The 1,047,737-nt window shown below is 38.8% G+C and overlaps 8 protein-coding genes, 4 long non-coding RNA genes, 1 other non-coding gene and 1 pseudogene across 37 annotated transcripts in view; 5 read left to right on the plus strand and 9 right to left on the minus strand.

Moving 5' to 3' along the window:
* ints6 (integrator complex subunit 6) overlaps positions 1-8,277 on the plus strand; it is an 18,259-nt gene extending 9,982 nt beyond the window's left edge. For 2 of the 4 annotated variants that reach the window (XR_015941391.1, XR_015941392.1), the window contains exons 11-17: positions 717-827; positions 1,160-1,375; positions 2,180-2,306; positions 3,272-3,414; positions 4,366-4,612; positions 5,049-6,017; positions 7,212-7,267. Coding sequence is in view for 1 of the 4 variants with exons in the window: in XM_088646593.1 (XP_088502719.1) it covers positions 717-827; positions 1,160-1,375; positions 2,180-2,306; positions 3,272-3,414; positions 4,366-4,612; positions 5,049-5,387; positions 5,924-6,017; positions 7,212-7,305 (1,371 nt within the window). In the remaining 3 variants the exon portion in view is untranslated. Of the gene's footprint in view, positions 1-716; positions 828-1,159; positions 1,376-2,179; positions 2,307-3,271; positions 3,415-4,365; positions 4,613-5,048; positions 6,018-7,211 lie in introns of all 4 variants that reach the window. The other 2 variants (XR_015941393.1, XM_088646593.1) reach the window with 2 other exon arrangements.
* Positions 8,278-8,926: 649 nt separating this feature from the next.
* Positions 8,927-16,516, minus strand: serpine3 (serpin peptidase inhibitor, clade E (nexin, plasminogen activator inhibitor type 1), member 3). Its single transcript, XM_088646642.1, has 9 exons — positions 16,196-16,516; positions 15,439-15,704; positions 13,408-13,641; positions 11,980-12,177; positions 11,299-11,497; positions 10,926-11,026; positions 10,745-10,831; positions 9,680-9,763; positions 8,927-9,126 (listed from the first exon to the last, which is right to left on the minus strand). Exons 1-9 carry the CDS (start codon positions 16,234-16,236, stop codon positions 9,074-9,076), a joined length of 1,263 nt encoding a protein of 420 aa, XP_088502768.1. The 5' UTR covers positions 16,237-16,516; the 3' UTR covers positions 8,927-9,073.
* Positions 16,517-23,469: 6,953 nt separating this feature from the next.
* Positions 23,470-49,651, minus strand: fam124a (family with sequence similarity 124 member A). Of its 3 annotated transcripts, XM_088646667.1 has the most exons (5): positions 49,223-49,650; positions 48,717-48,766; positions 42,544-42,575; positions 32,784-33,526; positions 23,470-24,723 (listed from the first exon to the last, which is right to left on the minus strand). In XM_088646667.1, the coding sequence occupies exons 3-5, from the start codon at positions 42,557-42,559 to the stop codon at positions 23,989-23,991; spliced, it is 1,494 nt and encodes a 497-aa protein (XP_088502793.1). In that variant the 5' UTR covers positions 42,560-42,575; positions 48,717-48,766; positions 49,223-49,650; the 3' UTR covers positions 23,470-23,988. The 3 variants fall into 3 exon arrangements, with proteins under 3 accessions (XP_088502793.1, XP_088502776.1, XP_088502784.1); XM_088646650.1 differs by lacking the exon at positions 48,717-48,766 and having other exon boundaries at positions 49,223-49,649; XM_088646658.1 differs by lacking the exons at positions 42,544-42,575; positions 48,717-48,766 and having other exon boundaries at positions 49,223-49,651.
* A 10,442-nt stretch (positions 49,652-60,093) lies between these two features.
* LOC148675748 (uncharacterized) lies at positions 60,094-60,996 on the minus strand. Its single transcript, XR_015940846.1, has 2 exons — positions 60,646-60,996; positions 60,094-60,367 (listed from the first exon to the last, which is right to left on the minus strand). It is a non-coding gene; the product is annotated as an uncharacterized LOC148675748 (long non-coding RNA).
* Positions 60,997-61,486: 490 nt separating this feature from the next.
* On the plus strand, positions 61,487-89,772 carry LOC148675749 (glycerol kinase). 3 transcript variants are annotated; one of them, XM_088646745.1, is made up of 21 exons: positions 61,487-61,729; positions 68,244-68,317; positions 68,747-68,853; positions 69,302-69,379; positions 70,449-70,528; positions 71,134-71,271; positions 71,969-72,078; positions 72,339-72,405; positions 74,204-74,221; positions 77,612-77,647; positions 77,981-78,048; positions 78,841-78,883; positions 79,198-79,278; positions 79,770-79,848; positions 80,341-80,437; positions 81,472-81,556; positions 83,216-83,336; positions 83,515-83,658; positions 84,242-84,328; positions 86,283-86,369; positions 88,085-89,772. In XM_088646745.1, the coding sequence occupies exons 1-21, from the start codon at positions 61,535-61,537 to the stop codon at positions 88,096-88,098; spliced, it is 1,809 nt and encodes a 602-aa protein (XP_088502871.1). In that variant the 5' UTR covers positions 61,487-61,534; the 3' UTR covers positions 88,099-89,772. The 3 variants fall into 3 exon arrangements, with proteins under 3 accessions (XP_088502871.1, XP_088502881.1, XP_088502875.1); XM_088646755.1 differs by lacking the exon at positions 86,283-86,369; XM_088646749.1 differs by lacking the exon at positions 74,204-74,221 and having other exon boundaries at positions 61,488-61,729.
* A 672-nt stretch (positions 89,773-90,444) lies between these two features.
* On the plus strand, positions 90,445-106,133 carry LOC148675750 (uncharacterized). 4 transcript variants are annotated; one of them, XM_088646691.1, is made up of 14 exons: positions 90,445-90,938; positions 91,894-91,918; positions 92,044-92,850; positions 96,117-96,227; positions 96,671-96,794; positions 97,115-97,284; positions 97,918-98,167; positions 98,483-98,588; positions 99,436-99,500; positions 101,184-101,306; positions 101,849-102,022; positions 102,608-102,782; positions 104,310-104,546; positions 105,102-106,133. In XM_088646691.1, exons 3-14 carry the CDS (start codon positions 92,092-92,094, stop codon positions 105,157-105,159), a joined length of 2,352 nt encoding a protein of 783 aa, XP_088502817.1. In that variant the 5' UTR covers positions 90,445-90,938; positions 91,894-91,918; positions 92,044-92,091; the 3' UTR covers positions 105,160-106,133. The 4 variants fall into 4 exon arrangements, with proteins under 4 accessions (XP_088502817.1, XP_088502824.1, XP_088502807.1 ...); XM_088646698.1 differs by lacking the exon at positions 91,894-91,918 and having other exon boundaries at positions 92,051-92,850; XM_088646681.1 differs by lacking the exon at positions 91,894-91,918 and having other exon boundaries at positions 90,446-90,938.
* An 849-nt stretch (positions 106,134-106,982) lies between these two features.
* tab3 (TGF-beta activated kinase 1 (MAP3K7) binding protein 3) lies at positions 106,983-136,067 on the minus strand. 3 transcript variants are annotated; one of them, XM_088646723.1, is made up of 7 exons: positions 135,917-136,067; positions 124,165-124,348; positions 118,358-119,819; positions 114,788-114,948; positions 113,179-113,272; positions 112,323-112,406; positions 106,983-112,017 (listed from the first exon to the last, which is right to left on the minus strand). In XM_088646723.1, exons 2-7 carry the CDS (start codon positions 124,264-124,266, stop codon positions 111,869-111,871), a joined length of 2,052 nt encoding a protein of 683 aa, XP_088502849.1. In that variant the 5' UTR covers positions 124,267-124,348; positions 135,917-136,067; the 3' UTR covers positions 106,983-111,868. The 3 variants fall into 3 exon arrangements, with proteins under 3 accessions (XP_088502849.1, XP_088502843.1, XP_088502858.1); XM_088646717.1 differs by having other exon boundaries at positions 135,788-136,021; XM_088646732.1 differs by having other exon boundaries at positions 135,753-136,021.
* An 18,990-nt stretch (positions 136,068-155,057) lies between these two features.
* On the minus strand, positions 155,058-883,739 carry dmd (dystrophin). 13 transcript variants are annotated; one of them, XM_088646852.1, is made up of 81 exons: positions 828,134-828,245; positions 732,924-732,985; positions 678,144-678,236; positions 677,425-677,502; positions 675,879-675,971; positions 674,522-674,694; positions 671,368-671,486; positions 640,681-640,868; positions 636,947-637,081; positions 634,321-634,509; positions 631,350-631,531; positions 624,535-624,685; positions 623,883-624,002; positions 621,783-621,884; positions 619,831-619,938; positions 615,666-615,845; positions 607,115-607,290; positions 604,017-604,140; positions 601,965-602,052; positions 598,862-599,103; positions 597,702-597,882; positions 585,870-586,015; positions 583,125-583,337; positions 580,503-580,616; positions 577,384-577,539; positions 576,372-576,542; positions 574,925-575,107; positions 571,579-571,713; positions 570,851-571,000; positions 565,811-565,972; positions 561,775-561,885; positions 557,710-557,883; positions 554,359-554,514; positions 550,320-550,490; positions 546,817-546,996; positions 545,363-545,485; positions 544,491-544,661; positions 542,583-542,705; positions 539,703-539,840; positions 535,891-536,043; positions 534,749-534,931; positions 528,107-528,301; positions 519,052-519,224; positions 509,201-509,351; positions 420,317-420,492; positions 410,725-410,872; positions 408,690-408,839; positions 396,790-396,954; positions 391,833-391,934; positions 384,184-384,271; positions 379,952-380,178; positions 359,692-359,809; positions 351,786-351,997; positions 347,505-347,659; positions 332,922-333,111; positions 308,784-308,956; positions 303,636-303,792; positions 300,985-301,105; positions 300,032-300,300; positions 282,685-282,831; positions 264,963-265,022; positions 260,811-260,889; positions 257,243-257,303; positions 247,957-248,010; positions 222,348-222,409; positions 209,375-209,449; positions 207,401-207,602; positions 204,500-204,585; positions 201,285-201,442; positions 190,049-190,215; positions 188,787-188,898; positions 186,716-186,852; positions 183,994-184,032; positions 177,673-177,738; positions 173,821-173,886; positions 171,920-172,078; positions 169,935-170,178; positions 167,736-167,859; positions 163,184-163,276; positions 159,777-159,804; positions 155,058-156,960 (listed from the first exon to the last, which is right to left on the minus strand). In XM_088646852.1, the coding sequence occupies exons 1-80, from the start codon at positions 828,228-828,230 to the stop codon at positions 159,782-159,784; spliced, it is 11,178 nt and encodes a 3,725-aa protein (XP_088502978.1). In that variant the 5' UTR covers positions 828,231-828,245; the 3' UTR covers positions 155,058-156,960; positions 159,777-159,781. The 13 variants fall into 13 exon arrangements, with proteins under 13 accessions (XP_088502978.1, XP_088502939.1, XP_088502921.1 ...); XM_088646813.1 differs by having other exon boundaries at positions 159,777-159,808; XM_088646795.1 differs by lacking the exons at positions 159,777-159,804; positions 828,134-828,245 and adding an exon at positions 883,361-883,739.
* LOC148675753 (5S ribosomal RNA) lies at positions 269,202-269,320 on the minus strand (annotated as a pseudogene).
* Positions 370,346-370,458, plus strand: trnal-caa (transfer RNA leucine (anticodon CAA)). The gene is made up of 2 exons: positions 370,346-370,383; positions 370,413-370,458. It is a non-coding gene; the product is annotated as a tRNA-Leu (tRNA).
* On the plus strand, positions 450,900-502,709 carry LOC148675755 (uncharacterized). Its single transcript, XR_015941492.1, has 3 exons — positions 450,900-451,017; positions 497,334-497,395; positions 500,888-502,709. It is a non-coding gene; the product is annotated as an uncharacterized LOC148675755 (long non-coding RNA).
* LOC148675756 (uncharacterized) lies at positions 815,192-821,222 on the minus strand. The gene is made up of 2 exons (XR_015941494.1): positions 821,116-821,222; positions 815,192-819,986 (listed from the first exon to the last, which is right to left on the minus strand). It is a non-coding gene; the product is annotated as an uncharacterized LOC148675756 (long non-coding RNA).
* An 11,237-nt stretch (positions 883,740-894,976) lies between the features above and the next one.
* On the minus strand, positions 894,977-895,981 carry LOC148675757 (uncharacterized). Its single transcript, XR_015940847.1, has 2 exons — positions 895,894-895,981; positions 894,977-895,793 (listed from the first exon to the last, which is right to left on the minus strand). It is a non-coding gene; the product is annotated as an uncharacterized LOC148675757 (long non-coding RNA).
* A 49,185-nt stretch (positions 895,982-945,166) lies between these two features.
* tmem47 (transmembrane protein 47) lies at positions 945,167-989,402 on the minus strand. Its single transcript, XM_088646770.1, has 3 exons — positions 989,016-989,402; positions 968,521-968,661; positions 945,167-948,464 (listed from the first exon to the last, which is right to left on the minus strand). The coding sequence occupies exons 1-3, from the start codon at positions 989,239-989,241 to the stop codon at positions 948,286-948,288; spliced, it is 546 nt and encodes a 181-aa protein (XP_088502896.1). The 5' UTR covers positions 989,242-989,402; the 3' UTR covers positions 945,167-948,285.
* Positions 989,403-1,047,737: the final 58,335 nt, after the last annotated feature.

Genomic DNA, 1,047,737 nt, shown 5'->3' on the forward strand with positions numbered 1-1,047,737 from the left:
AGACACACAGACAGGGAGAGAAGCTGGGGGTCAGAGCGCAGGGTCAGCCATTTATACGGCTCCTCTGGAGCAGCTGGGGTGAAGGGCCTTGCTCAGGGGCCCAACAGAGTAGGATTCCTCTGCCGGCTGCGAGATTTGAACCGGCAATCTTCCAGCCACAGGCACGGATCCTGAGCCACAGAGCCACTGCTCCAAAAAATCTTCCTTTTAGTAATCTTAAACAAAGATTACTTTGTTTCCAATGTTAAGGAGGTACTTTTTCTTTTCATTTGGGATGCAGAGGTTGGAAATAATGTTAATGGCCATTTTGACTCCATAATAACAGAGGCAGCTCTAGCAGGAACTGACGTAAATGGTAAACACGACGCACACGTAGCGCAGACCCGCAAACCACTGTGGCGAGCGCCGAACTGAAAGCAGAGCGGTGCGTTTGGGTGGGCTTTGGCGGGAAGAGGAGCGTCTATGGTTTGTGTGGAGCTTCTGGACGTTTCGCAGGAATTTACTCGGCTGCCACAGATCGCAGAAAAACAGTTTTTATTTCGCATAAAGAGGATACTTGGAAGAAAAGGGTCAGTCGAAGGGGTCAGTAAAAGCGGATTGGCACAGACTGAAGCCGCATAAAGCGGGGGACGCCACTGTTTGTATCGCATAGCTCCACTAACCCTCTAACTCCTTCACCTCTGACCTCGTATTTAACTGCTGCTGTGCCCCCACAGCCTCTGAAGAAAGCCCTCCGGATGATGGGGGCACCTAACCTGATAGCTGAAAACATGGAGTACGGTCTGAGTTACAGTGTTGTTTCATACCTCAAAAAGCTGAGTCACCAGGTAAACGCTATCTTCATTTCTCCTTTCAGCTCTTTTAATATTTATGCATTTAGCTCTAAATTAAAGCATTCAGATCAGAAATGTTAGGTTTCGGTGTGGTGATGCGGTTTTCCTTGAACACCTTCATCTCTTGTAAGAATTTGCTGGAGTGGGCCTGTATATGATCTGATCTGATCGTATATTTTACGCGGGCAGGACGTCGTGTTAAGGGTATATAGCTTGTTGTCCGAGTGAAAGCGATACTTGCCGTTCTGTCTGTGCACTTGGCCTGCTCGCTGTTTATCCTTCAGCCGTCCGTTAGTGCTGCAGTTTCTGCCTCTCTCTGACCTCAGGCCAAGGTAGAGTCAGACCGCGTAATTGCATCCGTGGGCAAGAAGGTGGTGCCGGACATTGGGGTGAAGGTGAGGGTCCGCCCCACCCCTCTCTCCCTGGCACAGCGCAAGGATTTCCAGCAGATCCTGCAGGGCGTCACCGGAGACGCCCCTTTCTGCCCCCTGGCGCTCAACCCCAAGGAATTTGCCGGCTTCCACATTGGCGTCCTCCACAAGGTGAGTACTGATTAGTTCTGACTACAGATTATGCACTTTGCCTTGCGCTGTGCATGATGAAGGCTGAACTGCCTTGGAGGTCCCAACGCAGAATGAGCAAGAAATACCTGGTGCGTGTTGGTGCATGTTGAGGTTCCTCACTGCTTATTTTTGGTTACTTGCCATTTTTACAGTTCGTTTTTTTACAGTACATCCTTTCAGTGGGATTTTTTCTTATAAATGATTAAATGACAAGTGATGAGCTGACAGCTGTTGAACCTTATAGCTGCCGGTTCGGCCATCGTTAGTTGTTAGTTTCATGTGTAGAAAAAATGGCTCAGAAATCGGAGCTGTAAGAGAGAGAGACTAAAGAATGCAGGTGGTAAAGCTTTTTATAGGAATCTGCAGAGAAGACTTTCTCTCCAGTATGCACACCTCTTGCACACTAATAAGAGGCGTGCATGCTGGAGAGACATCATTGGCATTAGTAAAACAATATCTTGCATACACTCTTTGGTATTTGGTAAAAGCTTGCCTTTGCAAATGAGTATTTTTCTGCCAAGCTGTATTCTAATGCACATAAAATAACAAAAAGACTTTATAACAACACAAGCTCGTACCTTTTAAGTTTCTTTTAAAACATTTTACAGGCATATGCAAAAAGGGTGATGCAGTGTGAATCTGGTATTGTGCTGAGATTATACAAGACTTTACATTTTGGAATTTAATGCAAGGATACCAAGTTACCTCTGGTTACTGATTATTCACTTGCATACCCTTATGCACATTGCTTTAGAAACGGCACTTTTCTTTTTATCTTGACAGGATGTTAAGCCCCAGAGCTTCCGGAACCCCTATGACATACCCAGAAGACACCTTCTTGACCAGCTGAGCAGAATGAGGAAAAACCTGTTGAAAGCGACACACTGCTGCTTAAGGGGACAAGACGAAGGTAACGGTGAATGGCTGTAAGGCCTGCACCTGAAGGTAGAGAGAAGTTGTAGAGCAGTTTGTGCCATATGTACATGTGCATTGGCGTTCTTCTTCGCCTCCGTCTCTCAGGACATGCACAGTACACAAGACGACACAATGGAGACAGTACATTACAAAATGGTACATAATGAGGTGTCCAAATCACTGATAGTTTTGATGTGAAACAGGGTGCTGTCTGGATTGTGGTGTAATAACGCTGATTTAAAAAATGTAACGTGAAATCCATGGACGAGTGATGCCTGTTGCCTCTTAAGAAGATTGTTCAGATTGTATCTGTATATCTGGCATTCGAGCACAGCAGTAACCAGTTCAGTCTTTGCAGCTCAGGGTTTGGCAGCTCAGTAAAGTTATATTTGAATCCGGAGAAAACAACCGTGGAGGCCTAGAGAAATTTCTGAATGCAGTTTAAAGCAGCATTCAGAGGCTGCAAGGCTGTTTGACTCCCTCTGGTGTTTAATGAATAAACCGCCTGCTCTCGTCACATCCTCGGGAGTGCAAGTTTCAATGCACACATGCTGGTGGTCATTTTGTTGCACTGACACACGTGCAGCAGGTTCCAACGTGCTTCACGACATAATTAATCTTTTTAAAACAGTCAACTACTGGTTTGAACATGACTCTTTCAGTCTGAGTTTGCTGTTAAAATAATTAGTACTGACTGGATTTTGTTGGAAACCTGTAAAAAGCGTAGTCTTTTCTTTAATATGACATAAACAATCCTTTCAATCTTATGCAGTGGATATGTGCATTCAGTCAGGAATGAAGAGTCAGATTATTAGCAGCCTTCAGTGTACGTGTTCAAAGGGAATGCTCTGGGGGAGAAAGGAGTTGTGTGGCTTCTTTTAGAAATGAAGCAGTAGTGCTGGCGCCCGAGCCTGTGTGTTCCCTGGCAGAGACTGACACTTACACCTTCACTCCTTTCAGATCAATTGCACAGCATTGCCATTGCACAGATGGGCAACTACCAGGACTTCCTGAAGAACTTGCCTTCTCCCCTGCGTGAGGTCGACCCCGACCAGCCCAGACGCCTGCACACGTTTGGCAACCCTTTCAAGTTGGACAAGAAGGTACGACCGAAACACTCTCCCTTCATGGTGACCGCTACACATGCTCTGTGACTCCATCCTGTAGCCAGAGCCTTCTTTGCTCTGGATCAATTTCTTTGTAAAGTATTAGAAAAAATATTTTTTTAATATTTAGCTGCCATCAACATTTGGCTGGGTTTAGCATTTAAATATCCATTTTCTTCTAGTGTTGAAAAAGTGGGCTTATAGTGCACACTGACAAAATATAGTCCATTAAAATGAATCTTAATAACTTAGTTTTCTTAAATACTTTCTGTCATATCATAGGGATGCAGGAAACCACAGCATTTATTGGTGTAGTTCTGAAGTTTTATTGAAATTTTATTTTATTGAAAGTTTATTGTGGACAGCCACCCGTAGAGCTGAGCAGAGAGGCTGTTCTCTGTTCTCTGGCTCTAAAACAGAAACTCTTCTATCTGCATTTATAAACCAGGAACAATAATTAGCCTCTTGTGTTATCATAAATGTTGCATCTAGGACATACATTTAAACACAGCTTGTAAAATAGGAAAACACAGTAAAAGAATATTTGAAATGCCAGCATAGAATGTAAATTCTGATGCATATTTTTAGACTGTTAAATAAAGATTTTATAGACAGGTGATCTTTGCTTTTTCTTTAACACAAAGTAAGCTGAGGTCAAATCAAACCCTAAACAGGCACACAGATCATATTCTCAACCTCAAAATGAAACACAAAACAAAAAGATGATTTTTTTCTCATGGCATTACGCTTAGAGCATGATCTCTTAAAAACTTCAGAGCATGTCAGGTTGTATTTACATTTTCTCAAGCTTTTTAAGCTAAACAGCTCCAGTAAAATAATCATAACTGGGGCTCTGCGAGAATCATGGTCTGAGGATTAAACAGCCTGACGACAGGAGGATTTTCTGTGGGGTCTTATGGGATGCATGTCCGTTATTCTCTGCCGCAGGCCATGATGATTGACGAGACGGACGAGTTCATCACGGGGACCCAGAATAAGAGCAAGCGCCCAGGGGACCCCAGCTTGCAGGGCACTCCCAAGAGGAGGAGGTGCATGTCCCCGCTCCTGAGGTCTGGGCACCTCCAGGGACCCCTAAATACCAGCAACCACACTGTGGAAAAGGACCCCTCTGCACCCCTCAGCCCTGTACCCTCTTCACCTGCCAACCTCACCAGGCCCACACCAGTGCCCAGAGGTAAGACTGCAGGCACGTACCACTGGGCCTTGGGCCTTATAATGGGACAGTTGTCCCACTGTCAGTTGGGAATTTGTGGCCGTTCTCGGCTGGCACCTGTGGCAATAATCTGAACCCGGTTTCTTGGAATTCCTCAGCCACAGTCCTTAAAGCCTTAATTTCAGATAGATTCAGGTTTCAGTTCTAGAGCAATTGTAGGTTACCACAATGCTTTTATCAGAATGGCTTGTATTAGGAAAGGCATTTGAATTGAAAGCCTTCAGATTAAGGTTTAAGCGTCGCCTGAAGTCTTACATATTGAGGAAGCCCTCACAGATATGGTAAAACAAACCCCAATCAGCTCTGTTGTGTCCATCAGTTAAAAGCTGTTATAACCAACTCGTTAGTTTGTTTGTTTGTTTGTTTGTTTGTTTAAAATCTTTATCTTTCTCCTTAGCTCCTGAAAAAAGCTACCAGGTGCCTGTAGAGAATGATATTTTTGGAAACCACATGGGTGACCATTACAACGTGGAGAGGGAACCCGTCTCGGACTCGGATGGATCCTGTTTTCAGTACAGTCAAGGCCCGGTCAATCAGAGGAACCATGTGGGAGAGGATGACCATTCGAGTCTGAGCAAGCTGTCTGAGGACAGCACGGAGGAGGAGCCCAGCCCTGAGGATACAGTGTGCAGCTCCTCCCCTGGCCCCCTGAAGAGATTAAGGCACACCCAGGGACAGGAGGTCAATGCAGAGCTCAAAGCACTCATTACCAGGGAGATCAGGAAGCCAGGCAGGCGTATGTGTGCTCAGTGTGTTTCTGTAGGAGCTCTGTCTCTAAAGCTGGGGTGTCAGGCTGGGGTGTCAGCCAAGCCCATTTGTTTGTCTGGGTGGCCGATGCGATCAGTGCCATTGGCAGATTCTCCTTTTAAAAAGTCTCCTTTTAGCCTGACAGTGTCCCAATGTCCAACACAGTTTTATCCGATCGCAGCGCCCTGATTGTTGTCACAGATCTAGTTTCTCAGGGGGGGGCGTCTTTGCAGGAAACAACTGTGGGAAGGAAATATACACAGCAAGACCTGCACACTCACCCCCTCAAACATTTGGAGCTACTTCAGCAACTGAACCACCATTAGTCTTACTAAAACTAGATCATTGCTATTATCAGCCTACCTTCAGAAGCTCCCATCCTTATTTTTGGTGTATAGTTTTAAGAAACATTTTAGCATCTTTTATTATTCCAATATACCAGCCCAGTGTTCCTAGTGTCTTTCTAATCTTAATCATGCTTCTGTGTTCCTTTTGATTTTTTTAATGTTTCCCTTTTTATCTTAGGTTATGATAGAATCTTCTATTTCCTGAAGCAAGTCCAAGGAACTTTAAATACAAGGCTGGTATTCCTACAGAATATTATCAAAGAAGCAGCAAGGTATGAAGTTTTTTTTTCAATCTTTTTCAGCAATTGAGCTAGGTACATCTCGGCTATTGTCTAAGACTAGGCAGGCAAGCCTCAGAAACCAGTACATTACTATACATTTGAAAATAAGACTAATATATGAAGAGTTCTCCTTGGCTGCCCACGGAGTCCATTATTAATTCACATCACGTAATAAAAGGGAAACACAAACCAGGGCAAAGAAACAGCCAGTGATTTTACAGTGGTATGCATACCTACCACTTGCGCAGCTTGAGGGATCTTGGAAACTTGGGGAAGTTAATTAATGAGAGTTTGGGAGGGGTGAGGACAGCCAGACTAATTAAGCTCAGTTACCACAACCTTTGACTAATCCTGACCAAATTCTTCAGATTCCCATATATTTCACTCATCACCCTCTCCTCTTCCTCGCTCACTTTGCATCATATCACCCTGCAACTCGCCACTGGCAGCCCACTGAAGCTCAGCAAGTGTGAGCCTGGTCAGTACCTGGATGTGAGACCTCCTGGGAAAAACTAAGGTTGCTGCTGGAAGAGGTGTTAGTTGGGCCAGTAGGGGGCGCTCACCCTGCGGTCTGCGTGGGTCCTAATGCCCCAGTATAGTGACGGGGACACTATACTGTGAAAAGGCATCATCCTTTGGATGGGACGTAAAACCAAGGACCTGACTCTCTGATGTCATCAAAAATCCCAGGGTGTTTCTCGAAAAGAGTAGGGGTGTAACCCCGGCGTCCTGGCCAAATTTCCCATTGGGCCTTACCAATCATGGCCTCCTAATAACCCCCATCTCTGAACTGGCTTCATCACTCTGTTCTCCTCCCCACATGAGAGCTGGGGTGTGGGGAGTGTGCATCATCCAGGTGGGGCTGCACACTGGGAGGGGAGTCCCCATTACCTGTAAAGCTCTTTGAGTGGAGTGTCCAGTGAAGCGCTATATAAGTGTGAGGATTATTATTATCATCCCTCCTCCCCCTGTTCCATGTCAACCTTTGCAGCTGCCCTTTGGTCATCCTTTCACCAGGCATGGGGTTCCTCACCTTGTCCCATGGCCCGCAGGTTAGCTGAGCCAAGTTTCCACCATCCCAGTAAACGATTCTCCTTTCACACAGTCTTCGGTTCCCCTCAGTCCTAATGAATTCCGCTCGAACAGTAAGAGTTTTAAGGATGCATGATGCTCTCGTCCTTGCAGGTTTAAGAAGCGGGTGCTAATCGAGCAGCTGGAACGGTTTTTAGAAGAGATCCACGTCCGCTACAGCCAGATAAACCACCTGGATGGCTTGTGAGAAGCTCCTTGGTTCATTTTCCTAACCGAATTCAGCTGGGGGATCCCGGAGGACCAGTAGCTGCTGTAAAAACACCTTTGAGGCGATATTTTTTTTCACAGAAATATGCACACCTACAATGTGAGGCTGACCAGCAGTAAATGGGAGAAGAGGAAGAAATGTGAGAAAAACACAAAGAACAAGTCTTTTTTCCAGACTGTGCTTTGTGTTTTGCTTATTTAGAATGGCTAGTGGCACATGAAAACCTAGGTGACTTTGTGTCGGTCCATTTTTAATCCTGTTTGGTTTTTGAACTGTGAAGAACGTGCTGGTCTCAGTGATAAATGATACCCCTTTCCATTCTGATATTGCTCTTATAGAGCTTTTAAACTAAAACTGCCAAACAAAGCAACTTGAATGCCCTTTAATTTATAGGAACGTAATTGTCTTTACAACATATTTAATTTGGTTCAAAAACTGTAAAGACATCTGGAAAAGTGACTTGACACTGAAGCGGTCTAGACGAGCTCTGAGCTGTTCCATAAATGGAAGAGGAGTTGTCCTCAGTTCATGTCTTTGAATCCCTCTAACGCAATCTAGTCAAAGCAACAGGGTGTGCAGTTCTTGCAAGGCCGCACTGTTACAGAATGATTATGGTCCCCTCCTGAATCCCCAGGGCATGAGATGTGGCGATAATTGACTGTCCCTCAGGATTTAATTACATTAGCCACACAGCCACTTTGTGGGTACCAGTCTTTGCCATAATGATATACTTTATAATTTAAAGGTAATAAACATGTTGTAAGATTAAAGTATTTTGAATACAATGTATAGATGTAAATAGTCAAAGTTTGAGAACTATTTAAAGAAAAAGCTGTGAAGAAGGGGGCCTTTGTAAACATCAACTTCAATAAAGTTTGTTTTATACTATGGATGGCTGCTGTGAAAGCCAAAATAAAATGAGCAGTTTGCTCTAAAATGCCATTTCCTGAAGTATGTGTGCAAAACTTCCAGTGTAGTCATTTTCCTTTTTTAAACAGGTCACAATAATACATAGAGGATTTTAATAAGTGATCTGTTTCATTTGGTCAGTGTGTAAGACTTAAGGTTTCTAAGTAGACTCATTGGTTTAAGTACCTTTCAGCTGTTGTAGCCCTGGTGTAACAAACACGTAGGAGATTCTTCAGTGACCTAAACTTTCCAACACAGTTTCACATTGTTGTCTGTGACAGCTGGAGTGACATGTTAAGGTTCATGGGGGGGCTCAGCCCTGAGAAAGGGTTCCCACAGTTACAGATCTGGGAGAGGTTGCCTGAAAGTTTACTTCCTTTCCACAGTCCAGCTTCTTTTTCCTCTGTGTGTTTGTGAGAAATACTTCCCTCCTCAGCCACTTGTCAGGTTTCTACAATTACAAAGTCGGGTTCGGCGATATAGGCACAAATCTGTTAAAGACAGATTTTATAAGCGGTGCTTTGCAAACCAACAGAAAGCAAGACTATATGGAATTAAACAAGTAAGGGTAGAGACTACTTAAGGATTGTGGATCAGAATCATCCTTGTAAACTGAAAGATCCGCAGGTGCTGAAAAAATGTCTGATATACAGTACTGGAGCTGCAAAACAACAGTAAAAAAAGCTGAAGGTGGAAAAAAAAGGTATTCAAATTTTATTTACAATTATGTACACAATATTGTTCCTCTTCTTGCTGTGCTGACACGGTTAACCTCCGGTGGGTCTGCAGTAAATACCAGCTGCAGGCACGCTGAGGTCTGCTGAGCTGGGTGGGGATCTCAGGGCGCCAGCTCAAGTGGGTTGAGGACTCGGCCCATGAAAAGTATGGATCCTGCAGAGGTAACAAGCAGTTAAAATGAATCCCTGACATTAGATATTCCAGCATGTAGATTAAAACAGTTTGAATCTGATGATGACAAAACGCTGTTTTCCATAATGTCACACTGTTTTCCTGAAGTATTTATTTGCACAGCACTTATATATTTTATATATATATACTTTGTGGCATCCATACTTAACAAAGAGGCAAATGGATTTTGACGCCCTGTCTCTGTTTCTCGATGCCAACAGGATCATGTGAAGATCATGTACTGTATATGGTGCAAATGTACCTCAACTCATTCCGTCTCGCATGAATGCATTGGGTTGGGAGCAGTTGTGAAGCCTTCCCCTTTCAGTCCCCTTCCAGCTCTTTCATGCAAACATACCAAGCATGTCAGCTATTGCTGAGAAGCTTCACAAAAAGCCTGAACGGCCAATACTGCTAAACTCCAGTGATCACGATGCTTTACATGCTCAACAAGGATTCCCTTTCTGCGTTTGTAACACCAAACTGTTATTCTCTCCAGATTGGCTATTTATCCCATGGGATAACATTCTCTTACCCGTACTGGACTGTCGCAGGAAGAAGAGGAACGGGCGGTCTGCTTTGAATACAGGAGCACGCGATCGCTTTAGTAGCACCATAGCTGCAATGACAGGAAAAAAGCAGGCAAATCGTAACTACCTACGTCAAAGCTGAAGACCTACAGTAACTCCTTACTAACTTACTGTTTAAACTGAATTACTCGACTCAAAAGGGTAAAATGTCTAGATAGTTCTAGGGCCCTGGGTTGAATTCTGGACCTGGGGCACTGTCTGTGTGGAGTTCATATGTGTGGGTTTCCTCTGGGTGCTCCCGTTTTCCTCTCACAGTCCAAAGACATACTGGTAGGTTAATTGGTCCTGGTGTCTGTGTTCCCTGTGAGGGACTGGCGTCCTCTCCGGGGTGGATCCTGCCCTGTGCCCATTGCTTGCTGGGATTTGCTCTGGATTCCCTGAGACCCTGAACTGGATGAAGAGGCTAGAAAATGGATGGATGAGGAAGAGAGCAGTTCCACCTCCAATGTTAATGTCTAGATAGTCTGGGATACACGCAAACCTTTGACTCATTTTTCAAGTTTTCTGAACACATTTCTTAGACTCCGCAGTAATGATGTGCAATCTCTTCTCTCATGTGGCTGATTGCAAAGTATTTACCTGGTGACTGACTCCAACAACGGGAAACAGAAAGGCCAGCAGGTTACTGAGAAAGTCAGGGTTAAAAACGGTTGTGCAAGTTAGGGTCGGTCTGGACCCGGCTCCTTAACTCCCATATTAAAAAGGGTTTTTCTGTGTGCAGGCCCTCTATGCCACGGCATTGGGCTAAGCTGGCCGAGTTCAGAAGGGGACCTGCCACACAGGTGTAAGCTTGCTGCAGCCCACAGAAGTACCTGAGTGCCTTAGTAAGTCAAGCTGACACCTTGCCAGCTGATCCCAGACTGTCAAGCAGCGAAAGTCAAAAGCACATCCTGTGTACAGCCTCAGTGGGCAACCACTGAGAGGACTGGGCTGCACTGTTACCAGTGGGATGATTCTGGACTCTTATCCTGCTAGACCAAAGAGCCCTCTTCACCCAATGTGCTGCATACCTGTAGCTGCTGCTGCTTTGGTTCCCACTTCAGTGACTTCAATTTTTGCTTCATGAGTGGCTTCGGACACGTACAGGCTGTCTCTACCTGGAAGGCAGGAGATGCACTATTAGAAATGGGGCAGATCACTTTTTACCTCCGAATTGCTGTGTCGGGCGACATTTAAATTGATCATTCTTACCTGAAATCCCTTTGAAATTGGCCACGGTTGGATCGAAGACATCAGAAACGCCGAACGCTGGTAAGACTGACTTTAAGTTCAAATTATTCTGAATTTTAAATCTGTAAAAAAAAAAGTATTTAGAATTTTAAAAAAATTTACATCACGTTTCATATTTCACACATATATATGCCAGCGATTAAAGTAATTTACTAGGAACTATTATTGTAAATTGCAATTATTGTATAATAACTCCTAGTGAAAAAAATGATTTAACTTCCTAGTTAAGTGCCTGAACAAACATTGTGCGTCTTTGAGTTTTGTTTGTACCTTAACAAATAGCGCTATTTCAAACTTATTGTGAGGTGCTGTCTTGCTGTTTGTGAGCTCTCACCTTGGCAGGAAGATGTCTATCTTGGTCCTCCTGAGACTCGCTGTCCACAGCATGACCGTATGCGCGCTGACATGTGGCTCTATCAGGGAGAGAGGCGTTTTTCTCTCGGTGGGCAGGACCACAAACAGGCTGACTGCATCCCCCAGGTAAAACAGCTCGACCACTGCATACCTGTACTCTGTTGGAGTGTGGAACTGCCCTGCATGATGGACAGCAGAACACAACACGGCGTCTTAATGAAAGAGTACCGCCAAATTAACCTTAAAAAATAATAAACACTGAATTCACTGTTTTCTTACACAGCATAGCATACCATAGCTATGGTAGCCAGCAGTCCTACTCCATGAACATCAGTTTTTTAAGAAATTATTATTTTATAATGTGGACATTCAAGTTTATTCAAAATATACTAACAGCAGCTTGACATTTCTACAGGCAATTCACCGTGTTGCAGGATCAATAATGGATACCCCTGCACTAAATAGCTTGCATGAAAAATGACAATATTAAATGCCTGAACTCTTCAAAATGTCATGTTCTTTTCATAGTAGCCCATTCAAATCTTTCTGTTGTAGATTAATTAAATTGTCTCATGACTTTGTGTAGCTGGAAACATATTGCCAACTAGCTTCTCTGTTGCTGCTATATTTTGCGTTCGGAGCTGTTTTTTTGTTTACTTGCCAAAGTTAACGTCGGTCATCTGGTGCATCATGGGTACTTTCACCGTGGAGCCATCGGCGAGGGAGAAGGGCAGGCTCTGAGTCTCGCTGAGCAGGAACTGTCTCTGCCAGGTGCCCCTGAAGAACATGGCAGTGACCAGAGCCATCTGCCTCACGCCCCACCCTGTCAGGTCACATGACAGCAGGTTCCGAATTTCCCCTGTGTGAGGGGCAGGGGAAACAGAGGACAAACTGTCTGGACCTGCTCCTAGAACCAACAGCTGTAAATGTCCCCACCAGCTCATCCCACCTGAGCTCATCCTGTTCATGGTTTCAATCGAAACTGTAGTAGCAGAATTATTCTTGCTGTACATTGTGTGCAAATGTGAAAGGGGCTCATATGACTCAAAAAGAGGTAAGTGACAGTTATGACGTAAACTGTTCTTACATGGTGCAATAAGATAAGATCAGATCACTTTATCGGCCGTATACAATTTCTTGTATTAAGAATTTGTTTGTTTTTACATACCCCAGCTTGCTCTCCATGAGACACACAGACAGGGAGAGAGAAGCTGGGGGTCAGAGCGCAGGGTCAGCCATTTATACAGCACCCCTGGAGCAGTTGGGGTTAAGGGCCTCGCTCAGGGGCCCAACAGAGTAGGATTCCTCTGCTGGCCATGGGATTTGAACCAGCAACAGGCACAGATCCTTAGCCACAGTGCCACTGCTCCGCCCAATCTGTTTCCCTAGGTCGCTACAGCCTACAGGTATAGCTTCATGATGTGAGTAGATGGTATCATTAAAGTGGCAGGCTGGGTGACAGCAACGATCTGTATCCAATCTAAGTCACTAAGTCACCTTGTACAGCATCATTAGTGTCATAGATTCTGTTCCCACTTGAAAGTGACACATCCTTCTCTCTGTTAAATCAGACATTTCTCTCCACTGCCATCAGTGTGAAATTAACTGAAAAAATGCACTCACTACTCTAAATCAGATGTGATCTAGCGTTCTAGCTTAATTATATAGCACATCTTCACATCAAATGAGAAAATTGCACAGCAATGTGTAATGCAGTGTAGTAATTTGATGTTCAGAGCAAAAAAAAGAATCTAATAATAAAATGGTACAATATGCAATTGACATATACCCATCTGTACTACAGGGAAAAGTACAGTATACACCTCTGAGCTCAAAACAACAAGCTGGGTTTAATATCTGAGGTGACATACAGTAACCTACTGTTTAATCTTACAAAGTAAGATCCTAAAACTTGATAATATTGTTCCGCAATCTGTTATTCAAACCATGTGTCAAAAAAAGAAAAAACAATGTGCAAGTGTTAGTAGCTGCTTCGGGGACTTTGGTAAAACTGGAGCCTTCATAAAAGAGTGTCCAGCTACTTTTCCTGCATTGGAGAAGTGCCTCTCTCACAGCCAGAGATGCTCACCTGCAGTGTGGGCGCTGACCCACAGGTTGATCTGCTCTCGGCTCTGGTTGGGCCGGGTGAAGTTGGCCTGTTGCACGGTGCTGTTGGCCCAGGCCGAGCCGTGCCGGGCGAAGGCAGGAGAGAGCTGCACGTCCCTGTGCACAAAGAGCGCACATGCCAGCAGTACCTGGGTGCCGTGGCTGGAGTTAGTCATGTCCTCCTGCATCCGGAGCAAAAAGCCTCGTACCCCGAGATCTGTGTTGGCAGTGAGAGAACATTGCTTACAGTATAATACGCTACAGTCCTGCTCGCCTTGCAACATGCAGTATAAAACAACAGCACCGGAGAATAAAGTGTCCTGAAAGGATTATGGAGTTTCAGTGAAAATCTGGCTTAATTGGCTTGGCTGAGGGCTGAGCTCCTGGCCAGAGGACGAGGAGGCTGGGACCCCCCAGCAGAGTGAGGAGTGACCGAGGGGCAGCTGCAGAGGAGGAGATGGGCTGGAGGAGGGATACAGGAGACGTGTGTGAGAGGGGGATCTCGTACAGGGTCTATGGTGTTTTAGGAGAGGAGATGACATCAGGAATAATTTGCTAATTACTGACAGCCAAGTCTGATTGAACTTGGTTGTCGTCATCCCTCCCGAACTCTTGTTACAAACTCCAATTCATCCATCCATCCATGTTCTAACTGCACAGGATCACAGAGGAGCTGGAGCCTATCCCAGCAGGCAAGGGGTGCAAGGCAGGATACACCCTGGGCTGGACATCAGTCCGTTCCAGGGCACGCAGACACAGACACACGCACACCAATTTTGCTAAAAGCCAATTAACCTCCCAGTAGGTCTTTGGACTGTGGGAGGAAACCAGAGCACCCAGAGGAAACCCACACAAACACAGGGAGAACATGCAGACTCCACACAGACAGCTCCCCAGTTCCGGAATTGAACCCCAGCACTGCGAGGTAGCAGTGCTGACCACTGCGCCACTCCACATTACCAACTCCGTTTTAATAAAAAAAATATAACAAGTGTCCCAAACTCCTTACATACATTACAATGTACAATCCGTTCATTGAGGTGAAAATACATTAAGCAAATTAAAGAATTGTACTGTAATTTGCATCACATTTTTATTTTAATTCCGCACCTCACTTCTGTGTAACATTTTGTTTTTAAAAAGCTGTTTCTGAATGTTGAGAATTGTCTAAGTAAGTTTATTCATACAGTAACTGAACCCTTAAAAAAAAATGTGTACTATTTAAACAGGTACTGTCAGAAACCCTCAGAAGAACAAATGAGCTGTGAATCTTCCATAGGAAAAACCTTTTTTGCACAGCGTGTATCAAAAATGCACAACACTCTTTGATTACAGGGTTACTTGGTATGACCCCATAACATAATGAGATTACATTAGGAAGGCATTAAGGCTCCAGACACCATAGTGCACCCAACGTAAGAAATCTGGCACTGAAATGCCTGACCTTTGCAAGGTTTCAATCCATCCGTGAACAAGCAGGTGGAGGTCTCCACGTTGGTGATGAGGAGGCCGTGGTGAACGGTGTTGACTGACGGACAGGACAGCTCCGTCACTGCCGGCGCAATCCGGGCAGCCCGGGGCGTGACCCTCCCTTAAACTCTCCTGCCCGTTAGCCCGGACACTGGCTTTACTTTTTGTCGAGGGGGCAAGTTACAAGTTTGTAACTTGGGAGTGCGATTCGGCATGACCCCGTCATTTCGTTTCATTTGAATATGCGCTGAGAAACTCGTTTTCATTGTGGTCTTGTCAGACGAGAGCCAGGTCTTTACGGAGCTAAATAACCCAGCTGTAGCTCCAGAGGAGAATGAATTTCGAGGCAGGTATGACCAGAACAGAGTAAATTTGACTTTGCTGCCTTCATTTATATTTCTCAATTTACTCTGATATAATCACTTTTTATTACTAACAAAACAGAACAACATTGCATAATCACAGTTGTCAATCTAAATATTGGCAAATCAACGCTGAAACACCTGGAACTGGTTATACGGCGCGGCAGTAACTGCAAACTCACCATTAACATTGTAGCCCAACGCAGTTTCCAGCTGGGCCAAGGTGTTTCCGCGGGATCCGAGCTGTAACAGTCCCAGAGACACGGCAACACTTGCTGGGGACACGATTAAGTTGGAGTTGTTCTCGGTCTCCGCTAACTGTCTGTAGAGCCGCACGGCAAACTCAGTGTGGAGCTGCCCCAGTATATCCTGGAGGTCGCCTTGTCCCTTCTCGGCAAGCCAGAGGCAGACGAGGAGCGAAGTCAACATCAGCCGACGCATCGCGGGGCTGGAGAGAGGGAGGAGAAGCGTCCGATCGATCAGCAGTCGCAGGCGGGTCGCCCAGCCAAGCGCGCAGAGATCGCGGCGGCTGACAGCTGGTACTGTATGCATCGCGCAATTGGGATGGCCAAAAATTATATTTCCCACAATTACCATTTCAGCGCCGGTCCTCACTGCCAGTTTCCATTAAATATGCCTTTTTTTTTTTACATTTAATTGTGAAAGCTTCATTAGCTTTTATAGCTTTGGGAAAAAGGCGGTCATGATTTTCAAGTGAATGACCTGATCTCGACAGCAACAGGTTGATGAGGCAATACAATAGAAATGGAGATGAGGTGAAATAGGAAATATAGGAATGGGAAAGACAGGAAATGCAGAAGCTAAAGTATGTTTTCAATAACATAATAAATCGTTTTCTACAGGAGAGCTGGAAATGAAACTACAGAACGGTAAAAGATTTTTCGGATGTAATACATAACATTATCTTAATCTTTTTACCCATATATTTGAATATTATCAGTTGACCTCCAGAGGAACATTTCCAGTGTGTACGCTTCGTATCTAGCTTTGTATCTATACAAATTCTATACTGTATACAAATGCCATTTCTGTCTCATGAATACACTCTCTCATAACCGTGGTAAAACGTCAGTGCGCAAAAAAAAAACATTCACAAAGTGTCAAAGGCATTACATAACGATTTCAAACAGTCACGCATATATAAATACATGACTTCATTCCGAGATCAAATATTGATTTTTAAAATTATTTTAGATATTAGATTAGATATTATATAATGTAGATGTAATTCCCTGTCAAGACATGCGATGAGACTGGTAGCCTTTGAGCTGATATGCGCACGTTGCTGCTGCAGCTGCAGAATGGATTTTCACGGAAACGAAAAAGCCGCAACTTACCGGTCTGAATTCCTGATCAGCAGTGTGTAGTACTCCCAAGTTTTCCCGACTCTTCCCTGCTCCCTCTCCGTTTCCCCTTTCACTCCGTATGGCCGTCTCTACCTCTTGGGTCGCCGATTAAGGTCTTTTAAGTCATAAGACTGTGTTTCAAGGGCATGGTCAGTGTTTGCGTCTCTGTCGTCTCTGTCGGCGATGTCCGTACCACTCCGTCGGAATCCCCTGCCGGCCGGGGTTGTACAGAGCCGCTGACCCGCACATCCAGACCCAGGGAAAAACCCCACACACACGCACTCGCACACGCGTCCGGTGGGCGAAACCGGCGGCACAGTTTTTTTTTAAAAAAAGTGAGACGGACAGCGAGCGTCGTTCTCGTCAGGAATTGGGCACAAACTCGAAAGAGACGACACAGGGCGGCGCGTCCCGCCACAGCGTTTTAAAAACGTTGACCTTCATTCCCATGCGCATTCACGCACAAAATTATTTTACACGAATATGTAGAGTATGGAAAGCCACGATATCAAATAGTGCGTGATATGAACAGTGTCCAATTTTTTATCTCCTTTTTGGTGTGTGCCGCTTTACTGTCCTACTGTATTCCAAACCCGTTAGAATAACTCGTGTAATTCTGCTCTCTCTTCCCAATGGGTCTTTTTTTCCCTGTAAAGCACTTTGCGAAGACACCTTTAAAGACACTATATAAAATAAAGTTGATTATAATCCTTTCTTAGTTACAGTACGTACTTGGAATATATAGGAACCGATACTAGGTTTATTCCCTGCTGAAAAGAGAAAAAAGAAAACAGCGTTTCGGCTGCGGAGCCTTCTTCGGGTGTTTGGGATATATAGCCAACCAGTACTTAACTCTGAAATTTTCAAACGTTCATGATACAGTTATGGTATGCAAAGTTGTGATACCAAAATATCCTCTGTGTGGAGTTTTTATGATCTCTCATCCCACACGGTATTTCTCTGAGAGTTCTGGTTTTCTCCCACAGTGCTAAAGCATGCTGGTATCTCTTAATCGTCCCTGTGCTTGCATTAAAGAGCGCCGCGACCCTCAGCAGTCTAGGGGTGAGTCGGTCAAGGAGGGGACGGCGGGGGTTTCTCCCAGGCCACTGCGCGCTCCGGTCGGAGCCGTCTCACGCCCCGCTCCGGCCTCCTGGTACAGAGGCAGCTCAGCGCCGCAGTCAGCTTTCCCCCCTCCGGTGCCTGTCCCCTATCACGCCCTCGCCTCCATGGGGATTTTCTCCCGCTACACTAGGATTGGCCCTTGCCTTCGGCCTGCTTCCCACACACTGTCCTCTTCACGTCCTATTCTGCGCTCCCCCAGTCGGGCGCGCCAGCACCGATATTAGCCGCCGCAAGCTGAGCCTAATGCTGTAGCGTGCTTCACCCGGGCTTTGATTGTAAACCCAACAAACTGAGTAGCACAGAAGCCCGAGAGACACCCTGGGATTTTTTAATGGCCACAGAGAGTCAGGGCCTTGGTTTTACATCCCCTCCAAAGGACAGCAGTACAGTCTTTACAGTGTAGTGTCCTCGTCACTTCTAAGAATGAGTTGAGTTTCTCTAGATGACAGGAAAATCTAATGATAAAAAACTGAAATATGTGGAAAAATCATGGGTAATAATTACAGATGTATTTTTGGGGGGATTCTCTATCACCTTCGAATATTGGCTTGATGCAATTTTTGCTCATGTTAATGTTAAACAGTTAATACAAATAAATGGCAAGAGTAAATGCAATTGTGTCAGTAAAAACAGCTTATGCTGTAACATGCTATGCAGTATATGTGCATTACTGTATGTCATGACTTTTTTTGTAATGAGTCATGCATGTGCAATAGATATGATGTGTTATGTTTTTTGTGAGGTATTCGGATGTACATGTACTGGTGCCAAGGCTTGGTCTTGGACTTTAGCTGCTCAGTTTGCAGGGACAACTTCATCTATGTGCCGTCTGGGTGGTACTGTACAGTGCCCTTTCATTGCTTAGTAGAAAACTGCAGACTGTGCACAAGTGCTATACTGATACAGTACTGTACATAAGTGTTTTCTGTACCCTTCTCATGATCTGTTCTTTTCGATGACTTTCTCCCTGACTTGCTTTATAAGCTCCTAAGTCTTAATGGCTGAGTATTCTCTTGAAATTCAAGTAAGAATTTTTCTTGATATTAATTACAGTATCTATTTGCAATAGTTCTTTCTGTTTTGTTTCATTTTGTCTTATGTGGAGTAAGTTGTGTGTGTGTAGATACCACATATTAACTGCTACTTCAAGGTGTCCTTACTGCAAGCTTTAAAACAACAACATGTGAAAACTGTGCAAGAGTCTGAATCCTATTGCAAGGCACTGTATGTAAGATCAGGAGACTTATACCTGTACACAGACCTGCGTATGTTCTTTCCCTGAAATCCCAGTACACACGGATGTGACACACGGGTGTGTTATTGCACAGCAAGTTTCAGAAACCTTTCAGAATGCCTGCGACAGATATTACATTGGGAATGGAGGATACTCTGGGCTTTGAAAAATTACGCAATAAATAATTTAAGTTATTTATCCTTTCGAACCTCTCGTGCCCCATTTACACAGAAAAATGCAGTCAGCATGGATTACTCTGATCCTAATTACCAGAGCATGGCTGTGATGTTTGCTGGTTGCACAGCAGTGTGCTGCCAGGTACCTGGAGGTAGAGCGATCTGGATTAGAGGCCAGGGTCTGTGCTGTGTGTGCGAGACTTGAACACTGCTGCGGGTCGCGCCAACCAGGAAATGAGCCGCAGCCGCAGGGGAAACAGCTGTCTTTGTTCTGGGCCTGCACAGTAGGTTAGGCAGAAAGCCTTTTTGAAGGAAATTGAATCCACAATCTTGTGCATTTGTTTTTTGAAGTTGTGACCAAGCCCTTCAATAATCTCAGTTACAGTATTGCAGGACTTTGAAAACTGCACCACATTCTAAAACGGTTTATTATAAAAATAGAAGAACTCTGACGTTGTACAAATTATCTATTGGGTAGCAGTCTTATGGCCTATTTGCTGCTCATAGTATTTAGCCAGCAGCCATCTCTCCCCACAGCTCACAACTGGCAGCCCACTGAAGCTCAGCAGGGTTGATGGGAGACCTCCAGGGAAGCTATGGTTGCTGCTGGAAGTGGTGTTAGTGGGACCAGTGGGGGGTGCTCACCCTGTGGTCTCTGAGTGTCCTGTATAGTGATGGGGACACTATACTGTAGGGGGCGCCGTCTTTCGGATGAGATGTTAAACTGACTCTTATCAGTTCTTGATAAAAGTAGGGAGTTATCCCGGTGTCCAGGCCAAATTTCCCCCCTCGGCCTTTACCGTGGCCTCCAAATTGTCCCCATGTATGCTTGGGTTGCACCTGCCCTGTGATGGACTGTGTACTCTGCCTTGTGCTCATTGCTTGCTGGGTAGGCTCCGGCTTCCCCCTACACCGTATGGTATAAAGTGGTTTGGTAAATGACTGAGTGTTTATTGGTACCCAGTGTTAATGCAGTGCTCTAAGGGTTATGCAGTAAATGTGTGCAGTATCTTGTTCGCCACTCCTACATTGGTTTTCTGCTATTTTGTGAGATTATTTCATTGGAGTGCAAATGAAGTTGAACATGGATTTACACTTCTCTTGCATGCAGCTGCTGTAACAGAGGGTTAGGGTTAATACTGGGTTAGGCCACTGGAGGGCGACATAGGGACACTCTAGAGACAGTGTGGAAAATAAGATTTTGCTTTGCCAAGGTTATTAGAGAAATCGGCTTCTAGTGCCTACAGGCTGATTTCTCTCTATACAGTATACTTGGTGTTGTGTACTCTGAGTTTGAAATAGACCGAGACTGAGGGGTTTGAAATAGGTGAGACAACGCGCCAGCTGAAAAGTACAGTTTTGAGGGGAGGGACTGAAACAGGACGAGGTGTGGAATGAAACAATTCACGGACTGCTGCTGTGTCTGGGGCAGTAACACCGCGGGTTTGATATACAGTATGTCCTTGGACTGGGAGGGTCAGCTGGTTAGGACAGGGCTTCAGTAAAACAAGGGGAAACAGAGGGGGAGTGGGGTTGGGAAGGTTAACACATCAGGGATGGCCTGTCCTTCCCCCTCTTCCGTATAGTTTATGTACTGTACATAGATCCTCGATACGGAGCATCAGCTACATCTGCATAACACACTATTGTAATCCTTAGCCCTGTGCTCAAGCTGTATCATTCATTGTCTGCTTTCTGTTTCATGTTTTCCACAAGACTGAATTCTATGCCTTTTGCTATACCCTGTCATATAACTTTGCCATATGTTCTGCCAAGTCAAAGCTAGCTAATTCCTAACGTATGGTGCCATGGATGAATAAAAGTACTAGGTGTCCTACATAAGTGAATAAAGAAGGCCTTTGAGAACAGTTTCTCTGAAACCCACAAACCAAGCCCGCACCACACAGTATATACTGAAATGGATATAAGAGGTGGTTAATAGACCTGTTACTGGAATCCTCCTCAGAGCAGATGTGTACGGACTAGAGGACGTCTGGTAGGAGAACCTCCTGTGGTGAATAACTCTAGAAATCACTGTATTTACGGTGCTGTTTCTTTCGCAGAAGTGTCATTTGTTTACCTCTGGTCTTGCACGGGCTCTCCTCTTCAGCGTGTCACTACATTGCCCTTATCTGAGCTGGGCCCTTGATACAGTACCTCTTCAGGCAGCACTGGCCACTGCAGAACGCCCTCAGGCTCTGATCTTTCCATCTATTCTACGTCAAATCCAAACAACGTGTATGATGCCTGAGATTGCCAACTGAATGTTATTTTCATCTAATGTAAGCTCACCTTTTATTTTGGGTTCTGAAACACTTTAAGCAATTTAATAAGCGGAATGACTGCAGTTTTCTTCTTAATTCTGAAATGCACTCAAAAAGGGCCACTTAAACAAATAAAAAAAATTGATTTTAGTTCTAAAAAATTGAAGCATCCCTTCCACTTTATTGCACCTGATCTACACAAACCTTTGCTACACCAGTTTGATCAACTGTTTACGTTTCTCATACATCAAGAAAAAGACACAAGCATTTGTCTCAAGGCATATCCTACATTACTATGTATCGCTGCCAAAATCCTCTTGTAATCAAAATGTCAAAGTGACAAAATGAATAAGTTTCATTTTCTGTGGTTAAACTCTGAGTAAGGATATAATTAGATGGACGGATAAAACTGAGGATATCGCACATCACAGGTTGTGGGTGAATGTTAGATTCTACGCAATGAGAGAGATTTTGTCTCATCTGTGTATAAGAGATCTCTAATTACTCTCTTTTAAGATTTCTATCTGGCAGCTTGTGCTTTATTGCATGCTACATGCTAAATAACGGCCTTAGTAGTTAAGTCACTGTCACAGAATTAGTTATTAATCTCACTTCCTTTTTACAAATACATTTTACACCTGTTTAGTGTCAAAATGCTGGATTTCAAAAAACGAAATCTTATTTTTATGTAAGGTAATGCGGGTGAGGTATTTGCATGTGCAAAACCGAATTCTGAAGGACACTCGTTTCTCACTGTTTCTTATCAGTTTAATAGATCTGCATGCTTCTTTATGGCTTTAGTTTACTTGCACTGAGCCCTGAGTATCAGGAAAAAAAAACGTGTTTCGGAAACTCCGGGATGCCTAATCTTGCTTCCCCTTGTTTCTGTGCAAATAGTTTCTAATAGCTCACGATGACTCTCCCACTGTGAGTTTCTTCTGCAAAGATCCACTCGGTTACAGTTCAGGCAACGCCCCTGAACGAGGTTAGTTCCAAAACTCAGAAACTGGTACAGGGTTGACAACAATCCACCCCAGACATAAAAAAGAGCTCAACGGGCCTGTGATTGAGGACTCAGGGCTGGGAGTCCACTTGTGTGTGGCTCTTGGGAGTTGGAAAATGGTAACGCACCTAGAGAAAATCCACGTGAGCACAGGGGGAACATTTCAAGCTCCGCACACAAAGCATCCAGGTGGAGAGTCAAAGCCAGGACCCCAGTGCTGGGAGGACGCAGTGTTCATTGCCATGCTACAGTGCTGCCCGTTTTATCTCCTCATCTTAAGACACAAACTGTCCTCTGTGAAACAATACCATACATACTCTTCCAGAACTTAAAAACTTGAGCACACTCAGTCTGACACTTTTACTGGTGTCCTCAAGGGGGAGCCAGCATCTCATGAACCACAGCGTCACATGCTGTGAGCTGCCTGAGCACCATCTGGAATTTACTGACAAAGAGACCACACACTTGTAATGCAGAACTAAGGGATATGGACTCTGTCATGGACCGTATTTTAAATAACTACATCAACTTGTACATTATGTGCACTGCAAAGCAAAAGACAGTTTTATATTTATAGTTAAAAAGTTAAACTTACAGAAGGGTTAAAATGGACACTGGAGACATGAGGACTTGAGCGAGCCTCCTTTGATTTTGTTCGTTATACAGAACTGACCAGCAACTGTGGAATCTGAGTGTTTGTACTGTATGCTTCAGCATTTCTCAGCTTTCAGGCAGGTTTAAGAGCCATCTAGCTTCCTAAACACAGCTTCATGCCCTGCGTAAGAAGCTAGACAGAGGTCCAACAGGAAGAAACGAACTTGGCTGTTTTGGTGAAACGGCTTTAAACAAAGTTCTGTGCGGCTCTTTTAGCTAACAATACAAAGCTCTCTCCCAGCACATCAGTTTTCTAATTCTGATGTATTCCCATTTGCTGTGGATCAAAAGCGCTCGCATATTGTTACCGATTTTCATTTCTGCTTTCAGAATTTCACATGGCATTCCTCGCAAAATCTTCTGTTATTTTCCCGCTTTATATCAGAGGCTGGATTTCACTTGTCTGAGTCTTGTTTATTGTCGTTGTTTTGTTTTGCCATTGCTCTTTTCACGACTCACGGAGTAGATGAGATTACAGGAAGGAGAGATCAGTAACATTTGTTTTAGTAACATGTTTTTCATAGCAAAACTACACACAAACAATAACAAACGTGGCTTTGAAAGCATCTTAGTCAGTGGTTTCTCAGTATACTTAGTGCATTTTTATTTAGAGCTTTCCAAGAGCTGCCTAATACTGCATTTCACTTAACAGTGTCACAGTGCGACTAGTGAAGAGCGCGTCACCCTCGCTCCTCTCTCAGAACAGGAGGGCAGGCCTGGGTAGTTATGTGCTTGAGACGAGCTCAAAAAGATGTCATCAGCAAGAGTGTAAATCAATTTTTCAGCTCCTGGCAGCAACAGGCCCTCCTCTCTTCTGAGTGGTCCAGGGTAGAGCTTCCTCCTGCTCCCCCGGTGCTGTGCAGCGATGATTGAGCCCCCTCCTCTCCTCGCCGTGAGCCAGGCCGCTCAGGTCTAGATGAAGAACTCCTGCTCCTCTTCTTCGGCCGGTCCCCCTCCGGGGGCGCAGTCCTGCGTCTCTGGCCCCTGGCCGCTGTCTGCCGCGGGGGGCGGGCGCCAGCAGGGCGGGAGGGAGGCGCTGTGGGGCCGCGGGGGCCGGGGAGAGAAGGGCCGCGGCGAGGAGGCCCGGTCCCGGAGGGGGGAGCAGGCCGGGGGGGGCCGCGGTCCGCACCAGAGTCCCCCGAAGGAGGGGAGGGGGTTGCCCGACGCCGAGAGGGGCCTGGGCCGGGGGGGCGGCCTCTGGGGGGGCCGGGCGTAGGCCGATACGACAGACATGTCCCCACCGGCGACCCTGCGGCCCGTGTCCACGTCCGTCTCCTCGGCCCCCACCAGGGCGTCGATGTCGAAGCGGGAGCCGGGGTCGGGGAGGCCGTCGCGGGCGGTCGGGAGGCACAGGAGGGAGCGGGTCCGGTGGCCGGTCCAGAAGGAGCCCGCGGGCTCCGCGCTGAGCCCCCGGCTCCCCTCCCGCTCCCGCTCCCCGCCGCTCAGGCCCGGCAGGTCCTGCTGGGAGAGCCGGTGCTGCTGCCGGGCCCGCGAGGCGGTCCTGTGGTACCGGCGGCTCCTGTAGGAGACCGGGCCCCGGCCCTGGTGGAGGCAGCCGGCCGGCGGGGCGGGGGGCGGCCCGGCAGCCGGGGGGGCGAACTGGGCGACCGTGTGTCTCCGCCGGGACAGTCTGGTGGAGCCTCGCACCTGGAGGGGCCACAGAAACAGGAGCCAGATTACCGCGGGCGCACGGAGATCGCTGTTCCTCACGCCCACGCCCGAGAGACAGTCTTCGGATCAAAGCAACGGCCCACGGCTTCATGCCGTTCGCTAGCGTTCGCACAGCATGAAATAGTTCATTCTGGGGAAGGACTCGGAAAGGTGGGATAGAGAGGGCAGCAGACTGGAACAGCTGCAGCTCGGTCTCCCACAGCTCCGGGCAGATCTAGTCAGGGCCAGATCACAGCAGCCATCGGGGAACCATGTCACGTAGATGATTTTTCTTTTCCACTGCAGATTCTACCGCTGGTACGGCAAACAACCACCTGGTAAACGTTCTGGGAAAAGAGGAATCTGTATTGAACCCAGCAGGGACACGGGTCCCTTTTCAGGCATCGTTTTATTTCTAGTGCTATTTGTACCTTCCAGGAGTGTATTTAAATGTATTTGCCTTCACTCTGAATTCCCAGCTCTGGTTCTGAACACAGTCTCTCACCTCACATTATTAATAAAATTAACTATATTTCATCACTGAGCAGGCAGGGTTTATTCTGGAGTATGAAACATTGATGTTTGGCATGAAATATGTGCATCACTCTAAATGGTAACTCATTTACTACATACATTTTATAAAGACATTTTATACATACCAGAAATTACAGTCCACATTGCAATTTAAAATATATATTTCTATGTGAACGATGTGGTCTAACATTTAAATATTGACCGTGTTCATCTACTTACTGATTCCTGATGAAACTGAGATTACAGCACGAGCGAGATTTTATTTTTGCCATTGCTACAACATTTCTCTTGTTTTCCTACTCGCATCCTCCAGCGCAGTTAGGAACTGGTTTCCGATTCACCTTGAAATTGGAAGTAACCTTGGTGAGTAATTACTGTACATGTAGCTCTGTGCTTGGCAAAACATTCTTCTCTCTTTTTCTGTGCAGCAATGTGACCGGCGTTAGAATTTTCTAAAAAAAAAAAAACAACCTGAAGAATGACATATCGGCACTGCTAGGAGGACGGTTTCATTCCTTCAGCCTTCTGATAAAGCAAGCGATAAATTGTTGGTGAATGCTGTTGTCGTTCTTAAGATTCCAGAACCCTCTTCTGGGTACAGTGATTCTAATATTAATTTGACACCTGTTTTTACTGTTTCTTGTTTTTACTGCCCCTTTCATCAAACCCGGTAGCTCACAAATCACACGACATATGGAACTCGTTATATCAGAGTGCAGTTCTCACACCAGCTGCGAGAAGCTTGCCGAGACCTTTCACCGGGGTTGTCTCCCTTGACGTGGGCTGTGGCTGAGCCCTGAGAAGCAGCAGGTTATACAGCTGTAAAGACGTTGCTGCTGCCCGGTGTCCTCAAGCCCTGCTCTGCAATCGACAGTGTTTCACGACAAAACCCGGTGTCTTCCCTTTAAATCCCCAGATCCCAAGCCCCCCCAAAATGAAACAATCATATGACATCAGCAGGGATTTAATCATGTCACGGCATGTGGCCCTCAGAGATTGCTGAGCACTTGATAGGATAGCTTTGTAAAATGTAAATAATAGGATGATTGGAGTTTCAATGACAGAAATGCTTATAGGACAGCCTATTACACCACACTGGCCACACTGGTAACGACTATCAGACCGCTAATAAACAAAGGACCTATTTATGGGCATGTTTCTTCAAATAATGTTTTATTCAGATTGCATTGTTTTTAGTCAGAGGAGTGTTTTGAATGGACCTGCTTGTAATTCTCATTGGAATGTGACCTTCTGTGCAATCACATCACTAGGCTCAGTGCACCGCTGGAATAACAGAGAATAAATATCCGACCTACTGTTTCTCTCCTGTTTCCAGTTAAGAACATCTCAACTTTCTACTTCAGCACTAATTGGGCCCTGGAAACAGTTTCCAACTCAAAACGGCTGGATTGTATTTGTTGTACCTCGGAGATAGAACTCGATTGCTCAAGCACAGCAGATTAACCAACGCTTGTCCAGAGTGGCCAGCTAGTTTCGGTATGAGTAAGCACTAAACGTATTTTTAATTAACCAAGTACCGTAATCACAATATTAAGAAAAGTTTTGATTGCAGAATCAGTCCATCCTGACGGCCTGTTTCTGAGCATCGTCACTCACTACTGGCAAAGATCGGAAACTCCAACTGTTCTCTCAAGATTTTATGAAGTTTGAGTAGGAAGCGCAGTTTAACATGGCTCCTCTCCTTTCCTCTCCCTCTTCTTCATCAATAAAGAGGTTCGATCTGTGATGTAGAGACCTGCTGCTTCCAGAAGAGGGAGGGCAGGCCCTTAAAACGTCCAGAGGCCCTTGGTTGGGGAGGCCTGCTGCTTGTGGCACACAGTAGCACACTCTCAGTGGAAACACTGACACACGAGACAAACGAGACCGAGCACCAGGGTACCATCGTGTATTCAGAGAGTTTTCGAGTTTTTGGCGTCCGACTCCTGGGCGTGAGCCAAGCCTTCCCTCTGGTCCTCAGTCAGAAACCTTGAGGTCGTCCTTTGCTTTGTGCCTTTTACAGTACCACCTGTTGACAGGGTAGCTAAGACTCCACCCCTGAGAGGGGGCCATTCATCTAGCCTGTCGGATAGTTAGTAGTGAACTGGGCTGAGGATGCAGTGCTCTTGGGTAGACAGTGGACACTCTCACACCCCGGTTCCTAATGACTCTCTGGCAGGTTTACAGCAGGAAGCATTATAATTAGACAGACAGTTGGGAAATGTAACGGACACAGATCAATGTAAACCACCTCCTGTTACCCCCAATATAACAGGAGCCTCCACCGACAGACGGCCCCGGATTTCAAGTAGTTTCCCAGTTTATTATCAACTGACCTCACTGTCAAATTAATGGTTGTTATTGTGCAGCGAAACGCAATGTGCAGTGCGTTGATTTAATTCGTATTAGTACTGTATATCAAAATACATCCCCATACCTACAGTTAACATTATCCTTCAAACATTTGCTCACTGATACCTGACAGTTCAAACGTAAATAAATGCTTGCCCTTGCAGATCTTTGCCTGAAAGCCCAGTTAAGCTGAGATACAGTGTTATCCATTTCTGGTTTGGTTGCGGTTAAACTCACAAGGCGCATCCCCTGTTAAGAATGGTAACTCATGGAGACACGCATCTAAGTGCAGGGATGGTTTCTGCCTCTCTGTCACCTTTTCCCATGGAGTTCTTCCCACGAGTGCTCGGCTAGCACTAACTAACATGCTACGGTTAGCTGTGCACTCAGACGAGTGAAGTTGGGTGACACAGTGAAGGCAGCGATGCCCTGTGCCTTCTTCTCAGCCACTACTGAGGCCAAAGCTTGGAAACCACCACTGCCGGCAAGCAGAGCAACTCAAATTCTGGGTCAGATCAGGAAGCGCAGAGCTCTCGTCTTTTCATTGCGCTCTGAGGAGTGAGTGACTGAATTTCGTATTAATATCGCCAAAAACGGTTTACACTGTGTGCTATTTTGACCAGACAGGCTAGACCACAATCATATACCATTTTATTTTTTTAAGGTGGGCACACTGTGAGGATCACATCCGGCCATTTCTGGAAGAAGCCAGGGCATCGTCTTCGGCAACATGGTAGAGCAGCTTGTTCCCGAACTCCCACAACCCTTTGCATTAAGAATATTGCACTTGTGCCTTGTGGTTTGCGCTCAGTGTTCACTCCTCTGGGTTGGCTTTGTCAATGCCATTGGAGGTTTTTATCACGATCGTAATCCCTCCTCTTAAGGGCGCTCCGGCTCTTTCCCTTTGTAGATTATGTGCACCTGCCTCCTGTCCAGCCCCTCTTTATTTAAGCCTGGTGCTCTCACTCTTCTGGGCTCAGCACTGGGAGATGGCCGCCCGGAAGTCCTGGAGTGACCCGACCATCTGGGGGCCCGGAGCGCCTGGCCTCGTTAACCCGTTTTTATTCCCCGTCCCTGCACCGGATCCCACTCACCGGTTTTTAAGTCTCGCCTCATTTCGTCTTGGATGGGTCACCCGGCTCTGGACTTTTGGACTTCGCCCTGGATGACCCCCTGGACCCCTCTGGACTTGTTCGCCACGGCCACGCCCCCCCCCCCGAGCACCAGCGCACGGCCGTCACGCCCCCGTTTGTCAACCTGCCCAGCTCCTCGTCGTCTCCTCCCCGTGTCCATTTCCACTTACTTCCGGATTGTACCGTCTGCATACTTGTGCAATGTCCCCTCATACTCTTCTCTGTTCAAGACTACACCTGCTCAGTTCTTTCAGCCTGTCCAGCGTGGGGCGCTCCTTCAGTCCCTGGAATTCATCTGTCTGCCCTTGTCTTTTCCTAACTAATTACAGAGCAACAATATCTTTCCTTTTAAGAGCTGTTTAATTCCCTTTTTTTTACATGTTCTGAGCAATACTTGTACCTCCCTGCTTCTTTCACTCTGGCAAGAAAACACACGTCTGACTTCTACTGTGTTTTCTTTAAAAATAAAACGGAGGGAAATGAGCTATATAATAATTCCCAGGGAGACATAACTGTTCTTATTCTCCGAGCTTCCTCTGTGCTTTACTTTCCTCTCAGGGCATTAATACACTCTTAAATCTTAAATATACAGGACCATGTGGGCTGTGGTCTCAGACAATCCTCTACACTCTGTGCTTGCCAGTGCTTGAGGAAAGGTAACCCATTCACTGATTAATAAAAATGAACATTTTTTAAAAGTACTTAATCATTACTACTTGTCATGTAGAACCCTCAAAGGAAGGTTTTGGAAATAAAAAAAATAAACCTAAACTAAACTAACTGGGAATATTCCAGTTATTAGTAACATTTTTATCAAGAGTGAAATTACTCTTTTCTTTCCCAATCTTATAGACCGCCTGGAGTGTACTGCTGTTCTGCATGTTAGGAAGTGCTGCACTCAGCTGGTGGCTGTGGCTGAAACATTCGTGCCTTTATCTTACCTTGCTCTGCCTTCGCCGGGCTCAGCCTGGCATTTCAAACAGTTTGTGCTAAGCACGTCTGAGCGCAGAGATCCCTTGTCCCTGTGCTGACAATGGTCCAGTGTTCTGGCAGTTAGTTATTCATGCAACATTAAGCAATGCAGAACAGCACATCTCTTTCAGCAGATTCAGAATCGGCAGAGCAAATGCCTGACCTCACATCAAAATGGTTTCAATTTAGCTGTCTAAAATACTGGTATGCAAAAACATTTATTTAGCAAACAATATAAAAGGAAAAGCAATAAATTGTGTAAATGTCAACATGTGAAGCATTGTGTGACTGACGAGTACAGTTTTTTCCCACTTATTCTTAGGAATTATTGCTGATCTTGTTGTTTGCATGAAGAATATTTAATACTACAACATTCCTTTCATACTTTAAACCTGGTAAAAAAATTCTCATGCACAATGGATTTAAGAATTGTAATTAATTGTAGGAAATATATTGAGAGGCATTAGAAACACAACAAATGAGAATAGGAGCCACCATTTGTTGCATTTTAATGCCTCATAGTATACATTTATATTGAAACACACCTATGAACATTGATAAATCTCTTTTCCTGTCACCTGAGATCAGCTGTTCCAGTAACCTTTTGAAGTCTTAGTTCATTTCTGACCCTTTTCAGAAGGTGGCTTGCGCTTATCTTATTAGTGCATGTCACAGCAGAACTACAAAGTGAAACACCAGCTGTTTGTCTCTACGAAAAGCCTAGCATATAAATGAGCTTATCATACATGTAGCAGATGCAGTGTGTGTAAACGAAGATTCACTGAGTCTAGGGATATTCTGTCTGTCAGCAGGTGGCACATAAAGATGAGCCTGATGCCCTGACAATGATCTAAAAAGAGGTTCAGCAGAGTCTTTGTGGGAATGGCACATACTGTACATACACAAAAAATATGAAATGGTGTTGATAACCAGTGTTCAGGAGAGATGACAGCTGCCGTTCATTCTCCTAACTCATAATAATTATCTAATGTCATTTCCTAAATTCCCCTTTTCCTTTTTCACACTTGTCTCCTGCGTCCCTCTTCCAGCTCCTCCTGTCCAGCTGCCCCTTGGTCACCCCACTCTCTGTAGGGGGGTCCCGGCCTCCTGGTCCCACAGCTCTCAGACAAGCAGGTCGAGCCAGACTGTGACTTAGTTCTCGATGAACATTTTCAGTCCATTTGAGTATTGGCTGGAGCACTAGAAATATCTGCTTTAAACTAGCATAAGAACAATGGCTCAAATGTCATCCTCTCTTTTATATGAGCCACTTAAACATTTATTTGAAGTCGTGACATCTACATTTTGATTTTTACTGGCCCCTCAAACCATTTTGACAATTCATCTGAAAGTATACTGCATGCACTTGACATACTAGAATGTCTCTCCTAAAATTTGGCTACTCAATTTAAAATATATTCTACACATATCAATGTCACTGCTGCTATGTGAGCTCAGTGTATGGGTTGACCATGCACTTGAGGCACACACCGAATCTCTTTTGGAATCCCTTACATTCCCACTTTGCAACTTAACGAAAGGCTCTTGAGTCCATGTGGAAGTAGACAAAGCAAAGCATCCCAAGACGCCAGGGCGAGAGCCCGAATCAGCAACCCAGATGGGATCAGAACAGCAGAGGCACACAGTTTCCAATCTCCATAATGGAACAGTTCCCACCTAAGACTAATCCACATTTATTTCAGAAGCTGTTATCTAATTCCATGCTGATATAAATCCCCACTGTAAGTGATAGCCAGTCCAGAAGTCCAGACAGACAGAGCTCTGTTGTGAGATTCCCTGTGGGCTGATAAACTTGCCTCTGAAGCCGCCAGTGCAGGTATTGTTACACAACCTCTCTGTGCTCAAAGAGAGATGAGGGAGTCTCTATTCATCACACCACATTTAGGTCTGATGGAAAGGAATGCAGCGCTAGCCAAAGCAAACCACATCACTGAGCTAATATCTCTAAAGCTTCAGGAGGTCTCCTTGCTTTCATGCATCCTCACAGTGTCGGCTTATGGAAAACACATTTTGAAATGATCGTGTTTCAGCAGGTGATGCGGTGGAGTTCAGCAGCTTCCTGGTCCTGCGCACTAATTTGGCCCATGAGCCTGAAAGCTGTGTATGTTGGAAGGAATGCAAGGCTATCATAATCTGTACGCTTGCACAAAGGATGCAAAGTATAGCTACCTGGAGGGAGAGGAAAGATAAAAAAAGGCCTTTTGTTATTTTACTGAGAGGCTGGTTTGTTTTGCGTGATTTAGCTCTTCCAAAGATTTATTTCCAGTCTAGCATCCAAGCTTTTAATTTGTTTTCCATGCTCAGTACTGCATGTTTCCTGTCACAGAGCATGGTGCTTTATTAGCACTATATATGGTATTTGCCTGCTTTTTAAACAATCTAGACAAGACCAGCTACGTGATGCATTTTAAGACGTCCATGGTGATCTGCAGCACACTGAACCCCCCCCTTATCATTACAAATAGCAAATATGAACACACTTAACAATAGAAACACTAAACATGAAAAGGAGCTGTAACACAGTCGTTCATGCACCGAATCATGAGGTTCAAGCACTTTTACTGTATTTGCGAGTCTTTCCTTCAGGACACTGATATCAGATGACCATAAGTGTTCTATATCTCTGACGCAATGACAGAGGGAGTTTAATACTCTTTGTCTTTGTCAGAGGGCTATTTTCTTTGTGAAACTAGAAACAATGATTTGACCAAGAGATTACTCCCAGTCTCATACCATTATTGCACCCATACGCAGGTGGCTGAAATTTACACTGGTGACACTGGGCTTACTGCAGAACACCTCTGAAGTGTTATCTAGCAGTGATGCTTAAACGCTTCTGAAATGTCATCCGATAGGCCAATGTGGGAATTGAATATTCGCCCAGATGTATGGAAATGCGAGATTGCGTATAACCAGAGATATGATACGCAGCTGCCATGTGTCGTAACTGAGCCAGCGGGCGGGGCAGCAGCCCTTCCAGGTGTGAAAACTGCGACTGGAGCTCAGGCTAAAGGCAAGCAGGTGTGAAGCCGTGGGCTTCCCACTTACCTGCAGGAGGATCTTATTGCCGTCGTAGTCCTCGGTCTGCCAGCGCACCTCGCTGATGGGGGTGCAGGGGTGGGGCAGCAGGGGCACCAGCCGCCCGATGTCCTGCACGCGGAACTCCACGACGGCCGACTCCGTGGGGGCGGGGCTCTGGCCCCTGGGGAGCCTCTTCAGGGAGAGCTGCACCTCCGTGTCCAGGCTGGCATAGACCACGAAGAAGCAGAAGTCCTCCCGCCGCTGGGCGAGCTCCCTCTGCAGCACCAGCTGGTACATCCTGACCATGTCGGCGAAGTTCTCGTGGCGGCAGTAGACGGTGAAGCGCACGATCTCCTTGCCGTAGTGCACCGGCCGCACCGCCCAGAGCGGCGTGCCCGCGGCCAGGGTGAAGAAGTCCTGGCTGCAGGGCATGTAGGGCAGCAGGCGCCCGTTGACCTTCTCGGTGTGGTGGAACTGCCAGGGCGGGGCCCGCAGGGCGCTGTGCAGCTGCAGGACCTGCTCCTCGCCGTACTCCTCCTGCAGGAAGAGGATGACGGCCAGAGAGGGCTGGCCCGCCCCCCCCCCCGGCCGGGGCCTCTTCGGCCTCCTCCAGGCCCCGCGCTCCGACACCCGGAAGAGCTGCAGCTCCGGGTGGATCCAGGCGAGCACGCTGTCTGCCGCCTTCTGCAGGGCCTTGGCGTTTCCCGGGTCAGTGATGATGTGCACGCTCACCAGGAAGGGGTCCTGCAGGTCGCCCGAGGACAGCTCACCTCAAGAGCAAAGGGCAAGGGCAGAAGCTTACTATGACTGGCATCCTTCAGTGCTCTGCGTGTGAAGTGTGAAGTGTAGTAGTGTGCAGTTGTATCACCCTGCAGCTCACAGCTGGCAGCCCCACTGAAGCTCAGCAGGTGTGAGCCTGGTCAGTGCTCACTGGAGACCACCTGGGAAAGCTAAGGTTGCTACTGGGTCCAATAGGGGGTGCTCACCCTGCCCCAGTATAGTGACGGGGACACTATCCTGTAAAAAGTCATCTTTTTTCGGATGACACATAAAACCGAGGTCCTGATTCTCTGTGGTCATTAAAAATCCCAATCTGAATAGATTATTTTAATTCCAGAGAAATGTGTTGTGTGTTTCAGGAATCACGAAAGCGTGCCTTTTCTGCATTATTAATTGGACTGTCTGATAAGGGCTCCGAGCTCTGGAAGAGCAGAGGCAGTCATCTGCTCTACAGAGCATTCGTTTTCTTTATTCTAAGTCCCTCCCCATGATAACCACCAGAGCTCGGGGAAAGCCACTACAAGGACCACCAGAGTGCTGATCCAAACCCGTTGTTAGGATCTTAGGTGACAAACACAGCAGAGAAAATCCTCTTTTGTTGTGTGGGGAGAAATCGGTGGCTGTGACCGTTCATCTCTCAGACAGAGACCAACGACTGGCACAACTCTCCCCGACCTTTGTGCACAGTCAGTGGGGCTCACTGTAACCTCCTGAGACTGTCCCTCTCCTCACAGCACAGGCACAATGCAGCAGGACGGAAGGTGCTCTCAGTCATTCGTTCTCTCACTGCGGGCTCCGCAGCCTCGTGCAGAAGAGCAAGCACTGGCTGGATGAGCAGCGCTGACCTGGCTTCCTCACGGCAAGCGCAGAAGACCTGTGGCAGGTCATAGACTGCTGCTGCACAGGAAGCTGGAGTCCCTGGCTCACTGAAGCCTGCTGGGAGAATCCTGCTCTGTCAGCAAGCGAAAGGGCCTAAATCTGACACAGCACCTTTACTGGTTGAGTCACTTGAGCCCGGGGATGTCTGTGTTTTAAAAAACGGATTGATAGTACAACACAGTCCTCTTCTGTGGAAATTCATTCTGCCTTGTTAAGCCATGACCTCTAACATGAGGGATGTTTTTTTGCCTCACTTTCAGAAGACTTGGTGAAACTATACTTCAGGCTTTAAGAGCCACTCAATGCCTTGCAAAGGCAAAAAAAAAGGCATATGTGGGTAATCATTAAAATTAAACCAGACACAATAAGGAGACAATGAACGGTTTATTTACACTAATCATGGCAGGAAAAAGTGAGTATATCCACATTGATCGTATTACCCTGCCTGTTTCCTCTCTTACAACATAGAGGGTCTCGTCAGGGCCCACAGCAGCCTAGACGCTCAGCAGCAGAGAGCCATCAAAATGGCAGACTCAATACAAGATGACATAAGAATCTGTCAGTGAGCAGAAATGTGGGCAGTGAAGTATTAAACAGAACTGCTGATTTGTTAAACAACCTGTTTTTAATCTGGAAAGGAAAGGGCTTGCCTGAAGAGATCTCAAAAGCAAGAATAACAAAATACAAAGGCCAAACTGCAAAAAAAAGAAAACGATAAATGATCATCTGTATTTGCAAAATCTCAGTGTCCTGCTGAGTTGCAATGATTAACTTTTTCAGTGCTAGGTAACAATATCTTACTGGCATAGTGCCCCACAAAGAAACAATGTAAGATAATTGAAGAGGGTTCATGTTTCAACATTTAGTTGTTTATGATTGGTCCCATAAGCTTAATTAAGGCTGTGGTACTGTATGTCAGGCAAGCCTTTATTATACATGTCTGTAAAAGTAATTAAAAACAACTGGCAGCTGAAATTTAAGAAGAGACCCTCAGCCTTTGAATGGCTACAATGTTCTTATACTGTTTTCAAGCATGTTGTATAGAAGGAAAGGTTGCTCTTTTGCAACAACAAAACAGACATAAACCAGTTATATTTGTACACCATGAATAAAAAGCAAAAGGAAACATCTAACTTAAAACACTTATATTTGTACACGTTGAATAAAAACACAAGGAAAAAGTATACCATTTTTAAAAGGCTGTACTGGCCAGGCTAAAAGCAAATCACAGGCAGCAATACCATTGTTTCAATTTGTGCAGCCGTGTTTCTCGATCTTAGAATTGTAAGGTAGGGATCTCAGTCTCACAGGTCATTACAATCTTGCTGGCATGCCATTTGGAAAGAAAAGATGTCCAAATTAACCAGGCAGACAGTCACAGATTGCAGTGCTAATCCCTGCCCAAAAGCCCGGCTTCTTTAAGTGGCTCCTTCTGAAGTTTCTTCCAGAGCAACTGTAATGCATTTAGGGTTCATTTAACATTTTGTTTTATTTCAAATCTTGATGAAAAAATAAAACCACTAAGTTTAGCGACATATCAATAAAAATGTTCCATAAAGCTCACAGAGCAGGAAAGAAAGCTGGGATTTTGAATGTAAGATTCTAACTGATGCATTGTGCGATGAAAGACCTACACGATGTTGCATTTAAAGCTACTAAATGGCTAATTGTAGGCATGAACAACAGAACACCGCAAACAATCTGTTTCAGATTTCTAAAAATCCTCAACAACTGAACGACTCAGACTGCATTTATCAAGTAGGATTTCAAATATAGGCTTCCTGACTGGCGCAACTACTGAAAGTCTTTGCCCAGCCACAGGCTGAGCTTTTTGATTGTGGGTTCTAACTGTGATCCGAGACGTGAGAAACACAACAGGCCATTCCAAAACAGCCAGCTACAGTGACTCTACACTTAGGAAGAATGGTTAAGGGTTTCTACAACACCACACATCTCACCTTCCAATACAGTTTGTTTGTGTGGAGGGGAACGACGGCCGTGTGTTAATTCTTTGACAATAAAACATTAGAAATCAGCAGAACGTTTGTCATATGACACTTGAAGAAGCAGAACGTTTGTCACATGACACTTGAAGAAGGCTCCACAGCCTTTCAGCATGGAAAACCCTTTACCTGTTCCTTTGCAGTCTACACGTGCTGACACAGCTTCCAACTCAAACTCCGGAAGATTATCTTTACCAGTCCTCAAGATGTATTCCCGGTCATTTGTGCTGCATCCAGACTGGGTATGGTCAGATAACGGAGCTGCAGCTTCATGTCAACAGCTACAGAAGAACTCTCCCCCAAGGTTACAACAGGTTGCTGCTGTTCTCTGACATATTGTGTTTTGCTGCTGTTCTCTGACCCCAGTGTTTTGTACCTAACTGCAGTATGACATCAATGGCACAACATTAAAATCAGAGCAAAATGGTTTTCGCATTCTCCAGTTTTTATAATGCAAGTCTCTTATCTGGGGAGGGTGTCCTCCCGTCTTTTCACAATTCTCAAATAAGGGAATTAATAACGTTTCAGACACTGTTAGGGACGTACAGCACCTTCCATGAACTCCACTCATGCCATAGCAAAATCATTTCTTTTTTGCAAACGTCTTTGTTCTGCAAACGTGGAGCTCCCTGGGACCGAAGTCCCTATCCACCCTTTGTGTTAGAGGCAGGGGAGAGGATTTTGGGATGAGTGTCCTAGTTTTATTCTTTGCATAAAGCACTGAGGATCAACGGTAGTTGGAAAAGAGACTTATCTCTGGTAGAAGGGAGCATCTCTCAGGATACTAGTTGGAGTCATCTGAATTATGCATTTAAAAATCCCTTTCACAAGTTGCTGTATTCCAACTTCATCACACAGAACCTACTTAACCCCTCAGGAACATTTTCTTATGCATATTACTGACACACGAAAGAGTATTCTGTTTTCCCAGGGAGCTACAGGCACAATTTTTCCATATGGTCAGGGAATGCACAGATGTTCCAGTGTCTGGGAGAAGGATATATATGACACTGTCCACAGTTTCCCATTGGCCCTTACCAATCACGGCCTCCTAATAATCCCCATCTCTGAACTGGCTTCATCACTCTGCTCTCCTCCCCACTGAGAGCTGGTGTGTGTGGGGAGCGTCCTGGTGCATCATCCAGGTGGGGCTGCACACTGGTGGTGGTGGAGGGGATCCCAATCACCTGTAGAGCGCTTTGAGTGGAGTGTCCAGAAAAGTGCTATATAAGTGTAAGCAATTATTATGAATTATTATTATTATAGTGCTAAAGTGGAGTGTTCCTTCATCTCCTCACGTCTTACTGCTGAATGCCAGAACCAACCAGTAAATTCACCCTGCAACTCACAACTGGCAACCCACTGAAGCTAAGCAGGTGTGAGCCTGGTCAGTACCTGGATGGGAGACCTCTTGGGAAAAACTAAGGTTGCTGCTGGAAGAGGTGTTAGTGGGGCCAGCAGGGGGCGGTCACCCTGCGGTCCATGTGGGTCCTAATGCCCCAGTATAGTGACGGGGACACTATACTGTAAACAGGCGCCGTCCTTCGGATGAGACGTAAAACCAAGGTCCTGACTCTCTGTGGTCATTAAAAATCCCAGGGCGCTTCTCGAAAAGAGTAGGGGTGTAACCCCGGTGTCCTGGCCAAATTTCCCATTGGCCCTTACTAATCATGGCCTCTTAATAATCCCCCTCTATGAATTGGCTACATCACTCTGCTCTCCTCCCCACTGATCGCTGATGTGTGGTGAGCGTTCTGGCGCACTATGGCTGCCGTCGCATCATCCAGGTGGGGCTGCACATTGGTGGTGGTGGAGGGGAGTCCCCATTACCTGTAAAGCACTTTGAGTGGAGTGTCCAGAAAAAGCGCTATATAAGTGTAAGCAATTATTATTATTATTATTATTATAAATTGACCTACTGTAGTACACCGACAGAAAAGGGCGTGACTGGCCAGAGAACGATTACACTTCGATGGCAGTGGCCGCTCTCCTTTGCCTGGTGCCAGCTGGCCCTCACCCTCGCCTTGTCTAATGATGTTCAAAGGGAGCTGCCTACCGCTCTGGTCCTGGTGTCCTACAATGGCTTGGTGAAGGAATCCTACGATACAGAACAGCACTGCTGGTCCTGCTGCTATCTCCTGGTTACTGAGCTGGTTTTGGTTTTGCAGAATTTCGGGGTGTGGCTATCTGAGATGGGATGGGTTCAGTGAGGGGGGGGGGGGGGTCAGAGGGGTCAAGGGGGAATTACGGAAGTGGGAAAAGGGTGCTGCTCCTTTGGGGGTGTTGTCATTGTGTGAATGATCAGTGTTTCCTGATCATTCAATTCCTAAAGAGGAGAGTCTTTCGAAAAGGAGTGTTTGAAAGAAATTTCAAAAAGTTGAGAGCATGAAACTGACACAAGCATGTGACTTTAGTGAGAAAATAGATTAAAATAGAAAGAAGAAAAGTCTGAAATAAAGATCTTTAATATTTTATGTGAAACACCAATTAAATGTCTCAACATATTCTAATGCAGCTAACCTAACACACAGGGCGTGGCACGGTCTCCAAACACTACCCAGAATGAGCTGAAGTGTTTGCATGTGAAAGAGCTGTATAACCTCTCATATTTGTTATACTGACAGCTTGCAAATGTCTCTGCTGCCAAACATGTGCAACAAAGTTTACAGAAGCTTTGTTAATCTTTTTAGAAATTAGGGAAAAAGCGTAATACTGTAAATCAAAAGGTTAAAGCTTTAATTTTATGTGAAAATCTGACATTTGTCCCCTGCCCAATGTTTGATGAACGTCAAATAAACCAGTTAAAACGTAAGATTTTAAAATGCAACAGTTAAATTTAACTGTTCTCTTGATTTATGTGTGATTTGTCATTTAACAGCACCTCAACTGTTTTCAGTGAGTTGGGGACAGATTCTTGGATTTTTTAAGCATTTACAAATATACTAAGTAACTTGCTTTCTTATGCAGGGTTGTTACTGTACAGTATATACAGAACATAAGCTTGAAATAACTCCTGTTCATTGTCAAACTGGATTATGATGCGAACTTCCTCTCCTAGCGGAACTGTGTTAGAGCACACTGCCAAACGGAAACTGGCACTTTAAGTGCACCCCTCTCTCTGACAGGCCTGAAAACAAACTCAGACACAGCAGCTGCAGATGATGCACATACCGTAGTTTGCTTTGGTGCTGTACGGGAAACAATGGGTTACTCAGCTCATTCTCTCCCAGGATTCACAGAGCTTTTACTGTATATGCAAATCATACTCCAGACTTCATCCTTGCAGCAATAAAAGCTCTTTCTGCAGAAGAAAATAAAGCTCAGCCTGTGCTGAGAACATCTCGCAGTAATTAAAATAAACAGCTACATATGTTTCTCATAAACTCAAGCGAGGAGCGTAATGATACAAGCTGATTTCACAGCTTTTTGACTTTACTGAAAAGCGAAATATAGGATAAAAGGGCAGTGTACAGCACAGCGTTGGTTTCACTAAGAATGATCGTTCTGTTCTCAGACAGAGGATAAAGTACAGTACATGTTCATAAGGTCCCAAAAATCTGAGGACGAGAGCAATGTTTAATCACGATAAAATGAAAATCTCTTGTAATTTTACTCCCCATCCCAACCCCCAGAACCTGGCAACCTTTGCTCAATATTTCAGCCTTACCCAGCAGTAAGTACAAAAGCACATGTGCATGAGAATCTAGGTCAGTGTTTGTTATAAGGCACAAAACACAATATGAAGCAGAGCATTAACGATATTATATAAGTGAGCAGAAAGACTGTTAAAGCAGAAGTCAAATGTTCTTTTGTAAATTCAAACAGTATTGAGAGAGTGCGTGTCATGGCCAGCTTATCAGCGAACCGTGTTCACTGCTGTGTGTACAGTACAGCAGGCCCATTGATTTAGTCTCTGCGGACCTGAATAAACAGAGCCCGAGGAAGGTCTTCTGCTAACTCCTGCAACATTGAAGCAAATTGCACAAAATTTGGTATAATCAGAGGACCAGCAATCCCCCCCCCCCCCCCCCCATACCCCTTAAACCCCAAGTTTTGTTTTGTTTTCTCTGTGGCGGCAGCTCAATGAAAGCAACATTCCTCAGATGGATCTCAAGTTACGGATATCAAATTACCCACTATTCCCCAAAAGCAAATTGCCTGTTCTAAACCTTAGATGTAATCTACCGCAGGGATAATAAACCCAATACTGAGGTTTTTCTCATAAATAACTTTAAGTGTAGTCAATTAGCATTTTTAACAAGAGCTGCAAATTGCCTGTGCTAATTCACTGAAGTTCTCATTTTGGCCATCTTGTTAAAAAACGCACAAAGTGGAAAATTCCTTTTCTAGTGTTACAATACACACAGAGACGATACATTTAACTTGCAGAAAACTAGGCTTCAATGTACGGTCTTTGAAAACAAGTCTGTTTCCTGTCACTTCGGATGCTTGATGCTTTCTTGGAGAAAGGAAAGGACCGCAGTGATCGGCCTGTGAAGAGCAGACAGGATTTGTGTGCCTGGGAAAAGCCCCTCTTGGTTTTCTCCTCCCTTACAGATAAACACGTTACTGTGATTAATTGTGTTCTGCAGACAGGATGGACATCCCTGCCTATATGTCTGACTGTCAGCACATTTCCAGAAGCCCGCTGTGAAAACAGGCCCAGCGAATTTAAAGAAGGCAGGCACGGCACAGAGCAGGGGCTGTCTCTGTTTATATAGGTTAACCCCCGATCTGCAAGTAGGCCAGCAGATGTAAAAAAAGTGACAGCTCAGTTGCCCCAGTAGGCAAAGGTCGGCAATTGTAGGCCAAAGGGTCCTGCGCTTGAAAGAAAAGCACAGCTGCCCCACTCGAGAGAAACAAAGTGTTAGAGGATCCGGCATTCCAGCGTCTGCCCTGATGCATGGATCTGTGCTTCCAATGTGGCAGAAAACAAACTATAGAAAGAGTGGGGTGATGCTTATGGTAAGTTCAGTGATGCAACTGGAGTCCACCTACAATTCTTCACACCTGAAGATGGCACCACAGCCGAAACACTGTGTGTCTTTTCCTCGCTTTCCGGCAGGGAATAAACCTTTACTTGTTCCTCTGCAACCTACGCGTGCTGACACAGCTGCCCACTTGAACTGCTCCACACAGCACTGCCTTCAGTGGAGAAAAACATACAGTAGCACCAGAATTTTGGAAAGAACAATTACTTCAGCAGACTGAAATAACAGTTATATGTCACCAACAGTTCCAGTTAATTTTGAAGTACAGAAATGAAAGAAGGCCCTTCAGTGCTTGTGGCAGAGGGAGGGGAGAAAGTTATTGGAATTTGCAGAGCTTTTGAGCTGAGAGAGAGCTACAGGGTGGAGACCCTCATCCGGGCCAAACCCAAAACACAAGAAAGCATGATATATTGCCTTCAGTGCAAACTGTATTTAATAAGCTGAACACCACCTTTCCTTGTCCTTTTTTTCAAAACAATAGAACTACTTTCAGCAAAGTTTTCACTTAAGCATTTGAGTGGTTCATCTTCAGGAAACAAAGAGGAATGACACATCATTGTTCTGCAGGGTCCCAGCAGAGTTTGGAAGAGCAGTGTGCTGGAAGCCACAGTTTTCATCTGCTACTGAGTAATGCCCAAAGACAATACAGAGTAGACACAGCCAGGATTTAACAGGAAAAACACAAAAATCGGGTTTGTGCTTTTGTCAGTGGCCTGGGTTTCCTGTTCTTCATTTAGGTTAATTCCATTTCCTAGAGCAGAGATTAATGGTCTAATATTGGACATAATCCCTGTATTGTGATCCACACTAGCTGTGGCAGCAGCAGTAAGGTCACAATACACATGTGGAACACGCCGGGCTTTTACAAAATGAAACCAAGGCTGTGATTGTTAAGAGCTACCGTCGCCCATTCTGCACGCCTCAGGGCAGACGGGTACAGATCGGCTGCACAGTTTGAAGGTAGTTTTGCAGAACTCATGGATGCATAGAGAAACCAAATCTGCTCTCTGTTATTGGAGACAAAGAAATGCAGAGTCCCCTTGAATGGTGTAACTTCACATTTTAGGTGCAGCTGATTTAAACATTGACGATGTCAGATGCAGAAACCAAGCATGAACAAGAAAGTTTACTTACTGCTAGCAGAAGACATTGGGCTGTAGTCAGACCTGCAACAGAAAGAACAGTTCGGCCCCTGAGTACATCCATCTATCAATCCATTTTCAATAACAGTTTGGTTCAACACAAGGTCACAGAGAGCTGGAGCCCAGACAGGCAGACAATAGCACAAGTTGGGATAGACCCAGGTCTGGACCCCCGAGTACAGTTGACACAAGTGATTTATTCCCAAATGCCAGTGAGAGTAAAAGAAATAGCTGCTTCTGTGGGGAACTCTTTACATCAAGGATTGGCAATCCTGGTCCTGAAGGCCTGGTGTGTCTGGAGGTTTTTATTCCACCTCAAGTCTTAATACCCAAATCAGATCACTAATGGTTTCATGATTTAAAAATATACATTAAAATGATCAAACTATGATCACGCTATCTCACTTGTTCTATCACATCTACTGCCCTATGGGTGTTAGAAAAAGCCAATAACAGCTTCCTAGTAGTTTTCTTTCCAAATGGGGCCAAGAAGCAATCATTATCCACTCCAGCCATATCCATTTCGGCTTCTGTTATGCTCATTAGAGCGTCCTAAATTATACATGGACCATTAAAATCTCCCATTAACATACAGTAACATTGCCTTTGCTACATTCCTTCCTGACCTCATCATTTGGTAGCTTACTTGCCCCTGTGTCTACATTATGTACCTAGTGTTAACTCTGATTGAACCCTAATAGCCATTTACACTGCCTATACCATCTTGCTTGTGGTACCTAGCTTGCAGGGATTTCTGGATTTATAAGCCCACCCCACCAGTACCTTCTTCCCTGCCTGTCACCCAATAAAAGTATATCCATTCATTTTAGACTCATCCATATCATCTTCCCCCAGTCAGCTATTCCCACAGGACTGTTTATCTGTTACTGCAGTGGCCTACAGTGACTGCCTTTTACCCATGAGGCTTCTACCACTGAGCTGTTTAAGAATGGGAGCTGTTATTCGGTTTAAGTTTGTTCTCAGTGTGGCCCCAATCTTTCTTGATCCCCCTAGAATTATCCTGCGGGTTACTGGTCTAAATACTCTTCAGCTGCTCAGTACTGTCCCCAGTGCAGCGGTCCTCCTCTGGTTCAGGTAGAACCTGTCAGCTCACAGAAGTCCCATTTGTTCCAGATGATCTCATAATGCCTCATAAACGTTTTCTCTGCACCACACGTTTCGTTCTTCATATTTCCTCTTGTATCCCTGCATGTATTAAAAAGACACACCTTTTTTCGCTCTTTGCAGCATTAAAACGTCACCTTAAGAAGACGAACACGGGAGAGAAAAAAACGTTCTTAAAATCCTTCCTAAAAAGTTTTCAGGCTAGATTTCAGAACACTCGATATCAAGTTGAAAAACTGGGGCTTGTGAGTTAGGACATGTTGAGGTTGCATACTCAAAATGTTTACTCTTTGCTTATTCTTAACTAACATTTTAGCCAGGCGACTCCACAAAAAGAAAGCCCAACACCAAGACTTCGGTGAAACACCTTTTTCCCTGCTACTGACCTAAAAAGCCATAGATAACTAAGGAAATATTTGGAGAACACTGCTGCTGGTGCTTGGAGTCTGTCTGTTTTTGTAGAAGTGTGGGACCCTGTAGCATTTTCACTTTTTGCAGCTGGTTTTTCGATGATGTTTGGGCGGATGGTCGCATTCACTTGCACATGAACACTCATTTAAAAACAGACGATGTGGAGGAAACCTTGGTTCTGTCTGGCATGGTGTTGGGGAGCTTTGGGCGCTGTAACAAAAATCTTCAACTCAAAATGTAAATTAACGGTGAGCACGCTTAATAACGCAGCGTTCAATCAATTCACCTCTGCTAACTCGGGATTTGGATAAAAAGGGACGTCTGTATAAACCTAGTAAAGTATCTGTACTATAATATGTATATGACCTATACATGGCCTTTCTGACCATTTTGGAATATTCCTTGATTGAAACTTAGTTAACAGAATTCTTTTCGCAGGGCATTCAGACATTTTTTGACATTATCTGCAGTACTACACAGGAGCGATTGGGTCCTATTGGGTCCCAAAAAAGAGGGTTTGAATTCCAGTTTGGAGGCACTCAATGGAGCGCACCCTCCTTCATAAGAGTCAAATGTTCAATGTCCTAGTGTTTGTTTTAGATGTGTTCCAAAAATATACCAGGACTTTTAGAAGAGGTTTGACACCAGTTTACAGAACAATGAACAAAACACAGGTCCACATGCATCAATTTTTCTTTTCCGCCCCAACAGAGCAATTCCTGTTTCCACTGTCATGGGGAATTTGAAGTAGCACCAGGCAGCATACTCAGTTTCCTGCTCTCTTTGAGGCGGGGAGTGAGTTGTATATTTTTTGTCTGGCGTGTTTAAAGAGCTCTTCCCCCAAGCAGACTGAAAGTGATAATACTTCGTAGACTGAAGCTCTCTGTCCAGCTCTGCTAACTCCTCAGGGTCTGGAAGTGTGGAGCTCACATTCTCGGAGAAGTGAGGCTGTGATTTAGTGTTGGGGCTACACCTTCTCCTCTGCTTTATATTTATATTTACATTTTGCATTCCAGTCTGTTGCACGCACCAAAAAGAAGGACGTTGATGATTCGTAGAACAGTAGCAAAAAGGACTCATTTTCGTGGTCAACCTTACTCTTCTTGGTGACCAGATCACCTTAACAACATTATAGAGATCTGAAGAAAATCTCTTATACTGGAACCTATCCAAATCTTTTGAAGTTCGAAATTTCCTGAAATATTTGTGTCATTAAAGAAACTGACAAATTATGATTCACTATGATTTCTGAGTGACACTATTGTGGGTTTAAAGATAATACAAGGACAAATATCTTTTATTTAAATAGACAAACATGTTTTTTCAGGCTCTTGCTCAAGGAAAAAAATTGGTGTTAACTTGGTGTTAATACCTTATAGTAGCTGGTTTAACATTTTGAGAATTTTTCAATAGTTCTCCTGTCTTCTCACACAGAGTTCTTAACAAAGGATTGGTCTGTGAACAATAATGATTCCTTTTAATTAAGGGGAAAACTTCTGGAAAAAGATTACAAGTTTGGAATGGCATGTAACACTGTCTCAACTGATAATGAAGAGGACAGGAAAGAGAGATTTAGAACAAAGGATTAACACCTCTTGTGTGCTGCTTTCATTCTGCATAATCCCAAACACAAATACCTTAGAAAGAAAACTCCATAATCAATTGTGCAAACATAACAGATCCCCCCCTTGTTAGTCCATGTCTTACAGTGTACAAAATCTACTTCCACACGGCTTTTACACATTTATAAGGACATGCTGAAATTTCGCAATCGATTTTTCTGCTGAAGTAACCCTGTTAAAAGATTTAAATTCTTAATCCTAAACATATATTCAGTTACAGTATGTGTTCCATGGTAAAATTATACATTTTTTGTTCTGCATGTAGAGAATTGAAAGGTTAAATGAACGCAAAACTTGAAACAAATGAAACTGAAGGTTGTGATATTGGTTATGAGTTCATAGTCGCTGCTCACAGGTCAGGTACAGAAACCTTCAAGTTCTTTGTTGTCATCAGGATTCTGATCTGGTGTCTGCATGAATGCAGGCTTACTTTAAAGCTCTTCCATAACTGTGTTTCAACTTTCAAGGGTAATCTGAAGAATTTTTGATCAGAAAACGTTTGTTGAAAAACTTTTGAGGGAATCTGTCCTACCCACTCTGTCTGAAAACTGTTATGTGCCTGAACATGTGGTTACTGCTATCTGAATATTCTCTTGAAAAACATCCTGCATATTTTAAATGATGCCAATATTGATATGATTTCCTTTTTCATTAGACATGAAGATAAACAGCAGTATCAGATTCCTGTATGTCCCAAAGCATGCCACTGCCATTTTTCAAACACACCTAGCTACAGGGATGGGTAACTAAGCCCTTTATTGGATTTTCATTTAACTTATTTGTTCTTTTCAACTTTACTCTTTTTTCCCATCATACCACAAACTGATGCCTTCTGCTGAATACAACTGTTCTGGCAGTTTAAGTTAAACATTGCATTTACTTAATTATTTTTGGAAACCTGCTGGTCAAGTGGATTGAGTGTGTGCCCATGAATAAGCTGGCTAACATCCTATTATCCTGCATTACAAAATGTTCTAAGTCCTCATCAAACCCATTTGGGAAAGGCAGAGAGGAGTCTGTCCAGAGACTCTCTTCTGATTGGATTAGCAAAACAATGTTTGTCCTAAGCTTCCAATTTACACTGAGTGCCTGTCCAGCTCACAAGGTGCAATGCGCAGCGCAGTCAGCTGGCACATCTCATTAATGTTCTGCCTTTGAACTTCAGGCCCAAATGTTTAGAAGATTCCAGTGTTGTGCCAAATCATACTCATGCACTCCAGAATGCTGCAGAATCTCGGGGAACACAAGGTGTTCCAGGTGGATGTAAAATACTCAGACACATTTAATTTTTAGATCATCAACAGGTGCCCCAACACACAGTTCTTCTATCTTAACTATTATATCTTTCCCTTATTGGAATGGACAACTAAAAACATTGTTATGAGTCACCCACGGCAGTAACCTACGCAATTTGGTCTTGAATTTTTATGATCCCACTAATAAAATGCACATAAAGAGGTACATCACCTGAACCCAGATTAAAAACAGCCTCTGTTTTCCCTTCATTGTATTTTATGTTCTATCAACTCTCTACATAAGAAAAACGCAATAATGCCAAAATTTGTCATGTGCTTTTAATGACTACAAACCTAACAAAAAAAGGCCTGAAAAACTAATACTATGGATACTTAATAACTGTTGGGCTAATTCATGACACTTACAGGTTAAGGTTTTGATTAAATAAACCTTAGAATCTTTAGAAAACTGTTTACTATACAGAATTTCTCTATCATCCATTTATCTCAGGGAAAAGGAACATTTTAGATGACCTTATACATGCTAGAATACACAGCTAAACATCAGCAAATATTTCAAGCAGTAAATTTTGCACAGATGAGAGAAAGCCAATAAACAACCTGATATCGTGTGAAAGTAAAAAACTAAGCATTCTATTGGCAGAATAGAACAGAAAAACAAACATGCTCCTTCTGACACTAATGAGAAAAACCATTGTTTCTCAAAGGATTATCCAGCAAATCTGCATAATGACGTTGGCACAGCGGGTACCAAAATGATCGGGGTGTGTGTTTTATTTTTTTTAAAGAGGATGTGTGCTGTCACTGGCCATCTGGAGAGGCATCTCTGTCAACCAGTCACAGACTTTGACAATGAGCTTTTCACTTGCCATATCAGCTTTATTATTGCTTAAGCCATGAACAAAACAGGATAAAATAATAGAAAGCAAAATAACCTCACTATGAGACTGAAAATAAAGAGAAACATAAAAAGGGAAGAATGTTTACCAATAACAGGATGCCTTTCAGCTCACTCTCCTCATTGGGTTGATAGTAGGTATCTTCAACAGTTTAACACAGGCAGTGACACAGGAATGAGTAAAGTGCTCTTAAAAGAATATCCATGCTGAAGACATAGTTATTATGAAGTGTTATTATGATTTTAAGAATCAATCTTAACCTAACCCTGTGTCTTTCCAACCTATGGTAACATATGCATCTATGATGGAAAATAAATATTTGAGAAGAGTTGTACTGAAAAAAAATGTTTTCACTAGCTTTGTAAAGTTTATAGAGTTGAGATTTCCACTTGAAGTACACTTCAAGTGTACATCAATAATGTGTGCTTGACAGGTGGTCACATGAAACTACAGGGCTGTGAATCACACCGAACTGCATGGTACCAGGAGTGCATGCCTAAAATTAACACAGCTGTCATTTCCCTCTTCATTACACTCACGAAGAATCAAGGACGTAATCACAGCACATCAACATCCTACAGACTGCTAGTCTCTAAAACAGAGGGTGGTCTACCTTGGCTCTTCAATTCCACTGCATTGCGAGTCTATCCTAAAGACAATCCCACTGTATTATCTGAGTGGTCTTCAGCATCAGGATTAATTAAGCAATTAAGAATCAATTCAGTAATGAATTCATTGGGAGGCTCAAAATGAAACCAAGAGCCAAGGCTGGCCACCCCTGCTCTACACTTACTAACACACACAGAACCACCTTCGCCAGCACATTCAGAAACTGCTGTAACAGCCACATACCTAGCAGTACACCAGGAACAGACCCAATCATCTTTGCTTAGTAACCAAAGCTGCAAACGGACAGTAAATACATGTCAGAACGTTAAATCCTTCTGCGTCGTATGTATTTCCACAAAACCGCGCATCTATGCGAATACATCATAACGTTATCATCCGACATGGAGCATGGATTTAGCCAGATGTTTGTTGCTTTGTGACTGCGCACAGCAGGTGGATGAGGTTATCCTTCAGCTAATGAAGTGCGGCTTTTAAAAAAGTTATTAAAGTTCTCTGGTGCTCATAAACAATTTCGAGATGGAACTTTACGTCAGCCTGTGCGCTGTCAAAATACCTTAACGTGGTTTCGGAGACAGAAGGATCTGTACACTAAACTCGGCTGCTCTGTTCCAGTATCGGTCCAAGTGATTGCGACAGAGAGAGAAGAGAAAAAAGGCTGCAGCCAGCGCGCAGAACATTTTCGCCCTTGTAGTCCGCTAGTCGGCTGTACCCCGCTAGTCTCGACTCACCCTCCGGTCTCAGCTCCCGAGTCCACACAATCATCCTCGGTGGAGTTCTTCTCTATCTCGGAGCACCAAGACATGATTTCACTCGCGCTCTTCCCTTCAGCCTGACGCGTGCCGAGATGTCCTTTTGGAGTTTAAAAAAAAAAGGAGAAGAAGAAGAAGAAGTTTTCCGTCCCGAAGCTGACAGGAGCAGGATCTCGGAGCTTAGCCCTCTCCCGGCAGCTCAACAGGCTGCGCTTCGGCTGGGGTGCGCTGCGTCACTGCCGAGAGGCGACGCCTCTGTCACGCACAGCCGGCTGCTGCCTTCAGAAGCAGCGCTGACCTTGAACAAGCGAGGCTGCTCGGTCGCCTCGTCTGAACAAATTGCACATATCGCCTCCGCCTTCTTGAAAGCTCTCTTTTGGTCTTTACGCATCGTATCGTGTATCCGTGGAGCGGGAGGGTTCATGCCCTGCCTAAGCTATCAACAGATTTGAGCTAGGGGATGCACTGATATTAGGAGAAACGGTGGAAAAAAATCATTGTGATTGTTTTTGATTACGATGGTCCCTGGGAGCTATACTGTAGAGTTTGTTGGTATTTTATTTTCAAAAAAACTTCTAAACTACTTAATAGTGCAAATAATTAGTATCCAAGTATCACAGTATCACAGTCTGCGTAAAGTACATTTTCCAAGTGCCAATAAAATGCCTTCCTGTAGCTGAACATGTTGTTTTTGTAAACCTTTATTAATTAGTAAAAAGAAAAAACTTTCAAATAAATGCTGTTCCCGCATTCATGAACCATCATCTTTATTTACAAAGGTATTCACTCCACGTATTTAGCATGGAATTGCCTTACAGATGTAAAGCTGTAATCCACTGTCCCAGCAGTGTGAGACAGTTGATAACAGGATTCGTCCTGTTGTGCGTGAGAATGTAAAAGTCTGTAAATGAGAGAGAGTCTTTTGGACCAACTGGAACAGTTGACCTTCAGATGTTAATTGATCAGAGGATCTCAGCACGCCTATTCTTGAAAGAAGTAAGAGTATCAGATCCAACAACAGGACTCAGTAGCTAGATCCTGAGCTGGAAAAGTTTCCGTTCTTTAATCTTGCCGGTGTAGGACAGTCCTTTGAGCTCATGGACCATGTACTGTACCTGGTTACTCTCCTGTGATCTGATTGTAATGCACCAGTAACTTTCTCTGTATCCTGGAGACCAGAGCTGATCAAAATATTCTAAATGCGGTCAGTGTACTAAAACAATGTCATACAATACTTGATAAATTTGGGATAGAGTGTTATGTTACAAGTAAAAATGACTTAAAAACATACAGTAGTTACATATTGCTTTGCCAGATTCTTTGTTATGCTGTCGTTCATATAATTAGTTTGAAATGGAAATGTCTTTAATGTTGTCTCTTACTTTAGAAGGAATGTAAATTGGTGACTGTTAATCTCCATTCATTCTGACAGTGTTTTCTGAATATCATATCTTTTTTTAACATTTAAATTTTTTTAATCCTCTGTTTGGCATGAACTCTTCCCAAATCTGGTATGACTCCTGAAGTAATCGGTTTCATATTGTTTATCCTCTTTAATCCTGTCCTTATTTCTTAATCTTAGTTATCATCTCCTCTACTTGTTCAAAACCCACACAAAAAATACTTCGCAGTCCAGGAACATGAATGTTTGTGGATTCATAACGATTTTTGAAGTTAACAACATTTATAATTCTAACGTAGAATTATATATTTAACTGTCTTGTTTATTATTCTTAAGGAAATTAAAGGGAGATAAAAATAACAATAATCAAGAATATTACATAGCTCACATTGGAAACCCACCAGTGATGACTGTCCATCATTCAGAAAAGTAATAAAAAAAAATAGACTTCAGTCCCCATATTAATACGCACGAACGCCTCTTTTGTTGAGACGTTTGATTGCTGAACCCATCCAGACATTTCAGATTTGAAAAGTGCGCGCTTACACAGTTTGCCATGTTTTTTAAGTGTTTGTGGTGCAGAAATGTGAACTCACCTGAACATGTACAGTACAGTAGCTACTGTCTGACTCCTATGAGGCTAATGAGTCTTTTCTTTGGGGGATTTTTCACTGGTGTTACTAGGCAGGAGTCTGATTGGTAAAAACCATGCACTTACTTGTGATTCGGCTGCCATCTTCTGGTTATCCTAGGTACTTGTGCTAATCCTAATGCATTTAAGATTCCCGTTCTATTTGTTAATTTAAAATCTATTAACATCACGTTGCTCACTGAGCGCAGGCAAGGGCGATGATTTGGAAGTAACTGTTTGTTTTTCCAAGTCAACAGTTAGAGCAGGACGTTTATGGTAAATTCGTCCCTCTGCGCATGAACGTCAATGTGAATTTTCCCGTATCGTGGCGGACACGTGTAAAGCCAGTTTCTGCCTCCTTGCTCTGCTGTCCAGAATCCGCAGTTTCAAGGCCATCGAGCATCAGGGATGGTATAATACTAAGGCCTGGATTAAATTTTAAACTTAAACCCACCCGTTAATCACCAATTTAAATAATTAAAATCCCCGTTCAGGATGCAGAAGCAAGAGGCTTCTGGAAAATCATATTTCCCCCCTTTAGTTAGTGCGTAATTTACAAATAGTGGGGGGTTAACTGAAGCGTGGGTGTGAAGTGGAGCTCAGCCCCATTGCCTCTCGAAGTTCTGCGTACGTTTCTCCTAGAGATGAACGAGTCTCCTCACACAAACGCAACTCATATTTCTCGCTGATTCCACAGTGTCTGGAGTCCCGGACAGAGAAGACAGTGAGGGGACCAGATGCGAGTTTTCCAACTCCTCCAAAGGCAATGTCAGAGCCAAATGAACAATGAAATATCAAACCAGAGGACACAGGTGGGAACTGCGTGGGAGTGCATTTCATTTAAACCCGAGAACGGGAGGCATTTCTTTAGCCAAAGGGTTGTGGGAATGTGGAACAAGCTACCCCGCCACGCTGTTGAAACCAACACCCTGGTGTCTTTCAAGAGACGGCTGGGTGAGTTCCTTGGATTAAAGGTCTGTATCCTTTGTGTCGTTCTGGTATTTCATTTAGGGCTAAAGCAGTCTTGTGCAACCCTGCTCTGGGAAACACTCCTTTGTCACCACAAATACAGACAAATACACCTTTGTCACTACAAACACAGACAGCCACCACTGCCCTAACCCCAGCGTGTGATGAGGACCCTCTGTATTTGTACATTACTTTCATACATTCATTATTTTTTTGCCATTTGTATTTTATATAGAAGAGTTATTCTAGCAGGCCAATCCAAAACTATAGTTCGTGTGTTGCATTCTGTCATAAGGCTCTGGTGAACTGATTGCTTTTTACTACTTTAGAACATAAAACAAGTTACTGTATTTGTGATAGAAAATGTCTAATTCAAGATCATACTGCACAATTAAGTGCTATAATCAGAAGCCATGATTAGACGCGTCTTAAATCACCAGACAAGCATCAGCAGCTGGCCTATTTAAATGATTTGGTTTATTTAAAAAAAAGTCCAGACAGACAACCATAGGCTGAACAAGCTCATCAGGAGAGCGAGCTCTGTCATTGGGTCTGACCTGGACCCCTTGGAGGTAGTGGCTGAGAGGAGAATGATGTCCAAACTAGAGGCCATCATGGACAACTTCTCCCATCCCCTCTATGACAGGCTTGCAGGAATGAAGAGCACGTTCAGCAATAGACTGATTCATCCACGGTGCGACAGGGAGCGCTACAGGAGGTCATTCTTGCCGTCTGCCATAAGACTGTACAACGCATCCACCTTGCGTCTGGGCAGAGGCAACATCGACAGTGACCTGTTTCTGGACTAAACGCATATACACATCTACTGCTACATCTGTTCTCTTTCTTTTTCTTTTTCCCGTTTACAACCATTTTTTGTGCAATATATGCCAGGGACCTGTGCAATACATTTCTATTTATATCTATATTTACATCTATATTTATATTCATACGTGTGATACGATTTTCTGTGTACTGTTCTGTTCTAGTTTGTTCTTGTGTGTCCGGACTGTGAGTAACTCTTGTATTGTATTGTACGTATTGTACTATTATTAAATAATTCGTTACACTGTGGCTGTGTTGTGTGTGTTAAGCTGCTGTTGCACTGGAATTTCCCTCACGGGATCAATAAAGTATCTATCTATCATGCCAAAAATTTAAAGGGCATGGCAAACATTAATTGACAACCTCTCTTCTTGACTGAACATAAATATAATACTGGCGCTGTGTTCTGAAGCTTTCATTGTCAGGTTTCCTTTCTTATTTTAAGATTGAAGTCAAGCTCAGGCTATTTTGACATTTCTGTACACTGTCGAATTAGATTTTTTAAGCAACCTAATCTCACCACTGGTCTTCCGACGTCCGTGTCATTCTGCAAACCAACGTGTTTCCTTTTTATCGCGTGCATACAGTAAGTGTATTTAACAAACTCGAAATTGGAGGAGGGTTTTAGATCGTAAAGTCAGTGGTTTTTGTATTCTACAAAAATATTGCCTCATATAGCTCCTCCTAATTTCCCACACGTCCTGACTTAATGCGATGTTGTAGTCAGTGAACCCTACACCTTTATACGGCGGCAAACATTTCCTAAGGAAGACATACAGTACTTTATCTTGAGGTAACATATCATAAAGTACGCCCTATCACGAGATGAGAGCTGTGCTGATTAGGGACACGCACCTTTTTTTTTTTGACGTATTTTACTATACTAGTGGTATGCAAATCATTTCCATAGTACAGTACGTGTTTTTAGAAAGGTATTCACCTTAGAGTACAATGCTTAACTTGAGATGTCTGTATGGGACGTTCTTAACAAGCCTCTGATACGTGTAGTTGTAAAGTCCTTTGGTAGATACCATTGTATCTTTATTGATAATTCTGTTTTTCCTTTGTTCCTTTAAATTAAACATAAGATACATGTTGCATTTAGTGAGGCGCCTGTTCTCTCATTCTTTATGGCAGTTATGTTGTTAATTCCCGGACTTGCCATGTAATTTATGTAAATTGCACTTATTCACCGTAAACCTGGAAAGTATACTCTACCCATTGAGTTCACCTGAATGCTTGGTATTCTCATCCGTAGACTGCTTTAACTGTTAAAATGTTATCCAATTTGTGCTGGTTTTATTGTCATTTGGTTATTTTGTTAGGTTATTCTACCAGCCCCCTCTAGTTTGAAACTCTTCTAGTGAAGAATCTTCCTTGTACTAACACTTCAATTTTGTTTTATTGCTTATTATTACATTTGTTCAAATAATGATAATAATGCACCATGATTGAAAACAGCTCATCTCTAAGGATTTGCAAACATAGTATTGTCTTGGGTCAATTCCATGTCTCAGTTCTGGAGGGTAGTCACAACAGAGCCAGTGCTTATGACTCACAATGTCAAGACACTTAAATGAGCTGGACTCTTTCCTTGAGGTTCAGATATGGTTAACTTTGATGTAAATAAAGATATTACATAAAAACAACAAACATGGGCACTTCTGAGTCTCTAAAGTAAACGTGTTAGCGATTATGTACAGATTTCAGCTGCTGTGAAATGCGTTTCAGACCCATGTTTTGGAGTAGTTTGTGCATGGCCTTTTTCTGTTAGCGTGTATGTGTGTCTTGCAAAATTGATCAACAGGGGTGTGTTAACTTGGTCCAAAATCAAAATTGCTTCAGCAGAAGAACAGCCGCATCTGTTTTGCTATTTGGATATTACTGAAATGGCGGTCATTGTTATCTTGTGGTCAAACGATTACTGCAAGTAATAGAGGATGTTTCATAGTTTGCTGATTCTCCCGAACAAAGGAGGAACTGCAAATAAGTGGAGATTAATGCAAGAAAGCTGGGAAAATTTAATATGTCACAATGTTTTTTTTTTATTCTCAGAAATGTCCTATGACCCAGTCCCAGTTCAAAGAATCATTCAGGCTGCTATCAGTGTTCCACACTATTAGAATGTCTGGAGATGTTTAAGGAATAGAATACATCCGCCCCTGACTGATCATTCAAGGCTGTTCACATCATTTGGCAACCAAGGACAAGGATATGCATCTGAAAATAGTGGGGATTTTCTTTGGCATGTACTCTTCTCTGGTTAAAACATGATCAGGTCGATGTTTACACACACACAAAAAAAAGTGAGTTTGGAAAAAAGCCCTGTGGAAAATAAGGTTAAAGTTCCAAATGTGGATCAGATGACCTATTTAAAACTTCTTTGATTTTAACTAGAAGTGGGTCTTAGAATTCGATACAGGAGAAGTATTTAAGTACAGACGGAGTTAACATCAGCTTTGTTACAAAGAATTATGAGAAAATGACTAATCTGCAGGGTCAAGGGGTTTTGAAGGTTCCAGATGAGACATTGAACCCAGATTCTAATTACTCAGGTTAAATATCTCATGACACTGGTTGAAAGAGTAGGGGTGTTTACCTTAGTGTCAGGGCTAAATTCCACTCTCTGATTGCAGCAGTACAGATGTCATAAAGTCCCCCCCTTAATTCAATTGGTGAAGCAGTTTTCACATTCTCAGCCTGATCTGCTGATCTGCTATGTGGCAGAGCAGGTCCATTATGTTAAATTGATGTGGGGGTGTTAAAAGAATATTCAGAGGTTATATCTTAGAAATGTTGGTGTCCTAATGTTTTTTTTTTTCTGAAGTGGAATTTAATAATAAAAGAATTTAGAGAATAAAAGAATTTAGAGCTATCATATGTTTAGATATCTTGGTATTCTCTTTATTTGATGCTATTTTATTTACCTTTAAAATCAAAATCATTATTAAGAAGCTGATATCTCCAATATTTAATATTATAAGTGTTTTAAAAATTGAAAGGAGATATTTCCATTCATTTTCATTCATTTTCTAACCAGTTCTTCCAGTTCAGTCACAGCCAGTTAACCTACTACTATATGTTTTGGACTGCAGGAGAAAAACCCATGTGTACAGGGGAGAACATGCACACTCCACACAGACAGAACCCCAGGTCTGGAACTAAACCCAGGACCCCAGCACTGACCACTGCGCCACCATACTGCCCCAGGAGACATTCAATTACTTTTCTATATAAACTGGGTGGACAAAATAATGGAGCTACCCAACAAATAAGACTTGTATTTCAAAGTTAATTCTCATTTAAAAAGGATTCTATGGATGTTTCAGATTAATTTCAGTACTAATTACCAATGTCTTTCCATCATAAAAGACGTCCTGAAATCAGCACTTTAACCCGTAGGTTTCTCAAGCAATACGCGAGATCTAACAGATATTAAAAGACTTCAATTTTTTATGTATTAAACGGAATAATAATAATAATTGCTTAAACTTATATAGTGCTTTTCTGGACACTCCACTCAAAGCGCTTTACAGGTAATGGGGACTCCCCTCCACCTCCACCAATGTGCAGCCCCACCTGGATGATGCGACAGCAGCCATAGTGCGCCAGAACGCTCACCACACATCAGCTCTCAGTGAGGAGAAGAGCAGAGTAATGAAGCCAGTTCATAGAGGGGGATTATTAGGAGGCCATGATTGATAAGGCCCGATGGGAAATTTGGCCTGGACACCGGGGTTACACCCCTACTCTTTTCAAGAAACGCCCTGGGATTTTTAATGACCATAGAGTGTCAGGACCTCTGTTTTACATCTCATCCGAAGGATGGCGCCTGTTTATATATATACCGGGGCATTAGGACCCACATGGACCGCAGGGTGAGCGCCCCCTGCTGGCTCCACTAACACATCTTCCGTCTTCCGGAATAGGGATTATGACAGCAGATGCCAAACAAGCGAAAACGGCCTCAGGAGAGAAAGTCAGTGGTTGCAAGTCAAAGCTCAGCGACAGACATTTAACAGGATCATTGCAAAAAACCCACAAAACAACAGTTTGAAAAATTAACACAGAACTGAACCTACACCTACTGTATGTGCTCCAGTCTCACTACAGTATGTCATGGGTTTCCCAAAGCTGGTGTTTATGGCAGGGCTGCCTTTCAGAAACTGCTTGGACCCAACACCAATGCACAGCAACACGTAATCTGGACTCGTGAGCAGTGGAAGAAAGCAATGCAGTCTGATGAGTCTCCTTCTGCTCTTCTTCCTACATCTGGATGGATTTGTGTTTGGAGAAAGCCAAAGGAAGCCTTCAACCCAGACTACCTGTTCCCCACTGTTAAACGTGGTGGAGGGTCTGTTATGGTCTGGGCAGCCATCTCATGGGAGTCACTGGGTCTGATGATTACTCTGCTGGTAGAAATATGGCCAAGGAGTACGAAGCCATTTTAGATGACCTGGTGCGCCCTATGGTGCAAACATTGTTTCCCCAAGATGTTCCCCCATGCCCCCATACACACTGTTAAACTCCTTCACGAGTGGTTTCATGATGAAGTCAGACACGTCCCATCGTCTCCCCAGTCTCCAGATCTCAACATCACTGAAGCTTGATGAGAAGCTCCGGAGTGTAGACTGCAGAGTAGACTTCCACCTCCTCTCCAAGACCTGGAGGCTTTCCCGTGGAAGAGTGGCCCAGTATTTTTTCAATTCAAGGTGCTTTATTAGCATGACCGATGGGTACAATCAGTGTTGCCAAAGCAAATAAAAATAATAAAATTAACATAGAACAAAACAAAAAATAGAAGTAAAATAAAATCTACAGACATGTTACAGACATTTACAACAAAGACATATTATATAATATTGACATCTACTGTAGGCGGCTGGAGCATTATTGGGAGACGGACTCACTGTTCCTCAGGCTGTGACAGGAGATCACATACTGGGCTGCCAGATCAACTGAGTTCCCTCCTCCCTCTCCCAGTAGGATTGGGACCTGTTGTGGTTTTGGCAGGTGTGGGAACTCTGGGATTAGATTTCTGAATCAGTATCCCACTACTACAACTAGTTTAACAGTATAAGAAGGACTGGACCTGTTCTGAGGGCAAAGGGTGGCACAACTCCTTATTAGTTAATAAATATTAATGATATATTGCTTGGTGTTAACATTACTCCAACCACCATCCTGTATGTATGGAAAAGTTTTTGAGTTTTAAACTGAAGAAAATAATTTAGTGTAGAAAAACATACAGTATGCAACTGTTGAACAATGTTTGAATTGGCTGTGCTGAATCTTTACTAACGAAAGCACACTCGGGCAGCTACAAGCGGTTGGTGTCTCCTCCATTTTAATAAGGAGAACCATGCTGTCTTGAAACCTGTAAAAGGACAGATGTACAAACAAGAAACAAGAAAGGGAAAGATCCTAAACAAATGTATGTGTTTGTATAAACACACTGCAAGTACACAGGGGTGATTAACAATGAGAAAAACAACAACCCTCTTGGAATAATAGGATAGTTTTTTTTTCTTTACTTGCTTTCTGTAAGAAAATCAAAGGACAAGAAGTGTCTCATAAAACAAACATTTCTGTGGTGTCCCAATCTCAAAGGCACATGTCTCTTCTGTCAACAGAAAAAGGCAAAAATCCTATTGAAAACATCATACATCAGTCACAATCTTAACCAGCAGGATGTACAATTTAACTTGTACCTCATACCCCCCAACGCCCTGGGATTTTTAATGACCACAGAGAGTCAGGACCTGTTAGCTGGTCCTGCTAGCAGTAAGCTAGCAGCAGTTAGCTGTTTTGCTAGCAGTAAGTCAATATATGTTACTCAGTGAAGACAGGGGTAAAGACATGATCCAAAGCTGTCAAGGATAGTCCCACCCAAAGCATTGAAACATCGGAGACCTTACTGTAACAGACTTTGGCATCTTTTCTGTGAAGTGTTGAGATCATATGCAGGTGAAAACCGTTCTCAAATTGCACTTGGTTTTGAAAGTTGGTTGAACTTGAGCAGAGTGGTGTTCTGGGAAAGATCTCAGTTACACACAGCAGACAACCTCAAAAAACATATTTTGAAAACTCAGAAGTGGGTTCATTCTGTGGAGGGCTTCTTACTATATTTCCTTTATATGATTTCCTTGAACAAAATTCTGTGAGCTTTGCATTATGAGGTTGAGTCAGATGATTCAGTTGTATACCTGGTTTCTGTGGAGAAGATTAAGACAGGAATCTGTAAATTGTGTTGTCTTGTCATGTGTAAGGAGGGCAGATAATCTCACCAAGATCTTAATTCTTTGTCCATTCAGTGCCTGTGTTTACTTTCATTGTTTGTGTTTCCGTGTCATTCAGCCTCAAACAAAAACAACATGTTTACTGAGATTCCATTCCATTTCTGAGGGTCACAGACAACAATATTATCATCCTAAAACTGAAAAATGTTATTCATTCGTTTAGTTTAAATATGTTGTGTGTTAAACTAGGCCTACAGCCCTTGTTGTATATGTTTATTTTTTTAGAAATACTGAGAGGTGACAGGGAAGCACAGTGCTCAGCACTGGGGCCCTAGATTCAATTGCTGGGGTACTATCTGGGTGGAGTTTGTATGTTCTCCCTGTGTTCACTGGGGTTTGCTCTTGGCGCTCTGGTTTCCTCTCACAGTCCAAAGACATATAGTGGTTCATTGGCTTCTGGTAAAATTGGCCCCAGTGTGAGTGTGCCTGTGTGTCTGCCCTGTGATGGACCGGCTCTCTGCCTCGCACCAGGATAAGCTCTGGGTCGCCTGTGACCCTGTATTGGATAAAGCAGTTAGAAAATGAATGGATGGGATACTGATAAAGTATAGGGAGTAGCTCCAGGAGTGAATAAACGCACTATAGGTGGAGGAATGATAATAAAACACATGCCCAAGTGTATATACAGTATAGTCTATGTGTAAGATGTGAAGAACATTCAACAGATGTCATACCCATTAGTATAAATGATGTGACACCAGTTGTGCTCATTAAATCAGACAAATACTGTTCCAGAGCTTTACTGTTCTACAACAGAATACAAACACAGGTTATCTATCTACAAGAGATTCTGAGCTATATATGAATTCTGAGTTACAGTTAAAGAAAAATCATGTTCTTGTTAACACTGTGGACAGGACACCCCAAACCATCTCGCAGAAGTATGTTTTGGTGTTTTCTGACACAGGGTAGCAGGGTTGTTATCAGCTTGTGGCTCATGGATCCGGTTATGATCCACCTCTCCAGTTCTTTCCCTCAGACTCCGGTTTTTGCTAGTTCTATGGAGATAACATTAGAAACGTAAGGAAATGTTTACGAACGTTGTCGAAGAGAAGCGTAGTAGTAACGGGGGAACCCGAAGTTAAAAAGTTGCAAGAACACTAAAAACGGCCTTTTAAGTGGTGAAAGGCATCAAATATGTCAAATATATAAAAACAAATATTTGAAAATAATTTGCAATATTCGAGAGAGAGGATTATAAACCTTATTGTGACCTCATCCTCATGAGCCCGTTAAAAAGCGAGATTAATCAAGTTATGATACTGCTGTGCCTTACTTGGCTTATTATTCATCCTGGTTGACAGCTACCTAAATATCTTCCAACGGGTAGTAGTTCATCTGTAGGCATTGATCGCGACAGTTTACTCTTAGGACTCAGAAGACCGCTCGTCTGTCCAGTATGTCCTGAGACGGTCTTGAAGAGGACGGGTGAAGAGTTGAGATGCAATGAGTCGACATCACTGACAATGAGCTACTGCAGCTCTCACAGATCTCGCATGACCCGCGATTTGGACAGGTTTAGTTTGCTTCCTGTCTTTCCGGCGTAATTTCCCTACGCTTGAACTACTTCGTACTGTAAATTGCTTGTGTCACATTAGCGCTTGCTTCGTCTTTTAATCGTCTTAGACCTAAGCGTTTCCTGTTTGACGGGGTAGTTTAAAAAGTTGCACAGAAATGAGCTTTGAAAATTCATTAACACGCGTGCTGAAATCTTAGCATGCAATCGGCAAAATTAGTAGATGTGAATAATAACCCATAAGAGCAACCCATTTTATTTTAAATAACACTTTAAACCCAAGAAAGCACATTGACTGTCAAAAACCACCAGTATTGATGAACTTTCTTTATTTCTAACCCTTTAAACCTAAGGTTGCCAGGTTTTCCTTAGCAGGCTCGTAAGGCTGTACATGTCAACCAATGCAGTTCCTCATAGGCGAGTACAGAACATCTGGAGACCAGCCTGATGATCTGAGCGGCTCAGGGAGAACCGAGTGTAACATGACAAAAGCTTACTTCCGGACGAGCCCCCAGCTCCTGCCCCCTTCGTCATGACGTCGCGCGTTCTGATTGGTCTAAACCTCGTGACGACGGCCCCCCCTCGACGCTGCGGAGCGGCCACTCCCCCCCGCCGGCTTTGTCTCTGACGTCACTGGAAGTCGCTGCGCATGGTGAAGGGCGAAGCAGGACTTTGTCCCGAAGGGGCAGGTAGCGGGCGTATAAAAACTGCCGGCTGCCCAGCGCAGGTCACCACGACCCCGGACAAGGCTTTGGTGCACAGCAGAATGGCAGCATCGGACAGGATAATGCTGGGTCCCCTGGTGGGAGCCATCGACCAAGGAACAAGCTCCACTAGGTTCTTGGTGAGTCAATGGGAAGTCTCCCCGCCTTCCGCTGCTTTGCCAGTTTGATACTGATGGGTATGGATGTTGACAGGTCTGTCCTTTGTATGACCGAGGGCTAAGAACAAAAACCAACCGAAATGTGCGGTGGATTCGTTTGGAAATAACTGACCCGTTCTGATAACGAGTCTTTTTCCCCCAGGCGTGATTCGTAGGCGCCGTGACGGTTTACAGTCGGTGCTGTTCTTGTACTGTGCAAGAAGCAGACCTGTGTCCAAGAGCAGCGACTCTCTCAAGAACATATATATATATAATAAGAGGATTATTATTGTTTTTATTATACAAACGTGGACGTTTTCATTCTGTTGAACCATGATTTTTGTTTTGTGATGTACAGTACCTTATGTCTTTTATGACATACATGTACATAAGCCGTCTCCACATGCCGCATCTTAAAAAGTGATGTCAAAATGTGAATAAATTCAAGAGAAAGCATATCATGTACAGTAAATAGTGAGGTTAGGCAGTATCTTGATAAAATGCAGAAGTAACCAAAGGATGTTTTGGATTTAAGTAACAGTGTGCTGTGTAGTCTGGGTCATCATTATGTGAACATGAGTTTATAACGGACTGTAATTCCTAATCTGCCTGTTCTGTACTAGAAACACTGGTGAGTCTCCTTGCCTCTCCAGTGAAAGGGCTTGAGGTTAATTTCTGTGAGCAGAGAGTTTTCCCCCCAGTAATTGTCTAACTTATAGTTTGTTACTTATGTTTTTTGTTGGGGGTAATTGTAACAAACAGATACTCAATAACACCCGCTGTCCTGCCAGTTTTCCAGCAGACTTCACGTGTTCTGGTGTGCACTGTAACAGACCTGCAGATCCATGCCTGGGACTGTAAATACGAACTATAAACCTTTAGGTCTTTAAAATGCAACATGGAGCAAAACATGTGTAGAAAAGGTTGGAGGCTGGGACAAGAAAACATTGTTTGGGTGGAAATAATTGTGACAATTTAGCACTAGTTAATGGGCTGCTCTATTAGGTCCCAGTCTAAGACGAAGAGAGACAAGACAATTATATCTAAGAACTCATTTCATCCACTGTTCCATTGGGCATAGCACTTTAGCTGTATTAGCAGAGAATGCTGCTAAAAAGCCAGTAACTCAATAATTATTAAAAATATAATCTTTCAAGATTTTAACTATATATTTACTTTTCATCGTTGGAGTATGAGTGATTGAGTCTCAATCAGAAATTGACTAGAATCCTCCCATTCGTGTCTTAGGTATCAAATGACATGCAAGAATGCAATTCTTTAAAAATAAAGTTCTTGTCTTATGAGTCATGTGATAATTTTATATTGAAGGTGAAATGGAACGGAACCACACCTACAGTTTTCTGTTAGGCTGGAAATACTCTCTGGAAAAATAAAGTGATGCACTATTGCCTGCTTTGGCCATGGAGCCATTCATTTTTTGTATTTAGAAATGCTTTGGTCAACAGTTTGGCACTATGTGAAAACCTTCATAAGCCTTCTGGAGAAAAGGGGTGATCGTGAGTAAAAACTGAAAACGGACCGAAGAAAAAACGTGCATAAGGAATTCTCCTGCCCTTTAAATACGTGTTTTTACTGCCCTGTCCCCTTAACAGTATGATTGGTAATTTGCTAAGCAGTCAGATTCTAGAGGCAATTGCATTTAAACAAAGCAACTTACACCTACCGCAAGACAGTCAGTGAAATTCCATTCCTGGCATGCCACAGTGAAAGGGACCAAGCCAAATAAGAAGAGCTACAGGTGTGACCTGTCTGACCAAACAGCTGATTGGGCACCATGTGAATATTGATATTTATAGCTCCACCTCACCCACATTGACTTCCTGCTCCCTCCACTGAGGAGCATGTAAATAACAAACTGTCTGGCCATAGAAGGAGCAGTCTCCTGGAAAGCAGGAAAATAATACAGGTTGAGATTACTACAGAATCAAAGAAATAAATATGGGTACACAGGTTTCAAGACGGTTAAAAAAAAGCCCACGATGTAAATCGACTTGTGCTGTCCTGTGATCCAAGAGAAACAAAATTAGGAGACAGTACGTACCTTTCAACTACTATAATCCAACACACGATGACAAAAAGTCTGTGCCTCTTACAACAATTCTCTTAGCTTGGGGATATTTATTGATTATTCTAAGTTGGTCTCCAGCTGCTCATGTTCAAAGACTAGACAACTGCGGAACTAGATAGTAAAGAGCAGGTTAGATTGATGTTTTTTATAAAGCCATAATGCACACATTACCAATCAGGTAGCTAGGTTTATTCCATGCTGAAAAGAGCAGAGAGAAAACGCAACGTTTCGGCAGTGGAGCCTTCTTCAGGTGTGAGAAAGACAGGGCAGTAAGCAAAGGTAATGTAGTGGGAGAACAAAAGCTGGGAGAGAGGATGAGCGAGAGGCCCATCTGAATCAAAATCTGGAAAAATCTGGTCGTTGTGTTCACTGGAGCGTGACTAACAATCCTAGGTTTATAAAATTGTTGAAAGAAATGTTAAACCACTTCTAATTATTTGAACCTGCTCCCTTGATGTGTCACCAAATGTATGAAACATTCTTTACATTAAGATTTTTTTTAATGTAAATAGCAGAATCAAGGTTCTTAACTTAATTCCGTAGGTCACAAGTCATTTATGCATTTAGTATTAATGGTACTTGGTTAATGATAAATCAGGAGAGTAGCAGGGCATAGGATAGGCTAAGGGCTGTCATCCTAGTCAATTATCAAATCAATACATTTAAAATTAGTGTTATTCAGAGAGTATCATGCTTAAGTATCTGCTCAAAGTGAGTGAATTACATTTTACTTGGTTTGTCGGCTGACATCTACAGAAAGTGGTTTTATTGCTGTTTCACTGTTTAGACTGCTTGGAGGGCTGTCTCAAAATGGCCTAGAAAGGGTGTCTCAAAAGATTGTGAAAAGGCTGTTCACATTTACAAAAGAAATGATCACAAGGACGAGCTTATGTCTTGGTTGAGTATGTATATGTGGGAGAACAGGATTGAAGAGGACTGAAATTTACCTTAAAGATGTTCTCACGACTTGGAGGCCCAATGTGTTGAAATGCTGTAGCCATCAATTGTGCACAAAGGCTAAATTTATGTTTTAGGAAATGTTAGGTTTGCGTTTCTCCATGAACACTTCACAGGGGAATAAAATTGCCTCGTTAAGTTCCTGCAACTATGGATCCTTCAACACAAACATGTCAAAGTAGACAAGGCCAAAGAGTCCATGTGTTATTAAGGCATAGAAGCAAGTGTCTTTTTCAGTTGGATGTTGCCCACAGGCACTGCTCAGAATCACTGTTACTAAGAACATTAAAAAGCATGTCGTAAACATTAAAGAACAAACAGGGTATCCATCTTCTAAGTCAGACAGGGAGTTGTCTTGATTGACATCTTTGAACATCTAACACTAATATAAACAGCAACCACGCATTGATAAACAATTGGTACAAAATATCGGAAATAATCTATTGTTCATGCTATGAATAGTGTTCACCCGCATAACAATGCTCAGTCAAATATTGTTCAGCTATCAGAACACAAATATCAGAAATACGCTGTTTCTAGGGGTGATTATTATTGGTCCTTTAGCTGTTTAAAAAACCCGCACAAATTTAATCTCTCTACATCTCTAAAATAGTCGGCACACAGTGTTTCAATTCTAACGATATGGTGTGTCGAGTTACTTTCAGCCGATAAAGAAGTAGCAACTAGAAGTAGAAAGTCACCGGAGATTTCCTCCAATTTTTAACAGGGGTTCGCATTAAATGGTTAAAAATCTGCTTTACTAACCCCTCTACAATTTAACGCTGGGGATGGCAAAGATTAACTCGAGTGAGATAATGTGTACTTGAAAAATACAAAATGCTGTCGCAGTATGAGAGCTGCGTGAAATTCCAGAATACGGTATTAGAAGTTTTCGTTCAGGGTGATACTTTATATCCATTTGTCCACACCGAGCGTTGTTCTCTGAAGTTTGTGAATCCAGTAATATGTTCCATGAGACAAGAACCTCTTAAATTGGCTTGACGCAACTCCGCCAACAAATTGCTTGTGGAATACTGTGTGGAAATTGGTGTTGAGGGTTGGGAGGGGCTAGCTGCTGTTATGGCGAATTAGCTTGTAAAATCAGACCCCTCCCATCCCCTCCTCTCAGAACAGGACCCATTTGGTGAGATCATCTGATTAGGCAAACTTCCACAGGACCTTTGCAGGTCACATTACACTGACGCGTGCTTGTCACGGGGGAACAGGACAGCAGTGTAGGAATGGGAACATGCCTGGCGTATACTTATCCTTATTTCTGTAGATGATTTCTCTTCTGCGCCTCCTGTACGCCAGTGTTACAAGCTGTTGCCTGGCTGCTGGAGCTAAATCTGAAATCATTGTGACGCATTCCTGGTAGCTGTGGCTGAACCATAAAAAAGAAATTGCACGGACGGCTATTAAAAGGCTCGGTCATGCACTTTGTCTTGCGCTCCCTCCCGGACTGTGGGCCGCGGCCCAGCTTTGACAGCGCACTGGAGAAATCCATTCTCTCTTCGGACAGAGATCATGAGAACAGAGCTGGAGAAAACGATTGCCAGTCGTTTCACGTGCAAACAGACTTCTTTTTGGCCCTGAAAGGTGGGAGTGGCAGAGATCCATTGGCTACAATCAGACAGTGCTGTCATGAAAGCAGCCGGATGGACGAAACGGAAGTTTACAAAACTTAAAAGAAAATATCCCAGAACTGTGTAATAAGAGCAGAGACCATGATCATAATTTTCAAGAGCAATTTTTGTCTTTTGTTCCAGTCATCTTGTCCTTTGGATCCTATCTTACACTGGATATGCATAAGACTTGTTTCTCTGAAGTAACATTTGGTACTGAAGTCCAAGACTGGTGCTAATCTGTGAAACCAGTTGCCACTGGTTTAGAAACAGGTGAATGAATATACAGAGAGGACTTTGATGTGCTCATATAAGGCTATCCACTGAACTGATTAGTGTTCAGTTCACACAGCTGTACTTGTTCACACTTAACACTTTCCTGAACCAGCTGCCCCAGCTAGCACACACAAATAAATTAAAATCTGAAAATCATGCTTTAAATGATTTAGAATATGGTGTTTTATCATGCTCAGGACACAAGAATTACTACTGTAACTTTATTACATTGTGGTTGAAGCACTAGCTGCTAGCTAGTTTGCAGTTCAGTGCTGTTATTAACATGGATGTCTCTGCATGTTTTGTGTGAAAATCAACCTTCTGGAATGTCATGGAGTCAAAACTTTGTGGTGACTGGCTCATCGATCTCTAGTCATGTTTTCATTTGCACTGAGGAAGGTTTTTTTTTTTCCATCTATACAGAATCCCAGGTTCTAGGGTGTTGCTCAAAATAGGACCACACAAGTAGAATTTAATTAATACGAATGGTGTGTGATTTGGCTGGTAATCTTCTAAATGAACTTGTTTTCAGAGGCCTGTCAGCTTGCACCTCATTCCCTGAACCGATGAGTGTTCTACTGAATGAATTATGTAAGATAGCCTGATTGACGTTTGCCCACCAACATGGGTCAGGTTTCTTCATAATTCTTTAGCGCTTTTGTTTTGCAATACATTTTGAAATTATCTGCATCATTCCCCACTCAAAAAAACAAAATAACAGAACTGCTGTTCAGTGGTTTCAATGAAATTTAACATTTTGATTTTGACATCCTACTCTTAATGATGCTGACTGGCTTTCAAAGGATGTTCTGCCGTGAAATGGGTTAGTTGAGCCAAGTGGCCTTCTCTTGTTTGTATTCTTATGTTCTTTGTAATGCCTTCATATAATCTGAATTCTCAGTGTCATTCGTGGATAGAGTTAAGTTGATTTTTTACATTCTTTACAGGGACTTAGTTTCTGTTAATTTCATAATGGCTATGTGAATTGCAGATGTGTGCAGGGTTTGTCGAGCAACATCTTACAGTTTTGTAAACATAAACAAGGCAGGGGCAGGGGGAGAGGATAGAGGTATCGTTAGGGTCTCTGGACTCATTCTCAGAGGATCATGGGTTCATGTTTGGTGTCTGTATTTGGCCAAGGAGCTGACCACACCGCATTGCCATCTGTGGGATTCTGACTGAACGTCTCTTAAGAAGTTGTGTCCTTGAGAAAGATGCACTACTCCATTTGCTCCAGTCTACACAGGTGTAGACGTTCTTACCAGCATTCACTAGAGCGTTAAGTCAGCAATGGATTTGCGTCCCTTTCAGGTGGAGAATTGTTCTCTGTTCCTTATTGCTAATAGCAGAACCCCTGACAAGCTCAAGCCTCTTGAACCAGAAGGACAGAAAGATTTGAACCTGAACATTATTCTTCATATGCTAAAGCAATTTTCTTTTTCAGCAGCACTTCTGAGCTGCGTTTTCCTACATTTTTGTCCAGGACTTCATTCTGATTCTCTGTTTTGAGATGCACGAATTTACATGCGTGTCTGTTGCTCATTTTCAGGTTTTCAATGCCAAAACAGCCGAATTACTGAGCCACCACCAGGTTGAGATCAAACAGAATTTCCCTAAAGAAGGGTAAGTATACAGGAAACATACTTTTTTTTTTCTGCGTTGAGGGTGGTAACGTCTCAATCTACAGTAGCTGCTTCTTTACCAATCTCAGAAGTGCATTGTGTGGCTTAAACTGTGACTCGTGAGGGAGGCATAGTCGATGACCTGACATGCACAGCAAGATCGCACCCTGCATGTTAAATTGTCTTTCTCTAATTCCTCTCTAAGTTCTACATCACTGAATAGGATTTTGTTCTGTAGAATCGGAAAGCTGACATTGGAGGGGGGGGGGGGAACAGATGTTTGCCATAGGACGGAATCGAGTGGCACCTTGGATATTTAATTGGATGTTAATGGAAGAAGTTTGGCTTGAAAGGCAGTTCCCTCTAGAGAGGGATAAAATGCAAAACCGAATCAGTTTTTCTGAAGACCGATGTCATTTATTTTACTTAGATGGGTGGAGGCAGACCCCAAGGAGATCCTGCAGTCTGTGTATGAATGTATGGAAAGGACCTGTGAGAAGCTCTCCCAGCTAAATATCGACATTTCCAACATTAAAGGTATTCTTTCGGTGCTGGAATTCTTCTGGAACCATGGAGCTGTGTGGCAGACGTACTAGTTAGATCATGGATGACGCTTTGAGCGTGAGGGGCATTTGGATGTCCTGATCTGTCAGTCAGATGTGAGCTGGAGTCTGAAACCCAAAGGCAGCTTGCTGCACAGGAGAAACGGACAGCAGCACAGCAGAGCAAATTTGTGAAATCCCATTCAGCCCTGCCTCTTGTTAGAACTACCACTTTTTGATAGCAAAGTTTGTGCATGTTGAGACTTTCCAAACATGGTAATAAGTGATTTTAAAATGCAATTCTTTGTAAGTTTATAATAAGTAAACTTATTTACTTAGAGGTATTCTGTTTTGCTTTGAATGCCTAGAGTTTTTGAGGTGGCTTAAGTCCACAGTATTAATAGTAGTAATAAAAATGATAATCTTTGTTTTCTTTTTAAAAGCTATTGGAGTCACCAATCAGAGAGAAACCACCATTGTCTGGGATAAAGAAACTGGAGAACCGCTCTATAATGCTATTGGTATGTCTCATCACTGATACAAATTCAGTGTCTGATCTTGATGAGTTTCCCAGTCAAATGTGCCTGAACATAAACCACACATTAAATCTGTCGTGAAAGATGATTGTATTTTTACACGACATCAGAAAATGGAATTACACAGCACTTGAAGGGCCAGGCAGTGTTTTCTTCCAAAGACTTGCCCACATGCTGCCCTCCCAAGGTTCTTTAACCTCTTTGTGACCTTTGACATTTATACAGCAGGCCAACAGGTTCCAGCAGGGTCAGCCCAGTTTTGCTGACATGGCGCAACAGCTGTCCTTAAACTAGGTTGTGCGGTTTTCTTTGGAATAAGTTTTTGCGATCACTTATTTAAAAAAAAACTGATTACAGTGAGTCGGATTTAGTCTTAAGAATGATGAATTGTTCATTTTTTAGTTTTCTCATTCACTGTCCTTTACTCAATAAATGATGATCTACATTTCTTTTCTTACGCAATAGGAGTACTTTAAATAGAGATATACTTGTGCTCAAGTTATTTCCTACTTGATTTTTTTTCCGTGTAACTGTTTGAACATGATCGAATGTAACAGAGTTCTTGTGTGTGTGAAGAAATATTTTCATTGTACTGGCATTAATAATTACCTCTCAAGGCATGGAGAATTTGTATAATGTAGAGGTTAAATCCACAGTAAGTAGTAAAAAGAAAAGACAGTGTTTTAATCCTTGTATCCACAAGCCCGATCCTTTTCTTTCTACTTTTCAGTGTGGAATAAACCTGTGCTTCTTCTTTGGCCTCTCCTCCCTTTCGTTTAGTTGATTGCTGCCTTAGACTACCTGATAAGACGGGCTGTTTTTTCTCAGTTCTGTAGATTTGCTTTTAAGAGACAGGTCTTTATCATTTACAGTGCCAGCTAAAGTCTGCTTGAAGATGTATATTACATATTAAAAAAAAATCACTCTGCCATCATCCATGGGTTCAAACAGACCCTGGGAAATGGCACATCCCCTGTGCCAGTGTTGGCTTGGTACTGTGCCATGCTGCTCCCAGCTGAAATTAAAATGCAAAGGCTTGTCGGTTGACTTGCAGTTTGGCTGGACCTCCGCACGCAATCCACAGTAGAGCGACTGATCAACAAAACGCCAGGGAGGAACAAGAATCACCTCAAGGTGGGTTCGAGTGCCCTGGGACTGACTCCCTGCCCTCCCGCTCACCCCAGCCAGCCTGGGACCTTTCCTAATCCAGGCAGACCTTTCAGAACTGCGTCAGGGTGGCCTGCCTCGAGCCCACGCTTGCCTCCTTGTTCCTTATGGGAGACGTTCGTGACTCCCTTTGCTGCTTTTTCATGTCATGTGTTTGAAGGGCAGAAACGGCGCTTGGCTGTTTAAAGTCTTCTGTGGTTTTGAAGCTTTCGGCAGGTGGAAAATAAATTGTAAATCAAAAATCCAGGGAGCCCCAAGTGCTCAGACGTGCTGGGAATTTACAGGCTTTAGTTCAGTCTTCAGAGTAACACTTTACATTGAAAGGCTTTTGCGTTTCTGTCCGTGGAGAAAGGGGCAAGCCTGTTTGTAGATTTAACCCCAGCATCAGTTCCTGTTTGCTTAATTAAATAACAGATCTTCTAAAACAAGAAGTGACATGAACCATCGTACTCATCGTGTAAATCTTCTGCAAAGACATCTCCATATAGTGTTACAGATATTCATTCAAATGTTTTAGAGAATGGTTTGGGGAAAAAAAAAAACCCTGTCTTTATCTGCTTCCTCTGTACCAGAACAAGACAGGACTCCCAATCAGCACGTACTTCAGCGCGGTGAAGCTGCGCTGGTTGATGGACAATGTGGAGGAGGTCCACAGTGCAGTTCTGTCAGGACGAGCTATGTTCGGCACCGTCGACTCCTGGCTCATCTGGGTAAGAACCTTTAGACAGTAGTCACTGATCCAACCTCCTTAGGGGTAGAGAAATACAACCAGTTTGCGTCTTATGTGCGTAATTATTCTGAACCGAATGTGTGACAAACAAGGAGAATGTGTTTCTCCTCCAATTACTGTGGATCTGTGGATCAAAACACACAGTTTAGAGACTCGCGTTTCTTGTTGTGAAATCAATCGCGTCTCCTGACGAGACAATGAAGGGGTGGCCCCTTTTGGCAGCAACTTTTCTAGGCTCCTGATAAAGCAGTTGTTCCTTGAATCTGATAATCTGACCAAAACAGTCAACAAATCAACGGGATGACATGAATAGACAAAGCAACAGTTTGACAGATTGGCTTATCAGTTAGCAGTCTGCTTGTCCTCATAGACCAGCAGGCACCAGGAGCACAACAGCTGTGATCTCACGGCTTTTAAATAAAAACAGATCAAAAGAGTTAACCTTGTTTTTTGCAGTTTATTAGAGAACCTTGTATCTTAGTAGAGATCCGTGTATTTGCCCTGGACTGAAGACACATTCCCATTCTACTTTAATTACTGTATTGGATTGCATGCTCTTCCTTTTGAACCTTTAGCCTTAAACTATTTTCCTGTCTTGCTCACATACTGTAGCCACAGTTCCTAATGGAGGTCTGTTGTTCTCCTGCCCTTTTCCCTCACTGTCTGGATAATTGAAGTGTCTGACAGGAGGTAGGCAAGGTGGCGTTCACTGCACGGACGTGACCAATGCCAGCAGGACCATGCTGTTTAACATTCACACTTTGGAGTGGGACCCTGATCTGTGCAAGTAGGTGGTTCAGTTACTCTTTTCATTTGAGCACAGCATACAGTGGTGATGTCTGATCCCAGCCCTGAAGGGGGCACAGTTCACTGGGATTTTTAGGAAATGGCTAATCCTCATCATAAGGAAAGACCTGGAAACAGAGGAGAACAGAGCAGCTCATCGGCCATTTGACTCCACTCAGGTCTTCTCTTTTTCAGTGATATCCGTCTTGGTTATTTCCTGTTTTTAAATGCGTGTTGTTGTTTTTTTTCTGGGTGATTTAGGTATTTTGATGTTCCAATGGATATTCTGCCAAAAGTGAGAAGCTCCTCTGAAATATATGGCTTAATGGTAGGTTTTTAAAAGTTCCCTTTCCATTTTTGAAATAGCGGCTTACTGTTTACAGTAGAAATTATATATTGATATCGTCCTGTCTCAAGCAGAGCACATAATAACAGAGCTCTTTCTGATATCTACACATTCTCCAGTTTAAGATGTGGCTCTATTTCTGGTGCCTCATCTACTGACAAATGCCATGCAGGTGCAAAACATACGTTGAACCTTGACAATGTGCCTCGTTCCAATGAGACTTGAAATCGGTTCAAACTGTTTAAAAGATGGGGCTCAGTACAGACAGGGGAATGACCATTTGGTTCTGAGGATTTTCAAGTATTTAGAAAGAATAGTAAGTAGTATAGTAATAGACTTGAACTCAAATTTTTGCACACTAGTTTTTATTTATCTCTGTGCTGTATAGTGTTAAGTGTTTCAAGCCAGAAACTGTATTTCGTTTCTTCACTTTTCAGTGTCACTATTCAGTACTGCTTTGGTGAAAGCCATATCTACAGTATGTTTGAGCTTGTGATTCAGAATGTTTAGTTTAAAGACTAAATTAATCATGCAGAAGTAGGCAATAATACCGAGTGTAGACGTGTTGGTGGGAAACAGAGGCATTCAGAGGAAGACAGGAGTCTTGAAACAAACCTTTTATGTGCGTTTTATTTGATGACACCCCATTTGATGGTTTCTAATAAAAAATAATAAAATATAGGGATATTTTTTAGTTAAAAAAATATAACAGGCAAATGCATAACCTTCTCTTACGATTTTTTTTAATCAACATTTAGATTGTTTAGTTTATGTGCATTACCTGTGGGGGTTAGTCTGTGTAAACAATGAGATGATTGGGCAGACAGACTGTAAATACTTCAGACTTGAGCACCTAAAACCTCTCCCTCCATGGCCTGTCATCTGTCATCAATGGTTTCATTGTCCAGTTCAAGTGGCAGTTAAAGGCCTTGGAGACAAAGCCAAAGCAATGCAAGCTGGAATGAGAGACGTTTGTCTGAATTGTTGTAGCTTAGGATGCAGCAAGTTATTTTATTTTACATCTTTTCACCCAGGAGGAATTTAAACCTTGTGTTTGTGATGGGGAAGACCTAGAAAATACAGTTTGCAACAAATCAATTGTAAAAATAAATATCCTCTAATATATTGATGATGCGAAATCCAAAAAGCATGGTATTAGCTCTGCTTGTCATACAGTAGGTATTGGTTGAGTTTTAAATACTTAGTTCCTAATTCCTTAGTGACTTTGACCAATGAAAGTGCTCATATACAGTACAGAAGTCAATGAAGGTATGTCATTTGCTGATCTCCTATGAAGCCTTTTGCACAAAGAGACTGTTATTTGCATCGGTTGTGTACTGTTTTTGCCTGGCTGGTCTGTTTTACACTGAATGAAAGAAAGGTCCAGAACTGTGCATTAAACCTTTGCTCCACAGCACACAAAGTTATCCCTGTGAATAATGGCAGAAATAAGAAACAGCTTCCTTGCTATTTCCACACTGTAACTACATTTGCATTTAAAAAAATACTTTATGTTGTAATAACAACAAAACAAAAACTGAGCTCATGCATACTATTGGAAATAGTCGTTTCTTGATTCAGCCATTATTTCAGATTTGTATACAGTGATTACTTGGAAGTCCTCCTAAGCAGAAACACCAGTTCTTGAATTTCCCAGGTCTGGGAACACAGTTTTGCTGTGGAGAAAATCCTCTTCAGCTGTCATATCTACATGAGGGAAGAGATTTTCAGGTTCAGATCTTCATCTTTTTCTGTCATGTCTCTCTCTGCTGACTTGTAGAAAATAAGCTCTAGTCTGGTGAGTAGGAGTTTTTCTCGCATGTCCCACTTGTGGTTCTGTTTCCCTCCTCGTACAATTCAAACAATTAACGGTGCATTTCCAATTTCTTGCCAGTGACAACAAGCAGACAAAAAAATATATATATTTTTGAATTTGGATCAGGACTGACCACATTTCTTTTATCTTTGGTATGATCAGGCCAACGATATAAAGTTTACAATTAACTTATTGGCTTCATTGCATAACAGAACCTGAAGTTTTTTTGTGTGTGCAAGTGTTCAGAAATGATTTCCGGCTGACGGGGGATCCAAAAACAGACATGCACCTCAGCTGGAGGGATCCAATTGGGTTTGAGTTTTGAGGTTTATTTTATGTGAGGGGCTGTGGCTTACTGTACAGACTGCTTTAGAGGAAAATAGGCTTTCTGGAGTTGTAGGGCAGCTGGCACAGTTTCTGAATGAAGTCAGTCCTTGGGCGTCTGTCTGCCACGTTGGAGGGCAGCTATTGGAAATGTGCTGGATGCGTTTTCTCTCTGTTTGCATGTTTCCTGCCACGAGGCTCTGTTGTGACACCCTGCACCCTTTGCCCGGGCAGTGCGAGGGTCAGGGCTGCGACAGTCCCTGCTCGTGACGGGGCCCGGCACGGTGACTTGACAGCAATCGCTCGCTCCCCAAAGCTCTTCGCTCCAGCAGGACAGGTTCACATGTGAGCGGTCAGGCGTTAAACAAGAGCCCAGCAGAGCAGGAAACCGGCCAAGAGCAAATTGTGTCTCTCGGGGTAAACAAGTCTGCCACAGTCGCTGGGAAACTGTCCAGGGAGAGAAGGGATTATCGTAAAGGTACAGGGACAGCCCATTTTGTTAGTTGCCTTTGCTCTTACATGAGGAGAGGGCCTGTTTAGTGGTTAAACCCCTCTGCTGAGTTCACCTCCTGATGCAGATAATACTGCTACACCCTTGAGCAAAGTACTTGACTCTGGCTGATTCTGTCACCTCAGCATACTGTAATAAAGGCAAATTCAAAGACTTGAGTAAGCTTTACTGGTATGACCAACGGATTATAGTGTTGCCAAAACAATATAACAATATTATATAATTGGACGTGGACAGGTATCACATAAAACATTATTTGACAGGCTTCCTCTCTGTTCCTCAGGCTGTGACAGGAGATCGCATACTGAGCTGCCAGTGTTATATATACCCAATGCAGAACGCCAGCCAGGGGGCTCACAGCCCTGTGAGCTACTCCTAAAGGACTTCATGTGCTCATGTACAGTACACGAGCTCTGCATGGTTACAATGTGTCTTCCTCAGAGTTTCACAGTCTAGCGAGCATGTCTCGCAGTGCTCAGTGAAGGAGGGAGGTTCAGTTCGTTACATGACAAAGCAGGACTGTCAGAATAATAATAATAACATAAATAATAACAAAAATAACACCAATAACAACAACAGCAATAATAATTAATAACAATTAATTATTAATAATAATTAATAATTATAATAATGAGAGAGGTGACACACTGGCTCAGAGCTGCTGCACTCTCTAATGTAGCTGAATGTTACAGCAGCCAGATGGAGTGAAAAGGTTTGGTATATAGAGACCCTGTGCCTTGGCCCTTTCTGCATGTTGGCACCACCTCCTGTTTCCCTGTTCTGTGTGTTGGTTCAGTTTTCTTCTTGTTTCTGGCTGCCGTCTGTGTTTGCCATCGAGAGGTGTTGCCGGAAATGCATGCGTTGTTTCTAGGTTTCGGCTTTGTTAACAGTGCAGTGAAGCTAAGTGTGTGTTTTCTGCGTACTTCTGCTGGGTCTACTCAGTATGCCAGGGTTGACGTTTATCACTTTTGTAAACGACTGGTAAACGTCAATGAGCCCGACAAGCTGATAGAGTTGTAGCTAAGATTGTCCGCATTTTCAATTCATCCAGCTCTTTTTACATTTTTGCGTTCCAAATTATTGTGATAATTTGTATTACCTTATTGTGACAACGTAATCATTTTCGTATTTTCTAAGTAGAGTACTTCATATAAGCGCTTTGAGAAGCCACCTTTAAAAGTGCTATATAAAATAAAGTTTTTTTTTTATTAGTGTTACATCTAGTGCATATATATTTGCTGTATGATACACATTTCTCAAGCAAAATATCTGACTTGTTTTGGGAAGAAAAATTCTCAGCTGTGCCATTTTTTAAAAAGATGCGTTTTTTTCATAAACATTAAATTAAAGCCACTGGGCTAGAAAATGTGAGTGTCTGGCTCCCGAGCTGTTCGTAGGTTCTGTGTGGATTGCGATCACTGGCACACAGCCTGTCGCTGTAGCAGGCAGCTTCTAAAATGACTCCATAAACGAAAGCTGCAGTTGTGGCAGCAGCAAGGCAGGCCGAACCCTGCTGGCATGTCTAAGGGCCGATGGTGAGTGACAACAAAGCTGCTGTAAAAGTGCATATTATCAACCGTAAAAAAAATAAAATAAAAAAAGAGCTTTATAATACCTTGTAAGTATTGCAGGTTCCAGTGTTACAGTCTAATGTAAATAGGAGATTTCCAGTCTCGAGCGGCACTGTAGATGAACTGGGGGCAGGCATTCTCCTCCTAATTGGGAATGAAAGACCTCTTCTTTGCTGTCCACTTGCGCATGCTTGTGAACAGCTAGAAATAGGTCTGGGTGACACCGTAAAGAGGGGAATTGGAGCTTCTACAGAAGGAGCCAGCACATCCACATGTTCTTCGATGGGGGGGAAGGATGAGATCCGTCCTGGGGCTTGACTGTCCACAGCTGACCAGGGGCTTAAGGACAGTAAAGTTATAATGAGCAGGATCCTGAGTAAAAATCTAAAAGGAAAAGATGTTTAAATGTACAATATATTTTTCTAATTTGGTAAAACAAATATCATTTTAATCTTTTGTAAACATTTTACCAGCTTTTTAAAACCTTACTGAGGGATGAACAGTTCACAAGCCTGAAACCAGGGGCAAATCTCACTTCCTGGAGAGCCTGTTTTCTTCCAATCTGAGTAGCCAATTAAACAATTAACCTAATTATGTTTTTTAGTCGGATACATGAAAGGTATCAAGGACTTTTACTTTTAATTACTGAAATCTGACTGTGTTAAAGTTAGTTACACCTCAGAGCCAAGTTTGACCCATTGTGTAACTGAGAGCTAAGGTTGGAACAAAACCCAGGTGACAGATCCACCTGGAGCGGAGTCTGACACTGCTCACGGTGTCTCTTGTTAGTAATGTGCACCGTACTGTGTCACTACACTTCAACCATTAGAAATGTAAGTCTTTTCGTCACACTCTGAATTGCCTCTGTTAATGACATGGCATTAATAAATGGATCCATTGTGCTTTTTTTTCCCCACTGGACCTTGTTATACTGATTTTGCATGTGTTTCTTTTCTTTTTAAACAGAAATCAGGCTCACTTAGTGGAGTCCCTATTTCAGGGGTAAGTCTGGGCAAATGACTACTGATCAAGTAATAAAGCAAGCAGCAAAGACTCAACCTAACTTCTGAAATGCACAATAGTACATTTGATCTATCTTAAGAACCGTAATGTATTATTCAAACATTCAGTAGCATTCCTTTTCAAAATGTACAGCTCATATTTTCCATTGCTTTGAGATTTTTGTTTTCAGTGCTATGAATTTCTACACTTTTCATAGCTAATCTCTGAACTGTGGTGACATTCCTTTGTCATCTCTGGTGTAACTTCATTCTGTTCACCTTGTGCTTGTTCTTGCCGGAGTGGATCAAACAAATATGTACCCCACTATTGCAGTGTCTGGGTGACCAGTCAGCAGCTCTAGTTGGACAGATGTGCTTTCAAGATGGACAAGCCAAGAACACGTAAAGCTTTTCTCTTTTTATTATTTCTTAATGTCTGTAGCGGCTTCCTGCCTTTGGATTTCCTTGACGATGATCATCAAACATGATATAAAATAAGGACACAGCCTCTCCCAACCAATTGGAGCCACCATGTGCTGTGTTTTTTTTATTCTGATTGTTGGGAGTCCTAGGTGATTGTAAATCTAGTCTTCACTCACCGATAGCGCAGTTAGTCTGGAAAAGTGCAGAATCTCAGTATTATTCATGTTTGAGTAAAATAATCTAAAACGGGAATAGCAGCAAAACACTCAGTTGGAACCTGAAGTGGAGAATTAGATAACCCTGTTTCTGAGGGTCCACCGGAATGTATGTCCCCCAAAATTTGAAGGAATCTGTTGTCTCTATAATGATGATGGAGAGCTTTATGCTCTGGGCACGTCTCATGTCAATAATGATTTCCGTAGTTTTTGCTGATTTCAGTGAAAGGTCATTTTCAAAGCACCAGGCTGTTTCCTGGTCAATCTGTCGGAATGGAGCCTTATCATTACCTGGCAGAAGGCCGACCATAGTAGTATCAACTGTATATTTAGTAATCTCAACCCAAGATGTGACATTGTCTCTAAAAAGGGAGAAATTATGTTAAATCAGACTGTCTTCCTGTCCGTCTCAAGATATTCTTACACATGGCCAAATAATAGTCCACTTTAGTAATAATCTACAACAAGACTATAATAATAAAGCACATAAGTGTTCATTATTTGTCTTTATTTCATTGAAGTCACCCTTTACGCTGTTTGAATTGTTTTATTTCAGATATGGGACTGGTTGCTTTTTGCTGAATAACACTGGTCAAAAGGTATGGACATCACTTACAAAAGAGTGAAAAACGCATGAATGCCCTGCCCTTTGGAGCCGGTTGACTTGAACTTGCACAAACATGCACTTTTAGCAAGCTGTACTAAAGGGGAAAGCAATGCAGCATCAGGGAAAATAGAAAAATCAGGAAATGACTTCAACTGAAGCATTTTTACTCCTGACAGGAGTGAGTCGGTCACATTTCTTATTTCCTCAAATCTGGAAAAGGGATGATGGGGAAAATTGCTTTAGTTCGGTTGGGATGGCGTTAGTCTGTCAGTGGAGTCAGTCTCTCCCTGCGTCTCTTTTCTCTAGCCGGTGATGTCCGATCACGGTCTGCTGACAACTGTGGCCTACAAGCTTGGTCGAGACAAGCCTGCCTGTTATGCACTTGAGGTAGGTGCTACATTTTCTGTTGCCATCTCTCTTTTCACAGAACCCCAGACCAGATTTAAATTTAATGTAAAGTCTAGATATAAAAACATAAGTAGGGTTAGCAATGAGAGGAGGCCATGTTGCCCATCTAGTTTATCTAGTTAGTAGCTGATTGATCCGGAGATCTCACCCAGCTGTTTCTTGGGGGAAAAAAAACAGGGGATCAACTTCAACCATGTGGGTGGGTAGTCTCTTCCACACTCAGAAACAACCTATTGCCTCTTTGTTATAATAATATAATAAATAACAATAAATGTTAATAATAATTAATAATATATATATAATATAATTAATAAATGCATTTCCGCATAGTTTCCCAGGTAAAAAACCTAACTAAAAACTCGCACCAATAGCGTTCATTCCAAGATTTCTCCAACGGAAGTGTCGCAGAAATGTGTTCGCGAGTGTGCCCTGACAGAGGGGCTGAGCTTTCTCCTGGACCTGTGTTCTAGGGCTCGGTAGCCATCGCCGGAGCAGTGGTTCAGTGGCTGAGGGACAACCTGGGGATCATCCAGAGCTCAGGAGAGATAGGTGAGTGTTCTGGCCTTTTTACGCATGTAAAAGCACCGGATGTTATAGGTTGGTCATTGGTTATTTATTGTTTTTACCGCCTCTCAGTATATATGTGTCTCGTATATAGGACAAATAATGAAGTACAGTACATGAACGTTAAATAGTACATTATGGTGTTTACCTATTGCATAAAGCTGTAAGACAGTTTTTCCTTCTGAAATGCTGATATCTGCATCTCAGAGTTTCTTCTTATCACTGGCTGTGAAGCACATTAACACTGGTTTCTGCTCTGTATTAATGTGCATCTTTAAAGTAACATTATTTTTATAGATTTAGTCAAATGATCACAGGAACAATGACAAGAGAATGACGAGCGTAGCCTTTTGTATCTTCACACACACGGTATTGCCTCATCAGAAATGTGTGTCGCAAAGCTTCATGGTGATGAAGGAGGTGTCGGGCTGAGAAAGTGAAATTTCAGCCCGTGCTTCTGTTCTTCTGCTCTCACAGAGAAGTTGGCTGCCAAGGTTGGCACCTCCTATGGGTGCTACTTCGTCCCAGCGTTTTCAGGCTTGTACGCCCCATACTGGGAGCCCAGTGCCAGAGGGTGAGTAACACTATCATTCCAGCTATGATCTAGGTGAGGCAGACAGGTGAGGTCTGCGCTGATGTGGCACACTGAGAGAGCCCACGATTTAATTTGAAGGTTATTCCTTATTCTTAATCTGCCACACAGCAAAAGTTGGTGCAGTTTGCTTTCGGCGTGGCAGAAGAACACCTATAAAGCAGACATACACTGCATACGACATTAAATAATGACTACAGATTTGTAGTGGAGAAAGAAAAGAAGAACACGGTCACATGCACTCATACAGTAAACATTAACTGTACATGTAGCAAACAGAACAGTGAAGGTGAAGTTCACGGGAGGCTAAATAGGTGAAGGGGGAGAGTTCAAAGTTCATATGGCAGTAAGAAGCTAAGGTTGAACCGGGCGGACCCAGTAAGGATTGATGTAAAGCGTTTTCCCGAGGGGAGAAGCTGAAAAACATTATGATCTGAATGAGAGGGCTCTGAAATAGTCAAAATCTTAATTTCAAAATAATTTCAAAATCTGAAAACTAGATTTCTCTAGTTTTTGATACTTTCAGTGAAAAGTCATTATCAAAGCACCAGGCTGTTCCCTGGTCAGTCTCCTGTCATTATAGAGTCTCATTATCAGACATAAGGCCAGCAATAGTAGGATCAACTGTATATGTATGTAAGATTTGATAGTTTATAAAAAAGGAGAAATTAAGTCAAACTACCTTCCTGTCCATCCCGAGCTGTTCATCAATTAATAATCCAGATTTCAATCTTTTGATCAACTGAATGATCAAAGAACATCATTTTCTTTATGAGCTGTAGTTATGCAAGTGTTTTGTTTCCTTGTCAATGCTGAGTGCTATACTGTACTCTCCAGCACAGCGGGCACATTGTTCCTTCTTCTGTTTTGGTCTTTCAAGCCAATATGATACTTACCGTCATTCTGCCCTCCTTAAAAAGCTACCGATGTAGCTATGATTTTCATTTGATAAGTGCTTCTTGCCTTTTTTTTAACCTCATTGCTCTGTGACCCTAACAGCCGATTTCTCTCGGCAGCATCATCTGCGGCCTCACGCAGTTCACCAACAGGAATCACCTTGCTTTCGCGGCTCTGGAGGCTGTCTGCTTTCAGACTCGGGAGGTGAGGGGAGCCCCTTCTTTGTCTTTTGTGCTGTTTCCAAAAGGAGTTTACAGAAATACCATTTCCAAAAGCCTGTCAAGTTTGCTATGCAAAAAAAGTTGAACTTGCCTTTTGGATTTTTGTTTTCTCTTAAGCGTTAGGGGGGAAGAAACATCTTTACAGATGTGCTACGCATATGAAAGTAACAGTTCATGACAGAACTGTGGTGTTTAACTCTGTAATTTTGTCCTTATTCAGCATTACATCACTTCTGCTTAAGAAGGTTCCTCCGTAACAAGTGTTCATCCTCTATCTTGGAACAAGTAAAAGGTTTCATCCATGCTGAACAGAGAAGAAGGAAAACACAGCATTTTGGCTGTGGAGCCTTCTTCGGGTGAAGAAGGCTCTACAGCTGAAACATTGCGTTTTCTTTCTTCTCTTTTCAGCATGGAAGAAAACTATAACTTGTTCCTTTGCAGCCTACACATACTGACGCAGCTCCCCACCTGAACAACTTTAACATCCTCTATCTTGGCTTTCCTTATGCTCTATTTCTGTTAAGATGCAAAGGGTTATACCTTATATGTTATATAAATGTTATGTTATAGCATGCGTAAAGCTCTGATCCCTCTTCCAGGCAGAAGTCCTTACAGAATAACACCATTTCAGGGGGCTATTTCAGTGTGTTTTCCCAGATAGAGATAAACCTAATTCTATAAAATATACAGTCATTTTTATGGTGCTCTTAGGGTGCTTGCAAAATCTGGACCTGCCATGGTCTTTTCTAAATTAATATTGAACTTTTTAACCAACCTGATTGCAAAATAATATGGAGTACTAACGCATACATCAGATAAGAGGATACTGCCCAGTAACTATGAGGCAGATGAACAGGTGGGTTTAGCAGATTGTCTCTTCTGAATAGCAGGACGAATGTTCATTGACAGTTTAACTGTTCGTTGGGCTGGTGATAAAATAAAGAGTCTCATGGAATAGTAAAAACAGACCTGACATAACTGTCGTGGTTGTGGTGATTTATTGTTTTGATTTATACCTCTCTGTATCGCAAAAAGTCAGCTTAGATGCTGGACTGAGCACATTGGTGAGAGGATAAGACTAAATGTGTGAGCTACAGGGGAATAGCAGTAAAGAGTGGTGCAAAGCATAAGGGCATCACAGGGATCTATATTGGGCCCACTGCTGTTTCCAGTTCTTATCAAAGCTTCTGGTATAGTTACTGAATTTATCAAATGCTCAACACTATAGAAGCGGTAAAGGAAATTAAAAAATAATTTAGACAATATTCATTCTTGGGCAAACATTTGATGATGACAGTCAAGACAAGTATCACACACGTAAATGGTCATTTTCATGAAACACTAACATTTGAAGAAGCTTTATATGAAAAAGCAATAAGGTTTTATGCCTATAGAGCTTATATATCTAAAGACAAAATTATCTATCCAATGCATTAGACATATATTGTAAAGTATTCTTTACAGCTTTGGTCACGGTGTTGCAAAGCTGCTTTGGGATCAGTTCAGAGAGGAGGACAGATTCATTCCTGAGCTCAGAGGAAGGCTCAAGGCCTGAAGTGTTTAGACGATGTACTGGTGATGGGATGTGGGCGCGTTGCAGCAGAGGCTAGCTGTGCCGCTGACTCTCAGGCCTGTGTTGCAGATCCTGGATGTGATGAACCAGGACAGTGGGATGCCCCTCACTCAGCTCCAGGTGGATGGAGGAATGACGGCCAATAAGCTTCTGATGCAGCTCCAGGCAGATATTCTATGTATTCCCGTGGGTAAGAGGCACACAGGATTGTTCCAGACCATTGTCTGTGCTCCCTTATGAGCAATCGGCCTGGGTCTTATTTAGTGTAAGGTAGTACTCCTAATCGGAGACCACTAGTTCCTCCTGGTCGGCGTCACCCAGTGGTTCAGGTGATGAACTTCTGAAGCGGTCATTTCTGTGTGCTGTAGTGAAGCCCTCCATGCCCGAGACCACCGCCCTGGGGGCAGCCATGGCAGCAGGGTCTGCCGAGGGGGTCAGCGTGTGGAGCCTGGTGCCGGAGGACTTGACCGCTGTCACCTGCGAGAGATTCGAGCCTCAGATCAACCCTGAAGGTACAGTGACTGGACCTCCCTTCCTTCTATCCCAGCCACCTCGGCTGCTGGGTGAAGGTCCGTGAAGTTGAAAGTGGAGTTGGATATAAGCGGATTAACCATCTACAAGAATCAAATGTAGACAGAGTATGACAAAATGAGGCTTTTAAAAATGTTTTTGAAGATTTATATTTTAATTGGCCAGTCGGATATAAAATAATTTATCAGGGCAATTTTACTGAGCTTATCTACACAATGCTTTAAAAGAGATCCTCACTTGTTTGAGTTGGAGTAGGGCAAATTTGAAAATTATATCATGCAATTGATAAAAGCTGTCTTGTTTTTACAGTACACCCATGAATACTTAATTATGCACACATGTAATTCCAATCTAATCTGACAGAAAATTCTTTCATGATGGCGCATGGTCAAATGCGTTAAGAATGCAATAAATGATGTTTATGTTTATTCAGCTGAATTCTGCACCATTGGATTAAGTGCATTGGATTGAGTGCAGCAGTGAAACATCCTATGGGTTTTGTAATGAAACAAATGAAACAAAAGTGTTCTCCACGGAGCTTACAACATGCCTGGTGTGTTGCAGAAAGCGAATACCGGTACGCTCGTTGGAAGAAAGCTGTGCAGAAAGCCATGGACTGGGAGAGCACTGAGCCACTTTCAGATGGAAACGGTGAGCAGGTTTTGGATTGAGTTTATAAAGTGAAAAATATACAGAAATACAGAATGTTTACAGTTAATTTATTTCCATGACAGGAACAATCCAGCGTTTCCTGCATGTGTGGCAATGTTGTTCTCCACTAAAGCTGTAGCTTCTGGCGCTTCAGTGTTTTCTGGACTTTTCAGGACTGACAGAGGAAGTTTGGAGTTAAAGGACAGGTGCTTGTAGTTTTAATAAGTGTGAAACACAGTGGCAACAGGTTACAGTGCAATATCAGACATTGCAAGATATACTGTCATGAATGTATACTTTTTGTAAGGTCTTCAGAACACCTATTGTGATTTTTTTTGTTTCCTGATTAAGTCATTTAATTGATGTTTTAATTACTTAACATTTCAAATATGGTCTCTTTCCATACACTATCATTTCCAACCCTATTATTGCTATAAAGCAATCACAGGCTTCAAGTCCTGTATTCTAGTAATGGTTATACTATATACTATATGTGATTCTAATAAAAACAGCAGGTATCTGCTTCTTGTACACAGTCCAGAAGTTACCTGAAAAAGTCCTATTTTTCTATCTGTGCTAAAGTTTTTCATGCATTCTGGCTTTTTCCATCATATAACTCAAATTTTTCTCCCAGTATTTCATGAAATACTTTTTGGATTAATGTCTGGAAAGAGCAAATATTGTTCATAAAATTAATTCTTATTGTGGTAGAATGTGAACAGTCTCATATATGTGGAAGTGACAGGCTCAATTTTTTGTGAAATCCTCTGCTCTCACGAGGTAAATTTAGTTTGACTTCTATGAATTACTGTATGTGAATAGTTCTGGAAACCTGAGTAGACTTATATTAAATAAAACCTGTAGTATTACAGTCTCTGGGTTTGATATAATAGCATACTTAAAATTTCCTACATTATTTTATTTGATTATATGCACACTATGTAACACTGTAACTGAGGCACAGAGCACTAAATCCTACTACACCTGCTCTTACATTCTTTAAGAGTGTTGTGACAGATCATAGATCAGTTCTACTCCTAATGCAAAGTCTGAATTGTAAAGGATTTCATACAGTATTTACAGTTTTAGAGATGCATGGAATACAATTCAATGTATCAGGTGTGTATGTGCTTTTTTCCAGTGAAAGCCTGGTTGTTTTTATTTGGCATATTATCATGCAAATAGCAATAGTATATAACATAATCTAATAGCTTATTAAAAACTAAAAATGACCAAGTAAAACAAAAGAAGAAGCTTCTTAAATATTTTAGAAATATAAAATATAATAAAAGACAGTATTTTTGTTCAGCATATCAAACAGGTGTGTGTATTTTATTGGTCAAATATCTGAAATTGCCAAAAACTTTGTACTTTTTTTAGATTAAAATATTAAGTGGGTCTGTTGTATGGGATATTCTATTTTAACAGTAGTTTTATAGGTAAATATTATATATGTATATATTTTTATCAAATTAATATACTACTGCACTGTGGGTCCTGAAATATAATCAGACAACTAATTTTATTTTAAACTGATATGACTGATACTCTATCGATCACAACTAATTTTGTGATTTTTGGGGGGGACAACATGAATTATAAGCCCATCTAAATTGGTAATAAATCATTTCAATTTTGGTAACCTGTCAACAGTTTTCAAAGTTAAAAGCCTGTGAGTCTTTTTTTTGGGGGAACCATTCTGAAAACGTCACAGAGGGAGATGTAAATTAATACAGAATACCCCACATTCCTCTGACTCACTGTAAGGCTGGAACTCCTGTCTCTGATCCACATTATGACAGTGTTCTGCACATACAGTACAATCATGCATGAGTGAGCTTTGCTGATGATCTGTATGTAATGCTGTAAGAATCCTCTTTATTTATCTATTCCAATGTTTTTTTTCTCCTCTGTCTTGCTTGAATTGGACCCCCATGGTACTGGATGACTGCAGGTGAAACTAGTATCTTCAGTAGCCTGCCACTGGGGTTTTATATACTGGGTAGCATGTTAATGTTAATTGGAGCGAAGAGCATCGCAGGTTAGTTGTGTCATAGTAATAGTAATTTCTAGCCTTTCATTATATGCATATTTTCTCTTGTACATCTTGGTTGCGTGTGCTGTTTGTCAGTTGCTCTTTACGGCAATACAGGCCAGATTTATGAATGCACCGTGTTCATTTTGTTGCAAAATCTAAAATTACTGAATTAATAAGGAGCTGGTTCCCATCATCAAGGGCCTATTGGAATAAAATGATTACAGCAAAACTGTATTGAGTGATCAAGGCCAGGTGTCTTGGTTTGAGCATGACACTGTTTACCTCATTGCTGTTTCCGGTCTGGTAGATTTCCTTAAATTAAGGTAGATTTTCTTAAGTTGTGGTGGTAGATTTTTTTTTGCTGCAGGTGGGAAAAAAAATACATAACTATGCAAATCACAATTCGGTCCAAGCGCTTGATAAATCTGGCCACAATTTGGTTCTTCTCTGTGGCACCTCGTCCTGTAGAGGGTGTGTATATGTCTGTGGGAGAGGAGGGGCTATGGGTATATCTTAAAAAAGATCCATTATACACACTCACAAAGGAAACTCATTCGGACCAGTATTTGACCCCTTAGGGCTGAAGAATAAAAGCCGTCTTTTCAGGGTGACACAGTATTACTTTTTGTCATCTGAAAAACCATATCATTAAAAAGAGTATAAATCCTAAAGCATTGTAGCATAAATGTATTAGTTCTGCAAATTGGAAGTCTGATTTTTTAACTGTCCTTAATTATCTCATAATGCATGATGCCTATGACCTTGATACCATTTAGTATGTTTGCAATACACTGAGACAATGATATGATATAGTGAGAGAAAATCATTGTTTCAGTGTGAGGGAAATGTGAGTAAAGTCTGTTTAAAATAGGATTCATATTTGTAAACTCTCTTTGCAAGAGAATGGAATATTTGTAGCATCTACAAGCGTTGCTATTTTGTAGTTTTTTGTGTGCATTAAAACACACCTATATGTTTGTGTGTAAGGGAATGCTTAATGTTAATGACTAACCTTATTAAGCTTCCACAATGCATAAGTAAGATCTGTATGATACAAAAAAATATTTTTCTAATTGTAAGATGGATGTTTAGATGAGTAACTTTTCACCGATAGAATCATAACATTCTTTTTGCTATATTCTTCTATGTATAATCAGATTAGGTGGTTTTGAATGGGTGACATGAAACTACGTGAGCTTTGCAAGACAACATTTCTATATGAAGGACCTGAGCTTTCAATCAGTCCACATTTCAAAACTTTTGTCATGGAACAGGGCTTCATCATGGAGTAAAATGAGAAGCAGATTTTAGGGTGACTAAGTTAAAAACAATATCCAATTGCTTACAGTAATTGTTCAGTTTTGAGATACAGTCTCCTAATATATCTTTTACATTTCTTTCACTCATAATAATGCTAGGATACAGTTATGCTCACAAGAGGGATTGCTAAGTGTTTTAGTATTCATGCGTTTCCTTTGCTTCAGCTACAGCCTGTGAACATCATACAGTATCTTTCTGCGTTTTGAAGCTCAGCATTCTCTGTTACTCACAAGAATACACTTCCGGCTCCTTCTCCCCTAACCCTTGACTGGCATTGACTTTCATTTGTGGCTTTTTTGTGCTGTGTTCACAACTGCTCCTGACGTACTATACATTATTACTTCACTAACCCCTGATAAAGTCTAATCTTAACTTCCTTTTTCCCCCCTTTTATATAGGTTACCATAAGTAAGTTCTTGCACATCACTCTGATCCCATCTTGCCTGTGTTATGGAGCCTTGTGAAAAGCATTCCAGGTTTACAGACTGTAGCCAGTGGTCCTTAACAGCACCCAGTCAACTGGGGCCTTGTGTGGCTTGGTCCCCTGAAAGCTTCGAGGCTGGCAACCACTTGGAGAAAACCTCAGACACATTACACTGAAATGGAAAAGGGAATTTTCCACAAAACAGTCCCTGGTGGTTTCTGTTTGGATGCTGACAACCCTGTTCACTTAGAGTGTTTTGTCCCCACTATGTACTGTAACAGTTCACAAAACGCTAGTTATAAATGGAGTTAATCGTTTTTTCCCCATCATTCCTTTACCATACTCAGGTAAGCGGTAAAGGTGTGTGTGATCTAGTCTAACTTTAAAAAAGACCTTTTTATACCTTCAAGAGAACTGAATCTCATATACCTCAGATCAAATTGATAATTGTAGGCCTTGGTATCAATTTATAATTTATTGCACATATAATGTATGTGTATGTACATGTAGTTCTGGATTGGATGGAACAATTTTATTGTAATCCTTTTTTTAAAATGCATACTGTACTGCCAGGCCTGTTTTTAAGCTTCTTTGGGAGAGACAAGTTTAAAAAATTTAAAAAGTGAAACAGTGTTGCCGCTTCCAGTGACTGAAAAATGTTGATCTTTGTTAACAATTAACCAAACACTGTACTGTATGTTTAGAGTCTATGATACTGCCTGACTTTAGCCTGCTTGTAAGTATGAAATTTGAACAAATAGTGTAAAGCTGAATAGAGTTTACTGCCGAATGGACACTGCTCCTTTAAAGCTGTTCACTCTGAATGCTTGTTAAAAGCTGTATAAAACTGTTATCAAACAGTATATCTGTGTTTCGGAAGTTGGATGCTGTGTTGTAAAACATCACAAGTGCATATAACTCTGTGAAACACAACTTGGATTTCCTTATGCTGAATTGATGGCTCCCGAGATTCTGTTGTTGCTCTGGCAACGTATTCTTTCCGAGTGTAGAAGGAGTAAATGATTACGAAACAATTGAACAATCCCCTTGCTTTATATATTCTGCTTTTACAATGAATACCCCCCACACACAATAACCAGCTGCCACATTCTCAGCAGTTTGAATTATAAGACAGTCACAGCATGTGAAAAGGGAGCTGTTCTTATCATTTAAAAAAACACTGGGCGTTTTGAGTTCTCTTGGGATACAAGAAGAAGCTTGTGGCCCTTGCTATCCTCTTATAGTACACACCAGTCTCGTTCTCTCATTGCAAAGAAAAAAATGTTATTGTACACAAAATAGCAGTTGTTGTTAAAATTTTAATTTCATTTTAATTTGGGATTTTTTTTTCTCAGAAATGTCTTTCTGTAAGAAAATTGTCATTTCATTTGTGAAGCCTGGGATTTTTCCCATTCCATTTTTTTAACAAAGTATTGTATAGTTTTTATCATGCTTATTCTTCTGAATATCCTGACAATTCCACTCAAGACTGTGAACAAATGCTTCATGTTCTGTTTTCAAAATAGACACTGTAATGAAGTAAACATTTTGTGAAAGTATTTTTGGGGTAATACTTTTTTTTCTGTAAATGGTATACAATATGAATAAAAATGACTGTAAATGTTGGAAGACAGAAAATAAAGAAATTATGTATAAAATGTATGTAGCTGTTGATCATTCATTACTGCCATACAACAAATCTCTTTAGGTTGTGTGATTTTGAGCAGGATTCTGATTTTATGGAAGACTGCGTTTCAGATTCACATCAGAAATCTAAGATTAAAAAACATGACTATTATTTCTAAAAAACACGCTATTGTAGCAGTTGAATTGCAGGTTGTTAAGAAATTATTATTAATCACGATTTTAAGAAAACACACTATCATTAAATAAATCACCAGTGTGTTGTGACTGTTATTTTTTTCTGTTTGAGATGATGAATGAAGTGGAACCTTTGTCTTTTATTCTTTTACTTGACTGCTGCTGCATTTTAAGATTCAAATAAGATGACACAAGTTTTATGGTTTCTTTAGTTCTTTGCTCTTTCTTTTTTGGGGTTTGGGGTTGGGTGAATAACATTAAAATTTACAAATCATAATCCATTCCTTCAGTCATCTTTTCATTTGTTTTTTTTTTTAATGAAAACACTATCATAACATTGGTATGGCGTAAACCACACAGCACCGTATAGAAGAAACTAATTTCTAGCAACTATTTCCTAGCAGACAAAATATCGTATTAGTAGCGGGATTTCATTCTTTGGATGCATCTGCCGTTATCACCCACAAATTCAGGGATGTTTTGGGGGGTTGTTTGGTTACTCCACGGCTTTTTCAGTGAAAGCAGGAGACCGTCACCAGAATATCTTCGGACGTCGAGAGGAATTTCCGAGGTACTGTATTCAGGTGTGAAACAGGTGATGTATCCAGCTATCCAGTGCGTTCAGAGTGAAGTCGCTCTTGCTTCAGTGTGTGATCGTTTACTTAGCGGGTGAACAAAGTAACATTAGATCTGCCGAAAAGATCCCAAGGCTGCGTGGTTTTTTTTTTTGCAGCCCCTTTCACAGGGTCCAAGCGGGCAAGTCCCGGCGTGCTGAGGACTCAAGCCATCGCTCCTATTATCATTGGGAGTGAAACCTGGCTTTGCCAACGGGTCGAAGTCGGGCCAGAGGAGCGTTAACGACAGCAGGCACAAGCCGTTTCTTCCCGCGGGCAAAACCTGAAGCCCTGCATCAGGGTAACCAGGTAACCAGGTGTGTTGGTGGCTCACCTTGTAAACGGCAGGCTTGCCAAGAGAGACGCCGTGTGATCGCTGCTTGAGCCGTGACGGTGAGTATGATGAGGACGGTGACGACGAAGGAACTTATGCTAAACGATATCTCATTTATGTACGGGTACGGAATGTAATTAAAAACACCACAGTTCACGTTAAAAATGAAGAGAGCCGTGGTTAATAAAGTGATAAGAGTACTGAATTGGTATTGCCTGCCTCGCTGTATAAAATCTAAGTATACAGTAAGAGGTGGTTTCTGCTACGATAGCCCGTGTACTGCGAGGGCCAGTTTATTTGTAAACTTATTTGTAAGGCACGGCTTTAAAGTAGAAACGCCCTGCACCTGAAACGCTCCACTGGTAATATTTCAGATTTCACTGTATGTCGTGGTCCTCCATAGTTTTTCTCTGTCGTGTATCGTACAGTATGTCTCTTTACAGTATCGGCTATCTCGTATGTTAAGGGGGCAGTTTTAAAAATAATTATTTATTGTCCAGAAAGATTCACTTTTATGTTCCCAGTCGTGAGGCAGCAACACACTGAAAATCTCCCTAGTACTGGTGTGTTATTTTTCCAAATAAAGGTCTGCAAAGCTGGGATTCCTGTGTTTTGTTGATGCAGTTTACACTACGTTTTTTAAAGAGCCCAGCACTTGCAACTGAGATTTCTATCACTTTGTTGTTGCGTTATGCATAGTTAGAGGTAAGAAAATACGTTAACAACGAGGATCCATTGTAAAGTTTCTTGATTTTTTTTTTGGTTGCGGAAGATACTCTCTGTGTTAATATTTATAACAGTATATATCGAGGGTAACGTTTCTGCATGAGCGTCCCTCAATACACTTCGTTTAGGGAACCTTAGTTGGGATTCGTATGTTGTAATCTCAATAGCTTTATAATAACAGAATAGTAACACAGAAGTAACTGCTCTCATTGTGTACCCCTTCATTGGGGTACCCCTTCTAAATTGGGCTTCAATTGAGATTTTTGTTTTTTTTTGTTTGACAAACAGGCTCACGCCACTACTTAAAAACACGGTAAGATTAGAAAAAAATACCTTGTTTTAAAATAGCAGGTGACAGAATACGAAGTTTGGTGTCAACCCTTGGTCTTTAAAACGGCAAAATGTCTGCGTTTTTCCACTTGTTTTTTATCTGTTCAGTTAACAGGACCCTGAGGTCACGATCCTGACGAGCAGCCCCGAACACCCATGTCCTCCCCGGCAGAAACAGATACTCGGAGAGCGGACACAGACTCAGGTGCAGCTCCCCCCGCGCTTTCTGAAGATCCAGGTGTGTTTAAGAAAGCTCCCGGAGGCCGCAGGCAAGACCACCGCTGGGCTCCGGACCGCCTTGGAGAGTCCCCTTCCAGAGGAAACCGGAGCCCCGGCCCGTTGCTCCCTGGACCGTCGAGCCAGGTGTTCCCAGACTGGGAGGACACGCGGGCCGGAGAGGTGCCGTCTCGGCGCTCAATGCAGCGCACCCACTCGCTGAGTGAGAGGCTGGAAATGGCCGGGGTGGCCGGGAGCGTCCCGGAACGCTCTCGCAGCCTCGGCAACGTGGCGGGAGGAGGACGTCGCCCGGGAAATACGGACAAGTACTGTGGAGACGTGGTGGAAGACCTGATTGGCGATGAGCTCCTCTTCAAACCGCTGGGGAATCCGTCACCCCGCCGAGAACTGGCCGGGTCCCCACCCGGTGCCTCAGGTGTCGAAGCTTGCACGCCCCTGGAAGAAAGAGGTGGCAGCCCTCTGGTGGGTGACTCCAGCCCCAGCAACAGCCTGAAGCAGCTGCTGAGCTCCCAGATTGAGAACGCGGCCTCGTTCCTCCCCCGGGCTCCAGCGGACCAAGGGGCGCTGGGGTCCCAGCCCACAAACTGGGTCACCACAGTCTACACAGCTGGGTCCACACACAGCTGCTCCTCGGGCAGCGTGACAGAGTCCGAGACTCGCTTGCTGAGCCACAGCCAGGTACTGGGAATTGCCTTCGTCTCCAGCGCTCATTCAGTGTTTAAAGCCTGAACACAGTTCAGGAACAGTATGGTGTAGTAAATTCAGTAAGTTCACCACTCCTAACGGATCACAGAAAAAAGGGTATTTGATAGCAGAATGAACATATCAGTGCTGAACTGCATTCTGTCTGGGTTTGGGCAGGATTTATTAGGCACCCTCCCACACATTTTAAGAATAATTTTTATATGCAGAGTTATGAAATGGATGAGGACAGGTTGAGTCCGAGTGTCTGGAGAACTCTAATACAATATTGTTCTCACTGGCAGCTGTTTGATCGACTCTCTGTGCTGTAAGGGGTTTTACTGGAGTCCTTATAATTTATAAGTCACAGCAAACAAAGTTCATTCCTGTAGGAATTGTATCTGCTTGAAGCGCTCTGACCTCTCATCTTGTGAACTATTCGCTGGTAAAGGGGGCAGAGGGGAGAACATTTTTCAATGAGTTTATAGTCCTTTTTGGTGGTCTAGTACAGATGACATCACAGCTTTTTCTCAGGATGGGCTGAATGTGTCGAGCCTCTTTTTGGAGTCATTTGCCTGACTTTAATTAGAACCCTCTGTCCTGCAAGTTTGGATTGAAAAAGAGAAAGAGTGTTCTCTGTAATATAAAACGAGTCAAGGTTTCTTTGCAGATGACTGTAAGGGGAATGAAGAGCCTTGGTCTAGGAAGATGCATCCCATCACTGTATTGAGTTTAATGAAGTCACCACAAAGTTACAATATGGCATTAAAGTTATATATTCCGTATAATATTAAACATGGGAAATGTGGGCCAATCTTAGAACCTTAGCATTTTATTAAAAACATTAGAACATTTGTCCACTTGGAAAACTCTAATCTGTCTTTGAATGAGCTTTGCATGTGTATAGATTAGAACACAAATTTGTTTTAAATATTACATGAATGACTTGATGCTTAAATGTGAAAGCAAAGTTCTGAAAAACAAATGTCAGGTTGTGTGCATGGTCAGCTCGGGATGAAATGTGGACAGGCAGATAAAATGTTCTAAACCTGTCCCGCTTGGTGGTAGATTGTTACGGATTTTTCACACAAAGGAGCTGCAGGAAATCGTGTTAGAAGGAAACCAGATGAAACCGTTGCTGCCAGTCTCTCTTTTCTCCTGCGGCTTTTGTCATCGAAGAGGAATAACACTGGAGCCACCAGCTGGGGCTCAGACAGAGGAGCGCCGCAGGTCTTTGAGCTGTGGAGGCAGCGATAGGGAGAGTGAATTAGATGCATTGGTAAGGGCCATCACGTGGCAGGCTGCTTTGAGTGCCTGAGAGGGGCGAGTGAATTGCGAGTCACAAAGCATGTGGCGTAATCAAAGGAGAGGGCTGCGGCTACATCCCATAGCTGATCAGGGATCAAGGCATCCCAATTCTGTGGCTGCCTCCGTGACAACAACAACGAGCCGCCATCACACACACACGCACGGGCTGGACATCGGGCACGGAGGAGGTAAATGGATCCGGTCTTGTTGTTGCTGGATTGCCCTGTGATCTGTAGAGCTGTGCCTCGGGTGCGATGAGCTTTGTGTGAGCGGTCTAATACAGTGCAGGTGACATGTTTGTTTTGTAGCTGTGGGTTTTTACAAGCACACGGGATTTAAACAAAGGGGTGCTTTGATTATCCACTTCATCTGACAAAGACTAAGATGCTCCTTACTAAGAACCTCCTTATAGGAAGGGTAGGGGAGGAAAAAAAGTATTTTTATAAAGGATTCTGTCAGAAGATCACTGATATTTGCTATTGCTATTGTGTGCTATATAGCTAATTAAAATTTGATCATGTTTGCACTTCAGTGATTTGTAAAGAGTTTTGACATGACGGCTTTCATGAAGTGTTTTGTGCCTAGTTTTTATCATCAGGTTGTTCCGTCTGTGAAAAGCCTCTGTGATCAATTATATTTCACAGAAACCTAAAGGCTTTCCAAGGTAAAGATTTATGTTTTTGCTCTATTGTAAACAAAATTTATGAGGGTAATGTAGTTAAATGGATTTTTTATTTCCTATGCTTCTGGTAATACTAATGATAATATTTATCTCCTCTAGGTTATATGTTAAGAAATGGCTTTTTTTCTGTTTCCATCCGTCAGTATTATAAGTGAATTATTATACTTATAGCTCCAATTCCATTCCTGTCTTAACATCATCTTACAATGAACCTAACCATAGTGCAAACATACATATTGAATACAGGTTTGGCTGGATAATGAACTCAGTTTTTAATTTTACATTAATCTGTGAATGTGAACTATTTTTGCACAATCAATTCAGACTGGTCATAGCATAATCACAGTTTTCCAGGAATACAGTTCAGTGATGGTTTGTGAATACATACAATCCATCCCATGCTACCAAAAAAAAAATTGGATCACAAAAACTCCATTACATGCTTTATTTGAAATGATTAATGTTTCACTTTCATCAGTTCCTTTCAGTATTAGGCAGTTGTGCACTTTGAACCAAACTCCTGTAGGGCTGCAAACAGTCAAAGCTCAGTCCAGTGAAGGTCTGAGATGAATTTAATTGTCACGAAAATGGCCACTTCTGGAGAGCACTGAAGGAGACGCACACGAGGTGTATTACCAACAGTGCCCCGAATTGCAACGGCGTTACAGAGGGCTTTCTAGTGTGCGTCCAGCCACGTTATTACCATGAATGGGACTTTATGAGTGACCATTCCCCTTGCGGTCCAGTGGCTGTTCCTGTTGATGTTATCCTGCCTTTCAGCTATTTCTGAGGTGTCACTTACAACAGCGGGTGTCTGTAAGAAATTCCCTCAAGCCGGGCCAGGAGTAATGACCTAGACCAGAGGCAGATTTCATCACTCTGATTCAGCACAGAAATGAGTTGTATTTATAATATGAAGGATCATGTGCTGAGTCCAGTGTGCTGCTGACTCTGACAGCTATGGAAGGGATGGAAAGGGTAGGGGAGCACTGTTCTAAGCTACCACAGGGAGGCAACTGGATGTCTAGCCCTCCGCAGCTGGCAAAGACAGCTTTCACTAAAAAACTTTCAAGAGCTTGTCTTGGTTTCATGAAGTCAGCTTGCCGAGTCTTTTCCCCCCTCACTTGTTTCGCTTCTGTTGTGCCGTTGATGCGATGAGCTTGATGAAAAGGGGCTTCTAGGTGAAATCGCATCATTACGAGCGTCATCCTCACTGTCATCGGAGTGTGATAATACTGATGCGTGACAGTGACATTGTTTGCTTTCGTTAAAGAGGAGGGAGTCTGCAGAGGAGACCGGTTCTGGCCATGAACCTCAGGACACAGTCTGGCTGCTTCAGGACATGCTGGCCCAGCGGCAGAAGGAGATAACCCAGCTGAGAGAGGTGCAGTACAGTACCGCCGTCAGCCTCGTCATAACCCCATAGCTGTCCTGGAACCTTCCAGCAAACCCCAAATGTTCCATGTCAACGGGTCCCCTAATTAAACAGAGATCGTCTCTGCAGATTCAGGTTGTAAGCTGACAAATGAATTAAAAATACTCCTCAACAACACTGGAATATCAGTGGAACCGAATCATTCTTACCCCAGAACACCTAGTACTGTCTAGTTCAGGGATCCCCAGTCCTGGTCCTGGAGGGTCAGTGTGTCCTCTTAAAGCAGCACTGAAGAACTCTGGGAAGCCATTAAACTGTTGCAATTAAGAAATGAGATTTATTTTCCACATTTTTCTAACCATTGGAATTCTTCTTCACATTGCGTTCTGAAGCTACTGATAAAAACAAAACAACATTGCTAGACATTTACTCTTTCTGCTGCCCTTTTTCAGTTCAGACGGTCTGTGTTCCCCCAGGAGAAGAAGGCGCTTGAGGAGCAGGTCAGGGGCAGGGAGAGTGAGCGAGACCAGCTGGCCTTTAACCCCACAGCTCCACCCATATTGCAGCGACAGATCGGTATGGAACCTCAGTTTTGAAGTGAAGAGCATTTCTCTCCCTTTTACAAGTGATTCCGCTGCATTTTTATACTTTGAACATTAAGAAATAAATGCTTTCCAAAACACTTATTGTTTTAATGGGATAAATGTCTTTTTTTAAACATGCCTGTGTTACAACTAACAATATAAACATTTTTAAATTGAGCAGTTTACAGGGTTTATGTTTGTCGTTTCTCTCAAACAGAATTCTGTAGTGTTCAATATGAAAGCAAAAGCATTGTCTTTGTAGCTTGTCTTATGCAGAGGAGTGTTTTCATTGTCACTGTGTGTTGGACACAGCTGATCTGAAGAGCCATATCAATGACTTGCAAGAGGCCAACGAGAGTGCAGTCCATGAGCTGGCCAGAGCAGATGAGGAGATCTCCCAGATGAAGAGTGAGATGGCCAAGATGAAGTTCGAGTATGAAGACCGGCTTCAGAACGCCCTGCAAAAACTGGCCAGCACCAGGGTAAAGGCACTGAGCTTCTTTCATAGCAGGTCTGCGAAATGTACTGTTCCATCTCCCATTTAGATTCAAACCTTTCAGTGCAGACCGTGAATCAGCTAGGAAAATGTTTTATTCCACAAAACAAGGAAATTATTTTAGATTTTCTACGTCCACATTTTGGGGAACCACTTGATCCAATCCAGAGTCACCGCGGAGCCAGAGCCTGCCCCAGCACACAGTGGGTTCAAGGTAGGATAGACCCTGGACAGGATGCCAGATCATCGCAGGGCGCGCACACACACACTCATACACCAGGACCAATTCTCCCAGAAGCCAGTTTACCTACCAGTATGTTTTTGGACTGTGGGAGGAAACTGGAGCACTTGGATGAAACCCCAAGAATTGAACCCAGGATCCCAGGGCCTGCAATGCTAAACGCTGTGCCAGTTCATCATGTGCATATTCATTTCTTGGGTAGTATAAGGAAATAATGGTAGCCATGTTATTATTATTGTGCTTACCCTGAAATTTCATGCCCCACACCCTGGTGTTCTCAGAATCAAGCTCTTCCTTGCTTTTAACAGGAACAGTCTCTCACAGCGGGTCCTGATGGTTTGATTGTGGTTTTCAATGCCTCCTCTGTCCCGGTACTAGACCCACACCTCTGTTCAACACTGGAGGACAAGCGACAGGGAGCCCCGACAGCCCAGTTGCCATGGAGACAGCCTGGACCCCGGCGGAGAGGTCTTTCGGCTCCGCTGTGAGTCTCGGAAGCTGCGAGAGACCAATCACGGGCTGAGTGAGGAGAACCGCTGGCTGAAGGAGGAACTCTGGGATATGAGGAGGCAGCATGAGCAGCTCCTGAGAACCATTATGGGCGGCGAGAAGGACACCAGAGAGAGGGGTATGGGACCACATGAAGCAAAAGTGGGAAAAAAACTTAATTCCTGTAACTCGGTAACTGATTTATTTTGTATTTTCAAGTTCCTGGCAGGGAAACTTGATTTTTTTTTTTTTACTTTTTAGGGTCTACAGACAGAATATACACAAAATAACAAAGTAATTTCTGCTTCCGTATATCTCATTTTACCCTTATATTATGTGTTTTTTAATGTAGATAACTATTGCATTTACATTATGTCAGCATAGATGGGGGGTTACATATCAAATCTGATTTTCAAACAATAATTATAATCGGCTGTTCATTTTTTACTTGAAGGAGTGCAGCACAGGCTTGAACACAGTACGGGGCTCAAAGGTGGCCTGAGTACAGTGACAGGACAGCCGGCCCGGCCCACAGACCTGCCCTCTCCACCACAGCGCAGGTACCGTACCCCTGCCATTACCAGTCCTGCTCGGAGGGTCTCAGCCAGGGTCCTGAACAGTTTCCCTGCAGCACACCCATCCAGCACTCTCTGTGTGCAGTTGAATCTGTAATCCAATAACAGGCAAAGAAATAACTGGCAAAGAAGTCTTACCTTAGATTCTGCTATTTGATTTTGATCAGTGGAAGAGAAAAGCTGGAAATAGTACAGAAGTAAAAATGAAGATGAAGGCGCACTGCAGCGCCAGATTTCCCATTAGGCACTGTAAGAATGTTTAAGGCCTAAGAAGTAGGGAAACACCAGTGACTCACGAAAAACGAGCTGAAACAACATGCTTGCGGTCGACTCTAGGTGCTCCAGATCAATAATCATACGCTCTCTAGCGGCTGTTCTGGAAACTAGAAGGATGGAAGTGATGGTGGCTCGACTCGCTCCATCAATCGCCTGGTTCAGCATGAGAAGAGTTGAAAGTGCATCATGTCAACCAGTTGGCGTTCACCTCTCTGTTTGCACATTTCGGAGTGAAAGTGCCTAGGGCCTTCGAACACCAAAATCCGGCCCTGGAACACTGATGCCATAAGGTTGTTTAAAAGTTGCTGTTTTTTTCCCCAGTTGGCTTTGGGTGGCTAAAATGTATCTTAAGTGCTATGGTGGGGTTATCTGGAAGACAAACCCAGGCTGAACACCAAAAAGATTCTGGCTTTCAGCAGCCATCAAACTGATGATCTAGTATTAGCACACTAAATTGGCGTTGTAGAAGATGAGGACCTTCTGACCGATTGTGCTTTTGTGACTCAGAGGACACTGGTGCTTAACTGCTCTGTTTCTGCCCGATTGCCGAAATTAGGAAGGGAGGTGTGAAGTGGGAAAGCATGAACGGGCGCGGTGAGGGCCAGATCCTGTCCTGGGAAGGTAAGAAAGTCCGCAGATCCCATCGGGAATGTTCATTGCCGTGTAAAACAATCTGCTTACAAATGGAACCTCTCAGTGTTAAAGAACACTTACAGATCTGGACTTGGCTTTTGGATACTTATTTGTATCCCATGTATTGATGTGTGAGCTCAAACCCAATGGAGATTCAAACAGGAGGAGATGAAAACCTAATCTCATCTGTTAGCACCTGCCTACGTATAAATGTCCCTCTTCCTGGTTGAGTGAATAGTTTGCACATCTCTCCCCCCACCCACCTTCACCCAGGAAGCAGCTCCCTGGCTAATTCTTCTTTAAAGAGGGGGTTTGGGGGTACAGTCATCCCCCTCTTCAGCTAGATGAGTTACCCTAATAAAACTCACTGTTCAAATCATGCTTCTCATCTCCTCTATTAGGGTTTACCGCACTACTGAAAAGTAGAATAATAAATTATAAGAATCAAATTGGATTTATGTGCAGTCTGCTATTTTTCAAAACAACGAAACAGTGTGAAATTATATATTTTTTTCTTCCTGGTCTCCTCTTCTTTTATGTGTGTAGGAATATTCGGAGGAATATACCAATACGCCAAGGAATACAGTGAAGAGAGAAAAATGAGTTAGTTGTACAGTAATTACCCTAGCTGTTAGTGGAATGAGTGGCTGTCAGTGACAGTGGAGATAGAAGTACTGTACATGAGTAAAAAAGACTTGATTATGACAAATCATTTTCTTCACTTCCCAGTTCACACCAGGAGAGGGCACAGTATAGCAGACACTACATTACTTAAATACTCAAATATTTAAAAGCCTACTGAGCAATGTAGAACAAATGTTCAACACAAGCCACAACTCCGTTATCTTAATTGCATACACATCTCATGCCCTTTTCTTGCTTTATCATATTCTGGTGCTCAATATCAAGGAGTGTGTTTATTGTGTGTGCAGGGTGAATACTGCTTTTTCCACGATTAAGCGTTTTTAGAACTCTTTATTACAAATTGAGCTTGAAAACATATGAAAGCCAACAAAAGCCCCCCAGAAAAGCACAGGATATTAATACCCTTAGGGAAAGCAGAATCTTGTTTGGTGTCAGCATTGGGCATGACAAACCTTGGTCCTGGAGAGGCTCTGATCCAGGTTTTTTATTAGGTCACCATGATCTCACTCAAGATTTTTAAACTCTTGGAACTGCTTCATTTTGGCTACTAAAGCCAGTTTTTCAATTAAGTAGCTTGGAAATCATTTGAATGAAAATATAAACATCTTTTAGCTCTCTAGGACTGCAGTCGGCCACTCCTGACATAACTCGCTAAATAGATCAAAACCTGCGTTAATAGTAATGGCTTGATGGGGGCCCCTCTATTACACAACCACGTTTTGTGCTGAGGTGCCCTTTGAGGTTTGCCATGAAATACGCTACACGTTTGAAATACTTATAGGTCTGACATGGTGTAAGTAGAACATTTAGGAAGAGAGAAATATTTTTGGGTTGTAAGAAATAAAGTACATCTACTTCAAAGTCAGAATATGTATTGTTCTTAAGTGGGGACTCGTGGGTTGCCATCCTGTGCTTCAGCTCCTCTCGGTAATGCCTGTGACATGTCTGTGCATCTGCTGCACGCAGTTTGGTGGTGGGCGTGTGACCTGTGTGTCTAACGCTTGTGCTGCTTGGTGTCGCCTCCAGCCCGCGAGAGGCGGCAGCCCAGGGACAGCAGTTCTCCCGCCTCCCTGGACAGCGACAGCACCGACTTCCTCCTGGCTGGCTTCAACAGGAACTCCTCCTCCTCCAGACAGGTAGCCTTTAAAGGTACAGTGACTTCTTTAAACCTGACAGGGCTCTGTGACACACAGGCTGGGTCTCACTGGGAAGAAGGATGCCCCTTTAAAAACATCACTTATATTGCACCAAATAACACTGACCTCTAGAATTTCACATTAAAGAAACATTAATCTTTTTTGTGGGGTAGACATCACTTAGAATTATCAATTGCAAATTAACTATTTCTTTATTTTATTTAGGATTTTTTTGTTTTAAACAAACATTTACTAACAATGTAATACGCACAGCGAGCAACACAAGAGGAACATACAACATACAAGTCACAATATTTACAAACAAGGTATGCATCTTGACTAAACAGAGAACCCCAGACCCCTGCCAAGTATTCAATTCCTATTTATTTGTTTGTTAAAGAAACAAGATAACAGGCATAAAACAGGTTTATGGTTCTCATAAAACTGCAGTTCCAGGGAAAGTTCTTACCATGCAAAGCCTTTGTGCTGCAGTCCTTACCTACACTGATCCTATTTTGATCTGTGAGTGGTTTTATTCTTTCTTCCCCGATGCAGAGGTCCTACAGAGGCAGATTGCAGATCGATCGGACGGCGCCCTGCAGCCCCCCGTTTCCCGGCATGGCCCTGCAGTGCCAGGACTGCAGCCTGCCGGAGACTGGCACACAGGCAGCTCTTACCCGCCACAGCGCAGAGCCCGGGCAGACACGGACGCAGAGCACAGCAGACCAGGTACCATCTGCCCGGGATTTGCCTTGTATGTGGAATGTGATACCCAGCCACACCAAAACTGCTGACTCTTCTGCAGCGGAAATCCAGCTTCTGAATTACTGGAAAGACTCGATTTATCTGCACTGCCTATTTGCCACAGATGATTTTTTTTACCGTTAGTAACGATTTACATGAAGAGGGGTTTGGGCCTGCTACTTACTGTAAGCCTGGCAATTCCTCAATGCGTTGAAAAACCTCCTGCAATCCTCAAATAGAATCAGGTTCGTAAATCTATTTTTAAACTATACACAGTCAAGCAAGCAATGACAAAAAAGTCATTGAGCAGCATAAGCAGAACATGTCTGAAACAGCCATCGTATATCTCCACAGCATTAAAGGGACTGCAGGGTGAGGACTGGCACAAAGCACTGCAAGCAAACTGGGGTTTGATCAAGACTTTGAGCTGTCACCCAGAGTCACTTGGTTTCAAAGATGTAAAGATAGAGGAAATACAGCTCACACTGAATGAAGGGCCGAACACTGAAGAGGGAACATTGCGCAGCTCCGATCTTTGATTGCTTTCTTTTTCATTCCGTTTGTTGTCAGGAGCCACATCGGATGACTCTGATGCGCAGAGTGATGACGACATGTGCTCCATCAGTCAGACAAATACCCACCTCCAGTCTTCTCTGGCCTGCAAAGCTGTGGCGAGTTCACTGGCCAATGGGCACTCCACAGCTGACTGGGACAGACCGGCCCTCGGCAGTCAGGGCAGGAGCAGGTAACTGCAGAGCGACAGGAATTCAAGACAGATCAAACTAAAACTTCAGATCTTTTCTTGCTTTGAAGCTGCAAATGTTGACACTACAGTAGCTAGATATTGACCCCTGTCTCTAGATCCCGAGACACCTCAATAGCCACTCCTGATGGCCACAGTGAGGCAACCAGAAAGGCTCTTTACTCAGAGCAGAGGCTGAACCTTGTTCACACACAGACATTGTTGGTGTGATTCTGGATTGTGACTGGAGATTGTAAGTAGTAGAGTTCAAGTGGACAAGCTTCTGGACTTGAACTACCCAGGGTTTTCCTCAACTTGTGCAAGAGCACCATCTGTCAGATGGCATCAAACTTCTATTGGATTATAACACTCATAGGTGTCGTGGGGCTTTCCTTTAGAAAGGCTGGATAGCTCTGACATTGCACTTTTCAGAGACATGTGCTCTAACGTCTATTCTGTAGTAGTAAGTTTACACTGCATTTACACTGGCCAAATTCTTTAACAGTTGGCGTTTTCAAAATGGAAGTATTTGGCTTGAAAATAATTGTTCAATCTAAAGAAAAAGGTAACACCTTTAAAAATAACCTTTGAAAACACATAGCACAGTTTAAATGTGGGTCATACTGGAAGTTTCAGGAATAACTTTTTAAAGTCTTAGGCACACAGAAACAAAGCACAAAACGTATTCATTTGTTCCCATGGAGAAGATGCTGTTTGGTTTCCTTGGTTCATTTTACACAGGAATGAGGAAGAAAAAGCCACATGTAAGACTACTGAAGACAGTGCAATTGTCACAGAATTATGTTCTGCTTTTCTGTATTGTATAGGCTTACAGATAAAAGACAAGTCATGACACAAACTTCACAGCTGTTTTACCTTTTATATTGCTGTTTGAACAAGTGCTTTAAGTACTAAGTATTTGTCACAGTCGATTAAATACCCATACATTCGTACAGCGCTTCATTTCTAGAGTAAACAGAATGTGTTCGGAAACATTATGAGGATAATTTTTAATGAGTCAGCGTTACCAAAGTCAAATGCAGAATCCCGTTGCTTTGTCACAAACAAGAATATCAAAGAGTTTCAAGGGTGAACTAGGAATTGGAATTGGAATGGATCTGCACTGAAACAACTACAAGAAAAACCATATACTGTATTCTGTAATGCATTTTGTATTCTAATGTCTCATTCACGTTCATGTACAGACATTCTAATATTCCTTTAACGTTTAAAAGGAATAATGCAGTAGAGGAAGGTCATCTGTGATTCCTGGTGAAGTTTAACACTCTATAAGGGGTGTTTCACAGTAATAGCCACCAGACTGCTGTTGCAGGGATGCATGGCGCAGTGGCAGTCAACTTTTTTTGTCTCGGCCTAGACTCAAGGAAGAACCCAGCTCATTTCTGTACACTTAGAGCTCCGGCCCCTCTCTCACGAGGCTCGATCATCTGCAGGCCGGGGGCACGCAGCCGTCGATGAGCTGAGCGCTGCTGAAATAGTCACGGTGAACTGTGTTGTCGTGTGCTGCAGAGCCCAGCAGGGGGCGCCGGTCCTGCCCCGGCGGCCCTTCGCCCCGCGCGGGGCGGCGGACCTGAAGGTGGGGCACCTGGTGAAGTTCTCCCGGCCCGGAGGGAGAATCAGCCAGGGCACCGTGAGGTACGTCGGAAACCTGCCCGGCCGGCAGGACGTCTACCTGGGAGTGGAGCTGGAGGGCGGCGAGGTGGGCAGACACAACGGCACTTTCGAGGGAGTTCGCTATTACCTGTGGTGAGGCTCTCGCGCATGCTGTTACCCTGGGGGGAGCGGGGGGGGGGACCTGCGCTAGTCATCCATGATGAAATCGGCGGACAGTACGCGGTTTTGAATTCGTTGTTTTTCGGTACCTTACTTCCAATAACCACGCTGCGCCCCAAGTGCTCACACCGGCTCTAACAATGGCAAGACAAGTGAAACATCTGTGACGCACTGCACGATTTTTATTTCTATGTAAACAAATCATGGCAGATAAGCTGGTTTAGGAGAAACCATCTTCAAAAGCAGACTTCTGCAATTGGTAAGCTATGAGTAGGTAAAGTAATGACTTCATTTAGGCAGCACTGCACCGTGTTAAAGGCTCTGGACCCAGGAACTGTGGTTTCAAATCCTCAGCTGAGGTACTGCTGTTGTGCTCCGGGGTAAATACACAGCATTTTAGAAAAGCATGTCGAATAAAGATAGCCGCAGTTCAGAATGGACCTAGCACCCCTGACCTCTGATTGAACGCCCAGGGCTAGGCCTGCTGAGCTCTTGTGAGAGACGTCTAACTGTTTCTCTCCGTTGCAGCAAACCCGACAAGGGCGTGTTTGTGAGTTTCAGCAAAGTGATCATGGCTTGGGAGTGAAGAGAAGACCTCCGCGCCAGCCTCCGCCCATGGCTGGCCTTTCACGTGGACCTGCAGAAGGGTCTGACCCATTTTAAGCCAAGTTGTCTCCAACAGGACCCCGATAAAGCCTTTTCTGCCTTGTCTCCTGCCCCCTCGTATTTGTAATTATCCTACTTGGATTTACTGTAAAACTACTCTTAAGTGTTTATATTTTACTTTCAAATGTGCTATTAACTTTTAAATATCTGAGATATCAGTTCCCCAGCGATACACCTTACAGTCTGGCACAATACCAAAATAGTGTCAGAATAATCTAGGCTTCTGTAAAGTGCAGTTATTTAAAGTCACCTTAGTTACATACTTAAGAGGATTTTATACATGGCATGTCAAGACTGCAGTCTGTTACATGTAAACATGGCGAATACAAATCTCTCAAGTGCAATTCATTAACTTTTGAGAATGCACCGCAAAACCTTTGAGATGTATGATGTTATTGAATTATTTTAACCGACCCCAGAACAGTGTAAAGGGCTCCCCTAATCCCCTAAATACTGGAGGTTGTGAACAAACGTCAGCTTGACCTACTTGACTGGACTGTTGCATTAAATTTAAATTCAACAACACATACACATTGAAATTCCTAGTTTAGACAGTTAAGTTAGAAAAATCAGTCTTTTGGAGAAATGGAATATTTATGACCACAAAAAAGATTGTGGCAGTTTGAAATAGAACTACTAAAGCTAAACTGAAAAAACAAACAAAACTGTAGGTCCGTTATTTCCCTCTGAAACCATTTGCTTGGCTATCTTAAATACATTTATTATGGTGAGGGTAGCTTGATTATTGAAATCGTTTTTATTTTCCAAGAAAGACAGGAATACATTTTAAACTGGCAAGGAAATAGGTTTGTGATCATGTTTTTTTATATTTAGGTGATGGACCATTTTGTAAACGGTATTTTATACATTACAAAATAAATATTGTGGGATAAATATCTGGCTCCGTTGTTGACCCTGCTTACTACAGAGGACTTGATCACCTTTAAACCAGTTACAGTAATCTCAGGGAAGAACATTATTAGAACTGTCTTTGCCACTTCTTTTAAAACAAATATTAAATAAATCAGGTGGGGCGCTGCATCAGCATGCATAGGCTGCAAAGGAACAATAGGTTTATTCCCTGCTGAAAAGAGGAGCCTGGAGCCTTCTCACACCTGAAGGAGGCTCCACGGCTGAAACGTTGTGTTTTCTTTACTTGTTCCTTACTTGTTTACTTGTGACTTCGCCCTATCACTCTGTACAAAAAAAGGCTAGAACTTCTCAATACTTAAAAGAGGGACATGAAAAGCAGGGCACTGATGCTCTCGACTAAAAAAAGATTCAAAATTCCTGATAACGCAACATAACAAGCCACAGCTTGGTCATCACTGAATTTGCAGGGAAAGTGAGCTTCACCTGAGACACCTTACTGGAACCTGGGCTACTTTGCTGTGTTTGACACATGGGATCATAGCAGATCCTGTTTGTTCAAAAACAAATAAAGTCAACTAAGAGGAAATTTGGACAAATAATTCCAAGTAAATTGATCTCAATATAATGGTCACATGAGGCCTTGCATTCCAAATGTTCAGCTCGTATTTTTTTCTCATGCTAGTATTTAGAAAACTTATTCAGTAAAATAATTCAGCAAGGTTAGATTAACTGATTGCTTAAAAGGGTAATACACTGGTAGTCATTAAGAATATGTTCATACATAATACCAATTTCCTTTTTCTAAAAAAAGGCAGAAAAAACAACAAAAAAATCATTTTGGAACAATCACGCTAAAAACAAGACTGGAGCCTTTGTTATACAGTTTATTTTTTGGAATATATTACATTATTTACAAGTGTAACCAGGTTGCAAACCAGAGCATGTGGTGGAGCAGTGGGTGGACGAGCGCAACGTCCCCCACGGAGACATCTTCCCAGTGCAGTCACATGCTTGAAGGGTGGAGGGAGTCAGTTCAAGCATCATCTGTGCAGCCGAATAAGGCAGCCAAGGTTTGAACTTCACATCAGACAGTTCTCCAGTGCCGCTTGTTATACCAGTTTCTAACGATTTATTCAGTAATTCTCAGCAATTGTACAATTCCCTCACTTGAGCTTCTAAATGGAAAAGAATACAACCACCACGGCTGTATCTGCTGAGTGACAGTAGTACACATGCATTTGCCCAGCTGCCTTTGTACAATTCATTGCATTACTACAGCTGGAACTTAAAGGATCCAGGAAGGCAATCAGGAAGAACAAACACAGCAGCTTAAGTAAACAGCAAACATTTACACAGCTACAGTATGGTGAAGTCTCCACAGGTCAGGCTAAACCAGACTGAAGATCTTACAATTGGTTAAAGTCCTAATAGCAGGCGCACACACTTACAAACTAGACAAATCTGTAAACCTGTTTCGGAGTTTCTCTCATTGTAGTTTTCTACACAAAGAAAACTCTTGATCTGCAAGTGAATTAGCTCATAGGTTCAAGAACACCATGTTTGAAGTGTTTCTCTATATTTTATCTTTCAGTTGCAAATGGCTTAGCATTCGTTGTACAGCCGTCACTGATTTAAGGGTCAGCGATAAATACTTATATTGTGACATCACTGCTTTAGCGAATTACCTGTTGTCTTCCTAAGCTAAGGGGAATTCACTGTCAACCTGGAGCAGACGATCACTTTCAGCCTATGAAATACTTTTTTTATTCACTTACAAGTTAGAATGATTTTCCCCCGGCTAATGGGTAATCAACTTTAAAAATTTCAACATTTAGATATTTTATTATTTGTGTTTTACGAGTAAATACTTCTATTCAGTCTTACAGAAATAAGGGAGATTTTCTGCTGCAGGAAGAGGATATTTTTTCAAGTAATGGAGGAAAATTGCCTATATCCTAAAAACAGTAACTTTAAGTGTCAGTAGCTAATGCATAATTCTCATTAGAGAGAATGTGTGCAATAAATACAGAGAAACATACTAATCAAAATATTAGAAAATCCCAAGATGTGATTTTTCAAGGTACAAAAAGATAAGGCTACCTCACAGGAACAGACAATACGAAGTTGAGGAGCACGAGGCAGACTTTCACCACCTCCCTGGCCAGAAAAATGATACTACTGCTGAAAACTGTACAGGTGTAACAGAGCTTAATTCAACACTCCTCAAATGAAGTACAATCCCAGGGGAACATGATGGAACTACTGTGCAGGCTGCAATGACTGCAACTGAACACCAGATGGTGGGGTGTTCCTAATATTTCGGACAGTGAGTGATAATCTCACTCCACCTTTCACAGGCCTATAAAGAGAAATACTGCTTTTGGTGCCAAGACAGAAGCGATTTCTAACTTCCAACAGTTTCTCTCACTTTTAAAACCTAACTGTAGGTAAAACATTACAACACAGAGCCATCGTCCTGCTAGGAAGTAATGAGCTGTTTGCTCCATGTTGTGCACCCCTCTCATATCCATATCCATATCCCTGAGGAGAGGAAAATAAAGCTGAGGCACTGAGACCTTAAAGCCATAAACATGACATGTACACAAATAATACACAGCAGCATTTCAGGTACAGTAAATACCGCTGCACAGTGTCAGTGTTAACACAGATAAATGACACCTTCATGACATTTCAAAGAGCATCTGCAACTGAGAAGACTCCAGCGTGCTGCACGCTCACATGATCAAACTGGCTTCAGGGGCACATCTTGTTGAAATTTAATTTTTATACATGGGTGAAAAAGCCAAACAGGTTGCAGCAATGCTCAGAAATAGCACTGATACACATTTGCATGAAAATTAAATGCACATTTTGAACATTGCTTTGAGTTTTGCTTTCAGTTGACAGACTTCATAATTTGGATATGTTAAGTTGAACACCCTAAAGCTCGAGGAAAAAAAAATCTCCTGTTAGATGAGAACTATAATGTTTAGTTATATACTTTGTTGATATTGGGTTTGGATAAATCATTCTCTTTGCAGATAATTATAATTGCTTACACTTATATAGCGCTTTTCTGGACACTCCACTCAAAGCACTTTACAGGTAATGGGGACTCCCCTCCACCCCCAACAATGTGCAGCATCCACCTTATCAACAGATGTGATGCAATATTCGGAAAGTGCATACTCAAATATCTGATCAGAGTTTGTCGTTAGGACAGCAGAGGCTGGTGTGGACATGCTCTTCTGCTGTGACAACATGGTTCACTGGACTCACTGTAATGACTCGATCATTTGTAAGAATCCACTGCCACAAAAAGGCAATGAAAGGCTTTGATTTGTACAATATCAAGGGGAACAAGCGCTGGTGCTTCTGCAGTGCTCTAAATTGACAAGACCAGATCACTTAAAAAAAATCCCTATTTCACAGTGGCTCAACCACTATTTGCACACTGAGGTACCCACTTGTAGAGCATGAGGTGAGGCCGCTGGCTTGAGGCCTTGGTCATATCGAGGACTGACTGACCCAGGAACTGCCTGAGCTCCTCCAGGTTTTCACCTGCAGTGATGCCAACAGTTGACATTAATTTAGTCTATGGTGTGGTGGAATTCATAGGACATCAAAAGACAAATCACACTGTCAGAAGGATGTCCTCCTCACAAATACACACAGGTCCTCAATATGGCAGTACTGGGGTACACCTGTAAAACAGAGCCAATAAATAACTAGAGATTCCAGGTAGGGTGACCATAAAACTATTTAAAAAAAAAACTTTCATAAAATAAGTTTTGGTGGCTATGCATTTGTTTCAGTGAAAGGCTAAAGATGTTTTAAAAAGTGTCAGAAAATGATTATTCCTTGATCTGGAGCAGAGAAGAAAAACGCTAGCTCCAACAGCCAGTCTACTATAGTTGCAAATAACTAAAAAGCAGTTCTTCTGATAAAGCATTCAGAACTTGAGTGAATAAAATGACTGTGATCTTCATGAGCCTCCAATGCTGCACTTAATTGTTTATTAAAATGTAAGACAGCATCTTATTTCAAGCAGATGTTTTACAGTAGTAGCACTTTCCTCAGACATTTCCTGCCTCTTCGATTATGTACCAAATCTGAGAGAGACGGATGTGGAAGAGAAATTTCACACACACAAGCCGTTCAAAGTCTATTCTTACATTCAGTTTTGGTTAAAGATACCCATCTGATAAAGCACAGAATAACCTCGGACAACCAAAACAGGGATTTAAAAATATATATACTGAGGCATACTGTTGTTTTAAAAAGTTACTGAATGCACAAAATATTAGATACCCCAAAAAACTGCTTTTGAATTCTACAAAGGCAGGAGGGAGAAGGGCACATATCTTCATAATGAGGTCACAACACAGTCATACAGACCTAATCACACGCACATTATTCACACTTTGTGTCCCTCAGACCCCACAGTTACTTAACACAGAACGAGTGCTTTATTAATATTACAGCAACCTGAAGCATCCGCACGATAAAACATCACCTTTAGAATACAGTATAGCATAATATGCATAAAAGTACCAGTAATATATTTATTTTGCAAGTCCTTTAGTGTTCTTCATTCAACAGGTGAACACTGTTTATTAAAAATTTTCACACGCTGTGTACAATCTCTCATTTCATGTCAAGATCTGGATTATCATTTATGTGCAAATAAAGTGATATCAGACCAATACTATTGTACAGCCACTTAATCATCAATTATTTTCAGGTCTAGTAGTTTTGCGAGCGTTCACAAGGAACGGCATGTGCTGTAATTATTAGTTTGCTGTCTCCACTGAATGGAAGCTCTTATGCTAATGTAACAGAAAGCAAACTTCGATCACATGCCATTGCCCTCATCATGGCTGCACTATTCTTCCTGAGCGGGGTTTGGAGTTCACGGTTTTGTGTGAGTTCGCCGGACTGTTACAGAAGCAGGTATCCTTGTCCTTTTTTTTTCTTTTTCCTATGCATTTTTTTTTTTAAAAAAGGAAACCTCACGGTATAAAAACACACTACGCCTTATCGGATGAAAGGAGAAAGGCCGTCCTTAGGAGGGGAGAGCATGCAGCGCAGCCCAGGCTTCGGAATGGGAGCAGGCGATGTCCGAGTGATGCAAGCAGTCGTGATTGTTCTGGAGCCTTTACATTGGACGCACTGCACACACGAGGCCGTTCGCCTCGGCTCGTGCAATAACCCCTGCCCTGCCCTCCCCAGCCCCAGGTCGCTTTCGCAAAGACTGCTGTTGCCCTGAAGAAAGCAGCATATATAGACGACCATTAGTCATCTCTTTTTCATTGCACAGCAGCGGAGAATTGCTTGCCCTGTAGTCTGAAAAAAGAAAAAAAAGTGTCACAGGAAAAGCTTCCTATTTTCATTCCTTTAGCTTTACGTTTTTCCAACCTGTACGTTTTTGTTCCCCGCCCCCCCCTCCATCCCAACTCCACTGCCGACTGCCCGACCTCCTTGAGCCACAGTGAACGTAGAGGGATGTGAAAAAGATTCCCGGCGGGAAGCGTGCGCTGACTCCGGGTCCTTCTTCTTCAGCGGGTGGCTTTCACGGGTTGGGAGAGGTTCTGGAAGCATGCACCTCGCAGCTCTGCCCCCCTGCTGGGGGGGGGTGCCAGGTCAGTGCTGAGGCTGGCCTCTGCGGGCCCTTCCTGCACTCCTCCGAAATGACGGGATGGGGGTGGCGGATGGGGCGGTTTTTCCGGGGCTGGCCGACCTGCTGCTGCTGCTGCTCAGGTGTACCGCGGCATCTCGCACTGCTCGCAGCGGTTCAGCGCTGGGTGGTTGAGGAAAGTGCAGCTTTCGCAGTTCCACTGAGCTCCTTCAAAATCCTCGTCCCTAGGCGGCGCCCCGGAGGAAGTCTTGGCGCTTGACCCTCCCTCTGCAGAAGAGACACAAACTTGGCAAAAAGCCTCGACTCACAGTCCGGAGTGTCACAGCCTACACAACTGAGACGTCAAAACTGCAGCTCTGTCACAAGTGTTAAGAAGGAAACGTCAGAAAGTGTCTTGGTCGTTCACAGATTTCACAGAGGGACAGGCTGCAGGAAAGTTAACACTTGCACTCGGCAGGCCTTTTAATTGTTGGCTATAAGCTTTTTTTTCTTGCAGAGAATGCTTGTCTGTTTTAGTGTTTTCCCCCATCAATGTCTTTTAGAAAATCTAAAGATGTGAAAGGAGGCTTCACCTTTCTTTGTTGGCTTGGGGGGCACCACAGGGCCAGGCTGTATGTTGTCATAGAAGTTGCTCATGGCTTTGGGATCAAACTTCCCTGGAAAGTAAATGCAGGGTCAGACTTTCACACTCATCCGGGATAAAAGTGTTTGAAGATGCAGAGAGAAAGAAAACATTCAGTCCTCATCAATGCTGTACTGTAAAACTGAGAAAGAGATGTAATCATTCAGCTAACACATGACATAACATCAAACAAAGACTTAAAGACATATTTTAAAAGGTTTGTAATGGATATTGATTACATTTTATTAGTTTTATTTAGAGCATCAACATATATTATCAATACATTTCTTTATAATCTCTTATCTTTCAAAATAAACTATTGGATTCACTGGGGTGCTAAATTAACACCAGAATGACATGTAGAGAAAAAATACTGAACTATATATACACATTATTAAGCTAATCTTAATCACAAGCTCAGGATATATGCAGAGTACTACAGGGAACACATCACTGCTGTCCTGACATTCAGAAGTCAACAAAAATGTGAAAATATTCTCTGTACACTAATATTAACGGCAAATAAAAATGAAAATGTTTCCTATCCTAAAAAGAGACCGTTGTATTCACTAGATACTTGGAGAAATCCTGCCTCGTTTTGCAACAGATGTCACATCAAAGGTGATAGCAGTATTTTGAGATGTTCAGCATTAGCATTTTCATGGTTATCAAATGTCTAACAATGAAAGAGTGCATGTTCTTAATAGAAGACATCAAAATTTTTACCAGATTAACTGACAGACTTTTCAGGGGCCCAACACCAGAAAGTGTGCAACTGTTTGAAAGACATCACAATATACTGATACCTCTTGACTGAAGGAGATCTATTTCTTTTAAGGTACAGTCAATGTCAATCTGAAGTTGTCGGTTCAGGCTTCTTAGTCTTGTCATTTCCTCAGGCTAACAAAAAATAATAAAAAGCTCACGTCAAGTACTAAAATATGCATTTATGAGTGAAAGTTTTCTCATTTAAGAAGAAGTCCTTAAATTGCACAGAACACAGGAAAGCCTTCTTTTCAAGCATTCCGATCTCAATGTACAAGCCATTGAAACAGAAAACTACGTACTAACCTAGTGAAAGCAGTATGAACCTGTGCAAATATCAGTATATTATACAATCCAGATGGGGGTCATAAATTCTATAACATTTGCCATTCACATTTTGACAGTTCACAACTCGGAAAACAATGGGTTTCATTTGTGGCATGCATCTAGTTGCATTATAGGCAAGATCAAAGGGAACTTTCTGGAGATTTAATCCCGTTAACTTCCCCTTAGCCCTTTTAAGAATTACAGAATATTGTATAAAGCAGAAAGACAGAACAGGGAAAATACAGGAAGGAAACAGAATGAAGAGAGAAACGGAGAAGAAGGAAAAACACCATGTTGTGACATGTAAAAAGCATATTTTTCAGATCAGTCATCACAGAGACCAGATTTTTTGATAAATCACTTGAACCTGGTTAGAGAGAGTTTACCATCCTACTTATTTTAGGAAATTCTGTTTGCCTTTATTCTGGACTCCTTAGACTAAAAACATTCTCTCCTAGTTTGGTGATTCATCTTTCAAAGAGGATGACACATCCCACTCTGATTTGATTTTGCTGCATTCTTTTATTTAGGAAGCAAGATTCCCCCCCCCGCTTTTTGGTCTGTTTAGCCATTGCGTAATTGTTCAGGTTACAGGGTTAGCATTCTTTGTTTTGGGGGTGTGTGTATAATATAGGCCTCTGAAATGCCTATTTGTTTCAGGCAGGTTATTTATACACCAGTACATGCATTGAGTGTTACTGCTGTATGTCATGTAATTGTGGTTGTGCAGTTGTCTTAATGGTTGTTAATATCTATCTGTTTGTCCTAGTTTCACGATATCACATCTCTACTGCCAGAGCTGTTCCACACACCTGCACTCGTGTGCATCAAATTGTTGCCCATCAGTGAGGCACGTCTTTGTATTTTTTTACATTAATTAAATGCTCCACCTATCTTGTAAGAATATTCACTTGAAAAATTATCTATCTGAATAAAGCCCAAACCCTTACTCAAGGGTAGACTATAAGAGGTCTGCCTTCCAAGAAATACACTCTAACGATGTTGCTTTAGCCAACCATGCAGTTTAAGCCGATACCCTGGCTGTTCCCAAGAAACACCTGGACGTGATCCCCGGATCAATGAGCTACTAGCTATCATGCTGGCAGGCCGGTTGGATTCTTCTCCTTTGCAGCCTCTCTTATGTTCTTACGACAACTTGCTTTCTCATTAATGATGAGATCATCAAGGGGGAGGTAAAATGAAAGATGAATAACAGAGCCCTTGCACCGACGCCGCACACCACAGGCCTGAAACCATTCCTGGGCACTTGAGGATGACGGCCCCAGGCCCCAGGCCCGAGCAGGGCGATCCCCGAGGACTCACCCGCGGAATGAGGGCGGAGGCGTTGACCCGGCGGAAGCGCCGCCGGAGGGCATCGTACTCCATGTCGTTGACGTCGGCCTTGAGCTTCTCCAGCTTCTGCTTCTCCAGGTGCAGCTCCTTCGCCAGCCTCTCCATGCGCGCCCGCTGGTGGAGGAGCAGAGCTGTGGAGATGGGACGCGAGGGCCCGTCAGCTCGCGCCTCATCGCCCGTCCCGGGGGGCACACTGGACCCCATTCCGAAAAAGACTCATCCGTTCATTCGCCGTTTGGCTGCCATCAGAACCCCCTTGAGATCGCAGTGATCAAAGCAGGCTAAATCCTTCCATTTCACTGATGAACACCTGCTGCCACTACGCTTCCTCCTGTGCTTGATCAGCAACCCCACCTGGCCTGCTGGTGCAGAAGGGCTGCACTCTTCACCACAGATGTTACTATTGTTATACTCACTCAATAGCAATCTGGCTATTACAGTGACATCACTGATCACAATGCTTTATGCAATCACACACACACACCCCTTCCAATAAGCAAGAAAAACCCAACAGATGAAACAAAGGTCCACTCCAGAGACTTAAAACAATCTTGTACTACAGGCTAAAAAACTGATTGTTTTTAATCTTGAACAGAGAAGACTATGAAGGGACTTGATTCACCAAGAGTACTCTGCTTGCCAAAACTAACCATAAAGAAAAATGCTCATTCTGTCGTGTTGGTACAGTTGTTTCAAAACAATACGACAGCATATAAGCTTTGAAAGTGAACTACAAATTGCAGCCATGATAACGTGGTACAGCAAACTACTGTCACTTTTGCTGCAGTCAGCTTTCATTAATTCACAGAGAAAGATCCCATGTCTAGGCAGCCCCCTGCTGTAGTCCCAGACGTTGCCACAGCGTGGCAGTAGGCTGCCACAGATCTCTCAACAGGAAAGGTTTGCTTCTCGACCCTCCATAAGACAATGGAGATTGAAAGCTCATACATGAGCTAGCGGCACATTTCTAAACTCCTGAGATGGGTCCAAATCATTTTGCTTTGTGGAACGTACTTTTCCCGTAGAGAGACGGCAACGCCGTGATTTCTGGAAGCACATGTGGAAGCCCCAGAGGAAGGAGACGACAGAACCTCACAGAGGGGACCTCACAGTTTACGGAAAAGTCTTTATCTTATGCAGGGAGTTTCCTGCAGTCGGCACAGATTTCAAACATGGCTCACAGGAGAGCTGGCGCACCCCCTCAAGTTCTGAAAACAAACTCTCGCAAAAGGCTTCGCTACAGACCAGCACGTTTCAAAGTAAATTCCCTTTTTAAAGTTTTAAATTCAAGTCACTCAAAATGGTTATCCTAAGAGAATGACATTTTTAACAATATGTCATATTCTAAACTACTAAATCTTGAAAGTGGGTGCATCAGCGCCAGAAAACACTCAACTGGAGATGGAGATTATACTGTTTTGTTTTTTTAATATCAATCTAATCCAGTCTAATCCGGCACTGCCGGTCTGACACCCCTCCCTTCACCCAGAGGAAAATAAACCTTCTCAAGTTTCCAAGTACTCCGTGACTGTAAAGCAAGTCACGTCTTCCTAACGTTTTAGGAGGAAAAAAACAAACAAACTTGCGTGTGCACTCACCATGAAAGTAACTCTTCAAAATGTCCATCTTCGTACGTTAAACACAGCCCCACTGAGGAGTTTCACATTGCGGTAAAGCAGGCTGTACCCACGGGTACAAAGCCGAGCCGCTGTTTCAATAAGGGAGGTCTACCATGTGACGTGCAGACCTCTGCAAACAAGCGGCACTGATTTCGGGAGATAAACAGCAGCCTGCTGGAATGTGGGGGCAACGAAAAGTCTCACCGCCGCGAAGGCGGAACATAGCACTTAACACTAATTAGAAGGCTTTCTGATCTGAGCAGTGAAAAACAGCCGGGATAACTTCACCCTGCATTCTCACTTCCAGTCTGCTTCAGTCCACTGCCCCAGAGAGACAACTTTCACTTTTGTTTCTTCTCACAGGAAGCATTGCACCAGTGCCGGCAGCTGTGTCACGAGCTGCAACAAATTAGCGCGGCTGTCCAGAAAACAAACCGCTCTGCAGATATCCGTATCGCAGAGCCAAATGTATACTGGGCGATTTTACAGAGGGGATGATCATAAGATGAGCATACACGCATCACACCATGCGTCCTTGGGCCACGACAGAGCTGTCTGCTGGAACGCTTGCTCAAAATGTCTTCTTGGCGAGAGAAAATAGGTCAAAGATTTAAGCTCAACCAAAAGTCCAGTCCTGCCTGCCACTAAAATCAAAAACATTTAGTAACTGTGAACATATTTCATTCATCACACTGAAATATGGTAGAGGGTTCTGAACCACATATAGCACACAGGAGGGGTGAATGAATACCTTCCACACACTAGTCTCCTGATCTTAATGTTAGGAGCCTAAAGCCCCTGACACCCAGTACTGGAAGGAGTCAGGCTGTCAACAGCCTATTAATTAAAACACAGGTAAGACTGCTAGCTTGGTCACCTGCACCACATGGATACTGTACTTATACCAAAAGTCTACAATGAAAACTTGCTGATACAACCAAAGAGGAAAAATTAACAAAAGAAACGAAGTCCTTCAACATCAAAGCCTCAGGCTGAATAGTGTGGAGGAGCATACTGCATACGTCTCCGAGGAGGGCTGAAAGGAGCTGCCTGTGACCCTATTTCACCCGTTACCACCCTGCCCAGAAGAAATGCCAAATGCTCAACACACTCATGCTTCACCAGTGCAGTGGTTCGGAATAAAGAGGGGTTCTTTTCAAATACAGACATTTACTTACATCGACTATCTCTTTCTTCCTCTGTTGTGGAAAAACAGGATATTAGCACTGTTTAGGCGCACTCATTTAAATGTGGCAAGACTCCACAAATGGCCCAACATAAAAAAAGATGAAAGCATTTTTGCAAACACAAAAATCAGATAAAAGCACATGAAACAGCTTAATCTGTATAATTAGTATCTGCACAAGAAAGCAAACAACGGTTTCACCTGGGGGACATGTCAGATATCGCCAGCACAGCTCATATTTAGTTTTAATTGTTGTTTCTAAAAGCTAATATGCAACCGAATCCTACAGAAGCCTCTTAATTATAACAATTAACCTGTAGCCACATTAAGAAAGAAGACCTCCAATTTTCTGTTTAACATGCCTGAGTGGGGCTAGAAATGAAGACGTGTACCCCATAATCCCTCGCAGGTAACAGGATTCGGTTTGAATAGTACCTACAGGTATTGTAAATCCGTTGCTGCCAGCCGGTCAGGCTCATTTTATTCTTCTGCTAATTCCAGCAAGACAATTCCAAAGAAATGATTTCACTGTGTTTTAATATCCACGTCAATCAGTCCTGGAAAGCCGAGCTTCCCTTCAGAGCACGACTCCCGACTGAAACATGTCAATGACATCTAAGGTCATTTCTATGCACCGCACACATCCCACTGCGTTTCACAGAAACGTTCAGGTAAGAAGTGGTATCTTGGAGGATGGAGATCTGGGAATACGCAGAGCCACAGACTCTTCCCTACCTTGAGTGTAGGCGTAGTCGTCCGAGCCAGAGCTGGACTTCCTGGGGAAGCGGCTGGCGGCGTGGGCGCCGATGGCGCCGGGCAGGGCGGAGATGGGCTGGATCGGCTGCGGGGCGCCCGGGTGCTCCCCGTGCTCCACGAGGTTCAGGAGGCTCTCCGCCTCCACCGTGGGCGACTCGAGATGCCGCGGCTGGACCTGCCTGCCGGGCGACACCTTGATCTTGAAGGTGTAGGTGGAGTTCCCGGGCTGGGTGACCCGGACCCCACCCCCTCCTCCGGGCTGGGGGGACGAGGTGGGCCGCGGGCGGGGGGGGACCTGGTGAATGAACATGCCGGGGTGGTAGGACGCCACCTGGGACTGGCCGGACATGCTCATCTGGCCGCTGGCCAAGCCCCGCGAGGGAGAGCTCGGAGAAGCGTTGGTCGAGATGTACAACGTGTTCTGCCCTCGCTGCTGCTGCTGCTGCTGGCTGGTCACGGGAGAGGAGCTCCGATTGTGAGCTCTCTGGGGTGCCTCCAGGGTGATCTCGATCTGATTCTTGAGAGAGCCCTTGGCTGACAGGTAGGGGATGTAGGAGACGGGCTGGCCTTGCTGCTGCTGCTGGAAGCTCTGCTGCTGCTGGGGGTGGTACGGAATGGGTGACATTGTAGGAGGACTGATGGGCATGAAGACGTGGGAGGTCTGGTGCTGGGGGGAGCTGTAAGGCGAAGGGAACTGAGAGGGGGGAGGGGAGCGGTAAGCCGTCTGGGGCATCTGCTTGGAGGGGTACGGAGACTGGTAGGGAGGCGCCTGATAGACGGGCATAGCGTGGGGCGGCTGCTGGCTGTAGGGCTGCATGTGGCACTGCGCCGTGGGGGAGTGCCAGGGGGAGCCCTGTGGGCTCTGGGAGGAGGCGGGCCGGATGTAAACCGCATTGCCCGCGGCGGGGTAGGGGCAGCCGGGGATCTGCAAGGCGCGCGGAGCCGAGGGGATGCTCTGGGACAGGGTGACGGTGATCGGGTTCAGGGCGTACCGGGCGACCGGGGTCAGGGTGGGAGAGAGACCCTGCAGGGCCGGGGGCCCGGGGGGAGGCGTGCCAGCTGTGCGTGCCTGGTCGTTCACGAAGAAGGGGTTGTAACCGGGCGAGGGGGCCACGATGGCAGGGGCGGAGTGGGTCTCCTGGAGCAGGGACACCATCTGGTGCTGCGTGGCCCCCCCAGCGCCCCCTCCTCCCGCCGCGGCTCCAGCACGCTGCGGGTCGATGTGGCCATCGCTGGAGCTGTGCACCAGCGTCCGCCCCCCGCCGTTGGCCTTGCCCCCGTCCCCCGTGTGGTACCCCGTGGGGGAGTGGATGCCCAGGTTGATGTGCAGCATGTGGTTCCTGCTCAGCCTGCCCTCCTCCGGGCTGTGGTATTCCCCATAGAGGTACTTGCTGCTCTCCTGCGACAGGACCCGGCAGCAGGCCTCCAGATTGTTGTTGTTCTGGAAAGGGAAGAAACCGCAGAGCTCAGCAGAGGGGACCTGCACAGGTCATCATAAAGAAACGGTCCCAAGAGCCGTTCACAGTATCGGCGAGTTTATCGGTTTATCTTCACAACGGGCACAGGCCTTCCGGCTTGCATTTTACTAGCTTAGCATCACGGAGAAGATATTTCAGTTGAATCAGAGACACAAACGTTCATGTATTCCTGCTCTTCGGAGAAGTTTAAACACCGTGGATGATGCCAGTCTGCCTTTAGGGTACTGCTTACTTTCTACTTGTGTGGACAAACTCGATACGTTGAGTAACAAACACGTTGGATAGTATAAAGAGTTCTGTGGAATATAGAAAGACATTATCTTGCATTTTAAAGAATAGTGCAAAAGAAGCATGTTATCTGACTGGGAACTGCTGTGAGCAAATACAGCCCATCTTTGATACAGCTCTGACAGCGAATGTAGACACAATTAAGATTACATTCATCAAAATAATAGTCCATTTACATACATCTGAAGCAGAAAGCAGTATGCTGACCCCAGGCGAAAAGGATACAATTTACAAGCTGTGTTTGAAATATACAATTAAAATACAAAGAACAAGACATTAATGTGCAAAACTCGCATTGGCTTCAGTGGCATCTTGCCATCTCATTTCTTATCATTTTTCAATGCTCTGAGTTTAGACTAATTGCTGTTCAGCCAACTGTTGAAAAAAAAAATCAAACAAAAACCAGGTGAAGAGAAATAAATATGACCCTAGTACTACATCATAACAAACAGAATTACTAAGCAGAAGCAACAGCACCAAATGTAAGGGCAGAACTGTCAAATCTTTCTTAAGTAAAAACAACCCATTATAACCTAACAGGATGCAATCACACAATAATCCTCATGTCACCTCTCAGTTTTAACTGCAATTACAGTGCCAAATGAGGTGTTCATATTGTGTGCAGTCATTAACCTTAAACCTCAGCCAGTAACAAGTGCTATTAAATGCCCATCAGAACTAATGCATTGAATTGTAATTATTTGCATCTTTCTATTCTGTAACAACTTAATCCCTTTTATTGTTCTCTTTAGTAATGCGAATTATTAAATATCCAGAACAATTTTCTTTATTACAATAGCTTCCAATTACAATTAAACATATGAGGTCAAGTTCAGCCTTGTTTTAATTTTTCAAAGTTTTTCTACACCGGTAGAAATGAACTGTTTCGTAGTGGATGTTTTTTTTTCCAGAGCAGCAGAGTTTGATATTGATCCAAAGATTTGGATTTTTGGATCCTGTGCAATGGGTTACTCCCCAGAACATCCAGAAAAGTAATCTCCCCACAGACCTGTTATATGCCTGTGGTGATGTGTGAAAATTTCTCCATTTTCTGACAAAAGAGACTGATAGGACAAAAGGCTGTTTGATAACTACAAGACAAGGCTGTTTGGTAGCAGGCTCTGTGACACGTGTGGGATACCCTGGCAATATATTCTCATTAACGTGTTTCAGGGAAAACACTGGAAATGAATGCAAGACTTCTTTCATAAGCCAGGGTTACAGGACATTCCTACCACTAAACCTAAATGTCTGCAGACTGGATTAATGCCAATTACTTTTTTCCCCAAAACACTGCAACATTCTGTTGTTTTAACAGCTATTTTGTGTGGAATTTTGCTTCCACGTCATTAATAAAAATACTGTGACCATGAGCTTGTGATAAATGATACTTACCAGCACTTTATTTTGATGCTTGTATTAAAACATGTTTTAACACATTCATTAAACTTTGTAATCATGCAACAATAGACCTTTAATTGCTTTCTTTCCAATTTCAACACTTACCATCCAAAACTGTTTATGATGGTATGATTTTAATTGTTTTTCGATATTTAATTCTTCTCTTAAGTTGTCATTTTTCCCCCCCATTTAGAATGGGTTTTTCCTAGAATTGTTTTGCTTTGTACACAAGGGCATGCAAAATGTATTGTTTTACTACATCAATATAAAGGGGCCCCATTTAGCTCTGTTGGTAAAGCATGACTTGAATCTCGGGCGTCAGGTCCTCCGTGTTGGAGGTTGGGCACAAGGCTAACAGCCCTGACCCGTAAAAAACGAATGTTACGGAAACAGCAACAGGATGTTGCTGCCCCTACATGCTGGAAGGCATACCAGGCAAACAACCATCACATCAATATAAAGCACGTATCTTTCTTCATAGATGGATCCTATGTATTTGAAGAGGCTACAGATTAAACATGGTGATATTATAATTATATTTTACAGAAGGCAGGGCAATTAAAAAAACACAGCATTTAATTGTGATCTTTTTGTATATAAAGGCTGTGTGTGATAGTTTTGTTGGAACTCAATATTACTGATACTAAAAACAAAGTGTTTCCTGTCACTACTTACGACAAGTTCACTTTGTTTTCTTGTCGACTACAGCTTTGCACAATTCCGCTGGTGTTTTTATAACTCAAATGTTAACACATTTTAAAAATGTCAGGCTTTGGTTTAATCATTTTGTAGAATGTAAATTTTCCAAGCATACATCATGTTAATCTCTCTTAATTTCAAATAAGCCTATTGCTCTGACTGAAGTAGCTATATTTAGGATCTTGACAATATCAAGCATAAATATGAAGAAAACCAAAAATGAGGCAAACCATTTCCATTAAAGAATGTGCTACTCTTCAACTGTTTCTTATTTCAGTGCTTTGTGTCATTAAGAAGACATACATAACATGGGCTATGAAAAATTTCAAAGTGCACCCAGTTAGGAATTGCAATGAACAAGCTCAGTGTTTTTGTACCAAGCTCTGAAAAGGCTGTTTGCCTGAAACCGCAATAAAACTACAACAAAATTTTAAAAAATGTATGTCTTGTTATATAATAGTATGTCGTAACACAGTGGCCACTTTAATTGTATACATTCTAAAAGGCAAACTGACTGTTGTAGCAAATGTCTGGCACTTAAAGAATGAACAATGATTTTTTTTTTTCAGCTGACATAATAGGAGACTTCTTCAACAATCATTAGCTGTTATAAAGCACAGCTGCAGCTTTCAATTTGGACAGGAGGACTGAAATACACTGAAGACGAAGGCTGAAAGGCAGCTCTTCTGAAACAATCTAGTGCCAAAAGCTAAATCTTAACAAAGCGCGGATTTGGTTATTTCTTTTCTTAACTAAATGTAAGTGAAGCCACAGCTGTACAATTTTAGAGCATGCCTGTGATTATTCCATTGCTGATTCCATCGCAGTTTGAACACAAAGCACAAATGAGGGCAAAAGAGGTTGTTAATGGATACCAGCATGCAGAAAAGTTACTTTGATCTGTTCATTGCTAGGACAGGTGAGAGGAGATGTAGATTCCAGCCGTGTTTGTTGAAATGTACAAATTGGTCCATTTAAACCTTGCAAGCACTGTACCACATAGCACCTCCTTCAGGTAATCAATTTTTCTGTTTTGTGTCAGCCTGCTGAAATATCGCTTTGGATTACACAAACACCGGGCCTGTAAAATGTACATTGTTGATTTCAGGATATGCAATACTTACAAGAGCAGGAAAGACTGCAATCTAAACCATTTGCAGGGCAATGCACTGCATCACATGGTCTACCACTTCTTTCCAGTGCATTATGACTTATAATTGTAAACCAAAGCATCTGTACATTCAGGCTGCCTACAATCCAAAGATTTCATAAGCTTTCTTGTCATAAATTCTTTCCACTCACAGAACTTACCCTTTTTTTTTTTACACTGTCTATTGATATTCCTGTTGTTGGCTTCATTTTGAATAATTTAATTGTAATGTGCTGAAAAACACTTGAGTGACTGCTGCATCAGCACAAAATCACCTCAACAATGAGCTGACTGGGAAGAGGTGATTTCAGGTAAATGTCAAGCCAGTTGAAAATCAAGTAGGAAAAGAATCCATTTGTCCCGTTTATCAAGAGAATAAGTCTACACTGCTGTCAAGAGCCATCTAGGGTGCTCATTGCCAGTGATTTTTAACGTTGCATGACAAGACGTTACAGCAAAACATGGGCCATCAACAGCGGGCAAGGCTCTGAGTTCCTGACTCAAGTCACCTCAGCAAGATCGATCAGAGAACGAGACAGCAAATGCAAGCTGGATCACAGCACACTTTACATATTGCCTGCTTGTACTGCCAGGTTTACACAGCTTATAACCGTCACAATAGACACCCTGCTGATGACAAATATTAACACGTATGACAAATTTTACCGAAGCCAGATTTGTTCAATGAAATGCCGAGAGCTCGGGGGGTGTTGATGGGGGCTGGGTGCAGCGAAGATGCGCGAGTGTGGACATGCTGGTCAGTTCAGTACCTGCAGCATGCACTGAGAGACCACCCCCTCCGGGATCTCGGGGAAGCGCTGCTTGAGGTCGAGCAGGATCTGATAGTCCAGCTGCTGACTGCCCTGCGCCATCCCAGGACTGCCGGCGTTTCACCGGGAACGGGAGTCAATGGGCCTGCCAATGGCTACAGTCCTCCAGCTCTTCTTTCATCTTCTGAAAAAATAAACAGAGGGTAATTGTCAGCCTTTCACCTTTCGTACAGAACAAGCGTGTCTTCACAGTGCTATTAGGGCAGACTCTGTTCTGGCAGTTTTCCTAGCCAGTCAGCAAACACTGCTGCAATCTGAAATATGAATGCCAAGAACTAATCTACAGCACGCAGTATCAGTGAAGTTACGCTGATTCAGGAACAATACAAATCACATACAGAAGAAACAGCCCTCGTGAGTGAAGGATGTCACAATCTTTGCTGCCACAGAATCTTCTTCTATGGAAGGATTGGCAGGATATCACTTGAGCCAATTTTAAACACTAAAAAAAGAGAAGTCAGTCTGACTTGTTAAGGAAATTGAATGTATTAAACTGAAGAGGAGAAACTGCTGCAGTACAGTGCTGCACTGATTTTAGCAGCTGAAATATGAATATGTATCTTAACAGCAAGCACAAGCAGGTGAACGTTTTGGTAACGTCATAAGTCACTTCACAGGCAGCTCCAGGAGGTAATGCAAAGCAGAGTCTTTATTTGCACCAGCTTAAAAATTACCTCCACCTTATAAAAAAAATGCTACATGTCACAGAAGTCCAATTCCAGCCAAGCAGTGACCTAATAGACCTTGGATGCAACGCTATCTCATTCAATCTGTTCTAGTCTCACAGGCCTGGCAAATACAATCCCTACTCGCTACACAGAAAGGAACGGCTTAATTAAAGCGCAGGCGTTCATACACAGCACAGCCAACGTGGAACCCAGGCACCATCCCAGCATCTCAGGAACCCAAAGCAGCAATTAAAAAGCTCACAGATTTCACGAACAAGGGCTCTGAGCGAGCTGACAAAGAAAAACACTTTTGCTGATCAAAGCTACTGTACTGTTTTCTTTACAACAGGAAGGGGTTCCTGTAAACCTAAGGGTGTAAATCATAGCTCCCCATAGAGCTTGGTACACTCTAAATAAATGTAATACATGCTGCATGTGAGTGTAGTATATACAGGAGTCCTGTATGAGACAAAATGCTGAGTGTTAGCAGTGTAGAATGTATACAGAATGTACTATTTAATGCCTTTTCCAGTTTCTTAAAGTGAATTATCTGATGAACCTGGAATCCCAAGGTTATTGTGCTATACATGCACCTGGCTACTAACACACTCAATGTCTTACGTGAACAGTACATTTTGAGGGAAATAAGTAATATACAAGTTCACATTTTATGTAGCTGTTGTATTAGAGGTTATTAAAGCAACAGAATTATACAGCATACAATAAATAAGAGGGGGTTAACTGTGAAAAGCTGTCATTTCAGGAGCATTGCAGGGTTTCTCATTTTGCCTCACTACAAGAGATAGACCAGTGCTATACACCTGAGTGAGCAAGTACTGTCACAGAACAGACTTCACTTGGGAAACAACTCTGCTTTATTCCATTCAACAGCTGGCGTGCTCGTCCACACAAAAGCGCCAGACTGTGCACATGGGACATGGAACAAAACAACAAACTCACAACATTAAATTCATAACTGGTATTTATAGGCTCAGGAAAACATCTCTTAGAATGGGTTGCACACCCTTAGAATGTTTGAGCATTTGAATCGGCAGCACCCAGGGATACCCTACAAGAAAAGGTTGTAGCTTTCTTATTCAGAGTCAAGTGTGCACATCTTTACATGTTCATTATGGCAGTGTCCTTAAGGTGTGGGATTACACAGCAGCATAGTAATATGACAGGCTATTACTGGAGCTCAGTTGCTAAGGACTTTGATCCTTGCTATTTATATCGTACACAAAAGCTACCAGAAGTGAATGTGCTGGTACACAAAGTTGTTAGTTTCAGCTCTCTGAACAAGTATGTCAATCTGAATAATGCTTTCTCATATAATTACAGATTAACTGTGTGCCCCAGCCTGATTTGAATCCTTCAGGTGATAAGCATACTGTGGGAAGCAGCAGAGATCTCAAGAATGCTGGCTTGTAAAATGCACAAACGAGAAATTCTGGATGCCCACTCTACCTTTCAGCTCAGTCAAACATTCTGAAAGTTAATCTAAACAGATACCAAATACTGCAGGTCCTGCTGCACAGTAACGTGTGAAAGCCCATTCTGTTCTCCCTGAGCCAATGGCTTTGTTGCCAATTTAAAAATGCTGACCGCATGCATCAGTACATTTTCATGAGAAGACTCTACTGCAGTTCCAGAGCTATTTCTCCTGTTCTATGTTCTGGATTACTTTGGCTCATCTGCAACAAAAGCTACACTTGAATGTGCTCCTATAGCAGCTAAAATAAAATTAAGATTAACACTGTATTTGAATACTTAATGAATATTTAAAATTACTTTATTTTCCAATAAATGCACATTGCTTTGTGCATATACAGGCAAACTCCAGGACACAAAAGCAAATCCTTTGTTCTTAAATGGCACATGAAAGCATAAATCATACAACAAATGTTGTATCCTAACAGAGATGTTGAAGAATGTCTAAAAAAGTTCCCATTTTACGCTCCTTTGCAAAAAAAAAAAGTGGAGATGGATTCCTGCTTTACTGCTACTACTCGAAAGAAAAGTCACGCATGCAGGAAAAAAAAAGACCTTGTGTGTTAAAAGTACAATGCAGCCAGAAAACAGATTGTAGGCACCGATCATGGAAACTTTTATCACTCATTTTGAACACTAAGCGAAAACACTTTCACTGCAGTTAACGTGAAGTTAGCTGAACTGACGCAGTACTGCGGTGTCAGCAGGCGCTGCTGTTGTACCAACACAGGCCCACTGAAGAAGAGATACAGAGAAACAAAGAACAGCAGAGGCAGAAGACCCTCGTCTTCGGCACAGATAATCCCTCTGCCCCGAGGCGGGTGTCCGAGATGAAGCCGAAGCCCCGAGGCCAGGGGGGATGAGGTGGATGAACATGAAAGCGATCCTCAGCCACCACAGTCAGCCTGAAGGGAAAGACGCTCCTGCGCGGATTACAAAAGGCCGCTCTTACAAGCGCAGAGAAAGCTTTCATAGCCACCCTTCAGGAAGTTTGGGATCAACTCAACAGAGAAGAATAACTCAAGGTGAAAAAAAGTTGAGTTCTTCATCGATTTCGAAACTTCCAAGTGATCACATAAAAAAGAATTACAACCATGACATAAAAGACAGAGAAAACTGATTCTTTTTGTTGTTGCTCACTACCAGTTTGTGGCATCATTTGGAAAATATTCACTTCAGCAATAAGCAAACCCCAACCCCATTTTTTCCAAAAATTCAATAAATGGTCCATAAATCACCTAGAACAGAATGCAAAATAGGGTAAAGCAGACTAAAATCCTCTCTTTTCCGAAACGTGGAAGCACATGATAAATATTTTAATCCTGAATATTAAACTAAATACAAAACATTCTTGGGTCAGGCTGGGCAAGACTCCACTACTATGTAGCAAAGACTGCTGGATACAAACCTCAACCACAAAAATGATTTTACTTTAAGGACTTAAAACTGCTACAAACCTCTAGCCAGGCCACTGCTGTGTGCCCCAGTTCCTGGCAGACAGCATTAATGAATTTGTGGGTGAATCTACAGCACAGCTGTTAAGTGAAAGCTCAGGGTTATGGTTTTATCTGCTTCAGCCATCTCTAAACCCTTCCCATTATCCCCTGAACTCTTCCCTCACTGCTAAATTTAGAACACTGCTGAAGGAAAGAGTGCTCCTCTGAACAGTGCAATCAGGCAAACACAAACAAGACTAAAGTGGGCGGGTGAGACCCAGCCTAGTTTCCGATCTGATTCCAATCGTTTAGGTCTCTGAAGGGCGTTTACTGAACGTGTTCATTCTGTACAAAATATCATTTATCACAAAAACCAGGAAGCATTTCTACCCCATTAGCAAAACTGGTATGTACTGCAGACAGCAACGGCTCATCTGTAAACAAGCATTTTGTTCTGCAATACTGACCCAAAAGGGGTGAACTTTGGGGGCGTCTCACATCCTGGCCACTTGAAACGTACATTTTCACCATGAGGTCTTCATTGTTGCCAACGTCAGGCTAAAGCACGAGATTGAGAGTCTCCTGCTGATTATTTCTACGCACTGACTGATTCAGATTTCAGTTCTTCCTTTACCGCTCTGTAAACCACAGCTTGCCTGCACTTAACAACCTGGAATGAAAACAGCAAACACACAACCCGCATGAAACACTGCAAAAATAACTATGTATGAACAGCAAAATGAAAGTGTTCGAGACTCCAATTAAGACCACAAAATAAGTGAGAACAACATCAAACCTGTTGAGTAAAGAATCTTTGAGATTCATGAAGGAGAAGAGTTGCTGTCTGGTAAGCTATAGTATAATTCTGACAGACCTACTGTCCAGCTGACTCCCGGGCTTCTAATACGTTAGGAGAAATTTCACTAGCAGGTTCCCTATTCAATAAATCAAAGTGTTTGGCACAGACTCAAAAGTTAGAGGAAAATCCCCATGATCCAAGGGATTAGACAATAAAAGTAAGCCCCTAAAAGTAACAGCTTTACACAACACTATTGCAAAGGATCCTTACAAGTGGAGTATACCTACTGCAGCTTTGCAAAGGAAAAAAAAGGCATGTTTCTGTTGACATTCTTTACCCCCCAAGCTAGTGTTTTAGTCTCTGAATAAATAACTTAAGACGGAGGCCTTTATACCCAAAAATACCCGCTACTTAGCACATTTTATTTTGGCCTTCTCTTGATTTCCTTCACAATCCAAATGTCACCATAGTCCATAAACACGCTACATCAGTCTGATCGACAGACACTGGCGGCCTGCAGAATCAAGGCAATCAAACCCCCCTTTAAAAAGAGCATAAGGCTACAAATACCAGGAGACCCATCGGGTTCAGCTGGTTCCTAGCATCTGAACGTCTTGATCTAAAACACACCCTCTCTCCCCAAGGCCGTGTCCCAACACACACTCGTACGGTTTCATGCCCAGCACATGCGCGTTCCCGCTCGGTCTGCAAGGACTCGGGGCGTCCCATTTCTAAATCTGTTTCACAAGGGTGCTCAACAGCGCCCTGAATGTGCCCTTCTCTGAAGTCCGCATCGGAGGGGAGTCCGCTGAAGGGAACCACCCTCAGTCGTCACGGAGCGGTGATGTTTCATGGTACAGCCCAGCAAAGTGGAAAGAAGCTGCCCTCAAGAACACAATATTCAAACAATAGTCAAATTTAACTTTTTTACGGCATTAAAAATCATAGTATTTTATGGAAAAACAAAATTTAATTAGGCTACTTGAGACTCATACTGTATGTATTCTAGGTACAAAGGGCTGACATAAAGCTCTGATTTTGTCACCCCATTCAGACTGACCAATTGGTCCTGTTGACCAATGAATCCTAATCCCAGTCCTCGCTTTGCTGGTGCTTCGCTGCATGGGGAATCCTGTTCACAGCGGGCTAGTGACATGACCCAGGCCAAAACTGCGGAGATGGCCGGTATCATTTGAACAGGACTTCTGTTGAAAAAATTCTCTCTCAAATATATGCAATTTAACCTCACCTGTCTCCCAAGGGCACCCACCTCTACAGGACTCAATGACAGTGCCTGGAGATGTCTGGATAGGCTTTTTACTCATTGTCATGATCAGCGTCTGACTCACACAGAACACAAGCCAGTGTCTATCGTGGACCAGAACAGTAAACAACTAAACCAAGAACCAGATTTACTGACAAACGACTCAACTGCATTCATGTCCTTGATTCCTTACCTTATCTTTTGGTTGCCCTGTATTGCTCAGAGGGGTGCGATCAAATACTGATGACCTGCAGATACTCAGCATGCATTAAAGATGATTAAACTTTCATTAACACCCAACCATGCTCTCATTTCACCCCAGAGAGGCAATAATTACAATGGGTATCCAAGGTGAGAGAATTATGGACCCTTTAATTGTTCTTAAATCAGCTCCGATAATTACAGCCTGAACCGAAACATAACACTTAAAGCATTATCCGACTGAAAATGAAAGCCTTGGGAAGTCCAAGCGAAAGAATAGGTACAGCCTAGGCACTTCTCCAGATACAGTTGTTTATATGCGGCACTACAGGAAAGCAGGGAATTTTAAGTTGTGCCGTTTCACTGTGTCACTTATTTCCCTTCGACCTGGCAGAGGTCATGCCCCGCAGAAACAGACCCTGAATATGAATCAAACTGCCAAGGTGATGTCCTGCTGCAGAGCAGCTACAAGCTCAGAGTATTCTAAAGCAGTTCCACCGGCAGTGGTGTTTTAGAACTTGACTGTTCTCTGTGCAAAAACAAATGGTTCTGCTCTAAAAACTAAGTTCATTTCCAACATTTGTTTGTTCTTAAAATCAGGTATAAAGCTAATCTTACTGGCCTTTTTTATTTATTATTTATAAAACGTATATATTTTATTTATTTACTGCTCGTCTCCTTTTATTCCAGGCTAGATACATGAATGCATCCTGGCTCTATTGCCCCCAGGCCATCCTTTTCATTCCGAAATGTTTTACAGCCCAAGACTGTAGCCTTGTTGTCTGTTGTTCATGTATGTCAGCTAAAAGATGCAACAGGCAATGAGAGAAGTGAGCAGGATTGGTGTATTTGTTAAAATAAACACCAAAAACTAAAAGGAGCAGACACCATCTCATTGGTGAGAGCTAAAGCACAGTATTCTGGTACAAAATGGTTCTTAAAGAACTCCTTCAAGAAGAGAAACATCTGACTCCTGGTAAAGTAATGTCCTATTTTCTGCAACAAATTAAAAAGGAAAGCGAATACAAAATTCATCTCCCAAAGAGACCAGATTTACTAAATTCAGTTACAACTGGAAAATTAAAAATAAAGTCACCTAAAAATGACTCAAAATCCAGTCTATTTTACTTGTCATTCTTTCTTGAGTATAGACTGTTAACTGTAGCTCTTAAAATTACAGAACAGAAGTGTAATTTTATAGAGGGGAAGATATCCTTACATGGATTCTTACAATCAATAAAAGCCAATACTAACAGGGACAGATTTATAATATCTGCTGCAACTAGAGGCAGGTGCTCACTAATCAGCAGGTGGAGCAGGTTTTCCCCATTATTTTCACTAGTGTAATTTTAAAAACACGTTTGCCAGTTTAGTTTATACTCGCAAAGTTATCTAACAGCAGGACAGACAGAAAACGCATTTTATCCCGATCTTCCCAAGTTCCTGTTCTCAAGGGTTGACCACGCTTGTTTACTGTAAACACCAAGGATAACAATTATCTTAACCGCAGAGCACCAAATGAGACTCTCTGTGGATCTGAAGTAGTTGAAAGGTTTTACATTAAGGACACTTTTATAGGTCCTATAAAGTTTTACCAGGTATGAAAAACACACACAGAAATGCTGCTTCATTGCAGAGGCAGACTTGGTATATTATGTGCGTTACTTTGAGTGCCTTAAATCTGTGCTGCAAGTCAAGCTGACCATACTTTCTAGCACAAGACAACTGGATACAACAGAAGCACAGTGTTAGCTTTGCTCTTCTGAAGCTGCAGAGTCCAGGACTCCGCGTGCAGTTGTCTCACTCTTATCACCTTAAAGCATAAAACATGAAAGACGGATTCTAAAAACGCCAAACGTTTTGGCATCTTCTAGGATGAAAAGTACGTTAAATATTCAATATTATTATAATTATTTTCATGCTGAAAGGCAAAAACTTCAAACTTAACAGCTAAAACACATGCATCATACCTTCAAACAGCCACTGGGGCCTCTGTTTTGTTCATGCATACAAGAATGGCTTTCCTTCTTTAATGGTGGGGGCTACGACTAAAGCTCTTGGCCTGTAACCGGTCCTCCTAATTTGCGGAAGATACATTCCTCAAGTGTCTGCGGATAATGAAATACCCTCTGCTATACTGTATATATATACATACACGGTGGGTATACCTATCACACCTTTCAAACCAAAATAAATATGCCCTTTTACAAAAGAAATACACACAGAACTGCACTACTCTTCCATTATAAAAGGAAGACGATGAACCGAGCTTGTCTGACTGCAAGCACACAAAACTCCAGATGAGGAAGGAGTATATTGGGTTATCACTGGGGTACTGGAGAAGGGTTTGAAATTTTGATTTGAATAAAAGGTTCTTCCTTTTCTAAGTCAAGGTATGTTGTTTGTCTGCCGTCCTATAACCCTTAGCATCTCCCCAGCGAGGGCTACAACCCTCTGAGCCTGGCTAACTAAATCACACGCCTGCAGGACCACACTACAGTCGGCCTGTCGTTACCCTCTGCTTTACTCCTTTGACACATCTAGGCCCGACTACAAAATAACCAGTGACAAACACAAGGAGGCCATCCAGCCCACACAGTCTGTGTTTTAGTTAGTAGATAAGTGGTCTATGGATCTCACCCAGCTTCTTCTTGATTGAAGCCAGAGTATGGGAATCAACCTCACAGCTGGGTAGCTTGTTACATATTTCCATGATTATTTTGGGAGAGAAGTACCCCCTGTTCCCAGTTTTAAATACCCTTCCAGATAGTTTCCACTTGTAACCCCCGTTTTATGTTTATTCTGAGGACACCCACTTCATTGTCTTTGTCGTTGCCTGAAAGAAGAAGATTCTTTCAGATAGTCTTCTCCGTTCAAGACTTAAAAGAACTCCCTCCCTCTCATTTAAAAAACACAATCCAAACTCTCACACAGGTAAAAACACACAAGGCGACAGAGATTCTTCAGATGCTTTAAAACTGAGCACAACAGTCGTCTTCTAGTGCAGCGATTCTGCCACAGACTGGGAGAAACTGCTAGCTACAGCCAGGAAAAAGACTAAACTCGTCTTTTTGAGATGAAAGGCACTGGATCCTTACCACACGAACGGTTTTATAAGTCACTTGTGTGCTCAAGCTTATGATTACATTAAAGTTCAAAGGCAAGGAGGATATCTCCAGTGCTGTACTTTATTATTTAATGCAGCTCATAAAAAAGAGAACAGGAGGAGCACCTGTGTACAACTCCAGCTGAAGCAAGACCCCAAACAGCACCTGCAGAGCCTGCCCGGCCTAATCATTTCACAGGACCCCGCAGCTGAAAGAATCCTCTCGTTCGAGCCCACGGCCAGTTTGCAGCTCTGGAGCGTAACTGGTCTGAGCCACAAGATAAGCTCTCATTTTATTTAAAGTAAATAAATGCTTCAAACAACGCCTCTTTTGAATTGCTTCCACTGAAACTTGACGAGAAAAAAAAAAACTCAGGGTGGAAAGTGAACTTTTTTCCATGACAGTGGCAGAGCAGCCCAGAGTGTTTCACACCGCCTGTGGCCGACGGTTTTGTGCCCTGCCTTGGGCCATTAAGAGAAAAGCTCCCCCATGGGCATGACAGTCCCCAACTGCCACAGCAAACTCACCCTACAGCGTGCACAGGAAAACATTCGCTGGTTAAAGGGGAAGTTCTGTGTAGGTGCTGCAAGAGGAATCTGGACTGCAAAATTTGTAACCCCAGTTTTGCTACTGCTGGGCTTAAGTGAGAGTACTTGATCAGTCTCTTCCATACAGAAAAGAAGAACAGAAATGTTATCTGATCTACACAATAGCCAATGCACATTTTGTTTTGGAGTTTAAAATCAATCTTTCATTAAAGAGGCAGTCTCTCTAAACATCCGTTTGCTGGATCCAGAGTTACTCATTTTACACGAATAACCAGTCGCCCAGGTTGGAGCTCCAGCTTAATGCTCCCCTGATACTTACAGCTTCACCACACACCAGGATAACGCTACAAGTGGGGTAAAAAGAAAGGGCAATTGTTTTGATGATTTCTTCAGGTGATTTGGTTGCACCAGCATTTGCCTGGAATTGATAAAAAGTCCTAGTAGGTGCTGGTGGCCCTACGGGCTTGTGAAAAACGGTGACACAAGGCAACTGTTTAACACAGCAAAGGCTCTTCCAATATCCACTTCCACTATTGGCGGTATCAAATACGCAACATTGCCAAATTTTGCACGGCTCAGATGAGCACCCTAACAGTCCTGCAGGAGCACAGTGGCCGCTGTGGTAGGCTCCAGCTTTGACACTGGGCACCCCGGCCGCTGGTCTCCAACAGGAATGCACCGACATCAACTGCACCATCCGGGGCAGCGGCGCCGGAGACACCTCCTAAATAATGAAGTATCGCCTGCAGGGGGTGAGAGCCAGCCGCATGGCCACACAGCTGGTGCCAGGAAAAAGGGGCCCACGCCATTGGCCAATCACAAACCCCGACACAGCATGCGGGGGGCCGTGCTGCTGCAGAGCAGAGCCCCAGCGCCATGGAAACAAAGGCCGAGGAGCTACTGCACCTGACCCCGCTGACAGCCCCAGCGCCGAAACACCCCAGCAGACTACAACGGGACCAGGGCAAAAAAAACAAACAAACACAGAGCGGGATTCGCGTTGTTCTCCGTGCCGGGAAGCATCAGGGACAGCGGCTCGATGGGCCGCTGTCAGCTCAAACGATATGTGATGATGCCACCGCACCTCAGTGGCACAACTCCCCCCTTTCTGAGATAACGCAGCACGAAGCGATGATTAAAGGAAGTTCAGCCCGTGCATTGACAGCCAGCCTTTGTTACAGCGACCGTCTATGCCGTGAACAGGACGGCAGGCCTACAAGTTCTTGATGACACATAAGGGCAACGGAACCCTTCGTTTTTACACCCATTCGCGTTATTATTTCCAGCTACGTTAAAACTGGCATTGGCTCCAGACTCCGCCACACACGCACGATGAGCCTGCCCAGGCCGCACCGCACCGCACACACCTGCCAGGGCTGGCAGGGGCAGACGGGGCCAGGGCTGGACAGAAAGAGACACGTTTCGCCGTGCCGCCGTCTGCCGAGCTGCTCAGAGGGATGAATTCAAAGGAAAGAGAGGAGGAGGAGGGGGGGGTGGTGGAAACAAACCAGTGCGTGCAAAGTTACTGTCCGGACATCGCTTTTCCTCACGAACTGTGGCAAAGCAAACCCCGGACGGGCATTCAAGACACTTGTCCCCCCACCTGCAAGCCTGAAAGGTGAGCCTTTCGGGAGCTTGGCGGAGGCGAACACACACCGCGGCACCGACGGAGCGATACACAAGCTGCGGGTCCCTGGACATCACCAGGCGCCACAGCGGACCTCCGGCCGGCGTGCGATGCGGACGCACCGAGGAGTGCATCCGCAGTGCTGGGCAATCGCCCACACTCATTATCAGACCCCACAACAACAGAAACAACAACAACAAGAAAAAAAGAGCCCCCCCAAAAAAACGATTAAAAAACACCACACTGTGAAGCTGAGACTCAGATCCCCCTTCCTGGACCCGGTACACTTTTATGTTACATTGTAATGACGATGGCTGAAAGGCGGAGATACTCAGTATCCCCCCCTTCCCCTCCCCATTACTAGAAGTACTATTATATTATTATTACCAGCTGCAGGCTGCAGGTTTGAGTGCAGTTCTTACCGTCCTCTCACTCTCTCCCTCCTGCCATGACTCAATCTGGTTCACAGCCTTCATGCACCAGGGAAATATCGCGGCCCCCGGACCGAGCGGGGAGGGGGGAAGGGGGGGGGGGTCGGCTCGGCGTCTTACGCTGTCCGGTTCTACTCCACTCTGGATCCCGGCTGCTGGATCACGACGCAGGCCCTGAACCGACGTCAACCAAATTCACAACATGGCGGCGGGGAAGGGGGGTGCTGGGAGTATCGCGAGATTACGGCTCGGCCACCCGGAAGAGAGACATGCCCGCGGTTTGGACGGGAGATCATGACAGACGGAGGAGGGGGGGTGGTTTAAAAGTGACAGAGGGAAGCGGGAGTTTCTGTCGAACAAGTTCCGTAGACGCGTCGAGTATCACATGAATGCTTTACCATAAAGTAATGACCGGGTTAGCATGCACATGTCGTAACGGGTCAGGCGTACACCCGGCTTCGTCCGTTTCGTGTTGTAGAAACTGCAGGCTATTGTGCAAACTGCACCGACGAACCACGAAAGACGGCACATGCAAGCAAGCCCTAGGCAGATGCACTGTATCTGTGCAGTCTATACACAGGAACTCGTAATTGTTTACAAGTCCGAATTGTCTGCTGCCTAGGTGCTACAGCGGTTTAAACCTGCAGTATTTCAGACTGGTTCTCCTGCAGTATCCTACGGTCTATACATGAAACAGGCGATATTATGAAATACCTGCATGGGAAAATAAAATATATTTGTAATCGTAAATCACTGATTTTGTGTTGTGCAGGGTTGACGCTTGCGTTTGATTATTCTAAGATCCAAAGACTACACTGTGCGGTGTATAACTGATTGTCTTTGCAACATGTGTGTAGAGAGGCTTCAGAGCCGCTTTTCACAGAGCAGAGAAGCGACACGGTTACCCAGCTGAGATCTCAGGATCGAAAACCTGAGAGGGGCAAACCGCAGTAAACCACGTAAACCGTTGGAGGTGTGAGAATATGAGAATAACCAGTGCAAATCCATATGGACATGCAAACCTCACACCGAGACAGGTGCCCAAGGCCACCTGTCTCCAAGTTAAACCTTGGAGCCGGGCAACGGCAAAGCCGACCAGTGTGTCTCATATAAAGCAGTATTTTGTGCACGCATCATGTCACATTGCAGTGTAGCAGTTTTGAAAAGTATTAATACAATAATTGAAAAAAAAAAAAGAGCTCGAAACCTGAAAACCCGCTGTATCAGGAAGGAATGTCTTGCATGGTCAGTCAATTACAACTCTGTTCTGAACATGTCTAACGTGCTGTGCGGAGATGTGATGTATCCTAGCAACCCCCTCCTGAGACCGTTCCCACAAGCACGTATCAGCTCTTTGATTGGGAGCTGCATTGTCATTGTCTGGCTTGTACAGCTGGCTGGTTGACCACATGCCTCACTGAGGAGTGGTTCCAACCTTTGTTGGACCAGAATGACTCACTTATTTGTCTTCATGGTTTTATTTCTTATCATGTCTGTAATGTTTTTATTTAGGGCTCAGAGAAGAAGAAAAAAACAACATTTCCTGAATATTCCTTGATGAATTTCTGGGAGTTGGTACCTTTCCTTAATAAAATAATAATTGAACACTGTTCAGTAAAAAAAAACCAACAACAACAATTGATTTTGTGTTTTGGAAAAAATGTGATTAGATGTAACTTTCAGTTAACAGTTCTGTGTTTTATTTTATTTTCATCATCTGCGAAATAAAATAATGTGAATTACTTCCAAAAAAAAATAAACATAAGTAAAGAATAAATGAAAAAGTGATATTTTGACTTGACTGTTTTGAGTATATCAAGACTTTGATGCTTTCTTCTAAATGAAGATCATAGCTCAGATCATTTTTGCACGTGTTAGTTCTATGGGGCTTGTAGCGAACAGATCACTCTCCAAGGCTTAGTAGTAGCTGCAGTGAGCCAGTTTTTCAAGTCTGCACCTACCTGCACCACAGCACACAGTGTGCTGAAAAGCGACTTCAGTATGTGAGTAATGATTGGACAACAAATAAAGAATCAAAGGAAAAAGGAAAACAGCCATCTACACAGGAAACCGTTCTTGCCTTCGAAGTTGACCGTGATATTGTCAGCTAGCAACTGCAACTTCAATGTCCTGCAAAATAAAGCAGTTCCAGTTTTGTTTACTGAAAAATGTGCACAGGTTATGAATGGAATTGTGCCATCTGGTGGTGAGAAAGGAAACTAAGCAGTGGTTCTCACGCTTTAGGGGATGGATTTATATGCTCCACCTGCAAAAGAAGTTTGCATTATACTTTGAGCACACGGACGCATTTACATGGGCAAAGACTACTCACAGGGGCAGCTTAACAGTCAGACAATAAAGCTGTAAACTGCTCAACTTTGAATTATATTTAATTTTTTTATTATATAGAGATGATATAATAAAACATTTAAGTTTGTACTTTATATAAGTATTCATTACTTTCACGATGACGTGTTTAATATTTTCCTGTCATGAAATTAGGGCTCTGTATAGTAAATGCTTGGGGGAAAAATGCATTGAAATGTACGGATGATTTCTGTAACAGAACAAGGAACATGTAATATCTAATGAGATATGCTGATGACACACACTACGGAAAAAGAAAGGCTACTTCATTTGTGGAAATGTCTCCGTTTCTGTAAATTTTGTGTTTTCGGTTTGTTGACCAATTAAATATGCAACAGACCTACAACATTTTGGATTTCGTGGTTTATGAACTTTTCTATGTTTATGTGTTTAGATTCCTGTTTTAAATTTAGCGCTCTTCAAAGCTTGTTATGCTGCTTGAGAAGAACTTGAATTTTATTACACTTTGAAACGTTACCTATCAGAGAGGAGGGATGTGAGTCAGATTAAACCACTACTTCACACCTTTCGCAAGATGGGATGAATTGGAAAATCTTCCAGTAGAAGTGCTGGCTTCCACGTTTGCATCACACATAGGAGGGATTTACCGCCTCAGTCTTTTCACTGACAGGTGCCTGTTCAGGGATCGTTTATTTTTCTCGGCCTTGAAAAGCTGGAGCACGAAAATGAAGCGTGACTATTTTTGTTAATACCGTTTATGATTAAATACGGCTCGTCTCCTGTTCTTATTTTGATGTGATCACACAAGTAATTTCCTGCTTTTGCTGGGATCGAATTGTTATAAGGATTGCAAAACGATATCCTAAGATAAAAAATTGTAAATGTGTAGACCTTAATTCTAAACAACAACAACAACAACAACAACAACAACAACAACAAAAAACAAATTGAAAAAGTTAAATGACATTAATTGTGGTATTGTTTCAACATCATTAACTAGACGACTGCCACCTGGTGGTCAAATTGTATTTCAGCAGAATTCAGACGGTCAGAAAGAACCGAGGAAAGATTTGTCAGCATCTGTCTTCAGGAGAACGTCTTAACTTACCTTTAAAGCAAGGGCTTCTGTAGATATACAACCCACTTCCACCCAAATCTCCCAGAGGAAAAAAAAACAACCAAAATATTCATATCGGTTTTTTCAGACCTGCCAAAGCCCAGTGTTCATCTCAGGGAATTTTAATTAAGCTCCTATCTGTTTCAGAAACCGACTGGTTAACAGAGTCATTGATAGTGAATGACAGAGGAAGAGAAAGGTTTATAGTGGGCGAATGAATGTATTAACTGAGGTGACAATATAGCAGCCCTGTAATTGTGTGAGCAGTTTCTGGTCCTGCCAGATACAATAGCTTAGTTTTGAATCATTCCTTTATTTTAAATATAATTACTATGAGAAGCAGCCAATTAGACTGAAATGACATTAAATCAATTTAATAGTGCATTTTTGTTTTGTTTCTTTATTTATTCCCTGCCAGTTCGTTGTCTGCAGCTCTGCTTAATCAGCCATACAGTAATTGAAAACACTGGGCTGATAATTAACCCTGAAGACTGGGCTTCAGGAAGGTTCTTTGAGTATATCATAGAGACAGTAATAATGTCTTAATAAACTGGCAGCCTGCAAAGTTGTTTACCTATAATTTATTTCCATGTCAGATCATCAATCACAGTAAACTCAGCTAACATAAGAAAAATACATTAAGCGGGCACATTATACAGGTAAATTATGAGACTGATTTTTAAAGTGTGAACTCTTTATGAGGTTCAGGGCTGCAGCTGGAGAACCATAGATTTAGCTTTTAAAGCATTCACAATCCATATCTAGGCTTTAAACACTTCACATGGAATCAGCTATTACTTCTCAGCACTGCTTAGTGCCATGGTACTGTGAGAGAAATACAGTCTGCTAAATAAATTAGTACCCCAGAGGTACCATTACTGCCAGAAAGATGTGTGTAATGTATATCAGGTTCTGGAAGGCAACAAGGCAACATGAGCAATTGAAATAAAAATGTACTTTGTGTAAATGTGAATCTTTAATATTTATCTTTAATCTAATGCAGGCCCACATTCAGCAGAAATATGTTTTCTTTGAAGTGGTTGGTATAAGGGCAGGTGGCTGGTACTGCAATACGAGAATAACACAATCAGTGAGAGGCTGTCTGTTTTGTCTTATGGGTTTAATTTAAATGGTTTCATCTCACATAGCACCTCACATCCATTCATTTCCTCATAATCTTCGGTAAAGGAAAGTTAAAGAACTGTCAAATCATTAATTGCCTATTGATGGGCAACATTTTGTCAGCAGTTATAGTCCAAAATCACCCCAATGTTATCCTGTAAATTCTGCTTGCCGTAAAGTGATTCAAGCTGATAGAAACTAAGTATGCTCTGAATTTTGTTTAAATGCTCATAGTGTAAATCTTCCCGAGGCCTGCGTCTGATGGGATGCTCAGAGAGATCTAGAATACCGTCATACAGTTCTGTATGTACTTTAACCACGAGTGGCACCGGCCTGCTCAACAGGCATGGCACAACACGAGAAAAGCTCATGTGGTTTGGAGAGGATCATGCAGATTTGGCATGGAAGAGACAGTTTCACTCACTTTGGAGCAAGAACAGCATAATATACTATAAAATGATGAAATGGGCCCTTTAAGCTGAATTCTGCAAGTTTCAAAGAACCTGTGAAACTAGAAAAGGAACCGGAGTGTCATGTTGTTTATGTCAAGCACAGTTCTTTCCGGTCCCTATGCAGACGACACAATCTGGGTTAAAGTGAGAAAACACAAGGGAAAAAGTCATGCAGGAGACAGGACTGGAGACAGGGGGTGTGTCCTTGGTGCGCTGGTGTACAGAGAAGGTGTGGCTGATACAAACAATCCAAAGAATAAATCCAAAGGCGAATCCAAGAAACGGGCAAAAGTCCATAGCCAGGTGATCCATCCAAAACGCAGGATTAAAAACAGGAACTGGGTCGGAACCGGCGAGGGGAACAGGAACAGGCTTAGAAAATTAAAAACATAACGGAGCCAGGCACATCCAGGTCCCGGGCTCACACGATTAGGAAACCAGATGCAGAGCCTTGAGTGAAGTGAGCGCCTGGCTTTTAAAGGTGAACTGAACCGGGATAGGAACAAGGAACAGGTGTGGGAAATGAGGCAAACGAGGAAGGGCTGGAGCGCCCTTAAGAGGAGGGGTTTGCCATCGTGACAGTTTAATGTCCCTCACACCTCACACAGTGTTTCTTCTTTTCCTGTTAGCTACATAATCTTGAGACCATGCAAAACGTTAATATGCAGTGTTAAATATGATGAAGAAAGAGCAAAAGACCTGTCATTGCTTGCTCTTGGATAGATGTACTTAAATGTAGTGGTTTAAGGGCATCGGCCCCTCTCAAAAGACAATGCAAAGCTTTGTTTTGGTTTTCAGAAATACAGTAGCTTTATCCCAACTCTTTTGGTTTCTGGAGTGGTAAATAATGGCTAATCCCGGAGAGGGGATAAATCCAAAGCTGGCTGCAGGCAAGAGGTTGCCACTAGATCCGATTCAGGAGATACATCACACTAATAAACCGACACCTTCTGGGCCAAAGGGTGAGAACACAAAGGCTCCCAGGGAGATTAACAGCAGAGGTATAACAGTTGTATTTATCATTTAGAAATTAAACATTGATTTCATTTCATACGCTGTTAGCCTTTTGCCCAGTATATGAAGCCCAGTATTTTGATGGTGTTTAGCATCAAGAGGGGGCCCCAAGAGAAAAAAAACAAAAAAAAAACAGGCCAACAATTCTGGGAAATGACTCGTCCAATCGCCCCACACCATGGCAGGACCAGCAGGATTGCTGTGGGGGGAAGGGGTCCCCTTTTTCTTCGTGCAGTTTCCAAAAGCTAACAGTGTTGACAGAATATGAGTGAAAACACGGTTCCGGTTGGAACAGAAAACTTCCCCGTGCCGTGTGCCGGTCGGATCTTTGTCATTAAAGAAAAGAAAGGTTACTAGAGAGGGAGAGGAGGCCATTCGAGTCCATCCAGCCCATCTGCTGGTAGCTTATTGGTCCAAGGATCTCTTGAAAGAAACCAGGATGGCTGGGCAGCTTGGTCCAGACTCCCACAACCCTGGTTGCCACCATTTCCCACACAGGCTGTTGTTAGTCATCAGAAAGGCCCAGCATGGCATGGCGTTTCAGTTCATCCACTCGTGTTCCTCATGCCTTTTTACCGCCCCACATAGCACCTGCGCTGGCTGCGTACATTCAAATCATCGTCGTCTTATTAGAAATGACTTACCATACGAGTCAGTAAGAACAAACAAGAGAAGACCATTCCAACCAACTAGCACGTGTGATTTTTAGTAGCTAAATAATCCTAATGTCTCATCCAGCTGGTTTCTGTCAGAGACATTGCTATCAGCCTCGATGTGGTGATGGGTTAGCTTGTTCCAAAATTCCTTTCGTGTCAAGAAGTACTGTACCTATGTACCTTCTCCTCAGTTTTGAATTCGCTTGCCCCGAGTTTTCATTTGTGTCCACTAGTTGACGTTCCACTGCTGATTATAAAATTAACTCTCATCTTTGATCAAGACTAAAACGGTTTAGTTCTTTTAGCCTGTCGGAGAAGCACGTTCTCTTGAGACCAGGAATGAACCCGTTCAGTCTTCTCTAAATGATTTCAGAGCAGCAGAATCTGTTTTGTATTGTGGTGATCAAAACTGTACACAATAACAAGGTTCTACATCGACATAACATCCCTTGATTTAAATTCTGCACTCTTAATGATACGTCTTTTTATTGCTTCCTCACAGTTCTTCTCAAGCCTAAATTAAGCCTAAGCCTAAAGTCAAACTTAAGTTATCACTGTACTGCCTTCTTTAGTCTGTTTCACCCTGAATACCCCTTGACTCACCACACACAAAACATTTGCTGATGGGAATGGATGCACAAGAAGTGCAGTGACATATTAACACTGCTTACCTTAAGGTTCTGTGCTTAACCTGACCCTGACTTTTGCTGCAGAGTTTCATCACCATGAAGTACAGTACAATGAGTCTGCAGCTACAATAATTATATATTTCTCCAAAGTGAATCTCATCCCCTGTTTTGTTTACTTCTGTGTCATTGCAGGGAAATGACACTTCACCAAAAGTATGTTGATCCAAAGCATGTTTCCTCATGCCAAAGTATTCTTCCTGGACTCAGCACCCGAACTCTCAATGTGGAGCCAGTAACCTAATTTGCAAGGAACATTCTGAGGAACAGCTCCATCATTTTTTTCCCTGAGGCTGGCAGGAATGTAACTGGATGGATGGTTTCTGGTAAAAAGAAAGGTCTTGTGGACCCAGTCAATAGGGATGGATCTTTCCTCAGTGTCAGCCAAGTGTAATTCTGACTCAACTCAGTTAGGCCAAATGTCTTGAATTCAATTTTGTGTAATTCATGTTTTCTCAGTTTTCTTTGTGTGTCAAGCTGAGGGAAACAGTTAAAATTCCCCTCTCCAGAATCCACGTTTTCTGATCAAACCACTTAGCTCCACAGATTCAGAATGTTGGTGTCACAGCTTTTCAAGGACAGTCCGGGGTCATTCCGTTCCCTAATTCCATCACTGAGTTAAGCAGATCGTGTTAGCCATCCTATTTTCAAACACAAAGGCCACAGGAGACAAATGTTCTGAAAGATGTTCACTTCAGCTCACAATTCAAACTGCCTTTCCTTCTCTCTGGAGAGCCAGTACACCTCTGTGTGCAGCAGGAGCAGCTGGTGTTCAGCTCACACAGGTTGTGAAACAGAACATTCGGTTGCTTTGTCATGATGAAGGTGACTATTTTTACAAGGTCATTAAACACTTTGTGGACCTCACACCGGGAACAGAAGGTTTTTGTTTTGTTCCAGGCAATGAGGCTGTTCAATTTCCTATCCATTGCTGTTGCCTCAACAGAGCAAACATTGTTTAAATGAACCTCAACTCAAATTGGGTTCAAAGAAAGAAATCATTGATCAAATAAACAATTCAGAATCCAGGTCAGTGGTATAATATGATCTATCCATTCTATTCGGTAATCAGTTCTCAATCCAAATGCATACTATATTTGCCTTCCAGATGTATTTATAACAATATGAGCTGCTACTATTGTTGTTTTGTCAAAGAACTCTAACAAATTAGTTAAGTAAGACCTACGTTTTCTAATCCATACTGACAATCCCACAGGATCTTATTTGCATACAGGTAACTACTTTCTTTCTAATCACCTTCTATTTAATATATGTAAGACTTATTAGTCTATAAGTACTTGGTTGTAGTTTATCACCCTTTTATGGATAGGTGATATATTAACAATTTTCCACACTGTGGGTATTACCTCTGTCTTGAGTGACTCTTTGAAGAGGTCTGCTAACAGCCTATGAATAACATCTCATTTCTTTAAGTACAACTGTTAGAATACCATCTGGCCCTGGAGATCTGTTTATCTCAAGTGCTCTAGTCTCTGTAACACTTCTGCCTCTTCCAAACTCATACTATGTAATGCAGAACTTTGCCTTTCCTCAGCCTGAGGCACAGTTTTGATTTCTTCTTTTTTTGATCGCCTTAGTGAAATATCCAGCTTTTCCCCTTTCATTGTCTAACATTCTCATTTTTATGTAGGGGTCACATTGCTTAATCCCTTACAATTTTTAATGTTATAAAACTATTTTGTGATAACCTGTATTGCAATACATTATTATTCTCTCTCTCTCTGAGCACTATTATCCTATTTTACCTGTGCTTGCAGGTCATTATATGGCTTTTTACTGAATCCAGTTATTTTTTAATCGTTCAGTAAGATGTACTGTAGAAGAGGGAGCTGCTGTCGCAGAAATGCAATCTGAGAACAGTATATTACTGGTGGGCTTGTCAGCGCCAAAGAGAAAACAGGTAGACATACTTTAGACAATGGAGATCTGTCAATTACAAATCTACTGTGTTTACTCAAACACACTACAGTTTTAAATGATTAGGTTGAGGATTCAGCGTATAATTTAATTCCCTAATAAATATTATTTATTATTTATGTCAGCAGCCATATCACCCTGCAACTCACAACTGGCAACCCACTGAAGCTAAGCAGGTGTGAGCCTGGTCAGTACCTGGATGGGAGACCTCCTGGGAAAAACTAAGGTTGCTGCTGGAAGAGGTGTTAGTGGGGCCAGCAGGGGGCGCTCACCCTGCGGTCCATGTGGGTCCTAATGCCCCAGTATAGTGACGGGAACACTATGCTGTAAAACAGGCGCCGTCCTTCGGATGAGACGTAAAACCGAGGTCCTGACTCTCTGTGGTCATTAAAAATCCCAGGGCGCTTCTCGAAAAGAGTAGGGGTGTAACCCCGGTGTCCTGGCCAAATTTCCCCCCTGGCCTTTACCCCATCATGGCCTCCTAATAATCCCCCTCTATGAATTGGCTACATTACTCTGCTCTCCTCCCCACTGATAGCTGATGTGTGGTGAGCGTTCTGGCGCACTATGGCTGCCGTCGCATCATCCAGGTGGATGCTGCACATTGGTGGTGGTGGAGGGGAGTCCCCGTTACCTGTAAAGCGCTTTGAGTGGAGTGTCCAGAAAAGCGCTATATAAGTGTAAGCAATTATTATTATTATTATTATTATTAAACACATCAGGATATGGCCAGACATTGTCAAAAGTTGCTGGTTAGCAATTTGTCGCAGCAGAAAAGTTCAAATTCGGCAGAAATAACCGTTCTCTTTCTAAATGGAGAACAGTCCTTGGCGCTGGCCGCTAGCAGCAGGGGTAGTGGCTGTGAGTCGAAGGAGGAGGTTCCCACTGCGCCAGAGGAGTCAGGGAATGTAATCTCCGCATTAGGAAACACAAGGCCAGGACAATCTGAACAGACTGAATGACAGCAGGGAAGAATTCTTCCCTCTCGTGCGATATCTGCAGAATCCCATGGCAGCAACAGATGAAAGTGTGGTCAGCCAAGTGAAATTGTGATTATAAACGGTGTCAGCAGCCATATCACCCTGCAACTCACAACTGGCAACCCACTGAAGCTCAGCAGGCGTGAGCCTGGTCAGTACCTGGATGGGAGACCTCCTGGGAAAAACTAAGGTTGCTGCTGGAAGAGGTGTTAGTGGGGCCAGCAGGGGGCGCTCACCCTGCGGTCCATGTGGGTCCTAATGCCCCAGTAGAGTGACGGGGACACTATACTGTAAACAGGCGCCGTCCTTCGGATGAGACGTAAAACTGAGGTCCTGACTCTCTGTGGTCATAAAAAATCCCAGGGTGCTTCTCGAAAAGAGTAGGGGTGTAACCCCGGTGTCCTGGGCAAATTTCCAATTGGCCCTTACTAATCATGGCCTCCTAATAATCCCCCTCTATGAATTGGCTACATTACTCTGCTCTCCTCCCCACTGATAGCTGATGTGTGGTGAGCGTTCTGGCGCACTATGGCTGCCGTCGCATCATCCAGGTGGGGCTGCACATTGGTGGTGGTGGAGGGGAGACCCCATTACCTGTAAAGCGCTTTGAGTGGAGTGTCCAGAAAAGTGCTATATAAGTGTAAGCAATTATTATTATTATTATAAAGCATTCAAAGGGTAAGGTGGAGAATGACTTAAACTGTAGAAAACAATGACAAAAAAGTAAGTATTTTGTATTTAGGGTGGCACGGTGTCACAGTGGTTTGCATTACTGTCTGATTCCCTGGGTGCTACTGTATCGGTGTGCAGGTTGCATGTCTTTCCCAAGTTCCCATGGGTTCTGTCATGGATGTCGGAAGGGATGAACCGTGGAGAGGCAGGAGAGCAGAAAAAGACCCATATGCGTAGCGGCGGAACGGGGGATCAGCCCGGGCTCAGCAGTTCAGGAGTCGTATAGAAACCAGTGCCCTCAGGCAGCGGACGAGGGGCGACCTGGTGCTTGGTGGGTCTCAGCACATCCGAACGTCAATACTGAGCGCAGGAGAATAACTGACCCAGAAATATATAGCCCCAGAGAGAGAGACACAGGAAAGACAGCAAAACACAGGAAACTAGGGACAGGACAGAGTAGGATCGCCCTCTGGCTGCAGAGGGCGTGACAGTACCCCCCCCCCCTTCATGGGCGGCTCCTGACGCCCATACAAATAAGTGAGCTGCACAGCACTGGGGGGAGGAAAAACCTCATTTAACTTAATGGAAACCTCCGGGAGTCTGGCTGCAGAGGGCGTGACAGGTTCCTTCCGGGTGCTCCGGTTTCTTCCCATAGTTCTAAGATAAACTAGTAGGTATGCTCTGGGAACATTGGCCCTTGGGTGAGAGTGTGTGCATCTATGTTTGTGCCTGCCCAGCAATGGACTGGTGTCCCATCCTGGGTGTATCCTGCCTTGCGCCCATTGCTTTCTGAGCTGGGCTGCATCTCCTCTGAGGCCCTTTATTGGATAAAGTGGTTAGAAATTGAATGGATAGAAGGTGCATAACTATGATACCACTTTAACAAAAGGCAAAAACCACCCCATACACAAACCATCCAAACGCCTCCACTAAGAAAGTAGCTGATGATGCCTACAGTGAATGATGCCCTGCTGTTCACTGCCAGCTGCATAGCTGCATACTGTATTCATCACTGGGAAGTCAGCTCCTGTTCACCCTGGTTCGCTCTGACACGGCAGCACACCAAACATGTGGTAGACATAAAACACTAAAACAAGTTTCTTTGCCTTGCAAAATTATTCATTCCCTGCCAATAATATCACATTTTGATGAAGAACAAGTAATGTACATATAACGTATTGCAACTGAATTTCTTCTTTTCAGAATTGTATTGATCAGAGTGAACACTGTTATCTGTGAAGAAAGTTGAATTTCAGCATAAACGGCAAAGGTAAAGGAAATAAAATGAACATAAGTGAAATTTGCTGATTATATACAGTAAATTGGCTTAAGCCCCATAAGTTGGTACCTGATAAATGCACCCTAGGTAGCAATGACTGCTGTTAATATTTTTGGATAGGTCTGTACAAGATTTGCAGAGTGGGATATTGTAATTCTGTCTACTGTTCCTGGCACAACCGTTCCAGTTCGGACAAGTTCATTGGGGATAATTGATGGATGACAATTGTCAAGCTTCATCATAGTTTTTCTATTAGGTTCAAGTCAGAACTTTGACTGACCCATTCTGGTTTTGTGCCTTAAGCTACTGTCCTCCTTATTGAAATATTAATTTTTTACTCAGGATTTGTTTTGGTAAAAACCAGCCCTCTCTCGCCAGTCAGCCATACAGGCCAGTTTAGTGTGGGGACATGGTTATTGTCAACGCATTAACAGTGACTCCCATCTCAGACACAGACATTTACAAATCTTTCGAAGTCACTGTTGCCTTCACAGTGACATCCCTAACCAGGTTCCAGCTTGCCTGGCTGCTTAGTTTGGAAGAGTGGTCTGATATCTCAGAGGGTAAGGAAATGTCTCCCAATATCTATCACTTTAGCGCTGACTAGTTCTGAGAACTCCTCGGTCTTCACAGTTCATCTGCTGTATCCCTTTTGTGAGTCAGAGCTTGAATCTCAATGTCAGTTTGAGTGAACTTGGACAGACGGGTCCTTTTACTCTGAAATCCACATTAAATCACTTTAATTACACACTAACAGAGAACATTGCACTTACGTAAAATGGCATTGAATAACTTTGCAATTTAATATCTTCTCATTTTCTTCATAAATCCAATCTATTTACATAAGTACTATCACAGTTTTTTTGCCTTATGAATTTGAAGTAGATCGTTTGCTTTCTTAATAAAAAATCTACTTGAAACGTATCATGACTTTAACCAAAAAACATGAAACCTTTGCAGGAGATGACTTTTGCAAGCCACTGTATGTGCAGAAATACCTGTTTAATAAATACTCTCAATATTGTGTTGAAACTGAGTATTGTGTACATTTATATTACATTATAGCACTTGTTTAGGTTAAAACTACTCCAGCAGAAAGCAAAGGTTATGGGGGCCATTCTCACAACAAACATTTTGACACTGTAGTTCAAGTAGGGAGCTGCGTCAGCATGCGTAGGCTGCAAAGGAACAAGTAAAGGTTTATTCCACACTGAAACGAGAAGGAAAGAAACACAGCAATTCGGCTGTGGAGGCTTCTTCGGGTGTGAGTTCCTATAAATAAACTGTGTTCCACAGGAGGCAGAACAGCCCACAAAAAATTGGACCCACAGAAATTGTATAAGAAAATTGAGATTATTTAAAATTTTTAGGCAAGTTCAAGTACCTCTGTTCTCATTTCTTGACTTACTGCAATTAAAGGGTTTTAATCCCCTATTCTCTCCTAAGGGAAGATACCGCTGTGTTCCTCATAGTGGGGCTGTAATACTACTGCAACAAGCAGATAATTTTCCTTTGAGCAATGAAGATGCTCACCAATCTCTGTGAATCACAATGTAAAGGAGTGAATAATGCATAAATATGAACCAGACATGTCAAACACTCCACCTGTGTAATGAGATTTTAAGAAGGAGTTCCCTTTGTATCACAACATCATTTGGTCGGCTGCCTAATAAGAAACCGCAGCCCGATGTGTTCGAGAATCTAAAGAAAATATACTGCTTATGGCTCAAACAGCGCGAATATCCGACTCTGCCGGACTGTAATATTATTAATAGTCATTAAAGTATTTTTATATAAAATATTTGGGGCCAAGGGCCAGTTAGGTACACCCTACTCTTATTTTCTCACAGGTAAGATAAGAGATAAGATAAGATCACTTTATTAGCCACCTACAATTTCTTGCATTAGGAATTCGTCTTTTCGCAGACCCCAGCTTGCTCTCCATTCTGGTTCTTGGCACAATGCCCCTTTAAAGCCATTAAACGCTTGCTCACATCTCTCGTCCAGTGCACTCTATTACTGTTTTTTGGTTATGTCTGTGAGCACAGAGCCTTTGTCAACGAACCTTGGCAAAAACCTGAAGCACTAGGCCACGAGTCACAGGAAGGGGCAGGTTTGCTTATCGTGGTTGGCTGCAGTTTGTCGAGCAAGACCTTGATCTTGTTGACTTTCGGCTTCAGCTGTGGCCAGTGACCTGGTACCTCAGCTACCTAACTTCCCTCATATTAAACAGCTTTCAGCTACATTTACTGCCGGTCCCGCGTGGTGGAGCTGTTGTAAAATGTCCCTTCAGTGTTGCAGAAACTTAGTGCAGGAGCTGCTGTAGATCATGACATCATTAATATACACACCTGCTTATTCTTTGGCTTCCCCCAGCACCTCGTCCATTAATCACGGGAAAGTTGCTGTGGCCCTGTGTAATCCTAATGGCTTCACTTTAAATTGGAATAGTCCTCCGAGTGTCTTGAAAGCAGTCAAGGGCTTGGACCTGGGAGTAGGTGGCACCTTCCAGTCTCCTTTACAGAGGTCCAGTATGCCATAAAAGTGGTTTTCCCTGGCCTCTGCAGGATTTTAATCCACCGGGGGCATCTGGGTAAGTACTCATCTTGGATTTTCTATTTAGTGAAACAAAGTTCACACAAAATCTAAGACTTCTGTCTTTCTTCCGAACTAGATCTATGGGACTGCATCATTCACTCACAGATGGTTCTGTTAAGTCAAGTAGAATCATCACAATACAAAAATGAAATCCATGCAACCAAGAAACATCATAGTTATACAGAGCTATATAACGAGGCAGAAGTGGGTGAAATTAGGGTTGACCTTCTCCAGAGCTCCTGTTTGAAACTCCGTTTAGCACTGTACTTCCATTATCTTTCAGGTCAAAATGGATACTGCGGTATAAACGTAAGCATCATGTGAACGTCTTCATCTGAAACAGCTCTTTGGCATCAACAATCGAACAGAGGAATCCGCAGTTACTGTACAGTATGTCCCTTTTTCCCAGATCCTAGTCCCTCTCAATTCCATAGAGATATGATAATTAATAGGTAGGACAGATCACGACTTTTACAAATCCTGACTTAGCAGTATGAAAGTCTTTCAATTGCTCTTTGATGTTTGGTTGGTCAATCTGACATTTTTAGACCTAGTAGTAACCCTGGGTGGCAGACGAACTGGACATGCAGTAAATAACTACTTAATGTGAGGTTTTTGTACATGAGAGCAACCAGTTTCCACTGTCTTGTAGTACATAAAACATCAGCTGCCTTTTCACCTCCCATGTATACTTTTGAGATTGAAGAATAAAACAGCATATAATTTCCTTTTTATAAAACATAATCAACCTGCTCTTTCAGTGGAACGTGTTAATCTGAAGTTCAGCAGTTGTAACAAATGAGATGTTGATAGCAGTTTAAAGGCAAATAACTCCTGGACAGAGAACAGAGAAAGTTTTCATTTTTAATGTTTGAGGTATTCTTATTCTTGATGTACAAGATGTACTGTTCACCATGACATATGCTTTTTATTGTAACATTAGCTGCACATTTTAGAGCACATTGTCTTTCTTTGATGTTACAGAGGATATTCGTTTGAAAGCAAAGAACACGTTTGTTTTTTAAATTTGTTTAAAGTAAAAATTTGTTTTAAATTAAATTTGTTGTGACACTTCAAAAGCCTATGCTGATGCTTTTGAAGTGTTTCAAATATGTTAATTGCAATGAGAAATTAATCATTTATGCCTACAGTCTTTAAAATATTCCTCCACACCCAGGCAACAGAAACAGAATTCTGAAAAAAAGAGTCCTTTTCATGAAAGCTGTAAAACCACGTTTCACCTGTTGAAACTTTTTCGCATCATTGTAACCACAATCATGTTAAGAGACTAAAATTCCTAGTTGACAGTTTTCCCTCCAAACAATTGCAGTCCAATGAATTTTAATCCAACAGAAATTTCAATTGAAAATATGTAAGCAAATAGGACTTATTTTGTACACCTGGGACAGATTCTATTGTGGAAAAGTCTTCCAGAAATTAATGAAGTTGGATGCCCTTCCTCAAGGAATAGATTGTCAAAAGCTGCATGTTAACCTACCTGCTTGTCTTTGGAAGTTGGGGAAAGCATACTGTATCTAACAAGTGGAGGAGAATGCAAACGGCACACACAGAAACGCACACCAGCCATCAGAAACCACAGCACCGACCACTGCAGGACCATGGTACCTCATGACCATCGAGAAACCCAAAGAAAATCCCCAGCTCTGTCTTTTGCTTCATCTTGACCAAGACCGGTAACTTCTGATGTGACAGCAACTGTCCACTAGATGTGGCTATAGTGTCTGGCAATCACACCAAGTTGGGTTTTTATCACTGTTGTGTGTCTGGTCTGTGGGGAATAGAAGTTAAAGGCTGTCACGTTACCTTTCCACCTTTTCTTCTCTGTATTTCTAATTTGGTGAAGCCTAGTATCCATGCTGTTATTCAAACTGGCAAGAAAACACCAGACATTTCAACAGCGCATAGAGGCGTAAATCCTTTGTGATAGTGTTCACGAAATGCTGAAAGAAATATGATCTAGTAAATTTTAGAAATGCTAAAATTACTCTAATAGAGTAAAATGACTGCTTCTTAATTACATCCTCCTACTAACCAAATGTTAAAATAGTATAGTAACAAATCTAATTATTTCATTCTCCATGGTGGAGAATCTCCTACACCGATCCTGTTGTTTCACGATGAAGAATACTTAATAAAAACTCACCTCCAAATGATCGGTGTGATTAAGGGTCAGACAGGTAAGGAACAAGGCACCCAGCCAGGTTGATGAAAGCAACACTCTGGCTTCCTTCAAAATACAGCTCCATGGCATCCCAGGACCAATTAGCTATGACTGTACCTACTGTACAGTACCAAAGAGGCCATGTAGGCTGAATGGAACAAATTCACTGAAATAGTCAGTATTTACCATTGACTGGGGAATAGCTCAGTAGGGTTAACAATGACTAGCAGAGCCCCTGCATGTCCATGGTTTAAAAGGCCAGGGGCCAGGAATCTGAGCAGGGGGGACATTCTTTAATTACCTTTAATACTGCTGTCCTAGGGTCACCTTTGAGGTTATGCCGAAGAAGCCAAAAGAACTGCAGATCTTTTTTCCACATCTGTTTGCCTGCCTTAAGCCATACAGGATATTTTTCAAAGGAGAAAGATAATGCCAGTGTAGCAGGCTTTTTTCTTTTTTTGTTTTGAGCACATTACAGGACAAGACAGTGAGAAATTCGTGGACGGTGAAAAATATTTTTAAAAGTAGGTACTGTAGGTATTGGGTGTTCAAAAATAGAGATGACTAAAATGTTGTATAAGTACAATGTTCATCTTCCTGTTAATTACGGTCGAATTCACCAGTTTAATGCATGGAGCATGTACAAAGGTGTTATTATTACATGTTATTATGTTTTATATATATATTATTGCATATCCAATATTTATTACTGAAGGGGGTGTAAGGGTACTGAGGATAACTAACATGAATTTGCGTATTCTCTGGTGGCTAAAATAAAGATGATGAAGTTTTCAAAGCGGCTTTCTCCAACTTCTGCCAAGAGAAGGAGACTGTTGTTACTGAAAGTAAATCGAAACCAAACTTAAGAATGTTTATATATCCACAGCAAACCCATATATAAAGCAATGCCAGCTTTCTTTCAAATCAAATTGAGCAATACTTCCATCCATTTTTAAGACAAATAATGCTTTAAAAATGAAACAAAAGAACATGTAACAAACTGTGCAGTTATCCAGTAGATAAGGAGTGCCTTCAGTACTGCAAGAAATATCACCCCTGTGTTTGCTGTCTGTTGCAGTCACAAACAGACTCTCTTTCTGAGGAGCAGCATAGAGGACGTCACTCCTGTGGGTGAATCTGATTATTTTAGAGGCAGAGAGCAGAAAACAAAAATGAATGATCATAGAAAGATTTAAAACTACCTTTTAACCTCCCCACTGGAAGTGGTCCATTGGCAAGCAACCAAACATCTAGGAATAACAGAGCAGAAATCCCACATTTCCCACTGATTTTAGGGTGACAGTTTTAATAGAAGTGCTTAATTAACAACGTCACACATAAGCTAGAATAGTGTGGCAGGCCGTTTCTCAGTGAGTCACGATGCAGTAGGTTTTCAAGTAGGTTATACTTCATACCAGACCGACAGAGTAATGCATCCCATTGTTTTTATCCTGCAACAATATTTTCTTGTCTATTGACAGTAGTAATTGGGGGGCAAAATGTAAAACGTATGCAGAAATGCCAACATAGCTATATATTTATATACTGTATATATTTCTTATAATTATAGAGCTATTGTTTTCCTATAACTTATATGCTGCAGGGGTGGGAACAATAACATGATTCAGACACAACTTATTTACATTTGCATATCAAATTACTTCTGCACAAAGACGAAATGCCCCCTTTCTCACCTGCCATCTTGAATTACACGGAGTATGTCTAGATGCACTCCACACAAGTATTCTTTGAGTTCAGCAAAACCTACAAGTCACTCAAGTGAATTTCAGCATTTTTTTTAAGAGTGATAATAGTAATATACAAGGTCTCTAGCTGTGCATAATGTTTTAAATTTCACAAAAATGCCATTTCTCTTACTAAGTGGTCTACAATATTAACATTTATATTTTAACCTGTTCCCCCTGAATATTGATAATATCTAATTTAGGCTACATGGTACAGTGAAGCACACCAGTTAGGTAAGTGCTGTTCTGTTTCAGCAAAGTCAAGTCTTCTTCTTGCCTGGAAAGGGGCTTTATTGGATGGTGTGGAGCTAATTAGGCCCAGAGGACACAGGTCAGCCTCAGCAAGTACCCTTCTGGCCACAGTCATATCAGCTTCAAACATGACTTCCCTGAGTCCATTCAGAATGCACGGAGACTGTATAATTATGAACTATGTGCTCTGGCATCTGTCACTCTGGAAGACAAATTCAATCACGTTCACAAAAAGACAAATTAACATAACTGCGTGCTTTATTGATATACACAGTAAAGCAATTTATAATACAATAGTAAGGCATATATTTGGTGGAATTTGATATGTTGTGAAGGAAAAAAGTAAAATGTTTTTTTAATGAATAATGGCAAAATACTGGGGTTAAAAATAATGCAGTAGCTCACAAATTAAATGAAATAACATGCCGTGTGATACATAGTTCTACTGTTAATGGTTTGTATTAAATATTGTTGTGGTTACGTACATTAATGAAGTGTTTTAGAAACATACATAAAGCCTCAATAAAGCTTTCAAACTCTTGCTCAAAAGAACAAACTCAACCCACAAAAAAAAACCAAACAAGTAAATCCTAGCTATTAATAAAAACTCAAGGAACAGCCGTGCAATATCACCAACTTAATCTGCTATACAGTATGTAACTGAAAAGAAAAACGAATGAAATTAAACAAAACAAAATTAAGTAGTACCATACTTGTTTGAATAAAAAGACGGGGGTGGTTTATCAGGGCATTTCCCTTCTGTAGTGGCTTACCCTGGTGATTGTATAGTTTTTAATTTGATTATTTTTTCATGAAAAAAAAACTTCAAAAAATGAAAATGTTGATGCCAAAAAACAAAATACATTTCCAGATGTGGCCATATGCCATGTTAAGTGTACCATGAAATAAAACTGAGGTAGAAATTGCATGATTATAAAAATGACTGTTGTTTCTGTCAGAAAGTAACCAAAACTGCTCACAAGCATGCCCAACACATTCTAGTGGTTCACTTAAAAATAATTTTTATAAAATAATTACTTGGACGCAAAACTCCACTTAATAGTCTCTGCTAGGACTGGGACAAAGACAGGTCTGCTCACGATCACAATCTATGAAAAATTGTCTGTTATCTCACCTTGAAGTTAAAAGGGTACAATGATTTCATTGGCATGTCTGCAAGTTATACCAGAAATACAACAGTTTCCCTTTCTACCTTTTTAAAAAAATATTCTGTTGAATCCATGCTTGATAAAAAGCTATTCACAAATGGTTGTGGTTAAAAGACACTACTTTGTAAAGTACCAAAACACAATGGTTAAAATATGAATTTGCCTAGTTTTGATATAACTTTCCGGCATCTCAGCAAAAATGCAAAATCTTATATACTGTGTGCTTTGACAATGAACAAGAGTACTAAAAAATCTGATTGTAAAGGTTATTTCAGAAGGAGCACTGTTTTAGGGACCTGGTGAAATAAAACAGAAGAATGACATATGACCTGATGAATAATTTGGTAACAATAATAGGCATTTTCTTTTGTAAGCAAGAAAAATAACACTGATTATGATTACATTACACACACACATGTACTGAGCGGTAATGTTCGCAAAAACAAATGCATTGCCTCTGAATGTTTTTTTTTTGCCTTTTTTTTTTGGTTTTTATAAACAATAAAATTTGTCTTTTATAAAGCACCCTTTTAGTTTACAATCTTTCATTATAATTGTTACAAACGTTTTTAAACAATCTGAAACGCATACAAATTACCGGCAAGTTATTTAACTCACGAGATTTTTACATTTAGGTTTGATTTGTTTCTTTTTCTTTTTGTACAATTGCATAGAAGAGTAAAACCTGCCATTGTTAACAAAACAATATTAGACTTAGGAAACTACTGAAATCTACAATTTTATTACCACTACCCTTCACAAAAATATAGATTTTTTTTTCTTTGTAAACGTTTACAGTCCAACTCTATTCGGTGTATGAATTATTATAAAAACCATGCTTGATATTCAGAAGCCAGTGTAGTAGGAAAAATTCTGCTAGTCCAGTGTCTCATCGTCTGTCATCACAGTCACCAGTGACCGCATTGCTCTCCCCAGGTCATCTGCCATGTGGAAGAGACTCCCTACATTGTTACCTGTGTGAGGAGAGAAAGACAGAGATTGGTTCACCAACAGGTCTGCTTAGATAAGATAAGATGACATTATTGGACATATAACATTTCTTGCACTAGGAATTTGTCTTTTCGCATACCACAGCTTGCTCTCCATGAGACACACAGACAGGGAGAGAAGCTGGGCGTCAGGGCGCAGGGTCAGCCATTTATACGGCGCCCCTGGAGCAGCTGGAGTTAAGGGCCTTGCTCAGGGGCCCAACGGAGTAGGATTCCTTCCAGGACCGCTTCATTAATGTCTGTCCAGTCAAATGAGACACTGGACTTTGGCCGTCCAGCCTTCCTGAAAATGACCACCGCACTGTGGTGTCCATAGAGATGAAGCAGCTCTCCGACACAAATTCAGAGCTTTGCGAATTTCTTACTATGCATTGCACTGGGCTAACGCTGAATTCCGATAACTCATTTGACAAATAAAGAGGGAAAAAAAATAACAGCTCATTTCTTTCATAAAGTTTGTTTTGTTTTATATCCTTTGCTGGTGACAAGTCAAAAGCTGTGGTTTAAAAGAATGCATAAAAACAAAAAACAATTTACTTTCCCCACTTACTGAAGGCAGCATGGAAACAGGCACACTTTATTATAGAAGTACATTATTTATCCCATTAACTACAGCAGATAATGGATATTTAATAGTGGAAGAAGGGAGGTGATATGGAAACTTTCCAGAATAATGAGCATGGTACCGAAGAATGTTTTTATGGAAAAAGAAAATGCATCAAAACGAGATGTTCATTATTCGTACACCGATTTCATCTCCTCCTGCACAAAACTGGGCGCTCTTCAAAATGCGATACATTGCTGGAATTCAAGTGGAACCTAAGTAAACTAGCTGTACTTTCAAGCCTCCAGTTCTGCAGCTACAAAATCCTTGTTTTCTCTGCTTCCTTCATCAGGAAGCTTGACTTGGTCTTTTTACTTTTTGAAATGTGGAGGGTTAACATTATTCATGGGATTGTGATGGCTCATACACCACCATTCCCGCTTGTGTAGTTATCAGCAGGACTCACATTGTCTCTGCTGTTTAATTAAAAGCTGCTTATAGAGTCTTTGCTGAAGATCACATTGTGCTCCAGCTCTCTGCTCTTAACTGACACCCCCTGCTCTTGGGGCAAATGGGCCCCTTGCTGATCTTTCAATTGAAAGTCATAGCCCATTAGATTAAATGGCACTGGCAGGAATGTGGCCTTAACTTGCTGTGCTAGAAGCATGATCCAACATTATCAGACCTCGAATTTCACAATGAGATGCTTTTAAGCACAAAAAAGTAAATACCGTCTTAGCAAACTTTCTTCAAAACGTGCGTTTCCTGAATGCACTACACGAACACACGATTTTATGTGCTCACACCCTTATTAAATATCTTAATCTACGGTGTACACAACTACAGTCTGTTTATCTACGGAGAACTAAAGTTCCTTCAATTTCTCGTTTGAATTGTACGGAACTCACGAATCTTTTTTACTTCAGAGCTTTAACTGCAGCTCTTGTGAAACAAAAATAGAGTATTTTAATCTCCCAGCTGGTGACATAATTGAAATTAGGTGGCCATGCATTTAAATTTTTTTATGACCACAGCACTTTTCCAAGTAAATATTCAGATTCTTGCAGTGATATGATATACCCTGATTTGGACAGCGGCAGGACGTCGGGCCTGTGACATGAGCTGGAAGCTATCTTCCCTCTTTCGAGCTTTTGTTTAAAATATCCCCCAGAACTAGAACCAATGAAGGAACTGCACATTTTAAATAATAATAGTGGCAAACTAAAAGCGAATTTCACTGCTAATTCTACTTTTCCAATTGAAACCTTGTCAATCTTTATGTTAATGAAAGAAACATAGGGAAAACATTCCCCGATGACTTTTTTAGACAGCTTTCGTGCTTTCGTGAAGTCTTATCCCATTGATCTGCACCAAACACTCTACATATATTTCTCACATGCATTTTACCACAATTTGATTTCAAGCAGCCAGATCAGCAATGAACAGCTGCTGCTGCCAGAACCACAATGCACTGTACCATGCAGTGGGGACGATGGGAGCAATAGATGCCTACAGCAACTGTATTTATCATTTTGTTTGCTGGTAACACTCTTCAAAATGCAGAATTGCTGTAAAAGAGAGTATTTGGCAGAAATTAAAAGTGCATGGTTTAAGTCCTGCTTTAACTACATTTTAAAGTGACACCTGCCTTCTCCACTGTGCCTTTCACCTAATCATTTGAAAACAGTGTCTAGAGAGCATCTCTGTTAATGCCAGCAAGCTAAAATCGAAGCTATTGCAGCAAACACAGTTGTTAAACCCACTCAGAAGAATTGTGCTTATTTGCAGACAAACATTCTCTTCAGAGGTTTGTTCGAGAGATTCTCATAAAACAAATTTTCGTCGTGGTAAAAGTATTACTACTGTTCGATAGGTTTGCTTTAGCTTAATTCCAGGCTATATGGGTTCTAATGCTGAAATCAATATCACAATCAGAAAGCGAGGTAACACGGTACAAAAACTGTGACTGTCTTTTACTGATTACTTGTACTTTCTCAGCTTAAAACACGTAGCTTAGCCGTTTTAAGCATACGTGAACAGAATAATAATTTCACTTGAAGTAACTCTAGTGACAGTACAGAGACCCATTTAATTCTTAAAAGTGGGTTTTCTTGCACAAAAGGTGAGCTGACAGCAGCACAGCAGCATGCAGCCTAACTGGAGCAGAGGTGTGAAGGAGCACTGCACAGCAGGAAGACAGAACGAGAGACCGTGCTGAAGCTGCAGTCTCACTAACCTCTCTCACTGGTTTCCCAGGGCCACTCCTTCCTTTGAGTGACAGACGGAAGGGATGAGAGAGAAGAGGAGAAAGAAACCAAAAGAAATAACAGACAGTAAGAAATCTGTGAAGTAAAACAAGAAAGGCAGAGGCCACTTGGAAGTCACTGGTATTAAGTTTTCTGTTTACCAAAAGGGTTAAAAGTACTGTATAATGAAGAATATAGAGAGAGATACCAAACGAAGCTGTATGAACATTACCTGACAGAAGGGGTTGTAACAGAAACTTTGAAAAGCAGCCATAAAATACTAATTTAAAAAAATAAAAACTCACAAACTAATCTCTAAAAGCACTGGCATTTCCTCTGGCAGTTGTTGAGTTTTCTGTACTGTTCTGTGACTTCTATGTGATTATTTCCTGGATTTATTCCTGCTGTTGGTCAGATTGGTTCTGTGTTTTTTACACAAAAACACAACACAAATATCCCTAGAAGCTCTGACTGAGATGTAAATGGATGCGGAAGTACATCAATGATCCACATGCGAGATGGCCTAACGTTTTCTCGAAGGACATTATAGATGTTGTATGACGTGAAGTTCTTCATCGTGGCACATAACTGCGGCTGAAGCAAGGACTGGGAATCCATGTGGAGGCAGAAACCAAGATTTTCAGCAGGTAAGAGAAGAAACAACAAAGAACAACAGAAAAAATATAAAAGCATTCACAGCACAACACCCGTAATGCCACTTTCGTTTTCCTCTTGCAGAGTTCAAATTGAACAACTGGATTGAAAAAACAAAATGACACAAGCAATATCTGGAAATGTTTTATAGAACATTTAGGAAGGCAGTCAAAAAAAGAGACAAGGATTGAGAAATATGGACTTCAGAAGTGACAGCTTTCCACTGTTTTTCTAAATACCTGTTACCCTCAGCTGGAAAAGCCTACAAGTACTACTCAGCCAGCAGCTGTGTCACCCTGTTACTCACTGCTGGCAGCCCACTGGAGCTCCGCAGGTGTGAGCCTGGACAGTACTTGGACGGGAGACCTCCTGGGAAAGCTAAGGTTGCTGCTGGAAGGTGTGTTAGATGGATATGTGTGGGTTCTAATGTCCTAATATAGTGACGGGGGCACTATATTGTAAAACAAAGGTGCTGTCCCTTGGATGAGACGTCAAACTGAGGTCCTGACTCTCTGTGGACATTACACATCCCAGGGTGGCTCTTGAAAAAAATAGGGGTCTTAACCCTGGTGTCCTGGCCACATTTCCCCCTGGCCTTTACCAACCATGGCCTCCTAATAATCCCATCTCTGAACTGGCTTCATCACTCTGCTCTCCTCCCCACTGAGAGCTGGTGTGTGATGAGCCGACTGGTACATTCTGGCTGCCGTCGCATCATGCAGGTGGGGCTACATATCGGTGGTGATGGAGAGAAGTCCACATTACCTGTAAAGCTCTTTGAGTGGAGTGTCTTGCAGAATGCTATATAAGTGTGTCATTATTATAAAACTGCTATATGGTTTTAAAACCTGAAGTGCCTGACTGGGACAAAAAGCTCAAAACAACCCCTGTATGCATCTAAACAGTAATCAAGCAAAATGGGAGAACTTCACACTATAATGTACATTGTAAAGTATTGCTCTTTATTGCTAGATTAACAAATTAGTGCTACACACACAAAACAAAGTGCAGTTTTTAAGAGCCCCATTAAAATCTCTGTGCTGTACAACTCAATGAAGCTCTTCTGCAGATGCTAACAATTTTGTTTCTTTTCAGATATGAAATTTATTTTAGAAAATGCTTCATACAATGCAATGCAGATCAAAGACAAAACATTGGTGTCAACAGTACTTTCAAGAGGACATCAATTTAAATTTTGAAAAAAAACGACTGTGCCAATATCTAATAGTTAGAATATTGTAACATTTTATTGTTCCCTAATGAATATAGAAATCTTCAGAGCCTGTACTCGGTGTTTGCAATGTCAATCTACTGATAAGTGCAATCACAATCTCTGATTGAATTTCCCTGAAAAGGGAAGTAAGTCTCTGTTACTTAACTGGTTGTCAGCATAATGTCTGAACAGTAGAGGGGGTATGCATTTCATTTATTTCTACAAAGCAAAGACATTTATGGGGATGGCCACCTGGAGAAAAACAAAAAAAAGCTGCTTCTATTTTGGTCTGTTTCCAGTTTTCAGCAAAAAACCAGCCACAATTTATTAACCAGCCAGCACAAGGGAGCTGCTGGTTTTTACAGCTCAGCTGTATTGCTTGTTTATTCTTTTAAGGCTTATGAAACCACGGCCAATTACAAGTGTAAAGTAAACCCGCTGGTGGCTTTTTACATGAACATTGCCTTCAAGTGTCAGACCTTCTGACTTCCACATCTGCTCTGAATTAGCACAACAGCTGTGATATGGAGCTTATACTGCTGTGGATTGCACCCTGAACCAAAGCAAGGCTAAATCAAAGTTTAACACAGCTTCCTTCTTTACTCCAAAGCACAGAGAATCACGAGGGCTGAACACTTGTGAAGAGTCCAGCTCCTTATCAGACCCCCAGTCTTTGCAGAAAACGCTTGGCATCTGCTCTATGTGAAAGCAAAACAGGGATTTGAGATCTCCTCTGAGAGAAGAAGGCTGAAAATACAGTCTGCTGAAGAGTGATTTTACACAACAGGTGTTTCTGCAAGAATAAATGCTTTAAAGTTTCTTAAATACAGTGGAAAAACCAAACAGCTGTTCTTTCCTCGTATAACAGAAACATCTATTCCATGACTCCAAGCTTGTAACTGATTTGGCTAAAGGAAATTGTACTGTCTTTCCTTAAGGCATGTTTCAACCAAAGAATGAGTTACTTATCTGAAAGCCCACAATGCATTGACATCAATTGTCTCGATAATGAGAAACTATAAATAAACAACTGAGAAAGTGAAGTGTTGCAATATTAAGGTTAATCCTGGTAATGGAAGATAATTTCAGGTTTTTCTCATCGGAGATCCCCGAGTATTATGTCAAACCTATTTGACTTAAAACCACCGGTTTTGCAAAGTGTTGATATGGAATATAAACAACGTTGGAGGAACTCAGGTGATTTAGGCGACCAAGATCAACTAGATGGTGTATGTCTTATAAGCAAGATGATAATTGCTTTGTGGAAGTCGTCTTTCGGGAAAACAAGGCCATCTCAACATTACAGCTTTTGAAATTGTGAATGCTATACAGGTACTGTATCTTATAGAATTATAACTTGCAACTTGCGTGATCTTCACACTGCTTCAAGGCAAAGACTACAGAAAAGGCACTGTATGATTAACTGAGAGGGCAAGCGTTGTCTAGACAGGAAGTTTAAGAGGTTTAATTTTCCTTTAGGAAGGGTAGTGTAACACCTTAAAAAAACTGACTGTCTGGAGCGCATCTCACCTTGGTTGGTGGGGAAAGAGTTGTTGAGCTGTTCCATCACCTCCTCCAGACCTGTGCTTGGATCTTGAGATGGACTCAAAAGATCATCTTCGCCTTAAAATAGACATCAATTAAAAAAAATAAATCAATCAACAGCCTACAACTCATTACCTTTAGTGCAAATGCAGCATGCTTGCAGCTGTGAGAACTGCTTATGTGTGGGTCAGCAGCTGTTCAGGTGGTCGGCAAATCCATCTGCAGGCCATGATGATCCATCTGCAGGCCTGGACAGGAGCTGGGACACACCCAGTTGCCAGAGTGCCCACTGAAGTACCGGTGTGACAGATGAGTGAGGAAGGTGGAGCTGAGCCCCCCATGTGTAAATATATACAAAACAACTTAAAGACACGTCATGACCTCTTTAGTAGGTATTTTGATGTCTTTATTGAAACCGTAATGACAGGTTTCCAGCTGATAAACCTTAAAATGTAAAGGTAATCTTGGCCAGGTCAAACTTTTTACTACTGTACAGTGGCTTCATAATGAGAAAATTACGACCAGTTAACACAAAAGCCAACTGTTATTTCCTCACCTCTTCAAAAAAACAGTATCTAAAGCCTGTACATTAGGCAAGTCAATTCCTATTAAAATTCAACAGCATGAATCTACAACATAGAAGAATTCACTTAAATCTGCAGCCACAAGAGGGTATACATATCCATGACAAAACACTTTAAATCCTTCTTAAAAAATCACAAATCCTTTGGCTGCAATAGCATTTATCACACAATTAAGAGGAAAAATAAACACACATCACACAGATGCCTGGTTTCTCGATGTCTTAATGAAAAAAAATGCCGTTCTGAATCCAAGGGTACTTTGTTTTCTGCTGCATGCCCCACAGACATTGTGCTATGGATGAATGGATTTCCAAAATAAGAAAAGTCGAAAACCCTCAAGACTTCGTAAAAATGATCTAATTGAGTTAAATTACTCAATCCAATATGCAATTTGTTAAACAACAACAACAACAACAACAATAAAAAGGGGCTCGTCATTCTTTCAGTCTCTGTTAGCTTTGCATCACAAATTTTCCTGCAGCCCACAGTACAGCTCACGAGTGGTCACTCAGTGTCTCAAGGAATAACCCACTGGACTGCTTCCACGAATAAGTAATAATAATAATAATAATAATAATAATAATAATAATAATAATAATAATAATTGCTTACACGTATATAGCGCTTTTCTGGACACTCCACTCACAGCACTTAACAGGTAATGGGGACTCCCCTCCACCACCAATGTGCAGCCCTACCTGGATGATGCGACAACAGCCATAGTGCGCCAGAACACTCACCACACACCAGCTATTAGTGGGGAGGAGAACAGAGTGATGAAGCCAGTTCATAAATGGGGATTATTAGGAGGCCATGATTGGTAAGGGCCAATGGGAAATTTGGCCAGGACGCCAGGGTTACACCCCTACTCTTTTCGAGAGACGCCCTGGGATTTTTAATGACCACAGAGAGTCAGGACCTCGGTTTTACATCTCATCTGAAGGATATCGCCTGTTTATACTATAGCGTTTCCGTCACTATCCTGGGGCATTAGGACCCATGTGGACTGCAGGGTGAGCGCCCCCTGCTGGCCCCACTAACACCTCTTGCAGCAGCAACCTTAGTTTTTCCCAGGAGGTCTCACATCCAGGTACTGACCAGGCTCACGCCTGCTGAACTTCAGTGGGCTGCCAGCTGTGAGTTGCAGAGTGATATGGCTGCTGTCACCCTGCAGGGTTATAGCATAAGGAGAAGATCACTTTATTGGCCATATACAATTTCTTGTATTAGGAATTAGCCTTTTCACATACCCCAGCTTGCTCTTCATGAGACACACAGACAGGGAGAGAGGCTTGGGGTCAGAGTGCAGGGTCAGCCCCTGGAGCAGCTGGGGTTCAGGGCCTTGCTCAGGGGCCCAACAGAGTAGGATTCCTTTGCCGGCCGTGAGATTCGAACCAGCCACAGGCGCAGATCCTTAGCCGCACATTTTGAAAAAATATGGTGATGGTATGTATCTTGCCTTCTTGTTTTAGTTTCCTCCAAATGCAGCCAGCAATGAGCCAAGGGAAATTTGTCAATGAGAGAACCTACACGAGGGTCAGACAGCACTTCTGTTCCCTCAAGGGGACGACTTTCATTAATATAGACAACAAAAACTCATTTGATAAATGGAATAGACCATAAAGGCTCTGGCTCCCCTGCAACCCTGTATTGGAGAAAGCAGTTAGACGATGGATGGATGGCCCATATCTAGCTCAGTTCAGTTTATTTGTCATATGCACAGATTGACTACAATCCACTGGAGCTAAACAGGTGTGAGAGCCTGGTCAGTACCTGGATGGGGAAACTAAGGCACCTGCTGGAACAAGGTGTTAGTGGAGCCTGTAGGAAGTACTCACCCTGCTGTTTGTGACTCGCCATGGTCATTAAAAATCCCAGGGCATTTCTCGAAAAGAGTAGGAGTGCTACTCTACTTGGTGTCCTAAGCAAATTTCCCCCTGGCCTTTACCAATCATGGCCTCCTAATAATCCCCATTTCTGAACTGGCTTCATCACCCTGTTCTCCTCCTCACTGAGAGCAGGTGTGTGGGGAGAGTACTGGTGCACTCTGGCTGCCGTTGCATCATCCAGGTGGGGCTGGTGGTGGTGGAGGGGAGTCCTAAAGCACTTTGGAGTGGAGTGTCCAGAAAAGTGCTATTTAAATGCAAGGATTATTTATAATTTAAAAGTGCCAGAATTCTGGAGTGATGCTTGGTTTGTTCCCATCTAGGGGGAAGACAGGAGGAAAGCGATTGTCACCTAGTTATTCTCCGTACATTAACTCAGACTTTTAAATCATTTCAGTTCTGCAGGTATTAGATTGAAAACTGCTAGCATCAACCCTAGCACTGAGATGAGACGCTGCTTTGCTTTTGTATTTTTAAACTTCCCCTGTGCTGAAAAAGAGGGACATGTAAATAGTGCAGCAGATGAAAGCCAGTGCAGTGTGCCAGTAAACCATCAAACTGGTACAATCAAACAGATTTCATTTACTCTGCTAACTAAACTCAGCACTGAACCAGCAGTTCTGCAGCAGCTTGATATAAAAATCCGACTGTTGTCAATGATGACTACATGATATCATGCAACAAATTTTAAAGGACAGCTCTGGGATTTGAAAGTTAAAAAAATAAAAGGGGCTTGACTGAATATGTTAAGCAGATTATCACAGCTTTTGCCTGATTCTTAGCAAAGAAGCACAGGGTAAACCATATATCTATTTTATACAAGGAAACTGTAAATGTGATCTTTCATAAATCTTTTTTTACTTTGAACTTAGAAAAAGCTTCTGGAAATTTGATAAACCCTAAAAAGCTAAAAAAACTACAGATAGTAGTTAGTCTTAGTTCATTTATTCCCTGTAAGAAAATGCAGTCTTGAATTGCAATTTCTGAGAATAATTAAAACATGTTTTGAACATTAACAAAAGAACTGAAAGATTTTCATGAACTGCCTGTATTGTAAATTACAGCCCCTAAAAGAATATATCTGACTGAACATACCATAAATCAAAATTTAAATTTGAAAAAATTTGAAAATTTAAAATTTAATCTTAAACCGCAGATTAAGTGAGCTCTCCAGTCTCAGAAAACACCAGATCCTTTGGGGTTAATCAATGGCTATCACTGATTAAACTGAATTGTTTATCAGTATTTAAAGTAGTTAAATATTTAACGACTTTCATTAAAATGTTACATACAAATGTGTTCCTACATTACACGTCAGTCAGAATAAAAAGTAGTTTAATATTTGTAATGATATTCACAATTCTATTCTTGGAGTGTAATGAACTGTGTAGTGAAATAAAAAAACAGCCAAATGTAGAAGTTTAATTTTTTTTTTCTTCAGCTCAGCATGTGAAGTTCAGACTTTAGGGTTAAAAAACCTCAGGCACCAAGTAGTAATTAAAGAAAAATCATAAAATTAGCAGTCCCCCAAATTGCATTTCTTTAGATCACTGAACTAAATCATACTTAATTATAGTTTTGCCTGCTTTTCATTTTCTGTATTAGAGGGGTTACATAATTAGTTACCTTAATCAGAACAGACACAATATACCACCTGTCAACCTCCCTGTGCTCTCAGATAAAAAGACGAAAAGCACAGCGGTGTTCCTGGCTTAAGCACAAGTGTGCAGCACTGATGACAGGAATGCACTTTCCACAGGGATTGTTTTCCCAGTCTCTCTTTCAAGCTTCTTTTCATGCAATTAAACCAAATGTGCTCTGGCTTAAAAAAAAAATCAATCACCCTATCTCACGAAACATTATTTTAGACAAAAGGCGTAGGAGACCTCTCGTACGGACTGGCTTTCTGAAAGCTTCACTGGTGCACAGAGCCTCAGACTCAGCTCATTTGTGATGATGAAGAAATATCGTCGGCAGGCTTATTGTTTTTGAGGGGGCGTGTGGGTGCAGGTGTCAGAAAGTGTCGGGGGGAAGGCGCCAAACCCGCCGAGCCCGCTCTCGTCTTACCCATGGTGTCTGTGGTCTGGCTGCCGACGACGCGGACCAGCATGGGCTGGCTGCTGTCCGAGCGCTGCGAGGAGGTAGACGGCGACGAGACGGTGGTGCCGTTGACCTTGGCCTCTGCCTGGGGCTGGAACGAGACAAGCAGGACCCGTTGAAGCTGCGCTCTCCTTGCCCTTTTCCTTTTGGTACCGTAAAATGTAACAGAGAACTGTTATCATGTGCAGTAGGGAGCCGCTGACTGGGGCTCTGTGATACAAAGAGAAGAGCACTTTATTGGCCATGTACAATTTCTTGTATAAGGAATTTATCTTTTGCAGACCCCAGCTTGCTCTCCATGAGACACCACAGACAGGGAGAGAAGCTGGGGGTCAGAGATCAGGGTCAGCCATTTATACGGTGCCCCCAGAGCAGTTGGGGTTAAGAGGGGCCCAACGGAGTAGGATTCCTCCGCCGGCCATGGGATTCGAACTGGCAACCTTCTGGCCACAGGCGCAGATCTTTAGCAACAGAGCCACCGCTCCGCCCCATAAAGTGCACATTACTTCCCCAAATCACACACTGTTCTGCTATTGGGTTTGAAATCACATGGTCGCTTTGTTCTTCTGTTCGCTTCTCAGTACTGGGTCTGACATTTTTGCTGCGGGTTGGACATCAGGATGCTGCACAGATTTACTGGTCCTGGCCTAGAGGTGATATAGAACTCTAGAAAGCTCACCAATGGATCTGCAGTGGCACCGAGCCGAAAGAATGGCTGAATAAACCTCACAATGACTCCATTTGAGCAGCAGAATCCAAGACCGCAGTTTACACCCAGCTCGCAGAAAAAGCGAGACAGTTTGAGAGCTGGGGAGACATGCATGATCTGTGCACTATCCTCAGGGGACTGGTCGTCCACCAGATGATTCCTGAAGTACTAACTGCCCTTCTCAATATACTGCAGGAGATATAGTAGTAATGGTGTTAGTACTACTAGTTGAAAGAACATCAACAAAACAATTTTATGAAGTGACTTTAATAAAAATTATATCAAAAGTGTTGTACAATTATAAAAAGATCAGAAGAAAAACTAAAACACAAGATAAGGGAATAAGAGGTAATTCCTCAACGTACATATATTAATATACATAATAAAAACTTTAGAACACCAGTTCAAACAAATAAGTTTTAAGGCGAAATTTGGAAACTTAAAATTGATACTCAGAATTCCTGATTTCATAAGTAAGGATATTCTCAAAATGCACAGCAGAACCTACAGATAATCTAGTCTTCCATATCACACAGTCTGTAGGCATGTTCAAGAGCCGAGTAAGAGACCACTGTCACAGGACTGGAGGATGGACAGGACTGGTGCGAGGGATTTCAGTAGGTCAGACGTGTAAAGGGGAGCGACTCCCTTCATGGTCTTACAAGTCGAGAGCGATATACTGTGAATCTACATGAAAGTCAACAGGGTACGGGAGTCAACACAGGGGTTTCCAGAAAAAAGTGGTTATGTGTTCACCAGAAGAAGACCTTGTCAGACCTGTTCCTGCTGAGGTCTGATCATTCTGGGGTTTGTGCAAAATGTTCCTAAATAAATCAAGAGAAATTACTTTCACGTCAGGTGTGCTTTGTGAGTTAATCTTCGAATCATCGGTGCAAAGATGACAATTCACAGCGTGACATCAAAACATGTGGTGAAGTGCAAAACATAGACATCTTTAGCAGGAGGAGTCCTAGTTTGAAGCTAGTTTGAGAGCAACCGAACCAGGTACACTTTCCTGCCAAGCAACAATAGAGAGCCCCCAAGCCTGACGCTATCAATATATCATTATCATCCTTGATGAGGTCTGCTCAGTGTACCGAAGCAGCCTGAACACCGACTGAACAGGGTCTTAACAGCAGATAATTGCTGCTCTCCATGCTGAAAATGTTTGAACATGAATAGCAGGTTTAAATGAGACCAGCGATTACTTATGCATCTTGGGTTAGTTTTTCTCAGCATGGTGTCACAGCTGCAATTTGAAGTTCTGGGTAATAATCCACCAGAATTCAAGGACTAGTTGATGACTTGTACCGTACCTGGGTAAAGTCATGAATACTAGTAAACTCAAACATCAGCTGGATCACAGTATGAGTGTACGGGTTGATGCGTAAGCAGTGGAAACACGGGGACAGCTACCGTGTTGTTTAAGACAGCCTGGTGGTACAGGGTTACTGTACCTGTTCCAGCAGTTGTCTCAGTCTGTGGAGCTGGGACTCTAGCTGCTTGTTGTGATCTTCCAAAATCTGCATCCTAGCCTCCAGGCGTCCTTTGTGCTGCCGCAGGAGTTTGGCCTCGGCAATGAGCTCCGCATCTCTGGGACTCTGGGGCGATACGGGCAGCATCTCCGGGGGCGAGGGCAGAGGGGACAGCCCCTTGTGGTCATGAGCCTGCTTCAGCCGGTCGTACTCTGCCTGCAGACTCCTGGGAAAGAGAGAGAGAGAGAGTTGGGGAGAGCAGGAAACAGCAATGCATACATTGTACAGTATACACATTTCCACTATAGTGTAATAAAGGCGCTGTCCTTCGCATGAAATGTAAAACCGAGGACCTGAATCTCTGTGGTTATTAAAAATCCCAGGGCGTTTCTCGCAAAGAGTAGGGGCGTTACCCCGGCGTCCTGGCCAAACTTCCCACTGGCCTTTACCAATCATGGCCTCCTAATAATCCCCATCTCTGAACTGGCTTCATCACTGCTCTCCTCCCCACTGAGAGCTGGTGTGTGGGGAGAGTATTTAAGCACTCTGCCTGCCATCTAGTCATCCACAGGTGGGGCTGCACACTGGTGGTGGTGGAGGGGGTCCCCGTTACCTATAAAGGGCTTTGAGTGAAGTGTCCAGAAAAGCGCTATACAAGTGGAAGCAATTATTAATTATCATTGTCTATATGTACTGTCTGAGGCAAATGCTTTATTCAGATTGAAAAGGCATGCCCTTTCAGCCCACTTCGGTAAGTTGATTTATTTTTCTAAGTTCTGCTAATGTGGGATATTTGAGATATATTTGGACAAGAAATATTTAGCATAGGAAATTAATGCAGGAGTTTCATTTATTTATTTTTTGACTGCGAAAGCATATAGTTATTGTATTAAACAACTCCTAGAAAGTTATACAGGAGACGTTGTTTAAAAGTCACACTTAACGAACATACAACAAATATCCACTGGCTCAACACAGCATTTAAGGCTGACTTGCAGGTGGGCATTGTCCATATTAACAGTAGAATTCTAAAAAATTAAACAGACTAAAAAAGATAAATTAATGTCACAAAACTCACAAAAATAAAGTGTGAGGATACTTTAGCTTTTCAAAGAACTCCCCTTAAAAATAATAAAATCCCAGTTAATAGAGATCAGATCACTTTATTGGCCATTAACAATTTATTGTATTGGGAATTTGTTTTTTTGCATACCCCAACCTGCTCCCCACACAGTTGGGGTTAAGGGCCTTGCTCAGGGGCCCAGCGGAGTAGGATTCCTCTGCCGGCCACGGGATACAAACCAGCAACCTCCAGCCACAATTATTTCCTACATTACTTATTTGTGATCTGGACGGTATCTTGGAAGTCCTTAAAATCTTCTTTTTAATTCTAAGATTACAAATCAGATTTAAATACTCGTGAACAGCTGTATAGTAGTATTTCAGAATAATGCTCTTCCTGTTTCAGCCCCCAAATTCTCTTCTTAATGAGCTGTTAAAGATAGCTTTCTAATTGTGGCAAAGGCATTTACAAGATTACACTTTCAAAAATATAATACTAATTATGTATTGTCGGATACTTATCTCCATATTGTTTTAAAGGTCCAGAATCTTCATGGCGTACGTGAGTAATTATATTCTTCTTTGGGATTCAATTAAAAAAACTCCTGTAATATTCTTGTACTGTGCCGAAGAGATTTTTTTAACTACATCATGCTTTGCTTGGACGTACTCAAGCACCTTGAAGCACCACCACTAACAGATTTCAATTCGCACCGCGTGTGTGGAGATTGGTCCCCAATAAAATCGCAGAAGGAGACAGGGAGGAAGAGCATTCAAATGACTGAAGCGGAGATCCCCCCCTCAGCGCTCCGAGCTCCTCAGTGACCCTTCCTGGATGAGAAGGACCACACTCCGGCTCACTGAGCCGCTCAGCCCCCCTGGCGGCGGGAAAGCCGCTCACTGACTTGTTCTCCTCCTCCAGATCGCTGAGGACCCTCTCGAGTTCGCCCCTCTCCTCGCCCTCCAGGGAGATGAGGATCTGCGCCGGGCTGCGGGGCTGGCTCAGCGGGGACTCCTGGTTCAGGCTTTGGCAGTAATGCTGGATAAGCAAATGTTCATCATCGCTGCAATGAGAGGAAAGGGGTTGAGCACACCAATCGAGACTTTAATCACCTCGTTTCGTCCTCAGGGGGTAATTGGTGCTGATAACGAGACATTGATAAAGATATGGTCCTCTCCCCGCTCACCTCGAAAGCCAGCCCTTGCGCTAGACTGGCCTAGAATGTTTAAACAAACAGGATTATATGTGTGAACATACTTAAAGCAAAAGACTGATATTGTAGTGCTCCCCATTCCTTTAATATTGCTAGAGAAAGCACTTTGCTGTGCCAGGGGATGCATTCCATTGAGCCTCCAAAATTCCCTGTGAAGACACATTATATAGGAATCTTTTAGATTCTCACTGTCAGACAAGTTGAATTGCAGACACCATACAAGATTGAGCTGCAGGCAGAAGCTCCAGCTCTAATAGACAAACTACTTTGTATGCAACTACTTTTGATATATCAAGTCAATATTTTGTATTTAACTGTATGTAATATGTTAAAATGGGTTGTGCAGAAACAATAAAATGCATCTTTGATCCTGCTTTAAAATATTTTGTGAGATAATTAAAAGCAGGGGTCTTTTACTCCTCTGCATTTTTATGAGGGTAGACAGCGTTTCACTTTGCAGCGAAAATATTTCTGCTCCAGCCAATGAAACGAAGAATGAACTATAATTAAATGTAATAATTCAATTAAAATTGGGATTGTATTTTATGCATACATAGCTTTGAAAGCTGCTTGGTCACTTAGGTAGAGCTACACAGTATTTCACTTGACAGTCACCTCTGCGATACTCGTGCTCCTTCGCAATTAAAACTTTTTTTTTCCTGTTTGATTACAATAAAGACAAGCTTGACCTACTGGGCCAAACCTATTTCCTACATGCTTGCTCTTTATAATATGACAAAGTAAGCGAACTGTGCGTTTAATGAAAATAACAGATTCATGCCCGTACTTTGAACACTTTTATGAAATCATTATAAAAACAATTCTCTAATTATTTTTCATTAGTATAACTGAGATTTAAAAAAAATGAACAATCTTTGTTTTAATCTTTAATCAACATCACATTCTGACAAAAAATATTGTTTCCTATAAAATGCTTCCTATGCATTTTTATTTTTATCATTTATTGTAGAAAACAAATACTGTATCAGAACTATAATATAAAATAACACCACGGGACCTCCCAACACAAAGCTTTTCTGCAGCACTGGTTTTCTCCCAGTGCCGAGCAGGTGCTGTAAGATGTTAAAGTCTGGAAGATGCAGTCTGCTGTGCAGACTGGAGACAGGCAGGGGAGTACAGGTTGCCGGGGGGCTTGCTGTGCCACTTAGTGAACTACTGAATCTCTGGTGGTGACTGGTACATTTATTCTTAAGTCAAATGTCAGGCTCAGCTCTTGGCTGGGTATTCACTGCAGGCCGATTTGTCTGCTGCATTACTCCTAAGTTTCTTCAGAAAGAAACAAAGAGGGAACTGAAAATAAGTCTCATCTTATAAAGTTTTATTTCCTGTAAAATACATCTTGCTCTATTTGTCTGACTGTACACCAACAGCAGGTAATGAGGTCAAGTATGGACAACAGTCATTGCACAACAGTATCTTAAGATAAGTAGGTACAGTATTACTGTGCAAGTGTATATATGGAAAGTATATGTACACACATCAACGTATAGCCATATTTTGGGAAACCATGCATAGGCACACAAACACAATTCCAGCAGAAAAAAGAAGCAAACAGTGGCATCAGAACCTACATGCTTTCATTGGGTGAGATGCTGTCGTTGAGATAAGATCCATTTCGGTTCTCCATTTCTGCTAGCCTGTTGGTATTGGAAGCAAAACAAAAGACATGTTACAATGAGAAGTGAACAGCATGTTTAAACGGGCAAGAGAAACGTTCTAAAATAACATGGTGTGCGCACAGAGTATGTGAAGATTCAAAATTGAAGGATGTTTGTCAACAGAGAGAAAACCTTGGGAGTGAGCTCCCTCCACACACAAACAACTCTCCATCCGATCTGCATCCCTTCCTGTTGAACACCCAATTCAGTTTACACCACTGCAACCCACCCTGGGGAGAACTCAGGAATACAGTCTTGCCTGGTCCCAACTCTTGAAACTAAGCAAGGTTTTAAACACGTTTTAAGGAAGCAGGTGTCTGCTTCTCTTCTTTGGCACCATCAGGCGGATGCTCAGAAAGACAAGTCAGCTTCAGTCTTTTTTTTTTTACCTCTGTCCCGAAAGAAAAAAATGAACCTTCTGTGGCTGGAACTAAAGAAACAGCAACCTGCTGAGGGCATGCTTCAGCTCACAATGGGCTGTGTTTGTAAGGTAGGCCTGGGGTAGTCATCTAGTTTGAATTTCAAGGACAACTACTCTTCTTTCTCATACACTTTAAATGGTACAGAAAGCTTTTGAATTTGCATCTTTTTGCAATTCACTGCCCTAACCAATTTAGCCAAAATCGGCTCATTTAAATTCAGATCAGATTAACTTTGAAGGCGAAAGCTGCATGCTGCAATGGACAAGTTCCGGAAGCTGGAGGTTGGAGGACCAGCAGGAGAGCTCTTGGCTTCTAGGTCTGTGCTTTCCCCCAGACAGTCTTTGACTGAAGTATCTTATTCCAGCATGATGATCGAATGCCTTTTTAGATTAGATTACTATGCCGGAGTAAGGTGTCAAAAACAACAAGAAAAAAGGAACGAAGAACAAGTTTTAGTCTGTGTGCGTTTTTACAGGGCTACTTCCATGACAGTTCACAGCACATTTAACCACAATCTCTTGCTCTAACAGTGTTCTTGCTCTTGGCTGTTGATGTCTAGACAGTCTTGACAGGAACAAGCTTCCAGCTCCCAGGTATTTTTTCTGGTTTTGTGTTTTAAATAAATGAACAGAAAAACATAGAAATCAAGTATGCCAGCTAATGAGTAAGAGTTATGAATTTATAATGAACTATCCAAGCCATGCAAAATAAGAAAGACACGTTTCAAGCAGGCTTTGATCTTAGACTACAGACTGCTGACAAAGCATGATGATTTCATGTCTTTTAACTGAAACCCTGGGATAAACTGTCCTTGGTAAATACTTTTCTCCAATTTTGCTGGCTACAGCAAGTGTAAAATATTAAACACACATGAGATTCTGTTGTATGTTCATGGAGAAAAAGCTGCAGGGGATGATGTCATGGGACTGTGTCACCAGAACTACAATATTTCTTTAAATCGTGTGCAAATTTCCTATCTTTTTATACTCTACTTTAGAAATTTGATCTAATTTAATCTAGATTTTAATACAGAAACCTAAAAGTTATAAAAGTCTCTTTTTTGATCTTATAATTGCAATATTTGGCCCGGCAGGACAGCAGGGAAGCTTTCTTTATATTCTGTGAATAAATCACTTTAGGAAATGCAAGACACAAATCTTTCTTTCAAAGATACAGTGACTGAGAAAATGGATCATTTCTATGTGTAGAAGCCCTTTTATATGAAAACAGATGTTAAAATGCAGAGTGATCACATATTTCTGAAAAATCTGTGGAATTTTATTCAGTATAACCCTAATTTGTGCAGTCATAGTCTGAGATGAAGCTGTGATTTTCAAGCAAAATTCATCCTGCAAAGCTCAGTTCATTACAAAGTTGTAATGCAGTTAAGGACTACTTGACTGGCCTGGCTATGTTCAGTATGTGCCAATACCTCACAAAATCATAAGTATAAAGATATACTTCTAGTATTATCAATTCTAGCTATTATTTCTTACAAAAAATCAATACATAGTTTATATGTCCTTTATTTTAGGCCTTTATTTTTTATTTTTAAGGAATTACATTTTTGATTGGAGATACAAAAGTTATTATTTTTTTATTATTCAGCTAGCTTCAAGTGCACAATGGTAAATCTATATAATTAACACTTTTCTGCATATAAGAAAAAAACATGCTTGATGTTCAACTCTCTACACTTATTTCATTTTGAGAACTGCCTGGCTTTAAGACGGCAACAAAACTCTGTTGAGCACAACTCAGTCTGCTTGCCCATACAGATCCAGCTTTGGAGAGAGGGCAGTATTCCTTCCCTGCCCTTAGCATGTAAAGGATAATTGGATCCACTGAGAGAGTACAAAAATAATTTACCACATGCAGCACAGGAATTCACTGAAGTGATTTTTTAAGTAGTTTGATCAGATCCTAATAAACGAGACAGAGAGAGGAAATTGTATCACAGGTTTATTTGCCATAAATTGCCTCTCCAAGCCTAACCATAAGGGTGAGGACGACAGACTGCCCCACACACACCTCTCTGTAGGAAATGAGCACAGGTGCTGCTGTGAGGTTGAAGATAATGTGATGGAGGAGTGTGAGAGAGATGCACAAAGGGAAGTTAAGTGATATATTTACATGATGTAGGAGAGAGGAAGTGGGTGAGATTAGGATCTCACCTTCCCCTGAATTTCTGTTTCATAACACCATCACTAATTCTACACTTTTTCTCAGTCTTTGCATGAAAAAATGGCAATGCTGTACAAACTCCTCAAACAAGAAATAAAAAGGGATTAAGGCAGTACCTACTGGAATGTATTGACTAATGTGATTCACATATTTTTAAAATAAAGAGTACAGTGCTTCTTAAGCTTGGTAACTTGGGTACTTCAACATCAAAGATGAAACCAAGGGGTTTTTGTTGTTGCTCAGCATTAGATTAGCATTAGGTAATGCATTTACTAGATTAAACACAATGAGTTACAGAATCACTTCAAAAACTGTGCGAGTACTTGCACTATAGTTTCCCATTGTGAAATTGTGAGACTGCAGCTCAACAGCATGTGTTAATCACTATCTTTAAGGGGTTGTAATCTGTGTTCCCACCTCAGGATGAGACAGTTTAATGTTAAAAAAAACAGCAGCAGATCCTCCAGATAAAACTCACTGTAGCTCTCTACTTGTATACAGTGATAAGCACTGCAGCTTTGGTCACTAAAATTTTAATTGACAGAACATTAAAATTCTCTCTAGGGTACTGAAGTGTTATTTTGACAAAAAAGCTAAACATATTATCTTTTCATAACCACCAATTCTGCACTTTTTGATAATGCATCTTGGTAATCTATGAGAGAAAGCAATTTATAAACTGCTCAGCAGCACAATTAGCGTGGCGTTTGTAGGAGTGCAGCATGAATAAACATGATTTTAACTGCAGTCTTGTGGCTAGCCTGAATAACTCAATTTGCTCTGACAGTCTATAAGGCAAGTTATGGCAAAAGGAAACGCTTGAGAAAGAAACAATTAAGACTTTAATTTTCTAGTGTGTGAGTGGGGCAGCACGATGATGACATGGCAGTTAGCACTAATGCCTCACAGCTCACTGGTCCTGGTGTGATTTCAGACTGGGGTGCCTATAGTGTGGATGCTCTCAAGGGGCTCTGCTTTCCTCCCTGCGTTCAAAGTCATGGTGGCTTGGCGTCTCTAAATTGCCCCCATGTGGATGTGTACACACAGCCCCTGTACTGGAATGAATACGAGCCCCATGAATCTCAAACTTTAAACTGACCTTTTTTCTGGTTGTTTTTTAAAAGCATTTCTGAACTTTTACCGAATACATGCAGCTCACCTGCTAGCATAATGCTCGATTCTTGAATGCGTATCATCATGTGACAGCTGAGGGGACGATGTAGGTCTGTAAAAGGAAGACAGAAATCTTCTGTAATGACAAGCTTGGAGGCAGCAACATTCTACCTTATAGCATTATGAATAAATTTCAAGGTTATCATTACCCTTTTCTCTAAATAAACTGAATCCCTACTGGGCACCAAAAGCAACCACTTATTACTACAAATGTACAAACCTAATATCAGGGAAAATGACAATTACTTCTGTATGAGGTGCACATTTTAATGAACAGAGATAACGAAAATAAATTCATTATGCTGACTGTCATTTGTCATGACTAGGGTTGACCCACAAGGTCTACCGAAAAAGCCACAGCCTAGAAGCATGAGGCACATGGCCACCAGTGAGAGCAATAGATTTGAGGGCAACTGTGACAAGTTTCTCATCTCTCAAGAAGCCCAGTGTTGTACGATTTACATGAGGATGTACGCAATCCTGCTATTGTGTCAGAATGCCAGGTAGCTATCAATGCAGAGCTGTGCAGTCTAGTTGCTAACAAGTCACTAGACCTCTGGTACACTGAGACCAGTCACTCCTGCCCAGAATTATACACTTAAGACTATCTATGATACCAATGACTACCACGGTAATCTGCCATTCAGCATCATACTCCCAGACAGCCATCAGTGTGGTCTGCACAAAACCTCCAAAAGGAGACTCGGCTTCTCCCTTTGAAAGTCCACCTGAGGTGTTCTCACCTGACAACAGTGGTCCCCTGTTATGTGTTTGTTTTCTTTATTTTCACTAGACTTGGCATTTATCAGGTTAAAGCTCCTCATCACCTTTTCCCAATCAACCCTCTCACGCATTTAGTGCTTGAGCAACAGTGCTAGTCATGATTGATCGGTTAATCACAATGATACCAAAAACATTTAATCAACAGCAAAAAAACAAAGGTCCGTCTAAAGAGATGCACGCATATAGTGAATATAGTTTCTTTTGATGCTCAGTATAGCAACTTGCATCTTTGATTTTGCATGTGTTCATATACCATGTTGCTTGTACCTTAATAACCATTATTCTAATTATGTCTCTATACTTAATCAATATCAAAACATCTCTGTCAAGAGGCACACTCTAAATTAATTACAGATGAATTTTCAGTCTCACTTCCACTCCAGTATGGAGCTGGGGGGATATGTAAAACCTCAGATAATTTTATACTGCTAGGCTAATTCTAAATACTAAACTGAAGATTTATTTTCTTAAAAATGGGATTTAGAATCTTGTTCCAATTTAAAAAGGGGGGAAATAAAAGATTTCCTCCACGGAAATTCTATCGCACCAGTGACATACTAAACTGACCGACTTATGCTTGAAAGAGCTGATCCATTTCTGAACACAACAAAGTCCGCTCACGTTCGAGGCTGGAAATTCACTTGGAGTAACTTCAGTGGGTTGGCTATTCAGCGCTGTGTTCAGCACTCTGCTAACTCACATACTGACATCTGAGTGCTGCCAAAGTTCACTTGGGGCCCAGAGGAACATCGCACTGGCCTTTGGAATTCAAAAGGGAAGGATTTTTTTTTTCACACAGAGGTAAATGCTGGATTTTAAAGTACAGTGCAGTCCAGTTATCTGGTACCTCTTGTGAACATCTACTGTATATTGATTTTATATCAGTAGTTACTTCTCCCAAGTAATGTGTGTTTTATAAAAAAAAAACAGAAAAAAACAATAAACGTGTTAATTGCTTTATGGCACTATATCCTGCACCGGAAAGGTAAAAAAAGCTTGTCCGTGTTTTGTATTATTGTTACTTTCTCTATGGACCATACAGACTAGACCACCTTTCTGTTCTGTAATTGTGTAATTGCAATCAAATGCACGTTACTGCACACACTAATAGATTTTTATAGGAAAATAGTCAAATAGAGCATGAAAGGTCCTGGAGGAAATGTCCTCTAAAATGCTTTGTCCTAAAACAGCTAATGAATTTTAAAATGGGCTTAATTAATTGTTGTTTTTGGAGCCCTGCCCATTAATCAACTTGTAGTGGGGGCAATCTCTTAAAATAATTTCAAATTGCACCAGGTTTCATGCAACCAGAACAGATAATCCCCAGAAAAACATCAATATTTACATCACACAACATGGGAAGTAACCTGTAACTGTCACAGAGCGTTTGTGAATTTTCTAAGAGCTGAGCCACGGTTCGTCTATTTCTTTTGCTTATTTGGACTTGCAGTTGTACACCTCAATTACACACAGTGTGGTTATTAACTCCTGAAGTGTTCCAGGGCTCAAATCAATAATCCTGTTAAGGGAACGCAGGGTCTGTATAGATATTTAGGAGAAAAGTTGACATTGTTTGCTTGCAAGAAACTCACTTGTTAAAGATGTGGTGCATTTCCAAAATAACACCAAATGATTACATCCCCCACTGCACCAAGAAAACGAGGGAGAGTGATTATTCTTGTTAATGACTACTGAATGTAAAGGTCTGTTCTGTGAGAAGTACTTCAGAAGGGAGGTTTTATTATGCGCTAATGCAGCTGAATAATGTGTTAGTGAGTTCTGTCTGGCAGTTGTAAATGCGCCAAATGATTTTGATGCATGTTTTTGACTGGATAAAAAATCCAGTTTGCTGATTCTCCTGCTTGGCTATAATTTCTGAGTACTGCTGTTGTATAATTTGACTTTAAAACATATCAAAGGTTACAAACAACAGAAGGTCATTCGGCACATCTGACCAATTTGGGTTAAGGTTAAAATGCATTTAGTCACATCTCATTTTCAACCTCATATTCTTATTAAAATACTCAATTGGTGAATTACACCTATTTTCAGCATGGCACAGATTCTTCAGTAGAATGCACTTCTATTTCTAGTAATATCAAGAAATGTGTGTGCAGTAGAGAATATTTGTTTCAGATCATGCTCCTGTAGCATAGTTTCAATTTCTTAAAGATACTGAAAGGGCTAAATACTGGAGGTTTATTAATACTTTTTTTAAAGGGAAGTGTTTGTGCAGCAGCTAGAAGAGGGGTTAGAGGAATGTTTTATCAATTAACATGTCACCAGAGACACATTAATTGCCTAATCTAATCTTTGGAGCTGTCAAAATGTTTTACCATGTGCAATACAATTTCTTATGCCTCTAATCTGAACAAACCTATGCTGCAACAAATCAGAAATCTAGAGTAAAACATTTGATCCACTGAATCACAGCTGAGACAAAGATTCTGTAATACTTAGATGGAAAGACTGCATTCTCTGAAGGGTAAACATAAAAGCCTATCCATGACCAAAAGATGGATTTCTTCTACATAATGCTAAGCAATTTTATTACTGGTGTGCAAAACGTTTGAGCACACTTCTAGCTTTGCTCTTAAATAAGCAGAACAATTCACCTCTATGGATATGATGAAGGACTCAACAGAACGTCTGATTTCTCACCCAAAACAAGTGAACGATACAGTACAGCAGTTAGTTCTACACATCAGAAGCAAAGCAGATTGAACCATTAAAGATAATATTTTTTAGCTCCTTAGAATTATTGCATTTATCCCCTGGACAGGCTAATGAACTAGATGCACCTCTTACATTAGAGAAGCAGGTATAAATTCTGAAATCCTTGAAAGAAGAATGAACTTGAATGGATGCTTTGTCATCAGAATTTCTGATTGTAATATGGAGACAAATTTGACTCTTCTGATATAACAAAATAGATTGAATCATTTCATAGGGACCAGAACGTGGCATTGAAGTCTCTTCTTTTGAAAAAAGTTAAGGACCCTAAGGAGAGCTTCAGTTTTTGTCTATTCTCTCTTTTAAAATACAACACAAGGATCTGTGAGAAATGTTTGGCTCAGTGTCTAGATTCCTAATGCACCTTTTTTAGACAGGCTTCATGAAAGGAAGACATGCATCTGACAATCAGTGTTATCTACTTCACATGACAAACTTAGCTGACCCTTTACTCTCTGGTACGGGTGTGCTCTCATTGGTGTTTTGGCTGTGGTGTTCAATTTCTGAAGATGATTCACATGTTATACGAATTGCCCACTGCTTGTGATTAGCAGGCATGATGATGTTTCTCTAATTTTCTTTCACGAGGGACAAAAGGAAATGAGTTCTCTCTCAACCTCTGCTTGTTGGCCTTTTCCTAGGTCTGCTGTGAGGAAGACTATTCTGAAGAGTTGGATACTGCCAAGTTTCTTTTTCTTGCTTTGTTATTTACATGGTTTATGATGATTATTTACAGGGTATCTTACATCTCAAAAGGTCCACAGCTTGTCTGCTACACTCAGCCTCTATCAGAACTTCACAGGCTGGGACACATCTATCGATAAACTAACTCTGATGATCTCAGGTTTCGTTTTCTTTGTCTAAGTATGTCTTCCCTCCCTTTTTTTCTTGTTGTCTTTTGTTTTCCTTCAGTCTAATGTTTTTTGGATGGTCTCTGGGAGAAGAGTAAGGGAGTCCGTTTCGTTCTGCAATTGCTGCTATTTTTTTAATTAAAAAAACAATGGCTCAAAAAATATTTACGTCACAGGCACAAGCCATACTCTTTCATTGTTTTTTAATTCAACTTGAGTGGGAGATTTTCAAAAAACACTCAAGCATCACTAAACCAGAACAGTCAGTGGGACATCATCGGGTCCTTGATTTAATATCTCTGAATTTACCTATTTTTAAGTCTATGGGACACAAGCATAAATGCACCTCCGAAAATGTGTAGAAAGTTTAAAGTAAAAAAAATAAATACTGAGGCTTCTCTCCACATCTGGGTCTGCTTGACCCATTTGAGACTTTAAGACCAGGCCCTTCCATTGTTCTGATTTCAATGGGCTCATAATAACCAACTCCCGCAGCTCCTGTGTTGTCATGGCAATGAAATAATGTTAAAAGAGCTTGTGTCCACACAGTTACCGATGCCACGTTCACACAGGCCTGTTCGGATTCTGACGCCACTCCCACATCCTGTTGCTAGGTTGGTTTGCAGGCCCAGTTTAACACTTCAATTTCCCACAGAACCTAATTCAGTTATCATTCAATGTTAGATTAGAAAGTTCACCAAAATAAACATACACTATGAGTAGGTCAAAATGGTTTTTCAGTTTTCCTGTTTTTTTTTATTAGAATGTCTTAAATTAACAACTAATTATTGTGCCTAAAACTGTAAACAAGGCTTGTAAATGGCAAGAGCACTCCCCTTTCTCAGGTTCAAATCCCCTATTCTCAAGGTTTACATGCATGTTGTCAGCTATGACGTGACTGAGATTTGCTCTTTAATTACCAACTTCAACAGCCATTTAAGGTTGGGTAAACATTTTTAAATTCTGACCAACTATTTATTATGAAAATTGCTGCAAGCAGTACAGCACTTCTTATGTGTTATACAAAAATATTCTTCCTAGGTCAGAAGAATTTAAATTCTGACAGATCACCATAGCTACCACAGAGAGTCCACAAAAACAACAGTGAAAGTTATTTGATTTAATTCTAGTGGTCTCTAGTGATTATACACTTGTCTGAACCAATACTAAAGACTTGGTTGTCAAGAATAACAGAAAACAATTAGTTGTTTGCACTTGTGTGTGAACTATTACCCTTGGTGACAGAAGTCTGATTGCATTCTATTACAGTAAGCATAGCAATGGCATTAAAGTGTTCCTCTCTCTGGATGTAATTAATAATTACACTGCGCGATTTAACAGCTTCAATCCTCAATACTTTGACTATGAATAGGTAACAATTCTTAAACTGTGATTTCCATCACCATTAGGTTAGGTAACAAAATAACGCTGCAATCAGCAATATCTGCAAAGATGTACAGAATTTTGTCCAACGGAAATTGTAAAAAGACATTAATATTGTCAGGATTACCAACAAAATGTTTTGACGAAAGAAAAACAAATACAGCAAATTCCAACTGATACAAAAAAAAACAACTAGTTTTTTGCATTTACTTTGACCTCTAACCCTACAGAAGATTACAAAGAAATTAAATGTATATAAAAAATATTCCCGATTTAGTAAGCATAAGTTGCCTTACTTTTCCACAAAACTGCAAAGGAGTCGGTCATACTATACAGAAAAAAAAGCACAGAACCAAAAGTCAGTCTCTAACCCAATTTGCCAATTGCCGACTTGAGAGCATAAATGCCCAGTTTTCCTAGTAGGTTCCAAGTCAAAGCTGTGAAGCACAGAGAGGAAGCCGAGGTGAATTCAAGAAAGAAAAAAAAATCATGTTACATAAATAAAAAAAATGTGTAGGGCAAAGCAGCTGCACAGGTCAGCAGAAGGGAGTACTCACGCATAATCTACGGGCCAGAAGTTGATCAGTGTAACAGGACTGCAAGACAAAAAATGTGGAGATGAAGACAGAGGCAGCAGAGACCCAGCGGAAGAATACTTCAAGAAGGACCGAAATCAAAAGAGCAGAATGCAAATGGTCATGACCAGCAGCCAAAGGGAAGAGGGGAGGTAAAGATAGACAAGCTAAGGTTCAATTGCCTGCTTGGGAGGAAATTTCACCAATCTCCTTCTCCTTCTAGGGCAGTTTGCCAATATGAATTTTTCTTGATGCATGAATGTTGTCCTCTGTCATAAGAGTACCCTTCATAAGATCAGTCCTGCGGGACACGGGAGCTGCACCTTCAATGTGTTTTAATACCTCAGCCCAGCACAGATGGTATCACACTTCGACAGCCCACACACACTCACTCACGTCTTGCCAAATCAGAGATTTCAGAAAGAAATGGTGAGGTGGTTTGCTCTCTCGGGAGTCACTCTAAAGAGTAAACAATAGAGGCCCATCCTGTTCTCCTACCAGGAAAGCACTATGTGGGAGCAGGGGTTTGAATTTGAGCAGGAGTTCATACCTTGATCAGACACCCAATTCAAAACAAACAGCAATTTCATTTCTAGAAAAATGCTCATAGTGACCACTTTTCAGACTGTTTTCACTAATAGAAAAACACCGCATGAACACTGATGAGAGAATCCAATAGGAATGTATTAGAGTTATAAACAGGGGAACAGGTTGCATACTGTATGCTACATGTTAGAAGAAATTCTCAATACTAACACCTTCAAAATAAGCTACAGAATCACGGGACATAATCTTATTTAAAAAAAAACTAAATATTGACACTATTCTAATATACTGTAAATCTTATATCTATTTAATCACAAAACTACAACATGCACCCTTGATTGATGTATGCTATAGAAAATAACAACATTACAGTATTTCTGCAGCTCAATTGCAACCCATTTCTAGGGGGATGGAGCATGAAAACTGACCTTTTAAAGCTTTCTAAATTTTACAGGCCTTTGAAAATATACATTTATAGACTGCTGTGCACACTATTCTTTGCATTCTTCCTAAATTAACAATTCAAATTCTTTTTTGAATACAATTTCAAATCCAATTTAACTTGTATTAGCCAATGTTAAGTCTATTGAAAAATGTACAGGAATGGCAAAACTAATTTCCTGCTTGCAACATGTAATCAGCACTGAAAATGTTTACTGGAATGTGAAACATGCAAACTGAAAAGAAATTGAAAAGATAATCATTACATTCAGTCACAATGACTCCGGTTTCATGGTTTGGGACAGTTTTGATAGAGGTCAGGCTTTCAAAATGTGTCTAGTGTAGCAATTAGTCATGTGCAATTTATGCCCTGTTTTCAAAAGATGTATTATAGTGCACTGGAGAAGTTGTAAGGGAATGTTTTCTATTAAATTCTATTTTTTTAATGTGCACAAGTTTTTCATTAAGCTTAGTGAGAAAGGTTATGTACAGTATGTCTTGGGATGGCAGTGAGAAACTGGGAGTCAACTGAATTACCCATTCCATGCTGAGCAGGAAGCTTATGGGTTTCTGTAAAAGAAAAGCTGATCATCTTGTGAGCAACAATTGGTGATTTAATGAGTAAGTAGATGTATCTGCCAAAATACCCTGCTCTCCCATTTGCACGTCTTTCCCAGAAAAAGAACGAAGTGGTACTCCTCCGCTTGGGAGATGACTCTCATTAGAGTCTTCTGCTTAATCTCAAAGAGAGAACAGGGATCTGTTCAGGGATCTCAAGACACTCAGCAAAAAGTATCTGGATGATGAAAGAGAGCAATACAGATTTCACCCCCACCATTTTTACATGTGGGCTTTTGACTAAGCGAAGCTTAGAAACTGTACAAATGTTTCACCTTTTAAATAAGGCTTCGATATGCATCCATTTTAGAAGCATACAATGTGTATATACATACAGATTTTGAGACTAATTTCAGATTGGTTTATTTGGTAGATAAATATCATGTAAAAGAAGCACAGGTCAGAAGGTATAAGTCTGTTCAGGCTGGGGCAAAGATGGGACAATGTCTAGAGCCAGGAAAAATAATTAATTTCCCTCAATTTAAAAAAAAAAAGAATGGAATGACAGCAAACATAAAAAACAAGCAGTTAGTTTACTTTTTACTTCAGACAACTTCTTGTCAAATGGATGATATTTCAACATCCAGTACTCATTTCACCTGCATTTTCATGCTGTTTTAAAAGAGTTCTTATTCTAAAAGAAGTCCGGTTATGTGCTTTTCTACATAACACTTTGGACATTATTAAGCTACAAATTTTAAAATGCCTGGGATGTATTAGAATTTAAGGCGGAGACTTTTGTGTTTCCTGTTGATACAGAAAATCTCAAGTAATAAACTTATACAGGCTCTTGTGCTCAAACAGAGTAACAATGTGAAAAAAAGTCTTTGTGCCTCAATTTCAGGCTTGTGTGTGTTTTTGCTTGGTTTTCTGTTTCTAGCCATTGCTTTGACAAATATTCATAACGTTAAATTAAAACCTTTGCCGTAATTATGGTGACAATTGGATGTTAGCTTGCATCTTTTCTTGAGGGGAACCGAAACAGAAAAGACACATGAAAACTGAGCCCCTTTGGAAGTTCCAAAAAAACAAAGCCCACTAAGAATTTTATTTCGGTTGGAGGGACTGGAGAGGTCATCGTGTTGCGGTGTTAACTCACGTTTCCATGTTGTCTCCTTCCAAAACTGTCTGCACGGGTAGATATCCCATTCGGGGGTGCTTGGCAAAGTATCTCTTTGTTCTGAACTTGTTTTTCAACACCTTGGCAAAGTCGCGCACATCCTCCCCAGAAGTGGTCTGAAAAGCAAACTTAGAACAATCAGTCCCCTGTTTTATTAACAACTGCTAACACTGACTGGACAGGGTGGGCCTTAAGGTCAGCCTTCTAGACTCAAATCCCACGCTCTCTTAGTTTTCTTTCTGGCAAAACAGAAGACTCAAGTCTCTTCAAACAGCTCTGCCTTAATCTGCGTTTGTCAGCAAGGTGGAAGAGCTGAGCAGGACTCAGAATCTGAAGCCATCTATTTTGTGCTGATGCTGCGACTCACATCTTGGAGAATCCACAGAGTACAAAAGCAGGTGGGAAATGATGTCGTTTGGATTGATTAGCACTTCAGTAGCTGGTAATATGGAATGGATCTGTGGAACAGAATCTTCTAAAAGTACGAGCCAGAAAATTATTGCGATTTGAGTATGTTTTTTATTTTCATTAAAGAACAAAACCGAAGTCCTGGGGCTTAACCCAAGACCTACCAGCCTTGAACACAAGGATCAAGAGTATTTGCAGCTGCTCTTCTCAGACCCTTCTATTTCACATGCATAATAACGGAATGCTGGCATAAGGCATGGACGTTTTAATTTCTCAGTGTTAAAACAATGAATATTGCTGATTTATGATGTTATTTGTGTCCAATATAGGAAACCAGTGTTGCCTTCAAGCAAACCATGCCATTCTGAGCTGGAATTACATTTCTTATATGAATAGCAGGATAGATTTATTGGAAATGTTACAGTCCATTTTCAACGAATCTATCTTGCTATTCACATAAGAGACGTAATTCAGTTAAGGCAGAATTGCAGTTCCTTTTGTCTTTATAAAACATAGCCCTACAAATAATCAATTTTCCCTGTAAAGATCCTCAATGTATCTTCAAAATATTTCTGCAATATTCAAACAAATAGAATACATTAACATCGACACCTATTAATGCCTCATTCTGTTTTAATACACGACAGCAGAACTCAATTGTACAGATCCTTAACGTGGAATACAGGAACAGTTCCACACAAGAGAAGGGCACTGGACCCTACATATATAGTTGCATCTACAGATTAAAAGCTTATTGCAATTTTCTCTCTGGTATGAACCTGCTTTACAACTCTTAATGCTTCAGCACACTCTCCATAGTGGGCTCATAAAAACATGGTTATTCTACAGTAAATGCACTCATCAGTCTCCAAACCGCCTGTTCACCTGCTGTCAAATCATCTCTGAAACCTATAAACACTTGATTATTCCTGGGCACTGAGGCCTGCTTTATTGGACAGAACATTAATTTAGCACTTTTATTTACTAGAATCAGATTTACACTAGATTATGCCATTTACTCATGCTTACATGGCTCCAATTACTAAACTTTTGGGATTACTGCTCTGAGTGCCAATGACACGAAGTCTGCCAGAGACTAAAGCACATTTGTATACCTGCGTAAACACCACCAATGAATTCCTGGGAATTTAAAGATTATCCCATTTGATATGGGTTAAAAGGCTACTAGGAAATTAAACCTCCGCATTCCGACTGTAGCTCTGCAAAATAAGATAAGCGAATCTGAATGTTACATCTTCGGACCACGCATGGGCATGAGAAATCTGTGAAGAGGAGTGAAGCATATTCACCTGGGAGGAGTTTATCGCAACACAAACAAGGCTGTTTATTCATTTAAAAAAAAATGACATCTGTTATTTTTTTCCTTCAGCGTGGCTGCTTTTTTGCTGTGTTAACGTGCATATTTAATATCTTCTCAAGCACTCATTGCACAAAGTTGACAGCATATTTTGCTGACACAATATATTCCACCACTACCTTTCTTGTTCTGTGCTTAAGACTTCCTATTTATGCTTTTTATAACAGTATCTGAGACAGACATTAGATGTAAAAATGTAATTTAATGAGAGCAGAGTTATATATGGTGAATGACGGTATCATGCAGTTAAATTCGTCAGCTTACCGGTGTGCAGTATTCAACCATTGGGTACTGCATTTTATGACCTTTTGCAATCCGTCCAGAGAAGAAACAGCTTTGGCAGATGTCATAGTTAAAGTGCTTTAAACTTCTGTACCTAAAGGAGAAGAAAGATCAATTTGAACTTTTGACATGAGTGAGCATAGGGAGGGAGTTGTTAATTTCCTCACATTCAGAATATTAATTTTTCTTTTTTTTTCTTTTAGCAAACAGTGGCATTGAATTTTATGTGATTATATCATTTGAAAACAATCTGATTTGTGAAACCCAGGTTAAAATGCAGATAGAAAAAATCCTACCCTTTTTGACTGCCAGAATATAATGCAGTCTCCCCTAATGCAGTTTCTTCATTCAACTCGAATCAGAATTTAACCTGTCAGTGGTTAGCCCACGTTCAGCAAAGTGCCGTGTACACCAAGCCACTCAAGGAGGTTAAGAAACTCTAAACTAAACTTCTGTAGTGCATATTTCTTTGGAAACGTTCCAGTCCTACACAAGAACTGAACAGGATCTTACCCTAGCTTAGGCAGTGTTACAGAGAAGGAAAGAGAAAGACTTAATTTTGATTTAAGGTTTATACAGGTGCTCAAAGATAATGAGTGCTGCAGATTATCTGTGATTTACATCAGTCGCCCTTCAGAATCTGTGCTGGCAGCTTTTGGTCAATAAGCTCTGCACGGAATCTAGAGACACACTTACCAGCTCTATTAGGCTCCCAAAGAAACTATGGTGATTTGAAATTCATTTCTTAGCCAACATGATGAAGCCAAGAGCTTTCCTCCCTCACAAGTGAAGCCAAGGTTGTCTCTTTCACAAGCATACAAATACGCTATCCGGCAGAGATTTACCAGCCTTCAAGTCACTTCTGCAGCGTAAGGGACTCAGCCCTGCCACTTTCAATTCCAGAAAATATTACAGCTCTTCAAAACAGATCTGATGACAGGGGTGGTTGATGCAATAAGATAATTTCCCCAGACACATTTACGGCATTGAAATTCAACATTTTTACAGGACATGCAAACACCTGAAACCATTCTTCACAGTTACGCTTCTGGTTTATATTCAGCACTGATTTTGTTGCAAAAAAAAGTCATGATGTGCACTTGAGTTTTATATGCTGAATCAACTTTCAGTGGTGGTGCATTAAGCATCTGAATAATTGTAGAGGCTGCTGCTGGCAGGGTTTAGGAAAGGAGAGTCTAACGGTTGTGATCCTGGTCAGTCCTCAGTGTGGCGTCCTGGCATACCTGAACCCGATGATAGGACACTCCTTGCAGATGTTGCACTTGGCCTGGTGTTTGGCGGTCTCTGCCGCCGCGACCCTGTGCAGCACTGGCAGCCAGACCATGGACTGCGGCTCCAGACGCATCCAGTCCAGGAACACAGCTGCCTCCAGCTCAGGCTTGTTATTGGCCTGTTCGCACCATGAGAAGAAAGAAATAAACGCAGATGATATTGCGAAAAGAACTGTGATTTAATCAGGGGACTGCAATCAACATACTGTAGGGTAAAAAAGAGGTGCCGCCTTTATAAGGGGGACACTGGAAGGCACAGAGTTGGTGTAGTAGGATGAGATCATTTACAGCAACATCAGGGATATTTTGATGAGGTTATTATGTAAGGTGGGAGAGGGGAAAGACTAGAAACTGCTACCAATTGCCAGATGAATTATGCCACAATTATTAGAGAACATATGTGATTACTACATTCATCAAACCAGACAGCTAAAGTAAGTAAGACATGTATTGGAATTATTACACTATGTTCTCTTGATGTTAAAGTTTCTGAATTTTACAATATATGCAGTACACAGTGTATATATTACACTGGTGCTAAATCTTATATACAGAACCAACTCAAAACAACAGGACAGCCTTCTTGTCAACACATGGTACCCCTCATACGCTTGTGCAAGTGGCCAGGAGGAAGCTGAATAAAACCCAACTTTAAAAAACAGTATTAAGAAATTTGTAAAGACATTTTTATAGAAAAATAACAAAGGCTAAAAAGACATCGGAGCAGCAATTCAACTTCCATTCAAAAGGATGATTTACATTGCTCTCCAAAGTGTACTGGGACAAGACAGTCATTTCTGCTACATTGCCAAGCAATCTGGGCAGACTTTAGAATGCACTCTGCTGCTGCCATCATCAGAAAAGAAGTGTGAACCAGTTCCGAAGGCAGCTTTAGAAAAGCAACAATCAAGGCCAGTACATCAAATGGAAAAACAATACCTCAAGTTCTTTGACCATATACAGAATGGCAGATTTGATCATCTTAAATGAGATCCCCTTCACTTCATCTAATAAAATTGTGTGCAGGTAGTCTACCGGTGTCACGGACTTGGCAATGACATGGAATTTGTGACACTATCCTGCAGAACAATGTGCACACAAACCCACAGCTCAGGCTGAAGAAGAAATGCAGCGTGTCCACACCACATGGGGCCGGTGCTGCTGTAGGAGGGGATCTTTCCCTCCACAGCTCGCAGTCCCTACCAGATGTTGTTACACTTTCTAACCATGCAGAAGGACCGGTGTTTTAAACTTGCAATCATGTACTGTTACAAACTCAGCCTCCACTTTACCAACGCAGCACTTGCTCGCTCGCCATCTGCATTTTAATTAGTGGATCTCCTTACAGTACAATGTATCAAAGCTGACCCTCCCCAACACATGCACACAGAAGGCAGTGTGCTGCAGCCTTTAAAATCTCCTCCATCAGGGAGTCCTGACACGCGCGCTTGCTATTGATTCTGATTAGTAACTCACTCCCCAGCTGGCAGAAATTTAAAATTCTAATATGTAAAGTCATGACGGGAGGGAATACTGTTTGATTTCTGAACATACATCTTTACAAGTTTTAATAACAAAAAAACTAAGGCTGCTAGATAAGCAGGGCTAAATTCCCTGGAGCAACATTTTAATCCCTTTGAACAGAAATCTTGATGGAGCTTTGCCGAGGCAAAGCCATGTTGTCAGCCACAAGCCAGATGGAACTGTCAATAACACATCAGGAGGGCTCAGCTCTGCTGTCTTCTTCTCTGCTCTCCTTCTCCAAAAAGACACATTCACACAAGGTCACTCACACTTTTCTTCACATTCTCCACTGCTCCTCATACGAACACTTTTCACGAATGAAACCGATTCACAAAGCTGTCATTAGGGAAAACTACCATCTTTAATGGCAGCAGATGCACTGACATTTTATTGAAGGGAAATGACAAGAGGTCAAGTCATTATTCTGGTTATAATTTGTCATAACAGGAGGTCTGCTACTGTTAGGGTCACAGACTAGGAGTATCTACGGACACTGCCGTAGATAGGTGTACATTTGTGACAAGTGCTTTTGTGGCCAGTTGCTGGTCTTGATCTCCCAACTCTAGATGCCAAACTCCAGGGAACCTAGCTTATCCCGTAAATATTGGATGGTACTCAAGTCTGTTGAGCCATGAAAGCTCAGCTGGCTCATCTTGTAAGAAAGCCATTGTTACATGAGCAGTATGAGGACATGTGTGGTTGTCTGGCCTGCAAAGCAATGAGTACTTTGCCATCTTCTCACAGATGAACTGCTGGTGAAGTTGTGATCTGACAGATCAGCATGCAGGAACACAGCTGAACTGGCAATGGCGAAAGAGAGCAAACAGAGACTTGTTGGAGATTCAAAGGACACAAATGGAAAGTTTAGTGTAATTTCCAACCACAACATCCAACCCACTTTATATTAAAGAATTGTCTATGCACCTTTGTATTAAAATGGTTAAAATGAAATGATTTTGTTGAATGTGGCCTGCCACATAGACAAACAGCTCTTTGGTTGGTTAATGAAGCCACAGTGTTATTTAAAAAGAGTAAAGCACATTCTGTTCAGAATTAACAATGCAAAAGCTGGTAGGGGTGGTGGGGTGAAGTCACAGCCTTTGTCACACCAAGAAATAAACTGCAGGACAGTGAGGAAGAGGAGCGCATGTCAGAAAATGGAAGATTCAATAGTAAGATACAGCAGTGCCCCTTGGTGGTCTGACGACATTAGAAACGTTAGCAAGCATAAATCTAACATTTAATTCATATCTAGAATATAAAGTGTATGCCTACTTTAAGATCCGATGTTATATTAATCCTCTGCTTTTTAAAGTGAACAAAATGCTGTTTAGGGGACAGAAGGCTGATTCAGTTTTATAGCTTAAGGCATAAAATGACATTCAAATGAAGCAGTTTTTTATGTGTCTTTGCGTCACGCATCTCTGCACTTTCAGGAGCAAGTTGAGAGAGCCTCAGGGCTTTAGGTATTATTCAGGAAACCTTTAAGGGCAAAACTCTTAGGTAAGGTTATAAATCTGACTTACTTAAAATTTGCAATCCAAGACAGAAAACAGGCCCACACAATCAAGCAGACCACGCTTTTAAGAGCATTACACATGAGAGCAAACTAAAGGTCACAGTTTCCCTCACAAAGCTAATTATTATTTCAGCGCAGGAAAAAAAACTCAGTTCTACATTTCTTTTATTATAAAAAGGCCTATTTTCACAAACCTGTTCTTCTAAATTAACTTTCAAGTGTACATCTTGGGTAAGAACAAACCAGTACTGCCATCTCCCTTAAAAGTGTTTGTAACACCCAAGCCTGAAGCTTGTCAGTCTGTCAGGTAAAACTGTGGGTACTGAAATGGTGAAGAACTGATTTCTCACCACTTAGATTCAGTGCTCCATTGAGTAATCAGTCCCAGAAATCTGTCAGCGGTAGTCATTTTAAATATCTTCTTATATGGTTTTTGGAAATTTATATAGAAAGGGCAAGATGCCACATGATATTAGTTGAACTGAGAAGGAACCGGGGTATAGCAAAGTACAAATCGTAAAGTAAGAGCTGTGCATTTTTACTTTTCCGTTACAGGTACAATACGCAATGAGTATGCGAACTGTATACTATTGCCATTCCTTATATTGTTATACATTAATTATTATACTGTTATACTTTTGGGTGTTTTTTGTGTTCTACTTTCAGTTTCATCCAGCTATTTCCTAACTGCCTGATCTAACACCTGGTCAAAGGGAAGCTCGTCACTACGCTGGCAAGCAGAGGGCACAAGGCAGAAGATACCCAGGACGGGGCGCCAGTCCATCATAGTGCAAACACACACAATTACACAGACACTCACACACCAGGGCTAGATTTCCCAGAAGGCACTTAGCCTAGCAGTATGGCATTGCACTGTGGGAGGAAACCAGAGCACAGAGAGAACGGGAACACAGAAAGAACATACACACTCCACACAGACAGCACTGCAGCAATAAACCCAGCGAGTCAGACAGGCCAACTGCTGCGCCACCATGCCGCCTGCTTTTCACATTCAAGATACAAACAATTACAATATCAGAACTATAGCTCTAGCAGATTATTTTTTCAATTTAATCCTTGCATTTCAACAGATCAGAATTGGAAACAAATTCAAGTCTACAATGACAATACGGAGAGCATCCATTCAAGAAGCCTCCACAGCTGAAACGTTGTGTTTCTTTTCTTCTCTTTTCAGCATGGAATGGACTTTCACTTGTTCAGCTGAATATCCATTTATACAGCCGGAAGTTACCTAGTACCTCCTACCTGGTATCCTCCTAGCTACTCCACAACCAGTCCAGTGTCCAGTCGTACAGTGGGTACAACTAGTTTTTGTTTAACCTGTAGCAATGATGTTTCCACCTCTGGGGAATAAAAAACTTGCAACATTTGTAAACACAATGCAAACAATACAAGATTTCTGGGTATGAAAGCTGACTGATGCCTAGGATCCAAATCTGGCTTCCTCCCCAGAGCCTTTGGCAACACAAATAAATTGCCAGTTATAGATAATCATGTGCTGCATACTATTAACATATGAACGTTTATTCTGTAGTGAAATCTGTTGGCCTTAAATGCAAATGATTCTTTAACTTAAACAACTCCTCAGGTTATACTGCTGAATTTCCCGACTGCATTGCATCTAACTACAACAGAAAAGGCACAAGACACAGACAGCAGGCGCCGCATCAACAGCGAATGGACGTGACGCTTCGTAGACATACCTTTGATCCATCCCATCAACAAGCTGTGACATCACATAATTCCATCCAAGGTATGCACTATTGCATATTTTAGGAAATAAAAGTGATTTGTGTGATTTACTGTAGGTTTACAAGTGTTCTTTAAGAAGGTGCTATGTGTTTTTGAGGGTTATTAGCACAAACACAAAGAGCCCATTCTCTTGTTCAAGCAGGCTAAAACAAGGTATTATGGACACTAGAAAAACAGCTAAGTATCTGTAAATTACTCAGATTTTCTGGGAACCTTATTTATTTGTACTTTGAGATCACAACCAAATTTAATCTACACAAAAACAAAAGACATACATTTTTTGGATTTTCCACGTGGAGAAAAATTCATTGAATAGACTGTAAACATCTTTTCCTCCCTTTCATTAAACCTCGTGCAGTAACCATGTCTTAGATATTCCATTAGGTAACCAGAATTCCATGCGACGGTCCACAGAACATTACTGTGAAAGAAGAATATATTCATCTGAGATTTTGAAACTAGGCTCTCCCAGACAGTGCCTCACTGAAGATATTAATCATTTTGGGAGATTCTTTAAAGGAAAAGAAGTAAGTTGTGGCCTCATATTCAGGCTTCATAAACTTACTCTTGATGTAGCCTGGCAGTATCATGGCTATAGCTCAAATGAAGACAGATTGTAGGGCTGCATCACAGCTACTGAATGCAGCAGGGCTCAGAAACATTGACTACACACCAAGAATGGAGAAGACAGAATTCTGTCTTTCTTTTCCATGATTACTTAATCATTATGGTGATAATTCAAAGTTGCTTTTCTAGTAATCCTCCAACAAAGGATTAAAAAACATTGATGAGATGGGGGTTCACCCCCTTCTCTTCCACTTGAGTCTATCTTTCTCTAAACACCGTCCCCACCCACAGACACAAGACGTCCAGTGAAACACCACAAGACCCCACAGTCCTTCCAGCAAAGCTTATAAGATTGTACTGCCTCATCTGAGTGGCTGAGAGGAAAGTGCTTACTGGGAACCTCGAGGCCACAGGAGAGTCCAACACACGCTGCAGCAGTCAGCAACTGCAGGGCCCTCAGTATGAAAGGAGAAAACACCGACTCTAAACTGCCCGTGCCTCACCTGACGCGTGTCAGTTTAACAAAAATCCATGCACCATGAAGCCGATAGTTTGAGGCATTTTCCTCTAGGATTTACTCTTCCCCCTGCCGACTACTGCATGAAAACCCCCAGATTTGGGCGAGATCAAAGTGACAATCCAGCATCTGCTCACCCAGGAGATCCGTGAAAAATTCAACAGTGCCAGGCAAGGTAATTTTCTTTAAGGGCGTAATTCCATTCAACAATAAGTACCGACAGAAGCCTGATGTAATCTGCTGGGAGTTCCCCAGTGCGGAAAAATGCTGCGACACAGACTGGCAGTGTCTTACCCCAGCAGGACACCAACTGATCGAATCAACCCCTCATTCACAGTGCATTGTGCAAGAGCTACATGGAGCTGGGCCCAGACTGATCTCACTGCCCCCGCAAACTTTTCAAGTGAAAATACAACTGAGACTACCCCCAGTAAGGTCGACCATTTCACTTTTCTGTGACAGAAAAAAAGATATCTATGATAGGCTTAAACATTTTTTAATGGTGTACTCTAAAAATGCAGTAAATTTAGAAGTCTACCAAAGACGTGAAGAGTATTGATATTTGACGAAGTAGAATACAATGCCTTACAGTATGTATCCAGCAAAAACACTGTTGCTTGCGATTCAACTTTACATTTTCACAGACAAGAGCACCAAAATTAATCGAAAGATTAACTGACACAGGGAGTAAACCAACATTTTACCAATAATTGTATAACCTCTTAATAAGTCATAAACCGAGATTATGTTGAACAAAAAGACAATTGGGAAGACAAAGCTTTGTCCCTCCTTGCAAAATTTCAAGACAGCAGTTCCTCTTATTACAGCACTGTAAAATGATATTACAGCTCGTGCTGACTCCAGTATAATCAATGGTGGTCCTGATTATACGAGAATAAATCACACACACCATGGAAGGCAGATGACTGTCATCCATCTAAATAACTCATTACAGAAAACAAATTATTTTCCATGCTGTTGGCATTTCAGGATATGTTTTGAGGGGACAAAAAACCATTACAGTTGAGTCTTATGTCTCCACTCAACATTACCTAGAGATCTAGAGACATCTAGCCCTGGCGTTTTTGTTAAATTTAATGTATGGTCACATGATAGGCCTGCAGCTTTGATAATTAGAGCAGTCCTCCTTCAATGAGGGATTCAAGACTATGAAAAACAAGGATAATCAATAAAGAATTTGTACAGAAGCCTATTTGATTTTTTTCAAATTCACAAAGTTTACTGATTTTATCTTTTAGTCATTCAGGGGTTTCAGACCCATTTTACTTTTACAGGCCAGATTTGATTTCAATGTGTTTCACTGTGCTGTACCTATCATGGAAATACCACAATCTGCATAAATACAATTATTTAGATATATGGTGCATTTGTAGCATTTCATTTACAATGATAGGACTGCTTTAGGAATGAAATTAGCAGTCTTTGCAGTTTACTAGATGCTAATATAGTAATTACTCCTCATTACTCTTTTTTAAATGAATAACCACATTTACTTAAGATTCTGTGTATTTTTGATTATAGTACATTATGTATATCTGATCTGTAAAAAAGAATATTGTTCAACAACTGCTAAAAATAAATGCGCAACTATATACTGTACCACCACTCTTCACTACATTAACTAGACTACAACAAAGAGTCAATGGGGTTTTCATTGTATGAAGACATGTTCTCTACAGCAAAGGTACTTTGCTTCATCGCCACTTCCCAGATCTCACTTACTGGGTTTTATCGTTTAACATCCTCTGTATTTTTAACACCACATCAGCAAAACGTTTTGCAAGTGCTTCAGGTGTCACAAAAGCAACGAAAATAAAGCGAAGATAAGGAAAGCATTTTCCCTGGCTGTAAAACGTGAAAAAGTTCAGCAGTTGGGAGATATTTGCATGGCCATGAAATGTACTTGAACATCAGTACAGTACATTACTGAGCAAGGTCTGGTGATTTTATAGACCCCAGCAGTGAGTCAACCATTTACAGGTAAAGTAATGGAATTTCATTTTTATTTTAAGGAATCTCACACTAGATACAGTTTCTGAACAGCAAACTATACACCAATCACTCAGTTTACGAAGACATCATTGCCAATTAGTGAAGTGCACCTGTAAACTCTGGGGCTGACAGGACTATCACTCACTGCCTGTGATGATAGGTGAAATACAATATGCTCAGCAAGCAGCAGAGTGTTTGTGTTTTTAAGTGGGAAATTATTGGCAAAAGGCAAGGTTCACGGGAGGTCATGTCACATAAAATAAACACCAAAAATGGTAAACACATATTGGCAGTAAAAGTAATAGATTCTTCAGCTTGTTGTCACTACCTTTTGGCAGCAGCTAGCTGCTCTACAAACCAAACATGGTGTTATTCAGAAACCTACTGGACACCGTTTCAGTGACACCAAGTCATGATTCAGTGACTGACGCTGCTCCAGAATTTGGAGGAGGTGTTTAGAGGAAGTGTTTGGCCAGGTCCCCCATAGTCTGTGTATCCCCCACCCCTATCAAATCACAACTGCGACAATATCGAGCAGGGACACTGAGACTGGACGGAGGCAGAGAACCGCAGGGAGCACTGTGTGTGCGAGACCCATTCAGGGTGTCTGCAGTGTGTCAGCTGTGCCCATCCAGACAAGGTGTGAATGGATTCTCAGCCGAGGCTCTGACTGCATCTGCCACACAGGTTAAACAAATGAGCCTGGAGGGCCAGATCTGGCCCGCGAGCCATATGTTTGACACTCCTTTAGTAATTAGTACATAATTAACTCACATGCCAGGAGGGAAATACCAAGCCTACAGAACCAACCAAACAAATCACTGCCTATAAAATGCTATAAAACACTTAATTTTTTATTCTTTCTCCTGTACTGTACCGACTACTGGTGCACAATGAAAAGGGACCAGGTCAGATATGACGGGGAATGCGTGTCTCACTGGCAGCACATTATTTAGTAAGTGAGCAGTTTGATAATTGAGAAGGAGTCCCTTTTGAAAGCAAAATACAGAGCCTAAATCATGCAAGACTCATATCATAAAAATAGCAGGTGCTCTGTGTGAAATAACTACGAATCTGTACAAATCACCATTAAAAATACATTTTTAATGAACACAAGAATATCAGATTATCTAATCATGCCCCACTTCAGCCCTGAAGATGGACTTGATTGAGGGCAGCTTGTCTGGGAGAGAAGATAACTGGAGAATGAACTGTTTTGCTTCAACAATCAGCCAGTCCTCAAAAACCAGCTCTGTCTGGGAGACAGCCACATCTTGGGAAGCAGGAGTTCAGCCCAGGAACAATGCAATCAGTTGACCGTGGAAATGTGATGGTATGGGGAGGAATTTCTTTCAATACAAGAACGTCTTTCAAGAGCTACCTTATTGCTCACCAATACATTGACAAATGTCCTTGCCTTTGAGCCAACTGTTTTTCTCCAAGTCCATGCGGAGGTCTTGCTGTGGCCAGCTTTTTCTCTTGGCAGAAAAAGGTTTAGCTACAGTATCCATCCGGACACTGATTAGATCAGTGCGCCCGCCCTGTGCGACTGCTCATGGAGGTCATTCCCAATACTAACTCCGCAACGGTGTCACTCGCCCAATGTGTCAAGCTTCATACTGAAAACCTACTGTATGATGATTCTTTAATTTGCGAGTCTGGTTTGTACATCCTGCATGTGCACCCTTGTCTGGACTACATTCCCCAGAAACCTCAGGGGGGAATGAGCTGCTGCTCTTGGTCACCTGACTGGTTGCCGGAAGACAATTGGTCTTGTGACAGGTTAAAAACCAGGAAGAAGGAAGAAGGTTTTCTGTATTAGTCACTCTCTTGCATGGAAGTATTAGGCAGATCCTTTACAGTACACTCCTACCAAAGGGAGAAAGAGGTGATCAACCAAGGGAGAAAGGACGTTTTGGATGTTTTGAGAATTCTGGAAGTGCTCATTTTGTGAAGAGTCTCAGAGAGAGACCTAGTTGCCCTGGAAGCATTTTGAGACATCTCAGGGTGAAACTGGAACCAAGCTAGAACAATTAGGGACATCATGAAGGAGCATAGTCAGTAGCTTGGGTGGATCTTAGGTTTTTTCTGGTGTTTGTTTGTGGTGGCTGTTGATATTTCCCTTACCATAAATAAAGAGCACTGGTGTTTTCTTTATACTTACAACTGTGTTTGGTGTGTCTGTTGGCCTGGAAACGGGCATCTAAAAAGATCTTGTTACACCCAGAAGTGCAACGACCTACGTTTAAAACATTTGGCTAAATCAGTTAGACCAGAGTGTTGGGTGGGCATCCGAATATTTCCAGAAAAAATGCTCTGGGCTCCTTAATCTTAAAACAATAGGTTAATGGGAGTGCAATGAGGACTGGAGCACAGGTTTAACTAGACCTCTTTAAAAGTCAAGTCAAACTGCATCTTCATGCCAATTTTTTAATGGAACCAATATGAAGCAGAAGCAATCTTCATAAACAGATCACTGAACTCTGATTCAAGGGGAAAAGTAGTAAAAATGTCTCATTTGCCGCAGAATATTAAATGGACATGCGGGTCCAGGAGGTGTTTGGACTGAAGCATTACAAATGTTCTCAAAGGCAAAATGACTTTCCTCAGGCTTGTTTAAAAAGGATATTTGGAGTCTCATGCTTACATAACACAGGGCCCATTGAAAAAAACACTTTTACTCGATATCATAAGCAGATACGGACAATGACTACTAAATTTTTACCGCGATATGCACAGGCAATTGTGTACAGCTGCAATTAAAACCCATAGCAAATTATGGTATTCTTACCATCCCACCCTCCATCAATGGAATTGATTGAAGCACTTCTGGCTGTTAGCACAGCTCAGCTGGTTTTAGATTTCACAGTCAGTGAGATCACACCAGGAATTTAACTCTAATCTCCGGATTTTCACAAAAGTGAACACGCACATTAGGCAATATTATTTTGATAGTCGTTTTTTTATCTCCTACTGATAAAAGCTGCACGTCGCAGAGGGATGCGATGCGCAGAAGTGCCCTGCAGCAATAAAACTCCCCGTGCACTTTTGTTTTCCTTTCTCTCCTAACTGTTCCCGTTGCCCCTCTCCTCACCACAGCTGTTGCTAAGGGGGGGGGGGGGGTGGAAGTTCCCAGGATGCACTCTGCCAAGAAATGTGATCAACGGATTAATAAAAAATCCCAACCCGGCAGACCTCTCCCGGCCAGGACCAAGCGAGCAGGAGCCGGGGTCGCCGAGGGGTTCGGAAGAGTGGGCGGCCGGGGAAGCACTTACGAACTGGAAGCAGCTGCGCACGCTGGGCTCGATGTTGCTGCCGCCGAAGGAGGCCACCTCTCCCAGCTGCCGCGGGATCTGGATGGAGTCGTGCAGGAGGAGCCCCAGCCTGCGCTGGTCACAGAAGCCTGTGGGGCTGGCCACCTGCTTGAAGAGATCTGGAGAAACAAATCAGGGAGGACTTGCCTCTCTCTTCCTGTAGCAAGGTAAAAGCCCCCTCCCAAACTGTGCCAGACTGTACGGGGGTCTGCATCAAGTTTAATCTGCACGCCTGGACACATCAGCTCCTTTCTGTTTGTAATACGTCAGAGGCTATACGCACACACACCTAAAGATTTAAGACTTGCTTAATGTGCGAATTATGTGCGTCTGCCACACTGTACTTTCATAAGCCTGAATAAAAATGAAATCATGAAATAAAACTGGCACTTTGCTGAAAGGAAAATGGACAAACAAGACGTATAGTCAATTCCTGAAATAAGAGTTGAAACTAGCATACTTTTGAGGTTAGATCCGAATTCCGTCAGTACATATTAATCATTATACACTATTTCTTGGCCCTTATAACTGGCAGGTTCAAGATGGTATTTACTAATCCTTGAATATGGATGTTCTCCAGTTCTGTCAAAAAAATACAAAACCCAGCACTCAAGCATGATCTTTTTTTTTACAAAAAGAAACTTAAAGGGATAGCAACATTCAAGTATTTTACAATACCTGTTTTTTAGGGAAATTCACTGTTAACCACATTACATCATTTTCAACTCCTTCTCCAGTTTAATTAAAGTAATATTTCCTTTTGCTACAAGTGAACCATGATATAAAAAAGTAAGAAAATAACAATTAAGTCGAAAGCCAATAAGTTCATCTTCCTCCGATTACATACATTTATAATTCAACAATATTAAATGTCAAACCAGGTTTTTCACAAAATCCCTGAATACTTCAGTAAATCTGTGAAATCCCAAAGTTAGATATTTAAGGATTTTATCTTCTTACTGTAACATATATTCATACACATAACACATTATTATGCAACTGTCAAACTCTCTGAAATGGAAGGAGTTAAGGACAAGATGCTCCTGCGTCTAGTTGTTTATGAAGAACCTCCAGAGCCCAATGACAACTATTCCCTCAACAGAACAAGAAGTGTATGAACGTAGCATGCCATGCATTCTTAATGAAGGATCAGGGCATCTCAGCAGTTATTGATTTTCTTCGCAAAACAACTTCTCATTCCTCCTGGAGAGGAGGAGTGCCCATGTGACAGGCTTCAAAAATTCTGTGCACAACCATTCATCACTGTGTGCACCACTGGTTCAAGCTGTATATCAGATGTCTGACACCACTGACCCTGCGGACTGCCAGCTGAACCCTAAGGCAACCAGAGTACTTGTTGTACATTCCATTAGCTAACAACACAAAACAGAGCATGCTTCTAGCATTGCGATGAAAAGGACCCACCTCTATGTGAATCTAAATTGAATTCGATGTTACTTCTTCATCAGAGTAATACAAAAAAATCCCTAATATTGTCTGCAGTTCTGAAAAGTGCTGGACCGGCAGACATAGAGAATGAAGAGAATGAAGGAGAATGAATAGAGAATGAAGGACTCTAAGCAAGAAGATACAGCATATAGAACAGCCTCCATATTAGACTCAGGAGACCAAATGGTAAAATAGGATAAAGCATTCCCAATACCCATCTCCTGCCATCCTAAAAGTCCACCCCACTTCTCCAGTACATGGTTTTATGAATCATGCTGATTGAAGAGCTAAATCCTTCATCTTTGGAATGAGCCAAGGTGACTCTCCTGAGGTGAAAGGGCAAAAGTTCTACTGATTTATTGCAGTCTGTTGCCTACACTGTCAACGTAATTTTGTTAATAATGACCTATTTCATCTGGCTGTTAGATTTCATTTGGCCCTCAACAGTCTTGGGAATATTGCAAAGAAAGATACAGCACACTTGATGAATGCAGAAAAAAATAATGATATGTATTGTTTGAATCAGATTCAGTGACCGGATTTACCTATAAATAATTCATCTCGAGAGCTGCTTTTTTCATTTCAATAATACTAATAATACAGTATTTTTTCCTGCCCCTTAGTTCTTTACATTTTTCTTCTGCACATTAATTTGCCTCACAGAATCTGAACACCATAGGAAAATGAGGGCATGCAATTCTGAATATGTTTAATTAAAAACAGCACAAAGTCCAGAGCAGATAAGCAAGCATTAAAACTGCTTTATGCAACAGAAAAACTGCAAACTTTATATACTGAGGTTTTCCTCAAATATTATAATCATGTTTTTATGATGTGCAATTTAACAGTTTATAATAAGGTCATGTGCTGTTTTATGTTTTTGTATATTATTATGAAGGAACTAATTACACTTAATAGATAACTACTGTAATGTTTCATGTAATGAAAACGCTGAGTGTCTAACATGCTAAGTATTTCTTCTTTCTCACAACATTGCAGCGTCCACAAAAAGACTCTTCTTTAAAGTCTTTATATTTACCAGCCTGACCATAAGATAATACTGAAACGTATCCTTGCCCAAAACGAATGTTAAAACCCGCAAGGACAGCGGCCAGTGTCTGTTACCAACCAAACAGTTGGGAAAGGCTCTGAGAGTACAGTAGATCAATCCCTTAAATACACCAGAAATACATACAGCAGCACCAATAATATCAAGGCATGACAGGTTTGAGTAACCAATCAACACCCCCTTCGATCAAATAATGACTAGAAAATCATCTAGCTGGGGGAATAGCACTTGAAGTATCAATAATCTACACTTAACCCATTGAGCCCAGTGTTTCTCGTGGGTGGTCATATTCATACCTCATCCTTCACCTTATTAGCTACACAAGGGAGGTGTTGCAAAATGATAATCCCCCGTTACTGAACATTTCACAAATGGCCACAGGCTCGGACAGAACTGGTTTCCCTTATTAAATGAGAATGTTTCACGTGAAAACCTCTTGCCAGAAGTGGCACGTAGAGAGCATCTATTCAAGACAAGGCCCTAGATCTTCTTCAGTTAGTCCACAGGCTAATCTATACATAGAGGCTTAGAGCACTGGTTGTACTCCAGTTCCAATTTAATGGTTGAGTAAAAAAAATGAAAACAAAAAACCCCCAACAAAACAGTCACTACATTATTGCTTACCACACAAATGCACAAAATCCCAAAAGCGACTTACATCTGTACTTGTCCTCCAAATGTGCTTTGCAAAGTGAAACAATGCCGGTTTTGAAAGAGAGAACACGGATCTTTCCAGTTCTGCCCCTGTGAAAAAAAAATAAAGCCAAGTTTTACTTAGGCTCATTTCGGTGATGAGACACAAAGGCAAAAACTGAACACAGGTGACTGGATGCATCGTTAAAACGGTAAAAAAACAACGGTGGCGCCTTATAAAAATCAAGCTTCAATGTGGCCACTTTTCTACTGCATTGTACCATATTGCAAATCAATTTAAAAGCCACTCGACAATTCAGGAGGCATAATTAATTAATTCCGCCACCTCAGAAGAGTAATTCAACCTTTCAAGATGGAGTGCGAAGAGAACTAAATAAACACAATTGGTCGTTTTACGGTGAAATTGAATCGTGACAGTTCATCTTAATGGATGACTTACAACATCAGCTGAGGGAAGGTTAAGACATGCTTTCATGAAAGAAACGACTTTACACATTTGCCTGCAACACTGAATGGGGGACAGTGACACCATTCTAAACAAATGCTCATGTAGTCCATGTAGGCAAAGGATATTATCATTTTAAATCACGCATGTTTTCAAAAATGAAAGGATGAACTGTTTATTCCTACCACCATCAACTGCCTAAGAGGTAATTTTAAGGTGCAGGTGTTTAGTTTCAAAATGTACTGGGTATACATTGTAACACAGTCTACAGAAGAGACAGATATGTACATATGCTGATATGCTAAACTCTTTATAGTTATTACATAATTTTATTCAGTTACCTAGTGGAAATACACTACACAGTTCATGATATGCACAGTACACAAGGCTGGTAAAGATAAAAGTGAACAAAAACAGAAATAACAGATCATAATGGGCTGACCACCGAAAACAAATGGAGGAACACATTGCAAACCAAAGGTCTAATATTTTTCACTGAGGACAGATCCCCTAACTTAAATTGTGTTTCTCTGCTCCACAAATTGTTCTCTAAAGATTTCCTTAATGAAACCTAAGATTAAAGTGTAGTCTACCGAGTAGCCTGGAACAATTGAATGCTCCAGACCACCTACTGTACTGTATGGGCTTTAAAAATGCTCCCAGTGCATTCTAAAGACAAATAAACAGGAATCAGTTCAGCAGTGGACCCATGAGATCTGACAGATTAGAGATCAGATAGAACAACAAGAGGTCATAGGAGGCTACTAGTGAAAGGGGTTTTATTTTTAAGCATGTGGATCTGAGTGACTCCAAGCAAATCTGCATTAAGAAAGTCATTCTGCTCAAGCACTGCCATTATTCACACAGAATGGAGCTGTTGAAAGTCATTGAGGCTGCTGGGCATGACAGCACTTCCTGCAAAGCAGCCAGAGACATGCCTTTTCAAGATATAGTACTTCTTTCCACTTCTTCTACCATTACATTCATGGGAGACACATAAAATGGATGCAAACCACGGAGCCCACCAGCACTATTAATTCCCTGATGAAATAGAAACAAAATATATTATATAATAGGAAGCTTTATAAATTTGATTATGTGTTTAAGCTATAATATTACTAGAATTGCATAGAGAAAAGTATTTTAAAATAAATAATTTAAGCCCAGAAAACACAAAGGTTACACTTAACTGTTATTAGTACACCTGTACCTGTTTTTATATATGTAATTTGTTCCCAGGAGCTCTTTCATATAGCAAAAATCCATAAAAAGAAAAACCTATTTCCATTATCTCTTAGGGGCAAAATAACAATCCATTCTGGACCCCAGGAATGTCAGCACTACGTTTACTTTTATTTCACCAAAAATGACAAAAGAAACAACAATAATAACTAGTATTCATATGACGGCTCCTGTTTTCAGTAATTAAAAAACACTGCTTACCTAGTCTGACATCATTAATAATACCTAAGCAACAGCAGCCGCTTGTATCATTTGCTTTTTGTGGAATTATACGCACTCACAATTTTAATTTTCTTAACACTTTTAGGCTCCACGATAAAAGTCTAAACTACAAATATTCCGTAGTTATGAAAATAGTAGCTATGAAAAGTTAAGAGCGCACAAAGCAAGACGTGGTGAACTGTATCACACATCTCTCCCTCCACTCCGTAGGCTATGTGCTAGCTGTCACCCATACTAATCAGTAGAATGTGCTGCAGGTACTGCAGTATGAAACGACATGTACTGTATAACTCCTTCCTCTTCACTTTCATTTGGTGGAGGTTTGGACATTTTTCTTTGTATCGCTTCTTCATAGTTTCATAGTTGGCTTTCGTTATTCGAAACGCGGGTGACAACTCACATGCTTTTCGAGTATCAAATTTCTATAAATAGGGCGTTCTTTAAAAGAGGTCTGGGTGAATTTATGTAAATCCTCCACTGGCAGGCACTACACAGATGGTACACCTCCTGTAGAGTGCTATGAGACACTGGCACTTTTGACCAGTGCTCAAGGCAGAATTGCTTTGGTTTATTCAAATTCTTTGATTTCAGTTTGTGAACTGCCTTCCTCAATTCGAACTACAAATGTTCAATTGGATTGGGGTCTGGAGATTGTGAAGGGACAGTTCATAACATTTATTTTATGGGCAGTTAACTATTTCTTTGTATGCTTTGATGGAATGAAAATATTAAGCCATGCTTGAGCTCCTTGCTAGAGGAAACAACAACCGAAAACTTAAAAGGCCAAATAACTGGAAGATTCCATAAGCAAGAGGCAAGGGGGCATCCACCAGGGAAAACCTTCCTGATGTATACCAATACAATGAAAAGGAGGGGACTTAAGGATCATTTTCTTGCTGCTTTGAGATCAAACTTCCCATTTTCTTGTGCTGCACACCCTAGGCATAAGCCTGACTTCCGCCTCCCGTTGTTAGAGCAGGAGAAAGGTCAACGTACGTGTCGTAGACATTGAGCAGCCAGTTCAGACACATGTCCACGCAGACGGGCACATTGACCAGGGTGTTGTGCTCCTGCTCCAGGCGGTCATAGATGGTGGTCAGACAGTTGATGATCTGCATGATGTCCATGAGCTGCTCGTTCTGTTTCAGGTTGTGCTGTTCGAAGGCTTCGCATGCTGCCGACAGCCCCAGGAGATCCACTGCAGGGAAAAACTGCATTTCAGAGAAACGGCGAGCTGCTGAATAAGTAATGCACATCTGTTTAATTATAAAACGAAGCACCTTTGCCTTCCAACCCTGCGACAGAACTCTAAATGGACTCTGCTGTTTCCTTCTGAAGTACAGAGCAAATTCCTCATTAAAACGATCTTATAGTCTGCCACTAAAGAAAATGTTCTTTTACAACGTTAACATTTATACCAAGATGTTATATGGAGTATCCCTGCAAGCTGTTAAAGTACACATTACTAGAAATGACAGGAGTAATCTCCTATGGAGAAATATGGATATATGTCACCCAAATGCGCAGAATAACAGGCAAATAATTTGCTTTATAAACAAAATCTTCATCCATATGCAAGTTTTACTGCCAAGTGACATTTATAGAAAAATAAACTCCACTGCAGGACATCACAGTCCTGCACAACATGACAGCAAAAATTACACTATCTTCTAATATCCCTTCAGCAAATCTCCAGGTTTGTTTTATCATTGAAGCATGTAAGCAAAAACAAATGGTGCAGGGAGCAATCAAAGAAAACCTCTCGTTTTTTTCCCCAACACAGGAAAATTCGCTTTTTTGTGTGTCACCAGAAAAATTGAAGAGCACATCCTTATTTTTGCGATGTGTGCACCTCTGGAGGCCGAATTATCTGCAGCATGTAAATCAACTTAAGCACCTGACACTGCGCTGATGTGTCTTATCAAAAGCAATACTTCTCCTGGTATTTACACAGTCATTTACAAAAAATGCTTACCTCTGCCTTATAAACAGCCCTCCCCACACTTTTGAAATTCCCCCCTCCCATTTTTTGCAGATTCCAGTGCATTAATTTGCTGACAAATAAAAATGTAACCATGCTGAGATTGGTGTCTTGTCCGACATCAGCAAATCAACAGCTCATTTGTTACTACACTTCCCACAGGGACAGCTCAGAGATGGTTCTCCTAATACCAATTTATTAGCATAATTGGTAATGCAGTGGTGCTTCGAGAACACCTCTGTTCCTTGGGCAGTGGGGGCTGAGAGCTCGTTTTCCCAGATAGCAGTGATCAATAGTAATTAAGCAGGTTCCTGAAGCGTTAGGTGCTAGTTAAGTTCTACATGCAGCTTCGTAATGAAACTCCGTCACTCAGTTTCTGAGAAGGCATCCAGGCTAAGTGGATAACCTTAGCACTTGAATTATATAATCGAGAATCAGCACATTTCCCCATTAAAAGTGAGAGATGCCACAAAGCAGGCACAGGTGAAGTGTGCGAGGTATTATAAAAAGTCATGAAGTGCCCTTCTGTTCCAATAATCTTTCAAGCTACTCTTCTCTCAGGTTGGTCATACAGACAGTTCAAAGCAGTGTTTTTGTTTTCCTTCTGATTATATATTTTTAATTGTGAACCCTGTACACCATAGATTTAGAACAAAAAAGCACGTGTGATTGGCCGTGTCCACACACAGAAAACTCTTTTCTCCACACAGCAGAACACTTTCCCAAAAAGCATTTTGTCAAGGAATCTGCATTCTCAATCGGCTTTTCCTGCAGGAGCCTGAAGACAATGCCACGCACCCAGGGGGGAGCTGGGGAAAATTAGCAGCATGTGCTCATGGAGGGTAGGTTCCAGTTAACAGAACTCTGTTGATCATTTTGCATTTAAAATGCTGTCGTCCAGCAGGGAGGCCGGCAGTTTAAGGGAAGGCGGTGTGAGCAGATAATGAAGTGATCCCGGGCTCAGAGAGAAAGAGGGGAGGTATACTCACAGCAAAGGGCCTTCTGCAGTCTCCTCAGCTTCATGGCTGTTCTGTATGCAGAGAACCTGACGTTATTCAGGTCAGCTGCAATGGAAGGAGAAAGCCGTCATTATCCACTGCTTTTCCTTAGCTCTCCTCCCCTGTTGTACACAGCCCTTGCAGCAGAAGTTGGGGATAAAATCATTCCCACCTGCCAGTGCAGTTCCCAGCCACGACACTGGACATTGCATTCGTGCTCAGACGTATTTCACTGGTTGTCTCTTAAAATACGAGAAACAGAATATGCAGCCACTTCTAATACAACAATACGCACACATGGCCTAATTTCTTTTCTAAAAAGAAGACACACTGCATCACCAGGCCCTCCTAAAGTTTCCTATAATTCCAAATGCCCAAGACATGAGGGAAATAAAATATTTTTTAACAAGATTTGCAATTATCTGAAGGCATTACTGAGATACACCCACTTGTGCAAACTGGAACAGCTGGCTTGCCAATGGTGGCCTGTGATGTTTGCGTTGACTTACAATGAGCAGATCTGTACAGTACATGAAATTCTCACAAGTTACTGTCAGACTCATGGAGCAGCAGTTGAGGTTTAAAGAGACATTCTTCTTTGAAACAGATGCAGATTGCTGATATCAAGTTGTGTCTCAGGCTACGACAATAATTCCAGGGGGCTTTTCAAGTAGTGGATACCCCTGTTTTGGCATTTTAAAATCCACCCCATAAACACAGAAAGGAACTTTACCTAACCAATTTTCACCTGCAAATTTAGAGACAGGACAGTAATAAAATCTGTGCCAGTCCTTCTGTGGTAGCTCTTGGAAATAGTCTTCATAAAAGCAAAATTCCAATATTCCCAAACTCATAACTCATTATTCTTAAAAACTATTTTTTGCTGGATTGCCATAGAGTTGGTTACTTAGAATTTTCAGGATAGGTCATGATAACAGAAGGCCCTCTTTTACCTCTGTAGTTGTCATAAATAAGGCTTTTGTTTCCACAGCTGCCTGTGATAAGCAAGTTATATGCCTGTGATAAGCAATATCTACACCCTTAGTAAAAAACACCACCTGCAGAAAGAATCACAAAGAATCTGTGGGAACTATTACTCAGTTTCACTCTCCAATAGCATACCTTGGTAAATACATACAAAACTGAAATAAAACATAACAGATATGCCAAGTGGAGTCCAAAACAGAAGGATGTGAACCACAGCTGTTGTGTGAAGTAACGCACCTCTTCATGAAGGTCTGCTGAAATGCACACAAAGACCAGGAACCCATGGAAAACGAAAACAAGTTTGCCATCTGGCCCTTGAGGCTCATCATGATGAGTGGCGAAATAAAGTGAAGACTACCTGGACATAGTGGCAGAGGTGTAGCAGGAACTGAGGAAGCTGTGTCTGTGCCGTGGGTTTGCTGTACACCACACACTGGAAGAGAATGCTTGGGCTTGACAGGAGAGGATTACTGCTGTGGTTTATAATTATACACGCTGGGTCAGGTGTGCTGCATAATTTATGGTGCGACTGATTCTTTGTCAGGTCAAAGCGATTTTTTCTGTCTCCCCCCCAACCCCCTCTCCACATCTAAGAATGATTCGAAGCAAAATCTTCCTGCTGGCATCAGCTTTGTACTATCACAGGAAAAAAAAGCATATTTTACTAGAACCACAAACATAAATGGAATACCTAAGTAAGGCTAAAATGTTTGCCGTCTTCTCAGTAGAAACAATCTTCCTCATGGAAGGGGCTTTTACTTTCCCCCATAACTAAAGGTTATTTTTCACTGCATCCCCAAGCTACACACACGTCATTTTAATCCACCTCAACACCAGGGCTGGGTCGCACTGATTTCTGGACACTGCAGAGCTGAGAAGAACCCTGGACTCGTGTATTTCGGCTTTTACAGCCACCCAGCTTTATCACAATCTTATTTACTCTTCGACGCATTTTAAAAAGCCAAGGTTAAAGGAACAAACTTAAGAAAAGTCAAGCTCCTTTCCAAAATGCACTTAATTGTATTTTATGACTGAAAATGACTTGACACGCTTCCACGATAAACATAAACATCCACCTTTTCGGCTGTTATCAGGAAGCTGCACACTCCTGCTCCGGGTGGTGCCAACGTGAAACTTTCCCCAGAAGACAAGTCTGGACAGGAAGTCAGTCCCGCTGAAGGGCATGCCCACAGGAACAGTTTTAGAGGTGCCGATCAATTGCCTTTGGGAATGCTGGAGCAAAAAGGAGCTCCAGGAGAAAACATGCTTACATGCCACAGAGCGACCCCAGTTCAGGAAAAAAGCTAAAAGCAATTTTCAGAAATTAAATGTATCAGTTTATTATTTTACACGCTAGGTGAGGTGTGCTGGATAATTTCAGTTATTCCTCTTACCAACCCCCTGTCCCCATCTGGGAATGATACAAAGCAAACCTTGTGACTCCAGTATTTTGTATGAAATAATCTCACAATAGTCCTGAATAAAGCAGGTCTACATAGGTTCACCTGCTCTTATACAACGGCTTAGGAAAAAACTCCAAACCTGACTGAGACAAAACATAGCGCAGAATGCAGAGATTTGGTCTGACATTCAGTGTTAACAAATTCTAAAAGAAAAGCCTACCTTCTTAATAATATGTTGACATTCTTGCTCTGAGACCGCGAGGAATGCTGTTCTGATGAGTAAGAATTACCTACTGTTTTATAAAATACAAATCTGGGAAGTGGACTGTCCCTAAAGTTTAAAAGCTGGAAAGCCATAGAATAACTAACATATCTTTATGACTTCTGGCATCGCCAACTTGTCGATGTCTAAAACAGTATAAGAAACCAGGTGCACTGGGTTTTTTTTGTCATTGAATGTGTGAAGGTGATCTTTTACATAATGATGTTATGGAACAAAACTGCTTCCATATTTTCATCAGGCATTATTATAATAGATCATACCATGCTCTAAATGAGGTTATTTAGTAGACATTTCGGGAATTCTTAACTCGTACTTCGGCTTTTCTCTATTTCTGGCTGCCTACAACCCAGCATATATGTGTTCTCGCCCCCCGTCACTCCACCCCAACTTCACAATGCTGCTGCCTCCCTGGTTCATTCCTCTTAAGTGAGGGGCATTGTGGCAGTGTTGATCTCCAGCCAGAGCTGTCATTTTCACAGCCAGGCAAGATAATGCTTAACATTCAAGTATTAAGTATGCTGTGTTAATTTAATATACATTTGGACACAGCATCCTTTGGGCCCTATTATTACATTGTAAACAAGCAGGCTTGTGAATACATCTTTTTCAATCCAATAGAAATACTGCTCACGACTTTGAAGCATTTTGCTGACAACTACTACTTGTTAACTCTGCACACAGATCACGCCGGAACATTTCTGCGGTGAAATGTCTGCCGCACAACTTTATTCACTCCTACATTACAGTACATTAGTCAGTACAGTTACTAGTGAGCAGGAAGGGCTGCTTCACATCACAATTCTCGCAAACTCTTGCTCTTGCCAGTGCAACAACATGGTGACCATACAGTACTTTCACAGAGATTATGATTTTGTGCTTGAACTGGAATCTAAACTTTTGCGCTACTTTCAATGAAATTGTTTTTCTTACCAAGATGTAATAACCGGTCTGAGAAAATGCAGTAATAAAAGGCTGTAAAAGCCGAAGCTGTAAGACATTCCTTCACCATTCCCAACAGAGTGTGGGGTGAAGCCGAAGGCAGGACAGGTGCAGAAGCTGCAGGTGTGTTTGCGCCAAGAGACTTTTCTTTCAGGCTGTAATCAATGACTTTGAAAAACAACACGACATCCACAACGGGGGAAGTGAAGACCACAGAGGCAAGACCAAGAGTGAATGCTTAAACACTAACCTTCAAAATATGCGAACACCACACATTAGGCCCGAGTGCCAAATATTACAATGTATCCAAGCATCAAATACTAAAAATAAGCATGGAACATCGAACATGAGGATCAAACGTTAAATAGAAGCTCAACACAAACAAAAAATGTCATGTTTTCATCACATTGGGTGTGTCTCTTCAGTTTTCTCATTTCTATTTCCATTTCATACACAGTGGGAGGTCAGCACATTTTTTAAAAAAATACCAAATGTCACCTATTTTACAGAAAGCTGAATCAGGTTTCTATATACAGAACACCTACTGACAATCTTTTGCTTCAAAAGCTAAGCTTCCTATTATTACCTGAACAAGCTTTCACTGTTGCAAAAATGTGAGGCCAAGTATAATAACCAACACTTCGCATAACTGCGCACATTAAATACTAAATCAGACAGGCCTTGTTTATTAAATAGGAACATACAAGACCAAACTGTAAACTGATGCATCAAAGGTTGATTCCACAATGGTACACTAAGGAGTGTACCATTTAAGGTACTCCTCTAACTACCTGTGCTTGCGCTGTGTACTGGAGCATCTCAAGATTGCACATTTTAATAATGCCGGCATTTTTATAATCAGAGTTTCTATTTACAAATGTATTCTAACACTACATTTAGTGTGTGGACAAGTTGAGAATTTAATGCTTGCAGATGTATTTAATTTCTCATACTTTCACATTCCTTGCATGCAGCTATAAATTACAAGGCTTCGCCATGATTACTTTTTTGAAGAGCATGGTAACTGTTCTGTTGGAAGGTCTATTGTTATGTTTCCCTGTAGAACCTCAATATATCATCCTTATATTGAAAAGACCTTGAAAAAGGAACTTAATGGGAACATTTATCAAGGCTTAAATTAACATAACGATACTCTTCAGAAATGTCTTCCAGATACAATAACTTGTTACTGTACAGCATGTATCCGATGCACAATTAACTATCTCACAGTAAATATATTTCCGAAACTGTGTCTTATAAAAATAACCAGGCGGTATCACTGCAGAATAGCTGGGAGAATTACATTAGGCTAACATTTTAGCATTTTATCTTTCACTGGATCAGATCAGAATGCAATGCTGTTATTGTGGTTTTGTAAAGCTGAAAAGCATTGCTGTGACGTTTACTGCAATATTGTTAGCTAATCAATGTTTATAAATCTGGTTTAATATGGACTCATGTACATCTCAAAACAACAGCAATGTTAATTAATAATTAAACAAATGCAACCAGCTACTGAAAGATCCTTTTGCATGGTGGTGCTTTTGTAAACCAGTTGAAGTATCTTTTTGGGAAACCTCAGGATATCACTAAACCAAATCAACCACATCAAAATAAGTCATCGTTCTGCAGTTTTGTCCAATAACTGATAACAGTGAAAGAAGTCGCCAAAAATAAAGGGACAAGGTTCTTAATAGTTTGGCACTGAGGAAATGGCAGCACTGGCTGAAGACCTGCACTGTCACAACCCCCCTCACTTACAAGTAATGAGCCAGGGAGCTGCTACAATGGTGAATCCGCAGCCTCTTTCAACATTGCAACAAGAAGTCACTAAGAATGTTACAAAACAACACACCAGAAAACAATTAGGTCCTGTTTAGAGACCCAAAGCACATGACAGTATATTCCATTGATTTTTAGTAAATGTTATTATTGACTAATTCTTCTTAACATTTCAGGAGCTATCTATTGAGGGTTATGCTTCAGTAAAACAATCCACTTGAACTATTTACCTGAATTGCAATCAAAGATGGCTCTCTCTACACATGGATAAAAGGTGGCTATCAGATCTGATAGTATTTAAGGATTTTATTTGGTTATTAGTCAAAATGTATACATTTCACTATATGTGTTAGGGAACTCTTCAGCATTATCATTTCCAGGGAAAAGCAGGGATGGTTTCTACTACTGAAGAAGAGCTAGCAGGTAAAATAGACCAATTGTAGCTGTTGTCAACCATTGTTTATTATAGGCTTTTTCCTTCTTTGACCTTGAATCCAATTCAAAAGATCATTCAGATGTCATCAAAACAATATCAATTTAACAACATTTAAAGTTACAGTGATATAACTTTGCAGTTTATTTTTTTAAAAAGGAACCTCTGAATCGCAAACCAATATCAAATACATTGAATGCCCCAGGTGAAGACATATACATACATAAAACAGTTAATATAGTCAGGAAATATGCTTGATTTTAGTTAAAACATTGATTAAAGTCAGAAACCCATGTTACAGATTGTGTGTTTTGTGTCTGCATTTCCTTAAGAGAAACACATTCTTACCCCTGTTATTTTGATCTAAAATTCATCAATATTGGAATTTAGGTTTAAAGAAATTCAACTCTCTCAGATATTTTAATCATTTCTAGGCCTGCAAGACAGCTCAATACCCTCCGAGGATGATGTCCATTTGAATAAAGCATCCTAATCTCAGATGAGGGTAAATTAAAAATGCACTGCAACAAGACACTTGACTTCCAACATCAGTAGAAATTCTGATGTTTTATCAAAGCGCTGAAGAAAGGCACAGAGGAATTCTGGGACTACACATGCTAAGACTTAAGCAGACAGCAAACAGAAGGAAGAAAGCAAGATCAGAGGCACCCTGAAAATTCATTTATGTGCAGCGAGCATCAACAACTCTGTTTTGCATTGATAACTAAAAAATATTCCATTGCATCCTCTTCAATTGCTCTCCTCTGTTTGAACAACACTGTGTACCCTGACAAACTGGTCACCTCCCCCAAGGCATTGTTCATTGTCCTTACACCTTATTCCTCTTTTTGCATTTAAAATTCAAAGGCTTTTCAGTTCCACTTCTTCTGTGCTGCTCTACTGAGCAAATCCAAGCACTACTAGTACACTGGTTGCAATCATTTGTGACATGTGGGGGTGTGTGGTACTCACTTGTTTCATTAATATGCAATGTATATCCATAAAAGCCAAAAACCGGAGGTTAAAATATACACTTTTGGTTAAACTGAGCCTGCTTAACTGAATCATGTACTCATGAGTCACTTTGGATGACATTACACAAGCCACACTGTATATAACTCCTTTTACTCAAAGTTAAAGAAGTAATACTGTAAAATTAGATTTATTTTACTGTAAAAAGTAAAATTCTGAATTTTATTATTTTTATCCCCCCGGTGAGCTCCTAGAAAACACATTTCATTGCCAGCAACTACTGCTGCACACTGTATTGCTGTGCATTTAATAAATAAATTTATTAATTTATTAAATTAATTAATTGAATACATGTTTACTTTAACAGATTTTTTGCTACAATTCTTATCATGACACTTAATAATAATAATAATAATAATTGCTTACACTTATATAGCGCTTTTCTGGACACTCCACTCAAAGCGCTTTACAGGTAATGGGGACTCCCCTCCACCACCACCAATGTGTAGCATCCACCTGGATGATGCGACGGCAGCCATAGTGCGCCAGAACGCTCACCACACATCAGCTATCAGTGGGGAGGAGAGCAGAGTGATGTAGCCAATTCATAGAGGGGGATTATTAGGAGGCCATGATTGGTAAGGGCCAATTGGAAATTTGGCCAGGACACCGGGGTTACACCCCTACTCTTTTCGAGAAGCGCCCTGGGATTTTTAATGACCACAGAGAGTCAGGACCTCGGTTTTACGTCTCATCCGAAGGACGGCACCTGTTTACAGTATAGTGTCCCCATCACTATACTGGGGCATTAGGACCCACATGGACCACAGGGTGAGCGCCCCCTGCTGGCCCCACTAACACCTCTTCCAGCAGCAACCTTAGTTTTTCCCAGGAGGTCTCCCATCCAGGTACTGACCAGGCTCACACCTGCTTAGCTTCAGTGGGTTGCCAGTTGTGAGTTGCAGGGTGATATGGCTGCTGGCTATGTTGGAAGAGAATTGGTGGAAGTTTCTCTTCCACTTAATTGGAAGAGAAACTTTGTAGTTCAGCATAAAGAATAGCAATTAGAATGTAATTGCTAATGGGGAAAAGTAATGTTGACTACTCCCTTTGCAATAGTAGTTAAATTGAATGTCCACCTCTATGTTATCTGCATTCCTTAAAGCTGTGAATAAATACATCTTTAGACTAGAGAGAGAATAATAATCTACTATTAGAAGTAGAAGGAAATAATCTGTTGAACTACTGGTATTCATTATCATAATCTCAAACAAACTGTGAATATATATATAAGGGCTTTACTGTGCATTTAAATTGTTTTTGCAAATGAAAATACAACCTTCGTCAGATTACGCCTGCATTAAGGCACTGTCACATGCCTGGAACAACCTGCTATAACAATTCAGACACCCAAATGGTGCACTGTTTGAATTACTGTTTAAATATACTGATTAAAATAAACTCTAGGTCAGTTTGAAACTTCTATTCGACAAAAACAACATAAATGTTCCATTAAACCTCAAGGACAGATTCTCTCTTTCTCAAGCTGCTGCAATTATTAGAGAACTGCTACTTATTGTTTGTAATAGCAACAATAGAAATTACCAAAATTCCAAATCTCTGTAACTCGTGATGGCAAGTTTTTTGTTACTAAAGCACAGCCGTTCTCAAGCATTTTAGCACTTTGAACTCACTCAGTGGGAAACATTTTACTGCTGTGATTTAGCTCTTTCTTTGCATTTCAGGTGAACAGGGTGCATTGCACAAAAGAACCCGACTATTGCATTAGTCAGGCCCTTGCTGTGTCGAGCCACTCTGAAAGCGCACGTAACATATCTGCAACATTAATGCAGAAACCTGGAGAGGCAGAATATATCAATACAGTCAAACAAAAGAGCACTCCTCTACAGTGGCTGCTTCTGTAACCTACAGCACACTTGCCTGTGCCAGGTTCCCCGCAGATGGACAAGGCCTGTAACACCTGTTTCCAGTGGTCTTGCGAATACTTCAGATATGCAAGTCGCAGAATTCCCTCCCTTCTGAATTTGCTCATTGGGGCTTTACTGAATGTCACATAATCCAATATAAAAATAGGAAACATCCTGAGAAATTGTCACGCTCAGTACACCTAGAGGGCGCTCTACTTCTGTCCTGTTCCCAGTTCCCTGTGATTATTCATGTCTTTCTGGTGTGTCTTGTTGTGTAGCCTATTTACTTCCTGTGTCTGCTCTGCTACTTGCTCAGCCTTGACGTTCGGATGTCCTAAGACTCGCCTAGCACCAGGTCGCTCCTGCCCATGGCCTGAGGGCATAGGTTTCTCTACGGCATTCCCTGAACAGCTGAGCCCGGGCTAACCCCTGTCTCGCAGCTACGCATAGGGTCTTTATCGCTCTCCTGCCATTCCACAGTGTGTACTTTCTGACATCCGTGACAGAAATAGGGCGCTAATCAACTCACTACGGCATAGAGTGAGTTTTCCTTCACGACTCAATCTGCTGCATAGCCTGGTTGTTTTGCCTCTCTTCCATCCAAAGCTGGAGAAGAAAGGTTCACATCGGTATCTCCCATGCTTCTGATACATTTCTGGGCTAACTACCTTTTATCATCAAACAAAATCCAACCATAAATTCAATCCTCTGAAAACAACTGGAGGCAATTTAAGACTCATCCCGTTTTGTCTTTCCTGAAGTTAAACCACATAAAGCAATACATATGGACTTGAAAATGCCAAACAGGAAAGTGTAGATCAGTTTGATATCAAAAGTACAACACAAATTGACAGCTGTTTAATTTGCTGCACAAAAACAATTGAGAAACAAGTCCTGCTTTGAACCTGAGTGCAGGAACACTGCTGTGGAAACTGCACACTTGAGCTTTAAGGTATTATATTCTGAAAGAAATCCCACAGATAGATGCTTCGCTGCTAAAGGGAGACAAGGATTTTCGTTTCTACTCTAACAAATATAGAGCCCTGTACACATATGCATTGGCAGCAGCGTGTGCAGTTCGTCTCTGCCCTGTTTTGTTTTTCGGGATTTGTTGCATGTCTGTGTCAGCGGGTCATGAGCACAGAAGCTTTGGTCAGCAGCCGACAAAGTAGAGAGGGGCTTTCTTTTTTTTTTCTTGAATGAAGCCAGGGTACCGGCTTCAACACCATGACTGGAGCGCAAGTTCCATACTCCCAAAACCTCTTCTGAGGGAAAACTGCCTCTTGTTCTCAGTTTTAAACGCGCTTCCACATAGTTCCCACATGAGTCCCGTGGGCCATGTTTTTCAGCTTTGATTCCAAGTCCACTGGAATGACTTTGTGAAGGCCTTAAACCGAAAGCCTTCACAGACGTCTTTGTTGAGTTCTGTCAGTGTGGGACATTCCTTTAACAATGATAAGGAAGACGTGTAAAGGATAAAGTCCCATCTCGTGCCTCTCATTCCCCAGGGACTTCCCCCCTGGCAGGTGGGATAAGTAAGGACAGGTTCTGGTTGAGAAATATTTTAGCTTTGTACTTTTCTAGCACATTCTCTCTTAATGGAGCTGGGACACCACGTGCCTTTTGTTGCTCAGGTCTGTGTCCGGCCACCACCTGTCGACGCCAATTTACAGCACAAATCTAGAGTTATTTTAAAGCACTTATGGTCAGGGAGAATAATGCTACTATCTAAATATTCTGATATAATTTTAAAATATTCTAATTGAATTTGGCAAATTACTGCAATTAGTTAAAATAATTACCTTTGTACACACATTTTATTTTTTTACTTTGACTGTAAAGCCGCATTTTTTCCTCAACATTTTACTGTAAGTTAGGTGGGGCCTTCCCATTAAAAAAAGAAATGAGGCTACCTATACTGTCAGTGACTTGAAAGCCAACCCACATTAGTGATTTTAATAGATTTAAATGAAGTGATTAATCATGTCTGTGGATTTTATATCAATAAAAACTAATTAACTTTGCCTGCAGCAAAAAAAAAAATCTCTGAAAGGTGACAGGGAAGCCTTAAAAGATAATGGCAACTGGAGAAACAAGCTTTTAACTTCATGACAGTAGTACAAGTCATAATTTCACGTCAATGATCAAATTAAGTAATAACGCTACCAGTTAAAATGTTCATGTCTTTAATAAATTCAGTTTTTCTGTCAATACCAAATGTTAAACTCCTTCTGTAGTTAATGTTTACATGCTGCTGTGATAAGGTTTCTTTTATTTTGCTTGCTTTCTCATAACAACCTTTGAGGTCGGCTGTATGACATTGTACAGCTATTTTCTCACAGATCTGTACATTTTCTACACAGCTTTGGGAAAGCTTTGAAAAAGAAGTGCAGGAGCGGCTTATAATTCCTGCATTTTAGTTTACCATTATTTTTCTTTTGTAGTACTCACATCTACAGGCTCTCGATTGGCCTCCATAAAAAAAAATAAACTGCACTTTCATTCAGCATTGTCATTTTCTTTGGACTTCACAATAAAGTTTGGAAACAATCTATTTTGTCTGGAAGCTGCAGGTGACGTTAGAAATCCGCCAGCTGATGTTACAAGAATGTGACGATTATATGGATAATGGACGTGTGCATCTTCTAGCATTTCCTTTTCTCCTTCCTCGAGAGCTGGTAGCTCAACCCAAGAATCAGCAATAGGAGATGCAAGTGGAAAAAAACTCAATTATCAGAAATGTACAAGATTTAAAGCTTACTATTCTTGTAATTAGGAAAGACTGTAATGAATTAAGCAAAAGCTAATTTTATCTCCTTTTATCACCACGTAAGGTAGAACTCAATTGTTTTACACATAAAGTTGGCCAGAAGCCACCATTTAACAAAAAACAAATTTTAAAAACCGTATTAAGAGTCAGGACTAAACAGGTTGTGATTAAACTCCCATGTGATGAGACCAATTAAAAGAAAATGCCACATAAAATTCCTAACCTGTTTCTTTTCACTGTGTTCCCTGAAACAGAAGAGAAATCTGTGCTCTTGACATAAAAAAGAATTTCTACCCAAGGCCATTTGTCATTGGTGTTTCTGAGAGACACAGAGTAATGTCAAAGTCAGCGAAGCACACACTACTGCCGTCTTTCATGCTGAGCAATTGTCGGCAGTTGATGAAAATAAAAGGCTTGTTTTTATTTTCTTCCATAGACATCTATGCCTAAGCACTGTACTGTTGGCTTGACCAAGAAAGATATCCTTTGGCCATAACAGCATTCTTAAAAGGGGGCTTCAGTAATCTCCAGGACTACCCAATCTGCCAAAGGGCTGACAGGCCTGGGAGGGCAATCACTGCAGCTGGTGAAAACACCACGGACGAAAGCTTTGGCCGAAATGACAATTACATACGTTCTTATACTTTAAAAAAGCAGCTGTGCTTAAATTGCTGATGTGCGTTTTATTGTCAAATGTTACTCTGAACACCCACCCAGGTTGCGAGACTTAGTAATGCTAACCACTGGGATGCCATGCCACCCTACAAATCCTACCTTGACGCATTCTGGACACTAAGTCAAGGATATTTAAAAAAATAAACAAAAGCATTGTTAATCTAGCTTAATAATCAAAGCATTTTACAATAGGTTAAAGCAGGGCTTATGTTTCCCCTACTGTGCCATAGGTATCTTTGCCATGAATTAAGCAAAGGGCCACTTGGGAGTATCTTATTACGACTAACACCTCTGGGTCCCACGAGGCCCATCAGAAAATCTGGTTCGAGTTACATTCTTCCTGGACACATCTTCCTGGACACATGTTTCCTGAAGACTGAGATTGGAGGGCTTTCTCTCAGCTCCGATCCCAACTGCGTGAGCAAAACACGATTCTAATTTGGCACTCCTAACACAGAAGTAATAAAATTAGCAACACAACACAATTACACTAAGAGTTAAAGAATACACAGAAAGGAACGAAAGAAAAGGGAAGGAACCTGCAGGAGAGAACAGCTTGGTCAACACAATGTGTCAGCTCATTTGCTTGTAACTTTTTCATGACCATGTATAATGTTTCTCACGCTCAATTCAATACTCAGTAGTATGGTTCAGGATAAACCAATCTCTGCTGTAGAATGGACTGAATCACGTTTCTATCAACACTTTCTAATGATAATTATGTTATTGTATAAAGTGTTTATAAATATCATCTGCAGCCCCTAATCTACAGTGTTAACATGTGCTTCTTACCCAAGGACTGGTAGAGCTCTGTCATCTTAGGATGATCCCAGCATGTCGTCTGCGTCTGGTGACTACAGAGAACAGAGAGGAGAATCAGAGACTTGAAACTGAAACACAGCAAAACACAGACCATCCCAAGAGACGCCTCACCATCAGCAAAAGAAGTCCTCCGAATTCACTGTCAAAGAGAGGTTTAAGTTATTTTCAAGAACGCCCTAGGATTCACTTAAACTCATCTTCTACATTCCTCTCCCTTAACCCCAACTTCAGATACTTTGTGTTATCACACATGCATCCGACTGAAGAAATATAGAAATAGATAAATCTATAAAAATGTGTGGGCCTCAGGAGAAAGGTTACAGGTTAATGCTCATTTGATCACCGCTGGTATGAGGGTTGTATCCAGGTGAAATCAGATTTGCAAATCCCAGATTAAAGAGGAAATAAAATGAATCATCTACTCGATTAAAGAACTATACTTATACATTTATTTTCTTTTTTCTGTTGCCACATGCTTTCTATTCATGCAGAAATCAATCAATTCCTTTTGCCTTTTGGTTTTGCCGCAGAAATGAATCTTTGTCCTTAAGATACAGGTGCATTTTATGGCATATCAATACCAGATAACAAATACCTTCAAGGGTGACTTTTTATACTGCTACAAGACCACAACTCTGGACCACCACACATCAGATCCAGATACTACATAAAATCATACATATTTAATATTTCAAGTAAGTACACCTGAAAGCTTTTCTGAAAAAGTCAGACGCATTTTATGGCATGTTAATATCTGTGATTTATTAAAAATCTGGTAGTTCCCTGAGAGTGCAGCAGTTACAGACCAGATATCTCAGTTTGGGAGGAATCATACATCTGATCTCACCCCTCAGAAGATTGGGTGAAAAAACCCATCATGAGGTAAAGATGTAATGACTACAAGCCTGGATACACGAACAGAGTAAATAACCTTCACTATATAATATTGTGATATAAACTGTATATTCATCTTAAAGAGCTAAAAAAAATGAAACAAAGAACTTTACTCCTGCAGAGGAAGGAAAGTAACTGAAATACTGTCCTTTGCATTACTTTGTATGCACAAGGCATGACAGCTGCAGATATGTGCCTCTATGTGAGCAGATAAAGAAGACTCTTGCTTTTGTTTTTTTTTCTTCTCCAACATAAAAAGGTATGGCAAGTTAGCAATTCTATGCACACAAAAGAAGAAAAGAAAGGTTACTGCCCACTGAGATGCACCTCCAAAGTGCTCTGCACGTCAGTGCAGGAGGGAGGTGGTAAGTGAAGAAGGGGGAGGTTAACACACACCAGCTCAGCCCTTCGCAAGAAACACCCCAGACCGCTGCATAAACACACACAACCCACTGGCAATCAGGGCAGAGCATGCAGCAGGGACTGACAAAAATGTAAAGGTGTAGAACATGTAAACAAAGGTAATTAACCATATAATTGGCCTCACATCTGAAGAAATAGCAAATTATTGTAATTTGGATATTTTTACCTGCTTGCAGCTGTGCTGACATTACTCATATGGTACAATATGCAGACTTTGATTCACTTACAGAACCACACTGTGGATTGGCAAAGGTCTTTTCTATTGTTTCCAAACAACCCCAGAAACCTACGGGTGACATCACAAATAACCAACAGAGATTTTGTACAATGTCTCAACCAACGCCTTTATCACACATAAGTGGGGTATATTAAAACAACGCTGAAAGCATTTTGATTAAAATCGTGCATATTTTAAAACAACTGTAGGTCTTATCCTAAAAAAAAAAACATTGTACATAATACGTTTTGTAATGTCAAAGAGACCATAAGTGCTACAGTAGGTGATTATTTTTTTTTAAAGTTTCAGAATTAACTGCATTGAGCACTGGGAGTGGCAGATGATTTTAATACCAAATTATAAGGACCCACTAACAGCTGAACTTCAACATTCTTTAAAACAGCTGTAGCATACAAGGTCATTTTTAATAATGGTTTTACAAAAAGCATTAGCAAAACTCTTGATACAGGAGCATCCATACCCCGCAGTCAAGCTATTGAGAGAATGATTACTGTCATTGTGGCACTACAGGCCTATATTTAAAAAACATCTAACAGGGGCGTGGATTCAAGACTGTCTGCCACACATTATTCAGACACGGTTTATATCCACCATTTGTACCTCCTGGGTTGCCAACTGAAAGTTAGCTATAGACAATAATTTGACACTGGCATGTAATCTGCATTCCTAATTGACAAAATTGATTTAAATTAACAGTGTTTAAAGCTGTGATTAACTTTTTAAGACAACTTCTACTCCCAGCCACTAGTTTCCAATGGAAATAATTCAAACATTTTTATAATACTGCTTGGCGGCTAACTGATTTTTCGCCCACAACTGGATATTTTAATACCAGACTAGGTATTTATCGGGCTCTGGTGTTAACTGAATAAACCGATGGTGAAGAATGGTTAGCACCATGCAACTTTAAGGATGCCATTTCCTGTACAGCACTTTAAACATGGAACAAGAAATAGCGGTACATTTGTTACACTCCGATCCAAAGACCCTTCTTTCCAAGCATTATTAGCAAAAGGCTAAACCTAGCTGCAGAGTCATACTGATCTCAGAAAAAAACAAGTATTCAACTACAGAGGCTACTAAAGGCTCAGGCCTAAATACTACAGACTGAAAGCTTTCAGGAGCACTCAAGAATGAACTAAGTCACATCAAAAAGAATTCACAAGCTGACAGTTTGTTGGATGCTTCTGAAGAAGAGCTGGAGGGTGATGTTGCCTGGCATTGATGCTCAAGCTGCTTGGACTGAGGTTCTAACACACTACTGTACCCATTTCTTGGTCCGCTGGATTCAGCAAAACGACAGTCACTTGAATGCAAAGCTACTTTGCCAGATTCATTTTTATGCCAACAAATAAAACGTTCTTGTCACAGTAAAATACATACTGAGGCACTTCACAAGAAACTTACCACTCCAATCATGCGTGTGATAGAAACGTATGACGCTAATCCAAAGTGTTCAGCGACATTTTGACAAATGGATCATTCAGTTCTGAGAGCGACTCGTGTGACTCGATTGCTTAAGCACTGAAGTACCTCATCAGTGAAAGGACTGAATGGGAAATCGTGATTTAACTGGTTGAAGGTCAAGGCTGGTGAAAACCAAGACTGGGAAAACACAAAAAGGAACCAGCATGCCTGGCAAAGCCAGAGAAGAACATGGAAGCTGGTTAGATCAGTCTACTCTTGCCCACCACCTGGGGAGCTCACAATCAGGAATTTCCAACCTGGCAAGACATTACTGAAAATGCTAGGCCACTACCTGGGAGACTGCGAGTCATGACACTCTAACATGTCATCATCCACGCGTGATGGCCGGGGCAAGAGTGTCAAGTCACTAGGAACCCGACTGCATGGTGCTACAATGATCATGTCCTGCTCCTCCTGGGGGCTCATCCAGATGTGACAAGATTCCTGCAGGACAACACGTCCTCATACAGCTGGTCATCTCTGTTTGATAAAATGTCAGTGCGACAAAAAAAAAAAGATTGCCATGTTTCTAATAACTTTGTGAATTTGTTGCAATCATAAACATGCTGTGGTGCTCAGTATATATATATAAAATATATACATCCAGGTTTTAGCGACAGATGCTGCATTGATCCACATGTGAGTCTCTAAAGTATCCACTTTCCATGTAGAAGTGTGGATGACTTCCAAAATCATAAAGCCGCAGAAATCGGGAGCCAGTTCAGATTTGATTTTTCGCTGCAGGCAAGGTGGCAGGCAACAGCAGGTGACAATGGCATAGCAGGAGCAGTGAACGTGCCTTGATTATCGCACACAGAGATTCTCTTTGTAATCTGCAGTTGCACTTCAATTTCTGAGGCAAGTAGAAGGGACATCAGAGTCACAGAATCACAGATTAATGAAGATCCATTTGCAAATATCTTTTCATTAAAAGAGGACGTTTCTGTGGGGTCAAATAGAAAATGAGAAGAAATTTTAGGATCTCCTATTTCTGCTGGAGGCCAACGGCAATAAAAAAAGTAAGACAGGCCTTCTCTTCTCTTAAACAAAGATAATTAAACGACCAAGACACAGAATTCACGACATTAAGCTGGTGCTCATAACAAACTTTCTAAAGCATCTGAGTTTAAAAGGCCATCTTGCTGCCCCCAGCTGCTACAGGTAGAATTACCGTCAGAGAACAGAGATAAAGTGGAAGTCTTGGCAAACATATGAGTGCTCCAGTCAAAGAAAGCAGCCTGCTGAAACAAGCGGGTTGAACACGTGTGACACCGACAAACTGGAGTCTGAGACTTGGCTGAAAATCAAGGTGTGGATGTTTGCCTTGAAGTCACAGAAATCCAACCCCGAATCGTAACATACTTTTTTTTTTTTTTTTTTAATGGTGCGCAGACTCTTGCTGCAGCTTCACAAGAAGGAAGTCCCAGAGAGATTCTCTTTTGCTACCGGGACAATATCTTGAGAGGTGTTGAAGAAAGATTTGGGATTCGGGGGGTTCACTTTTTTTTTTTAAACCAGACAGGAAGAACTAGATGAAACTGTGGTCTCGTGCTGAAAAAAGCAAGGAAGCAAGGAAGATGACATACAGTGCCTTTTTAAAAAAAAACACTGCCTTCCTCAGTGGGAATCGAGTGGATGTCAAAATCCTGAGAGTGTGTCAGTGACACAGCCAATTTGCGGCGACTGCTTTAAGATGTTCTTGCAAGATACAGTGTACATCATTCTTTTGTTCCTTCTTCCATTGAGAAAGACTGCATACAATGGACTCTGAGTGACATGTTTTGGATTTCTGTCTGTGGTCTTTAATTGTATTGAAGTGTATTTACTGTTCTTTGACATGGGGCAGTATAGCGCAGTGGGAAGGCCTTTGGACTCATGACTGGCAGGCAGAAGGCAGTCAGTGCTGTTGTCGTGAGAGATACTCCATACTGTACTCCACTTTCCCCAGTCCACCCAGCTGGAAAAGCAAGGACCAGAATTGCTGGGAGGTAATCCCATTCAGGAGAAGGTTATGTGCTGTCCGCTTAAACTTTGTTTTAAGGCAAAGATGTATTAAACTGCATAAAGTCATTAATATTATAGTTACAGTAGCAACAATGGCAAAAAATATTAAAACATAATGCCATAACATTACTTTATTCATCTGTTCTAAAGGCTTTTTAACCTACAGAAAATTTAACAATGGGTGGTATTTTCAATCCTGTACCAAATGTGGACAGGTATTCCTAAAAACAACATTACAGTCCTTGAATTATTGAGGTGTGTAATCCAAATTCAAATCTTGCTATGAAGTGTACTTTAGTTTCATTAAAGATCTGTCTCAAAATCGCGTACTTATCTCCTACACTTCTAGTTGCTCCAATTGTCTATTTCTGTTGAACTTCTTTAATTCATAACTTTTCTCTAAATCTTGGGTCTTTCAGACAAAAACACATTACAAAATAAGAAACATAATTAAAAATACAAAGTACAGTGAAAGCAGTCAAATCTTAAGAAGAAATAAAATCTAAAATTATAGCTGTTTAGATTAATGATTAATATAATTAGCAGCAATTTTTAAAAAGAAACAAATAGTTTCTGTAGTAATTCTGAATTTTCTGAACATAAGAACTAGATGGTTAATCTATATAAGAGTATATTTATATTAAAAAGCCAGGTACATATGTTTATTTTGAACTATATAGAGCAGGGGGTAAAAGCTCCTCACATTTCTTCAAATTTGAAATACATTTTCACCCTAAAAATATAATGTCTTGTAATTAAGGAGGAAAAGCCATGCGTACATTTCCAGGAGGTTTTAAATTTTTATAGCTGTTTATATAAAGCTACTTTTCACCCTCCATATCAAATCATTTCTTCCCTATAATTCAAAATACTATCCCTGATATAAATGACGATTTTAATCCCAAATGGAATCTAAATGGGAATTATACAACACTGAGAAGGCAATTAATCAGATGCCAAAGGGTAGAGTCCCTGGAACTGTTAGAACTCCAGTCAAATTTCATTTGCCTTTCTGGTTTACATTTCTGGGGATCTTAAAAATAGTCCTAGATAACCTGAATTAGGAGAACTTCAGAAAACAATCAATGGTTTTAAATTATTCCGAGATCGTTATGAAGCATCCATTAATCTTACATTCATAATATAGTCACCATGTTACACATGCAAGTAAACTATTATTTCTTTAACTACAGGACCCTCTAGTGCTTCTAGACTCAATACTTTTCATGGTGTCCCATTCCCCCTGTAAACAATGTTATGCTTTAGTAACTCACCTTAGAAATTCCATGAACATGTTGTCTCCATCTCTGATAATCATTTATTTGCCAACCAGTGGATTGTTACAATAAACATGCAATGTTTTTTTTTTTCCCTCTAAAAACTAGAGATTAGATTCCATTGCCTTTTGAAATAATTTAATTGTATGATAAAATCGGGTCGAAATCTTAATTTAATACAGTGTGATTCATAATTAACCCTGTGCATAACATTCCCACGCATAACGGAGTTCGATATTTAGGCACTGAGATGTGTAAAAATGTAAATGGTGGCAGGGATACCAAGGATGATAAGATAACTCTCTTTGCTATACATACAGTGAATGAAAAAGTATTCACCCATTCCAATGACGTTCCATTTTGCTGAGTAACAAACGGCACACGTACAAATTCTTAAAACGAATATTTTCATTTCATCAAAATCCTAAAACTGACTGCTTTTATTAAGTGAAAGATCATATGACAAAACTGCAAAGAAAAATCAAAAACTAAAATATTTACCTCACCCCCCCTACCCCGCCCCAACTTAAAGACCAAACTCAATACTTGGTTAAAGCACTTTTTTAAACAATGACCACTGCAAGCCTCGATCATCTGTCCACACCAGGACGGCTCAAGCTCAGTCAGGTTGGTAGCGGATAACTGGTGAACAGTAATTTTCAAGTCACACCCCAGTTTTCCATTGGATTCAGTCAAAGTCAGAACTTTGACTGGGTCACTCAAGGACATGACATTCATTTTCTTATTCTTATCCACCCCCGTGTAGTTATGGCCATGTGCTGTGGACCACTGTCCTGCAGAAAGGCGACTTTTTGTCCAGTTCTAGGTCTGAAACAGACTGAAGCAGATTGACTTAGATTTGCCCTTTCCACATCCCTCTAGATCTTGACAAGCTTCCCAATTCCTGCAGAAGGGATTCTGGTGACTTGGCAATGTGCTGCAGTGTACGGTGGGTTCGTGAAATAAAGTACATTATAGAAACACAAACAAACAAAACACTTCAGAGAATGGAGGTGTGTGCGCTTTAAACTCTGCAGGAGATCTTCATTTCCTGCCGCATCTACAATACTGGACATATCATACTGACCCAGTTTCACAAGGATACATCTGTGCACTAGATAATAATCTTCTCCTACCATTTTACTCCTTGCGACGCAAGTATCTGCATAACTAAAAGTATTCTATAATGATATATCTATAAAGAAAACCAAGCACCCGATGAAGACCCAAACTCCACACAGAAAGCCCCTCTAAGCCACCCTGAAACCCAGGCTCCAAGTAAGGGTTTAAAGAAGCAACACCAACTGCTGAGCCACCATGTTGCCCCCCTCTTCCATTCATAAGAATATAACTTAGTATTGCGTGCTGTGAAATCCGTACTCCGCTCCTCTGAAGTGGGTAAGGCTAGATACCAGGACATTCCCTTGCAAATACAAATGTTAAAGCTATGTCTGAAGCCGGGGTATATTACAGCACATCACTTTCATGCTGTTCCACACATCCCCCAGCTTTCCAGACACGGTGGGATGGGAAATGACAGGCCACAATACCGTAAATAAACTGTCAAGTTTACTTTTATTATAAGGTTTGCTTTAAAATGTAATGAAATAACTGTCTTCATGCTTCTGAAGTAATCATAAGACATTATATGTACTTAACTTTCATAGGAAAATGAAAAAGAAACTCAGTGAGAAAAACCTTTGATGGGTAAATCATGTAACATCCTAAAGGCAGATTCCCGAGGATCTTTCTAAAACATACTATAGCTAACATGTTAGAGAATCAGTATTTGAACTGACACTCCAGAGTCTAGTCGTAGGCATGAAGATCAAAACGGGTTTTTGCTTCACGATGTGGCCAAATAAAGCACAAGGCAGCATAAATATGCCCAACAGCACTGCTGAGCTTTGTTCCACGCAGGCGAGTGTTCATTTCCACAGAACACAGCGGAAAAATGTAACTATGTAGTTTACAGTTTCTCCTGCTTTTATAAGGACTGAATGGAGGACTACAACTGCCACATGAGGCCAACTTAACGGATAGGTTCAAGATGGCCCATGCAGAAAATCTCTGTAATGTTAATGTCCCCCCTGCAGGGGTGGCCTTTGTGATTCTGAGTCTCAGTCAAAAATCAAGGATAGACCCCACACACCACACCACACACACACACACCTTATTCCTACCCAGCCCTCTCTGAACTAGACTAACATGCCCAGTTTTCACAAGGCATGTCCCTTCGTTAGTGCACTGCACTTTGCTTTATGACTGTCTGCTTTATGACTCTATTGTCCAATATTCACCAAAACAATATAAAAATATTAAAGTTGTTCAGGTGGGGAGCTGTGTCAGCATGCGTAGGCTGCAAAGGAACAAGTGATAGGTTTATTCCATGCCAAAAAGAGAAGAAAGAAAACACAACGTTTCGGCTGTGGAGCCTCACCCAAAGAAGGCTCCACAGATGAAACGTTGTGCTTTCTTTCTTCTCTTTTCAGCATAGAATAAACCTATAACTAGTTCCTAAAAATATTTAAAAACTACTTACGTTTGGGATGCAGTACCGTGACTGAAAAAAATCTGGCCATTTTCTCTGTATCAACAACTGCATTTTGAAACTTCCACTCCAGCAAGTACAATGATATCATTCTAGATATGTTGACAGAAATAGTTATCTTTAATGGTCTCCTTTTTGGCTGTCCTCACATGCTCACTCATGACTGGATCAAACTTTTATGGCTAGTATTTTAATTCGCCTGTCTTTAATTTAATCTGCAACTGGCGGGTGTTATATGCACTCTGGAATGATGGTGGTCATTTAACAGGCATTAGAGATGTTTTTCACTGTCAAGTCCTCAATGGACAAAACGTCCTCTCTATTCGCAAAAAGTCTATAGGAAATACAAGACACTGAAGTAGAAGGCTGAGAATAAACTATCTATTTCCAAGTGATTTTCTCACCAATTTTCAAAGGCATTTTGGAATTTTCTCTAGGAAAACCTAGAAACCCTAAGGGAAACCCATGTCCGTTATGTGGACAGGCCCCTGTCATGCCCCGGGGTGGTGCAGTGGCTCTGTGGCTAAGGACCTGCACCTGTGGCTGGAGGGTTGCTGGTTCGTATCCCGTGGCCGGCAGAGGAATCCTACTCCATTGGGCTCCTGACCAAGCCCCTTAACCCCAACTGCTCCAGGGGTGCCATATAAATGGCTGACCCTGCGCTCTGACCCCAAGCTTTTCTCCCTGTCTGAGTGTCTCATGGAGAGCAAGCTGGGGTACCTGAAAAGACAAATTCCTAATGCAAGAAATTGTATACAGCCAATAAAGTGATCTGATCTTACCTAACCACGTCACGGCTTTCTCTGTCGCTTGTGCCTTGAGGCCAAAGTGCCAAGTCGCCTGGGAACAGCCAACTTCCCATTACAGCACACTGGCGAGGATCTGGACAATCCCAACTGCGAGAAAGTCGCCCTCGTCGGGAGGAGCAAGAGCGTCGGTGGCGCTTGACTCTTGCCGATTGTCTCTGTGCTTCTGTGCTGAGTTTCTGCTACAGAACGGAAAAGCTGGGGTCTGTCGCCGGCGGTCCTTCTCCCTCCATGGCCGCACTAGGTGCAACTCTACGTCCGCACTGTAGCCCACATGGCTGCTTCCCTTCCGTTTCAGTGTCGTTCCTTCTCTGTGTTTTTTTTTGTTTCATTCTTCCACCCCGTGTGGATCATCTCTTTCCGTTCATTGCTTTTGGCCAGCAAATGTGCAGGTATGCTGCAACGTAACCTCGGACATTATCTAAACCAAAATATGGCCGACGGCAGCACCAGCTAGGCCAATCACGTGAGGGCGTCAGAAAAACATTCCACCCACGAAGCCACGTGGAAAAGAGCACCCATGATAGGCAAGCAGACAGCCAGAAGCCAGTTGCTATGGGGCTTTTTTTGTCATTTAAGAAAACTGAAACAGATGAAAACACTATCAGGTTTTTCTTTCTAGTCACCAGGTCACATAATTGATGGATTCTTCTGGAGGTCATCTAGTATTTCTCAGCCCCACTGGCTGACAGGACAGCCCCCCCCCATCCAAGAACAGAGCCCTGGGCAATCACCCAGGCTTCCTCATAGGTAAGATCGCTCCTGTCTCCATGGCTGCTTTTGATACTTAATGAAAGATGTCCCACAGCAACAAAGCAGGAGTGACACACAATGGAAAGGTGCACAAATCTATTCTACCCTGATTAATAGTCCTCTCTCAGGGCCACTCTAAACCAGCTTACGCGTGGAACAAGCAAAGTTAAATTCCACGTAAAAGAGCATGGAATTATCCTGGAGAAGGCTCACCAGCCGAAATATTGTTTTTTTTTTCCCTTTCTGCCCTACGCCAAGAAATTAACCCTTTTCTCGCTCCTTGGCAGGTGACACATACTGATGCAACTTACCACTTCAACATCTTAAAGAATGAACTACTTTCAGAGTTCGGTTACAGCTGCCCTAACTGCACTTTAAATCCAAAATATCTTCAGAACAGCTAACACTGGTGAGAGTGACAAAAAGCAGCACCACACAGACATAGGAACCCAAAAAATGTAAGGATAAAAAAAGAGAGATTCCTGCTCTATTCTGTACCGTGCTGTTTATTTCTGCTGTGTGTTAGAATTAATCTAAGTTCTGAATAAACCTAGTTTTTTAATGCTGATGAAAACAGTATAATATTTCTATAATCAGCTTTTACAATATCTTGCGATGCTTTAAGGAAGCCAATTGTTTATGATATTAAAGTATATGTGCAAGAAGCAACTAAAGTCATTGACCCTCAAGGTTTAAAATAAGAAAATACTTTTTGCCCGTTACGTTCAGTGCCTATATAAATATATCCACAGAATACGTTTAGCGATTCCCAAGTGTTGAAAAATAAACAAGTAGAAATTAAACATCTTATAAAACATACACATAAAATAATAGAGAGGTTTTAAAATATGACAGTGAAAGCAATTAATGGGTTCGTAATTAAGAAATCACAAGTGCTATAAGAAAATGCATTGGAAAAGAAATAAACGACAGATCTCATTTGAATGCATAAAGCAAGTGCTCAAACAGGACAAGTATATTACGTATACTGCATGGGAAACAAGGGCGAAAGCTAGTAACCAAAAACAAATAGATAAGTTCTGCTACATAAGCTTCTGACTGAAAAGACCGCAGTCATCCAACAGCCTTTTCAACTGATAATTTTCACTCCTCAGCATTCATCTTTTCACTAGGGAAGAACCTCTCACTCCAGGAGTATCAATCGCACTTTGATCAGCACATATTTTAATTGAGGGGAAGGTCCTAATACACGCGGGTCAGTCACAAACTGACTCATGGCCACCTTACCACAAATGCATGAATATTATGTGGATCTTTCCTATCAGCTGGCCCTAAGCCAACTTGTGTCCATGTCTGAAGCTAAGACGGGGTATTAACGCTGCACGGTTTTGTTTTTTTTGTTAACATTTTGATAAGCTCACATATTTAATGGCAGATTTGCATTTTGTTTCAATTATTTTTAGAAGCATCCGATATGATGCAGTACAAGGCCACGCGAAGAATGCACAAAAGATGCAGTCTAAAACCGAAATCAAATTGAAGGTTTCTCAAATTCAACAAAAGCAAGACATTGTTGTGTTTTTTACTGCAGTAAGGAAAGAATATATGCTTATGACAACAACTGCTCTCTACGGCAGCTCAAGGCTCAGCCTTTGCTTGTGTCGTTGAAATAATTGCACATATAAACAATACAAATACAGTAAAACCGACCTTTTTCTCTGCGCGGATCTGTGATGAAGTCTTAAGAAGCTGCGTGCCATGAAAAGCAATTAGGCCAGCTTGACCTCATAAGTCCACAATTCTCATTACTGCTGTTTTGTACTTTACCCGCTTGTGTTTGCACATCCCCGTAAAGACTTTTTTTTCAGAGATCTGTAGAATGCCAAATACAGGATTCTCTTATTGAAAAAATCCCTTCCCGACAACCTTGAAACCCCCAGTTTCTAGGAGAATCCAGGTGACACGTAACACTATGATCAGCCAGCGGTCACAGGCGATCTGTCTCCCTCTGCACTCCCTGCCTGTGGGACCAGCTCTGGCGTGCTGGTGAGGCTCACCAGGGTGAGCACTTTTCTCACAATGGATGGATGGTTTGACTGCTTGGATGGTTGCGTGTGGCACTGCAATAGCTTCCAAAATAACATTGGTTAAGATGTCAGATATGTTCCACTTTCGAACTGCTGTACTGTATAATGCTAAGGTTAGCACTGTATTTATAATCACATGTGTAATCAAAGAGGGCGAGAGCGCTGGTGGGCTGTTCACCTGCCAGACGTACAGTAGTACAGTACTTGATGACAGGTAATCAGCTGCCAAAGCCACTGTACATTCAGCACTTGGGCAGGATGAATGGCTCTTAAAATTGTTGCTCTCTGTATACAAACAACATAAAAAAACATACCTGCTTTGAGCTTTGAGCAGGCATACGTGGTTTTTTTTTGTAATTCCCAGACAATCATTTCTAATAATCATTATTAGATCGCCTCTTACAAACCGTAGAAACTCAGTAAGTTTGAATCTAGAAAACGCAGTACATTCCCGAAAGAATAACGACATCCAAGAACCGGGATGTTTCAGTATTTCAGTGTAACAGGTTTTGGCTTAACCGGCTTGGTGAAGAGGCAGCTTCCTGGCCAGAGGGCTGGGAGCCTCGACCACCCATTCAGACAGAGGAGTTAACCAAGGGGGCAGCTGTGATTTGGAGATGCCGCCTGTTATAGATTGGGTTTTTGTTTATATTACTCTTTAAAACAGTTGGGTGAGATTGGCTTGTCTGTCGTTATCCCCCCCCGAACTTAATTTAAGAACTTCCACTTCACGATGCCCAGTGTGCGTAACTGTTTCATTTTTCTGCAAGAGCTTAACAAATACCGGTCTTTTACGCATGTGTAACAACAGCCAATATTGCTTTTATATGCTACCGTTGCTTTTATCAATTTGAAATATATTCTTTATATCCACTAAATTCCTATGAATAACTATAAAATGCAGCGATTCCCATTACATGTAATGTCTGTAATATGATGTGTTTTGTGTTACCTCAAGTAAATAACGCAGAGTATTTTTTTTGGAACTTACATTTTTAATGTACACACCACCCCACTTAAAGAATAAACTACACGCACAGTAGACATACTTACAATAGAAATAAACAACGTTGTAATGTCATGATACTATTCGGTAAAGACAGTGCTGGTGGTGAGGTGACTAAAACAGTCTAACTGGAAAACACACACATTGATTTTCAGCTTTTTATTTGTTAACGGCAAATGCAGTACACGTTAGCTACAATTTATCGTAGAGTAAATGCATGTTGAATTTGAAGATGTGCGTTTAACTGTACAATGCTGTGCTCGGCTCAATTATCCAAAGCTCTGCAAAGCGATGGGGACAGTTTGTGAACGATCCAAACGATCAGTATACTGTAATCTCAGTTCATCAGTGGTGCATATATCATGCATCTTATTTGAAGCAAGGCAGATCAACTTCAAAGCATACAAGGAGATGTCTCTCCTATTGTTGATACATAGAGCTCTGTACAGTATATCCAATATCCTATCAATCGTGCTAACAGGCTGATCCATGGCCCAATTTTGTTTACTTATTCGTAGCCGATCGCCTGCACCCCGTGTCAGATCAATTACACTCCAGAGCAAGGCGCAATTCCACATCAAAGGACCGAACCGCCGCTAAATTCTCACCGAGATGAGATTACGACCCACTGAGTAAACTATTAATAACCAGTTAAAGGCTCGTGTCGTTATTTTGTAGCATCTTCACCGCTCACACACCAACTCTATCATAGAGAAAAACCTGTAGTTTCACGAAAGGGAACTTCGCATTGTAAAAGGTCTTATTTTTTCAAAAAACAAAACCTGCGAATGTACACTTAAATGCCTCGGTGTTTTAAAAAGATTGTCAACTCATCAATCGGTGCAGTAAGAGGCACAGTGCCCTCCCTGTGTGAAGTGAAACACTATACGAGCACGGTAAATGAATACATTCCGGACCACTAGTACAGACAGACACCTGCCGGGATTCTTCCCCCAACGAAAGCAGATTTTTTCTCAGTCTATTTTAAGGAATTTATGCACGTTTTGTTTGTTTTGTTTTTTTTTTAAAATCAGACGTTTTAACAGGCAGGAAGAAAAACGACTGCACTACTGTACACGGATAAAAACTTAGGTGATTTAAAATCAGCCAAGTTCCAAGGCACTTTCCTGCCGGTGCTGTTTCAGGCTACACGGAGACATGCACAATGGTCTATCTGAACCACTGTTTCCAAACCACGCTGAATAAAGCCACTCTGTCAATAGCACAAAAAACTGCTTTCTCGCCTGGTTAATTCGTGCCCCGATGTTGCAAATGCCTATGAAGCCCCTTGAAAAAGAAATGGATTACCGCATGATAAAAACGGAAAACCGAGAATGCTTCACGTACGCTCGCGGTGCCAGTAAATGCCAGGCTTTACCCGGCACTCAGCACACCCATCGACACATCCCGAATAACTGCAACCCCCTTTCCGAGTTTTGAAACCATCGGACACCTGCTGCGGATTCACAGAGACACATCTGCCGCCGCTGCCCGCGAGTCCGCCAGCTGCCGATGCCCGCCGCCCGCGGTCTCCTCGCTCCCGCTACAGTCTAACCACTGCGCACGGCGAGAAGTTACAAGATTATCCGCGTTTCTTTGCATTCTGGCCTGAGCAAAACAAACACACAAAACAAAAAAACGGGTGAGGAGAGGAGGGGGTACACAATAAAACTTACTTTCTGAGTTGCTCCCTCATGGTTGCAGTCGTTCGGAAAATCCTACAGCAACCTGTCCTTTTTTTCTGTGTGTCTGTGTGTTTGTTGGAAGGAACCTCAAGGCGAGACGCAAATCCACCAGCCACCACGGTAAGTGGTGAGCCCAGCTCCGAGATGAAACTTGCACTAGGGAGCTGGAGCCAAGCGTTCAAAGGCTCAGGGAAGCTGCCGGCCAGACGAGGCGGAGCCACCGACAGCAAGCACCCTTCCCCCCAACCTATTCAACCACATAACTTGGGTTTTACTCAAAAAATGAGAATATTCGGGGATTTATAACGAGGAGAGGCTCGATTTAAGGTGGAGCGCCTCTTGAGGGAAATGCGTTTTTTTTTGTCTTCCACAGCTTGTCAATGTGATGCCGGCAACGTATAATCGCAGATTCCAGCCATCACCTAAGAAATTGGGTCGATAATGATTATTTGTTTTCCCTAAACAGGAAAAAAAAAATACAAAAAAAGACGCATTGCTCAATCCACTTAGAAAAATAAAACTTGAAATCTTCGATTCTCAATATTACTATGCTATCGGAGATTGAGAGGAATTTCAGACGAATTTTCCGTTTCAAAACCCCATAGCGATAATTTTATATTTAACATTTTTTTAAACAAATTGGTTCACTTATAAGCGTGTTTTTGACCGTTTAAAAGCCACGCACGTTTTTATCTACCTGTCATCCTTACTGCCTCCCCCATCACACCATTTTATCTCGGCTCTATTAAATGAGGAGGGTTTTCTGTTTTACTGTTCACCCAAAGTGACAGATACAGCGCGGGTCTGGATTCACAAAACGATGAGCTTTTTGGTGCTTTAGCCTTTATATGCGTCATTTATATATTCCATGTTTAATATATAAACAAGTCACCAAGTCACCAGTTGTCATGGGGCTGGAAAAGAACTGCAAATACACAAGTACTACAGTATAAACAAGCCACTATATTAATATCCCCCCCTACACACACACACACACAAATCTAAGAAGCTCTTCAATGAAATAAGCTTTTCTCTTGTTATCTGGTGTCTGCAGCTAAATTCCTTTCTTTATTTCAGACTATTTAAATTAATATTGAGAGCATGGTGTCTTACGGTTCATGCTGTGTTTTGAACTGCCTGAGCCCCTCTGGGGCTGGGTTCGTTGAAACCCTTGGAGAGACCCTTGGCCCTAAAATGTGACACCTTCCACCGGCTGACCACTGGGCAGACTGCAGTACAAGTACAAGCTGCTTCTGTTCTCCTTAAGACCCACACTTGTTAGGTTTCTGACATGTAGCGTCAGAGGGGCTAAGTATACACCATCACGGAAAATGTAACAGTTGTAGGTATATATTTATAACATATTACTTAGTTATACGCCATAGATAGTGTATCATGGAAACCTACACGGGTCACACTAATCTTGATACAGTACCTGTCCGAGATTGATAAACTGAAAGCATAATAAAGTCCTAAAACTGAAATCTTACACAACTGTTTTTTTTTTTCCTCCTGTACGGATTGTTCGAAGGCTGGCATCTGAAAAACGTTTTTATCAACATCTTTACTCTTCCACTAACAAATTACAAACCCGGTGGGATGCAAATTTAGAGGAGGGAGTAGGTAGTCATGTAACTGCATTTTCAGCAGCCTTAGGGAAGAGCATATTTTATTCACCACAACAAAACTTGTGTGGCATCCTCTTCTGGAGCTCAGTGAATTATATAAATCCTTTGGTGTTTTTACGCCAACATTCTCATTTAAAAACTTGCAGATCTTAAGAAGATTGTGCAGGGGAGCTGCAGAAAGCAACAAATAATACATGTAAATTAACTGTACTAATTACCGTAGTGTAAGATTATTACTTCGCATTGACATTTGCTGTGATGCTTTATTTATACCAGTGACTAAACATTATGATCTAAAAAGGCATGTTGTTTGGTCAATTAATCAGATGAAACCTTTCTTTTTTAATATCTCACATTAGGTTTCTTAGCATGTTTTAACATCTACTAATTAGTACTTATAATCCTTACTTATTATATTAACCCTCGTACCATAACTGTTTCTAAATTCAATCTGCCATTAATAAGAACAGTAAGTATTATTAGTGTTGTTGTTGTTTGATCTATGACAATGCTATACCGCTTTTCAATTAAATGAAATCATGTTTTCAGTTACTGTATATCCATAAGGAAGATTGCAATAATGGGTTTCATAGAGGGTGCAGGGAATTTACTATGTTTATGAAAACTACTATGACCAATAACTTTGAAATAGTAAAAACATAAAACCAGCTGCTTATGAACACTGCCTCTACTGTAATTCATGGTATTACTGCCAGCACAGGAATCAGTATTGTGTACCCGGGTGTTTAAGACTAAGTGGGCAGTTATGGGTTTTAGAGTCAGGGTAAGGGCAGGGTAACAGATGGCACTGAGATTTGTGTTAGAATATATATTGGGTACATCATTTGGTGGCTTAAACAACCACAACAGAAGTGCCAAGATTTTTGTTATACAGTATGCAGCCTTTTGTTTTAAAGGACAGTGAGTTATTTCAAGTCTATCAACCTGATAAAGACTGGAAGTGAGCATACTACTGTCAAACTACTGTTAAACTTTATTTTAAAAAATCATTCTGTGGGGCTGGAGATCCGTGAATGAATTTAACAGCTAAGCAGTTAAAGCAAGATGCAGTCGCAATCCATGCTGCTTGTTCTAATATTTATTCCTGTTTTTATTACATTATGTTGCCCTGGGTAGAAAGTAAATTCCTTTCTGTTAATTCAAATTAGTTTAATGAAATGGAAAAATGAAATGTAACTCATATGAAAACTAAGCACAAAATTACGTTCGTCCCAGGCAAGCTGTAATAATTCAATTAGATTTCAAAACTGCATTTCAAAGTCAGGTATATTTTTATATTTGTAAAGAGCCCTTGAGAGGAAAGCAGATGCTGAACACCTAAATTAAATACCGAAAAGAAATGTATGCATTATTGATGCTTGGAGAAGCTGACAACTTCTGTAATTATTAGATCTGGCAATAACTGCATCTTCCTGAGAGCAGATGACACATTATGTTCTATGATTTTAGTACAGATGGAATCACCCACTGGACATTAAACACAAGTAGCATAGAGACCTGAGAAAAGTTTCCATTTTTAATCCACTTCTCAGCTCCTGCTTTGTTTCCATGTACTGTTGGGAAAGAAAATAGCAGTGGAATCCTAAAGCAGTAACATTTTTTTTTTGATCGGGTGAATGGACGCAGTTTTACTTTTTATTGAGATATTTCAAGATCAGATTAAAAACAGAAAGATAATACGGTGTTTCAGGTCCAGCACCACCATGGTAGAAAATGATGTAATGCAAATACGGTACATGTGGATCAGAGGAACCACAACTACCAAAGCTATACATTGTATGTTCACTGCTAGCAGACAGATACAGTACTAAATCACTACTAATGATGAAGAGGGGTTATTCTCAGGATATGTTTTATTATATATATATTGTCATATTATAATACAATATTATTATATATATAATTTTATCTTTTAATCTAATATCTATGGTTAGACATTATTGTCAATGTACAAAGGACAATGTCAGACATCTTTGAGAAAGGAATTAGTGCTGATCCACCTTAAAGCCCCTGCCAGGCAGTTTGTGTTGGCTTGTTTGTTTTTCTAAAAACTAAGTCCGTCTACTAAACAAAAGTCAGCTGCCTCTTGTAACTATCTACACAAAAAGTAGGTATTTGTTGGCCTTTTGTCTTTTTTCCCGATAGGGCAAAGTTGTGTTTTTCGGGATGACTCATAGCAGGTGAAAGCAGCAATTACTGCAATTTGTCTGCGACCCTCAAGCTCCCATAACCTTTGTCACTTCCCAGCCCCCAACAATTCTCGCCTTCGTTTCACTTTAACTCTGCGATGACCACAAAGTTTTATGCGCCTGTAGACCCTTCAGTTTACACTCATTCGGGTTTGCTCATTGAACTGTTACTTCCTGTACAGAGCAGTTTTTAATTTATCTCTCCCAACCCAGATTATTATTTTGTCTAGAGGGGAAACGGGCAAGGACAGATTGAAACAGAGAACATTTGCTGCCAGCATTGTGTTTCCTGTAGTGTTTCTTGCTAATGATTACTTGCACTCATTATACATTGTAGGCATCAATAATTAACTGTAGTGAATAGCATGCTCTGGGAATTTCAACTTTGACTCTGTGCCATTAAGAATGATTAGCTCCAATTCAGTGGTGCTCAAACTGAAGCCTAGGGACCACATCTGTCCTACTACCAGGCCCCAAATGTCTGTTAGGTATGCTAAATTAAGATGAATTTTTAGCAGACACCGTTACTGATAATCTATTTTAGTTTAGAAACAAGACACAAACTTACCAATAATTTGAGCAGGTTTTAGTGGGGGATGGAGAATAGAAGATTATCCAGTAAATTTAATTTGGTTTAGACATTTTAACATGCCTAACGTTTTTAATTTGTACATTTTTTGTTACTTGCAGCTAAACCTGGCAATCCAGGGTTAAATGATTTGTGGTGGGTCTGAAAATTGTGTCCCTGAGAACTATCTTGGCTTTTAACTCAACTCTCATAATTTCTGGACACCACTGATAACAGTTACAGTATCACTATTTTCAGTTCTGTGTTTGAGTATACAATACTTTGATGATACCAGAAAACATCTTGCTGTACAATTTGCTATTCCACTGGACTAAGGCTCTGAGCAGATTGCCTTGCCTAATATATAAGCACATGAACAATCCCAAGAGGAATAGGAGCCTAGTCCTTCATGTCACCGCAGAAGCACCATAGACTCCTTTACAATTCAGTTTGACCTCAGACTTAAATCCTGGAATGTCTGGTAAAACAATCCGGTACCCTGTTCTGTTTAAAAGGGCAAATGAATTCAAAGACTTGACCACTTCTACTGACAATCAGTTCCAGGACATTACCTTTAACCGTACCTTTGACGAAAACAAATAAATTATATTAAAATAAAATTGATAGAAAATGCTCTTATACTGTATGAATCAGAATTTTTTATTATATGAAATCAGCCTTTTCCTTAAAACTATATGGGTTCAGAGATGAATTCAAGTTTTTGTTTTATCCTGCACAATACTTTGTTACGCCAATTTACAGCAAATGTTTTGGAACATACATTACATGTACTAAGTTGATAATCTACCAAATATAAGTGGTACAGTAGATTATATTGAGACCTCTCTCCCAGTGCATGTTTTTGCTCCAGCTGATCCTTAATTTTCAAACCAATCTGAAACACCTGGGTTAATTAAGCATTCAAGGATCAGTTCAGTAATTAATTTATTGGATGGTTCAATGTCCTGCAATAGCACAGAATGAAAATGTCAAGGTTGACTACCTCTGCTCTATGCCGGTATCTCTTTGCTTTGTTCCAACAAATGATTCAAAGATAAAATTCGAACAGTGTTGCTAAACTGTCAGAGAAGCAGAGCTGTTTAGCACCACCCCTGTAACTAATAGGATAAAACATCTACTTGGAATTTCTCCTCATGAGAAACTTTTACTTTACGGCACCAGAAAGCAGTACTATACCTAGCACGTTATCAACAAACTCTCCACTAAATTATGCTGGCCTTTAGCTCTTAGAGAGTATTTTCCTTTCCTGAGCCTTAATATTGCTCCTGGACCACAGATGCGAATAACACAGGGGTCTGTTCAAATATAAGTGTGACGTTGATAGAAATTCACAGTAAATATTTAACATAATCATGAAATCTAAGACTTGGGAAAGTTTAACTTAAACAATTCCCCTGCAAAAGAAGAAGAAAATATCTAATAAAATCATGACCTTTAACTTTCTGGCGTAGACATACTGTAGCCACTTAAGCCATGCGATATATTGTGTACAGTATTGGCTATTAAAAGTCTGTTAGACAAGTAAGGTTGAAAAACGAATGGTTTATCCCCATTCACTCAGTATAGCATACATGTAATTAACTTAATACAATTTGAATACAAATGATAATATAATGTCATAGGAAAAACAATTTAACAATACATATCTCTAAAAGTCCCACCTAATCTGTGGATGCATTTTTGAAGTGTTTCAGTATGCCATTACACCCTGATAAAATATTAACCGCAGGGTTAATGTGATGAAGCCTTTCCTGCATATTTTTCAATTAAAACGGTTGTGTGTATTGTAGATGTTTCTCCAAAAACATTGCAATTACTACTGTATGTGTATAGCCTCGTGCTATACATAAGCTTTGGTTGTCAGAAAAGTGTTAAGAGCAATAAAAACAGCAATGAGAGCCAGCACTTAAAAAATGAAGTGTGCCTCCATAAAGTAAGGGCAATTTTTCAATTTTTATAAAGCTGCAGGACTCAGTAACTTTTGAATGAAGAATAATTAATGTCTTGATTCATGACATCCCAATTAAAGTTTACTGTGCACCCTTTCAAAATAACACTATTATGTCGCTAATTGTTTGGTGAACCACAAAAATGTCACTTTGACTGCCGTATTTATTTTTTTTACCATATCACGAAGTTAATTAAGTTGCCCAACTACAGCAAAGTCATGAGAGTTATGCAGCGTTTCTGAATAATATGTTACAAGTTTCTGCCTGCAAAAATCAATACTGATTTCTTAGGCTTTTTCATGTGATGGGTTTCTGTAATCCCCCTGGCTTTCAGACTGTTACTTTGTGGGGCCTGGGTTCACATTAGGGTTGTTGAGAATCCAAATAAAAACACAGAGAGGTGCAATCAAGCGTCTTCCTGTCATTTAGCTGTAAAACAGTCGCATGATTTGACGTAATTAGACAGGGACAGGGCGGCACAGGGGTTTGCTTCGGAGTCTTGCAGCGCTGGTTCAGTTCCAGACCTGGGATGCTATCTGTGCGGAGTCTGCATGTTGTTCCTGCCTTTCCTCTGCGTGCTCCTGTTTCCTCACACAATACAAAACCTACTGGTAGGTTAATTGGCTTCTGGGAGAACTGGCACGAGGTGCAAGTGTGTGCGTGTCTGTATGTCTGCCCGGTGACCTGTCCAGGGTGGACCCTGCCTTGCAGCTGTTGCTTGCCAGGATAGGCTCTGGCTCCCCCAGGACCCCGAGCTGGAAGAAGCCATTAGGAAACGGATGGATAGACAGGGACGTCAGTTCAAACAGAACTGTTTCTCTTCGGCAGGGCATATTAGGAACAATACCAGGTAAGAGGCTTGTGGATCCATTTTATTGTGCCTTTCCACCAGCTGTTTCGTTTTTGTGAACATTCCCAGACGGCGAGAAACAGCGTAATCCAGAGATCGCAGGCGAAAAGAAGGCGGGATTCCGAAACGCCAGGTGGCCGATACGGTAAAGCCCAGTGCAATAAGCCAGAAACGAAGTCCTTGAACCGCAGTCAAAAGGGAAGTAATTCTGAAAAATCAGGAAAGCGGAATCCGAGACGAAACACAAGGAGTGAGTAGAGCTCAACGGGAGAGCAAGCGCATTACTGCAGACAGCCCTACAGTATGCTGGGGTTTGGAGGTGCGGTGCTGGACAGGTAGGATGAGGGGTTATCTGATTGGATGAGGTCTACGCCTTCTTAAAGGGACTGCAGGCTGGTTGCACGAAGTCAGAGATGAGATCACAAGCCTTTATAAGCACTTCACAAGCAATAGTTTCTGGTGTAAATTATTCTTAATTAATGCCTAATATATGAAGTGGAATGATTATACATTGAGTTTGGATTTTGGTCTAGCAAAGTGACGTGCTACAAGAGATGACTTCCTAAATTGTTTCCATGAGGCGCGTGCAGCTCTGCGCTTCCAGGATGCAATCATGATCCCTCAGGAGCCCCCCGGTGCTGAGCACAGTGGAGAAATCGGCTTCTCACTAGCCTTTCATTCACCAAGCCAGTTCAATTCAAACCCCAACCAAGCTGCTGCTGCGAGTAGTATTGGGGGACCAGTGGGTGGTGCCCTTCCCCCTGGATAGGAGTGTGGTATTCTTAAAGGGTTTGACCTACCTAAGCTTCCCCTTGGTGGAATTGGTGATGCATTCACTCACTACCAGGACTGACTGTGGGGCAGCTGGCACATAATGGCTGCCTTGCACCACGCAGATGAATCCCACCTTTGTAGATAGCAATTCTTTCTATATTTTATTTTTAAAACATTTTTGGATCATTCGGGATTAAATGTACTAACGCACTTAATTTTCCGATTTTGTAGGAGTTAAGGTTAGGGCTTTACCACCTGTGTCACCTTGTAACAGGCTCAACGAGTGCTGTTATCTCTATATTAACATTTATTAAACATTAAGATTCACAGTCCTGGACTGAAGCTTAATTTACAAATGAATTGGAAACAGCGTATTTTCGTTTAAAAATAACATAATTCTCCTATGCAACTGTGATAGGTTATTATGAACAATCTTTGTCAGATGAATTTTTTGTATTTGAGTTAGACAATTAGTACAGTAACTCAAAAATTACATCAGACTTTTACTTGCAATGGAATTGCACGGCCTGGACACCCTGAAAAGTGAAGCTGAAAGAGACGAAGGCTGTGATTACAACCTTTTGAAACACCTGTCACACCTGTCTGACACCTGTGCAAAGCCTGGAATATGAAATCTAGCATAAAAATAAAAAGTTGTGCACTTCAAATACAATCAGTGTTATAATAATAACAATAATAATAATAATAATAATAATAATAATAATAATAATAATAATAATAATAATTGCTTACACTTATTTTGCGCTTTTCTGGACACTCCACTCAAAACGCTTTACAGGTAATGGGGATCCCCTCCACCACCACCAATGTGCAGCCCCCCCTGGATGATGCAACGGCAGCCATAGTGCGCCAGAACACTCCCCACACATCAGCTATCAGTGGGGAGGAGAGCAGAGTAATGAAGCCAATTGATAGATGGGGATTATTAGGAGGCCATGATTGATAAAGGCCGATGGGAAATTTGGCCAGGACGCCGGGGTGTTGAAAGTTTACTCTCCTTATGGGAATTGTAATTGGTGCTGTAATGGGTATTGCATCACAGCCAACATCACAGAAACCACAGCAGGTGTAAAACTGTACTTATTAGTTGAATTAAATATAATAGAAATATGAAAACCTTGCAGAAAACAATAGAGCTAAACTTAATAGTGTGCTGATTTCAATACGTAAGTGTTGAAACTGAATCTAATGAACTAATACCTAGAGACAAGTAAGCATACTCCAATAGCCTCATGTGGTCAGACTATTTCAACACATACGTCTGAGAATGCAGTCCAGCCTCTCTTCACAATCTCAACACACTGCTCCTGACCTGATAGAACCGTGAAATCTGTGCTGCTTTTCTCGGGATTTTATGAGCAAGATTTAAACAGGCATAGAACAATTTCACGCCTTGCATAAGCCGAGTTTAAAGTCTCCTTAGATGTTGCGTTTCTAATATTAAAATGGGTCATCAAAATTAAATTTGCATATACCCCATAATTCATCTATGAGTCGATCTCTCTCATGAGTGGCACCCTCCAGGGTTATGGCGTTTTTAAAGAGCTTGCAGTTGCTATGGATTGTGGGTATTCATAGCTCATTGCTTTTGCATATCACAGGCCTCTTCTGCCTTTTTGCACATAGAATGGAAGATGTAGCCTAATGGTTGTCTGTTGTCTGTCCTCTTTGTGTGTATGTTTGCTTTATACCTTCAATAAACTCGAAAAATCAAACAAATAAAAGCCAAATAAAACATTATTAGAAATACAGAAATATTTATGTGCCTCATGGCTAAATCAATTGCTGCCTCCTAAACAAATGACTTAAACAGAACAATCTGCTTCCAAACCATTTTTTATTCTCTGCAAACACTTTTTTTCACAGTCCAAAATCGGTATGGTGTCTGAATAAGCAAAATGACTGGAAAAATGCCAGGGCAGTAGTTTGATCCTACAATGTACTGCAGAAAACTGGAAATAAGACAAATTGAAATTATACCACATTGAAATCTCCCCATAAATATTAAATGTTGTCATCCAAAAGAGAAGCTGGCATGCTCTTGAATTGCTAAGAAAAAAACGACTTCAAGTGTATAATTAATTAGCTGGCAATGCGATCACAGTTGTTGTTGTGTTAACTGTTTCCTTTTATTTCACAGCTAGACTGAAGAAAATCCCAGATTTCTCTTAAAGATTTTTTTAGCTAGAAATACAGAGGCATTTGTGTATTTGCCTAATTATTTATACTGATTTCCAATTATACACTACAGAAATATTTCCCTTTGCTGTCCCAGGCTTAGGCTGTTTCCTATATGTATATCTTTGCATGCATACGTAGCATGTTTGTGAGGTCTGTGCAGCATCATTACTGTATGTGCTTTTACACGTCACTGATGTATGGAACTCCACTAGCTGTTTCTCCTACCTTTCCATTACTTCAGGTCCGCTTTCTGGTAGAAGCCTCATTCCCTTTTCTTTTCTGCACACAAAAATGAAAACTTTTTAATGTACTAAGGACACGTTTTCACGCTGTTTCCTCAGACATGCGGCCAGCCCTCCGTTTACCCATTCTTGCGATTAGCACGGCAACACAGACCAAGGGCAAGGTTATTTCTCTTTGCACACAAGGATGTTAAACCTTATCAGCACACTGGAGTTAGTTTACGCTCACATGCTTACAAGAACATGTCCTAGAAAATGTCCCAAAGCAAACAGTTTCTCTTGGAAGGCCTATGCCGTACTTCTGCAGAATAAGCATTTTCCTAATCTGCGTCCAGGAACTATGACATAAGCCTGTGCTGACAACCTACACATACTGTACAAAGCTCCAGGAAGGGTCTTGGGATTTAACTAGCCAGTAAATAAATGACTAAGCTACCACGGTACTAACGTATTATGCAATAGGAGATGAATCGGTACTGCAGTAATCATTTAAAATACTGCAATAATGGTAAGATGTTAATCAAAGCAATGACATGATTTGGTAGCCTAATAAAAGCTTAACATTTCTTTGACCTGGGGACAAATGTTATGGAGGCAAAGTATTGGGCCCCCTGACAAAAGCACATGAGTCAAAAAAACATGAACATGTACTGTATTTCGAAGCAGTATTTTATTGATTTGTGAGAAATTAATTAACATTGTATGCCTGCATATTTTCATTAATAAAGAATGCATAATGATCCGTAATGCTAAGTCTTTTAATGTTTTATACATAAATCCCTAATGTAATGAAAAAATATTTTTTTAAAACATTTGCTATTTTCATCAATAATCAATACTTAATGATCTGTGATTTTTGTTCTTTCTTATGTTTTCTTTACACATTCATGAAATGTGTTTTTGTCATCTTGCTTTTGTCAGGTGGTGGCCTATTCAACCAGCTCACAAAGTGCAATTAACTAAAGAGGTGTCAATAAAGGCTGCACAAAGAATGTAATTTGGATGATGGATACAAAAATGTTCCATATTCAATCCTCATGATACTTCATGATTTTTAAAAGGCTTATTGAAATCTTGAAACCTTGACTCATATCAAAGCTGGGATCTACTCAGTAGAGCTGAGAGTTCACATTATGTTAGAAGAAGTCAAACTGTATCATTTTAATTGAATCAGCAATACATGGAATGAACTGGCAGAATATCAATAGTCTTGATGCTTATTTAACTCATTTTTCTTATAAATTAAACATCACTATTCTCTCCTAACCAGCAGAGTGCTTATGAAAGATGACATTTTACATAAGAACGAACATAAGAAACTAAAAATGTACCGTCATAGTAGGAAAAAAATGTTTTAAAGCAAGCACTTTAGCATCTTCCCCTCATCAAAAAGAGAAAGGAGAGAACTTTGAAAACCAGTTTCTCTCCACCTTCTTTTATTACATCTGAAACAAATTTGAGCCAAATTTGAGCCATAATCATTTAAATTTAAAGCCATATAATCAAGTAGTTTTATTGGGAAAACGTTTTGCACGGGGAAATTGCCCTTTTTGTTATACTACTTGTACCCCTCAGATACTGCACCTTGTGCCCATGTGGGCTGTTGTAATATTTTGAGTTTATTTTTCAAGCCACAACTGGCTCTAGTGTTAGCACCAAACTTTCGCTACCTCAGCAAGAAAATGTCTTTTTTTAATGAATGCCTGAAGTTATGCAAATCACATCTGATTAAGTTGCCTAAGCCCCTACGGAAAGTCACTTCTTGGGTGTGCATTATAACCTTAATTGCTTTTATGTGCCATGGAGCATTGAAAGGCTCGGAATACGGCACTTGTCTCTGCCATGATTATATATAATACACTCCAAGAGGTTCCAGTTCCTCTCTGAAATTCATCCTGTTTTCTTTAGCCTGCTTGTGAACCCGATGATTGGGTGCCCACCTGTACTGGGGAGAAAATCTGGTATGTCTGAAAGGAACCTGAGCATGTGCACCAGGAAAGAGGTGTAGTTAAAATCAGTACCAGGCATAAGAAGGTGTGCAAATAAGCCTTCCCAGATCAAATAAGCAACTGAGGCCTGCTGATTAGGTGTGGACACAGAGAAAGTAAACAAAAAGCCCTTTGATAGAAAACTTAAGAGCTAAACGTGTGTGACTGAGGTGGCATAACACAGCGTTTTGCATATTTTATTTCATTCGTCCATTATCAGGGAGACACCTATTGCTGGTAAAGGTCCAGGCAACCTGAAGACCAATCTGGAGCAGAAGATGAGATGACACCCTGGATGGGACCACAGTCCATCGTAGGGCCCTGTAGACACGCCAATTTACCTCTCTAGCCTGCAGGTCTAACACTACTGTGTGTGTTCATGTGTGAGGTGTTGCACAAAACATCCTTATCTTTTACGATTGTCCCTTCTTATTGATGGGAAACAAAGAAAGTAACCGATCAGTTTTGTCAGTTTTCATTCCCAACTATGGGGGATGTGTTATCTGGTGTTTTAAAGTGACATCAGGAATATTTTTTACTTTTACACTGGCGTCCCCTCAGTTCTATGAAAATGTCATAAGCAGCATACTAAGTTTAAAATATGACATGCCACAGCATACAAATCCGATCTAGATAAAAGCAGTCAGAGACACGTGCCGCAGCCTGTTTTGCAGCGTGTGAAATGACTACTCGGCATGTTTTATTTAAATTTAGAATGGCCAGTCATGTTTCGCTACAGTATGTCCACCTGATTTTGGAACCACCGATTGTGTTTTTGTTTTCCCGACTTGATGAACAGTATGGCTATGCGCCCTACGACCCTGGCAGACTGCTCCGAACCAGCTGCTCTCGAGCCCTTCGTGTTTGTATGAGTCACGTCACTGTGGGACAGAGCCCTGGTCGCAGAATAAGCATGTCGCTCACTGACAGCTTCACGGGCCTGTGAGCACCAGGGTGGCTGCTGGGATTGCTGTGTTTGCTGGGAAGGGAGCCCTGAGCAACTAATCCCACCCTAAATTGCACGGCACTCATCTAATTGCACCAGTTACAAATGGACAAGGCCCACAGAAAAGTTTTAGCAGTAAAACTCCTAACACTTTATTCGGTTTTCTATTTTGAAAGTTTGACAGTTTCGAGTTTCTGTCTTCCTCAGCAGCACAGCCACAGCTCTCCTTAAAATCTTTTCTGTCCTGGGATCTGGAGGTCACAGGCAGCGCACAGCATCTGAGCCCTTTTCTGCATGGTTATCACACAAGCAACTCAAGCACGGGGAAGAAGAATTGGATCAGTGGAATTGGGTTGGTCCAGTTCCAGTTCATTGGAACTGGATGGCTCAACCGAGCTCAGGTCTGATCTTATTTCTTGACGCTGTTTACAACACCTGTACACATCAGGACTTTGTGCAGGCCAAGACACCTTCGTTACTGCCTGTTTACATTCCAAATAGTATTTCACCACATTGGTTGCACAACTGGGGTCATTGCCATGTTGAAAGATGAATCCCTGGCCTAGGAGACACATTCCTGAGGGAATGGCGTGGAGGGTCAGAATCTGCCTGTACCTGTCAGCAGCCAGTGTACCCTGAATTTTATCTCAGTTCCTGACTCCTTTGGCTGAGATGCAGCCCTGCAATTGTATTGATCCAAGCTTCACTGTGGCTGTTGTACACTGTTATAGTACTCCCCACTCCACCTTGAAAAAACCGCCATTGATTTTTGCCAAACTAAAAACAGATTTCTTCAGGTTTGGTCGCACTGTTTCATTTATGTCACTCATTTCAGCCTCTTTGTTTTGGTGCCTCCCCTTGGCGTTGCATTTTGAGTAGTTACAGGACCCCCAAGACCATTTTGGAGTAATATTTACGTGTTTAATCTTTCAAATCTGGGTTGATATCCTAGACGAGCTGCTGCTGGTGCAAGAATGAGAAAGGTAATTCACTTAAAATGTTTCAGTAAAAGACCTCCTGTATTAATGGAGTACAATAACGACTGTAGCATGCACCAGTCATGGCTGAAACAAAATGCAATGACTGCAACAGTGTGGTGTAAAGGGAGTGCAGACATGTACTGTAAATGTTCAGCGTCACTGGACAATTTGGTGTGGGACAGTCTAAAACGTCAAGTCTGTAAGCTACACTCAGATGAGGTCAACTCATGACCAACAGAGGCCAGGGTAGTGATATATCACCATCCCATTGCAAGACCTGTATATCTGACTGAGGACTCTCTGAGACAGACATTCCTGCATCCCAAACTGCCATGAAGACACCCAGATGTTTCCATGTGCAGCTCAGCTCTCGTCCAGTAAGACAGCGGCTCCAGGGTAAAAGCTTCAGAGCTGAACGTACTCCTGGCTTGTTGCTTAATAACTGGCACAGTATAGCATTGTTGAGTCTGGGCACATAAAGAAATTCTAACGAAAAGTGTCCAAAAGCAAATTGATGCAATAATGTGGTCAGTGATGTGTCATGTTTAAAATCTGGCATAAAGGTGGGCAGAGAGAGTGCAGGGGTGCACAAGTGGACTGCTTCAGAGGTGGAGGTGTGATGATATGGGCTGTAATACAGTACAGATGGAGAGCACGGTCCAGACAAAGTCTAAGCCCACAAATCAAACCGTACTTTGTGACAAACCTTACGTGCATGCCCAGTGTGTCGCCTCTCCCTGGGATAAACTGGATTGGCGTTTGTTGCTTGGATCCCCAGCCATGTATACTTGCTGAGCTGTGTGTAGCCCTTCACATTGACTGGGATATGATTTCCCAGAGGGAAACAAACGCTCTTGTAATGTCAACACCATGTGGGGTGTGAGCGTTGCCAGCAGCAAAAGGAGAACACATGAGACTGAACTCATTCGCCGAAAAAAATGCTCCCGTCTGGCATTTAACCTCTTTTAATTTAATAATGGCTTTGAACATTAATGCGTTGCAAGAGCACTGTTTGTAGTCCATTTTTTTCTGTCTCAGACAAATCAATACGTATTTTTTTCTTGTGTACTACAGTTTGATGGTGAACTTAATTTGTTGTGTTTTTAATGGCTCTCAATATAAATGGAATAATAACAAAACTTGTAATGGAAATTCAGAAGGAAGGTTAGATACTAATCTCTTCCGCTCGCCTACTCATAAATCTAGCACCGAGGACTTTCTTTCATGTGTCTCTCTCACATTCCCCTGCATCTCCCCATCTACACCCTTGCAGCAGCTCCCTGGCTCATTCCTTGCCATAGTTAGGGGGGATTTGGGCAGCTTATCAAGCCTCAGACAGGCTATTATTCCCTTACTTAGATGTGCTTTACCAAATACTTTATACATATCTGTCTTTGTCTTACTTTCATTAGGATCTAATCGAACTACTGAAACTACTGTATATAGTCAATGTATAGACTAGTTACCTGTCAAAACTGAATTCCGTGTGTTGAAATTAAAGTACTAGGCCATCTTTTTTTGTCTCCACCTGTCAGCAAACTTTGTCATGTACCCACCACATGAGGAATCTAACACAGAATTCATCATAAACTGAGCAACAGTTCAGGCAGATTCTTGAACACTGCTAGTGACCCACCAGCTTGACTCTAGTGAAGTGTCTACATGCTCTCTACTGCCTCCCATGTCTACGTGACATGGTACTTATTTTCACTTACACAGACTACAGTTCTTACTGGACTTAAAATAACTTTTCAGGATCTCAAGGTGTTGTGAAAACATTATCACCCACTATGTACTCCCTCTGAGAGCGTCAGTTGCTTGTATGACCTGATAGCAATCTTAGTATAAGATCTGAGTTTTATCAAATGTTACGTCTTGAGCTGAAATGCAGCATGCAAAGGATAGTTTGTGAGTCTGATTTAAATATTTAAGTTTTTAGAGATTGATTAGATGCAAAGTACAACTGTAATACAGTAGTAAATAATACCATTTATCTCAAAGTCACAGACGCTCAAAATTGTTATTTTTGGAACAAGTAAAGGTTTATTCCATGCCGAAAAGAGAAGAAAACAAAACAATGTTTCGGCTGTGACTTTTTTTCAGTTATTCATTTCAATACATTTTCCATCGTGCAGAATGTTGAAAAATGTAATAGAGATTTCTGGGAACTGCACAAATAATTTAAAACCCAGCAAAATAAATGAAATACATGCACCAACATGTATATGAGCATAGGACCAAGATGTGTGGATGTGTGGTAAAAAAATTACAATGAAAATGAGAAAATTGATTAATTGACGTCTGTCCATGCATATGCACCCAATAAGTCAACTCCTGTGATTTTTTTGTATTCATTAAGTTTCAAATTGGCAGTTTCAATTCAATAATTCAAAATTCCTACATAGTCCAAGGTTCTTGAGGGAACATTTTTTTAATGCTTATATAGTAATTTATGCTTAAATAGTATATAGGACTTTTTTCGTCTTCAATCTCTGCATTGGTAAGAAAACAAAAGATTAGATATACAGATATATGTCTGTATATGTCAAACTTTTTGTCCACACACTGCGCCTCTGTGTGATGTACAGGATGCACTCCAGAGCCCCTAACTGCTATACTAACATCTCCTCCCTAATTTATTTGTGCAACAATTTTGTTTTCTTCCTAGTGAGTAGAAAATGATTACTTGGTAAAATTGCATGGTAATAGCTTCCGAACAATAAGAACTATGGACCCTTAAAGGCTGTCTCTGTACAGTAGTAGATGTCATGCTGTAGTGATGTTGTGCTTGGAGGGTCACCATTTCAATCCTTGTTCTAACAATTTTTTCATCCCGGGGAAGGCGACACTGGCCAGTCTTAAAGAAGGAGAAAAGAGGACTGTATATCTAAATAAGATCATTTTATTGGCCATATACAATGTCTTGCATTAGAAATTCATCTTTTCGCATACCCCAGCTTGCTCTCCATGAGACACACAGACAGGGAGTGAAGCTTGGGGTCGGAGTGCAGGGTCAGCCATTGATACAGCATCCCTGAAGCAGTTGGGACTAAGGACCTTGCTCAGGGGCCCAATGGAGTAGGATTCCTCTGCCAGCCACAGGATTTGAACCAGTAACCTTCTAACCACAGGCACAGATCCTTAGCCACAGAGCCACCACTCTGCCCCATCTGTTTAGGTGTCCCATAGTTAGCACATAGCAAGCAGAGAGAACTGGACAAAGCTCTATTTAGCCCTTTGGTTTTAACATATTTCCACACCTTACTCATGTCATCTTGAGTCAAGGATTAAAATGAGCTAAAAAAAGACAATGTGTCACAATAATCAGACACCCATGAATGTTTTACTCTACAATGAAACTAGACTTCCTGACAGACTGCAGCATCCTGGGGAAACAGCAGTTGATATGGATACTCAGTAACCCATGAATTTGACATTTTGTGGTATCTCAATATACAGTATACATATAATATACAGTATATACTGTACACCAAATTTTCTAATGCTCCTTAATGCTTTGTTTTGTTTAATTTGCATGTGAGTGAATTAAACCTTTTCAAAATGCCAAGTTCTGCTTTTTTCTCAGGCCTGTGGATGATCTGGATCTGGGCTTGTCTGTATTGAGAGCAATGGTGCCAAACTGGACTTGGCACATCGAAAGCCTGTGCTCTCAGAGACGTTTCAAGTGGAAGAACTGCATGAACGTCCTCCTTCTAATGCAGATGTTTTACACCACTACGTTTTCAGACAAACCTGAATGATTAATATTCATCACAGTTCCTAACGAGGCAACCTACATAATTAACCATACCAGAGCTTCAGATGCATGCAGCGTGAGAGATGCTGTTTGTAAAACAAAACAAATAGAAAAACACCACAAGGAGGCTGAAGTTGGTGCTCTGTTCCCAAGCTCAGTGATGAGAAGAGGTATTATGTGAGGTACGCGCTGTGGCTGCACAGAAGACAGCAAACCTAATCTGCTGCCCCTGCCTAACCAAATGTAGCAAGAAATTGCTGTTTAAATAAATGCAGTCTTTCCTATACCACAGGGATCTTTGGAGACACATCAGTGATTCTGCACCGTGCACTGCACAAAACCTGTGCAGTGAAGAAACATCCCATCATTCCCCCAGTGCAGACAAGCCAGAGTGGGTATAATTTATAGAAATAGCGACATATACAGCACACTGTCATTTTTCTTTGTCTTTCAAAAGTGAACTTGTATAGATACTACATCATCTATATTTAAACAATAAGCTATGCGTACAGTATGTTTATCATTCATGTAATTGAAGATATTCAAACCTTTTAGATGCATGTTGCCTGCCTCTGTTGGAAAAAAAGCCATTCTAATTTGTTTCAATGAAAAGGATAAAAGATTATGAAGGAGATGAGAGGCATTTATAGCTTTGTGGGTTCACTGCCAACTTTTCACTCCTGTTACTAGCTACATTGCCGATTTACTTGGTGGACACCAATTATAGAATCCCGATTACATGGGAGGATCGATTAATCAGCTTCTGTGCCTGCACATGCACTCAAGAAATCCAGTACTGTAATGCACGCTCTGTAAGGATGTTGCAAAGATATTCAATAGCAAACTGGGCAAAGCATAAAGGTTTCACTGATTTCCCAAGGTGTTTGATAGTGTGCACCAGTTTGACAAGTTCATCCCTCAACATAGCTGCTGCAGTGATTACAGTATTAAACATTTCTGTTCATATGTCGGCAGCAACAGAGCAAAGCACCCACAGAAAGGAAACTGGAGAACTCCATATTAAACTCAGCAGACAAATAAATGTTTCATACCGGTTCTATATTGAAATGAGTCAAGCCCTGAATATTGGAGCTTTCACCTGGAGAATGCACTCAAAATATTAATCAAAGGCTGTAAACAGGACATTTTCAATTCTTTAAAGTGGTAAGTAAGCAAACTAAAAGCTTGATTTAACACATTAAGCAAATCATAGCAATTAGAAAAATAAACAAAAACCCTTCATTCAAATTGTTTTTTTCTTTGATAAGCCACGCCAGTACCTCCAGAAACAATGTGATATTTCACACACCAGCATAGAAGCACACAAACGATACAGCAGTTAGTTTAGAGCTAGAGTTACATTTCAGAAGCAATCAGAAATGACCAAAATCACAAATATGAATACTCATACATGCTCCTTGAACACATTTGACCACAGTAACAAAGTAAGAAGCTCTTAATGTCCATTCTCCAAAGCAACATCACAAATGCTGATGCTTAATGTATACATTAAAGTAAAGATTAATCTAATGGCCTAATACGCCCCCAATAAATAGTGTTTTTATTAATAATCAAATGTAGGTGCCTTGTGTACTCACTTGATGTAGTATGGCACTTTGTTTGGCGATATTGCCCTCTCCCAGGGACCCTGGACAGAAGCTGTAAACAAGAAAATCACAGACATAGAGGGTCAAGTTCAAAGCAAACAAGAAAGACAACATTAATCTTTCGAATTACATTTTTTCCCTTCACACCCAGGCTGTCCAAGAGGGGTCTGTTTGCTCAGCTGTCTGCGCAGCCAGGGAGGATTAACCTGCCGCTCAGGAAAATTCTGCCCTAATCTGAGAGAAATTAAACTCGCTCAAGCGAAAAGATAAATGCAAACCTCTTCTTCTACTTGCACTTTAAACACCAGATAAAGAGCCGAACAAGCAGGAAACCTGTCATTCCGGTCCCCCCCACCATCCACAAAGTAAGACAATCATGACAATTATCCCTCTTGTGCTATTTCTAGCCTTCAGTCTACTATTGCCCTCAAATGCTTTCCTATCAGGGGATAAAAGAACTCTAGGTATGTTCCCATTTTTAATTAAATGAATGTGTCTTTTTCACTATCCAGTGAAGAATGAAACATCAGACCAGTTGTTAACCATATTAAGATTTATCTCTGAAATGCATACATTGGCATTGTATTGTATTTATTGCACAAACATATGACCTAACACATTCTGCTCTACCATGCAATAATAAAAATAAGAAATGCTACATGGCCAAGCCCATACTCTGAGTAAGATCATTTATTTTCTTTTTCATTTGGATATGATAGCCATAAATTCTACCCGACTGGCACTCCAGCAATGTTCTAAGCCAGAATTACAGACATACAGTAGATGTGGAAAATAATCATGCATTCCGAAAACTCAACGAGACACCATCAAAGAACGAGCATTCTGACACTCCTTCCTTTAAAATTGTCCATGTCGCCATCCGTTCTCAAACAGAAGCACCCTTGTCAAGGGAGACAAACAGTCTCAAAAACACAGCTCCAAAACACGCCTTGGAGCACACTGCTGAAATCCCATAAAACCAGCGAAGATGAACATTAAGACATTCGATTGCAGGCTGCATTTCTTTAATACAGCTTTTATGAATGGCTTTTGGAAACTTAGCACTGCTCAATTTACGTGTTACACACCAGTTATGCTTCATGCTTATTTCTCTCCAGCAGTCAAGCCTGTTTAACTGTTTTTATTGTCAAGATATCAACACTGTTGACATTCAGGAGTACATGGGGACAACAAATTTGTTGGCATGTGGTAAACTCTCGTAAAATTAAGAGCTCTCTGTTTCAGTTAATTGCAATGCTTGGATTACATATTGAACAATTCATGTTGGTCCAGCAGCTGTATTGATTTCTCTTAATTGATGTCTTGTGTTTTATTTTTTAACACATCTCCTCTATCTATGATTTTTAAACAATTATCAGAGACATGTCATCTCCAACGTTAAAGCCTACTTATATGTTGTATTGAGAGCAAATATTTGAAGTACATGACTATTAACAAATGTTTAACCCCAGTTATGGAAGGATTTGATTGGGAAAAGCACTTAATATATGTATGGTATATCTCATTCTGCTTATGCATAAGAACACTTAGCTAAGAGTGAAAAGAGGATATAGGTAAAAAAAAATCTTTCTTCATCTGCTACTATAATCCCTTTACAGTTCATATTTACCACAGGTGGGAACAGAAAACAAGACTGAAGAAAACTTGACACAGGTCATTTGGCATGCCACAACTGTTCAAACCACCCCTGATTTTACGTTTCCGTTTACGAGGTTTAAAATAATGCGTTTTTGTAAAGACAGCTACAGTATATATAACAATATTTCCAGGGGTTTGGTATTTGATTTGTGTGAAAAAAGGTTTCTTGCCATTTTTCTACATTCAGAATAAATGGAATTTAGTAACTTCTGAGGGTCTCTTTTATTCTACCTCCTTCCTTCTGAGCCCATCAGAATTGTATTTGATCCCGGCTTGGCATATGTTAACGACGCAGTAAGTTATTATATTATATCAATATTGTATTTTTTAAATGAGTTTTGATTTTTTTTTTAAAAATGTATTTGAATTATTTTACCCTTTATGTTACTGACAGAATAACAGCAACAGAGTCTAGTTTGCCACCAAGGCAAATTCACTTCAACTTGAGAAGCCCTGGAATAACACCGGGGAGTGGGCAAATGTGGGAAAGAGGGCGAGGACACAGGGAAAGGTTTCTGACACAACCAGACTTCAAGATTCCGTATTTGGACTCCAATATTTTTCAAAGCAGGATTTTATTTCACCATGTTTCGTCTCTCCACGTGCCTCTTGAGCCCTTTTCCCTGGCTTTGCCGGTCTCACCCCCGGCTCTCCTGTAACCCCCCTCCTCTGAGTTATCTCCTTCTCTTCCCTGTGTCCTCAGTTGCCAGGCTTGACTTTTCACTCCATGATTAATCACCCTCTTTGTTCCATTCTTTCAGAGCTTCCTTTTAAAAGCAGTGAGGTTGTTTATCTTTTTATGCTATTGCGTTTTAATGAAATACTTAATACTGCTTTCACCTGCTTTTCTTTTACATTTTAAATTCCCAATTGGCATTTTTCTGGGTGGGGTTTCTGAATCACAATGGGGATATTAATTGGAGCAGATTTTATTTTGTTCTACAGGTAGAACAAATCCCATGTTTTGACCCAGGTAAGGTCAAGTCATTCAACCTGTAGGTATTACATCCAAATAAACTACTGAAAAGACTATGGAAGTGTCATTCTTTCTTTAACCCCATCATACTGTATAATTTCATTGATTGGCAGATCAATATGTCATCACAAAGCATTTTTCTGTTTTGAAGATACTTGTTTGACCCTTGAGGAAAAAAGAGTTTATGTTGACCTGTAAACCTATTTACTTCACATTAAACACAGCCCCTTCTACTTATGTACCCAGTTTGTACAAATAGTGTAGTCTTTGTAAAACACTCTGGATGAAGCCCTCTCTATTCTCATTTAACACTAACTATATGAAGCAGACAATGCAAAGTGCATTCCTGTTACATCACCCATTATCACCGATTTGCACAGCAGAACAGAGCTGAACAGAAATCCACATCACCACTTACAGGAAATGAAATGGAGGACATCTCTTACATTAGACAAAAAAAAAGGTGTTTTTTATTTCATGTAGGTTTTCATCAGGTCCCTTTGGAGTTTCCGGTATTGGATCCGAAGCCGTGTTATCCTGCTAGACAGATAGTTGCAAGTGATGCCGCACACGTTAACTGGCGAGCCAATAAGATCATGAGAAAGAGTACAGACTCTAAAACAGCCTGCGCCTCGTCCTGCAGTCGACTAACAATGCTGAATCGGGCATGCAGACCAACTTTTCCACTGCCAGATAAGATTCGCTCAGCCACCATTCACAAATCTTTCCTCTGAAGACAGCATTGTACAGTTTATCAGCTCATCCCATCTCAATCACCGTACTTATCCTCAGAGGAATTTCAAAGACAGAGAAAACAAAGGGGATCAGTGGCATCTTCTTGTCTCCTGCCTCTTGCCCAGACTGGTGACCACATTCCACTTGGTGGGAGGGGTTTAGCATAATGTCATTACTATGGCAACTTACTGGAGAGGAAGTGCTGTGATGTTGGGCCAAAGTCCCTGTGGGCTTCATGCAGCTGTTTGAGACGCTCTTCAATGGACACCTGGGGAGAGAGAGATGGGGAAACACAGGAGGGATGGTGCTGTTAAACTACAGAGTAGGTGTCATTTAAACTCATTTGTCTCAGAATCTGGCAGCTACGCTGGAAGCAGTCTGCCAGGAATGTCCTGAAGTGAAGCATGGAAATGCACGATGACTCTAAAAAACTACAATCACCAGCTCTCACATCAAAAGACCATAAAAGGACATGACACAGCTCAGAATGAAAGGAGAGTGACTTTAAGGTATTGTTTGGTAAAAAACATCAGTTGATACTCCTGGACCCAAATCCCAATTTCTATCTATGAAGGTTAGAGACCAAGTTTTAATATACTCTGAATATCAGAGTATATGGGCGAACTAAAAAAGTCAGATCTGAGTAAGATACTTTTTAAATATTTTGTACAGGGTGAGAACAAGGGAGTGCACAAAGTCATGACTGCGAAGAAGAGAGATAAACACAGGACATTGGTGGGACCCACAATTTAGCTTATTTGTTGCCATAAACAGCAGTAGATGATGGGACTGAATAGAACTCCATTCAACGTCACATACTCTGGCCTTTATGCTATTAATTAAGTGTATTTTAAAGCTACAAAATTCACATAAGGGTTATCCCTATCATGCTTGTTAATAATCCTGAATTCTAAATAATCTTTCCATTTTTTCTTTTGCTTCATAACTTGCTTTTATTTATTATTTATAAGATCAATCTCCTTCAGTTACAAGCAAATATATAGAATGGAGTCTTCAATGGCTGTATACAGTACTTGTACTTTTACAGTATGTCCAGAGGGACATCACATCAATCAATGCACAAACAACGCGTCCCCCAAAAAGGCAGACATCTTGGTATCAGAAAGAAAGGGTCCATGACTGTGTCTGAGTAAAGAGGAATTCATTCAGAATTATATATGATAGGTGCATCCATTTCAAAACCCCTTGTAGGTATTGAGTGATATACAATTTTCACAGCAAAGCAATAACATGATCAAGGAAACTGTAATTGGGGGCACAACAAATTAAATCTCTACCTGAGGGAATGATCATACATTAGAGATTGTAGTTCCAAGATTCCTCTTCTTTATAGCAATGCAAAGGTGTGTTCTATGTTCCTGCACTACTGTATGCCTTCAATTCATCCATAGGAAAGCCATCATTTCCTATTTCATTGCATTTCTACATTAAATTATACAGGGTCATTCAAATCTAGCAGGATACTGTTACATAGAATTGAATTCATGCAGATCAGTGCAGTTATAATATTAAGCAGTTCTGATGTTGTCCTCTGGCTATTTTTTTGGCCTGTAGGAAAGCTAGGTTCAAATTCCAGGGCATGACAAGCAAAGAAAGGTAAGAAAAACCCACGACAGTTTTCTGACGTCAGTACCCACCCAGTTTCCCTTTCTGCCAGGGTTAAACTATCCTGTATGAGTGATAAGGCTGCAGCTCTGGTGTTCGGCTCTGTTCTGCCTCTTACATAAGTCCCTGCTACAGTACGTACAGTATGATGCTGACAAACCAGATACTATCCTTCTCCCTAAGCTTGCCTCTGCAGACCTAAAGTTCAGTGCATACAGTAGGTCCTCTAGCCAGAACCTCTGACCATGTGTAAACGTAAGTTTTAATTCACTGCTGTGCTTGGTCCTGTTCTGTAAATTATTAAATGTACTCTACTATGCAGCAAGTTCTAACCTATAGTAAGAACTGATTGTGTTCTGTTCAATATTTTTCTCTTATAAAGTAAAAAAAAAACATTAAGACTTACAATGTTTAAATTCATTCCAATGAGATATCGACCTTCAGCATGCACAGACTGCCAAATGCAATGAGACTAACTAAAGGGGCTTGTAGGTTGTTCTCTCATATGCTGTCAGTATGTTGCAGTCTAGTGGTTTACAGCTGGAGAAAAGCCAGTCAGCTCCAGGCAAACCTCTCTTATTACAATGAGCTAAAACATTTGAGAATGCTCTCTTCCTCACCGATTGTATTATCTGCTTGTGTGTGAACAATACAAGAACATTTTATCGCAGTTTACTTTAAGAAGCAGCATGGAAAAAAAAATGACTATCTCAAATGCAGTTTATGCTTTAGCTACAGAATAAAAAGCAATTTACATTTGTCACGGCATTTGAAGGCAGTGCCATTTCCAATATGTCGCTGGAATTTAACTTTCTATGAAACTTCACCTCTGTGCAGAGCTTCTGGGACACTTCGATGTGAAAGTTCCAATCACGACAACAGAACCTGATACCTCAATACTGTTTTCAAATAAATACATACGAATAGTCAGCAACCATCTGCTGCAGGTTAGAATGGTTTAAGGAAAGAGTAACAGGCTGACAAAGAAAAAGCCAGGACAAAAGACCCATCATTTGATGTCCTCTGCTTTGCAGTCTTCCGGTTTTTATCATTCTATACAGCCTGTAATTGCCAAAGTTTCTAAGAGTTTGATTCCCACTTTTGTTTCCAGCTTCTGTTTGGTCCATATGGAAACCTTGGCAAGATACTGCTCAAGGCAACATGTGCAAAGTGACAGATGGAGTAAATGGTGCACCATCTAATTTGTAAATTATTACCAGCATCCTTGTGCGTAGCTGCAAACCCAACACCAGAAGGATGCTAAGACCTAAACTGTATACATCCGTTAACCAGAGTATCTGTTTACCAGCACTAACTTGCAAAGCTAACCTTGTCTTCCTAATTGTACAGATATCACTAGAATCTAGCCAGTAGAATATTCCAACTGATACATTTCTGGGATGTGAATTAACTTATTATTTTTGGGTCATTCTTTTCATGTGCATTGCAATTGGTGAATTGGATATATTACATTGGGATGTAGCATAAAAGGCTTAAACTTCACCAATTCATGTTAGATAAAAAAAACCTTTCTATGAGAACCTGAAAGTACCTAAAAAGCTAGTTAATTCGTTTATAAAATAAAATGAAATTAGCTACTATGTGTTTTATTCATATAAAATCATTGTCCATGCTATATTTTGCCTTATGCAATTTTCACCAGAAAGAAAACAGATACTGTACTTTCGATTCAGACTGTGTCCTTGACTGGATTCAAACAAGTGTTGGTGCAGAACTGTCACAGATTCATTGGAGTTGCATGTGATGAAACTGATTAAAAATCTTAGTGGAGCTGATTGAATATAGCTGTCAGGGGGTAGGGTGTGGGTCATATGTTGTTGATATTTTTTTAAAACAAATGGACCTGATTTTTCCACCATAAGACATTTTGGTATTATCATTGATGTGCTCTCCAAGTGGGCTTCTATTGTCTCCATGTTATCATGAATGAGGGATCAGCACTGCCTTAAGGGAGCAAACTTAAGACTGACAAAAAATCAACTCAGTTATTCTTAGGTCATCAGAATTGCAGCACTCAAAGTCCTGAAAATGACAATATATTCCTGTTGCTGTACAAGTCTTAACATTCTGACAAATTCAGCAGTTTTGGACATCTGCCATCTAGGCACTTTGAGATAAAATATCGCTTTATGATTGAATCTACAATTTGTTGAAGGGACCAAGAATGATTTCACTACCAAACAACCCCAAACAAAATATGATGTGATTTGTTCTTGTTTATGGGACCCTTCATGCAGGGGAATAATGCAAAAACCATATTAAAATAAGATGCTTTAGAGTAAGAGTCTTAAAAACAAAAGAGAATTTATGATCAGATGTAGATATTTGCAAGGATCAGGGAAGGAAGTCAGTGAGTGAGATGGAAAATGTTCCAATGGGAAGAAAGATGGATCAGTACTGCTGGGGGTGGATTCATACTGAAGAGATGCTGAGGTGAGCACAATGCAGAGGAATGGCAGGTTTTTTGGGATATTTGTATATCCACTGATGAAAGATGCTAACTCGCAGGATTACAAACCGATGTCATCCAAACCAAAAGGCACTTTTTTACATGACAACACTCAGGATAAAAGGTAAGGCGGGAATGACAAATGGTTTTTAAAGAGGATAAAAACCAAAAAGACCTTTTCTTTCAGCGAAAATGGAGCTTCACTTTAAGGATGGTTCCTGGTGAAACTGAAGAATATACATTACCTTGGAGATATCTCCCCCCTCCTTCATTTTCCCTGAGATTCTGGAGGTTTCCATGGAAACCTGATTAGAGTTATGGAAACAAGAGAACTCAGTTGTATCTTTTAGAGTTACATAATTGTTGGACTGTAATTATTTTCAATTAACATGTATCACAGTAGAGCGCACATTACAACTAAAAACCGACTGTTTGATACATCCTAGCAGACACAAATACTTAATAAAATATTTAAATTTTAAATAACCCATTCAAGAATGTGACAGTTGGGAATGTAAAAAAAGACATTTACTGAAAGTACCAATGGTTCTTATTAGATTAGTTGTCGATTCCCAAAATGCAACACAGTACAGAGCAGACCTAACAGAAGTTTAAGTTTACAATATTATATTTATATAAATTATTCCATTCTTTCATGTCACAGCTAAATGGCATTCAACAGGGGGCTACATCTGGGATACGGTCGCTCTCCTTAAACGGAGATAAGGTGTTGTATTTGTATCTGTATAACATTGTGCTTTTGCCTCGATTTCCTCGATCCACATCATCAATGACACACTCACCAACTTCTATGTACACCCCTACAACCATGCTTTGATTAATGCTACACTACTAGCACCCATAGAGCTTTGGTAGCTCAGATGGCAAGGGTGTCCAGCTCCTGACCGGAAGGTCCTGGGTCCAGGTAGGGGGCAAGTGATGTAGCTCTCATTCCTTCCAGAGGGCTCCCAGGTCCACTCAGCCTGCTTTCCACTAGAGTACTGGGGGTTAATCCTTCTGGGGGTAACAGGCCAGCTAGAGTGTGATGCTGACCTCATCACCTCTATTGTTGGATGGTCAAGAAAAATGTTGGCCCTTGCCCCCATTCCCCATGGGCATGGATGGTCTGGAAAGGGACTGACTGGCCTACCTACTAGTGCTCATATGCAAATGAGTATTTGGCATTATCATATGCATTTCTGTTAAAATTGGTATGGTATATTTTTATTAATACTTAATTTCTCACACTGTCTTTTCTAATTATCTAATAATAATAATAATAATAATAATAATAATAATAATAATAATAATAATAATAATAATAACAACAATAATAATAATAATATTCCAGACACCCCACTCAAAGTGCTTTACAGGTAAAGGGGATCCCCTCCATCACCACCAGTGTGCAGCCCCACCTGGATGATGATGATGCGGCAGAACACTCCCCACACACCAGCTCTCTCTCAGTGGGCAGGAGAGCAGAGTGATGAAGCCAGATCAGAGATGGGGATTATTAGAGGGTCATGATTGGTAAAGGCTGTGGGAAAAATGTGGTAAGGACACTGGGCCTTTTGTTCCCTGATGGTTTTTAGATTCACAATTCAGATCTGAACTTAGACCTCCAGATACACTTTCCATCTTTTCTCTGCCATTTGTTGAAACATGGCACTGGAGGTAAAATGCATTATATGATGCTCAGCTCCTGGCCACTGAAAACTGCTTTTGAAGCTTTCTTGGTCTCTGCGGTAAGGGCTGTATCAACTCAGGCATTCCTACAGAAAGTAGAGCTGATATTTTGCATTAGAGACTTGCCTTGGACTCGTGACCTCGGTTAATAACACTGGAATATGCCCCCTGTGTCAGTGAAACCAGGTTCTTTATAGTCCGCTGCAGCAGTCCTCTGGCTTTGAAAGGACCCATTCTTTCTGCACACACTCCAAGCAGCCAAAGCACTCCAAGGCTGTTTCTGTAAAATTACACTCTGCAAATTGATCTGTTTCCCATTCTTCTTTAGAAACCTGACTTCAAACACAGTGAGGTCTTCTTGGAGAACAAGATAACAGTAGAATTCAATTACTCCGTGAATACTATGGATCCGTTTAATGCCATACAAAAAGAAAAAAAAAAGGAAAAGGAAAAATATAACACTTGATGTGTAGGATTTTAGGAATACATTTTAAATATCATCCTTTTATAACAATTATATTGAAGCATCAGACTGTTGTAGTCTAATATGTTTCATAACCATTTTATTGATGCAATCTTAGGACACAATTAACCTGGGAGCAGTTCAGAAGCAGATCTGGGTATGATAACACCTTCAAAGTGTCAAGTCAATCTGCGTAGTGGTTCCCATGACATGGCAGTCCGAATTCTAGTTAGGCACCCATTGTGGTTCATGCTATGCTACTGTATGTTATGTTATATGTGAACTATGCTGTCACCAGAATGATACCTAACTGGTGCGCAGTTAACTGACCAAAAAGTCATTGAACAGGAGCAGTTTGTGTGAGAGGTTATGTTTTACTAAAAAAGGTAAGTGACCTGTTGTGGGTGAAAAAATGATCATCTCAAGTTTGAATTCAATTAAGGCAGCAGCTCCCGAGAAAGAGGGCGTCTCTTCCTCTACTTGGGAGTCTTCAGTAAGTCAATACTCTAGTTGTTACTTTCGCTCCTTGTTTCACAAGTGTAACCCTCTCTGCTCCTGCCGGGATTTGATCCCCATTCCACAGTGCAGCACTACTCCCTAGACAGTGGATGACTCCACCAGGACAGGAAACCAGGTCCGCTGCCTTGGCAGAGGGCAGTGATGTCACTTCTGTAACAAGCTCAGTGCATGAAAGCAGCGAACTGCAGAAGCTATATGGTATCTACAGACAGGGTACGTTTATAAGATTTTCTGGTGGATGACATTTTATTTCTTAGATAGTGGTGCAGGTCAGACTAAAGGTTATCAATTATATAAAAAATTATACACATTTGCCAGACACTGATCTCTATTTTCAGCTTGCAAACTATCATTATAACTTTATAATACAGTATTGAATTTCCTGGTATGTTCAATAGCGAACACTTGCATGTTCTGGGGTTCCAGGGACTTTTACATTTGCTAATGTTGTGACAATAAGATCAATTGAATAAAAAGTGATCACATCCAAGGACGCAAAGCAAATGACTGATTGCTCGTGCAGTGAGAGTAAGGGTTTTGGCTAATCAAGTGTTTCGGCAAACAGCACTTACCTGACACAATCTGACACAAAGCAGCTACCTGTCAGGTCTTAGGAATACCTGAATTCTGCAATTCTAAAACTCCATTTTATGTTTACATATTTCTTACCATTGAAGAATCAAACAAACCCTACCTCACAGAAGCATCTCAAGAATAGGAAAGTATAAGTTTAAGAATGATTAGGAAATGTTCAATTTGTCAAATTAGCTTTCTATCATGAATACTTGGAATATCATGAATTCCAAGAGTATTCTTTAAATAGAGTAGAATATTGAGGTAGAAACTATAAATTGTTCAAATCACATACAGTATAATTTAAATATAAATGCAATTACATGCACAAATGCAATTCATATAGTACTGTATGACTGCACAGAGTACTGTACATTGTGTCTTTTCATGACTTGTATTGTGTATGTGAGTCTTTTTCTGCAGCCTCAGATGAATTGTTAGCAGAGAACTGTGTGATGCAAGCAACTTCCCTCTGATCCACCTATGTCATTCAAAGCCTAATCAGGTCAGGTGGCTGCTATGCAAAAATCCTTCATCATTTTACTCTTTGTTAACTCCCTTGTTGACTTTGCTGTATAGTTCATTGTTATGCAGGACTATAAAACTACATCTGATAACTTGATGCTTTGTGTTTTTCTTTTTTTATTTTACAGAAAGCACAGAGTGCTCAAACACTTTTGTCTGTCACAAAGCTCCAAGGAACTACCAGTAAGCCGATGAAAATATTCTTAGGAGTTTTAAAGTTTTAGATGCAGGAACTTTCATGAACTTCTTGTTTTGCTGAACTGGACAAACTTGAAGTTCAGTAGTTACAGATAAACTTCAACAACACAACTGTGACAAAGAGCCTTTATGGATGTTTGGATGTTTGACTTTAACTCACTTTGTTTGTGGGTTGATAGCTTGACCACATGGATGAGGTAGTTAGAACACGAGAAGACAACTAAGAGCACAGAAGCATATTTAACAAAACTTTATTAACCCTTACAATTTCTTGCATTAGGAATTATCTTTTTGCATACCCCAGCTTGCTCTCCATGAGACACACAGACAGGGAGAGAAGCCTGGGGTCAGAGTGCAGGGTCAGCCATTGTACAGCGCCCCTGGAGCAGTTGGGGTTAAGGGCCTTGCTCAGGGGCCCAACGGAGTAGGATTCCTCTGCCGGCTCCAGGATTTGAACCGGCAACCTCCCAGCCACAGGCACAGATCCTGAGCTACAGGGCCACCACTCCGCCCCCAGAGCTTACAGCACCTGGTATTCCCAGGCGGTCTCCCATCCAAGTACTAACCAGGCCCGACCCTACTCAGCTTCCGAGATCAGACGAGATTGGGCGTGTTCAGGGTGGTGTGGCCGTAGTGGTGTGGCTGTATGAATGATTGCTTGTGTTCACACCCTGATACTGATTTAATAAACTTAATTGGGACCAAAACATTATTTTGTTCAGGCTTCATTCACACTTCACTGACCAGCTAAGAAATGTCCAGGACTTTAATGTGTTGCTTCAATGTGATACAGATCATGATCTGCATCTACTGTACAATTTTCAAACACACACTCAAAATAAATAAAACATGACTGCAGTCAGAGCTAGACTTCACAGCAAACTCAAAACTGATATATTTACATTTTGACCCTACTATATGAAAATAGTTTAACATATATCCAGACTAAAAAAGAAACAACTTAAAGACGTTCAGGTGGGTAGCTGCGCCAGCATGCGTAGGCTGCAAAGGAACAGGTAATAGGTTTATTCCATACTGGAAAGAGAAGAAATTAAACACAACGTTTCGGCTGTGGAGCCTTTACACCCGAAGAAGGCTCCACAACTTAAAGAAATCATGTTTGAACTTGAATGCTGGCCTTCAATTTTTTCATAAAATAGGTCCATTACTTGGTGAGGTTTCCTAACACAATGTTCTTTTAACACAATTTTTAAATATCAAACACTAAGCTCACTCCCCCTGGCAAACAGGCCTGTGTAAATAGCAACATTAGTGCAAAGTGAAATGCAAATGCAACCCAACATCCTAAAAATCAGAAACACAAACACTTAACAAAAAAGGCCCACAGCGAGGACACGTATTGTTCTGCGCTGAGCAAAGACAGAACATCGATTCCACAGAAACCCTGTTGGGGTGGCTCTTTTTATGACACTGTTTTTCTTTCAGTCACTCAGGAGCAGTAAAAGGAGATGAGTCCAACTCCTAATGACTTTCTTCGAGCTGATGTGCAGAGTGAATGGAAAACTGCAGAGAAAGCTCCAAATTGCTGATAAATTACGGAGCTGCTGAGGCATGCCGGTACACGACTGCATTCATTAAGAAGCTTGTTTCTCAGGATGTTCACACTGAGTTTGCAGTCCCCCCCCTCCCCACCCGTTTGCTGAAGGGCTTTTGTACTGAATGTCAAAGAAAGCCGGCATGCCTACGAACGCTAACGCGCATTTTCCATCCCTACTGGAAAGCAAACAAGAGAAAAAAAAAAAGGAAGGTCTGACCCCCTCCACCAAACACACTTTATTTTTAAGTTCTCTGTAACAGTTGCTGCTTGTGAAGCTGAACAGCTGTGTTTGTGCAGAGAAAGCAAACAGAGCAGGGGAAATTAAATGAGTTGTTATGGGAGCGCAGTCGAGTGGTGGTTTTCCTTCGTTGAATTAACAATCTTCTACACCCTGATGTACAGTACATTAGCAAAACTAAAACTCTTCGTGGTCGTGCTGCAACCACACCCTGAGCCCCTGTAACTGACTGATAAATCCTGAGATCCTGAGAACTAATTACACAAAGGAAACTGATCTGCTCCCGGTGGCTAACGAAGAGCAAACACTCAGTTTCTTGCCACCCTGATGAATTTTAGTCAGTATTGTTCCTTCCACATCAAAACATGTCATGCTGATGCCAGCACCACCTGACAGGAATATCTTACAAATCAACTTGGGGTAGAAGCTCATGGAAAAAGGTCTTCATTTCAGTAGTCCCAAGAGCTAACATCAATAGGCAGCAAGTATAACATTATTTTATGTGATTAGAGCACAATTCATTCGCAAGTGGAAACTTGTGGAACTACATTTAAAACTGGGAACAGGAGGCATTTCTTTATCCAAGGGTCTGTGGGAATATGGAACAAGAAGCAGCTAGATGAGTTCCTTGGCTCAATTAACTACTAACTACCAAACTATATTAGGTAAGATTAGGCTTGTAATTTGTTTTATGTTATTATCCGTATTGTTTTGATTTAAGTTCCTAAAGGGCATGGATATTTCTGTATCGCAAGTGACATTATTAAACGTAGACATCTTCAAACAAGAAGATATTTCTGGAAAGGAATGATGTCTGTAATTAGGACTACGCTCATTTATAAACGTGTACAGAAGAGGGGAAAAGCTAAGGGAATTTAAATGAGTTTAAAGGCTCCTTTCTTTGTGAAATCAGAGCTGTGTGGATTGCTTTACAACAACTCAATAGCTTTGAAGTAAACTGCAAACAATTAATCATTTTCATTTACAGTAATATAAAGTAATCAACCGTTACAAGAATGCCTTCGAGCTGGCCTTCCAGGCTCACATCTGCAGTGGCGTAATTTATTTAGGACACACTCACTGAGTGGTTATAAGAGATGCTAGCACTCTTCACACAGGCTGAGCACAAACAATCAATTGAATTGGGGCTCACCCAGATTTACTGACTGCTTCTTAAACAATCAATGCTAATGGTCCATATTAAAGCACTCTTTATGACTGCCGATACATTAGAAAGGCTCAGCTATGAGACTGTTTCCCTTCAGGTCCATCAAACAATACAGCTAATGAATGGACCTTTCTGCCTCTACTACATTCTCCACTGATCACAGGTGCTCTTTTGAAATATAACAACAGTTAAGTCCGTAAAAAGGCTTTTGTTGTCTTATTACCTGAATAACATCCTTACAATACTGCTGCCAATGTCCTGTGATAAAATTATCCACTTTTCTTCAGACTTTCTTGTGTGTGCCCCATGTGCCCACCAGCACTTTTTCAGAATTAAAGTATGTATTTAAATAAATGTATTTACGAACTAACTGTTCTTGTCTTACCCAAAACAAACTAAAATAATTGGTCACTGTGTCCCTAACTAGCCATATGGCTTACAAATTCTTCAGCTTCCAGCAAGTTCATTTTATACTGTACTGTACGTTTGAGGCGATAGCAGATCCTACTGGATCAGATAGGAGATTGCCCAATTGCCCACTTTACACCCTGGACTTCAAACTCATTATTCTCAGAGTAATTGGTCTTTAATTATTAATATTACATGAGAATAAGTGGGATTCCTACAGAAAATATCCCACACCAAAGTTAGTAAGGCTAGGTTATTAACCATGGTGTCCTGGATGGATGAACTCCACTCTTGGTTTGGGCAATGTGACTCATCTCTCAAGCCTGATCTCCCTGATATGCTGTGATCTAATTGGCTTGTTGGAACATACAGGTTTCCTCAATTTACCTAGGTACTGTAGGAGGCGCAATTCAAAGGTAAGATAAGATCACTTTATTGGCCATATACAATTTCTTGCACTAGGAATTTGTCTTTTCGCATTCCCTAGCTTGCTCTCCATGAGATACACAGGCACACAGACAGGGAAAGAGGCTGGGGGTCAGAGCGCAGGGTCAGCCATTTACACAGCACCCCTGGAGCAGATGGGGTTAAGGGCCTCGCTCAGGGGCCCAACAGAGTAGGATTCCTCTGCCGGACACGGGATTTGAACCAGCAACAGGCACAGATCCTTAGCCACAGTGCCACCACTCTGGTGCGTGGAGTGGGTCCCCTCTTACAGTATGTGCACATGTGCTTTGGGGTGAAAGTGACTGGAAGTCAATATACACTGTAAATAGACCCAACCAGCCAGCCAACACAAGATCTCTGTGCTCTTTTTCTGTATACCTGACTCATAAAGCAAACTACAAAAAAGAATAACTGCTAGTCGATTGAGGGAATTAAATAGCTGTTAATTAGTTCGGCTTTATACTGAAACAAGAATAATTATTTGTGCTAAAAAAGCTCATAGGGGTGAGTTTAAAAAAATATTTTTATTCTGCTCTGTTGGTACACAACAGTGCCTCTTCATTGAACCAGTCATAAATCCCATCCTAGGACGCATATCTTGAATTGACGAATTAATTTCTAAAGTAATGAAATAATGTGATAGCATAATTAGGAATGGTGTGAATGATAATGATTAATTCAGGTTGGGGGATCAGCCACAAACTTGATAAAATGTCAAATGGCCATCTTCCTTCTGTGTCTCAGCGGCAGCAAAAAGTTAATTACAGTTGCTGAGTGAAAAAAGCTAAGATTTGCCTAATAGCTTTTTCCTGCATTAAATTACGAGACTGCATTGGCTCAAAATATATTAAAACACAATTATACCAGAATAATTGCAAGAAACTGGAGCCTGAACATTAATATATATTATATGAAATAAATACTTGTGTGGACTTGTATTCATAGAAATACATTAATGTATATATGTGGATGGACACACTGATTTGAAATAAGGATTTTCTTTAAATTGCTTAATCTACCAAGAATTAAGTTTGTATGGCACAGAGACCTGTTCTGCTAACTAATGTGAGATGTTTGGAATTTGACAGGAGGCTCAAGTCTGAAACTAATTTAATGCTCCTGTGATTCTTTCTCAACTGTAAATCACAGATGCTCTTCATTATTTTCTTTCTCACATTAATATCCTTATTTGTAATAATAATAATAATAATAATAATAATAATAATAATAATAATAATAATAATAATAATTGCTTACACTTACACAGCCTCCACCATAATAGAAAAGGCTGTATGTTATATAATTTTTATTAGGTCCAAACACAATACTATGACATCATGATCATTATGAATAATCATTATGAATGTCTTCATGCTTCAAACAAATAAGTATAAGCCCTTACAGATTCTTGTGTTTCAAAATTCTGGAAGGAACTACTTTTCTTTCTTTGAACTCAGAAAATTATTGTAAATGTGTTGTAGCTACAGTACGCACTACCATCAGTGTTACAACTGCAAATAAAATACCCTTAAACACTTTAGATGATCAAACTGTAATTGAAGTAATGACATAAACACTGTATGCTTAAGACAACTGCAAGTCCTTTTAACAGTGAAAGGGGTGTCAGGTAAAATTAAATGCCAGTGAATTCTTTGTAAATATAATACATAAACTCTTCATTCACTGTTTCATTCAGTGGTGAAGTTAGTTGCTACGTACTTTCAACTCTCTGAAAAGGTCAGATAATTATCCAACAATTACACTTTTACATTTTTCACCCACTAACCACATGCAAAAAATATTGAATACAAAGTAAACCTACTCATTTGACAGCAACTTGAATGATTAAAATCCATTTTTGGCTGACTGAATCTGGAAAAATGGCCAAGCTGATGGTTTGGTTAAAACATAAGACAGACTATGACAGAGATCTCCAACCCTGAACCTGGAGAGCTTCAATCACCAGTTTCTAAAGATATGGGAACAATTTTATTGTGATCAATTAAACAGGTGATTTATTAAGTAATTTTAGAGATCATTCAGGACTAAATCTAAGTACTCTTCAGGGATCCGAGTTCTCTCAATTAAACAAATTACTTGCTTGATTCGTCAATAGGTGTTGTCAATCTTTAAAGAGAAGTGACTTATAAGACTAATTAGACTGGGGCTCTCCAGGACCAGGCTTGGAGTCTATGAAATTGCTTAAATTTTTACACCTCAGTTATATTCAAGACCTTTTGCAGGTATGGATGGCATGATTCTATTTTCTGCATTTCTGTGTTCGTAGACTTCAAACATTTGGATATAAGTTTCAAAACAGTTCCAAGGAGTATTTTGTACTTCCACTTTTTAAAATACGTTAAAACAAAAACATAAAATATGTAACATTTTTCCTTGGATTTTTTTAAACCAGTGGGGCATTTTAACACAGTAGTTCTAAAACTGTTTTGCGTTCAAGGTCCACTGATGCTTTCTGAAACGGTTCTGCATCTTAAAAAAATGACAGAGAAAACAATAAAAAAACTAAAGCATGAAAGTGTCACCATAATGTGGTATTTGGCTTCAAGGTATAAAGGGGAACCACTACAATAAGGTGGTGATGTCAGTAATAAAGTCCAGCCTCAGATATGTGATAATATCGCCCTCTGCTGGTCACTGTGTTCGGGGCATTTATAAGAATGCTATCTGTTAACACTAATATTTTTGTAAAGGAAAAAGTGTTTCTCTTATTACCTTAGACTATGAGGAGCTACACACACAGTGATGAACAACTGCTGTATGTGACACTGCAGCCATTCCTTTAGTTTTTATAAACTCATCTGGCTTAGTCTGGTCCACAGGGTTCCCTGCATCTCAGGACTCTTCTGTGGTTTGAAATCCAGTTGCATACTAAGGCTTTGATTAATTTTTGTAGCTAATTAGAAATGATGGCCTTTACTTGCCAGAATTATATTAATTTTAAAAAGTTTTTTTTTTTCTCAGCCTTTTAAAAAAGATCTTGTAAAAAAGAGATACAACTTCAAACATAGGACGCAGTTGTATTACAAAGAGAGAAGATTAAAATTAAACACCGAACCACACAATGCATTCTGTTCAAGTGGCAAGGACAGCAAGTATCAGGCAACTTTAGCAGCATTTCATCTCTGAGGTGCTTGGACTTTAATTACAACTTTATCAGTGGAAGAGAAGAAATTAAAGACACAGATTCCTCTCAGATTGATTATGGATAAAGGATTATAAAGTGACAGTTGTTTAGAAGTGGTGCAAAACTAATTAAATTCATTAATTAGGTTTCACGATTAATCATTTTAAGCCAAGATAGTAATCAGTTTTTCTTTAATGTGTATCAATTGCACATACAGTATGTGTAAATGTTTACACATCCACAACTTATACTGAAGGAGAAAATATACACATCTCTCGCTCATGGAGTTTCTTCCTCTGTAAATGACTGTCTATTAAGATTGGAAATTAAATGGAATTATGTCTTAGAATGTTAAGTTATAAACGTTTTTGATTTATTTATTGCTGGTACTTTTGATCCCCCCCAAAACCCTACTTAAACTTGTTTTTAAAGATGCCCAGGGGAGTCAGCTTCTAAAGTGTGCTTGGATAGTTTGTTCCAATGAACCGCAATACTCGGTGTCAAGAAGTGATTCCTAAATACATTTTTGTTCATATTTTATTGAAAGAATAATAAATAAGGACAAGTGTTGGATTCAATTACTTTCACTTTGATTTTTAAATGAATATTTAAACAATTTAAAATGCCTTGCAGAATAAGGTTAAGTACACATTCTAACTGTTATCTAATACGATCCTTTTTCTTTTTCTTTTTTAATGAAAGTATAAAGGAAATTAGACTCATCCACTGATTACACGTATGGAGATACAGTAACAAAAGTGGTTTCTTTTTAGCTTTCATGAATAGCTAAAAACAGACCACATCGTTCACTACGTCAGAGGTCACAGTCACTAGCTCTGTGGCCAGTACCTCGGCACTAGAGCACTGGACATTTCGGGAAAGGGAATTGGAGCAGAACTGTTCAGGATTCAAGGCAGGAAGGTGTGTCATATTCATGAACAGAAAACAGAGAGCAGATAAAAACCTTCAAAGGCTGCCCCACACCTCTCTACCTCTACTACATGGCTAGGGAAAATATTCTGAGTGGGTTGATCTACAGTGGCCAATATGGTAAAAGGCAATAGCTTTTAAACTGGAACATTATAACCTCAACAGCTTCACTTGGAAGGGCAGCACAAGAGGCACATTGCAGGCACAGGGCTTAGTGCTGCTGTGGCTCCTGTGCCAGAGTCTTGGGTTTAATTCTGGCCTTGAGCACCTCTTCATATGGTGCTTGCTCATTCTCCCTGTCTTCATGCTGGAATTTCTTCTTCTCCGAGTGCTCTGTTTTTTTCCCACCTCCCAGAGGCATGCGGATTAGCTTTGAGTGCCCATGTAGGGACCCTGAGAGAGGGGTTGGAAAGCTGTTCCCTTGTATGAGCACTACTAGTTACATCCTACTGCGACTGAAAAAGAACAAAATGAGCATTTGCGTGCCATAAGGTCATTCACTTGGCCATCCTGCAGCCATATCATCCTGCAACTCACCACTGGCAGCCCCACTGGAGCTCAGCAGGGGTGAGCCTGGTCAGTACCTGCAGGAGAGACCTCCTGGGAAAAACTAAAGTTGCTGCTGGAAGAGATGTTAGTGGGGCCAGTAGGGGGCGCTCACCCTGCGATCCATGTGGGTCCTAATGCCCCAGTATAGTGATGGGGACACTATACTATAAAAAGGCAGCATCCAAAAACCAAGGTCCTGACTCTCTGTGATCATGAAAAATCCCAGGACGTTTCTTAAAAAGAGTAGGTATGTCATCCCAGTGTTCTGGCCAAATTTCCCCCTGCCCCAAATTTCCCCCACCTGAAACAGAGTTCAGGTGGGGAGCTGCATCAGCATGCATAGGCTGCAAAGAAACAAGTATTAGGTTTATTCCATGATGAAAAGGGAAGAAAAGAAAACACAACGTTTCGTCTGTGGAGCCTTCTCACACTAGAAGAAGCCTCCAAGGCCGAAACGTTGTTTTTTCTTTCTTCTCTTTTCAGCATGGAATAAATCTATTGTAACGAACAGTTCTTTCCGGACCCTATGCGGACGACACAATCCGACGAGGTGGGGAAACACTGGGGAAACGTCATGCAGGAATACGGGGCTGAAGACAGGGGGGCGTGTCCAAGGTGCCCTGGTGCACGGGGGAGGTGTGGCCGAGGCGAACAATCCAAAAGAATAATCCTTAGAGAATTTCCAAAACACAAGGGTAAGTCCAAAACCAGGAGATCCATCAGAACGCGGAATTAAAACACGAAGGCCGGGTCGGAACCGGCGGACAGGGAACAGGAACGGGAACCGAGGTTAAAACCTTAACGGGACCAGGCGCTTCCAGGTCCCGGACTCGCACGATACGGAAATCAGATGTAGAGCCCGGATGAGCGTCAGCGCCTGGCTTTTAAGGTGGGGTGGGAATAGGGATCAGGTGCATAGAATAAAGTCTCACGTGAAAGGGCTGGAGCACCCTTAAGGAGGGGGAACTATAATCGTGACACCTATTACTTGTTCCTTTGTTGCTTATCTCCTACAGAGTGTGTCTCTGGTCACCACACTGGGGCTTTGCTTAGGAAAGTTGTGCTCTGGAGTAAAGAGCACCATTTACTTGTCTTCCTTCGATCTCCAGTACCAATGGTGAGGCCCACTGATCTGTTAGGTTCTACAAATGATTCAATTATTGTGCTATAAAATGAGGGAAATGATGATTATTTCAGAAAGGTACTATATATCATTGGATTTTAAAAGTCTCAGGCTTAATACAACTACAACACCTGCAGTCAGCCTGGCATTCCAATGAAATTGTGCTGGCCTCTGCACGTGTCTGTTGCATTCACTTTGAGGATCATAGCCCCTGGCAATTAATGCATGTTGATGAACTGCAACTGTAACCAGCTGATTCATAGGTTAGCAATGCATAATAACATTTCACAATAGTTTTCTACATGTCTTGAGAACAAATGAATAATAAAGAATAAAGTTAGTAAAATGTATCCTGTGTTCCAACTAGTTCAGAACTAGTTCACTCTTTTCTGTCAGATGCCAGTTTCTGCAGGAGTTTAACTCCAGAGATGAAAACTGATAGTACCTGCATGACCCATTCATTTCTATACCCCTATACCTGGATCTTGGGTACTAGCTGCCAAGAAACAAGCAAAATATCTACAGTACAGAAACTTAGCAGGGGCAGTGACAATAATAAATAGACCAACAATTCATAAAAACACAAAATGCAAAACCCTAAGATCTCCAGAGCGATTAAAGAAACCCATCTTTGCATAAGATATTTCCAGTCCCGTATTTTTCTGCACATGAAACAGTTAGCTCAGTTTGCACTGGCACATGGAGGATTGCCATCAAAGTCAATATTGTACACGAGCGTTTTCTATAAAGTAAAGCATGCATACCAACATGGGCACAATTTAAATGACACATTGAAATGTCCTTTTGCCCTAAGAAGGAATTTTCAGTGGAGTAAATCATATGACAAATGATGCACTAAGGTATTGGCATCTTAGCCCATTGCAAAATAATGGTAATGTGTGAGAATAATGTTATGATGTTGATTGCAGTTCTTGAGATCCTGATTATGTTAATTTTTATGTCACCCCTTGATATTTTTACATTTAAATTGATTAAAGCAGCAGCTTCAATGTGTAATTACCTAGGTAGAATTACACAAGTGAAAGTCTCAAATGGTATAAATATAAGGTAACACCCTTGTGCTGCTTGATCCTCAGAAAGTGAGCATTAGGTAACAAGATCGTTGATGGACTTTAAACGTCTGTATTATTATCTACAGTGTCTGAGCCATTTTTAAATAGTACCCAAGGCTTATGATATCTTGTAACATACTGTATCTGCTCTAATCTTATTTGTTTAAAGTCTGCTTCAACCAAGGTCATTCCTTAAAGTAGTTATTTGAGTAAATGAGTCAGTTTTAAAAAATAAACATTATAAACATAATTCAATGAAAAGGCTCATATTGTTATATTTTACCTGGTTATTAAAAATCAAGCAACAAATTGTTCGATTTCCATACTTTGGGGCCAAGATTGTTTTTAATGTACTGTATATAGGATGACCTGTAATTCAATGAGAGAAACTTACTTTCACAAGGTAGCTGAGCTTCAAAACAATCTCTTCTTTCATTGAATTTTCAAAAACATAAAACTACAGTATGTACACTACATACTGTACCCTACAGTGTGCCACATACACTACAGTATATCCAATAAAGCAGTGGGCTTCCTCCATACGCAGCAAAATGAATTCAACAGAGCACCAAGGAACAGATTCATTTTCACCATCTATTGACAAAGTTCATGTTAATATCTTCATTGTAACAACGTAAATCATTTGTAACCTAAAATGAAACCTGCAGTGTTTCTAAAGCAGCTGACCAAAAAATCAAAAATCAAATCAAATCAAAGTTTATTTATCCAATTCACAACACTACAGCGTGCAGCAGTAGTTGCTAACAATGAAATGTCTTTTCAGCGAGCTAAGAACGCCTACCCCTCTTCCTATGACACTGTCTTCTTCCCAGTACAGGTACAGGTGAGACACCACAGTCCAGATAGTCGGCAGTAATTATTGGTGTCAGCCATATATCTATTATTTATATTTTTTTTACTTTAAAGAAACCTGCTGTATCTATTCCATGAAGGTTTTTCCATGCAAATGTTTGAAAATAAAAAGTTTGCTTCTTTGAATTTACAATTTTGACAATTTAACAATGGCCCTGCATTTGTGCTTCTTTTTAACCTTTTTCACTTAAGATGAAGTGTTTACTACGACATCATGCTCCAGAATGTGAATACTGTCATCTGCACTAGTGAAATGATATCCTGTGTTTATACAGTTATGAATCTTTTGTATTATGTGGATAATATGCAACTGCAAGTCTGTGAAAACAGAAATAAGGTGTAGTGAAGAATGACATATATTTTGGCATTGCGATAACATCACAGTACTCTGAGACCAGAAGAATGTCATGTTACTGATGTGCAAAAAATGTGTAACCCAGACACAAATATATACAGTATAAAGATATAGAATATAAAATATTTTAATTCACGTGCGGCTGCTTACAGAAGGATGAAACCTTTGGGATCATCAAAACAATTTTTTTCATCTTTGGAGAATGGTGTATTGCTTTATGGCTCGAAAAATATTTCCTCATGATTTCTTTAGCTCTTTCACAAGATATGATCTTAGGTTATTAGGTTGATTTTTCAGCTTCTCCTCTTTTTGCTGACACTTAATGTTCCTGATATCCATCTCTGCCTTTTCTTATCCTACAATTCAGAATTTGTCATCACTGGAATCCAAAACACAGGGAAAATTGCCAAAGGAAATGTTAGATTCCCACTCTGAACCATATGGAAGCAGGTCATTACTGGAGTAAACCAGCTCCTTAGAAAGAGTAGTTCACATAACTCAGCATAAGTGAGGATGAGTGTTAGGATACTAACTATTAAGACAAATAACAGTCTGAATTATTTCAGTAAAGAAAAACCCTACAGTACAATGGACTTGTGATGTTGTTATGATAAAATACTTTATATTTTATGTTTTTAAAATACAAACAAATCTCAGAAACATTTAGGCATGCTCTGTGCATAAGAGAGGAACTTATTGTCCTTAAATGCTCCGATCCTTTCAGGGTATGTAATAAATCAAAAGGTCAGTCCCAGTGCTAAAATCAAATTGGTAAAAGGTCATTAGTTTAGGAAAAGGAAGAGAGAAGAAAAAATCTGAAAGTAGGTGTAGAAAGCATACTGCTTTGACTGGTGCCCCATACAGAAGGAAAAATATACATTCTAACCTCTGACGTCCCGGGAAACAGACTAAGACAGTCTGTGATGTGTGAAGGGATGTGGCATCCCCTCTGTGGAAAACCACTTTGTTACATTCATAATCATTTTAAGGACCTTTTGCTGTTTTTGTTTATCTTAATTTTTTCTTAGACAAGTTGACACCCATGTTCATTAGCAGTTTTATTTGGAATGTGTTGTTCAGTATGTTTCTCCACTTGCTGCTTAAATTGCACTTTTGGGGATAAATAAAGTATTTGAATTGAACACCTTCAAAAGACTGGCTTCTAATTCTATTTGCATTGCAACAATCATGGCACCAACAGGCTCTCTTTCATAACACAGTTTGGTGTCTCATATCACTTCACTGAAACTACTGGGTAGGATTAAAGCACAAATTTGTTATCAGACAATACCCTTGTAGAAATGCATCACTCCACAACTGAAGAAGGTTCACCAGCTGAAACGGATGTTGTTTTTCTTTCTACTTTTTTAGCATGAAATTAATGTTTACTTGTTCCTTTTACATTACTGTAAAACAATAAAAAAGGATAAAACTAAACTTTGAAGGGAAAATGCAATGGACGTGAGAATTTGAATTGCTTATGTTAAAGCAGGAATTTTTCTTTAAATCTCTACCATTCATTTACACGACTCCCTGATTCCCAACAAAAATGAGAACAGTTATTTAAGATAAAAATATTCTTTATATGGAAATTGCACGGCAAAATAAATGACATAAATGTTTAAATAAACAGGTTTTTTAATCAGCAATTATAGATTAAAAAGAAGACAATCAGTGGGAAGTGCTTGTTCATCTCTGAAAAGCAGCAGAAAACTAATTAGTCACATCTAATTTAACCAACGAAGGAATCCAAAAATCCGAGAACAGAAAGTTTTTTTTGATACACACATATTTAACTATTAAAATTACAGATAATCTTCAAAGCAACACAGGATAAAAAGGCGTGTGAATAAACTGCCACTTTATTGGCAATATGTGTTTTTATCATCATTTTTTCATGAAAGAAAACCATCTGACGTACTGTATTTGGTTAATTCCTCACACTTGTGGCAGTCCCTGCCTGCTATTCTAAAATCCACTTCCCCTCACCACATTTACAGTATGGCAGTCTTACAGTATGGCCACCAAGACACTTTGCAGTTCTGAACCCTTTTAAGTAGAAAGTCAACAGGTGATGACTTGCGCACACTGGCAAAGCAGAGAGGAAGCGAAGCTTCAGCAGCAGTGACTCACCTGTAGGAGCTCCCAGCGAGTGTTGAGATCTTCCACTCTGCTGAGGTTGAATTGAGAAAGCTGGACGTCTGGGGGGCCGAAGAGCGAGGCCAGGTCATTCACCTGTGTGACATTCTCTTTGATGGGTGCCACCTCCGCTCGAAATGCCTGAGGAAACACAAAACAGCTTGCTTACTGATTTAAGCGACGACATAAATGAGTCCGTTCAGCTCACCTGGCTTGTTTGGTTGCTTGAAGCTCATTGATTCAAAGACCTCATTCAGCCAGCTTTGTTTTTTGACAGAAGCCAGGGAATCAGTTTTGACAGCACATTAAAAAATACTTTCTATGGCTTTTTATTTCAACATGGCATAGATCATGTGTTCTATACCCTCACAACGCTTTGTGCAAAAAGTTCCACCTGCACTCAGTTTTACTGTACCGTATGTCCCTGTGGTTTCCACTTCAATTCTCTCCCTGGTTAGTGTTTGACTGGGGTGACTTTGTCACTGACTTTAAGTTTTTTGAATCATTGAATCAGGTCACTTCCTTGCCTTTGCGCCTGGGAATGTATCTGGTTGCTCTTCTCTGGAATGATTCCAAAGCACCGCTATCGATAGCTGGCCGAGTTGATTCAGTGTCCTCAAATACTGTCTAATTCAACAAAGAATCTGGGCAGACAGATTATGCTGAAGCAGCAGTATTCCTAATAGATGGACACGTGGAAGCATTTGGTTACATTTCTGTTTGATTTGTCAAAATTTTTGTTTGATTTCTCAGCTGCCATATCACCCTGAAACTCACAGCTGGCAGCCCACTGAAGCTCAGCAGGTGTGAGCCTGGTCAGTACCTGGATGGGAGACTCCTCGGAAAAACTAAGGTTGCTGCTGGAAGAGGTGTTAGTGGGGCCAGTAGGGGGCTCTCACCCTGCGGTCTGTGTGGGTCCTAATGCCCCAGTATAGTGATGGGGACACTATACTGTAATCAGGTGCTGTCCTTCAGATGAAATGTAAAACCGAGGTCCTGACTCTCCGTGGTCATTAAAAATCCCAGGGCATTTCTCGAAAAGAGTAGGGATGTAACCCTGGCGTCCTGGCCAAATTTCCCATTGGCCTTTACCAATCATGGCCTCCTAATAATCCCCATCTATGAATTGGCTTCATCACTCTGCTTTCCTCCCCACTGATAGCTGATGTGTGGGGAGTGTTCTGGCGCACTATTGCTGCCGTCGCATCATCCAGGTGGGGCTGCACATTGGTGGTGGTGGAGGGGAGTCCCCATTACCTGTAAAGCGCTTTAAGTGGAATGTCCAGAAAAGCGCTATATAAGTGTAAGCAATTATTATTATTATAAAGACGTGTTACTTGTTTGAAAAAGATAAGATTAGCTCAATTCTGTTGCCTGCAATGGTTAATCTGAAATGCATCTTGTTAAATACTTTCTAGATCCATATGAGTCCATATTAATCATGCAAAGATTCAGTAATTCATTGGCTTGATGTGCGTGCAAATTTACATTTACCAAGTGCTTTGGATCTAACCTATTTTACTGAGCTAAATGAATTTAACTGCACATTTGAGGGTGACTAACCTAATCAGTTATTAGGCTAAGGTGATTCACTTATCACTTCCTCTTATGCCCTAAAGGCATCCAGGTGTTGCCACTTGCTACTATTTCTATCGTACTACTCTGAATTATTTCATGGGATATCTTGACAGGACTGTCAAGTCAGAAGAGAATTTCCATTGTAAACTTCGTACTGTGCGATCTCTTGATGACGCCAAAAAATCTTAATGACAGCAAACAAGTGTGAAAACTACCCAGCATGAACCCAAGGAAAGATGCTGTTGAAAATACCAAACACTGTAGCCCTATGCCGTCTTTGCTGTGATGTTCATAAAGCACATCCACAGTCTCATCTGTGGCACAATATCTGGTTTCTGAAGTTGTGTGCAACCTACTGCGACAGTTGCATCTGTTCCCTCTCCAGAAGTTTGGAAGAGCTTTTTGTTCCAAGTCTGGCCTGTTTTCTTTCACTGTGGCTAAGCTACTAACACTACTGGTTTCAAATTGCAGAGCAGGGCATGCAAAGGCCTGTATTCTCATCAAGAATTTGAGACCTAATTTAAAACCGTTGCTTATCTTGTTTATTTACATACCCACTAGACAAAGGCATCAAATGAAAAAAAAACAATATAAGGCAGTAATAATATCTAATTAAACAGGGGTATCATAGTCACATCCTTGAAACGTTTAGAGGCATAGATGGAATGCAGCAAAAATGATGGCAAACCCACAATTGCAAAGTAGTGCAGGGGTATTTATTATGAATTATTAAGTCCACACCCAAAAAAAAAACCAGTGAAAAATACAAACTAACCAAGGGAAAAACACAAAACTATAGTACAATAATATATACATTGATTTAAAAAAATAGATTGGTATAGGCAGCTCCTATTCTGTACTACATCATCCAGGTGGGGCTGCACACTGGTGGTGGAGGGGAACCCCATTACCTGTAAAGCACTTTGAGTGGAGTGTCCAGAAAAGCACTATATAAGTGTAAGCTATTATTATTATTATTATTATTATTATTATTATTATTATTATTATTATTACTACTACTACTACTACTACTACTACTGTACCAACTTCCTCCTATCTCTCTTCTCACATCTCCCTTTCCTACGTTAAACTCCTCCCCCTAGAATATTCCACTATAAAGCAAAAAAATAATTCTACAAAATAATAATCAGAATTCTGATTTACACAACAAACATATTATTAACAAAAATAAAGTGCCATTACACTTTTTACGTACATAAATATTTTTAGGAAAATACTACCCTCTCTTAGTGGTATCTTCTTACAAATTGATCCACGCGTGCGCAACCGTGGAACAGGCGCTACTAAGCCGGCCCCTGTAGTGAATGTTTAACTTTGACCATACGCGAGCAACGTACGTGTGTGTGTGTGTGAGAGCTAGCCAGCCAGCCAGCGAGCAAGGCTATCCCCGGAATTACAGACTAAATACGGTTTGTTTACGTTTGAAACCACAGTTATTGCCCCTTGGATAGTGAAATGTTTGCGTATGTGTCTGTGTACATGTGAATACCTCACGAATGCCAGGTGACTTGCAATCGGAGTCTCCACTCACAAGGGACTAGGGATTACATTCATACATGACTGAAACGCTAAGTTAAAAAAAACTCATATCTGAAAGCAGTGTGACAAGCTCAGGAACAGATCTCATCATAGACTAAGCACACATTTTCGTTTATCCTGGTAGCGTTTTAGTTAAATCTGTAACAGACATTAACATATTGATTCCCAAATGAGTGATTTTAAGGATCATCAAAAAAAAAAAGCTGGAAAGCGTGAAATTATTATTTTCTCTTTAATAGTAAATTCAAGTTTGTTTGTCATTCCAGCCATATACAAGTGAAATGTCAATTCTCCTGGTCCTTAAATAGTGCACAGCTTGTAGGGAACTAGCAAAATGTCATGCTAAGTATTATAGGTTCCATTTTTGGTACACTGAGAAAACCAAAAAAAGGTTAATTTGTTTCAAGTGGCTAACTTGTCCTGTCTAATTCACAGCACAGTATATTTATCATTAGTTACGTATTTCCATTTTGGAGCACAAAGTAATGAAATGTCTTCTGCTGTGGGCAAAGTTAAGCTCTTCTATAAACACAATGGTTTTACATCTGCTGTGCCCTTTAATATTTAGCAGCTGTGGCTTACAGTGTTCTGGGTCCTTTAATATTGAGCAGCTACTGCTTATATTTTAAATGCCAGTGCCTTTTACAGTACAGCATACAGTGTTGTAAAGGAGACTTGTGCAGGTTCATGCCCATATTCTGGACTAGTGGCAATTGTAACTGTAAAGAAAATATGTAATATGCACTTCCTGTTGCCAAGTCCCACTATCTGTGGTCATACCTTCCTAGTGGGATCTTTTTCAGTGAGGTCTGATATGAAAAATGAGTCCATGAGTTGTTATTCTCATTAATAAACCACACTGCTAGCCAAAGTGTTTCAGGGGTTTATAGCACTGGCACTGCATCTCACTGCTGTGGGATGTTAAGTCTGTCATACTGGTACATATTTCTTGCTCAGAGGAGTGTACAAAAACTCTGTTGGAGAAGTACAGTAGCATTTCTGCCTTTTCAAGAATCTAGATACTCCAAGTGACACTGCTTGATTGTACCTGTTGTGCTGCTAAGCTGGGCTGATGAGGCAGATGAATGGGAAAACCTACAAATGTCCTGGATTCTCCTGCCCAAGACAGCTAATTATGCAGTGTCATAGTTAATTAGATTTCAGAGCCTTTGGATATGGATCACAAAGTGTGTGATAATTATTAAGGAAAAGTTTATGAAAGATGAATGCTACTGTAAATGCCATGTATTTCAAAAATCCTTGAGAAATTCCTATGAATGGCTCTGTCATTTGAAAAACAAATTTACATTTTCTTAACATATTTTGGCCATATTGGAAAAAGACAATGTTATTGTTATACATGATCGACATTACTTTCTATAGCTGTGATGATTCAAGATCCAAATAGTCTAACAAACAGTGTCCGTAAATCTTGCATTGAGCAATTGTCATGTGCAAGAAGTTTGCTACTTCTGACTTCCGACATCTGCAATCAACAGGGAACAATGTTCTTGTTTTCATGTAATGGAACCATTGTGTCAGCTGAGATTTCCTCAGTGTGTATACATTTTATTTTGCATCTCATTGGCATACCAAGAAAGAGATAATTATTTCTTGACAAATGTGTGAGGATTTGCCATTTTATAGCACTTTGACCATTCAACTGGTGTTTTCTTTTGCTAGCCAGGTGTGACACAGGAGGGGGAGGTCAGTCCAGGAACAGGACCTATGAAGCTCACTGGATGACTTTGTGCCCCTTGCTGACCAGAAGAAACAGCATGCCCTCAGTGCAAACTTGATGACATCACAATAGTCAGGGATGTGAGGGGCCAGAAGTCGGAATGGCTTTCAGGAGTTATTCCCTAAGGGTGTGGAGAAAAAAGCAATATCTTGTGCAGGGAGTTCCACATCAAATTCAATTCACAGCCAGTGCTTACTCAGGGGGCAGAGAGGGGCCAGATTAGAAACTCAAAACATGATTACTTCCATTCCTTTTACTCTTCCTATTAAAATGCAAACATCTGCAAATCAAGAACTATAAACCTCCAAAGGCATTAGGAAAGGAAGCCAGGCTGTTATCAGTGCAGACCATGTAAAAATTAATATAAGGGAATCCTGAAAGCTGTTGTAATAGGCTGTAAATTACACAGAATTGAATTTGTCTAGAATCAGCATGCTCAGTGTGCTGTTCTGTAAAAAGAAAACAAGACTTAGGAATATGGAAAGAGTCGTGAATAAATAACAGTCAAATTAGATCTAAACAGTGGCTACAGAATTAGTGAACTATGAAAATAAGCTTTGCTCTGTGCATAAGAGGTTGTTACACTTAACAACTTCCTTGGCTTTTAGATGAGAACAATTGCGTGTATCTTGGGTATCTCATTGAAAGCTGTTAATTGCTAAATAGATCTTAAGCTGATCCAATTCATGCTTTGCTAGCAGAAAACAAGCAATTCTGTAATTGTGGAATCATTACTAAGGATATTAGTGTAGGTTTTAAAACAAAAACACATTTTGCATAGCAATATTATATCTTGCTTTACATTGGATGCAGTTATAACATTTGATTGCAGTTTCTTATTTGTATGTCATATTGCATCTCAAACAGTAATCTGTTTAAGGTTAATATTATCTAAGATAATAATAACCTTTAATTTATATATTGAGTTAAATAAACTGTACATCAGTTCTGCAGAATAAAAGTCTAACAAAAGAGTTTAAAACAGTAAATTAAGTAGAATTAAAGATAGAAGTTTTTTTTAACATAATCAAATAGCAAGGCAGGGTGGGTTGCATTAACATAAACTTAAGTGGAAACATTAAAGTTTGTAGTCAGCATGCAATGAAAGTTTTTACTATGCCTATATCTGACCCAATAGTAACATACAGAATTGGACCAAGTAGAGAACCTTGTGGGACGACAGATGTGTGAGCCCACACTGATGTGGAAATAGTAGAACAATAACTGATTTGAACAAATGGTTATCTATCAGTTAGATAACATTGAAACCACAACAGACAGATCCAGTAAAACCAATAACAGCTCTGATGTGATCAATAGTATCAAAGACAGCTCTAAGGCCCAACACAACAAGATAGGACAGCAAAAAACAGAGTCAGTAGTCAGCAGTCATTGGAAGACTATTAGTAAAACAAATGAGTTGTTTCTGTATTGTGCATTGATCTGAACCCAGACTGAAAGAGTTTATAGCGTTTATTTGCAGTTAAGTAAGCTTGTAACTACACAGCAACTTATCAATCCTCTTCAGTTACAAACCCAGGTATTATTTGAAACCCATCACATTAAAATTTCCTCACTAATCAATATACAATGAGATGCCAAAAATGTTCTCTTCAATAAAAAAAAAAGTTGGCCTTACTTTAAAAGCAAAGAATGCTATTGCAGTAGCCTAGTATGTCAAACTCTGAAAGTTAACATTCTTGTTAGGGCTATGTTTTCTAATCCAAACGGACCGTGTTGTTGGAGGAAGGGGTTTTAGTTCCTAAACTTCCCCAAAAAAATGGACTGTTAGTTTGAAGTCGCATCCTTTTTCAGTAATTGTTTGGGGGATCCTCCTGTATGCCTTCAAATATATCCCCAACTCCAATAGGCATAATATTAAATATTCAGTTCTGAATAGTCTGGGGTGTGCAAATGAATATGTTGACAAGACTTTGGAGTAAACTCATATTTACTAGAAAATGTATTGCATTAAAAATAGACACCATAGAACCGCTGAGATCTCACAGCTCTGAGTCTTGGCAAAGCTTACTTTTAACAGCCTTGGCTCTTCCCTGAGTCCACTGTCCTACTTCATGTGCATTCCTGGCTCTATCTCGTCACTGAGGTACAGTGTCTAGACCTCCGAGCTCCATTGAATGGCCTCTTCGTGTACTGTACATGCCTCCAGCAAGGATGTGACTGTAAATAAATACTGAATTCAGCAACTCACATCACTAAAATACTATATTTAACACTCCACTGAAACTGTTTCTCCAAGTAGACTTCTTGGGCCCATGGTATGTGAGAAAGAATTATGTAAACAGAGGCCGTAAGAGTTTTTACTCATAAACATCAGATAAACCGATTATATAAGACACCTACTCTATATTACCTTTTACTGAGCACCACATCAGTTTATTAGAAAGTTTGATATGTTCTTTATTTTTCGAAATTTCAATTCATTACCAACATTGTAACGCCTGAATCTTGGAGTGTAGTTGGTTTAAGCCACTAGAGGATGGCTTTGGGACAATCTAGAAAAAAGGGAAGCAATTTGGAAAAGGTTGTAAGAGGAATTTAATGAAACCGGTCTCGATTCGTTTTATCTTTAGAGAAAATAGGAGAGTGTCTCTAGTCTTCTGTCCTAACAGTCCTTTTCCATCATAAATCAGTCTGTGTTTAGACAAAGTCCTCTAGTTAGGCCAGTCTGTCAACTCGGGGGCTAGAAACAGGTGAAAAGGTTTATTTACCACCAGTGACCTCACTCTTTGAGGAGCCAGTCTTCCTTTGGGAAAGGGGCAGCAAGCTATCCAGTCGAAAGGGTAACTTCAGCCACCAGACCAGAGACTGAACCCCATTAGGATTTAGACCTACAGGAGAAACACTTACTGTAGGATACAGACCATATTAATGTCTGATGGTGATTTTATTATCCCAGCGTTGGTCCTGCCTCTGCCCCAGTTCTGCGATTCCTCATAGTTTGGATAATTAATGTAAGTATGTCTACTTATGTCAGTCTACCAGTTAAGTGGGTTCTGCCACAACCTAATACTTAAAATATCACTGCATAACTTCATACTTTGCTTCTTAACAAAGAATCACAAATATTAAAGAAAGTGAGGTGAAGAGAACTTTATTCTACACATCTATTTGGGCTTAGGTAAAACAATACAAAAGACAAAATATTTCTAGAGTTATGCAATTATTTCTATGAGTATGACAATGTTGAAAACTGATTTTTATTTTTTTTTGCAGTATTCCACATATTTTGTGACAAAGGTCTGATATAGACAGTACAGTATACCTCTCATTTCACCAGTGTTCCAAATTTGGAGCCAGATGCATATGAGTTCAAGACCCCAGATGTCCTGGAGGAGTTTGTGCAGTACTTTTATATCATACTTCCATACATTTTTAAAGAACCGAATACCTCAACTGAATGCTAGTTCTCCTCAGAGACTCATTGAATCCTGCAGCCCCAGCACAAGAGATACAGATTCCCTTACTCCCCAGAACGTATATGTTACTGCAAAAACACTATTACTGATTGTGTCTGATCAATGTTTTTTAAATAATGTATGAAATAAAAATGATACAGAGCCCACAATTACCTGGTCTAATGGGAGTCAGCAGAACTGATTGTGAGAGGCTCAGGAATTTGCAAGAGGAGCCATCAAGGGAAAATAGCAGAGCAGCCCAGACCTTGCTGTTTCCATGCCAGTACAGTTTCAGGTTCTGAGAACACTACTCATCATTTCACCCAGAAACAGGATGAATGGGGGAAAAAAAGAGAAGCTAGTTTACAAAGATTGTTTACGGTAAAGTCTAAGCATAGAAAAATCTGCAAACATGCAGATTAAAATTCTAGGGCCCATTTTAGATATTCAGAAATAGAATGTCTGAAGAAAACTAATTCTGCCTCTTGATTATTTAAATATAGAAGCTGAATTTGTGTGTTTTGCATAATACAATACATATTCTTATGGGTGGTTCACAGAAATGTCTAATTATTGCCCTTTACAAAAGCAAGATGCAATAACACAGGAGTAATTTGCATAGTTAAAATAAGGCACCCTCAGCGCAGAATTAATGTGATCAGATAACTGCCTCAAATGAGATGCCAGGAGTTCAATAAATTCAGATATTTGGAATTTCCCAAACTAAATTGTGGGGTTTTCTCTTAGGTTAATCCTGTATTTAAGTATGTATATACTGTATACTGTATACTGTATATAGCAGTAGAGCTTGGAATTCCAGGGAGGAGGGAGAGAGCCTTATCTGATCTTTGATTTTTCAATGATGAGCAGAAACCTGTATGTAACCAAGTATCTGGACTTTGAAATCACTCATACTAAACTAAAGTGACTAAATGCTTCCTATACATCAATCTATTTCCTTTTAAAATCTGATGGGCAAAGTTTATATACTGTAGGTACAGTTTGGACCAGATGTGCTCTCCAAAAGTTGCATTTGGGCTAGAGTGCAGACCATGTTATGGAGAATTTTTTATTTTATGAAACCAATCTGACTTTCTTAGACAAAGGTTTCTATCCACTTCTTACATTATCTCGCTCATTGATAGTAATCTAGTGTGGAAAGCTGAACGTTGAATATGTTAGTCCCTCGTACTCTGTTGTGTGCTTTGTATTTTGTCCAAAAATATTTGTCTTTTAAGACGGTCCCTGTTTATTTCTCAACTACCAAACCATTCACAAAAAAATAAAGAAACTGCATGACCTTCTTCAGTAATCCTGAATCTAAGATGTATTTTAATATTTAACTTTCAGAATATGCTTGTATTCAAGCTGGGCCAACTACATATATTTAACCTCTTTTATCTGCTAATATCCTCCGATCTGTAACGATATTGATTACTGTCTTTGGTTTTAGACAACATAATTCCAAATGGCATTTCTCACAATGACCTTAGGCCCACTTTGCCAGTCATGGTACAGCTGCACCACATGGAGGTCTAATGAGAGGAAAACAGCTGTCTTAAGTTCCTTGCCTTGACAGGAAATGGACAAGGCATAAGTCTCTTAAGACATTGAGAACTGGGTCACAGCAATTAGATGTGCATAATTCCTATAATATAGACAGAGATACACTGAGTTGGTTTCAAATCATGCGTTTCACTAAAAAGAAAACCACCGCACGTTATATTGTCTGCTATCACACGCAGCAGTCTGTAATAACATGTGCCCTGCACACTCAGTGTAATGGGCTGAGGAGATGCAGACAGTTGTTTAATTACTGGAGTAGATCCACAAAGCTGGAGCGAAAAGCATTATTCTTTTATTGAGCTACATGATCCATGAAACCTCCTTTACAATATCTTGGGCTGATCTGAACCAGGGCAACAAGAATAATGAGAAAAGGTTTCCAATGCTTACACCTATATGATTCAAGAAATTATGCCCAATTATACTATATGATACTCCAGCAGTGAAAGTAAAATCTATGGCTTTTTAGTGATTTTTTTTACACAAGTCCCTTATCTGCCTTTTAATATGTACAGTATGTAAAACTATTTTTTATTAATTTTTAATGTAGAAAATAGAAATCTAGAAAGCCCACTGAGAGTTTCAACGACCTGCAGAACCTGAGATAAAATATGAGTTTTAAATTCAACTTTAGATGTCAGGACAATACATACAGAGGACATGGTACAGTAAATGGTGCATTGCTGTGCTTTGTAGTAGAAGCAAACAGTTAATATTACTACAAAAACTATTAAAAATACCACAACTGACCTAATGCAGTATAATTACATTTTATGGATGTATAAGACCAGTACCATGAGCCTGTGTAGGGGGTGAGGCAGACGTAATAGAAGAAAGGTCTTAGACAAGGGAGAGTGTCATTTTTGTGGCAGAATGCAATACTGCAATATTCGTAATGAGTCTGTTTATTTAAATGTAGGATTTCCCTTTCTTATCAAAGAATCTTAGGGGATCATTAGCATGTTAATAAAGACTATTGTGTCTCTGCTTTTCTTCAGTACTAGAGGTGATGTTTGAGGACGTTTGTTTATGCACAGCTCTTTAGTTCCTGCTACAGCATCTCAGTGCGGTTGATGTCCTTTGATGGCTTTGACTTGGCCATTGCTGGACGTGTAGCTAAGTCGGCCACGTAACGTTAAGTATTCTGGAAGCAATTTTCATTTCAGTTCTGTACAGATTTCATTTCTGCTGCTGTCAAGACAAGGGGAGGATTTATCAAGTCTTTCAACTCGAGTTTGTTGGCCCTCAAGCTACAGAATGATTATTTCTCTGCTTCAGATCATGAAATGAGGGATTATCTCAACAGAAAGAAACAACTTTAAATCTTTGTCAGGAACTGGACAGATAGACAAAGAACAAAAGGTTGTGGAACTGCAGTTAGAAAAGTGTCCTGCAATTCTGTGTTATTTCATCATTACAGTGATGTGTGAGTTCTGGGATGAGTGTATTGTCAATGTTTCTATAAGATTTGACATTTGTATTGCTTTCACTAATAGTGTATGCCGCATCAGTATACTGATATACTATTAATGTAGCAATGAGCTGCATTTGCATTTATTTCACAATGCTGCCTGCAGCTGCAACACATGAATATCACTGTGATTACCTTTGATAACAGATTTCACATTTTATGCTTTTCGAAAGCATTTTGCTGACTTTTTTTTACATGTACAACACGTTTTATTTCCAGGTTTATATTGCTGTAGTTGCAGAAGTGGTCCCTGAGCTCTGTGAATGAACTGAACAAACTCCTCCTTGTTCACCTTCAGAACTGGCTCTTACTGTGGAAGGTGTTGAAAGACTTCCTGATAAAGGACAGCCTTATGTTAGATAGTTTTTATCGTTTGATTTTTTTAAACATATTTTCACGACACTGAAAAAAATATACTGTGTATGCCATTTTAGAATTTTGTATTTGTTTTGACAGTTATTGGTACTGTTTTAACACAAAGGCTTGTAAGAGTATGGAAGGAGCTACCAAGTTATATTGCTGAAGCACATTCCCTGGCTTCTTTCAAGAAACGGTTGGAAGAAATCCTTGGATGACTAAACTCTTGCCACCATCATGCTGTACCACTGCATTAGTGTAGTGGTGTAGTCGCTGTCACAGGAAGGCTAAGGATCCCAGTCATCCTGGTTTTTCACTTTTCTTCCCCCCTTCCCTCTGGTAAGCATTATAGGAGCATAAAGGCATGAATGTTCAGATTCAGAGACCGTTTCTTCCCACAAGCTGTCAGATTACTGAACTCTACCCCCACCACTGGCTCACAATGATGCGTTTTTTCTCTCACACTGATTGTCTGACTTTTTTTAAAGTCGTATGTAATGTTGTCGTGTAGTTGCTGCTGCTGTTCTGTGTTTGTTTTTGGTGATTCCTTTAACGTCTTTGTATTGGAGCACACATGCAAATAAGAATTTCATTGCACTTGTGCATATGACAAATTAACTAAACTGAACTAAGGAACAAGTAACAGGTTTATTCCATGCTGAAAAGAGAAGAAAGGAAACACAACGTTTTGGTTGTGGAGCCTACTTCGGGTGAGCCTTCTTTTGGTGAACCTTCACACCAGAAGAAGGCTCAACAGCCAAAACATAGTTTCTTTTCTTCTCTTTTCAGCAGGGAATAAACCTTAACTTGTTCCTATGCATGCTGACGCACATACCTACTTAAACTGAACTAAACTGATCTGAACCAGTGGGCAGCTAAGTACTGTACTTGTGCCTTACACATAATACTGTATGAATGTATCTGCAGCTTTCAATATGCTCCTGATAAGAATGGAGCTTTGATGTTAATATTCACATTTTACAGATCATGAGAAGATGGCCAGCTGGTGACCATCTCAGCACTGATAGTACCCAAATGTTTTATTTCTCCTTTACAGATCCATGCATCAATTTTCCGTTTTATCCCATTAAATTGATCCAGCTTTGCAGGGGAGCCAGAGCCTAATCCCAGCAAGTGTAGCGGAGCTACGTCATCGCTCTCACTGCGCGTAGCAGGGACCTCAGCTGCCTGGGTTGAGGGAGGTCTCCTTCAGCTCAAGTGGTTGTTTCCCTGTTGTGTTACGCCGGAGACCCGGGTTCGAGCCCCAGGTGTGGGGACGGCATGGGCGGCGGGGGGGGCACGACCCCGTGCGGAACCGTGACTATCACACAAGCGACAGGCAAAAGGCGGGATATACCCTGGACAGGATGCCAGTCCATCACAGACACAACCACAGACACTTGGGGTCAGATTTCCCAGAATACCATTAAACTACCAGCATGTTTTTGGACCATGGGAGGAAACTGGAGCACCCTGAGGAAAACCATGTAAACATAGGCACAATTGACACAATTCGAACAGCACACAGATAAAACTCCAGGTCTGGAATTGAACCCAGGCCCAGAAATGCAAGGAAGCAATGCTACCGACTACAGCACCTTGCTGCCCTGAGATTATTATTATCCTTTACAGATGCCTCAGATAATTTATCTGTCTTTTCCATAAGCTCCTCTCCAAGAATATTAAGTTCTTGAGTGGAGGTTTTCAGCTTTTTTCCCCGTTCTGTCACAATCTGAATTTCAGAAGCTATTTCCACAGAACACTTTGTCATCTGCTCTGCTGTCTGCCTTGGCACTTTAATTATTACACTGTTGTTTATTGGTTGCTTTGGCACCGGTATTTTTTTTGTCATTTTTAACATACCAGTTAGATATAACCGTCATGTTATTTATTGCAACAATGGTTATGGTTTCAGCAATGTTTTATATAACACTAAAAACATGTGTGAATATATAGTTGGGGTCACTCCCTTAAAGGAGTCACTCGAGACCCATTCCACTACGTAAATTGGAAATACGTTTCAAACCCCAAGGAATCCCATAAGTAAGAAAAACAGAGTGTAATCTAATGTATAAAAAGAAGGATGACCCTGGTATATTAAAATGTGGCAGTCATTCTTGGAACTTGATAAACCCCTCCGTACTGTATGGGTCTTTAAGAACATTAAAATGTCTTTATGAAAAAACTAACTGAAACTAACTTCCTGACTGCGGAGAGCTGTTATGTCAAAGAAATGTTAGTGCCATTTTTTCTTATAGCAAATGCATTTTTCTGTTGCCCTACAAATAGTTATAGTGTTAATAACTATGGCAGTGATAGGGCCATTATGTAGAATACGAATTCATATTTTCAAATGCCTGCACATAAAGTCTCTTCCAGTCTCATAGGATTCACTCATTTTCCTCAAGGTCTCTCCAGGGCACAGCGCACCCCAGATTTAACTACGTTGTGATGAATCGTAATTGAAAAGCCCCAGAGTACATCAGAAAATTAGGGACATCCAGGCACTCGTCCAATTTGGCACTCTGTAGCATAGCAGCATATTGAACTTGATTTGGGACTGCAAGCCATTCCACAAGGGATTTCTAACAAAAGGCTCATTTTTAGGCCAATAGCCAACTGGGGGTGGGAGTGGAATCAAAGTACAAATAAAACAAACCTGAAGATGACGATTCATTTTGTCAATAGCGAGTGTGTACGAAATCTGGAGTAAGTGACCATACTTCGATATTTCTCTTTAGCTCTCTTAGTAATTTGAGAGTATTGTTTGAATCAATGCTTTCAAGACAGGGCTGTATAATGACCATGTATTGGATTGGATTGGAAGGATGGAGGGTTAAAGGTATTAAAAGGCATCAGTGCAAACTTCGTCCAGTTAATTTTACGTCTTGAGATGTCAATAAATTCTTCTATGGCTGTTTATAGTCATACTGTAGCATGCTGCACATTTGCAACATAAAATAGCATGTCATTTGCATATAAAGATACAGCATGCCTTGATTTAAATTTAATGGGAAGTACGATTGATTTCTGTCTAAAGCTCTGCACAATGGGTTTTAAGTGAAAGAGTAAATACCACAGGTGCCCGGTTTCCCTCCAAATATCAAAGGTTTGGAGTATAAGGAACCAGTTGAGACCATAGCAGAATGACTGGCATGCATTGTGCAAATTATATTAATAAACTTTTTATCTCAGTCAAAATCCTTCTAATAGTAGCAGGCAAAAAAGTGTAAAAGTATAAGGGTTATAGCCCCAGTGTTCTGGGTAAGTTCCAATTGGGGCTTGCTCAAGCCTGCCTCGTAAAGTTTTTCCCCGAATTCAATTGGTGAAGCAATTTCTCAGCCTGGTCTGCTGTGTAGTAGGGCTACAGATGCATAACGGCTGCTGAGTTTCACGCTGTGGATACTGCCCTTCAGTGGGAATACAGGCATGTAGAAAACACAGCCATTTATTTTTTATGGGTTCTATTGTTTCCAGAGCCCAGGAGAGACGGGTGCCTTTGTTACACATCGCCATGCATGCCATTGGTAGGTTTCAAGTCTCTCCCAATACCCCTGTGCAGTGGCCATAATTGTTTTAGGCATTTTTTGGGGTTTACTTTTAATCCAGCTTCAACAGGTCTGTTTATCAATCCGTGTTTGGTTAAATACTGTAAGTGTAAAAGTGAAACAGGTCCAGTGTTAATTCATAGCCTGTTAGTCTCTCTGATATGACTTTCGTTCCCTGTTGTAAGGCTAGGAACAGCTATGTGGTTTTCTTCTGGCTCCCTTCAACAGTGTAGGCCTTAGCGAAATCCAGTATTACATGTGCACATGGCTCCGTCTGCTGATGAAGAAATCCTAAGCCAGTCGTGTGCTACAGCAGCCCCGGAGAGGAGAAGCACATTAGACCTGTTCTCCACACTTGCCAGAGAGAAGATTTATGCTCGTACCAGTGCAGAACTTCATGAATTATCTGCAGCACAATGTAATGCTCCCTGCAGCAGAATGCCCGACAACACTCTTCACGAAGCAGAAAATAACACACAGGCATGACAGCATGCCTCCTTCTCTGGAATCGCACAGAATGTACTCAGTGTGGTTACATTATTATCTGTTTTTGTCTGATAGACTTCCTTCAGCTTACACCTATTTATCACAGAGGGATTAGCTGACAAAACCCACAAATAAATATTGCCACCTTCTCCAAGAGTTCCAAAGACGTTAATCCTCCTTTCGTGACATAATAACAGAAATTAGTGTCACTGACTCGTGTCCTTGATCAAGACAATGTAGCTTTCTCTGTATTCCAGTCAACATTTTGGAAATAAAGAAACAGATTCAGTACAGTTTGTGACCACATGAAATAAGAAAAAACTAATTTACATGTAAAAAGTGGATTGGACGTCCTCCGCTCAACTGCTTAAGATAATATGGAAGCATTATAGAAACTTATTTTCCTTCAGTTCACACTTCACCTATCTTTTCTTCACCTTTTCCTTCACAGTCATGTTTATGCTTTGATTGTATGGGCTGTTTTTATGGAATATAGCTCCTCTCAGCACAGTCCAACATGCAGTATGTATCCCAGGGAATGCCAAAGACTGTACATATGACAGATAAATACTCTTCTGTGAGCAGAAAATATTTTTGTGGCCACTAGCATATATAAATTATATATGAGGTATATTAAAATATTCTAGTACACACATGATTTATTCAAAACTACATTCTATTATGCCTTTTTGCTTTCTGGCTTTATATTGTAAAAGAAAGGGCAGTTTTTCTAAATCTGTACTGTGTAAAAGCTGCATACAGAATAACACTGCTTTTCAAGTCGGTATTTTTCAGTATTATATACTGCTTGTTTTATAAAAGTTGGATATTCTTCCTCAGGAAGAAATACTGACATTAGCTTTCAATAGAGTATTTAAAAGAAAAAGAAAATGCAATAATAACAGCAATACAAAAAAGTTAATCATGAGAGGCAATATTTTGATTTTGGAAATCTTATCAGCTAAAAATACACATTAAATTCAAACTAGCAAACAACTTGTAAAAAACATGTTTTCTTTAATAAGTACCTCCAGATTTGGAGAAAATATGTGTATAGTCATACAGTATCTACACTCGCACAATATTAATTAACACCATATGAATTCGGTCATAGAGAACGTCGAAGCAGCCAAGAACACCTGTGACAGCAGTAAAATATATATATCTATTAAATTGCAATGAATTATGTTCCTACGTGGGGGGGGGAATATGACTTTTAAGGTTTTCTATGAGAGGCACCATGCAACAGGGATGAGTGAAGAGACCTATTTCCTCTTAAATGTCTCCATATTGTTTCTCCTTATTTAACTGAATGTAGTTAAACTCACTCACCGCAAAAGGCGGTGTTGCAGCTCAAAAAGAGCCTCAGCAAAGAGTCTCCTCTTCTTACATTTTTCATCCAGCCTCAAGGAACAATTTCAGAGCTGCATGCTCGTTTAGAGCTCGTTTAGAGCTCGTTTAGAGCAGACTCTAAGAGAAGGTACGACGGGCCGAAATGGAGCGCGTGACGTCTGTCTGACTAAGCTTCTGTGAGAGGAAGAAGATCTGTGAAAGCCCAGAAAACTACGGAAGGCTCGTCCTGGGGCTGGTGCGCCGCGGGCACGCAGTCCCTTACCTTGACTTTCTCAATGTGGTCCTGCAGGGAGTCGATGAGCAGGTCACCCACGGGCTGCCAGGACTGCTTGACCATCTCCGCCTGGCGCAGCTTGAGCTCCAGCTCATCCGCCGCCTCCTGCAGCTCCAGCAGGCGCTCCAGGGCCCCGTCCAGCCTGCGCTGCCAGTCCGCCGCCCGGCCCCGCAGGCCCTCCCAGCCCGCCCGCACGTCCTCCGACTCCTTCCTCAGCACGCGGCTGATGTTCTGGGCTCGCTCCTCGGGACTCACCTCTGGAGGGACCGACAGTTACACCCTTGACACACTCCTAATCCATGCGCCGTGAGAAAAGCTCTAGGCAGACTGCCCTCAGAACCAAGGCTTTGCATCCTAGTCCATAGCCTTAACACAGAATGGGTAAAGTTCAACTAATATGCGGCCTTGTCAGTCAAGACACAGCTCAGGAAAGCAGGACAGAGTGAAGAGGAAGGTAAACTAGCTTGCATCCTAGGCCAGGAAGTTCTGCAGTGTGGAATGCACTTCATTTGTTCAGGTTTTTATTTTAAATACTCTGAATGTGCCTCATAATGTAGTCTAGATTGAGACCGAACTTGTGTTTTGTTATGTATGATGTTGTCTGTAAGTCCACACCGCACCGAAGATCATTGTGAGGTCTGTAAGGGTAATGAAGTGCTCTGCTCAGGACAGGTCTGAGGAATAGAGCAGCGCTTCTTGTGCAGCGAATCCAACAGGCTTTAGGATTTTACAGCTTGTTCCACATGGTTAGAAAAAGGCCCAAACTCTTCAAGCCCTTGTGTCAGCACTTTTATGCTATCCCACAGAGAATGCTCGGTCCGATACCACTGCAACAATTTTTGTTTGCATTTCTGTTCTGGGAGCATTCAAACATAGCCCTACCAGGAGTGTTGTGGCACGACCTGCTCTTTTTTTGTTTTGTTTTCTTGTTCTGCAATTACCTCTCTGCTCTTGCTGGAGCCTTGCTAGCCCTTCAGCTGGCTGTTCGGCTAGAAAAACCCGCACTGCATCCAGGGCATTGGAGACCACCAGGTCCTTAGCTTTCAGCTCCCTCCTGAAAGCCTGCAATAAGGCACACAGTCCAGATTAACATTTGGAAAAAAAATTGAAAAGTTAGTTTTGTGTGGATGGAACTCTATAAAAATATATGATCTGGAACTTCAGTAAGAAAAAAACCACCGTCAGACTTTTCCAAGGCAGCTCTGTGTGAGGAGACAGGGGCTTTGCAGCACTGGCCCTCCAAACCAATGTGGAACGCCCACGTTTTTCTAAGCTTCCTTCAGGTCGGTCACCTTGCTCACGTTGTTAGTGGCGGGCCGGGGAGGTCCACGTCACTGGCAAATGTCGTTTGCACACAGAACATTGTGGGAAGCGGCTGTGAGAGCAAACCTCTGCCATATACAGTAAAAACATTCCTAGTCATCACTTGAGTCGAGCTGAAGGAAGGGAAATGCTGTGAAGAAGCATATCGATGCCGCACTGTAACACTTCGACAGGGAGAGAAAGGGTTTCCATGACGTTCTATTCTGTTCCAGCGCGCACTTCTTGCCAGTCATCTTTGAGAGGTCCTTTCAGACTGGGGTTACTAATGAGAGAGCAACATGCTCTAGCCACATGGAACAAAACAAAATGACAAGGCGCGCATGAAACAAACTGTGCTGGAAATTAAGTAACAGTAGAATGCAAACACTATAAACTATACCTTTAAATGAAATGACATGTCTTTCACCTCCCTAATATTCTACTAGAAAAATGCAATTATGCAATTAAAAAGCAGGCCTGTAGAGAAACTCTATTTCCATATTGCTAATAAATTCCAACTGGACTATATGCAGAAACTAGTCTTGTAATTATACTATAAATAGCAAAGTATGTTCTTTCAATGTGCAGGTGGTCCGTTTGTAAAATCTGCATGGCAGACAACCCACCGCAGGTGCATTCCTATATCAATGTTTCAGGCATTATTTATAGTTCACACTATTGGAATAATAATGTCATCATTAAAACTGGTAAATGACAACAATATTGAACAGTTTTAAATCATACCATTTAAACATATCAGTTCCCCCTTTTAGAAAACTAATAATTTAGAATACATTTTGGAAGTACTTGTGAGGACAGCACACTTACAATCGCAGGGGATTATCTGAGATGCTTTTACCATCTGTAAAGCAGACATGTTCAAAATGATACTTGTCCTGTGTATACAAGCTTTGATTTTCAAGGTGTTTTAATGACTTTCTTATATTCGCTGGTCTCTGAAACATTACATACAAATGAATGCCTAGCAGGGTGCAGTGAAATTTGGCAATCTAAAAAATTATCAATAAAAACTAAAAAAAGAACATGAAAAATATTTTTGAGGAACTCGGAGTGCTACGTGCAGACAAGGCTTTCTTAACGGTCATTCTCATATATTCCCTTTGCCAACAGCTCATGGGAGGGCAGAGGACAGCTGTCATACTGTACACCCTCACATTTTAAACGTGATGCGTCCTTGTTTCACAGAGAGATCAGCTTCTCTGATGTTTTTCAGAACATCATTACTCACCCGTGTCAAATCAAGAAAAGGCATTTGGATTTCCCTGACCATAGGACTTGTGTGGTGATTTTTCTGATGAAAAAGTTAATCTTTTCTTCTTGCTGAATGCTTCGTTTAAAGGGCTGTCTCTCGAGCCAAACAATCATAGAATTCTTTCAGTGTCATGATATTCTCTATACTGTACTGCACACTGTACACTGAGTGAACGCAGGCAACACTTTCTTTGCCAGATTAACATTCGACAGAGTTACAGTAAAATAAGAATAGCATCACTGCCTGGGTGACAGCAAGGGGGCAACATACTTTCATCTCTACTTTTCAGGCGAACAATCATACCACCATTTATTATCAGCAACATATTTGTTAACACTCATTATACTAGCTTATAATAACCTGTAAAGTAAAAATTGTCTGAATAAATGCCCCATAGATTAGTCAGTAAATGGTGAATAATCAACTGATAAGGCACCTGAAAGCTGGGAGTGGAGCAGAAGTAACCAGGTTATTTCAGATACAGAGACTGTAAATCAGCCATTCATTTGATTTTAACCTATTCATAAGCCAGCAGCTACTGTATATCATCCTGCAACTCATACAGTAACTGGCAATCCACTGAGAGGGACACTATACTGTAAAAAGACACCGTCCTTCAGTTGAGACATAAGCTGGTGAGAGCTGGTGTGTGGGGACAGTACTGGCGCACTCTGGCTGCCGTCGCACCATCCAGGTGGGGCTGCACACTGGGGGTGGAGGGGATCCCCATTACCTGTAAAGCACTTTGAGTGGAGTGTCCAGAAAAGTGCTATATAAGTGTAAGGAATTATTAATTATTATTATTAATAATGAAGTAATGGAGCACTTACAAGAGATATAATCACTTAAGAAACTTTCTATAGTCTTTTTCTTTTTCTTTTTTAAGTATTTAACCACCACATCTGCTCCATAATAGATATTATGTTGTTATTCAGATATCCACTGACTCTTCCCAGGACAAACTATCATGACAAGCACTGCCACAAACGAATAATGCCTTGAGCCAAAGCTGCTCACCCGGTGAGTGTCCAGCTGCTTCTGCACGGTGGGAACATCGCCCCCTATGGGCTTCTGTCGCGCCAGCTCGTCATTCTTCAGTTGGAGCCAAGCCAGAAGCTCCTGTAGAGAGAGGTGGAGCCTCTTCCATTGCTCACTGCTTGCCTCAAGGTGGGATCTGCAGGAAGCACAGAACAAACCCCTGAGAACCCGCGGGTACAGGGAGAAAGTGGAGAAAGCAAAGCACGAGCTGATCGTGTCTATGGCACCTCCGTTCAAGGGCACCCGATCAAACTAAATCCAGGGCAATACATAGGGAGGATCAAGGGCCTCCAAAAGCTTCCATCTGCCACCACTCTTGGAATTCTCCAAGCTGAACCTGGGACAACATGCAGGTGCTCTGCTGCACCAGCAGGATGATTTGCATACTGGCTCTCACCCTGAGTGGTGTCTCGTAATCTACAGTATGTTTCATCAATGAACTCTGTGTGATATAATGGTAGACCTGCCACAGTGCAAATCTGTCTAAGTACTATATATGCAGTAACCTAATTAGCACCTGTCCTGTACATTGAATAATGAAAGAAATCGTTTGTCTTACGTTTAGTAATAAAGCTCTTACCAGAGAAATTGATTGAGAACAATATCTCACTGACTTAGTGTACAATGACAACAGGGAGTAAAGGGGTACTGGAGAGTATCCTTTTACATGGCAGGACATTTGACTGGAGCATTCAGGGTGAAACACCTTGCTGAACGGTATAGCAGCAGCTCCTCATCCAGGACTTGAACTCACAACATTGGTCCTAGACTTAGTCCAGAGCACCAAACACTATTTCTGTATCACTATAGCTGATGTTGCTAAAATTTAGTTTCTAACGTTAGTTAATAACTGTCCAACAAGTACACGTTTTTTTAGTTAAGCCATAATTATGTTACCTCCATGTTCCTATTACAATAGGTATTTTCTCATTTGCTGCATGGTCTATTAGATAGCTCTGCATGATAATCAGGGGCTATTTCTAACAAAACTCATATTGCTATCTTATGATTTAAGTCCACACACGTTTTAGAAGGACATCGGAAGACATAAAAAGAAATTGTGCAAGGAAGGTAAATCAGTATTTACACATACAGTATACACTAGCTGAGACACTGCACTAAAAGTGATTTTCAAGTCTTTTCTCCAGCTCATAATTTTCTGCCCATTTTCTGAGAGTTTGTAAGTATTTGCAAATTGAGTTAGAAAGTAAGTTTGCAGGACGGAAATTCAATTACTTTTATTGTAAAACGGTTTTAGGAAATGAATAGAAGTTCATATTTAGAAAATAGACAGATTTTGAAGTGAAGCCATTACAAGCCATGAGGCTTCAGTTAATTCATAGTGACTAGCATGCTTTCACTATCTCACAAGCTCTCTGCTTAATGAAGCAAATCACAACTTAATTCTTCATAATATTTGAAAACAGGAAGAAATTGTATACACAGTGTGTATAAACATACACTAACAATATAACTAATATAACTTTATAGTAAGAAAACCAGTACGTAAGAATTCTAAGTAGTGTGCAGAATACATTCTTGTAAAGAGCTGGAAGTACAGTAGCTGTACAGTATATGGTGAAAATTACAAATTTATCATTATGGGTCCCTACTACAGTGCAGACACCTACAGAAGAGAAGCAGTTGGGCAGCATTTCCAGAGCCAGAGATCAATAAAGAGCATGACTTCTGAGAGCTTTACAGCAACATTCATCTACATACACGTACAATAGACAGAGCCAAAAATCAAAGCTGTTGATGCTACAGTGCAATTAAAAAGGTAGTACTGATTTCATAGAAAAACAACTCATTTACTTTTGACACTGTAAAAGTGGCAATACAACACTAAAATCCCCTGAATTGTTCACAGATACAGAGGATAAGTCTTGTGAAATAATAAACCACCTGAGACGTTTTCTTTGAAATTCATAACACCTATTTACAAAGTTTTTTGCAGTGTATTCCCAGTCATTACAGTTTCCACTCAGTGCAGAAGCTGCTTAAGGCAAAACATTTTAGGTGTTTTATCCAACATACAAATAACTCAACTAGTACCTGTGATGGTACACTGTTAATATGATTTTTAAAAATGAATAACTCTCTGGAGGGAACACAAGGACCAAAGGGATAAAGCAATAAAGATGGCTTTTTTCAGGAAGCTGTCCTTTCAGTCCTGGCTTCACACTGGCATTTCTGCTCTGCCCTTTTGTTATTTCTGCTCATGTTCAAGAGATTTCCTGCCAAAGGGTATTTGCATCCCAGCAGGTCGGTCTGTCAGAAACACATTTTAAATACATTAAATGAATAACCATATTAGTTGTTACAAGGGTGTGGAGCTCTGCGTGGAGATAATAAGAACAACAGGAGCCTTCAGCCAGAATGAAGAATCGGACTCCCCAGATGTCCTGGCAAGATTCACCGTAAGGAGGAGTTCCAATCCAAGACACAGACTGCACAGCTCTGAGGCACAGAGCAGTCTGCGATGCTGAGCTCCAGCCCTACACTTTAATTGCAGCATGGTATACATATATTGTATATATACAGTATATAATGATCCACTGAGATGGCAGCACACCTCATACTCTGTCTACAAAAGGTTTCCCCTGTTCAGCACAACACATGTCTATTGTTTTCAGAATTGCTGTGTGGACAAAGGAGTAGTATGATTCCTGGCAAACACAGCCACTGCAGCCTGGTTATCTGGAACAGGCACTGTAGCTGATGTCAACAGCACTGAAGGACTTGGGAAGATAGGTTAACATCATCATTTTGTTCAGATGGCACGAAATGTCGGAGCACATAGAAATTAAACAAGAAAGATGAAAGCTAAAGGAATAAACTAGGATAAAGGGTGGAAAACGATATCTTGATATCATTAAGCACTTCTTCAATTGAAGGGGTTGGAGAGACAAGTAATTTACCCATATTCAGTGAAGTATCAATATTAAGCAGGTGAAGGCTGCTTATATTCATCTATAAATCTGATGGGATATGTGACTAAAAGATGAAAGAGTGAGAAATGCTTGAGAAGGAATTGTAATTGAGTGTGCTTTTATTCTCTGTTTAATCTTCTTTAAAATGTTGTGATATTGACACTCAGTGGCCTAAACGTATGATGCAATGGTGCAAAGAAGCGCTATAAAACTTGTTCTTTTTCTTATACTTGTTAATGCCTCGAGACATGCACTGATGATCCAAAACAGTTTCCATGGAAACTGAGCCAGATCTTGTGGCAAGTGAGAGACTAAGTGCACTGAGCCTCTAGTCCTTTAGGAAGAAACGAACAGACAGAGAGCCCAAGGGTTAAACTCCCTGCTATCGGTGGACAGTGCCAGGAGCTCAGCTTTCCATCCAGAAGTGCTGGTCTCTCCACAACCTGGACTGTGTTCTTAAGCATGGCACTGATAACATCCAGAACGAAAATGTCTTTCCCACTCAGATACTTTAGGAACAAAGCCTTCATTCAGAGAGTGCTGGAAACCCATCTTGCCTCTGTCTATTTTGACAGTATTTCTGATATAAAGCTCCTGCTCTGTGCCATGCCAGTGGAGTGCACAGACCCCACTCGCTGGGTGACATCAGATCTAGACCTGCTCTGCAAACAAAAAAAACTCTGACAATGTGCTTTCCTATTTTCTTTGTAGTAGCGATGCACCAAGTGTAAAGTAATGACAGGTCTCTATTGTTGTTAAAAATGTCAAGTGTTTCATAACTTCTTAGGAGTGCAGAGAATAATAATGGGCTGTCTAAAATGGATAATATATCATAGTACCAAGCATTTCAAACTCAACCTAAAAACGGGGTTATGGGTTACTTGGTATTCAAGCTAACAATATGAAGCAGCTCAGGCGACATAATGTCTATCATTATCTATCTTTTTTAAAGTGTTGAAATGTAAGTTTGTAAAATACAAAGTGTTTCAAACTCATAAACACAGAACCTTATGTCCACCTTACTATTATGAATATTATTAGAGTTCAATGATATGTAAGTTACCCACCCCTTGTTTGTAATATCATTCGATTTTCTTTACAATACATGAAAAGTGTATATAACATTGTGGTGAATAGCTCTTGATTAACCTCTCCAAATGTGAAAGAGTCTGAATTCTCTAATTCGCAAGAACTCTAATTAATTGGGCTTCCTCTTTTAAGTGTAGCTGCAAATTTCTTTTCAAATAAGACTCTCTTCAGTGTCTTTATCTTCTCATTCTACCAAATCTACTTTCACTGTCATTAACGAATCAGCCACATCCCCTGCATTGTGTGTGCAGAGCTCCACCAGGGAAAGGATATTTAACCTGACATATTTAAAAGAATATAAGTCACGGGTAGCAAAATGATTAGTCCCTGCAATTTAGAGATAAGATTATATTAAACGCACTTAACTAAAGATGTTGCTTTGAACTATTTTTATGCTTGAGAAGACATGCAAAACTACCTCTAGAATGCTGGGAAAGGGGACTGGGGTTAAAGGCTTTATGACCATCCTTCCACACTTAGACTCTTACTAAAATTACAGAAGCCAGCAGTGAATAAAAAACAGGAATGTGGGATGAAGATTTTAACCAGTGTCTTATTTGTACCACCTTGTTGGTAGCATAGACCACAGAGACAACAGACAATGAAAGTTTCTATTACCTCGCTGTCACTCGTCATTTCCTTTCCACTAAAACCTACTCACCTATTTCTACACACACACCAACTTTTGTCTGTTATCGATATAAGAACATAAGGATAAAGAATATAAGAACAGCACAGTGCACAAAAACAGGATTTGCTCTGTTTTTGGTTTAAAGTTAATTCAGGAGCTCCAGCTGAAACAAGCAAACGTTGAAACGATCTCTACACTTTCTTGCTGTACAGCACATTAAGTGTGTTTTAGAGAGACAGCTGTATATTGGTGTTGTAGCAGTCCACACAGGACCTGTTTATACAGTAGGATGAAGCAGGAATAGGAGAAGAGTACTGCACCTTGCTCCCCAGTCCTTCAAAGAAAACATTTTCACTTCCTCAAGCCCTTTGTCAGTATAATGTGCTCTGGGAGTCTTATCAGCACAGACATAAGAAGGAAAAACAAGAGAAGACTTCACACAAGCTAGGAAACAGTGGGAAGCATGCCACTGACCTAATGCTGATAGACTTCTTGCGCAGCTCGTTCCACCTGACATTCATGTTATCCAGCCGTCTCTGCAGCAGTGTGGCGTCTTCAGACCCTTCCAGGGACTTGAGGATTCTCTGCCCATTGTCGTCCAGAGTGTGGAACGTCTCCGTGTGCGCCTCGATCTCAGCCTGCAAGTCCTACACGCACAAAAGCAAGAACCACCCTTTCTTTAGCCAACATGAATCTTTTTCACACACTTTCACTTTTTAAAATGTTGCCAATTTCACGAGGAGTGACAAAAAACCCAAGATGAAAGCGTCATGGAGCAAAATTGTGGCTTAATCTGCTTGGCTGAGGGTTGGTCTCCCGGCCAGAGGACATGGAGGCCAGGACCCCCCTGCAGGGTGACCAAGGGGCATCCGCAGAGGGGGAGATGGGGTGGAGGTGGAATGCAAGAGACGTGCAAGAGAGAGAGATGGGGATCTCATAGGTATTTATAGCGTTTGGGAGAGGAATGGATTGTCAGGAGCAATTGCTAATTACTGACAGCAGAGTCTGATTGAGCTTGGTTGTCGTCATCCCTCCCGAACCTTTGTTATAAACTCCATTTATTTTTTTAGAAAACAATTAAAGGGGAGAATATACATTCAGATTCAATATACAAGAAGACATATAAAAAAGGTCACAAACGTAATGAGGCCATTCAACCCCTCTTGCACATTTGGTAATTAAGTAGCTAAGTGAATTGAAGTATTTTCCCAAGAATATTTTCCCAGAATTTGGGCCTCATCTTTTTTTGAATTAGGTTCCAGATACCTACAAATCTAAGAGTTTCCTATTCTCCATTCTCCTAATCGAATTTCCTTTTAATTTCCAATTGTGGCCTCAGTGCTTCACTAATGAGGTTTAAACTTCCCCTGTCCCCTGGGCTGACCATATTTATACCACCGAGCATCTTACATACTTGGATCGAAAATCCTTCTTGTCACCCTCCTTTGAGTTTCTCCCAAGACGATAATATCCCTTTCCTGGTATGGTGTGAAAAGCTGAAAACACTATTATAAACAAGGTCTAACCAGCACATTGCAAAACTTGAATGATTTCCCAGGATTTCAATTCCACACTTTTTGCCATGCACCCAAGCATTTCTGTTTGCTTTGTTATTGCTTCCCCACACTGTCTTGATGAGGACATAGAGTCCTCATCAAAATACAAATGGCACAACTACAAAACTAAACACATTTCACAATAATAAACTAATGAACATGTTCTGGCCATTTATCTTCTGTCCTTGCTAAGCCATACAAACAAACACACAAGCATCCACCCATTTTCTATCTGCCTAATCCAATACAGGGTTGCAGGGGAGCCAGAGCCTATCCCAGCAAGCAACAGGCACAAGACAGACAACTCCCTGGACGGGGCGCCAGTCCATTGACAGGGCACAGACACAGACACACACGAACACACATCAGGGCTAACTTTCCCAGAAGCCAATTATCTTACCAGCATGTCTTTAGACTATGGGAGGAAACTAGAGCACCTGGTGAAAACCCATGTAAATACAAGGCAAACATACAAACTCCTCACGGCACCAAAATGCTAACTACTGTGCTCCCATGATACCCCAGCATCCACGCGGTTCTGCTTTTTCTCACCTCAAGCACTCCCAACAAAATGAAAGTCGAACTCGGTGAACTTTATCAAGAAATCGCTAACAGATATTTTAATAATATCCGAGCTAGTACATTACTAGTACAACAGAAGTGTAAGAAAAGTCACACTTTTGTATTGATTGAGCCCTACACAGTACCAGACATTACCATGTACATTCCAAGGACAGCAGAATGGGCTACACATTTGTAATAAAATCTTCTTTGTTTCAAAAAACTATTTTGTCGAAGTCGAAGAGGTGTTGAGCATCAGTGCACAGCTTTGATGCTCTATTGTTGACCCAGAAGCCTTGTGGTTCTCTCTCACTTGTTTTTCATTGATGATGTGTGTTTTTAACTTTGAATACTATTTGTAAACACATGGGGCAGAAAATGATAAGCCCTCTGGTTACTGCATCAGCCCAACAGGATCACAGCATGTACAATGTTTGCAAAAGATTGACGTCGAAACTTACAGGATAGTTTTTTCCCCTTTCATATGAATTGAAAGGAGCTGAAAATTTAGACTGGTGTTTTTCAGAATCTATAATGCATCAGAACAATGCTATTATCCATCCCGATCTGAGTGGAATATTTTCCAGTGACCATAACTGCAGCATATAAATCAGTTCAGAAAGACAATGGCTTTTTACATGGTTTCTTTGACCTGCGTAGTAGGGCTGGAAACTGGAGAGAGAGAAAGAATGCCTTATTGAAATCGTGAAGGAAGAGCAAAGCAGACTTTACTGAATGCCCTAACACTAGCTTGTTTTATGAAAGCCTGCAATCTTTAACCACATAATTAGAGATCATTTTTCATTGAGTATTATTTTATTATTATCTGTGAAGTGCCTTATTTTGAATGAAAGCACTAAATTAATAAAATGCAACATATAACATACAGTATATTTATCTCTGTTTTTTATTGTAGAAAGTTATAAATTAGGTATTTCTACAAATCAACAGTTTGTAGGTCTAAAATGCACACAATATGAATGATTAAGAAGGAAATCCTACCAGAGCACTAAAACATTGCTTGGTTAATTAAAAAAATAATTAATAATAAAACCAGTTTTATTATTTTCAGCTTGTTCTTAAAAATTAAAGCAACTTATGATGTACTGCACATTTATCAATATATTAAAAATAACCTTACATAGAGCTCAAAAGTCTACACAAACACAGCTCAATATCATATTTATGATGTCCTTTTTTCAATGATGAAGAATGTTTGATTGCGACTTAATACTTATAAGCCAAAAACTTTAATTCAACAGATTTAAGAAATGCCTCATTTTGTCTAAATTGTTACAAACAACAAAACCCAGAACCGCTATCATGTTAGAAAAAAACATCAAATTCAGCCTGGAAGAAAATGTTTAAAGACCTTCTAATACCCATCCTGTTAAATTAGCTTTGCAGCTCAGGTGTTTAAGAACTGAAAGAAAAAAGTCACTCCTCTCACATGTCAACAAAAGATGCTAATTTAGATGACAGAAATAATTACATCCTGGAGCCTCGCTGGAGATCCAGAAGGACAAAAGTGCAAGTTTCCCAAAGCATAACAAAATGACAGAAGTGGCTGTGATCTCTGACCTTGACGTTGTATGTTTTCCTGCGCAGCATTTTTCAGCCTCGGGAGAACATCGAAGCGAGTGCTGTGGAGGCATGCATGGCCCATCGAGCCACCAACTCCAGACTGACTCGGCCTCTTTCCGCCCCTCTTCTCTGGTGTGTGTGCTTAGTTACGTTTTGCTGACAGAATATAATTAAGCGCACAAGGCCTACGAGTCAATAATACACAGCCACTTTGTCATTTGTGTGAGGTGGGGGGGAGCAAAAAGAAGACAAGGCACTGAATGTAGGAGGCTGTGAGAATGAGAGACACTAAATAGGCGAGTGACAGCCTGAGTCTGAACAAGCTCTTCTCTTATCGCTTTATAAACGGGTGGGCGACGTTTTCTTTTTTTTTGTTAATTTAAAAAGAAATTTCAGCATTTTTGCCAAGAACGAATTCCATCTACTAAAACTTCCAGAAAAAAAGAAAAGAAAATCTAGTTCTCATTCCACATCTTCTGCGTTCTCCTCAAGCTCTCATCACAAATTTTATCAAGGCTTCTGACTTCAAACTGCTCATAGCCACTACGCACAAAGTGTTTGCCAACCCTTGAGGAGGACACAGCTTATTTCCTTACTAGTACAACTAGCTGCTTCTTCGTCTTCAGAGCAGGCAGTTTTCTCAAGTGGGAATCAGCCTGCCTCGTGAGTCACCGAACCCTTTTGCTGTTCTGGAAATTGGAAGTTGAAAAACAACACCACCACCGCAGGTCTTTAAAACACAGGATCAAAAACTGTTTGTAGTACTACTTGTCAAAACTAGGCCAAGGACCTACTTCTGAGGAGGTTCTCTACTACAGCAAAACTGCAATTACCGTTCTGGGCCTTAATGCCGTAAACAGATTAATCGACAAGAAACAAAACTTGAATCTGCGATAGTCATGACATAAAAAACACTACAGGCCCAGTCTTTCCTTCAGTTTGGATTTGACAGTTATTTTTGTTCTGCCTTCCCGATGTGAGTCTAACCTGTGATCCCTGCAAGCACACAGCACAGAGCGAGGAGGTGTAGAAGGACTCCTCCAGCCCGCCCACCTTTGAGCCATTTGTCTCTGGAACAGATGTAGAGGTTCAGCGCCTTTTAGAAGAGAGGTATGTCTCTCATCATCAGCATAGGATGCTTGCAACCACCTGAGAGTCCACACTGGTTGCTATGTTACTCAGAGCCCAGGTGCACTAATTATATTTTGGTGCCTCTTGTGCATCGCAGCACAGGGAATCCCAGTCATAGTCAGCTAGTGACATTACTCAGGGTCATATTTAAGTGATGCAGATGTTCAATCTGAGTCGGGCAAAAACTGGAGAAAAAACTCCAGACCTCTCTTTTGTCAGTATATCACTGAACAAAAGACTAATAATCTGCGCCAAAGGCAATTTTGTGTTAAAGGAGACTTCTCCACAGATCATCACACTTCCTTTCCATAATGTTATTCTTTGTCTTATTTTGTTCCTTAGGTTTTGGCTGAGCTCTTCACACAGCTTGGTATATTTTAACCTAGTAATCCTATATATTGCAATCAACTCTGAATCATAGTAAAGGCAATGGTGTTCAATTGATCTTTAAACATCTTCTTACCTGTTATACAGCATATGTGCTGTACCAAAGATAAATAAAGCTGCGAATTTTGCAATAACAATTAAAAAAAATTATGTAGCACCTTTAACAGTGATGATCTTAAAGTGCTTTTCAACACAAAAACCGAACCCAAAACAAATTCAAATTAAAAGCACAAAACTACTTATGAGTCAAAAGCCTTTCTAATATGGCATGTTTTCAGGCTAATTGTAATGTCGTTCATTGTGGCTGAGTTTCTTTCTTTTGGTATGGTGTTCTACAGCTTTGTGTCTGATTTTAGGCTGAAACCTGCAATCTTGCAGCACCTGAAAAATCAGTGATGACTTCTTAAAACAATAAATTAAAATACAATAAAATAAAATGTAAAAAACTTAAAATAATACATTTTACTTCCAACCTAGTGTAGCTGCGATCATGAGCATACCTTGCATATCACTCTCCTAAAACAAGCTCATAGTTTTCAAGCACAAAGTAACCCACAGTTAAAAAATCACAGTCAGCTTAGACATAAAACTTAATGGTTGTATAAACAGTGAAAGAACAAGCTTACTGCTGTGAGAATAAAAGCCCCTTAAATTGTGTTTGGTTTCAAATAATGTCTGTAGCGAACACATCATGGATTCAAGCAAAGAAGCTTCACCGATTTACTTGACATTATAGATGCATTCCCTTGTAAACAGTAGTGCTTAGTCTACAACTTCAACAACTTCCCAGCACAATTTACTGCATTGTTAAAGACACTGAAAAGCTTTGCTAAAGCAATAACGAGATGCAGATTTCTATGTAAATGCAAGGAGTGGTTTGAAATGACAAACATGATGTAAGGAAGTAGCATAAGTTACTTTTTATATCTTTTGACATACATAAGTCAAAGAAATTAGATGAAGAGATACACAGTAATGAGATTATTTCCTCTATAATACAGCATTTTACTAACGATCAAAGCTAAAATGTGATTCAGTTCAAAATCCAGTGGAGACACAGATTTGAAGACTTGATTATTAGAAGATTCTAAGATTATTAGAAAACTTGATTATGATAATCAAGTTAGAAGACTTGATTATTTATGTTATACAGTACCTGCTCAATTAGGAAAAGCCAATGAGGTGTTTTTCATGTCTAAATCTGGAGCAACAAACCTCTTGACCGCACACGGGGAGAATGTGGAAATGTAGGCAGACTTCTCTCACCCAAATGAGCCAGGGAGCTGCAGGAAATGGCGGGACGGATATTAAACTGTGAGAAAGGGATGTCTTTAGCCTTACAAATATTTAATGGGGTTAGCTTTTTGCATCCAAACTTCATTAAGAAACCCTTTTAAGTAAGAGAAACGGCAACCAAATGAACTCTTTGTTTTGGTCCTACTTTGGATTTGTCAAATTCAAACCTCAGTCCACTATGATACACCACAACACGACACAACTCAGCAACAGAGCAAATTGGCTGATTTGTATTCTGTGATCTCTCTGTCTCTCCCGAGCCTCTCTTTAACCTAGCTAACCTGCATTTGAGCCTCAGAGGAGAAGAAAACCATGATGAGGTCAATCAGACTCCTTCCCTGTCCTTTTCAGCTTGGAAGTTATTTCTGAGCCTGTCTTGGGATCTGAGTCATTTGGCACAACCAGGAAATGACCCGTCTTTTAAATAATTTGGATTCAGTGAAAACGTTTTTAATCACAAAATGTCTTCTTGAAGCAGGAGTCTGAGGTGATTTGATATCAGTGGAGATGAACAATTGGTTTGATGAGTTCTGATGTCCAGTATGGACATACTGCACAATAAATGAACACAATACAGTATATGCCTCAAGATTTTCAGGTCACTGGTGTAGCTTTCTAAAGCTGTTGACCACATTTTTCCACTGGGTAAACAACATTACTCTTTCAGTTTTGTGACGGTAAATTCAAACATTACATTTAGGTACACAAATTAAAGAATAATTAGAAGTATCTTTGTTAAGAAACATTTTATATCAAGCAGCCACTTGACATGTTCTGTATTTGCATTTTTTAGATACCTTTACCACAGGCATGCCATGGCTTTCAATCTGTAAACCTGGTCTCTATGGTAAAATGTAAATGTCAGAAGACACTGGATATGTAAATTACATTCTTATTCCACAAATGATTTGAGAGAGGAAAATAAATAAAAAATACAAGGCAGGCATGTTTCCAACCATTTATTCTCACAGCAATGAAATGTTCCCCTTTTGATTTGGTATGAAATATGATTTTTATGTTGCTTTCAATCTACGCTTTGCAGAGACAGCTGAATCTGAGTGTTCGTTTGTAAGTCCTGAAAAATGCTGTAAAGTTCATAATGATAGAAGAATCCAAATGTAACAGCTACTGCACTAAATGAACACAAATAAGCCCCCCAAATAAAGAGAAAAGGGCAAAAAGGCATAGAGAGCAGGAGTCTATGGACACAAATTGCATTCAAGAACTTAATAAGTGCTTTTGTTTTGTTTTTTTGTTCCCTTGTGAAATCCTAGGTTGCTTATTCAACAATGAATTCATGATGTAATCCAGATGCAATTTACCTAACAGAAACACTTCAAACGTTGGCATACAGCATGCCATAGGGAAATGTTCTGCGGTGAAAATAATACCTGTGTGTTAGAGGGGGAAAAAGAACATGAAATTCATGGAAGCATCGGATAACACTGAAAACAATGGATATTTGTTGTCCTTAAATCATATTCAATGATAATAAAACAGAACATAGCAAAGCATGGGAAATAAAAAGCACAAATCTCACATTTCATAGGCGTTTTCACAAAGATTATTAAACCTCATTTCAGATTGTTGCTGATGAATGTCTGTAATCACCACAAAACTGGCACCTACAGTACTACTTATAATTGGTCACATACGCCAAAAAACAAAGCACAATGAATGTTCAGTTACAATATGCAGCATATGTTTTGATGTCTGCAGTCAAGCTAGGTTCCTGCATATTGAGAAATTGAACTGTCTGGAAGTCAGACTATATAGCAGCTGTTAAGCATTACTTATAACTATAGTAAAGTTTATTTTCATCTAATCCAAAAACTGTACATATACTGTATACAAAGGATCAACAGCAGAGCTAGCCATCTGGGCTACATTTATGATTTGACGTATGTGAAGGCTGTCGGATAATGTACTCATCACAAACTGTGTGTCTTCAATCTAAATTCAATTCTGTTAAAGCTACTTACTGTACAAATGCTGTACTTGCTCCAGTCCCAGTCACTCCAGTGGAAGTCAATTTCCATTGTGCTTTTCCACTCTGTCAACACGTTAACCTTACTCAACCCTTAAGCAGCATTTCTTGGTGGAGAGAAAAAAAAAAGCCCTGCAAGTACATTCCTTCCCCCTTCCCTTGTCTCCCTGTCAGGTCTTAAGAAAGTGCCATCTCCCAGACCGCGTTCTTTTGATGCTGGCAGCTTGCCTCTGACGACTCAGGGACTCAAGGTCTGCTTGCCTGTTTCCACTGACATGCAGAGTCCTTCCGCATAATCTGGAGCAGCCACTGCTATTAGTTCCACTCACATCCCACTGCTTCCAATTAGCACCAATTTTCCTTAACAAGAGGCAGCCAGGAGCTCAGAGGCTGACACTTCACCAAGTTGAGAAGAACATTTGTTCTTTGAGGAAAAAAAAATACACAACAGAAATGGAAGTACCACTTGCAGTGGTGAGCACTTAAAGTGATCCCTTTTTTTTATTTGAACCAATGAGCAGCAGGTTACTACTGTAGCTTGTCATCCCACCTCACCACCTTTAGTGAAGAAGCACGGTTTTCATGTTGTCCTGTTAAGGACAAGACATTCCCCTTCCATCTCCTTTCTCCCCTTTCATTCTGAGTCTCCCCAGCGAAAGGCAGGGAAGCCCCATCTGTTCTCTCTCTTTTGTTTTTAAATTCCACCAAAGATCAAACCTCCTCCTCCACAGTACACAGACTGTCAGGGCACGTTCTCTGGATTTTACTTTGCCCTTGCAAAAGTAACTACCATTGCATAAGTGTCCAGTATGTAAGTGGATACTGTAGATTCTTACTTTTCAGCGTTTTATGTGTTTTAGAAATAAAATGAATTCTCACACATCTTGTATAGGCACATTCTGACCTAAAACCAGCTACACAACACAAAATTATCAATTTTTCTACCAGCGTTTGTTGTACATTAAGAGTTTAATACCTTTCTAGTTTTGATAATCATCTTAAGTAAACAGGGATTGTGGGTGTTGGACATAAGACATGGAGATTAATAAGGTTCTCACTTATATACAGTACGTCCTATGAAACTGGAGAACTTCAATAAGCATAGATAATATACTTGCTTCCTTCTAAACGGAAGCTGGTGTCAAAGAACCAGCTCTACAGCTTCTCCATTATTTTATCAAAGTCAATCATCCTCAGGCATGGCTCTCATCGCTGGTGCCTGCACAGCAGCAAGGATATCTCAGACCGATGCACAAAAACTAGTCTCCCATCTTCTGCATGACAGACAACTTTTCAGTTCCCAGCTCATTATCTCAAGTGTGTTCTTCTTAGAACAAAATGCTGTCCTGGAAAATAAATGGCAAGGAATAATATTCACACTGACAGGTCTTCATGGAGTGCCTGTCCTTTGCACTGGGGAATCGGAGCATCTGCGCATAAGCAATGATTGGAAGTACAGTTATGCCCGCCTGGACCACGCATATCCTCAAAATAATCAAGAAAAACAAGAAAACCATATCAACCAACTACCATGTGATATTGTAAAAATATTATTTATACATTTAAAGCAGAACCACTCACATTGAACATTACTGTTAGCTCATTTTGCACAATCATTTTGATTATATTTTATTTGACCTAGCCTATAAAATACGCAGCATTTCTTGAAAAAGAATGCTGGTCTTTATTGATGTACTTCTTCATTTTTAGAATCCTACATTCGACTACGCTTTTATATATCTACCATATAAACCCCTGGTATATATTGCTCATATACATAGTTTTAACCTGTGAGGTACCGTTCAGGTGACCCAGAACTCCACATAGGCAAGAAATAGTTAAATTTCGCTTTCGCTTTTAGTCGATTTTGAGAGGCAAAAAAAAATCACAAATGAAAAAATACATGCTCTAGGAATGAGGGCAAAGGTTTTCCTAGTCTTGCTCACATTTTGTTTTAAATCTATTGCTTTTAATCTTCTTTAACAATCACATGTTTTTCTGTAAGTCTGACATTGGTTCTACCTAGCCCGTATGATGACAGTACAGCTCCTTTTCCTCAGATGAGAAAGCAAGAATGCCTCCCACTGTGCTGAGCCTCTTTGGCCCCCAAAAACATGTGTGTCTGAGTGATAGAGTGGAAGAAGGAGAGTAATAATCAGCCTACAAGCAGCTAAATCCAGCTCACAAGAGCCTGCAGTCAGCAAAGCCAGAAATGTTATGCCAGGAATGGTTTAATAACATGAGCATGATCAAGATGAGCAGAGATAGATTAGCAGTGAGCAGTATCAGGAATGTGGATTTAATTGAAGTCATTCAATTGTCCGTAGCTTTTCAAGTCAGGCTTCTCAAAAATTAACTGATGTAGAATCATGTTCACGGGCAACAGATTTAAGTTAACGAAAGAGTAAAACACAGAGCATGGAAGTGCTTTGATTTGCAAGGAGCATTTCTTCTTGAGTTGAATGCAAAACCCTCAAAATCATGGGCATTTAACATTTGTACAGATCTTATATTAAGGACTGTTCAACGTCTAATTTAGGATGCAGATTAAAATGTCAGCTGTTGTTATTCCAGTTTAGGTCTACAAAACCATGTTTAATACCCTCTAACTTGGCAGATTAGTTTATTCTAAAAAGAGTCTCTGTAATTTTTGGGAGCTGCTTAAGATTTGAATAATAAAGGTTTAGTACATGTTTAGTAACATCTCCAGCAAATATAATTATGATTAAAGGAGATAGGAAAAAACATTGCTGTGTCAAAAAGTGCTGTGTTAAAGGTAGCCTGCCACTGAATTCATTACAGTTTGCCATTTGTAATAGAATTTGGTTGATTGTCTCCATGCAGAACAAGTTTACATCTTACTTCAGTGAGTAAGCAGATGCAATTCGTGGGTCAGAGTCATACCCAGCATACACACAAACATGAGTTTATAAAACAGCTATATTGCCAGGAAGTCTCAAAGTCAGCTCAGCCCGTCTTCTCATCGAATGCGGCACAGAGCCAACAGAGCCAACCCCAACATCCCCCATCACCAGCAGTGCACACCACAGGGCTAGTATGCCAGTCAGATTGAAGCCAACTCGGCAAAGAGATATATCAGGACATCAAAGGAATGTCTGAATGCAAAAACCTTTATATTCCTCAACAAGACAGGTTCAAAGCAAACAGACCCTTATTGCAGGGGTGGCCAAATGGTGCTTTGTGAGCCAACAAGCTTAAGTGTGGCTGCTAGTGACAATGCAGAGTCACCCAGGCCACACTGAGCAAAGAAATCAAGTAATAAGAGCAGAAAGTACAGATTACTGCTTCCACTATGATAGGATCAAGATTTTAATCACCATTTATTTATTTCAGGTCAAACATTATCTTACAGGATCCTTCAAGGTGAGAAACAACCACAGAGAGCTCATTTTGGGTACTGGAAGAAAAAAGAATGCAACGTGTCTTCCTGAAAGAGTCCTAAGTCTTTTTCCTCCTAAAGAACCCAACATTTTTTACAGGGCTTTAAACACACACAAAAAAAGATATTTTATTGGCCTTGAAAATCTTAGCATCTCTTTTGCGTCCTCTGATGGAATAAGAGCTTTGTGACTTTGATTTACCGCCATGTGACAGGTTTAGCTGAGAAGCTTCTGAGCGTGCTCTCCCTAAGGGAAGCGTTAATCCTGCGTGTTTACAATGCAATGTAAAATAACAGCTTTCCCATCCATTATCAGCTGCAACCTGAAGAATTCATTTTAAACTGTCCCGCTAGCTTACTGGCGAGAATGCTAATGGATAATTCCTGTGTCAAAGGGATTCCCAAGGATATTTATGTTCTTATCTCATGTTGGTTTTAAGACATGGATCAAATAATCCAAGGCAAAAGTCACTCATTGAAACGGCTTTCAAATGAACAGATTTAAGGTGATCAATACACACAAAAGAACACCAGCAGTACAAATGTGAAATTATCACCAATCTTCCAATTTTTTTGTTCCTGTATTCTGCGATAAGGGGTATTAAATTTAGCTCTGAGCTGTTTTGATGTGTATAAAGGATGTCTTCTCAAAGGAGTTTCCTGGTGGCTCATCTTCCTAAAATGACACATCCCTGTTGTGAACAGTGAGTCATGTGTTTTAGAGATTGCTATTCCTAGTCCTCGATTTTGCTGGGCACTACATGGGACTCATTCTTACAGTGAGATAAGGAAAGAAAATGAGGCGAGTATGACTCATTTAAACCGATGCCACCTGAATATTATACATTGAGAGCTTGGCCACACACAAAGTTAATACTCAGACAAAAAATGCCCGGAATAATGCTCTGGTCCCCAACATTTCCTATAGGTAGCTTCCTATATTTGATGGATGGAGGGCTGGACAATGTCAATTAATGTTGAAATAAACAAATAATGAATTCAATAAAATCTGAACTTGGAAATAACTATAATTACTCCTGGGGACAGGGTTCCAGGATTATGGGTAAGAAGACACTAATACATGTTTCACTCTTCCTTACAGCAGTGACGTAAGATTAAATATTTGTCATTATAAAGAGAAATAACGAGTAAAACGTTTCGGCTGTGGAGCCTTCTTCAATGTGTTTTTGCCAGGTACTCTGGTATCCTTCCACTTCCTGAAGACATGCTCTCTAGGTTAAAGGGCAACTCTAAATTGTTTCTGTCTTCCTGCACTGGCACTTAGGGTTCAGAGATGGCCTTTAGGTTCCCATGACCTTTAGCAGGAATAAGCACAGTTCTTCTAATAGGAGTATGGATAGAAATCAGGTTTTCTTGGTTAAACCAGTTGCACTACAGCTCAGCTGGGTACAATAACAATTAAAGTTAACTGACCTTCTCTCACTTCCAGAAATTGCAGTCATAATGAACAAAGAAGGATTTGATATGAGGTTATAGAATATCAAATTATTTCAGACTCCTGAAAAGAGATTTTGAATGCCAAGAAGGCTAGGACCTCTGCATCACTGATAGGCTGGAATGTTGGTTGTCCACTGATTATACTGTCCAGGGAAGAAAGTGGTGAAATATAGTCAAAAAGAGAGACAGGTGAGACCATTTTCCTCTTACTTCCCCGATGAACAAGATTATTTTCGCTAGGTTGTTCTCCTGCTGGGCACTTTGACATGTGATGCATGGTTCATCACAACACATCTAAGCAAAATTTGAATTAAGAGATGAAACAGCAGGATCATTGCAGAGGTACAGATCTTTCTGGTACTGTAACTCCTTGACATGGATAGATATATTGTCCATTCAGGCATTGCCTCCATAATTAGAAAACAACATCAGAATGTAGGAATTACCCTCTTGTTTTACTCTTTGCAGGTACTCAATAATGTTTAATAAATTTACTTTTTACTTTAGTCTTTGTACACACACATTGACTCATGGGATTGAGTAAATAAAAATGAATTTGTGAATTATCCTCCAAATATGCATCAGGTGTGGAAAGAGTATGGAATCCAGTGTCATTGTTCGCTCATATTTTTATGTCATGTCTCCAATACATCAAATCCCAGACAGCATCATATGAAATGATGTTGGTTCCTCACTGATACTATTGACACACTTGTCCACTCTATATTCTCTCTTATGCTACTTCCTTGTAATCATGTATTGGTTTCTCTGGACTAATACTGTCTTGGACTAAATAATACCTCAATTATCACTGCCACTTTGTATCTCCTGGTAAATTGTTCTCCCCTACTGGAAGTTAGAGCTGAAGTTCCTCAGAGTTCTAGTCTTACCCACAGTACAAGTTATAGAGTATTGTAGCACCGCTATACTAATGATACCTGAATATACATGTCCTTCAATACCCTAGATAGAGCAGCGGTTTCAGTAGACTCATGTCTAATTGAAATACAGCACAGGCTAGATGGGCCCTATCTGTAATCAAATTTAATGCAATCTGTTTTGCCACCAAAATACATTTCTTCTTAGCAGTTGTTTGCAACATTTATCCAGCTTCTAGGTCTTGGTTGATGGGTACAGAAATGTTGCATATGTCATTTCCTGCCTCATCCTCCTATCTTCCTCAAGAATTTTCCTACAAATTAGTTTACTCTATGTGCATTTCTAGACTTGATAACCTAATTCTCTACTTGTTGGACTACTGCTAAGAACTCTTTCTCATATCTAACAGCTTGATCTTATTTCTGTACTCAAATTCTCTTCACAACATTGACTCCCTATTATAACTCCCAGGAAGATTTTAAAATTTCCAAAAGTAGAGCAAAAATCAACTGGGAACACATTTTCTCTGCACGAAAAATAATTTACTCATTAACACTGTCACAAGTTTGGCACACATAAGCCTTCCTAAGGACAGACATTTGTCAAGTTAAAGATGTCATATAAACAAGTATTCCTTAATTATTGTCATTCCTTTTTTTGAAAGAAACAATCATATAATCAATCATTTTCTTAAGCCATATATCAAAAATTAATACATGTAAAACATATGATAAAAATACACGAATAATTAATAGACATCAATTTTCAAATTCCAATTTAAATCTTCGTAATAAGTTTCTGTTTGTAGGGAAAGCTTCAAATCTAATTCCATGTTCTGTATATTTTATCATTCTAACACTGGTCTAATTGTAAGTAATCCCCAACCGGACCTCAAAATCAGTCTAGCCTGACCTTACTGCTGCCTCCTCATGCCCTGATGGCCTTTCTGGGGAGGAATGATTAGTCATCCCATCCACTAAATGGTGTCCGCACTCAATACTGTTACTTTTGAATGCACTTCCTCATGAGACAAGCTCCCTCTTTCACAATATTTAGAGTGAAAACCTGTTTAAAAAGATTAGCTTTCAACAATTTTCAATGACATTTCATCAAGTATCTATGATATTATTCTTTTTTCCTTTTAAATGTTTTAGCTGAAATGCAATGCTTAAATTTGCCTTCTCCTTATTTAGGACAACACTTTGACACAAACTACTGTACGCTCTCTATATAAAAATTATTAATATTTTCAATGCCAGAATTCTGACCTTGGAGAGCGTCCTTCATCAAACCCGTCAAATGAGAAAAGCACAGGTGTGAACACAGGGTAACACAGGTGGGTAACACAGGGATGGGCAGGTGATGATTTACAGTATAAACCAGGAAGCAGTGGCTTTCAGTTACTGGGCTGCTCTGCCGACTGGAGACAGAGGGCAGATACTGTCTTGTGGGATTTTATCAGAGGGAGGCGGAGATTTTGAAACGAGTAACTTTGCAGGATGTTTTGGAACTGTCTCAGAGAAGGACTTAATGTTTGGAAGAGTTTTGTGAAGGTCTCAGAGAGAGTACTTATTGTGAAAGTCAGTAAGGAGCTTAACTGCCTGGTTATTAATAGAGAAGGACTGAAGAAGTTGAGGTAGTCGTTCAAAAAAAATTGTTTAGTGTGTTGGTGTAGTTTTCATGCTCCACAAAATAAATAATCACTGATTTTTGTACTTTCTGACCAAATTTGCTCTATCTAGGGCTAGGCATTTTGTTTTCTACAGCACCACAACCCCAGATTGTATCACAGGACACAGAAAAGTGGGACATACTACACTTGTTACTGTTTCACAAGCCAAATGTCTGTGTTTGACAAGAACACCATATTCTCGTCCCAGAATGTTATCATAATCAGCAACTGTTTTGGATTTTCATCTGTCTGACCTGATGAAGGAATCTAGCCAAGATCAAAACATCAGTGATGTCACATTAAAGCTTACTTTGTGTGAAATGAATACGCGATTGTATTTAATGTTGAGAGAAGGGATTTAATGACTTTCGAGTAGTCTGTTTACACTTCAGTCATGCCAAAACTGTTTGCAAGTACAACAATCTTCCATAATTCATAAATGTGTGATCAAGGTTTCATTTGGTCTTTGTATAATAATTACTCAACAGGCTATTAAAGATCATGAAATTATCTTATTTTAAAGGTTTTCAAAACCTCTTAGAAACATTAAGAAATTGTAAGAAAATACATGTTTCACCTTATGAATTACAATCTAATAAATGATGATGAAATTTCAGCCTCTTCTCAGGTTATTTTATAATTGTATGGCAGATTCTGAAGAAGCATACAACATGATGGAACTGCTATGACACTTCACATGGAGACAACTGAACTGTTAGTCTAATCTTATGTGTTTTTTGTTCTTGTGGTGGTATAAAATATCTGTCTCAAGGCATAAAACATTACACTGTAAAAAGTATGTTACATATTCAATCCAGATATACAGTATAATAACCCCAGCAGGGCTTTTACAATAGCAAACTTTTTTGAAAACTTTTTTTAGCAGAAGGAACGACCATCCCCACCAGCAGCACTCCACTTTTTGCATTTGCAGGCAAACTTGCAAAGCCCCAGGGTTAATCTCTGCTTAAATAAATGAATTCTTATCAAGTGATAAACAGATAAATGTACATACTGTACAGTAAGACATTTTTTACTGCCTGCAATTGTCACAGAAAAAGTAACTAAAGGTGCGAATGTGCTGATTTTGAAATCATTAAGTGTTACAATACATATAAAACTTAATTGGGCTTGAAGTATTCCTCAATCAGGAATTGTGTACCTCATGGACACAAGTCCTCCCTCTAACCCATATTCTTTTTTACAGAGGCTTAGAAACATTTAAAGTAAAGCTTCCAACAAAAAAAACCCCCACAAAATAATCAGTACCTTCACCTCATATTTCAGTTTCCTTATTGTTGTGTCCCATTTCACTTTGGTGGCATTTTATGTTCTAATGGGAAACTCTGAATTATTTATGAAGTACACACCCAACACAAAAACTACCAACCACTTTCTTAATAAGAAAATAGTTATACCTTTTCTATAATAACAGGGACAAAGGAAGGCTTAGGCTTCCAGACTGGAGTTGGCACATGCTTCCCAGTGAAATAATAGTGAAATGGTACCTACTGCAACTTCAGTTCATTGTAAACAAGTAGTAGGAAGACCCCCTGAAGAGCAAATTAATAGATAAACCAATTATCTATCTGCACTCTCTGCGGTAGTTTATGGACAATAAACTGGTAAATTGAATTCGAAGGTAAGGATTAAATGGAAAACTGGGATAATTTCTTCTGTTACGGTACATTCCTATCTTGGATTGTTTACCTTCAAAAATAGAAAATAAATGATGAAAAACGATATTTTCATAATTGACACATACCATTACCCTGTGCACCCACTGTGCAAACAGGCTATTCCGATTCCTGCTTCAGTCCACAGGCCCTGGATGCGGTTCATCACACACCGCACAACGTAGTGCTCCTGCCTCCCACCAGACCTCCCAAGCCACAGTGAAGCTTCCGCTTCTGAGAGCTCAAACAAGCCAAGCAGTCTTTTTAGCACTGGAGAAGAGTTACTCTCTACAGTAAAGTAGTAATAATCATGCACAAATACAGCCCTCCAAAGAAGCACTTATTTCTGTGTTCCAATTCTCCTCATTCCGCATTCTTCTAATTCCAGTTTTGCCGCACTTTCCCATTGGCTGGTACCTCTGGGGACTGGATGTCATATCTCTTCTGCTTGGCTCTCTGAACAAAGACACAACTGGGGCATTCCTGCACCTCTCTTTCTTTATTTTGCCTTTTTTCCCATTTCTGGTTTGTTTGTGTTTTTTTTTTTACTTTATTAGTATGAAGAGAAACATGCCAAACACAGTCCACTACCCATCACAAATGAATCCAAAGTCTGGAATACTTTATGTACTGAAACCTCACAAGGAGACTGAACTGTAGTCTAATCTTCAGTGGTTTTGTTCTTCAAGGTTGTACAGAAGCAGGGAAACCCTGTATACTTCACCGTCTATTTGACTTTTTCATGCACATTTCTACGTGTGAAAAAAATACTAGGTACAGAAGGTGCAGTGACCAAGGTATAGTGACCTAGGGGTTGTAGTAAATTTCTTTGGGACCTTGTGTCATTTTTCACTCTGAAGTAGTTAAGACTTTCCTTGTTAAAATCTTTTGATAAATCCCAAAAATAAGGTAGTCACCTTGTAATCCCCACCAGTATCTCAAGGTTGTGCTTTTTTAATGCAAATAATAAAAACAATCTTAAATACAGAAGAACGTTTTGTGATGTGTTATATAAGGGTGCTAGCTACGTACTTATTATGCGGAATCTGTCTGTACAGCTAACATTGTTGATGTTCACATACCATGAGAATCAAGGATGAAGCAACTGACAGTATTTTAATGAATCTCTTTCAAAGTATCCATTCAGGAAGCATAATGAGCTTTGAAGCACAGTAGAAGGAATGCCCTGCAGTGAGATAAAGTTTTAAAAAATGAACATCAGTAATTTTTGCAAACAATATTGATACTGCAAAATCTGGCAAGTGCTGGTAAGATCAAATTGAAAATTTTAGATCTAAATGCCAAATGGTATATTTAGTACAGTACCAAAACATATTTTTAAGTCAGCACCATCCCTACAGTTAAGCATAGTGGTACCTACATCATGTTACTGGGATGCTTCTCCTCAGCAAGGACTGAAATGCTTGTTAGGATTTGAAAAACCAGATAGAGCAAAGTATATGCAAATATTACAGGAAAACTTGTGTAAGTCTAGTAAAGTCTTAAAACTGAGGAGAAAATTTACCATTCAAGACAACAGTGATCCAAAGGCACAAGGCCAAAGATACAATAGAGCTGTAACACTCCCTCACATTCGTCTATTATACCTGTTAATTACATGATCTGGCGGAAGCTCAATCCCACCTGCATGGAATTAACATTTACCCCCATATACTTAAGATCAGCACCCATGTTAGTTCCTTTGCTTAGTCTTAGAGCTTTATCTCAAGTCTTGGCATTCTCTGAGCTTTGCTCCTGCTCGCGGTTACTTTTGGTTCTTGACTTTGCCTTGTTTGATTTTGCCTTTTGATTTGTTGCCTTGTTTGAATCTGCCTCTGGGTTTCCTGATGCTCTCTACTGTCTGCCACTGGCTACAAACTTTGCTTTGCTTTCTTTCAGATTCACTTGTGGATTTCCTCTTTTTTTGTAGCCCCTGTAGTCCTGGTTCCTGAACATGCCTGGCTTTGGACTTTATTTCTTTCTTTTTATTTATTTATTTCTTTATTTCCCTTGGATTGTTTGTTCGATTATACACCGGCCTGTCATCTGCCTTGTCTGCTTCACCTGCACCCGAGCTCAATATCCCTGAGGGACCCAATCATAGTCCTGACGATTTAGAATCTGTGCAAAGACGTGAAAACTGCTGTCCATAAAAGATCACTAAACAACTTAGTGAAACTATAGACAGAAAGTTTTCCAAGATGGTGTGCAAATGTGGTAGAGACTTACTCAAAGCAACTTGAGGCAGTAATTTTTGCCAATGGTGCTTCCACCAAGTAATAATAATAACAATAACAACAATAATAATAATAATAATAATAATAATAATAATAATAATAATAATAATTGCTTACACTTATATAGCGCTTTTTCTGGACACTCCACTCAAAGCGCTTTACAGGTAATAGGGACTCCCCTCCACCACCACCAAGTACCGAGTTCACAAGTCTAAATACTCATGCAATCAACATATTTATTTATTTTTTCTCTTTAGCTTTTGCTGACATTTACTGTAATATATTTTACCTTTGGAAGACTTGAGTATTGAGTACAGGCTTTGAATACATATTGTTTTAAAAATGTCAATGCATATGAATACCTTTGCAGGAAGCTGTACTTCAGTTCTGAATTTGATGGTTTGCAGACCATGCTATTTGAATGTTTTTTTTTATATGTTTGACCCCAACAGATTCTAAGACCCTTGATTCATCTTCGAGTCTTGTGTTTGAATGCTGTTTTCGATTTCGATCAGCTGCTTCACCTCTTTAGACATTGAAATTTAAAGATTTTTAGGTTCTTTTGATTTCAGGTAGCAGGAAGTTTTGAGGTATGGTAGAATTTCTCCTTGTTTGTTAACCCATACTAGTTCATGCTATTTTTTTACAGCAAGGCTTTAGAAGATTAGTTTACAGATAGTCAGAAGCTCCACACACGAGCATCTTTCAGCCAGAAGTTCATTATGACACACAACATTCTGGAACTGAATTATATTTAAGCTGATGAAAAACATATAACCATTATAAACATATAAAGTGCAATTTTTTGATGAACTATGTTGGACTTAAAACTTATGCTGTCGGACTTATTTATTTTATTTTACTGGCACTGCTTCCACATCCTCAGATATTGTATAACAAAGTTAAAAACCAGTCAAGGCAATATAAACATATACAGTATATATATTTACTTCATTGCCTGTGCCACAACTATATCAATACTACCTTGAATAAGCCTTTGTTGTGTTATTGTAGTAGTAACAAAGCCTTTGAAACAAAGCTTTAAACAGTACGTTTAGCATGTTTTTCTTCAGTTAATCATCTCGTATTCCTTTCTGTGCCTGTTCCTTAACTTCATAGTCAGCACTACAGTATTGCCTGAAAGTGTTAGCAAACCTCTTTAAAGCCAAAAAAGAAACACTTCTTCAAATAACAGATTCTGCCACCGACCCTTCAACTCCCTACCTTACCTAAACCCGCATACATAAGTCTGGTGAGAAAGCTGTTAAATAACACGTGAGCGAAACGTGGGTCAACCTCTGGGCACACTCTGGGAAGTCTGCACAGCTACAACCTCAAAGCTGTTATTTTAAGAATCCTGTCACTTGTCCCCCAACCCTTCCTGCCAATGCGAATATGGTTTTTCTAGCTCGAATTAAATTTCCCAAGGCCACAGGAGCAGCATGCTGTAAATACAAGCACGCCATGTCTCTGCTGATATAATTTATATCCTTCATTAAAACCAAGATGTCTTTGACTGTTGTGAGCTTGAGGTTAAGCACATAACTTTTCTTTGGCAAGAGACCCAAGGATCATTCTGCCAAGGACTTGCACTGGACGGGTCAAGTACAATGAGCAACCCATATACCTACATGTAGTGCCTGGTCTCTACTGTAGAAGGAGAAGGATTGTGGCACACAGGTTTGGAGCTGGCAATATAACAACACAATGACAGTGATTAGCAAAAGTGAAAAAAAAATCTATATATTCACGCACCACTAAGAAATGCTGAATAAGATCAGAAAATGAAAACGTTACTGTACACTGACAACACATCATAAAATACATCCATTAAAGAAATGTAACACATCATTAACTTATATTTGTATGTGTTTCAATAAAAAAAAGCTAGTTGGATTAATGACCCATTGGAAACAGACGTTTCTTTAAGTGGTCCACATTATAAGAAGAATGATCCAGGTAACTAGGAGCGTAAGTGTTAAAAAACAAAGAGTGAAAACCGAGTAATCACTCAAACAGAACTGTTGTTATATACAAGCGCAAAAACAATTCATAACAAATTCAATCACAGCCGAAATTCAACCCTCCCTCCAGCAACAAACATTAAAAACCAGCTCCAGAATCTGACGAGTGAATGAAACTCAGAACAGGGTAAGCCGGTGTGGAATTTCCTGTCAAACCGTGTATAGTTGCTGTTGTGACAACGTGACACTGCACACACATATCATCTGAAGTACAAAAGGAAGTGAAACATAGTGTGTATATATATATTCCACTGTCTCTATCACTCTGCCTCAGCCTATCTTCAGTTCCATACCCCCCCAACACATCCTCTCATCCTCTCCTCCTGTTCAACCCCTTTCTTGAGTCAGTTTGTTCTCCAGCCCCTGCTCCTCAGCAGTGGGGTGATCTACCTACAGAAAGCAGAACTGCTGAGTCCCTGATTAACCACATGTCACCACCTGTATGTCCTTCAATAACTCTTACACTGTATTGCATTCATATTTTCATTAATTTCACTTTTTCAATATGAACATAGGACATACATTACCAGCTTGTATCTAAACGAACTATATAGTCTTCATATTGGCTTAATTGTTTTTGTTTAGGATTTTGCAAGAGCCCTTTGTTATACTTTGTTATGCCAGCATCCATATCACTCTGCAACTCACAAATGGCAGCCCACTGAAGCTCAGCAGGTGTGAGCCTGGTCAGTACCTGGATGGGAGACCTCCTGGGAAAAACTAAGGTGGCTGCTGGAAGAGGTGTTAGTGGGGGCCAGCAGGGGGTGCTCACCCTGCAGTCCATGTGGGTCCTAATGCCCCAGTATAGTGATGGGGACACTATACTGTAAACAGGCACTGTCTTTTGGATAAGATGTAAAACTGAGGTCCTGACTCTCTGTGGTCATTAAAAATCCCAGGGCATTTCTCAAAAAGAGTAGGGGTGTACTGTAACTCTTGCATCCTGGCCAAATTTCCCATTGGTCCTTACCAATCATGGCCTCCTAATAATCCCCCTCAATGAATTGGCTTTTTTTACTCTGCTCTCCTCCCCACTGATAGCTGATGTGTGGTGAGCGTTCTGGCGCACTACAGCTGCCGTCGCATCATCAAGGTGGGGCTGCACACTGGTGGTGGTGGAGGGGATCCCCATTACCTGCAGAGTGCTTTGAGTGGAGTGTCCAGAAAAGCGCCCAGTACTGTAAGTGTGAGCAATTATTATTACTATTATACTTACTTGTGCATTACTGATTTTCTATTGTACTTCTAGGTTATCATTCTGTATCAATTGTTTCCTTTGTTTTTACAATTAATGCAAACTTTGTCTTGGAAATCCAAATGGTTGAGTGTGTTTGCTAAGCAAATGAAAAAACAAAACGCAATCTGGTTTTATGTAGGCCTCGAAAACTAGAAACAATTGATACAAAAATAAATGGAATTGTTTTTTTCAACACTATCTCACAAATAAAGAAACAGCACTATAGTTATCTACCACATTTGGTTGTCAGTAGAGCGCTGATTTGAGAATCTCATTTGGGTCTCTCTTGAAAGAAGCCAAGATGGTTATGTCAGCATCATGGCTGCATAGCTGAAGATGAAGTTAGCTTAAATACTGTACATTGTCATAACGTCAAATTATAAAACTACATTTTAAATCAAAAAAAGTTTGTAGAAAAGTCTGTAAATCTATTGTAGGATGTACTGATAGAGAAATAGAGAAATTCTTGTATAATGATCAGATCTACTCATACCAAATGATGACAAAACTGGATTTTGTGCAGTTTTTTTTAACATCACTTTATTGGCCATATACAATTTCTTGCATTAGGAGTTTGTCTTTTCACATACCCCAGCTTGCTCTCCATGAGACACAGACACGGAGAGAAGCTTGGGGTCAGAGCACAGGGTCAGCCATTGTACAGCACCCCTGGAACAGTTGGGGTTTAGGGCCTTGCTCAGGGGCCCAACAGAGTAGGATAACTCTGCCAGCTGCAGAATTTGAACTAACAACCTTCCAGCCCCAGGCACAGATCCTTAGCCACAGAGCCACCACTCTGCCCAGTTATTAAGCAAGGGAAGAAGTAGGAATGACCATATGCAGCCTCTGGAGAGTTTGTCCTACTGTACGCACATTGAAAGTAAATCAACATGCTGCACTCACAACTGAGGACACTGGTACCAGACACTGTTGAACTTTAACCTTCTTTAAAAGCAGAAGGTGGAATTTGAAACAAAAATTAAAACATTAGATCTATGTGAGTCTAGTTTCAGACTATGATCTGATTACAGGCTAAGAAGGTTAAGGGTAATGATGCTGACTAACCACAAATTTGACTCAACAGTAATATGGGTTATAATAATACCAAAATTACATATTTTAGTATGCATGTATTACATGCAAAAATAAAGAACTTTGTTACAATGTGAGCTACCCTGATTTTCAACAGGCCAACTGGTCATAGACAAAAACAATGGCCTTATTTAGATCAAATCACAAGCTGATCCCATTATTGCTATAACCAGTTCAATTTCTTGATACATTTATCCAAAGCAACTTACATTGGCACCCATTTACAAAGTCAGATATCTTTCTGGAACAATCTGAACTGGGTTTGAACTCACATCCTTCTAATTACACGTCCAGCACCTAGCCGCTGCTCCCTCTCCTAAAAGCACGTTTGGAAATTAACACATTTATTTCAAAGCTATTGATAAAAAGCAAATCCAACCAACCAAACAACACACCCACACAGGTGGGCCACAAGCAGACCCAGGCCGCCCTCACCTGCCACTGCTTCATCAGCTCCCTGACGACATGGGGGTCCTCCAGTATCCCCTCCTTGTGGGTGGCATCTTGGAGGACGTTGGCTGTTGTTTCAGCTTCCGTCAGCCAGCTCAGGAACTTCTCCAGGTCCACATAGAACTGCTGCAGGAGTCTCAGTGCTGCTTCCAGCGCTGCCTCCCTGTCTCCCACCCTGTAGACAGAGACGCGTTCGTGGTCAAATTGATCATCGTCTCTGAAGGTTCATTTCTGTGCTGGTGGAAAGCATTTGTTTGAATGTTACTGCAAGCTAGATTTTTAAGGCTTTTTTCTTTTCAAGGCCTTCCCATTTTTAATGCCCTTTTCCATGCTCTTTATAACAATAACCAGATTTCCTCACCTAATCATTAGAGGACATAGAGATAAATAATTAAATACTCAGAGTGCATTATTTATACACAATTGCAATGGCAATTAAATTTTCATTGTGCTAGTCCTAATGAAGTGTTAAATATTGTTGATCCTATTAACATTTATGTGCTCTCATTTGCAGTACACTCTGAAATCAATTGGCTAAATATCTGGAAGGTATCTGAATTTTGGGCTCGATAATCTGTTTCTGGACTGATTCAAAAGCAACAATATAATTTTTAATAGACAGTAACAAAACTGTATACAGTATTCTAAAAGAAGACTTACTATTGCATAGCACAATTTTTAATACAGCATCCGATTATCTAACCCCTATCCTTTTAACTACAGTATGTATCGTGACATTCTTTTTCATTTTTGTGCACCGCACAGGCCCCAGAGAGTTTCCGGAAAAAAAAAGTTTTCAGAAAGAAGCAAAAATCCACTCGTCCTAAACCTGATTTGGGCTCCAAAATCCAGCGCTGAGCTTAAAAATGGTCTAACTAGTGTATGAATGCTAACCCTAACCCTACCTGGGGTGTCAACTGAGCATTTCCACGATCTACTGTAAATGGCATGTTAACAGAAACTCCTAAGTAGCTGTGTAGCTGTGTGTCACGAAGGAAAGCATCAGTTAGCAGCAACAGGTAACTTTGAGCTCAGTGTTTCTCATTTTGCATCTATAGTTAAAGTTTCTGATACTTCCATGGGATACTCTGCACTTACTCTGCACTTTTTTCTACATTAAATGCAATCTTCTAGTTTGTAAGTCTTGAAATCTATTAATTTGGGATCATCTGCCAGTTTCACTGGTTTAGTAACTGATAGATCACTGATATAAATGAAGAAGAGCAGTTTTCCTAATACAGATCCCTGAAGTACGCCAATAATTACACCACACCTTATACAGCATGTACTCTCTGTGTTCTACCCATTAAACAGTTCTTAATCCAAACAACTAGCTCACATTGAATGGTTATCTGATACTTAATCTTTTATGGGGAATTTTGAAAAAATAATTTAGTTTAAAAAATCTAACAATACTTTTATTAAATGTACCTACTCTTTGAGCACCCATTACTATTGTTGCTTGTTCAAAGTACTCTTAATAAATTAGGTAAGCAAGACCTACCTTTCCTAAAACCGTGAATACTTTCCTCTACGGTCTTATTTCCATTTCCAGTTCCATATACAGTAAATGATTTAGATAGCTAGATGACTAATTGGTTTATTTCTAATTATTTCTTCCATAACTTGACACATAAATAAATATGATTAATTGGTCTTAGGTTTTACCACACTTTGTAGGAATGGGTAGTACATAAACAAATTTCCAATTGATGGGTATTAATTCTGTTTTAAGCAACTGTAGGAAGAGCTTTTTAAAAGGCTTATGGATAGCATTCTTTGATTCCCTAAGGACAAACACCAACAACCCCAGGAGATGTGCTTATCTTAAGTGATCCTGATACCTCCTGTAACAAGTCTGTCTCTTGTAGTACTATAGTGCTAGTACAATTTAATGTCGATTTGTGTCGAAGAGTGGTATTTTCAGAGTTATCACACTATTCTTACTACTATGTTGTCACAGGATGAAAAACAGAAAGTTTTTCTGCTTTCTGCTTTTCATGACAGTTTTTCTAGATTATGTTAACTTTAATTATCACCGACACAATTACTCAAGATGTTTGTAAAAAATACAAAAAGAAATTCACCAAGAAATGATTGCTGTTTCTTGGATTTGCTTTTTGTAAATTATAGTTCTTTTAGGATAATGTATAAACTGCTCAAAACTGAATTTTTCTAATGAGACGCAAAGGGAATTTCTTTTACCGATTTATTAATTTCAGTTTTTTTAGTGATTAAATAACTTTTTGAAATTAATTTCTCCAGAGGCTTCCTCAAATCTAAATTCCAAATTAATCCTAAAACTGCTTACCTAGGGGTTAATGTTAATCAAATATTGCAAACGTCTTTAAATAACTGCATATCCAGTAGTGCAATCCTTAATTTCCTGTGATGAAAGGTGGCAATAATTTTTAAAGGTGGCAATACAGCTGTTCAATCATGAGGTTTATTCAACTTGTATGCTAAACTTCATGAGGCAGCAAAAGATTAAATGATGATAAGATGAAAAAAAGGAACCGCATATTAATAGCTGCAACAGATTTGGATTTAAGACGTAAATAAATGTTTTACAGTATACGCTTTTCTTTTTGTTTGAAAAAACGTTTGGGATTACACCAACTATAGTTCAACAACTTTAGTTGGTTAGTTGTTATAATGTTCCCACCATAATGTTAGTTATTTCCTTGTATCTCCTTTCTACTATATTTTATTGATTCGCTTATTTTTAGGAGGTGTTAATTTGGTTAGGCTATTTCACTCCACCATGCATAAAACTGATGTTTATCTGTTAAGAACTCTGAACTTTGCCTTGTTTTAGATCAATCATTAGACCTATATCTTTCAACTATAGTAGGTATAAAGTAAGAAAATTAACTAGGTATGAAAATAAATTCAACACAGTTAGAAAAAAAGGGGCCTTTTCTAAATACTGTAAGCTGTTTTGTCCATTAAATTGTTTTGTTTCTTTGACCTCTTGTTTTTGGTCAAGAAAATTAATTTTAGAAGGGTAGTCTGCATAGGAATAAAGAAATATTGTTATTTTGTGGATGAAGGAATGGTTAGCTGGAGAGCAGCCCTCATCCCACAGAAAATACTAATAAAAGGGAATAACAGGTTTTATAATATCAACTTTGGAGTAATTTTTATTTTCCCACTGTTTTTGCCCTGTGGTAACTCTTCTGTTTTTTAAAACCAAGCTTTTGGAGTTGGGCTTAACTAATTTTTTTGAAAGGTTATCATAGGCAGCATAGTATACAATTCCTCATCTTCCTGTGGGAAAAAACTAACGATTTAAATTTACAAAAGAATGGTTGCTGCTGAAAGTTATTTGAATTGCCTGATTAAATGAGACTGAAATACAGTAACATTAAGGGTAAAACAGATATATTGCATGCTAAAATGCACATCCAAATGTCCGAACTTTGACATTCAGGTAATCAGGAGAGAACAAAAATGCTTTTGCACTGCCCTGCCATATATTTGAAAGCTCAGAAGTTGTTAAGAGCTGTCTATTTGAGGAAACGCGGTTTTCACTTCCCACATGAAGCAAACACTTAAAAGCAGTTTCGTCATCGTTCTTAATGGTCAGGAACGTAATGTTCTGGCAGCAGGTTGGAGCTGCCGGAAGCAATTAAGCCCTTCGTCAGAAAACAAATTACCCCTATTGTTATGGTAATACTCTTAAAACTTGCGTCCAGTTGGATCTGTGTAATTGAGAAAATACTCAAGAGTTCCCCATTTGCAAAGACCTCTCTTGACCCCTCGTGTGTTAATTATTCAAAATTAACACCTGATTGTTCGGTCTTTAATTGAAAAGGTTTTTAGTGATGCTTTAGCCTCGAAGGCTTGAACGGGTTCTAACAAGCTCAGGATGCCTAAGTGATCACTCCAGCTCCTGGGTGAGAGCACAGGAAGAGCCTCACCGGCACCTTTCTGCAAGCACAGCTGTATTTGGAAAGCAGGGGTGGCACATTATCTTCCATTCTCCTTCAGTATAATTATTTAAAGCTTCATCTTATTCTGGCCCAGGTGGGAGAACAATAGAGCCTGTGTTCAGCACAGTTGTTGAACACTGTTTTCACATTGTTGCTTTTAAGGAGTACGATCTTGCAATTAGTATTTTTCTTTATTGTTGTGTAATTGTATAAATGTTCTGGCATTGAATAGATTCCCAGGACTGGTCTTAAATAATGTTCAGTTCCACATTTCTAAACATAAAACTTGTCTTGAGTTCAATGAAATATAAACTGAGTTGGTAAAATTCCTTTTTATTATCATTATTTTATTCTTGATTTACCCTGATTGAGGTCACTTGAAGATTGAAAAAGTAACTTGGGCTGAGCATTTATTTTTGGTCTGTAAGATATGTTGCAGGTATTGATAAAGGTATGTTTCATTGCTTACAGCTGGCTATACCTGTAACTACTGTACTGTATGTGCAAATAAGAGGTATCATGTCTTACTTCACTGATAGAAAAAGTGGGATAGTGAGGCTCAGGAATGGATAGAAATAAGAGAAAACTGGAAAACAAATCAACAAGGATAAACTGGCTTTGAATCTCTCAATGAATCCCTAGAAAAAAACAATAAACAGTGCACTTCATTCTCTTTGTAAGGTAGCCCTCCGTGGTCACTTGACTGATCAGTCAATGAGACTTTCTCATGCCTCTAAATCAGCCAATTAACCCACTGCTGTCAGTCAAAATGCAGCCCATTAATAAGGCAGGCAAAGGCCACTTCCCTTATTTCATGGGATAGTTCTTACCTTAATTGAAGTCTGTAGGGGAGGATTTTCATATGTAGTGCATTTGCTTTCCCATTTCATGTTCCACCTCCCCATGATTATACCTGCCTACTAAAGCCTATTAGATTATATATCTGTATATACTGTACCTTCACAACACTTCTGCTATAGCTCTCAGCATTACTGCAACGTGCACGCCTCCTAAAAGCATTTCTCGTCCTCTTCATTCTCTCTTCAGAATAGCTGCCCTGACAACCTGCACACACTCTCCTGCATTGCTGCCCCCAAAATGCCTGAGACTTCAGCTCCTTGCACAGTGGCGTGCACAGAAACAACCTCTTCTGTGATCCTACATTCAACAAAACCCAGTCTGTTGCACTGCGTACCCATGGACAGTAACAAACAGAAAAAGATTATTCCCTTTAATGTGGTTTATGCACCATTACATCAATAAATACAATGCAAACAATAAAAGACAAATTGAAATCCCTTCAGAAAGCCTTAGTAGCAAAAAGGAGAAGAGCACTAAGTATTTTGAAAAAGTTGAGCCTGTTATTTAGACAGGTTTGTGGTTAGTGAGCTGGATTTCTCCTGAGTTCTAGAGTAACGATATATCCAAATAGCTTGGTAAACATTTATTGAACTCTGAATACTCTGCCCTTGTACTTTGATCACCATCTGTTATATTAAATTAATAACCAATCTACAGTATGCTTCACAGGAAGAAACTACACCAAACTATTCCACTTGAAGCTAATGCTAAACTGGCACACATCTCCCGTACAATAGTTAATGGCTCTAATATGTTTATCTGGTAAAATACTTGTTTAGGAGACTATGCAGAACAAAAAGAATTAAGTCACAGTGCTTTGAGTCATACTGCAGGTACTGTATGTTTTAGATATGGTAGTCGATCAAAATACACTACATTCTTTAGTTATAGTGAGTTTTATCTTTGATGTTTAGCACTCAAGGCGATTAAGTCTTACTTATGACCCATCATTTTAACAAGAGGGCAACTTCAGCTGTAATTTACTTAATTATGTCATAGTGCTTACTGATGTGCTACGCCCACAAGCATTATATCATCAGTAAAAGACATCAACATCATCTAACATCAGTCCCACATCAACACGGGTATTGTGGGCTGCTTCGAGATTCCTGGGCTTTAAGGTTTCGAGACTACACCATGAAGAGAAATAGGTTTCCTATGAGATTTAGTATATTTCATATATGGCATTTTTCATTTTCATTGAAAAAACACTTCATGACTAGAACAATACCGGCTTATCTGTCAACTTCAATGAACTTTCTCAAACACATACAGGTACTGGGAAAAATAAAGAAAAGAATAATGGTCAAATGTCAAACTGGGATTTTAAATGTTCCCTGGATTAAAGAAATTGAATAATTCATAGAATACCAATCCCTCTTATTGTTTGATGTTTTATGTAATAGTGTTATACACACTGGTTTGTCAACTGTTAACTTAGGATTTTAAAGAAATGTTTCAAGAAAAGTTTACTTCAGTAAATAAACAGTGTTGTCCTTGGAGATTTGTGTGAATAAAGATGGCTCGGGCATTTGGGGTTCTTCTGAGGTACGAGGTTATGAATTTAAGATGAGTCAAAAAAACATGAAAACTACATTTCACTGTAACTCAGCCAGGCGCATTTTTGAATTTGAATTTGTTTATTTGGTTTTCAAAATCCTAAATCTCTGCTTCCAGAATGCTCTATATGACCGTTGTTGTTTCTGTAACAGTGGAATAAAAGTAGCTCATTTCATGGAAAGAAGAATCAGGTGTAATAATTTCATCATATCTAATACTACGAACTTTCTTGAGCTAATGCTCTTTGTATACCTTGTAGCCTTTGTAAATCTCGGAAATATTTGGAAACACAGAGAACATCTGTGCATCTCCCTGCCTTTGCATTCACCACAAAGTCACAGTGTGACTGTGGCAGGTCGTCAGCTCATACCATCTGAGAGGGTGCAGCTGTCGATAGTGTAACACACAGATTTAGCTAAATTCAGTTCAAAATACTTTATTCATCCCTGGGGGATGCAATTTAAGATTTATAATTTTATAGAACATTTCCTGTGAAAAACACAACAAACATTTAGGATTATCCAACATACAAACCCAGACCTCAAAACATATGGGTACTGCCTTACAATTAGCAGGAAGGTGATATATAATTTTGCGATTGGCAATTAGGAGCTTCACTACTGTAATGCACAACACACAGCTGGCATTTGAGAAGCACGCCAGGAGTTTATGTGATGATAATCTCACAGTGAGAATACAATATAGGTTGGAATGTTGGAATGCAGTATTTATACGTACAGCACACATAATTACGGAAATGAAATAAATATTTTTTCACAAAGGTTGTAAGAAAATGTAAATAGAACCCAGTGAAGAATTCTGATGTTTGCTTCAGTTCATGGCCATTTATGAGAATGATAATTGGATACATTGCAAAATCCATACACATTTGTTAAACCTCTAAGAAAGCCATCAGAATAATTTGTCAATACTGTATATCAAAGTGTTTGCATTTAATTATGTCAGAATCCATGATACTTAAAAAATAGGATTTCCATATTCAATGTAGTGATTGCTGTGTTTTACACATTCACAAGCATGTTATTTAGATAAAACAAACATACACATCATCCTTCCAATTATTCATACAAGTTGTCATACCACATAGGCCATAGAACTGCCATAGACCTTGGCCAGGGTACTACAGAGCAGCCGGCTTGTTCTGGAGAAAGGTGTCAGAACTGTTTATAAACAAAAGAGGCTTTCACATAAAAAAAACATTCAGCACTAGGGCATCCATCACTGAGCACAGCATTAGGCTTTCAGCTACAGACCAAGTATAAACAAAGCCATGGGAACAGCCTAATTACGGACTGACAATCACACTGCAATTTTACCAGGAAGATTGGACGTTCCTGTGGGCAATTACAGACTCACTGTTCTCAGTTCATTTTTTGGTGTGAGTAGTATATGATAATGTAATATTTCTTTGGAGAGATATCATCTTTAGTTGGATAAATTCCATCCTGTTGGTAAAAAACACATTACTACCAGGACTTAAAGGTATGCCGTACAGCTTTAAAAGAATTCATCTATTTAGTTTGGAATAAAGTTTTCAAGTTTGAAGCTTTGGAATGAAGATAAGATAACATTTTAGCAAATAGCTGAGAGATATTTTCAAAATCCTGAATTGCCAAGAACTGGACAAGACAAAAGGTATAGAAGGAGGCTAAGGACACAAAAACAACGACTTTTTGCAACTGAAAGAACTTGAATCGGGCTGTTCATTCATGAGTTCGAATGTGGGTCTTATCTCTAGCTGACTGTGAGTGGAATTCTCTCTCTGAGCACCAGCGACAGTACAGCCTGAATATTTGGTTGGGGGTCTCTTGGTCCCTCAGTAACCCCTGCGACATACAACATTTCGGACAAGATGGCGGTTGCTAAGAAAACAAAGTTACTTTAGATGTTTGCTCATTTCAGCCCTTTTGGGGAGATGAATATAGATTTGTTCAACAGAAGGACTTTTATTTTGTGCTCCTGGTGCTTATAGCAATTAGCGATTCATTTGAGATACTGTGACTCTCAACGTAGTAGAGCTGTGTTGCGTCCAACCAAAGCATGGCACAACTACAGGGGAAGATATAGCTAAGACATTTATTAATCATTTTGTGGAAAGAGGAACTGACACCCAGCAAACATTTTTAGGGACATTTCCTGCTTTGGATGAAAAAAAGAAGGGATCTGTAAAGATCATTGCGGATCACATTTGACTCTCCACGGTTAATTTTCATTGTATTGTTCATCCGGAAAATCTTTGTGCCAAGATTTCTAATTATGAGATTAATAATGTGATGACTACCATTTTTTTTGCTAGTTGCACAGGCAGGTTCAAACTACGAGCTACGAGCCTGTGATTGGAGAATTCAGCAAGGGAAAGCAAGGACAAGTATCCCACTAAATGGTAAGATATTGTTATATTTAAATAATACATTTTATCAAAATGTAAGCAGGGCTATTACTGCCATTCACTAGGAACGACAACACCCAAGATCAAAGCGTGAGAAATTATTATGGAGCGGATATTGGCTTAACCCGCTTGGCCATAGGACAAGGAGGCCAGGACCCCCACTCAGGGTAACCAAGAGGCAGCTGTAGAGATGGAGTTGGGGTGGAGGTGGGATGCAAAAGACGTACGTGAGGGAGAGTAGGAAATCACGTTGGTATTTATAGCGTTTGGTGGAGTAAGGATGTCGAGAGCGATGGCTAATTACTGACTGCTGAGTACGATTGAGCGTGGTTGTTGTCATCCCTCCCAAACGTTAATTTCAAACTCCTTTACAAAATGATTAATGGCACACAAATTGTTAAAAACAAGTGCCAGAGCCAAACCTTGGCAGGCCCCTTCTGATTAAGCTGTCCGTTCTGAAAAGCAGTAAAATGCGACTATTTTCTTTTTGCCTCTGTCATGGTTCTGCCACTGTCGTTCCAAAAGCCATTTCAAAGCGGTATTCTACAGTGTCCACCCTTTAAGATGTCTTGTTATGAGACATCCAGCAAAAGAACAAACCGATATAAAGATGAAAGCGAACAGCGAACTGCAGTAATAACTGGCTCCTGGTAAGTGGCACAATCCCAGTTTCACTGTGACTGCTCCTCAAAGTAACATAATAATAAAAGACTAAAAAAGCTGTTGAAAATCCTAACCTTTGAAGCCTCATTTTCTTCTGTTCAAAAACAACATTGGTCTATTACCAACACAGTGTGTGTTAGCTGGATCTTTTTGCTAGATTCTGCCAGGAATCTCTGTAAAGGTCTTTAAATTCCATTCATTTCCATTCCAGTCGAAGACCTTGCTTTGTTCTCTCTAGTTTAGAAAAGCAATGCCTATTAAGCTCTCCTCCCCTCAGAGGTACTGTACACGACTCCACCTGCAGGTATAATAATTGTGGACGATTTTACCTTCAGCTGTAATAAATGCTAATTATTACCATTTGCAACTTGATTATTATACACTCTTCTCCTCCTCAATATGTACGGTAGCGCTACCATTAATACACATGCATTTTTTGTGTGTGCTGTATCAAAAAGGAGGCCATTTTCAGTGTGATGAGCTTAGCAGTTTGAAACTATATTTCTAAACTTTAACTTTGAGATGCTACTAATCAAACATACACAGGTCTCATTCTTCTTTAAACGTGCATTGTTAAATTACAGCAGTTTAAATCTTTGTTTACATGCTGTTTCTTCATATCACCGTAGAAAGGTTTACAACAGATTTCAATACAAAATACTTACTGTATGTTCCATCACTCAGCTTTTGACTGCTCTTACCATAATAAATAATAAATTGATGGCTTTCAGCCTTTACACAAAGTCTGATAAACATGCTAACATTTAGATTCACAGAAAATAAAAAAAATGCCCAGTGTAGATCAGGGCTTCTACTGTACCTTGGTAAAATGAAGTAGTGAATAAATAATAAGCCACATGAATCAAAGGACATATTCAAACACACAGTTGTCACGAACAACGTACTGTATGTTATTTTTATCAGATGTCTGCAGCTAAACACACAGCAGATTTAAGCAATCCCTAGTAATTCGGGAGCTGTTATTCCACCAAATGTAATACACCCCAAAAAGGAAAAGCCCATTATTTACTTATAAACACTATCAAAATAGTGGCAGGCTTATTTATGAGAGCCATGCTGAGAAACCATGGTAGCTATTTGCTAGCAGGAGGCTTTTTCTGTACTAAAACCCCTGCATTAGTGAGGCCCACACCCCCAGATAGACTCAAGTTCCACAGCCCTGATTGTATTTGACACAATAATCATCATCATACATTGAGGCTGAAATCAATTTGACAGCAACCAACTCAGGACTGCTTTTTCCAATTATCCTATTACAGGTCCACTTCATGTTGGGGAAAATAAGTTTATTTTTTCCATTTCTGCTCAGACACAAAACAAGGAAGGTGCAGCACCTCAGAATACTAAACTCGACACATGAAGCTACTGTAGTCAGAAAGCCAGTGCTGCACAGGTTCATGAGGGGAGTAAGATCAGTACAAGAAACATTTCTCTTCCAGCTTATTAAAACAGCTGTGCTATAATCCAAAAATCACGGATAATACAACTGTAAAACATTAGCATAAAGTGAAAAGTAATCAGTAAACATTGATTATTAATCTAAAGACAATGGATGGAAATATTATCCTCCTTTTTTATATGTACAAACACATGTTTATCTACACTGTTGTGGTCACCCTTACCCCACAAGAAATTTGGCAGAGAGGCACTCTGGGTCTGGAGTGGCCATCGCCAGATATGGAAACATATGTCAGAGGGAAGACAGCAGCCATATCGCTCTGCAACTCACAACTGGCAGCCAACTGGAGCCAAGCAGGTGTGAGCCTGGCCAGTACCTGGATGGAAGACCTCCTGGGAAAAACTAAGGATGCTGCTGGTGTTAGTGGGGCCAGCAGGGGGCGCTCACCCTGCAGTCTGTGTGTGTCCTAATGCCCCAGTATAGTGATGGGGACACTACTCTGTAAAAGGGCGCCGTCCTTCGGATGAGACGTAAAACTGAGGCCCTGGCTCTCTGTGGTCATTAAAAATCCCAGGGCGTTTCTTGAAAAGAGAAGGGGTGCTACCCTGGCGTCCTGGCCAAATTTCCCATTGGCCCTTACCAATCATGGCCTCCTAATAAACCTGATCTATGAACTGGCTTCATCAATTTGTTCTCTGGTGAGAGCTGGTGTGAGGGGAGCCTTCTGGTGCACTATGGCTGCTGTCACATCATCCAGGTGGTGCTGCACACTGGCGGTGGTGGAGGGGATTCTCCATTACCTGTAGTATGCTACAGTATATAAGTGTAAGGAATTATTATTATTAAGATGAGGGCACCTGGGGACCTACTCATTTCCCTCAGAGAAAGGAACATCCGAGGAGTCTTGAGCTTTGTTCAAACTCTAAAAATGTTCAGCATGAACATCAGTTCTCAGCTTCTTGGGCTTAAATGACATTAAAGTTGTTTCTCTGCACTATGGTGTGTTCAAGTCTTTAAAAAATAACCTCACACCACAATACATACTCATACAGCATATATTGCATATATTGTACAGTATATGTAGGTTTAAATCTACACATTACTGTATCAAGGTAAATACATTTCCAGACCAAGCAATTTCAGAAGCCTGCTAAAGTGCCTTCAAATGCTTAGGCTACTTCTGTTAACTGTACTTTAGCTCCTCAGACACAGATTGTACCTGAAACAAGAAGTCAAGAAGCGAAGAGGGAAAACCCTAATCGGGAACACTGACTGGTTTCGACAGAATGCTTCTTTCCTTTCCACTGCACTGGCCTCATGTATATGCAGCACTGAAGGACTCCCATTGCTGGATTGTGATTCTAATACATCACAGTATTTATAGGGGAGGCTGGCAGGGATTTTTTATATCCATCCATTTTCTAACCACTTTATCCAGTGCAGGGTTTCGGGGGAGCCGGAGCACATCTGAGTAAGCAACGGGAGCAAGACGAGAGACACCCTGGATGGGACACCAGTCCACTGCAGGACACATCGAAACAAACACAGACATGAGCACACTGGGGCCATGTTCCCCAGGAGCCAGTTAACCTACCAGCGTGTCCTTGGACTGTGGGGAACAAAGGAGCACTCAGAGGAAACCCACATGAACAAGTCCAAAACTGAACACCACCAAGACTTTTTTACAGTATATGCTGCAAAACATTTCTGTCACCTCAGATTTTAGCACTGTGACACGGCAAAATGAAAACTGATTGAACAAGCATTATCTATCATACAGGGTCCTTTTACAGCTTCACTCCACTGATAACAGCTCTTAAGATCTGAGGCTCAGCACACTCTGCTTCAGAATGAAATGCGGTAGGAACCATACACTATTTTTACTTTATTTTGTAACTTTTCAACAAAGGCACCAACAAATATGTTAATCTATTGGCCAGGCAGAGCTGTAGCATATTGTATTTTGGTGCAAATGACTAAACACAGGGCTCTAAGGAACTGCTTATGATAAGAATCACTCACAAGATTTTGCTTATAATATTGTTTCACACACAGGATCATCTCTAGTTCACTCTTCCCAATGACCATGTCCACTTGATTATTTCAAGCTGTCATTTTTAATTAAGAGCACTTTGGGAATGGGTATGAAGTAATGATGACTGATGCTCCAAGTGGATACTCAGGCATACTGCAAAATCAAGGGCACTGCTTTAACACAACATTCCCCAGGGACTTCAGTTTTTAACTCACACCCATTTCTGCACATACTGTAAATCTAACACACTGCCCACCTGAATCCTATACAGCACGTCTGTGCTATTTACAATCGAAAGTCATCGTTTTGACTAGATTCGCACATTTATCCTGTGATATTCAAGTTTGAACCTGGCATTTTTTATTAGCAAAGATGATTCTAGAAGACTGCAGGATGTTTTGGAATGAAGTCATCCTTTTTGGCAGGTGAAGTCATTCTTGTAAAGCTGACAAAGTCCAAGGATAGCTGAATGAACGTAAACGCCAATTACAGTTCCAAAAAAAATGGTTTCCTTCCATACAGAAGTTTAAAGATTCAGGTCGTTTTTTATTCCTTAACATTTCAGAAGAAAAACTATTGTGCTGTAAAAAAGAAATACTGCAAAATCAAGACAAGAATCACCCGCGGCATCATTGACACTGAATACCATCTGTTTTAATGAACAACTTTGTACGCAGCAAACATTCAAAGAGATGAATATCACTGAATAAAACCAGATAACATCCTGCTGTATACGAGTTTCTGAGAGAATCTAAAGCAGCAATTTACTGTTTGCTGTGTCTGCAATTTTGTTTGTTCAAAGTGTGATTTCAGAATAAAGTTATCAGTTATAAAATAGATTATTTTACCCAAGGAGAAACATGGTACAATGCCTGTGGCATAGCAGCTTCAAGGGTATTTTCCCCGTGTAAAAGCCTTTCCACAAGCAACTCATTTACACTGCTATGAGACAGAAATGACTTTCCTAGGATAGAATCGATTTAGCAATCCTGAGGTAGAGTGTTCCCCCAGTCAATCTGCTGGGTATCCCTCTAACATGCTATAGGGCAGCCTAGTCCCATTAGCAGCTATAATAATTTGTAATGATGACCACCAATAAATGCTTTGCTTATTATACTTTGCATTGTACTATTCCACAATAGGGGCAAGAATGCTAACTATATAATATATATACTGTACAGTATATACCCTACCCAATTAAGAGACCTCTCCAACCTAGCGTCTAAATTAGATGGGTAGGGGGGCTAGCCTATCTAATTTAGATGCAGTAACCCTCTGTTCTCTGCGGTGGAATGAAAAATGATAATGCAAGTATCGTTTGCGTGCCTTTGATATACAGTATTATCCTCTCTAGCACCAAAACCCAGCCTCAAGACCTGTACAAATCATGATGATGCTGCCCAACTTAACACCAACTTAATATACTGTATATCACTGCTAATAAATGGAAATGTGATAGGTGGTTTATATGCTTACACCCTGCTCTGGCAGCCGCCTGTCTGTTTCTCCAAGCAATATTACTTCCATCCTTGTGCCCTTCAAAGGGAATGTGCCGCTACTAGACCAATGCCCTCGCAGAGAACCCTGTTCTCACTGCTGCCCCAATCGGACGGTCAACAAGCAGGAGACAAACACAACCTGAGTGAAGAGAGGAGAAAGGAAGCAGAGGCCCCCCACTACTTACTTCTTATTGACATTTGCCCAGGAATTGTTCATGTCCTCTGTCACCAGGTTGACTTTCCTGGTGTCGTCAGCAGAGTAGTCTCTCAGCAGCTTGCGTGCAAGGTCATTCGCCACGTCTATGTTGATCTGCCACTGGTGAAGCTCCTTGACAAATTGCTGGAAAAGCACATTGTTTGACAAATATCACTCCACTGTGACGAAACTACAATCTAAAGAGTAAGTACACACACAAACCGCCAACGCTCATACCTGTTCTTCAAATATGCAACATAGCACCTATAATCTTGGTTGTTTCATCATTTCAGTGTCTTGTTTTCTAATTTAAATATATACATTAAATGCACATTAATAATGCAGCTTCCACCTTGTACTGGACACTGAATCTGACAAGTTTCACCAATAGAATAGTCCAGAGCAAAGACAGTGTGACTGTTGCAAACGCTCTAGCAATCACAGACAACCCTACAGTTATCATCTTTGAAAGAAATAAGCTCAACTGGGGCATTTTAGAGAAAAAAAAGGTGTTTCCTGTAAGACTTTATGATCTTGAAGAGCATCAGAGGAAAAGTATAATTACATCAGGTCAAATTAATATTATTATTATAAACTGAAATGGCAACATCTGCTTTTACTGTAAAATACATAATGTTTTATGCTACTTATTCAATTAGTGCCACCTACTGGATTTTAGTAATAATATTTATTGATAGTGTTTTATATTTAATCCTTCATAAAGTCAGGAGACTTTCATATTTACATGAATAACCAAGTGAGTGTCCATTTACACAGCAGAGCCATTTTACTGAAGTACCTTGCTCAAAGGTACAGTAATAGCATCTCCAATTGTCCAGTTTCCAGAACACTAACCACTTCTCTACACTAGTACTTCAGCAACTTGTGACCACCACATGTCAGTTCATCACAAACTATGAAGAAAGAGAACAAATCCCAGCAACACACTGTTTATTTTGAAGGAAAAAAAACCCACCGGCACCGCAGGATAAAGTTTAGACCAAGGCCAGTTTCTCTGCTTTGCTCAGATATCCATGAAAAATAATTTTAGCTGTGGAGATTGTAAATTAAATGAGGGCAAGTCAGTGCTCTTACTGTCCAAAAGCACGCTTTGGCATTAACCTTTGTTCATGGCACAAATCAGCCTTTTTAGAAACCACACATTCAGACAAGTCAGTTCATAGAAAGTTTAAATTCTCTGCTGGGGCAGAATTTAAAAAAAAAATATCTATAGTATTTATTTGCAATACAGTTTTGTTCTTCCATAAACCCTTTGGAGCCCACTTGTGTATTTACAGGAATCCCTAAGGGTAGCACATCACAATGTGAAAAATCTACTTCAGGGTTTGCTCAAGATTTGAAGAGAGCTGAAAAGATAAGACAGAAACATCGAGTCTTCTGTGTAATTTCCTTCAGGGAAGGTGTAATAAAATGTGAATAATCCATGCACCATGTCATGCTACCTCATTCTCACATAAAAAGTGTATACTTCACACTTTTTGATACATTTGTTTCTGAAGTATTTCTACACAATTATCTGAATGTAAGAGAAAACAAAAAATAAATGATCGATGTGTTTTGAAAATCTTCGTAACAAATTATTAGAACAGAAGACCACATGCACTTTTTCTAATGTGGGAATTTCACTGACTAGTCATTCGGTAACTGTCCAACTTGCGACTTGAATTTAAAAAAGGTTGAAAGCAACTCTTTCGACAACTTCAAGAATTAAGACCCAAACTCGTGAGGAAACCAGTTCATTGGCTAAATATGAGCAATGCAATAACCCGGAAAGGAAAAAAAAAACAATAAAGTATTTGTCATTGTCACTTTTTTTAAAGGTTAGTGTTTAAAGAGTGGCTGCTTACATGTCCCTCTCTTTTCTCAGATTAAAAACTGAGTGTTGCAATTAATGTCTTATAGGCCATTCTATTAAAGGTCCATTATTTTCTGTCCTACATGACTTGATGTAATGGATTTTTATAATTAAACTAATGACTAGTGTTTCTTTTTTTCTTCTTTACTTTCAGGCCCCATTTATTTCCAAGCTCCATCTGAATAATCAAAATGGCATTCAAAGTACTTCATTACCTTAATTTCATTGTGACATTCCACCAAACGCTCCCTCTCTACCTTGGCCTTGTCATCCCCCGAATTTACAGACTATATTAAGCGACTTTGAAATTGAAATGCATGCATTCACTTCACCGCTTATGTTTATTTCTAATTTTCTTTAATCAACAGACACTTGCAAAGTTATTAGTCTGTGAGTGAAGACAATTAAATCACTTAATTAAAAAACAAGTAAGCAAATGCGACTAGCGCATTTTGTTTAGACTAATGCTTCAACTAACCCTTCCAAAATCACATTCATTTAAGCTGTGGTGTTGCTTTACAGTCACACACTGGTAGTCAGAAGGTTTATTTTAGAATTTGTTGAGTTAATTACTAAAACCTAAATGGTGACCCAGTAGACTCAAAATATCCCCAGACATTTAAAATTGCCCCAGAATTTTCATTACAACTTATGAGTACAAGAAAAGACATGTGGCATTATTCATGGATGTAGTCAGTCCTATTAGAAAATGTACAGCACTACTCCTAAGAACATTATGGGGAGCCATTTAAACTTCTTAAATCTTGATATTCACAATATTATTTCATAGATGGCTATACTGTATGTTTGTGATCAAGACAAATACAAAAAAGTATTTACTGGTTGAGATGTAATGCATTCTGCTGTGCTCATCTGCAGAATAATGTTTAGTATCTACTGACCAACTGTATAATATATGTGAATGGACACTACAAAAGCAAATACTACTAAACTGCAAAAGCAAATACCTAGACAATGGCAGGATTTAACAATGTCTCAACCTTGATTCTGTAAAGTTCTGATACTAATAAAATGCAGAGAAGATAAATATTTGATATTCTAGATTTAATTCCTGTTTTGCAGGTGCAACATTTATTTTATAAAAAGAGAAATGTTCTCCTATCTCACTGACTTTCTTGAGAGTTTTAATTTTACAACCAAGAGTTTTGGAGGGAGGGTGATTTATTCTTAAATCATCTCAATTGTAATTAGTTTTCGAAACATTTTATTATTTCCTTCAGTAAGTATTATAGGCTAAAGTATCAGAGGTAAAAATACAGTTTTTCTCTGAAAGCGCGTGGGACAGGGATGAGAAGAAATAAAGATACAGATTGTTTTGTGCTTAGTAAGGATTAATCCTCATTCTGGGACTGAAGACACGTTTATGCTTTGAGTTTGCTGTAGGGATTACAGTCTCTGTTAGTTAAGGCTGCATTCGGTCCTCAAGATTTAAATGAGAAGATTTGGGCCTCAGCAGCAGTGGTTTGATAAGTTTTAATAAATGAGGGTGAAAGGAGCTGCAAGAATGAAAACTGTACTACCTTACCGCAGAGTTTCTGGAAATCATTTTCTATTATCATTAGTGGAAATCTGCTCCCTGTATATTGCTTCCATACCAGGTGACTGTACTGTAAATGTCGTTTCTGGTCATTTCTTTGCCTCGAGTCAAAACACACGCTGAAATAACACCTCAACACTACAAGAATGAGGGAAACTATCCATGGTCAGGTCAGAGCTCGTGAGTTTGCCAAACAGATACTGTACACCTCAAATACAGTGTCAGCTGGGATGCCATTTCTTGATGTTTTTACCTCTCATTTCTCTAAAGCTTCTAAGGGAAATCTGATGTCTACAATAACTAATTTATCTGTGGTAATGTTCGCCTATTCACCATGCACTAAAGCTGCTTGAGACAGAATAGAAACGCACCCCCAATCACACACTGTAATTAACACAATCATACGCTGCCCAGGGGCCTGCTCCTGCTAGGAAAATATGTGTTGATTTTGCTCTTCTCATTTCCAGCTATTTATCACTAGGAAGAACTCAAGAATTAAGTGTATTGAAAGGTTTACAGTATATGGTGTTTTAGCCATAGTAAGTCTGGTTTAACCTCCTCGGCTGAGGGCTGACCTCCTGGCCAGAGGACGAGGAGGCCAGGACCCCCCTGCAGAGTGAGGAGAGAGCAAGGGGCAGCTGGAGAGGAGGAGATGCGTGCCAGGAAGAGAGGATCACGTACGGTATGTATAGATTTTTGTATGTGAGGAAATGGCATCAGGAATGCTGGCAAATGACCGACAGATGTGGCTGATTGAACTAGCCTGTTGTCCCGAGCTTTCACTCTAAACTCCATTCGAGTTCAAAGTATTGCTGATCTCCTGCAGTCCGGCTTACCTTCAGGTCTGCGTTCTGCCTCTTGAGCGCCTCCACGGTGTAGGATATGTCCTTCCACGACTCCAGCCTGGCCGTGGCTCTCTGTAGCAGGGGCGCGGCCTCCTGCTTTGCTTCCAGCCACTGGCTGGAGTCCTTCAGCATGTCCTGCAGCTGCAGCCTTCGGCCCTGCAGTGCCCCCTGCACTTCCTCCCACTGCGCCTGGACCTTGTCAACTGCACGGGGGAGAAAACCAACAGGGAGGCCCCCTAAGACACCACTCACTGCTGCTCCGGCACTGAGGAGCCGGGGTCTGTCAGCAGGGTCTTGAGTAAAGGAACACGAAAGGAATTAATTGGCCGATCCAAATGCCACAAAAAAACTCCACCACATACTCTATATAAATGAGCCACTGCGTCTGAACGCATACTTCCTTGTGCATGGATGGTAAATAAAGACATGTCACGTAAACAATGCTCACGTGACATGATGCTTATCTATTGATAAAGAGGACAACCCCGGCTCCCTCATAAAGAGAGTTTTGTTTTTGTTTCATAGACATCGATTTCGAACAGCTTATGACAAGGCGTGAACCACTCTGACAAGAGATGAAGGAGATGTCATTCTTTGCGCCGTGTGGTCTTAGAACACAAACAGCGGTGCCTTTCCGCCAGGTGGAAAACTTGTCATGATCATAATCCCTCCTCTTTAGGGTGCTCCGGCTCTTTTGTATTTTAGATCATTATTTGCACCTGCCCTCTCTTTGTCCCTCCTTATTTAAGCCGGGTGCTCTCGATACTCCGGGCTCTGCATTGGAAGACGGACGCCCGGAGGCCCGCCTACCATCGAGACGCCCTACAGTACGTCCACAGCTTGAAGGCTTAGGCTTCCTAACGGCGTCCTGACCAGCTGAGTCCGGGGCTCAGAGCGCCTGGCCTCGTCACTCTATTTTTAACTTCCTGGTTCCATGTCCCCATTCCTTGTTTTCCCTCTTGTCTTTGTCTCGGATGGACCTCCCGGTTTTTGGATATTGGACTGTGCCCTGGTTTCCCTATTTGGACTGTTTTGGAGTCGTCCGCCTGCGCCGCGCCACCCCAGAGCACCGGATCACCATCATCACGCTCCCCTGTCAACCCGTCCTGATCCTCATCGTCTCCTCCCTGTTGTCCTTCTCCACTTACTTCCAGATTATACCATCTGCATAGGGTCCTAAACTACGCATCGTGACAAAACTGGCACTACATTTTCATATCTTTCAGCTCATCATATCCAAGAAACATCACTTTAAGGCCAACCTCTGGGTTTTCAATTATCTTTCAGGATGTTTCCAACTTAAATGAGCTGGAACGTCTTTTACAAAAAGCAAAATTGTAAACTGCATGATTACAAGCTAGTCGAATAGAAGGACTTATAACAATCTCTACCTACATAATTATTATTATGTTGAGCATCACACCTTTCAGCCTTGGTGGTACTGTGCCAGTGTTGCACTATGCCATCCAAGCTCTCAAGTAAAACTAACTAGTACTTGTTTTTAGAGGAGAGCGAATACTGGATCTGTAAGAACAGCACCCAGGCTATAACACCCATTCTGTACTCCAAACAATGACCTTTCTTCTGATAAGCCACTTGTCAGCCCCATTAAGACCTTATTTCTTTTAGATTCATACTCCTGAACTGTACTCGCGATTATGGGAGATTGCTCTGTGGTTTTAATTGACACATAACGAAAAAATTAGAATGTGTTTTTCAGGGCTCTATGGAGACATCACCTCTGAAAGGATGCATCTAAACAGATTTATTTTGAAGGTATTTTACCTTTATTATACCTGACACATGCATAATTACTCCTGAGTTTATAGCTACCCCCTTCTCCTTATTAAAGGTCTTCTGGCACTGCTGTTGCTGGTTAACACATTTATTTCCCTCTTTCCTCTAATTAAATAACATGCCCAGAGCATTCATTATATAAAACCTGTAAATTGGTTGAACTAATGAACTAATTAAGGTTTTCCAAAGCAAAGGGGTGAATACTTATGCAATCAACATATTTTAGTTTGTGATGTTTCATTGCTGCTTTTGCTGACATTTAACAATTTTCAGTTTCAGCACTCAAGTCCTGATTAAGAACTTTATAAAAATACATATACTGTACATCATTCGAAATGAAATAAAATGGGACCTTACTGGAGAAACATGAATACTTTGGCAAGGTACTGTAAGCAAAACAGCTTAATATAATAAAGCATTTCATGCAGATTAGAGGAATATCATCATAAAATGGGAACTGTAGAAAGCACCAAAATGGTCTCAAACCAAGAAGCAATGCTGAAAACATATTAAAAATGAAGAAAAAAAATTGCACAAAACACACTTATGGTAATTCCATGAAAAGATGGTACCACGATTAGAAAATAATTTAGAAAAATACTGGATTCAAGGTGAGATACAAAGTAAAAGCTGGACAACAAACAACTTGACTTGACAGAGATAACCATAACCAGGTTAAAGAATGTAACCTCACACTCCAGTGTGCTATTGGAAACTCCTAAATGCTAACTTGGCTCTGGGAAAACGTATTCCCACTGTAAAAGAGCACCAGGCTTAATTGCTGACATTTCTCATATCTGCAAATCTTTTGCTTAAATAATCTCAAATTTCTCAGAAATCATAGCCTTGCTGTAACATTCCCCTGCTGTTCAGAGACTCTGCTGGGCACACTGAGAGCAGTAACTGATAGAAAGAAAAATATCCTGAGCCATTAGAATTTATTATGGATTTGCTTTGTCAATGGGATGCCAATGCTTCCAGTTTTAAATCCCCACATTTGCATCCTCACAGCACAAAGGTCTCTTATTTTGGTTGACATTGTGTGTCGCTGTGAATATACTGTACTCTGTGGTTCACAGTTGTACAATGCAAAAAATACAAAAATGTTGTGGGGATGTTGGATGAGTGGATTACTGTAGGTATGGAAAAAAATATTCTAGACACTCTCCAGGGGCATTTGGCAAACAAAAGCCAGCTTTGCTTGAAACTAATAAACAAATATATTGTATTCTCCAGGTCAGGAAGATTCGGAATGAATGATTCTTGAGAAAAGCTCTGTGTGATGCCTCCACATGTCTGGGTATGGTGTTTTTTGTCAGACTTTATTGAGCATCCCCACAACTTTGGCTTTCAGCATTTACACCTTTTCAGATTTGCATCTTCATGGCTATATGTCTTTGCTTGCTTGATCCCTATTATACGATAAAGCAGCCACATCACTCTGCAACTCACAGCTGTCAGCCCACTGCAGCTCAGCAGGATGGGAGACCTCCTGGGAAAAACTACGGTTGCTGCTGGAAGAGGTGTTAGTGGGGCCAGCAGGGGGCGATCACCCTGCGGTCCATGTGGGTCCTATTTCCCCAGTATAGTGAGGGGGACACTATACTGTAAACAGGCGCCGTCCTTCGTAAAACCGAGGTCCTGACTCTCTGTGGTCATTAAAAATCCCAGGGCGCTTCTCGAAAAGAGTAGGGGTGTAACCCCGGTGTCCTGACCACATTTCTCATTGGTCCTTATCAATCATGGCCTCCTAATAATCCCCATCTATGAATTGGCATCATCACTCTGTTCTCCTCCCCACTAATAGCTGATGTGTGGTGAGCGTTCTGGCGCACTATGGCTGCTGTTGCATTATCCAGGTGGGGCTGCACATTGGTGGTAGTGGAGGGGATCCCCATTACCTGTAAAGCGCTTTGAGTGGAGTGTCCAGAAAAGCACTATATAAGTGTAAGCAATTGTTGTTGTTATTATTATTATTAAAGTGCTGTCTCATTCCCAGAGCTGCACTGATACAAGGACACCTCTACCTCTACTTCTTCTCCTGATCTGAAACTCAGCAGCCCAAAGAGAAAAAAAAAACACAGAATTACTTGTTAACCTATCCTTTCACCAAATGCAATCTTTTTGGGATGAAGAAATTCAACACATGCAATTGGTGGAAAGTTTGAGGAATACCTCTCCTAACAAGTGAAGGCACCTGGAGATTTGGAGGAACCTTCATGACAGACAAGTAGATTTGGATACCCAAGTTGTGTGTCAGAGTTTCCATTACGCAAAGGACATCAGAAGAGACTGAGGTGCAGACAATGATGACATCCTAAATACGACCTTCAGGATTATATATTCAAAACTGAACTATAAAGGGAGACATTAGCTAAACCACACAATGCAAGGCCAAAGTGTAATATAACCAGGATACCAGGGTTAGCAGCCCTGCTCTTATGATCAGAGCCACGGGATCTTTATTGACTAAGTCTCCAGTTTATCATGCCCCATCCAAAGAATGGCGCCTCCTACAGGACAGTGTTCACAGACATAGACAGTGCTCCCATACTGGGACTTTGGATTGGAAATTCTTGACTGTATGGCAGACAAGTACAGATGGACAACAACAGGTCTCTTAAAAAAACATTGATCTGTGCACACAGAAGTATTTAACTACTTTTTTAGTGTACTCTCGAACACCAGTTTACGTCACTTTGTTTAACTTTGTGTTAGACACAGCACTGAAAGCACAGGATGCTGCAGAAATGTTATTCTGTAATAAAACTTTAACTTAAGTCAACCAGACAACATTCATATGCATATGACCTACTGAACAGTTGTTTGTGGGAGAGAACGAATGCATTGTATTGCTAAAAAGGTTTTACACCAGGAACAAGACATAGAAACGGAAGTGCTGAGACATCATTGCTGGATGGCTTCCATCTAGCAAAAATAATGTAACCCTTAAAACTGCACATCCTAGTCAGGTGTTGTCATGATTAGCTCCAGCTGCTTCGAGGCACTACTCCCGTTCTGTCTCAGTGAGACAGTTCTTTGGAAGAACCTGCGCCCTGTTCTCAACAAACACAAAAAGACAACCCTAAAGCCCAATAAATCTCTCATTTGTTAAGATTAAGTTTATTAGGAAGAAAGTGCATGCAAAATTTGATTTGTCAAAATAAACAATTCCCAGAAGAAAAATCGTAACAGGATATTTTATTAAAAGCCTACAGTGTATTAATAATAAATTGTGTTTCTTGTTGGATTTCTCATATCAATCTCCAGGGGAAAGCGCAGTTTAATAGCGCTGACTTGACAGAGTCTACTTTGCTAAGGTATTAATTTCCTTGCATGCATGTGTCTCTTTTTCTCTCCATCTATCATTTTTAACCCAGTGCAAGATCTAAACATTTCTTGGTACGAGAAAACATTGCAGTAGACTGTTAATGCTCGCAGACAAGAACCACTTGTGATTTTCTCCATTTAATGAAAGAAAGGCACCTTTTTGAAATATGTGCATCAATGCATGCATTCAAAGCAATACAAATAAATTAAGATGTGCTGAGTGTGAGAAAAGGGAAAGGATACTGATACCATATCCTTGAAAAATACTTTTAAAATAAACATGCTTTTACTTAGCTTAACATGTTGGTTAGACGTATGTTAATGGTAACAAAACCCAGTTGATAGTTACTGTATAAACCTATTTATCAGAAAACCATTAGCAGTAACAATGTGATGTAATACATATAGCTGCAATATTTATTCAGAATTTAAAATTCCAGATCATTTTCTGTTCCTGCATGGATATTGTCTTATTCTGCAAAATTCCTTTAAAGCTAGAATCTTAATTCACCTATACAGTACATGTATGTATTAAAAACAGAAAGAACAGCTAAATGAATAAAATAGGAATTAATTTTGTCCTCCAAAAGATACCACTCAGTTGCACCTTGAGATCAGAAACAAATTAATCGATTGTTCAAAGAGACATGCGCGCTAATTACATCGTCAACAAAATTCCATTATTATTCTGTTGCTGCATCCTTGTGATGACTACAAAATAAGTACAATCCTTCACCAGAGGGAGTTATCATCCCCTAGAGCTAAATGTTTACAGAAAAGCATAGCACTTGTCCGCACCATACTAGATCAAAGCGAGAAGCCAACTTATTAACTAATAATGATCATGCGTAAGATCTCCAAAAGCTGATCCCATGGTCGTTAGACGGCAAAATTCTTCTCCTGCTCCTCAGATTTGTATTTGATCACTGCCAATATGTTTTTAAATTGATCAGTTTTCACCTACTGTATACCCAACTTTATCTCACCATTCCAGTTTAAGTTGGGCTCTTGACACGGGCTCTTGGATACACAGTTTGCCTCCTCATTGTTCCCACTTTCCACCCTCTTCCACACATCATGTCACCTCTTCACTCTTTTTTAATGATTGCTATTGGCCTAATGTTTTCCAGAGGGACGATTTTTGTGAAGCCACAATTATACAACAGGTTGGTCTATTTTATTACCAGGATCAATGACTCGACGACCTTAACAAATCGAGTCACTCAGCAGCTTACTCTTCATTAATTCACTTTTCATTGGCATTAGACAAAGTTTAAATCACCACTTGAAATAATAACACACAGCCAAAACCGCTAAAAGCCTGACTGAAAAGGTGGGGCAAAATGAAAATCAAAGAGTCTGCTTTTAAAAGATCTATGTACTGTAAAAATTCTGAAGTAACTCTGAGAAAGAAATGCCATATTTGATTTTGATTTTACATAGTCTCTAGACATAAAAAGGTATGTAGACTTGATCTTATGACAAGTGACAATAAAAAATAAATGACAAGCAATAAATACACCCTAATAGTTCGGCTGTAAGCTTACGTTACTGGAATTCTGACACGAAGTGTGTTTTTTTAGTTCCACTAAATGACCTCACATACTGGATACACAGACAAAAAAGGGAAAAGTTCCAAAAGCAATAAGTCTTGCTGTCAAAAGCGATAAAATTAGACCTTATTTTTCATTGAAGCTTCTTGCCAACACCTTGTGTGTCTAAACTTTCACTATATGGGTACTTATCTATCAGGCTTTGCCCACACAGAAAGTCAAGGTTGATTGATTCAGATTCTCTATACAGTTTTACACCACAACCAACAGCAAATAAAACCTTTCAGGCAATAAAGCAATAGAAACTCAGAGATTGCGGAAATAAAAGGGCTAGGTAACAACTGTGTTCACTTTAAAATATCAGACAACACTGTAAATGACATGCTGTAAAACCAACGTTATTGTTAAGCTGCTTATGATGAGAAGGTGATAAACGTTCAAATGGTAATACCACTATAAAGTGCATACTGTACATAAGCAGCCAACCTGAAGGTGTACTGGAAGTGGCGTATTTGACCATTTCTATGGTGAAATACCCTAATCCTGATGAGGTAAATAAAATTCCAAAATGTCTCCCTTAGGGAGAGGGTGTTATTTTATTTGTCACATTTTTGCTCATTCACTGATCATCAAGTTATATACTGTATGGTTTCTGTGTAAATTGCACATTTCAAGTTTTTAATACCATGTCATTTACAATGTCTTTAAGCAGATACCAAGAATTATTAATTAAACTATTGAAACATGTAGTATGAATCTTATAACATGAATTATAAATTTGTGGGATCTTTGACACTACATTTCATTAACATGAACCATTAAGTGCAAATAAGAGAACTATTTTACACAGCACTTAAAATCAGTGTTTTTAATTCTTGAGAAACTTCCTTCTCCCTCCATTCTTCATACAGTATTAAAATAAAGCCGCTCATGCTTCTTCTTCACCACAACTTGGCTCTGACCTGAAAAAATATAGTTGTTCGATCTCTGTCACTGTAACTCATGCGCTGTTTTGCGGTCATAGGGGAACTAACATGGACTTGCATCCTAGTCTCCTGGAAGTTATCTCGTCACCCTAGAAGCAAAAGAGCTTCAAGATTCGCGTTTTAGTCACTAGTTACTCCTCCTCCACTAGTTACAGTAGATACTGTATGCTGTGCGTTCAGCGTGTGGCACATTGTTTAGTGCCGAGGTTATTTGTATACAGCAGTACTCACTGCGGTCAGTGATGATGGAGCGGACCTCCTGATTGTTGGTCTTGTTTTTCAGGTTCTGTGCTGCCGTAATCAGATTCTCCAGCTGAGGGCGCCTCTGTTCAAGGTCCTGCAGTGTCGACTGGTGAGAAAGAAGGAGAGGAATGATATTCTTCAGTTAAGAGTTTTATTCTATTTTTACTTTAATCTCAGTTCTCAGTTCTCGGTCCTTTTGTCTTGTCTAAATGTGTCTAAGTTCAACGCTGATCCTTAATAATGACTAATGTGAAAATGATGTAAATCGTGGTAACAAATGTTTTGATGAAACATTTAAACTCTGCAATCTTAGCTATGCCCTGCTGATAAGCCCTAATAAGGGTCAACTTGTTGTCTGTGGCTGCTGACCTACTGTACTTTACACATGCAATGTGGAATTAGAAATCTATTTCACAGCAACTGCATGCTCCTAAAAGTGTTCCTTGGGATATTTGTCTATATCCGTATGATATACATATTTCGGACAAGGTTAAATTGCAGAGTCAAAAATAATTGATTGAAAAAGAAAAGCCATTGCTGAAAAAATATTTCAAAAATATTTTTTAAAAGAGTTCTACACAGTGCTTAGAACTTGATGCACACAAGTTTGATGCTTGTGTGGATGGAAGGACAAGAGACCAACATGATGCTAGATGTCTTGCTTGGATAAGCCAAGGTTGCACAAGCCACCTTCTTGAGATTTGATATGTTTCACAAATTTGATTGCTATGAGGTAGAGTTTACATGATTTAGTTGCTTACATTGTGGCACCTGACTTAATAATTAAAATATTTTAATTTAAATATATTCCCACTAGTTTAATCGCAGACTAATATCACAAAAAATAACCATGCACAGCATGATCCACAATTCTTATCAGTTCTGGGGCTGTCTGTGCAATATTTTGCAAGTTGAATAACAATGTCTTATACTCCCCAAGTTTTAAACATAAATTTCAAAGAAAGCAAAAGGACATTGATTCGTCATTATAATGAATTATGGGTATAGCTCATCAAAGCAAAATGCATTTTCAAGTGTTTGTGTTTGAAGTGTTTCCTCACAATAGGCCCATTCTTCTTCACCCTGGGATGGAAAGAAAAATAACATAAAGGGCCTACCTTATTAAATGGGCAGTAATGTGATCATTAATCAAGAGACTTTAAAGCACGATCATTTTAACCCTCTATACAAAAAGCTAGTGAAACAATAAAAGTGATAAACCATGTTTGTTTTACAAAAGAATATTGTGGCCAATATCTATTAACTTCAAACACACAAATATATGCACTTAGAATTTGAAATTCAGATTTAAAGCACACAATCATTCATCTATACTAGAGAAATGTAACACCCAGAAATTATGTGAAGCAATATAAACATGAAGCAAAGATTTTCCTGTATATACAGGTCCATTGTGGAAGAAGAGTACCCATGTCTGACTAGAGAGAATAGTTCAAGTGTCTAACTTCCTTAGTAATGGTCTGATTTATGATGATCAGACACACATGGGAATAACAACCAAATACCAGATACTCCAACAACTAGTTTATTTTACTCTAGAGGTCTGACTAGTACTGTAGTATTTAAGGTATTTACTGTAGTCTGATGCTGGGAACATCATAATAAGGACACATGAACCATCACAGTGGCTGGGCACAACATGACCTCTTGATCAAACATGAAGAAAACACTTTTTACATGTTTCAAATTTCTTTTTACATGGGGATGCTCTGAAATGCAGAGTTTGTTATGGGGTCAATACCAATTTAATTCCAATCCAGTATTTTAACAGCTTAAAGCTATTTTAAAATCTGAAAACTGTTATCAATTAGATTGTGATTACAAAAATCTGGCAAAAAACTCAGAGGCCAAAGTGCTCTGGGACCAGGAATGGGAACCAGTTATCTAAATTACTTAAATTTCAGTAGTCATCTCCAACTGACACAATTACATTGTTCTAACCCTTTAAAAATGGTGTTTTAATGATGAACATACAATCAATTCAGTTGAAGAGGTCTAATCTATACTGATGCACAACCGAACACAAAAGTCTAAGTGGCTGACTGCACACATACTGTACATAATCTTTTAAACATTTTCATTAGCAAGAAGATTTGAGTATTATTCTTGCCTTGGATGATAAAATACAGACCTTAAGGACTATGATTTCATAAGACTAGATGCTAAGGGTCTAGCTTCTGAGTTAAAAACACCAAAATGATCTGGTCAAAAACCTCTATAAATAGACACTCAAAAATGTTGGATTTTAATTCATGAAAGAACAAAAAAAAGATGTCCCACTTGAATAATAAAGATTGCCTGATTGCTAGTGGTGCGACTGAGGCCGGTCTGCCTGTGAGAGAAGTTGCCAGGGGAATGGAAGGATCTGCTTCAACAACCAGCCAGTTCAGAGCAACCAGGAAATGTTCTCTGTGTGAGAAAAGGCCATCTCCTGGAGGAAAAAGGATGACCACGCTGGCCTAGGACTATCACCTAATCTGATCTAATTGTGTACGTATTTGCAGACTGCAATGGTTACAGCCTAAGAATTTCAATGAAGAGATGACCCATGTATCAGCAGAACATTACAGCTCATGAAATGGAGCTGCATTTTCATCTGCATGCAAATGATTCTTCCGTTCAGAGGCCATCCCGAAATAACGCGGTGACAGCAGAGAGACACACTTGCCATCTGTGGTTATCAGAAAATCTGAGATGGCAGCAGAGAGTGGTGGAGTTTTTATTCACTGATGAATTTGATTTTGCTCATAACAAAATGACAAATGTAAAGATGTTCTGCTGAGCGTTGTTGCTGAAGTGGGGGTGATGTGGGAGATCTACTTTAACACAAGAAGATGCATATTGAGGACTTCATTGCAATGGCTGTTTAGTGATACATTGATAAAATGCTTGATCCAAGATGTTTTTATACATTCCAGCAAGCCAATGTGGAAGGATTTTCCAGCAGGACAGTCCAAGATCACACAGTGCTAGGATTACAATAATAATAATAATTGCTTACACTTACAGTATATAGCGCTTTCCTGGACACTCCACTCAAAGCGCTTTACAGGTAATGGGGTCTCCCCTCCACCACCACCAGTGTGCAGCCCCACCTGGATGATGCGACGGCAGCCATAGTGCGCCAGAACGCTCACCACACATCAGCTATTAGTGGGGAGGAGAGCAGAGAGTAATGAAGCCAATTCATAGATGGGGATTATTAGGAGGCCATGATTGGTTAGGGCTAATGGGAAATTTGGCCAGGACGCCGGGGTTACACCCCTACTCTTTTCGAGAAACACCCTGGGATTTTTAATGACCACAGAGAGTCAGGACCTCAGTTTTACGTCTCATCCAATGGACGTCACCTGTTTACAGTATAGTGTCCCCGTCACTATACTGGGGCATTAGGACCCACGTGGACCACAGGGTGAGCGCCCCCTGCTGGTCCCACTAACACCTCTTCCAGCAGCAACCTTAGTTTTTCCCAGGAGGTCTCCCATCCAGGTACTGACCAGGCTTACACCTGCTGAGCTTCAGTGGGCTGCCAGTTGTGAGTTGCAGGGTGATATGGCTGCTGGCCAATGACACAATGACACAGCTCAAAGGAAACAATGTTGATGTCTTTTCGTTGCCAGATTTAGATAGCTTTGGACGGTGCTGCAATGGAGTACACTTTTAAAAATGCTTTAAGTCTCAGTACCAAACTGCATTGTCTGTGACTAAAGAATAATCTAAAATTTATGGAGCACATTGAAGAGTTATACAGTTGTTGTAGAGACATTTTTATAGCTCAGTAGATTTAAGTTCTTTTCACTGACTAACAAAAACTCAAGCAAGTCAATCCCCTCCACTTACGAGTTCATTTTAGTTAAAACCAGTGCAGGGTACTATTTTTTAAAAGAGTTTAAAAAGCTTTTAAAAATTCAAATCCAGTGATGATGCTCAACAGGGCAACAGGGCTTATCCCTGATGAAATGCACATTTTAGCTCATTCATAAAAAAGAAAAGGAAGGAAAAGTAATTAAACTTCAGTTTTATGGTGATATTTCATAGGTCACAGTGTTTCCCAAGGCAGAAGCGCAAAGATAATTTGTTTGCAGCTGAATGCATGCTGGACCACTTTTGTTTCAGTGTGAAAGCAGACAGCAAAAGGACGCTGCTAATGAGCCGACACTGCTCTGCTCTGGCACAGCACACAGCAAATCTGAGCGTGAATCCACAGATGGCAGTGTGAAATGTCAGTCATTATTTGTATGTCTAGCACATCATATACATTTGCATAGCTATTTAGTATAACACACTTCCAAAGCAATTTTATGACACATTATGTATCCCAAGCTTGGCTGGTGATGAGGATCATGCTGGTATGTTTACAGTAGGTCTCAGTAAGCTTGTGTGGGCTTCTGCTGAACAACAACGTGCAGGAACAGAGTAGTGCAACTGAAGCGACTTTAAAAAAACAACAGCGACATTACAAATGTAAAGCTTTAAAGAAGACTTCAGACTGAAAGACTTTCTGATTTAATAATATGAGTGGGGAGCTGCGTCACTATGCAAGCTGCAAAGGAAAAAACAGAAATTAATTCCACTATAAAAAGTAGAGAGAAAGAAGTGAAAACTCCTTGTCACCAGAGCCATTGAATTTTTAGTTTTTCTACTTCATCTTTTAAGAACATATGCTCTACTCTACCTCTGAATTCAGTCATTCATCATTCATCAGAAAAAAACATAACAACCATTTAAGTGAGAAAGAGTTTCAAAATTTCAGTGCCTGAAATTAAATTTAATGTGCAAATTATTTTGCTCCACAGGGAAAAAAAAAAAGCAACAATTGTGTAAAGTGGTCTAATTAAATTGAAAAATGTGTCATTTTTATTGCTACTACAGTTTCTCAAGATTTGACTGGAAACAGCAATTAATTGCAAGATGTTAACAAGTGACCATATAAAAGGTAACAAAAATGATACGTTTGGCCTATCTACTGTATGTTGTTTGGTTGTGAGCAGCTAATGGATCTTAGAATTTGATTCAGCCTTCTCTTGAATGAAATTAGGGTATCCGTGTTGGAGGCATTAACCAAGAAAGCTTGTTTCACACTCATGATATAAAAAATGTCTTCCAGGAATTTGTCACGATTATAGTCCCCCCTCCTTAAGGGTGCTCCAGCCCTTTCACTTAAGACACCTGTTTCCTATTCCCAGCCCACCTTAAAAGCCAGGCGCTGACGCTCATCCGGGCTCTGCATCTGATTTCCATATCTTGCGAGTCCGGGACCTGGAAGCGCCTGGTCCCATTAAGGTTTTAATCTCGGTTCCCGTTCCTGTTCCCTGTCTGCCGGTTCCGACCCGGCCTTCGTGTTTTTAATTCCTTGTTCTGATGGATCTTCTGGTTTTGGACTTACCCTTGTGTTTTGGATATTCCCAAAGGACTACTCTCTCGGATTGTTCGCCTCGGCCACACCTCCCCCGTGCACCAGCGCACCTTGGACACGCCCCCCTGTTTTCAGCCCCGTATTCCTGCATGACGTTTCCCCAGTGTTTCCCCAGTTCTTCGGATTGTGTCGTCCGCATAGGGTCCGGAAAGAACTGTTCGTTACAGAATTAGCTTTAAAAGCCAAGTTTCCACTTGTGTTTCCTGGGGTAGATGTTTCATTGTTGACATTGAAGACGTCCAGTGGGTAGACTTTGTAAATCTCTTTGAAAAGTTTTAATACTTGTATTCATATCTACTTGTATTCTTTTCTTTCGAGTTCTTCACATTGATTTTCCTTTCATTCTGATTTCCTTGTTTCTGGTCTCTCTGTTCTGGACTATTTTCAGAACAGCAAGATACTTTTTTTAACCAATCCATCTCGTTAGGTGTTAAAAAGAAACTTGAGAGGCAACTTCAAGTAGGTTTCTTTTCACATTGCTTTCCAAAGGTAAATGATGGAGTGTTCCTGACTGAACAGCCGTCGCTGTTGTTGATCTTTTATTGAATTCGGAATTGCCAATTATTTTTGTCATACCCACCCGATCCACAACAGCCAATTAGTTGTGTATTTTTCACAACTTGGCTCTTTTTTACCTTGTTCACTCTATTGTCTCAGTTATTTTAGTGGTATAAAATATAGGAGATTGTCACACATAAATATTTATCATCCTTGAGATGTGGCCTTTTGATTTAATCTGGAACAGATGCTCTTCATAGGTGTTAGAAGAGGGAAGCAGAAGGGTGGGATGATATGATAAGTGATTTGGACTTGAAGATTTTTATCATGAAAAGAGCATTTGCATTGATGAGACAGTTCCTAAAGAGCTAAGGCTTTTGATTTAATGAAGCTTCCTCAGCTGCATGTCTTCAGCTGCCCTTTTGTGTGATTAAAAACCAGTAGGTGGGTTCTGATGTTCTGATGAAGCTCTATTTCCTTAGAAAAATATTGGTCTGCTGCCCTTTGTGCAAATTGTTTAGGGAATGTCTGCAGTTTTTTATTAAGATAGTTAAGCTAAAAACTCCTCATTCCCTAAAAATAGTCAATACATGTATTGATAAAGGGTATAGTACATTTTGTTTGTCATTCAATTTCAAATAGTGCCTGTGAGATTGACTGCAGTCTCTCCAAAATCATTAATTTAAAAAAATCTTGTTGACCAAAACTGCACATTTCTAAATCTCGAGTTAAAACCATAGTGATTGATGAATCTGCACACTATTTAAATTTCAAATTAAATTTAAATTTGATTCGTCCCACTTCTGCCATCAGGGAGTTTATCTCAGACAAAAATTCTCTAATTCTTCTTGGGACATTAAATAAGAAATGTATGCACTCTGGTACAAAGCTGCAAATTAGAGATATAAAGAGTCCCTGATTTTCATGTCATTGGAAGAAGTAGTTATTCCCTTGTGTTGCATAATGCAGAAACAGCAGAAAGAGAGAGGGAGAGAGAAACTTATTTGCTTTTTATTTCCAAGGGTAAAATGCAATCACAGAAGCTGAAAGATTAATTACGTCTGTACTTGCCATAATGATATGCTAATGAATTTCTGAACTGATGGAAATTGCGAGAATTTTATTGCTGTCCTGGAATATTTCATAAGTGTACAACATTATAAACATTTCTTATTAAGAAATCGGATGCAAAATAGATGCAGGGGAAGCAGGCCCATTTTGCATGAAAGTTTAATTCATTTGTGAAAGTTTCACAGCAACTAGAACATCGGTGGGTTCTGAATAACTACAACAGTATATGTGATAATACTCCTAATTTACATTTTGGGATTAAAATGGCCTTTTTCATTTCCAAGCCAAAAAGTCAATTGCATGTGCTCTGCGCCCATCGGCTTGAAAAGGAAAGCTTTTCTTTTGTACCATGTACATGAATAAAATTAATGATTAAGATGTAGAGGGTGTCAGTTTCAAGATGAATTCCATAAAATGAATTTCATCTCATGAATAAGACACCATGCACATCCAAAACAGGGCAGGGCCACACATGCTGAATGTGATATAAACACCAAACTGAAATATTACAACTTCAAATAACGCACTTCACCAAAATAAAATACAACAGCAAAATACCCTGTTTTTGCATTTACTGCTTCAGTGAATGTACTGTAGTGTTTAATTAATTTTTTTTTTATTTGAAGGTACAATAGACATTGTAATTTTAGATGTAGGTATTGTGTATCTCGCTCACTGAGACTAAACAAGATCAGGAACCGTGTAAAAATGTCTTGCTATTAATTTCTGTTATTAAATAAACTATTAACTATCGTAGTTCAGATGGGTAGCTGCATCAGCATGTGCACAGTAGTCTGTAAAGGAACACGTAATAGGTTTATTCCATGCTGAAAAGAGAAGAGAGAAAACACAACGTTTCGAATGTGAAGCCTTCTTCAGGTGTCAGGCTTCACAGTCAAAACATTGTTTTTTCTCTCTTCTCTTTTCAGCATGGAATAAACCTATTACTTGTTCCTTATTAACTATTGTTTCTACCGAGGGGAGTAGCGGGGCTGAATATCATTTTCTTTTTTTTTTCCTGTGTGCTAATACATAAATAATAAATCCAATTAGTTTTATACCTGTAGACATATTTTCCTTACTATTTAAACTTACAATTGGAGTCATGCTCATTTTGTGCTCCGTTTCAGATTGTCTTTTATAAAACACATATTGAACTGCCTTGGAAACTAGATGTGTTTATTTCATTTTCAACTTCATCAATACAATCAGTACAGTTCAAATTCAATCAAATAGAATGTGAGAAACCTCTGCTGGACTCCAGTACTCTCTAGGAATAATGTTAAATGACTGACAATTTTAGGAGCTATCCCTTTAACAAGAGTGCAGTTGGTGTACACGTTAATACACACACACAACGTCAGATTAAAATGTATGCATCCTGAGGTCAAATGAGTACAAACAGATGTATCCGATAGACAGGCTGTGTCTGATAGAAGATCAGGGCATAATACGATATCCCCCAAAACAAAGGGATAATCTCCTGTAATGTTCTTACCCAATTCAGGCACTGACCTGATGAAATGAACTCAGAGGATACAAAAGCACAGCTGCTGCCTTGTTGTCTGATGTAAAAGAAAAAAATACCAATGACATCTGACCAATTCTGCTCTTTGCTTCTTTTTTTGTTGGAAAAGATCCCTGGCTGTCAGCAGACTGCTGACTGCCTCTGGCTGTATTTTCAATGCTCTGCTCCACACAGAGACTGCTACTGTAGCAATCTAAACCTGCAGGTGATCATCACTGCACTCGGCGTTTTAATCATTCAACTCTCTTCTGTAAGGAGTCCCACAATTATCCTGTTATGGAAGCTCTCTTACTGTGTTAGTCTGGGCACTTGTTGAGTTCGTAACTTATTTCAAGGTACACTGTTGTTTTTTTAATGTTCTGATCGGCTCTGTCAATACGAAACACTTGGTAAAGTTCACAATGAATAACACAGGCTCCCTATTAAAATAGCTGGACAACAAAGAAGAACTAAAGAATTAAAGTGTCAGATTTCATCTGTTTGTGTATTTGTGCATTTAAAAATTTGTATAATTTACTGTAAATATTTTTAACTGGCTGATCCTAAAACTTAAATTACTTAAGTGCACTGCCAATGCTATCTGCTATCAGCTTATAGATGGCTATACAGTAAGATCACATGAATATCCATTGTTTTAATTGATTGTTTTACTTAACAGGCCAAAGCCTTCATTTTCCCCACTGAGCTATATTGTACCACTGACTCCTATGAAATTCTAGGATCCCAGAGAGAATCACAAAAACAAGAAAACCAACCAAAATCCAAAAGGTACAGCGGGGCCAATCCATTCTTTCATTATTGTACATTATCTCAACAAGACAAGATCAATTCAGGGATCCTACTGAGAAGGTGAAGTCAAGGGCCACTAATCGTGTCCTGTTGTTTAAGAATTAATGGAATGGCTCTCCCTCTGTGGAAACGAGTGTCAACACCTTGTGACTACCAGCTCTGCTGAAACAAACATCTGGAAGAACCCCAATGAAAGGCTTCTATCTGTGTGGGAGTGCCAACATTTCTGTGCCATTGGGCTCTGCTCTCCTGTCTCTCTTGAGATCTCCGCTCTGATCTTTACCCCTCTGTTCATGAAAAAGTAAAAAGAGAGATGTCCACAGAGAGGTATGTTCACGCCTGTATTAATGTGTTCTCACAGTGCCCTCCAAAAGATTTTTTGACAGCAAAGTCAAAAGTATCATTTTTGCTTGGTCATGATCAAGAGTTTTGTATTTGTGATTATGAGATTAATATGAATAAGTACAATTTAAAATATACTGTATGTAATACGTTTGAGGAATTCTAGACAGGCATTAGGCCAAAAACACAATTTGTGTTCAACCGAATGATTTGAAGTGACCATAAGTATTAGGATACATTCACTCATTTCAAATCGGAGAAGTCAGGACTTGATTACATATCTCTTTGAGGCAATAACTGTATTACAACCCACTGAGTTGACCAAACTCTGTGTAATCAGCTACTTTGCTTCAGCTACTTCAAGTGCTTCCCTCTTCTTGAGCTTTTCTCACTTCAATTTGTTCTTCGCAGTGTAGCATGCCTGAACTGCATTTAAATATTAACACTGGCCTAGCTAGTATAGATTTTCTACTTTTTTTCTGATTTAGTCCTTTAGTTATTGTCATACTGCTTGGTGAAGTGTCACCCAAAAGTATAGAAGCATTTTATTCACCTAAAAAAAGGTTTTGTGTGATACTCTGAACCCATTCTGCTGTTGCCATAATTTGTTACATCATCACTACAGACAAGATGTGAGTTCGAGAGGTGGCCATATCTGCCCAGGCCAGGCCATGTGGCACAGATGAAGTGGTGTTCTGTGGAGTATCTGAAGGTCATTTTGTTCTCCACATTTTAACCTTTCATCCATTTCAAAAAGGTTTACTATGCTCACCTGCACCTGTTCATAACCATTTGTTCAAAAACTCTCTTGGCTCATCCTTGTACGTATTTTGGAAAGGGCACTGCACTATACAGTATATGCATCATTAAGTGCACAGATGTTCACCCCATGTACTTTACAAGGCTACACTGTCGACGTGTTTGAATATCATAAGCTCCGTTAGAATCAAATATCGGGTCCAAATGACTAAATAGCTGTCAGGATGGCCGAGTGGTCTAAGGCGCCAGACTCAAGGTTTCGATACCTTCTGTGAACGATGGGTGTTCTGGTCTCCGAATGGAGGCGTGGGTTCGAATCCCACTTCTGACAAGCGTTTTGGGGGGGCGGAGTGGTGGCTCTGTGGTTACGGATCTACACCTGTGGCTGGAAAGTTGCTGGTTCAAATCCTGCGGCCAGCAGAGAAATCCTACTCTGTTGGGCCCCTGAGCAAGGCCCTTAACCCCAGCTGCTTCAGGGGCGCTGTATAAATGGCTGACCCTGCGCTCTGACCCCAAGCTTCTCTCCCTGTCTGTGTGTCTCATGGAGAGCAAGCTGGGGTATGGTTTATTCCTGCTGAAAGGAAAAGAAAAGGGATACAACGTTTCAGCTATGAAGCCTTTAGCCAAAATATTATGTCTCTTCTTTTCCTTTCATCATGGAATAAAGCTGTTCCAAATAGACAGATGTTAATAATTAGCGGTTTAAGAAGATGTTCGGACCAGTGACCATACAGTAATTATAACAGGAACCCTGCCATTATCTTCATGACTTGGGAAACAAATATGTGACTAACAAAATTTGTTCCAATTGAACAATCACACCTGGCGTCAGAATATGAGGGTTAGATCAAGTTATTGTCTCTTCTTTTTAAGACAAATGACATTATTTAAATTATTAAAATCACTACACACTACAGTTGTGGTATACCAGTAGGAAAACTGGAAAACATGTCAGAATAATGTTATAATGACAAGAGAAATAATCCTCAGCCTCCTGTATGTTGTTTTGGAAGAGTATTTAGATCCAATGGAATGCTTCCTTGCTGCCTTTCAGAAATTGCAAGGTTTCTGTAACTGCGTTTAACCAATATCACAGGCTTGTAGGGAGAGCGAGAAAGCACTAGGCAATGATTCAGTGCCCTCTCACAGTCTTGTAATATAATGGCCATCCATTAGGCTTGGTTTTGTTAAGTACCTGTGGTAATATCTTGGCACAGACAGAAAAAAATGAATATCTTAGCTAAAAAACAAAGTTTTATATGGTATGGTAAGATACAGACCATTTATTTGAATGAGAATTAAGGATAAATATGAAAAAAATGTTCGATTTTCACTTCAAAGGGGTGAAAATGCGCACAATTTGAAAGTCAAAACTGTTATAGAAATATATAATTTAATGTAATAAATCTCTTTATCAGTCAAAACAGCTGAGTTAAAATTCAGAGTGCATGCTCCACTGTATCGACTTTCACAATTTAAACTTTCAAATCAATCAAACTTTCTTTGGTTTAGTTTCTTTTTAATGGAGGCAAGCTGTCATTCTCCTAAATCTGTTTTTATAATCTGATAATGCAAGGTCCCTATTCATTAAGTAGAGCAGTTTTCCTCAAAGACTCATGCTGTATTTTTTCCTACTCTTGGTCATATCTGTATCTATATCTCCTATGCTCCATTACCTCAGTACCAGCCAGGAGAATGTTTGCACATAATAGCATTTCATTCCTGATTGAATTTACACTAAGAGTATTCCTCCCCAGCACATACACCATTTTTCACTTCAGTACTGCTCCAAAGCCTTTTAAGGAAAGGCAAATTCAATTTACAGTGTTGGAAGGCACAGTGTATTTGAGGATTTTAATGCCTTTCCTTTCATGCATTTATTCTACAAAATAGATCATCCTTGTTTGTAGTGTTCAACCAGAAGCTGGCAAGCAGCTGAAACAAAGGCAAAGCCACTGAAACAAAATATTTTTTCACCTGGAACAGTATTCTTTTCCGTGCACTGTACAGTATGTACTGTGCATGCACATACTGTATGTACTGTACATAGTGGCAGAAAAAAATACTAAAACATCTCCAATCTTGAAAATCTTACTAGAATTGTACTTTCTAGAAAAGTAACTATATGAACCATTAGCATATACAGTACGAAGATATGTTAAAACTTAATTTTTCTAAAAATATTTGTGGAAATGACAGTGAAAACTCCGTTACTTATAATAAAAACTAAACTAAAGGCATGTTTACTGCTTTTTTGGAACTGTGAGGGACAATTGAAATGTTAAAATCCAGAATTACCCACGTCTTTTAATTGAGGAAAGTGAAATATTATAGGGTTTGTCATGTTTGTGATATTTGTGACATCCGTGATGCAGTAGATTAGTGGATAAAGGTTATACGTCTGCTGTTAGCACTCATAAGATAGGCTATTCCATTAAGAACATTTTAAGAAAAGTATTTCTCATAATATACTGTAGAACACAGTCACCCAATATTTTCCACTATGGAAATAAAAGTTTACGTAGCTATGTAAACAACATATTGCTGAGACAGAAAGAGGCAAGCAAGAAAATGGGATGGTTTTCTAGACCAGTTATTGTCAACGCAGCACTCAACATGCCTAATTTCACATTAAATCTCACCTTATCAAAGAAGGAAAAGAGGTACACGTTTAAAACGCTGATATGATTGGGAGAGCATCTCCCACCTTACTGTTGATTTATCACTCACATTACAGTGGAGAAAAAACCTTCAAATGCTGAGCAAAGCAAAATGAATATACAATATTAGGAAACTCATTTACATTTTCATAAGACATGCAAAAACAAGATAATAAATTGAGAACCTGACCCAAGAAAAATAGTTAAAGACTTTAGGATTGCACAGCTTTGGTCTCAAAGACCTTCAGTTTAGCTTAAATAGGACTAAAGTTTCATATTGACTGTATACCAAAATTTGTTTATTAAGAACATGATTTCCATAAAACCAAAAAGATTCTTTTGTACTTAGCCATTTGATAATAAATAGTCTGGATTAACTTGACATTTCTTGGATAAAAACAAAAATAAAATTATAAATCTGAAGGTTTGAGATAGCCACGCTGAGCAAGAAGGAACAGATGAGAACAGATTAAAGTCCTACTCTAAAAAAAATAACCTAGAAAAAAATATTCTAGTTTGAGAAGGCTTAAGAAAGTCATACCTCAGAAAAATACTGATAAACCAAATGAAAAAATACAGTAGTCTAGTACGGTCTATTTTATTTTTCATTTTAGAACCTTTGAGACAGAAAGAAAAGTGAAATGATATGCAATGTTTAAAGAGAGGGCATTTTGGTTTGAGGCTCTAATGAGGTTCAATTTCTACATCAAGTGTTCAATGTAGACAAAACATCAGAAAGAAAGATAAACACACATATTACAGCAAACACTCTACGGAGGCTATCTTTCTTTTTGTAATCTTGGAAAGCAACAGTAAGATTGTGTTTGACTTAAAGTTGTGTCCATATTAATAGTGAACATGCAGCTGGAGACCAGGACACTGACACACTATTGCTTCCCCGCTGGAGAAAGAGTTTAAGGCTGTAACGAGCAGTTCTTTCCGGACCCTATGCGGACGACACAGTCCGACGGAGTGGGGAAACACTGGGGAAACGTCATGCAGGAATACGGGGCTGAAGACAGGGGGGCGTGTCCAAGGTGCGCTGGTGCACGGGGGAGGTGTGGCCGAGGCGAACAATCCCAAAGAGTAATCCATAGAGTATCCAAAACACAAGGGTAAGTCCAAAACCAGGAGATCCATCAGAACACGGAATTAAAACACGAAGGCCGGGTCGGAACCGGCAGACAGGGAACAGGAACGGGAACCGAGGTTAAAACCTTAACGGGACCAGGCGCTTCCTGGTCCCGGACTCGCACCATATGGAAATCAGATGCAGAGCCCGGATGAGCGTCAGCGCCTGGCTTTTAAGGTGGGCTGGGAATAGGACACAGGTGCACAGGATAAAGTCTCACGTGAAAGGGCTGGAGCACCCTTAAGGAGGGGGAACTATAATCGTGACAAAGGCAATTTTAGAATTGTATTGACGACAGACATTTTTAACCACAGAAAGAATTTCTGTGATTACAAAGGGCGTTTCCTTGTAAATGCAGAAATTACAGTAGCTGCAAAAACTTTTCTTTCAGCAAGGAGAATGATGAGCCTATTCACAGTGCTGGGAATCCAGAACACAAACAGACTGCTGAACTAGACAGTTTTTCTTCTCTGTGCTCCCTCCACTCCCTTTTTTTGCTAAGATGCCAAATAAAAGTTTCTGCTAAAAATAACAAATGATCTCATTATAGCCCTGTGCTGATTACACTAACAAGGTGGATTAAAATCCCCATTACCATTCACTGAAAATGCTTTTTTTCCTCCTGTGCTCTTCTGTGTTAGAGATAAAGCTATCTGCAGCCTGTAAATCACTAGGAAAGATCTGTGGCTCATCCAGAGACATTCTGCAGCATTAGTGTTGCCTGTTTATATTGGGTCTTAGTGAGTTTCTTTGGAATGAGTATTTCTGAGAAAGACAGAAGCTACATCCTTAAGGGGGCTCATGCATTATTTAAATTCTCCCATACTGTGAAATGAGGGATTTGCACATTCTTTATGAGGTGACAATGGAAGATAAAAACAGGAAAACACTAAACTATAAAACAAAACATGCAGTAGGCTGGGGAGATCATAAACGTAGAATGTTTCAGCTATCTGCAATACAAATATTTTTACTTTTGATAGCAGAATAAATGCATACTACAAACTCAAGAAGGAGAAACAAGGAGCTTTTAGTTTCTTAGTGTTCCACATAGCAGCTCCACACTCTGAAGGTCTTTTCACCATAGCATCTGAGCTGCATCTCCATGTGAAGATCCTCCATTCTATGGAGGTTTTCTGTTTCAACTGTATCTTAATAATCAATCATTACTGCAAGATGTAACTGCACCAAAAAGACTTGTTGCACTCAACATGTGCCAAATGCGCTGTATGCTTCAGAGGGTATACAACAATAAATGTGCTGAACAACTAAAACATCAAAAAAGGCTGACAGATCAGGTGTTTAATTTCCAAGAGTCCCTTTTTATTTCTGGGAGCTTGGCCCAGGATTCCGCTCTGTAGCCGAGGCTGCCCAACTCCTGTTGACGGGCTGATTCCCCAGGGTTGAGATCCTCAGGCTGGAAGCTGACCACCCCCACCTCTTGCTGCTGAAGTAGTCTGTTCAGACTTCGATCCAGATTACTCTGGTTGCAGGACTTCACTCACAGCACTGCTTCCTCTGTAGTTGACTCCATGGTGACCTGGATTCCCTGAACTTTTTCTCTGTTGGCCTCTCTTCCCCATGGTTCTGTCCCACATCCAGGAGGCAGCTCCCATTGTCCAGCGCCCCAGGGCTCTGTCCGTGCAGCCCCTCACCTCCTTACCCAAAGCCTAGCCTTGTTAAGTTCAATTCTGTCCCTTAAACATTTTCTTTTCTCTGTTCTCTTTTCGGCTGCACTTCTGGCTCCTCCTTGGGGCGGCTTCCTCTCTTGGTTCGGGCCCCTGTCTATTTCTCACCTTCCTGTCTCTCAAGCAGCTCTGTTAGCTTGGCCTCTCTGAGGATTCTTGTTCCTGGGTTCTGACTGGGATCGTTCCCACACCCGGGGCTCTGAGAGCTGAGAGGCATTCAGGACAGGTCCTTGCCTCTCATCCTTGGCAGATGTCTCCCCCAGTGGGTCCAGAGGATGCCTGGGCATCTGATTCTGTTCACACCCAGGAGCCTCAGTTAAAGAATGATACCCGGCAGAGCAAGATGACGGCGCAAGCTTGGCCTGGTTTCGGTGAGATCCCTGCTTTCAGTAAGCCCCTGGAGCAAAGCACACCTGCGCCATGAGGAGACTTGTTTTCCTCTCCCGCGCATTGGCTGGTGGGTTTGCCGGCCTACACCCCTGGCTAAGTGGAGGGCTGCCTACCGGATCTCTGTGGCCCCCTTTCCTTCTGGGGGCTTCGTTCACCCCTCTGCTCTTCTTAGTACCACCTTCCACGGTTCCTCTATTGTTATTGTTGTATTGTTGTAATTGTAATTGTGTCTTATCTTGTGAAATCTTCTTATTTATTGTTATTGTCATCCTGTAAAGCGCTTTAAGAAGCCACCTTTAAAGGCGCTATATAAAATAAAGTTTATTATTATTATGATTATTATTATTATTATCGCCTGTCTGTTTTCACATTCCCTTTCTCCCGGGGCATCCTAGGCCTCAATCAGTCTGGTTTCCTCCACTCTCCGGTCTCTTGTGCTTGGGTACGCGTCACCATCCTCGCAGCTGCAACTGGTCCCGCCATTCCACCCACATCTTCATGTTTACTTCACAACGTGTTAAATATGGAAAGATTCACAAGTTACAGCTACAGTATGGGCCCTCTTATTGAAAAACATTCTTTTGAACTTTAAAGAGATACGGTACCTCACAGATATTGTGACAATTATGATGCTGTAAACTGCTGTTGAAAACAAGAAAACCTTTTAAACCGCTACCTTTGAAAAGAAGTCAGATATAAAGATGATATAGTTTTAAAGTCTAATTTTTTTAATTGGTTTTTAGTTAATTCACTTAAAAAATAAAATACCTTCAACGAAATAAATTAAGCTTGTTGATTGTTCTGGATTCTGCTTCTTGGCTTCACTTGAATTGTTTCTTTCATCTCCTCTTTCAGTGATTACATCTCGCCCCTATAGCTGTGCAACTCTTGGTTGCTTCTGAGTGAACAGTCTTGTCTGGTTTTATCTTCCATTTTTCCTTCTCTCAGCTTCTTCGATGTTGTGAGCCCTAATTTGTAATTTCTTATACTTCTGGATGATTTCTGTTAGTGATGCTAATGTGCTTTTCGTATTGTACAGAAAAGTGCCACTGTATAATTGGATGTTCCAGACTTGTTTCAGGCTTCACTCCCTCGTACTCTTTTATTCAAATAATTCAGAATTAAGTCTGACAGCAAATGCCACTGGACTTCTTTTTTAATAAAATGAAGGAACAAATCGAAATCAGACTTAAGAGTCTTGATCAAGAGCAAATGCTTCATAAAATTAGCTCACAGAGCTTGAAGCCATTTGTTCTTGTAAAGCACTACCATACACTGAAAATGTTATATTGTCAGTGGCTTTTGAAATTAATTTTCAAATTGATCTTTTCTTCTTCAAATGAAAATGAAGAAAAAAAGAATGAAAATATGCAATATTAGCCAAATGACTGAAATGTTTCTCAAGAGTAATTTATGTCACCAAGCTACCTTCTAGTGGGGAAAATTATCTACTTTTAATAAACAAATAATAAAACAGAACGAATGGGGCAAGTCCATTTTAGAAAGTAAAAAATTCTCATAACAGTACATGTTTAAAAAAATGTCATCATGAGAAGCTCTGAATGCCTAACCCAACAGGCAGAGGGATGAAATTGCTTGTGACAAATTTTCTTGTTCAAGAAGTCATTTACTGAAAAACAAGTCTAATATTGCAACTCCTAGCTTTTCTCAGTATGACATTATTGTTAATGCAGTGGCCTCTCCAATAGATCTGAGTTTAATAAAAAAGGACATGTTTGGTAACATCGAGATCTGCCACAATTCCCTTTTAAATAAAAACAAAATATTGCCTATAGCCCCGGCATCTTGCTTGCCTTAACTTATCTAAATGTCACAGCAAGACCTGTTCCATTTCATTGCTCTACTGTCTATCTCTGTAATCGGCTCTCCTGATATTTCAAATAATAAAAAACATTATGCCAAATGAATTAAACTTCACACCCTGTGATAATTTACATAGGGTTTCTATAGTTTGGCTAAAAAACATCTTTAAATGATCACTCTGCATACCCTCTTACTGATGTAATAATAGTTAAATATTATGATTCTTTAAATTGATATAGTGCTTTAAATATTCTGTATATAGTGCTTAATGGTATGTATATTTATAAAAACACTTCACATTCAGATGTTGACTCATATCATCCACTATTGAATGGCAGCACCCATAGTTTTGTAACCTCTGGTAGTTTAAGGTTTAAAAAATTGGAAATCTGTACCTTAACTCACGCATAAGCTCAATAAATTATAAATACATATGGGATATATTATATATATATAGTCTGAATTACATGTTTTTTTTTCTTGAGAAGCACTTAAGCTCAGCTACATTAAACAATGTGTTCTGCTTTATTATCTTATTTGATGGACCGTATCTGGTAGGTGGTACTACAACATCCAGATAAACTGTCTGCAAATCCTCATATTCAAATCTTCAGATTGTCAGCGGTTTCTCAACTCCACGAACCCACTACCCTGAGATTATGAGTCTCACGCTCTACCAACAGAGCTAGTTGGGGCCCATGAATATATGCTACTACTACATTAACAATAAAACTGGAAAAAAGCACAAAACAACACAATCACTAACAACATATCTAAAAGGACGCAGATGCTAAACTGTAGCAGTCGTAGGATGAAAAATGTTAAATCCCAAAACTCTCTCAAAAGTACAGCTTAACCACCATTACATTTTACACTTAATTTAGTGAACAACCACGAGCCAGCACGAGTGGTCCTGTACTAGCCACTTCTTGTTTACAAAACAAATAATAAGCTTGTCCTCATCTTATGTTTAACCTCCTGATCTGACCAATAAGTACAACTGGCAGTGTGGCACCATTCAATTTCTTTAGAACTAAATTGCTGGGCTGACCTGTTTAACAAATGTCTTTTCATTCTCCATGTTTTGAGAAGAGCCCCCCCTCTCTCCCTCTCAGCTCCATCCCAGGAAGGTGTTTCATCAATACTGCACTTAGGCAAAGTTCACCTGAAGGCTAATGATGTCTTTAACACTCCTCTTCACATCAATGAGACCAGGCTGGTGCCCATCACTTTGTCCTGATGAGCAAGTGCACAAAACCCCATTGAATTATCAGGCCTCATCCCTGCCCAGCTGCCCCGGAGAGCACACGTTTTCATTTCTCATTTTACGTGCCACACTCTCTCAAGACTTTTTTGCAGTTTTAAACTGAGAAAAGAAAACATGGAAACATCCAAGAGCCCTATTGTTATTACTGTGGGCTGGGTTGGTACTGTACATGGGTCTCATTCCTAAGAAAGGAAGAGCTTTATTATGCAAGGCTACAACAAAAGCAATAAGAGCAGCAGATACCGAACAGGTCTCCCCTAGATATATATCTTCTCATTTACACCGCATTATCTGTAAAGTGGAATGTACCATTTAAAATACAAGCATCTGACAATATTGATCATTGTTCACAAAAGAAACAACACACTGTAAACTGGGTCAAACATCAGTTCCATTTCAATCAGTCGTGTAAGGGAAAATATACTGTTCAAGACTGCCAAAGAGAACAGTCCCTGTGGGTCTTTTTCTGGGGAGGGTGGCCAGTGCAATTTTATTTAGCTTCATATAAAGAAATTATGACTTGAATTAAAAAAACAACAAAAAAATCATGATGTTTTAGGTGCTTTGCTTCTCATCCTACTTGTTTCTTCAAAGCTTTGACAAATTCTGAAACTGAACCTGAAAGTCAATAATATACATGGCAATAAGAAGAGGAAATTAAGAGATATTTATGTAAGGCTTGGCATTTGTGAGTAATGAAAAATCTGCAAGGTAACTGTGCTGTTAGCAGATCTGAGCTTTGAAGAAAGCAAATGTATAGTCTGCCAGATTGGAGAAACAGACAGATGCAAGGCCTGTGATATAATGATCTGCAGCAATGCAGGTATTACTTACTAGTGATTAGATATTCATGGTATTCATACCTTCTGTTTGACAATCATGTCATTGATTTCTTCAAGGTCTCCCACAGTCACTATCTGGGTTCTGATCATGTGATCCAGAAGAGACAGCCAATCGGTGAGTTCAGCCCAAGCCTTATTGAAGTCAGCAAGGGCCGGTACCTCCATGAGCAGAGAAGATGGCATTTCCAGCTTAGAGACAACGGTTTCCTTGGTAACCAGGGTCTGTGTCACTACGGTAACTGTTTGACCTATAGAAGCAATTTGAAGGAAAGAATTAATTACATTAGGAAAGAACAGGTTACAAGCCATTTATATCCCTAATCACTTAGTTACCTTACTTGAAAGAGAACTATTAGAGATTGTCCGGGTTACACTGTTCTATCCATTAGCTACAATGGCCCATTACCTTCGGTAGGGTCTTTTAAAAATATATTTTTTCAAATACATTCTAATGTAAAAGAACAAGAATAAAAGAAAGAAAGTTATTTCACAGTGTTCATGCTCATTTAATGTGGGTATCAACATCGTGCTTTCATTAAAATAAATTCAAACATTACATTTCCCCTCACGATTGCAGTGCAGATTTAAGCCCAAAAAGAACAAACAACTTTTCGCAAAGGTACTGTAGCTTTCTTTGTTTTATCTGGATTCTGCCCATTTAGGATGACCACACCCGAAAGCCGGAGAACTGTTTATTGTTCTCGTAAGATATTTGGCAAATGTGAAATAAGTAGCAGCCCTTTTGTTCTCCTCAGATAGACCATGTCATCAGAAAGAGCACCGTTTCTGTCTACAGTGATCAGCATAGAGCTTAACATCTGGCACAGATTTTCATATGGCAGGTCTCTGCGCTTCTGATGTGCATTCAACGTCATAAAATATCACGGTTCAATGTATAATAACAGAAAGTAGAGGTGGAAAAAACTGCAATACTCAACAAAACATATTTGACAGGTTTGAAATGAGGTACTCCAGCAGTTTCAGGTGACTGAGTGCTGAGCCAATGAGAGATGAATGTCTGCAGTAAATACCAGGTACAAAAACAATTCAGTTTTGTAGTGCAACTTACTGTGTCAAATCTTTTCACAGCACATGCATGATATTAATGTACCTTTAATAGGCAATTCATCTGAGGTGCTTTTAATTACAGTGTTTATTTCCAGTGTTTGGGTATTTCTTGTGTGGATACACATTTAGGCCACATCAACACATTTCATCGTTCTTCCAAGTCAAGACATTTAAACATTAAACAGACATAGATATTTAGAGATGTTTGTGAATTCACAATGAATGCCAGACGCGTTTTACATACGATCACCAATCACCAAGTCACTGATCACCAAGTAGTAAACAACTGTTCCATAACACTGGAAAATTAGTTTCATTATAGTTTTTACACTGGATTTTTCCATCATAGCAATAAAACAATAAAAGTGGTTGGCATATATACACTATTTAATATTTTTTTGAAAAACACTCTAAAACTAAATAAATTGTATTGAAATAAAAAAGGACAGTCTATCTGTCTCTATTTGTCTCTATCTGTCTCTATCTGTGTCTATCTGTGCATGTCTATCTGTGTTCAGCTCTGTGGAAGTTCCAAGCTTGGAATAAAACATGAGATTCCCCTTTTGAAAATGTGGAATGATGTTATATATTTTCATAATGCAGATGAGAGTGGTGTCTTGTTTTTACCTTGTGTTGATGTTTCCTATTTGTACAAATCTGTAAAAACATTTAAGTCAATGACCTATGATTTGCATTTTTTATGCCTGCTAAATAAAGTCTTTGAAAAATAATTAGTTACATCCTGAATTGTAAAAATCACTCTCCTGACAACGATTTAAATGATAACCTTCTGTCAAAATGCCACTCTATCAATCCTCCCATCTGTTCTTTTAGAGAAACATAACTGCGTATACAGCACAACACAAGCGAGTCTCCTGTGTAAATAGGTGTTATCGACAAACTCTTCAAATGATATTAATACACCTGTTGGGTCTCAGAGGCCCAATGTCAATTTTAAGGCTCGTCTGTTTTTAATAATGCTCTCAGCTGGCACCACAGCACACGCTGAGGGTGACCTCCAGAGATATTCCCCGCCTATGTGCAGCTAGCAAATTGAATCTGAAAGCTTTATTAGACAAGTTTGTCTTTCAGCTTGTGTCTGTCAGCCTCAGTGCAAAATAAAACTTTGCACAAAACTGGGTCTTGACCTTGAAACATCTCCAATCAAACGGTGAGAGATTGAATTCAGAGTACCACCACAGGATGTTAAACAGGGAGCAATAAAAAAAAAGCATACTCCTGTTCTGCCAACACATTTTCATTATCCTGTGTGCCATCCCTCAGTGTTATTTCATTAAAATTTGTAATGAACTATAATGTAAGCTAATATGCCCAAAACAGACGTATATACGTAAAAGATCTGTTGAATTCATACATTTCTGTTTTGAGAATGTGCAGCAGTACTACATAAACAAACCAGAAACAAAATTTAATATGGCTTCATGGGTCCTTCACTCCTATTTGTTCTGCTTCTTATTGGTATTGGTGATAAACCGTAGTGCAGATAAATTGTGTAAGATATCAATACAAATACAGAATCCAGTGCCTATACTTCTTGCATTATTCATTCCATATGCAGCTCCCAAATTAAGAATACCACTGCATATCTGTTGCTCTTTACAGATACATTTTATACCGTTTATACTTGACATCTTATTTGCTCAACTTGCAACTTCAGTAACATTCAGAAAACTTTTTAAATTCAGAACTGTAAAACACACTAGCAAGATTAGTTTCTCTACCTTCTGCTTATTAATGTTATTTTTCCCCAAACTCTAAAAGCATTCTATGCATGAGGGACGCATACGTTTGCCTTAAGCAATAAGCAGAGAACACTTTGATGGTTTTTCCCAAAATGTATTCAACATAATTCCACGGATTGCCTTCTAACATAATAGCTATGAGAGAGATTAGTAAGCCACATTTAATTGAAAAAAGATAGCTAAGAAACACCAGGAAAGTGGAAATGAAAATGCAAATGCAGTATGTGGCATGCTGCATTATTAGCTGAAGAGCTGCATAAAGAGCTATCACTGTTTTAAAGTATGCTGTGATTTAAGGGAGAATAATTATAAAACAATTAGAAACAGGTCTTGTTTTCAGTGTTAGTTTTCCAAACCGCATGACTCACACTGGCTGGGTTTATGTCTCAAATACATGTGCCTGTGGCTGCAGGCTGAGGTAAGACAGCAAACAGAATATTTTTCTTCTTTTCTTCTTCTTTACCTAGTTTGGTGTTCCTCCACTCTTAGATTTACAACGTCGTATAAAATTCACGTTTGAATGAGGGCTAATAGACACTACCGTATGTATCATTATAACCACTCAACTCTTGCCATCCAACTACCAAATGCAAAGGACAGAGCTCATTGTAGTTCTTCACATTAGTTCCCAAGGCCCTTTTGTGAATAACATGTATTAGAAAGAGAATATAAATAATTTATCACAAAGCTTTACCTAGTGGGATAAAGACAAAAAAACTGTACAGTTCCCTGCATATTGGCTAAATAAACTTTCAGTTAGTTCCACAACCACAACATTGGAATAAACCTTTAAAAAACCAATTATTAAAATGTGTTTTACATACTTTACAGTAGGTAAAATACTATTCTTTAATTTAAAAAAAAACAGCTGAAAAGGTTATTTTGAAAACATAGCTTATTAACTTTTGTTCACCTCATACATTTATACTTTTTAAGTGTTCTTTCACATAACAGACTGTTACAGTTAACATGAATAAAAAAAACTTGGGAACATCTGTCAAAATTAGCCTGAAAGTCACCATTAAGCTTTTCTGGAGTGGACTCCAAAGTTTTTGCACTCATGGTAACATTCATTTTAATGACAGCAACAGATTGCTCATTGAGGTTTGATTAAATTTGCTGCTCCCAATTGTTCTCTACTTCTGTTCATGTTTTCTGCCTTTTTAATGAATGTCATTAGAAGTTTTACAATGTCACCTGCAGTTCCTTACAAAACCAAGTAAGTTCCTTGCAGCACCAATAGAATACACTGTAATCAGGGGTGTTCTGACACAGCAGAAAACTTGTAACGTTTATCTTTCAGCTTTGTGCAAAGCACTTAAAACCCACTAGTTAAAGAATCACAGAAATATATTTTACTCACAAATCTTTAAGGAATAACACACCATCACAGCAACAAAAATAACAACCAGGATCACTCACCAGCTGCAATGGGATCGGGTTTGCCTTTGAACTGTGTGAGCAGGATGTGGATTGCTTTCCAATCTGAACTGAGGTCTTCAAGCTTTACCTGGTATCAATGACAGAGAAATATTAGATACCCTGATATCTGTACCACATTCTTTGACATTTAGATTAATTTTCTCTCAACTATTAAGTGTATCATAATTACAAAAGTACAAAAAATAATTATTTTAATAAGTAATAATGATTTTACTGAGAAACTGTACACTCTTGTGTACATTGTGAAAGCCACCATGAATACAACTGATAAATAAATTAGAAGACAGTGAAAGTAGCGAATAAACATGTAACTGACAAATGAAAATTGCTATTAAATTCAATGTGATAAAAGCAGATTTACTGAATTACAAGCAAATAAAAATGGTTAAACAACGATCTGACATATCAGTTAGTACCATTTTTGACAATACATATAATCTTTATTATAAGAAAAAAGAAAAGTTGCAATTAAAAACTATTTCCAACCCAGGGATTTTGATACTAAGAAGAAATTCAGAAGCAGAACAGAAGTATTTGTAGGCATACCTTCTAACACACCAGTTTATAACTCGGTTTATACAGTAATTAGTGGCAGGTGAAATTAAAATGCACATTCTGGCCTTCACCACAAACGTCATCCAAAATCACGAAAGACTTATTTTAGCCATACACACTCTAAGAACAAGTCCTGTCATTGCTGCAGATCACTCCACCACGTTCTATGTCTACAGTATGTCTGTTTTTCAGACAGCTTATTTCTCTGACAGCCCATTCGTCTAACAGTTCTGGCCCACTGGTCCAATACATTTGTTACCCATGGACTATTGACAAAAATGGGCAGGCTGTGTCCTAATAAAGCATCTTGATAAAGCAACAACAACAAAATTGTAAAAAAAAAAGTCAACGTGTGATGAAAATCACTATAGTTGGGTTATGATTAATTTCACACAGGCCACTTCAGCATAAACTTTTTCTGTTTTCCCCTTGGCCAGAGGTACAGGTCAGAAAGAGCTGCAGGAGCATCTGATCTTTGGTCACCAGCCTTAGCACATTCGTCCTCACGGGGACAGTTCAGAGGCCAGAGACATCATTTTCAATCGATTCCTGATGCATGTCATCATGAAATCCACTTCCGAGGCTGAGAACATGGTCTCAGGTTTCAGGGAAGACATTTTCATCGAACCTCAGAAGGGAGCTCATCACCAGTGTCACCTGGCTTCCCTGATATTTGAATGCTGCTGCTGCTTTTAGAAAAAAAAACCTCACAAATCCTTAAAATATGTTTAAATTAATAGTATTGAATTATGTTGCCTGCCATTGTGACTTCTTCCTTGTTACGCCTAAGTTGTACAATAAGGATGCAGAACTAATATATAGTTCACAAGGAGCTTATTAGAGAAATAAGGAGGATCCTTGAACAAACCTGGGTCTATTTTAATGAAAAAGGGTATAAATGGAGGGGGCACAGTGGCACAGCGGTCAGCATTGCTGGGGCCCCGGGTTCAATTCCAGACTTGGGTTCTATCAGTATAGACTTTGTATGTTCTCCCAGTGTTTGTGTGGCGGTTTCCTCTGGGTGATCTGGTTTCTTGCCATAGTCCAAAAGTATACTGGTATGTTAAATTGGACTCAGGGCAATTAGTCGTGGTATGAGTGTGTGTGCGTATTTGTGTCTCTGTATCCTGCCTTGCAGCCACTGCCTTGCTGAGAAAGGGTCCCCTGCGACCCTGAATTGGAAAAAGCTGTTAGAAAATGGATGGATGGATATACAGTAAATGGCATAACTATACTGTATATAATTTACAGTGAACTACAGCTCCATTGTTCCATTCCGACAGTCGCATTGTAGTACATCAGGCTGTACTTTTCACCTGTGGACTTTTTAGTTCAAAGCAGCTTTTCAAACAACACAAAACCTTGAAAAATCAAAACTTTAGCACCACTCTCGATTGTCAGGTCTAATGCCACTACCTTCTCATAATGTTTTGTACATTTTTGCAGAGCAATTCAACCACAGCAGGAATATTTGTAAATTAATTGAAATTAAAAAAAAAGTTTTTCTTGAAGTATTGTTGAGCCAACAATGACTCGAAATTTAAATGTGAAAATAAATGATCGTGAAGTTTTCTTCACATTATGTAGCACAAGGGAATTCAATAAACAAACAAATTCCGTCTTTATGGAACCTCAATTACATATAAATAAGCAGTAAATGTAATCCCTGATTGTTTTGTTAGACACCAGATAATAAAGTATCTGTATTTATGAACTGAAACTCAATAACGGCCAATTCCCATCAGAGAAGGAGAATCTGCCTGAAGAGGCCAAGATAATACCAATCCGGGAATCATCATGGAAAAAAGCAATTAAAACTAATCTCATTCCTACATATCTCTGACTTTTAGAGTTTTACTGATCCATTACAGTGTTAAAATAACACACATGGACGCAAAAAGCCTATCATTTACTACCATGAGGAAAGTGAACTTCTTAAATTACATTGTGGATAAATGAATTAAGATAACATAAAGCTTTTGCGCTACTTATGTTATCGTATTATTTGTGCAGCTTGCAGAATGAGATACACAGTCAACACTGTCAAGGATATTATACTGATATACTGTATACCCTCCTCAAGGTGCCCAGTCTGGAAGGGCCAAAAGCACTACATTTACGCTGTCTCCCACTCTGTTTCCAGACTCATCACATGGGCCCAAGCCATCAAACACTAGTCATAATCTAGCACTTGTTTGAATGATTAATTTAAATGTGGTTTAAATGCCCATAAAGGCAAAATAACACCATATGCCACTGGAGACTTCAACCGACGTTCAACACACAATCACTCAGCATTGCTAATAGACAACTTGTTGTACATAACAGTGTTCTGAGTTCTGTCTGAGGAAGTATTACCTCTTGAAGACAACTACTTGAGACCATAGTTTCAAAAACTACTTGGTTTTACAAATCAATCCCTATGAAAGAGATACCCCACCTGGCACACAACAATAAGTATTGTAACGTGCACATTTGATGATTGATTCTTGTTTTTTTGGTTGTAGTATCCTGAGGAAATAAACATCACACCTGAAATCCTAATGTGGTTACCAATACAGTGACTGTGATTTGGATCCAAACTAAATGTCAAAGCCTGTACAATAAAACAACATCATGAAACTGGTGTTTTTTTGTTTGCATCTCTTTAAAAATATTTTAAATGACATTTTAATTTAAGTTTTAATTTTAAATATAATCACAAAAGGAGTGCCAAGTTTAAAACTGTTTTTATGAGATGATGAGTGTGACTTACTGGTTTCTCTGAATTAGTACTTTTGTTGAGTTTGACATCACTCTTGACATAAGAGTGCTTTATGCAGTATGTGATTTTCCGAAGGGGGGAAAGTAAAAATAAATTCTAGATGGAGTAAAACAAAAAGGGGTTTAAAGTTGAAAATATGGAAAAAATATTTCACAAGGTGCAAATTTACCGTGCCTAACGGTGAGTGACTGTAAGTGAAAAAAATGACTAATGATGCTGTCATTTCACAGTCTTATCGGAGGAAATGGTAGCTGGCAGATTGTAATTGACCTCTTGTCTTCTTGTCCATGGCAATTACATTATGCAAAAACTAGGGAACAAATGTCGGGGTACCAAAATGGATTTCATTAAATCAGAAATAATAAAGCGGTGAAGCAAACGCACTGACACCAGGGGAGCGAACGGTATGATTTGGCAGGGCAGTTAAGTTATTCAGGCCTAATGATGTGAAATTGGCAAATATAATCTGAAACACAGTCAAAGCATCTATCGCTTGACATTTATCAGAAAAGGAATTCTAATAATGATGGGCAGGTATATTAAATAGGACTGCGAACTTTGAAGAAAAAGTTCTAATGTCAAAAGCAAGAGCCCGTGCTGTATGCTTTTTCTCACATGACTGTAGTTAGCATTTTGGTGCATCCTGTGCTCTGGGGACAGGCTCCAGGTTGCCATGGTCCTTTCCGTGGACAAGCTGCTTTCTTAGGAGAGATGGATGCAACGGCAGTGAGTAGATTTCAGGAGCTGGAGAGCAGGGGCTCTGGGAAGATCACCTCTTTAAATGGGACGCTGCTTGGTTGGCAGCACAGCCTGCACTGTATTCAGCTCTAAACCGAATCTCAGTTTATTGACGGGTGTCATTATGGTGTGGGGAATAAGAGCAACAGTGTGCTGCACTGTAGATGTCGACCCATAAGGACTTCACTTTCAAATGTATATCTGTTGACAAAAAGTGCAAAATGAGGTGAGGAATAACCCAGCCCGCTGAGCTGAGACTGAACAGAGTAGGAAGTTTTACTTATAGCCTGGGTGTGTTGCGCTTACAATGATGAGTTAATAATTATCTCTCATTACTGAACTGCAGTTTCCATGAAGTCTTTAATGTATAGCGAGCCTTTTTAACAATGAAAAAACCTTCTTTCAGATGACAGTTGATGCAAACGTAGTGCTGGCTGAAGATAATACACTGTAGAAGGATTCACCCAGCCCAGAGAGACTGCTTCCTTCAGTTTCTCCATTTCTAACCAGCAACAGTGGAAGATTGTTAGCCCTCAGGTCCACCATCTTCAGAGCTCTTAAACTTAGATTAAACAACTAGGACACATAAACACTATTTTGTCTTTAAGACTCAAGTCTTTGAGTTTATACTGTAGGCCAAAAGTCCAAGGCCTTCTGAACACCATAATATTCAAGCAAAAATTAATAAAATTAATAAATTAATAAAAAATTAAGGTATAAATATAGGTATATTAATATTAAAAAACTGATGAACTGCTAAGACAAGACTCCATATCTCACTGATATTCAAAATCTGTGGGACCATTTTAGGGACAGAAAAGCCATCTACAGTTTGAACACCAAGAACCTATCCCTGGAGAAATGATTATGAAGACCTTTTCACTTGAGACTCTGTTTTTGATTAGAGTGTTCTCAACTCCATTCCTCAACCTTTGAGCATTGCTCCAACCTTTGATGAAGTAACATCTAAGCTCCAAGCTCTCCTCTTCATAAACTGGTATAAAAAAGAAATATTAGAAATACCAGATGACCACAGAGAGATCATGATTGTGACAATCTTCAAGAAGGAAGATAAATCTGACTGTGGAAATTACTGAAGAATTGCCTTGTTGTGAAAAAATGAAAAGTAAAAGTGAGAACACTCCAATATAAATGAATAGTTCCTTCTACACTCTTGTTTTGTTGTGAACAAAATACTGTACACCTCTCTATATGCTCGTCTCTGACATCACCAAAGCCTTAGCTGTTTGTTAATGATGTAGTGATTTGGAAGAAATTTCTGAAATATGGATTCCCTTTGTAATTTGTCACCAATATCAGTCTGCTCTATAAAATAGAAGGAGTAGTGATTCTCATTCATCAGATTCTCTGTTACAACATGTTACAACAGGAGGCATGCAAGTCTGTGTCTTTACATCTAACCATGAACAACTTACAGTCACAGAGGAGCTAAACTACCAAATAGATGGTAAGCTGCTAACCTCAGCCAACTCAAACGCAACGACTTAAGTCATTGAGCTCCAGTAGATTGATGATGCTGTACTGTTTGCTAACTCAGAACTGTTGATCCTTACTGAAACTTATGAGTAAAACACTCAGAAGATTAATGTCCTCCATCAAGAAGCTCACAATGAGCAGTCTCCAACTCTGGCAATTCAGATTCATACAGTAGTGAGAGTTTGGAGAACATTCCTTCCAGCTCAAAATCTATTGCTCAAAGAAAGCTGACATTAACAAAGAAATGCATCAAGTCATATGTGCAAGCTCAGCTTCCGCTTGCCTGAGGAAAAGAATGTTTGAAGAACACAAAATCAGACCTAAAACCAAAATCATGGTTTATCAGCAGTTGGATTCCCAGCCCTACTGTAAGGCACTGAGATACTGTATGGACATAACTCACCCTACCACACAATCAAAGTACCATCACTACTGCCTATGGACCTCTGAAGCCAAGCAAGATTGGGCTTGGTCACCACTGGGATGAGTGACTTCTAAAGGCAAACTATTTTCTACTGTAATTGGTGTGGGTGGGATAGTAGGAGGCACTCTTCTCTCTGGATCTGAATTTCCAAATTAATGCCCTTGTATGGTGACTCAGGACATTGTGCTTTAAGAGATATTAAAATGAGATTTTTGACTGCTTGGTCTTTAAAGATCCCATGGCACTTCTCAAGCTTACTAAATACTAGCAATGTTATCCTCTGGGTGCTAGTGAAATACAATTCTAAGCCAGCAAATTCTTGCCTACCTAACATCTTGAACGCCCCTCTTACTTTAATTATAAGCACAACAGCTGCTCAGGGATACTATCTTTTGAAGCACTTCATCACCTCTCCAAATATCTGCTGTGTAGTGTGGTTTTGGTTGGTCCAGTGGGTCTACAGCTCTGTATAAACTGTTTTAGACAGGAGTAGACATGTAAATGAAATCAATTATTATTGAAAACAGCTGGAGAGCATATGCACCATCATTACTGTCCTCTCTCAAATAAACACCAGGAGGATTGAGTTGATGATCTTCCAATATCAACTTGACTGGGTAGTCTTATCTTCAGAAGACCTGACTCCAGATATTCTCTCAGGGAAAGTGATTCAAGGATATCCCAAAGGCCAAAATGAAGACATGCACCATTTCATGGTAGACTATTGCCCAGGACTGTCTCAAACAGAAGAAAAGTCTACTGCAGGTATCACAGAGTTTCAGGTGAAGGAGAAGTTGGATAGGAAGAAAAGAATGTCATGGACCAGGTCTAAAACCCAGGGCCATCCATTCCATTTGGAAGAATGGATCCCAGCGGTGACTGAAATCGTGGATGAGCCTCCCAGACCAACCCTCCTTAACTGTGAGCAGCTGCTGAATAAGAGCAATTCGCACCGATTCTCAGATGATACACCGCACTGCAAATCTCATCTGTGCTATTTGAAGTGTACTGTATATCAAGAAACTGGAAGCATAATTTTCTGATATTTACAATGGACCATATTTTACAATACTTTCCGAATAAGCTCAAGGGTAAGTGTTGAATGAGTCACAATTCCATTTTTTTAAGGCAGAGCAGGACAATTGAAATTATATTCAGTCTTTTGTCGAGGTTGCATTTCCCTTTTTTAACAACTTTTACAAGGCTGCATTTCTCATAAAACTGTGAGTGTAACTGGATTTAGACTGGAGCATACCATCATCTGTGTAATTTTGTGACCCCCTGCGTAAATCACCTGTGGACTTTCTTTGATGATCTCCCCAAGCTAATGAGCCACCCACCTTGTCTGCTGCGTAATTGATAAACAAACAAAGAATAACATCAATGAGTAGCTGCTGGGATAATTATCACTGTGCAGCTCAATGCCATGCTGTTTCAAGCATAGTGTGCACACCCAGACAGGAAAATGAAGGCCTAGGCTTTAATCATTATGCCCAATGATAATTATAATGTTTAGTGAAAGTAAATGGCCATGAACTTGTTATTTGATTAGTGCTGATTGATTGGAAAGTCTGAAAGGTGTACAGTGCAGAGTAGCTCAGGTGCACACACACGGTACCTTGTTTTTTCCCTTGCGAAAAGATGCATTACCTTTATGGGCTGAGTGATTGGTTTGTCCTGGTATAGCTGATGACCTCTCGACAGGATAGCTTCCACATCTGCTCGTTTGGCTTGCACAGAGTCCTCAGTTTCCTGCAAGAACAGCAACTATCTATCAATAACAATTACTGAGTTAATATCTTTACATTGAGTTTCATAAAAGTCCAGATTTATTATACACTCACTCACACCTTCCCATGGAAAGCAATGTGAGCAGAAATGAAGTACTAGTAATTCTTAATTAACACTTGATATGTTGTATTTACTTTCAGGGGGAAATTTTCAGTGGAATTTTCTTTCAGGGGAATGTATGCTGTGCATTTTCTTGGACTTCCTTCACCTCCCTCTCCTTCCTTCTCTCCATGACAGTTTGGGGTAAATGGAGTAGTTTATATCATGATCATTTACCTGATATTTAATTTAATACAGTTTGTTTACAGACTTCAGTGAATCAGCTCTAGTAGTGACTTGCTTCATTTGTTTTTAAGAATCACATTTTTTCTTGATTTTTGTTTACCTTTTTCAGTTTGAACATTCACATTTTGATTAAAATTACTAATAAATGAGTATATGATTAATTATTTGAAAACATTGTGTGTCATTTGTGATTCAGCATAGTGGGATACCACTGAAATGGGATGTCAGAAACTCCAAACACAGTCTCCAGACAGGTGAGTAAAATATCATGAAAAAGAGTGTCAGAAGCAGCACTTACTATAGGTCTAGAAAAGTTAGGATAGATAAAGCACTTGAATCAGCTGCCATCAGTTAGTAATTTTAACGAGGGCAGTTTGTGTGCTGTGTAATTGTCTGAAACCAGCCTGAAAGGGGTTATTTGCAATGAGTTAATTGTTTTTATTTTCGTTTTACTTACTGTATGTTTGCTAAGGCTGACAATTTAAATGAAATGAACAGTGATGAACAGTGGTTGGAAGAACAGTGAGACAAAGATCACCCAACACACAGATTGTCCTGAACCTTTTTGACCTCAGTTTTACCCAGTGGTGTGGCTGCTTAGCTCTTTTGCCTGAGAATTCCTGGGTCCAAATTCAGATTAGGATGCCTCCTATGTTTGTGTGGGTTTCCTTCACATGCTCAAACACACAGCTGCTGTGTTAACTAGCATCTCTAAATTGTCCTGGTGTGTTTCCACATGTACTGTATGCAAGTGTTCTGTCTGATGGTCTGGCTGGATTTATGAACTTCCTAGTTGACTGCTGATTACAATAGGTTATTCTTAACTGAGCAATCCAGTTTGTACTGCACAAGTACTTGGTGTCCTTGATGACATTACCCAGTGAGTATTTTTTTTCAATTGTAGGAGCCAATTAAAAAGCATAATGTGATTGTGTTTAACGCTTATTGGCCTTTTGTGGTTGTGAGGGGGGAAAAACATATTGATCCAGAAAGAAAAAGTTTACTTTGCCATGTCAGACATCCCCAGTGTCCAGAAGCAAAAGCAACTAACACAAATCACAGAAACAAATGTGAAAAAGAGAACCATACATTTGTTACATGACTGTGTACTGCATTACATATAGAGGTATTACATTAAGTAAGGATAACATTCTAAAGTGTATTTTCTTCTTTTTTCATTGTCTCAAAGGTAAAACTCATCATTAACTCACTGCTCTCTCACTTCAAAATCCTTAAGAACAAGTAGAAGTTATGTTATCTTGCTTAACTCTTCTTTGCTTACAGATAATCAGAAATTCAATCAATGGTTTCTCAGTTCAGCAGAACATCTCATTTCCAACGCTGATCAAATGAATAATAAAGAAAGTCTGCAACAGGGACCTGAAAAGAAGAAGACTCTAAAATTCCAACCTTGGAAGTCAACCTTCTTTAGCATTCTCTAGCAACTTTCTCATGGTAAAAGACAGACTTTTCTGTCAGTCATAAAGAACATTGATTAAATTAATATTTGAACAAAACATTCACTTCAATCAATATAGCAAAATAGCAGAAAAACAAATATTACAAAAGATTTTTGGAAGACAGATTGAGACTGGAATATGCCATAATCATGTCTAGACTAAGTCATGGTTAGGTGGATTGAAAGACATATTGTAAGGAGGTGACAGGAAATTACCTCGCATGTTAGAAGACAATTGGTCGGGTGACATTTTAAAACAGGAAACCAAGGCTTCCAGGTTGCTTATTTACATCTGATGTCTGGGGAAGATATCAGATCCTCTGGGTTGTTGCATCAATGGAGAAGGGAAGGAAGCATTCGATGAGTGAACTTTTGGTAGAGCCTCAGAGTGAGACTATGAAAGAGTTTTGGAAGAAACTTTTGGAGCATGTAAGCAGCTTAACTGTCTAGTTGTTGAAGAAAGGGAACAGGAAGATGCTTAGTTAGAGCTCAAAGAGGAGCTTAGGCTTTTGTTTCATTGTGGCTTTTAGTTTGATTATTTCTTTACTTTACTATAAAATAAAGAGCACTGTTTTTTCACTTGACAGCTGCATTTGTCTGTTTTTTCCTGAGAGAAACCTCTTTTAAAGATGACATCATGGCATCCTGCTCTCAGGTAACCATGACAGTTTAGTCATTTGAACAAGGTTCTGCATCACATCTCTTTGGATAGTGTGAGATTGAATGTAAATTCTAAATTAGAGCCAAGCTGAGTGTTAGATAGGAAACAATTAGCCTTGGACATTTGAACAATTGATCCCACCTTGTCTTTCAGTTGATCTCTTACTGTATATTACCACTGTTGTGTTTTTTAGCTATTACTTCTCCTGTAATTGATAATTGTGGTCTTCTTCTGGCTTCCCTCACATAATACTGCTCTTTGTGAAGGATAATTAAGAATACACACTCCATCTCCTTTCTTGGAATTACCCTCCTGGTTTCCATTCCAACTGAAATTTGTTGGTTCATTAAGCTCTTACTTTGAACTACTGTATTTGCTTGTATTTTTAAAAAGCTTTCAGATCTTACATAGTTGAACAAAGTTTGAAATTAATGTGAAACCTGTGCCAAATGCTTCCTTTCACTTAGGTTTGCTGTTTCAATGACTTGGTTGGATTTACCTAATTGGTCACATGAAGCACTAAGAGCTACTACGAGAATGCCTGACAGTATACGGCCTGCCTTTGGGACCACTGTGTTTTCTAGTTTTTGCTCCAGCCACACTCCTAATCACAGGCTAATTGATTTCATATTCCATCCGTCCATTACATCCCTTTTGTAAGTGCTTCAGCCAATTCAGGGTCACAGGGGAGCTAAAGCCTATCCTGGCCAGCAATGGGCGCAGGGCAGGATACACCCTGAATGGGACGCCATTCCATTGCAGGGCACACACACAGACACAAACAGACTCACATCAGGGCCAATTTTCCCAGAAGCCAATTAACCTACCAGCATATTTTTGGACTGTGGGAAGAAAACGGAGCAACCAGAGAAAAACCACGTGAACACAGGGAGAACATCTGTCACGATTGTAATCCCTCCCTCTTAAGGGTGCTCCGGCTCTTTCACATTTTAGTTGATTTTGTGCACCTATTCAGCCCACCTTACGAGCCAGACGCTCACTCTGTTCGGGGCTCTGTACTGGAACACGGACGCCCGGAGGCCCACCTACCACCGAGTTGCCCAAGTCCGTGGCTCGAGGGCATAGGCCTCCTATCGGCATCCTGAACCAGCCGAGTCAGGGACCTGGAGCGCCTGGTCCCTTTACCCGTTTTTATACCCCGTCCTTGCACTGGATCCCTCTCCGGTTTTTAACTTTTGTCGTGTTGTCTCTTCTCGATATCCTGGTTTTTGGACTTTTGGACTTCGCCTTGGTTTTCCCCCTTGATTCCCTCAGATTTGTTTGCATGGACCACGCCCCCCTGAGCACTAGTGCACACTTGTCACGCCCCCATGTTCGTCAACCAGCCCAGCTCCTCGTCTCCTCCCTGTGTCTGTTCGCTCCCTTCCAGATTGTGCTGTCTGCATAGGGTCCTGAAGAACGCTTCGTAACAACATCCAAACACCACACAGATGGCACCCCAGTAATTGAACCAGGGCCCCAGCTCTGTGAAGTAGCAATGCTAACCAAGCCTACAGCTTTCCATTTGGGGAGTTTTTTTAAATTTGCCTTCAGCTACTATAATGTTGAAGGGGATTTCTAATTGGTATCAACCCTGTGAAAGTTCCCGAGTTTCGGATCTTCCGACTGTCATGTGAGCCACCTGAAATGTAACTAAATGGACATCTTTAAAAGGAAAAAAATGTCATTGTAGAAGTATCTCACACACTGTCATTTCCACTTGTGTCTATTCAGCCTACATTGATAATCTATTAATAGCTCTCCAGATTGTCATAGAGGTAAGTCAATTGAGGAAATTTCATTGAAAAATCCTATCAGCTGAAGCTGTTGGAAATAGTATCGATGAAGGAAGGTATTTCTGCTTCACGTAGGACTGAGTTCATGAACAAGCAACCTAGAGGTCTAAAGAAAAAAGTTTGTCAAGTAGAGCTTTCAATTAGTACTACTGATATAAAGTTTGGTTTGAATAAAACCCGGCAGACACCGTGAGCTGGAAACCATTGGATAAAAGTACTTTTCACTTTCATAATTGATAGGCTGTATTGATTATCTACAAGGATCTATAAGGATGGAATTCTAAGTTTTTGTAATGTCATATTAATAATAATAACCTCATATTGTGAACTTGAAATATACAGTACTTCAGATATACTTACATCACTTTGGAGCTTTAGATTTTTCAACATGTAAAATATTGTGGTAGCATATTTAATACTGTGTATTTTAACATGCTTTAAATACCACAGTATAATGCATGGGGCATTTCTTTGGAGTTCATGCGTTACAATGTGTAAAAAGAGATAATAATAATTTCTGATTGAGCCTGTCTTGATTTCAGGCTGTTAGGCCACAATATGAGTTATTTGGGAACAGGTGTGTAGACAGTCTATAAGCTCTGTATCTGTGATTACCTTTGTGTCAAAAGCCCCTGGTAATCCCACTTTTAGGTAGAGTTCTAGTTGGTCTTTTGTAGTTGAGGCCCAAAAAGCCAGCTGGTTGAGATGTTGCTGGAATTGTACCAACTCCTTCAGCAGGGCTTCTGTCGTCTTCTGCTTCTCAGGCAGCTCTCTGGACACCTGGTGATACAGGAGCACGACAACTGAAAGAGGTACACAAAGTCTGGGCACATATCCTCCGGAAGAAAATGCAATAGTTTAGAGAATTACAGACAACCCTAGCACTTATTATGGTTACACAGAGCAAACCAAAATCCAATCACTCAGATAGTGTTTGAGGTAGAGGTAGACAGATTATTGAAGGCTTTATAATTCGGGGGGGTTTTAAAATAAATTGCAAACCTTACAAGAAATCAATGCAAGAATACTAGTGATTCAGCAGTAATATGATTGTAGCCTTGCAGTTTTCTTTTGAATATAGTGCAGCCGGTTGATAGTATATTTATAAAATCCAGCAACCAACGTATTACACCAGTCTATCCGAAAGAAAACAGAGGCATGAATTAGCTTCTGTATTTGAGTAGGACAGGTCATAAATGAGCACTATAACACAAGTGAAAAAAGCAAACCATTTCTGACATTTCAGACTTGAAACTGAGGTTGAGGAGAACATCAAACATTTTTACCTGGGTTGCTGAACTACTTGTTCAATGACCATGCAGTGTGTGTGAAATATTACCTAGATCTTGTCACTATTAAGGAGTGAAAATTTTAATGCATTCAAATTTTAATACCTAATATTAAAATTTACAACCAGTAAAAATAGAAAAACTGAAATAAATATCAAAGTAGTGTGCAAATAATCTCAGTGTTAGCACACAGATTGGTGAAGTTAATACCCATCACAACATATAATAATATGACCAACATAAAGAGAATCTGACCAAGTAGCAGCATTCAGATGAATAAATGGATAAAGACAGTGAAGAATTGAACCCTGTGGGACTCTAGACATAATGACAGCAGACCGTCTAGTCTAAATGTTACAATATACTCTTGAAGGCTGTCCAAAAAAAGTGAAAATTAAAATTGATCAAAAAGAGAAAGGATTTCAGAGTGCAGTCTATTTCAAATGAGCAATAGCAGCACATTTAACTGATAATGAACCCATACTAGACTGCAGAGATTCCTCAAAATTTGTTGTGACACAAAAGACAACAGGCAATGGAACACTTCTTCCATGTCAGTCGATATAGATTAAGCTACCCTGTCTAAATGTGTAAAAGAATTCAGCAAACATTTCCTCTGGGACAATGGGGGAATCTGTCTTCAAATATTTTCTACTTTGTTCTGAAAGAATAATTGCCATCATTCCATTACACTCTCAAGATGGAGCAAGACATATTTGGCTCTAACATATAGTTAGATCTTTTGAATAAGGTTAATTTTAAGTTAGAGGATTTTTTTAAAATGTGTTAGAACATTCCTGTAGACCAATTTCCTGCCCAACAATCTTATCAGAAAGCCTTCTGAGAATGTAAGAAAATAAAAATTAAATTAGAACATGAGTCTTTCAATGAAAATTAATGTTTTCATTAGAATTACCTCATTTTAACTTTTTAATGTTCACAGTAGTGGTGGCATGGAGGCACAGCAGTTAGTATTGCTGCCTGGCAGCGCTGGGGCCCTGGGTTCAATTCCTGGAGGACTATATGTGTGGAGTTTGTATGTTCTCCCCTTGCTCATATGGGATTTGTCTAGGTGCTCTGGCTTCCTCCCACAGTCCAAAGACACGCTGGCAGGTTAATTGGCTTCTGGGAAGATTGGCCCTGGTGTGAGTGTGTGCGTGTGCTTGTTTGTGTCTGTGTGTCTGCCCTGTGATGGACTAGCATCACGTCCAGGGTGTACCCTGCTTCGAGCCTGTAGCTTGCTGAGGTCCCCCCTGACCCAGCATTAGACGAAAAGCGATTAGAAGATGGATGGACAGGTGTTTGCAGTTTAACATACTGAATTCTTCAACAATAACAACACTTCGCCCCCCTTACTGTATATGTCTTCATCTACATAAGAGAGAGATAATGTCATGGTGGAGGCCAGAACGGACAGTGGAGCTGACTGGAGAAGATTATCAAAATATGTCTGTTCACCCAAAAGTGCACTGCAGCTCTGTCCCCCAGCGCTGCTGTGCTAACAGAGGAGAGATGCAGCTCACACATACCTAGGAAGCCAGCCCTGCTTGTTTATCAGCAGCTGGCCAGCTGTGCTGGTGTTCTGGCGAAGCCTGGTGGCAGTCTTCTAAAGACACGGGCCAGATTCACATCAGCACCTTCTAGACTGGAGGGCCCTTTCTGTCTTTCAAACTGGTGCTTTTGCTGGTTCAGTTCATCAAGAGTCACTTTTTAGAGTAAAAATAGATATAGCTGCATTTTTTTAGAATAAAGATGTTGAAGTAGTGGTAATTTGTGGCCAATTTCAATATCATCTATATAAATGCTTTTTTTTTTCTAATTGACAAAGTTACTGTAAACCATTAGCTAAGGTAACATTATGTAATTTTGAAAGGTGTGGGAAGTCTTGGTCTCCAGTACTTTGTTTACAGATCTCTAGATCTCTGCCTCTGCTTGGGCTAGCTACAGTATCACCTGAAATATCCCCTGAAATAAATCTTCTGCCTTTGGGTGCTCTTAATGTAATTACTCAACATACTGTATTGAAATATGAATGACATGTCATTACTGTAAGTCTGTAATGAAATAACAGGTGAACTGAAAGGTGAGGTGTAGATAAAAAAACCTCCTTGTAACTATTCTCAAGTAATCATGTTAGAAACAGGAATCCCTCACATTTTCAATGAAAGAGATTGCAATTCCCCCTTCAAACACTTGTGGGATCTTTTTAGTTCCTCAAAGCAATTGATGTTTTTCTGTTCTTTACAAAGTGCTGTGTTTCCTGGCGCGAGCGCAGAGCTGAGCTTCCTAAAAGGAGACCGTTAGTGGCAAGTGTTCATGAAAGAAAATGCATGCAGTTCACAAGGGCTCCTCGGAGAGCTGTGCATGTGGGGTTCTCATGTAAATCTCTGCAATTTAATTTTCACAGCACTGGGAAACGTCCTTGAGTCTTAAGGAGAGAAGCATCTTCGAAAGGAGTCTCTGAACTCATATAAAACAACGACTAATGAGGCACTGGCTAGTGTAGCCCACTCATTTCATCAATAGGTTATTTTCCATTTTGCCAAGTTCTTAATAAAGTCATCCTGTATTAACTCTGTTTTACCTTCCAAGGCTAACAGCGCTTTTCCAGTGGTTTGCCCAATTAACATCAGGCCATCAGTCCACCCTGCACTTGTACAAAAGCTAAACATTTACGTACAGTATGAAAAGAAGATTACAGTAGATATTTTTAATACTACTTGAGCAGATATTTAATGTAAATCAATAAACAATAAACAAACAGACAAGCCAGCCCCTTCCTACAATCACAAAGTCTGACCTGAACTAACTGCTGTCCCTCAGTGAGGATGTGGATCTCACCTACACCTGTGAATTTGCACCATGGACATTTACACTGTTTGGCTACAAAGAGACATCATTTGGAACATGCAGTAGCAATAAATATCTCTACATTTTTTTTGTCTTATGGAAGAAATACAATATATTGTATAATTTTAATTTATATACAAATAGCTAAAGACATTTTTCCTTTTGAATTTATATAGAGTCCGTATGGTGGAATTAAATGATTATGAACTTCTATTTCTAAGATATTTTTTCATCCGGTGATGTTTAATTCATGTCAGAAAATACAAAATGCAATTCATTCGGACTCCAGTTTATATTGACTCTAAACATATACTGTATGACATACCACATGTTGAAATGGAAGTTATAAATACACGTGGAAAGCTGAATATAAATACTGTATATATCAAAGTATCACCTAAATATTGGGGGACAGAAAATGCCAGCATGACATCTCTGTATTACTAACACTGTATATTACTACTGTCCTTGTGAGTTGTCAATCCACAAATCTAGCAATGCTAACCATGTGACTATACATCCATCCATCCACTTTTTAAACCACTTCATGCAGTATAGAGTCACAGGGGGAACCAGAGCCTAACCCAATAAGCAACGGGCGCAAGACAGGATAAACCTTGGGCAGGAAGCCAGTCCATCGCAGGGCAGGCGCACATACACTCACACCAGATACATTTTTTACAGAAGCCATCTAATTGTTTGGGCTGTGGAGAGGAAGCCGAGCACCAGAGGAAACCCATGCTAACATAGGGAGAAAATGTAAACTCCACGCAGATAGCCCAGGTATTGAACCCAGGGCCACAGTGCTACAAGACTGCTGTGCCTCCCACTATACATATTTGTACTGTAGGTTCATATTTACATGACAATTCTGATTTATTCATTGATGGAGAATTTACCATGTATTTGCAAATACAGTACATTAGACAGCATTTCAAAATGCAGATGACAGGTTCTGAAGATTTGCAAGCAAACTGATTCCTTCTTGTAAGGACAGGGAACAACACGAGGAGAGACGTTAGCATCAGCCTGGTCTCGGCTTACTTCCGGAATATATTTAAGTTAGAAAGACTTAAGGAAATGTAATAGAGGAATTACATCAAAATGATTCTTTCGTTACCTGGGAGGCCTGACCATGACAGTTTAGAGTAAAGGGCTTTGTAAAATATGCCCCTAAAGCATCCGACACTGCCTAATTGATAATGCCTTTGATTGTATTAATCTGATTTACAATTACAAGGAGACCGATTCATTTCAGTTTTTCCACTTAGTCTTCCCACAAACCCTAATAAACATCAAACAGGCACGTTTACCTGTTTAATTAAGAGCATGGTAACTAATCGCAGACGCATCAGTCACACTTGCTGAGTGTACTTCAGGGAACTGAATGGGTGTTTAGATTGACATTTCTCTGTTTATATAGCAAGGGAATAGGGCTTTTAATTCAGAAGCTCTGTGTACTCTGACTGCAAAACCCAGCCTTGTAAACACAGCATTGATATTTGAGTAGAAGGTTTCAGAACACACAACTGGGATTGTTGAGATTTAATTCCAAACAGAAGAGGAACAGCTTGCCAGGTAAACATTGTAATCTGAAAGCACTGGGCGATACCTTGGCACTGATACTGTACCTGGCCAGTCTGGATATATTCCGAGAGCCATAAGGATAAATATATGATTTCCTTCTGATCTCACAGAGGTGCCAAGTAAAACAAAACTAAACCCAAGTAATCACAAGCACAGAAATTAATTTTGACATTCAGGAATGCAAAAGCCAAACTGACAAAATCTGTTCACTGTAGAACTCAGGTTTGCTCATATGTCATTGTTATGATCATCTTAAAATACATCACAAATACAACAGTCATGGGCTAAACGGCACCTTTTTTCCAGTAAGGCCATTAATCAAGACTTCAGATGCTCAAGAACAAAGTTTACTTAGAGAATAGGATATTTTATATTAGGATATAGGATATTACTTTCTCTCCTTCAAGTGAAAGCTTCCAAACAAATGAGAATGCTGAATTTTGTTTTCAGCATGACCCCTAATGTGATAACTATTCTATTTACTGTGCAACATCAATTGGAATATATACAGTATTATATACTTTACCCTCTTTCTTTCTATGCTGTCCCTGATGAAGACATTGCCTCTGTGGTACGCTCCAATTCCCTTTTCTTAATGGTTGACTTCACTTTGTACAAAGGAGTGCTCAGTGTCTTCTATGCCTCTCTACAACTTTAAGGCTTAATGTTGTTCTGAAAACTCCTACACCGTGTGTTGAGCATTACTTAAATACCTATGCAAGCACCATATTTTAGTTTTTCATTTTTCTATGCAGTCACAAAACTGTCCAGTTTGAGAATTCAAGCTTTGATATAAAAATCTTTACTTAAATGTGTAAAATTAATTTGTACAGTAATTCAACAAAATGAGACATCATTGTAATAGGATGATTAGTTTTGCAAGGAACTGCAATGTATGTACAAAACTGAGCACACTTCACAAAGATCTGTTTCAGGAAGAGCCAGATATGTGTCCCCAGATGCTTCTGGCCATTATTTGCAGTTAGACTACACAATTTCCCTTTTTACTATCTTTTGAACTGGAATAGTCTAACCAGTTTCTGTCTTCACTGAACAAACCTGAGGCTCAGCAGTACTTCTGAACTCAGATAGGCAGGGCTAAACTTAGCCTGTCTATCTGTCTATCTTTTTAAAGTGCACGCAATGCATTTTTTTATCTAGGTGCCTCTATCTCAATTAAGGGATAAAAAGCCAAACATCTGGGTATATTCGAGTAGGTGGCTGCGTCAGACAAGAGTCTGCAGTAAGAGCCTGCAGCCACATCACTCTGCAGCTTACAACTGGCAGCCCACTGAAGCTCAGCAGGTGTGAGCCTGGTCAGTACCTGGATGGGAGACTCCTGGGAAAACCTAAGGTTGCTGCTGGAAGAGGTGTTAGTGGGGCTAGTAGGTGGAGCTCACCCTGCGGTCTGTGTGGGTCCTAATGCCCCAGTATAGTGACAGGGACACTATACTGTAAACAGGGTCCATCCTTCAGATGAGACGTGAAACCGAGGTCCTGACTCTCTGTCGTTATTAAAAATCCCAGGGGGTTTCTCGAAAAGAGTAGGGGTGTAACCCCAGTGTCCTACCAAAATTTCTCATTGGCCTTTACCAATCATGGCCTCCTAATAATCCCCATCTCTGAACTGGCTTCATCACTCTGCTCTCCTCCCCACTGAGAGCTGGGGTGTGCTGAGCAGACTGGCGCATCATCCAGGTGGGGCTGCACACTGGTGGTGGTGGAGGGGAGTCCCCATTACCTGTAAAGCGCTTTGAGTGGAGTGTCCAGAAAAGCGCTACATAAGTGTAAGCAATTATTATTATTATTATTATAGAGTTTTTTTTTTCAAAATACAACAAAGTACCAATGGCAAAACACTTTTTCTTCTTGGATGTTTAATAAATAGTGTATAAAGCGATCATATAAATCTATTAAATCCTGTTAAAATAGATTTTGAGCAGTATCTTTTAGATTGAAATCCTACCTGCAGTTAAGAAAATGTTTTCAGACAGACAGTATTGAAAGTGGGGCATAAAAATAGTGCCTGCCTTCTGTGTGCTCTCAGAAGGAAGGTTTTAAAGATGGAACATTTTTCGTAATGTCTCTATCAGCCTTCTGTAATAGCCTTCATCATCTGTACAGCCGGAGACTGTGAGAATAAGGTGGATAAATGAGGCGAACACCAACTCAGGCACCAAGCTTACACTCTGATAATCTAGCTCATCTCTCTTGGTTGACATCGGACCAGGAATAACATTAAACAGTAATAAACTCCTTACTGCAAACCTCCAAGTCCACGGTTCACTGGCCCCAGGGCTCATCTATCAATCCATTTACAACGCAATAAAAGGAAAGAGGCCCATTACATTGCTGTGATGTGCCCTGGCATGTGGTGTATGACAAGCAGTGAATTCATCAGTGGACACCAATGGACAGAGCCTAGTGCCCTTTTGTCTTCCTTCCACAAAACCAAACGGGATCACCAGCTGGCCGGCTAATGACTTCTTCACACTTTCTCCAGGTGGCAGCAAGACATTTTTTTGGGTCTGTCATCTCCTTGTTCTTCAATTACAGCTGATTGAAAACGCAGCAGCCCGCCTGCCGACCAAGACCAGAAGCAGAGCACATATCGCGCCCGTTTCAAAGTCTCTTCACTGGTTGCCAGTTAGTTTTAGAATTGATTTGAAGATTCTTGTATTGGTGTATAATTCTTTTACTAGATTTGCACCTGAATCTACTCTATGTCTGAAATGCTCCCGGAGCACAGTATGTTCCTGTATGATCCCTCACGTCCTCTGACACTGGCATTTGAGTTGTGTCAGTGCTTTACCAAGCATTAGACCCAAGACCTGTGGAGAGGCAGCTTTTAGTGTGTACAGCTCTGGTCTTTGGACTAGGCTGCCAGAGGATCCCAGGACAGCACAGTCGGCTGACACTTTTAAAATGTAGTTTTAAAACTAATCTTGTCAGCCAGGCATCTATCAAATTTCTATAAATGTAATTTCACATATTTTAATGTTGTTAATAATAATAATAATAATAATAATAATAATAATAATAATAATAATAATAATAATAATAATAATAATAATAATTTGGATTGATTATGTACTTTCAATTTTGATTGTTAATTTTCTTTTTTAATTCTGTTGCTATTTCATCAATTTGCCCATTGGTATTTTAATTCCTTAGTATTTAGTGCAACTGTCTATGTCTCATATCACGGGGTTGTCTCTTGTTGTACAAGGGTTACTGTAGCACCTCCTGTATTTTGAGCACAAGACTTGAATCGGACCAGTTCTAGCTGTGTAATCCACACAAAATGACACCTCTTATACTGTACAATAACAAATACCCTTCAAACTATATTACCTTATTATCCACCAAATCACTTTTTTTCAAAAAAACATTTTGAAATAGCATGGTCCTGGATAAACCACTAAACGTCTTTTCCTGTCTTTGTGTAACATCCTATAATGAGGGAGAGAAATTCTAAAATTAATTTGACCTTCCATTTGTGCTGTGCTACAAAATTGTTTCTGATAGAGGTCCAGATTTGACATTGGCTGTTAGAGTTACAGAGACGGGGGGGCACTGGTAGAAAGAGATTTTCTGAAATAGAAGGTGTTAAGAAAGATTGTGGTGTAGACTGTAATCCTGAATTCATTATAGTATTCAGAGCAATTTAATCGTCCTAAAACAAGGTAGCTCAAGATCTTCAAACCAATGATTTCACAATGAATGGAAGGACAGTTCAAGGACAGACAAAAGTGAACCAGAGTAACTGCTTGATGAAGGTTTACTAACTTGAAACTGCTGTATCTTAAATTGTAAATGGAACGAGACAGCAGGCAAAGTTTGAAGACTGCTGTCAAAAGACCCAGATGCAAATTATTTTAAGAAAACAATTTCCAAAGCTCAAGAGCTAGAACTAAGTGTTTTCCCTGTGGTTTGGTGTGCATTCCTGAGGGCAAGTTTTCTTAAGCTGCTTTGAGCTTGATAAAAGTTTGATTAGTCCATAATTCTTAGTTCCTGGAAAAGATCTTTAAATGCTGGGGGAAAAAAAATCATTCTTCCATCATAATGCAATAGCAAACTTAGAATATGTTAAAAATGTAGCATTTGCATTTTAAATGGATGGTTATAATTTTCATTATTTTTTTTATTTTTGATTGACATAGAATGTGCAGGGATAACCTCTCCTGACACACTCACAACACATGACACTGTTAGACTCATTTAATATACTGTATTCCACTCACAATAAGATGGCTGGTGTACTAGAGAGTAGAAAGCAAGGCACAGTGATCACCACATAATAAAAGTTTTTTAATTGGAACAGTTTTCCAGCTTTTCAGCTGATTACATTTATTATGTATAAGGCTCTTCTCTGTCTTTCACAAATATCAGGCATTCTGTCTTACATAGTCGCTTCAATAAATAAGAGTGGCATTATGCTAACAGGGTATCCCTATCAAAGATTACAGCTCATCTTTCTTCTGCTTTTAATTAAAACAAACGTGTTCTGTGGTTCACTAAGAATTCGGGAATCTAAAAATATGCCTTATTTCAACCTGTGAATGGAAAAAGGATCTCCTTCAAATTTCTACTGACAAGGTCATTATAATGAGATCCTGGGGGCTGAAAAGGATGACTTTGCAAAAGATAAAGAGGAGTGCCTTTTATCAGTTTAGTTTTGTTTAAATTTTCCCTTTTACAAGATGATTATTTTCGTGCTGTGGGGCAAGAGTTACAGTAGCTGTGGCTTTCCTGGAGATTAATGCAAGACCCCCTTTAATTACAGTACCAATCTCCAAGATAATATTTTATGTGATTTTCTTCTCTTTGACAGTGTGGACTTTAAGTTTCTTGCATAAAACAGCATTGCAATGTAACCAGTTTGCCTTCCTCTTTGGTTAACTATTTTATCAACAGTAAGTCAAAGGATGGATATGTGGTTGGACCCTGAATTTTAGCCACTGACATAGGTACAGTACCTTTGGTAAGCCAATCCACACAAACTTTACTCTCCCATACAAGGTAGTTGAAATATTCTTCAGAGACTCTTGAAAGTCAATGTAACAGTCTCATCCATATTAGACCTAAGAGTCACATCACTCCTCTCTTGAGAGCTTACAAGCTCCTAATCTAGTTGGTTTTGTCATCACATGACAATTGTCTGAGCCAAATGGAATTCTCTATGATGAGATTGATGCCTATCACATGCTGAGGTTATAACTAAAATCACTCAGTATGAAAGGGGGATGCATTTCAACACATCATATTCCAAGTTTCTAAATGGTTACAAACCCTTGAGACAATGTTTACTATACTATAGACAAGTTACTGCCAAATGACCAACATGAGCACTTACTATTATCTAAGGTGCTTTCAATGTTGGATTCCTTTAGAATTGGACACAGACATCCAATGTACAGTGCGTATGCAGAGGAACTTCTTGGGTTTGAGTTCACTCTAAGTATCACATCTCTCCTGAACCTGTAGTATTGCTAAAGCTATGTAAAGATATGTTTTAATCTTTATGAATATACAGTACAGTGCACCTTTTCCACCAAATTGTACTCAAAAATAGAACAATATGCACAGTTTGCTTACACTAAAGATGTACAATAATACATGCCAGATAAAATATTTGTTCCAATGCTCAAGAGTCCATCTTTGTCTACCCATTAAATGGAGTGTTAAAAATTAGGTTTCTGAGCATTGCCATCTTATCTTGGGAAAACAGTAAAGCACGAAAAAGAGGGATGTTGTGGTTAAAAGGTCAATTATAATGAGCTTAAATAATTGTTTTTTTTTATTCATTTAGACTTTGATATTAATTTTTAATGAATAATTAGAAAAGGAAACAAGAAAGTCAGTTCTAAATTGTGCCCCAATTTAGCACAAAGGGTCGAATGAAGCCTTCTGCATTTATATTAACATATTAATACACTGTGGCATTCAAATACAGTTTTGAAGTCAATTAAAATGCATCAGGTTTGAGTAGAACATAATTATCTTATGCAAATCTAAAGATAAAAATGACTATTTAAACTAAGTATACTGTATATGATTAAGATTTTATTGTGCTCAAAGAAATAATAAGTTGTACCAACATTCACATCCAATATAAGGCACACTTTTACAGTATATCCTTAAGGCTCACAGGTTTCTGTTTCCAATAGATTTGTTATTGAGTCAATAGTTGATTGATTCTTGAATCACTAGGAAAGAATGCATTACAGATGGGTCACCCTTAAAGATCAGATTATAAACGTCTGTGAGAGATGACCATAAGGTACTAGATGGTGAGCAGTGAGAAAATACAGTATACAATCAAATGTGCATCCATATGCCCTTTAAACTGTTTAAATAGCTTCAGGATTGTTTTATGAATATTATTTTTGATAATACCTAATACAGTAGGTGTGATGTGACAACTTTACTGCAGGAAAAATGAGAACAGTCATACAACAGTATGCTAATTTGTGGTAATCCTACTCTGTTGGGCTCCTGAGCAAGGCCCTTCACCCCAACTGCTCCAGGGGCGCTGTATAAATGGCTGATCCTGTGCTCTGACCCCAAGCTTCTCTCTCTCCCCATTTGTGTGTCTCATGGAGAGCAAGCTGGGGTATGCAAAAAGACAAATTCCTAATCCAAGAAATTGTATATGGCCAATAAAGTGATTTTATCTTACTTATAGTAAATTTCCTTAAATGTATTCGAAGCAAAAATTTGAAATGATTTCTAGAAACAAAATGCAACATTAACATTCTAATACCTTGATTGTAATGAAATGATTACCTTTGTCCAGCGGCTGTTGGCTAGTTTCAGGTCACACTCTAGTCTCCTTTGCTCTTCAGAAGGAAGCGCTGTGCTTCCATGTGGATGCCCTCCACTTTCGTTTAATTCTTTTAATATTTTCCTTCTTGAAGGTAGCTCTTCCACTCGTAACTGTGGGGGAAAAGGGACATACATTTAGTATTTGCTTTTTATTCTCTTGTATATCATCACAAGGAACTAGATTAGTGGTGTACTTGTATAGATATTTAAAATACTGTATATGTAATATATTATACGTTATATGTATATACAGATATATAAAACAGATTCAACACTTATATTTCACTCTTAAAAATTACATAACACTAGCAAGCTAACACATTGCTTGAATAAGATGCACTTTTTGAGTATTCTGCTACCTCCTGAGTGTGAAATACAAATAAAAGATGTGATAACACGTTTGGTGAGAAATATGTGCTTGTCAGTTCTCATGTGCAAAAGGGATGTCTGCATGAATGAAAATCTGACAGGATGCTGGTTTTTATCACAATGGCAGGGATGCCATGGCTCAGTGAAAGACTCTAGGTGTGTTGCTGGCAAGAACTTTACAAAATGTACAGTAGCTGCCAAGGCATTGAGGATACTTCCTTAAGCCATGACTAGACTCCCACAGTGCAACCAACTGCTAGGAAGCTCCCATGATCCTCCCAGGAGAAGCAACCTGAGGGACTGCTTCTGCATCATGTGACAGCTTTACTGAAAAAACTGGCCACTGTGGAAGGCCCATCAATCTGGTTAAAGCCGTCAGACAGCATCAACCACAGAAGAAATATATATATATATTTACTGGGGAATCCAGTAAAATAAGAAAAGCTCAGGCTGTTTTCCGAAAATACTGTAGCTGTGCACAAGTGAATGACACATTGGAAGACATTACATACAATTTCAATGATTTCTTGATGAAATAACACCTTTTATTTCTGCAGCACAGCAGAACTCTAGCTCAAAAAGTATTGAGTACATATTTCATTCAAAAATGATATAGCTTGTTTATTTGAAGACAAGTTTGTATTCTTTTATAGGTAACAGAGGCAGTCACAAAGATTGGTGTATTTCCTTTGAGATCATGTCTGCACACAGACAGAGGCTAATCAGTTAATTGTGTGATTTAGTAAGGTAATTTTGTTCATCTAAATTAATTTAGGTTTGCAAAGAATCTAAATACTAAAATCTTGATCTTTTCATTTTGTTTTCATATTAACCATTTACTTTTTGTGCTTTGAATGTGTTGAGAAGACTTTCTATATGGCAGATATTAATTATTACTAATTAAGAGTGTCATGAGTGTAGACATTGAAGCAACAAAATGGAAAAAACAAGAGTCTGAATACTTTTTTAATGCACTGAATGTAAAAATGTTTTAAATTAAAGTTCATCATTATTGGCACCTTAGTAGCAAAAGCAAGAGTAATAGCAATAGTAGGAGTAGCAGTTATCACCATCATATTACTATCCTTGGCTTTTTAAACAATTAAAGATGTGAAATGCTACTAAAAAGGTAAGTACAGTTCTTTAGTTCTTTGGTAAAGTGAATGTTTGGTATTACTTCAAAATAGCACAACTATCTTATAGGAAAAATGTTCACAGACTTTTTCACAGACTTAATTATACTTTATTATACAAAGCTACTGTATATGACATAAAATTGTATGTGAGTTTGGCAGAGATAACATCCATCAATTTTATTAACATACTGTATGTCTTTGGGAACAGTTAGGATAATATATTCAGTTAATTGGCAATAAAGATACTTGCACCTAAACAATGTTATTCCTCTGCGCCATCTTAACATTGGACATAAATATTATATTACAAGCTGAAATACGTGTTCAAAATGTTACAACCACTACAAATTGAGTGATTAAATGTTAAATGCAATGTACTTCTTATGCTAGCTCCCATAATCATTGCAGTGTTTTGTCAATTAAAACCTGCCTGCACCGATCTTATTTGCATGCCTATGTTTCTCCGTTTCTTGTGCAAATGGTTTGTTTACCTTAATTTTCTCTAGAGAATCTTTCAGCTGATGTTCGTCTCCAGACTCCAGCTCAAGGGACACAATACTTTCCGCCTTGTCAAGCCAGGACAGAAACTCATTCAGGTCTTCTTGCAGTTCTGAGATGATATGTTTCTCTTCCTCTGACCTGATAAAGACAGAAGGTCACAACCTATTTCAGACACAATGAAAATAGTTCTCTCCACATTGATCTGATAGAAGGACACACTGTACATATTGGCAAAATCTATTTGTTTCCTTAAACATGAAGCCAAGCACCTACAGTACTTTAAGATTTAGTATGATTCAATTCAATTCAATTCAAGTTTATTGTCATTAAACTTACACAGGTGCATAGTATAATGAAAAGTGTTTCTCATTAGTCACTCAGGTGCATTATATAAATAGGACAGAAGATAAGACAATAGACAGTTACACAATAGCAATAATAGTAACATGTAATAACATAACATAAATAACATGTAATAAATACTGATGTATAAATAATGATGATGAATAAACAATAATGATGTATAAATAATGCAGTGAGAGTTAGCATTAATGCAGAAACCTTTTTCATTTTTCATTACTTATTCCCTTCATAACATCATAACATACAGTACTATTTTGTGAATAAATATATTTTAACCATAAAAAGTGAAAAAAGCTATTGACAGTAAATGACGTCAAGTGACTAGCATATATTCCCCCAGGACCCTGCCTCGTTTTTATTATTTGTGACTTGACAATATTCAGATAGACACATTTGGCTGCATATTCAATCATGTCACTGATTGTTACTTTTTGTTTTTAATTTAGACTCTCCAATTTTGTCCTCATTCAGTAGTTTCTTGAAAGAAGCTAGCAATGTCCTCTCATCCCTTTGTGGAAAGAATTGCCTCCTGTTCTCAGTTTTAAATGCATTTTCCCATTTCCACTTGTGTCCTCTGGTCTGAGTTTCACTTTTCTTTCTTATTTATTTCTCACTTATTATCTTCCTTAATCCATTCACTTGGTTACCAAGTGATTTTTTAAAAATCTGCATATTTCTTCTGCATAGATTGAAATAATAACATAGACAAAATAGCAGATGTTTCACACCGTCTTCTTCTGGTTCACGTCTGTGAACAACGGTATGATTTATTTATTGATTATCCTTCGCAGTTGAAGATGACTGTGCTAACAGTGAATGGTAAGGGTGATCCAGGATCCAGGCACTGTCAGGCAGTGGTGTTGTCTTTAGTGATATCAGGTCAGGCACTGCGCTATGTGGTCATGGCAATCACTGCAATACTCTTGCTTTGCTTCCCCATTCTGACACCTTTGGGTATCATCAAACTGCTGGGCTTCTTCCCAGATAACCCCTCTCCATCTGGTTCAGTCAGGGCCCATAAACTCCCAGGAGCTGAAATCGATGTTTGCTTTTACCATATCTTAGAAATGCCTTTTCTGTCTTCCTCTGGCATTGCTGCCTTGGCAAAAACGGGAGGGGAGAACATTCTTTGGTGGACAGAAGTCTATCCAGGTGATCTGAGCTTCACTACTTGTGCTGCTTTCTAGGGAGAGAAACTCCACTTGATATGTAAAATCTTCTGCAAACAGCACCAGTGAGTCAAGTCCTTTTAAGTGTCTCCTGCATGTTTCCCATGTTTCAGCCCCATACAGCACGGTGGGTAGACTTCTTGTTCACTAAACAGGCTTTATCTTATTTATACTTAATCAAACAAATCAGGATAAATTAAAACCAATTATACAGAAATAACAGTACAATAATATAGTTAACAAACTACATGTATTTGGAATATTTAACTGTACAGATATTAAAATATCATTATTATGAATTATAGATAATTAAAATGTTAAACTGCCAATTTGTACATATAATTAAAGCTACTGCATTTATCACACTCCCACCTTCAATGTGCACCAAAAGACAAAAATATTCTGGGATCTCACTAATGAAGACTATAAAGGCATCTGAAGCAGAGACAAAATGTTTACGCAGTATTGTGCAAAAAGTGTATCCTCTAGAGCAAACCGGTTTTAACAGACAATGTGATTCTCAGTATTTTACAAAAAAAAATGAAAATATATTTACAGTAGTACTGCTTGCCAAGATAGGCCTCCCTGACCCTTTATTGAATTAAATAGATAGAAAATGGATGGATACTTGGTACTCAATCTAATGTAATACAAAACAAGTAGTTTTAGAGTACTGCAATTTCTTGCGAATTCACTGGATTCATGGAAGAACATGCCCCTCCTAAGCACATTGAAGGAAACAGGTCCTGATGCAAAATATATTTCCTGTAGTTTTTGTGTTTTTCCATGACAGAAACTTTGCCAGGTTAGAAAAAAATCCCATGAATGAACGCAGAGCTGTGAAACGTGACTTTCAGATAAAAGGCTTTCTTGACACAGAGCTGTTAACCCTCTCCGTCCAGCACTGTACAGCCCCTGACAGGTTAATCTTAGCATGAAGCAATTCTTGAAAGAATCTACTGTAAAAGATCAAAAGGTTTCTGTCACGATTGTAAGCCCCTCCTCTTAAGGACGCTCCAGCTCTTTCTTGTTTGTTGTGATTTTTTGCACCTGCCTCCTGTTCCAGCCCTACCCTACAAAAGCCAGACGCTCCCACCATTCCAGGCTCAGTTTTGGCAGATGGACTCCCGGAAGCCTGCCTACCAGCGAGTCCAGGAGTGGCTCGACAGCATCGGCTTCGCAACGGTGTCCTGACCATCTGGGCCTAGGGCTTGGAGTGCCTGGCCCCATTACCCCTTTTTATTCTCCGACCCTTCGCCGGATCCTGTTCCGGCATTTAACTTCTGTCATGTCTCTGTCATGAATGATTACCCTAAGGACTCCCTTCGGACTTGTTTGCCTTGGACCACGCCCCCCGGGGCACCAGCCCACCGTCGACATGCCCCCCTATACTTCCTCCAGCCCCGATCCCAGTCTTTATTCCCCGGGTTTGTCTCTCTCCCCTCTGCATTCTGCTGTCTGCATAGGGTCCTGAAAAACGCTTTGTGACAGTTTCTACTTCTGAATACCGAGCCTTGAGAATGTGTGGGGTCCTTCATAAGCTCTCAGAGCAAAGCTGACACTTTCCCTCATCTTTCATGTCCTTCAGATTCCAACTACAACCATCATCTCCAATGGTAATTTTACACAGAGCGATTACAACAGTTAGAGCTTAGTGTGCAATACTTCACATTAATATGAAACCTTTTATGTTAAATGGTTGATATTCTGTAGATCTTTTAGAGGCTTCTGTATCTGTGAAGATTCCGGTAAAACAAAGCTGCTGCGATTAATGTCAAAAACATTGTTCTAGCCCTCTTTTGTCTTCAAAACCATGTTGTCATTTATGAAATTCCATAAAAACTTACTTTAAATTGTTTGGGGAATCTTATTTTTTTCCCTTGCATTTTCTAATGTAATCTCAATGAATTTTCCGTTCAGAACAGATTTATTTAAATAATTTTATAAAAATCAACAAAAACCCATCATAAGACCATTTTCTCCTTGCATGTTTATCAAAGCAGCCTTAATTTAATTACTGCTTGTTTCACATTTTTTCTACTACTCCTCAAAGCCACTGAATGGCATGCATGAAAGGGAAAGCACATTTTTAACGTTCTGTACCCAAAGAGCAAAACTCTTTCACACTGCATTAGTAACAACATACTACAGCAACAAAAGCCCCAGATCATTTTACATTGTAAATTCTCATAAACATATAACAGTAGTACAAAACCATTCAAAAAGATACTGTAACGAAAGCGTTCTTTCCGGACCCTATGCAGACGACACAATCCAGGGATGAGTCAGGAAAACACGGGGAAAAAAGCATACGGGAGTCGGGAATGAAAACAGGGGGCGTGTCCATGGTGCGCTGGTGTTTGGGGGAGGTGTGGCCGAGGCAAACAATCCAGAAATAAGTCCAAGGGGGAATCTGAGAGAAGGCCAAAATCCAAAACCGGGCGGTCCATCCAAGACGAACAGAATAAAAACGGGAACCGGGTCAGAACCGGCAGGAACAGGAACTTAAAAGCTTGACGGGACCAGGCGCTTCCAGGTCCCGGATTCGCCTGGTATGGGAACCAATGCAGAGCCCAGAAGAGAGTGAGTGCCTGGCATTTATAGGACGGGGGGGCAGGAGCCAGAGGCAGGTGCAGGGAATGAGTACTAAACAAGGAACAGCTGGAGCATCCTTAAGAGGAGGGGTTTACGATCGTGACAGATACAGTATCTTTACAAAACCACCATTTATGTTAGGTTTTCATATCAGGTCCTTGAAAATAAATTATGAAACACAGATTAGACCTGAATTACAAAAAAATCTATAGGATGAAATGCAAATGGCGAATGTGTTGAATGAGTATCTCAGAAAGGTTTTTACAAAGAAAAGCACAGTCAACAGCTGTATATTGAATAACTTTGATTGTACGCTCTAAACACAATATTTAGAAAAAGTAGAGTTGGTCTTGTTTACATGACGCGCTGGCTGTCTCTGCAAAAATAGCAATGATGGAAACAAATAGAGTACATGAAAGGCATATTTAGATTTTCAAAAGACTAATAAAATTCCACATTAAAATCTAATTCTCAAAATGCAGGAAGTATGCCATCTAAAAAATACTAAATTAAAGTGAATTAAATATTTGTTCATGAACACGAAACTTAAAGGCTTAAAGAGCTAAACCTTTCTACTCTCTAACTCTTTAAGATTTAAGGGAAGGTGGAACATCCTCTCCCAGCACTGCGTTGAGGCAGATACCTTGGTGTCTTTCAAGAAATAGCTGGTTGAGAGCCTTGGGGCAGCTAGCTGTTAGATTCCAAGCAAGGCAGATGAGTCAGATAGCGCCATAACATGTGTAAACATTCTTATACTCTGAAACAATTTGGAATAAATACATTCTGAGGCAAACTTCAGAAAATGCTATTTTATATGCAGAAATTCAAAAACGACCATGGATTAAGAAAACTAAATACTGAACACGTTTGAACTGTTTTTCAAAAGTTGTTAATTTAGCAGATATTCTCTTGATCAGAGGTGAGGAACTCCAGTCATCAGGTGTCACATTAGTTTCTGTTTTTATTGGATAAGTAGGCGAATCAGTTGTGTTTTGCAGGTCTTAATCAGGTCTTGTTTGAAAGGTGCCTCACAATCTTGCAGAAACCAAGCCCTTAAGGACTGGAGCTGCCTATTCCTTTGTAGATTATTCACTTTGTACCCTTATTCCTTTCTTCTGGAGATTTCTCGAAAAGCGTAGGTGCTGAACTATTGTTTCATTGAAGCAGATACCAAATTTTAAGTAAATGAAACAGCAGGTGTATTGAAAACAACATTCACTCTAACAACATAATAACATAATAACAATTATAATAGCAATATAATAATACTATAATAATACATATAACAATAACAAAAGATAACATAAAAACAATATAATAATACAGTAACAAATGGGTTAGAAAACTGTATGAATATAAAAAAGCAAAAGTCCCTTATTATTTATATTTTTTTCTAAACAAAGTGCATTAGATACACGCTCAATCGCCATTTTAAACCATTTTGCAAACCCCCAAATGGTATTTTTGTATAAGTATTTTATTTCAAAATGTTAAGCAAAAAAAAATTAAATCCTTTTTCTTGATTAATAATCAGAAATGAAGGATTGTGGTAAGCAGTCATGCCAAAGACACCAGCAATGATACTATATGTGTAGAAAATATTTGTAACGAACAGTTCTTTCCGGACCCTATGCAGACAACACAATCCGAAAAAGTGAGGAAGGAAACACCAGGGAAAAGTCATGCAGGATCGGGGATGAAAACAGGGGGGCATGTCCATTCGGTGCTGGTGATCTGGGGAGGTGTGGCCGAGGCAAACAGTCCAGTATAATTCCAAAGGGAGAATCCAAAACGAAAGCAAAAGGTCCAAGGCTGAGAAATCCGTCCAAACAGGAGATTAAAATCAGGTGCCGGGTCGGGACCGGCGGGGGGAACAAGGACAGGAGCAGGAAGCTAAAAACATGACGGAGCCAGGCGCAACCAGGTCTCAGGCTCGCACGATGCGGAAATCAGATGCAGAGCCACGAGTAAGGTGAGCGCCTGGCTTATAAAGGCGAACTGAACCGGGGAGAAACAAGGAACAGGTGGCGGGAGTGATGCAAATGAGGAAGGGCTGGAGAGCCCTTAAGAGGCGGGGTTTGCGATCGTGACAATATTATTTATAGAGGTAATTCTTCAGGGCAATATTTCACAGCAAAAATAAAGGCACTATAATGTACACAACATGGTTTGGGGCCCTAAACAAATGCTGTTTGCTTGAGGTAGTAATTTTCATCACAGCTTCACTCCAGTGCTGTACAGTAGGTCAATATCTACCTAAAAAGGAGATACCTTCTTGATATTCATATTGCATGTTTACAGGATATATAGATTACAAACAATATAAAATATAGAATATATTTGTGACTGGATACCCACACTCACATGGGGTCACACACGAAGTTCTTTTAAAGAAAATCTTGGTGTTGCATGCCTTCAAAACCGACCGTAAGGGTAATGGTTCAGAATTACTTAAATCATGGATAGCTTAAATCCATGCAACATACAACATCTTTTTACTCAAAAAGAGTTTTCATAAAGTCTCTATAAGCAATACTTGCTTTGAATTTATCCAAACAGCATATGTTTCATTTTGTTGTCTATTAAAAAAAACATGTTTAAAGAAATATGATTAACCTCAACAGCTGTCAATAATCTAAAGGTTACCCATTACCAATTTATTCTCATTTTATCTTTCTGATGTACTCAGTAGGTTGATATTTGATATTTTAATTCAGAGATCAGGTCCCAGTCTTCATTCATCATTATGACATTAATGATGCCCATGACAGACCAATACATACAAAATCAAATCTGTGGCCTTCCTTCCTCATCAAAATATAAAATTCCACTTTGAAACACAAGATATGACAGCTCACAAATCAGATTTAAGCACATCAATTACATTTTTTTTTTTTTTTTTTTTAAAGTAGGAGAACACTAAGATAACATAAAACAAATCAAATTGAACAATGTTTGGGATTGAGGTAATCACTAGGGAACAAAATCTTGTTCCTGTGGACTTTAATTGTGTTTAGAATTGTGCAGTAGCTTGATTTTGTGATCAGATTACAAGCATTACTAGGGGTCTAAAAAGTAGATAAAAATAGCCTTACAGCAGTAATGAAAAGGGTGAAACGTGTTAAAAAACTTTAAAATGGCAATACATACGGCAGTGCAGCCCCTAATTACTATTTATACAAATCTGATTGACCTGTTTGACTATGATATTTTGCAGTAGTTGTGATAAGCCTTTGAAAAATAGATTTTAGACCCACGTTTGATCATGATCATGTTAATAATAAAAAGCCTTACACTTATATAGCGCTTTTCTGGACACGCCAATTAAAGCAGATACTGGGGGTTCCCTCACCATCTCAAATGTACAGCCCCACCTGATCCTGGCCACCACGGTCTTAGCTTAATTACTGAATTGAAGCCTCAATTTAACTCAAAGGTTTCTTGGTAGGCAGATTTGTATGTTTCTTTTTTCTACCGAAACAGTAATGAATTGTAGGCCACTTATAATAAGCAAAAGTTAAAAGGCAACGTCCAACATGTTCAAGAGTAGAAAACAATCAAATAGTTCAAATTAATCATATTAAGTCAGGGCTTAGAGCTTAATACGAGCAGGTGTGTAGGAATCCTAGGTCCATATTGGGATTTTGGTTTTGGAAAATCTGGACAAGATGCAATAGTGCCACCGACTGGCACACCAACACCAGTTAGAGCAGCAACCTTCTTTTTTCTGGGAGCCTCCCATCCCAGGGCTGGCAACACCCAGATTTGGTTAGCTTCTGACATTTAACAAGCTGGTAACGCTAAATCTAAAGTGTGTCATTACATTACTATGATCAGGTACTGCAATTGCACCATAAAAATAAAATTGTCAATATCTGGTCTAATAGCAAGGTTAAGTTTATTGCAGTACTTCAGCACTGTGTGCTTAAGATTACTTCTATCAGCTTTTACGTGTAAAGCAAATGCTTTAAAAGGACATCTTTTTGTGGCTGAAAATCCTATTTTAGAAACAGCTAAATAAATACACCAGCCATTTTGAAGAAGGTGGATCATTTAACATTAACGGACGCACTTAAGTGAGATCTTTCATTATGTTGGATGACACAATAAGGCAGGAGGGAGGATGCCAGCACTATTGCCTCAGTAAGCCTGCTCAGATTCTACTGCTGGATGAAGGTTCCTGAACATGACTTTATTCTCCAAAATGAACATGGTTTCATTTCTACATGAAGAGCTCTTTAAACCTTTTCCTTTTTAAATCCATATAATTTCTACGCCACTGAAATTACTAAGCCACTGGCAATGACATCTGACAGCAGACAAGCTGAAAATTAAACATGAAGCTTCTGAAAACATCTCTTGACAGTCTGCCTGATACCTCATCTACACACTGTGCCTTTTGGAGGGAGCTGTCTTTGGCCCAAACAATCTCAATGTGTCATTTTATTCATTTGCACTGAGAAAACGTCATGGGAGGAGGAAATGTCAAAATGCCTAATAAAAACAGGTCTGTGAAAAAATAACCTTCAGCTCTCTACTGCACTTACAAGATGTGATTAGATACACTGTACTGTACACACCATACAGTGGATATCGCTTAATTACAGTATTTGTTTAAAAAAAAGGGCGGAGTGGTGGCTCTGTGGCTCAGGACCTGCGCCTGTGACTGGAAGGTTGCTGGTTCTAATCCCACTCCTGGCAGAGGAATCCTACTCTGTTGGGCCCCTGAGCAAGGCCCTTAACCCCAACTGCTCCAGGGGCGCTGTATAAATGGCTGACCCTGCGCTCTGACCCCCAGCTTCTCTCCCTGTCTGTGTATCTGTGTGTGTCTCATGGAGAGCAAGCTGGGGTATGCAAAAAGATAATTCCTAATGCAAGAAATAGTAAAGGGCTAATAAAGTGATGTTGTTTTGTTAAATTTACTACACAAGTGTTTAACAAGCAGGTTTGAGGAACCATTGTTCCTTTTCCCAGGAAGATTGTAAGGTGTTGTGGAATTCCCTCTAGGAGATAATAACATAAAGTTTCACCAGTTTGCACAGTGATATCTGATGGAAAAAGTAAGAGGTGTACTCCAAAAACTAGATAGTTAAGGCAAGTAGCTGTAAAACTGCTTTTAATTAAAACCATAATGGTCCGATTCAGATATTGTTATGAATATACTGCAACAATCGGCATGTGTACATTTAAATGCTTTTCCAGAAATTATATCTGCAACTACAGGATATTTTGAACTGCTGTGCAGTGTCAAAATTACATACACACGCAGATTCGTTCATGGTTTCTAACAGTGACAATGTTTATTTATTTTGTATTAAATTAAACATTTAATTGCCTTTGTCTTTCAGGTCAGGAAAAATACAGGGAATGCCTACTGTTATGAGGATAACTAACGATGGGCCATCCTGTAAATCCTGTCTAAGAGAACGTGGGAATTTTTTCCTGTTACTCCTACCTCCTCCTCCTCTCGGCCACCTGCCGGCAGACCTCCTCCCAGCGCACGTTGACCCCCGTCAGTCTCTCCTTGAAAAGGATGGCGTCTTCCGATGTCGACTGCTGGGCGATCTCCTCCCCGGTGGCATTCAGTGATGAGACCAGAGCCTGCTGGTGCCTGATGCCATTCTGGAGCTCCTGCAGGACAGTGGCATACAAGTACTGTAAGTCACAGTGCGGATGGCTAATGAGAGGAAGTGTTATGGGTAATGAGATTTTGTAACCTGTGTCGTGTATTATACTGCTCCTGGACTACACCAGATCTAGATACGGGGAATGACACCTATTGAAGCACCCCCTGGAGACTTTCTATTTTAATGCCAAAGCATAATGACCAGGGCCACCGTGTTGTAGGAAATACAGCCTTTCGAATGATGAGTTAAAGTGAGGTCCTGATTGCTTGGTCATTAAAGATCCTGTGGCACTAGCTGCAAGTGTTACCTACAGTAGTGTACTGGCTGAATTCCACTTTGGGGTGCATAGCCTGACCTTAATTTATTTTCACTTCTCCACCTGACCTGCTGTTTAGTGGGATTGCATAATGCCAGCCGTGCATCACTCAGTTGGGTGCTGCAGTGCTGTGAAGCAGCAGACGCTGCTGTCCAGAGAAAGCACCCAGGGTTCAGGACAGGTACAGACAAAATTGCATTAACATAACACACAGAAATCCCTCTGTAACACGCTATACCGATCAGACAAATCAAAAGGTTCATATTTTTAAGTAAACTAGTTGGCCACACATTGTAAAGCCATGGAAACTCTCTCAATGTCCAACTGAATCCTCTCCTGTATTTAAAATGTAGCCAAGATTGAAAGGCAAAACTAACAGGGTCAGCACACATTTTCCACATGACTACTCAGACAGCAGTTTAGGAGCTATCAGGAGGCTGTGCAGTAATGATAGTGGTAGCCTGGCTAAACGTACCAGCACAGGGCCCTGCCTTCAAAGTGACACAGATCTCAACTACATGCTGAACAACATGGGGCAAGCTTTCTGAGTGATAATGGATCACTTTTCAAGCCAACTGGAAACTGCAAAAGCATATCTGCTGCAGTGCAGCTATACTGTACATACAAAATAATACTTAGAGTATGCACTCATTGTTTAATGTGACTATGTTTCACATACAGTAAGTTAAATATATAAACACTGCATTGAAACACCTTGATAGACTGTTGCTAAAAAAGGATATAGACAGTCCATGTGTTTAACATCTTCTACAAATGTATTCCTATTTGATCTGCTGCACCTACCATTTCATTTTTCTTAATTATTAGGCATTTTCATCTCTCTTCTGCCTTTGAGCACTTATTGAATGTGATAGGTTAACACATGTGCCTTAATGCAGATGAGGTTCTACAGTGCACTCTAGGCCTGGCCTATACCCAAAATTAGTTGAGGAGACATTCTCTGTAAATTCCACTAATCCTCCATTACTTCAGGCCTATGCACATCATATCACTGGCAAGGATCAGGGTTGTAGCTCCCAGAGAAAACAAGCCAGAAATTAATTAATTTCCCTAGAGTTAAACCCTTTTAATCCAGGTAAGGGACTGTGTACTGGCAGCTTCAGCACAAAGCTGTCAAAGGATTCTTAGGTATTTTGCCAGCCTGTGGCAGCATGCTATTTTATTTATAGAAAATGTCATTACGCATTATCAAAAAGAATGCAATAAGGTCTTTTCCATAATAATTAACAGAACTAATTGGATAGACTAATTGAAAAAAATGCTGTTTGATAAATCTCACTATATCACTGCTGCACACAAGGTTATTTTAAATATACAGTACATACCTACTGTAGATAAATATACAGTACATACCTACTGTTGATACGAAGTCATATCTAAAGCTAAAGGGAACATGCCTCTTGTTTGCTGTAGTAGTGCATCTGTGTATTATGAGTTCTTCTTTAACAAAAGTTTGGCCTTCAGATTTATATCAAAAAGTAAGAACCAGGTAATCCATTATTGGACCCCCTGCTGTATACATTCCATTTAAAAGACAAAACATATAGTACCAATATTAACTTCAGCCTTTTTTTCTTTTGTTACAATTATTTGGAATATCATGTTTTGGTATTGTTTTTTTAATTCTTCTTCATACACTTTGACATAACTTATTATCTCCCAAAACTGTCCAGTGATTTTACAGAAATGTCAGAGTCACAATCCCTTACTATGTGATCAGTGTTGAGGGAATTAACTAAAAGTTTTCACTAAAGGTTTGTAGTATATTTTGTTGGGTATGTATTTCTGTAACTGTATTTTACTAATTCTGTCTCAGGATGTCTTGTCTCAAAAGATAATAAAGCCACATTGTATCTTTATGCATAGCTGGCACAGCTATCAGGGATAATGACCTCTCCTGTAACTAATGGTCTATTCAACAGAAGGGGCTGCTTGTCACGCAAGCCAGCAGTAAAGAAAATATATGTACTGGTCAGCTTTCTAGAATGACCATACAGTATATAGCCACAATGCAAGCAGAGATTCATGTGGGAGTGCATCTTGTATCATTTGTTTCACTGGATAAAAGAGCACTGTAAGTGTTATCTTTTGAGTCTTGTGTACAAGCGCAAGACTCCCATATGCATATGAAATAAAGACGACTTTCAGCCAATGCCCTTTGTTTGGCACAACAGTGTCAATTGTTTCTCTGAGGATCCTGTCTACCAGTCTTGGATAACCAAGGGGAATTATACTATCCATTAAAAGAAAATTCATAAACAGCAGCTGCTGTGCGTTTTGGTAATGAAGCCCATAGCAATTGTACTGCTGTATTTCTGTCAACAACATGGACATCACAACCAACAATGTGCAGTTCTTTTTCACGAACCAGAGCCTGACACTGGTGAGATCTCTGCAGATCTTAAGATAAGATCTTTGACAAAGTGAGAGGCAGACTAGCTGTTCACATTAACATATGTCTCTGGATTTTGCTTGTCTTGAATGTCTTACTCTCAAAACAGGCATTTATGTATTTCGGTATGGGATAATATGTCAGTGCTAGAGAGTTAATATTAATAAAATAGCCAATTCTCCTAATTCCTGTTATTACTATGCTCAAGAGTCAGATGAGAACATTGAGTATAATAATTAAGAAGACAAAAGCCTCCTGTAATATCCTTTGAAATATTCTGCCTGTCTCCTTTCTTATCATTACTAAAAATAAAATTTACCATTATTATCACTGACAGCATGTGAATAAAATAATTACTTTCAAGTATGAATAATTCAAGGTTTTACTTGAAATCAGTTTTATTGATATGGCTAAAAAAGCATGCTGTATGTGAAACCAATAATCTGAATTACAATGTTTTGGATGTTTTTACTAATTAAATACTCTTAACGGCAAATTTATACAATTCAAATTACAAAGTCTGTGAGGAATATATAGAGAGTGATACTTAAACACAGCTTTCTTACATGTTGAGTTTTAGACATACAGTATCCGAAAAAAAAAACGTTCACAACTGTATGGGTAATATTTGGGCTCTGTATCCCATATTATTTTATCTGTGTAGAAAAAATAACACAGAATTACGTTGAAAAGACAGGATTATCAGACACTTCTTGAGGTCAAGTGTCAAGCCCTTCCTCCCACGTAGTTACTGTTCATGGTTTCACTTTGCAAGACTATAAAATGGGTTATTAGGTTTATACATGACGTCAGAGACCATTAATGTTTTACATTTTACACCTCCATGGCAAATTGTTACCCAATTTTTTTGTTTAATAAACATTTCCCTTCTCATTTCTTGGCAATATAACTAGTGGATCTGATAGACAAGGTTTCTTGGTCAGCATGAATAGGATTCAATCCAGCACCCCTTCAACACAGGACTAGGGCACAAGTGTTCACAATGGAAGCAACTACACCTGTGCTCAGTAGGGAAAATTGTAGTATTCTCTCTGAAAAAAAAAACATCATCCCCTAGAAGGGCTCTAGGAAGTTTGGGTCTATGTACATCTTGCACTAGTAGCATATTTGTTCATTGCTGCACTTTGGAAACACTGCAAGCAGCGACGAGTGAATTCAGACAGACTGAGTCATACAGTATAATTGTCATATTATACTCAGTGTAAATTCAGACTATGACTTAAACTTGAAAATGCAGATCTCGTACAGAAATACTGAACAAACAGAAGTGACGTTACCAAATCACATGAAACTCCATCATTAGCATAACTATAAATCAGTATTCTTTCAATAGCCCAGATGGTTTTTTTTTGCTCTGCAGATATCTTACTGTATCTTTTGTACTTGTGATTCTCCAGTGTGGCTACCATTAAGCATTGCTCTAAAAACTTTAAAGACTAGTAATGCACATGGTTATGCACATTAGCATTAGGCATTTCCACAGTTTAACTAGTTCAAATTTGATTAAACACTGTTTAATCAGGTGGTGTTAACCTCAGTGCAAAACCCTTATTGACTTCAGCTATACACATCTTAAAAAGATAAAAAAATGTTTTAAAGAAGCACCTTTACTGCTTTTTTGCTACCCTATTGCATGTTTTTTCTGCCTGATTTCATGTCGTAGTTTTCCCTTCTTTCACAAAATAAGTAGTTTAGCAAGAACAGTCTCTGAAATGATCTGTCTAGGCCCGGAGCAAGTTGAATTCCATTAGTTATCTTTCAGTTAGAGGGATCATGCTGAGCAGTAGACGAGTAAGTTATGAATTGATCAGTACACATGAAAACATCTGCCACCAGAACACTTCCCAATGCTGGCAAGGGGAGCACATCTGAGAAGCAAGGGGTGCAAGTTGGGACCACACCCCAAGTGGGACGGGTCAAAAGTCGATTGCATATAAAGACGAACATGCCGAGACAAGAGGGTGAAAGACTGAACACAAACTCTAAGACTGAGCAAGGAGTTGACAGGAGCCTGGTCTTAAACACCCTGTCTCTCATGAGACAGGTGTAGAGGTTAACTGCACACAGGTGGAATGGATGCCCTGCCAGAGCTCGTAGTCACAACAACGACGTGGCTGACAGGTGGAGGCGAGGCCCCGCCAATCGCCGTGGTAACTCTAGTGCGTCTTCCAGCACTTCAGCGGGAGTGGGTGTGACGCACATACACTATCTTGAAAGTTTTGTAGCAGCAGGATGTTGGTTACCTTCCGATGAAGGTAAATCCTTATCCTGAATATTTCCCTAAATGATGTCTGAACCAAAATTTGTAGATTTTAGTACAAAGTACAAAACACAAATCATACTGTAATTTATATTCCCGTTTAAAATGCAGATGTAAGATTATCATGAGTCTTTAAGAGGAAGTTTAACCCGAACCCAATCTTCAATTTTAACCAAAAACAAATATGCTGAACATAGCACAATGCTGAAATATATTTGAAGCAGATTTTTTTTGATAATTTCATTAAAATTAATGTACAGTACTGTATGTGATTAGTTTTAAGAACTAATGTTTTATTTCATGATATTGTGATATAGGATTCAAGCAAATCTCAAAAGTTTTAAGATTGATAGGTGCAGACTTTTTCCAATGGGAAACCTTTATACTGTACTATTTATTTTTCCAACTGAACCCTACCACAAAATTTGTAGCTACTGTAAGTACAAAACACCACTCGTACAGTATGTTTATACTCCCATTCATTAGCCCATGATAAACAGGAAGTTTAAACCTTAATCCAGTTTCATTTTAACCTACCAAATATGACTGAATTATATATAATTACAGTTTGTAAAACTGAACAACATTTGAAAAAGTAATTTCTTGAATATTTGGTGCCCGTTTGTTAAGTACATTTTTTACATTCCTTTGAAGAATTTACTTCACTGATCACTTCATTGATCTTTGATCAATGTTTCAACCAATTTCTAAAAGCAGAACATCTATGGTTAAAAAACGAGAAGTAAAGTTCACAATGTCAGATGCAAAACAAGCGTATTGCTTTTGCTGACTCATTTTTGATAAGTGGTTATATTTTGGCACTGTGCTTTATATTACATTTACAACATGCAGAAAAAAACAAAACAAATCAACTCTGGTGAATCTTTTATTTATTTGACAAATGTAACTTCAGAAATATCACAATACACATTCATCCATGATCTGAATAATGCCTAGTCCTTTTAAGCCTAAACCACCTGAAGCACATCTTGAAAGTGTAAGGCACAACAGGACAGCGGTCCACAGGGCACGTTTAGGTATAACAGCCACAGAAGTCTCAAGAAGTAAAATCAGACTCATCAATAACTCGAATGTAGTCACAGGTGTTCCAGTTGCCTGAGGATGAACCACAGCTGTGAGGGCTCTTTAAAAGCACACTGACCAGCCCCAGAAGGAATGGGCAGGGCAGCCCCAGAAGGGGAAGACCTTTCACCGGCAGTCCCGGAGGGGATCGTACCAGCGTAAGCCCATCATTTTTCTTCTTTTTCTTTTCGCCTGTCCCATCCTGTGTCTCTTCCGGGTTAGGCTGACCTTTTCCACACATGAAGGTATTATTTTGTTTTGGCCTTGCACTCCCTGGTTTCCCAGAACGGACCCCATTAAATAGGGTCAGTCCAGTCTGGTCACCGCTGTGCTAAGCAGTTCGTCTTTTTTCCCAGGCTGGACCCCTTTACATACAGTAGGGCAAGTCCAACCTGGTTGTCGCGATGGCACGTTTCTTTTTGCTTTTTGTTTTGTTTTGTGTTGTGTTATTTTCGGTGCTTGCTAACCTCACACCGGTGCTTCTGTCCCTCAGTTAGGCGTTGACTTTTTACCGGTGTTTGCCGCGGCTCCTCCCACTCCCACAATGTTACAATCTCTATTATAATTAGACCCAAGAACAATCCTGCCATAATCTGTGCAAATGAATGGCTCTTCTGTTCAAAACCAAACTCTAATACACAGGTCTCCGTCTCCACCAAAACTTAGTGAGCTGGTTATTGACAGGAAGTTGTATTACTCATCTAACACTTTAATTTCGAACTCGAACTTGAACTTTATTGCCATATGTAACCGGTACATGTACTGGCACAATGGAGTTATTGAAGAATCTAGTGGTCAGTGTCCGTATGCTCTTATATCTCTTGCATGAGGGCAGTGGGGTGAAGAGCTCATGCCCGGGGTGGTGACTGTCTTCTGTGATGGCTAGAATTCTACTACAGCAGCGGTCCTCATAGAGCTGTTTAATCTCGGTGAGACCACAGCCGCTGACCTTCTGGGCCACATTCACCATTCTCTGCAGTGCCCTTCTTTCTCAAGAAGAGGTGTTGCCATACCACACGGTGATCCCGTTGGTGAGGACGCTCTCGATGGTGCAGCGGTAGAAGTTCACCAACACAGGTACTGGCATCCCCCATCACTTGAGACACCTCAAGAAATAAAGGCGCTGCTGATCCTTCTTCATGATAGAGTCAGTGTTCACAGTCCAGGTTAGATCTTTAGAAATGTGAATTCCCAAAAACCTAAAGCTGGTGACTGTTTCCACTTCCGTTCCATCAATACTGAGTGGGCTGTGAGTGTGTGGCCTGTGTCTCTGAAAGTCCACTATTAGCTATTTCGTTTTATTTACATTCAAGTCGAGGTTATTGCTATGACACCACCTAAGCAGCTGCACGACTTCCTCTCTGTAAGTGGACTCATCATCGCTGATCAGTCCTATTATAGTAGTGTCATCCGCAAACTTTCAAAGCATAACTGAGAATTAGTACTTTGTCACTGGCAAAAAAACAATGGAAGGCTGTACTATTAAGTTAAAACAAATTTTGTTTTGCAAGTGGCAAATGTTAAACAAGTGTAAGATGTCTTTTAATATACCTGTGTCGTGCCCGAGTGGACACCGGTGATCGGTCCCACATACACACACAGGACAGCACTCCTCCAGGTGCTGTTCGGACATGCTCAGGCAGATTTTCACAGCGGGCAACTAATTAATGTATTATTATTTCATTATTACTTCCATTTTCCTTAAATACTTCCCTCGCCCTTCACTCAGGGCTCTGTCATTAGCTGAGCTGCTGTGGATTTGCTACCACATGTTTTTTTCTACAGTTATCGTCTCCTCATTTGCTTGCTTGTTTCAGCGCTCCTCCTGTTCCCAGTCACTACCGCTTTTCAGCCCTGAGTATTGGGTTTATTTTGCTTTTCTATGTTTTGATTTTTAAGGCACTTGTTAGTTGCAGTACTTTCTTCCTTACTGCTTCCATACATAACCTAAAACCAAGCTTTATATACATTCTGGATGTAAATCGGGAGAAAGGTTGGCCTTGTACCTGGGCTGGACATTGCCAAACTTTTGCTCAGCCCATTGCTTCATCTAAAGACTCCACCCTTCCCCTCCAGGGATGGGGCTTTGGGATTATGCAGAGGAGGCAAGACTTCATTTACAGAAGCCAGTTCAAACAGCAAAAAGGTGACTTTGTCCCCAGAGTGGAGTATGTGCTGTACATTATTCATCAGTCACTTCAAGGAGGGAGCAGGTGCAGCAGCAGAATGGGACAGGTGTTTTGTTCTGGCAGAATGTTTCAGTGCCAACCTACTTTTAACACCACATATGGTTGAAAGAGTCTCTCTAAGGCCGGGCCGTCGGAAACTTGTTCCTGACGCAATGGCAGTATGGGTTGAATCTGCCCCGGCTCTTCCCTGTAACTCTATACATTGTAGCGCTTTCAAGTTTACGCAGGGCAAAGGACAAGTGGAGACGAGATAGGAAAACAAGCAACTGTGTTAACTCCCCTTTTACGACAACACCAACCACAGGATTAACAAACACACAAGGGGACCAACAGAACAGGTACACAGAATTAGGGTGGTAACTCGTTAGAAGAAAACTACACACTTACTAAGCTACACATGTCACTTAAACTAACGTAAATCTATTTACATCAGCAGGGTCAGTTGCTGGTTATCGTGTGGACCCTCAGCCTCCCCCCGGCTACAACTCCCAGCCTGCTTTGTGGTACCCCGAGTACCTAGGTGTGCTTCTGCCTAGGTGTGCTTCCTCCTCACCACCATGCGAGGGCGCTACAATATTTTCACTGGAAGTCTCCATGATGAAACTCGTTTATTTATGTAGTCATGTAGGCCAGTAACAGTGTTTTATGGGCAACCGCCTGTGTGACAGCGTCACTGTTGTAACTGAGGCTGGGACCATGCACTTGGAAACTTGGCTCAACAGAAGAAAATGGCACAAAGCTATGAAAGCTGCAATTGATGGTAAACTATTTTGGCTCTAAGTCATTTTCCTTCAGATATCATGCCAAGCTGACAGCTTGGGCAGCTGAAAATAAACTACCCTCCCACCACACAAATGCAAAATGGGTTATTTATTTAGCATAAATGTCTTATTCCACCAGAAGTTAAGCAGGGTCTGTTCAGTACCCTGCAGAGAAAAAAAAAAGATTCCAATTTCTTCATTTCTACACTGTGGCTTTTTGATTTTAGTGTTATGATTTTTAATTGGTGTGCTGTTTAAAAAGATGTGAATTTGTTTATAAATTAAAACTGAAAGCTGAAAGAAACAAACTTTTAAAACTAACATGACGGCTGGCACAATGTACTTAAGTTGTCAAGTCACTCTATGAAGAAAACAAGCCATATTCCAGCTGCACGTTGGAATCCATTATTGTGACCTTGGAAATCATGAAGTGGAAGACACAAACTTTGTGAAAAGTTGGTGCGTTAGTGACATACAGTAGACACTTACATAAGAAATGCTGAATGTTGGTTTTGAAGTGTTAACTTTAAAGCCAGTAGTACTGATAGACCAAAAGTGACTTAATTTACGTGAGCAATAGACCACAGTCTGAGGAGCCCTTAGACGTGGCGCAGTGGTTAACATTGCTGCCTCGCGGTGCTGGGGCCCTGGGTTCTGTTATGGACCTGGGGTGCTGTCTGTGTGGAGCTTGTATGTTCTCCCCGTGTGCATCTGGCTTTCCTCTAGGTGCTCTGGTTTCTTCCAGCAGCCCAAAGACATACCGGTAGGTTACTTGGCTTCTGGGAAAACTGGCCCTGGTGTGAGAGAAGTGCATGTCTGCGTTAGTGTCTTTCTGTCTTCCCCCCGTCCTGGACGCAACCCTGCCTTGTGCCTACACCTAACTGGAGAGGGTCCAGCTTCCCGGTGACCCTGAATAGACAGAACTGGTTAGAAAGTGGATGGCTGGATTTAAAGATCAATAACCTTTCTTAGGTCTGTAATTTTGCTTTTGGATAGTCTCTTTGTGATATACAAATGTTTTAAGCAATATATTCTTACAGATATATTCAACTTCAATGCCAAATAAAGCATATAAAAATAAATGCAGGCAAAATCATGTCTGAATTTAACTGTTCCCACCTGACCGCCTTTGTCAATAAAGTAGTGACAAAATGCCATAATTCTCAGCCCCCAGATTTTTTTCTTAAACACAAACAATTTAGTATCTTCATACCCAGCCATATGAAACTTTACAGAGTCTGTACTGTATATACAGTATACTGCATATACTGTAGGTCTATCTTCCCTTGAAAAACATTCAGACTCTTCCTATGGTAACCCATTTTGTGAAATTATAAAATGCTGCATACTCGTTTGTTTAAACTTAGTGTTATTCAATTCCATCTAAGTTAAGTGACAGTAAATGTCAGCAAAAACTAAAGAGAAAGAAATAAAATATGTGGAGTCCTCAGACTGGTGAACTCGATATTTGGTGGAAGCACCTCTGGCAGCAAACACAGTCATAAGTCTCTACCATCTTTGTGCTGAAGCGCGATACGATTTTTGCCCATTCTTTTCGGCAGGTTTGCTCAAGCTCTCTTAAGAAGCTTGGGGAACTGCTTATATACAGCAGTTTTTAAGCCTTTCCACAGCTTCTAGATGGAATTCAAGTCAGGACTTTTACTGGGCCTCTCAAAGACGTTCCCATTCTTATTCTTAAACCTCTCCTGTGCAACGTTATCACTGTGCTTTAGATCGGTGTCCTGCTGAAAGGTTCATTTTCACCTCAGCTGTAGGTCTTTAGCAGGCTGATACAGATTTGCTCTGTCCATTTTCCCTTCAATGCTAACATGCTTTCCAGTCCCTGAAGAGGAGAAGAATCCACATAGTCTGATACTGGGATATGGTGGACTGCTTTTCTCCCATTTCAGCTCTATTGAACTTCATAGCTCTTTCAAAGTAGTTGTTGGCCTAACAGTGGCAGCCTTCGCCAGTTTCCTTCTTGTCCAGTTGCTCAATTTGTAGGAACTGCCTGATCTAGCAGTTTCGAGGTGCTGTAATACACCTCCCATTCCCTGATGATTGAGTAGAGCAGCTCACAGGGATATTTAGAGACTTCAGTCAATTTTATCTCCTTCTCCTAATCTGTACTTTTCAATTACTTTTGTCTTAGTTTTCTTGGAGATTAGTGTTTTTATTCTAAAATCAAGAGAACCACTCAGAACAAAAACAAATTAATTCAGGTTTACCACAGCACAGGTTTACCACTTACAGTATGAATTCATCACTTTTATTTTTAATATCTACTTATCATCTATTTGTTTGTTGCTTGTGGAGTAAGTTGTGTATAACAAAATTAATTAATTGCAATTTCCAAGTGTCATGATGTCAAGCTGTAAAGCAACAAAATTCCATGAAATAGGCAAATGATCTGGTTGTAAAGGCAATAAGGTACACTATTCCAATCTTTAAACAGGTTGAAGTCCCTGCCCTCCAGAAGGCTGCACTGCCCGAATTAAGTAGCAAATTCTAGCAGAAATAAAACTTCAACTACACAATCCAGCTCTCACCGTCTGAAGCCACACTGTAGTCAGAGCAGTGTTCTAAATCACCGCTTTGTAATACGTGTAGTTGAGACTGAATAAATATTTACTAATGACACTAGACCACTAGAGCTGAAAGCTACTTTATCTAAATGTACAGACCGGAGAAGACATACTATTCAAAGGGGTTTTCACTTTTATCTCCACCCAAGCAAGCACACAGAACCCCAGTAGCAGTCTCTTTCTCTAGAATTCCTTAAGAAGAATTTATTGAAATTCTGTCAATTCCGCCTTTTCCCTGATGGAACAGCATGCTAGGCTAAACTACTAATGTAGCATTCAGGCTCATCCATGATTCCAGATATTGCATTTGCATGACCTACACTTCATATTTCTGAATTTATCCGTAAAAAAATACAATCTCAATTTTCATTTTTTAACGGCAATAACTTGCCAAGAAACAAGAGCTGTAGGTCAGACCAAGGCCACTGGGAGCACGAAATACTGTATGATGTCCATAAACCTGCTACACAATTTAGCACCATTCAGCAGGGCTGAATCTATATGTGCTACTGTACATTTGTCAGTCACAGTCCAAAACGCCCTGGTGTCCTACAGTATTCATATTATATTCGACAACAGAGGTGAAGATATTCTACAGTCACCATCTGAAACAGTGCAGAAACAAAAAGAAAGGCAGGTTTCAAAATGTTTAGGGAGAAAAAACCCAAGATGTGGATACCTGGAAACATGCATCACACACAGCTCATAGAAATGGGAGAGTTTTTCTGTTCAGCCCATCTGTGATTCATGTCATACATACAGTATGCACCAGGGCAAGATGTGTGAACTGAGTCACAAGATGTTGTTTTCATACTTCTGAAAAAAATAATTTTGTGTATAGAAAATGTACAGTATGTTGCAACATAAAATATCACAATCTAGATTTAGTTCATTATTATTCTTAACCTAAGAATTATTATTTATCTATTTTAATCTAGTTCACTATTATTAATCTATTTTGTTATTATTTCTATGCATAAGCTACATGCTGCAGAAGCTCCATATCAGTACAAAAAACTATAGATCTGTGCAGCAAAGAAAACATGAGCAGGAATATTTCAGAAAAACAGGTTGTTCCACTCTCTGGTTTTCGTTTTTTTGGTTGCGCTGCTTTCTATTTAAGAATAAGATCCTTCGGAAGAAAAATTAGAATATCCTACAGTCCTCAGGTGCTGCTGCTCCCTTCATTGTTTAATTGATCAACTGTTTAAGCAAATGATCACTCTTTGAGCAATCCTGATTTCTCAAATTTTTTCTCCTCATTGAAATAACATCCCTTTAGAACAAACACGACACAGTGGAATGGCGAAGGAGGGGGGGGGGGGGGAGAGAATGGAAACCACAGGCGTGGGACAGGAAAGAAGCAGAGGGAAGGAAGCTGAGAGAAACAGAGGAGGAGAGAGAAGGATGAGGAGGGAGAAACACTTTTTCTTTATCTTTCCCAATGACCTCTCAAGCCTGAGAGTCGTGTCATCATTCTGTGCCAAGCACTGCACCCTACTGCTGCATACAGTTTGAAATTTCCATTAAAATCTAGGGCATCATCCTTCACTCTTATCTGCGGCAAGCTGCAGAGCAGTGTGATACCTGGAACTGCAAACAAAGTCTCACAGGACAGGAGCTCCATTTTGCTGCCTCATCTGGGCATTTAGATAACTGGAGTTTTGGTTGCATTATTGTGTACACAGGTCTGAAAAATAATTTTCGGTTGCTTGTTGCTTTTGGACTGTGTTCAAGCTACAGTCTGTACCATGTACACCAGAAGCTCCCAGTCCTCGTCCTATGGGACCCCTGTGTCCTCTGTTTTGTTTCCCTCCAACTAGGTCGCTTAATCATCAATACTAATTGGTGCCTGTAAATGATCTGCTTGCTTCTTTACATATCTTTCTGCACTCAGGCCTGGCTTTCAAAAATATCCCCACTAAAGTGTTTTATTTTTAACTCCTTCAGCATACGGGACTTTATGCAGTCTCTCCTCCACTTTCTAATTAAGAATAAGATCATTCGGAAGAAAAATCAGAATATCCTACAGTCTTCAGGTGCTGCTGCTCCCTTCTTTGAAACATTGTTTAACAGATCAACTGTTTAAACAAGTGATCCTAACCTATCAATAACAGGTGATTAATGGTGAGCTATAAGAATGACTGGATCAGGGCTGGACGGCCCTGATAGAGGTAATAAGCTCATGATAAACTGATAGAGGTACAGTAGGAATGACAAAGAATCAGACATTCCCTTAGGGAGTGAGTGTGTTTCATTTTTATTTACTTCTTACTTCACTGCGGGGAAAAACAAAATAGGTTCCATTACAGTTAATACACCTAAATGAAGGTGAATTATGAAACTCACTAATTAATATGGGTTTGATACAGTACTAATTACAAATACCCATTCAGGTTAAAAGGTTATATTGTACAACCATTCAGGTTTTAATTTAATTATAGGTCTCAAACACAAAACTGAAACCAATTACTCTGTTATTAAGAAATTAGAGCAAAAAAAAAGAGGACTCAAGGGTTTTGTCCTAGACCAGGAATTGCTGTATAACCAAAGAGGTATACACACATGAAAATTGATTTTTGCACTGGACAGATTTCATTAATCTTGAATCAATGAAAGATTCTAACACAATGATTCCTGTATAATGATTCCTGTTGATAAAGGCATAAATTAAGTGCCTATATCAACAGTATGAGAACTTAATTTATGCCTGGGGTGAAAGACAAATTTGACCTACCAATTAAATGTAAAACAGGACTTGATGGCAGCTTGTGTTCCAAATGGTTTGACTCTCTAAACAATGAAAATCGTTTCATTATCATATGAGATGGGCACAGTAGGTAGATCTATTTTTTTGTACAGTAATGTCCATCAATGATTGCAAGCACTCTCAATACTCCCCCTTTGAATGATAACACAATTTCACAGGGAAAACTGATTGTGATACTGGGATATGGTGTGATACTGATTGAAGTATTTTCAATAAAAAAACGTGCTAAGTTTAACGCAAAGAAGTATGCCTGTTAAATTCTGTAAAACACTCAAAGCACGCAGGATACAATATTGTATATGAGTACAGATAAACTAAAATCTTAATTTAAAATGCAATAGTATATGTTACGTCTAATGTTTTTAACACTTTGGCTATATGCAGGATACATATTGGAAGCCAATGTGCTAAAAGAGAGAATCATTTATTCCAAAGCACATCCATTACTAAACTAAATCAACATGGGGTGACCTATGACAGAGTGGAATGATTAATGTGGAGCTGATCTGGATTGGAGCAAGACCCAGGAGGGGTCTACAACAGGATACATTCTTATGTTGCGGCTGTGAGCTTCTGAGCCATTTCAGCAATACATCTAGAATTCGCTTGCCCTTAATTTTAAGAAAACAGCTGTATGGTTTCTTTTACCCTCTCTGCAAAGTAACGTAAAAGCAATTAATGTGGTGTGTATTACCACCTATTGGTATTATGTATGTGGTGTATATTTACAGTCTTTCCAAAATATGTCTTACAGAAATACAGTAGCTCATGACTCAGATTCATCCATTCATCCATCCATTTTCTAACTGTTTCATCAAAGTCAGGGTCATGGCCTGTCTTCGAAAGCAATGGGCGCAAGGTGTAAAGCATCCGGGACGGGATGCCAGTCCATCGCAGGAACAATTCATTCAACGCAACATACTGTATATTTACTGTATGGCTGTCAACCTCCTGAAAAGCTGGCCTTGTGCATGCCACATCACAAAATACAACTGCCACACTGAATCCCGAGCCAAACCTTAGTTATATAAGCAAGCGCGCAAGTTAAGATTGTATGGTAAAGCAATGGTTGTCTTTTGGCCTGAAGGGGCTCTAGGGTTGTCTCAGTATGACACTCTCGTATTAGTTTAGTACCCACATCCAACAAAGAGAAGGGCTAGGGCTTGGCTTCAGAGTCTTTTCTTTCAGGAAAACAGCAGAGGACAGAACATCCAAACAAACAAATTGAAATCCTTTGCCACACAGTATGTCATAAATCTAACGGTGACACAAGGGCTAGAGCCTTCTGTACTGCTTCACTCTTAGAAACCTTTTCTGCTGCATTCTTACTAAAGTTAGTGAGCTTCAATAGCATCTTCTACGGGTAATTTCCTAGTCTGCTTGGCCTCTCATCTGCTACTCCCAAACCTCTGCTCTCAACATTAGCTAAATCATCTGCAGCATTAGTGGATATACCTCAAGTGACCCTGTGCCAGATTTGATTATTAGAAGCTGCAGCTACTGTATACAAGGAAACAAACTGAAGGGTAGCAAATAAAATCAACATACAGAGCAGTGTGTGTGTGTGTAACACAAAGTGTAAAGAAAGACTTTAAAGTACAGAATTAATTAAATCTCATTTAGAAGGATGTGTATTCCAATTAATTCTCACAGGAGTGGAAATGCTAAATATATTGCAGGCTCACCATGTAGGATGTCAGGACAAGGGTGAACAGTATGATTTAATCTATCTCTGTGTCAAGTGTAACTCAGAGGTGAAGGTGCATAGAGGCTGACATTAATACATTGGCTGAGGCCTCCTGACTCATAGATCTAAAACGCTGACCTACTCTCATTTGCCATAGACAGATGTGTCCCTTGACTTGCTCCAGCAAAAGCTGCTTCACTTAACAGCAGGCCCACAGGGCACATCTCTGACTATGGAAAGACTTTGATCTGCCAGCCGTCCTTGAAAGAGAGGTACGTCTCATTGCTGAAAAAGACATTCAGAGGGTCCTGTGTTTGAACAAATGGTTGCGCACATGAAGAAAGCCTCTTGAAAAGCCCCATCTCACTTTCTGTGCCCTTGTTTTTGGGTCCTTTAAGAGAAAAAGGTTTCTGCTTCTTTCCTGCTTTACTTTGTTCCCAACAAGGACAAAGTCAGTGTAAAGATGGTCCATTTTTGTTTCCTTAGTTTAGTGGGAGACGTACGAAGCTGCTTCAGACTGCAATAAAAAGTGTGAAATCAAACAAATTTTAAAGAACCTGGTGGCAGTTGCAAGATACATTCAGGAGCATTATGCTCTGTCACAACTCTCAAAGGTTAACATCACATCTGATCCAAACAACCAAAAGGATTTGAAGATAACTTTCCTTTTGCTCAATTTTAGTACTGACATGAAAACAATACAGGAAATGACAAGGAAAATGCTTCATAAAAAGACCCTGTAAGGTCTTGTAGACAGATTATGATGTAACTTAATGTCTGCTCAACTTCTGGAAAGAAACCAGTTTGTTCTTGCTTCTTTGTGCTAACTGACTACAGTGCGACAGGACTTAAAATTTGGATCAAATCCAGCCATTTTAGGGGATGGGCAGTCTCTTGGCACACACAAAGCCATCCTTAGCACTCCCACTGCAAACTGAGGCAGATACTGTTGGAGACTGAGACATGTGCTCAACCTAATTTTCCATACAGTGACCATACAAGCAGACCTGGAGTTCTTATGCTTTTCAGAGAAGTCTTCCAAGAAAAACTGCTTTACAATTCAATCAAAGCCCCTAGCTTTCACATTCCAAATCAAATATTTCCAGTGAATTACTGTTCTAGTGTTACCATGTTTTTTTTTATTGTTCTCTAAGAATAAACCATTTCCCTGAATTGCAACCTGAATCACATGTGAAAACGTTTATTTTCACATCTCTGAAGTGCTACAGATTCTATTGTTTCTGACTTGAGGACATTCACGGAGAATACTCAGGTCTTGACTACTGTACATCCTCTGCAGAGTGTCAAAAGGGAGAACATTACCTTGGACATAAACCAAAATTTTAGAATTTGTAGAATTTAAAGAGGATGTACTGTAGGTGTTAATGTACACAGAGTAAACAGTTATTTATAATATGGGCTACTCCTTTTTACCAGACATTACCTAATTACTGTTGGTGGGGGAGATATAATGACTTACTGCAATAGTGCATCTACAGTGTTAAACAGCTTGGCCTGGCTCAGGTCAGGAAGGAACATGAAATAAAATCTAGTATCATTTATTTTCATGAATACATGTTTCAGCAAATCTTCAGAACTATATTCTGATATGGTCTACCTTCTTTGTTTTACACATTAGGCTTAATTATTACCAACTGATTAAAGAAAAAAGGTTGGGTATATTGTGTGAAAGTCCAGAAGTGGTATTTTTGGAAGATTCTTTTTTTTGTGTTTTCAAAATACTCAACCATTATTTCAGCGTGTAATATATACCTGCAGGGATGTGGTAATGAATAATCACATTCTTATGACGTTTGTGAGTAATGATAAGCAAAAGCATGACATTTCTGAATAATTAATTATTGAATTATGAATTCAAGATTTTACATTAAATAAGAAAGAACATTGAAGAAGAGAGAGAAAGAAATTAAGAGAGGAACCTGAGAGGCAAGAGAGAGTGGCAGAGGTGAATTTGCTTGCAGTACAAACTGCATACTTTAATGTCAGCAGTTCTGACAAACAAAAACAAAACAAGAAAAAACAGATGCATTTCCATCCATCTTTTGATTCTGAACTAGAAATGCTTGCTAAGGAGCAATGCTGTCAAAGCAACAACATACAGCATAAAAGCCCAGTGGAACAAACTGAGCACCTTTTATCCACTGAAGATAGAGTACATTACTCTTTGCAAAAGTTTAATCAACACCTAGGTCTCTCCAGGTGATACAGCACCAGTATACCTTTCTTCTATGACAAACGGTGGCTGTCATGCAGAGTTCTAGATTCCTACGATTTTTATCATGTTTCTCCCAACCCAAAGAATATACCTGAGAGGAAATTTAAATTCTTTGTCATATTTCCATTCAGTAATAGCATTTCTTAATGAAACCAAGTCTGTCTGCTTATGAACATAGCGTAACAGAGCCCTGAAGACATCACCCGTGTCCTCCCTTATCTGTGTGTCAGTGACGGTGTACAGTAAGTGCATGGGCCATTCAACGACTCAGCCCTGGAGCTTTGGGCATGCAGCGGTCACCTCGCTGTCACTGGAGGGACCCCTGAATGGGCTTTATCCGAGAGTTCCCACCCCCGGTAAATAGGAGGAGACATGTGGCCTTCGGGAGTCTGGTCGCTGCAGTGCTCGAGTGCGTACAGGTGTAATATGCCATACATACAGTACAGGTAATATGCCTCAATGTCAAGTTATTTGTTAAAGGTGGCACCAGTTTAGTCAGGTTCATGTCCATTAGGTGTTTTTAATGTAATCCCCACCTCCAAAACCATGTATTAATGAAACACTTTAGGACCTAAAGAGGTAAGTCAGAACCAGCACCGCAGCAGCTCCTCTTGGTTTCCATAGCATTCAGTGGAACAGTCTATTACAGGGATCTACACCCTAGCAGCGCTGGGTCCCTCCTGTACAGCTGGGTGTGCACTCAAGTGTACAACAGCAGTTTCTGCAGGGACTTGAACCCACAACCTCCTGTTATGAGTTGTACAGTATATTAACCTGATATGCTGCCCTCACCATAATACCTATCTCCTGTTAATTACCTAACATTAACAACAAAAACAAAAAATAGTTTGAATGAGATGTTATAAAAGCCCTAAAGAAAGTGTTAACCCATTATACCTACTGTATGTGTATCTACCTCCAGACTATGAAACAACAGAAAGTGAGGAAGCAGGCATGCCAAATCAAATGCTCACCTGTGCGTTTGAAAGCACAACGGTCATACAGTATCTGCACAGATAAAAATGCACAACTTAATGAGAGAAAGAGGATCATCAAATTGTAGATGTCTGGAGTACAGGGCTTGGTTTTCCTTGAATTGGTTGAGCAAGTGAAGCAGAAATGTCTAAAAATCCAAAAACATAATTTAGCCCGACTGCAAAGTTGACTTTCATCTTCTCAGCTATAATTTTAAAACATACTGTAATTACGCAAGATAAAACCTTCAGATCAGCTACCTGCTGGGTCCCTCACATATCAGATGGATTAAATGGCCAAAGAAAGGCCATTCCTTTGGCTGAATTCAGAGAAATTGCATCCTCCCATTGGTAATCATGCTTACAGTATGTTCCTTTATTCTAATGTAACTTTTAAAAGTCAACTGCTTCTAGTTCACAAAGTATTTTTCCATGCAAATTAACTAAAACAGAGTGCCCTCATGGGGACCTTAAAATGCTTGAAAGCACTTTGAAGCAATGCACAGGAAAACCTTAGCAACACAGATGATACAATAACCAGTTGGGGAGTATGTGATAATAGTGAAGGAGCACACAGACCCAGCATGGTAATGGAGAGGTGGATGACACCGAGCATGCTGAGAGAAGGCTTGACCTTGGGGTACAAAGTGATTTGTCTCACACAGCAAGCTTGAGCCGTTCATCAGGGGGAAACCATTAGCTAATTGCTATTTGTTGTCATACCATTCAGACCTTTATTAATCAAGGTGTAAAGTATATGGTAAAAGCAATCGGCTTCCCCGTGGTGAGAGAGGGGCTGATCAAAAATGAACAGGCCTTTAAAATTTAACATAAATGATAATTTGAAATATCTTTTGCATTTTAGTCACTGGATATTAGAGGTTAAAGACCTCAAACTCGAATTAGCTTGACATGGTAAAAAATAACTTTGAAATGAAATACAGTATATTAAAAACACATTGAAATGTGATTTACACCACAGGAAAGTATTATAGTAGTCTTTTACGGGATGACTATAAATTATATACACTAGCTTTTACGATATTATTTTATTATTTTTATGTCAGTTTGCCTAAGTAGATGTTTAATTGTGAAAGTAATTTAAGTCATTTAAAAAGATGTGAAAGTCATTTAAAAGGGATTGACAGATGAACAGAGAAGCTGTTTATATATTAAGTAGTATAATATAATAAAGGGCAATGACAGAAAATCCTTATCTAATAAATGTTTTGCCTTTTTAATGTAGACCATAAAGAACATTAATAAAAGAAAAAAAAAAACACTGCACAATCATTACATATTTGTCAGCACAAACCAAGGAACCACAGGACATGTTCTGAATACAATAAAAGTAAGATGATTGATTTTTAAGTATTATCTGATATAAACAGTTGAGCTGAAACTGAAATGAAACTGAAGTACTGCAACCTGAACTGAAAGTTGCCATAATTGGTGGTTTCAGTGTTGTTTTCATCTGTTTTAGGCTCGGAAATCTTTGAACCACCTTTATATACTGTATACAGTACAGTAGTAATACATACTGCCAGCCAAATTAGTGTTAAGTGACTATGCCATGAAACCATCAGTAAAAAGCCCAGATGATGAATTCCTAAATGTAAACTTGTAGCTTGGCATTGACATCCAAACCCTAAACTCTTAGGAAAATAAATTCCCCTAGAACTATTTTGCATAGCACAAGTTAATAGGGCAATTTAATAGGATATAAAGGAAAAACAATTTTTGCAAATCAAAATTTACTGATTGATTAGTTGTACAGTACTTTCCAGGCCTCTACTGTGTTCTGTATTGCAACCTTTATTTCAATGACATTCTCATTGTAATGGAAAGGTAGTGGCTGCAGCTGGCAGAGCATTTTATTATAAGTGAGTATCTGTTCCACTCATCCATTTGCAACTATCTGTAAATGAGGTGTTACCTCACACAGTCAAATACATTCGCTAGTTGTCTTAATTAAGAATATAACACTTGCCTTCACAGGAGAAAGGTTGAAAGGGCACTGAATGAGCTCATTGTACCAACCACCCGCATAAATCTCAGATCATTATAGAATTCAATCACCAATGACGTAGCTAAAAATATAAACATATATAATTTCTCTAATGGCATATCAGTTTTAATTTGGATGAAATGAATTGGGCAAAGGAACAGAATACAGCATGTGGTTTTATTACAGCTGGCAGCTTTCCTGCATTGCTTTCTAACATGAGGAAATACTAATTGTATAGGAAGTCCTAGAACATTAATCCAATGGTGAAGAAAAAAAAGCTAAACCTGTAAACAGCTATTTCTCTCCATCTGCTACACCATAAGGATAATTGGTTCTTTTTTTTGCATTGTATTTCATGAGTCAGATAAGTCTCTAAACCAAATTAATTAGCACTCTCACACCATTAATTATCTAGAAATACCTGCTTTCTGAGGAGAACACAACTGAGAGGCAAAATATGTGAGAAGCCATATTTAGCAACACAAAAGAGGAATTGAATTAACAGTGTAACAATGTGCTCTGATTAATTAGCAGCAAGGTTAGCTTGCTGATTGCATGATTGCATGTTCATCATAGATGAAAAATCCAGTAACTGTCTTTATAATTTTGACTGATAATGGTATTTAAACAGAGTTTCACGATGGTTAGTAAATTAAAAAAAGAAAGACGTGATTTCAGAAGTTCGGAAAAGAAAACAATATAGGAATGAGGATTTATGATTACTACATACTTCATTTACAGACTGCTTTACAAAATAATAGGTGCAGTGCTGGCAAAATATCATATATTTTCTATATTTACCTCTCATGGAACGATAAAGCTGAAAATGCATATGCATTTATTTTAAGCAAACCTATAGACATGTTTTACCTGTGAACAAAATGGGGGAAAATAAGCATTGTTACTTTTGCTTTGTAAAATAGTAAAATGATCATTTTGGTTTAGACATGTTGAGGCAATACAATCGTTATATCTCAAATTACAGTGTCCTCAAAATAACTTGAAAACTCACCAAAACAGAAAGAAAAAAGCAAACAGGAAGGGATTTGTTTAACTTTCAAGACTCTCTTAAATATTTAAAGGGCTGCCTCAGGCTGTGTACAGGAAACAGATGAATGCAGCAAAATCAACAGATAAGATACAGATAAGAAGGGGGGGACTACTGCTGATTCAATTATTGCTTTCTGCATTTGACAAAACTTCAGTCTACGACTTCTTTCCAGTCTCCCCCAGAAGAATGTTTTCCAACTCATGATTGATGGGGATGACACACCTACAGTTAATTTTTTTAGCCACTTCCAAGCATTTGGCTGTGATACGTTATCAGGAATTAGACAGCTTCAGTATAACAAAAGGAAAGCACCATGTGACTGCCCAAAAATCGCCCCCCCTCCCCCCCAAAAAAGGGGGTGTGCAAAACTTACTATTGTCCATAATTAAATATATAATGAAGTATTGCCCATAATGAGTACATCCTTTTTTATCTTACAGCTTGTACAAGGGTGAGATACTGTAGTACAGTGGGATTTTGCACTGCTGCCTCACAGCTCTTGTAGCCTGAGTTCGATTCTTGGATGAGGGCACCTTCTTCCGGGGTTTTTGTGTTCTTCTCAAGTTCGTTTGGGCTTTCGCTGGATGCTTTGTTTTTCCCTCACCTTCTAAAGACACAGTAGTGGGTAAGCATATATTTGAGTTGAGGTTCAACATGTCTGTTTTAATAATAATGAAACAGTTGTCTTCAGCAACCATAGTGATTCACTTTATGCCTTTATAATATATAATTTATATATTGTGTAATTTAACTGGAGAGACGGTTGGTAATATCCACTTAACAATATTTTTAAATGTTTAAATATTCAATAAAAACAGATTTAAAGCTTTGCTCACCGATACTGGTGGTCAGAAACTGCGGGTATTACAATTGAACCAAAACTGAAAAGAGGCCATGCCATTATTCTGTAAGTGCCCAAGTGAATGTGTATGTTTTCCCCCGACTTCTCCTGTATGTTGTGAAAACCCGTGTTGTTGAAAGCCAGCTTCAGCTCTGCGACTTCCTGGATACATTGTCTAGTGCAGACAAATCAAGAACTTGTGTAAATTGGCAGAATAATGTATAAAACTGCCTCAAGTTCGCCTAATATTGGCACTTGACTTACAGCACCTGAGGCTGTGGTTGTTGACGGTCAGAATACATCATTTAATTAAATCTGTATAGTGATTGACTCAGAGTGTCACATTTATTTCACTGTTGGCTGCCACGATGTGTGCTAAACTCTGATCAGTAATCAGACAACTTTATACAACTAACTGCAACTGTATTGTTCCTTAAGAAAAAAGGCTGTGTCACCCCCTTCTCATCATGTCACTTTACCTGTCTGTATTTACGGTACGTTCATGTCACATGCGTACCTTCCCACAAAGCAGTCTGCAAACGTTTAGCCTGGCTTCTCAGTCAATGTACTAACCCAGCTTGAATCGCAAATATGAATGGGGTGATGAAGTGCACAAAAATTGATATGGCCAGACGCTACCCCTGTGCTGGTCTAATAAGTGTGAAAGATCTCAAGGAGACCCGGGAGAGTGGTGTCATCATAATCTGCTCATTTTATGCTCTGAGACTATATCTGATCGTCATGGAACAGGGTCACGATATTCAAACCACTGCACCCCTTAAAAAACAAAACAAAATGGATATCCTCTTAGAAATAGACTTTTTAGGAAAAATCCCTCAGATGCCAATTATTTTAGTAAAAGAAAATATAGCCAAGCAATGAACACAGTCCACTTTAATCTCTCATTAAACCGAAAGACTGAAAGGAATTCCACTGAACAGTGTGGAATCTCTTGAAGTTAATGAAATCCTGCACTTCTAGTTTTTAATGAATTCTGCATAGTTAGCCTTGGTGGCAGAAACAGACAGTAGGCAGTAGTCATAATTCAGTAGTCAGTCTTCAATTCCCAATATGAACCAATCAGAACTCCTCTAGGATGGTCTGCAACAACCCCAGATTAGAACAGACCAAACTATTCTGTGTCTGACATGCAGTACATAACACATTAACAGTACATTATTTTTAATATTATAAAATTGATGTTCTAGTTAAATATACTGTATTTTACAGATTTAGTTTCTAAACTCCATACAGGTACAGTACATAATTAGATAAGTGTAACCATTCAACTTTCTTTAAAGTATTGGATTTCTCTCTATTTAGAATAGTTACAATACTGCATCATTTAGTCCAGCTCTGATATCTGAAGAGCAGTGCCTGCCCATTTTGGTACCGTAGTTATCAAAGATACAGAAAACATCCAGGTCTTTAAAGTTTTAAAGAAACTTAGTGTGTTTGCAATTGTGCAAGGTGACTTTGGTATGGTGTCACCTTCAGTGAGTTTATAAGCACCACAATCTCTGAATGTGAGAGCCTTGTTCTTTAATATTTATGATACAAGATGAGGAAGGGCAGATTTCGATTCACACTGTATACTCCATTCAGGTCCTGTGTAATTGAAGAAATTGATTTTATATGAAAGGATAGAGAAGAATAGATTTAAGGCAAGAACAATCTGTTTTTGTTTTAAAATGGCTAGGAAGAACACAGCTACACCACTGAATTCTAAGTTATCAAGCACAATCAGAAAATCTACATCATGGTATCCAATACAATACGATGTCCAAGAAAACCCTACTCCAAAAAGCACTGAAGAGATGCCTTTCTGGATTTTATTTAGTATAAATCAAAACTTAACTAAGTTAATAAAATAAAAAAAAACAAAAATAACAAACCAAATTAAGCTGATTTGTATTTCTGAAAATTGTTGGAATATGTTTCTTCATGGCGAGAGGAACCCAGGCACGTTAGCCAATATTAATGCAAAGCCTAAAAGAATGCTATCAAAGACAAATGAGAGTGGAATGGCCTTTTCACATTTCAGGGCTCTCGTGAAAACAAACCAGAGCAGGACTGAAGCTCAATCTTGCCCTCCTTCTGCTGTCACCCCCTCCTACCCAATTTCTTTTGCGCAGTCTGAATCTTTTTCTTTTACTTCACAGGTCTAAAACCAATTATCTTTTCCTTTTGAACACCTAAGTCATTCAACCCGTAATTACACATTCCTCTTTGTTACAAAAGAATCAGAGACGTACAGAAATGTGCTGAATCCTTAACATCCTTTATACAATTTATCTGCTTCATCCTGCAAATCAAAAGAAAAAAATTAATAACACGCTAACTGAATTAAAAGTCCAAGATGTCCTCCAGCTAACCATATAACATGTGAAGGACTTGTCCTACATTTATATGTAGTGGTACTTGGTCTTGTCGAAATATAGATACTGTATGAGAGCACTGGTTTTAGTTTGCTTTGCCTGTCAGGACACTTTTGTAGTCTAAGTCTTTACCTCCAGCCTGTCTTTAACTGTTTAATCAAGTTGAACCAAGTCATCTCCAGCAATGAATCAAACTTTAGTGTAGACAACCCGGTTGGACATCAGACTGTGGTGCAGATATGAAAAATAATACACTAATTGCTGTGTACAACAGACAAATCGATGGGAAGGCCCGAGTATGACGGTCAGGACAAGACGGTCTAGGTGTTAGAGAACTCCACTTACAGTGATTGAAGGCAACCTGACTGCATTGATCAGTCCCGAGATCTCACTTACTGCCTGCCTCTCCCACAGGCTACTGCAGATGTGGCAACATTCCAGCAGGACAACCCTCATCCTTTTGCTGCTTTCCGCTGCGGATGCCCTCTGTGCCAGGCTTCACCACCATTCAGGTTTTGTGGGATGAGCAGGGATAGCACGTGACATCTAGGGCACACAGACCTGTGAGCAGGCACACACCTGGGCAGGCTCTTGCCATGCCAGGCTCTGACCCCGCCACCGTTACGGATTGGCTCCGCAGTCCGTCGCGGGTGTTATGTTAGACCCTACGCGAAGCGGTAAGAGCTGAAGGAAGCGGGAGACGTAGTTCGGGGAAAACACACAGGGGTTCAATAGTGCAACAGAGTAGCCGTGCCACTTCGTGAAATGGTGAACAGGGAAAACGAAGACAGGCAGTCCAAATCCGAGCGGGTCCAGAAGAGGATCAGGGCATAATCCATGACTCCAAAACCGTGAGAACCATCCTGAGACGGCACAAGGTTAAAGTCCCCAAGGAGTGGAAAGGGGAAAAAACAAACCTCCAAATCCAAGGAGAATGGGGCAAGGTCCTCCAGGTCCCGGGCTCAGAGGTCAGGTGATGTCGGGGATGAGGCCTATGCCCTCAGGTGTCCAGCAGCCTGATGATAGGCGGGCCTCAAGACATCCGAACCCTAATACTGAGCCCTGAGCACTGGAGGCGCTGGAATTAAATAGGGGGAGACAAAACAAGGCACACCTGGAACAGGACATACCAGCAGTCACTCAGAACTGACGGGAGTAGCAGAGCGCCCTCTAGGGGGCGGATGTCGACTGTGACAGCCACAACACCAGCAGCTCGCCTGTGGCTTTCACATTTGTCATCAACGCAACGGATGACCAGTTCCTGGAATACGTAAGCGCATATGCTCTTGGTTTAAAAAAGCTACATGAATATTTTGTAATTCTCTCTTGGTGTAACAGAAGTTTCAGTACAAGTTTATTTTTTAAAAAAATTGGGGCAACAAAGTTTTATGAATATAATTATGTTTGTACTGTACAGCTTTCAAATGCTTATGCCGTGTGTAGTCCTTTTCTGTCGCAATACATTAATGGCCATGGTTCATAGCTCCTTTTTAATCAAGTTTACAGAAGTTATGACAATGCTGAAAGCAATGGAAAATAAATGTTGCTCCTACAGTATGTGGCCCCAGGAGTGGTTCTGCTGAAAAAGATTGACCTACAGTAAATGATCGCAGGGCCGAGCCTGAGTGACACACCCAGAAATCCACAAGCAGGTCTGCCTACTCTTCCTCGTTCTTCCCTGTAAATGGTCTTGGAATTTGTGGCTACTGTATGAGTTGAAAAACACAAAATTCCCTAATCCAAATCAATTGTGGAACAAAACACCAAACGTGAGGGTTCACCCTGGACAGGATGGGATGCCAGTCCATTGCAGGAAACACAAAGACACACACAGATGTCTTTGGGCTGTGGGGAGAAACAGCAGCACCTGGAGGAAACCCACACAAACACAGGGGAGAACATACAGTAAAATCCCCACGCCGACAGCACCTCTGGAATTCAACCCAGGAACCCCGCGCAGCAGTGCTTATAATGGATATGCTACCTGAAATGACCAATTATAGCTGAACACACATGAAGTACAAGTAGACAATTATCTACCTTTCAATGAAAAGGTAAAAATGTGACCAAGTGGAAGTCCTGTTCCTATCAATCTTGGTTTAAAAACAGGACAAAATCAGATGTAATCCTAATAGTTGTACATTATTCTTACTGATTAATTTCTTTTCTATTTTCAGAGGGATCCACACTTTAAGACACAGGACCCACACAGCAAAGTAAGGATCAGATGGAGGAGCAATGAAACTCGCTGACAATCCTGTGAGTCACACAGACTGCGATTCGGAGGCAAGTGAAGATGCTCAGGGCATCACAAAGTGCTAATGACTCTGACAGATGCTCACTCTGCTGTTTGCACTAGTGCTTTTTACTGGCTAAGCCAATCAGAAGATGAGCAAACATTTTATTTTTTTAGAAGTGTACTCCTTTTTCCGGAATAACTTGTATAACATAACAGGAGATGTTTTAGAAGTCACACATGCTTTTGAACCTTGAAAATAATTAAAAAACCTCCTTTTTCAATCGGAATTTCTTTCTCCATACGTGACACTCTGTTCCTAATCATTGCCTCTCAACTTCGGAATTCATTAGGGCAAGTATACATTTGATGAGAGAGGCGCTCAGAACATGACAAGCATGCAGAAGAGAAAGAAACAAAATCAAAACTGCTTACAAGGATGATGGAGCGACAAAAATATCTAGACATCCCAAGTAAAGAAGAAAATAAAATCATATACTATATAATCTACATTTATTTAATGTCATATGGAAATAAAACCCAGAGCTTGGAGCATCGTGTGTGGTACTTTACCTCGAAAAATTCTCATCTTATTGCAGACGCGGCTCTGACTTCCTCCGGCTCCAGCTCCCATTGATTTTCATTATTGCACGAAGAGTGAGTAATGAACAGTGGTCCACAGGGAAGGGGGTTCAATTGAGCATGGAGACTTCTACTGTGATGTGTGCTATCCTACGAATCTCGTTGCTATTACGAGACCATTGCGAGACACCATGTTTACACTAAAATGTACAAACAATGTCACTTTCAGGGTCACATTGTTGACGAGAAAAAATTAAGATTTTCTGATCCGCCAATAAGCAATCCTATCTTCTAACGATAATGGTTACGATCACTTTTTGCTTGAAGATTTAGTGGGCTTTTCCTCAGCTGTCTATTTCTGCTGGTGAAAATTGTGTATAGGAAGCTAAGTGAGCAATACAGTTATAACTGGAGCTATTTTCTCATACTACTGTGTCTCCAAGGTAACAAGTGCCTAAAAATATCAACAAAACAGACCTGTGCATCAAACCACAAAGGAGAAAGATGTGGTCGTAGGAAATACAGACCTGAAGCGTACTTAACATACTGCACGCAATTTCGGGGATCATTTAAATGTTGTAACTGTTGATTATGTTGTTAATGGGGGTGGATTAAACACAACATAACAACATATCTTACTTATTAAACATGGTGTAATGTTTTAATACATTTAAACTTGCACCCTCATGTTTTATTGCCGTTGATGAAAAGAGATATTGTATGACATTTCTTGTTTTTTCTAAGTGAAGAAGGCTCAACTCATAAGAAAGCAGAGCATTCATTTCTAATCCTTCTGTAGCCACTGATCATTCTAGGCCACATACAATTCTGCATCTGTTTCTCTAATGAACCAGATCTATGGAGCAAGATTAATTCATCTTATTTCAGTCCCAGGACATTTCTTCTTCATATTTACGTAAATGTTTAGGTTCTTTCCTTTGCTGCAGAGCCAGTAATGAAACTGTTCATCATCCAGTGCAACTTTAATTCTGACACTTCCCCCCATCAGCCCTGTAAGCATGCCTCAACCAATGCATTTGCATTATGATCCCCTCTTCCATGTGCTAAGGCCTGTGTGTGGATGATTCACAGTCAGAGAGGAAGCAAGGGAGATCTCTCTTGTCAGATATGAAAGGGAACCATGCTCTGCTACAGCTTTCTAGTTGTTTATTCTTTTGTTAATCTCCAACTCCCAAAATGAATTAAAAAAAAACCTTCTTCTTCCATTCTGGTGACCATTAAAATGTTCCAAAGCAGTAGTGGATGTTCTATTGCTGTTGTCAGAGTTATACATACTGTATAATAAAATATGGTACAACACCCTGGCCCCTCATAGGTAATTTCTGCCTGGAATGTACAGTACATGCTCTTAACATCTTGTAATATCTTGCAAAGCATAGCCACCAGGGGCCAGGTTCAGGGCTTGAATTCATGGTCTAAAACACTAGATTGCGCCTTACTCAGTACACACTAGACAGAAACAACAAACACAATTCATTTCCTTTCTTCGAAAGTCATTTTTTCAAGTTGTCGCACACGTAGGTACCCATTTTTTTTCCAGGCTTTGTCCAATATACAGTACAGTATCTACTGATTTTAGATAAAAGTCCGAGACAGATAGAAGGAAGACAAAAAAGAAAATCCATTACGTTTTATAAAGCCAGATCCAGACATGGTTTTCTAAGCCCTCCACAAAATATATGTAAATTAGAAAAAATCTAATGAGGAACTCTGTAACAAGTTATATTATAAAAGTTGAATTATTCTTATTCTTATTCTTATTACTGAGCTACAGACAATGCTAGAGAGACTAAAATGGTTAGGCTCTATTTTACGTCTTTTTTAGGCTCCAGGAGTCAAGAACATATAATTTCTTTAATTTTTACTTGATTCAAAGGCACATAGGCAAAGGAGAGCCAATTAAAACCCACCCTTCACTCTGAACACATATAAACCCTGCCCTAAATCACTCAATGGCCAGATTTTGCTGATTGACAGCTAGTTTCACCTATCAGAGAAGCGAAAAGTTAAACGTGCTCAGTCTGAAGTCTATGAGGAACTGTTTTTCTGGTCTTTCCGTATTGGTTTCCGGTATGTTTTTTGAATGGAATACTTTGGATATTTCTTCGTATTTAAAAGTAAGTATGATGGTTTTCTTATATTTCAGTGAAGTTTTGCTATTATATTTGTCTGTAAAATGGCAAATTAACAGTATGGATTTTGAATATACAGTAGCACTATTATTGTTTGTCATCAAGAAAATGATTTTAGGTTAAATGAATGTGTTGCTTAATTGGGATTTGGAGGACACTTTTAGAAGAGAGGTTGTCTAACTTCTTATAATATAAAGTATAGGTTGTTGTGGAGTGCTTTGATTCTGCTTCTCGAAGTTTTTTTTTATATGAGTGATAGGGCTGTAGTAGTGATTGTGGTTTTTCGCATAGTTTGCATAATTACGGTCTGTCCTGTGTCACTTTTTTAAAATAGTTTCATTGCCGTGAAAAAAGTGCAATACTTACATGTGTTATACTTTGTGAAACGATTCCAAAATATGTTGCTAATCGGGATGCAAGCTTGATTTAAGGGTTTTGTAACCCTGCTTAAACCCCGGACAGTCGCTGGCGTCCTGAACTTCCGGTGTGACGATAAAACAGGTTATGCAAAACAGTCTGACCCCTGTGCTGCTTCACTTTGTATGACGGTATCTGCATGTTATTACTCATAATCTTTTAATCCATCTGAGAGATCAGTGGGAAGTGCAGAATCACAATGCATACCAACTATTGCTAGAAACAAGCTATGCAGGCGAAGTAATAATGCTGGTTTAGAGCAGGGCTTCTCAAACTGGATTTCCTCCAACCAGCACTTTAATTGTTATATAGATCTTGCTCATTATCAATTAACAATCTGTGTTGCTGGTTCCACTAAACTACGGAAAAAGAGTGGGCCAGCAGGCCTGTAGTTTCCGAAGCTGCTGAAGTAGACTTTCAAAATGAAGTAAGGGATTTATACAAACCTCTACCTACAGTACCTAACTACCTGGTGCTGCCCAGTTATCTGCTAACATGCGTACCATGTTACTGGTACGAAAAATAAAATAATAAACTAAAAAAACATTTTATCATACTTCAAAATATGTCTTCTCTTCAGACTCGGGGGATAAAATAAGGACAAACATAACTAGCAGAGAAGACCCGAAAGACGAGGTCATCACATTTCAGGATGGCTCAAAAGAAGACACGAAGACTTCAGATCACCTCTCAATGATACTCCATTTCAGGCAACAACCATGTCATCCATTGCAGCCTCAACTACAGTACATCTAAAACTAACTGTAAACACTGAAACATGATCAGCTTTTATACATTTGCATATTAGAAGGCAAAACAATTAAAGATCCTTGAGATCCAATTGATGTTCTAATTTAAAATGGCCTATTATTCTTAATGAAGCAGCAAACATTACTGCATTGGGCTGAAAATAAAATGGAAAACCAAAAGTATTTCATTATTTTAATGCTTTAAAAGTTTATATCCAGAACTCGGAAGGACAAGTCCTTGACATCAGTATGTGCAATAATTTGTGTGCGTTCAAAGCATAGCTGTGCAGATGCTGTGAAACCAGGGGTTGTATAACGACAGCGAAAGGTCAGTGGATGATATTTAATTGCTTCTTAGCTTAACGGTAATTAGAGTACTAATTGTTTATGTATGCTTTCAACATCATTATAGAAACCTTTCTCCAGCTGAGCACAAGGGCTGCATAAATGCTTTGTGGCCTCAAATTTCAAACCCGCTAAAAAGGGCACTGTGTAAATAAAGTATTTATTATCTGTAAGGGTCCAACCGCATGAGCACCAGCCTCTCGTCAGGACGTCTGCTGTCCAGTTTCACAAGTCATAACAGCTCCTATCTGGCTGCTCATGCGGTTCGACCCTTACAGATAATAAATACTTTATTATTCACCACTGTGTGCTTTTCAGCACGGACACTGCCACAGAAAGCATCTGACCTCTCTGGTTAAAATGCACAGTGTGAGGCTGAGCTGGCCGGCTCTCATAATCACAAAGACCTTCAATTAGGCGTCTACGAGGCTAGCAACAACAAACACGGGAGTGAGGACTTATAAATGGGGGGGGGGGGAAGTTATTTAAGATCTGAAAATGAATAATGAGACCATAATGTCTGGGAAACATTAAAGAGTTTTTTTCCCCCACATTTGGTTGTTTAAGTGGTGCAGGTTTCCAGTCACTTAAAGCTAGCATCTTATACATAAATACACAGTGATCAAACCACATCCAGATAATCCAAACTCTAGCCATCTACACTATTCTCGTCTTGTATTTAAGACTCCATCTTGTGTTTAACATTAATGAGAAAGTGAACAATTGTGGATGCATTTTGTTTCTGATCCTTTAAACCACTAATTCCAGGTAAAAAGATCACTTCTGTCACTACAGTATCTGCAAGCATTTAATGGCATTTGAGTGGGGGGAAAAAACAAATGAACCGACTAAACAGCAATACTCTAATGGAGATTTGACTGCTATCACTGGTTATGAGTGGTCTAAATTTCTTATAATTATTTGTATTACTCTTAATAAACATTATCATTTGTCATTCATTTAATTCAGTTTTAACTTTTATTCAGTGTGATTCCTTTGCCAGAACTCCTACAGTACTTGTCAGCTCTTTAGTTAACAGGACTAATAACGCCACCACTAGAAATAAGGCTTTCCTTCATTCAATACTGTCCTTCTGCTACTCAAGTGATGTGTCTGAGGCATTTCTTGTGGATATTACAGGTGTTATTACCTACTTTGCATAATTTCAGTGTACCCTAACGCAGTATTTATACGCATTTAACTTTTGACAATAAATTATACAATGTCTGCCATGCATTAGCCAGGTTGTGCCACACTTCAGTGAGTCCTCGTCTTCAGTGAAGTGCTTTTGGGATGAAAAGTGATAAATACAAGTAATTATAACTGTATTATTAAACTAAGGAAAAAAGAATGACAAAATATTATTTGTGTCAAATAGAGCTAATGTGGGGCAATGCATTTTCTGTAAATCTAATGAAGTGCATTATGGGTTAGTTCCACTTACCCACATTAGCAACAGTTATTGACTTGCTAATCTAAATTAACATTTGGTACTCCAAGCTTACTGATAATTAATGTTTGCCAAAACACTGCTAAGAGTTTAATGATTAGATATTTTCTTTTTTTTAAATCTGTGTTATTAATTAGTTAGCTATTTTTAACAAGTATTGATTTACACTGAAAGACTAAAAGCAATCACAGGTGCGGTTCATTGTTTTGGTGCAGGCCAAATGTAGGCTGTGCACCAGGGTTTTATTGACTTTTATGGGCTTATTTTTTGCTTCACAATGTTTTTGCAGTAGGATTTTACTGTTTTGAAATGCACTGCGTCAGAACAAAACTATCTTGCGCATAGGGATTTCTCTTAAGGTGGACGAAGTCGCAAAATAAAATCTCTGTGGAGCCAGTTCTGTTAGGGGAGGGCTTTTTATCATGCAGAGCAGTGAAACTATAATCCTGGTCAAACACTAAGCAGAGAAGTACACTCAGCACTTGGAAGTTAAATCTGTTTCCAGGGATACATTAAGTAGAAAACAAAAATTCTTCTTTCTTGTAGTAAGTATATGTACAGAAAACATAAGTAACAGATGAAAGTAAGAAATTGTTTCTTGTGAGAATTATGCAGGTATCATCATTCTCTGCAGTAAAATTCCATTAAAAATGTGTGTTGCAGTGATGCTGCCAAATTATCTATCCACCAATGGCCCATCAAATTAATATTCCAGACTGTTTATCCATTCTTTTATCTGTGTTCACCACCAGTATACGGTTTCTAGACACAGAATCATCTTCATCTAATGATTCATGTGTACATTAAATCCACATTTTACGACTGGGTTCATTGTTCAGTTTCACAAACTTGTTTACACTGAATCTCCTTGCACTGACACTACCCCCGGCTGCTGTGCTTTGCACTGCAAACGGAATCAACATGCAATTAATCGTTTTTGATCAGTTTCATTGTCACTTTGGTCCCTCAGAGTAACAATTACAGTTACAATGTTTAGACCTACAGATAAAAAATATCAAAATATATCATACGAATAGTATTAATTTGGCAATTCAGATATATTTAAAAAATATTTTTACTTTTTCCTGTTTTGAAGTTGTTTTTTTAGCCTGATTCAAGTAACCCTTAAATGAAAAAATTGAAATGCCCATATATCCCATCGTCACAGCAATAAACAACAGAAGCACAGAGCAGTTGCAAGCTATCAGGGGCAGGTCTAAAAGTTCAGCAACATGATAGATTCCTCCTCGTTTTGAATGCAAAGACTTAATAAAAAATATAGAAACAGCAAATCAGTTTCTTGATGCAAAAAATCCAAACTAAAATATTTTTTATTGCCTGCAGTTGCAATGCAGCATCTGAAGACTTGAAACTTTTAATACGGTTATAAAGATTATTTAATGAGTTAGTTTTCTGTTTTTTTATATTATCCAGGTAACGGATAATAAGATTTAAATTCAGTTTTCAAGAAAACTGCAGGAGAATCCCAAGTGCAGAAAAGGTTATTTCTATGATTTTTTAACATCATAGAGGACATTCAGGTTAATAATGGAAGAGATCCTTTATAATAAATTGAAATAGTACAAAAGATATAAATGTTCCATGATATATTAAGTGATAGAAAGATAATATCTTCTGACTACACAGCTGAAATGTGTCTCAAGAGAATAATTAGGAAGTCCTAAGATCGCAACCACTTAAATTAATTTACAACATAGATATACAGTATGACTAATCATTCAATTAACCATTATCACATTTTATCACATTTTCTTAAACATTACAAGAAAAATAATCCAAAGGATAAAGGGAAAGTTTAGTTTCATGAACCTAAATTTAAGCACATTATTTAATTTGACTTTAAGAAAGTGGTTGTAATTGAAGAAGTAGAATGACACAAAAAAACATTCAAATTTAATCAAAAACAACTACACCTGTCTAGAAACCCTGTTGTTTGTGTCAAAGTAATTATGCTGTAAAAATGCAAACAAAGGTAGAATAAGCTTTTCTTTTCTAACACTTCACCGGCATTTGGTATTCAGATAAGACCTACTGTAATGTGCATGACATGAACACCCACTGTCAAGAGAAGAGAAAATCAGCAGTAGGAAAAAAAATATCAAGTGAATCTAAGACTCAATCAATGGATTCCTGCAGAGAAGTCAGAGATCAAGTAAAGGCTGTATACTGTACTTTATAGAAAAGCAGTCAACATTCAGAGTCATAGTTTGTGACATTTACATACATTGCTGCCTGCTCTCATGTATTAGTTTGAACAAAAACTGTAAGAGTGAAAACAATGTACTCATTTTATCTAACATGTGATGGTGAAGAAGCTAGCGTTGCTCCCTTACATCTGCAGGATCCTGGGCTCCATGCTGATCTCTGACCTCAATCTGTATGGACTGTGTGTGATCCCTCTGGGATCACGTGGGTCTTCTCTGCTCTGGTTGACTCCCACCTCCCAGAGATCCGCTATTCTGCATTGTCCCTTCCTCTGTGGCTCTGTAGTGGATGTCTATAGTGCCCCGTCCATTCCCTGTGCATCCGAGTTACTTCTTTTATTATAACACAGATATCCATTCCCCAATATAAGTTTGTTCTGCAGTAGAGTTGTTGCTGTGCCATCATTTGATCTCTAAAAGGAATTATCTTAAAAGTCTGCAAATCACCTCTTACCCCAAGTGTACCTTTTTGATAAACACTAAATATTTTAACAATACCATTTTGTTAGAATATTAATAATTCCTAATTACAGACCGTGTTCTCCTTATTTCTCAGCCTTGTAAACCTTTCTAACAACCTGGCTGGTCTCGCAGAGATCTTTCAGCTTTGCACTGACCGGTCGGCGTCACTGGCAGTGCGTGAGGCTGCATTCGTAATCCTTCAATCCATGTTTGTCCTGCTCCTTCCTAGCTTCCACTGCCTGTCGTTACACCGGTGTTCAGAGCTAAGGACTCACAGTGACAGGGGCAAAGACACTGATCAGAGCGCTGGCTGTTCCTGTTCCTGGTATGCTTCATCTAATAAAGATGGTCTATGGCATTTAGTATTTCTCATAAAATGTTCAGAATAATTAAATTTGTTCTTATGCTATTCCTTGTTACACCGTCCTATCGGATACTGGGAATGTCACAGCACATGGTACAGTATATTCCATGAATAAAGTAGCAGGCCATTCTTCTCCACAGCAAGCTGTTCAATGACAAGTCCCTTCATAAGATTCATGACTGTTGCCTCTAGAGCCTCACGGAAGACAACTGCAGGCTTGGCTTGGCTGTGTCAATTCAGGCAGCCCCAAGGGCATACGGGCAGTGGTTGCTGGCCATAAAACAAACAATGGGTAGCACAATTCGACCTGCAAGAAGCTACTGATGGCAGACTTTACTGAGGGGCGCCATGATCTCCACAGACAACTGGGACCAACAATGTGTTGCAGCTGGGATTGCCTCTAGGTGTGGTCCAACATACTGGTAGAGACGTTCTCTAATTTTGGGTTTGGGTACTGTTGGATATACGGTATAAATATATTTGTATATATTTTACAAATAAAACGAACAATCTTGTGTAGATTGTTCTAACTGACAAATTAAGTCGTCCCAGTAAAGAGCAGAAAGAAATGCCCTATAAACACAATTTATTTATAACAGGCACTTTATGGCAGCACTTTCTACAGCTCAGTTTAGAGACCACATTAGTCATTTTGTATGCAAGGACAGCCATCTAAGAGAGCTCTGCAAATGCAATCAATGAAGAATCATTTGTTTGGCCCGGAGGCCCGACAACAGATACTGCGATTCTTCTGACATTTTTTTTCTTGGTAAATCCACACCCCACCTCATTCTTCTCCTCGGCAAGTGAAGTGACTCTTCAGCTTAATCTAGGACATGATAGCTGCTTTAGAGACGCCTCTGATTAAATGAGCAATGTAGTGTATATTATGGGATGTGCAAGGCCTACTGAGGCAAAGAGTCACTGACAAAGATACATGGAGGAAACACTATGGATCAGCTGAAGCACACACACCAGGGAATCTACAATACTGAGATTTCTCAAAGAGCTTCAAAATGAAAACAGAAATATCCTTGATATACAAAATGCTATACTGTATGAGTACTGTATATTTGTTTCCTTTTTAGAGCAACAGCGAACAGTCACTCAGCTGATAGAGGGGAACCACTGCCACGCATTTAGAAATGTGGTACATCTGTTGTTTTCACAAAGATTTGTACAATGTCTGTATACAATATACATCTCATCTATGGGCGGAGCGGTGGCTCTGTGGCTCAGGATCTGCGCCTGTTACTGGAAGGTTGCCGGTTCGAATCCCGCGGCCGGCAGAGGAATCCTACTCCGTTGGGCCCCTGAGCAAGGCCCTTAACCCTAACTGCTCCAGGGGCGCCGTACAATGGCAGACCCTGCGCTCTGACCCCAAGCTTCTCTCCCTTTCTGTGTGTCTGTGTCTCCATGGAGAAAAGCTGGGGTATGCGAAAAGACGAATTCCTAATGCAAGAAATTGTATAGGGCTAATAAAGAAACATTACATTACATCTGTTTATTTAAATGCATTTCAGTTTTCCATCCTTTACTTTGATCCTCTTCAGCTGCACATCATTCACAGCCCAGACTCATCAGATCTTAGAAAGTACATAAGAGTGAGCCTGCTCAGTACAGGGATGAGAGATCCTCAGAAAAAAAAAAAAAAAAAAAACATGCTGCTTCTTCAAGTGGTCATGATGGACAAGTAGGTGGTACTTTTCCTTCTGGGCCAGAATTTCCAAAATCAATGTCCCAGCATGGGTACAACACCCTGGTGTAGTAGGTGCCATCTTCTGGGTGAGGCATTCATTCAAAGCTCTGATCACATGGTTACAACGATTCCATGACCCCGCTCATCAGACTGTCTTGACTATGTTCCACTTTAGATTTGTGAAATCTGCGCTCCTTAAATTTCCCACTTAATTCAATCGCCAAACATTTTCTCACTTTTCTTCCTAATTTGCTGTGCAGTGGGGCTTTTGGCACTTAATGGCACATAATGCCTGTTGTGCATTTCCTCCTGTCCTGTAGGTCGTGCTGAATGAAGCCTTTGTGCTGCTGTACGCAAAGAAATTTGAGATTCTTTGGGAGAAAAAAAGCACTATACAAATGGGTTAATCAATTAATTATTTAATTGAGCTTTAGCTGGCAAAAAAAATTAACAGGACACAGTTCTACTCCTGATGTCAGTATGTTTTACAGAGATGAGTGAGCTTCATGCACATTCAAAAAGGAGCATGAAGGTTCAGCAGATCCAAGATGTTCTGTTATCCGAGGTTTTGCAGTGCTTTTTATTTAGCAAGCCCCACATAACACATTTCATATCTTGATAAAATTAACTTTTATCCCAGGAGATATTAGTTACTAGTTTAAGAGTCAACTGGCATTTAGCGTCCAAATACGTTGAATGAAAGATTAAAAATGTTTTTTACAGAAGCATAGGAAAACACTGGTGTGCCTTTGGCAGTTTCTGCATGACTTATAAACATTTTCACGTTCTTGAGCAAGAGAAAAGATTTGCTGAAGGATGATATCATAGGAAATGAGTACAGACTACCAAAAAACTGAATAAAGAAGAAATTTCCTACACCTAGTCAGTCTACCAAAATCGAACTCGCACATTTTGCTGCAAGTGTAACGATTAAAATTGCTTTTTGAGGATTTAATCATATTTTAGCTACCCCAATACTCTGCTTGTAATTGTATGATTCTGTTGTCCAAATTTGCAGCTTCCTGTCAGTCAGTATTAAGGACAAAAATATTCCCTTAGAAGCTGTCAAAGTATTGCCACAACCACAGTCAGCTGACAGCATTAGAAAGTACATTGAACTTTGATGTTTCACCCATAAATAATGGACTTGTGTAATCTGTAATATTTCTTAAACTACTTTGGTGACATATTGTTTTGTGTTTGGGATTTCCGAAAAAGGTTATCTTTCTCGCAGTTTTTTTTTCATTTTATTGCTTCCCTGAAAGCAGACAGAAATTAAGTGACTTTTCACTTGAACAGTTTAAACAAAATCATTGCTTTACAGACCATTGGAGAGTGAAATAATCTATGGAGGAAAAAAAATGAAGTTATACTGTAAGTGTATCATTTTGGATTGTTGGTTCCAATATGAAGGTATAATAAATTGAAGTTTTATTATTTAGCCATGCATTTACATACAATTTACACAAACTAGAAAGGGAGAAATGCCATTACTGCATTGCATCTTTAGCATTAAAAGCGTTTTTGATACTTTAGTATTTGGAACACTTTCTGACTCAGTGGCAATTGTGACATGAGTTATTGACCAACAGTGATTTGAGGGGGATCTGTGTCCTCATTACTGGTGCCCTAGCCACTTAAACACTAATACTATTTATAATTTCCTGCATTTGTACGTCATGCTTCATCCCAAAGGATCTCAAAGTGTTAGGGCCACACTTTATCGACCTCTGATGTACAGCACCCACATAGGTGATCCACTTCCCTGGCTTTGCACCTGTAGTCCCACTACAGAGCAGATCGGGTGGGGAACTGAGAAATGACCAGCTGACGCAAGTGTGAAACACACGTAGGCCAGACCAGACTAATGAGGAATTTGACTTGGACGCTGTGGTTCATACTCCATATTCCTATGTGTCTTTGATGACCAAGCCATATGGAACTCATGGTGTCCTTGGTACGTATACTGGAGCACTGATTTGGGAATAGTGTTTGGGAGAGTGTTGCTTACTGATCCGCCACTGTGACTTAGAGCAACAAACCTGGAGTTCCGCTATTAACCTGGACAAGAGAAGACGTCGATACTTCTGTGAAGACCAGGTGCTGAAATGTGTGCATGAACCAGACCATATAAAACATGCGCAAGACTATCCCCAGTTGAACATGTGGGCTTTCAGTGACATGCAGTGCATAAAGAAACCCCACTTTGGCCCGGTCAACATCTGTGGCATTTCCCGAAGCCCTTGACATATTTTGAAAGCCTTCTAAATTCTATCGCTCTCCACTGATTTTTTTTGTTCCAGTGGCACGGAATGGGCAGGAGAAGAAACGAAGGAGATATTTCTCTGATGTCCTGGTGAAAAGAGCTGTGTGATGAGTAGGGCCATCAGCATGAAGATGAATGTTAACAGCTCGTGCAGCGGGCATGCTGCCAGGAGCTCCGCATGGCGGTGATAGTCCTGTGACAACATATCAGGAAATGTGACTTTATGGGTTTGATAGCAAGAGCCTGAAGCATATTTAGGTCTGTGATGGTAGCAGATGGTAGAGAACAAAGAGGTAAGGGAAATGACAAGGCAGAGAAGCTGAAAAAGCTGGTGAGACTGAGATGACCGACTTTGGCAGTGCGCTTCATTCAGATGTCTGAAGGGCACCAAGTCCAAACATTAAAGTGACAGGCACCAAAAGATCAAATAAAGGGAGTCCGACGTGTGGAGGAATGGGCCACAGTCGGTGTAAAAACAATAGGGAGGTATTTTCCTCCATTTTGCACCTGACAAAAGAATAAGGTAATGCAAACAGGCTAGTCATTGCTATAGCTTATTAAATCAACTGCATGTCCAGTGATTTTATAGATTTTTGTCTCTTAGGTAGCTTATAAATAAAATGAATGATTTTCATCTCGTTACTACATATATACATCATAATTCCTTACACTTGTATAGCGCTTTTCTGGACACTCCACTCAAAGTTCTTTGAAGGTAATGGGGATCCCCTCCACCACCACCGGTGTGCAGCCCCATTTGGATGACAGTCATCTCTTAACAAACCACACAACTACACAGGTATTGTAAGGTGACAGTTACTGTCATAACACTACATTATTTTCTAGTGATGATTTAATTGCTAGCGTGCTTCACAGGAAGCTACACCTAAGGGCAAGATGCAGCAATTACTATGCTGTACGACTTTCCTGGAGTATTTTTAGCATTTCTAGCTTAAATGAGAATAGAATGTTTTGCAATACTCAGACGAAGGTTTGCAAAACAAATTAACCAATGATCAAAATATGTAATAAACAAGACCCATACAAGACACAGCAGCGTCTCTCTTTTATCCACGCGTGAAATCTTAACTTTCCAAAAGTAAAAACATCAGAGTCCTTAATTATAATGCTCTACAGTACAACAGACTGTAGAATGCATAATTTCTCATTTCCAAAATTTCCTTCAAAGAGGCATCTATTGTGAGGTCTCACAGATCTTCTGTACCGTGCCCGATGCCAGAACGAGGTGCGCTCTGTGTGGAGCTTCAGCATTCTCCCAGACTGTGGGCATTCACTGCGTACTGTGGGGTCCTCCTTCAGTCCAAAGACATGCTCTTCAGGCTAGCTGGCATCTCTAAATTGCTCTCCATATGCATGTGAATATTCAGTACATCTCTGTCGGTGTGCCCTGTGATGGACTGACCCTGTCCAGGGTTTAGACTGTCTTGTGTCGATTGTCTGCCAAGACAGGCTCTGTCTCACTGTGGTCCCATATCGGACTAAGCAGTTATGGAAAAAAAAATAAAATAAAAATCTACTCGAGTAGAAGGCAGTTACAGTATATTCTGTTTTATTGTCCTATAGGAAACAAATTTGAATGAAATGGTTTTGAATGGATGCTACAATACATCAACAAGTCACAGCATTCAGAATGCATATCAGTGCAATAGTCTTTTCAGCCTTCACAGTTCTTCATTAGGTTGCCATTTAAATCTGAGAACTTGAAAATAGTTGTGCGAATTACAGGGATGAACTGAGGAAGCTTTCACTGCTGCAGTGCTATGCTGTTTCATTACTTCTTTTCCCCTTGGCAATTTCCTTTGCACTGGGAAAGAGACGTCTGAGGGAGTGTCAGCCTTTTCTGCTTTCTGAAATTCCAACAGATTCCAATAATTTTCTGCAGTACCAAGAAGTCGCACCATTCAGAATCAATATTTGTACAGAATTCTTTTTTTAGTCATTACACTCTCTTATTATGTTGCCAATTAAATCCAGTAACTTGGAAACAGGACAGTCAGCAAATTATATAAAATGGGCTTTGATACCCTTTTTAGGAATTATTTGACATCCTGAGAGCTGACTGAGCAATTTTGGTAATTTTCAAAAGCCATTAGTTTTGCTTGTATTAGTGAAAAAGTAAAATAGCTTTGGTGTACTCTACATGCAAATGCTGAAGAATGGCTTTCAAGGTTATTTTAAGGAGCTGCAAAGACAAGCCATGAATTTGCAGCTGCTTGCATGTTTACAGAATGTCTCCTAACAGCTTGACAGCTTTGATCCAGAATGGTTGAAATTTAATCTCCACGAGTACATATTCTTTTTCCTGCAACAAACCCACTATACTGTATATAATACACTATGTAAAATTTAAAATGACTTTTACTCATCTATAGTTTTGCATTTTAATAACATTATATGCTATTAAATATAACAGTTTTCCCATCTGGAATTATGGAGAATAATTCACACCAGTTTACAAAGTCAATTCAAACTGATGGTAAAAGGATAAGTGATATTGATCTCTGAAAGCCTGTCATCAGTTATCACACTGATTTTGAGATAGTGCGGTTCAATTTGCTTATCTTGGCCTTTTTCCATCCTGGTCTGAAGCGCTAACTGCAGTATAGTTCTCTTAAAAAAGCATCAAAATCTGTTTAATAGTACTGCTTACCATCATGTTCTTGCTCAGATTGATATATGGGAAAAGCTTTTCTGAAGGTATCTTGAAAGGACAATTAAATGTCAAATAATAAACAAGAAAATATCAGCTTAGCCAGGCTATTTAAACTGAAATCTGAACACTATATCATACAACAATGAAATATGAATGAGTAAAACTAGTATCACGAGAAACATGATATTCAGTTGTGGCCAAAAATATTGGCACCCTTGCACTTTTTGCAATTAACTCAAATTTTCTCCACATTATTTGGTCTCCACAATTCTTTATTTCACTGTTAATATTGCAGAACCTTTGCTTTTGATTCCGAACTTAATATATCCTTTTAAATCGGAAAATAAAAAAGAAATGGCATGGACAAAATTATTGGCACCCGACTCAATATTTGGTAGCACAGCCTGGTCAAAATAACTGCAGTCGTGCTCTTCCTTTAGCCATCGATGAGCTTCCTGCACCCCTGTACTGGCAGTCTGGCCCACTCTTCTTGTGCCAGCTGCTCCAGGTCTCCCAGGTGTGAAGGGTGCCTTCTCCCAGCTGCTGTTTTCAGATCTCCCCAGAGGTTTCCAATGGGATTTAGATCTGGACTCATTGCTGGCCACTTCGGAACAGTCCAGCGTTTTGTCTTGAACCATTCCTGGATGCTTTTTGAATTGTTTTTGGGGGTTATTGTCGTGCTGGAAGACCCATGACCTTTGATGGAGACCCAGCTTTCTGATACTGGGTATGCACTCCAAAATGTCTTGGCACTCTCCTGCTTTCATGATGGTGTCAATAATTTTGTCCATGCCATTTCTTTTTAGTGTCTGATTTTAACAGGATATATTAAGTTCTGAATCAAAAACAAAGGTTCTGTAATGTTAACAGTGAAATAAAGAATTGTGGAGACCAAATACTTTGGTCAATTTCAACTTCTTTTTAGAGAAGTTTGTGAGTTTGCCAATATTTTTGGCCACGACTATACGTTGGATTTGAATGTACTGTGAGCTTTGCGATTGCTTCAGAAACGTATTTCTCTCAACAGACAATTTGCTATCCAAACCGCAGTTTGGATTTCCAGGGTGTCCTGCCTGACTTCCGTAGAATGCAGAAGACAGGTGATGTCTTCATTACTTTCATATTCCTGTAAGCATCAAAGAGTACTTTGGAAAATTAGTCGGGTTTCCCATGATGGATTTCATGCATTCATATCCCCGAGATGGAGTTTATAATGAAAAGTTCAGGAAGGATTACAACAGCCACACTCGATCACACTCAGCCATCTGGAATTCGTAGTGGCTCCCTCCTCTCCCTGGCATGTCTTTTTGCATCGCTTCTCCTCCTCTGCAGCTGCCCCTTGGTCACCCCTCACTCCGCAGGCCAAGAGGTCAGCCCTCAGACACATTTTAATGTGATTAAAACACTCCATAAACCTCTCAGTGCACCTTATTCCTGGGTGGAGTTATTCCTAGTGAACTGTTTGATGGTGACCAGATGGCACTGACCTGAAGACATATAAACCCTCTTATTAACAGGTGCAGTGTTGACACAATCTGACACAAGGCATATTTATTTCATTTATTTTCCCGTCCCCTTAAGTTTCTGTAACAAAAATAGGAAATGAGCTTATAATATTTCATTTTCAGTGACACACTGCAATTGTTCAACAGTGCCTTGAATCCATTCTGAAAGAAAGACCTTGTCTTTCTTGCACAGCTGTGGGTTTAATAAAGTGACATTCTTCCCTCTTGGTAATTATACAGATACTAATGAAATGAAATGTTACGTACAGTAAGACCAAGTACAATTTAAGTCCTCTGGGCCTAACTAAAGTCAACTATCCATAGCTGGTCAATTAAGCAATAATGAAACAGTAAGGAACATTTATCTTGTATTATACTGCAAAGAGTTCAGCTTGGCAAGGGGCCAGGATCACTTAAACACTGCAGAAAACGCCTGGTAGAGTTTCTAATGCAATGCACAGGTAACACTGCCTCCAAGAAAAATAAGTACAGGACTGCCTTAAACATCCTGTAAATGCATTCTCGTGTGCAGCTATGCATTGTGTTAAGTATTTTATTGCTATTTTGCAGACTTAAGAGAGAAATTTTCTTATCTACTGTACATCTATATATGTTTGAAAGATTTCTATGCTGAAATGCACATGTAGCTACAGTGATTACAAGGCAGAGATGCTTGGAATCCTCCGATTTTTTTTTTATTTTTTTTTTAGAGTAATATACTGTAAGTGGCAAAGGAACAAGTAATAGGTTTATTTTTATTTTTATTCCATGCTGGAAAAAAAGAGGAAAGAAAACACAATGTTTCGGCCGTGGAGCCTTCTTCTAGCAATTGGATCTCCTCTAGTTACAGTACCGTGCTGCAGCCTTGCCATGTGTGCCTCTTTCGAGGTCACTGGCATCAGGCTTGTTTCCCATGACACAATAAACCAAGGAAAAGCCATGGTCTGCTATTACTCCACAGAACTCGGGAATCATGGGACACATGTCCTGGATACGATCTGGGTGGCAGCAAGTTTGGCCAAGACTAAGAGGCTTTCTGATAATGGATGGAATAAGCAGATCTAAATGCAGAATCTGTGGAATCTACACTGTGCAGTATGTGTTTTCATTTTTTTTTTCATTTCAAGGTAATATAAAATCAGGTATTTTTGTAATTATTTACGAGTCTATCAAATTTTGGCATGATTTCACACTACTGGTGTATTTCCTGAAGCTGAAAGACCACGTGAAAATAAAGCGCAAATGTGCGATTTCTGCCGTATAACAAAGGCAGCATTTCATTCATCAAAACTTATTCACTACTAGCTCACTTCACAGGTACATTTCCATAAACGCAGATAATTAAAGTACCCTCCCCCTTCCACTACACATTTCAGTGTTCAGGATGTGATAAGGGTATCCCAGAAGCATTTGCTATCCCATTAATATGCAATGTATTAATATGTAAAGGAAACACGTTCACAATGACATTTCAATCTAGCACCCAAGAAATAGCCAGGAGGTTTATTATTATTTTAAATAATGTACAAAAATATAAATTATATTCTCCTCAGCCGAGATACCCTATCCCACTTTGTAATGTAAATTTCTCGCTAGAGGTACCTGGTGACTGCAGATGAATTGCATTAGAAGTGGCAGAAAAATTATCTTAGCTCCATCAGATGAGACACAAGGTGATTCTCTGTTCATTTTTACAGCAACACAGCACTCTTTTTCTCAGGACCAAACATAAGGACAAAAGAAAATATGCCCTGTAACAAAAGATGGACATTAAACCAGTGATAGAAAGAGAGATAGTACCCATCGTACAAACATACATACTGTACACAGGGCACTTGCCTAACACTGGAATAGCAGGGGATGGAATCGTATGCTTGCTACTGTAGGCTGAAGTCAAAATGAGACCTGAGTCACCTCTAACACAGCCATCTTGCCAGGTACAGTATTTGATAAACTAAGGAAGGAAAAAAAAACATTTTCATATTTATCTGGCTGTGTTTATACAGTATCTGTATGTGGTGAATGGCCTGTTCACAATTATTATAGTCACACAATGGGTATAGTAGTTCAGGTGGGGAACTGTGTCAGCATGCATAGGCTGCAGAGGAACAAGTAACACGTTTTGGCCATGGAGCCTTCTTCAGGTGTGAGACTTGGAGACCGCTTCAGAGAGCATGTTAGGGCTGTGAAGATTAAAGATCTCTCCAAGCCCATTGTTTCTCATTTCACCTCTGACGGCCATGATCACACTGATCTCTCCGTCTGTGTACAGTTTTCCAAACTCATACATCAGAAAGACTACAGAAACTAAAATTATCCTGCAGCTAGGATCATACCTTCCCCCTTCTCTTAACAACAGACTGCTTTTCTACCAAATTCTCTCTATTCATTGGAGGTTTCATTTTACACCTCTCTTTACCCATTCTGACTTCACACCTCCTGATTGGCCTCTCTTTCTGTCCCCTGCTCCCGCCTCTCACTCCTCCTCCCTCCCAGCCTTTGTTCTCCCGCTACTTTACCTTTGCCTACTGCCCTGTCTCTCTCACACCTGAAGAATGCTCCACGGCCGAAACATTGTGTTTTCTTTCTTCTCTTTTCAGCATGGAATAAACCTATTACTTGTTCCATTAGGTATAGTATATCACTACCTATCATACAGTATCATAGCCTAACACTAACAGATTTCACTGAATACAATATCACCAGTTCATTGCTATTTTCCAAATACAACATAAATGAGATGGAAATCATGCTGGTCGACAGATAAGGAGATTAATTCCAAAGAGTTGTATTGTAAAATACACTCAAAGGAAAAATAATGTGTAAAGTATGGTCAAGGGAGTGTTTCAAAAGTCATAATAATCATCCTCTTCCTTTCTCCTCTCCTCACCAGTTTCATTGATTCTGAATCAGCACTAAAATAATTTGATTTACCTTAAAAAAACATCACATTCTTTTCTGTGTCTCCTTTTTCAAACAAACGTGCCAACAATTTAGGCAATGTGCAGTTTGCACGTTATTCTATACTGTTAAAATGTCACTGGTGACTGCTATTAAAGACTCTTAATGATTAGACAGGAGCTGCTGGAAGGCAGAGTGGCACTGCATTAAGACAGCAATATCGTGAAAAGCCCCACAAAATGGGCACTTAGAGCTTCATCACTAAAGTATTTGTCCCTCTTACAAAAGAGATACAAAGTTATACTTTCCCAATAAGCAGTCTTACAAATATACTGTATACTTAAAAGTAACCCCTCATAATATAGGCTTAATTTGTTCTTCTAAAACTGCTTGGAAAGTGAAACTGCCCATAAAGGATGTTAATTTCCCATTACTTCCCATGCTATCATCTCTTTGAGTTCAGGTACCAATCAGTGTTCTTTCAGACACCCAGACTTCTCTTTAATACAGTGAAGAATGGTACCTCAGTACTTACTGGTTAATTATTTCAGTAATACAGTATGCTTAAGTCATTAGCCGGTGCATAAACAATCGTTCGGAAAACAGTAAAACTCCTGCCCATTTAGGGTACAATACAGTAATTAGATAATTAAGTTTGTTAGCAAATGTATAAACATTAGGTGCTATCTTGTACTACTGTATATACACGTAACACACAAACATTTATTAAAAAGTTAAAATGTAATAAAAATAAAAAGTAAGTTTCTCACCCAAGAACATATGAGAAAATAATTTTGGCAATGGTTTATAAGAGTTAGAGTGAAACTGTTAGAGTGACACTCTGCTAGTTAGACGAAAGAGCAGGTACTGATTACTAAGGGACGGTGTGGTGGCTCTGTGGCTCAGAATCTGCACCTGTGGCTGGAAGGTTGCCGGTTCGTATCATGAGCAAGGCCCTTCACCCCAACTGCTCCAGGGGTGCTGTATAAATGGCTGACCCTGCGCTCTGACCACCAGCTTCTCTCCCTGTCTGTGTATCTCATGGAGAGCAAGCTGGGGTATGAGAAAAGACAAATTCCTAATGCAAGAAATTGTATATGGCCAATAAAGTAATCTTATCTAAATCTTGTTAAAGCAGGTTAGGTTGTACTTACAGAAACTACAAAGCATTTAAAGTTCTGAACAGAACATGATTAAGGCTTGTGTGTAATTGCATTATTTGACTTTGCAATCAGAAGAAAGTATAAAAATTCAGAATATGTTCATCATGGTATATACCAATTTTCCAGGAAAGGGAAAAAGGCGTGAGGTGTTTGTTTGGAACTGAACGCTCCTGTACCCTCTCCAGAGCCACAGAGTTGTAGAGCTCTGAGCTCTGTCTGATTGTGAACCCCATAATCCCAGTGTTGATGGAAATGTGCTTTTTCAGGCAGTCAATGTATTTGCAAATCTAAAGGTCACTAACTTGAAGACTGACCACTTAAAGCTGTGAGAAACTGACTCACAGGATGCAATTTTAAATGTATAATGTGGAGAAAGAACACCTGAGAATTCTTGTTCATCTTTATACAGTATACAGTACCTCTTCTCCAAGGTAGGTCTTCTGATTTGACCATTTTAAATGGTCCATTGAATCAAAATCTTTTACTTTAGTTTGTTAAATGTATTATTTCCATCAATATTTTATCCTCCTTAAGGATAAAGTGGTTATTGAAATGACTGAACATGATGCAGTGCTACCACATCTCCACTTACACATGGCACTTCTATGTGTGGAAGAAGGTCTAAAAAGTTTATGTATCAATGAAGGAGGGACTGGGATGTGTTCCACTTCTTCAGTAGGAATGGAAGTACCAAATAGTAACATTTGAAGTAGCTAAGCCTTGTTTCTATACGATTAAAATTCCAATTCCCACTGTTCAATCTAAAAATCTGTGCTGTTGTAAGCAAATGTCTTGTATAACATTTAAAAACGTATGAATCCTAAACAAAGCCTTCAGTCCAGCCACTGCAATAAACAGCAATACTGGAAGGGATATTTTTCCAAGCCTACTGACTCATTTGTTCTCATCACTGTGATATTGTTTATGACTCACAACTAAAGAACATGCAAAAAGTATTATGAGGACTACAGAATATACAGTAAACATTTTTCTTTTTGGATCCCATAATGGTGCCAAAAATACCATAATTAAAAACCTCGTCAATATTAGATGAAAACTCTAGAAGGAGGAGAGCTTGGTTTTCGGTTAGAGGGTCAAAAGCAGCTTATACCATTGCCAGTCCTCTGTATCGATTGGGGACAGGCCTGGCAATGGCTTTGCACATTTGAGCACAGAAGAGACCAGAGGCTTAATAAATTATTGAAGCTGAACACCCACTCTTTCAAGGATTCTGAAGGCCTGCCATAAAGTCGCATAAATTAAAATGTAGCCACATGAAGTTAGTACTTCATACTGTCCACATATTGATTTCAGTCTTTTATTGACATTTCCATAGGCTACAGGCACAATCCATGGCTGGAAGCGTCTGCTAAAAAACAAATCCCTTGTAGCATGGTAAAGCTGAATGAAATATCCCGTACGTGTAATATAGGCTCTTGCTTGATAAAGTAAAAGAAATGACAAGAGATTAGAGGGTAATGAAAAGAGTAATATGTCAAATGTACACTCAATAAATCTTTCTAAAAATAATAAAAATAAAAATTTTAGACTTCTGTTTTAGACTATATTTAAATTCTACTTTTGCTATGATTTACACATTGCACAGCACATTTAAATGGACTTTTACACTTTGATATCCTTGAAGCTTCCTGTCAGACCACTCTGCTTTTCTGTCTACTGGCATAGCGTATGTGATGGTGGTCTAAGCCACCCATTCCACAGTCCGCTCCTCCACAGATACAGACACATCCCCTAATAAAAACAGAAAGCCAAGTTCTCTTTATAGAAATCTTCTGCAATTTATGAGCATCCTTAAACACCTTTTTGGTAGTCCAAGTTATATTATTAGTAATAGTTGCTGTAGTAGCCTTCTTTATACCATCAAAACCATTGCAGGAATCATACAGTACATCTCATAATTTTCGGTTGTTTTTCAATGCCCTGCAAAATCTTATAAATGGCGAGTTATTAGTTTGTGGGATATGAGCTCTGAATTGATTATGAAAAGCAGCTCAGCAGCGGTCATGATATTATACATTAGAAAAAACGATCTGCTTTTACATGAATTCCAGAGGGTATCATTTTCATTTGCCACTTTTGCTGCCTGGCCATCACTTTCACTTCTTAATTTCTCCTCTGCCCTAAAAATAGATGGTGCTTCACATTCTGTTCCTACAGTCCACTGCATTGCATGCAAGGCACGTCTCTCACAGCTTAAACATTATTGTGCTGTCATTCAAGTGCTGGCTGTCTAGTTAAGCAAGCGTACAGACCATGTGCTGCACTCATAATAGCATTAATTGAGAACTGAGAAATGTTCTCTGCAGTTTCCAATGCTGCCGTCTTGCAATGCATTCGTTTCCACTGCAAGGGTATCTATCGCTATATAACCTGGTTATTACTAGCTTTGCAATGATGCTGTATGAGGGACTGGGTGCAAACTTTCACTACTTCTCTCGGTTCTAGAAAAATCTTTTGTTTTATGTTTCTGTGTAATTTTTTATGTTATTCTTGATTTAAAATTGTGACTGTGAATTGTTTTTGTACTTTCAGACAACAATCGCAGTTGTTACTGTATCCTGGTATTCTGAAAAAATAATAAACTACATTTTATATTTTTTTTTTCCTTAGGGAGAACAGTACAACACTACCATACTGTGGACATTTGTTCTTCAAAGAATGGGTTTGACAAAGGCTGTATCACCAGTTGGGAGGGGTGATGAAACCGTGAAACCAAGGTGTTCTATAATTCACAAGAAGCCTCTTGAGAAAGTCTGCAAGCATTTGTAATTGTTGTAATGTAACAACAAAGAGTGATCTGTGAACTGTCTAGTCATGAGCGTTTGGATGAAGAAATGTCTGAACTATTCTGTTAAGCACAAAAAATATTTTTCAGTCTAATCAAAACAGTAAACTGAAGGAAACCTTGAAAAGCTTTGTGCTGAATGAGTATTCTCATACAATAAAGTGTTTTTGTCTTCAGTTTCATAGGTCTTAACATACAGTGTGAATATTTTTCTGCTTGATTTAGGTAAGCATGTCCTGTGTGATGTGCTACAATTAGGTTATTCCTGAGTAAACCAGAAAATATATATACTGTATATAGCCAGCAGCCATATCACTCTGCAACTCACAGCTTGCAGCCCACTGAAGCTCAGCAGGTGTGAGCCTGATCAGCACCTGCGTGGGAGACCTCCTGGAAAAAAATAAGGTGGCTGCTGGAAGAGGTGTTAGTGGGGCCAGCAGGGGGCGCTCACCCTGCGGTCCATGTGGGTCCTAATGCCCCAGTATAGTGACGGGGACACTATACAGTAAACAGGCGCCGTCCTTCTGATGAGACGGAAAACCGAGGTCCTGACTCTCTGTGGTCATTAAAAATCCCAGGGTGTTTCTCGAAAAGAGTAGGGCTAAAACCCCGGTGTCCTGGCCAAATTTCCCATTGGCCTTTGCCACTCATGGCCTCCTAATAATCTTCCTCTATGAATCCTCCCCACTGAGAGCTGGTGTGTGGTGAGTGTTCTGGCGCACTATGGCTGCCGTCGCATCATCCAGGTGGGGCTGCACACTGGTGGGGGTGGAGGGGATCCCCATTACCTGTAAAGCGATTTGCGTGGAGTGTCCAGAAAAGCGCTATATAAGTGTAAGCAATTATTATATAATTATTATTATATATCCTAATATCCTACTTGCTATTTCTTTAAACCTGTAAATCAGGCTACTAGACAGAAATATCTTTAACAACCCTGAACAGCCTAGGAAGGAGTAAGACTCCACAGTATTTGTCATATTAGACAGATTAAAACTAGTTTTTTTTAGTGATTAAGAGATTTCTAGGTTACATCAATGTTAGTGTGTGATTTTGCATTAACAGCTTTTTTTCACTCTTTTTTTCACTCTGTTTTGCATTAACGGCTCAGTTTTTTCACAGTGTGCAACATCTTATGCCTCAAGCTTTTTTTTTTTTTTACAATTTTTGTCTTGTACAATAGGGTTCTTTTTCATTTGTCAATGTCCCGAAGGAATGCAACAGTGAACTAAATTGTATATATGTGTCTGCCTGGCAGTCAGCCATCCATCCATTCATCCATTTACCTGCAAGCTGTAGAAAATCCCTCTACATTTTACATAGAAACTCAGTATAGAAAGTAACAGCTAGCTATGAGCAATGACATAATTCACCGAGTTAATCAGTCTAATGCATTTTATTTAATAAATGACATATCGTACTGCAAAGTGCTGTCTCTAGAAGGTCACTTTGAGGAAATACAGTGTGAATATTCGTAGGTATTTGACAAAATATAATGTATTGTATTGCTGAGGTAATTTAAAAAAAAACATCTACTGGATACAGTAATAGGATACTACTAGGCCTACAACTTTTGTACAATTATTATTATAGTTTTGGACTTTCAGAGGACCTAGATGTTCCATAACGTTGACCATTGAAAACCTCAAGTAAATGCTTATATAAGCACAAAAGTGATTAGTCTCTGGCTTTAACAAGCAATACTGGTTTGGCATAGGGAGGACAGCAAAACAAAGACCATGTGCTGTGGGTGCCAAAGAGTCTTGAATTAGAAATGCAAAATAAGATGTTTTTTTCTGAGGACTGTGCCAGATCTCAGTCTTACACTTTTATCTGTGAAATCTGGCATTGTACCTTCTTACAGTTGCGTCATTAATTCTATTATAGAAATCAGACTGTAAGTGGAGTGAGGCTGTTTCCTAATCGAGCTTTAGACTTCAGAAATCATAAGGAAGCACTTCTTTAGTCTGACAAACAGTCTTTCTAATAGTCTCCATGTATGTCAGAGGAGAGATGGGGTACAAACAATGACAGGCAAATCCATCAGTCATTAAAAATTCAAGATCTCTGTAGAAATCAATCTGTGTGGCACAAACTCTGTACCTAATGGTGAACAAATAGTGTAATCTACTGTATAACCCGGAGAGCTTATTTTGAAAACAGTCTTGGCGGAATAGAGATTCTTGTCTGAATCACACAGTGCCCAGGAGGATGACCTGCCATCTTCAGTCACCTGACCAATTGGAGGATGACAATTGGTCATCTTCAGTCACCTGACCAATTGGAGGATGACAATTGGTCATCTTCAGTCACGTGACGAATCAGAGTTTGGCATCATTTTTTATATGGTTTTGGAAGGAGTTTTGTTATGGAGACAGTAAGCAGCCTAGCTGCACATTTGTTCATCAAGAGATGTTATAAAGAAGAACTTCAGCTAGAGTTCAGAGAGAGCTAGGTTTTTTGTTTGGTATTTTGCTTTGTTTATATCAAATAAACAAATAAGTTAGCACTTTTTTACCTTGTGGCTGCTTTCTGGATGTCTGTTTACCCAGACTTGCTTAATCAAAGATCGTGTTAAGGCCCTGTCTCCCTGGTGTGAGCACACAAGCTAACCTAACCTTAAGAGAGGTCAATGCTGTCAGGAAGCTAAAGGAGGTTCTAGCCTTAAAACAATTTTGTGACCACCTTGAAGTCCAAAATCAATCACATTTACTGATCTCTTTAGTTAAAAAAATAAATAAGTGATAATAATAAGATAATAAAGTATATCTAATTGCAAAACCAGTACCAACAAACACAAATAAAGATTACAGCAGATGCAAAGGTTTCTGTGTCCAACAGAAGTACATCTGTTGTTTTAGAGCGAGTCAAATGTATCAAATATAGTGGTTTAATTAAATTTGATTAACTCATTTAAATAAATCAGCAAATACATTCAGCCAGTGATCCTGCAGAAAACATGGCAGAGCGGAACACACAGTCTTTATATACACATTTTACGCTGCACAAAAATCTTTTTAGTGTGCGGTTGTTTTTGTATATACTGTAAGTGGGTTTTGTTCTGTATGCAGTTCTCTATGCCACAGTTTAGCTTATAGAAATAGTGCTTTATTGGTGATGATAAACTTTTAGATCCATTAAAAATTGAGAATTCATAAGAACCTACTCTACAATCATGTTTGATATTCTTGTGCGGACGTACTGTACGTACCCCGAGTCGTTTTCTATTGGAGTATTCTAAAAAGAAGGTACTGAAGCAAGATTTGTCTTTCTGATTGCCTGTCAGATGTGACTTCTGTGCATTAATACATGAGCTGTTATTAAGTGCCCTCGACAAGTATTCATCCAAAATAAACTGTTTCTCTTGATCTCCCGTGGCATGAGTTGAACCAGGGCCAGCGACACTCTTGAACCAGCAACACTGGTGGCTTGTTGTACTTGTGTTCTTTAATCCCCCTCCCAATTACTCTGTAGAAGGTTTGTGTAAAATGAAACCTTAAATATAATGATTGAGAAAACAAAAAGAAACAGCATGATGAAGCAAACACAACATACTATACTACGTAGATGCAGAATTCAGTTGGTTGAGTATATTGTAATTAACAATGAAATAATATTGCTGCAGATGGAGTGTACCAGGGCTTACTGTATGTTTGCTCATAAATGATGACTAATCATTCACAAGGTTACACTATTTTAAAAATGTAAAACACTTAAAGTTATCTTAATTATCCTTAAACATTGAAAATCTACAGGCTATAACAAGAAAGTAATATGAATCTCATTGTCTACATTCAGTTACATTTCACTGGAGTGTAAACTGGAGAAAGAATACAAACACATTTTGTTTAACTTCTGCTTATAAATAGACTATAAATGAGATGATACTATCTTGTTTAATTGATGATTACTAACTGTTTAATGGTTGTGTAAGTTAGCCTGAGATACTTTTTACATATCTACCCTATTAATAAGGTAAAATTCTAATTGACCAGGTGATATAAGTGGACAGTCTGCTGCCATGCTATCATGAGCCTTTTGAAATAAATATTTAATATGAAAAAGTTGCACAGAAAGCTTTTAATGAATCACCTGTCATATATTCTACAAAGGTTTCTTTGCAGTCAGAACATATTCCCATTCTGATACTTTTTCACATTTTTATTCCACATTGACTAGTGTCAGCAGTGGTACGTTTATGAAGGTATAATTGGCCATTTCATTTCTGGAAATCTGTGATGTGAACAACAAAATTGTTTTTATAATGTTAAGAAAATCACTTGAAAAAAAAACGATATACGGTATACATAGTGCATAAAAATGAAAACTCAAAGTTGTTAAGAATTCACTATGACAACTGTTGTAGTAAGATGACCAACTTCAGAGAGAACGCTAAAGAAATGTCATTGTGACTCCTGTGCTATCACAGAAAATCTAATTTGCTCCCATTGATTTCCAGCAGGGATGAATACCCAATTGAGACATTTAGTAACTTAATTATATTTTCAACAAACACCTTCTATCTTCCATACTTGAGCAAGCTCCCCAGATAACTGTCGTTACTAGACAGATTAAATCGAAGCCATCCCCAGTAAAAAATCTGGTTACCAGTGGACTGCATCACCTCCTCATGAGACCACATTGATAAAGTTGCTCCTGTACTTATTGACAATATTCTAGAAATCTATAAAAATCATAAGGCATGCTAAAATTAATACTTTCCTGTAGGATGACCTCAAATTCATCATTGCTTGCCAGCCTTGGGTAAACTGTTTTAATTACGTAACATACTGTATATTCATATATACCGTGTCTAGTTTTTATACAATAGCACAAGGGGACCTGATCTAAGTATTCATAATTCTCAGAGACATTAATAGACTTCTTCACTGAAACTGAAACACAAACCAGAGGACACATGTGGAAACTACAGAAATAAGAAGTGCATTTTAAACCTTGAACCGGCGATACTTCTTTGCTCAGGGGGTTGTGGGAGTATGGTCTCCTCTCGTTTTTAACTTCTCTTATGTTTATATACAGTAGGGTCTTAACATCGGCAATTTTAACATTTGCGATTTTGCGGATTTGCGGTTCGGTCTGGCCGACGGGGGTCTTGTAGGGAATAAGGGCAGAGCAGGATGAAACCTGGCCAAAGGTTGTTATGTGCAAGTTTCAGATTTGCTGTACAACGGACAAGGATCGTGATGCAAATCTAGCTCATGAGTGAGCCTCTCCCTGCCCAAGTAGCCACTACCCAGCCCCCGCACCTCAAACAAGCGCGCTCCTGCTTCTGCTTGGTAGTGAACGCTCCAGGTTCTGCGTCAGCAGTGCGGGGAATGACAGGCTGGAGACGACTGTACAGGCTCTCTGACAGTTTTACTGTCCATTTCATTACAGTGGGTTGTGCTAATGATAGAGGCAGAGAGAGAAGGCACAAACATCCACTGTTGTGGATTCCAAATCGCAAGGTGAATATGAATCAAAAGCAGAGAATATTCCCTTTTATCTATGAGTATTTGTATGCATACATGTTTTACTGTTATACAACAACAGCCCTTTTTTTTTGTTCAATTTTTTTTGTTTTCTGTATTTTAGGTGAGGATTGGGTATTGGGACAATAGGGTTTACAGGTGGTTCTTATTGCCCAGGTGTTACATGTTCCATACTGTACATGTCACACACATAAAAAAGCTGTGAGGATCTAGGCATGCTTGAGGTCTTTTGAAACAAAACTGCTTCTGAAGTCTTTCACTTGAATTAGTCGGCAAAAAACAGCATGAAGTCCAGAGAACCCACTATGACGGAGATAAAAGGCCATTTTGAAAATGAGAAGAAAGAAAAATGACCATCAGAGAAATTGGTAAGACCCTTGGCCTTACAAAATCAACAATCTGGAATGTTATTAAGAAAAAGGAAACAGATGAGGAGTCAAGAATAGGGTGAGAAAGGGGCATCCAAAAGACAAGTGGCAGTGGATGACGGAAAAATATTTCTAAGTGTTAAGAACCCCCCCCCCCAAATTACTGTGAGTGAAATGAAAAATAAAAAATAAATCTCCAGAGTGTGGGGGTGCAAATCTCGAGTACCACAATCTGCAGAAGACTTCACCAAGAAAACTTCAGAGACTGTACTGCTAGGTGTCAGCCCCTCATCAGCAGCAGGAATGGAACATGCGCTGATTGCTGTACACACTGTCTCTGTCCTACAGCATGTGACGGTATTGGCTGTTTGCAACAGTTCTCTGTGAATCCTTGCAAATGTTAAGACCCTACTGTGCATGTCTATTTAAATGCTAAGAAGAGGGAAAACACGCTCAAAGTAATTAATCACAAGTGTTCCATGCCTGCAGCTATATTTTTAAATAAAAAGAAATAAGACAAAGTGAGTCTGAACACACCTTTGCCAGGTCATGAATATACTCCTCATATAAAAAAAGCTTTCTCTTGGCTGAGTGATCTTAGAAGTACAGTATTTTATGAAGCCTGTGTTGCTTCAGTAAAAAGTCTGCAAGAGTCAGTAGACTGCATATACTGTGTTTTGCAGTCTTGCCTAATCTTGTTTTTTTATTTTACTTTGATATCTGATACGGGTTGACACAATGATTTGTTTACAAGTGCAAAGTTTCTCAATTTGAGGCATAAAAGCCTGTGAGACTTGGATTACACTACAGATTTTCATATCGCCTCTATAAGAGTGACTGTTGTTGTGCAAAGGTTACAGAAGAAGATGAAAAAATAACAACTCTTTATTAAACCTCATAATTAATGCTTGTAAATGAAAATTTAAAGCTTGTAAATATAATGAAGCTTGACGTTGCTCAGGCTTGACGTTTTTCTGATGCTGTCGTGATGCTGAGGTTTGAAATATACACTCATTTGCACCTGCAGCTAACATGCAGAAGGAAGTCTCCTCAACCTGGAGTGTGCATGTGTGTTTAGGTGGGGTGGCAGTACACCTGTGACTAAAGCTGTGAGAGTTGAAGCAGGAAGAAAACCTTAAGGACACTAGTGAAGACCTAGACATGTGTCCTGGATTTCTGGAGCCTGTGCACAAGCACTGGGGTGTTGCTGTTCACAAGAGTGCTGAGTTTTGTGGTGCTGATCCTGAGTCAGGCTTAGAGGAGCTGTCCAAGTGCTGAATCATACATACTGTACATAATACTTTAGCAATGGCAGATTACTTCCTTCAGCACTCTTGGCAGACAGATAATAATAATTCCTTACACTTATATAGCGCTTTTCTGGACACTCCACTCAAAGCAATTTACAGGTGATGGGGATCCCCTCCACCACCACCAGTGTGCAGCCCCACCTGGATGATGCAACGGCAGCCAGAGTGCGCCAGTACACTCCCCAAACACCAGCTCTCAGTGGGGAGGAGAACAGGGTGATGAAGCCAGTTCATAGATGGGGATTATTAGGAGTCAGGACCTCGGTTTTGCGTCTCATCTGAAGGATGGTGCCTTTTTACAATACAGTGTCCCCGTCACTATACTGGGGCATTAGGATCCCCTACTGGCCCCACTAACACCTCTTCCAGCAGAAGCCTAATTTTTTCCCAGGAGGTCTCCCATCCAGGTACTGACCAGGCTCACACCTGCTTAGCTTCAGTGGGCTGCCAGTTGTGAGTCGCAGGGAGATATGGCTGCTGGCTATGATACAGTACATAAGGCCCTTGATACATAGAATCATTTTCTTCCCGCTAAGGAAGTCTGATCTCCTTTTCTAAATACAGGGCTTTGGGAGGGATGCACATGACACAGTAAGGAGGAAAAGGACACTTGCATATACCAAGAACAACGGCTTTGCAACTTCTCAAAGTACTTTACAGAAAAGTAAAACAATGAAAGCAGCAACAAAGTCAGGAGATACAATTAGCTCAAAACCAGAAGGGTTTATAATGAAATAGAAAATTCAAAGGGGGCAGTAAGACATCAATAAAATAAAGTCCTCCTTTCTAAAGTCGAAGGTTTTGAGTCTGGATTTAAAGGTTCTGAGGGAAGGTGACTCTCTGATATCCTTGGGAGCAGAATTCCAGAGCTCTGGAGCGCAACAGGAGAAGACCCCGTCACCCTCAGTATAAAGGTGAGCTTGGGGGGCAGACGGGAGACCAGAGTCAGACAAATGGCTGAAGAGGGCTGGGAGGTGGGGAGCAGGAAGATACTGAGGTACCGAGCCATGTAGAGCCTAATAGGTGGGCATGGTGTCTCCAATGCCAAGTATATCTGACCCTGGCAAGTACAATGTCGGGATTCATCTCAGGAAACAGACACTGAAGTAACTGATGCCCGTGGACCTGTAGGCAGAACCATTGCCCCTCGAGCCAAATTTCCAAAATAATGCTCCAGTAAGGTGACTGAAGATATTGTGTTGTAAAAGGTGTCCAGGTACAGTAGGTCATGTGCCTCTAGTACTCTTTGTCAGAACAGGGCAGTTAAATGGGTGAAACGGGTGAGAACGTTCGAGTTTCCATAAATTGTCCCCTTAATTCAATTGATCAAAAAAGATTTCACTTGTATAACCAGTCTGCTCTGTAGTGGGCCCACTGGGGCAGAATGGCTGCTATACATCACCCTGCACTTCAGTGGTAGATGAAGGGGATCCCCACATACTGTATACAGTATGTAAAGAACTTTGGGATCCTTCGGGGTAAAAAGCACCATAGAAATGCAAACAATTAATAAGTTACAGACTTGCACAAAACATCATTGTATAGTACATAATCAACAGTAAAGGAGGATAAAGAGCTTTATTCAAATAATCTATATTCACTCTTCTTCTTAAAGAAGGGCAGTCTTGAGGGAAATACGATGAACAGAAAGTAAGGGACTGTCCAGTTATTAATATCTTGCCTGCTGCCTGTTTTTAGTTTGATGAGGGGCTCTGAACTAGATTTCCTTCCTTATTCACCAATATTTCTCAATATTTTTGAAAGAAAAATAAATGAATTGAGATATTAGTCAGAGCCGTGGAGTTTCATATACTGTACATTTTTAAATACAATTCTGCTCATTCAGTGTCTAACAATTAATTAAATCCAGATCTGATTAAATATTTTACATTTTGTTAGGTACAGATTTACAGCCGGCTAAGGCTAGTATTTTATAGCAATGCTTCTTTATGAAAAAGTAGAAGATTTAACAGCCTAATTCACTCTTCAGTTGTTTTCTGTTAAAGGTTAAAATAACATAAGGGCTTCCCACAGTGCACTACAGTAATGAGTACAGGCAAGTAGTCTTCTGTCTGCCCTATGACTGTCTCTGTTTCTACAGAACAGAAAGTAAATCAATCAATAAAGCAAGTTTTATATTCATTAAATCCAATACCCAATGGCAGTAAATGTGTCACTAAGCAGAAATTTCTCTCTTGAGCTGACTTAAGCAAATGAAATCCAATAACCTGACTATGAAGATGCACTCGTTGACACTACCACAGTCAACTGGTAGAGTCACCTTCAGCCTGTTCTTGGAAACCTGGGAGTACAGCACCTTTCAATAGTTATGGTCCCCTTGGTAGATTACAGGTGATACACATCATCTAGCCAACATGCAAAAATGAAGCTGCCGCAATAATTCTGACCACCTGTATATGTATATTAATACCGGATTGGAAAATCGGGATTTAGGAATCTTTTGCTACCGATCTATCTAATTCTCTCTCTTTGGGGGAAAAAAAATATCCCTGTCATGATGATAACATGATACAGTACATGAATGTTTTTGATCCAATGAGTATTTTATAGATTTAAATGTTATAATATAGGAATGTGCTGCATTTATCACAGATTACTCATTTTGCGTAAAAACAAAATGTTAAGATACATTTTTTATGGTTCTGCCCCGTCGGTGAGACAGGTTTAGTTGCTCTGCAAAGCAGAATCACCGAGCTGAGATTATTCACAGGGTAGAGAGGACAACCTATCTGTTCATCTGCAATCACTTTACAGCCCAGTGCAAACACAGCTGAGGTAATTACCACTCCACGCTAAAGAAACCATTTTAGAAAACTGATAATACAAACAGAAATGCCACTTTTTTTCTGCATGGGTTTGTTCTTCAAGATTGTTAACTCTGTCCTCACCATGTCCATACCTTTAAGGGAGCCTGGTTCTGTGGTGTTTTGATAAAGAGTAAAGTGCCAAGGACAAATATGACACAAATATAACACTTGCTAATTGTTTATAATTTTAAAATGGCTCAGGTCAGAGCAGGATTATCATTACTTAAGTGTAATTTCTGCGCTTTTTCAGAGAACAAAATTGTATATGTTGATTCACATGCCTTCTACCCAGTACAAATGTTATAAATAAATATACAGTATTTCCTTCATCACATATACAGTAGTGTATAATTCATACCATACAGCATTTAATGTGAAAACTCTAATATTGCATGGCATGCAACAGCAAATTGCATTTCATTTTGTGCATATATGAATATTCATGAATAAATGCTTGAACATTAAAACTAATGAAAATCTCTTCATTAATGTCAACATTGTTAAGATTTAATATTGTTAGATGTGCTGAGTATTATGCACTGTATTTTATTCTAATAGATCTGCCCTGTGTTTTTAAATGATTTATAACTCTACAGATTTTATATGAAACAATAATTAGCATTTTGTGCTTAATTTCTTCAGTAGATCATACACACATGGTGCAGATTTGGATATTTACACGAAAACAGATGTTGAGCCACTACATAATTGAAATAGATAATCTCATTGTGGGTAAAATATGATGAAAATAGCTCCCGGGCAATTATGTGTGCATGTGCAGTATACTGTATGTGGCTCAAAAAATATCTAAAACATACGTTAGGAAGGTTACATGTAAGCATATGCCATTCATTGATTTAAACAATAGCTACTGTACTGTATGTCTGAATGATTACCCTGAAACTCATTTAGGTGTTTATAAAACGTGATTATTCAACAGGTGGCATAGTCCTTCCTTTTTCAAAGGAAACTCTGGATATTTATGCAATCATGACCAAAACAGTACTTTAAGAACTGGGTCTGTAGGATAGCTTTAGAATCTGAAACATCTTGAAATATTGGTGAGTTTCAAACTCTTTATTAGAAGGCTCAGCTGTGATCTGAGGGAATGAAGAATCCTTTTTTTTTGTGTGTCAAGATTCTTCTCGTTTTGCACTTATGAAAATGTTAATGAGGGGTTTTTACTTAATTGTGTTATAGAGCTCATTTTCTTCCGTCATGGAGAAAACTTTATCCACTGCTGAGGGTTAGAAACAGCAGCTAGAGTGGTAAACCACAATAAATATTTAGAAAGAGCACCTTAACCATGGGAATTTCCCCCTAGTTTTGCTTAATCAAAACAGACATCCTCAAATCAATGAAATAAAAATAAACCCAGAACTTCTGAACATCTAAACAACACACACACATGTGAATGCATATACTGTACTGTATTAAGGCAACTCGTTTCTGTAACAATTAGTTGATTTTGTGAAACAGTATAAAACTATCATTATTTTCCCATGGTGTTTCTTCTTAATTATTTCTAAAGTCATCCTAAAAAAGGGTGTATTTATGTATGCATAGAAGGCTAGAAAGGTCTATGAATGCATATACAGTAGATCAAAAATCTCTTTTTTTTTCTCACCATGGACCCTAATACAACACTTCCACTTAAAACCCAACCCAGCGCTACAGATTTTTCAGAGCTCGTAAGAAAAACATTTTTGCAGTCAGTCATGCAACAACAAGAGATGGTGTCCACCATGAATTATGTAATTTTGGCAAATTTGTCTTTGCTTTTCCTTCTGTTATAATTGAACATTTTTGATTACTGTATATATAATATCTTCTAACTTTTAATTCCAAGTTTTCTGCTGAACAGGACCCTGTGGTAAATCAGCCTTGTAGCAGGCTGAGCCAGGCCAGTGGGTTTCAGGTATGAGTTAATTAACTGGGGCTTTTACATACTCCTCCTGAAAAGATTTTTTCTCAAGATATTTTCCCAAGATGGGAAAACATAAACTAAAGCACAATCTATGCCTTTTTAAAATCATCAGTGCCCATTGCTACTGAATTGAAGTTGGAGAATATGACTAAGCAATGAAGTTAAGTCTGCTGGTGCTCATGTAACGAAACCCTCCTTAGAATTCTTACAACAGGAAATGACTTTTTCACCAGAAAAAAAAAACACCTGCAAGCACAAAACAAAAAGCTCTTTCTGCTCTGTACAAAAATCTGGTTATAAATAACCCAAGTGTTGCGTAAACTCATTAATGACTCAAGTTATTCTGACATTTGACATGTCTCTGTTAGCAGATAGTGCTGAAGGCTTTTCGGCTGTGTTAAAAGTTGGCTAGTTGTCTAAAAGCAGAAATTATTTAAGAACTGGGGCTTGTCTATTGCACTTTTACTTCCATCATTAAGGGTGCAAGTGGAATGAAAATAGTATGATAGAACCTTATCATCTGAAAGCTCTGTACTGATTCTCAGGGTGTAATCTGCCAAAATGCAGTTTTGCACACAGATATCAGAATTCCTACGTTTCAATTTTGTGTATTATAACTACATGAAATGTTAAAAATACTTCTTGAGTGTATTTTTGGTCTTAATTCTAGGACCCATAAACTAATGTCTCACTGAGGAGAAAGCATCTCGCATGGAAGAGACTGACATTAACATAGACCCTTAAGCAGTAGTTTCACAGAGCCTGATTAGCACAAATCTTGGACAATCTAATGTTAATTTACATATGCAAGTCCAGGGCAAGTGCTAATTTGGTCTTTTGAAATAAGGCTTTTTGGTTTACAACAACTTTATAAAAAACATTTACGTTATAACAAAGATTTCTCCTGTTATTTGCTGGTTGTTTCAGGACACATTGATGCTGCAAAAGCTTATTATAAATGACAGAATAATCCAATGCAGATGTTTTATGTAACAGTGTGCCCCAAGAGAGATCATAGCTATTTTTCTCCTTGTCACCATTTTAAAACATGAACTCGCAGAGAAAGAAACCTCCAAACAGTAACAATCTAATCTGCATTTTTTTTATTGTATTACTGTTATGAGACGTTTTCCTATAGATTATGCATGGAATCCTGCAATAACCATACTATTTCTTGTTTGTGAGATAATAGATGGGTGTTAATTTTCACTGCACTGCTGGTGAACAAAATGCTGCAGAATGATCATCCTAAAATGCTGACAATGTAACAAGTGAGAGACAAAACACAGTACAATATACTGTTTTGACGAAAATAAGTTGAAAAAGATCAGAAAAGTTCTGTGCCTTACCTCACACCAAAAGGGTGTATCTACAGTAAGTACTTCACATTCTTTGTACTGTATATACAGTACTGTACTGTATGTCGGTAGTATGACCAAACTGCAAGCCAGAAAAAAAAATGTGACTAAGCCCTTTCTATCCTTGTAAGACATGGAACTTTGCAGGTCATTCTAAAAACACTGTAAAACACTGTATACTGGATAGGCATGCCATATTTAATATTCTGCACACATTGCTGTGTTGAATAGTGCGGCAAACACAGCTGTTAATTAAACATGCGCAGGTTTATTAGAGGAGAAAAAATCCGCAAATCTGTTCATTCTGCTTCGTCTTCTCTGCCCTGGTCCCTTCGTCTGAGTTGCATTAGGTAGGGTTTCGGTTCCTGTTTTTGGGGGTTAGGTAACTAAAGCTGTTAGGAGCAAGACCATGTAACATTGAAAGGACTGTTCTCCAGCTGAGGACACAGGGTCCTCTGAGCCTGCTTCTGGATCTGTCAGTGACTCAGAAACGGGTGCTTTCAGATCTACAGTATGTGCAGTGTTCACTGTACTGTTGGCAAACACTGTTACTGTTACATAGTTTCAGATGTTTTGTTTCCTGACAGGCTACCACAGTTTCTGCAAGAAGTGTCAAGACATACTGTATAATGCATCAGACCTTTATAATTTATGCACTCCTTTTCCTAATCCAGTGATATTTGTCTGTCAGAAAAGAATACAGATGAAGCCAAAAACCATTCTCTGCTTGTGAAGATTTGTGACATAACATGTACAGTATACAATATAGGTACATTATGCAGTATATTCTAGTGTCTTTAAAATGTTCTTTCTCTGAAACAGAAGGACACCTGTTCCATATAAGATATTCATTTGACATTAAATATCAATCAGGAAGCATCTTTTCTACAACTGTTTGAGAATTCACTGAACTGATACCATGTACTGTACAAGTGAGGGAACTCAATGGTTTAACTCTATAATTGAAACTCTATTCATTTGCAGTTGACCATTATTTGTTTTGTAATAAATTCCACTATCATTTCATTGTTTAATTAATGACTACATATTCACCAAGCACAGAACTTTGCATTATACAGTTAATGAATTAAAAAAAAAACACAAACAGGCAAGGCAAGACTGTACTGTATAATGCCATCAGGGTTCCTGTTGATACCTGGCAAGCCTTCACACAATTTAACACTTAAGCCATGTGCTAATTTATGAAGTGATAAAGACTGCTTATCAGCCCTTCAGAGACTGCAGAATTAAATGTTACTTGCAACTGGCAGAACTGTTTAAACGAAACGTGAGAGAAAAGTGGCATTCTCTCCTTTTTCTAACTGAAAAATATTAAACCTCCTTAAACTGGAAAAGAGAAAAGCAAATTTAAGTAGAATCCAGTTGCTGCTGGATTACAGCTAATGTGATCCAAATCGTTTACAAACTGGAGGAATCTCTAAGTCCACTCTGAGCCTGGCTTTCTACCATTCAACAGGAGTCATCAGGACAGGCAGTTTCTGAGAAGACTGGGCTGACACAGAGTCATATGGCATTGTACTGTAACTAGAGGGGATCCAGTTTCTTACTGGAGCTGGTCTTTTGATGATAACAGATGCCGAATACTGAAAATAAAAACCTTCTCCTGCAATGCCAAGTCTGCTGGAGGTTGGCGGAGTCCTGCAGTGATGGGCATGGACTGGAAATAAAAAAATAGATGAAAACTTCCCACTCAAGAAAAACATGGTAAGCTTAAAATTGATTAAATATATGATGGCTTTTAATGCTACTATACAGTAAATTCCAAATCAGGATAATAGATTCTCACAGTAAATAATGCTGCTGCCTCTTTTTAAATGGGCTGTTTTTATTTTAAACGGATGAAAACATTCAGATTCTTTATTCCATTCTCAAGGCATCTCCTAGAGCCTTAGTTTGCTTTCTGATTTCTGAGAGATTTCTGGGACTTCTGTACAATTTTAAAAAGCATGCGCAGGCCACAAAAATATCTGAAACTGGCTTTTTTAAAACTTCCTTCTAGCAGGCACTAGCAAAGTTCATGCCAAAATCATGCGAACCCTGAGAAAAGTCTGTCATACAGTGTATCAGATCAGAAAAGTAAGCTTCTATCTTCTGACAGCAGAAGAGACGAGTTCAACGGTGTCAGTTTCCATAGGTTTTATATCTAAACAAATGAATGTGTAGATAGAGAGTACACATACTGCATTATATGGCCATATACTGTATATTTCAAGAAAAGAAGAGAAGGAAATAGAAGGCAAAGATGAATACTGGAAACCAGTGGCTTTAGGATTGTCAGATGGTTAGCATTACCCCTTAGTTACGTACAGTAAGTGAGCCAACCACATTTATAAAAACATCTTTGGAAGCACTAATAGGAGAATGACACACCGTGAACATGAGAAAAAACTTTCAGCAAGTCAGGTTAAGCAATACTTAAGAAAACTAGATTCTAAAAAGCATAAACGAGTGAGTGGAGAAACACATTATCACTATTAAATGAAAAAAGAACAAAAAAGAAAACCCCACAATAATAGTGTACTGGCTATTTGTGTACTGTTCTCTGTTCTGTCTTTTTGTAGGATGGTGAATTCAACCTGACGTGAATTGAGATTTTACAATCTCAATTCTGTATGAAACACACAGTAAGATTTATATATCATAAATTGAAATAAACCGTATATATATTAAGAGAGTACAGAGGAGCTGTGAGAAAATCATGGCTACAGATACTGTATAATTTGATAAAGCTTTGGCAAAATATTGTGTTGTCTTAGAAAATAAGCTCACTAAGTAAAATGGACAAAAGCATTCCATTTGCTCCCCATTGTTACTTGCTTTAAGGCCAGAAGTCTGCAAAATTAGCATATTGTCTAAATAAAAGTGTTATATAATCACAATCCTAAATTTCACACAGTACATTTATTGATTTTTAAATGCTAGATATAAAGGTACAGAGTGCTTCACTCAGAGTTTGAGAACAAAAAACTAAGATATCAATTACATAATCTGAGTCAAGAGTGTCATTTATACCAAAAAAAGAAAATTAATGTGAGTCAGCTTTTACATAAAATACCCCACTTCACAAGGTTAAAATACATTGTGAGAATAATCTTTTTAGCAAAATAATATTACCTATTGAGTACTGAAAAAAGATTTCTTTTTAGAATAGCTCTATATTAAAGATAGAAATACAGTACAGTGAAAATAAGTTATTCATTACAAATTCACTATGACAAAACCAACTGCGTGGATTGTGGAGTGTTGCATGCAGGTTGCATGAACACTAATGAGATATAAGATGAGAAATACCTATGAAAAAAGGGTAAGAGTTTATCTAAAAAAACATTACCTAATTTTGTATATAGGAAAGCAATAAAATGGCAAGCAAAGTTCGACTTGTACTTAAAAGAACTTTCTTTTTCCATAAGGAACTTCATTTGTGTTGTTGGGTGCATTAAAAAACACATCCTTCAAACACATACAAAAATATATACAATATTACTGTATAATTAAGATACTTGAATTTATATCAGGATGTTACAGTATGCTAAAATTGTACTGTACCCTAGTAAAATCTCATTTACATCACCGTTTATCACATTGGTCACCATGCTACAAAAATATATTGATCTGCCATAATCAGTACAGTAGAATGCTAAGCCTAAAGAAATACCCCACAATGACAGCATGTTTATTTTATTCCTTAAATTTTTGTTAGTCCTAAAACGACCTTTTTAGTCATAGAAGACTACGAGGGGAGCACATGTTATTAGTGTATTGTGAGATACTAACCATGTTGCTGAAGCCAGTGTCCAGGCTTCTTTCAAGAAACAGCTGGATGAGCTCCTCGAGTTACATTGGCCATCTTCATGCTTGTAATCTTACTTATGTTCTAAAAAAAGTGACACTTTAATTTATACACTTCTTAAAGTTGAATCTCCATCAGTTAATAAGTGTGTTAAATTTGCTCTTAGTTGTAGAACTCTACCCCAGAACAATATAAAATAGAACTATTTTCTAAGTGCTGAGGAAAAATACACTTACTGTAAGTAAATCATTTACACATACAGTATTTCTCCCAACTTAGAAGATCTTAGCTGCCGTGCATGAAACCGAAGTAAAGACGGAGCCCCTATTTTGACAATGGATTCTTGTTTGACACAATTTAGATATTTATAGCTTTAGAAACAGGCCACTGGTGAAGAACTTGGAGCCTTTTCTCCTACTTCTTAAAGCCAGTTAGGATTAATGAGCATGTGCACCTGGTAATTACACCACTCCATCTTCCTGAGAGCACTCACAGTGCCTCACCCCAGCAGACGGCAATGAACAGGTATTGAAAATATCTATCCAGGGCAATGCAATCCAACTCCACTGCCAGCAGAAGAAGCAAGTTCTAGTCTAACTCTTCTGAGAGAAATAATACAGCCCAATGATTTCTTCAAAAATCAAATTTAGGGATAAGGAGAAGGATGAAGAGTATGACATGCATATTACTGCAAAGTGACATAAGACATACAGTATAGAACACCACTAATAAAACATTTATCTTTACTGGGCTTTTTTAACAGCTTATTATCAATTGTAGAAAATAAATTCTGATGATGTGATAATAGCGATAGTAAAATGTTGACAAATAAAATTAATTCTTTTAATTCAAATTCCACTTGTACAGCAGTTTTACATCAGCTACACAAGATCTCATGGAGGAAACTTTGCACAGGGTGAAGATAACTCTCAGTCCTACTAGTAATAATCTCATGACATCTTTTTTAGCTCCTGCACATTCAATCCTCCTACCTAAAGGCAATATCACAGCTCAATACTCAACTAGGCATCACTTATGAGAAATCAAGAATCAAAAGTTTCTGCATGAGGAAAGAGAGCAGCCTGGAAGGACTCTCAGATTTCAACATTCACAAGCGCGGGCGTCTACTTTGGATGCCGTAACTACAGTGGAGACACAACACAGCTCCTGAAATCCAGTTCTCACTCTAATAAAGTCATATTGAAGAAAGTTAAAAGAAGGGTGCAAAAAAAGATTGTACTGGGCAAAACATCCACTGAACATCACTTGCATTAGTGAACAAAAACAGCAGCAGAAATAGAGACTCCAGATTCACAATCTAAACTGGTTCAGATTGGCCGCCAGTCAAAGCAAACTATCATTCGGGGTTAGCGGTACTACCCAGAGATGATCTGTCACTTGCCTAATAAATCCCACCCCCTCTCTGTAAAGGAGATATTCCACAGCGCTGGGGGAGACAGCCCATCTCTCTCCCTTTTCCTTTTAAATCCCACTCAGTCTTTAGCATCCACTTTCCTAGTGCGAGGAGAAGGAAATAAAAATGATCCAGTCCCACTTGATTCTCTAAATCTGCTATTTGAAAAGCAGGATTCATTCCCCTTTGAAGAAAAAATGGACAGAAAATGAAAGCACTGCCAGAAGAAGGACATGCACTCTTACCTTCAGCTGGGTGTATTAGAATCTGCTAAAGGTCCTGTTAGTGGCAATGGTGTTTTATGCTTTATTATTATCTAGCTCTGAATATCCCACAGCAGATTTGTACAGTGGTTTGCCATAGCTAGTGTGAAGAGAGCGAGAGAGGGAGAAAGAGGGAGCTGCTGGGATGCTGTGAATGGTACATCAAGCAACTTTGTGTGTGTGTGTGCAAGTGTGTGCACAGAGCTCTGGCGCACAGGAAATCCTGGCCTGCCTTCTGTCGAGTCAATGGAGTGGAGTCAGAAGAAAGCTAGGAAGCAGAAGAAAGGTTTATGTCTAAGCAGACACTAGACTGACTGAAACAATACTGTACTTCCTTATATTGCTGCTCAGAGAGTAAAATGCTCTGATAATAAACTGCATTAATATTTTAGGAAAATCTGTCTGGGTAAAAGTACCTGGGGAAAAACAAACCATGAGACTGAAATGTGGTTTAAGAAGTCCAGTAAAAACAAAATCAGAAGTCAGTGGTATACAAGATCACATCATATCCTCACCGCCTCTGTGCTATCTTGTTAAGGGTCAAATTAAACAAATCCCAAATGGATTTATTTAAACTGTGGGGAACAGATAAATAAATGACACACTCTTCCTTCAGGTCCCATTTATACAGAACTCATATTGAGTGAACTAATCATTCCACCCTTGTACAAGCTAAGCCATATGTTTTTTTTTTGTGTTAAACACTGTACATTGCTTTCATTTGCATAATATTTTCATGGTTGGCTTGATGGAAAACTGCTTCCTTATTCATGCTCTGCAGTCCAGTGTCTACAGTGACCCATTTGGGCATTCCCAGCAGAAACTGCTTCTTCATTTGCGTATAAAGGGTCAATTTATCAGCAGCGGTGCCAGACGGCAGAGTGTTCTTTCGCCCTCTGCTAACAAAATGCAAGCAAGGAACATTACCTGAGGAATCAGTCAAGGACCTTGGCTGGCATCTCAGTGTCACCCCATTTATTTACTGACAACATCGTTAGGGCTCATTTTAAAGAGGTGTTCATGCAGACAAGAATTATGATCAGAAACTGGTGGTGGAAGAGAAACGCTTTTTATGTGCTGAAATGCAATTCAAGTGTTTAAAAAAAGGTTAAAAGTGATTTAGAGGTGGGATGGGACTGAAACAGTATGCTTAGGCTGCAAAGGAACAAATAAAGGTTTATTCCAAGCTGAAAACAGAGAAGGAAGGAATCGCAACATTTTGGCTATGGAGCCTTCTTCAGGTGTGTGGTCTTCTTCAGGTCTTCACACACCTGAAGAAGGCTCCACGGCTGAAACGTTGTGTTTTCTTTCTTCTCTTTTCAGCATGGAATAAACCTTTACGTGTTCCTTTGCAGCCTACGCATGCTGACGCATCTACCTATTTGAGCTATATATACATTATATACATCTACATATCACCTAATAAATAAGCATTATTTTGTAATATAGTGACACTCAAAGATGAATTAATCACCTGCTTTTTCTTTATCAGAAGTACAAGCAATTGTGCCATTCCATGTATACCAGAGTAGAAAATGGAGATATATCTTGCTTTGGTGCAAGCAGTGCATCCTGTACCTGATGTGATGGCTGCAAATGTGGAGTGGTAGAAATGAAAAAAAAGGCTGGTCAAAACTAATTATAGCATGCATCAAATGGAAAGCCGACAGGCCTATCCGAACGTACTGGATCACAAATTACAAATCAAGAGTCTAGCCATGTCCAAAATACTTTCTTCTTACAAAATCCTCTAAAGTGGTTCCTTTTGCCAAACAATGCTATTATTATTGCCCTAACACTCGGATAAATTAAACAAGGTGAAATTCCACTTTGGGAAGCTGCTGGGATAAATACTAATAATAGAAAAATTATACAGTGCTTTTGAAAGTAGCATCTCAAACCACTTTACACAAAGTAAGTATAGTACATACAGTATAAGAAAAAAACATTTGGCTACAGGTGCCGAAGTTAGAAAATGGAGCAGACAAAAACACTGTACTACACTGTATATACTGTAGATTACAGCTTTAAGATAAAAAGGTGTCGTATCTGGAATTAAAGGCCCTCAGCGTAGGTGACTCTGATACCTTGGGGACAGAGTTCCAGAGCTCTGAGGCACAGCAGGAAGACGCCCTGTCACCCATAGAGTGTAAAGGAATGAAGGTTGTGAGGTGGAGAGTAGACAGATGTCAGATGGATACTGAGGTGTCAAGCCATGTAAAGCCTTATAGGTGAGCATGAGGATTTTGAAGTTGACTTACAACCTGATAGGAAGCCAGAATTTCTGCAACAGTGAAAGACGACATAGGATGCAGTCTGGTGGTGTTTCCTGAGGTGAAAGAATGATGTTTTTACAATGTTCTTCACATTGCGGTCATAAGTGAAGCCAGGATCGAATATCGCCTCTAAGTTCTTCAGTTTCGATTGAAATTCAAGCACAGTGCTGCCCACAGGGTTACTGCTTTGGCTTTATATACAGTAGGTGATGTGAGGTGCTGAGCAGCATGACCTCAGTCTTGCAGCAGTTTAAGTAATGGAGGTTTTGAGTCATCCAGGATTTTATATCAGAGATACTATTAAAGAGTGCAGAAACTGTCATGGCCAGTATGGACATAGATCTGAGTATTATCATCTTAGAAATGATAATCCTAGCCGTGCGATTTTAATATATGACCAAGTGGAAACATGTACAGAAGATGCTAAATAGCAGTGGGTACAGTATGGACCCCGTGAGTGTTATAATAAGGGAATAAACATCATCATTTCTAAAGCTCCTGTAGTTTTCATTTTATCTCGCAGTTTGGCTGTAGTCCTCTTCCAGGATGCTGGTGAGGGAAAGAAAAGAATGTATCTTTCGGTTTCAGTCTTTGTGTCAGCTTAATAGAGTTTGTGTCTCATGATAACATCCAGGAAAATAAGAACTACTGTAATTCCCACGGTACCTGGAAAAAAATAAAATGAAAATCTAGTACAAACTCCTGAATAAAATATACAGGCCTCAGCTATTTTCCACTTTGGCTTCTCACCTTGAAGCAAACGTGCACTTTACTTTCTGAATATTGTCTATAGTTTGTAAATTGATGCAGCACAGATAAATGGAGAAGCATGGAGTACTTCTATGGGCTACAGATTTATAAACAGAGGATCACAAATTTAAACCTCAGATGAAGACAATGCTGTTGTATTCTTTAGGTGCTTTACCTAGACAGTTCCAGTTCACCCTACATTTTAAATGGTTATCAGCACTGCTGGGGGGTTAACATCTGATATAATAACCCCCCCCCCCCAAATATTGGTTCTTAACGTGGCTGAATTTGACATCTTTACAGTTGCGATATGCAGCTCCTTGCAGATGGTAAAATCTGGTACAATCTATGTTCCTACCAGCATTTTCATGAGACCTATATTTCTCGTATAAAGGGACACAGCAGAAGGCTTACCTGTCAGTTTTATGAGGACATGACAATGATAACCACTAAATTTTACTGTAAAAAAGTGATAGAAGCAGCCAGTGTCAGATCGACCACTGGTATGATTGTGTTGTACAATTTATTTTTTAAAATCCTTCATGTTGGAATCACGGTTTACTGCAAAAGGGTACATTTTTTATGAACCCTGTAACTGTCATGATACTATAACATTATATTTCCATAGAGCACTGTGAGCGGTGCTCTGGTCAGTCATGGAAATGTGGAGCTGAGTCTGCTGGGCACCAGTGCAGTCACAGTACAGGCCACAGCACTGTGCACAGACTTTCAGCACAAGCACAGTACACTTTTCTTCATATATTTTATATTGTTTTTTTATTTATGGTTATGGTTTATTTTAGCTCTGTTTTTGAGATTTAAAAAAAAGCATAATGCAAATCAAGTATATCACTAGGTTTGCTGAATTACTGAGACCAAAAAGAATTTTATTTTAACTTTGATTGCTAGGTAGAGGAATATTTGCATAAAAACAGTGCGCTGGCTCTGTGGCTCAGGATCTGCCCCTGTGGCTGGAAGGTTGCCAGTTCGTATCCTGCGGCCGGCAGAGGAATCCTACTCCATTGGGCTCCTGAGCAAGGCCCTTAACCCCAACTGCTCCAGGGGCGCAGCATAAATGGCTGACCCTGCGGTCTGGCCCCCAGCTTCTCTCCCCGTCTGTGTATCTCATGGAGAGCAAGCTGGGGTATGAGAAAAGACAAATTCCCAATGCACTAAATTGTATACGACCAATGCGCTTGGTGAAAGCAGGCAGCCTGTGAGGTTTTATAGTCTCGGTGCAGAGGGCGAAGGGCATCAAACTGAGTGCGGCGGAAGGGATAGAGGAAGAGAAGCAGAGGAGCCGGTGCACTGCAGCCCGAGGAAGGCTCCAAGCCCCTGCAAGGTGGCACGCAGCGATAATCTGGATGGGAGCCACTTTGCTATTACTGCAGTATAGATTGTTATTTAATGGGCAGCAGGGACCTGGGTGTAGCGCGGTGACACTTGGCTTAGCGATGCTACTGTTCCTCACAGCTCTTCAGTCCTGGGTGTGATTATGGACTGAAGTACAGTACCTTGTGTGTGAACCTTGCATGTTCTCCCCTGTGCTCACGGGCAGTTTCTCTGGGTACCCCAGTTTCCTCTCACCATCCCAAGTCATGCTCTCTAGGTGAACTGAGTTCTCTATTCTGTCCATAGTGTAGGGGTTTGCCCCCATGTAAAATTTGTTTTAGGAATAAACAGATTTCTGATAATGGACATCAAACAGTTAATGCTCTAAGAACTACCTCTTATCGTTCTTGTTCTGAGCTACAGTATGTAACAAAAATGAGACTTGAGACAGAAAAATGTTGTCAAAAATTATTCATAACCCTCACAGGGCTGCGCCGTGGTATTTTTCAATCGTCAAATTACAATCTGCTGTTATTTAAAATATAGTAGGAGGCAGAGTCTAGCTGATTGTAACAATCGATTTACTGTTTTTTTTTTCAATTGAGGAAAAACACAATGAGCAGATGTTCCTAAGCTTTCAGTTTAAAAAGCTTTGTGCTTCAATACAGAAAGCAGAGGCAATACTTAAAGTACATTAACCATGCAATGGGAAGTGTTTCTCAAGATCTGTGATTGGTGCAGATATATTGGCGAGCTGGAGGTCCATTTAGAGATGCAGTTGTAAAATACCAAATAAAAACCCTTTGCATTAGTTAGTGCTCTGTTTGTGCAGGTTTGAAAACAACTACAAACTATTTTTGTACATTATAACCATGACAGAATCTAGCAACAATTTATGATCGAGGAGATGTATCAAGCTAACAAAACATTTTCTCCCAACCCCCCACTCATCCCCTAAATCGACCCCAGGTAATAACTCATCCCCTCCTCCACCTTCTGCAACAATAGAGGACCCCAAAAGTTCTCAGTTTACAGTATTTACGAGGCAGCCTTATCACTACAGTCAAGATCAATGCACTGATTGTAGTGCACAGAAAAGACAGTTCATCCGATTCAGCATCTACAGTCTGTTTATCTAGGTTCAATACAAAAACAGTTCAAACAGGTCTCAATTAACTTTTCAACCCTGCAGTTCCTAACACTTCTGAAGATATAATAACACCAGAAGATGTGCAGTCCCCCATGATGTGAAACAGATTTAATGTTGTGCACATCTGATGTTGCTCCATGCTGAGCATACCGTGTTTGACAAATTTAGCACAAAAACAGAATGTTAAGATTTCTGTTTGATGATTGGAAGCTTTCTCATTTTACATCACGTATTTGGAAACATTAAGACATTCTTCGTAATTTCCATTATGTCCTACATTAAAGATTTTTAACTAATCTAAATACAAGTTGGCACTCTTTGATTCAAAGCCTCACGGTGCATTGTGTAAAGTGTTGCTCTCTTCCTCAGTTGATGAATTTCCTGCCTTATGAATTACATCAAACAAAAAAGAAGCTCAAAGGTCCCACTGCAAAGAGCAGACAGCAGGATCATTTTGTGATGGCGAACAAATTCCTCTGTGCAAGTGCCATGATGGACAGCTGGACTTCATTTTCATTATCTTTTCAGTGGATAATGCAAGACTCTTGGTCGGTATGCTAATGATACTGCCGAGTCCCAATTTTTATTCAGCTCAGTAGTGTGAGCTGGCCGGTTACCAGGGTTATAGAGTAGGGAATGTTCATAACCTGCACTTCAAATCCTGGCTTGTATTTTACTTTTCAAATGCCCCAAGATGATATAGGCTATGTGACTTCAGGGAGTGAGCATTTGCATAAACGCAATAAGATCTTGATAGATCTCAGCTCCTCCAATGTGGATGGTTCCCACTGATGAAAAGGTCAGAGAAAAAACTCAATGCATTCAAGAAGTTACTTCCTCTACATCCGCGCAGATACAGCACTGAGAAATGTGTTTTTTCCCCAAAATATTAAAAAGCTGTGGTGTTAAAAAAACTGCAAAGATAAAGCAGGTGTTCCCACGCCTGGCCTGCGCAGGGGTTTCACTTACCTATTATGCTTTATTCTGTTTCCTTAGGAATGAGAGAGGAGAGAGAATTAGACAAAATGCAGGAGATGGAGCTGTGGAAGTTGAAGGGAGTGAGTACACTTAGTTTACTTTCTCGTCTGTTATTATTGTGCTATAATAAGCTTATTACAGTACAGTACTGCTAGATTGATACTAGTAATAAAAACAACATAAAAAGTAACGAAAATGCACTGTACTAAGAATGAGAAAAATGAACCATAATGTAAGGTTAGCTATGATATCATTGCATTGATCTAAAGTATTTGTTTTCACATGAATTATACGGTGAAAACAGTTATTTCTTTAAGTCTCCAGTACTCATTTTCATTACAAATATTAACTACCAATAATTATTGACACTATTCCTGAAATAGTTAACTGTTATAACAAAGATATTACTATGGAAATGCAAACTCACCATTCATAAAAACCTTTATGAAGGTTACCAAGGTTTTACCAAGGTTTTACTGTACTGTATGTACTTTGCAGTAAAATAAATTCTAATTAATAAACATGTAATAGCGTAATGATCCATATATTATATTATAGATCTAAATAGTATATTGTCTAACTGCATATTATGGCTTTTGACATGTAAACTATTTTTTCAAGCTATCAAGCAAAGGGTTTGATATAGTTAAAACCTTGTTTACAATTCTCAAATTCCCCTATAAAAAAATTCTTACAAAAGAATTACCAATTGACCTTTATTTAAAGAAAGTAGCCTTACACTGCTGAATTCCACAGTATAAAGCAAGTGTACTATAATTGCTCCCTCACAGGAAAAAAAAAATACATAAGTTGATATAAATGTTGTGATTTCATAAAATAAAATACAAAGGTACAGTATACGGATCTTAAAGGATGCAATCAATATGTAAAAAAAAATCTTTGCACATTCATATACAGTATGTACGGTAGTTAATGTGTTTACTCCTACTACACTGAATGGCACAGCCAATTGTTTCTTCATGAGGACTTGACTTGGCTGTTAGAAGCCCGTGCTCCCTGTGAGAAAGCAGTTTTGATGAGGTAAATAAATCAAGCTCCCTAGAGTACCACTTCACAAAAGATGCCCATTGCTATCAAAAAGCTGTCTGTAAATGAAGAAGGCTCTCAGTGTAATTATTACATATCTTGCAGCAGTTAATATTATGTAGTCATGCTTTCATTTTCATGCCTGGGTGCAAGGAAATGCACCATTTAGCAATGCAGAAACATGTCATGTAAGCCGGCTATCAAACCAGTTAATCTGTTGGTGCTTGGGAGATACTGTACATCACACGTCATTAGTTTATTATATCATAAATATTACTGAAAGATAATAATGAGCAATATCATCAAAGAAAACTTGTTACAGTCTGTAGAGATAATAAATGAAAAGTAATACAAAAGCCTAGTCTATAAAAACAACATGGTTATCAACAACATTTACAGTGCAATTTTGCAGTTTCTTACAGTGCAAATATTGTAATACATATCTGAATATGTTGCATATGCTGCTGCCTTAATTATAATGTAACATTATTATGACACGTATTGGAACAATATAGAGTTGCTAAGGGCGTGCTTAGCTTCTACCTCTACAAAAGAGCAGTGGAAAAAAAAGAATTTCTTCCTCAGGTTTCTACAGCATTTCAGTGATCATGCCGGAATGAAGTTTGCAAATTTTAATCCTTTTATGCTCTTATGAACAGGATTTCTGTGGCATTTACGATACTTGAGTGTTTAAAAGTTTACTCATACATCATGCTGCTAAGGCTTTCTATTAGTTTAGTAATACAAGTTTTACAGTTTGACCTCAGTACACGTATTGATGAGGACTTCACTAAACTGCAGGAGCGCCGTGCTCCACTTGTCATATGTTCAATAAATCCATCTCATCTGCTGGCAATTTAATGCCTTATTCAAATCTAGGGGCCTACACAATACTGAGGAATTCAGGGAGGTGCTTACCATGCAATCTAGGAGAGGCGGCATGTCAAGAAGGTCATCTTATCAAAGCTTTTTTTTCCTTTCTGTGATGTAGGTGACTTTACTATGCACTTGTGCAAGAGAGCGCTTTACAATTAGAGGTTGCTATACTATTCTTAGCGACCTAGCTAAAAAGGGAATCCACTGCACTCCTTAAAATGCACCCAAACACACCAAATGACGCCATTAAAAGTGCAGTTACACCTCTCTGAGTGACTCGGCCCTACACGACGCGGTTGTCTGTATGAGCACATCGCTTTGAAATTTCAGCTTAATGAAAATGAATCTTTTTATTTTTTAAAACTAGGACAGTGTGCATTCAGGACCCAAATATGGGGCACTTCTTCACGCAAAAGTACTGTTGTTGTCCAGAGATTTGTTAAAGTATAATTCCTGGGATCCTTCAAGAGAAAAAGATCTATGGATCAATAGGCCCTTCTAATGAATAGGATGAAGTCTGTATGTGGTGCACCAGCTCCAATGATGCTGAACTCGGCCTAAGCAAACTTCTCTTGGTCAAATATACAAAGCCAGCACTGTGATGAACAAGGGGATTATAGGTGTTGTTTCTTATGAAAAGACAAATTCACATCCAGTATCTTCCACAGTTTGAAGAAAGATTTATGGCTTACACTAATGAATGTATCCCATTAAAAATCTTTACCTAATTTTGTTTAAACTCCAGTTAGACAAATGTCCAAACACTTCCATGGTCAAATTCACGAAACAACATCACGCATGGACAGCTTGCCTATAGAAAACTAAAGTCCAATAAATTGTGACTTCAAGAAATCCTTTGTCTTTCGCTCTTAGTAATGAAGTCTGAGAGACCACAACGATGATCACACTTGACCCCACAATCCCCAGTGTACTCTGCTCAGAATAATAACCTTATAAATATAAAATTAGTGTTTCTTGTTTATTTTTTGGGATAAACCTTGAAAAAGATTCTGCAGTCTGGGCAAAATTTATGCAAATACGATCTCGAATCTGCCATGCATCAAAGGCACATAGGAAAATGGAATTCAGAGTCTTTTTTTTTCGGAAACTGTGTAGTCACTTCTTCTAGCTTTCATAGCTGTAAATATTGTTAACCTGGTAACTGTAAAACATTACAGCACTGTTTGAAAATCTCTCTTTTCAAAAGATATAACAACTCCAGCATCCTTAGATAACAATTTGTAGCTCAAAAGAGCAATTTAGATGTTTAGTGATGAAGAAGCTAGGCGTATGTATGCGAGTCCACCCGAGGTGTGGACGGGACGAGGGGTGGAGCTGCTCCTTGAGTGTCACCAAGGGCCTGCCGTCATGTGACCAGCGGCAGCTGTGGGTGGCCTTACAGTGGGGTCACAAAGAGCACTCGCCTGCCTCTCTCCGGAGGGTGAGACAGAGCAGGCCCTGCAGAACAGACAGGGGGCGCAAGAGAGCGCTTTCCTGTAGGCGTACTCTGTGGGCTGGGTTGCCTGCGTGTTGTGAAATGCAGCCAGGTGATCAGCTAGACTGGCTACTGCGTGTGTAGTAATATGATAATAATTGCTCACACTTATATAGCGCTTTTCTGGACTCTCCACTCCACTTTCGCTTTACAGGTAATGGGGACTCCCCTCCACCACCACCAGTGTGCAGCCCCACCTGGATGATGCGACGGCAGCCATAGTGCGCCAGAACGCTCCCCACACACCAGCTCTCAGTGGGGAGGAGAGCAGAGTAATGAAGCCAATTCATAGAAGGGGATTATTAGGAGGCCATGATTGGGAAGGGCCAATGGGAAATTTGCCCAGGGCGCCGGGGTTACACCCCTACTCTTTTCGAGAAACGCCCTGGGATTTTTAATGACCACAGAGAGTCAGGACCTCGGTTTTACGTCTCATCCGAAGGACAGCGCCTGTTTACAGTATAGTGTCCCCGTCACTCTACTGGGGCATTAGGACCCACATGGACCGCAGGGTGAGCGCCCCCTTCTGGCCCCCACTAACACCTCTTCCAGCAGCAACCTTAGTTTTTCCCAGGAGGTCTCCCATCAGGTACTGACCAGGCTCACACCTGCTGAGCTTCAGTGGGTTACCAGTTGTGAGTTGCAGGGTGATATGGCTGCTGGCAGTAGAGTAACTTGTGAGTAACTTGTGAGTAACTTGTGAGTAACTTGTGAGTAACTTGTGACTCGAGCAAACAAAACAGTTTTCTGCCATAAGGGACCAGAGTACAAGCAACAATTCTGGGGGGAACCGGGAGTGTGAACAGTCCCTGGGCTGTTCTGGGAGCGTGCCGAAAGAGACGGCTCTTTGTCGTGTGGTCACAAGCCCCACTGTGTGTTTCGCTGTGCCTGGACTGAAGTGGCTCCAGTCATGCTGAAGACTGACTGAGGAATGGGAAAATTAGCTCAAAGGTAGGGTGGTCTGAGGAGGAAGATGTGGTAACAGCATGGACCCACCTGGATCAGTGCCCCTGAGATGTACAACACCAGAGTTTGTACAGATTTCAGACAATTTAGCTGAGTACTTCTTGCAAAACATTTTGGTAGTAATTTATTTGAGGTCACAGCATTTTGTTTTAGCATTATTATATAATATAAATGACATATATTATGGCCTTGTTACAATCATGACTCCTTATGCTCACATAACTGAATGTCATTTGTGTTTGTCCCTATAAAGCATCATGCATGTGATTCTAATGTCTTGTGTAGCAGGTATGAAGCCATTATGCAGCAACATTCATTTAAAGCTTCACCACATATTATCACCCTACCATTTTCATGAAAATTGGACTGCTTAATATTTCATTTTGTGTTATTGTGCAATTATGAAAACATGACATTAATTTTGTCTAATTCATTCGAAATTTTATTTTTTTATCTCAAAGTAATTTTTACACTAACATGCAAAAAGGACACTTAAGCTCAGCAATCTCTCTGTCATTAATATATATATGTCATTTATAGTTTCTAGACATGTACTGTAATATGGCTTTTATTAAATGAAAAGCTTTTTTTTCATATAATAATTATTTCAGCTGTTTTCCCCTACCACCTTATTTTACTGTATTAACTGGGATTTCAGGGCTTTTCTTAACAAGATTAATACCGTTGTTGGTACAACACAATGTGTCTACATAAACAAGCAATGGATTTTAATCATCTCAGCTAAACATTACCCAAGAGAACACAATGAGATTATATAATAGGGACAATTCATATATGGGAGCTTGTGTTGTAATGATATTGAGTTTCTTCATAGTAAGAAAAGCAGGATTTTGTCCTTTCATTTTTCCTAAGTCTAACACTTGTTTAATATTTAATGGCTTGTATTAAGTCTGGTTTATTAGTATTACTGTGAGTCAGGTTGCGCTATCTTTCTGTTCATTTTTATTCAGTATTCCTCCCCTTCTACTGTATGCAACAGTGATATCTGACAGGTGAGTTGCTTGTAAAAATTTAAGTAAGTTCTTTTTATATTGAAATCAGTTCTCTTGTCCATGTGCCATACTACTACTAATAATGATAATGATTATAGCAGCCAAAATATTGTGTTTCTTATTTCCACTCTTCAGAGTGGGATGAAACTTTGCTTGCTAGTTTGCAGCCAACGCAGTCTGAAGCAGCTCTCTGCTCGAACCCCTGCCATAGTAATAATATTTTATATAAAACCGTTCATGATACATCATATCAAGGCACTTATCATGCACTTGTATGCCACTGACTTATACTGCCTGTGACACACACTCTATAAATAAAAAAAATAAGATTTCAGATCAGATTACACTACATACAGTAGCCTATATGTAAAAGAGTTTTATGTACAGTATGTATGAAAAGATTTGCTCAAGGCTTTTTAATTCCACCACAATTTAGTTATTCAGCCTTATGCACAGAACATACAGTAGGTTTTGCAGCAGTAGTTCAATTTTCGTAGGCATCTTGTCAGGACAGTTTAGCTTTATTGCTCTTGTGCTACCAATACTACAGAAAAATACAATATACTGTAGGTGTACTTCACCTTGATAGTGGGATGTTTTTTTTTCCTTGTCAGTGTTATCAATCTTTGTCCCATTAGTGTAATTAGTAAAGTGTATTTCTGTCTGTTTTCCTGGCCTTGACTATCCCCTAAACATGGAATCACACAGAAGGACTGAGTTCTCCAGTCTGACTTCCAGGCTAAAAGATCGCTCAAGTGTTAAAGATTAATGTGTGCTCTGTAGTGATACATCTAATAATCCAACAATGAAGAGCCCAATTACCTTTTTATTATTTATTGTAAATCATTACAAAAGATAACCTGCTAAGCTGCATCTTTAAATTCTGAGACGGAGCCAGGTTTAAAACAAGCAGGGAAGAACATGTGTGACTGAATAAATAAAAAATAAGTCAGATGAAGTAATATGATGTGAAGCAGCACCAGGTCTACACTGGCTTTCTGTAAAGGGGGAACTTAATATAATCCTAGGTGTTGCTTTGGGTGAAATGATGGGTCCAATTGTATATGTACAGTATGTACTTATGTTGCTCAGTTCTCCACCTTTACCAAGTAAGGCAAACTCCTGGAACATGGTCATTGTCTGAGACATATAAGCTTGGTTGTGAAATGAAGCATCTTGAGATAATCTTTTGACATTAGTCTAATGTTTGAACCTCCCGTTCAGAACATCACTCAAATGTCCTACACTCTGCTCTATAGTTGTCTGATCCACAGAGATTAGTTGACAGTACTGACTCATCCCAAATTGGTGATTACAATTCCCTGCGTTCTGGGGTACTATACAGAACAAAGTGCAACATGTTCAGAACATAGCAGCTGCTGTTGGAACTTAAGCCCTGGTGTGATGGTCATACTTATCCTGTCCTGTTCTTGAATGTCTTGAATGTGTGCATTGTATCCTGTTAAGGCCAGGACTTTATCATCTTACTTATACATTGACAAGGCTTTACTGACAGCTCCCCATATATACTGCTCCCCATACATACAGTAGCTGATGTTTTGTCGAGTTATATACTCGACCATATTCTTTAGTCTTCGGCTATATTCTTTAGTCTTTCATCTGTCCCAAGATCAGCCTGCATGCTCTGGGTGATACAGTCTAAGAACTTATAGTCTGGAATGCACTTCCACATAGTAAGAGAAAATCTGACTGGATGGATGTTTTACTACTGTATCTTGCCCCACACCACATTTGGTTAAAATGGCTTTTAGATTTGTTTTCCATTTTATGGTTTTTATTTCCAGTTTTTACATACAGTACAATCACTTCTGGGATGTTCTCATGATAAGTGGTTTATAAACTAAACATCATGATATTATAGTTCTCTCTGTGAAAATAAGTTGGTTGGTGTGAGTGAGGGTCCAGAAACAAAATGATAGAAAGGCCACAAGTTTCTTGGCAACAATTGATAGAACTGCAAAACCGTTGAACATGGAGAGCAATTTTGTGCTTCGACTGTTTGTTCCAGGTTCATTCACTCCACCCAGCTGACATTCCTGTTTTCAAAATCCCATTACTGGCAGGTAGATAAAAAAAATAATAGTATTGCTACCACCGCTATGTGTAAGAGAATGTACTAGAAATCTAACTAATGTATGTATGACAACACAAACTCTTCTCTCGGCCCAGCACATGGTGTTGAGACTTTTTTTTACAGGTGCAATCCCAAATTCCTAAGGTGCTTCAGGCATCAGTTTCCTCCTCCTCTTATGCACAGCAGCGAATATCCATTATCTGTTAATATTGTGACCACAGACAAAAGAGCCTCCTTTACCATGTCACTGAAAGGCCATTTTCCAAAAGGCAATGTGTAGCGCTGGGAAGTCTGTTTGTTTGGTTGCAGTTGCACTCTTCCTGAATTCCTACCAGTTGTCTGGTCACCTGGATAATGAAGACCAGCTGTGAGGATCTTGGATTTAACTCGGTTTTCTTTACCTCTCCAAATGTGTTGCACAGTTGTAAACATAACCAGCATTATACTATACCAGTGCTTTCTTTGTTTTACAAGCCATTTCTGAATCCTATGCAGCTGGCTGTCCTGAAGTGTGGGGCTGTTGTTCAAGGGAGAAGACCGAATGTCCACTATGACAGAGAAACAGATCAGTAATATTGTCATTGTTGTGATCTGTGTGAGAGTTCATCTTGGACTGAATTCTCCTGCAGTGGAGATTCTGCAATTAAAGCAACCTTAGTTATACAGTATGTATTAGGCAGCCCTCTAAATCTCAGCATCCTACTGTACAGTACTGTATATAATGATAATGTTCAGGAAAGCAATTTACATTTATACAGTATATGGGCATGAATGTTATTAGTAATATTGTTTCTATCTTTGATGAGCACTGTTTTATAATTTCTTGGTCCACATCACTGTTTTCAAAGCCCAAAGTAACAGGTAGAATAACAAAACTCTTTATTTTGCCATTCTTGAACAGACTCCCATAGCCACTTCACATTCAAGAAATCAAGGTTTTCTCTGTCCCAGGAAGTATGGGTCAAGACCTCCGACGTGCTTTTGGAAAGCGGAATCCTTTTTTGCTAGCTGTATGCCAGCGTCACAACACAGCTTTCTCTCTAACTTGTTTTAATCATTTTATTTCAGCCAGCGTATCGCTCACAGTGGTGACCTCAAGGTGAGAGCTAAATGGAAGCCTTCAGTATAAATGTTACGCTTTGTTGCTGATTTTATTACAGCCTTTATCATACAGTAAAATGTTCAGAACATGTCAGTCAGTTGATGTGATTCTCAGTGTAACCTGAAAGACAAAACCTACTGCAAAAAAAAACTTTACTTCAGGAAGGGAACTCAGAGAACTGAATTAATCCCTGCATCGTTCCATGTTTTCTGTCAGTTACCTTTCTGTAGTAGTTGATGTACAGTAATTTGGTTTATAATCTTCAGCTCTTTTGTACTGTAAGTCACCCTTGGTTGTTTTTCTATAGTTTTATTGCTTTTTATAATAATAATAATATTTCATTAGTGATGTTTTGAAATTTACAGAATGTAAATGACCCTGATTAGAAAAATACATGTCCATTTTTTGTTATGCAGAGTGTTCTGTCATCTGCATTTCCAAGAATATAACAGTTCTGATTGCTGTTGTTTTAAACATATATTTGAATTTGTTATGTTAGATTTACAGAATGTATTTATAGAACACATTCTATCAAGGCTGAAATTCATGTAACTTTGTTTCCAAAGTTCTCAAATTTGTTAATGTCCTTATATTATTGATCCTTACAGCAGCCATAGTGCGCCAGAATGCTCACCACACATCAGCTATCAGTGGGGAAGAGAACAGAGTGATGAAGCCAATTCATAGATTGAATCTAAATTTAATAAAATCTGAAAAGCCACTACTGAGCTGCTGCAGGACAGCATCACAATCAGACAGGCTATGTTTTTTACTCTGGTAATAGTGAAGACAACCTAACTCCCCTAGAAAGGAAAAAAAGTGTCTACAGTGCAGATCTAACACTGTGCGTTTCCCAGATCAGGAGCAAATCCCACAGCTGGTAGAGAAAATACTTTGGCCAAGACAGCACAGCTGTGTTTCTGAAGCCATGAAGTTTTAAACACCTCACAAGACTACAATTGCTGTCCTGGAGCTTACCTCAGGCTTTTCATTTTCATTCATTCCAAGTTTAAGGCAGGGCTATATGACCTGCAGTATGTCATTGATGAGATGCCTCACACAAGAATTTGACTTGTGAAATATACACTCTGTGTGCTGTTGAGAAGATACACAGCAAGGATGAATTGCTCCAGCATTTGTCATATCACTGTGGTAAACACTTCATGGAAAACATCAAGAAAAGACAGCTTGCTCAAGGGATAACATTTTATCTACATATATTTGTTTTAAGCCATTGTTACATTGCATAAACCTGTTGTTGAAATGGCTTTGTTTCCCATTGCAGCTCAGGTATCACCTTCTCCAATCGAGAGGTGTTACTCTTGGTCATTAGAGTTTGAGATTCAAAGATAATTGCACATTCTCACAAATAAACCACAGGAGACTGATAAAGGAAGTGTGTTTCGGCATTTTTAACAAGACACCATGTAATTCTGTGTTGTAGAAAACTTTGTCGAGCTCACTTCAGAATAGTTCAGAACTCTTATTTGAAGGAAAGAAGTGTATATCAAACAGCAAATTCATTAATACGGGAGATGAATAATAGAAATGGATCACAGAATAAAAATAAAGAAAAAACAAATACAATTCATTGCCTGTACTTATAGTAGAATTTTGGGAGGATAAAAACTTAAAATAGCAGAACTGGAAAATTCATCAAAGTGCTAAGACATCAGGAGGCCAGTCTCTTGTTCCAACTCATTAGGTTTAATATAAAATATGAAGAGCTGTTTGGCTGCGTATTCAGTACTTACTGTTTCAGTCCCAGAAAGCATCTCATTAACAGGCTTAATGAGAGCAAAGCACAATGTTTCAGTGAAAAAAATCTCATATGCCACAAGCTTACATTTCTTATCATGCAAGTGTTGTCACACCTTTTATCATTTCATATTAAGAGGTTTCACTTGGAGAGTAAAATGGGAAAGTGAGTGCTAACATTGTCTATGGGTATATCTCTCAGGGTACGACAGACAAATAGATTAATGGGATATATGAGCTAAATATTAATTAGGGATGAAGAAAAAAACAAGACTGTATTAATGTTTGGTTACAAATGTATAACCCCTTTACGGCTTCAAAAATAATCTGTATTAAATGAGTTTGCAAACGAAGACCAAAAGAAATCAAGCCTGCAAACTATATGATGAGAAAGAAAATGTTTACATAATTGTAAATTAAGTCAATGGCCCAGAAAAAAATGTCTTGCTACAGGATGAGTCCCATAGCTCAGGAATCTCTGATTCGAGCTGTGGTCATTCCTAAATCTTCTGTAAGGTATTGCAGAGCTTGTACAGTGTGTTAGATTATGAATAACCCTGAAAAGTGTGTGTGTTACAAGTCTTCACTCTTCCCCTGCAGGAGCTGTAGCAGCAAACTGAGTATATTGCTAGTTAAAAGCATTGGAGATTTAAAGTTGGTGGTGTTTGTGGAGGTAGAATGCAAGTGTAGAAACTTACAGTACTGTACAAGACCAAAAACCCTCTGATGCCCTGAACCCTGAACAATATCATTACCTCAAAATTCAATTTTATAACCCATACATTACTGTGATAATCCATTGCCTCTTGAGCAGAGATACACTGATCACCCCACAAAACAGAGTCTCATTCCAGAGAGAATCCTCAGAATTGTGAAATGTGCTCCTAACTCAAGATTCAATTATTGCAGCAGCAATCACTTGATTAACAAGCATCTGTAAGAAAGTTAGAAGGACACTCTTCCACTCATCTTGCTTGATCCATTTTTAGCTGGCTTGTTAGGAGTTACGTGTTAGTGATGATAAATGAATCTCATCAAAGTTCTGAAAATCTCCTATTAAATCAATATCTCCAACATTCCCAGAAATTCTTATTTTCCTCAGCTCAGTCAGGAAGAATCTGCCGTATCAATGTTCAGTACTAGAATACCATTCTCAAACAAGCCTTGACAACTGCAAACCACAAAACGCATGACAGAAACACGACTGCATCCCTAACATCCACATCACAGCGATTGGTAACTGCAAATCTGATCGGGTATCTTTTAAAGTCCACCTTTTCTAAACAATCAACCACCTGCACTATGCCACCAGCTACAGTATGTCAGAGTTCAGGTGTGGCAAGGTCCTCGGAACACACTACAACACCCCACTAACAGCAGGGATCATATAAAAAAAAACTTCCTTCACAAGACACAGGTCACTACAACAGGAAAACACAACCAAGAAAGATGCATCTGCCCCTAATCCAAATCCGCACACGTGAGAAGGCAATTTATTGTAATCCATTTTAAGTACTGCCCAGAGTACTCTACCTTGAGGCGTTCTTTGGCTTTGCTGTGGTCCTGACTCCCGGAGCCTGCCCCCGTTTCTGCCAGAGTGCGTTCTGCCTCGCTGAGCCACTGCGTTAGACTCTTCATGTCGGCATGGAAACGACGCCACTTCTCTGCAGACTTCTCATACCGCCTAAGTTGGGGAACGAGGAGAGACAGGTTAGGGTAAAACAGGGGTAACCAAGAAGCATCCACGTGGCTTCACACTGGCAGGTGAGCAATTTCCTGGAGATGCTGATGTGAATATTCACCTCTTCACAAAGTTAAGTTAAAAAACACAAGACTCACTGGCAATACAGCACTTAAAAGCATGGAAACATCTTACACATTTTTTATACATTTTAGCCAGTACAGAGGGAATTGCAGATTGTATTCTCTGGTATCTAGGGAATAGAAAATAGGTTTTGAAGAATAGTGTATTGCTAGTTAGGAGTTATCTCAAATGGTACGAGATGTACTGCGTATATAATGTATGTGTAACACTGTATATCTGGGGAGTTCAGCTTGTCTTGCACACAATTTCTCTGGCACTTTTCCATCTACTCGTTTTATTTTACTTGTAAAGTCAAATGCTGTACTCGGGATAGATACATTATTGAAACAAATGCCATTGCCAGGAAGCTTAAAATCTCTTTACAGACAGCAGAATAAAAGTCTAATCCGTTAAATTATCAGACACTCATATAAAAAAAAATCACACCTGTTACTGAAATAAAGGTTGGAATTACAGCAAAGTCAGATATGATGGCACTTTGCTTCAGTAATTTAGGAAGCATTATTTCTGCCACAGCAGATACAGATTGTTGTCCTTAAGCTTTACTTTGCACTGAGATCATTTAAACACGTCATAAAAAAAGATCTAATAGTACAGTATATTATCTCTCTAAACACGAACCTCACCAACAGGGCGTGGTCTTATTTATACTGAGTAAATCATGTCATTGTATTGATTTTTCATAACATTTTATAATTATTTTAATACTTCCATCAGTAGAATTTGAGTTTCTGAGTGCTGAATTTTACTGCATTTTGATTCTTGGTGAACCACACACAATCAACCAAAAGTGCTTAATTAGTGAGTGTTCAAGGTGAATTAATACTTTCAGAGTCTGTTCCTAATACAAGCAGAGCAGGCTATGAGGCTACTGAACTAAATGAGCTCAACAGGCTGAAAGTTCTCCTCTTCTAGCTGGCTTTTCTGCATTTAGATATTGTAATAACAAAGCAGTTTGTTATTCTACGTTAAAATAATACAGTTGTAGTATCAGTACAGGAAAGCTTTCATCAGAAAGTAATGATTTTTTCAACTTTACTGGTCTTCTTAAAAATGCTCTAAATACATTTAGAGTATAGAGTATAATTAATAGCGCATATCTGTTTCATGGAGAAGTGTAATCAGTCCAGCTGATAATGGTATTCTTATTTCTCTGTCCTAATGTTAAGTTTAATGAATGGATTTTTATACATGAAATCCGGAGAGCACATTCCCTTTGAAATGCTGGACTGATTGTGGTTTATTGGGCTGAAAGCAATTTAAAATTAAAAATTTTTAATCAGCGATGCACAAGCACGATCATCCAAGTCCATCAGTGCTCCAAAAAACAGTGACATTTAATTTCAGACTATGCTTAATTTTCATGGCATTTGAATCCTCCATCAGCAGAAGCGGTGGTAACACCCGACTGTGTTTAAAATTAAAATATTTCCATTTCAATTTCAATCTTTTATGAGCCATGGCTCATGTTCCATGTTTAAGAGCAATCAGTTGGTACAGTAACTATTATAATGCTTTTCATGTTCCTGTCTGATATCTGAATAGTTTGATGTTTAAGTTTTCTTACCACTTTCTACTATTGATGTACTGTATAATCTTTACATGGTATCCAGATGTTTTAAAATCAACATTGTAAAACAGCAAATATAAGCAATTAAAGACTCTTTTTAATTGATCTCAATTTTAAGGCAGTTTTAGAGACGATTGTTTCCATTAGTTTAAATGTTTTTTTCTTTGCTTTAATGTTTTTTTCTTTGTCTTCACTACAAGAAAAGACAGATTAAGACCGCGGTACCTTAGGAGTTTCCTGAGTTGCTCAACCAGTGAAGACACTCGCCAGAGCTCAGGTTAAGCTCTACGATTCCGGGTTTGAAACTGGGTTCTTTCTCTAGGAGACTATTTCCTCAAGCAGTGGCACACAGCCGGCTGAGAGCCGCCGAGGGTAAGTTGTGATTAGATGTCCTGGCCTCTGTCAGCCACACAGCACCCCCTGTGCCGTACTGGGTACCTGTTCACGCCTCTACTCCAACCTGCACTGAACCTCCTGAACCACACAGACTACAGAGTCTGCCTATGCTTCCTCATTGTACCCTGTGTGCAGCCACAGGGTTTATAGCTCTTTACTGTCTACCCAATTGCATTTCACTCACACATTTCTGCAAAGTAAGGTATGTAGCTGTGTTCTAAAGGATGGGGTGGATACTTTAAGGAATGTTGTTATAATCATAAAAAAAGTTGGGCTGTATCAAATTCTGGTACTTGGCACATGATATTTTGCTATTGAGTTATGTATTATAGAATCTCTATGATGAGATCTGCCTTGAATGAATTGGAGAACATCCGAGACAGCCTAGGAAAAATGTAAAAACACACTCAAATTTCTGAATGAGTATGTCTATGAATAATTGGATTTGTACGTCGTGAAAATGTACCCATGTCCCATTTCAGGAAACAGACACCTCTGAAATGCTGAATATTTCAGAAAATATGAGCATTCGTATATTTTTTAATCTCCCATATTTAACGTATTGAGCGTTCATTAAATTCATTGCTACACCAGTTATAATGCAAATAAGAGAATGAAGACCTGGTATGCACCATCTGAAAGATATTTTTCAGGTGGTTCCATGTTAACCATTCTTAAAGAACAGCAATGGTTGTTGGGAACTTTGCTCTGTCCATCACTTACAGTGAAATAATACATTCGACTCACAGCTTACGCAGAGGTTAAGGATTATGAGTAGTGCGTAAAGCCAAATTTGCATATAGTGAAATTTTACCAAATAACCCTTATAAAAAAAACCCTGCTAACTTCTAACCGCAATTCAAGATATTAAATATAAGAATAAAAACAGTAAATAAAAAACAGCTTCATGAATACAGTATGTCTCACGCTCTTTTTGTGATCACGTAAATAATAATTATAATAATAATTGCTTACACTTATATAGCGCTTTTTCTGGACACTCCACTCAAAGCGCTTTACAGGTAATGGGGACTCCCCTCCACCCCCACCAATAAATGTGCTGGATTCATTCATTTCGGGCCCCAATGTCAGAGTTTTCTCACAGAAAGAAAAATGCAGATGGTGATGCTACTCAACGAGAGAGCACAGACGTCCTGATGCCGGGTCTCTGAGTCATTCATTCGGAATGGGGGAGAAAAAACTCATTTCACAGGAGACGACTGTATAGGCTCGCTAACTAGCTCTTGTGGGCATGCTTGACGGATCCTTCGGAGAACAAAATGTTTTTTCAATATTTTTGTTTTATTTTACGGAGCCAGCCGCATAAAGTTGCAGCTGTGTAAGTTGAGAGCATGTACGGGTAAGTTGCGAGTTGACTATGTTTTAGAAATGTAAGCGCTGCTTGTAATCAAAGGCACTGAGTCTGTTTATCTCCGTAATTAAAACTGGTCCTGTGGGAAAGAGGCATCAAAAATACTCCTCATGGTAAAAAAATGAAGTGGAGAGCTTAGCTACCTTCCATATGGACCTAAACCCTGGAGGGATGATTTAGAAGAGCCAATCAAATGTAACCAAGCACCCAGTGTAAACCCACAGGAATTCAGCATTCAGAATCGGAGGATTTCCCCCTTAACTGCACCCTTTGTTTTCTATCCATCAACCAATTTCCAATCCAACTGGATGCACCATCTTGAATTCCCATTGCTTGCAAATTGAGAAATAATATTTTATGAGCAACTTTATTTAGTGATTTCTGAATATCAAAATATACGATATCATATATTCTGATTATATCCATGACTTCTGTTGCTTGTTCAAAGAATTGTAGCAAATCGGGTAAGCAAGGCCAACCTTTTCTAAATCCATGTTGACTGTACAGTACCTTAGAGTCTTGCAGCCATATATCCTCTAGTTACGTTTCAGAAGCTATTTTCAAAAACCTTGTATATAACAGAAGTACAGAAGACTAATTGGACTTAATTAATTGGCTGGGTTTTGACAGCCTTCTTATGGATAGGCGCTGAAGTAGCAAAGCAGGTACTTTGTTTCAAAGCAGGTACCTGAGACTTTTAAGACTTTTGTTAACAGACCATGAAAACAGCTCTTGTTTCCTTAAGTAAAGTTAGTAGAAAACCGCAGGGCTGTGGAGATTGGTATATCGTACTGTAAGGGAGTCTAGTACCTGCCTCTTCCTATTTTAATAGTATTTAAAACAAAACTGTGTTTGCTCAGCCTGAGGCATGTTCTGTGTTTCATACTTTGTAAACATCTGAGTGAGATATCCATTTCCTACATCTGCTACTCCCCTGTTATCATTTTTGTCTGTCAGGAATTTTACTTTATCTTTCATTTTGTATAATGTTGGACATCAGGTTATAAAAATGGCACTCTGGCATCTTGAAAGGAGCACATCCTGGGGTTGGGGATGAAAAAAACAGACCAGCAATATTCAGATCAAGAATACGTGCTTTTTTAAAACGCACAGAATTAGTTCAACTATTAATTGATTAAGAGTTTTGTCTGTATGCACATTTGTCAGGGTTTTCAAAAATACACCAAGAAAATAAACAAAGAAGGAAAGAAAGAAAGTGAAGAGGTTGCATTACATGGCATTCTGACATTTCAAACAGCAATGTCCTCTACCTGTTTACTTTTAATGTCTAGACTAGTATCCTGGGAGGGAAAAAAAGATCAGAAAGAAGACAGTTCATGAACCCTTAACCCTAGAAGACAGTGCCGTTCATGGCGCTGAATTTAGACACCAGATACAGTACACAGTCTTGTGCAGGACATTCACATAGCTGCCTGCATCAATTAACTCTTTGACTCGGTCCTGGGAAATGTATTCAGCGCCGTTTTCAGCAGTACTAGGATTGAAAGCATATTTCCTGACCGATAATAAGCATGGCGGAGGAAACAGCAGCTAGTGGATTCAGGGCTACTCCTGGTTTGCTGACTCTCTTATGTGCCAAAATGCAAAAAGACCTGTAGCCATTAATAGAAAATGAGAACAGTTAGACCATTTTGTAAACCATTAACCAATCAGCTCTTCCCGGCAGTCCATTAAGCAAGCAAGAAAAGAGATAGCAGTGAAAGCACCAGCCTGAGGGGGATCTGACACAGCTAATGTTTGCAGTGGTAACACTGATTGACATAGTTGCACAGAAGAGAATTTCCCAAAAGTATCTAGTGAGATCTTTAATATCAAAATGCGGGTCAGAACCAGCTTAAAAATATATAAACGTGAACAGACAGTCCATGAACGCGTTCCAACAACATTCCCTATTTCGGATGACATTCCAGAACAAGTCCATAAACTGGCCCGTCTGTGATAAAGGTTCCTATGGAATGAGTTCTCAGTTATGTTCTGTCCACTGGATTTCTGCATCCCACAATACAATCATAAGTGTTTAAATTATTTTAAGCTGGGATCAAAATGCACTGTTGTTACACCCAGTCGAGTTCAAAGGAAAATAAACCAGATTGTGGCACAAATTGTTCAAAACCACTCACTGCAAAAAGCATGTACTGGAGGAAAACAACTCGTTTATATTACTGAAAAGCAACACGTGCTGCAGAATTGTCTGTCACCATGACAATGCCTTAAGCCCAAGTGCACAGTAATGAGCCGCTGCCACAGGAACACAGACCAGAGAAGAGTTGGGAGTTTTTAATTTTTCATTCCTCAGAAATGGGAGATTACTTTTCATTAAAGTTTGTTTTCCTACCGCATACATAGAAACCAATGATGGCTGAACTGAAACAAAACTGTCACCTAGTGTTCTGCTATTTGTGGATCAGAACCTTGAAACCCGATCACAATCAGCTAGTGACATTACTGCTGAAACCTGCACCATCCTGGTCACATACAGTAGCTCAATCTGCTTTTGTACTGGTTGAACCACTCTAACTATACAGGTTTGTATCTCAAACAACAGTCCTGGTCCAATGTCAGCTCCGCAATATTCACTGCCTGGGTTTATATACAGTACATGTCTGTTTTCACAGTCCCCACTTGGAATCATAAATTCTAAATTACAGACCTAAGTGTACAGAAGCTGCTCATGCATTTTATAATATGATACAACAAAGACTTTCTGTAGGTGTCATGTTTCTCTCTCTACCAATAATTAGTTCAAACAGATTTCTATTCTGGAGGTAAACTGTTTAACTGTCTTTCAGAAGAGGTCAGAAGCAGATCTAATTTAATCAGACTTGAAAGTAAAGTGGTGCTTGAAGTCTGTAATTATAATTATTTGGTAGTCAAGCCATTTGAAATTCAGCAAAGAAGAAAACATCTAGTAAGAATAAAAATAATATGCATTTACAAAAAATAAACTAATAATATAAATACAAATGTAAATTGATTGCATCCTTTCTGATTTAGGTTTCTTAATTTAATATTGAGTTGAAAGCCCATACATTTCTAACACATAAACTTTATGAATATTCTGTTTTTAGATCTGACTCCATTGAAGTACTTCACTTTTACTTGTTTTTGTAGAACAGACGTAAGCACACATGGGTATTCTACTGGCAATCACAGGAGCCCACAGAGATGCTGAATGTCATTGGTGTTGGGGTCATGCTGTTCTCATTTCAGACCTGTGGCAGTAAATGCAGGATGCTATAACAATTAAATGAAACAGACATGCAGATATGCTCTTGAGTTAAAAATATCATCAGCAGGGCTTCAAAACTGGTAAGTACTGCAGCACATGTGTAGGCTTTCATTTCCATCTGAACAGTGTGTCACGGAATCATAAAGTCTTTTACATCTCCTTTTGGTGTGTTTTGTGAATATTTGTTTAGAGTTCTTTTTTGGATCATAGGTGATATTCATTTCGAAAACGTCCATAGAAAAATAGCAGAAATAGCAGTCTATCCCAGATGCCTCTGCAGAAATCTATTTATGTCCTCTGTAATCTCAAATTGAAAATGCAATATCTAAAAACCAAATTCAGCAATACGCTATATATACAGTATATACAGAAAAGAAAATTGGGGATAGAGCTTCTTGCAGATACAGACTCCCTGGCTGAAATGGGACTGAGCCCTTCATTAATCACAATGCTACAGACCACTGGCTAGGTGACAGACATCTTATTATTCATTCAGATGTGACTATACTGTATGTGTGTGACGCCTGAAAGTCCCAGAGACAAAAAGAGAATTCAATAGTGTTGGATTTTTTTTCCAGGCTCTATATTGGAGGTGCTAGCTTTAAATCTTTTAATATTTACCTGGACATGAAAGATTGCTCTGTCACTAGCAGTATAGCCATGTGGGGGTTTTTGCAGTCCTTTAGAAATTATGTGGAAGCTTCTTTTGGTTAAATAAGACCCTTTAGTAGAATTTCCCATTTAATTTTTTTGGATCTGTCGACATACAGTATACTTGAAAAAAGTCAACTGGCTGATTTTTCTGATGGACATTACATTTCGGTTTCCAGCTAGGTCTAATGTACGTAAGACAAAGTCACATTTTCACAAGCACTGGCTGCAGAGTACTGTAGCTCACATTTCATGCCTATTTAATTTGCACTGGATAGCATACCTGAAGAATTTTTCAAAGTGGGTTTTCTCTAGGTTTTCCACTTTCCTCCCACCTTCCAAAGCCGAGCTGGCTGGGTTAATTGGTGTCTCTGAACTCGTGTGTGTGTGTGTGTGTGTGTGTGTGTGTGTGTGTGTGTGTGTGTGTGTGTGTGTGTGCGCGTGCGTGCCTGCGTGTGTGTCTGCCTGAGCGTGTGTGTGTGTGTCTCTGTGCGTGTGCCTGTGTGTGCCTGCGTGTGTGTGTGTGTGTGCCTGTGTGTGTGTGGAGTGGTCTCCACTGCAGGCTGTGGTTCTGCCTTGTGCCCTGTGCTTTCAGAACAGATGCTGGAGAACTGCAACCCCTGGCATATGCCATAGAAACATGTGGCTTTCTGCTAGTGGATGCAAGGATTTTATCCTAAATAAAGGCAGCGGTAATGTTATTTGAGTGCTTCCTCATTTCATTCTCAGGCATTTAAATATTTTAAGGTATCATTTCAGAACTGTTTCTGACCCACAGGCCATGACTGTTATATAATTGTGCTGGGAGAATCAAAACTGAGCAATACACCCATTTTTTGATGGAAATTTTTTAAAAAAGAGCACCAGTGATTTTCAGAAATAGTCTTTTAGCAAAATCATTTTTCTTGTAACACAATTAGCCCGTAATGGATTACAAATATTGACTTCTTATTTCTAATTATTTTTTTAATTTTACAGAGCGTGTTAAGTTTTGAATTCCTCCAGATGAAACATGGGCCTAATTCCTGTGTTATTTTTTTAAATCTGTGTTCTTCTGGTCTGCAAAGGGACATTTCATTAAGAACAAAATGCTGTTCATGTGTAATTTTACAGATTGGAGCGAGAGTAAAGCTAGGTATTATTCCTTTCTGTAAACTGCTGTGGTTTATTCTCAAAGCAGTAATCCGTTCCTTTGATGGAAGACAACTGCCTTGCAATGTATGGGAGACAGTGGTGGGCCTAAAAGCTTTTTTGGAAGTTTTCCAGAATGCGTGGTGCAGATATTCAGTCTTTCAAGGTATATCATTATTATTATTGTGTGATAAAATAATAAGTAATATATTATTATGTGATAAAAAGTTATATTTGTCATAAAAATAATTGTAGAATTGTAAAAAAAAAAAAGCTTCTTAGTGCAATACTGCATAGACTGGCCATGGAAAATGTAGGCATAAACATGATGTAACAAGAATTAACAAAGGTTCAAAAAAGCTTTCTTGTGATGCCAACGTCTCTGCTGCTGGATAGTGTCAAGGAGAGATCTGCGCACGATAGCATGTTTTAGAAGTTTCACAGGTTGAGAGGATTTAAGATAAATGACAGGGTCTACAGGGGCACTTTGAACAAGCACATTCTAATGAGGTGCTATTATTAAAATGCTGCTCATTAGTTTTTAAACAATTTAGTTTTACACAAAAGAACAACTAAATAAAAGCAACAGATACAAAGGTACATGTAGCATTCATGTTCATGTTAAGAAAACAATTGGGTGCATTCTGTTGAAGCAGATGCCTCGATCCCAGTTCCTGAGATCAGTATGCTTCTTGTATCAGATGAAGCATGATAGACTAAGCAGGTGTTGTCTAATTTTTAAATTATCGGAAAAGAGAAAAACGTTCATTGTAATATTGCTGTGAAACTAAGCCACATTCCGTAGTTATATTGAAAAAGCAAGCTGCACCTGGAGGGATCTACAGTATTTAATAGAGTTTAACCCACATTTTCTTCACTGTAGGTTTTTATTTTATATAGAATATTACCATTTTGTTTTTCCCAGCATATAGCAAAAGGCATTTTAGGGACACAAGGTACCCAGATCATCCATTTTCCATAAAACAATGTATGTGTAACAGAATCATATACAGTATACGCAGTTCAAGAAAATGCTGGTTACAATCTGTAAAGTATTTTACTTCAAACATGTGAAGGTGCACAATTGATCTTATTTTATGATTCACCGGGGAGAACATGCTCAGCTTTCTGGCACTCAGAATGCCTATACGAGAAGAAAAGAAAGTTCAGAAATCTCATCAGTACTTACACCTGCCTGTCCTTGTACAACTTGTTCACTTTCTCCCAGTTAGTATCAAGCTGCCGGGCAGAGTCCTGGATGTGGCTGTATTCCACAGGTGAGGCGTTCTGAAGGACTGCAGATCTCCTGCTCTGGGCATTCCCCACTGGGCCAGCCAGCTTGGTCAGACTGACTTTTGCATCCTGGGAGAAGACGCAACGTGACAGTAATGCATGACAACACCAAATAGAAAAGAGGAAGACAGCTGATGGGTCTCATGAAACAGCTTTAGCCTATGACCATTTGCACACGTGAAATTTATACAATTAAGATAAGCACTTACAGTACTATTAGCTAAGCGATGAAACCTATTTCAATTTATTAGCAATACTTATGTCTTTAGCTATTCAGGCCTACCTGTTTTGTACGTCCAGTCATACAGACGTAATTCATTTTGCCTACTGCATATATTTCAATATTTACTTTAGGGTTACAAAATTGAATGCTTACATTGTTTTTTTTTTCTTCGATAACTACTGAGTACATATACAGGCCACGTCTGAAAGACTGAATGACAGGATATACTGTATAAGACATTTTTCAGTGGTTTTTATATGTGTAAATTAATTATTCACTAATAGGCTTCAGAGCCCACCGAAGCCGTGCACACCCTGTATAATGTCCAGGATATATTATACAGGTCTATGGGAAAAAAAATAGAACATGGCTTCTAAATAACATTCACTTGCAAATGGGTTACACTAAACACAGGAAAGAACTGGAGAACATCCAGTGGAACCTTTCCAAGGTATTGGAAAATAAAAGTATAATCTGCTGAAGCAACAAAGCCATATAAACTTTCATTTAGGATATTTTCCAAAGAAGTTGCCACAGTTAGTAAACCCTTACCTCCTGATGTGATCAATGAACATTATAACACAGGCTTTGAAAGATTGCAACAGTCTACTTAGATGTATGCAATGCGATCCCACATGCGCAGATGCTGTTAGCTTGTGGTCATGCCACCTCTCTAAAGATTACAATCCAGCATTCATATGTTAATACCAGCAACAAGAAATGGTCCAAATCTTTTTCAATAATATGTAAAACACTTGAATTTTTCCTAAGGCTTTCCCAGGACACATTGAAAGAGGAATTATGCTAATAAGAAATTAACATGAATTATAGCCATTCTGATGTGCACATTTGCTGGGTTAAAGGAATTGGTAAATATATCACATGGTTAAGGACTGCATCTCCAGATACTGTACGAATACTCCATGAAGCTCACATAAACATCTGATGAACAAGATTCTGCTATGAAGACCGCACAGACTTAACATACAGTATGACTAATTTATAGGAAATACAATTTGTATGCATCCTCTGCTGCAGAAACTACAATAAGATGCCAATAAATAATGCTCACTCAGAGATGAATGGGTCACCTGTTGACTTTAAAGACAGCCCCATTTAGTGTGACTGCTTTAAATTGCAATCACACTAAACAGCAGAGTAAAGCTATTCACTTTGTAAATGTTGTATTCAAAAGAACATTTTCTAAGTCTGGATTTAGCTCTAGGCCCTTGTTATTTACACTATAACTGCTGTCTAACACAATCTAGCATGAGACAAGCACAATTACAGGGACAAAAAGGGACAAAATTATATAAAGTATCCATTCAGTTCTGTCGCATTAAATGAAATGATTGATTAATTTCTTTTAGCTAGTGTCCTTCACTTTACATCATTTGTGCTAGAAGTGCATCTTATTTATTAAAATTAAGGATTGCAGTAAGAAAAGGACATTACTTCTAAGCATTAAACAAATTGAACTTCCTTATGAATGTAACATAAAGAGGAAAATGTACAGTAACTGATAACAAGAGACGGGGTATTTCTGTAAGGATACACTTCTTAGGACCTATTGTGTTTTTTAATGGTTATTGATTTCTTAACATTCTTGCACATAATGTTTATTTTTGGCTATGTTCTGTAAAAGGTAAACGATAATGGTATTGTCACCTTCTGACATATAACTTCTTCAGTCTAAATTAGAGTATTTTATGTTGCTACAGGTTTATTAGTCAACTCCTGTAGGCTTTCCATTTAGCCAGTTAAGAAATTAGACTTAAAATCTATAAATTATTTTGAGGTATATGACTGCAAAAGGGGAAGCCTGTTGAAGTATATTTGTGCAACAATGCACAGTGTAAACAAACAGTTTACAACCCAGCATATCACAGCAAAGGCAAAATGAGAAGGAACAAAAACCCAAGAAAAAATCTACTGGGATAAATGATGCTAAAGTACTTGTTGTTTCAGTGCTTTTGAATATCGTACCAAACAAAAGCTTATGTTAAGGGATGTTACATTATATTTAATGTGCTCATCTATAATATGGGACAAAATTCTGGTTATAATGTAACCAGTAAAAGGGATGCAGAGAACTTCATGTTTTTAATATTGACCTGATTTAAGTATTCAAAATCCTCAAAGGCACTATTGAAGTAGACTAACCCAATGAACTTCAGTTTTGGGAATAGTTTTGGCACTTTGTTTACACAGAGAGTTATGGGGGCCTAGAGACAAGCTATCCGGGCATATTATTGAAGCTGATACCTTGACCTCTTTCAAGAAACAGCTTTCTTCCAGAAATATCTTTGGGTCAAATAGGTACTCACAACCAAATCAGCTGGACAGGGTTAATGGCTTCCTTTCCTCTATGATCTTATTTGTTTTCTCAACATTTCAGAATTTTACACTTCTAATCAGTTAAAGTAAACTTTGTTAAGTAGATTATGTACAATGGGTATCTCAAGGCTGTTGGTTAGATTTCAGTTAGAAAAAGACTGAAGGTCTGGTATATTTTGTCTGCTGCATTATCTGATATTGTTTAGAGTACTAGACCAAGACAACAAAACAAATGTGCCAAATTTCTCATAACTTGAGTAACTTAAGAGAGATCATATCCAAGTGCCCTCACTGTCTAGACTTTTTATGTACTATGTGTTAGTGGAGAGAAAGAAAAGATGTTACTGAGAGTAAATTTACAGTATGTATCTTCCTGTCAGGGTTTCCAAAATTAATGATCAAGGGTAAATATAAGACCTCAGTAAAAGTGAAATATGTTAGGATCCATCTTTATTTGTTAACATGCAATTATTAGACAGGAACATGCAGTAGATTCTTAATTCATTAAGAATAACTGAAAGGTTTTTGCCTTTCCTGTACCATCTCTCCTGTATCTTTTGAGATACTGTACCTTGCACATGCAGCACTATTCAGATTATTTCCTTGGCAGAATTTGAGACCCAGAGTACAACAAATGAGTTCAACCATTACATCAATTAGAATTTGAGACACAGCAGAAGCAGTTATTAACACATAACTGTTTATTTCAAAGGATGACTATTTTTACATATCACATATATACTGTAGACTTTAATACTGTTACCAACAATTCTTTAGAAAAATAGCTTGATTGGTGATTGGTATTGCTGTGGTCAGTAACACTGATTGGTCATCAACAGTTAAAAATATTTACGGTGATTCAGATTTCTTTTTAATTACTTACAAACGTATTTTTATGAAAATAATGTGTATAACTCACTGTATAATTAACTATATCAAAAACTATGGATCTTATGCTACTGACATCATGTTACAGTAAAATCAATAAGCTATCTTGTCACACACATATTTTGTGTTTTTATGGACATTTTCATCTTTTTGACAAGTTGTGAATAATAATATCCTGAGATCTTACAACAGTCACTTAATTTTAGGTTCATTTTCCCAGACGTACAGTAGTTCTGGTCACCAAGGTGTCTGCCTATCTTCATTCTAGCTGAGCTCTACATCTCCCTGTAGCTCACAAGTGAAAACCCATTGAAGCTCACCAGGTGTGAGCCTGGTCAGTACCTGGATGGGAGACTCCTGGGAAAACCTAAGGTTGCTGCTGGAAGAGGTGTTAGTTGCGCCAGTAGGTGGCACTAATCCTGCAGTCTGTGTGGATCAAATTTCCCCATTATAGTAATGGAAACACTATACAGTAAAAAAGGCGCTGTCCTTTGGATGAAATGTAAATCCCAGATCTGGACTCTCTGTGGTTATTAAAAATCCCAGGGCGTTTCTTGAAAAGAGTAGGAGTGTTACCCCAGCATCCTGGCCAGATTTCCCCCTGAACTTTACCAATCATGGCCTCCTTATAATCCCCATCTATGAATTGGCTTCATCACCCTGTTCTCCACACCGATAGCTGATGTGCGGTGAGCGTACTGGTGCACTATGGCTGCTGTACGCATCATCCAGGTGGGGCTGCACACTGGTGGTGGAGGGGAATCCTAAAGCACTTTGAGTCGAGTGTCCAGAAAAGCACTATATACGTGTAAGGAATTATTATTATTATTATTAGAGGTACTTATTTGAAATAATATTTTAATTCGTACAGTATGTATAATCATCTTGATCTATTAAAACATTGCAAATGTAACTTGAAATCTTTATCAATTGTAAGAGCTGAAAACAATAATAATAATAATAATAATAATAATAATAATTGCTTACACTTATATAGCGCTTTTCTGGACACTCCACTCAAAGCGCTTTACAGGTAATGGGGACTCTCCTCCACCACCACCAATGTGCAGCATCCACCTGGACAAAAACATTATTCTAATCAGCCACATTATTAGTTTAATAAAGAGTTCAGTTCAGTAATCAAGAGCACCTGATTCCTATTACTTATTACAGTTATGAGTCCAGATGCTTGCCCACTAAGATATGCCACCACTTCTATTGTATATACTCTCAGTACTCAAAATAATTTTGCAGGCCTTTATCTTAATTAGTTGAAGCACAATTTACAAATGTCCAAAAAAACTATAAAAAAGAAGGTAAGACAATTCAGCCCTTTGCAAACCAGAATGCATTAATGGTTTTAAAGTGTTATTACAGTTGTGTGCTATAAACTACATATGATGTACTGTAAAGCTGGCAAAATACAGAGCCTGAAAGGACCATTATTTTTTCACATGAAAAATACCTTTAGTATACTTGAAGTATAAGTAGTATAATTATACTTTACAAAAAAAAATCAAAATCCAAGATAAAAAAACTGACTTGGAATGATTTAGTTCAAAATACTGTATCTAACCCTGCCCCCTCCTGCATGTGACTCTTAACCTTACAGACAAATCGCGTAACCCCTTCACTAAACAGTAAGCAGCATTTTCCTTTTTTAGTGCCAGTTATTGACAGAGATGAATGCTTTCAGAAGGGAATAAATATTCATTGAAGGTTCTCCAATTAAACGTATAATCTTCCCACATCCTATGAGTGCACCAGACCCATCTGGCTTTTGCCAGAGATTTATTTGGATTTCAGATGGAATAGTGCCCACAACCACATCTCTTGACAATTTAATAGTCCAGCTAAATTAAACCAATGGCTGTACTTACTTGTAACCACAGCAATCAATATAATTAAAGATGGTGTCAGATACAATCATATTAGATATGTGTGAGGGAACAAGTGATTAGCTGAAGATGTAAATCAGTCATTATGGGTCTACAGCTTTAAGAAAGACAACTTTTTATTGGTGAGTATAATTTTTTTTAGGTCAATAATCTCTCTGACAAATCTCCCTCACATATTGGAAGAACAGTCAAATAAACCCTTGTCATTCATTTTTAATTAACAAATTAAGTTTAAACAGCCATTTTGTGGTGTGGATGAAATTTTCTGAGGCAACTGTATAGAATGATGTAGACTGACATTTAAAGATAATATGCAGGTAATCTACTTAATGAGGAAACTAATTAAACACTTGAGACTGACAGCAGGATTCAAAAGGGTTTGTTTCAGACAGGAAGGGCTGTATAAAGACACATGTAATGAAAGAGTTGAAAGTGAAAACCCAGTGGACAAGATGATACAATTCTGGTTTTAAACAAGAATCAAAGACGAGAACAATGCTGCCCCAGCCTACTGGTACTGCTCTCATAAAGTTAAATTCTCAGAGCTAAGGAAACAAGTTTCATTTCAAACTCCCATGCAGAAACTCCAATCTTATTCCACAGTCTTTCAATGAAATGAGGCTGTTTTTTTGTTCTTGTAAAAAACATACTTCACTACAGTAGCTTCTAAAGCCTGCGGTTCTGAAATAATGCATGATTGTACCCTCCATGATCAACTAAATCTACTAGAGATAACCAATCAATAACCAATCAAGATTACTGATTTGTTTGCTTCTTTAACCTTTCAGTCATTCAGCTTGATGTGTGTTTTGATTTATCATCTTGCAGTATATTTCCATGGAAATCTACTGTTCACAGATTTGGGGGTAAGGGGTAGTCTTGGAAGCCCTGCATCCCAATGATGCCAGGGCTTCAAGTTAAGTAAAGTAAAGTAAAGCCCTGTTTGGATGCACCTTTCTGCCTGCACTTTTGGGTAAAGCTTTATGCCCTCTTCCTGGTGGAGCAGCAGACAGTGTGTTAGCCTTGACCATTTTCATGATGGACTCCACAGTCAATACTAGGGTGCCTTCACTTGGCATCGATACTCCTTTATCTGAGGTCTTTGGACAGTTTTTCTCCTGTGTTCAGCCTTCTTGAAAACCCAGTAGCAACCAAGGAAAAGTTTAAAAATACAGAAGATAATCTAAATAAACACCGGTACAAGTATTAAGAAAAGAGCACAGGAACTTTTCCTACTGGAATTGTGCACACTTCTTTCATCCGAGCTCCAGAGAGAAATGGATCTGGTGTTTTAAACTGAGACTGAATTAGAATGAAACTAGATGTAATAATAATAAATGACTTGAATAGGTTTTCATTTATTGAATACCTGTAACTAGTTTGTTTTCCTAACAAGTTCATTTTCCCGGTTCCTTTTAATTAAACAGGGCTCCTTTAATGCAAACACATAATTAGGCCCGCCAGGCATTTCGGTGCTAATTCTGCACCTTACCACTTACATGAATAATGAAAGTGCATTTAAAAAAAAAAAGATTTTCTTTCATCCTCGTTTGGTGGTGTTCACTATAACCAATTCCCATTAGGAAAAAAAGTATATTTTTATTATCTATTTATTATTATATATTTTAGTCCTAATTTAAGGCAGATTTCTTCCACCACACCTTTTCCAGAAAGGAACCTTATTGAAAACCTCCAGTAGGAGAAGATGGTTTGCTATTATTACTAAACGAACATCTGTGACACTGCAACATATACTATATTATACAGTATTTAGTCTATAATAATATTCTCAAATCATGATATTCCGGTGGTCCTATTTCAAGAAGCAGGTGCATAGGGCATCACAAAAAGCCCTTTATCTTCTCTTGTGTGATAACGGGTATGTGGGCCTCCTGCCAGGCCTGCTTAATATCCCCTGCCAAGCCTCATCACCTTGACCTGCAGAAACCATCTTCCATCAGCGCTAGAGGGTAAGCAAGCGTTGGCATTTATTCACTAAAAGGACCACTGCCAGGTTGATTTGAGCAGACTTCATCTGATTTGTGTCTGCACGCACATGGGGCCACGCTGAATGACCTTGGCTTGTTGGACAAGAATCTGCATGGGAGTCCACACAGATGAGTCCAGGTCATTTTCGAATGCGGCGGGACTCGAAGCTAAAAGCGTTCGAACATGCAAAATATGTGAAGTTTTAACAGGAGCAAAGCTCTTTGACAGCGTGGCGGCTCAGGCTCATAAGTTCTTGAGCGGACGTTCATCCGCTCAGATGGAAAAAACTAAACAAAACAGAAAACAGATCATAATAAAACCGTACTGTTTCATTTTATAGTTACAGCAGTGAGACTTTCAGCAGGATCCTTGTGGAATACTTCTGTGGGAATACGTGAGGTGCTTTTGCATGCCAGGTACCATGTTTCTATAGAATATAAATGTGAACATTTGTTCATTTTTGCCCCATGCAGATATTTCTCCTCATTAAACGAGGTTATCCTTGCCGAACATATGTATTCGTAAGGCTCACAGGAAGAAGCAGCAGGTGGAGTTCAATTATAAAAGGGTCCAATGCTATTTTGTATTGTAGCCAAAAAAAAAGAACATCAGTCTAACCAAAGTGGTAAAAACTGTTCGCATGATGCCTTAGAACTGCTACTTGCACTGTGGGTTGGTAGTTCTAAGAAGTGGATGGCAGGACAATATACAGTACATTTCCAGAGGAAGCAAGTATGCAGTTTTCTTCACTTCTTGGCAGGTACAGGGGTTATAATAATGAGCTGAGATGATTGACAATTGGTGGCGTGATTGGCAATAAAGAAATGTTGACGTGCATTGATAGGTAAGCTCTTCCTGTGGAAAGGGGAAAAGGCTCAGAAAATTCCAACCACATTGTATTTAATACTTTATATTTGATATTATTTGTTTCACTTAAATAATTAAAGACTACTACACAACTGTTTATTTTTATTTTATGCAGTACATTACTGCAAAATGAATGCAATTGAAAAAGAATGTAATACTGTATAAATTATTTTTTCTCGCCTCCAAGAGAAAATGAAAACATTCAGGCTTTCAACAGACACTGTAGGGACATATTAATGGTCAGGTACACACCGATTCATTAAACACAAAAAGCAATTAACTTTATTAAAACGTAAACTGGACAGAATATTTAAGGTATCTTTAATTAATATGATGAACAGTCATGAATTCTAAACAAAAATCCAATTTTGCAAGAAGTACTCTATTTGCATTCATTCACCTAGGGTTTTGTATATATTCACCTCATCACACACAGTGATAGTGTGTCACTCAGTGAGTTAGAAAGCAGCTCATATTGACTGTAATTGCTTTAAATTTAAGATTTTTATATTAAGCCATGAATATAATGTCGGCGGGATTCACCGAGACATAAACCAGAACGGTTTAATTAAAGCTTACAGCTTAAATCAGAACGAACTTGATTGAACTGCATCTAGCTATACAAACATGAGGTAAATGTAAGTGCCATTAATCAAATTAGTAACTGCCCAGAAACCAGAAGCCCTGCTAGTTCCGTCACATGCACTCCACAGCTCTCCTGCCCTCCCCTATGTCTCCTGAGCGCTCACCTTCAGACAGTCTTCTTGCTTGACCAGGTCATGGTAGGCTCCGGCCCAGTACTCAGGGGAGTTGAGGAGGAACTCTATCTCCGCTACAGAGTGCAGAAGCTGGCGCAGCTCTGCCAGGTAGGTAGAAGGCACATGAGGGCTCTCCGCAGCTGGTCCTTCAGTCTTTACCACTCTCGTCTCCTCGTAAACCGAATGCTGGGTTTAGACACACAATGACAATTACATTTCTTTGTACTGTACGAGCAAACGGCACGGATGCATTCTTCTTGTTGAAAGTAAAATGAAAAATATGGCCAAACACAAACCTGACAACTGTTCCGTATTTTTTTCAAAATATTTAACGGTGGATTTGATAAGACATACCAGAGGTATATCATAAGAATATTTTGAATATCTGTAATGATATATTTCAAGGTGTTCATATACTGTATATTTATATACTCATATATTTATACAGATCATTTTTAAAATGTGAACTATAAAGGCCACACTAAATATCGAGATTGGTACAATATATACAGATTCAAGCCAATGGTGAAAGGCTGGATGGGCTGGTAAAATAACTTTTCTATTTAGAAAACGCTTAATTTCCAACAGAAAGTCTCGTTATTGGGGGTGGCTTTAAATTACATACTGTAGAATAACTTAACCCTCCCTACGGGGAAAAACAAAGTTTTCTCTTCTGGCTTATTAGTTTTCCCAATAAAAACACCTATTTGATGACCAAACATTTCAACTGCCAATAAACCCAGGGAAGCCATTTCATGCAAGTGTCCCTTTGAATGTTTTTGTTCCTGCTTCTTTACTTTCTTTGTGATAGCTTTGGCTTCTTTTCTCCCTAGACTTTGCACCCTTCACAAAGTATTCAAATTATTTCACTACCATCATCTTTAAAGACGCCAAAGGAAAGCTCATCCTTTCCTCTCTTTCACCTGTCACTTTCAGACATTCTTTGCTGGAATAACTACTATGAAAAACAAACTTTGCAGAAACAACATCAGAGAATAAAGCATCTGTCTTATCTTTGCTCACTTGGTTTCTAGCAATCAATATCTATCCACGAATCTTAAAACTATTTGTTAAAAGTATCACCAGGAATCGGCATCAGAAAAAATGGTTTTGTTTTCTAAAAAAATCCTTTAAACGTCATGTGTATATGCATGTGCACTTAATTTCAACTTCTGTCCTCTCAGCAGAGAACAGATCAATACCATAACTCATCACTCATTATGATGTTTCTTATTCTTGCTTATCTGCTTCAGTCCATACATTACTTCAGCTTATACCTCATGATCATCTCTTTTCGCTCACTTCAATTCAGCAGATGTAAATCAAGCCAAAATCACGACAAGTACAGTATAATTTCTGATTTGCTCTCGGTGCTCCAGGTAATCTATTTCAAGAGCATCTCTAAGACTGAACCAGTGGCACGGATGTGAGTATGATAGGGAAACTGTCTAGTGAGTCTGCCCTCAATAATTTATAAAAGCAGACGAAGCATAAAATAAGCATTAGATTGGGATACATGTTGTAAACCCTGAACTCGGCTCATCTGAAAACCACTGCATAAGAATAAGGCAGATGCATTAGTGTGTAAATTAAAATTATAGGATAAATAAATACAACAAGGATTATTTGCTGACATGGGAAACGTAAAATAGTTTTGACTACACATCTTTTAGAATGTATATACGTACACAGTACAGTAGCAGCTTTCATTAAACACAAAAGAATGTTAAACATAACGTCACCTCGGAAAGACATTACTTTTATAAATAAAATTGTTGCATTCTTATTTGTGTGTCTATACGCTTGTATAAAAAGAGAAAATACTTTGTGACAGGAGACTATTAAAGCATTGTTAATCTGTTAATTGGTGACACGATTACTCGTCTGATTCTGAGTTTGTGAAATTTCAGAAGCGAAGCCATGCTGGTTCTGGAAAACCAAGTGGTTGCTGTGAGTGGTGGTAGTAGTAGATACTGGTAAGAAGTGCTCTTGCTTCTTGATCAGAAATTCCAGAACACTGCTGGAGTATGTGGAAATTTACAGATGAAAATTTAAACTGACTGTTTAGTCATTAAAGATTTCTTGGTACTGTTCACAAAATCATGAGTGTTAACCCCAGTATTGTGGATACATTTCAGTCTGGGTTTGTAAATTCTTGTGAACCTAAAGTTTCTCAATTTTCTACCTGATCTGGTGTGTAGTTAGGCTGTTGGCGCATATTAAGTGCTAAGCATTTGCAAGTGTAGCTCTTTGGGAAGAAAAACAGGACAGTAATGTACAAATTTGTGGTTATTAGTAACTTTAAATTTAAATTTGCAACATGCTTCTCCTGTGAACGAAGATAATCTGAGTGTACAGCGTTTTTTTTACAGTTTATTTTCAAGTTTCAGATTATAAGAAGTCAGCTGTAGTTTAATTAGGTAGTATATTAATTACCCCCAATTTCTAATCAGCTTCTCCCTGAGAAAAATCTCTGACTATAGCCCTCATGCTCCAGTTCACTCAAGGAACCTGTGAGGTACTGTACCTGCAGTAACACAATCTGAATGAAATCTGGCCATTCAGGAATGGACAATAAAAAGATATTTATTTTGATCCTTGCCTAAATAATATGATTTATACAGTGTACGGATATACAGTTTATCAAATGTTTGATCTGCTATCTATACTCAATTATATTGCAGTGACAGCGCATACTTGTGATTGCCCCAGACTTGGTCACATTTCACAACATGTGGCAGACGATAACTGTGTCAACTACAACACTTGGGTGCCATGAAAGAGCCATACTGTAATTCTAATTCTGAGTTAGAAGTTTACCAATATGCAATAGAGGCATCCAGGCAATAACAGCTGGTAACATTATAACTCCAATATAATTCAGGGGCCAACAATGTTGTCTCACAGTTACGTTGACCATATAATGTGACCTTATAACAACACATACTGTATGTGTTGGCCATCATCTAACGTACTGTAGCGCATCCTCGCACAGCAAGGCTCACACGTGCTTTTCCTCTTCGATCGGGGATTCATGTCACACACTGCCCCCGTTATCATTAGATTTAAATCCGACATCTGTGAGAAAAGATGGCTAGGCACATGACATGGCCATTGTCTTATTGAAAGCATGGAGCCCCACATCTCCATGGTCTGAGTCTCGGCCAATGACTGAAGTGTGTGCGGCTGGATCACTAACACAGAGGTACCTCACTTGAAAGCACCATGTGACCAGGCACAATACAATATTTCTTATCAAACAATTCATATTTCTTTTCAGTCCTTATTCAGCATGTTTTCAGCTACACTGGATATTACTGTACATAAGAATTGCTGTTCTGAGAACAGCTCTCCCCTGAACACAGATCGCTTTTCTGATTAGAAATGGCCTTTTTTGAGGTACCACACAAACAAGGCTGTAATCAATAAGTGAAGAGAGGTGAAAAACAAACATGTCGAGGAAAAAAGAAAATGTCCTTAGCCAACACGTGATGCCCTTGTTTTATAATTGACCTTGGTTACTGAATTAAACAACAATCAAGGAACAATTCCATTGAAAATCATCACTTTGCTATTTCATGTAGGCCATATGCCTAAAATGTTTAGGCAAAGATTCTATGTACTCTTCCACTGCAGCATTTTATCGGTACATTAAATATAACAGTCAAATTCTACACTAATACCATGTGAGTAAGATTAAACACATTTGGTTATATTTCAACAAGCTCCTATGGAAACTCCCAACAGCGGGAGAAAAAATATAATCTAATGGCTGTCGTCACAGTTTGAGTAAATTGAAAGAATTCATTAAAAAGATTAAAAGAATAATGATCAAAAACTCTCCATTTTAGAGAATCTGGAATGGGTCTGAACATCTACTGTGTGTTGATTTATTTGGCTCAAGCTTCCAGCGTTTATTTAATGCATGAGTCGTGCTATTCAATTTTCCATTGTCTCGCTAGCTCGGAAAGGTTTTTGTAATAAAGATGTCAACAGTTTAAAGTGAATAAATATCATTCTCTTATGGGACACTAAAACCATTGCATACATAAATCAATGTTCAATCTTTCGTTGATCCATTGTCTCTGGCACTTGCTTTGTCAAACTAGATTCCCTGTATGTTAATAAATACCTCACATTTATTAATGCCTAACTATAGTTACTGGGAAAGAGGCACAAAACTAATGGGTGGGGCCAATCCACTTTTTTGTGTATGTTGTTGTGAATGCTGGAAAAGTTATCAGAAAACTGATTATTATATGTGATTTTTATGATATTTTACTGATTTTAAAAATATGAGTGTGGAAACTTGAAAAGTACTGTAGGATGAAATTATTAAAAGAGACTGATTACTGTTTGTGCAGTTTGATTACACATATTTCTAATACATTGAAAATAAAAGAAACAACAAGTGATGAAAGATTCAATGTTCAGTGTGGAAGGACCATATTTTGTACGTTGCATGATATTTACTAGTGTTTTTATTATTTTGTATATTAGATTTCCCAGCACTGAGGATATTGGTTTTAAAGAAAGTTTTGTGTTTTTTTCATACAGTAAGTGCTATAACACCTACTGGGAACATTCCATAAATATATTGTATTCATTAATAATTTCTCTTCAAAGAACTTTTTAGAACATAAAACTCACAATCCTAAAAACGAATTAGCAAAAACAAAAATCAGTGCAGTCTTTTAATACTACTTCTTCATTCTTATTATATTTAACTTGCACATTTCAATGGTCAGGTTCCATATGAAGATAGGATACAAATTTAATCTTCGTAGCAATAATTCAGATTCCGACAATTATGTAAAATGAGACACCGAATGCACGCACTGAAACCCTGATTATGTATGTTGTTGTGCGTACTGTGAAAATAATCATAAAACTGATTGTTTATTGCGCTTCTTATATGAGCTGTTGAAGATGTTGTTAAATTGCTCATACTATAATAAATCTCTTTCATGAAACAATTAATTTGAATTGTGACATTTCATTACCTGTCGGAAAATAAATATACCGGTAACATATTGGCAATGTGCAGTATTACACTGGCTGTATTCAACACCAAATTGATTTGAAAGTATTAATTATTCATGAAATAAATTCCCAATAACATATGTTAGATTGGGGGTCGTTTTTTTAATCTGAAAAGTGCTTAAAATGTATTTAGAGGAAAAATTTGATATACTGGTATATTCAAAATTGTATGTTACTCATATACCCACACATACTGTATACTGTATATATATAGTTCAGGGTTACAGAGAAAGCAGAATTCGAAATCTGTACAGAAAGTTCTCCCACTTTACATTTTGAATCAGCATGAGTTAATTAATATCCACCCTCTTAATATATAGTGTATACTGTATACTGTATATATGAGATACAGTATTGCTCATTTGTTGCAGTTATTTTTTTATAAAATGTATTAATGTGATTTTATAAAATAATGTAAGAATGAGACTGAAGTGGTGAAGATCAACAGAGAAACAAAAAAAAGACAAACAGAGAAAGAATGTCAGGTAAATCCAGTAGCAATTGGAGTTGTATTAGTAGCATTACCAGTAGTACCAGCAGTAGCAGTAGTACACAGTTTCAAACCCTATTATTGCTCATTTTTAGGTTTCGGTTTAGTTTAATCTTCATTCATTATTTTATGCATTTGTGTGTTAGGGAGGGAGCAGGGGCAACCAGATTAGCTTTGCAAATGGAATTTGTATGCCTGGAAATTTTTTAATTTCCTTTAAATCCAATTTAATTGATATTTGTATTGCATCTCTAGACACATAAACTGGTTTGGCCATATTGTTTTCACCTTAAAAAGGAATCCAGCTTCCTTTCTGTTGAATAAAAAAGTACAAATAAACTCAGGAGTTATTTTGTATTAATGTGTCATTCAGACTCTAATATGTATGAAAGTGATTTAATTAACCTATTATAAAGATGTTGCATGCCCCGATGCGTGATCATCTGGAGCACAGTTTAATACGATTAAACTCGCGCTGAATAAATTTCAAATGACTAGTGTCAGCTTGGTAAATATTTGTGTGATGTAAATTTACAAATCAACAGCCTTCTAGAATTTCCTTTGTGGAAGTCAAAGGAATCCTAGACACGCAACACAAGGCCAAAGAACAACTTTTTCTGTTGTCCTAAGAGTAGATACACAGAGAAATTGAGCATTTAGAGCAGATACTGTATGACTAAAACGTGTCAGAGATGGAACGTATTATGCAAAACCTAAGAGAACAGACATATACAAATAATTGACACCAGGTGCTTCCACGAGTTAAGAATATGAAGACAACAAAAATAGCATGGCCCACACAAAATGTTAGTGGCAAATAAATGAGGCAAAAGAAATCAACATTTATTTCTTGTACTCCATGTTTGAGAAGCTAAGACGTCTAAACCTCTTTTCTTCTTGGGTCTTTCTGAAAACCAAGACTGAGGACATTCCAGTAGCTTACTGCACTGTCTCCGCAGAAAAAAACCCAAACCAAAAACAAGTAGATTGTTTTTTTTTCCCATCTCAGACACAGTTAGTGGCGCTTGGTACTTCGTTAGTAGCAGCTGCAAACGATACTGTTTGCAAGGAGGAGGAGGTTGGGGTGGGGGGTAACTCACAATTTGTGCAAAGTTCTGTCTTCGGAACTGAGCAAATTTGCTCTCTATTTCTTGCCAGCGTTTGTTGAGCTGGATCAGGTTGGGCTCCACTGCCTTTGCAGCCCCGTCCCTTGACAAGCTTTGAGCTTGTCTATTCACAGCATTCAGGTCTTCTCTCTTCTGCTCCAGCTCCGCATCAATCTCCTAGTGAGCAAAACCAATAGAGGACCCCAAGGCAGTTAGCGGACTAAATGAAACTCAAAACTCAAGAAATAACAAAAAAAAAAACAAAGTTAAAAAAATTATAAAGCCAGTTGTCAGGAGGCACTTATCTCCCAATTTATTTAAGCAGTAAATCTTACATTTAAAATGAATTTAATTCCTGTACACAGAAGCTAAGCAAAGGTCTTGCATCTTTTATTGCAGGATTGCCGTGTTGTTGGCTCAACTACATAACTCAATTAAAAACTGAAAGGAGCAACTTTATTTGAAGCTCGAGGGCTTTTCTTTGATGTGTAATGAAACACTTTTTTATTTGGGAGGAAGGGGGTGGGTGAGAATGTGGTTTATGCTGTCAAATATCAAAGAGCAGATTTATCATCTGAGGGACTATGATACTTCTGAAGCTAACACATCTAGTCGGTTCAGGCTCTCTTTTTCTGCTAAAAAACTCATTAGACAAAACGAAGCAAAGGTAATGAGGCAGTGAAATGAATAAACAAAAAAAAGACAAAAAGGTGATTTCAATAAATTTGAGCATAAATCTGCATTGGTGGGATTATGACGAGTGAGACAATGCTTCTGGACAAAAGAAGATCTTAACATGACAAACAGGTCGTCCACTTATCGAAATGTTTTGATCATCTGTAACAAAGACACACAAAGTCAAATCAAGCCCATTTTCAGAACGCAGAACAAAATTTCTACTTCTACAGTAACAAATTCATCTTTATTGCTTGTCAAAAAACAAATCACAATCTTCTCATTTATTACAACACACGAGTATTGATACTATTTTAAAACAGCATTTGGTCAACAGCTAAGCACTGTTACAGTACTTTATATGATTGTAACAAGTTTCTAAAATAGAAAAAAACTGTATACAGAAATACAGCATACAGTAGTAGTCATTACCTTTTTATAGCTTTACTGTAAATTATTACCTTAATCCTTTCTTCGTCTCTCGGGTCAGGAAGGCTAGCTACCCGTTTCTCTATGTCATCCAGCCACTGCAGCAGGTCATGAGACTGCTTCTTATACTGGTACCATTGGGGAGAAATGGCCAGGGCTTTCTTCTTCCTTAGCGACCTCAGATCCTACGTAACATTTATACGTGGTCAAAATAAAAAAAGATACAAATTACCATATGTGAACGTTAATTTTGGATTGCTCTTTCACACCCTCCCTTCAGAGGAGTACAGCACAGTTTATATCACAAAGTAGGGAAAAACAGGGCAAACATTTCTGCTTGGAATACAGAGCACATTTTACATACTGTACAGATTACTGTGTATCGTTGTTTCCAATGAGGATTTCATGTTAACTCTTAGACCAGCAGTCTTTTAAGTCTTTGGTCTTTGGGCTCCAGGGTTCAATGAAAGCTTAGCATGAACTATTGAACCTCTGCAGTTAGGGAAACACTCCTTGGCCCATGTGTTGGGTTCCTTAGCCCCTGGAGACAAATATACAGTATGCAGCACTCTACACCAGGGGTCTCGCCATGATCTTTCGGGTGGGGCGCCATGGTTTTATTTCATAGAAATTCCCCCTAGACAAGCGTCTTTGTATGGAAGCCATGGAGAAAAGAATATTACTGTGTTACGTTGAGATAGCATTGTGTTGTTTCACAATTATTAATGACGAATCTGCTAACAGTTTGCAACCAGAATGCCATCTTCATAATGATGAATAAAAGAATAACATCAAGCTGCCTTTGGTGGTAAGTAATTAGTATAAAGCAAAAATGTTTAATACATCTATTTTGAGGCAGTAGGTATTACTCCTAGAAATCTAGCATTCCTAGGTTAAACGTGTATAACCATTAAGACATATGATAAGAAGGACTGCTACATTCATGAGGTAATGAGTGCATTGCGCACAGCCCATTTGACGTTGACATTGGAGACTTGACTGATGACATTTCAAGCATGGCCTAACGAGACACTGCACCAGTTTTCAAAAACAATCAAACAATCTAAGTGTGTTCTGGGTCAATGTGAAAAAAAAGAAAAAAACAATTCTGAGAAATGAGGCTCTGAAAGTTTTAATACACAAACTACTTGTATGAAATGTTTTTTTCAGCACTTTATTAAATGCTGAATTATTTTACCAAATTCAGCTTCAAATTACTAAACTATTAAGCTTAATCTAAGACCCTTCCGAAAATAATTATTCAAGTTACTGAATGTTAACAACAGTCTTCTTGAAAGTAAATGGGATGCATTTCAGAAACATTGATAGGCATTAGCATAAACATGCCATGTACTGTAGCACTACCTCACTGGATGGAATTGTGAACAGAAAACCTTCTCTTCAACATAAGACTAATGTATACAAAGCCATACTCATCACCAATTATATCAAGTCAAAGACTTGGCCAAACAGGTAAGCATTTAGTTCTACTAGCAGTATAGATGCTTTCAATTCTAATCACTCCTATACTACAGTACTGTACATCTATAGAATTTTCAATACTACTAAATAACACTATTTAGTCTTTTTTAATATTGCAAGAAAATAAATTTAACTTTTGAGTGGTAAGTGATTAAAGATGATCAGAATTTCAACAGCATAAAGTTTACAATCAACAGAGGGCATTCAGTCCATCTAATACTTTTGCTGTAATTGTTTAGAGGATTTCTGTACATCCAGCCATCTCCTAGGTGATTACATGAAATCTAATATTTTAAATTCTATTCTTCAGTTTTTACGTCCTAAAGGTAAAACATCTTTTAAACACCTTCAATGTTATTTAATATCAAAGAAAAAATAAAAAATGAAAGACGTCACTACTATTTTTCATTATAATGGATTTAAACTATTGTGTCAGAAAAAAATAATTTTACCAAAATGGTATTAGTTATCCAAATTCATTTTAAGATACACACAGTAGAGAAGAGCTACTTTTTCAAGTAGTTGACAAAACAAAACAAAATATATATATATATTCACCAGTCATGTCAGGGAGTGAAAATCTTTCATGCCTTTCTTCTTAATGTAGACAGTTTGATGGCAGAGGTGTGAATACAGTTTCATAGTAATTCAGAAAAAGCAGCGTTCCTGCATTCATCTCAGCCTCTTATTTAGCCATGCTCAGAAATCTGCTGGTAAGATGAAAGTCCCAGAGGAACTCAACAGGAGAATTTGATGAGAAATCAAAAGCAGTGGATACAAAGGTTATTGATTTCTTTCTCCAAGCCTGTGCAAAAGAAGTGTGTGTGCTTGCCATAAATGAAATAGCCTATCTTAGCTCTTTGCTTGGAGGATAATACCACATACTGCTCTTTCATCTGGGAGCAGAGAAGCAAACCCCACTTTATGGGACAGAGGCTAAGAATACCTGCAACAGTGAAAGAATGATTGTGGGACTGACAAGGAAATCAAAAATAGGTTATGACCGAATTATTAGTAGCTTTGGCTTTGTGCTGGCATTGAAGATATAAAAACAACGCAAAAGAAGAAAAACTATCTCCTTGGTAACAGTTGTACGCAGGCAGGTAAAAAAAAATGTTATTATACCCAAGTCGCCATAGAAGTGAAGATTAATAAAGTGAAGTGCGTTTTACACATATCTAGACATCTTTGTTCATGTTCCCACTGGATTTTAAAAATATACTGTACTGTAAATAACGTTTGTCTCCTTTCGAATACACTGAAATTAAAGTTTTCAAAATAAATACCTTCATCCATACTGTATATCATAATACTCCACTGAACGATATGCAGTATCCTGTATATCTTATAATTTGTAGAATAACTCAGGATTTTTCAAGATCGCAGCTGTTTGGAAACATATTCAGACTACATATAAAAATCATGATTGTTTAAAAGTATTTTGGATATATTTATATTGAATATTGTAATAAATGCTGTATGTTAATTGGAATACGATTTTTGTCAAAATTATGTATCATCATTGCAACGCATTGACGCTAAGTTGTGAAACATGAAAGAGGACTCTAACACTTCACAATTATCTCTGGCATTCTTTCATTGTTTCATAAAAGATTCAATGCCTAATTTTCACTTTGATACACATAATACATACTGTACATGACTAATGAAGAGGTGCAGGTACCTAGCAGCTGTGGAAGATTATCTAGTCATTATAAACACTAAATGGTGCAGGGCAGTGCGGTGGCTCTGTGACTAAGGGTCTGCGCCTGTGGTTGGAAGGTTGCTGGTTTGTATCCCGTGGTCGGCAGAGGAATCCTACACCGTTAGACCCCTGAGCAAGGCCCTTAACCCCAACTGCTCCAGGGGTGCTGTATAAATAGCTGACCCTGCGCTCTGACCCCAAGCTTCTCTCCCTTTCTGTGTGTCTCTTGATGAGAAAGTTGTAGTATGCGAAAAGACAAATTCCTAATACAAGAAATTGTATATGGCCAATAAAGTGATCTCATCTTATTAAAAAGACATTCTTTCAGGGCCCTGCAACTCCATAGGCTTCAAATTCTAAAGTGAATGTACTATATATTGAATGAGTTTAAGATCTCTTACACAAAGGTACAATAAGAAAAAATACAGTACATTTCCCTCCATTTAAAAATACATTGTCATTTCCTGAAAAAGGCTGAAATTCTAGACTCCTGTTCCGACCGGTATTTTCCTTATTTGCAGCTTTAGGGTTCATATGGCTTAAACTTCCACCTCCTGCCCAGTTCTGTAAGTTGAAGTCTGTTCAAAGCTTCTAAAAAACCAAAAAGGTATGGATTTAATGAAAAAGTGGCATCTGACAAGTGAGAAATGACCATACCTTGACAGTGTTGTATTTTGCATGCAACAAATTTAGTTTGATTCGGATCTCCTCTCGTTTCTTCTCATCCGGGACTCTGTGATGCAGCTTCTCTCCTTTCTCCAAAAACTCCTTCACTGCCCCTTCTTCATTGTCCTCCTAAATGGGGAAACATCAAAAATAAAAACATAACAGACTGGCAGTCAGCTGTTTCCTGTTTTCTTTCCAAATTCACAACAAAAGGCTGATACGCAAAAGTCAGAACAGAATAATATTTTTGAAAGTAAGGAATGACTGAAATGGAAAATTACACATATACAGTAGGTCAACAGCAAAATTAAAACAAATACATAATGTTAGTGCACGGTGATGTTAATGTTAGTGTTCATTGTGTTCCTTACTGAAGAGCAGTATGATACTTCTATTCTATTTAACTGCATTCCTTTGGAATGTGTTGTTTACAAAGGGCAAGGTTATCTTGCAGTAAATATTTCTGCAAAGATGGCTGTTTAATGTTGATATTAATTCATGTACCCAATTGTTCTCTGGTGCTGAAAAACACATCTGAATAACAACGGAGATGGTGAGAATGGACCTAAAGCAGAAACTTTCATAGATTTCAGTCAATTTCATTGTGAATTATTTCCCCCAGGACTTGAATAACTTGTGACAGCATGAAGAAAAAAAATGCAAAAAGTACTGCATTGCTAACTTTCCCAATAAAAAAGGAGCTGATTTAAGTGTCTATGACAGACTTTAGGTTTAATCATTAAGTTAATGTGAAAAATAGAATTTATGCTGCTCCGTGAAACACACATATGAGTCCAATAACCTTCAACAAGGCTACTAGCAGGATCTGAATGGTGTAAACATCAAAGAGATTAAACTGTCAAGTTTTAATATTGCTTTATGTTTGTTCAAAGCACCATACTGACAACATAAATCTACAACACAGCAGCTGAAAAGAATGGTGTGCTATTCACAGTCACTTGAATATCATTTGACACGTAGCTCTTCAGTTGCAAATCTGCAGCTGTGCTCAACTGCTGATACCTAGGGATGCAAGATGCTCTTTCTTCCATTTTATCACACTTTAGTACGTACAGGTAGCTCCATCACACTTCTGAATCTCCAGTCAGAAACTGCATTGATTTGACAAAAATAACTTATTTTCACTGTGCTGTACATATCAGAAATGTCACTGTCTTGGTGTCTTATCTGAGGGACATGCAGCAATAGTTTAATACCTAAAGTATACAAGGATGTGCAGTGTTATTGCAATTGCATGAATATAATATTAAGTATTTTCCATGTGCTCTGCTGTTTTTTTCCATTTCCTAGAAATAGACCTGGTTCAACCCACTAGGAACACGCTGTGAACTCCAGCAATAATTATCAGCTCTATGAACTGCCCATAGCTGTCAACCAGCAGTAATCATCTGAACTGTCAAGCAGCACCACCCAGACTTCCAAGTTACTTATTCACAAATTAATTCATGTGCAAAACATATTAGCATAAATTCATAAACAAATGAAGGAAATGTGACACCCATTTAGCAGATCAGGCGACAGCTTCACTAACGAAGCCCCATTAAAGTAGATGTGCCTTTTCTGTTTCCTTGATGGTGGTTTAATAAATGGTGGTTTTACATTTTTATGTTTATTGATGCTGAAAGTAATAAGTTCTTTAATAAATGTACTAATGACTGAAACGGAACTGTGTAAGTCTTAATGACAAAGGGCGATTAGATTTATTTTACGAGTGTTTCTAAACCTAAATGTGAGGATAAACAAGACACAATGTGATGACGCAGGGCTGTTCACCACATCATCTGTTTTGTTGTGGTGAGCATGTCTATTTTTAGAGTGCTTTGGGATCCAAAGGCTGGAACGAAATGATAGGTACAGTATGAGTGAATATTAATAGTATTCTTCCTTTTTAAATTCTGAATCTACTCTTACACTATAGAATGTCCTTTGTGGGTCTCTACAGCACCACCATGACTAAACTAATTCATCTGAAAGATTTACCCCAGGGAGGCACATGCTTGGGTACATGTACATACACACACACATTGAAAAAGAAAACTGTGATTATTACGGGTGCATACTGAACGTTACCGGCAAGGATTTCACTAGTTCTGCGGCAGGCAATTTAAAGGTGAGATCTATCTTTTTCAGACTTAAGTTGGTTCATCTGTAAACACAACTGCAGGATTTCTATTACTCCCCGTACTTGTTGAATATCACACATATCTGAGAAATAATGTTCACATTAATTTCTGCATCACATCTGATCTTTTAGTTGGGCAACTTCAACTGTACATTCCCACATTCAAGCCACTGCGAATGTACATGTAGTAATGGAAGGGAACACATTATCTGCAGAGCTGCTGAGATCCTCCAGCTCATTCCATAACTGTCTAAGTAAAACAGTTCACTCACTGCTGCCCACACAGTACACATACAGTAGCTTAACAAGCACTGTTCAGCATTGTCACTTTAAGACAGGCATTGTAGCCAGATATTCACTTTGTTCCTCCTTAAAACAGTGTACCTTTGTTACAAGCTGTAATTCACTCCCTTAAATGAAAATACTGTACATTAGACATTTGTGTCGATCGGAATGCTAAAGATACAGTACATCATTAAAACGTTAAATTCATGGTGTTGGCTAAGCTCGGCAAATTTCTTTGAAATGGAAGGACTGGATAATTAAGAAAGCAGTTGGATTCATCGTAACAAGGGAAAAAAACTGACTTTACTCAATTATGTCTTAACAAAAAGGGTAAGGGTTTGCATGATTCATATTCCGCAAAGGGTTTCTTGAAATGTGTCTGTCGCTCGTCTGTGTTTCATTATCTCACCCTGCATGTCACTGCATTGTTCTATTGTCCTTACCGTGTCCTTTTGGAAATCCTCCTCTTTCAAATTGTCACCCTCTTGAACCTCAGCCTCCAGGCGTTCCAGCCACTTCTGTGCTTCTGTGTGATAAAGCTCAAGTTCGCGGGGAGTCACAAAGGCCTGAAACACAGCAGAACACACGCTGACGCTGGCAGGGAAGATAGCTGACGGATGGGGATGAGAAAAACTACTGTATACTGTATTCTAACACATACTGTACTGTACTGGCCATGAAACTCGATTTTCACTGTAATTAAAGAAATAGCAAAGGTTATTTATGACCTTCCTTATAATTATTCCAGGTACTAGAGCGTTCTTGATGATCTGCAGAACACGGGTCTGTCAGCCTGTGATTTTTTTTAATGCAGAACTTGTCAGCCAGGGAAGATTTTTCATCGCAGCTCCAGAGGCAGTTCATTTGGCTGTTTTTATGCACCCCATGAGAAAGTTGATATATGGGTATGAACAGCATTTACAATATTATTACAAACTCAGAGGCTTCGTTAACGGATAAAAATAACAAATGATTAATATGGTGCTGTTAGTTAACAGGCCTAATTTCATATTCACTTGAGGAATGCTTCTTTGCTCTAGTGAGAAGAAAATGTGCTGGAATGCACAGAATTTCTCTGCTGTCCTACTTACGTCCCTCACACAAACATATTCTGCATTGATGAATAATGAAGACGTGGATTAGTTTGGTTTATGCACTTTTCAGCACTACTGACCTCCAATTATGAAACACCTTCAGGACTGTAGTAAACCTGAAGACATTCAACTCTGACAAACGCTTTATTTTCCCATTTCCCCAGGCTTGATTTATAAATCACGAAATGCTGGTGCTCCTCGGACACACGTGCAGCTTCCATTCTCCAGTACCTCTCACATCCTTCTTGACCTCTTGCTGCCTTTGCCACTGTGGTACTGTACAGTATGTCTGTGCTATCCCTCTGTCAACATGTGCCACCCTGGAAATCACTGGCACAGCTTACACAGGGTTCCCCTCCTACCTTATCAGGACTACTAACATGGGTAACATCTCACTCCCTCTTCACTGGTGTCACCCAAGTGCTTCTGCTTGTGTTTTTCATGGAGCAGTAGGTGGAACTTTGCTCACTAGACCACACTTCCAGACCGACACCCCAGTATAGTGACCAGGGACATTGGACTATAGAAAGCTGGATTCTGGGTGGGGAAATTTCACACTTATTGTTCATATAAATAATTTTGGAATTGTTTGAGATGAAAAGTAAATGTGACATTATTTTTATTATTTAATTCAGTGAATGATGCATGTTTGTCAATAGCTTGTACAGATCATAAATACTGTATGTGATTGCAAATCATTTCAATTTTGCCTTTTAATTCATTCTAATAATTACTGACAATCTCATGACCTAGGATATAAAAGAAACACCGATATTAGTGAACCCGAATCCTCATGAATATTGTGGCATTTGATCATGCAGTAAAATACTACTTCTAAAATATTCATTACTATACAGGTGCAGACAATACAAAGGTGTGTCTTTTGGTGTTCCTGAGTAAAACAGCTCCTGATTGATTAGTGGTATAAAATATACTAAGCACACTGAATAGCACTGCATTTTTTTTTTCATTTTTAGTTTTATTTTCAGTGTTTCTTATTTCTATATCTTGGCAGATATTTGGTCAGGAATATTTTTTTATGATTAGTATCATCTAATCTTGGGGTATGGTAATTCTAAGTTGATTAAATGCAAATTACACAGCAAGGAGTAGTACAATTCTGCATTCTTCCACGTACAATTTCTCAAATCTCCTCTCCTTTGCCCTATTCTGCACTACTGTATAATGCTTGTTTGCTTGTGTAAGTGAAGAGATAGCCCACCTAAGACATGAGTTAAGTGAATGCTGCTGTTGTACCTTGCCGATCTTTATCCTTTGAGAGATGGCCTCAAAGCGCTGATTCAGCTCTGACAGCTTGGGCTCCACAACCACTCTGCAGTGATCTCCCCTGTTCTTAATGAGGTCTTCAGCTTGGCCTTGCACTGTCTCCACCTTCAGACGGATATCACTCAGTTCATCCTTCAAACCCTGCAGTCAAACAACGACAGACTAAGATTAGTCTGAGGTCACACCAAAGAAGGATGAGCGCTGAAGTCCAAATTTAGCACTGTTTTTTTTTACAAAAGAACAGTCAGTTTTAAACTATTTTTAGAGTACACCAAGGATATTGATTTATTTTCTTCGGAAAAAGCAACACATCTGGATATGCCTCTTTTTCTAAGATAAAAGAAAAACTGATTTCCAGGTTTCTATATTTATAAAACATTGTTGAAAGGCTCTATTATATCTTAAAAGTTCATGAAAAAAAATAAATTCCATTCCAGTAAAAAATATCTATCCATTCCATGATTCAAATTCTTGTTTTAAACATTCCAACTTTGGACAGAGTTTCTGCCATCTAACATGGTCCTACAGTACCTAGTATCTAGTTGCAATACCTATCATCCTTCTGTATTTTATACTGTACATCTAGCAATGCTTTCTAATTTCAGAAGATAATAGGAAGTATGGACCTCTAAAGCTGATTGTTTTTTTTGTAAAAAGTTATAAACATTTTTTGTCCTTGTAATATGTGACACAAAAGACTGTCTTAAAAGACAACCTCATTAGTATACTGAAAAAGAATACATGTTCTTTGTTACAGTTCTCACGACCTTCATATTTGAACACAGAATATTATTCACGAATCTCCAAAAACCCAAGTACTTTTTGCCAAGCAGGTAGTGTACCTTTAACACCTCCTGCTGAGACTCCTGTTTCTCGGATTCGTCGAGGAGAATCTCGGCACGGTATATCCAGGCAGTAATTTGGGCAATACTCTGGTCAAACATTTCCATCTGTTTCTGATAGTCCTTTGTACAGAAAGAAAAATATTCACTTGAATCACATTAGAGCTATTTACAATACATCTGTCTTTTTTTTTCCTTCAGTCACTTACACAGGAGGTCAATCCCTAATCTTGTCCTCTTTTGCCTACTTACCAAGCGATATCACATTTCTAGCTTGTTCACATGTGCGGTTTGTTGCACATTCCTCCATTCACCCCATCTTTCCCTTGCAGGCCATCTACCTCCCTGTCTCATCCCCTTTTAAAGCAGGGTGTTCTGACCGCATAGTCATTGCAGCCAGGTTAGCTTTCTCCTTTGCAGGACAAGATACACATTGAAACACACTAATTCAAAGCATGCTTCTGCAGTGTTTCAAACTGGGGTTTGGGTGAGTTGCTAAAATACATGTCAGTTCAACTGTGATAAAAGCTTTTTGGTGGTATAATTTTTCAAAAAAGAGAAGATGTATTATTGATAAGTACTGTATGGTAGAAGAAATGGTCAATAAATTAGCTTCAGAAACAAGCTGACAACCGTTCTCCAACTATATAGTAACATATGGGGTATGATATGGATCTTTTATTTTAATAAAAAAACACAATTGCTAGAACATGGAGATTAGAGATTGGACAAAAAACAACAATAATATGAAAACATTGGAAATCAATACACGCCGTCAATAGGGATGTTGTTCTATAGTACATGTTCAATATTTTCTCCTTTATTTACAACCAAGGGACTGCTTGGAAATAGACCACCCCAGCAGTTCTCAAGGAATGCAAGAATACACTGTACTGTATACAATACTATACAGTATAGTATTGCTCTCACACCTGAAGAAGGCTACACAGCCGAAACATTGTGTTTTCTTTCTTCTTTTTTTCAGCACGGAATAAACCTATTACTTGTTCCTTTGCACTATACAGTACAGTATATACTGATATACTGTATCAGATAGTAGTTCAGGTGGGTAGCTGCGTCAGCATGCATAGGCTGCAAAGGAAAAAGTAATACATTTATCCCATGCTTTGGAGCCTTCTTCAGGTGAGAGATCTCTGTTTTCTTTCCTCTCTTTTCAGCATGGAATAAACCTATTACTTGTTCTACTGTACCAGATACCCTATTCCCTTCCCTAGTTACATCACGATTTACTTTATTCTCATGTACAACTTCATTGTAAGCTGTCTGCAGCAGAAGACTTTCAGTCCACCTTAACAGAAGTGGGTGGCGTCTGCCGTGGCCCCCTTTGACTTTTGACCTTGGCAGGATTAGATTCCCGACCACCAGAATCACAAAAGGCTCCAAAGAAAAAGTCAAATATCGGATCTGATTGCTGACTTGACCCCCCGCTTTACCCTCAGCAAGTTGAGCCACTCCTCAGCTCTTGAGGTCACGGCGATCCAGTTGCAGTTAAGGAGGCTGACTTTATCGTCCACTAAATTCTCCTTCCCATGAAGCACAGCCTTCAGAGCCTCTGCCAGATCAGAGATGTTCTTCAGCTGCTGTAGATGTTTCTCTGTGTCCTTCTGAATCGCCTAAGGGAGGACATTGCTCACGATTAGATGAAGATTAGGAAGAACACCAACCTGTTCACAGATCAAAAGCAGAAAATCAGAAGGAAGAAAACTCCCTAAAAATGTTTATCACTAGACAAAACAAAGACAGAAAAGTATAGGGAAAAAAAGGGTCAACACCTTGGGGAAAACTAATATAGAATAACTGAATGAACTTCAACTTATTTCATATTATACAAGCTGAAGTCATTTTGTTACAAAATCTTCATGTAGATGTACTGTATGTGTGTGCATTTTGATAGTTTGTATTAATGATATGTTTGGTATAATTTCCTGCATTACAATTTTGAAAGTATCTACAAATGAACAAATTAAATGTTATACCAAACAATATGCCAGGAGACATTTCACTTTCTTCTCTGTTCTAAAAAGGGGAATAATATTGGGCGTACAGGTTATCTGATGCAATCAGGGAGAAATATGAATGCCAGTTTCCCTAGGAATAAGACTTTTTGCATTTTCAGTGCTACATACAGTAATATGACCGGGAGCTCAGTTTCATACTGTGAGGTGATGTACAGCTTAAACAAAATCTTTTAAATAGACGTGTGTTAAAATTAAAAAAAGTCACATTGATAATAAGAACAACAATATTGGGAATTTTTTTGTAGGAATTCTTTTCATAAAAATATCTAAGAATATAAATATACAGTTAAGCCAGAAAAGAAACAAATGCAAAATGCTATTATATACTGTAAGTGCACTTCATAACTTCTCATCAGTTTTAACATTTAAGAAAATTACACAACCTATTACATAAGATTATTACATGTATTTTATTTTATATATATACTGTATATCATGCTCATTTCCCCTAAATCCTATTGGTATAAAGAAGAGCATTCTTTTTACTTAAAAAGTAGAACAGTGAGTCAGTTCTTGTTTTAGGCTTTTAAATGTAATGTATCTTCTGAATTGTATTAATCTCTCTTTATTGTTGACAAATGGTGGAGAACTGAAATTATTCACCACACTGCAGGCAGAAACCAGTGAAGCATTTGTGTGTAAAATAGTAATCGTAATAGTAATAGTAAAATAGAATGACAAAGAAAGCTTTGAAAAAAACATTGCAGTTTTATTCAGTCATGATTGACTTGTATGCACAATTCAAACTATGCACCTCTTCAGCAAAAAGTATAAGCATAAAAAAACCAACAATGAATTCAGATCTTAACTTCAAACTTAAACTTGAAAATCTTACCAATCTACATAAAACATAAAGAAACCTAAACAATTTAGCACAACGTAGAATTTCAGATCAGTATGAGGAAGTGGTTTGTTAATTGATCGGTTCATTAAAGGTCTAATTGCTTATTGGAAAAATTCAATGAGCTAGACAGCTTGAGGGAAAAAAAAAATCTCTATGGAGCCAGCCAATGGAGTAATGAACTGCATTAAAACAAGTCTCCCACATAGCCATTAACTAAAAGGCAATATGCTAAGGTATCTAACCTGAACATTATGGGAGAAGTATTTAAGAGCTGCCAGCTAAATTTATTCCCTGATAGAAATGGGTGAACTTCAGAGCAGAGAAGGCAGAACTCATTCTGTTATCTGATATGCTGGCAAATCACCTTCCCAGTATAGTGTACTTCAGTAAACTGTAATAGCTGTATTCTGATGCCAGCGCTGCAGTTCTAATGTTGTAAAGCTGAAGACCTCCTTATGCTGTGCAGTGCAGACAGAGAGCTGTAATTTTTATGCAGCACGATGCTATCAGTCAGTGTTATTTATTAGAAATATGTTCACAGAGAGAACCCTGGATTTCCATTCACATTCAATCAGTCCAAGGCTTAGGAATTGAATACCAGGATGTCTTTTTTAAGAGTTACATACTCAAATGAGCTTTTCTTTGAGAGAGCGAGCGAGAAAAGCCGTTCATCATCTGTGGGCGTCTTATCACATTTTAAGGCTGGGGAAATGTTTTAAGGGTTGTAAAATTAAAATTCAGCTTGCTTCTCCTGTACTTTCTTTCCTGTAGCAGAGATGTCTGCTGTGGTCTTGTAACAAATATTAATACATTCATGAAGTGAACTGGGTATTGGAATGTGTGTGTTAACCTTACATTTAAAGTCATTTGTTTCTCTTTGGCGAGACTAGAACACTTGCCCCCACATAAGTTTTCTAATAGTGTGTATGTTTATATAATATAACTGTATAGAGCAGGTTTAGAATAAAGTCTTATTTACTATGATCAACTGGAAAGTACCCATTTATATAGAAGGGGATTTTACTGGAGCAATGAAATTGAAGCTCCTTGTTCAAGGATATAGTACTAACATGAGTTCCTGATGTGGATGCACATCTCTCTGGTCTAGAGTCCTAACCATCATTCCACATTGCACTGCAAAGATAAGGTGCTATACAAGTCAGAAGCAGCACATGAACAGAATGTAAAATAGAAAGCAAATGAAATGCTTTTGTGATCTTCAGTAATGTGAGTAATAAATAATGAAACAGAAAAAGATAAGTTAGCTACCCAAAAGGCATAATATTCCAAAAGATGAAAGAGGTTTTTCCTACTTTGCAGAAGCTCTTAAAGCAAATGGCCTTTGTGACTATAAGAGAAGGCATTAAGATATGTAACATGATGTTATAAACGGTAATATTGTAAAACATCATTAGAAAATTACGTACAGTATACCCTAGGGGTAGGGTTAGAAGTAGATCAGGTTATGGTTGGGATTAAGGTTTCATTATGAAAATGCTAATCAATCATACATACTAGTTATTATTAACACAATAAGGTATTTCATTATTATAATGGTTTTTAAACTGAATAACCACTTTTTTCAATTCTTTTTTTGGTTTTGTACAAAGTTTTAGAGGAAAAACCAGAACTATTTGTTTGCATCGGTATCCCTTGTAGCCATTTTCAGTTCTCCCTTTCCCTTCCCCTGCTGAGACTTGATCTCCTCCAGTCCTGAGTTGTTTAATTGGAGCTGATGAAGATGAATTCACAAGCTGACACACTTGCATGCCTGCAGCAAACCCTGGCATTTCTTCACACGTAAGTCAGACCTGCTTCAAAAGCGGCCACACGTAGGTGCTAATAAGGCAGAATAAACTTCAGGACTGGCTCATATTGTGTTTCAGATGAGGCTGCCTGTGCGTAAGTACTGCATTATAGCAAGAGGAAGCAAGGCAATACTGGAAACTTTGGAGTCCCATGGCAGTGTATCGTTCTTTGAATGAATCTATCTTCATGGCTCCCCAAATTTCTGTTTCAGGCACAAAGTGAATTACAGTACAGTTGTACACCAGTCATTGCAGTACATCCATACCTTGGCCCAGGCCACCTCTGCATCCAGATGAGTGGGCATTCCCTCCACAGACGATCTCCGGGTCAGCTCTGCGTCTGTTATAGCCAGCCATTCTGTCAGGGCATTCAACTCTTTCCTCAGCTTCCTGGACAACTTCAGACTCTTCTCCAGCTCCTGTTTTCCTTCCGTCACCTGCAAACAAACGCAGGATGCTCTCATGTTTTAGTTTGTGAAATGTTAGTTTCTGAGAACAATATGAACCAACATTGCAAAAGATAACTAAAATGCTTATTGGAAAATAATGTTAAGGTACTGTACATAAAGATTTCGTTTTAGGAAAAAAAACATTTAGGCACCTTAAAGTTTAATTGAAATGCTAAATAAAGTCTGCCAATTCATAAAATTAAAAAACAATTTGGCGATGAATACTTGTAGCCTCACTATGGTTAGTGTCACACTGTTTACAGTACAATATACAGTATTAATACATTATTACACCTTGTTAATGAAAATGTATTTAAAAACATTAAAGAAAATTAAACAATTACAATAATTTGATGACCAAAATACATCATAAGGAGATCTACAGTAACTGTATGAATTTATGTAATACTGTCTAGTGACCTGAATTAGATCATAGTTCATACTGCGTCTGTCTCGAACATGCTCACACACATATGGCTGAAATGTACAGTATATTGCATAGCATCCATGCCCAATTAAACTAGTCACACAAACACAAAATCTCATGTTTGATTTTTACAGATCAAAAAAGTCTACATACAGAGCAAATTTTCAAGCAATACTGCCATCTACAGTAAAGCCTTGAAAAACCTATTGTATTTTTAAGAAGATGTTATTTGAAAACAAAATGCTATTACTGAGTTGCTTTGCTATTTTCACCTGAGAAAAGACTTTGGTGTAATTTCTCAAAAGCAAACACTCCAGCTGCTGAACTGCCAATGACTTTTTAGTACGGTCCAGAAGTTGTTTTAGCTGCTCAAGGCCAAAGAAAGCTGAACATTAACTGCTGACAAGCAAAATTCTAAATTCTTTGTTTTCTACCAATAATCTGCTACTAAGCCTTAATGCCCAGGTCACATCACCTGTTTCCCCTCATGTATGCAAAACCTTTCTTTTACAACGAAGCTTGATGACAATACAGTATGGCACAAAATTCTGCCCTCTTTACATGCTTATATAGCACAGCCCCTCTGTATACTTGATCTTACTAGGCCTGATCGTTCTTAATTTAAGACAGACCAGACTAAGTCATATACTGGATTGGTGTCACAAAAGCAGCTTACATCCCATTTGTTTTATCTGATTCACTCCGGTTTCTGTGCTCATTGATGCTTAACATACTGTAATAAATGATGTGGTGCTGGCAGTTTTTAAACTGTTACAGTAACACCAGCGCCTGAAATACCTACAGTAGCATATCTTCAGATAATCTTAACAATTTTCAGACCCAAATTAAATTTGCCATTTCCTGCAAAAACTATTAGTCTTTGCTCTTGTGAAATTAAATGGTTCATGTTTTATTTCTCTTGATGGGTTTAGATCTAAGGTTGGGTTGCTAATTTGATTAGGTTGGGTTCAGTCCCCTCGATTGCATTTCTTTTCATGTTTGGATGACAGTGCTAAAACTGAGATAATGCTATTGGTTTCTTCATATCAGTTGCATGCTGTAAATCCTATGGTACAATCTTGCCAATTGATATGAGTTTTGTTCCAGCATCAAAAACTTGAGGATGGTTTTTGATAATGGATCAACGTTTGAACCTCGTGTGCAGAATAGTGTTGAGATACTGGTTTTATGTCTTGGAAACTTGCAAGGCTATGTCCTATGCTGTCTATATCAGTAATAGAAAATGGGTTAATTCATATGGTACTGTAAGTATCTGCAGGAGTCTCTGAAGCTGCACTTAAGCAACAATGTTTTCAGAAATTGACATCCACAAACTTGACTCAGTCAAGCGCAAGCGATCACATCATTGCACTGGCTTCCTGTTAGGTTTCAGGTCAATTTAAAATCCTTCTGCATTCATCCATGAATCTGCATGGTTTCACTCCTCAGTATTGAGCTGATATGCTATCTGTTCACAGCCCTCCAAATGACCTTGCTCAGCTGATTATGGTTTACTGTTCAAACTGTTTTTCTACACTCTGGGTGACAGGACCTTTTGTTGTTATGCTCCATAGCTTTAGAACACCATCACAAAAGCAATGAGGCACTCTGCTACACTGAGCGGTATTAAAAGCTAGCCTGATTTTTGAGAATCTACTTTTTTATTTTTCTTCACAACTCTATTGTTTGGTTAAACAATTCTATCAGAGTGTGATTGGTGCCCTTTTATGCAAAAGGCAAGGCTATGTAAAATAAATATATTAAAAACGCTTATCGTTTCAAGTGAAAAAAGCTGAAGATGTTCTTCTCCTATTACAAGCCTCTTTCCTTTGTTGCTTTTAAACTATACACTATGCCATCAAGACATCTGCATAAATGAGTGTTCAGAGTTCTGAACGTTCCAGGCTTCAACTTCAAAATGTGTGCATCTGTCAGGAATCCCCAATGAAAAGGTATACAGATCCTGTGCAGACGCAGGAGTAGGTAGGTGACGAAGCAGGAGAACAATCCGGTACGTAAGGCGAGTCCATGGTCAAGAGGAGAAAGGTGGTTTGAAATCCAGGAAGTACAAACAGTGGCAAACAATCCGCAACGAGAGGCGAGGTCCAAAGTCGAAAGGCAAAAGGGAAGTCCAGAATCCAGAAGAATGCGAGGTACAGAATAAACGCCAGGTAGAGCTCTCAAGGAGTAGACTCAATACCGAGCAGCGGGAAGCGGGTGAGGATGGTTTAAATAGCGCTGCTCACCGCACGGTAGAACGCGTGCTGATGGATTAACACGTGCGGCGGCGCTTGTCATTATTGACCCGCTGCTGGTACTGGTTAGTTCTCCTGTGGGTTGATCTCCGCTGGCTGGTGGTCGTGACAGCAACCAGTTTCAAGATTATTTTGATATTCCAATCTTCTTACTGGAACGTTAGCCAAAGATATTCCTAATATTGGTTGGTTAACGTGGTCCAGCAAGAATGCAGAGAACATGGACCATACAGTTCAAATCCACTGTGTCTTGTGTTCTTTCATCATACGCCCCGGTGTATCATTCCAGCTCCAGTCAGCTAGGGGTTGCCAAGGAACAAACCTGGGATGACAATCTAGATTCTAGAACAACGGATGAAACCTGAACTACATGTTTCTGGGAGGCCAGTGAAAAGCAGAACACCTGTCAAAACCCCACAAAAACCCTAGAGCAGCTCTAACTACAGTACCATATCAGCCACCCAGCTGTATCTGTACCCATATATTATACTTTTTAGGAATTCCTGGAGTTTCCAGAAATGGGGTAGAGTTCCCAGAAATGGGGTAAAGTAATCCATAACAAATTAAAAGCATAATAAAAATCATTTCGTGCAACTTCATTTTCTGTCAAAAATAATTTTGTCAATTCAAATGAACACCCGGTTAATAACGTATGTGCATTTTGAAATAAACATACTGTACTTCAAAATCTGAAACCTTAGAATCCAGAAAATGAACAATGACTGGTTTGTCAGCACCATCGAGTGAACAAAAAAATGAATAAAAACATTGATAACATTTCCAGTTATTGAGGTATATATTTTTAGTATCACGTAAAGTGGCCGATGAAGACAGTTGAGGAACAAAAACATGGAACTACAACACTTTTAAATGTAAACATCAAAATAAAATTCAAATAAATTCCCTTGAAAGTCAAGGTTACAAAGTTTTAATTAGAGGAATTCCTCAACAGATTATAAATGTTTCATCACATCGAAATGTCAATTTTAACAAAGGAACTGTAAAACGCAAAAGAGTAATGTAATTGCCGGTTCCTTGAAGTTAAAGTGAGTCTTAGGTCATGTTTTTCAGTTAACCAAGATGAACATAATGACAGTGTTCTAATTTTTCTCCATTCTAAGACCGATGCCCATGTTACAATCATCTAAACAGGCTGAGCAGTGTTCTTGCTTACCTGGGCACCCAGTTCATTGTACTGCAGTTTGAGAGCTGTGAGTCTCTCATCCAGCTCCTTTGGGCTCTCAGTCTGTTGCCTCTGGACAATCTGTCTCCCCGTCTTGATTACTGTCTCCACTTCTGACTTCACCTCACTCAAACTCTTGTAAAATTTCTATTTGATCATACAAAAAATACACAAGCACCATTTTCATGAAAGAGGGGCATCTCAAGCACTTTCTCACTGAGCAGCAAAAAGACAACAGGTATTCAAATGTTTGCATCCTTCCATGCCTTCGTTAATCTTAAACTTTGTTCCTGTTATTTTTTGTTAAGTCTAGAAAATGTGAGAATGCTGTCGGCATTTCTTCAGAGTGAGAATATGAGTGACGTTATTCACTCCTGCATCTCCTACTAAACACAAGGCACATACTGTAATATATATACTGTATATAATATAAAGTGTTTCAGATTATTTAAAAAAATATATTATCATTGCCCTTGAAAACTGAATGATCAGAATTGAGAGAACAGAGATCTTTTTCTTGGACACAGTATTTCTAAAAAGATGCAGGACATTACTTAGATGTTAAATTCTATTAAACTCATACAGTGCCTTGTTCAAATTAGTGTTAATCTGACCCTTCCCAGGATGTCTAATTTTGTGAAACTATGAACTGACGCATACACGTTTTGTAAAACATAATATTCAAAGGATGAAAGCTTTAACTCAAGGAGATAGTTTTACAGTAAACGTCTGCAAACCCTAATAAGAAAAAAAAACTGAAATGTGTTGATTGCATAAGCATTCAGATCTGTGAACTCAACATTTGGTGGAATCACAGTTGGCAGCCATAGCAGTCACAAGACTTTTCGTGTAAGTCTCTACAAACCTGGTACAATTGTTGTCCATTCTTCTTGGAAGATTGGTTTCAAGCTTTCCCAAACCACTTGGGGATTGCTAATGGACAGCAGGTTTAAAACCATTCCACAGATTTTCAATAAGACTCAAGTCAAAGGACTTTGGGCGACTCAAGAACATACACTTTCTTTTTTTAAGATGCACCAGTTTAGCATTACCCTCATGGCTGTCACATTGTATTTTCATATTTATTATCTAGTTACTGTAGTTCTTTCATTTTCTTTTTTTTCTAGGTTGTATATCTAACACATATTAATTTCTACTTCCAGGTGTCATGGCTGCAAGCTTTAAAGCAACAAAAAGTGAAAACTGTGCAAAAATCTGAATACTTCTGCAAGGCATTGTAACAACGTTTAGCCAACAAGGTTCAATCACAGATATCTGATTCATGCCAATACAAGATCTGTCTCTCATCATCATGATTAATAAATCCCCTTTCATTCTCAACTCATATTGCTTAAATTTCAGAGATTAAATACTCTAGCACAACTGGAGTTCCCTTACAGAACCTTCTTCTGTACTTTTTCTGTATTTTTTATCAGTATTATGTTGCAAAGAACTATTATCAGAACTGCATGAAGACATTGGCTCAGGGCAGTAGTCTGCTCCATGTTCCTTTCACTTTAACACATCAGAATACCATTACTTTAGTAGGACCAGATATTAACAGAGTCCTTAGGGCCCTGCAAACTTCAGTAAGACTAATTTCATTTTACCAACTTAGAAATATAACATTTTCATGAGCCTAAATAAATTAGATAATATACTCAGATATAATCATGTTACATATGCAATTATTTTGCAAGCAAAATATATTTTGAAAAGCTCAAATAAATGCCAGGTTTGTACACTGAAACAATAAATCATAACAGATTTTTTAAATTAGTTTGCAGTACTTCTGGGACTAAAACACAAGGTAACTAAATATTCTACTGAGTTACTCAAGCTTTTTTTAAACTTTTTTTTTTATGATGTAGTTAGATAGATAATACTTTATTAATCCCGTAGGGAAATTGATGTACCGTAAATTGCATTTATAAACACTTCAGACGTCACGTATATTTATGAAGTTTCAAAACTGACATAAACGTGATAATAGCCAAACTCAGTTAATTGAATACAGTAATCCCTCGGATTAACAGATGTCACTTTAATGGACTTCAGATTTAGGGGAAAAAATCTCTTTTATAGAAATTTTATCTGTAAAATCAGAAAAAATAGGCTTTCCCTGCAATAATGGACAGTCTTAGTCCAGTAAATGGGCTTGGTTTAGGAAAAATGGAAGAAATAAAAGTATAAATGAGTTGTAAAATACATTTAATGTAAAATATTGTTAAAGTACTGAACAGCGATTGCATCGTGGTATGAATAATGGAGTGTATGTAACATGACAAATTTACAGAGACTTACAGCCACTTAAATTACAGTAGATAGATATGCATAAAATTTTGTATGACATACCTATAAATAGCCCTAAAGGGCATGAAAATAAATTCATAGGTGTATGCAAAATGCTTATGATGGGTGCTTTTTATGTTTCATATGCTTTCGTAAATTTTATGCAGTATATTTAAGAATAATGAAAAAAGGAGATTGTACAAAATTTATGGTACAAAATGCACAGGGGGAATTTTCATTGATTGTGTTGATTGCAATTATTAAAAAATAAGTTAAAAATCCAGAAAGCATATACTGCATATAGTGTACATACTGTACTGTATATATACATTATTTTTTCCCATATAAAAAGTGTTTTTGGGGATGGAAAAATGTAATTCCAGATTGTCAGTAATGGATAACCTTTCCCCCCATTACACCAAGAGTTTACTGTATTAACAACAAAACCCTAATCCTAACCATAGCCTGAACTACAGGTTACATACTGTATATCTGTGTTATGATAAGACATACTGTAAGTATGATACGATTTGAAGTACACGTGGAATTTGTTTAATACTATGGATGCTAGTCTCTACCTAGAAATTAGCTTTGAAAATTCCTTCTATAACTTTTTTTGCCTACGGTAGCTCATCTCTAGATGCTCACAAAATACACTCAAGAGAGGACTGTTCTTCAACTGCACATCTGGTATAAACATTAACACAGTCCATTATTACCAAATAAATTACTTTTTACCAATAGATCTTAATACTTCCAGAAAACTGGCATTTAGTTCAATATTTCTTAATTTGCAGTTTGAGAGTATTTTGGGAAGGGTCAATGTGAAAAAATGCATGACTAAGGTGAACATTCCTCAAAAGTAAAACTCATGCTGATGAGTACTGTACATTTTGGTGCTCTCAGAATTGTGTATTCATGTGTTACTCTTGTAACATTGTAAACCTTTGCATTTTTCTTAACCCTATTTGTAATGATCGTGTTTTACAAAAATATTTTTAAAACATGTTTGTTCTGCACATGGAAAAAGAAGAGAGAGGCTACACCTACCATACACTGATCCAGCTGTGACTGTACCACATCCTGCTCCACACTTCTCATCGCCAGTACCGGCAGCTGTGACTTCACCTCATCCAGAACCGTCTTACACTCCAAAAACCGCTGATCGAAATTGGCTGGCTTCTGAAACAAGCGGAACTTTGTGGAGACCTCTTGAAGTTTCTTCTGTAAAAACGAAAGCACATAGCACAGAGACAAGCACATGAGTTCAAAAAAGGGCTCGGAGATTTTCCTAAATATATTGATATGCTAATAGTAGTCATTATATCCATCCATTTTCTGTGTATTCCCACATTTGCTTAAACTATTGCAAGCAATGGGCACAAGGCAGGATACACTCTGGACAGGAAGCCTGTCCATCACAGGGCTCACACGCACACTCGCACAAGTGCCAATTTTACGCAAGCCAAAGGTAATGTCATTGTTAAGTAAACAAACTATATATATAAAATTCTGTTGTAGTCATTTTGAATTTTTATCTAAACATATTAAAAACAGCAGAAAAAAGGAGCAGCTTTGGTGAGTTGGGACGGTAATTCACAGAAATATGTAAGAAAATGACAATAAACAGGAGTTAGGCGTTTTCGTTTAAATGTGGCATTTGTCCACTTTTAGCTGGCCTCACTGTGCACAAAGGATATCTGTAAACAACTAGTACAAATTCATATAATAACAACCTGAGTCAGCAGTTCAAAAAAAAAAATAAAGGTCTGGGAATGACCACACAGATAGAGGTAAACATTAGGTAAAACACACATTTTACAGTATGTGTTTTTGTGACAAAGTGACAAAGGAGTCACTTTTTAGTTTTAGTCATGTTGCTGAAAGAAAAAAAGACAAAGAATAAAGTGTGTGCGGTGTGCTATAGTTTGCCTCTCTGAGGTGGCAGCGAAAAAGGGAAAAATAGCTGTGGAACTGACTCAAACAGAAGAAAGGATGGGAGCTTACAGGGCAATCAAAACAGCGAATAAATCATTGTTAAATGCAGTTTGCTAAACTAGACCACAAATCAGATGAGAGGGGGAAAGCAGCTTGGTACTAGAGAAAAAGAGCTGACACATACAGTAGGAGTGCACCAGAAACCCCCCTCATCAGGAACAGTGCGTCTGTTAATTAAAAATAATAAAACTTCCCAACAGGCAGGGCTGTTTTAAAAGCCATTAAAAATGGGTTACTTTTCAAGCAGCAACTGGATATTGAGTTCCATCCCCCTATTGACAAAATAATAAAACTCTGTCTCCTTAATGAGCCTTTTATAGAAGGGAGGCAATGACTTCCCCTGCAGACCTGTCTTCATCTGTCCTTCCTCCCTCTTAATTAAACTGTAAAGGAAAAAAAATAAATCTGCAAACAATCTCGTCGTTTGAAAGGAGGCACCTCTTCTTTAGAGAAATGAAAATGGTGAAGTGAAAGGATAAATTTCAAACGAATAGAGTGTCAGGGGTTGTTGAAGGATTTGACTCATTCACGTTGAATTTAATGTTTACACCATAGATTAAGCATTGTTCCCAAGAGCCAATGGGAAAAACACTCGTCTTTACACCATTATTTTGAAACAACGCCTCCTTTTCCACCACCGTTCTCCTCAGGTCCTCAGAGAGGTTAGTAAAGAGAGAAGGCCAATTGGCTCATCGAGCTGTTTGGTTGCAAGCAGAGATTCCAGCAGAAAGCCATGACACCACCTTCAACAACTTGTCCATAGTATTGACACTGCCGAATTTTGTTGGAATTAAATCCAATTTGAGGAATTAAATCAGGGCCCCTAATAGTCTCCCATGTTCAAAACAAATAGATTCAGTTCTTGTAGCCTATGAGAGTATGACATTCTTTAAAGCCTGAGAATGCACCTATTCACTCTTCCCTGGACTGATTCCAGAGTAGCAATATCTTTTATAATACTGTACAGTGACCAATCTTATAAACGAGGTTGTTCTAGATCATTATATTCTTTTGACATAACACACCTTGATTTAAAGCCTATATTTTTAACTATATACAGTATAATAACTTTGTTTGCATTTATATGGCTTCTCCACATTGTCTAGAAGAAGTACTGTAAATGATATGTCGTTTTAAATACCTACTCTAAGTCTTTTTTAAATGTAACTTCTACAAGCTTAATGTTTCCCATCCAGTTTGAAACTTGTTTTTTTTCTGCCTGCACTTGTCAACATTAAGTGCCATGTGCCAGATGTTTTCTAATCATTACCATAATTTGAGCTTTTATGCCATATCTGTACTTTCCTTATTTCTATGAATTATCAAGTTCTCAGTTCACATACAGTACAGTGCATGCATTACCACAGATGCCTACAGAAAGTAGAAACATGCACTACAGATATTGCATGAGTGATTCTAAGACGCAGATGGTTTATAGATGTTTATGTGGATTCATTCTACATCCTCATCACAACAATGTGGGGAAGCAATAAAAAATCAATCAGGATGCTTGGTTATATAACATAATGTGTGGAATTGAAATCAGGGTTAGTTATTTTCACACTGAACAATGCATTCGTGAGATCCAATTTAGAATATTGTATAGTATTCAGTTTTGGTCATCAAACTGCAAAAAAAATCTATTATAGCCTTAGAGAGAAGTCAAAGAAGAGCAAAAAGAATGATTCCTGGTCTCAGGAGATTGTCAAATGCAGACAGGGTAAAACAGCTAAATCACATCAGTCCAGAACAAACAAGATTAAGAGATTTCATCCAAGCATATAAAACCCTAAGGGATTTTACTGTAGATAAGATGAAATCAGGAGACTTCTTAAAATTCTGTAGCCAAATTAAGGGCATAGACTCACACCTGAAAACTAAGAGGCACATTTTAGGATGGAGAATAGGAAATCCTCCTTTGCACACAGAGTAGGTATCTGGAACAGGTGTCTCAGTCAGGCAGTTGAGGAAACCAACTTTGGTTTCCTACGAGGAACACCTGGATGAACTTTAGCAATTTTACAACAAAATTCCTGAAAATGCTGAAATTACTGAAAAAGAAAAGACAGGTGGAATTCTCATATTTCTTAAATTCTTATTTTCGCTTAGGAATTTTGACTCCTTTAAGTACAGTAGGTGGTTTCCTGTCGGTGGGTGTCACTTCTGTTGCACTGACTATTGAGTTAATGGTCTATAAATAACATCCCTCATTTCCTTTAGTATAATTAGTAGAATAGCATCGCACCCTGGTAATGGGTTTCTCATAAAGGCTTCTCATGTGCCCATCCAAATCATGAAAGCACTGTTTCTCTGTTACTTTAAAACAGATGTTACAATGGATAAGTCCTTATGTTTCACTTAAAAAACATTTTCATTTTTACAGCTAGTTTTTATAACTTTCATTAATCATTATTTAGCAGAAGGCATTACACGTGGACATAACACCTTAATACACCAAACAGAAAATCTCTGGTTACTTCTTTGAGCAAACTACCTGATCAGAAGTGATACAATATGTATTTATTTTAAATTACATTATGTAAAGAAAAGCTGTTTTGAAAGAAAAGTTTGTATGGCTATTGCTTAAGACAAAGAATACATCTGCAGCTTTTGGTATACATGTGACATGTAACACATCAGCTAAATTTTTGGTAAACCACAGGAATCGAATATACTGTAGCTATCCAAAGATCCCCTTTGCAGCTGCACTGAAACAAGTTCAAGTATTAAAGTTAGAAAAGCAAAGGTACTGTACAGACGGTACCTTCATTCTGCAATCTGAACAGAAAGTGTTGTTATACCAGCCACTGAGATGTCCAAGAAGATTTATTTCACTATTTGCCTAGAAAAGTCATCCCTAACCCATTCAAATCATGCAGTTCTAATATGCCTGCATATGAAAACAAGTTATTTAACATACAGTAACTTGCTTAACACAGAGGGTATGACCTGAATTTCTGCATACAGGATTATTAAGGAGCTTAAGGTAAAACCTTAACTTTCCACTGGCTATCTTGCCCATGAAGCACCTCCTCCCACCAAGCTCAGGTGTCATGTTTCTTCTCTGAAAGCTGCTGAAAGACAGGCCTCAGCCAGACCGCAGCCCAGACTTCTCACCTGCGTCATGTTGATCTGAGACTGAACTCGCTCCGAGAGAGCCTTCCCCTCGTTCCTCTTCTTCATTTCATCAAGGCTGATTTCATGGCTGCTCAGCTCTGACTGGATTTTCTTTTAAAATAAAGGGAAAAGGAGAAAAGAAAAAAAATAGCATAGCTCATTCTGGATGAAAAGGATTTAATACTGACCACAAAACCACTTAATAATTTATTCAGGGAGATACCTGCCAAGCGTCACCCTTTCACCCCCCTTGGGCATCTTCTGTAATTACTGTGGCTTTATAAAAACATGAGTTTTGGGAGTACACACGTTCTGGTTTTTTAAAAAGAATAAAAAATCTCTGGTGGCATAAAATGCATTACTGTTGGTTATAGGTTTTTTTTTTTTAATAACTGTTCTATTCCTTGCTTCAGTTAAGGATCTTTCTGCAGTGATACATTCCTCCCCTAACACAGTTATTGTTATTTTTGGCTTAGGCTTATCTCCTTTTAAAGATTAAAACCTTTCTTTTTTTTCCTATCACACACATTAGGGATGATACAATAATAAAGCAAAAGATACATGAAAAAAAAATGTGTACAATACATTCACTCTAGTCCTTTCCCAGACAAGAGAGATATAAATGGGTCACCACACTGGTCTGCTTCTGTGTGATAAGAAGATATTGTGAAGGGGAAAGGTGTGAGCTCTGAAGGTCCCAGGTGTGCAGTCTGCACTCACTGGAGTGTGCCATGCTTCTAATTACAAAAGCCCTGTCTCTGCCACTCTACAATGCTTTGGCATCACAACAGCATATTAACACCACTCCATAGCCCCTTGATATTGTAAGAGCAAATAAATAGTTAGTCTAAGCTAAGTAGTTATCAGATGTTTAATGCTCTGCCTCTGCTGCAGGAAAGATATCAGGGATCTCCAGTGGCAGAATTTAAATTTAGAAAGAGCCGGATGTGTGATGCCTGAAGATGCCTCTCAGTGCATTAATCCACAGCTGTCAAATCTGCTTGTTATAGACTACTTTTAATTTTACAAGTCACCGAACAAGCTGTCGGTACAGTATATACTGTATAGAATAGCATCCTTATGCTGACCATAAGTAACCTTCAGCATCCGCAATATAAACTGTACATATATGTTCTTATTGTATTACTTGTTCAAGATATACTATCAGACCTTGTGCACCAGCAGATGTCTTTCTGGATTTCTCTATACAAGGATAAGAGGTTTTACTGACTGATTTGTTATGCAAATGTTACATAACATCCACTGAGACTGGCAGTAGATTCAGCTCCGAAACCAGCAATCTTATGATTTTCCTTGGGTTTAAAGTGATGGAAGTTTAAATCATTACATTTGCTGAAGTTTTTTTCCGCATATAATACTTCATGCTAAATTCTAACTATTCCCTAGAAGGCAGAGCAGTTCCTCATGAAATTTGCACATTAGTGTTGATGATTTATGTAAACTACTACAACGGCTGCTAATTTGTTATTTTTTAACATTAACAGATGTGAACAAAGTAGACTTGGTCTCCATGGATAGAAAATGCAATTCAACACAGATGTATCAATTCACAAAACACATCTGTGCACTTGGAAAACATGTTTTAAGTGCTGTCTACACACCACAAAAGTAAAAGTTAACTTGTGTTGGAGAACATTTAAAACAAAAATTAAAACTATGAAGCATAAATTGTGAGGTATGAGATCATCTTTGAGAGCAGGCTATTTTTTTCCCAGAACACGAAGTCTGGTTATTTGACATTATGAAAATGGAATATGATCCTGTAATAAGATGAACTGTGAAAATAACACTTGATTACAACTGCAGTATTTATTTTATGGAAGCTACTGATGTGTAAATAAAAATAAAGCAGATCAAATGTCTGCTTTATAAAATGGATCATAAAACCACAGCTCGTTATGGAGGGAAAAAAAAAAGCAAAATCAAAGCATAGTGTTCGACAATACACAGAACGTTAAGATCCGGATTAGCTTCTTCCGTATGGCTACTCTTCCCGTGTTCATCTCAGATTTTCTTTGCAGTCAATTCATTAAAACACAGAAAAGAGATTATACTTTAACACTTCCATAAAGAAGAGTTTGGTAGTTTTTAGCTTTTAGTCCTCTGAGTAGAAGCAACTCTCAACCTATAGTCATTTCCAAAGGAAATAGTTTCTACTGGTTGGAGTGTTGAGCAGAAAAGTTCACATTTAATGGCAGGCTCTTCAGAAAAGTTACAGGAACAGTACACATTTTTCAAGATTTTTAAGCGGAACACTGTTTTAAGTGCTTATTGACAATCTAATACTGAAACTCGGGTGACTGGTTGGTAGCTTTGCTTTTGGGGGATTTTATTAAACGAATTCCACATAGTATCATACTGAAGCAGTTTTACCTTCTGTGATTAGGACTTGGTTGCAATGTATAACATCGTGTGATGGTACTGAAATTTGGACTGGTTTCGTGTATATGCATTTGTGCTCTGCATGTACAAATGTGGCCATTCTTGCACTTACAGTGATTAATGTCTCTTAAGCCTATTACTTATGGATAACAGGCTGACTTTAAGCCAGTTTATCTTTTAATGCTGCTGTGAATGGCAAGGAGTTTCTATTTTCGCCATTCAAAGTATCAGAGCTACCAATGATATCTAATTCCCTGGAAGCCAGACCTGTGCATACAACTCAGACAGGTGGAAAGGTAATGATGTAGAAAGGAGGGAGTAAAAACTTCCTCCTTGTTCCCGGCATCAAGCATTTCCTGTGGACCACCACAAGATGGGGTATGGCTCCCATGAAAAAAATACTACTTCTACCTTAGAAATCAAAGTAGGAAGGAAACCCACATTATTCGCTGAAGATTTGATTGGTAATTAATTATTTTTTGCTCCTGATTATTCTTTTAAAATGGATATCACTGTGCGATTGGTCATTTGTAGTAAATGAAGCAGGTAACATCTATGCAACATTTACATACAGTGTTTTTCTGTACAACATACAACATTTTTTTTTGTTTGCCTTCTGAATGCTACAGACTGAATTTCAGGTACCTTAACAATAAATCACAGAATGTATTTAATTGTAAAACGTAAGCTAGAAGAATAATATTTACATTTATAAGTAAGCTAATTCCAGCATTACGGTTTTGATTTAACAGCACTTTATGATATAATGAAAAATGTATTTGCCACATTACGTTTCCAATTACAGAACCTGCTTTCTTAACTCACTAAGTGAGAGACTGCTCAGATTTGATCTTCAGCAGCGATACTCATTGGTAGCCATCTCTAAGCCTGATCTCAAAAACTGACCGAGGCTGGAACTGCCATTGGTGAGCACTGGGATGAGACACCTCTGAGGTAAACCTGGTTGCTGTTATAATTGGTTCTCATGAACCAATAGGTGACAATCTGCCCTGACAATCTACCCCAGTATGGTGACCACTAAGACTGTGTTTTAGGAAGTGCTCAGTTTGAGATTAAACATTCTACTGAGGTCCAGACTGCGTGGTGACTAAAATCCCTGTTGTATCCATGAAATCCTTGGCACAGTTCATAAGAGTAAGAGTGTTAATCCCAGCGTCCTTTAGAAATTCCACTTTACAGTTTGTGGCCTGGAATTCAACTGGCAAAGCAGTCTCACTTCTCCATCTCATCTCCCGAGTGCTGTAGTGGTGGCTGAAGTGGGTCCCCTCCTACAGTATATAGTGTGTCGAGCAATGTGGGATCTTTTAAGATAAAAAAGGCATTATAAACGCCAGGAAGTGCTCATTATTAGTAATAAAAGTACCAGACTTCAATACATACTCCATGGTTTGCTGAAAAAAATAAAAACAGTAGAGGTTTAACACTTTGTTGCTTCTGTATTACTGTCATTTCTTACTTTAAATTAACAATGGAACTTGTTTGGGATGTGATGTAAAGAGTTGTTGAAATACTTTAAGGTGTTGCAAGCTCAGGTTGCAAAAGAGTAAATGACTTGCCTTTTGTGTCAAAGTATTTTTCCACGTTCAGCTTTTTATAATATACTGTTCTTTACCTGTGCTTCCTGTGGTATTTGACCTGCATCAATGTGATCGGATATATAGGCAGAGAGGTGGCGGTCTATGGTTGCTAGAGATTCCTGAATCAAGCGAAGGGCTTTGTCCGTCTCCTGGGCTGACTGGATACTCTGCTCCAGCATCTGCTGCCTCCTAACAGCCTTAAAAAGAAAACGAGGAACAGGTTGTTAACTGATTAATGGAAGAGAATTTTAAGTTCCAGTAGGAATCACAGCAATCCACCATTTGGTTATCTCCTGCCTTCAAAGGCTTACCTTGTTAAAAATTAGTAAAATTTTTTTTGTTAAACTGTATCTCACTAATTTGTTCTTAATATTCTTGCCGTACATCTTTTAAGTATTTCTCAAAGAGATTTTTATGCATGGGCAATTGCTACTAAAGTTCAAAGAGAATCAAACAGTAGAATGTGAATACTACAAAAGGTCTATTATCATTATTTTAAATCCCATTTAAATAGATTTAGAATAAAGTGCATGTCAAAAGACATACTGTAGCAAAAGTGATATGACCCAAAAAAGGAAAGACTGCATACTAAGGGTTCAGACATTTCATTCAGGAAGAAGATGTACTGTTCCTGAGGAATTTTGTCCATGTGAAGAAATACTTCTGGCACACATTTTATGGCATATTAAACTTAATTGCACAGTAAAACACAACCATTTTTGTCTTTGCACTATGATTTAAACCCATAGTAAAATGTTCCCAATTAAACAAACAGTTCTTAATCTAAATACCCAATTAAAGTCACTGCCAAAGTACAGCAGCCCACTTGTCTGGTAGCCTCGCATAAACAGCACATGTGACCTCTGAAAATTTTAAAAAGAGAAATTCTAGGAGCGTTAATGCTACTGTAGCTGCACAACAAAATTTAAATGACATAAAATCAGAATGCTACCTTTTTGTAAGATAACGTCCTCGTGAGCTTTCTGCCCATAAAAGCTGTTCTCCTTGAGCAGGAAGCATTGACGTCTCACTCACTCACTCACTCACTCAGTTCCCGTCCCTCAGTCCACTCAGTATGTGTTGACTGCCACTCTAATTAAGGCTTTCAACCTCCCTCCATGACCAGGAACACCATTCAGCTATTCACAGCCATTGTACTCTGATCTCATTACACACTGTAGTTGAGGAGCTTTCTTACACTAAGAACAGGGGCAGCACAGAAAGCTAATCCATTCCAGAAGAAGTTATGCCCCATACTGCTATTTATAACCACTGCCAGGCAATAAAGTGAAAACAGTAAACGATGTTCAGTTACCATATTTCTGTTAATGTTTTACCTTACCTTTGTTGCATTCTATTATAAGAACTTAAGAAAGGCTGCATACAAGAGGAAGCCATTTGGCTCATCTGCTTGTTAGGAGCTTATTGATCTTAGGATCTCATCAATTCTGATTTTTCTTTGAGAAAAAAACAATGAGGTCCTTTGATTACATTAGAACTGTGAAAACCATTCAATATTAAATTGACATTATACATAGATATACTATGGATTTTTAAAATCTTTTTAGTTTTTAAAATGTACACCTGTATAAATAAGAGTTTTCATAGAGAATTATGCGTGCATGTACTGTATAGTGTATGGAAAGCAGACAGAGAAAGGTACTGTACTTTACTGAGTTAAAAACAGAACAGCTAATATTAAGCTACAATCACTGCAACTGTATGTAACATCATTTTAATAAAATGTGAAAAAAGCATTTTTAAAGCTTAGAAAATACTTAGAGACTGAATGTTATAAAAAGGGAGTGATTACAAACCATTCCATTTATAAGTACAGAGAATAGGTTTAAAGGGATATGCTGTACAGTAAAACGTCATAGCACGCATGGAACAGAAACAGAGGAAAATACTTTATATGCAGTATTTCTCATCACTTTGAGGGTGTTACAATCTTTGTATAAATACATAAATTATTTCTTAGTTATCACACAATGGAGCAGTCTACTGCAGTTTGATGTGTTTTAATCATGGAGATGTGCGACAACCAGAACTTTTTTACAAATAATACACAAAAAACCTGCATGTCAGTTATTTTAATGGTGTCTTCTGATGCAAAACACAGTAACCCTCTTATAAAGGCCTTAATTATGCTGAATTGAATTAACCTTAACCTTTATTGCCCCTAAGGGAATTTGCCTGTTAACGGATGTCTTCTACTGTAGTTTCAAAGACAAAATACTCAAAAGGAATTGTAAAGATAAAAGGATTTTGTCAGTTACTACTTTACTTCCAAAAACAAGCTTGCCATCAGTTAACTTCACAGCCTCTTTACCCTTATCAATGGTAAAAAATACATGGAGAAATAATTTCCTATTTCTTTCTACAGGACTGGCCCTTGACGTGCTCAATCTGCACACTCCCTAGTACAGTTCACATTGAAAAGCTGCAGACTCCCCAACGCCCAGACACAGTAAAGAGATTTAGGGACTAGAAGCTAAGCTTGATGTCCTTTTGTCCTCAAGGGTTTTTCTGCAGCACTTGTTGTGATTCACCCTGTATCCATAGTCTATAAAAGAGACCACAGCACTGCCCTTGGCCTTACAGTATGTTTAACTACTGCACATCTTACTTCAACTCTTACAACCTAATGTTCCTCAACGCTGATCCACGGGTTCATGCCTTGTTGTTCACTTCCTTATTTTGTTAACGCCATTACGAATCTCCTGTTCCTTTGTAGAGCGTCATCCCTGAAGGGTTTTGAAAGTTCCTTGGTTCTTCATGGTTGAATCTTTGCTTGAAATTCACTGCCTGACAAGAGGGACCTCACACAGACAGGTGTGTTTATTTCGAAGTCACATGAATCACAACTTGTGCACGCAGACAGAGGTCACTCAACTAACTGTGTACTGTAGCTTGTTAAGGTAATTTTGTGCACCTAATTTAATGTCAATTTGGCACAGCAAAGGCTTTGAAAACTTAATCATGCTGACATTCCTATGATTTTTCTTCCGTATTTTCTGTTTTTTTGCTTTAAATGTGCGGTGTAGCGGGTGGCATGGTGTCACGGTGGTGATCCAGCGCTGGGGCCCCGAGCTCAGTTCCTGACCTGTGGTGCTGTCTGCATGGAGTTTGTATCTTCTCCCCCTGTTTGTATGGGTTTTCACTGGGTGCTCCAGTATCCCCCCTCAGTCCAGAGAGATACTGGAAGGTTAATTGGCTTGGCTTCTATGACAACTGGCCCTGTTGTGAGTGTGCGTGTGTCTGGGTCTGTGTGTGCCCTGCGATGGGCTGACGCTCCATCCTCCGTGCTCCATTGTGTGCCTTGTCTCCAGCTCCCCCCTGCCCACGTACTGTATTGGATGAAGTGGTTAGAGAGTGGATGGGCGGACGTGCGGAGTAGGTGGTGAATTTAAATGGCAATTGCTGCCTCGGAGTGTCCTGACTGCAAGCTTTAAAACAACAAAACAGGAAAACTCTGCAAGGGTCTGAGGACTTTTGAGAGGCACTGTATATAAAAATGACAAATTGTAGTCATTTCTTCTGGAAGACCAATGTCTTCTCAAAGAAGGAATGGCTTCATATACAGTATACAGTTCCCGGGTTACATTAGGATTCTGTTCCATAGCTCAATTTTACACAAGCCGGAAGTGACCTTCATTCAGCCACGGCCTGAACACATGTAGAGAATTACCATTCGTGATATTGCAGCGCTCCTCCATTATTTTCCCTGGCTCTGTCAGTGAGTGGGGAAGGAGGGACAGGAGAGAAGAATTGCAGGCTCACCAGGGTTAATTGTCCTTTAATGGTTAACAGGTGTGTGCGCTGAACATGGAGGGGGATAGGGAGCAAGAGAGAAAGGGTAGCAGCAGCTACTGTAGCAGCCCATCAGGAACAGTGTGGGAACTTTCTCATTTGCATGTGGGGTGAGAGAAATGGCATATATATCGATGAATGAAAAAAAAAACATTTTAAAACCCTTTAATTAAAATAATTAAACATCCAATATAGCATAAACATGTTAATATGCAGTACAGCAAATAAATTAGGCATTTGAGAGAGTGCGAATTACCTTTAAACAAATTTATAAACAGTGTACGTTTCATTCCGCCTGAACTGCATTGTTCCCTAATTAAACACCAAATGAAACACAAGGCAAATAATACAATTATTCAAATCACTTTGGTGCTGACTCTTATGATTGCAATAAGAGTACTTGACAATTCTCAGTGGAAAAGCGTGAGATGGTACGCAGAAGTTTCCATATGTGAGTGAAAGCAAAACGAGACTGAAGTGTTAAACAGAGCTACTTACTCTGACTCCACACTATTCATCTGTGGAAGGATCTTACCACATTATTTGCTCTTTAAGTAAGATAAGTTACATGTAACTCAAAAATGTGATCATGGGACCCATGTAAGGTACTGTACATAACCTGGGGAGTTAATGACTTTAGAAACTTTTAGCTTCAATTTAAAATCTATTTCAGTTTTTTCTTCCAATTCCAATTAACATCAGTACATTTTCAATTCACACGCTTTAACTGAAATTTGAAATTTATTTTTTTCTCATTTTAAACCTCAATAACAAAGTAACTTTTAGAAAATGGAGAATGCATTTAAAAAACATGTTGCAAGAACTGTGTTGCAAGCTTTAATTTGCATACTTCATACAGTAATTAAAACTCCTCAAGACTGTTAAAAACATATGTTCCATCTAGCAAATGTTCCTTTATACAGTATATATACAGTACAGTAACAACCCCCACCCACAATTTAAGTAAAAAGTCAGCACCCAAACTCTACGGGTTGAAGAACAACCCCAAAACAATCAAAAGACACAAAGATACATGAAGGATGCCTAGGTTATTGAGTTATTCTTAATATTAATGTTATTCAGAACCTGGATCATTACGTTCGGGAACAATTCTTGAAAATGATAAGCAAAGGTGATTGAAACATCAAACACATACTTAACCCAAACACTACTAGAGTTAAGAACAAAAAACCGAAGCACCTATTGATATAAGGAGTTGTCAATATGCTAAGATTTTGAAATGAATAGTCAGACAGACTCACCTGCTGTAGTAGTTCCTCGCACCGAGTGTTAAACGTTTCCAGCTTCTCATTGATGAGCTCATCCAGAACCCTGCCATCTGTCAGAGTTTGGGCCAGCTCACGGATCTGATTGCGGTTGTCTTCTGGGTGCCGAAGACTGCTCTCCAAGGACTTGGGAGAGAAAAGTCAAGGAGCTCTTAAACACTGTCATGCCCTGCCTTTATCAGTGGCTCTATCTACAAATGTGTCACTCGAGATGGCTTGATTACATCATCTTGAAGAGGTACAGAGGTGATCAGGTGCATCTTTTATGCAATACAAAAGGCATTTAAACCTAGAATAAGCTTCTGCATTCGATGCTGCCCTGAGGACTCGACTTAGTAACTAGTCATCACCTGAACGTGTACAAGGATTCTTTGGTTCAATAACATAAATGTACAGATTAAAAAAACCATGATTCATTAGTGATTCACAGACAGATACCTATCTTCTTCTTTTATGTATAAAAGGGTAATGCAATAACCTGACGCTACTGGATTTGTCTTTTTTGCAATACTGTACATCTGCATAATTACAGCAACAGCTTTAAGTAATTCATGTGCCCTGTAAAGCCCACAAAGACTGGCTTAGAGGAGAACTGACAAATAGGTCTGAGACAGAAAAGGACTGCATTTGACTTGATTTTTTTCTGCTGCGATGGCTTATATGCAGTTCTGCTACAGCTCAATTGCTGGTTCTGCAGGACTCACATCCAGTGCCTCGGAGATCTCCTCCGCACCCCCCTGAATGTTCTCTGTGGTCCTGAGCTTCAGCTCCAGCTCGTCCAGCCACCTGTTCTCTGCCTCCAGGTAAGACAGCAGCTCACACCAGCAGGCCCACACCTCCTGCAGAGAAACAACACACACTCTCGGTCAGGTGCCTTGTGAAAGCCATGTGGGAAGCTCTGGGCGCAGAACTTAAAACATATTGACAGCCTATTAAACCCAAACCCCTTTATTTAACTCACCATACTGTACATACCCCCGCAGTCAACAGTGAAGGAAGGAAGAGTGAAACCCACTCAAAGAAAAAGAAAAACACATGTAGATTTGGTTTAAAAATAGACTGTTCCCCAAAGCCTTCTCACACAGTTATCCTATATGATGAGTATTCATGGAAGGATGTGCCACAAAAGTACATAATTCTCACACACTCCAGAGTCAAGATCCATCATGGATTGATAAATGCAACACACTTTAAAAAAAGCAGGTTTAGGACCTTTAAGCCCCCATAAGTGCTTAAGGTCATTAATTTCCACGCACGTTTATTATCGCATCTGCATCAGGCATCCCCAAGGGCACTTTCAGTTAGAGAAGCGAGGATGGGAATGGATCAGTACAATGATTCTGCAGTCTTTGGTTATACCCTTTGGACCAAACCTCAACGCTCATGTAAGGCACAAATCCAACCAAGGCTTGTGTAAAAGTAGAGCCTTGAATGTACAGTAATTTCGTAATCTATATTTTATTTCTGGGGTGTAAAAATCTGTATGTTCCTGAGAATATCTGTGTTTTTCTTCCTTTCATTATTTTAAGACATTGATTGTACTGTACACATTTCCCTGGGGTCCAAACTTTCAAAGAATGCTAAATTCCAAGTATGTTTAATCCAGTATTTTTCTTCCATTTCAAATTATATACTTTTTCTCATCATCACTTCAGTTTCCAGTTGAGGACTTTATGCCAAACATTTCCTTTCTAGACTGCGGTAAATATACTGTGCAGAAGAAAAATGGTGTGGCAGCATTGTTGTTTCACAATTCTAGGGCACTGGGTCTAATTCTGAACGTACTGTACAGTAGGCACCTGTCTTTATGGAGTCTGACTATTCTCCTCATGTTCTCAGAGGGTTTCCACCAGGTAATCAGGTTTCCTCCTACTAACTTCAAAGGCATGCTGGGAGGTTAATTACCTACTCTAAATTGTCTGTCCCCCGAGAAAGGGCACTACGCACCTCATTAATTTGTCACTGCCCAATGTTCGAATTCAATTATGGGTTTCTACAATACATTATTTATTTTTTGTGATAACACAACTACAGCTCAGTACGAGCAACAGATGATATACTGTAAGAGGGATAAGCTTGTATTGGTTGGTCCATTCCATTCAGATTTCTGATTTCCAGCTTGTTTGCATCTTGAAAATACTATGAAAAAAATACAATGCCTTCTCTTGAAAAGTGGGGGTGACATACTGATTTGATATACTGTACTCTCATTCTTCTTGGCTATCAGCAGAACTGGGGAGAGTACAAATAATCACCTGCATTCTATACAGTATGTCAAGGAATGATATTCACTAATTTACTAAGTGCAATAATAATAACATATCTGCCAAGTTTATTGTCTGCTAACAACTGATAGTTAAGTTTTTTAACAATCTAACAAACTAGAGACGCAGGATGTCAGTAATTATTTCTACAAATCCATAGACATCTTGAAAGATGGAAGATACCAATACTTATACTGTACTTGCAGCTACAGTACATATAATGTACTGTATATCAAATAATAAATCAGTATAATAAAAAAATGTATACTATGCACATTATCTATGTCAGAACAGAACAACATAGGATTACTTTACTGTATGTGCACAACACTTTTTGAAAGCTGCGCAAAAAATATGAATTTCTTATTAATAATAAACATCGCCTTAATGACCACATTTCATTCTCTGGAAGTGCATTTTTTGGAATAAAATAAGTATTCAAAACCTTACCTTGGGAGCAAAGGAAGGGCAAAATGCCCATCTAATTCTATTTCTGGAGTGTGCAATTTAAAGGCAATCTACAGTCTCTATAGAGCTCCAATCGTTCATTGAGATCTATTGCAACTGCAATAAAAGCACTGTAGTTGTGACACTACAAAATATTTTGAAAGTAATATAAACATTAATAGAAACATACTGTATGTCCCAAATAGTAATATTTGGGAAAACATTTTCTTATTGTAAAATTAAAAAAATGATTTAATCATTAAAAAATGATTTAATCTTACATTAAACACAATTGTACAGCTGTCTTTAAAAAAAGTAACTGGATGCCGACTGCATGATTTGATACTGTACTGTATGTCAACACTAATTCATTTGTTACATTTAAAAAAAAATAGAGGGTTATCTGTTCAGGCATGCAAAAATATTGGTAAGGCTGGAACTTAAGGGAAGAAAAATGAACAATGTTCTAAATGTCAGTTTCTCATTATATCACAGCCTGTTTCCGGACTTTTAACCTCCATTTTTAAGCATTCTTTGTCAGTGAGCTATTTCTCAAAAGCTCTGCTTGTTTTTTCACCACCATAGCAGTCATCTGTCTTCCCAGCTTCATGTGTTGCTCAGCTCATTGGTTTTATATCCACTCCCCTTGTCACTGATTGCACATGGACTCATGGGCAGCTTTCCAGGCAACAGATTTAAATGTCCACTTGCTACTCTACCCCATTAGAGTGAGCCCAGATATCTGACCAATACAACATGGATACTTTTCAAGTGAATTAACTTAATGTCTTTAATAATATTAATTGCATACACTTATATAGTGTTATTCTGGACACTTCACTCAAAGGGCTTTACAGGTAATGAGGACTTCCCTCCACCACCACCAGTGTGCAGCCCCACCATAGTGCGCCAGTACACTCCCCACACACCAGCTCTCACTAGGGAGGAGAACAGAGTGATGAAGCCAGTTCAGAGTTGGGGATTATTAAGAGGCCATGACTGGTAAGGGCCAGGGGGAAATTTGACCAGGACAATGGGGTAACTAACACCCCTACTCTTTTCGAAAAAATGCCCTGGAATTTTTAATTGATGACCACAGAAAGCCAGGAACTCGGTTTTACGTCTCATCCAAAGGATGATCCGATGGATGGTGCAAAAATACTTAATATATTTAGAAATATACATTTTTACACCAATAGCATAAAACCAGAGCATAAGTCCCTATGCATGTTAATATTGTCTGCGTGTCATAGAATGTACAGTAAGTAGAAAATAGGGAGTCTATAACTGTTATGTGGTTATCACACTCCCATATGCCCCCTATGTGCTTAGGAATCACCTCCAAAGTTTTGCATTTCCCATTCAGTCTGCTGCAGAGTCTTTGGTAGTTGGAGGTCAGGACCTCCAGTTCCGACTTCAGAGCTTCGTGAGCTGCAGGCGGCGCCTTGGCAATGAAGCTGTTCACAGAGTCCGTGAGCAGCTTCACCTTCACCTCCTTCTGCTGCACCTCTTCTTTCGCCCTCTGAAAGAACGACAAAGGCAATGATGGCACACATACTGTACACGAACACCGTAACGTGTCCCGAACTGTCTTCTTCATGAGTCCTTTCATTATATGTGAGCTCAGTGTAGTACAGCGTTTATTTTGGTATTTCCATCTACATTGTATCCCTAATTAAACAGTGTAATAGATCCATTGTATTTGTCTAAAAAACGACACCCTCAATGTTGCTAAATTTGTGGGCGACACTGACACAGAGATTAAGAAATCTGACAATATACAGGAGCTGAAGAGAATATTTTCTATTGTTACTGTAACATAAATACACATTTCAGCCTTCACAAGGTCTTGTAGCTGGTGACGGATGATGAGTTGTAAGAGCTAATTAGCAGCAGAATTAGCGACATCTCCATTGTTATGACAGACCACCTGCATATTTAGCATATGGAAATATCCTTCCTCTCCACAACAAGCCCTATTCAACCAGCAGGCAGTCCAGGTTCCGCATGAGTGCAGTTGCCACCACTACACCCTGCCTTCATCACTTTAAAACATTCAGAAAATTAAAATCTTCATGCTTCTCTGTTAATGATTGCCTGTCAGGTAAAAGAAACTCATTATGTCTCCCCTTGATAGAGTACGAAGCAGATGAGGAAGAGATGCTGGCTTGATTACGTGCTTGTATTTCCACAAAGGTCCTGACAAAATAAAAAAGACTTCCCATGGTCACAGGATTTCACCTTATTCGATGTAATGCCATCTAGGTTGGCAGAGACATACTGTGCAGTCAGAGACCACAATAATGCTTTCTTTGAGCTACAGCATTTAAACCACTATATCTGGAGTGTGTATAATGTCAAAATTTACAACATGTTCTTATTCTGTATATATTACAATACAATATTCTTTTTCTCTGATATTTCAGTTCAGAGGAATGTTTTGTTTGCATTGACTTCTCATCAAGTTATCCTATTTTTTAAAAAAAAATACGAATAGACCTACTGTACACGCCAAAAGCACAGAAGCAGCTGCACCTGCAAGTTTCTTTTTTTTTTCATTTTAACATGGACTGACATTCACTTGATAGCCCAATATTTCTTTGTCCAGGCAGTAAATGGGCTGAAATCTCATCTGTTAGTTTGAAATATGAAAGGGCGCTTAGAAACAGATGATCAAGATCAACACAATACAAAGCAAAATGAGAGAAAGGACAGTAAAAAAATCTTTCTCATAAATCGGGGTTTCTAGCATGTTGAGATTTTGTACGTCTTAATCTGCTGAGTACCTTCAGCTCCTCAACTGCCTTCTTAAGCTCTTCCGGTGTCTTGTACTCAAAGTCCCTCTCCAGAAAGTCCTCCTCAGCCTGTGTGATCCATTCCTGCATCTCCGAAAGGTCCTTCCTCAAGCTCACTGTCTTGTCCAGCCCGCCTTTCAGGGCAGATTTTTTTGCATATGCCTTTAAAAGACAAAAGAGGATTCAATCATGATGGTCTTCCAAAACAGACAGGATTACCCAGGTAGTCCCAAACTTAAAATGTGTAATTAGAATAAGGGAAAGGTTAATGAATATTAAAGGGCATGGTAAGACAGATCACACAGTTCAGTAAGGTGACTCCAGGGATGTGAACACATGAAAACTCACATGGCAACACTGTGCAATACAATAGAGTATGCAAGTATTTCCAACAAAGAGGCTCCAAAGCAGCCCCCTCACAGGCTACTGAAGAAAACCAACACAGTGAAGCCCATTATATACCCCAAACACTACTAATTAGACCCATGGGATTTCTAAACCCTTCTTCAACTATTTATGAATCGCCACCTAGTGAGCCTATTTACAAGTGAGAGGGGCCCCTTTGCCACCTCTAGTGGCAGCTCAGCTGTTATTACAGTGTCTCCAAGGACTATCCTGCAACACATGTACTGTACATACTGTACAGTGTTTCTTATAAAAATGGAAATATGTTACTCATATCCATAAACTATCATTTAAGAACATTTTCTACTGCTATTTCTACTACAATGAACATGCTTATCAATAAATGCCTTTTATGGGCTATAAAAAATGAACACATTTGCTTTACCAAATTTGTGATCTAGGGTGGTATCACCTAATGTGATTTACACATTGTAGCAAAACCGCTCGGATCAAGACAAAATTAGAGAACTGGCAAAAATCCAAATGCACCCACTTTAGAAGAAGCAGGCTTGTCAGGCAACAGAATACAGCTACCCACTGCTTTGTATAGTAGCTCAACGTCACCTTCATTCATAAAGATGGGGTTTTCCCTCTGTACCTGTTTGCAGACATTGTCCCACTGGATATTGAGGTCCGAAATCTCTTTCTGCAACTTGCTTGCGAATGCCGGCTCTGCTTCCTTTCTCAGGGTCTGCCCCACATCGTTGATGCCATTCAGACTAGGCTGGATTGTGTTGATGTCATTTACCAAGGCCTAGATAAAAAAAAACAGACATTTTCAGAAAATATTTATTATTTGTCTAAATGGTTTTTTGAGTCAACCCTGACTGTATCTGACTGATACTGCAGATCACGTTGTTTTATTGGCAGGTGAGTGTTTTATTAGAATTCTTTGCTGGAAGGAGTAGTGCATGTTTTATTTACTATTGGACGCTGCATTGATTTTCAAAACTTTATAGTGCCTTGCGTCAAGCTCCTGTAACAAATTACCAACTAACTAATTGCATTATTGATTGTAACACACCTCTGCAAAGAAGTCCATTGTTTATGGTGAAGATGGTCATTCTGTTTGTGTCTGTTTCTGTTTGACTTAGTTTGTGCAGCTAAGGGGAACTCACCGTGAATTGACTGGGGATGTCAGGTGAAACAGAATTCTAAACAGACCTGGCTGTAATGAATAATTTGTCAAATAAGGTGAATGGATTCATTTTCTAGATAAGTGTTATGAGTGTTTCTGCTGAACCTTTTAACATTAGAGACAAACAAAATCTGTAGATGAGCTGAGATGCTGCCCTCTCTTCATCAGTGCCCCTTGCCCTGCCCCTATTGTCTGTGCATTTGGGCTGTTTTTAGATCAGGCTATTTGCTCACACCAATGACTGTTACTTTGATGCTGTAAATAAGGCACTATGAACTTTCAGTGTTTCAGCTGCAGAGCACACTTAATTCCCTGCAGCCATATATAGCCACTTACATCGCCAGCAGCCATATCACCCTGCAACTCACAACTGGCAGCCCATTGAAGCTCAGCAGGGATGAGCCTGGTCAGTAAATCAATAGGAGACCACCAGGCAAGTTAAGGTTGCTGCTGGAAGAGGTGGTAGGGGGGCCAACAGGGGGCGCTACACCCTGCAGTCTGTGTGGGTCCTAATGCCCCAGTATAGTGACGGGGACACTATACTGTAAAACAGGCGCCGTCCTACATGGAGACATAAAACTGAGGTCCTCACTCACTGTGATCATTAAAAATCCCAGATTAAAGTTGTTAGCCCAGCATCCTGACGAAATTTCCCATTGGCCTTTACCAATCATGGCCTCCTAATAATCCCCATCTAAAAATTGGCTTAATCACGCTATTCTCCTCTACACTGATAGCTGGTGTATGGGGAGTGTACTGGTGCACTATGGCTGCCCTTGATTGTCCATGTGGGGGCTGCACACTGGTGGTGGTGGAGGGGAGTCACCATTTCCTCTTTGAGTGGAGTGTCCAGAAAAGTGTTAATTAAGTAAAAGGAATTATTATTAATTATTACAGTGGTAAAGCAGCCTATGGCAGGATTGGCTTTAAACTGTTATTGAGGTGTGGCTGGTCAGTCCACTTGTCCACTCTCTGTTACAGTACCTGACAAATAAAAGAATCTGTATCTGTGATGGTCATCAATATATTAAGTACCGTCCAAGGACCTACAGTATGTAATTTATGTTTGTCAATTGAATGATAAATATCCATTATCATTTCTTGATTACATCTCTTAATGCTCACTTTTGTATAGTTATATACTCCCTCAGCAAATGTTGTTCTTCCCATACTGAGCACAGGATCACTCTTGGGCTATCATAATCAGATTAACACATTTGAGAACGTGATATTAATCAGCCCATTTTGTACTGCAGTTTCCCAGAAAAACCGGGAGCCAACATCTATCAAGAATTGCGGGTGCTGTAGTTTGCTTACTCATTTTTTATTTACACAGAATCTCTGCAGCACAGCTCGGAATTGGCTCATTAATCACTTAATTGCTGCAAAATCTAAAGCTATAGATGTATACAGCACATGTTCAATATCACTCAAACCTCACTTCATTCACTTAACATAATGTGCTAAAAAAGAGACAAGAACAGCAGCTCCATCTGGAAATTAGGCAATTAAAAAAAATCCTCAGTAAAAGAGCAAATTGAGCGCAAATTTTCAGGAAATACCCAAAATGCATTTTAGCTTTTTTTCTCATTATAAATGAAACCCTACTGCACATCTGTAATTGTTAAATACTTATTTAAAAGCTATCATGGCATTATAATGGTGGAGAAGTCCTGTCACAATGAAATAGAACTATTACTGTATGGACAAAAACATCACTAAAAACATTAGCGAGGTAAGGTGATTTTTACCATAATTAAGCTTTTATGTGCTGTATTAGTGTCAAAATGAATGCCATGTATTGTAATTAAGAAACAGTGAAAGCCAATAAAAGACATTTTTTTAAAATCTGTGAACAGAAGAAACAACTGACATTTATAATCACCCACTTAAAGTAACATGAAATCTCAGATGTTCGTTAGTATTATTGGCACTGCAGGAGCACCTTCACCTAACATACAGTACACAGATTGAAAGTAGCAAAAATGCTTAATTGAGAGCAAGACATACTAGCTTCTTCCCTTCTAGGTTTTTACGGATACAACACATTCATTAAAGCTATAAACTGATCAGTCTTTACTATTCTATCTCCTAGGCACAAAGGTAACACAATCATTATGGTACGGGTAATAAAAGAGTATCTGCTAGAGATTGCCCTGATATCCTATGTTTCCAACCTCCAGCCCTCAAATTAACTGCATGGCTTACTAAGGGAGCACATGGATTTTGCAGCTTCCCTTTAATACCCTATGTTCATTCTAAACCAGAGAAAATACATCAAGATGTTCAAATCAGAGAATTTTAGAATTGGTCTATGGATTACAAATGGCTAAGTAGAAGTGACATTTTCCTCTAAAGCAATGAGTTGAGTATCTGAAATTCAGCAGAATTAGAACCTCCGTAAAATCTTGTCATTCATTTTAAATGCATGAAAAGCATTGCATGTATAGTACCTGTACTTCACAATCTTCAATAATTGGGGACTATGGTAGTTATCAATGGTGGTGACAGGAAAGACGCATGGCAGTAACACACAGGGCTGCAATTTTAGAAAAGGAGCTGAAAGGCTTGCCCCTCACCGTGCACTGTTCTAGCTGCTTCTCCAGGGCCTCCGAATCTCCTAGTGCAGGCCACTCTTCATTCAGAAACACATCAACCTCCGCCATCCATTTCTTCAGGGTCTTGGTGTCGTTCTGAGAAACAAAGGGCAGGCTTACAGAAATAAGGCACAGCTCACACACAATCATGATATACTGTACACGCTCACTTAAACACAACTTTGGATGCCAACTAAAGGAGTCCCTTTGGCCCCCTTTGCTCATTAGGAAGCTTACTAGCAAAGTAAGCTGGAAGAGACTTTGGGATTCAACCAACGAAACAGGAAGCCAATTTCCCACCACAACAAATTCCATTTTATTTTTCTACTGTGACACTGTTGCCTTGTTACTTAGTCAAAGATTTAATATACCCACATGACATTTCCTCTACATCTTCTTTCTTGGTGGCACCTTAAGATCTGGTGACTACCTCAAGCATAATGCCGGCATTTGACTGTGATTTCAATCCAATTCAAATATCAAAGATGTTGTAAACCTAGATGTTTAAAAGCTAATTCTTCAGAAGGAGTCATTTGTTCTGTTGAATCAGTAACAAACCATTTTCTGTCACTTGTTGGAACATCAGCTCTGCTTCTAGATGGCTCAATCAGCTGTGGCCAGGGCCTGTTCTGGTCTGGGCACACACCATTCGCACTCTACACTGTTTCGTGTACACTACACTGTCTGTATGTTGAGTGCGTGACTTCCACCTGTCACTAGTGGGTGTGAGTCAGAGCCCAGAGTTTTTCCTTCAGTCTGTCAGTGCTCCAGTTCACAGCTGTGGTTGCACACATCAATCACTGGAGATGCTGCCCCTGTGTGATTCCCTGTGACTGTGGACTACAGCCCTTTCTAGATCTGAGGAAGTTCTTACGCCTCTACCGATGTGGGCTTAATCTCCCTATAGGGCATGTTGACTAGTTCCTCTAATTCTGCTAAATCTGTCTAGCAGTAGAGATTAGCTAGCTGGATTTCAAGACCGGGGATCTTAAACTTGAGGTGCCGAAACAGCTGATGGATTCGCAGATAACCCCTCCCTAGATGTCACTATCCGGAAAACCAATCAGCCTGCAATGGCTTTTAACTGCAGTTTCTTAGTACCTCTTTTTAAACATTTATTTAACTTTTCTGTAAGGATTTAGCTAATTTAATACTCAAGTGATGTATCCTTTTCTTCTATGTTATACAGAAAATGTGGAGGTCATATAAAGATGTATAGTATGGTATGTTTTTAGTATATTACATTAACATTAATTAATAATTATTAGTATATGGCTGGTTAAAAGAACATGCGCTATAAATGTGTTAAGACAAGTGTAAGTCATTTTTAGCAAAACAGTATATTACAGTAATGTTTACAAGGTATTACAGTATTTTAGACAGTTATGCATTTGACATAATTTACATTAATTTACATGAAGACAGTGCTAAAAAAAGTCCTGACTATAGCAGATGACATAAGATCAGATTTAGTGACTACCTCAAACCTAATGTAATGCATTCAACTGGGGGGTTTCAGGTTAGATGACTTGTGGGTATTACAAAAATAAATAGTAACAATAATAAAATCAGCACAGCATTCCCCAAGTGATAGCTCCACAGCAATACGGAAGAGCAGATCATGTGAAGCTGCAGCTCATTAGCATCAAACTAGCAATTATCAGTAACCAGTGAAAAATGATCACTTAGACAATTAGCTATTGACTCTGCAGTTGAGAAGAACAAAGCACTTTTGCCTGACATGATAAATGTAATAAGTTTCAAACCCCTGCATTAGCAGGGGTGCCAAGATTTAAATTAGTGCTGTTTAGAAATTTAATAGCGTACGTACTGTAATACCAGCTTGTGAAGTGAGCCACAGCACCAAACAGTACACATCAACATGCAGAATGTTTTAATGACAACCTTTCCAAACTTCAATGCAATTTGACTGCAAAAAAATCCTACTGTGAAAGACTTTCTATAGTATCTTACTAAGTAAATTAAATAAAAGAAAATATTTGCCTACAGTATGCTTTTTTTTAAATGTAGAAACATATTACACATTAACCAGTAATAATAATGTCATATTTAAAAGTAGTAGCTATTTAATTTATTATTAAATTAATAATTAAATAATCTTGACAGAAAACCTAATAATTGGTTTGAGCATGTTTGCTGTGTGCCTGTTACTAGCATCTCCAGTGATGATCAGAAATTGGGCAGAACTGTTCGATGTTGTCCATTAATTTGGGAAATTTGGGAATTCATCTAATGACTTGGAGTAGGTTCTGTCAGCTTACCCACAGAGGACAAACATGACCTCAGAAGATGTGCACTTAAAAAACAGATTCCAAATGTTCATTATAAATATGAAGCACCTGTCATCCAGAATGATCATCAGCCTAATATAATGAAAACCATCATATGCTGAGGTTAATGAGTGAACAAATACAACATGTCAAATGATGGGTAATTACCAAATACCCCCCCATAATTGAAGTGATTAATCCTTCATCGAGACCAGTCTATACACTGTAGCAGGCACAGGAGATCACTGTTTTTTAGTCAGTACCTGCATCTTAAAGGAGGTTGTTCCCAAAATAATGAAAAATAAACTCTTACTTGGAACTGCTGAAGTTTGGTCATGAGTTCCTCTAGTTTCTGGGACTGTTCGCCCAGCTGAGCCGAAAGCCTCTTCCAGCGGAGCAGGATAGCCTCAATCTCCAGACGATATTTCTGACTGATCTCGACTGGAGCTTTCTGGCACAGCTCGTCCATAGTCGAGGTCAGGTAGTTGAGACCACTCTGCTGCTCTTGCAAGGATACCTGCAAAGCCTGAGCACGCAAGAAGAAGAAGAAACGTTCCATCAAAGCAATCTACTGACATTCATTCAAGGCATAACTAAATTTTATTGTATTACATTTAAAATGAGACTACTATGAGATTAAAGTCTAAATAAAGATGAAGATTTGTTCTGCATGTGATGTCTGCCATTTTCATCATTTAATTAATGAAAAAATTCTGCTTCTGCTGTACTTCAAAAGTACCTGTTGGAAAACCAATTCATTGGTATTGCAACATTACGTTAGCATTTAAAACTGTAATACTGTACAGTACCTAGGATAATTTTCAGTACTGATATTAAAGGGCTTCACCCCATTTAAATGACTACTGGTGCTGTAAAAACACTAACAGTGACATGCATAATGTACAGCATACAGCATTCTGCACAATGTAGCTAAAGGACTATGGTCTTAGAGCAGTCCATTAGTTTAGCTTACACCTCCCCTGAGCGTGGAAAAGCAATGTTATTGCACACAAGGTCTGCCACAAACACTAACTTAACATTAACAACTTAAACCAATTATGAACGTGGGAGCCCCGTGCCTCCATTGTATTGGAAAGCTGGGTGTTAATAGATGATTCTGTAGCAGGAATAGTATAAAGGCAGAGCCAGGAGGTTCTGTTTCACTTCATCTAGTAGAAGAACAGTAACAGCCTGCTGAAATTCCCAGAGAGTTAATAACAAGCTATCCCTGACAATTTGGCTATAATCCAGAACATATCACTCTTATCGGTTTTTATACTGACCACTTTATATTATTTTCTGGCCTCAAGTGCTGTGCACTGTACAGTCCAAAGCTCAGAGCAAGCTCTTCTGGTTCTCATTAGTGACTGCAAAGCTTTTCCTGGTAATCCATCTCTGCTTCCAGCTTACTACTTTTCTATCACTTGACATGTATCACCGGACTCTGGCATGGGAATAACAATTTCTAAGTCGTAGTTCAAGACCTTCAACACTGGCTTAACAATGTTATAAAAAAAGAACAGATTGTGCAACTGCTGTTTAATATTAATGTCTGCTATTAAAAATGCTTCATAATGTAATCTTAAGTATTTATCAAGGTTAAAGCTTGTAATCAAAGTCAGGTCACCAAACCTACTGCACATGTACCTGTATAAGTGTATATATGTTGTGATCAGAGACTTACAGTATTTGCTGATGCGATGCTACACATTTTTATATACAATTAAGCTGATGTCAAAATCACATGTCTGTGTTTTTTCATTAAAGCTTTGATATGGAAGGAAGGACAGAAGGAAAATTAATCACAACTAAGGACCACAGACAGAATTTAAAAAGCCGAAGTCTTTACCAAAAAAGTCAGACCCAGTTTCACTGCCATGGTTTATTATAATAATAACATTATTAGATTAAACAAGTTCATTTAAAAATCTAAGTGAATGTTTTTAGGAAAAAGTGCATAGATTTGAGTTTTTGAATCATTATGACTTTTGGGTTTCTCAACATGTACTGTATATTTACTCCTGCAACATATAGTCTACATGCCTCTTTTCATTTTGCCAAAATCATTCTAAGGGAGACTAAATATTTAAACTATCAAGCAGATACAAATACACTGAGCCTGCTTTCCATGAAAATCTTATTTTAGGGAGAAAAGCTTTTTTAGCATTACATTTTAGAAGGCAGTATCCAAAGGTGTCTTTGATCACAGAGACTTGCATAGGATGAAAGGAGAATATCAGCAAACTTTGACACCTGTCATGTGTATCACCACCATAATCATTTCATTAAAATGATTTACTATAGAGAATGTATTTTTTTAATGTTTCTTATGTGATTTACTGTATTAAACATGATAAATACTAGGTACGTTATAAATTATGCAACTTACTGTATATGTGTAGCAGTTTAAAACCTGGTGATGCTTTTGGAAATAGATGTTTATGGAAATACCGTTTTTGTTGATGTATCATTTTTGATAGTTTGAACAACGCCTCGCATCCGCTACATGGGACTGCTATTAGGCAGCGAAGCACTTTTAGCAACAGACTGCTCCAGCTATGGTGTTCAAGGGAACGTTTCCGCAGGTCCTTCCTCCTGGCAGCTGTCAGGGTGTATAACGCTACCCTAGGCTTGGCCTGTTAGCCCTTCATCTGCTCGTCTATGGACAGCACGTTGCACTATTGTACTTTTTGGACACTGCATTAATATACTGTTTATACTGTGGTACTTTCAATCTGTACATACCTATGTGCATTTTGCACATATTTTATTGTTTTGCACTGACTATGAGCATATTTTGCACACATCTAACTCTATTTTATTTTGTATTGGTAATTTTAATTTTTAGTCTGTTCTGATGTCTGTTTTTGCTTGTCTTGGGCTGGGCTGCTGTAACACCTCAATTTCCTTTCGGGATCAATAAAGTCTTATCTATCAATCAATTTTTTGGTCCCTGTTTACAGTATGTCATTCACGTCTGTATTCAAAGACATGCCTTTCCTTCCATAACACGAAGCTGGGGACGCAGCGGTATGGTGATTGCAATAGAAAAGCAGACCTTGATCTCCTTGAGTCTCTGCTCCATGGCTTGGTATTCAGTGACTGCAAACTGAGGCACGACCAGACGGCTCTCAGACTGCTGGATCCAGAAGAGAAGAGAGGTCACTGTCTCCCTGTAGCGAGCAGGGGGGAGGCTTTCCAGAACTAAGACAGAACAAAAGCACAAAGACACAGGCTCTATCAGGCTTCCCAGCATGCCCTGGTCTGATCGAGACATACAGTACAGGACTTCTGCTGTGGGTACAGCACACTAATCAAATAACATAACCACAACACTTTATTTTCTTACATCTGCCCTGTTATTCCTTCACTTCAGCATGCACAATTCTGCAAATAAGAAGGAGCCGGAGGCAGCAATGAAAGACACTCAAGCAAGTGTTCGTGTTTTAATGGACAGAAGCAAAATATTTTCAAATCTAAAACAAATGTGACAGTTCAATCATTGTTGAAATAGCCTCATTACCAATTAACAGACATATTATAAAACAATACAGTTTCCAAGTATTAAAGTAAAATAAATATTCTTATCTGCTTGCTTGGCCTCGAATGCAATTTAGAACCTAATGGATATTAAAACATATGTGGAAATGTTGGGGGGAAATAGAAAAATCCAATTATTTTTGGTAATCTCATTTTCACATGGCATACATTACTATGTATTAGAGTATTAAAATAACTGGCATCTTCAATCTAATAAACATTTCAGTGCATTCAAGAAGAACCTTTCCTTAATTTTCACTCTTTTTATTAATTAGAGACTGCTTATTTGTAGCTCTTAGGTGAATGAAAGCATTATTTGAAAACCTACAGTATGTGAGTTTGTGTCTGAAAGGCACAGCCGGAATCACTGGCGAGAACAGATAACACAGTAAAAGGTTCTCATAAGAAATCAACTTATAAGAGTTATATGAGTCTGGAACAAGCTAGCCAGCCATGTTGTTGAAGCCGATACCCTGGTTTCCTTCAAGATGTTGGTGGATGAGCCCTGGTTCAATTATCAAACAGGCTAAATGGGGAGTATGGGGTCCTCCCAATAGTACCCCTTTTCTGCTCTTATTAGGAGATGACTATTAGAATCATTTCACAACGATTGAAAGCAAACACTGAGCGGATTTAAAAAATATAAGGAGAATATAGTTAAGGAAAGAGAATTTCCAAGGTGTACTTAAACTCCTGTACATATCGGTAATTTTTTTTTGGTTTGATTTTATATTAAAGTAAATGACAATTGTATCTGAGATCCTGTCCATGAAATGGTTTACCTGAAGAATGTTGTATCCTAACAGCAGCCAACACCAGGGCTAAGTTCAACATTTTTTTATTATTCTGTTTAGTCTTTTGCTTAAGCTTAAGTGTCTTATCCCCAGGTAACTACTTTCTCTCTCATACACATCTTTACATTACAAAAAACAGTTCAATCATTATGATAAATGTAGACTATATTAAGTAACAGATAATTAGTTAAGTGGCAATAACATTAATGTTTTGTTGTTAATTCCACAAAGATTTCTAATCTTCTAGCACTACAAATGGCTCCTTTAGCTGTCAACATTAAGAGGCCTCTGTTAAGGGTAAAAAGAAAAGAAGATACTCTTCATTAATCAATATTGGTGCTCCTGTCTTAATTCAGAATTGCTGCACAACAGCAAGGCTGACTAGCAACAGTAGAAGGATGCTTAGTAAAGGCCACTGTAACAAATGATGAAGAAATAAAGACACAACTGGCACTGTGACAGATGTTAAAGGTGTAAAAAGACCATACTGTAAGTATGCACAACATCGAGAAAGGTGATTTCCTTGACGTCTGTGGTATTGCAAGGGAACTTGTCATATTAGTAACTGAATTTATAGAAACAATAAATCTGTGCTCTTTAACTTTTAGTCATAAAGTACAGCACCTCCAGTGGAAATTATAGTCACGTTTGGACACAATACACATGTATGATGATTTATTATGTATAAGCACAAACACAGCTGCCTCTCTGGTGAAAATTTGACTTTATTCTACAGGATGATCTCAGGCATATTAAACTTGGGACAACATAAGAATCACGAACAAAGAAAAATAACATAAGAAAAATCACAAATTCAACACATCATGCTCACTTGGTAGGTTAGTAGCTATGAAAATCTAATTTTACTCCCAAGCGCTTGTCAAAAGTACATAGAGTAAGGACATTAATCACCTGATCGGTAAGCCTGTTCCAGTCCTTGTTTCAAGACAGAGTGTAAAACAGTCCCCTGAGTTCACATTGTCTATAGCCCTTAGGATTTTATACAGTGGACTTGCACCAAATCTCCTCTCAATCTCCTTTGATCGAGACTCTAAAGAGTTAGCCCATTTTATTGCCTGTCTCTGTATGGCAATCCCTCAAATCCAGGAATGATTCTTGTTGCTGTTCTTTGAAATCTGAAGCTACAGTATAATATCTGTGGTACAGTGACCGAAAACTGAACACAATATTTTAAATTTGTTCATGTTCCCCTTCATTTAAATTTTCACACTTTATACTTTTTACTCTATAACCAAGCAATCTGTTTGCTTTTTATTGCTTCCCTACATTGTTGTTAAGGGCTCATACTGCGGAACAATCTACATACTGTACAATCCTCAATCCTCTTCGTGTGTTGCTTTCTAAAGCTCAGAATCACTCATGCAATATGTATGATGTATGGTCCTACTTCTGGTGTCACTTCACACTTTGAACATTTTGTCTTTGCATTTACCACACCCCTTTCTTTTGTATGACTCACAAATTTAACTAGTTTGCTTACTATGCTAGATTCTAAATTGTTGATACCCCTTAAGATGAGTCCTGCTCTAGTTTCTATTACTACAGTACCAGGTTCCTTAAGACAACTTTGCTGAAAAGCGCAGTGATTTGGTTAGAGCAGATATTACAAAGCTAATTACTTCCCCACTGTGTTTTTCCACAGACGTCTCATCTGGAGTGAAAACACAGACATGAGCATTGATATTCGATGTATGTCATTCTGCAGCTAATCATCTACAGTATCTTGTTCTCATCCTAGTCTGCTGATATTGAATTCTTATGTGTCCCCAAGATCAGACCAGGAACCTGGGGTCTTTTGTGTCCCTAGGAAGTCTAGGCTCTTAGGCTGCAGGATACTCTCCTCAAAAGAATCAGGGAATAAGACTGCTTGGATGCTTCTTCTTAAAACATCTATCCATTTTCTATCCACTGGGAGGACCCTGGCAAGAAAAGGGTGCAAGGCAGGGTACGCTCTGGGTGGGACACCAGTCCATCACAGGGCACACACAGACAAAAACACACACACTAACACCAGGGCCAATTCTTCTAGAAGCCATTAATCTACCAGTATGTCTTTGAACTGTAGGAGGAAACTGGAGCACCTGGAGGAAACCCACATGTAAATGGGTAGAATATACAAACTCCAAACAGAAAGCACCCTACAGTAAGTTCAGAATTGAACTCAGGGCCCCAGCACTCCAAAGCAGCTAATTGCTGTGCCACTCTTAAAGCAAACTGTATGTATTTGATCAACAGTAAGTTCATATTTAATGTTATGAATAGCAGTTTATCTACAATATTTTGTACAGTGTTTATAAATGTTCTTAATATGAAAAAACTCACTGTCAAGACAGATCATCTTGACTCTTGATTCCATACTTTGAATTATTATTACAGTACATTTTTCTTACTTGTCTGATAAATGTCGACCATTGTGTTACGAGCTTTGTGAGAATTCTGTGTCCAATGTATAGTATTTAGCATTTTCTCTTCCGCTCAGGCAGTTGTGAGATAAAGTGACAACAGATTTTTTCCAGACAAATACAAAGTATCTTAATTAACCTTTGGTGATTGCTAAGGTTGTTGGAGAATTTTGATCTTTGACTTCTTCAAGAATGACAGAGTTCATTTAGCCATATGCTTGGGGCCATTGTCATGTCAGAAGAAGCACCTCCTGACAATCAGCCAGTGACCCTGCATTATGCTCCATTAGCTGCTCAGATGAGTCTCTAACAAGTTATATGAAATGCATATTTTTCTGTCCTCTTCGTTAAAAGTGTTTTAGTTGAATTCTTCTCATTGCTCTGACTATGAAGTTCATATCTGGATTTGCTTGCAAAGAGAAGATTTCCAGATTTGATAAACAGTTATCAACAGTTTAAAGAATTTGAACTTCTGCCTCTCCTCATAAATAACTTCCAAGCAGCTACAATTCATTGAATCGCTTTTTGCTCTCATTTTGTATTTACCCATCTTGAAGAAATGTTCATTCTTGCACTTGTCACAAAGTCATGTTTAAAATCTCTATGGATTTGTTGCCTAACACAATGAGTCTTTTCTTTGAGGGTCTTGATGTAAGTTTCGAAGAGTTTAGGTTTTACTCTTCGACCACATTTATTGTCACCGGCACCATTTCACGAACACCCGTCTGTGTTTTATGGCATTCTCATACTTGGCTAGTTTAAACCAAACCCGTTTTGGTTCATCTGCTTTAAAACAATGTATAAATATGCCAGCAGCTCATAGTTAATATAACAGCATTGTGTTTGATTGGAAGTGGACTTATTTAGTCCAGAGTTATTTTTCTTGGTGCACTTAAGGGCACTCAATGTTTATATATTTTTAATTAACATTACAATATATTGTTAGCTGTGAAAAGGAGCTGTGTTCTCGAAACTGTGTACATAGAAAATGTATTTTTTTTCTTCTTGATATTTCCAGTAGGCAAAATTAACCATTCTTTGTTATATTTTTGAGATTTCTTACAGGGAGAAAACTTCCCTCTGGGTCACAGCAGTTTAGAGAGCATTTTTGTTCAGAGGAGGGTATTTAGTTTCATAAGAATTGATGTACCTTTCCATATTCTGGACCTATACTGGGCAGTATACACTAGTGGGATCTGATTGACTTGGTAAGACCAGGTGTCTATGTTTTAGTTCTGCAAGGTAGCTTTGCCAAGATATTGCCACATATAACGAACATTTGCAAATAATAATCAGTGTATTTTGTGTTGTGGTGCTATGTCTATTAGATGTCTGTGTCTTCAAAGTTGTTGCCTGTTCTTTTACTCTGCCAGGAAAAAAGACTCTACATGATCTCCCTTGACATTCCCTTTCTAATAGTGTGTTTTATTAAGTTACACATTTGCTTGCTAGGTAAGGTGGTGTCCAGACCTGATTTTTAACTTCAATTTTACATTACTTAATTTAGACACCCTGTTAATTCCAACTGGCACGAAAGTTTAGCTAATCCCACATCAGACCCTTTCCAATTAAGATCTCACAGACATTGAAATGAAAAGAGACAATATCTTCATCATGGCCAAAAGTGACACTACTTAATTTCTTTCAGTTTTTTACATAATATAATCAACTAATCTTTATTAAATGTTTGGGTCTTTGTAAATGTAACTACAACATTTTAACTATTTTATTTAATTATGTTATACTGATTGCAGGGTGCAAATATTTACTGCTGTTACAGTATCCTTTCCATTGTGTAATGGTTTCCTTCACACTATACTGTATACTATAATACTGCTATAGCTCAGAAAAAGACATGAACCACAAAGTAACTTTTGTAGTCTTGCTCCTCAGACAGTCTTCACTGATTGGAATAAGATCAGTGATGTAGATGTCTCACAACAGAGGTAGGGAATGCTCCACTGATTTGCAGGGTCAAGGCTCTTAAATATGTGTATTATTATGTCTCTGAAACAAGCCAAGCAAGTCATCTCTGTTTCCCTCGATGTTGAGCAGGACCTGAGATTCTACCTCAACCTGAAGCTTTCCCTGGATTATTCTTAAATGATTTTTCAATTTCTCTAATGGCAGAAGGGTTAGCGTTGATGGGGGATAAAATTGATTTGACAGGTGTACCTGCATTCTCATCCACTGTGTTGAAGCTCAGACAATTGCACTCTTACTGCGAATACTGAGACATAAATTCCCAGTGACTGAAGAAAACACATGATTTTCAGCTTTTCAGAAAGGATAACTGAAAACAGATGAGACTACATTTCTTAAAAGGGTATGAAGTGCACAGAACTGCAAAATAAAGGCAGAACAAACTGACAGCATATTTCCATTTTTGTATTGCTTTCATAATCCTTTAACATTAATAACACGCAGCAAAAATAAACTAAACTATTGATGTAATATAAAAAAAGGGAAAAAAAGGTCTACAGTGCTTTGCAAAAGTGTTCACCCTTCCAGAGGTGTTTTGTTGGATTACAAATGAAGTATACTGACTGAGGCATCCTAGAGAGACAAATACATGAAAATGAAAATTTAAGGATTGATTAAAATTTTTCATTTTTTAAAGATGTGTATACGTCATTTGTAATTCAATAAAATGGGGCATCATTGGAAGGGGGAGAATATCTTTGCAAGAAATGAAATGTCGTGTTTTTATAGTGGATTAAGTTAGTCTAGTCTACTTTAAATATTAACATATACAGGATGCTTAATATATAGACAGCTCAAAGGCATACAGTAGATCTATAAAAAACTAAATTTCACTCATCAGTGGCAAGGGAGTAAGAAAAATGTATTTGATATGCTTCTTGTACTTCTATACCATAATTACTAAAATTATTATTCCACAAACACATTTCCACAACTTTAATTCAAAATGCATAAGTAGAAAAGTACTGACCAGACCAAGAGCTCAGTTCATAGTCCTTGACTAACCATAGATGTGCTTTCTGTTTCATTTATACAGATCTGATTCTTTTCTTAAATGACAATGTCAACACTGATGAATAAACAGATGTGTGATTTGCTTCTTATATTTCCTATTTCATTCCTTGGATTAATACGTATCTGAAGCCATACTTGATATATATCCATTCAGTGCATCTTTCTAATAAGCTGCAGTTCCTCACAGACTCAGTGCGTGATTAAAATCTTGATACAAATGCCACAGCCCCTCTCTCTGGCTCCAGATGCTGCTGCTTAGACTGCAAGAGATGCCCTTGAAGCTGATCAAAGTCAGCCCCCAGAGAGGCCTAAATTGATGCCTATTTGGAGCCATTTACAGACAAAAAAACTTACCATAACCTTACACTGCACACACCTAAGAAATCATTACAAATTTAATAGGTGTGGACAGAACTTCCATTTAACCAGGGTGGCTAACATTCTTTGGACTCAAATTTTTCTCCATGTTGTTCAGGCTGTAACAGCTTACTCCTGCCATTAAAAAAGGGATAACTGTCCTTGTTAATTAATGTTTATTCTAAGCCTCCAGTGCTGTTGTTCCAAAAATACCAACAGCTAGCACACATTTAATTACAAAATTAACCCCTGTGAAACTGATGTTTTTAACATCTTTAAAAAAACCCGTAAGGTGTGCCAGCAGTATTGTTGTGATTTGCGTGTACCAGTTTTGGGGGGATTTTTGTGTTTTGTGTTTGCACACACTTCAGGAAGCTAGCAAGCCTCTGACATATCCTGTCAATTTCCAGAAAGGCATTAGGAAAGGGAATATACAGTACTGCTAGACATGATGAAAACTATACAGAAATGTAAAAAGAGTACAAAAAGATACACCAGTTTGACAGAGGAAGGGTGAAGACCTCCAAAACTAAGGAGAGTGGTGAGCATGGAAATCTTGCAGACTGGGGAAGAAAGCTAGACTTCAGACAGCGCATCCTACAGGAAAAACTTCCCATCGGACATTGTCAACACAACGTTAAGACCAGACCTGTTAATCTGGTCAAGAGCTTCAAAGAACATCATCGTGTCGGAGCCGATGATCTGATGGGAGGAGTGTATAGAAGAGGCATTCAAGATGAAGTACTTCACAAGAACTGTGGGGATGGAGAGTCAAGTGCCTGCCGAGTGGAGGGTGGAGTGAGGGATTTCCCAGGGCAGGCACTGCGGAGAGTGTGGAAGATGCTGGGCATAAGAGGTCAGCATTGAAAAAGAATTTGCCAGGCAGTGGGACAAAAGGTAGACTGTAACGGGAGCTGGTCCAGGCTCCCGCAAAGCGTAGTTCAGGACCCAATGCAGACGGTATAATCCGGAACTAAGTGGAGAAGGACAACAGGGGAAGGTACAGCAGGATAGGACGGGTTGACAGACAGGGGGACATGAAGACGGTGATCGGGTGCTCGGGGGATGTGGCGCTGGCAAACAAGATCAGGCAGTCGAAAAGGATAATCCGGGGCGCAGTCCAACGTCCAGAACCGGGTGATCCATCCAAGACATGACAAAAACAGTTAAAATCCAGAATGGGATCCAGAACAGGGACTGGGAATAAAACTAAAATAATGAGCCCCGGACTCAGATGGACAGGACGCCATGATGAAGCCGATGCTGTCGGGTCTTTCCTGGACCCGCTGGTAGGCGGGCTTCCGGGCCTCCATCTCCCAGTGCTGAGCCAGGAATAGCAAGAGCGCCAGGCTTAAATAGTGGGGCAAAACAAGAGGCAGGTGCACATAATCAACTAAAATACGAAAGGGTCGGAGTGCCCATAAGAGGAGGGATCCCGATCGTGACATTCCGAAGACAAGGCTTCATAATGGCTGTGTCAGAAAAGGGAGGAGCAGTGTTCCAGCCACCTGGCTCAGGATGGGCCTGATGAACCCGGCCAACGCAGTCTCTAGAAGGTGTATTTAGTAGCACTGAAACGCCTAGTGAAGAGGGGATAGAGCCGGGAGCAGGAACAGTCATGCATGTAAACATACAGTCCCAACTGCAGTAAAAACTGTACAGGCTAAAAAAAACTGTCCTACTAAACTGTCCTACTAGGCCCAATACTCAGGTACATTGTGTCTATATATGAAGGTATTATGAAATAACATCTTGCTATTTCATAGCACTGAAAGGGGTGGATCAATCAAGACGTACTGTACATACACCTGTGTCACTTTCTGACACAGCCATTATGAACCTGTGGTACACTGAAAAGGAATAAGTAAAGGTTTATTCCATGCTGAAAAGAGAAGAAAAGAAACACAACATTTCTGCTGTGGAGCCTTCTTCAATTGTCACTGAAACATTGTGTTGCTTTTCTTCTCTTTTCAGCATGAAATAAACCTTTACTTGTTCCTTTGCACCCTACGCATGCTAATGCAACTACCTACCACTACTAACTACTTATATAACACTGATACATTAATAAGGGTGAAACAGCTATCTGTGACTGCTAACTTAGGGCTTTATGTATGCAAAAATCTGAATAAGAAGTCTCTTTAATCCATTCCACCACTTTCAGCATTGTCAAATACTGTAGCAAGTGCTAATTAATATTTACTCCATAAATCACACCAGTTTTAATTTCCATTTAGAAAGTTGATTACCACATACATATTTTATTTTACTCAGTATTTTATAAATGACCAGTGCTACAGTAGTTAAACTACTAAAGGTATACTGTAGGTGTGATACCCTGAGGTAATTTGGAGAAATGGGATATGATTGGCAAGCTCTGGGAGGTGAATTAAGGTAACACTGATTTTGTCCACATTAGTTCAAATAGTGTCCTTTCATGCTCCATTGAAAGTTAATATCTTATAAAAGCAAAATAAGTGCTACAAGGATTCGCATCTTGAATTCTAAGGAAAAGGTATTGCCAGAAGTCATTTGTCAGATCCCAACCCTTCCATTTACTGTTCTTAGCCTAGATTTGCAGCTTTTCCATCAAATTATGTAAAATAGGTATTGACATCTGTAAAATGACACGTTTTCATCTTTTGTTGCATTATTTCATTCATCTTTTTTAACTATACTGGAGCTCTATGATGTAAAAAAATGCAGACCTTTCAACCTGAATGTTGTGTGCCATTGATAAATTGTTATAAGATTTTCATTAGATTAGGTTTTAAAAAATAACAAACACCATGCACAAAAAAGATGTCCATTTACAGTACTTCCAATACATAAGAAAAATGCCTTATTCAACAGTAACCTTTTGATTCTTACTTTACTTCAAATCTACTGTCCTACAAAGACTTTGTTCCATGACAGCTTAAAGATTTTGTTCCAGATGGTGTGTTGACAGTGCTGTCAGCAGCAACAAAGGGGGCTGCCAAGCAAGTTGCTGACCTATTGCTTCTTCTGCTGATCCAAGGAAGTATTTTCAACAGCCTGGACGCTAGCCAGGGCCCCTGCTGCCACAAACAGTGGCAGAAAACAGCTGAATATCCAAAGAACATACTACTCTATTAAGTATGATACAGATACAATAACTGTTTCGGAATCCATCACTTCAAAGTTAGGAAACAAATTTTTGCTTAATGAAGTGGTTTCTAGAAATTGTTGCTTTAGTTCATTAGTTTGATTCAGTGTTTCAAATGTTGATCAATATGATTCATATTTGTTTTGCTGCAGTGGTCAAGAACACAAAAAGGTATATATTTACAAAACACACAAACACTGTACCATAGGAACACGAAATGTTTCCAGACAAGATAACAATAACTGCCTAGTGTTCCCAAACTTTATAAAAAACAGGTGTTTCATGGTTAACAATGAGATAAGATGGACTGTGCCTCTCCAGGACAACAGCTGGAGACTTCTGTTCTATACATATACACTTAAAAGAAAGAAATATTTATCCCTGTCTTCACTCTGGGTGATCCACTTTCCACCCACAGTCCAAAATCATACTGGTGGGATAATTAGCTTCTGGGAAATGTCTATACTCTCCAACTTAAAGAAAAAAAAATCAATTTTCACCTTGAATGTGCACTGCAGAACACAATAATGTACAATCCCCTAAGAATGGACATCACATGCTTCATGAAGAGACTCTAGTGGGCAAGAAATAGTTTAAAAAGACATTAGCAGCCCCCTGCTTGTCTACTCTATTACTGCCATGCAGTGAAATGGGTACTGTAGGCTGAATGCCTTGTGCCCTCAGGCATCTTAAACAGAAGATGTGATTATAGCAGAGTGACCTCAGCCATTTCAGCATTACTGTCTTATACTGCCCTTGCTCTTGTAATGCGTTTCCATATTTCTTATGATTTTCTAAGCATAAATAATGTATTTTCCATTTTAGAACACTCTTTTGTGTTTCTGCTTTTGTTGCTGTTATTGTTCTTCAGACCTGTACCAGCCAGAAGAACCCCGATATGAGTTGTTTCAAACTGCCACTCAACCTACACGCACCAGGTGGCCACAGAATAGTGCTTTATTCTCTTCAGTCCTTAAGATGTTGTCTCCAGCCTGTCAGCTTGTAAGAATGTATCTTTAAGGCTACAGTTCAATGATTTCTGATGTGGGGGAATGTCATTACAGATTCATACAAAGCCCTTGCTCAAGAAAGCATGCAGTAATACTAACACTCTCCACTTCTTTAGGAACCAGAGAGTTATAATTAAAGCACATTCAATTCTCTACATTCTGAAAATTACTGTATTACAGTCTTATTCCCGTGGTATTCACTTTTATAGGTACAGAGACATATTTGGACACAACTAGTTTTGTAATTTTACCCTTTGCAACAATGTTCACAAGCAAACAAAACTGTAGAAATATTGATTAACCCTGCAGTTTCTGTAAAATAATTTTATCCTGACAATTTTCCTAAAAGAAAACAAAGCCCACCTACTCTATTGTCAAGTGTTACAAAGTTGGGGATATGCCTGTTCTTCCACTTGGCTCTGAAATCACAGTGAACTACCTATAGACATGACAATAGGCCTTGTAGCAATAGTTGGTCAGATTCACCTCACAACATCTCAGATCATACTGAGTTCTGGTAAAAGATGAGACTGCAAATCACTCCTATATCTGTAAGTTCCCTTGCTCAACTGCTCAACTGTGTTTTGCATAAGAAAATCAAGGCACATTCTGAAGTTCGAGGACAGATAAAACAAAACTTACTATTCTTAAGATGCTGCTCCCTTGCCTGCAGGTCTGCAAGAACCTGGTTGTAGCGGTCGGTGAAGGCTGTTATATCAGCTTCCAAAAACATCGGAGCTTCCTCCTTCGCATTCAGCTCCTTCCCCCTCTCTTTCAGCATCTCCACTTGTGGCTGCAGCGCAGACAGGCGAGAGCCCTCATCCTGGGGCAGAAAGAGTTCAGCAAAAAATAGATCTTTAAAACAAACTGAAAACCCCTGTGCTAAAAATACTGCTGATGGCAATTCGAAATCGAACAAGTGAAGTAAAATAAACTGCTGTAATGACTTGACACATTCATTTGGACTCGGTGCAATTGTATTGACAGAAGAGGCATGAGATGATAATTAAAGACTATATTCAGTAACTGGTCTGCATGCGTGACTCTGATATTCTGAATGCTCTAACTACTCTTGACAGCCTCCACAAAGAATTTAGTAGAAACGCAAACTAATGTTGAAATCTAGGTTGAAGGAACATTACAATAAAGTGAGTGTGTAAATCGTTTCCATAGGAAAACATTCTCAGTATTGCGTTGAGTTTAGCAGACCTGAATGCTGTATGTTCTGGCTTTTCATATACAGTATGTCATGTCACTGAAAAAGCACTATAAAAGGCTGAACATTGTAATTGCAATTCTCTAAAGAAAGACAATGTGAGAACATACAGTATGCACTCTTCAAGCAACTGTGCAACAACAGGTGCTTATTTAACCTAATAATATACACAGGCACATTGATTTCAGTTAGGCTCCTATTCAAATGATTTCAAAGCTCCTGCACTAATTTTACATACAATCCACACCTAATTTTAGTCAACTTATATTCACATTTGTGGCTCCTTATGATCTGTGTGAATCAACTACAATGCAATAAACCCAAGCAGGCAGCGACATCAGCATGCGTAGGCTGCAAAGGAACAGGTGAAGGTTTATTCCATGCTGGAAGGAAAAGAAAAGTGACACAACGTTTTGAGCTTTTTATTGTTGCTTAAAACAAAAATAAAACCATGAAATTAATTTGCAACATATCATATAAGCCAAAACGTATATGATACGCACATTAATTTCTGTCTTTATTGAATACAGATGTTCTGTTACATGGTGAAAATGTAACACTGTCTCTCCTGTGTCTGGGTTCTTACCTTGCACTTGTCTAGCTGCACTCTGACTGTCTCAGATTCTGGAGCCAGAGGCTGCTGGCTTTTTAGCCAGTTTTCTGCTGCCACAACCGCCTGCTCAAGCAGCTGAAAGTGGCTGTAAAAGGCTATGATCTTGTTGTGGTAAGCCAGCCAAGCCAGCCTGTCTTCCAGCAGCTGACAGAACTCGACCCAGCGGCTGTTCAGTTGCTCTGAGGCCTGCTTGATGTCGTCAGCTTTGAGACCCTCTAGACAGAAACCAAAAATAAAGATGTTGTTCAACCCTTCCTGCTCAACCACTCTCATATAAATGCAGGCAAGTAAAATGACACATCCTACACTTCTGCACAACACCAAGTACAAGTCTACAAGCAAGCATTTTACTGGGTGGGAAAACAAGAGTGGGGACAGAAGGAAAATGCCATCCTGTTGAAATAAATAAGATCGTCCTAATTGTGTTGAACAGGTATACTGCAAAGAAAGGCTGATTAAAGTAAAAAGACAAAACAAATGTCTGGGTAAGATAATAGATTTATAAAAGTTGTAATGTCATGCAAAGCTGGCATCCTACCACAATGAACATAAATGAACAATTCTAAACTGTGTGTGGATCATAGGCCTTTTGTAACCATTCTGCAGGAAATGGAAAATTGGCAATATATCTACATTTTTTACCAAGGTTTTATCATTTTCTGATGTATCTATGATTCATTGTACTTAGTAGTCATAAATCACTTTTAACAAGACGTTTTCTACTAGTAAAGGCAATGCAGAGCTGCCAAATGTCAATGGGGACCTACTGTTTAAGAACAGGCATACTGACATGGGTGCTCTTGTGGACTTGGAACAGAAAAATAACAGGTAGGGTAATGTCCCCAAAACTGCCACTGCAATTGAGCTGAAACCCACTGAAGCCAGATACTGGACTAATCTTGTGTGGATTACACAGATCAGGCTGGCGTCTGTCTTTATCTGGGTGAATCTTGAATTCTAATTCTAATTTGTGGTAAACAAAGTTACTAGGTAAAGGGGTAAAATGGTACACTTTCTTCAAACCTGGGCTCCAGTAGGGGACTTTGAAGGTATACAAAATGTGGAAAGAAAAACAAAAGGGAGAAATAAACACACACCTGTTAATGTTATAATTTTGTTATAATAATCATCTATTAATTAAACCAGAATAAAAACTCTTGGGATCTGTTCATATCTTGATCATGTAAAACTGCACAGCCTGAGGTGAGGACAGTACCGTACAATGCATGTTCTCCTGCTGCTTGTGTAATGGTGGCCTTCTTGCAAGGTATGAATAGAACAGTCCTGCCGTAGATGTCCTGTTTGCCTGGCCAGACTTGAAATGAAACATCTGTACGATGATCTGAGATGACACGTTACATCTAGGGCTCTGAGACCAGTGAAGTGGCAATTGTTCATGGCAAGTGGAATAAAACAACAGAATGCCACAAGATACAGTAGTGTCTGCCTCCTGAAGCAAAGCAGGTGTCAAACTTGTACAGCTTTTATTGCCCCCAGCAGTGGCCAGAAATGTTGTTACTCCACCCAGTTGACAATAAATGTTAATCAATATTATCAACCTACTTGTTATTTCTGTTCAATAAAATCTTAGTGTGCCTGCTACTAAAATATTTGTCTCCCGATACCCTTATGAATTCAGTGCTTTTATACAGTAAGTGCTTTTGATGGTTAGTTTATTCATTCTAGATTACAGTCTAACTTTTTTTTTAAACTTGTAATGTATACTTACACAGTTACATTAAAATAATGTGAAATATGTTGAATAAATTGCCAGTGCATTCGCTATAAAAACAAAAGTAATTGTTTTGGAAAGCATTTGAAATTTGTTGCACACTACTTTTGACAGTATATTTCCCTAAACAAATTATATGAGACAATGTGACTTACAGACCAGCAAAAAATAGGGTGATGTAAATGTCTGGTCAAGGGTTATTACTGTAAGTCAGGTTGATATCAAACAGATGAATGAGTACAGAGAGCCACAGACGGGGTGGCACAGGCTAGAATCAAGGCAGAATTGCTACCCTGAGGTGCAATACATGAAAAGAGACATGTCTGTTTTTTGTAGCTGATATGAGGTTAATCCAGGTAACTCCGCAGAAGCAAAAAAAGCCAATAACCACGCAAACCATTTGCAAAAAAAAAAAAGCTAGCAGTCTGAAAAGCCCTACAAGAGGATAAAATAATTACCATCATTTTTAACATTTTGCACCTTCCTTCTTATATACAGTACATGTAGAATTTTCTATCAAAATTAGCAAACAGATCATTTTCTTGCATCTGGAACACAGACAGGTAAAAAACTAAATCTCTAGATTTCAGCAAAGATTACAAGGGACTTTAAGTGAAGTATATCAATCCTTACAGATACTGACAATACTAACCCAATAGACAACATCAGGAGCAACTAGAAGACAAGAACCCAGGTACAGTACACAAGTTTTAGGAGCAGATATACTGTAGGAAGCACTTTCACAAACCCACAGATGTCTGGAATAAATTACCCAGCTTATATTTTTAAAGCTGATCCTTGAAGAAAAGCCTCGATGAAATGCTAAGATCAATAAGCTACTCAACGCTAAACAGAGTATGATGGGCTGAGTGACCTCTTCTTGTGTGTAACCTTTCTTTCTCATTTCTTTTGTCAATATGAAAGGGCAGAGGCAGAATATTGTGACATGTTAAAACAAATATAAAACCAGGCTATCACAGGATTTCAAGGGCATCATACCAAACAACATTTGCATATACGAGGCAGTTATTTTGAACATTTTAACATTATACCTTCCAAAACCCTCAGTTACAGCAGACCACCTCCAACTAACATACCATATTCTACCCTTGCGTATAAATCCTGATTATAAAATTACTGTATCCATTATAAAACTAACACAAAATATGACCTTTTTAAAAACAATGTACTGTAGCATAGTCCACCTGATCTAAAAAAATTTATTGACAGGCAAAAACGAAGAAAAAAAATAACACAATATCAGCAGTGCTAAAAATACTGTATGTGCCTATGTGTTGCAGAAAACTCTAAGAAGATTATCTAAATCAACTCCCGTGTAATTACCATTCACCATCTGCTCCACCAGAGCCTGTGCTGATCTGCTGGCATCTTGCAGTTTTCTGTGCTTCTCTGGCTTCTCCCGTTCAATAGCCTTGAGCAAAAAGAAAGCAGTAAGTGAATATTAGTGTGAGAACCTGGCAACTAACATAACCACTACTGTAAACCAGAAAACCACTTTCCGTAAGGTCTCGTATTTCACTAAATCATAGGACCAGCACTGTGGCTGACCTGCCCTACCTAACCCAAACCCCAAACCTTGATACCAAAAAATGAAATTTTCCTGATAAGACTGTTGTGAATTTGTTGAAGCTTTAAGTGCTAAGTTTCTTTTATTGTTTGCTTTTGACATTATAGCTGAAATGTTTTTGAAGTACAGTACATGTCTAAACAGGGCTCAGTGTCCAAGTAATTCTTGTTATAAGTTTCAGATTATTTGAATTATTCTTGCACCTCCTTCTGTTGTTTTGCTCCTGTTTTTTAGTGCTTAAATCTTTAAATTGTACTTTCTACAACTTTCATTCCTATAAAGACAGTATGTATCATCCATAATATTTCAGGTGGGTAGCTGCGTCAGCATGCGTAGGCTGCAAAGGAACAAGTTATAGGTTTATTCCATGCTGAAAAAAAGAAGAAAGAGAACACAACGTTTCGGCCGTGGAGCCTTCTTCAGGTGTGATGATATGATATATTAATGATATCTTTCATTAATAAGTCAATGAAAGATATCAAGCAGTTTCAGGCTTTTCTATTCCAAATGTACTGTAAAGGAACAGCAGTTATAAGACAGCTTGTTTGAAGAAAGGCGTAAAGGTTATCCAGTTTTAGAGGTGGGTGATGTAAGTCATAGTCAAAGATGAAGTAGAGCTGCCTGGAGCTTTGAGGAGACAGAAGCTTACATTGAATTTAGCAATAAACCTAGGAAAGAGTAGTGTGAAACCTAGACTGATAGCAGAAGAGGTCATAGAGGTCAGAGAAGCTTTGAAGATTCTGAAATACGGACCTCATCCCCTCACCCACCCTAACAAATGGAGCTATAGTATAAATTAAGACATACAAGTAATGAGTATAAACTGCAGAAAATGTATATTCTGTAGCTATCATGCTGTGGTACCTTCAAGTTTTCTGGCTGGGAGGCGGTTATTTGGTTAGTAACTGCTCCATCTTAAACCTGGAGAGTAAAAGTAAATTAAGCTGCCTCTACAACACTTGTGGATTTTCTGCATTTCCTTTACCCTGCGAGTTATCTTCCATTCAACATTTTTTCATTGTTTTTGCACATCTAATCTGAAAGTTGTAGCAAGAACCTAAGCCCTGTGTGCTGACGTATTGGGAAAAGTGCATCAGTAATTAACAAGTAATGTGAAAGAAAAGGCAGGAGTCTACGTAAGGAATACTGATTAAGTTTTCTACTGGAATTTCACAGATTAACCCAACTCACTGGAGGTGTTCAAGATAGCTTTGCGTAAATGTTACACATAAAAATACAGATGATTATCATCTCAACATCTTTTAATTGCCTAAGATCAAAATACGACAGGGAAAAACGTGGAGTTAAGTCCACATACACTATGTTCTCCTTAAGCCCTTTTCTCCATTTGCATCTGTTAATCACTGTACCTGAAGTATTGTTGACACTAGCAGAGTTCAAGGATAACAATGCAATTGATATTGTAATGAGATGTGTTTCATATGGAGTCGCTGAGTACCCTCTTATTCAGCCACCATAAACAGTAAAAGGTACCCATAACAAATCACAGTTTAATATTGGAAGGTTTTTACCACAAGCAAGGTAGGATACTGTACATGCAGTGATATTTCCAAAGCATCTGTATTGCTAGGATTGAAACCTGTTCATACCACAGTGTGCTCAAATCATACAGCCTCACTGAAATGCATTAAATGTATTAAAATATGAACCAAACATCCTGACCTGCCTAATTTTCCCACATCAACTCAACACTTTCTGTATGTTATATTGAGATACAGTAGCAAGAAGCAAGACCAAATTCATGCAGAATTAGTTCAAAAAGGGTTTAATTTTCCCATTTCTCTTACATTGACTCTTTCCTGTAGATCAGAGAGGTTCCCCTCTTTCCGTGACTCTGAAAACTCCGGGTTTTGAAGGACTGCTTCAGATCTTGTCATCCAACTATGTAGTTCAGTGGTATCAACATTAAACCTTGCAAAGAAAATAAGATTATTAATTAAACTGGAACAGCAGATTTGCACTTCACAGCCTCACAGCCTAATCTGCTTTGGTTTTTTTATGATGTGTAAGCTGCACCTCAGAAGAAAATGAAGTGGATCCCTTTTAATTTGTTAAGGTCTTTGGCTGAAAAGCACTATATAAATGAAAAAACAATAATAATAATAATAAACTTTATTTTATATAGTGCCTTTTAAAGGTTGCCATACTGTACATACATGGTAAAATAAATAATAAATAAAGACAAAAACTAACAGGCAAGTGATATGATCAGAATAAAAACTGTTAATGTTAAATCTTTATTGAGAAGAATTAAAGTTAATGCCCATTAACCTATAACTTAACTGAATAATAAGTGTATTATTATTATTATTATTATTATTATTATTATTATTATTATTATTATTATTATTATTATTAGCTGTTGTTTGGGAGCTCAGCTGGTAAAACTCCATTTATGATTTCACTTCCCCAGTCTCCAGAACCTACTCTGAAGTCTATTATTACTTTCCCAAAAATTATTACATTAACCTGAAATGTAGCTTATTTCTAAGTAGACTAAACAGTAGAATATTTGAAAATAATGAAAAAGCAACACATGTTTAAAGTCTCCATATTGTGCATTACTGACATCACAAAAAAATCTTTGAGACAGATAATGCTGGAATTTTAATTTAAACTGACACCTACAGTACATACTGTATTACAGACAGTACAACATGCTGTTTGTTCTGCTAGAGAGTATTATACTATGTACTGGGATATCCTTTCGAAATCTGAAGGCAGATTCTTTTTCAACGAAAACGTGAACTCTTTACTCCGTGAAAGACTATTTGTCAGTAGAATGGGGACTTCAATGGCACAAAGCTGCATCCCAAAGCCAACAGGCTCTATAAAAGGAACAGCAAGGAAGATGAAGTACAGAGCAAACAAGACTCAAGAGATTCGGAGGATGCACAGCCCAAGCCACCAGCAACTCTCCAATCTGCTATTAATCATTCCAGTTCTCCATCTCTGAGACCAGATATACAGTACAATAACTGTACAAATTGTTTCCATGTTAGGCAAACATGTCAAACACGATGCTACCAGGAAACCTTGCTTTAACACTTCCTTACTGGTTGGATTAAGAACCATATTATTTATCTGGCTTTTATTAAATCACCTACTGTACGTGCCCGCTGTAACATTTTGAGATAATTTTATTACTTTCTTTTTATTTTAAGCCACTATGTGCAGGGGGCTTTGATTCCAACTAGGCCATATAATTAAGTAGCAGATTACAATATTGACAATTCACTAAAGCAGACCATTTACATGCAAGTGATAATAATTATGGTCTATGCAAAGTGAAATGGATTGCTTGGGTCCTGAAATACACAGACTCTGAAGCAAGAGGCTAATTTTGTACAATTAATTTGACCTTTTACACACACAATTTGAATGGCAGCTTTGAGAAGGTGTTAATTACTTTTAATAAATTCAGATTTGCAGCATCTAAATAACAAATCATTAAGTGAAAAAAGTAGGCGCATCTGGTAAAGCATGTGTTCATAGTCCAACAATCACATTGAAAGGATGGAAAGAAATCTAGCTGAAACTGACAACACCAAACTAACATTCAAATTATAATTATTTAAAGCCACTAAAAGGGTACTAAACAAAACAGGACTGTGAGCGTATCTTTCCCCCCAGAAAAGTGTTATTGAAAAGTTAAAACTCCAGTGTACTTTTTGACAAATCCTGGAGATACAGTATCTCAAGCTTGAGGCAGTTCTGAAGTTAATGTGTCTTTAACATATTGTTATAAACCATGGTGTGTAAATGGGTGCCCAGAGAGAGATAAAAGAGGGACCTGCTGCTTAAAACACTTCTATTGCTGCAATGAGGCAGCTTTTAGATGAGAACCTTTCTTGTGGTGTCAAAGCCCTGCTATCCTAACACCATTATCATAGTGTGAGCTTCCATGACATTTTAATTAAGTACCCTCTAGACCAGCACCACAATTACATATCCTTGAGTATCCAGCTTAAATAAACCATTACTTTAGCTCCTAAGAAAATGCAAAACAAATCCTTATTTATCATTAAGTATTCAACTAATTGTTCATATATTTTTCAGTGTTCAACCATATTCAAAGAATATACTTCTGGACTATGTTACACTGGTCTGTATTGAACTGAAAAATGATGTCTACAATCCTACAAACAAAACAAACTATATTTCAAATATCATGCCTAATGCAAAAACAATTAATCCAGAGTTCCATTTTCTAAGTCCTGAGATAGAGGTTAAAATAAAGATAATTTATTTTATATAGCGGCTTTAAGGGTTGACATAAATACCTAGTAAAATAAATAATATATCACGACAAAAACTAACTAGGCAAGTGGTATGATCAGAATAAAAGCTGTTAATTTTAAATCTTTATTGAGAAGGATTAAAGGAACATAACATTCAAGAAATCTCTGCAATGCGTCTTTCACAAAATAAAAGAAATAAGCAGTTACTCAGAAATAAGTTAAAATTTAATTTACAGAGATAAATTTAAAATCCAAATCGATTTCCGACTTCATATACTTAACAGCATATTTCCACTAATAAAAACATCACATCAGAACATGAAGGGAAAGGCCTGTGATGTCACTGTGTATAAAAATGTACAGCTACCGTTTTATAAATTGACTGATTTCGATATGAACTGATGAATTGTGTTTATTTAATATCAGTTATATGGGAAAGAAATATTCACGGAAGAAAAACGAGCAGTACAGCAGTACGTAACCAATCCCTGATCAGGTGGATAGGCATCCTTGAGATTATAATGTCAAGCTGAGTCTCATACAGGTGTTTTCTAAAGGTCAGTAGTATCTGGCCCTGACTCCAGATGCCTCATATGCTGCTTAATTGCTTGTTAAACCTGGGTTAACTTGAATTTCTGACTTACCTTTTCCTAAGTTCAGAGTCTACCACAATCTGTCTCTTCTTCTGGGGAGGGGGTGGAGGGATTTCCTCCTTTGCATGCTTGACAAGGATCTGTTCACGTGTGGTCACCATAGTTACAGTCTCCATCACCGTGCTGGCGGAGAGTGCTGTCTGAGCAGTAGTGACAGTCTGTGAGATCTGCAAGAAATATTGAAATGTAAATCAGCAGCTGCAGAGATACTTCAACAGCAAAATGTCTGAAGTTCCAAAAGAAAGAAAAACTTGCTGTCACACCAAAACTGTGAACTGAATTCACAGCAAAAGCAAAATAATGCTAGACCATCGTTGCAGCAGTATATTTCTAATGGATTGTTAATGAAAGTCTGTACATTTACTTGTACTCTTGAGTCCATGTTCTTTTACGCCCATCGTCTGGGTGATCAACTTATCCATTTGCTTCTTATTAAAGCATTTTTATGAATGCTGCCACTTGACAAACTTTATGCAGACAGAAATAAGGTCAGACAGATGGATTGAAGGTCAAAGACATTTTAACAGGTAACACTCTGTTTAACCCCTATTTAACCCCTAACATAAAGAAAAAGAGCAGTCAAATATTTCCATCTGAGTCTAATGAGTATAATAGCTAAATATATCAGAACCTCCTTAGGCTTTGTTATTTTATATTAATATTGTTTCTTAGTATAAAGTTTTTTGCAGTTTTGAAGATCAGCTTTTTACTGCCAGTTAACCTTCCAAGTAGAAAGAAACTTCAATATTTCAAGCAGCTCCTTTGACCATTACTACACATGTACAGTACTGTTAATGCATTTTTTGTTCTGATTGAGGTTAGGCAATTTTATCATATTAAGGATTGTTCACATTGGCGTGCATTTTAAGAACGACCAGGGAACATCTTAAGGAAATACCCACATACAGTACATGATTCACAAACTGGACATGGACATACAGTACAATACAACAATCACACATACCAAATCTCAAAAATGGCTTTTCTACTATATCTGTCCACTGTATGTGTGCATTTGGCACTTTGGTTAGGACTGTATTACACTCTATGTGTGAGTTTTCATTCCTTCTGGTGCAAAATCTTGTATTTTGTAGGAAATGTGATCATTCTGCTTAACCCCCACTCTCACTCTGTCCATTTCATTTTTGATAATGTAACAAAAGATTTCAAAAGGCTATGGACATACATCTCACTCCCCCGTGACTAAACAAAACAATTCCAGGCAATTTTCATTTCTGACCAGTTAATACAGAGAAAACACGTGATCCACAGCTTTCAGTGCAAATAGAAAGCCCCCTGTCTGTGGTGAGACTCAGAAAGCAATTAATTGGTATAAAAGTCAGATTAAAACAAATAACCTTGAAAGCTGAATGTTTAAATATATTTGTTTATGCACAGCAAACACAGAAACCTTTCTCCGTTTTGAGGTTGTGTGATTTTCTTTCAGTGCACTACATGCAGACAGCCTGGCATTTTATGGCTCCAAACTCCCATTCCTAGGCTTTAAAAGAGTAATTTCTCTGAGAACTGTATCAATAAAATAACACTCAAAATCAACTTTATTGCTGTTATCATGCATACAAATTCAGAAGATGCTAATTAACATGCTACAATTTATTTTCTTTTAATTGTTTTTTAACAAACAAACCATTCAACTGAGAGCTGTAAACTGTGTAATTAATATGAAAAGACGTCTTTATTGGACATGATTTGTTTTGTTATTTTTCCATGTGGTAAGAAAGGTGGGATCCAATTACAAATATTTTCAAGCTAATGATGATTTCTTCATAGAGATACTTCTAACCAGGTGGGGAGGGGATAACTCTTAGTCAGGATTACTTATACTGTTACTGTATGTACAGTACTGTAGCTCACTAGACTCTTCTCATTGGAAGAGCTGGAGTCAAAGCCTGCCCTGGTATCTTTCTATGACATCTTTCTGAGGATGGGGTTACATTGGACAAATCCAGAAGATATATCTACCATGTGAGAACTTGGAAATAGTCTTCAATTTAAGGTGAGGGCACTTTAATAACAAATATTCAATCTACAGCTGAATACAAGGCAGGCTTTGAAGACATCTACCCATGATCTGCTGCAGGGGTGTCAGACTCATTGCCTGGAGGATAAGTCCCTTTTGGATTTAGTGCAACCTGAGCTTTTAATTACTGAACATAGTGGGCCCAATTATTAAATTAACCACAGAATTGCAATATTTATAACATGATTCCATAGTATTTTAGAAGAAGCTGTTTGTTCAGTTCAGTGAACATTTTGAGTTACTGTATAAACTACAAAAGATCTTAACAGTCTACACTGTATGTGTCTAAGTTAGAAAATAATTAGGTTAGCTGTTTCAGGATTGGAACAAACACCAGAAGACATTAATCAAGCACTGTCTGCCTTGTGGCACTGCTTCCACGATGTCAGAAATGGATGCAAGAGAAATTTTTAAATCTGAATTCTGACACAATTCCTCAATGACAAGACTCTTATTATCAACTCTAAATGTGTCAATCCTAGTTTGACAACTGATGGCCCTGGAACATGTCCAGATGCTCAGGTCAGGCAACCCATTCGAACTTTGCATTCGAATCTCATGTTCTCTGTGTTGTCAAGGCATCCTTTTTTGTCTGCGCTCCACTGATCATATCCAGTGACATCTCTTTCAATCTGATACAGAATATCTAATGCATGCTTTTGTGTAGGCTTGATTCTCGCAAATGAGTGCTTGTTGATGTTGAGAACCAAGGTGTTCTAATAAAAAGGTACAGTTCAGAACTCAGCATTTCAGTCCTTTGCTAAAACTAAAATACATGGGCATACATCATCTGTAGTACCTCCCTTGCACAGGTTTTCTGCGGATTACAGAAAGAATTGTAATTCAGATGAGATTCCTAAAACATAGAGATTATGCTTTCTGTTCCTTTGCTCCAAGGAAGTAGAAGTATCTCCTAGATCATATCAGCTCTCATAAGTCAGACAACCTATCAAATACTTAAAAATAAGGATTGTTATTTAAAACAATAAAACAGCAAATTTTCCACAAAGCAATATAAGCAGGACACTGCAATTCAGGTCTTTCTGTTAATGGGAAAGAAGGAGACAGACATATGAACAGTCATCTCTTAATTGAATCTGAGACAGAGACCTTGGTGTTACTGTCTAAGCAAAAGGACAAAAATAGAGACCTGACTGCCAAGCTGTCTAGCCAATGAGATATCCTGTGCAGATCCTAATTGGTATAATTATAACTACAAACAAGTATTGACCTTCTAAACTGTGACCAGCCAGCTTGATCTGAGGAGAATAAATTAGGGTACGGTCAATTAGCCCCTTTCCTCTTCTTACAGCCATGCTCACTCTCAATGCAAAACATGAGAAACACACAGACCTGGTAAGTGCTTGGAGTCTTCCCAGTCCTATATATAAGATTCTTATGAACAAAGCAGAAAAAAATATACCTCACCTCGCTGTTAGAAGGTCCTGTGTTTTGTCAATGTGCTGTTTGATAGCACATGTTCTGGCAATCCACAGAGCAGAGAAAAACACATTTCATGCAGTTCATCCACATGTCCTCCAACCACTTCTGATATTCACATAAATCATCCAATGACCAATGTCCAAAATCTGTTCTAACTGCCCAAATAAAACTGGGTGTGTGCATGGGAAATACTGTCCTTGGCACAGTCAACACGTTTTTTATTAAAGGAAGCAAAATGCTATAAAAATAAAGCATGGGCACAATTGTTTGATGTTACCTTCAGACAAGAACTGTTTATTTTTCATCTCTCCTTTGTGATTCCTGGAGTAACTTATAACCTATAGGCTTCCCTTAGGATTTAGACCAGAGGTGTCAATTTTGTTGTCAACAGACTAGAGTAATTGATTAAAGCATGTTGAATTGGGCCAAAGTGATTTATTTCTTTAGGGAAATGTGGCTGTTAGCTGGCCATTTATCAAAATAATTCAATAATTTAGCTGCTGTCTGCATACAAGTTGAGCTGCACAGAGACATTAATAAAAGCATTTAAAGCATCTAGATATTTAAGGTATCAGTTTGATTCTCCATGGAAAATGTAGTATTGGAATGACCAAGAGATTGTTCAAAGAAAGGAACAACCCTACAAGTAAGTGGGCTGACAGAAACCTTGCTAAACATAGCAGTATGAAGACATGTCTAGTTGAAGTTGAAAGAGTGATTCCTCATATATATTTCAGCTGTATTTTATACAGTAAATATTGTACAACACTTATAAGGAATTAGTCAATCACTGAGCAACACTCTTGAAAAGTCCCGTATGGTTTCTGTATGGGCCCAAACACAGTTCTGAAACATCAGCTTCTATCTTTACGTCATGAATGAACCACCAAAGCACAAAAAAGGCTTAATACAGAATAGAGGTAATGCTCTGGAAATACAAGAACAGTGGAAGTTGCAATAAGATTATAAATGTGTTGACAAGCACATTCCCAACAATGTGATCAAACCGAAAAGTAGCAAAAGACAAAACAACAACTGGCTTCTGCAGGGATCAGCTTATAGAGATGTGTACTGTATTTCTGCTGGCTCTATGACCTTTGTGATCTTTACCTGAAGTTCAAACATCATTTTGAAGTTCAAACATCAAAGTTTCATGCAGTTACTGTTCAGTGAAAGACAAATACTGTACAGTACACACTGTACAGTATAAGTACAAATTCAAGGATAAAGTGCTTAGTTTTGTTTTTCCTGTATAGTACCTGTAAAGAAAACAAAGTTCTGTGAACAGGTATGGTTTATCTTAATATTTGACTTAATTCATTGCTTATCCAATTCGACTTCTCTTACCATATGCATTGTGTGCTACTGTAATTTGAGGCATGTTTAAGGATATCACAGAATCTTAAACACTTATACAGTATGTGTGACAAATCCAGCATGGCAAAAAAACTTGAAATGTAAATACATTTTTCCACATTTTCATTGTTATTTCATGGATTGAACTATGGACATTTAAAACATTAACTTGCATGCATAAAGTGTCAGCAACAGGAGAATCTGAATTTATTGCTGGGTATTTTGGAGTGCTTAACTGCTGCTATGACTGAAGACATGAAGAAGACAAGAGAACAGGACCTCAAACTGAGGTATTAAAATAATAAAACAATACGCTACATGGATTAACGAAAGACTTAAACGAGTGAAATTTGTATTAAAAATAGAACGCACATTCAATAATAGCTTCAGATAACGTACTGTAGATTACACACACTTCACCATTTTTTTTATTTCACAATGTTCTCCAGGTACAGATTTAATATGCTGAGTGTTACGTTCATAATAAAAGTTAATTTCACTTAAATGCTACAGATGGGTGTAATTTTATAATACATTAACACGATGTGAAGCTCACATTTCACACCGCTCACCCAACCAAAACCTTCTGAAGGATCCCAAAATGCTTTACATATGGGGTTGACAGAGTTCATTAACCATTGTAGTGCAGCATTCAATGGTGATACGTCAGCCCCACTACACTGCAGTTCAGGATGAAAACCAAGAAACTGAATTAAGGGACAACTTTTGGAAGACCAGAGTAGACTTCAGCAAGAATGCCAAGGACAAATACTCTTTTGAACTGTGTCTTTGAATCTTCAATGAATAAGTATTCAGGATCTCAGTTCGAACTCAGAGCCGAAGGATAGCACCCCCAACACCACACCAACCTGACAAAAGACCGTGATACAGAAGTCAGACTACTGAAAATATCCGTCTTCATACTGTTAATTAATATACTGTATATGAGTGCTATTGCATGTCAAATTATCTTAAAAGGAAAAAAAAGGAAAAGGTTACTTTTTCTGTGTATCATACAGGTATTTTATGCCACTGTGATTACACATATAGTACTGTATATCGTTTGTTTAAGCATGCATGTTATAATAGATTGTTGAGTTCACCATACACAATATTTATTTGTCAGTTCAGAAAGCTGTATGCATAGAAAACATTTTAGCCAGTGTGAGCCTCAGAATGATACTCTAACGAGATGTAAATGATAAATTTGAATGAAAACCGCACAGACTGGCTGTACATGGAGGTGAACAATGATAAATACATATTTAATTGAGGACAATGTCTGAATTAAAATGAAGTACATTTAGAATGGCACATTTTTTTATTATTAATATAATTATGATCTGCAAGTGTGAAATCTGTTAATGTATGATTGGGACAATAATTAAAGAGCTTGCAGAGAACATAATAATGAGTGTGAAGGGCTTTTTTAATGTGATTTTTAACTACCTACTTGCCTCTCCAAACATACCATGACCTTCACATCTATACGCTGAAAGTTACAATAGGCAAAGTACAGTACTTTGTGTGTGTCACAATTGTAGTCCCTCCCCCTTAAGGGCGCTCCGGCTCTTTCACTTCTGACCTTTTTTTGTGCACCTGCCCCTTGTTCCAGCCTCCTTCCAGCCCCCCTTAAAAGCCAGACGCCCACTCAGTTCGGGGCTCTGCTCTGGTTTCTGCAACAGGCGAGTCCGGAACCTGGAAGCGCCTGGTCTGGTTATGGTTTTAAGTTTCTGTTCCTGTTCCTCCTGCCGGTTACGACCCGGTTCCTTTTTTTAAATCGTCTGTCTCGGATGGATCGCCTGGTTTTGGACTTTCGCCCTGTGTTTTGGATTTCTTGTTTGTCTCATCCCTGGATCGTTTGCCTCGGCCACACCTCCCCCGACCACCAACACTCCAAGGACACGCCCCCCCCGTCTTCATTCCCGTATCCTGCATGACTTTTTCCCAGTGTTTCCTCACTCAACCCCGAATAGTGTCGTCCGCATAGGGTCCGTCCGGAAAGAACGCTTTTGTGACAGTGTGAGCGACTATGAAGTGTCATTTCCTGGCATTTATTCTTATTGGAGTCTTTTAAAATTCCCTTCAGTCATTTTTTATTGCAGATTACTATTCATTTACATTTCACAGTTTCTAGATAATTGTTCTATCAAATTCACACCAAAATTGTAGTAGTATCTAGAAATGTCCACGTTTTACTGTTTGCCCATGTCTAACATTCTTTAAATACTGTATATTGACTTACAATGACAATGGTAGCAATGACCAAGATCCACATACAGTACATAATGTTGCTTGTATTTTAAAGAGCGAGGAGGTACCTTTTTTATTGTTCCTTAGAAAACAACAAAAAATCCTGAGCTATTATCACACGATTTCATAAAATCTGCTGATACTCAGTGTTCAGTATTTAAATTGAGCTAAAATTGCCAGAATTAATTAATCAAGAATATGTGTAAAAATACCACAAGAATTACAAGTTCAATTACCACAAGATCAACAAAATATAAAGTCACACAGGGCTGAGAGAGAAGAAGCTCGTAGAACGAGATGATCTGCGGATTTATCAATCAGCAGGCTAGACCAGAGAGCCCTGGAACACAGCTCTGTGATCGACAGGCTTTGTCCTAGAAGGCAGAGGGTCACAGCGTCAGCTCAGAACTAACATATCCATCAGCGCAACTGTCTTCAGAATGCAGAGTTCGAGAAACTCAAGGACGAAACAATCCTTTCATCAGCAGAATCACAGTACCTCCCTGTCTACGTACAGTACATCAACATGATCTGCATACTGTACATGGATGCCATTCACTAATAAGGCTGACAATTACGAGATGAAATCTCCATCTTCTGTGGGGGGCAGCGAGAGCTGACGAGTGCTGTATAACCTCGAAAGGTATGATGGAAAACATTATTTGGAGATGTTGTGGTGTCCTTGATCCGATAGTGTCATTAAGGAACATTAAGAAAAACTATGTTGAGGTCTTACTTTAGCCATTTTTCTACCTGATATACTGCATAATGCTTAAGGAAGTCAAACTCCATACTAACTTTGCCACGTTTGACAGTGTCTCACAATTCATACTGCATACCTATTACGATTCTCTGATCTGTAATTTCTTAAAAACTAAAATAGACCCCAATGTTGCATTTCTTTTGTGCAATAATGACAACCCAATATGAAAGAGTTAATTTATTCAATTTGCCATTTTCATAACTTGGCTGATCTCTCATAACAGATTTGCTGATGCCAAACTAGAAAATGCTCCTCAGTTCAGTAGGTCATATTTGCTGACTGTGGCCTCACCTTTTTTTTGTTTCATTCTGATTAATATTATAGTACTTAAAGGTAAGGACTAGTAATATTATGCTAATTCAACAAACATTAAAATTGTCTTCTCGTTTTACAGAGAAATAATTATAATAATTTCTTATTTTACATTTTATTTTATTTTTCCTTTCTGAAATATCCACACTGTATTAAATGGCTTTTGAGGAAGGTTTAAAGCACAATATCAAACAAGTATTGCTTGAGACAAGACATACTAAACAATTAGAACAGACAAACACCAAATGCCTGTTTCCATTCTAAGTTTCTTTTAGCACTTTAGCCCAGGAGTGTAGTACATGCTCATTCAAGTGGAGAAAGAAAAGAACAGTTAAGGAAACAGAGAAAGACTTCATCCTATATACAGTACACACCTGTGAGGAGCTCCTCTCTAAGGTCTGCACCAGGCTGTCCCATCGCTGAGCAAAATTCTCCAGACGGGCTTCCAGCTTTTTGGCTACATCCTTGTTTCGCACAGCTGACAACAGGTCCTGGCTGAGTGAGCACAGCTTGTCCATGGTCTGTCTCTTCATCTCCAGGTCCCCCTTCAGAATCTGCCAAGTAGGACCATCAGTCAAAAACCCATCCAGCAAGAGAACTGAGCCCATCAGCAATTACACCATCATATTGTTTCATGGAGTAGACACGTCATGGGAGTTTACAGAAATAACCAGCCATTTGTTTCTCTTATGAGGTGCATTAATGCAGAGGTTAATTGTTTGTTGTTTTTTGTTTATTTTCTGACAGCATATTAGTGTTTGCAAAGCCAAAGTTATTTAGCACAGTAATGACAGGGTCAATAAATAAGATGAATGACTGGTGCTATAGTGCATTCAACCAATACTTTACCAGGCCCTGAGAAAAAGACAAAATAATAGTTTTATCCATAAATGGAAAAACATAGATGTTTTTTTTTGTTTTGTAGTTTTAATTAAGCATAAGATTTCTCAGATTTCTGAGAAGGTTGTGCCATTCTTAAATGCAATGTAATTACTGTATTCCAATTGACATTATGAATATTTCATTTGAATGTTAATGCCAAAATGGATAAGCATAATAAAAAACACTATTACAAGCACCATGTGCGTTTCAAAATTTGAGAAAAAAAGCCTTAAAGATGTTATTTTTCTTAGGACTTTCAAAACATTTAAAGTATAAGAAAGCAGTAGAAATGTCCAGCACTTTCAGAAATTCAACAGCATGTAGTGCAGGTTACAGCAGTGCATATAAGAGATACGGTAAGATAAGATCACTTTATTGGCCGTATACAGTACAGTATATTCTTTTGCAGTATAGCTCAAATTAGAATAATAATTAGAATAATAAATTCAACATAATTCAACATGAATATGTTGCTAAATAAGTTCAGTTTCAATGTTGTTTTCCTATGAAATGTAGTATTGTTTAGTATTTAAAAAAATATTTTAGTATTTCAGTATTGTAAAATAGTTACTGTATCTGCAGTACTTTCAGTAACACACAAATGAAGAAATATGAAAATAATATATTGTTTTAGTTGTGAAAAGAAGTAACTGCTTGACATTAGAACCATAAAATAAATTTAAATGTGGATGATGGGAAACAAAATAAATATTATGATAAATGGCTGAGCCCAAAATAAATTATCCTTGGAAATATAATAGGGCACTTTCTTTTATATTTAGGCAAGAGCTGATTGACAGACATAATGTGCCACTATAAAGGATACTGCTGAATTCAGATTAGCTCAGGCAGCTGTCTAAAATTTAATGTTGTACAATGGCTCAATTTCCTCAAGAACGTAGAGAACATTACTCATGGTCTTTGTCCAGCACTGAGGCTTAAGAAAACTGGACTACTCTATATATAATCCAATGATTCCCAAAGCACAATGAGTGAAGATAAACCTTTTCAGCGAGAAACCTGTTCAAATACTGTATATTCAATCTCACTTCCCACATTAATTTTATAATATAGGATTAATTTAATGCTTGCACACACACTTTTGTATTATCATTTCTGTAGGAATGTTGCATTACCCCTCACTCTGTTTTACTTAGTATTCCATACTACACAAAAATGAAAATCCACAAATACTATATGTTTAGCCATTTATAATTTAAAAAAACGTACGTCATTCTAAAACATATGTAAGTCATTTATACTTCAAGGACATTGCCCTGCCTTGTCTTTATGTGGGAGTTTATGGGAATTCTCTTTGTGTTGCCCCACTGATAATACAGCAATATGTACAGTATGTGCTCCCACACACACCAGATCTAAGGAGGAATGAATTTTATGTGATGATCCTCTTTCTAAAAGCATCCTAAAAGCTAATACACATATCAAAGGTTGGTCTTGAAAAGTATCAAAACACTGGGATGACTGTCTTGTGTTTCTGAACACATTCCACTAGAAGGAAATGTTTAATCCTAGGAGAACCCGATCCCATAGAGAAAGAAAAGCTAAGCTTGGGGTCTCACAGGTTTGAAAAAGAAAGTAGAAAAATCATATGCATATGACCCAAGCCTAGGTTAAAGACAATATTAAAACTACCGAACTACCGAAATCTATTTTAAAAAACCAACGAAGGAAATCTTTTTTACAGTTCTACCAATTGCACAAAAGATATCTATAGGTATGGATTATACTGCCGTGTAATAGCCTTGGAGGAACACTTTATTAATGACGTTGTGATAGCTTTGCATGCTCTTGCAGCCTACAAAACTCAAAAGCCTACAATGGTCTAGGACAAAAATGGAACATTTTAGCTCAGAAACAACACCTAGAAGGCATGAAATACTACAATACAGCATGCTTATAGAGTGACACGGCTCTGTTTGGTACAGCACGGCTATCAGGAGTAGCAGTAGACTATCATTACTATCATTATTATTAGTAGTAGTAGTACTAGTGGTAGTATTAGTAGTAGTAGTCGTAGTATGGAGACACTAACACACTATAATTAATTGGAGAATAAAGCTGTTTCAAATGCTGGGTACCTGTCTGTTACAGCATACAGTACAGTACATACTGTAGTACTTTAGGCAATATGAGTAATACAGTGTAATAACCACAAAGCATAATTTCATACTCATGTCTCATGGGGAATGTACCGCTGGGAGTATGTGGAAAACCAATGTACAATCTGCTCCTATAAACAGGTCACAGGTCTGCTGGCTTTAAATTATGAAACTATAGCTCAGTGAAATAAAAGGGAGAATTCCCTTGGGATTATGACAGGCGAGAGCGCTGCAGTGTGAAGTTCCTAGGGCACTTGGTAAACTCTAGCGGCAGTAACGACTTGCAGGAAGTGGCAATGAATGACCTCATGTAACAGCCCCGTGGCAGGATCGTCAGGTCTGGAAGGAATACGGTGCAACTGTGGCTGCTAACATAAATAAGCATCATGGAAGGTCTATAAATATCAGCATGTGATGACTTTAATTCAAGTATCTGACACAGGTGTCCCTATAAAGCTGTGATATGCAGATCAATGGAGACAAGAACCATATGGAAAAGGTAGGGTCTTGAATGAATCCCAACTCTGAGGCTCATTTGGCGATGCGACATACTGTATACAGTACAGTGCTGCGCATGAAAGAACTGAGGTCCGTGTTAGGGAAAACTATCTTTCAGTGTGAGACCTGCATACACATACTGTAGCTGTCCTTAGCCAACAACAGTATTTCATTTCTCTGGGTACTAGGCAAATGGAACATTTAATTTAATTAAATATTCCGAAACCTTCTGAACTCAAAAAAGAGATCAACGCCAATTTAAGAGTTGTATAAGGAACTGCCTATCTCTCTGATGCTGAAGTAAGGAAAATCTGAATGTACAGTATAACTTCAGTGAATGCTGCTCCAGATACAACACTGGTATCTGCCAAACAAAGTTTGGCAACAGTTGATAAGTTCTGTACCACGGGTCACAGATTTGAAACAATTAAAGTGCTTAAATTCCTTTGGGAAACCATACAGATTTAAACACCCAAGAGTTCTGAATATAGGCTATCTTGAGTTCAACCCACAACAAACTGGATATACTGTGTTTGTGTGGTATACAGTACATCAAAGCAGTATCAGCACTGGCAGCTATGACACTAAGTCATAGTTAATTCTTATGCACTTATTATATCAGAAAAAAAATCCTCTTTCAGATGTACCTGTAAGAAGTGAAAATGTTAATGTAAAGGCTTATGACTTAAGCACATTAACAAAATTTAAGAGGATGTAATGACAGGCACTATTATTCCTCAACTCCTCTGCCCTGCAACTACAGTACTGACACAAAAATCAATATAAACACACACCTACATAGAGGAAGGAAAATATTCAGCTCATATTGCTTTCTTTGCTTGCAGTTTTTGCTCCTAACAACTCTAAAATGACCCCTCTGATTTCAAAACTCAACCTTATTTTTCTTATTTTTCTAAAGATTTCCTAAGAAAAATTATCCTGTGAGATTTAGCGAGGATCAAATCAATCTGCTGCTTGGCAGTTCTTCAATGTTAGGAAAAACGATATGCCATTTATTATGACTTTTTATAGTGCTTACCGCTAATTTCCTCAGATTTGCCACCATCTCCTGCTGCTCTTTGAAACCACTAGTTTGGATCTTGTTAACTGCTTCTTCTTTTTCCATTAGCCAGGCATCAAATAGGCACTGCAGAGAAAAGAACATACAGAAAACAAGAAGGGAGAAAAACAATGTTAAAACAAATCTCCAGACCTTTCAACTTCTGGTACATAATGAAGTCTGCATCATTTCACAGTGTTTCCGTAAGAACAACCGAATTATGAAATATAAAGAAAATCAGCACATATTATGTGAATTTCATCACATAAACGTAAAAGAAGTTTCTGAAATTGCATTGGAGCTTTTATTGTCTCAAGGACATTACAAAATTTATGAATGGCATTTGGCTAATTTATGCATTATCTAAGGTCGCCAGCTATATAATAAGCAAACTGTCCAATTTTAGGCCAGTTAATACATTAATTATCTAATTTCAGGCTCCAGATTTATTTAAATATTTGGACATCTCTTGGTATAGAACTCCGTACAAGCATATGAAATGAAGATACAGTATGAAAGTATATATATACATATACTGTAAATGGCTTTGTTCTCTAAGCCTTGTTTTAGTAATAGCAACACTTAAATAACAACAGTAGGAGTTCTTGTGTTAATGTGGAAGAGCCTCAAGCATCGATATGGAGAAAACATTTTGTTTTATTTTATGCTCATAAAGAAAAGACAATTGATGATTTATGGTTCTTTTGGGGCTAGGACAAAAATATAAAACAAAGGACCTGATGGTATTTATACTTAAGGAAATCAAGGGTGCTACTCATAAAACTGTAGCTAGTGTAGAATATTCCAGCTCCCACTTAGAATGGGATCATCGTAACCAAACATTGGAAAATTCCAAATGTAACACCAATCCACACAAAAGAGGAAATAATTGAACAAGGAAACAAGGAAACTACAGAGTAATCAGTCTTACTTCTGTTACTGGTAAAGTTACAGAAACAATAGCTAGAGCTCAATTAGAAGAATACTTAGAAAACACAGTTGTTTTTAGAGACAACCAACGCAAGCCTGGAAAGGGAAGATCTCGCCAAACTAAGTTACTAGAATTCTTCAAACAAGCAAATGTTTGATAACACTAAAGTATGTGACATGACAGATATCTGTTTCATGACAGAATATGTTTTATGACAAGTTCCCTCATTAAAGGATTGATTGCCAAATACACAGGAATCCATGGTAAAATATGCACAATGAGGCACATGGTTAAAAACTGGAGAGAGCATGTTACAGTATCTCTAAGGAGCATGACCTCTTAGTATGCAGATGTGAATCTTGGTGGGACACAAGGATCTATTTTCAGAGGGTAGCTGTTATTGATCTTTATCAACGATTTAGATTGTGGTATACTGTAGCTAGAAAAACTAGGAGGGTACAGCACTGTAGACACAAAAATGATTGTAGTGTTCTTGTAAATGTATCTATGTTCTCAACAAGACAACGTGAGGAAGGAATAAAAAAGCAAACAGAATGCTTGGGTACATAGCAAAAGTATGAAATTAAAATCTAGGGAAGTTATGTTTAAGTTTGGTCTACAATGTACTAGTTCCTCATCTGGAAGACTTTTAATTTTATTTCACCATACACCATACTCTATACAATTTTTGCTCACCATACCTACACAGCCTTCTTCGGGTGTGTAGTCATATATGAGTCACCCAAAGCAGGCTCCACAGCCGAAATGTTGTGTTTTCTCTCTTCTCTATAGCTTTTCTCCACATACAGTAGATCTCCACATAGTCAGCCAATACAAGCCAGTCTCTAATGCTTTTGTTGACTCTAACAAGAATATTTCTAAACATGTTAGCACATCTCTGAACCTGCTGAGGCGACATGCCCCACCTCTTTGCTCTCTCAGTTTGTTAGCGGTTGTACTGTACATCCAGGAAGGAACGGAAAGCCTGAAAGCACCTGACCTGCTCCTCAGTGAAGTGCTGCCACTTGAGCAGGATTTCCTGCAGAAGAATCCACCGCTCTTCCGTCCACCTGCAGATGTCTGCCCATCTTTCTCCCAGGTGCTGAAAGCAGAGATCATTCTTCAGACAAAACCATGTACAGTACTATGAGACAAGCACCCGATCTCTTTTCTAATACTGCCAGTGAAGCTGTTAATGATTGGAACGCAGAGTAATGTGAAAAAGCTGTTACAGTTTCCTAATGCTGACCTGCAACTTAAGGACATACTGAGGCAGCTCACAAGAGCAAAAAGGCTTTCTGTTTCATTTTAATGAGCGTCTTTTCTAATGAGAACATCACTTATATCCCTTTTTGTAATAAAAAACCCTGACTGAAATGATGGCTTCATTTTTAAATTGGTTCATTGTTAATATGACAACATTTTTTTTTTAACTTTTCTTAAACACTTACTGTACAGTATTGCCATAAGGGAGCCTTCAGACTCAATGAGAATCACTTTTCTTCAACATTAAAAATCATTTTAGCTATTTTATTCACACCTGAAGAAGGCTCCATGGCCAAAATGTTGTGTTTTCTTTCTTCTTTTTTTCAGCATGGAATACACCTATTACTTGTTCCTTAATTTTATATGCTGTTACTGTATGGTCTTCCTACAATGGCAGATATAGTGGGAGAACACATACAGACTTTTTTTTATTAAAATATCATTATTGATGACTTATATAAAACTGGTAATGGAAGATCATGTAACATCAATGGAAGATGCTCAACTATCACTACTTTCCACTTTTACACAATCCTATAATTTATATCAATCACCCTCTGCCTTACATCCTTATTTATTAACCCTGAAATTAACATAACATTCGGGAAGAAAGAGACAACTTCTGTTCGTGCTACATAGGATGGGAAACAGCTTATCCAAGTATCTATTCATGGTGCTTTGGTTTTAATGCACTATAACTCTCTATTCTCTGTTATTGAGGTAGTTGGTAATGGAGAAAGAAAGACTGCATTCATGGTTTTATTTTGGTTTGTGGCCCTTACAACTGCTGACCCAGATGTCTTTACTTCACTGGCAAAAGGGGTATTGGACCTCTCTGACTATCATTATGAACTAATGATAACTGAATATGTGCCAATATGATTTTAATCCAGTACTAGATGGATCATGCAGTATGACCCGTCAAATAATTGCACGTCTGTTGCTCTTTTCACATGTACAATACATCTGACTGTGAGCTAGTTGATGCTTGGTGAGTGCTTAATGCATATGTCTTATTAATGTAATGAATTGTACTCTAAAATGAATTTTATTGTCCCATCCTAACCCCTTTTTGTTTTAATTTTGGGATTTGGACATTCTGCCATTATTGAACTATTAGACAATAGTTCTTTGAGACTGCATATCTCTCTAACACGATACATGAAGAAGGTCCGAAGAAACCCTTAAGACAGTGGTTAAACAGCCTAAACCCTTTCAAGTTACATTTTAATACAAACTGAACATTTTGAAAATCAATTTTTTTCTAATCAAGGCTCAGTAAGTAGTCCTTCAATTTTACAAGATGCAATAGAAGGCCTCATTAGGAGCAAAACCACACAATTTTCTACACTACATAATTTCTCTCATTTTAACAAATGCAGTTGGTGTAAAAATTAAAGACCTAGAATTTAAATCAGAACTTTATGAGCACACTCTAAATAGCTATTGTTCTGAAACAGGACTAGGAAAGTTTTTTTCTGAAACAGGACTAGGAAAGCAAAGAAAAAGGAAAGACTTTTTTCTTTGCCAGCGTTTCAGACATGTTTGTTTGACATAGTGTGAGGCAGAACTATTTTTTCTCTTGGGAGCAGACTGAGCTATGTTGTATCTTCAAGAATCTGCATCATTGAGAGTTTTGGAAATGTTGTCTAGATAAGATCCAGACATCTGACCAAGCAGGGGAATTTTTGGAACAGGGGGAGGGGGACAAAGCGAGTGTGGTATTTAAAAAATGCTTTGAAAACCATTGGGATTAAAATCAATATCCAAATGCAGAGAATTCATCATGATAAAGATCTAAGTATTACTGTATGTTGGTATGAAGAGCCAATACCTGCAGTTTTTCCTCCAAGGCTGCGGTGGCGCCATCTTCACTGTTCTCATCCACCACGACAACCATGTGGGTTAATGAGTTGACCCTCACCTGCTCCATTTCCAGATCTTCTTGGAGTAACTACAGAAAAAGGCAATGCCATGTACACATTAAAATAAATGCACATTGTAAAGGGTTGGCTAATCAGTGGGGACTCTGTGCTTGGGAAAGTAATAACAAGACTGCACAATTACAATTTTCAGGTTTAACAGTTTAATCTGTCATGTGTTCTACTGTATCTACAGCAGTGCCATTTTTTATTGAGATTCCAAATCATAAGAACTCAAGAAAATAAAGAAGGAATAAAACAGGGGAGGCCATGCAGCTCATTTTCCCTGTTGGGCTGGATATACCCAGCACATGATGTGCAAGACTACATAATGTCATCTCTCTAGCGATCTTCCATTGACAACTGAGTTTCGAGATCATTTACTGTGCATTGCATGAACATAAAAGACACGGGCATTGGGAAGCTCATGGTAGTGTAAGTGTTGATGTTCTCTTTCTGTCACTAAAAGGAAAGATGATGCACCTCCTATTTTTCCCACGTGCACTGATATCAAATTGCCTTCAATAGACAGTGTAGTCGAATGAGAATAATGCACAACCATACTTTGTGTTCTTCTACTTGGTGCTTAATATCTTCCAGATCTGGTCCAAGGGGCTGTGTCTCCATTTTTTTGACCCTGGACTCTGTCACCGCCAGCCAATCGCTGAGCTGCTTCAGCTGCTGATGCTGCAAATCCATTAAAACTTCATGTAGCCTGAGGAAAGGAGGTGACAGGCACTTATATTATGAATTAACTCATGTCACTCAAAGTGCACTGATTTTTGCATACAAACCCTAAATAAATGCAGTTCAGCACAGAATTTGAAGATTAATTTCACTGTGGTGCAAAGAATGTCAAACTTGGGATATCAGAATTGGATAAGCAAGCAAAAATATTCTCTCAATCTGAAAAGTACAGGGATAAAAACGTCCCTTAAAATAATTATTTATGCCTGCATGGAAGGCAAGCTTATTAAAAGAACACTGTAACTGACATGTTTGCATTCCCGAAATAGATACACCTATTATTGAGGATTAAGGATTAAGTTATCAAGCTTTCAAGCAAAATTAAATGAAAAAATAGTTTTGGATTCCCCAGAGAAAACAAAATAATATCTTGGCTTATATTTACTATTAAAGGTACATCATAGCCACAGAACGAAAGCAGAATAAATTACTGGGAAATATGTCTGAGTAAATATCCACATACTGAGACAAAAATTATTTGGTAATTACAGACTACAGCAGCTTTAAAAACAATAAATTTAAATAAGTCACTATTCAATTCTTTAATTTACTGAACTCAGCAGTGTTTAGGTTTTGCTTACATTCTGTGCAGAAATATATTTAAAGAAAACTTAAATCTAACACCCCCTATTCATCAGGCAAATAACTAAGAGGGGAGTTTTATGGCATGTTCTATGACATAACTTAATTTCAGTAAGTCCTCTCCCACAAACAATTTATAAAACTAAAGTCATTCCTATGTGAAGCTGTTTGTATCTTCCCTTAAGGAGCACTAGTACAGGTTAATAAAGGCAGCCTGCTGCCTTTATATGTCAAAGCACTGACATATTTGTGATACCTTTTTCCATAACTGAAAATGCACGCTTATATTTTTCTTCATGATAATGATGTGCTCTATACCCTGCTTGAAGGGAACTAATGTGCTCTTTTCACATCCAGACAAAATGTCAGGCCACATGTTGACAAAGCCTATTTAACACAGCTGCCTCTATACATTTGGCTACCAGACAATGATATATTTTACACACATCAACATTCATATTACATATATTTTTATAAAATAAGCAGTGGTCCATTGCACAGTGAAGTACGTTACAGGTCCTTCAACTCTGTCACCTACTGATATTTGTCATGGCCCAGGAAGACCTCAGTCTGATATTCTCTAGCCCCGTATTACTCTGCAGTTACACAGTTCAGTGTTAAATCTCCACTTTGAAGTTGATGGTGCTCAGAATGTCAGAGTACATGATGGGTGATAGGGATTCCATCAGCTGGAAAGGGAGCGACAGATGACTGAAGAACACATCAAATTCTAGGACTGTATTATCGTGAGAGGAAAGGGGATGATTGAGCTTTCTGGCACTAAGACAAGCGGGTTGTTCATTTACAGACAAGTCCGCCTGAAGGCCGAGGCTTTTTTCACTCTGGACAGCCAATTCATCTCTGCCACCCCGACAGCGTGGCATTGCAGGAGCCACCGATAGAAATGGACATCGGGAATAAAAGAGTAACATTTCACAAAGAAGTGTCAGTAAATCAGTGGAGTTTTGTTTTGAACCACGGCATCTAAAGAGGAGCAGTCAATTTAAGGCAAAGAGGAGCTTTAGTAGCTCAGAGAACAATTAATCCACTTGGCGCTAATTAAACGTGTGACATTTTATTAACAGTGCATCACTTTTGAGGAATCTCTGCTTTGTATGATTATACAAATAAGTATAATCAGAGGGAACTTAACCAACACTTGTTTATCTCAGCTGCAGCACTGTAAAATACAGTACAGTAATAAAGAAAAAAACAACTCATGCTATCTCTAGTAGTACAGTAAGTCACAAGAGAAGTGAAGCTTATTTGAACTCTTTTATAATAACCTTATTTTAACCCTTTATTAACTTGAAGGTTTCAGCAGTAGAAATAGTCTATAAAATCTGAATCTGGGCTTCTAGCCTGGTGGTATTGCAAGGTACAGTACTGTCAAAAGACACCAGGCTGTGGAATCAAAGTACAGTAGATGCTGGTCAGAGCTCAGTTCCCGGAGAACCACATGTTAATTGTACTCAGTAAAAAAATGAATCTTGGCAAAATTCAAGGTGTATGCTTTGCAAAGCTTTCTTTAGAACGTTTGGAAAAAACACTTTTCTTAATTTCACCACATGTGAAAAAGGTATTTGTTTCTCTTGAGTCAGTTTGCAGCTCAGAGAGAAAAAAACGAATCACTATTCTATGAATGTAAATCACTGATAAACCATTCGTATGACAACCTAACATCATCAAAATACTCATCATGGGTATATTCAGCATAGCCACAGACAGACCTCTGGGAATTCAGGGTCCTAATGGAAAAAGCTGTGCAACAGCTATCAAAACAAGAACTGTTGAAATGTACAAGCATGTCCTCTTCTAACAGAAAAACAAAAATTCAAGCCATAAAACGTTATACTGTATCCAAACTTTATACTGTATATAAACAACTAAATAAAGGGTTAAAGCAACAAAGTTATGAGTTGAAGTCCCACTCCACTACTAAATGCATCACAATAAAGTAATGTGTTCATTCATGCAGCTTTAAAAACCATAAATAGACAAAACAATTTTAATTTAATTTATCTTGTCTGTTAGATAAACTGAAATAATACAGTTAATCAATATAAGTTTAAAGTGGAAGCACATGCAATATTCATTTTTCAGGGAGGACAGGATCGTACTGATTACAGCAGTTCCATGTGTGCCTCCTGGCCAAATATAACAATGCTTTCTCTGCTCTGCTTCGTAATCAGCTAAAAAAAGGTTTCATGAGGAGAAGCTTATTCTTTCATTCATCTCAGGGCACTCTCAGCTTGCCTTTGCCAGAATACCATTTCACAATACACTAATTTCACAGAGATTTTCATACTTTTTCCATCAGAAAATTAAATTATTAAAATGCACTGTTCACTGTCCTGCAGGAGTCCAAATTCTAAACATTACATTCCACCCCATGCTGCCTTATTAATCTTGTATTTGGACAACATGCTTTTTCCTGGAGGAAACTGTCAAGAAATCCACAGGACACAGCAAGTATTATGCCGAGTCTTATTTTTAACCAGACTCCTCTGAGAATACAGATATTTTCCTGATAATTAGCAGTGCAAAGATGAGAAGGCAAAAATCAACAAATATAAAACAATGAAAGGTCCATTAGCTATTCTAATTAACGCCTGTCTGTCTATCTCAAAGACAGCAGAAAACTGTTTTATTGGGGTTGTATGCACATTATGTTTTTAAGAAGTGTTAAAGTATATGATTCCAATCGGGCAGAAGAGCCAGTAGTTACTTCATATGCCTCATTATCTTGTGGTTCTAAAGCCTTACTTTTGAAAAGACTTATTGATTTCATCCTTCGAAACACTGTGTGAAGAATTTTTGAGAGTGGTTTTATATGTGTTAAGCTTGTTTGGAGTGCTGCAGATCTTGAAACTTTAACAAGTGTACTCTATATGCTGTACTAAGAAAAATAAACAAGTTTCCCTGTTTAATAACTGCATCATACATTATATGAGGATACGAATTTACTGCAGATATGACTTCTACAGGAACCTCGTTTAAAATACTATGTACAATTTTGGTCCACATATTACTAAAAAGATACTGTAACTCTAAAACTGGAACCATAAGAATATAAAAATGTTTGGTACTGTAGATGGTAGCTAACTGATCCAACGATCTGACACCACTGTTTCAGCTTCAACAACATGGCTGGGTTGCTTTTTCCAGAAACCGTTGTATAATGATAATGGACATCTCTAGAATGTATTTTGTTGCTCTTTGATTCCAGAGCAACAATATATATTTTTTAAGTGGAGACCAATATGTTGCTTAATATCTGAAATGAGGTCTTACTTTGTATTGTGCTATTTTAACCTACATAATGGTTTGTTTGAATTGATTAAATTGATTAAAATTCTGTGTTTTGTATTACATATGCTGACATTGTTAAATATGTAAATTATTTGCTAACATAAAAAAATAACTGTCTTTTTCACAGTTGTTTAAACTTCAGTGTTTTCCATTTTGCATTTATAGCTTGTTTTTACTACCTATGTGTAATACTTTTGAACTTTTCCTTCATTAAACTTAAGCTTCCAGCTGTGTACAAACTCTAGAATTTTAGCTGCCTCTTTTTAAATTTAATGTGCTGCTTTTACAGTGTTCCTCTTATTTCAGGATCATCTGCAAATGTGGTTAGTTTGCAAACTGTATCAGAATCTAGATCAATTAATACACAGTAAATGAGAAAGAATAGTGATCCTAGTACAGATCCCTGGGATGGTCTTCTGGGACTCATTTGAGGAAAGAGTGATCATATTAATTCTAAGGCTCAATAGAAAGGTAAAGGAAGTAAGAGGTAGGAAGGGGAAGTGCATTTAAAATTGAGAACAGGGGGCATTTTTTACATATACTGTAGTGTTGAGTAAGCATCTGGAACAAGCTACTCAGCTATGTTGTGCGAGCTGATACCCTGGCTTCCTTCATGAAATAGCTGGATGGGATCCACCAATCCATTGGCTAATAACAACGAAACAACCTAGATCTGCCACATTGCCTCCGTCGCCTGTCATCCTTCCTTCCACTGTCATGAAAGTGAGCCAGCGTTCTAATAAATGATGAATTTCATTCAATCTTATCCGAGCAACAGTGAAATCATTGTCAGTTAAGGCAATTCTCTTTCTATTTGACTAGCAGGCCTCAGGGCAGCACTTCCAAAAGCTGCTTTTTGTTCTTTAGGCCCATGTTCTGCAACATTCCGTCCTTCTGAAATGGCAAGAACACAACAGATTTTTTTTCTGACAGTTTGTGCTAAAGAACTTGTTCCCATGAGCTCATTTCCTCACCGTACTTGTGATGCCCTGACGAGCTCCACTGCTCCTGCATCAAGTCCATCAAATTCCACGGCGCATTGCACACGCGGAAGGAGCTCGTCAGGGCCATCCCTAACGAGGTCAGGCTGAGCTCATCAGCCTCGTTAGGGAACCTCACACAATATTCAAACCATTCCTCAGTGAGACATTGAGTCACTAACATGTGTGTGTGTTTGCTCTCTGTTCCAGGAGTTAATCCTGTGGTTTTTTTTTCCAGTTTCCAGTCCTCCAATTCCAGTTTCCAGATGCTCCTACCATTAATCACCCATCAACCCTTCCTGACTCCACCTCAGACCTGTCTGCCCCCTCCTGCCTGCTTTACCTGCACATCTCAGTTGTCTGCCATTCCTTCTTCTATTTCCATTTATTACATTATTTCCATCCATGGGCCCGACGTAACAATACTACTATGAGCTAGCATGGTTTACCACATCTTCTCAATATCTTGAAAATCTTCTCAAGATTCCTTTAGCTTTCTCACTTTGTCATCTACAGTAGTTTTCTGCATTTTCCAACTCTATCCTTGGTAAGATCTCTGCAGTGAAGCCTGTGACCCCAAATGTACTAGCAACAACTTCAGCTGTGGTAAATCAGCATCTAAAAGAGTAAGCTACAAACTAGTATCCTTTAGGTTTGTACAGATCTTGCAGCATGGATAATAATGAACTTAGTTAAAAAGAAGCATGCTATGAGCTTTTTCAAAGAAATCACTGCATGCATTTTTATTAACGTAAAGTAAACGATTGGATATTGTATATTGAAAAAAGTTAAGATCTCTAATTGTGAAAATCGTGTGAACCGAAGATTTCTGCATGGGCAAGGTTTGAGTGGATTTATCTTGCTACTGTCGGCGGAAGTTTGCTTCATATCTAAATAAAGCCAGGAGGCTGGCAGTAAAAATCCAAGAAGCCTTTCTACTTTTTCTTGGATTGCCTTTGTTTGTTTTCACCCATGAGGAACACATCTAAGCCCATCCAGGTGCAGCTGACATTGAGCTTGATGCATGAATCCAACAAACTTGCCATCAGCAAGAAGCTGCTCCTCAGAACAACAGTGAAAACAAATGATGGCTGCATTTCTAATACATGTCTCTGGGCTCTGGAGCAAAGGAGAGGAGTGGTAATGATACTGTAGCTGCTTTCCCATCCTTGTTTTTTAATTAACACACAGCTACTGTAAATTAGAGGAAAGAGGATTTTGGCAAAGTGGACCCTTGAATACATAGGTTGGCAGGAGGTCTTTCATACATACAGTACAAGCTACTACCAAAACAAATAGTAAAAAGCACATTCTGCCAAAAAGATAATTTTTTAATAAGGTATAACTGTCTTTCTGTACTTTTATTTACAAGAGAAAACAAGATTCATGATCATAATGAGGAACAATGATGCTCATTTTATTTTTCTTGATTTACTGTGATAAGAGGTACTTTTCACTGATGTCAAGCTGTAAAGATAATTATTTTCTCCACTTATAGAAAAAAAGACACTGCAGATGGGGCATTTCCACTCAGGCCTTTGCACCAAACATCACTGCAAGAATTGTACTTAGAAATGTAAGTAACTCAGCCATCTTTATTCTTCATGATTAATTGTTTCGGTTCATGATACTAATGTTCTGCATTTTTGTGTTTCAACAGGTTTTATTAAAAAGACAAGTAAATCCAATTCAATGCCAGTGGGGAAAAAAGTATATTGTAACATTCAAACAATAGCTTTTATTAATTCTGTGACATACTTGCTTTGCCTCTCCATGCTGGTGACCCTAAGATGTTCCCATCGAGTGTTGAGGAGGTTCATCTGTTCTCGAACCTCATTCTCCTCATCATCAGACAACCTTCCCTCCGACAGTAACTGGCTCCCGGCTTGCAGCACCTTCCCCACACTGCTTTGGTGAGATGTTAACTCCATCATAAAGCCCTGAAACATCAGCAGAGATCAGCAGCCATTAACACATCCCAACACTGGAGCAGAGCATGCAGAAAGGCTGCATTACAGTAATTACACACTAGAGAACTGATAAATGTGAACAATCTGCTTTCATAATTACTGACATTTAAATTTGTTTTTCATACATGTGCACAAATGCTTTTTGCACCCAGTATTTAATTATATATGAAGTTTGTGTAGGATAAAATATATTTTTAGTAGTGAATCAGCATATCAAACATTCAGAAGCATATAGTTCACGAAAGAGTGATTTTAAGTCTTTCTGTGTGTAGCAGAGATGTTTTGTGAATAGACCTACTGTATCAAACATTACAACAGTTGAGCACACGGCTTCATTTCCTCCCAGCGTAAACAATAACTTGCACCTGCTATTTCCAAATGTGGGAAATAAAACTTTAAGAAAATATTTGAATTAATTTAGATTGAATTGCAGCCACTCTAAACGTCCATTACCATGACCTAGTTAAGGGAACGACATAACATTTGTGGACTGAGCCATTTAAAGAAAGATGGAGATCTTAGTCATAACAGGTCACTATGACAACATTAAAGCAAATAAAGATGTTTCCAATGTAAAAGTCTCCAAATAGAAACTGCAGAACTTGCTTCCTTCTTAGTGGTTATAAAGCTTTAACATTGCAAGGAAACTTCAAAATCCAGACGTCTACAAGGAACCTTCACAATCATTAAGATTTAATACCTTTTCTTAATTTAGGCAGTCAGTCTTAAGTCTTATGTCTGCCAGTGCACCGCGTAGCCATATTTCTTCACTTTCAACAAGTAAAAGAATAACTTTTTTGCTGTAATATTTCAGTAAATCAGACCCCTGAGCCATCTTAGGCAGCAGATGATGGTCCGCATTGCAAATACAGAGCTGTCTGTTGATAGTCAAGTAGAAGGCAGCTTATGGCTGAGTTTTAATTACTTTGCTGAATGAACACCAGAACGTGTAAATATAGCAGCACAGATATAAATGTTTTAACAAGTCAGCAAAGAACTGTGTTGTATCCATAGATATGGGCCTGAGTAATAAACTATAATGGGCTTCAGGCTACTGAACCCTAAGACACCAGGAAATTGTAAAAGCTCATTCCCTCCATTCACGCTGACAGCTGTATAGCCGTAAGCATGCAGAACTATGGAGGGTGTGCAATTCTGTTTACTAAATACTCATTGATTAACAATAATTCAGCGTAAACAAGGAACGTTGTAAATCAGAAATTCAGCTGAGATTAAAATATTGATTCAGTGTTGTATGTCAACTTGTTACATTCTGTATTGATCTCAGACAATTATGAAAACATGATGTCAATTAATATGAGCAAATGTCCCCAAAAGCATAAAGATCTGAATCCTTGTACATTGTTCCATTAGTTATATTGCATTCCCTTTTATCATTAGACATGTACAGATACACCTGTAACTACAGTAACTATATATTCAGATCAATATATATCTTTATAGTGCAGTTTGTTTCAAATGCATCTGGATAATGTTGCCTTGTAAAGTAAAGACACAGTTCGTGTTGTGTAAGCAATGACTTATCAGCAGTGCCATCTCCTTTCCATTTAGCAGTGGTTATTAGTCTTTAGTTAAATATATAATTGAAACAACATGAATACACTGTTTAACTATAATATATCCATTTAAGCAGGCTAAATAAGATCAGCTTTAGTCATTCTGAACATACTAATCGAAAGTATACAAACTGATTTTTAATTACTTTTGCTTCTTGTGCAATATGTCTATTTAATTATTTAAATGTGTCGCACTTCTCGTGAGTTTCTGTGATCTGGAATGCATTACACAAACAGAACAAATTTAGGATAAAGGATGTAGATTGCAGGTTTTTTTTCAAGTCCTATGAGAGATGTGGTTAAACACTTTAGCCTTTGACCCAACAGTAGTGTATCATCTTAACTCTGTAGCCACAGTTGTAGTCATGAGCCTAATTCATTAATACTATCCCCCCTGCTCCTTTGAGGCTGCAGCTATTGGCTGACAACAGAAGGACCTGGTCTTTAGGTCTTTACTATACTGCTGTAAGTCTATTTGCATCTAACAATTAAAACAGTGGTCTTCAACCTCCTTGCACTCAAGGGGGAAATTAACCATGATGAGCTTCCCATTACATCAGAGATGGGCCAGTGAACAACAGATGCTGGCAATTTAGAAATACAAGTCTACAACAACCCATATAAAACAGTTAAAACAAACCATTAAAAAGAGGCAGAATCTCTTTTCTCTTTCTCAGATTCTATACAGACCTTTCAATTTATGTGGTATATATTTCATTATGTATTATATGCATTAAAAAAAAAAACGGAACAAAATACATTTTTCACAAACCAAACATTTTTCTGGACAATCCGTGAACACTGGATCTCCTGTTCAATTCAATCATTTAAAACAGGAAAATGTGTGAGTACTTTTGTTTTCTAAAATTTAAATTTAATACTTTATTTATACATTTCTGTCATGTTTTGTTTGAGGTAAGATGCTTACCATTCTATACAGATGAGTCACATTCAAATATAAGATATTAAACGTGACCTTAAAATTATTTTAAAGGAATTATATTATATACAAGGTAAGGACCAAATAAAACACGTTTAGACATTAGTGCAATGGTTTTCTGTCCTTGTTCTTTATGGAGAAAGCCCAAACCCTTTCTCATTATTGTGGGACAGGAAAGTGCCCCATGTGGTTCGTTAAGAAACTTGCACTGCTTGCTCCCTGTCTGTCCTCTCCTCTCTCACCTCATGTGTGTGAAACTGCTCCTTGACCTCCTCCACATCGCCGGAGATGTCGCCCTGAGACTGCAGCGCATCCTCGGCTGACAGCAGCCACGTCAGCACCTCCTCCAGTGAGCTCTGGTAGCTGTCCAGGTGTCCCTCAGCCTCCATCAGCGGGCTGCTAGCCGACTTGTCTTCGGGGGCTTCTGCTGGCTGCAGAGCAGGAAATTGAGTGGGTGTTCAACAATTAGGAGAATGTTCAGGCTGTCTCACTACATTAACGAATCAATAGCACAGAATACCTCCAACACTATGGATAAGTCATTTTAAAAAAAAGGAGGCAGCTGGGCAGAGAAAACTGCTATTTTACTACAGCAGCCAGAACACCCACAAATTAATCAGGAAGAGGGAAAAAAAAACAGATTTGAAAACTTACGTAACATAAAATATACTGTACCTAAATAAATATGTTTTTCTTTAAACTAATTTATCTCCTAGTTTGGCACTGTATCCTATGGACAGTGGTCTTGGTACTGTACTTTGCATCCGCATTGATGGTTTCCTGATTGTATCAGATTTATTCAGTGTAACATAGCACCTCTAAGTATAGTCAAACACAGCAGTTAATAATCTACAAACCCTATTCTGTTGTAGTGTAGGAAGACCTACGCACTTAGTAACAGGTGAGTTACCGAATAAGCGCAATGAAGCCAGGGTGTATTTTTTTCATTTGTTTACTATATGAACAGTAAAATTAAAACAGAAAAAGCAAGCGGTACCGATATCATTAGCTTTGCAACAAATTCTCAACTGACTGAACTACTTTGTTGAAGTTTGCTACGGTACGTGTAACTTTTCAAACTATGATTCTAAAAGATAGTGCTTTAAGTGAACTACTAGAAACTACAATCCACACACACTCAGCCAAACCAATGCACTAAGAGGAGGAGCAACTATTATATTCAGCCTATTTCTTAAAAACTAACAAAAATGGCATAATCATGCAAAATCTAATGCTGTGACAATGCATTGTTAAATGAAATCTACAGTATGTGAAAATAAACCAGAGAAACCGTCACAGTAATTGGAGTGTAATACCAAACTGCAAAGGATTAAAAGAAAATTAATTATCTGTTTTTTGTTTTATATATCACGTCAGTTATGATGTTTTTCTAATTATTCACCAGAATGTATAAAAAAAAACACAGCTTCAGATTCTAAAAATACACAATATATTATTGTTCTGTACAGTACATACAAAAAAAGACCAAAGTATTGTACCAATGTATAAAGACCTACTGTATTGAGCCTATGGACATATCTACATTGTCATCATGTAATTGGACATGTTGAGACAACTCCTAGAATCCAATTGTACTCTAGCTAGGACACATTTTAGGATTTTAATTATAAAATACAATTTAACTGGATTTTAAAATGGGACATAACCTATCAACTTTGCTGAAAAACCTTCAGGCTTTCTTCATAGATTTGAGAACAATCTATGCCTCATTGAGACTGTCAATGGAAAGTGGAGCTATATTAACAATAACCGTTTATGAATATTAAAGGACTTATCCTAAGAAGATGAAAATAAAAAATACATGTCAATCTTATGAACTGCCACTTTCAATCACTTCTTGTGCAATGACCTTTTTACAATTTATCTCAGTGCTGATGTTTGTTCCCAATTCACAGAAGAAAAACATGGTTGATTGTAAAATTTTACTCTTGTGAGGGGCATGAATATTTAGCGTTCAACTGACTATTAATACGTGAACAATCCAGTCAGATACAAAATCTCATTTCCATGAATGTCAGGATTTTGCATCCCCTGGGGCTGAGAAAAGGAAAGGTTTTTCAATCAAAATTAGCTCCTTCAAAATGGAATACAGCTTAAACATGACTGAATGGCACTGGAATGATTCAGCACATATCCAGAGAACTTCAAGGGCTGGATATTCTTATTATCATTAGGAGCGCTACGTACAGTATATCATGCCGCAAGCAGAAGCATTTAATTTTTACAGGTTTCAGAATGCTTCAAAAGTTAGCTGGTCAGGTTTCTTGAATAAAAGGTTAATCAAGAGACAAGTAGGAGAGTTAATTTTGGTACAAATAGAGCAGATTTCCTTCCACAGACTCTTCAGATTTTTGGTTTTGTTCCCCTTGGCAGAACGAGACTGCATTTGTGCTGATAATAATGTAATTCCACAGCTTTGAAGCAGTATGTGTAACAGGTCTCACAGGGTAATATGAAATTTTTGGGGTGACAGCACACACCAGGATTTTCAAGAGTGTTAAAACTGACAAAAAAAGAAGCAAAAACACATCATTGCACCTGACTTATGGCAATAATGTGCTCACCGGGTTCAAAGGACGAGTTAGGATTAGTCAGTTGGTCCAGAGTTTTACATTTACTGCAAAGCTTCTAAAGGTAAAGTGACAGTCACTTGTTAAATTCACACAATGCTCATGGCAAGTCAAGATGTCATTTCTAAAACTTAAGAATTAAATATTCTAAAGAAAGTTAATGTTAAATGTATTTTATGAAATTATGATGAAAGTAAATAGATTTTAATTGTATTCAATTTAAAACAGCCACCTATAGGAAAGAGAAAGCAGAAACACAACAATGAAAAAGACAGACCTGGGCAGTACACCGCCGCCTCTTTTGGTCAGGTGACTGGACATAAGCAGCTTGTGTGTAGGCATAGCTTTTGTAGCGCGGCTTAGGAGAGGGAGAGGGGGTGCGCACATGGCCCTGTGCAACACTGACTGTGATCTAGGAAGCAAAGATCGGAAGAAGAAGAAGGACAAGAAAGAGGAAAAGGAAAAAAAGAACAGGCAAGGCATTGATAAACCTGATGACAAGAACAAGAAAGTATCATCCAGGACATTAAAGAAGGAAAAGAATGCACAAAGTCATGTCGCTTGGGATAAAGTAAACAGCTACTTGCCAGAAGCCAAGAGAATCTGTAAAGCTCTTAAGAATACACAGGACTCAGCATAGGAACAGGATACAAAATTGACCAGCTGATGGATTTTTAACATTTAACACAGTCCATACTAAGACAATTCAATTTCTTAAAGCTCACACACCCTTCAGAATAAGATGTACTGTACAGTACTTTACGCTTACAAATATAAATCTATAAATACCGTGACCATCAAAAGAATCTTCTTTTAATGTTTGTATGTTTCCAGAAAAAAATGGATTTTGGATATCGATTAGTTTTTGCCATCATTTTAATGAATAGATCATTTATAACTGACTGTGGTACACTTGAGTGACTACTGTATAAGCACTGAATGGTGACAGAGTTGATTGGACACAGAGAATGAGGTGATGTAATCTGTTAAATGTGAGGCCTGGTGAAAATCAATATGACGCTTTTATCAAGAGAACACCTTTTTGTCATTTCTATGTACAGAAAGAGTAACACCTCAAGCAGATGCAACAGAAGTGGAGCCAAGTAGTCTTTAGCAATTAATCAAGGTTTTGTACAGACCAACTTAATGGACATTAATGAGTGAGGTGCAGATGTGCAGAATGATAAGCTTACTGTTGTATTAGACCAATTGATGAGAAGGCCCAAGTGTGATCTGGGCATGAATGTCTAGTCGCTACAGAAAGCCACTTACAGTGACTGATGGCAGTTCTACATTGATCATATCCTAAGACCTCCCTGCCGCTCTCTCTGTGTGCTGTTCCCGACAGGAGATTATTTCAGTGGGACAAGTTGCAGTTCTTTGTTGCACAGCTTTCTTGAGAATGTGAACTTCATGCTATGGAGGCTCCAACTGCCAGACTCGAGCGCCGTTGAACATTTATGGTTTGAGCTGCGATGATGTGTGGCGTCCTGGGCTCATGGACCCCCAAAAAATGAGACAAGCATCTGCAACCTGCTGCAAAGCCTATAGCGCCAGTGAGTTGCGTGTGATGTTTCAAGTGGTGGCAACAGATACTACTATATTGTGACTTTCTTATCACAGGAGATCCCTGGCTCTTCAACACTGCTCAACCCTGTTTTAATCACTAGAATAAATTCACCCTTCTCTATCCATCCATTTTTTAAGGGCTGGAGTCTATCCTGGCCAGCAATAGGTGCAAGGCAGGATACATGTGTCTTTGGACTGTGGGAGGAAACTTTAGGCCCCAGTGGAAACCCAAACAAACACGGTGAGAACTTGCAAACTACGCACAGACAGCGTGCTGCCCTTCACCTGCATCATGTCTGTTGAATAAAATGTTAGTGCATGCGCTATGAACCTACAGTATTAGACCTTTTCTGATAAAATTGTGAATTTAATGCAGATCAAAGTGCTGCTTTTGATGGTGGTTAGTACATAAGTTTCAGATGACAGTTTAATACATTTTTAAATGCTAACATATAATCGCTGCAAAAAACAGCAAAACAATCATACAGTGCAAATGTTGAGTTTGAGCAAGATATGTGGTTATTATTCATGCTGCATTCAATTTAATTATGCATAGGGTACCTTACAAAAGTAATTATTTGAACAGTGACAATGATAGCGATAATAAAATATACAGTACAACACAAAGTTAATTAAACTCACAAAAAACAATGGCTGAATAAAAGACTATTATGAATCAGATTTTTAAAGTACAGATAGCAACACAAATTCATCTTCTCCAAAGACTGGATTTCAATCAGTCTGGCTTGATGCACAGGAACTGACTGCTTTCTCTGGTTTATTCGGAAATATATTCCCAGAATCACCAAGGCTCAAAGAGACCTCCTGCATTTGCACTCTTGCAAACATTATATTAAAGTCTGCAAAGTGTTGCATACAGTATCTTACAATTTACAAAGGCAATAACACTACAGTGACAGTCAGCGGGTGACACTGCTGTAATGTACAGTATCAGACAACAAACACAGAAGACAAAATCAAAACTTGCTGACCTTATGTTTTCATTCTGAATAAACTATTGATCTACACCAATAAGGCTGTGCTACGTACAGTATATTTAAGCACCAAGACAGTATGACTTTCCACTTTCTAGATTTAGAAGCTTAAACACGGAAGTATAAAATATTACCCGAAGAAGGCTCCACAGCCGAAATGTTGTGTGTCTTTTCTTCTCTTTTCATCATGGAATAAACCTTTACTTGTTCCCTTACAAAAAATACTACTACGTTAATACTTAAAGAAGAGATGGCATCTTTTGAATTTGTGTCATGTTCAGCTTCATTTAAGATTCCTAATTTACTGCACAAATGGTACATTTATTAAATGAGCTCATATACTGCATTTGGCAGCCGTCATAAACCAGACAAATTATTGTTTTACTCCCATTACATAGAGTACAATTTTTACCTGCTTTATAAACCTAGCACAATTTGCATGCACATACTTGCTCAACTGGCTGAATAAAATAAAATTCAGGCTAATTAATATTCAGTATGAATTAATTGGGTGTTTGCATAAGGAGCCACTGGCCAGCTAGCTGAGGGTCCTAATCTTTATATTGAAGGCGGAAAGTGGAATCACAGTAAAATAGTAAGGTCCCCAGAGTAACATACAGTACTGTCTGCATAACCCAAATGCCAGGACCCTGATAGACTAAAGATAGACGAGCATGTACAGTATATTTCTCAACTGCTGGGAACTGTATTGCACTTTATGAATTTATATGCATGTACTGTACATGTTAAACTACAGTATATTGCTTTCGTTTCAAAATACACCTTTCTTTCTATTCTTTCATCCATGCCTCAGCCTCATCGTTTAATTGCTCTAATTCATTAATCCTTTGGCAAACTTGTTCAATATTTATATACACATTTTCCAAGTGTAAGCTACATCACGTGCAGTAGCCAGTAAAGCAAATGAAGCCTTGCTAGACACTATAAACGCTGTTCTTCCAGTATTCATAAAAAACTGAAACGATTCATTTGAATACAGTACATCTCTGTGCCCTTTTTTTGTTTCTGCATAACATCACAAAGCACCGTCACACCGTTAGAAAGAACAGAGCTGAGTGGCACAAGAATCAACATGCTGTGGTGCAAGCCGTGCCTCACGCCACTTGCTGAAAACATTTTCCAAGCTGCAGAAAGACTTGTTTTTTTTTTATTCCTATGCAGATTGTAAACAAATACGTGACAAAAATGGTTAGCCTAATCCGTGTTTTAAAGCCCATTTCCACAGAATCACCACGCAGAGGACAGAGTGAAGCACGGAACAGTAATAGCTGCTCGTGCCAAGCATTGTAGGGCAGATCTCTTTTCCATACCTGTATGGGATTCTGACTACGGCGAGGGGGAATAATGTTGTCCATTTTAAATCAGTGGGGAAAAAGTATACTTTTTTTTTTTCCAATAACTGCTAACATGAAAAAGGAAGCCTCACCTGCTGGGAATAGCGCTGTTCATGCTGATGCTGGATCTGAATATGTTCCTCCTGAGTGACCTTTGTGTGCCGGGGCAGTGTTTCAACTTCTTGGATGGCTTCAATGGTTACTTGCTGGGGCAGGACTTGGAAGAGTGAGGTGACATACATGATGATGGACTTTTTGTCTGGGTGCGGAGTTGCAACATCTGTTGAAGAAGAAAGCAGGAGAAAAGCGCTTGAGAACATGGGCCTGGCACTAAGAGCACAAATCTTTTCACCTGTGTGGGCCAATCAAGCTTGCAGGACGGAGACACCCATAATAAGCACAGCGAATTGTAGAGGCGAGTTCTCCAGAGACTCATTAAAACTAGGTGTAGGCTGCTCTAACTCATCCTTGCCACTCTGCATGTTAATGAGACTGAGGCTATTTTTAAATCAGTACTTATTGCCCCATTCAAGCAAATCAAGATCCATAATAATCCTTCTAGGTAGGAAGTCCTTTTATAAATCATTAGTCTTGATTAGGTAGTCTGTCATCACTGCAGAGATTAATTTTAGGAAAGGTGATGAAGCACTTTGCCAGCCATATACAGTGTCAGTAGAATCAAGCTTTTTAACCTTTTTTTCCAAGTAAATACATGCAAAATACATGTACAAATGTTTACAAACAACTTACTGAAACCAGACCTATAAAATATATATATATATGTTATGATTTATAACAGCGAGATGGAACTGTACCTATTTACAATAAGGAAATGACTAACGATAATTAATCTAAATTTTGACATCCTCTGCAGCCTGGTACCTGGATACAATTATAACCTCATCCCATCACCTTTATGCAAGTATTAAGCTCACCACATGAATACAGGAGGGATGAAGATTTGATGTTTGCCAGGCTTGAAACTTCTCATAAAATTGCTTTGCATGTTTCCATAATGTACTATACATAATGTCTTTAATTATAATTAAAGGTTAAGTGCATAATGTAAATTTGAACTTTCATGTTAGATCAAGTTCAGCTTCAGTATTTTACAAACTCTAAAGCCTCTAACAATGTTTCATATTTGTAATTTTATTTGTTCGAAACACAAAGACAAACATAAATGTCCCAAACTGCACTTTTGTACAAAGGCATTGATAAATGGGGCTTCTTATACCATATTTGAAAGACATGAGCTCTAGTGTAGTCCATGTCTTTAGCAAAGAGAAGGACAGAAAAGTCACAATATCAGTTTTTCATGTTTTAACTAGGTTTCTGTTATTATACTTATATAAGTACTACTTATAAGACATAGCTAAGCTTTTGTACTGAAAATACATACATATCTATTCATTTTCTTACTTCAAACACACTGCATGATTCAATGAACAATCTGAATCTAAGGCAATAGATGTTTGGTGGAGAGATTATGTCAAAGACATAAGGATAAATGAGTATTCACAAAAAAAGTGATAATGTACCATAGGGAGGCTTCAGGTAGATTAGCTATTGATTAAAACTGTAAAACGTCTGCTCTGTCAGTCCTCATTAAGAAAATGGACTGTTGCAATTTTGACTCTGGTGTTAAACCTTGAGCTTTAGCAAAGTACCTTTACTGCCACATTCACATAGCTTCTGTTCCCAGGTGTCTCCCTTTCCACATCAGAACTAACCCTAATCACATCAAACTGCCTTTCCAATTTAATAAATGAGCCATTCAATAAACACAATAGCAGCTGAGCACTGAATCTAGTAAAGAACATGTATATCTGTGTGGTCTCAGATCATTTTTGTTTTCCAGCAATTGCAAAATAGCTGCTTCTCACATAAAGCTGTGTGTGTTCCATATAATCCCTTATGAACACACATTATAGCGTTTATAACATGAATACCTAAAGTACATCTATGGGTTCAGATTATGCTATATCTCACAGCTTTTTCTATATTTATCAGGATTTACGTTCTGCCTTGTCAGCATTCTGGAAGCTGCTAACAAACTCCTGGAGAGGAATTTCCATCAACCTCTTAACTTTCTTTTTTTGTGTCATTTCTTTTTTATATCATACTAAAGGAGTAAGAACTGCTGTCTTAGCCTCTCAGAAGTATCCCTTATCTCTGCTGCCAGTCCATGATTTCTAAAATCAATTTTTCTATTTGACCATGTTAGGGGATTATTTCCTTAAACCTTGTTTCCATGCAACTGAACATGTTTGGCTGTGTACTGTATCATTGTATTTATTTGTTTTATATTCCACTGTTGTTCTTTCACAGTCTAACAGAAAAAAAAACTGTAATTTAATTAAAAAACAGTAATCCCAAAAATAAATACATACTGTATGTAAACAGTTCACATCACCATGCCTTCAACATTTGGCTTCAATTTAAAATTGCCCGACCCTTTTATGATGTTCTGTTCTCCTTGTTAAATGTGATGCTACTCATGTGGGAGAGGTACCCCAGAACAAAATGGGTTCCCTGACCACCCCAGAAGGCTGAATGAAAGCAATTAATTTGCTTAAAAACATCTGCAAATCAAGCCACCGTAAAACAAAATAAATAAGGCCATCATGCACAACAAGAGTCTAAGACAACACCGATGGCACAGATTCCACCAGGAATCAGACATTTGACAACAAGATCTATTGCTTTTTACCCCACATTTCAACAGAAGGAGGAAATAAATTGACTTTGATTGTTTTGTAAAGGTAATAAATGGCATAAAAAGTGGGTTTATGGAAGGTCTTCAATAAACAGCATAGAAATCAAGGGCTCAAACTGGACCACCAGCTTCACATCACTGCCTTTACTCTGTAGATCTGCGTATCCCTGTGAGAACAATAAACCTGTGGCATGTGGGGGGGCACAGAAAGACGAGAAAAGTAAGAAATGCAACTAGTGCCAAGTCAAAAAAGAGTACAGTTAATAAAAACAAAGAAGTGGATTTCCACGAGTCTGCCAGCTCAAGAAAAAGAGAGGGGTTCCAAAATAATTCAAAAAAGCACTCCCAGATTGCCTAGAAATAGCAAAACAATCAGGAAACTCAGTATAAAAGAAGGTGAAAGAAAATGGTACTAAAGTATGAGGCTCAACATATTTGCAGCAGTAATTTCATAAGCTTCCATTAAGTGTAATATTGTGCTTGTTAATGAAAGTTGTTCCTTGAACAGCCCAGATACTGTACAGTACATGCAAGGCACACAAAAAGAAATGAATGTTTAATATGATTAAGCCAGTTTCTGCTGTGATCTATCTACTTGAGAATTTCAGCATAAAAGGCTTGCACACATTTAAAACCAAGCATCGATGGATGAGGATCTTTTATTGATATTGTTTTATTTATACTGTATATAAAAGTTTCTATGAAACTAGTTATATTCAATCTGTATAATCAAATACAAGTGAGGCTGCAGAATTACTACCAGCTGTTTACACAGAACAGTGATTCAAACTGTATTTTCCCAGTATTTTATATATCACTAACTGCAGACCACATTAATAAAACTAAGCCATCTGGAAAATTAATTATTCAGAACTCAAATGAATTAACATCATACCCATTCAGGTCATGAACTGTAGATGTGTGATACTGTCACTTGGGAATGATTGCTATACCAGGAGAATTTCAGACAGCTTCCATTTGTATCATTACAGTACAGTATATCCTTATTCTTCACTTTATTCCGTAGTTCTCTGAAGTGTTTGGTTTTTCTTTCAAATTCTATTGATCACCGATCAAATACTGAGCTATAATAGAAGTAATCAATAGTAGTCGGTAAATAGTCAACAGTAGTCTGGTAAATACAGAACTCTAAAGGTACGAAAGCATGACCTGTTTAACTGCAGTACTGCACATGTTTAGTCCAAACAATAATTACCAAAATAGAGTGTGCAATGAAAAAGTGTGGCATAAAAGGGTTGACGTGGTGCAACATTACATCTCCTCAAGGGTTATTTTATGTGTAATTAAAAACAGTCAAATTAACGAAAAATGCTTTTCAGAACTACATTCTTTGTTTCTGACTTAGTTTAGGTTTAAGCTGCTGTATTTGCTCCAAGTGAAGTTCTCTGAAGTCGGAGAACAAAATCTTTCCAACACCCCTGTTCAAACTGGACCTTCTTGTGCTTTTCATTTGTGTCCTCCGTTTCATGTTACACTTTTGTGTTACCTCAGGTCACCTTAGTCTTCCCTGTTCAAGACTAATAGATTCAGTCATATCCTGATAGAGAAGGGCCTGGTAAGGTATCTGGTCACACTTTCGACTGATTACAGAGCAACAATACACTCTTCATAACCCAGTGACCAAAATTATACACGACTTTATAAATGACACGGTGTTATAAGATGGTACATAATACATTAAAGCAAATAATATCAACATTTTTATCAGAGTTTGGAGTGGGGAGCTCTGTCAGTGCTCGGGTTTCAAAGGAACAACTAAGAGGTTAATTGTGTGCCGAAAAAAGGAAAAACATACAATGTCTCAGCTGTGAAGCCTTCTTCAGATCATACAGTTGAAACATAGCTATTAGTCTAATAGAAAATCCCATTGTGAATACTTTGGGGCAGTTTGAAAAGATGGGTATCAGTATCAGTAATAATAATTAAAGTCCTTGCATTTACATACAGTAGCAATTTTCCCAGAGGATATCAAAGTACTTCACAGCTAGGAGGGAACCCACTTCATTCATCATTGAAGTGAAGTACTCTCTTGGATGATGCACAGCCAAAGGCGTCATCTTTTCAAAATTATTGGGGGTGCTCATCTTAAAATGTACTTTAACAAAGCCCTTCTTTGCCCTCTCATTACCTTCATTAAGGGAAAGAAATGACACAGCAGTCATTCTGTGCGGACACCTTTTCAGACCAAGAGCCAGTTACTAATGATTATGATCTTTTAATACGTAGGTTTTTAAACAATCAGATAATGACTAGGAAGTTCATAATATCTAGCATTGCGCAAACTGTGGTAATCTGGTAATCTCCCAAACCCACCTGTAGATACAGTACAAAGCGAAAATGCATTCACCCCTACTATAAAAATAATATGATCAAAAACATTGGAAGTGCCTGAACATACACAGCACCCACTATCAGCCCAAATGAAAAGCAGAACAGACAAAAAAGTGAGAAATAATAGTTTCACCATTCGAAACATATGGGAAAATGTAGGTGAGCCACTTTCTGCAAAATGGTGCTATTACCTTAGGAACACTAACAGAAACATTCATACTCCAATTACTTCTGGGAGAATGTGTCTATGGCTAAATCATTTGGCAGTAAGTTCATGGATTCTCACAGATGTTATAAAAAATATAGGCCAGACAAAGAAATGGTGCAAGAAGAGTCTGTTTACTAAAACTGGTCTGAGCAAGAACAATATCTCTGAAACAAAAAGACAAGCATTAAACACAAACATACTGCAGTTTCTCCAAGAAATTTGCTACTAGCAGTTTAAAAACGACAAGCATTGAACCACTGAGGCCGTACAGTATAACAAAACTCCACAGGACTAGCCTGCAATACCAGAAGTGCCAGGCTTAATACTCTAATACTCCACCAGACAGACAAGTACAAAAGTGTGGATCCTCAACAGGTAAGACAAAAACAAAACCAATATACCATATAAAGCAGATGGAATTATCAACCCTTTTCGCAATAATAAGAACAAGAGAAATACGAGATACTGTATATTGTCATTGTTCTGAGCTGACAAAGATAACAGAAGAGTAAATGAATTGTAGAGAAAAGGAGACAAAATCCTTCACTGCAGAATTATTTTATTAAGCCGCAATCTGATCACTATACACAAAACAATCTTATTGGGGCTGCCTTGACAAAATTATCAATATATATATACTGTACACCACACCAGGGGTTCTGAAGTCTGGATCACATGATTTGGAATTCAGCTGTTTTCTACACCTATCTACAGTATGTTACTTTATACTCTCAACAGCTCAGGGTTGTGGAGAAGGGATACATTGAAACAGTTATCCTTAAGTGGATCAATTTGACATTCCTCCCTGGTGAAGCCGCTTCTAACTTAAGAAGACTTAAAAGACTTTACAAAAATCTGATGGATTCTGGACCTTGAGGACCAGAATTAGGAATCCCTACACTTAATCCTTCAACAGTAGAAACACCCTGAAACACTGAAGTTTGGAATGCCACCAGGTGGCACTGTTGAGCTCATTTAACTGTCAAATTATCTAGAAAATGTATTCGTATCATAACAGTTTGCTGATTTTCTCCCACAATTTCATTTATTCCAGACCCCTTCTACAGACTTCACACTCTGTGATTCTGGTTCATAGTCATTTTACACACAGTTTAACAGCTGACTCTGCTCTATTTTATGTGCTTCAAAATAACTACTGAAGAGGGAAAACCAGTATCCAAATTAAACAGTCACACAAAACATTTCAGTTTAATAGTCACTTACTTGTGCACTAGACAACAAAGACTGGAATGTGTAACAGAACATGCTGTATCACACAATTAACCGTTTCCAGCTCAGGACACAGTAGCAATTTTAATAGTCTCTCAAAGCTTTACACGTTAAAAGGGCTGGGTTCATACCTAAGCCACATAAAAAACTGAAACACAACCATACATTACTAGACAGAGCTGGTATATTTCTAAAATAAGCAGACAATATCAGTTCTACAGTACATGAAATCTGAAGTATTCACTCTTCCCAAAAAATGCGATGTTTACCAGTAGGGAAACATTGTGTTTCTAAATATTTTGTATTCGCTGAGAGCTTTTCATTTCACCCTAAACATGGATCATAAATGGGGCCAGGATGTTTCAGTTTCAGAATAATTCTGATATTATGTAGCAAAAATATCGTATCTTAGGTTAGACAAAACATCACATTTAAAAGAACCACCTCAGCAATTCATAATGATCCACATTCAAACTCTAAAGCACTGCCATGTCTAGAGATGAGCAGGCATTTTTTGTTCCACAACTGCCTGGGAAAGAGTCTAGGCCACTTCAAGACTTTATGTGATGACCACTTTTTGAAACTGTACGGGTGAATTAATCGTTTTCGATAAAGTTGACTATCAAACATTTCTTTAAAATACAAAAGCAAAAACTATGTTTGTGTTCTACATGAAACATGCTTGCTAATTAAAGCTTTTATTCCCCATGATCTACTGTATCATTTCGTTCATTTCTGGGAAGAGAATCCAATCAGCAGCAGAGCACGCTGTTCAACTGTAGTGTTGTCTAAAAAGTACTGGGGAGGGTTAAGATCTCTCAAATGTAATTTTGCTCCATAGGAAATTGTTGTCACCCATTCAGCAATTTTCTTACAGCATCTTCCAATTCAAGGTCACAGTGGAGTTGGCAGGCAACAGGCACAAGGCAGGATACACCCTGGATGGGATGCCAGTCCATTGCAGAGCACCCACAGATACTGTCCACATACATCAGGGCCACATTTCCAAGAATCTGATTATCCCATCTATCAATTTTTTGGGACTTGGGAGGTTGGTTATGGGAGAAAACTCACATGAACCCACAATTATGTTCTCCCCCGCATGGAGAAAATAAAAACTAAAGACAAAGAGCACCCCAGAAACTGAACCCAGGTCCCCAGCTGTGCAAACCAGCACTGCTAGTCACTGCGCCACCATGCCACCTGGATGTTGTCAAACAGTACTTGTTGAAATTCCCCTCTTCCTTCCTTCACCCTCACAACTCTTATTTTTCAGGGATTTATAAAATTAAGGATAAAAATCACACAGTCTTTGATAATTATCTGTAGCCTTAAGAAAAAATTAACTGAACATCTGAAATTTCCATGCGGCGATTACATATTTTTAACAAAGGAAAACTCAATATGTATTACAGAGATATGTGCACCAGATTAGTTTTGCATTTTAGGCTTTGAACACCTTAAAGTGAGATAACTGAAGTACATTATGCCATTTTAAACAGCTAATATTTTACTGTATGAAGCAAAAGCATACGATTATTCTTGGTACACTCCACATTTGTTTCTTGAATAGGAACATTGAGATTAACATTGTCATTTTTAATCTAAAATGTACATTTTGCTTGGTTTGCATTTTCGCTAAATCAAACACAGAGCCTTTTTTTAACATGGATGATGAGCTGCAAGGCACAATTTTAGCTGTTAAGTGACACACTGTAATTTGTACTGCTCAGCAGGAAGCTTTTTTTTTAGTTATGCACACATACGAATAATTCAGTATTCAAAAATAACGAGATTATATGTGGTGCAGGATTCCCATGAGTAGTAGTGTTGCTGTTGGGACATTTGCACATCAAACACTCCACAGTCTGGTGAACTGAAGCAATCCAGCATAGTTCCTGGCTTTATTGATGAAACAAAACACTGTACATGAAAAAAAAAGAAAACCCGCCTACAGACGTGGCAGCTAAGCCAATTCCTGAGCCTAAAAACCCAAACATAAAGTATTAATTACACTCACAATGTTGATACCACTACCTGTTTTCTGTCAGGTCTACCTACTGTATAGCTAATGAACTTTAAAGAACCCTTTTTATGCAAAAGCCCAAAAGCCTGTAAACAAGTTGACATTCCAACACAATGAATTATTTCATTACAGGTAAGCTATTTACACAACAGTTGTTGAATTAAAAGCCAGTTTAGTGTCCCCAAGAGGCAGCCCCACAGTCATTACAGCCCCAGAGTCCCCTCCAACAATGGCAATGAGTTCTTACACAGGTCTACACATTCTGTTACAGCTGGTAAAGAGCATGAGAGAATTTTTTTAAAAAAAAACTAGCGTAGAACTCACGTTGGAAGGGGAATTTAGAATTATAGTTAAGGAATCACAAGGCTTTTAATAGGAGGATAACATTCAGAGGCTTGGATATTAACTTTCAAGTCACCAGAGTGGATGTCCAGAGAGAGGACATTGTTTGGAAGAGCCCTGTGCTATAGCTGGGAGGTTGCTGGATAGAATCCAAGCTTTGCCATCAAATGCCTGAGCACCACAGTTTTGGAGGTCGAAGGTTGGGATATCCCTGACTAACCTCATACCTGCAGCAGGCAGGTAAACCGGACATTGCTCCTGTGCCTGTCCTCCTGTTGTCACCAAATCCGTACTTTTTACCATGCACCGAGCACATTTTCAAATTCAAAAAAAGAAAAATAACAAGTTTTGTACAGCAATTGTGATGTCTTGGGGGATTTGTTTTTTGTCACGTTTGTACCATGGATTGAGATATTAAAACAATGGTTTACTTTTGTCAAATGTTTTAATAATAATAATGATGATGACGATGAGGATGATGCCTTACACTTATACAGGGTATAGCACTTTTCTGAACACTCCCCTGAAAGCTCTTTACAGGTACTGGGGATCCCCTCCACCACCACCAGTGTGCAGCCCCACCTGGATGATGCAACAGTACACTCCCCACACACCAGCTCTCAGTGGGGAGGAGAGCAGAGTGATGAAGCCAGTTCAGAGAGGGGGATTATAAGAAGGCCATGACTGGTAAAGGCCAATGGGAAAGAAGGGTAACACCCCTACTCTTTTCGAGAAACACCCTGGCAGCTTTTATGACCGCAGCGAGTCAGAACCTTGGTTTTACGTCTCATCTGAAGGACGGCGCCTTTTTACAGTACAGTGTCCCCGTCGCTATACTGAAGCATTAGGACCCACACAAACCACGGGGTGAGTGCCCCCTGCTGGCCCCACTAACACCTCTTCCAGCAGCAACCTCAGTTTTTCCTAGGAGGTCTCCCCTCCAGGTACTGGCCAGGCTCACACCTGCTGGGCTCCAGTGGGCTGCCAGCTGGGAGTTGTAGGGTGACATGGCTGCTGGCTTCTCTTTTCCCTTTTCTCTTAGGACCAAGCACTTCCCATTCACAGTTGACTTTATCAGTTTTCCTTTTCCCCATACATGCTTCCACCACACCGGTCCTGGTCTCCTGGAGCTGTGTTTGGTGGGCTTTTTTACACACTATCCTTCAGGGACACTGGGAGACAGCTGGACTGAATCGGCCCAGCGCAGCCTGTTATCCCTACAGCTTCCTTGTGCTCGTAGTTCCAGTTTACAGGCTTTAGCTAAAAACTACAAATGTTGTCATGGCAAAGTTGTAAGGGGTATAAGCTTTTTCTTATCCATAGTATACCCCTTCTATTCCCTTCCCCCTTATACTGTGACACTATATACTGTAGCAGTAGCACTAAATAGTACCTTTCAACAAACCTTGAAAAAGAAATGGGAGGAGGAATACTGATAACAATTGGCTTGACATACCAATTTGCTGGATATCCAATTTAACTGGATAATTTAGCCCAATAAATGGCATCAGGCATCCATCTCTGAGATAAACCACTTTGCAATGATTGCCCATTTCATTCCCTTGATCTGAGTTCAACTGGCAGTAGTTTTTATTTGCAGGGAGTCCCTAAAAATAGACATTTTTATATAGGAGAATGTTGATTTTTTTTACTTTAAGGTATATTACCTGCTCCGCTGGAGCAAAGCAGTTCTTTTTAATTGCTCCAGAATAATAATTACAAATTGAAAAAAAAAATCAAAATGATTAAATGAGTATTTGAACCACTCTCTTACAGCATCTCAAACTCTCACTAACTCTACCTTAAAAATTTAGTGTTACGATTATTCAGCTGGAAATCTTCCTTTTGTTTGACCCTTGGAAATCTCCATTTACTCTCTGTCAACAGCATCAGTCATACAACCGAACTGCGCTCACATATTCCATTTAGGAACTAGTATTACAATCCATCCAGCCACAGAGGGATGCAGATATGGGCACGATGCCAGTTGTAATGGTTTAATTCTCACATTGCAAAGGGATCTAGTATTTCTCATTACACAGTGCCTGTCGAAGAATTAGACCTTTCTTTCACAGGCTTACGCTATACTAATTTTAATCGTCTGATTTTAGACGTAAAAAGCAAGTGCTGCCGAAAGACAAACACATTCGTTTGTCGTGAGTTCAGAGCTCGCATGAATCAGCATATCCTTAAATCCTATTACATGCTAAGCTGAGGTCTGCATTCTAAATCTGCCAGGGATGTCCTTCCCTGCTGGCATTTCTGAAGCTCTTCGAGTTCATAAGGATATATGTGCCGAATGCTTGCATAAACATGATTATCACATTGCTCTGCAAAAAACGGAATGACTTATCAAAAGAAGAATGGTTTCATTTGGGCAGTAAGCAGCTTGCTGGAACATCTCATTAAGAGACTTTATAACAAATGGCAATGAACTAAATGCAGTCAATTTTATTCGACAGAATCTCACTCTGCTGAACGCCTCACTTTATTATTTACTCCCCTTTTGACTCCCAGCCAATTAAATTAGCAATCGCTGTATCTTTTTGGAAAAAAACTGTATAAGGTTTCGACTCAAGAACCTCCTGAATCCCAATGTTCATTCACTCCACATGCGTGCGATTTCAATGACTTAATCAAAGTGAAGCCAATCCATTATTTCATCCTTTTCCAGTCGCTTCTATAGTTCGCTAGTCTTTTGTTTTTTTCCACTCCCTTCCATTTATTGTTCTATTTTATATTTAATTAATATACATTTTTCTATTCTTTGATTGCCACATTGTAATAAGGTGTTATTGCTTATTTCTTATCAGCATATGATATTTTTCTCATTTGAATGTCACTTCGATTGCGGTATGAGAAGGTCACATTCACCACCAAAAAGGAAATTTCCAGAAATAGACTAGAATAGATAGTAGTATAGATAGTAGAATAGACTGCTGTTGCAAAAGATCACTTTTGCTTTCTGTCATAGTCAAAGCCACATAATGCAATTAAACAACACTTAAAATAACACAAGTAAGTTTAATATTAACAGAGTCTTTCTGAAAAAAAATATGCGTCTTATGCTCCACATGAGTTAAATGGACTAAATTTCCTTCTCTAGTTTTGAACATTTCCTATTGTTTTATGCTTCCAAATAGTTTCCTAAAATCCATGTGTTGATTGGCTATAAATTCCTACAAACTGTGTCCATGATCAGCTAATAAAGTTTGAGATATCCCAGAACTGTGAGTAGCTTCTCCCACCCTTAAGACAATATTTGAAATGCTAGACACATTATCCTTTAATACTGTACATATTGTACCAAGCTTTATATTTTACTGGTCAGGAACCAAAAGGGCAAGGCAACAGAGCTTTACTGATGGTCACTTAATATCACACTGCTGATAAAAAAAATACATTCCGCATACAGAGACCCATAAATCAAACTTGACGTGAATTTGGCAAGAAAATGTAATTCCAAACTATACTATCAAAGGCACCAAGATGTGTACTGTGTGTGATCTTACAAGATGTGCAAGATCTCAGCTGTGAGACCATAAGTCTAATATGAAAAAGAGAAGTAGTTAGAGCACACTTCTTATTAACGTTACTAGGCTGTACCTGCTGACTGCTAGTTTGAAAAAAACACAAAGTCATTCATAATCATAACTATGTAATAATGGCAAAGGTATTCTAATTCTGAAAATGACATTGTGTGTCAAAGGGGGACTGGGACCATGTTGCACACCTGTCTCCTGGATTATTCTTACACTAATTATAATTAATAATAATTCCTTGCACTTATACTGTATACAGTAGGGCTTTTCTGGACACTCCACTCCAAGCGCTTTACAGGTGATGGGGATCCCCTTCACCACCACCAGTGTGCAGCCCCACCTGGATGATGCGACGGCAGCCATAGTGCACCAGTACTCTCCCCACACACCAGCTCTCAGTGGGGAGGAGAACAGGGTGATGAAGCCAGTTCAGAGATGGGGATTATTAGGAGGCCATGATTGATAAAGGGCAGGTGGGAATTTGGCTAGGACATCAGGGTAGCACCTCTGATTTTGTAGCACTCTTTTTGAGAAACACCCTGGGATTTTTAATGACCATAGAGAGTCAGGACCTCGGTGTTACCAAAGGACGGTGCCTTTTTTATAGAATAGAGTCCCCAATACTATATTGGGGTATTAGGACCCACACAGGACGTAGGATGAGCGCCCCCTGCTGGCCCCACTAACACCTCGTCCAGCAGCAACCTTAGTTTTCCCAGGAGTCTCCCATCCAGGTACTGACCAGGCTCACACCTGCTTAATGTCAGTGGGTTGTCAGTTGTGAGTTGCAGGGTGATATGGCTGCTTGCTAATACCCAATGCTAGACTAATACCCAATGTTTTATCCAAAACGTCTAGGAGACACATGAGACAAAGGTGTCTCATGACAACGTTTTTACAGTCTCTGATCACGCTTAAACAGTTACCATTGTTAAACATACACAGAGACCCTTAATTCCTTTCAGGCTTCAGAAAAGGTCAGGAGTGAGGCCCACAGATAATGCTGGGACTTACAGCAGTGCTGTACCACAAGCCTATGAATAAACATGAGGTTGATCTTTGTAAAACTTTCTATTCTTTCTGATGAGAAACAAGAACTGCTTCAGAAAACTGGTACATTTGATGCAGCAACAGATTTTTTTTTAAATAAAGGGACATGAGGAACACCGAACAAGTTTATGATGCACTTCTTTTTCTAATAACTCAAAATATGCAATGTTGCCAATGTTAGATTAAGTATATAGTGCACAATGCAAAAATGAAACATGATCTGAGGACACATTTCTCAGTTTTCTTTAATGTAAATGTCAGCTGCTGTAAAAAAAAAAAATTAGAGGTATTGGCAATGTAATATAAAAAATAACCATTTTTGCATAAAGATTATTAATGATAGTGTTATTGTCTATTATGTCTATTATAATGTATGATAGTGTTGATAGTGATAGTGTTATGTATATTATGTCTGTTATTGTCTATATGATTTACTATTGTTGTTGATGATTACTGATGATAACTTGCAGCATGAGAGATGATTTTTTCTTGTGTTCTACACACTTAAAAAGCAGCACACTATAATATATAGTACATGAACTGCAGTTCACCACTTTTCTTACTGTTTTGTTAAGATGGAGCTCAATTCCCACACTGACTGACTATTTTTTTTTACAGATACAAGCAGCATAAAGTAGCACTACCATAAAGTCACCTTTTATAATGCTACTGTAGCAACATCACCTTCCACAATTAGGATCATGTTACAGTAAGTGATCTTTATGCACTTACCTCTTGTAACATCAGTTGTGGGGTTTTTGTGCTCATCATTGAATTTTACCATGGTAAATCAACTATTTAGCATATTTCCATACAAAACTCCCAGACTTTAAAAGCCAGAATAAATTCAGGCTTTAATAATATGATTACTCATCGTGTTCCAAAGTTTCTGTGCTGAGGCTTTTACTTTACATTGGCTGTCAGTCACCTTATTCACTAGTATACTGTATAAACCAGATGCATGATTAAAGGATTTAAAGAAATGTCTATACTTTCAGGCCTAAGGAACTAAACCTTTTTAGTGCTGAACTGACAAGGTTACAAGGAGACCTGATATGAGCTTTTAGAAACTTCAAAAGCATTGAAAAAAATGAAAAGACTATGTGGAAGTTTTAAAACTGAGAACAGGAGGCCAAAGGTTTGTAGGAATATAGAACAAGCTAACCAGCCAAGTTGTTGAAGCTGATGCCCTGGCTACTTTTGAAAAATGGCTGGATGAGATCCTTGAATCACTTAACTACCACCAAATGGGTTAGGTCAAATGGCCAGCTCTCAAGCGTTGCAAAAATAAATAAAAGCATAGAAAGGAGGCAATATATTCTGCTTATAATGAAAGCAATGCCTTTGTGCCATTAATATAGTGGCTCACCTCACCAGCGGGGAAGTCCCGCTAGACACAAGAAAGAAAAAGACCCACAATTTCACCTTGTGCACCACAAAATAGTTCACTTTCATTTCCAAGACAATTTACCAGCCAATGGGATATCACTGCCCCCGCGGGCACCTCTACCCCACCACAAGCCCAGTTGGTTTCATGTCTTAACTTCTGTACTACAGCCCTGCAGTGGGATTGATGCATGAACCAAATTTACTCTACCACAGGTGGGTGTGGATGGTTAGATATTACTAGTAAGAACTTTCTTATTGTTTGGTAAGAGTGCACTGATGGCACACCATTAGGAAGCAACATCCTCAGTCTACAAGTAACCAATCATACAATCAGAACTATCACAACATAGAAGTTGCAATTCAGTACAATTTGTTCATAAGAACGCCGACGTTCGCCTGGCAGAATTCAGTCAATATGAAGTCTGTGTATGAATTATAAGTAGCTCTTGCATCTTACAGCACCTGGGAGACGACATAGTCTACAACTTTTATTTCCACCTTTTGTGTATACAAAGTCAGCAACTACAGAAAGTTGTTTTCAGGCACACTGTCTTGATTTCTCTCCAAAAGGTATCAAAATGTCCCTTGAACATGTTGGAAAGTAAATTGGGCCAGGAAAAGAAAAAAAAATCTCTTAGGAGATTTGTAGATGAAATACAACTCTGACAGATTACAACTCTTTCCAGATAACGTGGCTGTGAAAAGATTCACTAAATACTTGGATTTACAGGAAGAAGACAAATATAAATAAAATAGTATGAAAGTGGTTAAACTCTGTCTGGATTACTCTTATACTGGTACATATATTGTCGAGACAAAACCTGCTTAGTTCACAAAAAAATCTATACTGAATAATATTAATTATGTTAAGGAAGTGGAAATCAGTTTAAAATAAAAAACTAAAATAAAAAGCCAGTAACACAAACCCAATTAGACACACCTCAATATGACTATAAGGTTAAACCTTCACAAAACAAAAACACTGTGGTGAATTTTTTCAGAAGATTCTTTATAATGTTTTAACTTATAAGTAATAAACTCCAGCACTTCATAAATTATTAAGTTGAAAATCAGTCATGATTTTGATTAGGAGTTTGTTTTCATTTAATGGTTGGCTTTAAGGCAATGTGCATGTTTTTTTGCACATGGTGAAAGCAATCCAAAAATGGTGTAATCCATTAGTGATAACAGCTGCTTTGGGTGAGTTAAAAATTATACTTATCCAATGAATAAATGACTCTCCAAAACAGAACTTTTCAGAAAGTTTCAGATAAGAAATCTTAATTCACCCTGTTAAATGCCTTTTCTCCATATAATGATACAATTATTGTGCTGATTTTTTTAAATGTTGATATCTCAAGGAGATTAAAGAGGCAGCGTGCCTGTTTTTGATTAATGCTGTTTGGACTGGATGGATCAGCAGTGGTGTAATAGATCCTATGTGAATTATTAAGGCTTTGCTTATTATTAAGGGGTGGTAGCTAAATAGAATCTTGGGTTTTATTAGGTTTTAAAAGAACAGAGATTAGGGATGTAGTCATATTAAGTTGAAAATATGATGTTACTTTTACTTATTTTACCACATTAATCAACAGTGGAGATATCATTTGCCAAAAATGTTAGTAGAATTCTAGAGGAAAACCATTTAGGTGACTTGTTGAATGTTAAAGATTGGATAGCCTTTTCAATTTCATTGTCCATAATCAGTAATAGGTCAGATTATTTTTTGCTATGTTTTTGGAGGTTTAAATTACTTAAAAAGGAATCAAAAGTATATGTGATTTTCCAATCTGATATACAGTATATAATTTATTAAAAAATGTTATGAAGGTATTATTTATGTCCTTCAGATTTTATATAATATTACCTTCTGAGTCTTATCACCGGTATAGTTGATTTCTCTTTATTTCACTTGAGCTCATTAGCCAAACATTTGCCATATTTTATGTTAGATTCATTATAGTATTAAAAAAAATGCTATGGACATTCTGAAGCTGAAATATTGCAGTTCTAAATTCATTATATTGGAAACACATATTCAAGCGAAGTTCCTTCCCTAAAACTACAATGAGCATTCCATGATAAGATCTATTTTATCATAGACCAAAGATGATAGCACAAGTCAAGTTACTTTTATTTCCAGACTGATATACAGTAGCTGGCAAACCACATCTCTTGGGCTATATACAGTACAGACTAATGCCAGTAGTTTCTAAAGTACAGTATTTACAGAGTATGAATTTGAGCGTTGTATATTTAGAAATATATTGACTAGTTTCTGCATTCTGTTTATGTATTTTAATAACATTTAAAGTAATAAATGTTGAAATATACAGTAGGTCTTACACCTGTAAAGTGAGACCCTTATTTACAGTACTTTGCTAAATCAACTTTTAATTACCTTTCATAAGGAGTTTGAAAAAAATAGGTTCTTAACTATAGCCATCTCTTAACAGAGCAAGATAAGTGATTCAAGCGTGATGGAAAATGTTGTGGTAAATTTGCTGTACTCAAACCTCCCAGTCTTAGGAACAATACAGGAAGGTGCTGAACGCAGATCACTGAATATTTTTCAGCCATGGTGAGATGTGTTACAAGGAATGAACAAATTCCTTATTTATACAGATAACATTTGTCTCAAATTATTAGACAAACCAATTTTAAGCAATCGCTGTATTAAACTGTATAATGATCTTGCCAGACATGTCTAAAAACCAGTGTGAGTGACAATAGTCCAAGAAAGTATTAAAAAAATCTTCTTTCACCATCTCTTTTGTAGACATGATAAATCTAAGAAAATATTCTGTGGATGTTTCTCTAGTTATAAGAATTCACAAGTCCATCTGTACGGTTGCCCAGTTCAGTCTGTTAAGTCTTTCATTGGTATTCAGTAGCCAGAGAATACACTACGCTATCATATCCATCTTAATCAATTTGGCACACATCACATGCTGACTGACCTAGATAAGTAGTACCTTGATGCCTTTGTCAACAGGATAGCATTTTGCTCACCAGAAATCTGTTTTGTAAGAAATGTGGACAGTGTTTACTTTTGCTTTGAGCTTCAGGTTTCTGATATTGTATGTACAGCAGTGAATGCCTAAAAATATATTTCTGGTTTAAAAAAGTGAAACAAAACACTGTTTTACACAGAGTTTCAACACATTTTGACCTTCAGTAAGTACCCTCACATTTCACATTACTGTGTCTTAACGCCTGCATGTTACATTTGCCTCTCCAATTTAATATTCTATGCTGGACAGTTACAACCAAAGATTGATTAGCAAGTCTTTTGAAGAAGATAGTTCAACATTGTGTATTTAATACTGGTACCCTTTGATGTGGCTTAGCATATTGTTTCTAGTTCTCTAACTCCTTTAGTGGATAAAAAAACACTTTGTCTTCACTAAAAGTTCCACCTCCACCTTAAAAGATCAAATAACAAAAACAATCTATTGATGTTTTAACAGGAGAATAGAAAGAACAAACATCAGTTTAAAATGGTATTATTACCTTGATATTTTTCTGTTTCTTTTCTATATTTTTACGAAAGGGATTGTAGATACAAGCATTTCATTGTATGAAGCACCTTTTGTAGTCTTTCTGAGTAGGACTGCCCTAAAAACAATAAAGGACTGACTGGCTATCAGCAAGTTTTAATGAATCATTTAAGGGCATTGGGCAGGTTAAACACTATGTGTAATGATTATTACAAATGGAAATGTAAAATTAAAAATAAACATAAAATGTGTATGCTTTGTACTTCAATAAAGAACTTCTCAAAACTGAGAATTATAGTCAAGAAGGAATAACTTCAAATGTCCAAGCTAAGATACCTAATGTTTTATTATTAACATTAATTTTTCTGAATGACATCTTTATCTGAAGCAACCTCCATACAGTCAGTAGCATGTGTGCATCGTGTACTCTATAATGGAATTTTATTTATGGTGTGGTGATTTAAAGAGGAACAGCAGAAAGTGCTGAGAATTTATTTTCTTTTGTCATAGACAATTCTTTAAATCAATAAGTTGAATCAATAAGTTGAATATGGGCAAGTAGGGCTTGACATGCCGTTACAAGCATGGTGGTTTAAAAAAATGATTATGATATGGAATAACTGGAAATGAATCTCATGAACAGGAGAAGGTTTACAAAAAAGAGAAGGATATTCAGGTCATTTAGGATATTTGGTTGCTAGGATCGATTGATCCAAGCTTAAAATCAATCTGTTTCTTGAAAGATGTCAACAGCTGCAACAACATGGCTGAGTAGCTCAGCCCAAAATACTTATTTCTGTACAGTATAAAGAACAGCCTTGTGTTCTCAGTTTTAAAATAATGAGTTTCCACTTGTGTTGTCTGGTTTGTGTTTCACTGTTGATCCTCAAGAATTCTATAATGCCATTGGCCTCACTTTTGTCAACATTGAAGAATCTGAATACTTTGATCAGGCCAGTTCCTAACTATCTTAGTTCAAGACTCTGGAAAATGAATTGTATTAGTTAGTACAGGCCACTACTACAAACCAAGGTCACATGTTTTGGGATACATCCAGTAGCAATCTTTTTTTTGTAATGTGTTAGCTATGTTTTACACAATATCCTTAATAAGCTCTTCTAATTCCCTAAACATTTTTCACTGAACTTGCCTTGATGCTAATTCTATGCAAAAAGTTTGGTCTTTTTATTACTTTACTTAAATTCACATCAAATCCTAATTATTTTTCATAGTTGGTATCTTCAAGCTCCGTGTCTCTCATCTTGCATTTATACAGGTACATACGTAGACCTACATCTGTTTTTTAGGGGAAGCAAAATGAGTTCCTTTCAGACTAAGAACATTGCTTCATTCATCCCATGAGAGCCAGTGGCAAAGGGTTTATCTTTAGAGAGTCAAACTGGACCCTCATTATTCAAAAGATTGTATATTCTTTCTTTGTTCCTCCCCAAGAACAGGACACATCACGCTGGCGCTGTGGTCATTAGCTCTGAAAACAACCTGAGCGACTTTATTCTTCACCTCACCTGAGTGATTTCTGTATGATCATTTTTGTACCTCACAGTTCAAGTGTTGCTCAGGTAGAGATCACATTTTCACAAACTTCCTGGCAGCCTGGAAGATAATCCCCTGCTGCTGCAGCATCTTAATTCCTACTGCTAAACATTTAAAAAGCCAAAAAGCAGAATTGTCTCATGAAAGTACAGTACTATATACAGTATGCATTTTCTCAATTTTATACTAGGATGTGGACTGGATGAATAATTGATCAGGTCCTGTTAAACATTTGCACAGAAGCACAAGGTAAAACATCGGGACACTCTCACTATGTTTGTTGTATTTAATGCAAGTAAATCATGTTACTGTATGTGCATCTATTGCAGTTACTGTGTTTGAGGAGCACATACTGATAAATGCTCCTGGTATTACCTGAGGAAGGAAAAATAGTTTGAAAGGCATAAGATTCCAATTGGAATACAGCTTAAAGACAGTCTGCATAAGGCATGAAAGATACTCATTAAAATCTTTTTTACATTTTAAAAGTTATAAACATCTGCACTAATGCAATGTACATACACAACCAGATTTCAGTGGCTTAAAACAAGCAGGCAGGACAAGTAGAATCACAAGTGGGATACGATGGTAACCACTAAGCAGATTTCTCTAAGATCGAAAGAGTTAATGGTAGCTTGATGTATATGGTAATAATATTTTTAAGAAAGAAAAATTGAATAAACATAAACATAGAGTAATAATAATTAAAACAATTTCCCCTGACACTGCCCGCAAGGCAGGTTTAAATGAGCCAACTATTTCCACATCTAGTCATTTGCATAAACATAATCATGGTTTTGAAATGCAAAGAGGAAAAAAAAACTAAAATGTGACCTGCTTCAATTTTTTTTCTTCGGATGAATATTAATTAGAATCTGTCACCTGTAAGAACTTTCTGCTTTGCACATTTAAAATAAACATTGCTATTTCCTGGAAATTCATTACATACGCATCATAATGTATATTTAGAATTAGACATGTTCTCAGTAACAGCATAAAAGATAATGAGTGTTTGACTCAATGCAGCTCATATAAAAAAAACAAACAATAATGCCAACAATTATAACAGGTCACTATTACTTAATTTACTGTGGAGCTATTATTTGCCTTATGAAGCATATGACTAGCATAATAAATCAAACTTGCTTTACCCAAATTGTAATTTTCTCGCATAAATATTTATGCTATAAGTATGTTTGTCTCCATGCAGACCTGTCTAAAATGAATTAAGTGTGAACTACTTTATAGGCAGTGATTTAACCACCTCACTAAGTCAGAAAGGTATTTTGATACGGTCTACACAGCAGCTGAGAGACAAATAAATGCACATTTATCATAAGGTGTTGTCGTTGGCCACTGAAGAGAACATAAATATGCAGCCTATTAGCAGTTTTATCGTATGGAACAAAATCAAGGATAAAGGCAACTGAAGCTGTTTACACTAAATTAGGATTAAATCATTGGCTTTTGTGTTGCACTATGTTTAACTGCAATACATATCATAGATATATTCATAGATATTTATTCCCTGTGGCACAATAGTTTTTTTTTTTTCCAGGACAACTGCTAAGCATATCCCCTTTTATAAAACTCACACGGAATGGAAAATAATTAATCTATCCACCTTTCTTAGAACTATAAGGCTTGTGCTAGTGTTCAGTACTCAGTGCTGTAAACCACAATCTGCTAGCAGAATGAAAATGAAAATAGCCGCTGCCTCCTTGAGATTATTTAACCAAGGATAATCAGTAAACAAATATTTAATCAAAAGATAGGAAAAGTGTAATAAGGTTCAGGGAGAGAAAAGTCCTTTCTTATCATTTGGAGATGACTCAAATGTGTCCTATTGCCTTTGAAGATCTCTGCAGCATCAGGCCTGTCAGTTCACCAGTAAGATCGCATCCTTTATGGGTTTTCTCTAATCTGTTTTTGTGTGTTCCATTAATTGAAAAAGAATCAAGAGTATTATAAGACTTACAAATCCTGTAATATTTTAGCATTATTTTGGCTTCAGGGATCCCAGCTGGATCCAGGAAAAGCGTATCTTCTGGAGATGACAATCTGAGCAACGTTTTCATTGTCACTAAATGGTTTAGAAAAGACAGACTTGAGAAAGTCACCCCCCGTTCATTCCTCTTTTCTCCTTTCCCTCTCTGAGCAAACCTTGCAGCTCACAACCTTGCAGTAGCCAACCAACAGGACTGTCCGCGCTACTCCTGATAGGCTGATTTTAGAGATATCCTTATGAACACTAATTGGGTAATTGTCAGCTGTACATGACAGGTGCAGCTGGCAATTACTAGCAATTAAGCATGGCTATGCAAAACCTGTCTTTTTGCATTTCTAGAAAGAATCCATTAGAGACTGAGAGGTGCAGTCCACAGACATATAATCAGCAGAGCGACAGAAAAAGAATCAAAATATTCCAGAGACTCACAAGAAGACCTCATCATAAGCATGGACCATATCTTTAAAATGAGTTTCAGGCTCCATGAGGACTTTGTAAGTCTTCATAACAGAAAAACCTGCTCACTACCAATATACAGTACATAGTGTTTCAATTGCAACTTTTAGGGTTTTGACAAACATTGATTTTAATGTTGGCAGGTGGGTATTGGAGCTTTGGAGCCACTTTTGCTATATGAATCAACATACTGCACATTGAAAAGCATTATTTCTGAAATTTCAATTACATTTAAAATGACAAGCATTTAATATTAGTACTGACCTATGAGCTTTAACATGCAGGACAATTAAGACTAAACTAGAGAATTGTCTTTGTAATAATATTATTCTAAAAGATAGTAAACTTGAATTTAGAAAACTAGTTAGAAAGTTGTTTATTGAATATGTTTGAATTCTTTGAACAAGCATCTGGAGTAATAGGAATAAACAGAACATGTGATATGAGATATTTAGATATTCAGATTTTTTTTAGTTCCTCATTAAAGATAAATTCTTAATTTGCAGACAGAAGTCACTGAAGGTAATACATGTCTTTAGATCAGGAGATGGTTAATCGATCAGAAATAAAAAACACATGAGGTGTGAATGCACAAACCTGGTGTTATCTCATTAGAGGAGTGCCACAGGGATCTGTACTAGGAGCACTGCTCTTCCTAATTTAATCAATAATCTATCTTCTGCTATAGTTAATAAAATAGTCAGGTTTGTGGATAATACCATAACAGGAGGATTATCAAACATCATCAAAAGAAACTCAACAAGATTTAGACAAAATTCAAGATTAGGTTAACATCATGGCAGACTAAATGTAGATAAATGCAAAGCTACAGAAACGCATCGCTGCCACCAAGGGAAAATAAATTTCACCCTTATCTCATAATTACGAGATAGCAATGATCACTTCAGTTTGTAAAACCTGTTATGTTGTGCAATGAACACATCTAGAAGCCACCTTATAACATACAGGGTACCTGTCTTTTTTTGTGCAATATTTCGTACAATTTTAGTCCACAGTTACCGAAGAACCTTTAGTCCTTAGAAACCTTAGTCACATTCAGTCTTGAACATAGAGGATTACAAGGAAAACTACTGTAACTCAGGTTTTCAAACTAACCAAGAGGATTGACAAAGTCAGCACAATGGACTTCTTCAGAACCAGCAATGAAACACAAGCCAAGGACACAAGTGAAATCTACAGGGAACTGCATTTACAACTAAAACCAAAATTTTATGTTCTTAGATTCTATTTAGGCTCATGGTGGATACAACAGGTATTGATAACTTACAATAACTGTTTTACAGATTTGGCAATGTGAAATGTGTGACTTCTGATCTTTCTCGACAAAAACTATCAATAATTATTATACGGTAATATTAAAACATATCAATCTTGTCTGTTACAGTTAGAATAAACAGAATAACCTAAATTATATTTTCTAAGGAAATTTCCCTTTCCAAAGCTGATATTCTATTGTTTTCAAAATGAGAGTGTTATTGTACAATATATATACATAATAACTAATTAAGTAAAACTTTAAATACGCATGCTGCATTTTAGTTGTTAAATTGAATACTCATACATAAAGGCTAGATTAAGTTTTGCTGTTACATTAGATTCTTGATCCATAAGCTGCAAGATAGGCTGAATGATCTCAGTTCAATTGCAGGTTTTCTTATGTTCTTATATACAGTAGTTAGAGACAGTTTAGTACAAAGTGTACTGTCCTTGAACAGGTGTCCCCAGTGTTTACTTAATCAGATGCCTATTGAAGACCTGATTACTGTATCTATTTACCAGCTACAGCAAGGAATAAAGAGACAGATCTTCCTGCATAAATGTAGATAATATTTGGTTTTCTTTGTGATTTTTGTCACTTTCTACAGTTGTACAATGCTTTCCCATTATCTTTTTAGTAATGTTCAGCAAAGCTACTTAAAAGTTCCTGTAACTAATTCATGGTCTGTGCTATCTCTCAAAATGCAAAGGTCTTGTACTGTGCAATAAAAAGAAGACAAAGTGGTATTATATTATTTGGAATTTCTTGGAACTAAATGTGGATCTCTAGGAATTTTTGCTCAGCCTACTCTCAGAAGTCTTTGGGTAGAAAAAAATTATACATAGATGTAGGAATCTAAACAAAGAATACATTTCAGTGTAGGATTTATTTCTGTCCCTATAGATGTGGTCTATAATCTTCTATATGAAGTTTAATTTTAAAAAGAAACAAAGTACAACAACCTCCTAACACACTGGATTTGACATACAGTATGATTCTATACCTCCTTGTATTGATTTTTGCATTCTGTATTTGACATTTTTTAACTGTTAATTTGAACTCTGGAGGTGTTAAACGTGCAATAAGAATAAGAATAAGAATAAATTAAAGTAATAAGAACAGTAAAACTGAAGGTGATAAGGAAAACAATGAGTTTGGCCATTTGTTTTTTTCTTAGACTAGAAATTAAGATTTACATATTGGAATTGCAACCATTACATTTTATAACAGGCTTATGATTGGTGCCTCCCTGCTGTTTTTATGTACTTTATATGTTTATGTTCTACCTCTTTATTTACTTAATTGTCTCTCCACATTCAAATTCAGAGACAACAGCTGTTCTAGACATCCTCCTGAAGCAATTGGACTTGTTCATTAATATGTTTTTAAGACATCCCTCTTCAACATGAGCTGAAGCAGACATGGGAGACACAAAGCTGCAGATTACAGCTGTAGATATGTGGCAAAAAGCAAAAGGGTTTAATTTGAAAACATATATGCATGCTGTATAAAATAGAAAAAGCAAATATACCGAATAAAACCACCAGAAATATATCTTACAGGATCCTGGAAGTAAAAGAACTGGACCAATGCTAAGCAAACAATGCTATGTGTCATGCCATAAAAACTGTCAACGGCGACTTACGCCACACTCTACAATCATCATTCGGCAGAGTGGCAAAGAAAACTCAAAGTCAAGATAAAACATTTAATACTGTAAAACAAGGCGGGGCTAGTGAGAAAACAAACTGCACTGAAAACCTCAAAATATTATTTATGCAAACAGAACATTCGAGCACCTGAAAGTCCAAAGATGACACAAGGCCATCTGCATCTACAGCACATTATCTTACAGCCAATTCTCCAAAAAAACTCAAACATGAACCCCCCACTCCAGAAAGGGACCATTCAGAGTAGCCACCCAACCTAATCTGGATGTCTTTGAAAAAAAAAAGAGAAAAATGGAGTGCCAGATGGAAACCCACAAAAACACAGGGAAATCAAGAGATCTTCACACAAACAGAATCCAGTCGGGGCCTCCAGAGATGTCAGGCAGTAGTGCTAACTACGTACTGTACGGTCATGCCTTGTAGTTACGAAGTTACTGTATGATGTTTCTGTTAGCTCAGGGTCTTCTCTGAAGCTTAACCCACCAAAGAGGTGAGTATAAGCTTCCGGAGAAAGTCTCACGTTCTATAGCAACACTGAATCTTTCCTAATTCCAATGTAAGATACTGTTTAGTGGATTCTTCCTGTTCAAAAAGAAGAGCACAATTTTAAACAACAGTCAGTAGCCACTGACTACTGATCTTCACCAAACACAAACAGCACTTTATTACAATGTAATTTTGGATGGACCATTTTGCTGGTGAAAATAAATACTTTTTTTCAACAAACATGAACACCTGAGAAGGACACCACAGACATGAATATACAGGGAACACTTATTAAACTATACAGTGTATTTTTCAGAGTTATACTGTATTTGACCTCAACAATGCATTCAAGATAGGTATTTTATTTATTCTTTGACATTCAGTATACTGCAGTCTGCTTTCCACCTTTTTATAAATTCTACTAAATGGCAAGAAATCAAAGTGGTTAATTAGTTGACTTTTTGCCTCACTCAACTTGATGCCTGTCATGCCTGGGGCAACATTAAGCAGCATATGCCATGTGTAACTACAGTGCTCTGAAGCCTAAACCACATTGTCTGTAACAGTGTAAGAGTGGCATTTGCAATATTCATCAATGTTTTGTCTTGTTGAATGACATTTATATGCAGGCTGAATGACCCTAGTCAATTCAGTAAATCAGCAGTTCAGGATAAATCCTGCAGCCTTTATATTACTATAATATGTACATATATTTGTCATCAACATAACAAATATAGTATAAACATTATTCCATTACGGCAGAGCTGTGTAAGAACTGCCAGCAGAACATTTTGTCTCACAGTAACACACTCATCTGAACGCACATGGGTAACTATACATGGTGCTGAACTTTGCTTCCAAGATTGCATGCAGTATATTTAGCTGTACCTCCAGGCTACACTCCAATTCCACTATCTTGATTCCAAAAAGAAATACAAAATAAAATCAAAGTCATCTTGGCTTGCAGTATGAAATATGGCTGGTATACAATGGGAGCTGGAAAACTTCACAACACAGTCAAAGAGATATGTGGATGAATTACCTATTGTTCCTTCCACATTGCAGAGACATAATAAACAAAGCTTTCAGAGAAAATGTAGTTAGTGGAAGAAAGGATGTACTGAAATGCTAGTGTGACCTCTGATGATAAATGTTTCATTCAGCCATGAGTGGGAATGAGCTGACTTTCAAACTGACCTCAACAGCATTTTTTGTGTGTGTTTAAACCGAAAATGTGTGTCTACCATGGAAGCATGTACAGTATCAATGGACATTTAAAAAATACTCAATAATGCACAAAAAATAAATTTGCTAGCGCACTTCTGGGAAGCTACAAAGCTGCCAATCAATAACATTTCTTAATTAGCAATGCACAAGATGAATGTGCCCACCCCCTCAGGTGTCCAAGGAGCAAAATGTCATCCATTTTTCAACTCAAATTCATTATATTTTTTTGTGAAATCCTTAATGGTAAAAACATTTCAACCTATTTTACTTAGAAGGCACTGAAGAGCACAGACACGCATCTGTCTCTGTACCTGCTGTGTACCACAGTTGCGAAGTACATTACAGTAAACCTCTAATCCAGAGACTGTTTTTGTCACTTTTCTAAATGAGAAGCACTCTTAGGCTATGTGGATGATTCTGTTAAACCTTGTGTGTGTGATGGGTGAAGATCTCAGTGCCCCATCTGGGATTCGATCTTATTGGCACACAGGCTCTGAACACCACTCCCCAGACTGCGACCAACTCCGCCACACAGAAAGGTTCTGCACTGTGTAAAATTCAGAGGAGGGTGACATCAGTTCTGTAACTTCATGCACTGAGACCTACAGTATTACCGTGCATGTGAAAAAAATGTGACATGGAGTTTAAAACATGAACACACATTTAAATCAAGATATCACACATTATATGTCAACATATAGTATTGCTGTCTTTTTTATTTAAAATTGCACGTGTGACCCAGGTTCCTGTACTGCAAAGGAGAGGCTCCAGGAACAAATTAAAAAAGGTAAATCGAGCCTTGGTGTCATATTGAGTTTCAGAATTCCTGCACCCTTCCTCTCTATAGTGCCTGCGTTTCTTTCCTTGGTATAGTACTGTAAAATTACAGACGCTGCATCATTTCGATATCTTTTTTCATAGAAAGATTCCAGTTATGACTATTGACTATTGGGAACAGAGACATCCTTACCCTCTACACACATACTGTGGTGATTCTGTATTTGTAATCCTAAAATAACCTGATACATTATGTTGAATTTATTAACTCCACAACTGGCACAGCAGATAATGACTCGCCCCCTTATTGTTCTGTGATACAATATTATAATGTGGCATGAGAACATTTTAGAGGTAAAATGGTTTCTGTTTTAGAAATGGTTTCTACCATTTGAGTGAATTGTTTGTTTGCTGGATTTAATTTTTTTTAGTACATTTTGTGAGCTTGATACTATTTATTTTATTTGTAGGTATTTGGAATTGATGTACAGCTCTGTTTTAACATACATGTTTGTATGATTGGGGGACTGTTTTGCTATTTACACCACAAATTAACCCAGTAAATGGCTCACGAACTGTTTAAATAAACATTGCACCTACAGTACACTGTATACTGTAGCTTTATTTCATGCATCATAATTTCATAGTGTTTCAAAATTGAAAACAATTTTAAGAAAAGCGTGATGTTATTACAAGATTTGTGAAGCATTTTAATTTGTTTACATTTCCAATGGGATAACGACTCTTTGGGCAGAACAAAACAAAAGTCGGGTGGAAAAGCAGTTTTAAAATGTATCCAACCAGAGTCAATAAATGGCTTGAAAAAGGCCATGCTTATCCATTTATACTGCCTCATTAACTGTAGTGAATGCCCAGTAACAGAAATATACCAATTGGCCTGTGAGCACTACAAATTAGGGACAATGGCACACTATAATTTACATAATGTCTTGTTCATACAGCCATTGTTCATTAAGGAAAAAAAAATCTACTGACTGCTTGAGAACTACCATTAAAACATCAGTCTGTCTTGATAAAATATGGGTAGTAAATACATGTAGAATGTGAATATTCTAGAATATTTTCATAAACATTTTGTATTTGGCATAATTTGGATGGAAAAATATCTTCCTTGGTAACAAGAGGGTTTGAAAAATGACACTTTGAGTGGTCCACAAGGAGGGTCTATAATAACAGGGTTTACAAGTCGAGTGATATTGGTCAGGTTGGCCAATTCGCAGAAGCAAAATCTGTTCTAATAGTTACAAACTTCGGATATGATATTTTTACAGCTTTGAGTGACTGAGAAGTGTCTCTTAGATTTTAGTTAACGTTTGTGACACTGGGAAGAGTAAATTTTTCTAACTTGAAAGGAGAGAGGATGTTTGCTGAGGTCTGGGGGGTCCCATGGTAATGTTTACCTTAGTATACAGTACCTAGGGAAGTTGTGGATTAATGATTGGCAAGGAGCAGCACAGAAAGAGACAATGTAAGATCACATGAAGAGCAGAAAAGAGAGGGGAGGAAGAAGGGAGAAACAAGTCGAGGAGTCCGCATGAGTTGGAACTTGAAGCTTGTGCCAAGCGACAGACACTACTGTACTTCTTGATCATCCAAACCAAACCTGGAGCTAAGTATTTAAGCCTTGTTAGAGCCTGCTTTTCTGTGTTTTTAGGGAACTTGTGTTTCCTTGGTAAAAGATACCTCAGTTAGAAACGTCATTCCTAATTAGGGCGCATTTTATGGATAGGGATATAGGCTTCCATTTATTTTGTGGCATCCAGGGTGCAGAGAGAGAGATTTAACTGCAGGTTGCTTTGTATTTAGTTAGAAGGCAGCTCATCTCTTGTGTGGCCCCTGTAGGCATACTGTATTAAGAGTTTAGTGTTTAGTAGCAGTCTGGGGTTTTCTGGGTGACCTGAATGTAAGGCTTCTGAAACGCCTTGTCTGTAAATACTTAATATAATGTAACGTTGCATGTTGTATGTTTTGTGTCTTGTGTAGATTATTGTAATAAATGTTTGTTTTGACGAAGTGTGCCTGGATTATTACTCTTCTCAACAAAGCTGTGACAGAGAATAAAGAATAACGTGCCTCTAGTTATACCAGCCGCTCGGGTAGATCATTTAAAATCATGTACGAGTTGGGGGTTATGAATAATTATTTCACTGATTGACTAAACTGTTCGGTCAATTCCTGATGTTCACCAGTTTCGTAACCCCCCATTTGTGACAATATGTATTCCCTGTATATGACAATCTGTTCAATTAATTGTTAAAATGACCCATATAATGTGTTGCTAAGCCAATAAAGCTACTTCTGAAACACACCAGGGATGTAGCCTCATTTTGTGTGCTTAGATTAGAAATATACAGGCCACCTCCCTACAGCTGACATTACGGAGAGCAACAGCATACTGTATACTGTGCACATACTGGATTACCAACAAAAAAGACAATGGATCTATTCATTCACAAGTAGAAAATATGTTGCTGAAACCTTCACAAGTGCAAAAGAATGCACATTATTCTAACAGTACATCTTCCATGTATTGTTAAAGTCAGCGGTTTTTCCTTTGTCCTTCAAAGCTAGTATGAAAGGTTATACTGTATTAGAAACCAAAAAAAAACACTGTTTTTCAAAGTTAAACATTTGTGTTTGTACCTGAACCTAAACGAAAGAAGCACAGGGTGTGAGATTTTCTTTTCTTTTCTATTTTCTATCCTACAGCATTTCATGGAAGATTAATATTGTACTTGGTAACAATTCATTCTTAGAAACTTCTAGGAACACACTCTATTGCATTTCCTTTTGGGGGATTAATGCCCTTCAGGGAATCTAGTATGCATGGACTAATTTTACTGTAACCTGCACCAATTAGAAAGCCAGTTTCTAGTATCTAATCATTATGTCTTGCGCATCGGCAATGTATTTTGGAGAATACAAAGGAACAAAAGCTCTTACCCTCAGGATCCAGCAGTCTCTCGATGCCCAGGTGTTGCTTGGCAGTGCTGAAAGCATGGTCCAGCTTCTCAATGGCAGACTGCTGCTTCAGTACGCTGCTCCACTCAAAGAGGTCAGGCCTACATGAGGAGGCATGATCATTAATCCAATCAACTCTCTCCATGGATTGCATTAATTTCTTCCGAAATTATGGTCCTATAAATAGAGGTCCAGGGAGTGCAACGTCACAGATCCAAAGCAAGAACAAATCTTACATGAGGCAAGACTGAATCATAGTCCACAGGAGTTCCTGAAGATGTTGTCAAGGCATAGACAGGATTTATGTGTAGTAATGGAAAACGCATTATTAAAACTATTGTGTTTTACAAAAGTAAGTTTTTATGAGTCACGAATCCTGCGTTAATACAGTATGTCATCTACAGTAGCATGATGCTGGAGTACTGTATAGAAGACACCTGATAAGATGACTGATCTTTTCACTGACAAGCTGATTGTTCTCTTTACCTGACAAAATATTGTGGTTTCCGAATAACGAGATTTTCTAGTATAAACTGTATTACGGGTAACATTGAAAAAACCCAACTATTTTCATCTTTCAGAGTTAGAAATTTGTGTTTGTACCTGAACATACACACAGATAACACAGAATGAGAGATTTTCTTGCTTCAGATTTAGATTTCATGCATTCTGCAGCCATTCATGGCAGGCGAATCTTATACTTGGAAACAATTCATTTTTTGATGATGTACCGTGTTACTCTGTGTGGTAATTCAGGAATCAGATATGCTTGCACTGATATCTTCACTTTCAGCATTAATGTTCCAGAATCTTCCAGTGTTCATGTTCCGGCTCTTCCAGTGACGATGTACACAGGTACAGTATCCAGCAAAAAGTGGGCAAAGACTCACAGTCTGTCAACATGTTTTTTTGGCAGATGTAATTGGCTGTCAGTGGTGAGGCTATCATTGGTTTATTTTTTCTATCTTGATTTGAAAGGGTATTAGAACTGTGCACAGTTCAAGACGGGAAGAGACAGGATTTAGAAAACCATATTAAAATCACTGTGAAGGAAAGTATTATTTCAATGTCACCATTTTCAGGGCTCAGTTTCCCATGCTGTCAGCAGAAATGCTGTTTATTTCACAGATACACATTTTATTGGAAAACCTAACATTTCACTCTACTCTTTGATAATCATCTCAGATTCTTTCGAGCTCAGAGACGTCCACGTCACTAGCTCACAATTTGATTTAATAATTTAAACAGCTATAAACAGAAAGGGGAAGGCATTATTACTAAAACCCATGAGTTCAGATTTAAAAAAAAAATTAATTCCTACAACTGATTTAAAACTGTTTGATTTTTTTGTTGATTTAGTCGTGCCAATCTACGGAAGAGATGTGTTCTGGTTGAGCGGACATGCCCACTGTTAACCGATTTTTAATGTTTTTCCTTGGTGGTAAGTCTTGAACATTGACAGTCTTTTCTCTGCCTGACAACATCTTGAAAGGCAGGACTCTGAACTATTTAATTGATCTCAAGCTGCTGTCAGAAAGCTTCTTTCAGTTCCGATGCACATTGAAAGATATTATTAACTACAGCATTTTAGACTTTCTGTTCTCTATTACGAATGATACAGATCAATGACTCTGCTTTGACAGGCTGACTAATATATACAGTAGATGGCCAGTATGTAGGGGCTGCCTTTTGTGGTCATGATTCTGGCAAAGACTGTTTTGAGAAATACACTCCCCTGAGTCTCGCCCCAGGAGAGTGTTCCTCTCTGAATACTTCCTAAGTAAGATGACTACTATTGTATTGCTGCTGCTACCACGATTAAAACAACTATTCCTTTTTCGCATTTGAACTACTACATTTTACATACTGTATACAGTAAGTGCTTTCATAAAACAAAGTGCTGTAAGAGAAGCAAGAAGAACTCATGAACTGGTGAATCTTAAAGACCACATTAAATACCACATGGAGACAGTAAAATGTATATAGGGCAGGTGTGATAGGATGCCTTAGAGATTAGAGCTTCAGGTAACACTTAAAATATGGAGTTCAGGACACACTGAAGTCTTAGTATCTCAGCACATACTGCAGTAAGGAGCTACAGTGCAGAAGTACAATGTTGATTAAATAATAGCATCTATCTTCAGTACATTTCAGCATTGGTCAGACAGAGCAACAGCCTTAACTCAGCAATGTTACAGTACACTGATGGAAAACAGAATCAAAATCAAAGTTCACTCAACATGAAACTAGGCACGTTTGGGCTAGGGAGCAGGATGAAATATCCATAACCCGAGAAACAGGTACTCTCCATACCACAAAATTCTACATGCCCTGGTCACCTGTTTAATACACATGGACAAGGCAGACATAAACGATACCCAAATACTGTTCTGGGTAATTAAAGGACTTTTTTATTTGTGACTATCACCCTTTTGTATGGATTTTTCCATTTTCTATTAAAGTTCATGTATTAGGAGTAAATTGTAGTTTTTTTAAAGCTTTCAGTAACTCTAAATAGCATATTAGTTAACCTTCTGAAACAAGCTATAAAAAGGCTCAGTCTCTCTGCTTCTCAACACTTAATGTTTCCTGTGCTGTGAAATCACATTGGTTTCCAGAATTGTTCATGCTAAACAAGGAACAATAATGTCTACATTTACAGTGATAGTGGGGAAGCCTATTACAGCGTTGCTCAGACTGAAAGCCCAGCTATATATTATACAGTATATTCTTGAACAGAACATATTGCGCCTTTGTGTCTGCTGAGAACCTTTAATAATGCATGTGTATTCATAAATGTAACAACTAGAATGTCAGCCTAATTGGCTGCTTTGTAGTTTATGCTGCCTGCTGTAACATTAAATTGTTTGAATGTTGTCTGATCTTCCAGCCAACTACACTATTTCCAGGAGGACTGTTAAAATATGTGGTCCCTTAACAAGGGGGATATTACATATGTGTGATTATGTACACTAACCTTTGGCAGCAGAATGTGCAAAAACCGCTTTGACCTAAATTAGTAAGTTTAAACCTTTCAGGGGGATATCTGTGGCAAACCGTTGCAAAGGGTGCTATAAAGAATAATGAATGATAGGTCATATTTTGTGTGGGGGCTCTTGTATTATTCTTTGTTTACCTGTGGCTATGAATAAGCGCATTAAATGCCAGCCCATCTGACCAGCTGTTGGTGAAGTTGACAACATTGACTTGTTGGTAGTCACGGGTTGACTGGCGCACCCAGCTGAGCAGTATCTTCTCGCTGTTTGTCTGCTGCAGTCCAGCCATGATGTTCTTCATCACATCCTTTACCTGAAAGCAAGACACGTTTCTCCCTGAGTTCCGTTTTTTTGTAAGCCACAGTCACAGCGGATGCCCTTAGAAATAAAAATGGGGCTATGTGGTATTGCATGACAAATTCCACCTGGCTGTCCCAGATGCTCCAGTTTCCTCCCGCAATTCAGAGTTATGCTATGCAGGTGAACTGGCAAATCCGAATAGCCCCTGCACGTGTGAGTGAGTGAGTGCGTGTTTTTATGCCCTGAAATGGACTGGCATCCATTCGATGCCAGTTAGGCCTCAGGGTACTGTGACCCTCTGTGAAAAGCACTTGACAAATTCCTACATTTATAAAGACAAAACGTGAAATTACAGAATGCTAAAACTTGCAATACAAAAATCGTAAAGCCATTTTCTTTAAATAGGCATCATTGTAACCCTTAGATAAAAAAAACAGAACTCGTATGAAATAAAGGTGTGAATTTCCAGACGGTTTTGTTTTTCTAGCCAGAACTACTAGGCAACATAAAACTCTTAAAATTACTGTATGTTACTTAAGTGAAAAGAAACCCTGACAATTGTGATCAAGCATGTACTGTAAGACATTGCATTGACCTTCTGGCCATCTATTAGTTTTCAAGATTCATACCTTCATACCTACTGTACATACAGCCTTCTTATGTATTGCGTTCTGGCATCAGTGAACTAATGAAATCAATTTCACAGTTTAATAAAATCTGTATTTTTAAAACTGTAGAAATGATCACAAAGCAACTAGGCGAAATGATCATATGAAACAGGACGTTAGCAGAACTTTGCTATGCTCAGTGTTAATGGTAGCTTTGTAAAGATGCCTGGAAGGGTGGAACCATGAGAGAGCCAGGTCACAAGTGGAGGATTTAAAAAGATTCTGATGGAGTGAATAACCATCGGCTTTTGTCCCTGACCTTTTTAACATGCTGACCTCAGACTAAATAAAACTGCAGAGGACTAACAACGGTAGGACTCACTTCCAATCATCAAGGCCCGGTGGGGGAATTTTGGTTATAGTGTATCCCTGCTGATATAGACATGTGTACACAATTTAACTATCTCTTACACGGAAAGCATTCTACTTCATTAACACTTCATTCTACTTCATTAACACTTCATTCTACTTCGTTAAGCTCATTCCCCAGTCGTTATGCCTTGGTGTTTAGGAAGCCTCTGTGTCACACCTGCCAGTGGAGGATGATACTCCAGATCAAGCCCAGCGTCAGTTTATGATTTCCATCGACAATATCTGCCCCTCCGATGTTCACCAGTTCAACCTGCAGGAAAAGCAACAGTACCGTAATAATGTACCACAGCATTGCATCTTTGCTTTCGATATAACAGAAACTCTTGTCAGCTTCATATTTTCTGGCATTATTTGCCTTCTTAAAATGCCAACATATTTATTTATTAATTTATGTAAATGAAATTAATTTAATCTATTTCATTTCTGACATTTTCAGATCACAATCAGACATTTTACTCTAGGAGTTATGCCAGAATTACTGCACATTTCATTGACACATGTAAAACTTACATATTACACATAATAAAATACAAAGCCAATCTTTATGTATGAACTACATACTGTACAAAAAGATTAAAAAACAAAAACTCAAAAACAAATAAATTAATATTCTATCTAGTTTTATAAAATTAGCTGATTCCTACATACAGTATATAATTACTATTTAAAATAATATGCAGAAATAAACATTTTTATAAGAACGATTACAATATAATCTAGGTTAAATTGGATGTTTGTTATAACATTTGCAGCATTAGTCCAAGCTTGTTGAAAATCAACTTTACTTTTAATTTTAAACATGAATGTCCCCAACCTAAGATGATCTAATATTGTCTCAGTCCAAAGGGCAAAAAAAGCTGGATTTATAATTTTACAATATACTGTATTGTATATATATAAAGGTCATTTTTTGCCAACAACTAAAAAGGATAAAATTAGTTTTAATTAAATAAATGGCTTACAATTTGAAAAATCAACAGTTAAAATAATTATTTTTTTGGGGGGGGAGGTAAAAGAAATGGATAAAATAGAAAGTATAAAACCAATTCTACTATTTTAGTTATTTAATTTACAAAACTTGTTATACCTCAGGATATGCAATCAACATGTGACTATGATTATCACCTGTGCAATCTCCTACAGTAGGACATACTGTATGCTGCAGCTGCTCATTGCCATTCTTCACATTATGGCTAAATTTATACTGTATGTCCTGTGAAGAGCACAGGCCCGATAAGGATCACATTCCACAGATTCCCAAGGGATGAGCTGCTGCCTAGTCACCTGACCACGTGGAGGAAGCTAATTGGTCAGGTGACTCTATAAAAATAACAGGAAGTGGAAGCCTCCAGCGTTAGTCTGGGGGGATGCCTTCTGCTGGAGGGGGAACAGAAGTTTAGAAGTTTTTTTGTGAAGAGTCTTGGAGCGAGAGACTCTGGTCTGGTCGAGTCTGCGAAACTGTTTTGAGAATGACTTTGTAGTTTGCAGCCTGTAAGCAGTGTAGCTACCCCGGATATGATAGTTGAGACCTGCAAGACATTGCTCAAGGAAGAGCTTAGGCTTTTGTTTTATGGGCTTGTTTTGGAGTTCTTGTTTTCCCTGGACTGCATGTGGGTGTTTTAAAACCTTACAGCTGTGTTTCTGGTGTGTTTGTTGGTCCAGGCCCACCTATTTTCTAAGATCCTGCCACAATTCACACTCACGTTATTTTTCTGAAGAATCTGTAATGCTCTGTTGACATTGTTGAGCGCGTGGACCCTAGTAAAGCCCTTTTCTTTAGCCTGTAAATAAACACAATTAGTCAAAAGTTCAAAATGGTGAAGTGTCAATTTCAAATTGAAAACTGTAGATTTTCCAAAACAGAAAAGAAAAAGATCTATTTGTAAAGTTGAATTCAACTGAAAATAAAATTAAAAGACCTATAGTATGGCATAGTCATTCACAAATATTTTAACTTTACATTTTGTATTATCATCAATTCATATTCAAGCTAAATTAATCCATCAAGCTTTTAAAGTCTCACAAACAGTATCAATTAATACATGTTATGTCTACGTCAAACCCAGCATGTCTAGAAACCTAGTACATAAAGGCTCTACAGATACCAGGACAGACAAACAACAGTTACAATCCATTTTCTGTTTCTGGGGAACAACAGAATCATCTTGTGCCAAATATTCTCTCACATACTTATCACACTAGTCACACAACAGCATCCTCCAGACAACCAGCGTCCTCCACACAACCAGCGTCCTCACAACATCAAGTATTACAAACAGTCCACAGTGGAACAAATGGGTCCTACTCAATATACAGAGATTAAGCCTTAAGACTCCAAAGTTTAAAGTAACTGGGATAGAATCTTTGAAATTACTTAAAAGATATCAATAATGGAAAATGGCAAGAAACAGCAATGACTCACTAGTTCATGGCCTGCTAGGCCCTCCAGGAGCTCCAGGAGTCGCCTCCCATCTCGAAGGTCAGTGAAGAGGTCTTCAATTGGAGGTTTCCCAGCCTGAGAAGGGGAAATCAGTGAGATTCCAGGTGGTCTTTAATGCTGGAGTCATGTGGTGCTCAAACCCAAACACTGGGGACTATCCATCAACCTTATACTGTGAATTATTTCTTGAAATAATTATCTGTGCAGAATTCAACAGCCCACCCACATCTCCAACTTTTGTGTGCAGAAGGAGCATATCGTTTTGCAAAAATCCAGGATAAGAAACTCCCTCAGGTAACTCATCTTTCATTATTATGTTCTAGATCTTTTTTCAGAGCCATAAGGCAGAGCAAGTCTTCCCAAAACAAGAGTAGGAAATATCAGATAAGTTGTGTGTTTTTGACATAGAACAAATGTATGAATCCATTTATTTTTATGTCCATAGGTCTTAAGGAAACCAAAGAATTCTTTCAAAATTCTAAAACTATATTTTAAGATGTACTTTTAGATATCAACCATAAATCACCATCAGTGGTATGAAGCACCTCGTAGTAAAGAAAAAAAGGCATTGTCATGCCTTTTTAATAAAGGTTTCATTTTTTCTTCTAATGTAGTGGCACATATGTTAATGTATAAAAATCTTATACAACTAGCATATGAAAGCCAGAAAAAAAGAGAAAAATAGGTAAATACTACATATGGTAAAAAAGAGCAGACCAATATATAATAAAATGATTAACAGAAATTTCTATAAATAAATAGAAACGTACTGCATAATGTCGTTTTTTACTACAGCATTATTTTTGGTACAGCTGTTACCCAAAACCCCAAACCATGCTTGCCTCTGTCCTCTCTCAGCATGAACGCAGTGCCTGGCCTTACCATTTGCAATTAAGTCTTAATTGCCTATTCCACTTCTCTGCTTGGATTTTCAGCTTCCTGTGAGCTGCCATTCAAGCATTCCGCAAGTTTTAACCACTCTTTCCATCAAACACACACAAACAGTACCATCCATAATCATACTAGACTAGACTGCCAGACAGTAAAACTAAGCAATACTTCCTATAGACAGCACCACACTCTGCTGTGTATAATAGGGAAAACACACTCCTTGGAGTAGCATCTGCCAGGCATTACAAAGTGTTATTAAACCATCAATAGTTTCTGGTTATTTTGCATTATCTACTGTAGAACATTAAAATACAGTATATCATATTCCTTTTGAGCTCAAATAAATGCAATCTGTGCATGAGTCTAGAGTTTATAAAACTAAATGCTGTCCCAATGCCGTCTTGTTTCCCTGCATAATGTACAGTATATAGTAAGGATGGACAAGCCCACAGAAATTGTCATACAGTATTTGAGGCTACTGCCAACATTATGCAGTTAGAATGAACCCAAGATGACGTCAAAGTTTGAGATGACTTCTGAGATTCAGTAACAAATAATATGCTTTGCATTCACAAACAGCATGTTCAACTGGTGATCTGTCTCTGCACGGGTAAAGTGCACAGGGTGTTTCGGAGCTGATCAGTGTAATTTACATGTCACGCTGCAGCAAAATATCCATTTACTGTAAGTCAAGTGATGGAACATGCAGAAATCACAGCATGGCTGTGTCATTTTCTGTGCCAGAAGGACTGTATAATATTAAAGCATGGTGAGTCAATTTGGTCAATGTTAGAAAGATGTTATTGTATTCTAGATTGAAAAGGTTAGACATTACACTATCCCATAAAAATGTCAGTAGAAACAGACACCTCTGGATTTACAGCAGTTTCTCCTACAGTAAACGCACCAAGACAAAACATATCCTGAAGACCTCTAATCCACATGAAATCAATTGACAAATTAATTCCTTCAAATGGCCATGATGTGCACAATGCTGTTTATGAGCCATGTTCAAACGTAAATCCACTGAACAGAGATTTGAAATCTAACCATTCCCTGTAGTATACAGCAGATTCTGGACGTGTGTTCTGTAACTCACAGGCCCTGCATTTGCTCTTTCAGTGGTGATACTGATCTGATCTATAATAGAAGGGTGCAGAGGGTCTTATTAATATTTTTTAATGAGAACAGTATTGTGGGATTTCAAACACTAGGAATGAAGGAACAACAACAAAAAAAGCCACTAAATTGAATTATCCGGTTCATTATTTCCTGAGCTTTTTGCTGTCAGAAAAGGAAAATACAATTCTAATGAAGCTTCAAAGTAAATGACAAAAGAATTTCCATTACTGCCTTTATTATTGTAATTTTCATGAAATATACAAGTGAAAATGTTTATAGCAATTGCCTAAGGAAAGGGACATTTAAAAAGGCAATCTACATTTTAAGCTGTGGTTCACCAAAGAGTTTAAGAAGACCCGCTGTTATAAAAAGGTTTTCACAAATTCCACAGAGAGAATTTTTTCTCTGAGAAAAAAATCTGAAACACTTCTGCAATTTGTACACCTATTGCATTATTTACAGAAGCTTAAATGTATGAAAGTATGTAAATATACACTCCCTTCCTGTGGCCAGAAAACTATTTCAAAAGGGTGAGGGATAAGATACAGTACATTAATTTTTAGATTACATCAATATTGTAGCATGCCAAATGTCAAGAGTGGCCACAGAGTAATGCCCCACATTTAATAAAAAACTGTTTTCTCTGCTGTAAGATTTAACTTTCCTTCTTCTTGTTTCTGAGTTGCAAACCACTCCTACAGTATTTAGTCGACTATAGAGTCATCAAACAGATTTCAACCAAGAATAAAGTGGGGTACTAATTTCTGGGCAGCCTTCATATTTAACTTAATCAGGACATTCAACCAGCTGGTGACACAGCACACCCTTTTTAAAGGATTTATGCAACTCATCATGCCCTAAATTCTTAGGATATGAAGTGACAGTAAAGATAAGTGATTAATACAATGACATCAGAAGGTCTTAATTGGTAAACTCGGTATCTAAAAGGTTAGTTTTGTATGAAAACATTTTGTAAAAGACATCAGAATTCAATTTTACATATATACAATTTCCATATAACAAAATATATAAATAAAATAAATGCTTGAAGAAACATCTTAACCACAGAAAGAGGAAAAGTTTCATACAGTATGTATGAGGGAGTAAAGATAATTAGCTATCTGATGCCTTTATTTTATACCTCCTCTGATAAGCTACTGCTCTTCCATTGATTAATATTTAATACTGTACATTATTCACAGACCAGAAAAATAAAGAGGAAAGTGTTCTGGATTTAAGAACTTTTCTCTACTGTTAAATACTGTGCTTATTTAAATCGTTATAAATGTTTGCACAATTAACTGAATTTACCCAATTTTTAATGGCTTGCAAAATTTTGTCTTGAATTAAAACAGAAAGTTGCAAATGATCTTACAATTTTATGAAGGTAGGAAAGTCTTCATTGCTTTTTTTTAACTTAAACAAAAATGAATAATATTACTTCAGTTCAAAGATGGTCATTCTACATCAAATTAGTGAACAAGAGTTCTCATTCTTGAATCGCAGCATACTGTAAACCAACTTCACATTTACACTGTATCTGGACATCAAAGTGAGCTTAAGCTTTTGAAAGGCAGCAACTGCTAAACAATGAATGTTGCGTGACCTTTTCAACCAATGAAGAATTCTAATTTATACATTTTAATTGGTAAAAAAGAACCCACCGAGATTAAAAATTTGTTTGAAAGGGAGGCCTGAGGGGAATCACCACAGTATGAGTTTTCAACACAAAATATAAAGTGGCAATTACTGTAAGTGCAAAAAAAACAGGAGAGCTTTCTTTAGACAGAAGATTGTGGAAGTCTTGACCCACCTTCCAGGACATGTGATGGAAGAGTCTATGAAGAAATGATTAATAAAGGAATACAAAGAATTCTTAGAACACTAAGCTACTGGCAACCAAATGAGCAAGAAATAAGAAATAATAAGCCCTCTTGTCTTTAACCTGTTTTATGTTTCTACATTTTTATCACCAAGCCAACAACACTCCAACTTTCAGATCATTAAATGTATTAACTCGTTAAATTTGATTAAATACAATTTTCTGCAACCACAGTTAGAACTACTGATACGCTATGTTTTATCCAATAGGTAAATAAAGTTACAAAATATGGTAATTTTAGTTATTTTACAATGATATCTCTTATAAATTCTACAGTAGTTTAGATTTCTAGTGAAATGAATGTGAATTTGTATTTCTGTAGTTTTACAGGTGCCCATGGAGTTCAAGAAACCTGTGTTTTTTACCAACAGCAAATACTTAAATTGGTAAGATTACTTCTAAGGAACTACTGTACATTTATAGCCAAACTAATCATTAAAAAAAAAAAGTTAAATATGTGACATTTATTGTAAGAGTAAAGGCAAACTTCATCCAAAGTAAGAAAAAAAAGTTTCAATTTTAAATTCAAAATTGCTTGTCTTTTTCTACCCTCTCCAGACACACTTTTGGAATTGCAATTATTAATCGACTTGTTACTGTACTGTTACATCCAACCTAACAGAAGCATGGCAGCTACACGTATGAGGTCCACATCCACTTTCTTCCAAAACTATCAGAGTCACCTTCAGTTTATCACACTGCAAACAGGTTTAGCACAGGAAGAAAGATGCACTCTTACTGGCAGCAGAGGAAGTTATCTCCAAGCTGTCACTTGGTTCCTGACTTAATAATGTCTTCAAAGAAACAAAACTCACAGATAAAAATGAACTATCCAAAGAATTATACATAAAATAGAACAGCAGAATCATTTACTGGCTTTTAAAGCACGTAATCACAAAAATATAATTACTACAGTCTTTTTACAGTTGTACCATCACCCTGGCCCTTGTACTTGCCCTTGCCACCCTTGAATGGCGATAAAGAACAATACCAAGGATTCAAGTGTCCGGCGCAGTGATGCACAATGAAAGACCACAGTGTAGACTGACCCAGCTATTAGCGTTCTACAACCTGCCATTAGGACAAAGGTTTTCCAAACCCCATTCAATTAACATGCAATCACCAAATATCTTCCACTTTAATGATCTTCCATTCAAACAGTCAATAGGCCTCTCCACTCTTTTTTCCCCCACCTTGCTAAAACAATACCCAGTCCAATTCCAGATGCATCCATTCAAACAACAAACAATAATTTAAAGCCACAGCTTTTCAGCTGAGGCAGCTGAGGCAGCTCTTTAAATCAATAAAAACTGCTCACATGCTTCATCCTTTCATTCTCTAACTGCTTTATCCAATTGAGTCTCACTGGAGAGCTGGAAGATATCATGGTAAGCAACAGACACGAGGCAAGGTACACTTTGGAAGGGACACCAGTCCATCGCGGGGCTCACACAGACACAAATGTGCATACTCACACCTGGGCCACTTTTCCCAGAACACAACCTACCAGTATGTCTTTTGTACTATGGGAGGAATCCAGTGCACCAGGAGGAAACCCATGTGAACATGGGGATAATATATAAACTCCAAGCAGATAGCGCCCCATGTACTGTAACATGTTTTTGTAATTGAGCATTCAAGTCCATTCTCCATTAGTCAACTATCATTCAGTCTTTGGAAAATGATGGAAAGACATTGTAAAACACATCTCTAATAAAGTAATTGTAGATAAATTTACATTTACTAGTAAAAACTAACCAGAGTGCTATTCAGATCTGTTAAGTACTATAAAATGCCCTGCAATGTTTTTTTTACAAACTCCAGACCACTCACATCCCAAAAGAATGAGTCCGACAGATCAAGAATCAAGATGACAACACAGAGAGCACTGCTGTCTTTTCATGAGGAGAGTAACTCTGAAAGGTTTTTTTTTTTTGCTTTGGCACCTAAAGACACAAGTACAATGTACAGCTACGAGAGAAACTTGTGTATTATTGAATTTGAATTTAAATTCTTTAAAATGACATTTAGAAATGTCTTTAAAATGCAACTTATTCAGTGGGTGTCTGCCAAAAAAAATTAACAATGAAGCAAATTTTCCCGTTATGATGAAATAAAAGCTTTCTCCAGAATTCTAAGGACAGAAAGAACAACATAATTTCAGTTAACAGCTGCCATAAGAATACTAAACCAGCTATTTTAAAATTATTTCAGTGGAAGTGACTTCACGTAAAGGCAGTGATGTATGTTCATTTCTTATATCTATGCTTACAGTACTGTGAAACATGAAAATTAATATTATTTAGCTCTTACCCCTTCACAACTCTAAAAAGGTGAGTACTGCCAGCAGAGACATCACATTCCATCTTTTACTGTATGTACAGTATACTGTATAAAGTCAAATTAGCAGCCAAAGACAGCTGTTTCACACTCATTAGATCGGCAAGTTTGAGGTTTGAGGATACCAAGCTGCAAATGGGCTGACAGCAGCTTTATTAGAAAAAAAAATCCTGTTTCAATTTCTTAAATGTTAAAATTTTCACCTCTCCAAAGAGTAGCTGGCACCATTATAATTGTTAATATTTGAAATGGAAAACAACTTGTCCAGATGATCACTCCCAGATGCATAATACATACTGCATATGCAGTAACATATACAGAGCTTTATTATTTAAGGCAGCAAAAAACTTTGAAATTCACTTGGTTAAGTCTGTCAGACAAAATCATGTCTACAATGTGGTTTTTACAGCAACATGCTGCAGGATTGGTTTGAAAAACAAAAACCTCACTTGAATATTTTGAACAGTTGGCTCTTGCATCAATGACTCCCTCATCCAACTTTCTGTTGTGATTTTCACTGTCTGATCATTTTATCTCAATGATTTTAACAGTAATTACCATGCAGTATGCTTTTGTTGTCTTGAATAGCATCACATCCCACAAAAAAAAACGATGTTGTGCTCTGATTCTTGTTGCATTGGGTGAGATGGGCTTCTGCTACTCAGCACTAGATACAGTATGTTTCATGAGGGATTTCTGTGCAATTAAAGCCATACTGTTCTAATATAGAGCTCTCATTACTTACATGCAAAGAGATTAAACTTATCTGCCCTGAACACCCCAGAAGATTTCACCTTTCTGAGCAAGAATATTTCAAGATGTCCAAAATACGGCACAAAAGCGATGGCAAAATTAGAACAAGTGTTACCACCTGGCTTGTAGAGTTAGACTCGACACATCAATTATTCATCCTTTATACCTGCCAGAGTTCTGTGCTGCTGCAATGTAGAATTTGCAGAGAAGTCAGGTACCTCCCAGAACTTATTTGTGATAGAATTTCATATTTTTAAATGTTTCTCTTTCCATGCTTTTTCCAAAAGTACTGGATACTCTTTCACATCAAGTCTTTGTGCAAGTACGTACAGTATTCTTGCCTTTTGAATAGGGAGCAGATCAAGATAAAACCTGGGAATTTTAATGTGCATCCTGAAGCAAAGAGCTGGGGGAAGGTTCCAAGGAGGAATAGGATAAGAGAGAACTTCACACTATGTGGTGTCACCTGCGTCACCTGCTTTAAATTACTTTAGACATCCTTCTCAGTATTATTAATGATAGTTATTTTTGAAAAATGTGGAGAAAGTTTGCTCTCCATTTTCTACTGGATTTGATTTGGACCTGACAGAAAAGTGTATTGGTTATGCAGTTTCTAAGTGAGATTTTCAATATTACAGAGTACTTTATTTATGTATGGTACAGTACAAGTAAGAAATACTATCACATAAAAGTGTTTCTTACAGTTACATGTAACTATAGTTATATACACCTTTGCTGCAGTAGGTGTTATGTTTTGGAAGGGGTTGCTAATTACACAATTGTGGAAAATGTTTTGGTGCCTGCAAAGTTTTAATTACTAGAGAACAGTGTATATTGCTTGTTAAAATATGCATATTTTCATTTATCTAAGCAAGGGGCTTTTAAAAAGTTATACTAAATCGTTAAGGTACAGAATTTCAAGCTGTACAGCTGCTAAATCTGCAGCCGTACATTAATCTAAAACTTAAATGGGAACAAAAGGCAAATAACCCTCCAGAATCCACATCAATCTATCTGCAGTTCTGTAAGAAAGGTATAATTCTCCTTTTAAACTAAGCAGTCTACAGTAGGAATTAAAAGTTCGAATCTCAAACTGAATGCTAAATAATTAAAGCAGGAAAGAGGCATAGCATTTTAAAAGACTGTTGTATAAGAAATCTCCAGTCTAAATGCTCCTAGTGAATGTTATTGTTGTATAATTAAAGTGTTTTATATTATGCAGTTCATATCATATCATACCTTAAGAATATTACTGTAACTGTGTCTGGACAAAATACTCATACAGTACAAGCAAAAAAAATCCCAGGTTTAAATTATGATTGTTTTCCGAGTATTTTTTTCAAGGCTAAAATAGCTCTTCTTAAAAACTTTTTTGTCTTGAATGCAGAAGAGGTTACCTGATTCAAGTATTCAAAATCCTAAAGTGGATTCTAAAATCTATTTAAAACCAATAAAAGCTGGCACTTTTAAACAAGGAGTAATTGAATATAGAACAAGTTTCCCAGCCATGTTGTTGAAGCTGATACTCTGGCTTCTTTCAAGAAATGGCAGGGCAAAATCCTTAAATCACTCCACAAAACAGGCTAGATGTGTAGAATGGCCTTGTCTCATCTCAAGGTTTGTAACTCTTCTTTCTTATGAGTGACTGTTGAAAGGGTTGTTCTGTGGGCTTATGTATTGCATCTTTTTCCTCAAGCAAAGTTGGTAGGATACCATCAGTCCACAAAGATCTATTTACATCCTTAATACCTGTAACATTTCTGTCTTTACTATGCCAATACTGTTTAATAGAGAACTTCATTCAGCCCAAGATATGCTGTCAGGTTCTTCCTTGGTAAACAGGAGAGAAATACTGTATTCATTAAATATAATGTATATTTGTCATTGTCTAAAGCTCTCCCTAATTAATTATTATTATAGAGTCACTTCACTCATCCCTTTCACATACAGTATTTTGCTGATGACCATCTCTTATTGTCCGAAAGCTGCTTATTCTTGCCAGAAGGCTCAGCATCCCATAAGCGCAGACAGCAAATCGGGTTACCATTAAAGGACATAGAAGCTGGGACAACTCAGAGACATCGAGTCTTTGGAAGGTCCGAGCCAACTGGAGTATTTGGCAACAGCCCACACAAACATATGTAAAACATACAAACTCTACAAAGGAGAAGACCCACTCTGAAATCAAAACCAGGACTCACAATCTGGGAAACCACGGCACTAACCAACCTACCAAAGTGCCATCCTTTGGCTGAAAAGAAGAGTTTTATTTGATTTTGCCTCTTTTATAATACTGTCTTGTATCTCTTTCCCAGAGTTCCTCACATCTATTTTTACCTTGCAATTTAGTGTATTTAACTGTTTTAAAATACTTAAAAATGTCCTTTTTAAATCCTGTATAAAGCGTTTTCTTTATATTTATGTTTTTCATATTAGTGAAATTCATATTATTAAAGCATTTGGACCACTGCTTCCTAGCCTTTGATTTGCTCTCAGGAGAAATGTCTGTGCTTAAAGCACATCTTTAAAATGCCACCCAGTGTCTACTGATTCCATATGCACGCTATCCCCATTCTGCTTCTTTTAAGCTCTGTTGCATTCCTTTATCATCTGCTTTCCAGAAATTGAAAACCTTTGTTTTGGACTCTTGTATCAGCAAGTTTGGGTTTTAGTACTCCTGTGTTGTAACCATGGAAACACGATGGAAGGGGTTCAATTTTACAGAACTGTAATTTAAAAGAGACTTGTAGACTACTGCTGTGCTTTTTTGTTTATTTTAAAGATCCTGTAGATTTCATGGCCCTCCCATGCAAGAGGAAATCTCGATTTGAAAGCCGAATGCTAGGAAAAAGGCATTCAATATCTTCTGCAAATGTTAACTTCAAAAAATGTAAACAGAAGATGGGGAGAATTTTTGGTAGAACATGACCTTGTTTGAAGAAAAACCTTGGCACAACTGAAACAATTAAAGATTTTAGAACAGATTTTTCCTTTATCCTCTCATTTATGACACTGTTTCTTATTAAGATTTATTTTGCTAACGCAGGATTGATTTTGAACTAACGTCTTCAGGTTTTATGCCTTTTTCCAGTTGTACCAGACGCCTCAATCCATTATTATATTATAGTATTATTTTATTAATGGGACTAACCCATATTCCAGAATTATTGGGTATTTTAATTCTAAGTAAAAAAAATAGATGGAACCTTGGAATACCAGTGCACTATAATAATAATGAAACATTTCTATATAGCGTATCCCAAAAGATCTCAATGTACTTAACGTAGAAAAAAGAAAGCACCCACATGAGTAACATGCAGTAGCCATTAATTCAGCAGCAGTTCAAGTAGGGAAGAAAGAAATGGTTTCACCAGTTGAAATAAGGGGGACCTTCAAAGTGGAATTTCGTCAAGACAACAGGATTTCAGTGACAAGATGACCAGGCAACCTCTTGCAGACTCATCTCAGAGACTCTGGTTGTCATGACGTGCCCAAGCGTCAGGTAACGCAGTGCAGTGTTGTGCTCACTGCTACAAAAAATACTCATTTTTGTCAGCTGTAAAAAAACTCATAAACACGGATGTTAAATTTTGTACTTGGATATACTGCATGTACAAAAATATCTGTTTTAAAATCAGTTTTTTTTGTAGCACAAATGATTTCCTCCATGTGAAATTCCACCAAATGCTTTTCTATATAATATGTTAATGACTGCAAAAAGCCTCCATATTTTCCTTTGAATCCTGTATAGCCCCATACTAAATTCTCTGTTGCACCAGCCAGCTCTCTTCCTACCCAGAATCTGGCTTCAGTCAGGCAGTTCACTTCCTTACTTGGGGGAGGTTGGGCTCATGGGTTCAAATGGAAACACTCTAATGACAAAGGTCCAGTGCCTAAAACAACTCTTACAGTTGGATGTCTCATAAATTCATGTTACATACATGGGCGCTATCGCAGATAAAGCAAAGAAAAAGGAGAATAGGGAAAGATTTGTGGAATAATGAAGACTGTGGCATTTATTTAATGGAGAGCATATTAAATTCTCCCAGAAGACCCATTAAATCGCACTGTGTTCCCACATCATGGCACTTACAGTACTGGATGTTATAGTACCAGCTTCCCGCCATCAGAGGTAGTACATGTTACAGTACCAAAGTGATAGTACGTACAACCTCATCCACTCTGGGGAGGCGTAGGTTAATCAGACCTCATTAACCCTTCACCACACCTCCCCTCCAGCCTACTTAAACCCTGTTTCAGCCTCGCTCAGTATTTCGTTTTTTTTTTACCTTGAGAGCTACACATCCTGTTTTCCACGAGATACTCTCTGCTTTCCCTTTTTGGCCCCTGGACTTTTGCCTTGTCTTTTTGTCTTTTTGAGATTTCTGGATTCTCCCTCGGATACGTATTGTTCCAAGACCTTTTGGCTTTTTGACCTACTGTTTGTTTCCACTTCGACCTTGGAACTCCCTGTTTATTCTCTGAGTTCCCTGTATCCGCGTAGGGTTCATCCCTTACTATCAGCTGCTCTCAGTGTAACAACTTCATGATTATCATGACGTCCATTGATAATGTTCGCTATCTAGGAAATAGGCATGAGGCCGTCGTTGATCATGACAGTGTCTAGAACTCCCCAACCTTTAGTTTTTTTACTAAAGAACATTCACCAGTGAAGCAGAATTCATTTCAGGACATGAATCCAAGGTGAGAATGTATATTGTAGCAGCCACTACAAATGAAAGATTGAACAACCTGGATTCCCTCCTTCATCTGAGCGTATGCATATTATAATTATAAATATTGATAGGTTTTATATATATATATATAAGAATGTGGATTTAAAAACTGATCATTTCATTTATAGGTAATATCTGTTATGTTATGCAACCAATACAGATTTAGGTTTATTACGTTTTAAGTCAGCAAATTCCTCATTCTTATGTAGACTTTACTAAGGCAATAAAAAGAGAGAAACATATTAAATGTCAGGATATCAAGTTCGCTGTATCATCCTAGAAGCAATTAAGCCGAAGAGTCTATACACTCTTATACAGTAGTGTACAGAAGTGACAAAGAAGCCAGTCTGAGAACAGCAATCACAATTCTCCCATTTACCACTCTCATAACATGATGCACATTAATCAAGTGACTGTGCTACTGTTGCAGTACACATTTAATTGAACTCTTCCTTTAGAAAATGTGAATTTTCACAACTTATTTCAGGATTTTAATACTTAAACCATTTCAAAACTGTTTTCCAGATGTAAAACAAAAAGGTTGATAAATTAATCAAATCTCAAGCGAAAGTAAAATTAGAGAAAAAAAGAGAATTAAATAAAACGTATAGACACAGCTGTCAAAAAATAGAAAAAAATAAAAGGCTGACAAGAACATCCACACAATATTTGTTTTTTTCCAAACTTAATAGATGTTTTTATAAAATATTTATTACATGTCAGCACATTCTGGTACAAACTAATTTTGATCATTAACAGACAGCATAATGAAGATGTTATTTGTTTTATTCATTTAAATTTGAGAACAGGACGTACATTGCACAAAGTTTAGTGGAGATTTAGAACGATCTACCCAGCCACAATGTGAAATTTGTACATTAGCTTCTTTCAAGAAACAGCTGGCTAAACGTCTTCGATAAAAATGTGACACAGAACTACCAAACAAGTAAGCAAAACTGTAAACTAAATTACATTTTTGCAAATAGCTGTTTTGTTCAGGTTTTATTCTTTAATTTCTGCTGCAAAATGAATGGTATACTGTATAACAGGTCTTAATTAGGCAAAAAATAATTCCAAAGGACTTTTTTAACTTCCAAGTAAAAAGGCATATTCACACACCTCTTTATTATAATACTAAATATACAGTATATGATTCAAGGGTCTGTAATGTTTAATATATTCGGGAACATGTAATTTCTTATGTTGCTCAATACTACTTATGAGGAACATAAAAATTTATACTTCTTTATTCTTTTCAAAAGTGCAGTGAAATACCTTTGATAAAATTAAGCAGCAGAGAACATGAGAGAGCAGAAGCAATTATGAAGCAGTTACACACTGTCAGTAATTTTAGGAATTTCACTGAGGAAATTAGATACAGTAGCTAAGTGATCCATTTTGCTTTATTTTATTTCAGCTTAAAAGACATACTGTAGCAAACATCTCAGTTTATTTGCCAAAAGATAAACTCACATTGACTGTAGAACAATGGAATTGTTCTTGGTCATCTCATTATTACAATAATTTCCAGTGACGGCAGAGAAATAATTATACTGTATAAGGATACAATTTGATTATTTCAAGGGACAAAAAGCAAACAACAGGTTTCAGTATTTTTAGTTTAAGAGATTAATTTTGATTAATGTTTTAATCTTACAATATAATGATTACATGATTTCTTTTATAAATACTTTTTTGAGATAATTTATTCCTAAATGCTTTTCAAAAACCTCAAAGCATTGAACCTTGAATTGAACCTTGAGCATTGAATTCTGAGAAAGAAATTCTGGTTTGATTTATTTCCACAGTCCACTGTATTTCAGAGTTTTATTTGATCGAGGTGGGTAAAACTTGATGGTGATGTTAATTTTTCTGCATCTTGGTCGCTGGTTGAAATACTGCATTTCCACTAGTAATATTAAATGATCCAGTTGTTTACTTGGTTTATATAATTACATACTAAAAAGCATCTCAAAACAGCTGTCAGGAATGTATAAACATCTAACAATGCTGTTCTGCACAGCTTCTGGTATCCAATACAGTACAACACACAACTTTCAAGACAATACGGTACAATTAAAAGGAAATATTTTTTTGTTTCTATGTATATGTACAGTAAAAACACCTTATTCAGCTACAATTTAAAATTTTAAATTAACCAGCGATTTTTTTCCCTTTCATGCAAAATTGCTCTCATGCCTAATATCTCATATTGTTTAAATGTGCAATAATTTAAATTGCACATTTTATTGAGTCCATTATGAAAATATGAGAGATATTATGTTGTATAATTATAAAAAGACAGGGAATTACTAGTCCACATATAGGACCACTCAAATTTATGTTCAAATGTTCTCCTCTCTTCCTGACCATTATAATCATTAACTGATTATAGCAGGAGACATTAGCTATGCTCTAGATCCCACCCGTCTTCGTTCTGATTCAAAATTAATGTTATTATTATCCACTCTTTTCTCAAAATGTATGGAGTTTCTGACGCATAGCATTTTTTTAAACCCCTTTGGCACAGCAGACTGCTTAACTTTTCTCTTTGACTCATCACTCACACTCATGGATTGATTATTTTTTATTGGACAATGGATTCCATTGATGACTGGTAAGCATCATACTACTGTAAGATGGCTATGCACCTGTCCTTATGGAATATGCATTTAATGATTCACTGCCATCTCTCTGCTTATGGAATTTCAACCGCCTATTATTACTGTATCTAACAGTGATGATTTTAAGTATGCCAAAATGATTTTTTTGAGAGAATAAAGGTGAGCATGATATATCGTGCTTTAACTCCATGGCACCAGTGAATGATCTAATCATCTTATACACTGCCCAGGCAACAAAGATATGCATTGGATTCTACACACAGTCTCTGTTGTAAAGAAAGGCCAACTTTGCAGATCAAATTCAACCTTCTTTCTACAAATCAGGCTGCTTAACTTTTGCTAAAAGTATGCCATGATGCTTATGAATACAATGTCAAAGCTATCAAATCTTTAATTTATCATCTTCATCAGCCTGCAGCCTTTCATTTGATCACTAACACAGAATCTGATTTAATCTCTACTGGTCAATTAAGTATTTATATATACAGTACTGTATTTTAAAAAAATACTCATCTCCTCTGAAACCCCTTACAGATTCATTCCTAACCTGAAGGTTTTCATGTGTCATAATCAAGCTCTCTATCTGAAGCTATTTTAGAAGAACCTCTTGCCTTTTTAAGTCATGCAGACTATCACAGCAATGCTCAGTGGTAAATCTAAAACCAAGACAATTCTAGTTGAATTTCTGACAATTATTTCACTTGATAAGAGACATTTTTTAAAAGGCAGGCATTCTTTTTCAAATCTATCAGGCCTCTTTTAATATCGTGTACAATTTCCCATGTGTCTTCCAAACCAGGAATTCCTATTTCATCTTTACGAATGTATATTATAATTTATATTATTTATGTAATGTAATATATTTACGACTTCAAAGGAATTCAGGTTTGTCCTAATTTTTATTAACAAGCTGCACTCTATTCACTTTTCATTGTACTGTAGTCCTAGATGGGGCAGACATCTCTTCCCAACCTCTTTTTGCATTAGGTATCAAGAACAGCAGTCTTCAGTATTATATCTTCATTTTTAGATCACCTACTGTATTTCCCAACATCCCTGATAGATTATCACTTTGTGGTATGAGAACAGTTATAAAAATAGCTGCATAAGAACTGTGACAATGCAGCTTTCTGTTTTCTGCTTCCATGATTTTCCAAGCTGTTACTACTGTCCACTATTTTGTTTTCTGATATTTGCTTATTCCAAAGATAAATCCACACTGTTTTTGCTCTGTACCCACTCAGCTCCTTTACTGATTCTCTTGGGGCAATATACTAAGAATAAAAACTGTTTTGTGCAACTGAAATATACCCTGAAATAGACACAACACATAACACATACATGCACAACCCTATTACTCACTGCTACTCATTTACAGAACATGTGCTATATTAGTCATGCCCTAATATGGAACCATTCTAGACTAAGGTCATTAAAAAACATCCTCCTTACTTATAGCCCACTTGTGTGAGCATCCAGAGGCTATTACTACATATTAGTCTATGACAGAGGCTCTGGACATTATATCTCTGCTTGCTAGAAGCCTTATTCATTTGGAAGGTGGCCTTCTCCGGCAGACTGTTATCCAAACGTTTTGCTCCCAGTATGATTCCTCCTAATACAAATACTGCCAATAACCTCAGCTGTCTTCAAAAGCACTTTATAGTTGTTAACAGATGTGGACAGGTCTGATAATTAGGTCATGATGAAGGCAACCCTTGTGAGATTGGTTAGTGACAACAAGAGATATCACTTATAACTACTTATAATTAAAAATAAGAATGACTACATGATTTAAGGTTTGGTGTAACAACGGCATGCAGCCATCTATAGAAATAAGTCTCTCCACATGCCACCTTTATTAAGATTTTATTCTGCAGCCTTAATTAAAACCTGAAAATGTTTCTAATGAAAAAAATGCAAATGACCATTGATTAACTAACCACAGCAGCTGCTTCTCAAGAAAATCACATTTTACTGTCTAATTTAATTAATGAAGTATGTATATATATATGCTGTATATCTAGGATCCTCTACATTAGGGAATCAGATCAAGAGGATTTTCAGAAATTAAAGATTTGGAAGAACCCTCAATCAGCAATGCTTAACATATACAGACTTGCCAAACCAAAATATTGAATGACCAGCAGCACCTAATATAATGTGAGGGACAAAATGAATTCATAATGAAGCATTAGGTTTTTCCCCTTGCTTCAGAACAGACCCAACTTTGAAGGGGTTTGCAGAAGCAGGTTTTGTCTTTTGGCAGAAAACCTGAGACCCTCAAATACAGCTCACTTGATTTTTCTCAACAACAAAAAAATTAAGGCTCTTTGGCATTTTAGGAAATGTTTACACCAATTCTGTGCATTCATGCTTACCAATGGACACAAGTTATTATAATTAAAAAGATGAAGATGAAATATTTTCTCCAGAAACACATGAAGATAAGTTTCTGAAAGCTGTCAAGGCAGGGAGCGGCAATTTATCTGGGCTTGGACAGTTCTATCCATAGCTGGAGTGGTCAGAGTTCTTGGCTAAAGCTACAGTACACATGCAGACGTAAAATGAATTTTCTGGCTGTCGGTGGAAAGCAACTTTGAAGAGTTGTACTTTCTTTTTTTTTAACAGATGCAAAAATCCCCAGGATGCTTTGTCTCTGGCAAAAGTGCCTTTTAGAAAACAGCACTGATTGCTTGGAATGGTGCCGGCAGCTGTTTACAGGCAAGTGCAAAGAAGCAACTATGTTGTAAAAATGATTAAAATCCAGGGGATTTTAATTTGATAGTAAAAAAAAGGCATTTAAAATGCCCACCGAAAGTGATTCCTTGCATGCAACTCCATGTATATTCCCAGGAGAAATTCTCCACAAAATACATTTTGAAAGAATCAGGTAATGAACTTCTCCACCTACTCCACTGGTTTGCTTTTTTCCCCCAGAAAAGCTCATTTGTATGACCTCTTAAATATCGTAACCAAATTTCTGTCTCTTTTAGACTGAAGTGTTCTAAGAGAAGTTCTTCTCCATTTTAATGTACACTGTTCAAAAACCTTCATTCATGTGACACAGAATGACGTATAGCTGAGAGCCATTCCTTGATTAACTACTGTATGTACTGTATGCATTGCCAGTGTATTTACCACTTGTAAACATTACAATTATCATATATTGCTTGTTGTTCAAAGGGGTTAGTTGTATATCTCCCATATTGGTAAATTATTGTTTATTTTTTAAAAAATGAATCTACTCTTTTGTTGTGTTTGACTGCAATTGTATGTGCTTTAGAGAAATAGCACAAAAGATTGTGTATCATTAAATTACACTGACACATACTGGTAACCAGAACATATTCCAAGAAAGGTCAGTTTCATAAACTTTAATAACTTTAATAAACTAAAGTTCGAAGCTACAGTACATGCAACTTTCACATTAAATGACCATATAAGCGTGCTGAATTTTAATATCTCTATGGTAGACTAAGATCAGAAATATTCTGTGAAGTATCAGATGTTAAGCTGTTTCTTCCAGCTCTATAATGAAACTGAAATGCCAAACGCCCCTGTTAGAGTTAAGAAACAGGATCAACAGGATCTTGTGGTGTAGCCTATTTACTTCCTGTGTCTGCTCTGCTCCTGGCTCAGCATTGAGGGTACGGATGTCCCGAGACCTGCCTAGCACCAGATCGCCCCATGTTCGTGGCCTGAGGGCACAGGTTTATATACTGACATGGTCTGAGCCCTGAGCCCAGGCTAACCTCCCTGTTGACTCTTTTGCCACTACACATACTGTAGGTTCTCTACTGCTCTCCTTGTCATTCCATCCTCTTCCGACATCCCTGACACACAAGGACTATCTCCTGACTTCACAATCCCAGGAGATTTTTAGACAGATCAGGTTTTGACATGCGTACTAAATATAACAGCAATTAGTAAACACTGCTAGCTCTGGAAAATTATTAATTGATTTAATTGCTTACCCCATTATATACTGTAGGCAGATTTCCTAACAGTTCCGGTGCTGAATAAAATAGTTTGAAAACTATTTGTTTTATAGTTTTTTTTTTAGCATTTTTTGCGTTTCAAATCTGATGATAAATGTTTTTTTGAAATAATTCCCAGGCTGAAACCAACCCTTACTGGTTCCACTGATATAAACTAAACCTAAATTGATTGCATTAATCAATTGGTGCAACTGGGGTGGCTTGAAAAAAACATTCTCAAGTTAGATAAAAACTAGATAAAAATACTGCAATAACTGAAGAAGCTATAGAATAGCTCTTTTGAGGTATGAATTAGGAATTGTAACTTTACTTTTGCTTTGCCCAGCTTTGCTAGACAGGTGACTATCTGGCCAAATGGATGAGGCAGTCTAACACTAACCTAATGTGATGAGCCTCCCAAACTCTTGTGGTAAGTACTTTTGTACTTAATTTATCCTAGGTATGTACTAGATAGTATGTTTAATTACAAACTAGAATAAACCATTTATCCATTCTGTAGTGCCTAAGCTAGGTCAAAAAGTTAGGTACTTCTTTTGTTTATTTAAAAATATGACATTGATACAATAACTATAGAAATAAAGGTCCTAATTTTACTTTTCAATCCATCCCAACTTTAAATGGATTTAATTAAATTTATATTGACTTGATAATAAACTGAATAGATGATTGTAATCATAAAATAATGTGCATACTGTAAACAGCAGGCACGGTAGGAAGTGTACCACAATGACTCTGATACAGTTAAACACAATTCAGCCAACAGCAGGAACTGTATAAGCCTATTTCATCACAGCTGTGCTTAAAGCAGTTTGCCAGTAGATGAGCATACAGGAGGATAACAGAAAAAAAACAAGAAAGCCTAGGAAAAATGCACAACTCATGATTGATAGATCAAAGAGCTGAGTCTGATCTAAATCTGTCATCTAGTTTAAGATGTTGCAGAAATACCCATTTTCCATGATTTACTTCCACTATCATTCTCTTACCTCTGTTTGTGTGAAGACTGGGGCAAATGGGCATACTACATCATTTTTTTCTATCAGTGGTTTAGATGTTTCTAGCCATTATTGCTTTCCTGCAGCATCAGCTTGTGTGTGCTGAAACACTTTTGAAATCAGAGATCATTAAAGGCTTACTATTTTTAACCAAAGGAATACTCAAGAGGGATGGAGATAGGATAAAGCAAAAAAAAAGAGCTTCTCAATGAATACGAACCAACATATAGGTAAATAAAATAAACAAGCCATAAAAAAGAAGCATACAGTACTTTGTGATTTCTTTTACACAGTTTTTAGAAATAATGGAAAAATGTATACAGTACATTATTGCATGTATACTCTACATACGGTATACTGTACAGAGTTTACTAGTGCAAAACTGATAGCAAACCAAAATATTTGATAAATGTGATTATGTTGGTATTCTGTAAGGTTCTTTTTTTATTTTGTTGAACTTATGTACAGTGCAACGTGATACGATATGATACCTGTCATGTGTGCTAATACTAAAAATATCTTCATTCCTAATCAACTCCACAGATTATACTGATCAGCATTTCCGGTTCCCTTTAATAGACTGCAGGCCTCTTTCTCCTCTGCTGGAGATGTGTCCCCATACTGTCTAACACTGAAATCTACTGTCCACTGGGAGATCACAGCTGCCACTACTTACAGGACTTCCTTTTATTGTACCTGATGGGAACTTTGCTTTGCAGGCAGGTACAGTATAAGATAAAACAGAATACACAATACGTTTAACGCAACATGAATCACATACTGTAAGAGACAGACCGTACACATATGATGAGAAAGAATATATATACTGTATACAGTATATAAATAAAGTACAATATACTGTACACTCAATTGTCCAAATTAAGCAGATTAATAGCCGTGGGAATAAAGGAAAACTTCGTTCTATTGCATTTGAATCTCAGTAGTCTAAATCAACACCCAGATGGAAGGAGCTCAAATTCACCGTGGAAGGAGAGGTCATGACAGTCAATGATTGTGTTTGTTTGACACAGATGTCTGAAAGCTGTAGCTGTTGTGCACCAATACTTTTGCTGGCTACTTTCACTATCCTGCTCAGTCTGTTTTGATTTCATGTATTAAGGTTACCAAACCAGGCTACCGCAGTAAATGCAAGGACAGATTCAATAATTCGTCTTACATACTGTATGGCATCTGTTTTCCTCACATTTTAGTTTGTAATCAATAATAGTGCCAAGATATGTCTAACCATTGAGAATTGCAATTTCATGCTCCTCAGTGACTGCTGGTTTTTCCAGCTGGTGGTTGCTTCTACAATCAGTGATCATGTCTTTGGTTTTTGATACATTACTGAACACTGACTTAATGGTAACTCGTTAAGTTACTGCTCAACAGGCTGCAGCTTCAATGCACCTCATTTAACACTCATAACACTCTTCAGTAGAGGAGAGAGGAGAACAAGATGCCCATCAGGGTTCTGCGAGAGAGCCCGGAGAAGCAGCCTTGTGGACCAGCGGAGAGCCTATTGGCTGCAGGTGCAGGAGGAGCGGCCTTGATGAGTAACAGTGATGCTGAGGCCTGCAGGTGCAGTGGATGTGCTTACAGCGTGATGAGAGCTGGGGGGTATGATGAAGTCCAGACAGAGGCAAGAACCGCCCTGGGTCAGGCTAGGCCTGTCATAAACACCAGCAATTCCACTGGCTTCACATTTGCACTAGCAGTAGCGATACACCCGTCTAATACCTTTCAGAATTACGTGCGTGGATATTTAAAAGACACTTTCAGAACCAATTTATTTGTTCCTACAGTTTATGTTGAGAAAACATTAAAAACCGTTTATACAGCTGATCATAAGATTTTTCCAGGAAATACAAAAAAAAACCTGTGGGGAAAAAAAACGGTCCTGCAGAGAGCCAGATAAACTATAATATGAATATGTTATGTCATGTTGTACGGCAAACTGATTTTTTGCAGGTTTTTTTAAAGTAAAACCATCTGACCTTCTTTGAATAGGTGATGCTCACACTGTATTTAAATCTTTTGGAAGCCATTTCCATCCAGCAATAATTAATGAACGCTACCATTGATTTAATAAGGTATTAAGTATTAACATTTTAGAAATGTTCCCTGATCAAGGGGAAGTCTATTTTCCAAAGACGGGAACAGCCTGACACACATTTATCAATGTCTCTATCTGAAGGCCTTTGGTAATTGAGAACCAGGCATCTACTGTGCAGCGCAGCAGTACACTGACTTTAGGCTACTGCTTTCACTTACAGTAGATGCAAAAAGCCAAATGAGCTACTGTAGATATCGAAATGACCCCCACTCTGTTGCAAACTTCATGGGCTTTCCGGTCTACCGTACAAGACTTTATAGTCTGAAATCTTCAGGCTTTGTTTAAGTCCTGCGTGGATCAAAAGGGATGCACAATATTGCATAGTGGTTCCAGCCTACGCAATAGTCAATAGCTGCTGACAGCAGCAATCCACTCAACAGATATGGACCAGTGTTGAGGCAATTAAGAGATAAGAGGCAAAAAAGGACAGATGGCCATTGAGACTCCATTATCCTATAGATCACTACATTAGATGCTATCTTCAAGGTCTGACAGACAAGCTACACTGCGTGGGCATCACACTGCGTACTTCTAGAAAGAAGGAAAGGAGACATCAACTAGAAGCCACCAAAGACAGTAATACATATGCAGTAATGCTTGGAAAATAACTGGTTTTATGTCATGTATTCAGCAAAGATTGTATAAAAGAATTATATCCTGGAAATGTTATGATTAGGTAAATTTACAAAATTAGTCATTTTATCTGATTGCTCCTTTTAGATACTATACTAAAAGGTATAGTATACTATACTGATCAGGCTGCAGGAGAATTGTGAGGAGGCCAGGCCAGGTACAGGATAATTACACCATTTAAACAGCTCTATTGTCCTGCACAGGAAAGCAAACACAAGTCTTTTATCCCCAATCTCAGGTAAAACCATTCAGACAGCTCATTTTTCTTTTTCATTATTTCCCACACATTTTATGATTACTTTCTGACACCGGGGCAGGAAGATCTAGTGTTCACTAGAAGGGGGAGAGGAAGGCTTTCTCTCTTTTGTTTCCTTTGATAAAAAAAGAACATCAAATTGAGTTCGAGGGAAAGAAAGTTCCTTATCAGAATACAGAGCAAGGGACTGGAAAATTATATCTATCCAGAAAAATATTAATATGTTCTGTGGATATGCATACTGCCGATATAGTGTATATAAAAGGATAGAAATATATAAATGTGAAGATCATAATTACAAAACACCCTTCTTTATCATCGTCTCCTCTTTCATTTTTATTTTCCTTTCAATGTCCTACTCACATTAAACTTGTTCTTCAAATACTTTCAAAGCTGTTCACATTCATTTAACAATGAGAAACATAGTAGTATCTGGTCAACCTCTGACTTAACAGTATGATCCATTTCCAGACTTGCCCTTCTGCGTGTGCTGGGCTAACACACACTGAAAACATTAAGGTGATACAAAGGTTCATACAAAATTAAAATTAAATTAAATAATTAAAAAATTAAATTAATTTAAAATTATTGTGCCGAGTAATCTCTGATCTGTACAGATAACATGTCTATTTCATGTACAGTATAGAAATATGTTTGTTTCTAGTTGACTAGTGTCATGGTCTGTTGAGAAGTTTTCTTCTGATTTTATGATGAAGCTTATTATTGTTTTCTTAATTCAGTACTTTAAATTCACATTGAAGAATTAAAAAAAAACTTAATACAATCAAAAAAAGAAAGAATTAGATTTTTCTTTGATGTTGATCTTAAGCCATTTCTTCCTCTGTAAGGCATGCTGTAATCAATTTCGTTGGACATACTGTAGAAGGCAAAACATTAAAAAAATACAAACGAAGACTTCAAAGGAATACTAGGACAGTTCTCCCTTAAAGCTGTTTTATGACATGGTAACTGATTGTCCAAAGTAATTAGAGTTCCTTTGTGGAGGTCGGACACCCTAACATCTTTTCAGCCACTGAGATAAAAAAGCATTCCAGATCTTTTAATCCTTTCAACACAATCTTTACTTTTTAATAAGATGTAGCAGTTCTATAGCTGGAAGTTTAAAAATAGCAAAGTAAAAGGGCAAGGTGCCAAAGATCAAATGTTACTGCATAGTGCACAGTACATTATTAAAATGTTAAACAATCAAATCAAAAAGCTACTTTATGATACCCCCAAACCGTGTATAATTTATTACAATGTTGACATTAATCTACAGAGAATTAAACACTAGCATACTAAATACAGTATGATTGAGGTTTTCAGGTCAGGTCTGTGTTCTGACACAATCGACATAGGTCACACAGCACAGCCTTTGTCCTACTACAACAGGTCACATATTAATACAAAACATAAAAATAACACTTTCATAAATAAGAAATATTCAACATCACTGAGCATTTGCTTTATTTTTCTTATGTTTTATGTTCAATCACCTAAGTAAAATGAATGTTTTATGTTACATCTGTTTAACTAAAACAAACCTATGTCGATTCTGAAAGTTCACAATTTCATAAACTTAAAAACTGAACTACACGCAGGTCATTTTGAACCCTGAAAAAAATCTTGAAGCGTACTACTGTGTTTACATGGTAGTCAAAATTAGGCGGACTACCTGGAAAATATAATGAAATAAAATTCAACAAAGGAATCAGAATGCCTGAGATTGCTAACAATACAAGATATTACAATGAGAAAAGTTTGCAATATTATCCCAGCAAAGCATATCTATCCATCTGTTATCAATTTGATTCTTATGCTGGCGAGAGTTATGACAAGCCAGAATCTATCCCAAGAGCACCAGGAGTGTGGGCACATAACTATTCCCACCATCTCCCTGTCCTGTGCTTACAAAACATGGGCATATGTGTCAGGAGCTGGCAGGGTGGCGGGATGCCAGTCAATTGCAGGATCACAGAGAAAACGCTGATTTAGGAAAGTGGATCCTCTTGTACAGTATGTTCTTCCGAATCGCAAATTCACAAACAGTACATGACTTTGTACTGCTTCTTCCTTTCTTGATTGTAGTTTACCAAAACATGCAGGTGATCCCGGAATTCCAGCTAAAAACTGGAGGCTGAAATGTGTCGCAGTGGTATTAGGGGCCTAACTGCGCAAATATAATGCTTGAAGACAATACTGGGCACATTCAGCTTCACAGTGGGCACAGTGGGAGGTGCCGCGACGAGCACCTGTCACGAACAGTTCTTTCCGGGCCCTATGCAGACGACACGGTCCGGATTTGTGAGGAAACACTGGGGAAAAAGTGATGCAGGAGAGGGTATGGAGACAGGGGGCGTGTCCAAGGAGTGCAGGTGTCCAGGGGAAGTGAGTCCGGGGCGAACAATCCATATAGAAAATCCAAACGGGTAATCAAGAACAGAGGCAAAAGTCCATGGCCAGGCGATCCATCCGGGGGGAATCAGGAACAGAAAGTTAAAATCATAACGGAGCCAGACGCTGCAGGATCCGGGCTCTCGTGAAACGGGATTCAATGAGGAACCTCGAGTAACGTCTACGTCTGGCTTTTAAGGTGGAACTAAAGAGGGGCTGGAATAAGGAACAGGTGTGGGGAATGAGGTAGAACAAGGAAGGGCTGGAGCGCCCTTAAGAGGAGGAGTAGCGATCGTGGCAGCACCGAAGAGTCGACGCCCCTTGTCTGAAGGGGGCGGAGGCACCGGCGTGAGGCTAGCGAAATTTGAGAAAAAAAACATGAAAAGGGAAAAAAACGAAAGGAAAAAGAAAAATGTGCCGCCGGGCTGGACTGTCCCTATTTAGCAGGGTCCAGCCTTAGGAAAAAGAAATGTAGAAACGTAGCACTCAAAAAAGCATTCAGGCACAGGACCGTAATGTACTGTAGGTGCACGAAGGGTCTCACAACCTATATTGGAGTTTCTCAGCCATTATGCTGCAGCACAGAGGTGTGTCAGTAGACATTAACAGGGTGTTGCATAACTGTAGAAAAGCTACATCTGAGAAAAATAAAAATGAATAAGTTAAATATTGTTTACACACATACACTATATTAATTCTCTGAAGTGTTGTGTTGCACATGCGGTCTATACATGAGAGGAAAGGCCATGCTTTAAGACTACACGTGTAATTGTAAACGGAGTGTTGTGCGAGTGTTTCAAGTCTGACATACAGTACATAAAAAAAAGGTGCGAGAAAGTTCGAGAGCTGCTGAGCTGAGGTTCACTTTTATCAATTCCAGCCAGGAAAAGGCAGCCATGCATTTCAAGGCAAACTCACATTAAACATTGATAATCACGTGCTTGGATTGGTGATGTGTATATGGGGAGGAGACAGTGGCCACAAAATGTACTGAATGTGTGCTGTGGGATGGATAGTTAGAGAAATACTGATCTTTCAGCCATAAAAAAAAATTCTTAAAAGCCCCAGTGTTAGAATCTACGGACCACAAATTCTGATAAAAATTGTAATGTTACTCAGACTTTCACGGCAAAATCAGAAAAAAAACATACAAAAATGGATTATAATGGGGGGGGGGGGCTGTGTTCATGCCTTTCAGAAAAAATCAAAACCCATAAAGAAACAACAGCTTATTATTTTTCCCCACCCAAAACAAAAACAAACCCACAATATCACTTCTGTAATTATGTTCTCTATAGTTATCAGATACGTTGATAACTCCTGCCACATGTATGGACAAGGTCCCGACCTTGATTAAGAATCCTCTTGATGGCAACAGGATTCTAGGGGATAGCCGGCGTGGACTGAGTCAAGCTGTGCCCTCTCAGGAAGGCTGACTGACTGGCATGAGAATGTTGTTGCTCTGCAGTGTTCGTAACACCTGGTCAATTGGCCAATTAGCACATCTGGGGGCTCACCTCTGGCTTTCAACCAGCTCTTTCAAGACTGCCTGGAGAGTGAGATACTGAGAGACTGAGAGACTGAGAGACGGAACTGTAGCACAAGTCAGTTTACTGTATGTGTAGAGTACATTTAGCTTGGAGGTTCCCGTTTATAGAGAACGTCACCCCAATCACTGAGAAAATGAGGGAATCGCGCCTGCGATGGTATGGACAATGATGGTATGGACATCAATGGCAAAGACCGCCCTCGAATTGAATGTGGAAGGCCGCCGGCCCCGTGGACGACCATTTCCGCGCTGGCTGGATCGGCTGAAAGACGACATGCGCCTCACAAAAGTCACCTGCCGAGTCGCCGCAGCCCGTACGAAGTGGAAAAATCGGTGCAAACAAGCAGACCCCACATACAGTAAGTGGGAAAATGCAAAGAAGAATTGTCTGTTGAGCCAAGTCCTATTTTTTTCTTGAACATGCCATAATACAACTGGCTGTGCCTTCCTTCAACATTTTTCATGTGTTTCGGGGGTGAAGTGAGGGTTGTCTATGGGTAAATTTATATTTCAGAAAGTTTTTGATAAAGTCCCTCAAAACAGCTTAATTGAGAAATGGCTAGTGCATCGAAAACGGAGGGCAGATAAGGGGAGATGTCATTAGTGGAGTACCACAGGGATGTGTATTAGGACCACTGTTCTTCTTAAATGTACTGTATAGTATATACTGTATATTACGATTTTATAAATTAAGAGTGCTGTTACTGTATATGTGGTAAATAAATATAAAGTATTATTTAAAGACTTCAAGTTTCTGAGTTCATGCCTTCTACAGCTCAAAGCTATCTACTTCTAACTAAGACAAAGCAGCTTGGAGAGGTATTGGTATTTTCTACACAAAAAGAATTGCTTTGCTGTCTTTACAGAAGTCTGCTTTTTGCAACTGACAGTAAATTTTAAGAGCTGTTTCACTAAACCAGGAAATACATTACGGAGATATAAGCTTACTAAAAAGGGGAATAAATGATCTCTCCAAATGTAAAAACAGAGCTCTTTAAATTCTTGGTCTCTTCAGTGCTCAAAAATACCCATTAGGTTTCAGTCCTCAAACGTGTAAGCCTGAAAAGAGGGAGCTTCGGTCTATGCCAAGTTGAAAAACACTCTCAATATCTTTCTTCTTCAGGATGAGAGGCACAATTATGGGAGATCCCACTTTTGATATACTAAGATGGTCTTTTTTCAAACAAACTACTCAGCTTACTGTTTCATTACCTTTTTTGTGCATGTTTCACAGAGGTCTCTGCCTAGTTACAGTATACAGTACCTCCCACACAAAGGGAAGAGGTCTTTAAATGTGGCTGGTAATTGTCAGCACCATTTTCTGATCCTAGCCCACTAGAAACTGAAATGGTAGGCTATCACATGTTCAAATCCTGCTTTAGTGACAGACTTCTGGTTGGCTGGCAGCATCAGAGAACACACTAAACACCTCTAATCCCGACCGAGTGATTTCCCAAAATGCATAGCTTGCTGGTTTTAGTGGTTTTACTGTCACTAATCAAATGACCTGTCCATGCTATTTGCAGCTTGGAGATGTGCTTTCATATTTTCAACCTGACTACTGGCCTCTATTTGCCATTGTACAGAATGTTTAATAGTTATGTCATAATCCATATTGGTGTATCTAGTAAAATCCCCGCTCACAACAATATTAAGGATCCAGATTTTGGAGTAGTTAGTGAAATAGTCGGGTGTGCAGATGATATAGAAATAGGAAAATCAGAAAACAGTTAAAAAGCAACAAAGAAGATTCAAAAAAGCAAAAAAGAAAAGAAAACATATATGGCAGGTAACACCTAAACTATAAAAATAAGAGAGGAAACACTAAACTACACTAGAAAAAACAACCTATAAAAAAAACGTAGGTGTTTATATTGACAGATAATTTTGATCTTCTAGACAATGTAGGCAAAGCAACAAAAGAGCAAAAAGGACCTTGAGGTACTGTATATATTAAAAATGTAGAATTTATATCAGGGGATGATTAATTTTTCACACTCTGTGGGTAAGACCTCATTAAGAATAATGTGTGCAATTTTGGTCACTGTGTTGCGAGAAAGACTTTCCTGGTCTGGAATGAAGCCAGAAAAAAAAGAGACCTGATACAATTCCAGGATTAAAAGAATTAAAGAAAACTGACTTGGCTAAAAGAACTGAATGCCTTTAGTCTTGAACAGAGAAGACTATGAGGGGGCACGATTCAAGTACTCAGAATCCTCAAAGGCAAGTCAGGTCAGCTTCATGATTTTCCAAATCAAGAGTGAAATAAACCAAGAGGACACAAGTGGCAAATGCATTTTAAACTGAGATCGTGAGGCCCTTTCTCACAAAAGCACAGGGAGATTCTGGAACAAACTATGTAGTTATACTGTTGAAGCTGCCACCCTGACTTTGACAAGATCCGATTAGCCTCTTCACATGCTCACGTGGCACAGCGGTCCAGTGACGCTCTGTCTCATTGTGAAGAACCTGCGGATGTCTGCTGCTGCAACTAGCTTAATTCCCAGCCTTCTGTGTCTCCACCCAGTCCTCTGTGATGCCCCATCTTCAACAGCAGGACAGGCATTTCCAAAGTACAGTATGAAATGTCATGGCTCAGTACCACAGGTTACTTAAATCTTCACCAGGGAAGACATTCTCTTGTTTCTCCCTGCTCTATCCATTTCTGTAATATCCCAGGCACTGACCTAGGGCACTTCCATCTAAAAACAATCAAACCCTGTTTCCTTTTTTTTCCGCAAAGCCTTGTAGACTGAAATCAATTTCAATTTCCCTTGTATGATCTGTACATACCTACTGGTACGCTTGATCAGGAAAGGGGTGATTCACTTGCTGCTCCTTTTATACTTTCTGCTGCTCAAGATTGACACTTGCTTGTACTTGATCTCCTTTCAATTAAGATAAATCCTTGCTCTCAATGCAGATGGCATTCTCTCGGTCTTAATGACACTGCCCCTTAAGACCGAACTTAATTTCAAAATAGATTACTGCTTTTGTGTTGTATTTTTTTCACCCCCCAGTAAATGAACACCCCAGGTAAAGCCTATAAGTATTTCCAACTATGCATATCAATTCATTCCTGTGAGGTTAAGTGTGATTGTATTTTAATATTTCATGTTGATATCTTACACGCACACAGAGGAAAGAATGGTGGGTAGCTGCGTCAGCATGCGTAGGCTGCAAAGGAACAAGTAATAGGTTTATTCCATGCTGAAAAAAAGAAGAAAGAGAACACAACGTTTCGGCTGTGGAGCCTTCTTCAGGTGTCAAAGAAGGTTAGCTTCTTCAGAGGAAAGAATGATAAGCTAGCAGGTAGTATCATTGTTTGGTTGTGCAAATTAAACATCTGCAACATAAGCAGAATAAGCAAACATAGCACATTCTGAAACAGCTGTATCTATGACCTGCAGAATTTGATAGGACTACATACAGTACGTGTAAAATGATTTAATGTACTTTAGAGAAACATGCAGGTCCAACTGAAATTTGTGTCCCTATTACAGACACTGACAAAAACTGTGAATTTTAAAAGAAGAAACTAAATTCTAAGTAATACAACTGTTTACTAAGAAGATTCCATATACTGAACTAATAGTCAGTCTAAATAAAGTATGCTATTCAAGTCTTCCACTTGCCAGCAAACCAAAATTTGTCCTGAAAAAAACAAATTGACATGAAAACTACTTACTGTACATTGCCAAAGTAACTCAAATGACCAACAAATGGTTCAGGGTTTGTTGAATGGAGAGATAATGAAACAACTAAAACAAAGCTTATATTTAATCTCTACATTTCAAAAGATTGGTAACCAAGTAAACTTGGTTATGATTGTGTACTCTTGTATTCAATAAATAAAATCTTCATACCCTCTCCAAGACTTTTTCAATAACTTTGTCAAAACGCACTTGGAACCATGCAACTGCCATTTACTTCATGTTACACTTAGAACAAAGATACTGGGTGAAAAAATTAAAATTGAAGTCTCTTCAACTTGTATGATCATATACAAGACACATGGCTATTCTCCTATCACATTCATATCAACACAAGTAACCATTTTTTGTAGCAATCACTTTCAATCAAAGTTCAAGAAAAGCAGATTATCTTGGTTTGTTTTCATGAAGATTTTTATTTTGCCCCTGGAAGTTTGATCAATAACAATTGATCTGTGCTTCTGTGCTTGATTTTTTCTACTTTCTTTTCAGCAATAAAAATAATTTCTTTAGTCAAACTTAACATCTGCATTAGACATATTGAAAAGGTGCATCATACCTGGAAATATGAAATTACTTTTCTCACTCTTTTTACAGTTTTTTTAACACAAACATTACAACAACCTAAATCCACAATCATGTGACATGCGTACCATGATACCAGGAAAAAATAAATGAACAACATGTTAACTTCATTATAGAAGAATGGTACCTTATCAATGGTAATAATAATAATTGCTTACACTTATAGTGCTTTTCTGGACACTCCACTCAAAGCGCTTTACAGGTGATGGGGACCCCCCAGAAACACCCTGGGATTTTTAATGACCACAGAGAGTCAGGACCTCGGTTTTACATCTCATCCGAAGGACGGCGCCTGTTTACAGTATAGTATCCCCATCACTATACTGGGGCATTAGGACCCACATGGACCGCAGGGTGAGCGCCCCCTGCTGGCCCCACTAACACCTCTTCCAGCAGCAGCCTTAGTTTTTCCCAGGAGGTCACCCATCCAGGTACTGACCAGGCTCACACCTGTTTAGCTTCAGTGGGGCTGCCAGTTGTGAGTTGCAGAGTGATATGGCTGCTGGCAAATGGTGCACAGCTTCCACATATTAGCAATCGGAAAAACTACAGTCACCTTTCTTCTTTAGAGAAAGGCTGGAGAGATCTGAGTAGAATACTAAGAAGAGTACAATAAGACTCTGCTAGAGTAGAAGAGCAGATACAGGCAGTGATGTTGGCAAACAGACTGGAATGGAAAAAGAAGTGGACACAAGGTCCACTAGGGACTGAAAGACAATGCCGTAAATACTGTAAGTACAGAGGGGAGTGCAAAGTAAGAAAGACATGCTTGAGCTCTGAATCAGCCTTGGTTCAAGTAACTGATGATGATGCCAGTATCCTAGAAGTGTTGTCCCACCTTAAGTTTCGCACACCGATTGTCAACTTGTCATTGTTAAAAACAGAGGATCAGGATTCATTGTGCTCCTTAAAATTCCACATGCTCAAAAGTTCTACGGACAATAGGTTTCAGTCACTAATGTGTAAAATACTCCTGAAAAATCAGCGCACACCTTTAATTAATAAATGATCTAACTGGAGTGCTTGAAACCTGTTGCCAGAAAAACAAAACACCTGTGAGCTTTAAATTAAAAACAGGTTCAGGTGGTTTATCTCACAACGAGAATTGGATCTCTCAAAGTTTATTACAGATAAGAAACAGATGCATTGGAATTCTGACTTTATATTTTTGTTTTAGCTCCTTTGATGTTGAGAACGCGACAGCTAAAACAGAACAAAACGAACTGATTTATGTTGCTGTGATTTTGTATCCATGACAACTGCAAACCTTGGACCACAAATAAAGCATTGCTATCTAACCTTTCAAATGGTAGAAGAAAAAAAGAAGTTCTTTATTATTTTTAAATTGCAGCCATTCATACCAACTCAATGTGGCAACTCACTGTTAATGTTTCTTATGTGTTCCTTTAGAGTTGCAATTAAAATTGTTTCTTTGGGTCAAAAGCATTCATTACACAAGCTGTGAAGGACTGAAGTCTTCAGTCTGCTGCCAGTAATCTGGTTTAATTCATTTTACACTCTCAATTGTCTTGTAATCTGTAAGTCAAATGCTGCTTACTCACTTGCTTAAAACACCGCTTATATATAATAGTGAATAAAAACTATCACTCAAGTGAAAATTTAATATTTTCGTTAATACCATGCTTCAGACACTTCAAAAACGATATAATACATAAGAAAGAAGGGGAAACTCTTTAATGCCAGTGACAGGCCTACTTTTTTCACCACCTTCCCATACTGCTGCTGCTTTCAATGTTACAAAAAAGAAATAAAAACAATTTAGGGATTCCCAGATTCAAACATTTCTGTTACTGGTTGCCAAAGCTCCCTATTTTCCTCTCACATTTCATTTTTATATTAAACAATAAAAAAACAATCTTTTTGAGTTTATCCGCTCCTGTTTTAATTCACAGATGCCGTTTACTGTATATACTCTCTCAACCAGCTGCGCAGTCGTGCGTCTTCAGACACAACTGGAAAATCGGGTGTTTTTGATACAGTATGTGCACATACTGTATGAAACAAGGAATAAATTCAAGATTGTTCATGTACAGTAGCTGTTGGATTTGTGAAGTAACCAAAGGGTCGTGTTGCACAATAGGGATGTACACATGAGACAGAGGCCACATTCTGAGTCATGTGTGGTGCTTAGTTATGTATTTGAAGGTTTATGGACATAAATAAATAATTGTTTCGAGAGCAGCTGAGCAAGAGCTCCATGTTTCACTGTCATCAGTTTCTTTCTGCATAAGGACGTTGAAGCAAACTCTTTTCTCAGTGATTAATATATTTTGTGAATAATATTCAGAATAAAGTGCTTGGGCTAATGACATGTACTAAATGCGTATAGGGATAGGGGTGGTGTACTGCATAATGTGTGCCATGAGATGGAAAAGGCTGAGGAACATTGTTCTACACAACAATCTAAGTGAAACGGTATGGTCATAAGGTATTGTCTCATTCAGCCAGGGAAGAATTAAAATTTATTGCTTTTAATGAAGTCTGGTAGTGCACCACTGAGTCAACAAGCTGCCTTTGCACCAGCCCTAATCTCAATACATCAGTCTCCCTTCAGGCACAAACAAACTCAATGACAGGGAACGTTTCCTGACCCTGAATCCTGACCAATCCAGATTTATTACACCGCAGTTACCCACTTGGTTGCACACCAACAGTGACAATACACCTTTCTCAGTCTCACAAAGAATTTTAATTCTAATTCTGAATTATTTCAGATACAATCAAGTGAAAAGTTTTTTCTTACAAAATCAACTGACATGGAGAAATCCATGAAAACCACAAACTAAGCAAATATTATGACTGACATCTGCAACTTAATAGAGAATTAAATAGCATTTCTAGTTGATGAAGAAAACTAGACGTTGTGCATTCCACTCGCGTCTCTGTCCCGTCTTGCATTCCCACGCGCGCAGTGGTTAACAGACACTCACACCGCAAGTAACACACCTACAGTATCACCGTTTACTCCCGTCTCTATTTTAGTTCTCCTCTTTCCTCACTTCCCCGCTCACTATTGCGGATTCTCCTAGAGCTCCCAAGTGCGTGTTACTGTCTTCTAGCCTACACCTCGGTGGCTCTGTGGCTAAGGATCTGCGCCTGTGGCTGGAGGGTTCAAATCCCGTAGCCGGCAGAGGAATCCTACTCCAATGGGCCCCTGAGCAAGGCCCTTAACCCCAACTGCTCCAGGGGTGCTGTATAAATGGCTGACCCTGCGCTCTGGCCCCAAGCTTTTCTCCCTGTCTGAGTGTCTCATGGAGAGCAAGTTGGGGTCTGCAAAAAGACAAATTCCTAATGCAAGAAATTGTATATGGCCAATAAAGTGATCTTATCTTACTGTTTCCAAACTAACAAGTGAGACAATATGTTAAAAATGTTCAAAAATGAAGAGTTAAAATAGTTAAATCTATCTTCCAATATTTTTAAAATACAGTTTAATATTTTTTTAATAAATGGTGTCATTTTTAACATCTCAGATCCTTTTCTGGGTCATTTAATAAGCTGAGAAGGGTTATTGCATGAGCAACATTATCTGTGAGCTTGCTCTTACATTCGATAATGTTAAATCATACAGTCCAAGAAACAAGACACTGCCCTGTGGTGATCTAGTAGTGTAGTGTACAGTGTATCTGACTTCCCCACTTGACCTGTTGAGACCTGTTAAGAAGTCTAGAAACCATACCAATTTATCAATTTACTGTTTCATTTGAAGTTCATTGAGAGATTCTGTGTTAGCAAGAACGACTGTTTTGTACTGAAAGCAGAGGAAATAAATCAACAAAAAGGATTCTTAGAAATGTCTTTGTTTGGTCAATATGCTGATTGACCATGCTTAACCGTGTGAGTGTTGCATCGTCTCATCCTGTCCTTTCTCTGTATGCAGGGGGTCAGTAAGGTTCTGCGTGCTCTTTGTAATGAGTTGTTTCACTGTTCTTTCTGACCTTTTCATTGGGAGTAATGAAAAACGAGTAACTAGCACGTTGCTCTTAAGCACACTTGGCCTGGCACCCTTTGGAATGAGAATGGAAACTGTCTTGTAAATGATCCTATGAATAACCAGGCAGCTAAGCTGTTTTCTTCTAGCACAACACATAAGGACAGCAGATGGCCAAAATTCTCTCTCTGTTTGGTCAGGGAACAAAGGGCAACAGATCATTCCCTACTACTTTCTAGTGAATGCAGTTTAAAAAGATCCCCCCTCTTGTCTGAATATAGTGCTGTTTTAGAAGCATTTTTCAGCTTTTGCAGTAGCAGGTTTGGAGTAGTAGACTGTGAAAATGCCTAATATAGTGTCATGGTTGTAAACACATGTGAGAAACAAAATGTGGAACAACTGTAGGGAAATTCTTGAGACATGGAGTAGTGCTGATCTTTGGTTAAGTTCTTACATTTTGGGCCAAGGACCCAAATAGTTTACGGCATTAAAGTTTGGTTTTCTTTATAATGGTGCCCAGTGTCTTTTTAATAAACCCACTCTATAATCTCATAGTATCCTAAAATAGTTTTTAGGAATTAATATAGAAATTGAAAAGGTCACAGAATGTTGCTAATACTTTTGTACACACAGAGAGACATTGCACTTTTGTGATATTGTATAGTCCAAACCATCCTATGCAGCATTTTCACAATTTAACCATATCATGAATCACAAACTGAGTGTTTCGTAAGTCAAAAGTCACGCAGAATAAAACTGTCAAGAACAATCTGAGAGGGCTATCATCAAGCAGCAATTGATTATTGTTAAGTGCTAACTTTCACGAGAGTAATAAGCACACAGATTTCAAGTATAGCAGAGGCCTGAATTTAGCTTTCCAAGAATTGCTTGTGCATTTTCACCTGTGCAGGCTCTTGCTTAGGGGTTTAATATTGCCTTGAATCTTCTGCATGTACTAATGGTAAAAGAATCCAATTGGAGTGGTCACACAGCATACTGCTGGGGTCAACACTGATATAGGTTGTTTCCACTTCACCTGCTCCAAATGACACAGCATATTACTCACTATATGGTTAGTGGCTCATGGCAGCATGGCTTCTTGAGGTTTTTTTTCCAGGCTGTTAAAGCCTGTTGAAATTGCCCATGCAAAATTTATTATCTGAGAGTAAGGAAACTTAAACTGTGACTGGGTTTCTAAACCTTTAAGGTTTTTTTTCCTGTTAGGGGGGCTAAGTAAGAGTTGTTTGAGTTCGACAAAGCGTAATTTCCTTCATTTCTGTCAGACACATGTTATGATATTTCCGTCTGCTCCTGAAAAGTATGGCTTTCTCCATTAGGCAGATTTCAGCTGTCAAGGAAAACAAATTATGCTCCCATTCCTATTGTGCTCCATTGTGCTGAAGCAACACTGCATTGGAAAGCTGGTGGTATGTGACATTAAAGGGTTTGTTTCATTCCAGATCAGAATAATATTTGCTTTTTGATATACTGAATAACATCTGAGAAGAAAAGAAAAAAAACAAATAAAACCTGAGTAGAACAGGAAAATTAAGAAAAGTTTACTATTATTAAATTATTCCATTAAAAAAGTTGAGGAACTGGAAAATTCCAGTTTTTCCAGCAAAATTTAATTGGACTCCAGGTAAATTATAGCTTCATGCTTTCTAAATGAATACTGTATTAGACACAGCTGAATAAGATTTTTATGCAGGCACTTTGTAGTTGGATAATTTTATTATTTTTTGTTTTATTTTGTTTCAGGAGATACAGACAAGATTGCACAAGTTAATATGTAGGAGTGATTTATTGGAAATTATGCAGAAATAATTAAAAACCTTGCCTTGGATATAAATATATCATATTTCCATTAACTGGGTCTACATCTTCACTGATATATTTTTCATGTAATATTCCCCACTAGAGCCTTTTACATTTATTTGCAAGTCCAAACAGTCTCATTTTCTTAACCATTTAAATCAGCACTTCTTCAATGTAATTGTAAATGTATTTCAGTTATTTTCCTTCTCTGTGTTTAACTAATTTATTGATCTACTTTAGATGCTACTCAATTTTCTTGTATTCCATATCTGTCAATGTTTTGTCAAACATTAAGTCTGTAATGTGTAATTTCTTTTCCAGCCTTAAGCTCCTTGGAAATTACAAGTGGCTGTACATTTTACAGATTAATTGGCTTTCATTTGTCCACTCTGACAATATAGGTTTTAAGTACAGAAATGAAAAAAATTAAATTGTTTGCAGCATTGCAGATTCTACGCTGGTGTGAGTTGTATGTTTTATTATATCCAGGGGAGAAGCATGGCGGTGTAGTGGTCAGCATTACTGTCTTGCAGTGATGGGACCCTGGGTTCAATTCCTGGGGTGCAATCTATGTGTATGTGGAGTTTGTACAGGTATGTTCTTCCCGTGTTTGTGTGGTTTCCTCCAGAGGCTCTGGTTTCCTCCCACAGTCCAGACTCAAACTAGCAGGCTAATTGGTTTCTGGGAAAACTGGCCCAAGGTGTGAGTGTCTACACGTCTGTGTGTGTGTCCTGCAATGGACTGGCGTCCCATTCAGGGTGTATCCTGCCTTGTGCCTGTCGCCTGCCAAGATGTATCGGGTGGAATGAGTTAAGTATCAAAATATTTTTTATAGAGCTAAAAAAAGACATAATGTTCAGAGGCAAGTGACCGTTTTAAGAAATTCCATACAAAACGTTTCGAGCATTCTTGCTTATAGTGTTTGACACTGTATGCCCCCCTTGAGCCTCAACAGTAGGCTGATGTGGTTACACCCACCAGAGAGCTCCCAGCCTCTTGCCCAAAGGAGTCCCAGCCCTGGGGAGAGAGTGGTAGCTCAGCCTTACCTGTCACCCTTTCCTAAACCTGAGCATTTTCAGGAAACCACTTCAGTGTCGATTGTAAAACAAACCTAACCCAGGCTTTGTCTCTCCTTGAGACTGAACTCGAACCAAACACACCCGACACCCTTACAGTATTTCCCCAAGAGACTTTACCCGCCAGTTCTCATAACAAGACAAGACCACGACTCCTGTGTGCTAAATCTATTTACAGAGAAATCTGTCAAAAGTCACCTGCTATCGATAACTCGTACGATTGCACTGACTCATTTTCTCTCTCTATCTGCAGTGTCCCTAAGCTGCTTTCTAGTGGTCTGAACTGACACAGATAGTCACACAACTGCTCTGCTACAGTCACATTTATGTAATTTTCAGAATTTCAGCTTTTTACAAACGTGGTGGCTTCTATTTTCAACTCTTATTCTCATGAAGACCAAAACATAAGCAACCACCATTTTTGTCACATGTCAGTCAAGAAATGTAACCCCCTGATGTTTTATTGAGGGGGAGATAACCTGTAAACTGACCTTTAATTTAGTTTGTTGTCCCTTTTAATTGTTGTTGTTGATATTCAAGATGGTAGGACAGGAATAAATCAAATACCAATATCCTCCCAGGCATAATTAACTTTAGCATTTAGAAAAGGAAAATCACAATGATCAATTTTTTAATCAATACCTGTAATCAAATATCTGTATGATATTGTGTATGATGTGATGTGATTTTTTAAGATATTTTTTCAGAAAAGTCCTGAAAATTCAATAGCCCATAAAAAAAGGGATTTACATTTTTGGAAACATTAATACTATTTTTAATATTTAAGATTACATGTATTCAAACATTTCTGATTAGTTGAATTTTTATTAAACTGTAATAGGAAGTAAAACCACTATCACTTTGAATAACTGCACTATCACAATTCACTAGTACTAAAAGACACTAGGTTATGCATTTATTAAAGCAGTGATTTATGAAGAGACAAAAGTATTTGGCTCAAAATAACTCCAGCAAAACATGGAGTTGTGCACTTTTATTAAATGATGTATTATTCCCATTATTTTTTCACTTACCAACGTTTCTCATTTAATGTATCACAGATCGTCAGGTTTCTTTAAATATTTAGCTCCTGGAGTAAATGTAGCATCACTACATAGTGTTAAAAATCCATTTTATTCCCCTCAGCAACTCAGCTATATAACTGTTTGCACAGTCCCCTTTTCATTTTCCACTCCATCTTTTCAGTTCACTTAACGATGAAACATTTGACTTATCACAGATTGTGACTGGGACATTTAAATCTCCAGGTCACATCCCATCGCTAACGATGAAGTACTAGAGATAGTCAAGCCTTTCCTTGACTATTCATCAGTCTGCTGACACCCCTTTGTAAACAGTTTCCTCAAAGAAACCCATCATTTAAAATTCTCTTAAGATAATTTATGAAAATGTAATCTTTCACCATTATGACAGGAATTAAAGGCAAAAAAATGAGATCTTGCTGAATGCTATGACATTCTAATTTGAGTTCAATTATCAAACCAAACTCCTGAAATCTTTTCTTTCCTGGCTCCCATCACCAGGCCAATCTTTTTATTAATGAGCACATGCATCCAAATGCAGCACACCAAATTATCGATTATATTTTTGCCATTTATTTTTTGATTTTTTAACAAACATTGAAATTTTGAACTGTAACCAATATAACTAATGGTGGGATGTTAAAGTAAAGGATGTTACTTTCAGGATTCAACATGCAGGCCAGTTAAAACCACCTTAAAGTCCAGTACGTTGATGGTGCAGCACTGCATGCCTTGAAAAAAATCTTCAGACAGATGTCAACATCTTTACTGAACCATGTGAGAAGATGGACACTTCATCTATACACACACTGTACACAATGCTCAGAAAACTAAATTTGTCATCAGCAAGCTCAAAATACTGTACATACTGTACACTTCTGCATTGTTAATTCAGATTCATGACGAGTGTCTGAAAAATGTTGAGGTCTTCCCACACCTTGAAGCTTTCTTTCACAGAATGGTGTTATTCATGAAGAAAACCAGAATCACCTGAAATCTTGCAGCCTGTGGATGCTTGAGGAATGGGATGTTAGAGGATCACTACCTCAAAACTAAAGCCAAACTTATAGTCTACTGGGCAGTCATCATTCCTATGTTGTTGTACTGTACAGTATGTGACTGAAACACGAATAACATACAGGACATACTGAAAAGGACTATACTCATATCACTAGTATTGTTTACAGAGAATTTATGCATTATAATGGACAACAGATGACCAACATTAGTGCTCTCCCTCAAGCAAACAGCACAAGCATTGAAGCAATGATCATCCACCATGAACTCACCTGGGTTGAACTTGAACTTGAACTTTATTGCCATATGTAACCGGAACATGTACTGGTACAATGGAATTCTTACTTATAGAAAGTCTCTCGATTGTTAAAACAAGTGTTAAAACAAAGTGATCATTCTGGAAAGATGCCAGACGTCAAAATTAAAAAAAAATTCTCTACTCCCAGTATCGATAAGACAACAGCCTCAGAGGAGGAGAAAAGATGCATTTCAACAGTATAATTAAAATAAAGATAAGAAATGCAACACTAATATCAATGCCTGTGAGATTATATCCCTTGACCAAACTGGATGGAGGAGGAAAAATATCTGGAAATGATCCCAGCACTTCGGGACCCAAAGGATTAAAAATGAGGATGCAAAGCAAGAGCAACAAAGATATACCCATGACAGGACCGGGCAGTTCAACATTTGCTCAATCTGCCAGAGAATATGCGGATCCCATATTTCATATGATGTCTTCTGATTTGATGTAAAAGGCAATCATCCTCGAGCATGAGGGATAACCAATGAATGACTTTCAAAATCGAGTTTAAAAAAATATTTTTGAAATGAATTGCATAAAAGTGAAGCTTCAAATATTTGCCAAAAGACATTTAAACATTTAAAAACAATAATGTTCTTAAGCAGTTAACCCTGTTTTTCCTCCATTCATCCCTCACTCTCTCTTCACATCACCAATGTTAATTTGTGGAGCAGTGGGCTGAGATTAGACATTGATATTTTAAATATCTATAAAACATTGCTTTCTCAATTAAAACAGGTTTCAACATCTCTGAAACAATGAAGTGTAAATAAAAAAGCAATACAAAGACAGACCGAAGAGCTGCCACTTTAATAAATCATAAACCCTAGAACTGTCAAAACAGACTTCCGATTTAACCTACCAAAATAAAGTCAAAGATAAACCTTATACTGTAGTATTGAGGAACACAGCTAATTAATATTCACATTCTTATGATTTGTTTGCTTTTAAGAAAACATTCCTGAAACAGAAGAGAAAAATAGCACAAAATAAAACAGTAGTCCTTTTGATTGAACAATAAATATATGAATTTGATCAAAGTATACTGTATCAGAACATGTACTTTAATAATCAGTTACCCCTGAGTTACAAATTTTACATTCTGTGATACAAACAACGTGCTTCTTCTCCATTCAACCTGAAATGCACAATTCAAACACACCCTCACCACTGCAAACAACTACTGAGCAAAGAGAGCAGATGATCAATACACACGCATCACTCTCATTAATTTTAAAATGAGCTATGTCTAATTCCATTGTCCTCAAGTAGACTTTACACTTTTATGAGACTGTGAGCTCTTCCTTATCCACTGCTGTTCACTGTTTCAGTGAGATGCAAAGCTGTATGAAGTGTCTTAAGAATGCCTTTTTGAGCTATAAAACCTCAAGGTCCAACCTCAGCCCACTGCTGAGTCTAGGATGAAGAGTGAGCGTGGGTGGTAGAGAAATACTGTACAAGAAGAGAAAAGTGTACAATTCAGAACATTATGAATCACATAGTTCCATTTTGCTTTAGAAACAGCAGTCTACTGAATAAAATAACCATGAATAAACGGCATGCATCTTCAGATACTCATTCATACCCAATTTCCTTGTTATTCCTGTATGTGTAAGGGCCGGATTTTGGTGTTTGTAGGCCCTAGGCACTTTCACTCCGAAATGTGCAAAATGAGGAGTAAACACCAATTGAATTACTTCGATTGACATGATGCACTTTAAACTATTCCAATGCTGAACCACATGATTGATGGAGCAGTCAAGCGACCATCACTTCGATACTTCTAGTTTCTAGAACAGCCTCTAGATAGCGTATGATTATTGATTTTGAGCACCTACAGTCAATCGCAAGCACGTTGTTTCAGCTCGTTTTTTCGTTAGTCTCTAGTGTCTCTCTCCTTCGTAGGACCTAAAAAATTAGTAGGCTAAAGGCACTGTACCTACAGTGCCTAATGGGAAATCCGGCAGAGGTAACATATTGAAACTTATACTGACTACACCCAATAGGAATCTCAGCATCTACAGTATTAAAATGTTCCTGTAATATATTCAAAATTAAAACTGCTGACTAGAAGAGGAGACACTGATTTTGCAAACAAGACTATAGTAGTTTATCCTTTAAAACTTCTATGGCTTGTTTTCTAAGTAAAATAATTTAATAATAGAGTGTACAGCCATAAAACCATTTATCCAATGAGCTGAAAACTGATGGTTCACCCGACTCTTACACTCTTCACAGGCTGTGGAGAACATTTAAATTTAGCCCTTTAAATAGAAAGTTTTCTGGCCACAATCACATAACCAATATGCATGGGAAACATACAAAAATATACAGTTTTTGTGTGGAGTTTACTGTAAAAGATCTGCTTTGATCTGTTTGTTCATTAATTTAGCATGCATTGAACACATTCGAAAATGCAAAACTGAACAATTTTGTATAGTCACAGAGAATATTCAAAATGTTTAAATCCATTCTAACCTGGTCCTTAATATCTTTTTCATTTAGAAATAGAACATGCTACTTTGTCAGATGTCCTGTGCAAACTGCATCATTATTAAATAAAACAGGAATGATAAAAGCCTAACATTATTAATGTAAGAACAATAAATGATTACTCTGCACACCAGAACTCAGTATGAAAACTGCAAATACACTTTAAATGCACAGCTAAAAAGGTATACAGTACAACAACCAGCTCTGATATTTGAGCTGCTATCTGTCCAAATTTCTGATTAATTAATTCTGATTAACATGAATGTTACCTCCTAAAGCCATTGGCTCCTCTCTGGATTATTATTGGCTCACGTTTCACTAGCTCTTATTACTGAGGTAAATCTTTGTTCTCATTAAGCCAGCAAACTTGGGCCAACCATGGAGTTCCAAGTTCTATAGAAGAATTTCCTCAGAGTACAATACAAGGGAATTAAAACTATGCTAGAAACAGCATCAAATTAATTTACATACTTGAGCTCCGAAACAAACTCTTCTCCTGACAGAAAGAGAATAATTAGAAACTGAAGAAAGACATGGTGTGGTATACATATAATGTATCTTGAGAGACTCAGGGATACAAACATAGCAAGAGCCAAACTTTAATGCCCTTAGGTATTTACACAGAAGACTAAACCCAAACAACCAAACATTTCTAGAAGAACTTTTTAGCATGAACAGTTGAACGAGACAATAAAGTAAAAGTTAGAAGCTAGTGTTGCTTTACAATAAAAAAGGATGGAAAGCAGGGCTCCTGCAAATCTGCACAATTGCCAATAAAATAATTAGCGTATTATATCAAGTGTAATAAAGATTGTGAGTTACATTCTATACACTAGCTCAGAAGCAGTTAAAAAATACCAAATGCACACATCTTCCCATGACAACCCAAACACAGTCAAGAATCCTTCATAAAACACAATAAAAATTTATGAGGATTTCAGTGCAATTCCGAAATTGCTCAGTGTGATGGATGTCTTTGGTCCTCAAAGTAAATATCACAATAGGTCTCATTGTCTCTCTGGACAGTATGAAAAGATGACAGATTTAAGATGTCTGGAAAGGCAGAAGAGATATGTATTTTGCTCATTTAAGACATTTTGAAGTGTAGTTTCATTAAGGGAAAGCCCTTGCTAACAAATGAGGAAAGCCATTATGTTTTTAATAAATGACTTGTACTGTATAACTGCTTGTTACACTGAGTAGCACATTTTGCAAAAGTCATTAATGAAATTGGATTTTAATATTTTATTTGAAAGAATTTAGAATGATGTGCATGACAATGAATAAATAGCCATTTAAAATGGTACCGGTAACTAAACAAAAAATGTACAGTAACCTATTTACCGAGAATGCAAAACATTAAAAAGCAGAACATTCAAGGAAAATTACAGTAAGTAGCTCCTTTGTATTATTTTAAATGGTGCATTTATTAATCAAAATGGTTAAAACCACCTTCTTCCTGGCTATCACACTGTCAAAAGCATTTTTTAAATTTTAAATGAATCCTTGGCAAGAACATTTGAGCTAGGAAATAAAAGAAAAATATTTTTAAGCCAGTTTAACATGTGTAAGACAATAGCAAGGGACATGTGGATTCTGAAAATTTGTACAATTACCATGTGAAATACTTACAGTATTACATGAAGCGCAATAAAGACTGGAATTAACGTTCTATACAGTATACTGGTACTGTACTGTCCAAAACATTGGGAATTGGGAATATCAAATACAGTACAAATTCATTTGAAAAAGAAAAAAAATCAGTGAGGCAAATATATTTGTGAATGTAGAGATTATGATGAGAAATCAATATTGTTGACCTTTTGGTGTTTAGAACCTTTTGAGCAGTATGTTGCACAGTATGTACAGCATGTACATCCATACTTCAGTAAATATTATTTTTATTATATTTCAGTTAAACATGTTTCTTAAACAAGGTGACTTACAATTTGCATTCAAATTACGAACATACAAACATTTATATTGACTTTAAATTCAATATTTTGCACTATTTTGGTAGACTTGTCAAAAAATAAAATACTGCCTTTGCTACTGAATCAGTCCGTTGAAGAACAACCAGATATATTCCAAGGTTTAAAGAGGAACACCATACACAGGCTAAAAGACTGATTTTTAAGCCTTGAATAGAGAAGATTACAAGGGTGTCTGCTTGAATACTCATATCCCTCATAGTCTTCTCTATGGAAGACTAAAAAGGTGCATTCTTTTAGAATGTTGATGTAGGACATTCACTTCAGCACTGAGATGCTGTTGCTCTTCTCTGGATGGATTCCAGGGAAGAAATGTTTTTTTTTATAACACGATGATCGAATATTCTACTCTAGGTATCACTAGTGTGTTATACTGTATGATTTTAACCTAACATAATGTTTTGGTTATAGGAAGTGGCAATTGAAGTCTCTTAAGAATCTAGAGGCAATAATTAACAAATATTAACAGATGGTGTAATGTGTACTGTGTATACTGTATGTAAGTATAAAATATTTGTTAAATGATTAAGAGTCATCAACCAATGAGGAACAGAGGATAAAACAGGCAGTTATAGAGAGAGAAGTTGAGAGAACAAATGATGGAGCTGTGAAAAGGAAGGAGAGGAGAAAGGAGAAGAGACCCTGGAGGTCCTTGCTCTGATTAACCTTCAAGACCAGATGTGACTTAAGAATTTGAACCTTGTTAAGAGCTTGCCATTCTGTTGTTTTAGAAAACTGGGATTTCCTTTAAAGAGAATCCCTAGGTTAAAAATGGCCTCTCCTGGTTTGTGGATGCATTTTGGTAATGGGGGGAGAGGTTTCCCATTCACTTTGTAGCATTCGGGTTTACAGAAAGAGAGAGCTTTAACTCTAGGTTGTTGTGCAGAAGGCAGGTTTATCTCTATTTGTGGGCCTGTTAGGCATTATACAGTATAGGACTGGAATGTTTGGTAGCAGTGTTTTTTCTGGTTAGTCAGGACGTACTGTAGGCCTTCAAGACATCATGTTTGTAAATAGTGTCATTTGTATATTGTATGTTTGTTGTATGTTGTTTAGTTTGTGTTGTGTCATCATTAATAAATATTTACTTAACCCAGTGTGCCTTACTTACCCAATGTACTTTTTTACTCTTTTCACCTTTTCCAGAGAACAAAGAACACAGTTGCCTCAAATTATACCAACCACTCAGATATATTCTTGGCAAAATCATAACTATTTGGGGTTATGATAATTTATTTTAATTACCGATTCACCTGCTTGGCCTATTTCTGGTAACTCTTTATTTTGTTACCCCTATTTGTACCAATACTAATATCCAAACATTTAGATTTTTTTAAAATTGTTTTTATTAACTTCACAATCTTGTCTGGAAGTTATAAATGATGTGTCAACACAAACACCAACAGTAAATCTTTGTCACTCTTAATCCTTTCCATCTCATTCTTTTTCATTTTATATTTATAGTTTGTTGCTACAGTACCTGCATGCAAAATCCCGGATTTCAGCATTAATCGTCACCTGCTATCTGTTCGCCCAGATTTGAATTTGATTTTTTTTTTAATTTTATTTACAAACAATGCTTCTACAGTGTTTTTTCACCAGACCAACTATACCAAAATCTAGATAACTGATATAATTTAGGAAGAGTAGTGGTCCTTGAGCAGATCCCTGTGGTACTTCCATTAAATACATCATCTCAACTGGAGCACTCACCCTTTTCTGCAGTCTGTGTTTTCTGTTAACCAATTTATAATCCAAATGCATGCATTTCTGCCAAATGGCTAGCACATGTGATTACAAATTCATCTTTTAGGAGTAACTTTCATAATCTAATGAGTGTCAAAAGTCTTCTGAAAATTTAAATATACCATATTGTATGCTCTGTTTGGGCATCGCTTACTGTATGTTGCTCGTTTAAAAAACTCTGACAAGTTACTTAAGCAAGATTTAAGCAAGTTATTACGCAAGAAAAAAGATTAATTCTCCAATTACAGGTGATAGGAATTCTTGGAAGTTCCCAGTATTTGGATTGAAAGTGGTTAATACGTTGACAACACACAGCTCAAAATGGGGTGACGCAATTCATACAGTACTTCATGGATCTTTAACAGGACCACTGCTCTTCTTCATTTCTTAATTTGTTTCAGTGACCTGTATTCGGGCACAGTTAGGAAACTAGTCAGGTTATTTGACTAATCAATTGATCCCAAATTAGGGGATTTAGCATAGCCCTGCAACCACTACAATCAAATTCGATCTGGGGCTTATGGAAATGTTTTTTCCCTCGGGAGGGGGATCAGAATACCTCCTGGGTATCCCTGCCTGTCGTAAGAGGCGACTAAAAGGGTTGTGTCAGGAAGGGCATCCGACGTAAAACCATCTTGCCAAAACCATGGTTGCAAAGAACACAAAGCACATACCGGATCGGCCGGGGCCCGGGTTAACAACGTCCGCCATTAGTGCTGTGTCCCAACAGGGTACTAATGGAAATTATGCTACTGTGGGGAAAACTGTAGAGTGGGGGCTACAGAAAAGAAACAAGGTGAAGGGGCCTGGAAGGAATGTTAAGTCAATGAGAGTGGGGAGTTGGAATGTTGGCACCATGACAGGGAGAGGGAGAGAATTGGTTGAAACTATGGCAAGGAGAAAAGTGGAGATCTTGTGTGTGCAAGAAACCAAGTGGAAAGGAAACAGCTCAAGACACCTAGGAGAGGGATACAAGATTCTATATGCTGGAAAGAGTACCAAAATGAATGGAGTGGGTGTGATAGTGTGCAAAGACCTAGCAGACAAGATAGTGAGGGTGGTTAGACACTCAGACAGGATTATCAATGTACAGGTGGCTTTTGAGAGTGGGTTATGGAATATCATCTCTGTATATGCACCACAGGTAGGAAGACCACAGGAGGAAAAGGATAGCTTTTTGGAAGATCTCGAAGAAGTGGTTAGCAGAATCCCAGGAAATGAAATGGTGGTAATTGGAGGAGACTTCAATGCACATTTAGGAGAGAAATGCCCAGATTATCCAGATGAACATGGTCAGAGAGGGCTAGGAGAGAGAAATGAAGAAGGAGGAAGGCTACTAGAAACACTCCAAGCTCTTGAATTGTTTGCAGTGAACACAGGGTTCACGAAGAATTATGAGCAAAAGGTGACATACAGGAGTGGAGGCCATGATACCCAAATAGATTACATATTAGTGAGAAGAATTGATAGAGCGAAAGTCCAAGATGCTAAAGTCCTGCCCTATGAGGCTGTTACCAGACAACACAGGCTACTGGTGATGGACATCACAATATTGAAGGAGCGAAGAATAAGGCAGAGGAAACACCCAGCACGAACAAAAGTGTGGAAACTGAGAGAAAACAAAGTAGATTTCAACAGGCTGGTGAAAGAAATGAAAAACAACACAGAGGAAACAGAGGAGCCTTCAGTTGAAGAAGAGTGGACTGAGATGAGCCACATCCTAGAAGAGGCTGCTACCAGGGTTTGTGGAAAGACAAGAGGAGGCAGACCGAGGGAAAATGAAGAGTGGTGGTGGGATATGGAAGTTCAGGAAACACTGAAGGAAAAGAAAAAAGCATACAAGGCACTGAAAGATGGCACTGGAGAATTACAAGAATATAAGAGACTAAAGAAGGTAGCAAAAAGAAGTGTAGCAAGAGCAAAGGAAAGAGCCTGGAAAGAATGGTATGAGAAACTTGAAACAAAGGAAGGAGAGGACCAAATCTACAAGATTGCTAAACATAGAGCGAGACAGAAAAAAGATATTATCCGGGTGGCGGTACTCAAGGATGGAGAAGGCAGAGTCTTGATTAAACAAGAACAGATCAAGCAAAGATGGCTAGAGTACTTCAAAAATCTGTTAAATGTAGAAAATGAGAGGGAGAACCTAGTGGAGGCAGACGTAGTGTGTGGACCAATCCAAGAAATTTCAGTAAAGGAAGTGACAGAAGCTATCAAAGAGATGAAAGTGGGCAAAGCAACTGGACCATCAGGAATAGCAGCAGAACACTTTAAGAACCTCGATGAAGAGGGGATTCCGTGGCTGACGAGATTGCTAAACAATATTGCAAAGGAAGAGAGAATTCCAGAAGAATGGACAAAAAGCAGTATGGTTACCATCTACAAGGAGAAAGGAGACCCAATGGAGTGTAAAAACTATAGAGGAATAAAACTTCTGGAACATGGATTGAAAATCCTGGAAAAAATTCTGGACAAGAGACTCAGGAAGATAATCAGGATCCACAACTCACAATTTGGATTCTCAGCGGGGAAAAGCACAACAGATGCCATTTTTGTGATGAGACAGTTACAGGAGAAGACACTAGAGAAAGGGAAAAAGCTGTATGTGGCCTTTCTGGACTTGGAGAAGGCATATGACCGTGTGCCCAGAGAGGTGGTGTATTGGTGCTTGAGGAAGAAAGGAGTACCAGAAAGCATGGTGAAGTTAGTCCAAGCAACCTATAGAGATACAACTACAAAGATGATAACACAACAGGGAGAGACAAAAGAGTTTGAAATCACAGTTGGAGTACACCAAGGATCAGCACTAAGTCCTTTCCTTTTCATAAACATTATTGACACACTGACAGAGGAGGTAAGAACAGAAGTGCCTTGGGAACTCATCTTTGCTGATGATGTGGCACTGATGGCAGACTCAGAAGTAGAACTTCAGGAGAAAGTGTTCAAATGGCAGAGGAGTCTGGAAAAGGGTGGACTGAAAATGAATGCAGAAAAATCTGAAATAATGGTAATGGAGAGAAGAGGAGATACTATGACCAATGTTGAGGAGACAAATGGAGGAAAACTGAAACAAGTTGATGACTTTAAATACCTTGGATCAAAACTGGTAAAGGGAGGAGAAACACTGGAGGCAGTAAAACAAAGAGTGAAAGCTGGATGGAACAAGTGGAGAGAAATAACTGGAATAATCTGTGACAGGAAAATTCCCAGAAAGTTAAAGTGCAAAATGTACAAGACTGTGATTAGACCTGTATTACTATATGGAGCTGAATGCTTGGCAGTTGGAAAGAGGGAAGAGAACTTGATGAGAAGAACTGAAATGAGGATGTTGAGATGGATTCTGCAGATTTCAATGAAGGATAAGATCAGAAATGAAGAAATCCGTAGACGATGTAGGGTGGTGGATGTGGTTGAGAAGATGCGAGAAGCGAGGTTACGGTGGTATGGACATATCATGAGGAGGGACGTTGAGGAAGTAACAAAGAGGGTAATGGAATTTGAGGTGGAAGGTAACAGAGGAAGAGGCAGGCCTAGAAAGAGATGGATAGATTGTGTGAGAAAAGATATGGAGGTATGTGAAGTGAGTGAGGAAGATGTGCTCGACAGAGACAAATGGAGAAGAGCAACCAAAGCAGCTGACCCCAGGACAGTCTGGGACTAAGGCTGTGAAAAAGAAGAAGAAGAAGAAGCTTATGGAAATGTTTTACACTTATGCAGTAGGTTGAAGGAAAGAAATATTTTAGTCTTGAACAGTGAAGACTGCAAAGGGACTTAATCATACAGTAATTCTCAGAGGCATTGGCAAAGTCAACTCAAATGACTTTTTCAAAATAAACACTGAAACACAAACAAGATGACACAAACGGAAACTGTGTGAAAGTTTTGCTAAAATTATATCAGAGATGTCACTTCCTTAGGAGTTCTGGGATTATGAATCATCTACCCAGATGAAGCTTGATACCCTAGCTTCTTTTAAGAAACAGCTGTATGATAGATTTAGATCAATTACAGGAGCTGTTGACTACCAAAAAGACTAGATGGGTCAAATACTCTCCTCTCTTTATAATGATTCTCATGTTCATTGAAGTCAATTATATACTGTAACACTAGGTGCCTACTGTATATAAACTTCAGGAGAAGAAATTAAAGAAAGACACAAAACATCCCCTCAGAAGCTTAAGGAGACCTCTGTACTACAGAATACAAAACATAACTGACAATATTAGTAATTCAGTTACCAAATGTTGCTTTTGTTTAGAAATAATTTAATTTTTTTATGTAATCTGTTGCCTGAAACTCTTTAGTTTGACATCAATTGGTCAAGGAGACACAATATAAAACAGGTCATTTTACTCTGGGGATTTGCATTTTCTTATTAATTCAATTTAAAGTAATTAAGCGGTCAACAAAAAAGGAGGCATGAGATCTGCAGCTATACTGTACATAGTTTACATTAAATATTCAAAACATTACTACTGGAGCTGTACAGTATGTAGTCAGTCTGTATAGTATCTCAAAGTGGATCTGAACTGCACTATGACTCACATAATTACTTCTTGTCCAGGGATGGGGAATTTTCAGCAAAGGCGATAAACCTCCCTGTGTCTATTGCAGTGCTGATATGGAGAAATCACATAGTTAAATTTCACCTCTCACCCACACTGGCTCTCCTATTTATGCTCTTTGGAGGCAGCAGACACGTACATCGTTGCCGAAGTCCTGTTTTGTCGATAAAGCTATTACCTCACGAGGAGCGTGGGCGGTGAAGGGCTAAGATACATTTGATCTCAGCAGTGTGGAGATCAATTAAAGATATAGCTCACCAGAGATCCATTTACTCAAGTAACACTAGTGACTCATTCATCATAATAATTTTCTTTAAAATGTGATTTTTTAAAAAGACATTTTTCATTATCATAGCTTTATTAAACATTAATATAAAAACACGCACAATATCACCGACATGTTGTGTTCACATTGAGAAATAGGGGAACTCAAGAAAATGCAGAATACACCTTACAAGTAACATAAATGGCTGGATCTCAGTATATGAAAATTTTAAACCATACTGTACTTAAGTAAACCATAATTTACAATGAATTTGCTAGACTAACCATGCTGTTTACCATAACACACAATTATATATTCCACGTGCATAAAGACAAACACAAAGTATAAAAGCACTACATTATGAGTGAATGTGCTGTAGTGTAAACTGGTGTACAGTATATATGGTTCCTGTAAATCATCAGCATGTTCATTCTTAATCAATTCACTGCTGGATAACAGCCTCTCCAAGATTTTTCCACAGACTTCTGTATGAAACTATTCTGATCCATCTTGCTCCTGCTAACTAAATCTTGCCATTTAACAGGAGATCATATTATTGGTTAATTTTTGAGTCTTGCAGATCCAGCTCAGTAGTTTCCTGGTCCAGTGATCAGATTGTCTAGGTGCACATCTTTTTTATTCAGCTGATACAGTGCACTCTCACACATTTATTTCATTTTCTGTCTCTTGTTGCTCCAACCATACATTTTCCTCACTTCTTTGCACTGTAGATTCTATATCAGTTTGCATTCGGCATGGAGGTTTCTAATCCATTTTAACAGAGGCACAAAACACTGGTCAAAATGTATTAAGGTTGAAAACCATTGTGCCCTTTACAATTATTTTGAAACTCCCAAAGGCAATCTAGTTCATTTCTGCTCCTTTACTTCCACCATGTAGTTTCCTGTTGATGATATCTGCCCTAAAGCTGACCTCTTGTAGCCTGATGCCATTTACTTCAATTTCCCTTGGAAGGACATACTGTATTTGTTAAACACAGTTTTGATTTTCTTTAAATTCATTTCCAGATCTATTTTGATTAAAGAAACCCCAAGATCTTGAATTTGTACTGTAATTCGAATGCTTCTGCAAACTTCATGCAAATTATGTTATCATGCATCAGTAAATCGTAAGTGCATTTGTAACGTAAAACATTTCAAAACTTAATTTCTTTCCAATTCTGTGTCCTGAAGACCTCTTACAAAATGTTTATAGAGCTCTGGCAATGTTGCCTTATTCTCAATTTTATTTTTTTACTGCCCAGTAACAATATTGATTATGGTGACTACAGTATATACATAAATATGTATCAGGGCATATACAGTACATAAATACATTACTTTTGATATCTGCAGTACAAATTGGATAAGTATGGGTATAGTTTGTTAATCTTTATGTGCAGTATACCCTATATAAAGTCATTCTGTATGATAAATCAGCAGTATTCAAGAGAACATGAATTTGAGAAGTCAAGTTTCACTGTTTCATGAAGATTAAGGTTGCTGCATCATATCTAAATATGTGTGCCCAGAACCCAGCTAAAACTGGCATCTGTTAGAGGCATAAACCTTCTGATTCGTGCCATAGTATTTACTGTAAATGTGTAAAGAAATTAATTGCACTCATTCTAATTTACTATGTGTAAAGAATATTTTTACACTGGTATGATCTCTACAATATAAGAATTGGACACTTGTTTTGTCTTTCCATGACATACTGTAGTAACGTGAAAGACATGTCTGGTGCCCGAGGGTTCAAGCTTTGGTCATGTTACTAGCCGACTGTGACTAGCATTCCTCTAGCGGAGCTGCACAGATGCTTGAACACCTCCAAAGTTCAGGCCAACACAGCAATGTCTGTGGCCTCCTGAGCAGAAGCTCTCAACCCGCTGGCACTGAGCCTCCTCCCCCTCAAGGGCTCAAAGGACTGTAAGGGGTTGTGGGGTCCGTAGCTGAGGCATGAAAAACATAGCAATGGCTGTCCCGTCACCAAAAAAGAATATTCAAAATTAAAAAGAAACTGGATGTAGAAGTTGATCTAGAAACATGTGTATGTTTGGAGCTACTGTATCTGATCTAAAATTTGAAAATGATTTTGGCCAAAAATGTTACTGGTGAAAAACATTTCTTACATTAACGTTACTGGGAGCCTGGATGATTACTGTCACACTTTTGTGATCTCCTATGTATTACAAATGAACAGCAGTGCAAGTACAGATAGTTCTAAATCTGAAAGCACTTCAACTTTAAGTGCCCACTGTTTTGCAACAGAAAATATTGTTATTAGTCAAATGGCATTCTCATTTAAAAGTAGAGTGTTTTAGCACCCCATAATTTAATACGAGCATCAGAATTTGCTCATTTGTATTCAGAGCAACAGACACTTTAAAAACCTTCTACAACAACTGCTCTTGTTAAATGAAGCCATTGCTGATACCTGATGGGTTTTGTTGCTTTTAAAATCATCACCAAAACACACTGCCCCACTTTCACTTCATTAGTAGCATCATTGAATTAAATGGGCACTGGAATCACAAAGGAACACAATTCAGAAGCCAATGTTTTTTTCTTTTCAAATCTTTCCAGTTTTCCCTGCTTAAACCCATTTAAAAAGTTAAAATGTCTATAGAAATATGCCAATAGAGAATGGGGACATTTTTAAATAAAATTAAAGGTCATCAGTACAAGTTATTTTCATAAAGGAAATCCTCACTCATTGTTTCTGCACATTAAATTTATTTTTTGTAGAAATGTGTTGCATAATTCCAATTTTTGTTGTTATTCCAATATTTAAGTCTGCTACATTACAGATTCTGTCTTTTGTACCTAACCTATTTGTGATGTGAATCTTTCATTTTCATTTTTATTTCCCCAGGCAGGAACTGGGAGAAGTAAAAAGTAAGCAAAACACAAATGATAAGAATTGCACATCATTATCTCTCACTTTCAAATAATTAGCATTTCATTTTTATATACTGTATATATTTTCTATTAAATGAAATTTAATGGGAAGCTAATCTGAGAGGCACACATCCACTGCACATGATTCACCGTGGAACACACACTGCTTCCTTCTCACTCTTTGCAGGTGCAAATAATAATATTATCTTAGTAAATCTTAATAAAAGTCTACCACCTTTGCTGAAATTAGATAAAAAATCCCTGATGAAACAGGCCAGTGCACTAATTTTATCGTAAAGTCCAGGCTGGGACAAAGGACATACAGAAGTTTTGTAGTATACAGTATATACCTAAGTACTGTAGATATCCTAACCCATTAAGGGGAAATGGAATTAATTAAGTGGTACAAGCTAAGAATGGCTCATTTCCATTGTTACATTTTAAAGAAGGTTAAGTCCTCAATTATGAATTGAACTGAAACAATAAGCCATCTAATAAACCCCTTGAAAAAGAAAAGCGATATTTCATGGCTTGTTGACTTAATTAGTACTCATCACATTCCATTCACAAAGTACTTGTCTTGAGCAAAACTGTTACATTTTTTCTTTGTTTAATCCTGTCATTAATATGAGCCCAGCTTGTATCACCTTCTTCTCATAATCAGCAGCAAATAGTTTTCCCAATGTATTTCCCACAAGAAGATTTTATTAGCCTTGATTTTCAGTATTAATGGCAAGCCACTATGCATCTCATATTTAATTGTCAAATGAACACTAACACATCTAAATTGGTTCTTTGTTTAATGTTGTTCAAAAGCAAATCAAATTAATTTTGAAACATTTAATTCATAACACGCAATTTGGTAAATCTGATAAACTATGAATAATAAATCATTAAAATGATGTCAGATATTTAACAAAGAAAAAAAGAGCACAACATATTAAAGTTTGTCACATATACTGTAGATCTGTCTTTAAAAAAAACTCTCCATGCCGACTTTACCTTAGAAAACTGCGAGTTTATCCATTTTGTGAATGTTTTCTTTTGAACATCTTCTCTTTCATCTGTAAAAAAACAACAATAAAATATCAGAATGTCGTGAAGTCTGTTAGTTGTTTTATAAAAAGAAGACTGTCAGGTTCTGTGAAGTCAATGCCACAAGGATGAAGAGTTGGCTTTATTCCAACAAAATTGGTAGCAAGTGATCACTCAGACTGTTTGATAGATTAAAGGTGCTACTCTTCTGACATTCTGAAATACTATTGTAGGTCTAGAAATTAATATAGCAAATAGTACAATAGCATTTTATTTTGATAAAATCCTGCAAAATTCATTTCATAACTTCATAGAATTTTCTACAGTATAAGACAGTGTATTCCTTACTTCATTTCCACTCTGCTGTTGTGGCATGGGTATTTCACCTTAGGTACAGTACACAGCACACTCACACTCACACTCACACTCACACTCACACTCACACTCACACACACACCAGAGCCAATTCTCCCAGAAGCCAACCCTACCAGTAAGTCTCTCGACTGTGGGAGGAAACCAGAGCTCCCAGAGGAAACCCAAGAGAACACAGGGAGAACACACAGTACAAACACCACGTTCTGGAGATAGCACCCTAGAGTTGTAATGTAGAATTGAACCAAGGGTCCCAAGCTCTGTGTCAGCTTGCAACTCAACTATCAGCTCCTCATGAGCTAATCGATCTTGCCAAGAATGAGCAGGCACATTGTAAATAGTAAAATAAATCCAATGTTTTGTGCGAAGCGTACTGGGAGAAAAAAGGAAATACTTTATGCAGCGTGGCACAGATGTTATCAATAATGATCAGCAGTATTTTCCCTCAAGCGTTATTACATGCCTATCATTAAAATCAAGTCTGACCCTAAGCTCAAAAATGTGGGAAGGTGTTTTCTCAAACATGGGTATACACAATTAATTCTATAATTGGCTTTAAATATCAATAAATTATCTGTGGTACTGTATATAACTGCATCTAGGATTCTTGGATAGAGTACAGTTATTGGAAATAAATGTTGTATACTTTCTCCTAAGGACTTTGATTATTCCTATTGATTAATCTGATGTGGTATCTTGATAGTATCTAGACAGATCATAGTCTAGGCAACAAAAGGATATTAAAAAATAAAAAAATTACAAAGGAAAGGAGGCTGTTCTGACCCTTTTGCTCATGGGGTTGTATTAGCTCACCCTTTTTTTGTGAATTCTGTGCTCATTGCTCACTGTTTGCTAATGTTACTGTATGTAGGAAAAGACAGCAATAACAAATTTGAAAACAGTTTTTCAAACCTTTCTCTTTTTAACACTACAACATTGTACATACTCATTCACCCTTTTCATATCTTCACTCCACCGAATTCTTTAAAACCTTGGAGAAGATCTAAGGTTAAATCTTTAAACCTTGATGTTGAATGTGTTAGTCTTTTATGTCACACGTGTCCTGGTTTCATGTGACACAATATTGTCTAACTACACTGGTATCTGTATATGCATTTTCCCATTCAAAACTGATAACTACAATGTTTTATTTACTGATGTGCATGGCAACATACTTCACAGGCTGCAACACAGAATTCAGCCCTTTCAGTTCTGAAAGAATTAAAATCCAGCCGTGATTCTGGTATTTGTGAGTAGACTACTTGTAATACATAGGATCAATTTCTATTTTCGCTTTTATCTTGAAAAGCATTGAATGGTCTTACTCCACCCTAATCAAAGCTTTACTTCATAGCTGCATCCCATCCTGTAATACAGTCTAAAGACAACAAAGATCTGATCTGCCACAACGCCAACACTATGCACTGTACTTCAGCAGGCCAAAAAGGAAATCTGGTGTAATGTTCCGAAATTTCCAACCTTGAAATCAGAACATGAGAAACAATCGCTGCCCAGCAGTAAACATTTGTAATTTAACCTCGACACAGAAGGCATTTTGTTTTAATTAATAGAACTGTTCTTTAGATCAGGACATTCATTATGACTCACCTAATACATGATGTCAACTTTATTTTAGACTATTGATCACATCAAGATGATTGCCTTACAAATGGTAAATGCCAAGCACTTTCTGCACCGAGGCGGTGAAAGTCCAAATACATCAGCATACTGTACATATTTTGTGACAGTGTATGCATATAATACGATTCAAGTGATATTAACTGACCAAACCAAGCTGAAAGGAAGGAAAAGTAAAGTGATGGAAATGCATTTGAAGAGTAATGGTGGAATAAAGTAGTAAAATATAGAAACAGTTCTTTCACAGATTCTAAAAATCTAATGTCTAGTCCAGATCTAAGCATCCTGGCCCCAGTTTTCACAGCATACTCCTGTATACTGGTCGATACCCTGGTGTGAATTTAAAAAAACCTATGCTGTTATTTCCTATGACTATTTTCTTATTTTTCAAACAAGGCAACCGCGACACAGAAAAATATATCAATATCAAAATACAAAATGAGACACAACTGTCTCATTTATAATGTCTGTATCTGTTCACAGAGGGAGAGTGATTCTGTGTTTTAAGTTGTCAATTTAGAATAGAGTTGTAATGTAGAGTAAGATAGACATGGCTGATGTATAGCATCCACTGAGCATGTAGAAAAAGCGGAGCTATTCATACTGAAAGCTGTTCTGACAAATGAGGTTCCAGTTAAAAAGACTTTGATCACAGCAATGGGAGTTACAATCGATATTGCAACAGTATCTCAAAGACAGCCAACATAGCTTTTGTCACATGTGATTTCTCCAGAATCAATTAAAAGGATTGTTCCTTTTGTGATTGTTAAGTGTTTTTATTTAATCTTCTGCTTGTATCAGCAAATGAAACATTCCCTTATGTTAATGGTTTCAATACACTACTGTTTTAAGACAAAAACAATGCATACAAATAAATACAAATCTGAATTCACCCGGCAGAATACAGTAAATAAAAATTCAATTAACACACAGTTGACATAAAAACAACACTGATGAACAAAAATACCTTCTTCTGCTCTATTATTTCTTATTCTGTGCCTAGGCACTGAATTTAATTAGAAGTTGATTTGCAATCAAAAGTTACATACAAAACAGTGGTCTGTGAAATAGCACAGCCTTCTTCAGAGAAGTAAATATTATCATCACCATGCATTTAAGATTTCACATTAACATTCTATATTTAAATCCTGTAATTTTCAAAATCTTCTTCTGAAATGTTTGGTATACTCCTTGAAGGATACTGATGAACTCTCAATATCAGACTTGTGATTCATATTTTACCATTGCCCATTCTATACAGAGCATGTAGCGTCAGCAAGAACGCCTCTTTCACTAAATACTGTAGTTCAACTCTCTTTTATTAAAAGGCAATTTGTTTTTTTGTTTTTGGGGAGGGGGTTTAATTGGCATTAAACTAAAGGTGCTCCCCTGAATAACTGATAAAATTGCTGGTTCAAACCTGGGTTGTGTATAATAATATAATAATATATAACGAATAATAAAAACAGAAACATAAGCAAACATAAGGATGTACAGTAAAAATAACTACCCATAACCTCCCCTCAAATTAGAATACACGTCACAAATGACTGAGGTGATGAGACTAAGGTATTTCAGATGAAATGATAATTCTTTGTTTTATAATACGATAGTTCAGTTTAGTTACTTTTACACTTGGTCAGAGTATCTTTAACGTGACTTCAAATCAACCCATAATGGCCTCCAAAACAAGTAAAGCCTAACTTTATAATACTCATTATCCAATAGTTAAGACCAGGCTCCCTTTCTATTTCATTTCACAGCTCATTATTGCTCAAATGGACCATTATTGCCCTAACAGAAGTCGAAATACAATGTTTCAATACCCAGCAGTCTCTGTGAGGAAAAAGCCAATTCTTTAAATATGTGCTATTTAATATAAAAGAATATAAGCCTCTGCTGGTAGTTTTGGTTTAATGTCTCCATAAGCCTAAATACTACAGATTTCAACCAGACTTTTCTCAGCTACTATAATTGTAGTGCGGACCTTTCTAAACCGCAAGCATTTGAACTGAACAATTCTAACCACAAAAGGCAGTGCCTCTATCTCCTACAAATATTAAATGGATTATGACCTTCCTTATATTAAATTTGGTGAATCCAACTAATGTATTGGAGGAAACCACAAACTTAGTTCAATTCAGTCTGTGTTGATTGAGGATTCTTGTGCTTTTTATCATGAGAAGCAAACTGTATTAGAGCATTATTCATACTCTAGCTCCTAGTAAAACTCATCTATTTTTTTTTGCTCATTCTTGCCCTGGTACATAAATGACCTTCATTCTCAGAAAGTTACAAGACAGCACATTGAACATCTGTGGAGGAAGATGAGACTGTTCATTTATAGGCTTATGAAAAGCATCAGTTGACCTACTGGAATAATTTTAAGGCTGTCACAGCTTCTTCCAATTGCACTCTTAACAGGAAGGGTTGCAGCATTTCTATAGTTCTTTCCCCCACCATTGACAAAATGCTAAAATAAAATGATCAGATGATACTGTAGACCTGTTGTGTTCCCTTCAACTGTAACAACTGTATGTAGATTTCACAACATGCAATCATGCAATTGCTTCACAAGTAAATACACAATATTTATAATCATCTGCTCACCTCACCATCTGCAACTATGTGAACTACACCCACTCACACAATAGCTATTTTTTTTCTCCTTCTGGCTGTTTAGGTATAGCTTTTGCTAATGTCAATCTTTCCATTTAATGGCACAATTATTTACAGTAGGTTTAACCTGTACGCCCCTTGAATAACAAGGTGACCCTATCCAGTACCTTTCATCCTGCCAAGATAACCCAAAGAGCAACCCAAAATCATCCAGGAAGTTGCAAAGAACCCCAAAGTAACATGATCTGCACACCTCTCTCACTATGGCTAAAGTCAGTATTCATGCCTCAACCATCAGGAAAAGACTGAACAAGAAAGGTTTTCTTGGGATAATAGCGAGGAAGAAACCACTGCTTTCAAAACAACATTGCCACCTGCGTCAAGTTCAACAAAGAACACCTGTACCAATGCTCCAATTCCGCTGGTACTATCTAGTATGCTGTAACAGCACCTCTGACTTTGATTTATGTTTCTTGGTGCTTTTTTAGTGGTTTGTGGTTTTAATTTCAGTTACAATTGTAATCAATTCAGATTCAAAATACATGCGACTGTCATCTGTAACACGCTTACCATATAGATACACTTCTTGTACATTGATACCTTGAGTTGAGATAAATAAACACTATAAACACTGTTTATGGTGTAAAAAGGAAGATCTAATGACATTTTATTTCTTAAACATGACAATACAGATCAAACTAGGGGGTTCACAGACTTTTTGGCATTGCACTTTACTATACTGTAGATTACAACAGCAGTGTCTCACCTGGGATTTGAATCCTCAACCTCAACCACAATTATTGTTTTTACAGTACTTCTGTTAATTGTTTTATTTCATTAAAGAGTGTTGAAAATGCTTATAAATCAAAAGAGTATCATTCTTCTTTTAATTCTTTTTTTTCTTCCGAAAACAATAATCATCATATATTTCTAAACAATCACAGCTTTAAAAATTTGTGAGGCAAAAAACTCTATGAAACAGGTCTCTCCAAGATATACGACAATGGTGCATTTATCTTTACCTGAAACATGTAAATAGATCATTTGTTTTGATAGGAATAAACCTTGTTAATTACTCAAGTAGAATCTTTTTGGACATTAATGGAATCCAAATGAATACTGATATTTTGGATATATGGGATATTTATTTATATTTATATTTTTAATTACAATTCACAAAAGTGTCCCACCAAGCACCACAGATGACCAGCTGATTAAAGAAGTACACTCCTCCCTTTTCTTCAACAGGTCCTCGAATCCGTAACCAACTGTCACCAAGGCTGTCTGCTTCCAAGAGTGAACATTCAGTCTTCAGCACAGAATTAAAAAAATCTTATTATACATTAAGTACTCCTTCAGACCACTTCTCACAGCAGAATACAATAACTGATAAGGCAGCTGCAATTTGAGCAACAGCCAGTCCAATCAGAACGGACCATTTTAATAAGAGAAGGAAAGTACAAACTTCAACTAAGAAATACTCAGCTCTGCCATATACTCCTCACAACTCCCCAAAGAGCTCTCATGAAACACTTTTAAGCCATTAGAGGAAAGCTCACTGTGCAAATTATACACTTTCAAACCAATACAGTACCTGCACACAAGGAGACCGAACAGTATGTAATAACTCACAACAGAAGTCGTTTATTTTGCCTCCACAGTAAAGTGACACAGTAAGATCTGCAAAGCCCAATTTATGCACCATGACATGTTGCCCCAACATCACAGCTGACATTCTCTAGGACAACCTTTCACAGAGCTAACGAAACTGTGACGGGCACTGTCATTTGTCTTATGTACAGCAGAACTGCCTGCTGTACAAGAAGGGTGGAAAGAGAAAAACTGCGAAATCTTGCACTAACTCTGCAGTTCATGTAAAGTGTTTCGTCTGTGTGTATGAGAAGTGAGTGAGACAGGTACAGTACCTGTTCATGTGTGTTTTCTTTTTGCAAGTTGTTTGCAATGTAACGGTTTCTTTTTGGGGTCATTTAAATGGAGACACTTGAAGAGTAAGTTCCCGTAAGTTTTAAATGCTTCACGCTAAAGTGGAGAAGTCTGATCTTTAAGGAGGGAATGCTGTGATGTAAAGAGAGGTTTAATTCATTTCTCTCCTCGTTTTTGTTCAGAGATGGATGGCTCTCTGTCCCGTATTTTACTGCTTTCTGTCCCGCTCTTGGGAAAGTGTCAGCCTGTCAGTTTGTCTTGAAAATAGCTGAAAGGGGTTTTACTAGAAATATGTTTGGCTATGGAACCTAAAGTTTTAAAGAATTCACCTGAAATGGATCAGATTTTTGCTTTAGGAGACTTACTGCATTATTTTCTGAATGAATTACTTAGCATAAGTTTGGTGCAACCGTTTTGTTAAAGATACAAAAAATACTATTGAGGTTTTGTTTTTTTACCAGCAGAGCTTGATTTTGTGATTTCAGTCATGGCACTAAAACCACTTGGCCGAAAAGGCCCTGTAACAGACACCTTCTTCACAGAAAGTGGGAAGCAAAATAAAAATGAATAAGAATGTAACATGCAGAGTATTTGAACAACAAGCGTTAAAAATGACAGGCTTCTCTGTACACAATGTACATACGGTAGCAAGCTTCAGTGAAATTTTGTAAACTGTATTAATAATACAGGAAAAAAAAATACTAGTCCTCAAATAAAATAAATAAAATTGTTTAATAAAGTGCTACAGTATGAATAGATGCTAAACCATTCCAAACGTCACTTTCAATTATCATTAAATATCTAATCATCCAGGAGGAAGGGACTATAACATTTAATGCACCATAGTCAAAAAATGAACCTCTGTGTCTTTTACCGAAATATAACACATGCAGAAAATACCACAAATGTCACCAGACACAGTGAGAAAATGCTTTAACATGCTCAGCAAAAACAAATGACTCAATTTCTCAAATCCAGTTTCCTATGAATGGTAAAAAAGACATCACTGAAATAGATACTGTGCAGTATTTCATTTCAATAAATATGCAAAGCCTGTTTTTCGTCTTATATAACTAGCTCCCTCTGCAGATAAATCCCACAGGATTCAAATGCTGTATCACTGTAAATGTGACAACTTCATCGACTTTCACGAAATGAGATAAAATAATGCTCTGCAAGAAAAGCAAGCTGAGTCCCGAAAGCCAAGCTTATGAAATGGTTACTAGGAAAAACTGCGTTTTTATACCTTTCAATAACCATCTTTTTTTAAACAACTTAGCAGAAAGCTCTTGTTTTGATGTCTTGAATCTCTTTCATAAGGTCGAAATGAAAGTCAGGCGCTTTTTAAAACGCTTGGGTTATTTTTTTCAGGGAAGGCCTTGTATCTGAGCACACTATATTCAAATGAAAGGCTACAGATTAACTTCCCAACAAAAGTGTTTTTTCTTCCCATGTGCTTATTTAGAAACGTATTACATGAAAAGTCATAACACTTTTTATTATTCCTATTATTTTGTAATATACTGTACGTGGTCTCCCTTGCCTTTTGTTTCTGTAGGTAGACAGCAGTAGATAAAGGCTATGGAAGAGACCAAGTAATATTAAGCATCTTACAGTAGATCCACTATCATCACCAACAGTCAGTTGGAACTGACTCTGCTATACTGTATAAGAGTGTGACGTTCCAAATGCTTAGGCAAGCATTTCTGGACTGTGTGGGCTCTTTGGACCAGTCAAAACAGGTGACACTTCTTCATTCTTACCAGGTGTGTGTCAACGTACAGTGCCAATGAGCTGCCTTTCTGAGACCTTCTGCTCCCTTTTGCTTTCAGTGTGAAAAACAAACAGATGGATAGAGATTGGTCATACAGTAGTTTAGAGGAAGTGTAAACGTTGTGATCATCACTGAGACCTGCTATGAAAATAAAATGTTTTTTTTAAGACGTAAACGTAGTATTAGAAGATGTGCAGAGACAGGGAAGTGAAAATTAAAATGAACATGTTTTGCATTATTCTAACAAGAGATAAAAATTAACTGAATCTTCCTTTTAGGGAGGATTCTTACTCAGAAGTGATCAGTCAAAATCTCACAGATGGTGGCTTTGCGACATCTTCACATAGGTACTGTAAATGGCTTTGAAAATCATCCAACAATTTTCTTTTCCTTTTCACTTTTTATGCCCATCTCTTCGTATCAGCTCACCAACACAATCCCTTACACTAGCACAAGAGCTGAGGTTTTTTACACTGCGTCATGCAGTACTCAAGCACCAACAGCAGAGCTAAAACTTCAATAAGAGTATAAGCAGAACTCAAGCAGTGTGACAAGATTTCAAGTGTCCTACAAGCCATAAGTGTATTACCTGTATGTCAAGTTAAGAAAACCCTGGCTGTGTTCAAACCCACCCACTCCAGTAAACGTCTGCTGCCCCTTAGAGAATGATGACAGTTTCCAGATATGAACGGCAAAAGTGTAGCTTATAATGCAACCAAGTGAACCTTCTGCAGAAGGACAAAAAGCTCAAGGTCAGAGTGCATGATACAGTTTCCTTCCCACAACTGGTTATTCATAACACATTGAGTAGCTACTGAGTACTGCATAGCAAGTTGAGGAGAGGCTGCATACAGTTTGTATGCTAAAGTTGCTGGAAAACGTACCTTTGACGTAGCGTATTTTATAAACCCAGGACTGTAGATTTAGAGTTCAACTGGAAATAAAAACTACCGGATACTTGTGGGTTAGGATCCACTAGTGTGTAGTACACAATTTTAAGGAAAAGGAACAGAAATCTTCTCAATAATTCCACAGCCATAAATCACATTAAACAAGCCACTGGCAAAGTGTTGTTGTAACATCTGGTAAAATCAATAAAAAAAATGATAAGACAACATGCAGCTAAACGAAACACTTGCACTGTATATGTGAAGGGTCTTGAAATCCAAACTGACACTGACCCAGAAATGTTGTCTGTTCACTTTTCGCCTGCCAAGTTCCTGCTTTCTGATTTGCTTAATTCAGCCATCTTTCCATGTGAGATGTCATCATCTTATTTGGCAATTCCTGTGTGTTGGCTTTCAAATATTCCTGCCAATTGAGTGCATCAGTTTGTACAGTTCACATTCTGTGTAATAATCTGCACAGGAAATGATATTGCTACCAGCAGAGAACAGCAGAACTGGTGCTATGATTGTTATAAAACGGTGGGTTTCAAATCCTGTGAAATGCCAGAATAAGGATTTGGTTAAAATGTTTCACTCTTAAAATTACAGCCATACAATGAACAAACAAACTCATAAATTGGCATGTTTAATCATATTTAATCTACAATCTACCTTGAGACTCAATATTAACAATAATAATAGTAAACGCCATTCATTTAGACTTTTCATCCAAAAGCACTTTACAGTAGATACAAAAAAGTCCTGGGTGAGGCACAGCAGGTATTACTGTATGTCTCAGCAACCACATTACACAGCAGATCAGGCAGAAAAGTAAGAAATAGCTTTACTGGTTGATTTAAGGGGGAACCTTAGGTAAACCAGATTGTACAAGATCAGAATAGAACTTAGCCAGGTGACCAAAGTTAATACCCCTCATTAACTCTCATAAACCATACCATGTTATCTCTAATGACAAAGTCAAGATGACTCGTATACTTTCGGTCATGCAGTACTTTGGGATTTTCTAAAGCAGTCATTCGCAAAAGCAATACGAAGCATTTGTTGTATTAAACTGTAATGTTTTCACATACTGCAGATATTGGAAAAGATATAGGGGAAAAAATGACATATGTAAATAACTAATGTATAAAAAACATCATTTGTTTATGAAATTGATATCCAAATCCAGTATGAAACTTGGTTACATTCACTAGAAAATAAGTGTCCAGATCTTTTAGAGCAAGCTGTACAATGCAAGCATTTAATCAATAGTATTGAACCTCGTTTTTCTTAAAAATGTTGTGGCATTTCACTAAAGAATATTTATAGTTTCAAGTATTTTCAGGTTACACATACTGTATTGACATTTTTGCCTAAACTAAAACAGTAATGCATGCTGTCCATTATGTTCCCTCGCATTTTTGTAAAACTCTATTATAGTAGAGATTAAATTGGTCTTCCACCTTTTAGATTATAAATTGCTGAAAAAGACTTAAAAGCTCTATGCTTGCAAAAGCAGTTCTCAGAAATGAATATTGAATATTGTTTACAGTCAGCATTTTAATTGTTTGATTGTTTTGGGGATTGCAGGAAGGTAATACTGTACCTCATGAAAGTATACGGCATTTCCATTAAATGAATCTTTAAATATTTAATTTTAAAGCTAATCCACATTTTAAGTATTGATGTTAATGCATGTTTTAATATGGCTTACATGTTATAATTAATAAATTTAGTGCTCTATATTCAAGAAATGATTCTTTTCTCCTTGTCTGGTGTGCTGAAGATACAGTGGTTGTAAGAAATGTATCCAGCTGGTGTCAGAGGACAACACAGATCTGCGCCTGTGGCTGGAAGTTTGCCGGTTCAAATCCCACGGGCGGCAGAGGAATCCTACTTCGTTGGGCTCCTGAGCAAGGCCCTTAACCCCAACTGGCTTAGGGGCGCTGTACAATGGCTGACCCTGCGCTCTGACCCCAAGCTTCTCTCTGTTTGTGTGTCTGTGTGTCTCATGGAGAGCAAGCTGAGGTATGCAAAAAGACAAATTCCTAATGCAAGAAATTGTGATGTACAGTATATGGCTAATAAAGCAATCTTAGATAACCGATTTAGTTTTGAGATATTAAGTAACTTTTCAACTTATTGATACAGTACTCTACACAGCATGTACTAATAGCAAGGTATTAAATACTGTATATACAGTACATAACATACAGTATAACATACAGTACAGTTGAATATACAGTACCTGTATATAAGTATGCTTGCACATGCGATGAAGCTACATTTGCCTGTTTGGAGGTACTGTATAGTATCTACAGTAAGTACTGTAAATCTTAAATTTTATTTAGCAACTTCTTGAAGGGGTCAAAGGTTGACTGGAAAGCCTGCTACAGATACTGTACCTACTCTTCTTTTTGTAGAGAATTCTTTCCTATTCCTTGTTCTGAAATAAATTCCATTTATTTCAAAATTGTCCTGGGCTTACTAATTTTGAAGTAGTAACCTATGTGGAACACATCTTCTGTATAAGCCTTAGGATTTTATATACATGTAATTGAATAAAATCTGCTATCAATATCCTGTTTTTCTCTTGTTTTCTGTAAGAGGTGTAGCTCCTTTTACCTGTCTGTACAAGTATATGACAATCCCTTGAGATCACAACCATTGATGAACATTATACGTATAACCAATCCTACAACTGGTGGGTTAGGAGAGAAACAACAGGGCAGTAATGAGCTATACTATGTGTTTGCTACTAGGCTGAGTATGTATGGATTGCATTTCTCTCCCCATGTTATTTATCACTTTCTAATGCTAAAAAAGATGTTAATAGAAAATGGCTGGAACAGTGTTTCACAAAGGAAAAGAACTGCAGGCTGTCTAGTACAATATTGGCAACATCTAAAATCACTCGAGTTGAAGAACTGCTCTACAGGTCTTGGACTGAATTTCAAAAGAAATGTTGTAATTAAAATTCATTAAACTAACTCCTCAGATGCTCAAAAATACGCTGTTTAGGCCATATAAAACACTTTGCAACTCATTTTTAACCAATTAATTTCTATAATTCATGGTGCTTTTTGGAATCCCAGCTAAAATTCTTTAAAGCACCCATGTATTGGTGAGTTATTTTTTCACTTATTTATTATTTTCACTTATTTATAGACATTAACAACCGTGATGTAATTTATACTAAGGGAAATAAACGAGTGCAGCAGAAGCTCATTGTGTATGAATGGGATTTAATTCCTAAACATAAGGATGCTTGGATGTTTTGAGAAGGTATAATTGTTGTAATAGCACTGAAAATGGAAAATGACAAGTTCTATCAAACAAATCGTAATATAAAATTTTCATTATTAACTCCTAAGTACCATGCACACAGAAAGCTTTTTCATTGAAGGAAATGATTTGTTTATAATCAAAGTCCATGGGGATAAACAGTGACCGACAATAATTCAAGGGCTGGCTGGTTAACTTCATAAATGCAGCAAAACAAGAGCCAACTTATACAGCATTTTTCCCACACCCCCATCAAACCAAATATTGTGAGTGGAAAACGTTAAAACAGAAAAAGTCAAGAAAAAAAATAAACTGGAGCACAAGGGGGAGCTAAGCATAGGTTTTGTTCTTTTAAAAAAATTTTAGCAAACAAGAAAAAAAGTGAAGAATCCTTCTTGCAGCTCCCCAATGTGCATGATGAGGCCCATTTGCTATGCACAGTCACATATTGCCATGGTGATGCTAAGATCAGCTCTCTCATGTCGCCATTTCATCAATATAACAACCTCTCTCCTTTATTCATCTGGCATGCCTCAGCTAACTACATGGTCTGAGGCTGAATATGGTTCAAAGGCAATACTTCCATATACAAATGCAATCTAAGAATAACAAACAGATGCTAATAATCACACTTAATCAGTCTTTGCTTTTAAACAAGCTTCACTAAAAAGGTGCCCTTTGCCATGCTTTCCTATTTGGCTTATTCCAAAGCATAATGGATTGCAAAGTGAACCCCCCCCCCCCATACTGTGGTTATATACTGTATAGATCACTTTCTGCACATGTAAAGGGCTGGGTTGTTAGCCCACACAGCAGTCATTAACTTCTCACCACTCTCATCAGTGGTTATATTTAACACATCAGGATTCTATTTGCGCCGTGACCCTCATCAGATGGACTGAAAGCGAATGGATGCATTCTGCTTTCCACAAACACGATTCTTCACTTGCCTTTCGGAAGCCATGTATGGCATGTTTTTGCATTACATGCATTGCATGTCTCTGCTACTGGCATTATTTCCCCATGTCATTGATCACTGTACAAACCATTGTTAAGGTTGTCTGTCCTAAACAGACAACTATAAAGAAATTTACATAGAAATTATGTTGTTGAAGTATTAATTTTCAGCTGCTTATTTCTACTAGCAGTGATTAAAATACGAGAGACATGCTTAAACATCCATAATTAGCACTTTTTCCAAGATTAGTGTTAGATGGCATTAAATTCTCAGTCGCAAATACAACTGTGTAACTGATCTTATTATCAGAAGACAAAAAAAGATATTTTTCTTGTCTAAGATTCTTACCAATGCACATTCTGCTACTATATTGCTAAATATTTGTCACCACACAGTCTGTTAAAATCTTTTTTGAATTTCTTTTCTCTCCTTCATCTAAACAGACCAATCCAGTTTGGAATAAAAACAAATTAAGCATCTTCTTTTATGTTCCTTAAACATGAACCATTTCTAGACTGCAGGATTTACCTGATAGCTTGTCACTATCAGCAAAGTGGTTAAACCTGATGACTTAAACACAGGAGCCAATGTAAATTACAAACATATAAGATTGCATATTTACAGTATATACTGTACTAACAGAGTGACACCTCCTGATTCAGAAGACAGATATTTTAAGATAAGATAAGATCACTTTTTTAGCCATATACAATTTCTTGCATTAGGAATTCGTCTTTTCGCATACCCCAGCTTGCTCCCCAAGAGGCACACAGACACACATACAGGGAGAGAGAAGCTTGGGGTCAGAGCGCAGAGTCAGCCATTGTACAGGGCCCCTGGAGCAGCTGGGGTTAAGGGCCTTGCTCAGGGGCCCAACTGTCTAAATTATCTTCCCCTGGTGCAGTTCAGTACAAAGAAACTGTTGGAAACCAGAGACCAGTTCTGAATATCCCTCCAACTTCTTATTCCGCAGACATCTCAAGCTCTTTCAACTGTCCGTTTCAAATGTAAAACAACTTTATTTTGTTAAGTTGAATATACTCAAATTATCACCAATAGCCCTGAAGTATCTATGCAAGGTGAGTGGTAAAGGTTCTCAGATTTAGAGACAAGTTAACAATATAAAGCTGCCAAAGACAATTAGCAGCTTCTCTCTTACAGTATATACCATAACACCCAGATCTCGCTGACAAAATGACAGACTGAGAGATATTGCTTGCAAAGGCGTAGTCACAATCTTGTCTTTGTATACTGTATTCTATGCACAAGAGATTATATACATACATAATATTAGGTTATTTTGGGAACTTAATCCAGTCACATTTGTTTGGAACATAAATAGAAAACGGGAAAATTGCCACACCTTTGTCAGTACCCAACTGTACCCAAATGACAGCATGCCCCATATTATATTCAGGAAAAGATCATGGGTTATACACTAGATTGTCATTTCAGATATCATTTTCCAAAACAGGCAGCCTTTTGAAGAAAACATCCAGTGGCAATAATATTGCATATTAAGGCATCCTGGGGGATGGGGAAGGATTAATGTCACTAAGAATACCTTCAAGGATTTCCTGTGGGTGGAAAATGTTAGATGTTATTTTAAACATACGCTACATTTACTTTTCATGTTGGTGCCATTCCCCTGAGTAACAGAAACGATAATGAAACATCTCCTTTAATTAAACTACAGCCTGGCAGGGCACAAAGCATTAGGATACAATTCCTAATAAGGCTTCTGTGTTAATATTCCCAGCCAATCCAATGACAGGAAGATGACACCAGTTTCCCAGTCCCATGTGTGTATATCACCAGGAAAATGCAAGGATTTAAAGGCCAATCGAACAAAAAAAAAAGGAAAAACCTATCAAAATAAAAAAAAAGGTTTTAGATTAAAAAAATAAAGTTGGAGTTCATGTAAAAAAATGAATTAATGGCACAGAAAGGTTGAAATTCTTCATACAGCATATACTTCTAATCTTGTAAACTTGTCTGCTTTTCCTGTACTGTATCTTCTCTACTCACAGCTGTGAGCTGCAGTTATGAGGGTCTGACCCATTTCGAATGTGTAACCCTCACAGGTGAAATGCAGGTCTGCAATCAAGTCTCAGCCGATCAAGAAGAAAGGGTCCCAGACCCACCCATTATAACACAGTTGCCATAGCCCAGTGTAGTTCTGTTGAAGGGGTGGAAGAGGACAAAATCAGAAGTGACATTCTCAGGGATTCAAGAGACGGGGTGGGGAGTAATTTCATTTATGTACCACATCAATGAAACACTATTAAATGGAAAACACTTTCTCTGAGTTAAGTTGTGCCTGCCTTTTGAAGTGTCCCTATTTTCTGTGATCGTTTTAGAAAGAGCCTGTTTCGATGCTCAACACATCTCAGATGCACCTTGTATTCCATTACCTCAGAGTTAAAACACAGGTTTGAAACCTTTGAAAAGAAAACCCTCCACAATTCCCAAAGGACACTTGTGGAAAGATGTATGATAGGAAAATGTCTGCTTCCGGGCAGTATGGATCAATGGCACTCCTTTACCCAGCAGTAGGGAGCAAGCGAAGCTAAGGTTCGGTACACTTTCAGAGTAAAAAAATAAACCATATTCTCTAACCTATAGAAATAAACACACATATATGTACACACATACAGAGTATCTATTGGGATAGATTCATGTCTTAAACTATATACTGTACATCAGGAAGCAATTTCAGGGTTTATTAATGGACATTAATTTATTTAATTTTCTTGGCAGACACACTGCAGATAAGAATATGAATAACCCAAAATGTGAATGTAGTTTGGAAATCATTATAAGTACAGTAGCTTGTTGTATTGCACAGTTAACATGTCAGTTTAAATTACAAGTCCAGTTCAAGACATTTTCCAAACCTATATTATCAAATCTCTGTTTCACGAGACTCTTCATTATCAGCTGCTAACCTAAAGGAACCTTACATCAAGACACAATCACACCCCTGGCATGGCATCCCGTCTTTTATTTCATAGCAAATAGGGTATGACTGAGAGCCAAGTAAATATACTGTATGAACAGTACAAAGAAATCAGATCTGAAGACATAATTATTTGTTGTTGTGCTTTGTTTCTGAGGGAAAGAAAACACAAGTGTATGAAAAGGACTACAACACTGATACAGTACCATGAAAATGTTTATCCACACAGAAATATTTTTTTCTGTGCAGCCGTGATTTACTGTATAACCCACAGCCAAGGTGGTAAACCAAAACTTAAAATTCATCCTCTACGAATACACCCTTCTTGCAATGTGTTACTCATACCTCAGAAAGACGTAAAAAACGTCCATGTCCTTCAAAAGTATTATTAAAAGACAGCCTTATTATAATGGAAACATCATGATCAATTTGTCTCTATCTACAGCAAGAAGCTTTGTTACTTTAATAATTAATTTAAGAATAATTTAATAATTATGGGTTATGAAGAGCAAGCAGAAGTTGAGTTACAGAATTTATGAATATTAAATAGCTCTGATTGTTTCACGTGAAAGCAGAACTCTTTAAAGAGATTTCTACTACTACCTTGACCAGTCAGGGCAATTCACATCCAGTATCCCATAATGCACTCCTGTCTATCATTCCATTTTTAAAGTGTTCTGGCCTGAGGGAATATCATAAATATAATGAAGACATGAGATGAGGCACAGACAATTTACAGACTTTCACATCTATAAGTATGTGTTTCCCCTTGTCCAAACAAATAAACACCACAAGCACCTAGCAAGCTCATTACAAAAGAGCAGGATTCGGTGGATCCATAACTTAAACACAAAACCCATATGCCGTGTCACCAGTTATATCAGCTTGGTGCAAAGAGGAAAACTGACACGGAGAATGAAAACACTCCAGGGTAGGGGCCTGTCAGCGCCTTCGTCGTCTCTCAGCCAAATTCCAGGGAGCAGACCGTCCGTCATCCCGGGGTCTCAAGCCAGCTGTCACTCACACCAAATGAGAATCGCAAAAGGGAAGAGGGTGAAATCCAATTTCTGTTATTGTGAAAGCCGGAGCAAAGGCCCCTGCACAATGCTTCTCTGTTATTATCAGATGTCTCTCCTTCTGTGAGTTTACACGCACCTGCACACAGGAAGCCAATTCAACACAGCACACTGTTCTGGGATTTTTATGCTGCACCAGATAGCCTCTCTGCATGCGCAATTAAAGGTCTAGGGCACTAAAAGTAAGAAACCAATCCAGCACAGAATCTAGCACTGACTCGCTGTTTTCCAAGTTATGAACTATACTGTAAACTAGTGACTGTAAAAACTATATGGAAGTGGAATTGATTGCAAATTATAGAATGAATACTGTGGCGCTCAACAGGGACCCAGCCAGTTGAGCTAAAGGGAGATCTCCCCTCAGCCCAGCGGCTGCGGTCCCTGCTATTTCACAGGGAGGGGCGGTGACATCACCGCCCTGGCAACCGGCTCGCACGGCCTGCAATGTCAGCCTTATGCGTTACAATACTAAGGAATGTTTAAACATTGCAATCAAAGGATAACTACAGTATGCTTTTGTTTTCTTCTGCGACAAGAATGGAAACGCTGTATGCAGAAAAGCTCTACCTTCACCTGGATTCTGTGTGAAATGTTGCATTATGATCTCCTTCGTTTGTGTTCACAGCCTCACAGCCCTCTGCTTCAGGAATTTCTTTACAAAAGCACTTTAAACCAAGGCCAAATGTTTCCATTTTCTTTTTCTTTCTGAGAATTTTGAATTTCAACACTGCGATACCCTCTTTTATTGTGACAGGAGCTTGTATGGTTAATGAAGAATATTGTCTTTTGGGGGTCCTTTGTGCTGAATTACATGTTGAGGTCATTTATATTTATTTCTGCTCTCGTAAGCTTTAGCTTTTAATTAGATTTCTGGAAGTAATTAATGGAAGAATGAAAAATGTTATCCCATTATAACCCACCACTATAACACACATTCCCAATAATGAAAAAAAATATAATTCCAATTAATTTAACGCTGAGCAAGGCCTAAGAGGCAAATATTATGTCTGGCAATGCATAGCACTTGGTAGCATGACCTTTTTATGAATATTATATAAAAATCAATTTGAAATTAAAATAATAGTTATTGAATTACTCCTCTTTGTTTTACGTTCCAAACAGAATATTATACTTTCAACACTTATTGTTAATTTATGGTTTTGGAAAGCTGCGTATTTACCTGGCATCAGAACTGTTTTAAAAACACTCTACAGCGACAGTGCTGTCTGGATCATTTTATAGGACAAATTGTGTTTATGTACAAATGGCTAACCTACAAACAATTTGTATCAAACCATCAAAAAAGCAATGAATTGGAAAGTGCTTTCCTATTCCATTTGTTTTGCTGTACAAAAGCAGAGTGACAGCACTTAGCGCACACTACTTCTTTCGCTACGCATTTTCTGCAGGGAGGACATATTATTCAGTTAAGCTTTATCAACCTGAATTAAAAAGACTGTGTCCTGTAGTCGTGTTGAGTAATAAAAACCACCTGACTTGTCCCTCCCTTAATGCTCTTGTTAAAATAATATAACATGGCCCTAGGCCAGAGGAAAATCAATAGAAAGCCACTTAACCCACAATCCTGGTTCACTCCAATGAGACAGTCGGAATATGAGGAAGACTGAGGACTCTAGCTAATCACTTCTTAATGCTGATTAAGATCCCATGCAAAGCAGGTCACAATAAAAGATGCAACTGTGAAATAAGCATTACTCTGGAATTTTACACAGAGTACCATTCTACATCACAATCAAATGGATTACTCACAGATCAACTTTTCTAGCCTAGAAAACGTTTCTAGATTTTTTTTAAACAGCGTTGTTGTTGTTTTTTTTTTCATTTTCATGGATGCCCAATCATTTCTGTACAGCATGGCCAGATATTCCCTCACAGCCTGCCCTTCCCTGTGAGCCTTTCATCTTCTGACACACTGCGAACTCCACAAGGTTTTCCAGGACAGTCAGCCTAGATCAGTGGAGCAGCTCTGCTTTCACTGACATCACTGCAAGCCTTCAAGTAGCCAAGAATACTGCAAGACATTTGCTACAAAAGTCAAGAGGGCTACTGTCATGACCCAGGATCGAGCCTGCAAGTTCTGGATTAGACAGCCCAATCGAAACTCAGACAGAGCTGGCTGAGGTATTCAAGAGCCCCATTAATTAACTTCAGTATTCAAATAAAAATGACAAAATATTTGGGTTTTCTTAGAATTACATACAAAAGACAATAATATATTGCTTAAAACAAAGTAATAAAAACACTTTCTGTGATTTTGCCATAGAAAGCAACCATCCTCACTGTTCTAGTCTATTTTTGAGCTAAAAGTAATAAAAATCACGAAAACTGCTGTCATTCTCACATGATTCCAGTGGTGTATCACACCCCTATTAACCAATACATTAAAGGGAAAACAGAATAGTCACCCAAGTTACAAAAGTAAATTATAGCTGTGTTTATGCAGTGCAGCAAATAACCCACTCAGAAAGTGCATGCTGAAATGTTGTACATCACATAATGACTAAATCCTTTCCAGAAACATCAAATACATAAATTGACTGAAAATGTTGAAATGTTGTCTGAAACGTAATCAAACTATTTGATTCTAAGTCCTTTATACCCTAGTTACCATAGACTGTATTCAATACACATGGTATACAGATAAAAACCATTATTACCACAATTTAATAACCACTATCCCCTCTAATCTCTTGAATTTCTTAAAATTAATACTAGATACCTCTTCTATACAACATGGTGTTATTTCAGAGTAGAACTCCTTACTTAAATCTTAAATCTACAGATTTAAATCTACAGACTTAAATCTACAGAAATAAACACATTGGTAGTGTAATTTCAAGGACTGTATTTTTAATGTTTCTGCATAGGATGAAGTTTGTTAATGTTCACTTAAACTGGATGTTAACTTTTAGTTTCTAGATTAGTAAAGATCATGGGTGTTGTCTATTAAAATTTAAATACATAATAATTACATCATCTTTGTAATAACCTTCCATTCTCCCAAATGTGATAAATATTGTGATGGTCTCAGCAGAAGGAGAATTGGCACAGCACAGGATGTCTCAGCGTGCTGTGAAAAACCAACAACAGTTTTAGTAACTACATTAGAAGTGTGAGGCTAAATCAGAAGGGAACATACAAAAGTTTCTACAGTATATTTATACAATAATGACGAGCCAAAATGAAGGAATAATGACATAATTCAGAACGTGAATAACTGTACTTAACACATTAAAAACCAGTTTAAGACTTATGTAATGCACACACTACATTCAATATAATATTTAGAATCTTTACAGGCTTTCTTCAGTACATTGTAAATTTAAATTAAGATTGTTTTATTTGTTTTTCATGTTTGTTTCCCCAGCACTTTAGAAATGTGGCTTCTGCAAGAATAAAATCCAAATTATTCACTAAAATGCAAAAATGGGCTGAGGAAATTTGGTACCCTCATTTTCTTTTCTATTACAAATTCTAGAATTGTTTTTGTTTTTTTACTGGTGTGCTATGGGATTCAACACTGAATACAAATTTAAAAAAAAGAGATGAAACTGTAGCAATCATAACAGCCAATTTACAATTTTTAAAGAAAATGAACATTTTTAATCATTTGTTTCAATTGTTTTTCTTGTTCTGCTCCTCTGTCAAATCAGTTCCAAAGAGGCTTGAAAATTACAAAACGAAAAACAGATAGGCTTTCAATTTTGTTAAAGCACAAGTGCATTTTAGTAACACTTTATATAAGATCACAAATTCTTCTATTAGGAATTTGTCTTTTCCCATACCCCATCTTGCTCTCCATGAGACACACAGGCAGGGAGAGAAGCTGGGGGTCAGAGCGCATGGTCAGCTATTTATACAGCACCTCTGGAGCAGCTGGGGTGAAGGGCTTTGCCTGGGGACCCAACAGAGTAGGATTCCTCTGCCAGCCGCAGGATACGAACTGGCAACCTTACAGCCACAGGCACAGATCCTTAGCCATAGAGCCACCACACCGCCCTTTAGGTTCTGATTATAAATATCTTGAACAATTTTTCAATATATTACCCATAGTGGGCAGGACTGGGGCACTGTGGTTAGCATTGCTGCCTTGCAGAAATGGGATCTGGGGCTCCATTCCGAAGCTGGGGTGCTCAAACGTGTTCATGCACTTTTCCTCCGGGCGCTCCATTTTCCATCCTAATTGAGTATCCACTTGGGTTTCCAACATGGGAGTGTCGAGCAGATGCTAACCTGGTGGGCACAGGGAGCAAGGTGGGCCTACAGGTGAAAGGCATGCCAAACCGTCACAGAGCCCACCCACACGTGTGCAGCTTGGAGATGACAATTAACCAGGATGTTTCTTTTTTTGGAGGAAGTCAGAGCATCCACAGAAAACCCACACAGGAGCCCCAGCATGAAATTAAACCCAGGACAAATGCCAGCTTGCCAAATACGTAGATTTCTGATGCTCTCAAATGAGCAGGATATCTGAACTTTAAGGTTTCCTACTGGGCAGATGCAATAAGTAAAAGCTGTATATTTGGACTAGGTTTCGGAAATCCAGTGCACAAAAAGATGTAAATAAACGTGTAGGTGCATACAGAATAGCAGCTAGTACCTCATCTAACACCTTGAATTAAATGACTGTATCCAACTGTATCCAGTCATTCTTCTCTTTTCTTGAAATGTACTGTAGCTCTGACCAACTTGTAAATGATCAAAGTAATGAGAATAAAAAAACAGAAACAATATGAACCCAACAGAATGATTTAAACCTCGAAATACACAAATCCAACATCTCCACAGTTCATAAACTGAAAACAAAATCAAGCTCAAACTTTAAATGGCTTGAGTTCCATTATTTTCACTGTATCACACACAGCTGCCATTCCTGCAAAATAACCATCTCCACTCAACTCTTATGCAGCAATAACTACAGTACATTAAGCCTTTTTGTTTACAAGGTTTACAATTTGAGGAAAGCAGACTGTGAAGGAATGATAGATTCTAAGAGAAGCAGAATGGAGCAGAAAAAATATGGAAGCAGTACAGAATTCTAACAGTTTAAAGAGGTTCTTCTTGAAGCACAGGACAGATTTATCCCAAGGGCAAGTACTGTATATCAAAGTCAGGTAAGCAGTGGCACAGATGGTTAAATAAATCAATTAAGAAGTAAATAAGGAGAAAGAATGCACTTTATCAAGAGTTCAACAAACAACAAGATATATTTAAGGAAAGGACAAATATTTAAAAAGGAAGGGCAAATAAGATGGAAATTCATATTTAAAAGCTGAAAGATGAAATAAATATTTTTTTTTCTCAGTATTATAACACCACCAGATAACAGTAAACGGTAAAGTGTCTCTGATGTTTCAGAGATAAAGACAGAACACATTCAGATGATGACAGGGAAAAGATGTATTAAATTAAGGTGTTTATGAAGGAAGGGATGGACCACACGCCTCACTCTGACGAAAGATGACAGGAAACTGAGGGTACAGATAAAGCGTAAATGCAAAAATTGGGGTCATGTAATTAGTGGGATACCACATGGATACCACATGGATCTGTAACGCACCATTATTATTTTAATTTTCTACTAATAATGTAGATTCTGGTAAATTAGTACTAGTAAGACCTCATTTAGAATATTGTATGCAGCTTTAGTCCTTAAGATACAAGAAAGATATTACAGATTTGGAAACTGTTCAGAGAAGATGACTTTCCTGGGGTCTCAGGACTGTGTGATTATTTCTAGTCTTGAACAGAGAAGACTATAAGCTGACCTGGCTAAAGTATTCGAAAAGCCAACCCGATGGACCTCTCTGAATTAATAGTGAAACACAAACTAGAGAATGGGGAAGCACATTTAAAACTGAGAACAGGAAGCACTTTTCTACTGGCCATAGTGTATTCCTAAAGCTGACAAGCTGTCTTCCTTCAAGAAATGTCTGTATGAGATCAATGGATCAATTACCTACTGAAAAAAACAGCTGGATCAGAGAATGGCTTCCTCTTGTTAGTAACTGTTCTTACATTGTCATACATCATGGTAAAAACAGAACTTGCGTAATAGTAACATGCCTAAATATAGCCTTATGTTTGAGCAAGTGTTGCAAGATTTCACAGAACACTTAAAATGCTGCTGTCTATCTAACTGATGTAGATTGTCTTATTTAGGATACAGTACTATAAGTATAGTTCATTCTTTTTTGTTGTTACTGATCATAAAGTGTGATTTCATAGTCTGCTCTTCATTTGATTTATCACGCAAATGTGACTGACTCCTTAAGAACAAAGTGCTAGCTCCCAATGGGATCAGTAAATAAACAGGATTAGTATTATTTATGTTATTATGTACCAGTCTCACTACAAGAACACACATTAGTTTGTATTGATCTTTCCAATTGCATAGTGTAGAATCTAAAGTTAAACTAAGCCAAAATACATTGAGATACAATTGCCGACAATTACTTGTGCCATTCATTTAATTTGATCCAGTTATTTAATGCTTATTATCTACTGTATCCATCCATCAATTTTCGAACTGCTTGCTTCTTCCCATTCAGGGTCACAGGGAGCCTATGTCAGCAAGCAATTGGCTCAAGTCAGGGTACACCCTGGATGGGACGCCAGTCCATCACAGGGCACACAATCCCACTCACACCAGGGCTAACTTCCCCAGGAGCCGATTAACCTACCAGTATGTTTTTGAAATTTTGGGTAGAAACTGAAACACCCGGAGGAACCCGAAATGAACACGTGGGGAACATCCAGTTCAAACTCCACGCAGAGAGCACCCCACATCAGGAATCAAACCCAGAGACCCGGGGCTGCAAGACAGCAATGCCAACCCCTGCGCCACCCTGCCCCCCATCATATTTCCTAGTCAATTCATATTCTAATCAGGCTTTAATTTGAAATCCGAAAAAAACATCCCAACATCTGGAAAGCAAGTGTGATGACAGCAATAAGGCAGGATCTATTACCATGATCTACCTCCTCCTGGAAACAGGCCAGACCGCCAAGCCAGCTACCATACCTACCCCTGTGAGCATGCCAAATGTTCACATGAACAATAAATGCCCTGCTCTTTACTTGCTTCATTTTATATCTCATCATTATTATTTCAATAACATTTCACAGTATGTGCCTGTTTTGTTTTAGACTGCTAAATGTTAAATGGAATGCATAGCTCACCGCAAATCTAAACTTGTAAACAGTAAAGCTGCTTGGAAATCCTGTGTAAGTGTATTTTTTAATCTAACAAAGTTTCTAGAACCATCCTTCACAATATTGCATAAAAATGCTTTATATTATTTTTATTATTGTTATAAGCCAGGCTTTGAGTCTTGTTATCTTGTCACATTTGAGAATATGCACTCTCATATCTGACACTCTTTATTGTTGGAGATATGTTTTACCACACAAAACAGTTTTACAATTTAATACTTCCAAATAGCATTACAAAACACCTCACACATCTGATTTTTGTCTGTCCAAAATAAAATGGAAAAGAAAAAAAATCAATGGCAAATCTTATTGCATAAATAAGTTTTTTTTTAACTAAAAACTGCCACTTTCTATTATAAACCCCTAAATGAACTAATGCAACAATAACATGTTGGTATTGAAAAATATCCCTATACGTAATACAGTACAGCATATTAAAGTAAACCCTGATCTAATGTACTATAATTTAGCTCCGATTAACAGTATCACAATAACTTATGACTCAAACTTAAAGAGATTTCCAATGGTTTCCTATGTAGTTGCAAATACAAACTCCTGTGTTTTAAAATCAGGAGTTTTGGTTATACATTATGGCATTGCAAGAGGCATTAACAAGGTTGGCCTTCAGCCTGTACACAGCATTAAGGAATAAAAGAATAGCTGGAGCTAATTATGACGCATTGTGGCATTTGCAACCATCTCTCAGAGACAGTCAATGAAGGGAAATGTTTCCTATGGAGAAAGTGCCTTGTGTTACAATGTCTTTTTCCTCCTTCTCTGCAAGGGGCTTGTAATCTTCATTGTTAGAAGTTAGCAGCTCTCACATCCATCCCATAGGGCTGGCATAAGGTTTCAATGCAACACCCCCTCCAAAGATTGTCAGAAACACTATCCTACTGAGTGCCACACATTTGGGGATTTCTTTTCAAACTGATAGTTTTTGCTGCTGTAACTGCAAAAGTTTCCTTTACCTTGCTCACCTTATTTGGAGTTTTCAAATGTCATCACATACAGTATTCTTTTGTCAACAAATATTCCACAGCGCTGCAGATAATTGTTATAGTACTTTACCATGTGCTACAAATATTTCACCCTTTATCTCCTGCAGCTCTCTCGGCATTATCAACATCACAATGTTCTGCAGTGCTGAGATACTTTATCCATCAAACTAGATAGTTTATAGCAGCACACTTAAAAAATGCTAAAAAATGACACGAAACAGACAATATCACAGCAATGACAGGAAATCTTACCACTCGCTATCTCCACCATTACATGGTCTCTCAAGGGAAAAGCTCAACTCACTCTTACCATCAGTACCTTCAAATGAAGAGAATTCCCAAATATATCAAATACTGAACAGTAAAACAAAACATCACAAGCTACTTGTTAGAACACAGAAGATTTTATGAATGATATGAGGGCAGTCAGCCTATCTAACCATTTCGATAGTTAGGAGCAAATTGATCCAAGGATATGAATACTGAACCTGTTTCTTGAAAGACGCCAGAGTGTTAATTTCAGCAGCATGGCTGGGGAGCTTGTTCTATACTCCCATAACCCTTTACATGAAATGCGATTCTGTGTGCTGTACAGTAGTTTCCACTTGCCCCTCCTGGTTGCTGTTTTACTGTTGATTCTGAAGAATGTCACTTGGTTAACTTTGTCAGTACTTTACTCAAATCCCTCATGGTCGTCTCTCTTCAAGACTACAAATTTTCAATTTTTTCACTGTGTACGGCGCATACTAGTGTATTTTTTTAATGGAGAATTAACAGTCCTTGAACCCAAAACAACCTCTTTGCATTCTGCCCCAAAATATTGTGAACTAATTGTGCTGCAAAGCTTAACTGAGCTCTATCAGTTTTGTTTTGTACTACATTTAATTACGAAGCACTCATCAAGATGAAGATTAAAATATGTAAATCATTCATTCAGGCTCATTTACAATGTTCAATGCTACTCATTTTCCTCACAAGTCTCCCGTGAGTTTCACAGGAGAAGGGCTGGAAAGGCTGGACACAAACATGAACTGCTGTACATAGCTTTCATTTCAATGGCAAACCATTTCACCTCTCCGACATTCCAGTTCATTAACAAAAACAAACAAGATATTAATCATTCCGTGCTCTGAAATATCCTGTAGTGATATGCCATGTAATAATTTTGTTGATGAGATGATAGGGAAAAAACTTGCACCCTTCTCTTTTAATGTGTGTCTCTTTGGCAAGAAAAGAAAACTAGTTTTTTTTTAAGCTGATGAACTATCAAGACCTGTAACATAATGACCTTTTGAAATGAAGCAAAAATGACAGGGAGCTGTCAATCCCAAAAGAGCTGGCTTCTGAAACAAAATATTATGCAAGATTAAGACGTTAAAAGATGACAGGAATTATGATCCATTAACTCATGACAACGGAGAAAAAGATGTTTGTTGGATTTTCTCTCAGCTTTATGAAAAAACTTATTATATTATTATTATATATGTTTTTGAAAACCCTCCAAACCCCAATGCATTGTCTAAACCCATTGTCAAATCAGGGGATACACTACATACAGCCTTCCTACAAATCTCCCAATCATAAATAGATTTACGCTGAAACCACAGGGGTACATAGGACTTCTTAACAAGGCTTGGACATTCCCTCATGCCTCTAGTCTTATGCATCCCGCAGTTTATAATTACATTCTGTGTATGACTTCCACTTCGTTATCGTCCCCTTTTACAGAATGTTCTTACTTACTAAAAAAGCCTCAGGCTGCCATCAAGCATTGGCATTTCTGTAAAACCACAGCATTACTGCAGAATTTAATATACACAGACAATGTGCTCATAATTGTTTTGCTGCTAGCAGAGATGCATGGCTTTTTCTATCCTTGCTTCATTTTTAGGAAGAACCACCATTGTGAATTCATCTGGCTTTTTTTAAAGAAAAAGGAGGACAGTATAGCAACTAGGTAAATGTGTACATCCTGTATATTTTCAGATTAAACTAAGCTCTCTCTTTTTGTTTAAATTGCAAGTCATTTAGATTCCACCTACGGCGATTGCAAATTGTTAATCAGCACCTTTGCAACCACTGCACCAGGAGAATAAAGACTGCCCGCTTTCTTCCAGTACACCTAGTGTCAAGTCACTGACACTGTGTGAGCACCACTGTGCCTAACAGGTAAACACTGACTGCAGGACTAATGTCTCTCTCATTGGTCACACTGAAAGCTTGCACGTGCCTGGTAAGTCCCTAGGGTCACTCTTTTGCACAGTAAGCAGATGAGACCCCAGCTGACTCAAGCCCACCTGTAGTTAATGACCATGGCCCCAGCCTGAACTCAACATTTTTCAATTACAGTGCTCAGCCAAGGGACAAATGTCACTTTAAGCTCAACTAAATAAAGGATGTGATTTGCAATCTGTAAAAAAAACATCAACTTGTAAACACTTGTAAACATTTTCTACCAGTATATATATATTTAGAAGAGAGGAAATTTTGTTAGGACATTAGTTTTTTCTCACTGAGAACATAAAAATAATGTGAAAAATCTTTCATTCTTTCATTAACATGTTTCATGATTCAAATTGCCCGCTTCTTAAATATCTTTGAAAGTCATCCATGAAAGTCATTTGACTCCTAATTACAGATACTACAACACTGCAACATTATCGTATGCTGCAGACAGTTTTAAATATCAGTTCACTCACAGTATGTTGGTGCCCCATATCCTTCAATAAGTAATAGATGTTTCAAAATGTTGTAAAAAGAAGTGAAAACTCTCAAAAATAGTTTGGGACATGTATAGTACTGTACAGCATACTGTACATATTGATGAACAGTCAATATATACAGTACTACTGAAGTGTGATTCATTCAAATCCTTTAATTCCTATGATATTCCTACAATTTAAGATTAGCTAACAGAACAAAGCTTATTTCAGTCATCCAGTGCTAAGGACAAAAACAGCATTTCTATCATTACCATAACCAGGCCAAGGAAATGTTCTATTGGGATTTTCTCAATAGGATCATTTAAAAATAAAACAATTGACAGAAAACAGATGTACAGTAGATCTACAGTACAACCCACACAAGGACAGTAAGCATACAATGTCTACAAGGCTTTTAGACAAACGTTTTGCAGTCAAAGAATAAATCCATAATTCCAGAGCTCCCATTACATAAAACAACTTTAAATGACTTTATTTGTCTAATGATAATGATCATCCCTGAATACAAATGAATGTTTATAAGATCAATGCTAAAAAGTTCACAATCTTCGTTAAAAACCTTCACCCACCTATGGAGTTTTCCTGCCAACTGCTATTATTTCAGGCTTTACAAGACAAGGCTATAATTACCGAAAATATAGATTATATATAAGTATCCAAAAGAAATTGTACCAAATGCCATTTTTATTTCAAGGAAACCACAAGTTTCTTTTCTATATTTGTTTTCCTATACACACACAGGAAAACTAATATAAACACTTTAAGTCTGCAGCAGCTGGGAGACAGGAGACAGACAGGTTGATAGAGTGTATGTATAGGTCTTGACAATACCTTTGACAATAAAAATTACTGCAGTTCACAGGACATGAAAATGTATTTGATTCACTTGCGAATTTGAATTCTTTTTTCTGCTACATTATCTGTTTAAGATCTGACTGACGTATTCAATTTTCTTTATAACCCTTGGTATATGGTCTCCCTCACATAGGCTACCAGGTGATGGCAGTGCAATTTATGTAGAATAACCAATAATAAATCCACACTTTAATTGGAAATGCATCAGCATCTCTGCCAGTTGGTTTTAAATGGGATGCCCAAGGATTTCAATATTATAATGTAATTGCAGTGCTAGCTCTGTATTACTTCCAGCACATCATGTACTGTAGCTTAAATTCTTTGTTTTCTAGCTTCAAACAAACAAATAAAAAAATACTGTGCTGTACCAAGATATTAATTTAATTCCAGGCAAGGTTAAAGTCATTTGCTTGCTAAGAATCCTTGTCACAAAGGACGGGGAACATACTGACATGAATAAAAAGGATGTTAAGCAGTCTAAATCTGAGACAGAGGTACAGCAATTACTGTATTGAAGTAGTAAAAAAATGCCAACAACATTACATTACTTGGCTAAATTCTATACGTTATACAAAGAAAAACTTTTCATCCAATTGTTTACCTTCAAAGACGAGTTTCACTCTTGAAGTTTACGACTACAGCTCTTGTTGGTGCATAGCAAAACATTTGTTGCACTTGATAAAACAAACCAAAACATGCATATTTCTACCTTTATTCACTTATTTCTGCATGGACTGTATATACTTTTTTCAGGTTTCCACTGGATGATTCTCTTCAACCATACAAGAAAAGACTGGATGGGACTCTCAGATTGATAGACCTCGAGTGATCAAACGATCACTATGGATCAAATGGCCTCCTCTCATTTATAGTCTTTTTATAAATTGGAAAAATAATTCTAATTTCCATATATTAATTTATTCAAAAAAGTTAGGTACTGTACACTGCCTGGGGTTGAACCCAGTGGAGTACAGAAAAGGCGTGGGTCTGCATCAATTGTGGCCCTGTTTGACATTAGTTTGCATCACTGAAAACAGACTGCAGATCAGTCAGCACCATTCAACACATTTTTAACCCAAAGGTCAAGAAGTGAATCAAATACTCATCGACGTGTACTCTGGCCCTCAAAGAGGATTACTGGTTTTTGAAACAAGATTGCTTTTGTTGTGTGTATTTGTGTTTTGTGCATCTGTGGCTGCATATCCTCAGTGTCCTCTGAGAATGTTTATGTCTTGGAGTCGGATACAAAACGTTACCCTCACAACTGCTGGGAACCATACATTTTTAGCATCTGGCAGATCATGAAGTTATTACAATGCAATTAGTCCAACTGAGAACCAGGTGGTTGAGTATCATTAAAGATGGAGTACTGGATACGCTGACAGACTATATCCAATTAGGGCAGTTATCTTTTGGAGTTTCAACACCAGGGCTGAATGCTGCTAGCTAAATATGCTACATTCCCCCGGTTATCCCAGAATTTACTCTGTAGTGTATATAGCTGAGAGTCCACTCATTTTTCTGAGTGAAGCCAGGATTTAGAGCTTTGGGATAATTAATGGTAATTGCTAAGACTCTCGTTTCCAGCTTAAGACTGAAGTGCATCTTTAATTAAAAAAAATCAGCCAGTTCTAATACTCTCATGGCATGTACAGAGGTCCTCTTCACAAATGAATGAGAGGGAAGGTAGGATTGCTAAAAGAGGAGAGTAGCAACTAAATAACATTACGAGGCACACTTTATACTTGATTTCCTAGGAAATGATCCATTTGTATATGTACAGCACCTGAAGCAACAATTACCATATGCAAAAGCTGTTTTTGAGATAAATGTATTTTACATTAGAATTTGCAGGGAAAATTATAAAGTTTGACATATAGCACAAACTGGAAACTTTGATGTACAGCTAATTCATAGGGTGTTGGGTTACCACACGCAGCAGGTATGGCCTGTTTGTGCTGTGGTACTGTATATCAGCATCTGAAATTCTGCAGGAGGGAGGAAAGCCTGCAGTATCATTTTTCCTCTAAACATAAAGGAGGAAGATAATGCTGTCTCAGCTGTCATTCCAGGATATTCCATAGCTGCTCGATTGGGTTCAGATGTGGTGACTGAAAATGCCATGACACAAGAATAACATCCTCTGGATGGCTGGCACTGCCATCCTAGAAGAAACCCCTTCCGGCACAAAAGAAAAGATGCCACATGGGGTGAAGATGATCAATGGGTATCATTAAGTAGCGATGAGCATTGATCTTGCCCTCTAAGGGAATGAGATCACCCAAATCATGCCAGGAAGATGTGCCCTCACAGCATTACAGAACCAGCAGAACCCTTCACTGTTGTAATCAAGCAATCAGGGCTGTAGAGTTCTGTAGGTGGGTGCCACTAGTGCCCTCATCCCTTTGTCAAGGACCTGGTGAAGGATGATTCATCTGACCACATCACATCTCTAAACTGCTCATTAGTCCACTGCCTGAGCTCTTTGTACACTCAGAAACCTACATTGTCAGGTGTGGAGAGTGGTACAGTATATGCGCTACAGCCAGACCATGTTATCCCACTGTTAACCACAGACAGAGTTACCAGGCCTGTCCAGCATTTTTAGACATGACCCTAAATATGCTGGGATGTTATTTGCTTCATCAATGGATGACTTACACCAATTGTATGTGTCAACTACCTGTATACCGATACCTTACTTGGTAATGCCATCTAGTATTCAAAAGCTAGTATTCTGACCTGCATTACAGATAACAACTTCTGTTTTTGTTGAATCAATAGCCAAACACAGAAGCACATCTCTCTTTCTTTCAGAATTGCATTTTTACATTTGTCGTTGGTATCATCAACAAACAAGAAACAAGTTTTTTTATTTATTTATTTAAGGGCAGCCAAGGTTGCCAACTTGATATAATGAAACTGGAATGTGGAATATTTGAGTGCTATACCAACTGGCAAATGGGAATTAAAGGCATTTTTAAAAATGTAGAAACGTCCATTATTTTTTATTTGCAACACTCACCCAAGATGGTGCAGCTAATTGAGTCTTTACACCTCAGCTCTAACAGCAACCCACAAAGGGACAATGTGGAAGTGCTGACAGGCTGCTACAATCAAACCTTTCATCTTTTTACACATCTCAAACTTTACAGTACATACTAGAAGTTCAGTGCCGACAGAAGGACTCACCAATTTCCCTGTCAGCCTGAGGTTTAACAACAGAAATCCCTGCTTTGATGAGGGCCAAGAATTGATCAGTCTTGGACAACTGATCACGACTTTAGAGCCAGTGGCCCTGAACCAGCTTTAACCCACCACTCAGTGAATCCCGGCCAGAGCTGGCTGGTGAGTTAGGCCCAGGGTCATGATCACAGAGCTCAACCCTACGTCTGAATCAAACAGCTCAGTCTGAGCTCGGAGCAAGAGCCTCTTCCATTGAGAGCCTCTCAGGAGCTCCCATACGAATCTGATGCATAATGAAAGCAATCTTTGGTGTTTTTAAATGTATATTTTTTGCACCACTGCTTTTTTGAGTCGTTAATGCTATTGTTTTGGTTAAAGTGCCACTGTTGGTTTGAGATTTCCAAACATGGGCATACACAACAAATAACACTGTCCTTGAGAATACAGCGTGGAAAAAATGCCAATCCCTACCCCCCAAAACAAGCAAGTTTAAATTTAGCCAAAATAATGTTTATTGAATTTGGCATTCCAAAACTTCATACTTCTTCTACTGTATGTGCCTAAAAGGTCAAACATTTTGTTATAATCAGATATTAACATATAATTTGACATTATCAGATATGACAATATTATAAATTATGATGTTTCCATCCCATGTTTGTTTATTAATTCACCTAATTTATCCTGTGTTATCTTTTAAGCAGCTAACCAGGAGTTAAAAGCACTTTCTATGGGTAGAATCTTGCACTAAATCAGATGATTAATATGTGAACAGATTTAAGTCTTAGAAGCATGTGAAACTCTATGGAAAGTAGAAACATACCAAAAAATTCAAATAGCATTTTCATAAGGTTTACTGTAAACTTCAGTTTTGCTATATGCCTGTAACTTAAAAAGCTCTGAAATATTCATTAGTATTAGAAAATATTCTCTTAAAATATTCATTAGTAATTCAGGGTAGTGTTTCTTATATAACTTGTATAACCAAATTGTGTAAATGTAAGGGGATATTTGATCTTTTTTTCCTGAATATCAAAAACAGACCATTTTGAGCAAAAAGCGACATCTTCTTTCCAATAAAATCTCTTATTATAAACCACACACAGCAATCTACCTTCTGTTACATGGAGAAATACAAAAATAGCCCTATTAAACATACCTGGAAACAGAAGAAGAAAACTAAAATGCAAAACACACAGAAAGAAGTCTGTCCTAAATTCAGTACACCAGTTTTCCAACTACAGCAAAAAGGCAGACTTTACAATCTAATTGTTTCACATTGAACACAAACACTGTTCCACTGACATGTTTTAGCAAGAGATATATCAAAAGATACCCAGCTGCCTTGGAAGCATTATTTATAGCAAACCAATTTAGTGGTGGTTCTTATCACCTCAATAGCTGTTACATCTAAGCTTTCTACTTACCAGCTAAGCTCCCAAACATTTCAAATTGTGCAGTCTCTATAACTACCTTCGCAGAAGAAAAAAAAAGAAAAACCGTCTCTCTGCCTGCTCTTTGCTGGAAGTTCTCGAACACATTCCATTGAGCTTGAAATTCCTAGAGGGGGAGCTTGTGTCAAATGCACAATCTAGTGCCTAACCTCAGAACACAAAGCAGAAAATAAGCGGGGTCCTTGTGCTTTTACATATAATCAAATGGAGGGGAGGCGGGGGAATATAAAGAGTTGTGCCTGTATTTGTAAGAAAATCCAAAAGAAATCGAGATAATCAAATTAAAAAAGCACTGACCTGCACCTCCACCCCTGCCAGCTTCCCCCGGCCTTTTCCTTTGAATGGTTTATCCCACACTACTCTGAATCCACCTGCTTTAATTCTTATAATCACTAAAGCCAGTTCATCCACCAGTTCTTTCTGGCACAAGCCTTGCAGTATCTCACCTCTGTTCTTTCTTAAGCATAATATTCTCACCACGAATCATGAATATTGTCACCATATTCAAGGAACTTGAAACAAACTACTTCATAATTTCAGGCCAATCCATACGGAGAACATAAAGTGCTCCATCACCTGTCATTTATTCACCTCAAGGCCGATTTAACTGAAGGGATCATTAAATAACCTATTGCACACACAGGATTTACATTAAAATCAAGATTTTACACTTTTTCCCCTCATTTGTATTGTTTATCTGTACAGACCGGTACATTACAAACAGCAAATAAAATAATAAGCATATTAACATCATAAAAAATAACTTTAGGAGAAACTTGTTTACAACTTCCAATACACCGAGACAGACCAGGTGAAATACATAAGGCCAGTTTACTACAAGGTAAAGTTAAAATCTTTCTTTAAAAATAAAGCGACCTCCTTTCTTTAACCCCTATCCTCCCTTCACCTTCCTCAATAACCAAAAGTACCGCAGCAGTCCAGCAAAGACACCATCTCATTTTCAGGCAAAATAAAAGACAATATTCCACATTTGCAACATATTATATGTAATAACAACAGCGGATTTACTTCATTGCCATTTACAGTACATTGAGCTTGAACAGCTAATTACTGATAATATCACCCAAGTGTGTACATCTCTCTCTGTTACAGTACTTATGGTTACTTTAGACTACTGGAAAATTAAATTTAGCACACGCAATGATGGACTGACATTTACAAGACTGAACAATTGTTTAATGTGCACCGACTGTTTACAGTATGTTTCTTGTCAGACAAGTCTCCATATTTATAAATACCGTGTATGCTGATTTACTTGTGTACAGTATGTGCTGTACTGCATGTCAGGTAAAGAAAGGTTAAAACATTTACAACAGTAGCTGGAGGTGCACAACCGTGGAGAAAAATGCAACTTGAGCAAGCTCTAAAAAAAGAAAACACATTTCTCCCTGTTGAGCCAAAGCACAGAAAAACTGAAGGCCCAACACTCTCGTTTCTCCAAGCACAATATCAGCACCTTTCGGACATATCATTATCTTTGGGCACTAGGTCTCAAAGTTATGTCATACAAATCCATTCTATCATCAAAGCACCTCATGAATACTGTATATCATGATGAGAGCTACGGCTACTCACTTTCACAGGCTACACATCCCTGCACCTGCTCTCAGCCGCACAGTGAGTTACCAATACCAAAATCGATACCAATACCAATACAAATCTCCTACAGTTCATACATTAAGCTCCTCATAATCCACATTCTAGGTGGATTTTTTTCTGAAACTTAAAAAGACTTTTATCTAAAAACCTAACAATATTATAAAAAAATGTAAGCCTGAGAATTTCAGAAGGTACGGACATACTGTGATCGTGTGATCGTCTTAATATTTCAGCTGTCATCCACTTGGTGTGGGGACACCTTTCTGCCTAACGTCCCCGAGTCAAAATACTACTCGAGACACGTGGCTCGTATTACTGGCACCAGTATTAGTGGACCACTCTATCTGTCAGTTTTTGCACTGAAACTACAGTAAGCCTTAAATCTCTCTACCCAATTTAAAATTTCACACAGACCCTCCTTCAAGGGTGCTGTTGTGACCGTCGCGGGTCCGCGCAGGTTCGTGCCCTCACCGCTCCACCCCGCCGGTTTGTCCCGCAACACCTGTGGCAACACCTGGGGCACGGACCCGGGTCTCTGGCGTAACGCAACAGGGAGCCAGCCGCATGAGCTGAAGGAGACCCCCCCCCCCCCAGCCCAGGCAGCTGAGGTCCCTGCTACACGCAGGGAGGGAGATGACGTCACCGTGTCCGAACTAGCTCCGCTACACCGTTTCCAACCCCTTCCCCGCACTGAACGTCAGGTAGTCTGTCCTCACCTTGCTTGCGATTTCTGAATAAAAAGCTCTTGCTAGGTGATCAGTTTATGATCCCACAATGAGCTTGTTTCCTTTCTGCAGAGCTCAAAATGGTTAACTTTTCAAGCAACACCACTGACTGTAAACGAGACTCGTTCTGAAGATCACCAACTGCTCATTTCAACTGGACTGTGCATCCAATTGGACCTTTTGAGAAACTGAAAGCACATTTTAGAAACTGCCAAAACGGTAGAAAACTGCCGCATTAAGATGCAATTTGAGAAAAAACAAAAACAGACAGTAGTCCCCCAGAACTAGAGTTGGTAATAACAGGTTTCTAAACTTTTGTTACAAACTCCATAACGCATTTTCTTTTGTTCTAAGAATTCTAGCAGAATAATTTCTTGAAGTTAGCTTTCGGTTGGATAAGATAGAATGATATGGAAAGTGTGGTACAACATTGTTTTCCAGCACTCCACAAATGGGTTTCTTCACATGGCAAAACCCTTACAGTAGCTCCTCACAACACATTATAAACTACAGTAATAATAAACAGAAAAAAAGCAGTTGGACTTAAGTATGACAAAGAAAAAAGAACAAAGCTAAAAAATGTTTACTAACATTAAAGGATGAACTTCATGCACAAGAGCTGTGTAAACTAAAGTGGAAGAAAGCAATATTTTAGTTTATTCCATAATCACTGATGCGTGTAATCTTTAATAATGAAAACAAGATTTTCATATACGAGAGGTGAACTCTTTGGTAGCCACCAGATGAGCTATGTTTATACAAGAAAATTAATACAAATGTTGGACTTAAATCAAGGGGCACAGGATCTTTGTCAATGAATCCTCAGACTGACACAAACTTGGGCCAAGAAGCTATTGATTTTATTTTAAATAAAGCAAATGTGACTAAAACATCTCCATAAAGACTTGGCCTTTCAAAAAAGAAGCACAATCAATGCATTAAATGTTACAGCCCTAAAAATGAAGCAAAGCAGACATTAAAATACTTGGTACAGAAACTGAAATATTAATTTGCAATATGCATTACAGGTCTATTAAATAGTTAAACGATGTTAAGCCAATTGAGGTAAATATTGACAATGTCATACACAATATGAAATTTGATAGTTGTTAAAGGACCTAGAAATGTCACTGAAAATGATATACAGCATTAATTCAGTAAAAAATAGGGGTCATACTGTACCTACTGTATATGCAATGTTTAATGTATGCAGCATGTGACATTGTAAATATTAAATATACTGTACAGTACTGTATATTAGATGTTCATGATGGTCAGTGTTCTTTTTCAGATTCTTGCAGCCTCTGGTGTTATATCCTAATCAGTAGTAGGAAAAAATAAACAAAATAAAGAGGATGAACACTAATTCATAAACTGTGATTGCAGTAGGATTCCATGTTAGCTAACAGACCTTTTGCCTTGTTGCTCTGTTTTTGTCTCCAGCAAGCGGACATTATTTTAAAAGATTAATTTATATATACAATTATGGAAATAATCATGGGGACACAGTAGAGTACTAAATTATATTACAGATTCATACCCTGAATCTAAAAAGGACATGTTACCTAAGACAGTATTAGACTGATTTCCACAAAGCCTGTACAAAGGTCTGTACAGTATAAGAACTTTGCAATGACATTGCACTTTGAAATATGTGGCTCCCGGAAAGAAAATCGCACAAGACAGGAGCAATGAAGTCAAAGATCTAGCTGTGAAGGTAAGCCCCGCTGACAGACCGCAGCCCGTTCATGTTTCACCAGCAGCTGCAGGTAAGACTGTATAGAGCAGCAGACAAGGTCAAGGAAGAAAACTGCATAAGTTGTCTACATAATGGGTGATGATCTGCTAGAGATCCTGAGAATAACCTTCCTCACTGCAAGTGTAGGTGTCAACAATTCTTCAAGAACAGTTAGATGCAAATTAACTCAAAGTCTCAAAGGGTATGTAACTGCGTGGAATCCATTTTGATATAATGTGCATCTTCCAGTTCTTGATGAAACTTCAAGCACCTGGACTTATAAAAAGGTTATTCACACACTATCTACTGAATTTTTCCCTATCATGCAGAGAATTTCCATCACCCTAGGAAAGTTTTCATTTTCATCTTTGATCAGATCTCTCTACAGTATATCACAATAAGGGAATCGATCATGCCTGTTTGGGCAATCAAGACCACGCCAACAGCTAATTCTAGCACTGGAAACACCTAACCAAGCTCTGACAACCTTCTGTCAGACAAAAGCACGCAGAGTTTGCAGAGCTGGTTTGTTTGCATGGACTGGCCTGTCTTTTTAGAATCTTGCAACAATTTAGGTGAACTCACAGATGTGGTTTGTAATTACATACTGGTGAAGAAACGGTGATGTCTCCGAAACCCCTTTATCCAAATAATAAGCCTTGGGTAAACACATTTTACCCAAATGTGCGAGGGCCTACTGTAACGCTAGTACTGCACATTGTTTCACAGCAAGGTAATGAGTCTGTTAAGAGGGCAAAATCGTTCAAATGCATTGGAACTGAACTGTGGCCCATTGTCATGACTATATCAGGAATGCCATGCAGGGAAAGAAGGATTAGATCTACAATATGTTATCACTTGCTCAGCTGTAGTGTCTTTTAACAGAGTGCTAACTCTGGGTAGTGGCAGTAGCAGCAGTCCGGTGCCGTCTAGAGTCAAGAGATCAATGAAAGTTTTACTCCAAGGGCCTGCTGGACTGCACTCCTCCACCCACACTGGCTTGTCTTTGCCTACACCTGAACTTCTCACAAGTAGCACAAGCCCTGATACTGTCTCCATGTCTACGTTCATATTTGGCCAGAATAACACTGCTTTTGCTTGTCCTTTCGACTTCTCCATCCCTAGGTGCCTCTCGTGTATTTTTTTTTTTTTGGAGTACCTTTGGAATCACAAATCTTGACCCTTTGAAAAATATCCAGATAATTCATCTCTGTACAGTACATATGGTGAAGGTACATTATGAGCCTTGTGTAATTGCTTATAGATAGATAATACTTTATTAGCTTATAATAAAGTATTTATATTAGCTTTTGAAGTAATCCATCCTCCACTGTGGCTCTTGGTATTACACTATTTCCGATCAGATTTACATGTACAATTTCATCCTGTTCAATACACTTTTTTTGCACTGACTTGTCAAACTTTACTGGTAATGTGCCTACCACTATCAATTTCCTACTCCTGTTTCTGTAACTTAAGAAAACAATCTCTGAATTCCATGTGCAGTATTCGCCAAGCCCTTTTTTGCAATGGTCACCAAAGCTTTGTGATGAGTCTCTCCCCACACTGGTTTTCCCTTGTATGCATACATGGAACGTTTTGTATCCAAAAGCAAGAGCCAAAGCCTCTTTTTCTATCTGTGCATATTGGCATTCAGAGCCGGTGAGACCCCTAGAAGAATATGGTGCAGGTCTCCACCTTGTACCATTTTTTGTGACAGTGCTGTTCCTTTTCCTGCTTTGGAAGCATCCACAGAGAATTTGGAATTCCAATGCTCATCTCAGAATTTCAGTACTGGTTCTAGAAGAACGAGAACCTTCAATTCCTTACTTTTTTATTGTGCGCTCTGCCCAGCATTTTTTTAACCATCTCTCGGTCTTACTGTTTCCCATGCTTTCATAACTAGGTCTCATGGTACAATACAAACACAAAGTGCCATTACGCTTAACAATACACCACCGAGACAACAGCGATTGTTCTTCCTGAGAAAACAACACTCTTTTAATATGTGTAGTACAATTATGATTTTTTTCTGTAGAAATTGTAATGAATCTACTCTAACATTCACTGTGGTTCTGTAACCTGAATACATACAATAAAAACAGACTGAGAAGGACAGTGACAGTAGCCAGCAAGGTCATTAGTGCACAACAGCTACATCTGTCAGACATCTACAGTATACCAGACAAATAGTGCAGAAGTCCAACATAATCACTGATTGTGATGACCACCCATTGACAGTGAATTTGAGCTCCTTCCATCAGAGTCGATTTAGACTACCCAGATTTAGGGGCAACAAAACTAAGCTACAGTATCCTTTATTTCCACAGCTATTTACCTCCTTAATGTGGACAACTAATTTTATATTTTACTACATTTTTTTCACCATGCATGTACAGTATCCATATTGCACACTGATGATCTGATTTCTTTGTTTTATTGCTTCTAAACTGTGAAGATCACTCAAGCTGCTAACTTGTTTGTCCCATCTTATGCATGCATGTTTCCTTATTGTTAATGGGTTCATGTGTGTTAAATGTATGGTATATTCCATTATGTTTATTACCTGCCTGCAAAACACATTTCCCATCGGAGACAATGAAGGAACTAAGGCACTGAGTATTGTCACCACAAGCCTTCTACAAATAAATTAACCTATTTGCATTTTATCACATACTGTATTCACAGTCAAGATTTACCTATTAATATGTTCTCTCAATAATTTATAAAAGATCAGGATAACTAAAGTTGAATACAGCAGTAATACATACTACTAATACTGTATATGAGCTGTACTATAGTAAAGTATTGATTAGATTGAAAGTTTGCCACTAAAAAAAACAAATATAGAGTGGTGTATTACTTATATCACTGTTGTACTGTGTCTACAAAGTCTTACCAATGGCTCTAGAGACATAACTGTACTGTATATGGACTCAAAAGCATAGTACTGCTGATTTTCACAGACTGTATGGTCTGTCATTTGGTTGATAAACTATACTGTATATGAATTACATTGCACAGATTGTGTAAATATTAACAGTACCTGTAAGGTTCTATGAATATCTGCAGAAGTAATAGGGCAAACATTTAACTAAATATAGCAGTATTACTTTTCTTGTTAAATAGATCAGACAATGTGACAATATAATTATTATGGTTTACTTCAGACTACAAATGAAATACTGGGTCAGAATTTACCACTTTAACATTACTCAGGTCTGGTATCCTAATGAAATCATATTAAGTAAGTCAGTAAAAATGTATTTTTAATGCAGATTTGTGCTCTTTACATTCAAAGAATATCAATCATATGCCTTGATAAGTCTACAATGCAAAGCTTTAATGCCAACTGAGCTTCAGTTTACAATCCCATAACTGCTGTATTCAGTATCTAGTCATAAACTATCACATGAAAGTACTGTAGCTTGGGGGGGAAAAAAAGAACAGCCCACTTATTAAACTGTGTTCTGGATCCCAACATTGTTAATTCAAGGTGATTTGAAACAGAAAAACAAAACGTGGTTTACAGCTAATTACATTTTGTTTTCATTCCCAAGAGAGTAATGGAAATGAGCTTTTACAAAGTTAAACTAATTGAGCTCCAATAAAATAGGAACAACTACACTATATATTTGATTAATAACTCACAAGCTACAACAGTTACAACAGGTACTTCAGCTGAATTCCCGGACTGCTTCAACCTACTTCCAGACATCCGGAGGAAGGGCTGAAACGGTCTTGCCCTTTTCCTCTGCGACATGTTGCAGGACACATAAATCTGTTCTTTAAATGGGTCAAGAAGAAGAATGACGATCGAACACTATTGCAGTCCTGACAATCTATTCACCACGTCTTTCTTACAAGAAGAGCATTAAAGCATGTGACACCTTTTCGGTGTTCAACTCATCCTTTTTTATGTTTTTTGCATGTTTTGGTTAACGGAGAATCATAACCTTTGTTTTCAGGAGTGGCTCAGCCAACAATGGAACATGCCTTGAGTGTAGCTGAAGGTCTGCGGGCCAGAGGTTAGTTGGCAAAGCACCACCAGGGTAGGGCTGGAACTAGTTTTCCCAGCTCTCATTGGCTCTTGGTGTAACAGTCTTCTCAGCGTCAGAAAAGCATGGCAACACGTCTGATTCTCTCCTGAGCAGGAATCACAGCTGGATGTGTTTTTCAGCAAAGTTATAGAACACCGTTGATGGTGTTTGCAAGCATTTATTAGACCTCATTCATATGAACACATTCAACATTAACACCGGCTCTAACCCAGTCTTTATATCAGGTAAGTCGTTTCTGTACCTCAACAATGTTTTGGGCTACTATTAGTATCAAGACAGCCCCCATAGTGTAGTATGAGAATCTCATGTGTCTGATGAGTTGGATGAACCCACCTGTAACTGATGGATCTAGTGCCATTTCTTCCTGTAGCTTCTATGGGGCTGTTCCATAATGTTGGAGGCATCTACAGTACATGGGAGAGGGCGTACTCTATGGGTGACAATTGTGAAAACTCAGCTATTCAAAATGAGATACTGTATGACTATTCCTCCTCTGGAGGTCGCTGGTGACAACATAAGTGAGTCCAGGGCCAACCAGGAAACCATTTAGATTGATCTCTTCACTGTCTTGGTTTCCCCAAGAAATTAACTTACTGTACATTATTTGCCTTTTCAATATACAGTATAATGGTTTTGTAAACATGGCTATCAATATCAAGGTTTTCAATGCACAATCAATATAACTGATTACCACTGCACTGTCTGAAATTCTAAAATGATCTAAATTTATTTCCTTATGTTTTCCAAAGTATTCATTAAAATGCATATATAGAAATAGCATTTAATCTTGCAGTATTTCCAAATTAAAAAATACCCTTCTTTTCAGTTCAACCTACTGTATTCTCATAGTAAAATGCATGAATTAATATTTCGCAGTCTGTGTCTATAATAAATCCTACTTAATGCACTGTGTGTAGCATTGTAGCATTCTCAAGCTGGTATAGTTTTAATTTTTCTAAATATCACTGTGTAGCACCGTGTCTGCTGATCTTAACATGCAAAATGATGTTGCACTGTCAGTCACCTTTTCTTCCACATTTCATAAACATAAAGCACGCCCATTTTCTATTATATCCTGAAAATGTTTATGGCTGATAATATCTAATTACTTTCAAGGGAGATAATTTATTTTTGTTACGTCACTTAAAGAGAACGAAAACATAAAAAATGAATTCCAGTTGCTTGTTTAAATATCATTGCTATTGTGAGTTAACCATTTTTTTCTTTCTTTTCGGCCACAGAGTCAGGCATAATAAGCTTAAGTGTAAGCTCTCTGATTAAAATCAGAAATCCTACCAGAAGAGATGTTTCAAGGCACCCTGCTGATCTGTGTCCTTACTAGAATGAATCATGCTGTTCCCCTTAAAGAAGTATAATTCTGCTTCAAGATACTGTATGTTATCCAAAAGATGTCATGGAAAACAATATATATTTATATAATGTACATCTCAATCAGTACACATTCTACTGTATTCTCATTAGAAAAAAAAACATTCTCTGAGTTTCTGGAAAGTGCAATTAGTCAGATTTAATAAAGCACAAACCTTTCTTTCTAACAAAACTGAAGGCACAAGATTCATCATGCACATCAGCTTTTATACAAATGATACAGTTGCGTTTTTGTACATTCCACCTACAGTACGTGCATTTTATGAGCAGTGAGCATTTTTTTTCTGTCATAGATATAAAAAATCCTAATTTGGTCTACAGACAATTTAAATAAACACCTATGCAGGGCACATTTTAATAAGGTTATAACATTCATCTTTGCAAGTGAATGAGAATGTTGAGTAAGTCATATTATGACACTGGTCAACATACAGTAATTCGTGATTTATTTCCATTTTCAAATACAATTACTCTTTTGTGTTTTAAAGACATAATCTACTCAAAGTGGAAAGAAGCCAGGCATATTGAAATAGGGCCTATTTTTTCTTTTATTGTGGGAAAAACAATAATAAATGTTATTAAATAAAGGCTAAATTAATACTTCTTATTTTTTTCAACTCAATCCCTTATATAGTGAGAGCAAAACTGATAACATTTTATTAGGAATGTGGAACGAGAACAATATTGGGTCTTATTTCACCATTATCAGTTAAATACTGGTTCGTTTGAAATTAAGGAAGATTTGACTATGGTATTTGAAAAATTAAAGACAATATACCATTATGTAAAACATGGAAACAACTCTGAGGCAATAGCTAGAGACATACAGAAGATATGAGCTGGAACCACATGGAATGCATTATCTAAACAACTATATTATAAATAAGAACAAAGATGCAATTATGCAATTGTAATTGCTCTAAATGTTGTTAACAGTTTAAAGTGAAAATCTACCTCTGAAAAAAATAGAAACAGTAACCTGGCTCATGCCAATTCTTTTGTCTTTGGACAGACTGAGGACAGAATGGATATCCCATAAATCCCACTATCCTATGGGGATTGAAGATCCTAAATGTTTGGAATAGAGGGCCCAGTGTGTTCATCTGTGCACCCCTGCTCAAATGGTCTGGCTCAGAAAGCTCACAGAAAAACTATAAATCAGAGAAAACAATAGGTGCCTAAATCAAAGTCAAAAATAAGTTTGAAAGAAGGCTCTGCATTTCCGCAGACTGGTGGACTTGATTCCTCACCCTTGCGAATGTCAAGACCCTACTGTACTGTATATATACATGAACATAAAAGTAAGGAAACCTCAAACGTCTGGTAAAGAGTGACCACAGCAGATGAAAGAAGCAGACAATTTGCAACTGATAGTGAAAAGCTTGACACAAATTTCAACTGCTCCAGATTCAACGTGATGGAGTCGCAGTGGGATGCATGCCTAAACATGTTGAAAGACTGTTTCTAGATAAGTGAAATATTTTTGCATTACCATGACAGCTCTTGACACCACATTTATTGTAACACCTTTGTGTACATGTATATACAAAGTACTTATAATATCAGGGAACTATTTAAAACCAAAGTGCAATACAGGTTTATCTGCAACTTTTCCTAAAACTAATACACATACAAGGGATTATTTCTGAAATGAAAGCCTAAGGGTAGAAACCAGTTAGAAATCAAACAGTTGGTTCAATTAAGGGCTCATTAAGCTTAATTAATCAAGAGCTCTGTTGGAACAAAAAAACAGAAGGCATAGGGGTATTCTAGAACCAGGACTGGAAAGCACTGCAATGTATCATTAACTAATATTTTGCTATGGCAGTGTACTGTATATATAGTCATATGCATGACATTTGCTATTTTAATTACTTTTAGTAAACCATTTTGATCTATTTTTTTTGTTGTAGTAATAATGTCACATTTAATCTGAGAAATGTCTATAATGTATAAAGTTACATAAAACACATTAGTCACCTGAAGTGCTATTTGTTCATTTGAAAGGCAGTAATATGTCAGCCATGTCTGTCTAACTCCCTGTGCACAGCTCCAAAACAGGAATCCCACAAAACAATTTACAATTTGTGAATTATTCATGTAGGGTGAAGTCCACAGGCAGATGACTGGAAAACAATAGCATACCTATGAAGGCCTGAGCTGAGCAACTTGACATTAGGATTGTATAGCAGCCGCGGATAAGCACATCACCGTGTCATTTCTGAATATACACACTGACTAAGCTTTTCTAAACATAACCCACATTTCTAATATAAAACAAAAATAGAAGCAGTTACTGAAAAACATATGAAAGAATTATGATTTTTTTTTCTGATACTATATCTCTTAATTGCAGAAAACGGAATTATATGCATGGGTTACAATTTAAGTTAGGAGAAGGTTATTCCTTGGTAATATTCTATTACTGTACGACTACAGTCAATTCCAGGTAATAGTAAATTGTAGCCTGTTTCCTTTAGTTTATTATCTGGTGTGTAATTATATAACAATGGAATATGACATGAATGTGTTTAATACCTCAATTCCAATATTTGAATGTGCTAATAGTGACGTATTCTCTTTGCAATACTAAGAAAAACAGACAGGAAGGTATGCTTTAATTGAGACATGCAGTAACTCCTTCAGCACTGTCAACATGTAGATTTCACCAGTAGCTGCTCATCTGCATTAATACAATATTACATGTATGATAATTTTCAAAGTGTCAAAGAGATTATAGTTTCATTAATAAACCTGGCTGCATATCCTCCCTCTTCCTGAATTTTCTAAAGAAGCACTGCTTCATAGAAACCAAATATTCCCCAAGCACCTTTGTCACCTAGCCATCTACAGTGGGAATAAAAAATTCAACGGCCAGTTTCTTTTTATAGAATAATAGAATATCAGTTTCCAATTATTCCTGCAGGCAACTACTGGAGCCAATATGCCAGCCAAAACAGAACAGAGTCCAGACAGCCTTTCCTTTTTTAATGACCTCTAGCTGTAGGATTTAATCACGCAAAGCTCCCATATTCCAAACAGAGACTGATACATTTCAGATCGACGGTGGTACCATTTGCTGGTTTAGAAATAAAAGTGTTCTGTTCTTCCCCCAAAGTAACAAAACCTCCTTCTTTTGCTTTAACATCAATGTTCAAAAACGTTTACCTCTGATACAGGTGTGTATTAAAAACAAAGTCAAATGATTTATGGAAATACATACAGTAATTCATAGTATCACTGTCTTTCAAATGGATTTTAAAACTCTCCTTCCAAAAGAAAAAGTAAACCAACACAATCTACGTTTTTCATTAGCAAAATAAACAGGACAGTTAAGATTTTTTTAATGCTAATGTAAACTCTATTTCAGTTCTCCAAACTCCATGTGGTCAGAAATACTTTTTTTTTTATAAAATACCTTTATGAGAAAAAGCATTGTATTGCTTTAAATCAGCTGTGCCCTCAGGTTTTCAAAAGTGTAAAAATCACTTCCTCTTGCAAGCCTGTTGAACACACATGCCAAAACCCAGCTATAAGACCACTATATCAGTCTTAAATCTCCTTTTTTAGTCATCCCAAAAGCCAGATATGCACTGTATATACTGTACTTTCACTAGAGCAATACAATTTCAAAACCACTTAAATTCAGAATTAATGTTGAGAGCAGAACATTAAGACTTACTTTTCAGAGCAAAATATTTCATGTACCCTGAAAAAGCACTACAGTATATTAGTTTTATTCACATATTGTGTGGTGTTGTCTGGACATGTGTGCAGTTCTTAGGCATATTTCTTAGGCATAATTCTTATCATTCATATTCTTATTCTTAGGCATATTTTAATCAGACTTACTTTAAACTTTAAACCCACTCAGCTCTGAATAGCCTATGGTGGTGGTGTAACGGTGAGTATACAGTAGATGTCTTCCAAGCAGTTGACCCAGGTTCAATTCCCGGCCAACGTAGTGGCAAATATTTGGTGACGGAGAGGTGGCACGGTGGCTAAGGATCAGCGCCTGTAGCTGGAAGGTTGCCAGTTCGTATCCCGTGGCCGGCAGAGGAATCCTACTCCGTTGGTCCCCTGAGCAAGGCCCTTAACCCAAACTGCTCCAGGGGTGCCGTAAAAATGGTTGACCCTATGCTCTGACCCCCAGCTTCTCTCTCCCTGTCTGTGTGCCTGTGTGTCTCATGGAGAGCAAGCTGGGGTATGTGAAAAGACAAATTCCTAATGCAAGAAATTGTATACACTATGGCTAATAAAGTGATCTTATCTTATATTCCAAACAAATATTGTTCTGCACAGAATTACCATATATTGATCATTGTAACACAGCAGAAAACTGTTTTTTTTCCAATTAAAAATCACTTACTTTGAGTGCACTCAGAAAATTAACAGTTTTGAAATATAAAGGAGGCAGAACCGCACAGATTTTATTTTAACAGCATTCATAATAGACTTCCCTCTGTTTTACTAAAGGGAATCCCATGAAGGACTACTGTGCTATGGACAATACCAAGATCAGTACTGTGGTTTTGTTTTAGTGTGGAAACCACACAGATGGCCTATTAAAAATAATAGGCCTAACACCTGAAGAAGGCTTCACAGCCAAAACGTTGTGTTTTCTCTCTCCTCTTTTCAGCATGGAATAAACCTATTTTTTGTTCCTATTAAAAATAATACATGCTTCATAAAAGGTAGATTTGTAAATAAAGGTGCTTGGTAAGCTACAGTATTTTCAAAATTTTACAGTACAGTAAATATGATTAAAGCCTCTTAGAAAGAGATAAAAGGGAAGTCCAATGATTAAAAATATTTGCTCTTTAAAATTACCACATCATTAATTTTATATTTGTAAATTTTATAGATGGTTTAAGCTAATACAAAGACTTTTGATTCACTACAAAATAAGATTTTATGGCCTGAATACGATACAATTGTAAAATGGTACATACAGTAGTATTTATTAACATCTAATTTTGAGTTTTGTAATTGTTTTGGAGAAAAAACTGCTTTGGCCTATTAATATAAGTCACTGAGAAAATAAGTGATTAATTGTAGGCACTATGGAACACTTATACAAAACACTTTAGCATGCAAGGTTAATAACATCTCATTAGAGTGGTTCCTACTGTAAACGAAAGACTTCAGATTAGTTTTCTTTTTTCCCAATGCTTGTTGTTCTATTTGATTATGATGAAGCCTACTGACTGATTTTCTTTTGGTCTTTTTTTCTGCTCTGAGTGTTCTTGATTTAATTACAAATAAGTTTCCAGCTAAAGGTCTGTGCATGGTTTCATGATTATTACATTTCTATACAGTTGCATATGTGATTTTTAAACATCTTCCAAAAAGACCAGAATTAAATTTAAGTAGGTACTAAATCATGCAAAACCAATTTTAAACATACAGTATATCTGAGATGTATGATCCACGTTTCTAAAAAAGATTAACAACAAAGCAGTATATCTATTCTGTATCTTAATCTGCTGATACAAGATTAGTTTAACATTCAGTGTTATAAAGATAATGGCCCATATTCAGGCAGAATAAAAGTTATTGTCATTGTTCTTGGTCTGCATCCAGGGCTGCACCTTGTGACAGTCGTGCAATTGATGCAATTGTTGCTAATTGATGCAACCTGGCCTTCAAACTTTGCATTTGATCAACTCTCTTAGCTTTTTACTTCAACTAGAAAACAGAGAACAAGGAAACACATATAAGAGGTAGAAAAAAGGCATAGTAATATTCAATCTGTAGCAGCATCATTATTTCAGACTGTTCTGTTTAGCACCATCCCCTCAACAAATGACCTCTCTGCACACAGACTAGTTACTATAAATGGCAAATGCAAAATTGGAGCAGGTGCTAGAGGCAACCAAGCATTGAAGTCTGCATTTTAGTAATTTATTTCAAATTGTTAAGGTCTGTGTTCCACATTGCCAGTTTAATGTAGGCACTCGGAAAGATGCTAAAAGGGGGTATTTCTGCCCCTCGGGCAAAAACCCAATTTTATGCCCTGTAGTGTAAATCTCTTCCTTGCAAATGAAAGCCGGTCTTCGTCAGTGCAATGTGTCCTATTTTCAATATTTTTATGGCTACAGAGACACTGTGACCTAATTAATAATTCCTCAACTGTCACCAGCCATGCACTACCTTTTTAAAAATATCAGAAAACAAGTGGTATTCAGAGCTGAACTAATCCCCTGTCTTAATTGTTGCACATCACTCATTCCTGATTCATTAGCAGAAGCTTAGTATTGATTTTACTGCCTGCACATTAGTATGGAAGTCAGCATTGCATTCTTATCAATCTCTTCAAGGTGTGCATGTGCTTCAAGTGGAATGGGTGATCCACTGTGTCTCTGTGTTGTTCTTGGTTTCATTAAGAAGAACATAAGAAACATTACAAAAGAGAGGAGGCAGTTGTTGCTGGTTTGATTACTAGTAACTCTTCTCCCATTGGAGGTGTCTACTGTATAAATTAAGATAAAAGTGAAGGCTGATCAATAAGATGGCAGAATAAATTAGAGATCTACTAGAATAACAACCTCAGATACTGTAGGTCCCAAATTCTCAGTCTGCGCAGAGAGGAGGGAAAGTAACACAGCGTCCTTTTTAAACTGTAAAAGAAGAAACAGAGTAATCTTATATCACACAGCACTTCATTCAAGTGTATTTTCCCTAGTCAGTCTATAAAACCTGATGTAAAATCAGATTCCTGCTTTAATTTGCAGCACCAGAACTCTCCCCTTAGTGTATCATCTGAAGCACATTTTCTGAATTCTGTCAGTCTGTTTTAGCAAGCTGCTACAGTACATACGAATGTGATGTATTAATCTTTAATACTCCACTACCTGTCTGCCTGCACTCAGCAAAACGCATTGCAGCAGTTAAGGTCAATGGCTTTTAAAGAAACCAGAGTAAATAGAGGTCTTAGGAAAGTTGACTTAAAAAATAAATAGACTGTTTAGAAATAAAAACACATTATTTACCACCCATCAACACAAATGTGAAACAGCTTTGGGACTCCTCACATATCTAATATCATGTCCATTTCAGAGCTTGAAGGATAAGACATACAAGACCAGTAAGAAGCCTACAAATAATGAGGCTTGCATAATAATAACAAAACTAATAATAATAATAATTTCTCACATTTACAGTATTTACAGTAGGTTCCCAAAGCACCTCTCACATAGAAAAGGACCCACTTCAAGCACTTCTGAAGTGCATCTCCCACCTGGTATATTGTACTATATAGGTGCAAGATGGCTATTATTAATATATACAAATATTCTACATGTACTGTATTTGTCTCTCTATTACAACTCAGATTTATTTTTTATTATTTAATAACTCTAGTCTATTATTCTTAGAAAATGTAGCCATTGTACAAAACTGTAAGGTGAAATTTACAATATCTGTATTTAACAGTATACATGGTACAGTATATAGCAGCTCTAAAAAGGGGTGGCACTTGTTCCAGATTACTTTCCAAAAGATTTTAAATAAATGTGGTTTTCTTTGTTACATCAGCACTGTTCTTAAATGAGACAGAAGCAGCATAATGTATTTGAAGCATTTTCTGAAAACATTTTAAGAAAATCTTCAAATACAGTACATTCAGCTTTACACATGAAATCTTCCAAAAAAACAAACTTTCTATTTCGTATTGTAATTTGTAGTGGACACCTGAAAAAAGTGACCACGTCATGCATTTAGGTGATGACCCACAGATATATATATATTTGCTCCTCAAAATTTCAAAACAATAAACTAAAACAACATATCTGACATATCTCTCCTTACTGACTTTATTTTCTTCCAGAAAAAACACTAGCCTCAGGTGCCTATAAGGATGAAAATCCTATGTCAAAACTGCTTTCACATTGCAAGCTACAGTATCAGCCTTTCACTTAATAACCAAACACCTGAACTTTACTTTCTCCTTCACTCAAATGTTTCGACAGATGGCAGAGTTTAATAAGGCATGGAGAACTAATCTGTCCCAGTGAGCACAAAACAAGCAATACAATGGAATCCGACTTCCACCACCAGCAGTAAATGAATAACAGACACAGGTGCAGTACCTACAGTAACTAACTAAACTCACAGAAAACAAAATCATGAAACGTACTGTAACTCACACAAACAATGGGAACCCATCCTACAAAAACTTCCAGTTGTCTTACGAATTGTCCTGGTGCTTTGTGGCGAACTTGAGAAGGGTGGTAACATTCTCTTGAGAGACCAAAAGTTCATTCCTGGCTACCCTCTCATGAAACTGCTCCCACTCAATTACTTCCTGATGGGCGAAGTATGAGCACTGACATCAGCAGCAGTTAGAGAGGCCTGCAGATTCTTAGATGTTACTCCGGGTTTCTTTGTGACTTCCTGGATGATTTTCCAGGTTGTGCTTGGGAATATCTTGGCAGGACAAAAATGGTCCTGGGTCCTGGGTAGAGTCACCACAATCTTGTATATCTCCTATCTTTGTAGAGCGTTTGATCGTGGATGGATGGAACCCAGGGGGCCCAGACTGATGAGCATCAGCTTCTCTTTTTCCGAGGTCCTCTGAGATCTCTTGATCGTGGCATGACATCCTTCTAAACTCAAACCCAGTCTTGATTTCCTCATGGAACAAGTAATAGGTTTATTCCCTGCTGAAAAGAGAAAAAAGAAAACACAACGTTTCGGCTGTGGAGCCTTCTTCAGGTGAGGCTCCATAGTCAAAACATTGTTTTCTTTTTTCTCTTTTCAGCATGGAATAAACCTATTACTTGTTCCTTTGCAGCCTACGCATGCTGACGCAGCTCCCCACCTTGATTGAATTATTAAACCAATTATTGAACCATCTGATTCTAAGTACTTTCTTAACTGTGCTAAGTATACTGGGAATTCACTTATTATTTCACATGCATTGATTCTTATTAATCAATTTTTCTACTTCATACTGTACATCTTTGCAACTCTGAAACACTGAATTAGTCATTTACAGTTATCAAAATTTTGTAATATAAACCCTTTTGATTATTTAAGAATGGACCGGTTTCGATGAAAGAAGTGTAGAATGATAAAAAATGCTAATTCCCTTAAATATACAGTATTTGCGGTTCAACATATTTTTTCTCTGCGGTATAAGTACACCTCATGCGCTTGTTATGAAAACCATCAATTCAGCTGCAATAATGGAACTTGTTGCAGTTTTTAATTGCAAAAAGATTAATCTTACTCTCAGCCATGTCGATGTTCACATCAATTAGAAGAGTTTCACCTGTGTATTATGCTTGCCCTCAGACAGTTTAGCACATTGTTATTCACCATCTTGACAAATGGGCGTAAGAAAGGCAGACGATTGAGACAGCAAATATAATTATTCAGACACCAGGCTTGACAAGTGCAATACTTGTATTACCTTTAGTCTGACTAGTAGTATTACACAGGGCAACCTCGTGAATATTTCAAAATTATTTCTGTTTCTAAAAAAGGTACTTGATGCATCAACTCTTTAGGCCTAGAGTTGAAATTCTACATCTCTCAAAACAGCCTGAGGATATACATACAGTATTTTTAAATAACTGCAGCAATTTGATTTCATCATGCTTACAATTTACCTTATTTATTGGCTTCTTTAAACCAATGAGGAGCTGCTTTAAACCTTGCTTTGGAATTTCTATGCATTCTACAGTATATCCACTATAACTACTATCACTACTGTGATTTTATATACAGTACCAGTACAGTTATGTGCCATTGTATTTCATTTGAAGGACAATCTTTTCATTTACTTTGATATTACCCTTAATGTTTGAGTAATAGCCCAACAGAGCTAGTGTGTCATTACCAGCACCAGACCCAGAATCACCCCTTCAGAAACAAGTACCTTTCCATCATGTATAAATTCTCCTGATAGTTACTGCTTTATACAGCGTGTTTGACCTGTATTGCCTTATCTGGCACCATTCCTTGTTACGTGATTGTAAAAGCAACTACGTGTACTTTGTGAATCTCCAATCCAGGATGAAATAAAAGGAGGAACCTTATAATTCCAGAGCTCCTGAGTGGGTAAATTTATTGCTCCATTATCACATTTATTTACAAAAGACAATGTTCACTGCTCGTTTATATCTGTCACCACAAACCACCTTATCAAAATACAAGACTGATTGTGAGCGGGAGAGCAGTTCAGTCACATATTGTCTAAATCTCAATGAAGTTTCCATAAAGCTTTGTAACGGAGTCACATCCTGTCTGATTTATTACTGCAAACACATAAGAGTAATATAAATATATGTCTCAGGAATCTACAGTATACAATACTCACAAGGATTCATATTACATCTGAGAATATATTCTTCTCTTATTCTTATTACCATTATCACAACAGAAAACAACCTTAAACCTAAAACACAAATATTCCAGTGCATTCACTTTAAATATTTTATGCCATGCTATAATGTTGCTGGTTTTTGTATTTTTTATAGGGCATCTGTTAAGAAGGGCTCTACAGAAAATCCATTCTGTTTTAAAAAAACAGGTACACTACTGAAAAAAGCAACATTTTGAAGAATAAATTATATCAATTTCAAGTTTTTTTTAGCAATCTCCTAAATTAATTTTATTGACTCATTTAATATTAATCTTTGTCATTTATAGTGCTGTTCTTTCCACTTCCACAATGTTTTTTTTTCCCCAAAGACAAAGGGGATTCTTTTATTTGTACTTGTAATAAAGAACATACAGTAGACCGCACTGCTAAGCACCAGTGGTCATTTACGCATAAAATAAGATAAATCATATAAAACAGGCACTAGACAGCTCTTTTTCTATAGGATTCAGTTTTCCCATTGCACCACAAAAGGGCATAACATTGACATTCCCAATAAGATTTGTGATTCATTTTCAGCAGAAGCCAGTCTCCGGCTTCAGGAAGACTCAGTCAAGGAGAGCCTCACTAACAATGGCCTTTTCCCAGGACTGGTCAACATCTGCACCCACTGTTGCACAGCAAACATAAAGTGAATCTATACAGTAGCATCCACATTTTCTCATCGGTACTGAGAAACAGAATACGCCAGGTTTTCAGGTCAGATCCCTGGCAGGTATTCCTCATAGAAATTTAAAGCTCGAACAGTCTTAACATGACTGCTCCACTGTCTCCTTCACAGCGTCCACCTTGCATTGTGATGTTTTGTCAGCAGAGTTACAACAGTAAAGGCAGGAAAAGTAAAAGGAGAACAAAATGACATTCTTGTAAAAGTGCTTGTTAAACTAACCATTTCTTCAGAAAAGGGTTTACACATAAATTATTTCTGCAGATATGGGATGCAGAAGCATTGTTACCAGAAAGTAATATTGTATCTCTTTTCTCACTCGCAGCCTGGAAATAAACCTTGGTGATGATAAGAACACTGGCTGCATCTTTCATATCTGTGATCTTGTAGTTTCCTATTTCTCTCATGCACCTTGCATTAGACACCTTTACAGGTGCTCCAGTGGATATTTGTCACAGCTAGGAATAGAAGGGATTGCTGGAACATTTGGAATCCTTCACCTTCCATTAGGGCCATTAGGGTCTGGGATATTTACTTCAGTGTGTTTAAATAATGACCGCTAAAACCTGCCTGTTGTTATCTGTAGTCCCACCATACAAGGCAGGATCCCCTGGTGTTTGTTAACTCCTGTGACTGTTCTGACAGCTGCTGTTTGCAGATCTCTAAACATAGCCTGCGATTAAGCAGATGTGCCCAGGCTAATGCCTTGTGATCTACAAAACTACAGGCCAGGATACATGTCAATTGATTACTTTTTGTTGCGAAAATGAAGAAAAAAACAACCTTTTGAACAAAAGCAGTGGAAATAGTGGTTGGCAAACCCCTTGTTTTCTGTCAATTAACAGAAAAACGTGTCTTTGACTGATTAAAGGTGTTGCTAATTTCCATCTCCATAACGTTTAAATATGACTCATGTTGCTGTAAAAGTAATATAACAAAACCATGGAACAGTGAGGTTTCTGTTATACTCTGGGAAATCAAGCGGGACTTTTTTATAACAGAACCCCTGCATCTTTTTAATAGTTCCTCAATGACCACACAGGGCTCTAGGAATTCTCAAAAGCTGACGTTAATATTTTAATACATCCCATCACAGAATTGGAAAAAAACATTTTTTAATCACTTTCAATATAAATAAATGCAACTAAAGTTTTATAGATGTGTGTTTAAAAAAGTCCTGCTTCATCAGAGTAGGATTCAACCTTACCGAGTTAAACTGAACTTTCAGTATTTCAGATTTCTAACAGGCATGAAAGCAGGAATCCATCTTGAATGGACTCTGCATTTAGCTCCACAATTAACAAAATTCCTAAATTAATTTTACTCTCAGCATTACTGAGACCAACAGAAGACAGCAGCTGTCCCAGTAGGATTTCTGTTGACATTTTTTGATCACTTGGTTGCAAATAAAATAAAACAGGTTTTACTTTTCACTTCACTAAAATATCATTTCAGTACTACAGACACCAATATTTTTTAAGATAATAAGCTGAAGATTCACTGACGGTATGATTTAAACAGTCTTAAAGAGTGTTGCTCCAGAGAACATGTTCTTAGTTTTTCTTTATAGAAAACACTGCAGAAAATTGCTATGTGATGTAAAATCCAGCAGCAATGAAGACAATAACTTAAAGAGGTGTTATATATACAGAAGACCAAATTTATGGTGGATTCAAGAAAGCTCAACAAGAACGTTTTGACAGCAGCCAGAAAACAACCCAAGTGATTTACCATTGTCAGCAAGAGTATCATGAACTGAACTGTCAAACTAGAAACATCATAGGCTGTGTAAAAGCATTTTTGTCTGAAAATCAATTTTACACACATTATTTTGTGGCATCACACTACAAAGGCACTGATATCACCTTACAGAGTAACGTGCAATCCTATAAAATACAATATTTTAATGTTTGCTGGAGATCAGTGACAGCAGATGCAACAGCAAAAAAGATAATCAGCCAACAATATGGATGGAGCACCAGTTAAAACAGAATGATGCTGCTAAAATTTTAGTTTAAACTGCAGTGGATAATGGCAATATTCATTATACTGTATGTTGCCTGTGATCTTCAGGTTTCACATTTAAGCCATTTCTAAAGCAAACCCTGAAAAAGGCAGCATATCGAATTAAAATGAAACAACTCCATTTCCCAAACAAAACCATTCTGTTTATCACTTAAGCCGCTTTTGCTGCAACTGTATTGGTGACTCTGATCCTATTGAGGAAATCTAAATGCATTGCTTTTTAATTTCTAAAACGTACAAAACTAAAAAAATGTGAATTAAATGTAAAGATTTAAGGCTTAGAGCAATCAAGAAGTGTAATTTGTTTACACTTGTCACATCTGAGAATGCAAGTTGACATAAATCTTGCTCAAAATGGGTTTACTTTAAAAGAAAAATGAATCTACAAAATTCCTAGCACGTGATTAGATTTTTATATTGTTTTTAATTAAAATATATAGTGTACAGTAGTTATCTTTTTTCCACTTAAAACTTTAACTAGTTACTGACATGAAAATATTATTTTATATATATAATTTAGACTTCTCTTGAAAATGTTATTTTGCAGTACCTCAACACATGAAAGATGATGGTGCAGCTAAATGCTCTCTCCCAGGTGCTCTCCCGCAGTGCGTTAAGTTGTTTTATTACCTCTAAATAAAACTCTGTGTAATATTTCTAAACCCCATCCATTAGGATAAAACTCTGAAGACCACTACTCTCACTTCTTGCATCTCTGCTTTGCTTGTCTGGGATCTGAGAGGAACGTGGCATGACAATTACAATACATAAGTCAAGCATGCAGCATCTGTTTCGACACTGAGAACTCGTACGACAGTAACACTGGGAACTATGGTCAGTTCGACTGAGGACGCCAGCCATGTCTGTAAAAGAATCAAAGTCTTGACATTTCAGACCACTCTGCATCCTGACCACATCTTGTCTGCAATAGAATGATGGCTCTCTTCTAATATAGATCCTCATTTCTAGTTTTCAAGGACAGGTGGCTGACACACTTACAGCTGTATTGTAAGATGCTAGCAAGTTCAATTTCAGCACCACCTTTTCTTATTACTCAGGAAGAAAAATAACTTTTGTTTTCCATTCCCCTGTTTTAAAAAAAGCTCTTTAAATAGAAGGGGTCAAAAACAGACATACTGTAGAAAGGCAGCAATGAGGTGCAAAACTGTTTTTATTTACAGTACGTTTCCTGACGCAAGAACCAGCCACCAAAAAACAAAGTAGAACAGAAACAAAAGTCCAACTTTTGCTTTAATGTGCTGACTATTTTTTTCCATTCTTTTCTGCTCGGCCAGGCAATTAAGGTACAGTACTCACCAGCTTCCCCAGCAAACAAAAGAAACACAATCAAACCTGGTCTTTATTGGATCACTTGATTATTGGGTCACTGGCACTCTCCCCATCTCTCCAGCTTCCAATCTCTCCTAGTTCTGATTCTCCCTCCTTTGTGAGCTGCACTTAAATGAGATTTTTTTTCCAGGTAGCAGATGAAGATATCAGAGAGAGATTCTGCTTCCTGGTTACATCTGCTCATGGGGCCAATCACAAATGCAGGACTTTGCAGCCGATGGCAGTTCATTCGTCAAAAGGTCTTCCGGGTGCAGTAGTTCCAAGATCAAACATCTTGCTCCCTCTTACTGCGATGACGCACACTGCCCCCTGACCCTGCCCCCATGAGGAAGGCTGACAGACATCTGAATAATTGCTGTACAAAGGCCAGTCTTGCCCCCCAAACACACATACAGAAAACAGAGAAGGGAGGGGGGAAAGTCAATAGCATGCCTATTCCCCTCATGGGTCTTTCCCTGTGCACCATGACCAGGTCTTCCCTGTCACATGGCATTGGTGTGTTAATACCTCTCCACCTGACCATGAGGAATCACTGAAATGTTTCTCCTCTGCATTACGCTGCTGCCAATATCCATGGCTGCCATTGGTATTAGCTTCTCTATCTGCAGCACTGCTTTGTCTCTGGCTACAGCAGAGGCACCTCACCCTTCTCTGAGCTTAGGCCAAGTCATCAGCAAGCTCTCCTCAACCTCTCCGGTCTCTAGCCGAAGTAGCAGGGACCTATTGTCATCATTCTCCCTCTGTTCGCTTAGGCCAGGTTGGTTGAGCTAACATTCCTCCTCTCTTCCCATCTCCCCCTCCCTTGGAGGTTGTGGGTAGGATGGGAGCTCAAGAGCTCCATCCAGGGTATCAATGTCTTGTCTTCCTCTCCAATTTTCAGCTGGCTCAGGGCTTGGTGGCAGTAACAGCACGGGGGATCAGGTTATGGCAACTCCTTCCCCACTGAGCGTGGTGGTTAAAAAGCTTCTCCTTCTCTGGCCCTGTACATGGCAGCTCCTCTCTCTTTGTTGCTAAGAGCTGCCTGTTTCCAGCCTCCCCTCAAGCTCTTTGCTGGAGGGCTCGATTCTCTTCAGACCCTCTACTGTAGCTCTGCGTTGAAGAATGAAGCTTGTCTCAGACGTGGGAAGCCTTCTTTGCAGCATTTTGACCACCTCTAACATGGCCTGGAGAGCCTTAAACAGGTCAGTATATCAGCTTTGAATGGCATCCTTATGCAATCTTTAATCTCCAGGAGGTTCTGTACCATTCCCATGTATCCCTAGGAACGGTGATTCTCGTTTTATGTCTCCAGACAAAGTGGTTTACTGGGGTCTCTAATTGAGTCTAGAGACAACATTTTTGCCTCTTCTTTTGTTCAGCAATTTCTTCTTTTCTTTCAAGCACTGCCACAATCTGCTGCTAGGGCTCACTGTACATGAGACTGCAAAACCTACTGCATGCTTTCACCACTTTATAGTAACGACAATACAAAGGGTGTCATGGTGATGTATGCTCTTTAAATAAGTGGGGAAAATCGACCAATAAAGATGTGTAAAGATGGGAGCATTAGGCACATAAAGGCAGCAATGAGGTGCAACATACAGTAGTGCTATTCTACTTACAGTGCAGGAGAAAACAACCAGCCACCTAAAGCCAAAGCAAAATGGAAACAAATGTCTAATTCTGATTTTACAATACTGACTCACTTCTTCCATCCTTCCCTGATCAATCAGACAGCTACTGTAAGCTGCTTCTCACTTTCCCAAAAGAAAAACAGAACAAAAACACATGGACAAACCTCACTCTGGATCACACGATTCCTCGGTTTCTCACCCTCAAGCTCCCTGTCTCTTCCGATTCTCGGTCTCTCTACTGTATGTCTACTACAGTGCACCCATATTGGTTATGCCTGATCACCAGACCAATCATGAACACTGGTCTGATGGTCTGGGGATGATGTGTCCTACATACTGCTATGCCATAAGTGAGAGTGCATAAAAAAACTAAGAAAGCTGATATTGGAATAATTGCTAAAACACAATGTTAAAAGAAAGCAATTTACAAAAAAATAATACATTATGTATTTGTAACATTCTTAAATAAACTTGAAAGGTTTCCACTGTGCTCTTGTTGCTATTTTGTCCTTCATTTCAACTGTCAACTCAAATCACTGCCAAGGATGAAGACCCCAAAAGACTATAAAGTGACTTTAAACAAGGCTATACTGTATTTAGATGCTGAGCTTCACTTTAGTAGGATATGCTCCACTGTGAAGTTAGAGGACAACTAGTTTACACAGAAGTGGCTTATGAGTTTGATTTGACACCAAGATACAACAAAAACCCTGACTCAACTGGAAGTTAAATGTATTTTAATAATAATAATAATAATAATTGCTTACACTTATATAGCGCTTTTCTGGACACTCCACTCAAAGCGCTTTACAGGTAATGGGGACTCCCCTCCACCACCACCAATGTGCAGCATCCACCTGGATGATGCGACGGCAGCCATAGTGCGCCAGAACGCTCACCACACATCAGCTATCAGTGGGGAGGAGAGCAGAGTAATGTAGCCAATTCATAGAAGGGGATTATTAGGAGGCCATGATTGGTAAGGGCCAATTGGAAATTTGGCCAGGACACCGGGGTTACACCCCTACTCTTTTCGAGAAGCACCCTGGGATTTTTAATGACCACAGAGAGTCAGGACCTCGGTTTTACGTCTCATCCGAAGGACGGCGCCTGTTTAATATTTGACATTAAAGAAAGCTAACATGCCCAATATGGTGGAATTATAAAATGTCTATTTCTTTAGAAGGAAGTGGGGTGGGAAAAGTGTTATTTGGTGTCACTATCATTATGAAATGATTTTGTTTTTAACTCCAGGGTATTTTTACTTTGGAAATTGCTTTAGGGATCTCACAAATATACATACACGTATGCAATCCACAATAATTCTTTGACAACAAAAATTCATAGTGGATAACGGACACTCCCCTTTATCCCATGTGCTGATGACATCTGAATAATGTTCTCATGGTGAATGTTAAAACTGCCATCTATAGCAGAAGACTGTTTACAGCTACAAGTTAAATTATTCCCATTAACTAGGAGCACCTGGAGCTGAACACCACACATCTTCTATATGAAACCTTACATTTATGCCATAAATGTTTTCATATGTTACTGTATAATGTACCATCTTGTGGATGTTTTTTTTACTTGCCTAAGCTTCAAGCCAACATTACTTGCAATCTTAAAGAAAGCAGAAAATTGTATGCTTTCTAAGCGCTGTTCTAGGTTCTTTATCGTGAACAAGATATTATTATTTTTATGTCTCAAAACATAAACCAAATATAACAGAAAACATTTCTCTCATTTGCTGTTCTAGGTTCTGGAAAGAATTCCTTACATGTTCAAGAATCAATTGCTCAAGCATTTTTTTTTCCATTCCTGTATCTGAACTTCCAGGATAAGAGATAAATAGGACACAAGTGTTGCCAAATACAACAACACATGGCCTCGCTGAAAGATGACTACCCAGCGGTGTGCAATATTCTCCAAAAGCCCTATTCTACATGTTGTGAAAGAGTCTTTGCGGTTTTCTTGGATATAAACAGAGATCCACTAGAAAGATCTTCACATTTTGAATTTCCTAATTAAGTTAGGCAGCTTAAATTATTTGTTATGGTAACTAATCTAATTCCCTTTAAAAGCATATGCAAACGCTGTAGACATAAAAAACGAAAAAGAACTGCAAAATAACTTTGTTATCACTGAAGAAGTTTCTTAAATTATCTCATTACAACAATTCCTGTGTGAAATCCACCACAAAAGGGTTTAATTTATTCAAGGTTGCGGATTTCACTGTATACAAGTATGTGTGTGTGTGTATATTTATTTAATTCATTGACAGCAACAATGCTGGAAAATGCTTGGAAAAGCAGAGCACTTTAGGCACGACATAAACTCCATCATTATCTTTTTTTATTTTTAATCCCCTGAAGTGAGACAGAATTTGAGGGCTACAGAGAAACAACTCTCTACTGTGTGGGATTTGCAGACTTTGCAAAGCTACTGGAGACTTTCAGACAATATCTCTAACACCCTGGGATGTGAGTAACACTAAGTAGATTACACAACCGCCCAAAACACTGAAGTACTACAATGACAGCAATAAGACACTTCACTAAAATTTATAAGCTTTATTACCTATTTCAAAAACATATATTCAACCTTCCTAGAACTTCAGAAAATGTTTTGGAGAGAACTAGTTTAACTTTAATTACAATGAGATGCCTTTAGCCCAATAGGAACATAAGTGATTAATGTACAGTAGGTTCCCAATATTACAGCACTGTGGCATTCTAAAAAAAACACTGTAGGAGTTAAATACGCCCAACACTGAATGATCTTGCAAAGGCAAAACAGACTTTGTTTCTACTCTTTTAAACTTTCAATATACTGTACACGAGGTAAAGAAAAAATACAATTTCAGTACAAGTTGAGTATTTCATCAAAAGATCACTTCCATTTTTGATTCAGCATTCCTGGACAGATGCTACACCTGGTATTGAAGGCAAAAGAATTGTGTGATCAAGAAGATTGCAGTTTTACTGAAGACATGATGCATTATATAGTATCTGCTGACACAAGCCTTCGTAACATGTCTGAGGGGAGGACAGTAAAGAGATGGGGCAGGCAGAGAGTTTTGTGTCAAATGCCATTTACTGTCACATTCCAGTCCATCAGTAACTGGAATGGTGATTTTAATGATGATCGGGTGTGTTTCAGCGCTCCATGCTAAAGAAGCTGGAACAGCACTGAATGAGGGGCTTGCTTACACTGTCCCACATCTCTCCGAGATTACAGCAATCAAACATATAGAGACAGACGCTCCCCTCTGCTCAGAAAATATCATCTTTCTGATGTCTCGCAGTCAAGGGTTGAATAAGCAACAGGATGAACATGACAGTGTTAACACAAAGTATAAAGAATGCATGCAACCATTTTTAATGCTTTTCTTGTTAATAAACAGTTTCATGGTACACAGTTTTGATTACTCAATGATTGAGATGTATGGAAGATGGACTTCTAAATCTAAATGGACTTCATGGCTTCATTTGTATCTAAAATACCATATAGGAGCTGGCGAAATAGGTGCAAATTAATGAAGTCTGCAACAATGTGCCCCTTAGTCTAACCTAAGGACTCACAAATGCCCCCCAGGTCTGTACATTACAATCTTTTCTGTTTAAGAAGCACTCAGCTGTGTTCTGCCTTGTCAACGCATGATTGAAAGCCATCACACTTTTGATGGGGCTTTATCTTACAGTACCTGCCTCCAGAGAGGCAGAAAGTGTCAATAGAGTGCAAAGCTAAAGGCAGATAGACTAATGCAAATCATTGCATGAAACATAACTGGATTACTTCACAATAATAAGGAGGTAAGAGCTTGAAGGCTACCTTTCAATACATCTATATCCAATTTTTTTTGGAAAGACTTATTTTCTTCTGTGGCCTGTTCTTAAATTGCTTCTATCATCTAGTTTTGGAGAGAGAATGTTTTTCTTGCCTAAAGCAACGGTAAAAAATCCATTTAAGTACAGCTCATGGTGTTGTAAATGGATGCTGTTATCTTTGTCACCTCTAGGCAAATTTCTTATAAGAGGGTTTTCTCTGGTAATTAGTTAGCACAATCCTCTTAATATCCCTCCTCCAACTCCCTAGTAAAGTTCATATCAAATGCAGTTGATTAGTTTTTTGTCTTTTATGTCACTTTAAGGACCAGCGTACAAGGCACCCCCGGATACGCATAATTATGCTTTGCCCACTCAAAGATGTTATAAAGGTCTGGTACCTTGAGCAAATTTTTTCATCTGCTTGCAGTTTTTTAGGGAAACTTTTGAATAGCTCAACTTTACACAGCTAATGCCGCCACCAGAGATTAAAGTAGCCAGGGCAGTTTAAACTTTACAAGTACTGAGCTTAATTAACACATTTAAAATTTGATACAGCACACCAAAACGTTGAGGTCTCATACACAAGTGCATATGGACATATGACAGAGCGGTTGAATATGTCTATCTATCCATCACAGATAGATTTAACATGGCAGATAGAAGAGTGAGCTGCTGAGTATTGTTTTGGGGTCTCAAACAACAATATAAAAAGATTAGGCCAGAACATACCCAGGCTTTCAGTTGTGGCTCTGTGGCTAAGGATCTGCCCCTGTGGCTGGAAGGTTGCTGGTTCGTATCCCGTGGCCGGCAGAGGAATCCTACTCTGTTGGACCCCCGAAAAAAAGCCCTTCACTCCAGCTGCTCCAGGGGCTCCATATAAATGGCTGACCCTGCACTCTGACCCCAGCTTCTCTCCCTGTCTGTGTGTCTCATGGAGAGAAAGCTGGGGTATGCGAAAAGACAAATTCCTAATGCAAGAAATTGTACAGTATATGGTTAATAAAGTGATCTTATCTGATCTGATATCTAAGGTCCTCTGTCTAATTTCAAGAATGCTTTCTAACCCAGTACTACAATGTAGAAGCATATACAGTACTTCCCTGGAAAATATGTAGTACATTTGGAGATATGTGGGAATACAAGCCAGTACTGCCTTGTAGCTGGCATCATTTCCTTCTATGAATTCTGTCACTGAATTTCAGACAAATTCTGAAATTTTGTAAATACTGAAAAACATGCATTTTCCACTGATGTGTTTCTTTTTGTAATATACTGTATGTAATTCAGAACTACATTCAATTTCCTCCGTGTTTATGACAGAATAAAGATAATGCTTCTGCTATCTGACAGTATTTCAGTTGCTCTAAATGTGTGAATGCAAGCACTATTTCCCCCTAAAAATAATTCAATAATGCATCAAACACAGGCATACATTTTATATAAAGATTTGTTTTTTATATGGGATTTTACAGGAATGTGATTTACATTTCGTCATGCTCCCTGACATTTAAATATAATACTGTGTTTTATGACTAGTTTAGAAGCACTAATATTACACAGCTTTTCAGAGTGATTCCTGTAAAGTCTACTCATACTACAGTTATTTTACAATTGCACTTTCTTATTCCTATTCTGTTGGATTTATTGTTATAGTGTCAACATAATACCTCAGAAGTACTGTCCATGTTATGTGCTGTACCATCAGAAGACTAGTTGTCTAGTTTCTAGTGTAATCAGTCAAGATTGGATTTAAGGAAAGAAAAAGTCTTAGCTCCATATAACAACAAAAAAAAAATAAACCTTTGCACTGCCTGGGAAGGTGCACAACTAATATTCTAATAAATGTGGTAACAGGGGCAAACAGAATTCAACAATAAGGACATTCTGAAAATGTCAAGAGAATGCTGATTGCGGGAGACAGTATGCAGATCAATCTTAGCATCAGAGTACAAATGATCACCGTGGACCAAAACTTGATTAAACACATTCAAAGGTCAAGCTAACTATGCCGTTACATTTGTGTGCTCTGAGGGAACAGACATGGGCTCTAATGATTTCAGACACTGACGTAACCCCTCTCAACAAAGAACTGAAATACATGGGAGACACAGAGCCCATCTTTAAGCACCTTATGACAGGAAGTTACTCCTTCGAGGAAAGTCTAACACTGAACCAAAGGAACACAATGGTAAAAGCGGTGACATTCTCAAGCAAATGTTACATGACTTCAGTTTTAAATATCGTATAAGCCAGATTGCACAATTACTATGCAGTAAATTGTGATTATTATTTGGCTGAAACTTTTATATGATTTACAGTACATCTGTATCCATTTATACATGCTGGTTATTTTGCTGAAGCTATCAGAGTGAAATATTTTTCACTCTGATAGCTTAAGACTTTGCTTAAGAGTACAACTGCAGTGCTGTCATCAGAGCTGAATTGTCTACTTTTCATGTTTTCCAAGTCCAGAGCCCAGACCACTACTCCCAACTTTGGCTTACTTTAAAACAGTGTTTGCTGTTTTTCATGGAGATCACTCACAATTCATTTTGTTCTACCTGTAGGACAGGTACCCAAAACATTCAATAAACAGGCAGATGACACGCTTTAAGTGTAGTCAAAGTTTACACATAAAAATGGTAAACGTACAAAAATAATTGATTAAAAACAATCCCGAAGACTGACCCAGGCATTTAACAAAAATAAAACACACACCTCATGAACAGTAATTGCGGGATCACAAGGACTTTTGGATCTTACTCTCACCTAATATAGTGGAAGTCTGAGGGTTTGTAAATCTACTGTATGCTTGTAAATAACCTCAAAAGAAGCAGATTGATCTGTCAATGTTCATAGTCACTTATGAACCTTGGAGTAATTCTGGTACTGGAACCGATGGTACTTTTAGGTAGTGTGTGATTCAGGACATTGAACACAGAATTTAGGAAGAAAGCAAGGACATAAAGTTTTAAATCAAGAACCTGTCCCTGAAAAACTGGATAGAGGCCAAGTGTACACACTTGTAATCTGCTGTGTTCCTGGCACCATGCTGTGTGAAATAGAGTCTGCTATTATCCTCTCTAGGAACAGAACTCTAAAATTCAATAAAAACCTTTCTAATGTTCAAACAAAAGTAATTTTCAGGATTTTTTATGTTTGTGTCCGGCAATAAACCACTAGAATAAAATCAAATAGACAATGAAGGAGCGATTAATGCAAGTATTTGTGGTTAGAAATCTTGCCATTTGTCTTTATGGTGGTACATTACAATGACAGTAAGCCATGTACTGTTGGTACAATATAGGCCAAGATACAGAAAGCATGACATGGACTTTATCCATTGAACCATGAAGTCCATTAAAGATATTATTCTTTTAGCTACTTTGCTAAATTTAAAACTACATTAAAGTAAATCATTTTTACCTTGCCCCTTGAATGGACAGAAAATGATAGGATTAGAAATCAGTCTTGAATCAAAAAACTTTTGCTGTTGATGGAAGCTTTCAAAAACACATACTGTATTTTATGGAATCAACTCTCCTAAACAGGAAATATTTCATTGCACTTTGCCTGCCAGACTATATATACTGTAACCATGTGTGTACTAATCCTTTTTAGTTGCCTGTGGGCCATGAATAATTGTATTTTATTTTCTTCAGAAGCTCGTGGTCTTTGACCTTTTTTTCTGCCTCATGGCAAATAAAAATCTCTAATATATTCCCCTGCTAACTCACAATCATTGTACTCAGGAATAGGTTTAACTACTGTATACCCCTACATGGCCTGCAAAACACCCTTCCACATCCCACATCCTGGCACATAGCAAATACAAACAAAACGTCACCAGGAGACCACATTTTACTTACTGACCTCAGTGGTCTGGTAACAATTTTGGCAAATGTAACGTGAAAAATATGCCTTCCTGTTTGATTTGCTTACTGCACATCTGCAGTAGTATAGTAAACACAGTTTAATCAATATTAGCAGCAGCCACAGGAGTTAGCAATTCCCAGTACGAAAGAAAAAAAACAGTTCCCAGGAAAACTAGATTCAATAAAGGAAAGGGACTTTTTATTTTCCCACACTGGAGCTCTTGAACTTCATGGCATAAAAAAAAAAAAACTAAATTCAAGTCAGAGTCAGCTGCATTGACAGAAAAGACACAGCATCCAACAGAGAGTCTGTGTGAGTAATCTTACCTTTCAATTTAACCACAATGGGGGGAAAAATTAAATGTTGGGAGTAACAAATGAATCAAGGTCACTAATCTCCCCATCATGGCACATTTTTTTGTATTTCTTGTTCTTTGTGATATTGCATTCCCTTAACATGCCCTGTACAGTATGTCTGGAATAGCCAAAACGCCTCCATTACCTACATTCCTCTGCACATTGGATAAAAACTGCTTTCAAGAGAAAGCCAAATTCCCATCATTTCAAAATGCTTTTTGCACTCACATATCTCACAGAACAAGTAGGAGAAAAAAACAGCTACTTGACGTCTCTAGTACGGTGTCCCCATTATGTAACCTTTAGAACACAATACTTACAAATTCAATTAGCTGACTGAATCAGCATTATCAACGCGAGGGAGCTGTCAGAACTGTTTTCTTCTGTTTTGTTTTCATTTTAACCTAAGGATGCTTTGTTTGGCCTTTATGTTAATTAGAGAATTCTAATCTACTGGAACAGAAAAAAAATAATTTTCTAATGTGTTTTCAACGCACGTCAATTTGTTGCGAAAAGTCAGTTTTAAGCTGTGTATATAGAAATACTCTTAAAATATGTTTCACATTATTTAAGTTCCTTGTAACTCCATATCAATACAGTTTATATATAAACATATATATAATTATATGTTCATTTGAATTTCTACATTATGGAATGTTTCCGTGTTATACATACTTAAAATATACAGTACATTGTATATGATACTTTTTAGAATTCAGTGAGATGATCAAAAATAAAAATATTATTGATCCTTTAAGCACAGTTTGACCAAGAGATGTTTATTAGGTCTTTATAAAGACTTTATTCCCCTTTTAAGTATAATCTGTACTGTACTGTATATTTTAATTTAAATATGACAAATATATTAACTTTACACTTAAACTACATACTTTTATGGCAAATGCTACATTTGAAGATGTTCAATGTTAATACTAAGGACCTGAATTTTAAATCTTAGAATCACTATCTACTTTCATATGTTGATGTTCTGTAAAGCCACATATAGTATTTCACCTCTTACTAACCTCTGAATGTTAAATATATTTCCATGCAAAAAAAGTATCTTCTATTCACACAAATTGTTTTGACAGGAACACGATGAAAATATCATCCCTTTAATGCAACTGGAACTCTTCTCTGATAAATAATGCAGAAGAAACATAAAAACCTGTGCAGTCTGATAGTCTTACAGTCATAGGTTTTTAACTAACTAGAACGTGTCCTGTATGTCTCTGCTGTTTGCCTTGCATGACCCCCTTTCATTCAAAGGAAATACTTATTTAAGCTTAAAAGTCATGTATTTCAATCTGCATGTCATCAATATTTCTAACACCAATAATAATCAATTATTGTAATATAATTATTCACATTGCGTGGTTTAGAATTAAATTAAAGGACAAAATAGATCTGAAATGACAATCAATGTATAAAAAATTATGTCTGCAGTCAACTTTTTCTCTTTTTAAGAGAACATTTTGATTATTTTCTTCCACGTTCTGGCTCTGGAACATTATGTCTGTGTGTTTATTTTTTCATTTGCTTATGTTAAACCTCAGGGCTTTGCCTACTCCTCTGACACAACATTATTTAAAAAGAAGCTGATATTGTACAAAAAACATGGCAGAATTGCACAAGCACAAGTGGAAGTAGACTCTGCAGAACATATTACTGTTCACTTTAACTAAAAATCACTTTTGACTTGATACCAAACAGGGTTGGAAGCAGCATGCTCTGCTTTTATAAATTATTCCCAAAGGATTTCACATCGCAAACCAATGTTTCATCTGTCAATTACTTTTCAGCTAGTCTATCAGCATTATCAGGAAGGACCAGTGGAGCAGTACATGGTGAGACAGCAATAAAAGGCCGAAGCTAGAGAAGGTGTGTCACCATGGATACAGCTAGGTGCATCACAGGAGAAGAGCAGTTTAGCCCTCTACTGTCCCTGACTGTCTATGCTAAAACACTGTTGCTAAGGCTTTCTTTTCTTAAAAAAATATTGCCTTTCCTTCTGAATTAAAGCGAGAGGTAAAATGTTAGGCATAGAATACATCCATCAAGGACTTGTACGCATTTCTATATTATAACTGTTTATTTTAGTTCCAAGGAGGTTTCAAGGTTGAAATCCTTTTTGCACTTCATGTTCGTGCTTTTTAGAAAACACAGTGGAGTTCACATCATTTACTAACGTCCTTAAATTTCAAGCCAGAAGTACTCCCATTCGAAAAACAAAATACAGTTACCTATAGTATATCGTTAAGCCTGTAACATCAGAAAGAAAAGTGATATACTGTAGCTACTGTCCGTTTAATATTTATCCTAAACATATAATGACTTTTCACAATCACAAGTTTCAAAGAGACAGTTAAATAAAGGACGAAAGTGTTTGATTAATAATTGTATCATTCAGTTTTGTCACATTCCCTGCCAGTACAGCTTCTGTAGCTGAAAACTCCATTAATTTATACAGCCTTCTGAAATAATAACGGAATATGTCAATGAATATATGTCATTTCAGAAGTTCACATTATGTTCATTCAAAAATTTGCAATGCTTCAAAAATCATCAGTACTGTTTAAAATGTTTTTTTTAAAAAGCATCCATCAGTGAAATCCAAAATATAACAGATCCTTCAGACATGACACAAAACTTTTCAGCATGTTCAGAAACTGTACTTACACAACTCGTCCACTTCATCCTCACAACAAAGCATTTGGAAACGGGAAGAGCTCGCACAGGCTCCAAAAGTTGAAATACAGATACAGTAAAAACCGCTGGCAAGAAGCGGGCGACACTTTTAAAAAGTCTTCAGCTGTGATTTTCACTGTGGAGCGTGGAGATGCCTGCGCCCTGACTCCAGCCCTGGAGCCTCAAGAAAGTTGCAGCTGTTAGCTCCACTCGAGGCTCCTCTGTGTAACATCTGAGGAGGAGCTGGTGTCTTTGAGTACAGTAAGTATCACAGGAAAAGGGGAGGACTGATCCGGGTTTTCAGCAAGCAGAAAAAGCCACTGATGCCAAAGATCGTTCATCTGCTGGAGGCCCCTAGATGTTTCAAATTCCAGGCCTAGCACAGAAGCAATAAACATCCTCTCCCTTAAAGCACTGCAGCTCCCTGCAGCAGGCTGGCCCATGGGCTGTACTATACATATATGGGTTGCAATAGCACACAACAGCTGACTGAGAGTGACATTATGGCATGGGCCACGATACAGTACATGACACTGATATACTTACCATCGCTTTCCAACACAGCACTGCTTCTTTCTTAGAGAGTGGTCAAAGAGGAGCAATCATAAAAACTAGAGTTTGGTTTCCCATGGGGATAACGTTGTGACCATCTTTTACTAATGTAATGGCAGCTGCATTACTGTGATAAAAGACAATAATGTTTAACATTTTATTCCATTCTTGCGTGGCCACTGTATTGATCTCTAACAAACATTTTTTTTTACTCAGTGTTACTGTAATTTAATACATACTGTATGTTTATATGGCATTGTGTCACCAGTACTGTAGCGATATAAGGGGAGGAATTTTTATTTCTGATGGTGCAACCCAATTTTACAGAGACCAGTTAAGGCTGTTATCAGCAGAAACAGGATTTACCAAATCTTTAAGCCAAGTCTTTTAAGCTACAAAATAATGACTTCCCTGCTTCTGACCATGAAATAAAACAATACAAAATTAAACTTTTGTCAGGAGACAAGAAACGAAAAAGTCTTGGAGCATTAGTGTATGTACTGTATTATTGTGCTTACACCTGCTCTCTATTACTTTGCTACAAATTACAGTACAGTTTGGGATTACATTCTGGGAATCTTTACTGTAATGTGGTGTCAAGTACATTTTTCACCTGTGTATGCCTTAAAATACATAAAAGTGTTAACAAGGATACAGGAGTTATGGCTAACTCATGTGACAATGGCAAGTTTTTTCACCTTGGAGATTCTCCTGATGATTTATGTTTTTTGCATAAGCTCCTCTCTTAGAATACCAATTCTTGAGTGACGGATCATAGCTTCCTTTCTCTTCCATATTAATTACATTACCACAACTCATTACTACCACACAAGCTTCTCAATCATCAAACATGGACACGCATTTCATACTGACTTCTGTTGGGTTCTTTGACATTTGCCTTTAACCTTCCGTGACTCCTAGCATGAGTACAACATGACTATCATGTTATTTATTCGGACAAGGGTTTTATGAATGAGATCAGAAAGAGTCTGTCAATGGGGTAAAACAGACATAATGGCCATTTTTATGAATAATCCGAAAGGTGTCCCGCAATCAGTGCATATGAAAGAGCCTGTTCTGTCCCAACAATCCAAAATTATACGGATATTAGGAAGAAATATATAATAATCGAGCCATGGATTTACAAGTGAATTGATTACAAAGTATAGGCCAGTCTGCAAGATATAATGAGCACAAGTCGATGATCATTTGTTTTATTGCATACACTCTTCAGCGTTATTTCCCTAGAAGGCATTATTTTTCAGGGTGCTAAAAGGATGAGAAAATTATCTATTAGCCTTTTGTCTTCTGAGGGCTGGCATGGCTCTCAAAGGACAATTTCCCTCATTATGAGATTGCTTTGCACACTGCTCACCTGACAGTATTACAGTGGAAAGCTCTGAAAAGAAAGACTAAAGGCCCCAGGATCACACAGACTGAACTTCGTCCTCAGACCTGTAAATCCTTAGCAGGTCTGTTTCCCACTACAACAGCAGGGTATGTCACAGAGATGTAAACACTGGCTTGGGTGCCAGCACCACTACTCCAGAACACCATGAAGAGAAAACTGTATGCTTTACAATATATTTCCCTACAGAAGAAAATTATTTTAAGTAAAACGTACACTCACGTGCCTAGCCTCCAAACATGATGCCACTTGGAATTCAAATTGAAATCTAAACAGAAGAATCACATGTCTGCAGTATTTAGAAACAAATGTTTTGAAAATTGTCTCATAGAGAATCAAAACCAATAATTTCCCAAGAGAGGGCCAACAGACTAGCTGTCTTCTGTGCATCAACCGGCATAATATTTTTTTTTACAAATGGAGTCATTCACCTATCACAGGCTATGCACGTTTTTTTTAAATCATTTCTCAAACAATGGAAACTGTAATAGAGAATAAAAAACAAGAACAGCACCAATAGAAAAGAGCTTGTGTGTCTCTTGGGACTACTACAGTATCTACAACATTATTACACTTTATCATATGGATTTCAGACACATATTCATATGGAATCGGACGCAAAGGTGCAATGCACAAATTTCAAAAGCTGAAAATTTCACAAAATAAAGAACACACCCCCAGACACAGCTGCATAATTGCAGAGTGGAAAACTGTGATGTAAAGAATTATTCTAACCACATGGTTGATGGTCTGCTTTCCATTAAGGATCAGAATAGGTGCCCTCAGGATGCTGTGGTTCAAAGAAGAACATACTGTAGCTCCATTGAAATTCTGATTATTTCTTGACAAATTACAGATTTATTTAAAATAACATAAATCTAATTAATACATTAAGATATAAAAAGTATAAAATATGAAGAGAACTCGAATCTACTGCAGTATATGTCTACCATATGTGTATTTTTTAATTTTATTGCCAAGTAGTAGGTAGTAAATGTATTTCAATTTCTCTAGATTTTAGCAGTTAACAAGTTGTTATCAAGTTGTTAACTCTGGCATTCTGAAGAGAAGTCTTGCTCATATTTCATTTACAGTAGTTTCACTGTTTTAAAAGCTGGTGTGTGCTATGGTTCACACGGTCCATTCATGTAGCATGACAATATTCTTAGCTTAAAAACCTAAGCTCAAACCCAAGCACGCACTGTACATAACGAGGCATGGATTGATATACTGTACAGTAGCAGGCTTGCAGAAAACAGTGCTCTAAAACTGACGCAGAAGGTCTTGATTGACCTCATCTGCATTGGAAAGGGCATTACGGTCTCAAAACTGGTCTCAAAATGTAATTAGCACAATGTAATCAGCTGTGCAGTGGAATTATCTCAACAATATGCTCTCCCCTGCAGATGGTCAGAACATTCCTTCCAGCTATTATATTAAAGTAAGGAAATCAGTCTTAGTCCCCATAAGACACCTCAGTGGACTTTAAAAGGTGCTTTCTATGTAAAGTACATGTGCTCCACTCTACCTTTGCCATCTGAGACACAGTACATGATTCAGTGGAAACTCCACACCAATATCCAGAATGGGGCTGTTTGCAATGTTTCTGCCTCGACTCCATTCATGTTCCCTGGTAACACTAAGCTACTGTAGCGGCAATTCTCTTCCGTCCAGTAACTGCAATGAGGTTTAGCATGTGATCCATGATGCCCAGTGCAATGTGGAGCCGTGGTGCATGCTGTTAAGAAGTGACCCTCTGGTAAGGGAAAGGCTCTTTCCTTCCTGGGTCCTTATGTGAAATTCACTGGGTCCAGTTTCATGAAAGGAGCTTCCTGTCAAGTGTGATGAGGGACAATTGGATACCAAATAGCCTTGCAAATTCCCTTTGCAATATTCTTGCAAGCCACATTCCCAGACAATATGCACTTATGTTTTTGCAAACTCTTGCAATTAATTAATCATTAATCTCACTGATATACATGTATTAATTAATTAAGGGAAGCTGCTTGACAGTGCTGCACTGGTGTCCCAGGTGAGGCGATGCTATTGCATGCTTCAGCAAGGCACTTCACCCGAATTGTTCCGGTAAAGTGCACAACTGTATAAATGAGTGAAAATGTAAGAGGGTTTGGTTAAAAGCTTCAGCCAAATAAATTAATGTAAATTAAAACCAGCAAGCCTGTGAGACTTGTATTCATGCAAGCATTACCTTTGCTCATGCCAATTCACCACTGGACATTTATTACTATTGATATGTCGTCACAGTTGTAGTCGCTTTATACTAAGAAGGAACTGAGCAGTTCAAAAATGTTTTACACATGAATCACTATGCCTATAATGTCATATTCAAAAATGTTATTCAGTCTTCTTTGTTTAAGTAGAAAGTTGCATTTGGGATGTTTTTTCAGTACATAATGTATGTACAATATTTAGATCATGTTCCTTGAGGGATTTCACTTTGATTACTTACTCATACTAATTGTTAGGATAAGTAGTTAAATCACCTGTGTTATTATATATTTCACAGTTGCTAAAATTCTGCATAAAACCTGCAAGACACTGAGTGACTCAGCAGTCCACCTCTGTTTTACTAGGCATGAAACTACACACTACTTTTGCAACAAACTGACTAAACAAAACAAAAACAAATTATCTTAAACAGGTACAATACGGTGTCCATCAAATTTACTCTTACCCTTAATGGAACAGAACTAATAAACATCAAATAACAAAATAAACATTTTACATAATGTTTAATATCTAATGCTTAATAGTATTGTACAGGACATACTGTAGAGGCAGTTGTCATACAAAGTCCCAAATAACATGAGTGTCACATTTATTTACCGTACACCCTTGTAGTTAGTACAATATTTTGTAAATCCTCCCCTGGCAGAGATTACCTTGACTAGACAGCTCCTATACTGTACAGCATGTGTTCTGTGAGGTTCTGGCATTATGAACATTCCCTTGTGTAGAAGTCCTTCTGACTCTCTATTTTCCATTAGTGAAGTGTCACCTTGAGTTACAATAACAATTGTAAAATTGAACTCGGTCTGGAGATTCTGACTGCAAGTTGAGAACATTTATTTTGTCTGCAATTTACCATTCCTTTGTCAATCTGTTTGTCTGCTTTGAATCATTGTCTTTCTGGAATGCCCAATTTTGGCCATGCCAAAGCTTCTTGCAGAAAGAACCAGATGTTTTTTACCAAATGTCCTGGTACTTGTTGCAGTTCATGATTTCCCCTGTCTTTATAACAGCTCCAGGACCTGTAGCTATAAACCTACCACATAATAAAGCATAACAGACTCCTCCCATTCACCAATATTTCACAGTGGATATGAGTATTTTCCCAACATAACCTCCATGGGTTTTAAAAAAAAATAAAAACACTGAAGAGGACGTCCCAAAACCTCACTCTTCATTTCACTGGACAACTAGACATCGGTTAAACCTGTGGTTTTGTTTGGAAAACCAGAGCTGCCTCTTTCTGCGGTGTGCCCTCGGGAAAGGATTCCTCCTCACAACCAGCTAGAAGTACCACATTAATGCAGGACACATGGGACGTTTCGCCCCCCCCTTTCATGAAGAGGCCAGTGGGCATTGGAGATCTCTAACTGGTGCTTTTGGATTCACAGTAGCCTCCCAAACCACTGGTTCCACAGGTTTGAGTGGCAAGATACTGTACATCTGCATTCCTTGCTTGGCAGGGTGTCCTTAAACGTGTTAATAACTAACAACAAAGCAGAAAGTGGTAAGTTCAGCTTTTTGTGGATTCTTCATTTCCCAACTTGTGAAGATCAGTAACTATTTGCCTGCAGACATCAAAGAGATACCTGACCTTAACTGTGATGATGCATTCTGCTGCTGAATAGATATTGCCATGTGTTATCTCTGATAGATTCCCCAGGAAAGAAAAGAAACCTTCAGAGGCCTCTCTACTGCTCTGGCTATATAGGCTTCAACTGCAATTTCAGAGGACATAATGTTTCTGTAGATTTGTATTTATTGAATTATATTTAAAGGCGCACTTAGAGGAGTGAATGAATGCGACTCTCTTGTTTTCTAGAATTCAATTGATTATTTATGACAAATAACTATCTGCAATGCTATCACGTCCGGTATCACAGCCCTCATACTAAAGGCATGGTGCGCAAATAATTACAGCTAAATTAAAAACATGGATTGAAATGAATTACTCCACTTTGTTTCCTTTTTTCAAACTTCCATAACGGCCCATAAGTCAGTAGATGGCTATGTTTATTTAAAGTACAATCACAATTCATTTTTTTGTGTTGGAGTTCTGAATTTCATTTTTGGCCATATGAACTTGAACTTGAACTTGAACTTTATTGCCATATGTAACCGGTACTGGTACAATGGAATTCTTACTTACAGAAAGTCTCTCGATTGTAAAACAAGTGTAAAAAACAAGACAAAGTGCAGACAGTGCATCAAGACAATGTACAAACAATAGACAATGTGCAAGTAAACATGCAGACAGTTTGAATGTAAACAATACAGACGTGTAAACAATGACCGGAGATGTGTGATAGATAAGAAATCATAAAGAGGTAGATCTCCGTGTAAAAAAAGAAAGGGATTCCAATTTCCGTATATTAAGAGTTCCTTACAGAAGAATATTTTGCTTTAAGATCACCCTATTAGAGCACCACAGTGTTGTAGTGGCTAGAATTCCTGCCTTGCAGCTCTGGGACCCTGGGTTCAGTTTCTGGCTTTCTATCCGCTTGGACTTTGTAAGTTCTAGAGGTGCTCCAAAGACAAGCTCATTGTTTTCTGTAAATGTGGCCCTGCTCTGAGTGCATGTGGCCCGTGACAGACTGGTCTACCTCGCCTTGTGCCTGCAGGTTGCTGGGCTGGGCTCCAGATTATACCTGACGAGCCCCATTTTTCTACAATCACCCACTCCTCATTAAGAGCACGAATCGGGAATTACTCCCCTGCGATCGCTGCTCGGGAATCCTCTACCTTCCCCATACAGCCGCCACTGCAACAGCCTCTTAGTTTACAGTATTTAGGGGGCCGGCTCACATCCGCAGGTATCACCCCTTTGGCCAAGTAAGTGAAAGACAAAAATATTTAAAACCCTCTTTCTCAATACCTTGGGAAAGCAAGGGAAATATGTCTGAAACTACTGAATCTACAGTACACGAGTTGGCTCATGGGATCTCATTTTATACTTGCTCTGAATCTGCTCATTCTACAAACATACTGCATTTCCAGTCTCTCAACTGCATGTGTGTGATAACATCTTGCTCTTAAACAGGTACCTACTATAAGTTGGGTCCTTGGCAAATATGTTAAATCAACAGAAATTACTTAAAATAAAAAAACAAAATACCCTTCACCTCACTGAAGTGTACCACTGGCACATTTACACTGGAACCAGCATTTTTAGGTCAAGGATCTGCATGAAAATGACTGACAGCTCTGAAAATAGATAGTTTCAAATATGACAGATTTACATTGTGAAAAATCTTGCAGAGTGAGAAACAGCAACATTCATGTTTAAATCCCAATGAGAAAAGGTTGGAATTTTTAAAAACCCGTTCTTTATTTTATAAAGACATACAGTAATGCTCGTGTTTGTCAGCCTACAGTTAAAAAGGTCAATAAAAAGGGAAATATTGTATAGAAAGAAAGATTTAATTAGATTAATCATTTCAGACAACTGCAGAGAAAGAGAAAATTTTCTAAGCAAGGTGTCCCACAAAATATTAATTTATCTGCAGGGGATATCTGTAAAAGTACAGAATGATTAAATGAGAATAGTCGGAAGTTGTTGATAGATCTACAGTATAATACATAAAATCACAGTTATGGTTTTACAAACCCATACAACTTAGGAACAAAATGTCAATTCTGAGAGACAATAACACCTTGACAGACATAAAATCATTAAACTTAACAGGATTTAATATTTAAAAGATTATTCTAAACAGCGAACACAGAAAGCAAGACTACACTTTTCATTTCCCTGCCATATTAATTTAAACCAACATATGAAACCAACAGTTTTATAATGCAAGCAAAGAATGAATTGAAGCCAGACAAATGCTTGGAAGCTTGGAATACAGATTGTTCATTGGCAAAAATGTTCATTACTCATATATACAATATACAGTATATACACAGAGATGTATAGAAAGACTCCTATACATATCTACATATAATAATATGATATTAAAAGATCAAACTTTGTGACACGTTTTAGTGAATGAGCAAATATAGAGTGCCAGCCTTCTTTTTTTGTGCTTTGACATGTACTGTACTGTATATCTTTTTAGTCCTAAGCAGCAAGTCTGCCTCTAACAGTATTATCTTGGAAAGAGGAATACCGAGAATCTCTCAGTGAGTTCAAGGACCTTCATAAAATATTTTGGACATGCTCCAAGAGCATCAAAATCAAAGCTGGTTTTAAAGCACTTCACTGCGAATAATATAACATGTCTGATAAGCCAGAAATGCCACATCAGCTTAAGACTCCTTATTTATAATTTATGAAAGAGGTATTACAATGACAACTGGAACTAGATAAGTCACTTAATCAGATGCAAATGCAGGAAAGAGTATGCTGTAGATATCATTTAAACTGAAAATTTCACATGATCAATGAAAAACAAATCAGCACTCTAACAACATGTTATATGTTGAGTAATAAGACAGCACTTGATGCCAACAGTTCATTATATGAGGGAGAAAAGATCTTTCTTACTTGGTAATCTTTACTATGCTTAATAAAGTTACTTATATATTCATGTGTTGGCCAAAGGTGACTGTATTAGCATTCTGACTGCTAAAATAATTAGCTTGAAAATGTCATTAAGGCTGCAGTGAAATATCACTTTCACAATCCTTCCATCAAAGCTTCAGTGGCTCTCATTAATAATGAAATATCAACTGGTATCAAGGAAACGATCAAGATGGATCAGGTTTTAATGAATGTTTTGGTCAGAAAGGTTTCAAACTGGTTTGTGCTATTTGTGCTAAAGGAAATTTTAAATTACGGATTTTCAGCTGAAATCTTTCTATTTTCTTTCTCGTTGTAAATTCGAAAACCAGAAAAAATAAGACAAACTGTACCCTTAATTTGAACAGGAAAATCAAAAAGGTAATAGGCAGGTGTTTAAACTAGCTCTTTATGTGTAACAGGTCTTTCATTGAAGCCTCTTTCATCCTTCCAAACTGAATTAGGGGTCCCACAGGCTTGTTGCATATCACTGAAAAACATTTCAGAAGGGCTTCAGATTGGCTCACTGAATTAAGGTGCTCACTCTTACAGAGCCCCTGTAGTTCAGACACTGCTGGTCTTAGTCAGTCATTAGTCAGACATGGCTGGGATTTCCTCAGTACGCTCACAAAAAGACTAGTTAGGCTGCTGGAGTCAGTATCTTTAGCTTGCCAAATGGGGGCTCTTGGGTCTCACCTCAAGATATGTCACTCCTGAAGTTGCAGCTAACTCTTCTGTAAGGCAAAGTGACCCTCCTAAGGGTATCAGAGGAGAAAGTACACAAGGCTCTCCTTACTACTCTCCTTTACCATGGTATATTTACCATAGGTTTTTTACACTTTGACTGTTTTACCACAAATTTACTGCAGTGTCCTAGTTTCACAACGCTGTATTACACTGAACCAAGAGAACACCATGGTGTTCCTTTTACGGTGACACATTTAGCATGGTATTCCCATGGTCCAGTGTAGTAAAGCACAGTAAAGCCACAGGAAGATCCTAGATGTAAGTAAGGTAAAACCTCACACTCTTCATCCTCAAGTTCAGGTAAAAAATTTGTAAGTGATGCTTCTTTTACTTAACACGTACAGTACTCTCTTCTGTTTAAAATCACATAAATGCTGTAATATGGAGCTTTCTAAATTAAAAATATCATAAGAATTGCATTTGAAGTGTTATGAAAATGCTGCTTATAGCCTCCTATGGATCTACAGCACTAAGGACAGAAAGTCAAAATGGAAGTGTCTGGGTGCACTGGTTTGTGTAGGGGAAGACTCTCTTCTGCAGCTCATTACATTCAGGATACGAAGGTGGATGGAACCATGATAACAGGGCTGTCATTACGCCTCCAATCTGCATGGAGAATGATCTTCGTTACACAATGTCATTTAACAATTGACATTTGATCTGGAGAATTTCTTAAGAAAAAGAAATTTCTTGAGTGCCCTGTCATCTGGTATCATCTTAGACTGGAATCATGATGGAGAGACAGCTGCTTTCTCCACATCTTTGACACCTTATCTGCTCATCATTGTTCTTATAGGATGTAATCATAATGCATTACAGTAAATATATTTAACATTTCAGGCAAGCTACTGTAAGTATTAATAATAACTTTAAAACCACAAGCAGTTTCAAAGGCACGATGTCACAAAATATTACAATATTAATTGTTTTTCATTCTCCAATTATAAAGTCAACAAAATGATACCTAAGAAGTTTGGACTCTTTTACTTTTACTTGCTGGCTGCAGCTCTGAGCACGACATCAGAAACATGTGCTATTAGAAACTGACATGTGATGAACTGAGCTAACTGAACATAAAAATAAATTATTTCATCCAAATAAGAGACACAAGAAATCTACAACACAGCTTTGCCAAATGGGAAACAAGCATTATAATATGTGCAAAACCAAATAGTTCTAGTAGACTTGCAATACAATATGAAGTGATGCTGACTGATAAAAGGATTGTTTTTGCAATTGTAAAAGCCTTTGGATACACTTGCTTGCCACTTCATTATAACTACTGATTTGGAATGCAAGATTAGAATTTATACTCTCTTTTCTTCCTGAACAATGGTATTTAAGGTTCCTTGTCAGGAAACCTGTGTGTTGAGCTCATTTCTTTTCTATAATGCCTGAAAATGATGGACAAATGTATCTGAAATGTTTTTATTTGTATTACTTGTCAAAATGCACATTGCCTTTAGTACCTGAAATATGCCTCTGAGACTCAACATATTACACCATTTAGAATATACTGTAGTTTACATTCTTATGACTTCAGGCTTTAAACATGTTTTATATTCTGAAGTTTACAAAGTATCGGGCATTAAAATGATGCTTTTGATGTAATAAAACTGCCACAGAAATGGCCTTGCTCTAAAAGCCTTGAAGACTAGTACAATTCTCTAAGAGTCCTGGAACTCAAGCTGGAACACAACAAACCTATATGTACAGTAAATGATCAGGTCTGAGTGAACCTCACAATTGCCTCTTTGGAAAAGTAGACAAACGTTTATTACGGTGTTCAAGAAACAAAGGGAACATGTCTGAGGAAAATAGAAAAAAAAAAACAAGATTTTGTGATTTTAAGATCGACTGAGACACAATACAGTTTCTTCACTTTTTTAAGGGCCAAACAGTACAAACGGTTTTGTACGATTTCACATAAAAACAAAGGAAACTATATCTACAGTAACACTGCCTATAGGAGATGTAGACTAAGGAATGGTAACCGTGATCACAACACTGGGATAGGTTATTAAGATTGCATATTTTGGGTACCTTGACTTTGAGAGACTGAACATCCAGTATACATGATTTAGTAAGACTGTATAAAGTAATACCTATTGCTCTGCCTTCTCTATCCATAATTAAATGTTGCTCTACACTGCACTGTCCATATTACCCTGACCTTATTAGTGAGTTACTGGTATCCCCAAGTCTAGTGCAGGTCTGGGGCCAGGTGGCATCACTGTTGTGTGTTGCTTCTGATTTGCTGGCCACGCAACAGCCAACATGGATACTGTATTATACACTGCAGAGTAGTAATAATTTTCTAATACAATCTTTTTCTTTCTCAGTTTACCTGTCTTCATCTACTGCATTATTCATTACTCAAAAGCAGAAAGCTGTTCCAGTTGTTGATCTCAAGAGTCAGTCCTGATGTGAAAAACGTTTGAGGTATATTGTCACAAGACAAAACAATTTGCACACAAACAGCAGTGTTGGAAATGCTTTTAATTACCACACTGAAGAGTGTGGCAGTCTGCATTCCCCATTTACAACATAAATAAAATCCTGTAATTCATCAAATAAAGTTCCAACAAACAGAGATACTTGTATCTGAGTAAATAAACTACTACTGTACATAACCTTTAACAGCCTGACGTTCTTCTTCCTTCTGAATTCAAAATCAGGTTTAGACATTATCCCAGTGAAACTGCAGCACATCAGGTGGTCAGTGCTGGGTCACTTCATTTCTTCTATGAAAAACAATTAGCAAGGACACAATGAAATCATTTTGAGGTTACGTAAAAAATAACGTTTGTGCTACCCTTGTCAACTACCTCAAAATACAGGTCTGTACCTCCAAGTTAGTGTCTCAGATATTCATCTCTTTAATGTAAAACAAACTGTACAGTACAATACGGTACATTTAAGTTGCCAGAGATCATTCTATAAGTACAGTACAGATGATTGTTTTTCATACATATTCTTTGCATTTCCAACACGAAGGTGAGTAAAATGTACAGTACAGAGCTGTCAATGCATCAGCAAAATACTGTATATTGTAATGGGGATGGAAAGTCCAGAGTGGAAGATTTGGTCTGAACTGTATTTTCTGGACCTCCCACCCTCTGTCAACTGACCAGCTAGGAGAAGATAACTGGTCAGGTGGTGAATGAAAAACCAAGAGAGAGAGTAGAGCCACTGTACTGCAGGAGAGCAGAAGGAGAAGGTGCTAACAGAACAACAGGTGCACTTGACCCATGGACATGGGAATTTATTTTGTATTGAAGAGTCACTGAGCAAAAAATAAGCCTAGAGAAGATTGTTTTGGAAGGGTTTTGTGAGGAGCCTCCGAGAGAGACTTGAAGCTTAGGGAAGGCTCTTGGAGAGAAATTACACTTCAGAAGCTTGTTGAAAAGGTCGCAGAGAAAGACCTTATTGTGAAAACCAATAAATAGTTTAGGTACCCAGTTATTGATAGAGAGGAGCTAAAGAAGACAGAAGCTCAAAGAAGAGCTGAGCTTTCGCTGCTGTTTTGCAAATTTGATTGTTTTACCCACACTGTAAAGAACGCTGGTTTTGAACCTGACAGCTGTGCTAGTCTATTTTATCTTTACCTGCCAAGTAAAAGAACACTGCTAAAGTACACCACCCCCTGTGTGTCACAAAAGCATATATTAACTTTATGCACAACTCATAACACGCCTTAGATTAAGCTTAACAATACAGTAAGTTGACAAAGTCATATACTGTAAACTGTTGTCTTAGATTTAATCATGTTTGGTGCTAACAGTATTTAGCACTCCAGAGTTTCCAAATGTAGATGACGAACAGCACAAGGGAACACTTCAGACATTTACATAGTCTCTTGGATAATGTGTACCATATGAGCACAGTCTCTACAGGAAGTGATCAGTAATGCATGTCAACATACTGTATCCATGATTAGCAAATTGCAAGAATTTCTCAAAGTACTTCTCACTACATATTAAGGAGCTACTGTACAACATGCATTTTCAAAGAAAGACTTATCTCCAAGCACAGAGATACTGTACCACAGTAATTAGGAAGATGGAAATTTCAATTTCATAAACATACATGCACACATTGTAGTCTCGGTCATGGCCGACATCAAAAGCCGACTAAAAGTTAGCAATTCTTTTTGGATTTTTTGGGATTGTAAACCTGTTTCCAATTTAATTCAATTTCAGTCTCTTTGCAAACTTTGAAATAAGTCTATACATTTCAAGTGACCTTGACAGTCTGTGAAAAAAAGAATGGAATTGAATATAATGGAGAAAAGCAATCTAATACTATAGATGGAAATAAAGACATGAATTGTCTCCATCCTCAATGGGCTATAAAATTTGCTTCTTCAATGATGCACATACAGTGGAACAGTTTATTAGAAGTCTGAAATTTTCTTTCAAAAGGACCATCAATGCTACAGCTACACTTGTCATTAAACTGTGACTAAACCATGAACTAACATCTGGAAAATACTGTACAAATGTTTACATTGACTTTATAAAGATAGTCAATAAATGTTCACTTTCAAATAAAAAATGGAATGCAAAGTACAGCAAAGGTTTCCCCTTTTTTAGAAGGATGTTGTTATAATTGATCAGTACAATTACCTGTCAGCACGTCTTTTAGTTTCAAAATGCATTTTGAAAATGCTTGGCAATCAACCAAAAGGTGTTTCAAATATATATTGTCTCGAATACACATGTACGTTGTGGTCTTTATTTCACTCAATTTACTTTTCAGGTCATTTTTAAAATCCACATTTTTCCCTGTGCCATTAAAGGTGGGATCTGTGCAGTCTGGGTGGATGCTCTGCGCCATTAACTTGCCTCAAGAAAAACAAATGACAAATAATTTAGATACCCAAAGGCACTGCATGACTTTGCCCAGAATTCTTCTTAGACTGTTACCTTAGGCATTTGTACCTGAAGCTACTCTTTAATTCAGCTGTGTCTTCCCCCAGACTCCACCAAAAAGACTTCAAAGTCTGTCAACAAAAATCAATGCTTTTCTGAAGCACGTCTTTCAAATAGAAGCTTTTCTGGCTTGGAACAAGAACAATTTTAACCTTTAGTTTTACTTTGTCAGTTCAATACACCCTGTGTGGTTGCAGACATTGTCATCCTGTCCCAAAGTATTAGGCTATTTATTCATGATTGAAACGGAAACTTTGTAAAACAATTCTATGGCACTTCAGTAACTATTACCCACATCTAATAGGTGACTCTACTCCAGTCCAGCAGATGATTTTTTGCTCAACTATCTTTGCACAATATAAAATATTAATCTGCTGTTCAAGTGAGCCCTGCCTGAAATGTGGAATGCAACAAAATAAAATTAAAATTGAAGTTGAAATCGGAAAGCATTGGAAACCGTTTTTTTGCTAATAAATGGAGAGGCTGTTTCTTCTGAACTCCTTGACAGATTCAATAAATTGAAGATAACAAATCTCAATGAAGTACATGTAATTCTGACATTAACTGATGACTTCTTAATCATAGTATTAGTAGACACTGACAAGGTATGAATATCCTACACATGTACTTACAGTACTTCTGTGAACGAGATTCTTAATATTTCCAATTTAGACACCTTATCCCATCTTTGATATGTTAGAAAATAACCTGAGCACTGTCAATCTCAATAGTGATAGAGTTATTTTAAATATTCGTCTTGTGCATTTTGTGCTTGTGCATTTTACCACTAACTGCATGATGATCATCACTAGAAAAAATGTCCTGTTACTGAATCACCGTTCACTAATAACATTTTAGTTTTAGGTGAGTGTTTTAATGTGGTATTCTGAACTAAAAAAGAAAATAAATGTTTTCTGTCCATTCCATAACAATAAGACTGATATACTGTATCTGCTTATTTTATCACTTTATTTCAAGTACTACAGAAGAGATCAGCCAGGGCACTGACATTCTGTCCCCAGCCCACCAAAACACCATTTTAGTCATATAATGGGGACCACCTGCATATACGTCACCCCACTATAATTCATTTTGCACTGATGGTGTTGAATAAAAGAGGAACGTAATGTAAAAATTACTGCACTTAAATTGATTTTCAAGCAAACAAAATCCAACAATGTGCATGAGTGCGTTATATACACTGTATGCTATGGGATACTGAGGATATAATAATAATTCCTTATACTTATATAGCGCTTTTCTGGAAACTCCACTCAAAACGCTTACAGGTAATAGGGATCCCCTCCACCACCACCAATGTGCAGCATCCACCTGGATGATGCGATGGCAGCCATAGTGCGCCAGAACGCTCACCACACATCAGCTATCAGTGGAGAGGAGAACTGAGTAATGAAGCCAGTTCATAAATGGTGCTTATTAGGAGGACATGATTGGTAGAGACCAGGGTGAAAACAACCTCTTTAAATACATTTCTTTAAACATAAGTTTCCAGTAAATCTTGACTTACTGTACTAATATATACATGTATTTATAATTTACATTAAGAGAGAAAAATGTTTAAGGTTGTTCTGACAAAGACTGTATGATAAGCATGAATGTATGTACTGTATACTAATGAAGCTAATGAAGAACAATGTGCTGATGCTCATGTACTGTACAGTACGTGCTCAATCAGACCTCAGTGGGCACATACATAATATTAATTAGATTTTGAATGGTAAGCAGATAGCTTTGTTGATAATTGGAGTAGTAGGGACAACAAAATATTGAGCTCAAGTGATGGGAGCTCATAAAAATGCCAGGTGCTCTGTGTTTGATATTTGAGATAAGTTCAAATTCAAATTGATTAAGAATCTGTATACACAGCAATTAAAACAAAAAAATGGGGGCTCGTTTGAGGCTGTGCTGGTGACATAATCCTCCACAAATGTAGACAGTTGAATTCTCCCATGGCAGCAGACTCTGTCTTGTGGCTTAGCATGGCACGCTGTTATCTATGGTGCTGTGTATGCTCATGAGTCCCTGAGCGATTGCGATCCAATCTCAGTAGGCACAGAGTAGAGCTGCACCCATCACAAATAGGCAGTGACAGACACGGAAATGTCCAGCCTGAGTAATGAAGATGGCCTGGTTGCTATCAGCATGATGGAAGGCATACTGTCTGTGACAAAAGTTGCTTGGAGAATGAGATGTTCTGCTTTAGGAATCAGCAGTCCAACCTTGCGAAACCAGGAAACATTGCTTGGGACAAGCTGTGTCCTGGAGGGCAGAGGGTCACCATATCAAGCCAGGACCATCACATCCACCCAGTCCTCTGTGTAACTGTTTGGAGCACTGGTTACAGCATTAGGCAAATACATAAAGCAACAACAAATGTATGAGAGAAGTGGTGTTGTTCGGACACTGCTCAGGCCTGAAATGTTGATAGATAAAAATAAAATCACCAGCTTCTATGTGCTGGAGGACATCTGAGGTGGTGACATAGAGGGTGGTGGAGTACTCTATTCACTGATGAATGCCATTTTTTATTTGATACATCTGCTGAAAGACAACTTACAGTATGCGGATGATTTGGTGAGCATTATGCTGAGTGTTGCGTTGTTCAGATCAACTGATTCTGACCAATTTCTACCAATTTCTGGGATGCTCTGCCATTCTGAAGCTGCACAGGCAGAATAGCTGAACATCCCAGCAGGAGGTTGACTTGGCCAATTCTAAGACTTTTCACTTTTTTTTCTCCTGATGAAATGGTTGATTGCATCGGCTGTATGTTTTGTCTTTCTGCTTAATGAAATGCAATACAATAAGCAAGAAGGCAGATTCGTTTACATAAGTAGATAAACTGTTTCTGGAAATGTCAGAATTCATTCTGCTTCTGATAACATCAGTACCAGTACCAGTATCAGTATCAGTTAGACAAGTTCTAGAAGTGGCCATGTGGCTAAGCTTCATAGATGTGGTGGTGTTCTTTGGATCATCTGCAGCTCATTTTTTATTACATTTAACTTTGTTGTTTTTATGCTGCCATCTGCCATGGACACCACATTCATCAAATCAACACCAAATGGTGGTCCCAGAGAAATTACCATCCCATTAAAGATCCCCAGTCTTTAACACTGGGACTAATTTAGATCCCATAACCCAAATCACTTTTTAGAGCTCGAAATTGCTTGTCATTTTCCAAGAGACTTTCCAACTGTCCTTGAATTTCTTTACGATGGAAGGTATGGTTTAGAATGAGATGTTCAATGTCCCATGAATGATTTATAGTCCTCACCAGAGAACTTTGGGCAACTTTTCAGGCTTTCCCCATGTACAGGGCCTATTATTTCACTTAGAATTAAGTGATATTAAGTATTTCCAAAAATCTGTGTGTGCCTGGACCAAACAACCTGCTGCCTTTGCGTGTAAGCAAGTAAGGGAGATCTTTCCCAGGACAGTCCAGATGTACCTGCAGGGTGTGGGTACCCACTCCACCTGGTAGCTTCTTGACCAATCACCAATCGTATTCTCCCCAGTTCAAAAAGTGCATCACCACAAGGCCTTAGGAGAAATCATGTCACCTACAGTAGCAGCCAAACCAGAGACAACGTTCAGCAATACTTACAGTAAGTGGGATGGGAAACTGTAATACTATCACTTTTGTAGCAGCTATAGATATCAGAATACTCTTCTCATATGCTCCATGTTCAGTAAAGCCAGCACATATCAAACAAAAAGATGTTCACTGATAGTGTAAGACAAGATACATTATGCAATGTTTCTGCATCTCATGGTGTCTGAAAAGGCTGATGTACCATGCACACTTGGGTCATAGCTCACGGAATATTATTATTATTTTCACTCAGATATACTGTACAAGGATCTTCCTTACACAGGAACTTCCAAAGGATTAACTGAATCTACATGTCAATGGCTTTCCACCTAATCCAACGATTTCCAAATGTAAACCTCCAAAATAATCTCTAAAACCAATAGATTTTAAAATGCAACTAAGGCCACAATATTTAATCATATTTGAACACATAAAAGATGCCTACTGTATAGGCACTTGACAAATTTTAAAAGTAATATATATATACTGTATATTTAATTCAATATAGATATATACAATCATAAGGTAACTTAGCTCCCTCCCTCCACCTCCAATATTTTATGAGGTATTTACAGAAAATCAAGTGGAATGGCCCAAAAGCTATCTGTGGTAATCCTTAGACAATCTTGACAAACATACTGTATACAGTACTTCCTATAATTGAAGGATGTCAGCATTGCTGACTATAGGTCTATGAAAATCTAAAAAGAGTATTACAAGCTCAGATAAAACCACTTCTTTAAAATAGCTTGTTGAATTCAGGTAAGAAGTATATAATATTTCAGACTGATATACTCTGAAAAATGTTTTTGTAGGTATATTTACATCTATTAAATGCAAAATTGCACAACACAATAGTTCTTACAATGGGGGCGTTAATATCCATGTGCAAATATGCTCTTTGTGAATGGTTTAGATTTACAAAGCCTGCTTCAAATATCAGAAGATGTACCTGTCAAAAGATTAACATCCAAATGAGAATTAAAAGCAGTGTGATTTTTCTAGGCAACAGAGAAGGTGAGAAGCTTAAAGCCGCAGGCTTGCAATGTTGATTTTAATGAAAAGTGAAAATTACTTGAATTTCCAATGAGTTAAAGATTATTGTTGACATTTGAAAAAACATTTGCTCTATCAATAATCCATTAATAAACTGTGGTCAATAAAACAAAATTCAACACAGCTCACAGTGGCTACAATTTTTTAAATTGTTTCACCTTAATGACTGAAATAGATACCACAATTAATACAGTACATTGAATTTTCAGGGCAAGCAAAATCGTTTTCCAGAAAAAGCACAATCAACAAATCACAAATATGTTCCTATAAATCTCAATATACCATTAAGTAATTCACTAATGGAAGACTATATAATTAATGCCAAAGCGACACAATATACTATATATTTTCTTGAAACAATGATGCCGACTAGCACAGAGATTCTCAGTGCATAACTCAAATCCAGGTTGCCAAACTCCAGCTACAAAGCAATTCCAAGTGTCCCTACAGTACATACAATATGATTCTACTTCTTTTCATAATTACCAGAGTTTAACATGCAGTTATTCCTGAAAATGACTAACAATTCACTTAAATCATGCTGATATATCAAAATCATTGCCACACCCTCCATGTCTAGAAATTTATGCTTTTCATGGCATGCATTAAAAGTCATATGGAGTGTACAGTATATCTTACACAAGAAGAGTGCATTGCAGAACAAGTGTATTAACTGCATCACCATGCTTGTAATGCTTACAGTGCAGTTAGGGATGCATGTTAAAATCTGAAAATTGTTGATTTGAAATACTTCATGACGGGCATTTCATGCTCTGTGTATAGAACAATGTTTCTTGTTTTACATACTGTATATATATTGACATATTGCACATTCTCTGCAAAGAAGATGCCATCTACTAGTTTAAGGACAATTAGAAATAGGCTAGAAGTTTATTTCCAACTTCTGCTTGCAGAGATTCTAAATGAAGGAACCATTTTGCTGACAAAGATCACTTGTATTAAGCGTGCCATTTAATTCCATGCACCACAGTAAGATATATTCTTTTGATGGATTTTTTTCCCAATTATGCTATCATTTGTCCTCTAGCAAAAACGAAATAAATTGTAAACAAGCAGAAGTACGACCTGTTAATCTATCACAAATTAAATTGAGCAAAAGTGTCTTTTTCTGTGCATGCAGAAATAATACAGATCAATGAGAAGTTAAATTGTTACAGTCTCAAGTACAATGTCTCAGAAGCAGATCAAAATAAGGTATGTGTGTGTGTAAGGTAAAGTGTGTGTGTGTACTTTCTATTCAAAACAGGGAAGGGATGGCCTGTTACTATAATGAGGAATATATATACTGTACTTTAATGAGGAATGTAATAGTTCAGGTGGGGAGCTGCGTCAGCATGCGTAGGCTGCAAAGGAACAAGTAATAGGTTTATTCCATGCTGAAAAAAAGAAGAGGGAAAACACAATGTTTCGGCCGTGGAGCCGCCTTCTCACACCTGAAGAAGGCTCCACGGCCGAAACGTTGTGTTTTCCCTCTTTTTTTTTCAGCATGGAATAAACCTATTACTTGTTCCTTATAATGAGGAATGTCTGCAACTCCTGAGCCTATAGTTTTTTTGAGGATCTACTGTATGTCCCAAAGATGTTCACCACGGATTCACAAAAACATTATGATTGGGAAGAAAATACATAGCATTTCTAAAATGATATGTTTCAGTACAGCTTTTTAATTTTTTACAAGTTTATAAATGTCCTTAGAGACATATAGCAATACAAAATATGAATAACTCAAGTCCTAAATTTCCCAGACAGTTGATTTACATTTTCTGCCATAGTGTAATTTCTACAATTTTCCAAACCATGTGGCAGAAAACAAACTTACAGTAGCGATCAGTAAAGCATTTCAATGCTACCAGAATTGTACAGACAGAAAATCTGGGAGTAGCTTTAATAAAAATCTATTGTGGAAAATATGAATCAGTTCATTTACTGATTAACTATTGCCAAAGTAATATTTGTTCTATAGTTCCAAAGCTGGAATGAACAGTAACTTGAGATGATGTACCACGAAAGGTGGTTAATATATTACCACCTCTCATACTGTAACACACACATACTGTACCTTAAAAAGATACACTTTACAATTTATGTTAGTAGATGTGTAACTCGTATCTTATCTAACACACTTTGTGGTACATTATAAACAATACAGACAACTAGAACTATGGTGCCCTCTTCTGAGTAATGCACTAGAACTGCCCTTTAAATTCATACTGCACATTCTCTCAAAACCTAAGGCTGCAAACACCACCAATCACACTAGTGTCATTTTGGTCTCTCCATCACCCTGCTATAAGCCTATAGCAAATTAAAAAAATGTTTCTTTAAATGTTTTGCCACAACTGCCTCTAAAAGACTTAGATGTTCCTTGTAAGTACAGTAGAACACTTTAAACTCAATAGGCAATTTGCACAATACAGTACGTTATGTGTTCACTCTTTTGCTGACAACCAGAGGACCAGACAGCTAAGCAATTTATGACTGCACAGGTCATTTCTAAAAGAATCTAAACAAAAAATAAGTTTCGTGGTGCTCTAGAATATATAAGGAACCCAACACCTTGAATTTAATTTTATAATGCTTATTCTTGTTAAACTCCAACCCAGATTTATTTTATTTTTATTTCCTAAATGTAATAAGAGCAGCAAAATAGAACAAGTCAGTTTCTTTAAACCTTTTCTTTTGCTAATGAACTCAGAAACTACTGTGCTGAAGACACTGTTAGCTTTATTACTGCTTCAAATATTTCAGCCAAAAAACACGCCATTCTGTCTCTTGAGAAAAGATGTTAAAAGTCTTAATACAGCCACTGTATTAAGACAGAACAATTGCAAAGTCCCAGTTTAATAGGCTTTAAAATGCAAGCTTTATATTCTAAAATTCTACCAAGCTTTGTATGCTTTAAGATTAGTGTATTAATATTTATAAGATGATGCTGCAGATTAAGAATAATTACGTTTTCCATGTAATCACTCTTTTGTTTCAAGCTAAGACTTTCTAACAAAAGGTTCCAGGACAAGGCAGCATCATCTAACATAGATTCCTGTCCCAGTTTGTTCGATATGCTACAGAATACTGCATTCAGGACTCACATCTACAGTATTAAATAATAAAATGAGTAAAGTGATCCAACACAACCATTTCTCATTAGTCGTAATGGGATTAAATTATTTTATTGTGATTATCAATTCAGGGTGGTACAGTGGGTAGCACTACATCATGGTCCTGGATTTAGAGCAGTCTGTCTGTGTGGAGTTCATGTGTTTGTCCATGTTTGTCCTGCGTGTTTTGTTTTGTGCCTGTGGATTTTCTCTAGATGCCTACCATAGTCCAAATACTGCACACGCTGGCTGGGTTAATTGGGATCTCAGAATGGCTCCCTGTTTGCTGGTTCGCAAGAGAGCCTTATTATGGATTTGTGTCCTTTCCAGGTTATAATCCTGCCTTGTATGCTGTGCTTACAGGGTTTTGATCCACTGCAAACCTCTAAGGATAAAGTAGTAACTAAAAATGGATGGATGGCTTATTAAAATAAGCAACACTCCTCAGAATGTACAAAATGCAATTACACCGGACTGCTTCTCTTTAACAACAATGTCTGAAAGGGAAATAAGGAGTCATTTCTATGTTATTGCCATTACATTTTAAGCAATATTTTCTGGGCAAAGACCTACAGTACGCAACACTCCAGCCTATTAGAATGAGCAATCAGTGGCTATCACCACTACTATTTAGTGAATACAAAATAGTAACACTATTATAACACTTCCTCCCACCAGTCGATTCAAGCATGATAGTTCTCAGAAAAATGTAAGATCAAAAGTCTGTTGTAATGCAGCTTTTTTTCCCCCTCCTAGTCAAGACCTATTTTTTGTTCTTTGTGTAACAGCGAGTTTTTTTTTTTCCATGTTAGCAAAGCTGTAAATCTCTCCCGACTGAGCCAGGAGAAGAGATATCAGCTTGCACTGTGGAGTGTGGTCAAGGACTGGATAGTTCTCATTGGACCTGAGAAGTGATAGGTTGTCTGGTTTCACACGAAGGGTAAAGAGACTGTCACTCCCATATCTCAAGGACAGAGGCCTCTTTGCCCTCCTGGGCCTGCAACAGGTGGCAGATTCTGTCCTCCCCTTTGCAATCATCCCTGGGGTTAAGTGTGCTGCTGGCAGTAGGATTATATCCAGTCTCATGCTGTTAAAAGGCTGAGAACTGGATTGTGTGTTGGGGCTAAACTGACCCTGAGAAACCCTCGCACAACTGCCTGAGGACCCAACAGCTATGAGACAGCAGCGTTTACTGCCATTCCACAGGGCCATGTCACTCAAATGAAAGGATACAGCAACTCCACCTTCTTCTAATTAACTGCACTAGAATTTGTATAAATCTGTGTGCCAAGTAAAATCGAAATCGCTAAGAGGTAAATTACGTTAGACACCAGGTCCCAGACAAGAAGCAGTTCTGTGATTTTGTGTTCTTTTCAAGTTTCGACAACAGAAAAGTCTAGAACTGTCCTTTTTCTAACCACCTGCTTCTAGTTCAATTTAATTTCAGGTCAGCTGTCAGATTATCCAATTAAGATGATTTATCCTACAAGACAAAGCTAACAATTTTCACGTACTACAGAAAGTAGCATTCTGAATACAAGAACGACACAATGCTCTGAAACCTTACAGCTGGGATTTTTCTAAGCCGATCCAGATTTGTTTCACACAATCATCATCAAACCAAATCTAACGTAACTTCTGCTTCGCTCTGTCCAGATTCTCTAAAGCTTTTTTTTATTAAAGCAAAATATGCCACAGCTGCACCACAGCTGAGGACATGCCAAAAACATGCAGCCTTTGAGGACAATGGAAAAGTCTCAGTTTGCATTAGTCAGGAAATCCGAGGTTTCACTATACATGTTTCCAAATATTAAACAGCTTCAAAATTAGCTGTCAAGTCTAATTTCTATATGTCAAAGCTTTTTTTTTTACAAATAAGCTGATATAGGGAAATTAGGAGCAGTAATTAAGCACAAAATCAGAGAGCAGCTGGGGAGGCATCAAGTTGGCAAAATGCAAGTACAGTTTGGTTTGCTGAAACAGATGCAGCAGTTATCTACAACAATACTGCTGGACCATTTCTGAGTTTTTTTTTTCTTTTGCTACTGTACACTCCCACCTCTTCAGGAATAAATGAATACAAAAAAAACATTTGTGAAATAAAACAAAGTGGAACCAGCAGCAATAAACTCACATTGCTGCACTCATAACATCATATAAAGTAAGGAAAGATTCATTACAAGACACGGTATTATCAGTAAACCCAAGTGGTTGTAATACTCTCTGGCAATTTCTACAGGGAATATTTTTTTGCTTCTTTCTTTCCTTCTAACCCACTTTCCAAAGCTAGACTGACTACTGTTTTTTTTTTTGGCTTACCTGACAAAATCTAATTCCCCAGTTTTTTTCATAACTACATGCAGTCTATTAATAGTTGATGACTGTTTTAAAGCAGATTTGTTTCACAGCAATGGTTTGTTTTCAGTCGGTATTCCCCCACTGAGGACTGTAACATTAAGTTACACAAGGAGAAGAAGAGCAAGAGAAAAAAAAAGATCCATGCTGCTAATTCTGATAGATAGCCACAGCAAAAAAGACAACAAATAATCTTTTTTTTTTCGGCAGTTTGACTGACACAACCCCTTTCAGTGCCTAGCAACAAATCCTCTTCCATCAAGCACAGGGCATTCTAACATATGCTCTGTCATGGTCAGTTTCTAATTACATTCATAACGATGTGATGGCGTTTGTAATCCTACCTTCCATGCCAGCTGCTTTCCCATTCACTCCATCACGCCAATAAGTTGGCGGCTGAAACCAATCTGGGCTGTGCAAAACGGCATCTTTTCCCTGCATCTGTCATCTTCCGGAGAGCATTCTATTACTGCCGACTGCTGGGAGCCAGAAAGTCTATTTGAATTCCAGCAGCTCCCTTCTTTCCTGCTTCAAGTTAGGCTAGGTGGGCATGTCTAACGTGATTCTCTCCATCATTTATTATGCAGCTGCTACACGATCGGGTCCTGCTAACCCTTTTTTTATCTGATATATCACTCGCAGTAACCTAGACCTTTCTGCTATAACACATCTGAAGCTACTACAGTAAAATCAAGGCTGCATGCACATCTGGATGTATATATATATGTACAGTACATTTTATATTTGGTTTTATATATGAAATGGGAATACATTTTTTAAAATAGTCATTTATTTATTTAAACATGCACATGCTGACACACTCTAGGTGTCAGAATTATCCTTCCATTCCTCTAAGATAGGAAGAATTAACATGAAAAATTGATTTGAAGGAACAGTTTTACCATGGTTAAAAGAAAATGCAGCAGAAGGCTAGTTTTGCAGGGATTTTATGACAAACTTTTCTTATCTGCATATCCACGCTCAGTGCTACACATACATTCAATCAATGATTTCCCAGAGTACACATCTAGAAAACTGCTGTTTGAAGTCATGTTTTCCATTGTCCTGTCAAGCTTGTCGTATACCTGCTGCTCTATAGACCTTGGGGCAGGTAGATTCTAGTGCGTCACTTTTTATTTTTAATCTTCTTTTAGATTGTAGTATTTTATGTTTAGTACAGGTGGGCATTTCATTTAGGAAGCTGAAAATACAAACCCCTCACCCACAAATCTCTTTTCTGCAGGTGCAACGTGTTTTTTTTCTCCCTGTGTAAGTCTTTCACAGTGACGTAACCACTTCTGTCCCGAAAGAATGAAAGCTATGGGAAGCCTGCTGAGTTATACGACCAGTCTTTTGACCGACCAGATGTGTTTGCATGTCAGCGCACTGTGTGGTGGGGGATGCTTACGAGACAGAAGATTGAATCCCAGCAGGAGATAAACTGTGCATGTATCAGAGGCTTCACATTCAAGGAAGCTATGATGTTTGCTCCACTCCTGACTTTGCCACTGTAGTTAACGTTACTACTCTTTTGTGTTCTTTTCTGTCCATTTAGACTTTTTTGCAGACTCCTCCACAGTAAGGCTTCAGTAAGCGTCCTTATGGACAAACTATCACTGTATGTTTTCTCCTTTCTTGAATATAATTTGCCTAAGTTCATTTCTCTCAGCACATTTTCAGGCTCACCGTTTAAAAGAACGCTTCCAAATGTCCCTCTTACGTAGCTGAAGTTAAATGCTCCCTGTTATATTTCTTTCTGAAATGGTTAACACACTTTGTTTTTTACAAGTCAGTGTTCAGGAAACCATGCTGTACGTATAGTTTCCATTTGCATTCAGATGTAGAAGGTGTGCCCATTATTTGTCTGCCAGATGTGCAATGTCGTCTGTCTTAACATTTATAATTATTTTGCAACCTTTTAAAATAAATTTGAATATTACAAAGAAAAGCCTTTATACTGAATCAATTTAGACAACTTTTAAAAAATGCCCATAATTCATATTATAATTTTAAAGACTTCACAATGCATGCGCCCAAAGGTGTAAAACATTTGAAAAGCCCAACATGGAATCTAAAACCACAATAAAAAATGCCATTGGTAAGAGTGTCAAGGAAGGACACAATGCTAAAATCAAGGCACCAGTAGTGACTAGACATCAGTATATCATGTTGTTATACTGTATGTGTGCCAAAACACCAATATATTATTTTTGAATCCCTTTAGAATAGGGTCTAGAAGCAGCTCAATACTGCATTCATTCAATCTGATTGAATGGTTCAGCGATTTGTCTGACCCTGTTAATATACACCTTCTCATAAATTTAGAACCTTTCAACATGAAGAAAGAAGCTTTTAAAGCCAATAAAATAACAGGGAGGCAAGTATGCAACAATGATATCCAATCAGTTTTGCACTGCATTTCAATCAGCGCAGAATGCACAAAATTGCTGATCCTCTTAAGTTTGCTCTAAAAATGGCAAAACTCTGCACAAAAAAGAGCACAAAAACAAAGCCTTTTTCTAAAGTACATTGTTTTCTTTAAAAAGTCAGAAATATTTTAGCAGCTCGCAAACTGAAAGGCATCTCATATAAGCTGTCCTATAGTTATACACATTTCCAGGACACTGGAAATGTCCTCGTTAAACTGATTAAACTGATTTATTTAATCAGTTCTTTTTTTGCCTCTTTTTTTTCTATTAAAATTTGGAGATAGCTTAATTACTTTTCTACTGCTTTTTCATCTCTGTCTGTATGTCTGATTTACATACAGACAGATTTAAGTTTCGTTGCCCTTATATACTGTCTTCTGCTATTCTTTTCAATATCTATCATTGTCACTGAAACTACTGGAATAATTTGACGTCAGTGATTTTATTGCAGTGATTAAAGCATAGGTTTACCTGTGAACTTCACTTGCGGTCATTCTTATTTGCAAATGTAAAAACAACAAAGAACCTCATTTAAAAAAAAACATTTTGCAAGACAAAATTAAAACCCGCTTCATTTTTTTCACTACCCTTTTCTAAATGAAGTTACTACGCCTATGAAGACAACTCACACTGTGACATTAATGACTGGTAGAATTCAAATGAGGCAGTAAATGGGAATTCTTCTGTATTGACAGAACCAGCAGCCAGAGGAGCAGAAGTTAGGATCTGTCTTTCTCTCCCTGAACTGCCAGAGAAAGTGGATTTTGCAGTGTACTTTGAGGATAATTCCCTTGCTGGCCCACAACTACAGAAAGAGATACATTTCAAATCCTGTCTCAAAGACAATCGGTTTGGTGGCTTGGTGCTCAAGGGAGGTCTGGAGTGGAGCATCCTGCTTCGAGAGACAATATCCTGTAAATGGTCTTGCTTTAACTGTTTGTTCTGGCTGTGAATCCCTTGTGGTAAAATAATGCACTAAAATATCTAAATGGCTTTGACAGTAACTGGTGCACCTTTTGTTTAATGGCAATGAAGAAATATAAATAGTGGCAATTCAGTTAATAAAAAATGTCATTTAAATAAAGCCTCTTGGCAAATATTCATAGAGGTGGGGGATTATGGCATTTATATAGGACAAATCGACATTTATTCTCATGATAGTGACATATACAGTAGCATGTATTGTCACCTTCTTTTGTTTGCCTGTTTTATCTTTGACCCCTCTTACAAGGCAACGTCTTGCTACAGGTCTTAATAGAAGGTCTGTTGCCAAGACAACAATATCTAGACCCCTAGAATAAGTTACAACAAGTTACAAAGGAGTTTTCAAGACATGATCTTCAAATTTGAAATTCTGAAATTTAGACAGCAGTTTTTTTTTTGTGAAGAACTGTTGGTGAACAGTGTTGTACTAAAGGTTGTGAAACAAGATTTCTGAGACAATTTGGGGTGTGACTGGTTTTAAGTGCCATCAAATTAGTAAGAATCTAAATCTTGCCAAGGAAAAGCACAAGCAGATACAACATCACTATTCTGTGCCATCTCTACACTTGCAGACTAAAATAATTTTTCACCATGACAAGGACCCGAAATACAGTTTCTGAGCCTCTTGTAAAAAATACCAAATAAAACATTATTTTGGTCAGGAAATATATGTTTGGCAGAATATTGTATGTTAAAAATGTAAAATTATAAGCTATCACGAAGTTCTGTTTCAATGAAGCATTCTGACATTATTTCTTAGGTTACCAGAATAATCATGGGCTAAATGTTGCAATAATCAATGAATTTCCAATGGTGAAAAGCACACATACAGTACCATAGTTCACAACAATTGCATTAATAAACTGCAGTATACTAAGAACTAGGGTGTTTGTAAAATTAGGAGTATAAATGATAAATCACAGAAATAAGAAAAATGAATGACTTTGAAACAATGCTATCATGTATTTTTTTGTTATTGTCTGATAAGAACAAAAATGAGAGAGTGAACAAAAAAAATAAAAATAAAGAAGTCCTCCAAAGTTGGGGGGGGGTGGAGGTGGGTTAAAAAAAATAAACAATGATATTATGCAAAATAGCTGTCCGTGATTAAGCAACAAACACTGTGAACACTGCACTGATGTAACAACTATGAATACTATATTAAGCATTATTAAATGCAGCACATTTAAATATTTACATACAAACCAATAGCGAAGGAACATATTTGTCAAAAACTTTTTCCAATGAGGCCTAACTGTATTTCACAGCAACTGATGTGTTTGTCGAATAAGCCGAGCCATGCAGCCCATTGAGAGTGTATCAGGAAACAGCTGGTCTTAAAAGATATGAGAGAGAAGCTGGAAGCAAACTGCTAAACTGATCAAGTTCACCTAAAAGACAGATGAAAGACCTGACTGCAGGTTGCAAAGGGCAGGTTCCCTAGCCACTGATGATAGTACAGAAGAATAGACGCAAAGGATAGGTGAGGTTTGAAGAAGAGACTCTACAGGGAAAGCTTCACTGGTGATTGCATGTCATTTATATGGCTAATAATGTAATATTTAGTTTGTCACACATACATTGCACATGACCCTAGAACTGGAGTGGCAAAAGTGCTACCGTTAATCTAGGGATCTTTTTGCCTTCTTTAAGTCTAAGAGATTCATTATCTGGATACTTGGAAATATTACAGTTTAGCAAACAAAATATTAAATTAAGTAATTATGATCTGAGAAGCAGCACTTTATGCCTGGGACCTGTGCTCATCGAAGCTGCAATGAAAAATAAAGAAATACAGAAATACATGATATCATCATAAAAAAGGGGCTCTGGAGCCATTGAACCGTATTTAAAGTAAATAATGATCCTGAGTACACTTCTAAATATTTAAAATCAATTCCTCAGAAGATCAGACAACAGCTGTGAAAAAATCGTATTTTGCTAGAAAAGTAAGCAAAGTTTAAGGCAAATTCTGTAGGACAGTTATATACTGTACAAACTGAACTACATACTGTAAGTGACGGAGCTTTACTGTAGGTACTGAGACTGTCATGTAGACATCCTGTAAAACCTTTACAGAAAATCAAAGATGGTCAGGCTTAATTAAATGACAAATCTAATGATGCACAACATCCAAATTGTAATTTTTTAATCTGTTTAAATTAATTAAAAAGATATAATTCTCTGAAGACAATAATAGTCTTTTAGTTCACATGTTTTGGTTCGCTCCCTACACCTTAAACTCCTGATCATTAATGATATCACAAAGAACCATTAGCCTACAATGGGTCCCTGCAGTACTCCTCTAATTAACTCAACCCAGTCACAAGTTCTCTGCTATCTTCCCATTAACCAGGTCTCCATCCAGTCACACACAGTCCATTGCCTCGGATTCCTAACGCTTACAATTAAAATTAATCTTTATGAAAAGCTAAGGGCTTTCTGGAAATCTAAAATACACATATCATAGACTTCACATGTATCCATTTGAAAGAAATGTAGTACTGTAGGTTACTTAAACAAGACCTGACCTTTCTAAATCCCCACTGTCTCTGTATGGCAATGTTATTAATCTTAGCTCTTATTATAATTAGCTCTTAATATTTTTCAATAACTGCTTGTATTTCTTTCTTCCTTTTACAAACTTTAAAACTTTCGAACTTTAGTGCAAAACGAAAAGGCGTTTTTCAATTAAAAGACCAATTACAGACAGGATAAAAGAGGGATATGATGCACTCCGCTGCTTTGTCAATGGGAAGCTCTTTCTAGATAGTACCAGAGGGAATCTACATTACATTATGGTGATGGTGTGGAAGATATGGGCATTGGTTTAATTACTTAGTCTTTTACATTTTAAGTGTGTTTTTAGTCTCCTTTCTTAAATGTTTCCCTATTCAGCTCTTTAATTGATTAATATTACATACTGACCTCTTATACTGACTTCAGCACTCTATCTTGAGTATCTTATTTTAGCAAAGTATTCACATTCTTAAGTTCTCTAACATATATACTGTACATCTCAGACAAATGCTAAACACATGCCAATCTGCCTACAACAATGTGAGAACGGAGCAGAAATAAGAGCTGTCAGTTTCAGGTCAGAATGTCACATGGCATATGAGATATGATGATTTCTTCTCTATTTTTAATCTGAGGAGTGACAAAGCCTATTGGGGAATAAAGCACAGAGAGAATTGGAAGGCACTGAACTTCTGCCAGTTCTTCAGTCAGAAAGTGTCACATTTTTTTGCTTATTTTGTGTGTGTGTGTTTTTTTTGCCACAAGCCATTTTACCAGTACTTTGAGGTACAATATAATCAGGTCAGCAACGTGTCACTGTCTTTTGTTTTTCACTGTCACATTTCATTTCTCCTGTTTCATTTAAAGGCATCAGAAGATTGATGGCATTGTTCTGATCTCAAACATCATCAGGATTTTGTTTTGGTTTCAATGCACCTTTTTCAGCTTGAAATGTAAAGTTTTTCACATGCTGTATAAACTGGGATTTATAAAGGTAGCTTTTAATGGAACACATAACTACTATAGGTACAGTATGTTTACCACAATGTTTTATAAGCTCCTTACCTCATTCAAAAGTCATCTGAGCTACAGTAGGTCACTTGTCTGTCTCCTTCCTTCCTATTTACTTACAGCACAATCTGTGATCTAAGAATCATTTGCCATCTTTTATTTTACTGTTGTTTCCAATCACTTGGCACATTTTCTTCAAGAATCAGAGACCTGGTAATGGAGAGCTTTGCAGTACCACCGTTCTATTGAATTCCAGATTGCGGTTTAATATCGGTTTGTTTTCTCCCACTGATATTAATGACAAGAAAGTTCAAACAATCTTAATGATGGTGATTTGTTCCTTTTATCTGTCGGCTATACGCACTGTTTAGCTGTTACACAGCACACAATGGGCATGAGACTATCAGCAGTACTGTCTGAAAAGGGCAAGGTTTTAACATGTCAAGTCATCATAACATAAAAAGCTAATATCAAACAAAAAAAATAACCCCCAACAGAATTCCCCAACAGTGTTTTAATACCTCATAGCCTCAGATATCTTAATACATACTGTATGAACTTTATCATTACACATTTTAACACAAGACTCAATGAAGATGATACATATTTTCCGGACTCCTAGTCTGACATAGCTCAGGGCTTATCACACAAACATGAACTTCAGCACAATACTGTGAGCCTGGTTACACTGCAGATAATTAATCCATTAATAGTGTGTGTATATGTTACAGAAGCAACTTTCCTGCAGTGACAAGGGGACTGCTGAAGCAAATATTATTGTCGGGTGTTGTTCCTAAATTTTGAAGAGAAATGCAGTTGTGCAGCATGATAGTCAAAATCCCCACAAGGGATTTTGCTGGGAAAATCCAATGAAACTCACTTAAACTAACAATCAAGAACAAGAATTTAAATACAGTATGTTACAGGGACACTAGGGGGAAAACCAACAACATGGCATGTCAAAGAAAAGACACTTTACTTTTTCCTTGGTAAAATCATATCAATTCAGACAAGATTACACTGCTGCATGGGGTTGAATTATACACTAAGTGCTGCCTTATCACTCTACAGGTAGTTCCTCACCCTCCATTTGTTTTGTTTCATATAGCTAAGGCCTCTCAGTGTTTTGATTTTTTCCATAAATAAAGAATAAAAGAGACTGCATTACTTTGAGTATCTAGTAGGAATTTAAGAGCAACTCTGCTGTCCATTATAAAAGCATTTCTTTCACTTTGTATAGTTAGACATCTTCACTTGAAGCACCCAGATTACATCTACCAAAATACCTCGCACAGTTCAGATAATGAGGACATAAAAGATAAAAAATAGCTAAGGGATCTGGGATTTCACCTTCAGCCCGGCGACCGGATATAATCCCTGAACAGCCCTGGCTTTCACAAGGAGTGAGATGACTGATGTATCTGTCTTGCGAGCACAAACATCGACCCATCATATTCAGCAATGATGGGCAATGAAAACATGAAACAAGTAAAAATGGCCACCTTGCTCCTTCCGCCTGGCGACAAATACGAATGGCACCATGTGCCACCTGCAGGGGTCCACATGCAAATGAACGACCGCAGCCCTTTTGAAAAGAATTGCAAATAAATCTGTTTATGCCCTAATCTTGGCTGTCTTTTACAATGGTGTCATAAGTACTGCCGTTACCCATCCATCAATTATTACAACACTGCTTTGTGACAGTCCTCAGAGCAGACCTTTCTGGTTTGTAAGTCTTTTCATGTTGTACCTCCTGCTTCCCTCACTTTTGCCTTATACTGTATAAAATACTAAAACCTGCACATCCCAATTTCCATTCAATTTGTAACAAGATGCCACTTTACTGTGCCTTCTACCTACATGCTAACACATGTGTCACAGACTGAATATAATGGCTACCTGGGCAACAGCTGTCAAGGGCTACTGTATATGGATGTTAAGTTGATGGGCCAGTGAAAGCTTAATGCTGATCCAGTTTCATGCCTTATCCTCTGCAGTACCTGCCCTGATCAAAGGCCCTCTTCATACAGATGCTGGACAGCTACCACATTATTCAGGGGTAGCATGTGGGGTTGCAAACAGGTTTGAAGGGACCTGTGATCACGGTGGGAGGGAGAGGGGGCTGAGGAAGGACAGGATGCAATTGAACAATACTGAAAGTCACCACACCTGGCCCTCTGTGTACAGCTCCTGATCTCCTGATTGGGTCCTGGGCAGTCAGCCCTGCCCACAGGCAGAACAGCACAGGGACCATTTCCACACCCCGAGGAGGAGTCAAGAGCCCTTGTTAAGAAGGATTAAAGAGCCCCGGTTTGGAAGAAGGAAGGTTTGCAGGACGGGTTACAGCACCGGACCCAGGAGAGGAGATCAGACACCAGGAACTCCACAGCCTGCAGCTGAGTGAGGCTCCAGAAACCACTAGAAAATAAAAAGGGCACTAGTGTCCGTTGCTAGTCTGAGCATGCACTGGCGATTCTGGGAGATAAACAGAACCTGTGGCAGAGGAAAAGGGTCATAACATCCTTTATCATTGTTAGATGGTGTAGCCGTGTACAAAGCAAGAATAATTATTGTTTGAAGCGGTCACTTATTTGTGACATATATACAAAAAATACCAGGGAAAAATGGTCTTAAAAGTGCAGCAAAGCTGACTAAAGCAGGGAACCACTGGCTACAGTTACAGTTACACTGGTACAGCACAGAAGCAGCTAGAACTCATCCTACAGTACATCTTAATGAAGACAGATGCAGGAAACCACAGGTATAACAGATGAAGAATCTAACTTCATAAAAAAAACAACTCATCCTCAGCTAGGAGACACAATCCAGATGTTTAAAATAAAACAATTAAAAATGAGATATGGATAATGTACACTCTTTTGTTTGGAATATGTTACAAAGAGGTTATTTGTTTTTACCAAATGTTAATATTTCAATAAATTCAATAAATGTGAATATATATTGTCAAATATATATCCGGCATTATAAATAAGGAAGACAAAATATAAAGCACTACTGAGTAAAAAAACGTTCTCACACTTAGAAAGAAAAAAAAATCCAGGCATCATTAAATGTTATTTATTGTGTGCATAATCATAAAGAACACCATTAAAATAATTAAGAGATACTTTAAATATTTAAATAAAATTCTCTTATCTTTCCTGAGGCCGGCAGCGCAAACCATAAGACATCCGGACACAAGGACTGAGACATCAGCGGAAGGCAGCAGATGGAGCAGGTCAGAGTGTTGTACAGTATCTACTGCAGCCCATTCTGCATGCCCCTCCAGCAGGCCCAGCCCCAGCACATCTACAGCACACGACAAGGGAAGTGGCACGCACACACCTGTCAAACACCTCTCACGAGGAAGAATTGCCAGGAAGACCCAATAACAACCTTGCCTAGAAATGAGCAATCAAATCCCCTTCCTTTGCAAAACGGGCAGCACGTTCTCTGAGCCCAGTCTTTGTCACTGATGCCCAAAAGGACTAATAACTGAAGAACGTGTCACAACACGGAAAATCGGCAAGACAAGCATTCACAATCACAGCATGTTACCGGGAGCAAATGGACTCACACAGCAGATGCACATATTTCTTATATACAGTACAGAACCTGCAACTCCATGTCGTCTGCTCGTGTTCCTGAATGAACAATTCAAAAACAGATCGCAAAGTCATGTGAATTCTCCCCTTCCTGATTTCCTCTTCTATGACAGAGTTTGTCTAGATTCTTCTTGATAGCGTTGCTAATTGCCATTATATTTTAGCTGAGTATAAAAACATAAAATAATCAATAGCGGGGAAGGTGATAAGCCCAGTGAAGTAGACCAGAGTTAACTAATTTTACAAAGTCTTTTTTTACTCCTTTCTCTGATAATGCCTTTTTGTTCAATATTCTCAGTAGAAAGAAAAGGCTAGGTATATTAGAGGTTTTAAAGCTCCTCTAATATAATGCATTTATAAAAAGAAATAATAGGAAAGAAATAATTAGGTAGCATTAATCAGGCTTTAAACTCCAGAGAGATTCAAAGTAAGAACTACAGAAGGCTGCTGTACTGTATGTACTGTAGAGTAATGGGAGTACAGCACTGTGACTGGATGGTGAGAAACGAAGACTATAGATACTGGTACTGTTAGTGGACACAAAATTGTGAAAAAGGTATTCTTCATACAGTATATTACAATTTAAATTTTGCAAATACAATATAGAGTTGCTTTTCATTTAAAGTCCTTCAAACTATTTAATTGAGGATTTATAGAAGTGAATCTGTGACAAATGAGGTACACTTGGAAAAAGTACACCTGCAAAGTCAGTCATCTGGATTTGATTTGATGTTTATGTGTTAATTGGAGTAAAATGCCCCTACAAATATGATATCATTGAAGCCCATGACTACTTTTATGCTTTCACTTCTTCTTCATTATTATTTATTGCAAAGGTATTCTTCTGAGCAATACATTATTGCAAGGTGATTTCATAGTTCAAAGCATAAAAGAAAAAAAATGCATTCCCCATCAACTACAGTATGTGTTAAAGTAATCGCTGGGAAAAACGAGTGATGTGTTGCAAAGTGAGATATTGTACTATGGCTTACAAAATTATTAAAAAGATATCGCCAACGCATAATTAAGGACAAACAAAGAAAAAATGTATACAACATGGAAGGCAGCATAAAAACCGTGATGCACTTTTAAAACAAAAAAGACATTAAGAGGTGAAGGAAGTCAAGCATCTGTTACCATAAAACACTCACAAGAAACTTATTTATTAAGTTAGAATCGTAAGAGGGCACTTGAGTCACTGTGATGAAGGATTGTTCCTAAAATGGTATGATATCAATATATTTAGTGCGGGAGCAACCTAAATGTCTGCTTTATGAAGCAGTTTTAACTCCTTGTTGTTAGAAATTCACTCTCTCTGCAGCCCCTAATGTTAGAAAATACCTTTCCAAGATATGATACACTATCTGTCATTTAAATCACATGCTCTTACAAAACCTGTGCAGAAACACAAATTTGGGCACTGCAGTCTCTGTGCAGTACAATGGCTTAAAGGTCTTAAGTTATACAGTACTGATTCTAGATGAGAACAAATGAGAGACCATGCATTTACAGTATATACTCTGACAATAGGAAATAATTAATTAGCTAGCATTAACCAGGCTTTGAACACCAGAGAGATTCAAAGTAAAAACTAAATGTAGTATGTAGAGTACCCAGTAGTGACTGGGAGTACAGTATTTGGATGTTGAGATAAGAGAACATCATTGCCAATACTCCTATCTCACTTACATTTACAGCATACTGCCCTTAATAAACAATAAACGAAAAAAGCAAACAGGAACATGACTTCCTAAAAAAATTTGTCACACACAATGACCTGGCTACATTCTTAACATATTGCTTTCTGCAGCTACAGTATAAGATTTGATCATCATCCCATGATCAGCATCTTTCTGTTTAAATAAAAATAATCAGGATACTTAGTACAGTAAACTGCTTTTAGAAAAACAAACTTCAATAGTGTTTGCTGATGTAGGATCTGTAATTCAAAGTAGTTCACTCCAGGAGAATCTGAACTAGGCCACTTTCCTGTAAATAGCTCTACTGTCCAATGTACCTTTCCTTGATTAATCATGTTTTCAAGTACTGCCTGCAGCTGCATGAAACTGGACCTTACTATTTCTGCTACTAATAAAACAGCTGTTTTATGGTGTTTTAAATAAATGTTTTGGAAAATTCACATTCAGCATGGAGTTGTTTTCAAACACCACCTCTCAGAGACGTGCATTTTACATTATGTGTGAAGACCCAATACATCTCTTGCTACCTTATTTATATGCTTCTCACTACCTCCTTATCATACGAAAGAACTCAAAAATTATGAGTGGCTGTTTAAATAAAAATGCAGGTCTCATTGTGAATACAGCTTATGCAGTCCCTGAAGTTTACATTAATTATATCCCCTTTGCCCTTGTTAAAAAATAATAATTAAAACTTTTTTAAACTGACCTTCTCTCAATGTCATAATAAGACATTTAAAATAGCATTACAGACCTCTAACCCAGGAAATGAAACACATACAGGACTCTAATAATACACAAAAATACTATTCAGAACACTAATGGTGTGCATTGGGACTGGAAATTACTGAAAATAAAAACTTTCATAAGTCCTTGACTTTGTAAATAATGCACATACAGAACAAATTATGGCAAACAAAAATGCAGAAACAATTTAATGTATAGATAAAACCCCAAATTGTTATCCTCTTCCTAAAAATCTGTACATTTTGGCAGTATAAGACAATACTTTCAAATGAAAATTATTTTCTTTTCATTTAATACTGCATCTCAAAACCAATATTAATGCCACCTTTGAGAAATTGAATTAATTTTAAAATAGCACTGAATTTCACATGTTTTGTACTTAAACAATCATGATTCTCTTTCTACAGGTGTAGGAAACTCTGTTTTTTATATAAATCACTAAAACAACCACCACAGATTCACATGGATAGTATCAGCTTGTACTGTATGAGGGGTATTGAAACATGAACATGTTCTATGAAAATTACGATGATAAAAATAAGATTCATATATATGCATGACCTTCTGACAACTTTCCACAGGGCAATCAGTGCAAATAAGAGAATGAGTTCCTCAATTGTCAAGCTAAATTGGCCCCAATCAGCATCTAGTAACTGCTCCATCTACATCCCAAGAATTGTTTCAGAATTATATACTGTATGCAGAAAATATCAGACAGCAGTGAGAAACTATGAAAAGTAAACATATTCCCTTAAAGTTATATACACTGCATGGAACAGCTTTCTAAATACTATGTTTTTGTATTTCATAAACGTTATCTTATAAACTAATAAGAGTCTGGCAAAAAGAAATAAGGGTGGTTTAAAAACAGTGTGAATGTGGCAATTTAGTTTTCAAAGCAAGAAATCTGCAGTTTAGGATTAGGCAGATCTTGTGACTTTATCAGATAACAAGAGCATAAAGAGAAATGTTTTTTCTGTTGAACTTTCAAAAAAAACCTGTCGCAAAGTTGTTTCTTGATTGCTGAAATGTTTTTAAAAATCTGCTTTAAAAGAAGAAGCAGGTTTTGGGAAATGTGGTCTCTTGTTTATTGTGTTTCAATATGTTTATTGCCAACAGCTGTAGCTCTAACCTTTATCCATTTTAAAGGTTAAGTCTCTCTGTATGGGTTCACATACTGTACGGTAGCAGTATTGAAGGACAGTAAAAAAGTGTTAGTGCAACATGCAATACCCAGCAAACAAAAGACCTGAATAAACAGGTACAGTAGGATATACAGCTAAACAAGCAGCCATTCTAAGCTGCATCTAATATTAAAACTAGTGTACAGTACAACAACAACAACAGGATCTAGACACCCAGATCTTATTTAACTGTTAAATTCAGAAAACAAAAATACCTATACAACTTAAGTTTCAAAATGAAGGCTGTATCTTAGAAGAACAGATATTTACATCTAATTTTTAATTGTTGTTTGCAAAAAAATATAACAGTGTACAGTATAACAGTATTTAAATACAGAAACTAGATCAAAATCAAACACTTTTCACCACAAAAAATCTCCAATAGGCTCACATACTGTACAGTCCATTTACAGTATAGTACATACAGTAATTTTCAGCAGATCACTTGTTTGATTATAGAAAAAAATAAAAGCAGGAAGATATAACAAGTATGTTTTTAATGGAGGAGTAAATGCAAGAGTGTCATCATATTTAACAAATCTAAATCTCATGAATGTTTATGCTTTTTTTGTACAATATATTTCCATTTCATACACAGTTCAGTATATGTAGGGGCTTTCATTCTTGTGTAATAATATGCATATCTGTATATACAGTAGGTACATTAATACCTGTATATAGGTATTAATGGGTGACTTAACATAGTCTCAGTCACACTTACATAAAGTGTTAAGTTTGCCAATGTGAATTTCCTGAACACACCAGTTTGAAGGAACGTAACCCTTTTATGTTGGACAAGGGTCTACTGTGTAGGACTGCGTCACAAGTGATATCCAGATCTGGATTTGTAGCACTCGTCTTACACTCTGTCCTTGGAACTTTAAAAAAAAAATCTGACTAATGTACATTCTTGAGATCCTCGATTCATATAAATTAAATTATAGCTTACAGCTCTTAGAAATCCATCTAATTTTCAGGGGCTTTCTTGAGTTACCAGACATCATCTACAGCAAAAGCAAGATCTGCCAATTAATAAGGTTGCTTTTTCAAACCGAAGCACACAGCAATGAATAGATGTTGGTTAAGATGTCAGAAAACTCCAAAGCACTTAGCGGGGCACAATTATGAGTTGCTAATGATGGACCTTGTAGCTTGAGATTCGCATTTTAATGCAGAAGGTTTGGCTTTTGTGTCGTTATTCTACATGTGAGTATGCACTTTGTAATGCTCTATCCGTACTGTTTACCATTGAAAACACTGTTTCCATGGAAGCCCTATTTATTACTAATCTTGAAATACCCAATTAATTAATACAAGGATATGGCGATTCTTTTGCAGCACAGTGGCTCCACAAATAAAACAACAGGGAACTATGTTTACAGTCACACACCCGGATAAGGAACGGAAATTAAGGGATAAAAAAATTAATTACTTACTGTGGCACTAAAAGAAGCCCATCTGCTGTTTTTTCAACAATTGATATTTGCTGCAGCCCCCTGCTCTCACTTTTGTGAACAAGGCAACTACCTTTTTATCAGCCAAGTGGCACATTCACTGCTTTGAAATGTAATGATTATAGGCTGCCCACGGATTCAGCAGTTGTTCATGGCCACCACTTATTTGTAAATGAGAACAGCTCCAGTTTGCCTAGCAGTTGGGAGGTTATGAGAAGCCTAACATCGCGTTTCAGGCTCAATTCTATATTGACAAACGGCATCATCTATATGTTTTTTGATCTTTTAAAAAAGTGCTTACTCTTAGGTCAAGCCAGTATTTAAAAACACAAATAAATGGTAACATGCATTTGTACTTTTACTCATTTCTGAAGCAAGATGGTTGCTTTTAAATTTGGTTAAAAAAAGATGAATGAATGATATTTGTAACAGAGACAATTCAGTCAATTCTTATTCAACCAGATTCATGTTTTAGCTCTGGCCTGGTCTGGAAGAGCTAATGTCCACACCCAAGAGGCCTCTGACTACTGTTCCAGGGGTGGCAGAACACACAAAGGTTTCAAAATAAACCACAAGAAGGCTACAACCTCTACTGACAACTCAAAACATACACAACACACAACATGTTCTGAGCTGAAGAACGCTAAAAACACTTGTCAATGTATTGTATAGTGTGTTTATGGCATTCAAAAAAAATGAACAATACAGCACGTGGACCTCACTGTATCAAGCAGCACATTCTGGCCAGGATCACTCAATGCAGTATACTGTACCAGTCCTGTTTTTCTATGACGGCAGGTACCTAACACGATGATCCATGTCTTGTGACTTGCAAGCATCAGATGCTTGACTCCCTGGAAAAAATGAAGATGAAACAGTCCCGTCTTAACCTGGCTCATGTGAGAGGCCAGCAAAAGCAGTGGGCGGACAGAGGGAAAGCCAGATCAGATTGTGCTGATGTACTGTAGGTGTCTGCTGGAGTTCAGGTTGCCCGGGCCTGGAGACAAAATACGACAACCAGTGCTGCTGTTTGAACTGAGTTCTTCCCATAAGTCTCCCCACACAACAGGCACCGAAGAATGCTGTTCGAACTGACCTAACGTTAACCCGCATCATTATAAATCAATGCTAAACACCATCATTTGCAAAGAATTCTCTCCACTTACCCTGTTTTAAATCACTGCAACTTCTAAAGCCTCTCATTCATGATGGTGCCTAAATTCACTTAAATTAAACGTCAGGTATTATTTTGCGACATATACTGTACAGCAATAAATACGTTTGTGAAAAAGATTGGTTATTTCTTGGAAAAACTACAATTCTGATTGCATGCTTCATGCTAATTTAGGTTAAATGGAAATGCAGTTACAATTATGTTTATTTTCCATCATGTATAACAGGTTGCAAAACATTATAGTGGAAAGATCATCTGAGATGCAATCACTGAAATAAAATGTTCCTATTTATTACACTAATGTATATTGCTGCATCAATATTGGTGATATTAAACCCATAATATTGAAAAGGCAGTTCTGTCATTCCTTTTCTAGGTGGAGTGTCTCATGTCATCGGGGAATACCCTCAGCTGACATCACCAGGGCCAAACAGAGTTTCTGGGTTAATGCTCGAAACTGTGCTACTTTCACTAAAAGTAAAAAAAATACAGACGCATGTATGGAAACATTTTTTCCCATCCTTTTTGTAAATTGGGACAGAGCAATATCAATGTTCTACACAATTGTTCGGTGTCATTGTGTAAGGCCACTCGCTAAAGTCCACACTGTACTGTATGTTCCTCGTGTACTAATCTGTTTCCTGCTACAACAATGTTTCACATAAATCCCAGACCACAATGCCTCAGTGCATTATTTGTCTAAACTAAGATTGATCATTACTTTAAGACCTGTAGCAATAATTCGATCTACATTTATACAATATCATTTTTTCTATATTGTTTTTTTCTTAATTTCTTTTGTTGGTATGGAAATATTCCTACAAAAAATGACTAATACTAATCATTCTGCAGATAAAAGTCACATAGTCTGAGTGTCTGAGTATACAAATCCAGGATCTGACAGCATACGCTGGTGTTTTGACTGTAATTCTTGTGTTAGTCATTCTGTAGTAATATCGTACAGCATGACTGTACGATGGGTCGCAGTATTAAGGCACAACATTAAAACAGTTTGGAATAGGTCTGAAGTGCTATAGAAGAATAATAAGAGAATAAAATGAAGCTGGAAATGCACCTTCAAGTTAAACCCAGCAACTGTTTGATGGGTTATAGGATATTATACTAAAGTGCAGCTTTATTGCAGATATATACAGTACAATAGTTAGTTCTAACAACGTAAAAACTGCTTTATACAGGTCTAAAATGCTGTAAAACATTAACAAGGGAAACAATTATCTTGGAACCAATCTTTTTGACAACTGTAAGACACAGCAGGGGCTTAATGTTTCAGAGACGTCCAGCCCACAGCATTGCCTCTGGATTCTTCTCCTTTCTTTTCAGGGAAAACTACATTTATCATCAGAATTATCTCGGGAATACAAAACAAAACTAACAAAGTGTTAGTTTCTCTAATTCTGCTGGGTATCTTATGTAAAGGGCTTGTAACACTGCCTCTAAGGCATGCACCAGAAGCTACAGAATCATTCATTATTTAAAACCCCGCTTTGGTCTAAACTTACTCCATGGTACAGTATGTTACACGAAGACATCCACAACTTCAGTTCAGTCTAATGACATGTTTGTTGTTCTCTTACAAAATTCTTAGAGCTTCATTCACAAAACGATACTACAGTATGTGGTAAGACGTTCCTTGACCAGATAGGACTATGGATAAGTTACAGCTTATTGCATAAGACACTTTTGTGAATGAGGCCTTTAGCAAGTTGGCAGAACCTTTCAACTCTATAAAAAGGGGTCTCCTGAGGACATACTGGACATATTGTACATCTACCACATAGGCTCTACATTTACATTTCCTTTATCTGATGCACGTTTCTTCCATTTGGCTTCCATTTGTTTTACAAATAAAGAGAAATAAAATAACATTAGAATAGTGAGACTGTAGATCAGCTTCATGTTGAACTGAGTACTGTGGTTCTTGAAAAGATCCCAAACACAATAGGCATAATGTATCTTGGTCATTTGTTTCTCCTGAAGAAAAATGCACCTCAGGTCTGACAAAACTGCAGAAGGCTGCACCTAAAACTGAGTATGACCCCATGGAAAATGGAGAGTGAAAGCAAAGCAAGATACAGTATAGCTTTCGAGAAGCAATAGTTCTGTGACTTTAATGACATAAAAAACATTTTCAAATGCTGCAATAATACACTTGTTTACTCAATAGTGTACATATTCAGTCGGAGAATTGTACACCTGAACACATGATTTGGTGGCTCATTTAGTTTTGTTCATTTTCTAAGATCAAAAGCTACACACAGGACTGGAAGTGAGCTTTCTTGCATGTCTCTTTGTGAATTTGTTTTTTTGCTGTTTTCTTTTTCTGTCCCCATGAACTCTTCATTTTTCCGTGAGGATCCATGTCAGTCTCCTAAGCTACTAGATTCATTATCCAAAAGCAAAAGTGGTTTCTGCAGAATTTTAAGAAAAATGATCATGAAAAAGAGTAATTGGTCTCATTTAATGAAAACAGCAAATTACAGACCTATCTCTTATTTTCCCCTTTGTTAAAGGTCTTATTTTTGCTTTTGTTAAAAGACAGCAGTCCTGATTCATGTGAAATTACCAATCGAGATACAACAAACTTTCAAAGCACTTATTACTGGACTATTACTGCTGGACTTTATTTTTACCAATAGAGTTTATTCTATTACACTGTCAATTTTATTCTGAAGATAAAGAGCGGAATCACAACACAATGCATTTTGCCAAGACCTGTTTCCAGCATCAGGGAGGAAGCATTCAGGTCACCCTTCTGTTCTCTTTTCAGTTAATGACTACCAATTATCAATAAAAAAAGACTTTTCAACTCAGGAATTAGCAATTTGTTCGACTTGCATGTATGAACGGGACCATTAAAAGCTACTGAATAGCTACATTTTCAGTGTGGCATACAATAGGAGAAGTCAAAGTACAGCGAATTACCAGAATTTCCTCACAGCACCCCGATCTGTCTGTGCTAAACTCAAGCACAGCTCAGCACTGAGTGAACATTCTGTAGGATTGTCATCTCGTCAACAGTCTTGAACCGAATCAATGTTGTGTTGTAGAGTCTTTGGAGGCCAGTGGATAGACTTGAGCCGACTTAGTGTCCACCACCTCTCAGGACTCTCCTCAACACGGACACCTGTAAAAATATTTAAAGACACTTCCTCATCCCCATACATGTACGGTATGTACTGATATTCAGCAAAGACAACCTCATTGCACACTGGTTCAGGTATTTTGAGCGTTTGTGATCAGGAAAGCAATTCAGGTATGGTAAATGGTTATGTAACACTGTCATGTTAAAATGCTGCTCCCCCCATCAAGGCTGTTGTAAAAATAGCAGGTAAATAAAATAATTACTGTCGTACTAGTGGGACTGAACAGGCTCTGAAAATACAACCCCTTTTGAAAAAATGACTGAAATACTTGGCTGTGTTTTTGCAATTTAAAAGCATTAATTAGTGAAAATACCCGTTTTGATTCTAGACAGTGTCTTATATTAATGTTACCATTAGGACAAAAATAATCAATGCTAGGTTAGGTTTTGTTCCAGCAGTGCATATTTATAATAAACTATTTGTAGTTACATTGAGCTGTTTTTAATATACATTTTACTAATGTTTTCCACTATGCTCCACTGCTCTGTTCTGCTTGTCAGAAGCGAGTCAGCTTCTACCACATGGGCCTAGCAGTCATTAGACCCTCACTTTTACGTTGTATTCACTCTGCTGGCACCACTGAGTCCGGAGACTTCAGCCAGAAATACATCAAAACTTTCACTCCAGCGCCGCCTGCAAATTTACAACTAATGCTGGAAGGCACCTTCTCATTGGGTGACTACTTAAAATATCTAGAACCCTGAAAGCTTCCATATTCAGAACTTGAGATCAGTAGAAATTCTGATGTAATACAGGGCTTTGGCTTCAAGTGTTATCCATTCTGTTCCGATAAATAAACATGGTACACTAAAACGTCTAAAGTTCCCCCCCAAGTTTCACAATTTAATAAAGCAGAACGACCCAACTCACTTTATAAATGGGACAGACCTTAACACACAGGGCAATGGTCTGGTCACTGCTGCCCTGCTCTAACCCTAGAGGAAAAACACTTTCCAGCTTGAGATTCTCATTCCGGAAATGATTCTTTTGAAGTAGAAGGCTTCACCTTATCTCTCAAGTAGATAGACGTGCAGTTAATGTAAAGAGGGTCCCCACAAGAATGGAGTCTGAACAGCCCTGTCCCTTCAAGAGAGCCCCAGACTAGTTTCACGGGGATTACACTTAGAAAGCATTTCCTTTTTACTGAGGCCAACATCTTGCAGGGCAACAGGCATTTTATAGCTGCTCGTAATAAAAGGTAGCAGCAGTAAATGAAATGGGGCCATTGAAGCTTTGCTCTTTCCAGAGAGTCTCACAGGAATGTGCAGCCAGAGCTGAGAGACACATCTTTTGCACACGAATGTCCATAACATAATCCTGTGTTTACTGTGACAACCATAGGATGCCACCAGCCACTTCTTCAAGTGGCAGTGGAAGTTACTACTGTATTTCTTTATTTACCCAGTGTAAAAAAAAGCATCTTACTTTAAAACAGATTTTTTAAATGTTTTTAAAAAGACTTTTGATACATTGATATTTTAACATCATTTTAAGTTCACCACTAAGGTTCTTAACATAAATCTTACATACTGTACCGTATGTCAGTAGATGTATATGTACTGTATAGCGCCCTTCTCAAAATCAGAATTAACACATGGCTTCATTGATAAACATAGCAATCCAACAGCAGGGGAAATTAGGTGTATTGCAGTTAATTTATTGGTTTTGCTACCAGTCCATATACTGTATGTACAGTATGTGACATAAAAAAAAAGTCATACTGAAATAAATATCCTAAATACGCAATTTAATATTCCAGGATTTTTTCCAAGTACACGTTTTCAGCAATGATTCTCCACTGACCATCTTTACCAATAAAAAAAAGAGTTTCTAAGGCAAACAAAAAGACAAAAGAGAAAGTTCCGTTGCAAAAGAATTACTAATGCCTCCAAATCCATTGTTCTAAAATAGTCAATACGGCGCCCTCTTGTGACGTCACTCGTTTGTTACGCAGCTCGGGGTGAAAATGTTGTCTGTTGTTGATGCTTCTTCTCCGGTGGCCAACAGCATGTACAGTAGGCAGACACCTTTTAGAATAATTCTCCATTTTCCGCTCGCGGTTTGATGTAATTGAATATCATCTAGTCTACCCCTGCACAAAAGTAGCTTTCATGTTGAGCAAGTTCGACTCAAAACGGGCGAAGTAAACTAAGGAAAACTTGGCAATATCGGTCTCTGTTTATTCAAGGCTTAGTACTACTAAATGCGTTTCATGTCGTCTGTCCCAGTACAAAAATGACAGCACGAGGAACATAACACTTTCATTCACAGTAAATTCCTAGTGCAATTTTGTTTTAACATGAAATAGTATAGGTTTTAAAACTGTGAAAAAAAAGTTCAATTTTACTGTCCTCCATGGCAACTTGAGAGAGGCCATTCCGCAAAGGATTGTGGGTAACTCCCTTCTTCGAGGTCTGATACGATGCGGACTTCAGAGAAGGGCACATTGGGGGCGCTCATGAGCACCCGTGTGAAACACGAATTTCGAAATGGGACACCCTAAGCCCTTGCAGACTTGAGCGGGAACATGGATATGAAGGGCGCATGTCTGCAAGAGTGCGACACTGGGACACGGCCTAAGCGTCTAACACAAATGCCGCCTAACACAACATGCAGGTTTGAGCCAAAATTGTAAAAGAGCCAATGCCATGTCTTCCACGTACTGTATAGAAGATTAGGGACTTATATCAAATCCCAAATATTTTTTTTTAAGTGAAAGTAATCGTATGTATATTTGTTTAAAGTTGTCTGGTTATATCTGATGAATATTTAAAGTGGAACGTTTTGTCGTTTTGCCATTTTGATCCAGACCAATGGCACTGACCTTCCGACCCTCATGGACTACAGCTGTCTGCTTTTCACTTCATAATTCGCTGAACGTTTATTACTTTGTATTTAATCACCTAAGTCTAAGATTTAAATAATTAAATCACAAGATTTGCATTTGCAGACATGAATTTTAAGCTGCAGTCAAAGTAAGCTGTAAAGAACCTATGCCCACTGTTATTTTTAAATTCAATATGTTTAATATGTGAAGCACAAGAGTGTGTTTAGTTCCTCTGTTTAGTTTCATTAGCCTGATCGGGAGCAAGCCTTGCATTTTATACCTACAGTATACTGTACATAAAAGTCAAGGGCTGTTTTAGCACATCAAATCGAACCACACTATGAAGACCAGCCAGCTAGCTTTACAATTTACAAAAAAAATCTCTTGAGTGAACTACTGTAACTCTTGAACCAAACAAATACAGATATTGTTTCACTATACGCTTTTCACCCAAAATTTCTCTATGTACTGTATACTGTTGGTCTACAAAAGCCCAAAGGTCTTTAGCTTTACTCTGTACCCCTGAGCTTTCATTATCTTTACACTGTTCTGTTAAGCTATGAAATAAAAAAAACAACTGGGGAAAAGAGAGAACTGTTATTTGTGCAACTCGCACTTTTGCTCAGAGCAACTTTCATACCTTCATACCTTTCAACATATAAGTTGTTGCTTTCTGTTGTTTCTTTCTTTCAACTGTGTCATGAATACAGACAGCTCTGACTTTCAAAGAAAAGATAACAAATCAGGCCCTTTTTAGTATTAATGTCAAATGAAAAACTGAAAGAGCGGCAAGGTGGTGGGCCTTACAGCTCCCAGGTCCCAGGTCCGATTCTGGACTGGGGCACTGTATGTGTGGAGTCTGTATATGCACTCCATGTCTATGTAGCGGAGCTAGTTCAGACAAGGTGACGTCATCGCCCTCCCTGCGCGTAGCAGGGACCTCAGCTGCCTAGGCTTTGGGAGATCTCCTCCAGCTCATGCGGTTGGTTTCCTGTTGCGTTACGCCAGAGACCCGGGTTCGCGGCCCAGGTGTAGCGGGATGAAACGAGCGGGGTGGAGCGGCAGAGGGCACGACCCCGTGCGGAACCGCGACGGCCACATCTATGTCCATGCAAGTTTCCTCTAGGTAGTTCAGTTTCATTCCACATTTGAAGGACTAGTAGAGACGCCTATACCCGCGGGTCAGGAGGGTGTGGGTGCGGGTCAAAAAAAGCATCACTATTAATCGGTGTAATTTCTAATGGAGCGGGTTCGGGTCAGTACTTTTATCATTTTAAAATGGGTCGGGCAGGCTCAGGATCTGTTTCTCACAACCGCGGGCGGGTGCGGGTCAAATAAAGCCGACCGGCGCCTCACTACTGGCTGGCTAACCTAAGCTGTGTGTCCGAATTGTCCCTGTGTGCTTGTTACAATGGCCTTGTACTCTATGAGACAGAAACAGGCACTGGGTTACTAGGACTCTAACCAGGAATAAGCAGCTTCCTCGTGATGGGATATTTCAAAGCAACCATTTCTGTATTGGAAAACCAAAGTTGTTTACTTTTTTCAAGCATATACAATTTCAAAGCGAAAATATTGGATTAAAGATAAATCACACCACTGCACAAATGGAGGGGGTAGCACAGCGGCGCAGTTGTTAGCATTGCTGCCTCACAGCAATAATTTGAGTGGAGTTTTTATATTCTCCACAGTTTTGCATGGGTTTCCTCTGGACTTCCTCTCACAATCCAAAGACATACTGGTAGGTTAATTCTGGGAAAACTGGCCTTGCTGTGAGTGTGTGTGTCTGTGTGTTCCCTGCAATGGACTGGCATCCCGTCCAGGATATATCCTGCCTTGCACCTGTTGCTTGTTCGGATAAGCTCGAACTCCCCCAGAAACATGCACTGGATAAAAAAAAGGATGGATGTATTTTCCTTTGCAGTGAAGTTTTACAGACTTTTCTAACTACTTTCACCCATAAAGATAAGATAAGATCATTTTATTGGCCCTATACAATTTCGTGTATTAGGAATTTGTCTTTTCGCATACCCCAGCTTGCTCTCCATGAGACACACAGACAGGGAGAGAAGCTGGGGGTCAGAGCGCAGGGTCAGCCATTTATACGGTGCCCCTGGAGCAGCTGGGGTTAAGAGTATAGTTTGAGTATTTACATTTTAAAATCCTCACTTTATAAAATGAGTATACAGGTACTGTACATACAGTAATTTGTAATTTAACAAAATGGGACAGCAGACAAAAGGAATTCCTACATTTGCATGGAACTGCACTGCACTGTATTTGTTTTTGAGCTGGCTGATATCAGTATATGTTTTTAGGTGCCTGCAGAAACAGATTCACTTCAAATGCAATTGCAAGCTTAAGTTCACATTCTAATTCTCTGGTACAAAAGCACTGATATGACATACAATAAAAAAACTCCAGGTAAGTGTACAACTAACAATGGAGTAAGAGGAGGCACTGTTATCACCTACACCTAGTGTGCACTACCATAGTACAATAGTACAATTTCACACACACACAATACCAGTTGTGGAGGTGCTGAACATCCTGATTTTTTCATGCTCAAATACTTCAGAAACTGAAAAAGATTTTTTTGTTTTTATTCTACCAGAGTACAGTTTACAGAGTACAGGCTGGTAGAATGAATTTATTTCAAATTTCAAATCACTGTATATTATTTTAGTATTCTATAACTTGCAAAGTACAGCACATGATGTCTTGGATGATATACAGTATTTCACTTTTTTTCAAAGACTGTTTTTAAAGCAGATAATACTAAGCACTTGCGTGATAACAGCTTGAACCAACAGAGTCTGTGTAACTATAGGTTTTTATTTGATCTCACATCCCCTGAATATCCTCCTTGTTGACTATAACTGCAGCATTCCTAGTCTACTAGTTTAAATTGAAAAGTCCATAAAATAAACAGATTTATACAGAAAAGTGAATTTGTTTCTTCAAAATTAACATATTGTGGTCAAAAAGTTCCATAGAGAAGAGGTAAAGAAAGGTAAAGAGATCTTGCAGCAATGCTTTAATGTACACAGTCAAATTCATATCTAATTGCTGTACAGTAAATGACTACATTTTAATTTCCTGTAGGAGAGATTTCTATATCTCCCAGGCCCTGATGGACTTATTAGCAGTGTCTAATGCTGGGATCCTAACCTCTTGGCAGACTGGTTCTAGGCTTGAAACAAAAAGCAAAATTAAAGTGTGTGCTTTATGTCTGTACTCCTCCTACAGGCTCTTTAGAAAAACTTCACTTAATAATAATAATGTTAATAATAATAATAATAATAATAATAATAATAATAATAATAATAATAATAATTATTATTATTATTATTATTAATTGAACTGCATGTACTTTTTTTATACCCAAGATTATTTATTTTATTAATTATTTTATAATTATTATATTCAATTATTTTATACCCAATATTTGTTTTAGTTATGTTGCAGTCTAACAACTTCTAACAACTAAATCGAACAACTTTCTAAGATGTACCAAAGGATATACTGTTCATCCTTAAATATTGGTTCTCTACATAAGACTTGTACTGTATATGAAAGGCATTGTTTTCCTATAGTATATTTTTTAAAAATGAACTCACATCAGGAGCATACCTATTTACAATTGACCTTATATTTTAGTGCATAAAGAACTTAAGAAACACACCAACAGTTTTAGTTATAAGTTTTCAAAATAAACCTCCAATAATGTCTAGGACTACGGTCTTTGTCTGATGACAAACCTAGTATGCTTCATTACCAATAAACTTAAGAACAATTAAAATAAAGCGTTTTAATGTTGCTATACACATTGTTTCACAAAACACTCTGAAGAGCAGCTTTACACTCTACTTTGTGATTTTCCACACTATTTCAGAAATCTGAAGTTCAACTAAACCCCATAGTTCATGTCATTTTAAACCAGTTTGACAACAGCTGAACTGAAAGATGATTTTTTAATGTGGATACTCTCAGCTTTGAAGACTGTAAAAATATTGCTAACGTCATTATGCAAAATCCATTAATATTCTGTAATTCTCTCATCACAACTTCCCTGATGTGGACATTTAGATGACAAATTGAAAAGCAACCACTAAATTAAATAATTAAACAGTCCAACACTTGAAATTATAACAACCATCTGAAGTAAGGGAATAGTGAATGAATGTCATTATTTTTCTTAAAATATGTAACAATGATGTAGGTCACTTGGTTTTACCTGATCCTATCAGTCCCGCTTCTAATCTCTGTTTTCTGATTAAAACAGAGGTATTTTGTGCACCCCACAAAATACAGTGAATACCATAATTCTGTCTTCCTAAAACCACAAATTGACCAACAATTTACCTAACTGAATCTTGTATATGTTCAATAGCATTTCCAATAAGACTACAAAGATTCCGTGTCTAAATTAAATTTGTTGTACTTTGTAAAAATACCTACAGTACTCCCCTGCGAAGCTTCCATATTTTATTGATGAGCCTGCAATCGTGACTCTTTCAAAGAGTGTTTTATCTATACAATGTATTCTAAAGTGATAAAGCTATGGGTGATTATAGTATGAAAGTAAATTATATTTTAAAAATAAAAGTAAACAATTCTCAACTGAATTTAATTATGCAACCTTCCTAAAGAATACTTTGAAAGGTCACAAGATTAGTGTAATGGTTTCTGTTTGTAATCACTGTCGATTAACGATTTCAGTAAATGATCTGTCTCATTATGCTCCCTTGGACAAATAGTGAATTGAAAGCCACAACTCACATAAAAATATGTGACAAACTGACCCTGAAGTCCAAGAATGTTTTGAAAGAAATCATGGATAAAGTGGTAGAAAGTTATAGTATCACAAATGAGGAGAAGGTCTGAATACAACACTTTGAGTTTCATTCATCTTACTAAAGTCACTCATTTAACAGAATGTCAATCATATTACGCAGACACTACTCAGATCAGCTTTTCAAACTGAACAGCCAGGCAGAACGAGTTTACCACTGTAAAGGCAACAGTGACTTTGAAAAATTTGCTTTGTCATTTATTTATATAGCATCAATATCCTGGTACCCATACAAAACCAGTTTGAATGGGTGGGTGGCAAGTAGAAAGCTTTTAGTGAAAAAAAACATCTTAAATCTTGAATGAGATACAGTATATTGCAGACATGCAGCAGAAGGTCCTATAGTTCTATACCAAAAATGGAACTTTGTGGTCTAAATGCAAAACATTATGTCTGACATAAACCCAACACAGTGCATGACCTGGTTAATATGATCCCTACTGTCAAGCATAGTACTGACAACATTATGTTATGGTTATGAGGCTGTTTATCAACATTAAGGACTGGGAAGTTTGTTAAGATGGATGCTACAAAATACAAGTGGAAAACCTAGTGAATCTTAAACTGGGTTGAAAATTCCTGAAGCACAAAGTCAAAGTCACACTGGAGTGGTTCTTTCAACAAGAAGGAGAATGTTCTTGAGAAGCCCATTTCTGACTTAAATTCAGTACCACAATTATGGTGATTATTACACTTGACATTTGCAATCCATCAGTCATCCAGAACATACTTAAGAGAACTCACAGCAATTCTGCCAGGAATAGTTTTCTGCACAACATTGCCCTATCCACCGCAAAAACAGTAGAAACTAACCCACAATTACCTACATCAGTAATTTCTGTCAAAGGTACTTAAAATGTGCAATTTAAGAGGTTAAACTACGCAAACTTACGCTATCTCAAAATTTCACTATGAATATTTTTTGCAGTTTACAGACATTCAGGGTTTAGATACAACTGTGTTCAATATGATCATTAGAGTCTTTTTTATTGTAATTCATCAAAAGGTAATATTAGTTGCAGGCGGTGAATACTCTAAATAAATGGGCAATCGATAAGGACTTCATAGTCCACCTGACTTTGGACTATGGACTCTAGTGAAAAATGTTCTTTACTGGATTTTCATTATTCAGTTTTCTTTCGGTTTATAGAACTGACCCCACATACAGTATTAGTTATATGAAAAGGGTAAGCCAACTTAAATAATGCCCTGTTATATTTACTATTCATTATTTAGTAAAACCTATCTATTAATACTGCAAGGTAACTACATAATGTCCGATTATTTAATTAACCATCAACTCCACATATACTGAGTATTTAAAAACAAGACGCCAAGGCCCTGTTTGTCTATTTAAATCAGAAAGCAATGATAGGCTTTCTGAGATGATGTTACACTGGAATTAGCATCAAAGATAATTCCAGGGACAGCATATAACACACATGGCCTTTTAGATCATTCTGCTGGATAATTGCCATTAATTGGCATGCAAGTAAGCTCCTACTCATTTAATTCATGTGGGGACACAGAGTTCTCCCCCAGTTTACTTGCAATTTTATCTTGATGCATTTCTAACATATTTAATAGATTCAGCTTGAACACAGGCTCTCTGTACTAAGAGCTGCTTTTACTACAAAACTGTATCTGATTAAATTAGCTTAGAAGTCCACTGCACAGTTTACCAATCCATATATAAAATTAACAACATCCATTAATAATAATAATAATAATAATAATAATAATAATAATAATAATAATATAATTATCAATATTCACCATGTGTAACTAATGCATATATAATAAAGCAACAATATCTTAAAAAGCTTACTGTGGTTTTAAAGGGACAAAATTTCAGAACGTCTAGTACAAAACAACCATTATACAAATGCAGAGTGAGATCAAAGTATTAAATAACAAGCCAGGTTATCTTAAGTAGTCATTAAAGAAGCTAATTTAAACCGGAAAAACTCACAGAATTGCGCACAGAGCCTTTAAGAGACTCTCTTGATGTCTTGAGAATAATTTCTTTATTGTCCTGGTGAACTCTTAATACAACAAACGAATGCCCTCTGATTTTATTATGAGATCTGTCAATCTATATAGGTCAGAGCCAAAACGCCAAAAGGCAAAAGGCCTGATCAGAGACGCTTTTGGAATATCTGCTAAGAAGATGTCTGCAGTGGGGTAGTTTATTTCTTCTCAGACAATAGTACATCCCCTCTGACAAGTCCTCAGGCATCTAAAAATCTTTGAATTTCATGCTATTGATCACTCAGGTACTTCCATTGTGTAGCCATTATGTGGCTTGTCTACGTTCAATGACATCTCAGCAGGGTGCTTCGAATGAAAAAAAAAACACATACAGACTGCTTACATTCAGACCACAGCAAGTGCAGAACTCCGGGTAAAACAGAAATCAATCTTTCACCGTCTGACATTGATCATTGTGTACCCGGCTGGCCATCTGGCATTTCAAAAGTGACGATCAAGTTGACAGCACAAAAATATTTATTATAACTTGAACACTGCATATACATCAGCAGGGAATTAAGGTCTATTCATTCAGCGTATACAAGATCGACTGTAATGTATGACCTGTCTCTCCTGAGACAAGACAATGTATAAGAATTAGAATAAAAACATCGGAATCAAATGATAAAATAAGACTTTTTGACCTTTAATAGTAAATACTGTATCAAATCAAGGTGTAGGCAGTAAACAAATGAAAGCAACGTGCAGCTTAATATGTGTAGCTGAATAACAACCAATGAATAATTTTTTACATGTGAATGCTGGTGTTAAAGAGATGGTGACCAATGCAATTAAGCCTTGATACCGGTAGAGAAGGGAGCTGAGCTACTGTACTGTTCAGAGGAGTCTGGATTGTGGCATGTCATGCTGTATACAGTAGTATGAGGAACTAACCTGTCACAAAATCAGCTCAGCGTGATCAAGAGATCCAGTCATTTGTCAAAATAATCCATTTATTTTGAAAAAGCAAATACATTCAAATAATGGTCATTACATTAGTTATTAAGCCGTTTATAATAACACCTCAAGAGGGCAGCAGAAACTCATTCCAGGCTAAGTTCAAATCATAATCAAGTCCTGTGAAATGGAAATGGCTGATCCCTTTATTCAGACTTTTTCCCCCAGCCTGAATTTCTGCAGTTTTGAAGTCAGCATTTTTCATTTGAAGTAATGAAAAGGCTGTTGCTGTCTGTGTTGAACAGAGAACATTCAGCCTGAATTTTTCCTTAATTAAAAAAGAATATGCTTTAAAAAAATCCACATGAACAAATACTGTACGTATACCAATAAAGAAATCCTTTGCTTGGTTATGACTAATTTATAGCCAATTTTAAATGCATTTCATGTTTTGTTGAAAGTTCAGCCTTAGTTCGTGGCTTTTTGTGAATCTGATACAAAAAAATAAGAAGCTAGTAAAAACAAAAAATTATGTTTTCTTTGTTGTCACAAGATAAATAAATCAGATAAATTTATATTTGATAGTGTACATGTGCATACAATTATAGAAAACACGAACACATCTGCCAATAGGAGGGTTCATACACAAGTCAGTAATAAAGTTCATTTAAGGATTACGGCACTACATTGCAAAACATTATTAAAAAGCACCCAGCTCTGTACATTTCCCCTAGAGATCTGAAACTGAGAAACACACTAGAAAAATATCAACTGATAAGGCCGTGGGGAGAAACTAAAAACATGAACCTATTAATGAATCTAACTTAAACAACTCATAAACTCTAATTTCAGGCTGCCTAGAGAATTGCTTGTGAGAGAAAAAAATACCGTATGCTGTTTACTCATACAATACAGAATACATACTGCTACAGAAATGCAAAGTGAAGCAGAGCTGTCACGGCTACAGTATGTATTGTTATTGCAATAAAGTTCTGACTGATTTACATCTTTTCTTGTCCTACAATAGTCCATTATTAATCGACTGCAGTAACTGCTGTGAAAATCACAGAAAGTAAAATCGTTATCATTGGACAATCTATCCATGAGGTAATTGGATGAAGTAACGACAACCTTGTGGGGCCCGCCTGCCTGTCCAGACTCACCTAACTTAATCACAGCTCATATTTCTGACTAGGAGGAAAGTGTCTTTAAGCTCACATGAGTTAAAAGTCTTCCCGCAGCCCAAATTAAAAGATTCGGCAAAGCCAGCCAAGACGGTAATGTTCTTTCCAGGGTATGGTGAAAATGGCTTAATGCTAGGCAGACAGGAGCTTGGAAAAGTACTGAAATGGAGATAAAACGAAGCAGCTCATTGTCTCACGGCACCGCAACAATCAACATGTACAAAAAAAAAACGGGCTTTGCGTCGGAGAAAGGGGAGAAGATATATAGGAAGGATTATCAAAACGGTTTGGAAAATAAATATACAAGCCACGTATGACATGGGGGGAAATGGAGCCCCATGAAATCCGATGCCGCATGCAGTAGCTAATAAACACGCCGACTCTCAGATTGCAAGGGGTCTAACAACTGGTACCTCCACTTGACTTCAGTGTATCAGGACCGGTTCTGTGTGTGTTATTAATAATACTGTAATTGTTTTGTTTTTTTTAACCGTGCCAGCGGCGCGCATAAAACAGGATTTAATTGAACCCCTGGGCTCTCCCACTTCTTGCATGAAGAATATCTTCACAGCACTCTCTGTGTCACAGCGAGAGAGGAAGCGGTGCCTAATTGAGCTACAGTAGCTACTGCCGCTGTTTGATGGAGCTCCCCTGTGCGACGCAGGAGTTACAGAGGAGGAGGGGGGGGCGACCAAGGAAATCATATGGGCCGAGCCCAGACACCGTCCTTCCACGCTGGCACCGTACGAGCCAAAGAGCTGGCGGTCAGGGGGACGAAGTGGGTGTTGTTGAAAATCTGCTCCTGTTTCAATTCCCAAATAATCTCCACAGGCCGCTACCCCAGCATTCTATTCCGTGATTGTGGTTGATTTATTGTATTTTGTATCTGTAGATTTTAATTTGAAGGTTAAAAGAATGACTGGTACTGTAAATACCACACCCGTTTTAATTAATACATTTGTAAGTATTGCCATCTCAATGTACAGTCCAAGTACCGTAATGACGTCGTGGAAGTGCTGGGAAGTGGTCTTTATTTTGACTGCACTGCCCACATTATAGGAGGTGAGCTACAGTACACCGCCTTCACAAAATCTGGGAGCACAGAAATCAATAAGCCCTGAAAAATGATTTTGGTCTGATATTTTTGGCCCAAGAAATAAATAAAATTTTATTTTTGCTCTCAGCGTATTGGAGTGGGGTGCTGGTGTGCCTTTCTGCTGATGCGATTGTTTCTGGTGGACTTCTTATAAGGAACGGAAGCTAAAGATTTAAATTCCAGAAACTCGTTTTGTGTATGATTATATATGAATAAAAACTGACCATATACGATGTGATCTAGCCTAGATCACTAGAGCTTCTAAGACACTAATACAAAAGTGATTCAAATCTGTGATGTACTAAGAATTTAGAAATCCTATAAAATTTCCTTGTCAATATTAGATAAAATTCTAGCAAAATTCACCCATAAGCAAGTAAGAGACATTTAATTTAAAATACTGGGGCCTTTTAAAGAATAGGATCAAAAACAATTCATGAAAGATTTTATGTCCTATTCAAAGCTTTGATGTCTGTTGCCACCATGTGGCAGAATTTAGATGTTACTGTTTATAGTTCATTCTCTTAGCTCAATCTAAAAACTATCGTCCATCTCTTGTCAGGAAGCCGGTTATTCCTGACAGTGTTGTACTGTAGCAATCTAGTACCCTCTTGAAAGCACAGGGGACAAGACGAGGCCATGCTCGGGACACGACTCTAGTCCATCGCAGGGCACACAACATGCATACAAGCACACGGAGTACAATCTGGAGACACCAATTAGCCTTGCTACTGTAGGCTTTGGAATATAGGTGAAGTCAAGTGCTTGCTAAAAACAATCATAACTGCATACAGTATATTATGATTCATAAAATGAATCGAGAGTGTGCAAATCTTAAAATATTAATTCTCAAAGTTAAAAATATGGAATTAACTGCTCCTTTTAATTCATTTTCTTTAGGTTTCTGTTACAGAATAGAGAAAGATAAAAAAAAAACGCTAATTCAGAATTAATCTAAATGTTTTAATCAGAGTAGAATACATTCCTGGAGCTCACCAGTCTCAGCAATGTAACACTGAGACAAAGAGACTTAAGATAAGACAGAACCTCAGAACTGCTTCAGTGGCAGTAAAATTCAGAAACCTCTGTCTTTCTGAGACTCATTCTCTGCAAAAGGGAGAGAACTGCACTTTGCCACTGACAGCTGAGCTGCTCTGCACAAACTGGATCCACTGTGTACTGTCATTCAGAAGCGAGAGGCCCTGGCACTGGATTGAGTCAGGCACAGTACCAACAAAGTGTCATTAGAGTCTGCTATCATCTGTTAATGCGCTTCAATCCAGTGCTCAACACTTCCTAAACCTCTGGATATGCCAGTTTAATTAGATTTAACTTAAGACTTACTTTCTTGCTAGAACAAAAATACCAGTTCTATTCCATCATGTACAATTTCCATAGGCCCTTCTGGAAACATCATTCTGCTGCTTGCCTCCTAAGCTCCTGGCAAATGAGTAAAATGGACCTACAGTAAGTAGGAATTATTCCTCTCACTGTGACCTTTCTAATGTTCTTTTTATTTAGCTTTGGTATGTACAGTAATTCAACATAATAACATCATAATATAAAGCAACATTAAGTAAAGCTATTTAAAGCCAGAGAAATGGAGAGGAACAACTGTAAAAAAACTGCAAGGGCTGTAGAAAGTAAAACTGCAGTTTTTTCCACCAGTGATGTGATGTCTATTTCTCTTTGTGATTCGATTTTGAATCTGCAACAAAAGCAGTTAGCCCTACATCACAGTGAAAGCTGTTTCATATCTTAAGAAATGCGACAACATCCGTGGCTACTTAATGAATTGTACTGCGACAAAAAAAAGTTTAGTACGTTTCAGAGCATTACAAACAAGCAGGTTCTGAGCAAAACAATGGAAAACGGAGAAAGAGAGGAGCCAGTGTAACAGCCAAATCAATTTTTTTTATGCCGGTTAACAAAAACAAAAATGCAGCACATGCTATAGACAGGAATGTCAAACATGTAATAAGCCACAAAAGCACCACACTGTTAATTAGGACATTTCTAAGTTACTTTCTATTTTCTCTTGTTAATACACTATTGTTCTGTGGTATTGCAATTATTTCAAGAGTACAGAAGGTAATCTTTTGTCGTTTTCTTTCTCAAATCATATCAGATGGCATTGTGCCACCAAATAACTGTGTGAGCAGTGGTGTAAAAGATCTTGCTCCATCTCACAGAAGATGTCATCCTACCTGATATAGACCAGCTTTCCTTCAATAACACATTTTAAATTACTGTACCATAATATATTAGTGAAACAAAAAAAACATTATCAAAGGAAAGGTCTAACTTCCCCCCAAAAAACGCATCATCAATCCCACTTTACGATACATTTAATACACTTAACTGACTTCTGACATTAGTAGAACAGAATGGATATTTGTCTGGTTGTTGATTTTTTTCTAAAATGCAACAGGAGTCTGGAAAAGGTGAAGACTGTGAAGATTAGTGGTTTCAGAGATGGAAACCGAATTAGCGGTACCTACGCTACCCAAGACAAGCTGGAAGTGATCTGTTTAAAACTTTGGGCAGCACTCAGGCCCAAGTCCTGACTGCATTTCCTATGAGAATGTTCAATGAATGAAGATCTTACTGTATATGGGCCAGGACACGGCCTTGTCTATAACGCTCACACACAGAACAGCAATGAATTAAATCTCATTGGAAACAGCCAGGTCTGGAATCATCACTGGTGGTTTAGTTTGGAGGGGTGGGGAAGGGGAAGGGAATCTTCATATTTTTAGGAAGACAACACTTATAACTGGAATATTTTAGAATTATAACTGGGAATAATTTAGGAGTCCAATTTATACTCTAGGCCCACAAACAGTATGGGCAGCCGGTTTATCATCAGAGAATGATATAGGAGGGATATGTTAAACGTTTTGAAATAGCCCTGAATAAACAGCCCTAGTACCTCTATTTCAATCACTAGGCTGCATTATACTGAACATGTTGAGCTGATAAAGCACCAAATGTTAAAATCTATATTGAGCTTTGTTTACACAGTGCAGGTTAGGCCTATTGTTTCATTCAAACCATCTCTACAAAGAAAGGGAGATTTCTACAAAGAAACCAGTGTTCATGTTATTAATCATATGTGGAGCCTTCAGCAGACATTCATGCTGAAAATGAAGTGCTGGCCACATGCAGTTCCTTATCTCATCCTCTTTCTAATCAGGGAGTGTGGAAGAAACACACATGCTTAGACTGCAATCAAAACCATGAGTATACTGTACATAAATAGCCTTAGCATTCATTCCAAATCACTAGCCATTAAAGACACAAAACATGCTACTTTTCTGGACTAGTTATTCATAACCATAGCACTTCATGAGGATAACAGCTATGACAGAGCAGCACATTTTCAAAGATACAGCACAGAACCAGCTGTCAGACCTATGTAAATATTGTCTTTGGGACACCATCTAATCTGGTAAAATTACTCTCAGTTTCAATTACTCTACAAATCTTGCAGACTAAGGTCGTCTGTAGACTGTGCTTCAAAATAACTGTCACATGTTGGAAAAGTAATCATAAAAATTAAAAACATATCTTCAAATCGATATTACTTCACTCTCTATATTGACAGGACTGGCTCCAAATGCAGAAGTGGAAATGTTTTGCTTCTCTTTTCCAGGCATATAAAACAATTCCCTACTCCTGCTCAAATGAGTACAGTACATGCATGTTAAATATCACAAAATGAACCAAGAGCATCGACTGTATATCCAGTCAGTGTACAGTACATAATATAATAAATGTTTAAAAATACTAAATTCTACTATATTACTTGGAAACACAGAAGTTGACACTGCATAAGCATTTCAGTTGAAAAAGGTTTCTGTCTCAGGCTTTATCCATACAAGCCTCAATTTGAAGCAATATGATAATAGTCTTTTCTAGTCTATTCTATTACACTTCTGTAGAGTTTCCCTCTTTTCCTTAACCTGACCATTTCATTAAACTATTATCCCGTGTTTTTTTAAGAAAAAGAAAATACCCTATATCCCAACAGTTTCTGTTAACAGCAAGTGAAACATTTAATACAGTATTAGGTTTCACTTATTTAAAGTCAATTAAAGAGGTGTATTAAAGAGAAAGCAACCATGAATGCAGGTTAAGGTGCATGTGTGGACTGAAACTAATTTTATAAAAGAAAATGGGATTTACAATGAATGTTATCTAAAACAGCTGATAGAAAACCTAGGGAGACCTCAGCCCTATCACAGAGCTGTGCAAGAGTCATAAAGCTTTACATGACAACTCACACACTGCACTAGGTATAATAATGCTTTATGGCTTATTTTCACTGAAAACATATATTTAAGGTACTCTGACACATTAAACTGAACCAAATGCTGCTTGTCTAAACAGCAGCTGTAGTCTGTTGGCTTAAGTCCCAGATAATATTATCTTGCAAAAGCGACCAACCTTAATGCAATACAGAAGGTGTCTGTATTCCAGACCAACAGGGAGCGGAGCTGTGATACATACACAGCTCTATTTGGGGAAAAATGGCAGATGAATTTATGGAGCAACATTTTGCGAACAATGCAAGTGAATAAAAAAAAAATACTGGAGAATACAATCACACTGTGAAACACACATTCTTTAATTACCTACGCAAAACAAGTTAATGAATGCCTTTCGACAACTGACTGGAACACAATAAGCAGTTCTGGAAAACAGACATTTACTGATTTAGGCTAGCGTGAATGAAGGTCAAGTTTCATGCAATTCTCAAATCTACTGCTGCTACAGGCGAGACGTTGGGCTGCAGTTAACAGGTTCTGTGGCAAGCCCAACGTAAAGTTCCAACAGAACAGAACACAGAAACCGACAGAACAGAAAATGTTTTCGGATCTTAGACTTCATTGGCAGTCTGGGATGAGAGATTGAACTCCTTGTGAAACAATATAAGAAAATAAATCATGGCAGATGACATTCCAATTCAAATAAAAATCCACTAAGACCGATTACAATAAAAAAACATCTCTGTCGAACTGAATAAGACATTCAAATCGAGTTTACAACATGGATATTTTCTGGATACAAAACCAAATCTATTGGCACAACTCCTGCTGACCCCAAACCGTATAGGTTAATATGATTTTCACAGTATTTATTTGCCCATTAAAAATGCATCTTGAAGGACATCACAACCTGTACAGTATTATACTGTATTAGGCAGCATTCAGGGAGGTCCGTAGCTATGATCTCCAAACACAGAGGACCCATTCAAAATCCAATATTTGTCAATAAATTAATCTTCATAAAAATATCTTTAAACACTGACATAGTTCCCGGTAAAGGATACTGACTTAAATGAAATCTAGATTTTACTAGGTGAAAGCTATATTATTGCTTAAAAGAAGAGACTAGAGGAAATTTATTGAGCATTATTCTTATGGACTGCTGTACAAATGAATATGTGTAATTTTAGCCACAATAATGTGACAAAGGTCATGTTTTCTGTGCATAGAGTAGTTGTTAGTTTATTCCAGTACTGCAGGGTATCAACAACAGTATTTACATTAAGAGGGCACATGGGCTTCCTGCTTCCTGCTACTACTCTACTACTCTAGCCAGGCAAATGTGTTTGTTGGGATTCTGGGGCTCACCTATCTTAAGTGATTCAGTTTGTTTGAGGCTTCCACACTAAACATGCTACATACAATACAGTACAATCATGGAAGTACTGCAGAATTGTTGAGCAAGGCAGCAGTGTGGAGTAGAAATAAGTTAAGCTCTAAACTCAAAACAGAAATGTTGTGGGTTCATATTACAGGCAGCACACTGCTGTTGCGCCCTTGTGCAAAGTACATCACTCATTTTGCTTCAGTAAAATGCCCAGCTGCATGAATAAATACTAACGACCGTTGATTTCAATAAAAATGTGTAAGATAAATAAGTCAACAAAAAATAACGAGGATGATGAAACCTGCCAGCAATGCAAAATGAGACAGAAGATGCAGAAACATCTAACTGTTAAATAGAGAATGAAATCAGACTTGACTATTCGGTTGATTTTTTTCATTGTATGGTGTTATTCGACATATACAGTAGTTATCGATTTTTTAACTTGTTAATCCTGAATATTAAAGGAAAACGTTATTAAGACAGCATTGTACAGTATGTACAGGGAAGTACAAAGAATAATTTTTAGCAAATAAAGACTCTAGATAGCATAGGAATTTGTAGGATTATGAGCAGAGGCAGAAGTTGAGGTGAAAACTACATTTTTGCTCATCTTGGTAGGCTGTACCCACTCATACTGTAGCACAACTAAATTATTTTAAGACTACTTTTTGTGTAAATGTGTTAATAGTACACACTGTTTCGTGGCAGAAAATATTGTTTTGTGCTTCAAAATAATGAAGCAAGATACATATTTTGAAATTCCTTGCTAGGTAGGTTCATTGCAAAAGTTAGCAGCTGCAACTCACAAATTCAGCCCACTGAAGCTCATCAGGTGTGAGCCTGGTCAGTACCTGGATGGGACACATCCTGGGAAAAACTAAGGCTGCTGCTGGAAGAGGTGTTAGTGGGGCCAGCAGGGGGCGCTCACCCTGCAGTCTGTATGCATCCTAATGCCCCAGTATAGTGATGGGGACACTATACTGTAAAAAGGTGCCATCATTCGGATGAGACGTGAAACTGAGGTCTTGACTGTCTGTGGTCATTAAAAATCCCGGAGCGTTTCTCGAAAAGAGGAGGGGTGTTACCATGGTATCCTGCAAAAAAGTTTTCTATTGGCCTTTTCCAGTCATGTCCTCCAAATAATCCCCATCTCTGAACTGCAGTGAGCGTACTGGTGCACTCTTGCTGCCATCACATCATCCAGGTGAAGCCACACACTAGTGGTGGTGGAGGGGATCCCTATTACCTGTAAAGTGCTTAAGTGGAGTGTCCAGAAAAGAGCTATATAAGTGTAAGGAATTATTTAAATGAAATCAAAAGAGGGAGGTTTAAGCATTGTCAGTGGGGAAGTCTAATACTAATTAGAAAGTTATTTCACTGATTTTATTATTCTTACTTGTGAAAAAAAGAACCTTAAGGTCTAATTTGAGGTTTATACAAAACAAATGCTAATATAAAAGCATTCAGACAGTTATCTGAAAGGAACCTACTTATAAAACTGTAAAATAAGCAAGAATGAATAACCCCCATCTTGTCCACGTAAACGTGTTCAAACGCTATATTTTAAAGACTAATATTTCTGGTTTAATATCGCTGCACACCCATTATGAGTCAGAACTCACACATAGAAACTAAACACCAGTCAACAAAATGCATTAAAGCCTTTTATTGTAGGGCTAACAATCTCATTTGTAGTATTTCTTTTACTGCAAAAGATACTCTTAAGATAAGGAAGATAAAAGCTTTCCTCCAAAATTAAATCAGACTTGCATCAGCTCACATTTGATCTTATGGCATGAAACACAAACAGGAGCTCTCAGTTCTGCCTTAAAAGCAGATGCATTATCAGTATATTCTCTTTAGTACACAGTGCAAAATGGATTAACACATAGACTAGGTCTAGACCCTTCAGAACTGTAAAAGGCATTAACGTGGCCCACAATTCAATTTTCAAGAAAAAAACTCAAGCATTGCAATCATCACAAAATGGGCTTAATTGACTTTGAAAGCAAAAGCACCAGAAAATGATTGTGCCTCGCTCAATGTTCAGTAGAGTGATGATATTGTTACAATGGGGGGGGGTAACAGAAATGGTTAATCTCAGGAATTGACCGAGCAGTTTAGTCAATAAGTAAAATAAATATTCATAACCTCTTGCTTGTAAGTGATTATATGATCATATATATAATTGGTATAATTGGAGGCACGTGAATTCTTTGCTCTCTGGCTCAGCTTTATTGAGAGGAGTAATAATCCAGGCACACTTGGTTAAAACAAATATTTCTTACAATGACAAAACACGAACTACACTACAGACACACAACATTCAACAAACAAGTTACTCTATTTACAGTATTTACAAACAAGGCATTTCAGACATCTCTCACAGAAAACCCCAGACCACTACCAAGCATTGACCTCTTAATATGCCTACAGAGGCCACATACTGTACGAGTTGAGCTGCCTTCTAACTAAATACAACACAACCTGCAGTTAAATCTCTCTGCACACCGAATGCCACAAAATAAATGGGAGCCTATATCCCTGTCCACAAAAATGCACCCTAAACAGGAAAGACTTGTCTAACTACGGTATCTTTTACCCAGGACATCCAAGTTCCCTAAAACACAGAATAGCAGGCTCTCTCTTAGCAAGGTTTCATTACCATTATTATTCAAATACTTAGCTGCAGTCAGGTTTGGTTTGGATGATCATGAAGTAGGAGCTCTTGCCTGGCACAAGCTCCAAGTCCCAGCTGTTCCAGACTCTTGTCTCTCATTTCCTTCCTGCCTGCCCCTAGTTTCTTCTCCTTTCTTCCTCTTCTTGATGTTCTTAACGTGATCTTACTGTATATTGTGTGTTTCTGTACTCTTTATTGACAGTCATTAACCCACATCTTACCTACAGTAGGTAAGTCAAGATAAACTTTACAATGGTTTCTGATCAAGGGACCCCCCCCAGGCCAAAGCAAACACAGCATAAACAGACGTTCTTGAAGGTGAGACACCAGCAGTTCAACAGAGTCATTCTAGGAGCTTGCAGGCTTATAGCGACATCCGTGAGGGGGGCACCACTCCCTGAATTGATGCTCCATTTAGCAGAGCTTGCAGCATCTCAAAAAACACATGGTTCGGTCTGCAGGTCAGTCAGAGGAGCTCTGACCTCATTTTCCTTGTGTGGGTAAACAAGGACTGATGGGACTGGAGAAGAGCTAATGGGCTATGATGGGACAACATGGTGATTTGTTCCTTTCCTCTGTGTGGAAGACGGAGGCGCCCCGGGATATTGGACGGAGCTTATTAACGAAAGTGGTGCCCCTGGGCTGAACCCTTGGTGTCGTCGGCTACACGTATCCTACAGTACATACTGGGTTCACTGTCTATAACAGTAGGTGAGCGGAAGAAAAAAAAATAGACTCCAATCTTGCTTTCAGACCTCTGTTATAAATTCCACTGATCGATAAAAAGGTTGAATCACAAATTTGGATGCTATAGTTACAGAGTGAGCATATACTGGGATTTCCCCTTGTGCACAGATGGCTAAATTATATTCTGGAATCTCGAAAGGACATTCCCAGTACCACTCTGTCTGAAATAACTACTGTATATGTGCTGGGATGTACTGTGTAGGCCAGTAATTATGCTTAGCAAAGCTAAACATGAGCAGTCATACTGGCCAGCTTTAATCTTTAGATTATTTTCTGTTCTTTTAAAGTCTTCTATTTATAGGGCGACAGAGGGAAAAACAAAACAAAATTAAAGCCTGTACAAAAAAATCCTGCCACTGGCTATTTTGCTGTTTTTCATATCAAAGTAAAAGAAATTAGTACTCTTCACATGGAGAACAGAAGGGGGAGTGTAGCATTTCCACTAGGAAAAAAAAAACTGCTGTCGTGGGTTTTGAACATGAAAATATAGAGGAAATCCACTTCTAGTGACAATTTTTAATTAAGCAGAACATTAATCTTGTATTTAACTAAAGCTTTGGTGAATTTAATTCAGATTGTCTCTTCAATCTCATATTTGACATGATAGAATGGCAGTATAATGGAAACCTTTCCTTGTTCAGAGAAAGGGGAAGACTCCTTGTAACAACGAAAAACTGACTCACTCACTCAAACATTCAATTCCCCGTCTGTTCATAATCCTGTCTGGCAATTAGTGATATTCGCTGTTCGTTGCTGGCTGTAACAATTCTTCTGACAAGGAAACGGCCTTTGCAATCTTCAAGTTGGCACATTTAGCAGTTAACAGAGACCCTGAATGTGACAGAGATCCCTTCAACATAGCCTTCTCAGTCAGTATAATCAGGTGACTACAGTTTCAAAGGAACATTTGAAACTAGAATATGAAGAGCCTAGGAATACATTTAACAAGGAGCTCACTGGAAGCACAGTCGGATCACAGTGTCTAATTGAGACGTTGCAAACAAGGGGAGGCCATCTGAGTCTAATGGCCAAGGAAAGTTCAATGTAAATTAAACTGATTCAAATATTATACTCCTGCTAAGGTCTGTTTTATTGCAGTTCTGTAGTGAATATTCTTTGTATTCCTTGATATTAGTCTATGATTTTATTAATGTAATTTGAGTTCATGGGTTTGAAACAATTAGTGTACTATTTCAATATTAAGCCCTACAGAAGGAGGATTGAAAGAGGAGGGAGACTGACGAAGCTGATCTCAGAGTCCTAAAGGGAAGGGTGGAGAACGCAGTGAACAGCTGTTCTGGTCTGATACCCTTTACACAGGTGGATTTTCACATCATGGCATCTGCTAAAAAGATTACTAAGAGCATATGATGGAACAGGAGTGGGGCATTTGAAACTCAGCAGCAGAAAAGACAGCTGCCTAACCAGGAATGATCGAGGGAAGATGTGAGTCTTCCGTCTGCAAATGCCAAGAAAGCACTGGAAAATGAAAATTGCAATAAATGTCATGGTTAGAAGATGCAATATCAATTCAGTTAAAATTTGGAAAAAAAAAACACACCTGCACATATAAAGTAAAATTAAACTTTGGACAGAAGGGTGCTCTCTTTGGTGGGCCTTCCCATACTTTTAGACCAAACTACAAAAAAAGTGTCTCTTTCAGCACACTTGTATTACTGATCGTAAAGCTGAACCAAAACAATCCTAAGAAAAACAAGGGTTATAACATTCTGACTATATACCTCTGACATGATTTGAGGAATATTTGACATACTGTATAAACACAGTTTGCAAAATGCTAGTTTTTACAGAAGGATGCAAAATGTCTCTAGAAAACAGCTGGTGGAAAAACATGAGCCAGAATCTAACTGCTACAGTATGTATTTTGGAGAAAAAGTGAGAAGGAGCTGGTGAAATCCTTTTAAATATGATTTATTTATTGAGCCTAGAAAATGCAAATTACACATCATCAATCTTTGATTGATGAAACTAGTTTTGCCAGCATGACCAATTCACTCAAACGCTAACGGACTGAGCCCCTTTTGTAAGATGTTTACTTGCACTGTTCCAATAGAAGCTCAGTTTATTTGAACATTTTTAAGGCAATCATGGAAAACCACAATGTACAGTATGGCACAAGATATTCTGAGTAAAAGAGCATTATTCAAGCTCCAGTTGGTGTATTTCTTATTAGGTTTCGGAGGCCAGCCTTTTTGTTCCAGAGCTACTGAATAAAAACAAACGCCTGTCTCCATTGCAAATCAATATCGTACAAAAATATCCTTGTGCTTTTTTGTCTTTTTTTATCGCATCAGTACATCACTTGAAGAAATCTATTCTTCAATGCCCTAATGCTTAATTAGCTTGAAAAAATATTCAGTCCTGCGGTTCAGAGAGATTTGTTAAAATAGGAGAGCCGTGGTCACTAGGATTTGAGCAAACACCATGATACAGCCAAATGTCTCATAACTGGCTGTTATGATTGACAATTTATTAGTCACATAAGACAGCACTGGGCACTCACGAAAGCCAATTCCCACAAATAACTGAATCAATTTACTGTTTACCACCAACTGAACACACCTAACGTGAACGAAGGCGACGCATGCTGGTTGTCCTTAAAACAAGGCTTTCGTCTTAATTTTAACATTTAAACAAGTAATTCAGATGGCAGCTGAGCTTTCCTGTAGCAACAGGTCACGACAAAAGCTGTAACTAAATAATCAGCAAAGTACTTTTGCATTTTTCACCTGTTATTTGAACTGATTACATGGACAACATACTTGGTATAATTTTCCCACTTCTAGACCACAGCAAACTGCAGACATTGTTTCTGTTTGCACGATACAGTTTCTTGATGAAAAATAAGGTAGGCAGTGAGAGCATGGAGAACTCTGCTTTCAGAATAAAATTCCATCTCATAGTTAACTAAAATATATATACTGTATACTGTAAATAAATCTAACCACCATACCGGCCAAATGTTTCCTGACCTTCCTAGGCAGAATATGCATAAATGTTAGATTTTAAAACAACTTGGACATGTGATTGTAGCATAAGGTTTTTACTTGTATCTGTTTGATTTGGATACTTCTACACAATTCACACAGTGGAGAAAACCTTAGTGACCCAAACTCATTTAAAAGGCCCAGTTTCGTTTCCTATGGTAATCTTGTGCTTGTCTAAGCCCTCAGTTTCTAGAATCTCATCAGAATGCAGAGCTCTGGCAAATACACAAGGTTGGAAAAGCTAAACTTTCAGCAATTACCTGAAACTGCAAGTGAAACAGCTCTTTAAACAACTTGTCTCTCGACATTATTTGATATAGACACATAGAAGACATATATATAATCAGAGGTATAAATTGCGAAATGTGAAAGAAATACTGGAAATGTCTTCTGCCTCCCACTGCATTCTTGTAACATCTTAGCACCATCAAAAAACAACACTAGTTGGAGAGAAAAAGATATAACATTACCCTGGGGCTTCTCTGTGCACAACATGTAGAAATTGTATTGGCTTATTATTTATACAGGTGTTAGGAGTTCAGACCAGAAACCAAATGGAAGATATCCATATGCAATGGTGCAAATCTGAGGCACACACTGGCCTGAGCAGATACTTCTATTTCCTCATCCAACCTACTGTACCACAGACTCTGGGTATTGCAGAATTGACACCCCAATAAAAAGCACTGTGACCACTTTCTTTGTGTTACTGATGTCATACCAGGATATTCTACAGCCAAATCAGATTCTAACAGCAAACAAAACTCGAAATATTCATGCAAAATCCACAAGTACTTTAAAAGCCAAAGGATAAATACTACACCAGTCACAGGGCAACAGTCACCGCCAGTAATGGTGGAACTACCCTGGTGTTTTTGCCAAACCACAGAAGCCAAGTGTGCCATTCTTGTAACCCCCAAGCTTAAGCAGCTGTCACGGACGTCCAAAGGGACTAACCGTGGGGAGCAGGAGAGCGGAAAAAGACCCATATGCGTAGCAGCGAGACGGGAAAAAGGCCCGGGCTCGTAGTGCAAAGAGTTCAGGAATGCCGTATAGAAACCTATGCCCTCAGGGAGCGGACGTGGGGCGCCCTGGTGCTAGGCGGATCTCAGGACTTCCGAACGTCAATGCTGAGCGAGGGCAGAGTGCAAGACCCGGAAATATATAGCCCAAGGGAAAGAGAGGGACCGGAAGGACAGCAGACCGGAAACTAGGGACAGGACAGGGAAGGAGCGCCCTCTGGCTGCAGAGGGCGTGACAGCAGCTCAGGTGCTTTATATACTGTACCCAGGTAACAGTCAGAAATGAAGACGTGAAAATCCATTCATTACAATACATCGCTGAAACATCACTTGCATTTACACTGAGAAAACTATCATTGCTAGACATCACTGAAAATTGAATTAAGCTGACAAATAAGTATATGTGGCTTTTTTCATTTGGCAGTTATCACAATATTATTAGAAGCAGTTTAGTTAAAGGTTGAAACAATTTGACATTAACATACTGTAACATAAATATAAACATGCTGTGTACTGTGTATATTTGAAGAAAACTGTAGATTATATGGATAACATGTTAGTTTAAAATATGCACATCATAATACTTTCTTATTCAAAGTTTAATAGTCTTTTTAACTTAAAACAGCTTAAATCAGTGGTCATGGTGATCCTAAATACATTTGGGATGAGTAGCAATGAATATAGAGTACTACCAATCTGAAAACCAATAAAAACAATAGAGACTATCACTACATAAGGTGAATATTAGTTCAAATACAGTGAATTCAAGGAGGCATAACTACAGATGGACCATGGGCAAAAGTTAACCCTAATTTTTAATGAAGTATGTTGTATTTAAACTCAGGCTTTATTCCAAAGCATGTGCGATGGTTCTTTCCTTTAATTGGGTAATTACACTCAAGCAGGTTTTTTTTTATTGTGAAACAAAGTAACTGTTATTGTGTGTTATGTGTCATTTGCAATGACAAGTAAACAAAAGCTGTTGTCAGTAAATTGTAGAAGATACAGTACCAGATGAATCACCATCAACATCTGAAGTAACCAATATCAATCCAGCAGAATCTTGAAATCTACTAATTTAACATTTGTGAAGTCGGATATTCACGATTCAGTATGGACATTGGAGTCTTGGATGAACAAAGAGCAGAGCAGGCTCTTAACTGCAGATTTCGAAGGCTAGTCTGGAGAGTGAGTGAATCTCTTCCTGCCCCTGGCCTGAGTACCCACTTCCCAGCCCCCGCACCTCAAACAAGCGCGCTCCTGCTTCTGCGTGGTAGCGAACGCTCCAGGTTCTGCGTCAGCAGTGCGGGGAATGACAGGCTGGAGACGACTGTACAGGCTCTCTGACAGTTTTACTGTCCATTTCATTACAGTGGGTTGTGTTAATGATAGAGGTAGAGAGAGAAAACGTGGACATCCACTGGATACAAAGCCAATGTACAGTATTAGTACTTTATCATATAAGGGAAGGCTACTTATATCTTTTACCCATACATACTACTGTATGTACTGTTTTTCATAGGAGATTATACAATGGCATATGGATGGACTTGGTGATAATGCAAATTTGGCTATTAGAGATGGTTCATTGCACCAAACCTTCACGAGTGTCGAGACCTTACTGTATCATAACTACTTTGTATCCACAGGTAATGCTGAGTTACTGTAGGTAAGGAAACTCTCAGCTGTCTTTCAGATTTATCCCTCACAGATGAACCAGTTACACAGCCAAAATAACAGGCATTTCAACATAACTTATGGCAAATCCAAAAGTTTTTTCTTCATGCTGGTGCAAAAAATACTGGCTGGAGAATAATACAGCAAAAAAAGCAGTTTACTGCAAAGCATGTAGCCATTTCTCTGATTGCCATGACATGAGGTATGTGAGTCAGGGCTGCTTAAAACACAAACCAAACAAAACACATGCTCTTGCACTGGAAAAACCTGAGGCTTCCAGAAAAAGTCATTTGTCCCTTTGGCAGTGGTAAGGGAAATATTTAAAATCAAGTAATCTTTAATCTGGAGGAGTCATGAACACATTATATTAATATTGTACTTGATAATCGGATGTTCTGCACAAAAGAGAAGAGATTCCTTTAAGGGATCAGGGAGAAAACCAAGGAACTCTAAATTAAGGAAATATTTTGGTGTTGTTTATACCCCGCAGGAAAGATGAAATGCAAACACATCTTGAAAATCTCCCAAAAAATGAAACTCTCATGAGCTTGAATGTTCATAACTTGGAATTCAAGACAGTTTCATTACAGGAGCTGCAATGTTTACAGAAAATCAAATGTAAATTACATAATGGATACTGTGCAACTTCTGGTGATAAATGTGAGGGTCTGTCAAATTGGGAGTTTGTCACGATTCGCATCACATACTGTATATACAATATCACAATAAAAGAAAGAGCCACTGGACCTGTTGATACAGCTGAATACATGTACAAAGGATTCCTGCAAAGAATATGAATGTACTGGAAGTTCTTGAATTATACCATGAATAACACATTTGATTTAGCTGATTGAGCATCAGTGTTGCCTGGAATGAAAGGAGGAATTCCTGCAATTTTAAAATGCATTCAGTATATCGCTGCGCTTCTCACATGCATCTCATTTCTGATTATTATCCCTGCACAACATCTGAAGTATCGACAAGTGCAGCCAATTTATTGAAACCCTCTCTACACAAGTTCATGATAGAAATCGATAAGCGTTCATTTTTTTTATTATCCTGAACCAGTTACATCCAGATCAACAATGCCCCATACTTTGCAACTCTCCATGTTATCCTTGGGTCCAGTCAAAATACTGTATCTGTTTAAACTGCGATGTTTCCTTGATACCATGAGACACAGCTTGTAGAGAAAAACAAAAGTTACTGTACATACAGTACAGACAGTGCAACCAGTAGCTGTGTGTGGTCTTCTTCAGGTTAGAAGCAGCATTCCTCCAAGACAGAGTAGTGATTTTCACTGTACTGTGATCTGGCCTTAAATCCACTTAGCTTGGAGCCTTAAAAGCTAAGCAAATTATAAGCCTACTCAGACATTTTGAAATGGAAAATACAATTATCTGATGTGTCAAAAGGCTTCCAGTGTTCCTAAAAGTAGACTTAAAAAAATATCCACAGAGAAACATGTGGCTAACAAATTAAAATGTTTTCTGTATTCTGTATTACAGATTAATAGAGCAAAATTAACAGCACACCTGCAAATGTTCCTAATAAAAATTAAGCAAGAGATTTTCCAACTCTGTAGTCTCTTCTTGGCGACACTCACTTTGCTGAAGATGAACATCCATGTGTTCTCAAACAGCCCTCAGTCAGACATTCTGTACCAGCAATAGAGAACAAATAGCATTGCTTTGCTCAATGAATCCTTTTCAAACCTGATTTAAAAAAAATAACTTCAAAAGTAATATTTTAGTTGCTATTATTATCTCACAGGATTCAATTTGAAATCCAGTACTTTACCAGATACTTTCAGGCAATTTACCACAGACTGTGCTCACAAAGTTTCCTGCCTTAAATTGAGAGTAAAAGCTGGACTTCAAGAAAACCGCTGTCTTAGCAATTTTCAAGAACTCCACAATACTGACTTGCGCCTGTGATGACTGCATCTCAATCCTGATGAAGAGATTTTTTTATTTCCTGCGTCCTGTGAATAAAATAAAATTGAAAATGACCAAAATCATCATATCAAGTTACTGACTTCTACAAAATGAGATGGGGTTTCGTGAATATTGTGGATCATTAAATACAAAATGGGATACGTAGAAGTGCGATTTACATAACCCAGGAGTCAGTAATGCCTGGTGAAAGCCCATTATAATGAAATCTCCTGATACAGAGGCGGTTTTTGAGCCTGAAGAAGATCACATGCCTCTACAATGTGCACAGCTGGCATGCAATTAGGCTTACTTGTATTAAAATTGAGCTTATTCAAATCGCTGAAATATTCCTTTGTTTAGAACAGGGTATGTTTTTTCCTTGAATCAACTTCCAAAAAAGCATTCTATTCTAATAATAATTCTATCTCAAACCTAACACCACTACCGAGCTAACATATTTCCTCTAATGAAATATTGTTTCAGAGAGTATGATTCTGCCATTTGCTTTTTAATTTTTACAATTTGAAAATCAAATTTCAAGGAAGGCTTAACTGTAGCGGTAATGATATTTATGAATATTTTCCATGTATCAATGCATTTTAAAGCAGTCATTCATATGAAAGATGGTTCTATCACTGTCATCCTTAGATTTCCAACAGTGTCAGCGAACTGAAGAGCAATTCTGACGTTTTAGACTGGGTTTGCTCTCGTGTCTCTGCACCTGAAACAGCCCAGGATTTTGAGTCATGCAGCAAATGTCTTTGCATGTTAAACTCTATGACCACCCCGTCCCCACCCTGAGTTGCACCTGGGTTTGTAGAGCATCCAACATACTGTATGTCATACTGTCAGTACATTTTTACCAGGCACTTCACTTCTTCAAACAGCAGTCACCCAGAGCATTCAGAATGTTACAAGAAGATCACATTTTTAAAGTTAGAATTGAGAAGGCAAAGGCCATTGGAATGTACTGTTTCAGTGCAAAGGAGCCTCGCAGAAGGTAGAAAAAAATGTTTTGATAAGTTAAGAGCCTGTTAAAATTCTCTTTAGGTTTCTTGGTGAACAGAAAGACCATTCAATCCAAAGTGCTAGGGAGTAACGAGCTCACGCATTCCACCATCCTTACAGCTTCTCTTTACCCAAACAGATGTTTCAGATGTTTTCATTGCAACCAGCGTGTAAATCGATTCGTCTGCTTCTGAAGTCTGAAACGCTACCTTCCATCTTGCAGAACTCTTCTGCACTACAGGAGGCTCAATGGAAAGGGCTGTTAAACCGGGAGTTTGTGTCACAAAAACCTAATAATTATATGTGGGTAAAACCTGGTGCTAAGTGCAGTATATTTAGTAAAAAAAATATATTTCAATTTATAACATGAGAATGTAAAATAAGAATGTCTAATCCTCAGTGGATTAAAAATATAAATGTACTGGATAAAATGAAGATCAAAAGCAAAAAATACAGCAAAAAAATCTTAAATGTTTTATAGGTATTATGTGCTGTCTCTGTGGATTTCCACTGTTTCTACAGTAAGTGTGCTACTATATTATCACCCTACTCCCCATCTCGCAACCTTCGCTCCTATAATTCTGGTCTCCTAACTGTCATCCAAGCCCATCTACACTCTATGGGTGACAGGGCCTTCTCCTGTAATACCCCTAAGCTCTGGAACTCTCTCCCCAAGGATATCAGAGACTCACCTTCTCTAAACTCCTTCAAATCCAGACTCAAAACCTTCTTTAGAAGGTTCCATTCTTTACCCCTCTGCTCCCACTGTATTCAGTACCACCGTCTACTGTCTCCTCTGCGTATTCTCATCGTGTTTATCTTGCGTATTTTTTGTTTATTTTTTATTGTTGTTGTTGCCCTTGGCATTCTGTTAAGCATTTTGAGAAGCCACCTTTAAATGCACTATATAAAATAAAGTTTATTATTATGATTATTATTATACGCACAGGAAACAGCAAGGTGTAGCTTTATACAGTACCACATAGAGTGCACGGAAAAAGTGTTTAGCTTTTTTCTTTGTTTCTCCTGCATGATTCTTGAAATACAACCCAAGGTAATGATTAAAATAATAGAACATTAGACTAAAGAAGCTTCCATGCTCCACAGAATGTTGATTAACCAGTGTTTTGGCATCTGAGTGAACACTACACTGATGGCGATTCCTCATTTAGTGAGGCACTTCGACATCAGTAAGACTGGACCAGGAAACTCTTCACGTCTTCTGGTCCAGACGAGAACCATTAACGAAAAAAAGACTTAATTGAATAATTAGAGTTACTAAGCACAGCACATACAATACAGAAAAAAACATAAAGGCATTAAACAGGGAAGTACTGATTATTTGGAACTACATGGCAAGACTAATAAATCAGATAAACCACAAAGTATTCACATTGCTCAGTTCTGCCAGAGACAGAAACAGTAAATGATTAATACTTCAAGACTGTCTCTTCTTCAAGAAAAGGGATTCTTTCTGTCCAGTTTGTTTTAATAAACAATAAGTGTATTACAAAAATGACAGTTCGTACAAAAATAGAGAGGAAATAAATTGTTTTATGTTAGACTATCATAGCAGATCATAAAGGCCAAATGTGTGAAACAGACTAACTGTAATTCCCAGCCTTCACAAAGCCTAGATCTCTACAACAATATACTTTAATCATTCTAATTAATCAAACTTTGATGAGCATGGATGGTTTTGTACAGTACTTCATACTAAACACTCATGATTCTGTGGAATTTGGGACAAAGAATCAAAATTTCAAAAGCTTTTAGGACACAACTACACATACCTTATATTTCACAGAGATACAAATACATTCAGAAGATATATCTATTTTACATACAGTACTTAAAAACAGCACATGGGCCACATAACATTAATTTTACATCTTGCAGTGATCAGTTGTCTAATATTTGTATGCCGAGTATAAATTCAGATGCTGGGTAGTCCTCTTGTGAGAGGCATTATAATTGATGACTTAATTCATTACACATCTGATTTTTAAGAATGATTTGAAAAAAGTAAGTGAGAGGTAAAGAAGACAAAAAATGGAGTGAAAACAGGTGGTATTTCTCTGACGCGCGTGTTGTTAAAAACATGGAGCTGTAAATTAGAGCTTAACTTCAAAGCCTTTTTTAAAGAAACACCTGCAATCTAAGCACTTTGGTCAAAATCAACTCTTTTTGTATATCAGAGTTTAAAAAAGATACCACAGACAAATCAAAACACTCACAAAGGTTTTCTTTTCCCTCAGTGCAGAGTAGATGAAAATTGCTATACTACAGTTTAGATTCACACAGCATATTTCAGAAGAATAAATAACTAGGGCTCAATCTGTCATCCCTGGTATTGAAGGTATCAAGATTATTTAACATCTTTGAAGAATAACATGCTCTTTTTAAGGCAAGGTGTTCTCCATGCGGCACAGCTATTTCTTGAAGCTTCTTCTGTAGATGTATCAAGGCATCCAAGGACTGGTTATATACAGTAGATTTAAATGTATTATTTATGATTGATTTATTGCTTTACAATATATGCAAAATCTTTGTACGGCTATGTTTGAAAAAAACAAATATGTTAAGGCTTTTATTAGTTTATCAGAGCTCAGTAATGGCTTGTTTTTTATTTGCTTGCCCATTTGTAACCTTAAATCTGCCAGAAATGGGGCTATACCATGAATACTAGATAAAACCTCATGGCCTGTGGCTGTTTAACTTGCTAGCTACTGTACAGTATGTGCATGACGGTCAGTATTGGTCCCATGACTATTTCCATTTTTGCTTGCAGTGAAAAAGAGGTTTTTGGCTGCACATCACAAGGTCTGCTTGAGCGGTGTATCTCTGCTTAAGTCAGGTCAGCAAGAGAGAGGCATGATAAGATCACTTTACACATGACAGCGTACATCATCACAAATCGTACAACAAAGTACAATCCTGACATGTAACCCAGTTTCACCGGTCAGCAGGTGAGTGGAAAAATTATACAATGTACTGTAATGCTACCATTCCAGCATAACTTATTGAAGTACTGTAGGTTATAAAACATAAGGAGTCTATGTTCTTCTCCCAAACATACAGTAGAATGACAACTCTACTGCCAGATTTCTAAAGAAAAAATAATAAAAACTAGAAATCGAACATATTCTCCCCATTACAAATGAATTGGCCAAGCAGTCCATCCGTTCTTAAATGTCTGTATCCAATACAGGGTCGCAGGGGAGCCGAGGCCTGTCCCAGCAAACAAAGGGCACAAGGCAGGATACACCCTGGAAGGGACGCCAGTCCATCGCAGGACAGACACAGACAGAGTGACACACACATTCTGGCCAGATATATTAATATCATCTTGTGTGTGACATGCCAAATTATACTGTAAATTTGTGTCCTCCACTTAAACTACAGTAAAAGAAATCACAAATGTTGTTCAGACCATAATGTCTGCATAGCTTTTATTCGGTTCTGCACCACACAAGCCCTAGTTGTGCGAAGTATGCTGCAAGTAAGGAGACTCAACTCAGAAGCCAAAGTGATTCAATGTTAGACCATTAATACAAATTCCTCTAGAGGCTTACTGTACATGCATGTTGTTCTATTGCATCCTGACTTGAAATAGTCGAGGAAATAGCACAATGGTATAGTGGATACTCAGATGATCTCTGCGATACATACAGTGCCTCTATGGCTTTTTTAATCTGCATTCATACAGTATGACCAAGATCTATGCCTATACTGTAGCTTGCTACTGTATAATGCAAGTATAGACGAACCATGACATATTACATAAACCAAGACAAACTACAGTGTGCATGGCATCTCACACCTCAAAAGATGGATGAGAAAGAGAAAAACATCATCCATGCTCCACAGGTTTTGTCGGTACTGATTACTGTATACAGTACTTTGAAATTTACTTTGACATTCATGCAGCATCATCTTAGGTGTTTTGTTATTGATACCTTTGTATCAAACAATACCCTTACATACAGTAAAAAAAAGTTTATGATCAACACAAAGTTAAAATATAACAAAACAATCAAATAAGTATACTGTATCATGAGCTCCAGTAATTTAACACTCATTCAAGATTAAAGCCAAGTCAAAATCACGAACTGCGAGTCCACAGTATGGCAAGACAGTATGTGGCATTATGTAAGGTATATATACTGTATACTGTATTAAAGCGCGTATTATTATTTAAACAAAAGTTGTTTCTGGAGCTTTGTAGCCCATGTGTGTCGCATCGCACAGCGGGTTTCCAAACCTGGATCACTGTAACTTCACACTAGGGGAAAACTACAGAAATGTTGCTATTTACGGGTTTGGGTGGATTGTCCTAATTCAATCACAGCAGCAATAGTCTCAATCTTCCCAGTTAATGGTTCCGATTAATAATCACTTAAGAGCGAAAAGCGCAGAACCATTCGCGTAAATTAGTAGGTCTTAAACTTTGCCGCCCCGTTATCTCCAGCTAAATAAAAACTCGCCCTCCCACGTGCAGCGAGGAAGATGTGACTTGCGTGTCCTTGAATTGAGCACCTGCATTCATATTCTCAAATAGTCTTCTTCAGTGCACATGGCGTAATAAGTAAACACATTCAATGTGTTGCTAATAATAGCTACTACAAATGCCTGAATACACAGGCGTTTTGCAAACTGCAGTCTTTCCAAATGTCACCGCAAATCGGCTAAATAGTTGCCACTTGTTGCAGTTAGAGGGGAAAAACTCTTCAGATCGACGAAGCGAAAGAAATTACAGTACCCTTTCACACTCAATTGCGTACACAGAGACGACATTGCAAAACGCAAAAGGGGATTAACGAAACGTTCATCGAAATTGAACTTTAATAGAAAAAAAATGTCGAGAAGTAATTGGAAGGCCAACGTTATAAGCAATAAATCGAGGCAAGTATCTGCTTTATCTGCTCCAACTCCCGCTTACATTGCCTAAATTCTAAAGTTTCTTTCTTACCAGTTCTGGTCCTGATTAATCCACTGAACTCATCCTCGACCGGCTCTTCTGGGCGTCCAGCTTCAGCCATGACAAACTTCTGATTTTACAATATTCCTGTGCGAACCCTCTGAAACTAAACGGAGACAGCAAGGAGAACCCCAGATACAAGCACAGAAACTGCAGGCAGTCGAAACTGGAGCTCGGCTCAGTGCCTAAAATGCAACACGCCCGGAGCTCGGAAGCTCAGAAGCAAAAAGAGGACGAGACTGACTGACAGCCGAGCAGGAAAAGAAGCTGTCAAAGGATCCAGATTAAGAGGAACAGGTGCCGATCCATCCTCGCCTCAAAATAGAGCAGTGAGCACGGGTGTAGACAAGCACGCCACAGCTGGGGACAAATTCAGATTCTGACACCCCAATCCATTTCCGAACTTCAAAAAAACTTTGTAAGTGTGGGGGATCCAGGCTCAGCTACCTACCAAATCCTACACGAACAGGGCAAGCGATTTTGGACGTGAGCAATTACTGTACATTTGGCTGTGCGTCTGTCACAGTTTGGCTGTACGAGACTGGTTTAGGACGGGTTAACGCGTCTCTCAATGAAAAGCGTGGAATCATTCAGTCTAATGTGCACTGTACTAATTTAACACTGAAGTATTATGCAGAGGTATTACAATTATTTACATTTAAAGCTCCCGGTTTCTCTGTCTACCACCCTGCTTTTACCTACCACTTATCCTACGAAACAGTGGAGCGGTCTATTAGGAAAGGGGAGCTCGGTTCCAACAAATATCACAGGCTGCACAGTAGCGCTTGTGTTTCTGTGGTGTGATAAGCAAGAGACAGGTCGAGAAACTCTAACAACAACAGCCTGATTTTCATCGACATTCCCGCCGATGCAAACAAATGGCAACAGATCACAAATGAGGCCATATATTTTTGAAGTCAACTGAGCAAATATTGTACATTAGTCGTGACAGATGCAAGGTTCCAAAACCCCGGTCGTTTTTAAGGACATTATCACTCACAATATTTCCTTTCTTCTGAAGAAATCGTTTAAACAAAACGACGATGGCATATTAAAACATCGACAGAAAGGAAATGTACTGTAGGTGGATATTTAATAACAAAGAGACAGTCAGTCTTACTGTAACTCAGCCCATCAAAAGCCATTAACTTTTCCTTTCACACTCGAGCCACGTGTTTGTCGTCACCTGATTTTAATGACGTCACGCCCCAAGAGCTTCATGTCGCGTCTCTGCGAGGGCTGTGGTGAGGGACTCACAGGTGATATCCTAGGACAGCTTACCCACTGAAGGTGGAGGTTTGTTCAAACATTACAGTCCCAGAGGGGGCGCCAAAGCTGGGAAATCTGCTGAATTTATAAAGCTGACACAAGACAACGAGGCTGTATAACCGTACGAGAGTTTCGTAGCTTAAAATATTTGTTCGTCCTGTAACTGTTAAATAAGCATATCATGTAGTTAAATTCATAATAATAAAAATACTCTAACATTCAACATTCAGATATTCATTAATTATATGCGGCTAAAGCACAAACTAAACATCAAACTAATCTTTCATTAAGCACCTCAAGGCAACTCAAGGCAAAACTTGAGTTGGCAAAACTCTTGCCAACTCAAGGCAAAACACCAAAGTACCTGATAACCAATATGCCTTTTTTGTTTTTACAGTCAAATGTATGAAGCATCAGGCATTAGTTAGCAATCATTTCAAAAGTCTTTGAGTTTCCTCTCCTTGGCAAAGGAAATAAATGGTAATAAGACCAGCTGGCTTCACTTGAATATCCTCTGCTCCGTGCAGATCTCGCTCCATTTCAAAGCCTGGTTTGAGAGACAGGAGAGTTGGGAGTGTTGCTCTCTGCTCTCCACAAGAATGTCAGTTTTCCACCACCCGCTACACAGAACAAGGGCTTTCTCTGTAGTCTTAAAACTGAGGTTAAAATGCAGTTCATATCTCTAGAAGATTCCAAAAAGGAAAGCAGGAGATGTCACAAGCAACTAGTACTGTATAGCCAAGGCAATTTTCACATACAGTAATCAATGGACTTTCTCTTTGTTTATTGCTGAAAACTGTTCACTTAGTTCTGTGTTGCAATAGTATACTGTAATATACTGTATAGCAAAGATCTGCTCAAATACCTTTGTATTGTAATAAAACTAATGAGAAAACCTTTCCCCTCCAGCAACATTGGTAATGTTCTTAATCACACTGGCTGTGTGCATGTGTGAGCCAAACGCCAGCTGCACTCTGTGTCACTTGAAAAATACAGTATCTGCATTCAGCACCACCCATGAACACTTTTTTATGAGGGTCCCGTCATTCTTTTTTACAGCTGATGCTGTGTTTTATTTCCACTAACTGCGTTAACCTTATTTACAGCAAAACAAAATTAAGTCCTGGCATTATCAACAGGCTTAAATAACAAGTTTGTTTCCTACTCACTGGTTTTCATTGTGCAAAGAACACATTTCAATTACATCCATAAGTAGCATCTGTTGAATATGTTGCTGCAAATATATCTGAATTTAAATTGCAGTTTTATTTAGGCATCGGCAGGATAAGATATGACTAATAGTTTCTTGGAAGCATGTTTAAAAAATGAATGTCAGGTTTTACAAGTATACTTTGATCTTCCTTTCTTGTAAGACTGGAAAGTTCCTCAATTATGTTTAGTTGGTTAAGGTTTTTTGCCAAGTCACAACGTTCTGTGTGTTCTTTTTTCCTTATTTATGCTTTGCCTTTTGCTTGTGGGCAATGGATGTTGAAAAAAACAAAGGTGGGTCACCAAAGCTCCATAAACTATTTTTGGTATGACTTCATAAACCTGTTCTGGCTCAGTGGTCTTTACTTATTTCCCTGCGATTCCTAATGTGGTACCACATAATGTTTCTTTAGCAATAAGAATTGAATTTATAACTATTGTTACAATTGGGGGGGGGGTACTAAATGGTGAAAATCAGGAGTTGACTGAGCCATTTAGTCAATAAGTAAAAGAAATATTCATAACCCCCAACTTGTAAGCGATTTCTCCAGAATATAGCCCAGCAGCTGAATTCTTTATTCTCTGGGACAGCTTTGGTGAGATTAGTAATACTCCAGGTACACATGGTTAAACAAACATTTATTACTATGATTATAATAATTATCATTAATAATAACAATTGCTTATACTTATATAGCACTTTTCTGGACACTCCACTCAAAGCTGTTTACAGGTAATGGGGACTCCCCTCCACCAGTGTGCAGCCCCACCTGGATGATGTAACAGCAGAACTGCATGAAAGTAAACAAACAACATGGAGAACAAGCATGTAAACATCTTGAAAAATGCGCAAGTTTCAAGTTCCATCACCTCTCTTCTTGTCCTCTCCTGTCTCCTTGTCCTACCCCTTTCTTCTTGTCTCTCTGTGCTCTTAATGTGGTCTTATATTGTGTGTTTATGCACTCTTTATTGCCAGTCATTAACCCACAACTTACCTACTGTAGGTATACCAAGGTAAACTTTACAATGGTTTCTGATCAAGGGACCACCACATCTCGGCAAACATCCTCTCTCCTAAAATCTAAGAGAAACTTCTCAGTCACCTAAAGCTATAACACTATCAATCTCTAGATTATTGATAAAACCAATAATGTACAGTAATACATGAGATCTTGGTGTAAGTATAAGTAGTGTTTAAACCTACTGTAAATATTATCACTGGCCTAGATTCAGGAATATTGTGCAGGCATCTGAAACAGTACATGAGCTGTGGTCAATACTGTAATAATACCTTTGACTACAAAATTAGTGTTACTTAATCACATCAACCTAGTGACATTACAGTATTTTTTTACCTGTGCCCATTTTGTCTTTTAATGAAATGTTCATATTATCTATCCTAGAGGAAGTATTTTTCCCTGTCATTTAGCTGGACAGATGCATCATTCACCCCTGGGCCATCTCACTGATTATGGCCTCTAAATCTGAGCTTTATTTGGTAAGGAATTTTTCTGGATTTGCCACATGAGTATTAAATAACAAGGCTCTGATTCTCTATGAGTTTAGTATTGATCATTAAGTGATTCTTTTCCTACTGAAACTTGGCACCTACCAAATGATTCTCTATTGCTGAATGAGGTGAGGTCCCCAGCATTTTGCTATGTGGAAAAATTTCACAACTCTGGTCAGGGTGGTAGTTCAGCAGTCATTCAACATGTACTGTAGGTGATTTACTCAGCATGTTAACTTCCCAACACAACCATGGCTACATATTAGACTTTGATAATTTTGTTGTGGGCATTTCTAACCTAGTAGCGTTTCTGACCACACGCCTGTCTTGCTTGACCTGGCAGTCTTCATACCTCTTACTAATTAAAATGACAGTGACCTCTCATAGACTGAATTTAGTGAATCCAACCTGTCTGGTGCAGGAGATCACAACACCTCCAGTTATTGTAACTGACATTTAGTTGGGGATTCTGTTGCTTTTTATAATGAGACACTAACACAAATTATTCATAGGCTATCTCCCAGTAAAACTTGGCTCCTCTCATTCGCTCATTCTTCCTCCGGTAGGCAAATGAGCTGTGTTCTATGGAGGCAGCAGGATGACGTCTTGAACATTTGTGGAGGAAGATGAGTCTGACTGTTCGTTTACAGGCTTTATGAACTGCATCAGCTGTCCTACAGGAATATTCTTAACACTGCCAGATTCTCCTCATATTCCAGTCTCATGAAGCAAATGTTGTAGTTTTTATTCAGGCCTTTTTTCACCACCAATGAAACATTCAGAATAGTTAATATGTCTGTTTTTGTCTCTACTGAGCAACGTCACACGTGCTCATGCAATATTCTGACAATACAAAACACAAAATGTATAATCAGCTGCTGACCTCACCTTCTGCAGTCATGTCATCTACACCCACTCCTGCTCTTACTGATTCAGGCTCCTCTCCTTTTACTGCTGTGGTTGCTACTTACTGTACGTGACTGTGTCAGTCGCTAAAATGAGAAAACCAGTAAACAGTATTTTGGACACCATTCTTGGATCTCTATTCAAATCTAGTTTCTCTGCTTTTTGTCCATTTGTTACTCCTCCAATGAGTCCTTGAAATCTCATTTTTTGTACCTAGGCTTAAAATCTGCTGCTACCACAGCTGTCTTACAATTGTCTGGACCCTGAAGTGCTTAGAAACTACTCTCCTATTTCCAGTTTGCCCTTTCTTGCAAAAAAAGATAAAGAGGAGTTGCAGCTCAATTATAATGTTATCTTCTGTCTAATGAGCTATTAGAGTCTTTCTAGCCAGGGTTTAGACAACGACAAGGTGCTGAAACAGCCCTTGTTAGGGTAATTAATGACTTGCTGATGGTTTTTTTTTACTCTTTGTCACTTATTTTCTCCTCTTTCCGGATTTAAGTGCAACTTTTGATAATTATGGATAATTATTTAGGGAGTACAGATACTTCCCATCAGGGATTCAGTTTCAGTTTGAACTGACGAGTCAATTAACAGATCTTGACCATTTTAAATCTCATGCTCTCCCAGTTACTCATGGTTTTTCAAAGAGTTGTGCTCCTAACCTTTACGACCTTTACTTCTGAATATATATTTTCATATTTTATATACAGTATACCAAACATGCTGCCTCTTACTCACATTATTTGCCATCAGGGACTTACAGGTCTCCCTTGTTAAGATGCCACTCAATTTTACTTTCAGAATAAATCACATACTACAGTACTACTGCTGCAGTTTTTGCACTTTACAGCTGCCTGCCTGATATTAAGATATGGATACTATATATTTTATCTTTCTTAATCTAAACTGTGATAAGACTTCTGTCATGCGTATTGCCTTTCACAGCTATACAACTGTGATGTTTTCTGTGTTGTAGTTGTTGATTGAATTAAACCCCTAAATAAAAAAGTAAGAAACCCTGGCGTTATTTTTGAGCCAGCGTTGCCATTTGAAGCTCATGGTAGAAATGTCAGAAGGGTATCCATTTTTATCTGTGTAACATGGTCTGGCTAAGGTCCTACAGTATGTCTCTCTGGTTGATGCTTAAAATTGATTTGTGCTTTTACTTCATCAAGATGTAATGTACTGTAATGTCTTATTGACTGGGATATCAACTAAGGCAATAAACAGGCTTCAGGATGTCAGGGTTTCTGTGGCACATGTGCTGACTAAAAGTATTTTGTCTCAGTATCAACTCTCTGTGCAATTTTAAGTGGATTTTAAGGTTGTCTGACACTCAGAAATCGAACCCCAGGTTACCTTGAGGAATTATCACGTAAATACAGTATAATCTGTGGTCTTCTTATTCAACCTCAGACTAGGCTCTGCTCTGTGTTTTATGCTGTTCTTCCTGTGTGCATTTTCATGATTGTGAAGCTCCTTGCCCAGATCCATTAGGAACTCTGTGACAGTGGACATTTATAAACTAGCTTAAAGACCTGTTGTTTCACTATAACTTTTTATTATAACATTTTATCCTACTCATGGATTTACTTGGTCCATTTGGTGTTATTTATTTATTTTCTGTTACTGTACTTCTGTTATGTGTTACAGTAAATGCATGTACTGTTGTGCAATGCATTAGGTTTATAGAAAAGCATTTACAAATGCAGTCTGTTGTTAATGAAAAACATCTATTACAATGAATATAATGTTGAATACAGTAGTTTTGTGTAGGTAGGCTGTGAAGCCAGAAAATGTCTCTGGCCTTGCACAAGAGGTATTTCCTGGCTTCACCCCTTGAGAGGGCAAAGCAGTTCAGATTCCATTGAACAGTGTCAGAATGTGAAACACTAGTAAGCATTTTAAGGCTATCACTTTTAGTACATATATTTTTAACAATTTTAAGATTACTTTGTTCTGACTTTAACTCATTTGAGTCAGCTGCTAAGAAAAGTGTAAAGCTTAAAGTTGAATTAGGCATTTAAGAGTGGACTTGACCACTAATTGGTTTTGAAGTCTGCTTCAGGATTTTGTAAAAAGAAAGAGAAAGAAATCATATGATTCCATTACTGTGGAAAGGCATCCTTCTAACAGGATTCTCTGAGGTCCCTGTACAACTAACTGGCTTTAAGTTATAATGCCTGGAGTACGGTGGAAAGATAATTAAGTGTGAAGAATAATATTGTTCTTTATGTTGTATATATTTGACAATGTTCTTCAATATTTACTGAACACTCATTCACTATAGCAAGTGACATTAAAAGTTTCCAGTGTTAAATTTGTCATTTTAGTAATTGTGCATCTCAAACCAACATTCTCCAGCCAACTGTTCTTTTAGCAATGAAATATTTCTGTTCCACAAGGTGACACCAGGAAAGCCAGAGACTGTTTACCTGTCTCAGGCAAACCTGACCATTGAGAGCCAAGCTGTAGGGTTTTGAGGTTTTTGTTTCTATTAGCACCTGATAAAGACCTGTGTGAAACACAGCAAATTTGTCTTCCTCTCAACTTAATTGGTTCAACGAACTCATTAAGGTCTGATAAGGACCAGGGTGTCTTTTTCCTACGATAGATGCTGTATAACTGGACATCACCACCAAAAGCCTGGTCACAAGTTTGAGACTCCCAAAACCAAATGGAAAAAAAGATGTCAATTTAGGATTGCAGCAGTGTGATGATGAATGTCCTGCCTAACATGGATGTGCTTCAGTGTCCTGTGCTGTATGTCACAGGTAAGATTAATTTTCTGACTGAAAATTGTTGTGCTTGATGTCTGTATATCACAAGAGTAATCGAACCATCTTGAAGGACCCCCAGGAAAAGACATCACGATCGATAAGAATGAATCACTTTAAATCTCTGTAACTGGTAGGCATCCATCTAGGCTACTTTTTTCATTGTTTCCTGAAGAGATCTATCCCTTTCCCCGCCAGTCAACAGCCACGGACAATGTTGACTTATAATGTTGACATATCAAGAACTGCTTTCAGGCTGTGACAATGGTCTCAGACAATATCTCAACAGATGAGTTCACTTTATGAAAGCTTATATGCTCAAAGAAAGGAGAAGCACATACAGTAGTCTTTGCTATACAGTATATTATGAGCATAACATACCCTCCTGAAAAATTAATATAAACTTTTTTATTAAATAAAATCCTTCTAATTAATAAAAGTCATTTTAAAATGACTTTTAAAAGAAATTGCATGTTTATTTTTTCTGTCAACAGCAATTTTAAATGGCAGATCTTTGCACAGTCGTTATTCATTAATCCCTTGTTTAAATATGAACACACTGCTGGAGTCTGTCTTATGTCAAGGTTAATAAAAAGTAAGTTGATAACAAATAAATATCTTCATTCTGCATCTGTGAACTTGGACTCATAGATCTGGTCCTGAGCTTCCCTTCTGAGGATACATTTTTTAAAACAGCCCACAGGCCAAAGATAAAGTGTGTCTGTCAGTTGCCAGAAGACTTGATTCAAATTTCTGTTGTCTGTGCAAAAAGATTCCTTTGCCCATGGATCAGTATAGCCAAAATCATGCCTGTATGCTCACAAGCTTTTTTAACTCCTTTTGAATGCAAGGACATCTGCAAGGGGTGATGTGGTGGCTCTGTGGCTGGAAGGTTGCTGGTTTGAATCCTGCTGCCAGCAGAGGAATCCTATTCCATTGGGTCCCTGACCAAGGCCCTTAACCCCAGCTGCTCCAGGAATGTTGTATAAATGGCTGACCCTGCGCTCTGACCCCCAGCTTCTCTCTCCCTGTCTGGGTGTCTCATGGAGAGCAAGCTGGGGTATGCAAAAAGACAAATTCCTAAAATAAGAAATTGTCTATGCCTAATGAAGTGCTCTTATCTTAAATACAACAGGACAATTTTATTATGTTTCTCTGCCACTTATTACAAGTCGGCTCCCAACAGTTTCTTATTTCTAATGAGGGCAAATACAGATGCGAATGCAAATATGAAGAGAATACAGATGCAGAAAACTTTAAAAGAAACAAAGATACGGCACATTTTAAAAAAAGTTCGGGAATATGTTTCAGATTCAGATTTGAACAGATTTAAGGACTTTATGCATGTGATCCAGTTGCAAGCTTATTTTCTAAATAAATAAAAAAAACACTAAAATGTATCAAGAACGGGGTCTTACCAAGAAAAGACCAGAGTGACAAGTACAGAGCACACAGTATCCAAACTAGTACTAGTACTGTAAATCCAGTATGAATTAGAAAGAAAGGACAAAGGGATACCTTGGGCATTCTTCATCAATCGTACTTCTGGAGTGTTCTTTAATCAAAATTATTTAAACCATGCAATTATGTTATTATCCAGGTGTTAAAAAACACATCCTAGGTTCTCATCTTCTCAGCTTTCCCTCTCTCACACAAACAGATATGGAAACCCGGGGCGAGAGTGACACAAGGCCAGTGTTTAATATTCCACTCACTGGTGATCTCTAGAGTTACCTCATATTTCAATTAAACAGAGAACTAGCAAAGCAGTGAAAGACGAAATTATAAAATTGATGATGAAATGAAATCAAAATAGAAAGAAGGAAATGTTCTTGAATTCAAATAATACATTTTATGCCTTTTCTAGATATGCAAAATCTGTTCATATTTACAGTAGTCACAACTGGAAACTGTAGAAGCCGTTTCAAAGTGACACGTTACCCAGGGGCAGGGGAATCAAAGTTTCCCCTTAACTTAGAGATTTTTTAACCTCACAGGACAGGGTAAACTCTAGTTTGATTAACTTAAAATGATTGTCTGAAAGCTAAAGTAAAAGAGTTGTAGGGAGACGAGCACAATCGCGTTTGAAAAGCTCCAAGGAGAACTTCAAAAATAAATAAAAAAAAACCATCTAAAAATAGCATTCAGGTATTGAGTTGCAGTGGCCATTCTACTGCTGACTGTCGATCATGACATACGACATACTGCTATTTCTAGTTCAGGAATTAACACGCAGCTATTGTACATATCAAAGAACTGCAAAAGTGAACTGGTTCGTGATCTGCACCCGACTTTCTTCACCACGGGGCCCCTCAATGTGCAAAACAACATATTTTTAATCGGCACATTCAAATGAAAAGCGATGAATTCCCGATAGTGGCTGTTTTTGTTGCCGGTGTGGATGATCCTAATGGAAGCCCAGTAAAAAAAAACAACGAACAGTCATAATCGAGCAGGTAACAAGTTTCTGAAGCGCAAAAGAGAAGAGCGGGATAAGCGATCTCAAACACAGAGGAACACCACATTATGACCACACTGTAATAATGCTTTTGTATTTTATTTGGTTTTGAGTCTGTGCGAGCTGCGGAACTAGCAAATGGAAGACAAGCCACATATTGAAACGAAACATGTAGACTACGTGAGGTGTTTTAACTGGAAGTTACTCTAGGAAACTTATAGACGTTTCCCGCAATAGTACACAGGCCGTGTGGGTCGCCTGGCTACAATTCGGCGTTGCCCCGTCAAACAAAAGCATGAAAGCGAATGTACAGTTCTAAGACTGTTCAGCGATTGTACATAATCGGCATTAAAACATTGTTTTGTCTTGTTTTTTCCTTGCGGTCTCTAAAGTATTTCATTAAATGGGGGAGGGGGGTATTGTGAACCCGACCTCTAGCCCTTCGGATAGCAGTCGCTCTCCCAGGGACAGCGGCAGGAGGAGCAGACAGGAGCTTTTCGGAGTCGGAGTTGATGAAAACATACAGTACCTGAGGACAGCCCTGGCACAAGACTGGCCATCGTGAGCATCAGTCACGCAGTGGGTCGACTACTGTCGTATAAGGATGCAATTGAGGAATTTGCCTCTCGAAATCTAGGCGAATTGATTTATAGAAAGTATTTTTTTAAAATAAAACTTTCCCATCTACTCGGCTTCACTGATCTCAGCTCCCTTGTCAGTGAGTGCACTTATTACTCATTTATATTTCTTTTTACAGTTCCTTTTCTACAAAGTTTTCAGTGCAGTGTTTTTAAGCTACGATTTGCTATTATTTTGAAGTAACAGAGTAACCTGTTTGTCATTATTTATTGTTATTAATGTTCCTGTTTATGGCTTTAAATATTAAAATACATGTTATCCATGTAGAATTTGTGCTTCTTGTTTGTAACTTTATTATGTGTGTTTCAAAGCTGGAGAATAAGTTTTCTGGTTACTCTGTATGATTAATTGAATTGTTCTCAATAGTAAAATAAAAGGTTGTGCTGTGAGCAGATGATAGTAGTGTACTGTACAGTATGTGCAAATCTTCATCTGGAGGGTCCTTTCTAGGGCCCCCAAAAAGCAAGGTCTGGCCGAGCCTCATAGTTTCAAGATTCAGGTAACCAATTGAAAACTTGACCGTCAAATTCAGAATATTAAGAAAACAACCAGTTGTCTTTCTGCTTTAAAAGATTCAGGACACGACAAAGCCTTGTATTGTGGACACTGCTGAATCAAATGTAGACTTTGTCAGTTCACTTGTTCCTCAAGACATCTGCTTCTTTAGTCTACTTACTGTATGTTCTGTCAAGGATGAAAGATGTGTTTTTTTTTGTTCCTGTGCTAATTTACTTTAAATTATACTAAGATACTAGCAGCCAAATGAAGTCAGCAGGCAAAATAGGTTTTGAATCATCTTTGAGCCAAGATTAAAAAAAAAAACATAAAAACACCAATGACGAGGGTAAACTTCAAACATTTATAAAAGCATAGGGGGTTGTAACAATTAAATCCTCATTTACACCTCATCAGCACTCCTGCAGATAAAAGTGAAAGGCAAAAGTAAAGAGATCTGAAGGAAAAGAAAACAGCTCTTGAAAACAAAGAAACAGACAAGCGACCCTGTCAGACCAGCTGATGTCACTGCGCTAGAATAGTTCATAATTGAAGGGACTGTATGTGTTGTTCAGACTTTCACACAGGAGCACTAAAATAATTTAATTGCATTAGCTCTAGCTGATTACTTTTAAAGTGTGATTTGGCACTGTTTAAAACTGTAATTATTTATGGCAAGATTCAAATGTTAACACTGTTCAGAAATTATTGATGTAGCTTGTCTCAGATTTAGCAATTCAATCAGGGAATTTAATAAAATGCTTGAATAGTCACCTGATCAAAGATAATAGTTTTAGCACACAGAGCGCTTTTAGTTTAGCTAATTAGAAAAAACAAAACCCTAAGTGGAATAGCAAGAAACATAATAAAGTGTGACAATAGGATTTGCAGATACTTTGTTTTTTTTGGTCTATTCTATTGTTTTGTTTTGAACAAAGGCAGTTTTAGGGTGGAAGGTACAGTATGAAAATGCTGTCAAAGATTTTTAATTCTTTTACACAGGCTCTAAAGGCTTCTTATATTGTGCTATTTTAAACATGCCATTTACAATTTAATGTACCTCTCATAGGCTATACATCATCATCTTCACAGTAGGAGTAGTAATAAAAATGGTCTATTTTTCCTATGTCTCTAATGACAGTATCTCAAGGCATGGTACTGTAAAAGAAACCATAAGCAAAATGTTAATACACAATTTAGTACAATTAATTACATACTGTAGCATGAAATGTAAGTGCACAAAAAGTGTTTGACTGACCTCTATGATGTAACAATGGCTGGAAGATTATTCCACAGCCTTAGAACAGCAGAAGAGAAAACATGGTCTTCCCAATGTTTGGGATCTAGTTCTGGAAACATCCTCCCTGGAGGAATCCAAACAGCATACATGACAAGGAGTGTGTAGTTAATAACAGTATTTTAAGAAGAAAGCTGAATCAGGACAAAAATGCATTCATTTTATTGTTAAACTATTACCTTAGCTTTGAACATATTGCAAGTAACATTAAGGTACACTAGGATGCAGAACATTATAGTAATGAAGTCTAGAATTATTGGATGCAAAGGATTGTTACAGAAAAAAAAAAGTCTTTCAGAAAAGTGAAAACATGATCTTCAGGGATCTTTCTGAACCAAGGCTGAAGTGGTTCATCCATCGTATCTGGAAATCGATGATCTTTTAACTGAATGGCAACAACCCATTTTTTGCTGTGCTTTTCTTTGTTTTTGCTATTTTAGCGCTTTTGAACTAGTTGAGAATGACGGATTTTGTTGTTGTACTCACCCAGTTTTCAATTCAGTAGATAGTTAGGGTAGATAATAATGAATGCGTAGAGGGAAGACCTGTGTGGAGAGTATTTGGCATGACTGGACTACCTGAGGGAAAGTCAGCCTACAGTAGCTACAGTATGAGGATGGGGCTGCTGCCACCCCCTTGCCTAGTTCTTGTCATGCATTAATAAATATCTATATCTTCCCCTGTAGTTCAGCCATACATGGGTTTTAGGCAGTACAGCTCTTCTCAAATTCCATCTGAGTCACAGTATCTCACAGTACGACATTTATATCCCCGCAAGTGCAACACAAAATACTTTTACATCTTATAATGCCAATGTCTGTTTTTTGTTAACATTTTTGGCCATTTTACTAAATGTGTCTCTCCACCAATCCAACAGACAGAGACAGTCCTAAATTCTACCATAATAATCCTGTATAGCAGGCAGGTGCTTTAACTACCTAAACTTTGGTGCTGCTTGAAATTAAATGTAGAACTGTTGACTCACCTACAGTATTACTTATTTATGCTCTCAAGATTTAGAGTGAGAGTAAACCATGATTGACAACTTTATTAATACATTTTGACAATGTTTCTTCAGTTTTTTAGCTTTTTTCAGCTATATCATGTAACATTTAAATAAGTGATAATTGCTACAGTATATGGTGTCTGGCATCAATACACAGTATATAGTAGTGGAAATGCCAGAGAAAACTCCAAATGCAGTGACAGCATTTTTTGGCTACACCAGACCAACCAATTCCATGGTTACCATTTTTCCTTTTACAAATTGCAACTGGAATCATGATATGGCAAAAATGGCAGTAGTGAACATGGAATATCCATATTCAGTAATATTTTTATTATAAGATTATAAATAAGATCTAATATAAGATGGAGGTACAGTATTTTCACAGTCTTGTAGCAACAGAACAGAAAGCACAGCCTTCTATCTTTTGAAGTGTTGTTTTATTTTATACATAATTTATACTATCCCAAATATTACCCCCGGTTTAGAAATAGCTTCCTATGCAACATTCAAGTCCCCTGTCCTCATATTAACCACTGCTAAGGGTTTGCTTAAAGACTGCAAAAATAATTAAAGGAACCAAACTACTGTATGCAAAGTTGTAAAATGTTAATAGAGATTTACAAGCCATCTGATCACTTTTTTTTCATCAGCAGAAGGCTGTTTTGACAGTGTTCTTTTATCAGACTTTTAAACTAAAACAGAAAGTGCAACATTTGAGTTTATGAGGTTTTATAGTTCATTTTGGCCTCTGCAGCTGCTATAAAATGGCATGCATTTAGTGTGCAAGTGTGAAGAACCTCTCAGCTTATACCTTTTATTCACATATTGAAACTCTGTTGTGTAAAGGTAAATACTGTGTACAGGTACTGTACCAATGCGAATGCTGTTTGCCATCAGGCCTTCAGTGCTCAGTGCAGCTCAGTCCACTGGCAGTGCTGAATGGAAAGATGATCTCATTCTCTAGAGCTGTAAATCTTTTTTTATTTGCTTGTGTAATCTTAATGTTGCCTGTACCATATCACCCTTTTGTTCCAGCATATTCATTTTTGTATTTATATTATTAATGTAATATGTAGTATGTACAGTATGTGTATTACATTTTTGTATTATATTTATACATTTGCACTGATAAATGTTGTACTTGAATTCCGATTAGTGGAGTTTGTTTTACAGCTGTATACACCAGATTAGGTAAAGATTTGTGGTGTATAGAAATAGTGGTAATCAGCACAGAGAGATACAAATCTATTATGTAGTTCACTGTGGGATACTGCTAATCCTAGATCTGTTTTGAATATACTTGATTGCTACAATTCTGCGGTTTACAGCATTTAACCTTATTTCTCAAGCTTAAAGAGAATGCTAATGCTCTAGACAAAAAAGGCTATTGATCCATACAATGGTATAATTTAACTTAAATTAGTTGTAAGCTTTAAAAATGTATCTTATGTCCTGCTCAGATTGCTTTCTGGCTCGGCTCAGTAGTTCAGGATTGATGATCTGATGACTCAAATAGTAAGTCTGTCAGACAGGGATATTAGTATTACCTGAATGACTGGATGAAAAATAAGGCATATCTTTATCCCAGTAATAAGTCCTGCTGTGAATTGACACAGAAAATCTGCCTTACATTTAAACTTTTGGGTTTTATCAGGAAGAGTTTTACATCCTGGTCAGCTGAATACCTGACAACTGCATGACACATCTACCAAAGTATATGATGTGCCCAAGTACCATGGGGTCTGACTTCTGTGATGAATGAGAGTTACAGCCAGAGATCAGCACAAAATTATGACCTATAGTCTACCTGATACATTAAGGTTTTTGGAAGCGTATTGTTTATCACAGAAGTGAAAACCTGAGAATGAGAACAATCTTTAAATCAATAGGACATAATGGTACTGAGTTTAAAAAATGATTGACTTTTAGGTGACAGTTTTATATTTCCCTCCTGGGATCGTGACTTTGTCGTGGTGAAGGTGCTTGAGTGCCCCAGGGAGCCTTAGAGCTAAGTTGTTGGGAGATGTGTGCTCCTTTTAGGGTTCTCCATGGCAAAGTGGTCTAAGCTGAGGGGCCAGACAAAGAATGATCCAAGCTAGACTCCCATATGGTTGTTTTATACCACTGCGTGCGCCAGGTGGCTGGGCCACCCACATCACCGTGCCGGGCTCAGCCTGAGATGGTGATGTGGAGCCGTCACTTGGAACTGGCTCCTGGGACGTGGAATGTCACTTCTCTGGTGGGGAAAGAACCGAGGGTGTGGGAGGTTGAAATACTTATAGCCAGTCTTTCCCCTACACACAGAATTGGCTCTGGATCTAGACTTCTCAATCGGGAGTGATATCTCTCTTTCTCTTGGGTTTCCCCTGTGAGACAGGCCCTGGGCAGACGTGAGGATACTCATGGGTCCCTGGCTGGGTGACGTTCAGTTGGAATTTGTCCCGGTGGACGACAGAGTCGCCTAAATGCAACTACAAGTTTCAGTGAGGAAACCTCTGACTGATATTTAATAATAATAATAATAATAATAATAATAATAATTGCTTACACTTATATAGCGCTTTTCTGGACACTCCACTCCACGCGCTTTACAGGTAATGAGGATCCCCTCCACCCCCACCAGTGTGCAGCCCCACCTGGATGATGCGACGGCAGCCATAGTGCGCCAGAACGCTCCCCACACATCAGCTCTCAGTGGGGAGGAGAGCAGAGTAATGAAGCCAGTTCATAGATGGGGATTGTTAGGAGGCCATGATTGGTAAGAGCCAATAGGAAATTTGGCCAGGACGCCACGGTTACACCCCTGCTCTTTTCGAGAAACACCCTGGGATTTTTAATGACCACAAAGAGTCAGGACCTCGATTTTAGGTCTCATCCGAAGGACGGCGCCTGTTTACAGTATAGTGTCCCCGTCACTATACTGGGGCATTAGGACCCATGTGGACCGCAGGGTGAGCGCCTCCTGCTGGCCCCACTAACACCTCTTCCAGCAGCAACCTTAGTTTTTCCCAGGAGTCTCCCATCCAGGTACTGACCAGGCTCACACCTGCTGAGCTTCAGTGGGCTGCCAGCTGTGAGCTGCAGGGTGATATGGCTGCTGGCTATTTGTACTTATGAACCTAAAAACTGTTCAGAGTATTCAGCTTTCTTCGAGGTGGTGGGTGCAGTGACTCTAGTTCTGTTGGGGAATGACAGACCTGGAGTGGTGTGGCTGGGGGGAACAGCCTGCCTGATCTGAACCCAAGCCATACAGTAGGAGGAACAAAGCAGATTCTGACCTGTGATGTTTGATGAGGTTAAGGGAGGTTGCCATGCCTGTGCACATGTTTTGTTGACTTGGAGAAAGCCCACTACCTTCTATCCCAGGGTCTCCTGTGGGAGGTGCTGTGGTAGGATGGCATGCTGGGGCCACTGGTCCCAACTTTGCGGAAACTTGGATTTGCTCCAATACAAAAACCATGTTTAGATGTTAAGGAGAAAAGTAGCATTTTTGATGACAAAAAATAAGAGGCTATAACTATCGGAGAGGTTTTTGTCAAGCTTTGTGCCCTGGAAATGGATGATCTGGTAAATGAGATTGAAGAAGTTTCTTGTCCAATGACATAATTCATTCTTGAATTGCTGACATGACTTCAAATATTCTGATGCAAGTTATAGAAGAGACTATCTATGTAGCGGAGTGCAGTCTGTTGGTTGTTTTTATTTGGTATGTACATAATAGTGCCATAAAAAATCATTTTCTCTTTTGTGAGCCTCTTCAGACATTCTTGAAAATAAAAAAAAATATTTGCCAAGCAAGAGACTGATTAGAAAAAAATGCCTTGTATTTCTAATGGAGCACCATCTACACTGGGAGAGAACTCTGAATTTTCCTCCTTGGTGAAGAAAGAATCTCCACACATCATTGTGACTCACTGCTTCCTACACTGTCATGCACTTGCTCCTAAATCACTTCCAGAAACTCTGGAATGTCCTGTCAATCTTCAATACCACTGAGCCTTGAATTGAGGAACTGTTGCTGTTCAAAATGCAATCTGTAATAATTTGATTTTACATATACAATTATCCATCCATTAAACAACCTAAAAGAAGTGTTGTTTTATTTTTCTAATTTCTAATTGAAAGAAATATATTTTTTGGGGAGGGGGTGCAGGACTACAATGTAAGGAATGTGGAACCTCTAAAAGGTTAAGAACCTCTACTCTACAATCATAGCATTTCTTTCAAAAAGGAATGCACCCTTTCTACCTCTCTGAGGTCCAAAACAAGTAAGCTGTATCATTCAGCATACTTCTGTCTCATATTTTGTTCACATTCATTCCGGTTCCAACCCACTTTGCCACTGCCTCTTGGTTATCTCCTCTCTATGGTCAGGAGGCTACCTCTTAACCAAGTGTGTTCAGCCAGAACGTATTACACTGAAATACTTAATAAACACTCGCAAAGCATCTGATTCTAGGATGTCTTTATCACTTGTGAAATATCTTTGTTTTAAAGCCCTCTGATTTAACATAAAAAAACTCAGTCAACATGTTTTCGGGATTTACAAGCAGAACACACAGTTGTACTTCTAAATATGAGTAATTGCTATAAAATCCTGATTTGTTCACTGCTTTACAGTATAAAGCAATTTGTCTCCACTCTATATTAACCTCAAATGCCTGTCAAAAGCAGATTACAAAGTGAATGACTAAAATGTGTCCTGTCCAAGCCTTCTCTGTTTCATTACAGAAACTTGGCAGTGTCGAGGACCTGAATGTAAAATGGTTTTGAAGAATAATGACTGATTTAGTTTGAGTTTCAGTTTTCTGTAGTTTTATCAACCAACACATTTGTTATTCAACAGGAAATTGTATCCACATGTTGAATTTTTTTTTGGTTTATACAGTTGCCTAGAACATGCTTTCCCCTTATTGACCTTCAGTAGCTAAAGAATGGTCACGTGTTCAAGGAGTTGTGAAACAGTTGCTCTGCTGCTGTATTACTTTATGTACAGTATTTGATGTTAAGTTATCTGTTTTTGAAATTTCCATTTGTGTATGTCTGTATTGTATCACAAGCCCTTGTTTTATATAACCAACAAAAGAATGCACTAGATACAGTACCAGTAAGTGAAACCAATACTTTTTAACTGAAGTCATATACATTATGAAAGACCTTTCCAAAGTCATTTTCCAACTAGCTTCTCTACATTAGTTCACTACTGGCAATTTAATATTCCAATCTTAATTTAACAGACTCTTCTAAATACCTGTAACTTAACTGGAAAATCACTATTCCGATGCAATGCAGTTGTATAAGAACTCTGCTCCACATTCGCTAGGATGTTCTCATGTTAATGAAGTGCTTGAAATTTTATTTAAATTGTATAATGATTGTAAGGCTATTTCTAACATCAAAATGAATTTGATGAAGCAATTGAACAATAATTTTTTTAAATCGAATTACACACATTTTACACGTCACAATTCATCATTGCTGATGTAGAATAATATCTAAAATAATTACAATTTGTAAGGTAGGATAGGTTGGGGCTGGATTGGTTAGGGCCTTCTTTGTCTTTGGTGAAATAGCAGCTCCAATCACTTCATCCAGACTTGCAGCGATGAGAGTGAAGGACACATAAGCAGATTTTTGAGGCAGTCTGTAGCTTTCTGAATGTGGGATGTACACTCTATTGTGCATGAGAAAATTCAAGATGACCCCTCAGCCAAAAAATACTTTTTTCAGTTAAATATAAATTGTATTCCAGAACTATATATTTATTTTTCCTATCCAGATACTACCCATGTCGAAATCAGATTGGCACAACAGTTACTGCAGATTTGCATTAACTGATAAATCCTTGCAAGCTCACCACTGGTGGTTGAATACTGCTCTGCTACAAAATGAGATGTTCCAAGATGATGCAAGGGGTGTATAGTGGTAATTCCAATCACACAGATATAGGTTATTAAGTAGTGGGTAAGGAAATAGGTTGTAAACACTTTTATCATAAAACTGAGTGACATGTCTGTCCCAACAGCTGACTTTTTGGCACTGACTTTTTTAAAAAATGGGCCAGCATGTGATGAAATACCTTGGTCCTGTACAAAAGATACATGTTTCTAGGAGCCAGTTAAACTCCTTACGGCTTGCTTGACCTTGTGTTAATGTTTTTCTGGTGAACATTTACAGGTCACAGTGACCTTTGATTAACTTGAATTAAATTGAATTAATTAAATTGAAATTAGTTCGAGGGGGACAGAAACAATAGCATGGACTTCACACTTTTGTGTAGGTTTTATTTGTGATTAATTTAAGATTATCATGCAAAGGCATGTTGAAAAATGAGAATGTTTAAGTTTTAAGATACATACTTTAGGACAATCAGAATACCGTACAACAGTTAAGTTCAATAGCAGAGTTTCAAAGTTCTATAATGTGCAGCCTCATTGGATTTCCCAATACCAGTGTGGTGTTTTTCACTTTGTCTTTAAGCATAAAAGAGTGTGGACTTGTAAGGGAGTTTTGATCTGGTTTCATAGTGGTGTATTTAATTCATTTTCTGCTGATGTGCAAGAAGAAGAAATATGATTTCTACCATAAGCCTTGTCTAAACAGCAAGGGGAGGTAATGCCTTTACTAATTACCCATGGCAATATTTAACTAGTTTCACTTTAATAGACGGTTTTCTCCTTTACCTTTAGGTTGCAGTTTTTCCTTCAAAATTTCTTTGTTTTGGCACTCTTTTTGACTTCTACAAATCTTGCTTCTACAGCAACTGTTTAGGTCTCAAGCAAAGCCCATAAGCTGTGTTTGCCACACCCTTTTGCACAAATAGCTCAGAGATAACAGAAGACAGCTGCACTAAATCAACTAAACACCCACCAAGTCCTTCAAAGTCCCATGGCTCTCTGGGAGTTGTAGTTTCAGCCACACAATTGAAGCCATGAGTTCAAGTCATGTAATTTCATGAGAACCTCAGGTGCTCAATGTTTGATAGTTTGTTTGAGTTAAAATAGTTTAAACCAGTTTATTAAGAATCTATGCACTGTAAGATTAAAAAATGATATGTCAAGAAAAGCAAAAAATATGACCATAGCCTCCTTGAGTAAAGAAAGGTAATCCGATTGCTAGTGGCTTGATAGAAGGCAAAGTGTATGTGAGAGAAACTGCCTGGAGAGCTAGATGTTCTGCTTCCACAATGTAGCTGACTAGCACAGAGAAAAAAGGAGAATGGGTTTGTGATGGACAGGTGTCATCCTGGAAAGCACAGGATTGTTACACTGTCCCGGGAACATGCCATTTGTGTAAGTCATACGCACATTGAAACTACAGTGGCTAACCATGAAAACCTGCAGAAAGTAATAACCAGCACAACAACTGAATATTTTTGTATGAAAATGATCTGCATGTTTAGAGGACACTCATGGGTAACGTACTGACAGTTGAGACATTACTTCATCCTCGTTTGGGGGCCGGGGAACATTTGAGCTGGTTGCAGTTGTGGAAGTGTGATGATGTTGGGAAGAAGCTTCCTTAACACAAGTGCAGTTGCTCAGCGATAGATTAGCGAAGGCCTTGACTCAACGGTTTTCCTGTTCCTGCGAGTGTTGAGGACAGACCCGTGTCAGTGTCGATTTAACAGGGCAATGGAACACCACGCGGCACGAGGATGACAACGGCATGACAACCAAATTGTCTTGCCATGGCCAGCGTTTTCTCTTAACCTGAGTCCAATGCAGCATTCAAAGATGTCGACAGGAGACAGCCATGCAGTAACTAGTCACCCTTTGACAGCTGGCTGCAGCTATACAGGAGGCATGGAACAACGCTACAATTAAAAGTCTTGTCAGGTCTTTGCACCAATGCTGCCAGGATCCTGGGAGGTCATTAATGACACTTAACTTGCGATGTTTTCACTTAGACATGTCGCATGAGAAAATTTGATCATGATGCATTTTTGCTCATATTACCTCTGGTTGTATTTGATGCCTGCTGAATGTTTTAAATATTTGTTTAAATTCACTAGACCAGTTAAACCTCTTGTGTGTATCAGTATATCATGGACCCTATTATCTTTTGTATTAATATTAACGAGAAGGTTTTCTTTATAAAAAATGCATGACTATTACTGGAATTAATATAACAACAGTCCTGATGCATAATTTACACTAATGCATGGTTTGCTCTTGGTTGATAACTGCATTTAAAAATCAATGACCATTAAAATCCAGACAAAATTCAAAGTATCTATTTTTAATCAAGCAAAGAAAAAAAATGAAACCGAAGTGTTTGTCATTTTTGTATGGATATCTATAAAATATCCTTCGCAATTTAGAAATGATCCAGGACAACATGACAGACAGTATTACCCATAAAAAATCATCCAAACAAACTGCAGCCCGTTACTTCATGGAAAGACGGAGTGAAAATGGTCAAGTGCTTTATTTTAGATGTGGAGTCCCATGAGGACAACAGGGTGATGAAAGTGGATACACTTATCTGAAAACGAGGCAACCTCAAATACATTTTGATTTGTATTAATGAGAGAACACTGTATATTTCCATACATGGCAGAATGCTATAAATGTATTTCTTCCTGAATACAGTGCTGTTCTCTGAAGAGACTGAAATAAAAGAGAATAATTATTCTTCTTACAGCTGGATGTCAGTTACGGTGAGATGCTCAAAGAGCTTTGATCCGGAGCAGAATTTTCTCCTTACCTGTTGAAGGTAATTATAGAACAGTGAAAATGCCAATCAAGCTAGAAACAATACAGGTGTGACAAACAAACACACAGGTCAAAATAAATCATTTTCGAAATGCATGTGATTTTTTGGATCTCAAATATTTTGCAGACAGAAAAAGGTGAGCAGTGGCTTAACTTGAACTAAATGCTCTGAAAGTTGTACACTGTATTTACTGTACGTTTCTAGACAATAATACATTTATAAACTGTCAGTAAATTATTAAAATAACAATTCAAAGTTATGTTTTGCTCATGTTCTTATTCCCCTTGAGGTCCAGAAATGGGGTCAGAATTCTACAGGGCAGACTGGAGGATAGAAAGGGTGTGAAGGATCAAATGAAGCCAAATATCTAACAACATTTTTCAGCCAACTTTAGGCCACACAGAAGTCTGCTACTTTACCACCGAACTAATACAAAGACCATATTCCTATGCAGGTTTTGCAGATATTCCATTATAAATTGTCAGATATCTGACTTGTCATCTATTATGACATTGTCTAAGCACTGTTATTAAAGTAATGAAATGATGGCAGTTGAAATGAAATGTCTATGAAAAAGATAACATTCAAATTACCTGCAGATGAAGACTTAAAGAAGAAGTTAACTTAATTCAGAAGGAAAACTCCTGCAAGAAATGTTTATTAGTTTATTATTAATATATTTAGTTTTTAGAATTTAACTAGTGTTGGCAAGTACCCTGTACTCAGTAAGATAAAAAGAATTGAAACACTCAGTAAGGTTATTTTATAAAAAAGAAATATCTTTTTGGATGTCTTTATCTGGTAATGAATCGAATGACAGCAAGTCATTGCCTGCAGTGTGATGAAGAAGGATATAATTAAAAGTTCATTTCCAATGTCAATTGTGACGTTTTGGCCCAAAAACACAAAATATTTCCCCGCCTGAAACAATCTTACACCACATATCTAGAACAGCAGGGCAACGTGGTGGTTAGTTTGGTTGTTTCTCAACATCATGGTCCTAGGTTCATATATGGACTGTGTGCAGTTTGCATGTCTTTCCTGTGTTCCTGTGAGTTTTCACTAGGAAATCTGGTTTCATCCCACTTCCAGGGAGGTTTTGATTGGCTGTTTAATAGTTTAATAGCCTCATAGGGTCCACATTCCCCCGATTCCTTTGGGGGAATGAGCTTCTGCTCTGTCACCTGACCAATTGCAGGAAGCCAGTTGGTCATGTGACAAAAGGAAGAGGAAGCTTCCGAAATCTGTCAATGAATCTGAATGATGAATAACGTCTGAATATAATGATGTTTGTCATCTGGAGGACAGAAAGACAGACCAGGGACCATAGGAACTTTGAGATTTCTGGGAAAGAAACAGTGAATTTCAAAAATCTTTTGGAGACTTTGTGAAGAGTCTTGGAGAGAGAGAGACCGTGTTTGAGAATTGTTGCTTTTTGTGGCTGGTAAGCAGTTCAGCTGCTCGGCCCATGTTAGGAATGTTAGGGACTTCTTGAAGTTTAAGCAGGGATTTGATTAAGAACTTTGGCTTTTGTTTTGTTATTTGGTTTTGGGTTTCTCTGCACTGCAAATAAAGATGCAGGGGTGTTTTGTGAACATAACAGCTACATGCTTGTGTGTTTGTTGGCCTGGACCCACCCATTTCTAGACATCCTATTATGACATACCCACAAGCATGTCACAAAATGGAACTTTGGTTCCATTTGGATGCAAAAATGGATCCCTGAATCTGAGTTCTTCGCTCTTCCCAGTTGAAAGTTGCTTTGATGCCACTCTGTCATACAGATAGACTCTAGAATGGACAGACACGTGACATGTCCAATTTGTTGCTCGTTTAATGCTGCTCCTTTCCAGACTGCTGTTTACCAGATGAATGGGTCTGATCAGAACAGTTTACTGGAAGACTTACTGTAATAGGTGAGTGTTGGAAATGCAGACTGCAGGATTCAAGCATGAATTACAACTTACAGTAGCAAATAAAACAAAATGAATAAGACAACTTGTGTTGACACCTTTTAGTTGGTTTGTTTTTGTGGGTGTGTTTGGATTATTTTAGAAATACTTGTTTATGATTCTGTGTATGATTAAACAAAAAAGTAAAAATAAAGTTTTGTTATTTTTTAAAACTCTTATCTGCCTTATTCAACCTGATATAAAAAGAACATGTAACCATGGCATTATGGTGTAACAGAGAGTGATATGGAGAACGAAATGATTTAAATCAAATAATCCTCTGTATTTATTTGGGATTTCAGTGAGGTTCCTTAGTATAAAAATGGTGCTACCATAAAAATGCACAAATACAAAAATCACATGATGAACTACGCCTGGAAAACTAGGCAATCTGGTTGAGTTTTCCAAGAATATTATATTATGTCTTTGGGCTTGGATATTATTTGTCAAACGTTTATTCCTAAATCTTCTAGGAGGTTTCTTAAAGTCTTCAGACCACCCAAAGGCAAGGTGTGACCGGGCTCTGCCGGTGCTGGTCTGGATAAAAAGTTGTTCCACCCTTTGTTCCTTTGGTTCAAAAATCCCAAAGTGAAAAATAGCATCCTCATATTTTCCATGGAATGAAATACTGCGCTTGATGACTAAAACAAGCAGAATAACCGGAGGACTAATGAAAGCCAAACGACTGCTAATAGTGTGGGCTCTGGATCCTGCTCATTCTCCCTGCCAAGACACTGCAGTCTGGCTTTTGCAGATTCTGTTCAGAGGGTTTCGCTATTTTTTTACAATCTGAAAGCTATAATATATCATTTTCTTAAAACATGCTGAGCCCTATGGCAGTTTATGGGAAGATTCTCAGAGGAACAATTCTGCTTCTCATGTCTATTGTGATCAGATCCAACCCTTTTATTAAAGTGTCTAATAATCCACACAGACACTGTAATTTCTGTGTCAGTTAGGTTGTGTATTATTTACTGAATACATATGGTAACTATTACTACTTCGTCAAATCAATAGATCTCTTTGATAATCCTGAACATCAATTAAAAATAAGCTAACATTACAAAGTGAAAAGCCCTTGCAAAATATATTAGAAATATAATATATATTATATCTAAGATATTAGAAATTCAGCTACATACTAGCTTGCTAATATTAAAACTATATCCTGTGCATTTGGTGTTAGTCTGGTACTGTATTTTATGTGTAAAATGTTCAATTCCAGATTACTTACAGAAAGAATGAAATCCATTTAACCACTGCTACAACAAGATGGCACAACACAGAATACTGAAAAAAGGTAGTGCAGTTATAACAGGTAGAGGAATTCACAAAATTATGATACTCTTCAGTTTTTAAAGAGGGAGAAAAATAATATGATTCACAGGATTAGGTTTAAAATTCATTTTCTAAAAGAAGGCCTTTTGTGAGGCAGTGGGTGCCGTGAATGAACAATTTGTTTAATTTTCTTTTCCCATCTGGGGAAAAGATGTGACTTAAAATACAGTTTATCATAACTGTCCTTATCATCTTTATTTCAATATCTCCATGGGAAGAACTGCAACAAAGCCTTTTGAGCATTCCAGAGGCTTTCAGACACAGCGGAGTCATTTCATAAAGAACCTGTTATTTTACACATTTTTGAATAAGCACAGGAGCAATTTAACAACTGTTTGGGCTGTTTAGGTTGTTTATTTGTAGTGCTGTGCCACAAAAACCTATCTTTGTCTATCTTTTAAAGAATGATACTTACAACATTACAGAGTAAACTAAGCAAAAAAAAACATAAAAGGCAAATTTGGAATTGATACTATTTTAATGCATACTGTAATCCTAAATACTCTGATAAGATCCAACTAAAAGCCTTATACAGTACATGTGTATTGTGAATGAAGTTATTTTGATTATTTAAGGGATTATCCTAGTGCATTTATGATGGTACTACAGTATGGTGAAATCTTACGGATAAATGTATTTCTGGGAAACTACTACAGAAAAACTAAAAATAAAAAAATACCCCCAGCTCATAAGTTTTCCAGACATTTTTATACATTTGAAATACATTTGTTTTTATTGGAAGCAATGTATAATACCCACCATTTCCTTAGAAACCTACCCAAAGTTCTGTCAAAACCTACCCAAAACATATTGAAACAATTTTTAAGGCTGTGCTCTGAATAGCACAGCGAAACAAAAACTTCTTACATTCTTTTAACATTTCTCCCTTCAAAAACAAGGCAACAACTCTTAGGACCTACAGTACAAAACGTTCACTGTTAACCCTTTACTTATGAGTTTAATTGAAAAAAAATGAAAACTTTGCTTTTTAGGAGACAATTCTGGTACCTTATATGACCCACTGATACTCATTCTCTGAAACACAGTCTCAAAAGCACCAAAAATTCTACATGCTCCTACTACATTGCATTTAGACTTTTTGTGCATTTAGAAACAAAAATAGAAACAATAAAACAGTGATCAATCTCTCTCATAAGCTTTGCTACCATTAGTCTGTACTCTGCCCATTCCTTCACCAGATGTGATATAAAGTCCTAGGTGATAACATTTGTAATACAATGTTCATAAACACACTACAAGCTACTGTAGGAGATTAAGCTTCAAACCCAACATTTTCTTATTTACCACACACCTCAAACTTGTGACCAATATCACCTATGGGCAGTTGGAGAACTGCAAATTATGCACTCTGTGAGTACCATTAAGAACTGAATTAATGCACAGATGTCCACATATCTACTGGATGTTGCTCTTTCCACGTGGATGTTAGCTTCACCCACATGGCTGTGTACTGTAGCTGGTTCCAGATTCCCACATCGTCCTGGTCTCGGTTTTAAACGCACTTCCATATACAGCAGTTTCAACTTGTGCCTCCTAGTGCGTGTTTCACTGTTCAACCTCAAGTAGTGACTAGCTGGACTACCCACTTCACTACTTTGAGTTGGGATCCAGTGAAGCCCATCTTTGTGGTCGCTTTAATAAAAAAAGCACTTGCCCAAGAGTCAATGTGTTGGTGTCCAGGTGGCAAGCACCCCTAAACAGATAAGGAGACTACTGCCAGCAGCCACATCACCCTGCAATTCACAACTGGCAACCCACTGAAGCTCAGCAGGTGTGAGCCTGGTCAGTACCTGGATGGGAGACCTCCTGGGAAAAACTAAGGTTGCTGCTGGAGGAGGTGTTAGTGGGGCCAGTAGGGGGCGCTCACCCTGCAGTCCATGTGGGTCCTAATGCCCCAGTATAGTGATGGGGACACTATACCGTAAAAGGGCGCCGTCCTTCGGATGAGACGTAAAACCGAGGTCCTGACTCTCTGTGGGGCGTCCTGGCCAAATTTCCCATTGGCCCTTACCAATCATGGCCTCTTAATAATCCCCCTCTATGAATTGGCTTCATTACTCTGCTCTCCTCCCCACTGATAGCTGATGTGTGGTGAGCGTTCTGGTGCACTATGGCTGCCATCGCATCATCCAGGTGAGGCTGCACATTGGTGGTGGTGGAGGGGATCCCCATTACCTGTAAAGCGCTTTGAGTGGAGTGTCCAGAAAAGTGCTATACAAGTATAAGCAATTATTATTAATTATTATTACTGTATGCAGAAAGATGATGTCAGCCACGCTCTTATTACTCGTATGTACAAATACACACATTAACATGGCAATAGAAATGCCTTTGCATTTAAGTGTGTACAGTATAGTATACAGTATATATGCACACTGTACATGTACTGTATGGACAATAAATTAATGTTTAAAAAAAGAATGACAAAAAAGCTTTCCTTATAGAGACGGATGATAAAGAAACTCTGTTGAAAGGAACATAAACAAATCACACAAGGAACATATCACACAACTCTGAGTGATAATTGGTTGCCTTAAGCAGCTTTCCACATTTTAAATATACTGCAGAGGAGCATCCATATTTACAATGCAAGGGAGCTCTTTCAAGATATCACATCATAAGCTTTTTGAGATCCCCTAATGATTTACATATATCTGCATTCCGAATGCAACAAAGGTAACTGATGAGAAACTTCCAAGCTGAACATGACAGAATATTAAATTAAAATGAAGCATGAGTGGTGTCATTGAAACTACCCAATGTGTGTGAAGAAAAACAATTTCAGCTCTCGAAAGTGAGTCAGAGTTCTAGAGATCAAATTAAAAAGAGCAACATCTGGTGCTATACAATTTAACTGTCTAATTAACAAGCCAGTTTGCACAATGTTACTTTTTTATGTCCCCACAGACATCTTTGTGACCCACTGCTGTTACAGTATCGGCATTGTCAAGTGTGACATTCACTCCATTGAAAATGGCTTGTCAATCACATCTAATTGCGCTGTTTCGTGATTTTAGTACACTGCTGAGCCTGGTAGGGTGCTTACCCATCACTTTGTGCAGATATATAGAGCATTTCAAATTCTAATTGTTTCTCTTTACCTAGGAATCCAATAGTGAAAATACCCTCTGTTTTCAATCAAAACCTGCCTTTCCTTACTAAGTGGGATATAGCTGAGGTGGATGTATCAAGAGTGTTTTAACCCTTCAGCAAACCAAATACCAGCTCTTCCTATTCTATTGTTGCAATTAAAATGCTATATAATTACTGGTCCATTTCCCTCAGTGTTCTTTAATTGTGGATTACCTCCAAATAGCATTCGGCATATCTGCATTAGCAAAATTGTATTTTGTACGTACAGTATGTCAAGTACAGTATGTCTATTGGTTATCTTGCACACTGACAATTGGTAATACTTGCTGCACCAATCTGATTCTTCACCACACATTCATGCCTTGGCAATTTACATGAAGGCACTGGTATATTATGTGCATTGCTCCTCTCATGGTAAAATAACATATTTTTTCCTTAATACAAATAAAACATTTTAATATGTGGGTATTTGATTACATAATTAACTGAACTTACTGAATATTTATAATATGTATATTTGAAGCAATGCTATGTGAACAAAAAAAGATTGTTATCATTTTTAGGTAAATGTTCTAAATAATAACATGAATTGTACTATTTTATTACTCAGCTTCTCTTTTCTTCCCATCCATCCTGCTTAATCCATTAGAATTCTGCAGGGATGCCAGAGCCTATCCTAGCAAGCAACGGGCCCAAGGCAGAAATAACGCTGATGTCACGCTCATTACACCTAGGGGGCGCTCTACGTTCATTCTGTTCCTAGTTCCCTGGGATTATTGATGTCTTTCTGGTGTGTCTTGTTGTGTAGCCTATTTCCTGCTTCTGCTCTGCTACTCGCTCAGCATTGATGTTCAGTTGCCCTGGGACCCACCTAGCACCAGGGCACTCCTGTCCTTGGCCTGAGGGCATAGGCTTCTCTACGGCATTTCCTGAACAGCTGCGCCCGGGCTAACCCCCGTCTCGCCACTACGCATAGGGTCTTTATCGCTCTCCTGCCATTCCACGGTTCGTCCTTTCGGACTTACGTGACAGCTGAACAAGATGCCAGTCCCTTACAGGGCACACACAGACACAGAAATTGCACACACACTCACACCAGTGCCAATGTAGTGCACACCAATAAACCTATCAGCATGTCGACCTACCAGGATCCACATGAACATAAAAACTCCATGCAGATAACACCCCAAGAATTGAACCCAGGACATCACTGTACTGTCCATTTCTTTACAACAACAACAACAACAACATATTTTTAATATTAGAAAATGGTGTTATAAAACCCAATTTACTTTCCCCGTGTTTTCCTAACTCTTCTGTAAAACTTGATGTAAAAGCTGGTTCATTATGCTTGTTCATAATGCCTGTGACAATTATAGATTTAAAAAAAAAATTACAATATCCGACCTTATTGACTGACCCCTTGTACACAAGCAACTTGATAAATGTTCAATTACCTCAATTAGAGAAAGCACTGACATTTCACACCCAGAGTAAGAAATCAGAAGCTGTAGAAAGTAGAAGCCTGTGCTTTCAAATAATAATCTATAAAGAGTACAAGATGTTATATACCTAACTATATGAATCCATAAAGATGTTTGAATCATGCACAAAATGCCCCAATAAGCCAATTATTTTACATTTATTTTAATGTACATACATTCTATTACCAAATGCTACTGATCTGATGAATAAACACAAATTCCCGGTGAACTGACAGACATACAGTCATTCTCCTTGATCCAGTCAGTGTACGTTATACACTATCATTGTTTTATGATTTCTTAACTCAGTATGGGAGAATGTACTCTGAACTAAGATGAAAAAAAAGCAGAACACGAAGATAATATTTAATGGAATGTGGTTTCAGGCTATAGCTCCTTCACGGTCGATATTCATTCAATATTTCATCTTAGGTTGCTTATTCGGTTTTGCCATTTTGAATCAGCAGTATCCAATTTATAAAACCCCATTAAGAGCAAGAGCATTTGAAACTGAGAACCTTACACAGGGTATGTGAAAGATCTTGAATACGTTGCAGACTATAAATATTCTATAACCTGGACTGTTTAAGTCATGATGCTGAACCAAAGAGCAGAGAGCTGAAAATGGGAAAAGTATCCAAAAATATTTGATAGATAGCAAGTTGTCAAGCAAAGCTGTTGCAATAGGAACTGCAGACCTGTCTGTGATTACAGTCAGTCTCTGCTTCATTCACTATTTCCTCATTTAAACAGACATCTAAAGTATTTTCTATGAAACTGAAAAGCTTTGCAGGACAACACACATCCCGGGTTTGTTGCCCAAGTTAGAAGGAAACCTACCCATCAGTCTCCAACAAATACCCACCCCTAACAGAAAAATACTGTTGTTGTTAGGATAGATTACTACTTTCTTCTTCGCCACCTGTCAGACTCATTTTTGACCTATTTTTTCCTCATAAGCAATGCTTCCAAAGGTTGTTAAGCATTGCTAAATTATATTTGTGCAGCTGGCAGCTCACCTTGATGGATCCTTGAAGAAAATGCTCTCATGAACCGAGCGGATTAAGTCAATCATTATCAAACCATGACATCTATCCCCAGCTTTTTTGTTAAGACCAAATTCTGGTACAGTCCAGCTAAGCAGGTGAGGAAAACCCATATCCATTGTGCAAGCAAACCCTTGACCACGGTCACAGTGAATGACAATGACAATGCTGAACTGTATTGTAATAATGAACGGTAATGAAATAACTTTTTACTCAACTGTTCTTACTCACTCCATGCAAACGCAGGCACTGGTACTGTATGCTGACCACCAGTGTTCAATTTCCTGGGCATCATCTTTATGGTAACAAATTACCTGTGATATTCTTTAGCAATTGATTTTTAAAAAGTATTCTGTGATGGAGGGCTTTTAAAGTCCTTCCTGAGAAACACTATGCTTCCCCACTTTAGAGCCTGAGCTCTTCCTGAGCCTATCGATTGTTGTGTTATTTAAAGAGACAAGCACGGAGATCTTACGCTCATTAAATTCCCTTGTATAGGACGATTGTTTGTGTCCGGACCTCATATGCCATTGTATCTTCTTCTTAGGAATGAACAGTTTGACTCCTGTTATTGTACCATTTTTTTATTGAATCTTCAAAATGGACCAAAATCTGAACCCATTCTTAAACAAAACAATGCTAAAGACAATGGTCATAAGGAAGCTTAGAGGAAAGGAAAACAAACATAAAAGAACAAATCCGGAAAAAATAAATGCTTTATAAACAAAAGCTACAGTATAAACAAAAAAAATGCCTCTGTACAAATTGTTAAGTTTAGCACCAGACCAATGTGATTTACTGTAGCAGTCTACTTTGCAGAAAACCAGTTCCTATAAATGACACCACAATCATTTAAACTGAAGCTCAACTCAGTCTCATGGCTGGAGGTCAACAGTAACTTTGAATTCATCATTACGCTCAAGCATTTCATTTAAACTGAGAGAAAAGTTTCAAGAAGAAACTACAGTACCTTTGAGAGACTGAGAGTACGCACACATCTTACAGACCAAGGTGGGTATACGGAAAAACAGAACCTGTCATTAAAATAATTTCATTTTTTTCTGAAACTTCTGAACAGGTCTTTCAGAAGACATGTTCTAGTACTTTTGCAAAAATAATCAAACTCAATTAGAGACAGTTTTACCTTTGATGAGAGCAAAAGAAATAGACAAATCTAGAGTTTTAGCGATTTAATTAGCACCTCTTCAACTGGGGGCCATGAGACTGATGCTCAAAATGTTCTGTACATCCTCAAATTAAAAGAAAGGTGTCACGCCCCACACTCTCCCTCGCAAACGACGTTACATTCCCGGAACCTCTGCTTCCCAATCTCATCCCTGATTGAACCCAGCACATTCTCACATGCATCAGATTCCTCAAATTCTCACTCCCTAACCAATCATCCAATCACACCCCTTTCCTTTCAGTATTTAAACCCCCTTCGCACACCTTCCCACGCTCACTATTGAGAAGCCTATCTTAGTATTCTCCAGTGCGTGTTTTCTAACCTTTTTGACTGATCTCCCGTTACGAATCTTCTGCTTCTGCCTCTTGACCTTGCCTTCTGGATTTTGCCTTTGAATTGTTTTGACTATCTCTCGTTACCGGACCCTTTGCCTCCCTTATCGACCCTGCCTTTGGATTTTGTCTTTTGGATTGTCCCTTTGCTACTGTGTCCTGTGGGATTCCGGTCACGCATAAGGATCCTCCTATTCCACGTATTGGTTCCCTGACAGAATAGTGAGCCTAATTAAAATGGATCCAGCGGACCAGAGTCAACTTTCTATTCTCCTTGAACACTCCCGGAACCTGGACCTGCTAACTACTGCAGTCCAGCAACTAGCTGACCACTTTGCACTTCCGCCGTCTCCCCTACCTGCAGCTCCTGCCCCTGCACCCCCGCTTCAAACACAAACTAATCTTCTACCCCCTCCCCTCCCGGAAAAATTTGATGGCGACTCCTCCAGTTGTCAGGGCTTTGTGACTCAATGTCAGATGGCTTTCCACATCCGTCCAGACTGCTTCCCCACCGATGGAGAAAGAATTGCTTTTATGGTATCTTGCCTCTCTGGACGAGCTCTGGAATGGGCTGGACATCTCCTCTCTCGAAACGCTCCTGAGACTGCTAACTTCCACCTTTTTCAGACAGCTCTACAATCTGCCTTTGGGCAGTTGCACTCTCGCCACCTCATTGTTGCACGCCTCACTTCCCTTACTCAAGGATCTCGCTCTTTTCAGGACTACTCTTCCGAATTCCGTTTTCTGGCTGCTCAACTCGCTTGGGATCACAATGCCCTGATTCACTACTTCCGCCTTGGATTATCTGATGAACTCAAGGATCACGTTATGCACCTGCCCCTGGACTTCCCATCACTTGACTCCTTCATTTCTCGAGTTTTTGAACTAGAGCTCAGGCTGCAACAGCGAAGGTCGGACAATCGGACCCCTCCCACACCCTCCCAACTGCCTTCCTTCCATAGACTGACCTCCGAGGAAAGAGATTGCCGACTTCGTGAGGGGCGTTGCCTTTACTGCGGTTCCCCTGATCACCTCCGAGCTGCCTGCCCCAGTCGCCCTCCTTGCTCCTATCCACCTGCTGTTATGGCCAGTGTCACTTCTTCCTCTCCCAGATCTGGACTCTTTCTCCCAGCCACCCTGTCATGGACTACTGGACAGACCTCTCTCTCTGCTTTTGTTGATTCGGGCTCCGAAGAGAACTTCCTAGACTCTGGACTCGCTTCGTGCTGGAATATTCCCCGGTTGCCAGTCACCCAGCCCATTCGGCTCCTCACTCTTGATGGCTCCCCCCTCTCCCCTGGTCTGGTGAAGTGGCAGACCCCTCCCCTCACTCTTCGCATCGGCGCCACCCACCAGGAAGTCATTCGGTTCTTTCTCATTCAATCCCCTTCTCACCCATTGGTTCTTGGTTTCCCGTGGTTACGGATTCACAACCCACACATCTCCTGGTCACAAAGGGAACTCACAGCCTGGGGTTCCCATTGCCTTTCGCATTGTTGTCAGCTTCCTCAGAAAGTTTCCGTCTCCTGCATATCTCAAGATAACCTCCCCAATATCCCTTCCCAGTACTCGGATCTACACCTAGCCTTCAGTAAACAGAAGGCCCTATCCCTCCCGCCTCATCGCCCATCTGACTGTCCTATAGATCTAATTCCAGGGGTTCTACCCCCTAAGGGCCATGTCTATTCACTCTCCAACGAAGAGACTCAGGCTATGGAAGATTATATCCAGGAGTCCTTGGAATCTGGTTTCATCCGCCCCTCTTCCTCACCTGCCTGCGCCGGTTTCTTCTTTGTTAAAAAGAAAGACGGCTCTCTCAGACCCTGCATTGATTATCGCGGTCTGAATAACATAACTATCAAGAACAGTTATCCCCTTCCTCTGATTTCATCGGCTTTGGAATCACTCCGGGGCGCCACTATTTTTTCTAAACTGGATCTCCGCGGTGCGTATAATTTGATCCGCATTCGGGAGGGTGACGAATGGAAGACGGCATTCATTACTACCCACGGTCATTATGAATACCAAGTAATGCCGTTTGGACTGATTAATGCTCCTGCTGTCTTTCAGGGGTTCATGAATGACATCTTTAGGGATATCTTGCACAAATATGTCCTGGTATACCTGGATGATATTCTGATCTTTTCCCGAAGTCCCCAGGAACATGTCTCTCATGTGCGTGAGGTTCTTCATCGTTTGATTCAGAACAAACTCTACGCCAAATTGGAAAAGTGTACTTTCCATGTTACCAGAATCCACTTCCTTGGCTACATCCTCTCACCCCTGGGCATTGAAATTGACCCTGCCAAGACTGAATCCATACAAAACTGGCCAACCCCCCAGAATTTAAAACAAATTCAACGTTTCCTGGGATTTTCCAATTTTTACCGCCGTTTTATTAGGAATTTCAGCTCTGTCGTCTCCCCCATTACAGCCCTGACCCGAAAAGGTCATGATCAAGGGAAATGGACTCCTGAGGCAGACCAAGCTTTCCTTCATCTCAAGAGACTGTTCACCACAGCCCCCCTCCTCCGTCACCCAGACCCCAACCTTCCATTCATTCTTGAGGTGGATGCCTCAGCCAACGGAGTCGGTGCCATATTATCTCAACGTCATGGAGAGAAGGGTATCCTCCACCCCTGCGCCTTTTTCTCCAAAAAATTGTCCCGGGCCGAGACTAATTATGATGTTGGAGACCGAGAACTTCTGGCTATCAAGCTCGCCCTGGAGGAATGGAGACACTGGTTGGAGGGGGCCCTACACCCTTTTACTATTCTTACAGATCATAAGAATCTCTCTTACCTACAAACTGCCAAACGTTTGAATCCACGCCAGGCCCGCTGGTCACTTTTCTTTTCTAGGTTCCATTTTTTTATTACTTATACACCGGGATCCAAGAACATAAAGGCTGACGCCCTGTCTCGCCTCCATGATCCTCCTGGCTTTTTGGACCCTCCTGAACCCATTATACCCCCTGAGAGAATTGTGGCTGCTATTAGATGGGACCTGGAGAACCAAATCAAACGTGCACTTCACAACCAAACCGTTCCCCCCCAGTGTCCTCCAGACAGACTCTTTGTTCCTGATACCATACGCTCCACTGTTCTTCGCTGGGGTCATGACTCACTATTTGCAGGTCACCCCGGTGTCAAACGTTCCTTGGAATTCATCTCTAGACATTTCTGGTGGCCTTCTATGAGGACTGATGTTACTGGGTTCGTGCAGGCCTGTCCCATCTGTGCCATGTCCAAATCCTCCCGTCTTAAGAAGCCCGGTTTACTCCAACCACTCCCAACCCCTAGAAGACCTTGGTCCCACATCTCTGTGGATTTTCTTACAGATCTTCCTGAGAGTCAAGGCAAAACTACCATTATGGTCGTGGTAGATAGATTCTCGAAGTCGGCTCATTTCATTCCTCTTCCTGCCCTCCCATCTGCTCAAGACATGGCTGACCTCTTCATTCTTCATGTCTTCAGACTTCACGGCATTCCTGAGGATATCGTATCAGATCGAGGACCTCAATTCATTTCAAGATTCTGGAGAACTTTTTGCAAATCTCTCGGGACTTCCACATCTCTCACGTCTGGCTATCATCCTGAATCCAATGGACTGACGGAAAGAACCAACCAGGACCTTCTTACTTACCTTCGATCTTACGTCTCTGCTTCTCAAGATGACTGGGTCTCTCTCCTCCCCTGGGCTGAGTATGCTCATAACTCTCTCTCTTCCTCCACCACTGGGATGTCTCCCTTCTATTGCTCCCTGGGATACCAACCCTCTCTTCTCCCGGACTCTATCCCTGATTCGGATATTCCCTGCCTCCAGACCCGCCTCACTTTCCTCAAGAGGATTTGGAGACAAGCCAGATCCGCCCTCCTGAAGACCTCCTTGCGGCAGAAGACCACCGCTGACCATCATCGACGACCTGTGCCCAGACTACGACGAGGACAGTTTGTCTGGCTGTCTACTAAAAACTTACCCCTTAGACAGCCTTCACATAAGTTGGGACCCCGTTTTATTGGACCTTTTCGCATCCTCTCCCAGCTCACCCCTGTAACCTATCGTCTTGCTCTTCCTCCAACTCTCAGGGTGCACCCCTCCTTCCACGTCTCTCTCCTGAAACCCTACCACAGATCCCCCCTCTCCCGGCCTCGGCCACCTCCACCCCCACCACGACTCATTGAGGGTCTGCCTTCCTACACGGTCAATAAGATCTTGGATGCCCGCTGGCTCCGAGGTCGCCAACAATTTCTAGTCGACTGGGAGGGCTATGGTCCTGAGGAACGTTCCTGGGTCTGGGAGAAAGATATTTTGGATCGCAGCCTCATTGATGACTTTGTTCGTACTCGCTCTCTGAGGTCGTCAGGAGCCGACCCTAAAGGGGGGGGTACTGTCACGCCCCACACTCTCCCTCGCAAACGACGTTACATTCCCGGAACCTCTGCTTCCCAATCTCATCCCTGATTGAACCCAGCACATTCTCACATGCATCAGATTCCTCAAATTCTCACTCCCTAACCAATCATCCAATCACACCCCTTTCCTTTCAGTATTTAAACCCCCTTCGCACACCTTCCCACGCTCACTATTGAGAAGCCTATCTTAGTATTCTCCAGTGCGTGTTTTCTAACCTTTTTGACTGATCTCCCGTTACGAATCTTCTGCTTCTGCCTCTTGACCTTGCCTTCTGGATTTTGCCTTTGAATTGTTTTGACTATCTCTCGTTACCGGACCCTTTGCCTCCCTTATCGACCCTGCCTTTGGATTTTGTCTTTTGGATTGTCCCTTTGCTACTGTGTCCTGTGGGATTCCGGTCACGCATAAGGATCCTCCTATTCCACGTATTGGTTCCCTGACAAAAGGCGGCAATATGTTTAGTCAAATAGCACTTGAGTGCTATAATTAATTCAAACAAATGTATTTTACACCCAGAGGAGCTACCAAAGTTGCCAACATGGGGGTTAATTGTATTGGGAGAGATCTGAAAGCAACTGGAGAATGTCATAAGCATAGTGTGAAACATAGGAAGTTCAGTTTGTTCGGCTTGCAAATAAACCTTTCGGATAATTGAGAGCTCATGTTCCTGAGAAATTGACTTCAATGGGACACCCTCTCTACCAACTTGTAACTCAAGGGGCTGTCCCCCCTTTGACTATAACTTCAATTGTAGTGCAATGGTGACCAATGGTGACCCTCAAAAATGACGTCAAAACTTTTGGTGTGTGATTAGCAAGAGCCGATGATTCTAGTGAAAGAACAAACAGTACTTGTACTAATGGACAGATGTGTCCAAGTACTGTACCTGCAGGAAGGATATCACTTAACCAAGCTGAGTACAAATGAAACCAATAACTTAATGACACAAAGAATATTTTCAGATAGTTACTGTATATGTCTTAGTTCAACAGTAATAGTATGTAGCTCAAACACTCCTTCATACAATGAATTTGGCTGATGCATTTTTTTCAAAGAGTCTTACATTTGTACCCCATATTTTAGAAGAGGTAATTTTTCTAAAGACATCTGAGCAAAGCATGTTGCACATTCCAATTCAGTTACCCCATATCGCTGCCTTTCTTGGGAGTGTGTTTTTTATGACACATATCACAAAAAATCATTTACAAAGGATTTTTCGATTCTTATCAGATAAGTCAATGAAAAATCTAATTTAACAGTAAAATGACAATTTGACCTCTCACCCGGCAAAAATCAGCTCAGCTCAGGAAGAATCAACCTGCTTTTGGTTTCTGCTTTTGCATTGGCTGTGCAGCAGTTTGACTTCTGTTATGAGTGCTAAAGGGTGCCAAGGGTAAAAGGCACTGCCTTATATAAAATTAATGTCAGCAAACATTTAGTGACTGTGAGAAAAAGATTTAGGTCAGGATCATTTACCAAAAGATGCACAGCTAACATCAGAGGGAAAAAAATAGTCAGCTGAAAAATGTGTGTATGCATTGTCAAATAAATGTAAAGATGATGTAGAGTGTAAAAACGTCATACTAGCATAGTGCTCCGTGAGCGCTGTGAGCTTGTCCTTTATGTCTGCATGTTTTTTTGAGAAAACACCCATTTTTCTATAAATTCCCATTTATACGTTTCACACACAGACCAGACACTTTCACGCTGTGTAATAGAAGCTTCAGAACACTATAAGAACCTGAAGTAACCACCCCTTGGCATTATCCTTGACAGATAAAACACCTCTCAGGGAACTCCTGAAGTCCTTTACAACATATGCTTTTTAATGTATACCCCATCACCACCACACACACACATCTACCACACAGACAGCGCAAGCTATAATCTTTTCTAAAAATGGATTTTGAAATATCTGTCTTTCTTATGCTGAAACATGAATCTTTTTCTCTTATTTTAACTGGAATTTTGGACAGGTGGAGGAGAGGTCTAACTTGCTTGACAAGCATCTCAGTGCATGCATGCAAAGAAAAAGACATTAGAAAAAGCTGACAGAAAGTGTTAAAAGGCTTATGGATAAAACAGATTCTGATGTGTCATCTTATCTTACGTTGACCTTTCATTGCTTCATTAGATATCTGCAGCTTTTATTCAAAATGAAGCTTGCAAATTGATAAAGCATTCTGGCAAGCTGACATTCAAATTGGTATGCACCAAATGTTATCCTTTTATTCATATTCTGAGGGATCTTTGATTTAAGAGAATTATGTTCTTTGGTATTAACTAGAAATGTAATGTAGCTGCTTCAGAAATGGCAAGACCAACATGTCCAAGGATAATTAAGCGAAACGCTGAAACTTGAGTAATATTCACCTGAGGCTGCACGGCAGTGCACAGCAGTGACAAGGACATGCACTCCACAGGAATGTGCATACAGGTGGAACTCTTTATTAATGGGGAAAATGCAAAGGATACAATAAAGTTTCAATGATAAAAATAAATACCCTGTGTGATTTATTAAATACATAAAATAAAAACAGACACAATTCTGACACATATAGGCATAGGAACATAGACCTAGGAATTTCAGAAAGCTTGAAAATGAGAGGAGACCATTTGGCCCATCCTGATTGTAGGGAATTGTAGAAGCAACACTTTTCAGAAGTGAAACTAAAATAATACCTAATCTTATCGTGGTCCTCCACCACTTGGCTAGGAAGCCTGTTCCAGATATGGTCTATGGAGGTTTTAATACCTTTTTGTTACCAATTGTAACCTTGTGTTCTTTTTGAAATAGGTTTAAGTTAGAGGCTGTGTCAGCATGTGCTGACTGTAAAGGAAAAGGTAACGGTTCTTTCGATACTGAAAGGTGAAGAAAAGAGATACTATATCACGCCTGAAAAAGGTTCCATAGCTGAAATGTACTGTTTCTTCTCTTCATCTTTCAGCATGGAATGAACATTTACCTGTTCCTGATTGTGAAATAGTCCTGCTAGCCTTGTTATAACCCCTTTAGGTCTTATATACTTGAATCAAATCTCCTCTCAATCTACTTTTCCAAACTGAAGAGATTTATCTCTTATTTATCTGTCAGTGCATGGCAACCCCCTAAGATCAAAAACTATTCTTGCTCCTCTTCTTTCAAGTTTTTCTAAGGCTATAATATCCTTTTTGCAGCATGATGACCAAAAGTGAACACAATTTTCAAAATGAGAACTCACTAATTCATCATAAAGTTTGAATATAACTTTACTAGTTTTTAGTTCTACACTTTTGGCTACATACCCAATATACTGGGTATATGAAACCCACACATCGCTTGCATTTTATTGCTTCTTGATGATGTAATAAAATAATCTAGAGTGTATATAATCGCTCTTGTGATAAAGTGTACTACCAGAGTGGACCACATTTCTTTGAACAATGTTAAATGTCATGCACCACATATTTGCTCTGTCCTGTCCATGACTTTACCTAAGTCTTTTTGTAATTCCCTTGATGCCTCTTCAGCTCCTTACCCTACTTTTGTATCACCTGCACATTTAACTAGTTTGCTAACTACATAAGAATGAGTGGATGGGTGGAACACCACTGCCTGCTGTGCATCTGCCTTCTTAGACAATGGGCACTTAAGATGATTTACTGTTTACTGTTCCCTTTTGGTTAAGCAGTTCTCTACCACCATGCGAATTGAAGAAATGCAGTTCTCTCTACCATGTCAGGATTCAATTCTAGTCCAAGCATGCACAGCGCAGCTCTTTAGAGTATAATTTCACCGTGCTAAAAGACCAGGTCGTCTACTGCTGCTTTTTACGCTGTCTAGATTTCTGAGGGGGGGTGACACTTCTGTAACTTGCTCAGCGCACTGAGCAGAGTCCTGCTACAAGTGTGTTACTTATGGCTTTTAATTTGAAAATCAATTATTTATGGGGGACTGTAACTGTAACTGCAGCTGTTGCTTTAAGAGACTTTATTGGTTTGAGCATCTGGGGGGAAGGGTTTTTAGTCCATTAAGTTTTAAGGTATTTAAAGAGCAAATGATGCAGATATATGCACACTGGTCACATGTGAGGACTCATGGCAGGAGTAAGATGGTGGTGCCCCCTGGTGGGCTGCAGAAGAAGTTCCATCCTATGGAATGAGAGTACTGGATTGAACACTGGAGGACTGTTAAATAGGACCTAGCAGGGCATGTCCAACAGCCCAAGTGTGTTGTGGCCTAACAACTCATCTCCTTGTGATCCCCTAGGCTGACAGAGGAGTACTGAGACCAAGCAGGGGTTGTACAGTCCAGGTTCACAGCTTCACAATGCTAGTGGTTTAAGTACTGGTTGTGGGCCGAGGGTTAAAAGTTAACTCTCCAAGGAGCAGGTATGCACAGTGGGTTTATGTAAGAGAAGATCAGGAGACTGTTTCTGTTATGGTTACAAATCCTGGATAAGGTTTGGGTTTCTGGGCCTCCAGACCCCGTGGTCGACTGTGGAAAGGAGGCCCTCTTGTTTGGCATTAATCTTCTTTTTATAATAGATGCAGCTGCGAGAAATCCACCTGGCACACGTCTGCTGGTTTTGGGTGCTGAGGTCCCTAGTGATTTGTTCTGTTAGTCCTTAGGTTATGAGAGAAATGATAGCCTGGGACCATTCCTAGTCATTGGTTGTCAGATGCTGAGAGATTCTCTCAGGAGGGGAAACAGGTTTATCAATCATCCCGTAGAGGTGGGAAAGTGGTTTGTGGTCCAAGGTTAAGAAAAGAGAAAATGGTTTACAGGTATGTGGTCACTGGCTATGGTTTGAATACAACTTTCCCCGAGCTTCACTGGGTTCCAGAGGTTCATAGAGCTACGGGTCAGCTAAAACACCACATCTTAAAAAAGGTTGTGTAGGTGGAAAAGCACGTGTTTCAGACTGCGGGTGACAAGTGGGAGCCTGCCCTGCCATCATGTCATAAGCTTTACTTTTTATCTACAGTCCTTGTTGCCTGTTTGAATAATTCTGTCAGGTTAGTTTAACAGGACCTCAATCCATGGTGGCTGTCTCTTAAAATGCCACTGTTCTCTAACTGTTCTCTTCTCATTAAGTTCCAGCTAACATGTTTAACTAAGATTTTCAACTTTTACTTGGAAAAGAATAAAGATTGCTTGATCTACTGTATATTTTTCTTGTTCAGTCTCTGTCCACCTTTTTATAAACTGAGATTACACTTGTGGTTCTCCAATTGGAAGGTACTGGTCCCATTCTAATTTAGAGTAGAAATATCATAGTGATGTACCTATGAATAACACCCCTCCTTTCCTTCCTTAATTATAACTGGTAAAATACCATCATGGCATAGTGATTTATGGTGTTTAGCCACCCTACCCCCCTGTAGAATCTCAGTGTCAGCTATGCTAAAATTACCCAGTCCTAATGATTCTTTTTCTATAACATTGGGCATGTCATTGGCATTATACATACCTTCCAAAAAAAGTTGAATATTTATTTTTCATGCTTACTATATTTTTCACCTTCTTTCATTACTCCCCTTTTATCACATCTTCCACTCTTACAGTTTTTTTTACTGTTGTAATATTGAAAATAATATATTTGCAATATTTTTTTGCCTCTAATTCAACATTCTTTTCTGTCTCAGCCATTTAAAATCTATCTGTTTTCTTTATTTTTTTTATCTTTGCCTGTAGCTCAATGTAGGGTACTCTTTTTCTATCTTTGAATGTTGGGGTGTTTTGCAGAGACTGTAAGGCACTTTCTTCCTTCAAATGTTTTTCTTAATACAGTATCTCTTAATGTGGACTTCATTGTTTAGGAGTAATTCATTTTGTGGCTTTAACATAATGTTTCTGAAGCATGAACACCTTTCTTCTATTGTGTTTCTATCTCTCTGTTCCCAATTCACCCCTGTAAATTCTGCAGCATTCCTCCATAATCTACTTTCTAAAATTATAAACGTTGATGTCTGATTCACAGTTTAGAGATTGAAAGGAAACATCAAAAGATACCATATTATGGTCACAATTTCACAGCGGTTCTATCATGTCTGTTTTCTTATTTAAATCCTGGTTGTTTAAAAATATTAAGTAAATAAATCTTTCCTAGTTAGGGAAACTGGATGAAGATGCAAACATTAACAATTTCAATCATATCAATTTGCATCTTATAAAAAACTTATATTTTAAGATGTTTACTATTGAATTGGAAGAGAGAGAACAGGAGACTACTGCTTACTGTTAAGCTAAAAGTGGAAACTATAATAATGAACATTACTCATTCAATTTATGGAATCCCAGCCAAAGCACATAAATTATAACCAGCTTGCAGAATGATGCAGCTGTTAACCATCTTCATCTCCCTTATACAGAGTCTGGTTATGTCGAAATAACACAGAACACAATCTATACTGTGTTTGTTTGTTTGTTTTTTCGGCAAACAATGCAGACCCAAGAACAATCCAAAAACTAATGTTGTAATCACCTCTATCTGAACTATTTTATTATTTTAATCTCTTAGACATGACAAAAAAGACTTCACTGCTGCACAGAAAATACCCACTAGGGCAAACCTTTCTCTTATCAGTAAATACAGTGCTTTCTAAGCCATCTTCTGCGGTCTTTGTAAATCTAATATTTTTAAGGCGATGTCACCGGCGGATTTATCACTGTTCTCAATACACCTTTAAAAAAACGCCTTCGGTAATAAAGTCTAAAATATATGACTGCTCTGCTCTACAATTTAACAATTTCTGTAAAAAAATAGTGTCAAAGTCTATTGTGAAAATCATTTGCCTGTAGCTAGTCGTACCGTTAAATTCCACAAAACAAATGATACCTCAGTGCTTTCTGTACTGAGCCTCGGGCTTTAAATGTTGACATACTGTAGCACCAGGCCCTTAATATTTCTCATACAAAGTATCTGTTTATTTAGAATTAACTCTAAAATAAATTTACATTACGTACAAACTCCAAAAGCCGCATTTAAACTAGACTACTGTATTTGTCAGCAAATCCCCATTTCACAACATTTACTCCAGGGGGAAAAAAAAGTTCCATAACGTTTTCAAAGAAACTACGACTGCTTGAAGACCAAAAGCATTAATTCACACATTTGACTTGTGTTTTTGTTGTATAGAAGATACAGAGGAAAAAAATACGATTTTAACCATTGAACAATCTGGACACAACGCGAAATTGTTTTGTCTTAAAATATTTTACTAAAACGTCTATCGTATACTGTAAAAGGTTATTCCACCCTAGTATATTTAATATATACTCTTACCTAAACAGCTTCCTAGTCAATTTAGTTTTAGTTTAAACGTTAAGTATCAAATTGAAATATGGAGCTTTCAAACTTCAAAAGAAAAAACTAAAAATACTATACACACTTAGATTCAATTAATCCAAATAAAACTACAGCACCATCTACTGGTAAAAATGTTTATAAACAAAGTCCCTCCTAAATACAAGAGCTCCGTAACATTAGCTTGGTATTTTGAAGTAACCACTGCAGTATATAAATGAAACAGGTTGTGTAAATGTATAGTATTTACACAAATGAACAAATTAAAATTAGGAAGTACTATGACATCGTACGTGGCCACGAATTCTCCAGTACTGCCTGTCAAAGACAAGATTAACAGACTCATGCAAGAGTCAAATGAATGTAAGTGTCTTCAGTAGTCACATTTTTTTTCATCAATGACACTTTGTCTTTTCACAGCAATTTCAGAGCTTGTGTCGAGAGATATGTCTGTACTCTGGAACAATCTGGAGCTGATCTAGGATCCCTGGCAGTACAATTAGGATGGAAAATGCACAATTCATCATGTCTTACACATGTTCTGCACAGTAGGTGTGAGGTCTTGTGCCCTTGTAAGACAGTTCATCCTATAGACAGTCGATACCACCTGCATGATAGGGTCGAGTATATCATCCATCAAAATGAAGAGTCATGTGCAAAAGATCTCAGAATACTGCAAGTGCAAGGAATTAGGCTGCTTCTTCCATCTGCCAATGTGCTATTGAACAGCAAGTTAACTAATGTTTAACTTAATTTTGAGGCCCTTTTGATATGTGTTGTATAGATTTAAAAAACACACTTTACCTCAAGTGATGTTTTGTCTTTTTCCTCATTTACTTGTCTGAAAACTCCATGTGACAGTGTAATATGTCACCCTTCAATTGTAAGTGTGGTAACTGGAAGTTTAACTGAGTGTTTCCATTAATATTTCTTACAGTGAGTGTATTGTAGAATGAAGCCCACCTTCTTCCCTCATAAGCAAAACTGCTTAGCCCCAATAATACAAACACAATCAGCTATCTAAATTTTGAATGTTGTTCAAAAATTCTATGGCTCATTCAATCCAGCTGATGTGAAAATGTATAAATCTATATCTAGCATTATATATGTCACACTTCAGTATATAAAATACAGCATGGACATACAGTACTGGGTCAATACCAAACAACTGAGGTAGCAAATAAAATATTCAACCTTTCCCTGTTGTTGTACATATACTGTACAGTTCTGATTATTACCCTGATCCAAGTATACAGGCAATAATCTGAAACCCATTCATGCTCTTTTCTTTGTGCTGTTGTTAGTCATGGCGGGTAGGGATTCATGTGATCACAACACACAACATCACTGGGTTTTACCTATCACAGCCCTATACTGTAAATTATTTAACTTGCTGTTGCTGCTGCTGTTCTGTGTTATGTTTTTGGAGATTCCTTTAATTTGTATAGTCACACACAGGCAAATAAGCATTTCATTGCACTTGTGCATATGACAGATAAACTGAACTGATACTGTGAGTGCAAAGCTTGTCACAAAGACAAAGCAAAACCAGTAGTTCTGATTCTACCAGACCTCTCTCTACTGTGTACTTGTATGAGGAGGTGTTAGAGCTTGATGTTTACTGCAGTAAAGCCACTCAAGACGGCAATCATTCTCCATTATTAAAATCCATATAATTTTAATTTTAATAATTTTAATGCTGAAGGACATGTCTGTCCCAAAAAATTAACTGAACACTTACCATACAGGTTCTGTGGCAGCTGGTCAGTTCTCAAACATGCTCGATACCAGTTAGACATTCTGTAGGTTTGAAATCAGTATACAATTTAGTAATCCACTAGTGATCTAATAGTTAAGCTGAATATTTTCAGTAAAGTTAACAAATAAACTTCTACAAGTGCATTACAAACAATATTGCTTTAAACACTAAATCACTGAAATTTGCAATACAGTATGTGGTCATTTTGAAATACCAGAACCATCAGAACACAAGGTGGCACTATAACCATGCAAAATAAATAATTTCCTCCCCCCACCCCATCTTTCTCCCTGCTCCTCATATCTCTCCTTTTCAATTTCTCAATTTTCTAATTCTTAAACCTGTAGAATAAACCACAGTTCCACACCTCATTTACCCAGAAGACCACAGAAAACATTATGAGTCTTTTCAAAATTAATTTGACTATGCACATCAAGTTTATTTTCATAGTTATTTTTTCACTCATTTTTGAAACACAATAAAATAATATAATTAAACAGCTTGACAGAACAATCCAGGCCTTTTCAGAAATATTTAGAGTGATGTTGGATGCTTAATGCCTGGAGGCTGTATACAAACTGGTACAAAATAATAATAAGTGGACAATTTAGTGTTGTGAAATAAAGACAGATTAGATGCCTCCTTCAGACCACTCTGCTATAATCAGACTTTTTTTTAATTGAAGAAGCTATGATGACTTTATTTCATTTTCTATACTTAACATACTGTACTGTACTTATCTGCATCAGAATACTGTACAAACCAGATTTTTTAATATAGCTAACACAAATTGCAGCACAAGTAAAAAATGGCAGGTAAATGCTCTTCTCAAACAGAAATAAGTAAATATTAGAAACAGGCCACTATATCTCAGGATTATCAAGAATGGAATTTCCAAACATAACCTACTGGTCCCTGCTCACTTTGTCGTAATAGGGACTCTGAGAAATTTCCTACGAACTTCTCTGACTTAAGACAGTAATAGACACATTACTCATGACTGTGGAAACAGCTCCCTGTTTCAAAGGGCAACCCCTAACTAGACTTTGCAAAGATTTTTTTTATAATACAGCTCCTCGTATAGATCCGGTTTTATTTAATTACAAAAAGTGCTAGTGATTGGATACATGAAAGATTGATGGGGATTAGACATTCAATTGTCTGTATAATTCAAAATTGTATGTCCTTGTATGGCACCTAAGTACAAACCTGCCAGCTGCATTTTACAATATAAATTTAGTGTGCATGACACTCTGTGTGACATTTTTATTTGGCATACTATCATATTTCATTTTCTATTAGGAGAATATATTTGATTTACAGAAACCTGGTGAATGTGAATAGGTGTTTCTTGTGCTCCAAAAATGCTACATTTTAACAATTGTTTTCGTGTAACTAATTATAAAACCAAGCTGTCATTCACATTTGCTGTAAAACACAAATTGCTATTTCTGAAACATAAAATGTGTAGCATAACAATGGCTTTTTGTATACTGTATATTGTATGTACCCACAGTAAAATGTAAATTCAAAATTGAATGAGTCTTGTAACCCTAACCCTAGCCTGGAATGTACAGTATGTTCATTTAAATACCATGTTAATAGCATTTTCCAGATGATTAAAAACCTACCTGTAGAAGATACATTATTGAGGCATGCAAGTTCATTGAAGTGCCTATGAATGGATTTGATTGTTTCAGGTTCATACAGTATATTTGTATTGAGGAACATTTTCAAATCTGATGAATGGAGGGCTTTAGAGACAGGTTGCAGAATTGCTCAATTTAATCCCCAGCTAGGGTAACTTTAAGAGTGATACCTTTCTCCCATCTTTAATTTTTCTCTGATAGATTTGGTTGCTTTAATGATATAGCACAATACATGAAGTGTATTCCAAAACTGAGACAGAATTTATGAGGAAGACACAATCCATTGGGTAAACTCTCTCAATTTTGTAATTTCAAGTGAAACCAGAATTATAATTTGAGTCAAATTTGGATGGTTTTTGTAACCCTGACCCTAGACTGGCCTGAAAGGTATGCTCTGTTAAATACTGTGATAACACTGTTTTTATCTGATTACAAGTTGGCCTATAGAAGATACAAGATTGACAAAGACAAATTTACAGGAATGTTTATGAATGACTTTGATTGTCTCAGCTTCATTTCTGGATTTGGATCCCCAGTCAACTTTAGGATGAGAGATAATTTGCTTGTATCTTAAATTTTTGTAAAATTAAGAGATTTCAGCCAGTAAAACCAATTTTCTTAACAATTTTCACTTGACTCACTGCAGGAGCACAGCTACCAAATGATGAAATACAGCCAAACGTCTCCAAAAAAAAAGCTTAAGGTAGCACCAAATTACCAGTCATCCGGAAGATCATTTGGCATCCAAAATCTAGCAGCAACTGTAGAATTGCATCCCAAAACTGGGTCGGTCGGATCAAAAGTAGTAACCAAGCATTATTGAATCTAATTCATTTGCAAGAGCTTTGATCACGGGTCTTGATTGTTTCCAACTCATACTTTTTGGTTTGGGGAACATGTCAAAATCCTATGCCCAGAGAACTCAGATAGAGTTTGCGGAAATGCTCAGTGGACACCCCAGGTAGGGTAAGGATCAGCATTTACTGACAGAAATTTTAATCAGGGTGGATTTTGGGGCCCAAGTCAAGTTTAAGACAAGTGGTTTCGTGATACTAGCTGAAATTGTTTTTTTTTCCAAATCTCCGGAACATCCAAAGTTGTAAACAAGCATTACTGAATCTCATTCACTTGCAAGAGCTTTAATCAATGGTCTTGATTTTCTCCCACTCATACTTTTTTTATGGGGAACATGTCAAAATCCGATGCCCAGAGACGTTCAGATATTGATCCTAGAAAAGTTGATTTGACACTCCAGTTACGGTTAGCATTCACGCAGTATTTAGAGAATTGTTAAGCTCAGCGCTGGATTTAGGGGCCCAAATCAGGGTTATGACGAGTGATATTTTTCACCTATCTCATTTTTCCCCCCCCGTAAACTCTCTGGGACAGTCAACAAGATTTGGGATTTTCCGGAGCCGGGGGGAGTGGTAATGTTACATCACGCACTATCCCTTTAAGAAAGGGTAGATGTCTCCGGAACACTTAACTAACCTTTTCCCTGTCATTTCCACACCCCGGTCAGGAAGATCTCATTAGCTTCTCAGTACTGTGACAGATTTACTCCTGGTACTCGGCGCTCTTTATTTGTGTTTTTGGTTTCTGGTTACTTACTGCTGTTCTCCCCGATCTCGTTATTGGAGTTCAATCTTTCGACTTTCGGACTTTCTGCGTATGCGTACTTTTGGTTTACGACTTTTGCCGTGTGTTTACAGCTCTCATTTGTATTTTGTCTTTTGAACTTTTGGCTTGACTTCGGTTTATGATTTTCGGACTTGGCTCACTTCTCTGCTACAACACTACCAAAACTACTGAGTCTTTCTTTACACTGGATTTTGGGTGCCAAGTGAACTCTCGGATGAGTGGTAATTTGCTCCTGTCTTAAACATTTTTTTCAGAGACTTCTGGCTGCTTATGGTGTGTACTGCACTTTTCGGTAGTTGTGCTCTGAAAATGAGTCACATAAAGAGTTTTAAGAAGACCTACTTTAATAGGTAAAATCTCTTACTTTTCTCATTTAACATGCAACTACAGTACATGTGTAACTTGAGTCAAGATTGAATGGTTCTTGTAACCCTACCCGTGGAAAGTATATTATATATCATTCTAGATATTATTATTATTATTATTATTATTATTATTATTATGTTATTTTATATAATATTGTAACGCATACGGCCATCAGGGTGTGTAAGAGCCGGTGTACCAGAGCAGGTGACGTCGCCGCCCTTCCCTGTGATAGCAGGACCACAGCCCCTGGGCTGTGGAGAGATCTCTCTTTGGCTCACAAGGCTGGGTCCCTGCTGAGTGACGTGGGAGTCCTGGGTTCGAGCCCCCGGCGGTGCGGGGCCGACTTAATGCGGCAAGGGCACCTGCCAGAACCCCGTTGCGTTACAATATGATTATAAGGTGATTTCACAGACGCATTGTGAACGCCAATCGGGAGAGAGAGAGACATTTAGCGTGTGTAACGCCCACGTGTTTTATGTTCTATAAGGAAATAAAATCGCAGACCTCTACCTGGTGTCCCTGGGTGTTCATTTGACACAACGCAGAGGAAGCCGTCCACTACAAAATAAAACCTCACTTCAATACCATTTTTACACCACATTACAGCTGATTGAATATTTGCCTAAAACATGCATTATTGAAGAGGATACGTTTCCAAGAGTTTTTTTTAAATGGTTTTGATTGTTTTAGGCTGATGAATGGAAGGCTTCCAGGACTTGCAGAATTGCAGAATTGCTCAATTTGTGCCCCAGCTAGGTTTAGGTTTAGCTGGGGCAGTAGTTAAGACATGTTTTAACCTCAGGGCTGTATTTTGGGTCCCAGGTGAAATTTAGAAACATTAGTTATTTCCTTCTATCTTCCTTTTGTTCCAGTGAGATTCGGCTGTTTGATTATATTGCATATTAAAGAAGTGAATTCCAAAACTGAGTCATGTTAAAATTGTGAAGAAAGCCCATTCCATTGGGTAAACGCTCTCAATTGTGTCATTTCAATTGCTACCAGAAGCATGAATAGAGTTGGAACTGTTTGGTTAGATTGTTATGAAATGATGTGTCATTTACTGTATGTACCTACAAGGAGATATGGGTGGCAGGGTAATATGGTGGTTAGTTCTGCTGAACCTCAAAGTTACAGGGTGCAGTGTTAGTCTGTTATAGGGCCTTTGTGAAGAGTTCTGTATTCATGATGTATTTTTTCTGGGTATCCCAGTTTCCACTTATCTCATTTAGACATTGTTACAGTCCCAGCATCCTGCCACCAGAGGGCACCTAAACCTCTGGTGCCTACCTCTTCCACTCAGAGGAGGCGTAGATCAACCAGACATCATTAACCAATCTGCCTATTTTTACATCAAACCGCCTCCCCTCCTCAAGCCTACTGAAACCCTGCTCTCAGTCCTAACTTTGCTCAGTATTGGTTACAACCTTGTGAGCTCCACATCTCACCCTCAGCTATATTCTCCCTGGACTTCTTGCTGGTTTTTTGGATTTTGGCCTGCCTTTTGACCTCGATTTCTGGATCTTGTCTTTGGAGTTTTATGCTTAATCTCTCTCCTGGTTTTTGGACCTTTTGCTAGTTTATAGACCTCGACCCCAGATTTTCCTAATTTTATGGCTTGCTGATTTATCTTGATCCTTGTTACCTGCATAGGGTCCATTACACGTCAACTGAGCTGGTCCCCAGCCTAACAGACATATAGTATGTGACTGGCCTCTTTAAATGTGCCTCCCAGGTTCTGGGCATTTACTCGTGGTAAATGAGTGTCTTGGGTCCTGTCAAGGGTGGGACTGTTGCCTGTCTGCTTGCATTTAAGTATGGACTGCTTAGACAAACAGCTATAAATAGAAGGATAGATAAAATGGTAGGTTAAAAAAGCAAACAAACATCAAGTTCTTAGATTTCAATACAGCATACTGTACTGTATGTACTGTAATAAATTATATTTAAATGTTTGGGGTCTATGTTGAAACACAGACAAGAATAGGGGCTATCAATAATGTCAAAAGCACACAGTGAGACAACTGTGGGATAGGAAATGACAGAAAAAAATACCATGCTGTGATTAGATTTATCCTTAGTCTTACAGGTCTTTTCCCAAGGCAGAAAGAGAAATTGCTCTTAGTCCACGGCTGTTTTTTTTTAAAATTGAAAATCTTCCAAACATTTTCAACCAAAATAACAAAAATTCCGTAGAAGAAGCACAACTACTTAAATGATGGAACTGCTCAGTTCTGTTGAAGAAATGATCTTGCTTGGGGGTGTCTTGAGTTGGAGCTAATACCCGTGTAATAGTAAAATCTCTGTATTTATTAGAAGTGCCTCCTGCCAGCATTGAATTATTACCTTCTAATTTCTCTATTACACACATAAGTATCTCTATATGAAAACCAAGGTTTATCATGATAGTTTTTGGTTATGGAGATGGACTAGGTTTCACTTATAGGAAGAGGCTTGAGGTGGTGACCTTCTCCTGGAGATGACATGACAGTCTATCATAGGGGCACAGGAAAGGGGACAATTCCATCAGTTTTAGCCAGCATTCCTTAACGAGATTAGAGGAGACTGAAACACAGGCAGAAAAGCTACACAAACGCAGCTCAGACATGTTTTACCATACGGCTAATTATTCCAATCACAGTTTCACAAGGAACGAGGACAGCTAGGACCTCCATGCCTCGTGAGAGGGTAACCAAGGGGCAGCTGCCAAGGTGGAGATGGGGTTGTAGAGAGATTAAAAATGAGCGAGGAAAAGGAGAGGGTCATGCATGATATATACAGTATATGAGAATCTGAGGATTTAAATCGGGATTAGTTGTAGGTTGTGGCAGCTGAGCTTAATCAGTCTGGCTGCCTTCATCCCTCCCAAACTATCATTAGAACTCCATTACAAGCAGGATATTGTTAGGGTTCTGTTTTGGTTGTTGAGTTGAGTAATAATAATAATCATCCTTCCACTTATATACAGTAGGGCTTTTCTGGACACTCCACTCAAAGTGCTTTACAGGTCATGGGGATCCCCTCCACCACCACCAGTGTGCGGCCCCACCTGGATGGAAGACGAAGTGCTCCAGTGCGATCCCCACACGCCAGCTCTCAGCCAGTTCATAGATAGGGATTATTAGGAGGCCATGATTGCTAAATCCCAGGGGGGAATTTGGCCACAACACTGGGGTTAACACCCCTACTCTTCTCAAGAAATGCCTCTGGGATTTTTAATGACTACTGAGAGCCATGACCTTGATTTAAGGTCTCATCCGAAGGACGGCGCCCCTTTTCACAGTATAGTGTCCCCATCACTATACTGAGGCATTAGCACCCGAACAGACAGCCGGGTGAGCACCCACTACTGATCTCACTGACATCTCTTCCAGCAGCAACCGTGGCAACCGTCTCCCATCTAGGTGCTGGCCAGGCTCCCACCTGCTTAGCGTGTTGCCAGTTGCTAATTTCAGGGCGATATAGCTGCTGGCATCTGCCAGACATCTTAGGGACATGAAATAGATTATGGGCTACTTTGAGTCTTTTGACAGTTTTCAGAAGAGGGTCAGGGTTAAGGTTTGTGTTGGCATTTCTTGCCAGCTATCCTCAACATCCCATGGGAAACTGACTTCAGTGTACACCTGAAAGTGCAATAGAAAGTAAAGGTTTACACCTGTACACCTACAAATGAAGTGCATGATCAGAATGCATCATAAAATAAATAATACACTCACAAAGTAGACATTTACTGATGGGACTTGGATTACAACGAAGCCCATGTAACCATGCATGTGTTTGTCTGTTGTTCTCCAGTAGACAATGCAAACCAAGGTGCCCCATTGGCCTTTGCTATAATTGGAGTTGTACGGCATTCAATATATACATATTTTGGGGGCTTCAGGAAAGAATTTAAAATCGAGTTTAATTTAGATTTTTCCTTGCTAAAACTGAAGCTTCCTTTTGTATAATGTGGTAATCAAAATTAAAATATCTAGGAGTTAAGCCACTGCTTTTAAAGACATCCTACAGATAAATCAAGGGTATTTTAAAAAATCATCGGAAATACTGCAAAGACGTCATATCTGAATTCAATTCATGAAGAAAAATCTTCATGTCTAAATGAAGATATAAATATATTAGTTCAGTTTATCACTGTTGACGCACTTTACACTTCTCTGCTACTTTTTACATTTTACTCCATCATGTATTGTAATTGTCTGGCTCTAAAAAAAATACTGTTACAGTCATCTATTGTTTTTTAGTGATTTAATTAATGTCAAGAAATGTGAAAACCTGTTATCCACCAGCTGTATGATCTGGCCCCTTTAAAGAACGCTTTTCCCCGACTCGCCCCAGCTGGTATGGTAAAGATAACCAAAGTAGCTCTTTCCACTTGTCCTTACAAAAGCCCTGAGCCTCTTCATCTCTGTCAAGGAATCCATTGTCTTGCACCGGCGGGTTCACAGAAGGCACAGAGTGGAGGAGCAGCCTTCTCTCTCTGTAGCGTTCTCTCAATTATTCACAGCTGCAGGAGCAGGGGCGCCTTACACTCGCCCATCCTGCAGCAACAGCTTGCGATTTCAAGGACTGCAGTACATAGTGCTGCTAAGGGGAAGACGAGTAACTTCTCTTCAGCTTTTCTGACTGGATGAAGACATTTTCATCTGATCAAATGTGTTAGAAAACACAGAAAAAAAAAACTGACTAGCCTTGAGAGTAGGAGCGACTAAGTTTGAGATTTTCTTTCAGATACCTGTGTTTACCACTCAGAAGGCAGAGACCTGGTATTGGGCAACTCCTTTATTTTAGAAGCATTACATGTCAAGAAAACATTTACTCTTTCGGTCACTTAGTTAGCTTCCAAATGGGCTTGATGCTGACCCTCATTTTCCAAACGCCACTTTTTGAAAATTGCTCTTTGAAGATGCTGGCAGAACAACTCCTGCTGATAGCATAGAGGTTAATTCCAGGGACCTAGAAAAGCCAAACAAAAACATTCATCAGAGGCAATTTAAAATGGTCCGCATCATTTAGACAGAACACAAACTCCGATTCTGGAGACTGATTTTGAGTCAAAGCACACAGACAGGCTGCACTGGATCTGAGGTTGCCATGGTGACAATGGCTTGTCTATAATAAGGGCTGGCAGGGGCACTGCCCTTTGCCTTGGAGTTAGTGAAACCACTCAACATTCAAACAGTTTTTGGCCGTCGAGGAGCTGGTACAGGATGGATGGAGCCCCTCGGACACTTCATCTTGTCTCTCCTTGTAAAAGTCATAGTTTAAACCTGGTTTTGGTCGGGAAGAAGTACTGTAAATGAAAGCACTGCATGGCCTGCTATATCTGAAAAATGTTCAGCTATTATAAAGTACATACAGCAGACTCCTCTTTGTCTTTTAAAGCAGACTTTAAAAGTAGTCCAAAACTTTTTTTTATCATTTCAAATGCATTTCAAGCCACAAACACACACAAAAAATGTCTGCATCATTTTCTACACACCACCAGCCAGTAGTATAAATCCACTTCAGTGTAAAACATCCATTTTCTATTTCTTTATCCATTTTCTATCCTCTCTAACACAGGGTCACAGGGGACCCAGAGCCAGAGACTATCCTGACTATTGGCAGGTGCAAGGCAGGATACACCCTAAACAGAACTCCAGTCCATTGCAGGGCACAAACACACACATACTGTACACTCAATCACATCAGGACCACTGGGCCAGAGGTCTATGTAAACCAGTCTATCTTAAATCTACCATGGTTTACAGCACCAGCATTCTTCAGGTTTTGCAGTGCTCTTAAAAACATTTCTCGGCTTGAACACTGCACTTTAAGCAATACTGTATCATTTTAACTTCAAAACTAGGAAATGAAGTACTTCGTCAGCCATTTCTGAACTCGCTTTCTCCAGGAAGGAGAATCAGCATGTGCAAATCTGAGGTCACGGTGTTCTCCTGGAGAAGTTGTTGCTGCCTGCAGTGGAGATGTTCGGGCACCCTGGGGCCTTGTTTACGAGTGGTGGCCAGTGAGAGGGTGATGTCGGTAAGCAGTAAACTGGTGTAAACTGGTGGTGTGCCGGTCTGAGTTTACAGGTCAATCCAGATGCCACCTTCCATCTGTGAATAGAAACTTTGAGCAATTACTCCAAGCACAAGGCCATAGATACTAGTGGTGGAAATCAGGTTTTACAACCAGACCAGCTTGATTTACCATCCGTGAGATCCTCAAATTAGTCTTTTCTCCTCCATTTGGAGAGGAGGCAGGTGAGGCAACTCAGGCACCTGGTAAAGACTTACCTTTAAGGTTTTTGCAGGCACATCCCACTGGAAGAAGACTGCAAGACCATGTGTTGCAGTACTAAATTTCGGCTGGCCTGGGAACACTTGGAAATTCCTCAGGAGGAGGTGAAATCTACTGCAGAGGGAAAAGATGTCTGGTCCTTCCTACAGTACAATACTCCCCGACACAAGTGGATTGAAAATGGAGGTGGGGACAAAACCATGCATAATGTTTTATGCTGCTGTTAATCCTCATGTTCAGTGCCTTAAGTAGTTGCCTAAAAAATTACTTTTACTTTATTATGGCACTTCATTTGAAATGTGACAGAAAAGGCAGCACCTACAGAAAGGCAGTGCAGCCTTTAACTCTGCCTGTTGCTTTAAGATGACAATATTCAATTATTAGATCAATTACAAATATAACGTGTACTAACTTCCAAAACTGTAAAGGTGACATTTATTCTTTAAAAGACTGTCATCTCAGTTTAGTGAAGAAACATTGCTATGATTGACAGTCCCCCTGGGCAAGCTTTTAGAGACTGACCTTCCTTAAGAGTTTAAAAATAGAAACATCAAATCAATCAAATCATAACCAATATGCTGGAAACATGCAACTTTTGATGGACTATAACCTTATTGATTTACACAAAAAGCAACATTAAATAAGATGCAGTGAAATGTTTAAATCTATAAAGAAATTGTCATTTTACAATGTCTTAAATACATCTCCAGAATGTCTGTTAATAGCAGCATGCATTTAGGTGTGTGCTACTCTAAATGGCACTAGCATTTAGAGCTAGGACTAGCCTCCTACCGTACTGTACATCTTTTAAGATTGATTTGTTTTTATATTTTTATAAATAATCTAGAAACTTTTAATACAATGTTAGACAGGACCAGAGAAGATTTAACGAAAGAAATAGGCTGAATCAATGGCATGACTGGAAGAAGGTACTTTTTTTATACGGCTATAATCTACAAACATTTATTTGAAAGCATAACGCAGATATTTCAGATTTAGTGTACAGCTAATGTGGTGTATTAATACATGTGTATTAATAACAAATATTTATGGTGTAATAATAAAAAAGCATTGGGGTGTGTTAATACAGATTTTGGGCTGTTTCTCAGCTAAAAAAGATAGATACTTACAAAGTAATAGATGGCACAGTGACCAAAAAGCAGGAACAATTAGGGTCTGATCAACCATGCCATTTCCTCAGGTGTATGTCTCATTGAGCAGGGATTCATCGTCCATCACAACATTGACTGCAAATATTCAGCCAAATCTAGTGGAAACATACCAGGAGCATTTGAACACTCACAAAGATGCCTTCATCTGCACTGAGCCCTGATATGAATATCTTTGAACCTATATGGAGTTAAATGAGTACTGATTACTGAGTGTGTCAAACACCTTGGATGAATTATGGAGATTCCTACAAGTGGAAGAATATTTCATAGTCATTGATTGTCTGTGAGCATGAAAATGAGGTGCCCATCTCCAAGTAAAAAAACATGTATTCATGTTGTTTCGTACTATATACATTTTTTGCAATAATGCATTGTGCATTCACTAAATAAAAAAATTATGGCAAGTGCTAGTTATTTGTGACAACTTTACACACACCATGTCCATATTGATTTCTAATGTTGTACAAAAACAACATTTCTCAGAGAATAACAGAATTTCAGCAGTACCTTGCAATGAGCCCACGCATATCAAGGGACCTTGTTCTTAACACTTTGGCGTTAATTCTCCTGGCTGAGGAAATGACAGCGCTGTCCGAAGATCAGAATCCCCCTCACTTTACGAGGAATGAACCAGGGAGCTGCTGCAATGGTGCAGTTGAGGTGGGGCGACTTTAAACCTGAGGTCATGGTATTCTCCAGTTAGAGAGGAGAGGTGCTAGAAAACATGTGCACAGAATTGGATGCAGAATATTTATACATAGGAGAGCTTAAGTGTGATATTAGAGTCTGACCTTCTCCTGAACTTCTGCTAAATAACAACCATTTCTCATTACACACTGAATTATACTACTTTACTTTTTAATACAATAAAAAGATACACATTTCAGATTCGTAAAATGGAAAAAAGAATAGAGAAAAACTCATTTGTGTTGAAATGTGCTTACAGTACCTTCAAATATTACTCTCATTTAGGAAAGCTACAGTATAGCAAATGTCTTGTTCAGTGACTGAGTGGAAGAGAGTTTTGTCAAAGAAAAAAATAGCAGACATATCCAAAGAGACAAAGACACACACATGCAAGACAAGGCCATTGCATTTATTTAAAGGGACAGTGATTGGTTGTGTTTATTTAGCTTGTGGCTGCATTCATCTTTTGTTTTCAAAGCCTGAGGAGATGAAAGTGGACAGAACACAGAGGTGAAAATAAAGATAAGGCAGACAGGTTTCTTTCGTTCAAGAAGATGTAATTTTAATACACTCTACTTGCTAGAAAATGAAAATGTGCAATTACAAAATTGTCTTTTCAAACTTGTTTTCTTATAAATTCTGTAGAAATGCACCAAGTTTGAAGGGGATTCATATTAGTATACAGATGCGCCCATGCCCTTTAACATACGACATACAAAAAGCTGCTATAATAATTCTGATTCAGACATTTAATAACAGCAGCAGGTGATACTATCTTTTCTAGGTTTAATGTTTTTGTTTTCTTGCTTTTGCCTTCAGGAACTAAAACAACCATCAGCTCAACATTCTGTCCTACCTTTAAAGAGCTTTACTGAAAATAAATCTGAATAGACACAAATGTTTCATGGTGATGCCTCAACAGTTTCTTCTGCATCAGTAGTTTCAGTTTAAAATGATAATTTCCTCCTTTTTAAGAATGTTCAATTCTTGGATTTGACCTGAACACAACAAAGGTGAACTGAGCACATGCATTCCAACAATAATAAGGGTTACAATTTTGGTAGAAACATATATGTACAAGCTCAGGTTTCTACAAACCAATATATACTGCAGCAAGAAATATTTATCCTTTTTCTCTAGTGAAATTTATTATAGAATTATAAATGTTAAGCAGTGGTTTTAAAAAATAAAATGCCTCCGAAAGGTTTACACAAAATTCATTAATTGAATGACACTGCTTTCTTGATAGAGACAGCACGGAGATGTGGCAAGCAGGGCTGTTGCCTCACAGCTCTTGGGCTGTGGATTGATTCTTACCCGTTATAACCCTCTGTGTAGAGTGTGTATGTTTTCCACACGGGCACATGGGTTTTGCAGCATGTTTTCTGGTCTCCCCCCCACCATACAAAGACAGATTAATTGGCGTCTCTTATTGACTCATAAGTATATGTTGTGTGACGTACTAGTGTTGCATTTGGGGAATATGCTGCTTTACACCCATTGTCTGCAGTGATGGTTTTTGACTCATCATGACCCTCGTGGCATTACGGGGGTGTCTTCAACGTGGAGGCGGAGCCCCGTATTAAGGGCCATGCGTCGTCTTAGTAACCACAGCTGACCTGGCTAATTCAGGAAAAGCCGCAGCTGCGGGGGCCATTTAAGTCACACTGAGCACCTCCCCGGAAGGACGAGCAAGCAGGACTTCAGTCCTTATGACCCCGCAAGGGGAGAACATTCCAGCAACAGTCCCAGAGGGGACTGTGAGGAGAGCACGTTTTCTGCTGTCCTGCTGTGAGGATTCACTGCGGCAGGTTGAGTTTTCTTGTGTTTGTGGCCTCGCTCCTTTTCTTCCAGCCTGGACCTCGCGAAATAGGGATAGTCCAGACTGGATACAGCTGTTCCAAGAGGTCTTTCTTTTTCTCCCAGACTGGACCCCCCTAAATAGGGACAGTCCACTCTGTGCAAAGCAGTGTGCTTTTACTTTCTCCATTTTTTCCCCCAGTTTTTGCCAACCTCACACCGGTGCCTCCACCCCCTGCAAGGGGGCGTAGACTTTGACTGTTGTTCACCATGGCTCCCACCACGAACCCACGCTTTGTCACCCCCTGCCTTGGTTCGAGCGGTTATCGAAAATGGATGGCACATTTGATGGTGAGGCTTCCACTGATCCTTGCCGCCCTCCGAACCAGATGAGCCTGCCACGGTCCTCAACACGAGGGTAGGCCATCTTGGGAAAGGCCACATTCTCTTCCATCATTAAGCAATTACATCATACGATTCCTCTGCTAAATTAGCTAATTCTTCCACTTCTTACGCGGCAATCCCAATTGGGATTCCCACTACTCCACGCTGCTGCTTATCCAAAATGTTGCACCGCTGTGAGACATGATTAAGGTGACAGCCTGCTCTCTTATAAATTATGCTATGCAGAGGAATTGGGTCAGAAACTGTCACATTACAGGTTGTGTTTTGTAAGTAGGAATCTAAGCTTATATGTTGTCACATTCTGAATGCATTACAGTAAGCAGTGTATTGTTTTTTTTACCACGCTTGATCATTACTATAACATAGGCACAGTTATAAATAAAATGTTAGTTTTGCTAAAAAATATATACTTTTACAAAAAAGGATATACTGTAATTCAAGAGAGAGATCGTACTTAAAGTTACCCATGAAACATACAGTATTACTTGTGTCATATTTTTATACCATGTTCCCAATCATTTTCTCCAGAAATCTGAAATACCTGCTTTAATTTTGAATACTGAGAAAAGGCATTTACCCTTGCTCGAGGGTGGATTTATAGATATAAAAAGATATTCAGATCTGTAAAGGTAATTCAGGGTATAACACATGCTCTTGCATTTTATTTTGTAATTATTTCTTCTCATCTCCTCACTCCTTCTTTGAATATCCCCGTTACTACAGGTTTCATACGCAAGGTTTCAGAAAAAACAAACTTCTTGCCACCCATTAACATTCACAAAGTACTCGCAGAAATCAAAACCATGCAAAACTATTTCTTTCATTTCATGTTTATTATGTTAGTTGTGTCCAGATAGATCACCATCAGAGATACGGTACTGTACTGCAAAACAACTCACACAACAGTTGTAGCTAAAGACACAACGCATTTCAGTGGCACTCTCAATGCAGTTTTTTTTATTGAGGCTAAGCCATGTGTTCACTGCAGAAACAAGAAAAGGGGCTTTTTTTGCTATCCAACTTCATCAGTCCCACTTATGACATAGGAAATGCATTTTTCCCCATAAAAACAAAAGCCATTTTTAGTCTGTTATTATGAACACTCATTTTCTCAGTTACCCAAAGCTATAAGGACTTCTCATGTGAAGTGACAATCTTGAATAAATTATTAGTTCAATCTTAATTAAATTATTAGTTCAATCTTAATTAATTAATTAATATTAATCTTAAATATGCAGTTAGCCTGTGTACAGGTCTTCAGACGGTTATCAAAAAGCCCGCCCGTCGAGATAACTGGATCAATGGTTGTATGACAGTCAATTACTGAAAACCTTCCATAGCTCAGGTCTGCTTTGTTAACAGTTGTTCTTTTCAAGACTGTGCCTGAGCTTCTTTAGGCTGCAGATTACAGACTCTGGGCAACAAAATGAATGAACCACTTAATATTTATAAAGATAGTGTAATACACGGTATGCATTAAAGAATAAGCATGCATAATATGCTTATTCTATCATGTATACCATGTATTAAAAGCCCTATTCTTCCACATGAATACACTTCAAATACATAAAAGCACCACCAGAAAAGTGTTTAGCCAATAGGTTTCTGTTTATATTCATGAAAGAGCTAATACAGACAGCCATCACTTCACACAGTCCAGAACACAAAAGTGGAAAATGGAAACTGCAGTCTGTCCTGATCTATATAGTGACAGATGCAGGATGGCTGAGATCCGGCAGTCAGCCGAAGTAAATATCTCCGTTCACTTGTCACGTGGTCTAAACAGTTGTTTATAAACTCCCATTAATATTTTAATAACACAAAATCTAACATGAAAACATTAAACAAGGAACAATAACCAGAATATTTTAATGGCTCACCTAAACCACAAGACATATTATCCTACATTTGAAACGAACTGAAAAGTTATTTTGTGACAAAATTGAAAGCAATGAGTAGGACGCCATTAAAACAAACATTACTGCCATCCAGTACATGGAATTACATCTGATTCTTAGAAGACAAATCAAAATGTCTAGGCACAGTCTGAGGCAATGTAGAGGACACAGAGGCAATAGGTTAGTGTGCACAGTTCTGTACAAAAATACTGGTGAACTCAGAATAAATTACATTGCTAGCCATACATTAGACCTCACTTGATGGTCTATTCAATGCTCATTCAACAATTTACAATAACATGCTAATCCATAATGTAGCATTTATATTGACACATTTATTTAGTCTTTATATATATTGTACAGTTTATCATCTTCAAAGCTTAAATGGAAGTGTGCAAGACAGCTGGATTCAGGTGCTGGAGGCATCTTCAGCATCATTAACAATGATGGCAGGGTGGTGGAGGTCTCTGGATTGCATACTGGGGGAGACTGCGTACTGTAGTTGGAGCAATCTCTGTGATGTTCACTAAACTCAGTCAGACATAATGGCATATGGCTGACATGTCAATCCTGATCATATATGATCATAAGATAAATAAATGAGTGGCTTTATTCACAGTTTAATGGGCATACGTCCGAGGTTTTGGGGATATAGATTACATAAATTAATATATAAATATTAATATATATAAATTGTGTTGCTATACTATAGGGAGTTACTGCAAGCCTGTTCAGTTGTATGCATGTAATAAAAACCCTTGAAGAGTGGAGTTTAAAAAGTTATAGACAGTTTGAGGGAGAATATTCGACAGAGCTTGCATTTCCACAAAAGAACAGTCCATACTAACATTAATGGTCCAAACTGGGGATCTGTAATCAGAATCCAAATCTAACAGCATCCTTCCACAAACTAATACAAGATTTGTGGAATCTCTCAACTTTAAAATGGTCCAATATTTACATTACAAATGAAAAATTTGAATTTTTCGTTTTATAGTAGATATGTTTTTTTTTCAAGCTCTTTGTTGTGTACTGTTTAAATACTAATGGAACTTCATAACAAGCTCCTTATTTAAGATAGTCAAATGCTTCTATTACCAAATGAAAATAACTATGAATGACATGACAGCTTTATTCTGTGTAGGTAATGACAATTGTTGTCTGGGTGAAAGCGTAACAGCATCATAGACAAATGCTAATGTACTGTTGTAGGGTTTCTATTTTTCCTTTGTGTATTTGTGCCTTTGTTGGGTAAAAATGTAACAAAAACATATTTTATTTGGATATTCAGAAGTCCTTATACATTTGGAATGTCAGAAGAATAGTATACTTCATAGGTGTAAGAAACCGCAGTTGGAGATGTAAAGGGTGGCTTCCACAACTGAAAAACAGGAAATAGTATATATTGGGCTTTAGTCAAAAAATGTAACTAATGAGGCTTAACATTATGCTATTACACACTTGAAATAACACAGTTTCTTCTTGCTTCCCAATAAAACACTCTTTGACACCAAAAAGAAGCCAAGTTTGTCTTGCATTTCTGTTTTTCTTCTTCTCTGTTTAGACAGCCTTCCATAATTATCCATTTCTGGGGTTTGGCATTGTGACCGTAAATATCTGTTTGACAGTTTAGCTTGTCCTGTGGTGTGCTAGAAATTTCCGCTGTAGGGATGTGGCCCTGTAAAGGAAAACTTACAACAAGGGGGCTGAGAAATCTCCCACTTCTTTTCGAAACATTAACTAGTCAGGCGAAAAGAGTTTCAAAAAACAAACTCTGCACAGTATTTGCGTATTTCCCCTTGGCTTCTGGGGTCCATGTGCGACTTGAAAAAGGAACGAAAAATGGAACAGGACCCTGTATTCATTTCCATTCACCAGGCCAGATCACACAGAGGTTTTACAGTTTCGTCTTCTATATAACTTCCTCCCAACAAATCTTAGGACGCATGGAAACGTATTTAATTCCAGGCTGCCTTATGTGGGCCTTTTCGTCCCCCCCACCCTCAAGCACTGCTAAAGGGTGATGTGGATTAGAGCACCATCACATTCCATAACCATTTCCCTTTCCTCTACAATCTCCCTACAGTATAATTGACAGTGTAATTGGTTTGAGGGGGGAAAAAACCCACCCACGTTACGAAAGGGATTTACGAAACAGAGAGCCAGATTAGCTGTTAGCACTGCGGCTTATGAATGATGCAATTATCTTGAATTTCTTGCTGGCATCAAACCCAATAACAGCTTTCAGGTGATTCTGTTGCCCCTTGATTTTCTGCAAGATGATTAGTCGGCCCCTTTAAGAAAGCAAAACAATTTCCCAGCACCTGGGTGACAACGCAGGCTCCTTCACACAGCTGGAGAGTGTCTTGGTCACTGCGCACTCAAAAAAGAAATCTTCCCAGGAGGCTTTGATATCTGCATCACTCGTATTGTATGCAGCCGTATTTAATGAGCAGGTTCTGAAGGACAAAAGTAGAAGTGCCAGAATCCCATAATGCAAACTGAAGGACGTGTCCATTTCCAAAGTATCGCATTGCTTTTTGTTTCCTCTTTCATATACTAGTTTTCATCTTAACTTCATTAAAAGCAAACTATTTAGTCAGTTCAGTAGTTAGGTCAGTTAAGCTCTAAGAAAACACGGTTTATTTACTTTCCTTTTTCTCCCACCCATCCTCATTGTCTTTGTTAGGTATTATACTTTTGCAGCCAAAGGCAGAGAAAGTACTGCATGTAAACTGCTCCTCGGAGACAAAATAATATTAGAAAAGTAATATTGTTGGTACCCCAGGTAGCTGTGGCAGTTTGCAGTGTTAGTAGTAATCTTCATAGTTCTTGGGGTTCAAACAGTACAGGATTGCACCCCCAAAGGAAAAAATGGTGGCTCCCCAGGCTAGCCCATACCCCCAGTTGAACTCATGGTATATTCTTAAGCTGACAGACTCTATGAACTTGATGGGGTACAGGACAAGACTGCAGACTTGAAGAACAACTGAAAAAGAAAAACAGACATTACTTGTTATTAAATGATCACTTACAATGTCAACGACCAGTAGTGTGTTTACGTAAGTTTATAGTTAAGACTCTGAGAAATAATGGAAACAATTAAAAAAAAAAGTATCTTTAATTCCAACACATTTGAACTCAGTAGCCTGAGAATCTATTCATATATATATATATTTTATTAATTCTACCAAAGGTTGAGTAAAAATATAAATTGCAGGCATACAACAAGATTTTACAACATTTATTAATTAAAATAATAGAAATGTATGAAAAGGTGTACTGAATATATTGTATTATACAGTCGATTATATTAACAATATAACTGCCAAAATGTTCAAATGTATAAACTGCCTGTCAATACATTGACTACAAATGCTTTACATTTCATTACAAAAGCTTGTAAGTCATCTTGTAGGTTCATATAACCTTTTAAAGTTTATAGATGATTCTGAAAAGCAGCCTCACCATCACTGCGTCTTAAAAGGAGCTTGAAAACTGAAGCATAATACTGAGTATCATGTCACCAAGAGAAAGTCAGTGAATGGTCCAAAGATCTATTGCCCATCACAGCAAATCCATAGATGCATAAAAAAATCCATTAGACATCTACGTTATGGCTGTGGTATCCATTATCAATATGTTCAGGGTCAATGCAATGTTTTTCTGTAATATACAGTCAGAAAACCTTTGATATACTAAGTCAGAGCAAAGGGCAATAACTGGGCATCTTTAAAAAAACTGGCTTTATCAGAATACAGAATGTCTCTATCACTACCATTTAAGGATGACCTCATAATTCTGGTGTCTGTGCCAGAGCTCCACGATAACATACAGTAAGATGCGAATCTGCCAAGTGAGTACCTAATTTACTCACAACTTACATGGGAATATGTGAAGTGGTTAGAGGAAACGTAAACCAAGGTTTTGGACAGTCTCACCAGGAGTATGATTCAAAGATGTGAGAAGCAAAGCACATGTTGTAAAAGAATGCCACCCCTTTTCTGAAGAAGAAAACGGACTCTTTTGAGACCTGTCTTTGTACCCCTTTGTTCTGATGTTCCAGCTGAAACTGATGGACAGATGGGATTCAGATTTTACCAGCATGTTTTTGCCAACAACTGGAGCCTTCTCTCAAGATCGGTAAAATATGAGCTTCACAATAGGATAGCAGCAACAAATTCAACTGACAATAGCTAAAATTGCATCAAAATAACTGTTCCTGATTGTTAATCATAGCCTCTAGCAGAACTTTTATGGCACAAGATTGAAAGAGCACATTATACACGTAAATGCAGGTCATATAACCTGGGAGAGCTACAGAGGTTCTATATACAGTAAGAGACTGTTGAACACCCTTCCTGAGGAGCCTTATTACCTAGCCTGACTGATTAAAGGGGGGGGGGGATAAATCTGAACACTGTGCATTCAAAATGAAACAGGGGTATATAACTATTTCAGATAGAGGTTCACTTTTTACTTTCATTAAAGTCATAATTTTGATTCGTCTTTAATTTCCGTTTGTATCAGAAGAATGTACTTCTGGATTGTCTTTCTTAATCAACATCTGTTCACATATAATTCCATCATCTACTGTACTGTATATACAGTATGAACTTCTAGAAAAGAGAGGCAGCTCCTTGAATTGCCCCTTAAATTTCACAGACCTCATTAGTTCAGTTAAACCTGCTCTGTTTCTTTTATAGATACAGTATACCTGAGTTACATCATTTTCAAAACAGGTTTTAGAGGGAAGCATCAATAGTTGAATAACTCCTTCTCTGTAAGAGGAGAAGAAATATTGTAGCTCAGTAAATATGAAATGAGAAAAAAGCTTGATAAGATTCTGAATCCTTACAGATGTGTGTGTAAAGAAAGTGCTATACCCTGCCCTTCCTGAATCAGTTAATCGGCTGCTTAGAAAGTATTTCATCGTTAGATTGTGACATCTTTGTGGTTTGCTCAGCTTTCAACAAATAAGCAAATAAGGGCTTTTGGAAACAATTTTTTTTTTAAACGCATCCATGACTCTGTCAAAAGGGACATGGTAAGAAATCAATGTCATACTCAAGAGCACATGATTAATGACAAAGATTAAAGATATAATGGCATTCTAAACACATTTGAAGATAATGCCTTTAGTTTTGCTCTTAATGATATAAGAGAGCTTGCAAGTATATATAATTTCTATGAACTGTAAGAAAATGAATATTTTATAAAGCTTAAAGGCTCATTCGAATATGGTAGTGAAGGGCTTTTGCTTACATGTTGCCAGAAATAACCAGCTTTTAAGTTTCTGTCTGTATTACCTGCACCACAGAGACACAAATGAGAAAGATCAAGCAAACATGCACAACACGTTCAGTTAATTTACTCAAATCACAGAGGTGTGGGTTTCCTTCGGAGACCACTGAAGTGCGGCCGTGGCCCTGTTTAGCATGCATGGAGACGTTTCACTTTCAAAACATGGCCTATTTAATAAGGCGCAAGCACGGGTGGCATGGCATTACAGAAGAGCACGCGAAAGGACAGTTCAATCACAGCAGCGAAGCAATGACCTTCTCGAATGCATATGAGCTGACCTCCTCGCAGAGTGTTTCATCCCTACAAAGGAGACGGCACCTCTGAATATAGAGGAAAAAAACATTTTCATTTCGTTTTCAAACCAAGGGTGTAATTACAACACGTCTCTGATTTCCTGTTAAGACTTTAAACGGCATTCTTGCTACTTCAGTGGGGAATGGTGTTAGTGGATAAATCGTAAATAAACCGGATGATTTATCAACTGTATTGATTAAGACGTACTTATGAATAAGTACTCTGTGGATACGTAATATCAGACAGGTAAATACACCTTTAATTGCCATTCATGGGAAAGATATTCAACATTCTGTGGTATGTTTTCATTAATTTATTATTAAAGTAAAGACACACCTTAAAGCTAACCCACAATTTGATGATTGAATAGCGATGACTCTAAACAACTTTTAAGTGTTGTAACACATTTGGATCTATAATTTGTTAAAAATCTGGATGAGAAAATTCAAATGGTTGTCTTATGCGATAATGATGCTAAATTTTATTATGAGATGTTTCATATTTTTTCATGTTTCACTGATTGATATTATATTAATGCAATCGGTATTAAAAACTTTACAGCTGACTGGAAACACTTCTGTTTGCACTGGTTATAATATTCGATACAGTTGTTCATTAACCGTTCTTCTCTTTATCTGAGACCCATCCACACACTGAATATGGTAACACCTGTGATTATCACAGGAGGTTCCAGCAATTCATCCGTCAGCAACCTCAGACAGCTTCTGAAAACAAGGGCAAAACCCTGTTGTCTCATCAATCTATTTCTCTAGACCACCGTCTACTTGGAAATGAATAAAGAAGGTTTTGCCAATACACTGAAAAAAGTTTCGCAGAGAATTACAGTATTAGCTGATATCATCTTAGTTTTAATACTGATAACGTCTGACAACAAATGTACCTTTACAATTCTGTTGGACACAGAATCTTGGCAAAGCAAGACAAACTGAGAACTTTAAGATTCACAGTATGTTAAAAGTTCAAGAAATATAGAGAATTCACATTTCCTTAACGTTCAAATGATTAAAACACTATAGAAGAGATACTAAAAGGGTTTTCCTTTTAAAGCCTGAATGTTCAAGGTTCTCCTATCATAATTAAGGCTTCTTTACATACAAGACATATAACCCATTGCGACGACTGTCTTGAGCTCAAGGCTGTGGTACAAGAACATTCAGTAGCTATTTTAATTCAGCAAGGCTGGAAAACGCAAAATCTGTACTAGCATTCAGATGGCTGTTTTTGTTTTCGTCAGGTTTAGAGGTTTAGTCTGTATCAGATGTGCAATTCAAATTCTTTCAAAAGGAAAAATATACAATGCGTAGGCTGCAAAGGAACAAGTAATAGGTATATTCCATGCTGAAAAGAGAAGAAAGAAAACACGTTTCGGCCGTGGAGCCTTCTTCGGGTGTAAGAAAGATAGGGCAGTCAGCAAAGATAATACAGCAGTGGAAAACACAAGCCAGGAGAAAGGAAGAGGAGGGAGAGGGGAGAGGCAGAGTGGCCAATCAAGTGGTGCGAGGTTGAGAGAGGTGAGGAGAGGTGTGAAACGAAACCTACAGATGAACAGAGAGAATTAGAAGAAAACAAGTCTGTCGTTGAGAGAAGGGGAAGGTGTGAACCACGTTTCAGTATAATTTTAGTTTCTGATGTCTTTCTGCTGTGGGAGTTGAGAAACCCTTCTTTGAGAACAGAGACAGAAAAATCAGTGTGATCATGGTTGCCTGAGGTGAATTGAGAAACTATGGGCTTGGAGAAATCTTTAATCCTCACTGCCCTAACATGTTCTCTGAATCGGTCTCTGAGTCTCCCTCCTGTTTCCCCATTGTAGATGGCTGGGCATTTACTGCAAGAGATACAGTAAATAAGGTTTCTGGAGGTACAAGATGTCATCTGAGTGATCCAAAATTGTCCTGAGGGGCCTTGAATGAGTGTGGTGTTAGATATGTACTTGTAGGTGATGCAGCGAGCTCTGTTGCAGGGGAAAGTGCCTGGTGTGGATGATTGCTGAGGGCGGTCAAGAGAGCTATGAAGAAGAAGGTTACACAGATAAGATGGTTGGTGATATGAGATGGTAGGGCAGTCAGAAAAGAGGGCCCCAATGGAGGGATCATCCTGTAGGACAGGAAAGTTATCGTTAACGGTCCTGGGGATAGAGAGTGTTTTAGGGTGGTAGGGAAGCATATATTTGAAACAATATAAACATTGCTACCAACTTTGCTACACTAGGAAGAAAAATGATTATAACTAGGAAGTCAAAATCAAAAGCCAATATTTAAATATTGTTGCCATTTGGTGGGCAGTCGAATCTTTGAGGTTCTCAAGAACAGAATTCAGGTGCTGAATTCAGGATGATAAAATAGACATTGTTTAAGTGGTTTATGTAGCTGTCCTTGGGGCGGTAAACATGGCTTAAATGTGGTACTAAATGTAATGTTAGTTATGTTAATATATCAGTATCAATATTTAACAGTGACAACATGGATAATTCTGAGGGAGGTCATTAAGCCAGTGTTTATGGGGATGGGATATAGAAAAATGGGGCCTCACCTCAGGATCTCTGCCTCTACAGACCATACAATAAACGGAGGAGAGTGTCAGAGAGCGAAAGCGAAAGGAGAGAAGAAGGAAGACTAGAGGAGAAGAAACTGGGTCGGGAGAGACACTTCCTGCAAACAGATTACAAAACCAGATTTTGTCCAGGTAATCTGGACGCTGCAAATGTACCATAATCTGAGGAAAGGGATTTGCGGTTTTACTCCAGGTATGTTGCAAATACTGATTTCCTGATTGTAAAAATACACATCTCCTTGCTTAGTGATGCACTGTTTAAAATTTGGGAATTTGTTCCCATTCATTTAGCATCAGTTCAAGAGAATATCTTGGCACTGGGCAGGATCCTGGATTGATACGATGCAGATTCCTTCTTTGTCCTTTATAGATATTTTTTGAGTACGGATTTAGGGAATGAATTCTGTTTCCTATATCTATTTTCTAAGGCATGGCTCGGCTAACTCACAAAATTGTAGACCTTCTGTGATGTGTAGCTGTGGCTTATTGTAATTATTTTTTGTCCCGTCTAAGCTTGCCGCCTACTGTAGTTATTAGTACTTCATCAAGATGTGCCAGAGAAAACAAGAACATATGTGCTGTATAACACTCCATATTCCCCGACAATGGTAATTCTTTTTAATTTTTATAATATGCTTCCACAGCAAGCTGGTTACCGGACCTGACTGATACTTATTTGTGCTTATTTACAACCCCCTACTTATGACAGTATTTATTATGTGCTGTAGATTTCTTTGCTTTCCCAAGTAGTCCACATACAAGAACCATTTTTCTGCAGGAGGAACATTAATATAAAAACACTTCTTATTCTTTACAAACTCATACAGTACATTTCTTAATACATAGTTTACCTCATAGTCATTCTGTAGTGTATCTTTGAGTCTATAATAATTGGAGTTCAACTGGTTCTAGAGAAACTCGATCCCACACAATACTGCACTGCAGTTATAAGGGGTTTACGACATGTCTAGCCGATTCTGCCTAATGATAGATAATTTCAAAGTCCTGAATACTGGAAAGTTATGCCTGCAACAGACACATTTCATGTAGGCGTGTAGTTTGGTGGATAAGCTCTATGTTTAGAAAAAGTAAAATTTAAAAAATCAAGTAAACAGAAATATGTTCATAATCCATTAAATGTTTATAACGTAAAATGCCAATATCAAAATCATTTCTTTTTTCATCCATCAAATATTTATCTTCATTTATCCAAAAATAAGTTTAGCCATGATTTGCTACACCTTTCATTGTTGTGGGGCAGTATCTAACCTTTGGAGACACAGACTTAAAACACAAAACTACATATGATCTTGCTGACCAGCTGCAATTTTCTTCTTTTTGTACGAAAATAACAACTTGCATTTCACATAAAATAATTTTAACTCACAAGTGCATAGTGATACTTGATAATAATCTTGAACATTTTTTAATATATCTTTGTTACTTTACCTTTCTGGTCCTTAATTCAATACAGTACTGTATCCAATTCAGACCAAACCTCTGAGTTTTCCAATTCAGAAGCCTAATAATCCATTTTTAAGAATAACAACTTCCTCATTGAGAATATTTTGGTAAGGACTGAATAACAAAATCCAGCCCTATCTATAAAAGATTTCAGTCTTGTGTATTCTATGGAAAACTATTAATGGGCATCTTGTTTTTCTGAAAATGGGAGAGGGATTGACAGAAAGTTTGAAAAGTGTTGCTTCTATGACAAAAAAGCATAAAACTAATCGCAAAGGTGTTACAGGATCATTTCAATCTCCCACTAAAAATGCAAAGGTGTATGACATAAGATACATAATACACAATGGATGATTATGCATATCATGACATAATAGAAATTGCAATTTGGATAGGTGAAATTACAGATCTCAGTGTACGGAACCTAAAACGACAAATATTCACAGCTATTCATGGATTTGCTGTTGAAAGTGGAGCTGTTGTCAGTTTTATCAAATGTAAACAATATAATTATCATGAAGGGGAATAGAGTTCAGAGAAAAGACAACAAGAAGAAAGATTGCAGAAAAAGCTCTTTGTGTACATTTTGTATGACAGACAGCCTACAGAAACACAAAGGGACCTACATGTAGATATGAAGCAGTTCAGGTGAATAGCTGCTTCTGTATGCGTAGTCTGCAAAGGAACAAGTAATAGGTCTATTCCAGGTATCCCAATTGTATCTCCTTCCCAAAATCCACAAACCCAACACCCCTGGACGCCCCATTGTCCCAGCATGCAATTGTCCGACCACACTCATCTCTGCTTTTCTCGACAGCCTTATGAGACCGCTGGTTGAAATGCTTCCCTCATACAGTATATCAAGGATACTAACCATGCCTCCAAAATGCTATATTTTACCATGGATATCACGTCTCTCTACACCATCATTCCCAACAATGACAGTCTTGCAGCCCTCGAGCAAATGCTAGACAAACGCACATTGCTTGATCCACCAACCCACACTCTAGTGCATCTTGCCGATTTGGTTCTCACACTCAATGCTTTCTCATTAAATAACCTTTTTTATCAGCAGGTTAGTGGTGTCGCCATGGGCACCAGGATAGGACCTAGCTATGACAATATTTTTGTCACCTGGGAAGAACGCTTCTTTGCTTCCTATACTAGCTTTGTCCCTGACCTCTACAGGCGATACATCGATGACTGCAGTGCTGCTACATGCTCTAATGACCAGCTAGAGCACTTCCTGCATCAATTTACTAACTCTCACCCATCCCTCAAATATTCAGTTAACATATCTTCCACCACTCTTCCGTTTCTAGATATAAATGTATCTATTAACCACCCGTGACCCTCTATCTCGGTCTATTACAAACCCACAGATTCACACAGCTATCTCCTGTACAGCTCTTTTCACCCCACTCACACCAAAAACTCTCTCCCCTTTTTCACAGTTCCTCAGGCTACGTCGACTCTGTAGTGATGACACGGATTTCCAGAACCGTGAACTCAAAATGCATTCTTTTTTCGTCAACGGAGGATACCCCACCCATGTCATCAATAGGGCCCTCACCCAGGCCAAAAACAGCTCTCGGATCATCAACTCGATCAGGAACTCCCCATCTCACAACCACATTCCTCTGGGGCTTCCCTAGCACTCTAACACACTTTCTTCCCCCCAGGACCATTATTAACAACTACTCCATTTTACAGGGTGATCCCTCCATCGGTACCCTTTTTTCTGACCCCCCAATCATCCCATACCGCCGACCTCCCAATCTACATAGACTTCTTGTTCACAGCTCCCTTGGCCGCACTCAGCAATCATCCCCACCAGGCACCGTCCCCAGTAACAGAACTCGCTGCATCACCTGCAAATGCATATCTAACAACACGCTCATTCAGGGCCCCTCAGGTCAATTCCGGATCACCCAGACGACATCATGCAACCTCCTTTACTGTCTCTCCTGCAAAAAATGCCCGGCTATCTATGTTGGGGAAACAGGAAGGAGACTAGGAGACCGCTTCAGAGAACATGTCAGGACTGTGAAGATTAAAGATTTCTCCAAGCCCATAGTTTCTCATTTCACCTCCGATGGTGACACCTTTCTCCACCCCTCTCCACTTTGCCCTTCCTGAGTGGCCTCTCTGCCTCTCCCCTCTCTCTCCTCCTCCACTTGTCCAGCATTTGTTCTCCTGTGCTATTTAATCGCTGCCATCTGCTTTGTCTTTCTCATACCTGAAGAAGGCTCCACAGCCGAAACGCTGTGTTTCTCTCTTCTCTTTTCAACATGGAATAAACCTATTACTTGTTCATATTAGGCGCTCATAATTAGTTAATGGGCTTTGTGGAAAAGACTACTGTTACTGTAAAACAGAAAAGGATATTTTATGTAAATCTTAAATGTATTTATATAAATTACTGCAAAAATACTAAAAGCATAGATGAAAACTAGAATTTAAAAAACAAATTTATAGGTTAAAGAATATGTCTTCTGTCTTTTGACTATAATTATCAGCACCGTGCCCTGGTTTGACTTGTGCTGTGACATGGAACAAAGTAAACTTGTTTTCTTTATCCAAAGCATCTTAAACATAGGGAAACCAAAAAGAGCACATTTGCTAAGAAGGTGAGGACAGTAAAGTAATGCATGCAGATCTTCCCATTTCTCTGAGAAGTTTCTCCCATGCTGAATGCTGTGTTTTGTGCCTTTGGCAATTGGCTGTATTACAGCATACTCACAGTACCTACAAAAGCAAACTCCACTTCGAAGTCAAGCTAATAACTCTTTTAAAAGAGGTGATTTATACAAGGGCTGTTCATATTGGCAGAGCAATGAATTGAGTACCCTGCAGGGTTAGGCCTGTCTGCTGTCCCTGACCTTGAAAATGCTTCTTTTCTGGCTCTGCAGTCCTTCAGGCCATTAGCAGCAATCACACAATTAGAAAAGAAAAAAAACTGCCACACATATTCCACCTTTGCCTAAGGGCAGATAAAACAGAATACACACAGGTGATCCACCATACACCAAAATTACACATAAAAAAACATCTGTGTATTGGATCCTTTTAAAATGTAGATTGCTGTATGTGTGCTCTTCTAGGACTGGTTGCAGCCTTCACTGTATATAATGATATCTGCATCTATTTGCATTATTATAAATCACTGAGGCCCTGTTCTAGCCATTAATATTCCTTGGTAAGCCTAAGTCTGTCTCTCGCTAGAACAGTTTTCCATTGACTGGATTTTCAAAGCCAAGGGCATTTTGAAAAACATACATAATTATGTATTAACATTACACTGATTTATAATGTACTTCAAACTAAGACAAATTGATTTTATAAAAATCTATATTGAATAGTCTTAAGATTCAAAATTTGTTTACTTTTTTATTTTATTTTCACGTATGCTATATAAGAAAAAGAAATAAGTGACACGCATTGGACCGAATATAACAAAATTCACAAATATGTTGAAACTGTCCTTTAGTGGCGACACCGCAAGCCTTAACTTTTGTTTCACCAGTTACTATTGTGATATACCTGCAAAAGGCCTGACTACATACAGTATAAGCATTAAAGCAACTTATATATAAGCAAAAAAGCAACCTTGAATACTGCAATTTGGATATTTCACAATACTTGTCTGTATATCAACATTAATATTCTAACAATAAAACTAACAACAGTGAAGAACAGCCCTGCTGAATTCTTTGAGATGTTATATGTGTTCTCTTTAGATTGCTGTTGGCAACACTAACTAATAATGTTCCACCTAAAAAGGCTACAGAATAAAATTATATCAAACCATAGAGAACATGGGGGGGGGGGAGATTAATAATCTTTTGTCTAGTGGGAAGCATTGCACTTTGTCAAGCTTGAATATTTCTTGCACAATAGTTCTGGATATATAGCCAAAGCAGATTTATTTTGGCAAGAATCTAACTTCCAAAAACTTGGAAGTTAAAAAAAATGAAGGAGAATTAATAACATTTTAAACTATTAAATGAATTCATCACTGTCTTAATAATTACACAGTATATGAATTACTTATTTAATTATGAGCCTTTCTAATGATCTTATACTGTAGTCTTATAGGCCAGTACAATAATAACAACATATTTCACAAATGGCTTTTCTGCATACTGTACCTCTACACCTTTCTCTAAGAAAGTGAATGATTCCGGACATCAGTGTAATACCTCATCACAAATAGAGTTGACTAAATTCTCTCAAATCACAGTACTGTACCCTAGGATACACGAGAATAAACTTAACCTTGCATACCTTGCCTTTTTCTTCCAGGTTCTTATCTTTCCTACTGCAAATGGGAATCAAGAAGAGGGCAAACACCTCTGCCTTCTTAAATACCCTCAAGCTATCACGCATTCATCGATCATTCCATTTTTAAACCAAAACATAAAACAAAAAGTGTGGTTTCTTTTAGGTTTGAAAAATCTGCTACTGCCACTCACTAACTTAAAAAATAATAGCCAGCAAAGGCTAACAATGATTTATATTTCAGCACGCACATCTTCTCGAATCCTCTCCTGGAAGCTCGACTGAAAAGCTATCCTCAGGCTTTTAATTTAGATTTCAGACACACAGGTGGACCTGTGCTGCTCACATGCCTGTCTGTAAAGATACTTTGGTAACAAGGACTGCCAAGCTGGACTGTACATCTTCACATCAACAGCCCCGGGCATTCAGAAGTTGGCTAAAACTACTGTAAGAAAGAAAGGCTGCAATCAAAAAGAGGCTATTCAACGCGTCTTGCTAGTTTGGTGGTTTAGCAGCTAAATGAATTTAAAATTCATTCTGTTGCAAAGCCAGTTCCAGATACTAACTCTTTGTGTAATTAAATACTGTATGTCCTATTGTCCATTCGAAATGAATTCCTAGCGCTACCTCATTCCAAGTTTTGCTGCTCTTCGGATTTTAGAAACATGTGTCAAATCTCATTCTGTCTCCTTTTATAGATTTATTACCTTTACTCGGTCTGTACAGTACATGACCATCTCCTGACAATTACAGTAAATTCAGCACTTTGTTAAATTGCCAATTATTCTGTTTGCTTTTTATTATAACTTCACAACACTATCTTGATTAGGACTCCAAAGAATATATTACATCCCATATAACTTTGTACTTATGAATGTTAAAATCCATTTGCCAATGATCCTCTATCCACAAATCTAGCTTGTTTTCTAATGAGACTACAATAAAAATCATTAAGGTATATCTTCCACAGTTACATCTTTGTTTAATACCCGTTTTTACATACAGTATGTCCTGTAGTTAATGATTAAATCAACTTTTCATGTAACTAATTTTGTAGGTTGTAAAGAGAGAGTATTCATGAGAACAGTACTATTAAAAACAGTTTGTGATGAATACAAAAAATGTATTAAAAAAAAAGAAGAATTTCTTAAAGCTTACAATTTTGTAAATGTTAATTTCTTGGTCTAACTATACCAGGCATTTTTTCGTTTTTATACTGTACCGTATATGCCAGGAAGCAGTGAAGGAGAGTACATGCATTTTTTCTAAACGTTTTTGTGAGAAGGATGGAAAATTGCTTACCAGTTCGCATGATTGTATTGCAAAATACTGGAGTCTAGCCCAAGTAACTTAACTCTGCAATTCTGCTGCCACAGAATCTTAAAAGTATAAGAGCAATTTAAGATGTACTCATTTATTCCACCAAGGCAGATACATTTAGGCTGATGTAAATACTCTTTTATTTTTGCAGCTAACAGAAAATTCTACATCTGAAAAAAAGCAATCCAAGATGTGGTTATAAAACAATTAGTAGAATTCTCCATAATAATGTGGGTGGAGCAGTGTCTCTGTGGCAAAGGATCTGCGCCTTTGGCTGGAAGGTTGCTGGTTCAAATCCCGTGGCCGAATCCTACTCTGTTGGGCCCCTGAGCAAGGCCCTTAACCCCAACTGCTCCAGGGGTGATGTACAATGGCTGACCCTGCGCTCTGACCCCAGGCTTCTCTCTTCCTGTCTGTGTGTCTCATGGAGAGCAAGCTGGTATATGTGAAAAGACTAATTCCTAATGCAAGAAATTGTATAGGGCTAATAAAAGTAGAATTTATTATACTAAAATCCTGTCTGGTCCAATGCTGCATAGAGCCAAAGGTTGCTCATTTCTTACTTTAAAAACAAACACTAGCATGTGATCCTTTTGTGAATTTTCAACGCTGCATTTATCAGACTGAAATGTCTTCTTTAAAAAGACAGATTTGTTTCTTTCAACCTCTAACGAAGGGATAGACAGATCGATAAATGGCACAAAGAGAATGTTTAATGTTATATTAACGCAGGTGTTAATGAACAGTTAGTCTCCAGAGATTAAAATGTGTTTCAGAAAACTAGATTAACGAAAATGAGACCAGCCCTCCAGATGAATGCAGGGTGCTCCGAGAGCTGAAGTCACAAGTGCTCTTACATCCTCCATAGCACCTCCTGCTGGCCGAATCCTGCAGGGCAGATACAGGGGTATGGAACATGGACTTGGTAGCCCACTGCCTACAATGGCTGTGAGAGCCCTGACCCAGTGTTAAAGTCATCTGACAGAGACCAGCTTCTGTCATAATAACCCCTCATTGCTGGATGAGGGACCGCACATGGTCAACAATGTGAAAACAAGAACCTAGCTTCCCAGGATACATGTTAGCGGAATACAAGTATGTGAAAACAAGGGTATTTGCACATTCTGGGTCACAGCACTGTTGCAGTAACAAGCAGTGTTATGTATCTATAAAAAAGGGAATTGTATGGCATGTGGATTTGTTACTACAGTATATAAAAAACTAAACAATAAAAATTAAATGTTTAGCTCTCTAACTTTTTTTTAAAAAAAGACCATCTTTTAATTTTTAAAGGAAGAAAAACAGTGTTTGAGTATGAGGTGTAGAGTGACAAACCTTTCAGGGCTCAAAGTCACACAAATATGAATGACTCCACTGAAAAGCATTTCTAGAATATTAATACACTGCTAAAAGAGGCTTATATATGGCTTTTGGTCACGCCTCATTATATGTTATTAAAACAAAGTACATTATTCAAAAGCACAAAAATTGAGTAGAACAGAAACAAAGTAAACTGTTTCTAATTTAACCTGCCTGTATTTCCACATGGTGATTATAAGATTTCCACAGCTTGTCCTTTAACAGCATTTGGTTTTATTTTATAATTATTTTAAATTATTAAGCTGCGAACATCAAATAAAAAAAAAACAGACCTTAAACTAAGAGTAGTATTGAATATTACCATTCTTTTGATGTGAATTAAATTAAACTAAGCCACTGTCCATGAAAATGATAACGACCAAGCACAGAGAGGCCGTGTTTACAGGAAATCGGTTTTCCTAAAAGTCTCCCATATCTATAGACACGGATTTCCACATAGAAAACATGTAGTAACTCGTTAATTCAAAGACAATCATTACAGCTTCTTCAACCCTCCCCCAAAAAACCCATCAGTGTTTATGCTTAGTCATTTCTGGTACCACCCCCTCCCTCCACAAGTACACTGTCAACCATTCACCACCAGAATTAGCTTTACTTTAGAAGTGCAAATTGTCCTTCACATGTCCCCAATTTCATATGCTGTTTCCTGGCCCCTTAATTCACTTTCTGCCTCTCCTTTTGGCCAGGGAAAGCACGGCAAGCAGGACAAACTGTATAACACTAGGGTTGGACTCATACCTGCATACAGTACTGTACAGTATATCAGAAAAGTATCATTAGAGGAATCCGAAACATCGGTCAGGAAGGGGAGGAAAACGATCTGTGTGATGCATCCGTTGCTTTTAGGGATGAGAGCTCTTCGCTGCACAATGAATGTCATTCCAAATTTTGCAGAGCTGGAGTGAAGCTTGGATGGAGTGAAGTCTCACTCTCTGCTGCAAATGATTTTGCTGAGGAAACACCAGGGGGCAGCAGAGTAACCTGGCATAATGAGAAGCCACAGGGCAATCACCTCTGCAGCACTGGAAAGTAAAACCCACTGGCTTGACAGTGTGGCTTTCTAATCTATTGCACAGGCTAGGCATCTCTGTCAGTCTCCTTATTATCTTCTGTCTGGGGGCCCGTTCTGTTGTTTCTCAGCCCCGTGATGGACAGCTGAGAGCACAGAAACAAAAAGGAATCTGCACAGCTCACTTCTTTGAGGAGCCGTAAATGTATTTATTGCCATTAGACTGGAGATTTGCACGGGTAACAACACACTAAACTACAGAGTTTAGCTTACAATAATGGGGCCAACAGTGCAAATTCAGCCGAATGGTGCTAGAACACATTTCTCCTCACAGGCCTCATTGTAATGCATGCTGATGGTGTGAGCATTAGTAGCTATTATGCAGATTAAATTCAGACAATCTGCTTTTACAGATAGCAGCATAACTGTAATATAAGAAAATTTACCATGAACAAACTTCAATGCCACATTTACTGGGAGTATTAAGTTATTATCTTACTCAGCTCTTTCTGTACCACACTGCAACATAAACACTGATTTTCTTTCTGGTCCACAACCAAGGAAGGTTTTGGGATTTTGTGTTTGGAAAGTAGCAACAAAAAGCATTTAATACCAAATTGGGTTCTATTCTTTACTGACATCTTCTTCTGTCATACTCTGACGCTCAATTTTTAAGTGAGGTTTATTAGAATGTTTACATCAACATTGTATATGCAGATTGCTGGGACTGGGCTCCTTTCTAAAAGCTTATCAGCATTGCTGCCAGCTTGTATTTTTAACACAAAAGAACAGTAAAAGTACCACACTGTCGTGTAGTAGAGGTGCGATAGAGCCCACTGTGTGGAACTTTACCAAAATGACAATCTATCCATGTTCTATACATTGTACAATTAAAACATATGCTACAGCAGCAATATGTGCACTTTGTATTACGTACTAATGTACGAGGGCTGGAATCATTTGTAGTCACAGCAATTAATGAAAACAGTGCATATTAAAGATCCTCAGCATGCTTTTCTAAAGGGGCGAATCACAACTACGTGGTTTAAGATTTGGTCGGTTAAGATTGAAAGTAACTAATTCACTTTATTTAGATATGTTAAACATTACAAAAATTCTGAAAAGTTGGCTGCACAGCACAGTAAGTGTGTCATGTAGGGTGGCATGGTGGAGCAGTGGTTAGCATTGGTGCCTTGCAGCACTGGGGCCCTGGATCTGCATGGAGTTTGTGTGTTCTTGCCCTGTTTATGTGGATTTTCTCCCACAGTCTGGTAGGTTAATTAGCGTCAGGGAAAAACGGATTTGGTGTTAGTGTACGTGTGTGCCCTGCGATGGACTGGCATCCCATCCAGGGTGTATCCTGCCCTGTGCCCATTGCTTGCCAGGATAGACCCCGGCTCCTCTGCAACCCTTTATTGGGTAAATCGATTAGAAAACGGATGGATGGATGGACTTAGGGGAATTGATATTCACAAGGAATAGCAAGATAAGCTTGAGATACATTAGGTTACCAACATACAGTTTAGACATCGTTATATACAGTACATCTGAGGGTCCAATAAGAAAAATTAGGGTAGTAAATAATGCGTAAATGAAAATTTTGGTCATATGCAGTATGCCTTTCCTTATGAATGGAAAACAATATAATTAAAAATTGATTGCAGCATTCATAATGCAGCTTTAAAAGACAGACTTGGTTAGAAGCCAAATGAATTTGGCCACAGCACTTAAATAATATAGTGTAATACAATGCCTTTGACGTGTAGTTTCAAAGCGTTCATGAAGCAGAGGTAATGTGGACGAAATGCAGGTGAGACCTACAGGTATTATGAGATCTAGTACATTTTTTCAGGTTGTGCCCAATGCACCTATTCCTAATTATTGCAATTAAGAGGTAATTATGGCATACAGTACATACTGTCTGTGGATTCAAGCAAATTATAACTAAATGAAAGGTTTTGTTTCATTTCTCATTTTCAAATAATTGTTAAAAAAAGCTAAAAAACATTTTACAATGCATTCAAGGAAGGGTATGCTCCTTTCTTAATTTAATTTGTTCTTTATCTGGACTTTACCTACCGGAGCGCTAAAACATCTATGAAAGAACTCGATGCTTTTTGCTCTTTTCTCAGAATTGTTTTTTTTTTATAAATCTGTTGGTTGATCCATCAATTCAACAGAACGAAAATTAAAGGGTCAGTGAACTTTTCAATGGAGTGAATATCTATACAGTAGATTACATTCTGAGCCGAGTCTGTTCTTTACACAGAAGGTGGCCTGAAAGAACAAACAGAGCAAGACAGCACTGCTGCCAGCTTCAGAGGTGATGGCAGGACTGCTGACGCACACAGTGAATTTAAGAACTGAACTCTGCTCAATTTTAAATGTCCAACGTTTGCTAAACCAGAGGTGAGATATTGATGCTCTCTACCAAACATATATGAAACAGAGTTCATTTGAAGAACTGCTTTGTTAATTTTTCGCATTTTAAAAAGAATGATTTTGTTGTGGAGACAGTAAGACTACGCAGTCCTTTAATCTTTAATGTCCAAAATCACAACCTTGCACACAATATTAAACATATTAGAGCACGTCTGAATTGCTTGACTTGGATATTGATTTATCTGACACAATTCTGTGGGGATAACAGAAATAAACAGCACTCTGCAATCTTTAAAGCCTTAAAATGAAACATCAATGTTATTATATCCATTTGGCAACACAACAATATTGGAAAAGGAATTTGGCATATACAGTAGTGAAGAGCTAATCAACAAGAGGCTTTAGGTCTGCTTTACAGTGGAACATTGTTGCAATCGGTGTGTGAATTCATGGAACTCCGAAGGGTCAATTAGGCAATGAGTTTATAATTATCACGCCCGATATCCCTCCCTAGAGGGCGCTCCACTGCTCCCATTATTGTTCGTGTGATTAAGCTCTCCAGGTGTACCCTTTTAGCGTTATTATTTAAAGACCAGCTCCTCCAGTCCTCGGGGCTCATCACTAGGGTAAGATGCCGCGAGGCCCACCTACTGTAGCACCAGTAAACCCTACGTCCGTCTCCTGAGGGCACAGCCCTCATCCAGACACCTCCCGCTCCCTGAGCCCGGGGTCTGGAGGATCTCGCCCCGTCACCCTTGGACCTCCATGTTTTGTTCGTCCGTGTGCTCCCCCCTCCCAGGGATTTTAACTTTGTCGCGTCCCAGGATGGATTCCTTGTTGATGGACTCTCGGACTGTGCTTTGACCTGCCCTTGGGCCCGTTTGGATTTGGATGCCGTTTTGTCTTCCCCGTACACTGTCTCACGGACTGTCACTATTATTTTGTGCACTATTAAACCCCTGTGTGTTCCCTTTTACCACGCCTCCTGTTTTCTCCAGCTCTTACCGCATCGCATAGGCTCTTCTACAAGATCTGACACGGATTTCAGTGCGTGCTCGTGACAATAATGCTAGCTGGTCAATTAATCAATGAAGGGGTTGCCTTAAATGCAAGACTGTAATGCATAAGAAGCGGACGCTGCCTTCCATTTTTCTGATTTGCTCATATCCTGTTATGACCTAGCACTGTAATAATGTCTTAGCTGCTTAAAATGTTAACTAACATTAACATTTAGATACTGTCTAAAACAAAAATGGAATTGGAAATCCTTTAATACCCACCATCCAAACAGGAATTGTTTGTTTTCTGTTCAGACTTGGCTCTGGCAATAACGTGCTCTGCCAATGTGTCCACCTGCAGAGCTATTTTACATTTGATTCAATGCGAAACCCACTACGCCCTACAGGGGAGTCAGCACCTGGCAGGTTGCAGGAGTTGCTCCTTGCCGAAAAGCGAGCCAACTCCTCCCAGCACCATCCAAGCAGTTCTCAATCGATAGTGCGCTGCCTCTTGGGTAATCACAACTAGTGACATGACCCAGGGTGAAACATGAGAAGCTGCTAAAATAATAACACTTTTAATATAGTTGTTCCTATAAATTGTTGGTAGCTTTGAGCTTTCATCATGTGGTGCGTCACATTATGAAAGACACTGATGAGTTCGGGCTCTGTTTTCAGAATCATGCACAGTTCAAAGCATTTTTCCAGGAAACAAGCTCACCATCAGGATGTAACAATCAAGATCTTCTTTTCACATCATATAATAAAAATAATACCCATTAAGCTAATTATGTTATTGTGTAAACAATAAAAGATTATGAAACATGTTTAAAAACTTGGTCCTGCCAAATGTTTTTTTGTTCTATACTCACTCAGACTACAATCTCCAGTTCCTTTAAGATTTAGGTATCTGGCAATGATTCCTGTAACTACTCAGGAGGAATAATATACAGTATGTAGGTATATTCCTACAATAAACCCACCTGCAGAGGTTTTTGTCGTTCATCATATTGTAAAGGTTCTACAGTGGCTGAAAAGGGATTTAGTAGCAATCGGAGGAGCACAGCAAACTGTGCATCACTGCCTGGGTAGTCTTGGTCAGTGTTGTCTTGTGACAACGACACAGGGACATCAAGACATGGGCTGTGGCTCACCTTGCCCCCCCACAATGAGTGTTTCTTAGCTGCATCACTCTGAAGTCCCCCAAAATACGTTTTAGATGTTTAAAAGGGAGTGCTTTATAACAGGCACTTATATTATGGCAAAAGAATCAGTGGGACATTGTGGTGGTTTTCTGAAGTAAACAAGGAAAAGAGGAATATACGCCAGTTTAAAGATTAGTTGTCTTTTTTTAAGGGGTAAATGTTTTCCTGGTTTCCTTATTTTGCACAACCGCAATGTTTTGTAACTGTGCGATTCCCTGAGTGCTTCACTTTTGACCTTAAACATAAATTACTACTAATGCTTTTTTCAGTAGATGAAACCATCCAGCGCAACACTGCAATTAAATCACACTTACTGGCTTGAAGCCTAACAGGTAGTATATTACCACATTCTGTACACTAGGGTAAATACACAATAGCTTAATCACTGGCTTTTTTATACCATTATGTGATGTCCCTCTGTTTTCAAACAATGTTTGATGCTCAACACCTTTGCTCGTTCCTTTATAATAGGGGTTTAATGAATGCTAGGGGCATGCTATCATTTGAAGGGAAAGTTAACTGCTCCGCTAATGACAACTGCTGATCAAAACGAGCCAAAGAGCAGCAGCATCGCAATTTTTCCTTTGCTAATTTTACCCACGAGTAACATGCTGCGAGATGTGTTATCTCGGTGTGAATGAGGGAGGAGAGCAGAGGCGGCAGGCTGGTGGCGGGGGTGTTGTCCTGCAACGTTACAGGCACATTATAGCCAGAACCCCTTTGTTTATGGACCGTGCTTTGCTCCTCCCACCCCTCCTCCCCCTCGCGATGAACCTGCGGGAACGCACCTCATGCAGCTTTAAGGAGCGCGTGCTGAATGCCACAGATCTGGCTTACCTGCAGCGAAGAGCATGACGGCGACTGGCCGGTAGAAGCGTCTCCGGGAGCCCATGCAGACGGATATCAAACCCACCAGGAAGGCAATGAGGATGATGGCAGAGCCCCCCAGGAGCAAGGCCAAGGTCGCAATTTGCCAATCTGCACGACACAGCAGAGAGAAAGCGAAAGAGGCGTTACACTTTCACAGGCTGGAAGTGCCAAAACACACAGTGAGGAACACCCAGGGTCCTCGGACAAAATGACTTTGTGAATAAAAGACAGAGATCATAACAAAGGCATACTGTATATGCCTGCCTAGGATTAAACTGAAGCTCACATGAGAAGAAAAACATTCAAATTTCAAAGGCACGCAGTCTGTCCATTGTGAATATTGGAGAATGGATCAGGTGACTTAAGACTCAAGTGACATATTTAATGGACCGGCCATATCACACTTGCAACCACAGTCCAAATATATAGCCCGTGTTAAAACTATATCACTGGAGCTCATTTTATTCTGGTGTGGTATTGTATGAGTGAAGACTGAGCATTTGACCATAAAAGGAGAGAAAGCAGACAGCTAAATTTTAATCTGTTGATGAAATACTGTCGGAACTAGCTGAAAATAGAAGCTCATATCCTCTTGATATGAAGCCAGAATCAACTCATTTCCCTTCTCAGTAATACTTCAGGGGTTGCAAATGATACTTTACAAACGTGTTAAAAACCAGCTATTGACACTCAAATGTGTATTAAAACAGTTCTATGTTGAGAATCTCCTTATTATTGTTAAAACATACAAAGTGAATCATTAGTAGTCAGTTAATACTAGGTCACTGAAAATATGCACTCTATGTAAATGTCAACATTTAAAGTCATGTATAAGTAGAATTTGCAGCCCCTAATTTAAAGTGCCACCTGTTTATTATTATTTTTGATATCTTAAATAGAACTCCATTAGGTCCTGATTAAATTTTCACCCATATCCATTTTCCAGTTACAAGAGGTGATGGGCATTCTTCACTGCAAAGCAGTCACGTGCCACACCTAGAATGAACTTCCTCATGCCACTGCCCCAGTCACACACGTCCAGAATGGGAAGATGAACGAGGGCATGTCTTTCTGCACATATTCTTGGCAGTCGGCACAATAAGGCCTTCCTTCCCTTTCCCACTCGACACTTGACAGAAGGTTCACATGGCTTTTGGCCACAATTTCCTCTCTAGCGGTATTGAAATGGGAAAAGACAGTTAATTCATCCATCCATCCTCAGAAAACCTTCTAATCCCAGTGAGAGCCAAGTAGCACCACAGCCTATCCCAGAAGAACTGGAAGTGCAGGAGCCCTCTCAAAAAACACATCAGTCCATCACAGGGCTGCAGAAAGAAGGTTCATTTTTGAACAGTGAAGAACAGCTAAACCTACCAAGGCACAGAGTAAATGCAAACTCCTCACAGATGACACCAGAATCAATACCGGGACACCGGAGCAGGAAATCTGCAGCACTTACTGCCATCCACTGCTAATACGGAGTTTTCTTTTAGTACTTTAAAAGTAGCATTTATTCCAATTACCAGACAAGATGTGAGATTCACCTTTCTAATTTAAATCATATTTAGCTTCCAAGCATTCTGTACCTTCCAATAAAATTAAACTGAAATAAAAATTTATTTAGAATAAAATTAAATAAAATAAAAATTTATTTAGAACAGTGTAGTATATAATCTCTAAAGTAATAAATACAAAAGAAACTGTATTTTATTGAAATTTTTTTTTCTCTTCCCGAAACGTGATGTAAGATTACGTTTAGGGTTAAACACAATGGATTATTCATCATTCAAATTACAGTAGGTCAAACATTTTGTGCTACATTCACCATGGATATGGATGTCTGCTAAGAAAATAGATCTTAAAAAATAAAAATGAACTTCATATTATTAAAAAGGACATTTTGTTAAGCAACCTACAATATATAATATCCCTAAGAAATGCATACCTTCTCTTACAGTAAATGGTTTGTAAAGAAATGACTGCTATCACATCACATAAGAAGGCCTTGCATAAAAAATAAATCAGTGAGTTAAAAAAAAGAAAAAAATTATTAATTTTCAATAAAAGGAGCTATAAATAATCCTTAAAAAGTGTAATATGATACCATTAACCAGTTAGCATTTAACTAATGAAGTAGTTTATTTTTTAGGTTGTGTAAACATGACCAAATCATGGTTTGCATAAAACAGCATGCAATAAAGGCCAATGCAAAACACAATGTTAGCAATCAACATATTTTTGGATAACAAAATACTGAGCTATTTAATGAGCAGGCTATGCCAAAAAAACAACAAAACTGAAAACCACATTGCGAGTGCAAGAATCTGACAGAGACAGCCTGCAAAACAAATTTCAAAAGAACAGAGGCTTTGCATTTTTTTTTTAAAGAAACAAAACAGTTTGGAGTATATTGCTCTCTAACCAGCATCACAAGCTTTTTAATATCACAGAAATTTTCCTTGTCAATGTGGAGATTAAATATCCTCAGACGCTGCTTTCCTTCAGGGTAAACTAACGCATCTGTGACACTGTTAGTTTATATTTATTTTTATGTTGCTTTTAAGACAAACACAACAAACATCCAGACTGTGTCCAATGGGGGGAGATATTCAGAACTGCACTAAGTTAATCTAGTTTAACAAAGGACATGAACAGTGGATGAAAAGCCTGTCTGTTAAAATTACTGGCAGTTTAATAAGGGATTAGTACAGTATGTTCTCTAAAAGCAGCCATAAGAACACTGTAAATAAGACACTCTCTCATGTCTCTGTGGTTTGATTGTAAGACTTGGAGAAAATAGCTGTTGAGCCAGTCTCCAGGTATGAATACTGAAATATAATTTCTAAAGGGAAAGGGAACGCTGTTCAAGTACAGCAACACAGCGTAGCTATCACTGCACTTAACACCATCCCTTGATTTCTGCAGCTTCAGCTTAAGATTGTCATTTCGCTATATGCTGACCTTTTTCTGTCTAAGCTCTTGGCCTTCCTGCCAATTGATGGGATACAGTATTACTTCTCAGTCGCTGTGGCCTCAAAGATAGGATCTTCATTTAAAAAGGACCACAGAAGGTGAATGTAGCTCAATTCAGCTCATAACAGCTTGTGAAGAGGCATATACAGTAGGTAGAAGGCTACATAGAGGGTGAGAACTGCACTGCCTTAGGAGAAGACATTCTTTGTACAATTTATTAAATCTGAAGTACATCTACTTGATACGCTTTATACAATAGATGAAGTATATATATATAGTATATGTTTTTTATATAAACTATATATTGTAGCTCATAGAAACTAATTCCAGAATAAAGAATTTATATAAAGGTCTTTGTTGCCTTAAGAAAAAAATGGCCAACCATTACTTTAGAAATTAGAAAATAATGCTCCATAACTGACACCAAACACCAGTCAGTTAAGTGAAAGCAGTTGTTTAATTATTTGTTTCGGTCAAGTTTCATTTTGCCCTACTTATATTAATTCATATACCTTTAATCAATTAGACCTTATTAAAACCTTTATTTGACTATAAACGCTATTAAAATGTAAATGGTATTTATTTTGGAAAGGAGACCAAAGGAAATGTTTTGGTTTATTTCAGATGAGGCAATATAATGTGAAATTCAAAGTGTCTGCACAGATTTTGTAAAAAATACAGATACGACTAATCCTGGATCATTTAAACTATCACCTTCCAGTTAGTACATGCAACGTTTTGAATGTTGCTCTAGTTGGAGTTTCTTAATGAACTCTTCAAAGACATTCAATTACTTATTGCTCCTTAGGGAGGAAAAATCACAAGTTCTGTTTCATCAGTGGTCAAGGACAAATCAAATACTCCCGCATGTATGTGGAACACACACAGGCATGAGACTTAAATGAAGTGGTCTTCCATTTCCCCTAGTTCAGACACATTAATAGAACAGTCTTCACAGCTGACTGCCATTCACCAGTAACTTACAACCCACTTAGAACAGTGTAAATATCAAAAGAACCGCATGGTATCTACAGTACTGGATGCATCTGCGCTCTGAATGCGACAAGATTTTATTATACTGTACCAAGGACATTGGAAATGCATTCAAAGATAAAAATTGCAATCATTTGTTTCTGTAAATACCTTTTCAATTTAATTGGCCAAGTGTTAGTCAACAGGATTTACCCCTACAAACTCTTTACCATTGATATATGAATGGAGTGTAAAGGACTAGGATACACCTCCTAAACCTGCACTGTAAAGCCACTCTGTGTTTCATATGCAAACACAGCACTGCTCGAGACCAGTTAGGACAAATGTGAATTAGCTTTGGAATTGCAGTAGAAAGAGAAAAATAAAACAAAGACCTCAAGTCAGTTGAAAAAAGGACTGGAAGCATATTGCACTGTCCTGCAGCCCAGCCTCACAGGCATAAGGCCACTGATAATATTTACTCATGCAGACGGCTCATGAGTCTCTCTAAAGAAATTCTGGTGGCGTTTAGTAAGTTCTGTGCCACCACTGTAGAATCCCACTCATACTCACTGACTTCACATTTCCAAACTTAATCAAAGTGGAAAATCTGCACTTAAGCTAATTAGGAACCTTTGACAGTTCTGCTTTGGTTATAAAAAAAAACAGCCTCTTACAGTTCTGGCAACCTTTCTATGAAATAATGATTTGTACATCCATGGACTTTTTTTTACCCAGGAAATAGATCATAAGACAGTAATAGAAGATGAAAGGTCTTAAGAATCAACTTGAATTAGGTAACGCACACTTGACTTGGATGGTGCAGGAACCAGAAGGCTACTGCTATAAATATTTCACTGTCGTGGAGGAGTGATACTCGCAGCAGGGGAAAGAGGTCTAGATTGAATGCTGAAACTGCAGATAAACCTAGTCAGGGACGGCACTCTATGATTCTGGTTGTGTGCACCGCTGCTCTTTCAGTTGCATTGTGGGTATGAAAGTGCTACAGCTGCTCTGTGCACCAAAAGCTTAATCATTTCCTAAAAATAACATATGCTGGTATCAAATTCAAGCATTTACAAGAGTCGAGTAGGCTCTTTGGTTCGGTATTATATTCAATATGTTCAAAGGACAAAATAACCCCCCCCCCCCAAGAATTCTTAACTGTTAAAACACTGATTATCCCACCTCCAGCTAACATTCACTTTAAACATTATTAACATACAGGATGGAAAAAACTAAGTCAAATCAACAATTCACTTTAAGACAAAAGAAGTCCTTACAGCTGTGACCTACAGTGCACATCATGCCAAATTGTCAGTCTTTTAGGCAAAACCCTATACTGTATACGGAAAAGAAAACGGACTTGGTTTCATTTTAGAAAGAGTCATATCTTTTGTGTCTTTTACCCTATCTTTTATTTCAGTTCACAATATTGAACTGCAATGCATACAACTCACCAGTGAAGGAAGACACTTTTAGAATTAAACTCAATATTTTATTTAAATGTTTGAGTTGGGTTTTTTTGCAGAGCCTTGTAAAACTAATTCAATTAAAGGCTGCCTCTCCGTGTAATATTCAAAATATGTTCCTTCTGGACCCCAACTGTGTTAAAAGACATAATTATGTTACTCTATTACGTACTTCTTTCACAGTATCTGACAGGCGTTTATCAATATCAACACATTTGTTTTGTAAATACAGCAGCTAGCAATCTAAATTAACCTAGTGCCTGAAGTTAACAATGTAGTACAGACATCTGCAATGGGTACAGACATCTGCAAAATTAAGACTTTCGAATGGCACTTAGAGCAATAGCAATTTCAAATTAATTTAATCTTCCTCATACACGTACTGTAAATGGAAATGATAATTTGACTAGAAATTGTCTGCATATTATAAGTACATGGGAATAATATATATTAAGGACTCAATTAATACTGTTTAATCACCTGAATGTATTAAATTTTAAGATATAATGCATTATATAGTAGGTACCTCATAATTATTTCATTACTTCCCAAAAACGGTCTCAGAGATTTTAAAAATGTATGCGTTAAGCACAGCGAGTGTAGTTACAGTATGTCATTCTTAGTCATGAAGAAACTGTCTAAAATAGTGCTTTGAATGCGGGCAGTGTTAAACTGGCTCTTTGCACAGACAGCTCTATTTCTTCTATATCTTTATCATTTCACATGTATTCTGTATTGCAGTTAAAATAGTAACTTTTCAGAGATGTGATAATTAAAATGACATCTACACAAGATACTGTAAGAACTCACTCTTTAATTAAATATAATAATTAGATGTTAACATGCTACCCCTTATCAAGGGTAACCTACAAATGAAATATACTGCCTGATTTAATTGTATTGATCTCCTTTTTAATTTAATACCATTTTGGTGTTAATTGGCTTATCGCATAAATATAGTTTGAAAATGATCCAAAGGTTACATCAATCCAAAAGCAATTACCTTACAGTTTCATGTAACACAGATTTTTTTTTACTTTCCTTGATGCTTTAGGGTGAAGACTAGAATATTGCTATTTTTCTCATCAGGATCCTAATCATGTTGATATCATCATCATCAGTGCATTTCTGATTTGTGAAGCATTACAATGTATGCTGAAGTAAAAATAAGTTCCTAATTCATATTGCATATATTCCAATACTTTTTATAACTTTTATGCTGTTTTTTTTTTTTATTTCCTTTCCCTCAGAGAAATAACCAGTCAATAACGCAGATACAGCAGTGGCACCACTGCCCTTTTTTCCCCAAATATGCAACATCTATAGGAGAGTGGGATTCAGTGATATTGTGATTACCCAAGGAAGTTAATAAGGGGTTGTTTGAGGTGATTCATAAACTCCTTCCAAGGTATAGTTATAAAAGTGTTCATAACATGACTCAGAACTTTAAAAATAACAAACCGATGTGATGTGTCTGCATTGATATATTGTTATATTTGCACAAAAGAGCATTATAACTCTACAACAGTAGAACAACTGATGCTCAGGATTGTACATGCGTTAAAGCATTAAAATTGCAGACATTTTAATGTAATCTTTGTGGATTGGAATTTGCACTTATCCTGCTGGAAGAGAATGCAGTCGCTCTGCATGTTAGCAGTTGGCCTCTCCGAGCTTCCACATCCCTAACAGCAACCCAAACCCTAATCATCAGCCTTGTCCAACACCTAACCCCAACCTCAACTATAGACCATGAGAAAACCTCAACCCTATTCCAAATCCTGGCTCTCCACACAATGTTCACGTGAGGCAGCCACCAGAACTGTAGCAGCTGCAGTTAGAAATCTTCAATACTAACACTTTTGTTGCTAGAAGAGGTGCAGTCACAAACAAGTTACTATTCCACAGAAATGCCTGCTATACAGTGTATTATCATTTCAAAGCATGTACAATTGCATAAATTGGCTGGCTGTTACAATTTTATAAAATGGAAAGAAATATTGATGGTGTTGCTAGTTCCCCATTTTGATTTATTGTTCAAGTGAAAAGGTCAGCTTCAATTCTGCTATTGTTGACTCCTCCAAGATCTGTTTATTTTCTACCCAGACTTGACTTTCAGGTTTATTGATCACAGATACTAATCTGTTCACCTTTCAGTATGCCCATATTCAGAAAGTACAGACCCTTCGAAAAATAAATGTCATCACTTCTTTACGGCTTTGCTAATGTTCAACAGTAGACTGACGCAAACACCATTTTTAAATGTTTTCAAATTATAACCTTATTTATAAAATCATCAAGTCAATACTTGTGTTCAGGATTATACCAACACATAAAGTTAGCAGATCCATGTGCTAATGAAAAAGGTCTCAGCTATAACGTAGGGGGGGCTTCTTGATTTTAGAGGCTGTTGATCTGTTTTTTTATCTGCTATGAGGTAGCACAGCTCCACGTCACATTAAAAAGTACTACTTTGACACAGAGACAATAGTACTGCAACAAAACACCAAGCACAAAATAGAGCACACACATCTGTGGCTGAAAGGCTGATTAAAATAGTATGTTAAACAGCTATACAGCTGGATGGAGGCAGCCAGACAAAAGGTGGAAAATTCTAACAGATGAACAGGAGTGACCATCCAGAAAAAATAAAATTGCACCTCTATTGGGAGTGCTCATTTTAATCTGACAGGGTTTTATGTTTCACATTACACTAAGCACATTTACAGCGTGGCAAATTCAAACCTCTGGACACAACAACTGCAGTGTATTCGAAATCTACTATAAAACACTACTATAAACTCCACTACCACAGAAAACTCTATTTCAATTGCTCAAGCCCTGGCTACACACTATTCCAAGCTGCAACAGGCATTATTTAAAAGGAATACACAAAACATACACCATACACATGCATTTATTGACTTTAAATGTTGGAACGGAAGGATGGATGCAGGTTATACTGTAGCTGACGTGTGACAGCTTCACAGGGTTTTGCCGATTGGTTAATCAGATATATCATATCAACAGATAAGACATATCACAAGGCAACTGCTGGCCCTGTATCAGGCATTACCAAATGGGTTAGATGGACCAAACAGCCTCTTCTCTTTGGTCCTGTAATTGCTCTTATACAGTATGTTCAATGGCAGAATTACTGTATCTGACATGCCAACGTGATTGTAAAAATTAAAACGTAATGAAAGATAGTATAAAAAATCAGTACCATGATTAGGCAGTTGATGTTTAAAAATACCTTAATGTAAATAAATATCAGATTCAGTTCTATTTTTTACACTGTTTGGTTGTTACATGTTATCACTACAAAAGGATATGTCCACCCATGTACAGTAGCATGATAAAGAAGAACCTGGGCTTTGTGAATCCCATTCCCATTTCCACAGTTCACAATAAATAGGGTGCCAAACTGTGGAGCCCAGATTTTTTAAGATAATATCTTTGTTCTATGGAAAAAGGTTTGTAACCATTCTTGATCTAAAGTTTTCTTTCTCTTCTGCCTCTATGACAATGGCAGTGAAACATGTGAAGTATTTGTGCACTTATGTTTGAGACACAGAAAGGTTTTCCCCCTTCATACTGAGAAAATCCACCAGGGATCATACATTATGGGGTGTGCTCTGGGTTTTCAGGAAGCTTTTAAAAAGCACCCAGTGTGTAAAATGGTATTCCTTCTGACAGCCTTCCTGTGTCAAGACATCTCACCAGTGAAAATTTTACAGTCAATTAAAGAGATAACACTAAAGCCTATGTGGATTTCAAAATGTAAATCTTATTAAACATTTAGCATCCTTTTACTAAACTAAAAGTACTGTGCTTCCTAGGATGAGGGAAGACTGAAATGCAGACTTTTATGACTACACCTTATAACAAAATAAAACTGTATGTATAATTAAAAAAAATCAGACTTCACAGATTAACATTTTAGAAAAATCTTTGTTCAAAATATCTAAAATCAACTATCTACCTCTGATGAATAAAGAGCTAGAAATTTTCTGAAGGTCTTGTCCGGCACACTGCTGCTGGGCCCAGTGTGCCGGACTTGCCCTTTACACATTGTGCAAATGAATCCATAAGGTCAGCACGTTGGTCTGCTGCAATGTAATATAACTCACACTGAATCACAATGGCTTTAAATATCATATTCCATAAATCACTTTCTGACTTTGCAAAGTTCTCAATGCTAAAAACACAAGGTTCGGGTCATTGTAAATTTTAACATAGCTTAAGGCAGCACAGTTATTTGTAAAGGAGGAAGAGCACTTTGTACACCCCCAGCTGTTTAGGTTAATTTTCTTCATCTGTGTATCATGGTTTGATATATATATATATAATACGACTTTGATACGGGTAAAGCCTTATTTTATGGTGCTTCTACCACAGCCATCTAATTTAAGCTTGGATATCCTTTGGCACAAAATGTTTAGAATACCACTATTAATGGGCGTGTTGGAGAGAGGAAGGGGTGTATTGTCCTTGTTCCTTTTCTAAATTGTTATGTGCTGAATCACTTCACAAAATGACAACACTGGCGCAGTAAAAACAGCAGCAATGAAGAGTGATTTTTGCAAAGAGTGTTACATTAAGGGTCAACTTGAGACAAGACTGTACAGTCTGGCAGGTTTGCTATCACTGGAGACCCATCCTGATTTGGAGCTTCTGTGACCTGAGTAGAGAATGTATGGGTCAATCACCCCAAAAGGATCTTTAATATCCCTCTTAGGGAATGAAAGAGCTTGCTTTACCTTTCTTTATAGCTTTTTTGGACAGCACGCGTGGAAAAAAATAAACTTTTTCAAACAAAGCAGACCTCAGAAAACAAGAAGTGCAAGAAATTCCACTAGTAAAAAAATGGTAAAAAAGAAAGGTATTAAGTGCACACCTTTTCTGAAAAAAAAAAACAGAATAGTTTAATTAAATTGGAGCTAGCAAATAACTCCCTCTGAGAAAAAAAAGGAAGGAGTTTAACAGTCATTTAACAGAGGTTTGGTATTGAAGATTTTCTGTCCATCCAGAGATGTAATGCCAGACACTGATTTCCTTGCACAGCGGGTAAAAGTAATGAATTAGCAGCACTAGCCTGGACAAAATCAAACCTTCAGCCACTCACTACTCTTAAATTCCAAACTCACTGGATGATATCTGTGGTGCCTGGCGGCTCTTCTTACTACTCAACACGAGCACACCATTCACATCCATTCGGTAATTTTCAATTTGCCACGTATTGTAGATACATTTTGATTTAATTTTGAATCAAATCCCGCCTTTAGAAAAGAATACACCTGCAAACAGAAGACAAAATAAGATTCTTTTTTTTACAGTAAAACAGTAAAAAAAGTGGTTCAAGCATCAAGACCAACAACTTAATGATCTGTTCTGACCAAACAATAGAGATGGACATATTTTTTAGAATTTACGATAAATTTTAGCCAGCAGCCATATCACCCTGCAGCTCTCCAATGGCAGCCCACTGAAGCTCAGCAGGTGTGAGCCTGGTCAGAGCCTGGATGGCAGACCCCCTGGGAAAGCTCAGGCTGCTGCTGGAAGAGGTGTTAGTGGGACCAGCGGGGGGCGCCCACCATGCGGTCTATGTGGGTCATAATGCCCCAGTACAGTGGTGGGGACACTATACTGTAGTGGCACTGTCTTTTGGATGAGACATTAAACTGACGTCCTGACTCCCCGGGCATTTCTCGAGAAGAGTAGGGAGTTATCCCAGTGTCCGGGCCAGATTTCACTCCTCGGCCTTTACCGTGGCCTCCAAACTGTCCCCATGTATGACTGGCTTGCACTGGCCCTGCGATGGACTGGCGTCCTGTCCAGGGTGTACCCTGCCTTGCGCTCGCTGCTTGCCAGGTAGGCTTCCCCCAGCACCATACGGTATAAAGCGGTTTGGTAAATGACAGGACTTTAAATTTTACTTTAACCTTTAACTTTAGTTCTTTACTTTTGAAATAGATGTTTTTAAAAGGTTGGGCTCAGATTCCCCACTGTCACTGTACATTTTCATATCAAAAGGATTTGGAATTAAAGCTGATGAAAAATATAGCTGTGAGGACCCGAATGTTTTATCCTTAACTTCAGTGAAAGATCATAGTTCCACTAACAGCTGCACAAACACTATTATTCTGTAATTAAAGAAAATATTTACATTTGTGAAACTAAAAACGCGTTTAGAAGATTTTCAAAGGGTATTTTAATAATTTTCAGTTTCTTTCATCCTTGTCCCTGGAAATGGTTACACTTCAGTCTGTTTATTTTGTATTTGGGATCTCAGAAATACAATGTAAAAACCCGTTTTAAAATACATTACAAAAAGTCATCACTGGAAGTCATTGTGTAAACATTCACAAAATGCATGGATCTAAAAAAGTACATATCTACGTAATATTTCTTCATATAAAATTCTGAATGCAAAATCAAAACAACCTAATTTGTTCAGTTTTTATTCTGAAATTATCCTAGGCTACTCTAGTGAAGTCAAGCAAGTGTACTCTAAGGAAGAGGAATGTCATTAGCTCACTGGATTTCACTAATGTTTCCTGTACTGCCTGCAGCACATGTGCTGGGATGAAAGAAAAAAATTTACTATGGCAAAACAGCAGCTTTCAAAGTCATAAAGAGGCAGGTACAGAAATCCAACTTTACTTTTATTGAAGTCACCAGAAATAACAGCCCTCAGAATAGGAATCAGTGGCCATCAGATTCACACAGCTACGGGACAGCTACAAAAAGCAGATGAGCCATGGCTTGTGGCTTCCCCATTCTTTCCCAGGGGAGATATCCCTCCTCTTCACTGGCCACTCACAGGTGTACAGTAGATGAAACAGTATTCTATAGGTACTGTCTGCACAAAGGTACATTAAAACAACAAAGAAGACTAAATGAAGAAGATGCAAACAAAAGGAGGCCATTTAACTCCACAAGTGGGTCAACTGGTATGGTAAAGATTTTGACTATTTAGTCTGAAAGGATCCTGCAATCGTAATGCCTGTCTTCCAAGTCATCAGTGGCACATTGCTGCAGTATATAAATAACGTTAATGATAACAGGGCTCTCAAGAGAGTATGTTAGTCAAGATATTCTGAGGGCAGGCTGAGCCCAGTGGTTCAGACATTTTCCTGACACCAAGCACCTTTGACTGGGACTCCCCAAGCAGCGCACGAAACTGGCAGTGAGTTACTGGGATATGGCCGACTTTACTGGCGGAGGGCCTCTCTGCTTTTGAGGAAACAGTGAGTCCTGTGCTTTACCAGGCACCTGTTAGCATTTAGCAAGAGATGGGAAACTCCTCCAAACGGTTTTAACTCTCCCGTCAGGCACTGTGGAGTTCACAACCAACCTGGTGAAAGCTGGATAGCTGTCAGGCGAGTCTTTCATCAGAGAAGCATACTATCGGCAGGCTAGCAACTTACCCAGACAGTACAAGAATGTGAGCTATAAAGATAAGTTTGAAAAAACTGATGGCTTTGCATATTGTGAGCTCCAGATCACTCTCATCATATAATAAATAATAATAATAATATCATTTCATAATAAAGATAATGACACTGTAATTCCATCTGTTGGATGAACTGTAATACAGTTGTCTGTTTCTTGTATAGCTTCAAACTGGCAACTTTATGATTAATGCAATTGTTTTTAATGACAAATTTCATATCTAAGACACATGTAACATGCACATTCATAGGGTGAACATTCTACCACATCTAGACCATTCCAAAAAACAGAAATGTAACAATCTTTGATTCTAACCTGTTCTGGAAAGTTTCATATATAACAGCATGAGGGAATATCGAATACAGGACCCCAGGGGTATATTAGTCCCACTAACTGCAAAAACCTGGTGAAAAGCAAAAGTTTAGCCTTTTACTTGTCCAACTTTTGAAAAGCATATTGTCTTTTCAATTACCAAGGCACGTGAAAAAAAAAGCTGTCATTATTGAATGTGAATGTAAATTGAAAATGAACAGACTTTAAATTACACAGATGTAAATGAGAGTTGTATTTTGTGTATTTCAAAGGCTGGGCTCCCTTCAAGCTTTCTTCCGAATCCTGTGTGAGTCAGAACACTGGCATTTCACAGGAATAAAACACTTCAAAGAACAGCAAAAAAGCTCAAAACAGTTTGCCGAATACAGGCACCTGTACCTACACATACTTCCAGGATTCACAAACACCTAAAATATTTCCCCATACTCAAGTGAACATTTGATGCATAACAAGCTGAACAGCAGGGTAAACTGGACAACACATACTGTACAGTACAGGCGTTACCCAATATTGGGCAGGGATTCTGTTGTTCAATGTGTATTGTTCGCAATGTGTCTGTATTTATTTTTAAGTGTGTTAGAGGATTAACAGATACAGTAGTTCACAAATCTGGTTATTTTTGGTGCTTTTAATTAAATAATCAGACTGAGAAATTGTGCCTTTGCCCATAATTTGTTAATGTTTTCTCCCTCCCCTCTCCTCTTACAGTTAAAAAGAGAATTAAAGAGTACTATGATACCCAGTCCCAAAAAATGCAACGCTATTGCTTTTTAAAAAGCAGCACGATTTCCTGTTCATCCATCATTTCTACATCCAAAGTCATAAAGCACAGCAGTTACGATCTTATTTTTTCAATTCTTGATTGATTACTACCATATGAACGCAACTTCTCTGAAGTGGGAAGTAACTGGAAGAAAATCTCGGGAAACAAATAATTTGTCTTTCCAGAATATGGTTTTGGAGTTGTTAAAATAATTCAAGGTAGGAATCAAAACATTTGCAGCAGCAGGGAGCTGAAAGCTGTGAATTCTGGATGTCTACAGGTTCGAGTCTTCGGTGAGGTGCTGCTGTTGTATATTTACTGTTAAGCACCTTGCTGACTCAAATTACGCTGGTAAAATGCCCAGCTGTGTAAATACAAGTCGGGCTGCATAAAGCGTCAGCAAAATGGGTAGAAGATGAAACCTTCAAAACTAAAAAAAAAGTCTCATAATTTGATTTTAATCCATTATTTGTTACCGAATATCTACAGTATATGAAAAATAAATCTTGAATCTTCTTTAACATTTTGTAAGCATTAAACCTCTTAATTAAAACAATACGTGCCTGGGTATTCTTTTATCATCCATTTGAACATACAGTAACTGACAGTGAAATGATGATATAGTCACAACACATTCAGAAGGGGGGAATGTTGAAGGATAATCTATCTCAGCTATCAACCACTACATCAAGCACCAGATATATGGCTTTTAAAACACTCTCATAACCATCAGCTGTACACCTTTCACCTGATAAAAGAAATTGAAATCTCAGGTAAGCTCTTGGCCTGTTAGCTTGGCAGACTTGGTTAAAGAATGTGTCATTCAATAAAACAAAAGCTAGGGAATATTCTGTGTATTCACAGGAGGCTGTTAGTGGTAAACAGAATTACATTCACTGAAGGCACCTTAGCCCTCTTTAATGGCCAGGGAGTGTACCACTAATTCAGGATGTTCATGTGTGTTTACAGGAAGCTGACAAATGAGCAAACGTTTTAAACCACCACACAGCAATGAGAAAACAATTTAGAAAGCAGGCTTAATAGGAGACGCTGCTTTTACTGTTACCATGTGTATCTTATCTGCGTTATGCTCACTTACTTATCAGCATACTGGAATTGTCTGGTGTACCGAAGTTGAACTCATTACTTTAAGTTCCTTTTCTGTACTGAAACTTAGCACTATTTTCTTAATGTTGGTTACATCTTCAGACACCTTGCCATTAAGATCTAATTTGATTGTCTGGCTTTGTTTTACAAGAGTAATGTATTTTAGGACACTTCAGAAGATCTAAAAACATTAGTTTCCTTGGATGAAAGATTTTTCACTGTTTCTTTTAAAAAGAAAATGTAAAAGTATGAATGACCTTTACAACATGGTGTTACTGCTATGTTTGGGGAACAACAAACACTGAAGAGTAACAGGATAATAAATGATCCATCATGCACTAGGGCACAATGTCCAGCCATGTTTTAAAATGGCATCAAGGTGAAAGAGAAAGTTCAATTTTCAATAGCCTCATCTGGAATACCCGTGGTCCTGAATTTAAATGAAATGGTAACCATTAGTTAAGTAACAAATAATAAACAGTCTCCAATGAGATTCTAAAAACATGGAAGCAGTAAAATGTCCTTAAAAGCTACCCTTTTACTGAAAAATACAGCACTTGATTTGTAATCTGAACATTGTTGTTCCCAAAATATTAGCCTGGAACCTCAGCCAGGGTCACTAGCAAAATATGCCAAAAGTAATTAAGCAGCAGGAAAAAAAAAAAACAATGTTCCACAAATATTATCTTGAGGAAATCTTAGCTAAAAAGTTTACTTCATCTTCTACATATTTAGCCTTAGTAAAATGGTCCTATTTTTAAAATATCTATAATTTGATGGCAGGAGCATGTAAATAAAAGATCTTAGGCACTGTGACTGCCATAAGAAATTAAGAAAGCTTACAATCAAAAAGGTGACCACTCGGCCGATCACACCTACTTGGTTAGAAGTAGCTTATTGAGTGAAGTGTCTTATCAAGTTTCTGAAGGATACTGAATCATCCACCATATTGAATCGCTGAAGGATCCCATCATGATGATCTCAAACGACTCTCCTCTCCCCAAAAGCAACCTGCAATGGGAGCGTAATTGCCACAGTATCAAGTGCATAAGCCCTGCAGTGAGTCTGTGTATTAATGCCCATTTCTAGTGTGTTTATTACAATTACACAGGGCTAAGCAACCCCTCATTGATGGGCTCCTGCAAGTGTTAGAGGAACCTTTCAATTAGCACCTAATTAAGACCAGGAAAACACAGACACAGTGTCTTCTCCACTTCATTTCGTCAATGAAATCATTACCGTCCGAGACGGAATGAAAACCACACTCAAGGATCTGGATTGCCTGTCCCCGGTAGAGTGTCACTTACAGCCTATTTACACATTCTCCTACACAAAAATGTAACGACAACTTTTTAAGAAAGCTCAACTATTATGAAGAATTAAACTTCTACTATTCAGACATCATCTGCATAGTCTCCAGCTTCAAAGTGGAAATCGACTGTTGCCTACGTGTAGGCATTATCAAGTGCATAACTGTACACTATCCTTGGATCACACCAGGCCAAGTGAGAGACAACATTTCCATAGCATTTAATTCAGATCCACTCAAAATCACTAAAAATAATGTCATTAAAGTGCACACAGTTCTACACAGAAATATCAAGAAGAAAATACCAATGTCATTCACTGAGACACACAATGTGATGATGAAAATCAATATTGTCCTTGTTTTCTTATGAGAATATAAAAATATATACAGTACATGCAAAACCACACTGGTGACATTCTATATCTTCATGTTAACATTTAAATCACCATTTTACTTTGTGTTGGACTGCTCATCATCTCCTGCATGTTAGTTCTTCTTAAAGATTTATAGAAAACAGCAATGTGAAACTGCACTATTAAACTAAAATAATATTTCACATCAACGCAAAGCTAGGACATATCTTCTATTTGCTTGCTTTGAAAGACCTGGTTAATGTGAAAAAGTATTAAAACATGCATTTATTTGACAATTGACTATATATATAAATATATATATTTTCAGGTTCAAGATTCCACTTCAAAGGACTAGAGGACACAGTGGGTTAAATCTTCTGCCATTCACTGGATTTTGAACACGCTTTAACACAAATCAAATGCGTGAAAAGCCTTCTGATTTACTATTCAGAGGAGCTAGACAATGTGCCACATTTCTTGTACTTTAATTCTAAGGGTGATTGAGAGTGACCTCAGAAATCTCCAACATCACAGTTGTGTTGGGCTGCTTGGCAGGCATGACTAACTCTGCAGCCGTTCAGACCCAGATACCCTCGATCAAATCTAGTCAGGCTCAACAGCGAAAAGAATCTGGTGACTCCAGCAGGTACTGAGCTGGATATAACAAAACCGCAAAATACTGCTTTGTTTGTGTCTGCTCTGTTTTATGCCAGGTGTGGTGTTGCCTACCTTACATCAAACTGCAAGGGAACTCATTGTGGAGATCTCTGAAATGACTTTCCGGAGGTATAGTAGTCATTAACGGGATCATTCGGGCTCCTCATCTTCCATTATCTCCTTAAGAACAGGGTGCTTGTACATTAATAGTTTATTTCAGTCAAATATTTGATGTTTAGATCAAGCACCTTAACATCACAGGGTACACTTCATGTTTTTTTTCTATTTATTAAATCCAATGCTGAAACTCACAGGCAGAAATCAAACTGTGAAAGATATGCTGAAGACACAGACATATTTATCTGACTGTATGGAAAAAAAGGGAAAAGTAAATTTTACTAAAATACTGTATAATCCCTTTGCAAATAATCCTATGCTTATATTTCTAATGTCTTAATGTATGCTATGTGAATGAAAGATTGTTTCTCACATATTTATTTACCACCTTAGAAATATCCAGTGGATCTGCATTAGTTAACCCAAGAGTTTGACTAGGTATCAAATGGTGGTTTAATTTACATGCCGGGGTGCTCTGTTAAACAATGCCCCCTTGTTTGAGTCGAGAACTGTAAAAAACTTGTCTAAACTACAGAGGCACTCAGTCTAGGTTATCTTAAATCGGAGTATTAAGAGCCTCTTTCTGCCCTGACCACTGTAACATTCAGAACAAGGTTTGTGCACAACATAATACAGACAGAGATGATCAACAAAAATAGGTCTTACAACAGTCAGTCCTGTGATTGTGCATACTGTATGTACATTAACTGCACCTGCTCCAGAGAATTGGACAGCGTCACTAATAACTTGATATGAAAAAGAAAGGAGACCATTTCATACACTCAGCATGACCTCGGAGACTGCTGGGATTATAAATATCTACAATGTAGTAATGGGAATCTGACCAAGGCATCTCTGACACCAGCTGAACTAATCTGCCTTTTAAAATGTTTAGGCAAAATGGAGATGTCCACAGTTCCAAAACCTGTGGATCTGAAAGTATTAATTAAAAGATCCTAAGCTTTAACATGGTATCTTCTCATGAGATCCTTTATATATTCGTAATAAACCCCATAGTGAAATTCCACATAAACAAGCCTAAAGGCTAGATGTTTAAGTAAAATCTGCGATCTGAAAGCTTTCTAAAACTATCCACAGAACAGGTACAATAGAAATGGGCCTATAATTACAAACGCGGGTCAAGATTTATTTAAAAAAACACTTTAATACCGACTTAAAATATGGTAACTTTCTGAGAGACAAAATGTAGTATCATGCAAATATTCAAAATCTCGAAAATATTTTTTTGTATGATCATTTTTTTTGTCCCAAATATTGCATCTCGAACCTTGAACATTCTGCATTCATAAAAAAATCGACACCATAATGTCAGTGAAGGCTTCGAGCTTTATATAAACGGTATGTCTATATCATGTTTATTTAATTATCTATGCCGATAAATATTTTTGAAAGTTAACGTACTGGATTCAGAGCCCCGTGAATGTCATTTCACCTGCCGCCTGGAAATTTTATGAACCGGTCGGCTGCAGTGCCAATAAGCGGGTTTTAGATCACCGACTGAGAATCCGCCGAGCGCTTCTTTAATATGTAAGGAAACAAAATGTCTACCTAAAACAATGATTCTCAATTAAATTAGCAGCATCGGTGTCCCCCTTTTAAAACTTTTTCCCAAACAGATTTATTAATCGAGCAGGCTGACCACCGTCCGGTGTGAATGCAAATTGTGGTATAAAAAAGACGGGGTGAAGCAAACGAAACAGGAAACATAACCAGAGTCTTTTCACCCTTCGAGAAATCTTCCCAAAACAGGTTAAAAAACTAGTGCGTAACGGTCTGTCGGCACAATGCCAGGATGCTGCCTTTTACTTTATAAGGGAATGGAGTTGGAGTTAAGTGTGTTTGAAGCGTTAATTAAAAAGGACCAGCACAAAGCACGGGAAGGGACAAAACATTGAGCGTATGCTCTCAGTTTGAAGTACTACGCCAAATATCTATCTTTACAACGGCCGAGAAAACCACATTTTAAAATACCATCAATATCTGCGGAAGAATGAAATGGAAAACGAGACCCCGTGGGAAAACAAAATACAGAAAAAGTTATGCATTTAAGAAAGTAAATCTCGCTTTGTTGCCGTGGTTACAAAGCATCCTGGCATCCTCTCTGTTCCAGAAGTTTGCTTCCTTCGCTGCTTGGACAACCAAGGAAAACCTTAACAATAGGACTTTTTTTTATTTTTTCCTGATAACAAAAGCTAATTCCCACAAGCGTGAAGAGCGCTGTTGGCTAATATAACTGCGTCTCCTCATAAATATACTGTATAGCGATTAGCACACATGAAATGTGCGCATCGGAAAACAAGTCAGTAACTTGAAATACGCGATACATTTTCGCCGCACGAACAGGGCTCTTTATTAGTGCTTTTCAGAAAGTTGCCCTGCCTATCAGTAACGCATTCAACTCTTCCAGTCTGCGGCTGAAAACAAAAAACGCGCAGGCTACGTTCCAATGAAGCATCCTTAGCACATTCCTCAGTAAGTCTTTATATTTGCACACCTGAGTTATAAGATTCAAAAAACACATTATAGAATGCATGTTTGCTTTTGTATCCAGAAATTGCCTATAAGCACTATACAGTACGCACTTGGATTGGCACTTTGTTCTCAAAAGGACGGTCATACGCAATTTAAAATTAAATAAACATGTTAAATGAGGGCAGAATAACCGAAAGAAAAGACGTAAAATGCACTATTCAGAGGTTCTTCATCGCAGTACTGATATGCATTACATTAGCTCATTACTGGAACTCGGGATCGCTGGAGTACTTTTCTGCACAGACCAACGCACTTATTCTGTTGACGCCGGAGCCAAACCTCAAAATCATGAACTTGAAACTCCCTGGTCATGTGCGGGGATTATTACATACAGTAGCTACTCTTTTTCCAAGAAAGAAAGCATCAACACGAGACGAAAAAAAAACTTCTCTCACCAGTACTGAGAGTGGAGTTACACTGCCAGCTGTCGGAGTTCGCAGGTTTCCAGCAAGAATCCCACAGTGAGAGATAATAGTGATTATCTGCTGTGACCCACGCAGGGCTCAAAACGGCTCCAATATCCAGACACAGTGCCAGAAAAATGCACACCAAACCCACCAACTTCAATGGGGTCAAGACTGACACTCGAACTTCCTCCACTCCGCTGGCAGATGAAGCCATTACTGGTGATTTGGATACAGGTTTCGTTTTTTTTCTCTCTCCCCCCTATTAATCTTCGGCTGCTCCTGGAGTAACAGAGGCAACCCAGTCGGTGATGCTGCCTCCACTGCTCACGGCCGTGTTCCCCCGGTCTCCGCTGCTGCACCGTCTAAAAACCAAGCAGCCTGAGCTAGAGCACTGACGTCATGACACAGCTCAAGACTCCAGTGTTTCCAAATAGTACCTACAGGGTCCTAACGCCAGGAACGAATTCCGAAGTTCACGCATTTCTGAGGCGATTATGCCCCCGTAGAACTGGTTTACTTCTTGAGCTGATCTTCAGTCAGCTTAATTATAACGATGGTGATGAAAATACCCCCCCCCCCCCACAGTCAAAAGAAACTCTGAAGTTTCTTCTGAATATTGGTTCCCTTGCTGTTATCTGGATTATCTGAGTTCTGTTCAGGGCATAAATGGTGTATGTGGGGCCTGTTTGGCGTTAATATTATTAGCGAATCTACAATCCTTTCGCTGAAGAATTCCATTTTAATTAGTAGGTGTTTGTTTAATTATTCACAATTAACGCGTTTCTGTTTGTTAAAGACACTTCCAGAGGGGAGAGATGGACTTGTGCTTTCCACACACAGGAATGTTCACGTACAGTAATGCATTAGCTTTCAGTAAAATAAATATATATATCCTCCTTTTTCAAGTACTGTACAGTATGCGCTAAGGCAGTGATGAGATAAGTTGTTGTTTTGTCATCTAGTGACAGAGAAAAAAAATCTTTTTTTTCAGTGGTTCTGTAATGCAAACCATTTTATATAGTACGTACTTATACTGTATACTGTACTGTTTATACAGTATGTGTGAGTAATTAGGTATGTCCTCTTAGTTGTAACCCCTGAAATATGACCTGTTTTTCACGGAAAGAGATACTATTGTAGATTTTAAGGGTGGAAGAAATCTGAATTCTAGAACTGCTTAATTGACCTCTGCAGTAATTGGAAAAAAACATTATGCTGTTGAAAGCAGACCGCTTGATCACTAGTAGTAAAATTTTACCTTATAGAGTTGAGTGGTAAGCAGTGCCTGATAAGCTTGCCAAAACCAAAGCCTGTTCAGATATTTCATGCTATACTGTTAAACAAAATCCTAAATAAGATTATCAGATATTCTAGAGAAAATATTAAAAGTAGAATTATAAAAAAAAATGGAATAGACAATAATTTTATGAAGTCACTTTCTCATTGGGGCCGAACTTTGTATAGCACAGCAGGTAAGGTGTGTGTTTATAAGTGGTCGGCTATGGATTCAAGTCCTCTTTGCAGAGACCGCAAGTGTATTTTACACCAAATTACTCCAGATCACCCAGTTGTATGAATGGAGACCAGTGGTTGTTTGGGGTTGATTCTGAGATACACCAGCATCCCCTGTTCATTTGATGCCTTGGATACCAGGATAAATTTTGGCCTGGTGAACTGACTTAAATATGAACTAAGTACAGTGTACGTATTCTTTGTCATTAAAAAAATCCATTCCAAACTGTGACCCCATTAACACAGTAAGAAACCAATTGTAACAAAATCAAAGCAGCATGTACAACCCCAAACTACAGGCTTACCAATGCATGAAAAGATGTGTATGTGTATGAACATAATGTGAATATTATTCTGGCATTTCCATAAAATAAACGTGAAAGTTAAACAGTATTTTTTAGCTTAACATTTAAAAACATACAGTGGTTATAAACATTTACAAACAGGGTTCTTTTATCTTATTATCTCTTTAAGTAATGCTTAAGAACATATGGAGATTACAGTTAACAGGCAATCAATGGTCTGTTTAGGATGTTGGACAGTTTTTTTTCTATATTGTTACTCTACAGTTGTTACTCTGGATGAGTGTAAAAAATAGGAATACTTTATCTACAGTAAGAAGCTCATCAAGCTATTTCTTTACAGTTCCCAGTGAGTTTCTGTCATAAAGCTGAGTTGTTACTTCGTAAACACTCCTGACTCTTCATGGAAAGAGTTTTGTTAACTTTAATCTCTGGTGTCTTATGTGATCTTGGAGTAGATGTTTGTGGGAGTGATACATTTTGAATACCCAAATCATGCTCTGACAAATACTTCTTTCTTCCAGAGAATAATAACAGCAAAACTGAAGTGTTTATTTTAGTCCTGTTATGGATGTATTCTTGTAGGAATATCACAAGGATTTCAGCCGAACTTCAGACAGTGATTTGTATATTATAATAGAAGAAGAACAAACTCATCTGAAGCCAGGTGTATGCAGGTGGACAATTAATAATTAAACACTTTTACCTTCTTCAGATCCATCACAGGTTCTAGAAGTTCAGGGGACACTGAACAATTGATAAAGATACAAACAGCCTTTGCTTTGGTGGGATTTGGATTCTCCATTTCTGTCATTTTTGCTTTTCTGTTTATGAATTTTGTTGCCGTTTTGTCAGGTTGTGTCAGTGAACTCAGCTACCAATTCTCACTTTTACATGGCAAACTCACATGAGAGAAGACTGCTGAATTATTCATTTCTTGAGTGTAAATATCTCCAGCAACAGTGTCAACATCATTGCAGCATGAGACAACGCATGTAGCCGTTTCTACAAAGCTGCAGTATAAGTAAATGTTCCTTTTCCAAAACTTAAGCTTGCCATCTAGCTCAAATCAAAGATTACAGCTGTTTGGATTCCCATCAAGGCTCTTATTCGTGATCAGGGCCTGCATGAGTGAAAACACCTACTGTAAAAATTAGTGGAACGTTGACATTTTATTGTTGAAGATTGAGCAGAACTTGCAGAAACACAAATGGATTGTTTACAAAGTAATTTGGTTAGATTGTTCAAATTAACATTTCCTCCCACTTATTTTTTCGTTATAATGTTCTCTGAGCTACAATATTCAGTCTGTTGCCTTCTTAGAGTTTCTGCAGAACATGTGGAACCACAAACATACAGTATAATTGATTTCCTCTCTGGAAGGACTGGTGTGATGCTGATTTGAGAGTGTAACTACTGTGAGAACATGTTGCCCCAGATGTAGTCTACTTTTTGTGTAAAAGGAACACAGGTACTTAATTTTTTTACGGAATGCCTACCAAAAAAAAAACTTAAATAACTGTCCCTCAGTATTTGACTACAATTGTTTTCAACATTCAGATAAAATATGAATTGTTAAAGGGTGTCTTTAAAATTCATATGACAGCATAAATGCCTTTCATGTTTTGTAATGAATTAAGAAAATGTAAGCACACCATCCATTTCAAGGTATATATTAGATAAATTAAAAAAAAACAGACAAAAGCTTGTTTGTACTTAAGGATGAGCAGTTTACTTTAATAAGAATTTTCTTATTTGAAAAAAAGAGGGAAGTGTAGTTTTTTCTCCACCATTGAATGGTTCAACTCTTGTTCCCACACTGATTAAGTCAGCTGAACAGCCCCTGCTCTCGACATCCGTGACCATGACCAGTGTGCGTTTCAGGCTGCAGCCCCACTCTGATTCCCTTCCCTCAGGAGAGCCCTCTAATCCCCAGCTTCAGTTCGTGCAGCAGCCTATTTCCCATCACTGCTCCACTCCTTCACCTCCTGGCTGCCCTGATCGTCGTCTTGCCCGGCTGTTCTTCCAGCGTCACTGACCCTATTAGTAAAAAGCAATCTTTTAAATGAATGGCTCTTGTCCTTGGCCAGCTTTGTAGATTGTGTTTAGAATGTGTACTGTATGTGGTGCCTTTCCCAAGTGTTCAGACTCCCGCGCAGTTCTCACGTTTTGTTTCTTTATAGCGTGCAGTCAGGACACTTTGAAGCAGCATTTAATTTTTGATGTATACAAAGCCAGCGCTTTCATGTTTAATACTGAGATAATTATTATGAAAGTTAAATGATTGCATAAGTAATCGAAACCCTTTGCTGTAGAAACTCTAAATTAATTTCACAATATTACTTTAACGAGCCACACAAGCTGTTGAGCGGCCTCTGTCTGTGGCCAGTGATAGTGATTCCCATGATTTCAGAATACCAATGCTTGTCATTGTGGGCTTCCTTGGTCAGATAGTACATTCCGAGCCAAGACGTACAGTAATGTGCTTTAAAACAACTCAGGGTTAAACGTGCATGAAGCTACAGATCAGGAGAAGGGTGCACAAACATTTAAGGACCCTCAGTATCTCTATATACAGTATATAAGATGATCATTACAAAATGTGAGACCCCCAGATACTGCCGAGATCAGGCTGTCCCTCCAAAGCGAGCGGCCAGTCGAGGATGAAACTGGCCAGGGACACTTCTGTGAGGCCTATGACAAGGCTGAGACTGGAGAAAGCATACAACAATATCACGGTCACTTCACAAACACGGGCTTGTATGGAACCAAACAAACATCTCAAAAACGAATGCAAAAATAACGTATGTACTGTATTTGTTCCCCTTATATTTGAGCTGTTTGTTCTCGTTGTGTTTGTATTTTAGGTCATACAGTAGGTGTGTGTTTCATTGTCAAAATGGTTTATATTGTAACTCTGGTGGATACTTGTCAGTCTCTGACATTGATATGCATTGTTAATAATAGTGAAGAGATACAAGTTGTACACCTACAGTATAAGGTTTCTGTGTCTCAGAAAAGGTCTGTTTAAGCACTTTTACTGTTGAAAATAAACCTTGTGGGTTTCAATGCTCTCTCCCTTCTCTGACACTTGACACCACAGTTGCACACAAAATTAAAGAACTTTCGAATATACTAGATTACAATATTATAACTATATTCAGTCAAATATCAGTTCCGTCAAATATCAGTTATTTCTATTTCACTGGTAAGTCATTGAATGTTAAATCAACTGAATCAAAATTAACTAGCAGCCAGATAAGTTGACTCTGAAGACCTGGACAAGACATACAGTACTGTACAGTACATTATCATGCATTGTGAACACTCAATCCTACAGTACCCTCATAAATCCGAACAATATAAATAGGCCTTTAATCTTATTTTAACAATAATTTGACTGAAAATATTGGGGGTGCTTGGGCACACACAGAACCCACTGTGCTTGCATGACGGCCACGACAGTCATGAGCTGCCCTCTCACACTAACATCGTGGTTATGGTCTTTACCTTTGTGTAGATTGCAGGCAATGAAAGGAATCCCGACAGGTGAATTCACCCACTTCTTCAATCCATTGAGGTATCAACAGACACTGGAGTCGAAATGTAATTTAGGCCTTTGTTGGGTAGGTCAAGACAAAGTGCCGGTGTGACAGCTTCTATTAAAGAAAGGAACACAGCAAACTGTACAATGAGAGTGAGCTCTTTATTCATTTGCAGCTGATAAATACAGGAGGCAAAGAGAGAGCTCTCCAATTTACTGCCAGGGAATTACAGAAAAAATAAAATCACTACAAGTACAGGTATGCCTGAAAAAACTGGAGTTTTGTTTAGTTTCTCATTTTGTTCATCTGTAGTTGCTTAATGTTTTGACAGCTTTGTTTTGTATTTCTGAATTTACTAAAAGATAAAATATCACCTTGTGTAAATTTAGTTCAATAATTATACCTCATTAAATCAATGTAGTGCAATAAAATGATGATTATTCACTATATGTATTTTATATACAGTTGATGGTACATATGGTACATCTTCATTAGACTCCATGATTGACAAATATAACAAATACTTATTTTTAAGAATGAGCATTGTGAAGGAGATCAATAAAACAGTCCTTCAAAAGGGTGGAGGTGAGTGGGTTTAAATATTTCTCAATATTTTTGTCAATATGTGTATATTCTTTGCCTTTGTAAAACATTCCTTTGTTGTGATTTACGATAATCTCTAAAGTATGATAGAAAAATATGATCTTCAAAGACGTTATTCACTTCTACAACATTTTGTACCTCAATATTCTCAAGAAACAGTATGTTGTAATTGTTAGGTACAGTAGGTCCCCTTTTCAGGCCATTAAGACCCAGGGGGAATGGGGGGGCAAGGGCCACCATTATTCCTCAACCATCCGACACTGGAGGTGGAGGTGATGAGGTCAGCACCACACTCCAGCCAGCCTGTTACCCCCAGAAGGATTAACCCCCAGTACTCACTTGGAAAGCAGGCTGAGTGGTCCTGGGAGCCATCTGGAAGGAATGAGAGCTACATCACCTGCCCCTACCTGGGATTGAACCCAGGACCTTCTGGTCAGGAGCTAGACACCCTTGCCGTCTGAGCTACCACAGCCCTGTGTTGTAATTGTTATAGTTGGTGATTCAGATCCCACAGCCCACGAGACACAGGAGTACAGAAAATCTTCGATGAAAACAAAGCGGCCAATATCAGAAAGAGATGTCGCTAAGCAGGTGAGAATTCTAAACCTAAGGAGCATTTCAGTTGCGTACGGGGCCCCTTAAATGGCTTAATTTCCCGTTCTTTTTTTAGACTGCACTCTGGCTGGTCTTCACTGCTGCTTTTACAGATGGTGCACAGTCTGGAAGTTGTACGCTCAGTACAGGTTCCCCAGTGAGCTCAGCTCTGTCCCAGTTCATATTTACGACTCATTCACACTTCATTTATTCCTCAAATCAGCTTTTTCCCATGCTATGCTGAAGCACCTGCTTCTTGCCACGTACAATATTGTATAATGTGATGGGCACTATTTGCAATATTTCCGTATTCAATACCCTGCACATTAGCCACAGTTTCATATTGATGCAAATGTGACAAGTTTTTTTTAAAACAAAAACATTAAACAAGATGTTTTCTTGATGAAAAAATGATTAGTATGGGAAAAACTGATGTGTAATTGTACTTAGAAAAATGCCATACACAGCAGCGTGACATTTTGTTTATGTTTTTTATGTTTATGTTTTTTCTTTCTATGTTCAATGTAGTTCAATTACATTTTAAGTTCAAGAGCTCAGGCGTTATGCCTTTGTACTGCAAACTGCTGCCAGGTAGGAACCCACATGTCAGTGCATGTTAGAAGCTCTGTCAAAGATACAGTACAGTGGTACAACGTCACATTGTAGGAAGACCATCTATTATAGTGTTTGTTATGGTACATTGACAGCTATACCACACTTGAAGGTGCAGTGTAGAGAAGTAAACTGGACGCTTTAAGCCCAGATTCTGGAACAATATTTGTATGGGTAGTGACAGAAAATATCTGACAGAAATGCAAAAGAACAAGAAGGTTTCTTTATTCAGAACCTTTTCTTGTTGTACAGTAAGTGTGAATTTACTCATGTTTTAAATGTCGTATATAGTTCTGAAACCAAGCACTTGCTGTCTAGCACTGTTTAATGTTAAACCTGTAGTGGTAAAATCCATTTTGGATCTATTTTCTATGCAGTGCTTTCAGCTTCACCCAGCGCTGTGCTGTAATGTCCCATGAAAACAGAAGGGTGCAGAGTTAAGCATGGTTCTTCAGCAGGCAGTATCTGCATGCTATCTTTAAACATCACAGCAGAGCTGAGAGAAGTGTAAATTGATTTAGCCTCTTTTCTTCAATGCATTATCATCCCTTCAAGCTCTTATCTAAGTAGCATTCGTCTTCAAAACCCTCTCTTTCTGGATACTTGTTGAATTGTAAATCATTTCCTGGAAGTATATTTCCTTTTTATTATAGGAACTTAGAAATTGAAATCAGACTTTGCTCCTTAGGACTATATATATCAAAAGAATAAATTGTTTTACACAAAGAATGCTTTCTGAAGCGTCACAGTAATCCCATTTAATTATGTCTGTTAAAAGCATAATTTAAATGGAAGCAGATGCCTTTCAATTTGAAAATTGTATTCTTAACACAATTCCATATTGTAGCACCAGTTATTGAAAACAAGAGGATACAGGGAAATGACCTATTCCACGTCTGAATGCCTTCAATTTCCCTCTTTGGCTGATGGCGACATTGAGTTCCAGGAACACCCTACCAAAACTCAGGGGGACAGGGGACTGCTACACTATTATGATATTTCAGCAGACTTTCTACTAGGTACAGTGCTGATCAGCAAAGTGGACTGGAGTGGAGTGGAAAGGAAAATGGGAGAACACTATCTGAAATCAAAGATCTGTCCGTAAGTTGTTGCAGTAAAGATCCTGTAGCAAGCAGATATATAAGGAAAAGAGAAATTTTGCAAAACAAACCCCCTAGCTCCTCATTGAAGAGTATCTTACTTTCTCAGATTCCCAGTCTGACAATCTGAGCTGCTATGCTTATCAAAATAACTTCCTGTCACGATCTTGACAAATCATATCATAATAATAATAATTGCTTACACTTATATAGCGCTTTTCTGGACACTCCACTCAAAGCGCTTTACAGCTAATGGGGACTCCCCTCCACCACCACCAATGTGCAGCCCCACCTGGATGATGCAATGGCAGCCATAGTGCGCCAGAACACTCCCCACACACCAGCCATCAGTGGGGAGGAGAGCAGAGTGATGAAGCCAATTCATAGAATATAGCACTGGCATTGTTCTCAACATCTCTGCCATCCAGCTCTTCCCTTCCTGTCTTCCTGCCATCCTGTCTTTAAAGCAGCACCCAGTTTAGTGGTTAATTTATACTCATGAAAGCTGGGAAATGTCAGCTGTGAAGCCAGCTCAAATGCTCCCACAGGGTGCTCGCTCAGGTTTATACTGGTCTTCTATAACCTTTGATGGTATTGCTCTTTGACTCTACAGTGGTTTACACCTTTGTACTGTGCGTCCTGTTCTGTCACTCTGGAATGACAGTGGAAAAGACTGTGGAATGATTTTCCAACCTACTGTATGTCAGGTCATGCAAGTCAGTCAAATCCCCTCTTGCATCACCGGTTTCAATGTTTAAAATGCTTTGGATTTATTGCCGTGTTACCTATTGAGCCAAACCTTTATGTTGATTACAAACCATGCCCCTCGAAGCAGAAACAGGAAGAACCATGGTCTTTAACCTCCTGTTCAACCAGTGAGGGTCTGTGGTGACAGGGAGGAAGTAATAATATAATTATTATTTTACATTGGTTTACATTATAATGTAGCACCCTCGCTCGGTGGTGAGGAGGAAGTGCACCCATTTCCTGAACTTTTCATAAGTTAAGCGTATAGAGAGTCTGTTAAAGAGTTACCACTTTAAACCTGTGTACAGTACGTGTTCCGTCTTTCCCCTAATGTGTGTGTATATCCTGGTGTTGGTTTATGTTGTGTAAAAGGAAATAAAATCAGGTGCTTGTTTGCCTACGCCGTCTCCTCTTGTCCTTTATCCTGAGTGAACCCGTAGTCGTTACAATAATAATGTAAACCTGTATATTAATATTTTACAGCACCTTTTTTGGTACGTCATTACATCGACCTGTACAATAAAGCAGTCAAACAAGTGAGACAAGTATACACAGATTAAAATGGTAAGAAGAGAAAACGCTTATTGAGACTCTTAAATCAATAACTTGCAAGATAACAATCAAGCAAGATGGTGCTTATTTGCCCATTTATGACAGTATTCATGTTTTTTGCTGTTCTTTAAGAACTAACCAAACCATCCATCAAAGAAATGTAAATGTCTTACAGTAAATTACAGTTCCGCATATCTAACTGCTTCTCTGACTAATTAATAATTATCAGACCAATTAGCCATGTTACAGTCTAATTAAATGAAGAATCAGATTAAACCAGTTTTCATACTTAATCACCTTATTTGACTAATAACACATTTCCCAATTACTACCTCTTTGTAAATAATCTACAGCAAATACTAATAAAAGACATGAGTTGAAAGTATTCCTATATTATATGTCTATAAAGCTTAGTATCAAGTTGTATTAAGTTACAGTATGTTTTTATTTTCTCTAGAACTGCTGGTCAGATTTGATCATACTTGTGACAAGAAAGGAATTTGAGTTTCAGCCTGATCTGAGGCTGAAATTAAGTTGATGACTGGACATTAAAATGCTTCCATTTTAAAAGCTCATACAGTATGTACTGTAAGGAAAAAAACGACAATATTTGTTGATTCCCTGAACATAAAATGATGTTTTTGTAAAGTTAAAAACAGTTGCAACAGTTGAAAATTTCCCGTAGGTGTTACATTGAAAGAAATATAAGATATTTCCCAACGCAAAAGTGGTCACCACCACTACAAACTAGTCATGGGTACTGCGTTTGGAGTTCCTTTGTGAGTTGTACACATTCCCTCTGAAACCCTATGTGTTTTCTCTGAGTGTGCAGCACTTTCCTTGCACTGTCCGAAGACATGCTGTCTAGGTTAATTGAGATCTCTAAATTGCCCCACAGCACGTATTGTGTGAGTGGGTGTGTGTTTCTGTGCTCTGTAATAAAGTGGTGTAATAAAGCCCGTCTTGTGCCCTAAGATGAGCTGCTCTCCTATCCAAGGGGTAGTACTGTCTTCTTCTCTGTTCCTTGCCAGATTAGGATCCAGCTCACCACAAGGAAGGACGGGGAGATGTCTAACTTGTGGTTGATGTAAGGTAAAACTGAACTGCTCGTAGCTCCATATTTACAAAAGTGGAAATTTGCACCTTGTAGAAATCTAGTGTCATCCTCAGGGATATTATTTTCAACCCTTCTGGTACACAGGGAATCATGGCAGTGAAGTCAGACCAAATCATTTTAGTAATCATTTTTTTATACAAGAGGCCTTCCTGCAGAAACCATCTAGAGACAAAATGTATAATTACTAATTGCAGGTATGAGCTGTCAGTGCCATGTAACTACTATAATTATGGAAGAAATTGTCAATTGCATAACATTGACTTGAGAGTTTCCTCACTTACAATAAAGACTTCCAGCAGAAGGCTGTGGACAGTTTCCCTTTCACTGCAGGATCTAAAATCACTAAATGAGTTACTATTTATTTTAAAATGCTTAAAACAACTTAGTCTTTTGTTCTTGTAGTACAATCAATGACAACATGGCATATGCAAAACAAAAATACCTCAATTAAGAAGGAAAATGTCATTTAAAAAGGATACATGGTCATTTTATTTACTTATAATTTTCTATATATTACTGTTGTTACAAGTATGGTAATATACTGTATATGTTTTACTGGTCAAGTAATTATGCTATAGCTGTGCTCTTCGTACTTGAAAATATTTAAAATTGGATTAATATTTTGTGTGAGAAAATGGGTACCGATAAATGACTGATTTTGCACTACTTCTTTGCAAAATATTACATTCTTTATCAGAAACAGATGTGGTCTTTTAAGGACATGATTTTGATAATTTGATGGGGGTACAGTAAATGTGTTTGTGCATCACTGCAAGTTTATTTCAATGTGGGGCTACCAGGGGTGCAGACACAAACAAAGAGACGTCATATACTGTATGACTGCTTAGTCAGCTTGTAGGCAGTGAGCTCTGCACCTAAACATGGACTGCTGTGCTGTTCAGTCTAGATGGTCGGAAAACTGGAAGTTCTTCCCTCGTCTCTGCAGCTTCAAAGTATAATGTGGCTTTTTATCTCCAATATTCTTACTAATTCATATAATGCAATATGATACAAATACAACTTTCTAGAATTACAGTATGTTCCATAAATCTGAACAGATAGTTTTTTTGACTGGTGTTTAAAAATGAGTTATAAATATTATAGTATAATAATAATAATAATAATAATAATAATAATAATAATAATAATAATAATAATAATAATAATAATAATAATAATAATAATAATTCCTTTACTTTGTGACAGAGTGCTTGTTATTTTTCTTTCTGAATGTGAAATACTCCAATACTTCCCTCTACCCTTCTGGTATGTTTGAGATAGTGTATCTGATATGAATGAAGTGTGAATGATACTTACCCTTTTTATTGTTTCCTTAAAAGCACTGCAGTGTTTTCCCCATTTGGAGTATTGTATTGTATTGTTTTGTGTTGATCAAGATGGCCACCAGTCACCTTTCCTGTTTGTAGTATCGCACAAATGATCTTAAAGGGAAAGGTGACTGGTGAGCCATCTGTAAATAACCGATGTAAGGTTAGTTGTTTTGTTTAAGAAAATATATCATGGTGGCATGACTCTGTTAAAATGTATAAGGTTTTTTTGGATGGTTGAATACTTTATTTTGATCAAACTGCCCATCTCTGTTAAGAAAATGTGAGCGAGTCCCTTTAAGAGGATGGTCCTTAGAAGAGGAGGGGCTATAAAAGGGACTGGGAGAGCTTAGTATGGAGGAGGGTGCCTTGGAGGAAAGGTGTTGAGAGTACTCCTGTGAAGGGTTTTCCCCCTGTTATCCCTATTTTGATGGCAATAAATCCAGGTTTGTTTGCATTTGAAGACTGCTTTGTGGGAGTTTCTTTTCTTTTGAGCCAAACCTGGTCACTTGCCCGGTGACATACTTATATAGATCTTTTCTGGACACTCCACTCAATGTGCTTTACAGGTAATGGGGATCCACTCCACCACCACCAGTGTGCAGCCCCAGCTGGATAATGTGATGGCAGCCAAAATATGTCAGTATGCACCCCACACATCAGCTCTCAGTGGGAAGGGGAGTAGAGTGATAAAGCCAGTTCAGAGATGGGGATTACAGGAGGCCATGACTGGGAAAGGTCAATGGGAAAAAATTTTTTTTCAGGACGCCAGGTTAACACCCCTACTATTTTTGAGAAGCACCCTGCGGTTTGTAATGACCACAGACAATCAGGACCTCGGTTTTTCCTTTTATTGTCCTAGACCCCTATAGACAATTTCTGCCTGGAATTTTCAACCCCTTAAATATTGTGTTATATCTCTACAGTAGAACATAGCAGAAGCCTGGTTCAGGTCTTAACTTGAAGATAATCCCCTTGGCTTGAGTGTGAACAGTCAAAAGTCTTTTATGTCTTAATGTGTCTACTCAGCAGACAAACATATGGAACAAAAAACTTTTTTCCCATTTTTAGGCCTGTGATAAGGCACAAAATGCATGTATGCCTTGTCCTAGGTGTCTGCTAGCTTGGATAACAATTTGGGACAAATTGATCAATTTGAAAAAATTCGACATATCATTTTGTGAAGACTGGACCCGGAATTAAATTTCTCGCATTCCAAAAAAATGTATAAAAGTCAATGGAGATACAATAAAAAAGACATAAAAGCCATTGCAATTGCTATAAAAAGCCTTTAGGCACTGCTAGAGAGCCTTTTCTGCTGTTAGACATTGAAATAAAAACTTAAGAGTGGCCTTCAGGTGTGAAAAAATGACCACTGATAAGAATCTGATTCCTACCTTCTTACAGGTAGTCCCACCCCCTAAGAGCTCTGAATGGCTGAAAATACAATGAACGACAGCGCTTTTCACCAATAAGACCAGCTTTTTTGAGGCGGTCAGTTTAAAAATTCAATTCCATTAGCCAATACCTTTCAGTTTCCTCCAGGTCTGGAGATAAGGAAGGCTAGCCTTTTGTGGATATAATTCTGGTCTTATGGATGCCCCAGTTAAGGTAAAAACATGGGATATATCCTTTTTTTTTTTTTTGCTGGTTTTTGCTTTTGCGGTCATGTTTTGCTGGCTTATTGCTTACTTATCGGCTTACTTTGGAAGTTTGCGGAAGTGCGTCATCAGATAAAAATTGGTATTGTGATCGACTGCCTCTGTGTACTTCGGTTCTGAAAACGGTTTTGTAAAGCTCTGGTTGTCTATTTTCTATTGATCAAGGGTTTTCTGTGAAGGCCTTTTGGTTTTGTTGGTGAAACACGATGAAATGAGACGTGTGTCTTAAGTAAATATTGACTTAGCTCGGACCCACCGGTGCTCCCACAGTGCACAGGTTAAAACCCCTTACTCTTTCTGAGAAGCACCCTGCGATGTTTAATGGCTACAATCAGAACCTTGGTTTTATATCTCATGCAAAGGATGGCACCTTTTTACAGGATAGTGACCCCATCACTGGGGGTTGAGGCCTCCTCTTCTTCTGGCCAGGAGGCTATGTTTTAGGCAAGTGGGTTAAACCAGAGCTTGGTATCGTCACCTACTCCTACTCTGGCCTGTCTCTTGTTTCCGGTGCTTTGCTGTCCTTCCGGTGTCTCTCTCTCTCTCTGGGGCTACATATGTCCAGGTCTTTCATTTGCTTTGGCTCAGCATTGACGTTCGGATGTCCTGAAACCCACCTAGCAGAACAGCTGAGCCTGGGCTAACCCCTGTCTCGCCGCTACGCATAGGGTCTATTTTCGCTCTTCTGTCGTTCCACGGTTCGTCCCTTCCGACATCCGTGACAGGTACTGTATACTGTACCTAAATATAAATTCCCTAGGATTAACAACACCCAAGAATTAAATGTACTGAGTGGATTATGGAGTGTTGAGTGAAAACGTTCCCTAACCCGCATGGCTAAAAGGCTAAGATCCCCCCCCATGCAGAGTGAGGATGACCAAGGGGCACTGGTTCAACTGGAAAGGTGGAGATGGGAATGGAAAAAGGTGTATGTGAGGTAGAGGGGATTTAAGTACAGTATTTAGTGTTTTACGAAAGGAAATCAGGTCAGGAGTGATTGCTAATTTCTGATAACTGAGTCTGATTGAACTTCATTTGCATTCACAAAGCACCTGAGTTTTGGATGGTGTTATTCTTTGTAAACTTAGCTTTAATAATATCTTCCTAACTTTTCACTCCTTAACTTGCTACAAGGTTTAATCATGTATGCTAAATGTAGCAGTCCGTGCTCATCTTGGCTCTTCTGTTATATGCCTGACTTCCCTAAGACATCGCATTAGATTTAACAGCAAATTCTTAGGTTGATTTTTATCATTTGCATTTTCATTATTTTACAGTAGAATGAAATTCATTTTTGGTGATTCCATCTTTTGTAAATTCCTTTATTTTCATTTTCAGGGCACATACAGGAAAGTCTACAGAAATTCACTGTGTGACTCTAAAATCATCTTTTTCAAATATGCAGTGTTACATACCAATTGCATTTAATTCCCAAAGGCCTGATTCTGTAAGCATTTGATGTACGGCAAACAAAGTTGCTCACATAAACTGGTTTATCCTCTAGTGGATGGGGTTTAATTGAATTATTTTTTTAAAGTACCAACTACTTCATATCACGTTGAGTGTTAAAAGATGATATCCAAGTACATAACTGTAACTGTCACGACCGCCAGCCAGCGGAGATCAACCCACAGGAGAACTAACCAGTACCAGCAGCTGGTTAATAATACCAAGTGCCGCCGCACGTGTTAATCCATCAGCATGCGCTCTACCGTGCGGCACACAGTGCTATTTAAACCATCCAGACCCGCTTCCCGCTGCTCGGTACTGAGTTCTAGAGATCCTTTGGTCATACCTCGCTTGCGATACTACTCCCGGCTTCTGAACTTCCCTTTTGCCCTTCGACTTTAAACCTCGCCTGCTGTTTTGGATTATACGCCTGTCTCTGTATCTTCCGGATTTCGAACTACCTTTTGCCTTTCGACCACGAGCTCGCCTGATGTTTCGGGTTATATGCCTGTTTCGATATCTACCCGCACCTACGTCTGCATGGGATCCTCATACCTCATCCTTTGGGTTTCGTTTCAATAACAAAGTACAGTAATATGTTGTGGCAATAGTCTTTTTTCACTATGGGCCTACTAAAAAGATGTAGGTGTTTCTCAGATTTTATTTTTAATACACCTTGATGAATCAAATTACAGGATCTCCCTACTGTAAAGACCAACAAGCTAGGCTTCGGGCAGTGAAAACCTTTGTGAAATATAAATTAACTGTCTGAAAACATTTGCAATAGGCCATTTTAGCCATCACTATTTAGCATGTTACATTGAGAACCTGGGGTGTGAATCATGAGGACATCTCAGTGATCCCTTCCTCAGTAATATACAGTGTACCTCATTTGCATATCATTTAATCTCTCTTTACAACCTCATTAACAGGGTAACATTGCAAATTTTTCTAAATTGACTTGACTTGAGTGGAGAATGACTGACAGATTCATTACTAAGTACATTAAAATTGTATGGGATTTTTCAAAACCTAACCATGTGCATCCATACAATAGCTCACTGTTGGATTCGATGTAACCTCCAGATACACAATTCCCTGCTTTCTCAGATATTGTTATTAGGAATAAAAGTGTTTCAAAAACAACCTGTTAAGGTGAAGGAAGTATATAAGTTTCAAAATATACAGGGGATACGTCCTAAACCTGTAAGGGTATTTTTCAACTAAGAACGCTGCTTTCTTTTTACTGGATATGTATTCCAGTAAACAATTGCTGCCGGAAGAAAGTTGTGTTCTTTCATTCTTTCTACTTCTCACCTGGAAACTTGTTCTGATTTTTGAACATATTTAAAGTAACCAATTACTTATGTTAAAATGAATCACAGCACTTTACAAGATAATATTTCCCTAAAAGACATTTTACACAGCCTTCACAATAGCATTAATGGGTATTAATTTTTATCTTACAAGTTGCTTTAAAGCACCAAGATCTCATTTACTACATCTTTGCACTGTTACCACTTACCGTGCAGTTAAAATCAAGGAGTCCTGCTAAGATGTGAGAGAATTACTCAAACGTACAGTATACTAACTCTGTCTATTGTTCAGTCCACGCTATCATCTTATTTACTGTAAATACCATTTGAATTCATTTTTATTACTTAAAGGGTACAGCAAACGAATGAGTGCCTGTTGTGTGCCAACTGTGGTCTGTCTTTGAAAGATACAAAATTGACCTGGTTTCCATATAAAATAATAACCCAGACAGACACTTAACAACCACTCTTCACATGACCCCAAGGTTAAAATAAGATTGTGCAATATAGATGTTTAATGAGCCTGGTCTAATTCTGTTAATTGCTAAATAAGCAGGGGTATAATTGCAGGGAAATAATAGCTGACCAATCACCCCGAGACTGCTGAGGAAAACAGAAGTAAAAGCATACGCTGTGAATTTGATAATTGATCAGTCTGAAAGTTAACACTCAGACACTAGTCCCTGAGAGCATTCAATGTGTGGGAAATAAGTGAATTGAGCCTCAGTTTGCATGTTTATTTTTTAGAACAATAACTCTATTCTAACTTAAAGAAAAATCTCAAGGTCTAAAACGTCTCTCTGGAAGTCACAAAAGAATGCAAATCTTAAAAAGAAACACTTTCATACTCCTTAGGAGGATGACATTTATTTAATTGAAACCAAAAACATCCCTGTCCTAGCCTATTATAGTAATAATCATTCAGTTATTTTTCTGTCAATATTTAAATAAATACACATACAATACACAAATGTATACATGCCATGTTGAATATACCATATGTAAATATATGTTCCATTTATTACTAATGATATATACACATTTTTAAAGGAATTATATTTTAATTTTAAGTATTTTAAGAATTGTCAGTGAAAACTGCAAAGAAAGTTAAAAAATAACATCAGCAAAATGGGACATCATTGGAAGGAGGTGAGGTCTTCTGCAAAACACTGCATACAGTATATGCTTGTGGATATTTAAAATGTAAATTCATTTGTATAGACATTTTCACCAAAGCACCTCACATTAGTTAGGAACCCAGTTCATTCACCACAGACAAGAGGCACCCAGCTAGGTGATATGCAGCAGCTGTCCTCTCTACATAGTACATCACCAGCTGGATTAAGGGGAGAATGACGAGAGACTAGACTGTACAATCTTACAGTACAAACTTGCATTCACCAGCATGGGTGTTATGATGTGGTGAATAGGTGAGAAACGGTGTGCCTGCTGGACAGGGTGTTCGGTCCCAGTGCAAGCAAGAGGGGAGGTGAGAGTGAGGGATTCACTGTGTGGGCTGTGTGATTGATGAATTTAAGACAGATAAGATCAGTTTATTGGCCATGTACAATTTCTTGCATTGGGAATTTGTCTTTTCACATACCCCAGCTTGTTCTCCATGAGACACACAGACAGGGAGAGAAGCTGGGGGTCAGAGCGCAGGGTCAGCCATTTATATAGCACCCCTGGAGTAGTTGGGGTTAAGGGCCTTGCTCAGGGGCCCAATCGAGTAGGATTCCTCTGCTGGCTGCGGGATTCAAACCGGCAACCTTCCAGGCACAGCCACAGATCCTTAGCCACAGAGCCACTGCTCCGCCCCATATGGGTGGAACATGGACTGTGCTGTGGGGGCTGACCGAAATAGCCAAACAGGGGAAACACACTGTAGGCTGATGGAGATTGCTGAACAGGGAATTGGCTGTGCAGCTGGGCTGATCAGACAGTGAAAGTTTGGTGTAGCTAATCAGGGCAGGGCAGGGCAACTGTGTGGCCATGCAAGGCCAGGGGACTGGGAAAGCCGCACAATGCAGCTGGTCTGGAGAATGCCGAGCCGTAGTCTTGAAAAGAGACAGATGGGGAGCCAGCTGGCAGCAAGGTTGTGAATCTGGATCAGACCGACAGGCTGAATCTGGCAGGTAATCCTTCCTTAGGCAAGCAGGCTGTGCTGAGAGCACTTCACTGGCACGGAAGGGAGCTCAATGACAGAGCACTGGACCATAGAGAGATCAGGCCTTAAATATCCGGGGGGTAATGAGATGATGCCCGCTGATGATGATGCGGGGCAGGTGGAACAGGCTTCCTGAACAAGTGCTCATGTCACCAGGAGGTGTTCAACTCCACATGCAAACTCGGCCCGTGGAGACCAAGGCCCATGGCTCTGGTTTGCCCAGGCCTAAATAAGGGATGTCCGAAAAGCCAGTACTTTGTTTATCACACAAAACATTTCACCTCTTATCACTGTCTCCCCCTGTCATTGTACTGGGTTAAGTAACTCCAGTCCAGAGGAACCCACCACTTACAACATAAACTTGATTTTCATTAGACGTCTTCCATTGTAGTGCTGACTAGGATCAATATACGTAGTATGTAGCAGGGTGTTTCTTAAAAATAGGGAAATTCAAGATTTCTTAACAAAAATATTTACTCCAGAGGGTTTAACAGTTAGAGTGCTATAATAATGTTGGCGTTGTCATGAGCCCAGTAAAGTGTGTTACCACTCCATGAAGGTGCCAATTATAATTCATAATATAATTACTTTTTTATGACTAAACTTCCACCTATTCATTTATTCATATTTTGATTGCCTTTCAACTTCTCAAGACCACAGAGAAGCAGCCAAATTTTTGACAGATAAAAAATAACAGTTCAGTATTTTCGATGCACTAAACTATGATGTTAGTTTTGAAGCTGTCAAGTGCCTTTCTTGCAAACATGCAAAGAAACTGATCTTTAAATTAAACCTAGACGTCTGCTCGTGACTGCATGAATTTAAGTGAATGGTGAATATCACAGTGCTTTTTTTTTAAAGTGGTAGAAACAAGAGCAGATTGGATAAACAACTCTTGCACTCCAAAACCATTATGGGGTGGCCGTTTGGTTAATGATGCTTCACATACAGTAGACTCAGTAAGTGATAAGTAACTCAATAGCTTGTGACCAACCATGGTATTGAGTGATTTAATGGATGAGCAATCTGAGATAATGATTTGGCTTTAACCTTCTTGGCTTAGACGGTGATAGCAATTTGGGCTTAGAACTGTCCCACCAGGTGGCATGAGGAAATGCTGCAAAGGTGATAACATGATGAAGGGAATTATGAATTTTAGGAAAAGGCTGGTCGTTGCCTGTATTTCGACATAGTTGGGCATGGTCAAGCTAATCCTTCATTCTTAAACCTAAGGTAGTTTGTGACTGTCCAGTTTCTTAACCATATACAGTAGTTTGACTCATGCATCTATTTTTTTGGAATGTCTCCTTTATAAACTAGTTATGCTAATAATAAAAGGTAAAATGTTGTTTTATCTAAACTTTGAAAAAAGCCAATGATAGTTATAGTTATCAATCTAAAATGTTAGCATTTAAATTAGATGTTGTTAATTGCCAATCCAGGCATATCAAATTCAGATGCATCTCATTCTCTCAATTCCTTCATTCACAGCTCATAATATCACTTTTTCATTTTATATAAACAATTACAGCACATTTTACATGAATTTAAGGGGTTGGAAAAGATCTCACCGTGTTGAATTCTGTGTCTTCAAAACCTGTTTGTTTCCTCAGCAAAATATTAATATACTGTACTGTATGATTTCTTGGCTGCTTTCTGAATAACTTTACTGTACTTACTGAGCTGGAAGTCAGTTCCTAGTTCTGCATTAATTAGCCTAATTGGTTCCAGTCCATAAATTTGAGAAAAGACAGCTAGTTAACAAATGGTTGTATATCCAGAATAAAACCAAAAAAAAAAAGCTGAACATTTGATTGGAAACTATATTTATTTTAGCATTCTAATGATGTTTTGATTGAGGCTAAAATTTACAGGTTGAAATAAATCACCGTTCACTTACAGAAGTGCAAAGAATGAATTTATCACATCTCATTAAATGCCAGTCTAAAAACCTTATTGAGAATGATGCATAAAATCTAATATTATCAGCAAGTGTGGTCTGCAAACCACAGATAAGATTCCAATGGTCTGGAACTGAAGTTTTGCTAAAAGACTTTTCCTTTTTATGTCATGGAGAAAATACATATTTAAATAAATAATATTTTTTTCTGCACCTTCAACTACAATGTTAAAAATATTCGACTAATCTCTAGTTGTAACCCAACAGCATTCATTTTATTAAGAACCTCTGCCCTGAAACCCACAACCAATTATAGTCAAAACATACATTGTAGATGGTACATGAATTACATGTACTATGAAAAATTAATTGCTTTATCTTTTTGTAGTAATGCAAAAATAATAATGAAAATGTGTATTTTTGCTTTGTGTTCCTCCACCAAGCTCTGAATTGTACTAGATAAATTCCTTTCCCTATTCCCTAAAGGTAGAAAATGCCTGAAGTCCAGTTTTAAACATGGCTGGGGAGCAGGGATCGAACCAGCAACATTTTGGGCACGCCATATCATTCTGAGACAGCTGGCTTGCTGCACTGCCTGGGGCTGCTGTAAGAGAGAACACATGTACTACACTTTCAATCCAGCAACAGCAACACAGCCACCCCTTCAGTTTGGCTCTATAAATATTTAGCACCTGATATGGGCATTTATGATCCTGCTATAAAATATGAGCAACAGGTTCTGGTGCCTCTGCTTGTAATAAAATGATCCTCTGCACTGCAACACAAGCCTCTAAATAAAGAGTGAGGATGTGCTTTTTCCAGGCAGGATGGGTATAAACAAGGTTGTTTAATGGCGAGCAGTAGGTAGGTGTTTCAAGCTGTATCAGGGGATATGCATATGTGACATTAAGACCTTCTGCACATTGTTCCCTGTTATTTATAACTATATGTGCCACAAACAAGACACATTAATATGCTGAAGAGGCTGTTAAAAGTCCTGCAAGTAATGAAAATAATAACAAAAAAGCCACAAAATGTATTTTCTAATTTATGTTCGTTCTTTTATTTCAATTTAAAAAAAAAGTTTGTGAAGTCCTCCAGGAAAATAAAACTCTTTCTGAGAATGGCAGCCAATTGTGTAGCCACGGTACCTTGTTCATCTTTATTCTTTAGCAGACATTCTGGTTCTGACTGTTGGATCTGACCCATCCTCAGTTCTCAATATCACCCTCTACTTCCTAGCTGACACAACATTGTACCAGGTTTAATACAGGCAGCTAAAAAAACTTCCTTAAATCATGACCACAGAGTTTCCCTGCAGGATTGCAAGTGGGACAAACATAGAATAAGAAAAAGTTGGGCAAAAAAAACCTGGGTCAGATAGATTTTCCTCATTGTTTTTCAGTCTATAATCTGAAAAGTACACTTCACACTTTTACAGAAGGATTGTGTACAGTCCACAGTAACTCAAAAGACATGCAACAACCATGTCTCATGTGTTTTTTTCTGAATTTTATAAAATGAGTAAGAAATCTCCTCCTGTAAGGCCACCTGACTTCATCATCTCATTGATAGGAATCAGAAGTGTTTAAAAATGCCTTTGAATATCCAATATGGTAGCGAAGAATAAACTGCTGTTTTTCTTTGTTTTCTTCTTCATGAGTATATAATGAGAAAGAGTACCACAGGTTTGGGGTTTTTTTTTCTTCTGTTTGGAAACATTTATTTCCTGCATAGGTCTTACTTGTCAGGTTCATGTCCGCCTCTCACTCAACTTCAGCACCAAAATTCGACTTGAGTTTTCCTCTGATGAAAAGACTTATCACAAAACTTCTCTGTCACGAGAGTCGTCTTCTTTCATTGTTTTCTGACATCCAATAAACAAATGTCCAAATGCTGTTTGAGCTTGATAGAACAATTTGTTTTTAGATCTGTTTTACATAGTTGGAAACTAAATAATAACAGCAGCTGAGCGGCACAAGATTTTCACCTAAAGGCTATAATCCAAATAGACGGCAAATATTTTGTAAAAAAAGCCTTTATAAGCCAGTGGAATACATTATCGTACTGATAATTCTGTTACACAACAGGAGGAGTATGGTGTTGCTATAACAAACATAACATGTTAACAATCCCTAAAATGTCTCACAAACATGCGGAACTGTGACAGAGAAATCCACTTATCGCCATCTGTGCTCTCGGGGGCTAGGGATGTTGACCATAAAAGAGAATGTCATCATGAGAGTTAAGCTTATGTGTAATTTGTCTCAGAATGAGGCAGAGGAATACTGTAGTTTTCTTTTTTTTCCCAACCCTTGTCACCATACTGTGTAGCTTGAAACCTGTGCTTCAGAGGGAAGTGTTGGGATGAACAATTTCTAGGAATAAATGACAAACTGTGGAACATGGCAAATGTGCATCGTGTACCACTGAGTGTAACCTACTGGTTCATCACCTCCACTGCTTGCAGTTGTCTGATTTCCCATTGTCCTTCACCAAAGCAGCAGACCTTACTTATGATAAAGTAGCTACTTAAATGTAACTAAATAAGGCTTCTGATTGATGTTACTATGAATACATTACGAAATCTGTCAGAAACAAAATACATTCTAAATGGACAAGACCAGTCATGATGCTGTTATAGATGTAGCTGACTTCAAACAATACAACGGACAAGTTAACATTCATGATAAAAGTAGGATTTCTGTTTTAAACATTATCTCTTTTCCAGAGCCTCCACCCCTTCCAACATTAAGTTGTGCCAACTGGTTGAAACGACTACTTATCTACTGTACGTGTTATGCCTGTCTTCTTTAGTTTAGCACTGTAAGACCAGAAGGTAATGATTCTGAACTTCTCTAATGTAAACAGTTTTGTTCCCTTTTCACTTAATAATAGGATAAAGGGTGACAAAATAACAGTTGTATGCAGATGTTTAACTTGTTTCCATTTAAAGATTTCTAAAAACCTGGAATTTTTGAGTCCTTATTCTGTGCATCGCTCTCTTAAATGCAATAGTAATTGCACAGTGAGGTGATCTGAAATGACTACTGTACTGTGTCTTAATTAGAACCAAAGTAATTTGAGTTTCTAAACAATGAATGGAATGTACCTGGGATGCACTGGCTCTGTCAGTAACGCTGAGATACTCATTTAGAATTATCTGCTCTAGCTGCTTAACAGTAAAAACCCAAGGGCTTTGTGTTACACTGAGCAACAACACAGTTGTACCAATTGCCCCATATACAGTATATCTAACACATTTTCAGCTGCCAAGGAGAAGGTATAATACACTGCTATTCATAGTACAGAGGTGAAGCAGCCAAATATAATATTTGTTTTTTTATAAAATGGTTTGAAATAAATGTGTTACATCTCAGAATTGTATTGTTTTTTTTAAATGAGCACTTGATGAAATGAGCAAAACCAATTTGCTGAGTGCTTGTGCATGGCATGAAATGAGCAATGTATACTTCAACAAGTTACTCTGTTTCAGGAAAAAAAGTGTAATAGCTATCTTAAACCCAGTGATTAGATATCTATTATTAATTTGATATTGTCTTATTTGTATTTCGATTTCATGAAATGAACAACAGTTAGGTAGTGATTTAAGTCACAAATTGCATTGTTACAACTAGCATTGAAAATGATGGAAAGCTGATCTAGAAAGAAATCAGAAGTTTTTAAATTTTTTCAACATCTTACCTCTTCATATTATAATTCTTTAAGATCTACAGTCAAACTACGTTGTTCTAGCAGTACTGTACAGTATGTGTTTTTTCTGCTAACCTTGTAAAATATTTATACCTTGTATTGGCGTATTAAACTGTGACAGGTGACACAGACTTCAGCACTCTGCTTCCCAACACACACACCCAAACTTTGAGTAACTTGTCTGAAAATGAGTGTTCCAGTTTGTGTATGATTAAAGCTCTTAGGCTAAACACTCTGAAAGAGAATCTAAGGTATAGTGGCTGAAGATATTCTGGAAGAGGTGGTGCAATAATGGTAGATGATAAGCCTCTTCTACCCAAGCAGATTGGCAAAATAGACTGAGACAGAAACAAGTGCAGGTGAACTGAAGCTGGTAGGGCACTAAAAGAGTTAAAAGTGAATATGGAATTAGTGAGTACTGATATATCAAAGTAGATAGTACAGAATGAATGTAAGGGTGGGAGGAGGACAGGAGCTCCCGGCAGAAAATTTACATAGGAAGAACAATACTGGTTCTAGTCATGACCTCTTATGATCAAAGTGGTGTAAATACAAATTGGCTTTGCGCTTTGCATAATCTACTCAGAAAAGTAATGTGCAATATTTTCTTTTTATATCACTCAAATTAAAGTTATTTGATGGCTTAATGGACTTTGCAAGGAAAGTTCAGCAGGGATGACAACAGCCATGTTCAATCAGCCTCAGCTGTCAGTTATTCAGTGCAGACATAATTTCCTCAGCTAAAACATTTAATGTGATTTAATGTTTTAAACAGTCTATGTGATCCCCTTCTCTACCTCTCACTACAGTATGTCTCCTATATCCCTCCTCCACTCCATCTCTACCTCTGCAGCTGCCCCTTGGTCACTCCTCAACTCTGGTCAGAAAGTCTGCCCTCAGGCAAGAAGGTTAAGCCACATTTTAGTGTGACAAAAATACTCCACAAACCTTTCAATACACTTCATTCTTGGGTGTTATTATTTTTAGTGAAAGAATATGTGTTTGGATTGACAACTGGATGATCGATAGAAATCAAAGAGTACAGGAAAGGGGTGAAATCTCACATTGGGATGATGTAATTAGTGGAGTACCACAGGGGTCTGTAGTAGGACCACCACTCCTTCTAATTGAAATCAATGGTCTAGATCATGGAATAGTTAATTAACTAGACACATTTGCAAAATATAAGGATTAGCAGACCCAATTAAATATGCAAATGAAAAAAGATTTACATAAAATTCAAGACTAGGCAGAAATCTAGTAAAGGACACTTAAAACAAACTAGAAGTACCAAATGGAAACCCAGAGCTAGCAAAGGCTCCATATGAAAAAGACACATGTGTTTATGTTGATTCACTATTTACCTCTTCAATATAATATGGGGAAGTAATAAAAAGACAATTTTAGGATATTTAGCTGAAAGCACAGAATTTAAATTACAGTATGTTAAAATTCTGTTAATGCCTCCATTAGAATATTGCTTATGGGTTTAGTCACAGCTTTATAGAAAATATACAAGAAAAGGCTGGATGAGATCCTAGGATCAATTACTGTAGCTACTGGCTATCAAACGAGCCCATTTATAGCTAATTTATTCTTATGTAAGATTCTGGAGATACAACAGATTTCTGTCTGCTTTAATCTCCGTTTATTTTTTTATAGGGGACTTGCATTCAAAGTTAATGCAATCAATTCTATTCTTCTGTTCCATATTCATTTTCTGTGTTGCACATACTGCTTCATTATAAAATGTGACCATTTTAAAGAAACGGAGTAAAATCATTGTACATCTGTAAAAGTGAGAAAAAAGCAATTGCAATATTCTATTCCCCTATATCTATGAGTCAGATTCTGCAAAAGAAAAGTGTACTGTATGTCACTGGCACACAATATAAAGAGTGATTGCTTATTGCCCTGTCGGTGTTTGTCTCCATGCAATAAACAGTTTCCCCTCTTTCCCATTTTTCTGCAAGCTGTGCCAGTCTGTATGCTAAAGGCGGGTCCCAGCTGGTATTCCGAGTTCAATTTCATCTCTCTGCAGTGCAAATTGAGAATATATATTTTTTTCTTGAAAACATCTGTTTTCGGAAGCAATTTTATACTTTAAGCAATCTCATTTAAATCCTTTCAGCACTGGGGTCAGAAGTGCAGTTTGCTTGAATTGCACACTTGAGGACTCTGAAACACTGTCAGCAGCTTAGAAAAAGGTGTTACCAGATACTATTATCATTTTCTGTTCTCTGGACTGCTGGATGTTCTTCATTTAAATCTTTCCTAAGGATCACTTAAGAAAGATAATGTCTGAAGGATTGATACATACAACACGCAGTAAAATGTAAAATATTATTTGCAGGAATGCTAATCACAATAAAATGACTATATAGTCACATAAGTATTTTGACAGTTACAAGTAAAAACACGGAAAAACTGCTAAGACACTTCATCTAATAAATTCTATTTTTTTTCGGATATGGAGTTTCAATAGAGGTTTAGAAGGAGGTCAAATTTTAATGCTGCAGTTCCAGTCTGTGTACAAATACTCGCCTGCGGTGCACTCTCATTTTGCAAGCATCTTTTCTAGCACCCCTTTTTATGATGCCGCGAGTAGATGGAGAAAGCTGAGAGGCTGAAGAATCCAAATGCTCGATCCCAGTGAGGGTGCAGGCAGGCGGAGGCAGACGAACGGGACAGGAGTGAGCAGATCCGAGACTGAAGGAGAGCACAGATATCTGGGCTGCGCAGGGCAGGGTGGCTGCGCCGCCACGCAGGGCTGTAAGGCAAGGGGTACAGTTCTATGCCACTGGTCTGGTGCCGGACTGACAGCCTGCCGCCAGGAGGAGCAGGTTTGAGACAGACAGACAGACAAATACTCAGGCTGACATCAGGCTGGTTGTCCTTCTTGGAAATGGGACTGTTGTGCTTCAAGCGTTATCTCCAGCCAGAAGGTAACTCATTGACCATAGGCAGATCCGGGTTTATATATACTGGACTAATGGAATAATTTCACATTAAGTGGGACTGTGAGCTGGAACAAGTGGCCCAAGTGAGTCCTTGTGACCCATGGAATGAGGTGTTTGACTCCCCATGCAAATGCGTCTGGTTTCAATGGAGACTGAGGGCTGTGAGCTCTGGCTCTCCCCAGCATATTGCAGCAGCCTCCCTGGCTCATTCCCTGCAGGTAAGGGGGGTTTGGTAGTCTTGGCCCTATGGCCAGGACTTTTGTTTCCTTGGCCAGTCAACACCAAACACTAAAAGATTAAGTACACTATCCAGTTATCATCGTTGTCTCATCTCATCCTAAACAGAATTTGACCAAACATCTGAAATGTAATATAGAAATCTAGCTGCATACTAAAGCAAATTATTGCATAACATGCAAAAAACTTTAAAAAATGTGCAAAACTAAAATATGTAAAAAAAAGGTAGATGGGTAATCAACACTCTTTGTCGATAATTACTGGTCAGCATCATACTTGAATGCCACTTGATGATTGCTGTAGAAGAAATAGGCAGTTATCAAATGATGAGAAATGCTTGAAAATGTGTGATTCAAAAAAGAAATAAAAATAGTTAACTTAGCAGGACAATGATAATGTAAGCAAATCGAAAACTAAGTGGAAAAACAGCAGAATGACTTAGTCTACTAAAAAGCATTGAAAATAACTATAATCATTGGGAAACAGACGAGAATGGCAACTGCAACTAAGATGGAAGACCAAGCAAGATCCCTAGATCACTGCAAAGATTCAACTTAGGAGTGGAAAGAAGATGGAGTGAAGACATTGACTAGCAAACACTTCAATGGTACTCTAACAAGATGCATGTCAGGTTGCAGAGAGAAAAATAAAGGAATGCCAAGAAAACAAAAATTGTTTTCCAACCCCTCCTTACCAACTGTTCTATGAAGCTTCTCGTCCAAACCCTGATACTGTCACACCCAGATGAATGTATCTTCTAGTCTGGTCACTCAGCCAACACTATCCATCGACTCCAGTGTATCTGGGTCACTGCTGTTTGCGTTGTCTTTTTTTCTTCCTGCCTTTTTGTGTGCTACTCCAGTATGCCATTGCCTCCACTGGCTGCCTATTTTTGTGTGCATCCAGTTGAAAACCCTTGTTCTCACCAACCACTGTCTCAAATGCTCTTCTCTTGTCCGTCTTCAGTCTCTTAACTTTCCCTTCACTAAACCTCACTCTCTCTCTGCTCCTTTCTCCAAACTCCTGCTGTCAAACTCTTTTCATTCCCTGTTCTTGCGCCTCAGTGGTGGAGTGAACTACCAGGACTGACCACCATTGAGTTTCTCCTCAAGATACACCTGTTTAGACAGTGTCTGTGACCTCCTAGCTCTCAAGATCCTTCAGTGACTCTAACACTGTATTGCACTAAAAGGATTTAATTTTAAATTTGGTAGTGTAATTCACTGCTTCCATTTACTACTTTCTATTTACTTCTATGTTGTTTTGTACCTCCACTTACTGCAAAACTTTACAAATTCTATCAAAACTGTAACTCAAGACTGTTCCAAATTATGAATAAGGATTGCTGAGATTTTAACTAGTCACAAAAAGGTGGAATGTGAAGTTACGACTCATATAGCTCTGTGATTGGACAAAGAGTTCATTAATAATTCAACTTAGCAGAATGTGGCATAGTTGCGGAGAGGTTAGCATTGCTGCCTAGCAGCACTGGGGCCCTGGGGTGCTATCTGCATGGACCTAATATTTGTGTGGATTTCCTCCACTTGCTCATTTCCTCCCATGATACAGTACCTAACAAAGATGGTAGTTAACTGGCTTCTGGGAAAATTGACCCTAGTGTGAGTGTGTGCATGCCAGTGTCTGTGGGTACCCTGCAATGGACTGCTGTCCAGTCCATGTTGTATCCTGCCTTGTGCACATTGCTTCCCAGGATACTCTTCAGCTCCCCTTCGACACTGCATTGGATAAAGTAGAAAGAAGTTGGATGGATAATTGGTGGAATAAATACAGTAGATACCATGTAGAAGAACACTTATTTTGAGAATTCCTGTATGCGTGTTCACTTATCCATCCCACTTCTCAAATCACTCTTCAGGTGTCTCCTAGTCCTCCGTTCTGCTAGACGATCCTTCTTCTCTACTGCACTAATTGCGCCTGAAGGAATGACCCTTGAAATAACAGAATTCTAGTATTTCTTCATTTCAAGCCACTAGTGCTCTAGCCTAGTTCCCTGCCCTGTGATGACATTACTCATCATGTCACTGGACTCTAGTCTGCCACAAGCCTTCACCTCCGAGGCTTCCAGGTATCTCCTTCTGTTTCTGTTTCCACTTCTGCTGAGGTTTTTTTTTCCTTCTCCTCACCTGCAATCTCTGTGCTTTCTGTCATGATATATCTGCGTTGGTGGTTTGGGATCCCACCAAGGGAGCTGACCCTCAGTCAAGTGGGTTAAGCCAGACTTTCCCATCCCCAGCACTCAATAACATTCCCAAATACATTTAATTTTTCAGTGTTTGTTTTCCTCATGAAACTCATATTAATAAAAATGTGTGATAACATGTTGTATTGAATTCACCCCTATGGAAAACATATATATTAATTGTGCTGCATGGATTTACAGTCCCAGCATTAACACTTTCATGCATGTGAATCACTATTAAGATATGAAGAAGACAATATGCAGAATCTATCTTTCAGTTCAGCACATCCTGCCACTGTTTATAGTTCAGAAAAGAGTTCAGAACTGACAGCAGAGTTCTATAACACTCCTCTTCGAGCTCTTCTGTCACAATTTTCAATAATAATCTTCATGGTGTATTTTTAAAGCATGCTAATTAGATTTTACATCAAAGAACTGAGACAGTTGCTATCCCTAGCACTGCAGAGCTACATTAGATTTGCTAAAAGTTCCCCCAGGTATACACTACTCCCACCAAATGGGTATTACACAAGTGAAAAATATCTAAAAGAAATTGTGCTAGTCAGCTACCCCCTTTCCATGTGCATCAAAGGGATACAGACTTAGCTTTTTCTTCCCTCAACATTTCAGTGCTGTTTTGTCGTTATTTCATTTAGAACAGATTTCATGCCAAGCTGCCTTCTTGACTCCCACAGCACAAATAATGACACAGCAGGCATTTTGCAGTCTGTGTGCACTTTCTTGTACAGCGTTCATGGTCATATTCACAGTAGCAAAATGTGAAACAGAAGTGAAAAAACTGATGCTTTAGCGATTCTTTGTCATACCTCTGATTTTTTCTGACGTTTGCTTTCAGAAATTTTATTCTATAAGAAAAATACTAGATGGAATTCTTTAATACTAATTATATATACAAATTATTATCATTATTGCTGTTTGATTCATGTCACATTTCACACCTTTTGTTTACCAGAGAAAAATGAATTAACTACAAGGATATAAAGTTTTTACGTCACCTGGTGAACCATCAAGGGGTTTCTGATTTCTTCATTAAACTGTGATTGAGATAGAAAATGCAATTGAACAGTTACTAAAACATTAATTAGAGATTAGTTTACTAATGGTTTATGGCAACACACAAAGATGAATGCAATCGGTTTGACCTTTCAGATTCACGCTTCTTATTTTCATATTCATTTCAAGAATACTTCAGATATTCAAGTTTAAAACCAGCAAGTTATGGCATTTTCAGTGAGAATACTTGTATTTCCATACACTAATGCAACAAGTAGAAGTTAATACCACACTAAAAAGTAGAAAGAAAAAAGCCACTGTGCCTTCTTCAGGTGAGTTGTAATATTAATCACCCTCACTACATGTTGAACTTTTGTATAATGAGATTTGCTCTTCTAAGTATCTAAATAAGTAGCCCCTTAGTTGGCAAGTGTTTTTATTTGTGAAGCTATAAATATGAACTGTGAAATAACCAGTGGCTCTACAGCCTAGTGATTCCCCTTAGACAGTCCTCCATTCTGACTATTTGTTCTGCTGTTTAAATACTAATTAGATTTTCTCATAACCCTAGGTGATTTTTAAATGAAAAGCAACAATTTCATTCCTGGGATTATTTTGAATATTGAAGAGCAAGTTACAATTTATTAAACACACCACTAGAGACATCCTACAGCTCTGTACGTTACAGTATAATTTTTACAGTAGAAATGAGTTACTTATGCTACATATTTTATATGGTACAAGAGAGCAGTTGTATCCTTTTATTTTAGTTGACTGCTAATGTCACAAAGTTCTTTATTGCATTGATCTATAGGAAATGTTCAGTCTCCTGTGATGTCCCTAACAATTTCTTCAATCCAGCAAATAAAAGAAATGTGGTTCAATTAAAGAGGAACTGCAGTCCCCGTTTCTGAGACCAGTTATTAAATCTCGGTAACAAAATAAGTTCATTGATGCGTTATAGTAAAATTTAACAAATTGTGAATTAAGCACAAAACTGTGAGCTTTGTAAAAATCAGTCGCCATGTTGTCACAAATTTGAATTTGAATTCCCACAAATCGCGATGTGATGTATGGATGAATAAATCCACGTTGTGCAGCAGATATTTTACTGCAGAAATGTCCCAATGTGATCTGCATGCAGAGTTAACAAGTAAGTAATATTCGTCAGGAAAATCATCTCAAAATCAAAAGCAATATTTCTATTGGATTAAAAGAGATGTATTCATAATCCTGCTTGAGACCGGACATGCCACTGGAAGTTTTGTTGCTTTTGTTGTTTTACAAATTACTGTGTATATTGTACTTTTATTGTGGTTTGAAATGCACTCATTAAGGCTGATTCTTTCTAACCCTGAAATATGAAAATAGCTGTGCAGTTCCTCTTTAAGTTAGCAAGTAGTAATTGCAAATTGCAAATAGCTTGCATATACTGTATCAGCCTCTTAAAGTCATATCTATCCAAGTGTTAAAACAAATTTAAGCTTAACTGGGCTTATAATTGGCCTGAAATCACATAAATTAAGTGCATATACATCATACAAATACCTTAGACGAGGTTAAGTAATTTCACACTTATTGTGCATATTGCAAAAAATACTTTGGAGATTTGTGAAATTGTGCTGCTGTAGTGGGTTTTGATAGTTGTTTTCTAAGAAGAAAAAATATATTTCTAAAAAAGAATTCAAATATACTGTATTACAGTATGTATTTTTTATTTATTCTAGCAGACATATGACATGCCATTTCTCAAATGTCCTCTTTCATTTTATTTTTACAAAGAACTTGATTTTATGTATGTTTACATTTGGTCAAGATCATAGCTTTTAAAGTCAGAATCATATTATCAAGTGAAATAAAATTGTTTTACTAATGCATCACTGGAATACAATATAGACTATCGTGGAACTTTACTTATGCATCTGCAACTTGTAAAAGAACATTAATAGCTGTATATCAGGAGTTTTACTGTAACAAATGAGAAGTGCTAATTTAAAAGATTTTAGGCTTTGTGCTTTTCGAAGACACTCATTCCAAAGCTGATTTATTTCTTTGTAAACAGTGATACCATATGAATAAAGGTTCTGAACAGTTACATTGAAGTGTAACCAGGTTGACAAGAATGTCAAGTGTCTGTCTTTAAGACCGTTCTCCTGGCTTGAACTTATTTCTCATGCTGCTGAGACAATGCAGACCACTGACTGAGACATGATATATGTCATCCCTCCTGAACTTTCATTATAGACTCCATTTAGAAAAAGGATGGATTGACTTTTCTTTTAAGGATTTTCTGTATGTTTTCTAAACAGAGATACCAGTGCACATCAGATAATGGATACTTCACATGCTGAAGCAACTAACAGCCTGAACTAAGATAAGATAAGGTCACATTATTGGCCATATACAATATCTTGGATTGTATATGCAATTACAATTAGGAATTTGTCTTTTCACATACCCCAGCTTGCTCTCCATGAGAGTTACAGACAGGGAGAGAAGCCTGGGGTCAGACAGGGAAAGAAAGTTGGGGTCAGAGCGCAGGGTCAGCAATTTATAAGGCGCCCCTGGAGCAGTTGGGGTTAAGGGCCTTGCTCAGGGGCCCAACAGAGTACAACTGGCAGCCTTCCAGGTACAGATGCATATCCTTAGCCACAGAGCCACAGCTAATGCAGTAGCAACCATGGAAATGTCCCTTTTCTGTCAGTATGCAAAATGCAGTATACAAGTTACAAATTCCAAAGGGTAACAGATATAACACTTTGAAACTTTGGACCCACCAAAGTCAACCTAAAGTGTTAAAACTTTATAGACTCGTCAGTCCTTGTGTCAAATGTTGAAAGTGATTCAGCTCAAGTATACTTTACAATGAAACAATGTCAAAGTGGAAATGTATCACACTGAAGAAGTAGGGGTGAAGAATGATGTACATTAATGGTATAAAATATAAAGAGCAGCTCAAATCAAGTGAATGATAGAAAAGATCACAAATGGAAATGTCCTAGAAGGCAAACGATATCCATCACCCCTGTTAGCCATAATCAGGAAGTTGCTTTTTCTAGATAAGAGTCAGAGTAACTCGGTGCCTATCCTGGAGACACACAGGGCTAGGCAGGGCTGCACCTGGATGGGCTGCCAGCCCATTGCAGGGCATGGGCACACACGCAAGCACACAGTCACTACACAGGCATCAGTTAACCTAGCAAGCACAGCATTTTCAAGTCTCCAAATGTGATTATACAGAGGGCTTGTGTTTTCTATTCTACAAGAAGCCAAATTTGGCTGCTACAGTATGTCTACAGTATATAATACATTATATAGGCATACATTTCACACACATAATACACTGTGCCTTTTCCACAGCCAGCCCAACCTTTACAATCAAATCTCATATTTAAATAAATGTGGGAATGAATTCTATCACATTGGGTCATCAACACAGTCTGAAAAATGAAGTCTGTCTGAACCTTCCTTGTGCAAAATAGAGGGGCATTTAAAACAATCAAGAAAGTATTGAGTTAAACAACTTGCAAGTGGGGAACAGGAAAATGGACTAGAACAGACAGAATTAGTGAGTGGAAGTGTCTACACAGCAAATGCAAAAACAGATCAGTTCAGCTTTAACCAGTTACATAATTCCTAAATTGATGATTGTGTTGTTCCCTTGAGCCCTCCTGTTGTGCAATGTCCTTCACCAGACAGCTTGGCTCTCATGATATCCAGCAAGACTAACAGAACGCCCTGTGTCAGTGTTCTCCATGTGGAACTTGTGCAGCTATGGTGTGATTGCTTCAAGTTCAATGTGTACAGTACAACACCTTGAAAACTGATGCCTGAATTTGGTTTTAGAGCCTCTCCAGCTCCTGTCCTTGCTGTCCTGTCAAATCGGTGATAATATAATACATTTCTTCCTGCTTCTAATACATCAGGTTGTCCTCTTCTCTGCTCCCTTCTTCAGAGAGGTGAACCCAGTAAGCATAGTGATTAATAAGCTTCATGTTGGAACAGGTCCTCGTCACAGATTTCTTTTTCATGTTAAATACTGGATGTAATCAGTTGAGCCGTCTTTTCAATAATATTACCAAAACAGTAATTTTCTGTTGAACCTCAATACATTATATATATTTACTTCACATATTTTACCATTACTGTATGTGTACCTGCTTTTGCCACCACTAGGCTTATAAAAAAAGTATTATTTTTTTAAATACATAAACATTTGCTAGCTAAAGTAATAAACACGATCTTGCAGTCCATTCTGTCATCCGTCATCTAATAAAAATCCAACTGTTTACAGTGCCAAAAGTATTCACCTAAGTAATTCTAACGATTATACCCTTCTCCTGTTCTGTGCCTTTGAAAGCGATTTTATCCCTGAGAAGTTTTGAAAATTCTTTGGTCTTTATGGTTTATTCTTTGTTTGAAATTCAGTGTCTGACTATGGAACCTCACAGGGACTAGTGAATGGCTTGTGAAATCATGTGAACCATTCATATTGCACACAGACAGAGGCCTTTCAAGTAACTGTAACTTGTCAAAATAATTTTGTGCACCTGAACTAACTAGGATTGCCATAGCGAAGAGAGTGAAAGCCTATGTACTGTATAATGAACATATTTTACAGTTAGATTTTTCTTTGCCAGTTTTGTTGACATTTAATCCATCCATTCATTCATTTTCAGCATTCAAGTTTTGATTCAAAATATTCATTTAAGCAAGATGTGTATAAATCATGCAAATCGACCACATGAGACATGAATGGAAGGTGGTGAATAGTTTTGCAACATACTGAATTAGAAGGATGTTACAGAAACGTAGTTAATAATGGTGTAAATCTTTATTTTAATTTCAATACTTTATTGCCATTACAACTTGTTGCATGGAATTTGGTACAGAAATGTCACTCCTTATAAAGCCTATCAGTCTTGCTTGAATGTGTAAATACTACTACACACCTTCCATAGTCTCTTCGATATTTATATCTCAGTTTAATTTTGGGAGTTTAGATAGTGTTCAGTTTTAAATTGGTTTTCTTTTTTTTTCTTTAAAGCATGCATATTTTAAAATAGTGTCTGGAAGTGAAGTGCCCATAAAGACATCACTATGACCATTGTAAATGACTGCTGTTTTTTTTATTTTTATGACCTCTACGTGCTTGCTTCACTGTCTTCTTTCAAGCTTTTCTGGTTGTCTGTCTCAACTAACAGCTGTCAGGCATACAGAACACCCCTTATCCCTGTCACGCTCGTAAACTCCTCCTTTTAAGGATTCATTCATTGTTTTCTACTGATCCCCTGCACCTGCCTCCAGTTCCTGCCCCCTGTCCCATAAAAGCCAAGCGTTCCTGCTAATCTGGGCTCAGCTTTGGAAGACGGAGGCCCTGAAGCCCGCCTACCCGCGAGTCCAGGAGCGACTCGGCGGCATTGGCTTCTACAGCGTCCTGACCTTCTGGGTCCGTGACTGGAGCGTTTGGTCCCGTTACCCCCTTTTATTCCCCCGACCCTCCGCCGGATCCCGCCCCGGCTTTTAACTTTGTTTGTCTGTCAGGATGGATTACACGGTCTTGGACATTTGCTACATTCATGGATTTGTCTCTGACTCCTTTGGACTGTTTGCCTCGGCCACACCTCCCCCGAACACCAGCTCACCATGGTCACACCAAAACATCTTCCTTCCATCTCCTTGCTTGCCTTTTTCCCCGTGTTCTCCTCACTCCTCCCCAGACTGTGTTGTCTGCATAGGGTCCTGATAGAACGGTTCGTCACAATGCCAGGTCTTAAAGAGGACCTATCTGCTTGGTAGAAGTTCAAAACCCCATACACCCAGGCTCAAATTCACTCCTGTCAATCACGTGTGATGTACCTGAGATAAAAGCATGTTTGAGGTCTGAATGTTCTTTTTTTCTTTTTTTTTTTGTCACCAAAAAACTGTACATAACCCTTGGAGAACCAAACATGGAAATGAAGACCATATATTATAAAGTATATTCAGTATTTTATAATAATCAGCTTAGCTATATGAAATAGTAATTTGCTTACAAGGAGACAAAGTTTTATAATGTTTTTTTTTAATTACTGAAAAAAATGTCTTGCATATGGGGTTCATTCCCACAGTCACTTCATGTTTTGATTATGACCCTTTCTACTTTCTAGAAAACTACCCACACCGGATACTCAGACCAAAATAGAATGTGCTGAGGACTGAGTCAGCTATCTTAGAAACCAAGGAAATTAATTATTAATGTGAAGAGTCAATGCATTTTCTGAGTGCTTGGACAGTTTCCAGGCCAATTTGGCTGTGCGTTTGAAACAAGCAATGAGGATCAGATTTTTTTATTTTATTTTATAAACTGTCTCTGACACTGCTCTCTTGGGGTTAAAATAGCATGATTGTGGTTTGGAGCTCGGATACAGAAATGCTAGCCTCACTGCTCTTATCTTTTGTTTTTAAAATGCCGTCAAGAAAGAGTCACAGGCTAAAGGATGAGGTCACATTAGTACTTTGTATGGTTTATTTACAGTATTTACTATGGTATTTATTTACAGGAAGAATGAGAAAGACTACAGCATATCTTATACTGTAACATTAGACTCAAAGATCAAAAAACAAAAACATTCAGCTGTGTCTGGATGCTAACAAAATGGTCTTTAGACTCCACCATATATAAAATACATTACACTGTACACAGGTTTTACCAGTTGTGCTAAATGTAGGTGCGAGGTGCTAACTGAATTTCTATAATTTTCACAAAAAATTAATTTTAACAGAAAATGTATAAGATAGATATATTACCATACATCTGCTAAATTAAATCTCATAAGATCATTTTTATACAGTATTCTTGTACAGCTATAGTAATATCAAGAATTGAATTGAAGAATTGAATTGAAATAAGAACGTTTAACTACAGTACAGGTAGTTTAAAATTTAGTTCCTCGTTTTCATTGTTGCTACTTTCACTATTATGATAAAAAGACTGAGTGAGAGAAAGATCTAAAGACTGCTGAAAACATGCAAAAACATGGCATTATCTGGCAGGTGAATCTTACCTTAACTGTATGAAAACCTATTGTACTTTTAGCATGACAAGGTGAAACTGTAAGAAAACTAAGGTCAATGGCACACTCTTACAGTTGTTAAACAGAAATTTGAAAGACAGTTAAATTATAATCATTATTTACAAATGCTCACATGCTGTACTGCTTTGTGTACATGTATTCCAGTACTCAGCATTGGGGTCTCATCAAAGACAGGTGGTTTTTGCACTCAGTGTTGCTAGTGTCATCTCCTCACTCTTGCTCAGCAAACTGGCTGCTGCTCTTCTCTTCCAAGCCAAGATGGAAGTATAACTTTTTCAGCTCTCCTCTAAAAAGCATCTCTTCAGCTATGCTATCTGCTCTTTTCTTCCCATTATTTTGGTGTCTTCATCCCTTCTTGGAACTTCAGAATAACTTGTGTTCTCTTCCGTTCCTCCACTCTTTTTTTCCCACAAGCCTTACTCGTTCTGGTCCCCCTCTCTTACCTTTCTTTCATTGTTCATTGTTCCATCTCTGTGTTCCCCAGTCCTCTTGGTCTCTCTTCCCTGAGGGTGTGATCGCAAGGCATGAGTCTGTACTGCATTCTCACAGTCATTCACCACTCCTGCTGCCCATGTCCCGCTTATGGTCCATTGTGATGGCAACAGGTTCCCTCCCCCTTCCACCTTCACCCTCCCGTCCATTGGTGGGTGGCCAACTGACGTGGTGTTGGCCCTCGACTCTTCCTTTCCACCCTACTCCACAAGCTTCCACCTGCAACCTCTCTGATATCAGATAAATTGATTGCTGTGAGGATATTTCTTTTTCTTTTGTGATTTCTGGTTAGCCAACTCCAGCAAGTAGTAGCTTACCAGCCATTACTATTTTACTTCCATGTTACTCCAGTTGACCTCAGTCTACGTTTTCTGGATTGCCTCGTTAAGATTGCATCTTAACCTGCCCAACACAGAATTCCACTCTCAACTGATCTCGGTTTTGTTGGCTCTATTGCCACCATTTTACTGACTGACCTGCACTCCACTACCTGCATCATAAGTGGTTCTCATTCATTCCAAGCCCCAGTGCACATTCTCCAGTCAGTGCTTCTCTGAAACCTTTCACATCCAAGCTGACTTGATCAAACAAAGCTCACACACTAATAGCTTTGTCATTAAATAAATTTGCACTGGTATTTTGGGGACCCTTTTACTCCTTTCTGAGAGCTAACACTAAAAAATTAAGTAAGCTATCTCTATATTTGTTCAGGTGGGTAGCTGCGTCAGCATGTGTAGGCTGCAAAGGAACAAGTAATAGGTTTATTCCATGCTGAAAAAAAGAAGAAAGAAAGTAACCTTCAGCTTCCACCTGAAGAAGGCCCCACGGCTGAAACGTTGCGTTTTCTTTCTTCTTTTTTTCAGCATGGAATAAACCTATTACTTGTTCCTATCTCTATATTTTGCTCATCTCATTGTAATTTGAATTTGACAGAACTACTGAACTGTGAGAAAGGCTAGGTTGAAGGATATCAGTATAAATGACCAAATTTATCCTTTCCTTAGTTTCTTGGTACTATTATGTCCTTTTATTTATCATGTGTATATCTAGAACTTTTTGTTTATGCTGTCATTCAGATACCAGAGGTTTATAAATCTGAGCATCTTCTGGGAAAATGTAAAGATCAGGGACCAAGAACTGAAGGACAAACACACTGAACCAGACGTTTCTCTGTTAAGGGAGCAGTTGGACATAATTGCTGAGGGAATAATGCATTTTTTTTCTGGAGTCAGAGGCCTGCAGGTATATCTGTCAAGAAGCCTCTATGAATAAACACTTACAGTGCAAAAAGGGTGAAAAAACATCATACTGTAGCAAGTAAATCACAAAATCTACAAAGGCAGAAACATGGTTTTACCCATTGGATAAATTAATATCTAATCCGGCAATAATGGCAGCACCATCAGTTATAGCTGGTGCTGCTGTGACCCAAGATGAGCTAGATAATGGACGTACAAAGGGAAATGCAGTGAGGTCATTATACCAGCTTGCTGGGTAGAACTGATTTAATTGAATGTTCATTAAGTAGGAGTCTTACATGTAGTATGTCAGGAATAGTCTATGGCAGAATGAACAGTCTGGATTCTTACTATAACAGCATATTTTAGAAGTAATCTGGCTGTACGTGTGTTTTATGGAAAGCATATTAATGTATTTGTGCTTTCACTTGTTTAGTATGTACAGTGTATATATAATATCACACCTCACACCTGAAGAAGGCTCCATTGCCAAAACATTGTTTCCTTTCTTTTTTTTTCAGCATGGAATAAACCCGTTACCTGTTCCTTTGCAGCCTACGCATGCTGACGCAGCTGCCTACTTGAACAACTATATAATATGACTCTGTCAATCATTTTTACGAGTTCAGATTTTTGATGGTGCACTCGTCTTTTAACTTTACACAGAACAGTTTGAAGGCCCAAGGGCTGAAAACAATAGCACAGGCTGAATCTCATAATCAAAGCCTGGAATACAGCTCCCTCTGTACTGGAACGCAACACAAGGGCTGGAAAGTGGGGAAAATCTGATAGGTCAGCTGGTCAGAAATGAGATTTAGGAGGATACAGCGATACTTCTTTTCATAACATGCTGTTAACCCCCATGTTGTTATTGAGTCTCCATAACAACCTTTTCCTTCACGGCCACGACACAGCAATTGGAGGTCACACTTTTTAATAACTTGCCTGGGCATACAACCATCATGGGGTAAAAGGGTCAATTTTCTCATCAGAGCTAAAAAAAAGACCCTGTATCACATCTATTCTCTTAGGTTTTGAAATTAATCTGGAACTTTTCAAAGTCTTATCAGTCTCATCTCCATTTCCTATGGTATAATTAATATCTGCATAACTCTGTTTTGCATTTGAAAATAGATGAGAAATGGAAACACTGATTCTAATTTAGATTAATGTGACCTACATATAATTATTAAGAATGATGCACTAGTGGGACACTATTCTCAACAGGCTCTTGTCATTTCAAGACAGAACCATTACATTACTTCCCTCTTACAGTCTAGGAATTCGTAGAATGCAAACCAAATATACACAAGTTCTTTTGTACTCATTTTGTTGCAGTTTTACATTACTTTCCTGGAGTGTGTTGATTAGAATAGTGTTAATAAAGCAAACAGATACCACAGTCTATTAATAATCCATTACTTGTGCAGTGAACAAAAATGTTAAGAGTAATATTTGCATCACTTTGCCAATATGTAAGAATCATTATCACTGCCCACATTGTTTTAAAATAATCATTAGGGATACATATCTCTGATTCTCCTTTGGGCTTGGTACTGTTGGGTATATATTGCTACTCATATTTCTGCTGTAATGTCGCTGCACAACAATTAAAAAAAACTTCATAACCTGATTATGAAATTCCTTGAAAAGTCTGTGGATAATAACAAATGTATATAGTGACATAAAGCCCTCCTATACCATATGTATAAAGTGGGTAAAACCAATACTGTGTTAATCAACATAATTAATATGTGAAAGAATTCAGGAACATGCTAGAAAATAAACAAAGTAGCACACCTTCTTGTGTACAAAATCAGAGCACATTTTTCTGGGAATGGAGGAGGGCTTCGAATACACAGGACACCATTGAAATGAGAATCCGCGATAGGGATTTTTCTCAAAATAGTCATCTGGCTGCTATTGTTGTGTTATAGACTGAAGTAACGGAAAAAGCAAACAAACATTTATATCCCCTCATAAACAATTCTTCTGGTAGTGGCCAGAATGAGTAAATGAGAAATCCACTTTTTTTCTGAAATTGAAGCTCATAAAGCTGATAAGCTTTGAAATACTGTTATAGTTTTCATAGTGAGAACAGGTAATTGATTAATTCATTTACAGAAGGAATTACTTTTTTTATATTTCGACAATGAAAATAGTGTATTTCCACATGTGGTCTGTGCAATTAAATTTTGAGTTGAGAAAATATGCATAATTATATTTTTTGTTCATATAATCCATACATTCCTGACTATGTTTTAATTTATATGGTAACACTGGAATTCTTCAGTTATTTATTGGTTTTTTGAATTGTAGAACCCAGGACCTACATTTGTTAGAGTATATATTACATCAAATCACATCACACACAGTATACACTAAAACGGTATCTACAAAATTACAAAGTGGAAAGCAGAGCTGAGTAATGGATGTTTCTGTGTAAAGCTTACAGTTAGATTTGGTACTAAAGGCTTGTTGTGTGGGTTCCGGTATTAAAGGTTACTGTATGTTTAATTATTTCTGACATGGTCTTGCAGGGTGTTGATGTCCCCTGACAGAAATCATGCTCTTACCTGCAAGGCTTTAGTCAGACGCAGCCATTGTTGTTAAAAAAGAGGTAGCAGACTCATTTAGACACAAGAAATCCACAACAGTACATCCACCAATGCAAAGAGAGAGAGCAGCAATGGAGCTGAACTGAGGCAGGATAATTATTGTCCTTTGAAGAAAGCAAACTGCCTGACTGTGTTTTGCTTTACCAAAAAGCTAATTCTGTGGGACACGCGACCTTCTGGATAATGCTTTTCAACGTACTGTGTTTTATTATCAATGATTCCTGACATTTGTTCGTGCTTTAATAAAGTCACTGAAGTTCTCTATGAGGTTTTAAACTAGAGCAGTTGCATATAGTACGATATATTTTGTTTTCAAATTGATTTGACATTAAAATGTTGTTAAATGTCTTGATATTTGCTTGAGTTATCTTATATTAAAACTGAGGTAAGAACAATGTTTGGTAAAGTGTAAAAGGAATTAAAAGTTCTCAGTGCTTTCTCAGTATTCAGTGCTTAGAAAGGAAACAGACCTGTGTTTTTAATGGCATTTAAGAGCTATGAATTATGGAAATTAATATTAATTTAATTTACAGTTTCACAACCATGAAACTTTAAAGAGAAAGAGAAAGTTAAAGAGAATTTGATTGGGTTTTCGAGAAAATAAGTTATTAGTAGCAACAGAGAGCTACAATCATGCCCTTATAGCATCACTATTGGGGCATAGCTAACTTTAACCAGTGAAATGGAATATACAAATCTATTACATTTACATGTGCTGTACAAACACACATAAAATGCAAATATCAAATATAATTCAGTGTTGTATAATGAAACTTAATGTGGACTTAAATGTGAAAGAAGATATTATCATGGGAGATTTTAATGTAGCACACAATATTGGGGAAAATGTCAGCAACTAAAACTGAACCAATAAACAGTCTAATTTCCAAGGGAATAACAAAGGTAACAATCAAGGTAGTTAGGAAAGTAAGGACAGGTGAGAGATAAGGAACCTGTAATATGATATTGGATTGGACGGCAATTCTAGAACTGTACAGCTGGAGTCCAAAATTCAGGAAAGCAGCATATAAAGGTATGACAGAATGCAACCCTTATATAAGGCGGCTCAAATGAACTGATCCTTTAAGGATCTCCAGCGGAAGATCAGCTGTTTAGAAGGACCTGTTACACAAGAAATGAGACAGATTTTAAGAAAGCAGAACAATAAAGGACAGATATAGAGTTAATATCAGAACCCAGCGTGGATGCAGAGCCCCATCTATAAAACAGTGACAAAACCAAACCAAATATTCATGGACCTCATAGATCCTTCTGGAGGTTGTTTGCTTTCCCTGTTAAAATATGGAAAAATTAATTACAGCCACGTTAGAGGGTAATCTCTAGGGGGCAGAACGGTGGCACTGGCACTGGCACTGGGGCTAAGGATCTGTGCCTGTGGCTGGAAGGTTGCTGGTTCAAATCCCACAGCTGGCAGAGGAATCCTACTCCGTTGGGCCCCTGAGCAAGGCCCTGAACCCCAACTGCTCCAGGGGTGCCATACAATGGCTGACCCTGCACTGAATCCAAGCTTCTCTCTCTGTCTATGTCTCATGGAGAGCAAGCTGGGGTATGTGAAAAGATGAATTCCTAATGCAAGAAATTGTATATGGCCAATAAAGTGATCTTGTTAGAATTCTTTGGGCAAGCAACAGTAATGGATGAAAAAAGAATGTGGCATACCGTATCTCACCATCCTCATCCTCCGATGCTCCATTCTGGGTTTTGGATGAATTACTAACTACCAAGCAGACTAGACTGGCCTGCTTTGGCCTCTCATTTGAAAGCTTTCATACAGTATGTTCCTTCAAGAAATGGCTGGATGAAATCCACAAAATGATTAACTTCTGTAAACCAAATGAGCTAATTCTCTTCTCATTTGCAAAAATTCTGATATTCTTACAATCCTACCACCTTGCAGTATTATGTTATAAAAGCAAACAATTATGAATGGGAATGTTAGATTTTAATTAGCTCTCGCAGTTTCAGTGTTGAAAGAAGTATAAAAATAGACTTCTAATGTATACAAAGTCATAATTACCCTCCAAAATGCTGAGTGAAAACTAATACAGATTATATTCCCAATAGACAGAATTATATCACTTATCATCTGCAGTAATTTCCATATTTTTCTGAACTGTATCTCCCACATTCTAGACTACAACTGCTGAAGCAAAGCCTTCTCCTTATAAAGCAGCAGGATTTTGTATTCAGAGGTATTTGTGATATTTGTTAGCACTATTCTTGCCCTCTATCATGATTACTGTAACCCAGTTACATTTAGCAGTAGGCAAGCAGTGATTTGTGCATTCAAGGAAATGCAGTTCAGAAGATGTATGTTTACTAGATTATATTTGTTATTATCACTAGAGTTAAGTTTATCCCAGTTTTGAAGTTGTGGAGTACTGTTTTAAACAGATGTGGGGCATTACTGATTGAGATTATTAATACATTAATAATTGCAGATTTTACGAAACATTGTAATGAACAAGGGTCATATCTACATTTGTTTTAAAAGGATTGGCTTTGTGTAGTGCATAGGTACACAACTCCAGTCTATGTGAGACAGAATCCAGCAGGATTTCTAGGACTCTTTACATCACCAACAGTTGAAGACCTTTAAAAAGTGGCAACTGGACAAATTATGTTAATGATCAGCAGAGGTGTTAATGCATACCTGCAGACAGGTAAGTAAAAAGTTTAAAACTAAAGTTTTAACTAAAAAGTTATTAGGGGAAATGGTTTGTGTATAACATTTTATTTGTTCATTTTGTGAAGTACTGGGATATTTATCAGGAGTACACAGTAACATCTGAGTTATACTGTAATACTCCTGACTCCCAATACTTCTCTATCCATTCGTGTCAACAAGTTTCCTCCCTGAAAACCACTAGAAAATCAAGAGAGGACATAAGGCAGCTAACGCAGACTCACCAGTGCTCGATATCTGTCAGAAACTGTCAGTCGGCTGGTGTAGTTTAACCCTACAAGTTTATGGTTAAATTTAACTCTTTGGACATTACTAATAAGATAAGATCACTTTAGTAGCTATATAAAATTTCTTGCATTAGTAATTTTTTTTATTCACATTCCCCAGCTTGCTCTCCATGAAACACACAGGCAGGGAGAGAAGCTATTTCTATGGCACCCCTGTAGTAGTTGGGGTTAAGGGCCTTGCTCAAGGGCCCAACAGAGCAGGATTCCTCTGCCAGCCACCAGATTTGAGCCACAGGTGTAGATCCTGAGCCACAGTGCCACCGCTCTCCCCAGAACAGGTGTCTTCACAGAAGCACCTGGCAGCAGTGGGATTTGAACCCACAATGTTGAAGAGACTGGAGCCTTAATCCAGTGCCTTAGACCGCTCGGCCACACTACCCTAATGACTAGTATGGGCACCAAAGCAGAACACTAGTTAACATTACTGCCTCAAAGTTCTCTGGGTTTCATTCCACGCTGGTGAGCCTTTGGTATGGAGCTGTTAGGTTTTCCCCCGGCTGTATGGGTTTCCTCCCACTATCCAAGACATGTTGTCCCTATTGGCATCTGTATCTGCCTCCCGTAAATGTGTGAGTGAATGTGTGTGTTCCCTGCAATGGACGGGATTCCTGTCCCTGGTTTTTCCTTTCATTTCATTTTTTAAATGTGTCTATTGTCTGACAGGTTAGGTTAGGTGTGGCTCACTGTAGCACCGCATTGGTCTGAATGCTTAGAACTCACAAGATTCATTGCCTAGGGATAATCTTTGGGCAACGATGCATTTTCACCCTTTGGGAATTCTGTTGTTCTGTCCTTCATACCCAGCAGTCTACTCTACCTGTAAATAAAACAAGAGTTCTGCATATTCCAGTAACATCACCTTCACATTGTGGAAATACACTGCAAAAGATGTTGTAACAAATGGATTGTTAGGCTGAAAAATCCATTTGTATTGAGAAAAAAACAAGTATAAAGCTTTATTATTTTCGAAGGCGTTCCAAAAATACTGTGTCACCACAGCAAATGAACTGCTCAATCTATCGTACCTCATACACTCTGTATGCTAAACGTGTCATCTAACTGCAGGTACTGAGACCAAGCGGGCAGCAAATTTCCGATGATTGAGCAACACTTATCTGTTATATAGATACGCTTTTGAAAGGTCATAAAAAATGGATTGCTGTATTCTTCGACAAGATCACTAAATCGGATTATGCTCTGTCACTGCTATTTATGGATTGCACACAAATATTGATCTATACATTGATCATGTGAGGTGGCTTACCAGCTTCTCAAAAGACTCAGTCACAGAGCCCACCAGGAATCCTCCATTTTTGGTTCCATTCTCCAGCTCCCTTTGGCCGAGAATCAGGCATTTATGATTCCTGCTCCGGCTTCATGCTCTCCAGAAGAGGTTTGGTTTCAAATTCACTCCCAGAGGTGCCAAGCCAATCGAGACTGCATGTACAGTACATGCAGAGACCTGCTTGTTCTGCCTTGAATGGATTGCAGTCCCAGCCAGACAGATGTTTGTTTTTTATTTCAAGGAACATCTGCACTTGCAAAAACCTGAAAAGCTTCAGTCACCATTCATCTTTACTATTACTTTGCTGCCCCTATCTGTATAATAACACAATAGTTTAGGCACTTGTCATATATCCTGAACAAGAATACTAGGAATTAATCATTCCTTGAATGATGAGCATCCATTCCTATATCATGATGTTAACATATCTTTTAAACATTACGTACAATAATAATAATAAGGCCCAGTAGTTAGCATTTATTGTGCTGGGGCATTGGGTCCAATTCCTAGGGTGCTATCTGGATCAGGAGCTATTTAAGGTGATGTACAGTACTTGCAGGATAGGCTCTGGCTTGACTCTGTGTTTGGTTAAAGGTGATAGAAAATGGATGGATGGAAAGTGTTGTGATAATAATACCAAAGATCTTATTAAAAACATCAATATCAAGAATTGATTATGAATAAAACATTCTGAAGATGAAATTAACATCTGAAGTTTCTTAACATCTCGTTAACCTTCAAACTTCTTATTTTGTAACATTAATGTCAATATTCATTGGCAAGTTTACAAACGGTAAAATTGTAATCTGTAAACTATATTATGAGCTAGAGTAGACAGCAATCAAGACTGATCTGTGCTTCTGTATAAACTGTTTTTGAACATGGAAAAACTATATGTTAATAAAACAAAAATCAATATATTATGATAATGAATTTTGATGATTAAGGCAGTAGAATGGATCTTTGAGTAGGGTCTGTTATCAGAACTGAAAGGCATTTAGAAAGCATTTGAATCTGTTGTAAGGTGAATCGCTGCTGTTGGACTCTTGAGTAAAGTACTGTACTTCTCCAAAATTGCTTCAATAAAACATTTTGCTGTATAAATGGGTGCAAAAAATACTGCAAGTTGCTACAGTATGTATGAAAGTGTCAGTTAATACAATGACCAAGGTAAAACATTCAAATCTAAAAATAATACAAACTAAAACCAGGGAGAAAAGTCCTGAGTAGTAAAGATTAAAGTGCTACTGTAGATACTGTATGGCTTTATCACATATTGTACATTGTTTATAGGCTGTCATTAAGATAAAAATTTATCTGCAAAATTAACCTTGAATATCCTTATTTCACATGTAGTGTATACTTGACTAAGCTCTTAAAAACAGAACTCAATCACAGATTCTCCCAACACTTTGGAAGTCTCTGAGGTATTATCCAGGCAAACTAGCAAAGAGGCAGTGTTTGACTCATTTTATCTGTTGCCAAGGTAACAAGTCCAGGAAAAGATCAAGGCCACTCTTTCGACTATGAGCCACTGTCCTCATTCAAGCTAATGATATTCAATACCTGCAAATTCTCTCTAAATTTGTTAACCTGAGATTGAAAACTTTGCTGCCATGTAAAAAAAAAAAAAAAAAAGACAATGACTTACTGTGGAAGGATCTAGAATTACAGGAAAAAAGAGCAAGAGAACAGTCTTTTGTTTGTAATCAAATATCCCAACTCAGAAGTTACATGTACCTACAGTACTGTAGCATTTGAAATTCAAAGCGGGAATGAGAGAATGTGACACTTTACTTATAAAAGGATCTTGTTCTGTTGTAAGAATGAACCTGAAGCTGAGATAACGGGTGAAAGGGTTATAGGTTTCACTTCAAACCATTCCCACAGTTCTTGCTAGAACTACTATAACATTTTGACACAGGAAATTATTTTTCCACGGATGCGTTTTTGGCTGTTTTCGGTTTATTTAGCAACAAATGTCTCAAGTTTTTAGAAGTGAATGAAGAGCCCATTTAGGGTGCTGCTATATAAACACTGACCCTTTTATAAAGACATTTTTATAAAGGTGGTTTATCTTCTTACTTGATAGTTGACTGTGTGCTTCCAAACATCTGATGCGTCTCGTTAAGCAGCCCATGTCCAGGGGCAGTAAAGAGAAAATGGAACAGTGACTGTTTGATTCAGCTTTGTTTTGGATTGGAGCCGCTGATCTTTCCCCAATGTGTTTCTGTGTAGCCTAGAGGTTGTGTGATGCTTCTCAATCAGACAGATATTTTAATCTTATCGGTTAGCAAGGATTTTTCAGCAATGCCACAGAGCACAACAGTAAAAGCTTTTTAATCTTTTTTTTCCGCCTGTGATATAAACAGAATCCTCAGGAAAGAAGGTGATAAGCATTTGGAACAATAACTTTAGAATTCTGCTTTATAATAGAATTTGAGATTTAAGACAAATATACTGTAGGCAGCTCAAATTGCTAGATCCCATATGTTTAGCATGTTTATTTTCCATTTTTTTCCCAACAGTTAAGCACCATTTGAAACTTTGGATAGGAAATGGGTGGGATAATTAGGTAAAAGATTATCCTGAACCCTTGTCTTTCAGTTTTCACTTGGTTTAGAAAAGAAAGTTCAAAATATTTTGCACCATTGGAGGAAAGAGGTTGACAGGCTTAGCAAACAGAGGGGGGGGGGGGGGGTGTTTATCACAGCTTAGGACAGTTTAGCAGCTTTTCTCTGACCCGAAATGTAGCAGATTCAGAAGGTCTTACTTGCAGTGTCAAGAAGAGTGACAGAAAAAGAGACTGAAAAGGAGAAAACGTTTTTTAATGCAAGTAGTAATGGCCATCACACGAGAGATGTGTTGTCCAGTCTGTTTATTGCACATGACTATAGACCTTTACTTTTCCTCTAATTGGGTACTACTGGGTAAAATGCAATCTTCCACATCTAAATCTGTCAAATACTTTAGTTTATAATTTTTTATACATTATGGGATCATACCAGCTAGGTTCGTATGTTTTTGAATTGGTATTCATGTTGCGTCTCTGTAGTGTCACCAGTGTTCATAGCATTGTATAAAGTGTGGGTAGTTTGATGGCTAACAGAAAATGTACATGCTACAGTACCAACTTTCAGTGATTTCTGTCTTCAATAAAGATGATTTGTTGTATTAAAATGCTGATTTGCCAAAGCAGTGGGGAAAACAAATCAAAGCCGTCCACAGCCAGTGGGACAGAACTGTGGAACGGTCATGAAAAAACAGCTTCGCCCAGGTCAGTCAGTGCACTGGCATGTGTTTGTCTTTGAAACACACTGCTCCCCGTGCTCAAGTGGTCTGGACATCCATCCATTTCTTCATTGTTTGGTATGGATATTTTACTCTTCTTCAAAGGTTCACATTGAAAATAGCTTGGTTAAAATCTGACTTAAAAACGAGCAGAACTGAAAAATCATTCACTACACTTCACAATTACTATTGCATATCCAAAATATTTACTAGTGTTTTTGAAGGCGCATGGAATCTAGAGAGTTTATTACAGATCAGAATATCCACAGCTAAATGTTGAGAATTCATGAATTAGCATGACAGCCTGCAACTTTTGAAATTTCACATTATGCTTTGAGCCTTCCTAAAGATGTTCTTGATTCAATTGCTGAACAATTTTTTATTTCTCCTCTTGATTGGCGGCACTATAGGGCTGCAACTGCATAAGTGTTACCATGCATCACCCAGGTGTGTGCCGTACTTCAGTAGAGGGTGGAATGGATCCCCTTTTATATTTGAAGTGCTTTGAGATCCGTTGGGATTAAAAAAAACAATTATTTTTGTGATGTATACATGTGTGACTCATGAAGAGAGTACAAAGAGAAAGTAGACAGATCTGTGATTAAAGGGCTATAGAAGTGTTATAGAAATTAAATACTACAGAAATTGTTCAGTCATATTCTGACAAAGTGATGTTAATCTTGTTAAATCAAATTAATCAAAAGGATCTTAATCTCAGCCTGTCTATCAACAGACTAAAATGCCTGTTATACAAACAAAAGAAACTAAATCACAGATATAGAAAGAGATGAGCAACGGATACAGTACTGTATCTTTGACAACCGGTCCAAAATTGATCACTGAGTCTCAGAAAGGCTGATTACTCTGCTACCTTGCATTAGACATCTGCTTGCTAAACTCTATTGAACCACATTTTCCTCATAGTTTTATGGTTGTGGATCAATTGAAGTGTCATTTCCTAAAGAAACATAGTTTAGAGATTTTCACTGGTGCCTTTAGGCACAGATCAAACAAGTGGAATTGAAAATAAATTCTAAGGGATTTTCTTCAACCAGGAAAGCTGCTGAAGCACATCATAAATTATCTGAAACGGCAAGGGGCTACTGGTTATTCTTAAAGCCTCTTATGTGAATTCAGCTGATTACCCCTATTAATAAATGCAATTAGAAGCTAAAGAATAAATGTAATGTGGTTCTGTGGGCTCATTCCCCTGGGACTCCAGTTTATAGTCAAATTGATGGCAGTTTTCTTTTTAAATGCTTGCTCGATTGCTTGAGCACTCACTGATTACAATAGAGGTCTATGGTTTTTCAATGCTGTGCACTCAAGAATTGTTAAAAAAACCCACAATAGAGAGGGTGTACATGTGATGTCATAATCCGTTTTCTACACACGGTTTAATTTCAGTCCAATACTTCCAGATGCTAGAGACCAGAATTAAACCATATTTCACAGTTTATATAAAGAAAGGTCCTCAAAACGTCTCTATTTAAAATACAGAAACATCTTATTTAGTCAAAGGATATGGGACTGTTACCAGTATCTATCTTCAATGAAAAAAATAAGTACTTTTATGGAAGAAGGGGCTTTGCAATTATATCCACTTGTCATGATAACAGACCTTCCTCACACACTGTGCTTATGCTCCCCAAGGTCTTCTAGATGTGCTTTGCTTTCACAATACAGACAAACTCTAATTGCAAGCTGTAGGCATTTGAGGTAATGCATGCATATGGATAGGACTCTGGTTAGTGTGCCTAAAGCACAGAATTCTGATAATGGGAGAAAACTCAATCGGGGTTATGTAATTTATCGGGGTACTACAGGGATTAAAAGTAATTTATGGAATACCAGAGGGATGTGTATTTTGAACGCTGTTCTTCCTCATTTATGTCAATGATCGCGGCTGTGGCACAGTTAGTAAACATATTTAAAGTGCAGATGATAAAAAACAGGTAGCAATGGAAAACACTGTACTGTAGGAGCAGCAAATGTAGTAAAAAGAGACGAGCAGTATTAAGAGTTAATTCCCCACAGCTTTCTGGCAATGTGTTTAAATATTTCTATTTTGTCAGAACCTACTGTCCTCATAATCATTTCACTGAAGGACACTACAGTAAAAAAATACAATAGAGTCACACCTTCATTTTATAATCAGGTACGATTGCTTATGGTTGTGTTTCTTAAAATGTTGAAAAAAATCTATTAAAGCAATCAGAACTCCGCAGGAAGTCATTCTGAATGCACGGTAAACACTCTGAACTTCTCATTTCAAGATTCTCTTCCCATGCTGGAGTCTCAGGTGAAATTGTCTAAAAATAAAAACAAAGCCTTCCCACAAATCTGCAAAGTTGGCAGTTCTTTCTTAATTTCCAACAGAGATTTTATGAAGAACCATAACCCTTTACTATTTAGTACTTTAGAAATGCATAACAGAAAGTTACAGTATATTGTTACATCAAAAATATAACACTCAAATCAATCAGTCAGCTAAACACAACTGTAGAATTATGAAAACACTCTTTCACTATGTTATTCTATTTGCTGTATGATTATAATTCCTTTCTGCTCTCTGCATAAATGCTACTGCATTTCACACTAGCACTGGTTTTCAAAACAACTCCTATTGTAATGTACTGTACCTACATTACTTGGTCTCAAATTTCTCAAATCTAAATAGATCACAGTTACATTTGTGAGCATTGTATTAAAGAAACGTCATATGACATTACAAAAGTTGCTTGTGAACAGTATTCACAGAAGTAGAGCACAGCACAACAAACACTTCAAAACTGATATTAAATTGGAACACTTAATTATTAAGACTGTTTTCCCAATATAAATCCTTTCACGAGACTCACAGTTTTACATGGCCATATGGCTCAGTTCATTAGACTTCATCAAGTTCCCTATCTAAGTGAGCCTCAGGGTCAGGAAATGTTGTATCTACTGATTTTACACAACTAAATTCTATTTTTACGTAATTTATCACGTCTGCATCAGCCTGGAAACAGCAACACCCAAAGAAAATGAACTGGTAATGAGTGAGGAGACAAACAAATGCAAGCTTCCATGAAGAAAATAAATTGCACTCTTAATTACAACTGGGGGTTTTAAGAAAAGGAAAATCTATCCTGGTAATGTGAGCCTTTGGGATTGGATGATTGAACAGAGCTTTCAAAGAATATATGTCCTAAATACATGAAAAAAGCCCTAAGTGATACACTCACTGCAATGTGCTTACACACACGTGGTAGTGACTCTTGGTTACTGAATTTTCCTCAGTTAGCACCAATTCACATGAGACTTGTTTAGCCCATCCAAATGCAAAAGCTTTATTCCTTTCGTGCATACAGTAGACACAACAAACAATTTTCTTCCCTTCTTTAGAATGTGAAAAAGCTGGCGCTTTGATTTCTGTAGATTGATGCATTACAGAATGTCTTCACTTAACAAAATCCACCAATCAAGACAGGAATATCATGTAATTCATTCAGGACTGAGGACAAGTACAGTATATATATTATACTTGAATCAGGGACACTACATTTTAATCCCGCCATTGTCACTTGTCATTTTGCTGTAACACTAATAATTAACATTAATGGAAATATGACTTTTTGTGGGGTGGACTCGCTTAGTTTGTCATATTCCCCACTGAGGCAAAAGCGCTCAAGATTTAGTCTTTGTTTTCCAGATGGATGGCAAATAGAAGAAATCACAGAGAAGAGTGATAGAAAACATTTGAGCAGGAGTGATGGTACACTGACTGAAAGCTTTGAAAATCACATTGTGGCTTGAACAAGGCCAACACTGCTAAATTTGAGAAATACGAATTGGCACTTGAATGTGCCGCCTTGTTTATCAGGTTCCTCTTATGTTACTGTTGCTGAAACATAATGATGTACAGTATTGTAAGGGTTTTAAATATCCTTTTAAGCCATGTCTTTCTGTCAATTATAGCATTGATTTCAATAAAAAAGAATGTCTTAAACTCAATGTAGAAGGGATACACTAGGAAACCTCTAGGAAAGGATAACTGCCGAAACACAAATTGAGCAGATCTCATTTACAACTCTGCGCTGTCACACCAGGAGGTTCACCCCCTTCCAAGAGTCAAATCAACCAAGTATAACTGTAATTCTGGAGCAAGGCCACTCAGAATAAAATCAGACATGATAGTGTTGAAACAGAAGCATTTGTGAATAAAAATGTATGTATCTAGTGTGACAGAAATAGCAAAACCATTTAAACAAAAATCTTCACGCTGATTTGCAACATACTGTATGAAGTTATCACTGCTGGACAAACTGCACATGTAATTTCCTTTCTATGCAGTGAGCAGTTTGTCTGCAGTGGAAATAAGACTTCACACTCCTATATCAACGCAGAGGAATCTTGGGGCTGTGGGTTTAATTTGCGGAGGAATTTTAGAGTTACAGTAGTGTCTGTAAATACAGTATGTATTCATTAGGTATGTCCTATCAAAAACAGTATATGCCAGGAAAACAGGTTCTTGTGAAATATATAAATAAAAAATAGTGCTGTAAAGGCTAAATATACTGGATTCTCAGCTACTCATGGAGATATAAAGCAGATATCAATCAAAATTATTTTTTCTCTCATATGGAATATAAAGATGAAACATCTTGGAAATGATTTTAGCAGTTCTGTCTAAATTAAGTCTCATGTTATGAAATACCCATAGTCCTGACAATCAAGGTAATTATCTTGTAACGTTGATGAATCAGACAAAAACTCAGATATGGAAAAAATGTTGAGGACATGATTTCCGAGATGTTCTTTGCATTCCACAGATTTTGAAATATGCAGTTCTGTCAACTGTAGGCTAAGCTACATAACCTGTATCCCTTACTGTTCATTCAATGAAAGAGATTTCTTACAGTCAGGGCTTTATTTAATCAAACAAAATAAATATCAAGTGATCGATGATGTTGTTTGAAACATAGTTAATATTAAATACCAATAACATAGGATGTGTTTTCAACAACTTCTTCAAATTCATTGAACAGGATTGCATGCTATGCACTGCCATCATCAGTGACCTAACTATGCACCAGTTTGTTACTCCCGGGCATGTGGCAGCTCGCAGCCCTTACTTGCTCTGGGAATCCGTGACCTTCCCATAGCAGGTTCCAGCTTTCTTAAACTCAATGCATCCCGATGTATTCCAAGCCCAGATCCCCAGAGCTGGGGATCCAGGCTGGGCACCTCTCTGTCTCTCTCCATCCCCCTACCAGGCAGGTGCCCTGTCCCACAACACCCCTGTGGAAGCGCTCTGACATTGAGCCCTCTTAGAAGATCAGCTTGCCGCTCGGCCGTCTGACCTCAGGCTGTGATCCAGACATTTTGTCTACGAGAGCCAGTTTCTCACCCAGGTCCTAATGAAGACTTAGTTTTCAGTATCTTGGAGCACTTCTACACTCTCAGTGGCTTTTTCCACTGGCCTTAGAAGCGGACTTTTCCTTTTTTCAAGCTCCTATACACCTTCAGCAGCCTCTGCCTGGCTCTGGCTAAGCTTCCCCTTTAACTCTCCAAAACCACCCAAAGACCCACAAACTCATGCAGTTGGGTAAGACCCACAAACTCATGCACTTGGGTTTCGGCCACCAACCCTCCACAACTGCGTGCAGCACACAGCCTCAGTAAAGCTCCTGATCTCTGCATTCACCCTGTACTCCTCCACCGCTGTTTGCAGCAACAGATGTACCACAGTTAGGTTGACTTACTAACATTGCTTCAAGACCTCCGAATTTGAGGCTAAGATGTACAGTGTTTTTATAAAGCATGACAACAAGAGAAGAGTAAACTGAACATAATATGAAAATCAACAGGCTGCTATTTATATTTAAATAGGCCTTTATGGCTAAATGTAATCTATTTTGTACTGTGTTAATTTGCATGGATTTATCATAGTGGAACAACTATTTCTGTTATTTTGCTCAATAAAGTAAGGAAATTAATTGAATAGCAATGACCCTGGTTAAAGCAAAAAAGCGCCTTGTGAAGATAAAGAACTGAAATGCCGTTTCTAATTTTCTTTCTATCTTTTAGTGTCTCAGCTCATTCTGAAGGTTGTTCTGTCATAGCAACAAGCATTAATGAAAAGAAGACATTTCAATACAGGTTATCAGTTACCAGAACAGCGCAAAGGAACATGGACAGATGCAGCACTGAAACGTTATTCTTCAGGGTTTTGTGCATTCTTGCTCAGGAGCAGCATTATTACCAAGATCAATTAACCCCAGGTCAGCACAAATGCACCTTTCTGATTTGGAGTGAAATTCATTAAATTCGAACATGAAAACAATAGGAGATCAACTTTGGATAGACTCTGTAAGGACGCAAGTGTCTATGAGCATCCAGGCTTGCTTTGTAAATCCTCTGTAATACGTACAACTATTAATACTGTATTAAAAGTCCCTGCAAGGCCTGGACTGAGCACACAGTACACAGAGGTTCTACTCTATCCTGAACCCACAAACATTTACTGTAAAAGCCCTTGATATGCATGTTGATTACAACAAAAATGTGAAATGCAAAATAATGGTGCAATAAACCCCCCAAATAATACTAATTTGCTTAATAAAGGACTCAATAGACTTACAGTTTCCAATTAAAAATGTCCTGTATTCTTGAAACTATGGACAGGATGCAACATTTTTTCTTTTCACAAGAATTAACATTTAACAGGAACAGCATTTTTCTTTCAATTTAAACTATTACTGTGACTTTTCTACTAGGTATTCCAAAAAAACACAACATTATAAAACTCTTTATTTACTCCAGGTCATTTATTATCCTGTATGCTTCTCAATATCAAATTCTAATTTCACATACAGTACAACTAATAAAAGAAATTCTTAAAGAGTCATTTTTTCATTCCTTACCTATAATGTGTGGAGAGAATATAAGCCTGCATCCTTGCGGTTGAAAAGAGATATGAAAAGTTATTACTGTATGTCGTGCTCCTGCTGCGGGCTGTGACCCATGTACAATTAGTGCTCCTAATTATGGGCTCCCTTCATTTATGTACAGTACAGTATATTTTGTAAGTACTGTTGGATGAGCCCTCAGCCAGTGAGAAAAGTGCAAGCAATCGTCTGGAGCTTCTCATCAAACCTGTAGATCAGAGGTCTGTGGCCTCTAATAAATACCTGTGCCTCCCCTTCCACACAGATGGTTAATAGTTTCACAGCTCTAGGTAATGGAAAGCTGTTGCTGCTGCAATTCGTCTATATAGACACACACATCTTCTAGAAAACTGTACTTACTATGGCACTCCTTACAATAGGCCATTTAAGAGCTAGAGTGGACCTAAAAGAGTCCTGCACAGGTAGATTAAAGGAAATGCCAACCAGAGGATAAAAGAGGTCAAAGATTGGGGTCATCTTTTTCTCTCATGTGAGAATAAAAGGGTAAAGCCAGCAGAGGCACACCATGAAAACTACATGTGAAACAACAATATAAAACCTCATACATTGATCAAATAAATAAATTGATCTTGCGTAAAGACAGGAATTTAGTTTGAAACTTTACATAATTATCCATCCATTACTCCAAGCAATTTCTCTGCAGTTCTGCCAATGCTTATGTTAGTAACAGCAAGGGAAATGGAAAGATTCTTGTAGGCCACTCGTGGGACATAGTGGCTGCACTTCTGAGTACAGAGTGGGGGGGGTGACTCATTTGTCTTGGTTTCCATGGCAACCTCAGATAGCAGCATGATCAACAGCCTCGCTGTGAGGTCAAGATTCAGAAGACTGATGATTTTCAGAGTTCAGCAAACCACAGCTGGCACAAAACGACCCATGTTTTCTCTTTATTTCATTTTTTACTTTTGCTTTTTTTCTTTAAAATGTGCAGTGTGGATCCAACGAGGGCATTTATTTAGAAAAAAATGGTAAATCAGATAAAAAAGTGCGATTTATGTTGTAAGTCACAAGTGACTTTTATAAATGTGGGATTGGGGTGACAATTTCTTATTGGAATGTTACGTTCTTGTTCAGTCGCCCATATCTCCACACACAGTACCCAAGGTGGAATATTAATAAATGAATACTGAGAACACAGATCTTCCTATTTTCCTATCACCTGTCTACACTTATATACAGTATGCACAGTACTATATATACAGTACATATATACAGTATATTACGTAAATTGGGAGATTACACAACACACAAAAATGTCAAGTACTGTATTTTGCCATCTATATTTTACTTAAGGTGTGATGTTGTGCAGTCAATACAATTATTTTTTCATCTGGGTGATTATCTCCCATATGTAGATCACTTTCCATTAGTACTCCAAAGAAAAAAGGCAAAAGAAGCTCATGGTATCCAGCTGTAGTTTTGGCAAAAAAAAATGTACAAAGTACTGGTGTCCTGGCACCTCTGAAGAGGGGCCAAACTGGTCCTGGGGACCCACAAGCCCGCTGGTTTTAATTTCAGCTGAGCTCCCATTTAATTGAATTGAGACCCTAATTGACCTAATACAGTAATAGCATTAAAAGTAGCCTTTTTAGTACTGTGTTACAGAAGTAACTTATGATTTTTTTACATTTTGAGAAAGAAACAAAAACAAACCTTGTACAGGTTCCACTCAAGCAACCTGTTGAGTCATTCAATGAAGTCAATAAGTGGAGTGAACGTGGGGGGTGAGTGGGAAACCGGCCCCCAAAGGGAAATGAACAGAAGAACAGAGGCAAATGAGAGGAGGCTGTTTGGCCCATCGTCCACTTGGGAGTTCTCTAGGAACAACGACATCTTATTTCTGCTCAAGACTTATTACCAGTGTTGGATAATTTGTTCAGTACCTTCACCATCCTTAAAGCTGCGCTCAGATTTAAATGCACACCCACATGGTTTCCTCCAGGTTAAATCCAGGGTTGACAGACGAGAATTTGAATGAACAATATAATGGAGTATACTGTAATGAAAAACTTGTATATATAATATACATATATTATATATATAAAAATATACTAGTTAAGCACAAGGATCAAGAGCTGCCCATGTATAAACTCTGTAATTAAAGCAATGACGTACCTTTTGTTTTGTGCT

This window comes from Lepisosteus platostomus, chromosome 2 (assembly GCF_059453375.1).
Source record: "Lepisosteus platostomus isolate fLepPlt1 chromosome 2, fLepPlt1.hap1, whole genome shotgun sequence".
NCBI lineage: Eukaryota > Metazoa > Chordata > Actinopteri > Semionotiformes > Lepisosteidae > Lepisosteus > Lepisosteus platostomus.

Excerpts from the sequence above, each read along its gene's own strand:
- fam124a (XM_088646650.1), bottom strand. The coding sequence starts at position 49,296 with ATGTCTTGGTGCTCCGAGATAGAGAAGAACTCCACCGAGGATGATTGT. Across the intron at positions 42,576-49,222 it reads TCGGGAGCTGAGACCGGAGG|GTCTGACTACAGCCCAATGT; the intron begins GTGAGTCGAGAC and ends TTTCTGTTGCAG. Across the intron at positions 33,527-42,543 it reads CCCAATGTCTTCTGCTAGCA|GTGAGCTGTCCTCGGGCGAC; the intron begins GTAAGTAAACTT and ends TTTGCTCTTGAG.
- LOC148675750 (XM_088646691.1), top strand. The coding sequence starts at position 92,092 with ATGTCCTCCCCGGCAGAAACAGATACTCGGAGAGCGGACACAGACTCA. Across the intron at positions 96,228-96,670 it reads AGATAACCCAGCTGAGAGAG|TTCAGACGGTCTGTGTTCCC; the intron begins GTGCAGTACAGT and ends GCCCTTTTTCAG. Across the intron at positions 97,285-97,917 it reads AAAAACTGGCCAGCACCAGG|ACCCACACCTCTGTTCAACA; the intron begins GTAAAGGCACTG and ends TCCCGGTACTAG.
- serpine3 (XM_088646642.1), bottom strand. The coding sequence starts at position 16,236 with ATGTTCCTCTGGAGGTCAACTGATAATATTCAAATATATGG. Across the intron at positions 11,498-11,979 it reads GATGACCGACGTTAACTTTG|GGCAGTTCCACACTCCAACA; the intron begins GCAAGTAAACAA and ends TCCATCATGCAG. Across the intron at positions 11,027-11,298 it reads ATAGACATCTTCCTGCCAAG|ATTTAAAATTCAGAATAATT; the intron begins GTGAGAGCTCAC and ends TTTTTTTTACAG.
- tmem47 (XM_088646770.1), bottom strand. The coding sequence starts at position 989,241 with ATGGCTTCATCTGCCAGCGGAGTGGAGGAAGTTCGAGTGTCAGTCTTG. Across the intron at positions 968,662-989,015 it reads TAACTCCACTCTCAGTACTG|ATTGGCAAATTGCGACCTTG; the intron begins GTGAGAGAAGTT and ends TGTGTCGTGCAG. Across the intron at positions 948,465-968,520 it reads CGTCATGCTCTTCGCTGCAG|TTGTTCTTCAAGTCTGCAGT; the intron begins GTAAGCCAGATC and ends TTTCTTTTTCAG.
- dmd (XM_088646785.1), bottom strand. The coding sequence starts at position 828,230 with ATGCAGGGAAAAGATGCCGTTTTGCACAGCCCAGATTGGTTTCAGCCG. Across the intron at positions 631,532-634,320 it reads AGCAGTTTCACACACATGAG|GGCTTTATGATGGAGTTAAC; the intron begins GTGAGAGAGGAG and ends CTGATGTTTCAG. Across the intron at positions 359,810-379,951 it reads ACATGATTGTCAAACAGAAG|TCGACACTGCAGGACCTTGA; the intron begins GTATGAATACCA and ends CTTTCTCACCAG.
- tab3 (XM_088646723.1), bottom strand. The coding sequence starts at position 124,266 with ATGGCGCAGGGCAGTCAGCAGCTGGACTATCAGATCCTGCTCGACCTC. Across the intron at positions 119,820-124,164 it reads TCTCTCAGTGCATGCTGCAG|AACAACAACAATCTGGAGGC; the intron begins GTACTGAACTGA and ends TTCCCTTTCCAG. Across the intron at positions 114,949-118,357 it reads CGACTACGCCTACACTCAAG|CTCTGCTCCTCCACCAGCGG; the intron begins GTAGGGAAGAGT and ends CCATCTCCACAG.
- LOC148675749 (XM_088646745.1), top strand. The coding sequence starts at position 61,535 with ATGGTGAAGGGCGAAGCAGGACTTTGTCCCGAAGGGGCAGGTAGCGGG. Across the intron at positions 77,648-77,980 it reads GTGGAGTCCCTATTTCAGGG|TGTCTGGGTGACCAGTCAGC; the intron begins GTAAGTCTGGGC and ends CCACTATTGCAG. Across the intron at positions 81,557-83,215 it reads TCTGCTTTCAGACTCGGGAG|ATCCTGGATGTGATGAACCA; the intron begins GTGAGGGGAGCC and ends CCTGTGTTGCAG.